This window comes from Ceratotherium simum, chromosome 17 (genome assembly GCF_057802395.1).
Source record: "Ceratotherium simum simum isolate JZ-2026a chromosome 17, ASM5780239v1, whole genome shotgun sequence".
NCBI classification, from domain to species: Eukaryota; Metazoa; Chordata; class Mammalia; order Perissodactyla; family Rhinocerotidae; genus Ceratotherium; species Ceratotherium simum.
The window spans coordinates 40,231,957-41,224,973 of NC_141916.1; the positions used below are offsets into that span (position 1 = coordinate 40,231,957).

The following is a 993,017-nucleotide window of genomic DNA, read 5'->3' on the forward strand; positions in this document are numbered from 1 at the left end:
ATTTTAAAATATTAAATATTATTATTTAATATTAATTATTAAATAGTAAATATTCTTTAAAAGATTAAAGAAAATCTTCAAAACACCTAAAACCAACATTTCCAATCCAATGACTTTAATGCAGCTGTTTTTATCTTTTCATGTTGTTTTCAGTTCTTATTTATAACATTCATATTTCATATGACTGGCATTTTTGGAGTTCATTTATTCATTCACTCATTCATTTATTCAAAAATAATTGATAAAGCACCTGCTATGTGTCAGGCACCAAGCTAGATGCTGGGAATAAAAACAGATAGGTAAAATGAGCTCAATTCCTACCTTCCTAGAGTTTATGACTGGTGGGAGAGATAGACAGTTATCAAATAATCATAAAAAATGTAAAGTTACCATTTTGATAGGTGCTCTATTGCTACAGATACATTGGAAGATTTTTAGCCAGTGAAGAAGTCAGAGATATTAAAGGAATGGTGATTGGGCTTAGATCCGAATGCTGAGAAGCAGTTAACTAAGCGGAAAAAAGAGCATCTCAGGAGGAAGAAACGTCATGGTCCAAGGCCCCATCGCAGGAAAGTGGATGGTAGTGAGAAGACCTGGTGCAAACAAACCAACATCGGTCTGCACACTCAAGTCTTTCTTCGGAGCAAGAAGGCATCCTTCCCCTAAATCTTCGATTAACCCTTCTTTTCCACATCTGATTTCTTCCTCAAAAATATCAGATTTCTTAGGCTGGTGCTTTAGTCTGTCCTCTAATTTATCTAACTTCTTTCACAATTATCTTCTGTATCTTTTTCTTCCACATTTTCACAAATTTTCAAACATAACTACTTCATCATTGATTTGGTTTTTTGGCTGTCTTCTTTTAACATTATCCGGTGTATATTTTAATTACATTCTTGCCTTATTTTGCTTCCTTGAAAACTTTCTTTATCTTATTCATAACTCTGTTGAATTTTCCCTAATATTTTTATTCCTGTTCAATAAATGCCATTGAAATAAGAATTACTATTTATTCTGGATTCTTGGATTCTGAAGTAGATCAAATAATCTGAGCTATATGTCTTCATGTTCCTTTCCTTCACCGTACATATCACATCTGTAAATATAAATTTATTCTTTTAATTTGTATCATTTTATAATTTTATGACATTTTATAATTTAATTTTGTTAATGATCTTCTCCCACATTAAAGTGTAAGCTCCATGAGGTGGTGTCCTTCTTTGTTTTTGTTTAGTATTATATTTCATTTTGCTTAACAGATATTTGACACTCAATAATTGAATAAATAAACGTTTGAGATGTGACCTTTATTTTCTTTGCAATGTTTTAAAAAGCAACTCCATAGTTTTCTCTCTTTACTTTTTACTGAGACAAGATCTCATCAGACTTGTTACATAGTAACCTAGCATGTGGGTGGTTTTTCCACATTTCTACTTGTGTGATTAATGAATCTTCTCTCAAGTCTACAGCTTGAGAATAGGTTAATATATATAACTTCCAGGCCAATTCCCAGATTCTAGCAGGAATCCATGATATGTGACATCACTATATTCAGGAATATCTTCTCCTGTCCTGTGGCTTGTTTTTCTGTCTCTCTCTATCAAGGACTCTATAAGGATTTTTTTTTTTTTAAGGGAGATGTCCAGGCTGCATTACAAATGTTTTGAATCAGAATCTCTGGGGTAGGTGCATAATTGCTTTCTTCAAAATAATGTTTTACAGGTGATTCTGATGCCCCCCAAAATTTCTTTTAACTTGCCGAGAATAAAAACTACAATTTCTAGCATTCACCATAATAAAGCTGCTGTCACTAGCAAATGCAATGTTCATCTATTTGTTCTCATTCACTTTCCTCCTTGTGCTGCTTGTGGGGATGTGAAGGATGTCTGTTTGCACCAAAAACACACACAAAAAAAACCATGCAGTTGAGAGAGAGCTGGTAAATTTTCTGGGGCAGACTCCACTTCTTCCAGACATCAAATAGATGGAATGAAGACACATTTCTTAAATGGGCTTTGCTTTCTCAAATTAATGTCAGTTTTTCCTAACCCATTTCCATGGGCGCGAAAGAAGCTCAACACATTCTGCAATAGGTTGTCCTACTATCGCTTGCACATTTTCGATTATCTCTACTTCTGCAGCAGTATTTTAATGCCAGGTTGGAAGAAGATGCATCAGGGATTGCTAGCAAAAACAACTTCAAATTATAAATTAATAAGATCTGTGAAATATTTGACTTAATACGTGAATGACAAATGTCATCATAGCATAAATCCTCCAATATACTGGACATCAAGCTTGAGTAATACAGTCCAAACTGTTTAAAAAAAAAAGTATTAAGCTTTTCTCTTTATTTAGGCTATTAATTTCTCTCCTCCTTTTTCACCTCTACCTATTTTCTAGTCACTGGTTTTATTGGGTTACAACGACCTGAGCAAATACTTTTTCTTCTATTACTTCTAACCATACCTCTCACTTTAAATCTGTATGGATCATACATTCTAATCTTAACCACAAATGCATAACCATACCCTAAGAATGAGAACTCTCATTCTTTTTCATTGATAATTGATTTTATTATTATAAATTCATAGGTGATTCATTGTTCCATCATCACTAAAGAGTGTGAGATATGTCAGTGAAAGGAGCAGGAACTGCTCAAAAATAACATCCTCCTGAATTAATACAACATTGGTTGGAAACAATAGCAACAGAAGAATTTTTTTCTCCCCTTAGATATGTGTTTCATTGTCTGTTCTGGCTGGAGGTGCAGAATGTCCATCATTATTTAAGGATTCTATGTTTGCTTCATTCATGGCTTTTCTCCACTTTCCGATTGCTTAGTATCTTTTCCTTGATATTTTTTCTTCATAGTGAAAATCAATACAATATATAAAATAAATGCTAAGAATTTTAAGCTGTCCATCAAGCCGCAGTAGGTATATCTGTGAAAAGAGAAAAAGGTCAATTTTCATTTTAAATTGGATGGAACAATTTACAGTGTTGCTCTCCAATATGCAGAAGACCTTAAAAGAAAAAAATGATGTTTGAAATTATGCATAAAAATGTTAAGGCAGCAATTCTAGTGATTCTTTTTATCGAAGCATAAGGAGTTTTTGATTATTTTAAAAGGAATATTAAGCCATAGAAACTGAGGGTGGTTAATGATCTACCCAAGTGCTTTTCATAAGCTAAGGTATATTTGGAATGTTTAACTTTCTCAAAGACACATTAGTTCACATGTAACGGTAACAGATTATAAAGGAAATGAAATGGACTGTGAGAAAATCAAATTGAATCCATTTGTATTGAACCAGGAGCGAACGTTTAGCTTATAGGTGAAATACAGTCCACAAGCCTGTGCCATGTGGCCTACTGGAAGTTTTTGACGAAGCCACATAAAATTACCCAGCACGCGTGGTCTATTCTTGTGAGTCTCAACTTTGGTTGCACAGTACAATCACCTGAGGAGGTTTTAAAACTCCCATGCCCAGGCCATACCCCCTGACCAATTCAATCACAATTTCTGAAGGTGGGAAACAGAAATTAGTATTTTTCAAAGCTCCTCCAGTGATTGTAATGAGCAGGAAAGATTAATGACCACGACCTAATAGGGTAGGAAGTACTAACTGGCCTCATGACATTGTTACCTAAATGTTGACAAGCTTTATGCAAAAAATACTTTGAACAATTATTAGGTTTAATTGAAGATGAATGGAATTAATTGTATAATTTTGAGCTTTTTAAGCTTAGGTGTATTAAAATTGCAATAGGATGTTGTGGTGTACCAAATACAATGAAAGAAGTATTTCAAAAGTCGTCAAATATATTTGCCTCATGCTTGGGTTATATCAAGTAGTCATATGCCAATGTTAAACTTTTAAAAATCTCCATTGCAGGAATTCTTGGAGGACGAAGTCAAGATGGCAGCGTAGGCAGACTCGGAACTCACCTCCTCCCGTGGACACAGCCAATTTACAACTACTCGTGGAAAAATTACCCCTGAGACAGAACTGAAAACTGGATAAGAGGAACTCCTGCAACAGCAGACAATCCTAAATGAGGTGGAAGAGGCAGAAACTCCCTTCTGGAGAGGAAAAACGCCGCCTTCACAAGTCGCCAGCTTCACGGCCGCCGGGAGCAGCCCACAGGTCCGCAGCCCTCCCTGGAGGAGCGGGGCCCTGAGCCGGGGAGCGCCCCCGCTGTGGGCATTTTGTGGACCCAGCACAATCCAGACAAGTGGCAGAATATCCGACTTTGCCTGCTACTAAAACATTGGGGCGCACCCCCAGAAAACCCGGTTCACAAAGAAACTAAAACCGGCTCTTAAAGGGCCCATGCGCAAACTCACCCATTTCAGAAAGCAACCTAAAATCAACAGAAAGAAAGGTGCACAATGCTTTGGTGAAAAGAGACTCATCTGATAGGCCCTGAGTGCATCTCGATGAGGGGTGAGACCTCTCCAGGGACTGGGACATTGGCGGCGGCCATTGTTGTGGCCTGATGTGGGCGAGCTGACACAGATGCCGTTGGAGTTCTCCCTGAGGCCTGCTAGCCCAGGGTCTGCCCCACCCTCTAGAGCACCGATTTGGTCCAGCTAGGCCAGGGCAGGCAGCCCACCCTGGAGACTGGCCCCACCCAACAGCGGGCCCTCGGGCAACTTGTGGGCCTGCATAGGTTGGTGACTATATTCCCTGCAGCCTGGCAACTGAGCCGACTTCAGTGGGGCAGGGCATACACAAGGAGCGGGTGGTTAGTGTGGGGCTCCCGCCGTGGAGAGACTAGGTCTGCTTTGGCGGGTTGGGGCGCGCACACGGGGCAGGACTGTGTTGACTGTGTGTGTGGACCTGTGGGTGGCAGGGCTTGTCAGCTGCAGAAGACTTGTGCTTCTCAAAGACTCACATAGTGGGTTTGCCCCACCTTCCAAAGCCTGAAACAATTGGGTGCTCCTGTGCCTGAGGCCAGCCACACCCAGCTGCAATCCTCAGAGAACTGAAAGAGACGTAAAGGCGGGAGGCTTATAGCAATTGTAAGGCCCTGAGCCTAACAACCTGCCATGCTGGGGCCTACTCACTTAAAAGAAATACTGCAACACAAATGTGGTATCAGAACTTGCAGCCAACTGTGCTGGGGCGTCCCACACCTGATAAAGAGACTGAAGGGCCCACAACAACTACAAGCGGCTGAGCATTACAACAGCTGGCCAGGAGCATAACTCGGCCTCCCTGGGCGCCTACAGGGAGAGCAAACAGGCCACAACAGAAGGACACATGTAGCCCACATTGAGAACTGAGGGAAGCACACTGCAGGCCCCCTAAGGCATCACTTACATAAGATCACCTATCCAAGAGCAGGAGACGTAGCTGACCTACCTAATACACAGACACAAGCACAGGGAAAGAGGCAAAATGAGGAGGCAAAGGAATACATTCTAAGAAAGGGAACAGGACAAAACCCCAGAAAAGGAACTAAGTGAAATAGAAATAAGCAACCTACCTGACAGAGAGTTAAACAAAGAGTGTTAAGGATGCTCACTGATGTGGGGAGAAGAATAGATGAACTCAGTGAGAATGTCAATGGAAGATATAAAAAAGAACCAATCGGAAATGAAGAATACAATACTGGAAATGAGAAATTCACTAGAGGGACTCAAAAACAGAGTAGAGGATACAGAAGAACGGATCTGCGAGCTGGACGAAAGAATAGAAGAAATTACCCAAGGTGAACAGGTAAAAGGGAAAAGAATTAAAAAGAGTGAGGACAGTCTAAGGGACCTCTGGGACAACATCAAGCGCACTAACATCCGTGTTATAGGTGTCCTGGAAGGAGAAGAGCGAGACAAAGGGGCAGAGAATCTATTTCAAGAAATAATAGATGAAAACTTCCCTAAGCTAAGGAAGGAAACAGACATCCAGGTACAGGAAGCACAGAGAGCCTCAAACAAGATAAACCCAAAGAGGCCCACACCAAGACACATCATAATCAAAATGTCCAGAATTAAAGATAAAGAGAGAATCCTAAAAGCTGCAATTGAAAGTCAAGTTACATACAAAGGAAACCCCATAAGGTTTCCTGACTTCTCAGCAGAGAAGTTACATACAAAGGAAACCCCATAAGGTTTCAGCTGACTTCTCAGCTGAAACATTACAGGCTAGAAGAGAGTGGCACGATATATTTAAAGTGCTAAAAGGAAAAAACTTACAGCCAAGAATACTCTACCCAGCAAGGTTATCATTCAAAATGGAAGGTGAGATCAAAAATTTCCCAGACAAGCAAAAATTTAAGGAGTTTGTCACCAAGAAACCAGTACTACAAGAAATGTTAAAAGGATTGATTTAAGGGGAAAAGAGAAGACCACAAATAGGAAAAACTTTCTATTTCCATAATAAGAGGGTAATGGATACAAATGCACAAAAAAGAGGTTAGATATGATATCAAAAACATAAAAGGAGGGAGGAGGGGAGCTAAAGAGTAGAGCTTTCAGACAGAGGTCAAACTAAAGAGACCATCAATTCTGTATAGAAGAAGAAAGAAACAGAGAAGGACTACTACAACATTGAGAAAAAAGAAAAAAGAAGAAGAAAAAAAAAGTTAAAAAATGTCAGTAAGTACACACTTATCAATAGCTACTTTAAACGTCAATGGACTAAATGCTCCAATTAAAAGGCATAGGGTGGCTGATTGGACAAAAAAACAAGACCCACATATATGCTGCATACAAGAGACACTCTTCAGACCTAAAAACACTCACAAACTGAAAGTGAAGGATGGAAAAAGATACTCCACGCAAATGCCAATGAAAAGAATGCTGGGGTAACAGTACTCATATCAGACAAAATAGACTTTAAAACAAAAACTGTAAAAAGACACAAAGAAGGGCATTACATAACGATCAAGGGAACAATACAAAAAGAGGATATAACACTTGTAAATATCTATACACCCAATATAGGTGCACCTAAATATATAAAGCAATTATTAACAGACAAAAAAACAGACATAGACAGTAACACAATAATAGTAGGGGACTTTAACACTCCACTTACACCAACGGATAGATCGTCCAAACAGAAGATCAATAAGGAAACATTGGCCTTAAATGACACACTAGAACAGATGGACCTAGTTGATATATACAGAGCATTCCATCCAAAAACCGAAGAATACACGTTCTTTTCAAATGCACATGGAACATTCTCCAGGATATATCACATATTAGGCCACAAAACAAGTCTCCATAAATTTAAGAAGATTGAAATAATACCAAGCATCTTTTCCGACCACAATGGTATGAAACTAGAAATCAACTATAGGAAGAAAATCAGAAAAGCCACAAATACGTGGAGATTAAACAAAATGCTACTGAACAACTACTGGGTCAATGAAGAAGTCAAAGAAGAAATCAGAAAATACTTGGAGACAAATGAAAATGAAAATATGACATGCCAGAATTTATGGGATACAGCAAAAGCGGTTCTAAGAGGGAAATGTATAGCAATACAGGCCTATCTCAACAAACAAGAAAAATCTCAAATAAACAATCTAACAATGCACCTAAAGGAACTGGAAAAAGAAGAACAAAAAAAGCCCAAAATCAGTAGAAGAAGGGAAATCATAAAAATCAGAGCAGAAATAAATGAAATAGAGACCAAAAAATCAATAGAAAAAATTAATAAAACCAAGAGCTGGTTCTTTGAAAAGGTTTGTCATAATTGACAAACCTTTAGCTAGACTCACCAAGAAAAGGAGAAGTCACAAATAAGTAAAATCAGAAATGAAAGAGGAGAAATTACGACAGACACCTCAGAAATACAAAAGATTATAAAATAATACTATGAAAAGCTATATGCCAACGAATTTGACAATCTGGAAGAAAGGGAAAAATTCCTAGAATCATACAACCTTCCAAAACTGGATCAAGAAGAAGTAGAGAATTTGAATAGACCAATCACCAGCAAGGAGATCGAAACAGTAATCAAAAACCTCCCCAAAAATAAAAGTCCAGGACCAGATGGCTTCCCTGGTGAATTCTACGAAACATTCAAAGAAGACTTAATACCTATCCTTCTCAAACTCTTCCAAAAAATTGAGGAGGGGGGGAAGCTCCCTAACTCATTCTACAAAGCTGATATTACCCTGATACCAAAACCAGACAAGGACAACACAAAAAAAGAAAATTACAGGCCAATATCACTGATGAATATCGATGCAAAAATCCTCAACAAAATACTAGCAAATCGCGTACAACAATACGTTAAAAACATTATACACCATGATCAAGTGGGATTTAGTCCAGGTATGCAGGGATGGTTTAACATTCGCAAATCAATCAATGTAATGCACCACATTAATAAAATGAAGAATAAAAATCACATGATCATCTCAATAGATGCAGAGAAAGCATTTGACAAGATACTGCATCAATTTATGATGAAAACTCTGAATAAAATGAGTATAGAAGGAAAGTACCTCAACATAATAAAGGCCATATATGACAAACCCACAGCTAATATCATCCTCAATGGTGAATAACTGAAACCTATCCCTCTAAGAACAGGAACCAGACAAGGATGCCCACTGTCACCACTCCTATTTAACATAGTACTGGAAGTCCTAGCCCGAGCAATCGGGCAAGAGAAAGGAATAAAAGGGATCTAAATTGGAAAGGAAGAAGTGAAACTGTCACTATTTGCAGAGGACATGATTTTATATATAGAAAACCCTAAAGAATCCACCAGAAAACTTTTAGAAGTAATAAACGAATATGGTAAAGTTGCAGGATACAAAATCAACATACAAAAATCAGTTGCATTTCTATACACTAACAACGAAATAGCAGAAAGAGAAATTAAGAATACGAGCCCATTTACAATTGCAACAAAAAGAATAAAATACCTAGGAATAAACTTAACCAAATAGGTGAAAGAGCTGTACACGGAAAACTATAAAACATTGCTGAAAGAAATTGAAGAAGACACAAAGAAATGGAAAGATATTCCGTGCTCTTGGATTGGAAGAATTAACGTAGTTAAGATGTTCATACTTTCTAAAGCAATCTATAGATTCAATGCAATCCCTATCAAAGTTTCAACAACATTTTTCACAGAAATAGAACAAAGAATCCTAAAATTTATATGGGACAACAAAAGACCCTGGATAGCTAAAGGAATCCTGAGAAAAAAGAACAAAGCTGGAGGTATCACACTGCCTGATTTCAAAATATACTACAAAGCTATAGTAACCAAAACAGCATGGTACTGGCACAAAAACAGACACACAGATCAATGGAACAGAATCGAAAGCCCAGAAATAAACCCACACATCTACAGACAGCTAATCTTTCACAAGGGGCCAAGAAGATACAATGGAGAAAAGAAAGTCTCTTTAACAAAGTAGACCCTTACCTTACACCATACACAAAAATTAACTCCAAATGGATTAAAGACTTGAATGTAAGACCTGAAACTATGAAACTTCTAGAAGAAAACATAGGCAGTACGCTCTTCAACATCGGTCTTAGCAACATCTTTTCAAGCACCATTGACCGGGCAAGAGAAACAATAGAAAAAATAAACGAATGGGACTACATCAAACTAAAAAGCTTCTGCACAGCAAAGGAAACCATCAACAAAATGAAAAGACAACTTAATAATTGGGAGAAAATATTTGCAAACCATAATCTGATAATGGCTTAATCTCCAAAATATATAAAGAACCCATGCATCTCAACAACAAAAAAACTAACAACCCAATTAAAAAATGGGCAAAAGACCTGAACAGACATTTCTCCAAAGAGGATATACAGATGGCCAACAGACACATGAAAAGATGTTCAAAATCATTAACTATCAGGGAAATGCAAATCAAAACTACAATGAGATATCACCTCACGCCCGTCAGAATGGCTATAATTAACAAGACAGGAAACAACATGTGTTGGAGAGGATGTGGAGAGAAGGGAACTCTCATACACTGCTGGTGGGAGTGCAAACTGGTGCAGCCACTATGGAAAACAGTATGGAGAGTCCTCAAAAAATCGAGGATAGAACTACCATATGATCCAGCTATTCCACTGCTGGGTATTTATCCAAAGAACTTGAAAACACCAATGTGTAAAGATACGTGCATCCCTGTGTTCATTGTAGCATTATTCACAATAGCCAAGAGTTGGAAGCAACCTAAGTGCCCAGCAAAGGACGAATGGATGAAGAAGCTGTGGTATATATACACAATGGAATACTACTCAGCCATAAGAAATGATGAAATCCAGCCATTTGTGACAACATGGATGGACATTGAGGGTATTATGCAAAGTGAAATAAGTCAGAGGGAGGTCAAATACCATATGATTTCCCTCATTAAGTAGTAGATAATAACAACAGTAAACAAACACATAGAGACAGAGATTGGATTGGTGGTTACCAGAGCGGAAAGGGGGAGGGAGGAGGGCGAAAGGGATAATTTGGCACATGTGTGTGGTGATGGGTTGTAATTAGTATTTGGGTGGTGAACATGATGTAATCTATGCAGAAATAGAAGTATAATGATGTACACCTGAAATCTATACAATGTTATAAACCAATGTTACTTCAATAAACAAAAAATTAAAAGAAAAATCTCCATTGCCATTAAGAAAAATTAATATGGGTTTTTGGTTATGTGACCATTGTTGAAAAAACTTGTATAAATTGGGTGTAGATTCAGAATTGCTATCGTAATGTAGATTTTCACTCCTTGGATTAGGAGTTGTTGATATTATTTGTCTATGTTAGATAAAATCAATGAACAATTATCTGGTTGCCATAAATCATATTGCCAAAAAATCATACAGAGACTAATTAACTTTTTGTTGTGTATTCACTGGTGAATGCACTGCTCCTTTTAAAAATTCCACTTTAGACAATCTTTAGGCAGTTACTTTGCAAAATATTTAGGTAATTTTAGGCAACGATCAAAAGGGAAGTGATAAGGGCCATGAGTGAGCTGCAAAGTGCTAAGAGTTCTGAAGAATGATAGTTATTTCCAGCTGGCTGGAATGGTGCAAACTTTATGAAAGAAGGTCACATAGTTGGAATCATACAGTACAGACCTTGTTCAGACTGCCTTCTTTCATTTAACAATGTGCATTTCAGGTTCTTCGTCGTTGTGTTTTTGTAGCTTGATAACTCATTTCTTTTTCTCGCTGAATAATATTTTGTTGTGGGATGTACCACTGTTTGTCTATTCATTCACCTATCGAAGGACATCTTAGTGGTGTGCATTTTTCAGTTATTGTGAATAAAGCTGCTATAAAGATTCATGTGCAGGTTTTTGTGGGGGCAGAAGTTTCCAGCTCATTCGGGTAAACGCCGAGGAGCACAATCGCTTGATCATACAATAAGCCTGTGTTTAGCTTTGTAAGAAACTGTCAGACTGTCTTCCAAAGTGGCTGTACCATTTTGCATTCCCACCAGCAATGAAAGAGAGTTCCTTTTGTTCCACATCCTTGCCAGCATTTGGTACTGTTTATTTTTGTTTTGAAGAGCTGTTGATATATTTAGGATATTTGCCTTGTGTCTGTGTAATGAATTACAAACTTCTTTTCCAATTTACATTTTGTCTTTGAAATTTGCTTAAGATAATTTTCGTGATACAGAGTTCTAAAAATATTTTATCGTTTTTTTCTACAGTAGTTTTTGGGGTTTGGGTCATAATTAGAAACACATTCCTACTTCCTAGATAATTAAAAGAAATTCTACCGTGATTTCACTTGTAGTTGCATATTTTAAATTTATATGTTTGATTAGTCTGCAATTAATTTTTACTTAAGGATAAAGCATTATTGCAACTATTTTTTTCTAGGTGGCCAACCAGTTGTTTTCCTATGAACAGAAGAGTATAGAAACAATTTCTTCCCTTTTTTTCCCATTGACCTGTGACCAGAGCCCCAGCAGGTCATTTTGTGTCTTCCTAGAAAAGTCAGAGGCTATTGAACAGAGGGGTATTTTTTTCTCTCTTTTTTACTATTGCGGGCATTTGTGGAAACAAAAAATGATTTGACTACAAACCTCAAATCTTTTTTCTATTAGCTGTATGATTTTGAACAAGTTACTCATTTTCCTTGAATCTTAGTTTTTTCATGTTAAGGAAAAAGGAGAAAAAAATGCATCTCCTACTGTTTCTAAGAATATTAAAATGTGAGACCACATTGCCTGATACAACACTGAATACAAAGTTCATTAAATGGTGGCTATAATTATTAATATTATTATTATATTAAAAATGACATCTCATCCTTTAGAAATTAATATAGTCAGAGGAAAAGATCAATTAATGAAATATATTTAAGACAACTTACCCATACAATGTGGAATTATATATCCTACAAGACCCTCGATTCCCATAGTCGTTGGTAGACCACTTCATACACGCTCTATCAATCAGAGCCCCAAAATATATAGGAGCTGGAATTCCTCCTGCAACATGAGATGAGAAGATGCCAAACCAAGGAACATGTTTCACATGTAATTGGGTGATATTCCACATTGATACATTTTGAATTAAGTAAAAGCTGAAAATTTTGGAGGACTCTCCCATTGTTTTGGCTTAAATCTATTCGAGAATCAAGATTGTTAGGAATCTCAAAGGCTCAAACCGCAAAGTAATATAGACGTCTCTTATTTACCCTCACCCTCCCAACACACATGGGGAAGAAGGAACATCATATGCCTGTACATTCTGTTCTTATAATGCCATTTATCTTACCATGCCAATGATTGGTAAAAAAGGAGAATGTTGACAGTAAAACAGGGAAGTTATGTTGGTTCATATGTAATTTTTCTTAGGCAAGGAGAGCTGGAATAGTGGGAGTAGAATTATAACCTCACAGAGAAAGGAAAAAGCACTCAGTTCAACCACAAAAAGGCAGGAGATTCTCCAACTCTATTTTTAAGAAAATGAAAAAGTGAAGGCAACACTAGGATTCCCTCCCCAGAGAAGCACAGGCCCAGTTCACAGAGTGCTGGGCTCCTGGCGGGTCATCCCTCTCTCTCCGCTCAGAGCTCTGCTTCCTTAGAGCTCACATCCTGCATTTTCTCTCCCGTGATGGCATTTTAATCCCTCCTGAAGCAGCCTGGGCTGTCCAAGGTGGGCCCTGTGGTGCTGAATTTTGTTTCTGTTAATGTTCTGATCACAATAATGCCTATATGCACAATAATTCCAGTGTTCTGTGCCTAATCCAATTTTTATTTGTGGTATATGATTTTGCAGAATGTGTGGCTTTTCAGGAAACATATATTGCCCTACAGCAGAGGTGCCCATCTGCTCTTACTGCTATTTCAAGAAACTCTGAGACTGACTCCTAGTTCTAAGTATTGGTAATGTAACCAATATGTCAGGGACGTGCTAGTAGAGATCTAGCCTTCAGACAGCGGGACTGAAATAGTCATGATTTTACTTTGTTCTTTTTTATATTTTGACGAATGATTTTCAATTTTTATTTTGTTACATAAAAAATGGTAGCGATTTATATTTCACAATTTTACTGTTTCCATTTACTTTTAATCAGTCTCAATTTTCTGAGAGTAGACATCTTAGGATGACGAGAGACTGGTGTCTGGGGCCGACATATCTGAGGAAAACTGGTACTGAGAAAATGGGTGAGAAATTTGCAGGTTTCCACAAGTCACAGACACCCTTTGAAAAATGAAAAATATATGCCAATAATTAATTTTCCCCATATAATGCCACTGGTTTGACCAAACGATGATTTAAGTATTTTAGGCGACAAACTTGGCCTTAATCATTATTGGAATTTTAAAACTTTAAATAACCTCCATTACTTTCAGTTTAATACATTATATAGACCTTCCACAATTTACATATACGTTGTAGTTAAGACAATTGTTTGTGGATTGGAAGTTTGGTACTCAGTATGTATTTTTCCCATAGAAGCAGTTAGGTTCTCTTGTGTCATACATTGGACATATCAAAATAGGTGCTCACAATTAGGATGGCAAAATTCCTTTTTTCCTAATTTATGTCGCTAGAGGAACTTCCTCTATTATCAGTCTCATTTTAGCATATCAGAAGGAATACTAGATCCCCAGATTGCATTTTCTAGCCTAGATTCTGGGAGTGAGGCATCTCCATCAGATCTAGAGGAACTGCCAGTATGGACAGAGCCTGAGAGATTAGAGAAGCACAGAAGGGAATGCTGGGAAGAGAAGTGGAATGGAATCCTGCAGCATTTCCATCTTCTTCTCTCCCATGCCCTTTAGAGTTCCTCTTTTTACCTTTGAGGATCTGTGGCTTTCTCCCCAAATATACAACTTCTCCATTGTAATTTGGGCATAGAGTTATGTCCCTTCTGTTGCTTGCAAAGGGTCCCAGGGATTGACCCCTCCTACTTCTTTCTCCTTCTGCTATCAGTGGGCTCCCAGCCATGATCAGTCTTCCACCCCAATCCCTGGATGAATGAGGCCCTTTTCCTACTTCCCAGGAATAAGCATATAATGTCAACAGGTATTACAAAGGGACGCGCACAGGAGTTAGGTTAGAAGCTGTTAACTAGAGGAATCTGTACTGTCTACGCGGCGAATGGCAGTAAGGGAGAAAGGATGCTTTCCTAAATCTTACACTAATCACCTCGTTTGAATATTTAGAAATAGGCCTTTAACCTCTGGAGTATACAACCTTACTCTTTTACAGCAAAAACACAATTTCCTGAGCCTTCTTTTGTTCAGAACACTCCCGTATTCCAAGATGCTCAATTCTAGAGTTTTAGTTCTCATTCCCTCTTGCATTTTTAACTTCTGATCAAGATTAGCTGCCCCAGCCTTAGAGAACTAGGCAGCTGGAGTGGGGCAGTGAAAGTCCGCCTCTGTTGTTTCACAGTCTCAGCCTGACCAGATTCCCAGGCCTCCCAAGCTGTTTTGGGCATTATCTCCCTCATGTAGAAGGAAGGCCCTCCTCTCTGCCTGTGGGAAGAAATATTCCTAAATCTCAAAAAAGAAAAACTTTGAGAGACACTTATCTTTGTGTTAGAGTGTAAAACAAACATGATGATTCCTTTTTCTAATTCGACTTTAACTAGAATTATCAATCAAATTGTCTTTCAGGTCACTCAGTTTTCCTCTCTCTCTTATTTTTCATTTGCCACAAAAGAAAACGTTTTTTACTTATACTTTTTTTTTTACTTTCTTATAATTGGAAATTAATTGCATTCAGTCTTTAAGCTTTGACATAAAAATTTATATCTTGAATTTATAATCTGTGTATTTGTCATACCTAGTGCTCGTATAATTAGTGCATGGAAACCCACTGCAAGTGATTTCAGTTCAGGTTGAACGGTTCTGAAATAAGATAAAGGCAAAGAAACATTAAACGTCTCTAAAATACCAAACTACAACCAATATTAAAACATTTCTGTGTCATTGTTCTTCATCATAAAATGAAAACCCTCAAGGGAATAGCTGACACTATTTAAAGTTATATTTTTAGTTGTTTTAAAAGGAAAACATCTGAATGATAATAGTTATTATTCCCTTATTTATTTAATGTGTTATGATTTCCGGACAATTTAACAAACATGTTCACATTTGATCCTTATGAAATCCTATGCGACAGTGGTTGGAACAGAATTTATTATGCCTGTGAAGAAACTGATTTTCTGTGTCTATTCAGTCAACACAGGCAATATGAGCAGATACTATAATCTAGGTCTAGGTGTTAGCAGAGCTTTTGACCATTGCTGTTAACAGAAAAGTTGACGAATATGATTCATGAACTACAGAATATAACCAGGAGGGTCAAAAAAGGTATCTGTATTGTAGCGTCTACTGTATTTAAATGTCGTTTTAAAGGTAGCAAGCACATTTGCATCTTCTCTGAGCAATTAACTCACTCTTGCATTTAGAAAGTTATTTTCACAATTCCATTTTTATATGTTCAATGACCTGATGACACTACCATCTCTGGGATAATCTAATACATATCAAGAAAAATGAATTATCTGGCAGGTGGGCAGAGGGTGAGTGAGGCTCTAAAATCCTGTTTTTGCTGAAATATTGAATTAATTGATGCAAAAGGTTATTTTTTTCTTGAACTGTTTGGATGACTGTATTTGTTCATAGAGATAAGTAGATTTAGTCATTTAACAAACATGTGTTAAGTGCCTCCTAGGAGATTCCATGCTAGTTCCTGTTCTTGAGAATAAAGAAATAAATGATGTTTCATATCAACTAAGTGACTTGGAGAAGTAATTTAACCTCTGTCAGACTCAGTGTCCTTATCTGTGGGTCCCAGGGCTCTTACTCAACATGGTCTAGGACATCTTTTCCTCACATCCAGTCTCCCACTGCTTTTCCATCACCCAAATTCTTCCATTATATCCCCGGGAACTCATAGTCTGTTACCAGCAAAATCCTTAGATCCTATGGTCTTAGGAGTCCCATCACTTTCTTGTTCTAAACAAACCTGGCTGTCCCCCATGGCTCTCTTTTCAGGCAACTGTCTCAAGAGAGAGCTATTTTCTCTCCCACACCCTGTATAGCTCTGGGCCTGAAGTGTAGGTGTCCTTCTTGTTGTTTTTTACTGCTTCCAGGCCCACATGCTCCCTCTGAAAGACCTCTGACTTCTCTCAACAGGTGCACCATCCTAATATACCATTCCCTACCCTCCTTGCTGCAGTACCTATACACTTGCACATCACTACCCCCGTCATTCCCTGATGATTTTAGTACTAGGCTCTCCATCATTTTTTCCAAAACTATTTTTACCACTTTTACTAGTTATTTTAATATCCATGTAGACTATCCTCCCAATGCTCTGACCTCCCAGTTTCTTGCCTTCTTCACGCCATCGGTCTTGTCTCCCCCTTCCCACGGTCATGCCTACCAGTACACACTTCTCTAGCTGTCAGTTTAGAGCACCCCCCTTTATTTTCACCTCTTAACTTTTAAATTCACTCCCACTAATAAACCAACAAGCCTCAGCCCCACAGGGGTCTTCAGGCCCTTGACGCCCCCACCTTTTCACAGGCCATCTCCATTGTCATGTCCTTGCATCCTTTCTCATCATGGTCTCTCATTCTAATCACTCCTTTCATATAGCCTGCACTTTCTCGTCCTTCTCATCCTGGGCTGTCCCAGACAAACAAAAATGTTTTTATTGTACCTCTGCCTTTTCTGCACCTATACCCAAAGAACTGCACTGGCTGGAGGAAGTCATTGGAACATGCTGACTGGGCTCATTTTCAATTCAAAAGCACAAACTCACAGGGGCCCTCCAGTGCAATCCTATGGTATTTTACCAGTCTGTTTTCCCAGTCAGTTTATTCTCCCAATCTTCAAGATTACCAGTTCCCATTTCCTGATCTCATCTCAAGCCTCTTCCTTTTTCCTCCGCACTCTCAGCTGATTACCTTGCTTTTTATTTAACAGAGAAAGTAAAAGCAGTCAGGAAAGAATTTCAATACCCTTGCATCACTAAAGCTGCACACGTACCTGCCTTTTCCCACATAGACAACCTTCCCTTCTATTTCAGAGTAAAACTCTGTGTACTTGTTCACATCCCTTTTCATCTCCCCATGTAATTGTTCCCCCTCCTTCCTGCATTATCAGCTTCCTTCATCTCTACCAGATAATTGTCATCAGCATGTAAGCACGCTGTAATCTAGCATTAAGCATAAACAGAACTCGATGCCACACCCCTCTGTGTTTTTTTTTTCTTTTTTTTTTCGGTCCTGAGCTAACATCTGTTGCCAACCCTCCTCTTTTTGCTGAGGAAGATTGACTCTGGGCTAAGATCCACGCCCATCTTCCTCTACTTTCTATGTGGGAAGCCTGCCACAGCATGGCTTGATAAGCTGTGCGTATGTCTGCGCCTGAGATCCAAACCTGCCAACCCCGGACTGCCAAAGCAGAGCGTGCAAACTTAACCACTACCCGCTGGTTGACCCCCCTCTCGCATCCACTTCTTTTTGTAACGCTATTCCTAAAAAGAATTTTTCGTATTGGCTATCTGCACTTCCCTTCCTTGCATTTTTTTTTATGATCCTTTGCAAAGTAGTCTTTCTTCTTCCTACCTTTATGCACTATTTTTGTTAAGGCTGACGGTGACCAGTCTGTAATAAAATCCAATGGCTACTTCCTAGACCTTAACTTCCATGACCTCTCAGCAGCCATTGACAGAGTTGCTCATTCCTTCCTTCTTTATACATTCTTCATTTGGCTTTTGGGACACCGCCCTCCCTTGGTTCTTCTCCAATTTCATGGGATCTCCTTCTCAATTTCCTTCACTGGATTCTCCTCTATTCTTGGTCTCTGAAGTTAGAGTGCCTGAATCTTGGTCTTAGGATCTTGTTTCTATCTGTACTCAGTCCCTAGAAGATCTCAACAGTGCCATGCATTTAAATACCCTTTGTATATTGCTGATTCTGAAATTTATGTCTCTGTTTCCAATACTTCTCCTGAATGACAGGTTGTATATGTGACATTGTCACTGGATATCTAATAGACATTCAGACTTACAGTAATAGAACAAATTCTTGTGTCTCCACTTTCTCCAACCTACTCTTCCCTAGTCTTCCCCAGTCTGTTCAATAGCACCACAATCCTCCACGAGCTCAGGCCAGAACCTTGGGATCATCCTTAAATTTTCTTTCTTACATAACTCTTAATCCATCAGTAAATCCTATCGACTTTGCCTTCAAAACAAACAAAGACTGAGACTCAGATCATTTCCCACTTTCTTTACCATCAGCATCCTCAATCAAGTTCCCATCCTGTGAAGAACTATCATAGCCTTCTGTTTTTCCCTGATTCCATTCTTTCCTCCCCAAATACATGTCCACCACACAACAGTGAGAGGGATCTTCTAAATGAATAAGTCAGTTGTATAATTCTAATGGTCAAAATCTCTCCGCTGGCTTCTCAATACTATTAGAATAAACTCCAAAGTCTTTACCGTGACCCACAGGGTCTATGTTATCCGGACCATCTAGCTCTCTCATTGCATGTTTTACCTCTCTCTTCTGCACACACTCCTTCTGATCTTGTACATGTCAGGCATGCTCCACTTCAGGGCCTTTACTTTTGCTGTTACTTGGCCTGGATTGCTCTTCACTTGTTGCTGTATCAGCATGGCTTCTACCCTCAATCTTTATTCAAGTCTCTGATCAAATAACTTCCAATGCACAATATCTGAATTAGTACTGCTTATCTGTCCCTGCCCCTTTTCTTTCCTTCTTTTTTTTTTTTTTTTTCATCTGGTTATTCTCATCTATGGTCTTACCTTTCACTCTCTGGGAGCACATCAAGCCAAGCTGTCGTGGTAGTGGGATGGGGGTCCTAAGATAGATCCTGCCATTACCAGTTACAGAGATGGAGGGTGATCAAAATCGTAGTTCATGAAGATGAAGTGTGCATGCTTCCTCACCAAAGTTTAGTAATGGAGGGCTCTACCGAGTCCAAATTTTTAAAGATTCACAGAGTTGGTTGAGTCTCAAATACTTTGGAGGGAAAAGCCAGAAACTCTCATCTCTTTAAAAAATGTTTTGAAATTATTTCAGACTTGCAGAAAAGTTGAAAAAATAGTACAAAGAATTCCTCATAATTCCCTTTGCCCTGATTTCCAAACATTGATATTTTATTTCCTTTTCTATGTTCTTCTTCTGATTTATTTTTCTTCTTAACCCTTAACATTTTTTCTATTTTACATATTTACTTGCTTATTTATTTATTGTTTCTTCTCCTACACCCATCCACTCCTGCTACCCTCACGCACACTGGAACTAATGAAAGCAGGACCTTTATCACTTTTGTTCACAGTTCTGTCCTCAGAACCTAAAACTGGGCCCAACACATATGAATCTTTACTGAATGAGTAAATATCATCACTCCTGCTTAGTCTAGTTTTAACAGTAGCCTTATGACATAAGCGTCGGAATATTATTAGCAGACTGAAGTTTATATTTTTATTCTACAGTCTGCTTCACATAAGTTTTCTTTCAATAAAATTGAAGGCTGATGAGAGATCAATAAATGTTTTTGATAAATGGTAATGTTGATCTTAACCACTTTCTTAACAAGATAAATCTATCATCAATGTGGAATGGTGATCTCTAAAACCCTTTTTTTCTTTATGAAAGATTTTAAATTAAGAAGCTAAAACTTGTTGAGATGCAAGCTAATATGGAGTTTTGAGATAATGTCCTGTAAGTTAATGAATCTGTAATCTGGCAAATATGGGAGACTTCTCCTTTTGAGTAGACAACATTTTATACGAAGGTGGAGCTACGTCTGTGAAATAAATTACTATAAATAATTTGACAAGATTTGGAGTCAGAGTAGAATTTAAACAACTGTAAACTCAGTTTATGAGTCTGTACTCATTTTAGCAAAAGTTAATACATTTGTTTTCGTTCCCTTCCATGTCATGCTCTTGGCTGATGGTGAATCTGTGGTCAACTACCCAGGTCTTAAAAATACAATTATATATTAACCCAGGTCACCATGGTTATACATATGTATTTTTTAAGAAGACCTACATGCAAGTCTTTATATGTTTTCATTTTTAGGTTATTGAGTTATTAACTTTGCCGATAGGGCGTATATTATTTGCTCCCTTCCCAGCTCTCCAATTTTATCTTGTCCATATCTCTCTCTCCGTATGTTTCCACTAACTGCTTCTTTTTATTCCTCAAACACACTAGCTCTTTCCTGCCTGGAAAGAATTGGCACCTAGAGTCTCTTCCTGTAAAGTTCTTCATTTGGTTAACTTTAACTTATTCTCTAGATCTTTAGATTAAATGTCACTTTTTTTGAGAAGTACTTTCTGTGTCCTCCTCCTCAGATCTCCTTTTCCTCAACTCTAAACTAGGTTTCCCTTTGTCTTCCCTTCAGTAGCACTCTTCTTCCTTATTAGTACTAACCACAATTTGTAAATACGTGTTTATTTTTAAGCTTATATGTCTCATGTGTTTCCCGTCATACTCTAAGCTGTGTGAGAACAGGTACTTTGTGTTATTCACCATGGAATATTCTTTATCAAGCAGAGTCTAAATATTTGTCTAATGAGTGAAGAAAGGGATGAATTCTGTTCATATATTTTTCTTTTGTGTATGAGGTTGTTATGAGAAACTAGGTCAAAAGCCATCCTGAGGGTGGATTAAATGCTTTGGAATATCATAGACTGAAGTATATTATACAGTCTGCTTCCCAAATGTTTCCTTTCAATGAAATCTATAAGTGATTTACTCTCACAGGCCCATCAGGATGTAAGGCATCTCAAAATTAGAAATTCTTTTAGAATCACATGGGCATTCTTTCACGATTGTGGCAATTGTCAGTCAGTCTGTCCCTTAAAATTCTTTGTAAGATGAGAAAGTATGGAATCTAGATTTTGTGATGGAAGAATCAGACAAAATTATTATTAATTACGGCATTGAGGTATCACAATAATCCTAAGAAAATGCGTTCTTAGTAAATTAAAATGTAACAAAATATGAATTTGGGTTTCAAATATGTTATGAAAAATATATGTACATTTATTAAGTGTGTTTATAGTCTAATACATTAAACTATTTTAATAAATCATACTCTTAATAAATCATACTCACTTAAAAATCAGCATGAAAGTTGAGGTGCCTCCCAATGCAGCAAAAAAATTATGCAAGACTAGCACTGCCATATAAAAATAAAATTTTCTTTTACATCGATCATCTCTTGGGCATTCACCCAAATAAGCTGAGTTATTTGTGTTCTGGAAACCAGTCACTTCCACACAACTACAGTTATAAAACACCTAAAAAATAATTTTTGAAATATTACAGAATATATTTACAAAATCCAAATGGGCTATAAGTACATTCCATTATATTTAAGGAAGTCTCATTTATTCAAGCTAAAATATTTACAGTTTTTAAAGAAAACCGTCTAAAAATACAGTTGCTTAATAGTTGAAAGGCAAAATAATTTTCTGTGTTCTTTTCTAGACAAGAAAATGCAATTCATTGTTAACATTTAATTCCTTCCTCATTTAAAACATAGAAAAGAATAGAAGAAATTAGTGTCTGAAACTCTGTATATAATTTTTACATTAATATAAATTCCTTTTGCTATTTCTCTCCCACTCACGTTTACGTTCCATAGCACGCTTACTTATGCTCTTTAACAGTAAGTGTCAGGAACTTTCCTTGGGGAGGGATTACCCAGGGAATCCAGAAAATATAGTAGTTTGGGAGGGGCCAAAACCTGGGACTAGAGCTACCGATCAGAGGGGGCAGAGTCCCAGGGAAAAGGAGCCAGGCAGGGGTGCTGTAATTCTACTTTGGCCAGCAAACACAACATCCCAGAGCATAATGACAGATTACATGGTAGATGATGTTGTTACCAGAGACGTTCAACACAACAGAATACCCTAATAGTTAGAGCATGGAAAGGGAAAACTTAGGAACAAATGATTTTAGAGATTTAATTTGGCAGACATTCTATGTAGTAAATAGGTGACTCTAACAAATTTTGTTCTGAATCTAGTCTAAACTAAGGTTTAAGGGAATTTCGAACTTGTTCGTGCTAAAGAATGATTATTGAAAGAGAATTGAGGAACAATTTGAATCCATACTTATCTGATGACCAAGCTTTACTTTTCACTAGGAATAATTTGGAGGAATCCTTTATGTAGCAATCCTACTGGCCAATAAAACCAAACATCGGTACAAAGAACATTATTTTCAGTGATTAAAAAGGGATGATTTATTACTGAGTATTTGATAAAAGAAGTCCCCAGTAGCCCCCAAATGGTATAGTCATTGCCAGTATTAAGAAGATGATGTCTCCACAGCAGACAGAGCTCTCTTTAGGATTCTAACATCATGTGTCTTCCAGGCCTTCGCTGATGGGCAAAGTGGGACCATGGATTAAGTGGGGCACTCTCAGTGAAAGGCACTATCGTCATGAATATGACATGTGGGTTTTTAAGTATAGTCCTTGGGCCATATTTGTACAAATTTATGGCCCAGCGTCGTAGAATCTAGGTGCTTTATTCTTCAAAGTTGTCAGTGCCCTTCAATAATACAGTTAGTAGGACTATGGAGAAGAGAAAGATGGAAAAAGCTGGAAAATCAAAGACAGAGGTATATGGTAGAGACCAATGATCATAGCTGATTATATTGCCAAAGTTAGTGATAGGAAAAGGGTCCAGGAAATGGCTCCCCAACTTTGTGAGATATTCAGTGGATTGGAGGTAGAATAGAGAACACCATACTGGGAGAACCCATAGTTTGCATGAAAGGGAATATTTTGAGTAAAGAAGCAGTTGGCATTTCTATGGGGGATGTTAGCAATAGGTAAGCAGAAATACGAAGTTAATCTGGGTGGGAGAAGTGCCAGCCTTGGGGAAATCAAAACTGGAAGGCAAGAATTGGTCAGTCAAGTGAGCATGAAGCCTTGATTAATTTCTTGGCAAGTCAAGAGGTAATGAGTCTAGAGATAAACTCGTCAGAATCTATATGCAAAATTGCATATTGATTGCTGTCCTGGAAGGCAGGTAGTGCTGACAAGGAGCCAAGTCAGGAATTTTCCCTAACTTATGAAAGGTAAGGTACCTCCAACTTAACGGAAATTATATCCTTTAGTCAAATGAGGTGCTCCCTAGAGATCCTAAACACAGTTAAACTCCAAAAGGTCATATTCTTATAAACTAAAGGGGAAAACGTGAGAATAATCTCAAATGAGAACTCAAGCAGCAGGAAAACCTGTTTGTGTCCCAAGCATGATTTTGTATGAGGCTCTGTTTATACAAAATGACAGCTGTCACAACGACAGACAATATTAGGAGTCCTTTTCTCTTATCATTTTACTGGAGACCTTAGTTATTTACAGAAAGATTTGATAAGTAATTGTTAAATCAAATCTGCAATTTTGATTAAGGAGAGGAGAGGAAGTAAAAACTAATACTCACTATTGGCTTTTTATTGCCACTTGAAGATTTGCATCCTGCTAGACAAGGTGAGATGTAAGTGATTCCATTGTCCCCACAGACTGGTTCCCACTGATTTTGATCACAATTGCAGTCTGAGTTGCAATAAGAGAGTGGTACATTTATATGAGATGCCACTGGACTAATTCTGAAAATACATGATAGATATACATCAGAAAGAGAGACAGAGAAAGAAGAAGGAGGAGGAAGAGGAGGAGGGGAAGAGAAGAGAAAAGAGGGAAGGGAAGAGGAGGAGAGAGGAGAAATAAGGGAGAGTGTCCTTTAATTGGATAGAGAAATTGGATGAGTGATGACACCAACATGGCTAAAATTTTTTGGTGTTTGTTAACTTTTTCACCCTCCGTGTTTACCCAGACATGATTTACGACCAAGAAAATGTAAATCATAGAAAAGAAACCACAGGGTCCGGCCTGGTGGTGTAGCGGTTAAGTGCGCACGCTCCGCTGGGGTGACCCGGGGTTGGGATCCCAGCGCACATCGATGCACCGCTTGTCAAGCCATGCTGTGGCAACGTCCCATATAAAATGGAGGAAGATGGGCACGGATGTTAGCCCAGGGCCAGTCTTCCTCAGCAAAAAGAGGAGGATTGGCAACAGATGTTGGTTCAGGGCTGATCTTCGCTGCCCCCGCCCCTCAAAAAGAAGAAGCCAAAGAGGATAGGTAAGACTTAGACAAGATGTCTTTGTGATTCTATCAAGAAATTTCTCATTAAATAAGTCACTTCATGTTTGTGAGACTCAGTTACTCTTCAGTAAGGTAATGACTTTAGACTAAGGTTCCTCCCAGCTCACTGTAAGTCCCATGAATCTGTGAATGTTATTTGCCTAGGTTGAATTTAGAAATCTATATTTTAACTACATCAGAAAAGTATTTGATACGATCAAGGCAGAACCCCTAAGGATCAATTTTTAAAAATCAAGAATAAAAGAATCAGTTGATAAAGACTAGGAAAACTCCATATACTTTTTAAATAAAACTACAACGTATTTTATAATGATTTACTGTAAACATGGTTATATTTATAAAATATAATCTTATAACATGGCTAAAATTACAAAACAGATTATTTGTATGATTAATTTTCTGCTTATAGATTTTTAAAATTATTCTTTTGTTTTCGGTAAAAATATTTATAATAATTGAAGATTGAGGAATTATCTTTAAATGAGAAAGTAATTTACCTAAGGAAGAAAAAAATAGATTCAGAAATTCTATTATCAATAATTTTACTAAAAAGCATCTGATACCTAATTCTGCTTGAGGACGTATGATGGGGGGTGGGGGGACATAACGACTAATGACCAAGTCCAGATATTCCAATCAGATACTCTTATGTTCACATAGTTCTGCTACTTCACAGCAATGTGACTACTCTTTCTAAAATCAGTTTTGCCATTTTTAAGTCATAGATTATAACATCAACCTCATAAGAGTTTTTCTGGAAAAAAATTATTTGGCAGTGCTCAAACTTTTTGTTCTCAGCAGCCCTTCATACTCTTTAAAAAGTCTTGAGGGCTTCAAAGATTTTCTGTTCAAGTAGGGTAAATCTATTGACATATACTCTATTAGAAATTAATACTAAGAAAATTTTAATACATGAGAATACAGAAGCACACATGTCATTAGCCATCAGACTGATGTTGTCATCACATATCTGTAGCATTAGAAAATATCACTATATACTCTTAAGAAAATGAGAATGAAAAAGGCAAATATCATCTTGGTATTATTATAAAAATAGTTTAGAATTTGTTGACCCTCTGAGAAGGTCTGAGGAACCCCTACAGACCCTCAGACCACATACTGAGAAGCTCTGTGCTAATTCATACTTTAAAAACTTACCCCAGTGACTAGCATTTCACAAATGCTGAATACACTAATTCTGTTATTTGCTATCATTAGGCTATGAGTACCACAAGGGCACTGATGTATCCTATAAATCTTCTTCGCCTTAAGGAGGCGTTCAGTAAAATTTTACTGAATGAAAAAAAAATCCCATAGAACTCTAGCTGCCTTCTTTTAAATAGATGGTACAGCTACTTTACTTGTTTTCAGGGAATTGGCTTTAGGCTAAAGCCTGCCCTGACACCCAGGGGGCCCTTGGAACTAACAATGTGGTTGGTATAGCATCAGTCTAGAGTCATTGTATGACTTCAAAGAAGTCAGTTTCTCTGGCTCTCAATTAATGGAGAGGAAGGATTTAAAAGAGTTGGGCTGCACGATCTCCAAGATTCTTTTACCTGTAAAGTTCAATATTCTAGGTACTCTGTATTTTGATTTACCAGAGTGGGTGATGGTGGATAGGAATAATCAACAACAGTCAAGATTAGGAGGAAGCAAGGAGATAATTCAAGGCTAAGTTGGCAAGTCTCCAAGAATAGGATGATATTTAGGTAAGAAAATATGGGAAGATTTGACAAGTTAAAATTGACACCTCATAGGATCCAGAGTTTAACAGCTCAGAGCCAACGATAAGCAGCACTAAGGAGCATGATTACTGAGCTGTGACCTAAGAATCTTTCTTTGTTGCTTAAATGTGAATGTTTCTAAGCTTCAGTTGATAGCTATAGTCAGGAGATGGTAAGAAATCTGCACAGGAATCTTGCCTTTAATCTAAGGTAGAGACCATAGTACTAGGAATACTTCACAATACTTCATAATAATGGAAAAGGTTTTCTAGGGTCTAATATATAATTATATATGGGATACTTATTAATTTTACTTCTAATTATGACAAAACCAAAAGACATACTATAAGCTTGCAGAAGAGGAGAATTCAGCACAATGTAAGGAAGTGTTTTCTTACAAAGGTAGTTGTAAAATATCAAAATTAACCATAGAAAAAGATTGATCAGTCATTTTTGGAAAGTGTTGTTTATATTCTTCTCACGATCCATCCAAGATTCTGGTGGTTGAGAGTAAGAGTTTTGGAGTCAAAAACCCCAAATTTGAATCAGAATCTTAACATCGCTAGCCATCGAATCTGTGTATCTCTTTAAGCCTTGCTTTCTCTATCTATAAAATGAGGATAAAAGTACCCGTCACTCGTAGTAGGCACCCATAAACGATAGTTATTATTGTTACAATCTGTGTTGCTTTTCTTTAAGGAAGGAATAAAAAGAGAACTTTATGAGATCTTAAGAAATGGATGTTTTAAGAATTTGTAAGATGAAATTTCTCTCAACTAAAAGAAAGTTTAGTTAAAATTGCTATCATCTGCCATGTTTTCTTTACGGAGTCTTCTACATTGTAGAGTTTACACATTATGCAATTGATGTATACACACCCATCATAGGTCAAGGTTAGGCCGGCAACTGATTTGCTTTCACAGACTAGCGCATAATTTAATAGGTGAAATGTGAAGGCCACCAAATTGGTAAAAAATGAAAATTTGGCAAATCCAAGCAAAGTAAATTTGAATTTTTTAATGATATATCCTCCTGTGAACATTCCAATTGCAATAGTCAGTATGGCTACCATCCCTAGAAGTAAGAGAAAATATTGTAATTATATAAATATGATTATTCTGAAATGTGTTTACATACGAAACAGTGTGTATCAATCAAATTCATCTAATTTTATTACTTCTTAAGTAGAAGGCTGGCAGAATGGAGGTAGGGGATTAGTGTACCATATGGGAGAGACAAAAATAATTTCTTCCTGCCAATGCTGAGGGTTTGGTTTTCCCAACTGCAAACAAAAGGCAATTACTGAGAATATTTGTATGTCTGAACAGACTGTTTCTATGAGGTGCTTTTTTTTCCCGAAAAACAACAACAAAACATCACTTATTCCTACTTATGAGACTTTCATTCTACCACCTAAAATCCTTTACATCTCCTCAAAATGAAGAGTTCCAATCCTTAAAAACACACTCCAAATTTGCCCAGGAGTTTAGAATTAACATCTCTTCTTTTTTCTTCCAAACACACATATACTCTGAGATGTTAAACAGGCCTATATATGGTGTCAAAAATCATTGATCCTTCTTATAACTTTTTCATTTCATTGTCCTGCAAGAGTTGTTAAAGATGAAGACCGCTCTAACAAAAAATTCAGGATAAGAACCTTATTAGGAGTCAAATTTAACTTTTACAGTTTAAATTTTTATCTGAAGTTCAATGAGAGCATCATACAGAATTATTTTCTGGTTTGCTTACAACCTACTTGCATATCACTTGATAAGTTCAGTTTAATGTATCAAATATTTATTGAGTTTCTACAATGTGCTGGGCACTGTATAAGATAATGTACATTCTTAAGAATATAATAATAATAGTAAAATATCCTCCTCTTAAGAATCTTATGTTGTACTGGCAGTAGGGGAAGAATGATATAAGAAAACCTTTCCCTCATAAGCAAGTCTCAATATGTCATTGGAAATAATGTAGCAAAAAACCTCTCTAAAATATAATATTTGTTTTGAATTATGTAGATATCATCGATGAGTTAAAATTGATTTTTCCTTGGGAAACATCAATGTCCTATCTTTTGCAAGTAGCTGGGTCCTGATTCAAAGTCCATCAATTATGGAATTATAATAATTACATTACAAAAGGATTTGTCTCAGGACCTCAGCACTAAATTATAAGATCCAATTATGCAGATACCATGTCTAAATATTTCATTTACAGGCCCCTTTTCCTTCAGGAATTCATCTCAAAAATGACATGAGATGCAACTTCAAATGCAGAACAATGATGATATCACAAGATTGACATGTTTGATAAGACTTACAAAAGAATAAATGGAAATTACATTTCTTAAGATATGAAATTGCCTTCACAACAAAAAGTCAATTGGAAATCAATTACTTGGGAATATTGCTTATCGAGCAAACATAAACGACGTGTCTTACCAAACAAAATGTTAGTCTCAGATGCGGACTGACCATACTGCTGTTCCACGTATTTGAAGGCATAAGTAACAGCACCAATAAAGCTGCTGATTTGTAGCCACATCAAAACCAATACTATAACATATAGGGGATTGGTAAGGATGCTTTTCAAGGACTCGATGAAACCTATAATAAACATAAAAATAAAGAAAATATTATAATGCAGCTTAAACATCTATTACTATTTTAATCTTATAAAAATAAGTTACATAAGATTTGAAATTACGTAAACTCTTAACACAGAAAGTCACAGGACCCTGCAATCCTACTCTCCACAGTTTTTTGTATATTCCTTCCATTTATTCCATATGTTTCCACTGTACCAAACTAAATCCATAAAAAGGAGTGGATTGTCTAAACCCATAAGGAGCATGGTTGACTGTGAGCCTGAAAAGAATGGATATTATTAATACCACATTTAATTAGTTAGTTCATTTTACCCCAAAATGGGATCATACACACATACTGTTTTGCAGCTTGGTTTGTTCACTTCATATTTGGTTATTAGCACTCTACTGTACAATTGCATACATCATTAATTCACTTAATCATTCATTCAACAAATATTTGGTTTTCCATTGGGTACCAGGCAATATGTTAGGTGTTCAAGAAACAAAATTGATTAAGACATGTAATGTCTCTTACTTGTTAGTACTTAATAATAATATAATTATATTAATAATATAATTATTAAGTAAAAATTTGCCATTAAGATAGCATAATCCAAAGCTCACAGAAATAAGAAGACTAAGGTTGAAAAATCATAAAGATCAATTTAGTACCAGGGTTCAGATCTCTTGTTTCCTGGTACCTGGTATACAGCTTTTTCTACCATAAAATACAGTCTCAGTAAATCTGTCAGTTAGAAATTACCCTTCTTAAGGTGCAAGGAGAGGCAGAGGATAATGATGTTGTGTCTCAAGTGACATTATCACAATAATAGTACAAGAACCTGTGCCTACAAATAGGTGTGTAACAAATTCGTAACTTCTGTCTATGACAAGAATTATGTGATCTGGGTGTGTGATCAGCAGGTCAATAAACTCTAATCAGAGCTAAAAGTGAAAGGAACTACTTAGAAAAACAGTAGGAAGTATCAGAGTCTAGCAAGACAGAACCAGATATGGTTATTAAAAGATGAATGGTATGGACTTGGAAAGATCTGGCTCTATAGATCTCTCAACATTTCAATTAGATATGGTCAGAACTAAGCCCTCTATCCAGTGGCAACTAAGAAACAGTTTCATCTGCTTATAATAAGAAGAAAAGAGAGTTATAATAAGAATAAAAGAGAGTTAGGGCAAAGGGCATAGAAGAGATAAAAAGAAGAGGTAAGGAAATTTATAGCAGGAATAAATAACATTTAAAATCGTTTGACCAAAACGCCCAACTTCTCCCCAGGGGACTTCCTAATGAGGAAGGACCACTGTCTTGTGAGGCATTTTAAGTGAGTTGTGAGATCTGATTAAAGGAAATGGAGCATATGGGTTCACCAAATCATTGAATTTTTGAGGTGGGTGGGAACTTGGATGTTATCTAGTCTGAACTTCCACACAATCATGATCCACTATCGGACGCATCGTGGATCCTATAATTGGATCAAAGAACAACTCAAGTGACATTAAGCTGACTAACTCAGAAAGAAATTTGCTTCATTTTTGGACAATTCTCATTGTTTACCAATTGTTTTTGTAATGAACTGAAATTTTTATTTCTTTCAAATCAGTTAGTCTTATTTCTACTCAAGAACTTATAGAGCAAATCCAATATTGTCTTTTTTCTAACTAAATGTTCTTAGTTATTTCATCCATTCCTAATAGCATATAATTAAGGACCTCTTTACTATTCTGGTCGTTATTCTACAAATACAGTTGATAATATAAATGAGGCTTACAATTGTCCTGTTTTTGCGTCTTCATTATTCTCTCCATTCTTTTCCGCCTCACAGTCAACCATGTTCTTTATGGGTTTAGACAATCCATTCCTTTTTATGGATTTAATTTGGTACAGCGGAAAAGTAGCATAGACCAAATGAAAATTCTTGGTATGTTAGTTTTAGTGTATGCTTGGTATGCTATTTTGAATTTCAAAAACTTGTAAGTCAGTGACGCTCTGGTAAATGTTTAACAACTGACTCTTGGGGAAACAGGGCCTGATTTGTAGTATTTCCCAATTTCTGTGGTAATAAATGGTAGTCAATTCTCCCACCATGGCCAATTTCAAGCGACCAGGGTAGCTGAAGATTGAACAGTCCTCTCTCATGAGCCAACTCAAGCTTGCTCCAGCACATCCTTGCTTTTAGAGTAGAGCGAGGGGGAGGAGAAAGTAACGATGAAATGAATGAGTGGAAGAACTGAAACTGTGCTGTCACTTCAACTTCAACTTGCAAATGTCGCCAAGGGTTTCGGCATTGCTCTGCTTTGACTTTTACTCCCCCACCATCTCTGCGCAATCTGAAAACGGCGCTGTTAACACCTCATGGCTTCCGCTGTCTTGCTCTGGCTGCTGCTGGATCCTTCTCCAGGTTATTGCTCCTAGACTGGTCTTGACTGGCCCTCAGGGCTGACGTGTGAAAGGGGAGGCACTATCAAATGGGAGGATCCCTATTCACATGATTGACTGATAATCTTGACTACCACTGTTGCTTCTATTTCACGTTTAAATATTTAGGCAAGCAAAATTTTTTCTATATAATTACCAAGAAAATAATCTTACGCCAATTATCTAGAGAGAAACTTCCTCTGACTTCCTTCTCCTTACTCCTTCTCTCCACCTAAAAAGAGTGAAGTTGCCCAAATTATAGGCATTCATAATTCCTTATATTAACTTTACCATAGTACTTAAACACTGTATTGAAATTGTCTATATATTTCTTGGTACAACCCACTGGGTTGTAAATTCTTGAAAAATAGAGGGAATATTCTATTACCAGAGCATATTATAGGGCCTGGTACTATTTGTGAATGAACGAGTAAATGAATGAACGAATGAAATATTACAGTCCTTTTAACTCTCATAATTTACACTGTATAATTTTAAAATGAATATATGCTCTTTGGTTTATGAGTAACATATATTTTTAGCCTTTTGTTTCTCCCGGCTAAAGACCACAAACCTAATCATCCTCTCTTCAGAGAGTTGGTATGTGTTCAGAAAATATTTACTAATTTTAATAGAAATCTTAGAAAAATAATTCAGCTAAATTTAGTGCAGGAGAAAGCTAACTGCAGTTGGTTGGGTATGACTTATTAGTTTGGAATACTCACTCCTCCCTTTTACTGGGATTAACAATTCCAAATTGACTATCAATGTGAAATACTTACCAGTTATATTTCCAGTAATTTTTTGCCCAGGGTTGGTCAAATTAGCCATTTGTCTTCTTTCCTCATTTGTTTTAAGCATACGCGTACATACTGAAATTTTCCTTTCTTTCTGTGGTTTATCCAGACTTTTGGGCAAGAAAAAGAATGGTATGGAAGAAATAATGGATAATAGTCCAGCCACAAGGAAACCGAGCCACCAAGCACCAACCCAGCGAGAGTCCTTAGGAGTTATTCTGATACGGCCTAGAAGAAAGAATTAGAAGAAGCTAGTCAAAAATCATTTTGGAATGCAATAAATCCTGGGCAATAATGGCAATGATTGCCATCCTCCACAGATGAAGAAAGTAAACTATATTTCATCAATTCTAAGACACTATTTTCTTTTTTTCACACTTTGTCACCTCTGAAATCAGGATGTCTAGCATTTAACGACATCTGACAATTACTGTTGTCCAAGAATCAGTCATGACATTGTTGTCACTGCTGAGCCTGTGTGAAGTTGGTGGCTTTTCTAGTGACATGACTGGACAGCTGCCATTATTGACAATTTAACCTTGCAAACTATTAAGGACCAAGAATGGAAGTCGTATGAATCCTCATTATTGTCTGAAAACTTCTATTGGCAGCATTTGCCGAGGTCAGGAAAGCACCAGCAGTGAAATTTAAGGCAGTTTGCACGAAATTCTCAGAGCCAATAGTGAGACTTCTGTTTTTTTTCCAGAAACTTGCACATCTAACTCTGACAGCACAGAGGATGATATTGGTGAAGATACACACACAACGAAAATCTGAGTTTAAAAGTGACCTAGGTCGGCCCGATGTCGCAGTGGTCAGGTTCGCACGCTCCGCTTTGGCGTCCTGGCGTTTGCTGGTTTGGATCCTGGCCCTGGACCTACACACTGCTTATGAAGCCATGCTGTGGTGGTGTCCAATGTAAAGTAGAGGAAGATAGGCATGGATGTTAGCTCAGGGCTAATCTTTCTCAGCAGAAAGAGGAGGACTGGCAACAGGTGTTAGCTCAGGGCTAATCTTTATCAACAACAACAACAAAAAAAGTGACCTAGAAGAGTTGGACTCTAAATTTTAGCAATAATTTAACCATTTTATTACAGTTATGTTTTTCTTTAAAGCATGCATGAGTGATATGTAAATACTATATCTAAACAAGTATAAATGAGCTATTTCAGCAAGTATAAAATAAACATTCTAAGAAAATAAGAAAGCACAACACACATACACAGCATAGAAGTTTGAAGCACGATAATGGTGCCATTACTCCTTGGTCTATAAGAAAACTCATTAACATGAGAAAATATTGACTTGATTTAAAACTATATAGAAACAAGTTATTCATTCTATTTATTGAAGTGATTTTCAAGTATGTACAGATCTAGGTTTAAAATTGATTTACATGATCATACTGTTCTATAATCAGCAACTCAGACAGACTTCAAGAAATGATTGGTGAAATCAGTGATTCCATCTAAGTGCTAAATGTTTCTTCACTGTCAACAGCATCATTTTGATAACTTGCTTCCTGTTTTATCACTGGTCCTCACATAGGAACTAGAGGTCATAACCTAGCTAGACATGGCATGCCAAAGTGTTTTCCTTGGCTCACACGCTATCTCAAAAATTAGAAAATTCTACATAAAAATCTGGATTTCTGGATTTTCTTGGAAACCAACCAGAAGATCTTATCAAGGCTGGACCCACATTTCTGCATGAAAAGAACAGGTTGAGGCTGAGTAGTACATGTGCTTTTGAGTGTGTGGAGAGGGCAGTTCAGCACCACCAGTTCTTTCCAGTGTAACCACCACATTCAATGCTCCGTACTCACTTAAGTTATCTCCTTGGCTCCTCCAGGCACTGGAGTTTGCCGAAGTGTACCTGGTAATATGTTTACGTCCTGCTCATGACTGAAGAAAAGAAGGTGTAATAAGGTCTAAACATTCAGTGGTAGGGATGTAAATCACCCAGAATTCTAAAATACCATGAGTAGTGACTTGTGACTATAGAAAAAAGGTTATAAAACTATCATCCTAAAGACTTTAACCATTTATTTCTGTACTTCTAGTGATAAAAACAAGGATGAACCTGGAGGTGAATGAGTAGAAATGTACAGAATGTGGACCTTCACTAATTCACATGTCCGAAATAGAAGATATAAAACATTTCATCAGGTACTTGCTTTAGCTTTATATTATAAAACACTTTCAAGTTTGTGGCCTACTGTGGTGTCCACTCACTTTCATAAATGAATCCTTTGATCTCCTTGGAGATCTATTGAAGTCCTAGTGAGATAGAAAATCAGATTTGTTTATTCAGAAATACTAATTATGTATTAGATGTTAAGACAGATACGATCCTGTTATGTTCCAAAGGAGATGGCAAGTAAGTGCACAAATATTTACAGCTCAGTATGATAAGGGCTACAATAAAGGCTTGCTCTTGGTGATTAATAGGGGCACTTTGCGCCAATAGGGGCTGGTAAATTAAGGCTTCTCTGAAGAGGAGCCACATTTTGGAAGACACTTTAAGAACTATGCAAATAAAAAAGGGAAAGAAAGTTTTCCAAGGGTAAACACAGAGAAGTGATATTACAGGGCACACTGAGAGGCCTGCAATTAGTTTGCCATTGTTTTCAATGAAGTAATCTAAAGCAAGTTTGTTAAAATTTTCTTATTTCATGCCTAGTTGTAAAAGCCTGGTGTAGTTGTTTTTATTCTGATTATTAATACGTTTATTTCCTATTTGTAACTTTTGACAAATAGCAAAGGACTTTTGAAAGAGTAAATTCAATTATTTGGAAGAATGGTGTTCTGTACTTGAAAGCCTTATCATGTCACCTTGTTCTGATTGTACTTACTCAGGTCTACATATCCAACATCCACCCACAGTTTAGCAAACTGAGATCCCAGGATGAAGCCAGTCACCGGACCAATCATTGCTATTGCATTCAGACTACCTGAGAATATTATAAAACAATTTTATCAGATGCCAAAAATACACGACTCCTATTCAATATGTTTTTTAAAGTAACGTTACATAATACATTTCCAAATAATTTTTTTAATAAGTAAAGGAATGAATTTAGGAATACTATTATTTCAAGGGTTGAGCCAGAGAAAGTAATCATATAATCTAGCATTTTCTGTACGTTACCTAAATAAACAGAAGAATGTCCTTCTTCTGCAAAATCATCCAGGTAAGAAATCCCCAAGGGTCCTATGGGAGTTTCCCCAATTCCACGAAGCATATTGCCCATTAGGACATATACCCATGCATATGACCCAGATTCCTTTCCAGGACCTATGTAGACACGATACTGTTTTATTTTAAACATTAATTTTAACATTCCTATTAGAAACTCAACTACTTTAACTTTTTAATTATTCCACTTAAGAATTTTGCTTTTTTCTAATTATAAGAACAGTTTATATTCACTTTACAAAATTTGAAAATATAGGAAAGCACAAAGAAAACAAGCAAAAATTATCTATAATGCCACCTCACACCAAAAAAACCCACTTCGAATGTTTGTATATATCTTCACTTTTTTAGTTCACATAAAAATATGAATAATATTCTTTACATACATTATATACGTAAATGTCAAGTTCATATTATAATTTACTTTTACACTTAACATCATAGCATGACAATTTCCACATGTTATTAAGATTTATATCACTACATAGGAGTGGGCTGAATAAAAGTTTCATAATTTATTTAATCAATCTCTTCCTTTTCACTCAGAAAATATTTTTAATTTTTTATTCTGTTAAACAGGGATGCCATGGCTATGATCATCAATAAACCTTTGTGCACATTCCTAATTATCTTCTTAAGATAAATCAGTAAAAGTAGAATTGTTGATTTAAGTGTATATGCATGTTTTTTATTCTTTACTGAAAATTAATCTCCAAAAAGAGTTAGAAATTTATATACTCCCATCAATACATCAAAGGTGTCTTTTTCCTCTATCTCATTTCTTTTTAACCTTTTCTATATAATAGGTAGAAAAATTCTTAATTAGTAATATAATTTGTAATTATAATTCATGATTTGTGTAATAATAGGTAAAAAGATCTTTAATTGGTATAATAATTTTCATTTTTCATAAAAAGTAACATTACATTTTTTACATAACTGTGCCACTTCTCTCTTCTTTATTTTAAATGGATATATTCTTCTCCAATTTCCTACCGAAATATCCTCTTTTCTTATTACTTCTAAAAGTTCTTAATATGTATTAACATTGTTTTGTCTTACATACATAAGATGCAAATGTTTTTCCCATTTGTTTTTTTTAATCTATTTGCTAGTGAATATCTTAATTATTTTTTACAGATGTAGTTAAAGTAATGTTTTAGAATATTTTTTAGTGACTATCAATTCTTACCTTTTTCTGCTATCTCAGGTGATGTTGTATTGAGTAACAAATTTTGATTAATTAAACAGGTTGATAAGCTTGATGTTGAATTCTCTGATGGATTAATAAGAGTCTCTTTCGAATATCTGTAACTATAAGAACATCACTAGATTTAAAATTTTGGTTATCTACTGAATATTTTCACTTTTCCCAGAAATCCAGGGGAATTTTCCTCTTTATTTGCAGCATTCTCTTCTCCAAATTTCCAGAATCCTCTTTGTCAATTTCCCAGCCTGTATTTTAGGAAAAGTGATGGGTGAAAATAAAATGTGAGTACCCACTAAGAATGTCATTCAATACTACCAGGCAGGGTGGATTATCATGTTGCTATCATCCTAGGAATGTTTATATTTTGGTCAAGCTGTGAAATACTATCTTGGTTTCACGCTTTTGTTAAAAAAACTGCTAACCGTATCTATGCATCCCTCTGAATTATCTTCGAAGATGGTCACAATCTAAACTTTCTGTTAACCTTCTGATAACATTTAGTAAACTTCAGAGCAGTGTATTCCAAATCAGTCTGGAGTGCACACCTATTTATCTACATTTTCTATCAATAACCGGTCTGATTTTCTTTTATGGCTACACATACCCCCCACCTCCACCACACACGCACACTTTCATATGCCTGACTCTTCATAACTTAGTTAAAACAAATTCTAATTCATTTCAATTTCATGAGGAACAACTTAATAAGAATAACAGAGATGGAGCAGGAATAGGGACAAACACTGATGTCCCAAAATACTGAGATACCAGTGAGCTCCAAGGGCAGCCTGCTGTGGGCAAGGCATTATGCTCAGCTCCAAAGAACTAGAAATAAAACACAGTTTTCATACTTGGGACATTTTACACTCTCTAAGATAAACATATATGAAAAAATAAATGATAAGCTTAATATACAAGGTCCTGAGTTGGCATAAAGAAAAAGAGGATAGTCAGCTTTCCTTGGAGGTGGGGGAGGGGTGAATTAGAGAGGACTTCACAATGAGGATGACATGTGAGATGAATCTCGAAGATGGATAGGAGTGTAATAGGTAGACAAAGAAGGAAAACTATTCAAGGTTGTAGAAACACCGTATGCAAAGTTGTGACATGTTATGGCACATTTGGAAAACTGCAGGCCCAGAGTCTAGTCCTCAACCATGAGGAGCAGTGTAAGATGAAGCCAAGAAGACAGTCAAGGACCAAATGCACAATGAGCAACATGCATATGTAAAAAGTTTAGAAATTAACCTACAGGTGAGAGACATTCAATATTTTTGACTGTGACCAGCAGTAAGAAATACATTTTGCCTCACAATCACAATACATACATATGGACACACACACGCTCACAAATATATGTACAACCCAAACTAAAGTTCCACAGAATAGTATTTGTTCCCACCTATATTGTTTATTCTTCTTCTATTTTATTCTATTCTATCCTATTAAAAAATTGTTGGTCTTAAAAATCTGAATTGATTTACTGGTCCACTAGCGGTTCAGAATCTGAAGTTTGAAAAACATTGCTCTAGGAAATCGGGAATTTAGAGCTGGAGTAACATAATTAGAATACTCGAGTATAGAATCTGAGTTAGAATGGAGTTGAGACTGGAGGCAAAAGTCCAGGCCAGAGAAGAGGAAATCCTCAACTAGGTTAGGGACAGTGGAGATGAAAGGAGGTACATAGGAATTGACAGACAGGAGGTAGAATATGCAAGATTTGATAACATCTGTTTGGAAATAAAGAAAAGTCTGGGATGAGGCCCTTGACTTTGGTTTGACTTCCTTTGTGGCTAAATGAATCATTATTGAAAGAGTGACTATGAAAAGTCTGAGCTGGTTTTGGCACAGGTATGAATTCAGTTTTGAATACATGGATGGGAAATACTTGTAGGATGTTAGGTTGAAGATAACCATGAGACGGATGATTATATAGGTTTCGAGTGTAAGGAAAAGTCCCCATGTATAGGTGACAGTTGCATTTAATGCTGCATACACTCCATACAAATCATCTAGAATGAAAAGCGAATAAGATTGAAGAGAGAGCTTAGGAGATATTCACATTATGGTGTCAGCAGCTGAAGAAAAGAATGGGCATAAGCAAGAAGCCACAAAGATAGGAAATCAATTAAGAGAGAATAATACAATGAAAATAAGAAGGAGCAGTACTAGGAAGAAGAAAGTATTTATCAGGGTCAAATACTATAGAGAAAAAAAGAAAGAAACTGAAATGGAAAACAAAAGACATGAATGTTGGCTTTGGCAATGAGTAAGCAATTAGCAGAAATTGCTCATTGTCTATCAAGATCCATTCTTCTCTCCTTCCATTGTAATAGAAGCTGGGATTTTTAGCTAAGAGCATGACATCCTGGAATAAAGTCTATTTTTTCCAGGGTCTTTATATCTAGATGTGAGATGTAACAAAGTTCTGACCAATGTGAAGTTAGTAGAAGCGTTATGCTTCTGAAGACATTTCTTAAGCCCCAGCCTGTGTGCACTCTGTTTCTTCTTGTTGATCTTCTTCCCTTCTTCTATCCTGTTTCCTGGAACAACATTGCCACTATTTGGACCATGAGGTCGAGGCCATGCAAGGCAGGGCAACATGATAAAAAGAAGCAGAAACTTATCATCCCTGGGCTGACTACACTGACTTTTTATGTGAAAAATAAGCTTCTATCTTATTTAAGCCATCGCTATTTTAGATTTTCTGTCATTAGTATCTGCCTCTAATCAGAACTACACAGTGACCTTGAGAAGAACAGTCTCAGTGGAAATGGTAGTGGAAAAACCCATAGTACAGTGGCTTGGGTGATGAAATCTTATTGAATATCATCAAAATCTTGCAGGCAAAGACAAAAAATATATATGTTATAGTAGACAGTCATAAAGAGCTTATTTATTTCCTGCGAAACTGTATACCTTATTTAGTGCTATTCATATTTCAAAGTCAATGAAATTCATGGTGGATAAAGCAATAAGTTAATTATTACACAGAAAATATACTCCATTTCTACACCTACTTAGTGGGTATTCTTCTCAAAAGGTGACTGCTTATGTAAATGGGAAGAATGAAATTCTACCATTAATTTACAAGTAAATGGTAATTAATGGCACAAAAGAAACACTTACTATCCCATGAAGAAATGTGGTAAAGCAGTCAAAATACTTCCAGTTCCCATAATGATGCAACCAATTCCAATTATCTTTGGTCTGTGTAGTTTGGATCCGAAGTAACTCACAAATACAATCAAAAACAAATTTCCTAGAAGGAGAACAAAATTATTTTGATGTGATTCATTTTAGCAGACATTGACTGAGTCCAATTTTGTCTCCAGTAGAATGAAAGGCCTCAGAATGAATACAAATAGAGCATAAGACATGGTACCTTCCCTCAAAGATCATGTAACTTAATTGAGAAGGTGAAACTCACTTACATTAAACCACTCACTGTAAAGTTATATGGTATTAATAAGTAGAATAGGTTTCAGATATGAAAGAAAGCACTTGAATTATTTGTCAATATCAGTGAAGCAAAATTTTATTGAAGAATTTGGAGTTGACTGCATTGTATTGGAATGAAGAAAATCTTCCTGACCTGAGGGGAAGGTATTCACTCATGCATTTATTCATTCACTCCTAGCATTCTTTAAATTCCTATTAAGTACTTGCCATGGTGTTAGGAGCCAGAAAAAAAAAAAAAAAAAAAAAAAGAATAAGCCGCAGTATCAATCCTAAAGAAACTTGCATATCAGTGATAAAAATAGATGGATGGACAGAGGGGCTATTAGACCACAGAAAGGGGGAGCTCAAATTAATTAAGGGTTTTAGGAAAGTTTCCTATAGGAGAAGGTACTTGAGATTTAATGTTGAGTATACACTACTTAGATGAAAAGGAGGAAGAAGAGTATTCCAAGTGGAGGGGGTCACGACCAATTCTGATACATCTGGAGTTACGTCTATAATCATAAACCGATAACAACCAAGAATTACTGAACATTTGATGAGAAAATAACATGAAATCAAAGCACCAAAATGAACTGGGAGATAAAGTAACTCATGAAGGAACACTTAAATAAGGAAACTAAAAGGAGGAGAAACCTGAAACATCCAGTTAGTATCTCTAGAGGTACAAGGGTATGTTGCATCCGTAAAATGAGAACCGGTAGACTAAAAATAATTAGAACAATAAAGCATTGTTGCAAATTAAAATTATTATAGACAATGTACCTACTGGAACCTGATATGGTAAGATAGAAGATGACATCAGAGAAGATTGATGGGACATGAAGAAAAAAAGGTAGAATTTTAGAAAGAAAAACTTACAGGACAAAAATAGCCAGAAAATTTAATACTCATCTTATATAAGTTTCAGAAGAAAACAGAGGGGAAGAAACAAATTACAAAGTAGAAAATCAATTCCCTGAGCTAAAGGAAGACTTCAGCCTTCAGATGAAAATTTCTGCTTTCTCCAGCATAAATAATGTAAAAGATACAGTGCTAGATATATGCTGGTAAAATTTCTGAAATTCAGGGATAAAGAGGAGGTACCCACCAGAGCATAACAATGATGCTGGTAATGATTTCTCATATACAACGTTAGATGCTATAAAACAGTAGATAAATGTTTTAAATGTTCTAAGGGAAAAAGATTTTGAACTTTTAATTCCATACTCAGACAAATTATCACTTGAATACGATAGAAAAATAAATACGTTTGCCCACAGCAAGTGTTCAGAAAATATTTCATGTCTTCAATTATTTCTGGAAAAAATTACCTGAAGATATACTTCAGAAAAAACTAAAGATGAGACTTGAAATCATAAGGTTTAAGAAACACTTGTAAGCAAAGAAACCAGTAAAACTTTTAACCATGTCCAAATAATTGCTGTTAAATAGCTACAAAGTTTAACAAAAATATTAAGAATCAATTCCTTAATAAAAAGAGACACACAGTGGATTAGAATTTAAAGCTAATAACAGTCTAATACTAAAGTTCTAGATGGTTTCATGAAACTAGGGAGGTGAGAGAGTGACGGATGTGCAGGATGTATTGTCCTCTGAAACCTGAAAAGGCAGAATTCATGACAAAAAGATAGACAGGTCTTCCTTTATACAATTATTTTTTAAATAACCAATAGCTAATTATATTTTTAAGTCAAAAGATAAACAAACTTATAGAAAATATTTGTAATCTATACAACAGACATAATTTTTGAGTCCCTTTAAGTCATTAAAAAATTTTAAAAAAGGAAAAATGGGCAGAGGTAATGAGCTACCAGTTTATAAAATAAGAGAAAATAATGTTCAATAATTGTATAAAACCTCACTAGTATTGGAGAAATCCAAGTGAAAATGAAGACAACAAAGCAATATATTCAATATTCTAAAAAAAAAAAACGTCTTTTAACCCCAAATTTTATAGCCAGTTAAACTGTAGAAATCAAACATAGGTTGCACCAAAGCTGTTCCTCCCTCCTCAAATCATCAGAATCATAATCCTCTCTCCAACTTTTTTTTGCAATAGGGCATCTTGAGAGAGGACAGGTAAAGCCCTGCCAAGTATTAGTTTAAAAACAATGAGTTTGTGTAAATCAGGGGTTTGCAACCTCTGCACTATTGACATTCTAGGCTGGATAATTCTTTGTCGTGGGGGCTCTCCTGTGCATTACAGGATGTGTAGCAGCATCCCTGGCCTCTACCACTAGATGCCAGTAGCAATCCCTTTACCCTCAGTTACAGCAACCAAAAATGTCTCCAGATTGCCAGACTGCTGCTGGGGGACAAATTTACCCTGGTTGAGAACCAGTGGGGAGAGCACGTATGCACAGTATTTACCTCTGTAAATCTGGTTACCAAGTAATAATGAAAATAGAAATAAAAATTACCAATTTCAAAGCTTCCATCAATTAAGCCAACAACAGAAGATGTTAACTCAAATCTCCTTTCTATTTGAGTGATGGAACTTTTCATAATGACTCCACTTAGTGCTCTACAAGTAAAGCTGAGTGTCAGGGCTGCAAAGAACATCTAAGAAAAAGTAGAAAGAAAGGAAAAAACGGTTAATCAAGAACCACATAATGTTTGTATTCACACAGAATTAAAATAGCTTTTTTCTTTACTTAAAATCATTATTTTTATTATAAAGGGCATACCCAACTTTCTTCTTTACCAATTGGTATTTCTTAGTCCTTTTAACATTATCATTACTATATTGATAAAGCATTGTTTTCTAACTTGGTTACAACATCAGATTATTAGAGCAGTATAGTCAAGGTTGTTATTTTTTAATTAATGTCATTAAACTGATTTCTAAGAAGCTAGATAATGGTCTGAGATGGCCATGAGGATAAGTTACTCTTTATTCCCAAGTAAATAGCACAGGCTAACTATGAGGGGATTGGCTAGACATTCTCAAAGGTAGCATTTCCAGGAAGCCAGCTAAAAAATTAAATTTTTTTCATTTATAAAACATCACTATTATTGGAGAAATGATATTAAAATGAAGGTGGCAAAGCAATATATTCAATATTCCAAAAAGATATATATATTTTTAACCCAGTGGTTATAGGTGTTTTATTTTCAGTTTCATTTTAACAAAATTTAGTGATTCATTCTTATAGCCCATATCCATATCCATAAGTGAATTCCTTTTGCCTCTAGTATTAAAATCCAATCTTGTTAAGGACTACATGTTTGTGTCCCCCCAAATCCATATCTCAAAACCCTAATTTTCAAATGATGATTTTTGGAGATGAGGCCTTTGGGAGGTAATTAGGTCATGATGGTGGAACCCTCATGATAGGATTAGTGTCCTTATGAGAGTTTCCTTGTTTCTCTCCTTCTGCCACGTGAGGACCCAGCAGGAAGACAACCATCTGAAACCAGGAAGAGGGTTCCCACCAGAACCCAATTGTACTGGTACCCTGATCTCAGACTTCCAACCTCCAGAACTGTGAGAAATAAATTTCTGATGTTTAAGGCACTGAGTCTATGGCATTCTGTTATAGCAGGCCAAGCTGACTAAACAAGCCCTTCTCATTGCCTTCTATACTACCAGTGGTAGCCACTATCATGTCTAGCCTGGATTATTGCATTAGCCTCCTAATAGATCTTTCTGCTTCTGCTCTCATCCCCCTACAGTCCCTACTCAACACGGTTGCTAGAAAAATTCTTTCAAAATGAAAATTAGATCATGCTAGTGATCCTCCCACCTCAGTCATAGTAATATCTAGTCTTTCCAAAGGTCTACAAAGCCCTAAATTATCTGTCCTCCCCCCGAATATCCCTTCCCCACAAATATACCTTTTTACCTTCCTAATCTGATCTTCTGTTGCTCTAGTCCTTGCCTATTCCTCTCCAGCTACACTAGCTTTCTTGCTGTATCTTGAGCATTCCAGGTTTATTATATTGCCTCAGGTCCTTTGTTCTTTCTTTTCTTTCTACAGAGAAAGCTCTTCCCCATAGTCATATTTCTATCACTCACTCCCTCACATCCTTGAGGTTTTTCCTCATTGTAACTGCCACAGTGAGGCTTTCCTTGATCAACCTATTTAAAATTGCATTCATGCATCATTTAGTGAAGGGGATCCATTCTGATAAATGCATCAGGTGATTTTGTCATTGTGCGAACATCGTAGAGTGTACTTCCACGAGTCTAGATAGGTTAACCTATTACATATATAGGCTATATGGTACTAATCTTATGGGACCACCTTCATATATGTGGTTCATCATTGACCGAATGTCATTATGTGGTGCATGACTGTACACCACTTTCCCTTCAACTTATATTTTATTTCTTTCCTTCTTTTTTTTTTTTTTTTGTGAGGAAGATCAGCCCTGAGCTAACATCCATGCTAACCCTCCTCTTTTTGCTGAGGAAGACCAGCTCTGAGCTAACATCTATTGCCAATCCTCCTCCTTTTTTTTCCCCAAAGCCCCAGTAGATAGTTGTATGTCATAACTGCTCATCCTTCTAGTTGCTGTATGTGGGACACGGCCTCAGCATGGCCGGAGAAGCAGTGCTTCAGTGTGCGCCCGGGATCCGAATCCAGGCAGCAATAGCGGTGCGCGCGCACTTAACCGCTAAGCCATGGTGCCGGCCCCTATTTCTTTCCTTCTTAATGTGCATTGCCCTCACTTGAATATAACCTTCATCGGGGAGGGGTTTGCCTGTTTTAATCACTACTATATCCCCAGTGCTTAGAACAGTGCCTGCCACAGAGATGCTCAAAAAATATTTGTTGAACTTTTGTCTAACCAGAGCCTACATTGTGTCTCACATGAGGCCATACTTGGAGGAAAGAGATAAAAGGTCCAGTACAGCTCTTCCATGGCTGGCAACATGTGTGTACGTTCCTTTCTGTATAAGGAATTTTCCATGAAGTTGAAAGAACTTGAGAAAAACTGTAAAATGATACAAGTTATTAGAAATAATTAAGAATTCTTATATAAGATAACAGAAGTCATCTAAGAATGAAACACCAATGTGGAAGAGTTTCCAAATCAGTTTTACTAAGTTTCACTAAGTTTTTACTAAGTTTACTAAGTGGAAGGAAGAACTAAACTCATAGGAGAAAGATATTAAATTTGTCCCATGGAGTTAGAAAAAATTATGAAGATTTTCCTCGAGGAGCATTAAGTCTGACATCTTGTAGAATTATATACACTCATTAAATCATAGAACAGAAATGAAAAATTTTCAGGTTCTGATCCTTTCAAAAAATCATGTTACTGACATCAGAAATGAACAAATCTGGATGGAAGTTACATCAGCAAGATGATGGAATAGGAAGCCCTCAACCATCCTTCCTCCACAGACATGTGGATTTAGCAACAACAAACCAAGCAAAGGCCTATTTAAGAAATTCAGAAACCAGTTAAAACATTTCTGCATCCTAGGCAGTGCAAATCCAACCATATGGGAGCCCTTTAGGAAAATATGTGACACTCTCCACTCTCTTGAGAGAGCTTTCCCCCACCAAGCGCGGTTGGTGCAATTTAAACAAAACACCCAACTCCTGTCTTCTCCCTGGAGAGAAAAAGGAGTAGACATATGTTCAATGTTCTGAATTTTAGGAAGGGCTGCTTGAGGGACCAGTACTGTATCCAAGTACTGGTGAGCATGGGTCACCAGGTTGAGGGTCTCAGAGCAAAGACAATAAATCATGCACTAGAGTCTGCAGTGCCACAGATAGACAGTAGGTGGAACACCACTATTGTGATTTACTACAATACCAGAGATGCTAGTATCTCAGACAGACACCAAGGGGAGCTTGTAAGTAGAAATCAGTGAACCTCTTCAAATAGTCTAGAGACGACACACCCAGAAACAGCTTGGGTTGTCTCCAGAATCCCTAGCCAGAATCTCTAGCCCAGCTTAGTAGTGAAAGTCATCCATGTACAAAACCAGAGCACAAAGACTGAGAGATTTGGTTAATCCTTCTAATGACAAAATTCCAACAAAAAAATAACAAGACATATAAAGAAATAGTGCACCACAATACATTTAAAGAAACAAGTTAAATCTCCAGAAAGTGGCCCTAAAGTAATGGAGATGTATGAATTGCCAGAAAAAAGAGTTAAAAATTACAGTCATAAGCATGCTTAATGAATTAAAAGACAGCACAGATAAACACCTAAATGAAATCAGAAAAATGATGGATAAACAAAATGACAATATTAACAAATAAATAGAAACTATGAAGAATAACCAAACAGAAATTTCAAAACTGAAGAATACATTACCTAAATTGAAAACTTCACTAGGGGAACTCAACGGCAAACTTGACCAGACAGAAGAGGAATCAACGGACTCTAATACTGAGTCAGAGGAGCAAAAAACAAGAAAAAAAAGAATGTATAAAAACGAATAGCCTAAAGGACTTATGGAACACCATCAAGAGAACAACATATGCATTATGAGAGTACCAGAAGAAGAAAGGGAGAAAGGGGCAGAGAAATTATTTGAAAAAATAACAGTCAAAAATTTCACAAATCTGAGGAGAAAAATGTACATACAGATTCAAAAAGTTCAAAGAATTCCATCTAGGATAAATGGAAGGAGACCTACACCTACACCAAGACACACCATAATCAAACTGTCAAAAGTCACAGACAAAGAGAAAATTTGAAAGCAATAAGAGAAAAGCGACTCATCACATACAAGGGAATTCCCAGCAGATTATCATCAGATTTATCAGCAAAAACCTTATAGATTAGAAGTGAGTGAGGGCCGGCTCCGTGGCTTGGCGGTTGGGTGCGCGCGCTCTGATGCTGGCGGCCCGGGTTCGGATCCCGGGAGCGCCCCGAGGCACCACTTCTCCGTCCAGCGCAGGGCCGAGTCCCACGTGCAGCAACTGGAAGGATGTGAACCTATGACATACAGCTGTCTACTGGGGCTTTGGGGGGAAGAAACTGAATAAATAAAATCTTAAAAAAAAAAAAAAAAAAAAAAGAAGTGAGTGGGATGAAATATTCAAAGTACTGAAAGAAAAAGACTGCCAACCAAGAATATTATATCTGGCAAAACTGTCCTTCAAGAAAGAGGAGAAATCAAGACTTTCCCTGATAAGCAAAGGCTGAGGCAATTCATCACCACTAGATCTGTCCTACAAGAAACACTGAAGAGAGTCCTACAAGTTGAAGTGAATGGATGATAAACAGTAACGCAAAACCACACCAAAATATAAAATCCCCTAGTAAAGGAAATATAGAATCCTATATTGTTGTAATGTAGGTGAGTAAATCACTTATAAAAATCTGATTTAGAATTTTTTTAAAAGCATAAAAAGTAATTATAAATCTGTGTTAATAGATATGCAATATAAAATGGGGTAACTTGTGTCATCAATAACATAAAGTGGGAGAGAGGCAGATATGTAAAAGAATAGAGTTTTTATTCTTGATTGAAGTTATCAGTTTAAAACAGATTGTAATAACTTTAAGATCTTCCAGCACCCAGCCTCCAGAACTATGAGAAATAAATATTTGTTGTTTAAGCCACCCAGTATTTTGTATTTATGTTATAGCTGCCTGAACAGGTAGAAAAGATATTCCATGCAAAGAAAAACCTAAAGAGAGCAGAGGTAGCCATACTTATATCAGACAAAACAGACTTTAAGACCAAAACTGTCACAAGACAAAAAGAAGGACATTATATAATGACAAAAGGGTCAATTATCAGGAATGCATAACAATTATAAATATATATGCACCCAACATTAGAACACCCAAATATATGAAGCAACATCGACAGAACTAAAGGTAGAAATAGACGAAACACAATAAGAGTAAGGGATTCACTTTCAATAATGGATAGAACAACCACACAGAGAATTAGTAAGAAAACGTTAGACTTTAACAACACCATATGCCAATTGGACTTAATTGGACCTATATATACATAGAACACTCCACCCAACAACAGCAGAATATACATTCTTCTCAAGTACACATGAAACATTCTCCAAGATAGACCACATGTTAGACCCCAAAACCATTTTAACAAATTTAATAGGATTGAGATCATACAATACATCTTCTCTGGAAACAATGAAAATGAAACTAGAAATCAAAAACAGAAGGGAAATGCATAAATATGTGGAAATTAGCACATTCTTAAACAGCTAATGGATCAAAGAAGAAATGGTTAGAGAATTTAGAAAATATCTGGAGACAAATGAAAATGAAAACACAACATACTAAAACACATGGTATGCAGTAAAAGCAGTACCAAAAGACAAGTTTATAGTGATAAATGATTACGTTAAAGAGGAATAAAGACCTCAAATCAACAGCCTAACCTTATACTTCAAGGGCCTAGAAAAAAAAGAGCAAACTAAATCCAAAGTTATCAGAAGGAAGGAAGTAATAAAGATTAGAGTAGAGAGAAATGAAAAAAGGAAGAGAAAAACAACAGAAAAATTCCATGAAACTAAGAGTTAGATTTTCAAAGAGATCAACAAAATTGACAAATTCTTAGCTAGGTTAAAAAAAGAATACTCAAACCATTAAAATTGCAACTGAAAGAGGAGGCATTACAAGTGATGTCACAGAAATAATATCAATTATAAGAGACTATTATGAACAATTATATGCCAACAAATTGGATAAGCTAGAAGAAATGGATAAGCTACTAGAAATATATAACCTACCAAGACTGAATCATGAAGAAATGAAAAATCTGAACAGACACATATCTAGCGAGGATATTGAAGCAGTAATCAAAAACCTCCCAACAAAGAAAGCCCAGGACCAGATGGCTTCACTGGAGAATTCTATCAAACATTTAAAGAAGAATTAATGCTAATTCTTCTCAAACTCTTCTGAGGAAACAAAGAGGAGGGAACATTCCCAAATTCATTTTATAGGCCACATTACCCTGATATCAAAGCCAGACAAAGATATCACATGAAAAGAAAACTACAGACCAATGTCTCTGATGAAGATTAATGCAAAAATCCTCAACAAAATAGTAGCAAACAGTATCCAACAGCACATGAAAAAGATCACACACTATGACCAAGTGGAATTTATACCTGGAATGCAAGTCTGGTTCAACATATGAAAATCAATCAATGTAATAGATCACATTAACAAAATAAAGAACCAAACCACATGATTATCTCATTAGATGAAGAAAAGTCATTTGACAAAATTCAACACCCTTTCATGAAAAAAATACTCAACAAACTAGGAACAGAAGGGAGCTACCTCAATGTAATAAAGGCCATATATGAAAAGCCCATACCTAACATTATTCTCAATCGGGAAAGATTGAAAACTTTTCCTCTGAGATCAGGAACAAAACAAGGATGCCCACTGTGGCCACTAGTATTCAACACAGTGCTGGAAGTTCTAGCCAGAGTAATTAAACAAGAAAAAGAAATTAAAAGCATACAAATTGGAAAAGAAGTAAAATTATATTTTTGATTACATCATTTATTTATAATTATACTTATTTATAATTTATATTATTTACACTGTTATTACTATCTCTTCACAGATGATATGATCTTATATGTAGAAATTTATAAGGATTCTATATAAAAAAAACTACTAGAACCAATAAATAAAATTCAGCCAAGATGCAGGATACAAAATCAACATTCAAAATTGTTTGTGTTTCTATACACTAACAATGAGCAATCTAAAATGAAATTAGGAAAACAATCCCATTTACTATAACACCAAGAGGAATAAAATATTTAAGAATAAATTTAACCAAGGAAGTGAAAGACTTGTACAGTGAAAACTACCAAACATTGCTAAAGAAATCAAAGAAGGTACAAATAAATGGAAAGACATCCAAGATAGTAGATTGGAAAATTTAATATTGTTAAAATGTCCATACTACCCAAAGTCATCTACAGATTCAATGTGATCCCTATCAAAATTCCAATGTCATTTTTTTCAAGAGAAAAAATCCTAAAATTCACATGGAATCTCAAGAGACGTGAATAGCCAAAATAATCTTGAAAAAGAACAAAGTTGGAGAGCTCACCCTTTCAGATTTCAAAACATACTACAAAACAACAGTAATTAAGATGGTGTGGTACTGGCATAAAGATAGATATGTAGACCAATGGAACAGTAGAAACCCCAGAAATAAACCCTTGCATACATGGCCAAATGAGACAAGGATACCAAGACTGTGTAATGGGGAAAGAACAGTCTCTTCAACAAATGAGGCTGGGAAAACTGGATATCCACATGCAAAAAAATGAAATTGGACCCATTACCTTCCACAATATACACAAATTAATTCACAGTGGGTTAAAGACCTAAATGTAAGACCTAAAACTATTAAACTTTTAGATGAAACATCAAGGAACAGCTTCAGGGCATTGAATTTGGTAATGATTTCTCAGATATATCAAAAGAACAGGTAGCAAAAGCAAAAACAGACAAATGAGACTACATCAAATTTTAAAACTTCTGTGCATGAAAAGAAACAATCAACAGAGTGAAAAACAACCTATATAATGGGAGAAAGTAATTGCAAATCATATACCTGATAATGGGTTAATATCCATACTATATAACGAACTTCTACAACTCAACCAACCAGAAAACAAATAACCTGATTAAATAAATGGAAAAAAGACCCAAATAGACATTTCTCCAAAGAAGATATACAAATGACCAATAAGAACATGAAAAAATGCTCAGCATCACTAATCATTAGGGAAATGCAAATTAAAACCACAATGAAATATTACTTCACATCTGTTAGAATGGCTACTATCAAAAAGACAAGAAATAAATATTGCCAAGGATATGTTAATATATGAATTTGATCATGTTCATCCTTTTTCAAGCAGTTTCTATTTTCTTTTCCCTCTTGTTTTACTTTCTTTTCCTTCCCCTTACTATCTTCATCTATCCCATATTGCCCTGCCTCAAGCTAATTTGTTAACAACATAGTATTCCCTCTGCATTTTTCTCAATATTTGTATGATTTCCAGTAAGCACATAAATTACTAATACAGATTCATATTTATTCTACCTCATCTTCCTTTCTGGTATGATCTGAGAGAATACCCCAGTCTGAATTTCCAGCTTATTGATTCACTTTTCAAATGTCTTAATTATCCAAATGGGTTTTCTTTGCCAACAATCAAGTTTTTGATGCCCTTTATCATTTGTATATTTCTCCTGAATCTCTGAGGATAGTTATACTAATTCTAAAGTTCTGTTCTTTTTTATATATATTTTTTGATATAGGTGAATTCTTTCATTTATTGAGTTTGTTGTCTCTTTTTAAGAGCAGTGACTTTAAAATACCTGGTGATTCTTGGCTGTCTGCTCTATTCCCCAGATGCAAGGTCCTGTTTCCTTGCCTCTGAATATTCAGTTTGTGAAGCCCATTTGGGATGGAGAGGCAGCAATCACTAGCAGCAGGATCAGCCAATGGTTAATCTTCTGTATCTAGGCAGCCCACTTCTTCCTGGATGTTGCCAGCCGCCTGAGGCACCGTCCTGCTCCACGTGCCCAGATATCTGTTCACACTCACTGCTCCTGCCCAGGGAAGATGCCTCTGTAGTTTGCTGCTTGGACTAAGTGGGGGTATGTTGATGATCAGGAGAGAGATGTTAAGCAAGGAAAGATGCATATTCTCTCTTTTTGAGTGAGTGGGATACCCTAACTAACCACCTCTCAGTTGTCTCTGGGACCTCTCTTGATCCCACTATCAGTGGCTTTTGCCTTTGAAGAACCCTTGGTCCCACTTCCATGTTTTTCAGTTTACTTCTCCTACACTTATCTTGGGCTGTGATTTCTATCTTCAGTCTAATTCTTTCTAGGTCTATGTTTTTTAGAAAACCCTCAGAGTTTCTGATTTACAAAATGTATCTGTTCTTGTTCCAGCAGAGTTATGAGTTGATTTTAACACCTTTCAAATTATTTATTAAAATTAGAGGGAAGAGGAGATGGCTTCTGCCTTATTGTTCTCAATCTGCCATATTGAACTGGAAGGCTTCAAGTTTTGTCTTTTCTTTTATTATGAATAAATAGAAAAAAATTTTATCAGGCTCTCTATCAAACTCAGATGCTTGACATATAGTGAGTAAATACTCAATAAATGTTTTCTGGTTGTTGAATAAATTGTTATTCCCCCAATTCAGATTATAAATCTGGTACAGAGCCAACATGTAGTGAAAACTCTCACCTCTTAGTTTTTTCAGCTCTTAGGTGGAGACGATTATAGTAAAATTGTTATGAGGATTACATGAAATAATATACATACAATTCTTGGCACAGTGCTAACCACACAGTAAGCGTTGATAAACGTTTGTTTTTATTATCATTATGAGTTACCATCATACAGCTTTTGGCTGTAAGCTCATTCAGATAAAAACAGGACTTCTGATCATTTAGTCAAACATGTTTTTATGTCATGCACTATTATAGGTTCTGAAGAATCAGAATGAACACATAGACAACGTGATTTATTGATTATTGAAGAAATACAGAGGCAAACTTTTATCTAAACACTGGCCATCAAAGCACTGATTTGTGAAATCAAAGAGAAGGGAATTTGAGAAAGTAACAGGACATCTCATTAAAGCAAATATAAGCATAATCAAATATAAATTCTTCCCTATATAAGAAAAGCTTTCTAAAAATTCATAGAAAGTCTTTGGATTGTCCATGTCTTCAATCTTAAAAGGAAGATTAGCTCAAGACAAAGGAGTCAATAGAGTCAAAATTCTCATAGTATAATCCTCAACAGAATTTACAAAGAAGAGAGGGGTAATATATGTAAACACAATGGCCTCAATAGTATCTCTCCAATGAGCTGGGATTTTAAAAGGACAGGAAATGAGTTAACATAGATTGATAAATATACTTTCTTTTAATCTAGCTATAACCCTGTGAGATGGGCATTTTTAACCTGTTCCTAATGCAGGACTTAAATTCAGAGAAAGAATGATATGATGATTTTCTTAGAACTTAAAAGAAAATCCAAAGGAATAAGAAAGATAATATCTCCAGTGAAAAATATTAAAAGACCAATGCCATGAGGATGGAAAAATTAAGATCGAGAGAGTTCAAAGCAGAGATACAAATGTTCACAATCATCAAATAAATTTTGAAGTATCGGAGGCAGAAAGAGACAAGTGGCATTGATTTAAGAGGTAAAGTCTGTATTTACCTGCAATTGTGGCAAGTCAGTCATTTATTTATTATGGCAAGTTCTGGCATTGAAGTCAGAAGACAGTGTGCCACAGAAACAGCCATGATTAATTCAGTTAACTCACCTGAACCTCAATTCATTTACTCAGCAAACATTGAGCAACTGCAGTGTGGCAATTACTCTGCTAAGCCTTGGAGTTGAGGCAGGTACAGAGTGAGAATGGCAGTAAACACAAATAAGACATAATAAACGCCTCAAAAGAACTAATAACTTCCTTGGACAATAAACCCGTAATATCAGTATAATATGTAATGAGTACTGTAATTGCTATAAATTTATAGTGTTATGAGTACACAGAAGAAAGTGATTAATTCTGCCTGTACAGGTTAAAGTTTCGATAGATGTGGTGACATCTGAACTAAGTCTTTAGGGGAAAACAGAAATTTAGAAATTGAAGAAGAAAGAAACATTTAAAACAAAATAGGAAACACGTGGAAAGACTGTGAGTAGTGAAAGAACACAGATGATTTGAAAAACAAAAAGAATATCTGTGTAAGTGGAACATACGGAAAGAAATATACCAAACATTGGGAGATCGATTTGCATTTTTAATGTGACATAAGGAGATTAAATTTTAGAGGGCCAATTCTGGTGCCATGGGGAAGATAGACTTATGGCAAAGGAATTTGTTAAAAAGCTGATTTCAGAAAAAAAGATGAGTAGACATGGAAAAAGAGAAACAAAAGGTCACAGCCACACTTGGGAGAAGTTTAAAAGGAGATTCAATAAGAGGTGGGAATACTGGAAAATGAGTATTCTGATTTTGTTTTCTAGGTTTACAGTTTGGAAAACTGTATGTAGTAACACTGTTATTCGGGATGAGAAAAAGAAAAGTCTTAGGGTTAAAGACAATGAAATCATCTTTTCACAAGTCAAATTTGAGGCGCCTAAAAATAAACATGTGTCAAGTAGACACTGCTAAGGCAAGTTTGGTGCTCAAGAGAGAGTTTTGTCTGGAGAGAGTCTTGAGATTTACTAGAGGATAGCTGTACAATTAATCCATTTTCAAGTTTATTCCATTAAAAAAACTCCTCCTGCCCAACTGCACCCTTCCTTCTCCATAACTCTTTCTTCTGTCCTTTCCAGTAAAAACAGAGAGTTATTCACATATGCATGAAACAAATCTTATTTTTTGCGTCATTCCTCCCAAGCACCCTTACCAGGCTTATGTTATTATGACTATTACAATTTTGTTAGGGTTTTGTTTCAGACTTTCTTCTCTTTTTACTGTACATACTCTTTCTGGGAAAACTTATCAATTGCTGTTGATTTTATTACCATCTAAATACTGATGATTACCAAATGTATATCTTGAGCCAAGACTGCTTTTGCTGAGTTTTAGAGTGTTTTTCCAAGGTACCCTCGTTAGCGCTCCATTGTGGTTTTTCGTTGTTTTGTCTAGATCTTGTCCTCTTCTTCCTCCTTTTTCCCCTCCTTTTCCTGTGTCACCACCTGCCACCTGCTGCCCAGGCTAGAATCTACTTTCTTATATATCCCATCCAACTAATCTCCCAAAGCTAAAAATTTAATCTTATAAATAAATCTTTTCAATATGCTTCACTTTATATTTCTATGTCAAATGACCATCATCTTTCATCTAGATTACCACTATTTCTAGCTGGCATCTCTTTTCTCATTGTTATCCTTTTCACACTGCAGCCAGGGTGATTTTTAAATGTACATAGCCATTTCCACGTCGAACAGAGCTAAGTAAGTTCTCACTGGACTGATCCTCTGTCAAATACAATTATAAAGTCTGAGGGGAAAACAAAAAACACCTAAAGGCAGAGGAGAGCACACAAAAGCAGTCAGAATCTAGATGGGGCTTGACACTTATAAGAAGGAAATACCTAAGGTTAGTTTCTCTTTCTTATGGCTTTGAGGTGAGGCCATAGTTAGCACCGTTCAAAAAACCTTAAACTCTTTTAGAAAACCCACAGTCTTTATGGCCTGAAGAATGAGAAAGAAGAGTTTAGGTTAACCACAGCTACCTAAAAGTTAAGGGAGAATCTCATAAAGGAGACATCCAGAGAAGGGGGGCGGTTCTAAATATAAACTGTCCAAATCTTTGACCTCTGAACCATGCATGAATAGGGCACCTCAAGGTAGCCCGGGTAAGGATAAAATAATTGAACTGAGATTTGGGCTACTGCCTAAGAGATAGCGTTTGTAGTTTCAGGTCAACAAAGTTAATTGCCTTGTAAAACAAACAAAAAAATCAACACTCTTTGGAACAATATAACAATGTCCAAAATTACCAACATATGAGGAGCCAGGAAAATGTGACCAACTCTCGAGAAAAATAACAATCAACCAGACCAACCCTCAGATTACACACATGTTGATGTTACTGGACAAGAATTCTGAAGCAACTAGTCTAACTGTGCTCTTTGATATAAAGAAAAATAATCTCACGATGAATGAAAAGAAGGAAATTTCACAAAAAGAAGCTATAAAAATGAGAAAAATGCAATATCTGAAATAAATACGCATAAACAAGATGTTAGCTTATACCACATCTTCTGGATAGACATTGTGTGTGTACTCCCTCTGTAATCTATACTTTCCTGTGACATAGATCTTAACACTTCTCCAAATTTTCCTTTAAGAATTTTGTCACAGAGGCCATTAATGGGCAATATAGCTTTTGAAAAATGTTTGATAGCGGAGATAAAGGTTTGCATCAGACGTCCCACAGAGAATGATTTAAAACCTCCCCCCTCCACTGAGTATTTCTCTTTCCAGTTAATAAAGGAAGGGTGTGAATATAAATCATGTTATTGTGTGGACTCTAATATTTGCTAGGAAGTATTTAAGATATTCTGTAAATATTATTTCTAGTACTCACAAGATCCTTGCATGGCATACATTACTCTCTTCATTTTACAAATAAAAATAATAAAGTTCAGAGATGCAAAGTTATTTCACTAGAGGTATAAAGCTAAAAGTGTAGCAGAACTGGGATTTTAACACAAGGATTTCATACACAAAAAAGCAAAATAGTTCTTGGATCTAATATACTAATCCACCTTTCTTTCATCTCCTTATTGTCCTAAGTCAGACACTTGTTACCTCTCACTTGCTTTATGTGTAGTAATCTGCCTGCTTTCCCCCATTTGCAACAATAGGAATCCTGCATGAGGTTTTATTTCTCCAGCTTTATCGAGGTATAATTGACAAATAAAATTGTATAAATTTAAGATGTACAACATAATGGGATTTTCCATATGTATATATTATGAAATGATTACCACAATAAATTTAGTTAACACATCCATTGCCTCACATAGTAACCTTTTTGTGTTGTGAAAACATTTTGAATTGAATGTAAGTATTATAGATTTAATATAGTATTTCCAAACAAGATTGGAATATAACTTACTGGTGTTTCAGAAAAACTAGGCTCTGGGTACATAATTTCTCTCTTTGCTTGGTTTTATTTCATATCTGGATTCTATATCTCATATTTTCCACCTTCTTTTTCCTTATACCTTCCACCTACTGCACTGTATTCTTCTTGACAAAAGTAAAGAACCATCCATGGGCTTGGTGTGCATGTGACACAAGAAAAGAGAATGCACTTTGCAATCAGAGATTCTGGATCCAATTATATATATATATATATTTTTTTTACTTAATAATCTAACAAAGATGGAAAAGTTACACAATTCACTGAACTTCAGTTTCCTCATCCATAAAAGAGATAATATATAATATTTAACTTATTTCTTTCATAGGGTCTCTAAGGTTCAGAGGAAATTATGTTTATGAGTTCTTGAATACGTTAGTGAATGTTTGTCAATGCCCCAAATGTATTAAATTTGGAAGGCCACTATTGATTTATCCTTTCTCTTTCTCTTTTTTTTTTTTTTTTAGCACTTTATTTTTTTTTATTTATTTTTTTATTGATGTTTTAATGGTTTCTAACATTGTGAAATTTTGGGTTGTACATTTTTGTTTGTCCATCACCACATATATGACTCCCTTCACCCCTTGTGCCCACCCCCCCCCCCCCACCCCCACTGCCCTGGTAACCACAGTCCAGTTTTCTCTGTCCATGTGTTGGTTTATATTCCACATATGAGTGAGATCATACAGTGTTTGTCTTTCTCTTTCTGGCTTATTTCACTTAACATAATACGCTCCAGGCCCATCCATGTTGTTGCAAATGGGACGATTTTGTCTTTTTTTACGGCTGAGTAGTATTCCATTGTATATATATACCACATTTTCTTAATCCAATCGTCAGTCGAGGGACACTTAGGTTGCTTCCACTTCTTGGCTATGGCGAATAATGCTGCAATGAACATAGGGGTGCATAAGCCTCTTTGGATTGTTGATTTCAGGTTCGTTGGATAGATTCCCAGTAGTGGGATAGCTGGATCATAGGGCATCTCTATTTTTAATTCTTTGAGGAATCTCCATACCGTTTTCCATAGAGGCTGCACCAATTTGCATTCCCACCAGCTGTGTATGAGGGTTCCTGTTTCTCCACATCCTCTCCAACATTTGTTGTTTTTTGTCTTGGTGATTATAGCCATTCTAACGGGCATGAGGTGGTATCTTAGTGTTGTTTTGATTTGCATTTCCCTGATGATTAGTGATGTTGAGCATCTTTTCATGTGCCTATTGGCCATCTGTATATCTTCCTTGGAGAAGTGTCTGTTCATTTCCTCTGCCCATTTTTTGATCGGGTTGTTTGTTTTTTTGTTGTTCAATTGTGTGAGTTCTTTATATATTATGGAGATCAACCCCTTGTCAGATGTATGTTTTGCAAATATTCTCTCCCAGCTGGTTGGTTGTTTGTTCATCTTGATTCTGGTTTCATTTGTCTTATAAAAGCTCTTTAATCTGATAAAGTCCCACTTGTTTATATTTTCTTTAGTTTCCCTAGTCTGGGTAGGCATGTCATCCGAAAAGATTCCCTTAAAACCAATGTCAAATAGTGTGTTGCCTATATTTTCTTCTATGAGTTTTATAGTTTCAGGTCTCACCTTCAGGTCTTTGATCCATTTTGAGTTAATTTTTGTGAATGGCGATAGCACATGGTCCACTTTCATTCTTTTGCATGTGGCTGTCCAGTTTTCCCAACACCATTTATTGAAGAGACTTTCCTTTCTCCATTGCATGTTCTTAGCACCTTTGTCGAAAATTAGCTGTCCGTATATGTGTGGTTTTATTTCTGGGCTTTCAATTCTGTTCCATTGATCTGTGTGTCTGTTTTTGTACCAGTACCATGCTGTTTTGATTACTATTGCTTTGTAGTATGTTTTGAAGTCAGGAATTGTGATGCCTCCTGCTTTGTTCTTTTTCTTTAGGATTTCTTTAGCTATTCGGGGTCTTTTGTTGCCCCATATGAATTTTAGTATTCTTTTTTCTATTTCTGTGAAGAATGTCATTGGGATTCTGATTGGGATTTCATTGAATCTGTAGATTGCTTTAGGTAATATAGACATTTTAACTATGTTTATTCTTCCAATCCACATGCATGGGATATCTTTCCATTTCTTTATGTCATCGTGGATTTCCCTCAATAATGTCTTGTAGTTCTCATTGTATAGGTCCTTCACCTCCTTGGTAAGATTTATTCCTAGGTATTTTATTCTTTTTGATGCAATTGTAAATGGTATTATCTTTTTGAGCTCTCTTTCTGTTAGTTCATTATTAGCATATAGAAATGCAACTGATTTTTGTAGATTGATTTTGTACCCTGCAACTTTACTGTAGTTGTTGATTGTTTCTAATAGTTTTCCAACAGATTCTTTAGGGTTTTCTATATATACAATCATGTCATCTGCAAATAGTGAGAGTTTCACTTCTTCGTTACCTATTTGGATTCCTTTTATTCCTTTTTCTTGCCTAATTGCTCTGGCCAAAACCTCCAGTACTATGTTGAACAGGAGTGGTGAGAGTGGGCAACCCTGCCTCGTTCCTGTTCTCAGAGGAATGGCTTTCAGTCTTTCCCCATTGAGTATGATGTTAGCTGTGGGTTTGTCATATATGGCCTTTATTATGTTGAGGTACTTTCCTTCTATTCCCATTTTATTGAGAGTTTTTATCATAAATGGATGTTGTATCTTGTCAAATGCCTTCTCTGCGTCTATTGAGATGATCATGTGGTTTTTATTCTTTGTTTTGTTGATGTGATGTATCATGTTGATTGATTTGCGGATGTTGAACCATCCCTGCGTCTCTGGTATAAATCCCACTTGATCATGGTGCATGATCTTTTTAATGTATTGTTGTATTCGGTTTGCCAATATTTTGTTGAGGATTTTTGCATCAATGTTCATCAGCGATATTGGCCTGTAATTTTCTTTCTTTGTATTGTCTTTGTCTGGTTTTGGTATCAGGGTGATGTTGGCCTCATAGAATGATTTAGGAAGTGTTCCATCTTCCTCTATTTTTTGGAATAGTTTGAGGAGGATGGGTATTAAATCTTCTTTGAATGTTTGGTAAAATTCACTGGAGAAGCCATCTGGTCCTGGACTTTTATTTTTTGGGAGGTTTTTGATTACTATTTCAATCTCTTTACTTGTTATTGGTCTATTCAGATCCTCCATTTCTTCTTGGTTCAATTTTGGAAGGTTGTATAAGTCTAAGAATTTATCCATTTCTTCTAGATTGTCCAATTTGTTGGCATATAATTTCTCATAGTATTCTCTTATAATCCTCTGTATTTCCATGATATCCGTTGTAATTTCTCCTCTTTCATTTCTAATTTTATTTACTTGAGCCTTTTCTCTTTTTTTCTTAGTAAGCCTGGCTAAGGGTTTGTCTATTTTGTTTATCTTCTCGAAGAACCAACTCTTTGTTTCATTAATCCTTTCTACTGTTCTTTTAGTCTCAATATCATTTATTTCTGCTCTGATTTTTATTATTTCTCTCCTTCTGCTGGCTTTGGGTTTTGTTTGTTCTTCTTTTTCTAGTTCTGTTAGGTGTAATTTAAGGTTGCCTATTAGGGCTTTTTCTTGTTTGTTAAGGTGGGCTTGTATCGCTATGAGTTTCCCTCTCAGGACCGCTTTTGCTGCATCCCATATGGTTTGATATGGCATGTTATCATTTTCGTTTGTTTCCAGATAGTTTTTGATTTCTCCTTTAATTTCATCAATGATCCATTGATTGTTCAGTAGCATGTTGTTTAATCTCCACATTTTTGTCACTTTCCCAGTTTTTTTTTCATGGTTCATTTCCAGTTTCATAGCCTTATGGTCTGAAAAGATGCTTGTTATGATTTCAATCTTCTTAAATTTATTGAGGCTTGCTTTGTTTCCCAACATATGGTCTATCCTAGAGAATGTTCCATGCGTGCTTGAGAAGAATGTGTAGTCAGCTGTTTTTGGATGGAGTGTTCTGTATATGTCTACTAGGTCCATCTGGTCCAGTTTTTCATTTAAGTCTAATATTTCTTTACTAACTTTTTGTCTGGATGATCTATCCATTGCTGTAAGTGGGGTGTTAAGATCCCCTACTAGTATTGTGTTGTTGTTGATTTCTCCTTTTAGGTTTGTTACTAGTTGCTTTATGTACATTGGTGCTCCTATGTTGGGTGCATATATATTTATAAGTGATATGTCTTCTTGATGTAGTGTCCCTTTTATCATTATATATTTCCCTTCTTTGTCTTTCTTAACCTGTTTTATCTTGAAGTCTACTTTGTCTGATATGAGTATGGCAACACCTGCTTTCTTTTGTTTGCCATTAGCTTGGAGTATTGTCTTCCATCCTTTCACTCTGAGCCTGTGCTTGTCTTTAGTGCTAAGATGTGTTTCCTGAAGGCAGCATATTGTTGGGTCTTGCTTTTTAATCCATCCTGCCACTCTGTATCTTTTGATTGGAGAGTTCAATCCATTTACATTTAGGGTAATTATTTAAATATGAGGGCTTAATGTTGCTGTTTTGTCACTTATTTTCTGGTTCTTTTGCATTTCCTTTGTTTCTTGTCCCATTTGTTTTGGACTGCCAATTCAGTTTGGTTGTTCTGTCTTATGATTCTTCTAGTTTTCTCTTTGTTTATCATATGTGGTTTTGCCTTGATTATTTGTTTAGTGGTTACCTTGAGGTTTGGGCAAAAAATCTTGTGTATGAGATAGTCCATTATCTGATAGCCTCCCATTTCCTTATACTAAGTCAATTCAGTCACTTTCCTCTTCCCCTTCTAAGTTGCTCTTGTTATACCTTATTCTATCTTGTGTTGTGGCTGTGTGTTTACAGTGATGAGGTTAAATTTATTTTTGGTGAATTTCTTCCTTTGATCTTTGAGTTTAGTATTTAAGTGGTTGCTAACCTATTCCGGTAAAGATCTACTATTTCTCTGATTTTGTCTACCTACTTTTCTCCTTCCTCTAAGCTTTGAGTTCCCTTTCTCTTCTTTTTTTTTCAGGCCTGAGGGCCTTCTTGAGTATTTCTTGTAGTGGGGGTCTCGTGGCCATGAACTCCCTTAGCTTTTGTTTATCTGGGAGAGTTACTATTTCTCCATCATATTTGAAGGATATTTTTGCTGGATAGAGTATTCTTGGCTGAAAGTTTTTGTCTTTCAGTATTTTGAATATATCATTCCAGTCTCTTCTAGCCTGAAAAGTTTCTGTTGAGAAATCCGCTGAGAGCCTGATGGGAGTTCCTTTGTACGTTATTTTTTGTTTTTGTCTAGCTGCCCTTAATATTGTTTCTTTGTCGTTGACCCTGGCTAGCCTTACCACTAGGTGTCGTGGTGATGGCCTTTGTCTGTTAATATATATAGGTGTCCTGTTGGCTTCGCTTACTGGTATTTCCTGCTCCTTCCCCAGATTTGGGAAATTTTCAGCTATTATTTCCTTGAATAGGCTCTCTGTTCCTCTTTCCCTCTCCTCTCCCTCAGGAATACCTATAATTCTTATGTTACATTTTCTAATAGAGTCAGATATTTCTCAGAGTCTTTCTTCATTTCTTTTTAGTCTTAGTTCTCTCTCTTCTTCCATCTGGAGTATATCTGTATTCCTATCCTCTAAAGTACTAATTCTTTCCTCCATATTGTCAGCTCTGTTCTTTAAAGATTCCAGATTCTCCTTTATCTCCTGCATTGTGTTCTTCATCTCCATCAGCACTGATTGGTTTTTCTTTATGATTTCAATCTCTTTTGTGAAGAAACTCCTAATCTCATTGAATTGTTTGTCTGTGTTGTCTCGTATTTCGTTGACTGTTTTTATGATAGCTATTTTGAAATCTCTGTCATTTAGTTTATGGATTTCTGTGTCTTCGGGGTTGATTTCTGGGTGCTTGTCATTTTGTTTCTGGTCTGGTGATTTCATATATTTTTGCATTGTGGTTCCTGTGTTGGTTTTGTTTTTCTTCATCCTGGAAGTCTCTGGTTGCAATTTCCACCTGCCGCCACTGTCTGGTGGTAAAGGGCTGTGTAGTCTAAGCCCCCTGCGCTCTGCCCCGGTTTTTCTGCTGCAATCCGCAGTTTTTTTTTTTTTTTTTTCCCTGCTGTGATCCACGGGTCCAGTCCAGTTTGATCAGGTCTGCCTCGGATCGCTAGGTCTGGTCTGGTCGAGCTGCAGACTCCGGGTTGCGGGGAGGGGGGAGCTCTCTCTTTTGCCCTCTGGGTCCCTGACGTGGGAGGCTTCTCATTTGCCCCTCTTTATCCGCTCTCTGGGGTGCTCAGATGTTGATGGTAGCCCTGTGGCTCCTCTGAGTCCTCTGTGCGGGAGTTTCCCACTGGCTGAGAGAGCCTGAAGAGCCACGGTTTCCCCGCCGAGGGCCGCCCCTCCCCCCTCTCTGGGAGCCCCGTGGACCGGGATCGCTGATCTGATGGGGAGGGAGCGGAGTTCTCCTTACCTCTCCCCACTTCCTCCGGGGGCCCAGCACGTTCCGCTCTCAGATGTGCGGCAGTGTGGATCCCTCCGCTCTAGGTTTTCACTGTCTGGGATTCTGTTGTTGGTCTGTGGCTGTTGCTTTTGTTGTATCTTGTGGGGGAAGAATTCACGGGAAAGCTCACTCCGCCATGATGCTGACGTCACTCCCTCTTTCTCTTTTTATTAATATAAGATTTGTTTTTGAAACTTTGCTCCATTCACACTCTCCATTTACAGATATTGTTCTTAGCACCAGGGGAAGAAAGAGTGTTAAGTGCCAAGGCACTTCCTTCCACCTCTGTAAGATATATTATACCTGAGTCAAAAACATGTATGTTACATAGTGAAAAAATTATAAGGCACTTGTCTGACACATAAATTGGGGAGTGTACCCCCAGCCCAAAGATTTAATCTGTATTAAACAGTAGACTTATGCTTTAAAAAATGTCCTTGTCATTGTAAATTTACATTATGTTTTATTTTTCTTTTTATAATTTTAATACATTGTGATAACCACTTTTTAAATTTTTGATATTCTTCCTCCTTTTTTTCTCTTATTAACTAATTACAGGCATTATATTCCCATTAGCAGTCACTTTGGCTAAATAAACATCTTATGGTTTATTCCTTTTGCATTTTTACAGAGTTTGTCATTTTTATATTCTGTGTACTTCTGTCTTTCTTATTTGATTCATTTCACCCAAGTTTTATGTAGCCACTATCATAATCCTTAGACTTTTGTGATATCCTGGTAGTTGCCTATGTGATTAGCTTTAATTACTTCTGTCATAAATTTTGTTCTGAATATAATTATTTAAGTATAATATGTACTAGAGTTTCAAAATAACAGACTTTGACATAATTTCTTAATCATCTACTGGCACTGCCCTTTAAGAGGAAGGGGGAGGGAGTTTCTAGTACTCAAAGGTCTTTGCCCTGAAATGTTGACAAACCTATCTTCAACTTCACCTTTGGTCATTAGATTCAATACTTCTGGTATTAATCTTAGTTTCTCTCTTCAGCTATTTTATTACTCAACCTATTATAATACACAACTATCATATTGTTTTTAGTTGCCTTCAATATAGTTGCATGACCCAGGTCAGCCTCTGGCAGTCAGTGTCGTCCACCTCAATGCAGGGATTGGTAATGATTGCTTAGATGTCAGTAGTGAGTGTTCCCGAGAGTAAAATCTGGGTAGCTCAGAAGTCCTGCTCAACAGACCAGCTTAGGAAAGGAGGTGGGACTGACTAGTCTTGGGCATTCTCTTCCATTCTTGGGTATTGCCCTCAATACTCCTACAGTGCTAGATTACACTCTCCCTAAAGCATTTCCTCCCTCAGAGGACTGGAAGAGCAGTATTAGAGGAGTTTGGTAAAGTGCAGAGTGACATGTAGTTTAGTGGTGACTGGTGTTTTTCACCCTAAGGCTCATCTCCCTCCCCTCTTGGTGAGCTCTTAGAGCTCAAATCAACAAGGGTAAGTTCCTTAGTGCTTCCACTGTTCGCATTATCAGAAAGAGTAACCACCAAAACCAGAGAAATATGAACTCAGGATGAAACAGTGAGAACTGTGAGGAAGATAAATCCTTTCGAAAGAAAGAAGAGAGAAAAAAACCCTGAGATGTAGACATTGTAAGAAGTTGATGTTTTAGAAGACACTCAACAGGAGTTTAAATAAGTGTAATAAATATATAAAATAGATAAGGAAAATATTACCAAAATAAAATAACAAAAAGAGAATAACTGAAAAATATGAAGTATGAAAAGTATAATATTTTAAAAATAAGATAATATATGGGATAAGAACAAGAAAGGATGAGCTTGAAAATTAAATTGAGGATCTCACCTTATGGGTGAGTTTGAAAATATATATATGAAAGATGGAAGGAAAAAAAGATGATATATAGATAATTTAAATATATATATCTGAAAAGGTAAGATATACAAACATTTGAATTAAAACTGACAATAACTGAATAATAGGTGCCTGAAAAGAGGAAAGAAATAAATTGGAGAGGAGAACTATTTAAAGAAACAATAAATGCAACTTTCCCTATATTCACAAAGATGAAATACCTCAGGTTGAAATTGCCCATTGAATACACAACAAGAGAGATAAGGAAGAACTCACACACGCATATGGAAAAACTAGATACAGTATAGAGAAATTTAAGAGTATCAAAGACAAAGAAAAATATGAAGTCTTCCAGGAAAAAGAGCAGTTCACTTTTTAACAGCAAAAGCAGGTATTAAGAAAAACAAAGAATAATATATTTTTTTAAAGTATTGAAGTAAAAGAACATTGAACCTATAATTTTACATTTAGTCAAATGGTCATTGAACTATAAGGATATATATTTTCAAGCATATAAGGCCTCAAAAAATTTGGCACATACGGGCCCATACTGAAAACAGTTTTGGAAGAATTCCTTAAATAAAAGCAGAATCAAAACCAGGAGATAATGCATGAGATTTGTAAAATGAGGTGGATAAATTTACTTGGTAAATTTTGTTATTGTAATTAGAAAATTAAGACCATATAAATAAAGGAGGGAAAATAGTCATAGTATCTAAAATTTAAAATTTTAGATTTAAAATCCAAATAGTAACAATATGATACAGGATAAGAAGGCATATCAAAGGACATGGGAACATGCTACAGTACTTGCCTTGTTATGGAAAAGATAATATATCAATTAAAAAGTATAAGAAAACATTAGAAGAAGCATAGAAAGAAGACGGTAAATTGGTATAATAAACTAATATAATAGAAACATATATCAATGCATACAATGAATGTAAGTGGACAAAGACAGATTTTTTTAGTTTAGATTTTTTAAATATACAACTATATGCTCTTTATAAGAGATAGTCCTAGATTATAAGAAAATTCCAATATTAGTAAATAGATAACAAAACACAGTTAATAAATGAAAGCTCTTGTGGCCATAATGACAATAGCCAAAATAGGTTTAAAGAAAAATTATTAAGGATAGAGAAAGTTTCTGCATATTGATGTAAGTATATATCCACTCAGAAGATAAAACAGTTAAAAAATAATGTACTTAATAGCCACAAAATTATAAACAAAAATCAATAGGAAAATTCACCAGCAAGATGGTGAAGTAGGAAGACCTAGACTCTCCTTACCCTCCAAACTCACCAATTCAGCAACAATTCAGAGACAAATTCCCTTCTTGAGAAATCCAGAAACTAATTGAAAGGCTCTTGCACACAGAGAGAATATAAAACCAGACTCATTGAAGCTCATAGAAAAATTCAAGATACCTTCTCACCAGAGTCCCTACACCTGGCATAACACCATATGATCAGGAAGAGACCCCCTAGCTCCCAGCTTTTCCTAGGGGAGAGATTGAGTTGGCTCATATGCCCAGCACTCCAACTTTCCCAAGGGGGCTCTCCAGGGGACTGGCTTCTGTCTTGCCAGTCTTACAGTTCTGACAGGTCTAGTATAGGCTAGTGATCTGGAGGAGAATGGAGGTAGTGGTTGGGACTGATAGACACAATAGTTCCTCTTCCTTGCTGAGAACAGAGTGAACATGTGAAAAATTCCAGCTCTCAGCTTCCCCCCTGGGGAGAAATAAAGTTGGTAGAGGCCCCCAGAAACTCTGGCCAAACTTATTGGTGGAGGTATTCTGCTGTATGAGGCCAGTCTGTGAAACCTAGGAAAGGTGTCTTCTTTGTCTAATGCACAGACAACAACACAGAGAGTGAAGGAAAATAAAGAATCAGGCAAAGATGTTCCAAACAAAGAAACAAGATAAATCTTCAGAAACTGACTCTAATAAACAGAGTTATATGATTTACCTGACAGAGAATTCAAAATAATTCATAAAGATATTCACTGAGGTCAAGAGAACAATGTATGAACAAAAGGAGAATTTCAACATTCTCAGAGACAGAAAATATAATAAAATACAAAACAGAAACTATGAAGGTGAGGAATGTAATAATAAAACTAAATAATTCACTAGAGGGGTTCAACAGCAGACTAGATCAAGCAGAAGAAAGAACTGGAAAACTTGAAGATATGTCATTGGAAGTAATTCAGTCAGAAGATTAAAATTAAAAAAAATGAAAATGAACGAAGTTTAAGGGATTTATGGGATACCATCAAGCAGACTAATATAAACATTATAAAAGACTCAGAAGGAGAAGAGAGAGAGAAAGTACCAGAGAGCTTATTCAAAGAAATAATTATGAAAACTTCCCAAATCTGGGGAAAGACACAGACATCTAGATACAGGAGGCCCAAAAGACAGATAAAAGTTTATCTCAAAGAAATCCACACCAAGACACATTATAGTCAAACTGTCAAAAGTCAAAGAAAAGGAGAGACTTTTGAGAGAATCAAGAGAAAAGAAACTTCTCACATACAAGTGAACCCCTAGAAGACTAACAGCAGATTTTTCAAAAGAAACCTTGCAGGCCAGAGAGAATGGGATGATATACCCAAAGTACTGAAAGAAAAAAACCACCAAACAAGAATACTGTACCTGGCAAAACTGTCCTTCAAAAGTGAAAGAGAGATAAAGACTTTCCCAGACAAACAGAAGCTGAGGGAGTTTGTCAACACTACACTTTCCTTGCAAGAAATGCTAAAAGGAGTTCCTCAAGTTCAAATAAAAAAGTGCTAAACAGCAACATAGCATAAGAAAGTGTGAAACTTGTTAGTAAGGTGTGTATATATATGCAGAATATTGTTTTACTATAGTAGTGGTGGGTAAATCACTTATTAGTGTTCCAGTGGTTAGGATTTGCTGCTCTCACCACCACAGTCTGGGTTCATTTCTCAGTCAGGGAACCACACCACCCATCTGTTGGCTGCCATACTCTGGTGGCTGCTTGTTACTGTGATGCTGAAAGCTACATCACTGGTGTTTTGAATACCAGCAAGGTCACCTATGGTGGAGAATTTTCAGTGGAGCTTCTAGACAAAGACATGCTAAGAAGAAGGACCTGGCCATTGAATCCTGAAAAAAATTGGCCATGAAAACTCCATGAATAGCAACAGATCATTGTCTGATATAGTGCTGGAAGGTGAGAGTATTGTACAAAAAGATCAGGCAGGGTTCCAGTTTGCTGTACACAGAGTCACTAGAAGTCAGAATCGACTCAACAGCACTAACAACAAAACATTTATAATTCTAGTATACAAAGTAAAAGACAAAAATATTTTTAGATGTCTATAACTAAAAATATTTTAAAAGATACACAATATAAATAGTTGTAAACTGTAACAACAACAACATAAAATATGTGTGTAGGGGAAAAGTTAAAGTGTAGAGTTTTTGTATGCTATTAAGTTGTTATCAGGTTAAAATAGACTGTTATAACTATAGATATTTTATGTATGCCCCAAGGTAATCAGGCACACACATAAATATCTAGTATATTACACAAAAGAAAAAGACAAAGGAATCGGAGCATATCAATACAAAAAAAATCAAAAAAACACAAGGGAAGGCAACAAAAGGAAAAAGCATAGACAAAAGAACTCAATCTGCTTTGATTTAACATATAGGAAAAGATTCAAAGACTTAGGGAGATTGGAATGTTAGTGTGGATTTGTCATTTAAGGCCTACTCACCCACGCTTGGATGGTCCAGAAAACATATCTTTCACTAATATTATGAGAAATAAGTTTGTGAGGGAGCTCCAGCATCCTTAAGGAACTCTGTGATCACTCTCTGAATGCTAGCCCTTACAGTGAGAATTGCAGTCACTGAATTGAGAAACCTAAATGCAATGGGAGTGATTGGATGCCAGGGCAGCAGGGGCCAAGTGGCAGCACTCAACCACCAATGGCAGAGTGTGCATTATTACCATAATGTACAGCAGAGTCAAAGCAGTAATCAGAATAGCCTGACTCACACAGACCTATGGCATTGGCTAGTTGATCATGGTGTTCCTAGACATGAAATGTTAAATTCTTACTTGATCTGTATAGGCAGAAAAGTCCTAGGTCAAGTGAATAGAAGTCTAACCTGATCCTACAAACAAAGAGTCACAGCCACGCAATCAATTCCCAAGCTTGAGCCATTTTATGGACGCAAAACCACTTGGATGAAGGGGAGGCTGGATCCCCTTGAGAAAGGACCCCAGTACCCTACAAAAATGTTATAGTGTTAATTTTCCTTCCAGCCTTCCCCAAAAGGGACCTACTGCCTTTTACCAGAGTACCTTTACATTGGGGAAAAGGAAACAATCAGACCATTTAAGGACTACTGAATACTCGCTTTGAACTGACACTGTTTCCAGGAGACCTAAAACATCACTATGGCCAACAAGTCAGAATAAGGACTTAGAGAGACTAAGTGATCAGTGGAGTTTTAGCTCAGGTCTATTTCACAGTGGGTCTAGGGGGTCATCAAACCCATTCTGTGGTTATTTCCCTAGTTCCAGAATGCATAATTGGAATAGACATACTTAGAAGCTGGCGTAATCCCCACATTGACTCCCTGACCTATAAAATGATGGTTATAATGGTGGGAAAGGCCAAGTGGAAGCCATTAGAACTTACTTTACATAGGAAAATAGTAAATCAAAACCAGCACTACACTCCTGCAAGAATTGCAGAAATTGGTGCTACCATCAAGGACTTGAAAGATGCAAGTGTGGTGATTCCCACCACAACCCCATTCAACTCCCCTATTTGGTCTGTGCAAAAGATGGATATCAGTACAAAAAATCAACAAAACACAAAGGAAGATGGTAAGAGAAGAAAAGAGGGGTAAAATAACTACAAGAGTAACAGAAAACAAATAAAATAACAATAATAAATTCTTCCTAATCAATAATTACTCTAGATGTAAATGGATTAAATTCCCCAATCAAAAGACATAGAGTAGCTAAATGAATTTCTAAAAAGTAGATGTAACTATATGCTGTCTCTAAGAAACTCACTTTAGGTTTATGGACACACATAGGCTGAAAACGAAGGAATGGAAAAAGATATTCCATGAAAATGGTAACCAAAACAGAGCAGGAGTCACAATACATATAAGACAAAATAGACTTTAAGTAAAACATGTCACAAGAGACAAAAAATGGGCACCATATAATGATAAAAGAATCAATTGACCAGGAAGATGTAAAAACTATAAATATATATATGTACCCAACATCAGAGTGCCTAAATACATAAAGCAAGCATTGACACAATGTAAGGGAGAAATAGACAACAATACAATAATAGTAGGAGTCTTGAATACCTCATTTTAAATAATAGATAGAAAGTCAATAAGGAAATGGAGAACTTGAACAATACTATAGACCAAATGGACCTAAAGGACCTATATGGAACATTCCACACAACAACAGCAAAATACACATTCTTCTTATGTGTCCACATAACCTTATCTAAGATATGTCACATGTTAGGTGACAAAATAAATCTTAACAAATATAAGAAGATTAAAACCATGTAAAGTATCTTTTCTTCCCACAATAGAATGAAACTAGAAAGCAATAGCAGAAGGAAAACTGGAAAATTCACAAATATGTGAACACTAAAGCACACATTCCTGAACAATAGGTCAAAGAAGAATACGAAAAGAAAATTAGAAAATACCTCAAGATAAACAAAAATGAAAACACAACATACCAAAACTTATAGGTTTCAGCAAGAGCAGTATTAAGAAAGAAGTTCATAGTGATAAGCACTCACATTAAAAAAGGAAGAAATAGCTCAAATAAACCATCTAACTTTACATCTCAATGAGCCAGAAAAAGAAAAACAAAGCCCATAGTTAGCAGATAAGAAAATAAAGATTAGAGCAGAAATAAATAAACTAGAAAATAGAAAAACAATAGGAAAAATCAATAAAACTAAAAGTTGGTTTTCTGAAAGATAAAAACGTTGACAAATGCTTAGCTAGACTAAGAAAAAAAAAGAGCATATTCAAATAAATAAAGTCAAAAATGAAAGAAGAGATGTGATAATAGCTATCACAGAAATAAAAAGGGTCATCAAAGACTATTATGAAAAATGATATGTCAACAAACTGGATAAATTAAAAGAATGGATAAATTATTAGAAACATACAATTAACCAAAATTAAATTGTGAAGAAACCAAAAGTCTGAATAGACCTATAACTAGTATGGAGATTGAAGTAGTAATCAAGACCTCCCAACAAAGAAAAGCCTAAGACCAGATGGCTTCCCTGGTGAATTCTGCCAAATATTTAAAGAAGAATTAATGCTAATCCTTCTCAAAGTCTTCCCAAAACATTGAAGATGAGGGAATATTCCCAAAGTCAATCTATGAGGCCAACATTACCCTGATATCAAAGCCAGACAAAGATATCACAAGATAAGAAAACTACCATATTCATTAGGGATATTTACCCCAAACTCCTCAACAAAATACTAGGAAACAGAATCCAACAACACATTAAAAAGATCATACACCTCAACCAAGTGGAATTTATACCTGGAATGCAAACCTAGTTCAACACGTGAAAGTCAGTCAACGTGATACACCACATTAACAAAATGAGGGACAAAAACCACATGATCATCTCAATGGATGCAAAAAAGCATTTGACAAAATTCAACACCCTTTCATGATAAAAACACTCAACAAATTAGGAATAGAAAGAAACTACCTCAACATAATAAAGGCCACATATGAAAAGCTCATAACTAACGTCATATTCAATGGTGAAAAACTGCAGGCTTTTCCTCTAAGATCAGGAACAAAATAAGTATACCAACTCTTCCCTCTTCTATTCAATACAGTATTGGAAGTCTTAACCAGAGTAACTAGACAAGAAAAATAAATAAAAGGTATACAAATCATAAATGAAGAAGTAAAATTGTTCCTGTATTCAGATGACATGATCTTATGTATAGAAAATTCTAAAGACTCCATATAAAAAACTTTGGACTAATAAACAAAATTATTAAAGATGCAGGATGCAAAATCAACACTCAAAAATCAATTGAATTTCTCTACACTAACAATGAACTATCTGAAAAGAAATTAGGAAAACAACCATTTGAATGGCAAAAATCAAGAAGTCTGATAATACCAAGTATTGGAGAGAAGACATATCCAGATTTTCTCTTATAAATTTCTGGTGGTCATGTAAATTAGCGTGACCACTCAAATAGCAATTTAGCTTTATCTTATAAAATTGAACACTTATACACTCTATGTTCTGGCAATTTCACTTGTAGGTATTGTCAAGAAAAACTCTGGGCACACCAGGAGACATGCATGAGAATATTCATATCAACATTATTTATAATAGAAAATCTCTAAAAACAATCTAAATGCCCATAGATGGTAGAGAAATAAATTATGGTATATTAATATAATGAAATTACTTATAGCATTCAAAATGCACAAACTACTATATGAAATAATATGAATGAAAATTAGCATTATAATATTGAGCAAAAAATAATTTTTTTAACACCAAGTTTTATAAACCTTGCAAGTTTTGAAAAGACCTGGACATCTTTGAGGGTACTCTATATTTGTGGAATCTTTTTGCTGACCTTGAGTGGCTGCCTAGACAATTTTGTCTGGAGGCTCAGCTGATAGGATTCTCATTTCCAGCCTTGGTGCCCCAGGCCCCCTCGGGACTCTTTTTCCCTTTGAGAAAAGAAAACAGCTCCAGGATCAGAAATCTTTTGCATGAGTGACCTCGTTAAAACATGCCTGTGCCTGAATTGTGTAATAATCTCATCAATATTGTGAGTTAGAGGCCCCACAGGCAATATTTTTGCTGGCTTAGAGTCCCAAGGCTAGAGTTGTGGGTTCAAGGGAGACAATATAAAAGGGTGACAGCTGCTGGGGCACTCAAAGGATCAGGGTTAGAGTCCGGAGCTCTGGCATATGGTCCCAGAGTACCCTGGAGTTAAAGTCCCAGAATATTGGTTTTCTGTGTCTGTTCATGTTTGTCTATGTCTGACTGTTTTATTTTTTTAAATTGGCTGTTTGGAGACTGAGTTTCTTAGTGACCATAATAAACTCTCTCTAGAAATTGTCTTGTGTGTTGCGGCCACCTTGTGAAAAGTCCCCTTAAATGGAGATAACTGTAAACAGTTGGCAAGATAACCTGGGATAATTTAAAATTACAGTGACCACTTTGGGGATCCTTTTTAAGAGCTAGGTAATAGAGAAACTTTTTAAAGAGTCAAACTTGCCACTTTCTGGCACATAAAGTTTCTAGAAGCTGCAGTTCTAGAAGAACTGCAGAATCTTACCAAGCTGAGAGCTTGGCTTGACAATCATCAGGTTGGGGGGTGTCCCAAAAATATGATTGGACAAAAATGTGATTGCACCCCATTTTGTGGCCAGAGATGGTCAAATAGAACTTTAGGGTGTATTCTCTTTTGTGGCTAAGGGTCCTACCAAACTGTTGTCAGGCTCAGGGAAATTACTTTGGCCATGAGAAGAAATGTTCTGATTAGATAAGATCATTTAAAAGTGCACTTAAAAGTAAAGACTTCAAAATTCCAAAGTAACCTAATTGAAAGTTTTGTTGCAAAAAGCTAATAGAAAATTAAGTTATAAAATGTACCTAAAAGAAAAACATATATTAGATCATGGCTTTACAGACACCCTATATTCTACCTTTGAAACAGGGCTCAAAATAAGACCCTCCCAGGGTTAACAAGACTCAGAGATGTTCTGGAAAACTGCTACCTTAAAGATTACTGGAATTTTTCAGTATTGCCACACATCATTACTGTTTGTCCTGGCTGAAACCTAACAAGATATTTGAAAGGATTTAGCTACTTACAATCAGAAATTCAGCCAAACTGGAAGCTGATACTCAGAGCCTGATAGGAATTTTCTTTCCAGGCATTCTTCTCTAAGTTATAATAAAACTAAGCACCCAGAGGGCAAGAAGTAAATTAGGGATGATGTAGTTGGATTGGTAGATCAATCTATAATGTCATTTAAGTTACAACCCAATTTCTGAGGAACAAAGAGCAAGTGTCCTTTAAAAAAAAAAAACCCTTGCAAGACTGGAAATGCATCTCTAGAAGCGGTTTAGATTCCACCCGTTTCCTTTATCTCAAAGAGCTTGCAAACTCTCCAGAAACTATCTAGCCCATCACCAATTACTAAGACTGAAGAAGAAAAAAGGAAAGAAAAATCGCTGTAAGAGTGGCCTCACCAAAATCTGGCATCTTGAGTGTCTTCTCCACAAATATTAGTTAAAAAGTTTAAAACAAAATTTGGATTCATAAGTAGAGAGCCTTGTATTATTGTATCTGATTCATCCCAGTAATTTTAAAATAATAGCTGTAGAGTCTCTGTGTATGTGCGTCTATGTATATTTGTGTGATATGTTACCTCTAGATGGCATAATTTCTAAAGAGCTCTATTCAATTGGCTTAAAGTAAGCACTTATATAAATTATTTCTAAATGTAACAGAAATTAATCCAAATGTTTATCAAGCTAACGTGATATAAAATAATCTTTGGTAAATAAAAGCTTATTTAAGATAGTTGGCTTGATTAAAATGGACATGTCCTCAGAGTTATCAGCATTGGATATGTTGTAAACATACAGTCTTTGTCATTTCTTGCTGGTGGGTTTTGTAACAGAGATAGCATGAGTCAAATAAACTCATGTTGTCTCTGGTGTAGACATTGTTAGCAAGAATAATAACTTAAAAATAGCTTACTTTTTCTAATGTCTCATGAAGTACTTATAGACAATCTAAATAATTATTGGAAACAGGTAAAATAAATAAATGTGAAAAAGGTAAATATTTTTTGGGAAACTTTTCAGTAATGATTGTATGTTATGATGTATGTACTTAAAACAACTTAATATGATGACTAACTGCTTTAGTGTCACATAAAGTTTTTGTGAGTAATTTAAATATGATTGTTACAAACAAATGGTCTAGATATAAGTGAGATAAGAGTTTATGGATAAACTCTTAACGATAATTATATTTTATTCGATGTGTGTTTAAAATAACATCCCAAAATTTTAGATGTAGGTTTATCTACTTTGGCTTCTTATTATGGAGAAAATAAAAGATGTTTGGGTCTATTAGTAAACATATCTTGTATTTTATTAAAAGATTATACTATGAAGCAGCATTTTTCTAGAAATTATGAAAAGTATTTATAAATTTGCCAAAACACAGAATGCTAATGCAAAAGAAGTTTATAATTGCTTACTTATTAGTTTTCACTAAAAATGAAGGTCTGTAAGGGTTAAGAATTCTCATTAATATAAGTGATTAAAGCTACTAAAAATTAATAAGGAAAACATCTTTGTATTCAGGGAAACTAAGATGGATGTTTTCAGTAAAGAAGGTATAATGAATGGAGATATTTTTGTTTTGTTAAAAAAGATAAATTTGTCCTGAAGTACTAGGAGGGAAGAAAGAAGGCATGGGACAAATTCTGATTGTAAAAGTTATAGACGGTTTGTGGAAGAGGAACCCTGAGGAAAGAATTTTGTTCATGATCAAGTTGGCTAAGATTAAAATGAATTTAATTAAACAGATGAGGTTTTCTTCTTTTCTTTTGCTGAGGAAGATTCACCTTGAGTGAACCTCTGTTGTCAGTCTTCCTCTATTTCGTATGTGAACCACTGCCACAGCATGGCCACTGATAGACGAGTGGTGTAGGTCCACACTCGGGAACCAAACCCAGGCCACTGAAGCAGAGTGCATCAAAATTAACCACTTGGTCACTGGGGCTGGCCCTAATTAAATGAGTTTTAGTATAAAAAGTAACTTGGTGCAAAAATTAGAATTTGGTTTTCTCTCTCTTAAAAGGATAATTTCCTTGAACTTTTAGGCCGCTCTTCAAAAAGAAATTATAAAACGTTTTTTCTTTACCTTTGAGTAAGTCTATCTAAAAGACAAAAAGTCTATGTTTTGTCAAAATAATTTCCTATGTTCCAAAAGTTGAAGTCTCTCTATTAAGAAAATGAAGGCTTTTAAAAAGTTGTTTAATTCTTTATTTGTCTTAACATCTTCTGTTGTCACTTAGGTTAAAAGGATAACCAGTTTCACAGTGAGCGTTTTTCCTATTTGACCAAGTGTTTTAAAACCTTTTGATATTTTTGACAAACTCTTCAAAATTCAAATCCTAAATGAAATCTTTCTTTTGATTTGAAAATTTCTCTGCGAATTTTCAGAGGGCCCTTGGGACTACTCAAAGAAACTTGTTCTCTCTTCCTTTGAAGAGGAATATACGAAACTAATTAGACTTACTTAGTATGATAAATTACATGGGAAGCATTGCCAGATAAGTGATGACAAACTTTCTCAGGTTATATTATGTGGGTAAATGTTATTGATATAAGTGTTTTAAAAATTATATAACATTCCTAAAATTATCTGTCTTCATTGTCAGCCATAATTCTAGTTATTGTCTTAAAGTGTTGTATGTTGCAGAAATAATGCCTTTTCTTTGTCAATTGCCATTTTGAGTCTTTTGTCATTTACAAATAGTTATTGTTTTACTCTGATGTTTTGAAAATGTTTCATCTGACAAATTCATGAAAAGGACTCTGACACTTACTCTAGAATACAGTTTTCTGATAAACTTTCAGATCATGAAACTGAACGGGGTAAGAAATCACAGAACTCTAATGGAGAAAGTGATGACTTCATGAAACTGCTAACAAAAGATCAACATCAAGAGTTGGTTATGTGCAACTGAATGAATTAATGAGAGTGATTATAATTTTTATGACTTTTTGTTTGAAATATTGCTGATTTTTTAATGCTTTGTTTTTCCATATTTAAGGAAACCCTTTTCTCTTTTCTCTTAAGCTAACTATGACTTATAGCAATTTGGTACATTATACCTTTGTAAGCAGAATTGAAACATTTACCTTTTTCTCTGTACCAGATCCCTCCAGAATTTAGAAACTCTTAGTGAGTGAATATTCTTATTTGGATGGTAATATAGTTATTTTGATAAGTTCAATAAGAATGTGATCTGCTTATAGCAGGTCACAGTTGTAAACACTGGTTATATGACCAAGGTTTTGACTGGAATGCCATATTTGAGAGAAACATGCATAGACTCAGATAATCAGACAGCTTTGAGGAACAAAGATTGGACTTTATGTAATAAAGCCACTTGGAAATCTTGGCCTGATACCTTGCTCACAGGGTTCCCAGCAACCTTACCAGGTGAGTAAAGAAGATCACTTCCCTGGCAGGTGCAAAGAACCTCAGAATAGTTTGGGGAACCTCAAGAAAAGAGAAGAATCCACCCAAATCTATAGGTCTTGCAGGTGAAGTCTGATGACAAGTCTTTGGCTTGGCATTCCTGGCCTTGGGAGGCCTTTTATGTTCAATCTGAGATTCCCTATAAAAAGTTCCAACAAAGCAGACTGGAAAGAGCTTATATGATTAATTGATGTTCTTGCCATACTTATGTAAATAATTGCACAAAATTTATTGAAACTAGATTTATTTTGCAAACCAATAAGTTTTAATTTGGCTATCTTTGGTAAAAATAAGGATGATTTTAGAGACAAAAATTATGTTTCAATAAAAACTATAGTATACATTCATGGATATTAGATTCTATTTCTGTTAATTGTCTTTGAGGTTATGTTTTCTATGTGTAAGCTGGACTGGGTCCTGAATCATTCTAGTCTCCTGAAATATCTGGCTACAAATCTCCAACTAACCTTTTCAATTTTTTCCATCATTTTCACTTGGAATCACTGAGAATTGAAACGACCCTTTTTCCTGAAGCCCTGCAAACTGAAGTTGGAAAACTTGATATAAACTTAAGAGACATTCATGCCTGTTGCTATATAAGCCATTCAAAAAGATACCTGAACACCTGTTGACATCATCAGAGGCATTTCAAACTGCAAAAGATACTTTGACACTGACATCTAGAAATCTTTTTGACTGACTGGCCCCTGGACTCAGAAACTGGTTTATAATTCTCTCCAACCATTAACCTTGTTTTTCTTTTTATTTCTCTAGAAATGCTTCTTCTTAAATACCTGGTTACTTGCTTACACAATATAGGCCTAACCTTGGGAGCCCACCTGCATCATTGCCTTTCTAAGAGACTAGTTCAATTAGATGGAACAACCTATGCCCCTTATCACCAGGGAGAAGCTTGAGCAATTGTCACCCTATACCCCTCAAGATTGAGGAATGAACAACAAAAAAGGGGGATTCATGACCACGGACCCTCCAGGACCAGTTCAACTGACCCCATCTTATCAACAGAGTCATTAAGAAATTCTCTTTCAGAAAATTTGCAAAGTTATGTAGCCAGAGCAGCCACAGAAGAAGAAATCTTGACCTGAAATGACAAGTGAACAAAAGATTCTCCTCTCCATAGAGCCAAAGGACTGGGGCATGACTGGAACTTAAAATTCAGACTCTTATCAGAAGCAAGGGGTCCACCATTCAGGAAGATCTGGAGTTAAACTACCTGTCCAAATTTACCATAAATGTTTAGAACCTCATCATAAATGTTTAGAACCTTACCATAAATGCTTGAAGCCCACCAATCAAAACCTGTCCTGTCAGTGTTTCTGTGTGCCAGTCTGTTCTCCCTAACCTCTTAAATTTCATCCCAAATCCTGAATCAGGGAGACAGATCTGAGGGCACATGTCCCCTGTCTCCCTGCAGATTGATCTCTCATAATAAAGCTGATTTCTTTTTTACAAAAGCTGATGCCATAATTAATTGGCTTGTTTATGTACTTTGGGCAAAAGAACCCTAATTTTGTGCGGTAACAATAGGTCAATTCCAAGAATATTTTTTTTACATATTACCCATTATGCAGCAACTTCTTTTATTTTAATAACATTTAAAATTATCTTTTGGTCCATCAAGAACCAAAAAGATGATATCAAAATATTTCTAAATTTTCAACATTAATAAACTCTTAACTATCAGAAATACCACCCAAGAAATACTTTCTTCAGATTTAAAGACTGATTAAATCAAGATATAGATCATTCTGTTACTATATATGCTTCAGTTGAAAACTCTAATTTGAAATATAATATTATTTTTAACAACTGGTTGCATTTTATTTTTAAAAAATCACTTATTTTAGCTTTGAAATGTGAAGCTCATTCTACCTTAAATCCATCACAGCATGTTGTTTTTCTTTTCCTTAAAGTTTGTGCCTCTGCTGAATTATTCAAATGTTGCTTTTGGTCCATCATTAAATATCGTGTGAATGTTTTCAACTGTCGTCAACGTTTGGTTCAAAATGCTCACCTATTCAGGGAGAAAAAGTATAATTTATTTCACTTTGACAATGTCCAATTCAGAAATAAGAAAAGCTGCAAAGTCAATGTCAATCAATCAATAAATCCATTAATATTCATTCAGGGCCTACTATGTCCAGAACACGGGGCTGGGTAAATGCTGAAATCAAAAGGAGGGAAAAAACATACACACACAGAGCCCTAGCTTTAGGGAGATTATAATTTAGTTAGGAAGATCAATTTATGGAAAGAAATTCAAAACAGCAAATAAATGATAATATAGAATCACACACTAGATAAGATGAACAAAAATTGTAAATTATAGAAATAAATTTTTAAAATATTTTCTACGTATCTACATTATAAGATTTAGGAAGGCAAATAGATGTTTAATTTATCTTTACAGTTTTACAAAGTGCCACACAGTGCCTTGCACATAGTAGATAGTGAAAATGGGTAGAAAAATAATGTAATGAATTGTAATTAGAGTGGTCTAAGACAGTTTCATGGAGGAGATACCTCTGGAACCAGGCTCAAAAAGCAGGTGGAGTTTGAATTTGTTAAAAAGAGCCAAATATAATCCAAGTACCTCTCAGAGAGACTCCAGTCATGCTTGACTTTACCACCATCATGATCCTACTTTATTTTAACTTTGTTCATTTACTTTTGAAGGGAAAATATATGCATGAAGTTGAAAGTACAAAAGATCAAAAAGACATTAAATAGTAAAGACCCTTCCTCTAACTCTCATTCCCCCAGCATCCGGTTTCTCTTTCTGAGGACTAATATTATCAGCCTTTAGTGAATCTTATCCAGAAATATGATATGCATTTTTAATTAAATACATAGTATTTTCATTTTTTAACACAACTGGCAGCACACCACTAACATTGTTCTCTACCTTTTTGCCCTGCTTTGTATACTTCACTTTATATTAATAAATGGTCGCCTCAGTTTTTTACGGTTGTAAGGTATTCCATTGTCCATAACACATCCACCTAGTTCATGTCAATATACATTTAGGTTGTATCTAATCATTTCATGTTAGAAAATTTTCTTAATGTGTCATTTTATTTATGTGTGATCATATCTGTAGAACAAATTCCTACAAGTGGAGTTTTGAGGTCAAAGTGCAAAACGAATTATAATTTTGAAAGTTATTAAGCCCTTATTTTAAAGACCAGTAAAATGACTACTTGTTCCTTAGATTTGCTCCTTTATATAGAACAGTGGGCTCTTTGTTGAGAAAATGTATTCTTGTTCATACATATGAGTATTATACATATTTATGCATCCAAAATATCTATTTACATACAGACACACACATAAGCATAGATACATGATTATTAGTTGGGCAATAATTATATAATATACTTAGTATATGTTATATGCACAGTTGAGTCTCATTATTTGTGGTAGTTATGTTCTATAAAGTAATTGCAAACACTGAATTAGTAAATACTGAACATTGCCCCTAGGGGATATACAGGGTTAGGTTCCTGTGAGCCTCTGGTCACAACATTTTCATCAACGGATCAACGCTTTGTGTTGTTTTATGTGTGCCTCTCTTTAGAGACACCTTGTTTAATTTATACTTTTGATCCATTAACATTGAATTTGTGGCCAACAGCACTCTATAGCTGATGCCTGAGGGAAGCTTATGTAACTCATATTTCTTTTCCATCAGGCACATCACAGTCTTCTTGCACATTGGAACAGTGGCCAACACTTCAGCACTATGCTTGGGAGCCATTTTAACACTAAAAAAAGCACAAAAATGAAAAAAAAAATACCGCACAAAATAAACTATGGAAAAGTCACTTGTTTACAATATAGGAACTCAAACAAGAAGGCAGAGCCACATCTTGTTTGACCTCAGCTGGGAACATGCATGTATGACAGCTCAAATTTCTTGCTACTCTGTGCAGGTATGCAGATACACTAAAAGAGCAACAGCGTTGATTTTGGGGTTAAAAATAAATTTTAATGAGTAGGCAAATTCACAAATACAGAATCTATGAATAATGAGGATCAACTATACATTTCATTCATTAATTTCTTCATTAAAGATTTATTGATTCTGTATATTATAAATATACAAAGACCATGAATATATATGATGCATATTTAATGGATAATGAGTAAATATAGAAAAGATAAATATCTGAGGATATTATCACTTGTGTATATAGAGTGTGTATAAACATATGCATGAAGGCAGAAACCCATACCTGTGTACATCTAAGTGAATCGAGTCATTCCACTTTTGTATGCGCTCCATACATGCCTGTACCTGGGTAGATTCAGTTATTGGGTGGATTGAAGGGAAAATCAATAGTTTGGTGTTCCCAAATTCATAAGTGGTTCTTTGATAAATTTCAAGTCGTTTTTTCCATGAATATCTCTTTTTGTTTCTTTCTTCACGATTTAAATCATTTTTTACCACTTGACCAATTTTTACCATATCTCTGAATGATTTGCAAGGTGAATATTCCCCCTTTAGTTTTAAGAAGCTTTTTTGTTTTTTTTTTAGCTACTGAACAAATATTCTTGAAGGCTATTATCTCACCACTCCTAAGCTTGTTTATTGCAATTGATTAAATTCTGATTATCCTGTCTCGCAGTCTTCTTCCTATCCTATGCAAATCACATCCTTCCTCAGAATCTTTCAGAGGTCCCTCGTATCATACAAAATAAAATTCATACTTCTTATTTGAGAGTTTTTACAAACTAAACCCAGTCCTTGCTTTTAGTCTCATTTCCCAATACATTCATAAGCACCTTCAGCCATATGGAACCACTGTCCCCAAAAGAAAATCCTCTGCCTTATGTTTCTTCTCAACCAGTAATGTTCTTCCTCATCTCTTGGTTGTAATTCTGCCCTAAATCACTCTCTTAGATATTTTCCCAGTTACTCCCACTTGAGATAACTTCTCCCACACTGCTGCTCCACTGGAGAATGTACCTTGTAACATAGCCATTACTTTTCCCTGTATTTCCACTGCTTTCCCAAACTGACTACTATTCCACACCTCTCTCTTAAATATTGGGAAAAAATAACCAGAAAAATAGTTGGAAATGTAGATACATTTTTCTTCATTTCTGAGAAAAGTAAAATTGTAACAAGTAACTACAAAGTAATTAGAAAGCTGGAACATCAATTTAGGCTTGACTCTAAACACCACACTTTCCACTTCATCATGACATTTTAAGCCTGAGTTGGAGACATTTACCATATTTTTCTCTGGACATATTTTTTTCTCAGAGTTCCAAACATCTGATATATAAATGAATTTTGAGGACACTATACATTCATAAGACAGGAGCACAGGCGTTCAGATGTGGTATTGCAACTCTTCTCTGAATAGAACAGCCCCGTTCTGCCTAGATTGATTGGTGTGGGGTGGAGGGCAGAATCTCACCAGCCTCAGCTTACCTGTGTCAAGCGTTTGCTATTGAAGGGGGAAAAAAAGGGTGCACCATGTACCTGTGGAACTGAGGAGAACAAAAGGGAAAACAGCATTTAGTAACTTCTGACACCTTTTTTTTTTTTTTGAGGAAGATCAGCCCTGAGCTAACACGCATGCCAATCCTCCTCTTTTTTTGCCAAGGAAGACCGGCCCTGAGCTAACATCTGTGCCCATCTTCCTCTACCTTTATGTGGGACGCCGCCACAGCATGGCCTGACAAACGGTGCGTCGGTGCGCGCCTGGGATCCCAACCCCGGCCGCCAGCAGCGGAGCGCGCGCACTTAACCACTAGGCCATGGGGCCAGCCCCCTGACACCTTTTATGAGGGGACGTCCTGCATCCTCCACCTTACTTGGACAATAACAATTGTCTTACAAGGGTAGCTACCTTCCTCAATAGAAGAAGGGAATTAATATTTATTGAATCCTTAGTTTGTGCTAGGAACCGTGCTGAGCAGACTTTTTTTCTCACTTGATCAGAGATCTTCTTTTTTTCCCCTCACCAAGAGCCAAATTTGTGGTGAAATAGGGAAAGTAGAGGTGGGTAAGTGACTTTGAGACACAGCCCATTTCTTGATATTTGCCAAGTAAACTTGCTCTCAACATTGTCTAGTTAAGAGGCAATCAAAGAAATAGGGAATAAGTCTAACAATTCTATGTAGTTAGTGAAAATAATTGCCTTGTAGCATATTTTTAGAAGGTAACCAGAGGTTCATTTTTCAGAGTTGAAGTTCCACTTGTATGGAACTTTTAAATTATAAATGTCTGATTTTCTGTATTTTATCTTTAAGAGTGTATGTAAAATTGAGGCTAATCTATCTTCAGTAGGAATATTTAATTGGTTTTAAGAGCTTAGAGCCTAATTGTGTGGAAGACACAAAGCATAAAATGTGCAATATTTTTCATGTCCGTCAAAACATTGTTTTCCCTGAAATTTGTGAAAGTTTCTCACATGGAAGAAATGCTGAAATTAGTTTCTTACCTGGACTTAGAATCCTACAGCAACGGCCTCAAGTCCTTCCCTTTATCTATTGTTAAAGTCTCTCTTTAAATATCTATTCGGTTTTTTTTCATCAGTCCAGTAATGATTAATCATCTCATTAGGTCATCGTCCAAGATAAATAGAAGAAAATTAACTAGCTATTCTAAGAGTCTATTCCAGATTCCTGTATTTTAAAGGTTATATTAATAATTTCTCAGAATTTTGAAATCATTTTTATGCAAAAGTTCAGTTATTAAGATTTATTTCTGAGAGTAACTTATATTTGTTTACTTAAGTTGGTTGCATAAGATTTTTTACTTTAAAAATACAAATACAACAGATTGTTCAAGGTATTTAAAACTCTTCCAAATAGAAAAAAATTCAAGAGAATTTTTTAAATGTGTCTACAGGTTACTTTAGTATTCAATGGATAAAATAAACTCTTTTTGCTTGATACTTGGGTGCAGTTCTGATATTATATGTGGATGGGAGAGATTGAACAAACACAAGAGAGAGAGTGTTTCGTTGAGCAAGACCTGAGAGAACACAGAAGGGGCTGGCATCAAGAAGTCAGGTGCGTATAGTGTCGCCCAGCCTGTAGAACTGCAGAGAAGGCAGAGACAATGGGTGAGGACATATTTCGAAGTAAAGAGGAAGAAAGTTAAAGAAGCTCATGTCTGGATTTTCAGCGAGCAGGGAGGGCTCAGCATAGATTCTGAATTGTAAACAAGTCATGAGATAGCTGATGATGAAGTTCCAGATGAGCAGGAAGTCAAGTGAGGCCAGCGGGGACTGATGGAAATGGAAGATAAGAATGTGGAGGATAAGAAAGGAGATCGTGGTGAAGAGAAGTATCAATAATAGTGAGGACACAGCCAGAGGAAGTTTCAAATTGAAGATTTGGGAGTGAAGCTTTCTGAGGACTATGCCCTAAGAAATTTTTCATAACATGGTATTGCTTTAAAATTCCTCTGAAAATGTGACTCTGGAAACGATCAAAACAATGTTGCTCTATATCGTGGCTTTGAGAGTAGCATGATCCAAGCTTATCCTGCTGCAGCAAATCTTTACCTGTGACCCCAGCATGAAAGAGAACTTGGAGGCCTAGAGAAAGTGGCTTTAAATTATGAGGCTCCATTTTCAACACTTACAGAAGCAACTGTGTTACTTATGTGTACACAAGCTTAATTTTCTTATAAATTGAATACCTAAGCCAAAAATCTGTTTTCAGACTCTACGTGGAATTGGAACTCTTTATGTGGGTATATAACTGAACTATAACTTTATATTTTCCTTTATTTTTAGAATAATAAAAACAGGAGCTATAATTGGTCCTCTGATTGGACTTTTGTTAGCATCATTTTGTGCAAATGTTTATGTTGACACTGGATCTGTGAACACAGGTAATGAATAACATCTATTTATATAGTGTCTAGAGTACACAGGGCATCTTCAGGTATGTTATCATAGTTAATCATTGCCTTACGTGACCCTCGGTTAGGTAGATTATCTCCACTTACCCTGTACAAATTGAGGTGGAGGAGTTTAAATAGTTTTTCAAATATTTCAAACCAGAGAGCAGGAGAGCAAGATAAAATGTTGATCTTCTGACTCAAAATCCAGTGCTCTTTCTACTGCACTACAACCATATTTCTTGTTTTTAAAAGATTTAAGCACATAGGTTTGAATTTATTTTAGTCAAACAATCACTTGTGAATAATGAAATAGACCTTGTAGTTATTTAATAAGTATCTATTTATAAATTCCTTACATGATAAGACAGATAGCTAAACTAATTTATTGCGAGACAATATTGTAACACCACATGTTGTCAGACAAGTTTTATGAATGTCTGAATTATATAAAATTCTATACTTGGATAAAAGCTGAGAATTATAATTTTAATAATTTTCTATAGTTCATACAGGCAATAATGACTTAAGATAATAAAAAAATGTGTCTATTTCTTTACAGATGATCTGACCATAACTCCCACTGATACTCGAGTTGGTTCATGGTAGTCTGGCTTTTTGGTTTGTGCAGGAGTAAATGTGCTCACTGACCTTACTTTTTTCTTTTTGCCCAAAATGCTTCCACAGGAAGGACTAACGGATAATGCTGAGATCATTAAAGATAACAAAGAAGAGAAACAAAAAGAAGTCAAGAAGTAAAAGGATGGAATCACTAAAGGCAAATATAAATATTTTAAATACTATATAATTTATTTTTAATTTTATATAGGTGTCTGTTTTGTTTGTTTGTTGCTGAGGAAGATTTGCCTGAGCTAATATATGTTGCCAGTCTTCCTCTATTTTGTATGTGAGCCACTGTCACAGCATGGCCACTGACAGACAAGTGTGTAGGTCCGCACCTGGGCTGCCGAAGTGGAGCACGCTGAACTTAACCACTAGGCCACTGGGGCTGGCCCTACATGTGTCTGTATTTTGCTCTAACACTATGATATTCTAGTCTGTGTTAAGACAATGTGTCACGACAGTCAGCAGTCAATATTGCCTAACTAGTCTGATTCGTCCTCTGCTACTACTTGGAAATAAATAATATCATTTGGAAGCTGAATTATGTCAGGTCAACATTGGGATAAAATTACATGTCAATCTGGGCACTCAACAAAAATTAATTAATTAATTAATTTAGGTCCCATTCGCCATAAAAAATTTATTTTACAGAGAACATAGATCAAATTAAAAAGAAAAGAAATTCAAACTAAGAACAAAAGGAGGAAAAATTAGACACAAATCGAAATAAGTATATAGTTCTGAAACCAAAAATGTTAGCTTAGTCGTGAGCTTCCTGGAAGTTAAAGCAGAAAAACAAAAACATGGTAGGTCATATAATTCTCTATATTTGATAGAGGAAAGAGTAACCATTCTTAAAGAGAAACTATTCCTGTAGTAAAAATTGTAAAAAAAGAAAAAGTTGTCATGTGATGTACGATACAGGTAATATGGACCACATAGTTTTCCAGCAAATGCAGGAATGTATTTCATGTAACAGTTTTTTTTTGTATAGATCCTCATGGCATAATTTACAGGTGTTTCTGTAGGAAACCAAGATAAGACAGTCTAAGTATTTAGTATTCAGGGACACAGATTCTCAAACTTGGCTACATATTGGAATCATCTAGGAAATTTTTTAAATTACTGATTTAAATTCTGGAAATTCTGTAGATTTCTCCAGAGGTCTGATTTAATTAGTATGAGGTGTAGCCTGGGCCTTGGAATTCTTAAAGAGTGTTTGTTTAGAAGGTGGGTAGGGAGCTCAGTCTCTTTATCTGTAAAATGGGGATAATAATAGTTCTTAATAATATAGATTTGTTTTGTGAGGGTAAAAGGAGTTCTGGCATATATTATTATTGTTATTGCTATTAGGATTAGTATTATTACTATTGATGTTGCTACTTCTACCATCACCTATAAATTATAGTACCAATTTGCACAAAATTTTTATTAACAATTAAAAATTCACTTAAACCACAATAGAACATAATTTAATACCTCTCAGGTCATTAGAAGCCAACTCAGAATCTTGTAAATTCTCAGAGTCATCATAGTTTATAGCATTGTGAAATTTCAGTTGTGCATTATTATTGGTCAGTCACCATATATATGTGCCCTTTACCCCTTATGCCCACCCCCAACTCCCTTTCCCTCTGGTAACCACTAATCTGTTCTCTTTGTCCATGTATTTGTTTATCTTCCACGTATGAGTAAAATCATGCAGTGTTTGTCTTTCTCTGTCTGACTTATCTCACTTAACATAATACCCTCAAGTTCCAACCATGTTGTTGCCAGTAGGATGGTTTTGCCTTTTTTATGGCTGAATAGTATTCCATTGTATATACATACCACATCTTCTTTATCCATTCATCAGTTGATGGTCACTTGGGTTTCTTCCATGTTTTGGCTATTGTGAATAATGCTGCCATGAATGTAGGGGTGCATAAGTCTCTGAATTGTTGATTTCAAGTTCTTTGGATAAATACCCAGTACTAGAATAGCTGGGTCATGTGGTATTTCTATTTTTAATTTTTTAAAAAATATCCACCTTGTTTTCCACAGCAGCTATACCAGTTTGCATTCCCACCAACAGTGTATGAGGGTTGCCTTTCCTCCACATCCTCTCTAACATTTGTTGTTTTTGGTCCTGGTAATTGTGTAAGATGATATCTCATTGTAGTTGTGATTTGCATTTCCCTGATGATTAGTGATGTTGAACATCTTTTCATGTGCCTGTTTGTCATCCATATATATTCTTTGGAAAATATCTGTTCATATTCTCTGCCCATTTTTTGATCAGGTTGTTTGTTTCTTTGTTGTTGAGTTGTATGAGTTCTGTATATATTTTCCAGGTTAACCCCTTGTCGGATATACAATTTGCAAATATTTTTTCCCAGTTGGTGGGTTGTCTTTTCATTTTCTTTATAGTTTCCTTTGCCTTGCAGAAGCTCTTTAGTCTGATGAAGTCCCATTACTTTAATTTTTCTTTTGTTTCCCTTGCCTGAGCAAATACGGTACTCGAAAAGATCCTTCTAAGACCGACGTCGAAGAGTGTACTGCCTATATTTTCTTCTGGGAATTTTATGGTTTCACATCTTATCTTAAAGTTATTAATACATTTTGAGTTAATTTTTGTGTATGGTGAAAAATAATGGTCTACCTTCATTCTTTTGAATGTGGCTGTCCAGTTTTCCCATCACCATTTATTGAAGAGACTTTCCTTTCTCCGTTGTATGTTCTTAGCTCCTTTGTCGAAGATTAGCTGTCTGCACATGTGTGGTTTTACTTCTGGACTTTCAATTCTGTTCCTTTGATGTACGTGTCTGTTTTGTGCCAGTACCATGCTGTTTTGATTGCTAGTTTTGTAGTATGTTTTGAAGTCAGGGATTTTGATGCCTCCAGCTTTGTTCTTTTTTCTCTGAATTTCTTTAGCTATTCGGGGTCTTTTGTTGCCCCAGGTGAATTTCAGGATTCTTTGTTCTATTTCCATGAAGAATGACATTGGGATTCTGATTGGGATTGCATTGAATCTGTAGATTGCTTTAGGTAGCATAGACATTTTAACTATATTTATTCTTCCAATCCATGTGCATGGAATATCTTTCCATTTCTTTATGTCATCATCAATTTCTTTCACTGATGTCTTAGAGTTTTCATTGTATAGGTCTTTCACCTCCTTGGTTAAATTTAGTCCTAGATATTTCATTCTTTCTGTTGTGATTGTATATGGGATTGTCTTCTTGACTTCTCTTTCTATTAGTTCATTGTTAGAGTATAGAAACGCAACTGATTTTTGTCAGTTGATTTTGTACTCTGCAACTTTGCTCTAATTGTTGATTATTTCTAATAGTTTTCTGATCTTTAGGGTTTTCTCTATATAAAATCAAATCGTCTGTAAACAGTGAGAGCTTCACTTCCACTTGCCAATTTGCATACCTTTTATTTCTTTTTCTTTCTTAATTGCTCTGGCCAAAACCTTCAGTACTATGTTGAATAAGAGTGATGAGAGTGGGCACCCTTGCCTTATTCCTTATCTCAAAGGGATGGCTTTCAATTTTTCCCCATTGGTTATGATGTTGGCTGTGTGTTTGTCATGTATGGCCTTTATTACGTTGAGGTACTTTCCTTCTATACCCATTATGTCGAGAGATTTTATCATAAATGGATGTTGGATTTTGTCAAATTCTTTCTCAGCTTCTATTGAGATGATCGTGTGGTTTTTATTTCTCATTTTGTTAATGTGGTGTATCACATTGATTGATTGGTGGATGTTGAACCACCCCTGTGTCCCTCGTATAAATCCCACTTGATCATGGTGTACAATCCTTTGGATGTATTGCTGTATTCGGTTTGCCAAAATTTTGTTGAGGATTTTTGCATCTGTGTTCATCAGCAATATTGGCCTGTAGTTTTCCTGCTTTGTGCTGTCCTTGTCTGGCTTTGGGATCAGGGTGATGTTGGGCTTGTAAAATTTGTTAGGAAGTGTTCTGTCTTCTTCAATTTTTTGGAATAGTGTGAGGAGAGTAGGTACTAAATTTTCTTTGAATCTTTGGTAGAATTCTCTAGAGAAGCCATCTGGTCCTGGACTTTTATTTTTGGGGAGCTTTTTGATTACTGTTTGAATATCTTTACTTGTGATTGGCCTATTCAGATTCTCTATTTCTTTTTGGTTCAGTTTTAGGAGGTCGTATGAGTCTGAGAGTTTATCTATTTCTTCTAGATTCTCCAATTTGTTGGCATATAGTTTTTCATAGTATTCTCTCATAATCCTTTGTATTTCTATGGTATCCATTGTAATTTCTCCTCTTTCAGTTCTAATTTTATTTATTTGAGGCTTCTCTCTTTTTTCTTAGTGAATCTGGCTAAGGGTTCGTCCATTATGTTTATCTTATCAAAGAACCAGCTCTTAATTTCATTGATCCTTTCTACTGTTTTTTTTTTTCTTTCAATTTCATTTATTTCTGCTCTAATTTTTATTATTTTCCCTCCTTCTGCTGACTTTGGGCTTTCTTTGTTCTTCTTTTTCTAGTTCTCTTAGGTGTAGTTTAAGATTGCTTATTTGAGATTTTTCCTTTGTTTCTTAAATTGGGCCTGTATTGCTATGAATTTCCCTCTTAAGACCACTTTTGCTGCATCCCATATGAGATGGTATGGTGTATTTTCATTTGTCTCCAGATACTCTTTGATTCCTCATTTAATTTCTTCAATGATCCATTTGTCATTCAGCAGCATGTTGTTTAGTCGCCACAAGTTTGTCACTTTCCCAGCTTTTTTCTTTTAGTTGATTTATCATTTCATAGCATTATGGTCGAATGCTTGTTATGACTTCAATCTTCTTAATTTTCTTGAGGCTTGCCTTGTTTCCCAACATATGGTCTATCTTTGTGAATGTTCACTTGAGAAGAATGTGTACTCTGCTGATTTTGGATGGAGTGTTCTGTATATAGCTGTTAAGTCCATGTGGTCTAGTTTTTCATTTAGTTCCACTATTTCCTTGTTGACTTTCTGTCTGGTTAATCTATCAATTGATGATAGTGGGGTGTTAAGGTCCCCTACTATTATTGTGCTGCTGTTAATGTCTCCTTATATGTCAATTAATAGTTGCTTTCTGTACTTTGGTGCTCCTGTGTTAGATTCATGTATATTTATAAGTGTTATGTCCTCTTGGTGGAGTGTCGCTTTTATCATTATATACTGCCCCCTTTGTCTCTCATTGTCTTTTTTATCTTCAAGTCTACTTTGTCCAATATACGTATGGCAACACCTGCTTTCTTTTGTTTGCCATTAGCTTGGAGTATCATCTTCCATCCCTTCACTCTAAGCCTGTGTTTGTCTTTAGAGTTGAGATGTGTTTGCTAGAGGCAGAAAATTGTTGGGTTTTGTCTTCTAATCTGTCCAGCCACTGTGTGTCTTTTGATTGGGGAATTCAATCCATTTACATTTAGAGTGATTATTGATATATGAGTGCTTAATGCTGCCATTTTATTGCTTATTTTTCAGTTGTTAAGCATTTCCCTTGTTTCTCATCCTGTGTATTTTGGATTTCCAATTCGGTTTGCTGTCTCTCTATGACAGTTTTGTCTTTATTTATCATTTGTCTTTGTTCTGATTTTTTATTTAGTTCTTACGATGAAGTTTGTATAATAGATCTTGTAGATGAGATAGTCCATTCTATGGTAGCCTCTTATTCCCTTGGTCAAAGTAGGTTTCATCCCCTTCCTCTTCCCCTACTAAGTTGTTCTCACAACTTATTCCATTATGTTTTGTGAACTTGTGGTTAAAATGAAGTGATTATATTTATTTTTAATGTTTTCCTTCCCTTTATCTTTAGAGTTATAAAGTGTTTGCTAATCTTTTCTGATAGAGAGTTGCAATGTTCTGAATTTGTCTGCCTATTTATCTCCATACTCAAGGCTTTTTAAACCCTTTCTTCTTTTTTTTTCAGGTATGAGGGCCTTCTTGATCACATCTTGGGGGGGGTGGTTCTTGTGGCAAGGAGCTCTCAGCTTTTGTTTATCTGAGAAAGTTTTTATTTCTCCATCATATCTGAAAGATATTTTTGTTAGATATGGTATTCCTGGCTAAAGTTTTTGTCTTCTGAATTTTGAATATATCATTCCACTTTCTCCTAATCTGTAGGGTTTCTGCTGAGAAATCCACTGAAAACCTGATAGGGGTTCCTTTGCAGGTTATTTTCTTCTGTCTTATTGCCCTTAATATTTATTCTTTGTCAACGACTTTTGCCAGCCTTACTAATATATGCTTTGGAGAAGGTCTTTTTACATTGATGCAGTTAGGGGTTCTATTGGCTTCATTTACATGTAATTCTAGCTCCTTTGAACAAGCTTTCTGCTTCTTTCTCCCTCTCTTCTGCCTCTGAAATACCTTTAATCCTTATGTTGCATTCCTAATTAAGTCAGATATTTCTTAGAGAATTTCTTCTTTTCTTTTTAGTCTTCGTTCTCTCTCCTCCTACACCTGAAGCATTTCTGTATTCCTATCCTCTAGATTGCTAATTCTATCTTCCATAATGTCAGCTCTGTTATGTAAAGACTCCAGATTTTTCTTCATCTCATCCATTGTGTTCTTCATCTCCAACATTTCTGGTTGGTTTTTCTTTATAGTTTCAATCTCCTTTTGTGAAGAATTCTCTCTGTTCATTAATTTGGTTCCTGATTTCATTGAGCTCTCTTTGTGAATTCCCTTGTACCTTGTTGAGTTGTTTTATGATGGCTGTTTTGAATTCTCTGTCTTTTAGATTGTAGATTGCTGTGCCTTCAGGATTTATTTCTGGGTGTTTGTCTTTTTCTTCTGGTCTGCAGTATTCTTATGTCTTTATACCATTTGACAGAGTGGATTTGTTCTGGCTCATAGTGATAGTATGTGGTCGCATGTTCCACATGCTGCCACTTGGTTGGGGGCAGGAGCTGTGTAGTCTGAGCCTGCCACCACGATCCCTGTCAGCAGTGCCTGTCCAAGCATGGTCCACTCCTTGGGACCACAGCAGCCCTGTGGGGCCTGCCACCAAATGGGAAAGCAGTCACGTGGGGGTTCAGGGATGCTGCCACCTGTCCCCACAATCCCTCTGAGACACACTTGCCCCGTTGGGGCAGTAGCCATACTATGGACATTTGTGGCAGCTGGGAGATTATTCATCCAGGCTGCAGCTCCACTGCCATCTGCTTCTAGATCACACCAGGCTTTGTGCTTGGTGGGCGGGACCTCCCTACTGGATCCAAGACTGAGTTGCTCCTTGTGGACCGTGTGGCCCTGAGAACTCTCCCACAGTATGGGGAAGCAATCACATGGGGGCTCAGGGCTGCCATCACCTGTTTTTGCAGTCACACTGAGGCATGCTTCCACCCTCAGGGCCGCAGTGGTGCTATGAGCACTCCAGCCGGGAGTGCAGTCACAAGCATGCACTGGGCTGCCTGAGGGCCAGAGAGTGCTCACCCATCTCCACCACCTCCCTGGGGGGTAGTCCATCCACCTTCAGATGTATAACTGCGTGGGTCTCTCAGGTGTCCTGATATGTTGTGTGGGTATCCTCTGCTGATCGATGAATGTCCACTTACTTGTAATTCAAAGGGAGAGAGACAAAGGGAACAGCTCACCCTGTTACATTGCTGACTTCACCCCGATAGAGGATTTTAACATAGAATATTGTTTGCAGTCTGCAAGATCAATTTTCAAAACTAGAAAAGAGCTTAGCTTAATATAAGACATATTGAAAAGAAATTGGCACTGCTGAGACTCACCTATTAGGACAGGGATGCCAACAAACATGGGTGACTTAAAAAGCTCCAGGGGCCGGCCCTGTGGCTTAGCGGTTAAGTGCACGTGCTCTGCTACTGGCGGCCTGGGTTTGGATCCCGGGTGCACACCGACGCACCGCTTGTCAGGCCATGCTGAGGCAGCGTCCCACATACGGCAACTACTAGGATATACAACTATGGCATACAACTATCTACTGGGGCTTTGGGGAGAAAAAAGGGAAAAAAAAGGGAGGAAGATTGGCAATAGATGGTAGCTCAGGGCCAGTCTTCCTCAGCAAAGAGGAGGATTGGCCTGGATGTTAGCTCAGGGCTGATCTTCCTCACAAACAACAAAACAAAACAAAACAAAAACTCCAAAGAGCTCTGAACACAACTCTCTCCCCTGCCGTGCATTTTATTCATAAATATGAATTCTAGAATGAGAGTTCGTTTCTATGCATTAAACAATGCTTCCTCCTCTTCCAATTTGTTTATTTATTGATGCTTTGTTCTACAATGGATTTTATGCAGTTTACTAAGCAAACCAAGATAATACACAGTAAGTAAGGACATCAAGACAGAGAACATGAAGATAGGAAAAGTGAAAAGAAACTATAAGTGAGAACTTTGACCCAAAATGGAGGCATTGTGACCCAGAAAATTTGCTAGAGATGGGACACAGATTTGGCTCTGCACTTTGTCAGTCCACACAAATGGGGAAAAGTTTTGGTTAAATTATTTACATGGTCCTTAGTATATACCAAATAAATCAGGATCTCAGGGAGGGAGACCTGGAGACTGCTAGTGTTAAAAGATCCCCAGGTGGTCTTAATGTGCATCCTCTTGTGAACCTTTGGCAGAACCACCAGAATTGTTCTAAAGAAGCAGAAAAATACTTGGTACTTGAGAAAATTTATACCCCCTGAATTCCCACATATATTTTCATTTTAAATATTCAAGAGTGATAATATCAATATTTGAGTGTGAACTTCTTTTACACATTGATTTTCTTCCAGACTTTAGAGAAGAGAACAAGCATTTTCATTCTAGATGATCTCTAGAGAAGAGAGGCTATTAAGAGATGGAAAAAGAGAAGGATAAAAAAGAAATGGTGTGAACACAGATAATATTTTGGTCATGTTATGTATACTTTTTCCTTAAGTCACAATAGTAACTTACTGAAGGCAAAACTGTTGTGTTCTGACCCCTACCTAGTTAGCTGCATCACTAGTAGAAGAAGCTACCAAAACAATGATATAACTTTAGGTTTCAAGGGGTAAAAAGACGAACAAACAAATGTTCACTAAAAAACAGAAAAACATAATTTGGAGGGGAGGTTGATGTTTCAGAAATAGTCAATCATAAAATACAAAACTGAGCTAGTTTTATACTGTTTCATTCTTTTTTTTCAGATTTTTTCCATTCACGAAAAGTCTTATGCAACCCGATTTACATGCTTTTCATATTAATAGGTGTGATAGAGTTCAATGCATTTGTTAATATGATCTCCTTCATGCCTAAATATATGGAAGAGCAATATGGAAAATCAGCTTCAGATGCAATCTTTTTAATTGATATGTTTTTTCTTTTCTGATTAGCAGCTCACTTTTTTCCATGCAATGATAGGTCTAGGAAACTCCTAGATTGAAGTCTGTTGGAGTATTTCTGTCTCTGGTACGTTTTCTCCTTCTGCTCTCCAGTGAAATCAAGAAAGAGTAAGGAAGGGAAGAAGCCAGGATATCCTGGCTTTCTTCTCTTTTCTGCTCTCTCTTTAGTCAGAACGCAAATGCAAAATATTTGTGGGAATTTTGGGGAATGCACAAATTAGATTCAATTTTCATATGAGCAATTCATTCATGTAAAAATGAAGACAGAATTAAGTCATTAGGAGTCCATGTTTTACTCCCAGATTTTACTCTTTTGCCTCCAATTCATGAATTCCACATTCCTTCTAACTTAGTTCACTGGTCCCCCTGGTGGTGTGAGGTGTCTCTGCAGCCCATACATTCCGATTTTCCTCTGACCACACTAACCCCTACCCTGGGTTTCTTCTGGGATCTTTTTACTATTTTGAAAAGTGGATTTCCAGACTACCGGCATCCCCATGACCTAGAGTGATTGTTGAAAGTTCAGATACCTGGGGCTCACCTCAGACATACTGAATCAAACTCTCTGGTATGGGAGTCTGGAATGGATTTTCGTGTGTGTGTGAGGAAGATCAGCCCTGAGCTAACATCGATGCCAATCCTCCTCTTTTTGCCAAGGAAGACCGGCCTGGGGCTAACATCCTTGCCCATCTTCCTCTACTTTATAAGGGATGCCATCACAGCATGGCTTGACAAGCAGTGTGTCGGTGTGCACCCAGAATCCGAACCTGCGAACCCTCGGGCTGCCGAAAAGGAGTGTGCACACTTAACCGCTCCACCACCAGGCCGGCCCCTGGAATGGATTTTTAACAAGCTCTCCCAAAAATGTGATTCAGTGAGCAGACCCTGGCATTATAAGAATGCAACCTAGGGCTATCTTTTCCTTTTTCTTCTTTTTTGGGGGAAGGATTGGGGGAGGGAGAGTGCTGGTCAGTAGCAGCAAGGTATAAAATTAAATACTCTCGACAGTGACAGGCTCAGCAAAATGATCCTCTAACGTACCTTGAGTTGAGTCAAATTCTTAACAACCAGAGTGGGAATAAAGACATGCAAAATCATATAAATCATAAATCATATACATATAATCCTACCCCGAAGAGTGGAAAGCAACAAATTACTGGTCAACTTTGACTTGTCACTCCTACCTGGATCCTAAGAAAAGGGATATAGACCATGACCCCTGCCTACATGAAATTTATAACCTACTGCAATTAATTAAATGGACAATAATGATAACAGTCTTCCAAAATATACTCTGATGTTGTGGGGCATTTTAAAATCTCTCTATATGTAGTATGTAACTAACTGGAGGTAAAATTAAGTCAGCCTTCTTCACTGTGAGTTAGAACTAAATGGTTTCTTACATAAGACATATTAGATAAAAGCGATATCCTATTTTTTCCTTTGCTAAGTCACTTTGTAAATAATATTTTACTTGCATTTATAGGTATTTATAACTTACCTCCAATATGCATTGGATATATAGTTGGCGGTTCAATTATGAAGAAGTTCAAGATTACTGTCAAACAAGCTGCCCACATAGGATGCTGGCTTTCTTTAACTGAGTATCTTCTTTATTTTCTGTGTTTTCTCTTGACCTGTGATAATTCTCCAGTTGCTGCTATAACCACCTCTTATGAAGGGTATGTTGTTTTCTGATGAATGTTGTACTCTTTCAACAGTTAATAACATATTTTCTCCCATGATTACCCGTGACCAGATCATTTGCTAATTGGAGTTAATGGCAGTAATCTGTGGTCTTTCTTCATCTTTCCTCCATCTGTCAATCATAACCCAATCCATCCAGGTTCTAGGCTTATTAAAGAGATTGGGAACATATCAGAAGGTTAGTGAGTTTATGATTGCGTGTGGGTGTGTGTTTGTCTTTGGGATATCCTAATAGATGTTAAAGTGGATATCAAAGAAACTACTTATAGTTTTAGGTTGTATTAGGATATGTTATCCATATATTTTATACTCTCATAAATGACTAAAATTAAAAGTTGACTATACAGTCTCAGTTGTCTTTATATGTTTCCACAACGGGCCCAAATTTAGCCTAACTAAATCCCAATACAAGATATATTAATTCATATATAAATTCATATGTTTCATTTGCATAGTTATGTCTTATCATTTAATAGTTTTAGATTTGTATTTTGAGGGTTATCTAGGTTTGTAGGAAAGTTTTACATAGTGATGTGAATTTTTAAAATTCATCTGTAGGACATATTTAGATAAGGGAGTAATCACTTAAAATGAAACGAAGGGCATCCTAACATGTTTCCTTTAAACTTTTCAAGGAATTTAACATTGGAATAATTTTAAATATAAAATCATAAAGTAATTTTTTTATGTTATCTGATTTGAGTCTTGAAAATTCCATTTAAAATAGGTGTTATTATTCTCATTTGACAGATGAAGAAATTGAGATTCAGAGGGATTAAATGATTTTAAGGAGTTCATGGCAAACCTCTTCAACTACATTAATAGAGAAACATAGAATTTAACATTGGAAAAATATTAAAGATTATCTCCATCTCCAATTGTCTTGATTCCTAAAGCAGATGTGTAAAAAGACATGTTATAATCTAGTCATAGAGTTAGGACTTGAATTCAGTCTCTAGACTCCCATGCTAGTCCTCTTTTAATCACCTTACACTGAACATAAGAAAATTGTCTCTTGCTAGAAACTGTTTTAAAAACTTTTCTTCCCAGCTTTATTGAGATATAATTGACATAAAACGTTGTGTAAGTTTAAGGTGTACGATGTAATGATTTGATACATTATATATTTTGAAATGATTATCACAATAAGATCAGTTAACCTATCCATCACCTCACATATTTATTATTTTGTGTGTGTGGTAACTTTTAAGATTTACTGTCTTAGCAACATAAAATATACAATATTTTTAACTATAGTCACTATGTTGTCCATTATATCCCCAGAACTTATTCATGTTACAACTGAAAGTTTGTACCCTTTGACCACCTTCCCTCATTCCTCACTGCCCCCCCCACTAGCAACCACCAATCTACTTCTGTTTCTATAAGTTCAGTTTTTTAGATTCCACAAATAAGTGAGATCATATAGTATTTGTCTTTCTCTGTCTGACTTATTTTGCTCAGCATAATGCCCTCAAGGTTCATCCATGTTGTCACAAATGGCAGGATTTCCTTCTTTTCTATGGCTGAGTAATATTGCATAGTACATATATGTACACCGCATTTTCTTTATCCATTCATCTGTTAACAGGCGCTTAGGTTGTTTCCATGTCTTAACTATTGTGAGTAATGCTACAGTGAACAGGGAGGTGCAAATATCTCTTTCAGACAGTGATGTCATTTCCTTCAGATATATGCCAAGAAGTGGGATTGCTGGATCATATGGTAGTTCTATTTTTAATTTTTTGAAGAACCTCCATATTGTTATCCATAGTGGCTGTACAAATTTACATTCCCACCAACAGTATACAAGTGTTGCCATAAGCTCACCAGCACTAGTTTTTTTCATAAGAGCCCCCCTACTTTTTGTTCTTAGCACTTTAATACGTTGCTTCATTTAATCTTTACAGAGCTAATGCTAAGATTATTTCTGTTTTATAGAGAGGAAACTGAGGTTCAGGGAGTAACAGTGCATGAACAAGAGATGTCAAATTTTAATCCAGCAATTTTACTCCGGGGACAGAGCTGTTAATCCTTTTAAAACTACTTGTCATTTCCACTGGACAAAGGTTTTGGCATGGTTCACTATCGTTGATGATTTTTTCCCCTCTCTTTTTTTTCCAGCTTTATTGAGGTATAATTGGCTAATAAAATTGTTAGATATTTAAAGTGCACATCATGATGATTTGATATATGTGTACATTGTGAAAGGATTTCTCCCATCTAGTTAATTAACACATCCATCACCTTACATCTTTACCAATTTTTGGGGGGGAGTGGGAACATTTAAGTTCTACTGTCTTGACAAGTTTCAATAATGCTATACACTGTTATCAACTATAATCACCATTTTATACATTACATCCTCAGGCCTTATTTCTCTTATAACTGAAGATTTGCACACTTTTACCAACCTCTCTTTATTTCTCCTCCCCCAGGCCCTGGCAACCACTTTTCTACTCTCTCTTTCTATGAGTTTGACTTTTTATTTAGATTCCACATAAGAGTGGTACCATGCAGTGTTTGTATTTCTCTGGCTGGCTTATTTCATTCAGCATAATGCCCTCAAGTTCTAACCATGTTGTCACAAATGGCAGGATTTCCTTCTTTCTCATGGGTGAATTATAGTCCATATTATATATATATCATATCTTCTTTATCCATTCATTCATTCACAGACACTTAGGTTGTTTCCATGTCTTGGTTATTGTGAATAATGCTGCAATGAAGATGGGAGTGCAGATATCTCTTTGATAGCTTGTTTTCATTTCCTTTGGGTATATACTCAGAAGTGGGATTTCTGGATCATGTGGTAGTTCTATGTTTAATTTCTTGAGGAACCTCCATACTGTTTTCCACATTAGCTGGACCAATTTACATTCCCACTAACAGTGCACAAGGGTTCCCTTTTCTCCATATTCTCATCAGCATTTTCTATCTCTTGCTTTTTGATAATAGACATCCTAACAGGTGTAAGGTGATATCTCATTCTGGTTTTGATTTGCATTTCCTTGATGATTAGTGATGAGCATCTTTTCATTTTCCTGTTGGCCATTTGTATGTCTTCCTTTGAAAAATGGCTATTCAGTTCCTCTGCCCATTTTTAAGTCAGATTATTTGTTTTCTTTGTTATTGAGTTGTATGAGTTCTTTATTTTTTTTGGATATTACCCTCTTCTCAGATATATGATTTGTAAATATTTTCTCCCATTCCACAGATTTTCTTTTCGTTTTGTTGATGATTTCCCTTGCTTTGCAATAGGTTTTTAGTTTTATGTAGTCTCGCTTGTTTATTTTTGCTTTGGATACTTGTGCTTTTGTTGTCAAATCCAAAAAATCATTGCCAAGACTCATGTCAGGGAGCTTAGCCCCTATGTTTTCTTCTAGGAGTTTTATGGTTTCAAGTCTTAAATTTAAATCTTAATCCATTTGAGTTGATTTTTGTGCATGGTGTAAGATAGAAATCCAGTTTCATTCTTTGCATGCAGCTGTCCAGTTTTTCATCGTTATTTACGAAGAGACTATCCTAACCCCACTGTATATTCTTGGCTTTTTTGTTATAGCTTAATGGACCATATATGCATGGGTTTATTTCTGGGCTCTCCATTCTGTTCTGTTGATCTATGCGACCATTTTTATGCCAATACCATACTGTTTTGCTTACTATAGCTTTGTAATATAGTTTGAAATCAGGAAGTGTGACGTCTACAGCTTTATTCTTCTTTCTCAAGGTTGCTTTGACTATTTGACTATTCAGGATCTTTTGTGGCTGCAAGATGGGCTCTATGGCTGCCCAGGTTCTCTGGTCAGGCTTCCTGGATGTGTGGGACTGGAGGCTATGCTCAGAAGTTGGGCAGGGCTGCAAATTTACTTCCCTGCTTGGGTGAGGCAGTAGAACAGGCTCCATGGGCAGTCTGGCCTGTTGACTGGGGACCCAAATCAGGCAGAACTGCCAACTAAGCTCCCTGGCCAGAGGAGGCTCTGCAGAGGGTCAGAGCCACTCACTGGATCTCTGCTTGGGCCCTGCTGCAAGAATGCAGTCTGCCAAGGTCTGAGTGCTGGTGGCTGTAGCCCCGGCCCCCTTCTCCTTCTCTACATGCCACCCCGTGGTGGAGCCCTGCAGATTCCTCCTGTGATTCCCATGTGGCAAGACCTAAGTGGGCTCCTGGAAAGCATCCCACTGTGCTGGGGGAGCTGGGTGTCCACCCTGGGCTCTCTTTTCCCACTGGAGAAACCGCAGGCCCAGGGGAGCCCTATCCGTGGGTGCTGTGCTGACCTGGGAGAGGAGTGATTTGATCCGAGTGTAGCCGCGCCTCTCACTCTTCTGCTGTGGTCCTTCTTGGTCTCTGTGCTCCAGGGGCTGCTTCAACCTCACCCCTGGGTTCTGGGATGTCTTCTCGTGAGGGGGACTGAAGTCAGGAACAACCTATGTCTGCGTTTTGATAACCGCTGGACACTTTTTATCCTAGAAGAATGTATTTGTTTACTCAATTAGCTATGTTTTTGGAGCTAAATGTATTATCTACATTACAAACTGAACTTACAGATTTTAATCTTCAAGTGAACCCTTGGGATTGCTTTTATGAAATATGATCTCTCTTGTTACTTTCCACCATATGGATCAACCACAGGGATCGGGTCATTGTTATTTTTGAGTTCTAATAATACCTGGAAAAATGCCTCCTATGTGGCAGGCACTCAATTGATGTATGTTTATTGGCCATTTGTTTATCTGAAATAAATCATTGAAAGAGTGGCTATGTGGTCATTAAAGCAGGTATCTTTTATGCCAGAGCCATAGCACCCGGGCCACACATTGATTGTTGGAAGATTTCTGTTTTTAATTTGGGGAGGAGAGGAAATATAATTGTGTGTTGAGATGAAAAGAAGAAAAAGAAAATGCTCTAATAGTCTTTCACTATCCATGGCATTATTTTAGTTATTTATATTCTTTTATTGCAGTAACATTGGTTTATAACATTATATAAATTTCAGGTATACATCATTACACTTCTATTTCTGCATAGATTACATCATATTCACCACCCAAAGATTAATTACAACCCATCACCACACACACGTGCCTAATCATCCCTTTTGCCCTCCTCCCTCCCCCCTTCCCCTCTGGTAACCGCCAATCCAATCTCTGTCTCTGTGTTTGTTTTTGTTGTTTTTATCTTTTACTTATTAGTGAAATCATACGGTATTTACCTTCTCCCTCTAACTTATTTCACTTAGCATGATACCCTCAACGTCCATCCATGTTGTCACAAATGGCTGGATTTCACTGTTTCTTGTGGCTGAGTAGTATTCCATTGTGTATATATACCACATCTTCTTCATCCATTCGTCCCTTGATGGGCACTTAGGTCGCTTCCAAGTCTTGGCTATTGTGAATAATGCTGCAATGAACACAGTGGTGCATGTATCTTTATGCATGCATGTTTTCATGTTCTTTGGATAAACACCCAGCAGTGGAATAGCTGGATCATATGGTAGTTCTACCCTTAACTTTTTGAGGAATCTCCATACTGTTTTCCATAGTGGCTGCACCAGTTTGCACACCTACCAGTAGTGTATGAGAGTTCCTCTCTGTCCACATCCTCTGCGACAATTGTTGTTTCCTGTGTTGTTAATTATAGCCATTCTGACGGGTGTGAGGTAATAGCTCATAGTAGTTTTGATTTGCATTTCCCTGATAGTTAATGATTTTGAACATCTTTTCATGTGTCTGTTGGCCATCTGTATATCTTCTTTGGAGAAGTGTCTGTTCAGGTCTTTTGCCCATTTTTAAATTGGGTTGTTAGTTTTTTTGTTGTTGAGATGTATGTGTTCTTCATATATTTTGGATATTAACCCCTTGTCAGATATAAGGTTTGCAAATATCTTCTCCCAATTGTTAGGTTGTCTTTTCATTTTGTTGGTGGCTTGCTTGCTGTGCAGAAGCTTTTTAGTTTGATGTAGTCCCATTTGTTTATTTTTTCACTTGTTTCCCTTGCCCTGAATCCAAAAACTTTTTAGGATTCTTTGTTTTGTTTCTGTGAAAAATACTGTTGGAACTTTGATATGGATTGCAATGAATCTATAGATTGCTTTAGAAGTATGGACATTTTAACTATGTTAATTCTTCCAAACCAAGAAGAGCACAGAGTATCTTTCCATTTCTTTGTATCTTCTTTATTTCTTTCAACAATTTTTTATGGTTTTCAGTGTACAGATCTTTCTCCTCTTTGGTTAAGTTTATTCCTAGGTATTTTATTCTTTTTGTTGCAATTGTAAATGAGATTTTATTCTTAATTTCTCTTTCTGTTACTTCATTGTTGGTGTATAGAAAAGCAACTGATTTTTTTTTTTTTTTGCGAGGAAGATAAGCCCTGAGCTAACATCCACGCTAATCCTCCTCTTTTTGCTGAGGAAGACCGGCTCTGAGCTAACATCTACTGCCAATCCTCCTCCACTTTTTCCCCAAAGCCCCAGTAGATAGTTGTATGTCATAGTTGCTGTTCTAGTTGCTGTACGTGGGATTCAGCCTCAGCATGACAGTAGAGGCAGTGCGTCGGTGTGTGCCCGGGATCCGAGCGCGGGCAGTCAGTAGTGGAGCGTGTCACTTAACTGCTAAGCCACGGGGCCGGCCTGCAACTGATTTTTATATGTAGATTTTGTATCCTGCAAATTTACCGTATTCATTTATTATTTATAAAAGTTTTCTGCTGGATTTTTTAGGGTTCTCTATATGTAAAAAATGATGTCATCCACAAATAGTGACAGTTTCACTTGTTCCTTTCCAATTTGGATCCGCTTTATTTCTTTTTCCTGCCTGATTGCTCTGGCTAGGACTTCCAATACTATGTTAAATAGGAGTGGTGAAAGTGGACATCCTTATCTGGTTCCTGTTCTTAGAGGGATAGCTTTCCATTTTTCACCATTGAGACCGATATTAGCTGTGGGTTTGTCATAAATGGCCTTTATTATGTTGAAGTACTTTCCTTCTATACCCATTTTATTCAGATTTTTATCATAAATGGATGCTGTGTCTTGTCAGATGCTTTCTCTGCATCTATTGAGATGATCATGTGATTTTTATTCTTCATTTTGTTAATGTGGTGTATCATGTTGATTGATTTGTGGATGTTCAACCATCCCTTCATACCTGGAATAAATCCCGCTTGATCATGGTGTATGATCTTTTTAATGTATTGTTGTATTCGATTTGCTAGTATTTTGTTGAGGATGTTTGCATCGATGTTCATCAGTGATATTGCCCTGTAATTTTCTTTTTTGTGTTTCCTGGTCTGGTTTTGCTATCAGGGTAATGTTGGCTTCATAGTATGAGTTAGGAAACTCCCCTTCCTCTTCAATTTTTTGGAAGAGTTTGAGAAGGATAGTCTCAAGTCTTCTTTGAATGTTTGGGAGAATTCACCAGGGAAGCCATCTGGTCCTGGACTTTTGTTTTGAGGGAGATTTTTCATTACTGTTTTGATTTCCTTACTGGGATTGGTCTATTAAAATTCTCTATTTCTTATTGATTCAGTTTTGGAAAGTTGTATGATTTTAAGAATCTTTTTTAACAATCTTAAAAAAGAATCTTAAGAATCTTCTCTCTTTTTTTCTTGGTGAGTCTAGCTAAAGGTTTGTCACTATTGTTTATCTTTTCAAAGAAGCAGCTCTTGGTTTCATTGATTTTTTTCTACTGTTTTCTTAGTCTCTATTTTATTTATTTCTGCTCTGATTTTTATTATTTCCCTCCTTCTACTGATTTTGGGCTTTGTTTGTTCATCTTTTTCCAGTTCCTTTAGGTGCACTGTTAGATTGTTTATTTGAGATTTTTCTTGTTTGTTGAGGTAGGCCTGTATTGCTATAAACTTTTCTCTTAGAATCGCTTTTGCTGTATCCCATAAATTCTGGCATGTCGTATTTTCATTTTCATTTGTCTCCAGGTATACTTTGATTTCTCCTTTGATGTCTTCATTGACCCAATCTTTATTCAGTAGCATTTTGTTTAATCTCCACTTATTTGTGGCTTTTCTGCTTTTCTTCCTATAGTTGATTTCTGGTTTCATTCCATTGTTGTCAGAAAAGATGGTTGGTATTATTTCAATCTTATTAAATTTATGGAGACTTCTTTTGTGGCCTCATATGTAATCAATCCTGGAGAATGTTCCATGTGCATTTGAAAAGAATGTGTATTCTTCCGTTTTTGGATGGAATATTCTGTGTAGTGGTCTTGTGTGTTATTTAAGGCCAATGTTTCTTTATTGATCTTCTGTTTGGATGATCTATCCATTGGTGTAAGTGGAGTGTTAAAGTTCCCTACTAATATTGTGTTACTATATATTTCTCCTTTTAAGTCTGTTAATAATTGCTGTATATATTTAGGTGCTCCTACGTTGGGTGCATAGATATTTACAAGTGTTATATCCTCTTGTTGGATTGTTCCCTTGATCATTATGTAGTGCCCTTCTTTGTCTCTTCTTACAATTATTCTATTAAAGTCTATTTTATCTGATATAGGTATTGCTACCCCAGCTTTCTTTTCATTGCCATTTTCATGGAGTATCTTTTTCCATCCCTTCACTTTCATTAGTAAGTGTCTTTATGTCTGAAGTGTGTCTCTTGTATGCAGCATATATATGGATCTTGTTTTTTTATTCAATCAGCCAGCCTATGCCTTTTTATTGGAGCATTTAGTCCATTGACATTAAAGTAGCTATTGCTAAGTATGTACTTACTGCCATTTTAAAAGTTTTTTCTGGTTGTTTTATTAGTTATTCTCTGTTCCTTTCTTCTTCTCTTGCTCTCTTCCCTTGTGATTTGATGGCTTTCCTTAGTATTATGTTTGAGTTCCTTTCTCTTATGTTTTTGTGTATTTATTATAGTTTCTGGTTTGTGATTACCAGGAAGTTCATATATAATAACCTACGTATATAGCAATCTATATTAAGTCAATGAGCTCTTTAGTTGGAACTCTTTCTAAAAGCTCTGCTCTTTTACTCTCCTCCTCCCACATTTCATGTTTTTGATATCATATCTAACCTCTTTTTTCTGCATTTGTATCGTTACCCTCTTATCATGGAAGTAGATGATTTTTTCCTGTTTGTGGTCTTCTCTTTCTGCCTTAAATAAGTCCCTTCAGCATTTCTTGTAGGACTGGTCTGGTGATAAACTCCTTTAATTTTTGCTTCTCTGGGAAACCCTATCTCTCCTTCCATTCTGAATGATAACCTTGCCAGATAGAGTATTCTCGGCTGTAGGTTTTTTGCTTTTAGCACTTTAAATATATTGTGCCACTCTCTTCCAGCCTGTAAGGTTTCTGATGAGAAGTTAGCTGATAGCCTTATAGGGTTTCCATTGTATGTATCTTGTTGCCTTTGTCTTGCAGCTTTTAGGATTCTCTCTTTATGTTTAGTTCTGGACATTTTAATTAGGATGTGTCTCGGTGTGGGCCTCTTTGGGTTTCTTTTTTAGTGCTTTCTGTGCTTCCTGTACCTGGATGTCTGTTTCTCTCCTTAGATTAGGAAAGTTTTCAGCTATTATTTCTTCAAATAGATTCTCTGCTCCTTTGTCTCTCTCTTCTCCTTCTGGGACACCTATAATACTGATGTTAGTGTGCTTGATGTTGTCCAAGAGGTCCCTTAGACTGTCCTCACTCTTTTTAATTTTTTTCTTTTATCTGTTCAGCTTGTGTGATTTCCTCTAGTCTTTTGTCCAGCTCACTTATCCATTCTTCTGTATCCTCTACTATGCATTTGAGTCCCTCTAATGAGTTTTTCATTTCCAGTATTGTATTTCTTCATTTCTGTTTGGTTCTTTTTTTATATTTTCCATTTCTTTATTGACATTCTCACTGAGTTCATCCATTCTTCTCCCAAGATCAGTGAGCATCCTATGACTCTGTTTGAACTCTTTGTCAGGTCGATGGCCCATTTCTGTTTCATTTAGTTCTTTTTCTGGGGTTTTGTCCTGTTCCCTTACTTGCAACATATTCCTTTGGCACCTCATTTTGCCTCTTTCTCTGTGCTTTTATCTATGCGTTAGGTAGGTCAGCTATGTCTCCTGTTCTTGGAAAAGTAACCTTATGTAAGTGATGTGTTACGAGGCACAGCAGTGTGCTTCCCTCTTGTCACCAGTTCCAAATGTTTCAGGAGTGACCCTGGAACACTTCTATTGTGGCAGGGTTGCTCTTGCTGTAGGTGCCCAGAGAGGCTGAGCTGTCCCCCTGGGTGGCTGGTTGTAATGCTCAGCTGTGTGTAGTTGTTTTGGACCTTTCAGTTTCTATCGGGTGTGGGGAGCCCTGGCACAGTTGGCTGCAAGGTCTAATAGCACATTCCTGTTGCAATTTTTCTACTAAATGAGTAGGCCCCCAGCATGGCTGGTTGTTAGGCTCAGGGGCTTACAATTGCTATAGGCTTCTGGCCTATAGGGCTCTTGTCAGCTCTCTGAGGACTGCAGCTGGGTGGGGCTGGCCCCATGCACAAGAGCTCCCAATTGTTTCAAGCTTTGAAAGATGAGGCCAATACCCTATGTGGCTGTTTGAGAAGCACAAGTCTTCTACAGCTGACAAGCCCCACTGCTCACAAGCACCATCTACACAGTCCTGCCCCATGCGTGCACTCCAACCCCCTGAAGTGGAACTAGTCATCCCATAGCAGAGGTGCCACACACTCCACCAATGCCCAACACACTCCACCCACTCCTCGTGCATGCCCTGCCCCACAGAGGTGGACCCACTCACCAGACTGCAGAGAATTCAGGCACCTAGCCTATGCAGGCCCACAAGTTGCCCGAGAGCTTGTTGTCAGGTGGGGTCAGTCCCTAGGGTGGACTGCTTGCCTTGGCTGAGCTGGATTAAATCAGTGCTCTAGTGGGTGGGGCAGACCCTGGGCTAGCAAGCCAGGGGGAGAACTCCAATGGCATCTGCGTGGCATTATTTTAAATCATTTCAGAATGCAAAAAAGATTTTCTTGTGGAAAATATCCTTCCTGATTGCAACAAGGATTGCAACTGTCCGACTAAATTATGGGACCCTGTGTGTGGAGACAATGGTTTGTCATATATGTCAGCTTGTCTTGCTGGTTGTGAGACATCCATTGGAACAGGAATAGACATGGTAACACATCCTATTAGTCTTTTTTACAGAACTTTTGTTTTATGCACCTCAGTGGCACTTTCCAACTACGAACTGGAGCCACATTTGACAAAAGTAAAATTAAAGTTTTTCCCCAAAATCAAATGAATTCTTTTTGTGGAAAAAATAAGTTACTTTCTGTATGCTCACTTGATTTACCTTTTAATTCCCAAATCTTATTTTAAACTTTCACAGTGTCAGAGCCTTGATCTTAATTTCATAACAGTTACATTATTGTTCAGATAATTTGTTTTACAAATACTTTGGACCAAAATATTTTTATCATTGTGATAAAGTTGGCAGTTTTGATCTTAATTATCCAGTTAATTGTTTTGCTGTTTTATTTTCTTTTTTCTGTGTATATGTATGCACATGCTTTCATGTTTTTCACATTCTGACAGTTTTTTGAGAAGATGGAATTAGACATGTTTTTGCCTGAAAAAGACACAATACTTATAATGTGCTGATCAAAGTAAAATATAAATTTTGATTCTTCTTAAAACCTGAAACATATAAGAATTCAAAAAGGGTTAACTTTACTCTGTTTTTGAAATAAGCTATATCTTTTGAAACAAAGATTTACCTGTAAGTATCTAAGTTTTCAACTCAGCATTCGGAAAAGAATTTTGTTTGTCATATTCAGTGTTGTGGAAAAACAATGTGTGTCTTTAAAAAGCATGAGTTTAAGATAGCTGAGCTATTGCAAATTTATGCCATATATTTAGAAAGAAACACCGTTTTCTGAAACCACCCTTCTATGTTTCATTTTATTCTATGATCTTGAGAGACACTCTAAAGGAGATGAGAAGAAAGGGAATAAACAGTCTTCTTCTTGATCTAATTGGCTATGTAGAAAATATTTGAGATTTGTGTTCAAACTTTTCTTCCTTAAATAGGATAATATATTATTTTTTGATGGGTCTTCCAAAATTGTAGTTGCATTCAAACACTGGGAAATTCAACTGCAGTTGGTGGGCTGTGTGACAAAGGACATGACTGTTCTATGAGGCTCCAGAGTACTTTTTAATCTTGTCAGCGATTGGTAATTTCATTTATTCTTTTTTGTTTGTGAGGAAGATTAGCCCTGAGTTAACATCCGTTATCAATCCTCCTCTTTTTGCTGAGGAAGGTTAGCCCTGGGCTAGCAGCCATGCCCGTCTTCCTCTACTTTCTATGGGACACCGCCGCAGCACGGCTTGACAAGCGATGCATCGGTCAATGCCCGGGATCCAAAACTGCAAACCCCAGGCCACCAAAGAGGAGCACACAAACTTAACTGCTACAGCAACACGCCAGCCTCTCATTTATTCTTTATCTGACATACCTGGATATATTGTTCTCTTGAGGTATAAGAATTATTTTCTTTATTTAGATTCCTTTCTGGTCATTTATTAAGGGAACTTTTCCTAAGAAAGCCACTTGGAGTCCACAGTATCTAAGAATTCATGCTCGAATATATCATTTTACGAGTTTCATGTAAGGCATTGTCAAATTTTACAGAATTTTAAAGGTAGCAATATAAATGTTCATCTGTTGGCATTTCCTTCTGTATCTGTCCTTCCTTATTTCTTATAGTTAAATTAGTGAACCTCTCATTGTTTACCACAAGAAGAGACACATTTATGTTTTAGGGTAAACCATATGAAACGGTCATTCTAGTAGGTAGAGTGGTTGCCCAGCAGTGATTTCCTGTGGTCCAGCCTATGAGACAGCAGACTGTAAAGCTGTCAGAAGCCCCAGTTTCATCAATTACTATCTACAGGGCATCTGGCAGGTCACTTGATCTTTCTGAGTTCCATTTTTCTTTAATAAAAAATGGGCATAATAATAAATGCTCAACTCTCTTACACAAATTTGTGTGACACAAATGATGAAGGGCTTTCTAAAGCTAGGAAACTGCAGAACTAGAATTCAAACTTAGGTATATCACACATGTGTTCTTTCAGTTACAAAATTCTTCATGCCCAGTAGACAATCTTAAACATGCCTCGTAAACAAAGTTTGCATTTTTTTCCCTTTTCTTAGCCTTTTATGGGAACTCAGAAGCGGAGTTAAGTTAATCATAATTCTCAGTTCATAGCACATTACCATCATATGTTGGGGTTAGTTTTCTCTCTTTTGTTTTATTTTAGTTTTATTTTTTTCATTCCATTTCCCACTGCTTCTCACCATAAACACTCACATTAATATGATAGACACATGTTCTTAAACATATATTTTCCTTTGTAAAATATTAAGGGTTTTTGTGTGTGTGTGTGTGTGTGTGTGTGTGTGTACATTTTTATATTCACACAGATGGTATTGTGCCATAAATCTTGTTTTGGTTCATAAGGCACATGCATAGATAAATTCACCAAGTACCACTAGTACTTATGAGTTATTCTCATACCATCACTGAATGGGAGTTCCTACCTCCTTATAGCCTCACCAACACTTGGAATTATCTAACTTTCTGACTTTGACTATTCCAAGGGGTGTAAAATGGTAGCTCATTGATGTTTTAATACGTGATTTCCTGATTCAGTGAGTTTAAGCATCTCTTCAAACTTTTTTCTAGCTATTTAGGTTTCTGCTTCAAGATGGTTATTCATATTCTTTGCCCATTTTCCATTATATTTCCTCTATTATTCTTGATGATTTTGATGATTACTGTCTAAATTTTAGATATTAATGTAATATTGTTTACGTGATACAATTATCTTCTAGTCTCTCATTTTTCTTTTAATTTTTACCCAGTATCTCTTATGAAATTAAATCCTAAATTTTGTTGTACAGAAATCTAACAATTTTCTTACCTTAGGGTTCGTGTGTCAGGGAATGACATTTAAAAAGTATTTCCACATTTCTGATTTATAAAAATATCCCCCTAAATTTTATCCTACTGGCTTTACAGCTTTACCTTTTACATATAGTTCTTTAAACTATTGCAAGTCTATCTTTGTAAGTGTTTCAAGAGAGATAGATGTTCAGTGTTATTTTTCTTCGCTAATAGTTTTCCCAACATCATAGCATGAATAAGAGGTCCTTCATTAATTTGTGGTGCCAACTTTATAGTATCTCAAGTTTTTAATATAACTTGGGCCTATATTTTCATTCTTATTCTGTTCCACAGTTTGTTTTGTCTGTTTCCATTCCAGTGCCATATTGATTTTATTACTGTGACATTGCATATGTTAATATCTCATATGGTAACTCTTCCTCACTCACTTACCACTGTCACCTTTACTTTTCCTTTATTCTTTTCTTCCAAACTGATTTAGCTGTTAATGCACGGATCTTTATACTCACACATGAATTTTGATTGAGTTTGTGTGGATTCCATAGATCAATTGGAGAAAATCTGACATCAAACATTTGTGAACATAGAATATCTTTCCATTTATTTAAATTTTTTACAGACACCATATACACACACATATATATACATATATGTGCATACAAACAAAATGGTACCATTTACAATTACAAACATATATGTATTCTTTTATACCCATGCATACATACGTGAATACGTATGTATTTGTGATTGTAAATGGTACTATTTTCTCTTATATTTTCTAGTTGGTTATTGTTGGTTAGAGGAATGCTGTTGATTTTTTAAAGTTTACTTTTTAATCCAGCAAATTTTCTTATTTGTTTTAACAATTTGTTTATTTTGTTAGGTTTTCTATGTAGAAATATGTGCAAATATGGAGAGTTTTATCTCTTCACTTCCAAACCTTAGGTTTTTGAAATTTTTTTATAGCATCAACTTGGACCTCCAAAACTGTGTTAAACTATGGTGGTGATAGTGAGTTTCCTTGTTCTTTTCTAACCTTAATGGAAACCATATAAAATTTTCCATTAAGTATGATGCTTGCTGTAGATTTTTAGTATATAGTTTTCATCTAGTTTCTGAGTTTTTAATAATAAAATAGGTATTAAACTTTATTAAATATATTTTTCTGCATCTATGATAACATAAATATTTAGTTTTTCTACTCAATATTTTTAATGTAGTGAAATAAAGTTATAGATTTTTTTATGTTTATCTGTTTGTGTATCTGAGAAAAACCCTACTTAATCACAATATGTTTTTATATACGATTTGCTTTGTTTAGATAATATTTTATTGAAAATTGTTGTATCTATGTTGATAAGTAACACAGACTTATTGTTCTTTTTTGTTTTGGAATCATTCTAGGCCCACAAAATGAATTGGTAAATTTTCTATTTTTTTTAATTTTCAATTTTTTAATTTCTGGAACTACTTGCTTTAAATATCTGTTGAAATATTTATGAATTCACCTGTAAAACTACTTGTACATTGGGCTTATTTGGGCAGTGATATTTGATTATTATTTCTATTTATTTAGTGTTAGCGTCTATTCACATTTTCCATTTCTGCTTATACCTGTTGTAAGCTTGATAGTTTATAAGTATTTATAATATTATTTTCTCATTCTGATAATCTAATGTATCTGAAGGATTTTCCTTTTTTTTCTATATTTTGTTTATTTTCACCTTCTTTATTTTTTCTTGGTCATTATTGCCAATGACTTGTCTATTTTCTTTTTCTTTATGGTGAAATTTTTGTTGTACATTATTGTTTGTCAGTCACCATATAAATGCATCCCTTCACCCCTTGTGCCCAGCCCCACTCCCTTTGCCCCTGGCAAACGCCAATCATTTCTCTCTGTCCATGTGTTAGCTTATTTTCCACTTATGAGTGAACTCATGCAGTGTTTGTCTTTCTCTTTCTCTCCCATTTAGCTTAACATAATACGCTCCACGTCCATCCATGTTGTTGCAAATGGGACGATTTTGTCTTTTTATGCCTGAGTAGTATTCCATGGTATATATATACCACATCTTCTTTATCCATTCATCAGTCAAGGGACACTTGGGTTTCTTCCATTTCTTGGCTGTAGTGAATAATGCTGCAATGAACATAGGGGTGCATAAGCCTCTTTGGATTGTTGATTTCAGGTTCGTTGGGTAGATACCCAGTAGTGGGATAGCTGGATCATAAGATATTTCTATTTTTAGTTTTTTGAGGAATCTCTATACTGTTTTCCATAAAGGCTGCACCAGTTTGCATTCCCACTAGCAGTGAATTAGGGTTCCTGCATCTCCACAGCCTCTCCAGCATTTGTTGTTTTTGTCTTGGTGATTATCACTGTTCTAACAGGTGTAAGATGATCTTAGTGTAGTTTTGATTTGCGTCTCCCTAATGATTAGGGATGTTGAACATCTTTTCATGTGCCTATTGGCCACCTGTATATCTTCTTTGGAAAAGTGTCTGTTAATTTCCTCTGCCCATTTTTTGATCCAGTTGTTTTTTTGTTGTTGTTCAGTTGTGTGAGTTCTTTGTATACTATGGAGATTAATCCTTTGTCAGATATATGGTTTGCAAATATCTTTTCCCAACTGGTGAGTTGCCTATTCATTTTGATCCTGGTTTCATTTGCCTTGTAGAAGCTCTTTAATCTGATGAAGTCACGCTTGTTTATTTTTTCTTTTGTTTCCCTTGTCTGAGTAGACATGGAATTTGAAAAGATCCCTTTATGACCAATGACAAATAGTGTAAAAATATAATAAATACTGTAAAATATACTGCCCATATTTTATTCCAGTGAGTTAGTTTTTGTCTATGGTGAAAGAAGATGGTCTACTTTCATTCTTTTGCAAGTTGCTGTCCAGTTTTCCCACCACCATTTATTGAAGAGACTTTCTTTTCTCCATTGTATGTTCTTAGCTCCTTTGTCAAAGATTAGCTGCCCGTAGATGTGAGATTTTATTTCTGGGCTTTCAATTCTGTTCCATTGATCTGTGTGTCTGTTTTTGTACCAGTACCATGCTCTTTTGATTACTACAGCTTTGTAGTATGTTTCAAGGTCAGGGATTGTGATGCCTCTAGCTTTGTTCTTTTTTCTCAGGATTGCTTTAGCTATTCGGAGTCTTTTGTTGCCCCATATGAATTTCAGGATTCTTTGTTCTATTTCCATGAAGAATGTCCTTGGGATTCTGATAGGGATTGCATTGAATCTGTAAATTGCTTTAGGTAGTATGGACATTTTAACTATGTTTATTCTTCCAATCCATGTGCATGGAATATTTTTCTATTTCTTTATGTCATCATAGATTTCACAAAATAATGTCTTATTGTTTTCATTGTATAGGTCTTTCACTTCCTTGGTTAAATGTGTTCCTAGATATTTTATACTTTTGTTGCAATTGTAAATGAGGTTGTCTTCTTGAGTTCTCTTTATGTTAGTTTGTTGTTGGAATATAGAAATGCAACGGATTTCTGTAAGTTGATTTTGTATGCTGTGACTTTGCTGTAGTTGTTGATCTTTTCTGATAGTTTTCCAATGGATTCTTTAGGATTTCCTACATATAAAATCTTGTCACCTGCAAACAGTGAGCGTTTCATTTCTTCATTAACTATTCGTATTCCTTTTATTCCTTTTTCTTGTCTAACTACTCTGGCCGGAACCTCCATTACTATGTTGAATAAGAGTGGTGAGAGTGGGCACCTTTGTCTTGCTCCTGTTTTCAGAGGAATGGCTTTCAGTTTTTCCCCTTTGAGTATGATATTGGCTGTGGGTTTGTCATATATAGCCTTTATTATCTAAAGGTACTTTCCTTCTATACCCATTTTATTGAGAGTTTTTATCATAGATGGATGTTGGATCTTGTCAAACGTCTTTTTTGCATCTATTGAGATGATGATGTGGTTTTTATTCCTCATTTTGTTAATGTGGTGTATCACATTGATTGATTTGTGGATGTTCAACCATCCCTGTGTCCCTGGTATAAATCCCACTTGATCATGGTGTGTGATTTTTTTAATGTATTGCTGTATTCGGTTAGCCAATATTTTGTAGAGGATTTTTGCATCTATATTTACCAGCAATGTTGGCCTATAGTTTTCCTTCTTAGTATTGTCCTTGTCTGACTTTTGTATCAGTGTGATGTTGGCCTCATAGAATGTGTTAGGAAGTGTTCCATCTTCCTTTATTTTTTGGAATAGTTTGAGAAGGATAGGTATTAAATCTTCTTTGAATGTTTGGTAAAATTCTCTAGAGAAATCATCTGGTCCTGGACTTTTATTTCTTGGGAGGTGTTTAATTACTGTTTCAATCTCTTTACTTGTGATTGGTCTATTCAGGTTCTCTATTTCTTCTTTGTTCAGTTGTGGGGGATTGTATGACTCTAAGAATTTATGTATTTCTTCTAGATTCTCCAATTTGTTGGCATATAGTTTTTCATAGTATTGCCTTATAATCCCTTGTATTTCTATGGTATCTATTGTAATTTCTGCTTTTTTTATTTCTATTTTTATTTGAGCCTTCTCTTTTTTTCCTGGTGTGTCTGGCTAAGGGTTTGTCAATTTTGTTTATCTTATCAAAGAACCAGCTCTTTGTTTCATTGATCCTTTCTACTGTTTTTTTGGTTTTGATTTCATTTATTTCTGCTCTGATTTTTATTATTTCCCTCTTTCTGTTGACTTTGGGCTTTGTTTGTTCTTATTTTTCTAATTCTGTTAGGCATAGTTTGAGCTTGTTTATTTGAGCTTTTTCTTGTTTGTTAAGGTGGGCCTGTATTGCTATGAGTTTCCCTCTCAAGACTGCTTTTGCTGCATCCCTTATGAGTTGGTACGATGTATTCTAATTTTCATTTGTCTCCGGAGATGATTTGATTTCTCCTTTGATTTCATCGATGATCTCTTGGTTGTTCAGTAGCATGTTGTTTCATCTCCACGTCTTTGCCACTTTCCTATTTTTTTCTTGTAGTTGATTTCTAGCTTCATGTCATTATGGTCAGAATAGTTGCTTGTTATGATTTCAATCTTCTTAAATCTGTAGAGGCATGCCTTACTTCCCAACATATGGTCTATTCTTGAGGGTGTTCAAAGGTGCTCAAGAGAAGAATGTGTAACCTGCTGTGTTTGGATGGAGTGCTCTCTATATATCTAAGTCCATCTCATCGAGTTTTTCATTTAAGTCTATTGTTTCCCTATTGACTTTCTGTTTGGATGATCTATCCATTGATGTAAGTGGGGTGTTAAGATCCCTTACTATTATTGTGTTGTTGTGAATATCTCCTCTTAGGAGTGTTAATAGTTGCTTTATGTACTTTGGTGCTCCTGCACTGGGTGCATATATATTTATAAGTGATATGTCTTCTTGGTAGAGTGTCCCTTTTATCATTATATATTGCCCCACTTTGTCTCTCATTACCTGTTTTATCTTGAAGTCAACTTTGTCTGAAATAAGTATGGCAACACCTGCTTTCTTTTGTTTGCCGTTAACTTGGAGCGTTGTCTTCCATCCTTTCACCCTGAGCCTGTGTTTGTCTTTCTAGCTGAGATGTGTTTCCTGGAGGCAGCATATTGTTGGATCTTGTTTTTTAATCCATCCCTCCACTCTGTGTCTTTTGATTGGAGAGTTCAGTCCATTTAAATTTAAGGTAATATGAAGGCTTAATGTTGCTATTTTATCACTCATTTTCCAGTTCTTTTGTATTTCTTTTGTTTCTCGTCCTGACTGTTTTGGACTACCAATTCTGTTTGGTAGTTCTGTATGGTGGTTCTCTTAGTTTTCTCTTTATTTATTGGGTGTGACTCTGTTCTGATTATTTGTTTAGTGGTTACCATGAGGTTTATATAAAAACAATCTTGTGGATATGATAGTTCATTTTCTGATGGCCTCTTATTTCCTTAGACTAACTCGATTCTATCCCTTTCCTCTTGTCCTTCTAAGTTATTGTCGTCAGAACTTATTCCGTCTTGTGTTGTGAGTTTGTGTTTAAAGTGATGAGGTTATATTTATTTTTGGTGTTTTCCTTCTCTTGATCTTTGGTTTTACAATTAAGTGTTTGCTAATCTATTCTGATAGAAAGCTGTAATTTTTCTGGTTTTGTCTACCTATTTTTCTATTTGTTCAAAACTTTGTATCCCCTTTCTCTTTTCATCCTCTGGCATGAGGGCTTTCTTGAGCACTTCTTGTAGTGGGGGTCTTGTGACAATGAACTTCCTTAGCTTTTGTTTATCAGGGATAGTTATTATTTCTTCATCATATCTGAAGGATATTTTCACTGGATAGCATATTTTGAAAGATTTTGTCTTGCAGAATTTTGAATATATCGTTCCACTATTTCCTAACCTGTAAAGTTTCTGTCAGGAAATTGGCTAAGAGCCTGATAGGAATTCCTTTGTATGTTATTTATTTATTTATTTTTTGTCTAGCTACCCTTAATATTTTTTCTTTGTCATTGACTTTTGACAGCTTTATTACTATATGCTTTAGAGAGGGTCTTTCCATGTTGATATATTTAGGAGATCTATTGATTTTATTCACTGGTATTTCCAGCTCCTTCCCCAGGTTTGGGAAGTTCTCAGCTATTATTTCTTTGAACAAGTTCTCTGCTGCTTTTTCCCCTCTATTCTCCCTCTGGAATACCTATAACCTTTATGTTGGATTTCATAATTGAGTCAGATATTTCTCAGAGAGCTTCTTCATTTCATTTTAGTCTTACTTCTCTTGCCTCCTCCATCTGGAGCATTTCTGCATTGCTGTCCTCAATATTTCTAATTCTTTCCTCCATATTATCAGCTCTGATGCTTAAGGCTTCCAGATTTGTCTTTATCTCCTCTATTGTGTTTTTCATCTCTAAGATTACTGATTGGTTTTTCTTTATAGTTTCAATCTCTTTTGTGAAGAATTGTCTATCTGTATTTTCTTGTATTTCATTGAGCTTTTTTATGATAGCTGTTTTGAATTCTCTGTCATTAAGGTTATACATTTCTGTACTTTCAGGGTTGATTTCTGAGTGCTTGTCATTTTCCTTTTGGTCTTGATATTTAATATATTTTTGCATAGTGTCTGTTGGTGTTGGCTTATTTTTCCTCATATTGAAAATATCTGGTCGCAGTTTCCTCTTGCCACCGCTAGGTGGGGGGGTCAAGAGCTGTGTATTCTGTGACTGCCTCAATCTGCAGATGCTCTGGTCGGCCTGCAGCTGAGCTGAAGTGTTGCTGAGCAGAGGCTGCTGCGTCTGGAGCATGGCAACAGCTGGAGCTGGAGTGCAGGAACAGCTGGGACTGAAGTGCAGCTAGGCCAAAGTAGCTGGAGCTCAGGCACAGGTGGGCTGAAGAAGCCAGAGCCGGAGCATGGCCAAGCTTCAACTGTGCAGAAGCAGCTGGAGCTGGAGCACAGGAACAATTGGATCTGCAGTGCAACTGGGTTGAAGAGCTGGAGCTAAAGTATGGCTGGGCTGAAGAAGCTGGAGCTGGAGCGTGGCTGAGCCAAAGAAGCTGGAACTGGAGGGTGGCTGGGCCAAAGTAACTGAGGCCAAAGCAGCTGGAGCCTGAGCACAGCCAAGCTAAAGCAGCTGGAGCTGGGGTGTGGTCAAGCTGAAGGAGCTGGGTGTGGGGAGCAGTCAAGCTGATGCAGCTGGGGCTGGTCGAGCTGGAGCAGCTGGGGCCATCCACAGTAGAGCTGGGCAGCTGGGGCCTGGGCGTGGGTTAGCCAGAGCCACTGGGCCTGGGGCTCAGGGGGGCAGCTGCCACTGGGGCCAGGGCATCGGAGGGCCACTGCTGCTGGTGCTGAGGCTGGAGCCATGCTGAAGCACAGCCGAGCTGAGGCTGTAGGGCTGCTGTGCTGAAGCCCCAGGTGGGCAAGTGGGGAGGATGCCTACTTTAGCCTCCCCAATCCCAGAGGTCTCTCACCTCACTGTTGCTCCCTGCTCCCCTGAAGTGCTAGCTTGTTGAAGGTACCCTAGTAACAGTTCTGCTCCCTCTGCAGGGGAATTCCCCAAGGGCTGTGAGGGCTTTTGGAGAGTGATGGTTTTCCCACAGAGGGCAGCACCCACCCCCACCCCCAAGAGAAGTGTGGTCTCAGCCTCAGGGTCACAGTCTTTAGGGAAGAAAGTGTGCTCCTCTTACCTCCTTCCACTTCCTCTGTAGACTGCAGTAGCTAAGCCCTCGGGAGTATGGTTGCGTGGGTGCCCCAGAGGTCCCTTGTGCTGTGTGAATAACTTCTGTTGGAATATGAATGTCCTTTTGGTTGTGTCTTAGAGGGGAAGAGTTCAATGAGGGAAGCTCACTCCACCATGATGCTGACATCTGATCATTTGTTCATTTTGATTAATGTATATAAGACCATACATTTCCTTTCAAGTATTGCTTTAGCGATGCCTCAACTAGTATTTTCCATGAAGTTTATTTCTAACTATTTTGAAATTTATTGTATTATTTACCACACCAAACCAAAATTTATTTGTGTGTTATATAATTTCCATATCTATGAGAAGTTTCTGTAAGTATCCTTTCATTATTAATTCATTTTTATGTTGAGAGCACATAATCTGGAACATGGGGTTTTGGGGAGACTATTAAGGCTTTCTTTGGGGCCTAGTTCATGGTCAATTTTGGGTGTTTCATGTGTTTCTGAAAAGGACATATAACTTCTGCATTTTGAGTATACAGTTCTATATCTCTTGAATTGAAGTAAATCATTATCTTATCTAAATTCTGTAAATCTATACTTGTTTTTGTCCGCTTAATCCATCGGTTTTCAGAGATGGATGTTAAAATCTCTAGAAATAACTGATGTATTCCTCCCCTTAATTCTGTCAGTTTCTGAATTTATATATTTGGAGGCTATATTGTAGAATGCAAATGTGCCTTTGATCATTATACTTCTATTATTAGCAGCATTTAATTTTCTTCTTTATCTTTTACTCATGTCTTTCAGGGAATTCTATTTTGTTTCTTATTAAAATTGCAATTTTAGTTTTCTTTTGGTTCATTATTGCCTCATATCTTTTTCCTTCCCTTTATTTTCAATCTTCCATCTTCCATTTCACTTCATAGACAATTTGCTAATCTGATTTTGTAATCTGAGATTGGTGAGTTTAACCCACTTATATTTATTGTAATTATCATGACAGGATATGTTTGCCGTTTTATGTCATTTATTCTGTTTACTTTTCTTTCTTATTTTGCTTCTTATTTTTGTATTTTGCTTTCCATTTTATATATTGGATTTTCTTCTGCTGCTTTTACAGCTGTATCTTTCAAAGGGTTAACCTGATTATCGAAATTCTTAAATACATTTATGTTTTGCTTATCAATTTCAAAACTTTTCAGTGATAATATCTGCTTCCTAATAAGAAAAGTACTTAATCATGCTCTCAGCTCTCTTTACCTCTTTACTTTCTTCCTCCATCTCCTGTCAAGATCACATTGTAGACTGTAACACCTGAATTTTTATGGATATACTTATGTTTTTCTCTATTTTTGTGGAATCTTCATGGATCTCCTACCATCATGGCAGAGGGATGCAACATATATGCTACTCTGCCAGTTTTTAAAGAACTATTTGAATTTATCTCAGCATTTGCCCATAATTTGCATTCTAATTTTTCTTTCTGATTCCTGGATTCTAGAAATTGATGTTGTTATCAATCCCAATTAATTATGGAGTTTGGAGAACAGTTTAAACTGTTTACAATTTGTTACTATTAGGATTTCATTCTTTCGTGAGAGCATAAGGTGATATATTAGAAATAGAGGAGAAAGAAAATTCTTCAGTAAAATTTAAATGCCCTATTTTCTGTACTAAGTGGAATCCAGGGGACCAAGAGAATCATGCTAGGTCTCCTGGCTTTTCTTACTTCCTTCTGAGTAAATTATTGATGCTGTCTAATTAACCTATGCATCAGATAGGTAATGTCCAGATCAACCGTGTCTCAGCCTATGAGGCTGTACAGTTATTCATATCTTTTAAATACTTGTGCCAAGAAAATGCCAATTAGATGACATTTTTGTTAAAAATGTATTGCATCATTTTGTGAAGAAAGCTGCTTTTGTTTTCTCAGCTATGAGTTAATCAGGGAAGTAGAGGGAATACAGAAGAACTCTCAAAGCGAATTCTTTGAGCAGACAGCCATGCTCATGCTGAAGTGAGTGGGACACAAAAAGTGCCAGTGGGGAATTATAGTCTTCATTTCTACTTATAGGAATTTCAAGCAACCATGAAAAGGTGGGGGAATTTTTGGAGAGAATGGAGGAATCTGTGCTACTCTTGAAATAATACCAAATCACTTAAAATATGTTTGCTTTGGGGGTAGGCCCCATGGCATAGTGGATAAGTTCAGTGTGCTCCGCTTTGGTGGTCGAGAGTTTGCAGGTTCAGATCCTGGGGGCAGATGTACGCACTGCCTATCAAGCCATGCTATGGCAGGCGTCCCACATATAAAGTAGAGGAAGATGGGCATGGATGTTAGCCCAGGGCCAATTTTCCTCAGCAAAAAGAGGAAGATTGGCAACAGACATTAGCTCAGGGCTAATCTTCCTCACCAAAAAAAAAAAAAAGAGAGAGAAAGTAAATAATAAGAAGTGTGTGGAAATTAGACTTATGGAATTTAGAAGCAGAGGAATTAGAGATGACTTGGAATTCTGGAGCATTTTAGGTGACTGACACAAGGAGATTAGTCCTGACAGATTTCAGGGCAGATGGTCTCAGTGAAACTATGAGCATCAAAATTAGGAGGGGTGGCAACTGGGTTCCCTCGTGACCCCTTGTCATGGAGGCAAACTGGAGAAGCAGACTCTTACTTGAGTACCTGCATCTCCTGCTTCATTTCTATTGATGGGTTTAAGGTGATCAGAGAAAGCTGAGTGTCCCTCTGTGCACAGTTCACCCCCTTGAGCTCCCTCAGTGGAGCATAGCAGGCCCAGAGAGACATGGTTTTGGATCCAGTGCCTTGGCCTCACTCTTGTCCCCTCCTGGGGGAGCTGGTATTTTACTCAGAGGCATAGGGTTCTCTCTTCCCTAGTATTTATACTCCTATTCAATAAATGCCATTGAAATAAGAATTACTATTTATTCTGGATTCTTGGATTCTCAAGTAGATCAAATAATCTGAGCTATATGTTTTCATGTTCCTTTCCTTCACTGTACATATCACATCTGTAAATATAAATTTATTCCTTTAATTTGTCTCATTTTATAATTTTATGACATTTTATAATTTAATTTTGTTAATGGTCTTCTCCTCCTTTAAAGTGTAAGCTACATGAGGTGGTGTCCATCTTTGTTTTTGTTACTATTATATTTCATTTTGCTTAACAGATATTTGACACTCAATAATTGTTGAATAAATAAACGTTTGAGATGTTGCCTTTATTTTCTTTGCAATGTATTTTATTTTATTTTATTTTTTTGTGGGGAAGACCAGCCCTGAGCTAACATCTGATACTAGTCCTCCTCTTTTTTTTTTGTGAGGAAGACTGGCCCTGGGCTAACATCCATGCCCATCTTCCTCTACTTTATATGGGACGCTGCCACAGCATGGCTTAACAAGCGGTGCGTCAGTGCACGCCCGGGATCCGAACTGGCCAACCCTGGGCCACCGCAGCAGAGCGCGCGCACTTAACCACTTGCCCCACTGGGCCGGCCCCTTTGCAATGTTTTAAAAAGCAACTCCATAGTTTTCTCTCTTTATTTATTTATTTATTTATTTTTTGAGGAAGATCAACCCTGAGCTAACATCCATGCCAATCCTCCTCTTTTTACTGAGGAAGACTGGCCCTAAGCCAACATCTATTGTCAATCCTCCTCCTTTTTTTCCCCTTTTTCTCCCCAAAGCCCCAGTAGATAGTTGTATGTCGTAGTTGCACATGCTGCTGCATGTGGGACGCCACCTCAGCATAGCTGGACAAGCGGTGCTTCGGTGCGCGCCCAGGTTCCGAACCCGGACCGCCAGTATCGGATCACGCACACCTAACTGCTAAGCCATGAGGCCGGCCCCTCTCTTTATTTTTTACTGAGACAAGATCCCCTCAGACTTGTTACATAGTAACCTAGCATGTGGGTGGTTTTTCCGCATTTCTGCTTGTGTGATTAATGAATCTTCTCTCAACTCTACAGCTTGAGAATAGGTTAATGTATATAACTTCTAGGCCAATTCTCAGATTCTAGCAGGAATCCATGATATGTGACGTCACTATATTCAGGAATATCTTCTCCTGTCCTGTGGCTTGTTTTTCTGTCTCTCTCTATCAAGGGCTCTATAAGGATTTTTTTTTTTAAGGGAGATGTCCAGGCTGCATTACAAATGTTTTGAATCAGAATCTCTGGGGTAGTTACATGATTGGTTTCTTTAAAAAAATGTTTTACAGGTGATTCCGATGCCCCTCAAATTTTTTTTAACCTACTGAGAATAAAAACTACAATTTCTAGCATTCACCATAATAAAGCTGCTGTCACTAGCAAATGCAATATTCAACTATTTGTTCTCATTCACTTTCCTCCTTCTGCTGCTTGTGGTGATGTGAAGGATGTCTCTTTGCACCAATAACAAACAAATAAACACACAAAAAATCATGCAGTTGAGAGATAGCTGGGAAATTATCCGGGGCAGACTCCACTTCTTCCAGACAGCAGACAGATGGAATGAAGACAGTTTTTAAATGGGCTTTGCTTTCTCAAGTTAATGTCAGTTTTTCTCTACCCATTTCCATGGGCCCAAAAGAAGCTTAACACATTCTGTGATAGCTTATCTTATAGTCATAGCTTGCAAATTTTCGATTATCCCTATTTCTTCAGCAGTATTTTAACGTGAGATCAGAGGTTGCTAGTCAAAAACAACTTCAGATTATATTTAATAAGGTTTGTGAAATATTTGACTTAATACGTGAATGACAAACATCATGATAGCATAAATCCTTCATCATACTAGGCGTCAAGCTTGAGTAACATGGTCCAAACTGTTTTAAAAAAAGGCTTCTCTCTTTATTTAGGCTATTCATTTCTCTCCTCCCTTTTCACCTCCCCCTATTTTCGAGTCACTGGTTTTATTGGGTTACAATGACCTGAGCAAATTCACAGATATACCTACTGGGGCTTGGTGAAAAGTATTTGCTTGGAAGAAAAGCAAATACTTTTTCTTCCATTATATACCATCCATACCTCTCACTTTAAATCTGTATGGATCATACATTCAAATCTTAACCACAAATGCATAGCTGTATCCTAACAATGAGAACTCTCATTCCTTTTCATTGATAATTGATTTTATTACTATAAATTCATAGGTGATTCATTGTTCCATCATCACTAAAGAGTGTGAAGTATGTCAGTGAAAGGAGGGGGAACCGCTCAAAAATAACATCTTCCTGAATTAATACAACGTTGGCTGGAAACAACAGCAACAGAAGAATTTTTTTCTCCCCTTATATATGTGTTTCATTCTTTGTTCTGGCTGGAGGTGCAGAATGTCCATCATTATTTAAGGATTCTACGTTTGCTTCATTCATGGCTTTTTTTCCATTTTCTGATTGCTTAGTATCTTTTCCTTGATATTTTTTCTTCATAGTGAAAATCAATACAATATATAAAATAAATGCTAAGAATTTTAAGCTGTCCATCAAGCCCCAGTAGGTATATCTGTGAAAAGAGAAAAAGGTCAATTTTCATTTTAAATTGGATGGAACAATTTACAGTGTTGCTCTCCAATATGCAGAAGACCTTAAAAGAAAAAAATGATGTTTGAAATTATACATAAAAATATTAAGGCAGCAATTCTAATGATTCGTCTTATTGAAGCATAAGGAGTTTTTGATTATTTTAAAAGGGATATTAAGCCACAGAAACTGAAGGTGGTTAATGATCTACCCAAGTGCTTTTCATAAGCTAAAGTATATTCAGAATGTTTAACTTTCTCGAAGACAGATTAGTTAATATGTAATGGTAACCGATTATAAAGGAAATGAATGGACTGTGAGATAATCAAATTGAATCCTTTTAGATTGAACCAGGAGCCAATGTTTAGCTTATAGGCTAAATGCAGTCCACAAACCTGTGCCATGTGGCCTACTGGAAGTTTGTAACAAAACCACACAAAATTACTGAGCACACATGGCCTATTCTTGTGAGTCTCAACTTTGGTTGCACACCACAATCACCTGAGGAGATTTTAAAAAAGTGCCATGCCCGGGCCAATTCAGTCACAATTTCTGAAGGTGGGACACAGAAATTAGTATTTTTCAAAGCTCCTCCAGTGATTGTAATGAGCAGGAAAGATTAATGACCACAACCTAATAGGGTAGGAAGCACTAACTGGCCTCATGACATCGTTAACTAAATGTTGACAAGCTTTATGCAAAAAATACTTTGAACAATTATTAGGTTTAACTGAAGATGAATGGAATTAATTGTATAATTTTGAGCTTTTTAAGCTTAGGTGTATTAAAATTGTAATAGGATGTTGTGGTGTACCAAATACGATGAAAGAAGTATTTTAAAAGTTTTCAAATATATTTGCCTCATGCTGGGGTTATATCAAGTAGTTGTACACCAAGGTTAAACTTTTCAAAATTTTCATTGCTATCGAGAAAAATTAATATGGTTTTCTGGTTATGTGACTGTTGTTGAGAAAACATCAATAAGTTGGATGTAGATTTAGGAATGCTATCGTAACGTAGATTTTCACTCCATGGATTAGGAGTTGTGGATATTATTTGTCTATGTTAGATAAAATCAATGAACAATTATCAGGTTGCCTCAAAATATTAAATCCAAAAAATCATAAGGTGACTATTAACTTTTTGTTGTGTATTCACTGGTGAATGCACAGCTCCTTTTAAAAATTCCACTTTAGATAATCGTCAGGCAGTTACTTTGCAAGATACTTGAGGCAATTTTAGGCAACAATCAAAAGGAAAGTGATAAGGGCCATGAGTGAGCTGCAAAGTGCTAAGGGTTCTGAAGAAGGATAGTTATTTCCAGCTGGCTGGAATGGTGCAAACTTTATGAAAGAAGGTCACATAGTTGGAATTATACAGTACAGACCTGTTCAGACTGCCTTCTTTCATTTAGCAATGTGCATTTAAGGTTCTTCCTCCTTGTGTTTTTGTAGCTTGATAACTCATTTCTTTTTATTGCTGAATAACATTCTGTTGCATGAGTGTACACCATTTGTTTATCCAATCACTTATTGAAGGATATCTTGATTGCTTCCATTTTTCGGCAATTATGAATAAAGCTACTATAAAGATTCATGTGCAGGTTTTTGTGGGGGCATAAGTTTCCAACTCATTTGGCTAAACACCAAGGAGCACAATCATTTGATCATACAATAAGCCTATGTTTAGCTTTGTAGGAAACTGTCAGACTGTCTTCCAAAGTGGCTGTACCATTTTGCATTCCCACCGGCAATGAAAGAGAGTTCCTGTTGTTCCACATCCTTGCCAGCATTTGGTACTGTTTATTTTTGTTTTATAAGAGCTGTTGATATATTTAGGATATTTGACTTGTGCCTGTGTCGTGAGTTACAAATTCCTTTGCCAATTTACATTTTGTGTTTGAAATTTGCTTAAGAATTTTTGTAACACAGAGTTCTAAAACTATTTTATCATTTTTTTCTAGTATGGTTTTTCAGGTTTGGGTCATATTTAGAAACACATTCCTACTCCATAGATAATTAAAAGAAATTCTACCATGATTTCTTCTAATACTTGTAGTTTCATATTTTAAATTTATATGTTTGATTAGTCTGCAATTAATTTTTACTTAAGGTTAAGATATTATTGCAACTATTTTTTTCTAGGTGGCCATCCAGTTGTTTTCCTATGAATAGAAGAGTATAGAAACAATTTTTCCCCATTGACCTGTGACCAGAGCCCCAGCAGGTCATTTTGTGTCTTCCTAGAGAAGTCAGAGACTATTGAATACAGGGGTATTTTTTTCTCTCTTTTTTAGTATTAGGAGTGTTTGTGGAAACAGAAAAGATTTGATGACAAATTTCAAATCTTTTTCTATTAGCTGTATGATTTTGAACAACTTACTCATTCTTTTTGAATCTTAGTTTTTTCATATTTAAGGAAAAAGAAAAAATCGATCTCCTACACTTTCTATGAATATTAAAATGAGAGGCCACATTGCCTGATACAACACTGAATACAAAGTTCATTAAATGGTGGCTATAATTATTAATATTATTGTTATACTGAAAATACATCTCATCCTTTAGGAATTAATATAGTCAGAGGAAAAGATCTATTAATGAAATATACTTAAGACAACTTACCCATACAATGTGGAATTATATATCCTACAAGACCCTCGATTCCCATAGTCGTTGGTAGACCACTTCATACACGCTCTATCAATCAGAGCCCCAAAATATATAGGAGCTGGAATTCCTCCTGCAACATGAGATGAGAAGATGCCAAACCAAGGAACATGTTTCAAATGTGATTGGGTGATATTCCACATTGATACATTTTGGATTAAGTAAAAGCTGAAAATTTTGGAGGACTCTCCCATTGTTTTGGCTTAAATCTATTCGAGAATCAAGATTGTTAGGAATCTCAAAGGCTCAAACCACAAAGTAATATAGACGTCTCTTATTTACCCTCACCCTCCCAACACACATGGGGAAGAAGGAACATCATATGCCTGTACACTCTGTTCTTATAATGCCATTTATCTTACCATGCCAATGATTGGTAAAAAAGGAGAATGTTGACAGTAAAACAGGGAAGTTATGTTGGTTCATATGTAATTTTTCTTAGGCAAGGAGAGCTGGAATAGTGGGAGTAGAATTATAACCTCACAGAGAAAGGAAAAAGCACTCAGTTCAACCACAAAAAGGCAGGAGATTCTCCAACTCTATTTTTAAGAAAATGAAAAAGTGAAGGCAACACTAGGATTCCCTCCCCAGAGAAGCACAGGCCCAGTTCACAGAGTGCTGGGCTCCTGGCGGGTCATCCCTCTCTCTCCGCTCAGAGCTCTGCTTCCTTAGAGCTCACATCCTGCATTTTCTCTCCCGTGATGGCATTTTAATCCCTCCTGAAGCAGCCTGGGCTGTCCAAGGTGGGCCCTGTGGTGCTGAATTTTGTTTCTGTTAATGTTCTGATCACAATAATGCCTATATGCACAATAATTCCAGTGTTCTGTGCCTAATCCAATTTTTATTTGTGGTGTATGATTTTGCAGAATGTGTGGCTTTTCAGGAAACATATATTGCCCTACAGCAGAGGTGCCCATCTGCTCTTACTGCTATTTCAAGAAACTCTGAGACTGACTCCTAGTTCTAAGTATTGGTAATGTAACCAATATGTCAGGGACGTGCTAGTAGAGATCTAGCCTTCAGACAGCGGGACTGAAATAGTCATGATTTTACTTTGTTCTTTTTTATATTTTGACGAATGATTTTCAATTTTTATTTTGTTACATAAAAAATGGTAGCGATTTATATTTCACAATTTTACTGTTTCCATTTACTTTTAATCAGTCTCAATTTTCTGAGAGTAGACATCTTAGGATGACGAGAGACTGGTGTCTGGGGCCGACATATCTGAGGAAAACTGGTACTGAGAAAATGGGTGAGAAATTTGCAGGTTTCCACAAGTCACAGACACCCTTTGAAAAATGAAAAATATATGCCAATAATTAATTTTCCCCATATAATGCCACTGGTTTGACCAAACGATGATTTAAGTATTTTAGGCGACAAACTTGGCCTTAATCATTATTGGAATTTTAAAACTTTAAATAACCTCCATTACTTTCAGTTTAATACATTATATAGACCTTCCACAATTTACATATACGTTGTAGTTAAGACAATTGTTTGTGGATTGGAAGTTTGGTACTCAGTATGTATTTTTCCCATAGAAGCAGTTAGGTTCTCTTGTGTCATACATTGGACATATCAAAATAGGTGCTCACAATTAGGATGGCAAAATTCCTTTTTTCCTAATTTATGTCGCTAGAGGAACTTCCTCTATTATCAGTCTCATTTTAGCATATCAGAAGGAATACTAGATCCCCAGATTGCATTTTCTAGCCTAGATTCTGGGAGTGAGGCATCTCCATCAGATCTAGAGGAACTGCCAGTATGGACAGAGCCTGAGAGATTAGAGAAGCACAGAAGGGAATGCTGGGAAGAGAAGTGGAATGGAATCCTGCAGCATTTCCATCTTCTTCTCTCCCATGCCCTTTAGAGTTCCTCTTTTTACCTTTGAGGATCTGTGGCTTTCTCCCCAAATATACAACTTCTCCATTGTAATTTGGGCATAGAGTTATGTCCCTTCTGTTGCTTGCAAAGGGTCCCAGGGATTGACCCCTCCTACTTCTTTCTCCTTCTGCTATCAGTGGGCTCCCAGCCATGATCAGTCTTCCACCCCAATCCCTGGATGAATGAGGCCCTTTTCCTACTTCCCAGGAATAAGCATATAATGTCAACAGGTATTACAAAGGGACGCGCACAGGAGTTAGGTTAGAAGCTGTTAACTAGAGGAATCTGTACTGTCTACGCCGAATGGCAGTAAGGGAGAAAGGATGCTTTCCTAAATCTTACACTAATCACCTCGTTTGAATATTTAGAAATAGGCCTTTAACCTCTGGAGTATACAACCTTACTCTTTTACAGCAAAAACACAATTTCCTGAGCCTTCTTTTGTTCAGAACACTCCCGTATTCCAAGATGCTCAATTCTAGAGTTTTAGTTCTCATTCCCTCTTGCATTTTTAACTTCTGATCAAGATTAGCTGCCCCAGCCTTAGAGAACTAGGCAGCTGGAGTGGGGCAGTGAAAGTCCGCCTCTGTTGTTTCACAGTCTCAGCCTGACCAGATTCCCAGGCCTCCCAAGCTGTTTTGGGCATTATCTCCCTCATGTAGAAGGAAGGCCCTCCTCTCTGCCTGTGGGAAGAAATATTCCTAAATCTCAAAAAAGAAAAACTTTGAGAGACACTTATCTTTGTGTTAGAGTGTAAAACAAACATGATGATTCCTTTTTCTAATTCGACTTTAACTAGAATTATCAATCAAATTGTCTTTCAGGTCACTCAGTTTTCCTCTCTCTCTTATTTTTCATTTGCCACAAAAGAAAACGTTTTTTACTTATACTTTTTTTTTTACTTTCTTATAATTGGAAATTAATTGCATTCAGTCTTTAAGCTTTGACATAAAAATTTATATCTTGAATTTATAATCGTGTATTTGTCATACCTAGTGCTCGTATAATTAGTGCATGGAAACCCACTGCAAGTGATTTCAGTTCAGGTTGAACGGTTCTGAAATAAGATAAAGGCAAAGAAACATTAAACGTCTCTAAAATACCAAACTACAACCAATATTAAAACATTTCTGTGTCATTGTTCTTCATTATAAAATGAAAACCCTCAAGGGAATAGCTGACACTATTTAAAGTTATATTTTTAGTTGTTTTAAAAGGAAAACATCTGAATGATAATAGTTATTATTCCCTTATTTATTTAATGTGTTATGATTTCCGGACAATTTAACAAACATGTTCACATTTGATCCTTATGAAATCCTATGCGACAGTGGTTGGAACAGAATTTATTATGCCTGTGAAGAAACTGATTTTCTGTGTCTATTCAGTCAACACAGGCAATATGAGCAGATACTATAATCTAGGTCTAGGTGTTAGCAGAGCTTTTGACCATTGCTGTTAACAGAAAAGTTGACGAATATGATTCATGAACTACAGAATATAACCAGGAGGGTCAAAAAAGGTATCTGTATTGTAGCGTCTACTGTATTTAAATGTCGTTTTAAAGGTAGCAAGCACATTTGCATCTTCTCTGAGCAATTAACTCACTCTTGCATTTAGAAAGTTATTTTCACAATTCCATTTTTATATGTTCAATGACCTGATGACACTACCATCTCTGGGATAATCTAATACATATCAAGAAAAATGAATTATCTGGCAGGTGGGCAGAGGGTGAGTGAGGCTCTAAAATCCTGTTTTTGCTGAAATATTGAATTAATTGATGCAAAAGGTTATTTTTTTCTTGAACTGTTTGGATGACTGTATTTGTTCATAGAGATAAGTAGATTTAGTCATTTAACAAACATGTGTTAAGTGCCTCCTAGGAGATTCCATGCTAGTTCCTGTTCTTGAGAATAAAGAAATAAATGATGTTTCATATCAACTAAGTGACTTGGAGAAGTAATTTAACCTCTGTCAGACTCAGTGTCCTTATCTGTGGGTCCCAGGGCTCTTACTCAACATGGTCTAGGACATCTTTTCCTCACATCCAGTCTCCCACTGCTTTTCCATCACCCAAATTCTTCCATTGTATCCCCGGGATACATAGTCTGTTACCAGCAAAATCCTTAGATCCTATGGTCTTAGGAGTCCCATCACTTTCTTGTTCTAAACAAACCTGGCTGTCCCCCATGGCTCTCTTTCCAGGCAACTGTCTCAAGAGAGAGCTATTTTCTCTCCCACATCCTGTGTAGCTCTGGGCCTGAAGTGTAGGTGTCCTTCTTGTTGTTTTTTACTGCTTCCAGGCCCACGTGCTCCCTCTGAAAGACCTCTGACTTCTCTCAACAGGTGCACCATCCTAATATACCATTCCCTACCCTCCTTGCTGCAGTACCTATACACTTGCACATCACTGCCCCTGTCATTCCCTGATGACTTTAGTACTAGGCTCTCCATCATTTTTTCCAAAACTATTTTTACCACTTTTACTAGGTATTTTAATATCCATGTAGACTATCCTCGCAATGCTCTGACCTCCCAGTTTCTTGCCTTCTTCACGCCATCGGTCTTGTCTCCCCCTTCCCATGGTCATGCCTACCAGTACACACTTCCCTAGCTGTCAGTTTAGAGCACCCCCCTTTATTTTCACCTCTTAACTTTTAAATTCACTCCCACTAATAAACCAACAAGCCTCAGCCCCACAGAGGTCTTCAGGCCCTTGACTGTCCCACCTTTTCACAGGCCATCTCCATTGTCATGTCCTGGCGTCCTTTCTCATCATGGTCTCTCATTCTAATCACTCCTTTCATATAGTCTGCACTTTCTCGTCCTTCTCATCCTGGGCTGTCCCAGACAAACAAAAATGCTTTCATTCTACCTCTGCCTTTTCTGCACCTATACCCAAAGAACTGCACTGGCTGGAGGAAGTCACCGGAACACGCTGACTGGGCTCATTTTCAATTCAAAAGCACAAACCCACAGGGGGCCTCCAGTGCAATCCTACGGTATTTTACTATTCCTTTTTCCCAGTCGGTTTATTCCCCCAATCTTCAAGATTACCAGTTCCCATTTCCTGATCTCATCTCAAGCCTCTTCCTTTTCCTCCTCACTCTCAGCTGATTACCTTGCTTTTTATTTAACAAAGAAAGTAAAATCAGTCAGGAAAGAATTTCAATACCCTTGCATCACTAAAGCTGCACACGTACATGACTTTTACCCCCATAGACGACCTTCCCTTCTATTTCAAAGTCTATGTACTTGTTCACATCCCTTTTCATCTTCCCCTGTAATTGTTCCCCGTCCTTCCTGCATTATCAGCTTCCTTCATCTCTACCAGATAATTGTCATCAGCATGTAAGCATGCTGTAATCTAGCATTAAGCATAAACAGAACTCGATGCCACACCCCTCTGCATTTTTGTTTGTATTTTTATTTGGTGAGGAAGATTAGCCCTGAGCTAACCTCTGTTGCCAGTCCTCCTCTTTTTGCTGAGGAAGATTGACTCTGGGCTAAGATCCACGCCCATCTTCCTCTACTTTGTATGTGGGAAGCCTGCCACAGCATGGCTTGATAAGCTGTGCGTATGTCTGCGCCTGAGATCCAAACCTGCCAACCCCGGACTGCCAAAGCAGAGCGTGCAAACTTAACCACTACCCGGTGGCTGACCCCCCTCTCGCATCCACTTCTTTTTATAACACTATTCCTAAAGAATTTTTCCTACTGGCTATCTTCACTTCCCTTTCTAGCATTTTTTTTTTTTTATGATCCTTTCCAAAGTAGTTTTTCTTCCTCTCACCTTCACGTACTATTTTTGTTAAGGCTGACAGTGACCAGTCCGTAATAAAATCCAATGGCTACTTCCTAGACCTTAACTTCCATGAACTCTCAGCAGCTGTTGACACATTGCTGATCCCTTCCTTCTTGATGCATTCTTCATTTGGCTTTTGGGACACAGCCTTCCCTTGGTTCTTCTCCGATTCCATGGGATCTCCTTCTCAATTTCCTTCACTGGATTCTCCCCTGTTCTTGATCTCTGAAGCTAGAGTGCCTGAATCTTGGTCCTAGGATCATGTTTCTGTCTGCACTCGATCCCTAGAAGACCTCAACAGTGCCATGCATTTAAATACCGTCTGTATATTGCTGATTCTGCAATTTATGTATCTGGTTCCAATATTTCTCTGAATGACAGGTTGTATATGTGACATTGTGACTGCATATCTAATAGGCATTCAGGCTTACAGGAATAGAACAAATTCTTGTGTCTCCACTTCCTCCAACCTACTCTTCCCTGGTCTTCCCCAGTCTGTTCAATAGCACCACAATCCTCCACGAGCTCAGGCCAGAACCTTGGGATCATCCTTAAATTTTCTTTCTTATGTAACTCTTAATCCATCAGTAAATCCTATTGACTTTGCCTTCAAAACAAACAAAGACTGAGACTCAGATCATTTCCCACTTTCTTTACCATCAGCATCCTCAATCAAGTTCCCATCCTGTGAAGAACTATCATAGCCTTCTGTTTCTCCCTGATTCCATACTTTCCTCCCCAAAAACATGTCCTTCACACAACAGCCAGAGGGATTTTCTAAATGGATAAGTCAGTTGTATAATTCTAATGCTCAAATCTCTCCACTGGCTTCTCAATACTATTAGAATAAACTCCAAATTCTTTACTATGACCCACAGGGTCTATGTTATCTGGACCATGCTAGCTCTCTCATTGCATGTTTTACCTCTCTCTTCCGCACACACTCCTTCTGATCTTGTACATGTCAGGCATGCTCCACTTCAGGGCCTTTACTTTTGCTGTTACTTGGCCTGGATTGCTCTTCACTTGTTGCTGTATCAGCATGGCTTCTACCCTCAATCTTTATTCAAGTCTCTGATCAAATGACCTCCAATGCACAATATCTGAATTAGTACTGCTTATCTGTCCCTGCCCCTTTTCTTTCCTTCTTCTTTTTTTTTTTTCTCATCTGGTTATTCTCATCTATGGTCTTATCTTTCCTTCTCTGGGGGCACATCAAGCCAAGCTGTGGCGGCAGTGGGATGGGGGTCCTAAGATAGATCCTGCCATTACCAGTTACAGAGATGGAGGGTGATCAAAATCGTAGTTAATGAAGATGAAGTGTGCTTGCTTCCTCACCAAAGTTTAGTAATGGAGGGCTCTACCAAGTCCAAACTTTTAAGGATTCAGAGGGTTGGCTGAGCCTTCATATACTTGGGAAGGGAAAGTCAGAAATCCACATCTCTTTAAAAAAATGTTTTGAAATTATTTCAGACTTGCAGAAAAGTTGAAAGAATAGTACAAAGAATTCCTTCCTAATTCCCTTTGCCCCGATTTCCAAACATTAATATTTTATTACCTTTTCTACATTCTTCTTCTGATTTATTTTTCTTCATAATGCTTAACACTTCTTCTGTTTTACATATTTACTTGCTTATTTATTTATTGTTTCTTCTCCTACACCCATCCACCTCCCCATCCCTCACCCCCACTGGAAGCTAATGAAAGCAGGGCCTTTATCACTTTTGTTCACAGTTCTGTCCTCAGCACCTAGAACTGTGCCTGGCACGTATCATACATCTTTACCAAATGAGTAAATATCATCACTCCTGCTTAGTCTAGTTTTAACAGTAGCCTTATGACATAAGCGTCGGACTATTATTACAGACTGAAGTTTATATTTTTATTCTACAGTCTGCTTCACATAAGTTTTCTTTCAATAAAATTGAAGGCTGATGAGAGATCAATAAATGTTTTTGATAAATGGTAATGTTGATCTTAACCACTTTCTTAACAAGATAAATCTATCATCAATATGGAATGGTGATCTCTAAAACCCTTTTTCTCCTTATGAAAGATTTTAAATTAAGAAGCTAAAACTTGTTGAGATGCAAGCTAATACGGAGTTTTGAGATAATGTCCTGTAAGTTAATGAATCTGTAATCTGGCAAATATGGGAGACTTCTCCTTTTGAGTAGACAACATTTTATATGAAGGTGGTGCTACGTCTGTGGAATAAATTACTATAAATAATTTGACAAGATTTGGAGTCAGAGTAGAATTTAAACAACTGAAGACTCAGTTTATAGGTCTGTACTCACTTTAGCAAAAGTTAAAACATTTGTTTTCTTTCTCTTCTATGTCATGCTGTTGGCTGACAGTGAATCTGTGGTCAACTACTCAGGTCTTAAAAATATAATTAGATGTTAACCCAGGTCACCACGGTTATACTTGTATATTTTTAAGACCTACATACAAGTCTTTATATGTTTTCAGTTTTAGGTGATTGTATGATTAACTTTGCCAATAGGGCTTATATTATTTGCTCCCTTCCCAGCTCTCCAATTTTATCTTGTGCCATCTCTCTATCTCCATATGTTTCAACCAACTGCTTCTTTTTATTCATCAAACACAGTAGCTCTTTCCTGCCTGGAAGGAATTGGCACCTAGAGTCTCTTCCTGTAAAGTTCTTCATTTGCTTAAATTTAACTTATCCTCTAGATCTTTAGATTAAATGTCACTTTTTTTGAGAAGTACTTTCTGAGTCCTCCTCCTCAGCTCTCCTCACCTCAACCCTAAATTAGGTTTCCCTTTGTCTTCCCTTTAATAGTACTCTTCTTCATTATTAGTACTAACCACAATTTCTAATTATGTGTTTATGTTTAAGCTTATTTTTCTCGTGTCTTTCCCGTCCTACTCTAAGCTGTGTGAGAACAGGTACTTTGTGTTATTCACCACGGAATATTCTTTATCGAGCATGGTCTAAATATTTGTCTAATGAGTGAAGAAAGAGATGAATTCTGTTCATATATTTTTCTCTTTTCTACGAGGGTATTGTGAGAAACTAGGTCAAAACCATCCTGAAGGTGGATTAAATCCTTTGGAATATCATAGACTGAAGTACGTTATACAGGCTGGTTCCCAAATGTTTCCTTTCAATGAAATCTAGGAGTGATTTACTCTGACAGGCCCATCAGGATGTAAGGCATCTCAAAATTAGAAATTCTTTTAGAATCACACAGGCATTCTTTCACGATTGAGGCAACTGTCAGTCTGTCCTTTAAAATTCTTTGTAAGATGAGAAAGTATGGAATCTAGATTTTGTGATGGAAGAATCAGACAAAATTATTATTAATTATGGCATTGAAGTATCACAATAATGCTAAGAAAATGCATTCTTAGAAAATTAAAATGTAACAAAATATGAATTTGGTTTCCAAATATGTTATGAAAAATATGTACATTTATTAGGTATATTTATAGTCTAATACATTAAACTATTTTAATAAATCATACTCACTTAAAAATCAGCATGAAAATTGAGGTGCCTCCCAATGCAGCAAAAAAATTATGCAAGACTTGCACTGCTATATAAAAATAAAATTTTCTTTTACATTGATCCTCTCTTGGGCATTCACCCAAGCGAACTGAGTTATTTGTGTTCTGGAAACCAGTCACTTCCACACAACTACAGTTATAAAACACCTAAAAAATAATTTTTGAAATATTACAGAATATATTTACAAAATCTGACTGGGCTATAGGAACATTCCGTTATATTTAAGGAAGTCTCATTTATTCAAGCTAAAATATTTACAGTTTTTAAAGAAAACAGTCTAAAAATACAGTTGCTTAATAGTTGAAAGGCAAAATAATTTTCTGGATTCTTTTCTAGACAAGAAAATGCAATTCACTGTTAACATTTAATTCCTTCCTCATTTAAAACATAGAAAAGAAGAGAAGAAATTAGTGTCTGAAACTCTGTATATAATTTTTACATTAATATAAATTCTTTTTACTATTTCTCTCCCACTCACTTTTACTTTCCATAACACACTTACTTATGCTCTTTAACAGTGTCTGTAAGTGTCAGGAACTTTCCTTGGGGAGGGATTACCCAGGGAATCCAGAAAATATAGTGGTTTGGGAGGGGCCAAAACCTGGGACTAGAGCTACCGATCAGAGGGGGCAGAGTCCCAGGGAAAAGGAGCCAGGCAGGGGTGCTGTAATTCTACTTTGGCCAGCAAACACAACATCCCAGAGCATAATGACAGATTATATGATAGATGATGTTGTTACCGAAGAGGTTCAACACAACAGAATACCCTAATAGTTAGAGCACAGAAAGGGAAAACTTAGGAACAAATGATTTTAGAGATTTAATTTGGCAGACATTTAAGGCAGTAGATAGGTGACTATAACAAGTTTTGTTCTGAGTCTAGGCTAAACTAAGGTTTAGGGGAAATTTGAACTTGTTCATGCTAAAGATTGATTATTGAAAGAGAATTGAGGAAAAATTTGAATCCATACTTATCTGATGACGAAGCTTTACTTTTTCACTAGGAAAAATTTGAGGAATCCTTTATGTAGCTATCCTACTGGCCAATAAAACCAAACTTATGTACAAAGAACACTATTTTGAGCGATTAAAAAGTGATGGTTTATTACTAAGGATTTGATAAAAGAACTCCCCAGTAGCCCCCAAACAGTACAGTCATTGCCAGTATTAAGAAGATAAAAAGAGACAGAGCTCTCTTTAGGATTCTAACATCATGTGTCTTCCAGGCCTTCACTGATGAGCAAAGTGGGACCATGGATTAAGTGGGGCACTCTCAGTGAAAGGCACTATCGTCATGAATATGAGATGTGGGTTTTTAAGTATAGCCCTTGGGCCATATTTGTAGAACCTAGGTGTTTTATTCTTCAAAGTTGTCAGTGCCCTTCAATAATACAGTTAGTAGGACTATGGAGAAGAGAAAGATGGAAAAAGTTTCAAAATCAAAGACAGAGGTGTATGGTAGAGACCAGTGATCATAGTTGATTACATTGCCAAAGTTAGTGATAAGAAAAGGGTCCAGGAAATGGCTCCCCAACTTTGTGAGATATTCAGTGGATTGGAGGTAGAATACAGAACACCATACTGGGAGAACCCATAGTTTGCATGAAAGGGAATATTTTGAGTAAAGAAGCAGTTGGCATTTCTATGGGAGATGTTAGCCATAGGTAAGCAGAATATGAAGTTAATCTGGGTAGGAGAAGTGCCAGCCTTGGGGAAATCAAAACTGGAAGGCAAGAATTGGTCAGTCAAGTGAGCATGAAGCCTTGATTAATTTCTTGGCAAGTCAAGAGGTAATGAGTCTAGAGATAAACTCGTCAGAATAAACTCGTCAGAATCTATATGCAAAATTGCATATTGATTGCTGTCCTGGAAGGCAGGTAGTGCTGACAAGGGGTCAGCTCAGGACTTTTCCCTAACTTCTGAAAGGTAACATTCCTCCAACTTAATGGAAATTATATCCTTTAGTCAAATGAGGTGCTCCCTAGAGATCCTAAATGCAGTTAAATTCCAAAAGGTCATATTCTTACAAACTTAATGGGAAAAAGTGAGAATAATCTCAAATGAGAATTCAAGCAACCGGAAAACCTGTTTGTGTCCCAAGCATGATTTTGTATGAGGCTCTGTTTATACAAAATGACAGCTGTCACAACGACAGACAATATTAGGAGTCCTTTTCTCTTATCATTTTACTGGAGACCTTAGTTATTTACAGAAAGATTTGATAAGTAATTGTTAAATCAAATCTGCAATTTTGATTAAGGAGAGGAGAGGAAGTAAAAACTAATACTCACTATTGGCTTTTTATTGCCGCTTGAAGATTTGCATCCTGCTAGACAAGGTGAGATGTAAGTGATTCCATTGTCCCCACAGACTGGTTCCCATTGATTTTGATCACAATTGCAGTCTGAGTTGCAATAAGAAAGTGGTACATTTATATGAGATGCCACTGGACTAATTCTGAAAATACATGATAGATATACATCAGAAAGAGAGACAGAGAAAGAAGAAGGAGGAGGAAGAGGAGGAGGAGAAGAGAAGAGAAAAGAGGGAAGGGAAGAGGAGGAGAGAGGAGAGAGGAGAGAGGAGAAATAAGGGAGAGTGTCCTTTAATTGGATAGAGAAATTGGATGAGTGATGACACCAACATGGCTAAGATTTTTTGGTGTTTGTTAACTTTTTCACCCTCCGTGTTTACCCAGACATGATTTACAACCCAGAAAAAGTAAAACATAAAACGAAACCAAAGGGGTCAGCCTGGTGGCATAGCGGTTAAGTGCACGCATTCGGCTATGGTTGCCCAGGGTTTGGATCCCGGGCCTCACTGATGCACCACTTGTCAGGCCATGCTGTGGTAGCGTCACACATAAAGTGGAGGAAAATGGCCACGGATGTTAGCCCAGGGCCAGTCTTCCTCAGCAAAAAGAGGAGAATTGGCATGGATGTTAGCTCAGGGCTGATCTTCCTCACAAAAATACAAAAGCAAAAAGAACCCAAAGAAGACAGGTAAGACTTAGACAAGATGTCTTTGTGATTCTATCAAGAAATTCCTCATTATGTAAGTCACATCATTTTTCTGACTCTGTTACTCTTCAGTAAGGTAATGATATTAGACTACCTTTCCTCCCAGGGCACTGTAAAGTCCCATGAATCTGTGAATGTTATTTGACTGGGTTGAGACTGGGTTGAATTTAGAAATCTATATTTTAACTACATAAGAAAGGTATTTGACACGGTCAAAGTAGAACCCCTAAGGATCAATTTTTAAAAATCAAGAATAAAAAAATCAGTTGAGAAAGACTAGGAAAACTCCATATACTTTTAAAATGAAACTACAACATACTTTATAATGATTTACTGTAAACATGGTTATATTTATAAAATATAATCTTATAACTTGGCTAAAATTATAACAGATTATTTGTATGATTAATTTTCTGCTTATAGATTTTTAAAATTATTCGTTTTTGGTAAAAATCTTGATAATAATTGAAGATTGAGGAATTATCTTTAAATCAGAAAGTAATTTGCCTAAAGAAAGAAAAAATAGATTCAGAAATTCTATTATCAATAATTTTACTAAAAAGCATCTAATACTTAATTCTGCTTAGGGACGTATGATGGGGCGTGGGGGGGACATAATGACTAATGACCAAGTCCAGATATTCCAATCAGATACTCTTATGTTCGCATTAGTTCTGCTACTTCACAGCAATGTGACTACTCTTTCTGAAAACAGTTTTGCCATTCTTAAGTCATAGATAATAAATCAACTTCATAGGAGTTTTTCTGGAAAAAAATTATTTGGCAGTCCTCAAACTTTTTGTTCTCAGCGGCCCTTCATACTCTTAAAAAGTCTTGAGGGCCTCAAAGATTTTCTGTTCAAGTAGGGTAAATCTATTGACATGTACTCTATTAGAAATTAATACTGAGAAAATTTTAATACATGAGAATACACAAGCACACGTCATTAGCCATCAGACTGATGTTATCGTCACATATCTGTAGCCTTAGAAAATATCACTATATACTCTTGAGAAAATGAGAATGAAAAAGGCAAGTACCATCTTGGTATTATTATAAAAATAGGTTAGAATTCGTTGACCCTCTGAGAAGGTCTGACAAACCCCTATAGACCCTCAGACCACATACTGAGAAGCTCTGAGCTAATTCATACTTTAAAAACTTACCCCAGTGACTAGCATTTCACAAATGCTGAATACACTCATTCTGTTATTTGCTATCATTAGGCTATGAGTTCCACAAGGGCACTGACGTATCCTATAAATCTTCTTCGCCTTAAGGAGGCGTTCAGTAAAATTTTACTGAATGAAAAGAAAATCCCGTAGAACTCTAGCTGCCTTCTTTTACATGACGGCACAGCTACTTTACCTGTTTTCAGGGAACTGGCTTTAGGCTAAAGCCTGCCCTGACACCCAGGGGGGCCTTGGAACTAACGATGTGGTCGGTATAGCATCAGTCTGGAGTCATTGTATGACTTCAAAGAAGTCAGTTTCTCTGGCTCTCAATTAATAGAGAGGAAGGATTTAAAAGAGTTGGGCTGCATGATCTCCAAGGTTCTTTTACCTGTAAAGTCCAACATTCTAGGTACTCTGTATTTTGATTTACCAGAGTGGGTGATGATGGATAGGAATAATCAACAACAGTCAGGATTAGGAGGAAGCAGGGAGACAATTCAGGGCTAAGTTGGCAAGTCTCCAAGAATAGGATGATATTTAGGTAAGGAAATCTGGGAAGGTTTGACAAGTTAAAATTGACACCTCATAGGATCCAGAGTTTAAAAGCTCAATGCCAACGATAAGCAGCACTAAGGAGCATGATTACTGAGCTGTGATCCAAGAATCTTTCTTTGTTGCTTAAATGTGAACCTTCCTAAGCTTCAGTTGATAGCTATAGTCAGGAGATGGTAAGAAATCTGCACAGGAATCTTGCCTTTAATTTAAGGTAGAGACCATAGTACTAGGAATACTTCACAATACTTGATGATAATGGAAAAGGTTTTCTAGGGTGTAATATATGATTATACACAGGATACTTATTTATTTTACTTCTAATGAAGACAAAACCAGAAGAAAATTATAAGCTTGCAGAAAAGGAGAATTCAGCACAATGTAAGGAAGTGTTTTCTTGTAAAGATAGTTGTTAAATATCAAAATTAACCGTAGATAAAAATCATTCAGTCACTTTTGGAAAATGTCTTTTATATCCTGCTCATGATCCTTCCAAGCTTGTAGTGGTTGAGAGTAAGAGTTTTGGAGTCAAAAACCCCAAATCTGAGTCAGAATCTTAACATCACAAGACGTGGAATCTCTGCATGTCTTTAAGCCTTGCTTTCTCTATCTATAAAATGAGGATGAAAGTACCCGCCACTCATTGTAAGCACCAATAAGTGATAGCTATTATTGTTACAATCTATGTTGCTTTTCTTTAAGGAAGGAATAAAAGGAGAGCTTTTTGAGATCTTAAGAAATGGACGTTTTAAGAATTTGTAAGATGAAATTTCTCTCAACTAAAAGAAAGTTTAGTTAAAATTGCTATCATCTGCCATGTTTTCTTTACGGAGTCTTCTACATTGTAGAGTTTACACATTATGCAATTGATGTATACACACCCATCATAGGTCAGGGTTAGGCCAGCAACTGGTTTGCTTTCACAGACTAGCACATAATTTAACAGGTGAAATGTGAAGGCCACCAAATTGGTAAAAAGTGAAAATTTGGCAAATCCAAGCAAGGTAAATTTGAATTTTTTAATGATATATCCTCCTGTGAACAATCCAACTGCAACAGTCGGTACGGCTACCATCCCTAGAAATAAGAGAAAATATTGTAATTATATAAATATGATTATTCTGAAATGTCTTTACATACGAAACAGTGTGTATCAATCAAATTCATCTAATTTTATTATTTCTTAAGTAGAAGGCTGGCAGGATGGAGGTAGGGTACCAGTGTACCATATGGGAGAGATAAAAATAATTTCTTCCTGCCAATGCTGAGGGTTTGGTTTCCCCAACAGCAAACAAAAGGCAGTGACTGAGAATATTTGTATGTCTGAACAGACTGTTTCTATGAGGTGCTTTTTTTTCCCGAAAAACAACAACAAAACATCACTTATTCCTACTTATGTGACTTTCATTCTACCACCTAGAATCCTCTACATCTCCTCAAAATGAAGAGCTCTGATCCTTAAAAACTAACTCCAAATTTGCCCAGGACTTTAGAATTGAATACTTGAATTAATATCTCTTCTTTATTCTTCCTAACACACATATACTCTGAGATGTTAAACAGGCCTATATACGGTGTTAAAAATGATTGATCCTCCTTATAACTTTTTCATTTCATTGTCCTGCAAGAGTTATTAAAGATGAAGACCCTTCTAACAAATAAATTCAGGCTAAGAACTTTATTGGGAGTCAAATTTAACTTTTACAGTTTAAATTTTTATCTTAACTTCAATAAGAGCATCATAGAGAATTATTGTCTTGTTTTCCTATGACCTACTCTCATACCACTTGATAAGTTCAGTTTGATGTATCAAATGTTTATTGAGTTTCTTCAATGTGCTGGGCACTGTACAGGATAACGTACATTCTTAAGAATATAATAATAATAATAATAAAAGATGCTGCTCTTAGAATCTTATATTGTACTGGGGGTAGGGGAAGAACGATATAAGAAAACCTTTCCCTCATAAGCAAGTCTCAATATGTCATTGGAAATAGATAATGCAGCAAAAAACCTCTCTAAAATACAATATTTGTTTTGAATTATGTAGATATCAACCACGAGTTAAAATTGATTTTTCCTTGGGAAACATCAATGTCCTATCTTTTGCAAGTAGCTGGGTCCTGATTCAAAGTCCATCAATTATGGAATTATAATAATTACATTACAAAAGGATTTGTCTCAGGACCTCAGCACTAAATTATAAGATCCAATTATGCAGATACCATGTCTAAATATTTCATTTACAGGCCCCTTTTCCGTCAGGAATTCATCTCAAAAATGACATGAGATGCAACTTCAAATGCAGAACAATGATGACACCACAAGATGGACAAGTTTGATAAGACTTGGGAAAGAATAAATGGAAATTACATTTCTTAAGATATGAAATTGCCTTCACAACAAAAAGTCAGCCAGAAATCAATTACTTGGGAATATTGCTTATCAAGCAAACAGGAACGACGTGTCTTACCAAACAAAATGTTGGTCTCAGATGCGGACTGACCATACTGCTGTTCCACGTATTTGAAGGCATAAGTAACAGCACCAATAAAGCTGCTGATTTGTAGCCACATCAAAACCAATACTATAACATATAGGGGATTGGTAAGGATGCTTTTCAAGGACTCGATGAAACCTATAATAAACATAAAAATAAAGAAAATATTATAAGTCAGCTTACATATCCATTAATATTTTAATCTTATAAATATGTTATATAAGATTTAAAATTACATAAATTCATAACACAGAAAGTTACAGGACCCTGCAATCCTACTCTCAACAGTTTTTTATATATTCCTTCCATTTTTGTTCCATGTGTACCTTAACATTTAGTTAGTTCTTTTTACCCCAAAATCGGATGATACACACATACTGTTTTGCAGCTTGCTTTGTTCACTTCATATTTGGTCATCCTTAGCACTCTACCATACAATTTCATACATCATTAATTCATTTATTCCTTCATTGAACAAATATTTGATTTTCCATTCGGTACCAGGTAATATGCTAGGTGTTCAAGAAACAAAAGTGAATAAGACATGAAATGTCTCCTATATGTTAGTACTTCATAATATAACTATTAAGTAAAAATTTACCTTAAAGATAATATAATCCAAAGTTCACAGAAATAAGAAGATTAACATTCAAAAATCATAAAGATCAATTTAGTACCAGGATTCAGATCTCTTGTTTCCTGGTACCTGGTATACAGCTTTTTCTATCATAAAATACTGCCTCAGTAAATCTGTCACTGTTATAAATTACCTTTCTTAAGGTGCAAGAAGAGGCAGAGAATAATGATGTTGTGTCTCAAGTGACATTATCATAATACAGTACAAGTACAGTACTATTAGTAATAGTAATAGTACAAATAGGTGTGTAACAAATTCGTAACTTCTGTCTATGGCAAGAATTATGGATCTGGGTCTGTGATCAGCAGGGCAACAAACTGTAATCGGAGTTAAACGTGGAAGGAACTACTTAGAAAAACAAGAAATATCAGAGTCTAGCAAAACAGAACTAAATATGGTTATTAAAAGATGAACGATGTGGACTTTGAAAGATCTTGCTCTATAGATCTCTCAAGATTACAAATAGATATAGTCAGAACTAAGCCTTCTATCCAGTGGCACTAAGAAATAGTTTCATCTGCTTATAATAAGAAGAAAAGAGAGTTAGGGCGAAGGGCATAGAAGAGGGAAAAAGAAGAGATAAGGAAATTTATAGCAGGAATAAATAACATTGAAAATCATTAGACCAAAACGCTCAACTTCTCCCCAGGGGACTTCCCAGTCAGGAAGGACCACTGTCTTGTAAGGCATTTTAAGTGAGTTGTGAGATCTGATTAAAGGAAACGGAGCATATGGGTTCACCAAATCATTGAATTTTTGTGGTGAGTGGGAACTTGGATATTATCTTATCTGAACTTCCACACAATCATGAACCAATATGTATCCTCAATAAATGGATCAGTGAATAACTCAAGTGACAATAAGCTGACCACCTCAGAAAGAAATTTGCTTCATTTTTGGACAATTATTGTTTACAAATTGTTTTTCTAATGAACTGAAATCTTTATTTCTTTCAAACCAGTTAGTCTTATTTCTACTCAAGAACTTATAGATCAAATCCAATATTGTTTTTTTCTAACTAAATGTTCTTAGTTATTTCATCCATTCTTAACAGCACATAATTAAGGACCTCTTTACTAGTCTGGTCATTATTCTACAAACACGGTTGGTAATATAAATGATTCTTACAATTGTCCTGTTTTTGCATCTTCATTATTCTCTCCATTCTTTTTGGGCTCACAGTCAACCATGTTCTTTATGGGTTTAGACAATCCATTCCTTTTTATGGATTTAATTTGGTACAGCAGAAATGTAGCATAGACCAAATGAAAATTCTTGGTATGTTAGTTTTAGTGTATGCTTGGTATGCTATTTTGAATTTCAAAAACTTGTAAGTCAGTGACGCTCTGGTAAATGTTTAACAACTGACTCTTGGGGAAACAGGGCCTGATTTGTAGTATTTCCCAATTTCTGTGGTAATAAATGGTAGTAAATTCTCCCACCATGGCCAATTTCAAGCGACCAGTGTAGCTGAAGATTGAACAGTCCTCTCTCAGGAGCCAACTCAAGCTGGCTCCAGCACATCCTTGCTTTTAGAGTAGAGCGAGGGGGAGGAGAAAGTAACGATGAAATGAATGAGTGGAAGAACTGAAACTGTGTTGTCACTTCAACTTCAACTTGCAAATGTCGCCAAGGGTTTCGGCATTGCTCTGCTTTGACTTTTACTCCCCCACCATCTCTGCGCAATCTGAAAACGGCGCTGTTAACACCTCATGGCTTCAGCTGTCTTGCTCTGGCTGCTGCTGGATCCTTCTCCAAGTTATTGCTCCTAGACTGGTCTTGACTGGCCCTCAGGGCTGACGTGTGAAAGGGGAGGCACTATCAAATGGGAGGATCCGTATTCACATGATTGACTGATAATCTTGACTACCAATGTTGCTTCTATTTCATGTTTAAATATTTAGGCAAGCAAAATTTTTTCTATATAATTACCAAGAAAATAATCTTACGCCAATTATCTAGAGAGAAACTTCCTCTGACTTCTTTCTCCTTATTCCTTCGCTCCACCTACTGAGAATTAAGTTTCCCAATCTATAGGCATTCATAATTCCTTATATTAACTTTACCATAGTACTTAAACACTGTATTGAAATTGTCTATATATTTCTTGGTACAACCCACTGTAAATTGTAAATTCTTGAAAAATAGAGGGAATATTCTATCACCAGAGCATATTATAGGGCCTGGTACTATTTGTGAATGAACGAGCAAATGAATGAACGAATGAAATATTACAGTCCTTTTAACCCTCATAATTTACACTGTATAATTTTAAAATGAATATACGCTCTTTGGTTTATGAGTAACATATATTTTTAGCCTTTTGTTTCTCCCGGCTAAAGACCACAAACCTAATCATCCTCTCTTCAGTGAGTTGGTATGTGTTCAGAAAATATTTACTAATTTTAATAGAAATCTTAGAAAAATAATTCAGCTAAATTTAGTGCAGGAGAAAGCTAACTCCAGTTCATTGGGTATGACTCATAATTGGAGTATCGGAATACTCACTCCTCCCTTTTACTGGGATTAACAATTCCAAATTGACTATCAATGTGAAATACTTACCAGTTATATTTCCAGTAACCTTTTGCCCAGGGTTGGTCAAATTAGCCATTTGACTTCTTTCCTCATTTGTTTTGAGCGCATGCAAAGATACTGAAACTTTCCTTTCTTTCTGTGGTTTATCCAGACTTTTGGGCAAGAAAAAAAATGGTATGGAAGAAATAATGGATAACAGTCCAGCCACAAGGAAACCGAGCCACCAAGCACCAACCCAGCGAGAGTCCTTAGGAGTTATTCTGATACTGCCTAGAAGAAAGAATTAGAAGAAGCTAGTCAAAAATCATTTTGGAATGCAATAAATCCTGGGCAATAATGGCAATGATTGCCATCCTCCACAGATGAAGAAAGTAAACTATATTTCATCAATTCTAAGACACTATTTTCTTTTTTTCACACTTTGTCACCTCTGAAATCAGGATGTCTAGCATTTAACGACATCTGACAATAACTGTTGTCCGAGAATCAGTCATGACATTGTTGTCACTGCCTGAGCCTGTGGAAAGTTGGTGGCTTTTCTAACGACATGACTGGACAGCTGCCATTATTGACAATTTAACCTTGCAAACTATTAAGGACCAAGTATGGAGGGCATATGAATCCTCGTTATTGCCTGAAAACTTTTATTGGCACCATTTGCCGAGGTCAGGAGAGCACCATCAGTGAAATTTACAGCAGTTTTTATGAAATTCTCAGAGCCAATAGTGGGACTTTTTTTTTTTTAACAGAAACTTGTATATCTAACTCTGACAGCACAGAGGATGATATTGGTGAAGATACACACACAATGAAAATCTGAGTTTAAAGGAGACCTAGAAGAGTTGGACTCTAAATTTTAGCGATAATTTAACCATTTTATTACAATTATGTTTTCCTTTAAAGCATGCATGAGAGATATGTAAATACTAAATCTAAACCAGTACAAATGAGCTATTTCAGTAAGTATAAAATAAACATTCTAAGTAATAAGAAAGCACAACACACATACACAGCATAGAAGTTTGAAGCACGATAACGGTGCCATTACTCTTTGGTCTATAAGAAAAACTCATTAACATGAGAAAATATTGACTTGATTTAAAACTATATAGAAACAAGTTATTCATTCTATTTATTGAAGTGATTTTCAAGTATGTACAGATCTAGGTTTAAAATTGATTTACATGATCATACTGTTCTATAATCAGCAACTCAGACAGACTGCAAGAAATGATTGGTGAAATCAGTGATTCCATCTAAGTGCTAAATGTTTCTTCACTGTCAACAACATCCTATGTCAAGTTATCCAAAAACAGGACAACTTGCTTCCTGTTTTATCACTGGTCTTCACATAGGAACTAGAGGTCATAACCTAGCTAGACATGGCATGCCAAAGTGTTTTCCTTGGCTCACACGCTATCTCAAAAATTAGAAAATTCTACATAAAAATCTGGATTTCTGGATTTTCTTGGAAACCAACCAGAAGATCTTGTCAAGGCTGGACCCAAATTTCTGCATGAAAAGAACAGGTTGAGGCTGAGTAGTACATGTGCTTTTGAGTGTGTGGAGAGGGCAGTTCAGCACCACCAGTTCTTCCCAGTGTAACCACCACACTCAATGCTCCGTACTCACTTAAGTTATCTCCTTGGCTCCTCCAGGCACTGGAGTTTGCCGAAGTGTACCTGGTAATATGTTTACGTCCTGCTCATGACTGAAGAAAAGAGGGTGTAATAAGGTCTAAACATTCAGTGGTAGGGATGTAAATCACCCAGAATTCTAAAATACCATGAGTAGTGACTTGTGACTATAGAAAAAAGGTTATAAAACTATCATCCTAAAGACATTAACCATTTATTTCTGTACTTCTAGTGATAAAAACAAGGATGAACCTGGAGGTGAATGAGTAGAAATGTACAGAATGTGGACCTTCACTAATTCACATGTCCGAAATAGAAGATATAAAACATTTCATCAGGTACTTGCTTTAGCTTTATATTATAAAACACTTTCAAGTTTGTGGCCTACTGTGGTGTCCACTCCCTTTCATAAATGAATCCTTTGATCTCCTTGGAGATCTATTGAAGTCCTAGTGAGATAGAAAATCAGATTTGTTTATTCAGAAATACTAATTATGTATTAGATGTTAAGACAGATACGATCCTGTTATGTTCCAAAGGAGATGGCAAGTAAGTGCACAAATATTTACAGCTCAGTATGATAAGGGCTACAATAAAGGCTTGCTCTTGGTGATTAATAGGGGCACTTTGCGCCAATAAGGGTTGGTAAAGTAAGGCTTCTCTGAAGAGGAGCCACATTTTGGAAGACACTTTAAGAACTATGCAAATAAAAAAGGGAAAGAAAGTTTTCCAAGGGTAAACACAGAGAAGTGATATTACAGGGCACACTGAGAGGCCTGCAATTAGTTTGCCATTATTTTCAATGAAGTAATCTAAAGCAAGTTTGTTAAAATTTTCATATTTCATGCCTAGTTGTAAAAGCCTGGTGTAGTTGTTTTTATTCTGATTATTAATACGTTTATTTCCTATTTGTAACTTTTGACAAATAGCAAAGGACTTTTGAAAGAGTAAATTCAATTATTTGGAAGAATGGTGTTCTGTACTTGAAAGCCTTATCATGTCACCTTGTTCTGATTGTACTTACTCAGGTCTACATATCCAACATCCACCCACAGTTTAGCAAACTGAGATCCCAGGATGAAGCCAGTCACCGGACCAATCATTGCTATTGCATTCAGACTACCTGAGAATATTATAAAACAATTTTATCAGATGCCAAAAATACACGACTCCTATTCAATATGTTTTTTAAAGTAACGTTACATAATACATTTCCAAATAATTTTTTTAATAAGTAAAGGAATGAATTTAGGAATACTATTATTTCAAGGGTTGAGCCAGAGAAAGTAATCATATAATCTAGCATTTTCTGTACATTACCTAAATAAACAGAAGAATGTCCTTCTTCAGCAAAATCATCCAGGTAAGAAATTCCCAAGGGTCCTATGGGAGTTTCCCCAATTCCACGAAGCATATTGCCCATTAGGACATATACCCATGCATATGACCCAGATTCCTTTCCAGGACCTATGTAGACAAGATACTGTTTTATTTTAAACATTAATTTCAGCATTCCTATTAGAAACTCAACTACTTTAACTTCTTAATTATTCCACTTAAGAATTTGGCTTTTTTCTAATTATAAGAGTAATTTAAGCAACTAGAAGGCTGTACAACTATGACATACAACTATCTCCTGGGGCTTTGGGGGGAAAAAAAAAACTTAAGAAAAAAAGAGTAATCTATATTCACTTTACAAAATTTGAAAATATAGAAAAGCACAAAGAAAACAAGCAAAAATTATCTATAATCTCATCTCACACACCAAAAAACCACTTCTAATGTTTGTATATATCTTCACATTTTTAGTTCACATAAAAATATGAATAATATTCTTTACATACATTCTATACATAGACATCAAGTTCATATTATAATTTACTTTTACACATCATATTATGACAATTTCCATATGTTATTAAGATTCTTTTATATCAGGATTTTAATGACTACATAGGAGTGGGCTGAATAAAAGTTTCATAATTTATTTAATCAATCTCTTCCTTTTTACTCACAAAATATTTTTAATTTTTTATTCTGTTTAACAGGGATGCCATGGCTATGATCATCAATATATCTTTGTGCACATTCCTAATTAATCTCCTTAAGATAAATCAGTAAAAGTAGAATTGTTGATTTAGGTGTATATGCATATTTTTATTCTTTACTATGCTGAAAATTAATTTCCAAAAAGAGTTAGAAATTTATATACTCCCATCAATACATCAAAGTTGTCTTTTTCCTCTATCTCATTTCTTTTTTAATCTTTTCTATATAATAGGTAGAAAAATTATTAATTATTATTATAATTTGTAATTATAATTCATGATTTGTGTTATAATAGGTAAAAATATCTTTAACTGGTACAGAAATTTGCTTTTTTCATAAAAAGTAACATTACATTTTTTACATATTTATGCCACTTCTCTCTTCTTTATTTTAAATGCATATATTCCTTGCCAATTTCCTACTGGAATATCCTCTTTTATTATTACTTCTAAAAGTTCTTAATATGTATTAACATTGTTTTGTCTTACATACATAAGATGCAAATGTTTTTTCTGTTTGTTTTTTTAATCAATTTGCTAGTGAAAATCATAATTATTTTTGACAGATGTAGTTAAAGTAATGTTTTAGAATATTTTTTAGTGACTATCAATTCTTACCTTTTTCTGCTATCTCAGGTGATGTTGTATTGAGTAACAAATTTTGATTAATTAAACAGGTTGATAAGCTTGATGTTGAATTCTCTGATGGATTAATAAGAGTCTCTTTCGAATACCTGTAACTATAAGAACATCACTAGTTTTAAAATTTTGGTTATCTACTGAATATTTTCACGTTTCCCAGAAATCCAGAGGAATTTTCCTCTTTATTTGCACCATTCTTTTCTCCAAATTTTCAGAATCATCTTTGTCAACTTCCCAGGCTGTATTTTAGGAAAGGTGATGGGTGAAAATAAAATGAGCATACCCACTAAGAAATGTCATTCAATACTCCCCAGGCAGGGTGGATTATCATGTTGCTATCATCCTAGGAGTGCTTATATTCTGGTCAAGCTGTGAAATACTATCTTGGATTCACACTTTTGTTAAAAAAAACTGCCAACTGTAGCTATCCATCCCTCTGAATTATCTTCAAAGATGGTCATAATCTAAACTTTCTGATAACATTTAATAAACTTTAGAGCAGTGTTTTCCAAATCAGTCTATAGTGCACCCCTATTTATCTACATTTTCTATCTATAACCAGTCTGATTTTCTTTTATGGCTACCCATACCCCCCACCTCCACCACACAAGCACACTTTCATAGGCCTGACTCTTCATAACTTAGTTAAAACAAATTCTAATTCATTTCAATTTCATGAGGAACAACTTAATAAGAATAACAGAGATGGAGCAGGAATAGGGACAAACACTGATGTCCCAAAATACTGAGATACCAGTGAGCTCCAAGGGCAGCCTGCTGTGGGCAAGGCATTATGCTCAGCTCCAAAGAACTAGAAATAAAACACACAGTTTTCATACTTGGGACATTTTACACTCTCTAAGATAAACATATATGAAAAAATAAATGATAAGCTTAATATACAAGGTCCTGAGTTGGCATAAAGAAAAAGAGGATAGTCAGCTTTCCTTGGAAGTGGGGGAAGGGGTGAATTAGAGAGGACTTCACAATGAGGATGACATGTGAGATGAATCTTGAAGATGGATAGGAGTGTAATAGGTAGACAAAGGAGGAAAACTATTCAAGGTTGTAGAAACACCATATGTAACGGTGTGACATATTATGGCACATTTGGAAAACTGACGGCCCCAGAGTGTGGTCCTCAACCATGAGGAGCAGTGTAAGATGAAGCTAGGAAGATAGTCAAGGACCAAATGCACAATGAGCAACATGCATACATAAAAAGTTTAGAAATTAATCTGTAGGTGAGAGGCATTCAATATTTTTGACTGTGACCAGCAGTAAGAAATACATTTTGCCTCACAACCACAATACATACATATGGACACACACACGCGCACAAATATATGTACAACCCAAACTAAAGTTCCACAGAATAGTATTTGTTCCCACCTAAATTGTTTATTCTTTTATTCTATTTTATTCCATTCTATCCTATTAAAAATTGTTGGTCTTAATAATCTGAATTGATTTACTGGTCCACTAGCGGTTCAGAATCTGAAGTTTGAAAAACATTGCTCTAGGAAATCGGGAATTTTAAGCTGGAGTAACATAATTAGAATACTCTAGTGTAGGATCTGAGTTAGAATGGAGTTGAGACTGGAGGCAAAAGTCCAGGCCAGAGAAGAGGAACGCCTCAACTAGGTTAGGGACAGTGGAGATGAAAGGAGGTACATAGGAATTGACAGACAGGAGGTAGAATATGCAAGATTTGATGACATCTGTTTGGAAATAAAGAAAAAGTCTGGGATGAGGCCCTTGACTTTGGTTTGACTTCCTTTGTGGCTAAATGAATCATTATTGAAATAGTGAATGTGAAAAGTCTGAGCTGGTTTTGGCATATGGATGAATACAGTTTTGAACATATGGATGTGAAATACTTGTAGGTTGTTCGGTTGAAGATAACCATGAGACGGATGATTATATAGGTTTCGAGTGTAAGGTTAAGTCCCCATGTATAGGTGACAGTTGCATTTAATGCTGTATACACTCCATACAAATCATCTAGAATGAAAAGCGAATAAGATTGAAGAGAGAGCTTAGGAGATATTCACATTATGGTGTGAGCAGCTGAAGAAAAGAATGGGCATAAGCAAGAAGCCACAAAGATAGGAAATCAATTAAGAGAGAATAATACAATGAAAATAAGAAGGAGCAGTACTAGGAAGAAGAAAGTATTTATCAGGGTCAAATACTATAGAGAAAAAAAAAAAGAAATTGAAATGGAAAACAAAAGACATGAATGTTGACTTTGGCAATGAGTAAGTAATGAATGTCTTTAGCAGAAATTGCTCGTTGTTTATCAAGATCCATTCTTCTCTCCTTCCATTGTAATAGAAGCTGGGATTTTTAGCTAGGAGCATGGCTTCGTGGAATAAAGTCTATTTTTTCTGAGGTCTTTATATGTAGATGTGAGATGTAACAAAGTTCTGACCAATGTGAAGTTAGTAGAAGCGTTATGCTTCTGAAGACATTTCTTAAGCCCCAGCCTGTGTGCACTCTGTTTCTTCTTGTTGATCTTCTTCCCTTCTTCTATCCTGTTTCCTGGAACAACATTGCCACTATTTGGACCATGAGGTCGAGGCCATGCAAGGCAGGGCAACATGATAAAAAGAAGCAGAAACTTATCATCCCTGGGCTGACTACACTGACTTTTTATGTGAAAAATAAGCTTCTATCTTATTTATGCCATCGCTATTTTAGATTTTCTGTCATTAGTATCTGCCTCTAATCAGAACTACACAGTGACCTTGAGAAGAACAGTCTCAGTGGAAATGGTAGTGGAAAAACCCATAGTACAGTGGTTTGGGTGGTGAAATCTTATTGAATATAATCAAAATCTTGTAGGCAAAGACACAATATATATATGTTATACTAGACAGTCATAAAGAGCTTATTTATTTCCTATGAAACTGTACACCTTATTTAGTGCTATTCATATTTCAAAGTCAATGAAATCCATGGTGGATAAAGCAATAAGTTAATTATTACACAGAAAGTATACTCCATTTCTACACCTACTCAGTGGGTGTTCTTCTCAAAAGGTGTCTGCTTATGTAAAAGGAAAAAAATGAAATTCTACCGTTAATTTACAAGTAAATGGTAATTAATGGCACAAAAGAAACACTTACTATCCCATGAAGAAATGTGGTAAAGCAGTCAAAATACTTCCAGTTCCCATAATGATGCAACCAATTCCAATTATCTTTGGTCTGTGTAGTTTGGATCCGAAGTAACTCACAAATACAATCACAAACAAATTTCCTAGAAGGAGAACAAAATTATCTTAATGTGATTCATTTTAGCAGACATTGACTGAGTCCAATTTTGTCTCCAGTAGAATGAAAGGCCTCAGAATGGATACAAATAGAGCATAAGACACGGTGCCTTCCCTCAAAGATCATGTAACTTAATTGAGAAGGTGAGACTCACTTACATTAAACCACTCACTGTAAAGTTGTATGGTATTAATAAGTAGAATAGGTTTTAGATATGAAAGAAAGCACTTGAATTATTTGTCAATATCAGTGAAGCAAAATTTTATTGAAGAATTTGGAGTTGACTGGATTGTATTGGAATGAAGAAAATCTTCCTGACCTGAGGGGAAGGTATTCATCATGCATTTATTCACTCACTCCTAGCATTCTTTAAATTCCTATTAAGTACCTGCCATGGTGTTAGGAGCCAGAAATATAAAAAAAAGAATAAGAATCATAATCCTCTCTCCAACCTTTTTTTGCACTAGGGCATCTTGAGAGAGGACAGGTAAATCCCTGCCAAGTATTAGTTTGCAAACAAAGAGTTTGTGTAAATTAGGGGTTTTCAACCTCTGCACTATTGACTTTCTAGGCTGGAAAATTCTTTGTCGTGGTGACTCTCCTGTGCATTGTAGGATGTTTAGCAGCGTCTCTGGCATCTACCACTAGATACCAGTAGCAACCCCTTTACCCTCAGTTACAGCAACCAAAAGTGTCTCCGTATTGCCAGACTGCCGCTGGGAGAAAATTTACCCTGGTTGAGAACCAGTGGTATAAAGCATGTATGCACAGTTTTCACCTCTGTAAATCTGGTTACCAAGTAATAATGAAAATAGAAATAAAAATTACCAATTTCAAAGCTTCCATCAATTAAGCCAACAACAGAAGATGTTATCTCAAATCTCCTTTCTATTTGAGTGATGGAACTTTTCATAATGACTCCACTTAGTGCTCTACAAGTAAAGCTGAGTGTCAGGGCTGCAAAGAACATCTAAGAAAAAGTACAAAGAAAGGCAAAAATGGTTAATCAAAGGACTACATATTGTTAATATGCACACAGAATTAAAATACCTTTTTTCTTTACTTAAAAACATTATTTTTATCATAAAAAGCATACTCACCTTTCCTCTGTACCAATTGGTACTTCTTAGTCCTTTTAACATTATCTTCACTATATTGATAAAGCATCATTTTCTAACTTGGTTACAACATCAGATTAGACCAGTAAGGTCGAGGTTGTTATGTTTTAATTAATGTCATTAACTGATTTCTAAGAAGCTGGGTAATGGTCTGAGATGGCCATGAGGATAAGTTACTCTTTATTCCCAAGTAAATAGCACAGGCTAACTATGAGGGCATTGGCTAGACATTCACAAAGCTAGCATTTCCAGGTAGCCAGCTAAAAAATGGAACATTTTTCGTTTATAAAACATCGCTATTATTGGAGAAATGCACATTAAAATGAAGATGACAAAGCAGTATATTCAATGTTCTAAAAAAGTATTTTTAACCCCAGTGGTTATAGATGTTTTATTTCAGTTTCATTTTACAAAATTTAGTGATTCATTCTTCTTATAGCCCATATCCATATCCATAGGTGAATTCCTTTTACCTCTAGTATTAAAATCCGATCTTGTTATGGACTACATGTTTGTGTCCCCTCAAATTCATATCTCAAAACCCTAATTTTCAAATGATGATTTTTGGAGATGAGGCCTTTGGGAGGTAATTAGGTCATGATAGTGGAACCCTCGTGATAGGATTAGTGTCCTTATGAGAGTTTTCTTGTTTCTCTCCTTCTGCCACGTGAGGACCCAGCAGGAAGACAACCATCTGAAACCAGGAAGAGGGTTCCCACCAGAACCCAATTGTACTGGTACCCTGATCTCAGACTTCCAACCTCCAGAACTGTGAGAAATAAATTTCTGATGTTTAAGGCACTGAGTCTATGGCATTCTGTTATAGCAGGCCAAGCTGACTAAACAAGCCCTTCTCATTGCCTTCTATACTACCAGTGGTAGCCACTATCATGTCTAGCCTGGATTATTGCATTAGCCTCCTAATAGATCTTTCTGCTTCTGCTCTCATCCCCCTACAGTCCCTACTCAACACAGTTGCTAGAAAAATTCTTTCAAAATGAAAATTAGATCATGCTACTGATCCTCCCACCTCAGTCATAGTAATATCTAGTCTTTCCAAAGGTCTACAAAGCCCTAAATGATCTGTCCTTCTCCCTGAATATCCCTTCCCCATAAATAGTCCTATTTACCTTCCTAATCTCATCTTCTGTTGCTCTAGTCCTTGCTTTTTCCTCTCCAGCTACACTAGCTTTCTTGCTGTATCTTGAGCATTCCAGGTTTATTATATTGCCTCAGGTTCTTTGCTCTTTCTTTTCTTTCTACAGAGAAAGCTCTTCCCCATAGTCATATTTCTATCACTCACTCCCTCACATCCTTGAAGTTTTTGCTCATTGTAACTGCCACAGTGAGGCTTTCCTTGATCAACCTATTTAAAATTACAGTCATGTATCACTTAATGATACTTACAGTCATGTATCACGTTCTGATAAATGTATCAGGTGATTTTGTCATTGTACGAACATCATAGAGTGTACTTACACAAATCTAGATTGTATAGCCTTCTGTACATCTAGCCTATATGGTACTAATCTTACGGGACCACCATCATAAGTGTGGCTCATCATGGACCAAAATGTCATTATGTGGTGCATGACTGTACACCACTTTCCCTTCACATTATATTTTATTTCTTTCTTTATTTAATGTATATTGCCCTCACTTGAATATAACGTTGATCAGGGCAAGGTTTTTTGTCTGTTTTGATCACTGCTATATCCCCAGTGCTTAGAACAGTGCCTGCCACAGAGATGATAAAAAAATATTTGTTGAACTTTTGTCTAACTAGAAACTACTATATGTCTTTCATGAGGCCATGCTTGGAGGAAAGAGATAAAAGGCCCAATACAGCTCTTCCATGGTTGGCAAGATGTGTGTACTTTACTCTCTGTATGTCAGAAAAGCTATAAAATGATACAACTTATTAGAAGTAATGAAGAATTCTTATATAAGATAACAGAAGTCATCGAAGAATGAAACACAAAAGGTGGAAGAGTTTCCAAATCAGTTTTACTAAGTTACTGAAGGGAAGAACTAGACTCATAGGAGAAAGATATTAAGTTTGCCCAATGGAGTTAGGTAAAATTATGAAGATTTTCCTCAAGGAGTGTCAATTCTGACATCTTGTAGAATTATACACAGTCTTTACATCATAGAACAGAAATGAAAAATTTTCAGGTTCTGATCCTTTCAGAAAATTATGTTATTGACACCAGAAATGAACAAATGTGGATGGAAGTTACATCAGCAAGATGATGGAATAGAAAGCCCTCAACCTTCCTTCCCCTATGGACATGTGGATTTAACAACAAACCAAGCAAGGCCTCTGTGAGAAATTCAGAAACCAGTTAAAACATTTCTGCATCCTACTCAGTGCAAATCCAACCATATGGGAGCCCAGTAGGAAAATTTGTGATGCTCTCCACTCTCTTGCCAGAGCCTAACCCCACAAGCATGGTTGGTGGAATTTAAACAAAACTCCTAACTCCTGTCTTCCCCCTAGAGAGAAAAGGGAGGAGAACTTATGTTCAATGTTCTGAATTTTAGGAGGGGTTCTTGAGGGACCAGTACTGTATCCATGTACGGGTAAGAGTGGGTCACCAGGTTGAGGATCTCAGAGCAAAGACAATAAACCAAGCGCTAGAGTCTGCAGTCCCACAGATAGACATTAAGTAAAACACCACTATTGTGACTTATTACAATACCAGAGATGTTAGTATCTCAGACAGACACCAGGGGGGAGCTTGTAAATAGAAACCAGCAAATCTCATCAAATAGCCCAGAGAAGACACATCCAGAAATATCTCAGGAGGTCTCCAGAATCTCTAGCCTGGCTTAGTAGTGGAAGTCTTCAAAGAAAGAGCACAAAGTCTGAGAGAGCTGGTTAATTCTTCAAATGCCAAAATTCCAACAACAAAAAATAACAAGACATATAAAGAAATAGTGCACCACTACACATTTAAAGAAACAAGTTAAATCTCCAGAAACTTGCCCTAAAGAAATGGAGATATATGAATTGCCAGAAAAAGAATTAAGAATTACTGTCATAAGGTTGCTCAATGAATTAAAAGACAGCACAGATAAACACCTAAATGAAATCAGAAAAATGATGGATAAGCAAAATGAGAATATTAACAAATAAAAACTATAAAGAACAACCAAACAGAAATTATGGAACTGAAGAATATAATTACCTAAATTGAATACATCACTAGAGGAACTCAACAGCAAACTTGACCAGACAGAAACGGAATCAATGATCTCTAATACTGAGTCAGAGAAGGAAAAAAAGAAAAAAAGAATGAATAAAAATGAATAGCCTAAAGGATTTATGGAATACCATCAGGCAAACAACATATGTGTTATGAGAGTACCAGAAGAAGAAAAGGGAGAAAGGGGCAGAAAAATTATTTGAAAAAATGACAGTCAAAAATTTCCCAAATCTGAGGAGAAAAATGTACATACTGATTCAAAAAGTTCCAAAAACTCCATAGAGGATAAATGGAAGGAGACCTACACCAAGACACACCATAATCAAACTGTCAAAAGTCACAGACAGAAAATTTGAAAGCAATAAGAGAAAAGCGACTCATCACATACAAGGGAATTCCCAGCAGATTATCATCAGATTTCTCAGCAAAAACCTTGTAGGTTAGAAGGGAGTGGAATGAAATATTCAAAGTACTAAAAGAAAAAGACTGCCAACCAAGAATATTATATCTGGCAAAACTGTCCTTCAAGACAAAGGAGAAATCAAGACTTTCCCTGATAAGCAAAAGCTGAGGGAATTCATCACCACTAGATCTGTCCTACAAGAAACGGTGAAGGGAGTCCTACAAGTTGAAATGAATGGATGATAAACAGTAATACAAAACCACACCAAAATATAAAATTCCCTAGTAAAGGAAATATAGAATCCTGTATTGTTGTAATGTAGGTGAGTAAATCACTTATAAAAATCTGATTTAGAAGTTTTTTAAAAGCATAAAAAGTAACTATAAATCTATGTTAATGGATATACAATATAAGAAGGAGTAATTTGTGTCATCAATGACAGAAAGTGGGAGGGAGGCAGATATGTAAAAGAATAGAGTTTTTATACACAATTGAAGTTAAGCTGTTATCAGTTTAAAACATATTGTAATAACTTTAAGATCTTCCACAACTTGATCTTATATTTCCCAGCCACCTGAACTATGAGAAATAAATATTTGTTGTTTAAGCCATCCAGTCTATGGTATTTTGTTATAACTGCCTGAACAGGTAGAAAAGAAATTCCATGCAAACAAAAACCTAACGAGAGCAGAGGTAGCCATACTTATACTAGACAAAATAGATTTTAAGACAAAAACTGTCACAAGACACTTAGAAGGACATTATATAATGAGAAAGGGATCAATTACCAGGAAGACATAACAATTATAAATATATATGCACCCAACATTAGAACACTGAAATATATGAAGCAACACTGACAGAACTAAAGGTTGAAATAGGCAGAAACACAATAAGAGTAAGGATTCATACCACACATTCAATAACGGATAGAACATCCAGACAGAGAATCAATAAGAAAATGTTAGACTGTAACAACACCACATGCCAATTGGACCTAATTGGACCTAGACATACACAGAACACTCCATCCAACAACAGCAGAATATACATTCTTCTCAAGTACACATGAAACATTCTCCAAGATAGAACACATTAGGCTACAAAACAGTCTTAACGAATTTAATAAGATTGAAATCATACAATATATCTTATCTGACAACAATGAAACAAAACTAGAAATCAATAGCAGAAGGAAAATGCATAAATATGTGGAAATTTGACAGCACACTCTTAAACAATGAATGGATCAAAGAAGAAATCACCAGAGAATTTAGAAAATATCTGGAGACAAATGAAAATGAAAACACAACATACTAACACATATGGGATGCAGTAAAAGCAGTACTAAAAGAGAAATTTATAGTGATAAATGATTATATTAAAGACGAATAAAGACCTCAAATCAACAGTCTAAACTTACACCTGAAGCGCCTAGAAAATAAGAACAAACTAAACCCAAAGTTACCAGAAGGAAGGAAATAATAAAAATTAGAGTAGAGATAAATGAAAAAGGGAATAGAAAAACAATACAAAAATTCGATGAAACTGAGAGTTAGATTTTCAAAGAGATCAACAAAATCGACAAATTATTAGCTAGATTAAAAAAAAGAAGACGCAGATAGAATTACAACTGAAAGAGGAGGCATTACAAATGATGTGACAGAAATAATATCAATTATAAGAGACTAGTATGAACTATTATATGCCAACAAATTGGATAAGCTAGAAGAAATGGATAAGTTACTAGAAACAAACAACCTACCAACATTGAATCATAAAGAAATGAAAAATCTGAACAGACCCACATCTAGTGAGGAGATTGAAGCAGTAATCAAAAACCTACCAACAAAGAAAGCCCAGGACCAGATGGCTTCACTGGAGAATTCTATCAAACATCTAAAGAAGAATAAATGCTAATTCTTCTCAAACTCTTCCAAAGAAATAAAGAGGAGGAAACATTCCCAAATTCATTCTATGAGGCCACATTACCCTGATACAAAGCCGGACAAAGAAAAGAAAACCATAGACCAATGTCTCTGATGAAGATTAATGCAAAAATCCTCAACAAAATAGTAGCAAACAGTATCCAACAGCACATGAAAAGGATCATACACTATGACCAAGTGGAATTTATACCTGGAATGCAAGTCTGGTTCAACATATGAAAATCAATGTAATATACCACATTAACAAAATAAAGAACAAAACCACATGATCATGTCATTAGTTGAAGAAAAAGCATTTGACAAAATTCGACACACTTTCATGAAAAATAAAAAAGCACTTGACAAAATTCAACACCCTTTTGTGAAACAAATACTCAACAAACTAGGAATAGAAGGGAGCTATCTCAATATAATAAAAAGCGTATATGAAAAGCCCATACCTAACACTATTCTCAACGGGGAAGATTGAAAACTTTTCCTCTGAGATCAGGAACAAGGCAAGGATGCCCACTGTGGCCACCACTTTTCAACACAGTCCTGGGAGTTCTAGCCAGAGTAATTAAGCAAGAAAAAGAAATTAAAGGCATACAAACTGGAAAAGAAGTAAAATTATATTTTTTATTATATTATTTATTTATAATTATACTTATTTATTTATAATTTATATTATTTATATTGTTATTACTGTCTGTTTACAGATGATATGATCATATATGTAGAAATCTATAAAAATTCTACACAAAATTCTATAATCTATACAAGATTCTGCTAGAACCAATAAATAAAATTCAACAAAGATTCAGGATACAAAATCAACACTCAAAATTATTTGTGTTTCTATACACCAACAATGAGCAATCTGAAAGGAAATTAATAAAATAATTGCATTTACATCAAGAGGAATAAAATATTTAAGAATAAACTTAACCAAGGAAGTGAAAGACACATACACTGAAAACTACCAAACATTGCTAAAGAAATCAAAGAAGGAGCAAATAAATGGAAAGACGTCCAAGCTAGTTGATTGGAAAACTTGATATTGACAAAATGTCCCTACTACCCAAAGTGATCTACAGATTCAATGCAATCCCTATCAAAATTCCAATGTCACCTTTTTGAAGAAATAGAAAAAAAAAATCCCAAAATTCATACGGAATCTCAAGGGACCTGAATAGCCAAAACAATCTTGAAAAAGAACAAAGTGGTAGAGCTCACACATTCTGATTTCAAAACATACTACAAAACAACAATAATTAAGGTGGTGTGGTACTGACATAAAGATAGATATATAGGCCAAGGGAACAGAATAGAGACCCCAGAAATAAACCCTTGTATATATGACCAAATGAGACAAGGATACCAAGACTGTGTAATGGGGAAAGAACAGTCTCTTCAACAAATGATGCTGGGAAAACTGGATATCCACATGCAAAGGAACCCATTACCTTCCACAATCTACAAAAATTAATTCAAAGTGGATTAAAGACCTGAATGTAAGACCTAAAACTATTAAACTTTTAGATGAAAACATCAAGGATCAGCTTCAGGACATTGACTTTGGTAATGATTTCTTGGATATACCAAAAGCACAGGTAGCAAAAGCAAAAACAGACAAATGAGACTACATCAAACTTTAAAGCTTCTGTACATCAAAAGAAACAATCAACAGAGTGAAAAGGCAACCTATATAACGGGAGAAAACAATTGCAAATCATATACCTGATAATGGGTTAATATCCATACTACATAATGAAATTCTACCACTCAACAACCAGAAAACAAATAACCTGATTTAAAAAATGGAAAAAAGACCCAAACAGACATTTCTACATAGAAGATATACAAATGACCAATAAGTACATGAAAAAGTGCTCAACGTCACTAATCATTAGGGAAATGCAAATCAAAACCACAATGAAATATTACTTCACACCTGTTAGAATGGCTACTATCAAAAAGACAAGAGAGAAGTATTTCCAAGGATATGGTAGTATATAAATTTGATCATGTTCATCCTTTTTAAAGTAGTTTCTATTTTCTTTTTCCTCGTTTTACTTTCTTTTCCTTCTCCCTTACTATCTTCATCTCTCCCATATTACCCTGCCTCAAGCTAATTTGTTAACAACATTGTATTCCCACTGCATTTTTCTCAATGCTTGCGTGATTTCCAGTACGCATATATATAACTAATACATATTCATAATTATTCTACCTCATCTTCCTTTCTGGTATGATCTGAGAGAATACCCCAGCTTGAATTTCCAGCTTATTGATTCACTTTTCAAATGTTTTTATTATCCAAATGGGTTTTCTTTGCCAACAATCAAGTTTTTGATGCCCTTTATCGTTTGTATATTTCTCCTGAATCTCTGAGGATAGTTATACTAATTCTAAAATTCTGTTCTTTTTTATATACATTTTTTGGTATAGGTGAATTCTTTCATTTATTGAGTTTGTTGTCTCTTTTTAAAAGTGGTGACTTTAAAATACCTGGTGATTCTTGGCTGTCTGCTCTGTTCCCCAGATGCAAGGTCCTGTTTCCTTGCCTCTGAATATTCAGTTTGTGAAGCCCATTTGGGATGGAGAGACAGCAATCACTAGCAGCAGGATCCGGATCAGATTAACCAATGGTTAATCTTCTGCACCTAGGCAGCCCACTTCTTCCTGGATGTTGCCAGCCGCCTGAGGTGCTGTCCTGCTCCACATGCCCAGATATCTGTTCACACTCACTGTTCCTGCCCAGGGAAGATGTCTCTCAAGTTTGCTGGTTGGACTAAGAGGGGGTATGTTGATGATCAGGAGAGAGATGTTAAGCAAGGAAAGATGCATATTCTCTCTTTTTGAGTGAGTGGGATACCCTAACCAACCACCTCTCAGTTGTCTCTGGGACCTCTCTTGATCTCACTATCAGTGGCTTTTGCCTTTGAAAGACCCTTGGTGCCACATCCAAGTTTTTCAATTTCTTCTCCTACACTTGTCTTGGGCTGTGATTTCTTTCTTTAGTCTAATTCTTTCTATATCTTACCTTTCAGAAATCCCTCATAGTTTCTGATTTACAAAATGTATCTGTTCTTGTTCCAGCAGAGTTATGAGTTGCTTTTAACACCTTTCAAATTATTTATTAAAATTGGAGGGGGGAGGAGGTGGCTTCTGCCTTTTTCTTCTCAATCTGCCATATTGAATTGGAAGGCTGCAAGTTTTGTCTTTCCTTTTATTATGAATAAATAGGAAAAATTTTATCAGGTTCTCCATCAAACTCAGATGCCTGACACATAATGAGTAAATACTCAATAAAAGTTTTCTGGTTGTTAAATAAATTGTTATTCCCCCAATTCAAATTATAAATCTGGTACAGAGCCAACATGTAGCAAAAGCTCTCATTTCTTAGTTTTCTCAGCTCTTAGGTGGAGATAATCATAGTATAATTGTTATGAGCATTACTTGAAATAATATACATATAATTCTTGGCACAGGGCTAACCACACAGTAAGCATTGATAAAAGTCTGTTTTTATTATCATTGTGAGTTGCCAGCATCACTTTTGGCTGTAAGTTCATTCAGATAAAAACAGGACTTCTGATCATTTAGTCAAACCTATTTTTATGTCATGCACTATTATAGGTTTCTGCAGAATCAGTAATGAATATATTGACAATATGATTTATTGATTATTGAAGAAATACAGAGGCAAACTTTTATGTAAACACTGGCCATCAGAGCACTGATTAATGAAATCAAAGAGAAGGGAATTTCAGAAAGTATCAGGACGTCTCATTAAAGCAGATATAATCATAACCAAATATAAATTCTGCCCTATATAAGAGAAGCTTTCTAAAAGTTCAGAGACAGTTTTTGGATTGTCCGTGTCTTCAATCTTAAAAGGAAGATTAGCTCAAGACAAAGGAGAGACTCAACAGAGTCAAAATTCTCACAGTGTAATCCTAAACTGGTTTTACAAAGAAGAAAAGGGTAATATACGTAAACACAATGGCCACAATAGTATCTCTCCAATAAGCTGGGATTTGAGAAGTACATGAAATGATTTAATACAGATAGACTGATAAATATGCTTTCTTTGAATCTGACTATAACCCTGTGAGATGGGTTTTTTTAACCTGTTCCTAATGCAGGACTGAAGTTCAGAGAAAGAATGATATGATTTTCTTAGAACTTAAAAATCCAAAGGAATGAAATCTCCAGTGAAAAATATTAAAAGACTAATGCCACAAGGATAGAAAATTTAAGATCGAGAGAGTTCAAAGCAGAGATACAAATGTTCACAATCATCAAATAGATTTTAAAGTATCAGATGCAGAAAAAGACAAGTGGCATTGATTTAAGAGCTAAAGTCTGTATTTACCTGCAATCGTGGCAAGTCAGTCATTTATTTATAATGGAAAATTCTGGCATTGAAGTCAGAAGACAGTTTGCCACAAAACAGCCTTGATTAACTCAGTTATCTCATCTGAACTTCAATTCATTTACTCAGCAAACATGTATTGAGCAACTACAATATTGCAATTACTCTACTAAGCCTTGCAGTTGAGGCAGGTACAGAGTTAGAAAGTCAGTAAAAACAAATTAGACATAATAAATGCCTCAAAAGAACTAATAACTTCCTGGGGCAATAAACAATAATCAAATAATACTAGTATAAAATGTAATGAGTACTGTAATTGCTATAAATTTATAGTGTTATGAGTACACAGAAAAGAGTGATTAATTCTGCCTGTACAGGTTAAAGTTTCAATAGATGTGGTGACATCTGAACTAAGTCTTTAGGGGAAAATAGAAATTTAGAAATTGAAGAGGAAATAAACATTTAAAACAAAATGGAAAACACATGAAAAGTCCCTGGATAGTGAAAGAACACAGATCATTTGAAAAACAAAAAGAATTTCTGTGTAAGTGGAATATACAGAAAGAAATATACCAAACATTGGGAGATCAATCTGCATTTTTAATGTGACATAAGGAGATTAAACTTTAGAGGGCTGATTCTGGTGCCGTGGGGAAGATGGACTTATGGAAAGGAATTTGTTAAAAAGCTGATTTCATAAAAAAAGATGAGTCGAGATGGAAAAAGGGAAACAAAAGGTCACAGACACACTTGGGAGAAGTTTAAGAGGAGAGTCAATAAGAGGTAGGAATAATGGAAAATAAGTATTCTGATTTTGTTTTCTAGGTTTCTAATTTGGAACACCGTATGTAGTAACACTGTTATTTGGGATGAGAAAAGGAAAAGTCTTACGGTTAAAGACAATGAAATCATCCTTTCTCATATCAAATTTAAGGTTCCTAAGAATAACATGTATCAAGTAGACACAGTTAAAGGCAGGCTTGGTGCTCAAGAGAGAGATTTGTCTGGACATAGTTTTGAGATTTAGTAGAAGACAGCTGTACAATTAATCCATTTTCAAGTTTATTCCATTAAAAAACACTCCTCCTGCCCAACTGCACTCTTGCTTTTCCATAACTCTCTCCTGTCCTTTCCAGGAAAAAACAGAGTTGTTCACATTTGCATGAATCAAATCTGCTTTTTTGCATCATTCCTCCCAAATATCCTTACGAGGCTTATGTTATTAAGGCTGTTCCAATTTTTTCTTCAGGGGTTTGTTTCAGCATTTCTTCTCTTTTTAGTCTACATGCTCTTTCTGCGAAAACTCACCAATTGCCAGTTTTTATTACCATCTAAATACTGGTGATTACTAAATCTATATCTTGAGCTGAAATTGCTTTCGCTGAGTTTTAGACTGCTTTTCCATAGTGCCTATCTTACAGCTCCATTTCAGTTTTGCATTATTTTTTCTATACCTTGTCCTCTTCTTCCTCCTTTTCAACTCCTTTTCCTGTGTCACCACCTTCTACCTGCTGCTCAGGCTAGAATATACTCTCTTATATATTAGTCCTCCAAAGCCAAAATTTTAACCCTGTAAATCTCTCTTTTCAGTATGCTTCACTTTATATTTCTACCTCAAATGATCATCATCTTTCGTCTAGATTGCCACTATTTCTAGCTGGCATCTCTTTCCTCATTGTTACCTTTTTCACACTGAAGTAGGGTGATTTTTAAATATATATAGCCATTTCCACTTTGAACAGAGCTAAGTAAGTTCCCATTGAACTGATCCTCCAGCAAATACAATTATAAAGTTTGAGGGGAAAACAAAAAACACCAGAAGGCATGGGAGAGCAAACAAAAGCAATCAGATTCTAGATGGGAGTTGACACTTAAAGAAGGAAATGCCTAAGTTTGGTTTCCCATTCTTATGGCTTTGAGGTAAGGACATAGTTAACACTGTCCAAAAAAGCTTAAACTCTTTTGTAAAACCCACAGTCCTTATGGCCCGAAGAATGAGAAAATAAGAGTTTAGGTTAACCACAGCCACCTAAAAGTTAAGGGAGAATCTCATAAAGGAGACATTCAGAGAAGGGTGGGTAGGGAGTTCTATATATAAACTGTCCAAATCTTTGACCTCTGAACCATGCATGAATCGGGCACCTCAAGGTAGCCTAGTTAAAGATAAAATAATTGAACTGAGATTTGAGCTACTGCCTAAAAGAGAGAGTTTGCAGTTTCAGGTCAACAAAGTTAATTGCCTTGTAAAACAAACAAAGAAAAAAATCAACACTCTTTGGAACAATATAACAATGTCCAAAATTACCAACAGATGAGGAGCCAGGAAAATGTGACCAACTCTCAAGAAAAATAACAATCAACCAGACAGACCCTTAGATTACACATATGTTGATATTACTGGACAAGAATTAAAGCAACTAGTCTAACTGTGCTCTTTGATATAAAGAAAAATAATCTCACAATGAATGAAAAGATAGGAAATTTCACAAAAAGAAGCTATAAAAATAAGAAAAATACAATATCTGAAATAAATATCAAAACCAAGATGTTAGCTTATACCACATCTTCTGTATTGTTATTGTATGTGTATTCCCTCTGTAATCTACACTTTCCCATGACATAGATCTTAGCACTTCTCCAAATTTTCCTGAAGAATTTTTTCACAGAAGCCATTAATGGGCTATATAGCTTTTGAAAAATTTTTGAAAGCAGAGATAAAGAAGGATTGCGTCAGACATCCCACAGGGAACAATTTAAAACCTCCTCCCTCTACTGGATATTCCTCTTTCCAATTAATAAAGTAAGGGCATGAACATAAGTCGTGTTATTACGTGGACTCTAATATTTTCTAGGAAGTGTTTAAGGTATTCTATAAACATTAATTCTAGTGCTCACAAAATCTTTGCATGGCATGCATTACTATCTTCATTTTTTTTCTTTCCTTTTATAAATATTTATTTATTTGTTTATTTAGTTAGTTAGTTATTTGGTGAGGAAGATTGGCCCTGAGTTAACATCTTGTTGCTAATCTTCCTCTTTTTGCTTGAGGAAGATTGTCCCAAGCTAACATCTGTGCCAATCTTCCTCCGTTTTGTATGTGGGTTGCCACCACAGCATGGCTTGATGAGCAGCGTGTAGGTGCACACCTGGGATCCAAACCCATGAACCCCATGCTGCTGAAGTGGGGTGCCTGAACTTAACAACTATGCCACCAGACCAGCCCATACTCTCTTCATTTTACAAATAAAAATAATAAAGTTTAGAGATGCAAAGTTATGTAACTAGAGGAATAAAGCTAACAGTGTAGCAGAACTGGGATTTGAAACAAGTATTTCATACACAAAAAAGCAAAATAGTTCTTGGATCTAATATACTAATCCACCTTTCCTTTATCTCTTTATTGTCCTAAGTCAGACTCTTGCTACCTCTCACTTGGTTTATGTGTAGTAATCTGCCTGCTTTCCTCCATTTGCAGGAGTAGGAATCCTGCATGAGGTTTTATTTCTCCAGCTTTATTGAGGTATAATTAGGAAATAAAATTGTATAAATTTAGGATGTACAACATAAAGGGATTTGACATAAGTATATATTATGAAATGATGACCATAATAAATTTAGTTAACACCTCCATTGCCTCACATAGTTACCTTTTTTTGTAGTGAGAACATTTTGAATTGAATGTAAGTATTATAGATTTAATATAGTATTTCTAAATAAGAATGGAATATAATTTACTGGTGTTTCAGAAAAACTAGGCTTTGGGTACATTATTTCTCTCTCTGGTTTTATTTCATATATGGATTCTATATCTCATATTTTCCCCCTTCTTTTTCCTTATACCTCCCATGCACTGCACTGTATTCTTCTTGGCAAAAGTAGAGAACCATCCATGGACTTGGTGTGCATGTGATGCAAGAAAACAGGAAGGACTCTGCAGTCAGAGGGTCTAGATCCAGTTATGTTTTTTTTACTTAATAACCTAACAAAGATGGAAAAGTTACACAATTCACTGAACTTCAGTTTCCTCATCCATAAAGGGATAATAAATAATATTTAACTATTTCTTTCATAGGGTCTCTGTAAGCATCAAGGAAATTATGTCCACGAGTTCTTGAATATGTTTCTGAATGTTTGTCAATGCAAGTACCAAATATGTATGGAATTTGGAAGGCCACTATTGATTTATCCTTTCTCTCTCTCTTTTTATTAATATAAGACTTGTTTTTGGAACTTTGCTCCATTTGCAGAAATTGTTCTTAGCACAAGGGAAACAACAGGAAGAGTGTTAAGTGCCAAGGCACTTCTTACCACCTTTGTAAGATATGTTATAACTGAGTTAGAAACATGTGTATTACATAGTGAAAACATCATAAAGCACTTGTCTGATGCATAAATTGGGTAGAGTATCCCCAGCCCAAAGATTTAACCTATATTAAACATCAACCTTATGCTTTAAAAAAAATGTCCTGTCTTTGTAAATCTATGTTTATTTTATTTTATTTTGCTTTATATAATTTTAATACATTGTGACAACCAGTTTTTAAAATTTTTTATATTCTTCCTCCTTTTTTTCTATTATTAACTAATTATAGGCATTATATTCCCATTAGCAGTCACTTTGGCTAAACAAACATCTTATGATTAATTCCTTTTGCATTTTTACAGAGTTTGTCAATTTTGTATTCTATATATTTCCACCTTTCTTATTTGATTCATTTTAGCCAAATATTATGTAATCATTGTTATAATCCTTAGACATTTGTGATATCCTGACAGTTGCCTATGTGATTAGTTTTAGTTACTCTGTCATAAATTATGTTCTGAATATAATCATTTAAGTACAATGTTTTAATATGTACTAGAGTTTCAAAATGGCAGAATTTGATATAATTTCTTAATCATTTACTGGCACTGCCTTTTCAGAGAAAGGGGGAGGGAGTTTCTCGTACTCAAAGGTCTTTGCCCTGTGATCTTCACAAACATATCTTCAACTTCACCTTTGTCCCTTGGATTCAATACTTAAGGTATTGATCTTAGTGTCTCTCTTCAGCTATTTTATTATTCAACCTATTATAATACACAACTATCATATTGTTTTTGGTTGCCTTCAATATAGTTGCATGACCCAGGTCAGCCTCTGGCAGTCAGTGTCTTCCATCTCAATGCAGGGATTGGTAATGATTCCTCAGATCTGAGTAGTAAATGTCCCCAAGAGTAAAATCAGGGTAGCTCAGAAGTCCTGCTCAAAAAAGCCGCTAAGGAAAAGAGGTAGGGCTGACTAGTCTTGGGTGTTCTCTTCCATAGGTTTTGCCCTCAATATTCCTACAGTGTTAGATTACATTCTCCCTAAAGCAGTTCCTCCCTCAGATGATTGAGAGAGCACTGTGAAAGGAATTTGGTAGAGTGCAGAATGACGTAGTTTAGTAGGATCTGGTGTTCTTCACGCTAAGGATCATCTCCCTCCCCTCTTCTTGAGCTCTTGGAGCTCACATCAACGAGGGTCAGTTACTTAGTGCTTCCACTGTTCGCATTATCAGAAAGATTAATCACCAAAACCAGAGAAATATGAACTCAGGATGAAATTGTGAGAACCTTGAGGAAGATAAATCCCTTTGAAAGAAAGAAGAGGAAAAAAACAGATGTAGACATTATGAGAAGTTGATGTTTTAGAAGACACTCAACAGGAGTTTAAATAAGTATAGTAAATATACAAAATAGATAAAGAAAATATTAGCAAAATAAAATATCAAAAAGAGAATAAGTGAAAAATATGAGGTATGAAAAGTATAGTACTGGAGTTGGCCTGGTGGTGCAAGCAGTTAAGTGGGTGCGCTCTGCTGCGGCGGCCCAGGGTTCACCAGTTCAGATCCTGGATGCGCCCCAACGCACCACTTGGCAAGCCATGCTGTGGCGACATCCCATATAAAGTAGAGGAAGATGGGCATGGATGTTATCCCAGGGCCAGTCTTCCTCAGCAAAAAAGAGGAGGATTGGCATTGGATGTTAGCTCAGGGCTGGTCCTCCTCACACAAAAAATAAATAAATAAAAAGAGAAAAGTATAATACTTAAAAATAAGATAATATATGGGATAAAAACAAGAAAGGATGAGGTGGAAAATCAAACCGAGGATCTCATGCATAAAGAATTTGAAAATATATATATGAAAGCTGGAAGAAAAATATGATTATAAATAGATAATTTAAATATGCATATCTGAAAAGTTAAGATATACAAATATTTGAATTAAAACTGACAATAATTGAATAACAGATGCCTTAAAAGGAGAAAGAAATAAATTGGAGAGGAGAAGCATTTAAAGAAACAATAAATACAAGTTTTCCAATATTCAAAAAGATGAAAACACCGGAATTGAAAGTGCCCATTGAATACTCAACAAGAGAAATAAGGAAGAACACACATATATGTATGGAAAAACTAGATACAGTATAGAGAAATTTGAGAATATCAAACACAAAAATTTGAAGTCTTCCAGAAAAAAAGAGCAGATCACTTTTTAATAGCAAGAGTGGGTATATAAAAAACTGAAGAACAATATTTTTTAAATGTATTGAAGTAAAAGAACATTGAACCTAGAATTTTATATTTAACCAAATGGTCATTCAACTATAAGGATATATATTCTCAAGATTATAAGTCCTCAAAAAATTTGGCACATACAGGCCCACACTGAAAACAGTTTTGGAAGAATTCCTTAAATGAAAGGAGAACCAAAACCAGGAGATAATGCATGAGATTTGTAAAATTAGGTGGATAAATTTACTTGGTAAATTTTGCTATTGTAATTAGAAAATTAAGACCGTATAAAGAAAGGAGGGAAAATAGTCATAGTATCTAAAACGAAAAATTTTAGATTTAAAATCCAAATAGTATTAGTATGATAGAGGATAAGAAGGCATATCAAAGGACATGAGAACATGCCACAGTACTTGCCTTGTTATGGAAAAGATAACATATCAATTAAAAAGAATAAGAAAACATTAAAATAAGCATAGAAAGAAGACGGTATTGGTATAATAAGCTAATATAATAGAAACATATATCAATGCATACAATGAATGTAAGTGGACAAAGACAGATTTTATTAATTTAGATTTTTTAAGTATACAACTATATGCTCCTCATATGAGATACTCACAGACTATAAGAAAATTCCAATTACAGTAAAAAGATAAGAAAATACAGTTACTAAAAGAAAGCTCTTGTAACCATAATAATAATAGCCAAAATAGGCTTAAAGAAACATTATTAAGGATAGAGAAAGTTTCTGCATATTGACGTAAGTATATATCCACTCAGAAGATAAAACAGTTAAAAAATAATGTACTTAATAGCCACAAAATTATAAACAAAAATCAATAGGAAAATTCACCAGCAAGATGGTGAAGTAGGAAGACCTAGACTCTCCTTACCTTCCAAACTCACCAATTCAGCAACAATTCAGAGGCAAATTCCCTTTCTGAGAAATATAGAAACTAATTGAAAGGCTCTGGCACACAGAGAGAATATAAAACCAGACTCATTGAAGCTGGTAGAAAAATTCAAGATACCATCTCACCAGAGTCCTTGCACCTGGCATAACACCATATGATCAGGAAGAGATCCCCTAGCTCCCAGCATTTCCCAGGGGATAGATGGAGTTGGCTTATATGCCCAGCACTCCAACTTTCCCAAGGGGGCTCTCCAGGGGACTGGCTTCTGTCTTGCCAGTCTTACAGTTCTGACAGGTCTAGTATAGGCTAGTGATCTGGAGGAGAATGGAGGTGGTGGTTGGGACTGGTAGACACAATAGTTCCTCTTCCTTGCTGAGAACAGAGTGAACACGTAAAAAATTCCAGCTCTCAGCTTCCCTCCTGGGGAGAAATAAAGTTGGTAGAGGCCCCCAGAAACTCTGGACAAACTTATTGGTGGAGGTATTCTGCTGTATGAGGCCAGTCTGTGAAAACTAGGAAAGGTGTCTTCTTTGTCTAATGCACAGACAACAACACAGAGAGTGAAGGAAAATAAAGAATCAGGCAAAGATGTTCCAAACAAAGAAATAAGATAAATCTTCAGAAACAGACTCTAATAAACAGAGTTATATGATTTACCTAACAGAGAATTCAAAATAATTCATAAAGATACTCACTGAGGTCAAGAGAACAAAGTATGAACAAAAGGAGAATTTCAACATTCTCAGAGATAGAAAATATAATAAAATACAAAACAAAAACTATAAGGTGACGAATGCAATAAAAAAACTAAATAATTCACTAGAGGGGTTCAACAGCAGACTAGATCAAGCAGAAGAAGGAACTGGAAAACTTGACGACATGTCATTGGAAGTAATTTGGTCAGAAGGGTGAAAATAAAAAAGAATTACAAAGAATAAAGTTTAAGGGATTTATGGGATACCATCAAGCAAACAAATATAGACATTATAAAAGTCTCAGAAGGAGAAGAGAGAGAGAAAGTACCAGAGAGCTTATTCAAAGAAATAATTATGAAAACTTCCCAAATCTGGGGAAAGACACAGACACCTAGATACAGGAGGCCCAAAATACACATGTGAGTTTATCTCAAAGAAATCCACACGAAGACACATTATGGTCAAATTGTCAAAAGTCAAAGACAAGGAGAGAATTTTTAGAGAATCAAGAGAAAAGAAACTTGTCACATACAAGTGAACCCCTAGAAGACTAACAGCAGATTTTTCAAAAGAAACCTTGCAGGCCAGAGAGAATGGGATGATATATTCAAAGTACTGAAAGAAAAAAACTTCCAACCAAGAATACTGTACCTGGCAAAATTGTCCTTCAACAGTGAAAGAGAGATAAAGACTTTCCCAGACAAACAAAAGCTAAGGGAGTTCATCAACACTAGATTTCCCTTGCAAGAAATGCTAAAGGGAGTTCTTCAAGTTGAAATAAAAAAGTGCTAAACAGCAACATAGCATAAGAAAGTAGGAAACTTGTTAGTAAGGTGTGTATATATATATATATACTGAATATATACAGAATACTGCTTTACTATAGTAGTGGTGGGTAAATCACTTATGGGTGTTCCAGTGGTTAGGAATTGCTGCTCTCACCACCACAGTCTGGGTTCATTTCCCAGTAATGGAACCAGACCACCCATCTGTTGGTTGTCAGACTCTGGTGGCTGCTTGTTACTGTGAGCTGAAAGCTGCATCACTGGTGTTTTGAATACCAGCAAGGTCACCCATGATGGACAGGCCTCAGTGGAGCTTTTAGATAAAGACATACTAAGAAGGAGGACCTGGCCATTGAATCCTGAAAAAAATTGTCCATGAAAACTCTATGAATTGCAACAAATCATTGTCTGATACAGTGCTGGAAGGTGAGAGTGTGGTACAAAAAGACCAGGCAGGGTTCCACTTTGCTGTACTCAGAGTCACTAGAAGTCAGAATCGACTCAACAGCACTAAGAACAAAACATATATAATTCTGGTATACAAATTAGAACACAAAAACATTTTAAAATATCTATAACTGAAAATATTTTAAAAGATACACAATATAAATAGATGTAAACTGTAATGACAACAACATAAAATATGTGTTTAGGGGGAAAAGTTAAAGTGTAGAGTTTTTGTATGCTATTAAACTTAAGTTCTTATCAGGTTAAAATAGACTGTTATAATTATAGATATTTTATGTATGCCCTAAGGTAACCATGCACACACATAAATATCTAGTATACTGCAAAAAAGAAAAAGACAAAGGAATCAGGACATATCAATACAAAATAAATCAAAAAACACAAGGGAAGATGACAAAAGGAAAAAGCGTAGACAAAAGAACTCAACTTGCTTTGATTTAACATATAGGAAAAGATTCAAAGACTTAGGGAGATTGGAATGTTAGTGTGGATTTGTCGTTTAAGACCTACTCACTGACACTTGGGGGGTCCAGAAGACATATCTTTCACTAATACTATGAGAAATAAGTTTGTGAGGGAGCTCCAGCATCCTTGAAGAACTCTGTGATCACTGTTTGTAGGCCAGACCTTACAGTGAGAACTGCAGTCACTGAATTGAGAAACCTAAATGCAATGGGAGTGATTAAATGCCAGGGCGGCAGGGGCCAAGTGGTAGCACTAAACCACCAAAGGCAGAGTGGGCATTATTACTATAATGTACAGCAGAGTCAAAGCAGCAATCAGAATAGCCTGACTCACACAGACCTATGGCATCGGCTAGTTGATCGTGGTGTTCCTAGACATGAAATGTTAAATTCTTACTTGATCTGTAGAGGCATAAAAGTCCTAGGTCAAGTCAATAGAAGTCTAACCTGATCCTACAAACAAAGAGTCACAGCCACGCAATCAGTTGCCAGGCTTGAGCCATTTTACAGACCTAAAACCACTTGGATAAAGGGGAGGCTGGGTCCCCTTGAGAAAGGACCCCAGTACACTACAAAAATGTTATACTGTTAATTTTCCTTCCAGCCTTCCCCAAAAGGGACCTACTGCCTTTTACCAGAGTACCTGTACATTGGGGAAAAGGAAACAGTCAGACCATTTAAGGAGTCTGAACTGACACTGATTTTGGGAGACCCAAAGCATCACTATGGCCAACAAGTCAGAGTAAGGACTTATAGAAGCTAAGTGATCAGAGTATTAGCTCAGGTCTATTTCACAATGGATCTAGTGGGACCCCAAACTTATCCTGTGGTTACTTCCCCAGTTCAAGAATGCATAATTGAAACAGACATACTTAGCAGCTGGTATAATCCCCACATTGGCTCCCTGACCTATAAAGTCATGGTTATTATGGTGGGAAAGGTCAAGTGGAAACCATTAGAACTTACTTTACATCAGAAAATAGTAAATCAAAACCAGTACTACACTCCCGGAAGAATTGCAGAAATTGGTGCCACCATTAAGGACTTGAAATATGCAGGTGTGTTTATTTCCACCACATCCCCACTCAACCCCCCTATTTTGCATGTGCAAAAGACAGATTTCAATATAAAAAATCAACAAAACACAAGGGAAGACAGAAAGAGAAGAAAAGAGGGATAAAAGAACTACAAGACTAATGGAAAATTTAAATAAAATGCCAATAATAAATTCTTCTCAATCAATAATTACTTTAAAGGTAAATGGATTAAATTCCCCAGTGCAAAGACATAGAGTGGCTAAATGAATATAAAAAAAGAAGATATAACTATATGTTGTCTCTAACAAACTCACTTTAGGTTTAAGGACACACATAGGCTGAAAATGAGGGAATGGAAAAAGATATTCTGTGCAAATGATAACCACAACACAGTGGGAGTGTCAATACTTAGATAAAATAGACTTTAAGTAAAAAATGTCACAAGAGACAAGAAAGGACATTATATAATGACAAAAGAGTCAACTGACCAGGAATATATAACAATTATAAATATATAGATGTACCCAACATCAGAGTGCCTAACTATATAAAGCAAACATTGACACAATGGAAGGGACAAATAGACAACAACACAATAACAGTTGGAGTCCTTAATACCTCATTTTAAATAATGGATAGAACATTCAGATAGAAGATCAATAAGGAAATGGAGAACTTGAACAACACTATAGATCAAATTAACCTCAAAAGGAATACACAGAACATTCCACACAACAACAGCAAAATACACATTCTTCTAATGTGTACACATATCTTTCTCCAAGATATACTACATGTTAGGTCACAAAATAAATCTCAACAAATCTAAGAAAAATAAAATCATACCAAATATCTTTTCTTCCCACAATAGAATGAAACTAGAAATCAATAGCAGAAGGAAAATTGGAAAAATCACAAATACGTGAAAATTAAACAGCACACTCTTGAACAATGGGTCAAAAACGAACTCAAAAAGGAAATTAGAAAATACCTCAAGACAAACAAAAATGAGAACACAACATACCAAAACTTATGGGATCCAGCAAAACCAATATCAAGAGAGAAGTTCATACTGATAAGCACCTACATTAAAAAAAGAAGAAAGATCTCAAATCAACCACCTAACTTTACATCTCAATAAACTAGAAAAAGAAAAGCAAACTAAGCCTAAACTTAGCAGAAGGAGGTAAATAATGAAGATTTGAGCAGAAATAAATAAAATAGAAACTAGAAAAACAATAAGAAAAATCAATAAAACTAAAAGTTGATTTTATGAAAAGATTAAAAAATTGGCAAACTCTTAGACTAGGAAAAAAAGAGCATAGTCAAATAAATCAAATCAAAAATGAAAGAAAAAACATTATAATAGATGGCACAGAAATAAAAAGGATCATTAGAGACTGTTATGAAAAATGATATGCCAACAAACTGGACAACTTAAAAGAAATGGATAAATTACTAGAAACATACAATTGGCCAAGACTAAATCATGAAGAAATCAAAAGTATAAATAGAGCGATGTCAGCATCATGGCTGAGTGAGCTCTTCCCTTAGACTCTCCCCCTAAGATAGAATGAAAAGGACATTCATATACAAGCAGAGGACATTCACACAACACAAAAGACATCTGAGAGACCCACAAAACCATACGTCTGAAGGTGGAGGTGCTGGATCCCCCAGAGGAAGTGGAAGGAAGTGAGGGGATATACTCTCCTTCCCCCAACAGCAGTGACCCAGGGCTCAGGACCGTGCATGGCTCTGAGAAAAGAGGAGGGAGGGATGGCACTCTGTGGGAATATCTTCGCTTTCCAAGTTCTCCCACTGTGTGTGGGAAAGCCCCACCCAGAAGTGACTAAGCTATTTCTGGGGTGTCTTCATCAAGCCAGCATCCTCAAAGAGCAGATAGCGAAGGCAGAGTGAGAATGCCCTCAGCATTGCACACTCAAAATGAAGTGCCTCTACCCGCACCCAGTGCTCCAGGTCAGCCGGTCAGCCAGAGTGCCTGAGCATATGATAGAAAAGCAGCAGCTGTGAGCCAGTGAGCCACCATTGCAGCAGGCACAGAACACATACCTCTTGAAGGCCCCCCCAGTGGTGGCAAGTAGCAGTTGAGACCAGATAGTATCACTATGCGGAGGCACAAATCCACACCATCAAACAGTATGAAAAAATATGTTAATACTCCAGACCAGAAGGGAAATGACAAGTAGCCCGAAATCAATTCTGAAGGCACAAAAATTTATAATCAAAATGACAGAGAATTCAAAATAGCTATCATAAAAAAAAAACTCAATGAGTTACAATAAAATATAGATAGACAATTCAATAAAATCAGGAACTTCTTCACAAAAGAGATTGAAACTATAAAGAAAAACCAATCAGAGATGTTGGAGATGAAAAACACAATGGATGACATAAAGAAAAATCTGGACTCCCTGAATAACAGAGCTGATATTATGAAGGAGAGAATCATCAGTCTGGAGGACAGAAATATAGAAATGCTTCAGATGGAGGAGGAGAGAAAACTAAGACTAAAAAGAAATGAAGAAATTCTCCAAGGAATATCCAAATCAATTAGGAAATGCAACATAAGGATTATAGGTATTCCAGAGGGAGAAGAGAAGGAGAATGGAGCAGAAAGCTTGTTCAAAGAAATAATAGCTGAGAACTTCCCAAACCAGGGGAAGGAGCTGGAAATACAAGTGAAAGAAGTTGATAGAACTGCTGACTATATCAATGTAAAAAGACCTTCTTCAAGGCATGTACAAGTGAAGCTGGCAAAAGTCAATGACAAAGAAAAGATATTAAGGGCAGCAAGGCAGAAGAAAATAACTTACAAAGGAATGCCTATCAGGCTTTCAGCAGAAATCTTATAGGCTAGGAAAGAGTGGAATGATATATTCAAAATTCTGAAAGACAACATCTTTCAGCCACGAATACTCTATCCAGTGGAAATATCCTTCAGATATGATGGATAAATGAAAACTTTCCCAGATAAACAAAAGCTAAGTGAGTTCACTGCCACAAGGCCTCCCCACCCCTCCACTACAGAAATGCTCAGGAAGGCCCTTATACCAAAAAAAAAAAAAAAAGAAAGAGGTTACAAAGCATTGAACAAGGAGATAAACAGGTAGACAAAATCAGAAAATTGCAGATCTCTATCAGAACAGGTTAGCAAACACAATTATAAAATTAAAGATAAAGGGAAGGGACACATCAACAATAAATATAATGTCATCATTTTAACCACAAACTCACAACACAAGATGGAATAAGTTGTGACAATAACAACTTAAACAGGGAAGAGGAAATGGATGGAATTGGCTTAGTCTAAGGAAATAAGAGGGTATCAGAAAATGGACTATCTCATCTACGAGACTTTTTATACAAACCTCATGGTAATCACTAAACAAATAATCAAAACAGAGACACAAATGATAAACAAAGAGAAAACTAAGAAAACCATCATAGAGAACTACTGAACTGAATTGGTAGTCCAAAATATACGCCATAAGAAATAAGGGAAATGCAGAAGAACTGGAAAACAAGCAATAAAATGGCAGCATTAAGCCTTCATATATCAATAATCACTCTAAAATGTAAATGGATTGAATTTTCCAATCAAAAGACACAGAATGGTGGGATGGATTATAAAACAAGACCCAACAGCATGCTGCCTCCAGGAAACACATCTCAGCTCTAAACACAAACACAGGCTCAGAGTGAAGGGATGGAAGACAATACTCCAAGTTAATGGCAAACAAAAGAAAGCAGGTCTTGCCATACTTATATCATGCAAAGTAGACTTCAAGATAAAACAGGTAATGAAAGACACAGGAGCAGCAAAGTACATAAAGCAACTATTAACAAACGTAAAAGGAGATATTAACAACAACACAAATAGTAAGGGACCTTAACACCTCACTTAAATCAATGGCTAGATCATCCAGACAGAAAGTCAACGAGGAAATAATGGATTTAAATGAAAAACTAGACCAGGTGGACTGAATAGATATATATAGAACATTCCATCCAAAAACAGCAGAATACACATTCTTCTCAAGTGCACACAGAACATTCTCAAGGATAGACCATATGTTGGGAAACAAGGCAAGCCTCTATAAATTTAAGAAGATTGAAATTATATCAAGCAGCATTTTTTGTGTGTGTGAGGACAATCAGCCTTCAGCTAACATCTGCCAAATCTCCTCTTTTTTGCTGAGGAAGACCGGCCCTAGGCTAATACCCATGCCCATCTTCCTCCACTTTATATGGGATGCCGCCACAGAATGGCTTGACAAGCAGTGCACCGGTGTGCGCCCAGGATCCGAACCACCGAACCCTGGGCCACCACAGCGGAGCATGCGCACTTAACCGCTTGCACCACCTGGCCGGCCCCTTAAGCAGCTTTTCCAACCATAATGTTATGAAACTAGAAATCAACAACAAGAAAAAAGGTAGGAAATTGACAAACGTGGAGACTAAACAATATGATCAAGGGATCATTGAAGAAATTAAAGGGGAAATAAAAAAATATCTGGAGACAAATGAGAATGAAAATTCACCATACCAACTCATATGGGATGCAGCAAAGCAGTCCTAAGAGGGACATTCAAAGCAATACAGGCCTACCTTAACAAACTAGAAAAATCTCAAATAAGCAATCCTAAACTACACCTAACAGAATTAGAAAAAGAAGAACAAAGAAGCCCAGAGTCAGCAGAAGGGGGGAAATTATAAAAATGAGAGGAGAAATAAATAAATTTAAACAAAAAATATAGTAGAAAGGATCAATGAAATGAAGAGCTGGTTCTTTGAGATGATAAACAAAATTGCCAAACCCTTAGCCAGACTCACTAAGAAAAAAAGAGAGAAGGCTCAAATAAAATTAGAGATGAAAGAGGATAAATTACAATGGATACCACAGAAATACCAAGGATCATAAGAGAATACTATGAAAAACTATATGCCAAAAAATTGGACAATCTAGAAGAAATGGATAAATTCTTAGACTCATACAACCTCCCAAAACTGAAACAGGAAGAAATAGAGAATCTGAATAGACCAAATCCCCATAAAGAGATTGAAACAGTAATCCAAATCCTCCCCAAAAATAAATGTCCGGGACTAAATGGCTTCTCTGGGGAATTCTACCAAACGTTCAAAGAAGATTAAATATCTACCCTTCTCAAACTATTCAAAAAAATTGAGGAAGGTGGAACACTTCCTAACACATTCTATGAGGCCAACATCACCCTAATCCCAAAGCCAGACAAGGACAACACAAAGAAGGAAAATTACAGGCCAGTATCGCTGATGAACAAAGATGCAAAAATCCTCAACAAGTTATCGGCAAACAAAATACAGTAATACATTAAAAAGATCATACAACATGATTAAGTGGGATTTATACCAGGGACACAGGGATGGTTCAACATCCACAAATCAATCAATGTGATATACCACATTAAAAAAATGAGGAATAAAAATCACATGGTCATCTCAATAGACACAGAGAAAGAATTTGACAAGATCCACCATCCATTTGTGATAAAAACTCTCAATAAAATGGGCATAGAAGGAAAGTACCTCAACATAATATAGGCCATATATGACAAACCCACAGCCAACATCATTCTCAATGGGGAAAAATTGAAAGCCATCCCTCTGAGAGCAAGAAAAAGACAAGATGCCCACTCTCACCACTCTTATTCAACATAGTACTGGAGGTTTTGGCCAGAGCAATTAGGGAAGAAAGAGAAATAAAAGTGAGTCCAAATAGACAATGAAGAAGTGAAACTCTCACTGTTTGATGACAACATGAATTTTATATATACTGAACACCCTAAAGAATCCATCAGAAAGCTATTAGAAATAATCAACAACTACAGCAAAGTTGCAGGGTATAAAATCAACTTACAAAAATCAGTTGCATTTCTGTACTCTAATAATCAACTAACAGAAAGAGAACTCAAGAATACAATCCCATATACAATCACAGCAAAAAGAATAAGATATCTAGGAATAAATTTAACCAAGGAGGTGAAAGACCTATACAATGAAAATTATAAAACATTATTGAAAGGAATTGGTGATGACATAAAGAAATGGAAAGATATTCCATGCACAAGGATTGGAAGAATAAATATAGTCAAAATGTCTATACTACCTAAAGCAATCTGCAGTTTCAATACAATCTCAATCAGAATCTCAATGACTTTCTTCATGGAAATAGAACAAAGAATCTTAAAATTCGTATGGGGCAACAAACGACTCTGAATATCCAAAGCAATCCTGAGAGAAAAGAACAAAGCTGGAGGCATTGTAATCCCCGACTTCAAAATATACTACAAAGCTATAGTAACCAAAACAGCATGGTACTGGTATAACAACAGACAACAGATCAATGGAACAGAATTGAAAGCCCAGAAATAAAACCACACATCTACAGATGGCTAATCTTTGACAAAGAACCTAAGAACATAGAATGGAGAAAGGAAAGTCTCTTCAATAAGTGGTGTTCAGAAAACTGGACAGCCACATGCAAAAGAATGAAAGTAGACCATTATCTTTTGCCATACACAAAAATTAACTGAAAGTGGATCAAGGACTTGAAGGTAAGACCTGAAACCATAAAACTCCTAGAAGAAAAAATAGACCATACACTCTTTGACATCTGTTTTAGAAGGATATTTTCGAATACCATGTCTACTCGGGCAAGGGAAACAAAAGAAAAAATTAACAAGTGGGAATTCATGAGACTAAAGAGCTTCTGCAAGGAAAAGGAAACCATGAACAAAATGAAAAGACAACCCACCAACTGGGAGAAAATATTTGCAAATCGTATATCTGACAAGATATTAATCTCCAAAATATATAAAGAATTCACACAATTCAACAATAAAAAACACAACCTGATCAAAATATGGGCAGAGGATATGAACAGACATTTTTCCAAAGATATACAGATGGCCAACATGCACATGAAAAGAGGTTCAACATCACTAATCATCAGGGAAATGCAAATCCCACCCACAATGAGATATCACCTCACACCTGTGAATGGCTAGAATTACCAGGACCCAAAACAACAAATGTTGGAGAGGATGTGGAGAAAGGGAACCCTCATACACTGTTGGTGGGAATGCAAACTGGTATAGCCACTATGGAAACAGTATGGAGATTTCTCAAAAAATTAAAAGTAGAAATACCATATGACCCAGTTATTCCACTACTGGGTATTTGTCCAAAGAACTTGAAATCAACAATTCAAAGAGACTTATGCACCCCTATGTTCATTGCAGCATTACTCACTTTAGTCAAGAAGTGGAAGCAACCCAAGTGCCCATCAACTGATGATTGGATAAAGAAGATGTGGTATAAATATATACAATGGAATACTACTCAGCCAGAAAAAAGACAAAATCGCCCATTTGCAACAACGTGGATGGACCTTCAGGGTATTGTGTTAAGTGAAATAAGCCAGACAGAGAAAGACAAACACCACAGGATTTCACTCATAAGTGAGAGATAAACTAACACACAGGCAAAGAGAACAGTTTAGTGGTTACCAGAGGGGAATAAAATGTATACAAATCACAAATGAAGAAGTAAAATTGCTCCTGTTTTAAGATAATGATCTTATGTACAGAAAACTCTAAAGACAGCATATAAAAAAATTAGAACTAGTAAACAAATTTATTAAAGATGCAGGATGCAAAATCAACACTCAAAAATCAGTTGCATATCTCTACACTAACAATGACTCTCTGAAAAGAAATTAGGAAAGCAATCATTTGAATGGCAGAAAGCAAGAAGTGTGATAATACCAAGTGTTGGAGAGAAGGTGTACCCAGATTTTCTCTTATAAATTTCTGATGGTCATGTAAATTAGTGTGACCACTCAAATGGCAATTTAGCATTATCTTATAAAATTGAACATTTACATACTCTTATGTTCTAGCAATTTCAGTTGTAAGTATTGTCAAGAAAAACTCTGGGCACACCAGGAGACATGCATGAGAATATTCATACCAACATTATTTATAACAAAAAATCCTTAAAAACAATCTAAACGCCCATAGACAGAGAAATAGATTATGGTATATTCATATAATGAAATGATATATAACATTCAAAATGCATAAACTACTATATGAAATAATATGAATAAATCTTAGCATTATAATATTGAGTAAAAAACAATTTTTTAAACACCAAGTTTTATAAACTTCAGAGGTTTTAAAGATTAGGATCTGGACATCTTTGAGGGTCATTATTCTGCCTATCTATGAGTATATTAGGTATGGCAAGGGGGTATTAAGGTGGCAAATGGAATTAAGGTTGTTAATCAGATGACCTTAAAGGGATCATCCTGAATTATCCTAGTTAACCCAGTGTAATCACAAGGGTCCTTTAAATGCGGAAGAGAGGCAGAAGAGTCAGTGTTAATATGATGCAATGTGAGAAATACTTGACTGACCACTAGCGCTGAATAAGGAAGAGAGTTATGAGCAAAGAACTTCAGGCAGCCTCCAGAAGCTGGAAAAGGCAAGGAAATGAATTGTCCCCTAGAGTCTCCAGAAAGGAGCATAGCCCGGCCAACAACTTGGTTTTAGTTCAGTTAAGACCCATTTCATATTTCTCAACTTCAGAACTGTAAGATTGTTACAGAACTGTAATAAATTTATATTGTTTTAAGCCATTAAGGGCACATATGTGCACACATACATGCATATATGTTTGTGTGTCAGTGTCAGGTAGTAAATGGTACAAAAAAATCAATTTGGTTCAAGAGTTTTGAATAGAAAATGCTGTTTTATATGGGATGGTCAGGAACGAGGTAATGTTTAAACAGAGATTTGAATGAGATGAAGAAGCAAGATATCTGGGAGCAAAATATTTCAGAAGAGGAAACAGCCAGTGCAAACTTCTCCAAGACAGAAGTGTGCTTGGCATTTTTGAGGAATAGCAAAAAGGCTAATATGGCTGGAGGAAAGTGAGTCAACGGAAAACTGGAATACGGATACTGTTGGTGATTACATATGGGATGGTTATTCTGATTATTTCTGGAATGGGAGTGGGAAGGACAGTTAGAGGGAAATTTTACTTTTGCCCTGCCTATTATTTATGTGTTTGGATGACAATGCATTAGTTTTGTGTTTTTAAAGAATTTTCATTACAACGCAGAGGTACAAGAAATCTGAAGTGCAGAACAACAAGTGTAAAGATGAAGGACATACTGGCACGGTCTATATAACCTAGTAGGTTCAGTTCAAAAATTGAGGGTAAAGGGTAGGAAAGACTCAAACTAGGCTGTTGTTGTTTAAAAGTATGCATTGTCTATTTGCACTTTTATAAGTTTCTACCTGCTGAGTCTGTATATATATGTCAGTAAACATGTATTTGTGTGTGTGCACATGAACATAAACAAGTATAAGAATCCTGTGGCTGCTTGATACTCAATTATTTGGTCTGAAAGTGAATTTTTAGAAGTATAGAATAAGGAATATTATTAAATAGTCCACTTATAAATCCCTGCTTACCAGAACATCTTGAGGGTACTGATAGTATGGAAACCCACAGTTACTTTAGCAATATGAAGTAGAATTGAGAGCATGGAATTGGGAATCAGACTGCCTGAGTTAAGACCTCGGTTCTTAGAGGTCATTTATCCTCTCTGTATCTAAGTTTTTTAATCTGTAAAGGAGAGATAATTGACTCTGGCTGACAGAATTGAGGTAAGGAATAAATCCACTGATGGAAGTACAACACTAGAACAGCATCTGGCATACAGTAAGTGCTCAATAAATGTTTGTTACTATTATTGTTTCTCTGGTCTTCTTTATTGGGCTGGAGCTAACAGACTTTATACACACTGCTAAGTTAACTCCTGGCTCTTCAAGTATGCTCCAGGGGGCCACTCTAGCAATCTTATTTGCTTTAGCCTGTTCGTTGTTACCTTGCTATGCATGTGCAAATGACATCACTATAACCCTCAGTGTTTAAAAGCAGAAATAATCCAGCACACCATATTACCCCTACACCCATATTATACCCTACAGTGTAATACAGTTGCATTAACCAGTACCTTTTCCTTGTCATTGCTGTTCTGCTTAAATATTATTCAAATATTTCATCAGAACAGACTTTACCAATAATCTCTGAAAACAAATAGACTTTGTGTTCCCTGGACAAAGTTAAAAGAGATCTTAAACAACATTATTGCAGTTGAGTCTGATCTCTGTGGTCTTTATTTCAGCTAGATAAGACTACAACTTTGAGTAAAACACTTAAATATTGGTAAATGCCAGCCTTGATTGATTTTTTGATTTACAGATGACTTCTCTATGGGGATTTAAGGGCTTTGACTTGGGTTCAAAGGTTTTCAGTTTACAAGCTAGATGACCTCAGGCAAACTTCTCAATTCTCTGAGTCTTAGTTTCCTGAATGCTGAGCTTCATGAGTACTTTTCCCCGTTTACAAAAATCCCAATACAGTCTATATCATTTAGTGTCTCACAGTTTTGTGACAAAAGCAAGAAAAAGGATTATTACTTTTACCGGCTAGCACGTGGGAAAATGAAATGGATTTCATAAGTCATCAACTAGGTCTTCGGGCCAGGCCTTCTGATTATTAATGAAGATCTCTTTTCCATCAGACCATATTATTTAATTTATTAGAATAAAAAATGCTGTTCTCTAAAAAAAAAAAATTTAAATAGGTCAAGAACTCAAAGTGATTCACAAGACTGATTAATCTTCTCTGTTTACAGTGTAACTACAGGTCCTCCAGGAGTAGTTCAACTGACCCCATCTTATCAAGTGAATCATTAACGAATTGTCTTTCAGAAAATAGGCAAAGTCACGTAGCCAGAGCATGCACAGAAGAACTCTTGATCTGAAATGACCAGGGAATCAAAGATTCTCCTCCCCATGGAACCAAAGAACTGGGACATGACTGGAATTTAAAACTTGGACTCTTATCAGAAGGAGGGGTCCATCATTCAGGAAGATCTGGTTTTAAAATTCCCTCTCCACCTTACCATAAATGTTTAGAACCTCATCATAAATGTTTAAAACATTACCATAAATGCTTGAAGCCCACCAATCAAAACCTGTCCCACCAGTGTTTCTGTGTGCCAGCCTGTTCTCCCTAGCCTCTTAAATTTCACCCCCAATCCTGAATTAGGGATACAGATCTGAAGGCACACATACCCTGTCTCCCTGCAGATTGATCTCACAGAATAGAGCTGATTTCTTTTCCCAAAAGCTGATGCTGTAATTAATTGGCTTGTTTACGTGCATCAGGCAGGAGGACGTCAATTTTGTGCAGTAACAAAATTTGGCAACCACGAAGAGACAAGGTCCTGTGACTGCCCACCTGAGGCTCTGGAGCCCCCAGTGTGTTGCGGGATCTTTCACTGATCCTGAGTGGCTGTCTAGAAAATTTTGCCTGGAGGCACAGCTGATTGGACTCCTGTCTCCAGCCTTCATGCCCCAGGCTCCCTCTGTACCCTTTTTCCTTTTGAGAGAAGAAAACAGCTCCAGGATCAGACATCTTTTGGGTGAGTAACCTTGTTATAACACATCTATGCTTAAATTGTCTAATAATCTCATCAGGAATGTGGGTTAGAGGCCCCACTGGGGAGATTTTTGCTGGGTTAAAGTCCCAAGGCTAGAATTGTGGGTTCAAGGGAGACAACAGAAAATGGTTACAGCTGCTGGGGCACTCAAAGGATTAGGTTAGAGTCCTCAGCTCTGACATAGTGTCCCACAGTACCCTGGGTTAGAGTCCCAGAGTATTTAATTTCTGTGTCTGTGCATGTTTTTCTTTGTCTGACTGAGTTATTTGTTAAAACCGGCTCTTTGGGGGCTGAGTTTCTTGGTGACCATAACAAACTCTCTTTAGAAATTGCCTTGTGTGTCGCGGCCACCTTGGAAAGCCCTCTAAAATGGGGATAACTTGGGCCGGCCCCGTGGCTGGGCGGTTGGGTGCGCGCGCTCTGCTGCTGGCGGCCCGGGTTCGGATCCCGGGCGCACACCGACGCACCACTTCTGCGGCCATGCTGAGGCCGCGTCCCACATACAGCAACTAGAGGGATGTGCAGCTATGACATCCAACTATCTACTGGGGCTTTGGGGGAAAAAAATAAATAAATAAAATTATAAAATGGGGATAACTATAAACAGCTGGCAAGATAACCCAGGATAATTTAAAACTAGAGTGGAAACTTGGGGGCTCCTTTTTAAGAGCCAGGTAATAGAGAAATTTTTTTAAAGAGTCGAGCTCACCACTTTCTGGCACCTAAAGTTTCCAGAAGCTGTAAATGTTTACAAAGAACTGCAGTATCTTATAAGTTATAAAAGTCACCTAAAAGAAAAGCACATATTAGGTCATGGCTTTACAGAGACTCTCATAATCTAGGTTTGAAGGAAGGCCCAAAATAAGCCCCTTCCAGAGTTAACAAGACTCAGAGATTTTCTGGAAAACTACTACGTTAAAGATTACTGGAATTGTTCAATCCCGCCACATAGAGTTACTTTTTGTCCTGGCTGAAACTTGACAAGATATTTGAAAGGATTTAGCTACTTATAATCAGAAACTCAGCTAAACTGGAAGCTGATATTCAGAGCTTGCTAGGAATTTGCTTTCCAGGCTTTCTTCCCTAAGTTAAAATAAAACTAAGCACACAGAGGGAAAGAAGCAAATTAGAGATGATATAGTTGGACAGGTAGATCAACCTAAAATGTCAATTAAATTACAGCCCAATTTCTGAGGAATGAAGAGCAACTGTTGTTAAAAAAAATCCTTGCAAGACTGGAAATGCAGCTCTAGAGGCAGTTCAGATTCCACTCATTTCCTTTGTCTCAAAGATTTTGCAAACTCTCTGGGAACTATCTAACCCATCATCAATCCCTAAGACTGAAGAAAAAAAAGGAAAAAAAGAAAAAAATGGCCATAAGAGTGCCTTCACCCAAAAACTAGCATCTTGAGTGTCTTCTCCACAAATATTAGTGAAAAAACTTAAAACAAAATTTGGGTTAATAACTAGGGAGCCTTGTATTACTGTACCTGATTCATGGCAGTAATTATCAAACAATAGCTGAGGAGTCTCTGTGTATTTGTGTCTATATATATGTATGTGTGTGTGATTATCTTACCTCCAGATGGTATAATTTCTAAAGATCTCTCTTCAGTTGGCTTAAAGTAAGCACTTACATAAATTATTTATAGATGTAATGGAAATTAATCGAAATGTTTTTCAAGCTAACATGATATAAAGTAATCTTTGGTAAATAAAAGCTTATTTAAGATTGTTGGTTTGATTAAAAGGGACATGTCCTCAGAGTTATCAGCATTGGATATGATGTAAACATACAGTCTTTACCACTTCTTGCTGGTGGGTTTTGCAACAGAGATAACATGAGTAAAATAAACTTATGTTGTCTCTGTTGTAGACATTGTCAGCAAGAATAATAACTTAAAAAATAGCTTATTTTGTCTAATGTCTCATAAAGTCCTTATAGGCAATCTAAACAATTATTGGAAACAGATATAATAAATAAATGTGAAAAAAGTAAAAATTTGGAGGGAAACTTTTTAGCAATGATTTTATGTTATGATATAGGTACTTAAAAAAGCTTAAGATGATGACTAACTGCTTTAGTGTCACATAATGTTTTTGTGAGTAATCTAAATGTGATTGTTACAAACAAATGGTATAGACATAAGTGAGATAAGAGTTTATGGGTAAACTCTTAACAGTAATTATATTTTATGGCATGTGCATTTAAAATAACTTCAAAAAATATTAGAAATAGGTTTATCTACTTTTGGCTTCTTATTACAGAGAAACTAAAATAAGTTTGAGTCCATTAGTAAATGTCTCGTATTTTATTAAAAGATTGTACTATGGGGCCAGCCCCATGGCTTAACAGTTAAGTGCACCCGCTCCGCTACTGGCGGCCCGGGTTCGGATCCCGGGCGCGCACCAATGCTCCGCTTCTCCGGCCATGCTGAGGCCGCGTCCCACATACAGCAACTAGAAGGATGTGCAGCTACGACATACAACTATCTACTGGGACTTTGGGGGAAAAAAAAAAAAAGAAAGGAGGTGGATTGGCAATAGATGTTAGCTCAGAGCCGGTCTTCCTCAGCAAAAAGAGGAGGATTAGCATGGAAGTTAGCTCAGGGCTGACCTTCCTCACAAAAAAATAAATAAATAAAAAAATAAATAAATAAAAAAATAAGTAAAAACTGTTTAAAAAACAAAAAGATTGTACTATGAAGTAGCATGTTTCTACAAATTATGAAAAGTATTTATACATTTGCCAAGTCACAGAATTCCAATTTGTAAGAGGCAGTTTATAATCACTTACTTCTTAATTTTCACTAAAAATAAAGGTTTGTAAGGGTTAAGAATCCTAATTAACATATGTGATTAAAGCTACTAAAAATTAATAAGAGAAACATCTTTGTATTCAAGGAAAGTAAGATGTATGTTTTCAGGAAAGAAGGTATAAAGAATGGGAACATTCTTGTTTCGTTAAGAAAGGTAAATTTGTCCTAAAGCACTAAGAGGGAAGAAAGAAGGCATTAGACAAATTCTGAATGTAAAAAGAATGTCATAGATGGTTTGTGGAAGAGGAACACTGAGCAAAGAATTCTGTGCATGGTCAAGTTGGCTAAGATTAAAATGAATTTAATTAAGCAAATTTTTTAAGCAATATTATTAAGCAAATTATATTACATTTTAGTATAAAAAGTAAGCAGGTGCCAAAATTAGAATTTGGTTTTCTGTCTCTTTTGAGATAATTTTCCTGAAGTTCTAGTCTGCTCTTGATAAAGAGATTATAAAAGTTTTTTCTTTGCCTTTGAGTAAGTCTACCTAAAAGAAATTCTATGTTTTGTCAAAATAATTTCCTATATTCCAAAAGCTAAGGTCTCTATATTAAGAAAATGAAGATTTTTAAAAAATTGTTTAATTCTCTTTGTCTCAGCATCTTCTGTTGTCACTTTGGTTAAATGGCTGGCTAAGCATTGTTTCACAGTGAGCATTGTTTCCTATTTGACCAAGTGTTTTAAAACCTTTTGATATTTTTGACAAGCTCTTCAAAATTCAAATCCTAAATGAAGTCTTTCTTTTGACTTGACAATTTCTCTGAGAATTTCCCAAGAGCCTCTGGGACTACCCAAAGAAATTTGTTCTCTCTTCCTACAAAGAGAAAGATACTAAACTTATTAGGCTTATTTGGTATCTTAAATTATATGGGAAGCATTACCAAATAAGCGATGATAAACCTTAGATTATGTTATGTGGGTAAATGTTATTGATATAAGTGTTTTGAAAATTATATAACATTATTAAAATTCTGATCTGTCCTGGTTGTCAGCCATGATTCTAGTTATTATCTTAAAGTGTTGTATGTTGCAGACATAACCAAGTTTCTTTGTCAATTCCCATTTTGAGTCTTTTGTCATTTACAGATAGTTATTGTTTTACTCTGATGCTCTTGCAAATGTTTCATTTTCAGAGATATTCACAGAAAGGACTCTGACACTTACTTTAGAATACAGGTTTCTGATAAACTTTCAGATCATAAAACTGAACTGGGTAAGAAATTACAGAACTCTAACAGAGAAACTGATGACTTCATGAAACTGCTAAAAAAAGATCAAGATCAAGAGTTGGTTACATGAAACTGAATGAACTGATGAGGATGATTAAAATTTTTATGACTTTTTCTTTGAAATATTGCTTATTTTTTAATGTACTGTTTTTCCAGATTTAAAGAAACCCTTTTCTCTTAAAGTCTAACTATGCTTACAACAATTTGGTAAATTATAGCTTTGTAGACAGAATTAAAACCTTTATCTTTTTCTCCCTACCTGAGCTTTCCAGAATTTAGAAACTCTTAGTGAGTAAATATTTTTATTTTCATGGTAATATAGTTATTTGCATAAGTTCAATAAGAATCTGATCTCCTTATAGCAGGACAAAATTGGAAACATTGGATTATATTACCAAAGCTTTAACTGGAGTGTCATATTTGAGAGAAACAGGCATAGACTCAGAGGACCAGACAGCTTTGAGGAACAAAGATTGGACTTTATGGAATGAAGCCCCTTGGAAATATTGACCCAGTACCTTGCATACAGGGTTCTCATCAACCTTACCAGGTGAGTAAAGAATGTCACTTCCCTGGCTGGTACAAAGGACCTCCGGATATTTGGGGGAACCTCAAGAGAAGAGAAGAATCCACCCAAATCTATAGATATTGCAGGTAGAGTCTGATGACAAGTCCTTGTCTTGGCTTTCCTGGCCTCAAGAGGCCTTGGAAGTTCAATCTGAGATTCCTTATACAAAGTTCCAGCAAAGCAGATTTGAAAGAGCCTATGTGATCAATTGCTATTCTTGCTGTACTTATGTAAATAATTGGGCCAAGTTTATTGAAACTACACTTATTTTGCAAACCAGTGAGTCTGAATTTGGCTATCTTAGGTAAAAATGAGGGTGATTTTATAGAGAAAAATTATGTTTCAACAAAAACTATAGTACACATTCATGGATAATAGATTCTATTTCTGTTAATTGTCTGTCAGGTTTTTGTTTTCTATTTGTAAGCTGGACTGGACTCTGACTTCTTCTGGTCTCCTGAAACATCTGGCTACAAATCTCCAAACTAACGTTTTCAATTTTTTCCATCATTTTCATTTGGAAGCAAAGAGGACTGAAACCACCCTTTTTCCTGAAGTCCTGCTAACTGAAGCTGGACAGCTTGAGATAAACTTAAGAGAAATTCATGCCTGTTGCTGTGTAAGCCACTCAGAAAGATTCCTGAACACCCAATGACATCAGCAGAGATGTTTCAAACTGCAAAAGATGCTTTGACCCTGCCATCTACAAATCTTCTTGACTGGCTGCCCCCCGGGCTCAGAAACTGTTTTATAATTTGCTCCAACCATTAACTTACTTTTTCTTTTTGTTTCTTTAGAAAGGCTTCTTATTAAATACCTGGTTACTTGTTTACACAATATAGGCCTAACCTTGGTAGCCCACCTGCATCGCCGTCTTACTGAGAAACTGTTTCAATGAGATGGAACAACCTATGCCCCTTATTAGAAAGAAGAAGCTAGAGTGGTCATCCCCCTATATCCCTCAAGATTGAGGAATGAACAACAAAGGAAGGGATTTGTAACCATAGGTCCTCCAGGACCAGTTCGCCTGACCCCAACTTATCAACAGAGTCATTAAGAAATTATCTTTCAGAAAATGGGTGAAGTCACAGAGCTAGAGCATGCTCAGAAGAACTCTTGACCTGAAATGACCAGGGAATCAAAGATTCTCCTCCCCATGGAACCAAAGAACTGGGACATGACTGGAATTTAAAACTTGGACTCTTATCAGAAAGGAGGGGTCCGTCATTCAGGAAGATCTGGTTTTAAAATTCCCTCTCCACCTTACCATAAATGTTTAGAACCTCATCATAAATGTTTAAAACATTACCATAAATGCTTGAAGCCCACCAATCAAAACCTGTCCCACCATGTTTCTGTGTGCCAGCCTGTTCTCCCTAACCTCTTAAATTTCACCCTCCAATCCTGAATCAGGGTGATAGATCTGAAGGCACACATACCTTGTCTCCCTGCAGATCAATCTTACAGAATAGAGCTGATTTCTTTTCGCAAAAGCCGATGCCTTAATTAATTGGCTTGTTTATACACATCGGGCAAGAGAACTCTAGTTTTTGTAGTAACAATAGGTCAATTGTAAGAATATTTTTGGCATATAATCCATTACACAGCAACTTCTCTTATTTTAATCACATTTATAAATATCTTTTGGTCCATTGAGAACCAAAAAGACAATATCAAAATATTTGTAAGTTTTCAACATTAATAAACTCTTAACTATCAGAATTATCACCAAAGAAATGCCTTCTTCAGATTTAAAGGCTGATTTATATCACTTTATAGATAATTCTGTTAATATGTACACTTCAGTTGAAAACTGTAATTTGAAATATAATATTCTTTTTGACAACCACTTGCCTTTTTTTACATCAAATTACTTAGCTTGGAAACATGAAACTCATTCTACCTTAAATCCATTGCAGCATCTAGTTTTTCTTTTCTTTAAATGTTGTGCCTCTGCTGAATTATTCAAATGTTGATTTTGGTCCATCATTGAACTACAAATATCATGTGAAGGTTTTCACTTGTCTCCAATGTTTTATTCAAAATCGTCACCTATTCAGGGAGAAAAAAGTATAATTTATTTCACTTTAACAATATACAATTCAGAAGTAAGAAAAGCCACAAAGTCAACGTCAATCAATCAATAAATCCATTAATATTCATTCAGGGCCTACTATGTCCTGAGCACTGGGCTCAGTAAACGCTGAAATCAAAAGGAGGAGAAAAAACATACACACACAGAGCCCTAGCTTTAGGGAGATTATAATTTAGTTAGGATGATAAATTTATGGAAAGAAATTCAAAACAGCAAATAAATATGATAATATAGAATCACACACTAGATAAGATGAACAAAAATTGTAAATTATAGAAATAAATTTTTAAAATATTTTCTATGTATGTACATTATAAGATTTAGGAAGGTAAATATATGTTTAATTTATCTTTACAGTTTTGCAAAGTGCCACACAGTGCCTTGCACATAGTAGATAGTGAAAATAGGTAGAAAAATAATGTAATGAATTGTAATTAGAGTGGTCTAAGACAGTTTCATGGAGGAGATACCTCTGGAACCAGGCTCAAAAAGCAGGTGGAGTTTGAATTTGTTAAAAAGAACAAAGTGGGGGCCGGCCCCGTGGCATAGCAGTTAAGTGCACATGCTCCACTGCTGGTGGCCTGGGGTTCGGATCTTGGGTGCACACCGAGGCACTGCTTGTCAGGCCATGCTGTGGCGGCGTCCCATATAAAGTGGAGGAAGATGGGCACAGATGTTAGCCCAGGGCCAGTCTTCCTCAGCAAAAAGAGGAGGATTGGCATGGATGTTAGCTCAGGGCTGATCTTCCTCACAAAAAAAAAATAATAATAATAACAAAGTGTACTCCAAGTACCTCTCAGGGAGACTTTGGCCATGCTTGACTTTACCATAGTCATGATCCTGCTTTATTTTAATTTTGTTCATTTATTTTTGAAAAGAAAATACATGCATGCAGTTGAAAGTACAAAGGATCAAAAAGACGTATAGTAAACACTCTTCCTCTAAGTCTTATCTCCCCAGCATCCGGTTTCTCTTTCTGAGGGCTAATATTATCAGCCTTTAGTGAATCTTATCCAGAAATATGATATGCATTTTTAATTAAATACATAGTATTTTCATTTTTTAACACAACTGGCAGCACACCACTAACATTGTTCTCTACCTTTTTGCCCTGCTTTGTATACTTCACTTTATATTAATAAACGGTCACCTCAGTTTTCTCATGATTGTGAGGTATTCCATTGTCCATAACACATCTAACTAGTTCCAGGTTGATAAACGTTTGTGTTGTATCTAATTATTTCACGTTAGAAAATTTTCTTAATATGTCATTTTATTTAAGTGTGACTATATCTGTAGAATAAATTCCTACAAGGGGAGTTTTGAAGTCAAAGTGCAAGAAGAATTACAATTTTGAAAGTTATTAAGCCCTTATTTTAAAGACTAGTAAAATAAGTCAACTTGGTCCTTAGCTTTGCTCTTTTATGTAGAATAGTGGGTTCTTTGCTGAGGTTTAGAAAATGTATTCTTGTCTATACATATGAGCATAAAACATATTTATGTATCTAAAATATCTATTTATATACAGACATACATGTAAGCATAGATGTATGATTATTAATTGGGCAATAATTATTCAATATATTTAATATATATTATATGCATAGTTGAGTCTCATTATTTGTGGTAGTTATGTTCTATAAAGTAATTGCAAACACTGAATTAGTAAATACTGAACATTGCTGCTAGGGGATATACAGGGTTAGGTTCCTGTGAGCCTCTGGTCACAACATTTTCCTCAACTGATCAATGCTTTGTATTGTTTTATGTGTGCCTCTCTTTAAAGACATCTTGTTTAATTTATATTTTTGATCCATTAACATTGAATTTGCAGCCAACAGCACTCTATAGTTCATGCCTGAGGGAAGCTTATGTAACTCATATTTCTTTTCCATCAGGCACATCACAGTCTTCTTGGACCTTGGAACACTGGCCAACACTTCAGCACTATGCTTGGGAGCCATTTTAACACCAAATAAAAAAAGCACAAAAATGAAAAAAATATGGCACTAAATAGACTATGAAAACATCTCTTGTTTACAATATAACAGCTGAAACAAGAAGACAGAGCCACGTCTTGTTTAACCTCAGCTGGGAACATATGTGTCTGACAACTCAAATTTTTTGCCACTCTGTGCAGGTATGCAATGACCATGAAAGAGCAGCTGCATTGATTTTGGGGTTACAATAATTTTTAATGAGTACACAAAGTCACAAATACAGAATCCACAAATAATGAGGATCAACTGTATATTTTATTCATTAATTTAGTCAATAAGGACTTATTGATTCCCTATATTATAAATATATAAAGACCCTGAATATATATATATAATGCATATTTAATGGATAATATGTAAATATAGAAATGATAAATGTCTGAGGATCTTATCACTGGTGTATACGGAGTGTATATAAACATATGTGTGTGTGCAGAAACCCATACCTGTGTACATCTAAGTGAATCCAGTCATTCCACTTTGGCATGTGCTCCACACATGCCTGTACCTGGGCAGGTTCAGTTACTGGATAGAGTGGAGTGAGGAGAAAATCAGTAGTTTGGTGGTCCCAAAGTCATAAGCAGTTCTTCGATAAATTTCTTATCATTTTTTCCATTAATATCTCTTTCTGTATCTTTCCCCAGGATTTAAACATTAGGAAATCATTTTTTTACCACTTCCCAATTTTTACCATATCTCTGAATTATTTGCAAGGTGGATATTCCCTCTTTAGCTTTAGTATTTTTTCAGTTTTGGCTACTGAACAAATATTCTTGAAGGCTATTATCTCACCACTCCTAACCTTGTTTATTGCAATTGAGTAAATTCTCATTATCCTGTCTCCCAGGCTTCTCCCTTTCCTATGCATATCACATCCATCCTCAGAATCTTTCAGAGGTCCCTTGTACCATACAAAATAAAATTCACACTTCTTATTTGAGAGTTTTTACAAACTAAACCCTGTCCTTGTTTTCAGTCTCATTTCCCAATACACCCATAAGCACCTTCAGCCATATGGAACCACTGTCCCCAGAAGAAAACTCTCTGCCTTATATGTTTCTTCTCAAGCTGTAGTGTTCTTCCTCATCTCTTGGTTGTAATTCTGCCCTAAATGACCCTTTTAGATATTTTCCCAGTTAGTCCCACTTGAGATAACCTCTCCCACACTGCCGCTCCACTGGAGAATAATATACCTTGTAACATAGCCGTTACTTTTCCTTGTATTTCCACTGCTTTCCCAAACTAACTACTATTCCACACCTCTCTCTTAAATATTGGGAAAAAATATCCAGAAAAAAAGTTGGAAATGTAGGCACATTTTCCTTCATTTCTGAGAAAGGTTAAATTGTGACAAGTAACTGCAAAGTAATTAGAAAGTGGGAATATCAATTTAGATTTGACTCTAAACACCACACTTTCCACTTCATCATGACATTTTAAGCCTTAGTTGGAGACATTTACCATATTTTTTTCTGGACATATTTTTTTTCTCAGAGTTCCAAACAACTGACATATGAATGAATTTTGGGGACACAATATGTGTATAAGATAGGACCACCGGCGTTCAGATGTGGTATTGCAACTCTTCCCTGAATAGAACAGCCCTGTTCCGCGTAGTTTGATGGGTGGGGAATGGAGGGCAGAATCTCACCAGCCTCAGCTTATCTGTGTCAAGCTTTTTCTATTGGAGGGATCATAGAAAAGCAGTGCAAGCCACGCGATTCGGTTTCTACCATGTACCTATGGAACTGAGAAGAACAAAAGGGAAAACAGCATTACTAACCTCTGAGACCTTTTACGAGGGGACTTCCCCCATCTTCCACCTTACTGGGACAATAATAATTATCTTATAAGGGTAGCCACCTTCCTGAATTAGAGAAGGGAATTAATATTTATTGAGTCCTTAGTTTGTGCTAGGCACCATGCTGAGCAGATTTTTTTTTTCTCATTTAATCAGAGATAAAATTATCTAGAAAATTTCTTTTTTTTCCCTCACCTTGAGTCAAACTTGAGTTGAAACAAGGAAAGTAACTTTGAGACACATCCCATTTCCTGATGTTTGCCAACTAACTTTGTGCTTAAGATTATCCGGTTAAGATGGGATCAAAGAAATAGGGAGCAAGTCTAATAATTCTATGTACATAGTGAAAATAATTGCCTTGTAGAGTATTTTTAGAAGGTAACCAAAGGTTCATTTTTTAGACTTGAAGTTCCACTTGTCTAGAAAGTAACAGAAACAAGATTTCAAACTTTATTTTTAAATTATAAATGTCTGATTTTCTGTATTTTATCTTTAAGAATATATAAACCTGAGGCTCACCTGTCTCTAATAGGGATATTTAATAAGTTTTAAGAGCTTAAAAGATAACTGCATAAGTCATAAAGCATAAAATGTGTAATATTTATCATGTCCATCAAAACATTTTTTTTCCTTGAAATTTGTGAAAGTTTCTCACATGGAAGAAATGTTGAAGTTAGAGAATCTCAAATGTTCTTACCTGGACTTTGAATCCTACAGCAACAGCCACAAGTCCTTCCCTTTATCTGCTGTTAAAGTCTCTCTTTAAATAGTTAGTTGGCTTTTTTCATCAGTCCAATGATGATTAACTATCTTATTAGGTCATTGTCCCAAGCAAATAGAAGAAAATTAACTAGCTATTCTAAGAGTCTGTTCCAGACTCCTGTATTTTAAAGATTATATTAATAATTTCTCAGAATTTCTAAATGATTTTTATGTGAAAGTTTAGTTATTAAGCTTTATTTCTGACAGCAACTTATATTTGTTTACTTAAGTTGGTTGCATAAGATTTTTTTTCTTTAAAAATACAAATAAAACAGATTATGCAAGGTATTTTAAACTCCTCCAAATAGAAAAAAATTCAAGGCAATTTTTAAAATATGTCTACAGTTTGCTATAGCATTCAAAAGATAAAATATACTCTTTTTGCTTGATACTTGGGTGCAGTTCTAATATGATGTGGATGAATACTGGATGTCCCATATGGAATAGTAAAGTGCCAATTCGTTACAAGATAGGTCTTCTAAGGGACAAAATTTTAAAAAATGACAAAAGTCAAGACTACTTTGCGTGATAGATTCCTTACATCAAAGCCTGAAGAAAGAAAAGTTACATAGTTTCCTTTTATTGACTTGCTTTTTACAGAAGGGGAGATCTTGACCCAGTTGAAAGTTTTCTTGAGGAGGGATAAGGTTTCATTCATTCATTCACTAATTCAAACATTTTTGCCTCCCTACTATACCTCTATACCTCAGACATTGAGCTCTGTTCTGGAAGTGTATTAATGTAAGTAATATTCAAACCCTTCTCTCACATGAACAAATATATATATTTGTTATCTTATATAAATATAGCTATTATATACATATATATAGCTATTATGTAGAGAACACATACATAATAGCTATTTTATATATATATATGGCTTTATATACAGAGAGCAATGTGAATATATGTATGCAATGTAAGAATGCATATATGAAAACATCGTCACCCCTTATCACTTCCACAGGACCATTGTTGATACAGCTGCGGCAATATGTATTTTAAGTTCTTCATCTCAGTTATGTGATAGATTATGGTTTATTCCTGGAAGTATTGGAATCACAGCAAGAACCAGAGAGGGTCGAGAGGGAGAAGGGTTGGGAAATCCTTAATTTCTCAATTAGGGGGAATTGAGAAACGTAGACCTGGGGCTAGGAAGATTAGGGCCCAGACTCCCAAATAGTCCTTTGCTGAGTCAGAATCCATAGCAGTCCAGGCCCCACACCCAGGAGATTTTGATTTAGTTGACCAACGATTATGCATTTTTTTAAAGAAGCACTTCAGTTAGTCTTTATATAACACCGGATTTTGAGAACGATTGTAGCAGAGAGAGACAACATTTTCAGTTGTTTTTGTGAACTTTCTTTCCACTGAGAGTAGAAATACAATTTAGATGTTCTCATGCTAAAGATTTTTTCTTCAAATTTCCATTCCACCCAAGACTCATCATCTTGTTTTGAGACAACTATACAAAAAGAATGGAGGTAAAACAATACAAATTAGCTGAGAACACTTCTAATCCCTAAGCTAAAGCTATATGGTGAAATTCTGGAATGTTGCCAGAGATCAAAGAGCATTTTCCATGTCCTTCTCCCTATGTGACTTTTTAAGTAATTAGACAGTTCTTGTGTGATTTGTGGAAGAATAAAAGTGGTCAGAGGAAAGACATTGCAACAGTTCTTTAAAGATCGATATTATGCTAACATCGGTCAATGGGTCAATAGAATTGCAAAATTTGCTGAAAACAATCTATTGATTTTTATTCCAGAGATAATCCCCACAGTTCTGATGACATGTCATGGTCTTTGAAGTCTGATAAACTTTGATGCCAATTTGTCTCTGCTACTTGCTGGCAGTAAGGACTTAAGTAGGTTAGTTCAACTTTCTGAGCATCAATATCCTCATCCAGGAAGTAGGAAGACAATACTTGGGGTAAAGATTAAATAATGTGTGTAAAGTGCTTTACACAGTACCTGACACGTTATAGATTCAATACTTAACACCTAATAGATTCATTGTATGACATTTGTGTATCATAAATTTTTAAAGCAATTAATTCATACCAAATGAGTAAAAAGAAAATCTCTAAGACATGTGTCCAGCAGTTTCTTCCAGCAGTTTTTATTCCTAGAGTTCTCAGTTAGGTGCCACAGGTATGCTTCAAGAGGGTGCCTTCAGGCTTAAAGCAAACCTCCCTCTGCCTTCTCACCACACCTCCCTTGGCAGTGGTCAAGAGGCAGCTCCAGGAGACTGCATACTCCTGGAAAGAACCCTGCCTCTCTCTACCCACTGATGCTAAAGCCCTGGCATTGTCATGATTAATCTTACTATGGTCATCACCTTCCTGACTTTAAGCACCTCCATAAGAAGGTAGGGATTCCCTGATCACTCTCATCACCTCCTGTCTAATCACCATATGGCTCTGCACATCCCTGTTTTTGCCCCTCATCTCCTATCCCTCTCCCAATCCTGGACTGAGATCCCGCTCGAGCTTTTGGAGCTCATGGTTAATCACAAGTGGAATTCCCTTTACCTTCTCTGAATTCTTTTCGCTTCACCTTCTTGCTCTAAGTTACACCTGCCCCTTCCCTGAAGACACTGCCTCTCCTGCTGCTGTGATCAGTGGGGGCTGCATTATTCTCCATATTGCTCCACACCAGATGGACTGGTTTCCAACTTGCCTTACTTTGCTACTTCCTTTCCATTTTCACACTCTCTTCCCTCAGAATCTATAGTTTTGAATCTCATATCAAAAGACTATCACTTATCCTTATTCTTGTTAGAATCATCTACAAATCCTTGAATCACTCCCACTTATTCCGTGACAGTTTTAGCTCTTGGTTCAAAGCCAATCTCTTACAATATTACTGCTATCATAATTATTGGTGATTTCAATGACGATGAAGAGAATCCTTCTAATTCTCTGGCTCCTTGATTTTTTTAACCTTCTCTTCTCCAATGACCTTGCTTCTACTCACTCTACACACCGACATATCCTAGACCTTGTCACACCAAAAACTGCAATTTATCCATAATACCAGTTTTAAGGATTGGATTACCACTATTTATCTTTTCAGCTCACACTCTGTAGTACCCTGGATGCAACAATGCTTCCACTGACCAAGATCTATAATCCATTGATTGACTCCACCAGAGATTTCACTGTTCCTTTCTTGTCTTCATTTCCGTCCATATCTGAGTTAAATTTAATGGTCATGGTAATCACTTTCTTCCATATGTCTTCAAGCCATTTGTGACTCTTGCTTCATTTTAACTGCTTGACAAAACCACAACCTTGATTAAATCCAACTCTCAGACTACTCTGTCTATTCATCCATGCTGCTGAATGCAGTTGAAGAAAAACCCTCAACCATGTTGACTTTAAATTTATGCTCAAATGGTCCTTTCGTTTTGCCTAGGTATCATGTTGCATTTTCCTAATCCATGTCATCTTTCTTTCTATCTATTTTCTACCTTCATCTCTCTTCTCAAAACTCACACTCTTTCCTGTCCTCACCTTCAACTGATGACTATTTCACTGACAAAAATGAAGAACAAAACTTCCAAAAGCTCCTTCCACCACATCTATCTACCTGTAGCATCAGTACCACATATTCTGCCTTGGTGATCTGTCCATGCTCTAAGGCCAGCCTCCACTTGTGCACCGGATTGCATCCTCTCCTTGTGTTCCCAAGGATATCAATTTTCCCTTTCTAAAGAAATATTCCCATCAGCATATAAACGTGCTGTCACTTTTCCATCCTCAAAAATCCCTTTTTTGATCCCATTGACTTTCCAGGTACTGCCCTATTTCTGTGCTATTTTTACAGGAAAAAAAAAAACTTCTCAAAAGTCTTATCTATAATTATTGTTTTCCATTCTTTTCCTCACATTTTCCCTGAAGTACACTCCAATCAAGTTTTTGCCCCCAACTCTCCACTCCAACTACTCTTGCCTAAGTCATAAATTACCTAAATGCTACACATAATGATCTTCATCTGATTTAAACTATTAGCAGCATTTTTCAGAGCTGATTGTTCCCTTTCCTGGAAATACTTTCCAGGACACCATCCTTTGTGGTTTTCTTCTTGACTCACCAGCTACTCTATTTCCACCACATTTACTAAATCCTTTATGTATCTTTGGCCTCTTAATTGGAGTGTCTCAGGATTCCACTCCTACATATTCCATGACAATTTTTTGAGTCATTTCCACTTATTCCATGACATACGCAGGATTCAACCATTGTATTTTGGTGATCTTATCTATTCTCATGTCTCATAACATCTGTATGTTAATAATTCCAAAATTTTTATCTCTGGCCAGGACTTTACTCCTGAGCTCTAGATATTTCCATTGCCTGTTCACCATCTCCCTTTAGATATGTACTGGGCATCTCATACTTAACACTTTCCAAGCTGTTCTTTTCATCTTCCCTTCCCAAACCTCTCCTCTTGTAGTTTTCTCCATCTCAGTAAGTTGTAATTCTATCCTTCTAGTGGCACACACACACACACACACACACACACACACACAAAATATTGGAATCATTCTTGGCTCCTCTCTTACTCACACCATATCAGGCTCTAATTTCAGAATATGTCCAGAATCTGACTGCTTCTTACCACTTCCACAGCTATCACTCTGGTCCTGAATTATTGCAACATCCTCCAACTTGTATCTCAGCTTGTCTCCTTATACTTCCCAACCCACTCCCCCATGTAAATTTCAACACAGCAGCCAGAATTACCATGTGAAAACAGGTCATATCATGACACCGCTCTGTTCAAATCCTCCAATAGCTTCTTACATTACTCAGCATAAAGTCCAAAGAAGGGCCTCAAGGCTTTATAAGATATAGACCCTATACTCGGGATCTTGGTACTTACTGTTCTTTCTGTCTAGAATGTTCTTCTCCACATATTTGCATAGCTTACTCCATCACCATCTTTTAATATCCACACAAATGATACTTTCTCAGTGAGGTCTTCTCTGATCACTCTTTTAAATATTACCCTCTCTGACTTCAGTATAGCTTCTTACTACTTTATTTTTCTCTCATTATCATCATACTATGAATTTTAGTCACGTGTCTTGTTTATCATCTGCCTTCGCCTGCCTTAGCAACCATAAATTCACACTACAGTGTAAGCTCTAGAAGAGCAAGGATAGATTTGCATCTATTTTGTTCACTGCTATATCCTCAGTGCCTAGAATAGTGCCTGATACCTAGTAGATACTCAATAAATATTGTTTGAATGAATGAACAAATGAATTTTCCATATAAAGAAAGCTAATAGCAATGAAGTGATGTTAAAGATAAAGACTGAAAGGTGGTAAGAAAGCTGTCTATAATTGTGTATGAAGCAGTTATCCGATTATTGATGGATGCGATGAAAATGTTGAAAACAGTCAACAATTCATTTTGTTTGAAGAGTCAAACATGACACTGACCAACATGATGAAATTCTCTGTGAAAACTGTGTTCAAAATCTTCCAATGGCTTCCTACCTCAATTAGAATAAATATTCAAGTCCTTTCTATATTCTACAGAATCTACAGAATCTGTTCCTTGGTTACCCCTGTAACGTTATTTCCTGCTTAGTCATTACTTCCCAGCAGTACCAGCCTCCATAAATATCCCAATCATGTTCCTGTCTCAAGGCCTTTGCACTTACTCTTCCCCCTACCTGGAGGGAATACTTTGCCTCCAGATGTTCATTCACTTCAATCATTTTTCTGCTCATTTGTTGCTGCCTCACAGATGCTTGCCCTGACCTTTTCAAAAATGTAACATTCGTAATTCTGTATCCCCTTATCCTACTTTCCCCTGCTCTGTGCTTCTTAAAACAACATGATTTTATAAAATATGTTTGTATATTGTCTTCTCGTCACTAAAATATAAGCAACAAAAGGGCAGGGACTTCATCTCTTTCATTCAATCACAGTCTAATACATTGCTTGGTACACTGTAGGTAAGCGACAAATATTTTGAACAAATGAATCAACCATGCCTTCAAGAACTCTCCATTGCTGACTGTATAAATCCTGAAAGTGTTTGGTACAGAGAAAGAGACCTAGCATCTGTTTTTCCGTCTTAGTTTTCAATGCTTCAGCCCAGTGGTCTTCAATCTGGGATATGTAGTCTCTTGAAGAAATAAGGAGGCTTTCCAAAGAATATGCAAACACAGATAATGTTTTTTAAAAAAAATTAACAGCTTTATTGAGAAATAATGCATACATAGTAAACTACACATACACAAAGTATGCAATTTAATATGTTCTGACGTACGTATTCACCAATGAGACCAGATAATGAACGATAACAGTTACTCCCAAAAGTTTTCTCCTGCCCTTCTCTGCCACTCCCCACCCTAGATCTAACCATTGATCTGCTTTCCATCACTATAGATTAATTTATATTTTACAATATTTTATATTAATTTAATCAAGCAATATGTACTCCTTTTTGTCTGACTTCTTTTATTCAACATAATTATTTTGAAATTCAGCCATGTTGTTGTGTATACCCATAGTTCATTCCTTTCTATCCTGATTGATCTTCCATTACTATATGAATATATGACAATTCCTTTATTTACTCATCTGTTTATAGAAATTTGAGTAGTTTCCAGGTTTGGGCTATTACAAATAAAAGTGTTATGAACATTTGTTTATAAGTATTTGTTTGGACATATGCTTTCCCTTCTCTTGAAAAATATCTAGTATTGGAATGCCTGGATCATATGGAAGGTGTGTGTTAAATTTTTTAAAATTGCTAAACTGTTTTCTAACATAGCTGTATCATTTTACATTCCCAACAGCAACATTTATGACTCTCAGTTCCTCCACATCCTCATCAACAGTTGGTAGGAATAGGCTTTTTAATTTTATTCCTAGTAGATGTGCAATGCTATCTAATTGTGGTATTAATTTGCATTTCCTTATTGACTAGTGATGCTGAGCATCTTGTCATGTGCCTGTTTGCTATTTATCTCTCTCTTTCACTCTCGTTTTTTTTTTTTTTTTTGGTGAAATGTCTACTCAAATCTTTTGTCCAGTATTTGCTGAGATGTTTATCTTATTATCGAGTCATAAGAGTTCTTTAGATGTCTCCAAACAAGATCTTTGCTGGATATATATTTGCCAAGATTTTTAAGAATGAAAGTTTAAAATTATGATAAAGTCTAATTTATTGATTTTTTTCTTTACAATTTGTGCTTTTTGTGTTCTATGTGAGAAATCTTTGCCAAAATCAAGGTCAATAAGATTTTCTCATTTTGTTCTAGAATTTTTATATTTTTAGCTGTTATGTTTAGTTCTATACTCCATTTTTAATTAATTTTGGTGGAAGGTGTGAGGCAAGGGTGAAGGTTCATTATTTTGCCTATTGATATCCAATTTATTTAGCATCATTTGTTAAAAGAATTATTCTTTCCCTATTAACTTAACTTGGAATCTTGGTAAAATATTGATTAAACATAAATGTGTGGGTCTATTTCCATACTCTTAATTCTGTTCCACTGATTGACGTATCCATCTTTATATCAATACCCTAGTATCTTGATTACTATAGCTTCATAATAAGTCTTGAAATTAGATAGTGTAAGTCTTCCTATTTTGCTCTTCTTTTTCAAGAGTGTTGTGGCTATTCTAGGTCCTTGGCACTTCCGTATAAGTTTTTGAATGTGCTTGTCAATTTCTGAAAAAACTCTACTGGAATTTGGATAGGGATTGTAATGACTCTGTAGATCAGTTTTGGTATAATTGGCTTCTTAGCAGTATTGAGTCATACAGTCTATGAACATGGTATTTCTCTCCTTTAAGTCTTCTTTAATTTCTCTCAGAACAGTTTTGTAGTTTCAGAGTACGTCTTTCACATTTTTTGTTAAATTTGTTAGGCATTTCATAACATTTTTTTTCTATCATCATAAATTATATTATTTTAATTTCAATTTCTAACAATTGTAATTTCAATTTCAATTATTTTAATGCTAGTATATAGAAATAAAACTGATTCTTATGTATTGAACTTGTATCCTGCAACCTTGCTAAGCTCACTTAGTAGTTCTGGTGGATTTTAAAAAATATACTCCTGAGGATTTTTAATGTAGATTACCATGTTGTGTGCAAATAAAGACAGACGCACTTTTTCCTTTCCAATTTGGATGCCTTTTTCCCCTGCCTTATTGTACTGTCTAGGACCTCAGTGTCCTTTTTGGACTATCACATCACAAAATAGAAGTGGTCAGAGCAGGCATCCTTGCTTTGTTCCCAATATTAGGGGAGAAAGTTTTCAGTTTTTCACAATTAACTATGATGCTAGCTGTATGGTTTGGTAGGTGTAGGTTGAAGAAGTTCCCTTCTGTTTCTAGTTTTCGGAGAGTATTTTTTATCATTAGTGAATGGCTTAAGATTCAAAAGTCAATCAAAGTAATTCACTGCATCAGTCGAATAAAGAGAAAACAATCTTAAACTTATATAATCACCTCAAAAGATGCAGAAAATGCATTTGATAAAATTCTTCATTCACTCATGGTTTAAAAACTTAGCAAACGATGACTAAAACTTCCTTAAGGTAATAGAGAGTATCTACTAGAATACCTAAATAATCATTATACTTCATTATATTGTTATTGAACATCACTGTACTAATGGATAGAGAGAAAAAGGGGCCAATAAACTGGAGGTTCAATGAGTTAGGAGGAAGGGTATACTGAGAGTAATTGAAGGAATAAGATGAAGGAAAAAAATGGAAATCTAAATTTATTATTTTGGAGCAGTTCCAGATAATGACAAATATCAGAAAATGGCAACAGGGTGGGGTGACTGAAGTGGAATGGAATACATTTTTCCCACTGCTCAACAAGGCATAGAAATTCTACTCAAGACTATTTCTGTTGAGCCTTCAGGGCAGCGCTGTGCAAAAGCACTTTCTGTGATAATGAAAATGTTCTCTAAGTGAACTCTCGAACGTAGCAGCAACTAGTTACACGTGGCTATTGAGCACTTCAAATGTGGCTAGTATGACCAAGAAACTGAATTTTTCATTTTATTTAATTTAGATTTAAGTAGCCACATGTAGCTAAGTGGCTACCTTATTGGACAGCATAACTTCAGGGTATCAAGCTGTACCATGGTTGAGGTGGAACAGAGGAAGAATGGCCTTGTCCCAAGAGTGTTACAAAATCTTACTTAAACCATCCCTAGGCTTTAATCTAAGTTTTTCCAAGCCCTGAAATACCAAATAATTAGCCTGTGAGGAAACAGAGGGGACAGGCAATGCTCTATTACTTCTAGTTTTTATATTATTTCTCTCTTCTCCCTTTTCTCTTTTCTCTCTCCTTCATGGCTACTTCTCAGGATCAAGGATCAAGCACAATGTCAGAAACATCATAATCACTCAGGACATGGTAGCTGTTGTAACAGGCTTTTTCTAATTATAAACAATACTGTAATGAACATCTTTTTACGTAAATATTTGAATACCTTTACAGTTATTTCTATAGTACACTATCTTCAAACCAAAATTACTTATTCAAAGAGTGCAAGCTTTTCTAAACACACTTTTCAAATTGCTTTCTAGAAAGATTCTATCAATAACAGTCCCTCCATACATGTTGCACCTCTCAATTCATATCCGTCAGTCATATCTTTTTTCAATCTTGGACAATTAGTTGCAAAATGGAAACTATGGTTTCATTTTGCATTTATTTGATTATAGACCACATTCATGCTAATTCCATAAGACCTTACGACAGAGTTCTCCAATATTTCGTATGACACAGATATTCTTTCCCTCTATTCTTTCTAGTACTCCTTGGCTCAAACTCAGAACAATATTTTTTTTGTACTCAAATGGCAAAAAGGTGTGCCTGATTGAATAGTACCAGTACAACATTTGGTTTTTGGTAATAGAAATCCTAATTAGCCCTGTGTTCTGATATATTCTCAACACTAAAGACTACAAAATAAATTTTTTTTCTGAAAATTCCAACTTCCCTAGAGAATTCTCAAGTTCTTTGCTCTCATGTGATATAACAAAGACCAGACAATGCCCAAAATTGTCTTTGAAGCGACAGAATTCTCCTGTCCTCAACTACTGCAAATCAAGTGTTCCCTGAAATTCCAGTCATGACCTTACCTCTTTGGATCATCTTGTCCATTTTCCTCAGGCCTCTCTAAGTGTGTTCTGCATCCCAAACACTTCTTCATGACTCTAGATGTCCTTTTGGACACCTTGGATACCTGTAGCTGCCTAACAATTTTTATAACACAACATACTGGCTAGTTTAATCGATCACTCCAGAAGCTAGGACTAGAGAGAGCTGATAGGTTTTGGAGTAAAGAAGGCCCAGGTGAACAGAAGCTGACATGAGAAACAAATGAGAAACAAATACAAAGATCCAAATAGAAATTACCTGCATAGTACTGATGATTGTGAAATTCTCCAGCCAGCAGGTGGAAGCAGACTCCTATCTGTAAAGATGGATACTATAAGCAGTTCACATATCTGAGCAGTCATCTAGCACTTTGCAGTAAAAGCAGCTTTCATTCTCCAGGAATTAGCTCTTTCTTGGGCAATATTTATGCAGTCACTAATCCTTACTCAAAGGAGATTAGGAGCCTTCACAAATTTAACCCATGTCTAGGATATTATAATGTTTTTCCATGCAACTTCAGGTTAGGTGAAGTAAGCGTAGTAACTAAAGAGTAAAGCATCATCTGAGTAAGTTTTTAATGCTAATAAATTAATTGTGTTATATGGGAAAATGAATTATGTTCTTGTCCCATCCTCCCAGAAAGAGAGTGCTGTGTGGCTTAGGGTAGGAAGGTAGGACTGGACTTGGAAGGTCAAATCCACAGCAGCAGGGAAGGGAGTAAGGGGGAGGGCATACATGACTTAGTAATGGGGATGATATGACCTGTGAGCTCCATGAGGGGAGGGGTATATCTACCATGTTTGCTTCAAAGGCTAACACAGTTCTGGACACCTAATGCATACCCTTAAATATTTGTTGAATAAAATGGTAAATGATAAAATAGAAGTTTGAATGGTGTCTCTTCTCAGGATTTGATATCTCAGCAGTGTCCCTTGTAAAATTTATGTAATGTATAAAATAAAGTTGAAGGGCAGTGGAGAATGATGATATGGGAGGCTGAAAAATGGCCCCCAAAGAGATCCATGTCCCTAATCCCTGGAACCTATGAATGTTAATTTACAAGGGGCAAAAGGGACTTTGCAAATGTAATTAAGACTTTTAACATGGGGAGAGTATCCTGGATAGTCTGGATGGGCCCTAAATGTAATCAAAAGTGTGTTTTAAGAGTCAAGTAGAGGGAGATTTGACTACAGTTAGAGGTGAAGGCGATGTGACAATAGAAGCAGAGATTGGAGCTATATACTTAGAACATGGAGGAAGAGGCCACAAGCCAAGAAATACAAGAGGTCACTAGAAGCTGAAAAAAAGTAAAGAAACAGATTCTCCCCTCAAAGATTCCAGAAGGAATCAGCCATGTTGATACCTTGACATTAGCCCAGTGAAACTGATTTCAGACTTGTGACCTCCAGAGCTGTAACAGAATACATTAGTGTTATGTTAAGCCACTGAGTTTGTGATACATTGTATTGCTATACAATAAGAAAATAATATAGTTGGTAATTGCCTTCTTCATGCTTCATCTTTCTTCCTCTACTAGATTCTATAGGTTATATATAATCAATAGAATATGAAGTCAAAGCCATCTAGACAACATTATCTGTCCTAGGAGGAAAGACTTGACGACCAGTGGGAAAACAATGTCAGAGAGAAGACTCTGACATTGGAGTCCCAGCCACGTGGAGAAGTAGAGACCTTAAAAGAGAACTAAATTTTGGAACACCATTACAAATACATTAGTGACTTAAAGGCTGATGAGAGTCAACTGTATTTCCATATGTTTAGAAATATAGGTTTGAGCTGATCTCTGATTATTTGTGTCATCTATATACATTAGGAAATTTTACACCAGTCTTAGGATCATGGAAAGTAGCAGAAAACCGGAGACTGAGTACAATCTAGTAGTGCTGAAGACCTCAATTCATTCAACTGAGACCAGTTTATGGAGCAGCATTAATATGATAACCAATGTGCTCAGTGCTAGGCATCTGAACTAATAAATAAGTTATGCTCCTGTCCTCAAGAAACTCATAGACTAGTTGTAGATAAAATGAATATCTTTGGGGTATGCTGGTCCCTCAGTAATACTCTTGCTCATACATGGACAAACTATCAATCTTAACATTCTTTGAACACAGCTGAAGAGTCACTAAAACATTCAAACTAAATGCTAGGAGATTAAGAAAAGGAAGTGTTAGGAGTGGTTTTGTGGTAATAGTTTATTGATCTTTACTTTCTGTTCCTCTAGATCAGTGGTCAGCAAATTATGTACTGAGGCCCAAAAGTAGCCTTGACGGTTTTTGTAAATAAAATTTTATCAAACACAGCTACACTCATTCCTTTATTTATTGTCTTTGGCTGCTTTCGCACTACAATGGCAGAGCTAAGTGGTTTTGACAGAGATGATATGGCCTACGTCAAATGAAGACTATCTGACCCTTTTTCAGAAAAAAGTTTGCTAACCCCTGCTTTTGAGGATTTTTATCCCTTTCAAGTTATTGGTCTTACATTCTATGGTTGGCTCCATATTAAAAACTATAATAGGTCAAAACCTATAATATCAATTATTTGATGACTAGACTCAGACTGGAGCCTGAGTCTTCTCCCTCACTAACTTAAATTCCACTCTCTTTGTCAAATTTTTTGTCTAAGGACTCCCTCTTTCTCAGATTAGTGACATTAAGATTTACCATATCCTTCATTGATGACCCCATATAATAACAAGAAGAAAAGTCTTTTCCTTATAGGTCTTCCCACGCTTTCAAAAGCCACATGTACACATAGTAACATAGGGGGAAATTAAATCTCAGATATCTACGATTAAGTAAAGTTGTGTCCAATGGGTAGCTCTAGATTAGAGACGTCACTTTTGTGTGTGTGTGTGTGTGTGTATGTGTGTGTGTGTGAGGAGAACTAGCCCTGAGCTAACATTTGATGCTAATCCTCCTCCTTTTTTTTCTCTTGAGGAAGATTGGCCCCTAGCTAACATCCGTGCCCATCTTCCTCTACTTTATACGGGACGCCTCCACAGCATGACTTAACAAGCAGTGCGTCAGTGCGCTCCCGGGATCTGAACCTGCAAACCCCGGGCCGCTGAAGCAGAGTGTGCGCACTTAACTGCCTGCACCACTGGGCTGGCCCCCAGACATCTGTTTTAGGAGTCAGGGTAGAAAAAAATCTTTGAGTATAGAAGAAATCACTTAGGGAAGGGTGCAAGTATGAATACAAACACCATAGAAATTCAGAAGAGAGGGCAATGAAGGAAAAGTCTGAGAGGAAGAAATCAGAGAAGTAGGAAGGGATCCAAGAGAGAATGCAGTCACAGAAGCCTAGAAAGCAGAAATCATAAAATAAAGAGTTAAATGTATTGAGTGCTAAAGAAAGCTTGAAAAAATGACTAAAATTCATGTATCGAGTTGGAAACTTTGTTACCTGAAAATCAGATTACAGTGTATTGTAGAGTGAATATGTGCTATGCTCAGGCAAACGGTATGTCTTGGACGTATTAGAACATGGCAGCACCATAGTAAGAGTGTGGATTTGAATCCCAGGTCTGCTGTGTACTCTCTTTATGACTTTGTGGAAATTAGTTAACCTCTCTAAGCCTCAGTGTTCTCCTCATCTGTAATACAGGGATATTAATTGTACACACATCTAAATTGTTCCAATCATTAAATAAGTAATACATTTAAAACAGTTAGCAAAACGCCTGTATGTAGTTAGTGATTAATGAAAAATTCTTATTATACAGAAATATTTTTGGCAACCTAGTTACGGTAAAAGAAGAGGGATAAAACAGTAACTACAGGGAGCTGTAGGATCAACAGCGAGTTGTTTTCCTCTCTCTCTCTTTTTTTTTAATATTTAATAGCTGGAGAGAAAGGAACTTACCATCTAGTGGGAATGCAATATAAGAGAAAAGTGGCAAACTGGAATAGCACTTTATTCCAGACCCAGAGATTTCATAAGTTTCTTGTGTACAGAGTCAATTGCTTGAGCAATCCTGAGCCTACAAGTCGGAGGAATGGGAGGCATGGAAGTAACAGGCAGAAGGAAGAATGCAGACACAGGGGCACATTTGCAGCAACTGATGGCCCTGGCAATCTGGGAAATTGCGAGGGACTGTAGAATGTTTTGATGAAGGCAAAGAATCAGAGAGCCCCTGTGGTGAGAGAGATTGGAGTCCCTGAGGTTTGGTGAAGTGGGCAGGATTGTAGGTGATGGCCGAATACACGAATGGTACTTTGCCAACTCCCAGGCGATCCTGGCCCAGATTTAGAATGCCAAAGACTCCACTTCAGAATTGCAGTAAACTATGTACTTTCAAAATGGCCAGTGTTCTGGCAGAGTTTTTTTTCCATATGTGTTTCTGAATAAGGCAAAACAGATTTACTTGTTAGCATTCTGAATACTTTTCTGTCTTGAAATTGGAATCTTTTGCTACTTTGGATTTTGCTTATGAAGCATGGAGTATTTTCCAATCGCATTGGCCTTAGGCATGAAATAAATCAATGCCTGGATTTTTCAAGTATGGATGTAATCCAAGCAGACCTGGCCTAAAGCACTGTATAACCTATGATTGAGTTGTACTGATGTTGGAGGCTGAATGTTACAAAATGTAATCTACTAAAGGGTCTTATGTGTACATGCACCTGAGTAACCTCGGTAGCAAAGTCCAATTAATTGTAAATAATGCCTTAATAAAGCCTTTCTGTAAAGAGTCTCTCACGTAAAACTTTGGATAAAAGGTTTGTTAGCTTCCAGTATGTGATATCTATTTACATGTGTTTTTAGGGGCAAATGGATTCTTTTTTAAAATTCAAATTTCATCTCCAAATTTTTACTCAGTTGTCCTTCTTACCTCTCTCAAATCTGGGATGTTTTGTTCATTCAGTCATCGGGTGCCTACTCTGTTCTAAGTTCATTACAGTGGGGAATGACAACTACTCCTTGACACATTGTGGAGCTTGCAGACAATAAATAAATGAGCAAGAAGATATATATCAGGGAGTGGTAACTGCTATAAAGAGACATAAATAAGGTTAATGGGATAGAGAGGGACAGAACGTGCTATTTTAGATAGGGTGGTCAGAGATGGCCTCCAAAAGGCTGATGTTTGAACAAAGAGGGAGTGAGGGATCGAGTCGTAGAGGGCAAAATGTTGCAGCTAGAGGACTGAGAAAGTGCAAAGACCCTGACATAGGGGCTGCTTCATGTGTTGGGGGAAGAGAAAGGATGTTGAAGTGGAGCAGAGCCAGTTCAGTGTGGGAGGAGTGAGAGGAAATGAGATCAGAGAGGTAGTTGTGCTTGGATTATGTAAGGCTTGGTGACGCCATGGTACTATTAAAAACACACATAATGCCAACAATTATATGCTATATTGGTGTGAGTGCTTTATTTACAAAGTTATCAGGGTTCCTCAGACCAGTTTGCATTCCAGGTTAGTCCACCTTGAATTTCAAAGTCTTTGATTTTCAACTCAGGTTGATCAATGTCAGGTCTTGGTGGAGAGATCACAGGACATCAGGCGCCCATCTAGTGAGCTCAGCACAGCTCGTAAGTAACTCCATTTTGTGAACTGTGAGACGTTTCACTTCTGTGGCCGTGATCCTCCTACCTATGAACTAACGACTTTTGAGATCTCCTCCAGGGCTGATACTGCTATGTCAATAATGACATAACAAATATGTCATTATTTGTTATGTTTTTTAGTATGTTCACAATTTCTAAAGATCAAGAAAAAACTTTAGAGCACTTAACCTATTCTACTTCCACATTATTTTATTCTCTTCTTGCCAAATTCTTTCTAAAGAGATTTCAATACAGAATATAGATATTTCAGGAAGAATTCTATAAGGTGTGATTTTATGAATCCTGTTCTCAATTCCTAAATGAAGTTTATTTTTTCCTTATCATTAGTTCATTCAGTTATTCACTATTGAGTTTACAGTATGTGTCAGGTAATGTACAAGACAGTATAGACTGATAAAAGAGAGTCTCTATCATCAGTCTCTACTGGGCCACCACCTAGTATGATGGGGGTGTTGTGAGGCTGAGGTCCAGGGAAAGCTGACTAGAGGTCACTGAACTAAATTGTTAAGGAGGAGGAGTTAGCCAGGTCCTTGCTAAGGATATGATGCTAATGCTCTGTGGAGCTAGTTAGAAATGCAGAATCTCAGGCCTCACCCCAGAACTACTGAATCACATCTGCATTTTTAACAAGATCCCCAGGTGGCTCAGACACAATAAAGTTTGAAAAGCCCTGAGCTGGGAGAAAAGGCAAAAGAAGAAAAAAGGAGAAAGTGTTTTCCAGGCAAAGCTAGTAGCAGGTCCAAACAGGACATTTGGGAAACTACATGTAATACAATGTGGCCAAGGGATCTAGGTATAGTATCTGAGTTAGGTGAATTGTGGGAGATGGAACTGAGGAGGTTGTCAAGGACCGGATCCTGAAAGCCAAGCTTTATCAAGGAAGTCTGAGGTTTCCTGAGAATGTTGGGAGGCTACTGGGTGATTTTGAACAGCAGAATATCACAAGCAGATTTTAATTTTAGATATACAACAAACATATATAAATATCACTGGGTTTGTTAACAGACAAGAAAAAAATGACACAAGAAGTATCAACTTGCAAAAGAAGGAGCCAAAACAATACTCTTTCATAGATACTCCAATCACCTCCCAAGAAACATCTAGAAAATCAACTGAACAAACCAAATCAAAAATGGTCTTCGGTAAAGAAGGCCAATGACAATATAAACATGCAACAACTGATAGTTTTGCTAAATTTGTTTCACATAAAATAGAATAAAAGGCCCTAAATAATCTTTTAGAAAATAAAATAGAATAAAACATTCCAAATCGTAATAATGACACAAATATTGAAGACTAAATGTCAACTTAGTGAGAAATATTCAGTATTTATATTTTTAAAAAACTATAGAATTTTACTGAGAAACACAAACCATGTTCCTGATGGTAAGACTTAATATAAAAGTATCATTTTTTAAGGTTGATGCTATGAGATTATGTGATATTGTGATTTATAATATGAAATATGTATTTGGTCTTTGTCCGTGTTCCTGGCTGGAGCTCCTAAAGCCCTTGGAATTTCCTCAGTAATGAAAGTGATAAAGCTGAAAGGAGCATTTTTGGTTTTTCGTTACAAGCCCCTTTCAACCACAGCTGAGTTTATGTTAATGAGGTACCTTTTTAAAAGTCCCTAAGAAGGGGTAGCTGGTTGCTAGGGGAACCAACTGTGTGATTAGAGGATTGGAACTTTCAGCCCTCCCCTCCTCTGCACCTCCAGGTAGGGTACAGGGGCTGGAGGGAGAGTTAATCACTAACGGACAATGATTTAATCAATCATGCTTACTTAATAAAGTCTCCATAAAAAACCCAAAAGGCCATGTGGTTTTAGAGAATTTACAGGTTGGTGATCATGTGGAAGTACTGAGAGGGTGATGCGCCTGGAATGGCTATGGAAGCTCCTTGCCCCTCGTCACATACCTTGCCCTATGTATCTCTTCCAGCTGGCTGTTTCTGAGTTGTATCCTTTCATAATCAACCAGTAGTCTATTAAGTTTTCCTGAGTTCTGTGAGCTGTTCTAGAAAATTATTGAACCTGAGGAGGTGGTTGTAGGAATCTCTCATTTATAGCCAGATGGTCAGAAGCAAAGGCGATGACCTAGATTTACAATTGGCATCTGAAAGAGGGGCAGTCTTGTGGAACTGAACCCTTAATCTGTGGGATCTGACACTTATTCCAGGTAGATAGTGTCAGAATTGAGTTAAATTGTAGGACACCCAGCTGGTGTTGAAGAATTGGTCCACGTGGGGGAAAACAGCCATACATCTAGTTGCAGAAGTAGTCTGTGAGCAGAAAAAATGGGTTGTCCTTTTGGTTTAAATATTATATTTAACACAGGGAGTTTTTTCTTAAAGAACTTCCCCCATTTCCTTTTTTTTTTAGAGAAGAATTTTTTTTTTTTTGAGGAAAATTGGCCCTGCACTAACATCTGTTGCTAATCTTCCTCTTTTTCTTTTTTCTCCCCAAAGGCCCAGTACATAGTTGTATACCATAGTTGTAGAGTTGTAGCTCTTCTATGTGGGACACTGCCTCAGCATGGCTTGATGAGCAGTGAGTAGGTCCTCACCCAGGACCCAAACCAGCGAACCCTCGGCCGCCAAAACGGAATGTGCAAACTTAACCACTATGCCACCAGGCCACCCTGAGTTTTTTTTCTTTTAGATTAATAGTCTCAATAGGATATTTTTGGAAACTGACAAAATAATCCTGAATTTATCCAGATAAAAAAATGAATGAACATTCTTAAGAAACTTTTGAAAATGAATCATATGATGGAAGACATGAATTGTCAAAAATTAAAATGTATTTTTACATTTTATATATGTAATTCTTAATAGTATGATCCTGGACAGAAATAGGCATTAATGAAACTAGAAGGTCCTAAACACCCATAATTTAATAATTCTTAAAGGTAGAGAATATGAATTATTAAATAATGTTGGGATAAGTGGCTAACCATTTGTCAAAATAATTGGATTCTTTATCTCAAAATACTACATCAAAATAAATCCAGACATATTAAATATATTAATTTTATAAATTAAATCATAAAACATATATAAATGTAGGTAATTGTACCATCTTAAGAAAATCGTTTTAAGCACATATGCAAATGTAGAATCTACAGAGAAAGGAGATATATGATTATGTAAATTTTAAAAATATCTTTAAATCAAAAATCCATTAAACAAAATTTAAAATTAAGCCCCTGTTATGGGTTGAATTGTGTTACCCAAAATTCATATGTTGAAACCCTAACACCCAGTACCTCAGAATGTGACTGTATTTGGAGATAGGGCCTTTGAAGAGACGATTAAGTTAAAATGAGGCTTTTAGGGTGGGCCTGAACCCAATCTGTCTGTTGTTCTTATAAGAAGAGGAGATTAGGACAGAGGAAGAGACACTGAGGATGCGTAAACACAGAGAAAAGACCATGCGAGGACAGTGAGAAGGTGGCCATCTTCAAGCCGAAAAGGGAGCCCTCGTGAGAAACAAAACCTGCCAAACCTTGATCTTGGACCTTCAGCCACCAGACTGTGAGAAAATAAATTACTGTTGTCTAAGCCACCCACTCTGTGCTATTTTGTTATGGCAGCTGAAGCAAACAAATACAGCACCCAAATTAGAAAAATAATTATTATACATGGGAAACACATAGTAAATATCATTAATATCATTAATAAAATATATAAGCAAGGCTGTGAACACAACCTATAAAAGAAGAGATATACGACCAGTAGACATATGAAAGTTTTAACTCACTAGCAAAGAAATGAAAATCAAAACAATTGAAATGCCATTTTTAATTTATAAAATTGATAACTTTGTGAAGTTTGGGGAAAGCGAATCTTTCCAATGTTGTTTGTGCTTAGGCCTTTTCCTTTTGGAATGCCATTGGTTAATATATTTGAAACATTCTATCTCTAAGAATCTATTTTAAAGAAATAAATAAAGATAGGGATAAGGATGCATGAATGAAATTTTCCTTGTAGATTTGTTTATATAGCAAAGAGAAGATATAGAAAGTAAAAATAACTTATTAATAATTTGTCTTAAATCCTGATTACATTAGTAAAACATCTTGGAATTGTAGGTAGGTAGAAGAGGAGATAGGAAGTAAAAATATTTTTAGTTAAAATTTTTTTTAATTTCAGCTTTGTTGAAGTATAATTGACATACAAAATTGTGAGATATTTAAAGTGTACATTGAGGTGATTCCATATACTAATACAATTTGAAAGGATTCCCCTCATCTAGGTAAGTAATACATCCATCACCTCACATATTTATCTTTTTGTGTGTGAGAACATTTAAGTTCTACTCTCTTAGCAAATTTTAATTATATAATAGTGTTAAAAACTGTAGTTTTATATTAGATCCTCAGATCTTATTCATCTTATAGATGAACGTTTGTACCCTTTTACCAACTTCTCCCTTTTTCTCCCATCCTTCAGACCCTGGCCACTTTTCTACTCTCTGTTGCTATGAGTTTGACTTTTCTTTTTTAAGATTCCACATACAAGTTAAACCATGCAGTGTGTGTCTTTGTCTGGCTGATTTCACTTAGCATAATGCCCTTGAGGTCCATCCATCTGTCAAAAATGACAGGATGTTCTTCTTTTTCATAGTTGAATGATATTCCATTGTGTGTGTAGAGATATATATATATATATAACCACATCTTCTTTATCTGTTCATTCATTCATGGACACTTAGGTTGTTTCCATATCTTGGCTATTGTGAACAGTGCTGCGATGAACATGGGAGTGCAGATATCTCTTTGAGTTCTTGTCTTCATTTCCTTTGGATATATACTCCAGAAGTGGGATTGCTGCATCACATGGTAGTTCTATTTTTAACTTTTTGATGAACCTCCATACTGTTTTCCGTAGTGGCTGCACCAACTTACATTCCGACCAACAGTGCACTAGGGTTCCATTTTCTCCACATCCTCGACAACGCTTCTCTCTTATCTTTTTGAGGATAGCCATCCTAACAGGTGTGACGTGATATCTCATTGTTGTTTTGTTTTGTATTTCCCTGACGACTAGAGATGTTGAGCACCTTTTCATGTGTCTGTTGGCCTTTTGTATGTCCTCTTTGGAAAAATGTCTATTGAGATCCTGTGCCCATTTTTTAATTGGTTTGCTTGTTCTTTTGCAATTGAGTTGTATGAGTTCTTTACATATTTTAAATATTAACCCCTTATCATATATATGATTTGCAAATATTTTTTCCCATTCCTTAGGTTGCCTTTTCATTTTGCTGATGATTTCCTTTTATGTGCAGAAGCATTTTAGTTTGATGTAGTCCTATTTATTTATTTTTGCTTTTGTTGCATCTGCTTTTGGTGCAAATCCAAAAAATCAAAGCCAAGACCGATGTCAAAGAGCTTACCATCTATGTTTTCTTCTAGCAGTTTTATGCTTTCAGGTCTTACATTTAAGTCTTTTTAAATTGAATATTTTAAATGTTTAATGTTACACAAAGAGAGTCAATAGATAGTATTTATTATTTGATTCTTGGCATTTTTAAAAGATAAAAATAGTATCGATGTATATTTTTATAATATTTGGATAACTAATTGCAGAATATTTTTCAGACTGCTAAAGAAGTAGCTATAACTTCTATATAGCAAGTAAGAAATAAAAGCAAAAATATAGTAAATATAGCATATGGAAAAATAAAAGGAAAACATAAGGAGACATAAAACAGGATGCAATGAACAATAAAACAGAAGTAAAACCAAATACCAAGTGTGACAATTAAATATCTTATTAATAGAGAAAATTTTAAAGTAAAAATAAAATTCAATTTTGCACCATTAATAAGTATCTAACCTTAAACAGAACATAGAAAATTTTTAAAAATAAAGGTATAACCAAACATATGCAAAGTAAACACAATCAGTAAAGAAAGCAGAAATGGCAATATTAATATTAAAATAAAATTCAAATAAAAATTACCATTATGACAAAATTTTAAAAATCAAATCTATACACTATAAGGATATAATAAGTATGAAACACAACATTAAATTCTACAAATGAAAACTGTTTTAAAAATGAAAGTAATTCACAAATACTTAATCATAATTGGGAGATTTTAACATACTATTACACTCAAGTCTTGAAAGAGAAAACAGGAAAGAAAATGAGTGTCAAAAGATGTGAATAGTATAATTAATTGGTTTGATTTGGTAAATATATATCTAGCATTGTCCTCTATAATCAATGAACATACCTTATTTTCAAAATCTGAACATTTTCACAAATCGATGATTTCTTTGGCTTAAACCTTCAATAAATTTCTAAAAGGATAGACTGAATAGGCTACATTCCCTAATTACAAATGTGTTTAATCTAAAAATTAGAAGACAAGTTTAAATTGAAATATCCAAACACAGGGAAATTTTAAATCATTCTCCTTTTAGAGCAAACAGGAATTTTGAATCAAATAGAAAATCGAGAATCCATTTGTAAACAATTAGGGAAACAATGGTACTGCAGAACGGCAAACGTTTTGGATTATAAACAAAGTTGTACATTAAAGCATACTAATGTTTTCATTACTAAGCCAGGGCATACAGTCAGAAGCCTACAAATCAAGAATTTAGGTAAAGATTTTTTTAAAGTATACCTAAAGAAAACAAAAGAAAAAAGTAATTAAACATAAATATTAATCAATTTGGTCAGGGAAACAGAATCCAAAAGCCATTTCTTTTAAAAGTCCAATGAAGTAAGTCCCTGACAAGCATAATATACAAAAAAGACAAACCCAAGTACACAAAATTAGGAATTGGAAAAGAGTATAATAATAAATATAAGCTTAATTGCTCTGTTTATAAAATTAAAAATATCTTTTAAAAATCTGGAAGATTTTTGTAGAAAAAACACAAACTTTGAAAGTTGAATCAGTAAACAGATGTTTAAAATAAGCTACAATAACCAATCAAAAACTTTTCAAGGTATTATTTCTTCAAACGACTAAAAACATTCTTTCAAATATGAAAGGAATAGATAATTCCTATGCTATAAAATCTTTTCCAGAACACTAAAAACTAGTTTTCTAGTTAATCTTTTAAAACTGCATAATCCTGATACCAGAAGCTGACAAGGTTGGCAAAAAACTTAAAAAGGGGAAGGATAAAATTGTGTTTTCCAAATACATTGTATTGAAAATTTGTTAGGTCAAAGATTTGTTAATAAAAAAGTAGATTTAATGCCAAATAAGTTTGAGATACGCATCCCCTTAGGAGCTTGGTAATGTATATCATGATATTAAAGAATGTGAGCACATGTGTGTGGTGACGGATTGTAATTAGTATTTGGGTGGTGAACATGATGTAATCTATGCAGAAATAGAAGTAGAATGATATACATCTGAAATTTATACAATATTATAAACCAATGTTACCGCAATAACAAAACTAATAAAAAGTAAAATAAAATAAAAAAGAATATGAGAGATTCTGCAGTCGTATGAGTTATCATTAACTCAGAATATTCCAGAATTATTCGAACATAAAACAGTTTTTTGCATCATACATTAATATTTACATATGTTAAGGTGTCTTTCATGCCTAATTCATAGTAGGTCCTCATTGAATGTATTTTTCCTCTCTCTTTTTCATTCTTTTTTTTGATAGTGAGTGGGATTTCATGGCTTCAACAGTAGATGGCGTCAATCTTAATCATAACCATTCAGGGTTTTCCTAGATCTAATGGTTACAGAGCTGACTAAAAATGTTATCATTCTTGATAATGAAAAAGTAAAGGTACAGTTAACAGAAAGAGGGAATGGGAAAGATTTTGGAGACATGGAGGGACGGGAGGGAGCTCTAAGATCCTAATTTCATAAAGTGGGGAAACATATGATCCTGTTAATGTTTATTGATCAGGAAATGGAGGTATGGATGTGATATTTGAGGAACTCGGAATAGTGACCTTATTCTGTACAGATTACAGGAGGAAAACGACAGAGGACGAGTAATTTACATTAGTCCTGATCTATCGGAGAGTGGATAGACGTTGCCCCAAGTTAATGTCAAGAAAGTATGTGCATATTATTGAACAATATGGAAGTGACTATCAGAAAAACCAACAGACCAAACTGGTTAGAAGAAACTGCCTTTGAGGAAGAGAAGTGAAGGTGGGCGGACGACTGTTACTTCTCATTTTAAATCACTTGGTGCCATTTGAATTTTTTTTAACCATGTGCATGTTTTAGTATTTTAAAACTTTTCTAATGTAGATGTTACAAAATTGACTTTTAACGAAGTTAGTGGAAGACAGCAATTTAGGATATAGATTAATACAGGCATAACGTGGCTGTTTGAATCTGATAAACCTCAATGTAAATCTTGGCTTTACCAACTACTAGAACTTGTTGGTTTTGGACAAGTCACTAAAACTCTCTAAGCTTCAGTTTCTTCCTCTGAAAATATCAGTAATTATACCTAACACATAGAGTTACTTTGATTTTTGAAATTAAAATAATGTATCTAAATCACTCAGTATATTAGAGTTCTTAATATTAATTGTTATAGTTAATAGTTGTTATAAAAATTACAAAAATTATTCTTCTCAAGTATATGGTATAGTCAATTTATTCTTTCAATCTCCCTTTATGTATGAGTGTATAAATATGTAATATTTAAGTGGAGATTTCTTAAATGCTAATGGTCACAAAAGTTCTTCCTGCCATCTTTAGAAGTTTCAGATTGTTTTTTTTTTCTGCTGAGGATGATCATCCCTGAGCTAATGTCTGTTGCCAATCTTACCCACTTTTATATGTGGGTTGCTGCCACAGCATGGCTGGCGCATGGTGTAGGTCCACGCCCAGGATCCAAACCTGTGAATCCAGGCCACTGAAGCAGAGCGCATGAAACTTAACCACTACGCCATGGGGCCAGCCCCTGTTTGTTTTTATTACCAGCTTTAGAGGCATTATGGTGTAATGGAAGAACCCAGCATTAGTTTGACTGCCTCTACCTTGCACAAGTCATTTAATCCAATTTAAGTTACCCCATTTATAAAATGATATTCCTGAGCGTTACCTGTCTGAAGATTATAGTGAATCAGATGTGCATTTGAGGTGCTGGTCACCTCTAGGGGACATGGCTGTTGAATAAGCGAATCAAGTGGTCCATTGAATGTGGAGCAATTGTTGGATCCCATATGTCACTCAAGGCCTTACCTCTAATATTTGGCCCTCGAGCTGAGGGAATTTTTTTGATCTCTGAAATGGGGTTTGGTTTGTGAAAAAAAAATATTAATTGTGCTTTCTGAGGCATAAAAAGCCTGCTTACTTCTGTCAGATGAATTTACTCATCTAAAATATCAAGGTTCCTTTTAATAAATTCAATTTCCCATTAAATGATGCCCTCATATGCCATACAACTGATTTTAGTGTATATAATTCCACTGTTGAATTAATGGTTAAGCATAAAAATATGCTTCCTTTTCATTGATGTTCAGTGCTTTCATGAAAAAAATATTTAATCATCCTTTACACCAATCTTCATTTTTCAAGTTATTCATGAGTCAATTGGACAGGATTCTGTTTAGAAATTTACTTGCAAAGAAGTTATTTTTCAGGATATTGCTACAAAAAGCTTTGAAAAGTAAAGAGGATGTGGGAAACAGGATGAGGAACTTGAATTTTAATTACATCTCTACAAAGAAAACTCTTGACAAGTGTACTCACTCACCCATTCAGTAAATATTTGTTATGGGTAAGACTGATATTGAGATGACAAAAAGAATTCCTGCTCACAAGTTAGTACAGCAGCAGCAGGTCTGAAATAGGCCTGCTGGAAACAAAATATGTCTGTTTTCATTTTTTATTTTTTTAATGTTAATATTAAAAAATAGTAAAATATAAAATAATCTTGCATCACCAATTCGAATAAAATGACAAAATTAATATATATTTAAAGGATATTTTCTCTGCTCTCCATCTCAAATTTTCCATCTCTGGTTTTTTCCATTCATATTCTCAGGACTGGTATATAAGGGAAAAATTAAAAGACTGTAAACCATTTTGTTTGGGCTATTTGATTCTTCTACTCTGTGGGTAAGCCTACTGCATTTTTGAGTTGGATCTTTTTGTTGGACCTAGGCTTCAAGAAACACCTCAAAAAGACTCCCTGTTGGGAGTGTCCTTTTTGTTTTGCTTGTTGTAAAGGCTGCTAAGAATTGTGGTACAACTCCAAGAGTCCACTGAGGTGGACTATACCTTAAGTCTGTTTTCCTTGGGAGGGCCAGGCCCCTCTTGTGCAGCTGTGGTGTGGGAGAAAACCATAGTACGTGATAGAACTGAAGATTAAAGATGGTAGACTGCTGAACCTGCTATACCTCGTCAGAGGATCACCAGGAAGCCAGCGAAGAGGAAATGCCTAACTTGACTGTTTTGGTTGCAGAGAAACAGAAAGCTATCTGAAAGGCCGTACCAGCGGCAGCCACTGCCCAGAAGCCCTTAGGCCCTGTGATGGGTGCCAAGGAGAATACCAAAAGGAACTACATCATCACTCACCCCATCACTCTGCATTCCTTTATAACACCTCAGTTTATTGTAGACTTTCAGAAATTCAACCTTCAAATATGTTTTAGGACCACATTACATGCATAAGCTGGGAGCTGCTCACATATATTAAAATATGGACAGTGTTGTATTTAACAATATTTTTTAATCCATTGAATTCACAGAAGGACAATAAAGCATGTTAATATTAATTTTATTACTTTACAACCACGGTCACTTAAAATATCATACATAAAGCACATGTAATGAAAGGTAGAAGAGCTAATAATCCAAAATTTGAATCCCCCAAGATGATTTGCCACTATACATTTCTATCTCAATTGTTGTATCTCAAAAGAAAGGAAGAGCTTAAAATGAAATCTTCCTCTACATGTACTGACTCCATCCTAACATCATCATTAAAGTGATATTTGAAGGAGACCAAGAAGTGGTTTAATTTTTTAACGCTACTCTCTTATCCTAGACAAGCATCTCAGCTTAGAAATTACTCTGCACATAGCCATTAAACTATAGGGACAATTGTTCTACTAGGAATACAGCTAATATATTAATAGGTACAAAGCAAAATTAAACAGAACGAGTAAATAATATAAGGAATTTGTATATAAATTAAAAGGTTTAAGATCAACTTTATCATCTACGTCTTCTATAATATGATTGATTGTATTTGTTATCAGGTACATTATCTAATACCTAGGATCAAAAACAAAGTAGAAATTTTTTGAAAGGAGAAAGCATTTACACATTAAAAACCCCTTTGATTAAAATTTATTTGTTTGCAGAATTTCCAGAAATTAGAAAACATGGCCTCAAGTCATCATTTTTCTAAAGCCGTGTTTCCTTGCCTGGCCAGTAGTTGGGTTGCAGCAAATGATCACTTGTAGTACAATTTTCCTTCCTAATTCTTGGAGACACCATTGTTCCTTCCTTCTTGGTTAAGAAGCTTCTATGTTTTGAAACATAATTTTTCTTTAAAATGAAAAGTACTGCAATGCTTAGGAAAATGGACATCGTGCCCAGCATCATAGTTAGTCCCAGATATATGTGTCTAGAAGAAGAGAGAATATATCTTAATTATTTTAACTATCCAACTTTAAATAAAATATGAAAGGAAGGTAATATCATTCAACCAATATCAATATCAGTGAAATCAATCAATATTAATAAAACCATCATGAGGATAGTTTTCTTTAAGCATGCAGATTCAGTGGCTATCAAAGGCCTTTCCATAAACATATGCCAGACTATTGAAGGCGGTATGCCAATATAAAACAATTTTTAGGTAGTACCATCATTTTCAGTTACAACTAATTATATAATCAGTTCCATCCTCTCTGTAAATTACTTCCTTAGCCCAGGTGACCATATCCCTGTTTGCCCAGAACAATCTCAGCTTATGCTAGTGTTGTCCCACTGTAGTTTTTAATAGGGCCCCCTTTCACTCTCAACAGTGTCCAGTTTGAAAGATAAATTATGTGCTTACCCCACCCTCGAAACTTGCCCCAAATCACTTCTACAGGAAAAGCTCAAGAAGCAATATTAACGGGGAATCAGAGCTCTCAGTAGAGTAGAATGACTTAAGAATAAACCAGAGGTTTAAATCAGTTTCTTCCATAAGAAGCCTTTAGTTCCACATTCCATCCCAAGACACGAAGGTCTGGAAGGACAGGTTGAATGATTCATGCTGGTCACCTTGTACACACACTGTCAGTCTCTGATTGAGTTACGTTGTCTTTACATTCAAGTGAATACAGCCTTAGCCAATGTAAGTAAAGTGCAAATTCTACTCACAGATCAGGTCCCATTCGAAGACCAAAATAAATTTCTCACATAACATCAAAGCCTATTAAACCAAACTTATTTGAGAGGGTCGGTTCCGTTCACATCCAACTTGCAACTTACACAGTTCAGCACCAAGTTTATTTCTCCAGAAAATGCTCAGATTGTAAATCTAAAAAACCCTTCTTGCTTTTAAGCCATTGAAGCATTGATTTAAGCAATAAGGGGACTAAACGTTGGATGAATTGAACTGAATGATACCATAGTGAGAAAGCCATGCCCCTCAGAGGCATACACACTCACAGACACAGAGAAAACCTTTTACTTTTATGCATTTCAAGTACTGGAATAATTGAACATCAATTTGGCAATAAAAGCAGGACAGATTTAGAGCCAAATCCAACCCTTGCCCAGGGGATTATATCTGACGTAAATGGGACAGTTTGGCTCAGTTTGAAAAAGAATGGAATTAAATCCAAAATGTGACCTAAATTTAAATGCTTCTAAGTTCCAGGGAATTATTCACTTGTGTGCATAAACTTGCAAAATTCTACTCTATTCTGAAATCTTAGGTCATTTTTTTTTTTAAATGATTACTCATTTAAAATGGGAGTCAAGATTAGGAATGGGGAAAAAAATGAAACATTTTGCCAAGTAATTAAATAATAATAGCATTATTCTGTAAAACAGAACATACTTCTTGGTTAGACTACCCTTTTCCTTAGAAGCAGTAAAACTACATGAGGAATTATTAGTGCCAACTACATGGTGCAAACCTGGGATGCTGCAGCAGTGAGATGTGGGAATGAGTTTGATACGGTACCTAAAAGCATTTGAATCATATAATCTGCAGGATCCTCTACTTCCACATCTTTTAAATCCCCATTTGAGACATGAAGTGTCAATCAAAACTCCAAAATATACGGGAGCTGGGATTCCTGCTGTGAGAAAAACAAATAATTGCTACTATATATGCTAAATTATATATGCACTTCCAGCAATTATAAATTGCTAAAAATTATATGCACATCTTTTTGGGTATCCGATAATGCTTATTTGGAACCACTTACTTTCAGTGCAAAAAATTACTGCTTTGGCAATAGCAGGGCATCTGCAGGAAGCCAGAATATGTCACCCCAAAATATGCCTCTGGTATGAAGATTATTTTGAGCTGATTATTTTGACAAATAGAAGACACGGAAGAAGCTCTGAAGACAGAAAATAAATTTCCCATTTGTAAGGGAAATTTACATTTATAAAGGAAATGTCCATTTGTAAGAGTGTCTCTCTCTCTGTACCAGAAAGAGAAGGATTCTAGATTCCAGAAAGAACTAGCTGTTTCTATTTTGCATTAAATCCCATAAACAAGAAAAGCACATAGATAAATATATCTAACAGTCAATTTGCATTATTTGGTGTCTTAAACAAGTTTATATATATATAGTTTTTTTCAACTAAATAATTTACCACTTAAAGACATTTAGGTGATAAGTACCTTTATATTGCTCTTAATAACGTGAAGACAGGCCAAAAATTCTAAATGCTTGCCATTTTCCGTATATGTTTTAAGATTTTCATAATGGCAAATTTTCAAACACTCACAAAATTAGAGAGGGTGATATAGTGACCTCTCATGTACCATCACTAACTTGCACAATTATTAATATTTTGCCCTTCTTGTGTCATCTATCTCCAGCCAAACCCCGCCCTCCAAAACTTTTTTTTTGAGGACTATTTGAAGAGAAATCTCAGACTTCATGTCATTTCCCTTACGTGTATTTCAGTATGCATCTCGAACTGATGACATTTTAAAAACATAACCACTATGCTACTCAATACAACACATTTTATAATAATTCTTGAGTCTTATCTGAAATCTAGTCCATATTCCAACTTTTCTGAATGTCTTTAAGGCATTGTTTTAGAGCTGGTTTATTCTAATCCGGTTTCAAAGCAGGTAAACATATTACATTTAGTTGATGGATCTTTATGTCTGCTCCCTTCTCAACTTTTTTTCATAGTAATGATTTTTGAGGAAAGACATTTGTCCTGTAGAACGTGCCACAGTCTGAATTTGACTGATTGCTTCCACACAACATTGTTTAATTTGTTTTCTTATCCTCCATTTTTCCAATAACCTGGTAGTTAGCTCTTGGCTAGACTCAGGTTCAATTTCTTTTTCTTCTGTTGCCAATCCTCCTTTTTTTTTTTTTTTCCGCTTTAGGAAGATTGTTGCTGAGCTAACATCTGTGCTAGTCTTCCTCTATTTTGTATGTAGGACCCCCCGACAGCATGGCTTGATGAGCGGTGTGTAGTTCCATGCCTGGGATCCGAACCCTTCAACCTTGGGCTGCCAAAGTGGAATATGTGAACTTAACCACTACACCATCAGGCTGGCCCCAGGTTCAATTTCTTTTAGATAGGAAAATAGCCCAGGTGGTTCTGCGTGTCCCAGCAGGAGGCACATGCTGTCTGCTTGCCACTCTTAGTGATATTAAATGGATCTGAGGCTCAGGCCATACCCTCCATTATGAAGTTTTTTGTCAACTTTCACCGATAGCTTTTAGCAAATGTTGACGAGGTTGCAAAACAGGGGTTTAAGATATTATATTATTCCTCGTGTTTAAATTACTTAGGATATTTCTCTAAAAGAGAATTTTCCTTCATGACTATTTGGTTACTTTGAAATATAGTTAATAGAGGAAAGGCAGGATAAATGCTCAATTCTTTAATGTTATCAATTTTAAGTATAATGAGTTGGTGTCCTAGTGTCCTTCAAAATTATTTAAGTATCATTATGAATTCCTGTCTTTTATAAATTCAGTATATTTCCATACACTGCAGCTATTATTATTCATTATCATTAAATTTTAAAATTATCTCACCTTAGGCCAAGCTCCTCAAAAATTGGTGCTGTGTCCTCTTGACATATCCCTATTAGCCTTTAATAGATTTCTTACTTTCCAGCACAAACAGTTGTTCCATAATCATTTTATGCATTTCTACCTGAGACTTTGAATTGGTCATTTCTCCAAGGTACTATGGTTCCTTTATCAAAAAATGATATTTAGATGTCACAGACTGAGTGCTATTGGTTTTCATTTCTCCTGGGTTACATAGATTCTAGATTTTTTAGGAGACAGAGCTATAAAATACACATTATTTTATTCATTTGATGAATTCATTTTGACATTTTAAATTTAAATTAATGGGTTTTATTTAAACTATTTTATGCTTTTATTATGCTGAAAATATTGATTCCTAATAATATCAACATAATCTTATTTACTTTACATTAAAATATATAACAGTTTCAATATAACAATGCCAAAATTAGTATTAATGATAAGACTATAAAATGTGGTGAAGCTCTGGGGATTTGGTAATAATTCTATCCTTTTAAGTCACCTAAAGTTTTTTTTGTATGGTTATTCCACCTATATGGTATACAGCTAGTTTCAGTTTGTTTAACACTTTCCTTTGTTCTTTTAATTTGTTTTTCAATTACATAAAAATTTTGTATGATTTCAAATTAAAAATTATATAATAGTTACATTTACAAAGTCTGATTTCCATCCTGTTTTCTCTTCTCTCTTTCCTTTCTTCTCTAACAAGTAAACTTTTTTCCTATTAATTTCTAGTTTATGCTTCCACTGTTTTTTCTTTTAAATAAGAGCAAATACCTTTGTGTGTGTGTATAATATTTCTGCCTTTCCTTACTTACACCAAATGCATCATAATATAAACACTGTTCTTCATTTTGCTTCCTTTCACTTAATAGCATATCCTAGGGATCTCTTGGTATTATAGACTGAATAGTGTCCCTCCAAAATTCATATGTTGAAGCCTTAACCCCCAATGTGACTGCATGTGGAGACAGAGTAATTAAGGAGATAATTAAAGTTAAATGAGGTCATAGGGATGTGGCCCTAATCCAATAGGACTGGTGTCCTTATAAGAAGAGGAAGAAACTTCAGAGATCTCTCTCTCTCTCTCTCCCTCTCTCCCTCTCCCTCCCTCCCTCTCTCTCTCTTTCTCTCTGTCTCTCTCTCTCTGTCTCTCTCTCTCTCACACAGAGGAAAGGCCATCTGAGGGCACAGTGAGGAGATGGCCATCTACAAGCTAGAAAGAGAGGTCTCACCAGACACCAATCCTGTTGGCATGTTGATCTTGGACATTCCAAACTTCAGAACTATGAAAAAATAACTTTCTGTTGTTTAAGCCCCCCAACCATGTTGTTTTGTTACGGCAGACAGAGCTGATTAATACACTTGGTAACATTAAAGAGAGATTTTTCCCCATTTGTCCTTACAGCTGCATAGTATTCCATTTTGTGGGTTTACTATAGTTTATTCAACCAGTCTCATACTGATGGACATTTAGACTGCTTGCAGTCTTCTGCTATTATAAATAATGCCACAATGATTAGACTTATTCATAAGATTAGACTAATCCATAAGATTAGACTTAGTTCATACTTTTGCTAGCAAATTTTTGGCGTCAGTTCCTAGAAGCGGGATTGCTAGGTCAAAAGATAAGTCTCCATATAATTTTGTTAGTTATTGCCATATAACCCTCCCCAGAAATGGTACCGTTTTCTCAACAGCAATGTGTAGGTGTATCTGTTTTCTCATACACTGCAGACAACATTTGGTAATTTGCCAATCTGATATGTAAATACCAGTATCTCAGTGTCGTTTTATTTTGTACTCTTCTTATTATGAGAGTGTTTGACCATCTTTTTATATGTTAAGAGGCATTTACATTTTTTTTTCCATGAAATAGCTGTTCATATCTTTTACCCATTTTTCTATTTGGTTCTTGGTCTTTTTGTTCTCAATACTTAGGAGCTCTCTTTATAATAGGGATATTAGCCACTTGTCTGCTATATAAATTGAAAAAAAAAATTGTTACCAGTGTGTTATTTGCCTTTTGACTTTGCTTATCATATTTTTGTCATTTTCAAGTATATTTTTATTTTTATGGAATCAATTTTATGAATCATTTCTTTTACTTAAAACCTTTTTCACACTGTAGGTTACAACTATATTCCCAAAGACAGAGAGAGAGAGAGACTAATTCCAGCCGGGCTACTTCAGGCTCAACAAGTTAACATTTTTCTAGATCATCTCTGGTTTTATATTATAAAATTAAAACCAGTCATGATGGCATAAATCTCCATTTTTGTTGTTTCCCCAATTTTATCAGGAGTATATGTATATATATACAATATATACTTCATATATACTGATTTTATATCACGATCTGTGTAACCCATCTTTATTTTCAGATATTTCTAAGCTCTGAGTTTGTTTTTCTCCCAGGTAGTTATTTTCTGTCAAATTACAGAGGAAGATTTACAATTGTTTCACGTTCTTCTTTAGAATATACTCTTTAGGACAGAAACCTCATCTGAGTCATTCGCTCTGTTTTCCATGCGTTTTAACTAATGCATATTGAAAAATCTGGTAGTCAGAAAAAACATTCCAATTATATTTTAAAAAGTCATTGGGGCTGGCCCGGTGGAGTAGAAGTTAACTGCGCACACTCCACTTCAGCGGACCAGGGTTCATGGGTTTGGCTCCTGGGCACGAACCCACGCACCGCTAGTCAAGCCATGCTGTGGCGGCATCCCATATAAAGTAGAGGAAGATGGGCATGGAAGTTAGCCCAGGGCCAGTGTTCCTCAGCAAATAGAGGAGGATTGCCATTAGATATTAGCTCAGGGCTAATCTTCCTCACAAAAAAAAGTCATGAACTCAAATCCATACTGCTTTGATTGTTTAAATGATCTTATCTTTCTACCAAATGACATATCCTAGCATTGAGAGTAGCTTAAAAGAATTCCTTCCATTTTAATAACTGAAAAAATTATATTTAGCCTTCAGCCTTTCTTACTGATTCATTTTTGCTTTCTTCTCAGAGGGCTCTCCCATAATAGCAATGGATTTTTTGACAATAGAACAGTGTTAGAAGAGACAAGATTGTTAAACAAAAAATGTCATTACTCTCACAAAGTCACTTTATTATACCTCAGGCACAGCACTGACTCTCAGTAAATATTTCTGGAACAGGGGCCGCCCTGTAGTGCGGCGGTTAAGTGCCCACACTCTGCTGCTGGTGGCATGGCTCGGATCCCTGATGCACACTGACGCACCGCTTGTCAAGCCATGCTGTGGTGGCATCCCACATAAAGTGGAGGAAGATGGGCACAGATGTTAGCCCAGGGCCAGTCTTCCTCAGCAAAAAGAGGAGGATTGGCATGGATGTTAGCTCAGCGCTGATCTTCCTCACAAAAAAAAAATAAAAAATGTTTCTGGAACAAAGGAAGGGAGGTCAAAGAAAGGAGAGAGGGAAGGTAGAAATGAAGGAAGGAAGAAAATAAAAAGAATAGGGACCTGACCACCTTTATCATTTAGTTATGTGTGATAATTCTATAAAAATATTTAGAAAAGTATTCAAAAATCACTGGTGATGGCTACCATGATTAAAGCACAGATTATACTTACCAAAGACTCTTATTGCTAAGGTGTAGATACCCAGAGCAAAAGACTTAAGTTGTGGCTTAATGCACCTAAAGACAACAAAGGCACTGTTATAAAAAAATATATAGTTCATTAAAACAAACAGTAATGCCAGTGATAATCTACTTCACACACATGAAATGATGTTAGAATTCAAGTAGCATTTATGGAGAACCCACTAGTCTCCCAGCATAGGGAAGGCAAATTATATAAAAGCCATGTCCCATTACATGCATCAAGGAGTTTATAGTTAATATATACAGTTAATATTTTTAGAAGGTAAATCACCCCTACATGACATATTCAAACCGTGTCGGGTAAAGTAAAATCATAAGTTTAATCAACAAATTAACAAATTCTCACAGGAAAAGAAAGCCCAAATTTCTAAGAAATTTCAAGAATTTGAAGCCACAATGCATGATTGATAACCTATAAGTAGTTTTTGTGGCTTTTGTTCTAAAAGCACATGATGATATTGATCAGAGTTGATACAATTACCATTACTGTGGCATGCTAAGAGTTCTTGCTAAATAGTAGGGACCTGACCAAAAGCACAAGAACATCTAAAATAACAAGAGTATCCTTAATATGACTGTATAGCTTTGATTAGCCTGTGGATCTTAATAGTAATAATCACGATGATATATAATAACTCTTGAGTGCTAACCATGGTACTAAGTTCTTCATATGTATAATATTATTTAATCTCTGCTTTAAAAGAGGCAAGAATTACAACTTTTCTACTTCAATCCAAGGATATCTCCTTCTGACATCAAAATACAGCACGGTTCATTTGAAGGACTGGTGGTAAGGAAATCTGCCTCCAGTAGCCTCAGTTTTCACTTGGCCCAGTATTAGGAAGATGCGGAAGAAGTAGCCACTCATGAAGAACAATCCTGATCTGAGAACTCTGGGGCAACACTTTCCCATCGTGTCAAACCCATGTTCCCATTTTCAACACAAATATCTCATGTTTTCCTTAAGCCCTTTTGTGAATAACAGATTTGTGGATGTTAGGTCCTATTTTTTTGTTTATCTTCCCTAATCAATTTCCATGATATAAACTACAGGAAGCTAAAGATGTATACAATATCTTTTATTAGCCTAATTTTAGAAAAACTTATTCTTCCTTGGATATATGAATTAGTTTAAAAATCACCTAATCTATCTCAGAAAACACTGGCTTCCAGCAAAATTTGATTTTTCATGTTTAAAATTTTATCAAAATTTGTAATATTTTTAGGTTTTTTTGATCAATTTTATAATAGTAATATTTGCAAAGCTAATTCAATGAGGAAGAAAATTTTATTACTGAGAATCTTGGCTACAAAACTAATATTTTAAAATTTGAAATTATATAGAGTTTTTTATAGAGATATATATGCTAGGACAGTCAATAAAAAATGTTCAAGTATAGGGCCGGCCCGGTGGCACAAGCACTTAAGTGCACATGCTCTGCTGCAGTGGCCCGGGGTTCGCCGGGTCAGATCCCGGGTGTGCACTGATGCACCGCTTGGCAAGCCATGCTGTGGCTGCATCCCATATAAAGTGGAGGAAGATGGGCATGGATGTTAGCACAGGCCCAGTCTTCCTCAGCAAAAAAAAGAGGAGGATTGGCAGATGTTAGCACAGGGCTGATCTTCCTCACCAAAAAAAAAAAAAAGTTCAAGTATAAATTATATTACAATAGAAGAAAAGCCTATAGGGAAGTTGAATGAAGATATAAGTTTAGGAGAAGAAAGAGATAGGTAACATTTTTTACTGTTAAAGATCTTTTCATATAACTTTAAATTAGGTGATGTTTATCTAATCACTGTTCTTTAGATCTTATTATTACATTTAAAAGAGTGACATTTAAAATTGCTATATTTTTAAATAGAAATATTTACAATATACTAGAAATCAATGCTTAGTTACTATTTAAACTTATGATAAAAAAAAGTTTTAGATGTCCACTTAAAAATATGCAAGAGGGTACAAAGCTTTTAAAATTCTCTTAGGGTTTTATAAGCAAAAATGTTTGAAGTCATTGACATGATATTCATGGCTTAGGATTCTCAGTTGACTCAATAGCCGTGAAATCCTCCCACAGATAATTCCAGCCAGGGAAAGACTATATAGAAAAAGTAATAACTTATATATTAAAATAATAAGTGCAGGGAGGCCGACCCCGTGGCCTAGTGGTTAAGTTCGGCGTGCTCTGCCTCAGTGGCTTGGGTTCAGAACCACCCACTCATCGGTGGCCATGCTGTGGCAGTGACCCACATACAAAATAGAGGAAGATTGGCACAGAAGTCAGCTCAGGGTGAATCTTCCTCAGCAAAAAGAAGAGGAAGATTGGCAATGGATGCTAGCACAGGGCAAATCTTCCTCAGCAAAAAAATAAATAATAATAATAAGTGCAAAACATTGTGGTATTAGATGAGCCTTTACAGTGTCTTAGAAGTTGTATCACTCTTAATTTGGTAAAATTATGTTTAATCTAAAACACATTTTGTCTATACTAGCTAATATAAAAATTTGAAATATTATACTGTACTTCTTGAGTGGCTACAGTGATGTAAGGCACTAACATTGCTCTCTAGACCCACGGTTTGCAAACATTTTTAAATAGGAAAACTTCTATTCAATCACATTTTTGTATAAAAACCTAAAGTGGGAAAGGTATAAAAGTGAAACAAAGATGTGGGACAAGTTCCCTCAGAGAGCTATAAGCAGTCATGATGATTCCACAGAACAGAATTTGAAATCCCTGACCTAGATCATTATAGTATGTCTCCTATTACAATTGGGGTGGGGAGAATCATGTTCACCTCAGAAGCAATATGTATCCAGGTATGCCACCCAGGGATAAAGTATAGGATGTGATGACTGAAATTACAAGGAAATACAGAAACATCTTGGGACATCCATTATCTTTCTGACATCTGCCCACCATGCCTGAGGAATTTCCTGATTTAGAGGCTGCAATTCCCACACAGGTGCAGTTATAAAATATCTGTAACACAATAGGGAAAAGTCCAATTATTGAGGTAACATTTAAATAAAATTAAAGATAAATATTTACTTAAAAAGACTTTGTAGTACAGTATACATGCATTATATAAACAATGGGGAAAATATTCTTTTATTTTCTATGTTAGGGTATATCAAGCAGAGTGAAATCTATAAAGATACAACATTTCATTACCCAAAAAACAGATGGCTGGTCTACAAACTACTGATCCTACAGAACAATCTCCCAGCAAATCCTGCCTAATCCAACCATACCTTATCTCCTTCTCTACCACTTCCAAGTCTAAGCCACCATTTTTTCTTGCCTTGATTATTGCAGTGGTCTCTTCATGCTCAACCTGTTTCTACTCGTATCCAGCTATAGTCTGTTTTCCACACAGTAATCAAAGTAAGCCTTTAAAAATGGCAGTCAGATTGCATATCTATTCTCAATCTTCTAATAGCTTCTCATTATACGTATATAAAATCCCAAATCCTTATAGCGGCTTACACACTGTCTATGATGTAGCTCCTGGATCCCACTCTGATCTCACCACTCAATGATCTGCCCTCTCTCCCTCTGCTTCAGTCACACACATGGGTTCCCGCTCTACCCTTGGCAACCCTCAAACATGGTGAGTCCACCCAGGCCTCGTGGCCATGCTGTTTCCTCTGCTGGGTAGCTTTTCTCCTATACATCTACGTGGCTGGGACACATGCTTCAGGTCTCTGCTCAGATATTTCATTAGAGAGCTTCCATGACCACCCATTCAAAATAATAGCCCCATCTCTCCCTCCTTTTATCCTAACATTTTTCCTCACAGTGCTCATTACTACCTATTGGAATATTATATAATCATTTACTTTTAAATCATATATCCCCACTAGAATGTAACCTCTGACAGAACCGTCTGCTTTGTCATCACTGTACATCTAGGGCCTAAAATAGATCCTCCTTTTAGGCACTAAATGAAAATCTGTTAAATAAATGGGCACAGTTTGAGGATATGACAGAATTTATAGTGGTTACTAGAAAAAAAAATCTTGATGAATAAAACTCAACTAAACTTTAGATAGAGAGGCAACTTTTATATCCCTTATCAGTTTATTTCTGTAAATTTCATGTATGAATGTGTATATAATGAGTTATCATTTCTATCACAGAAGAGTTTGTGAATTTTTAGATAATGAAATAAAGCTGGCATTTCTTTTTCAAGGAAGAGTAGCAATATAGTTTTTTTTTTTTTAATTTCAGGTAAAAACCTCTTGAATCTTCACTCTGCCTCTCACTAGACATGTGTTTAAAGAAGGTAAGTCCTTTGCATCTCAGTGCCTCAGTCCTTATATGAGGAAAATAAGTAAAATAACACTCAATTACTTGAGAACCATGATGTTTAAATGAAATTTTGCTTTTAAAGCACATTTCTTAGTCCCTGGCATGCAATGTCTTCAATAAATGGAAGCTCTAGTTAAGAAAAAATTCCAAGGGCCAGCCCTGATGGTCTAGCAGTTAAAGGTCAGTGCGCTCTGCTTCACAGGCCCAGGTTCAGTTCCCAGGCGTGGAACCACATCCTTCGTCTGTCAGTAGCCATGTTCTGGCAGCAGCTCACATAGAAGAACTAGAAGAACTTACAGGTAGAATATACAACTATGTACTGGGGAGGGGAAAAAGAAGAGGAAGATTGGCAATAGATGTTAGCTCCCGGCAAAAAAAGAAAAACTTTCAAGCAGTTTGGGCAAAAGAGTAGTGACTGAAAGAAAAAAAAAAAAAAAGAAAGAAAAGAAAGAAGGAAGAAAAGGGAGGGAGGGTGAAAACTCAGATTTCAGATGCATGGATAGTCTTATCCACTGTTGCTAGAGACCAATCTTTTCTGCTCTGAATAAAATGTCAAAATAACAATAAACAGAGAGAAAATCAACAAGCATTACTCTGTGTCTGCAGAAATGCTTGCCTATGCCTTCTTATCTATTTGATAAGCATGTGTAAATACATGTGTGGTTTGATTTTCAGCCCTTTAGGACTGTCAAATACAGGCAGACTTCATCAGCCACAAGTAGGAAGCAGTCTGACCACTGTGCCATATACACAGCAGGTGTAAGGAAGAGTCCATGTTTGGGACAGGAATGTAAATGTATGATTAGCGGGATGAGTCTGTTAATGATTGAAGTATATAATATCCTTCACACTTGGTTTCCTACCTATATTTCCAACCTCATCTTCTACCCTACAAAAACTCTTCATTCTGGCCACCTGCTTACTGTTTTCATTATTACACAAATTGGCTTGATTTCTCAGGCAGAGCTGTCCCAGAACCATCATCCTACCTCACAATCGGATTCCTGATCCCCTCGGTCTAGATCTCTTGGGCTAGACTTCCTAACACTGGCCTCTATTTGTCCTGCCCCTAAAACCTCCAAGGACCACTGATCTTGGGGTCAGGAGACTTGGATCCCAAAGCAAATCTTATTAGATGACCTTATGGCTGAGACTTTCTCATTCAGAGCTAATATTCCTTATAAGCAAAATGAGAGAACTAGACAACGTAATTACGAAGTTCCTCCAACCTGTTTCACGATTCTAATTCTTACCCTAATTCTTTCAACAATTCTAGTTCCACTAGTGATGGTTCTATTTCCTGTCTCCACACAAAAGAAGTAGGGCAGATTAAGAGGCAGTGTTCCTACCAGCGTGGTCTGTGGCTGGGTTGGTCTCTGAGCCCCCATAGAGTAGTGTAGTTACTTATTAAAGCAGGCCTATGGTCATACACTTTAGAGAAGATTTCTTACAATAGTGTTTCCACTCCTGGCGGAGGTTTGACAACCAGCCAGACAAGCCGATGCATATGTGATTCCATCTTCACCACACATGGGTTCCCATTTTGTCTCTGAACATTTGCATCTTAAGTTGCAATTTGACAAGAGAGCTCGTTCATGATAAGAGACAGGTTTGGTTCTGAAAAGAAATGTGACAGTATAAAATATTACCTCTTAGCAGGCAGCACCCTAATATTTTAAAAAATCAATGTTCTTGAGTGATATAAGTGGCATTGCCAACAAAGTTTGTCTTTTGGATACACAACTGTCATCAGAAATGCCAGCTACTGATCGTTAAATGTGAATCCACTATTAAACTATTAAACAGCTTTCTCTTTAAAGTTATCTTCAGAGGTTTATGACTTCACACAATATTCAGTTCTTGGCTTATGGCTTTTACTAACGTCTACCGCCTTTAGGATCTTCTAATATATTTCTACACAAAGGTGTATGAAAATGGATAACAAGGCAGAAAAGTAAAGTAAACATTTAGAGCAATGTATGACATCATTACTTAAATGCATTGAAGGCTCTGTGTGTGTGTGTGTGTGTGTGTGTGTGTGTGTGTGTAAATTTCCTTCAGAATTGTTGTCTGAGCATCAGTGGAACGGGCATTGCTAATGGCGTGGTGAAAGAAAAAATAGCTGACCAGTCAACATTATTTCAACACACCTTCAATAAGTGTAGGGGCTACACATCCTACTTGAGTATGTCTTACTAACAAATGCATTGCCAGTTCATCTTACTTTTCTGTCTCCCACATATCCTTCTGCTGTATGGAGCCCTTCCATATCTTATATCATCCATCCTGACGTGATTTCACATGCTATTTCAATGAATTACGCATTCAATATTCATAAAATTTTATTGGAAGTCTGCTAAATGCTAGCTTTGGGAGGAGGGAAGATACTTCCAAACATGAATGAGACAATATTTGCTCCCAAGGAGCTGGGTTTTTTTAAGTTACTTTATGTAATTTCTATTGTCTTCTCTCTTTTCTCTCCCTCTCTGTTGCTCTCTCTCATTTTCTCTTGTCTTCCCCTCAGAATTCCTTCTCTCTTGCTTCTATTTCTTCCTTTCACCTGAACTGCCTAATCCTCTACTCTTATCCTCCTTGCACTATTCACATCCCTCTATTCCTCTAAGGAGGGATGGATACAATGATATGTTTCTTCTATCTGCTCCTTATTTGCCATCCATTGGCCCTTCCTAATTCACCTTTTTTCTCTCCCATTTTATTTATTTGGTTATTCCCCTCCCCCTATTTTGTTGCTTTTTTTTTTACGAAAGTACTTGAGGGACTTAAAACAAAAAAACATACAATGAGATGTACACTCAGTGAAGGCAAGAACTATCTGTTTTATTCACTTCACTTCTGTATCTCCAGCACCAAGAACAATTTCTGGTATGTAGTAGGCTAAGAAACAAGATTTCTGGTAAGTCAATCAATCAAATAAAACTGGTATTCTATTTTGGAGAAAGAATAAGTCTCTTGGCCCCTGTCTGAGAGCTATTTCCTATAATGATTGCAATCCTAATTTCTTAATCGATGTAATAGTTCATCTAACAGAACTGCTATGGATTTGGTCACCTCAAAAATAAAAACAAAAGACCTCTGAGATGTCTCCAAACAGAGTGAAAGGGTATTTAACTAGGCCTCCTGAGAAGTCACATAGAAACGTTTCATCCTATTCTCTTCCATAAGGCATTGATTGTTAACTAACACCATTGGGTAGTATCTGAAAGTATAAATATGTACCTTTGAAAGCCAAGAATCAGGCCACTGTGGATACCATAGGGCTGAGATCATAGAAAGTTAGAGCTGAAAAAAAGTTTGGGGGTGATCTGTGCCAACTTCTCATTTGGCAGATCAGGAAAGTCAGGTCCAAAGTGAGTGGATAGTTGCTCAAATTCACACCATTCATTAGTGACAAATGGAAGTAGAACCCTTCCAGGCCTCTTGATTCTAAATTCTTGTCTCATATCGGACTTATTCTCATTATTGCAGAAGAAACGTTCCTTCCATTACCATATCTAAAGCTTGTCTACAGTGTTCCTGTTGAATGTCCAGAATCAAAACAGCCTTGTGGAACAAAGCAATGCAGGATAACTCCTGGGAAGCATGTTGTATTTCATAAGCCAATTATTTTATATTCCTGAAAGTAAGTTAAATTTATCATCTACGGCAATCTTGAAGCAGAAATTAATTGCATACACATTTTATGAAGGATGTGTTGACAGTGGAGTTGTTGTTTAAAATTTTAATTATAAGATGAGTTTTATCAAATATGCCAGAATGTTTACACTCAAGTGAGATTTTTCTTTCAAAATAGTCACGCTGGCAGGCAAGAGATTTTCCCAGCAATATTACCATTTCTTTCGGCTGCTTCCAGTAACAAAGCTACTCTTGAAGGTTAAATATTTGCCATTGTTGAGAATATTCTAAAAAATATGGAAAGCAATTTCAAAAGAGGAGTTTTAGAATGTTTTAAACAATGATAACATTATTGCAATGCAGTTATAGTCTTTCAAGGTGACTGCTTTCAATGGCTAGTACTCACACAATGAATAAATTATCTTTCATTTGTTTGAGAATATTTAATCTTTTATTATGTGAGTAAACTTTTATGTGAACCTCAAAAGTTTGCTGCTGTTGTCTGTTTATGTGCTTGGTTTTGGCTTAGAGACAGCATGAGGTTGTAGAAAGAATATTATAGTTTAAGGAAGCTAACTGACCTTTCCAAACTCAGTTTCCTTCAAATGAGGATAATAAAACTTACCTCATGAAGGTGTTCTGAGGATACAAGTGAGACAATAAAAGTTAAGGCTTTTTGTAAATTACAAAGTACAAAGTACTTTACCATTGTCCATCCACCACGAGGATCATAGGAACAGTTAAAGATAGCACAGGGCTTCTACTCTCTCCAGAACCTTTGCCATTTCTGTTTACAACTAACGCTCTTAATCTACATTGCTGATGGTTACCAAGGCAACGCTCTACTCAGTTAAGTCTAACATTGCTATGATAAGTCCCAGGAGCAGCAGTATATGAACTTTGCATTCGCGAATTTTCCTGGACATTTTAGATGGCAAAAAGTATAACTGTTGTTCATTTAGCAGCAGGGGAAACTAGGTTAAGGAAGGTGATGGAGACTGAAACATAGAGACAAGACAGAGAGAAAAGCATGGAAGGAAGCATAGGAAGAGAGCTGGAGAGCAAGCAAGAACCAAGAAGCAGCTGAACCTGCATGAAACAGAACATCATATCAGGAGTGTTTGCGTTTAGGCCACAGCAGAGTTTCAGGGAATCAGGCAGATGCAATCAGGGAAGTCAGCCTGGCACACAGTGGCAGCTCCATAATTTTTTTAAACAAATAATGTATAAATAGGTGAAAGGATGAAGAGAGCTGCCTCTGGAAACTCATGTTCAGAGGCAGATGATGGCAAGGACTTTTGAAGGGAAAGGGCAAAATAGTTTCTTCAAGATCCAGCCTTGTAGAAGAGTGATAGACTCTGGAAACTAAGAAAGCTAATCACCCACCCCATACGGAATGGCAGAGGTCTGAGAACATAAATAATCTCTTGACCAACCGCAAAGAGCTAAAGAGAGCTGTCATGTGGGTCACTAGGTTGAGGGATAGCCATTCTCTTCTGAAACTTCACATGGTTTGAGTACAACAGAGACTATGCAGGGTGGCATAGAGACCATCTGGTTATCCAGGTGTTCAAAGAAAAAAATACAATTGTTTCTGTGAATGGCACATCTATTTTGTGCCGGGCAAGTGCTAATCCTTTTAATGTATATTATCTTGCTTAAGTTTTACAAACCTTAAAAGGAAGTTATTATTTCTATTTTTAAAATGGGAAAATTGAGACTAGATTAGATTAAATAATCCATACAATATTACTTCACTAAGAATGGGCAGAGGCAAGATTTAAGGTCTGTAGTTTCCTCTATCAGGTTGCTTCCCTAAAGTAAGATGTGGGTTTAGCATTTTTAATATTTCTCTAAGACATTCAAATTCAAAGGTGATAACAGATTTTTGTGACAATGATAGCTTCCATGTCATAAGTATTGTCAGCTATTCCACAATAAAACAATAATTCCCTTCCCATAGTTATGCTTAAAATCGAATTATCTTAGTTTGAAACTCTGTCAATAATTGATTTGATTCAACAAGCCAATCCCCTCAGATTATTTAATCAGTGAACATACCCTTGGTAGGAGACAGTCAGTCCTGCCACATCAGAATTTTCACAGCCCAATGCAAACAGAGACAGGAATAGGAGGTACCCAAAGACAGATGATCCCAAGTAGAGTTTTGCAGCTCCACACACACTGATTCTGAATTTTTTCATAACTATCCCCCCAGAGAATATTCCAAGGGCCACTGCAGGTATATTGATGAGCCCTGAGGAACAAGAAAAGTATAACATTTTGTGAATCGCTAAGAGAAATCTGAGTGCACTCACACAAACTTTCTAAGGAATTATACAAAACTATATAACAGTTTGTGACATATTATTGACTACTTGGTCATTTTAAGTTTTAGAAATATTCATTCTATCATCTATTGATGCGTATAAAGAGATTTTGATGAGTGTCTGGGTTATAGATTCATGATAACACAACTGACAGACTCAGAGTTCTGCCTAACACAATGTCTAGCACAGGGTTTGAAATTAATAAACACTGAATGAATCAATGAATCAACGTCCTTCTAGTCTAATCTCAGGATTAACAGGTACAATCAGGTGGCAATTAGGTGATTGTTAATGTTCTTTGAGGTTGTGCATAAAAGAAAAATAGATACATGGATGCAGGGAATAAAAAACAGTCTTGGTCTATTTTCTGGCTCAAACAAAATTTGTTTTTATTGATCCAGCCTTTCTTAGCCTCTTAGTTTGATATACTTCCTAACAACAACAACACTGTATTATTAGACTACTTTTATATTTATTATTTGCCTATGATGTACTAGCCACTCAGCTAAGCATTTGATATATTATCCATCACATTTACTCTTCACCACAACTTTAGGAGGTAGGCATATTAGTGTCTTCACTGTAGAGAGCAATTTGCTCATTGTCCTATTTAGTAAGTGGTAAAACCAGATTTGAATCCAGAGAGTCTGATATGAAGTCCCATGCTTTCAACAACTATGTTATACTGTCTCTCCTTCAAGGGATTTGGGAGATAGTATTCTGGATAAATAGATGTGCAACCTCACTAGCAATCAAATAAATGTGACTTAAAAACAACACTAGGAAGAAGTCCAACAAAGCAGTTAAGAGCTTGGATTACGGAGACCTAACTGCCTGGGTTTGGATCTCAGTTCCACCAATTAATAGCTGTGCAATTGCAGGTAATTCTCTGAACTTCTCTAAACCTGTCTCCTTACTTATAATATGGAGCTAATAATAGTGTTGTTGAAGTTATTAAGTTACATGAAAAGTTCTTGGCACAATATCTGGCACAAAAATATCATTCAATTAAGTTATTATTAGCATTTCTATCTGAGAGATTTACAAAGATGAAAATATTGGGAGGGGGAGTGGAACAGCTCTGTGTTAGGAAAGATAGAGAAAGCGGCTCTTTGGTGCCCTGTTGGTTGGATGATAAATTGGTAAATAACTCTAGAGAAAAGCAATCTGGCATTCAACAATAAACAACTTCTCTGCTAATTAGAATTTATTCCTCATATTGTCTACCTATCAATCACCGATGTCCATGTTATCTTGAGGTTTTGAGATAACTCATTTCTTTCAAATAACAGAAGGGCTAAATCTCGTAGAAACTCTGGCCAAAAGACAACATTCAAATATGAGCTCATCATCTGCGGTGGTGAACAATAATCACAAGTACCCACATCTCCTACTCACAACCCAATGTTACATTATTAAATAAAAACTTAAAACACTGACATTTAGTGATAATGAGATGCAAGCTAACATCCTTAGTTCTTTCCTTTCCTTTTCTTCTTTCCCTCTTTCTTTCCTTCTTTCCTTCTTTCTTCCATTCTTCCTTTCTTTCTTCCCTTTTTATATTTGTATACTCAGTCTCCTAAGCTTCATAGAATCTAAAATATCAAATATATAATGGTCTTTGGCTAGTTATGATGTTACTTTATTTTAGAAATGTTTTCATTACATATTGATAGATGATAAGAAAAGAAAATTTTGTTTCATCTCTTGATTTGACTATACATTCACATTAAAATGATCACATCAGAAATCAGCCCACCTTGAAGGCGGCGTGATCATGAAATTAGCAAACATGAAAACGTGATTTCATGATAACATGAAAAAAGAGGAGATGCTAATTTTTGCTTCTCCAGCTGAACTGAGGTTTGTGGGTGTGGCAAGTGGCAGAGATATTTGGCCTTGAAGAGCCAAACATCAGCTAGGAGGCACCTGACTGTTATTTTTCTTAAAGAGAGAGCAGACATTAGAAAATAATATAACAAATCTTGCTACTCACAACCCAAGTTAATAAATGCTAATATTTTCTCCCAGTTTTTCTGAGTTTTAAAATATGGAGATACATAAAAGTGATTCTCCCAGTGGCACTTCTATCTTCCATCCCAAGAACTAAGTGCTGCCATGGATTTGATGTACATCATTTAAGTCTCTATTTTTATACACACATATGCATAGTACTTGACTTTGAATTCCTTCTCAGAGACCCAAGACTAGCACAAAAAGAACACGGGGTCCTATATTCTCTCTTAATTCTATCCCCAAAAGCAGTTTATGGAAAAATGTCTTCTGAAAACCAGGCTCTGAACTGAAACCTTTAGAGAATGTGCTTAGAATTTCTTTTTATTTTGTAAAGTGCCAGTAGAATCTGGGACATAAAAAGTCAAAGCACAAAGGATACCTTTTGTTTTGTAGCTCCACACTCTACTGGATTCCATTGACTCCTTCCCACCCCCCAATCTAGCCTAAAAGAGCCTGAAAATTGAAATGGGATTATTCTAGGGGCATTGCTCCCTTTAACTGAGGATTGTTAAAAAATAGGAATATCCTCTCTTGATTGACTTCCATTGGGAGGCTTGTGTTCTCTTGAAACTTCCAGAAAGTTCCATGTTCTCTTGCGTCCACACCTTTCTGCACAAGATGTTTGCTTTGTCAGATACAACGTCCTCCTAAACTCCCACCCCAGTTCCCACACTTTCATCTTTTAACACCTCCTTATACTTTGCTTTTGATTTAGGTATCATCATCTTTTCCTAGAGAATTCTTTCTGACTCCAAGATTAGGTTTGTTCTCCCAGAGTACTCTGGGCTTCCCCTAACTAGAGCACTTATCACAGCCTCCACCAGCCATATGGTGTCTCCAGGGGACACATCTGGCACCAGGTTGCACAAGTTGGTCATTAGAGCCCCCTTTCCTCCTTCAGCCCAAGGCCCCTGTACAGAGTCCCATAGGCAGCAGCCTTGGTACTTATCACAATCACCTATTAGCTTGTCTGGTTCGCATCTCTCACCCTCCAATCTCACCTTCAAGGCAAGAACTGTGCTCACCATCAAATCCTTTGTTCCTTGCATAGACAGTTTCCCATAAAAATGTGTTACTGAATTAGTTTATTCATTTACAGTCATGTGTCACTTAACAATAGGGATATGTCCTGAGAAATGCATCATTAGGTGACTTCATTGTTGTGTGAGCATCATAGAGTGTACTTACACAAACCTAGATATGATATATATGGTACAAATTTTGTAAGACCACCATCATAAATGCAGACCGTCATTGACTGAAACATCATTACGTAGCACATGACTGTATAACATTTCTCCTGGATAGCTTACTCTCCTATTTTAAGATAACTAAATTATAACATGATACCAAAAAAGATCACTAGTACATTTCAAGTATATTGTTGGCTTAGTTCTCCCTAGGATTTATAAGCTGTCCATGCTGGGCCAAGTTGATGGTGAATTTCCTGAACATCAGAAGAGATGTGCTTCTTGCCTCCCAAAGCGTCCTTTCTTTCATCTTAGGTATTTTTAAGTCATTTAATGAGGTAGAAATGTCACATGGATTTCTCCATTACAGTCTTTTGTAACCATAAAATGTGTTGATATTAAAATGTTTACCATCTAAATATCCCAAAGGGAAATATTAGCTGTAACTTATGCTAGTACCTGCAATTTGTTTAAATTTATTTTATGTATTTTCTTTTGAATTTAGTATGCATATGTACCCAAATACCAGGAAAGCTAAGAGAAATTTAAGAGTAATTTATTATTATTATATATGATATTATTATTAACTATTATTATTATTTCAGCACACTTCTTCAAATGAAAGACCTATTCTTTGTTACTGTCCTAAACAAAGGTTATGAGCGATGTGTAAAATGTTTCAAGATGGTCAGCACAATTGTAATATAAACTGGAAAATTTGATTTGCATATAGATGCACGACAGCCTTAGTCATTAGGATGAAATAGTAATGAGTTATAATAATAATAGTAGTTTGGAATGTTTTTAGAACCTCTTTCTCAGTGAAATAAAAGTCCATGTTATATCACGGACCTTCACAATATTACTCTAATGTTGGCAGAAATAAGTATTAAGATCTGAATTTTACAGAAAGAGACATGCAAGGAAAAATTTACTCACTCATATAGCCAATTGGGTGCAAAGAAGTAAAATTAGCTATCCTTCTTGGGCATAATAAAAGTAAAATTGTTTTCCATCTCCTTACACATCTTTAATAGAGCTTTACTTAATTCTAGAACATACCATAATACAATTAATAAATTTGCTATGCTAGCTTAGCTGCAAAAAAATAATAATATTTTCTATTATAATTACCTTTCCCCAAATAACTCTCTTAGTTTTTCCTTATACACCTGTGTAACACTCCAAGAATTTAGAATGATAATCATTGTTGTCAATGATAGTCAATGTCGATGTATCTTGTCTACTATATTTCTTATTTAACTCATAAATTCCAAGAAATTAAGAAAATGACTAAATAATTGCAATCTGTGTATTAAGAAGGAAAAGAAAAGATCAGATCATTTGCGTATAACTTCATAGTGATAGGAGAAGCTTATACAGTAAATTCAGCTGTCTATCCAAACTTCTTTCTGTAGAAACTGCAATGGGAAATTTTTTTTTTAAATCCTATACATTTAAAAAGGCAAATTCATTTCACCACGTATTTCCTAGTCCTTGAATTTGAAATATTTTTGTTTTTCTTTAATTTTCCTTGCAAAGTTAAAGTAATTAACATGAGAAAATACTATTTCTAAACTTTAGAAAGAATGTGGCCAACATATAAAAACATGTACAGCAAAATAAATTGTCATTGTTACAGCTAGCCCTTGAATGCCTAGAGAAGTTTCTATTTATTCTTTCCTTCATGTCATATCAAACGCCTTCTCTGAAAGTAGAAAGAGATGTGCCTTCTTTGTGCCTCTCCATATTTTGTCACAGAAAGGGTCATTGTCACGTAGCCCAAAGCAAAAAATGAAGGAGAAAAGACAGTGGGAGAAGAAAAGAGAAAGAAGAAGAGAAGGAAGTGAGAAAATATTATTTATTGACTGACAGCTATGTGCACTTACGATGCATTTTATATGTCTTATTTAATCTTCATTTCAACCTAATGATGCATTTATTTTCATCACTCTACAGATAATCAACATAAGTGTTAGGGATGTTGAATAATTTACCCACTTCCCTTAACTCCACTACATCCCATACTTACTAATGTGAAACAAAGACAGATTCAGGAAAGGATTCTAGTTATAATGATGTGAATTTACTAGACACTATTCCTTATCTCTCATAAAAGTACTTGAATTATCTATAGACATAACAAGTCAGAAACTATGAGGGATTAGAGTTTTAGGCAACCTTTGATAGACGGCTAAAAATTCTGATGATGAGTTTGTTTGGATCTCAAAGTTCATTTGAGTAACAGAGAAAGGTCACGGATTTAAAAAAATCAAATTTGGGCCAGCCCAGTGGCGCAAGCAGTTAAGTGCACGCGCTCCGCTGCAGCGGCCTGGGTTTCGCAGGTTCCGATCCCGGGCGCACACAGACGCACCGCTTGGTAAGCCATCCTCTGGCGGTGTCCCATATAAAGTAGAGGAAGATGGGCACATATGTCAGCTCAGGGCCACTCTTCCTCAAGAAAAAAGGGGAGCATTGCCATCAGATGTTAGCTCAGGGCTAGTCCTCCTCATATAAAAAAAAAAAAAATCAATCAGCCACAGTCCAAAAGAAAATTATTAGTTATATTCTTCTTATCAGTTTTCCAAAAATAATTACAGAAAAACAAAATAATTTCTAGTGAGGAAATACAATTTAGAAACTCAGGGGAAATAATTTTATTCCTGGCTATATCATGTATATGTATAACACATACATTATGATATTGGGTAAGCCATTGAATCTCTCAGAATTTCATGTTCTTTCATTTGTGCTAATTATCCTTAGCAATAATTTTACAGGCAAAATGTATTTCATGTGTTAACTACTTAATAAGTGAATGATTACATATAATTTCATTTATGTTATAAGTACCTTCCCACAAATGATGCTCTTAATTTTACTTCATGAAATAAACTTTTCAATTTGAAGTAAAAAACACTTATCATTCTAGTAAGAGCAAAATCAAATGCCCCACAATCTCTAAGTGTTATATACAAGTTGAATAATGAGAAATAAACACATACTTAAAGGTATGTTCCTTCACTACAATTCATGGGTAAAGGATGGTCTTTTCATTTTGACAAATGAACCTTGACCTTTTTCTTCACATTATACAAGAAAATAATTTGAAATAGATTATAACCTAAATGTTAAAGTTAAAACAATTAAGCTACTAGGACAAATATTAGGAATACATTTTCATGACTTTGGGGTTTGACAAAGATTTCTTAAAACAGGTTCAAAATAGCAGTAGTGAAAAAGGAAAAAATTGAAAATTGGACTTAATTAAAAGTAGGAAAATCATTATTAGGAGAGTGAAAAGGCAACTTGAAGTCTGTGAGGAAATATTTGCAATATATATTCAATAAAGAACTTGTATCGAGAAAAATACACAATACTCCTACAAATCAATAAGAAAAAGACTAACCATCCAATAAAAATGGGCAAAAGTCTTGAATAGAGTTAATAAAAGAGAATGTTGAAATGACCAATAAGCCTGAGAAAAAGTGCTCAAGATCATTAGTCAGCAGGGTAAATGCAAATTAAACCACAATAAGATAACACTACACCTCATAAGAATGATTACAATGAAAAAGACTGACAATACAAAATATTATAAGGATGTAGAGCAACTGGAACACTGTTACACTTCTAATGGGAGTATAAATTTTCAGAACTCTTTTGTAAAATGTTTTGGCAATATCTACTGGATCTAGACGTACATACTCCCTATCATCCTACAATTCTATTCCAGGACACAGCCAAGAAAAACGAGTGAATCTGCCCACCTAAATACATGTAGAATGGTCATGCAGTGTTAATTCTAATAGCCAAAAGCAGAAAACAACCAAGATGTCCATCAACAATAAAATAAATAAATTGTGGTATATTCATGTAATAGGATATTACACAGCAATGAAAAAGAACAAACAACTGCTACACACAGCAACATGAATGAATCTCATAGATTTCACTTCAGTTGAAAAAAGCTAAACACAAAAAAGTATATAACTTATTCCACTTATATAAAGTTCAAAAACAGGCAAGACTGATCTATCATGGTAGAGTTCAGAATTGTTATTAGTTTGGGGATGAATATTGAATGGAAGAAGATTTGAGGGAGCCTTCTGGAATACTGAAATGTGCTATATATGCTCGGGATGATGGTTACTACACAGATAAATATGCATGTAAGCATTTATCCAGCTAAACTACATTTAAGGTCTGTAGACTTACTGTGCTTGTAAATTATATCTCAGTAAACACAAAGGAATTTTTAAAATAATAAAAAAGCATGTCTCAAATTTTCATTCCTCTTCTATTCTTCTTAAAGTCAATATAAAGTACTGATGGGCATGGATGGGTTGTTGGTGAAAACAAAACCTAGAATATCTCTTCAGGTCAACCATTAAATAACAAAATTTAATTAATTTGAACTAACTAATGTTGAAAGTAAAAGTTCAGTGGTAGAGCCTTAACACCTAAAATTTAGGGGATGAATAGTCTAAATAAAGAGTCCATTAGATTCGCATCTGCTAAATGTCCATTATCCAGGATTGTTACGGGAAAATTATATCTCCTAAAAAATGCTCATCTGTTTTTTGCCCTGAGGACTCTTTCAGAGATAGATACATAGAGCAATTCTTTAAATATTTTATGAAGAATGATTTTAAAACATTGGAGTCTCCTACCCTAAAAAAAATATCTAAAGGAATAAAATATAATTTATGCCTTGAAACAGTAGCATTAAATGACATCTTCATGGACTAGAGGAACTAATCCTGGTTTTAAAAGTATCCGATTACTTCCAGAGTGGTCTTCCTGTACTCGTAGATTCTGGTGCTTCTTCATTCATTTCTTCATGCTTCCCTTTGCCCTTGAATATCTTTCTCATTAGTGACTATACTGTTGTGCTAGAAACATGGCCCTTTTAAATAACCCAAGTGCCAGGAGTCAAAAGTCTTTTGAGTCTGAGCAAATATAAACTTCGTTTTGCAATGAAATACCTTTTAACCTGTCTGAACTCTCAGTTTTTATAATTCTAGAAACTGTTCAGGTAAAATGGCCACTGTTATAAGATTTTGACTACACTTGAAAAACAAATATCCGTATTAATAATCTCCTAATAAAATGCATGCTTGCTCTACAGAATATTCTCATGGTCACTCATCCACAATTGTGAATAACTTTTGCTACAAAGTTGTACCACAGACTATCTAAATATTTTACTCTACTAGATTTTTCACTCACTTTTTGACTTCATATCTAAAATGCCATAAATTACCTTCACTCCAAAGACTGGAACAATTTTTCTCTAAAATTACTAAGGGTTAAAAAGATGCAGCTAAGATAGTGCCTACTAGAAAGCATGAAGGACAGATAAGCATACCGATAACAAAGTTGGCCTTCGAAGATGACTGTCCATACTGTTGCTCAATGTACTTCGGTTTATATGTCACCATGCCAAATAAAGAGTTGAACTGAATGGTGCTTGCACACAAATATAAGAAGTACACTGGATTTCCAAAAAGATTCTTCAGTGATGGAAGAAAATCTATAAGACAAAAATAGCATGCAGTATTGAAAGACAGTGTCACACTTGGAAGAAGAGACAAGCTTGGCAGCAGGGTTTAGATGACTGAGTCCCATTGTCATAGGTATTAGGAGCATCTATAGTGTGGTACACACACACACTATGGATATTAAGCCATTGGCACATCAAGGCTGAGATCTGGCTAGGTTCAGATCCAGACACACGCAATCATTTCTACAGGCATAATATCTAGATGACAGAAGTATGTCAGACAAGAACAGATTCTTCTAACTGATGTGGGTAAATGACTAGAGGGATGAGAATATTCCCTCACTACTGAGATGGGAGTCATAGGCAGGACTTCAAGAACTTGTTTTATGGTCTCTCTTCTTCAAACTTGAGTCATGGTCACAGGGAAAGGAATACGAAAGTTATCTCCATTTAATGTATAAACTTTAGTATAAGAAATGAGCTTTGGAATTCTCGCTTCTTCCTATAATGCATCCAAACAGAAATGGGAAGATTTTCTATAAACGTAAATATTGCTTGCTAGGGAGGCAGGGAGAGGGACCGAGCTTTCTCGTGGCCACCCATCTTCACGTGGAGGGAACTCACTAGAACACATCTGGCTGTTTACCCCACAGCACACTCACTCCTTTGGTCATTGGTGGGAGATGTGCACAGGCACACATTTCTCAAATAAGCAGGTCTCATTTGCTAAAAGGCCACCAGCCCTGAAGATTCAGTCTTTTTTTCTGTCCACCCAGACTGATGGAAGCAGCAACCCCAGGTAGGGGCAGACACAAGGTCTAAACTGAGGGGATGAGAGTGTGGGGATGTCAGCAAGGAAAGTTATCAAGTCTTTGGGTCATGCTCTTTAATCAGTTTTCCAGTAATAAAGCTGACTTTCTGATCTCTACTTCTGCTTCCTGTATAGTTTCTCAATTTTTTCTGAATATGTGAGGGGAGAAGAGGGATATTATTTATAGGTCCCCTATAAAGTCTCAACAGGAAAACTGAAAGTGCTTCAAAATCAAGGAGAATCTAGCTCACCTCTTGCCATTTCCATTATTTTTGCTTTTTCTCCATGGGGTATTTGGTAGTCTGGGTGATCATCCATAATAAACTTGGATTTCTCAGAGGAGGAATTAGAATCCTTTCTACTTTGGGGCCTCGGTAGACTCTTTGGTAAACACCAGAAAGGCACAGCTGCAAGAAGGCTGATGAGTCCTGCTATTAGATAACCAAGCCACCAGGCACCAACCCACTGGGGGTCCTTTGGGGTAATGGTTATGTGATCTGAAAAAGAGAGAGGATGGCCAAATAGCATATACAGCAAAGCTAATGTGTTGAAATAAGCCTCTGTTTTAAAAAAATCCTAGCATTAACTCTATCACATCATAAAAATATCCAATAATTTATACATGATAACTTTTTAAAAATCTGAACATTATTATTACCCTGCTTTTTTTGAAGAAAGAAGGTGTTTCTGGAGCATGATGCTTTCTTCTTTTGTTCCTTAGATTGAAGTATAGAGTCTAAATACTGGGAGGGTTCTCACTCCACTCTGGGGTTCTGCAGAGGAACCTCTGAACCCGTGGCAGGAAGAAAGCATCATGTGAGGAGAATTATGAGGGCTCGAAACCTTCTGCCAGCTATCCCAAATCAGTACCACTTTCATCTGATTGACATATTGAACATCTGTTTAAGATTTTACTCAAAGAAAGAGTTATGCTTTACACCCTCTGGCCCAAATCTAGTCTGAATCACTCAGAAGGTTATTTATTAAATGATAGTTAATAATACTTCAGAACTATTCTGGGTCTAAAGCAAGATTTGTATAAGTAAATGAAATGTCAATATCTTATTCATCATAAAAACTTTATTTTTGACACCATTTCTTATTTAACTAAAAGGTAAATATTGACAAAGTTTTTTGAACCAAATCATGTGGGGTTTTTTTCTATATAAGAAACTATAAAACACATTACAATACTCTACTGCCACCACATTCTGTGAGAGCAACAAAATAAAGACATGTCCTTTGATAACTAGGCTCAATTGTCACTACGTTATACTCGGTAAAATGTTTATACTAGTTTATTACTGCATCTTCATTGCTTCCCCTTAACAATTTTTTTCTGTACCACTCATCACACCTACTAGATTTTCTTATCTAAATCAGTCTCCATGACTGGATTTTAAATTCCAAGAAGTCAAGGAACTCAACTATTCTGTTCACTGTGGGAAAACAATACCTGCGATAGAGTAGTTGTAAAATAAATTTTGGAGGTTAATGAATGATTAAATAAAATTTTTGGAATGTGTCTTGCAGTTTACTTCACTAAAAAAGAACAATTAGTGCAGGAGTTTTACATTCTATTTTAACACACAATGATTTCAAAATGAAATTCCAGAATTTTAAAAAATAAAACTTGTTTTCTTGTTTCTAACTGCTTTCTTTTAATTCTTTTTTAAAAAAACAGAAAAATGCTATCTACTTCTAGGGGGCACGTCTCACAAGGAAAGAAACAAATTAATAGCTATGGAAAGATGAGGTCCACCATTTATTCCCTACAGAAGTATTCTCTCAGAAAGAAAGCTAGTCTCACTATAATATGCCTCCACCTAAAAAAGATTTGTACAGTAAAAAGGGAATCTTGGTTGCCAGAAGACTTTCAATCCTTGGTCTTTCTAGCAAGTCTGCAAATACATTATCAATTGATGTGACTGTAATAATGTTGATACACCTGAAACCAACAAGTAGCCACAGTTTTTAGTCTTAATTCTGCCGAAATGTGTTTGAACTGGCAAACCAGAAGTGAAAAAGATACATTTGAATAACAAACCATGGGTCATCCAGTTCTAATCACTGCCTATTTTTCACATTCCATTTACTAATGTGCGTGATGATTATATCAATAATTAGTTTTCCGTGGATTATTTTCATTTTATGAATGATTACCATCCTGTCATTTTATAAAAAGGCAACTTGATATTTTCTACATCACCCTCATTAAAAAAATTATAGTAACTAAAATAAATGAATAAATAAAAATAAATTCCCTTACCTAGATTTACAAAGCCAATGTCAACATACAGTTTGGCACATAATGAGCCTAACAGGAAGCCAAAGATTGGTCCTATAACTGCAACCGTCTGCACACACCCTGCACCAAAAAAAAAAAAAAAAAAAAAAAATGGGTACCATTTCTTTGCTTTGTAAATTAATAAATTTTTAAACAAGAAATGTGAGTTCCAATAGTAGCTGAAAATAGTTCATCAACTCTTTACTTAAGTGTGCTTATTTTGTCAATTTTTCAACCTTGTTGAATCAGGAAAATAAGTCCTTCTCAGCTCTGGAACTTTTAAGGTATTAACTACCTCTTAGTAAAAAAATAACACCAAGACTCGGAAGAAGTTAATTCCCCCAAATGGAGCAAACTTCACTCCTGAGGATTAGATTCCCCCCACTGATAAAAATCAGAATTATACTATTTTGACAGTCTTTCAAAACTTTTTATGGTCGGTTAAGCATAAAACTCATTTTGACATTAAAATTGATTTCTTCCACCTTAGTGAAAAAGTGCGTGCGTTCAGTTTCTGTGGGACCATTTGGAGAGAAGTAACTATGCAGGTCCCCAGATGCAGCCAGCAAAGGAGCTAGACTTGAGAGAGGGGCGAGGTGCTCTCTGGAATGCTCCTGACCAGCCGGGGCAGCTCTAACGTCTAACAGGTAAGTGAGCGGATTGCGTAAATGACACTGCCTCTAGTAACCAGAGAGACAGCCCTTCTCTGCAAAATATCTCCCATCTGCCTTTCATTCCATCACAGAGATTAATACACACATATCCCTGGGATATTAATTTAAATTAACTGGAGGAGTAAACAGCAGATACCAGATCCTTTTCAGAATAGAAGAGAGGGAGAAGGGAGTACTCAGGCTCTGAGCTCCTGGACAGAAAGGAGACGCCTAGACATCTGCATGCATCTCCCCAGAGTAATTGCCTAGCACATGTGATGGAGCTTCTGTTCCAGTTCTGGTTCCTGATTTATGCTGCAGTTTTCCATTAGAGCAGGTGCCCTGTTTCTAATTTCAATTAATTAATTTTTTATGCTTGGCTGTAATCAGAGCCGTCTAGAGCTCTGCGTGCACAGCCAGGGTAGAACTACACACTGGACCTAGCTAAAGCCTCCCTCCATGAATTTAAATCTTGTCCTTCTGTCCCTGAAGCCTAGGCCTTCGAAAGTTCAGAACCCCAACAAATCAAGACTGATGTGTGAAACAGAGAAGAAACTTAGTTTCCAGGACATAAGAGGCGCGCAAAAAATGCTGCTTAAAGGTACCTGGCCTTGGAGTTCGCCTTTGATATATTTTGGTCTTTGTGATTTTAGCTGCTGGTCTAGCCACTGAGACCTGTTCCAAGCATAGGATAGCTCAGGCCTTGCTCTCCTCCTTATATTTTTCTTTATCCATTTGTACCTGCTATTGAGATCCCAGATTCCTTGTTGCCTATTCCTCACGGGAAAAAGATGCTTTAAATAATCAGGGCTTATAAAATGGAAAGCAGTTTCTTGGGCTCTGGAAACAAATTAAATATATATATATATAAATATATATAACACTTAAATGCTTCAGCAGTACAGTAGCCCGATAAAAAGAATCTATGAAATCTGAAGTCCATGAAGATACTTGCACAAGGTCATACATCATTGCAGCTGACCTCACAGTTATTTTCTTTTAATCACAGTTAGTTCTTTCCCTAATGTGATAGGTCCTTCTAACGAAGTTTCTTCATTATCCAAACCCTCAGTGTGGACTTCAGACATGTGTGAACTGAATAACGGAGTTGGATGTGAAGCATAAAACCGTCCACACCCTATTTAGTTTAGAATGGAGTTGAGAAAACCGGGTACCCTGCTTCCCAAGAAGATGAACGAAGTGGGCATTACCAATATAGAAAGCCGCATTGTCTTCACTGGCAAAATCATCAAGGTAGGCGATGCCTAGAGGCTGAATGGGAGTTTCTCCAATTCCACGAAGAAGGTTCCCCAGGAAAACATAAACCCACATGGAGGAGCTGGCATCAATTTCGCATTCTTGAAATGAAAGCAAACAAGAGGATTGAAATCGGATCACTAACTAAGTTAAATATTTATTCTGCTTTTCTACAAGTTGTCCTAAAATTGGATTAGAATGCAGAAGTGACATTTGCAATAGACATAACTTGATAGAAGTTTGAGCAAGATTGGAAAATATTTTATAACTTCAATAGTTGAGGCAGTGTAAATTCCCCAGAGACTTTGACCGAGGAACTCCATTGCTTCTCCTTCTTGTCCCCTTACTTCTTATTTCCTCTCTTCTTTTTATTTCATCCTTACACTGAGTTCTTTGCATTCCTACACTCCAATAACATTCAATATCCTGTCTGGGACAAAATACAAAATTTTGAACCAAGGCTTTTCTCGCCTTAATCTTTAAATTTTCTATTTTTCACCAAAAATTATGTATAATTTTGTTGCTGACCGAGTTTTATCTGAAATTCAAAATTTTATATGGATGACACTTTAATTTGGGGCATTGCCTACAATTACAATTGTTTGATAGTGAATAACCAGATTTAGGGCTCTTGTTTAGGAAACAAATTATTTAAAAATGTAAAACCCTATATGCTTTAGTAGTATAACTATTCCAACAAAAAGAACCTTTTAACGGTATTTCTGGAGTGAAATTCAAAGCTAACAATTTTAAAATGCTTTCATAAAAGTCATGTCTTAATATGATCACGTGTAGTGGGATAATTACTCCCATATTATAAATGAAATATACTTTGAGGAGTTTAGTCACTTGAATAAAAGTGATAATATTAGCAATTTCCAAGAATCACCACTTCTGAATACTCCTTTTCTGCCAGGCACTAAGCTAAGTGGATTGAAGGCATTTTAAAATTGAATTCTCCTAATAATCCTATGAATTAGGAGTTATTTTCACCTATTAGTAACCCTTAAAGTAATTTTTGAAGGTAAAGTATAGGTTATAAAGAACTAAGGTGGGTGCTTTCGTGTGAATTAATCAGACTGTGTAACAGAAAAGACTACTGTGCAATCATGTTGCTTCTAGTCCTGATTCTGCCTCTTCTGGAAATGTAGCCAAGTAACCATGGATTTTTCTCTTATCTTCTCTGAATTTCTAGTCCACTCCCCAAAATACAATGTGAATTCCTTTTCCAAAAAATTGATTCTACTGTCAGTTCTAGCCCTAACATTTATGTGATTCTAAGAAGCTTGTTGGTAGAGGAATCTTGTAGATTAAGTGTAGACACCTTAGATCTGTGCTTTCCAATACAGTGGCCACAAGCCACATGTGGCTATGGACATTTAAATTAATTAAAATTACATAAAATTAAAAATTCAGTTTCTCAGTCACACTAGCTATATTTCAAGTACTCAAAAGTCACGTGTGGATAATGGCTACTGTATTGGACAGCATAGATATAGAACATTTCCATCATCCTAAAGAATGTTGGACAGCTCTGCTCTAGAGTGTTATGGGGGGAAAGGAGGATGTGTGTGGAGCATCGTTTTTTTTTCTAAGGCAGATTCACCCTGAGCTAACATCTGTTGCCAATCTTCCTCCGTTTTATTTTGTATGTGGGTCACCGCCACTGCATGGCTGACAAGTGGTGTAGGTCCACGCCTGGGATCGGAACCCGTGAACCTGGTCTGCCCAAGCGGAGCACGTCAAACTTAACCAATACACCACAGGACTGGCCCCATGTATGGAGCGTTTTTGAGAAGAGTCCTATATTTACCCCATTATCACCTTTAGGATGAGCCTGTGTCCACTATGCCTAATGTCGACATATGTCTATAACTTGAAGGGAGTGGGACCTCATTTAAAAGAAAGAAAAGGATTGAGTTGTGAGTCTTATACTCTGTACCTGCCTAATAACTTGTCTCTTTACATTAAAAACATTTTCATTCCCTGTCTCTAAACCCAATGTGTCTCTTTTTAATATTAAAAGTTTAAATATTTCCTAATTAGTTTTACTGTCATTTATATCATGTCTTTTCCCAGACAGTCAAAATTAAAAACAAGATAAAATATCTTCAATGACTATGCATTGTGTACAGATGAAAGTTCAAACTCTTTAGCTCAGCTGCTTGCCTCTTTATATGGACCTGAATTAAATTTATTATCTGTTATATCCTTACATAAATAAGCCCCCTGTTCTCATCCACTGATTTATACATGTTCTCCTGAATGTATCCATTAGCTTCTTTCACTCTCCTCTTCTTCTAGAATGCTTACTTTCTTCTGTTCATGCAGCAGGACAGAGTAAACTTTTGACATGTTTATGTCCTCTGCCTTTCTTCCTTCATATTTCTATATTTCTTTTAATCCTCTGGCCCCTCCATTCATTCAAATAGCCAGACCTCTAGTGTTCATTGCCCAGGGGAAAGACATCTCAAAAGAAAGCATTAATGAGGACTAGGGAGTGAGATTGGGGTAGCGGGGAGGAAGTGTTGAGCATGTTGATGCTGAACAGCTGTGGAGAGAGATTTGAGCTCCTGCCTGTGCAGCATCCCAGAGACATAGCAAACACCTGTGGGTAGCTTTGTGGATTCCATGAGTGGGGATAATCCATGCCCCTGTGGCCATGTAGAGTCCAGGGAGGTAGCAAGACCCCAGAGATGAGATGGCTGCACAGTATAGCTAAGGATCCCTTCCTACGGATCCTCAAAGGGTTTCCAATGTCCAAAGTAATACAGAAGAGATGATTCCCATGTTCTTCAGGGTGGCTCACACATAGCATTGCTGTGCAATATGCATCAGCCATGTGGAACTCTAAACATTCTAACAAAATTCCCTGCATCCTCTCTTGTGTGGAAAGTAGAATTATTTCCGTGTTTCCAAGATTGTCACTTCTACATCGGAGAGAACTGCTGTGCTAAAAAGGACACAAACGTGGACATATGAAGATCTCAAAGTGACAGGTATGACCAAACACTGTGGTCAGATGGATTTTAGATATCTAAGCTGATAGCGGACTAAGAACACCAAGAGCCCTCCTCCCGCGACTTCCCCCTTTACTCTTATGTAAGCCCCCTAGAATGTAAGCAACCCCTGGGAGAAAGGGTGGAGGTTAGGGGCAAATTGACTGAGACTAAGTTTTTGTCATTCTGATGAAAAGTGGTTGAACACAGAAATTAAGTTGAGTTCTAGGGAAAAATATACTTCTTTCATATCTGCACAATGGACTGAGATTTGTACGTGCTAAACTAGCTTTACCCTGATTTCATAGCCCTTCTTATTTGGAACCACTGGAAGATTTCTCAGTCACCAGAAATTAATGTCCCTTCTTTCCATAAAATTTGATCGTCTGCATATTTTCTTAGGATCCCATCATATACTACCTTATATTCTAAGAATTTGTATGGCACGCCAACATCTCAATTTAAGTATTAAAGATTTTGACAGCAAAAACATACGACATTTTAGTCCATACTAAAGAACATAAAAACTTTTTTTTAAAAAAACCTTGCTTATTCAACTAAAGTAAAAAAAAAAAAATCATCTTACCATCATTTATTTTGGATTGTGATTTTTCCATAACTGAGATTGGTAATTGACTGTTTGACTCCAGGAGACATGGAGAGGTGCTGAGAGTGGAATTGGAGGAAGGAGAATACCTTTCATATCTGTACCTGTATAAAAAGAATGTTTTCTTTACTACAAACTCATTTAAAATCATGGTAAAAATATTATATGTATACTACAGGACTCACTAGGTACCTGTTTGAGTGTGCAGCTCTCCCTGAATCTGAATCACTAAACAAAACCAGGACTTAACAGCAGAGGTTTCTGAAGAGATAGCCAGAAGATCTGGTTCATAGATACTACACCATATCTCAACCAGTCAACAAACCAGTGTAGTGAAAAAAAATAGAAGTGAGAATTATTCACAGAGGATCATTTTAATATAAAATAATGACTGTAAATCACCTACTCCCTTGGTGAAAAAATATCCAACACTTGATAAAGTCATGATTATCTCTGAGTCAGAGGAAAAGCAATAATTTAACAACTATGGCCATTGGCACACTGTACGTAGAGTTGTAAATTTAGTAGAACAACTGGAATGCTGATTCCAGAGAACTGATAATGATACATGGGCATTTTGAACCATCCATCCAGATGTTATCCTTTTTCTCTACAGTTTACTAATCTAGCACTAAGTTATTTCTAATTCTACCCTTTCCTCTATTTATAAGGTTCCAATGGCAGCTGGATTGAAGAACCAATCCTGAATGGCAGGACTGTGATAATTCTATCTACAACTCCTCAGCGCCGTGCTCCCTCTCAAATTCTCCTTCATGAGCCGATTTCTCTGCTCCACTTGCACCCTTCGGGGAAGAGGTGCCTGGTAAAAGGACGGCACAGCATCATCTTGATTCTCATTTTTTTCAGGCACCACGTGACTAAAGGCTAGTGATCATCCTAAAATATTTGAAATATTAATAGTAAAAACCTATTCAGCATGGTAAGGAAAATATGTATTGAGTTATTAAAATATTCAGGTTAATAAATGGGTTACCTTATCTCAGTTTTGCATAATCTACACCTCAATGGGTCCATGAACCCCATTCAAAATGTAAGAACATTTTTGTATGTATGTGAATATTTAAGGGAAGAGGTTCACAGTTTTTGTCACTTTTATCAAATGGTCCCCTGACCAAAATAGGTTAAGAACCACTTAATGAGGATAATTGTTTTTCAATTCTTAGCTACACGGGAGAACCTTTAGCATTTAAATCATGGTAAATATAATTTCCTTCCTTTAATAATTCCAGAGATACCAGGGACTGTTACAATGCCTCAAGGCTCTTGAAATGAGTGTCAATAGTGATTATGTAGTATTTTGAAAATTTTTAATTATTTGAGCATTCTCAATTCAGTCCATCAAAAGGCAATTCTTGCAAGCACAACAATTATTTAGATTTTGAATGAATGGAATTTTTTGCAAGTGCCACCTTTGTCACTAATTACTATATATGACATTCTAGAAAAATCAATTAATCTCTTCAAATTTCAATTTTATTAGTTGTAAAATGGGAGCTATGACATGATCTGTGGCTATTTAGGCTCTGTTGGATAAGGAGACAAAGAAGTGATTGAATAGGCGACCAGTGGTATAGATGCTTTTAAATCAGGGATTTTAGTTCTGACCTGGATTCAAACCCTGACTGACACAGTCTTGATTCTGATGCATGAAATTCTACAGTAGCCTCCTAAATATTCTCCCTTCTTTCAAGTTTGCCCCACCACAGTTATTTTTCCAGGCAGTAGTCAGCATGAACCTTTAAAAACATAAGTCAGATCATGCCATTCTGCTCAAAACTCTCCACTGGCTTCCCATCTCACCCCAAGGAGAAGCTAAAGTCCTTGTGATTGTTTGCAACTTACTGCTCGAGGTGTGGTCTGCAGACCAGCAGCATCAGCTGAAGCTCAAACCCCACTCCAGAGCCACTGAAGCAGGATCTACATTTTACCAAGATCCTCAGATGGTTCAAATGTCCGTCAAAGTTTGAGAAATAACGTCGACAACTTCTCCTATTCCCCGTTATGTTTCTCCTTGCTCATCCCACTTCAGCCACGCAGGCCCCCCTGCAGTTCACCCACACGCCAGATTCCCCCCTGCTGCAGGAATTCTGCATTCACTATACATTTAGTCTAGAATCTTCTTCCCCAGATGTCTGCATGGCTCTCCCCTTCATCTCTTTCAGACTTTCCCAAATGTCACCATCTCAGTGAGGCATCCCCTGACAACCCTGCTTTAAACTGCAACCCCTGGGCCAGCCCCGTGGCTTAGCAGTTAAGTGCACTCGCTCCGCTACTGGCGGCCTGGGTTCGGATCCCGGGCGCGCACCGACTCACCGCTTCTCCGGCCATGCTGAGGCTGCGTCCCACATAGGGCAACTAGCAGGATGTGCAACTATGACATACAACTATTTACTGGGGCTTTGGGGGAAAAAGGAGGAGGATTGGCAATAGATGTTAGCTCAGAGCCGGTCTTCCTCAGCAAAAAGAGGAGGATTAGCATGGATGTTAGCTCAGGGCTGATCTTCCTCACAAAAAAATAAATAAATTAAAATAAAATAAATAATAAAATAAAATAAAATAAAATAAACTGCAACCCCCCACACACATACTCCTTATGGGTCTGCACTGGGTTATTTTTCTCGATAGCACGTAACATTAGCTGGCATATTATATCTCTACTTATTTGTTTGTTTATTGTTTGTCTCCTCCTCATAAGATCCATGAGAGTAGAGATTTTGGTCATTACTCTATCCCCATTACTTAGAACACTGATCAATATGTATTTGTTGAATTCATGAGTCAGATGAGATAACACACATAAAGCTAAACACAGCCTATTGGGGATAGGCCCTTAATAACTGATATTCATTATTAATATTATATTTTGTTGGACATCAAGGGTATTTCTGCTAGGCAGACAGAATATGGTAGTCTTTTAGAGAACAAAAATTATAATTTGGACAAGTATCCAATTAGTGACTAATGCTGTGAAAAGTTGAAAAAAAGTTACTGTAATAATCCTCAGTAGACAGCAGACTTTATGAGGGAAAGAATTGTGTGTGTGTGTATTTCTGTTTTATTTCATTTTGCTTTTTTCTCACTGAAATAGCCTTGTTACCTGGCACAGTACCAGGCAAATGGCAGACACTAAACAATGAATGAACAAATATATCTTTCAACATATAAAAGATAGTAGATAAGAATCTATCTTTGTCCCTTTGACATCCTTTGTCAGTACTAGCCTGGCTGCCTATCCGACCTTCTCTTAGATAGACTTCTCCTCCTGATTTTCGCATACTAGTATTTTGTATTTGTCATTAGCTTGAAGTAACAAATTAATAATGTGAATACAACACCTTTAAGACAAACCATTTCTGGTCTCCAGTTAAAACAAGGGGCTTAATTATCTAAGGAGGACTAGTAACAATACACAACATTAATGACACGGCTACTAGTTATGTCAGGAAACTTGGCAAGCATTTTACCTATGTCATCTCATTTAAATTTGCAACTGTATTATAAGCTAGGTATTATCTTTAATATCTGTAATATCTATTTTAATATGCATAAACCGAGGACTAGAAAGGTTAAGTACCTTGCTCAAGGTCACATAGAAGAGCAAGCGCTCCACTGCAGAATGAATTAAGTCAAGGGTCAAGGATTTATCTATCCTCTACAACTACTTTCAAATTTTTAATTTTTTTTAGTAGTGGAACTCTTTTTTCTAAGAGCAAACTGTTGCATGGAGGCTCAATGACTAAAATTAACAGTGGCACAGCTGTAGATCAAGCAGGGGTTAGGTGGATTGGAGACCCATTTCCTCAGTCTTCTCCTTTGCTTCCTCCTTATCCATTGGCCCCATATAACACCTTGGTAGAACCTCAGTGATCCAAAGAAACTTCTGCCCTCTGGAAAGAAGGCCAGATGGGTGTCCATAGAACAGGCAGAAGTCCCAAAGCCACAGATCCCTCTCCAAATAAACAAAAATGAAGGGGCCAGGGAAATCATCCAAAGAGGTAGGAAAGATCCCACACAGAGGATTCTGCATATTTCCTTAACAGATTGGCCACAGAGGTCAAAATCTGACTATATTTACATAAGTGACCTTTGAATCTGAGAAAAAGTTTAGACCAGATCATTTCTAAGTCTCTCCAGCTCTAAAATGTCACAATACAATGATCTAGAGTGGGCAATAATCAAATTACTGCTTGATATATAATTTTCTAAAATATACTCTTGCTTCAAAACCTCTTGGTAGTCACTTCTCTCAGTCAGTAATAGGTAACCACAGAGAAGGGAGGCAACATGAATATGCATGAAGAAGTCAGAATATCCATTTTAGGGTCCTGGTTCTGTGATTACAAGACACCTATAGTTGAGAAAGTCACCAGACTCTCTAAGTCATGGTCTTTAGCTCTAAAATACAAAAGATAAACCATGTTCTCCTACTCCCACAGGTTGTTGTAGGGTAAAATGATATAATAAAGGTGAAAACTTTTGGAACTACTAAAGTTGTATGCAAGTACTAACAAAAGTACCAAAAATAGACTCACGGTTAAAGCATACAGACACCCCACTTCTACTGAGAAAGTTCTATGAGATAGTATTTGAACATTGAATAGTAATTTGAGTTGATAATATATCCCTAAGTCAATAATCTGCCACTCAAGTGCACCATGATCCAGCATATCGTCTATAGCACTCATTCATTACCCATTTGATATCCATTTGACATTTACCACACAATATATTAATTTCCTTTTGCTTATATATTTTGCCAGCACAGCTAAATAAAAACATTGACTAAAGACATATTAGTAAAAATTTCCTTTTAATGTTGTTGCCATCAATACACAGTAGTATATCAATAATTTTTTTTACAGATTATTAAATTATAAGTAAAATTGTAAGTGTTCTGAAATTTTGCACAAAGAAGATGTAATAAAAATAAGATTCAAATTATCGTGGTTTAAGCCATGGGTTATTTTTTTCATGTAAATAATTAATTGTAATTATGAAAAAGGAAAAATGCAGCTGTCAGTTAAAACAAGAAAAAGATGATTGCGTGAGACTTACTGTTCCATGAAGAACTGAGGCATTGCAATGAGCAGTGTTCCAACTCCCATGATTAGACACCCTGCTCCAATTATTTTTGGCCTGTGAAGTTTGGCTCCAAAGTAGCTAACAAATGTTATAACTAAAAGATTCCCTTTGGGGAAAAGAGGAAATGTTCATAAGTTAAAGAACTTAGAAAAAGTTATCAGCATAACTAAATAAATATAACTAAATCAATGAATGTCTACAGCAGATCTGGCCATGTTTTGTTTTGATGAAACCATCTCCCCACCATGTTTCCCACCATTTGTCTGTCTTTCCTTTAACCTGATATGACTGTGGACATTGTCTTCATACTCATTATTTCAATCATCTCATCCCTGTGTCAAGAGATTTTGATTACCAACCTTCTACTTCATTTTCACCCACCCTAATCATTTGTCCTTTTAAAATGTTTTATCAGTAAATCAAACTGTAGAAGCCTTCCTTTAGTTGTTCTCTTAAATGTTTTTTGATGATTTTGAAGTAAACTTTATCACTGTTTCTTCATTTATTAAAGTTTTCTATTAAAACTTCTACTAGTTTCCCATTTGCTCTTGAAACATACATTACATATTCTTGCTTTAGCTGATATTCCCTATAGAAAGTAAAGCAAAACACAAGCGTACCTCACTTTAAATGAAATCCAACTATGAAACTCTTATTTACACAAATGATTCTTTACAATTTGTTTGTATACTTTTTACAAAAAGATAAGACTCAAAAATAAAAATTACTCCACATAACTTCAGGAATACATTAATTATATAACTTCAGTGTATACTTATAATATAAATTTTATGAAATACAAAATCTCCATAAAAGATACCCATCTAACTCTTATTTAAAAAATAAAGAATGTGTTGTTTTTTTTCCAAAGGTGGGAATTACACCTTTCTAAAATGTCTCTAGAGAAGCATGTGATAAATTTAGTTGATGATGGTGATAACTGATTAAACATGCTTTAGGGAAGATGTTTTCATGTTTTGCTGTGCACAAAAATTACTGGAAAGGGGTAGTGAGAGAAATAGATACATTAAAAATTCATAATCTTGGCAGCTCCCAATAGTTTCTGATTCCATGGGTCTGGGTACCAGCCAAGAAATCTGCATTTTTAATCCTAGCTCACATGTATTATTGGAGACGGTTCCCAGAACATGCTTTGATAAACACTGTTTAGAGTCTTAGATTTCAAGAGGCTTTAAAGTTTTAGCTATTTTCATTTGGAATATTTAGTTTTTAAGAACTGCAGCACTAGACAGAAGAAGAACTTAGCAATTCCACAGCAATCAATTGTGATGGCTGATGGGTGGCCTTGCTTTGAAGTTCTCCTCAATGTTTCCAATTTTCTAGCAAGAGTGGGTTTCCTTACATCTGTAAGCAATCATGTAATTTACCACTGTCTATTCACATTGCCAGCTTTAGTCAAGTGTAAAAAGAGTAGCAATTTTTATAGCCTTGAGGACAATAACGATAGTGAGAAAAGTAGCTTGCACAGTGGCTCCAGGCTTTATGGCTCTAGGAAGAATTAACCTCTTTTTGATTTTCATATTGAAAAAAATTGTGTATGAGATTTCTCATTTGACATCTAAGTATTTAGATTTTGTATCACATTATATTGAAACTATGTCTATACTTTTGTTAATGTGTCACAGTAGATAAACCAAAATAAAGTAGAAGCTGACTTTCAGTTTTTGGGTAAGGTATGTGTCCCCCTCCACCTCCTTTCCCCAAACCCCTCACCACCAACCCCTCACAATAAAGGACTCAATGTTTACAGGCTGTTTCTGTGTTGCATTAGTAAGTACGCCAAATACTACATGATACCATTTCAGCATCTGTGATATCTGTTGGAGTTTTTGCTTCCTTTACTTAGTATCCTTTCTGACTTCTCAGAAGATATAGTTGGAACATAAACGGTGATGAATAATTTGTAAAAATTGAATTGGATATCAAAATTCTTTCACATCTACCATCACTAGCCTCTGAAAAAGACAGCAGGTCCAGAGAGTTTTAAAAATATGTTTTACCAGACTTTCAAGTAACATACTTTCTCTGTCTCTCTCTCTCCCTTTCTGTATACACACACACACACACACACAAACACACATACACACAGTTTTTCAGATAACAGAAAAGAAATCTACCCAACTCATCTTATAAGATTAATATACCCTTGACACCAAAACTAGACAAGGACAATGAAAGAAAAGACAAAGTAAAGTCTATTCTAGGAGTGCAAATGTACTACCAAATAAGAAAAAATCTATTAATTAAATCACCATGTTAAATAATGGAAGGAAAAAAATTTCATGGTTATCTTAACAGATGTAGTAAAAGCATTCAATGTATAATTAACCACTCATTTATGATAAGAAAAAAACTGAGCAAATTAACTTTTAAAGTGTATCTATCAAAACCACACAGCAAACACATTGCTTAATGGTGACATTTTTTAAAAGCATATTCATTAGGGTCATATATGAGAGAAGCATGCACATTGTCACTGCTTCTATTCACATAATACTGAGGCCAACGCAATAAGGCAAAACAAGACATAATCAGAGCTAAGAATTAGAAAGAATGATATACAATTGTCGTATGTTTCAGACCAAATGATTTTCTATTCAGAAAACTTTACAGCATCTACAGACAATCAATTAAAATCAACAGAAGTTCAATAGGGTTGCCGCATACAGATAACACCTAGAAATCAATATTGTTCCAATACTCCAGGAATTACCAAATAGGAAATGTAACAAAAATTCTTTCCACAATAGCAACAAAAACTTTAAATATGTAGGAATAAATTTAATAAAAGATAAGTGATACATTTATAGAGAAACTTACAAATAAAATATTGACAGCTACAAAAAAGGCCCGATCAAATGGAGAGATATACCATGTTCATGGGCATGAAGACTCAATGCCATAAAGTGTCAGCTATCTGATTTGATCCACAGATTCTATGCAATTTCAATCAAAACCAAATAGAATGTTTCAGGAAATTTATCCAAGCATAGCCAAGAACAATTTGAAGAACAAAGTTGAAGATTTTCCTGCCTGATAAGAGAGCTAATTATAAAACTATAATCAATAAAACAGTCCTGTATTAAGTCTGGGATAAATAGACTTATAGAAAAGATTTACACTTAAATGGTAAGTTAATATATGATAAAGAAGATATTACAAACAATTGAGCTAAGTATATATTCAATTAGTGGTGATTGGACAATTGCTTATAATAATATAGAGAGATTCCTACTTCACTCCATATAAAAAAAAATCTATTTAAAGGATTTTCTTTATCTGGTCCAACAAATAAGCTGGAAGTTGCCCCTCCATCCTAACAACAAGTAAAAATCTGAATAAACTGAAAAATCAACAATTCTTCTTTGATCTATCGGAGTTGTAGGGTCATAAAGAAAACTGCCATCTAGCCATCCTGTCCCACTGAAGGTGGGGGAGGGAAACTGAGAAGCATGCATGTAGTTCACAGTCCAGAGGTACAGGCTCACTAACAGACTGAGACCTACTCATAGGACTATAGAATGCTTCCCCTGCCCCACACCACACCACCACATCACTAAAGGCCTATTTACAGTAGTTCCCTTTACCCAGTACATCATTTCCAACTGTTGAGAAAAAATTATAAGACATGTCAAAAGACAAAAAGAAATTTTTTTTTAAAGAGACAGAGCAAGCAGCAGAATGAGACATGGCAGGGATGTTGTAGTTATAAGACTGGGAATTTAAAAAACTATGATTAAGATGCTAAGAGCTCTAATGGATAAAGTAGACAGCATGCAAGAACAGATGGGTAACATAATTAGAGAGATGAAAATTCTAAGAGAGAAGCAAAAAGAAATTCTAGAAATCAAAAACACTGTAACAGAAATGAAGAATGCCTTTGATGGGCTTATTAGTAGACTGGACACAGCTGAGGAAAGAATCTCTGATCTTGATGATATATCAATATAAACCTCCAAAACTGAAAAGCAAGGAGAAAAAAGACTGAAGAAAACCGGAACAGAATATCCAAGGACTGTGGGACTCCAAAAGGTATAACATATGGGTAATAGGAATTCCAAAAGGAGAAGAAAGAAACAATGGAAGAAATATTTGAAACAAAAATGACTGAGAATTTCTCCCAAATTAATATCAGATACCAAACCACAGATCCAGGAAGTTAAGAGAACAACGATGCCAATAAATACCCAAAAAAACTATAACTAGACATACCATTATCAAACAGAAAATCAAAGAAAAAAAATTCCTCAAAGAAGTCAGGGGGAAAAACTGACCTTACCTATAGAGGAGCAAAATGAGAATTATATCTGACTTCTCCTCAGAAACCATGCAAACAAGAAGAGAGTGGAGTGATATATTTAAAGTGTTGAGAGAAAAAAACCCCACCAACCTAAAATTCTGTAATCTGTGAATTATCCTTCAAAAGTGAAGGAAAAATATTTCCTCAGATAAATGAATATTGAGAGAATTTGTTGCCAGTAGACCTGCCTTACAAGAAATGTTGAAAGAAGTTCTTTAGAGAGAAGGAAAATGATAAAGATCAGAAACTTGGATCTATATAAAGAAAGGAAGCAATAAGTGACGGTAAATTAAGACTTTTATTTTTCTTATTCTTAATTGATATAATAGACAACAGTTTGTTGAAAATAATAGTACCAACAACATATTCAATCATGCGTTCTTATGTACGTATGTTTCTATATAAGTGAAATGAATAATAGCAATTATACAGGAGATGGGAGGGAGGAATTAGAATTATTTTGTTATTCTAAGGTACTCACACTACCTATGAAGTGGTATAGAGTTATTTAGAAGTGGACATGGATTAGTTATAAATGTATATTGCAAATTCTAGGGCAACTACAAAAAAAGTAAAAAAAGAAGTATAATTGATGTGCTAGTAAAGGAGAGAAAAATGGAATAATAAAAATTCACAATTAAAACCACAAAAGGCAGAAAAAGAGTGGAAGACAAATAAAGGAACAAAGAACAAGGGCAACAAATAGAAAACATTAACAAATATGGTAGATATTAATCCAACTGCACTGAAAATCACTTTGAGCATCAATGGCCTATATGCACCAATTAAAAGACAGAGATTCTCAGAGTGGATCAAGAAAACAATATCTAACTATATTTTGTCTGCAAGAAACCCACTTTAAATATAAAGACACACTCAGATTAAAATTAAGTGGATGAAGAAAGGTATAGCATTCTAACAGTAATCAAAAGAAACAGGAGTAGCATTAATTTCACACAGAGCAGACTTCAGATCAAGGAAAGTTATCATGGATAAAGTGGACCATTACATAATGATAAAGAGGTTAATATTCCAAGAAGACATAACGATCCTTAACATGCATGTGGTTAATAGCAGAGCATCAAAATATGTGAGGCAAAAACTGATAGAACTGCAAGGAGAAATAGATGAATCCACTATTACAGTTGGAGACTAAAGCACTCCTCTATTGGAAATGGACAGATCCAGCAGGCAGAAAATCAGTAAAGGCATAGTTGAACTCAACAACACTACCAATCAACTTGTTATAATAGACCTCTACAGACTACTTTATCCAACAATAGCAGAATATACATTTTTTCTCAAGCTCACATGGAATATTGACCAAGATGAGTACATTCTGGACCATATAACACATCTTTAAAAATTTAAAAGAACATAAATCATGCGACGTCTGCTGTCAGACTACAGTGGAATTAAACAGTAAGCAATAACAGAAAGGTAGAAACAAAATTCTAAACTAGGTAGAGATTAAACAATACACTTCTAAATAAAACAAGAGTCAAAGAAGAACTCTCAATAGAAATTTGTTAAAATTTCAACTAAATGAAATAAAACAACAATTTATGAAAATATGCAGGTTGCAGCAAAAGCAGTGCTTAGAGGGAAATTTATAGCATTGAATGCATATATTAGAAAAGAAGAAAGATCTAAAATCAGTAATCTAAGTTTCCACCTTAGGAAACTAGAAAAAGAAGAGCAAATTGAATACAAAGTAGGCAAAAGAAAAGAAACAATAAAAATTAGAGCAGAAATAAATGAAATTGAAAACACGAAGTCAGCAGAGAATATCAATAAAACCAAAAGTTGATTCTTTGAAAAGATCACTAAAATCAATAGGCCTCTAGCAAGGCTAACTAAGAAAAAAAGAGAGAGGACACAGATTACTAATATCAGAAATGAAAGAGGCAACATCACTACAAATCTCATCGACATTAACAAGATTATAAAGGATTACTATGAACAAGTCTATGACCACAAATTTGAAAACCTAAATGAAATGGACCAATTCCTTGAAAGACACAATCTGAAAAAACTCACATAAGAAGAAATAGATAATCTGAATAGGCCTATATCTATTAAAGAAATTGAAACAATAATTAATAACCTTCCAAAACAGAAAGCACAATGCCTAGATGGATTCACTGATGAATTCTATCAAATGGTTAACAAAAACATTATACCAATTTTTATATATTGGTATAATTATATAATTGGTTATATTTAATTACTTATATAATATATATAATTATGTATATAGTTATGTAATTGGTATAGTATATCAATTCTCTACAATCTCTTTCAGAAGGTAGAAGCAAAGGGATTACTTCATAACACATTCTATGAGGCCAGCATTACCCTAATACCAAAACCAGACAAAGACATTACAAGAAAACTACAGACCAATATCCCTCATGCACATAGATCCAAAAATCCTCAACAAAATATTAGCAAATCAAATCCAACAACATATAGAAAGAATTATACTTCATGACCAAGTGGGATTTATCCCAAGTATGCAAGGCTAGTTCAACACTAGAAAATCAATTAATGTAATCTATCATATCAATAGGCTAAAGAAGAAAAATCACATGCTCATATCAATAGATGCAGAAAAAGCATTTGACAAAATCCAACATCCATTTATGATAACTCAGCGAACCAGCAACAAAGAGAAACTTTCTCAACTTGATAAATATGTACAAAAAACATAAAGCTAACATCATACTTAATGATGAGAAACTCAAAGCTTTCTCATTAAGATCAGGTACAAGGCAAGGATATCTCCTCTTACCACTGCTTTTCAACATTGTACTGGGAGTCCCACTTAATGCAATAGGACAAGAAAAAGACATAAAGGTATACAAACTGGCAAGGAAGAAATAAAACTATCTTTGTTCCCATAAGACATGGTCGTCTATGTAGAAACTCTGAAAGAATCAACAAAAGAACTTCTAGAACTAATAAGTGATTATAGCAGGGTTGTAAGATACAAGGTTAAAACACAAAAGTCAATCACTTTCCTATATACTAATATTGAAGAAGTGGAATTTAAAAACACAATACCATTTACATTAGCACCCCCCAAAATGATATACTTAAGTATAAATCTAACAAAATATGTATAAGATCTCCATGAGGAAAACTACAAAACTCTGATGAAAGAAATCAGAAAAGAGAGCTATTCAACATTAAAGAATAGAAAGACTCAATATTGTCAAGATGTCAGTTCTTCCAAAATTGATCTATACATTCAATGCAACCCCAATCAAAATCCCAACAAGTTATTTTGTGGACATTGACAAACTGATTCTAAAGTGAATATGGAGAGGCAAAAGACCCAGGATGGCTAACACAACATTGAAGAAGAAGAAAGTTGGAGGACTGACACTACCAAACTTCAAGACATACTATAAAGCCACAGTAATCAAGACTGTAATATTGGCAAAAGAATAGACAAACAGATCAATGAAACAGATGAGAGCCCAGAAGCAGACCTACATTAATATGATCAATTGGTCTTTGACAAAGGAGCAAAGGCGATACAATAGAGCAAAGATGATCCTTTTCAACAAATGGTGCTAGAACAACTTGACTTCCACATGCAAAAAAATGAATGTAGACACAGACCTTACACTCTTCACAAAAATAAACTCAAAATGGATCACAGAACTAAACGTAAAACACAAAACTACAAAACTACTAGAATATAAGATAGGAGAAAACCTACAGGACCTTGGGTTTGGTGGTAACTTTTTAGATGTAATATCAAAAGCACAACCCATGAAAGAAATAATTGATAAGCTGGGCTTCATTAAAACTAAAAACTTCTGCTCTGTGAAAGACAATGTCAAGAGAATGAAAAGACAAGCTACAGACTCAGAGAAAATATTTGCAAAAGTCATATCAGATAAAGGATTGTTCCAAGATATACAAAGAACTTTTAAAACTTAAGAATAAGAACATAACCTATTAAAAAACGGGCCAAATACCTTAACAGATATGTCACCAAAGAAGACATACAGATGGCAAATATGCATATGAAAAGATGTTCAACATCGTATGTCATCAGGGAAATGAAAATGAAGATGACAATGAGATACTACTACACACCTATTACGATGGCCAAAATTCAGAATACTAAATGTTGATAAGGGTATAGAGCAAGAGGAACTCTCATTCATTGCTGGTGGAAATGCAAAATGGGACAGCCACTTTGGAAGACAGTTTGGTGGTTTCTTATAAAACTAAACATATTTTTCCCATACAACCCAGCAATCATACTCCTTGGTATTTACTTAAAGGAGTTGAAAACTGATGTCCACACAAAAACCTGTACATAGCGATTTATAGCAACTTTATTCATAATTGCCAAAATTTGGAAGCAATCAAGACATCCTTTAGTAGATGAATGGATAAACAAACTGTAGTCCATCCAGAAAATGAACTATTATTCAGTGTTAAAAAGAAAGGAGCTATCCATGGGACTAGCCCCATGGCATAGTGGTTAAGTTTGGCGTGCTCCACTTCAGTGGCCTGGGTTCATGGGTTTGGATCCCAGGTGCAGACCTACACCACTCATCAGCCGTGTTGTGGCAGCGACCCACATACAAAATAGAGGAAGATTGGCACAGATGTTATTTCAGGCTGAATCTTCCTCAGCAAAAAAAAAAAAAAAAAAAGGAAGAAATGAGCTATCCAGCCATGAAAAGATATGGAAGAACTTTAAATGCATATTACTAAGTGAAAGAAGGCAATCTGAAAAGCCTACATACTGTATGATTACAACTATATGACATTCTGGAAAACAGTAAGACTATGGAGACAAATATACAACACCAAGAGTGAACCTAATGTAAACTATGCATTCTGGATGATAATGATATTTCATTGTAGGTTCATCAGCTGTAACAAATGTACTGCTCTGGTGGGGGATGTTGATAATGAGGGAGGCTATGTGTGTGGGGGGTGGGGAGCAAGGGGTATATGGAAAATCTCTATACCTTTTGTGTGTGGGGGGGGTGGGGGGCAAGGGGTATATGGAAAATCTCTATACCTTTGCTCAATTTTTCTGTGGAACTAAAACTGCTCTAAAAACAAAGTGTATTAAAAAATCTATATCAAGTTGATTACATGCTAAAATGTAAAAAGGGAAACTTCAAAATATCTAGAAGAAAATACATAGAAAAATATTTGAAACAAAGAATTAATATCTAGAATATTAGGAGCTCATGATAGAGAAAAGATTTTATTTTCTTGACAACTCTCTGTGGTTGTCGGAGAAGTAGTCTTTGTTATGAAAAAATACTTTACTTGAGAAGAAATTAAGTGCCCAGCACATCTTAGATGATAATGCCAATTGATGTCAAAGGATAAATTAAATTGTTCTGCAAAGAATAAGAATTGAGAGCTAGGGTTGGAGAGTGGAAATGGGTCTTGAATCCTCAAAGGAAGGAATGTGGAAAAAGAAGGCAAGAGGAGTAAATTAAGATTATGGTCAGGAAACCCACTTCTCTGCAAAACTATGAATTGCAAAAAACTACAGCAAATTTGTGACATTTGGGATAAAGGATTGTAATGGAAGTAAGGGAACTTTAAGCCATATTATTGCATCTAATCCAATAAATAATTTCTATCCTTAGAAAGATCTGGAAGAATTAACATGAATTTGGACTCAGGGTCCTTTGTCACTTCCTTGGAAACATTGCACACTCTATCAAATATAGACTCTCCTGAGTTGCACTGGGACCTGGGAATCCGAGAAAAAGTTCAGACCAGATTCTTTCTAAGATTCTTAGCTCTAAAATGTTTTTATACTATAATCCAGAGAGAGCAATAAAGTATCACTTGATATTTAATTTTCTATCTGTTCAGTTCTTCTTCTGTGAGCCTTATTTACTCTTTTGATCTGTACCAGCTGCCTCTTCATACTTGTTTCTTCTCATGATGCACTGTGCCACCCTTACCCTGACCCTCCATGGCCCTTCATTCAGCTTAGGGTTGTAGGTAGGGCAGGCATCAAGGAATAAATCAACTATCCAGGCCTATGTAAGGAGTTGACACAAGGGAGTAATATGATCGGGTGTTTCAGAACATCTTTGCTACACAAAGTGTGGTCCATTGACTAACAGCATCAGCACCATCTGAGAGCTTGTTAGAAATGCAGAATTTTATTCCCCTTCATCCAGAAGCAGCATCTGCATTTTAATAAGATTGCCTAGTCATTTGTATGAACATTACCGTTTGATTAGTGCTGAATTTGGAAATCCCATTCTGGCAGGATGATGAAAGATGGATTTGGGAAGCAAACGCCTGAAAGCGAAAGGTTACCTATTCAGTCTTTTAATTCCTTCTGTGATATTGAGAGTAAGAACTGAAATATACAGTATGAACTAAGAAAGTAATTGTTGAAGAGTTCAAAAATATTCCTTCACTGTTCTGAAGGTTTACAAGTGAAGCTTAAGCTGGAGCCCTTAGATTTTGCTGTAGCATACACTTGAGTCTCAACAGGCAGCAAGGACCACAGAAGCTACTATTTTGTTTACTTCAACAAATAACTAAAGCTCCTTAGTTTATCAATTCGGGAAGCTGACTAACTGGGATTACACTCTTTAAAGTACTTCCAAAATAATGACTAAAATCACTTGGTCTTTTCAAGTTCTAACAGGGAGTCTATAGTCAATTGCTAAGCCAAGACACCAGAGAGTAGAATTTTTATTATCTGCTTTGCTCCAGTGTTCTTGTAAACAGAATCCCTTTCTCTTCTTTCTAGACCACTGGGCAGAAAACTCCTCTTATGGTTTTACTACTTCTTAAATTATTACAGCAAATTTTTGTAGAGTCCATTTGGAGTCTTCCAAATTTTGAATCACAGGGCTTCCAGCATATATGACTCTTTTGTAAAGACACTTCCCGCATAATTTAAACTCAAAGTAGCATCTCACCCTTTCCTCCAGGAAAGTCTCTCACTCTGACTGGAAACTCTAAATTGTGTGAGTCATAGAAGAGCGAACACCTGGGGCAGGAAATGTATTGTTGCTTGCTCAGAGAGAGTAAATTGCCTCTACTGTAGCATAAAGTCATGGCAAATTCTGTCCAAACAAGATTTTATGAATAGAATCTGATCCTAGCAGACATCAGAATGCAGAGAGGATGTCGTTTAGTCATGCCTAGAACACTTTGTACTTAAAAATGAAGTCAGGGATCTGCAATACCTACCAATTTCAAAACTACCATCAATAACTCCCACCAGTGAAGAAGGGATATCAAACCTTCTCTCTATCTGAGTGATGGTGCTCTTCAGATAGCCTTCTGCCAGTGCTTTGGCAAAGTAAACGAAAGACAAGGCACCCAAGAACACCTGGAAAATATGACAGGTCACACTTAGTTGGATTCTAGCTGGACACACAAATGGAAATTTACTAAACAAACAAAAATGCAAACCAAGAACATTGTAACAAGCTTGTTATCATTGAAGATTTCATTCAAACATGGTTATAGGCTTCCTTCATCCTCAACCTCATGTAGATTTCTAAAAATTCAAATTCTCTTGGAAATAACAGAGTTTTTATTCAACATGTATGATGAATTCCTTTTTTTCCCCTTTCTTTCCCCTTCCTGCAAAGGATATTCAAAGGAATCTTGGCTCTGAAAAGAAGACTCATTGAATGGTGAAGCAAAGAAAAGAAGGAGCCATTCATAGGTAAGAAAATAAAACAAAAACCATGAACCAGACACTTAGCATCTTATCACAAGTTTAGCACTCATGATTGTTCACAGTGATGGTGCAGGCACCAGTGGAGAATATAATAGACTGAAAAAGTAGAACTACTATTCCGTGTTTTTAAGTTCATATTCAAGTTAAATTCATACTCAAATTCTCATTCAATGAAAAACATTTTTTTGATATCTGGCTTATGTATTTTGCTAGACCTGGGTCTGTGATGGAGTATCCATAGGGCAGGTTAGCATTTATATGCTAACATATATATTTGTTGAGTAAATGTTTGGTTCAAAGAATAAACAGGAACTTGGAGTCACATGGAGCACCATTTAAAAAGCAACCCTCTCCCTTACTGTATGGCAAGGAAAGTCAAAATTTTCACTTATAAAATGGGAACATTCTGGATGTTTCATCGATTACATGTTATAACGGTGCTTAGCATAATATATGGTACACAGTAGATAATAAATATTAGCTTCTTCTCTCTCTGTCTCCTTTCTGTTTAGGAGGGGCATTCAAATGAGCCAGAAAAGTAATATTTAGTAATTTAACCTACATGATCAGGCAGAGATTGCTTTCACTGCCTGGCAAAGTTTGGTTTTAATAAATTGCATCTAAGATCACTTTTTAAAAAGAACAAAATTCTCACTTCTAGCTATAATGTGTAGAAAATATCTGGATGAAAAGCCAAGAGCATCGACTCCACCTAGTTCTTTGTTACTCTTTAGTTCACCACTTACATTTTTTTAATGTTTAATTTTTTGTTACCTTTAATTCACTACAGCACAGTTGTTTCTCCTTTGTGGAGGAATATTCTGTTTTAAAGGAAGGGCTCCCAACAAGTTGCATTGAATTTTTGCAGAATAACTGGATATTTTCTTTGGAAGAAGTGTCCATTATGAAAACGTTCCTTGACTCTGATCTGTCAAAGTTGATTTTAAAAGTGAAAAACAAAAAACAAAACATTCAAATCCACACCGTTTATTAAATAATGTCTTTATTTCACAGCAGATCACAATTCTGTAGAGATAATTTGATGTGAAACTACCTTACTTTACCACAGTAAGTTGGCAAAGTTTTTCAATTAAAATCGACCAGGATATCTGATTAACTAATCCTGCTATTGGGACTCTGTAGCCAGCGTTCTTTCTCAATCCCTCCAGTTTAAGCCTCATTATGGCAAAGAATAAATTTAAATGTTGCCTTTGGAATAAATAACGAGGCGGAATTTTGCTAACTTTGTGGTCTTGCCAGCTTAAACTAGAAGCAAGCAGGAAAGGAAGAAGAGGAATTCAACAATTTGAATATTGAGTCATTAGAATTAAGTCTTTAAAGCCTTTAACTCTAGTTTAGCAGAATGGATAGAAAAGATTGGCGCCCATATAGGAAAAGATCCCTATAGCACATATTGTGATTCCTATAGGTCTGCAGCATCCAAAGCAAAGCTTAAAATATGGCAAAAAAAGAAAAGGACCAATTTGTGCACCGTTTTAGTTTGACAAATCAGGAAGCAGCATGATTTCTGCCACAGGCTTAGATTTAACTCAGGAGAAAGTAGTCTTTCCCTCCCGTAAAGTAACCAAGATGGCCTCCCTTTCCCATGTTTAATTTCCCACTCTCCCTTGTCTTTACCAAGTCCTCCACAGGTTCACATATCTGAACCTATTTTCCCTTATTCGCATCAATATTTACATATCTTATGCCCGACTTCTTTAGGATTCCACATGGCTCAGTGCCTGCCTGATAAAGTCATCTACGTGAAGGAATTCAAAAATAAAATAACTTCTGGATCACCCTAAAGTTTATCAGACTATGCGTTTGTATATTAACAGAGATCTTCCGTATTCCCATCAGACTAACTAAAGGAATAACATTAGGAATAAAATTTCATGAACTGTAGCAGACATTTAGGTTTATTCTGCCTACGTGTCTATTACTTTGACTTTATATAATGCTTGTTCTGTGTTTACTAAACCTCATCCTTTCTAGTTTGAATTCATAGATAATATCTCAAACTGAAAAATGAAGAAATAGTAGTATAAACAATTTATTTTGAAATATGGAGCTAAATATCAGAAGAAAGACCTAAACAATTTAAAAGTGAAGGGGATTCCTCCAGGGAGTGGGAAATGAGTTGAGAAGAGTGGGGCAAGGGCCTAGTTTTTTTAAAAATTATTGTTAGACTTTTAGATTATTTGATTTGATAAATATGCATAACTTTAACTTTTAAAGAATGGACAAAGGAAAGTGAGTGATACAGAAAAAAATTTAAAAACCAAAAAACTATAATAAACAAAAAGCTGATAATTCTAAGCAAGATCAAAAGTGAAAGACACAAGATTACAATATTAGTGAGATATAAATGTAGATGTTTTGGGACATAAAATATAAAAATTATGCACAATATACAGAAATAACTTTAAAGCGTTAATAAAATGGATAACTTTCTGGCAAATATTAATTACCTGTATTGACACAAACCAGAGGAAAAAAAATAGCCAAGGAAGACATTAACAAAAATATGTTAAAATTTCCCCTGAAACAAAAATGCTAAGGATAGATGGTGTAACAGGAGTGTAACAGGTGGAAAGATAGCAGATAAATGGAAACAGATGATAAAAATCTCCTTACATTTGACAAAGCCACAATTATCTTGATAACAAAATCTTATTAACATAGCACAAAAAGCAGAACTTCAGACCAAACCTAGAGATACTAAAATTCTAAATAAAACACTATCAAATCCAAATTAATTAATATTCTATAATTAAGATTTAGTTTAAAAATGCAACAATTAATATTAATAACTATATTCACCTGAATCATCACACTAAGAGTTCAAAATATTGTATTCATATAGTGTAATATCACATTGTACACCTTAAATAATCCAATTTTTTATTTGTCAATCATACCTCAATAAGGCTGAAAATAAAGAATTCAAAATGAAAAATAATAAAATCCCAGTAGATGCAAAACATCAGGTGATAAAATTCAACATCTATTCCTGATTTTAAAGACAAATTCTAAGAAACTAAGAACATAGAGATTCTTCTTTACCATCTATCTAATACCAACAGCCAACCTCGTATTTCCATTGAATCACTAAAACTACTTTTCCAGAACAACATTTTGCCAGAAGAATGAAAAGGGGGTTTGGGACATATAATCTATTTATATACTGTTAAATAGATTTCTTTAGTACAAAATTACTGAGTACCTTTAATTAAACTCCTAGAAAGATCTACTGCTTATAATGAAAAACAATCAAAATAACTAAATGACATAATTGTCCAACAAATTATGGTATATTCATGCAATGAAATCTTTCGAAGCCATTAGAAATTAGTGTAAAGTAAATATAGTTATATAGAACTATTTTTTGTTAAGGAGTTAATTTTAAAAGTACATGCTGTAAGTCAGTATATATAACACTCTATTCCTTAAAAGAAACACATATATTCACACATGTATATGCATAGAAACAAAGTTACAAGAAGTTTATTAAGAAAAGGTTAACACTCTATTTCTAGTTGGTGACATTGCATATTATTTTTTTAAAATGTTTTGTATGTCTATATTTTCTAATTTTTCTATAAGGAACACATGTTTCTTATGTGAAAAAACATTTTAAAATATTAAATATATAAAAATACCACCAAGCAAGAAATATATAAACTTGAAACATTTTCAAATACAAAATGAATAATATTAAATTTACAGTTTAATATGCAATCCTCTTCCAATAAGAAAACTATATAATTCAAATTGACCTACTGTTTTAGGGGTTCAGATATCATATTATTTTGCATCAGTCATAATATTAAAGACAGTGACCAGAAAATACAAATAAATTGTTTAGTAATAAAATATCCTATCATTTATACTTTAACAGATTCAAAGGGTTACATCTAGAATGCTAATGATAAAGAGAAAAAAATTGGGTTGAAAGAATATTAAAAACTTGAGACACCAAAACACATTGTCTTCTTATATTTGGAGGTGTTGACACAAAAATCACTCTAACTAGAATCCAGGAGCAATAACAAAAACAAGATAACTATTGTCATTCTAGTTGATGTTGTATTAGGGCAAAACAATATCCAGCTGAAAATATTGACACTGCATAGTTTTACTGAAAATATAATTTCATCTTGATGGCTGATTTGCATATCATCTCAAGTATAATACGTTTCAAGGGGGCTATGTTTATGAGCATTGAGCTTTTCATCCCTCTGTGAAAAGAAGGGGGAAGAAACTCAATGACATGAATGGAGAGATCCTTGGGCATGCAGGCGCGTGCTCTCTCTCCTTTTGCAACTGCAGAAGTAGAGCAAGAACACACAGTTATTTAGAAGGATTTGCCAAATGCAAATCCTTCATTGTCCTCCCACCACTTGAACAGATTCCTCCAGGAAAAGAGTTATTGCAAAGTTTTCATTCAACACCCTGGGCCGGAGTATAACTCATTCTGGAGGCCAAAGAAAAATAAGCCAAGCAGTTCTTCTTCATTTCAGTTTGAAAAAACTGAATTCTCTGTCCATGTGGGTTTGAAAATCAATCCTCCAGTCTTTAAAGAGTGCAGGTGGCCTAGGAAGGTTGTAGTTGGATCGTGCAGATGCACTGAACTTCTGTGCCTTGATCTTGAGACATAGGATCCATCCAGCAGTCAGCCTCCAAAGACTGCCCCCAAGGAAAGCCAGAAAGGCAGCCACTTCCATCACTCTTCTCTGAGTCATCTCGCATGAGGAAAATCTCTGTACTAGCTTGTCTTCTGGACACCAGGATCCCTCCCTTCAGGGGGTAAAATAACCTCATGGTACTTTCTAAGAAGTAGTGTGTGTTGTTTGGAAAGCTGATCCCCCCAATACAAGTGATTGTTTGTGTCGGATTCAGATTTAATAAGTAGTATTTATGTGCCAGGTGACTTACATACTTTTTGTTAATCCTTAAAACAACTCAGCAAGATTGGCATTATAATTCCCATTTTATAGAAAATGATATGGCTCAGAGCAGTTAAGTGACTTGTCAGGAACTACCCAACTAATAAGCAATAGAATCAAAATTTGAACCCAGTTCTGAGTTTATCTGACTTCTTTAACCAGTATCCTTTCTTTCCTATTTCACCAACCGAACAAGGGCCCCAGCAACTTTCATGGAGTAGTGTTATGGATCAGCCACATGTAGTACAGAACTTAAGGGTTTATTAGTCTCTCTCCTGTGAGAATCTGATGTGACAGTCACAAAATATGAAAGCAGAGAACCAAATCTTACCTGAAGGTGGAGATCAAAGACAGCCAATTCTTCTCAACGTGCTCAACGAGAGGCTGGACCCCACTCCACAGGCTGAAAGAGGAAACTGAGGTGAATTCTACAGCAGCTTTGAGCAGTTCTGCCAGGTGAGGAGAGCCTGGATGGACACAGACAGAGCAGATTAGGGGAAAGCAAAGATGAAGGGCATGGTCTCACCCCTGGGCAATCTCTTTTCTTTCCTCTTTCCTCCTGGCCTCTTTTCTCTGGCAGTCTGCAGAGAACAGACCACACTGGCAAAGCCACTGACGTGCATCTCAGCTCCCAGGGCACAGAAAGAGCCGAAGCCTTTGAGCCATTTCTTTGCAATTTGCTGCAAGTTTAAGGCCACACGTGATAAAGCTTTCTTTATGGGAGAGAGTGAAAAAAGAAAAGACCACTTGTGATCTTACTTGCCGATTCCCAGAAAACACAACTCTGCAGGGGGCAGAGAGTAAGGGAACAGAAGCAGGAGGAGGGACGGAAGTTTGTAACAATGATCCCTCCTTCTCCTTCCAAGTTTTTAAGCCAGCCGCTCCTTGAGGACATCACTGGGATCCTTCTGTGAAAAAAAAAAAAAAAAATGGCTCTTGGGCTAAATCTCTGCATGGTTTCTTTTCCCACTGGGATTCTAGAATCGGCAGGGACCACATATCAGGTCAGGATCAAGGCTCTGCAGAGTTCTCTCCAGAAGGAGTTAATTCTCAGAGACATGATCAGTTGCTCACATCCACAATTTCTATGAGTCTTGAAAATAGAAAAAAAAGAAAAACATTGAATTTTTGGCATTCAATTGTTTATTCTATCTAAATTCCAAGGAAAGAGAACTCCTTGCAGTGAGAAATTCTATAATTCTAATAAATTCTTTGTCCAAGAGTACCATTTTAGAGGATTTTGAGCAGTATTAGCTTGCATTTGGTTTATACTAATAAATGAATTTGCTACTTGAATTATCCGAGGTCCACCATATTCTTAAATGGCTGTGACTCTGGCCTGGTCACTTAACTTTACTGAGTCTCAACTTTTTCCTTTGTAAAGCAGAATTTTTGTAAAAAAAGAAAAACCAAAAACAGATTGACAGGCTTGTTTGAAAGACTAAATTATATCATGTATTCAAAAGTGCATTGCAGTGCCCATCAAGAGACAAATGGATAAAGATGTGGTATATATACACAATGGAATACTACTCAGCCATAAGAAACGATGAAATCCAGCCATTTGTGACAACATGGATGGACATTGAGGGTATTATGCAAAGTGAAATAAGTCAGAGGGAGAAGGTCAAATACTGCATGATTTCCTTCATTAAGTAGTAGATAATAACAACAATAAACAAACACATAGAGACAGAGAAAAAAAAAAGTACATTGCAAATAAAGTACTAAATGACTAGAAGGTATCATCATTAAATATATAATTTCAATTCACATAATGGTCAGGATCATTAATAAATATTCAAATATTATTATAAGCATATTTTACTATAAAAGAATAAAAAAGCAAGCAAAATAAAGAAAATAATAAATCTTACAATGAAACAACGATGTATCCAAACTCTGAAAAACCAAATATTTTATTTTAACAATCAAACCAGACTTTGTCATCAGAAATAGTGAGCAAACATCATAATAGGTCTTACACTTTTCAATGTATCTACAAGGTAGCCATTCTTGCATTAAAGGAAAGACAGTATTTATCAGCCAAAAGTGCAAAGGGCCTACTTTTTCTCACCAAGAAATGCAATTCTCCCCTGAGTATAATTTGGTCTATTCCAAACTTGCTCAAATTCACTCTCTAACGTGAATCCTTTTCTCACCTCTTCAGTCCACAGATAATGTTACTATTTTGAATGTGTGTAATACTTATTTTACATGATATTCAGAGCTTCTCATATCCAGCCTTGCATTGTATTGCATCCTACTTTCATACTCTAGACCAGGGGTCAGCAAATTTTTTCGCTAAAAGGTCAAACAGTAAATATTTAAGGTTTTGCAGGCCATACAATCTCTGTCACAACCACTCTACTCTGCCATTGTGGTGTGAAATTAACCATAAATGAATCAATCATAAATGAATGAGTTTCCTAGATCTGCTGTAACAAAGTACCGCAGTACTAAGTCTGGTTGGCTTAAAACAACAGAACTTTATTATCTCAGTTCTGGAGGCTAAATGTCCCAAGTCAAGGTGTCGGCAGAGCCATGCTCTCTCTGAAACCCATAGGGGAGAATCCTTCCTTGCCTCTTGTACCTACTGGTGTTTGCTGACAATTATTGGCATTCCTTGGCTTATAGATTCATCACTTCAATCTCTGCCTCCATCGTCATATGACCATCTTCTCCCTGTGTCTCTGTCTTCTCATGTTCTTAAAAGGACACTGGTCATACTTAATTAGGGCCCACTCTAATTACCTCATCTTAACTTGATTACATCTGCACAGACCCTATTTCCAAATAAGGCCACATTCACTGATACAGGGGCTTAGGTCTTCAATGCATCTTTTTTTAGGGGACACAATTCAACCCACAAAACTCATATTCTCATGTCACTCCTTACCTGAGTTGAGTTTAATGCAACCATTTTAATCACTCACTTCCATACATCCTCAATTCTCTTGTCCATCTATCGATTTGTTGTTCTTTGGCAAACCACAAGTTGGGTTAAATCCAACTTTCTGTCTACTCTGTGTTTGCATCCACGCTGTTTTCAAGGGTTGAAGAACAACTCACTAACATGCCCTCAGGGCTTATTTTAAATTTATGACCAGTAAGCTCACTGGGCCTTACAAGCATTGTTAAACATACTACCTTTTAATAACCCAATTACTTTTCCTCACTCCTGAATGACTTCTCTTCTCAAACCTTCAAAATTTCTTTTCCAAGTCTCATTATCAGCTGATGACCTTGCTGAAGGAATTCACTAATGAAATAGAAAAAGTCAGGAAAGAAATATTGCAATCTGCTATCACCAAATTTAATCTTCACCTACACATATATTCATATCTTACCTCCTGTTCCTGTGGATGTATGGTCCATATTTCTAAGCCCAAGCTTTTGTCTAAACTCCTTGTCTAAAATGCCTCTTTTCTAATTCTTTTCCCACCAATTCTAATTAGTTTCTTGCCTCCACCACTTCACCACAACTACTTGCATCAATAACATCAAAGACCTTCACATTAATATCCAGTGATCAATTTCTAGACCTCATTTTAACTGCTGTTTTAGCAGACTTGTATATCATTGATTGTGCCCTTCTCTTTGATCCATTTTCTTCACTTTTTTTCAGAAGACCACACTCCCTTAATTTTCCCCCATCTCAGTTGTCATTTGCTCTTATTCTTCATTGCTAGAATACCCCACAGTTCAGTCCTTGGAATATCTTTTTTGCTCTACCTATACTTACTCTTTTAGTGACATCATCCAGTCCCATGGCTTAAAGTATCATCTATAATATCAGATGAATTAGGTTAAGAAAAACTTTGTAGTCTCAAATTTGAATTAGGAGTTTTCAGCCCCAAAATATATATCCTAATTCTCTGTACGGAAAAGGTGTAGAAACAATGACCAACGAAGTAAGCCATAAGAGCAACTAGTACTGAATTAGGATCTATAAATACCATAGAAAAGGAAACATGACTTTTTTTTTTTTTGTGAGGAAGATCAGCCCTGAGCTAACATCCATGCTAATCCTCCTCTTTTTGCTGAGGAAGACTGGTTCTGAGCTAACATCTATTGCCAATCCTCCTCCTTTATTTTCCCCCAAATCCCCAGTAGATAGTTGTATGTCATAGTTGCACATCCTTCTAGTTGCAGTATGTGGAACGTGGCCTCAGCACGGCCGGAGAAGCGGTGTGTCAGTGACCTCCCGGGATCCGAACCTGGGCCACCAGTAGCGGAGCGTGCACACTTAACTGCTAAGCCACGGGGCCGGCCTGGAACCATGACTTCTTGATAAGCGACTGTTACCAGGTCTGGGGATATAAGATGGGCCTGGAATATCTTGCCATACCAAAAAGCAAGGAGGCCTTGAAGATTAGATTGTTCCGAAAGGACTCAAGGGCCAATTTGAACACGCTCCAGCTAGTCAAATATAGGAAAATTTGAGCATTAATAAGAATAATAACCATAATGGTTGAAACATATAAAATGTTTAAATTCATGAATTAATAAAAACGCTGCAAAAAAAATTACATAGTCACCTTTGGATGATTCTAAGGAACCATTTCAATGCATTTAAAACTGGTACTGAGGGAAAAAAATTGTGCATTTATCCTATCTTTCCTATTCAGTATGTTCATTAGAATTATTAAAGTGTAAAGACAAATTTCTCTCTATGGAAGTATTCCAAATAATAAACAAAAAAATGGATGAGAGAATTAGAATATCATAATTTTCACACTCTTAATGAATTAACGAATCTAGGTAATGGTCATTAATGACCATTAATATCACAAAAAAGAAGCAGCCATTTTGAACATCTTGATGGAAGTTAGAAATTTGAAATATCACCATTGAATCAGCCCCCCTCCCTATTTCCAAACAAAACTAATCTCACCAAGCCTCAGTTTAGATCTAAACACACAGTTCATAAAAAATACAGGGAAGAGAAGAACATGTTCAATGACACTCTAAAGATGCAATCAGCAATATCCAAAATGGAGAATCTCATTAGAACAAACAACTCAGTTATTTTTCCCAACCAAAAAGGACAAGAGGAAAAGGGGATGGACCCAGTTAGAAAAGGGCCAAAGACCTTAATAGACACCTCACCAAAGAAAACATACAGGTGGCAAACAAGCAGATAAAAATGTGCTCCACATCACTTGTCATTAGGGAAATGCAAATTAAAATGACAATAAGATACTATTACACACCTATTAGAATGGCCAAAATCTGGAACACTGACAACACCAAATGTTGTTGAGGATGTAGAACAACAGGATTCTCATTCATTGTTGATGAGAATGCAGAATGGTATAGACACTTTGGAAGAGAGTTCGGTGATTTCTCCCAAAACTAAATATACTCTTCCCATACAATCTAGCAGTCACAGTTCTTGGTATTTACACAAAGGAGTGGAAAACTGAGGTCCACTCAAAAACCTGCATACAGACATTTATAGCAGCTTTATCCATAATTGCCAAAACTTGGAAGTAACCATGATGTCCTTCACTAGTTAAATGGATAAACAAACTGTGGTCCATCCAGAAATTGGAATATTATTCAGTGCTAAAAAGAAATGAGCTATTCAGTCATGAAAAGACATGGAGGAACTTTAAATGCATATTACTAAGTGAAAGAAACCAACCTGAAAAGGCTATATACTGTATGATTCCAATTATCTGACATTCTGGAAAATGCAAAACAACAGAGTCAGTAAGAAGATCAATGGTTGCCAGTGGTTGTGGGTTGGAGAGGGATGAATAGGTAGAACTCAGAGGATTCTTAGGGGAGTGAAAATACTGTCTGATATCATATATTTGTTCAGACATGTAGAATGTACAACATCAAGAGTAAACCTCATATAAACTATGCACTCTGTATGAAAATGAAGTGCCATTGTAGGTTCATCAATTGTAACAAATGCACCACTCTGATGGGAGATGTGGATGACAGGGGAGGCTATGCGAGTGTGAGGGCAGGGAGTATAAGGAAATCTCTGTACCTTCCTTTCAATTTTGCTATGAACTTAAAACTGCTCTAAAAAAATAATAGTCTTAATAAAATTTAAAAAAGGGGATGAGGGAGAAATTGTGTATTGAAAGACACCTAAGAAATGAATTGACGAGTTACAGTGTACAGACCCTGTTTATACTCCTATTCAAAAAGAAACAATCTATAACAAGAAGATTTTATAATCTTGAAAAATTTATAATCTCAGAAATATGAACACTGTGTGGACATTTATTGTACTGAGGAATTTGTATTAGTTTTCTTAGAAACAATAGAGGTGTTGTTATTGTTTAAGGGCACTTATTTTTTAGAGGTAAATGCTAAACTATTTACAAATAAAAGGATATGACGTATTGGATATTTTCAAGATAACTTTGGGGAGAAGTGCTAAACATTTGGAAGTATAGGTGGAACAAGATTGGCCATATATTACTTAATTGTTTGAGCTGGGTAATGGGTGCATGGTGTCCATTATACTATTTCTCTAATTTGAATATGTTTGAAAATTTCCATAATTGAGTTTTAAATAAATAATAGATAGATAAAATAACTGTTAGTGGATGAATTTAGAATTCATTTCTGTAATTGGCCACGTGTTATATAATTTTTATTTTCTACTATCCATTCCATGTTTTCTTTGCCTTCAGTCAGCATTTCAGCTGGTTGAGTTTTTTTACACAGCTGTAAAGTTTTCCCACCACCATATTGAAGAGACTTTCCTTTCTCCATTGTATGTTCTTAACTCCTTTGTCGAAGATTAGCTGTCCATAGATGTGTGGTTTTATTTCTGGGCTTTCAATTCTGTTCCATTGATCCGTGTGTCGGTTTTTGTGCCAGTACCATGCTGTTTTGATTACTACAGCTTTGTAGTATGTTTTGAAATCAGGGCGTGTGATATATCTCCAAGCTTTGCTCTTTTTTCTCAGGATTACTTTGGCTATTCAGGGTCTTTTGTTTTTCCACGTAAATTTTAGGATTCTTTGTTCTATTCCCACAAAGAATGTCATTGAGATTCTGATTGGGATTGCATTGAATCTGTAGATTGCTTTAGGTAATATGAACATTTTAACTATGTTTATACTTCTAATCCATGAGCTTGGAGTATCTTTCCACTTCTTTATGTCTTCTTTGATTTATTTCCATAATGTCTTATAGTTTTCAATGTATAGGTCTTTACCTCCTTGGTTAAATTTATTCCTAGATATTTTACTCTTTTCAGTGTGATTGTAAATGGGATTGTGTTCTTGACTTCTCTTTCTGCTCATTCATTATTAGTGTATAGAAATGCAACTGATTTTTATACGTTGATTTTGTACCCTGCAACTTTGCTGTAGTTGTTGATTATTTCTAATAGTTTTCTGGTGGATTCTTTAGGGTTTTCTACATATAGAATCACATCATCTGCAAACAGTGAGAGTTTTACTTCTTCCCTTCCAATTTGGATACTTTTTATTTCTTTTTCTTGCCCAACTGCTCTGGTCAAAACTTCCAGTACTATGTTGAATAAGAGCGGTGACAGTGGGCGCCCTTGTCTTATTCCTGTTCTCAGAGAAATGGTTTTCATTTTTTCACCCTTAAGTATGTTGTTGGCTGTGGTCTTGTCATATATGGCTTTTCTTATGTTGAGGTACTTTCCTTCTATACCCATTTAATTGAGAGTTTTTATCATAAATGGATATTGGATCTTGTCAAATGCTCTCTCTGCATCTGAGATGATCATGTGATTTTTATTCCTCATTTTGTTAACGTGGTGTATCACACTGATTGAGTCACGGATGTTGAACCATCCCTGCATCCCTGGAATAAATACCACTTGGTCAGGGTGTATGATCCTTTTAATGTATTGCTGTATTTGATCTGATGATACTTTGTTGAGGATTTTTGCATCTATGTTCATCAGCTATATTGGCCTGTAATTTTCCTTTTTCGTGTTGCCTTTGTCTGGTTTTGGTATCAGTGTACTGTTGGCCTTGTAGAATGAGTTAGGAAGAGTCCCGTCTTCTTCAATTTTTTGGAATAGTTTGAGAAGGATAGGTATTAAATCTTCTTTGAATATTTGGTAGAATTCTCCAGAGAAGCCATCTGGTCCTGGACTTTTGTTTTTGGGGAGGTTTTTGATTATTGTTTCAATCTCTTAACTTGGGGTTGGTCTATCCAGATTATCTATTTCTTCTTGATTTGGTTTTGGGAGGGTGTATGAGTCTAAAAATTTATCCATTTCTTTTAGGTTATCCAATTCTTTGGCATATAGTTTTTTGTAGTATTCTCTTATGATCCCTTGTATTGCTGCGGTATCCATTGTAATTTCTCCTCTTTGATTTCTAATTTTATTTATTTGAGCCTTCTATCTTTTTTTCTTCATGAGTCTGGTTAAGGGTTTGTCAGTTTTGTTTATCTTCTCAAAGAACCAGCTCTTAGTTTCATTGATCCTTTCTATTGTTTTTTTAGTCTCTATTTCATTTATTTCTGCTCTAATTTTTATTATTTCCCTCCTTCTGCTGACTTTGGGCTTTGTTCTTATTTTACTAGTTCTGTTAGGTATAGTTTAAGATTACTTATTTGAGGTTTTTCCTGTTTGTTGAGGTAGGCCTGTATTGCTATAAATTTCCCTCTTATAACCACTTTTGCTGTATCCCAAAAGAGTTGGTATGTTGAGTTTTCATTTTCATGTGTCTCTAGGTATTTTTTTGATTTCTCTTTTGATTTATTCATTGATCCAATGAAGTAGTATGTTGTTTAGTCTCCACATATTTGTGACTTTCCCAGCTGTTTTCTTGCAGTTGATTTCTTGTTTCATAGCATTGTGGTCAGAAAAGATGCTTCACATGATTTCAATCTTCTTAAATTTATTGAAGCCTGCCTTGTTTCCCAACATATGGTCTATTTTTGATAATGTTCCATGTGCACTTGAGAAGAATGTGTATTCTGCTGCTTTTGGATGGAATGTTCTATATATATCTATTAAGTCCACCTAGTCTAATGTTTCATTTAAGGCCACTGTTTCCTTGTTAACTTTCTGTCTGGATGATCTATCCGTTGAAGTAAGTGGGGTGTTGAGGTCTCCTACTATTATTGTGTTGCTGTCAATTTTTCCCTTTAGGTCTGTTAACAGTTGCTTTATATACTTTGGTGCTCCTATGTTAGGTGCATATATATTCATAAGTGTTATGTCCTCTTGGTGGAATGTCCATTTTATCATTATATACTGTCCCTCTTTGTTTCTCATTATCTTTTTTATCTTGAAGTCTGCTTTTCTGTTATAAGTGTGGCTACACCTGCTTTCCTGCTGCCATTTGCTTGGAACATCATCTTCCATCTCTTCACCCTGAGCCTATGTTTGTCTTTAGAGGTGAGATGTGTCTCCTGGAGGCAGCGTATTGTTAGGTCTCATTTTTTAATCCATCCAGCCACTCTGTGTCTTTTGATTGGTGAATTCAATACATTTACATTTAGAGTGATTATTGTTATATGAGGGTTTAATACTGTCATTTTATCTCTTGTTTTCCTGTTCTATCTTTCCATTGTTTCTTTTCCCTTGTATTTCTGACTGCCATTTCAGTTTATGGTTTTCTCATTTTTCTCTTTATTTATGATTTGTGACTCTGCTCTGATTTTGTGTTTAGTGGTTACCATGAGGTTTGTATAAAAGATCTCATAGATGAGATAGTCCATTTTCTGATAGCATCTTATCTCCATTAGCCTAAGAAGGTTCCATCCCTTTTCCCTTCTGCTTCTGTGTTATCGTTGTCACAAATTATTCTTTTTTGTGTCACGAGTTTGTGACTAAATTGAAGTGTTTATAGTTATTTGTGATGCTTTCTTTCCCTTTGTCTTTTATGTTTTAATTTTTTGCTAACCTATTCTGATAGAAAGCTGCAATTTTCTGATTTTGTCCATCTGTTTATCTCCTTGCTCAAAGCTTTGTAAATCTTTGCCTTTTTGTTTCAGGTAGGAGGGGTCTCTTCATCATTTCTTGTAAGGCAGGTCTAGTGGTGATGAACTCCCTCAGCTTTTGTTTTTATCTGGGAAAGCTTTTATTTCTCTGTCATATCTGAAGGATAATTTCACTGGATAGAGTATTCTTGGCTTATAGTTTTTGTCTTTCAGTATTTTGAGTATATTATTCTATTCTCTCCTAGCCTGTAATGTTTCTGCTGAGAAATCCACTGAAAACCTGATAGGGGTTCCTTTGTAGGTTATTTTCCTCAGCCTTGGTGCCCTTCATATTTTTTCTTTGTCATTAACTTTTGACAGTTTTTTAGATATATAGCTTCATAGATCTCTCAAGCATTTTGTTGTGTTATGTAGGGAATCCTCTGTTGGTTAATGGATGTTTGTTTAGTTGTAACTTAGAGGAGAGAGACAAAGGGAACAACTCACTCTGCCACAATGCTGATGTCACTCCAATAAATTTGCATTGTTTTAACTCACCAAGTTTGTGCTAATTTATTAAGGCAGAAATAGAAAATGAATACATCATCTTTATCTACTTCAAAGTCCCTGAAGACCAGAGCCCAGGCCTTCAATGAGTTCACTTTTGGCATCTGGCAGGGGAAAGCCAGTCAAATTGATAATAGAGCAGGAAGTGATTCCATTCCCTGAGTGTTAACTCCAAAGTATGAAGGAATACCCTCCCCCTACCCCCATCCAGCTCTATCTGGTCCCAGTAGCCCAGAGGACCCCAGACAGCACCCCAGGCAGCTCAACAATTCTTCAAATCTGACAGATTTCAGCAGAGGTGGACCTGGGGCTCCTTTCCTTAAGCGAGCAATGATGTCAGCAAGAAAGGTCAGGACGTGAAGTAGCTCCAGGACTAAAATAAGCAAGAATGTTGATTAAATCTATCCTAATAATCAGAAGGTTTTCTAATTATTTAAGAACTGATTTTATTTGTTTTTTTCTTTTCATTGGTCAGGTTGTGGTAGCCCTGTCCCAAGCGCCACCTCATGTGTTTCAGCGTGTGTAGGGAAGATCTGTAGAGCTGGACCAAGTATGGATTAGTGTGACCAACACACTAATCTGACCACTGAGGCTTTCTATTTCAGGCAGTGGCTGTGGCTGGCCCTTTCCTCTGGCCTGGATCTCAGGCTCCATTAGAACTTACCTACCATCACCTCTCTTACCCTACCAAGTAAATTAACTTTTCCTTACCTAAAACCAGTTTTGACAGCACCTAATTTCATGAAGGTTCAGACTGGACTACCCAGCTATTGCCTCCCTTCCACTGAGGACCAGAGCATCACCATACAAGGAAAGCCCTGAGAGGGATCAAATTCATAATTCAAGAAGATATAGTCAATCTTACCCTGTTGTGCTGTGTATAGTTGGAAGAATTTGTGTTTGTGTAATGTATGTACACAGAGTGAGTAAATACTCCACTGATATAATTTGCCTGAGTCATAGAAATATAAACGATAAATGTCTGGTGTCTTTGTTGGGAGGATAGTTTGAAGCCAGAGATGAAAGGAGCTTTGAATATACCAGCTTAGGAGTTGGGATTTTGTCTTGGGAACTTTGGGTAGAAATCGCATTTTGCTTTTGTTTCTGAGGACTATATTTGAGTTAATTAAAACACTTGGGGGTTTTTTAAAAAATAACAATGAGTGTTTTTGAATCATTTAAAATTTTCTAAACCTTTTCAAATACACAGATCATAAATAATTCTGAGTCTGTATAACTAAATATCCTATATATTGGGCATCCCTACATAATCTTTCTAAGATAAATTGTAGCATTTATAGAATAAATGGCAGCACTGTCTATTTCATAGGACTCTGAAGCTGAATGCCAGAAATCTGGGTATTTTGGTCTTGGTGCTAACTATTCGATTAGAGAAAGGATGCAGCTTAGCTGCAGAAAGTTGGATGAAGATTAATACAGCTAAGAATTCATCAGTGATAGGGAGGGAGATGTGACCATGGGAATTGAAGCCCCCAGGAATCCTTGGAAATTGTAGGAAGGTCAATGGGTGTTTCACTACAGTGGAGGCTGGGCACAAGACACTGTATTTGGATACTAGAGGAAAGGATGCCTTCAGAAAACTGGAGGACTAGAGTTGTACAAATAACTACATCAAACATGATACCACAGAATTATATTTATATTATACATTATCTTCACATTGTAACATCCACATTGGTCATCTGTGACACAATTCTAATAATTTTGAGTATATATTTACTGTAATATTAATATATATATATATAAAACCAAGAGGCACTTCCAGTAATTCTGGCAAAAAAGGAGCATCATGATAGTGTCTAAGCTAAAAAATAATAAAAATAAATACAATTTATCTAATATTTTTCTGTACAGATTCTACTTTTTACAAAACATTTATCAGCCATTAACTAAGTCACTTAACAAATACCTGTGATAGGACGATATGAAGTATTGTTACATATATTACTTGCAAAATACAGGTGCAACGACAAGATTTATTTCAATTGCAAAATGATCGCTTAAGTCCAATGTCTCACTCTTGTGTTTCTAAAAGTTGATAAATTTGGAAAGTTATTAATTAAAAACATACTTAAGTTTGTTGAGAGTGGTGAGAACTACATTGTTAAAAATTGTCATGTACAAATGACACCCCCCACACTGTTACTTTGGTTGGCAGTTGTTTGAAAATATTGCTTTTCAGGAATACCAAATTAAATTAACTCAATTCTCTCTGGTTTGCAAATATCCTACAAATATTTGGGACATGCTATTTGAACTTTCCAATGACAGTTTTTGTCAGGAAGAGGTAATGACTCATCAGAAGAGCTGCTCCATCAGAAATAAGAACACATTTTAACCCCCAAAACCAAAGCAAATTAACCAAACCAACCAAACCCCAAACACTCTGGATTCAAATTAAAGTTCTCTCAGTTGCATATCCTAATATTATTATCAAAAGCCAGGGAGAATCTTGTTTTCATTGAGAGTTTCAGAATATTTATAAAAGCACCAATTTTAATTTTGTGATTTGCATGATAAAAGGCTCTAGGAAGAAATATCAGGGGGTGGGTGAGTTCAGTGATATTTATTTCCAGTGCTTGTCAACTAAGAAATTGCCCTTGTTACAACAAAAATGGTCTGCATTCTTCTGTGAGAATATATTAAGAAATGGACTGACACTCATAAACGGAAAAAAAGCCCCACCAGAGAAGCAAACGTAATATGGTAAAAATCCCATGCAACTATTTTACAGAGTATTAAAAAATAGTGATTTTGTTAAACTAATCAACAAATATATACTAGGAGTCAAGCCATTTAAACCCTACTAACAGATAATGTATAGATATGCTAGGGTTATTATTTCAAGATAGCAACACTATAGTACTGGATTATGGTTATAACCAGCTAAAACAAAATATATGCTATAATATGGGTTTTTTGAGTCATAAAAATAATGAGTTAATTTTTGAAAGAAAAGGGATGGGAAATTCTACCAACCAACAAGTTACATACACAAAGAAAACATCTTTAAACAATTACCTTTAATTTCACATTAAACCATCTGAATATTTTGCTATTATATAGGGAATAACATTATCAGAATTAAAAAAAAAATCCTTCCCTTCAAAAGGTATTCAAGCAGCAGTTTCCAAGCTCTAATGGCTAATTCACATTCTGAAACATGTAAGCGCTGATTGTAATAAAGGAAGTCAGGATTGAAATACAGATCCATGAAGTCTTTTATTCCAGAGTAACTTATGACTAAATTGGTTTGTCACAAAGATGGAGGGGTGTCCTGGGATAATCCTTCAGGTTTTATGTAGTGTTCATTCCCAATCCAAAGCTCTGCATTTTTTTTTGCTTTTTAGTACCGTGGGCTGCACAATGAAACTAGATGTAGCAAGTCAGAACTTGAGGTAAAAGGCATTCTTTCTCCTTATTATGGCAGAGGAGATTTCTGATTCTTTTTCCTTTACGAATTTTGAGTTAGAAAAGTAAACTTAAAGAGAAGTCACGCTTTTCTCTTGTGTTTGACTGTTTTTTTTAACAGGAAAGGAAAAATTCTCCGCTGTAGTTTTTGTTTCATTTGAAATAGGTACTTTTACTGACACCGAAAATTCAGTTAAAGCATTAAAAATATTTTTTATTACTTTTCTACTCATGAATTTGAAATTCCAACCTACCATTTGATTGCTCTTGGCAGACAAATGTAGTGGGTGTGGTTTATTGACTTGTCAGTGCTTCATCTGTGAAAGCCAAGATTCATAAGATTTAATTTTTCTTATTAATGAATATAAGTATTTGGGTTTTTAATTGTGCTAGAATTTAGTAAAATACAATCTACATTAATAGACCATTTAAGACAACTTAAACCATAATAAATTGCTGGATAATACATTCTCTTTCTTAGAATAACTCAGAAGAACTCAGACTACAATTTGTACACTTAACTTAATTGAGACTGAATTTACTTTTATCTATCTCATGTATTTATTGGACTCTTCATAAAACATTTTCCTCTCTGAACCATGAAGGTCATTAGAAAAAGAATTAAATATTCTTCTTTTCAGTTTTCTGTTACATAATACTAGTTCTAATTATATCAAAATATTTAGCATCTCCAGACCATGGAATGTCATTTTGTGTGTTTCATTTTAATTGAACAATAAAAAAAAATTTTTTAACAGCTTTGGTTCAAAAAAGTAAATCAAATTTAAATATTCTTGGTGGTAGTACTTACATATGATGATTTAATATTACTCTCTTTGAAGCATTTTTTGTTTGAATTATTAATTGCATGATTAAAGAACCATGTCTTGATGTGAAGCAATGAGGAAATCTGTCCGAACAGAGACATGTTCAGTATTTCTTATCAATAAGGAGAAGGCTTGCCTTTCCTTCTGTGCTCCACAACTCCTCAGGGAAGCAGAAATCTACGGATATCAATGCCTGTCAGGGCAATCAACCTTAAAGTATGATATGGAGAAGAACTAGCTACCCTTAGATGGGAAACTTGGATTCTTTTTAGAGCCTTAAGCTTATGTCAAAAGCCAATTTTGCTTTCCCTCTATACATCATTCCATATTATCTATAGTCTTACCTGCCCTAAAATAATTTATATTGGATCAGTATTTTTGAAACAGCAGATTAACATTGAGTTCCACCAACTAAATAAAGCCTTAATCTTCAGTTTTGTATCTTCAAATATATTTAGCAACGAAACGACCAATTATTTTTCATCACTATTGTTAACCTGCTGTTAGAATGTGGGATCACATGAACATAAAGATCAGTTCAGGTGAGGTAAAAGCAGCATCATTTTAACAGATGAAATGTGTTAGGTGATAGCACAAACTGCCCAACATCAACTGTGCATGACGTAGACTGAAAAAGATGTTCTTGCTCTTCTCTGACCATCAGGGTGAAACGTACAAATACTTAGCAAAACTCGAGTTACCTAATGCATTGTTTGTAGTTTAATTTACTCAGTGCTTATAGTTTAATTCACCCCCAAATTTTCAATAAGAATTTGAATATTTTCTAGAACAAACTGATATGGATATAAGACCTAAAACTAGCATATTTCCCTCTGATTATAAATTCTAAAATCAATTTACTTTTGGCATGCTCTTCACCTAACAAGGCTAATCGATCTTCTAATCTTCCAAGTTGCATTTTGTTGAAGAGATTAGAAAAATGGACTGACAACATCAGCAAGTTCATAGCTTTACTTCATGGAGAAATCATGAGAGAAATGAACGATCTACAACAACGGTCATAAAATATTTTGCTGCTTCTTAGGAGAGAAGGTGAATTAAAGAAACTCAGTTTGGTTTCAAAGTATATAGATAATTAAGCTCTCAATTTTCTGGAGTTGAGCTATTAGCATTTGAAATTTTATTGATTTTTTTTCCACACTTTAGCTGATAATCTCTAGAATGAGAATCTTGATTTACTCTAGGCCATGAAAGTTTATAGAACTCTGTTTTACTGGAGCCTTCTGCCAGTTTGAAAAGTCAGTCTATTTCCAAAACGACATATAAACCAGGAAAGGTATTAAATGGGAATCAGGGTTAGGATGGAAGAGAAGGATGATAAGACCCTTATTGTGGTTTTCATTATTATTTTATAAATATTGTAAATGATGAGGATGGTGGAGATCTGCACACTGATATGGAAGCACCGAAAATATCTCCTAAAGTAGAACAGAAATGATTTTTTGGTTACTCACTTCTCATTAGTCAGTTGTTGTTCATCACACAAATAGTTCACTTTTGTAAAGCAGTCATTTCAAACTTTAGACTTTATTTACAATGATAATTTTTATATCTTTATTACTTAGAAAATAATTTATATTTTTCCATCATTTAAACAAAGAATAGGCCTGAGTCTCATGCCTTTTGCACAGCTTTTACCTTCAAAGAAAGTTCTCTGGGAAAGTGACAGGGCACATCAAGAAACTGCAAATCAAGAGAGGCAGGGGACATGAGGAAATCCCTATACACACATGTAATATGAACAGTATGCATGACATACAATCCCTCTTCTTTAGTTTTACTGGGATTGCAATGGTTAGATTTGTTCTGGAATTCCATCAAAATGGAACAGACAGAATTGGGTATTCTGTTTTTAGAAAGTGGATATTTTCTTAAACATAATATAATTCACTTGTCAGATGAAGACCAATATAGATATATCCTGTACAGAGCTACTGTCTTCATCTACTGAGAGCAAAACCAGGTCTTACATAAATGACAAGAAAAATAATTTTACAGTTATAAAAAAAAAACTAAAGTGGTGTTCTCACCAAGGAAACAATATTCTAAAGGTTGGCTTAGATAGATAACTGGAAAGACATCCTATTAGCATACTGGAAATGACAACGATGACACTCATAGTACACCTGGTCTTTTCCTTAACAGAGACCAACCACTAGCATCCAGGTCACCAGTTCCAACTTTTCCTACCATTGGTTTTATGGTTGTCTATACAATTATCTTTTACCCTAAATGGGCTAGAAATTCCTTCATTTGAAAGACCTGAGTTTATCTAATGGCACCTATAATTAGGCTCATATAAAAATGTAGTAAATTGCAACAAATACACCGGCACCACAGGAAGTAAGCTTCAGATTTGGAAGTGAACACAGTAATATTGCTGTCACCGAGGGGGAGAACATCACTAGCAGAAAAAATCTTTTTATGTCCCTAGGCATCCTTTGGGATGTATTGGGTGTGTACGAAAGTCACAAATTGGATGAATCTCATTTCAATTGACTTCTAGCTTTCATACACTGGCAATTTAGTTTTGAGATAAAAATTATCAATCTACCCGGACTGATGAACACGAGTCTGAAATGAAGAGGTTCTAACTGCTTGGACCGCCATTATTTCTATTATTTCATGTACCTTAAAACAAAACAAAAACCAGGCAGTTTGCTAAGACCTGTACTCTGGCAGCCAGGCTGGCTCCTATTCGGGGCCGTGCAGCTTTGATGAGGTGGCTGATCTATAGGGTTACGGACTCACAACTGCTCTTCCGCTGTTCTACTTGCTCCACACCTAGATTTTTCCTTGACTTATATTTACTTGAGAGATGAATGACATTTGGAAAAGGGGAATAGATTAGTTTTGTTAAGTAAATTAGATGTAAGAGGTACGTGAGTATAAATGCTTTTTTTTTTTCCTTCTCTTTATTTGCAAGGGAAGGAGAACAGTTAAATTCACTAGGGAAATGTATTTGACTCACAGTAATTTTTACAAACATTGAGGCACACAGGCAATGCTAAGAAAAAGGAAAACAATTCAATAAGTCCTAAATAATGAAGACCTGGTGTTAACTCAGGAAAATACTGAAATCATTCTAATTATTTAGGTACAGCCTGAATCCATTTGATCCTTTTCATATTTTCCTACTTATTGGGAAATCTGCCTTGAAACCATGTTTATTTTTGATTGTATTATCTTTGCTTTATTTAAAGAATGCCATGGATTATTATAAGATCATTGCTTTGGAAGGGAAGAATATAATATCTATTCATGAGAAGCAAAGGCATTTTTAATGTAAACACTCTTTTCTGTGACTTCAGAGGAAATAAAAAGTAGAAATCACAATTAAGGTTGACTTAGAAGCTAAGATTGTTTAGAGGAGAAGATCCGCATATAGTACTGAAGGAAGAATTGTGACCAGGAAGTGTTGGGAAGAAATGGACACCAATATAACATTTGGTATTGGTTAAAAAAGTATTTCACTTGGGAGACATGGACCCAAAAGTTAGCAAAAGTTACCAGTGAAAAAACATTCTTTGCAGCATCCTCATTTAATTGGCATAAAATAACTGTATCTGATTATCATTTAAATTAGAATAGGTAGATGAGTGGCTGTCCATAGACCTCCATGCAAATGAATCATCACTCTTACTGGGCTTGGGGATAGCTACAATGTATCAAAAGGGTGATTAAAATATAACTTTATAAAAATGTTTCCCTTTTCCCTTTTTTTTAAAAAAAAGTTTACTATCTACAGAAACAAAAAAATCTTTATATTTACATCAAGATAACTATTCATGACAAATATAATAATATGAAATAAAATATTGAAAGTGTGTATCAACTTTTTAAATAGAGGTTTGGCTCATAGCATAAACAAGTGTAGATAAACAAACAAACCGAAAAAAAAAAAAAGAGACTTTCAATAATAGGCCCAGTCCCCCCAAATCCCTCTATAATCTTCCCTGCCAAAAGACGCATGTCCATGGGCGAGATTGCAGAGAGAAGCTACCTCATCACAGCATGTGGAACCCATAACAGGGTTGGTCACTGGGACCCTCACCACCCAAAAGCCAATCCTTTAACAGTTGCAAAGAATCAGGCTCTCACTATGTCAACAAACACCAAATCCTGGGTTGACATTTTCCCCTTCATCTCTTGCTATATAGCCCACAGTGTGTTTCTGTTTGCCTTTCTTTTTTATTTTTCCACCATACATTTTGCAGCAAATTAAGACATGGGAGATCACTGTTAAGAGCAATTTCCCAGATCTTCTCTGGCAACCTTTTAGAATTCTAAACCGACTAGCAGACCTGACTCCAGCCCCTTCCTAGGTGTTTCTGTATAAAGAATGCCATTTCCTTAAATGGTGATTTGATCTCAGGTGAGTGACAGACATACTCATAGACCAACAGCTCCTCTACATTCATTAGGCGAGTAGACTGCAAAATGCCTCAGTCTTCCAGGTTTAAGGCTGGTGATAGAGAGCCTCCAAGTGGTGTAGAGCAGTAGTACCAGTCACGTGGCCCTCTCACCCAGCCTGTGAAGACCCTCCCTCCACAGAGGGACCTCTATGGACCTTTATTGAAGCGAAATGGAGGAAGGCGTTTGGAATGGCTGCCTCTCAAAGACACTCCAGACTGAACTTCTTTCTGTTTGTTCACACGTGCTGAGTCATCGCTGCAGCAATTCTATGAACTGCTAAAACCACAAAAATCTCTTTACATACATACAGACACACAAGCACCCTTTCAATCCTCTCTCTCTCTCTCACACACACACACACACACACAAACACACACGACATTGGCAGGATGTATAAGAATTCAAATAATGCTCTGGAACTTTCATCCCTCAGCACTAAGAGCAAAAGCTTCTTAGTCATAACCTGCATTTGCAGCACTATTGCCCTGCTAAGCCGCACCATTTCCCTTGTGATTTGTTTTCCTTTATTTTTTCCTTTATGATTTATTATATCACAGTGACCACTATATATCTTACTATGAACGTTACTAAATTGTGGAGCCAGCATTCCTGGCTTTCAGTGTGTATGTGTGTGTGTGAATATGTTTTACTGGTATCTACGTGAGAGCTTATATACATACACACATATGTATTTCTTCCTTAAAAAAATCCTTAGAAGCTGGTGTTGCAAATGTGAAAGCCTCTTTGAGCAAGAGTTTTTAACAATGTACCTCACTGTAAAAATAACACATAAAATGCGAAAAATCCCACAATGCAACAGCCATTTGCCCATCTTCTCGTATTTCTACAGTGTTGTGTCTAAGTGTTGTGCTGGCTTGAAGAGACTCTGTGACAAGTCACTCTGTTCGGAAACACAGCTCATTCTATCCATTGTCACTCGTTTGGCTTTGGGGTTGGGATCTCCTCTTCTCTTGGCTTTGCTTTCTCTTCCTCTTCTTCTCTGATGGCCTGGATCTGTTCCGAGGAATGCTGCTGGGCGGACTGGTCCAGGGACTGATTTTCTATGCCTGCCAACCGCTGTTCCTCTTCAATGACTTTCTTCCACATCTTGTGGTTCTGCAGGAGGTGCTGAGTTATTTGGCAGTAGATTTTCCTCCTTTTGAAAGTTTTCTTTCCTGAGAAAACACCAAATTAGACTACTTATTTGGATGTTGAGTACATGACAGTTATTTCTTTTCACATAAGTAATAGGAGTTAATTACCAAATGGATACTTCTATCTATCATTTGATTTGTATATTGTAACAATGTCATTTTTTTTTTTTTTAAAGATTTTATTTATTCAGTTTTTCCCCCCAAAGCCCCAGTAGGTAGTTGTATGTCATAGGTTCACATCCTTCTAGTTGCTGTATGTGGGACTCGGCCTCACGTTGGACGGAGAAGTGGTGCCTCGGGGCGCGCCCGGGATCCGAACCCGGGCCGCCAGCATCAGAGCGCGCGCACTTAACCGCTAAGCCACAGAGCCGGCCCAACAATGTCATTTTTGAGAGTGGGGAAGTGGGAGATGGTAACAACCATTAATGTATCATTGAGACTTAACTGTGAACAGTATTTAATATTTGGTAATGTCCAATACAACACTCTGCTTGTATCTTTCTATAACTCCTATTACGTTCAGATCTTCAAGAGTTTTCACTCAGACTATAGACATTTTCTTGTTATGTCTTCCTTTACTTTGTCAACCAATTCAACTCATAAAGGTCTAAAAGATTGATTTCTTTAAAAATGGTTTTTGGGCCGGCCCGGTGGCGCAGGCGGTTAAGTGAGCGCACTCCACTGCGGCGGCCCGGGGTTCGCTGGCTTGGATCCCGGGTGCGCACTGACGCACTGCTTGTCAAGCCATGCTGTGGCGGCGTCCCATATAAAGTGGAGGAAGATGGGCGTGGATGTTAGCCCAGGGCCAGTCTTCCTCAGCAAAAAGAGGAGGATTGGCAGATGTTAGCTCAGGGCCGATCTTCCTCGCAAAAAAAAAAATGGTTTTGATGTTACTGTTCTGCTTCACACGGACTAAAAATTAATTTCTAACTCCTCTCAAAGTTCTCCCACAAGCTGGCCAAACACACTTCAGTCTTCTTCCTTCTGCAGCCTGGCTCCTATATATACTTAACTGCTCTCTTGTCTGGATATACACTGAACTCTTCTATTTTTAAGCTGGTACTACTTTTGAAACATTCTTCTCACTCACTGAAAGTTCATGGCCATTATTATTTTAAGACCCAGTCAGATTTCACTGAATTCCTCTTCTAAGAAATCTCTCTCTCTCTTCTAAACTCTCATGTCACTCCAAATATACTTCTCAGAGTAGATATTGTTCCCATTTCTCATCATCATTATCTCTTTTTCTGGTAACTGCATATCAAAATCATTTAGGGGGAACTCTTATCCCTTCTTTCAATTATGTAGTTCTAGAAAAGGTTGTCAAACTCTACTTCCCTACCCAACTCCTGACAACACAGCTGTGTCACAGTGATTGGTCAATTAGTAGGTATGTGACCCAAATCAGGCCAATCAGAGTCCTTCCCTGGGATTTTTCCCAATGGCACAGAATGAGTAAGAGGTCGGGGAATGAAGATCAGAGTGTATGTGGATGCTTGTGTATCTGGAATGAAGTGAACAGAGAGCTGGCTACAGTTCCAGCTTCATGAAGAAAGTAAGGTTGAAAGAACAAGCTGTGAAGCAGGTGAGTCAGAGACAAGAACAGAAGCAAGTACGCACGGATACTAGCCAACATCATGTTTACATGAACCAATAATTTCCCCTTTTGTATATACTCATTTGATTGGAGTTTTATCACCTGTAACAAAAACAATGTCCTCAATAATGCACATCCTTGAAGGCACTTATCTTGTCCTCATATATTCTAAGCATCAGCTCCTCTACTAGACAATAGCCTCTTTGAGAGAGTCTTGTAAAGACCTGTACAGATCTTATAGATGACAAGACTCAGCAAATATGCATTTAATAAATAAATAAATTACATTTTCTTGTGACCAATTTAATGTTTTCAATATGGAAATACTACAGACAATTTTCACAGAGTTGCATCTCTTGATTGAGGAACTGTAATAAAACCAATTTCAATAGAAGAAACATGACGTTTTAAAGAATTTGAATTAATGTCATAATTCACTGTTTAGGCTTCCAATTTCTCATCTACTTATTAAGCACCTAATGTGTACCAAGTATGCCAGGTTCTGATGATTTACTGATGGGCAAGATATAATGCTTGGCAGCATGGAGCTTTACTCTACTAGGAAGATAGAGGGTGAACAAGTAGGTACAATTATACTGAGTCTTACAAAGTCTTTGAAAGTGGCAGAAAAAGGGGGAAATGACTCAGGTGGGAGGATACTGCATGATGATGGTGGCTTGGACTAGGATGAGGATAATAGAAATGAAGATAAGTAGATAAATGTGAGATATATATGTGAGGTTTAAGTCAACAGGACTTTGGCAACTGATTAGATGTAGGAAATAAAGAAGAGGGAGGATTCAAAGACAACCCTGAGCTATCTGGCCTGAGCGGCTGAGTAGACGGTGGGAAGATGTACCGAGAAAGGGAACATTAGATGAGGAGTGTCTGGGAGACCTCCAAGTGGACAGGTAAAGTAGGCAGCTGGTCTTGAGCTTAGAAGTGAGATCTATTCTTTTCCTAGCAACCGTAATATAACATAACTCTCAGTACCTTCATCTGAATGACCATATTAGACTTAGGCCAAGAATTTATAAATTAGGCTATCATTCTCCTATTAGACTGTAAACTTCTCTATGGACAAAAGCTTGTTTCCTCCTTTTGTGTACATAGCCACAAAGCCCCAGACTTTAGTAAGTATTCAGTAAGAGTTTACTAAATGAATTATGCTCTCTCTAGTTTCTGTTCCACAGTTCCAAGTAAATGGTGAAGTGTTGATCAGTGATAAAAATGATAATGATATGAAAAAGCTGTCCACAGGAAATTCTGATCTTATTGAGACTACATTAAAGAGTTGACAGTACAAATTACCAGGATGATCAGCACGGATATTTGGGTTTACTCAACAAAGTAGTAATGATTTACAATGTATAATCTGGAAGAAAAGAAGAAGAAAAAATAGTACAAATTGTAAGAAAAAAAAAAAAGAAAAAAGAAAAAGTAAAAAAGAGCCAATTGCTATGAAATTTGCCAATGGAACTAGATCTCTTGGAGGCCATCCACCAAAACTTTTGTGGAAGTGCTAGCGATTCTTTCAACAGTTTTATTAACACATACCACGGAAATTTCTTGTACTTTATAGAATAAGATCAATTTTTAAAACAGTTCAGAAAAAGGACATTAAATTATCTTGAATTACTTTTGAACCACCCAGATACACAACAAAATTAAATTGCATAATGCCAAGGGGAATGGATACAGGCAGAGTCATAAGTATGAATTTAAAAACATATTTACTGCATTCATTTTTTATTGATGAGATGGACCCATCAATCAAGCTTATATTGACTATCTACTAACTGACAAGCAGTTTTCTGGATGCTATGGAAACAAAGACGAATTAGTCTAATAGCTTGCCTTAAAGGAACTCACAGTCTATAGGAGAGAGAGCCAAAAAGACAAAAACTGGAATACACATGCTATGTTTTATGATAGACATACACACGTGGCCAGGATGGCCTTAATGTTCCCTTCAGCTTGATGAAACTTCAGACAGGTTTCTTCCAGACTATAGGACCCTGATCTCCCTTTTCTTAGAGCATTTACTTTAGAAAACCTGTAATTGCAAATTCCTTCTCTGCTCCCTTGTAATATAGGTAGATCTTTTCCTAGCCTCTAGCCAGGTTTACAATCCATGAACTTCTTCCTCAAGGACCTGGGAGCCATTTCTTTGAAATGCAATCATCAAGAAAGATCGGGTCCCTATCTTCCAGTCTCTGTGGGAGGGTAGGTGCCTAGTAATAAGCACCAATTAGTAAGCACAGATGGCCTAATCACACTGACCAACTCTCCTCTAAGGCCCTCCAGTACTTTCTCACTAGCTCATCCCAGAGCTTAAAAACTCTCCTGCGTTTGTTTCAATGGAGTTGAGTTCAATTTCTCTCCCCCATTGTTAACAGTCTTGAATAAAGTCTTTCTTGGTGTTTTTAACAACTGTGTGGTATAACTTCTCTCTGACACATCAAAGCATGGCAACACAAGAGACTCAACCTGTGAGGGAATATGTAAGATTTTTTTCAAAGGACATGACACCTGAGCTGAGATGTAAATCATGAGAATTAAATACACTGGGTGAAGAAGGGGCTGGCAGCATCCCAGGCAGAGTGAGGGGCATGTGTACAGGAAGAAGGGGGCGTGGGGCCCTGAAGCGTGACATCAATTTCTTCATTTGAAAGCTTCTTAACAAGGGATATATACATATGTAAACGAAAATTTAAAAAAATTTTTTAAAAATCTGAATTCTTTCTATAAAAATCAATAAAATATATTATTAACGCATTCGATTTTTACATGCAAATCTTTAAAATTACTCTTCTACCAAAGCTATCTACCTGTTGACTTCTACATTGTTTTTATTGTAGTTAAGTACAAATCAGCTTTTGTTGAAATTTTTAAATGTTAATATACTTTTTAACCTAATCATTTGAGTCAAGAGAGTTGCAGATGACCACTGGCTGAAGGACAGACTTGAATCACCCTTATAGGAAACACTCTCTGCTGAAGGTGATTATTCCACCTGAAAGTTATACACATTCATGGCAGTGCATTCATAGGGAAGAAGTTAACAAAAGCTCGATTTTTCTCCTATTCCTTTTAGGGCAGTTCCCATGAGAGCAGCTGCTCTCTTATTATTGCTGTTAAACGTTAGCAATAAACCTCTCTGGAATTAAACTGAATAAGGTGACGTAGAAGAAAGTTTGTACCAAATAAATTTGTGTAGATTAGAGGCTGCAGGTGGTCTAAAACATGCCTGTATTGGGAGCCAAATTGTTCAGCACTGGAACCTTTTGAAATGAGAACAAAGAGCCTTTCATTGCTCAAATTCTAAATGCAGCTTAGTACTTCATTAGAAACCTCTTAGTTCGCTGTATGAATCTTTCAGATTTAATTATGAGGTGGGGAAAAAGCCTTCTTTCCCTAGGATACCATATTGAAACACTTTATTCTGTGTTTCCTGAGAGATCCTCAAGTTCTGCAAATTGCTGAAATTATCAGTGCACATTTAATTTAAATTTTTTCTGAAACCTCTAAGTTTCAAGCTAAATCAAGACAACCATCTCAATCAATATGAATTCTGAAATTAAAATTACTAAGGCAATAGCAATGGAGTTAAAAATGAGGAAACTCGGGTTTCCTTTCTGGTTCTGCAGAAACCATCTACACCTTGGGTTGTTACTAAAACTTCTGAGCCTCAGTTTAGTCTTTTGTAAAATGAAGCAGCTGAACTGGATGATCATCAATTCCCCGTCCATTTCTAAAATTCCATATCTCCATGTGGCCAATTTTCATAAATACTAACATTGCCCAACTTTTATCATTTAGTTAGCTATGAAGGGATACTTCAAAGATAATTTTTCAAAAGCAACAGTGTCACATCGTTGATGGATGTTTAAAATTTTTTTTTTTTTTGGTGAGGAAGATTAGCCCTGAGCTAACATCTGTGCCCATCTTCCTCTGTTTTATGTGGGACTCCTCCCATAGCATGGCTGGACAAGCAGCACGTAGGTCCACACCTGGGATCTGAACCTGTGAACCCCGGGCTGCCACAGCGGAGCACGTGGACTTAACCACTTTGCCACCGGACGGGCACCATGGGTGTTTTAAATTTTAATGGAAGGTGGCCAGCTAACTTTTAGAAGCCATTTGTAAACAGAATCCACAGAATTCTCATTCCTGCTTTAGTGAGCTTGATAAAAACAAGAAAGTCAGGAAAGTAACACCTCAGAATATGGAAGTCAGTATGGCAACTTAACTCTACAGAACAGAAAGGAATAGAATAATTGGTTGTGGCATTTGCTGCTAAAGGCAATGTTGACAAGTGGAGTCTCTTACATCTCTTGGCCTAGGTTCTTCAATTCTTGATGCCTGTATTACATGTGTGTTTCCTCGGTGTGTTTGAGCTCAAATGGCAATCAATTAGGGCCCATGGGAACAAAGATTTTCCAGAGGCTAAGCCAACAACACTTTATAGTATCATTCAATGAAAAACTGTCTTGTCCTTAGTAAACTACCTGGCTCTTAGAAATGAAAACACGTACAAAAAAAGAAGACAAATACATATTTATCAAATGAACAAATGAATAAATAAGCTATGAACCTCAAGTCGTGGCTCCAACCTCTGAATCCCAAGATCAGCACAAAATTTCTAATGGAAATCTTTCTATAAGCATCAGAGAAATAAAATGTAATTACTTTGATAATACAATATTGAAGGAAAACAATTTTTGATTTTCCCCTCATCCTGTACAGCAGTTAATATATAGGACAGAACTTAAACAAAAATCTGACCTAAAGCCAAATTTGCAAAACCCTGTCTCATCAGTCTATAGTTAACAATGACCTCTTTATCTCTGATTACATGAGCCTGCAACAGGGTACTTATATGAGGGCACAATGGGTCAATACTCACATTAGAACACCTTAACTAGACGGCCAATATGAACCAAGACATGCATTTTCCTGAATGTGCTAAAAAACAGGAACAAATGATCAGAATGTCTTTCATTGGTAATATTTTTTGTGAGGGCTTTGAAAAATTTTGATATTAAGGTTGTACTTTCTTTTGAAGGTAGATAGAAACTACATACTACGTCCTTATGAACACAGGAACAGTATTTGTGCAATGTCACTGTAAGGTTTTACCAATTATGCTATTAGGTTTTAAGGGTTTTACTAATTATGCTATTAGGGCCTCCTCCCTATGGCAGGAGAAATAGCAGAGAATATTTCAAGAGGCGAAGAAAAATAATCTGTTTTTATAGTCAATTAAGTTAAATGGATTAGATTGACTATATGATGCACTCCAAATCAATCACCAGATGTGACCATTTCTCTTTGTCATTACTGCTACTACCCTGCCTGGTCCAAAGCCACAGTCATTTCTCACTTGGATAATTTCAATAGCCTCTTAACTCACTGCCCCGCTAATACTCTTGCTCCCATCTCAAACTTGAGAATACTCTCAATACAGCAGCTGACGCAATCCAGTTAAAATGTAAACTGAATCAACTAACTTCTGCTCAGAATCTCTGATGGCTTCCCACCTTACTTAGAGTAAAAGTCAAACTCCATGCAGAGCCCGACCTTCAAATCCTACGTCCTCTGCTCCTCACTCTCTCTCTCCTGCTGCTCCCCCACACCTTTCCTCTGCTTCAGCCACTCCAGCTCTCCTGATGCTCCTTGGACATCCAGCCAATGCCCAGCTCAGGACTTTCATACGGCTTGCTTTCCTCTCTCCTGGAAACGCTTTTTCCACATCTACTTTCATGGATAACTCCCCCTCAGTTCTTTCAGTCATTTTTTTAAATCTTTTTTTTTATTTAGACCTTCCGTGTCTATCTTATCTAAAATTTTAACCTTTCTCTGCAATATTTCATATCCACCTACCTTTTTATTTTTACCCTAGCACTTATTACCACCTAACATACTACAGATTTACTGATTTGTCTTGCTTAGTGTCTGCTGACCCCACTGGAAAATCAGTCTAAAAGGGCAAGGATTTATTTATTTATTTTTTGTCTGATTTGTTCATGGTTCTATCTTCACTACCTGGAGGAATGCCTGGCACAGAGTAGGTGCTTAATAACTATTTGTTAAATGAATGAGTGATAATTACCTCTTACTGCTTCACATGGCCTTTCCCTAAACAAGCCAATAAAAGTCTATGGTTGGTCTATATGGTAACTGAAATTCCTTTCATCTCTAAATCATTAAGATACTCTGAAGAATAGGCCTCAACTATTTAATTTCTTTTTACTTCATGTCAGAGAACATATGTTTGTACGAACATGGTATTATAAGAGATTCCATAGTCTGTAACTTCTATTATTATGATATGGGGAAGGAGGACTATTCATGATCAAGTGCAGCAGATGATACCTGGACTCAGGCTATGTAATTGTGAGCAGTATAGAATTCACCTGAATCTAAGTAAGAAAACAATCCTAAGAAAAACACCTTAGAAATAGATTTTATGACTTACTTGGAGATTCATTATTTTCACAGGTTTCCTCTTCCTTTGGTGCTTCTTCCTCCTCCTCTTCCTCTGGGTCATCGGTATCTCCTGACTCATCACTGTCTTCCACCCATTTCCCTGGCATCAGTCCTGCTGAATCATAGGAGTTGCATAGAGGACCCACAATGTGAGAGATGAAGGATTCCTGAAGATTGGCCAACTGAGGAGCAGAACGGTCCATGAAAGGGCTTATTGGTAACCCAAGGCTGGCCTCTTCATCCCCCTAGAAATAGGAATTTAGCATGAATAGTCAACTAGAAAGGTAAATGACAAGGAAAGTTTAAAATACAAGTCAACATTTATTTGGCATCTAAAATTTGCAAATATGTAAGGATCCAGACTTTCATGTGTGAACTCCCTCTTTACTTGACTGCTAAGAGATTCTACCCAAATTGCTAAGATTCCTGTAGAAATGCTTTGTTGCCATTTACCACTTTTGTGATCTTGAAGTTTTGGCTTTTGATCAAGGGGAGCTACAAGAAATGGTGTAATGTCTCAGTAGATGATATTTCTTATCACACTAGTCAGTGTTCCTTATACTAGAATATCAATGCATCTTAAAACACAATGCTGAGAATAATTATCAAGCAAATACATAATCTATCATGTTTTCCTTTTTGGTCTTGGCTGCCAGAAAGCTTAAAATAATTTATTGCTCAATTAAAGTTGCTGCCTATCCCAGCCTTTGGTTGAATTATATCTTCTGTGACTATATGGCTTCTGATATTCTTATTTATCTATATGTTTAATTTTACTACTGTATAAGTGTTTTTATTTTGAGCTGCTTTAAATCTTTCTGAAAAAAAAAAATAACAGATTGTAAACCAGTAATTACCTGGAAAAATTAATGAATGAATATACCAAAATATCAGCAGAGGTTATGCCTATGTGGTGGAATTATTATAAATGGATTTTCCTTTTTCTTTATATTTTTTCTGTATTTCAATATTTCAGGACTGATTATGAATTAATCTCATTCCTAGGAAAGGCAATACATTATTTTCTAGAGAGCACAAACCTTTTATTCTACATATGAATACCCATAGAAGTTCTTTCTAATCTCTCTTTAAATATGTCCAGTGACAGGCAATTTATTACTTAATAAGGTGCCTCATCCTATTTCTAGATGCATTTATAATACAAATTTCTTTCTGACATTGACCTGAAATCAATCTCCCTAGAACTTCTATAGACTGGTTATATTCATATCCTTTTTAAGGAAGCAGAAAGCAATCTAACATTTCTTATAAATTAGATGCTGTGTTAAATACCTTGTCTAATTTATCTTCTTTAATCTCCACAATAATGTTATGATAAACCTAATCCTAAATTTGTATGTCAGTCTTTTAAGTATCTGAAGACAGTTATTAGGTCACCTCTATTTTCCCCCAGGGTATATATCTTCACTTCTTTCATGTCCTTTGATGTTACTGATCCCTGTCCTTTACCCATGTTCCATTACCTCCAGATTCCTCTTAACAGAGTGGTTCACAGTGTTGAACACAAAGTTTCAAGTATAATCTGATCAGTGTAGGGTAATATGGGGAGATCACCCCATGCTTATGTTTTTGTGGTAGGTATTTCGGTAGTGTGTTAATTCTCACATTATCATGTCAAACAAAATGCCTGTTATTGTTTAGCTTTTCCATATACTGTTGTTATTAAGTCTATTAGAAAAGTAAATGAACTTAATCTGATATACATTCATCCAAGAAGCTAATTTAAACTAGCTTCTATTATAATAAATTTATAAAAAACCAATATTTCAATGGTCTTCGTAATGTCTCACTATAGGTCATCCCATTATCTCAACATCTTCCTCTCCCCAAAACAGTTGCAAATAACTTTATCTTAAAGTTTTTATTGTTATAGTTTAATTCAATTTTTTGTCATTTTTTAATCCTCTGATTAAAATTGGCCAGTGGATTTTCTATTGTTAGAATGAATATGAAACATTGATCACACTTTCACAGCTTTTAGCAGCTTTGGTGAATTTATGAGCAGCCATAAACAAGTTAGATACCTGTTCATAAAATTCATTGACAATACCCTCTGTCCACTGAAGATGGAGCTCTTTACATTTAGCTGGCCCATTGATGTCAGCCAACTTTATACACATTTGACAAACCAGTAGACGATCATTTTCATTGGTCCAATCTATTCCGACATCATCATTCACCTGTTTGAGGGACAAAGTTAAAATGCGTTTTGCCTCAATGAAAGCAAAAGTTGAACAGAAGAATAAATGACAGAATATTCATCGTCTTCCTAGGATGTGGAGATCAGAATGGCAAATAATGAAGAAACTTCTCAGCTATTTAAAATAATGTTACTGGCTTGCGTAAATTAATAGCAAAATAGTTCATCAAAAAAGCAAAATAATAAATGATGGATAAAATAATTATTAATTATTGAATTGAAAATAAATGTATTTAAAATTAGCATATGTTATCAATTACTATTAAAATAATGTAGCTACAGATGATAAGAAATTTTCTTGAATTAACATTTGGGCATTTATGTTTGATGTATGAAATTTTCTTTCAGGTTTTGACTTCTACTGCCAGATAATTTATGTTAGTATCCACAGATATGAGAGCAAATTAAATCAAATAAAAACACAATGATAGTTAGAATTTTATTTCTCTACAGCACACAATATAATATAAATAACAGCATCTGAACTTCTCAGATTTCTAGATTGGGACCAATGTCTATATATCTGCTTCTGGTTAAACATTCTACTGCATTTCATTTTCACATTTGACATAGAAGAGGTTGAGAGCAATGAGTTTTGTTCAACACTTTGGTTCCATGACATTTTTCAATACGGCCAGAAAATTAAGACCAGTACAAATCTAGTTACCTTGGCATTAAATTTGGCTACGAAGTCAAAGTGTTTCTTCAGGTCAGTGGCCAAAATTGCTTCAATGACAAGGAAACGGAAATGCTTAAATTCCACGTGGTCAAGGTTAACTAAGAAGTTATACTCTGGCCGGGACATGAAAAGATTCCATGCAGCAGCTGCGTGATGATTCTCCAAAACTGAACGGTCATTATAGAGCACCGCCTAGGCAAAAAAGTAGGAGAGTGAAGGGCTCAATTTTTTTAATTTAAAAAAAAAAAAATCACAAAAATAAATGAGAATATGCAAAGCTTTTGGAATCATCTTTTTTTCATGGAACACAGAAATGTAATCTTGTGACTGCTGGTTATTAAGAATCACTTATTGCAATTACATTCACTGTTGATTACCTTTCTTGGTTAAGTTTCATTTTTTTGTAAGATAAGGTTCATTTCCTTGAAACTTTATTCCAAACTCTTGCAAATGAGGGGCTTAGATTTAGCTTTTATCAGATTTCTTTGCACAGGAATTTAACTATAAAAAAAAAGGAAATAAATGGGGCTGGCCCATTGGCGCAAGCGGTTAAGTGCGCGTGCTCCGCTGCAGTGGCCCGGGGTTCACTGGTTCGGATCCCAGGTGCGCACCGACGCACCGCTTGTCAAGCCATGCTGTGGCGGCATCCCATATAAAGTAGAGGAAGATGGGCATGGATATTAGCCCAGGGCCACTCTCCCTCAGCAGAAAGAGGAGGACTGGCAGATGTTAGCTCAGGGCTGATCTTCCTCACCAAAAAAAATTAAAAAAATATGGAAATATACTAAATAGCCCTAAGAAGTAACTCAGTTACTTCTTGCATCTAGAATAAGAATTACCTTCTCTTAGTTAAGCGTATATAACTAATAAAAAGGAATGGAATCTCTGAGAAGCCCATAATTTAAAACATTCTCACCCCACAATCAGCCATAAAAACTATCAGCCTTTATCTAGTAATTAAAAGTATATAATAAATATCCACTTGTTTGGAATTCTCTAATAATTATTGCTGGGGGGTGCTGCAAAAGACAAGGAAGTTGCCTAAAAATGCTTGAAGCCTAGTGTGGTAGATAGATGATAGAAAAAAGGCGTAAGAACAAAAAAGAAAGACTAAGCACATGAAAATTAACATTGAGGTAAGTAAAAATGCATACATATGTAGGAAAATCTGAATGGTAAATGGTCCTGGCAAGAAGATTTGCTCGACTATCTTTAGGGAAGATAATTCTGGTGTTTGAAGGACACGCTGAAAGAAGCTAAAGTAGTTGTCAAGAAAAAAAATCTGGATATTTGTGTTGTACATAGATTAGAAGAAAATTCTAGACTAGTCTATACAAGAGAGGTTGTGGAAATGGATGGGAACTGGGTAAAAGATAAAACAAACAAAAAAAGAGAGTTTGGGATCAGATTGGCCTCTAGATGCTCTAGAAAGAAAAACAGGACCTCGGAATGTTTAGTAACATGGGTCCAGCTAATTAAATCAAGGAGAAGCTTACTGAGTTTAACTGTATGATGGAGATGCCTAGATACTTAGTCATAAATTTTCCACTTAGATTTAAATATACATGAAGTTGAACTTCTCTAAAGTTATTGCTTTTGTCATACTATGTTCAGGTGAAAATATTTCCCTCAAATGAGTGAAATAAATAGATTTTTAATTCCTACTAACCAATAGAAATGTCATAAGAATCATAATTGTTATAATGAATATATTTCAAAGGAATGGGATTTATTTACAAAGAAGCCTTACATTCTTAAAAGTCCAAGAAAGATTTGGTTCTCTAATCTTTTCAGAAAGGGACTTTTGTAGAGGTTGGATTTCTTCGTTGAGGAGGTTCATTAACATGAATTCAAGTAGTTTTTCTTCTTAACAAGAAAATTGAGAAGGGATCCCCATGGATAATAAAGCTGCATACCTGTCATTAGTATCTTGGAACAAACAATGATAGCTTTTCAAAATCAGCATGGTCTCTAAGAATTTTATCCTGGGGCTAAACATAGTTTGCCTCATGTTCACTTGGTCTCTATTATACGTGAAATTTATAAAATTAATTTTCTTCAGAGAAATCTCTAAATTAATTTTCTTCGGAGAAATCTCCTAATCAAAATGGAAAGACTTACCTGAGGAGCACTAGTTGCAACCAGGAAAGCATTAGTCCTTCCTGGGTGATCATAGTCATGCATGGCTGCAGCCACATACAGTGCCATCAACTCTAAGGCAGGGATATTTCCAGACAAACAGCCGTATTTATCATCTGGCACATTATACATTTTTGAGAATACATATCCCATATGACCATGTGTAAATCCACTGTCAGAATCTGAGAAGAGAAAAGGAAAGCAATAGAAAATTTTTAAAAGAATTAAACTGATATCATGTGTCTTGGCCTGGTTTTTAAAAAAACACTCTTCTGTTCCCATAGTTCACAAGGGAGCACAGATGTACTCACTGCGTACCTGAATCACTTGCTGATCCGTGATCATTGATCACAGTGGAGAGGCCTGGGATAGGCTGCGTGGTGAGATACCAAACAGCATGCAAGACATCAGTGGCATGGATTCTGTTGTGATCTGTAACCAATGCAAAGGAACAGTCATTAACTTGTGAACTTTGGGTCCGAGGACTGAGAGTGCCATCTACTGGATAAACAGTTTAGTCCTAACATTTTAATACCCCAGTGAAAGGCAGCCAAATATTCTAGGACAAATACTCTTTGATTAGTCTTGGATTACTCCATAATATCCATAGTAACAAGAAAAAAAAAACAACACTCACAACATTCCTTATGCATGTAGATGTACGAAGTGGAAAAGTCTGTGTCCAGAGTCTACCAGAAACCTAACATATACAGGAAACTCACCGTGTGAAACAACTGTAATGTTTACTCTTGTACGTACTTCCATGCTCCTGGGTAAGACTACGTGGAGGACCAGAATAAAAGAAAGACCGTGACATACTTCAGCTAGGTCAGATCAATGGTCTATAGCACCCAATATTTCATCACTGATAAACTGCACCCAATATAATCTGTGAATAGAACACAGTACTATCCTTCTGCATCAAATTTAAAACACTGTAATAAAACAAATAATATATCCTTTATATGTTGATTAAATCCACAAAGCAAAATTCAAAACCAAATCAACAGTGTTCTTTGATCTAGAAATTCTAATTTGGGAATACAGTTCTAGGAAATACCTAAAGAGAAAAAATTAAAACCTCTGAACAATAATGTAGGGAGTTGAGCCATTCAGAAGAGTACCAAATCCCCTAGTCATAATGTTATTATCGTGGGAAGGGGGTCCTATTTTTACATGTGCAGTTCAGCTTCTATTGAACCAGGACCAAAGACCCAGTGTGTTCTTGGCTCACCTTCTTTCTCTGGTGCAATTCTTCCACGTTTTTCTCTTGTTTACCTGGCCCTTCATAATACTTCACTGACTGGTATGCTTTATCTTAAATATGCTAACTTTAAACATTTTATTTCTAATGGCCAACCATGATGATACAGTTTCTTTCCCCAATATAACAGATTACATCTCTGAATAATACAGTCATGCATCGCTTATCGACGAGGATACATTCTGAAAAATGCATGGTTAGGCAATTTCGTCGCTGTGTGAACATCATAGAGTGTACTTAAATCTGGATGGTATAGCCTACTACACACCTAGACTATATGGTACTAATCTTACGAGACCACCGTCGTATATGTGGTCTGTGGTTGACTGAAACATCATTATGTGGTGCATGACTGTACTCAACAGATGAGGAGAAGAGAAAACAGAAGAGAAGAAGAATGATAATGGGAACTTGAGAGAAACACCTGTTCCCTGGTCAGGGAAGAAAGAAGCAACTATGATATCTGTGGTGCTGGCAGCACACAGGGGGAATGTAGGTAGATGGTGACTGTTTTCCTACATTTCTGGCAACTGTTAGAAGTCAGTCTTTAAGTGATGATATGTAGCTAAATCTTAGGTAAACACTCCAGGAATTCAGTCAAGGGGCTGAGTGAGGGCTCGAGAGGCTGTCTTCAGAAGAGCTTTGAGAACCAGACCTCCTAGGCTCCCAAGGGAGAAATAGCAAGACCTGTGCACGGTGTCATTGCCAGAGGTGAATATTGATACTACCTAGTACTCCAAGGAACAATTTTATTAAAATTGAAGTCTATATCTCTGTGTATAGACTATCTCAAGCTATTCAAGACAATTACATTTTATATCTATACTTGTGCCATGTACAACGGTGACCATGCTAGAAGTTTCTGGATTTAGGACAGATCTGATTTTATCTCTGCTCTGATATCTATTACCTGTGTTACTTTGAATGAGTTACTTAAAACTCTAAGTCTCACTTCCTTATCTTAAAAATATGGAGATGATAATAGTGCCTATTTCATAGTACAATTGTGGGAACTACAGAATGGAACATATTTTAAAGTGCCTGATATATAGTAAGCTTGTGATTAATGTAAACATCATTCACATAAATTATTGCTGTTAGAACAAGATGGTGAATTAGCACACATCACTGTTTTTCTCTTGAAATCACTGCTGGATTTGTAAGAATAGAATTGAAGAGCTAAAAGAAAAACTATGCTAAGTCCTTGGGGAGGTTGAAGGCAGTGAAGGTGGAAGAGGAAGAAAATGGCAACCTGGGCAGAGGGTGACACTGTTAGGGGATATGCTGGGAGAGAGCTTCCGAATTAAGTTCTTTTCTTTTCCCTGTTGCAAGCTGGGAAGATTACTGTGTCAAGTAATTACCATTACTATCGCAAGTCAGAGAAACCCGTGCATGCGCCCAGCATTACAAGGGTGGTTGGGGGCAGTATCAGGGTGGGCGGAGCCTGTCTGGAGTGAGAAATAGACAGCATCAAGTACAGGCAAACTTGCAGCTCCTAAACTGTACTGCTTCCTGCCCTTTCCCTGCCCCAGGGCCCAGGTCCAGAAGGCTTTATAGGTAATTTTTACAAACTTTCAATGAACAAATAATCCTATCTAAATAATTTAGTGCCGAAAATATAAAAAGAAGGGAAGCTGCCAAACTCATTTTTATGAGGCTAGTATAATCCTGATTCAAAAACTAGGTAAAGACAGTATATAAAAAACAAGTACTCCTTTTGCTTTTGAGTATAGGTTCAAAAGTACTAAATAAAACAATAGCTAACCAAACCTGACTCCTTAAAAATATCTATGTCTAGTTATGCATGCGTAGATCTAGGAGAATCACATTGTCACTATCACTTAAGCAGGATGGAAAATCATCTGCCTTGTGAGCAGTCAATAACATGTTTATTAAACAAACATTTACTTAGCATGTACAATGTGCAAGCACTGGGTTAAGTCTGGCATCACTATTGCTCTCGCCATTAACTCTGTGGTGACCAACTCACAGCAAAGACACCCAGGAAAGAAGCTAGCCAGGTCAACATAGGGTACCGACAGGTCTCTGTAGGACACACAAACACAAAGATTCCTCTTCTTCTTCTGGCCATGGAAGGCAACTGAGAGGGATAAGGAATAATATCAGAGCTATCCTTACTATCATCCTTATTATTATCATCCCTCTTCCTTCATCTCTGCATTTTGGACAAACCCCTAACTCTCTTGATAATTTCCTCACCCACCTGGCAAGCCCCTTTGCCTCTCTGAAAACACATAAACACACAATGACACACTAACACATCGCAGGCCCTACCTCTTTCCCAGAGCCTGCCCATCTCCCTCTTCTGTCCTGATACACTGTTTCCTCAGCTTTCTCCTTATCCCTCAAGCACAGAGTTAAAGTGAGCTGGTTAGAGGGCTGGAGCTATATGCAAAATTCATAGATTTTTTTAGACCTAAATTTATAGATTTTCAACTTAAATTCTGTCTTTGCTCCTATGCACCATGGGATGAGGGAAAGTGCTCAAGTATAGAAGCAACATTTTAAACAGTTTTTTTTCCTTTGGGTATAGCTAATACTGTAACAGTGCTGCCCTTCCGGCTTATACCATGCCACTTCAGGATCTAGCTTTAAAATCGGTGGGCACATCAGGTACAGCTTAATTGAACTGAACTAAACACAGGGTGAGCAAGACTATTCGAATTCACCGCTGCCATTAAACATACATGATCACAGGCATTTCTGAGGCATTCTCCCCATTTCTCCAACGTGAATAACGAGAACGAGAGGTGTTAGGAAGAATATATTTTAGAGATGAAAGTCTTTGAAAATAGAAAAAGCACTCTCAAAAGTGACTTTGAATCTATGAATGAATATGACCTGATGATTTATCTTCTTTATTAGCCAATATGCTCAATTGAAAGGGACTATGAACAATCCAAAACATTTTTTCTCTCTGTGCAATTGAGTATAAACTATACCTTAATTTATCCTAATCCTTATATTTTTGGTATCATATTTCTATGAGTGAGCTGCCTACATTTATGACCTCGCCCACTGCTACTCCATGAAATATCTATCTTTGTCAATTTTTAAATCTAGATTCTTCAAATTTTAGTAAGCATTCTGGGTACAAATTTAAAAACTTTCATATTTTCCCTTTTCTCTTAGAAACTGTTAAAGATGTACTTAGAAGCATAATAAAATTTACTTTCTAATATTTTAGCTCATTGTCAGATTAATGTATCCCCATTTTGGTTACTCTTAGGCTTTTTCATCTACTTACAGGTTTCTTTAGCTAGATCTATTAGAAATATAGTTCCCTAGGAGTAAACATTAAAATATGTAGACATATATTTGTGTATGCAAATTATAATGAATGATAAACAAAGGTGTTTTTTTTTTTTTCCCCCAAAGTTCCAGTAGATAGTTGTATGTCATAGCCGCACATCCTTCTAGTTGCTGTATGTGGGACGTGGCCTCAGCATGGCCGGAGAAGCAGTGTGTCGGTGCGCGCCTGGGATCTGAACCGGAGCCGCCAGCAGCGGAGCGTGCGCACTTACCCACTAAGCCACGGGGCCGCCCCATAAACAAAGGTTTTAATAAACATCCATAATTAATCCATATTACAACCCTACCACACACAAGGTATTATTACTTAAATAAGTAATATTATTACTTAATAATATTATTGTTACTTAAAAGTGATCACCAATCAAGCTAAAAATTTTCTGTGAGAAGATGTAAATAAATTTTCTTTTCAGAAAGTATCTGAGACTTCTAATAAAACAAGCAAGTTTATTATAACAAATTCTTTTCACATGGAATGAAGAATCCACTATTTCAGGAAAAACATCTATTCACTTGTAACATATAAAAATGTAATAAGAAAATGTAAAAATGAATACTAAAATTTAGAATCTGGAAACTTCTTTTTACACTTAAATACTGGTCAACTCCCCTAAAATTTTATGATATACTACTTAGAGAAAAGTTAGTAGTTATATCAATTTGTACTCAATGGAACTTGGCTAGAGCTGATTCTACCACTAGAATATATTTGGAAATATAACATTAATTTGTAAATTTAGTCTGGTGACTAGCTGTTCTTTAGTGTTTTCAGTGGCTTCCTTTCTATAAAAGTTTATTTATGTAACTCCTTAACCTTTGAGAAACCACTAACACTTATGTCAATCTCTGGCATCCAACCAGGGCGGGCCCTGGGAAAATGGTATTAAAAAAAGCAAGGCTTATCTAGAGATCCTTTCAAATTTTTTAAAATCTCTCTTCCAACTTCCATGGCCCCATCGGCCAGACTTTCCCAAGGGGCCTAGTGCTCTTAAGCTCCTCTTTCTTCTACTCCCACTGTCCTATTTTGCCTGCATTTTGGGTTCCATATTCTCCAACAAATCTAAGTTGTAGATTCAATTCTTCATTCTCTCTTTTTTTTTCTTTCTTGGTGAGGAAGATTGGCCCTGAGCTAACATCTATTGCCAATATTCCTCTTTTTGCTTGAGGAAGATTTTCACTGAGCTAACATCTATGCCAATCTTACTCTATTTTGTATGTGGGATGCCACCACAGCATGGCTTGGTGAGCAGTGTGCAGGTCCTTACCAGGCCCTGAACCTGCAAACCCCGGGCCACCAAAGTGAAGTGCACGAACTTAACCACTATGCCACCGGGCCAGCCCCCATTTTCCTTTTTTATCACATAATTTGTAGATTCAATTCTTCATTCTTCTCTCCTTTCACATAACATCAGCTGGGCATTTTCATTTCAATGTAGCATGTGGACAGCATTTTGAAAAACAATATGTTAATAATGGATGACTAGGTTAATGCACTACCCCTTTCTGGAAATACCTGTGCTTTATCTATTTCCATATAATTTTTATTTAACTTCAGCTCTTTGCAACTACAAAAAGACATGGGGTTCTAATGTCCAAGGGACATAAAACTCAATTTAAAACTTAAAAGTTAAAACATGATTTAAATAACACATTTCTAACACATGCTCCAACCAATATACTATGTTTGACTACTTTTCTTTCTATGCATTTATTTCCTAAAAGTACCACGTGATTTCTACACATTTCCACAACTTCGCTGATTGTATCTGTGGACATTTTCTCCAGTTCCATATATTTTGAAGCACATAGGACAATTCTACTTACGTGTTCTGATGATACCTGAAACGCTACATATTGAAAATTTAACATCTTCTCTGTGTTTTACTTTCTCATGATTATAAATGACAAACATTCTCACAATATTCAAAGTTCATAAGCATGAACACTTGGTTGTGTCCTTTCCTTTGGTCTTCACATTATTCTGACTTTTTAAAGATTTCTAATAATTTTTCCATAATCACTTCCAGCTGTCTCTTTTTTTTCTATTTTATTCATTAGACTATCATCCACCTGTCTCTCTACCCCCCAGCCAGGTTTATCTTACATTGAAACACTTCCGCAGTTAGTAATTTAACTCTACAGACGCCAGAAAGAAAGTTAAATTCACCCAATAAAAAAAGTATATTATAAAATGAACAATAAATTTAATTATTTATTTTGCACACACTTAAATTGGAGTTACTATGTGCAAGACACTATTATAACCCCTTTAGAATTACTACCTCATTTTATCCTTGTAACAATCCTATGAAGGAGATATTATGATCCCCATTGTACAGATTAAGAAATGAGGCACGGAGAGGGTAAGTAAAGCCCCAGGTCTTGCTCAGCTGATCAGTGAAGGGACCAGTGATCTCCAATCATTATAGCCATGTGGCCAGATGGAGTGTTCATAATGTGTAATTCTGTGCCAGCTGCTAATAATTCAATATCCCATTATCCATAGCAAATTCAACAGATTTTAAAATATTATTTCACAAATAACTTCTACTTACAAGGAATTTCCCTGTATCCAATCTCCAAAGCATGAAAATAATTCATAAATTCCCTAACTGGAATTTTAAAAGCTTCAAAGAGGCCCATGTCTTCAAAAAGTCTGTATGATACCTGTAAAAGAGAAACACAAAGCCTTACAAAACATTCCTCAGTGCATTAGACATAATGAGAAAAATGGAAAAAAAAAGTAGAGTGGCTCTCCATATCTGTGAGTTGCCCATTGGTGGATTCAATCAACTGGGGACGAAGCCTACGATGGTTGTGTCTGTATTAAACATGTACAGACTTTTTAAATCTTTTATTATTCCCTAACCAATATAGTATAACAACTATTTACACAGCATTTACATTGTAAAGGTATTATAAGTAATCTAGAGATCATTTAAAATATACAGGAGGATGTGTGTAGGTTATATGAAAATACTTTGCCATTTTATATAAGAGACTTGAGCATCCTCGGATTTTAGGATCTGCTGGGGGCCTTTGAACCAATCCCTTGTGGATACTCAGGGATGACTGTATACGTTCCATCATGCATATTAATTTAATGCCGGTAGAGACACTTAATAGGGAACAATAGGAACTTAGTAGGGAACAATAAATCAAGTAGATATAGAAGACTACTATGTGCCTAGCCCTTGTAGTCCCTGATCACAAGGGGTATATAATCTATTTTTAAAAGTAGAGACATACATCCAAGAAATAGCCAACCAAAACAACAGTATATGCTATAGAAACACATCAAGACACTAAATTGTGTGTGATATCGATAATTTGAGACTTACTAAATTTTTAATTATATAGTACCTACTATAAGCACTAAAGAATGAGAGAAAGCTTTAATTTGGACTAATTTTATTAAAAAAAAAGATTTCCAGAGGATAAAGAATTCAGAGTTGTGCCTTAGTGAAGGATAAGAGGAAAGAATTATGAGAGAGAGGAAAAGTTTGCCTCGACTAAAACATATAGAGAAAAAAAGATTTATTCTAATCTAGTATTTAACAATGTCTAAACTATTTTTCCTCATTTGTCCTCTCTCATTCTCCTCTGAATATCTATTCTCCTTCCAATTTTTTCAAAGCTCTGGTGATTCAAATCAAGTGAATACTTTTGGATGTAATTGGCATATGTGACATGCAAATAATGGAGAAAAAAATGATAAAGGCACAGAAGAAAATGTGGAGAGATGGTTATTCACGTGGCAGAATGGAGTATGGTACCATGTAAAGTGGCCTTACTTCATGTCTCAAAGGCGCTGAGTTGGTTAATTCAGGAGACTAAGAAAGAATTATCATTTTTATTATCTGCATTTCTTCTTAAAATTCTCTTGAAATATTTCTTCTAAATCTTCGATATATTACTTCACAGTTAAATTTCTATCTTTTGTTATTGACTTTAAATCTATTCAAATTCAATAATATTCTTTTAAGTGTATATTCAATGTTTATCACATACATTATGTATATATACATATATACACACATATAACTAAATAAGGGATCTGTTCATTTAGCATATATCTATTGACTGCCTACTATGATCCAGACGATTTTCTATGTATGAGGCTTACATATGGGTGAAGAAAACAAAGATCTCGTCCTTCATGGAGCTTAAGGTCTAGCAGGGGAGGGCAGTAAACAATAGACATAATAGGTAAGGTATATACTATGACAGAAAGTGTTAAGTCATATGGAAAAAGAAAACGGGGAGCAGGGATGAAGAATCGGGAGTTCAGGGAAAGTATGGCATTTGATTTTTTAAGTATGGTCGTTAGAACAGTGACATTGAATTGAAGGAGATGTGGGGTGAGGTACATGGATATCTGAGGAAAGAGTTTTCCATGCAGAGGAAAAAGCCAGTGCAAAGGCCCTGAGGTATGCTTGCTGTACTCAAGCAACAGCAAGGCCAGTGTGGCTAAAACAAAATGAATGAGGACAGGGGTAGAATTTAAGTCAGTAACTGTAGAGTGGGATAGGGTAGGGTGCAGTCTTCAGGTTTGACAGCTAGATTCATCATTATAAGGACTTTTATTCTGAGTGAGGTAGGGAGTCATTGAAGATATTGGAGCACGGAAGTGACTTTATTTGACTTATATTTTAAAAGGAGCACTGTAGCTGCTGGTTGGGAAGAGGTTATATAACATGTACATCAACTTCTATGTGCTTTCCTTCACTCTGAATGGCAAGTGTACTTAATTTTTACCCTTTTTCTGTGTAACACAACATCCCCACCTCTTCCCTTTAACAATGCAACAGAAAGTGAAGTTTATGGTTTCTATAATATTTCAAACTAGTTCTTTTAGTTATCTTCTCTTTACTACTGCCTTAGACTATATCTGAGTTCTTGGTTATAAATACCTAATGGATTTAGCTATACGTGTTACTTCAACAATAATAACAACGGCTGATGAGATATATACACACACACACATATATATAGCATTTAATAAGTGAGAAGCCTGCTCTAAGTAATTTTATTTATACGTTATTATTTAATTATTAAATATTATGTTTTATAATTAAATATTAAAATTACTAATCCTCCCAACATCTTATGAGATAGGTACCCTTAATTATTAGCGTTAAAACTGAGGCACAGATAGGCTGAGTGACTTGTCCAAGATCACACAGCTGACACAGTATCAGAACCAGAATTCAAGCCAAGCATTTCAGCTTCAGATTTTGTACTCAACTGTTTCAGATCTTACCACCAGTATTTGAAAAGTAATGTTAGGATTGCAAATAACTAAAGTTTCCTAATATTCTCTTAAACATTTGAAAGATGAAGTGAAAAATTAAGACAATAGGATATTTTAGAGTATGTTTTAAAATAGGAGAATTTTCACCAAGAAGCTGTTAAAAATGAACCACCAATAATCCAAACTCATAAATAAAGAGACCATTAACTGGGTAAATATTGGTCACTGAAAAAAGTAAGCACTGTTCCAATATTTGAACGATGTCTTTTTAAATTTGTTAAAATAAACATGATAATCATCAAAAAGGCAGGCAGTATATTGAGACTGAGAAGTCATTTCCCTTGCGCATACGTCTCTGTAAAAATCTTTTGAAGTGAGACTTTTTCTGTGTAGTTTCAGCCAAAAGGTGATTTCTTGGAATGGTCAAGTTAATTCATTTCAGCTGTCCTAGAGTCTTATGCAGGTGAAAAAAATATGCCTTTCACACAGTAAAAATTTCATGATTTTTGTGTTTATAAACTCAAATCAAAGAAAAAAACCATAAAGTTCTGCTTAGCAAGGCAAATAAAGCTGCATTTTCTCAAAGGTCAATGTTTTATAAATTGGAAAAATAAATAGTGACAGAACAAGGATCATGTAGTTATGTATTTATTTTATTTTTGAAAGATGGAAAAAAAATATGTCAATGAATTTTGCTGAAATCTAAGTTAACTATCTCTAATCTTTCTATTGTCTACTTGCATCCACGACTCTTAGAAAACATTTTGTGGCAAAGAAGTTCCACTCTCCCAATTCCCAGCTCACAGAACTTCAAGGGGAGCGAGGTATCTGCAATGATATTTGGCACGCTGTCACCTGTGCTATAAAACCAACTGCTAAAATAACCACTTTTCTACTTGCTCAGACTCTCCATTGGGAGAGTTTGAAGATATAATAAGCGAATGTGTTTTATGAGGGGCTGAAAAGCAGTTGCAATGAAGGTAAAAAGTCTGGATTTCCAACATGGACATATCTGCATTCAAATCATGCATCCAATATTTACTATATGACTTAAGATGAACAGTACATCCTCTTTTAGGCCTCAATTTCTTCTTCGGTAAAATAGAGATTGAAAAAAAATACCTGCATCAAAGTTACTGAGAAGATTAAATCGTAGAGTTTTGGGGAGTCTGTGACATATATATCAAATACAAAACAATGTGAGATTTTTCTCTCCATGCCACGGAACACATGCTCCAGTAAAAGAGAAAGAAGACTCCTGGCCCACTGCCACATCTTGTGGCACCATTACAGGCATATTTCCAGGTAAAATCACTCCCTCAGAGTCGTAGTCTGCAATGAGTTTCAGAAAGTGGGAAACAGAATCTTCCAGGAGGAGCCCTGAGGCATAAGACTAAGGTGCATTTGATAAAAAGAGCTGTCCTTAAACCTGTTCTCAAGATGAGCTAGCTCAAAAGCCATTGCTTAGTACTGAGGAGAAAGGAAGAGAAGAAGAAGGGGACTATTAACTCCTAGCAAAAGTGCAAGGGAGATCAAGATTTGTGGGAGATCAAGATTTGGCCACCCTGAAATACATCTCTTTACCTTGATTGTGTTCTCTGATGGACATTTGACCTCCCCCACTTACTGCCTAAAGAATTTGACATGGTAACTCCTTCCTGGAACAGATCTTCTATCTGATGGCTGTAATATAATGTAAAATAGATGTTACAATAGAAAAGGCATCAACAAGCCCATCTTATTGGAAGTTCTGTCTCTCTGGCCACATTCTCTGGATGGCCCAGGGAGGAGTTGCCAGACAAACATTTACATTTATAAGGGAAATCTCCATTTTTACATTTATAAGGAAAATCTCCATTTGTAAAGGTATCTCCCTCTCTGTATTGGGAAGAGGGGGGATGACCTCATTTCTAGAAACTTATCAATGTGGAAAGTGAGGCCTTAAATCTGCATAATAATCTTACTCTTGTTTACTGTGCTTTAGTGGTAATCTGTAACAGACTCCTCCCACCCCCAACATCCTCCTTTGTCTTTAGCCGAACAAGGTATTTAAGATGAGAATTTCTGCTATTGTGTTGAGAAACGCAGTGTCCCTGCTTTCTCCCATGTATACATGTTATTAAACTTGGTATTATTTTCTCCTGCTAACCTGTCTTGTTAATTATTTGGCCAGCCATAGAACCTGAAGGGAAGGGGCAGAGGGGGATTGTCCCTCTTCCCCCAACACATTCTAGTCCTCAACATGTTCATGGTCAGAATAGAGTCCAGCAGAGGCAACAACTGCGTATTACATAGGCTTTGTAATTATTTTGAGCTTCATATTCCACCAATCATTTTAGCATACTTCTTTTGAATGACAGTTCAGCTTGCTGCATAATTTTGACACATCTAATTTTCCTATAGAATGGAAGTTCCTTTAAGGCAGGGACATATATTCTTCTTGATGACTAGACTAGCACTTTGTGTTTGTGGAACTGAAAAATAGAGGAAAAGGCCCCTCTATCTTCTTCCTTCAAACCTTCACGGATCAGGAATCCTCACCCCGAAGTTCCACACTCAGATACTTGTTGAGGGGTCTGAAGAAAGCCCCATCTCTGATGCAGAGAATAGAAATCAGTATAACAAGTGATTTCTTTTCTATGTTTTGCAGGGAAGTGTTCGTGGCCCCGATAAATGTGGGCCCTGTATTCTCATGTAGGTCTTATAGTAACAAGTTTGGTAGTCTTTTGTATCTCTGCTGTGATATTTATTCAATCTATAAGAATTCACCTAAAACATTTTTAAATAAGCTGATAAATATTATTGCATCAACCCCTTTAAGAGTGTGTATTTTGATAGGTGCTCAACAATAGAGCAAATCCATTGTTTTGTTTATTGAGAACAAACATGTTCAAATTTTAATTTCTGTATGTTTTCTTTCTCCCTCAGGGAAGCAAACATTTCTTTATTTGGGAAGACTTGAAAGTAGTCTAGCTTAAGGAAAAATACTAAAAGGCTTGTTATGCAGCGATAGTTTGCATTCTATACTTCTTGTGCTACATAACCTTGTTTTCTATAGTAAAACACAGAGAACTCTATTGGATGTGTTTCTCACAGCACTGGGAGGAAACATATTTCTGCATAATATCTTATTTTTGATAAAGTCTAAGCACAGTAATATTCAAAAGTTACAAAAAATCATTGGACATAATTATAGACAATAAATTAGTGTTTATAAATAGGCAGCTTTCTTCTTTTGAAGGCTTGTGTCAACTTTTCTTTTGCTGAATTCTATGAATTTTTAGATCATTTGTCCTTCTTGCTTGTGTATCTCTGCCCCCCTCCACTTTGTCTTAAAAAAATACATATTTTAATTGCAGAATATGGTATTCTACTCACTTGACATTCCAATTTCTTTTGTTAACCCAACACCAAGGAATCTATAAAATATTGAGCACTAAAATTTCCTTTTCCCACTCAATATCCACCACTGTTGTCAAGTATGTACAGAGCTTTAACAAACCAAGGAATGGTTTTTTCCTTCATTTAAAGTAGAATACGTATGAATGCATTTCTTACCTGACTAAGAATACGACCCCATTTTCTTCCTATTTTTTCCACCAAATCAAAAATTGGAAAATTCCAAGTATTTAGCTGCTCCATAATTGAGTCCAAGTTATCCATGACAAGAGGCTCAGGAGCAAGAATGGGTTTGTCCTGTCATGAAAATAAAAATATTTTAATGACATGCAGTTTTTCTACAAAGCAATTTGTGCTTTGGTAAGTTCAATTCAACGACTGAGTTCACCTAAAATAAATGACTTAAAGCCTCAGGGTGAATGAGTGATCTTTAAAAAAGAATCAAGATGAATAAGACAATGACCCCAAAGTAAGGAGAAAAGGTCCTAAGGCTGTCTCAGACCATGAATTTTGCATTCTTAAGTGCTGGCCTACTGTTGGTTCATACACACTACAGCAAAAAAATGGACATTTCTTCCATAAGTTAACATAACTACTTTTTAGTCTACTGTGGGGTTCTTAAATAAAGACTCAAGGACTTCAGAACACTCTGAAATTATATGTAAATCTACCTCTTTATATGTTTATGTAAATTTTTCTGGGGTGAGGGTTCCTGCTTTACATTGGACTCTCAAAAGAAACCCATGAGTAGAGAGGGGGAATTATCACCCCTACTCTAATTGGTTGAATTTGTACTGTTGCTTCAAAATCAGCATTAATTCTGTGGAATGACAACAGCCACATTTTTCTTGGATTTCAATTTAATTCATGTGATGTACAGTTTCCAAAGAAACACATACCATGTAAATGTAAAGACATTTTATAATTGGTCCCAAATGAGGACATTCTTAAGAGTACATTTACCAAAAAATAGAAAATAAAGGTAATGAGGATAAGGAAACACATAAATTATTTTATCTGACAATCTCTTTGATTTAAAAGTATACGTGGTAAATCAGTTAAAGAAATGATAATCCCAGCAACGGATAATCACATGACAGTCAACTATTGTCTACCATTTGCAGCCTCCTCAAAATTAACTTGACTGAAATGTATGTTTTCATCCTCTTTAAATGGATCCCTTTAATCACACAAAATAACTCATCATTAAAGGATATTTTAATGGGTAGCAAGGGTCAATATAAAACCAGTTTACTATAACAGGGAAAATAAATACTGGCTCACTTTCTAAATCTAGGAAGTGTTAGAAAAAAGCAAGCAGGAGCCCTAAGACAACTAACACGTTTCACTTTTATTGACTGATTGATATTTATAAAATATTGTTTTACTGAATGAAATAATTCATTTTTCCTCGGCAGATTTATACTTTTAGATTGGGTTAAGAAATATCTGTAATCATTTGTGGAGATGAATACTTATATTTTTAACCATTAAATAACAGAAGCATTAAGAGACCAATTAAGAGATCTTACCAACAGGGAAAAAATATATTGATACATATGGGTAGGGTATAACACATGTGTGATCCAAATGAGCTATATCTGTCATTCTACCGATTCAGGGATCTAGTTCTAAGCCAATTTCTGTAACAGAAGCCAACTTCTCAAGTAGATGAATAAGTTCAGCGATATGGGGCTACCAGGAATATCATGGTCTCAGGCGTGTAGGTGCCGCAAGCCGACGCTTTCCTCAGAGGCTCTCTCAGGCACTCGGTCTCATCTTCATTCTGTACAATATCACTGCTATCACTGTTGTTATTGGTTTCATAATCAGAGGTAACTTGAGCAGTGTCATCTGCAATTGAAAGAGAACAGCTTACAAAACTTGCAATGGAAAAAGGGGTCCCACTTCAGCAAATATTCCTAAAATGCATACAGTAAATACAGTGTTTGGGGAAATATTGCTTTCATGAGCTTACACACCAAGAGTAGAAGATCACAGAGTGGGAGAAAGCACACATTATTTAACCCAATAAAATAGATGGAATTATGATCTGTGATTTATATGACATTCAATAACTCCTTAATAATTTTTAGATCAGTAGTTCATATCTTTTTAAAAATCCTATGACTTTATATTTCTTTTTCCTCTATGCATCCCCCAACACACTAAACCACCCAGCAGGTGACTAAAACATCAACTCTCGAATGGGCACACGGGTGGGAGAAATTGAGTTGACATCCAATGACAAAGTGGTCTGTAGAACTTGGTGCATTAGCACGTGCTTAAGAGTGTGGAAGATTCTATATATCCAAACTCAGTCTCGAGGAATCTGTGGCTTCCTTCCTTATGTACCTCCCTCCACTGTCTCCCATTTCAGTCAGCACTAAACTGGGCTAACTAGAGGATCAATCAGCAACACCAAGTGTCCGAAGAACATACTCCTGGGGCAAAAATCTCAGGGGCTTCTCGCAGCTGACTTAAGATGCCTGAATGAAGTTTATTGAGTGCTTGCTCTGGACCTAATACCACAGAAAGCACTTCATTTGTACTAACACATTTAAACCTCTCAACAATCCTATGAGACAGGTATTATTGCATTACTGCATTTTATTATCCTCACTTTGCAGATAAGACACTGAGGCACAGAAAGGATAAGTAAATTGCCCAAGGCACCCAGCTGGTAAATTTTGCCACCCAAATTTGAACTCATGGAGTCTGACTCTAGTTCCTATACTCTTTGCTTTTTAATGAAGCCTAGGTTTTTTTTTTTCTTTTATGGTTATTGCTTTCCACGGCCTGCAAAATCTTTGCCTTCCCCAAGTCACAAAGATATCTTCCTGGGTTTCTTCCAGAATCTTTATTGTTTTAGCTTTTACTTTTGGGTCTATGCTCCATCTCAGAATAATGTTTCATGTGGTGTGAAGCAGGGGGCGAAATTCATTTTTTTTCCAACCCCATTGGATTGCTCTGACATCTTTGTTGAAAATTCAACGACCATGTAGGTGTGGGTCTAATTCAGGGCTCTCTACTCTATTCCATTTGTTCTATTTGCTGGTCCTTATGCCAGCACCGCACTATCTTGATTACTGTAGTTTAAGACTTGAAGTCAGGTAATGTATTTCCTCTAACTTTGTTCTTTCTTCAAGATTGCTTTGGATAGTCTAGGTTTGTTGTATGTCCTCATATATTTACTAACTGATTTTTCTTAAGTTGCTAGTGAATAATGGCTTTTGTTATTAAGCCTACTCCTATCAGGAGTATCTTGTAGGACTTTCCCAAGGACCCATCTTTCTTCCATCTTCCTCATGCAACTGCTTTTCTGTTAGAATCAGACAAAGTATGAAAATGTAATTGCCAAGTTTCAATCCCAGAACTTGTAGAAAAAATGAAAAGCACACTCAAAGGCCACAGCTCTACATGAGACCACAAAGGCGATAAGGAAATATTTCCCTTATCCTATCAGCCTCAATAGAGTCAGAGAAGATCAGGGACATACGGAAGGGAATATTCTGAGTCTTCAGAATGCTGCAATATCAGATAATGGCCACACAGAGAACTCTCCTTGCCTAGGTGTCCCCTGCCCTTTGTACATTGCCACAGCACACCATTCTCATAGGCAATAATCAATCAATATTTATTGAGTATACATCAAGAAATGCTGAAGCAGGTAATTCAGAATCATTCTTAGGTAACTCTATCACCCTATAGTTCTTAGAAACCATTGTTTTCTACCTTGTGAACTTTCAGCACTAACAAAAGCAAGTCCCTAGGGTTGTATCAATAAAAATATAATAATAATTATTATAGTAATGGCAGCACACATTAACTACTTACAGTGACCCAGATAACAATAAGTTCTTTATATGTCCTATTTGGTAGGTACTACTATTATCCCCATTCTACAGACAAAGAAACTGAGGCACAGAGACTACAAACTAGTAGGTAGCTGAATGAGGATATAAACCAGGCTCATATGACTGTGTTCTTAACCTCTCCATAATACTGCCTCAAGGAGACACTGTTTTTTACAAGCTTACAGTGATCTAAGCAGGGTCACTCCTTAGGGTCTGCAATGGAGATCCCCAGAGAGTACCCTAACATGGATGACCTTCCAATGTCTAAGATAAAACAACATTTTACATAGTTCTATACATTATACAAAATAGTCTCTAATTTTTAAAAAATACATACAGTTGTGTACAGATATATAGAAACGCTCTGGACAGCTTTGCACCAAAATTTTTCCCATGATTAACTCTAGGTGGTAGGATTATGGATGATTTTGATTTCCTTGTCTTTTATAATTTGTAATCTAAAAAATCAGGAATGTATATTACCTTTTTGATCAGGAAAAAAAAAAAAGTAAAGAAATTTCCCTTTTGAGGAACAGAATCCAAACAAAGAATTACCCGTTCTGCCTGGTGTCCGGATGGCTACATCACTTCTCTCCAGGGGCCCATCAGCAGGATTCCCTTGGGAATACGGTCTGCCACAGCTGAGAAATATTGGAATAGCTGTAAATATATCCTCTCTTTTCAAAAAATCGAAGGCATATACCATCTATGTGTACATTAAGATAGATAACAATAATCAAATATTTCTACCTTCTATTTATTTGTTTGATGGAAAAAATTCATTTTGTTTTATGCATGGATGCTGACACGCAGTATGCTGTTTTCTTTTTTGTGAGCGCGTGATCAATACAAAGGATCAGAAACTTAGTTCAACTCTCATCCTCCTCCATAGTCTAGACCATATTCGAAGTGCAACTACCAGCAAAATTTTGTTACATTATTTAGAGAATGCTGGAAAAGTCTGCCACTTACTCATAGTAGTGATTTTGGAGGGGCCGACGTGTATTTGGTCAAAACTATCTTCCACAATGGAATCCCTTTGTGCCTGCTTAAAACCCTCATTATTAGATTTATCTCTATGGGTTAAGACATTTACATCCAAAGATCCCTTTAAGAAAAGATTGCACATGTGAAAATAGAATGATAGGATATTAATTTTATTTTTTGTCACAAAATAAAAATTATTCTTTTCAGATTGATCAGTCATCTGTGAAGGCCCTAAGGAAATGAACAAAGTAGAGGTACATTTTGATGAAGAGGGAACATGAAATTGACCGCATACGATGCTAGTTGAGAAAAACAGGCCAAGGGGGTACACTGTGGGTGTCCAAGACAAATGAAGGTACTTGATAGGTGGATGGGCTATCTAACAGAGAAGGTTGGAGGAGTAGGACACTTTTGCTTTCTCAACAGTTTTGACTGTTTTACAAACTAGACAGTAACCCCACAAATGGCCTGGCAAGTTTCCTCTCTCATTTATCTTGTTTACAGACTTCATGATTAGATTTTAATTCTGCATTTTGCTTCTGGCTTCTTTCCTTCTGCCTAATATTAAAAAGGGTCTCAGGGGTTTTTATTTGTTTGTTATTGAACCACAGATTACTTATTCTAAAAGTAAAAGAAATGAGTGATAATTTATAATACATTAAACGTCTCACCACTTTTTTTCCTGAATTGTGCTTATATGTGTAGTGGAGATAAGCATTTTCCAGTTAGAGAGTATTTTCATCCTAAGTACATTTATTTTTCAAGCCTTGGATGTAAGTGGAAAAGCATCAAATGCAAAATATTTCTAATTATGAAATACCATCAGTTTGATTCAGGGAATCAAAAGAAAATGACAGGACCAAAGGAAAAAGAAAGTAGATGCAAATGCTGGGCTTACATTCTCGGATGAAGCTTGGTAGAAGTAGAGTTTATTAGTTTTAAGATTTTTCATTGCAAGATAATACTTAAAAGGAACACTTAAATTAGTAGTTCAAACAGACTACCCCTCATGCCAAAAAACCAGCTTGTTGCATAGACATTGCAGCAGCCAAGAGACTGAGATTCAACGCCAAACACTTCGAGTTCAGCAGGGGAAACCACAATAATTAGTCGTGTGTTTCTGGAGCTCTCTGTGCCTACATGGGTGGCTGCCTTGAAGGCAATAATAAAACATGGTTTGAATTATAGATTTATAAAGCCCAAACAAATAAAACACACTACTGGATTTATAAACATTACTGAAGAAGTAGGCAGTGAAATTCCCTTGTTTTTCTCCAAAACCTCTTTTATAAAAATCCCATTACATTCTTCCCATTAAGAATACAAAAATTAGACTGTGATGAGAAAAGCTATGTGAGTGGTAGATCTTTTCTGAACATCTCTCTCCTTCCTTTGGGTGACTTATTTCCCGCAAGTTTGGAGCCCACAGTGGGAGAATCTCCCTAGAAACACTGGAAACAGATATCCTTGATGCTGCTCACTCCACTGGGCTTCATCGTGGCTCGGGATACGTACCACAAAAAATGTTCCTTAAGGGTGTTCCACCAGACACTAGCTCCATAGGCAATTACTGGGTATTAACCTAAAGAAATTGGTTCTGCGGTCAAATAAATTCAGAAAACGCTAGAAAAAACAAAAATCAAGAAGTTTTCTTTTTGCAGTACTTCTCAGAGCTTTTAATAAAGTAATGTGTGTTGTGAATCACTAAGAGGAAAATAGGATATGTCTATTTTACCACAGATCATGCTTTTTTTGGGGGGGAAAGATGAGATTAACATCTCACAGAAATTATTTTATTAAAATAGTTGTCATGGAGAGATCAGCAGAATAACTTTTGGATGGTAGAATAACTTCTTACTCTGGCCCTGGCTAAACAAACAAAAATGATTTTCCCTTTAAAAATATTTGTAAAGAGACAGGAAGTAAAAATAAAGACTATAAAAAGAAATAACATTCATTTACCTTATAGAGTTTATGAACAAAGGATCTGAAAATGAAATTTGTGAGGCTTAAAACTGAATATATGATTAAATCTGGGTGTGTGAACCAACATGTGATATTAGAAGACCAACGTGTAACTAATTTATTCAAATTGTTATCCTCATTAACCTTAGAAAAGAAATAGCATTTTATTCAAGGCACTGTCACGATTATACTTAATTTAAAAAAACTCAACTATTTTCTACTTAAAAAAATATTATAATGCCTTAAGATCAGTTATTCAAGATCAAGCTATTACTGAAGAACAATAATACATGAATCAGTAAGAGGAGGTATTTCTTTCTCAGTGACAATGTTGGCAAAATAGTCACTCTTGCCCTTTTTCTTATCCTCTGTGAAAAGACAAAACTTTGTCATTGTATTTCAGCATGATAAGCAGTACAAGCAATTACTTAATTGCACTCAGAGACCCATCTGAGTCCAGCCATAATGTGCCACGTGTTATTTGCACGTTTTTAAAGTGATAAAATGGGAATTGCAAACAAGATAAAATACCCTTAAAATTGATATAAAATCCTCAGAGAACAAGTAAAAAATAATTCCAACAAAATATTAACCTACTTGATATTATTTTTTAATTATATGTTTTATGCATTCTCCATCAGTGAGCAAATGAAATATACAACTAATTATTTTATATCACCTCGAAAGATAGCTGTATGGACCATATGGACTCTAAACTTTCTATTAATAGAAAACCACTGAAAAACTGGTTCGATTATAGCCTGTTCAACACAAATCACATTATCCTATGCTTTCTTGTCAACTACTCTGGCAAATGTACACATAACCATGTGGACGGGTGGTGAGTGTGGAAAATTAGTATTAGTTTTATTATTAGTTAAACTCTAGTTAACAATATAAAATCCTTACCTGCTACATATAACAGGCGGAGTCAGGATCTGAGGAGATAAGTCAGGGGCACTCTGAGTATAAGTTAAGGCCCTATGAGAACTTAGGCCTTGTTTGGCAGTTGTGTTGGCAGATTCTGGAAACTGCACTGCAGAAATTTTGCTGACTGGGCTGCTGGCAGGAGTCCCTTGGAGAGGTGAGGAGCAGGGCGATGAAAGAGGTGAAATTTTAGCTAGGGCACCTGAGAAAGAGAGAGAGTTATTAAGTCACTAAATACATGTCTTTGAAATTCAAAATCACAACTCAAACTTCACCTTGGACTTCTTTTAACTCGATAAGGACCATGTGAGTACGCTGGCCTCCTCTGCATGTCACCATCTGGAGACAGGGTGTACAGTGGGGGAGTCTCCACAGCATGAAATGTGAGGGATGAATCATCATGAAAAAATCAGTGGCAATGTTGGCAAATCCAGTTAAAGCCTTGGTGTCCTGGAGTTACTTCAGGACAGAAGGATATTATTTTCTTCTCCCATTTTTGTTTCTTTTTGTCATTCTGACATGATGACAGTAATTAAAACTTTCTCACATATTTGCCTTCTCTTAGCTTGTGAAGTTTTTAGCAGCAACAGGGTCTGCTATTGTTTTAAACATTAACGGATTTGTAGCAGAGTTTGGCCAACATCCGATGCTTAAAATATGTAAATAAAGAAGATACATTTTTGAGAGTTAATTAACTTTATTAATCATCCACATTTTCAGTGAAACTACTCTGTGTGAAATAGTACTTTGATCAGAATAATTTCTGAAGAAAACATTTAAAAATGTAATACCATCCATTTCAAATCAAACAATAGGCCTACAGTTTACATTTTAAGTGTGGATATTTGTGCCAAACTATGATTATTCTCGATTGTGAAAATTTTACAGAGCACTGGCTTAGATTTCAAAGTGCTGATGTCTGAGTACAGGGATGATGCCTTTTGAAGTCGCTCTCTCCCAAACATGGAGAAGGCAGCCTGCACTTAAAATTGAAGAATAGAGAGAAATAGCTTCTGAACAACTACCTGCTTAGTGTTTTTCATGATTTAATGGCTGAACAATCTACTGTAAAGCAAATGAAATGAAATCATTAATCATTCCCACTCCGGGGAAAGGTATAGCCAGCAGCCCTCACCATCATCGAACAATATGTGTGGTGAACTGGCAGCTGACTTAATTTGCTTCCGATGTCCAGTCCTCTCAGAAGTTTTATTTGTCACATCCAAAGTTTTCTGGTCCACTGAAAGGAATATGAAGCTTGTTGAAGGGCTTTTGTAATTTTCTTTTTTAGCTTCTTGTTGGCACTGTTATTTGTTTTGTTTAGAAGACGAGAAATCGTACTCTTTCTTTGATTAAGTGTGGAGACCAGCTACCCCTCCTAGTCTTTTCCTCTATATTTCTATTGTCGATTCTTGATCAACAGATCAATCCACTGCTTTTATACTTACCCACTGAAACTACTTAGACCCAGAGAGGTTAAATAACCTTCCCACATCACAGCACTAATAAGTAGGAGAATATGAAGTAAATCCAGCTATTCTTAGTAAAATGTGGTTTATTAGCCTATACTTCTACCAGAGACTGCCCAAGGAGGGAGAAAAATCCATTATCTACTAGGTCACATTTGTATCACTCTTTACAATGACATGCCTTATGGTTTTAATTTTGATTTCTATTTCTATTGAAAAGATTTAGCTATTTTACCAAAGATATTGACAAACTTTCATATTACATAATCCCCAAGCTAAAGAAAATTAAGTTCTCTAAATTTTTAACTCAGTTTTCAAACCAACTTATCATGTGTGCAGCAAGTGGGTTATAGGTGCCCTGTGAAGTTCTAATGATTGTAAAATTTTTAAAAAGAAAGATTTTATTTGGAAGCTCCAGAATAAATTTAGTTTTAACATTATCACTAATATTTTATAATATATTTTATTATAATTTTATAATAAAGGAAATAAAATTTTCACCAAGCTCTGACTCCCTTCCCATTTCTCCATTGCTGCATAACATTATAGGTATAAAGGTGACCAAGGTATTTGCACAGAGTAAATATCTCAATGATTTGTTCACTCAACAAACATTGATTGTGTACCCTATCCCAGGGACTAAGGATGCAGTAGTGAACAGAAAAATTCCCTGCTCTCAGGGAGCTTCTGAAGCAGGGCACCTGAGGGTTACGGTAGATATCCAACAAGAACATGATTGCCTTTCAACCTTGTTCCCAACACAGACATAGATGAATCTTGTCAATTTGCTGTTTTCTTGTTTAACTTGAGAGGTGACTCAGAGGTCACGAGGATTTGTGAGCTTGTTTTGCAGAAAAAAGAGAATGCCTTCAGGGAGGTTGCAATCACTGATGGCCAGCCCCCAGCTGCTGTTGACACCAGAAGTCAGATTGCCCAGGGGCTTATCGGGAGTGACCCCTTTGTTTCTCCAAAGCTCCTCCTGCCAAGCTCCTTAGCTATATAAAACTCCCTGCTTTCTGTTCTTATTAAGGTGGATTTGAGAGAGTCTATCCCCCTGCCTTCTTGTTTTGGCCAATTCGAATAAAACTTTCTCCATCTCCAAGCACCAATGTCTCAGTGTTTGGCTTACTGAACATTGGGTACATGAACTTGAGATTAAGAGGTTTGGTATGACTTCCATTCTTTCAGGGGAGACAGAAACTAAAAACGGAAAAAGAGGAGGAGGAGGAAGAATGAAGATGAAGGAGGAAGAAGAAGGAGGAGGAGGAGAAGAAATAAAAGAAAATCAAGTAGTTTTAAGTGATGTGAGGAAAAGTAACGCAGAAGGTAGAGAACAGAGAAGGACAGAAGTGCTCTCAAGGTAAAATTTGAAGAGAGGCCTGATGAAATCAGAGACATTTAGACAAACATCTGAGGAAAGCTTGTTCCAGAAAGAGGGGTCAGAGGATCAGTCAGGAGGTCAGGGTGGCTGCAGCTTAGCAAAGAGGAAGAACAGGGGCAGGGAATGTGGTCACAGGTTGCTGGGCAGGGCTATATAGGGCCAGTAGGCTAAGGCATGGTTTTAATTACTGTATCTTAAAAAAAAGAGACCCCTGATAGGTGTAGCTTTAGGCCAATTCCTTAATTATTTTGATAGCTAATTGTGAGTTTTTTGACAATTTTATACCACTTTTTTACTATAATTCAAAGCCCAAGTCTGTCTTGACACAATATGTCTTCTGAAGGTAATTTATGAGAAGCGTGATTTTTTTCACTGCTAATTTCTAGTAGCTGCCAGCTGACATCCTCAGAGAAACGCAATTCACTCTTACATACAAATTTAAAAATCCACTCAACGATTATAGATCTTGGAACTCGTGGATTAACTAAAACAAATAAGCAGACTTAAGACTCCAAACTTACTGCCTGGGACGAAACTTAAAATAAACCTTGTACCAGAGGAAAAGTGCTTTGCTTCTGCAGTGCTATTCATCTACATGTTTTGAACACTTCTGACAAGCATGGGTCTTGCCAGCACAATGAAAAGCAGGGATATTTTTATTCTGTAGGTGAGAAGATAAAGGTATAAACATATAAATTCCTTTTTTTCCCAAGCCAAACTACTATTTCTCACAGGGTGTATTATAGTTTACTTAAAGTTTTAAAAACAGAAAGGATTAGGAATGCCATAGGAAATAGGCAGATATTTACATATTTTAGTCTTCAAATAGATGAAGAGATATAAGTGTAGATGATAACCAAATACTCTTTCTTTCTAGAAAGGATAGACTACAAATAAATATTCCAGACACAGGAACAGGATACTCCAAAGGAAATGGGAGAAATGGCCTTCTTACAAGTCTTCAAAAACATTATTTTCTAAGATGTTTTAAATGTAATCATGTCTGAAGTTAAACGGATGAACTTTGTGACCTTTGAAGTCTCATCCAACTTTATGTTGCACACTCACACATTTACACACACACACACACACACACACATGGGTGAAGGGATTCAGATAAACACGTACTCTCTCAAATATATTTATCTTCATTTTATATTTCAGTAATTTTAACAGACTCCAGGAAAAAGACATAGCTCATGAAATATAAATCTTTATCAAACTACCCTAATATGAAATACTTAAAATTAAAACATTTAAAAATTAAAAATATACCCAAAATTTCTAGAACACCAACTCCTTTGAGTAATTCAATCTTTACTTCCTTGCTCCTGAGAGCATGAGAAAATGTGTGTCAAGACACAAGGAACTTTGGGCAATCAAAGGAAGATGATAAACAATACTGGAGGGAAATTATTTAACTGAATCCATCTGTTTTGTGCTGTAAAACTCCTTGTTTATTTTTAATTGAACAAGAAAGGAACCAGCATGTCTGATACATACATGCCTCTTTTCCTTGCCCACAGGAAAATAGACAGCCCTAATATTTTTCCAAAACAGAAAATGTATCTAAAGTATAGAGAATGAAAAAAAATCACAATCCCATAATTAAAGTTATCTCTCATTTCAAATTCTCTATAGGAAAAACTCACTGTAACTTTTAAGGTATAGAGATATTTGTAGTCATTGTAATAGGATTATAAGAATCTTGTAAGAATTATAAGAATCTGCAAAGAGACTACTGCAAATTCAGTAAGTATGAATTAGAGGAATTTTAAAAGTAGAATGACATAATGGCAGGTCTACACTGTCAGTGACTCATAATAGAAAAGTAAGATTGAAAATGCAAATTATACTTAAATCTTCCATTTTTATGCTTTAATCAAAGGACTCCTATGTGATTTCATCCATTTATTTTATACTAGTAACTGCATAATAATTGGTTGTGTTTTAACTATTTAAATTAATCCTGATTGATTGAGCTAGAGGACACACTACCTGATCTGTGCAAAGAACAGGTTTCATTTCATCTCAAATTTCATTTCCTCTTGAAACAGGTCATTTATCACCCAGTGTTTTTCATCTCTACTTTACCCTTGCATCGCCCCTACCTCTTCTGCGTATTGCTTCTTACTTTCCTCTGCAGACTCTCTTCACACTTTATTTGATTCCATTTCTTTATACTCTGCCACATAAAGGGGCTTTTCCTGGCCCCTTTCCACACAATATATTGAAAACCAGGGGACATCGCAGTCAATCACAAAATAGCACATCTCCTTAGCTCAATCAACCCCAACATGCCATCAATGCAGGGAATCATGGGTTTCCAAAAAGAAGGGCTCATGTGATCAGGGAGAACTGTAATTGAATTTCAGCTCTCTCATTCTTCTTTTTTTTTTTTTTGTGAGGAAGATCGGCCCTGAGCTAACATCTGCCAATCCTCCTCTTTTTGCCGAGGAAGACCGACCGTGGGCTAACACCCATGCCCATCTTCCTCCACTTTATATGGGACGCCGCCACAGCATGGCTTGCCAAGCAGTGCATCAGTGCGCGCCCGGGATCCGAACCGGGAACCCCAGGCTGCCGCAGCGGAGCACGCGCACTTAACCGCTTGCACCACTGGGCCGGCCCCCAGCTCTCTCATTCTTGATGGATGTTTCTCTCCCTTTTGGCAGACTTTCAGAGATTTATTTAGTTGAATTCAGCATGCACAGAATATAGGTTATTTTTATAAACATTTAGCTCTGCTGTGAGAGCAGCCTAAAGATGCCACAATGTAAGATGCCCTCTAAAGTAATCATGATGGAGATACCTTATGTATCTTATGGCAAGAACGGAGACAGCCTCTTGCCCTGCCTGTCCCATCTACCTTTGTGGTATCTTACATGGACATTCTTTTCAACTTGGCCCTTTCTTCTTGAGTGCAGGCACATGATATGGGAAGGAGGACACAGGAAGATGAGGTTGTTCCTCACGTCTGGTTGAATCATTTGCTTTGTTATTTCCGGTGGATGCACTAACCATAATTTTCAGCTTCTTGACTTTATGTTGGCTATTTTAAGAATTTTAATTTTATTACCTAAATGAAGAAACTGAGAGACAGAAAACCAAATCCTTCCATTATTTTGCACTCAGCCTAGGACAGCACCAAAAAATTCTAATTTTAAATTATCTCAATTTGTTGCCCTCAATTTTTTTCTAATACGTAGTCATGAGGACAAAAGAAAGGATTCAGGACTAATTGTGTGAACTTGGGCAAGTTACTTAACATTTCTGTGCCTTAGTTTCTGCATCTGAATCTCTTTCCTGAGCTACACAAGAATGCAGAATACTTAAATTCACATTTCATCCCTTGAGTTACATATTATTATTGTCTGATATTTTAATTCTGTCCTTAAAAGAAAAATATTTAAGAAAAATACCCACAAATCTGGAAATACTATTATTTATGTACATAGTGTTTGTTTAGATTGACTGACTCATGGTTTTCAAATTTATTTGTTCACTTTTTTTATTAGATCTCAGACTTTCTCTGATATTACTATTCTTCTTTCTAGAACACATCCATCATAAATTCCTTTAATTAAGATTTGCTAGGTGGTACAGTTTTGACTTATCTAAATGTCTTTAGTTCACTCCTATTCTTGTGAGATAGATTAGCCAGGCACTCAATTTTAGGTTGACTATTATATTCTCTCAAAACTCTGAAGAAAATATTCTACTGTGTTCTGACACCCTCTCCCCTTTTTTTTTCTTTTGGTGAGGAAGATTGGCTCTGAGCTAACATCTGTTGCCAGTCTTCCTCTTTTTGCTTGAGGAAGATGGTCCTTGAGCTAACATCTGTGGCAATTTTCTACTTTGTATATGGGATGCCACCATAGCATGACTTGATGAGCGGTGTGTAGGTCTGAGCCTGGGATCCAAACTTGCGAACCACAGACTGCCATAGCGGAGCGCGTGAACTTAACCACTACACCATGGGGCTGGCCCCCTGATATCCTTTATTTCTGACAGTTCTGCTCTCAGACTGACTCCTTTCCTGAAAAGGTAATGTGATTTCTCTCTAGCTGACACTAAGATTTTTTTTGTCTTTGGTGCTGTGTAGTTTCAGTTTTGTGTCTATGTGTAAATTTTTTTCTCTTTACTCTGCTTCTCAGCAAATAGTTTAAGTCCCCCATCCTCGACTAAAAATACGATTATGTATATTAGACTTTCTAATTCCTTCTCCTATATCTCTTAAAATCTTTTCATTTTCCTATTTCTCGTCTATGTTACATTCTAGGTAATTTCTTCACATTCTCTGCCTCCCAGTTTATTAATTCTTCCTTCACTATTCTATTATGCCATTTAACCTATCATATTTCCTTGATTACATTCCCAAAAGTTATATTTAGCTGCTCTGTAATTACGTCTTCTCTCATTGCTGTTATTTTTACGACCTCATGCTTTTCTTTAAATATTTAAATATTTTAAAATTAAACGAAATAGTTAAATATTTTAGCATTTCTACCTTTTAGAGATCTGCAAAGTTTTGGCTTTTTTTGTTTTTCTGTTTTCTCTAACTCATGGTGTTTCCCTATGTGTCTAGTGATCTTGGTTTTAAACTCCAATGTGTTTAAATTTGATATGCTGAAATTGCATGGCCCTTAACTGGTGATGCTTTCCTCCCAAAATTCTCTGCATGTGTTTTTGTAGGGAGCCGAGGGGTCCTACTGACCTAGGACCACTGTAGTGTCCCTTTAAAAGTCTCAGGTTTGGGCCGGCCCCGTGGCTTAGCGGTTAAGTGCGTGCGCTGCGATGCAGGCTGCCCGGGTTCGGATCCCGGGCGCACACAGACGCACTGCTTCTCCGGCCATGCTGAGGCCGCGTCCCACATACAACAACTAGAAGAATGTGCAACTATGACTTACAACTATCGCTTGGGGCTTTAGGGGAAAAATAAATAAATTAAAAAAAAAAAAAAAAATTAAAAAAAAAAAAAAGTCTCAGGTTTAATGTGGAATGCTCAAATTCAGTTCTTCCACTTTGCTGGAGTTTCAGAGGAGTCTCTTACTGAGCTAATGTGCATTTGTCCTCAGGGCCACCCAATTTAAGTATTTGCCCATGTTGTCCTGTTCCTGGCTCCAGTGAAAGCTCAATCCTATTTCTCAGGTTGTTATGACCCCTAAATTATAAAATTTAATGAACATTTCCAAAGAGCAGAGAGGACCAGATCAGTTTTTGGAAAACCAGATTACCTTTAATGGTTTCTCTCAGTGAGGCAATTCCAATAAAACCATACTTTCTGGAGGAAGTGTCTTCCTACACTTAACAGGAGATATTTAAGCAAAGTCGGTGCTTGAACAATTTCAAGAAATAGTCACCAGTATAAAGTGGGTGATCAAGAGGGAAAGAAGGTACTAAATTTCCTTTTCTGGATGTAAGAAACAACAACAGAATTGCTTCCTTAAGTTATGCCTCTTAAAATTAAAAGTTTATATTTCAAGGTGGTCTCTGGAAATACTGGTGGAATGTGAGTACTGTTTCTTGAACGCTCATAGAAACATCGCCATTTTGAGGACTTCTGCTTCTTGCTATGATGTGGTAGTTGCAGGTAAATCCATGCTTATTTGAGAACAAACAGAAAAGCTGAGTGAAAAAAAAACCGAAGCTATCAAGGCAAGACAACCAATTCCACGTGACTAGGTTCCCAGAGAGAAGAGACCTTCAGAAGAGTGAGCCAAAATGCTGTGACCTGTTCTTCCCTTCAGAGCTTTTATTTACTAACCACTGGCATGGAGTAAAAGGCTAAGAATCCAGGCAGAAGGATGCAGCTATTAGGAAGGCAAGCCAGCGGAGCTTTTAGCAATGTCATGAGGCTGATGACACAAAAATTGGAGTTTTGGGCTGCCATGGCAGCCAGAACTTGAATGTCTAACAGCCCAGTGAGAAGGGGGCAGTTTTCCCCTTGAGCAATTTGGTGAATTCTTAGGCTGCGATAAAGGCAGAAGATTAAGAAGCTAAGCAAGAAGCTACTGAAAATCTCGTCAGAGTTTTCTGCAGGGCTGAGAGGTAAAAACTTGGAGTCAGAACGTTCCAAGAAGGAGAGGTCATAGTAAGTACTCCAGACTCTCAATTGGGATTGTAGGAGCAGGCAATCCGGAGACAGAATCTGACAAAAACTGTATTCCACTTTTGAGTTAGTATAGATTCTGATTACATGAGGTCATCTTCCCCCAAATCATTTCACTTTCCTCCACAAAACTTTATTGCTTTTAATTTTGATATCTAAGCCCTTACCATAGCTCCCCAGATCCTGTACCCTCTGGCCTCCCTCCATCTACATATCTCCCTTTCTATACTCTCAGCACTCTCCTTTTCTGCTTGCTAGCTTTGCCAGTCATTTAGAATCTTAAGTTCCTCAGGCTTTCTCTCCCTGTGTTGGGTCTTGTATCTCTCTTCTTCTCTTTCATTATTTGAAAGTCTTTCCTCACTCCCTTATCATAGCCTTTAACACACCATACAGTAATAGCTGTCGACCTGTTTATATTCCCCCCATAAGTGAGAATTCTGTGAGAGGAGGAACTGGGTCTGTCTTAATCACTGCCATATTCCTGAAACTAGCTCAGTGACTGAGGTAGTGAACACTCCACAAATATTTGTTGAGTAAATGAAGCTTCAGGGAAGGGAGAAGATGATGCTTAGAAGTACACGGGGTACATTGACACCGACCTAGAAAACCCCACACAGTAGTTACATGCCAGATCCTAGATGAGAGAAATCACATCATATTTCATCTGGCACCTGTCTGAAAGGGAAGGAAAACCTCCTGCCCACAATGCTGTTGGATCTTTTGGTTGCTGACTTATGGGCTCTTCCAAAGGGCTCTCAAAGGTCCTGAATTGTATCTTCTCCAAATTTAAATACTTCTTCCTTTCAGTATTTATATATGGACAGTGGGGGGGAGGTGGGCAGTGTGTGAGAGACATAAAGTAAGAATTTCTTTGAAAAATTTATAATATGTATAGTAAAAGAAGCATTTCCTTGAACTCACATAAATACTATACTCCTGAAAAATAATTTTACCAGACAATAAACATAAAATTGAAATTTGATAAGTACATCATTAGCTTTTGTATTATAAGATGATCATCCAGAGATTATCCTCAGTGGTGACAGTGATTTCTTATTCATTCAATAAGTTCAAGATAGGATATCTGGTACAGCAACCTTGAAAGAACCTATATCATCACATAAAGTGGAAATTTAAGTAACTCATTGGTTATTGAGGCTTTTTCTATTTAGAACAGTCAAGTGAAACACATCTGAGTGTAGGGTGCCCTCAGAATCTTATTTCAACACTTAAGGCTTAGTTCACTCCATGATTACACACTCGGTGAGTAACTCTTCTCCCAATCAGTTACTTACCTGGTCGATTTGGCTTTTTAGCCTTTACGTGATTAGCTGTAGAAACAGCATAGGACGAAGTGAAGGATCTGCTTTTGGTGAGGGTCATCATCACTGGGTTATTCCAAGAATCAGGACCAACAGAACTATAAAGACACAGCACAAAGAAAAATGAAGAAATTATTCATCAATTATTGGGGCAGATCTTGCCAGAACCCAACCATCATTTCCATAATAGACTTGCCACCTGAGTCACGGTCCAGATTCAGTGACAGAATCACTTTACTTCTAAATGACTAAATAGGTTTTCTAAGCTCAATCTTTGCTGCAAGGATACAGCAGTCATGCATCAAGCATACTGGGTTACCAAAAGAGGAAAGATAACTTTCCTATTTATCCAGTTAATAGGAACCAAACACTTTCTCATTTTACTTCTATAATCATGTTCCTCACAGATTTTCTAAAAACCTGGCAAATTAATTGGTTAAGATGCAGGTGAACTTATATTAGTTAGGCATGGGATGAGCTTTCCTTCTATGGTCTTTATTAATTATTAAGCTTGGTGTATCTAAATTAAAAAACTAAGTGCTTATAAAATCATTCAAAGAGAATATTCTTTGTAGGATTTCCTTGTGAAGGAAAAGGTTAGCAACAGGCTTTTAGCCTACAATTTATTTTACTGGTGACACTGTGGAAAGAAAGGGATGATGAGCCAAATCCCCTTGTAAACATGCTAATGATGGACCTGCCACTAAACACACTGATGCTATTTACAAGGAGAAACGTAAGTGAGTGGACAGCGAGTCTTCATGTAGGGAATGCTTTTAGCAGAATATGCTTGGTCTGTCAAGGTTATTATTGTAAACAAATCTGGAATTAACAGATCTATGGAAGGTTGGGATGGAGAATGTTACATAGCCATGTAATTAATGGGATATAAATATTGGAGATGTTCCAAACCAAAAGTTATCTAGATGCATTGCTTAAAACCTTACATGTTAAATCTGAAACAGAATCCATTGTAATTTGAGAGAGAAAAGAATTTAGGAAGCTGTGTTGACAATCTTGTACTGGTCTAAGGGAAAAGTCTATGTTTTGCTAACACCTGTGTGCTTTCAAACATTAGTAAATTTGGTACTGGGTAAAATCTATAATTTGCTTGAGTATAATTTGACAATTTGACCCTCCGTCAACCTTAGATTGCACTGCAAGCAGGACGTACCTGGTGTGTCTGAGTGGCTTGTTGTAAATAAACTTGAAATTGGTGGAATTATGGGGTCATGAATAGGTGTAGACTGTCCTGTAAACTGTATAATTAATGAGGTATAATTTGGAGGTGTTCCATAACCAAAATGGCTTCCTCTGCGCAAGCAACATTATGAGTGCACTGCTTAGAACCCTGCATGTTAAATCCAAACCAAAATATATGCTAATGTGGAATAAAAGGACTTTTAGTTCCAGACCTTTTGAAGGGAAGAATGCTGGGCATGTGCACTACCAATATAGACTATTGTCTGTATCTTTTGATTAATAGTAAATTCAGTAATAAGTAAGATCTATAATTTATGTTGAGTCTAATTTAACCCTCTGACACTTATGTTACCTCATTTCTTTGTTTTCATTTTCAGAATTTTCTTCAATTGTTGACCCAGGTATTTTAAAACTTCATCTTTTATATTACTTCTAATAGCAGTTTACAAAATATATATCTCATAAAAGAGACATTTGAAATATGGAATGAACTCCAGCAAGTATCAAATACAATTAAAGAAAGCATAAAAAATAATATTTGTTTCATTCTTAGAATGGATATTTGTTTCCTTCTTAGAAATCTTATTCTAGGTATTTCAGAAATGCCTAGAATTTTGAAACAATAAAATCACATGAAACTCTGAATCCAAGATCGATAACTACACTATTCCCTTATAGTGCTATTCCCTTTCAACTTCTTTTGTTGGAATGATTGACTTATAAGATTTACTCTGAAGAAATTTTATGTAATGTATATGTGGCCTGGGAGTTTTAATTTCTCAGTACATTATACAATGAATAGGTTATTAGTTTTTTATGTAGACTTTTCAAAGTTAAAACCTTAACAATAACTGCATTTATTTTATTTGGTATATTTATTTTTTAATATCTCAAAAAGTTATATTATGAAGGCTACCTCAAAAACTGCCTACTACTATTTTATTCTTTTTAATAAAAGCACTTAAAATATGCTCACTTTGAAAAGTTCTATAAAGTACAATAACAGAGTATCTTTAATGTATGGAGAACTTCAAGATAAAAGTCTAGCCATATATCCCATTCTTAATATAATAAATATTAATTTATTAAAATATATATTGTTACTAAAATAATAAATCAAAATATTTATGTATATGTGTCTATGTGTGTATATATATATGCATTAATATTTACTGGCACTTTCAACTATATTGTTTGTGTGATCCTTGCAATAGTTTTCAGCTTTGTATTGACTCTCAACTTCTTGATTCCTTTTCAGATCTCATGAACATGTAATAATTTGGATTTTGGAGAGGAAATTAGCTTGGGGAAACCTTTGCCTGGTCTCCTCATGCCGACACAGCAGGGGAAAACTGTCCATGAGTCTACCGTGGAAGATCTCAACCCTCCTCCACAAAAGTGAATTTTACAACCTCAGTTCTACCCATAACAACTTCATCGCAGGTCCTAAAAGTCTTCCCAGGTCTAACAGTTTCTTTTACTGAGTTTACAGCCTCCTCTGTGTCCAAGAGGCAGAGGCAAGGGTTAGTTCCAAGGCCAACTTGGTACGATTAGGGTAGAATTTATTTCAGACTTTTTTATTTCTCTCAAGCCTATTTTTTAAAAATAACTAGTGGTATTCTTTCACCTAATTTACTTTCCAATTGTGCCATCGTTCCCCTTTTTCCTATAAATTCCTTGTAGTGGTACCAAGGCTCAGACTAAGGACCTGATTCTCAGGACATGCATCTCTGAGTGGTAGGGCAGAGATCCTTCTGATTCTCAGCCAGTGTCCTTTCTACTCAGCTGTATTTAAAACTACCCAGGAGTAGGTCATCCAGCTGTCTACCTAACAGGATAGAAGCTGAGGACTGTTTCTAATTTTCACCTCCCACTCTGGTTCATCTTTTGATCACTGCAGTCGTCAAAGAGCCTCAAGAAAAGGAAAGGCACGGAAAGAGGAAGAAATAAAAAGGCGGAAACTACAAGAGCTAAAACTCAAATCAGTTTTGAAATCAATCAGCAGTTTTGACAACAGGTCTCCTAAGTGAAGAAGGCTTTAACTTTGGTTTATAATCAGAGCTGGAGATGATCTGTGGCTATCTTTCCACTATTTTCACCCACGACAAAGAATAAGTCAACTGAAACTAGTTGTATTTAATGGTGGTACTGTTGCCACTTATGTATAGTTTTCCCTTAAAGGGCTCAAATTCTCTTCAGAATAAATTTCATTTCTTCATAATGGTGATAAAGTTGTATCACTCTCAGATTTTATATCAGGACTTTTAATAGGACAGTGAAATTAAGGAATAGTAAGTTAGTGGAAAAAAGTATATCGTTAGTGGAAAGTTAGTAGTAAGTTAGTGGGGAAAAAAGACATCTATAAGTATTTTTAGGACAAACAGAAAGAGTGGGATCATATGCTATTCCTTATCTATTTTAAAAATATCTGAATATGAGTATTTGTTTCATAAAGCAGAATGACAGATCCTCAGGAGTTAGGCTCATTAAAGTTCTTGAAACTCTTTTCCTCATGATGATTTCAATTTTAGCCCCCAATCTCATTTGATTAAGAGAAGAGAGGAGTAGAAGAAATGAAATTTGACCAGAAGTAACAAACAATAACAGAAGAAAGGAAACATTTAAGAATGCATGAATGAATTTTTGGTAGAGTTATTCTATGGAAAGAAAATCATAGAGCATTAATTATACTATGACAGGAATCTTGGCAAGGTGGGTTGGTAAAATAGAAAGCCTTTCTAAAGATACACACTGAGAACATACTCATTTTCTTAAGCAACAAATATACTCATTTTCTTAAGCAACAAATATTTAACTATAATGCACTACCACTTATCAGTATTTGCTGCTGTAGAAATTGACAATGGTCAATATTTTCAGAGGAAAATATCACCAGTGACTTATAACTTCAAACTTTAGGAAATGTTTATGAAACAGATTGGGTAATATCCTCCTGTGGTGGTATTTAGAAGTTTTACAAAAGTCCAGGTAATAAGATGGAGGGGAATTACACTGATATGTGAAAGAAAGAATCATTTGAGTTTACTTCTGATTCTATAGGTTTATTAGACTATCAGTGTTAATATGGAAGAAACCAATTAAATATATTTTTAATCATATTTTCTTTTAAGCAAAGTCAGCCAAAAATTCTTATGATTTGAAAGGTTTCCATTTCTCTTCCAATCTCAGAATGGTGCTTTATATATACTCAAGGCCAAGATCAGGAGAAAATTACTTCTAATATTGCTGTTATGTAGTTCAACAAAGATGTGATTATTTTTCAGTCATTAGGTCATTAATAAAACTGATGAAAGTGCTTCAAAACCCTGAAATCATATGGTAAATGTTCTCATAATTATTGAAGTCATATAAAGTATGCTATTTTTCTTCTAAATAGAAAAGGACAAACACAGTAGCCCCCTTTAAAAGCACGTCTTTCATGATGATGTTTTCTTCAAAATTCCTTCTAGATTTTAACATTATCTTTCCTTTAATTTTGGTAATTCTGGCTTTTAAGTCACTTTGTAAAATTGGAACTAATATACTTCAAGTTTACTCTATTTATTTATTTATTTAATTTATTTATTTAGTGAGGAAAATTGGATGTAATGTATAGCATAGTGACCCGTCCTCCTCTATTTTGTGTATGGGATGCTGCCACAGCATGGCTTGATAAGTGGTTAATAGGTCTGCACCTGGGATCTGAACCCGTGAACCCTGGGCTGCCTAAGTGGAGTGCACCACTACCACCAGGCCAGCCCCTCTACTTTTATTTACTTATTTATCTATCTATCTATCTATCTATCTATCTACCTACCTACCTACCTACCTATCTATATATCTATCTATCTATGTATCTATCTATCTTTTGTGAGGAAGACCAGCCCTGAGCTAACTAACATCCGATGCCAATCCTCCTCTTTTTTGCTGAGGAAGAGTGGCCCTGGGCTAACATCCATGCCCATCTTTCTCTACTTTATATGGGATGACGCGACAGCATGGCTTAACAAGCGGTGCCCCTGTGCGCGCCCGGGATCCGAACCGGCGAACCCCAGGCTGCCACAGCGGAGCACCACGCACTTAACTGCTTGCACCACCGGGCCGGCCCCTATTTATTTTTTATTGAGATATAATTGGCATATAACATTATATCAGTTTTAGGTGTACAACATAATGATTTGATATATGTATATATCATGAAATGATCACCACAATAAGTCTGGTTAACATCCATCACTACACATAGTTACAAAAAAATTTTTTTTCTCACGATGAGGACTTTTAAGATCTCTCTTAGCAACTTTCAAATTCGCAATACAGCATTATTAGCTATAGTCACTATGCTATACATTACATCCCCAGGACTTATCACTTCAAGTTTGTACCTTTTGACTCCCTTCACCCACTTTGCGCCCCACCCCCTCGCCCCCGCTGCCTCTGGCAACCACCAATCTTTTCTAAATAAAGTCTAAATTACCAAATATTTGACCATATCTAGGTGCTCTTAGGATGATGATCTACTTTCTGATCTGATCTTCTGTCTTTCATATAATGCTAGGATAGCTGGTCTGGTGGGCCAGGGGAATCTAACAATCATTTGCAAATGTCAGGTTGGGTACCTTTGATTTAAGGATTTCAATATGGATCTCAGTCTAGGTAAAATCTTGCCTACCTGTATTCTGGGCTCAACCCTTCTCATCCAAAGAAATACTGGCAGGCATCACACCTCAAGTCGCTGTCCCCATTTATATTTAAGGCCACACAACATAATTTAAGCCTAAATCTCTGATGTTAATCCCTATACTGCTCTGCATTTAAACTATACACCCTTTTCATTTTCAAAGCTGGCCTCCAACCAACTGTACTTGGTTGGGCCTTCCTTCCCCTGTAATTTATAATTCCTTTTTGATAAGTAACTTCTCTAATAGATGTGAAACCAACTGGAGCATTGCCTGACCTGGATGAAGGTGATTCATGTAGTTTCATGCTGGCGCTACGGTCCCTCCGTACTGGGGCAGGCTCCAAAGTGGGTAGACCTGTGGCTGAGGTGGTGGTTGTCCAAGTCGACGAAACTCGTCTCAACAAACCCGGGGGCAAACTCCTTCTCAGGCGCTAGGAAGAAGGAGTGTTGATTTTATTATTAAGCATATTTTCTATCACTAACTTCTATGTATTATAATGGAAGAAAATGGGTTTTTAATTGGAAGTGAATTTAATAAACCATACTGGTTTAATATTACCTATTTAAAATTTGGGTGCTCAGAAATTCAATAAAAGGCTCTCTGGCCAAAATGAATGAGGATTACAAAAATAACACTTTGGGATCTTCATTTCAATGATTACATAAATATAGGATTATGGGAATGAGAGTCAATTACCTTTGGAATAATTTTTTTTTTTTTTTTTTTTTTTTGCTGAGGAAGATTTGCCCTGAGATAACATCTGTGCCAATCTTCCTCTACTTTATATGTGGGACACCACCACAGCATGGCTGGTGAGTGGAGTAGGTCCGCACCTAGGATCTGAACTCGTGAACCCCAGGCTGCTGAAGTGGAGCACGTGGAACTTTAACCACTGGGCTGTGGGGCTGGGCCCTGGAATAATTTTATAGTTATATTAGTTCAACAGGATTTACGCACCTATACACACATATTATATTAGTTATTATGAGCAGAAGTCTTTCCTCAAAAGTCACTTGTTTGGGGCCTGGATTACTTTATATCATCTTGCACGACAGTCTCTATGCCAAAATGTTCCTTGATTTAATTTTAATTTCTTGATCTACAAATGACAGGACCTAAGTGTAAGAGTATAACTCACAAAATGCACCACCTCTCTTGTGGTTAACATGACTTAGACATCAGGCATAGGAGTAACATCATCAGTATCAACTCCTCTTAATAGAAGACTCTGCTGGTTGACCTGTTCCTTCCCCTGCCATACCCTAGGCAGGATGCGTGACATCATGAGCACCAAGGCGAGATTCTGGGCTCACCAGGAGGAGCACCAGCACTCTAAAGAGGGTCTTAAACCTTAAAAACTAAAGTGAAGGTATTTTAATACAACTATAGCAATAGTTCTAACAGGTAGAAACTCAACTCTTTTATTTGTGGCTAGTAACTCCTAGTAGACCAATTGTGTAGTTTACAGACGCATTCTGCTCTTCTGAAGACGGTAAAAACTTTTGAGACATGAAGTTCATGGCATCTTGGGATTCAAGAATAGCTCTGACACTAAATAGTTTCCAGTATCTCTTAAAGATCTGAATATGCATCTTAGAAGGTAATTCAATAGAAAGTGAAAGGGTCAAGCACTGTAAATACCAGAATTATTGCCTGTAGATCTGTCACTGACTTCATGGCTATTTTGAGACCCAAAGGAATCAGTTAATCTCTCTCCATTCCTTTACTATCACATCATGCTTAGCCACATCTTTCTCAAAGACCTAGATGTTTGAAGGTAACTACACAAACACCTAATTGACAAAGTTGTGTGGAGAACACATTCCTGAGTCAAGAGACTCACAATAGCAAGAGTAAAGATGTTCCTGACTGACCACCAGCTCAAGGGGATGGCTGCTTGTTTACTAAATAGATCACTGTGCTGGTTGTACCAGAGACCACTTAAATTCTGATTTCTTTTTTTTTTTTTTTTTAGTCTTTAATATGACTTGTTTTGAACTAATACTGAGGTCTAAATTGGGTGCAGGATTCTATCCTCTACAGCTTACTTTTGTAAAACTCTTATATCTTATATGTAAAAAGAAGGAATTATACAAATCACGAAGGCCATCTTTTACTTTAAATAATTCAAAATCAACTAAAACTATTCTGAGTTCAAAACTTGTTGGATTTGGGAAAGACATGAAGGTACTATGAAGAATATCACACTAAGAAATCAAAGAGCGAAGAAAACATTTCAGAAGGAAATGGATTTTAAACAGAATCCACACAAAATTGGGAGCAGGGATTTTTGCCTGTTTTGTTTTGTTGTTTTTTTTCTTTTTGTGAGGAAGATTCACTCTGAGCTAACATCTATTGCCAATCTTCCTCTTTTTTTTTTTTTTTTTTGCTTCAGGAAGATTAGCCCTGAGCTAATGTCTGTGCCAATCTGCATGCCAATTTTGCATGTGGGTTGCCACCACAGCATGGCTAGATGAGTGGTGTAGGTCTGCACCTGGGATCTGAACCCACGAACCCAGGCTGCCAAAGCAGAATGTGCCGGACTTAATCACTACGCCACGGGGCTGGCCCCTTGTTTTTTTTGTGTGTGTTGCTATATCTTTATCCCATAGAACAGGGCTTGGCATATAGAAGCAAAAACGTCTGGAAAGTCTGAATAAAAAAGGTAACGTAAAAAGGTAAATTTTTTATTAACAGAAAGTGATCTAGTATAAGGACAGGAGTCTTTATGTTTAAATTTTTATTACTTTGGTCAGCTGGATCAACACATCTTTGCAGAGTCACTGATATGAGTCTGCATATGGGTTTGGGGTGACAATAAAGACACCTAGAAGATAATTAAAAGAAAAAGTTAAACCTTTTCAGGAGTATGTCATTAATACCTACCTTGGGAATAGCCAGCTTGTCTTTTTCAGAGCTTTCTTCAGAATCAGAACAGGTGTAGTTTTCACTGAAGGAAACGACGGGATTCACTCTGGGCTTGTGAATTGCCTGGAAAGTGAGCTGGGTGCTGAGCAGGTTGCTCACTGCCCTCAAGGACGTACACACATTGGGCGGCAGAGAAGGGTCTGCCAGGAGGTCAGTAATGAGGCCGTGAGCCTCGCCCATCACGGCAATATCCACAGTAATACTGGTTCCTGAAGACTGAGACATCAAACAAAGGAATGGTCAAGTAAGAAAAGGCCTAACTTGAAGGCACCGAGAATAAAATTGGGCTTTTTCTGAAAAATGGACTGAGTTGACTCTTGTGGGTTGCAGTAAAGTAACATTCAAATCACATTTCTGTTTCAAATTTTCCCCAAATTTGTTGTGGCTTTTGCCATTTTTGTATTCATGGCACATTTTGTAATGCTAGAGCTTGTGGAGGGGACGACATGTTTGAAGATATCAAAAAGATAAACATTAGTTTTTAAAAGGCATGAAACTTCAGAGAACTGGAAAAAACTTCATATCAATCACTCCTTATGAAGAGTTCAACATTTTAATGTACATTATTTAAGAATTCATTCTAAAAGTAACATTGATATACTATAAAATTTTAATTTTAGTAATATTTTAATGTGATATTTGAACCTGGTATGTGGTAATTATTCAACTAATATTAGAGAAAAGCACAAAAAGCAACTCAATTTGTGTTCAAATTCACACACTGTCCCTCTTCTTGTGCTTGGTAAGAATAGAAATTTCAGTTCTAGAATTCTGTGGCACATCTGTCATATTCTGCCGAACTGCCTATCAGATTCAGCGTCGTTACTCTATATTGAAGAAATGAAGAGCACAAAAAACACGACAGGAATGTTCCCCATTCTGCTGGTCAGGCGAGAATACAGGCAGGAAGACGTGAGAGCAAGGGAGAGCACAGGCAGAGTCAAGGCCAAGAGGGTAGAGGAAGCTTGAAGATGGCGGCACGCAGAGAACTGTTCATATTAGCATGTTGCCATGGCGTGAGCCACAAGGAACCCACATAACTTTAAAGGGCATAACGCAGTTAGTGACTGGGTGCGGGTTCTGGAGCTAGGCTATTTACACCCAAATCCTGACCCCTGACCCTACCACTTTCTATCTGCATGATCTTTGTCCAGTTACACAGTTCTCCTTGCTGTGATTTCTCCCTCTGTAAAATGGATATAGTAATAGCCCCAACATCAGAAGGTAATTATAAAAATTAAAAGGGATAATGTATATAAAGCACTTAATATTGTGCTGGCAATTGTAGGTGTTCAATAATGATAATGATATAAATAGGAATCATAATTCTGGAGTTTTTCCATAAGAGGCTATTAGAAGTTTGGCTATGTATTTGGAAAAAAATAATGTTTAATCATTCACAATAGACTTAAAAATAGACTCCAGAGAGATAAAAAAATTTAAATGTACAAAATTATAACAGTATTAAAAGAAAGTCTGGGGGACTATTTTATAATCTTGGAATTAGGAAGACTGTCAAAAAATAATATGAATTCATAAACTGTCAAGGAAACATCTGACAGATCTGACTAAATAAAGACATAAACTTCTACATAAGAAAATATGCCATAAACAAAGGTTAAAAACAAACAGTCGATGAGAAAATGTTTGCCACACAGAGAAGATAAAATATATCCAAAAAAAGAGTTTCTAAAAAAATCAATAAAAGACAAACTTGGATAAAGAGACTGAATATACAATTCAAACTGTAATCAAATATATAAAAAGCTGCTTCCCTCCCTAATATTTAAGATGCAAATTAACATAATAAAAACAACTTTTACTTATCAAAATGGCAAAATACTAAAAGACTGATAGCATCAAGTATTAGTAATGGTTTGTGGAAATGAGCAGTGATTGAAATGAATCCAATATTTTTGGAAGGAAATTTTGCTGAGTGTATCCATTTGTAGTGTATTTTTAAAAATTTTTTTGCATTTTATTTATTTTATTTGGGTATTTTATTATTTATTTATTTTTCTCTCAGCTCATTTTTATTTTATTTTATTTATTTATTTATTTAATTTATTTTCATTGTGGTAACATTGGTTTATGACATTGTATAAATTTCAGGTGTACATCACTATACTTCTCTTTCTGCATAGATCACATCATGTTCACCACCCAAATACTAACTACAATCCATCACCATACACATGTGCTGAATTATCCCTTTCCTCCTCTTCCCTCCCCCCTTACCCTCTGGTAACCACAATCCAATCTCCGTCTCTATGTGTTTGTTGTTGTTTTTATCTTCTACTTATGAGTGAGATCATACGGTATTTGAGCTTCTCCCTCTGACTTATTTCACTTTGCATAATACCCTCAATGTCCATCCATGTTGTCACAAATCAATTTGCAGTTTAAATGTATGTATATACTGCAATCCAGCAAAACAATGTAGACATCTACTCTAAAGAAAAACTACAAATATGTAAAAATATAAGGATAAGGACACAAAGGGTACAGCAGTGCTCTCATAACAACAACCAAAGAATGTGGTCATAAATGCATATCAATAGAGAAATTGTAAAAAAAAAAAAGTTGTCTTATCACTATATTATAAAGTAGTATGTACTTGTTTAAAAGATTTGGGTGGATCTATAAATAATTACTAGGAAAAATACTCATAAAATATTGTTCAGTGGGGGGAAAAATATGTCATAGAAAAAGTGAATATGTATTTTTTTAATCAGAAAAATACGATAATTATGAAAACATCCAACACCTGTGAAGATATCTACTCCTGAAATAACTATTAGTAATGGGCAAATTATTCTGTAAAGCTTCATATATGTTATGTCTTTTAGTACTAGAATAATAAGAATAGCAATAACAATGATGGTGGCAGCTGATATTTATTCAGCATAAGACTACAAAGTAGGTACTCTTAATAACTTCGTTTCTATTAGCCAAAAGTAACTTGCCAAAATCAGAATCTGATAGCTGGAACATGGAAACACCAGACTGCAAACAAAAATACTCTGATTCCATGGCTCAAGTGCTGAACTAGTAGGTCAAAATAAATACCGAACTTTTTCATCTGATGTTCTTAAATATATCTGTAATTATTTAATGCTTTATTTAATCATTGTGCCATGTTTTTCGGCTTGTAAGTCCAAATATCTATTATGAACCAACATGAAAATTTAAGTGTAATATTGATAGTTTTAGGATATATAATTATGCATATTTCATGTGTACCTACATTGTTAACTTCAAAAATGTTCATGGGAAATGCCACTGAACTAGGTTAACATTCTCTCTTAGAAACGTATTTTCAAGTGCATCTCTAATTATTATGCTTCTGAAAACCTTACCCCGTGTGATCTTTTGAAACAGTAATAATTATTCCTACCCATGTTGTTCTAGTAAACTTAAACTAACAAGTCACTGTGCAGTTTCCATAAAAGAAACTGAAATTTTAAGTCAAACTTTGTTTTCAGAACAAAAAATATTAAGATTTGACAATGAAATTAACAGTTTATGCTCTAGTAATTAATAATTAAAGAGGTTTTCTCAAAATGTTCTTAGTATATAAAACTTACAAATCTGAAGAAAGAGTAGAACATGTTCATTGAAAATTAGAATTAAATTTTTAGTAAATTATTGATGAGAGAACAAGTTTACTTTATAATTCTCTAATATTATGTTTTTATAATACATTTTTTTAAACTAATGGATATATTTCTTATATACTCAGAAAAAAATATTAAAAAATTTTAAAGTAACTTTAAAATAGAAACAGAACTGAAAACATCCTTATAAGTCAATGTTAGTGTTACATGAGAATTTAGAAAATAAGCACATTATGCATTTCAGTGCTACTAATGCTATAGCTTTTGTGCAAGCAAAGGTCTTCAAGTGAAAACAAAAGTAATATTTAAGCCAACAAGAAGCAAATTATCCATATTGGAATTGGTTAAGAAACCAAAGTAAACACTTCTGTTGGAAAAACTCTCCCTACTATTATTAAGTCAGGTCTTTCCTTTACTGGTTTTCTGAATCAAAAATACAATTGTATAACAGTCAAAAGTTGTATCACATAAGAAGTTATCACCACTTTTTGACTCAAATAACTAAAGGCTTCAATGAGGCATGAAATCTAAAAGCAACAATCAGATTTGTTTGCCACCAACTTGCCAAGACTAACCACACATGAAATGCTGAAAGACTGAAGACAGATGGGCCACTATTTCAATAAACAACAGACAAGATATCAAGATGTGGGCACATCCAGGCAGTCACTGTAAAGGAATTTCAGGGGAGAAGAGCTTTGGTTGATGGTAGTTTTTTCATCATATGATACAAAAGATGACACAATGGAGTGACTCACACAGAGGGTATTTCCACACCTATTCAACTTGAAAAATAATATAATTAGATTTCTAGGTATACCAAATAATACTCAGAAATATTTAACTGGTGAAATCTTAGACAGTGACAATAAATACTAAAGGTTAAGTTTATATGAAAGCTGCTTGAAAGGAAAGCCTTAAGCTAACAGCCTGAAATCATCTCTGAGTGCAGTAATGAACTATACTAAGCATAAAACCACAGTTGAGTCTTTTTACAGCGCATATGACCAAACAAATCTTTTCCTTAAAAAAAAGTGACCAAGCAATAAAAAACTTCTACTTTGCAAGCTCTCCTTATAATAGAAATATTTATATTTAACATTTAAGAAAATGCAAGTATAATTCCCTAGGAACTACTTAAATGATAACCAAATTTGGATTGCCACCTTTAAATAGAAAATATAGAATTTAACTCCGATAAACAGTAAAGTTTTATATATCAAACCAAAAATAACGGATTCTCTTGGTAAATCCACTTCTTTTCAAGGCACCCAAGGAAGATGTTTAACCCTTCCTTTCCCCCTTTATGTCCTTCTAGTCTATTCCATCATCTCCAGGAAGTACTACTTAATGTTGGCTTTAGACTTTTACAAATGTAAATGGCCTTGCTATAGCATGATCTAGATTGTTTCCAAGTTACTTTACTCATCATAAACCAAAGGCCCAGAAAAATCTGGAGTTATAGAACAAAAGTTAAAGAAACAATAACAAATACACTTATAATCAACATTAAACCTAACTTCTAGACTAGGCATGTATCAATCAATTCAATTATAGAAAATTTGTTTTCACTCTTACTACTACTGTGCTAAAACTTTGAAATTACACTACTAGCATGATAAAGGGGAAAGCTCTGAATATGTGTGGGGGTCAGAAAAAATGTGCACTCCATGAAGGGCATCTAAGTTTTTAAATTACAATAAGTTGTAAATTACAAAAAATTCTAACAAATAAATCTATGTGATCAAAATACTAACAGAATATAAAATAAAATTATACATTTTAAAGTAACATGCCAGATTATTTACTGTAGCTTTGTGTTCGGGTCTCTGTCAAACTATTATTCAGAAATGGAGAACTTCTTAAAGAAAAAATTAATAAGTCTTAGGAAATAATTACAGGAACAAGGTAAATGAAAACAAAGAAGTAAATAACATCATTTCACTTAAAGAAAGACAAAGTGCCCAAAGGAAGAATCAGAAAGAATTTGCGAAAATTGATGTCAACAGCAATTTGCTGTTCAAAATGATTAGGGAGATTATCCAGTGTAGGGGGTGGGGTGAAGAGAATGCAGCCAACTCTTGATAAATTTCCTTGGAGGCAGCACCAATACAGTCAAGTTACAGCTCTTCTTCCCATACATTTTGAAGCGAAGATTAAATTGATAACTTAATGTAATAGGTTAAATACATCCCTGCCCAGAGGCAGAGACATCATAATTCTCAAGTCTTCTGACTAAGTGAATCATCTGATATGTCATTTGCTTTGGAGATAATTCTAACTGGAGGAAAACAATTAGAAGCAGCACAAAAGCCTCTCTTCATAATTCTACAAGAAACTCAAAGATAGGTTACAAATACTAAAGCACTAGAATTGAGACAATTATCAAGATAACCTAGTTGAGATGCTATACGCCTCAAATTAGCCATTTTTTAAAAACTATTTTAAGTTTTATGATGGTTTTCAAAACCAATCACAGATTTTCTCGAGACAATACTGTATCCATGGGAGCGCTCAGGCTCTCCTCTCATAAATCAGAAAATTAGGTTGGATCTTTCTCAGGTGCCTTCCAATTCTATAAGTCTAAAGCATTTCTTTACATAACATACATATACACACAAACACTAAAGAAAGAAGAAAATGATTTTAAAGCATTTCTCGGCAGCATGAAGCATTTTAAATTTTTAAAAAATATGTTAAAATTATTTACGTAAACTTAGAAAAGTCCTTGTTTCACTGATTGCTAAAGTTATAAGCTCTACCTTATAACATTATTGAGAAACTGCTGCTGTTTCCTTCCTATGGTAAAATGCCTAGCATACACTGAGCACTCATGGGGAATAAACTATTTTCTGTATGTCCACATATTTCTCCCAATGGTTGAGTTGCACATTTGCCAAGTGTCAAGTTTTGTTTGGTCGCAAATCTGTTTAGGCCACTTGTATTTGTCACTATAAGTTACATATGCTAGTAAAATATCTATAAACCAGTGATATGGGAGTGAAAATGGAATAATTTCCTTGAAAACTAAGTTGAATAGTTTTAAAGACTTCATAAATAGACTTGATAAAGGTGAGGCCCTAAAATCAATTTCTGTTAAATTAAGTAGAGGAAAGACAACAGTCAAGATTCAAAAAGAAAATAATAACATACTTGAAGGATTTTCAACTCAGAATGCTTTCAAGTGCCTAAGTTATTCACTGTAAAAAAAAAAAAAAAAACCCTGAAACTGGCAGTCCTATACAATGAAGTATGGGTGTGGTGTATGTAAGAAAGACAACTTGGAACTCCAATCAACAGAGTGGACGTATACTCAAAGAGAAACATTCTTGGCTCTTCATCAAAAGATATGTGAAAACCTGCATATCTATACATATTAAGTTAAAATATATTACTAAAGGTATGGAAAATATGTCATATTTTTATGATACTCTGCTTTAAAAACTTTTTAAATTAATGGACCAACTACTGGTCCTGATCATATCTGTTAAGAGGGCTCCATACTTCTTTAAACCCAACACCTCCTTTCACTTGAAATAAGACATACTACAATAGGTATGTCAAAGCTATTCATTACGATTCCTGGAATAAGGGACAGAAAGTAAAGTTTGGTTTATGCATTAGCACATGGGGTGCAAAAAGGTACAAGCGCATATTTTCATTATGTATATAATTTGGAAGGTAGTGTATATGAGAAGTTGGAAAGCAAAGTTATAAAGAACTGGGATATAAAAAAGGAAGTTTTATTCATTCATCAATATCAAATTTTTACTTTATGAGATAGTATATGGGACCTCTAAGAGCACAGGTCTAGAGTCAGACTGTGTTCAAATTTCAAATCTGCTGAAATTTTGGGAAATTCATTTATCCCTTTAGCTCTTGTTTTCTCATCTCTAAAAAGAGGGTAAAAATAATACCCACTGTATAGTATTGATGATGTTTAAATGAGATCATACACATAAAGAGCCTCAGTAGAGTCCTTGGCTCACAGTACATGTTTGATAAATATTATATATCACCACCACTATTATTACTGTATTTAAAAAGACTGTCTGTGCAAACGGATGCATATTGTGCATGTGTGTGTCTCCTACATATACTGGGCCAGTAGTTTCTTTATAAATGAAGACAGCATAGAGATATGATTTCTCTACCAACAAAAAAAATTCAAAAACAAAAACCTAAATACTTTTACTTCTTATTCTAGGTAAATATAAAGATCGTACTCCCTACTCCCATATACTCATAATAGTTCTGAGATTCATTTTAGGCTTTTAGAAAGTAATTGTACGAAAGCCCTGGTTTCAGTTAATATAGTTGATTGCACTGGTACGATTTATAACACAGTATGTGAAAGGAATTCTAAAAGCAGGCATCTTAGCTCCATTGTTGGAAGTATTTTTTTCTTTCTATTTAGTCATCCTGGGAGGCACCCTGGGAGGCAAACATAGCATGGGAAGAACATTCTCAGCGTAAAAAGGGAGTTGGGACAAGAGAGGAATAAACAGTGTAAGGGATGACACATAAAAGGAAAGAGTCATGGGGACTCTTCTTACCCAACTTTGGTCCTCAATGCTGGGAAAAGATGCCTGATGGGTTTTTGGGAGCTGTCTCCTCCTACATCTCTAAAGCAGTTTGCCACCCAACACCCTCCAAATATTCCTCTAGGGGGCTGTCTGTGATGCTAGGAAGTAGTGTCCTGGTCTTTAATGTACTAAATTCACTTAGAAGATGAGCTGGATTCAATAAATGATCTTTGGTGTATTACCGGTTCTGACCTCAGAGCCAGCAAAATTGCATATGTGTTTATACTTTCATAGGACCCATTTATAATTTTAGACTTGAAGTTGGTTGGGAAATTTTTAAAAAATGAAATCATGTGAAAATTTTGCAGTAACTCATTGTAGGCTGAACCTTGGCGAAATGCCATCCTAAGGAAGCAGATGTTTGCTTATTTTAAATTTCTGGCAGGGAATATGAGTTTACATTTGGATTTTCTCCTTAAGATAATATATATGTACAGTAGGAGGAAAATATATAGGGCCCTTCATCAAACTGCTTTCCAACAACATCTCTGTTGGCCGACCCCGTTTGAGATCTGAGACACAGCAAACTCCAGCAGTTATCCAAATTAACTTCCTTCTCTTTCGATGTTCAAAGAACATTCCATGTCACCAAATGGGATGTAGTAGAGGGCCTTGTGTCTTATATATTTCCCTACAATCTATCAACAAATAAGCCAAAAATTGTTGAAACAGTCCCTCTGTTTATGTTTTCTAAGTACCTTCCAGACACTAACAAATTCACCCAATATCCTCAAAAATAATAATTATCACAGAATACTGTTTTATTATTTAGGAAATAAAACATGCTTATAAAATCACTTATCCTGGTAAGCACTCATATCTCTGAGAAGATAACCTTAGCTGCCTTTGACTTCCAGGCTGGTCCTTCTATTTCTTCTAACTAAAAAAGATAAGGTGGCTGGCAAGGCAATGAGGAATTCAGGTAATGAACTGCTCATGTGACTGCTCACACAAATGAAGGTGGGAAGGCTCGGTTAAGTATAAATTGCTATGTAAATAAAAAGCATTTTATTCTGTTAGTGGAAGAAACTAGATTCTCTAAATACAAGTTTGTAAACATTATAGGAAAAATTAAGAATCGCTGAAATAAGTATGAACTCATAAAGTTGATGACTTTTGATGGCCTTTTGTTTAAATTTTAAGAATCGCTATTAAACTTGAACTTCAGCTTTCTGTTTGCTTAGCCTAAAAACAATTTCAGTGAACAACAGATGGCAGTATTCTGCCTTTTAAAGAACTCTAATTGTCTGAACATCTTTTTGAATGAGTGCTGCTCCCTCATTAATAAGCAGAGTTTAGTTTCTTGTTCTCACAGAAAAACAAAAAACTAAAAAAACAATAAATGACATAAGACTATTGGTAGAAAGTAATAAAAAATTTAAAATTGTGTTATATCTCTCAGGATCATTGTTAAAGTGAAACTATAATTACATCATTAATAATTCGTCTAAATTACAAACTGTCACCTTTCTCCAGTTGTGTAAGATACACATTATTAACACGACCCATTTTCATATATAATTTGATTTAAATTTCTTTCTACATGTAATTTTCTACTGTAATTAAAATATTCATTAAAAAAAGCCATCAAAATGCACCTTCTGACACAATGGTTCTGTGAGCCTTCATGGGCATTCGTTTTATCTATGTTGTGTTATCACTAGACTCTTTCCTACCTCATGTGCAACAGGCACTTATCTAGGCTACTGATTTGCTTCTACTGCTGCTGGTTGGGGAGATCCTCCCTCGACTGCTGTAGGAATATCCAAAACGGTCTCCACGTGAACGCCTGTTAGGGCATTCCTGTCCTTCATACACTGGAAGCACCAAAAACAAAAACAAAGGAAAAACCCTGGAAGCTGTAACTTCAGAGAAACCTTGCATCTCTGACCAATTCTCATACGTATCCATAGAACCTCTCTGTCATAGCACTTGTGCTAGTTTTCAACTCAACTCGGTGTGTGATCATTTGATGGTTTGTCTTCCTCTTTTAGGCTTCAAGTTTTACAAGGACAAAGGCAATGTTAATTTTCATTCACCTGTTTAACCCCAGAGCCTAGTCTAGTATCTGGTACTTTTTAGGCACTCAGTGATATTAGAAACCAGTGAAGTCCTAAGTGACATACTCTAAACCTCCAAAGATAAGTAAATTTCCTCTCTCCAGTCCTATGCCTTAAAGAAATATAAAAAGACAAACAAATTACAGTGTCTCAGATATTTCCATAAAACAAATAACTGAATTTTCTGGAAGCCATTCTAAATCATTTAACCTTCTAGCACAATTTCATGTTCTAATCTTAAAATTAAATAAAAATACTGAGAATTATTAGACTGGAATACTGGAGTCATGAATAAAAATTATATTTAACAAAATGATTCTGGAATAACTACTATCCAGGAAATAATGAAACTGCCAAGAAGAAGTAATAGTACTAACGAAAGAAAGCAGCTCTACACATTTTTCTATCATCTGGTACATATGTGAAAAGAGTAAGCAGAGGATTAGGATATATAGATGAGTATTTTCTGGGAAAAGAGAATCTTAAAAGGACTGGAAATAGAGAAAGAATGGCCTTTGGGAACAAAATTCAGGTGAAATACAGAGTGCTTCACGTTGAAAAGGACATGTCTGTGTACAGCCTGGTGACTACAGTTAATAATACTGTATTGTATATTTGAAAGTTGCTAAGAGAGTAGATATTAAAAGTTTTCATCACAAGAAAAAAAAATTTTGTAACTATGCACGGTAATGGATATTAACTGGGCTTATTGTGGTGATCATTTCATAATATACACAAATATTGAATGATTATGTTGTACACCTGAAACTAATATAATGTTATATGTCAATTATATCTAAATTAAAAAAAAAAGAAAAGAAAAGGATGTGTCTGGAGAGGTTTGAGGGAACAGATCCTGACAGGAACATGAGCCAGTTCAAGAGCTTTGATGAACTGCTAAGGGCAATGAGAAACCCCTGTAGGGTAGTGATGTTATCAGTATGTGTGGAGGAAGGAGTTAGGCTGACTTTCAGGCTCATGGCTTGGGCAAATGGGTAGCTAAGCCTATTTTAGGGATCACAGGAGAGAGAATAAGTTTTGGTGTGGATGCTGAGATATTCACCTTTGAGTAAATACACAATGCTCACGGGATGATTCAAGTAGTGTATCAGGAGAGACATCTGGACCGGAAATACACATTTAGGTATTGATATGCTCATTTCAATAACACAGTGCCATGGAAGTATATAAAGAGAAAGGAGAAGTGGACTGAGAGCACAGCCATAATCAATACCAACTTTTAAGAGCCCAGGGAGAAGAGAAATTTGCAAAGAAAAATGAGAAGGGACAACTGAAAACTAAGAGTGTAGGGTCAAATGGGCCAAGGAAACACTTTTGTCAAGAAGGGAAGTGTGGTCAGCAGTGACCAATGAATTTGAGAGATTAATAAGTTCTGAAAAATTTCCATTAGTTTAGTATCTGCAAGGTCACTAACATTGGAGAGCACAATTTCAGTGAAGTACTGAGGTGGCAAGTCACAATGCAATAAATTGAGCAATGAAAGTGGAGACAATGTTGACAACTCTTTCACAAAAACTAGCTGTAAAATGGAAGATAGAGGTATGTCAGTTTCTAGAGCGAAAAGAGGCTCTACAGCACTGGCGAGCAAGTGAGCAAGCACAAATGCTGAAGGGGGTTCCCAATAGCGTGAGGGGTTTAAAATGCAGTAAAGACAAGGGGATGATAAACAGATCAAGGTCCAAGAGAGGAAGCAGAGGGTGGGAGAACTAACCTGTCACAATGGTGGATACCTTCCCCATGATAACAGTGAGAAGGAAGAAAGTTTGTAGATTTGCAGGTGAGAAGGTAGAGTTCTTATACCTTGGTTTTTATTTACTCTGTAAATTAGTCATGAGTCCCTTACTGGGAAAGTGATGTAGGCAATGTTGAGGTCAGAGGTAAAAAGGAGAATGAAGAATGTTCGAAAGAGGAATGAGAAAGAGCTGGCTAGGGTCTCAGGTAGTACCGCAGGTCCAGCTGAGGTGAGAGACCATGGATTCCAATATGATGTTTGTATACTTTCCAGTGTTACTTGGCATGAAATTTTACATGAAAAGGCAACAAAGTGAAGACAGGAGAGGTCTGCCAGATAAAAAAGAAAGAAAGAAGTTTAGACAACCGGACTGGAGATCTTGGTGAGGTGGAAGAACAGGGGCAAAGCAGATGAGGGACAGAGCAGAAAAGCTTGAAGAAGCAGGAAGTCAGAATATGGGGTGGGTGCTTGCATGAGCAAGACGGCTGCAGGATTCCATTAGTAGACTAGTCTCTTAGGCATGGAAAGTTGAAAAGGAAATATGAGATCAGAGTTCAGATGCCCATGAATGAAAGACAAAGTTTTCTAATTCTGTCAGTTGATAATCATGTGATGAAAGATGTCTGAGAAAGAAATTGATGTAATCAAACAGTGCATAGGCTTGAGGAAGATTAAGGTGTGGCATAGAAGATGACAGATTTGACCAAGGCTGCCACAATAATAAATGAGTGAAACTAGGACACTTGCAGTGTGAAATATCAGGAAGGGAAGAGTGAGAGTAACATTAAGGAGAATCAATAGCGCTTGCAAACTGATTCAATAATGGGACATGAAAAAAAAATGCAATGTATTTATTCCTGTAAGAGTCTTCTTTACTCTTTCCACAATATTCTCTCAATTCCTTCTTTCAGAAATCTAAGTGTTCCTGCCCTCACAAAATAAAATGTGGATAGTTCACTTGTGAGTGTATAAAATCCATATTGGGTCTGACCAACCATCTAAAAAAATGTTCTCTGTTTGATATAACATGGTGGTAGCCCTCCACAAGGTAAACAATCCTCAAAGTAGGATTAAAAAAACAAATCAATTCTCCAGAGAAGAGAAGAGTGAGAAGGGAGAGGAATTGGTTGCAAAGATACTCATCACTCAACTATAGAAACTTCTGGTTTCTTGGCATTTCTTCAAAATCTTCAGCCCTTAGAACTCTCATAGCTCCAACACCCAAGTCTCAGCTTTGAAACATGGATTTCAGGGCTCTCCAGCTCCTAGCCCCCCTGGAAAGAGTAGGGAACTTGAAGCTCCCTTACCTCTCAGAGGACATGAGGGTCTGCTTGGTTAAGGGATGAGGTGAGCTTCTCTGCGAACAATTTTGCATACAGAGAAGATCTGTATAAACTATTAAAAGTTTGTAATATCATTTCTTGACTTCTCAGAAGGCAACTCACAGCTCTACAAATCACAGTATAAAGGGAATGACTTTCAAAGTTTGCAACTGGTGTACAAAAGGTTAAGTAACTTGCCCAAAGCCACATTAGACAGTAAGTGGCAGAGGTGGATTCCAACCCAGGCAGTCTGGTCCTTCACTGTGTTTTTTTTTTTTTATAATTTTATTTATTTAGTTTTTTTCCCCCAAAGCCCCAGTAGATAGTTGTATGTCATAGCCGCACGTCCTTCTAGTTGCTGTATGTGGGACACGGCCTCAGCATGGCCAGAGAAGCGGTGCGTCGGTGCGCGCCTGGGATCCGAACCCGGGCCGCCAGCAGCAGAGCGCGCGCACTCAACCGCTAAGCCAGGGGGCCGGCCCTGGTCCTTCACTGTTAATCATAATGCTAAACTACCCGTCGGTATTTTGGGTAACTGTTCTGATGTATGGTCACTTACCTTTGATAATATGAAAAAATCTTTGCCAATTTATTGCTCTCATTATCAAGGGGAACTTACTAACGTCATTAGTAAACTCTGAGAATTCCTAGTCTACTCCCTTCCTACACATCTTTTCTGAAAATCAAATTAGACTCTTCCCAGAGCTAAGTTACAGGGAAGACCCCACCATTAATATTTCTTCATCAAGAAAAATCCCATTTATTCTTTCTCCCTGTTTCTCACACTTGAACTAGATCTTTTATAATATTTGCTGCTGGAAGGAAAAATGAGTGGGCTCTCGTGGAGACTTCTGCGGCTAATAGGAAAGCATCTGTCTTCATTTTCCTTTTAGGTGGTAATGAAAATAAAATTTTAGAATGTATCTGTCTACAAGTCTGAGTTAATTACTTCAGTTTAAGAAACTGGTTTCAGTTATAATCTTATTATATTCAGAATGTTATGAGACATTCAGATAATAAATATGATTATCTTTGGGTAAGCAGATCCCAGTAGCTCACCAAGATATTTAATAGGCAGATGTTGGGTAGGACCATAAAGGTTTTGTATGAGAAGCATTTCAAAATGATACCCTACTCCTCACGTTTAGTATAGCAATAATAGCATACTGAAGAAATACAAATAGCCAACAATTTGTAGAGATTCAGAACAGATTCTTTAAGACAAAGATCTATGCAAAGAGGACAAAATAACTTCAGGAATGACTTTTTTAGATTATAATCTTATAAGATTAATAAAACTGCTGATTAAAAATGTAGGCTACTTTTTTTTCTCTGGGGATCAAGAGAAAGGACCTAGGGAGAAACTGGTGGTGAATTCCTATTTGGCTATCATTTTGTCCATTTTAGTTTCATTTCATCTTAAAATAAGGAGATGAGAATGGAAGTATAGTACAAGTGCTTTAATTAAAATATCCCATTGAAACAAATAAGCAAAGCTTTATTAAAACAAACATAGAACAGAAGCAATAGATCCTTTCACATGCTGGTTCTGACGGCAAATTAAAGATTAAAGTTAATATAAAGTGAGGTCTAACTAAAAACAGCCTCAAACTGTCTTCCTGCTGGTTTCAATATTTCCAACAAATAATTTTAACTTACTATAGTGTCTCTATCATCAGCTACACTCTACACTGGCCCAAAAGATTATAACGGCTTCTCAGATGCTCATTGAGCAGGTCTTGTGGCTGCTGGATCAATCTACAGACTTGATAGATGCCCTAGGGACTACTGTAGCATTTTGACATCAAGGCAAATACGTCCAGAGACATTGAGAAATGCCCCAATTCTGAACTCTCTTCAAACCGTGTGCAGTGGACATTGATTGACTCTCTATACTAATCACGGTGATTCTACCCCTAAGGCCAGGAATTTGGTCAAGGATGGGTAGGCTTTAGTTAATGTGAGGGAACGAGACATGAGGGGAACTTTGCTTAGCTTCTAGGAAAGGAAATCCTCTCCCTCCAGAAGGAAGCAATGTTGCTGCCAGCAGCCATCTTTGGATCACAAGTGGAATTAGCTTTAGAATGAAGCCAATAGTGTAGACAGTAGCAAAGTAGAGAGAATAGAAAAACCTAGGTCCATTACAATATTATTGAGCCATGAATTCACTAACCCTGATGCCTTCTCTCCTCTGGCCTTACTATGAGAGATAATAACATTTCTTTAGTGCTACAGCCAGAGGAACATTTTCTTTAACTTGTGGTTGGAAATAACTAATATAGCATAAAATTTTCCAAATGTATATGTAATTAGTAGGCAAGCAGGTAGTAATGAAAATAAAACTTTATATCTGTCTACAAGTCTGCATTAATCACTTTACTTAAACTGGTTTCAGTTATAATCTTATTATATTCAGAATGTTATGAGACAATAAAAAATATGATTATCTTAGGTTCAGCAGACCCTGGTAGCCCACGGACAGCTATGAGAGCAGAGCAATGGCTAGTTTCACTCTAGCCAAGTGACTCATTTCCAACACCAGCACCCAGCACACTATCCATATCTGTGCCTTAACTGAAAATTACCACATACCATGGACCATCAACATGATGTAATAATCAAAATGCCATTCATAAAATCTTCCTGTGAAAAAGCACTCTACTATGTATGTGTGGATTTTGTGAGCTTCTCGAAGGAAAGAATCATTTTATATTTATTTTCCACTCCCACAGCAACTTGAACCATGCTCAACCAAAAGGTGCCGAATTAGTTGAAATGAATTGTCTTTTCTCCAGTTATTCTTGGTGGAAAATACACAAAATTTATCCAATCTTTTATTACAAATCTTAATTTAGCTTTATACACATTTCTAAATATAGACGGGATTTTATAATTCTTGGCTTCAGTGAGCAAATATTCTTTCTTCTTTTTAATACTGGCCCCTACCTCTGTACTTTTCATCTCATCCTTCTCACATGGACAGAATATTTGCTCTTTCAAGTCTTTTTTTTTTTTATTTGCTCTCTTTTTCCTCTCCTCCTCCTTTCTCTCAACCTAAGAACACGGTTAGCATTTCCCCTGCTAACAAAATTGTTTTTTCACCCCACCTAAGGTGTTATCCATTCCTTTTATATTAATCTATTAAACCCCCGGAAAGAAAGCTCTCCTCTCACTTTACATCCTTATTAAAGGTATTTAATCTTCCATTCATGGCAATCTGATTTATGTCTCTTCCTGATAAAATAAAATTCTCTATCAAATGCAATCAATATCTTAATTAAAATATCTAGTGACAACATTCCTGGCTTTGTCTTCCTTTGTCCAGCACCACGCAGCCTCTTTCTCCTGCCTTGGCTCTGCCCCGGCCTGGCTTTCTCCAGTCCATCTGAGAAGGAACTCTCTGCTTTGCTGGCTCTTCCTCCCTCCTTAACTGTCATTCATTTTTACGGTTTTTTTCTCATCTCATCCTATGCCCTTCCCTCCTGCTCTCACTCTGTGTTGTAATGAATACTCCCTAATCTGGAGCTCCCACACGGACCATTTCTCTGGACCTCAGGCTTGTATCTGCTCTCTGGACAGCTCCACTAAGATACCCCATGTTTATTTCAGACTCAGCTTTCCAAAAGAGAATACTCATCACCATCTTCTGAACTCTTCTTTTCCTCCTTTATTTCCTATCTTGGCTAACAACAAAATCACTCACCAAAACTGGACACCTTGACTTTTTTTTTTAACTGACTTTTTCACTTTCTCACCTCCAACATCAAATTGGTCACTGAATCTGGAAATTTCTACTGAAGAGTCTTTGTCAACTACTTCTTCCTTTAATATCTCTTCATCCTTGCCTTAATTTCTCTCTCATTATTTCACATGAGGATAGCTGCACGGTTTTTCCTCTGGTTTTTCCCAACTGAAGGTATTAATAAGCTGCTCTGTTATTTTCTTCCTGAAGTCAAAGAACAAGATTGAATTTCTTGGCATGGCTTTAGGTGTCTTAGAATCTAACCCTTTACCCCCTCTTCCCAGTTACATTTCCATATACCCTACTAATGTCTCTTCTCCCCAGCTAGCCTGGATTATCCCAAATATCTACCACAATCCCATGCCTTTGCTTATGGTGTCACTTCTGCCTAGCATTACATTTCTCTGGTATATTGGTGTTAATGATCAAGATCCAACTTTAAAACATAAAAATATTTTAGCTTCATTTCCAAACTGACACCAAATTAATCACTTCAGCTTCAAAGCCTCCATAATACTTTGTTCCAACATCTATTATCATATTATGCTACTGCTAATTGTTTGCAACTAAATTCCTTGCCAGATTGGGAATTTGAGGGCAAGAATGATTTTTATTCATTTTTTATAATCTTAGTACTCAGCATACTGTAAGAACTCAAAAAATATAATTATTAAATGAATGACTTCTGCCTTCTAACACAATATGCTCTTCTTATAAATGGTTCTCAAAAGTTCAGAGAATCTTGATCATTCTAATCAGTGTGAAAAGTGTGCCTTCCCCTGCTCCTTACAGTCAAACAAGACCTCCTTCAAGGCCTCACCACCTCCTACTGAGTATCATGTTACTTAAGGCGACTGCCTGCCTGCAATAAACACACTCCGTTAACTGGCAAACACAGATTCCCATGAGCAATGAACAAAACAGGAGTGTTGAAGAACGCAGAGGCGGCGTGTACTAATTTCCTTTGGATGCTCTTGCTGATTTTCATTAGTCCTTGACTACTATTTTCAGGGCCCCTTTTTATGATTACTTCTCAAGCATAGGTGCACACTTGACAGAAAGTGGCTTTCTTTGTAGGAACGGCACATTTACGTCGTTAGAAAATACTGGGACATAGAAGGAAAAAAATGAGTGAGCAGATTTTGACTCATTGCTAAAATAGGAGTTTGATACTGTACACAGTATATGATTGTATACAACGTTTAAATTCCTTTTATTTAGTGCAGGCTGCTCATTTATACCTTTAAAGATAGGTAATTCTGGCGATCTATAGTCAATCCCTCTGCTTCCTCAAAACAAATATTATCTTTTGAGCTTTCTGCTGTAATTAACACATAGGCATCCCATAAGCTCTTAGAAGACAAGATTCTTTCTTCTGTTGGATTTGGGAAGTTAAAAAAGAAAAGTCTCTTAAATCTTTAAATAGATAAGATTCACCACCTTTCCACAATATAACCCACCTAAGACTTTCTGCCTGGGAGACATCCTGGTATCTGTGCTGAGATTTTAGGCATAAACTGAAAATGTTATATTGAAAATTATGTGTGTCACGAAGAATTTATTGTGGTAACTATTTTTTGCTGCATAGTAACGACAGGGAATATTAGAAAAGAGCGGCTTGGAAGGAAGAGCTTGTTTCAATGCAACTCAAATACTCCTCACTGGTCAACTTGAGTTTTCAAAAGAAGCTGGCAGATAAAGCCCTGACATTGAGAAGAACACATTAAGCTAAAGGCAAGATGCCAGCAACCATTAAGATCATTTGAGTCTCTTTACTTTGAAATTACGCTTCCCAAGCAAACTTCTGATACTCGTGTATTCTCTTCAGCCTATGGGTCCCACCTTTTTAGACACACTCCAGTCTCTCCTTTGCTAGAATACCCCACCTTCTTCCCCCAACCTCCACACTTCTATTGACTACCATTCAACTTCTCATGAAAATTTTTGAAAGAACAGTTAGTATTCCTTGTCTTCACTTTCTTACTTTCCGTTCATATCCCAATACACTGAGCTGGGCTTCTAGAACCAAGACTGTCATAGCTCTTGCTATTACAGTGGATTTCACTTCCCAAATTGAAAGGATATTTTTCAGTCCCTCCATTACCGGACTTTTTCATCAAAATTTACAGTATTGGTGACACATTTTCTGAAAACCTCTCTCTTCCTTCAGTTCTCATGATATCATGCCCTTCTTTTCCTATCAGTGAACATTTATTTTCTGTCTCTTCTGCAATTTCCCCTCCCCCCCATCCCTCAACATTTTAAAAGTCATTTACCCACGTTCACCCCCTCTCACCACTGCTCTTCCCATTCAACAGACTCTCTCTAAATTTTTTCACACACTTTCATAAGATCCATACAGTTCCTTCCACCTAACAACTCCTAAACCATCTCTGGCCCCCACACCTCTGCCCAGAACATTTTACTGGTACTGGACTCCTTGGAGACATGCAGCACAGCTCCACAAAGCCTAGCATCCAAACCCCAAACTACCTGACTCTCCAAATCTGCTTATCAGACAGTAGAACCTCAGTGCCTCCAACTTCCACCAAATCATTCACACTAGAAACACTCATCTTCCCTTCTTAACTTCCTTCATTCCATTAATCACTGAGTCTTGCCACTTTTTTGTTTTCCTGAGGAAGATTTGCCCTGAGCTAACATCTGTGCCAATCTTCCTCTACTTTGTATGTGGGTCACCACTACAATGTGGCCGATGAGTGGTGTAGGTCGGTGCCCAGGAGCTGAACCCGCGAGCCGAGCCAGGGCAGTGCACCAAACTTAACCACTACACCATGAGGCAGGCCCCGGAGTCCTGCCATTTTCACTTCCTATATAGTTTACCATTCCTTTTTCACAACTATTGCACCAACAACACTTAATTTTAATGTTTTCCACATGCTATTTTTTAAGTATACATATCTTGGCCAATGTAGTTATATCTGCTACTTTTCCTGCCCTCCGTCTCTCACCACCACCTTCATTTGGTTTATTTCTGCTACTCCATCACTATTTAATTCTTCCAAAAACACTTTTTCTGACTCCCCAATCTGCCCCAAGCTGGGCAGGTTCCCGTCATCTGTACTCGTATGCCACCTTAATTATATGTCAGTCATTGCACTTAAATTGAAATGATTTGTTTCTATATCTTTATTCATCACTAGATTGTGCATTTTGTTTAACTCTTTATCTCCAGTGCTTATCACAGCGTATGGTACCCATTAGGTGCATAAAAACATTTACCAAATTAATTAATGCATTTATTTACTTTTTCCTTATATTTTTTCTTTTTGTGAGGAAGATCAGCCCTGAGCTAACATCTAATGCCAAACCTCCTCTTTTTTGCTGAGGAAGAATGGCCTTGGGCTAACATCTGTGCCCATCTTCCTCTATATGGGACACCGCCACAGCATAGCTTGATAAGTGGTGTCAGTGCGCGCCCGGGATCCGAACCTGTGAACCCCCGGCCGCCGAAGTGGAGCATGCACACACACTTAAGCACTGCGCCACCAGGCCAGCCTCTATTTTTTATTTTACTGTGAAACTTTTGTTCTACATTATTGTTTGTCAGTCATGATATAATGCATTTATTTATTTTCTGATTTGTTTGCCTAGATAGACTTTCCTACTCTGAAAATGAAATACTGAATAGCCAACATGAGTATTATAACCTGTTTGGCAATGATATTTCTCAGGGAAAATGAGTACACTGACATTCTGGTTTACTCATCAGCCTCTCATGAGATAAGTTAAGTCCTTTGAAACCTGAATACTCTGGGTGAACTTAGTATACAGTTTTTGAGACTGAGGAAATAAATAATCTCTCTACCAGCCCCTCAGTTAAGGTTCATGAGGCTCAGCTGAGAATAGCCTGTCACTGTTGCTGCCCATCTCTAACAAGGCACAGATCGTGGCCATTTGCCTTAGGCACAGGAAGGTTAGATCTGTGTGTCAGGATGCAGTTACTGCTGTGCTTACTCCCGTGTAAAATATAATTGTGTTTTGGATCACAGCATGAACACTGAGACACCAGGCCCTAAAAAACGGTGTATTAACTACTTCTGATTGAAAAATGGTGTCATTAAAGTAAAAATGGATGGTGGTTTGATTCTAAAGTAGTTTGAAAATTGATCATTCAATTCTTTGTCATGACACTACATTCAAAACAGAGTGAAAAAAATATATAGCTTTATGTGTGCAATAAACCGTATTATTGTGCAATCAAAAACTTATTTCACAATCAGGGGAGATAAATTAATACAACCATTACAGCTGGGAAATAAATGAGTCATGGGCTTACTGTTTCAGACTTTGGGGGGACAAGTATAATATGCCAAAAAATGACTATCACCTGGAGTTACATTCATGAACATATTGTTTTAATTCCGGTAATGTTCAGACAAACCTTAACATGTTAGAATAATAATAAATAATGACCATTGAATTATCAACAATGACAACACTTATATCTGGTACAAGTGCTCTGTACTTTCCAAGTGGACCGGGAGCTAGGACATGCAAAGTAGGACACTGCTATTAACACTCTAGCCTTCCTAAGGTTTATTCTTGGGGAAACATGCGCACGATGGGTAACAGATCTAGCATGATCTGCATACTCTTGAGATTAGGCCTAAGTATTTCCTGTGTGAAATATTTAGCCATGAATACATTTCTAACCTCAATTCTGTCTGCATAACACCTTGGTACAGCATAGGGTGGGAGTCGGTAATTTATACCCTCTCCCTTTCTAATTCTCATCACCTTGCCCATTTGGATTGTGTTTCTTGATACCTCCTTTCTCCTAAGAGTTATTCTTTGATGTTGGTTTTATGTTCCTTGCTCCTGACCTCACGCCACCTCTCAGATCTGGAACTGCTCATGTATACAAGATACTGATCATGCCCCTGCATGGGCCCCTCTCCCCTGCAGATGAGGAGAAAACAGATCAGAAGAAGCTGAAAGTTGCTGCTTGAAACTTTCATAACGTTCACTATCACCTTCTAAATCTCCCTAAACCTTGAAGCAGAAACAGAAAATGAAATTAAAATGAGATGAACACGCTCTCCAGCAATTCCACCCTTACCGTTTATATTTGGAAAATATTCCATGGCCGAGACTGTATATGCCTTTGGAACACAGAATGGTAAGACTGTTTCATTTGCAGCATAACGGGGCACATGGAAAACTGCCCCAGGTTTGTCCATCACTCAAGCCAGCGATCTGAACATCTACATTATGTGTTGCCACTGACAAGATAGCCAAGATTTAAACTGAAGTGAGATAATCAGTCCCACTGTAAGTACCCTACTATCACTGCTAGTGTAGGCATAAGACTGAACCTGAGTAATCCATATAGTTAATTTTTAAGCCTTTCTAATCCCAGACTCCAATTTCCTTGGTATATTACATGCTTCTCATTTCAGCACAACACACAGACCTATTGCCATCAAAACTTTGATCTCTGAAGTGTATCATATCAGTGACCTCATGCAAGAGTTAGGAAGAAAGCGACCTGGATAACACAGCTCAGATTAATCTTAAAATGTCAAATCATTTACCATGAGTCATATGAATTACAGCAACAATGACAAAAACTTTCTCTGGTATAAGTACTTTATCCTTTTTCTCATTCTCAAATTGGCTGTGGAAATCAATTCTTCCAATTAACTGTCCTAGAAATAGGTACATTACACAAAGAATGTGAATTCAAAGTTTGAGAAATTCCAGGCATTAAAATAAAGTAAAACATGAAAACTTCTGGCAGTGGGAAGGGGTTGAGGTATGAAGAGTGCAGCTCAGCCTGGCCCAAAGGTGTGGCCCTGGGGTCAGTTTCTGAAAGCCGCTCCCAGCATTTCGAAGCTCCTTTCTTTCTTCTACGTATGGACCCACAGATTTCCTAAAAGTTCCATTTTTTTTGGTCCTTTCAAATGGTGTGGGAATGACAAGGCAGCACGGGGCAAGATGGTGAGAGCGAAGCTTTTTGTATGTATGCACAGATCTGTTGTACATTAGGAATTTTTCAGTCCTGGGATCAATTCACAGAACGTGTTTTTGTTGTTGAGTCTATCACTACCATTTTAGACCCTTCAGGTGCTACTGAGTATGTTTCCAAGGCTTCAGGATCCACAAAAGACCTTCTGCAGAGAAGACTTTTTGAATGATCACATTTTAGACCTAATTGAAGCTGAGTAGTACATGGCCCTCTGATGCTGACAGTGAAACATGCCATTCTCTGAGCATGTGTCCCTTATCAGAGCCACTTAAGGTAACAACATCCTACAAAAGGCCCTCTGGGTCTCTGAAGGTACAGAGCCCTCATTACTCCTACAGTTAGGGAAAGCTTTAGACCACTTCTGGGAATGCAAATGAATGAAACCCCATGTGACAGCTGTAATAAAAGGCTCCTGTCTTTTTGCAAAGCATTCAAATGCCATCTGGCAATTTCGTTGACGTCAGCAGGCACAGAAAAACAACTGCCCCCACTGCCTTCTTCATCATTCCCTTCCACCCCCAACTTTGCTCTCCCTTCCTCCCTGGCAAAAAGCTCCAACTTTTAGCTGTGGAGAAGGACAGGAGCAAAGTAGCCTTTCAGAAAGATTTTCTCCATTTCTTGTCTGCTCCGTTTCAAGAAACAGCTTTAGCATCAGAGCAGCAGCAGCATTCGGCCCCAGCTCTCCAATTTCTAGTTAGAGGTGGTACAGATCATTACATTAAAGAGAAATTTTAAAGCCTTTTCTATTTGTGTTTTACTACTTGAAGTACGTTTATTCTGAGACTAGAGGTGTTAAAGAAAACTATTAATCAGACTTCTGATTCAACACATGCTCTCTTTGATCATTGTAAATAAACACCCAGCGTTACACTGAGAACAAGTCTGCAGCTCTAGGCTGAATACATTGGCTTAGAACTTACACATCATACATACGTCTTTCAACAGCTCACTGGAAGATTAGATGGACAGAATTTTTTTCAATGTTGAAATCATATAATACAGTTATCAAGCTATTTTGCCTTAGATATACTCCATGAAAAACATTTTTTTCTAAATTATTGAACAAAAAGTGAATAGGTCAATTGAATGTCTGTACACCCTGTCAAAGAAACAGCAGAATTATAGAAGAAACACCATCCAACACAAATTCTTTCCAGAAGTCCTAATTAAAAAAAAATCCTACCCTAATATTTGCACATAGTATAGAAGTGCATAGAAATTTTAAGTTATTATTGCCTACTGTGGCTTCTTTTTATTTACAAGGGAGAAGTTGAACACTCACAATACCTAGTCTGTTCCTAGAAATGGGCAAGCGTTATTGTTTGTAAAGTCAAATGGCCTCCTTAAAAGGCAATTAATCAGCCCCTTTTAGGGCTCCAAATGGATTACTTCTTATGGTAAAAGAATACACATTTGAATGAGACCTTATAATTTTGTCTATATCAGTGGTACCTACAACTTATCTAGTCTGACCATTATCAGATGAAAAAGACTTCTGAAAAACAATTTTATATATTAAATTAAAGATAAGTTTACTCAGTAAGATTAACCAATCTTGGTATTGCTTAGAGACATGGCTACAGATCCCATTCTTTGTCTTTCCTAAAAGTTTTGCTTTTTCATTTTAAGGGTCCGGCCCCATGGCATAGTGGTTTGTCTGGTGCACTCTGCTTCGGGGGCCCAGGGTTCGCAGGTTTGGATCTCGGGTGCAGACCTACACCACTTGTCAAGCCATGCTTTGGCAGCATCTCACATACAAAATAGAGGAAGATTGGCACAGATGTTAGCTCAGGGCGAATCTTCCTCAAGCAAAAAAAGGGGAAGATCAGGGCTGGCCCAGTGGCGCAAGCGGTTAAGTGCGCACGCTCCGCTGCGGCACCCTGGGGTTCGCTGGCCCAGATCCCGGGCGTGCACCTATGCACCACTTGGCAAGCCATACTGTGGCGGCATCCCATATAAAGTGGAGGAAGACGGGCACGGATATTAGCACAGGGCCAGTCTTCCTCAGCAAAAAAAGAGGAGGATTGGCAGATGTTAGCACAGGGCTGATCTTCCTCACAAAAAAAAAAGGGTGGGGGGAGATTGGCAATAGAGGTTAGCTCAGGGTGAATCGTCTTCACCAAAAAAAAAATCTTAAACATCCTAATATTGAAAAGCACTTTTAACATCATTATTTTCCAATGATAATTTCTCAAGAAAATCCATTCATCACATAAGTTAGGTGAGTGATTTTAAAGCCCAGATATGACTATGTTGCTTCTAGGCTAAACTTTTTTCACTAGTTTCCTCTCAACTATAAAAGTTTTTATCCTGCTCCAACTCACTTGAGGAATATGATACAGTCTCATCAGTAGAAAAAGCAAAGTTAGTAATGGACACATGGGTGGTTTGGGTTAGGTGAGAAGAAATAATAGGAGGGCTGTATAATTTGAAAATTTGCTTGTAGTAACTCAAAAGAGGAGAGTGCCATCTCCAAACTGAGGCCTTGACTGAGCTCTCCTCTCACATTCTTTTTCTTTTTATGAAATATTTGTAGTTTCTCTTCTCAACAGACTGTTGCTCGCCTCTGTGCCTCCAGGTTATGTTATCCCTTCTAAACAGAAGACACATCTCCTTGTCAAGCCTTCCTACCCATGCTTCAAGGTTTAGCTCAGCAATTCCTCCCCTCGGTGAGGCCTTTGCTGACCCATGTCTACTCTGCTTTGCAGATGCCCTGTGCACATCACTTCATTTTAATTTCTACATTCTACGGTACATGTCCATTTTCCCATGAAACTGTAAGCTCCATGAAGGTAGGGAAAGTATTATTCATCTTTGTGTTCTCAGTGTCTTGCCTGGTATTAAGTGTTCAATAGATAGCTATAGAAGGTATAAAAGAAAGGAAAGAAGAAAAGGCAAGAGCACACCAAAGAAATAGAAAAGTCATCAACCAAAGTCAAAACTGAAATTCAGTACTAAAGAATGCGAAAAAAAAAAAAATTTCAAAAGATAACTTATTATGTCTGAAGGAAAACAGCTAGGATTTATTGAACAATTATTATGTGCCTAGTAACACACTAGGCATTTCTACACACTATCCCATTTAAGAGTCAACAAAAACCTCTTAAGTAGGAGTTGTTATTACTATTTATATATGAGTATATGAGGAATGAGATTCAGAGAGATTTTGTGAACTACTAAAGGCCCCTCAGCTGGCAAATGGTGGTGGCCACATGGAATGCAGGTATGTGGACAATGTAGCTTTACAAGATATTTAATACCTTATGTTGTTTTGCTTAAGGCAAAGGGGAGAATGGGAAGGGAAGGCAAGGAAACGAATAACCTATTGCTGAAGTTGAGGTGCATCTTCAAAAGTCTAAGAATAAATCCATTAGGGCATAATATAAAAACTCAACAAGGTACATTTGGAAAATAACAACTCAAGGCTAAACCTAAACTATGCTTCAGTTCCAAGACTTCATCTGAATTTCTAACAACTCCCTGGAACAAAAGGTCATTAGTACCTGCTGATTTAGAGGCCACGTCTTCATTGAACGTATAAACTAAGCAAGTTTTTCAAAAACACCTGTCACTTGGTAACTACTGTTTTTTATGAGCTATGTGTACTGGTTTAAGGATGGAAATAAGAAATCCAGGAGGCCTGGGCAGAATCTGGCAAGGGAAAATGTCAATTTAGCAAATGGAGAAAGAATGAGATCAAGGAACTATTAGTAAATTTGTACTTCTAAGCTTTTAATAATGGGCAAAAAGGTCTAACATACATTCTAGAAAGTATTATATAAAACATAGAAGCAAAGAATGTTCTGAGTGCCTTCCCTAATCATAACTGCCTTTAAGAGAAAACTATTTTTCCTATAACAAGATAACAGAGAAATCAAGAGAGCAGACTCTAATACTGTCCAGAAAACAGTTAACATGTTTTTAGGGGAAGGAAAGCAAGGAACAAAAGATGAAACTCACCAGAAAAAGAAGATATTCAGAATTTAATGGCACACTTGAGACAGATCCATTCAACAAAACAAGCCTTATCTTGTCTAAGAACTAGTCTGAGTTTGAGTCAACCTAAAACATCTCATATTCATAGAAATGCTTTTGGGAGTTATTCTTAGGATTGTAATGTAAGAAAGGACAATAGAACTTATACAACAGTCTTATAGTCAGTCTAAAAAACATGTTTTAATCAAGAGTCTGGCATTACATCAAGTTAGGAATAACGGTTGTGACCAAGGAACAATTGATATGTGTAAAGCCTGTCAAGGTGAAGTAAGAGGTTCTGATATTGCAGAATAATGCTGCTAAACTTTCCGTAGATGGAAACATTCTAGAGACATAAGAAACTTAAGAGTATCACATTCAGATTGTAATAATTTTATGTTCCATTTTCCCTGATCAACAATTTGGGATTCTGAGCCATGTCATGTACTTACTTGGTAGAATTTCCTAGTCAACTGACCAAAATCTATAATATCCTGACAATATTATCATGCAATTTTGAGTTGATAATGTTTTATTCCACTCATATGTAAGTCTCTAATGAGTTAGTACTTCCGAGTTTGGTTTTCTAGGTTATCTCACAAAAATGAATTTCTGGACCCTCAAAATCAAGGATCATGCTTTTGACAAGGGACACTGCCCATCTTGTGTGACCTTGCTAAACAAGAGCAACCAGTCTTTCTTTAGATTCTCTTTTGTTGAAAGAAACAAGACTTTACCACTTCACAAAGTAGTCCCTTTTCGTACTGGAAGGCTGCACTCATTAGAAGAATTTTCTGAACCTGAGCTGAGACCGGCCTTCACCAATCAGTTCTTGTTCTGTCCTCATCAGTCAAACCTCTTTTGGACTTCCCAGTTCTTCATAGAAATTAAGCAGCCCTCCTGTTCTATATTATACTAGAATTAATACATATCTCACACCATTTGTGTTTTCTCCAACTATTTGTAGGCTATAAAAATGAAAGCTGTCTTCTGTAGGAACATTAGTAGCTTCTTAAAATAATTTTCATCCATCAATGAAAAAAAAGCAAACAAAAATAATAGCAGGTAATTAAATAAAAATTAGCACTTATTCTGGGCTTATCTTATGCTAGGGACTAGTCCAAGTACTTTATATAGATTATGCCATTTAGTTTTCATATCACCCTGGCAAGAAGGTAGTAACATACATTTACAGATGAGCTCGTAGAGTTTAAATACCTTGCCTGAGGTCACGCGTAGTAAGCGATGGGGACAGAATGTGATCCCAGGAAGTCTCTGACTCCACAATCTGGGCTCTCTTAACCATTAACCTCTATACTGTCTCCTTACTGAAATCCAGTTGAAAGAGATTCTTATCAACCCTCTCATTCTTAATGAAATCATCTGTAGGAATAAAAGTAGGGCAAATAAAGCAACTCCTTGAGGACAGCGTAGAAATCACTGCAAAAATTATATACCTATACTTCATGACCTCCTAATTCACAACTATTTATTTATCAAAACTCCAGAAAGTGTGGAGATTTAGAATACATATATAGTTTCTATATTCAAGAATTATACCACAAATGAGGCAAGGAGCGGGTGAGGGGAGGAGTATTTCAGAATCTGAGTTCTTAGCGGGGTAGGGTGGGATCCAGCATTCTGGCAGAGGCTAGACTGGGTAGAATCTGGACATGTTACAAGAGAAAACCAGTTTTCAGACAGTGAGGGGGGAGGGAAAAACGGGAGGATCAGGGAATAAGTCTGCAATTTTGAAAGTGTTCTGCAGAATTCAAGAGTTCCTCAGGGGCTAGTTTCTCAAAAAATAGCTTAGTTTTAGCGATTACTAAAATTATCTTTTTTCCCTTTGCATAGTAAGATTGTGGGAGACTATAGTGTCTAAGAGCACTTCCTTTTATTCTTTCCCCTCCGTATTCTGCCATGAACTTCACTCTACAGCAGTGCACTTGTTTTCAAGTGCAATCAAAGATCATATCAGAATAAATATTTCCACTTACAGACAGACAGGAGCAAACACAAAAATGAAAAAAGTCTATAGACCCAAACATATTGCTCTAAATATCAACATGAACATTTGCAATGAATTTTGTTTCAGATTCTAGCTTATATCATGGATCAATGGTGACAATCCATTTTAAGTTTCATAATTTACTGTGTAAGCATATATAGTATTTATAGCACTATAATTTTATTACTTCAGTATTCTGCAATATTTTTAAATATAATTTAACAATTAATAATAATAATAATAATAACTGAGAATGTAGTATTTAAAAAATGACTCTATTTTCATCAAAATAATTTTCTTTTATATCCATTTTAAAGCAACAGATCACAGAAGAATATTTCCATTAGGTCTTAATTTGAAGGACAAGGTCTTTTTGTAAAGACATTTAGTGTCTTTAGAAGTCTGTGAATCAGAGAACAGAGATTTGCTAAGAGTATTAAAAAAAGGAAAAAAAAATCCTCCAAACTAAATAATCCAAATACACATTTTTAGCATGTAGAATTAAATCTTCAAAAGGAGCTTCTTTTCTTTATCCTATTAGAGAATGAAGTACCCGATTTTAAAATTCTGGAATTTCACAATTTCTCTATAGATTTTATATTTAGAAACATGTGTGTATCTATATACTACATGCTCAACTCCAAAGGAAGAAAAAAATTGCAAGCTCTATTATGCTGCTCTGTTTGCAACGTCTGTAGACGTACGCATTTAACCAGTGAGGCAATAAATTCCAATGGGAGGAAAACAGGCAATAGGTGAGGGGCCAGTAGACATATTTAGCTCCAAGCTATGAAGCATGTTCTTAGTTCTCCCTAACTTTCTCATACGATGGCCTGTATCACGATTAAATAGTAGCTTGTTGCTTGATGATCCTTTAGCATAACAAAACAAAACCAAAACAAACAAAAAACTAGAATTTTACCTCAAAGTCATAACAGTCCAAAAATATTTGGCAATAAACATTTCATTTGGCATTATATTTTTACCTGCTATTCTGATTAAGTTTAATGTTTGTCATGGTGACAAACTATTTCTAGTTTGCCTTTATGCTGCTGGCAATGAAGTCCAATATTATGAATGCCTTTCATAATTTTAAAAGGAAATTTAGAAAGAACTGTCTTCTATTTTTTCCGAAGCCCAAATTAGTTCATTGTAAGGAAGGTTGTTTGAAAATCTCAGTAATAAACAAACCTAGAGGCTATAATTTTCTTAATAGTGGAACCCTCCATTTGCTTCTGAAAGCAGTAGGAGGGCATGCCATTCTTTCCATTTATTATTCATATTTCACCATTATCTTTTATGTGCTACAGTAGTTTTGAAAATCCCAGAACCAGAATCAGGAGGTTAATTTATACCATGAGCTGTCACTTTTAGGAAATGCTTGCATATTTGCATGTTTGTCAGGAAAGCAATGTGTTGAGTGTGTGGCGAGGGGGTGGAGGGGCATTAACTTAATACTAGGCTGTTCATTTATTCCTCTGACTTCGCACACACTATTGCTCTTCATGTCACAAAAAATAAATTGCAAAATATAATTTGCCGTAATTTGCCTAGCTCCATGATCAATAGAAATAGAAACAGAAAAGAATCAGAAGGCCCTTGCCTGTCAAAATGCACACTAGTTCATTGATTGCTATGATCACAGCACTAAATTGACTAAATGCTTTTGGACCTTAGAATATTTTTAATATTACCAGCGTGGTTACAGAGTTGAATTTTGAAATGGCCCTTTCTGCTCTCCCACCCCAATCATTACTCATCCTTCAAAGCCAGTAGCGTCTATGAAATTACCCCTGAAGACTTCAGCCTATACTGATTTTTCTCTTTTTCAATTTCCACCCACTATAGCCAATATTAGACTATTAAAATGTTATATTATGTTTTCTTAAGTTTTATGTGTGCTTCATGTTTTTTTAAATCCAAATTTTAAGTTTTGAGGAAAGGAATTAGGTCTTTGAATCCCAGGAATCACTGAGCAACTCTTTGCTCCCTCCCCACAATCCCCTATCCCCAAATTATGAGCTCATTAAACCTGCACAAAAGTCCCAAAGAGGTAGCTTATTACATGGGCACAGTGAATTTAATTTGATTGAACAGATAGTTCTTTAGTGCTAACTATGCAATTTTTATTGATTATATTTTGTTTTTATATTTAATTTTGATAAATATGCATGGTCTCATTTTTCTATCCCAAATAGTCAGGTGTTTCTTAAAGCTTTTGCAATTTCCTTTACGAATGAATCAACTCTAAGTCGATCTTTTCAGTCGGCCTTTTCTTCCTGTCAAGGAGGCCTTCACTCACTCCATCTCTGCTTGGCTCTTCCATTGCTTTCTCTGCACTATAGAGTCTAAGATGCTTTGATTTTTAACAAAGCATTACCTAAGGTGCAACTTTGAATCACTGTATACACTGACGACTGCATAACAAAAAGCCATGCAGACTCGGGCACACAACAGTGGGATGTTGCCATAAAACATCCCTAATATATGAGGCAATGGGTGGGGGACCTGGTGGCAGATGATGAGGAACCTGCCATTAGAGGCTGGAAAAATGCAGTCCGTGTGATGTGGAGAATGAATATACGGTGATGTGGAGAATGAATATATGGTAACACCGTTGCCTCCAGTATCTGGAAAGGTAGATGATAGACCTAAGGAATTTGTAGCTCTAGCAGAGCGATTGGAAAACAGGAGGTGAGCAGCATGTCTTGGTTACTGTGTGCTGTATTTGACAAGGTAGGACAAGAAACAGATGAGCTCAGGAAAGACTGGTATCACTTGCAAGGAAGAAGAAAAGGGAATAAAAAGGGCCAAGAACAGGGAAGAGGCGACTGCCTCCCATTCTTAAATGGCAAAAGACCAAGCTGAGAAGGACACTGACCTCCAAATGCTATTACAACTTAGTCTTAGTAAGGATTAATCAAGGTCATCATGCCCACTGCTAAAACCTCCAAATGGATTAAGATGTGTTAGTGCAAAATCAAATTAAGATTGTAATACTCAATATATCCTTTCAATGGGATAAAACAACTCAGGGAAAAGAGACTAAAGATGCTTTTCTAATGGAAAATCTGCTGGGTTCTCCCAACAAAGTCTGATAGTCTCATATTATGAGCATCTAAGTTGGGAGGGAGAAGCATAAGGCCTAAAGGAGAGAGAGAGCAAACCTAAGACATATATCCAGAAAAAAACTGTAGATGTAGTTATTAGCATAGGAAGCTGAATGGAATCCATTAAAAAAGGAGCTATGTTTTTGAGAGGGTTATAATTACTAAAAGAATCATTTTTCAGTACTTGACATAACCCTTCAACTCCTAATGCTGTACGGGTAGGAAGTGATCAAATAAAGGCACCCAGCCGTGGAGGAGGGCATGCTTCCTGGCACCCACTTCACAGGTGGTCTCGGAGGATAATCAGATCAGGGGGAACCTCTGAGCTTGGAGCCAGGGACCCACAGAGCAATGGACAGAGGCCTTCTCCCAGGGAGCAGAACTGGGGTCTAATAAAAATGTATCCCATCCCAGGATAAGGAACTTCAAAATCTGTTTCCCTTTGGCAGCCGGCCCAGTGGCATAGCAGTTAGGTTCACACGCTCTGCTTCAGTGGCCTGGGGTTCGCACGTTCAGATCCCAGGTGTGGACCTACACACTGCTCATCAAGCCATGCTGTGGAGGTGACCCACACACAAAACAGAGGAAGATTGGCAGAAATGTTAACTCAGGGACAATCTTCCTCAAGCAAAAAGAGGACGATTAGCAACAGATGTTAGCTCAAGGCCAATCTTCCTCAACAAAAAGAAAAAAAAATTGCTTCCCAGTAAGATTTTGGAATTGCTTCAGATTAGTGATGCTCTATGACTTCTTTTCTTCCCTTTCCAAATGATAGAGTTTATTGTGCTGATCCTGTCCATTTTCCACCTGTGTGTGAGTGTGTGTGTGTGTGTATGTGTATTAGTTGAGGGAGGGTGGGAAGGCTGATAACCTGTCTTTTACTTTTACAGGTCTCTGGATCAATAGGAGCCACATCCAGACCTGATAAAGAGATTACTGCACATCACTCCCTGTTGTATTCCTCCAAAATATATATGTTGAAGTACTAACTCCTAGTGCCCCAGAATGTGGCGTTATTTGGAGATGTGGTCTTTAGGCTGGCCCTAACACAAAATGACTGGTTTCCTTATAGAAAGGAGAAATTTGAAGATGGACATGCATACCAGGACAATGCTATGTGAAGATGGAGGGATTGGGGTGATGCTTCTACAAGCCAAGGAGCACCAAAGATTGCCAGCAAATCACCAGAAGCTACGTAAGAGGCATGGAACAAATTCTCTCTCACAGTCCTCAGAAGGAACCAACCCTGTAGATATCTTGATCTTGGACTTCTAGCCTCCAGAACTGAGACAATGAATTTCTTTTGTTTAAGCCACCTAGTTTGTGGTCCTTCGTTATGGCAGCCCTAGCAAACTAATACCTTCTCTAATGAGGAAACTGCTATGCATCACGTGGATATTGACTGGATAGAGCTTTTTGAGTGTCTCCTTTGTGAAGGATATAAGTACATTTTTGTTTTTTGTTTTTTGTTTTTTTCATGAGGAAGATCAGCCCTGAGCTAACATCCATGCCAATCCTCCTCTTTTTTGCTGAGGAAGACTGGCCCTGGGCTAGCATCCGTGCCCATCTTCCTCCACTTTATATGGGATGCCGCCACAGCATGGCCTGACAAGCGGTGCATAGGTGCGCGCCCGGGATCCGAACCTGGGCCGCCAGCAGCGGAGAGCGTGCACTTAACCGCTACGCCACGGGGCTGGCCCCCATAAGTGCGTTTTTCTTATCCTGGGGAGAATAATTTTTCTTACTCAGTGATGACTAGAAAGGCAGACTGAGATGGTCATTAGTGCTGATGCAAAATATTTCTAACTCCCCTTCCTTCTGGGCACATAGAGGGATTACAATTGCCTGACTCCTCTGTGGTCAGGTGGGGTCACAACACTAGTTATGGCTAATGAGTTATGAGGAGAAGTGATGTGTGCTACTTTCAGAGTGTGGCACCTAACTGCCAAAGTGAGGTCCTCCTTCCCTCTGTCACTGTGATTGGCAATGCAGCTGCTCCACCGTCTCTGTCTTGAAGTGAGGACAATACAGGACAGAGCCCCAAGCCAAAGCATTATGGACTACACACGATGGAGCAAGAAATAAACCTCATGGTTTTGGGCGTCGAGGACCGTTTAATATTGCAGTATCAGCTTGTCTTTTCTGATACAGTTCTTGAATTAAAAATAAAAACCAGGGGCCAGCCCGGTTGCATAGCGGTTAAGTTCACACGCTCCACTTCAGCGGCCCGGGGTTAGCAGCTTCAGATCCTGGGCGCGGACCAACACACCGCTTGTCAAGCCATGCTGTGGCAGCGTCCCATATAAAGTAGGGGAAGATGAGCATAGGTGTTAGCCTAGGGCCAATCTTCCTCAGGAAAAAAGAAGAGGATTGGCAACAGATGTTAACTCAGGGCTAATCTTCCTCAATAAATGAATAAATAAATAAATATCATAAGGAATATAGCTTATTTATGAAACTTTCCTTGGAGAGTATATTTAGACTAATTCCTGCCTTTTACTCCTTGGGAATAGTGTGAAATTCCAAGAGATGAAGTGAAATCTAATGCACAAGTAATCTTTAAGAATTTCTTCTGACTCCATTAACCCTCAGCCATCCAGTTTCTCCCTGAAACAAGTAATGAGACAGGTAGAATTCTCATAGAACAGCTCCTCTCTCATTCTGATAAATTTTTCAAACCTACATTTGTTACTAGTTTGTTTCTAATTTCACATCTCTACTTTCATCCCATCTTTTGAAAACTACTTTTTCAGTTGTCTCTACATTTTTCACCAGCTTTCTCTTAATTTTACAAGGAATCAAAGACTTTTTTCTCCCTGTTTTTGGTAAATAAAATGACTACACATTTCCAGTATATGTCAAATTCCATTTCCATAACACATAATGCAACCGTGAAATTTTAAAGCAAGAAGGCACTTTAGAGATAATCCAGCTGAATTCATAATTCTTTTCTCTTCTCCCCAAAGCCCGGTACATGGTTGTATGTCATAGCTGTAAGTCCTTCTAGTTCTCTACATGAGCCGCTGCCACAGCATGCCAACTGACAGACAGGTGGTGTGGTTCTGCGACCGGGAAATAAACCAGGATGGTAGGAGTGAGAGCACAGAACTTTAACCACTAGACCATCAGGGTTGGCTCTGAATTCATCACTTTTTAAGTCAACAAAACTGGAACATAAAGAATTTATTTGGGCCAAAATCATGTATTTACTTAGGGGCTAAGCCAGTTAGGATCCCAGTTCAGGTCTTCTGATTCCCAGTCCTGTGGAAATTACGCAAAAACACACTTGAACTTGAATATACATTGATCCAAAAAATACAGAGTTCAATGACATTCTGGGAAGAGGGGGGAGTTAATGTAGCAAACTTTCCTTCCTTAAAATCCTTCAATGATTCTTTATGATCTACTCATTGAGTTCCAAACTCATTAGCAGAGCAAACAAGGTGTATCACAGTGGTTCCTACCTAACCCACCATTTCATAACTTTCCAACATTCTTGCCCCAAAGGGATTACATGCTCTAGAGTGCTGACCTATTCACTAGGCTCCCAAAGCATTGTAGTTTCGTGCCTACTCGTGTAACTTTGTCTGGCTAGCTCTTTAAAATTGAAGAACTTGTCTATGATTCCTTCTTTGGGTATTTCTTGGGTAGTTTAGGTAGCCCTTGTTCCAGTTTCTATTCAATATCGTGGGATGATTTAATACTTTCCTCCTCTAAAGTACTTCTGATATAATGCTACTGCATTTACCGCAGCTGTGTTGTATCACAGGGTACCACCTCCTTAGTCTCCTCAGTCTATTTGGGCAACCTACCTGGTTTGGTTCATAAACTTCCAAATCTATATCTCTAGTCAGGCCCCTTCTCAAGAATTTCACAATCATATGTGCAAATGCCTCTTAGATGGTGATGGCTTCTAAGTGAAACCAACTTATGGGCTCAAAATTGAATCAATACCGTACCCCCAAATTTGCTCCTCTTCCTGTATTTCCTATCTCAATGATTGGTGACAGCATATACTAGTTGCCTCAATTTTAAAAAAAGGATATCCTTTGCCTGTTCTTTATTCATATCAATAAACATCTATATAGCAGCTACTATGCACCAAATATTTAGCTAGGCATTGGGAACACAACTGTGAACAAGGCATACACGGGTTCAGCCATTTACAGGTTATAGTGTAGTAGTGAGATAAATGAGTAAATCAAAAATTATTACAAATTATAGTAAATATTATAAGGGACACAGAAGGCTGTGGTCATAAATAATGGTGATGTATGGAGAGGGGAGGACCTAATTCAGAGCTAGTTGCAGAAGAAGGCCTTTCTGAGGGCATGACATAACATAACCTTCCTCTGAATCTCTCCAGCAACACTTGGTCCAGCTCACATTTTATCTGTATTACTATCAGATTGTCCTAACTTGTCTCTTGCCTTCAAGTCATCTATTACCTCAGCGCTACCAGAATGACTTTAAGAAGTGTTGATCAATCCATCTTCTGACCATGTTGCTATCAGAATAATCATCCTAAATTGGAGATCTAATTGTTAGTTCCCAATCCAAGGTCCTTCAAAAGCTTTAGGAAAGTCATATAAAAATACAAGAACCTGCAAGATGTGACCTCTGTCAGTCCCAAGCCACTTCCTGACCAGAACCCTTTGCCCTATTCTACTGAAGTAAGATTCTGCTAAGCTTTTATACACAGTGCCTTTGCCTGGGAAGTCCTCCACACTCCTTCCCTTAGCTAACTCCTATCAACTTGCAGGAGTCAACCCAAATGTAACTCCTTTCTACCAGGTATTTCCTGACTACCTAGGGTGTTTATATATCTTTCTTATAGGCTCCTATCATTCTCAGAGCATGCAGCCAACACAGTACCAACCACACTTCATTGTATATGTTTCATTCCTTAGACTAAGAACAGGGAAGTTTTGTTTTTGTGTTCCTATCTCTAATGTCTAGCACAGTGTCTGTCATGCAGAAGAGACACAATATTGAATGATTTAATGAATTAATGAATGATGTATAGTTTTTTTTTTCAGGTGTGCAAGAATCATGCTTAATCTTGTACTTATAGCACTTATCACAAAGACACTCAAAGAACGTTTTCTGAATGAACTCTTAAGAATACTGTGTAGTTGTGTGCAACAATAGTAAGGTAAAAGATAAGCCAAATAAAAATTACAAATAACTAATTGTAAATTTATGTATGGCTCTGAAATTCAAAGATCTAAAATAGAAATTTAAAACATACACTCATTCCATTTTTATCAACTTATCCTTTTATTTTACTTCTTTGTATAATTCCATGTTACTCTTTCCGGGTTGCTGAATCTTGTGTTCTAAGAATTAGACACACTCCATTTGAAAAATGAGCAAGTCCATCTTTCTATAATAACATATGGCAAAGGAAGGATATATAACATTTTCTTTATTAACATCCTTAGGTAACTGACAAGAAAACTGTTTCCTACTTGACAAATTATGTTTTTGTGAATTTCCATAAATTGAGCATACTTAAAACGAAGACTGTCTGTCTAATCTCATTTCCACTGGCAAATGACTGCTTAATGCTGAGAGAGTCAGTTCCTCTTTTCTGTTTATTGCTAGTAGAGAATTTAGTCCTTTCACATTATGTAAGACCAAGGCAATTCTTATTTCCTGTTTTCCAGATATCCTAATGCTTCTGCCAAACTACTCATCCTTCTGTTTTTAATTAGTTTGTATATAGTGCTGTCTTTATTTCAGGATGTTCACATTTTTCTTTTAGTCAATTTTGCTGTCTATTTCCTGCTAATCTAACGTTCCATAGACAACGTAAATATTATATGAAATAGTGCTCACAATTCAATTAATTTTGAGACATATTTTGTTCTCAAATTCCTTGCTTCAGAATGGTAAGATAATATTTTACGCCAAAAACACACTTAGAAAACTTTTAAAGACCAGTAATGCTGAAATTTAAGCACGGTAACATTCATTTTATAGATTAGTGTAATAAAAAGTTCAAAGGAAGATATGGCAATAGTTTTTTAGGTGTAAATTCTTTCATTTGTGAACATATGCAAATGTTGACTAATTTATACTAGTTTTATGCATTTGAGTTTAGTTGTACATTAAAAAAAAAACCTCTTCAATCATCATGTATGTCAAAAACTAAATTAAATTGTCAGATTATAGTTTGTAATTAGAGCTCATTTGTTAGGACAAATCAAGTACTTTGGGCTTAAAAATATAGGAGGGTGAAAGAAACAGCCTCTCAGAGAAAACTGTATAAACAGCTAAATTTAACAGGAGATAATTCAGACATGACATGATACAATTCAGAACGAAGTAAACAAGTCTTTTTGCATGGATGGGAGCCTGTAGATCACCCTACACAATCTGAGAGGTTAATATATGCTATACGTTAAATTATATAATACATTATACATTACTATATATATATAAAAGATTTATATTACGGATTCTCAAAGACTCCCCATCTATGAGGCCACATTATTATGAGTAGACAGCATAAGGTGATTTTTGAAGTTGCCTGGTTAATTAACTAATACCCAAAGTGTACATTAAAACCAACTTGTGAGGCTGTCATAAATTCTTTCTATGGTTAGATTAAAATTCTTTTTTCTGTAATTGTTTATTTTATCAGAGCTTTATTTTCCTCTCCTGCTTTTAATCAGAGCTTTTTTATGGCTTAATCTTAATTTTATAGTTTAACCTTAAATAAGATAGTAGCCCTAATGAAATGGTTAGATAACTATTAAGGAAGCTGAAATTTACTTAATGTAAGTTCACATTTTGCTTGATGCCAAGTAAAAAGAATGTCAATTTAAAAAGTTAAAATCAAATTTTAGCACGGACATCTTAGGCTTAATTTGTTTTGCAAACTATAGGACATAAAAATTAGTATTCTCATGAAAAATACCTGAGAAATACTTTACGGATGATACTATATTCATTCCCATAAATTACTTGAGAAGTAGGCATTCCAAACCAGACAAATAATTTATCTTACCTATGTAATCAGAGGTAACTCAATAAATAATATATTAAATGACATTTATAGAAACTTGGAAGGAAGATATTTCCATTTTGGAGCTTGGTTATGATGCCATTTCTCGTATATCAAAGAAATCTGTGTAATGGTAAGCTCAGGCTAATCATCTTGGCAGTGGAATAGTTCAAGAGGTAGCGTAATCTCTCTTTACCAAAATATGATGGTAAGATATCTTGCTGTCTTTGGAAAAGAAAGACAAGAAAAGAAAGTGCTACCAATTGATGTATTAAGGACATTTTAATAAAGGTGACCTTGTAAGTTGGTTCTCTGTGGCCCAGGGGAAGATGAGTAAGTACATGTTTTGTGGAATTAGATGGGAGAGAAGGGCTGGGTCCTTCACACTGTGCGTAGTGCTTGAATAGCAGCAGACAGAAGAAGAGGAGGTGGCGGTGGTGGTGGCAGATGATGATGATAGCGTTTCAAGCTATCATTTAAATGAACATGTTTACTCTATTCCAGATACCCTTTTTGATCTAATGCTTTACAATGTATTGTACCCACAGAACAATTCTACAAAGTAAATATTATCTCATCTTCCAGATGAGAAAACTATGACTTCCAGAGGTGAAATATCTCATTAATGTGATGTATATGTTTACCGGTGGAGTTGGGATCTTTATTACTTCAAAGATCATTCTCTTAACCACCACACCAACCTGTCTTTTACTTCAATTAGTGTGGAATCCTGCAGGACTATACTCCAAAATTTGTAGTTCCATGAAATTCCAAGGAAACTTAATTATAACCTTTGCTTTGACAGATGTGCAGCTTTAAGAAGACAAGGTATAGTAAATTTTATCTCAGTGGACTGCTGCTGGTTAAATTAGAGGCATTAGCACTTTTAGAGGTCTTCCAAAGTTCATGTTCAGAGGTAATTTCTACTCCGTCATAAATAAACTAACCTCTTTAACAGTCCTGCTGCATACGTGGTAAAGTGGAAAGGTTAGAGAGCTGCACAGGTTTGGAATAGAACTTCTTCATGCACCGTACATAATAAATCTAATTCATGTAAGACAGGCTTGGCAGCAGAATGTGCAGTGGTATATTTCTGTTGGCTGAAACCACCATTTTTTGGTCAGAAAAGCAATTGTGAAATGTTTATTTCCTGCACATTTATAAGACTATTTGGAAACCCACTACTCAGAGATTGACCTCGTAGTTATTTAAATTTCTGAGACTCTAAATTTATAACCTCCATCACTATATAGGGCTATGTTTCTAATTAAAATTAAGGTTTCACAATTCGTTAAATAAAAACGAGTTTATCTATTTTAAATGATGGTAATTAGCATTGGTAATAAAAAAAACTGAATTTTTACCTTATCTGGTAAGGGATTTTGATGGCCTCATGATAAATCAGATATTAAATATATCTTGGTGAGAGGTAATATAGCATAGTAGAGTCAAAAACAGCATTTTAGTCAGACAGATGTGGATTTGAACACAACCTTAACTCTTTCTAGCTCTGTGACCTTTGGCAAATCATATAAACTGTTTAAGTCTGTATCTTCACTCGTAAATGTGTAATGTCATCTAGAACTCTAGAATATGAGCTTTCTGAAGGGCAAATTCGTCTGTCCTGATTTCCATGGAACTGCCTCGACACTACCACCGTACCCACACACACGAGGTGCTCAAAAACCTTAGCTGCATAAATAATTATCCATCTTCCCAAACTGTTTTGTAGATTAGAAGAAATTATGTGACTAAAGTACCTAGTACGATATCTGGCAAAAATAAATACATATTCAGTGAAAGTTTCTTTTTTCTGTGGTTAACTCAAGATTTGTTTTTAATCTTTTATTTCAAATCTTTTATCTTTTGTTAAAGAAAGTAATGAGAAATTACTTATCAAATATGGAAAAGTTACCATCAAAGTCAAGAAAGGCACAAGAAAGCTTCAGCTCAGCATGCTGGTCCAAGATGAACCAAAACCTAAGTTTGGAAAGTTCATTAAGGTGAGAGATGCAGGACCGCCATTTTGACTGGTAAGGTCTGATTAGTACCAACCAGTACAATATGGGGAGGAGATATTACATATTGACATTTCTGATTTTGTATTTCATACATTTTACAAAGATAACTTCCAAGTAAAGCATGATATATATGCTTGAACTACAGAATTGGAGTTGAGTGGCCATAGTGGTGAATAGTCTTGTCCAAAACACTAAATCACTTGCATATCTTATAAATAAATGACCTGTCTGCTCAAATTGTTATTCTTTCAACAGATATTTATTACTCCCTGCCATGGTGACAGGATATCATATATTTTTATGTTCCTCCATAAATTTTAACATAGAACCTTAAAAACTCTAAGTATGCAATCGATGCAGAAGGAAAACAGGGGAAAAAATGCAGAAGGAAGGACACTGTCAATCTTTAGATAATATAGATTTGGTACTAGATAAAGATTATAAAGTTTCATGACACTTTAATCTTTTACTTTTGGGTGGAAAGATGGAATTTTTATTTGAGAGTTTAGCGCACAGTTCCACGCTTAATAACATATTCTGTTTAACATTCTAAGATAGTTTTATAACACCTTAAAAATCATCCTAGAACTTTGGCTATAAAGATTTTTTTGGTCCCAAGTCATATTTTTGTTAATTCATATTAAAATTAACCAAGTGAAATACTTAACAAATAGGTTGCACAAGTTTATCATAAACTTGATTTCCATTACTTTCTGGATTTCTTGTTTTCAAAAGTTTTTCAACTCTCCTCTAATATAACTTCCGTTAAAAATCCTTATAGAACAAAAAGGTTATTCAGACATTTTACCAGTAGTAGCTCTACAATTTGGTAAATACTGTCACCATGAATAATCACTAATAAGATATTTTTTAAAGTTCAGACTCTGTTACAACAATTCTCATTTCTTCAAAATATCCTTTCCTGAATACCGATTGAAACTCCAGTTATCCTCAAATTAAAGCAAGGCCACACCACAGCCAAATTGTGAAGTTGGTTAAATGAAAGTTCTGTATGCTCAGATTTCACGCTGTTCACTCCCCTTCACTGATTCATTGATTCAACATTTCTTGAACAACTTCTGAGCGACAGATTCAAACAAGGCAAAGTTCTTGAATATGAGAAGTTTAGTCTAGAGGGAAAATCTGCATAATATTCTAAGTTCTATGATAAACGCATGATGGATGAAAATGTGTTATGGGAGCATAGTTAATGCTTAACTAAGAGTTGGCACTCAATGTTTCTACTATACTGAAGAAGGATTTAAGAAAACACAAAAAGGAAAAGGTATTTGTTCAAGCAGAGAAGATACATTGGAAAAGCCCAGAAGAGTGAAATAGCATGATGCCATCCAAGGTACAGGAAATTTGATCTATTTTGGAAAGAAAGGGAAGATGTCAGTAGAAAGCTAGGAGTCAGAAAATAACAGGCCTTGTGTCCTTTTCCTGAGAGTTAATCGAAGTGACACAATCAAGTTTTGGTTTTAGAATAACCATTCTGTTATGAGCATAGAAGGGCACAAGGGCTAAATAGGGCCATGTGTGCAGCTGTGCATGTTGTACACTGCACATCACTCATGCAGACTACAATGTGAATGGCTCTCCTTGGTGTAAAATATTGTGTAAAATATTGCCCTGGTGTTAGAAGTTGGGAGAAGAGAATCCAGTATCAATTCTCAACGTTTCCCTATCTTTCAACTCCAGTACTCAGTACCTTCATTTTTCTACCCTCAAACATTATTCTTATTATGCTTCATTCATACTAATGAATGACTGATATCAATAAAAAATGTTAGCTCCCACAATTTACAGATGAACAAGCAAGGAGTAGTAAAGAAATTCAGCTCTAACTCTAGAATTTCAGGCAGGACTGAGACAAAGGAGATCATTTTAGGCACTGAAATCCATTCACCATACAATCCATCTTCTTTAAGTCAATGGTATAATAATATGGACACTCTTCACACCATCTGGGAAACTTCTTAAAAGGAAGATTTCCTAGCTTCATCTAAAACCTTATCAATCAGAATCTCTGATAAACTCCCTAGGTGATACTGAATTGCTAATCCATGGAATGAGGGCTTTAAAATTGCTCCCCAGGGGGAAGAGACCATTCTACTCTATACAGAATACAGTCCAGATCCGGACATTTATGATTTACCTAGATTTGGAAATTTCCATCAAATGAAGAGCACAATTACAGGACTCTTCTCTGAGGCACATTGATTTAGGAAAATGAGATTTTAATATCTTGGACTATTCATCACTGTTCAGAAATAACCAGGAAACATACTCTTATGAAGTGAGCGCCTCTGCTCTTATAGAAACTTTTCTATATAACAATCATTTAAACAACTTCATATTCAGGAAAACCATTACCTTATTTCTAAATCAATTTGAATTGCCAGAAATGTCTTTCTCATATTCAATCAAAATCTGACTCCACTTGTTTTCTAACCATTTGTCCAAACAGTATCTTACATAGGACTACAATGAGAAAAAAATCTCACTCCCCTTCTATATCCTAACACTTTCGATGACTCAAGAAAGCACACTTTTTCTCCCACATGGTTTCTAAACATGCTGATCTTCTGTGTGAGTGCCTCAGCCTTTCAATACCCTTCTTGAAATCTGGCATTCAGAATTGAATACAACACTGCAGGCATCATCTGGCCAGTGCAGATTTTATTGAATTAATCCTCTGCTCTGTATGCCGTAACTACTATGGCTAATGAAGCCCAAGGTTGCACCTACTGTTAGAAAAGCCATATGATATTGGGCTTGAAGTCAACTCAGATCTTTAAGCCTTATTTTTTGTTTCTTCATTTACTTCTAAACAAACATGCAGGCACTTTCTGTACTGTAATTTTATTAAAAATTTAGGTGCAAAATTTTATTTCCTCCTCTTCAGTTTAATCTTATTAGTTTAGTATTTTAGCTGGAGTTTAATGAGAATACATTCTCCATCTTGATTCTGTCACTCACACATTAGCTGCCTATCCCATTTTTTAACACCAAAAGGTAAGTGTGCATTCTTTTGTCTCTATTAGTCATTGACAAAAATGTTAAACAGGGTGGGGCCTGAATGGGTCTTACAATTCTTATTTTATTCTTTGATTCTGCTCTGCAAAAACTATTCTACTGTGCATGCAAATATGACAATTTTTATTAGGTTACGAAAGAAAAGACAAATACACTATCTGTAAACCTAACTCCCACATCAATGATTAAACTTTTTAAATAAAAATATACAGAACTTCTTTGTCTTTTAAGCTGTTAAAATAACTATTAAATATTTATATGGAATGTATAGAAAGTAACACTTTTAGAAGACATTGTTTCTTCTAGTTTCCAATTGTATAGTTTCTTTACATGAAGTTGATTTCAAGAAGTTGATCTGGTGACTATTACAGGGATGATTTCCTAAAACATGATTTCAAAAAATTTTAAGTTTGGTTAACAAAGATAATCCATTTAGAATAGAATATTTAATGTTAATAAAACTTCTTGTATGCTTTTCTTAATACCTCCAAAGAGATAACGATTTTATTTTTAATACAGGGCATGCTTTTGACTACAATCATGTATCTATGTTAACCCATTTCTGGATACATATTGATTAACATAGTGGCCATACCCCAGCTTGTTCCAAATGCTATTGAAGTAGATATTACTTGTATACGTATTTATCAATGTGCTCTGCTTAAAAACAAATGACAAAAAAAAATGCATCTTGCTTGTCTTGAATCAAATATAACATAACGTTAGTATTTATTAAATCTAAGTGGTGAATATATAGTTTTTGTACATTGTTCTCTGTACTTTGCTGCAAATGTTGGAAATATTTTATAATAAAAAAAAGGCTTCAACTATTTGATATTTAATGTAACATAGCATCTCCTATGTTCTAGCTATACACATAATATGTATAATACACTGTTCATTTTGGGAAAATTGTTTACTCCTATACTGCATCTACCAAGTAAAATTTTCATGACAACCAATGCATAAAATGATGAAAACTGAACTTCCTTTAAATAGCTGGAAGTCAGAGACATTACTTATAGTCCTATTTTTTGTTATTAGTATTTGGTAGAAATTCACTCCAGATAAAATTAGTTAATGTTTTAAAGTAGCTAATATTGTCCATAAAGCACTTATTAGGAAGTTTAACAATAAATGTGAGATACCATTTTTATTAAAAGTAAATCTAAATGCTTTTTCTTTTTACTATGAGAATTTATCAAGAGGAAATAACATCCATAATAAAAAGAAAGGTTTCCTTTATTCATGCATAGGCACAGAAACTAGTTGAATTCTAATGAAATATATAATGCAATCTTAGTGATGCATTTAAACCTATAATGTTATTTAAAGAAGATATTAATATTACTTCTTATTTTAAGGTTGCATTGAATTAGTGGCATTCTGCATGCTAATAATAACAAAAAAAAAGAACAGATGCTTTTTAAGGAAATTTCAGTTTGGTATGATTATTTATCATGTGAAGTTAAAATAATGCATTTTCCTCTCCTGTCTTTTTCCATAAACAAAAGCCACAGTGCCAAGACCAAAACATAAGAAATAGTAAAATTATATATTTTTCTTCTTTTCGAACAAAAATAGCAATGCCAAGTTCAGTTTGTTCCATTGGTTTTAAGCCAAATAAATGACAAAAAATAGTGAAAAGCCTGGTCACAGCATGTGTCATAAGTTTCTATTAAAGTCCTCATGTAAATTTCAGATCTCTGTACTGCATGAGACACAATCACTCTGGCGTTTAAAAGTCCCTGTCATGAGAGCAAAGGGAAAAGGGGGAAGGAGGGAGGAGCCCCACGGGCCTTGAGAATGAGAGGAACACATGTTCTTATATGCTAAAGTGGGCATTTAAATTCTATCTTCTCCTTAATACCAACATAACAAATTTTACAGTTCAAGTAATAAAATACAATACAGCATCATAGATATTAAAATGAGGGGCTCTCAACTTACCTGTATGCTTTGAAATAGAGAAGCTAAAAAGCAGAGGAATAGCATAAATAAAACAAAGCCTTTTTAGCCTTGTTATTCACGCTTTAGAAATTCACTAAATCCTAGGGGGTTGCTATATTTTGTTATGGATTAATATAATTTCTTCAAGACACACTGGTTCAGTAAAACTTACTTGAATAAATTAAACTCTAAGTTTGTCAATTGGAGCATGTTTTCATTTATTTTAGAAATATTTATTAAAAATTTCCTATGTGTTAGGTTGCCATAAGCAGCATAAAATAAAACTCATTGCTGGAATTATACTATTTAGCAAAATTTATTTAAAGTCACGCTATATTTCTACATCAAGAAGAAGACAAAATTGTCCTAGGATTAGATTTTACAAACTTACTTGGTACAGTGGAATATTTTAAAAAATCACACAAAGGCCTAAAAATACAATAAACATGAATCATACTGCCACACTTTTCAAGTACCGGAGGAGAACTGTCACCAAGTGATGGCAGTGACCCACCAGAATTCTGACTAGGGATAATGAGCAGCAAAACTCGGTTTAAAACATGCCAAACCCCCAAATCAAAGGGCTTTTATGTAGGTTTGTAACCTTCTCATGGTTGCAACGGTCATGTCCTTATCTTGCTTCATCAAATGATCTTCTCTCTATTTACTAAGACTTTTCCCTTGAGTCTCTTCTGCCTCATCTTTGATAGACAACTTCTTTCCACTCTTCTGCTCCCAGTCCTTTGAGAACTAAAGCTTTTACATCTGTTGGCACTTCTTTATATTCCTGACTGATCACATTGGTTTACTTTTGAAATTTCTACCTCATCTGTTTGTCTCACCCACAATCTTCTAAGAGATTTTTTTTTCCCAAACTGTTTTTAATTGCTCTTTTAAGTGTGTATCACTGAGGGTGTAGAAACAACTTTCTGTAGGCTTGAGGTTAAAATGATTTGAAAACAAAAGAACATGGTTACAAAATTCTAAAATGGAAATAGTTATAGAGATCCATGTGTGAGCTGACACCCAGAAGTATGTAACCATAGGGCCACAGCATTCAGCAAGCAAACTATTTTGATTCAAGTTTGATAACCTGCAGATTTCCAATAAGAACAAGCTTTCACTTGTAAATCGCAGAGTTTTCCAGGAATTGGTCATTGCATAAGGCAGCACCACAAAAACAAAAACAAAACCAAAAAACCCCCTATGATCTGGAAAATCAAACCTGACAAGAAGCTTCATTTATGTGACTTTTGAGATAATTTCAGTTCACTAATATCTCTAATGTTGTTCCAGGATTTTGCTTTGAAATTATTAGCACCAGTTCCTTGGATTTACTTAATTTTACACAATGGCTAAATTCTACAGAAAATGGGACAATCATTTAATGCTGAGAAAAGAACCACCCATCAATCTTCATTCTCCGATATAAAATTTTGTAAAACATCAGTAGTTTGGATGACAATAAAAACTCATGTGGGGAATGTTATTAAATAACCTTTTGGTTTGTCCGCTAAAATGGAAGTAACAAAACATTTCTACACTATAAATAATATTGTTATGTATTAGAAATACATATTTTTTATACATAACCTGGATATGCGTTACTAAGAAATTAAGTAAAAACATTCACTCTCTCCAAATTTCTCTAAATTGTAGCAAGAAGATACTAGAAACCTGCATCTTGGTGCTTTTTTGTTAGTATACAAAAACAGATGTCCATATTCACCTTAAAAGATGGACTATTTCTCACAACCATTTACTATTTCCGTTGCCCTAATTCACGCTTCTAGTTAACTGGCCCTCCAACTGCCAGATGACCTTCTCCACCTCACCTCACCTTCACCTACTGCTCTGATGGTTTGTTCTAGTCATTAAAATCTAGTCTTAGATTTTTGTCTCCCATGAAAATCTAATGATACTCAGCACAATCTCTTTTCATTAGTTTTATCCAGAGTAAAAATCCACCCCCAAAACTTCCCTTTTAGAGTATGTTTTCACAATTAATAAAGAACAAGATCTTACTTTATGCCAGAGACTGCATACAATCACCCAGCATGCAATAAAAATTATTTCCCTTTGTCAGGTATTGCAATTCAAAGATAAATTTAACAATTCTCAAGTTAGCGTTATCTTCCTTCTATTATTCTAGCAACTGGAAGGCAAAACTTTAGAGCTCCAGGATTCATTTCCAGAATGTCTATGTTTACTTTATGGAATGTAAATGCAAAATATTTGTATTAATTAATTAATTTTCTTAATGTATACACTGAGATAGCTTGAAAAAAAAGAATATAATAAAAGCTGCAAATGCAAAAGTGTTCTGTGGCTTAAAGTGTTAGGTATTATTATTCTTTTTATTTTTTCCAAAGTGTGCTTTTGTACACTTAGTAAATTTGACTACTGCTTAAGCTATTCATAGCTCCTGCCGCTAAAACACCTGTCATCTATAGCTGCTTATTTCATTTCCTCGTTTTGTTTCATACAATGTACCAGAAGGTTCTGATTTGGCAAAAAAAAAAATCATGTGAATAATGTTCACAGTCCCAAGATAAGAGGGTCATTCGATAAGTATTAAACATGTCTACTAATCTATGAACATGGTGGGGGGGAAGCATAAATGCCAGCAGCAATTTTCCCTTTTATTTATGTGGACTTGTTTGATTCCTCTTCATTGATGCCCTCTTGGAGAGACCAGGGCCTTTAACAAAGAGTAGCTTACTCAAGGTCATGCATCAGGTCACCAAAAAAACATGTTCTGTGCAGCTACCGCATGGACAGAGCCACGTTCTCCTTCAGGCCGCTTCTCTAAATCACTTGAATGCTCAAGTGTGGAAAGAGTGCGTTTTTTTCCTTCTAGTTTTCCGGGACATGTTCTGCTGTGAGTAAACTACCTCACAATGAATTGAATATGCTCTTTAAAATTGTTCTTTGGTAGACTTAAAGATGCAACTTGAAAACGTATATTCTTGAAGAAGCATTTTCCCATTTTCCTACATGAAGTGTCAAAATTAATCAGTAAATATTTATTTATTATCTTCTAAATGCATGGCAAAGAGATTATGCTGTAATCTCAGCGGTTTTCAACCAGAAGCAATTTTGCTTCCTAGGGGACACTTGACAATGTCTGGAGACATTTTTCATTATCACAACTGGAGGATGGGAGTTTGCTACTGGGATCTACTGAGGAGAGACCAGAGATGCTGGAGAAGTAATAAACCACTGAGTTCAGTTGTTAAAGAGAAACACCATTTTCCCTTCTCTGAACAAAGACAAAGAGAGATGTCTCTGCATCCTCTTGACACTGTTGTGGAGATTTTCAAAAATATCCCTACTAGGACAAATTTTCTAAGACTGTGTCTTATAAAGTATGTCTATGCAAATTAAAGACATAATACTAAACTATAACTAGATAAAAACAATTAACAGAATCAGTGGGAGGGTAAAAAAAGATTGTTTAGATCTAACTGGTAAAATTTAAAACACCTAAAGGAGGATTTAATGGACAAGATGGGTATGAAATGCCCATCTTTGTTTTATTTCATATAACATACCAGAAGGTTCTGATTTAACAAAAGCAAGCATAAGGCAGTGCACGTGTCAGGTGAATGATGTCCACAGTCACCAAGATAAGAGTGTCATTCAGTAAGGATTAAGCAAGCAGGTCCTTTCTTGCCACTATTGTATGAGGTGACAAGGCCACTCCTAAGATGTGTAGGGCTCAGGAAAATATTCAGTGTGTAGTCCTTGTCCATATAAACAAAATTCAAACAAATTCCATAGCACAACAACCAAAAAAAAAAAAAAAAAAACTTTCCTTGGAGAGTTGCCAAAAAATGAAATTATTATTGGAATGATTTCTAAACCAGTGGTAACAGTGGTTAGATTAATATGCGGAAAAGAGAAAAAGGAGAGGGAAATGCAAGTAAAAAACACTGTTTGCAGAAAAAAGTAACACTGGCAGCCAGATTCATCTAGGGCATGAATTATTCCTTGGTAACACATCAAGCATTTGGGAAATGTAATAATGGACTCCCAGTCTGCTCACATTAATCCCTTGAAATAAATTCCTGGGAAATCTGGATGGCTGTCTTTCTAAAATGTATTAAATGGAGTTAACTTTAATAAATTTATATGGTATTATTCCAGGTAAGTCTGGAAGGCATTTAAATTACTGTTCACACTCATATTATCAAAAAAAAATTATTTAACACAGAAAAGAATTGATCTGTCACAGAATTAGACCACTAGGAAGCAAATGCTTCGTTCATCAACTTCAGGAGCTATTATTAACAGACCCCTTCTCTTGAATACCCAAGCAGACAAGATACCAAAGTATAATAACTTACCAAAATTCATCCTTGAGACTTAAAATAGTGCTGCAAAAGCTAACTGATCTAGGTAGATGCCTCTTATTCTAGAAGTTTTAAAGTTTGGAGCCTCCGGCACCTGGTAGACTGTTAAAGCCATGCCGCTAAACGGGACACAGATCATTTTCAAGCATACTGATAGCTTTGCGCACCTAATAACTTTTTCCCCACCAGAATATTCAGCTATCTTCCTGTATTGTACATATGTTACTTCAATTATTTAGGAACATACAAACCAGAATTTCATTGTCTAAAAAAATACTTCAATCATTTGAAGACTAAGACACATCACACAAAAAGTTGTTTCTACAATAAGTGCTCATAAATCTAGTTGATAAGGCCTGGCTGGTAGGCAGTGAGTCATCAACAACGTACTAAACGACTAAAGAACTTGCTCGTCTCTAACTATTGATAAATAAGGGCTTGCTGGTGCCTAGTACATTAAAATGTCAGGAAGTTCACAAAATCACAGATTGAGGTAATCTTTTCCCACAGGGACCCTTAACTAAGTGAAAAGTAAATTATTGGCTCCTTGGAGTCCCCTCATACCACTTTTAAGCTTTTCAAAGGAGAGCAATTTTCTATTGCCTCTCTTCACTTCCCACTGGAAAACTTTTCTTCAAGAATTTAAAGGAAAAGAAAAAAAAAGGAATTGCACTCTGAGAATTTCATCCCCTGACTTCATTTGGTATTACTGGGAATGCTGCCAGATAAAAGAGTTCTGCATGCTGCTGGAAATTTATTTATCATTTAGCATCTTCCCTAATTTGGATGATCTACGATTTGAGAATACATATTTAAAAAAAAAAAAAAAGGAAGAAAAATCAGCCGGAAAGCTGCGAGGGAGCTGACAAATTATGCCAAAGAATTACTGAGAACAGAGTAAATAAATCAATTTGAATTAAATTCTTGCTGAAACTGAAGAGTCATATGCAATTAAGTGTTGGAATTTACTTGAAGCAAGATATGCATTTTTCTATATGATAAGTATTTGATATGAAAGGTACACCTTCTTATCATCTATGGTAATGCACATATGGTATAATTGTGGAGGACTACGTCAAATTTGAGAAAATTTCTTACTTAGTAAGCACATAGGGTGAAAGCCAGGAGAAGCTTAACTCTATCCTAGTAATAATGAATGCTCTCAATACTAGCTCATTATTTTTTATCCTCTGAGCCAAGGCTGACTTTAAATAAAATTATATGCTTCTTGAAGGCCAAAGTTGTTCAGTTCATTTTTGACTCCTCAAAGGCTAAAAAAGTGCCTGACGTATGTTGGTGTTTTTTGAAGTAGAGTAAAATAGGTTAAAATTTGTCTGGCAGGCTACCCGCTGACAGCTGTGACAGGCCCTGCTTTCTAGTAGGCATTTCTTGATGCTCCAACATCGAGCAAGTCCCCTGTTCAGCTACGCAGAGCAACAGTTACTCCATATATTTTCTACTGTTCAAGATGTTCCACCATGATGTCCCCAGGTTTATGCACCCTTTCTACCAAGATCATTGGGGTCATTAGGCTCACAGTATTTCTTTCACTTTGTACTATTTGTCCCTATTTCTTCTTTCTCGTTCTGGTATAGATGTCTCTACTTTCTTTCCAAAGCTTTTTCATTTGTGCTTTTTGATGGATTTATCCAGTAGTTCATTTGAGAACATGATCTGTTTTTCCGAACTAGGGTGAATGGTGGGGTTTTGGCGTGGGGACTGATGGAGTGTGAGAAAAACACATAAACAGGTCACGAAAAGGCCCCTTTGGAAGAAAGTGCATTGCCTACCCTCAACCACACTATTTTCTCAGTCCTGAAACAGTTCACTATTGAGAATTTTCAGTGTTTTCTTCTCTACACTGATTCTTTTTCTTTGCCATTAATAATTACTGATACACATCTCATCTTAGCATAAAAAGAAATTTCACTCACTTCTGCTGCCATCTCTTTTTTTTTTTTTTTGCGAGGAAGATCAGCCCTGAGCTAACGTCCATGCCAATCCTCCTCTTTCTTGTGGAGGAAGACTGGCCCTGAGCTAACATCTGTACTCACCTTCCTCTACTTTATATGGGATGCCGCCACACCATGGCGTGACAAGCGGTGCGTCAGTGTGCACCCAGGATCGGAATCTGCGAACCCCAGGCCGCCAAAGCGGAGCGCGCGCAATTAACTGCTTGTACCACTGGGCCGGCCCCTGCCAGCTCTTTCTTAATCCTACTTTTCTTTTAAACCAAAACTCTTCCAAGAAACCTTTTTTTTTTTTTTTGGTGAGGAAAATCAGCCCAGAGCTAAGATCCATGCTAATCTTCCTCTTTTTTTGGCTGAGGAAGACTGGCTCTGAGCTAACATCTATTGCCAATCCTCCTCTTTTTCTCCCCAAAGCCCCAGTAAATAGTTGTATGTCATAGTTGCACATCCTTCTAGTTGCTGTATGTGGGATGCTGCCTCAGCATGGCCAGACAAGCGGTATGTCGGTGCGCGCCCGGGATCCGAACCCAGGCCGCCAGTAGCAGAGGGCGCGCACTTAACCACTAAGCCACGGGCTGGCCCCCACTATTCTCTTCTTAATTTCTGTATTCTGCTTTCCACCACTTCTTGATCAAAACTGCATTCTCAAAGTTCACTAATGTCATGCTAATCACTAAATCCAAAGGCATTTTCCACGTTTTTTGTTTTCTTGAACCTCTGTTTGTGGTCTCAGTCCTCTTCCTGGTGTAACTTGATAGTACACCGCTTTTGATTCTGTATCACTTCTCCTTCAGCTGGTCTCTAGTGAGACCATGTGCATGTTTTCATTCTCTCCCCAGGCTCCTCCCAGCCCTTACAGTGAGCCTTCCCCAAGAATCAGCCTTTCTTCTATTTTTCTCTTTTAATATGCTTCTTCTGGTGTAGTTCAATTATCTCCTGATGTAGTTCAATTATCACATGTATGATTAGCATTCCCAAATTGACATCTTCTGCTCTAATCTGGCTACAGAGCACCAGAAAGATACCTCAAGCATTTGTCTGAAATTCCCTTTTGGAATTGCCATCTTCACTTCTCACTTAACACCGCTAACACTGAACTCATCATCTTCCCTGTAAACTGGTCTGTGTTAATGGCACGAATTCTTCAAGTACTGGATTTCAAACTCTTGACCCTCCTGACTTCCTCCTCATATCTAATCAATCATGTATGACATTCTCTGGATCATTCCTTCACAGTAGTTCCTGCAACAGTCCCTATCCAATAAGTGTTTATAAAGCAGTAATAAAGAAAATTCACATGTATCCAAATATGTCCCACACTCTGTCAGTTCAGACTTTTATTCAAGCTTTTCCCTTTCACTTTCTTCACACTTCTGAAACCTTACCCAAACTTGAAGGCTCACCTCAGATATCATCAACTCCAAGAAGTATTTCCTAGTTCTACTAGAAATAAACAAACACTCTGTCCCACCTTAACTCCTATCATACTTTGTTTATATAATTAATTTTACATATATCAGTTTGCCTTATATGCAAATTATACATTCAAGTATTGCTCTATTTCCAACCATAACTTGTGAGCTCTTGGAATGCAGTAACATTGTCATTCAGTTTTTCCTCAGTTAGACCTATCACAGTGCTGTACACACAGTAAGTCCTTAAAAACCTGTCTTCAATTAAACTAAATTGAGATGCAATTTGAGTGAGGCCTTGGAGTATTAGTAAAATATTAAGAGATCTGTGTTCAAATACAGTCTGACTGAAATTCCTTTTGAATGGCTAAAAGGCTTTAGATATATTTTTCGAAGAACTAATAGCAAGATAAGAAGGGATCAATGATATAAAACATAAATACAGTGTCTTTCTTTTTTCCAGTGGGGAATTAGGATTAGATTATTAAATTATTACTTAACACATAATTTGTTTACCCAGAATTTCCAAAGAATAACGTTTGCTTGTTGTAGTTGTTATTGTTTTTATTTTCTGGTGTGTGCTTTTGCTTTTTACCTTGACAATTTTTATCTGAAGTGAGGAATCAAAGTGAGAAAAAGGTATACCACATTTAGAATACTTATTTAGCTAGATGAGAGGTCCAAGAAAGAAGTTGATGCTGATAACGGTAGTTCCTGCAAGAATGTTCTAATGCCACTGCCTTTCAGAACCATCTCAGGCTTTCAAATATAATCAGACTTTATTTATGAAAATATTTTGTGCGTGTATGTGGAATTCTGAAGTTTTCTAGATATATGCATTATTTGGAATTTAAAAAATTTTCATTCTGAGGTTTTTATGTTTCAACTTAACACAATGTTGTACTTTAATGACATTTATTTTCAATTTATAATGACAGAGTGACCAATCCAACCCTAAAGATAAACTATATCCAAATAGGTCACATGGGGAGTATATAACACTACATTACTTTGAAGGGACATATCCTTATCAAGTTTCTTGGCATGTTTTGAATATCAAAATGTCTTTGGTGGCAATAATCAGAAGCATGGAGTTTCTTACTTGTGTTCATCTTCAGTTTGTATTAGTTTAGAATCAAAAAGAATTTATCATATGTTAATTTCATCATTTCATTACCAACCTTGCAGCAAATCTTGAGGTAAAATATTACAGATGTGTACAGAGAGAGAGTTGCCAGAGAAAATGGAGAAGGCGAAGGGACAGTGAGGGAAAACAAGACATAAATTCTTTTGGATGATCCTAATTTAATTGGACTGTTTTATATTATTTACTAATCAAATTGATAATGGGCAAAAATAAAACCACAGCTATTAAAATCTCAACTAAAAACAACTGACTGACTTGGTATTGTTTTCCCAGTGACCTAAATTAAATAGTCATTAATGCAAACTTAATGACAGCACAGGTCCATGTCAGCTTCGTAAAACATTTGGCAGAATCTCACATTTCACAATGAACTTTCATATACAGTACCACACATTCAACTCTCTTTCTCTTAACCATACTTTTTAGAGGGAAATAGAAAATGCGAGCAGAAAGGTAAAAATGTGCCACCCACTTAATTTTTATTTGGGATGTTTACAGTCAGGTAAACACAGACCGTTATGAGATAAATGATTTTTATACTTTTTTACAAAATAACCTAGGAGGAGAGAGAATTTTCTTAGTGTAAAACTTAGACTTTATTCTGTCAGGCAAAGCAATTATGGAAGAAAAACAAATCCACATTGTCTAATTAGGTCATTAAAAAGCATAAATGCGTCATGGAAGCTTTTCTCCTTGCCTAAGACATAAAGCAAGACAATGAAAACAGCCTGGTAATATAGAAAGGTTTAGAATTTGTTTCTCTTCAAAAATAATAGGTCCTTTCATCTTTCTATTTCCCTAAGACGAAGAGAGTTAATTTAGAGACAAAATCTGCAATTAGTTCAGGATTTAATCTGATTATATTTCAAAATATTTAACCAAAAACAGGAAGATAGAGAAAAGAAGAAAATATACAGAAAAATTATCAAAGGAACTGAATAAAATCAAGAAGAGTGAGTTGCTGATCAAAATGTATTCTGCAGAGACAAGATGAATATAAAATCTACTTTCATATAAACACAACCAATATGGGATATCAGAAAGCTCTAAGGAGGAACACACTGGCATCCGCCTTTGGGATTTGAAACCAGACTTTAATTACAGCAAACTTAAATAAAAACAAATGGCATGGTTATTTTGCCTATTCCTCTCTCTACTTCCTATTATTTCTTGAGTTTTAGAAAACTCATGGCTCAAAGCGTTAAGAAACAAATACAAAAAAGGAAAGGAAAAGAAACTTACCTGTGATCCTCTTGGCCCTCGTTTGTGATCCCATTCTGAATGCCCCATCAGCTATAAGATAACATAATAATTATAGTAAATTAAAAGATAGTTATTATACATGGCAAATATTTTTACTCTTTCTTTTAAAGAATAATTAGGTTTTTGAAATCTATGTTTTAACAGTAATGTATTAAATAGCCATCATGAATAAATTAACATACCTGAAGTAATAAACTTCTGGTTTGCTAGCTAATATTTCAACTGCTTAGTTGTTTTGAAAATATTTTAATATCACTGTGTGACAAATAGAGTCTGCTCATGTATAGCTTTACAGTTCTCTGTCAGGAACATCTTAGATAGGTGTTAAACCATGTCAAGATTTATTTGCATACCATTAAGCTTCTAGCTTATTAAGAAAATAAGCTGAAGAAATTCATTAGTGTAGCTTAGTCTACTGTCATGAATAATAGGAACCAGAAGGCCAAAATATTTCAACCATTTTTAATTCTGTTTTGATACTATCACAAAAATATGAGAGTTCTAAGGAGTAAAATTATTTGCACCCCCAAAGTCACAAAATGTAGATTTTCATAAAAAATAAAGACTACAAAACACTGCCAAGTTCTTCCCATATTTGTAATAGCCCTGAGCTACTTCGCTTACAAAGTATGATAGTTATTTATTGAAAATAACATTTAACTAGAAGAGTATTAAGAAAATACAAGGTATCAACTGAGAGGAATAAAATTCCATTCATGTTTCCAGTACACGCACTACCCACGTGTACCAATGGAAGAACTCCTTACCACTAATAAGTTAGCATACTAACAAGACAGACTATACGACATATTAATATACATTTTAGATTTTCTATACAACAGAAATGACTCCTTAGTAGATATAATAAAAAAAAAAAAATTGTTCACCATAGCACCAAAAAATAATATACTTTTGAACAACATTATCAAGAAATGTTTGATAACCATATACAGAAAATGGTAAAGCTTTACTGATGGACATACAATGCTCCTGGTTAAGAAGACTGAATTCTATAAAATTACTAAGTGCTCAGTTCTACCCAAACAAATTTACAGGTTTAACTCAATTTCAATCAAAAGCTATTAGTATTCTTTTTTTAATAAATTGAAAAGACAAGAACCTAAATTTTATATGAGAGAATACATTTATAATAATCAGAAAATATTAGAAGAAATGAACATACCCTAGTGGTTATTAAAATATACTATAAAATTTAACCCAAATTATGGGATAATAATTTAAGACTCAAAATATAAGTGAATGAGATGTAGTGGACAGTTTTGAAATAAACTCAAGTACATGTAGGAACAAAATATGGAAAAGAACATATAAAAATCAATAAGTATTTGATGTATTATTCAACAAGTAAAAAAAAATAGATCCTTTGGAAAAAAATTAGAGCTAAACCTTATAATATACACAAACATAAATTCTAGATAAATAAGAAGACTTAAATTTAAGAAAAGATGAAACTGTAAGTATAAAATAGAATAAAATTCAGGCAAATATTTCAATTACCTTGGAATGTAAAAAAATTTTTCCAACTTAAAAAATAACAACATGGGGCCAGCCTGGTGGCGCAAGCAGTTAAGTGCGCATGCTCCGCTGCAGCAGCCCGGGGTTCGCCGGTTCGGATCCCGGGCGTGCATCGACACACCGCTTGTCAAGCCATGCTGTGGCAGCATCCCATATAAAGCAGAGGAAGATGGGCATGGATGTTAGCCCAGGGCCAATCTTCCTCAACAAAAAAGAGGATTGGCAAATGTTAGCTCAGGGCTGATCTTCCTCACACACACAAAAAAATAATAACAACAACAGAGGATCAATTGATCCAGCTATATAAAATCTTCAAATGTCTGCATAAGTGTCACATTGGCAAAATATCTGCAGGAAATGGTAGGTAAAGAAAAATATCTTAAGTACACGAAGAGCTCTACAAATTTGAAAAAAACATAACCCTAATAGATAATTGAAGGAAAGAATAAGGACAATTTGCAGAATAAATATCAATAGTCAATAGATTTATGGGAAACAATTTTACTGGAAGTAAAAGAAATTCAGCCAAAAGAATAACAAAAACTACTGTTGCCTATTAAATTAGAAAATTGATAATGTTGAATATTTGGCAAGGATTTAGGGAGATAAGTACATAAATATATTGCTAATATATAACAAATATATATATATAAACACACACACATACTTATAAATACAGACACATATTACACTATATATATCAATTTTAATGCATATTACATACTCTTAAAAATTCATACTCTTTGAACTAGTAAATAAAAATGAAAAAATCCAGTAATTACAATGTGCTAACCACCGTGTTATCCAACAAAAGGGGAACTATCCAATAAACTATAGCAAAGAATATAATATAGCAATTAAAATTTGGCTTTCAGGGACTTTTTAAAAAATTACATGAGAAATTCTCATGGTATAATTAGTGAAAAATATAACAAAGTAATTTTAAATTACTCATTTATTTTTCCTGAGGAAAATTCACCCTGAGCTAACATCCATTGCCAATCTTCCTCTTTTTTTCTTTTTTATGTGAGCCGCTGCCACAGCATGGCCACTAACAGACAAGTGATGTAGTTCTGCATCCAGGGTCTGAACCCGGGCCGCGGAAGTGGAGCACACCGAACTTAAGCACTAGGCCACTGGAGCTGGCCCTAAATTACTCATTTTTAATAAGATAGTTGATTATTGTAAGCTTTGGAATTATTGTAATGATTTAATTTTAGTTTGGCTAGCACACAATTTTGGGTAAATTAGCCCAGATAATCATCATATAAAATTGAATGCTTACATAGTTGATATTTCTTTAATGCTTTAACTTTTTTAAATTTCTGGATTTAGTTGTATTCCATCTGCTAGTAAATATTCATTAATACTAATTTAAAGTTGATTATAATAAGGTTATCAAACACTAATCAACTAATGAAATAAATAGTCTGATTTAGAAACACACAAATTAAGAACATTTCATTAGTTGTTCACTAGAACTATCAAAAATAATTCTTGACACATTTCAATTACTTGCCTTATTGAGACCTTGGGAGTAACTTTCATTAATAATAGGAAGATGAGATGCTTGTTTTGGCAACTTTAAAGAGATAATAAACTTGAGCACTAGGCTGTTAGAGAAAGATGATTTTTAAGCAGAAGGCTTAACTTCTCCTTTCCTTTACTGTTTTATGTAAATCTTCTGAAAAGAATACTTTATAAAAGGCTGTTGTGACTACTATCCTCTTGCTAAGGAGTTTAAACTAACGGTATAACTTGGTAAACTCTAACATGCATGAGTATCACAATAAAAAGAGGTAAATAAATCACAAACATGAATTATAATCCACAAGATATTAATTTAAGAGAGAATATTTGATGATGACAAGTAATAAGTCAAGAAGGTAACATTTCTCCAGGATCAGAATTAAGATAAGAAAAGCACAGAATTCACTGCCATCTGCCTTTACCTATCTTAAAGATTATGATTTTTAGTCAAAGAACAAAAACATTCAAAATGTAGACTCATTTGGATCACCACTTAGTACAGAAGAGATGATAAATTTGATAATTTACAAACCAGAAATTATAAAACAAACCTCTAAAAGTTCACTCTCTATATCTGACTTTTATTTTGAAGCATAAAATAGTAAAATTTGCCAACTGTGTTATGAATCAGAGAGAGTTATTTCCTAGCATTATACAATAGACTAATGAAAGAGATTTAGGGTAAAGGAATTCTATTCTATTCTATTATTATATATTTACATTATATATTAATATCATTATTATAATATATTTGAAAGTCTGAGTTGACAAAGCATGTGGTAATATTTTAAAATGATATTATTACTACTTTTATCAAAGTAATGAAAAGTTATAGAAACCTACATGCTATATGAAATATAATCTAAAAAGCAATAAACTCGGAAATAATAAATCAGATACTGGAATGCTCTCTATTCAATAAGAAAAGAGTCAAAAGAAATCAACAAGATTTTTTTCCCTTTGGACTTGAGGAAATCATACAAGGGCTTTATCATTAAAACCCTATTTTATTTTTTTATTTTTTATTTTTTTGGTGAGAAAGACCAGTCCTGAGCTAACATTCGATGCCAATCTTCCTCTTTTTTTGCTGAGGAAGATTGGCCCTGGGCTAACATCCATGCCCATCTTCCTCTACTTCATATGGGACGCCGCCACAGCATGGCTTGACAAGCGGTGCATCGGTGGGTGCCTGGGATCTGAACCTGCGAACCCCAGGCCGCCACAGCGGAGCGTGCACTCTTAACTGCTACACCACTGGGCCGGCCCCCTAAAGCCCTATTTTAATTAAAATAATCTGAAATAAAAGTTAACATTAATTATTTCAGTGTTGACTATACGGAGTTTGTTATAGTATTTTCTGTAATTTGTTTTTTAAATGCAGAGAAAGAGGTGGTGGTGGCAGCTGGATAGTGTATCAGGGCTCTACTCCTCTCCACGATTACGGCCTACCTGGCACAGATGGGATGTGGGGTAGGCAGTGAGTGAGGATAAGCTTCATATCAGCACATGAGAGCATATAAATTTTTACCCTAATCATACATAGAATTTATTTTACTGCCATAAGAGCACTGTTCTCAGATCATGAACCAAAGACTACTAAAGACAATGTTTTCAGTATCCTTTTTAAAAAACCATCCATAGTGATAAACTGCCTGACATTTAATATTACAGATTGTCCCCACTGGTAAGTATTCCTGCTAAACCAGAACCATAGGGCTAAATATTTTAGGAAGTACATAGACACCTCCCTGAGCCCCACTCTCTTGACTAATGATTAGGACAAATGAAAAAAATTGGTCAGTTATAATAAATATCAAAGAGGAGAGCTTTGTACAATGAAGTCAATGAATTTCAGAAGTAAGTGCAAACTGATGTTGATGTTTGAGAAAGTCAAAACATCCTTTGAATCAAACAGGTAGGATTAGTGTTAAGTAGCAGATGACCAAAGTAGTCATTTGATATTATCATGGGATTAGATAAAAGACAGAAATGGGTCATGGACAATGAGGAACAGAAGTAGAAATTGTGGAAGTATGTTTTTCTTTTTGCAATTGAATTCATCTGGACTAAACTTTCAAGATAAATGAACAGTGGTATGATACCTAGGCAATTCAGGGAAAAGAGACAAAATTTATTAACATGATATGATACTCTTATTGGAGAACAAATGCTTATGATCTTATGATTAGTTATATAAAGGTTCTAGAAATCTAAAACAAAGAGACAGAGATTGAGACTAAGACTAGAAAGATGAATAAAACATAGGGAATTCAAATATATTCTGACTGATAAAAAGTACATGGCTACTTAATTCAGGAAGAAAAAAATGTTTGTCTCTCACCATCTATAAAAAAATATCCTCTCGGTTGTTGAACTATGATTACTCCTCTGGGTAATGACATTTTAATAAGCATCTTACCAGAAGGTTTGGAGATATATAGGTGACCAAGGTTATGCCTACACATGGTGAACAACATCTTTCCATCTGATGAAGGAATTCTCTGAAAAAAGAGTATCTTTCCTCCTTTCTCAGCTCCCATTAATCAGAATAGGCAAAGTGAAGACCCTTAAATTTATTCCTAGGAAACAAAGTATACTTCCTTGAAAAGAAAGACAATCTGTCATATAAAGCATTTTGAAAATCCCAACTTCCTTGACACTAAGTCATTTTCATCCTTATGGAATAAATTGTTCCCTCTCTCTTTTATTTTTAATAATAAATTTCTACATCACAGCCTTCAGCTAACAGTATGCTACACAGCACTTAGCTCCAAGGAAAACAAAACAGCTGCCAAACACCGAATTTAAAAAGTTCACAGGAGAAGCAAAGGAGAAGCCAGCATGGAAACAAAACAGTTCTATCTAAGCAGAGATATTTTTAATAATAGCCTGAGAAATGCAGATAGTTGAGAGTATGTTTCTGTAGGTAAAATATCTTCCTTTCTTGTTTACATATTTTTCCCCGTGCCACATTCTCCTTTATTTTTGTTTGTTTGTTAATATAAAAATTAATGCCTTTTTAGGGACTTTTTGGGAGAAAGAAATTCACCGTAGCTATTACTGAAGGGATGAAAAAAAGCTGGAGAACTATGACTAGACATGAAATTAAAAAATTATTCTTTGCATGTTCTTAAAGAGGCAAGAGGTTTTAGATATGAAAAAAGGTAATAATGGAGAGTAAGAGCCACACTGCTATCCTCACATTACTCTCAAGAAAACCATTCTTCTATTTCACTTGTTGAAAATTACTAAAACATATTTTTGAAAACATAAAAACAATAAACATACACTCATATATACTAAAATAGATATACTATGTATACATACTTATACATACTATGTATAGTACATATAAAGATGTAAAAGTTACCAGACAATCCCTTTTTATTTCATCATTTATGCATTAGACAAATATTTATCATATGCCTATTACATGCAAGACACTGCTCTAGGCACAATCTGTACAACAGAGAACAACTCAAGATGCATCTCTACTCTCCCGGCTCTGACAATTCCAGTGAAAGGAGCCAGAACATAAACAAATAAACATATATGCACCAGGTGATGATAAAGCCTAAAGAAGCTTCGAGTAGAGTAAAAAATGGAGAATGCGTGGGTAATTGTGGGTCGGGGCTGGGAACAGAGCTACTTTTATATAAGTAGATCCGGGGAGTCCTTTCTGAAAAAGTGACATTTTATCAGAGAACTATATAAAGGGAGAGAGACAGACACACGGATATCTGGGGCATGGACATGCCAGACAGAGGAAACCGAAGATGCAAAGACCCTGAGACAGGAGCAGAAATGGTACATTTGAGGAGCAGCAGAGCGTCCTTAAGCTAAAATTTTTAAAAGAGTTGGATCTTTTCAATCATAGGTATATATTTGGTATTTACTCCCTTCCTCTGATATGAAATTGTCCAAAAGTTAATCATTAGCTCCATTAATTAAAAATTACAAAGTGCATTCTCTAGAGAAATACTAATGGACTAGGGATTCTCCCTTCCCCAAACTCTTACTCAATTTCATTCAATATAACAAGAATATATGGAGCATGTACCACATTCCACAAAGACACCCTTATATTAGTCATAGTACATGGCATCATTTTGTTGTCCCTTTACACATGTGGTTTGTTTTTCAAGAGTCAGAAAATGCATAAGAGCAGCGGTTGCCTTTTAACTCCATTTACTATGATAGGCATGGAACTTTCAATTTGATAAGCAAATTAAAGCTTTCTTTACCTTTGGCATGTTCCCTTTGGATTCTTCCCTTGGCATACTCCTTTTATAACCTCTTCACTACTTATGCTTTCTCTCTCTGGAATTCCACGTGGGAAGATGGGCCTGGACTGCTCACTCCCCTGCTGACAGAGTCTACTGGATGCCAGTCCCCTGGCCTGGGAAGATCTGTGATAGACAGTTTAGCTTAGCTCAGCTCCTGTCTAGTCTTTTTAGGGGAATTGCTCTTAATCCTTGGTGTTGTTTTCCTTCACCTCTTATTATCAATGGAGTAAGAAGGTCAAGACTACACTGTGCTCTGCAGAAAAGTAACACTGGAAATTTGTATTTGACTTGGGCCTTAGCCCAAAAGTGTTAACAGAATCCCTGAGGCTCCCACACACTTGTCACACAGCCCTCCAGGGTTCTAAACTGGGGTTTGGGGCCTGAAAAGACTTACTACGGATGGTACTGAAAAAGACTGATGTTCTTTTAAAATTAAATTTACAAATTGGGAGATTCCATCAGCCTCCTTTGGGTAAACCAGATATGATCAGCATCCTCAGGTCCCCACAGGCTACCTTCACCACCACCACTTGATCTCATCACCCCATACCCCAAATCCACCCCACTCTACAAGGCATTATCAAGTGAAGGGGATGTTATTGGAAATTTCATGGAGGGACAGGACATGGTCACATTATACAGAATTCCTCAAAAGGCCATGGAAATATCCACCAGATATCTCCGAGGGTATTCCAAAGCTTTTTACTTTTTTTGGCAGGTCATGACCACTTCTTGCCCTTTCCTCTTGGAGTGGCACAAGGAAGTGAGTCTTTTTCAGCTTACTGGTCCCAGCCTTTTGTGCCTCAAGAATCTTTCCCAGGATCTAAATCTCTTTTTTTATCATTCCCGGAATAATTTAGCTTTCTCCCATTCTCCTCATGTTGAATCTTCAGACAAATTAGCAGGAACAAAACAGATTCTTTAGAATTGATCTTCCTTAGAAAGCACTGAAAGCCTTAAAATAGTTAAGCACTGAATGACTGAAATTAAAGAATACTTTTTCCTTTGACAGTTGGTGACAACTACCTAAATTCCATCCACTTGGCAGAAAATCAATCCCTGATCCTGACTCTTGGAGTCCCAACTTAGCAGCCAGTATAAATTCCATAAACACTGGAGAATGAGAAGACTTCAAATAGAGAGAAATTCAAATATTCTGAATTTTGAAATCCCAGCCTCATGATAGTGCAAGTTCTATATCTATTTCTGATAAGGATGTTCCTACATTCTGGTTTAGAAAGTTTCCATAATTCTATTTCTGTCCCTGTTATCATAATGACAGTCATCACCCTAAACCTGTATGTGGCTACGGATGCTACAAAGTCTCCATTATTTTTACTTAATACATCTTGACTATCTTGATTACACGGAACTTTTGTACTTTTATTGCTAATTTGTATTTTGGGTATTACTAATATTAATGCAGTCACATCAGTCTTGTGCTGAAACACGCTGTGAGATATTTTATAAAGAAATTTTATAAAGCAATAAAATAAAATATGCTTGTAAAATTCTGCATAATCTAGTTACTCCTTGGATAGTCCCAACACATGTTAGCATTGTTAAAGTTTGAGGAAGTCTTAAAGCAAAGGAATTTGATTCAAGTAAATATTTCCCAAAGTATTTGATTATAGAACACTTCTGTTTCAAAAGAGATTAATGGTTTTCTATGAAACAAATTTTGAGAAACATTTTTTTGCAGTTATCTAAATGCTTTTCTTATATATTATTTTCTTTCATTATTATCAAAAAAAGGCATATGATCCCTATTTTATGGATATGAAAATGAGTTGAGAGGTGAAGTTGTAACATACTTAGCCAGTGGTTAAACATGGATTAAAATTTAGGTCTGCTGGCTGCAAATCATACACTTTTTTCCTACTGTACTACTTTTAACAATAAATAATTATTGAGTCCAAATCAAGTAGCAGGTCACTGGCACTGAAGTAGATTGGTAAGGAAAAGTTAAAAGATATGGGATTTGATTTGTCTTCATGGAACTCGTGGTAGTTAACATGATGGATTTATTTCTCCAAAATCTGTTTTCCACTCTCTAGTCTCCACTTCCTTTAAAACTTTGGAATAGGAGAAAAATTTAATTTCTCTGAAAATCCAGTGTAAATACTATAAATTAATCACATTTTAAAATGCTGGCTATGGAATTACTCCAAAATGTATAGTACTATATATTATATGTCAGAGATTTAGTTATACCAAATTCTCTACTAGCACACCTCATCAGTACACATTATTCATTCCTGCATTCACCCACTCAGTATTAATCCATAGATTCTTTCAAGAAATATTTATTGGGTACCCACTACATATCTAGCTCCGTGCTCAATGTAAACATAATGAATGTTGATATTGTTACCAGAGGCACCATTGGATTTTGAAGTACCTTCTGGGTCATTAATAAAGTGTAGCATAGTGGTTAAGTATGTGGGCTCTAGAGGACAGATTGACTGGTTCAAATCCCTTCTCTGACAGGATATTCAGTCTTACTAGATACATGGTCTTGGACAATTTACTTAATGTCTCTATGCTTCAGTTTCCATATCTCTAGGATTTAGATAATAATAGCATCTAACTCATGTGGGTTTTGGTAGTATTAAATGAGTCATTATATAAAGAAGGCTTAGTATAGTACAGAGTACATAGTATATCATTAAACGTTAGCTATTATTTTTATCACTATTAATAATTATATAATATTTAGGTATTATTGAATTCTAACTCTTTAAGAAATGTATAATTCAATGATATTTATGGTTACTTTTTATTAAACTAGAATGGGAGAAATCCATTCTTCTACCATGCCAACACACAATTTACAAAATTTGATCAAATTTATAAGTAAAACAAAACTTCATGTGTCACAACTCAGAGAAACACATAACACGTGTACATGACCATGGAGTCTACTAAGTCTATTGAATCAGATTCAGATTTATTTTCTGTGTAACAACTGGAAAATCCAAATTTTAACATTACTAGGTCCCCCTAGTGAAGAGAGGCACGCAGAAATGAGACCTGGGATGGCTTAATCTTCTTGAGACATAAAGAGTAGCAAAAGACTGAGAGTCATAAATAACAAATGTTTGAAAATATCAGCTGGGAAAAAAGCTATGTGAGAGTTTGTTCAATATATAAAAGACTTGCACCTCCAGGTGCACGATCTATTGGTTGGAAACACACCAAATTTCCAATGCAAGTGGAAAAACAAGCAAACAAAACTAAACAAACAAAAAAACTCCAAAAATCCATGCAAATGTTTCCAAAAGAAGCACAATAAAAATGCTTTTAAGAAAAGCAAAACAAAATGCAGTTTTCTTGTGAAATATTACACAAGGCATTATGGCTTTAATTTATTAACTCTATCAACTTTATGTCAGGTGAAACAAATCTCTGAGCAGCATTGAAAGTGACCATAAACCTGCATTTCACGGTTTGTTAAACTACCTCTTGTATTATTTCCGCCAATTTGGGTAATTGAGTAGAAATCATTTAAAAAAATAAATAAAAGTCTCATTTATTATTTCTAGCTCTTCACCTGTTGTTTAACTAGATCATGCTAATATTTCTCAGTTTCCCTATATATTCAGATTCCATTTATACAATGCCTCATGAAAAAACTCCTTTAAGGCTATTTTCCCCAGAAAATTATTAAAACTCAGTCAAACCCACTGGGGCAACTTCATGAGACTCAACTATAAAACTGATCTTTCCTTATAAGAAAAATTTGGAAATCCCAGTGAAAATAATGAAAACCAAACATAGCCTCAGTTGTGGCAAAAGCTTCACCTCAACAAGATTCATGAGATCCTGCATTTGAATAGCTTTAAGCTCTTTTTCTTTTTCTTAATCAAACATTCTCATATATTGCATGTGGTGTAAACAACAATTTCTTAAACTGTAGCATTAAATTTAATAATATGTGCTGAAAAATGGGAAAATTACTTTGATCCTCCAATAGTTTATATTAGTAGACCTATAAAAATATAGATATATTGCTACTTAGTTTTTAAGTTGTTATATATAGCAACAAAACTAAATCAGAGGAAAACTTTCTACTTAAGCTATCGTTTTTAGAAATGGTCTTAAAATTCAATAGTGTGACTTTTTTTGTGTGTTTGAGGAACATCAGCCCTGAGCTAACATCCGATGCTGATCTTCCTCTTTTTTGCCAAAGAACATTGGCCCTGAGCTAACATCTGTGCCCATCTTCCTCCACTTTATATGGGACGCCGCCACAGCACGGCCTGACAAGCAGTGCATCGGTGTGCGCCCGGGATCCGAACCCGCGAACCCCGGGCCGCGGAAGCGGAGCGCGCGCACTTAACCGCTTGAGCCACCAGGCCAGCCCCATAATCAATAGTGTGACTTTTTAAAATAAATCTCAGTAATTCATCTTACCTTATAAATGACATAAAATATCAAATTCATTTTTATACAATTTCCTCTTAACGTCAAAGTTACATTTTTCCAAAACTGCTTTTGGTAAAATATTTAGTTTTATTTTATTCAGTGCTTAGCCATGTTTCCATCAGTGCCAAAAAACTTCAGCAAAATTCCAAACATTTTCCATGCTACTTTCTCCTCCCCAAACAGCTTCACTTTGGAGGGGTTGTTGAGAAAAGGACAGACGGACTGAGTGGTGGGGAACAAGATGCGCCAGCCCCACCACATGGACCTTGGGTTTCTTCTTTTTCCTCTGAACTTGATATTGCCAAAATGACTTTAGTTCCTTTCAACAAAATATGTGTGTTTTGTCTCCAGCTTCTTAAATGTTGCTGGAAAAAAATTTATAATAAGGCCTGAAGATATTCTCTTCGCTCAAGTTTAAGGTAAAGTACATCCACACCCCCAAATTCGACCTGGCCCCTCAATTCTCCTTCATGGCTCCAGGACCCATTGATATGTTGAAAGTAATTTCATGGGTTTGTTTATAGTATAATCCGTGTTCTTTTGCAGAAAAAAAAAGTTTTCTTAGAAATTTATTCCCTTTTGGGACATATGTGAATCTCTAGGGATGAAGAAAAAGAAATTGGGATATAAAAGATGTGGCAAGGAAAAAGAAAGGAGGAGAAAAAAGGAAGAGTGTAGTATGATCTAAAATTGTTTGTACTTTGTTAACCGAGGTGGGTAGAATTGTAGGTGCAAAAAGCATTACCATGCTCTTCTCTGTCTCTGTTCTTACCTCAAGCACTAAAGCTGAGAGACTTATTCACCTTTTTTCTTTTCTTTTTTAAGTGACTACTATGTACCAGAGCCTGTATTAAAGGCAAAACATAAAATAGAAGAAGAACTTAAAAATTGAATGTGGAGAGAGAAAATATAAAGAAACAGAAAAATAGCTACTTAACAATGGCTATTAAAAAACAATATTCTAGGTTGTAGAAGAGGAAGCTTGATTGATGTATCAATTTACCACTGACCTTGTCAATTTGAATCAATAATATACAGTGGATGGGATTCTTGCTTATTTGATTATTATCTAAATTGAAAATTATCTAAATTGAAAATTCCCTGGATTTTTTTTTCAGGGGGAGGGGGTCATCTTAAAGGAAGTATACAATAAAAAAAAGTCTATTAAATACATTTTCTTTGTTTCCAACCATGACTTGGAGTATTAAATATTTCACTAAGAAACATGTTTCAACATAAATTATAATCCAGAAATAGAGGGAGGGATGGAACTTGACAAATAAAATATTTGTACATCATTTCCATGTACAAAGTTCTTTAATAAAATTGCCATAGAAAATTCTTTAGTTTCTCTGTTCAACAGAAACTCTTTCTTGAGGAATTTAAGAATTAGAATTGTGGGATTCAAAAATGATCAGAAAGTCACATTTGAAAATTCAAAATTATTGTCACTTATGGGAATATTAAGGTGGTCTTCCTGTTAGCTTACATCTCTTTTTTTTTGGAAGTGGTCACAGGGGAATGACTGTTCTCATGCTGTTTCTGGCTGCACGGTGTGCACAAAATGCCCAAGATATTTTTCCTAGAAGATAGCCAATGCAATTTTTCAGAATCAATAAATTACACAATGTATAGTCACAACTTTAAAAGTATAGCCAACCTGGACTGCCCAGCTTGAGTTTGTAATGTTCTTCCTCTTTCAAGCTATTATTCTAAACTTAAAGAAAAAAAATTTTTTTGCAAGTTCCATATATTCAGAGTTCATTAAAACCATAAACTAGACCATTTAGAATAATCCAGTTTATAACTTATTACACAAACACAATTTTAATTTCAAAAGACAAAGTTGATCAGAGACAGCTCTGAGAGACTATGATATATATTCAATTCATAAGTCAATGTAAGAAATGTTTTAAAAGTTGTTTAAAAATTGAATCCATTAATTGGCAGAGATCCGATTTTCCACCTCTCTCTTTCTGGCTGATGTAACAAACCAGCTCTTGTTATGCAAGTTACTGTACATATCATATTTGAGTGTTTATAACATTCTATTGTGGTTAAGGGTAGACTCCACAGTCAAATTTCTTGAAATCGAATCCCAATTTCATTCTTACTAGCTCCATAAATCTGGGTAAGTTACTTTATCATTTCTAGGTTCAGTTTCATTTGTAAAGTAGAGATGATAATATTATTACCAACTTCACATAATTTTTATGAAGATGAGATAATAAATATAAGACCATTCAATGGCTTCTTATTTATTTTAGAATTAAATTTGAACTCACTGCTATAACCTACAAGGCTTGGATACTGTTTACTCTGCCAGGAATTAATTTTCCCATTTCTTAGCACTGTTAGCTCATTCTCATCCTTCAGGCTTCATTTCAAATAACACCTCCTCAGAGACAGTTTTTTGTTGTTGTTTTAAACGTGTCTCTTTGGCTTATTTTATTTATTTATTTATTTATTTTTTTGTGAGGAAGATCAGCCCTGAGCTAACATCCGTGCTAATCCTCCTCTTTTTTTGCTGAGGAAGACCAGCTCTGAGCTAACATCTATTGCCAATCCTCCTTCCCCCCCCCCCCCAAAGCCCCAGTAGATAGTTGTATGTCACAGTTGCACATCCTTCTAGTTGCTGTATGTGGGATGCGGCCTCAGCATGGCCGGAGAAGCAGTGCGTCGGTGCGCGCCTGGGCTCCGAACCCGGGCCGCCAGTAGTGGAGCCGCGCACTTAACCGCTAAGCCATGGGGCCAGCCCCTCAGAGACACTTTCCATGACTGACCATCCATCCATCCATCCATCCATCCATCCATCCATCCGTCCATCCAACTATCCATTCATCCAACATCAACAAATACATACTAAGTACCTACTCTGGGCCAGGCTTGGTACTAAGTACTGGAATTAGGAAGTAAACAAGAAGCCAGCCTTACCTTCATCTTCCCCCATTACTCTTCAGCATGACCATGTGTTTCCTGCACTTACTGCAATCTGAAATGATCTTGTTGATTTATTTCATTACTTGCTTACTGTCTGTCTCCCATTCTAGAAAGTGAGTTTCAGGACAGCAGAACCCTTGTTGGTCTTATTTGCTATGTATACTGAGCCTGGCACCAGTTAAGGGACTCAATAAATATTTGTTTAAAGAATGACTGATTGGTTTGCTCAGAAGAAAATTAAATAAGGGAAGTCAACTAGTTAAGAATTTAAATAATGAAGAGTTGATTCAAAATTTCTACAGTTGTGAAAATACTTCTGGGTCCCCAATTTCCTTCTGCCCAGAATTCTCTTGCTATAAAAAAGCATCTTGTGAAATATGTCTGTCAAATTATAATGAATAAAATGCCTATTATTTTAGTTTTAAAATTCTGTGGCACCTCTTGACGGAAATGTAGACATTCTAAGGTGCTATAAACTCAGGAATGCAAACAAGTGTACATAAGTAGTAAAGATGCTTTGCCCCTTTGCCCTAACTCAGAATTTTCTACCTGTCATCCCTTGCCTTATGTGGCCAAAGACTTCTAGTTGCCAGTACCATATACATCCAACTCTTCTTCCTCCTTCACAGAACCCCAGTTTTTGTAGAGATGTCAGTATGCCCAGTATTTCCTGACCACTCATCCCTTACAGATCAGGAAGCAATGGGACACAGTCTTGGCCAATGAGATGTAAGTAGAAGTTACTGTATGAAGCTTCCAAGAAAACTCTTTAAAAGGGGAAGGACTTGGCTGGCTTGTCTCTTTTGCCCTTCTGCCTTTCCATTCTTCCTGCCTGGAAGGGGTATAGAATTCTGGAGACAAAGCAATGATCATCTGACACAAAGTGACCATGAGGGAAAGACAACTGCCTCTGCCCCAACATCCTGAAGCCATGAAAATATCATCACTGAGTTCTATTTGAGCAGACATTTACAAATGCAAACACACACACAAACACACACACACACACACACACACATTCTTATGGAAAGTAGCAATAATGAGAGGAATAAATACATCCCAGAAAAGGCCCTGGAAATGGAAGCAAAACAGATCAACACACATTAACTGACTTTGGATTCCCTCCAAAGCAAAATCATAACATTCTAACTATATGATTGGTACATAGACGAACAATTTATGTCATTAGTTTGATTCCCATTATGTATACGACACATATATCAAATTCAACCTCATGAATTAAACAAACAGTAGAAATAACTTGTGGATGTCTCAGTTCCCTTCATTGCCATATATATATGGATCTTGAATAAAAAATGACTATCACTACTTAAAAAAAAAAAGACAAATGCCCAGAATGCTGAGAACCAGGTAGCATCAGTTTGCAGAACAGATTAAAACAATATTTCTAAAGCATGTACTGCAGAACTTGGTATTGTTGTCTTAGAGAAAAAATAACCAAAACAGACTTCAGAAATGCTGGGCTAGACACATGTTATTTTTAATATAGAACTTCACATGATGGCCTTTCATATTATGACCTCATAGTAGAAATAAAGCAAATGACATTTCTCAAAGATATTTTACCTCAGAAACTGAACTCATTTGTCATGAAGCATCTTGTTTACCACAGGGCATAGTTTGGGAAACAATGAAATCAAAAATTTTGTTCTTCCACATTTTATCATTTTAATTCAAAAAACTAAGAATTTCAGAGAAGAATAATACAAAAATAAGTACTTCTAGATGAGTCATGAACATTAACCTTAAGATCTAGCTTTTAGAATAATTTATCTGATTTTTGTTTTAAAAATAAACACGTACAACAGCAGCATCAAAAAGTGAAAAGACAACCCAGAGAATGGGAGAAAATATTTGCAAATCATAAATTACAGGGATTTGAATCTAGAACACTTGAATACAGAACACAGAACCCTTACACTTCAATAATAAAAAGTAAATAACACCCAATTAAACAGCAAGCAAAAGATCCAATAGACTGCTTCTCCGAAGAAGATATATAAATGACCAGAAACACATGAAAAGATGCTCAACATCATTAGTTACTGGGGGAATGCAAGTCAACACCACAATGAAATACCAATTCACAAGCAATAGGATGGCTACAATAATATTTAAAACACACACATCCACACAGAAAATAACAAGTACTGGTGAGGACGTGGAAAAATGGGAACGCGCATACTTTGCTAGTAGAAACGTAAAGCAGTACAGCCACGTTGAAAACCCATTTGGCAATTTCTCAAAATGAATATATCCAAGAGAAATGAAAACCTATGTCCACACAAAAATATGAACATAAATGTCTATAGGAACATTATTCCTAATAACCGAAAAGTGAAAACAACTCGATGTCCTTTAGCTAATCAACGGATAAATGTGGTATATCCATATAATTTATTTGGCAATAAGAAGAAATAAAGTACTGGCACATGCTACAACATGGATGAACCTTCAAAATATTACACTAAGTGAAAGAGATTGATCACAAAAGACCAAAATAGTTTGATCCCCTTTATAAGAAAAGTCCAGAATAGGCAAATCCATAGAGATAGAAAATAGATTAGTGGTTGACTGGAGCTGGAAATGGTAGGGAGGCAGGAATGGGAAGTGACTGCTGATAAATACAGGGTTTCTTCTGGGGACGATGAAAATATTCGGGAATTAGATAGTGGGGATGGTTACACAACTCTGTGAATATACAAAAAAACAATGAATTGTACACTTTAAATGGGTAAGTTTTATGGTATGTGAATTATATCTCAATAAAGCTGTTTTTGAAAAATAAGCACACACATACCTCTATGCATACACACATCCCACACTAAAGGAATTCCTTAAGGAAAAAACTGATAAGTATTAGATGCATCGTCTCTATTTAAATTTAAGGTGTGCTGTTCAAAATATCGTGGAATAGAGAATCATAATTAACTTAATGTGTGAGCTATTTTAGCTGTACTAAACAGTAAATATAAGCATGGCTTATTTCCAATAGAAAGTGATAAGTATGTGCATGATAATCATTATTCCTATTACTAGCTACTCCGGAATTATTTAGGAAACTTTCCACTTATACTAGTAGTTCTACCTTCAGGGTCTGAACCAAAGGGAGATTTCATAAGTACTTATTTTATTTCTAAATTGGCTCCAGGAATAATTCTCCAGTGAAGAGATACAATATCTGACATTTTTGGATTTGTTTTTTTAAACTGTAGTTCACACAGTAGCTTTCATTTTCCTTTTTTCTGTAAGCAAAACCCCTCCCAAAATATTTGGCTGTCCATTTCAGCATTAATATGGGTATTTAAAACTTATTTTAACCATCTTCTTATAATAATTCTTTTTCAAATAATGTTTTGCCCAGTATGTAACCTTTAATATATAATAGCATCAATAATCATACAAGACCCAATATTATACGCCAAGAGCTGTTGGATGCTGTGTGTAGTACAATGAAGATAGAGATGGAATTCAACCCAGCTCATTTTAATAGAGGAGAAAGATACATAAGCAAATTAAATTAAAATGTAAGCACATAAAACATTTGTCTTTCTTACTTGTGGTTGAGTTCTTACTGTTTGCCAGGCATGCACTATGTATTTGCTATACATTATTTCAAAAATCTTCAAAATAATCCCTTTGGAGTTATATCATTTCCTCTCTTTTATAAATGATGGAACTGGACATACAGAGAGCTCTTTACTACGTGGAATCTGCCAAAGGCCCCACAGCCAGAGTGCACACAGCAAGATCAGCCTTTCAAGCACTAGCTCTTACCCTCTACGTTTTAATCTCCACATATCACAAATAAATAAAGTGCTAATGACACAGCTATGGAAACAGTGAATTCTTCCCTGAGAGGTAGGGGGCGATAGTGAGAGCTGAGCTAAAGGCAGGATGTGATGTTTGAGTTGGGTTTTAAGGTATGAATAGGAGATTACCAGGGATGGGGGAGAATTCTGAGTGTGTTGAGGTCAAGATATATAGAACCTTGTACATGAAGTTAAAGGGTTCAGAATATATTCTAAAGGCAAAAGGAGACATCAGATACTTTAATATGAGAATTTTATAAACATATTTGTGTTTTAGAAAGATAGGTCTATAAACATAGCTGCATATGGTTTTTGTGATGGGGCAACTTGTGGGAAGGGGACTGATGGCAAGATCACTTAGAAGACCCCTGTCATACATGGAGTTAAAATAACATTTTTTTAATTTAAGTTCATACTCAGTCCCTTCTTATTCCCACCAAGAAATGTCTAGTCAATTCAAGATACATTTGAATTGAGAGACAAGCATCTCACCCTTTCACATTCAAGGATTAAGGCCATAAAACATTCATGATCTCATCCATGTTTTTACCTGAGGTTGCAACTGTATCAACAGGAAATCAAAGAACAATCAAATCAATAGGAAATCCAAGCCTAATAAATCAGAAACTCAACAGAAGGAGATGGAGAATTGACAACTCCAAGGTGGGGGGTGGATATCTTACTTTTTTCTTCCTTTAAATAGGTAATTTAAATCTCAACTGCAGCCTGAGTACCTTTAAAGGATCCTTGAGCCAGAAAATGTGTCCAAAGGTCTAGAGTGGTTGACAAGCACTCAGATTTCTTTAATTACACAGATTAGTGTAAGGGCTCATCCCACTCAGGACATCATACCTAAAGTAGGAATGCGGATGAGAAGATAAAAAAATTAATCCCATGACATACATTACCCATTAGAGGTAGATCATACTTACCTCCTTGATTGGAGAGGACCAAAAGGGTAACTCTGGGAAGAGCAAAGGATGAAGGCCTTCAGAAAGCCAAAGATCCACCTGCTTGATGAGGAGACCCACATGACATATTTGTCACTCACTAATTCAACAATTATTGAACACTTACTAACTGCCAGGTGTTGGGTTGTGTAAGAGAGATAAAAAGCTGAATGAGTGCCTACCTTGAAGGAACTCGCATTCTCTAGAGAGAAAGAAAACATGTAAATGAAGAATTGAAATATAATATTATAACTCTTAAAATATCTGTTCCTCAAAGACAAGAAAGGCTGCACAAAATATTTAATATGTGTTTTGAAGGCTGAAGAGGGTTTAATGAGAAAGAAACGGAGGGTGGTCAAGGAGTTTGAAGGATCTTCTTAGGTAGACGGAACACCACCAGCATATGCTCAGAATGTGAAAGTACATGGATTATTTGCTCAGGAGAATAAGACTAGTTCACTGATGGCCTGTACTCAGGATGCACTAAAAAAGGGGTGGCAAATTTTGAAGGGTTACTGCTTTTTTCAGATTTGTTCTTTAAAAGATACCATCTAAGAAAGTATGTATAATAGACTGGGCTCAGGTGAAGATGGGAGACTGCATGCAGAAAGACCAGTTAAGAAATAATTCTATAATCGGGGCAAGAGATAAGGAGGACCTAAACCAATGCAGAGACAATAGGGATGGGGAAGATGGAGGAGAGCGAGAGAAATTCCTGAGGTGGAGTTTTATGTACTTACGACAAATATGGGCAGCTTCAGAAAAAGGAAAGTATTACTCACAATACTTTTCACTGTACTTTTCAAACTGTACTATAAATATCTATCTTAAAAAATGCAAACTCCTTGATGGCAGACCTATCTGCCATCCATCGAGTCTGGCACTGTGCCTGGGACCTAGTACATGCTCAAGAATGAATGAGTTAGTTAAGTAATTACTTAAATGCTGAAATGCCAAGGCAATGATAGAGCCTGGACAAAATGGTAATAATCAGTGAAAACAGTGGTACTGCTTGAGTTCTAATATCTAGCTAATACCTAAATTATGTTATGTTTGGAAGTTTCCTTAATACAGTATGGGACTCTTAATACATTCTTACAGATTTATTTGAGTAAGCTTCCACAAAGAAAACACTAACACACAGAAACTTGACATCAATGTGCCTGTTCAACCCAAATGTTTGTCTCTCATTTCAGTATTGCTAATGTCCACATTGAATGCTAGCCATTTGCCTGTCATATTTAACCACATCAGTGTTGTCAATCTTAATTTGGGAACTTAAGAGATCAGAGACTTTGTCTAACTCATTTTATACACAAAACAGCACTGTTAGCTCTGAAATGATTCTGATAATTTAAAATAATTTCTAAAATAAAATTCAAAACATTTTCAAATATCTATACAGGATATCCACTAATTATTCCATGTTAAAATAGGAATGTGATAATTGCCTAGTATCCATATCTTCATATTCCTTATCACAGATTTTACCAAAGTTTGCCTTCTTATCCTATGAATTACTTTTATTTATAGCATTTTACATAGCTTTTACACAGTAAGATAACTCTAGATGTGTAATTATTTTGTATTCAGAGAATATATTAGTAAATAAAAATAAACTAATTAAAAATAAAATTCCTTAAAGTTTCCAATGTATTTGCTTCATATTTTGCTGTTTGCCAGTTCTATCTCTGAGGGAAGAGGTTGGAACTTAAAGGTATAAATCTAGTCATCTAGCAACCACAGGAAACAGATCTAGTAGACTTGGGCATGGGACGTAAGATATTTTAAAAAACTAGCTTTTATTTCATAGTTCCTACAATTGAATAAAAAATAGAAGCCTGACATGTATAACAAACAAACAATTTAAAGATCACTCAAAATTTTCCATGTAAAACAAATTTTCTAATAATAGTCAGTCTCTCTGAATGTTCAATTAACTTCTTAGGTATTTTAGAAAGTACTGCTCTTGTCAAAATAGCAGTATCATTTATTTAATTGTTGCCCAATGTCCTAATTGACACTAATTCCCTAATGAGGGCACACCACTCAAAAGTTCAAATTAATTGTTATCGTGCAGTTTTTTTGTTTACAACAGAATAAATTTCACGCTAAGGTTTAACTCTAAGCTCTACTATATAAGCAGCCTTCAGAAATTCATTTCACTTCTCTGAGCTTCAGTTTCTAAGTAAATGGGGGCACTACTTGTCTTACTCATCTCATAGGAATTTTATAATGAAGCAAAGGAGAGAATGAACATAAAAGTGCTTTCTTATCTGACGTAATGATTCTGAGTAGAAGAAATCTACATAAATTGTGAAGCAATTCCTAAAACTATTGATTATGAGTTTGGTAAATTTAATATGTGGTCAAGTGTCAGAAATACAGAATTATCTTTAAGATTCCTCCTCTTCGCATCAAATAAACATTATTTTGCCCTGTAACGATGGAATAAAAAAGATAACTGTTTATAATGTGTTACAAGCTATCCTGCAAAAACAAATTTGGGAAACGTGTTAACACAGATGCAGTTTTTTGAACACAAGGGGCACTGCTTTTGCTGAGGTTAGTAGAATAATGGAACAATTTTGTTTTGGAATGTCAAAATAAATAGAAACTGGTCTAATAGGATGAAGCTAAGAGGAGAGTTGTGTGGGTATCAGAAATATGTCCTGATAAGGAAAACCCTGTTAGCCTCTGGGAATTTCAAGCAGCCTAGTTTGGGGTGACATTTTGAAGGATCAGACCTCTGGATTATCATAAGGAAGAGTGCTTTTCTTGGCTGAAATCTGAACCAGACAACAAGAAATCTCTTTTCATTCTCAGGATCCCAATTCTGATTTACTGTAAGCTTTTAATTAAACCCAGTCAGAACCTACATTGAATGGAAGTGTTTAAAAACATGGTCACTTTCTACAAAATGAACAGAGCATTATTCCAATTAACGTTCACAGATGAAAAGGCCTGGAGGAGGACTTGATTGATCCATGGTCCATTTTTTAATTTGTTGAGCTTAGTGAGGCATGCACATTTCTCTTTTTAATTTACTAATTAATTTTAACTTGAAAAGAAAGGGGGGATGTTTTTTAAATGGGATTTTTCCATTATGCCAATTCTTAATAAAATTTATTTTATAGTCATTAATATTGATTTGTAGACTCATATTCAATCCTTGAAAAATTATATTTGAATCTGTTACTTGGTACTCACATTAGATTTGTCTCATGAAATGCATACTGAGTCTTATTTCTATTTTCTGGAGAAGGGTATGCCCATGAGACACAGTAAGGTCGAGTTTAGCTGACTAATTCCCTGACTACTACGGATTGTGACACATTTTAGAAGCTGTGGTTTCAGTGTTCATCCTAAGTAAAGGAAAAGATATAACAATTATAGTGTTTTCTAGATTTCATTGATCAACTGTGAGAAATGAAAGAAATGACTGAAGAACTTTTACCTCCGCAAGTTTGATTCTTCAATTTTAAGTAATGAAGTCTGAGCCTGAAATTATTAGATTACAGGAATTTGTTATAAATGAAACAATTCATGTACAAAGATGACTAAAAATAGGCAAGAGTAAAATGATAGTCCCTCACAGCAATCTGTTAACTATGATGCATTTACTTTTATAGGAAAAGAACTAAAACAGTTTATTTCTAGAGGTAGGCACTGAGCACTAAACCTGGGACACAGCCTGGGTTCCAGACTTGATAACCTTACTAATTAATTCCCTACGCAACTATGACAAGTAATACCTATGAAGTATTAGTTTCCGAGTGCCACCATAACAAAGTATCACAAATTGAGTGGCTTAGAATGACAGAAATTTATTATCTCACAGTTCTGGAGACTAGAAGTCTGAAATCAAGGTGGTGGCAGGGCCACTCTCCCTCTGAAACCTGGAGGGGAAGAATCCTTCCTTGCCTCTTCCTAGTTCTGGTGGTTTACCGGCAATCTTTCACGTGCCTTGACTTGTAGATGCATCATTCCAATCTTCCATCTTCACATGGCTGTCTTCCCTCTGTGTGTGCCTGTCTCTGTGTCCAAATTCCCATTTTTTTATCAGGACACCAATCGCATTGGATTAAGGCCCACCCTAATGACCTCATTCTAACTCGATTATCCCTGTAAAGACCCTATTTCCAAATGAGGTCACATTCTGACCTCTGGGGTTAGGATGTCAACATATCTTTTTGGGGGGACACAAGTCAATCCATAACTTATGGGTCTTAATTTTCTCAACTATGAAATTGGGAAGATAGACTATCTAAAGGGGTTCCCAACCATTTGTGGATGAAGCAATTTTCATTTTCTCAAAATAAAAAATATACTTGATAAGTGGTATTGATAGCACCTGCTGAATGAAAGATCCTGATAAGAACTAAACTGCTTTCTGCACTTTCTAGAAAAACTTGAGTAGGATCAGTTATGTTTAGTGATTGAACATCTGATTCCTCTGGCAGATCTGATTAGAGATTTAGGACTCCTGGATTGGATGATCTCCAAGACCTTTCTAGCTATGACTTTTACAATTCCAGAACAGTTTTTAGACTTGCATTCTTATTACACAGATGAAATCAACAAAATAAGACAAACATATTTGTCTTGCCCAAGAATTTTTAACATGAAACCTAAACATCAGGAAAAAAAAAATCATTCTCATAACTCAGAGCACTTCCAATATTATTAACACCTTTTCTACTGTTCTTCAATTTCTGAAAACTAAAGTCTATTCTCTGCATACACTATGTTTCCTCTATAAATATATACTTCTCAGGTGTACTCATTTTAGTATATGAGTATACTAAGAGAAGAATCAATAGGCACCTATTCACTAGGTGTTAGAATCTCAGCTCAGCCTGCCTGCTATGATGTATGCTCTGGGAAGGTCATGGACCTCTCCCTGAATCAGTTTCCTCAGCTGTCAAAAGGGGATGTTGTGGGCCGGCCCCGTGGCATAGCGGTTAAGTGTGCGTGCTCTGCTGCTGGCGGCCCGGGTTTGGATCCCGGGCACACACCGAGGCACCGCTTGTCAGGCCATGCTGTGGTGGCGTCCCATATAAAGTGGAGGAAGATGGGCACGGATGTTAGCCCAGGGCCAGTCTTCTTCGGCAAAAAGAGGAGGATTGGCATGGATATTAGCTCACGGCTGATCTTCCTCACACATAAAAAAAGGGGGGGATGTTGTTAAAAATACTATCAGGTATGTATGGTGAGCAAACCTTACTTAGCAATAACTTATTCCTAAATTATTATAGATGCCATAAGGACTAGGGAAGATAATGGCCACATCAACGATTTTGGACATTGCAAATATCATCAAGGTTACAAAGAATCAATAATAAAAGGAGATAGGTAATCCCAGAAGCAGCAGAAGCTTTCACTCATTTACCACGGCTAGCCACTAGAGGTAACTTGTCTGTTCCTATGCCTGTTAATTCCAAGTGTCATCATTCCTCCTGGGACAACTGCACAACTGTCACCACCAGAAAATTTCACAATACATTATTCAACACCAGTCTGCTGGCACAGATGACTACACGTGACCACGCTCCTCGTAATGCTAAGAGCTGGGGTTTGAGAAACGGAACGAAATGAAAGGAGGGCTGCAATGAAAAGACTGAGAACTAGCAAATCAAATGAAAAGCAATGTGACAACCTTCCGGGCTGCAAATTATTCCCAACCTAAATTTTTAGCAATTGAGAGCTACTCCTCCCAATAAAAAGAATAACAACAATGACCAAAGGAAACTATTAAAGTTGTCAGGGCATCCCAAAGCCTAGGTACCCTTGGATGGTTGTCTTGAATCCTGCTCAGAAGCATTAGGTCCATTCTCACGAACTCCCTCACTGTCCATTGGAGCCTGGGCCTCAGAGAATCCAGCATTTCCAGCTGGGCAGGCAGAGCCTGAGAAAGTTTTGTGGGTTTTGTTCTTTTTTCTTTTAAAGTTATACAGACACACATAAAATGTCTGCTTCGACATTTCAGTCACCTCAACATATGAAACGATGGGGTTTAAACAGTAAAATAACAATATAACGCGGGGAAAAAAAGTCTTGCGCCTGGCATCAGGTATTATAAACATCAAGGAGTGCCAGTGTAAACCTTTATTCAAGAGACTGGGTTCTTTGTCAAGCAATGCCTTTCTTCCAAAACATCCTTGCTGCCATATGTCTGCACCCAGCCAGCTGCAGATCTAATAAGAAAGTTCTTATTCATGTTGTATAATGTTTTACAGGTTTGCCACGGGGGTCACTCGCTGTGAGTTCTTTACGTCAGAGTCAGAGCTCTAACAAACAGAGAGCGGAAAGATGCCAAGAAATGTAGGTTGGGTGGGGCAGGGGGACCAGGGAAAAAGAAAGGAAACAGCGCAACAAGCTCACAGCCTTTCTATTTATCTTGCACTCATTTAATGCCAGAAGCAACGTTTTTATTATTACGGAAGAAAAAGAGACGAAAGGAGGCAATTATTAGGTTGTATAAACATTATCATCAAATATAAGATTAGAAATGTTTAACTAACTCTCTCTTGACATCAAATGTTGAAAGGGGAGATGCATTAATCTTCTGAGATGTTCAGCAGCTATTTAATTATGCTTCTGCTGTAGTATTCATCACGTTAAAAAATACAAAGAAAAAAAATGTTTCCTAATGACCTTAAAACATGAAGATCTTATTAGGGTCATAATTTACTCCACCGAGAGACTTGGATACATCATCAATTACAAATATTATATTATCAGCATAAACTCCCGTTGATATAAAATGAGATTCAGAAAGTAAAAAAAAAAATCAGTTTAAGACTGGCAGTAAATGTTTTCAAAAACTAAATGGATAACAGCTTTTACTGAGTCTTCACTATTCAAAGTACCACATACCTTGTTGTGAACTCATTAAGAAGATTTGTGGATCATTCATGAAACATACATCTCTTCTGCCAGATGCTTAAATGTTTAGAAGGCCCATTATCCATGCCCACATTACTTTCTTTTCCTATGTTGACTTGCTTTAATTACAACACTTTTTTTCTCTAGCAAATATGATGAGAAAGGGAATTTTTAGATCCTGGATACAGTTTAAAAACTTAATCACAGGCAAATGAATTTTTTTTAAAAAAAAGATACAATGCAATCTCAATAAAAAGCAAGTACTGCTGGCCCGTTAAAATACAAAATCTAAAAGATAATAGGTGCCTAGCGAGTTGCTGACTAGAAGTTAACTTGAGAATAATAAATACCATTAGGGAGAAAAATAATTTTATTAGGGAAAAATTGCACCAACTAAATAGAAGATAAGAAATTTCTAGGGGGTGCCTAAACCAATGTGTAAAGGTGGTGAAGGTATGTGTCAATCATCAAGTGTGATGTTCGTGTCACACTCCAGACCTCGGACAATAATCTTTGTGTGAATTGAGAGGAAAGGGAAAAGTGGCTTCAGGAACTTCCAAACGCCTTATTGGTGAATTTTATAGTAGCGTTGAAAGCCTCACCAACTTCTCAACAAAGTCCTTGAGTAGGAGGGTATATTCTTTTACTTGGAAAACTTCTGTTTATTGTTTTTCATCCTTATTTGTTAATACTCAGACAAAAGGCAAAAATCCCCAAGCGGGAAATTTTTGTTTGGCTCTCAATACTGATAAGATAGCAATTTTTGGTAACTCATTCTCTTGTTTTACAGTCTTCATATTTTGTCGACTCTCCTCTCTTTAGTAAACATCAAAAAAAAAAAAGAAAAAACCAAAGTAATATTTTGCAAAGTCTGTCAAATTTTAATATCACCCTTCATTGTATTCAAATGCAATCAGTCAGCACTAATGTTACAAAACAGGATAGCAAAATTTTATATGGCCAGTGACGGGTGTTATATTTTGAAATAGTGACTTTGACATTAAAGAGTCTGCTTAAAAAAATTTTCATGTTATTTCAATGGAAGCATTTTAGAAAGACGTTTTGCAAGTACAGTGATAAAGTGAAACAGATGATATCCAAAAGGCTCAAGAAAAATTAGGATATTTCCACTCTGAAAGACTTGAAAAAGGAGCAATAAAATTATCACTCTTAAAACCAACTTTTAGTCCTTCAAATTCCATCTAGTTTGCAACATTAAAAGTCTCTCAAATATAAAATTCAACATGATGACAATAACAAAAATAGTAAACAAATACTCATTGCTACACAACGTACTTTTCTAAGCCCCCTCTACAGGTGAACTCATTTAGTCCTCACAATGATCCTGTGAGGTGGGTATATTATTATTCCCTTTATACAGATGAAGTAACTGAGGCACAGGTTAATAATTTGCCCAGCAGCTGCCCTGGCAGCTCTGTAGCTCCATTCTCCTAACCACTAGACTGTACTGCACTTCTGTTACATCTGAGAATGAGGAATGGGGTGAGATAGATTAGGAACCCATAGGGGCCGTCCAAGATTCTGGAATGTCTATTTCTTATGGTCAGTGGTTGGTATACGTGTGTCTGGTTTATATACACACACATATATATATATATATACACATATATATATACACACACACACATATATATACACACACACACGTGTGTGTGTGTGTGTGTGTGTGTGTGTGTGTGAGGAAGATCAGCCCTGAGCTAACATCTGCCAATCCTCCTCTTTTTGCTGAGGAAGACTGGCCCTGGGCTAACATCCGTGCCCATCTTTCTCCACTTTATACGGGACACCGCCACAGCATGGCTTGACAAGTGGTGCGTCAGTGCGTGCCCGGGATCCGAACCAACGAACCCCGGGCCGCCAAAGCAGAGCACGCGCACTTAACCGCTGTGCCACCGGGCCGGCCCCTGTTTTATATTTTTTATTGTTGTTCTTATTAACTATACTTACATACATAGTTATGTATATAGTTACAATAATATATTAATAAAATAATATATATCTATCATACTATATGTTTTATATATACTCTTTAATGTACGATATATTTCACATTTTAAAAATTTAAAGAAAACCACTACTATACAAATTTCAAAAGTTGGCATAAGTAGCATCCTGACTGAATTCAAGATTTAGACGATGAACTTGATCATCTTTTAGTGAACACATACCATGATCTTGGCAATCTTTTGTCACATTCTAAAGGTACCTGAAGGTCTCCTGCTCTTCTAAGACATAAACTTTAGCAAGTAATGACCACCCTAGGCTGTGCTTTCCTCATTCAAAAACAAGAAAATTAGACAGACGATCATTTACATACCTTACAGCTTTAGAATTCTAGGGCTAAGAAGATCTGAATGAAGTGCAAACTGCTAAGAAAACTTGTCACTCAAATCTAAACACTAAACATGAGTAGTACCAGAATGTGTTAAATCAGGAGTACTGGATGAGGACTCATTCTCACTGAGCATGTCTCCTATCACCCCATCCCCGTCCTTTCTAAGTTACTCCCCTAGGGCTGTGATGCATACTTCCACAAGTGAACATGCCACCAGGAGACCTGGGTTCAAGACTTGGTTCCTCTCTAAATAGATATGAGACCTTGGGTAAGTCATTTGATCTCTCTTCTCTTTACTAATTTGTTTTATTAAATATATGAAAGCACCTTGTTTCAATGATATATACATGGAAAGTAATAATCTTACTTTATATACCATGTACCTTCCTAAAAACGTGTGTGCAATTCAAATAACACTTTAAATGAGCTCAGTAGAATTTGCTGAATCATTTTAAGGCAAAGACCTTTTCTATGAAGTGAATCATCCACTGATTATTTTCTTCCATAATTCAGATTTTAAAGGCATTTTCACTTTAAGTGATATACTCCTACACTGCAAAAGTATTGTTTTCTCAAGGAAATCCCAAGAATCACATGCCCAGTTGGAAATGATAAATTTCATTGTTGCTTTGGTCAATATCCAGGGCATTCAAATGATCACATCAGAAAACATTAATTTCTAGGACACCAAAAATCAAGATTTTTAACGAAGACCTCTGTCAGGGTGGTACTAAATAAGGCAATTGTCAAAATGACCTAGGTACTATTAACTGAAAACAAAGCAAAACAAATCTTAATTTTTCTTTTAGGTCTGTAGACCAAAGAATTTTCCTGGTAAACCTATAGGAAAAGGAAAAAGAAGACAGAAGATGGCAATTGAGACATGAGGAAAAGGAGTGCTCTCTTCTCCCAAGCAGAATTTTGTATGCTGTATGCCTAATCCCCAAGTTTCAAGGAGAGCCTGCAGCAGACAGCTGGGGGAGCCAGGAGTCTGGATCCCATTAGCTGGGAAAATAGACGCAAGAAGCCCTGGCCTGTGAAAGTCAAGAGGGATACTGTGGACCAAGGACATCCAAACAGAAAAGTGGTGAATCCAAGGGAGGTGTTAAACTTGGGAGGGAATGATCCTGCTATTTTAACATATCAATCTCAAATTAAGTATAGCAATATTATTTTGCATTCATTAAAATTTCCACTATCTTTTGCCTAGCCTCCCCCCCGCAATCTTGGTGTACCCAGGACTTGGTCTTCAGACCACTTTCTTCCTCTAAATACATTCATGTCCTTGATGATCTCATTGTAGCTTATTTCTGTAAACGTTATTTATACCATGATGACTCCCCAGTTAAGATTTCCAGCCCTAACCTTCCCCCGAATGCAGGTTCATAAACAGCTTCATAGACGGCCAATGGGCTTTTGAAACTTAACATTTCCAAAATCAAACGTGTTATTCTTCCCCCAAAACCTGCTTTTCCCTGTCCCTCCCCATTTTGTTGTTTCCCATCTTACTATGAGGTACTCCCAGACAATCATTAGTTGCTTAAGCCAACAGCCCTAAGAGTCATCCTGCAGGTTCACACAACACTTCCAATTAACGCAACAGCAAATTCTAGAATCTCTGCCTTCAAAATACATCACAGTCCCAACCACACCTCAACTCACTATTATCTCTAACCTGGATTACTGCAAAGCCTGTCCCCCCGATATTCTCACAGTTTGCTTCCTCACATCATTTAAGTAAGCACTCAAGCAACACCTCAAAGAGGCCTCCTCTGACTATACTATGTAAACTCCACCCTTTTACACTGGATCTTCTTTCCTTGCTGCATTTTCTTTATAGCACTCAGTAATTCCTGTTGTACTTAATCATTTGTTTATTATCTGTCCTTGGCAGTAGTTGTCAAACTCTCGTAATCAGCAGAATGGTTTGTTAAAGCCAAATTACTAGACTCCACCTCCAGAGTTTCAGATTTAGCAGGTCTGGGTGGGGCCTGAGAATTTGCATTTCTAACAATTTGCAGATGATGCTGATACTACTGGTTGGGAACACACTGAAAAACACTGCCATATAGAGTGTAAGATCCTTGAGAGCAGGGCCATTGTCTTTTTTTTTTAATTTGTTTGTTTGTTTTTGCAGGGGAAGATTTGCCCTAAGCTAACATCTGTTGCCAATTTTCCTCCTTTTTTTTTTTCCTTATCTTCCCCTGTCAAAGTCCCAGTACACAGTTGTGTATAGTTGTAAGTTCTTCTATGTGAGCCACCACCAGAGCATGGCTACTGACAAGACAAGTGGTGTGGTTCCACGACCAGGATCCGAACCTGGGCAGCAGAAGCAGAGGGCACCAAACTTTAACCACTAGGCCATTAGGGCTGGCTCATCTTTTTCTTTTTTTAAAAAATTTATTCTGTTTAATCTGTAAATTTTCTACAGTTTATTTGAAAACAAACGAAACAGTGAAAACAAGGGCCCAGAAGGCTGGGCCCTTCCAGCCTTCTGAATACCAGAGCTCTGAAAGTTGCATATACCAACTGGACGAACGAGACAAAATTAAGAATGAAGCCAGGGGGCCGGCCCCGTGGCTTAGCAGTTAAGTGCTGGCGCTCCGCTACTGGCAGCCCGGGTTCGGATCCCAGGTGCGCACCAATGCACTGCTTCTCCGGCCATGCTGAGGCCGCGTCCCACATACAGCAACTAAAAGGATGTGCAACTATGACATACAATTATCTACTGGGGCTTTGGGGGACAAAAAGGAGGAGGATTGGCAATAGATGTTAGCTCAGAGCCGGTCTTCCTCAGCAAAAAGAGGAGGATTAGCATGGATGTTAGCTCAGGGCTGATCTTCCTCACAAAAAAAAAAAAAAGAATGAAGCCATGACATTTCATAAAGGAGATCACCACCTCACATGGGAGAGCAGCTTACCTAGTACACACAGATAATGCTGTGTGTACTATAACACTGGTTGAACAAACGAAGAAATAATTTTGGAATAAACCTGTTTATTTCCATTGGCATCAGATTCTTAATAATTTATACCAAAACATTCCTAAAACAAAGTGTAGTATAAATACATATGTACATCATTTTTAAATAGGCTACTCATCAAATTGGAAATCTGGGTATTACTGATCATTATTAAACGCACTGATAATGAAGACAGTGATACATGTTCAATAATCACAATTCACAACTGAGTACTCAATTTCCTGAAACTCATTTCTCTCTCAAAATGATTTAGCTTAAATACCTGATTGCATTCCTAACACCTATGATTTTCTAGACTTTTTTTTTTGATTTCCCTATTACTTCACATCATCACTCCTCTTTCCTCACATAAATTCTTATTCCATAGTAGCTAGACTGTGCAGCAGTTCCTGGCTCCAAAACATATGTACAAATTTAAAAACTATGTCTGCCTGTTTCCTTCCTCTCCAGCCAGCCTGTTTCTGGACATCTGCAGGTTAATCTGATGCTTATGAGCCCAAGAAAAGGAAGAAGATCCTAGAGAGACAGCCAGGAGTTGGGCAAGGAATGTATTTGAAGCAGAAGGAGAAGGAATATGTATACCAAACAAAAAGGAAAACTTGGAACAAAGTATGTTTTCATCTGTATGAGAAGCAGGGGCCATGTTTTAGTCTAAGTTGTGAATGGACATGAAGAATGCTCCATCAGAGAGCTGGGGAAGTGGACATGTCATGAGTCAAGGTCTCCTCTCTGGTTCCCCTCCCTCAGTTGTGGATCATTGCCCCCTTTGTAGCATGAGTCTACCATGGGTTGCCAAGTACAAAGCAGAGAATTCCTCACTGCACAAAACACATGCTAGAACTTTTCAGAAAAACACTTGGCTCTGGTTTCTGCTTGCCTGAGTCTGATTCCATTCCTCATTTTGCCACAGGGCTGAGAGCTGATGGTGGGTGCTTTTGTGTGCACAAAGCCAGAAAGCGGCAGAGGGATCATCAAACCTTGGGCCAAATCCTAAAAATGATTTGGCAACTTGATCAGATATCTGTTGTCCTGTTACTTTATGTTTTCATAAACATACATTAACAACCAAAACACACAACCAAAAACACAAAAGCCTTCCATTCCATTAGTAGACACACAAAAAAGCAATTATACTTATTTCTTATGTATCCACATGTGTCTCTTGGCTGACTATTCATGGTGAATTTTCACTCCCGTGTTGGCTGATAGCCAGCACACACCAGGGTGGAACTCAACCACTTCCCAGCAACTGTGCATTCAGGAAACAATAAAGCTAATTCGAATAGAAATTCAAGTCATAAAGCCAAATCTGCTGTTGATTTTAGCTCCTGAATTTCTTTAGGAACCATGATGTCATTGCCTAACCTGAAACTAACCCATCCAGGGCTCCACATTACTTATAGAAAAAATGCCAATATATTTACCATGGCAAAGATGGTTTTTCATGACCTCATGCCTCTACCTCTTCCGTCGCTTCTCTTTGTATCCTGTGCTTCAGTGGTACTGCACTACTTGAACGTCTCCAAACAGGTGGGGTTGCTCATTATTGATATCAATGACTTATGATGCAATGCATGGGCTTTGGCATTGAACAGACCTAGGTTCAAAGCTTTACGGCCTCACCAAATAATGAAGTTACCTTGGGCAACTTTCTTAAACTCTGAATCTTAGCTGCATCATCACTAAAATGAGGATAAGGACACCTACCTCGGAGGAACACTGAGAGAAATGAAGTAAGATGATGTCTCTAAAGTTCTTAGCAAAGTCTCGGGCCCATGGTAGGCCTTATCTTCCTTACTATCCCTATCCTTGCTCCTGCTGATCCTTCAAAACCAGCCTCAAAAGTCATTCTCATGGTACAGCCTTCTCTGCCTGTGTCCCCTCCATTTTGCCCTCAGCCAGACAGAAATCACTTCTTCCTTTGCTATTGAAAACTATGCCATGCAACTACGTCAATTATTGCACTGGTTCTTTTTTATAATGCACACATTTATTTCATTCTCATCTTCATTACCAGTGTAGACTCACAAAGGCATGAACTGTGTCTAAATTATCTTTGTATTCCAAATACTTAAAACTTGCCACAAAGAAAGTACTCTACAAATGTAGAACTCAATGAATATAGAGATCAAAGGGAAAATTCATACAATGGGTTCTACTAGCACATAGTAAAAGATGATTTTTAAAAATCACTACCCTTTATTATAAATAAACTGAGATACACATTCCTTATTTAATTGAACAAAGACTTATCATGAACCAATTGCAGAGCAGGCATTGTAGATATAAAAATGAGTAAGACATCCCCTTGAGCAGTGGCAAAGCTTACCAGGTGATCAGAGACGCTGAGGGCGTAACTCCAGGGGGCACTATTAATAATTTGGTTTCTCCAGGTGTTGTATAACAGGAATGTCCTGACTAACTCTACAATATTTACTTGCTTTAAAAGAGGCACTTTCAAAATAAAAACAGGGAGAGAAATAATAACCATTGCTATAAGTATGAGAAAGTCAAAGACTGCTCCATAAGAAGCCACAATGCTAAACATACATATAGCTTTCCCTCATAAAGAAGTCAGGTTACTACTACTAGAGTTATGAAAAAGTGCATATTACATTTTCTTCTAGAGTGACACAGTCCAGTACAGTAGCTACTTACTCCATGTGGCAATTTACATGAAATTAAATAAAATTAAATGTGCAATTCCTCAGTTGTACTATCTACATTTCATGTGTTCCATAGCCACATGCGACTAGTGGCTTACAGATTCAACAACACAGATATAAAACAGTTCCATCACCACAGAAAGTTCTATTAACTGTGTTTCATCTAGAATTAAAATGAAAATCTGATTTTAAAAAATCTGATTATGCCCCTCTGTTCACTTAATCTATTATTAATTGGGTTATTGACTGTCTGTTACCAAAACACAATTGGTCACCATTATCCTTTACATGGAAAAGGAAAAAAAAAAAAAAAAGAGAGAGATGGAAAATTCAGGTCTGAAACATCTGTTAATCTTGGTTTACAAACACAGAAACTCTCCAATCCAATATTAGAAAAGTTTTCTTTGATGATAGAACAGTTTACTTCAGTTTAAAAAGCAGTCCTCTATTCATGCTCTCTATAGGTTTTGTTTTTGTTTTTGTTTATTTTGAAGTTAGTTATCTTCTTAGGAATAAGCAAAGGGCTAAGAGTGGTTATACTTCAAGATCTTCTCCCAAATGAATCCTTTTTTTTTCAGTATTATACATCCCTGGAAGCTTTAAGTCTGAACTCTGTAAAAGTTCAGTCATTGTCATAGTAAAGATAAGAAAGCTTTCAAAAAGCATCCTGTAAAAATGAACTGATTCTTAGTCTTTATTCATAAAAATTTCTATGCCCATAATACTTTAAATATTGCAAAGATATCTCTTTATAAGCAGTTTTTGATGAATGAACAACCAGTCTTCTCTGAGAATTTGAACACTGGAGAATTTTGCCTACAATTTACCCTTGTGGGGCAAATTTACCGTATCTCTCAATTCTTAGAGAGACATAAATATTTAGATATTCAGATAGTGTATAGGAATTGCCCCTGTCAAGGAAAGAGAGATAAGTTCCTATTTGTCTTCAGAAAAGAACATGGTAGAGTCAGCATTTCTCAAAATGCGGTCTTGAACCACCCAAGTTAGGAGGAGTCCTTTTATCAGGAGCATGTTACTAAATACAGATACCTGTGGGCCACTGCCTGGGATCCCAGGTTTATTATGTCATAATCCTAAGGTTGGGGACTGGGACTCTGTATTTGACAAGTTAGCAAGAGACTGGTATGCACATTCTAGTTTGACAACCATTGTCACAATGGCAGGGCCAAGTAAAAAAGACCCTGCACTGTATATATCTCTGACTTACTGAGCTTGAAGAGAGAAGAACCTGATATTTAAGACAACTGCAAAGTTTTACCATACCAGATTCATGGATCACATTCTAGTCACTATTATATACATATTCAAGGATATCCAGTAGAATTATGGCATAGCCAATATTCAGTTTGCTGCATGAGGGAGCTGTAAGAAACACTGCAGAAAATCAGTAAAGAAGCTTATTTATATCATCATGGTGCCTATAATACGAAATGAGAAAAAGCATTCCAAATATGAGCTCTTGTAGTCACACAATATTTGTAAAACCAAGCAATTTAAACATACTCCCAATAAAAGTTTACCCTTTCCTCTCCATTGTTCAAAAAGCCACAGTAACCTCCAGCCTCCAACTCCTTCTTCATAGTATCAACTGGCCAGGAACCAGGGTCATGTCTTGTTTTGTTAGTCCTGTTTTATTCACTTTAACTGTTAAATTAAACTTTGCTGAATGGATGGGTAAATGGATGCACCAATGATGAAAGGAACAATAAATGGTACCTACTGCTCTGAAGGAAATCAAACTACTTTCAAATATTTCCTGTCATTTTCTAGGACTGCATTAGAAAACATGACATAGAAGAAAGAACTCCTGTCGTTGATGTAGTCAGACTTGCAATATTGCCATTTACTAAATGCCTCTGAGACACTGAGTGCATCATGTGTTCTCTCTGGGGCTCAGTTTCCCATCTGTAAAAAGAGGGACAAGGCAAGATGATCTTCCTGCTATGAAATTCCATAATTTGTATTCAGAGAAAAGAGTTCCTCATCCTAGTTACAGCTTTCAGCTTTGTAGAATATAATAAATTCTCCTTTTAGTTAAATTCTTTTGAATGAAATTTACCTTGACATAATTTGCCTTGGCGATTTATTAAAATTCCTACCTATCTTTGTAATTAGTTAAGCTTAACTACATTAAGCAAACTATAACTCGACAATTTAGAAAATAAAAACATTGATTTTATAAACATCTTCACTATTAATCACAATGAAGACAACTTGAAAAGTGTAAAGAAGCCTCATTACAAAATAACTTGAGAATCCCACACGCTGAAAGAACTGATTCAGCATAAAGCAAAGAAATTTGAGGTTTAATATGTAAATACATAGGTATTCTACATACCAGCTAATAACTATGTTGATTTTAGTACATTTGAAATATATCGGAAGTAGAACTGGCATGTACATTACATGATTATTTCACTAAGCACTTTGAAAGATACAAATCAGGTAAAGCATAATTTATTCTTACATTTCCACTTACTTTTGTGCTACTCTATTAAACAGGAAATAAATGAATTTCAGCAATAGCTCATTAATTGACCTCATACCAGGTAGGACTTGGGGCTATTACTATCTAGTAAAGGCAGAGACCATACTGAAATGAATATTGATGTTCAAGAAAATACTCAATATTCATCCTTTGCCAGAATTTGAATAAAAATCCATGAAAAATATAACAATGTGTGTTTTCTCATATTTCCATGATAATTATTCTTCTTCTTCTAGCATTACCTTAGCTGAGCACAGGTCAAAAACTTTCCTTATGGCCTCTTGCCCAGAGAGCACTAGGCAAACCGTGTCCTGCAATAAACGGTGAGATTCCACACAGTCAAGGAGTACTGGGATACCCTAGTCTGCTTTAGATTCCTGAGTTAGTGAGAACACTCCAAGTGTCCAATGGAAGTCAGTTTATTTTAGACTCTTTCCACTGCAGCCCAATAGTCTCCAAGTTTATAGCTGGGGTGCTCTGAGGGCAAGCATTTCCAGTCTGTGGTTATCTAACACAACATACTGGTTGTCCATTAGAACTTCTCAAATCACTACCTATAGAGGTATAAAAGATGGGTCTTACACATCCATCACCATTTGGTTTTGTAAAAAAGGAATCAAAGTATTACATATTTGACATATCTGTTGCCAGTCATTCAGAAGCATATCTAACATTAGTGGTATAGGTATATTATAATCATTATCACCCACCATTTCGTGGATATCTACTATGTGCCAGGCAGTATACTAGGCCCTTAATACATATTATCTCTTTAAATCTTTACAATAACCACTAGGATAGGTATTATTGAAACCACTATACAGAAACTCAGGTACGTCAAATGCTAAAGTTACACAGCTGATAAGACACTGCACTAACATTAGAAGCCAAGTTCACCTCCAAAACTCATAATCTTTCCATTATATATCACTGCCTCTCTAGTTTTGCCATGATGCTTGATTCTCAATAAGTTTATAACTTATACAAGTGAAGTCAACACTGAATAAATCTATAACTGAAAAGCTAAAATAACAATTATAGTCCTGGAAATTGAGGATCAGAAAGTTTAAATGACTTTCACACAGCTGTACAGGTGGTAGAAACAGGACTGAGATCCAGGTTCTCGAATTTCAAGGTTGTGTTCTTTTCGAAACAGTAAACTTAATGCTGTTGCATACACTATCATGATCATCTAATGTTATCAACCATGCTCTACTTTAAACACAACACAAAGAATATAATTCACACATGTGTGGATTTCTTGGGACCAATGACTTTTAGAAAATTTAATCAAATTGGAATATTCATGTGTAGTCTATAAAAAGAGAACTGTTCCTTCCAAAGGACATTATTTACCAAACCATATCAATTAGTTTGGTAATCAAAGATAATATCCTAGGATGATTTGAAAATAAAAAGATAACCAAAGTATTTGGTATAGACTAAAACATGTTATTGACTTATTTAATTATGCCCTGAAATTTCTTTTCTCCTCTGAAAAATTCAAACACAAGAAATAAACATGAAAAAGAAAACTTGACAACCATATTCAGTGGAGTACTGAAAATCAGAGAATAAGACTAGAAATCACACAGGCTAACGCAAATATCTTATAGATGAGAGAAGCGATGTTCAGAGAGGTGCAAGAATTTGGTAGGAGACAATAATTCTCAACCTTTGCTGGATATTGGAATCAAATGGGGAACATTAAAAATACTGATGCATGTGTCCCATGATTCAGGACTTAATTGGCTTAGGGTACAGCATGGGCATTGGGAGTTTTACATCTCTCCAAGTGATTCTAGTGTGCAGCAAGGTTGAGAGCCACCTCAAGTGTAAGAAATCTACAGATGGTGAGTGGCAGAGCCGGGACATATGAATTTGTTTTTTCAATATCAGTTGTGTGCTTTTATTCACTACCTCTTCTTTCAAGTAAAACAAACAAAGTAACAATACTTTGAAACTGATAGCATTGTAATTCAGAAATATTTTAATCTCATTTTAATCACAATTATTTAAAGTCTTATTGACTGATAAGTGGATTAAAGTTGGTCTAAACTGTTTAAATCATCTCAATAAAATCTCAGTGGAATCTGCACCAGATGTGTCAAAACTGCCCCATGTGGTCCTAAGGGGGTTTAATACAACAAATACATCAACACAGCCTCCTAATATAGAAGACAGATGAGAGGGTCACCAAAATCTAGCAATCTTAAAAACTCTAAAGTAATTTTTTAGTGGACATTTCCACAAATTCCACAAGAAACTAATACAATCAGGAAAACTACATCCAGCAGTTTGCAAATTAAGGAAAATAATACAAAACCCACTTTGCAACCATTCTAAGAGCTGATACCTTTATCCAGAGAAAGTAAATGTCATTAATGATTTTTTTAGCTGTTAGAAAATTCTAAGAGAGTGTTACTAATAAAATATTTTGTTTTCTGACATTCAAAAACAAGTTCTCATGAGAGAAATTGCAACACTGATGTTTCAAAGACAAAAGAGTGACTACCATTAAAAGACTGGTTTCTCATGATCAAAATCATGTGTCTATTTCAAAAGTTTTTCAAGGTAGCTCATTTTTATGTTCTTTACAGGTGTTAGGAAATAGACAAAAGAGATTTTTGAGTGTCTTTTCAACAGAATGCTGAGGGATTTCTAGTGATTCCCCTAGGGATTAAATATAAGAATGGGCATATCTCTGCTTTTGACTAGACTATTTTACAACTCGAGGGACAGATCTTAAGTTAGAGAAAACTGATAGCAATGCAAAGGTTTTCTCTCCACTGCAATCAATGCAAATGATTCCTGTTTGTGACAATGCAAATTAATTTTGTCTGGTTGAGAACATAAATTTCTAAAAGTTAAATCCTCATTTTAACTGGGTTTAACATCTTACTGGTTCCCTCATTAATTAATGAGTTAAATTCTTTAACTTATGTTCATTTTGTTTCTATGAATCATGATTTTACTTTTGTGAAAATTAGCCTTTAACACAGGAAAAATGGTCTCTAGAGTCTATAATTATGTTTTAGTCGGAATAAATAATAAAATGCATTATATCATGAGTATTTGATATTTTCCTTTAGCTATCAGATAACTTGCTGAAAAAAGTCAAATATTATTTCAGATTTTCTTTCTAGGTTTCAAGTTGATAGAAATTAAACTACAAACACCAACTTTTCAAACATTTTTACTAATTCAGTCAATGTACCAAAGCAAGTGACCTCATACAATGATGGGATAAAGAAAAATCCAGAACTCTTCTGAGAAAGTTGATGTCATCCTCAACATTTCTCATTATTTTCTGAAGCTGAAAGACCTCTATTCTGAGCTTCAGATTTTTGCTTGGATGTCTCTATCCAAATGTCCCCCATAACCTTAAGCTAAAGTTTAAATGAATTCATGATTTCCTCAAATCTCCTAATCACTCCTGTCAAACTTGTCCCTTCTTCTATATTGTTTCTTGTACATCCCTCCTAATCATTCAATCTCTAAGTATACAAGTTGGATCCTTTCTGCAGCTCCACGACCAGTCCTCTCATTTAGTGTTCTATTTCCTTTCCCACTCCAGTAGTTGAGAACTCAGCATCAGTCCCCTGGTTTATGTCAATTATGTTCCAACAGATTTCCTACCTCCAATCTTTCCATCTCAAATTTGTTGTCCTGATTGATCACTGAACCAGAAATGACCTCTTAATAAATTAGATTAGAAATACAACTTTGACTTTGGCATAGCCTGGTTCTGCATGACAGGATAAAGGATCCTAAACATGCTATGAAGACCCTCCACAATCTGGACTTGTTTCCTTCTGCAGCCTCACTTCCCATCACAAGAGCTTTAACAACTGATGTTTCAGCAACTAACAACAGGGTACAGTTTCCCTGCATTTTCATTATTTCTTGCTTCTTGCTCTTTCTACCTTGAATATTTTTTCAGTCCCTCCCCACTACTCCTAATCTCCACCCTTCTGGCTACCTTTTTTAAAAACACAATTCAAAGCATTATCACTTCCACTTCCTTAAATGGTTTTCTAGGCCCTCCTCTCTTTTAAGGTTGCAACTATTCAAACACCATGTACTTACTTTTATTATTGCACTAAAAAAATCTATTGTAATTATCTGCTTTGGTGTCTAGCCCCTTATGGAGCTATGAGCTCCCTGAGGGCACAATTCAAAACCTATTACAAGTATTCAAAGTCAATTACATGTTTTCAGTTCAGCTTAACTAATATTTAAGCACAGAAAATACATTTAAACAATGCATTTAATCTATGAGGTTGTATTTCTTTTAGATTTCTGATTGAAATTTTGCATCAAAAATCAGAAAAAAAAATTGTGTAAGTATTTATTACTTGACATGCCAAATGTTCTTAGTGGAAAGGCTCCTCTGTTGTCATTATCAAGTAACTCCCCAAAACAACTAGTAAATTGATATATAGCACAAGAAATGGTATCGTAGCATCTTGCCCAATAACATTTACAGTGTCAGAGCGACACAGAGGTAGTGTGAGATGTAAAGGATTTTCATAAATATGACTCAGATTATTCTTCTCTCAATTCTCACATCTTATGCTTTCTTTTGCCAATCCTTTCCATCCCATATTAAACTGTGATTTCTATTCATAGTTGGTGGGTAGACATTAAGGATTTCACCAAATCCCTTATTTTCTCCGGTCTTACCTTCCTCAAATATTCTAACATACTATGTTAACATAGTTTACTGTTAAAAATGCATAAACTCGTATAATAAATACAAATAAAAAATATATTCACTGGATGACTATAAACCTGGTTTGATTTTATGACAGTGGGACCCAGATTTTTCAATATATTAAATGGTATGGTGTAAAATATGGAAGATTGAGAATCACCGCTCAAGGGCATATAGCATGTTAAAAGAGAAAGTAACAGGCAGGTGAGGAACAGGCCTTCAGCAACATCCTTTGGTAAGGTGGAAATGACTCTACGTAATTAATTCTGCAAAAAGAACAGAATATATTTATTCAAAAAAGCCTGAAGGACTAAGAATGAATAGGAATCTGGTGACTCCTGCTACAAATAATGCTACATTATTATTATTATAAATGGATATATTTATATCATGATAGATGTTTCCAAAATAATGATAAATAATATGCTTTACATTGAGTCTCTTTCTCCCAGTGGACTATTTCCTTGGAACTTGGCACTTCCAAATCTGTCATCAGTCTCAGGATGCCATGTCACTACCTAACGTGATGGAGTTGCAATTTACTAAGCAATATTCTGGTGCCCCAATAATAGTTAATGTAGGCTTAACATGCTCAGAAATTCCTGGACAGTCATTTTGTTTAGTTTAAAATGTGCTATATCCTCCCAGATATTGCATTCTGTAATTAAAAATAAACTCATTGAGCCTTTCTGGGAGATGAAATTTCCTAAACCCCAAACACTAACATTGTCAAGTGTTGACTATTCCACTTGCTCCCTCTGTTGAAAAGTATGAAAGACACACTAGACTATATTCCAACAGCCTACTGGGGCATCTAAAAAGGGAGCACTCAAAATCGAGTTAGTACTAATTGGATTCATCTTCACCTCTTAATATAAGAATGGCTTCATAATTACCAAAGAGTATATGGTTTGCAGTGTGGCTTTTTATTTTATTTTTTTTTAATGTTTTGATTTTTTAATAGTTTTTGATTTACAGAAAAGTTGTAAAGACAGTACAAAGTCCCATATACCATCCCCATCCCTCCCACAAAAACAGTTTCCTATTATTAAAATTTTATATTGAATGGTACATTTGCCATAATTAATGAACTAAATTGATACATTATTATTAACTACAGCCCATATTTTATTCTGATATAGGTAGTTGTTTCCTAATGTCTTTTTTCTGTTCCGGGATCCTATCCAGAATACCACTGTACATTTAGTTGTTATGTCTCCTTAGGCCCCTCTTGGCTGTGACAGTGTTTCTGACTTCCCCCCGTTTTTGATGACTGTGACAGTTTTGGTACTGGTCATGTATTTTGTAGAATAACCCCCATTTGGGGTTTGTTTGATGTTTTTCTCATGATTAGAATGGAGTTAGGGATTTTTTTTTTTTTTTTTTTTTTTGGCGAGGAAGATCAGCCCTGAGCTAACATCCATGCTAATCCTCCTCTTTTTGCTGAGGAAGACTGGCTCTGAGCTAACATCTATTGCCAATCCTCCTCCTTTTTTTTTTTCCCAAAGCCCCAGTAGATAGTTGTATGTCATAGTTGCACATCCTTCTAGTTGCTGTATGTGGGACACGGCCTCAGCATGGCTGGAGAAGCAGTGCGTCGGTGCGCGCCCAGGATCCGAACCCAAGCCACCAGGAGTGGAGCACGCGCACTTAACCGCTAAGCCACGAGGCCGGCCCCTGGAGTTAGGGATTTTGAGGAGGAAGATCTCATAGATAAACTGGTATTCTCATCACATCATATTATGGGTATATACTATCAACATGACATTGTGGTTGATGTTGAATTAACCTTGATCATCCGGCTGAGGCAGTGTTTGTAAGGTTTCTCCACTGTAAAGTTACTCTTTTCCGCTCTTTCCATACTATACTCTTTGGAAGGAGTCACTGCAGCCCACACTTAAGGAGTGGAGAGTTATGTTCCACATCCTTCAGGGGAAAGTATCAACATAAATTATTTGGTATTCTTTTTCATTGGGAAATTTGTCTATTTAGCCTACTTGTTTACTTATTTATTTACTCAGCCATTTAGATCAGTATGGACTCATGAATATTTATCTTATACTTTGGTTTATAATCCAATGTTATGTTATTTATTTTGTTTCTCAGATTGTTCCAGCTTTGGCCATTGCTAGTTCTTTCAGTTGACTTCTGTGTCCAATTGTCATATCCCATCATTTCTTCTGTGTGTGTGCACATGAGAGACAGAGCACAAGTGAGCAAGCACTTCCTAACTTACTAGCACTTTTAGATATTCCAGGCTTATCGTGTATATTCCCTGCCCCAGTCCTAAAATAAGCCACTTCTCCAAGGAGCCCCCATCTCTTTACTGGAGATGGTATCAGAAACCAAGGTCTTGGTGCTGGGTATGCTCATTGCTCCTGGGATGTTGTTGCTTCTAGCCCCTCTCAGCTGACAGAGCAAGGAAATATATGTATGTATACTAACCCCGGTAATACACATAATGATGAATACTTCCATATCTATCCATCTGTATCTATAGTAAGCCTTTTTGATTTTGATGTCATCAACCAAACTGAAAAAGTTCCTCTCCCTGAACCGACCACACTCAGTTAAGTAGATTCCATTTTTAAATTGATGGTGCTTTGGATGGCACAGTGCAGAACTTATAGAGGCCTTCTCCTCGTGTGGCTTCCTGGTTGACTCATGGCTGGAAGGGTATGCCAGATTCCACTGTACACTTTGTTTTTGGTCACCTTTCCTGGTCCTAGCACAGGGCTTGACATATGGCAACATTCAATAAGTATCTGTGGAATGAATGTATAAAGAAATCCAGACATAAATGACATCTATTACCTTCCTCTTCACTCTGAGTATGCTTTCCTTCTTACTTCATAGAAGAAATAGAAGTCATGTTATGGAAACTGCCTCAACTTCAGGCCCTCCTTCCTCCAAATATACATGCACCGTATCCATCGTTAGTGTCTACTTCCCAACTCAGTGGAAAAGGTATCCACCTCCAGTTGTAGTTAATAGATCCATCTGGGAGTTAGATTCCCTCTTCCTGCCTCTTCAGGTATCTAATTCCACCAATCCTTTGCCTGAACCATCTACATCTTCAACCTCTCTATCTCCACTCTCAAATCTTTCTCCTCAGCAAACACACTCAAGTCTCTCCCTTCTTTTTGCAAATGTAGATTTTATTCTCCAAACCACTTTTTAGCTATTTTTTCTCTTTTTCTACTTCTCTTCATGCCCCAGTGCCTTGAAAAAATAATCTAATTAGAGTTCTCCATGTCCTCACCTCCCATCTACTTCTCCACCCACTATTATCTGGCTTCTATCACTAATGAAACATAATTTCTACCTAATTTGCTAATTCCAGTGAATTCTTCTTTATAACTTATTTTAATGGATCTAACATATTATAAGGCAACAGAAAAGGCATATACATTATTCAACTAAACTTACTGAAAGATTTGCTTAGCAACTTAGAAAAACCACAATTTCTTATTTACATGCAAACTACCATTTATATAACCGAATTCCAGAAGTATTCAAGAACTATATTTCAAATCACCTAACCCAAAAAATTTAGAAGAAAATGCTGATTAAATTCATTGCTGTCTGAATGCAGAAAAGCTATTAAATGATTTTTTAAATAGAAGAATAATGCCTAAATATAAAATGATAAAAAGAATTTGCATTTCAAAAATATATTAAATAAATGTATAAGGCAAGCAACACATTTGAAATGCTTTATCATCACATAGAAAAAGTAAATATTAATATTTAAAATGTTAATGAGAATATAAATCACAAGAGAGAAAGTGCAAATGGCTAATAAACATAAAATGTTCAGCTTCATAAGACATAAATGGGAATTAAATTATTTTTTTTTCACCTATCAAATTTGTAAGTAATTCAAATATATCTCCCAATTCTAGTAACTATATTAAGACCAGCATTATAGTAATGGTTTCTAGAAAGAGGCAGAAACATATATGATTTTTATTTTCCAGTCTAGTCATTTCCAGATTTTCAAAGCTATGCTAAAAAGAGGAAAAGATGTTTAAAAATCAGAAAGAAAACATTAAAAATTAAAAACATTCACCATGTTGCCATCTAGTAACAAAATAATCAGGAGATAGAAATTGTAAATCTAGGATGAGACATTACAAAACAATAGAGTGGGCTGAAATACCTGTGGGAATTGTCATAGTGCCAAAAAAGGCCCTCTTGAAATCGTTCTCCTAACACTTTATTCATATACAATTTTTTAAAGGAAAGAAGACTATTTATTTAGCTGAAATTAAGCTATAAAAGCAAATACTTCCAGGATAAATACTTCGTACTGAGACATAAGTGATAGATTGTTTCTGGAAAAGAGGTTTTAATGAGAGAAACAGAAGGTAATGTAGTAGGTACCCAAAAATGACAAACAAAGCAGACACTCTGTAAGGAGGAAAATGGATGTGAACCAGAGGCCTGAACACTGAAGACAGGCTTTGCCTGATACCTAAGACTATATTTTATGTACAAACTCTTTAAAAGGCCCTTGTCCAGAATATTATGCCACGGTTCTTGCCTAAAAGGAAGCAGCTGTGAACGCAGATGTGGTCTTGCTCCGTTATTCAAGCCCCCTCTGGATAGAAGCAGGTTAACATAGCTTTAATGGCGGCAGATTAGATATTTGGCCTGTTTGTTAGACGTAATTGAATCTGCGTTTTTGAGAACAGCTCTTGATGACGCACAATGTCACAAATCCAACATAAGAAGGGCAGTTTAAGATCTAGTGACAGCTGGCACGTGTACTAACATGAAATGAATGAAAAATGCTGGGGATATATGAGAAAGACATACGTAAATAAATTATGATAAAATTTTATGTTTTGATTTGAAGATATAATTCCTTATCTTAAAAGGATGGCCTCTTCAAAGAATAAAACAAATGTCCACATTTATGGATTTTGGATGCTTAAGAAAAACAAGTACTGGGATAAAAAATTGGAAAACAAAAATCAAGATTTTTTTTTGGTATCAGCTACTTGGGTAATTATTTTAAAGTATTCAGGTTGATAAAAGAATCAGAAAGCTGATGATCCCCATGATCTTCTTATGTGGCAAAAACAGGAATCAATACCAGTTAGTCCAATTCTAACGCCATCACCATATTTTAACTGCTTAATCTATGTTGCTTCTCAGTTGTTTTCCAATTTGCAAATTAGCTACTCTATAATTGATATTCTGCCTAAATGAATTCCTTTTAAAGAAATAGTATGGGATGAGATGTAAAGAACTCTGGGAGTGAATGTTCCTGATCTAATTGTTGTTTCCCCAATTCCTTCTGCCAATATCTACTGAGCATCTGTTATGTGCCAGACTGTTTTAGCTGCTTGGGAAACATCAGCAAGCAAAACCAAAAACAGTTTCTCCACCATTGTGGAGCTTAAATTCTAGTGAAAGAAACAGAAAGTAAATAATGAACATAATAAATAAATTCTACCATGCATTAGAAGGTGATAAGCGTTCTTGGAGGAAGAAAGGGAGATAAAGAGGCTTTGTAGCACTGAGAGTGGGGCTTCAATTTGAAATGGATGAGTCAGGGTAAGCCATACTGGGAAGATAATATTTGATTAAAGACTCAAAGACACAGGCACAGAAGATGAGCTATGAGGATATCTAAGGAGAAGGTGTTCCAGGCTGAGAGAACAGCCTGTGCAAATGGCCCCAGTGAGTGCACCTGACATGCACCAAGACTAGTAAAAGATAAATGTAGCTGAAGCAGAGTAAGTGAGGAGAAAAGTATAAAAGTTGAGTTAATGACGAAGATGAAGGAGTTCAATTACATAGGGCCCTGTAGGTGGTTACAAGGTTTTTGACTTTGACACAGGGAGTCATTGAAGGGTTTCAAGCAAAGGAGTGATATTAACTGACTTGTATTCTCAAGTCACTCAGGCTACTCTGCTGTGAACAGACATAAGGAAGGAAGCAGAGAGAACTGCTGAGAGGTTTCTGTAGTAATTAGGGCTAGGCATGATGTTAGCTTGATTCTAGCTGTAGCAGTAGAGATGGTGAGAAGTAGTCAGATTCTGTATTCTGGGAGTAGAACCACTGGACTTGCTGGTAGATCGGGTGTGATGGGTAAGAGAATGAGAGGAGTCAAGGATGCCCCCAGGATCTTTGACGGAGCACCTGAAAGGCTGGAGTTGCCATCAGCTGAGATTAGAAAGGCTGCAGATGGAGCAGGTTTGGAGGCAACGATTGGGAGTCAATTTGGGATACATGGAGTTTGAGATGTGTGTTAGAGATCTAAGTCAAGAGGTCATTTATTGCAGCTGAATATATGAGTCTGGAATTCAAGAGAGGGGTCCAAGCTGTAGATATAAATTTAGAAGTTGTCAGTCTGAAACTTAATTTCTAGTTAACAGAACAAGGGAAGCAAAACACTCATTGGTCACTTAATGTATGCCATGCACTACACCATAAACTTTCACATTCCCTATGTCATTTAATTCTTGTAACGCCTCTGTTTTTCAGACTAGACCATTTTACAGGCCAGTAAACTAAATTGAGAAAGGCTAAGTAATTCCCTGAGGCTAACCAACTTTCCTTATGGCAATGAATTCTGGAAGAGGCAGAACTTGGACTCATATGCAGGCTTTTCCATTAGCTATATAACCTCTCAAAGGCCCAATACAAATAGGAACGTAGCTTACATTCTGGCTGTGATAAAGGAAAAAAGGAATCCAAATAGTGGATGCAGAACTGTGCACATATACCCTCCAGTATCACAATAAATGCCCTTAATGATGTGAATTAAGTTTAAAATTGAGTTTAATAATCCTTTATAAAGAATGAAAATATACAAAGTCTTTTAGGATTTGAGTCAAAATGTTTAAAACATCTTACAGTTTTATTTCTTAAATACGTAAATTGTCTTCTTGAAAAATCACCTGTTTCTCACAAGTCACTCCATTTTGATGTTCCAACATGAGCCAAATTGTGTATACACAGTATAACATTAGTAACCTATTTCTTCAAAACAGAACATAAAAATAATGGCTTATTCATTTGATACCATATATTTCAAAGAAAAATAGGAAAATTTTCTCTCTTCCCAATTACTTGGCTTTAAAAGTTTTGTATATATTACTTCTCTTGTGCTTTTAAGTATATTCAATTACCCAAGATACAGATCTTCTCAACAAACTAGGGAAGAGTATCAAATACCATTACTGAAGATGTTTATGAGCCAAATTATAAGCTCTACTGTTAAATTATAAATGTGACTATAAAAAACACAAAGTTTGAGAAAAAATAGAACTACAAAATTTCTTATTACAAACTAAATATGTTACTCTGACAAAAATTGTTTCAAATTTTTCCTCCAATTAATAAAAATGTTCCATGTACTCATGTATATATTAAATATCCAAGACCTAGGGCTGTAACATCATAATCTCTATTCTCTCTGTTCATGGTGGACAGAGGCAGAAATAGAATTTTCAAAATTATACAGAGGTTTTTTAAAAAAATTCTGTATATATACATACATATATATATATATATACACACACACACGTAGTAGGCATATTATAATATAAACAATATATATAAATACCTAGTTTATGAATTTACAATATAACTTTCAAGAAAATAATTTTAAATGTAAATATTCGTATGGGTTATGGTTTTATAGGAGCGGTAAACTCAGAGAACAAACATTGACTTAACATTAGTATTTACAAAACAAACCTGTGGAGAACTCATATTTATTTAACCTGCTCTACACACACACACACACACACACACACATTTATAGTCTCCACAGCTTCTTGACCTGTACCTACCATATATTATCTTGTACACTTTATTTGTCAAGTATTTAGTAAGTTCAGTTCTAAATAACCACTGTCCATGAAACCCACTGGGGGTACATTAGCAGACACTGGAATGTGTATTTGTAGGGGTGCTAACCAATGGACTTGATGCCTCTCATCTTCCTGTTCAACCAGAGCATCTCCATATATATTTGTTATGTATATGGCAGCTCCATGTAATATTTTGTTGCAAAAAAAGCTTCTTTTGCTTACAAAATAACTTGGAAAACCACTGTCCTAGAGATTTCTTAATTAAAATATATTTAGAATTACTGAGGCATCAAAGTTTCACATTTATACAACAGAACTACAGAAAGAAAAGTGGAACCATCAATAGACTTGGATTAACATTACTTTTTCAAAAGAAACAAGCAAAATAAATCTGCTTTGTATAACTTACCAGAAAGTTTAACATTTGAAGCAGTACTAAGCATTGGTTTTACAAAAGGCTGAGTTATTTTCAGTAATGTGCTAAGATTCACCAAGATATATCTTTACATCAAAGTAAATAAAATAAAATAAGAGAGATTAGTTATCATATGCAATTTACACATGAGCAAATAAAGTACAGTGATAAAAAATGATTCATACAGGGTTGCAAAGTTAGTAATAGGAGAGAAGGAGTCTTCTAGGACCAGTTCCATGAAATTGACCATGAACCATGAACCACATAGAACCTTGTCCCTGTGTGATGAACTAATGTGTTATGAATTTACTGTATTTGGAACTCAAGTGATAGGCCATAAATATAGGGCTACAGAAAATAATGCTGATTACACACTTGAAATGAAATCTAAACCTAAAGAATGGACCTCTTCTTTTTGAGCTAACACCTTAGATAGGCTTGGCCAAAACACTTGTATTTGTTAACCAAGAAGCAACTTCCCTGTGTAGGTACAAGAAGACCCCTGGTGCTTTAGCCACTGGCCTATACTCAGTGTACTAGGCAGAATAATGGCCCCCAAGGATGTTCACCTCCTAATCTCCAGAAGCTGTGAAGATGTTACCTTTTACACAGCAAAAGCAACTTTGCAGATGTGATTAAGGACCTTGAGATAGGGAGATTATTCTGGATTGTCAGGCAGACCCAATGTAATCACAAAGGTCCTTATAAAAGGGAGGCAGAAGAACCACAGTTAGTAGTAGGAGATGTGAAGATGGAAGAGGTCAGAGCAATGTGATGTAAGGATTCAACTTATCTTTGCCAGCCTTGAAAGTGGAGGAAGAGTGCCACAAGCCAAGGAAACGGGGCAGCTTCTAGAAGCTGGAAAAAGCCAGGAAATGGATCCCATCAGGAGCCTAGAGAAAGGAATGCAGCCCTGCCAAGACCTTTATTTTAGCCCCGTGTGATCCATGTCAGATTTCTGACCTACAAAACTGTAAAATAATAAATGTGTTAATGCCATTAAGTTTGTGATAATTTTTTACAGTAGCAATAGAACATTTATACACTCAACTTATAAGGACATTTTTTCTTTATAAATGAAGAGATATTTTAAAATTCATTCAAGGAATATTTACTGAAAGTCTAAGATGTGACAAGCTCAAGGACCTGGGACTGAAAGAAGGCTAAGATGTACTCTTTGCAGTGAGGAGTGAATAGTTTTTCCATGTTTATGAATTGGTTTGCATGTACGTGTTACCGCTGGCACACAAATGTTATCTGCAAGCAGAACGTCCACAGAGTGAGGAAGAGAAGAAGAAGGGATTTTAGAAATCATCCTAAGCCAATTATACAAATGAGGAAACTAGTCCAGTTGGGCATTCATGAAGTTTGGCACCCACTTTCTCAGCTCCAAGTAGCGCTTCTTTTGCTTAATCAATCAGCGCCAGACCATTCTGAAGACAATCAGCCATCATTTACTCTTGAACAAAAATTTTCAAGCTAAGGAATTGCTTCATATTTTCTGATGGTAATAATAAATTATTACAGATTCTATTACATTTGAGAAACTGTAATGTAAAGATAGTGGACCTCAAAACAGTCTGTAAATTCTAATGAAGATAAAAAACGATGTCTTTTTTAAAATTAGAACCCAAAATAAGCAAAGCTACCACACATGGAAATTTATTGACATAATAATTATGTACCTTAAAAATATGCGGGGCCGGCCCAGTGGCGTAGCAGTTAAGTTCGCGTTTCACTTTGGTGGCCCAGGGTTTGCCGGTTCGGATCCTGGGCGCGGACCTACTCACCACTCATCAAACCATGCTGAGGCAGCGGCCCATATAGAAGAGGTACAACTCTACAACTATGATATACAACTATGTACTGGGGCTTTGGGGAAAAAAAAGTAAAAGAGGAACATTGGCAACAGATGTTAGCACAGGGCCAATCATCCTCAAAAAAAAAAAAATGTATGCATCTGAAAAACTTGGTTTCTTAATAACATCAATTATTCCACATGACTCTAGGCTCAAAAAATAGAAATTCAAAGTAGAAAACACATTAAGATAAAGAATGATCAATATGTATCTATATAATTTATCTCTGTCTAGAACATTATCCATGCCTTCTCTTGATTGGTTCTTGACTGATAGAAATTTTTCTATTTTGGATGGGAAATGGATAAGAAGAAAATAAAAGCATTTTCTCTTGAATTATTTTTTTCACAGAGTTTCAACTTCTGTACCTGAACTTACCTCTTGCTTATTTCCAAAGTCTACTGGCGACAAGAGAATAGCCTTTCTTTGGAATACCTGTTAAAGTCCCAGCAGTCAGAAACACTAGATTGATGAATATTTAACATTAATTAGTATTGTAAAACAGTATAGCAACTGAACTTCATATTAATATCACTTAGTATTCTAAACCAGTATATCAACCTAGACAACTTCATGTATCATCTCTGGTGAATTAAGGAGCCCTAAATACATTAAGTTCAGGAAAAAAATATTGTAGTAATGTTATAGGAAGTAATAGACTAAATACCTATATGATTTCTATGATAATCACTAAATGGTAATAATGACAAAAATAGCAGTTGCTTCACACCAGGTTCTGTGATAGATTATCTCATTTAACCTTCATTTAGTAATCCAAGGAGATAGGCATCATCTCCATTTACAGTTGAGGAAAATGACTTAGAAGCATTAAGTCTTTCACAAAGTCACACAGCTATTAAGTGGTAGAGCTAGGATTCAAATTCTGACCAAAGCCAGGTGTGTCTCCCAAGTGTTAGTTCTTAACCTTCTGCTATAATGCCTCCTACAGACAGAAGAGAATGTCACAGAATGGAGTACTGAACTGGGATTCTGGCATTTCCTTAATCCCTAGCTATAGAATATTGAAATCAATGAACCAATCTTAGGCTTAGTTTCCTTTATATAAATTAGAATGATTAGATTAGATGATATCAAAAGTTCTTTTCAGTTTTATAATGCATTCATTCTTTCACTCATTTATTCCACGGATACATAATAAATGCCCTCTATTTTCCAGACCTGCTCTGGGTACTAGGGATACTACAGTGAACACAGCAGAAAAAGGGCGTGACCGATCTCATGCCAGTGAGGAAGACAGACAACAGACAAACACTTTCTTGGGCATGCTACAAGGTATTTCTGGAAAGAGATATTTGAATTGTGACCTGAATAACATGAGAAATGCAGGCATATCCTAGGGAAAGGGCTTTCTAGGTAGGAGGACTCATTCCCACAGCTCCTTCAAAGTCTAACTGTGTTGAGCATCTTTTTGACTAAATAGTTTTTCCATATGATCGCTGGACTCACACTTTGACAAACTTAAAGTGATTTTTTTAAAAAGGTGGAAGTGATTAAGAGCATTCAGCAGATCCTTACTGTTTCCTGGACCCTTTCATCTATAAACTGAAAATCTAACATTTGGAAATGGAGTAAGTCATGTGATTCAGTAGAAAGTACCAAACTGGTAATAAAAATTCCTACAAAAAAAATATGAGGTTTAACCTCACCTGTATCCTCACAAGATATATGTGAGGATAATCTTTTACATTAATATTATTTTGTAGAGTATCATTTACATATGGATGAACAATTATTTGTATTTTCCAGTTTTTTAAAGTTCATTCCATATAAATTGGTAATTTTAACAAATACAGAATTTATTGAAGTCAGGATAGAGGCTATAATGCTATAAGAAGATGAACTGCATCAAGTTAGGTGAATTATTTAGCATAAGACTGGAATAACGGCAGCTTAATGCACCAAATGTGATACGTCAAAAGCAATAATACAGTCATTTATACTACCATTATGTTCTCAAAATCTAGCATCCTTTTTCAATTTTATTATCACGCCATCGAACTAACTTGGATTTTGCAAAATAGTCTGCAACGATCATTTAGAATATTTAAGATCACTACAAAATAGCTTCATTTTTATAAGTGCTCATTAGATGAATAGAAAGCAACTCCTTTGGTATAATCTTCTAGGAAAATAAGAATAATACAATTTAACTACTTCATTCTATGAATAATTTCAAATCACTTCTATTGAACTAAACAGAAAGACTTACTCCGTTTAAATAACCAAAAAGTTGAGATAAACACTTTGTGGGAATAATTTTATATCTATTTAGAGTAGTAATATTATTCATAACTGATTAAAATGCTAAACCATTTATTCCTTCATTAATTTAATTTTATAGGTATTTACTTAGACTTTCCAGGCAATAAACAAATTCTGACTCGGCTGAGGTTACATAGATTATAGTACTGTAGACACTTATCTTTAAATAGATAAAGAAAATATTACCTTTGACTCAATGAATATTTTCTCTTTTCTGTTTTAATTATTCTAGTTTATTGTTTCAGAATGTTCATAAACCCAAAGGCAGCAAAAAATAGTGCAACTCCTTGCTCAGAGAATTATCAGAATATTAAGGAGGAAATTCCTATGCTTGAACCATAATTCCATGCTAATATTTTTTTCTCTTTTACCTGTAACACTTGTAAATTTTCTTCAGTGAAAGAATTAATCAGAGATTTTTAAAAATTAGATAAGCAAAGCCCTCTAAGTAAGATCAAATATACATATTTTTTTAAAGACTAGGAGGAAACCAATTTGAACAAATAACTTCATTATGTTTTTCTGCTTAGCAAACTGGCTGAAGAACAGTCCAAATAATAAGCAGAGAAAAAAAATTCCTGAAAGAAGAAAGGAAAAAAGAATTTTAGACCATATTGAACAGAAAAAAATTCAGTCTAAATAAAAAATGGTCAGGGGACCAAGGTTAGATTATGGACCATTTCTCAGTCATTCAGGCAAGGACTCTCTTCAGAGTATAAAAATTAATCACTTTCTCTTTCAAACAATGTACAAAAAATTGCTTCTTGTTATTTGAGTATCAAAACCTATTGCAATCAGTCAACTGCAATTTGCAATCAGTCAAAAAATAACAGACAATATATATTCCAAGTAAAGTAAAATGCACTAAATTCTAATTAGAATATTTTGCTCATAATGCATTCCACTATATCATACATATAAATAAAATATGGTTTCTGTTTTTAAGAGGTTCCTTGACTTACAAGAAAACTCTTAAATGTCTCTCTATATAGTGGATCCCATTTTAATTTAAATGTGCTCACAAAACAGAATAAGAGTAGTTTGACTCAGAAAATTTGTGTCAATTTCATCAGCGTAAAAAGAAACTATGGAAACCTAGGCGAGAGGTACAGATTCTTGCTTCTATAGAGGTGATAGAGAGACAGTGGTCAAGAGCATAAGCTTATGTTTTAAGGCAGGCTCTGTGACTAACCAGGGAGAGTGATCTTAGGCAAGTCACGTCATCTTGCAACACTCAGTTCTTATCTGTAAAATGGGAATAATAGTGAGAAACAGGTAGGATTGTTGTGAGGATTAATGAGTGCATGGGTAAAATGCTCCATACATACTTGACATTGGTTATCACTCAGTAAGTGTTGTATGTTGTTAATGATGGTAAAGGAACTGATGGTATGAGAGAGAGAATATTTGCCGGTTGTATGCATTTGTCACATTCATTGAAGTGTACGCTTGAGATCTGCACATCTTACTGCATATAAATTGTACCTCAATAAAATACTAAAGGAAAAAATATACATAAAAAGGTAGGAGAACAGGGGTGGAGAGAGAGAAGAGACAGACTATTTGATTCTATTAAACTGAACAAGAGTGGTTTATTTGAAAATACTTGTCTTTGCATTATTAGTTTAATTATACAAATACTAGCATTGACTCAAGTCTGTTTTATATATTAAAAAATAAGTTTGTTAACTCATTTTTTTGTCATTATAAATTCTGAAGCAGACAAAGGAAGAATTTTAGGAATATTCCACAGTCAATTTGTAATTGACATCCTTGTGAAAGTCTCTCTCTTTATTGCTTCTCTCCAACCATTTTGTAAGGGTCCTGAAATGATACACTGACAAAGACGACTAAGGAAGAATAACCTCAAACAAGTGTATGGTGGCTAATGAGAAGCTACTGCATATCAAGCACAGTGCTAAGCATTTTACACCCATTTTCTCATATAATCTTTCCAACAACTCTAGAGCATGTTCTGCAATCTACATGAAACTGTCCAACAGTTAAGGCTAAGTAAATTGTGTAAGGTCACCGATTTAGTGGTGTCAGAGCACGGACTGGAACCCATGTCCAACTCCACAGGCTGGGATTTTAATTACTACTTTCCACAGGGCCAAAAGTGCAAAAACACATCGATGTGCCAGTTTTCCACCTATAAGTCTAACATCCACATGCATGATCTTCTGTCTACCTCTTTCATGTGTGAACACGAGGGAGCAATCAGTTCCTTTACATTCCTGCCTTTATTGCTGTTCCTTTTTGTGTCTATATTTAAAAGGAAGGGAGGTGAAGAAGAGAGGAGGAGGGATGGAAGAAAGAAAGAGACAGAAAGAAAGAAAAAACAGGCAAAGAAACATTGTTTTTCATCACTATATTCCACATCAGATATACAAAGTTCAGTTCTATAGGTTCTAGTACAAGAAATAAAAGAAAATTAAGACAAAGCTTGATAAAGTGAAAGCCTTATATTTAAAAAAATCTTTATTTTGAAATAATTTTAGATATAGAGAAGAGTTACAGAATATACCCTTCAGTCAAGGAAGTCTCCTATCTTTAATCCATAAACTCCACAGTGCCCACCAATCTACGAGACACGGGATTTTATATTATTTAATGTTAGGGTAAATTTTCCTTTAACAGAATAGGTAAAGTTACCACTTTACATAATAAAGACTGTAGTGGAAATGCTTAATATGGATAAAGGGGAAATCTATAGGACACAGTTTACATGATTTCCTTTTGTCCAGTATTCCCTTTAGCTTACCATATTATCCTAGTAAGTCTTTTCTGCTACATTGCATGCTCATACACAATTAACTGGTAAACACTGGGATAGCAAAAGATGACTGGCTTATATGAGGCTTTCTTCCCAAGCTGGTTAACATTTAACCACCAAGTAACAGCAGCAGAACACAAAGTATACTAGCACACTGAACAGAACAAGGCACACTCTTATACATAATGCCCATTTACCTCTACCCCATTCTTTGTTCATTTGATTCATGGTTCTCTCTTGGAAGTGAGCAATGTGTGTTTTACCTGATCTTGATGTATTCTGCCCTTGCCTCTACTTCTTAGAAGCCACAACTCTTCTTTCCATCTACCTTTTCTTTTATTAAGGTAAAGTTTTATATTTAATGTAGTATTTATTTGTACTAACACACCTTTCTAACACCACTAGTGTTTTGTTTAGAATTATTATTGTTTCTGTCTGTTAGTACTCTAGTTACAAAATTGCATAGGTTTTGAGTGGTCTATCCCACACCTATTTTTATCATGGGCCTGTTTTTTTTTTTCAGGGCACAATTTGCAGAACCTAGGTTTTTCAGGGCCTTATATATCATATTATAACAGAAATACCTGCCCATGATTTTATCTTGTTAAGACTGAACAGTGAAGTACAGGAGACTCTTAAAATATAGCCCTTTATCCAGTTAAGAGATTATAAAGAACTCATCACACTTCAAAAATCAGTTTTATATATATATTTTTTTTCATCCAAGACAAGTTATGTTTCTTGGATTCACAGGTATAAAGTACTTCACCAATTGTACCAGAATCACATTAAGTATGTTTTTTTTTTTTAATCTTATGAGGATGTTTCCTAAATAAGTGCACCCTCTTTAGGGAACTACCACAGGTAGTTTCCATTATAGCAACCTGATGAGCCTCTCGAGAAGAAGGATCTAACAATATAGTTTCCATTATAGAATAAGTGCCCATGTCAACACGTACCACAAACAACCATGATCATATTGAAACTTTCAGATAATATGGCCAGAAGAATTCAAGCACAATGATTCTTCATGAAACTTCTCTTCTCTTACATTTCCTGGGCCCATCCCCTTGCTTGTGGCAAGGGTGGTACTGAGGGCATAGCTAGTAACATGAATTACTACTGTTCTGGAACCCTTCCAACCTGTCACTTTCATATGTATATATCCTTCACAAAAAAACGAGCAGCTATGGTTGAAGAATTTTCTCCTTGAATATAAAGCCCAATTCAATGAGATATAGAAGCTAAAGTTCAGAACCAATACCTCTTTTGTCCAATATAACAAAGCAAATCAAAATCTAAAAAAGTACACTTCTTAAATCGTAAAGTCAGTCACTTAATTTTGGATGAATTCCAACAACTGAATGTAGACACTTGATTGAAAAGAACAAAAATAAATTCTTTGTATGGCTCTAAAAAGACTTTAGCCCATGAGATGGTAGAGAGATAATCTGAGGGGAACCAAAGTATCTAAGAACGTTGGGAATCAGAGGCACCATGTCAGATTTCCGAGGATTAGGTTTGTTTATTTGTGGCAGGTTGCGGGGGGGTGGGGTGGGGAGTTGGTTCCATTAAAGTAACCTGGAAGGCCAAAAGGTTCTAACAAGCATAATTCTACCCAGCCAAAAATGCCTTCATCTGTAGTAAAGGAGGTTGCCCATCTATACCAAAAATGACAAGGGATGGCTTCAGGCTCTGAATGTCAGCAGGTTTGTGAGTTTATCATTTCATTTATTTATCCATTTATGCATCGATCCATCCACCCATTAAATATATCAAATAGTCAGTGTCAGGCATCCAGCTATTGCCTCCCTCCTCATTGACAAGGCAGTCACTGTGGGCCAGCCCAGAACATGCTCTCTTCAGTAAGCAACACAGAATCAGTCCTCCCTTCTCACCACTGACTCCAGTCCAAAGGACAGGGGTCAGAATCCTGGCACAGTATTCTTTAACTTCTGCTTATTTTTACAGATATTAAGAGTACCAAGGAGGAGGGAATATGAATCAAATTCAAGGTATCATTGTACTATGATGACCTAATGAGGATAAAAACGATGTAATTTATTTTAACACGCAGAATTCCTTTAGCACATAACAGAAATCCAACAGACCAAAATTTTCATCTTGACAGCAAAATGCCTGTAGAGTTATGCTCTCCTCTTTGTTTTAATGATCAGTTAAATGTTGTCCATTTGGCTTCTTATCAAAGAAATCCAATTAAAAACTTACCAGGCACTCTCCTACATTGCCGGTGGGAGTGTAAATTGGTACAACCTTCTTGGAAAGCAATTTGGCAATCGGTACGGGAAGTTTTAAAGTATTCATACCATTTGGCCAACTAATTCCACTTCTAGGAATATTTTGTAAACAGATCTGCAATTTGAGATTTTCTTATACAAAGTTTTTTATCTCATTATTTGTAATAGGGAATATTAGGAACACAAATGTCTAACAAGAGAGTAAGTTATGTCATAATCACAGGGTAAATTGGTACGACTATTAAAAATGTTTTTGAACACTTAATACAAGAAAAAATGCTTGTTAAATAGACTTCAGTTTAAAAGGAATATTTAAAATTAAATATACTATATTGTCCAATCTATATAAAATGTATAAAATGATGAATATACATAAAACATTAACTGCTTATCTAGAATCATAAGATTATAATTATTTTAAAATTTTCTTCTTTTCTTCTTTATATTATCCTAACTTTCTAAACATTGAGTTTGTGATTACAGATTAAAGAAATCTAAAATCTGATATTCTGAAAGTACTCCAAGTTTGGTTGGATGTTATGCTAGGTGCCAGGGATAAAGGTTCAAGCCTGAGCCCAAAGAGACGGATTATCAGAGCATGTGTTAAAGACTACAGGAAGGATGGCAAAATGTGCAGGAGAGAGAGAGAGGACAAGATAATTCTGAGCAGGCAGTGGGTGAACACATTTCAAACAGGTAGAGTTAGGGCAAAAGATAGCACACGGAAATTCACGAAACGGTCTCTTTTCCGCTGTCTGTATGGAAGATATCTCAAATTGAATGATTTTAGACACAAAGTATGTTTAAATAAATAAATAATGTGGTAGAATTTGTTTTCTTACAACACTCTCATTTGTGCTAACTCACTCATTTGATGAAACCAAGTGGTATTTTATTTAGGACGAACTGCCACCAAAAACATAATTTCTTTGCAGTATTGTTAAAAATGTTATTTTTTTCCAATTCTCTTCAGTTTGTCTTTAATAAACACTAGGTGGAAACTTTTTTGTCTCAGTCTAAATTCTCCACTGCAGGGCAAAAGATTCTTAACTATTTCAATGCAGAATGACACATATTGCTATCCACTGCAATTCTGCCCAGAAATAGAAGAGAAGTAAACAAATGTCACTTTTTTTCATACTTAGTCAATCGAATGTTACAAAATTTACTCCACAGTAAAGGGAAAATTCACTTCGTAAATCATCATGCAAGGAGAAAAAAGTTCTAGGCCAAAACAATATACACTATAAATCAAACACAGTCACAAGATATATTACTGCATTAAAAAATTTACATACACAGCATGAGATTCCAGTCAGTCACCCATAATTGTGCTTCTCTGACCTCAGTACAATGAAATCAACTAGTTCAAAAATTTGCCCTTGAACCTGTTTACATAATTATCAATATTTTGATAAAATATATGAAACCTAAGTATACAGAATATTGTAGTATCAAGAAAATAATATTTAAAAAGCTGTCCTTCAATAAAGTTAAAGGTCATGGAAAAAAATCTATAAACCTTTTATTTCTCTATAAAATTGAATGGGGTTAGGACCTAGAAAAATAAAAGGCTTCAGCCACTTCCTGAACAGCTGTACTAATGTCACTCATTTACATTCCTTCTCACCAGAGAGTGGCCTGAAGATGATTTAATCTAGATGATTCAGAGTACACAAAACTCACTTGCTTCTCCTGTATCCAAAATTAGTGGTTAAAAGGTGAAATGTTACAACAGCATTGTGCAGAATAGTGAAATACTGAAATAGTCTAAATTTCTATCTAAACAGAAACGTTTAAATATATCATGGTACATCCATACAATGGAATACTCTGAAGCCAATAAAAAGTAGAGTTTGTGAGCATATGAGAGTGAGAGTGTGTGTGTGTGTATGTGTGTGTGTAGAGAAGTGGGTGTGCATTTTTGTATGTATATACGTATATGTATGTGTGTGTATATATACAGAGACAGAGAGAAGATGATCAAGATATATTGCAAAGTAAAAATCACATATTTCTGAATAGTGCATGTAAATTAATTGACCAAGTAATAATGGTACTATTAATGATATTTGCTGACCAATTTCTATACAGGTAGTACTCACCTACACACTTTGTACACCGCAACTCGTTTAACCCTCACAATAACCCTGTATTATTGGTTCTGTTATATCCCCACTAAACTGAAGCTCAGAGTAACTTGTAAATACAGTTCCTTAGGTCATATAGCTGGTAAATATTTTTGCTTGTAATTCTCTATTTGCCACTCATCCCCATCTATCCCTCCTCCTCTGCCCTGAAGAGGCTGATTTCTACAAATTACAGCACCTGGATTCCTGAACCCATGGATTCTGTTTGGATTCAGCCCATGGGAGTGACCCTCAAAGGACAGGGGGTAGATGAAGGTGGTTGAAATGAGGGTATTTATAACCACCCCCTGCCGCCCTGCCCTCCCTTGCTCACCACCACAAAGTGATCCAACAGTGGCTACATTTCGCCACCCATGACCACAGCTTCTGTTCGGTAACCCCCTTTGCTACAGTGACTACTCTCACTGGGATTCAGGAACAGCTCCCTCTCTCCCTGTGCCTTCAGGCCCAGGGATGATAATGGGTTTCCCCTTTTGTTAACCCAGGTTGCCTCATGACTCCTTGTTGTTTCCCTTAATACCTCCATAACTAGTCCCTTCCTCAAAGTCATCAGTGACCCCTTTGATTGGGTCACCTATTTCCTGCCAGGACCCTGGTTCATACAGTAGCAGGGACAGGATTCAAATCCAAGCAGTCTTATTCTAGGGTCTATGTTCTGTCTCTACCTGCCAGACAATACGGCCTCCTCACTGTGCGGGTATATGTGTCTTGTTTAGTACTGAAAGACTATGCACCAAATTATTGATAAGAATTTTATCTGGGAAGTAGGATTGCAGGAGGAATTTAAAATTCATCAAATGTGCATGATCAAACTATATAAGCAATATTTTATAGGAAACAGGAGTCTAAGTCACATTTCATCCTCATTATGCATGCACTGCTCTGCTTAGTCACAATGCAGACAAGACTTTATTTCCTTTTCCATACTGCAAACACAACATTCCCACACCACTTCTCCAATACTCACAGCAAGTTTCCCATAGTATAATGTCCTCTAAGAGGAAACGGAATTCAATATTAACACTTTTGCCTCATAGCTAGACACTTTGGAATGCATCTTTTCCAAATATTAGAGGACAACTGCTATCATTTCTCTGATAGGTATAAAAAATACTTCCATCTTCACTTTTAAATGGTAATTGATAACAGATATGTATCCCTGACATCCACATAGCTCAAGCAATGTTTTATATTAGCACCTAAAATCAAACTAACCAATTTCATTCAGTGGAAGAAATCATAAAAGACCAATCTTTCTCCTCAATTCTTTCAATCTTTCAGTCCCTTTCCCTGTGAAATGTTAAATCCATCAATTGCACATGTGGTATTGCCTAAAAGCCTAATCTAGCTTACCAGAAAAAAACGCAAACCCAGCATTCCCTCACTTCTAGAAAGCCTCCAGATGTCACTCAAATCCAACTCTCCTACCAAGGATTTACTAATGAATGACTGCCAGCAGTGAATATACCACAGTCCCAAATCCTTCAGCCTCTATGACATCAAGACCTCAAACATGTGGGAAAAAACCAGGTCATTCATTACTGGAGCGTAAATGTTATTAAATCAATGTCTCCAAGCCATAGACATTATCCTGGTCTAAGACCCATCTGTCATCAACATCTAAATCAGCGAACATTATTTTCAGACTTGTTTTTACTAGAATAAAGGTACATAGTCTATAGGTGAGGCAAGAATTAGAATTAACTTTAATTTTTAAGTAAATGCTATATCTTATGACCACATATGACTGTATATAAAACAGTTTAGTTAGACAATAAAATATTTAGGCACAAATTATTTCCCTTCCCCTACAGAGACTAGTGAGCTACACATTGACTTCCCATTCTTCCATATGGAATTTGCACAGGACAAAACAAATGGCTAGTTTGTCTTATTTTCATGCTACAGTAGTTTACTTATATTCAAAACAACATTCCTTTAATCAAAATGGTAACAAAGCTCTGGCACAAGGACGGCCATCATTTTTTGTGCCCACCTCAAGGCTTGCTCATATTGTTACGGGCTGACTGCCAAGTTTGCTAGCTATGTCACTCCGACTCAGGAGATCACAGCCAGATGAAATCTTCAGCAGAAATTTTCCGTATTAATTACTAGAAAAGACAAAAATAAATGCATTCCCTCTTGCCCAATGCACTCATACAAAAATGAAATATAAAAATCCTTAATGAAGAAAGGAAATGACCAAAAGAAAATAATCATGAATAAAAAAATCTATACTTAAAAGCAAACAGAAAATGAGCTCATTTTTTTAAATAGCCATATTCAAATTCAGAGTGTGTAACTAAATTTGAAATACTGTATTTGCAAGAGAATCACTTCAACGATTTCCAAAGAATTATTAGTTTATTCCTGAAGAGTTTTTAGTTAAAAATATTTACTAAAATATAAAATATCACCTTGACCCTGGATACTTTGGACAAAGTAATGTGATTAAACGCTGAGAATGACATTTTGCACTCAGTACTAAAGAAACTAATTCTCTTAAAAGCCTGCTCCTTTAAAAAGAGACATTTGTCTCATGGGAATGACAACAAAGACAAATTTTTTAAAAAGGTGAGTAAAGATCACACTAACTTGGCAAAGCTCTATAATTAGCAATTAAATTGAAGCTCTTAAGGTAATGTTAAGAATTCTTGTTCACCGACACTAACAATATTCTTGCATGCATTTCTCAGGTGGTGTGACTGGTATCATCAACGGAAGCAAGGAAAGCTCCAGAATGAGGATTGGAATGCCCAGGTTGCTGTGTGTGTGTTGGGGGGTGGGGACAGAGTGCACGAAAGAGGGAAAGGGTGACTGGGAGGAAGGAAAGAGAAGGTGTGATATATCACCCCCTCCCAGAGTTAAAAAGAGAGTGAAAGCCAAGAGCCCTTGTGTTTTATTTTTGTTTCCTTGTTTTTAAGGGTTTATTTATGCATTTCATAATGCTCACTGGTAACTGTGTGGATAGTAGTGATGTCAATGGGAAGGAATACACATGGTTTATTTTCAATTACATTAGCTTAAGATGGAAAAAATGTAAAAACATAATTCCAACTGGCGAAAATAAAAGAAATATTAACATAAGCTGCACAGAAAATTTGTGAAAGATTTTGAAATGGGCAAAAACAAAACAAAACAAATTAGTGGGTGTCCTGACCAGCTCACACATCCTGGTTATCTGGCTTTCATTGTCTTTGAGCCATTTGACAATTCCCTAAGTAACAGAAAACTGACATCAATGCAAATTACTGTCAGAACAATGATCGTAATAGAAATGCATGCTGTTTCCACTGGAATGCAATTGATTCTTGAACTGTGGAAATTGATCAGTTTTGCATCTTTTTAAAATCCACTTCATCACTCCTTATCTGACCATAAATGTGTGACCCTTTGACTTCTCCTTTGAATTGGTCATAACAACTTATTGGTTCTCTCATTAGTTAATCAGTTAAATAAGATATTGGCATGTATTCATTTTATATTTGTATGAGTCATAACTTACTTTAAAATAATTATTCTTTAGCTCTACACATAGGCATGTGCACACAAACTCATAGACACATACACAAATAAGACTTAAGATTATCTACATTGTGGTTGGATTGCAAGTACTTTCTGCCATATACTCTTCTGTATTTTCCAAAATTTTGTTTAATAAGCATAAATTGCCTCAATAATTAGAAAAAATGCATTTTAAAAACTAAAAAAAACACTAATGTACTCCTTTGAGACTCTCTAATATCTAGCTCTCAAATACACATATGTTTTTAATATCCGTGATTAGATGGCCCACTCAAGAAAACACCATGCATCATATTTTCATTTTTAAAAACATGAGGAACATATACTCTATGAACTAAGAATCATTAATCCCAATGAATGTATCACTTTATCAATATAAATGTCAGGGTAATGTATTTTTAAAGATCTGTCAGAAATAGGCTAAAATAAGTATTTAGATTTGTATTATTAAAAATGAACAACCATATCTTGGATTTTATTTGGAGAAACAGTGAAATACCAATAAAACCACAAGCAGTGACGTCCAAGTATTAGTGAGGTAAAGACCTTAATCTAGTTAGTCATGCCACAATCTCCTGAATTGTTCCAAAGCACTCATCTAAATTTCTTAGATTTATAGTGGGTTTTTTGTTTTGGTTTGTTTTTTTTTTGCTAACCTAGACAAAAATAAATCTTTACACTCCATAGCCTGCCATATCATAAAAAAACACAGATGTTCTCAAAGTAGTATAGTAATAAATAAAATTCTTAAAAGTAAAGTAAATAAATTAAGTGCACAAAGGGAAGTAAATTATGAGGTTATAAAGACTACTGATTCTATAGCAAATATAAATAGGTAAATCCTTATAATACACTAGTCTTCGTTAAATCAAAATATCAGCACATAGATGACAGAAAATAGGTAACTTCATTCTGTATTGTTGAAATAAATTTCTAGGCCCAAGATGGAGCTGCTCCTGCCCGGGATGCCACATTAGCAAACCAAAACGTAGCTAGCTTTCCTGTCCCTGGGAATGCTCTGCTTGATCACAAATGCAGAACATCCAGTCAGCCACTTCCCAAATGCCAAACCAAGTCTGGGCCTTCTCACCCTCAACAAGGTTGACTATATGGCCCCAGCCAACCAGATATTTTCTATTTTTCCTCTCCTTTGTTCTTTATTCTTTATCCTATAAAAGCTTTCTCTGAAAGGAGACTGCCTGCTTCATGAAGTGCTAAATAAAGTTTATTTGTATCACCTAAATTGTTTTCTTTAATCACTTTCAACAGTTTTATGAAATTTTAGCCCATTTTCCTACTAAACAAATCAATATACTTGAATGAAGTTTCTGTCTTATTTTGAGCACTCGGAATAAAAATAAAATATACTCTGAAAACTTATTAAAAATTAAATCACAAAGGAACAAACTAGTGTTTTAAGAATTGTTACAGGTTGAATTAGTCTCCTCCCCCACCCCCCGCCAAAATATATTGAAGTCCTAATCCATAGTGCCTGTAAATGCGACCTTATTTGGAAATAGGGTCTTTGCAGATGATCAAGTTAAGATGAGGTCATTAAGGTGGGCCCTAATCCAATATGACTGTGTCCTTATGAAAAGGAGAAATCTGGACTCAGAATCAGCCACGTACAAAGGGAAGATGATGTGAAGACACAGGGAGAATGCCATCTACAAGCCAAGGAACGCCTGAGACCACTAGAGGCTGGAAGAGAGGCATCCAGATCCTTCCCTCACAACTCTCAGAAGGGACCAACCCTGCCAACGCCTTATCTTGGACTTCTACCCTCTAGAACTGTGAGACAATACATTTCTGCTGTTTAAGCCATTCCTTCAGCCTATGGTATTTTGTTACTGCAGCCCCAGGAAACTAATACAAGAATTGACATTTCATTGTCTAACATTACATGCTACTTATGATCTCAATATAATATGCTGAATCTTTGCTATTCTTTAAGCATATTAATAATGACTGACCAAGATATTTTCTCAAGACTCATTTCTTTCCCCTAACTCATCCTCCATCAACACATACACACAGACATACACACAGACAGAGACCAGGAAAAAGAGCAAAAATAAAGAAATTTTTGAAGGAAATAAAGTAATTTTTAAAATACACATTACAACTGGTCATTGTACATCAATTATTATTATTAATGATGTTCCAGTAATACCAGTTGTTTCACATTTTACTGCCATACTTTTAAATATTAGGAAAATTTCAAAGTTTATGTTTTATCTTAATATCATAAAAAATAAAATGGGACAATGAAATAAAGAACAAAAGGTTAAAGACAAAGCAGAAAGTTTAAACAAAATTCAAACCAGAAGTTTTCTAAAATGTTTATTAAACTTAATGGAGCACATTACCCATTAATAAACACCAACATTAAAGTGAGAAAGAACAAGCACATTGAGTCATACAGGGAAACCCCTTTCTTACAGAGATCAGAGGTAGGCTAATAATCACATCTTCCCTCAACCAAAAAGATTGGAAACTATAAAGTTTCATTGATTTAGGGGAAGATACAGAGCTATACCTACCTCAGTTTATTATGAGTGGGCTATTATTTAATAAGCAACAACTAAAATATTAAAGAAAACATTTAATAACAGATAGACAGATCTATATGTTCCAAGCTCTCTAGATAAGACTTGCATGAAAGATTAAGAGTGTTACACATGTTTTAAATCAAGTTTTTAATTTTTATACATACACCTTTGCAGTTCCATTTGGAGGACGAAAGGCTATGAGAAGTAAAAGATGTTGAAACTGGGATAAATATTAGATACTATATATAATGATTACGTTTACTTTCAAATTTTTTTCTGGATTTAAAAGAGATTGATTTTTAAGGCACGCAAAAGGATGAATTCTCCATAGCAACTCAGGCAGAAAGCAGATTTTTAAATGGTATAGTAGAAAGAGTAATATAAGGACATAGTAGAGGACGACATGTGTTTTACATTTTAACTTACATCAAGATATAAGTATCTCTACATATTGAAAAGTCAAAGTTCTAATTCACGCAATAAACACAGGATACTGGGTTATTCTCAAAGCAGATAACATTTAAAATTAATGGGTGTCATTTTTTTATTTTCTCACTTTCAGGTCATTTGCCAGAATCTGTTCTAGCTTACAATGTTTTAGGAGTTTTGAGAGGAAACCTGATGTCTGGGTATCAGATCTCTCTGTTGACATGATCTGAAAATGATGTCTAGGAAAAGTAGTACTGTAAAGATAAGAAACACTTTCATGTCTTAAAAAAACAAGCAGAAACTTTTATTTGCCTAATTCCTACTTTGTATCATACTTCGCACTTTCTAGGAAAAAGAAATCTTTCCTTCCACAGAAACATGAAACATTGCTTTTGAAAGACTGGAAGCAACTGACTAAAAATTAAGCAATTGTTGCCAATTAAATCTGTAATACAGCTGCACCCATTTAAAAAGAGCAGCTGTTGAAGAAATAAAAGTACATTCTCTGCATCAAACTACAAAACATTAAAAAACATAGTGACATTTGATTAAATGGATATTTATTAGAGACAGCTCCATATGGCTTTTACACAGATCCCTTTACATCAACAGCAGCTTCTCCTCTTACACTAGAAGTTGAGAAGTGCTTCTCTCTGAAACAGTCAGACACACTTAGCTCCAATTTTATCCTTTGAGAAACAATTTTTATTTTATCTTCATGGGTATTGCATCCAGGCCAGCTTGAGCATGTATAACGGGGCTCTAATGTCTTGCATTTTTCAACGTTGTGCCAGAAACTGCTTCTCTTCATCTAAAACTCAATTTTCTCATCCTCAACTTGCCTTTGATTGTTTCTGTCCCATATGCTCTCAAGTAAAGGCTTTTCTCTCCTCATTGAAGAAAATACACACCTATAGGAATACAGAGAATTTCTCTATGCCATAGCTTTCCAGTCAGTTATTTTGGAACAAAAATATTTGTGCTTCTGTATGGGCTGGAAACATTCTTCTATATCAGGTTTTTTTAGATTGCAGGAAAAAAGAACACACAAGTACAATGCACAGTTTTAGTCATTAAGATAAAATATTTTTCATTTTCCAGTTAAATAATCAATTATATAATCATAAGAGTGGCAGCAACAAGGAGAAATAATGTAGTGCTTTCCATACGGCCAGAAATAAGCCATTTTGGGAGCTTGTTCAAAATATCTATTCACCAGGTTACTTCCCTGGAGATTCAGAATCAATTGTTTAAGCCAAGAATCTGGGTAGAGTTTGGGGGATTTGAGAAGAGATGCTGTGAACCATAAATGGGATTTATGTTAACATTTTAAAAAGATAAAGATTAAAAGGCTTCTTTTATTTATTTATTTTTTTGGTGGCTTCATTGCGTTACTTTATATGTAACTCACCAAAACTAGCTACCAGGTTGTCCCCGATTTGGTTAGGCTTAGATTTAACATGGCAAAGGTCTTCTTATCCAGATGATCAGGACAGGTAGTTGGTTAACAAAAAATCAGTCAATATAGCTGAGTCATGGAAAGAAGAGAATCATTTAAACAAATTAAATGTACATATAATAAATATTCAATTTTAACTTCAAATACTCATTATTCATACCTTCATTTACCATTCTTTCTGTGAAGGACAAGACCCTACAAGGTATAGGTCTCCTACTTGGTATCCCACATTACCTTTAAAAGGAAGACAACCTAAATATCTGTAATGCAGCAAGGTTGATCTTTATAGTTCTCCAAATATTTCACAATTATATCACCAACACCTAATTCAACATATATGTTATATCTATTTGGCCTTCATTGAGTGTTCCAAAGAAAGCATTTAACCAAGTTTTCATAGAAACAGAAACAATATTTTTCTGCTTATATTTCAACAGTTAATATAATGTTTAATTAAATTATGTAATTACAGTCACAAGTATAAGTGGGAACAAACACAACTGCTGGACATCAGTTGGTATTTTTATAACAGAGAGACTGGAGAGCACTAGTTAGTTAGGTGTGCTGGTTAAGGGGAAGTCAGTGAAGAGAATTTCTCCTATGGTTTCATTTCATAACTTGAATGGTGTTCTGTCTTCATTGCCGGTGCTAGTTTTGTTTGGTTAGTTTTACGTGTTTAGCTTCTCCCCCTAGAACTTATCTTTGTGAGAACATGGCAGAAATTGTTATTCACAAATATTCCTCTCCTTACTGCCCTCCTATGGGTTTTATGCTGAATGGAATAGCTTCTGTGCAAATCACTGCTAAAAAAAAAAATTAGAAGGTATGTAATCCAAAGCAAACATCAAAGGAGGGAAACTTCTTTGCATGTGATGAAAATGGCCAATAGACCAAGTTAAGGAAATTTATTCCTAACAGACTTGCAATTAATCAAGGCATTTCCTTAATAATATGATGCTCTGTTAATGTTGCAAATGGTATATCTTATTTCTTTGAGAAATAACACTTTTAGAAGACATAATTGATCATGTTAAATTATATAATACTTAATACATACAGCAGCTCATCCACAATCAGAATAATTTTTAAATTCTGAATGCTATACTCTATGTCGGCAAAAGAAGTTAAGGAAATAACTGTAAAAGCCTCCAAGGCAGAGGGCCTCTGTTACACAGCCAAAAAATATTATATAAGTAAGAAGATGTTCTATTGCTTTGACTTGGCATTTTACCCAGTGATATTCCACAATTAACTGTGTCATTTTATAGCAGTGACAGTAATTGCCAAATCCCTCTTATTGCTTGGCCACTGACACATCTCCAAGAAGACCCAAATTTTGCACGTTCTCTCTCCAAAGATAGTGGGGAATTTGGCCTTACAGCTCTTAAATGAGGCCAGAAAGCTAGCGCAAGAACTTTATGGACAGCTGAACTCAGCTTTGTCGCCATCCCCACAGCCAAAAGAAAAATTTTCCTCAGATACTTGCTGCTGTCAACGGTAGTGAAAAGGATTCAGAAAATAATGATTAAATCTTGACAAGCTAAGCCTTTTAATCATTCAGAGACTTCAGGTTTAGGTAATCTACCTTCTTGGTTTTGCTCTCTTGTATACCTCCCCCCAATCTCTTTGCTGCACTAGAACTAGTCAACTTAAAAGCAATTTAAGATTTCATTATACAATGTTCAACTATTAACATGCAAAAAGATTTCAAGTAATGGTGAGAATCCTCTAAGTAATTGCAGCTGCAGAAGTCTCTGATCCAAGTGTCCTCAGTGTAATGTGAATCACTTTCCAGCCAGTTTTCACCATGCTGTCCCCAGGAAAGCATTTTATAGACGTGCTCATGTTTGATCATAAGCTCATATTAGATAATACGGTGACCAAACAAAATATTTTTCTGCAATGGGACTCCTTTTCCTTAACTTCCCTTTAGCTCCTAATGGGGGGTAATTTTTCAGTTCCGGCCCTCAACATCAGAGAAATGAGATGTGTCACAGTTTACTACAGAAGAATAAACTGAAAGGAATTTAGGTGGAAAGATACAAGAACTTTTGTACTGATCAAGAAGGAGGAGTTGCAAAAAAAGTCTCCTGGTGACAGTACAATCACATTATACCCATTAAAGGGAGCAGTCCATCAGTACCCACTGCAATGAGCCTTTTAAAGCATACTGCATTTGATACACTTCATATAAAGGAAAAATGATTTATTTAATGTTTTTCAACTTCTATTAATTGTATCAGCTATCTTTTAAGAGAATGATTAAACACTTCTTAAAAGAAAAGAATATTTAGAACTGATGCCATAGCTCAACTGTTATTCCTGAGAAATATTGCAGAACTACCTGAAAAATCAGAAGTCAATCCCAGCAAATTGCCATTTCTCTAAGCCAAAGTATAGGTAAGAAACCTAGCCATGAGAAATTGTGAGTTTTAATAAATATTGAAAATATCATGAGCAAACATTTTCAAATTAGTGTAATTACTTTCAGCTCTTTTATCAAGATGGTTAGGACAATGAGAAAATTCAGAAGGCTGGAAGACATTACAACTATCCAAAAATGGAAGCAAAACTGCATTTGCCAAAATTTTGACTGGGAAATGACTTGGGATTCATAGTAAAGAGGGACTTTTTATTTTAGTATTAATAATATTAAAATATAGCCCATAAACACAGGCATTTTCCTAGCTTGTATAAAGATTTTGTAATATATAATTACTTCACTAAAATTTGTTCTGATCACAAAGAAGGAGAGATGTCATTTAAATTATATTTCAAAATAGGTAGTATATTTGGATGAAAAGTATTACTTCCTGGAAATTTTTACAGTTACAATAAACATTTACATATTACATTTATAGGAAATTTTTAATTTTGTGGAATACATCCAATATTTATTGAGCTCTTATTGTCAAGCACTGTGCTAGGTACTGAAAATACCAAAAAAAAAAAATCATCCTCATCATCAGGGGCTCATTGATGGAAGTATGTATATTGGGTAGAGATATGGGTGCTAGATCCAGTACTTATGTGACATAACCTAAGTGTTTCCAGAAGCTTGATCTGATGAAGGTGCATAAAATGCAAATGGCTGCCTAGGGTGTTTATGTCTGATTACAACTATCACTATATTTATTTTCTCAGTATCCTCTTTGGAATCACTGCTTCTTCCAATTTAGCAGGCTGCCTGCAAACATGGCTCCCCTGTTTATTTCACAAGGACTAAGCTGTCAATAGGAATAAATCATCCTTATTCCTAAAAGCACTTTAAAATAAAAATTTACACGAAGAACAATTCCCAAAGTTAATTATCCCTCTCTCACAGTCATTATTATGAACATTGCAATTGTTGACAAGACTATTTTGAAAGAACATGAGTCATCTGCAGAACCTTAAAGCCTTACGAGTTTTATTTATTTGTTTTTAATTAATTATTTGAGAAATGAGTACTTCCGAGATTTCGAAAAGCCAAATTTGTGGCTCCTGGCAGAAGATTAGATCTGGAGAGAAGTGCTTACTCTGGTGACTAAAGAGAAAGGCAAGCTGTTGGAACAGATGAATCATGAAAAGACTTTCAATCTCCATTTTTGGTTATTATAAAGGAAGGGGGGGGTACTAGGATGTTTTTCAAAAAGGATTCAGTTGCTGTTTAAGGGTCTCACTCGCAAGGCTAACATACTCAATGACAGAAAGAGAAATCTTTCTAGGTGTCTTCCTCTTATAGATGAGTGTTTCTTTAAGTCAAGAATATTTAATTACTTTAAAATATACAACTCTCTCACTCTCTTTAAAATGCTCTAGCACACTGTGTTACATATGGAAGGATACATAATCTGCACACGATTGTAAATTATGACAGGTGCATGGGCTACAAGGTAGGGCAGGCTTGAGAATGAAGGAATATGTATTCTCCAGATATGCAACAAAAATACATTCCTTTATTCTCGGCAAAATATTAAAAAATCAGGTCTTTGGATTACTCAACAGTGTATAACATCTCTTCAGGTAGGATTTCGTTGACATTACTCCATTTGGCACCTTAATTCGTAACATGTTCAAGGAACATTAGCTCAACAATCATAATTATACATTAATGCATTAAGAGCTAACCAAACACCACATCTTTTCAAACACCACATCTGACCGGGCAAGAGAAACAATAGAAAAAATAAACAAATGGGACTACATCAAACTAAAAAGCTTCTGCACAGCAAAGGAAACCATCAACAAAACGAAAAGACAACCTAACAATTGGGAGAAGATATTTGCAAACCATACATCTGATGAGGGCTTAATCTCCAAAATATATAAAGAACTCATGCATCTCAACAACAAAAAAACTACCAACCCAATTAAAAAATGGGCAAAAGACCTGAACAGACATTTCTCCAAAGAAGATATACAGATGGCCAACAGACACATGAAAAGATGTTCAAAATCACTAACTATCAGGGAAATGCAAATCAAAACTACAATGAGATATCACCTCACGCCCGTCAGAATGGCTATAATTAACAAGACAGGAAACAACATGTGTTGGAGAGATGTGGAGAGAAGGGAACTCTCATACACTGCTGGTGGGAGTGCAAACTGGTGCAGCCACTATGGAAAACAGTATGGAGATTCCTCAAAAAATCAACGATAGAACTACCATATGATCCAGCTATTCCACTGTTGGGTATTTATCCAAAGAACTTGAAAACACCAATTTGCAAAGGTACATGCACCCCTGTGTTCATTGCAGCCTTATTCACGATAGCCAAGACTTGGAAGCAACCTAAGTGCCCATCAAGGGACGAATGGATAAAGAAGCTGTGGTATATATACACAATGGAATACTACTCAGCCATAAGAAACGACGAAATCCAGCCATTTGTGACAACATGGATGGACATTGAGGGTATAATGCAAAGTGAAATAAGTCAGAGGGAGAAGGTCAAATACCGTATGATTTCCTTCATTAAGTAGTAGATAATAACAACAATAAACAAACACATAGGGACAGAGATTGGATTGGTGGTTACCAGAGGGGAAGGGGGGAGGGAGGAGGGTGAAAGGGATAATTCGGTACATGTGTGTGGTGATGGGTTGTAATTAGTATTTTGGTGGTGAACATGATGTAGTCCATGCAGAAATAGAAGTACAATGATGTACACCTGAAATTTTTACAATGTTATAAACCAATGTTACTGCAATAAACAAAAAATTTAAAAAAAAAAAGAGCTAACCAAAACAAACAAAAAAGCTTCAGGCTGTTTTAGAAGCCTCTTTGGTGGAATTCAGTGAAACAAAGCTTATATACAAAATGAATTCCCTCAGTGGAAATTACATTGTTCCTCTTCCTCTTGAACGTCAGAGTCAAGTAAAGGAAATGTTGGTAACAAAATTTAATGATCTTAAAAAAAGCATTATTTTTATTCCAGTTTAATATAAGCAGTGTTTCCCTTAGGAATATTTATGGCTAAAAAAGAGATGTTACTTAATATTTATAATAATAATTTGTAACTCATCAATCCTAACCTCAAATTTTGAATAGTTTTTAAAAACAGACATAACTAATGTGTTTACTCCCTCGTATATATATATATATATCAAATCAATAGCAAAAACTTAAGATATTAGAAATGAACATAATCCTGAACAATGAATTTTACACTAGAAATAATCTAAGAGATAACTGTCAAGTTTCAACATTAACAGTAGAAACTAAATTTTACTTAATATCATCAAATACTTTGGTATTAGTCTATAAACAATAATAAAAAATAAAGGTGGCTGCACAAACTGATTGAGAATGGTACTGTTTCTAGCTACCCTGCAAGATGAAGTTTTGTGGAAAAACTTTTCTAAGTGTCATATCCACAACTGCAAGTAACACTGGGTAATTTTGAAAGCATGACATATATTTTAAAGATATTTTTAAACAATTTAAACCTAAATTTCTTCATTATCAAGACGCTGTTTTTTTTAAAGCAAAAAAACACTACAAGTCAAAGCCCAAAACACATGTTTGTGAGTTCCAGCTTTGCTATATACCTTGGACAAGTGGTGTAACCCCTATAAATCTTCATTTCCTTATAAGGAATGTGAAGATAACAAAATAAATTTATAGGGTTGTTGTGAGGATCTAATCAAATAGGATATTTAAAGTGCTTAGCATGGTAAGAATAACTGAAAGCTATTATTAATCCAAAATAAAAACTGTTCCTTTCCAGCCAAATCTCAATCGTTCCTGTTTTTGGCAGCTTTTTCTCCCCACAGATACTTTATTCAGTCAAGCAGCTCTAGACTAGTTAAGTTTAAAACATAACTAGCTATAAACAAACAGTGAATTCTAATTAATGATATGCATGCTGATAGATTTCAGGGTAGTGTACCCATGTCTGCAACTTTGAAATGCATCAAAAAATTTAGATGCATTGATAAAGGGTTGGAGAGATGGATGGATATGTAATTAAGCAAATCTTACAAAATATTAATGGTAGAATCTAGCTGGTATGTACATGGGTGTTCAATGCAAAGTTCTTTCAACTTTTCAGCATGTTTGACATATTCCATATACAAAGGTGGGGGAAAAATAATTGTCCATCATACCTTACTCCTCCGAATCTTCAGAAATTCCAAGGTTCAATTCCAGATAAAGTGAATGGTGGGGAGAAATTTAATTGCTTTTCTCTTCAAGTCAAAAATAATGCTTGGAAGGTGTTACTAAGATATTTAGAATTTTAACCAAAACACAGGAAGCCTGAGTTGTCTGGCTAATGCGTGAATCACACACATGAAATCAACGATTCTTTTCCTTTTTCTCATGATTTAAAACGTCATGTCAATCAGTCATGAGATTTCCTCTATCTTAAACTAACCCTGTCGCAGAACATAACAAAATTTGATGGCACTGGCGAGAATGTGTTATAGAAAAGTGTCTTTGCATCTTCTTTATTAACTTTTAGAAACCAAGCCATAAGCCTATAACTCTCAAAATCATGTCTCCACTGCCCTCTGCCCCACTTCCCTCCCTCCAAGCCCAGGTCAGAAGGTGGACACCCTCATTTGTTTTATGTTTAAGAAAGAAGATTTTAGCAGAAACTCAGGGTTTCTTTTTGCTTTTTTTTCCACCTCTTGTTTATCTAGGTTGATACTGAATTATTCCTTTTGAGTTGCGGCCTTAATAGTTTGCATATCAGCTAGAAGTGCTGTTCTTTATGACTCAGTAAAAATAAAGTATTTGCTTAACAACTGAGCATGTGTGCATTATTTCTGATCAGAAATTGGAAGGCTGAAACTCCTTACTTGCAAACTGAATGATAATTATCACGATAATTAGGGGTATAAATTTGTTGGCACATAGTATTTGTTTTGCACTATGGTACTTTTAAAAATGAGGAAAATATTTCATCATACCTTTCTGGTAGCAGCTCCAGATTCCCTAATTAAATGTACAGTATTTTTTTTGCTCCAAAAGATTATCCAACGGACTTTGAAATTCTTGAAAATGTCAGGATTATATCTTTCCTCACTGTATGTTTGCTGGAGAGAGAAATATCCTCAAAATACAGCTCAGCAGTGAATATATGGACGGAATGAGGGGTTGACCCATCTGTGCTAAATTCCAAGACTGTATTAGTAGGAGACAAGACATTTTTTACTCATAACCAACAGTGACCCTGTTACACCAAAGAAATGAACGCTTAGCTGCCACTTCACTGCTAATGGCAGGAAGGAATACAGCACATTCAGCAATTATATTCTTAATAATTTTCTATGTATAGTTTAATAAGTAGTGACATTTTCAGCCCACAGATTCAAAACAATTTGATGGAATTTTTCTAGGGTTATAATCTTGTTGACATATCTTTTTGCTCTTTGGGGAAGGATTTTTCATCTAAACCCCAAGGCGTTGGTTTGAATCCCCACAAACCCAAGCATATGTTCAAGAGACTCATAGTCTATCCTTCTTGGATAATTTAGATAATCACATGGAATGAATTCCCCTTCAACGCCAACTGTATTCTCCTGCAGTAGGTTCATAAGATATATGGTGCCACGAGATGGAACAGGGCAGGCAATGATCAAGACAGACAAATGATGAAATATGCCTTTAAGTTCCCATCTTTGGGGCAGAAATATCCTTGAATTACTCATTATACTCAGTGAAGTTTCTTTAAATGCTTCTTGAAATTTTTGTAGCAATATTTTTTTTATTAGTATGCATTCCCTAGCCCAGTATTGCAAGATTCAGCCTTGTTCATTTTCCTTCAACACTGTATGGTGCTTAGCTCACTGTTAGGAACTTCGTAGGTAGGTCTTCAAAAATTATAATGAATAAATAAAAGAATGAATCCAGGATTGATATATAGATACACACACACACACACACACACATATATAGATGCTATATCAAAAAATATAGTTAGATTGCAATTTTTAAAAATTTTATTTCTCCTACCCCTCACTCCCTGCCTCTAGCAACCACCAATCTGTTCTCTGTATATATGAGCTTACTTTTCTGGGTTTTTTGGGGTTTTTTTTAGATTCTGCAAATAAGAGAAATCATACGGTATTTGTCCTTCTCTGACTTATTTCATTTAGCATAATGCTCTCAAGGTCCACCCATGTTGTGACAAATGGCAAGATTTCATTCTTTTTATGGGTGAATAATACTCCATTGTATATGTATATCACAATTTCTTTATCCATTCATCCATTGACAGACACCTAAGTTGTTTCCATAACTTGGATATCCTAAATAATACTGCAATGGACATGGAGATGCATACATCTTTTCCAATTAGTGTTTTCATTTTCTTTAGATAAATATGTACCCAGAAGTGGAATTGCTGGATCACATTGTAGTTCTATTTTTAATTTTTTGAGGAACCTCCATGCTGTTTTCCAGAGTGGTTGTACCAATTTACATTCCCACCAACAGTGCAAGAAGGTTCCCTTTTCTCCACATCCTCACCAACACTTACTGTTTTTCTCTTTTTTTTTTTTTTTTTTTGCTTGAGGAAGATTAGCCCTGAGCTAACTCTGTGCCAATCCTCCTCTATTTTGTATGTGGGACATACAGCATGGCTCATGAGTGGAGTAGGTCCACGCCCAGGATCCAAACCTGTGAACCTGGGCCACCAAAGTGGAGCACGTGGAACTTTAACCACTCAGCCATGGAGTCGGCCTCTATTTCTTGTCTTTTTGGTAACAGCCATTCTAACAGGTGTGAGATGATATCTCATTGTGGTTTTGACTTGCACTTCCCTGATGATTAATGACATTGAGCATATTTTCATGTACCGGTTGGCCAACTGTATGTCTTCTTTGGAAAAATGTCTATTCAGATCTTCTGCCTATTTTTTAATTGGATTATTTTTTTGCTATTGAGTTATATGAGTTCTTTATGTATTTTTCATATTAGCCTCTTATCAGATATATGACTTGCAAATATCTTCTCCCATTCCGTAGCTTGCCTTTTCATTTTGTTGATGGTTTCCTTTGCTGTGCAGAAGCTTTTTAGCAGGACATAGTCCCACTTATTTTTGCTGTCATTGCTTTTGCTTTTGGTGTCAGATTCAAAAAAATCATCGCCAAGACCTATGTCAAGGAGCTTACCACCTATGTTTTCTTCTAGGGGTTTTATGGTTTCAGGTCTTACGTTCAAGTCTTTAATCCATTTTGAGTTGATTTTTGTATATGGTGTAAGATAGGGTCCAGTTTCACTCTTTTGCATGTGGCTGTCTAGTTTTCCCAACACCACTTATTCAAGAGACTGTTCTTTCCCCATTGTATACTCTTGGTTCCTTTGTCATAATTGACCATATATGCATGGGTTTATTTCTGGGCTCTCTATTCTGTTCCATTGATCTATGTGTCTGTTTTATGCCGATACCATACCGTTTTAATTACTATAGCTCTGTAATATAGTTTGAAATCAGGAAGCTTGATGCCTCTAGCTTTGTTTTTCTTTCTCAAGATTGCTTTGGCTATTCAGGATCTTTTGTGGTTCCATACAAATTTTAGGATTGTCTATTCTATTTTTGTGAAAAAATGCCATTGGAATTTTGATAGGGATTGCACTGAATCTGCAGTTTGCTTTGGGTAGTATGGACATTTTAACAACATTGATTCTTCCAATCCATGAGCACGGAATATCTTCCATTTACTTTGCCTTCAATTTCTTTCATTAATGCCTTGGAGTTTTCAATATGCAGGTCTTTCACCTCCTTAGTTAAATTTATTCCTAGGCATTTTATTCTTTTTGATGCAATTGTAAATGGGATTGTTTTCTTTATTTCACCTTCTAATAGTTCATTATTAATGTATAGAAACACAACAAATTTTTGTATATTGATTTTGTATCCTGCAACTTTACTGCATTTGTTTATTAGTTCTAACAGTTTTTTGATGGCATCTTTAGGGTTTTCTATATATAATATCATGTCATCTGCAAAAAGTGACTGTTTTACTTCTTCCTTTCCTATTTGGATATCTTTTATTTCTTTTACTTGCCTAATTGCTCTGGCCAGAACTTCCAATACTATGCTGAATAAAGGTGGAAAGACTGGTCATCCTTAACTTGTTCCTGATCTTAGAGGAAAAGCTTTCAGCTTTTCACCATTGAGCATGATGTCAGCTGTAAGTTTATCATATATGGTCTTTTTCACGTTGAGGTACGTTCCCTTTATATCCACTTTGTTGAGAGTTTTTTATTTATCATAAATGGATACTAAATTTTGTCAAATGCTTTTTCTGCACCTATTGAGATGATCATATGATTTTTGTCCTTCATTTTATTAATGTGGTATATCACATTAACTGATTTGTGGACGTTGAACCATCCTTGAATTACTTTTATATTCTCATCACAGAAGAGTTGACAATTCCCACGTACTAGAATCACAACATCCATCAAATCCATCCCACAAAACTCAACTATCATAAAATTAAATATTACGTAGTACAAAATTCATATCATACTTGTCTCCCCTTCATCACTTGGCATAGATGTTATCGAGGTATTAATTTTTCCTAGTCTAAGTACATTATAGATTGATTATAAGTTTGTGATTATATTTTGCTTGTCAGTAATAGCAATGCTGTGCTAGTATTTTTCTAAATATTGCCACAATCCTCAAAATAACAATGAAAGCCAGAAGAACAAATTCTTTCTTTTATATCTCAACAGAAGTGACAAATAAATTATATAAAATGCAAATGATTAAAGGAAAGAGATTTAAGTTAAGAAAAACCCCTGACTTTAAAGTTCCTAATTTCTAGCATAACAAAATACAAACTGAAGCATTTAAACAATTCTTATGCTTATGGTTTCTTGGCTCTGTCTCACTCCACTTCTGTTTCTGCTTCCATGCTTATCAAGCACCAGCCTCTCGCATCCTCTACCAATGGTTCCAAGAACATCTGCTCTTCAGTTTCTTCCTCTATTAGGAGTAGAGCCTGTGTAGCCTGTGTCTTCAGTCCATTTAAATCCCAATTTATTTCCAGATGCATAAAACCAAAGGCATTTCATTTGTTCATTATATAGCAAGCATGCTTGAAGTTAATGCATCATTTAATTAGGCTTAGAGATTGTACAAGTTCTTTGCATCATCTTTCTTACTCTTTAGTTAGATTTTGCCATAGAACAGAAATCACATGGAGAAGTAAGTGTGAGCTCACTGAGGATACTTGGCCCAAGGATTTGGACATTTTACTGATGTCAACATGGGAGAAAGGAGAAGAGTTCAGGAATTTGAAAAGATATATAGTACATAAAAAGACATATTATATACTTTTCCCTACATTCTTTAGTGATAAAGAAAGGGAACCTTCCCTCATCACTAAAGGACAGAACTGTTTTGTCACTCATTTCTGATTAACAGTGATCTAAAGAGATTAATAAATCATTTGGCTAATCTGGCCTGTGAAGATTCAACATTCACAGCACACTCCTATCTACACCAGAAAAAACAAAAGCAAACCATAAGTTTATCTGCTGTGGTAGGCTAAATAATGACCTCAAAGATATCACATCCTAATCCCTGGAACCTGTGAATGTTATCCTATATGGCAAAAGGGACTTTGCAGATGTGATTAAATTAGGGATCTTGAGGTGGTGAGAATGTCCTGGATTATCTGGGTGGCCCTAAGTGTCATCACAAGGGTTCTTATAAAAGGGAGGCAGAGGGAAATCTAAGGACAACAGAAGCAGAAGGCAAAGTGAGGACTCAAACAAGACACAAAGCTGCTGGCTTTGCAGATGGAGGAAGAGGCCAAGAGCCAAGGAATGCAAGGAATGCAGCTCTAGAAGCTGGAAAAGGGAAGGAAAGCAATTTTCTCCTGGAACCTCTGGAGGGAGCAAGGCCTGCTGAAACCTTGGTTTTGCACCAGTGAAACTGATTTCATACTTCTGACCTCCAGAATTGCAAGAGAATAAATGCATTGTTTTAAGCCTCTGACTTTGTGGTAATTTGTTCAAGAAGCCATAGAAAACTAATACACCTACATTAAAATATAAAAATAATTTATCTCACAAAAATCACCTTAAAGAGAATGAAAATTTAAGAAAATACTAAGAAAAATACTCACAATGTATATAATTGACAAAAGATAGGTATCCAAAATATATAAAGAATTCTTATGAAATAATAAGAGAACCACTAACAATAAAATAGGCAAAAAACACAAAGAGGCTTTTCATGAATGGCTCCTAAATATATGAAAAGAGGTTCAACCTCACTATCAATCATGAACATGAAAACTAAAACCACAGTGAATTTCATTTTACATTCATCAGATTTGTTTGTATGTAGAACAACTAGAATTCATATAATCTTCTGGGGAGAATGTATATTGTTACACTCACTTTGGAGTGTGGTTTGGTTCTGTCATGGAAAGTTGAACAAGCGCATACCATATGACCCAGAAATTCACTCTGAGGTGTACACCTTGAAGAAATACCTTCTGCACCAGAAATACATCTGCACCAGAAGCCACATACAACTTTATTCCTACTGTTAGACAGAAATATTCTAAAAATATTGGGAACAATCCAAAAGCCCATCGATATTACAATGAATAAACGTTGCAGTACAGTACCTTCATGCAATGAATTAATACATGGTGGGAAAATGAATGAACTGTAGTTATAGACATCAACATACCTGAATCTCAAAAACAACATGGAGTGAAAAAAGCATGTCATAGAAAAATACACACAGTATGATTCCAATATTATAACACTCAAAAAGTAGAACTAAACATTATATTTTTAAAGAATTCATACTACAAAGAAAAGCAAGAGAATTATTTTTACAAAACTCGGGATGTGGATTAACTGTGTAAGGAGGAGAGGAGGACGAGATCAGGGTGAAGCCCCCTGGGGGCTATAAAGCCACTGGTAATGTTCTATTGATTAAGCTGAGCAATAGAATATGAGTGTTTGCTATTCTTTAAACTGTACATATATCACATACACTATTCCATGTGCACAATATTCAGAATTAGAAGTTTTTATCTACAAAAATTGAATGATAAAACTCACCAGAACTGTTATAATAGCAAATTAGATGCCATTTCTAAGGTCTACTTCCCTATTTGAATTGTTCATTACTGATTGTTGAAAAAACTACAGGTCCTACAACTTAACTACATGTAAGATCACACACAGCAAGCTTGCATTGAGCATCATTAAAAATATGTTAACTGAAACACATTTAAAAGATTTACCATGTTGGTAAATAATCATTTTAATTTATTTAAAATGTGAATCTGAAAATATACACTCCTTAATATCTTTAGATAGTAAGCTGCTTATGTGTCCAAACGTTTTGCCCTTTAATCTAAGCCAGATTTAAAAATTCCCCCAAACAAGATTAAAAGCTACACATTCCAACATCTAAAAAATTTCAGAGGAAACCCAGATAAGATTGAGACTTTAAACCACTCTTTATTTTTTCTCAGGATAAAGAGAGTCACTAGCTACTTACTGTTTTTCTGAGACATAGTTCTTCAGATGACTTGCAGCTGTGATAATGTGGTCATTTCGATTAATAAAACCCCTGAGGGATGACTAGATTCAGGGAGAGATTTAACAATTGAAGAGTGTAGAATTTTACATCTAACTGAATAGTTGTACCTTTAGGAGAAAGGAAAAAAAGGTAGTATCTTTCTTCAAGTTTCTAGAATTTACTACTGATTGGGGTTTGCAGTGGGAGTGAAGGGAGGAGCTGAAGTTGCTCCAATGTACAAAAGCTAACCTCCACAAAATTGACCTTGAAGATGCCAACTATCAGGTGGCAGAGATTTTCCACTAAAGACCTTGAAAGAAACAGAAGAAAAATACACGGTGTTGGTTAAAGTGTGTTAAAGATACTCTGAATTGCTTTATGCATCTGCTGAGGAATCTCCTCCTGACTGCCTTTTCTCATCCATTCTCCCAGGAAATACGTTAAAAATGGAGATTCCTGAGCCCCAATTCTGATCTTCTGAATCAGAATCTCTAGGGTAGTACCCAAGAATCACTTGGGTTATGCCGACACACGTTAAAATCTAAGACTCTATAAGGGACTATAGGCCTTAAAGAGGGTAGAGATGTATCTCTCTCATTCAGTGTTAAATTCAGGGCCAATATTCACGAGTATGAACATAAGGGCTGTTTATGGTCCAACTCCTTTCTGACTAATCACAGCAGGGCCACACTGGTAAAAAAGTATTCTAAACGTTACATTCTCCCTTACATCCCAAATGCCAAATATAGTTGCCGGCAGGCATACACAAGATAGTCAATAAATATTTATTGAATGAGAAGACCAGAAAAATAGCCTTAAGAGGAACACATATCACATAGCAAACATTATTTTGGCATAAAATCTAAAATTCATTACTTCTTTGAAATTTGCAGTTTTAACTAAATAATACTAATTTACCCAGAATCCAAAAACCTAGAAAATGCACATGCTTTTTACTTTTTCAGTCCTGAGTCTAGGATTTTAAATACTCAAGAACCTTAGGCAATAGAAAAAAAGGTTTTGAAACTGTGGATTTGTTGCTCTGAGATGTGGAAAGGGGAACCCAGAGGTAAGAGAGAGTATGATCAGACTCTACCTCCAGAAGCTGGGATTTATGGAGCAGAAGCACAGAGGAAAGGGAATTAATTTAGGCCCGTGGTTCTCTCCTTGGTCTGCATGTTAGACTCACTTGCATAGTTCTTTAAAAACACCAACTCCTGGCCCTACCCCAGATTTAATTGATCTGGGATGGAACCTTGCATCAGTCATATTTAAAAGCTCTAAAGGAGATTTTAACATTCAGGCAGGGTTGAAAACCACCTGTAGGCAAATTAAAAATCAGATTGTTCTCTACCCCACACTAAAAAATCCTATGGAGATTCTGAAGAACTCAAATGCTAGAATATTCTCCAGGTCTGTTGACTCAATCTCCAGGATAAAGCCTGGGAACATGTACGTAGTCAGGTCAGGCTACTATAACAAAATACCACAGAGTGGGTGGCCTAAACAACAGAATTCATTATCTCACAGTTCTGGAGGTTAGAAATCCAAGATCAAGGTGCCACATGGTCAGTTTCCGGTGAGAGCTCTTTCCTTGGGCTGCAGATGGCCACCTTCTCGCTGTGTCCTCACACGGCAGGTGGGGAGAGAACTCGCTGGTATCTCTTCTTATAAGCGCACTGATCCCATCATGAGGACTCTAGTCTCATCTAGCCCTAACTACTTCCCAAAGTCCTCATCTCCAAATACTATCACATTAGGGATTAGGGCTTCAACATACGAATTTGGGGGGACACAATTCAGTCCATAGCACTGTGTTTTAAGTTTCAGAATTACCATGACATCCAGCCCAGGCTCTACTTGCAGATTCAGAAATCAGAGATTGTTATTAGATTTAAGGAGAAAGAAAAACCACCTCCTCTCCACCACGTCCACACTAAATTGTGCACTACTCCTGTCTAAAATACTTTAAGTGAAAAAATATTGTAAACTATAACATACTTTCCTGCCAATTTATATATTGTTATGAGAGGCAATACTGACTGGCTATTTAATAATCTGAGCTTTGTAATCAGATGGTTCTACGTTCAAACTCCTAATAATAGGGGTCATACTTGAAACCAGAGAAGGCCCCTGGGACACCCTCCCCTTCCTAAACGTCTGCCAGCTCAGACATCATGAATTCTTACTTCTCTATTTCCCACTGAGCTGAGATGCAACCTCAGAGCCCTTCTTAACACAGCATTCCAACTCAAGTAGAAACAACACACAAGATGAAAACTATTTTCCATCCCTACTCTAAAAACTCCTATTTTATGCCATGAAGTCCATAGACAAATTTTTCTTTTATTAGACAAAGGTTTGGTATGTGTTTTTTAAAAAAAGACTACCCTAAAAGTTAAGAAAAATAATGGATGATATTAAATGATTGCTCCTATGCAAGGTAAAAAAAACAATCTGAGTTTTGTTAAGACATGTAGTAGGGCTAGAACTAGGAAAGAGATTATTTTTTTCTGGCTTTATTAAGATATAATTGACACATAACATTGTGTAAGTTTAAAGTGTACAACATGTTGATTTGACATACTTATATATTGTGAAATGTTTACCACAGTAGTGTTAGTTAACACCTCCATTACCTCATATAATTACCATTACTTTTTTGTAGTAAGAACATTTAAGATCTATTCTGTTAGCAACTTTCAGGTATATAATACAGTATTATTAACTATAATCACCATGCTCTGCATTAGGTCTCCAGAACTCATTCATCTTATAACTGGAACTTTGTACCCTTTGACTGACATCTCCACACTCCCCAGGCTCTGGCAACCATCATTCTACTCTCTGTTTCTATGAGATTTTTAATTTTTTAAATACGACATATAAATGGTATCATTTAGTATTTGTCTTTCTCTGTCTGACAATTATTTCACTTAGCATAAAGGCCTCAAGGTCCATCCACGTTCTAACAAATGGCAGGATTTCTTTATTTCACACGGTTGAATAATATCCTATTATACACATACACCACGTCTTCATTATACATTCATCCACAGACAGACTCTTAGGTTGTCTTCAATATTGTAAATAATGCTGCAGTGAACATGGGAGTACAGATAGCTCTTCAAGATCCTGTTTTCACTTCCTGTGGATAAATACCCAGAAATGGGATTGCTGGATCACATAGTAGTTCTATTTTTTAACTCTTTGAGGAACCTCTATACTGTTTTCCATAGTGGCTGCACCAATTTACATTTCCACCAACAGTGCACAAGGGTTCCCTTTTCTCCACATCCTTGCCAACATTTGTTGTCATCTCTTTTCCTTTTCATGATAGCCATTCTAACAGGTGTGAGGTGACATCTCATCGTGGTTTCCATTTGCATTTCCCCAATGATTAGTGATGTTGAGCATCTTTTCATGTATCTGTTCACCATCTGTATGTCGTCTTTGGAAAAATGTCTATTCAGTTCCACTGTTCATCTTTTAATCGTATTGTTTGGGGTTTTTTGGAATCTGAGTTGTGTGAGTTCTTTATACATTTTGGATATAACCTCTTACCAGATATACGATTTGCAAATATTTTCTCCCATTTCACAGACTGTCTTTTCATTTTGTTGATGGTTTCTTTTGCTGTACAGAAACTTTTTAGTTTGATGTAGTCCCAATTTTTTATTTTTGCTTTCCTTGCTTGTGCTTTCGGTGTCATATCCAAAAAATCGTTGCCAAGAGAAAAAGATTAAATTTAAGATATGATTTCCAAGAAGAGGTGGAGATGGAAGCAAATTTAGAAAAGAAGAAGACACAATTTTCCAAAGTCATTTTTGGCAGAGAATGTCACTTCGAGTTCCCTGAAAGCCCATAAAAGCACAGTTCTGCCATGGGAATATCTATTTTGTCTGCCTTCATTCTCCACACTGACCTTTAACTACAGAATTTAGGCGTTATTTACAATTACAGCACTGTTAAGCTGTGTTCAACAATTTCCTCTGTGTTTACTTCCTAAATAACTATTTCCCTACTTCTCCCACATAATATTTCTTTTCAGATGTCATCAGAAATATATGTTGGCCTAAAAATATTATGCTTCTCTACACATTATTCAGTACGTAATGTCTTTTAAAAACATATAAAAGCAACTGTGTCTCTTTGGAAGGGAATTTTAGGTGTTTTTCAATTGAAACAGTTCCTAAATAATTATTCAACAAATCAACAACATAGTATTTGAATTAATTTATCAAATTCAGAAAGAGTCCATCAGTTTCTATGCTAAATAAGTACCCCACAGATGAATATTTTAGGAAAGTGACTATGAAAGCAATGTGAAAGACTGACGCGGGGGTGGGGGAGCGGGGGAGGGAAGAAGGGGGGTGGAGGGGTGAGAGGCTAGAAACAGAAGACCATGACAACTAGCTAGGTGGGAGATGACTAAGATGGGCTAAGGCTGCAGGAACAGAGGGGAGTTGACAAACGTAAAACTGACAGGATGTTACAACATATTAAAAGTGAGGAATGAAATTCAGAGGGCAGGCAAAAATGGATCTTAAGGGCTGGCCCGGTGGCATAGTAGTTAAGGTCGTGCACTCCACCTGGGCGGCCAGGGGTTCGCAGGTTCGCATCCTGGGCGTGGACCTACACACCGCTCATCAAGCCATGCTGTGGCAGCATCCCATGTATAAAATAGAGGAAGATGGGCACGGATGTTAACTCAGGTCTAATCTGCCTCACTAAAAAAAACGAATAAATAAAAAATAAAATGGATCTTGTACATCATAACCAGGTAACTAGAAGGATACTAACTGTTGGAGTGGCTAGGAAAATCTAAAAATTTCAGTCACTCCTAGGCTTAAAGAATGGCTTGAAAGTCTTTTAGGGTTAAAAATGAATATACACCTCAAAATCTGCCCCAAAAAATAAATAAAAAATAACAATGAGAATGGTGTGGAGTGATCTCTGCCTTCTTATACTTTAAGATTAATGATTTTCAAGCATACCATCACTGGGCTGGAAACAGAGAGAATGAGCTCTCAGGCTTTGGACTCCACTTCCCAGATCAGTGTGCAACTGTGAGGGCTCAAATAATTAGAGCACATTAATGACACACTTAGTGACAAAGTGGCAGCCTCACAGTGTACAAAATAAGCCATTTAGTAACCTCTCCTCTAGGGTCATTTAACAAAGTAACTCCTGCCAGAAAAGACGTCATAAACTTTGAGAGGGTGCTTAGCGGTTCTTCTACCCTTTGTGTAGAGAAATCCTACAAAATCCAATTACAGTCTTGCCAATCCACCACTAACGTGCAGCAAACAAACATTTCTGAAGTAGTCGTTTCCAATTCCTCTCAACAGTAGTTAGGTTAAAAGTCATAACAACAACAACAGTGAAATAATTCTCTTAAGTCTGGCATGCTTGAAGCTGCGTAATGGTGGAAAAGGAAGTACAGGGCAAGATTACCCGTGTAACCTGAAACATTAGGCAGACCTCACTGTCAGTGTAATTTGACTTGCGTCTTGCGTCTTTACACAGCTATGCTTAGCGGGAAGTGACTAGGTTTCTGATGCAATGCCAGGCAATTTATCTGTATCGTTTCATTTAATCTTTACAATCAATCTTATAGATCCATATTATTGGGCAATTTTACAGATGAGAAAATAAGATCCAGAGAAATTAAATAACTTGCCCCAGACCACAGGCTAGTACAGAACTCAATCATCCACCTTTTTAATTTCCAGACAAGAGACTAATTATAATAAGCAACAGATACAAATGCAAAATATATACTATGCAAAATGTCCTTAAAATGAAAGAAAGCAAGATTCTGAGACAGCCCAGAGTATAAAAGGGAAAATTGAGAAATCAATTGCAAAGGGAAAAATAAATGCCATAATGAATATATGAAAAGAGTTCAATCCTAGTAGAACAATGTTGCTATTTTAAAACCCTCACAACACAATTTACTTTGCTTGAGCTTAAAGAGCAAAATCATAAAGCTGACTACAAAAGGCAAACTCGCTATCAATTTAAACGAGTTTCAAGAAATGTTCTTATCCATTGACCAACATTCCACTGTTTAATTAGCTCAAACATTCAGATTAAAGTGGATGTCTTAAAAATGTATAAGAACCAGAAGATGTATTTTCAATGTTTTTAAGAGAGTATCACATACCTAGAAAAAGTAAATCAAAAGAGATTTTTTTTAAATTCTCTTTCATATAATCAAGAGTAATAATTCATTTTTATAAAACAGTGAATAGTGAAACATCTAGGTCTAAGGGGTAAACAGGCAGGAACACAGGAAATCATTATATGAAGCTTTGGGGGTCAGGGTGTCCTCCCTTATTTAAAAAACACTTGAGCTAAACTATCTTTATAATTCATTTCAGCATTAAAGATTCCTAGACACACAAACAAAATGAGTGGAACTATCACTGATCTCCTTTCTTTCATCTTCTTCCTTTAAGAATCTAATCCAGAGATTTCACACATTTATAATCTATTGTTTTATCCAAGTTATTTGCTGTTTCTCAAATCAGAATTTTCTAAAAGATGAATACAACCAATAACTTAGAATTTATGTTTAACAGTTATCTCCTTTTATTCCCAATTAGCTAAAAATTCAGTGTACTTATTAAAATAACACAATAACCAAGAAAAAACTTTGGAAGGCGTATTTAACAAAGGCTGCCCACCCAGCAATGAGAAAAACAAAGAAGTCTCCAAAAAGCTAACAAAATTGGTGCCTATTTTTGCAAATTTTGAACTCAACTCTGGAGTTTAAATGACAGTTTATTTTTTGCCCTCATAACCATAGGATGGGAAGCACACACTTAAGATTTTATTCTACCGTTCAAACTAAAAATTAGTGACGGAGAAAGGCAGGGCCCTTTAGTAATTGGATCAGGTGGTGGCTGTTAAGGAGGAGAAAAGGAAAGAAACATTTTATCCTAAAATTCAAACTTCATCTGTCACACACAAAGCCACAATCTGGTAATTGTTAACAGATTAAGTGATATCTATATTCAGACTGAATTTGTCTAGAGCAAAAACAACACAAAAGCAGAGCTAGAAACACAAAAATAGACAAAATGGTCTCTTACTATGAGACATTTTAAAATAATGTACTAGTCATAATTTAGTCTTAAAATAATCTCTTTAAATCTACACTAAAAATAAAAAAGCATTCAAATTCAAACTATTACTCCCAGCCATTTATTATATCACATTATAGTCACCTAAATACAACTCAATGCACCTTGTTAGATGGTTCACCAACTGGCATTTTTTTCCTTTCTTCTACCATCTTTTCATCTTACTGAAACACACGGGAATTGTTGCTTCCCATTCAGCAAGCATTCTTAATTACTACAGCTTTTTTTCTTTGATATGCTTTGTAAAATTTAAATTTAAAAAATCCCACTTATTTGTTCCTATAACAAAAATAGTTTCATTCACAGATCGTAACTGTGAGTGCAAAGTGTTTGTGTTTCACAGAAGCATCCTGTTTCTTTGCTTGACTTCCAAGAGTTTGGCTGTCAGGAATTGGAATGGGAACAATTTCCATGTTGCATAACACGCTTCAGTGTACTGGACAAAGGGTGGGGCCTCAGGACTCCCAGTGACTACTTAGATAGATCTCCAGGGAACACGCTTTTCAAGAGGCAGAAGAGAGAAAAATAAATGGGGCAAAGGGTCACGTTTTAACCTGCTGACTTAGTTCATTGGTTCTTCACACTCAGCAATGTCCTCTACACAACTTCGATTTAAACACGGTTTCTTATTGATTCAAAATCTCAAAAAGGGAGATCTAAGATGAGTAATACTTTTGGCATATATTTGTATTATTTATAATACTTTCTTTTTCTGGAACATTCCTTTAGATACAGTCTCTCAGGTTCTAAGAAGTAGGAACCATTTGTCCTATCTGCTTTCCCCATTTTATCCATCTCCAGGACTTTCAACTTTTAGATCTTCTATTTTATTCAGGACATGCTGTGATTTTAAAAATCACAAATAAAAGCACTAAGGATATTTAACATTCTAGCATATGTAAGTACTTAGCTTGGGGAGTTGGTATCAAGGGAATCCTATCAGAGTTGTAGGCATGTGTAATGCTACAACTTAATATGAACGAGCATAAAAGCTACTCTGTTCTTGGAAAACAAACACTGTAGAAATGGAAAATGACATATTAATGAAGAGAAGAAACTGTGTAGAGCAACCTCCAATTTCACTGACTTCTATCTTCAGAAAGGAAGGTCTGATGAACTAAGCAAAACACTCAGAATTTTTATAAGCAATAAGTAACTTCAAATTTATATAAAAATAAATAAATAGGGTATCATGAATCCCAAAACACAGAAGTAAATAGCTATGCACAAAGAGCCTATAATATGTCATGGCTAAGCTGCTAATTTCATTTTAGGGTTCTTTCTTCTTCTCATATGTTATTAACTGCTTCTTAAATCATAATACTGAGATTTGCTTAGTGGTATAAATAGAGTATGACATTTAATAGGTTCTTAATGTGGTGAGAGTGTTTCTCCTAAAATATTTTATTTCCTCTCTATAAGATAAGGTTTGATGGTAATTAGTCAGGTATGTCTGGAAAGCTTCGGATAAACCATTTCAAAGACGGGAACTTATTAACACACGAGAAACTAACGTGTGTGCCAATATGTTTCATTTCATTCAACATCAGATCAGCCATTTATAGTCTTGCATTTCAGTCTTCAAGAAGATAGAAAATTTGCATCACACACCAGCCTTTTATGGGCTTAGGGCCTATAGAAAAACAAATAGGCTTTGAAAGTAATTATGATTCAACCCATGGTAAAATATCTTACCATTCTAAACATCCAGAATAAAATTTTACATATATATAGTATATCTCATGGGCCTGCAAAACTATACTGTCATTATAATAATGTACAAAGGGAAAATCATGATGAAAATTAGCTAATTAAGGGAGAAAATGATGTCATACTCAATATTATACTTATAAATTTAAAAAGCAAAACCCAAAAATATATTTCAGGTATTGGTTTACCAATTGGCAATAGACCTTGTTAGGTGAATACATTGCTTTCTAAGTACATAATATCCCCATTTTTAATTGGGTATACTAAATTTGTGGATCTATTGAAATAATACTTAAAATATCACAGGTCCTACTTCGATGAATTATTATGCAACTACATTTGCGTATGTTTAATATAATGCTGATAAGGCCAATAAAATGTCTCATCATTTCCACATAATTAATACAGGGCACACTTTTAAGAAATATTCACTCCAAGAACAGAGCCATCTAGTGGCAAGTGTGGAACGATGACTATTACATCAAATTACCAGTGAACATGAAAGCATGAGTAAATATCATTAATAACTTTAAATTAGGCAGAAACAAATTTTTAAAAGTTCTGCTTTTCAGAAAAAAACAAAACGAAAAGTGAAAAATCCAGCTATAAAAAATGTATATAGTCTTTATATAGTATGGTCCTCATTTTGTAAAATCAAAAAAGACTAAAGCAAAAACTACACACACATGCTCACACACACACACAGACACACACACACACAAGATGGAAGGAATTATGCCAGAATATTAAAATGTCCAGGCCTGAATAGTGGAATTAAGTGTGATATTTGGTCCCCTTCCTGATGCTTTTCTGCATTTTCCTCTGTGAATACGTATTACTTTTATAATTAGAAAATATAATATTTCAAAATATTCTGGGCGAGTACTAAAACAAATGTAGAAAGTAAAAATAAGAGTAAAGCTGTAATCTTTAAGAATACGTGGTGGTTCCCATTTCCTAATTCTGGGCGAGTACTGAAACAGATAAACAAGTAAAACAAGAGTAAAGCCAGTAATCTTTCAGAATATGTGATGGTTCCCATTTCCTAATTCAACATCTTTGTAGATCTAGCAATTGCTTGCTGTGATATAAATGAACTACCGCCTTCTGATATATTTATCGTAGGCTTAGCTGATTCTTCATCTAGGAATAAATTACAATATGCTTAGATGTAAGGCACACAGCATTAAGACAAGATTTGACTTAGCAACAGATAACAGATATAACATATTTATGTGAAGTTTTAAAAATACATATAAATTACTTTCCAACATACTTAATACTGCAAAAATAGCAGGCTGAGGTAGGAAAGGAAAAGATAATAATTTTCACTTTACAGACGAAGAAATGGATTTCGAGAGATCACGCATTTATCTCCAGCTCTGCCACTCATAAGCTAAAAGTCTTCTGACTCCTAGTCTACCGCTTTTCATACTATAACAATTTTGATGCCTGGAACTTAAATTACCTGTAAAATATTTTCATATTTACTCTCAAAAGGTCTCATTGGAGGCAACCACAACTCTTATTCCTATTTTTAGATGGACATAGACAATGTACTATAGCTGAAAAAAATCCGTCTTGGGTATAATCAGAGTATAGATTCTACCCTCCTAAAGTGTGTTGATATTTTACCCAAGCTTTGTAACTAAATGAATACCAAGTTGCAAGAAAGCTTGAAGGAAATATTTAACTAATGTAAATTGAGACTAGAAGGAAACTCTGGATATTGAAAATAGTATTTTTAAATATCCAAACAAATAAAACTAAAATTAATAATGAGCCAAACAAATCAGAATGCTGTATAGGGCAAGCCTGAGGAGAAGGATACAATTCTGGTAAGAGTCCTAATGCTAATCTTCATAAACAACCAAACGGTAGTTTCATTTTTAATCTTCCCAATATCCAAAATTGATTTGGAAATTCTGAGGTTAAGTACTTGTCAAAGATAATAATACTTTTAGTATATTTTCTACCTAAAATTACAAGTTATAGGTGAGATTCAAGACTGGTAATAACCCTTGTTTGGTGGTGATACAGACTATACCTATATTCTAGGCAGCATCCAAGTAGAGAAATGCAGCAGTGAGGGGACAAAAGAGGTGCTCATCTCTCTTCCTGCTTTAGCATTCCTTTTATTCCAATTCTCATGGCTATTTTTAAAATCTTCCAATACTACTTATATTTTGATATATAATACTGTAGATAAATAATAATAAATCATTTTTGGGATAAGACGGTATTATAAACTTCTAAATTGACACTTTGACACATATCTGTCTTTCGTTCATTTGGTGAACCAACTGGTCGAAATTGATTAAAATTTGCTACAAAGTCTTTTTTTTTTTTTTTTTTTGGTGACGAAGATTAGCCCTGAGCTAACATCTGTTGCCAATCCTCCCCTTTTTTGCTGAGGAAGATTGGCACTGGGCTAACATCCATGCCCATTTTCCTCTACTTTTATATGTGGGACGTCTGCCACAGCATGGCTTGATAAGTGGTGTGCAGGTCCACACCCGGAATCCGAACCTGTGAACCCCAGGCCACGGAAGCGGAGTGCACGAACTTAACCACTATGCCACCGGGCTGACCCCTGCTATAAGGTTATTTTAATAGGAATTGTGGTTTTAAAAAATCAGAAATCAGGGGCTGGCCCCGTGGCTTAGCAGTTAAGTGCACGCGCTCCGCTGCTGGCAGCCCGGGTTCGGATCCCAGGCGCGCACCGACGCACCGCTTCTCTGGCCATGCTGAGGCCGCATCCCACATACAGCAACTAGAAGGATGTGCAGCTATGACATACAACTATCTACTGGGGCTTTGGGGGGAAAAAATAAATAAATAAAAATCTTTAAAAAATCAGAAATCAATAGTCATCATCATCCCTTTTAATTACTGGGTTAAACTCAGAGTTTAATATAGACTACTTAAGGAAGAAAGTTGATAAAAAATGATTATTTTAATCTAACTTTTCAAGATAAATCTATCCTTTTATGTTTTATTTCTTTATGTAAAAGTAACTAGCAAAAAGGAGAAGATGTAAGTAAATATAGTATATATCACTGTTTCCAAAATTTAACTTATTCACATAGCAATCACCTTCATGATTCTACCATATTATGGACACTTAAGTTAGAATTTTCTTCAGTTGAATTTATTTTTTAAAACTTCACATGGTGACTTAAATGGAAACTCAGTAACACTTTATGTAAGTAGAAAGTTGCCATAAAATTAAACTCAATGAGAAACAATGCCATGCCAGTACATTCTAGCAAGATACTATTTCCTGACAAACACTCTGAGACCAAGGCAGCTCTCTTTGTTACAAAGGGAGATCAGTGTCAGAAGGATGCTAAAGGCATACTAGTACCAAACTGAGATCTGCCCCCCTCTCTGTAATCAGAAAGATTAGAGCAGAAATAAAAAAGTGAATAGCTTATTAAACTCATTATCTATAAACATTTCTAGTTCCATTTAAAACAATCTTTTATACTACCACTGATATGGACTCTTCAAGAAATACCATAGTATATTACACTAGGCATGCATCACTTAAAAAGTTAAAGTTATATTTTATCAAGAATGATGATGGTTAAGCTAAAAATAGAATAGCATTCATCCATGATCTGAGTGACTGAGGGAGGGTAGTGTTGACTATGTGAATGGGACCAGTGAGCCAAAAAAAAGGGTGGGAACTAAAGAATACCTCTGAGATCATCAACACCCATGTCCCCACTTAAACTCATGAACAATAGAGTCTTTAAAATAATTGGGCCGAAGTTATCTTTTCAAGCAACAAATGTTTTAAAGAGGTGTTGTTAATAATCCTGAAAAGACTACTAAAATTATTTTCCATATGGATAAAATAGCATTGTCTTTGTTCTAACAAATCAATTATGTAACTTCTACCGTAAAAGCAACATAAACAACTTTCATGTTACTCCAAAAGCTTAAAGATCTCTCTCATTTACTAGGATTTAAATTTTTTTATATCGCCTTCTTCTTATACACTATGAATGAGGTGCTTCAGAGAACTACATTTATCTTTCTTGCTAGCACTCTAGTTCTCCAACCATTAAATTCCCAGCAATATTATGCTTTAATAAATTATCCTGCCAACCAGAGGCACTGGTTAGAGATTTGAAGGTGGGAGGGAGAAAACATTATTTTTTTCTATTTCTAACAGAGGCAAAAGCAACAGAGGGCTCCTGAGAACCACTGCAGGCGACTGCGGCATCCAGCCTCGTAGTTTCAGAAATATTAGCAGCGTTGGCTCCTGGGGGACTACTCAGCAGCATCAGTACTGCTCCAACAGTGGCAGCAGAAGCAGCCCCTCCCCTCTAGCAACTCACCGTCAAATACACTTTCCTGGCTTCCAGCTCTGGGTGGTAACAGCTTTCTGATTTTCAGGCAGCGACCCTTTCTCGAGACCCTTGGCACCCCCAGGTCTTCTGTTACCTAGGTAATGGAGTCCCTTCATTCAATCTCTTGCTCCTTATCTTAAAGTAGGTCTGATTTTCTGAATGAGCACTATTGATACACAGTAAAACCAATACAACTCAAAAATATTTTCTCTTCTGATCATTACTGGTATCAAATTGGAAAGTTTTGATGTATATATTTCAGGTTAATGCTACAAAATCTTTGAATATATACATAAATATACACACTCAACACAAACATGAAAAACATACTCTAAAATGTTAATCTCTTGATGGTCAAATTATACATGACTTTTTCTTTACACGTTACTAATAAAACATTAAAATGTACACACATTTTAAAAGAGAAATTATGTTAACTTCAAAAATGTCTTTAAAATTTTTACTCTATAAGTATCTTTTAGTATATTTCTACCTTTGAAGCTTTCTATCAGGATGGTCTTGTTTCTAACAAAGTGAAATGGAAGGAACATGGCGTTTGGGGTCAGACAGATTGCACTATTATCTTAGTTTGACCACCTAACTACGTAACCTTGATAAAAGTCTACCTCAAGAGATTGTTGAAAATTTTACATGAAGTTACACATGCTAAAAATAGGGTATGCTTATACTTTCCATCTATTTCTTTTCTTTTGTTTAAATAGCAACTTGATACATACTCAAAGAGATAAATATTACAAATAAATGCTTCTTTTAAAAATTTTGAGAAATACAAAGAAACATGAAATAAGGGAAAAAGTCACCCCTAATTCTTCTATCTGACAAGGAAGCACTGTTAACATCTGACATATTTCCTTCACCCTTAGAACTACGCATTTTTATTTATATATTTTTTATTCCCTTACACACTCATTTTTAAAAATTCACCCTTTTTCCCTTCTTAAAGTTTTACCATAAGCATTATTCAATCACTCTGTGAAACGCTGTAAACACCATGTGAATGATCGTATAATATAGGGGGAGACATTTTGATGGCCTCAAAATGCTGCATCCACACAAAAGATGGACAGCATCCTAACTTCTGTCTCTGCTTTTCACTGCAAGAGCTCTACGTTTCTGAATCTCAGGAAAGACAGCTTGTCTTCCTATTTACTTTCAGACAAGTATAGCAAAGCTGGGGGACCGACTATGAGTTTCATTCCAGTTCCACCTTCCTTAGAGATGGTGGAAACACCTCCCAGGTTTAAGCAAGAGGTTGAATGTCAATCACAGTGCTCTGCATACCTCTCTTCCTGTGTTTCTAAGGGCATATTAGTAGGAAAGTGGGAGAGGGATACTGACCAGATGCCCCTTCTAAACTATAACCCAGTTCACTCTTAAACCTATACAAAAAGATTTTCCCAACATTACACATTCATTCCAAAACAGGTTTTTGGAAGTTAATATTTATACAAATTTATGAAATTCAGAATAAATACAAGGACTATTATTGAACAAAATGGAAATGGTGGCAACAACTTCAATATTACATTGAACAAAAATGGAAATGGCAGGTGGGATCTCCACATATGACGTAACCATAGAAGAGCTGTCAGGAAACATATTAACAACCTTGAAACAAAGCTACAAAGTCACCAGGCATTGCCCTTCCCACTCTTGTGATAGCACAGCTAACTTGTTTATAAATAATAAATCCATCCACACGAAGATGAGCACACACAGAAAGATAAAAATTCATTATTAGATTAAAATATCCAAGTTCCTGAGATCCAGAAGGAAAAAATATCTGGAAATATTTTTGAAGAAAAAGATGTCAAAGATCACATCTGCTAGTTAGTAAAGTTTATATCTAATGGAATCACCAGAATAATCATAATATCTAACTATATAAATAAAGAACATTGTGAAAACTTATAGAGAAGATAGGTCCTCAAGATGCAGGAATTTTAGGGAAATGAGAATCACTTTTCTAAACAGCAATTTATCTGACATGTTTATTAATCAACATATAATTTCAAAGTTCTTTTTTTTTTTTAAATTTTACAGCATTGCCATAAACCAACTATGAGAAGTTTAATTATATTGCAAGTTATTTTTTAACAGATATAACAACTCAGATAAGAAAATGTTCTAACTTCTAACCTGCCAAAATTAGATTAACCCTTATAATACCATTAAATAGAGATATTATACCCTTACCTACCAGTTGAGAGTTTATGAAACCAGTATTCTATTCTGAATCTACCACTTAGCCATTATAGAGGAAATACTATATAATTTATATATAAAACATATATATAATTATAATATTTTGTATATGGATAACTCATGTAAACATACATGAGTTAAAGTGTGTATACATACTCTTGACATGTGTGTTGTGTCTATGTATGTATATAGACACACAAACTCATACATATAAACATACATACCCTTAATTCATATATGCCATATTTTATCTGTAAGTGAAATACTATAATACTATTGAGAGTCCTACATAAATCTATGACACCTATATAAATCTAAGGCCTAAGTATAGAATTGTTATTATTAAAAACAAAGCAAAAGAAGTAAATAAAAATGTTCCCTGCTTAGAATTAGAAAATAAAATCCTTTCTTTTTAGTGCTCTTCATATTAGGAGAGGGATTCCTTCTCTACTCAAGTCCTTTCTCAGAATTTGCTTAAGATTTTATCTTTATGTGAATTTTCAGGTTTGTTTTTGTTTTCTGTTTTTTGTTGGAAATAGATGCACCCCTGGGAACGAAGTGATTGATTAGCCTTGTATAATGGGGGATTAAAAGAATGTCCTGGGGAGGAGGCTTTGGCATAACTCAGGTCCAGGGATGACAAAGCAAAAATTAAGGTTAATTGACAAAAGCATCTCCATGCTTAGTCAGAGAATGAGCAGTTATTCTCAGAATGGTCCTCAGATGGAAAACGCAACCAAAAGTATAAGCCCTTTGCTTGATTCTGGTGAACAAAACCACTGCCTTAATTCTTTTTATATGTGACTAAGTGCTACTCCATAAAGAAACAAGGAACTATAAAAGGATTATTAAAATTTTATATTAATAAACTGAAATAACCAAATCACTAGTTGTTTAACTACCATGCAATGCTTGGCAACTCTACCCATGGACACACATATGCCTAACTGGATTTCCAAAAAATTTTTTGGTAAGAATTCTTTATTATCAAAATATCAAGAGTGTTGTCCTGAGTTTGTCATGCTTTTAATTGCTCCAACTCTAACCTTTTATAAATTAGTTTGATTGATAGCTATCAATTTAGGTTATGTGGGGTTTGGTTCACCCTACAGCACAGAGAGGTACATGTTTTCATCAACATTTGGAAATATAATTGTCTAAGAAGTCAACTTAATGGTATAGACATTATGAGTCAAAGGTGAAATATTCAGATTTGTTTTATTAAACCCTCCCCCAAATTTGTTTGTATACTATCTCTTCTTTGGTGATGTTATATATATTCCTTGAGCAAACACACTGCTAGAAAACATACTACCAAATTCAGTGTTTTAAAATTCATGGGGCCGGCTCCGTGGCTTGGCGGTTAAGTGCGTGCGCTCTGATGCTGGCGGCCCGGGTTCGGATCCCGGGCACGCCCCAAGGCACCACTTGTCCGTCCAACGCGAGGCTGAGTCCCACGTACAGCAACTAGAAGGATGTGAACCTACGACATACAACTATCTACTGGGGCTTTGGGGGGAAAAAATGAATAAATAAAATCTTTAAAATTCAAACTGCATCTGTATTTTAATAAACTCAAGTTACATGACTCTCACATCACTTAACCAATTTTTATGGGTCAGAACATAGTAAATGCCTCTACTCCTCTCTGAAACATGGACTCTCTCAGCCTGCTGGAGACATGCTGCGACAGGGGGTAACACTTCACATGGGACCTACAAACAGTTTGTCAACATGTCCTGGACATAACTGTTTAAATGGGTACTTAATTTTTAAGAAACCCATAGTTTTTAGTATTTTCCTCCATGTATTTTTCATGGAGGAAAAATACCATCTTTTGTGGTTAAGTGCCAACTTCTTTATCATTGAAAATGTGACAGGAATCTATGATGCTTTGATTTAGAAAAGCTTTAGATATATTACAGCAACAGTCCTTAAAATGTGCTCAGGCAGATTCAAGAGATATTATCTGAATGGATTATTCTACCTTCTATCTCTTTGACCTTTTCCCAACATTTTCAACATTTTTAAATACTCGCCTGCCCTTTATGCCACAAAAGAAAAAGAAATCGGAGAGCTACAATGAATAAGATGTTTACCTCTATGTTTATCATTAGAAAGCGCACCAATTTTAGCCTAAACACAGAGAGATGACAGAGATTTATTGAAAAGCATTACCATTTCTTAGTAAATGTTGACTGCCATTACAAACAAGAAGGCTTGCTCATGCATTCTTTCATCTTCATTTGTTTAGCAAGCATCTGTTACATGCCTACTATGTGCCAGGAACTCAGTTACAAGCACTGTTCTTAGCAGTGAATAAGACAAAGTCTTCCTCTTACTGAGCTTGCATTCCAGCTGGAGCAGAGGGACAATAAGGAAATAACATACGTCACGTGGTAATACAGACAGTGCAGAAAAATACAGTCAGGTAAAGATAGAGCACTGAGGGTTAGTGTGCATGAATTGCTTTAAATAAGGTAACCTGAGGCAGACCCCACTGATGAGGAAACTTGGAGCAGAGACTGCAAGGACATGAGAAAATACACCATGTGGAAACTGAAAAGAAGTACATTCCAGGCAGAGGAAACAGTAGGTGCAAAAGCCCTGAGGCAAGGACATGCTCAGCAGTTCCAACCAGAGCAATGAGCTGAGGTGACCAGAGGAGTAATGGGGAAGTGTCAGAAGATAAAGTCAAAGATACAGCAGGTAGACAGGTCATAGCTGAGCTCACTGGCTGTGTTAAGAATTTTGAATTTTATTCTGAATCAGAGGTGAAGCAATCACAAGACTGCAGAGAAATGACATGATCTGACTCATCTTTCAAATGATTAGCTCTGTTGCTGTGTGATGAATAAACTATCAGGAGGCAAGGGCAGAAGCAGAAACCTTTCAGACGGTTATTGCAACAATACAGACAACAGACATAGGTAGTAAGAAGTGGTGAGACTAGATATATTTAGAAGCTGGGTGGAACAGGTTTTGCGGATGGATCAAATGTGGATGTAACAGTAACAGAGCCGTGAAGGTTGACTCCAAAATACGTGCCCTGAGCAACTGGAAAAGCAGAATAGGATAATAAATGTGTCAACAACATGATTTCCTAAATATGATCCCTGTTTATATTCAAAATAAGGGCAAAAAAGTATCTAACATTCTACATGCTTTCCTCTCTGGCCTCTTGAACCAAAATGTTGAACTTTCTAATTTATTTTACTTAGTTCTTAGATACTCTGACCAATCATGATTCTCTCTTTCCACAGGTTTGGTTGCCTATATACCCTTGCCTAAGCAAAGGAATAGATAGATAGACAGACAGACAGATAATCACTATAGATATAGATGGATTTATATCTATCTATATATATGTGTGTCACAAATCTGGAAAATAAAAACCCATAAGCCTGCCACCCAACTTCCATGAGGCTAGCTTTTAAATCCCTTGCACCTGATTCAAGTCAGTGATGTGGGCAGGCATTAAATAAGAGTACCGTGGTATTTTTTCTGAAGATGCCTGAAGACGGAGGTTGTCAACTCTTTAAAATCTTACCAAGACAGCACCAAGGAGAGAGGCAGCCCACAGCACTGTGAGGAGAAATAGCAGCGTCTTTACCAGGTGCATAAAGTGTACACTTCCCTATTCGGAGCCCCAGCACCTAACCAAGGTAAACTGGTGCAAGCTGCCCAGGGAAGGTAAGAGTCAAAGATCACTCAGTGTCAGGGGTCTGGCATGCTTCCTTTCCACGTGTTTGCTGTCTATAGCTGATGTCTGTCATTAAGTTAAAGCCAAATGATCTTCAGCCCACGATGACAGGGTGCCTATTCCAGAATCTCTGCAAGCATTTCCCCAGGTGAGTTCTGTAGATCATTAACCACGTCAGATGCTCTGAGACTAAAAAAGATTCTCTGATCAAATAAATGTAGGAAATGCTCTATCCTAGATTCCTCCTGTAGATATTTACAATGCTCCTTCATTAAAGGTGCTGTCAAGTCCTGTGGTAATCAACCATTAACTGCTTAACTAGCATTTCCCAAACTGATTTTCCCACAGGCAAAGAAAACAAGGACTTGAATTAGGACAATAAGAAGAGGGAGATCATTTAGAGACATACTGCAAAGGAAAATGGTCAAACTTGGTGAATGATTTAAGGAATAGGTGAGGGAGAGGTAGACCAAAGATGACTTCAGTTCTAATACTGAGCACCAGGAAAGGAGGGGATCTATATATTAAAACAATTGACTTCCACATTTAAAAAATTGTTTTGACTCAATTATATTCACAGGCATTTGCTGATTGTGATGTTCCATACACTAAACCAGGCACAAAGAACAAGAAAAATGACTAAGATAGAGATCATTCTTGCCTTTGCAAAACTCAGTCTAGGTGAACCATTACAACTCAGTATGAGAACAAATCTGATAAGCACAGAAGAGAGCCATGATTCAGGAGCACTAATACTCAACTTGAGTTTGGGAATATGGGAAGCATTCCAAGAGGAAGTAACATCTCAGCTGAGACTTAAAGAAGCAGTGCTTGTTAACCAGGTGATGAGGGAGAGGAGAGTAGAATGTTCAGACACAGGCACCAGGCAGACTCAGCAGGTGAAGGGCCCGTGAGTCAGATCAGAGCAAGGTAATGAAAATAAATTTAATATGTGTCAGTGTGGCACACAAGATGACGAGGATGCAACACAAAATTAACTAGTTAAACAATTGTGTGTTATGTGCAACTGCTAGTGTATTATAGGCACAAATATTCCTAAATGAATATAAAATTTGGCTATTTCCAAAAGAAGTCCAGCATTCTAGTCTTATACATGAGAAAATTCCTCTAAACACCAGAGGGCCTACAATGTAATGTGGCGGCATTAAAGAGAGAGAAATGAAGCCCCTTTTGCTTTGGGATCTCTTGACATTCAAAAAAGTCATTGGTCCTTTCTTCCAGAAAAAAATTGAAAATGATAGGTGAATTATACACCACTGAAGAGTGTTCAGGAGAACTGTTAATACACTGAGGTCTGAAACTTTCCTGGACTGGAATTTGAACCACGTGCTTAAATACCTTAAATATCTATAGCCTTTTCCAAGTGATCAAGGCATACTTCCAAATACTAGAACATTCACTGACACATCTGAAGGGATTAAAAGGTACATACTTGATTTGAATAGCAAGCTTTGTAAAGCTGAAACACCTTTCCGCGGGTAAGTGGGCTTTTCACCTGCTCATCCTTCACACTCTGACTCAGTTTGAGTTAAAAACTGTTTACTACCTTGAACACGGTCTCAGAGCCACAAGGTAGAGTTCTCATGCACCCGAGTAAACACTCAACAACCTTTGTTTAGTACCAGCTGGTTCTTATGCCACACTTCTCACCCCCCCAGCAAGACCTGATCAGCTCAAAATTTTGACATGCACCTTTCTTTGAAATAAAAGTACATTTGACGTATTCATCCAAATATGAGCACATGCACGTCCTTGCCCATCTACAGTCTATGTTCCACATTATTCTTCCGAAGAGTAGGTCAGATCATGCCACTCCTCTGAGATGTCACATCTTGGTCACAACAAAATCCAAAGGCCTCAACATGGCCTACAAGGGCCTCCATGGTGTGTCCCCTTGCTTCCTCTACGACCTCCCATCCAACCACTCTTGCCTTTGATCCTCTGCTGTGCCCTTCCCTGTGAGATTTATATCTGCAGTTTTCTCTGCTTGGAATGCATTTCCCCCAGACATGCACATGGCTTGCTGCCTTGAAAGAAGCAGATGTCCCCTTATCAGTTCAATCTTCTTTGACCATCCTATAGAAAACACTACATACGCTCCAGACCTACCTTTTGATAACACTCAGCCTGCCTGATTTTTCTTCCCAGCACTTATTCCACTTAAGATATTATATGTTAGAATGAAATTTAATAGCCAAGACATGGAAGCAACCCAAGCACTCATCAACGGATGAATGGATAAAGAAGATGTAGTATATATATACAATGGAATACTACTCAGCTATAAAAAAGAAACAATTGTGCCATTTGCAACAACATGGATGGACCTTGAGGGTATTATGCTGAGGGAAATAAGTCAGAGAAAGATAAATACTGTATGATTTCACTCATATTTGAAAGATAAACAAACACATAGATAAGAAGAATAGATTAGTGGTTACCAGAGGAGAAGGGGGTGGGGGGAGGGCAAAAGGGGTAAAGGGGCACATCTGTATGGTGATGGAAAAAACTGGACTATTGGTGCTGAACACAATACTCTATACAGAAACTGAAATATACTGATGTACACCTGAAATTTACATAATGTGTAAGCCAATATGAGCTCAATAAAATAATTTTTTAAAAAAAGAATGAAATTTAATGTGAACAGAAGGTTTATCTACTTGTTAACTGGTGTTCAAGATGCTTAAAATAGTCTGGCATACAGAAGGCACTCAATAAATATTTACTCAAAGAGAGAATCAACAGACCCTAAAAAGTTTTCACAGACCAAGAAGAGAACAACGTGATGAGGAAGCTGGAGTCTGGGACACAAACCCAATGACTACGACGGCACGGCCTCTGCTCCTCACCAGCCTCGTTCCCAGCCTTACCCAAATGTGAGATTATCTCTGGCAATGCACCCTCTTAGGAAGGGCTGGATTAGAGATCACAGTTTATGAGCAAAGTGAAGCAGCTGGAGGAGAGCTGAAAATAATGTTCTTCCCTCATCCCATCTGAAAACACTAAATAATACACTGTTCCTCATTCAGTAGGCACTCAATAATAAATGAGTGAATTTATTGGAAGCATGCACTGGAAGCATGGAAGCGTGACCATTTTTACTTTACTGCAGAGGAAAGAGAAAAAGAGGAGATGACATTTTCTCATGATTTGAGCTTATACGATAGGACAGAGAGAGAAGGCACAGATTTGTCGTAGTAGGAAAGGCAGCCTCTTCAAATTCTCACAAAATACAAATTCCTCCTTCGAATTCTCACAAAATACAAATTCCTCGTTATTCTTTGGATGAGAAGGGCTTCATTTCAAGCATGTGAGGGAGACAAGATGGAGGGAAAAATACTCAGACTATGCTATTTTTAAGCTATTTGGTAAGAATGGCTATTTTTCCCTGATATTCTTGAACCACCCCAATGTCAGGTGTCCCTGTGCTGCTGTCTGGATGTTATCAAAGGCACTGCTTTGAGGTGAGAGAAGGGGTCATATGCTCATCTTCTCACATGCTGCTACTGCTGCTGATTTTTTTAAAAGCTTTGTGACCTAGAAAGGAAATGTACGGTATGAATGATGCACGGACTGCAGGGAGCACAGGGCGTCATCAGTCTATTTATACCTCCAGGAAGGATAAAATGAGTACAGGGCAATGACTCGATATTCCATGGACTGGGTATGCAAAGATCATCTGCAAGAAACAATTAACAACACGTGAGGGAAGCACTGATGTTAGTGAGAAATAAAAGGTGAGGCCATCTTCCCATTTTCCTTGGTCTTTCCAAAATCCTGGTTGCTTTTAAAGAATTTCAAGTTGATCCCTGATGATCCCACTATTGTGTAGAGCATCCTGGGTCTGAGTTAAAGACCCTGCCACTCACATTTTAAAACCTGGCTTTACTACATATGTGCATACATACTCACATTTGCCTATAATCTGCAGCCATTTGGACACGATGTAAATTTGGGGGCAAGTTTTTCAGGCTTAACAAAGTATTTGGAAAAGCATTACAGATACTTGTGTGACTTAACTCAGAAAAGGGGGAAAAGTGAGGAGTTTTACACAGATTTCCCCAATATGATAGACAAATTTTTTTCCCAAGGTAGGTAGTCAGTTTCTCTTAAAGTGTGAAATATTTCCAGGACAAAGTAGGAGAAAGTACCCAGGCACAGCTGCTAACACTTATTCCTGCATCACTGGAGAATCTAATGCCAGGATTTACCTCTAGATTTCTAGTTGTTTCTAATGTGAGCAGTATAGTGTGGGGCTCAACGGAAATGATGTTGTGAAACTCACCCATTTTGCTCTTTTGTCACCCGTTTATTTGTGCAATTTCTGCCAGCTTTATTTGCTTTTGGAGTTATTTTACTAGCCGTGGTGATGGGGTTCCTGACAACTGGTAAGAGTAGAGGTGTTTTCTAAGGCTCAATATGAGGTGTTTCCTAGTACAAAATGTACTGATCCACAGGGGCTCAAACCTGGAGCCTGGATTCCTTCATAGAACACAAGCTGATTTACTTTGAATACACCTAAGGTTCATAATATAAACACTTCCTGTTCCTATTACTATCCAAGTCTTATCAGCATTTATGAAGCAGATAATTTAAGGCATGGTTTACCCTTCTCTTCATCTGCTGAAATCACATTTGGTTTTAATTCACCAAGGATGCATTGCCATTTCATCAAACTCACTTCTTCAACAGCCTGACCTATAAAGGGGGTTGAGGCTGTCTTGAATTGCTCAGATCAAAGAGATTCTTTAATACTTTAATTTTGAAAACTCATAGGGCAATTTTTTTTTTTTTTTTTTTTTGGTGAGGAAGATTCACCCTGAGCTAATACCTGTTGCCTATCTTCCTCTTTTTGCTTGAGGAAGAGTGTCCCTGAGCCAAAACTTGTGCCCATCCTCCTCTATTTTGTATGTGAGTCACCGCCATAGCACGGCTTGATGAGTGGTGTAAGTCCATGCCCGGGTTCCGAACCCACAAACCTGGGCCTCCAAAGCAGATTGTGCCAAACTTAACCACTATGCCACCAGGCTGGCCCATAAGGCAATTTTTGAGCTTGTAAATGTTGATAATTTGTCATCAAGTCAATGACATTCTTAACCCTGCTGCTACATATAGGAAACATAGTGACTGATGGATAGTCTATGAATTTAGATAGAATAAACTTATCTGATTGACTAGACTCTTCAGAATGCAAATGGACTGATAAAAACCAATACAAGCAACTGGTTTTGTTTGTTTGGTTTCCTTTTTTTGCATGAGCTGGTGATTTAAGAGGTGTTGCTACTTGCTGTTCATGTATATTCAGTGCCAGAAAGGAAAAGTGGGCAGTGTAAAGGCCTATTAGAGAGAAGACACATTTAATGCACATGGAAAACTAATATTCACGATGGAGAGGTTGGCAGCTGCTGGGGGTGGGGGGACGGAGAAGGCAGGAAAGAAATGAAAACTCAGCCACAGGTACCTTAAAGTAACAGATACTTGATAAATACTTGCTGGTTGATTACATAATAGAAAGGAAACGAATTATGGGATGCATCATCTCTAAAACCTCATCTACATGCACCACACTACCGAGAACTGGAACTTAATTTTTGTGTGCCCCAAAATTTTAAATCTCTCTTGTCCTTTAACTTAACTTTCTGCTACATAAACCAATACTGCAAGGTTCTCCCTCCTTCTTTTCCTTCTCTCAAATTGCCAAAAAGAAGCTAACTGAATGATCCTGCCTTTAAATGGAGATAAACCTGGAACATACAAATCCGTTGTTCTTTTGATAGGTTATGGAAATACAAACATTTAGGGGGAGTTCTGAATAATTTGGCAAATTTTCTGAGAGGCAGAAGAATGATGTTTCATAAGAAAATTTGCTAAATCAAAAAAGCAGACCAAAAGGGGGCTGGCCCCGTGGCCTAGTGGTTAAGTTCAGCACACTCTACTTCGGCAGCCTGGGTTTGGTTCCTGGGGGTGGACCTACACCACTTGTCAGCGGCCATGTTGTGGCGGCAACCCACACACAAAATAGAGGAAGACTGGCACAGATGTTAGCTGTGAATCTTCCTCAAGCAAAAAGAGGAAGACTGGCAATAGATGTTAGCTTAGGACTAATCTTCCTCAGCAAAAAAAAACAGCAGACCAACAATTGATACCTATTTCTATTTCAAAAAAATTTTATTTCCATGCAATAGTTTATTCTATGATGTTTATATTTAACCTTTAACTTATGCTAATGCATCTCTTGATAATTTTCAGCACAATTACTGCGAGGCAAAAGAAAGCTAAGAGATCTACTCAGATATATTTAACTTACAAGAAATGGAAGGAGATATTCTTGTTGTGCAATAAAAACAAAATACAGGAAAAAGCAATTATTGGTCAAGTTTTTTGGATCAAACAGATACTTCTTTTAGATTTCCACATCTTATGTCTGTATACTTGATCACACTGACAGTCATTATTCATTCCAGAAAATAATGAGGTATTTCCTAAGAAGCTTATATAAGCAAGTAATTCTAGTATAACTATATTCTTAATTTCTCTTCTCACCCACATCCTCTTACATACCTACGCAGGTAGTCAAGCTAGTTAGGAGTAAAGTTAGGAGCATCCAAGTTAGGAGTAAAGACTACACTGACACAGTTTAGTAACATCCATACATAGGATAGAGTAAGATTTCTTTCCAATGTTACATTTATGTTAAATGTCCCCCAAATGAATTTCTATATAACTTCTTGCAAAAGGAAATAAAAAACAGCAATTAGTGTTGACAATTGCTGGTTGTCAATTAGTGCTGACAACTGAAAATGAACCAAAGGAGAACAAATATTAAGAAAAATATTAAGTTTTTATAAAATTCAACACACCCATAGAGGATTACTTCAACATGGAATTTTGACTCATTCAAACTCTGCTCATTGCCTTTGACTGATGAATTCTGAATGATGATCATGGCCTCCTACCCCGAAATAAAGGACCCTTTAAGCATGATATATATCCAAGGATAACTCAACCTGTTTGCTGTGACACTGCCGTTTTATTCCACGCTACTAGTGCACAAGATGGTTTTAACACATGTTTCTGTGACCTGGTCATTATGTGTTTACATTTATTAAGTTTAAGCATACGCTGCATATTCAGCATTTTAAACTGAAATAATGATTTCAAAAGACACAATCACATGTCTTAAGGTTTTTCAGTTTTAATTTCCAAACTGCTAGATTTTAATACATTTTTACAAACTGCTAATGAACATAAATTTCAAAAGAATTGGCCTATAATTTCTAATCTTTAACACACTGCAGTGCAGGTGACTAAGTATTTCCATTTGTCCCCTACTTTCCACCACATGGTAGGATTGTACTTCCCTGTCTCCTTGATGTTTAGTGAGGCCATATGAGTCAGCGAAATGTACTCACTAGCTGCATGCCTCACTACCAGGCAGAAGCGCTAAGGGCCGGGGTGTGATTTACTGTGTTCTCAGGGGATTGAGTAAGCATGTGTCAAGTGGAGTTTCCTTCAGAAGTAACTGTGATAAGCAGTCTTCCTGCAAAGCCACATGGAAATAAAGAGGGAAATCTTTTTTGTTATAAGCCATTAAGGTTTTTGTGGTTGTTATTACTGCAACCTAACTTAGCCTATCCTGACTACCACATATACCTGGTTGTGATTATATGGCACACACTGGAAATTTGGGGGAAAAAAAAAGAAGACAACCTACATTAAATAATTTTAAAAGCCATTTTAATAGAGAATATGTAGTGTCAATGGTTAAATTCCATTTTGACACAGAATTGCATTTTCAAATTTTATACGAACTAAAGGGTTAACAAGTGGTTCAATATTCAACAATAAATGAGAAGAGTAGAAGCAGATGAGGGGGGATCCAGAGGTGAGAAGGGGTCCGTCCTCCAGATGGAGGTACTAACCTAGGAAAAGAAGAAATGAGAAGACAAGGAGATTTCAGAGAGCAGAAAATAGCTTCAAATGAAGCCACAGAGATTGGCAGGGCCTTGTACACCAGGGGAAGGAGCAGGAAATGTATGCTGTAGACCAGGAAACACTATAAGATTGTAAGCAAATGCACTATACAATCAGATCTATAATTTTGAAAGTTTTCTCTCTGTAGTTTGAAGGCAAGGCTGAAGAGAGGAGTGGATGGGAATAGGAGGGTAGATGAGGCAAAAAGAGTAATTAAGAGGAACACACTACTCATCCTGCTCAAAAATATCCCATGAGTGACCATAGCTTACAGAATGAAATGTACATCATTCTCTGTGGTACCAAAGGTCCTCCAACATCAGGGAATAGAGACTAGTGTCAAGTTCAACTTCTGCCATATACTACTTGGATGATGTCCTGGTTTCTTTATTCATAAATTTCTACTTCTTGGGCCTATCATAAAGATTTTTATAAGATAATATATGTAAAAATGCTTATTTTAGCAAAGTATCTGGCTCTTAGTAAGGATTAACTAGTTAAACATAAGTAAGCCATTATGTCCCAAAACCATATGTTTTTATTCTTCCTCTAGTAATGATGTTGCCTTTGTCTATGTCTTTCCCCAGTCTCCACCTGCTCAAATTCTACTCATCCTTCAGGATCCAGCTCAAATATCATTCACTCCATGAAGACTTTTTCTGTATGCTCCCCACCCCCGAGAAAATAATCTCTTCCAATCCTGAACTATAACATATTTTGTAACCACTTCACGGCACTTAATTATAAACTATCTGCTGAATAAAAGATAAATAAAATAAAGCTTATTTTTCTCAACTATATTATATTTGCTTCAGCCAGTATTACTTCTTATCTATCCATGTATATTTCCAACAGTATTTAGTTGCAATGCCTTGAACATGTTGATTTTCGCTATTAATAATATAAGGAATTAGATGCAATTCTAACATATAACCTGATTAAATTTATTAGTATGATACATAATATTTTTATTCATAAAGTTCAGAAACAACTTTTCACAAAACTGGTAATTTTCTCCTTCCTTTTATCTATAAATAATCGAAGATTAGATAGGTTAAGTGACTGTTCTAATCACGTGACATGTTGATGACAAATCTTAAAGGAAAATTGACAATCTCTGATAGAAAATCCCTAGCTCCTATATTCCAGGAGCACAAAGGGAAGAAATCTAATCTTCTACAACTAGTCAAAAGCATTCTTCACTTGCATAGCCTTAATAAAGATGCCAACAGGCAGATAGGGATCCCTGTAAACAACTGGCCATTGAAAAATTGTTTTTCCCCCAGATTCCAGCAACAACTAGACCTAGTGTTCCCTGATACCCTTTGTCTCTGCTGTAGTAAACAAGCATTCAAGAAGTGTTGTGTAAGTGATGGGACTTATTGAGAAATAGATTTGCACTTGGAAAACAATCAGCCCAGTAGTTTGATCATTGCTCCCTGAAAAAACATATGGCCAGCCCAGGCCTCTTTGGTTAAGTGATCAAATAAAATTCAAAGGGACTTAGGAAACAGTTCTTACCTTACCACCCTGATTGAAACTTTTCTGAAATATACTTTGACCTTTAATCTCCACCCCATGAACTTTTTTAGAGCCGTAACCAAGCAACCTATAGGATATTGGAGCCATCCCACAAATTTCTTTTCCACTATAAATTGCTTTGGAATTTAAGTCTTTTGGAGGGTAAAACGTAAAAACTGAATCCTAACTACTCTTTGCAAAACATAAAAGCCAGGCAGTATCACAGACCAAATACATCACTTGAACTTTTCATACCTCACCACGAATGTTAACTCTTTCAAATATTCTTGCATAGGTTTTCTCTCGTACTCATTAGAGTCAAAGCTTAATTTTATTTCTTTGGATTTTCCACTATACTACGATTTTTAAATTTTCTTATTTTTATAAAGTGTCCTAAGAAAAATAATCAGAAACAACATAAGCAAAAAAATTACTGATTTTGAAAGTATATCAAAATAAGTAGAGAAATTATAACTTATGTATAGATCATTTAACAAAAAAAAGTCCTAAAGCAAAGCTTTATTACAGAGTGCTAGCTGTCTATCCCTATTTTTTCCACACTGACTTATGCAACATCCTGATGTTTAAAACTATTCTGTTATGGAAAATGTGTCTCTAGGGTGGGGGACAGGAAGGGAGTCCCATTTTCTTTTTAAAGTTATAATTCGAAACAGATAGTTAAACAATACAATAAAATTCTTGTGCTTTTTAAACACTTTGAATTATGCATTGCAAGATTACAAGGTAAAGAAATATACATTTGAAAGTAAAAACCTAGCGGACGCCGCTTTTGCCCACAGCCTTTACAATAATGTAAAATCAAAAGATTTTGCTTTGCAAGATAAGCAGTCAACAATATTCAGTGATCTGAATATTTTTAAGTGCAATACTTCACACATCAAATGGAGTTTTTATTTGGCTTCTAATATTACTGTAAAAATTGAATTATTATTAAGAGATGAAAATGTAATCAATACTGTGGGTATCATAAAACTTCATTCATGTTTTTCCTTTTTCTACCGACTAGAAGATAAGTTGATATAAATAGACAAAATTCATAGAGTATTTTTCCAACTTTGTCATGATCTCTCCAACTATTAAATCTTACTGCTCTCAACAACTTCCTTCCAAAACTACCTGAGATGGATGAGGCTTTTAAAGTCCTGTTGTCATTTTATGGATGATTATAGAAAAATTATATTTTGAAACTAAGTGAAGATTTCAATTTTTAACTTTTGAAGCTGACAAAGACATTACATATCAAGTGACAGGAGAATCCAAGAATCAGGGGTCTGGCTCAGTGGTTAAAAGCAGAGACTCTATCGGAATCAAGGCATCTCATCTCTGGAGTGTAGTTTCATTACAGGAAACACGCTAACTCAGAACACAGCACAGTCCATATCCTATGATATGAAGACATAATGACAGAAAGCTAAATTACTCCAACATTTCTACACTACAGTATGTGTCTGAATGCACACCATATTTATCTGTACTATATTTTGCATTGCTTTTTAGATGAATGACTTTTGAACCATATTTTCTTATATTACTAAAGTGCCAAGTGCAATGTCCACATCTGAAAATCATTATTTCTGTGTATTCACATAACCTTTGAATGCTGAGAAATGTATTTGGCTTAAGACACAGCATAACAGCCATGACAACTCCGCCTTAACAATATATACAGCAGACTTCTTTAACAGAGGAACTACTATGTGGTTAAAGCCTTATAATAAACACTCAAAAGCTGGTTGTGCCCAAGATAAATTGAAATTTTGGGAGGCTGAACACCTGTGGATAGTTAGGAGCTTACTTAAAAGAGAAATTGAACTCTGGAGAAAATGGAACTAATTCTTTCTAGCAACATTCTCCACCTCCAAGAATAGGAAGCTTTCTTTACTAGATGGAATCATCCATAGGAGAACTCAAGAAAAGTCTTACTACTAGCAATATCCTTGGTCTGCTTTGGAAGACAACTATAATGAAATAATTACCTGCTTTGACTGGTAGTCTTATTGGGAAAAAACAATCCTTTTTCTTTACCTAAAAAGAGAGTTAGCTAAAACTGAAAAAAGCTTTAACATGAGCAACATAGTGCTAACTCTCAAATTAGTTCATTTCAAACTTTTGAGCTATTGGTTCAAAAGGATGTTCACCACGATAAAACGTAGGCTGCATAGGTGAGTACACGGCTCTCCTTTCTACTCTAGGCTGACCACCTATAATATTACTAGCACATAGTAGGAACACAATCAATATTTGTTGAATAAATAAATGAAGGCTGAGTCAGGTGCAACAGTGGTTCCCAATTGCTACCCATGACAAAATTTCACTAATTTGTAGAAAACTTGGAAAAATAAGGCCTGAAATTTTGTCACGAGCCATCTACTAATCTCGAGCATTAAAGTTGATTTATCTCACCTCACTCAACACTCTCACTTGTTGTTTGCACAGTCCAGACGTGGAGTCAATACTCAAGGAATCACATAGCATCTAGCTCAGAAAATATCTTAAATTTTACCCAGGACCCAGGCAGGAGGGAAAGGAAAAAGGAAAAGAAAGGAACAAAGCCTAAACTCTTGTAATTACAGGAGAAGGATTAAAAGTTATTTCATCTATCCTGCAAAGAAAAGCACTGTTGTAAGCAGAAAATTAGTTCAATTTTATTTAATCCTAAAACTGGCTAAGGCTGGAAGTGAGGGTCAATTTGCAATTATATAGAAAAGGTTTGAGTATTAGATACAGAATCTGAAGAAATAGTTCCTATTTTCAAATATGCATGGGATCTTTATGGAGAATTTAAGCCTTTCCTAGGCTCAAGTGACTTCATTCTTCCCCTCTATAACAGAATAAGATATTTTTTACAAAATACCCTGAGCCCTTGAGAATGTGTGCCTCATGGAACTTAAAAACAGGCAGAGCAGCATTTATTCACTATTCTCAGAAAGCAAAGGTGACCAGAAACCCGAATCCTAAAGATGAAATCATACATATCTCCTGATAAATTCCCAGGTCTTCTAAATATTTCCCTCCTGAATCCCAGACACTATAACTGTCAGTCATTTTAGGTCTGTTATTCCAATATGAAAAACCTGACTTAAGTACCATAAAAGTCTTGGGAAAAAAACATTTTTGAACACTGGTAGGCTCAGGGGACTGATAATGGAATATGAACCTTTCACCCCTAAAATGGTTCCTTGGGAACAGAAAGCAGCACATTTTTTCGGTGTAACCCTCCTTTGGCCCCCATTCTCCCAGGTGGTGTTAAAACATCCAGCAGCTGAGGGCTGTCAGCATTTCTGTAAAATCCTAAAGAGCCTTTGGAATGAACAGGATAGATTTAGAAACCTGTCCAACTCAGTGCTTAAGAAAATTTGCATATAATCACCTGGGAATTTGGTTAAAACGCAGATTTTGATTCCAGAATCTAGGTTGGGGCCTGAGAGTCTGCATTTCCAGCAACTCCTGGGTAATGCTGATGCTGCTGATCCATGAACCTCATTTTGAGGAGGAAAGATCTATTCCATCTTTACCTATGTAATTTAATTTGAAGGGCACCACAAAAATTCCTCCATGCCAAAAATCTCAATCTTGCCCAATACCAGAAATCACACACACACACACACACACACACACACACAAGGGTGTGAAAAAACAAATTCCAGTTTCCCTTATTTAAATTGGTTTGTCCAAATCCAACACTGTATTGTACCAAGAGTAGTTAGACTACACCTGTAGTCTAAAATTGGACCATTGCTAGCTCTGTACCTACACTATAAGATAAAAACATCTGTGCATTTCTCACGTGATCTTGACAATAGCTGTGAGCTAAGCAGAGCAGATATAATTATTATTTCAGAAAAGGATAAAAAAGATTGATCAAGTTAAGCAACTTACTCGTGACATCTCATAACTAGTAGAAGTCAGATCCAAGAGAATAATATTCAAATTTTGTGACCCCCTAAGTCTAGAGTCTATCCACTATAACAGTGCCTTTCACACCGCTCACCTTCCTCTACCTCCCAGACAAGTTTTCTTTGATGTTTCTTACACTACTGTTCCCGTGGTTGTACAACAAACAAACAAACAAAAGGAATATCAGTGTCATCTGGGGTTGTTTGGGGTTCACTATTTCAGAACATGCTGTATCCTAAATGATTTTTTTTTAACCTGGGAGAGGCCTCAATTCTGCTGGATGACATATAGCTGAATAGAAGAAAAGAATTAGGATTCTGAAGATTTGACAGCAGAGAGATATTTTTGATTAACTTGAATACAGACGCTAGTCACAGATCATCAATATTAGTCATTGAGTGAAAATGCTCCACCATCAAGAATCTCAGTGACTCCACTGTAACAAGGAATGCAACTGGGATTCCCCATGACAGAGCGAGAAACGAGAAGGACCGCCTGCAGCTCCGGGCTATTCTCAGAGGGCAGCTCTTTCTAGAGTAGGAGGTCAAGAGCGCCAGGGCGGTTTCTGGTTTCTTTGCTGCTGTACCTCAGCACCCAGAAAAATGTCTGATATATAGAAGGTGCTCCCTAAACATTTTTAAATTGAATTAACAACTGAAGTCTTATTATAACAATAAACATTAAAACCTATTTAAAAGTGACACTCTCATTTCTTCCTTTAAAAGTGGACTATTCTTCACATTAATATAAATTAAAAGTTATTTTAAAATCTTTAATCCTTGGGAAAACTAGAGACACTCTGTTCTTCACCAACTAACTAAAAATTACTTTAGTATCTGAAAGATATAATCCCAATGCAAAAAACTCCACGCTGCTTAAATACCATATTGAATCAAATAAGAGAAAGACAGCCAATGGCTCACATTTATTTCAAGCCTACTTTTCATGATATTGTGGGAGTCTGATTTCTGATTTTCCTTCAGATCTTGGCTCAATCAGCATTTCATGAAAGAAATCTGTTATAGGTTCTTCACAGCACATGTACCTCCCTTTCTTAAATGTCAAAGACTTTTACACGTATTTGCTTTACCTGGCTCTCCCACTAGACTACACACCCTCTGAGGACAGGCATTGTGTCTGCTTTGGCTCTCAAATGTATCCATTGCACCTAACTGGTTATGATCCTTATCAGGTCTAGGAGTTACCAAAAACTAGCAAATATCCTCTAAAAACAATTAATTCTAAACAGCCTCTCTGGCTCTATCCTCACATGAAGAAAGATGAGAATGGAAGTTACTTCCGTCGTCTCTACCACACAAATTCAAAGCTTCTAGGGAATTTCGATGGAAACACATTGTAAATTGACAACATTACAAATGCATGTTCCTCTCCTGGTCCATAGATGATTTGGGGCACATGCTGTAGTCATGAGCAAGAATGGGTAGGAGTCAAGGCTATAGTTAAGAGACAGAAACTCAGCTGAAACGGAGAAAAAGAAAAAGCTCATTTTAATATTGTAGTCTTGATTAAACAGATCAACTAAGACTAAGTACTTTAATGACATTTTAAAAGAATACCAATGTTACACATTATTTTTAACAATGTGGGAGCCTCAACTCTCCAGCATCAGAAACACTGAGTCTAAGGAAGAACAAATCAAATTCAAGTTAAATGAAAACTGAGTTCAAAGTGAAAAAAATTACTGATCACCCAATTTTTCTACAACAAATTCTGATTCAATATTGGTCAGAGTGAAGGAGGACAACCATACTTAAAACATTGTGATCATCTAGGAATTTCATCCATGCATGCTCTTTCCCCACAACCCATCTATGAAAAATTTCAATATCTGTGAAGCCTGTAAACAGGAAACAGTCTATAAACAAAGAATTTGAAGACAAAATTGTAACAGAGAAGACATATGTTTTATCTATGTAGATACAGAAATATCTTTCCAGTAGCACATACTTTTCTCAACCTTACTAAAATTACATTTTGTGTATTTATTTTTTTTATTTCTTATGCTGGTCTTACAATTCTGACACTGAGTACAATATTTATAAAAAGTTTACCTAATTGGGTTTTGGGTTTATTAAAAACCAAATTGCAGGCTAAATAAACTGGAAATAAACAAACAGCTGTCCTGAGAAAGTAGTGTTAAATATTTGTCAATTTTTAAGTCATCCTGCATCCAGAGACCCCAAGCAGAACCAGAAGGTAACAACATACATCACCACAACTGACATAATTTCCAAGGCTGTATGCCACTTATGTAGCCTATATTTCCACTTTTCTTCTACTTCATAATGGATCCTCAGAGTTTCACACTTGCCTCTCTTAATATTAGAAACACAAAATCTCCAGTTTTCTAAAGGACAAGGTTTCCTGTCTGTCCATGATCTGCTCCACCTTCCTCCATCTCAATAGAATCCCAATTTGTGGATGCGTCTACTCCACCTCATGTAACCCAAGTGCCATAGGTCTGCTATGTCCCACCAAAAGTCAGTTTGGTCAGGAGGTGATCTCATTGCCCTTCGTAGGGAATGGTTCAGGAAAGGTCATTCAGGCTAATAAGACAAGAGGAGGATTTCTGGGGGCCACTAGGAAAGTTCTGCCTCATTCTTCATCTCATTGTCCTTATGCTTGGATATGAGTCCCAGAAACACCGCTATATTGCTACCCACCAGGAGGGCAAAGTCAAAAGAATTCCAGGGAAAAATGGAGCCAGAACTCTCTGATGAAGTCAACCCTGAGACCTTCTAGACTTCCATTTGTGAGACAATATATTTTTGTTTTCATCATGTATATCATTTTCAATCGGGTTTTCTACTCCCTGTATACAAAAGTGTACTAAAAGATACATTTTCATTATTTAATAACCATTCATCTAAATTTCAAGAACAATTTTAAACAGCAAATGGCATAGTGCCAAATTGAATATTGGTTTTGAAATATTATGAGGGTTTTAAAAAAATGTGGTTGAGAAAGCAGGCTACATAAACTAAAGAATTAGCCCTCTGAATTTTTATGATGAGGAAAAAGGGAAGAAGAGAAAAATAATTGAACCTCTTTCTTTTGTTAAGAAATTTCCCAGCATCTCATAAAATCCCAGAAACACAGTGAGAATTCAATAAATGTTTGGAGAGCAAATTCTTCACTTTTTGTCATTAAAAAAGAGGACTAAGTATTTGGTGAACTGGGAAATTGGATAGATCCACATCTGTGTGACTTTGGGCAAATCTTTTAACCACCTTAGGTCTTAGCTTATTCATCTGTAAATAAAAACATATTTTCTAGTACAAATGTTTCCTCAACACTGGCACATTATCACTGCTTTTTGCAAAAGATTTGTGAATAAAAAAGAAATCACGCTCCTCAGTGACTGTGCTTACAGATTTTAAAAGTGCTTGCAGATTAATACTTGAAATCAGATCACCAGGCCACTCAATCTCATTTGTCTGAAAACCTTACTTCAATTCCCAGCAAACAGAAACTTATAAACTTTACAGCAGTTGCATACTGTATTATTAAACTAATGTATAAAATGAACATATTTTCTTTCAAAATGTTTATATACAACTGAGAAGATAAGGCACATAGATTATCTTTGATTTCATGATTTCCATTAGTTTATTTTATGCTCTTCAACTGAATTTCAAAGAACTGAAATATAATCTAATACCATGGAAAATTTAGACATATTATAGCTCCATATACGTCTAAATAGCAATAGTGTAGTTTTGTTTTTCCCTGACCAGTCACCATCTGACAGGCACAGTGTCCTAATACTTAACACATCTGTTTTAAATTAATCCTTACAGTAACTCAAATGTCCTCATCTCAAACATAAAGAAACAGTCTCAGAAAAGCTAAGTAAATTACTTCAACGTCACGAGGCCAGGAAAATCTTTTACCTCTATCATTAAATACATTATATATAGGGGCTGGCCTGGTGGCCCGGGGTTCGCTGGTTCAGATCCCAGGCACGCACCGACGCACTGCTTGTCGAGCCATGCTGTGGCGGCGTTCCATATAAAGTAGAGGAAGATGGGCACAGATGTTAGCTCGAGGCCACTCTTCCTCAGCAAAAAAGAGGAGGATTGGCATCAGATGTTAGCTCAGGGCTGACCTTCCTCACACAAAATAAATAAATAAATAAATAAATACATTACATACAGCATCTGCATCCTCTCAAATGATGATAACTTCTTTTTCCACACAAGAACCTACATGGCAGAACAACATTTCTTTCAGTGAACAAGATCAAAAAATCATCTTATAAACCTTTATGGAGAAACTGTTTTCAGAAAATTTAATAAAACTTTTTTTTTTGGCTCATTCATTGTTGCTTATATGAGCCCGGTGCCTTATATTATGTGTGAAGAGCCAGGCTTAGCTATACAGAGAATCTCCTGGTACAGCCTCATCTCATTCTGTATCTTTTATTTTCAAAACACAAAATCAACCTGTTTTAGACAGAATTAGAGAATGACAAACAAATAAATATGCAAACTTTATATCAGAGTGGTAATGAGGATGGGCAGATAATGTTTCCTCCCACAAATGAGACAATCTGAGGGAGACATTATTACTCTTTGAGAACTAAAAGGATAGAATAGAGATATTTAAAAAAAAAATCTTCCAACAAATCCAGAATATTTAAGTATTGTGGTCGTAACTGCTGCACAGAAAGAGGCACTTGCCTGGAGACAATGAGGAAGTCAGGTGCAGTCCCGGACAAGAACGTGGATTTAAGGTAATTTTCCCACTAAACTTATCCCTCTCCATAGAGCAACAATAGAAAGAGGCCCTAAATATTACCCTCACTACAACACAACTCCTTCAAGGTTAGTGAAATTGTGTTTACACGTATTAAAAGTTGGGAATGGAGGTACCCAGGGACTCAGACAGCAGCCAATGGTTGTATATACAACAGGGACGTATGTATGTCAAAGAACCACATTTTAGAATAAAATACTAAATTTCCATGCAGTAGCCCATTTCCACTTGGCTCACTTCCATGGCTTTGCAGATCCTTTCACTGCAGTGCTTTACTTTTGGTCTCATGTAGCAAAGTAATGAAGCCTGACCCCAAAACGAAGAATGAAAAATTTGAGTAATTTATCTCCAAAACCAAATGGGCAATTTTCCTTCAGACAAAAGAAAAACTTGTTAAAACAGAGAAGCTCATTTAAGGCATGGTGTTTATCCAGAACTAGGGGATTTTATCAAGTTATTAATATTAGCAAAGGCTTCCTTGATTAAAAAAAAACTATTTTCCTAAGGATATAGTTTGTGAATTTGCTATACCAAGAACCAGGAAGGCTTCCTTCCTCCCTGGAAGAGGTACCTCCCCAGCATAGAAGAGAACAAGGTGAAGCAGTCCGTCGATGCGTTCAAAGTTTTACTGGATATAGACATCTTTGTAGAGAACTCTGTGTGAGTGTGAATGAACTCTGATGTGTTGTGAGAGGCAGCAAAAAACACAAAACATAGGGGCCAGACCTATGGCCTAGCGGTTAAGTTCACCACATTATGCTTCGGAGGCCCAGGTTCAGTTCCCAGACATGGACCTACACCACTCATCAGAAGCCATGCTGTGGTGGCGACCCACATACAAAATAGAGGAAGATTGGCAAAGATGTTAGCTCAGGGCTAATCTTCCTCAAGCAAAAAGAGGAAGATTGGCAACAGATGTTAACTCAGGGCAAATCTTCCTCAGCAAAAAAAAAAAAAAAAAAAAAAAAAACACCACAAAAAACCAAAGAATCTTCTCAGTATCGCATTTAAATTTTAGTCAGAAAAGTTTCCTATTGTATTCTCTTTATTCACTAATTATTGGTATGAATACCATCTTCTAAATTTTCAGCAAAATCGTCCTCTTCTACTTTACATCTTTCAAAGCACTTTTCCAGAACTTTTGCCCAAGTTAATTAACCAAATTATATTAGTGTGGGGTCTACTTCAGTCCATTTTCCTCAGCATTAGGACAATGAAGGGTCCAAAAATCCTCTCATTGTATTTTTACAATCCCTGAAACTAAAATATACGTGTGTTTTCTGCTCCTTTCCAGGTAATTTTCTATTTTCATAAAGAAGGAATAAAAGCAAGTGCGAAGAGTGGCTTGGCAGTTAACCACCCTTTCAATTAACAAGCCCTGTTACTGTTTATCTCTGGGACAGACATGGAAATTTCCAAGACTGTAATGTCTGCCAAGCCCGTTAGAGGGAGCTACAGGGAACATTAGTTTCAAGACAAATGGCATTTAGATGAGCCACTGTGACCCAGGAATATTAGTGTAGGGTATGGAATGCCTCAAGCCACAGGATCTTGACTCCAAAGGACCTGTAGATCACCATATCCTTTTAGGGCCAAAAGCCATTTGTGCCCACTATTCTTGGTTGGAGCTTAGACATGTGGAGACTATTGGGGCATCCATTGTTATGAGAGCAGTGCTGTAAATCACTCACCCGGATTCAGAACACCTGGATGCTTAGTGACACTTTCATGGCAGCTTTTGATGCTTTTCAAACTATGCAAGATGATGCCTCCAAGTGCATGAGATAACTTATATAAGCGCGCACAGAAGAAATCCAGAGTGATGCGGGAATCCATAGCATTAGTAGCTGAAATCTTGACATACAGGAATTATTATCAATTTTCTCCTATATTATTAAGTATTTCATCCTGTGTGAAATGCTTAAAAATCTAGAAAACACATTTCTTAAACTAACAGCTTTTTTAAAGTTTCCATATTTGAAATTATTTAACTATGTTCTGCTTTCTAAGCCTTGAAATCAGACCTTGTGTTAAAGATTAAACGTTCACATCATCTTCCAAAGCAATCAGGATCTGCCTTTTACTGAAAACATTTAACTGGTGTTTAAGCAAAAGATCATCTTCCGAAACAATACATAAACTCTTCCATTTAGGAAAAACAACAGATTCTTGGTAATAGCCAAGGAATTGTGTTAAAAATTTCAAAATGAATCACACTATCACTTCTCCAAACATTTTAGTAATCTTCACTTTTCTGTTTCTTAGATTTTCTTGAAGGTGAAAGTTTCCCCACTTAAAAATAAATAGCTAGAAGACTAATAAATTGTCTATGGAGTTCTGCTTATTATATATGCCCATGCTAAAGTTATCTCACAATTTTATCAGAACTTTAACAAATTATATAAAACATTGGGATGATTTAAATAATCACTTCCTTTAACCTTTCAGAAGTTGTTACTCTTTTTATATCCTGCATCATGCACTGTGCTATGTGCTTTACATACAGCATCTCTAATTCTCATCAAACACTGCAATAAGACCACTATAACCATTTTACATTTTATAGATGAAGAAACCAGGGCTTGAGGAGTTTAAATGACTTGCCCAAGGCCACAATTCTAGTAACTTGTAAAGCCAAGAATGAGTCCAGTTCTGTCGCAATCCCAGGCCCACATACAAAACCACACTCTAGCCATACTACTATTCTGCTACTTGTCACATAGGCACAAACATGAACATTACCCTTGAGCATTTTAGCTGTCAAGTTGGAGTCATAGATACTACTAATAATGATACTTTCTTCTCCAAGTTTTGAAATTTTTGTTTTATAGACTCTTTATGGCTGAAGAGATCAGAGTTTGCTAACTTGTTTTATTACTGCACATTGGGTTCTAACCACTCTATTTCCTAGGGAAAGCACTAGACCACAGTACTGGAAGGTTGGGCCATGATCACGACCTGGCCACTGATTATCTGTATGATTTGGAGCAAGTCTCCAAATTATTCTGTGACGAACATCTCTGATCTACAAATGAAATCTACAATCACCCTCTAGATGTTTGCAGCTGTGTTTATGATTCAGATAGCATGTCTCACACTTCCCACAATTGCACTCTCAGAAGCCACAATTAGAATAGTAAACGTGCATTCCAATATTAGTATGATTTGTTGTTGCAGGGCTAACAGAATCAAAAAATGCTAGAGGCCCTTTCTGTGTGATAATCTGAACAAGGTAAAAGATGTGTGAATTATTTTTTAAAATGAAAATGACACCAAGGGCACAATTTATGGTAAGTAATTCACACTCTATTAGGTTATAAAATTCCTAATCCTAGATTTATGTTTGATGATATATTCAAACTACATAGTTTTTTCAAGTGCAGGGTCGATACTGGTGGGCCACAGTGTCAAGTGGTCTGATTCTCTTCTGTTAGGGGCAAATACTTCAGGATGAAATGTCAGAAAGGTTATTTTGGCTTCAAAATTTTTAAATGCTTATTCTTCCCCAAAGGTCAGATATTATAATGAACTTTGACAGACAATAAAACAGTGTGCTAAGCCACATATATTTTAATTTTTAAACCCATGTTTAAGCAGTAGAATCACCTTAGAGGAGTTCCTCTTATTAAGTTTACTGTTCTCTTGAAATGCTTTTGCACAAATATGTTTACTTGAGAAAGTGACACTAGCAAACAGTTAAATACCATATGCTACAAGTCATGGAAAAAAGAGTTTAACTACAGTTCACATAAAACTGAGACCTCAAAGGAAGGTTATTTTGAAAATGTACACAAATAAATTGTAAAAACATTTGGGGGCATTTTGGAGTTCAAGCCTACAACCGTACAGCAAAATGTAGCAGATGTTGGCATGTGGATGCTAGGCAGATGCAGGAGAAATATAAAAAATCAGCGTCTAGAATATATGGAACATGGATTTGATGTTTCAGTATCTGAAGCAAATGATGGAGAATTAAGAAATGATGGAGATTAAGAAAACATCAACAACAACTACAAAAAAGTAAATATACTCTTTCTAATGGCCAAATCTAAATATATCAACTTTCTCTTTTACAATGCCTGTCTCTCAAAATGTTCTGTATCTAGTAGGTGCTCAATAAAGTGTTCATCCAGTGATACCTAGCTTCTCATTTAAAGCAAGCCCATTACATTATTTAGGATAGTCTTCCCACCCCACAGGTTTAGTTAGCTGAAAACTGCTCTTGACTTAGGGAAGCACTAAGACAAGGGTTAAAAATAAAACAGCCAGAGCCAGCCCTGATGACCTAGTGGTTCAAGTTTGGTGCACTCTACTTCGGCAGTCTGGTTCATTTCCCGGGCACAGAGCCACACCACTCGTCTGTCAGCAGCCATGCAGTGGCGACGGCTCACATGGAACAACTAGAAGTACTTACAACTAGAATATACAAGTATATACTGGGGCTTTGGGGAGAAAAAAAAAAAAAGCCGAAGATTGGCAACACATGTTAGCTCAGGGTGAATCCTTCCCAGCAAAAAAATAAAAATTAAAAAAAAAAGAATAAATAAAACAGTTGAAAAAGTAACCATTTGAAGAAAAAAGAAAGACATCAGAAGTCAAACCCATGTATGCTGTTTTTCTGATCTATATTCATTGAAGACAATATGAAGCAACAGAACTTAATTATACTCAAAACCATGACTTAATGAAATGCTTATTCATACCACCAACTGAAGTCATTTTCCTCAGAGGTCCTGTTGGAGAATTCACACGGCAGAATTATAACAAGAGGACACAGGAAAGAGAAAGGTTCATAACATCAATGTTATTGAGAGTCATCATATTCCACTAGTCCCAGTTACAGTATTTGCCTAGTAATCCTTTCATTATACAGATGATATTTTGTTCATACAAGTATTTTTCAAGAAAATATTCCAGTAATTAAACCCCTTTTGATGGCATTCATTTGACTACCTTTGAAGCAGAGGAACTAAGGAAACAATATACAATCTGAACCCTTGGATGCACAATAATCTCACTACTTTTGCACAATCCCAGTCCCATGCTTTGGAACATCAAAAAAAATCCTCCAAAATTTATGGATTGCCATTAATATACACATCAATTATATCCACCTTTCATCTTCTCATCTACATTAAAAAAACAGGTATCAAAAATTGAAATAACAAACATTCAAACAAGATGGTTTGATTTGTGATGTTTCTTCACAATTTAACAGATTATAACAGGAAGCAAAAATTCTAAGTGGAAATGGACTAGACAGTCCATTACCAAGTCCTAGTAATTCAGACTTTAGGAGAAAAGTAGATGTGACCAGAATCACCTAAAGGATGTGGAAACAATTCCTCAGATGTATCCATTTCTGTTTCAAAGAGGAGTAAAATACTATTTATTTGAATAGTTTGGGAGAATTACAGTATATTCTAGATTATAACAAATTTATGTTCTCTAATACTGCAAAAGAAAAAAATATGAATGTGCTTTTTTAATTCTTTATTTAGATAATCTTTCCTTACTTTTTACTTATTCTATCCTATGTGGAACTACATACATTCTATAGTTAAATTTATTAAAGGAAATTTTAAAATACCTGTCTTCTATGAGAAAAATGTAAAATTATTGTCTATTTTATTGTTTTTTCAAAGAAATTATAACATCACTGAAACTAAACATAATGTATATGTCTGAAACTTGGTAGTATTAACACAATAAAGGCAAATATTTTGACAAGATGAGTCGTCTAAAGGAATTCTAAGATCTAGCACATACCTAACCATAAGAAGAGCATATATCTGAAGACACAAGAATGAAATACCAAAAGAAAACACGCCTATAAAACTATAAAAGTCAGTTCAAAACTATAAACTCAGGGGTCAGCCCCATGGCCTAGTAGTTAAGTTTCGTGTGCTCCGCTTCAGGGGCCCGAGTTCGCAGGGTCAGATCCTGGGTGTAGACCTACACCACTTGTCAGCCATGCTGTGGCAGTGACCCACATACAAAATAGAGGAAGACTGGCACAGATGTTAGCTCAGGGCTAATCCTCCTCACCAAAAAAAAAAAAAAAAAACCTATAGTCAGTTCCCAAGGCAATATCATAGCTATCTTCTATTATATTTTCCAGGAATGTACTTTCATTTTACTAAATCCTTAAAGAGAACACTTATTGTACTAGTATGAACCTCAAATACTGTTCATATATAAAATTAAAAGTACACAACATTTCCATTATTCTTAATATTTCCACCCAGCTAGGGATCAGAGACAAGAACCATGGGTTTTCTCCAATCAGATTCCCAACACCATACAATACTCAATTAGTCCTTTATCAAACTATTTTTGCTGACATACATATAAAGAATTCTTAATAAGTTATGAACCTAAGTTAGAAGAATTTGTGAAATTTGGGAAAACACCCAGTGTTCCTTGATTCACCCTTAAATAAGATTTCAAAACCAGCCTGAATAAAACTGAACCAATTATATGGACTTTTTACTCCTCTCATTATAAGCAGCAGCCAATAGTGCCATCAAGTCAAATCTTAACCATCCATGCAATCATATAACAGCCTTAAAATCTTAATGAATTTTCCAGACATTTTCACTGCCCAAGCCTAGAGAGGATATGAATGCATAAATGTGATTGCAGTGAACGTGAGTAATCGAATCTAGTCTTCGACCATATACAGGAAATCTTACAGCATTCCTGCAAGACCCAGCATCAGTGCCCATCATTAAAGAGAAAAACAAAATACTCCCATTACTGGACTCTCTAGTTGTTATAAAGTTTTCCCCCTTAATATTGAGTTTAAATATGCATGCAACTTTCATTATATTGACTCTACTTTTGCCTTCGAGAGCAATACACAAGTGTGCCCATTTTTTTTTTAAATGGCAACTTGTAAAAAATTTGAGACAGGTGTTTTAGTTCCTATTCGTCTTCTCCAGGCTACACAGTCCCCCTTCCTCTGTTTTCTCCATGATTTCCAGACTTCTGGCACTCTAGCTTGTCAATGTCTTTCCTAAAATTAGGGTGTCTTGGACAGAACACAGTATTCCAACGTGATCCGGCCAGTGTTAAGTACGTCAAAGATATTACTTCTCATGATGTGGACACTATTTCTATTTATACTGCCTGGGGAAATCTAGAAAGGTTTTTTTGTCTTTCTTTTTTATTTTTTCTTTTAAGCAGCTGCATCATACAGTTGGCTCATATTAAATTTGTAGTCAAGGAAAACCTCCAGATGTTTTTCACAAATTGAAAATTTTCATATTTAGTTCTCACTTGGAGCCAGCAACCGCTCACTCCAGTAACAGGCAAAGAATTCAGATGTGTAGCTGCCCGAGAGAGGAGTAAATATCTGTAATAATCCATTATATATTCTGTTACAAAATCTCTTCTAATTGCCTTTCTCGTTGCTCAAAATTTCATCAACAGAATTAAGTATTTCCCCTTTGGGGAAATCTTGAATACTCAAGTACATATTTATGTATATTATTATTTATGGTGTATTTAATATGTGTTGGTCACTGTTCTGAGTGCTTTAAAAATTTTATCTGGATAACACCTCTACGAAGCAGGTACTATTATCATACACATTTAACAAGTAAAGAAACTAAAGCACAGGTAATTTAAGTAACTTGCCCCAAAACACACAGCCAGTAAGAAGAGCCAGGATTCAAAATCAGGTAGACCAGAACCAGACTGGGGCTCATCAATCACTACATTCTGCCTCTTGACCCTAAATAAATGCTTAGAAAAATAGGCACTGTGCCAGACACTTGGGAAACAAACAAAATAATATAATATCATCATCATATTTCCATGTTTGTCTTAGCCCCATTAAACAGATAATAGATAAATATAACCATGATAAGCAACACAGAAATAGGTCATAGACATTCTGAGCATAACTTTATACTGAATCCAAAATATGAAGGTCACTTTTAGGGCTGTTGAAAGGGTTACATAAATTGCTATCTGTAAAAGTGTTTAGAATAATGTCTGACCCAACCTAAGTGCTATCTCTATTTAAATATCAATTTTATAAATGTATTTATTCATACAAATATGCATATATGTAAACTGATAAATTACAAATTTCCTTAGGACAAGAAAAAGTCAACTTTTAATGAAACAGTAGCTTTATTTTAAAAAGTGAAGTATTCTCTTAAATACAGAAGGGAAGCACGGTGAGAATTGAAGCAGGCAGGACTATCAGAAACACTGCATGATGAGAAAAATCACTCAACTTCTTCACCACCCATCTTCTAGTTTCAAGAACTCCACTTCATGTATGTCACCAACTTGTTTGGGGATTAAAGACAAAACTACTCTAAAAAACGCATTCCCGGGGCCAGCCCAGTGGTGTAGTGGTTAAGTTTGGCGCTCTCTGCTTCAGCGGCCAGGTTTGTGGGTTTGGATTCTAGGTGCAGACCTACACCACACATCAAGCCATGCTGTCGGGGCAACCCACATGCAAAGTGGGGGAAGACTGGCACAGACGTTAGCTCAGAGCCAATATTCCTCAAGCAAAAAGAGGAGGATTGGCCACAGGTATTAGCTCAGGGCCGATCTTCCTTACCAAAAAAAAACACACGCATTCCCACCAGACATTATTGGTCATCCAAACCAATCCAGGAGCTTGCCTCTTTAAGAACTATAAATTGATATTTTTGGCAACCCATGTGTGTTCCTGCTAATCCAAGGTTATCTAAAACATGTTCTTTTGCTAGTTCTTTCAAATGAATGACACAGGATTCCACAGACTGTCCTTTTTTCCTAAGACTAAGGGCTTCATACCAGTAAAACTACAAGTATCTCATCACTAGAATTTCCTAAGCACACTAAGTCTTCATTTGCCTCTGCAGTGTGGTTACTGTGCTGTGCAAGGAGACAGAGCAGAATGTGAACGCCACAATGGATAGAATTCAGGTTGGAATTCTATTGTCATTACATCGTGATCCACTGTTTGAGATGGCTGTTCTATTGCTGCTATTCTTTTTTTCATTATAATCATTGTTAACATTTACCCAAGTTTGTCATTGGCTGTTTGGTTTACTCTATAGTGTGAGTGATGGAAATTTGCTTATTTTTTCTATGATTTTCCAGTAAATAGATATTCTCACATGTATGCACAGCAGTTTCAATGTAAATCACCCATAAGGCAGCTGTAAACATTATTCCACTCACCTCCCAAACAATTTTTGTTTGCATAGGTAGGAGCACTTCTGTTAATAATTTACAACGATAGGATTTTTTAATAAAATAAACTCATAAACATACGTTCAAATTCTTAGCTTAGAAAGTCAGCAATTCATATATGCTCCTCAACATCTATTTGTTATTTAATGAAGAATTTTCCTACTGAAATGGAAACCTGTGATTCAAGAGATGTAATTAAAAGGGAAAAGATGAAGAAAAAGAGACAGAAAAAGTGCGAGGTCTACTGGATGTAAATTATTCCCCCCAAATACAAAAGAGATAAGATGCTGTGTTCCAGCTCAGGTCTCCATTAATCACTCTTATCCTCTCTCATCTCCATCCTTTCCCTTCCTAACAACTAAGAACAGACCACCTTATTTTATAGCCATTCTATAACACAGCAAGAACTAATATGATGACTATAATATTCAGAATTTGAAGCAAAAAATTGTCTATCCTTTAAAAGTTTTACTTTAGTAATACCTATTTTCTCCTAATTCTATACTTATGATTACGCTAAAAATGCAAAAATATGATACTTTCTACTTCTAGTTTGCATCATCTCTCACCAACTTCCACCTCACTGAAAGACTGCTACTTCTTCATCCTTAAACTAAACACGATGACTCCCCTCACACCCTCGTTACTTCTCACTCAGTCATTATTAAATGTACTATCTGCTCTTTCTACAACTTTAGCACCAAAATGAATAAAAATCCACCTCCTACCTCCACCTTTACCATCACTAGCCTTACCTTGGGATGTGTTCGGGCATAAGTGCTTATGATCTCAGCCGCAGGTCTTGCATACCAGCAGGAGGCTACAAGACGCTATCTTTGGCCCACTTGCTACAAAGGAAATCAAACTTTTAAGAGACGCAGTAATGAAAGTGGCATAGAGATGATGAAAACAAGGGAGAAGCAAAACACAGATCAGCCACTCACCAGAGCTAAAACCTTACGCATGAGAGTCCACTTAACCTTTATAATTATTTCTAAACCAGAATTAATGATTCTGAAAGTCTGTTTTTGAAGGAACACCTTTGTTTATCCAGGTGCATGAGGTTGTTTCCCTCTGCCACAGAAAAACAAGTTCAAGGCATTATGAAAAGTGTGCACTTAAAAAGAACACTTTAATCTTAGCTGTATGTGTACTATGAAACAGTTGAGGATTAACGTCTCAAGAAAGAAGTCAACCAAGACAGATACGAGCATGAGTGCATGCCTATGATGTGTACATTGTGTCTACGGGAGGGAGGAGGTAGAGAGAGTCAGAGGGATATTTTGGGGGGAAAACTGAGTTCCTAACAGAGATGTAATATCTAATGGCAATTATTTTTTGTAACTTTCATATCTGTGATGACACAAAAATTCACAGGGCTCTATTTTAAATGTGTATATATTTCCTCTGTATATTTTACAGGTATGTATACTTCACTAAAAATTTGATAAATTGTATAATTACATTTTGATAAATGAAAGGCCACAATTTTTTCAGAGACCTGAATATAGAGAATGGTATTATAATTTAGTACTGTATAAAACCAAACCAAACAACTAAAATCAACCCAGGCTTCATTGGCTACATATTGCAGTGATTTCTAGTATTCTAATTATCATGCAACTGCAATTTTAAACTACTACCATTACATAATTATTATAACAAATTAGATAAATTATCAGTATTGCAAAATTATGTTCTCCAAAAAATATAATATGTGCCTTATATTCTGATAGTCACAACTATAAAAGACAGGAAAATTTTAAAAGGTAAACTAATAATATAAAATCAGATTTCAAAAGTCTATAGTAATTTTAACTGAATACTCTCTACAGTTTTAAGTACTGTCTGTCTCCAAGGCAGGAAACAAATATGCTAGTAACTCAGATTGCCTTTTAAAATTCACATATTCCTAAATTTATAAAAATATTCATGTATCTCTTTCTTTTGGGACAATTTAGCAAAATTTACATGTTTTTATTTTCTTAGAGAGAGGAGAAGACAATGCAGCACTGATAAATGGGACACTCTCCAGTATTCACCTGAGTCTAGATGGAGCTGCTGTCATGTCCTTCTATACATTTTTAGAACATGACCTTCGTGGAAATAAGTCTTTATTAAATTATGCGGGTTTCTTTCTGACAGAGAATAATATTTTCTAAAGCAGGCCACTGTATTTATTGTAACGAATGCCCTCAGCAATAATATGCAATCCAATAAAAGGTTTATTTTTATTCAAAGATATTAAATTTAGTATATAATCTAAAAATTATATCAGAATCCTTTCTTCTGATACCACTTCTAATTACAAAAAAGGCAATTTGGGGGCCAGATTGTCACTTTAATATACTAGATAGCAAGTCAGTGCTCCCTAAAATTTAAAAATATATACAACAGCAGCTCTATCTAAAAACACAAGTGAAGTTAAGACTTTCCAATTATTGCTATATGGGAAATTTATACTATAATATTAGTAAAACTTCATAATTTAGGTGGGAAAGGAAAATACAGTCTGAGCCAAATTATCCTAGACTGGCTATTCTCAGAGCATGGATTTTCCAAACATTTTCCCACTCTTGACTTTATGTTGCTCATTACCAATCTATGTTTTTAAGACTTCAAAGGCCAGCTATTCCAAGGAACAAGAAGCTAGACAGACATGAAACCTGAATGCCACTCCAGGAACACACAGTGCTCTGGCCCAGCCACAAATCCAGGCCTCTTTTCACCTCTCCCACTTCCTGTTAATAGCAAAGGTTAGAAACAGATTCTGTTCCCAAGCACAAAAGTCAGCATGTCTTTTTTTTTTTTTTTATTACCAATAAAACTCTGAGTAGCGCACACAGGTACAAGTGTTTGACGCTATTTGCTTATTCTACACCAGAGTTATAAACCCTTAAGACAGATGGCAGTATAATTGTTAAATTCTACAGATTAACTTCGCTGCAATTAAAGCAACAAACCTCAAAGCCAAAAGAATATTCTCACAGTCTTGAGTTGTTATCTGGTGTGAACACAGACTTAAGTCTAGCTGCTAAAGACATACACAAAAACATTAACTAATTTGATCAAAGTTAGAGCTACTGTTAGAAAAAGATGTTTTCTGAACAGCAAAACATTAAAATTATATTTACAAAAGGCAAAAATAAATGGCAGAAAAGTCAACTTTTTTTTTTTTTTGGTGAGGAAGATTGGCCCTGAGCGAACATTTGTTGCCAATCTTCTTCTTTTTGCTTGAGGAAGATTGTCGCTGAGCTAACAGCTGTGCCAATCTTCCTCTGTTTTGTATGTGGGATGCTGCCACAGCATGGCTTGATGAGCAGTATGTAGGTCTGTGCCTGGGATCTGAACTCGTGAACCCCAGGCTGCCGAAGTGGAATGTGCGAACTTAACCACTATGCCACTGGGCCAGCCCCAGAAAAGTCAACTTTTGGAAAAAAAAAAAAAACTAGAAAAGTACACAAATGTATATGCCTAAAAATCAATACCGTAATATTTTAAGGTGGACTAATTAACAATTAGCATCCAATTCAACAATTTCTGGACTAATGGAATGCAAAGTTTATCTAATATAACTATTCTGCTTAATTTATAATCACTATTATGGCTTTACTATTTCACTATCCTTCATTTTATCCCCACCAAACTGTATTTCCACTCATACTTAAATACTTCCCATGATCAGAAAAAGCACTTATTTTTTGGCCCTAGTTCTACTACTTAGCACAATATTGAACAAGTGTAACACTCATACACCTGTCCTTCCCTTATTACTATTAAGAGTCCAAATGCCTGTCAGATTTAGGACATATGAATAAAGGGCAAGATATTTATCCTTTTACTGTCTGGTAACTTACCTGGAATCTGATAACAACGTGGAATGACTAAACTTTAACCCAGAAGTAGTTTATATTTCTAGAGAAAAACTGATGCGCATCCAGTGTGGAGACTTTATTTAGCACTGTGCAGCCAATCGTCAGGGATTCTGCTCACTACAAATGAAAAATAAGGCTTATTCTCCTACCTATGCAGTGTTCTTGAAAACACATGTAACCGAGCCTTCACCTGGGGCCTCCCTGGCCCTTGGAATACAAATAAAATTGCCTTGAATGCCCCCAAATTCCACAGTCAGTGAAAGTTCCTGACCCGACCTTTACTCTTGGCCAAGATTCCAGCTACTTGTAATTATTAGTTGAGTTTTCAATCTTCTTGGATGCACGTTTATTTCAGCGTTGCCTCTATCCACATCATATCAACCTCAGCATGAAACTCAGATATTCTCACACACTAAAAATAATGTGAAACTTGCAAGCAAGCATTTGTGAATTTATGAGACTTGACTGAGTCTGGAAGATAGAGAGATGGGGGATTTACAAGTAAGAGTCACACTGTAGTTTACTGCCAACTCCTGGTCCTCTGTACTTTCCCTTTCCGTTACTCTTTTGCAAGTTGCCAAGAAGATTCCAAAATATTCTCACTCTGTCACACAGATATTTTCTCTCCTCCCTGAAGCCCTAGCTCTATCCGACACCTAAGCCCTCTGGGAATGGGGAGAATGAGAAGGGTGTGATGTTCTCTACATACTTGCAACAATATCTAAATATTTTTTCATACATTTTTCTAAGAGAAATTTTGGTGACAGTTGTGAAGTCGGTAAAATAGTCTTCATTTGACTAAAAAAAAGTTCCTAAAATTATCTTCATGCCACTGTCTTTCTTCATTATATTAATCAGTGGATTGAAATTTAATTTTAAATAATTTATTATATATGGTATTTAGTATATAATGAGTGATCAAAATAGAGATAAATGTAATATTTGTATTTCATTTAAAATGAAACAAAAGCATATGACTTCATTTTTGGTCAAACCTGACATTTTGAAATGCATCCTTGTTATCAAATAACAAACTTTCACTGGCTAGAGGTAAGAAAGGGACACGAAAAAAGTTACCTTCAATGTATAGCCCTTCCCTCCTAGTAGCAACCCTACAGGAGATATTACAGAGCAGTTTAAAAATCACTGCTCTAGGATTTTTAAAAGAAATTTTCTTCCAATTTTAATTATTAGATTGTAAACCATTACTTTAAAGTACAGAATGCTTAGTTTCTTTAATCCATAATCCAATATATAGAAATGTATCTGGAAGAAATAATCAGAAATGCAAACAAGGGTTTATAAAAAATATTTATTTCAGTGTTATTTATACTGACAAAACCTGGAGATAATCAATACGTTCAACAAGAGAGAAATGCTTAAATAAAATCTGACACATGCATATGCAGAATATTAAGTGGACAAGTAATAAAAGTGATGCAAAGTGATCAAAGCATCTAAGTGATACAGTCTTCATACTTTTAATGTTGTAGAAAATGGTTAGAAAATACTGTTAATTGAAAAATATAGAAAACCAATCAAGATATACACTATAATCCTAATTATGGAAACTATAAAAGCACTGAAAAAAATGACAGAAATTGAGAAAATATAAATGATGATTTATATTGAATGAATGAATCTTTTTAAAATGTAACTACATTAAATAAAATTTAAGCAAAATGGATGAGGAAAGTGGATGGCTGGAGCAATGCCAAGGTGCCGCCAGGAGGGAGGTTATTTCACAAAAGCGTACCATCAAGTTTGGCGCACAGGATCCAGTTAGGCCACAACTGAGCACTAACAGCCAATGCAATCAGTCATATGACACACAGTCCTCAAAGCAACAATATCTGTTACCTTGACCGAGTGCCTATGATGTGCCAAGCTTTGTGCTCAGCAATTTACATGTATTATCTCATTTTATCCTCCCAGCACATCTAGGGTTGGTATTATCATCATCCCCATTTTACAGAAGAAGAAATTGAGACAGTTGAGGGAGCTTGATGTAAACTCAACAACTAGTGAGAAGCAATCTGACAGACTCATAAGTGGTCATAAACCAACCTCTATTCCAAAGGTCTGTTGTGAAGGACTGCTTACAGGGACGCACTGGAGACCTTTTTGGACCATCCTAAATTCTTTACATGTGAACACTAGACTAGCTCAGTGAAACAGAGAATGCACTTAGAGGTCAAGCAGCCTGGAATTCAAATCGAGACTTTCCCACTCTTAACAAAACCAAGAGATGATGCAAATAAATTGCCTAGAGCATATAATAAGCACCCTACAAATATTAGCTTTTATTATCCTGCATTTTTCATATTAAATTGTTTTACATAAACCTTAACTATTATTCCTCTTTATAATACTTGTGGGGTAAATGCGTACTTCCATACCTTTAGTTGAGCAATCACAATGTTTTAATTGCCTAAATGAGCCATAAGACCAATTTGGAAGTAGTTCTGGCTGGAATTGGGTAGATGAACTCAAAAACTTCTTGATGTCTCTCCAAATTTAAACAACCCTTGCCAGACACAAGGCCATTCTCTTAGCACTTACACCAGAATCTTCATTTATAAATTGCTATCATAGGAAATTAAAAATAAGGGCAGGTTTTACCTCTCAAGCCTATAGTTTATCCTATAATTTGGTCATATTCCTCAAGATATCAGTATCGGAAGATACAATCTGTGGTTCACTAAATGGTTTCCAAATAAGCCAATTTTTTTTTTTTTTTTTTTTTTTTTTTTTTGTGAGGGAGATCAGCCCTGAGCTAACATCCGTGCTAATCCTCCTCTTTTTTTGCTGAGGAAGACCGGCTCTGAGCTAACATCTATTGCCAATCCTCCTCCTTTTTTCCCCCAAAGCCCCAGTAGATAGTTGTACGTCATAGTTGCACATCCTTCTAGTTGCTGTATGTGGCACGCGGCCTCAGCATGGCCGGAGAAGCAGTGCGTCAGTGCGCGCCCGGGATCCGAACCCGGGTCGCCAGTAGCGGAGCGCGGGCACTTAACCGCTAAGCCACCGGGCCGGCCCCCAAATAAGCCAATTTTAAAAACTCAAAGTAAAACAAAAAAGGAAAACTATATCATTCTAATATCAGACTTAAAATGTCCTTTTTATAAAATAGTACTTTTGCGTACTGCCAATTTATTTTTTCAAAAAGTAAACCGGTTCTAAAAGTTAAGGACTGCCACATAAATGTCACATAAATAACTCTGTTAGCTAATGACATATCAAGTACAGAGGAAAGGTTAAATTAAATCACACAGTATCAACGTCCATATTACAGCATGAATTCTAGATGCAGGACAAAGTTTCTCATCTTGTATACACATTATATACACTTTGGGTAAGTTTCCACTATCATTTGTAAAATTTATATTTCCATTTTTAATAAAAATAACCAAATTTACTCCCTACATTTATAAGGGAAAAAAATCACAACTCACCTTATGTACTTTGAATGTAAAATTAAGAGCGTATTCATGCAAATATAAATTATTTTACAGCTATACAAAGTAGCTGTTCCTAAAGGGGAGCTCTTTCTAAATTAAAAGTGACTAAGCATAGCCTCTATTGTATATTCATACCCATGTATGTATGAGGTACTTCAGCAAAGAAGAATTTTCACATAATCTAAAAAAATTTTCTAGAAAATTTAAATTTAGAAATCAGATAAGGTGTCTTCTGATTCTTTCACAATTTCTTGAGGGCTTTAAGAGGTAATGAAGGTACTCAAAGAAAGCCTAAAAAAGATGCAACTGAAATACACACCAATAAAGAATTATGTTGTTTTATGTAGCGTGTGTAAGAGTACTCCCAAATTTGGAGGAAAACCTGTAACTTAGAAATGTTATTTATTCTACTATTCCTGGTACATAGTGGCTGTTAATAAATGTTTTTTGAATGTTGAATTCAGGCCTTGTTTTAAATTATGACCATTTAGTCATACACACACATAGGCATATGCACACTCACACACACAAAGGTGGGTTGTATGCATTTATTCTTAAATTTATAAATTTAATTTAGGACAAATTCATCTGTCATCTCATTTATTGATTGAACCATTATTTATTCTTCCTTGAACACTTAAAATGTATTAAATAGCTCTTGGGAACAAGGACAATAGAGACAGCTCATACAAAAGCAACTTAATCTAGTTGTCAGTTATTCTGCATAGGAAAACGAACCTAACAGTAGTTCATTTTATTTTGTTTTTTTTTAATATAATTTAGACCACTTACTATCAGATCCTTAAATTCAAAGGTGCCGATGTTCACAACTGAGAATTTTAGTCTGCTTTAAGTCCCTTATTTTTTCTGTGTCCACCCATGATTTCACATACATCCATATCAACTTGGGAAATGTCCTGCAATTAAAGTTCATACTGTGCTGTGGATATCACTGAGCCACAGATGCATACCCTAGAATTAGCAACCTTGATTTCATATTTCTAAATGAAACAGTGATGGGGCCCAGCATGCGTTAGTTTCAAATCTACCAAAATGATACCTTTTGGATCAGAGCTTCAAAAGGCAGACAGTTACTACTTCGTTTTATACATAAGGAGGTTAAAACCCATAGAAATTGAATATCACCATCTAGGGTCACAAGCTTGTATGTGTCCAAGTTTGGACTAAATCCCACTTCTGTCTAAGACTGAAGCCCATGCTGCCTCTTTGTCCCCAATTGTAAAATCCCATGAGCATCGTTCACACTGATTTAACAGAACCTAAGAGTAATCTGTCAGCAGGTTACCAATGGAAGGAAGAATTAAATGAGGAAGGTAAAGGCTTATTCAGAGTAACCAGAATACTTTATCATAAAACGATCACCTTGTTTTGGGGTAAAATAAGCATAATCACCCCTATGGGAAACCTGATGGACTGTAGCTTAACTACAATTCAGACATGTGTTTCGTCTGTCAAACTAAGGATCAATGTCAAACAAGAGCCAAAAAAGGAGCGTGGGAAAGCCTGTGGGTTGGGGTAACAACTAGGGAAACAGCTGCTATGGACATGATACAAAAAAAGGAAAAAATAGCAAGAGAGAAATTAGCAACAAATAGAACATAACTATCTCTACATTCTGTGGTTTAAAAAGAAGGTTTTAAATAAAAGATATTTTGGAGGGTTAAAAAAATATGCTATTAACCTTATCAGCAATCCTAGAAGGCTTAATCTTTAGGATCAAAAAGTAATAAATTATATTTATGTCTAATAATGGTTCATATTTGCTTATGAGAGTTTTTAAAAAATCAAACTTTTATTCTTAAAAATATCAATTACTGCCCTCAGTTCAAACCATACAATAGCTACTATAAAGAAATAACAATAACTCAACATAATTGTGTTTCTACTATTTGCAAATATCTGCCCTTGGCCCAGAAGAAAAATAAATAAATTAGTGAGTCTCTATCTTTAATGAATTTATAGCCTCAGAAATCATCCTGTTTCATTCATTCAGCAAATATTATCTATTTTTTTGCCAGGCACTGTGTTTCTCTGGAATCAATGAATGATTAGACAGAAAAGAGAAGCTGTCTACAAGGAATCTAGCCAGAGAGACCAATAAAGACTATGAAAGGAAGTACGTGATACTCGAAGTACACCAAGTACCAGGTTGAACAACCAGGGAAAACAACCTAGAGGCAATGTCCAGGGAATTATTTTATTTGATAAGTTTTTTATAAGCAGAGACAATGTATATACTTAAACAAATCTGATTGCTTGAGAGATATCTTAAATTTTGCTGCCACCAAAGAATGTTAAGCACAAACATAGGGAAAAAATTCTTACACCCGCACAATTTATAATTCAATGCAGGCAAAATACCAATAAGAAGCTAAACTGGATTTAAAAAACCTACACTGGAAAGGTAAACTTCAAAGACTTTCTACGCCAAAACTTAGAGAAAATCACCAAGTCTAACAGGACCTCATTTGACTCATCTTTATTTTGACTATATCAGATTGGAAGATGTACAAGATATTTCCAGTTATATGATTTTAAATCTATAGTTGTCTGCCCTAAATGTACTTCTACTCTCTTTGTAGATATTCGCATTCTCAAGAGCACTTCCAAGAAATTTTGTCTACTTCCATGGCCTGACTGGCCATCTGTAGAGAGATAATACCAAAATTTATCTGTACCTCCAGGCCAGATTTGGTGTCTCATGTATAGCCTATACTCCAGCTATTTTCTGAACTCTTACTCAGTAGTCTTATAGGCATATTTATATATATGTGTGTGTGTGTGTATTATTAAGGACACTTTCTCAAAGGCTTGCACAGACCCACAATCAACATCCTACATCCCTTTAATCATATTCATATACTTGTAATTACTTAATATATTTCTGCAGCACTATAAAATCCACAAGGGCAGGAGGGTGTTACTTTGTTCATCATTATATTCCTAGCACAAGATGCAACTGGTGGTTTGAATGCATTGCTATTAAACTGAATTGTATAATATCTGCTTTATGTCATGTATATGGTATGAGCTAATATATCTACAGACTTTAAACATGTTCTCCCTCACTCTAATTAAAGTATATTATTTTTACAGCTAGTATGTTGTTGTTCAATGTTAACAGAATGGAAATCAAGGCCAAATTGATAAGGCCATCCACCTGAGTTGGAGGAAAAGAATGTGTAAGAATCACCTTTCCCACTCAATAATGATCTCGAGTTTAAGTTTCAGAAAAGGACTAGGAGAGTTAAGGAAGACAGAGTAGTTCAAAACTGAACAATATTCCTTATACAATGCCCCATATTCCACCTACATAGGAGGTCCAGCAATTCAAATGCTATAACAGCCATCTACATTCTATTGCCAACATAATTGACTCAGGTGGGTTTTTGGTTTGTTCTTTCCTTTCACGGATATGTATCTAACGATAATTGCCTATAGATATATTAAATACTACTCATTTTAAAATGATGCTAGGCTAAATATAGATTAAATCAATAAGATGCTGGGGTGCTTCTCAGGAGGAAAAAGAAACACTATTAATCTTCTTAAATGTTTCCAAACTTAAAAGCACTTGCAAGTAAATTAAGAGTGGGTGGCTTAGAAACAACTGAAATAGAAAATGATAGTTGTGTCATGAAAGCTTCTGTAGCACATCTATAAATTATTCTATTATTATACTATTAACATAAAAATCCCACTAACACAACAAGTATTTACTGCCCACTTAATGCATATTGGCACTGTTTGCTCATGTTGAGCTATGAAAAACAAGCCGAAGTTCTCAAGAAACTGAAATCTAGTTAGGAAACTACTAACCAGTAAAACACGATCTATAGTAATAAGGTTTAAGAGTAAGACTGTGACAAACTGAACTATATATAGGGATGTAGCAGTTGTGAAGTTTTCATGAAGAAGGTGAGCTACACAGAATACATGGTATTCAGATAGGTCATGAGAAGCAAGTTGAAATTTTCATCTGAGAGGAATTAAAGGCAAAAAAGAGGAAGAGGCAAGGATTTTGCAGAGAAAGTTAAATATTAAATTCTATCTGATTGAAATGAAGGCCCTTGGCTAATAAGGGTAGTACACAAATGAAAGCACATGGTAATGAGACAATGAAAAGAAAAGAATCTAACTTGTTTATGAAGGTCTCAAAAATTAAGTAGAAGGGGCTAGATGAGACGGGGAATATCAGGGGAGAAAGTATAATGTTTTTAGCAAGAAGGGGGCTATTTGGGGGCCTCTATGTTGCACCCACCACTCAGGGGGTTCCGTTCATGGTAGTCTCTTTGGACAACAACCAGACAAAAGCCATATTTTTTTTTGTGTGTGAGGAAGATCAGCCCTGAGCTAACATCTGATGCCAATCCTCCTCTTTTTGCTGAGGAAGACCAGCCCTGGGCTAAGATCCGTGCCCATCTTCCTCTACTTTATATGGAAGGCCGCCACAGCATGGGTTGACAAGCAGTGCATCAGTCCGCACCCGGGATCCTAACCTGCGAATCCTAGGCCACGGAAACGGAGCACCCGAACTTAACCGCTATGCCACCGGGCCAGCCCCAGAAGCCATATTTTTAAAGATTACTTGTGCATTGTAACTTATGGCTATAAGCAGGGAGAAAATCGCCAGATACTTATTAAGCCATTATTTTAGTAACTCAGATGCAAAGTGATAAAGGCTTAGACTCTTGGTTGTCAAAGAGGGGATAAAGAAGAAAAAAGGTTAAGTCCTAGAATAATGTCAACATAAGAAATGCCAAAATTCCGACATATGCTACAACATGGATGAACCTTGAGGACATTATGCTAAATGAAATAAACCAGTCACAAAAAAACAAATACTGTATGATTCCACTTATATGAGGTACCTTAAGTAGTCAAACTATAGACACAGCAAGTAGGATGGTGGTTACCGCAAGCTGGGGGAGGGAGGAATGGAGAGTTATGGTTTAATAGGTACAGAGTTTCAGTTTTTCAAATGAAAAGAGTTCTGGAGATGGGATGATGGTGACAGTTATCCAACGTGTCCAACTTAACATCTCTAAACTGTACAATTAAAAATGGTTAAGACACTAAATTTTGTTATGTATATTATACCACAATTTAAAGTAATAATTTAAAAAAAAAGGAAATGCCAATATTTCATATTAGAATGGGATTAAGGGAAAAGAATTCCAAATTACTCTTAGCTCACTAGCTTAGAAGAGGGAGAAAAACTGAAATAAAGGGATCCAGCCTGACAGAGGAGAAGAGAATCAATTGTCAAATATGTTTGATAGGAACATCTAAATAGAAATGTTTCAGAGGCAGCTGGAGGCAATAGATAAGGGCTCTGTGGATAGAACAGGAAATATGCTGGTTTTTATTTTAGTGTCACCAATTTTTTTTGCAGGGAGAGGGAGGGAGTCAATCATCATGTTCAATTCTGAGCCCTAGACTTTGAGATGTTTTTTAAATATATTCTTATATTAAAATATTTTTTCACATTTTGATATCTCTGAATTGGGTTGGTCTTACAATGAACAACATCTTTTGATGAAAAACAGTAGTTGCAATAACAAAAATTAATTAATTCAATACAGCATATGGCAGAGTTACTCACAGAATGAGGGGAGGAACACAGTGTAGCCTCAAGGAAGAAGAAGAAGAATGGGAACCTAAAAGCCCTGAGGCCATCGAGCTCCCTCTCCCTTTCCCCACTACCCAGACCTGCTTCCTTCTTTCTGCAAATTGACTTTCTCTCCTCCTTAGCCATAAGGGTTTTGGAGAGGTGCTTTTGCATTTTGGAAAAGACTAACGTAAAACACACTTGGTCCCAATACCAAATTCCTGGATCGGGATTTCATTCCTCAGCTTGAGCCCAATTGAGTACAGTCAAGAAAACAGGGTGACGCCAAATGAGTGCAGCTTCTAGAGGATGGCTACTATGAAGATAGCCCAACATGCCAGTGGGAATCCACTACAAACGCATCCCAGGGAAGAGGAAAGATGTTAACAGATATGAAAACCAAGTCAGATAAAGGACAACTGAATTAAATGGACATCTTTAGCCAGGGGAGAAGACTTGAGAGTTCTAAGAGACAAATGAGAATGATCTTTCACTATCTAAATTTATCACATAGAATAAAAACAAATATTAAGAAAAAAAGGTCCAAGTAACAGGGCCATTTTTGACTCAACATAACAACTATCCTAGAGCAATGTTTTATTAAATGTTTTATATATGAGATAATCTATTTATATTATCACTCAAAAACCCTATGAAGCTGGGATTTAAATTTTCATATAATAGAGGGGAAACCAAAGCTAAGAAATTCACTGACTTGCCATATCAAACCGCTAACAAACAGCAGAACTACAATTTCCACCAATGTTCACTTAGATCCAAAGCCTTTCTCTTTCTTTTTTTTTTCCTTCTCCAGCTGTACTGAAGTATGATTGACAAATAAAAATTGTGTATATTTAAAGTATACAACATGTTTTGATATATGATACATTGTGAAATGATTACTATAATCAAACTAATATGTCACCTCACATGGTTACCATTTTTTTCCTTTCTCTTTCTATTATACCCATTGTTTTGTATTGATTTGAACGTGGTATGCTTTCTTTCATTTGAGGTATTCAAGTAGTGGCTAAATAAATATTTGTCAAAGAAATGCTATAGGAATAATTACTGTTATGGGTAGGAAACATATCACCTACTGATGATTTCCAACTGCAATATTCCATAAGTTTACTACTTTGGATTCAATGACTTCATTTTCAAAACATTCATTATAAGCAAAGATGAATACTTTTCCCATCTATTAAAGGTTTTGTACTCTTGGTAATCTCCAAAAAGAAAATCTTCTCCATATTGCCTTAAAATTTTTGGTAAGAATTTTTTTTTTTTTTTTTTAAGGAAAAGAGACCTGGTTCATCTTTAATAAGAAAGCTAGTAACAATAAATATATTCAAATCTGAGAAACAATGTTTTCTACGAAGAATTGCAAAAGTGACTACAGTTGGTGAAACAGCTAAAATGGAGTTTTTAACAAGTACAAACAATTCAAAGTAGAATGTTGCTTATGGCTTCAAGCTGTGTCACTGACTTACAAACATAACAACCAGTATGACCACAAATGATCTAGTAAATGTTACTTTCAAGCTCTAGATTTCAGATGCAAGAGCCTTAGAACCTAGGGTAGGGAAGGAGGAATTCAGGTGGAGATGATGAGGAAAAAGGCTGGGGCTCTGGGCCCGCCCTCACTGCCTGCAAAGGCTTGGATCAAGTTTGCTTGTTTGTCTATCCATTCATTGGATTTGCATAGGCTTCCATAATAAACAAATGTTCGATTTCTAGAAGGAGGGAGGGAGGAAAGGAGGGGAAAGAGAGAATAAAGGGAAATATATGCCATTCTCAGAGCTTTCCAGAGTCCTCACTCTCAACAGACTCATCATTCCATTTTGAGAAACTATGCAGCAGAAAAAAATACATATACACATAATTAATGTTGTCATAGATTTTAAATTTTTCACGGCATTTAGAAAAGTCTTTTGAAAGACTTGAGAACTGTATTTAACGAAATGAATATTATGACAAGAGAAAGACTGGCGATGAATTATATAATCATTCAGGATTATATATTTTCCTTTAAAGCTCATTTGTATAGCTTACAGAACACAAACATGGAATATTTGAGAAGAAAATTCTGAATAGGGAAAAAATAAGAACAGATGTTACATTAAAATAATTATTTATAAATCCATTGAATCTTTGAAATAAGAATGAAGAATGACCCTAATGAAAAAAAAAAACCCTCTTTCATGAAAGCTATCTGTAAATTAGAGTCAGCTTGAGGCAATTTTCCACAAAGAAAAATGTTGCCCTTAATAATGAGTATTTTCTCACATCTATAAAGCCAAACAGCACTGTAAATACCAGAGCAACACAACATCATTAAGAATATCAATTTTTAACTATAATATCAGTTTTCATTTAAGGTATATACGCCCTATACCAATATTTTATGAAGGGAGACAAGTACACGTTTAAATTTTTTAACTTCATCCACACTTTTTTATAGATATCTAAAATATTAAGTTATATAACTGACTTTTCTAATAAAATTTTACTTGTAAGAAAATATATTTTAATACATTTTGGTACAAAAGGAGTCTGAAACATAATGAAATGCCACAAAAAAATTAAAATAGTTTTTATATATACTAGTTGCTTTTCTTTATGCAGTTAACTACGAGTATAGATACAATGCTAGATACACAGAAGCCAACCAGAAGTAATTTCTAAACAACTATAAGTTTACAAAAACTAACTTGAAACTCTAAACTTAAGTACTCCAAAATCAATTAAAAATTTAATTCTAAGCAACAGAATCTTTGAATTGTAAGGAATTGGGGAGTGTTGGTATATCTTCGTGCATCATCCAATCTAACAAATAACGCTCAATAATGCCACCAAACCCTTTCTTTATCTAGGAATCTTGGTAACCAGCTGCACTATATAACAATAGACCTCATTTTGCTCGATTTAGAGCTACTACCTTTATAGACTAAGAATGCGTACATGAAGACGTGTCAAACTAACTCTATCTCCTGCCTCTATTGTCCTTCTAAAAATTCTGCCATTCAACTGGAGTATAACCACTTACTTGGCAAAAAAAAAAAGTTTTTAGTGAATACCTATTCTAAACCCAACCATGTACGTATGAGGAAAAGGAAATAATATTGTCTGCTATATGCCTGGCACTTTCGTAGATACTGTAAGCAAACTTTCTTAAAATTAAGTAAGAACCTTATGAGGTAGGAATTGTTATCCCCATTAAATGGACAAAGAAAAAGACTCAGAGATGCAAAGTAACTTCCCCTACGTCACATAGCTGGCAATCAACATCTGTCTTGATCCCAAACTGTGCGTTCTGTCACCACTGTGACTTCTGACACCAATAAGGCAGAGAAGCTTAAGACGGGATGTTGATGACATGGTCAGGGAAATAAGACCACACAACAGAGAAAGAAACTGCTCAACTGTGAGGTGCTATGTAGGAGGAGTGCAAGTAAATGAGAATGAGCTGTACAGGTTCAGAGGGTTTTGTGAAAGAATGGCTCTGGAAATGGTACACGAAGGATGAACAGGATTTCAGTAAGTGCAGAAGAGAAATTAGGTCATCCCATGGACTAGAAGAGAACGAAGGTGGGAAGGAACCTGGTGGGCTCACAGGAAATGGAGTGTAGCCATCAGAGTAAGGAGGGAATGTACACAAAGAAACCATGAGAGGCCTGGATAATCCCTAGAAGTAGACCCTCACATAACAGAATCGACAAAACATAAATAAAAAAGATGGAGAGAAAACTGCCAAGGGAACAGGGAACAGTGTGGGATTAATAAGCAGTAGTTTTAAGTAGCACAGATCATACTTCCTATTTCCGCTTTTGCATTTCCTGTCACTCCTCTCTCCTTCCCACCAAATTCAAAGCTTTACACAGAAAAACTGATTTTATGTTCATTCTCTGAATAAAACAGTTTGTCAAAATAAATATTGAGGAAAGAGACAAAGGAAGTCAGCAGAAAATTTTGTGTCTGAATCAGCAAGCAGCAGGGAACCATTAACAATTCTTTGTCAGGCATTAGCCAGTAGACAAATGTGTATTTTAAAAAAAGGATTTATGTGCTAGTTCCTACACCCAAAAATTTATAAGCTACAGAGATGTGGATGAGCAATGGTGTTTGGCAAGTAGCCAAGAGCTCAAGGACTACGAATCATGCCTCTAAGGAAAATAATTTGGATATACACAAATAAGGTGATCAGAGGCTGAGAGGTCAAAGATTAAAGCTTTAAGAATTGCCATTTCCATAAGAGAAGTACTAGATAAAGCCAAATTGAGTTAGACTTGCTAGTACTATTCAACATATTTATTTTGTAACTAATAAATCAATAAAAATTATTTAGTGACTATCTATTATGTATATAGTACTGTGTTAGGTTCAATTCAGGATAATGAAAAAATTAAGACAATAGGCCCCTACCTCATCTTACAGTATTATATTTTTGTTTCTTTTTTTTTTTTTTTTTTTTTTACTGAGGAAGATTAGCCCTGAGCTAACATCTGTTGCCAATCTTCCTCATTTTTGTTTTTGCTTGAGGAAGATCGGTGCCAATCTTCCTCAATTTATATGTGGGTCGCCACCACAGTGTGGACGACGAGTGATGTAGGTCTGCGCCCAGGATCCAAACCCATGAATCCAGGCCACCTAAGCCGAGCACACTGAACTTAACCACTATGCCATGGGGCCAGCCCCCAGTATTATATTTTTAACTTGGAAATTACCAAAGTAGTCTTGTTCCCTTTCCATACCTACAATTATATGACTTTCTACATAAGGGTGATTTTATTAAGTCTAAGACCCAATTAGTTTTAAGCAGGATGCAGCTCCAAAATTATAATTAAGTCACTTTTGCTAAAACTTAACTCAGTAAAAGAGGAAGAGAAACTATTTCTCCTCTGAAATAAAGTTATAAACCTAATGAACTTATTAAAAGAAACTAAAGACTTACTTAAATTATCAATGGAGTTTAAGAAAAATAACACGTATTCCTATTAATGTGGCTTATGATTTCTCTATTTTAGTTTCTCCCAAAATTCTAACACTAGACTACTCAACACCCATCCTATATTTTTCTGTCTTGTAAATTATTCTTTTTCAGGAACCTGGCCAAATGATGTCACTTTAGATATGCAAACTTACCTTCCAAAAAGAGAAATTCCAGAAGAGCCTTTGAAAGGAAATAATTCATTAGGAAGTTCAAGTAGAAAGCTAAATATTGAACTTCGACTAAATTATTAAGTTTCAGAGTTAGAAAATTAAAATAAAAATTGGAGTGCCCACCACATATATGGTCTCTCTCTCTCCAAGTAGATATATCTATATATAGTTACATACATATGTATATATAATCAAGATTAAATTTCTGATTGCCTCAAAAAACTCTAAATAAAAAGTTATTATAATTAATAATTCTCACTTTTTTGTTTTTTATTTAAAGCTCAGATTTGAAATAGCCCTGAAATAAAAATGTGATATTATTTTTTATCTTATAAAAAAAGACAAAATTTAAGTTGTCATAATTCTAAATCTCCTTCGTTATTACAGAATTATCATTTTGAGCATTCTGATGTTGTCTTCTTTTCCTTTAGGAAGCAATGTCAACAAACTCTTCCGTTTATAACACAGTTGTAAATTTAGCTGTAATGGAGAAAAGGCCCCTAAAGGGTAAATACAATTGTGGTCACAAATCCTAAACTCTGTCCTACATGGGAAAGACATATTGTCGCCCTCAGGCCTCCATCTAGAGCTCACTGACTACAGCTGTGAATAAATACAGTAAGATTATGAACTTAACAAGTGTGGTGAACGGCTCTCCCTGCAAACTTACAATTCTTCCTTGCAGCAGAATCAAAGACATCTGCTAAACACTTCGATAGCTAACTATAAGGGAGAGAATAAAAGTTTAAAGAGGCATACATAATAATATAGAAGCAGGTAGGGTAGAGCCATTCAGCATCAGGAAAATAAACATTTTAATGGGCTCTGAGGATGTTATTGTACTGCTGCATTCTAAAATAATTCAAGTTGATAATGAAGACCTTGAGCTTGCAAGAAAAAATTTAAAGTCAGTGTGCACTATGTACACATCCACAAACTAAGAAAATGAAATAAATAAATTTGGTTACCAATTTAACAGCAATAATAAAAATCCATGTGATGGCATTCCTTAAGGAAAGAGAAAAAAATAAGACATTACTATACAATGAGTATGAGTTACATGTTATTCCTCCATTTCTGTACAACTTTCTCTCAATAAATAATTCTCACTAATATATAAGACTTATATAATCTTTACTGGTACACAAGCTTGCATTTTCCAGAAACATGTGCTAACTCAGAGTACCACATTATAAAGTGTTCATCTCTGATAGCTCCAAGTTGGGATTATAGCAACATAAATCTGTATCTCTGAAGAGTTATTCTCTTACGACTAGGATACAGACCTATTTTTCAAACTAGCATCAGAAAATAATTTTTGACAATACTGTAGAAATAAAGGAAAAATGGAATTTCCATTTTATAAAAAGAAAAAATAGTCTGTACATGATTGGCTCAAAATTTTTAACGTTGTTTATAATAGAAATCAGAAATCTCTATTCATAAGAGTCTTCCATAAATTTAGGATAATGAAATATTTTTCAAAATCACTACACTTAAAACTAAAAATACCAATGTCTGAGTCCCACCTCAGACCATCAGATCAGAATCTTTGGGGATGGGGCTTGGTAAATGATTTTATCTTTAATTTCCTGAAGATGAGTCCAAGGCACAAATACGGTTCAGAAACCCTGAATTCAATCGCCCTGCAGGTCCTTTTAGCTCCCTACTGCTTCACCTGGAGGCCTATCCTGCCACTCTCCCAGGAGCAGAACTGCCTGCAAAGCTCCATAGACACTTCCTGACCCCATCTCTATAAACTTCCAAATGCCATCACTAAAATGGGGGTATCCACCCAATTCCACACTATTGTTGTCAGATTTAATGAGAAAATGTACACAAGATATTCTCTAAATTTCTAAGTACTATCTACATGTAACTTATAATATCTCATTTACTCAAAAACATTTGTTGACATCTACATGGCACTATAATAAACAATGTGGAGCACAGAAGAGGTGGGCCAATTATACATAGACCCCCCCGCCCGAAGACCTCACTCTCATTTATAAAAATATTCACAATCCAAGGTGGAAAACTTATGTGCCATAGGAGAGTAATAGATACAGTGCTTCAGAGATGTAGAGGAAGGAGAAAGGACTTCCAATTGGGATGATCAGAAAAGGCACTATGAAGCAGGTAGAAGATGGGTAAATTTCTGATTCACATTGGTTGGAGATCAGGATAGAGAGATGGGCATTAGAGGCAAGGGGCAAGAATGTGGACGCAGAAATAGGAAATCAAGGGATAAACAGACCTATCTACCTACGGGGAGAGAGAGCAAGCACACTATAAGCAATTCAGATTAGCTAGAAAATTGATGTGACAAGGGAAGTAGCAGTTTGAAAAGGCTGAAAGGTAGGAAGGGCAGATGAGAGAGAGTCGTGAATCCCAATTTAAGAGGTGTTCATTTTATTCGAAAGGCAACTAAGAATTACGAACTACTTTTTACCAGAGGATTGACACACTTTTATATCAGCATTCAACAAAACTACTGTCACGATTAGAGCTGTACACTGGGGAGATATACTGCAGTAGCGCAGGGGATGAATTAATATTCAGAAAGCATGGGGGCAGGAAGATCAATTGGGAAGCTTCCACAATAATCCATTCAAGTATGAGTTGACCAGGCCGTAAACTAAGACAGCAACAGTAGAGAAGGAAAGGAAGGGCTTGACGTAATGATGATCACTTTGAAGAAAGTTATATCCTGTGAATTCCGCTGATGCTTCTGCTGTCTGGAATGGAATGGAAATGCAGTGCAATGGAAACAGGAAGCCTTTAGAGCCAGACAGACCTGGACTCAAGTCCAAGCTCTGCATCTGATAAACACTGAAATCTTGGGGAGGTTACTTAACCTCTTCTAGCTTAAGACAGCAGTAGTAATACATATTTCTAATGTTGCTGTGAGAATTAGTAGTGATTTCTGGAAAATTCTTAGCATACTGGGGGAAAATTAGCAATAGGGAAAAGAGCAAACTAGCAAGAGAAACAAAAATGTGGATTAAAATATTAACAATGTTAAGGAGTCAAAATGAGCTTTTATAACAAAGAACTCAGCTATTACACTCCACATTCATCAGTGTCTGGATGTGCTGCTCCTTCAGACAGCAGGAATATCAACGCTTTTCATCCTCCAGCCTCTCTCTGGCTTCAGGTAGCAACTCCTTATTTTAAAAATAGAGTTCAGTGGGACATGTGCTAGAACACAGAAATAGACCTCCAAACGGTAAAATGACGTGCGGGGCCCTGACTCCGGGTCTCATACATGTTTGGGACAGAGAAACCATCAGTGCTAAAGTTTCGGCTGATGGATGTCACAGAGCTGAGGTGGACAGGATAGGACTGCAGGAGAACTGTGCAGATAATGCAAGCAAAGGATTCTTACAAAGCTTTTAAACTAGAAAAATTAATGAGCTCTTACCTCTGCCCAAATCAATCATTCTTAAACAAAATTTTGCCTTATTTGGAATGACTAGATTGAAAATTAATATGAATACACAACTGAACGTTTAAAGCAAACATTCAAAAAAAATTGTAAAAGTTTTGCCAAATCCTCACAACAGTTACAAACTCAGAATATTGGTATATTGGCTTTACAGGTGAAAAAATTAATTTATCTCCTTGTTGAAAACAAAAAAGTGAAGAGCAAGGCACTGAATGCTCTTAAAACAAATGTGTTACTTCTGTCAACAGTTTTGTTATTTGTTAAGAGATGTTTCTTTGACTAACTAGGAGAAAACAATTAAAATCATAGTATTTTTCAGCTTTTCTAATCAATTTTTAATAGTCTGAATCCTATATGTGATGACCAGCCAAGCAATAAAATTTCAATTTTAACCCAAAATTTACAGGTTCTATTTAATGTGCTAAAACTGTCTCATGGATGCCTTTTATTCTCTTCCTATAATCTTGCATCTTTCCATGAGGAGGTAATTAATTAGGACCAGTTTGGGAAAAGTGTCTTAGTTAAATAAATACAGTTGTCACCCACATTTGCTGCAGCTCCTTTGTCAACTTGGTGGTTTTATATAAAAGCTTTACATTACTGACATTTTTTAAGTAATAAAAATCTTATTTGTACACCCGTGTTAATAGTAGCATTATTCATAATAGCCAAAAAGTAGAAGCAACCCAAATACCCATCAATAGATAAACTAAATGTGATACATACAATGGAACATCATTCAACCTTAAAAAACAAGAAAATTCTGACACATGCTACAACATGGATGAACCTTGAAGACCATATCCTAAGTGAAACAAGCCAGTCAAAAAAGGATAAAGACTGTATGATTCCACTTATATGAGGCACCTAGAACAGTCAAATTCATAGACACAGAAAGTAGAACGGTGGTTACCAGGGGCTAGCGACAGGTCAGAATGAGTAAGAGTTATTATTTAATGGGTACAGAGTTTCAGTTTGGGAAGGTAGAAAAGTTCTGGAGATGAATGGTGGTGATAGTTGCACAACAATGTGAATGTACTTAATGCCACTGAACTGTACACTTATAAATGTTTAAAATGGTGAATTTTATGTTATGTATATGTTACCACAATTTAAAAAAATAAGATAAAATCTTCCTCTAGCACTGAAATTTCTTAGAGATATTGGAGTTCTAGGAATGGATGAGTAAACAGAAGTTTTGGTTCCAGGATAATATATCCAATCACTGGTGCTAAACAAACTCATCCACATGTCTATTTTCATTCATTTAGTTTATACATTTAAGAATCATTTTTTCACATAGAATAAAGACCACTAAAATAAAAACTCTTTTTAGCAGGCTATATCATATTAGGGAATGCAGAGAAACCTAAGTTAAGAAATAAGTGCAGTTCTTTAGATGATCCTTTTTCATTTTTATGAAAACATTAGGTTTTTTATAATTCAGAGACTCATTACAGATTTTCAAAACAGTATTAGCAAGGTTATCAGGATAAAAGTGTTGGAAGCGGACATGAATGAGTCAATTGATAACACAGAGAGACCTAAGATGTCTAAATTGAGAAAATAAAAACAAGGTATTTTTATTACCTTATTATCACTAAGGGTAAAAAAAAAAGTAATTGTCAAAGTGTTGCAAGTGGCCCCTGCTGTTTCTCCTCCAGAATAACACTAAGAGCTCTTCCTCCCAGGCATCTCGCTTTTTCTCCACCAATAGGACACAAGCTATTTTCCTCCTTTCTCCTAAGTTGGTTTAGCCTTGGTAATTACTCATTTGGAAATAAAGGTCCAAGTTTCTGCTGCGATCAAAAAAAACCAGAAAAGATGTTAGACTGAACTGGATAGAGATTGCCAGCACTCCTGAAAAAAACTGGCATACTTATGGACAGATGGATATCAGTAAGTTTCTATAGAATGTATTGAAGAATCACTTCAAGTTCAGTAAGTATCCACCAAATCCTCTACTTGTTCTAAACCTCCTGGTATTTAATCAACACTGTCAGGAGCAACAACTCCTTTACTTTCACCTCATTTGCAACCTCATCTTTTCCAGAACTCTTATAATTAGCTTTGTTGCCATTTAAGAAAATGGGCTGATTCTCCTTTTGACTGAATTGCCTGTTTTAATAATTTTGAATTAATGAATACAGTTTATAGGCTATCTTTAAAATAAATACCCAGCAAGCAATTATTTACAGCTTAAATTTAAAAGAAAATCTTTACTTTGTTCAAAGGAAATGGCACAGTATAAATAGTGTTTGGGAAATATTTTAAAGTATCCTTCAATCATACTATTTGAACCCAATTATTATTTTGCTAATTATGCTATATTAACTATTAACTTTATAATTTATTATCATATATATCTTACTATATACATAATATATTACTATATTAACTTGATAAATCATTGTTATATGGTTACAGGGGAAACAAACCCTGCCTTGAAATACATCGTAAATATAATTCTACAGGTCTTCATAGGTACCAACGGGGCTCAGAACCTTTCTTAAAATGAGTTCAACTTCCTATATACTGACCAAAGGCCACAAGGATATGTAAAACACATGACATTGTCATGACACACATCTCACACTGCCTGGCATTGTATATGTGCAAAATTTTAAGCTATTATTTACTGGTAGAATATATACAGACAGTAATCCCATGGTGTTTCAGTTTCCTCAGCTGTAAAATGGGAATAATGGTACCAACCTCAAAAAGTACTGATGAAGATTAAATGCATTCATAAATGTGAAGTTCTTAGAATTTAGACTGGTTTAGAGTAAGCAATATACAAGATTCAGTAATAGTTGTTATTATTAGCAGCAGCATCTTTAGTCAATTCCTAAAACGTTTCTATAGAGTAGTTTAAAAAAAATTTTTTTATGCAACAAAACCTTAACTTCAGAGATTAAGCATTATAATTACCCAAAGCCACACAGTTAAAACATGGCAGAGCAGAGATTTGATTAATTCTAGGCTTTCTGACTACTTTATTGTGGTTAATATTCCTTGGAAAATATGGCAAACAGAACTGTTCATGATGCTACAAATGCAGAAGTAGAATTCCAGAAATTATACAGCCAAAACTGAGCCTAAGAGGCAGTCAACTCACTGAACTTAGAGCCATCCAACCCCTAGTATTTATTCTTTATTTAAACAGGAATTAGATAATGGTCCAAACTCTCTCATCGTGAAATCATAAAATTATTTCTAAAACTAAGTTTATTTGAACTTCATTTTTTTCCTGTTAAACGTAATAGTCTTAGGTTTTGCCCACTGTTCAAATCTATGCACATTTTGAAATTTATATCCAATCATCCAAATGATTATCTATGCCTTCCTGTTCTTGACATTAGAAATTTAGTAAATAGGCTTCCTATGTTTTAATTCAAGTTCTTAATAAACTGCTGAAGAGGACCTAGGCAAGGAAAGCATCCTGGATTTGGAGACTCAAGTTACAAATTCTCCTGTCCTCTTCTTTACTCACCACCCAGACCAAATTTCACTGGCTTCAGTGACAGCACCACATGCCAACATAAAAGATAAAGGCAGCAATATGACCAGCTTTATCATGCCAGTAACATTTTAATGGGTCCCACAGCTTAACCACTTTTAGAAAGGTCACTAAAGAGAGAAACCAACTAATAGAGATAAAGTAGCAAAGAAGGTAACTATAAATTAGAAGAGGAATGTTTTAACAAGTATCATATTTTTCAACATTTATACTGAGAAACCATAAGGGTTTTGTTGTTGTTGCAATCTGTTTTCTTAATTACAAAAGGAATATATGCCTTTTCAAAAAAACATTGAAACAATATAGAAGAATGTAAAATGTTGTTTAAAAAAATCTTTCCTATTTTTTAACAACCCTCATTGGTAATTTCTGTTAATAATTTGGCATTTTTTTAAGGTTAGTTTCCTGACTTAAAAATTGCATTCTTGTAGGTCTCTCTAGGTTGTCAAATATTCTTTTCTAATTCTTCCTATATATATATATTTTTAAATATACATATATGTTAAAAACTACATTGGTTTCTTCAATTGCAGAGAAATCCTTATGATTCATTCAAGAAATTCATCTCTACTGATAATACTTCTACCATTTCATTCCCTATATAACCATATAAATACTACACTGCCAATCCCAAATCACATTCTAAACACAATAACACTGGCTACCATTTATTGAACAGATAATATTTTCCAGGTTGCATACATCATTTTAATTATCAGAACAAGCCTGTAAGGTAGAATTTATTATCCACATTTTATAAATGAATACATTCAGTCTCAAAGGGATTAATTTTTTTACCCAAGCTAGACAGCTAATAAGTGGCTGGAGTGAAGATTGGAACCCAAATCTGCTAACAAATGCTGCATCTAAATCACTGCGCTATACTTGAATCCCTCCATCAACAGATCCCGCTACTGTTATTTTCACACTTAGACTAAGAAAAAATTCAATTTCCATTTATTTCATCCTCCTGTCCATATGGAGTGTTAATATAAACAAACGTGCAATGCTCTAAAGTGTTTCTCAGTCTTGCCACTATTGACATTTTGGGTCAGATAATTCTTTGTTTGGGGCACTTCCCTGTGCATGGTAAGGATGTCTAACAGCATTCTCAGCCTCTACCTACTAGATGCTAGTTGGTAGCACCACCCCCCAAGTCCTGACAACTAAAAATAACTTCAGACTTTTCCAAATGTTCCCTGGGGGCAAAATTAGCCCCAGTTGATAACCAACGCAATACTCTATTTAAAACTTTGGCTGGGGCCGGCCCAGTGGTGCAAGTGGTTAAATGCGAGCACTCTGCTGCAGCAGCCTGGGGATCACTGGTTCGGATCCCAGGCGTGCACCGACACACTGCTTGTCGAGCCATGCTGTGGCGGCGTCCCATATAAAGTAGAGGAAGATGGGCACAGATGTTAGCTCAGAGCCAATCTTCCTCAGCAAAAAAAAAAGAAAGAAAGAAAGAGGAGGACTGGCATCAGATGTTAGCTCAGGGGTGATCTTCCTCACCAAAAAAAAAAAAAAATTTGGAAACAGAGTTAGAATAACTGACTCAAGTTCTGATATACTCACATTTGAAACACATATTCTCTTCTATTCAGATTACAATTGTAGAATTTGGCACTTCTAAAAGAATATGTAGAGTTCTACACAATTACAATGCTTTTCTGATAGCTAATGTATTGTACGAATGAATACTTAACCAAATTAGAGACAAACATTTCAGGTGCAACTCTTTAGTTTAGCAGTCCATTTCATTCCAATGTTAAATAAAGTAAACCTTCATTTACTGCCAAAGCGCGACAAAGAGGTTTCTTATTTATCCCAACTCATGAAAAAGTAATTCATACCGTCTTTAACGCAAAGCTATACTTTTCGAACATTCAGTGTTCTAGCGACTCTCTGCCCCATTTTTTTATGATTTCCCTACCAGTTACAAGCATGAAAGCATAAATTATAGAAAATAAATAATGAAGTATAACTTTATGAGAAAAAATTATGAAAGAGTCTGCCATTCAAAGTCAGAAAACTGGTAATTAAAGTCAAAAGCAAAATCCAAATGACCTGTAAAATTCGAGGCCAATGTTCCCTCTTGCAAGAATATTTCACCAATGTCAAATGAAACTCCTGAAAAAGCCCTTCCTCTAAGCTATACTTATTTAAATCTCTCCTTACAGGAACTTTGTACAGGAAAGTAAATGCTCACTTGGTCTACAAATTAGGTTCATGCCCTTCTTGGAGCAAGTTTATAGAGCTGCCATTGCAAACTTCCTTTTTTTCTCACCTCAACATACCTGATGGATATGACACACACATCAGTAACTGTGGCTCACTACAGCATTGATTCAGGAGGTGGGGAGGTCTCCCTAGAGAGAACACATCAGAATCAAGGGCCAGTTAAGAGTTTGAAAAAGCCTACCACGTAATAATCCCCTTTGTAGAAGACAAAGAGCCATTGTTACTGCCATCTTTCTTAAAGAGCTCATCTAGGATGAAAAGTTCATTTCACCATTGACTGCGCCATCTTACATTGATAATACTTCCAAAAGCACCCATAATTTGGTGCATCAAATCTCAAATCTTCCTTTTCCACCTACATTTTAGACACATATGGGGTGATAGTTATAAATTTGTCAAATTGTCTTAATATTTGCATTAAGTATTATGTACAAAATCATGGACAAAATGTCACATTGCTGTACTGGTTCTTTCCCAACTATGGTTTTGTGCCAAGGAGAACCTAAGGCCTTATTCAACTTGGTGCAGATTTCTATTGTGTTAAAGGTCTACTTTGAATGAAGACAAGGTAGATAAACGGAACTATTTTCATTCCCTAAAACTTGACCAAGTTTATATACATAGTGTTTCTTCCTTCCACTTTTCTCTCTTCTAGCCACACACAAATCACCAGAAGATATTTAATACAGTAGAAATCTTGGCTTTCTTACTGTTTTCATCTGAATCAAACAAGAGTAGAAGGTCCCAAGTACCAAAGACACAATACAGAGAGATAGAGCTTAGCGGTCACTCATGTGAAGGTCTTCAAACTTTTAGCTGACCAAAAATTAAATATAAATCTATAGAATATTTTGCTAACCAAAAAAAAGCAAACGCAGTCTTAATTTGTATTAAGGGTCTTACTCTCTAAATTAGTGGTTTATAAGTAGCTATGTGACAGAATCACACATCCTCCTGTCTGCTCACCCACATTTTGATAGTTTAGGTTTAGGATTGGTGCTTAGGCAAGTATATGCTGAAAAATGGTCCATCAATTATTTTGGTACTAAAAAGGTGACAATCACACTCTTCTTTGTTCCAGTTAGGCCACATCTAAACTACTGTACCGGGTTCTGGACTTCTCCATCTCAAAAGACCATGATTTCCAAAAAGAGAGGAAAGGAGAGGGAGAGGGAGAGTGGAAATGGTATGGAAGGGAACTTAGGTTCCTGTCATGGTGGTGATTAAGCAAAAGCTTAATGAGAACCACTTGTCAGGGATTTCATAAATTTGGCTTTGCTTTTATTTTCCCTCCAACCCTATAACAGCAGTGATGCTTTCTAGGAAAAGGAACGCTTACATAAACAAGAAAAAAAGTCCTCCAAAAATCCAGTATAATATACAAACACAAGTTTAGAAGAATACAGTAGTCCCCCCCATCCTTGGGAGACATGTTGCAAGAGCCCCAGTGGATGCCTGAAACCATGGATAGTACAGAACCCTAAATATACTATGTTTTTTCCTATACATACATATCCATGATAAAGTTTAATTTATAAATTAGGCACAGTAAGAGGTTAACAACAATAACTAATAAAAACCGCCTAGACTGTCTCAACTGATTAAATAATTTTTTAACTAGTCATATGATCCAGCATTCATTTGTTGGAGGATGAGAATCTTGCCCTTGTACTTTTAAAATGTGATAGGGGTTATGACAGTACATCACTCCAGGGTTTCTCAGAGGGTTACACAAAAACCGTGGTCTGTACCAACTCTAGTTGGTCTATTTCATTGGTAAGATCAGCACCATGAATACAAAGTTGTCTGCCCAGTAAGATTTAGGACCCCATTTAAAATCTAATGTTAAATAGAGTGATGGTCTTTATACTTATTAAAATAGCCAAAGCTTACAACCTTTCTGTGTTTGCAGATACAGACTGGGCACAAGAGGCTTCTGGTTCTGAAAAGCATGTACATACTGAGCAAGGGAACATGGTGAGCAAATGTAACTCCGATGTTAAAATATTGTGTGAACAAAAGAAATTGGGCACTTTCAAGCAAATGAGGTTGCAAAAGCAACACACACCAAATTTGTCCAAATCAAACAAATACATCCTCCCCCCCTTCCTCACTCTGAACCTAAAACAAATACAATATAATCTTCTGATGCTTTTTCTCTCAAAGAATACATCACAATCTTTCCAGTTTCCCAGATTCACACCTTTAAAGATGCACTTTGTTAACACCTTCCACCATCAATCACTGACTAATCGTACTGATTGCAGCTCTTCATTTCTCCTTAAATCATCTTTCCTTCCCACCACCACTGTCCTAATAAATCGTCAATGTCTGTAACCAGGACTTTGACAATAGCCTCTTAAATGTCTCCTGTGTCCAGTTTGCCCCTTCTCTGATCCACTGGTATCAAAATTATGTTGAATCTGTTCATAGCCCCCTCTGGTTAAAAAACCTTTAATAACTTTTGGTGCAGAAAAAACAATGTTCATATTCCTCAGCCTAATCTTAAGAAACTCTGTTTTTCATTCCCCCCCCACCACGCTTCTCTGTTTTATCTCCCAACAATTTCCACCACCCCGCCTCTCCCCCCACCACAAACATTAGGCTGTTTCACGTGTCATTTCCAGAACAAAACATTGCTCCACACCTGGATCCAGCTCCACAACACTGTTTTACCCTTTGCCTCCCTCCTTCCCTCTGGACCTTATGCCCACAGGAGAAATATAGCAAAACATTCTTTTAAAGATACATTCTTATTTTTTTTCTTTTTTAGATATATTCTCTATATTGTACCAAAGTTGATTACAGTCAGCTTACCATTAACACAAATACATGAAAAAAGTTAAACATACATCAAAAAGAGAAGTCAGAAAGGAAAGGAAGACAGAATTTTACCAGAAATCCATGTTAAGAGGGTGACGGTATTCGAGCATTAAATTTAGCTATGACCTTTCTGGAGGACAAAGTTCTCATGACTTTCTGTAGTATTTCAAAACATTTACCAACCACTGTGGCATTGTAATCATTTGTTAACATAGTATCTTTACTATAAGCTGGGGGCTGCAGGGGCAAAGGGCAGTCCACTTTGAACCCTCCCCCAACAATCCCATCCTCTCTGTCATGTTGTGGTCACTCTTCAAACGTTCTGGAATAAAAAACAAGAACAGTGTAAGTTTTCCAAGGAGATTTCCCACAAGCCAGAGACACCCAGTCACAGTCTAGAGGCTAACCATGCTAAAGGTGACTTTCCCACTAGGAACAAGAAGCATTTATAACTAAGTACTGGCACTCTGGTCTTCTTTACAGTCAAATTCCCCAGTGTAAATTAATAACTGACATTCTGATTGATGAGTTATAGTTTTATGATTAGTGTGCCTCAGCAATGGATAACCTCTGGTTCTATGGAAAAAGTGCATCTCGGACCTGCAAGGCTGAGATCTGGATCCTAGCCAAACACAAACTTCATTGCCAACCTGCCTCTCGGCGCCCTCCCCCACCCCCACACCCCACCACCAGACCCGCCAACCCACACAGACACTCAGCAAAGAAATGCCTACCAGTTTTTGTCACCTTAACTCAACCATTGCCAATATAATCAGCTAGTGCTAACTTGCTAACTCTCCTTGGATAGAACAAGTAAAAAGAGGGTGGAATGCTCGAGTAAAGGTTACTTTTTTTCCATTTAACTACCATCTCTTATTCTATCATATTTATTTCTGGAAAGATTTTTTTTTGGGGGGTGGGGGGCGTTAAGTGAGACCACAGTCTATTTTTTTCAGGTAGTTATAGAAACTGGCTTTAATATTCTCAAATTTATTTCCACAGAAATTTACAGTTCTTCAAATGAGAAAGCATGTTAATAACCTCAGATGTGAAAGCAATTTTTAAAATATTACACACTGCTTTCTTTCCCTATTCATTTATTTAAACAAGCAACAGCAAATGGAAACATAAAAAGTTCCTCAGTCTTATACAGGAAATGCAAAGACTAATCAACAAAATCCTGACAAGCAAAACTGAGATTAATCAATATTATACACAATGTAACTCAGATGCAGAAAAAGCAAAATAGAGAAATAACATAATATGTCTGCATATGAGTTATGAATGAAATTTTAAAATATAAAATTAAAATGCTCATATTTTATTTATAGACTATGCATAAACTATTAGAAAAATTATACTATGTATTTAATAAGTACTTTGGTACACAGAATTCTTTCAGGCAAAAAATATTTTTAAAAAAATGTTCATTACCTTCAAAAACAATCATTATGAAGCTGATTTTTAATTGCAACCTTACTGGCCCAATAATCAGCGACGTAGGCTCAACACTCTCCTTATATATGTTTTATAAAGAATTTTTTCTCCTTAGTAGAACATGATTTGTTTTCATGTTCATCTCAACATATCACAGTAGTGGGGTCAGAGTTTTGTTGCCACCTTTTAACCAAAAATAGGTCCAAAAGCCTTTGTAAAAATTGAAGTATATTTCAGTACATATGTATGTATATTTTTTTGTAAAACTATACTTTCAGCTAAAGTTACAAAAATTGTGTATATGCCAATCTATAGTTTCAGGGACTCATTTTGGAGAATCACGTACCCGTTGAACCTCAAATCATATAAGAAACGTAAGCCTGTCCAGCCATCTGGGTGAGGAACTGGGAACACAGAGGATTTTATTTCTAACTGTGTTTTACCCAGTATTGAAGACCACACTACCATTCATAAAAGCACCTCGAGTTGCTGTTTCCACATCTGCAAGTCCAATGACTACTAGGCCAGTGGCCCTAAAAATGGTCTAGAGGAAGAATGTCAAGTGACTATGTTTCTTTACAAAGTTTTCATTGTTTTTCTGATTATAAAATATGTGTGCAGGGTTAAAAACTTAGAAAATAGAAAAAGAATAGAAAAATAAGCAAAAATCACCCATGATACGCTCATGCAAACAACAGCAAACATTTTGACCACTTTCCTTTTTGCTATGCATTTGGTTGTTGTAGGTAAGAGTACGCTGTATCCTCAATTTTGTTTCCCAATCTCCCTCTTCATTCATCAAGGTATTTCCCCATGTGATTAAAAACTCTTCATTTCACACCTTTTTAAATTCCTTACTTCTGTTGCTCCCAAGCAGTATATAAAGTATTTCATAATCAGATATTAACCACAATGTAGCGTTAGCAAACTCTGAAAAGTTACAGTGCAATCAAGCTATCGTAATTTAAATATTTATTTAGCACCTATCACTGAAGTGCTCTGTAGGTTGACAAATGGTCTGAGTTAATATGGAAACAAAATAGAAGCATTTCCTCCATAGGAAGGTCTGGGATATATTGGCAACATGCCTTTAGATAAAAACAAGATTTGTCAGACTATTCAAGACTAATAAAAAGAGAAAGGCTTGAATTTTTCTTTGAATGGTCTAATGTTTTTGCTATATTAGAGCTTAAGATATTACAGCATGAACTACAAATATACCCATTTAAGAGGGACAGCTTGCAAATGACACAAATTTATTAAAAATTTATTTTATTAAAATTTATTTTAAAATAAAGACATTTACGTAGGAGTAAAATTTCAAAACCAACTTTTATCATACCAAACGTTATAATACCCTAATAAACTAATAACTTTTGAAGAGTTTAAGATACTTGATTAAAATTTGTTTTAATGTCAGGAGATCTGACAGCTTTCCTGAAAGTCAGGCCCACAATTTGTATGTCCTCTGGAAGGCAAAGATAAAATTGAAGAGAAAAAGAAAAAAAAGTCAACCCAATCAGATTTTTTAAAAGCTAGAAATAAAGACACACATATTCCCTTAATATGAGGCCCTTAAATAAAAGAGAAAACTTTAAAGGAACTCTCTCCCTACCCTCAAAGAGAACATTAGCTAGTCAATACTAATCTTGATGGTACTGCCTTCAATATATATTTATAATCTTTCCACTAACACTACCTCTTGGTCTAATTCCCAATCCTCCCTGGATTATTCCGAAAGTCTTCTAGGTTGTCTTACTTCTCCCGTCCAAACACCTATTCTCATCCAACACAGAGAGCCTGAGAGATCCTATTTAACACAAGTCTGATTACATCCCTTCTCTACTTAAAACCCTTCAATGCTTCCCATTCCACCTGGAGCAACAAAGTCTTGCAATGACCCCCATGGCCCTCTGATCTGCTGGCCCTCTCCCATTACCTCTCTGACACCGCCTCCCATATCACAGAAGTGAAAACCAGAGAACTTTCTATGACCAAGTTGGGGAAAAGATGACCACCCCAGGCAGAATTTCTAAACTGAAATCAGTGATGGTAGAGTGAAACAATACAGGACTCCTGCTCCTGCTGAGGTCAAACCAAAATAACCACCTCAGACAAGACTGAAAGATCATTCAAGAAGTGGGAAAATCTGGAAGAAAAGTGGTCTGAGTTTGGAGGCCAATAGTAGGGCCCTGTGGAAGCTGGTAAAAAGAGGGACCATCTAGAGGAATATTCTTATGTGATGAAATAAACAATCACTACCTTACCACTGCTAAGCCAGTGCTGTACTAGCTGCTTTCCATAGATTATAAGCAGGAAGTCCCTGTTATTTGAGAATAATGGTATCATTGGCAAATAATAAGAAAAAGGAAGGGTTTGAATGGAATTTTACCATGAAAAATGACACTAAAAATTCTGAAAAAAACTTTGTCAAAACAAAATGTGTTATAATGGCAGCTAAATCTCACATCAAGTTTCTGATGGAGTTATAGATACATGATTGCACAATTGACTCTCAATAGCACCATCAACCATTTTTACAAACATGTTCAAAGACCATCAATTTTCCTAAATTTCTCCCTTCATCCTTTTTCACTCATGTCTTTTTCTTCTGAAGCACCTGTCACCATCTTTGTCAGACTTTTCTCTTTCCACTATTAATTTGTCTGGCTCTCTAGGTTTGTCATTTGTCACTGGCTTTGATTGTAACTTAAGCAACTCTCTATCATTTTAATTAACTTCCAGAAAACCTGTATCTCTTGTAAGACTTTTAAGTCGGGTTTTCTTGTTTATCAAATACAAATTTGTCTGCATTGTTTTACATTGTACTTTCTGATATTTAGCCTACAACCTTCAAAGACATGGCCCTAATGGGGAGGAATAGATACTATGCTTGTTCACCTGGGAGGGATGTTTGACAAAAACCGATGTCCATTATTTCCACTAATTCAATCACATGTCTTAACAGGCTGTATTACTCTTTTGTGTGTGTGTGTGTGTGTGTGTGTGAGGAAGATCAGCACTGAGCTAACATCCATGCTAATCCTCCTCTTTTTGTTGAGGAAGACCGCTCTGAGCTAAAATCTATTGTCAATCCTCCTCCTTTTTTTTTCCCCCAAAGCCCCAGTAGATAGTTGTATGTCATAGTTGCACATCCTTCTAGTTGCTGCACGTGGGACTCGGCCTCAGCATGGCCGGACAAGTGGTGCATCGGTGCGCACCCGGGATCCAAACACAGGCCACCAGTAGCGGAGCGCACGCACTTAACCGCTAAGCCAAGGGGCCGGCCCCAGGCTGTATTACTGTTATACTACAGATAGGATTATTAAAGTTCAGAAAGTTGAAGAAACTTGTATGCATTACAAAGCTTCAGCCTCTCAGTCACTGCATATACTCTTTCTACTTAACATTTGTATAGCAATTTATTTTTATTTATGCTTTATAACAGCCATATGAGATAGGTAGAGATATTGTTATTCCTATTTTATAGAAGAACAAATTGATAGGCACAGTGGTCAAATAACTTCTCTGAGGTATCCTCAATGAAGAAATCAAAGCAAAAATTTTATGAGCGTCATAGGTTCATAAACTATAATCTCTCTCTATACGTATGTGTGTGTATAAAAAATAAATTAGTTTTTCCCATGATACTGAGCCAAGTACTTTTTCACTATTTGTTTAATCAGATTGCAAAAGTCAAAGCTTTCTGTCCAGTTTCAGTAGACAGAAGTTTGTAGCCCATGTTTCTCCACTGAGGCACCTAAAGTGCTCCTTAAAACTTTAGGTTTCTGGATTCCACTCTACACATAACTAAATCAGAATATCTGACCATAGGACCTAGGAATTTGCATTTTAATAGGCTTCCCAGGTAACATTTATTCACACTAAAATTTGACAAGTACAGCACACACCTCGATTTAGACAACGTCAGAGGATGTGTAATTATAAGTGGGTGAGGTCAGGACACCTCCTCACAAATTTTGAAAGCATCTGAAGGAAGTCTATTAATCAGAGGCATTTACTGTGAGAACTCATAAACACAGCATTATAATTATATAAGATTAATTAGCACTAGAGAAAAAGAAGATAAGAATCCAGACATAGTGAAATACTTAGAAGGTAATAGTCAATGTGAAATAAAGAGAGTCCTGGATCTTAAAAGATGCACTTACTGGCTGACATTTTTAATCAATCTGGTCACATAAGAGGTAAAAGTTCACACAAGATTGCCATAAGGGCACATTTATAAGTCAAAGTGATAAGTGTGATAAACAACTAAAGAATAAGAATCAATGTCTTGGAAAGTAATGAATGTCTGGAAAATTCACAAATAGCATTATGACCTCTGAAAAATAATCTAAGTACATTTGGTCTAAGGACAAATTCTGAGCCAATGCATGGCTGAACTTCCTCCTGCCCAGTGTCCAAGAATGACTCGCTCAAGGTCTTCTCTTTCTAAAGCAAAAGGAGCTCCAGATTTTAACTGTACCAACATTATGTCCCCAAAAGAGCATACAATAAATATTTTTTTTAAACTGAGGAATTATTCTTTTGATTTTGAGCTAGTCTTCTTTCTGCACAAGCAAAATACTAGCATTAATCTCTTCCGCCCATATATGATAAGCCGTTTCTATTTCTGAATGCTACTTTATTTTTTAGATAACTTACTTAATCAATGTTCAGTTATATCTGTATCCAACATTCCCAACTGAATTCTCACACTTTTCTTTTAGGACTAGTTAATTGCTTACAGAAGTTCCACTGAAAACATTTAAACGCTCTAGCCGTCATTCTCTAAGGGGGTCAAGAAGAGCCAATCCAATCATTATTCGCATAAAAAGGAATGAAAAGAAGCGGACAAAATGAGGCTTCCAACTTAATAACTGTGCTATAATTTAGGCCCTGCTTATCTAGCAAAAACAATTCCAATTATAGCAAAAACAAATCATCAAGAGTAAAAACAATTATGCAAGAAGGTAGAGGCACACAGTTAGATTCCTGTCCCAAAATGAAAATATAATTAAAAGGTTGTGCTCCTAAATTTTTTATAAAAATGTCAAATAAATTTGGAAATGTCTTGATACAAGAATATATTTTGATTATTTTAAAATAGGAATTATTTTATAACTAAATTCTCAGTTTGTAATTTATTTTTTCAAACAGAAACAATATTCAGATTTTTAAACAATAATATTTCAAAGAAATCTCAAGCTCTGAAAGTTTTCAGTAATGGCAACCTTTCTAAAAATTCTACCTATGCCACCATTTGACATCCACAGACTAAAAGAAACTTGTCTCTATAAGAGAAAGCTGGAAATAAATTTTTTTCTAAACACTGTACTCTAGTTTATCTCAAGACATGGTAATCTGCCTAACACACTCAAATGAGATGTCTCTGATTTCAGTGAGAGGACATGACAATATCGCTATTAAGAATTAAAACTATAGCAACAAAATATTCTTGTTTGACTTAAAAAATTTTCTATTTTTACAAGTCAAGTTCTATTAAAAACTAGATGGACCAAAAAAATTGACTGGATAAACTAGAACTTGTCATTTCAATAAAACCTTGTAATCTGTTGATTTTTCAGTTCATCTGGATTCTGAAATTACGTTACCAAACTTCTAGATTATTCAGCACAATTGGACTAGCACCACACTGGATGACATTTTCAATAAGCCAATTTCACAAAGTCATCTCTGGAAGCAACTGGTTCAAAATATACTTTGTAATTCAGCACAATTAAAAGATACAACTTTTTACTTTACATTAGACTTTTCAAGAAATACAGCTATTCAGTAAGAACAAGAATATAGACTAATAGAGTACAAAAAAGTGCTAGCTGAAGAACACCTGTCAACATTTTGTAGAAACTGATGGGACAAATAAAATCCAAGTTCATTCTTTCTCAATTAATTTACTAGTTGAACATGAAAAAGGCTTGAATTTTTATTTTTCTAAAAAATGTACCCTAATTTCAGAGATCTTTCTGAAGTTTACACTACAATGATCCTGGTGGTAGCTTCAGTTATTTTCAGTTGGGAGTGAGTTAAAAATAAATATCTAATACTCATGCTGAATGTGGGATTTTCTACCAGTACGGACACAGGCAAATTTAATCCCTTATCTGACACATGCCAGGGAATATTTTTTAAAATAATAAAAATACAAATATATTAAAAATGTAAGTTCACAGACAGACCAGTTAATAGTTTATTTCTTTTCTTTTCTCTATATAAGTTTACTTTAAACGGTTCAATCACTAGCTCAGTCTCAGGAGATTGGGGAGATAAATATTTCAGATTAAAAGTCATTTCTTTCTTTTCCGTCCATTTATCCTGCCAACCAGCACCTACAATGAGCAGGGCACTGGGCCAGAATTTTCTAAAGGAAATGTTTATGGCTAAGACAAGGAGGCTAAAAAGTTTGATTCCTTTTATAATGAAAACTGTTATGACCTGAATCTGATTTTAGTTCCTGAGCCTAGAAAGCAAATTTTCAAGGCAGCCTAGGCAACTCAATAGGTTCTCTCCTTTCCAAACCTTCTGTGAGAGTGTTGCCGAATCAGGACCCCGAAATACTAACTCCCAAACAAGGTGATACTTCATATCACAAAGACAAACAGTGCCTCCTGAAGAGCGTTTCCTAAATGGACCCGTTAATTTGACACTCTAAAATACTTAGTTTAAAAATCAGAAGTATTTCCTTTATTTGTGTTCATGCTAGTTTAAAAATGTCCTAAGGATGCTGATCCACATGGGTTGCCACAAAATAAAACATCCCCCTAAAACAATATTTCTATGACTTCTAAGTTCTATTAGGTTTATTTAAGTGGATTATACCTGGAGAGGAGGAAACACTTGCACAGCCATAGCATAAATATTCAGTTATTTAAACTTACTTTAGAAGATGGAAAATTTTTATTAAAATCCTATTAAATCAAAACCACAAGCTTCTTGCATAAAATTATTTCAATATTCTGACAAGGTACTGTGGAGTGTGGGGGATAGAAAGGCATTCTTTAAATTTTTAAACACATTCTGAGCAAGAAGAATCTATTAGGTTAAAAAAACATAAACTAATATGCACTTTGAAAAAAAAATATATATATACATACACACACACCCATACATTGTTGGAAAAGAAGACTGGCCAAAAAAAAAAAAATTTACAAGACCATCTTTCAAAATTAGCCAGGGCAAATTGACTAGTTACACTCAAATACAAACTCTCTCAAGTAACTATTCTGATTACTATGGCATTTTATTCTTCACCTAGCTATTTCAAGAAGTCTAAATTAAGACAGCTTCACTAGGAATTAGAGTGAGTCCACATTATTTCATTTTAGCCAAATGTGTTTTGTGTATCATGATTCTACTGCGTTTTGCTCTTTTTAGATTATTTCCTAAGTGATACGTGAAAATCTATATATCTCACTATTTTTATTCTGGAATGCAAAGATAAATAATATGTCTTGCTTTGAAAAAGGGCAATTTATAAAAGTCACTGTAAGCATCACATACAGATATAAACCATTATACACAAAATAAATGCAAACTTTAAAAAAATTATTCTATATATCTACATATACAAATGAACATGCCATACGTAAAAAGTAATTTTCTCATTAATCCTCAATGTAACATTGGAACTATGCCTAGAGTTAATGAATTCACAGAGTTTCGGGAGAGGAGATGGAAGGAAGGTGACATTTAAAAGTTATTGTCTTTTCATCTGTTCAATTTTCTGAGCTCACCCCGCCCTCTGAAATCACAGAGAGCTCCAAAAGCCACCTAATCTCAGTTCCTAGGTTAGAAATTCCACACTATCAAAATCTCCAATCCTCTCTATACACAAAATGTAAGCATTTTCATTCTGTATATCCATGGAAGTGGCGTTTGCATAAGCAATAGTGAGAAATCATCTGCCCTTTTCAGACAGTTATAATTTTCATCCATTAAAGCTACCAGCAGGGTTGTCACTTTAGTTTCCTAAGTTACAAAGATAACGACCTGCATTATAAACATAAGCACTTTTATTCCTAAAGAGACATTAGATAACCCAATTCAGACTAATCAACATGAACGTGACTAATCATGAGTTCACACTGTATACGTAAGCAATCCCTGTTATGAATCAAACTCTGAGAAGCAAATTCATAATTCACTGGAAATCTTGACACTGTGTTACAAATAAGGCTAACATTAAGGACTCTGTTAAACTCCCCCCCCCCAATTAAAATGATCATATTTTTAAATATGTGCAATAATGTGAAATGAAAACAAGGGGGAAAACCGACTTGGCAATTATTAGAAAAATCAGTGGTACAAAAATTAGCTATCAAGATTACATGTAAATTTGAATGATTGTATATTAAGTGCTATCATTAAACCTACATAGATTTTCCATTGTAACTGAAGAGGTGACATTAGCATTCAAGTGTTCAATCTCCTTAAACATATATAGCTGCACTATCCAATAAGGTAGCCATGAGCCACATGTGTCTATTGAGTACTTGAAATGTGGCTACACCAAATTAAGCATAAAACACACACCAGATATTTAGACTTAGTACAAAAATAGAATGTAAAATATCTTGATTTTTTACATTGATTTTATGTTGACATGATATAACGGATTATTAAGTTAAACGTTATCATCATGCATTTCACCTGTTTCTTTTTACTTTTTTATGCAGCCACTAGAATATATAAAATATGTGGCTCGTGTTATATTTCTACTTGACAGCGCTTATCTATAATGTTTACAGGACTTTTTTCATCAAAGCCACTGGGTGACACTGTTTCTCCACTAAATTGATACAACCAAAGCAATTTCCTGGCAGAGAAAAAAAATCTCACACATACACAGACACACACATATATGCACGCACGTGCGCGCACACACACCAACACACACACACCAACAGACATGATGTGCACTTTATAACTATTCATATTCTTAGGATGAAAGACGATGAATACACTTTATTACTATCTTAGCAGGACTGGCTATACTTAAAATCTTTAATAATCATTCAGATTCCTCAATAATAAATGACAGCTCTAATGAAATCAAACAGGCAGAAACTGTTTAGTTTGTGACTTTTTCCAAGAGTTTTCCACCTTCTAAATGGTAATGTTCTTCACCATCTCCTCTAATATTACATCCTATTTACTCACATTTTAGTGGATTCCTAAGGAAACCATGCAAAATAATTTAGGTGAACAAAAACAACCAGCTGTTTTCGCTAACAAAGAAATGCTTTACAGATTTGCAGATTACTTTTGCCTTGACTTTTGAAATCCTAAACATTTTAAAATCAATTTATTGAAAGACTAAAATGAAAACAAAATTCAATATTTAAGCCACTATCACATGCTCTTCTTTGATGAGACCAAGACTCTACAAAGTTAGACTTTGCAATGCAATTGATATTTATTTATGGGAAAGAGTCCTAAATAATACATTCCAGAGGCCGCCTGGTACTATCTGATGACAAGAAAATTCATTGTAAAGGCTCAAAAGAGTTTTGTGTGTACATTCAATGGGTTTTACTCAGTCTTCTAATTCTGAATGAGAATTTAGAGTTGGCTCCATACATGAAATCACAAATGATACCTAAGCTTAAAATTACCAGCCTAACTCCTTTCCTCCCCTGTTCCCCCAGCAGCATATTCAGGTCCAAGAGAAAATCGGATAAAAGCCAACATTTTCCCTCAGGTTGTCTACATACATTTAGCCGACTCTCCCTCAGTTTCCTTCTCTCTAAAATCAGACTAACTCTAGTCTCCTATCTACAGCCTGCACAGAATGAAGCATTTTAAGATCTCATTGCAACAAGTTGCTTACAACCATTAACTACCTCAAGATATGAAAACAATCATTGTACTATACTGAAGTATAACATGTTCTAAATCCTGTAATATTTTTACCTTTATGTCAGAAGTACTATAAATGTATACTAAATTAATTTCCACTTCAAAGAAAAACTTCTCCCTGTCTTCAAAACATAAAACTGCTCAAAATCTAAAACATTTATGTTTAACCATTATGTGCTGAGGACCTTGTGAAATCTATGAAGCTATAGATTTTTGCCCCAGAAAAATGAACAGATGAAGTTTTATATAAAATTTCAGAGAAGAGATGAATGATTCCGGATCTAGATTTAAAACCCTCTCTAAGCTATTCTATGCATTCCTTCAAGGACTGTCTAGAGGTCATTTGGACATTTTACTGTGATTTCCCCTTTTCTTATATTGATGCCTCATTACCCCATCTAGGCTCTAAGCTCTGGAGGGACAGTACCTCATCATATGTCTGTGTATAATTTGTATGATTTTTAGCACAAAGCCTAGTGCACAGATAAAATGTGTTGATATGACATTTGATAGGTTCACTGACCAAAGACCTTTATGGATAACATTAGCTAAGGGTAGCATCGTCTTTTAAAAAAGTAGTATACATTTATGGCGAACACGTATGGCCAACTAATATTTTTGACAATTGTTACCCAACAGATTTTCTCTGAACTACAATTTATGCACATCTTTAAGATTTTTTTTTTCCCTAGAGATCAAACCTGTGCATTTTATGTTGGCAACAATGTAAACATACACTCTCAGTTCAAAGTTAAGACAATTTCCTAGGGTGGCCCTACAAAGAAAAAATAAATAAACTCCTTTTAAGAAATACCACCAATAGTAAAAGTATATATTGGTAATTACTAAAAAGATTTAAATTTCTCTATAAAGGAAATAATGTTCATTTGAATATTAACAGAGCACATCTTTAGGCACAAGAATACAAAGATATCTGAAACTTCTGAGGTTCATTCCGAATTGACAGAGCTTCACTGAAAACATGAATGTAGAAAATAAACATAAATTGAGTTTTCAATCTCATATATTTGAGGGTTTTTTAGAAGATACAATTATAAATATCACACACAGAAGAGAAAGGAGAAAGTCTCCATGGAATAGAAGACACATGGCCAAGTAAATAAACAATTCACCATAAATATGTAGAGTTATGCATAACTTCACAAAGCTAAAGAAACTTGCCCTGTGCAAAGGCATTGCTTCAGCATGTCAAAATCTCTCAAGATACCACATGATACAATAGTTGCATTGATTACCTTGACACATCCATGAGATTACATGTCACAACGTTTTCTGATAAATATAACTCCCACCCTAAAGCCAAGATAAACTCATTCTTTATTTTTTTCCTCCCTAAAGCCCCAGTATATAGTTGTATGTCCTAGTTGTAAGTCATTCTTTAAACTCATTCTTTTGATAGATGAAATAACACAAGTTTTCAATGAAATCTACATAGACTCCACTGGGCTGTTACTGGCACAAACCATATTAACTGAAAATCTTAAAATATAGCATATAGGCATATTCCTAATTTTGAGGTTCATAAACATTCCTACTTCAACATAATAAATGAGAACTGATTTAAAATACAAGTGAAATTAAATTTGGTAAAGCCTTTATTCAACTAGAGTCCTGAAGAGATGATTCTAGAGCTCTATTTCCTAATAGAATACAATAAATTCACACAAATGTCACTACAGATATAACGAATGTTTTTTCATGCCAGTGTCACTCACCCTTGCCTGCCTGCACCCCCTCCCCCAGGCTTTTCAAAATGTATTTCATACACAGAGTCACTGTTCTGGTTGTTTATTTAATTAACATGACAGCCCAGCACACACAGCATTTCTTTCAGAACTACAGTTTTAACTTTTTACACTTTAGACTCAATACAGAAAGAGTAAAATTACTGTTTGACTCTTTCCAACCTCTGTAAATTTATATAGATTCACTGACTATTTCTGTCAGTTAAAACAGTTTTTCAGTATGCTTTAAATATCTGTATTCACGAAATAAAATCACAATTTTGTCCCCACACACAAAAAAATTCTTTTCCCTCACCTTTCCCAAGGGATAAGAAAACCTTGTTTTTCCTTTTTAGTGTTTTCAGAAGTTGACATTTATTAATTTTAATTCTGTCAGCAAGTCATAAATAATCAATATTGCTCTTTGTATCATCATAAGCAGAGTTACACTAGTGAAATGTGATAGGAGCTACAATTTTATTAAAAACTCATGATTGTTTCTGAAATTTATTCAACTGAGAAATATGTTATGTTATACTGAAATGCATTTAGGAAGTTAAATGACAATACATTCTATATTTTCATAAGAAATACTTCTGTATTTTATAACCGTACTGTAAACGCAAGTAAATCATACTTTTTACCAAAGACATAACAAGGCCTACCATATGCCTACCATCGAAAACCATCGCTAGTTCCTCTATTTTTGTTTTGTTGTTTTTGTTGTTTGCTTTTTTGCTTGAAAATATCTTTCTTACATCAGGGATGAACAATTTGATTCAATTTTTGATAACCAAGACTAGACTCCATTACATTCCTACAAAAACCTATTTTTGCTAATGATGTTTAATTAAGAGCTTTAGGGAAATATTTGTGGGAAACAATTTTGATTTTTAATTACACAATATAAAGTATATAGCTGTACATTTCTGACTGATATTGTATCCATCACAAAGAATTTTGTCATTATGTGGTACAAATGCATTAATGGAGAGAGGCATATGCCTTGTGTTTATTTCATGTGAAATCATAGGCAAAGATATTAGATTCTTCTTAACATGTAAAATAAAATGGCTTTGGTTTGGAATCTTTCAAAAATGAGTGCATAAGGTGGTCACAGTCATTAGAGAGGAATGACTAGCCAATTGTGTTCTTTGATGTACAAAGAGAAGAGAGAGAGGCATGCTTCAAATATAATTTCCAAATGGTAAAAATTGCATAATTAAAATTTTATGTTGAAAAATAACATATTTATTAATCATATATAATATCTAATAATTCAAGAAATTCTAGGTACCTCTGTATATTCCAGTGTTTGAAAGGTACAGTGGTAACTCGAGAGAGACATACCTGCTCTCAGATGTGAACATCCACTTAGAAAAGATACATACACCTTAAAGGAAACAATTGCCTTCTTAACACTGCCAACCAAAAAAGTAGTTTGACACACTGGTCTGCAAAATCAGCCTCACTCTTGAGGATACTGGGCTGATAGGACTGAACTAAAAGCCACTGAAATGTTACCAACTTTGTCTGTTCTTTACTGACAGTAAAGGTACCTTCACTTGCATTCACAGACACACCTAGTGTCAGATTAATTCTGTGAACGAAGCCTAGACCTATGTCTCCTTCCTTTGCTTGAAGTCATCTTTATCATCAGCACTGCAAAACTCAATTCCATACACAATATCCAATCTATAGACTGAATTATGGTTCAGGAAGGGAGGGAGGGAGGGAGGAAAATATATCCGTCAGTTGGTTTGTCTTATGAGAATTTTATCATCTATCCTCCTTGACCTTTTAGAATTGAGTCATTGAAGAGAGACAGTTCATAAGCAAGTGGCCACTATCATTCACATGGAGAAGAAAAGGCTGAAATTCTGTCACCTGTAAACCTCACAATGAGCAAGGTCCAAATAAATTCTCAAGAGGCTTCTGCCAGACTCTCTGTGTCTATGTCCATACACCTCTATCTAAAATTCACTTGTTGCCTGAGTATTGTCTTCAGTCGAGAGGACATACTCTTTCAGAAAAGAACACCTAATCAGGTAGCATTCAGGGGAGCGTCATATATGTGTTTTATAATTATTTTGATTCTTGACTTCATAAATTATGCAGATGACAGTGGTACACTTTGCTCCCTTAATCAGGAGTTTATTTCCTTATGATAAAACAGATAAGCCATATAGTATATAGCTCCTGAACTTTTCACACAGTTAGACTAACGTATGAGATTTTGCCCTATCTTACAAGACACTGTTCCATGTGAGTTCCCACCCCCCCCAATCATGTTCAGCAACAACTTTTAATGGGTCATATACAAAAACTAGTCTTAAGTAACATGTACACAGTCACCTATGTCCTCATTAAAACTTCAAGGATCTAAATTTCTGCTAAATGTAACCTTGTTTTTCCACCAACCATAAGAGATAAAGTCTCCCACATTAAAATATTCTTCATAAAACTGCCTTTAAAAAACTAGCAACCAAAGAAAATGACCAAAATAGATTACAAATATGCATATTCAACAGCATTAATCAGCAAAACATTTAAAAAATGAAATGCTCAGTTATTTTCTTATAAGTTTGCAGATTATTCAAATCTCCAGTTATCAATTCAAACCAGAGAAAACCAATAAAAATCTGCAGTTAATTAACACTGCTGCTTAATTCACCCACTCTTAACTCCTTAACTTCTAAACGTTATCATGGAATTTCAGAAGTTTAATTTCAGAGGCTAAATAATATTAATTTGGAATCAAGTTATTTATGATTAAATCACAGATTTGCCTTAGGAATTATGGTTCAATTTTGCAATAATCATATCACACTTCCCTCTAAGTTAAGGAAAAGTGTGTTCTAAACATATTTAAATTGGTAGTGTTTTCAATTTAAAAGATATTCTCTCCTGTACCTGTGAAAAGAAATTAAAATTTGTTTCCTCCCAATCGGTTTGCCCTTACACAGAAAGCTTACTTTATTCTGTTGATTACCAAATTTCTACCAAAACTAAGTATCAGTCAGTGGCCTGTTTTTAACTTCACTCTCAGAGTAAGCTTAAACCCAAGAAATATTTGCTTTATCTAAACAAAAAGCTAAATAAGTACATTTGTTTTAAAATAAACACAGAGGCTATGATGCTGTCGTCCATTCTGCTAAATAATGTCAAACAACCACATTCTGTGTAATCAACTCCATTTCAGAAACAAACTAGCCATATGGTGTCTGCTATTTCTTAGAAATACCTAAATGATTACCCACAGAACAACCTAAAAAGAAAAAGCTTACTATATATTAGGATATTCTCTCACTCTCTCAAGTTGTCCTAAGAGTATCATAGGTAGGCATAAATTTAAATGGGAAAAGTGTAAATTTCCACTTGCTGCACATAACCAGAATTCCACCACCCCCCTCCCCAAGTGTCAAATCTGCTTGGAGAGAGGTGAACACTGAAACATGCCTTTTCAGATACAATTTGTACTTAAAGTTAGGATTTGTTCTGTTATGCCCATTATAGCAACTATATTCCATGGTCTTAAAATGCTTAATGATAATAAGGAGATTCATTCTCAAAATTCACTCAACTTTATTTAGGAAACTCCACTCATAATTCTAGATTCCTCCTCCTCCTTCCTTCTGAAATATTTATATCACCAGGAATCTTAGAAATATTTTCCTTAATTAATATTTCCTGTATAACCTGTATATGTCCATTTGAATTTCTAAATATCCACTTAAGCATGTAGATACTCAAGAGAAATATTTTTTTTAGTTGACACTAACAGCGCAGTTCACGACTTGGACACAGTCTGAAGTTCAGACATATTGTTCCTCAAACTGAAGTTTATGATTATGATACAAAACACATTCGCATGTAATAACATATGTTCCCAAATTACAATTTAAAAACAAACTGGCCACCACCAGATGCAGTCTCAAGTAAAACTTTCTGCAAAACCAGAAAGTGTGTATAAATACCTCACCTTCAAGCATTTCTTGCTTTACTCTAGAATCTTTCTACTAACTTCCATAAACGTTTACCTGTCACTTTAGAAGAAAGAAATTTTATTTTTAAAAAAAACAAAGAAATTTAGTAAAATCCACAAGTTTAAAAATCCCCCACTGCTAAAAAACTAAACTTAATTTGAAAATTTCTGCTAAAGGAGGAAAGTATGAGGATACTTAAAAGTGTAGAGCAGCCATACGCCAGGTGTAGCAGATCTAAAAAATTGGCCCAGCTGTGGAAGACCCTACACATGCCATCTAGTTTGTTATTTATTCCTATGCTTGTTGTTCAAATTATAAACTACTGTGTGAGAAGGGGAGAAAAACTCGCTAGTTTTCTCCTAAGTCTGAAGTTACACCACTTTTCTAGGCTATCTTTCCTTTAGTTCCCAGCGCTCGGATTCCCTCCACTTTGCGCCGGATCCCAAGTGTTGCAAGTTTTCCCAAGAGGCGAGAGAGGAGCCGCCAGTGCTTACCTGTTCCCTCGGTATGCAGGGCAGGGAGGTCCTCCGATGGGACTTGCTGCTGCAGCCCGACATCTCGGCGGACACCACAGAGCTGGACCGCCTCCGCCTCTTAAACACCGGGATATCTTCCTTGGTCCCAGCAATCAGCTGGGACCCAAAATGCTCCCTCGGAGCCGCCCCCGCGGACTGCGGCAAGATTTGCTCCACGTACCTGGCCAGGAGGATCCCCAGCACGCCGGCCAAGTACGCCAGGTAAGGTCTCCAGGCGACCTTGAACCTCTCTAAGGAAATGAGGGACACGGTCCTGACCGCGCTAGTCAAGGCGATCATGAGGACGCCCAACCTCAGCCTCAGCACCAGCCATGTCGCGGCGGCCAAGCAGCTGAGCACCACCCCCGCGGCGGGGAGCGAGAGTAAGTGCTCGTCCCCGACGCCCAGCCCAATCTGGACGAGCGCTTCCCCCCCGCAGCAGGCGGCCAGCAGCGCGACGGCCAGAGGCAGGCGCACCCCGGCGCGCAGGAGGTACAAGCCCATCCAGAAGAAGGCACACAGGAGACTGAAGAGCAGCGCCGAGGGCTGCAGCCAGGGGCTGAGCGGCGCGCCGCCCCCGGGAGCACCTCCCCGAGGCCCCGGGAAGACGCCCCCTTCTGCTCCCGGGGCTGCTTCCTCCTCCTCCGCCGCCGCCGCCTCCTTACTCTGCTCCAGGTCACAGCCGATCTCCCCGCGCACCAGCCTCACCAGCAGCGCCAGCAGAAAGGACAGGGAGCCCGCGCACAGCGCCGAGGAAAGTTTCCGGGAGCGCCGGAGCGGCCGCAGCACCAGGTCTCCCCAGCAGCGGTGGCAGCCCGAGTCCCGCGGCGATGCGGGGCCCGCGCGACGGTGGCAGTCCGGACCCGCCGGGGGGGCCTGACTCACCCCACCGTGGCCGGGCTTGTGCCTGACTCGGGCGGCCTCGCCGGGCACTGCCATGGTGTGCCCTGTTCACGGAATGCCCAAGGTCCCCCCAACGCCCCCACCCCGACACACACACATACACACTCGCTCGCTCTCTCTTCCCAGTCCCACCCTCGGAATCCCTCCTTCTTCTCCCCAGGCCTACGGGCCACTGAAAGTTTCAGCTTTCGAATAACTCCTGGAGAATACTAGATGCTCCAAAGAGACGCCTTCAAGTTGAAAGCGAGCACAGGCAGCAACGAGCAGACTTCCTCCTTTTCTCTCTTTGAAAAGCTTTTAAAAATCCTCAGCTCCACCCCTACCCCCGACTTAATATCCTCCGGGGTCTCTTCCCACTTCAGGATTTTAAAGATTGCCCAATGCGTCCGGCGCACGGGGGCCGCAGACGCTGGAGGAGCCGGGGGCGCAGGGCGAGCTCGGGGCCATCCCGGGCGCAGCTCGGCGCTGCGCTGCTGCGCGCCGGGCCCGCGGCAGATGGAGGTCCCCCTTCTCTTCCTTCCTGCAGCTCTTTCTCTATCACTCTTTCTTTCTCCTCGGCCGATCCTCCCCAGCACGGCCCCAGGAAGCGAACCGCCATTCCCTGGGGCAGAAAGCAAAGCCTCCCCTGCGTCTGTCGGTCCAGTTCATGGCAAAGGGTGGAAAAAATGGAAAAGGGGCTGAGAAATAACCGAGAAGTTGCTAAGTCCCGTCGGAGAAAGACACAGTCCGAGAGACGAGCGGCTGCCGCAAGAGAAGGAAGGGAGGGAGAGCGAGCGAGCTAGAGAGGAAGGGAGGGTGAGAGGAGAGGGAGGGTGAGAAGGGAGAATGAGATTTGCTCGTTGTTTTTTTGTGTGTGTGGGGGGGGGTTCCTTCTTTTTGGTGCGAGGTTGGTGGTGATTTGCAGTTTTGCAGAAGGGAAGCGAGTGGAGACAACTGGTTAAAACTATATTAAAAAGTAGGCAACTGGAGTGATCGGCAATTCCGCTTTCTTTCTTTAAGGCTACTCCCTAGGAAAGCTTTCCCAGCCGAGCTCCCGCCCCCTCCCCCGGAGGAGGCGCTGCTCGCAGCTCCACTGCTCCTTTCCGCAGAGCGGGCCCGCACCACCAGTTTGCTGGAGAAAGGGTTGCTATGGCCGGTCCACCGCCCACCTCGCCGCAGCCAGGGGGTGCAGGGATCTGTGGCTGGCCCTGAGGCTGAGCTTCCTAGGACGTTGGAAAAAAAGAATCGTGCTTGACTACTTGGCAGGCGGTAGGAGCCAAGATCCTTCCTACTGTCATTAAAAATGACAGCCACATCTACTGTCTGAGTGATTCAAAGATGCTCATAGGTTCTCAAGTCAGTTACAACAGCAAACCAATTTCAGGTGGCATTGTAATGCTTTGGCTGCTCCTGCTGGAAGGTCTGTTTTCAACAGAGAACCCAAGCCTTTCTTGTTGGTCCAAAGGATGGAAAATCTCAAGTTACCTAGACCCTAAATAGCATCATTATTAAAGAGATGGGGGGGGCGGGGGGCATTCATTTTTTTGTGTTATTTTTTAAAAAATTATTTTTTTAAAAATCCAGTGTATGAAAGTATTAGTCAACAGTTGTTGATGGTGGATGGTAATTTATACTGAGATTAAGTGACTCTAGCCACAAGAAGGTTTACAAAGTTAGGAAACCCAAATAATCAATCAGAAAGTAATATAAAGAAATCTCAAGGGGGAGGTGAGGACAGGTAGGTAAACACTAGGAAAGATCTTAGAAGACTGTCTATGGTTGTGAAATACTGTGTCTACCATGAAGAAAGCTTATGAAAAAAAATCAGGACCCTTGCTAATGTTTACAGGGGGCCCTGTTCCTGTCCTGTAGTAATGTAGTATGTGAGAAACTAAAGGAAAATTTTAAAGCTAACTTTTTTGGCAGATTATGAGTAATAATATCTGTTCAATGGACTTTTAAAAATCCATCAATGTTGGGAGCTAGTTTCTCTACACTTAGAACAAGAATATGATAGTCCACTCTTGTTCATTTTTAATATGGCTAACAGATGTCATTTGCTTTCACTAATAATAGTATTAATAATCATCCAATTTTGTCTTTATTATCTTGACATTCCAGGTTAAAGTGTGTTTATAGCCTGGAGTATTTGGATAATTGGTTCAATATGCCACTGCATTTTGTGTGCAGAGATGAAGCAACATAAAGAAAAGCCAAAGGAGATAGATACTTGAGATAAAATTAATTCATGGGGGTAGAGGAGAAGACAGCTTAAATCTTAAACTTATCTTCCTAGGAAACAGCCTGCTCTAGTTAGAGGCAAGTATTAATATTAATATTATGACATAAATGTATGAGGAGCTTTGATGATACAGCTTCTCTCCATCAGATGTCCAGAACTGCGCTACCACATGGAGAACAAGTTGGGCAGCTAGTCAATGGCAGTGGACACCATCTGTCTAATAATTAAGGAAACGGGAGCAGCAATGTCTTTGCCAAAGACAAATGAGCCCCTGTAGCATGCACATAGACTTTTTCCAGTTTCCTCTTTAGACATATGATTCATATGCCAGAGCCTACCTGGGACACTTCAGAGTGAAAACTGTTGATTGGAAAATCATGCTAATATCCACCGGCAGGCATCAAAAATAGCATATTAAAATTAAAAACTAAAAATCTGGACATATATATCAAGGTTAGAAAGGCAAAATGAGGGAGATTTTAGAATATTTTGATTTTCTCTGTCCCCTACCCTTACACTTATCTCTGCTCTTTAGAAAAAATAATAAATCATCATAAAAACTGAATTTATGAGATGGAATGTAGACATTAAAAAAATTGTAACAGAAAAAATAAAAATGGTATTCGTTAATGGGAGCAAAACAAAAATACTAGGTCTGTATGTTATACAATGACATCCTTGAAGTGTTCAATATATTACCAAGGCAATATCCTGGCACCTGGTTTTCTCCCCATTCTTAACAAAAATCACAATCAGAAAGTGATTTGTTCCACCAAAAGGAAAGAAGGTAGATTCTACTGCACCATCGCCTCATTACCATCCAGAACCTGGAGGCAGATAAACAAAACCAGCAACAAAATACTCTTATTACAGAGACATAGAAAGCTGCATCGCTATACTAACTGGAAGAAGTGGCTGACATTGTGTGGAGCATATTACATGAAATAAGACCCAATCCATAAAGTAGACATTGAGCAATCACATAGAAATAAAAACTGATGAGTCCTAATTCAAGAAAGTGACAACACAGCCAAAAGATAAAGAAAATGTGGTACACAAAGTAAAATAGAATATGGAAAATGGAAAGAAAAATTCAAATTTGACTTGAGAAATCTCTCCCCTTAGCCAAATCTAGCAAATGTGTTTTCATTAATACTTTGTAAAGAGGATCTAGAAATTAACCTTATTGCATATCATTTGCACTTTACCAAATATAGTTATGCTTAAGGGAATTCTGTTAAATTCAAAAACTTTATGCTTTGTAGTATGGGTTCACTCATTCTCCACTAACTCCACTAACTCTATGCATGTATATCCAATGGTATATAAAATAGAATGTAGCTGAAACAAAATTCTTAACTCCCAATTCCCTCTCTGCCCTTTCACCACCAACTCCAAACCCCCAGACACCCACCCATCTCCTCAGCAATCCCCCACCCCAGGAAAAAACATAACCACCTACCTAGTTGCTCAGGCCCCAAAAGAGGGCATTGCCCTCAATTCCTTCCTCTGTTCACCTTGCTTTACTTACAGTCTGTTAGCAAGTCCACTTGATTCTATCTCTAAAGTACATCCTGAATCCATCCGCTTTTCATTATCCCTCTTATAATAACCAACCAACGATCCATCATCATCCCTGCCCAGGACAATTGCAATAACTTTCTAACTGCTCTTGCTGTCCTACCATTCATTTTCTACACAACAGCCAGAGCCATAGTTTTAAAGTGTAAGTCAAATGATGTCACTCCTTGCTTAAAACCATCCAAAGGCTTCGCCTTGCACTTGTAGAACCCAAAGTCCTCACAGCAAGGACCTTCATGACCTCTCCAAGCCACTCTCTGTGACCTCTCCTCCTATTCCAATTCTCTTCTCTGGTGCAACACTGTCTATTAGGACATTCTTTGATGATGAAATGATGTGGCTGTTGGGCGCTTGAAACATAGCTAGTGCCACTAGGGAACTTTTTGTATTTTATTTTATTTCAGTTAATTTAAATTTTAATAGCCTCACATGGCTAGTGACTTCTGATGGGGAGTGCATCTCTCGCCCCTCAAGCCATCTTTCTGTTCTTTACCATATCAAATAGGAAACCCTGTTCAGGACCTTGGTATCTACAGATCTTCGCGTAGCTAGCTTTTCCTGCTCCTTCAGTTCTGACCTCAAATATTACCTTTTTAGAAAGGCTTTTTCCCAACAACCTTATCAAAAAGTCTCGAGACTCCACATGAGCACACACATTTTGTTATTAACTATCACACTACCCTGTCTCGTTATATTTGTAGCACTTATCGCTACAGAAAATGGTCTTGTTCATTTATTTGTTTTCTTGTTTATCATGTGTTTCCCTTCATTAAGGGGTAAATGCCATGTGGACAAAGACCATGAACATCTTTGTCTTATTTGCTGTGTATTGCAAATGACCAGAAGAGTGCCTGGCATGTGGTGGAAGCTCAATAAATACTCGATGAATCAATGAATGAATAAAGTCAATGAATACAGGGTGAAAGAATAAATTTTAAAAAATCTTTATTATAAAGTCCTAAATTAAAGACAATCTCCATATATTTTTATATATAATCACTTAACTGGACAGCTCCCTCAAAATCTTGCATCGAAGAGTCTGTTGCCCAGAGTGGACCAATATGCAAAATAGTGCAAGCAGCACTTTTTACAGAATATTGCTTTTAAAAAAAATTGCTATATAAATTACTCATTTGTAAGAGAAATAGGTAATAGTTGAAGTTTTGAAAACTTTGTATTGATTTTCAGATGAAATGTCAATAATTCATAGCAGTTTTCTGGTAGGCCCAGGGAAGAAGCAGTTTAAACATATGCATTTGGGTAGCAAGTCAGCTGAGATATCCAGAATTAGGAGATATGTGAATATAAGTTACTGACTATAGAGTCCCATCTCAAAATATGATCTATGACATAGTCTCCAACTGTTCCAATTAAACTACTTTATGGGTTGAATTTAAATTTAAAAAATTAAACATTTTGCCAAGAAAGACCTTATTAATACTTATTATTCCACATCTAGTGAGGGAAAAAAATGTAGAAAACTTGTATTTCTGGATGCGTTTCACTCCCCCTTCTGTGGAGTGCTAACTCTTTTTTTAACTTCCAAGGAATTGAAGTAACAGCTTTGGATAGACAATTGTGAACTAGCATAAAAACACTCAAGAGAAAAAGCAAGATGCGAGAACTGGTTGCTACCGACAAACGTTATTATTAACAAAGAATCAGATTGTCTGCAGCACAGACCTTCAGGACGGTTCACTTGGGCTTCCGTGTCGTCTACGTCCACGTTGTCTGACAGAGTTGGCATTCCCTACATCACCTTTAGGGTGTTAATGGCTGGCTCTACCATTTCTAAACAAATTGTTAAGGAAATCAGGGTGCTTTAGGTTCAGGGTTTCCCAACATCGTTCACTTTGCGGCACATGCAGAAAATGATAATATTTTGTTGTCACATCGGGTTAAAGAGACAAAGCGTTTTGCAAACAAAGGCCTCAGGCACAGCGCCTGAGGAGGTCATAATCTCAGACACGCCTCTAACCTGTGGCACTTCGGCTGGGAATTTTTGAGACACCTAGTATTTGACTCACTAATAACATATAGAGCCTTCTGCTGAAGGCTGTTAAAATAAATGTAGGGTGAATCCCAAGATCTTAGTCTCTTGCTGACTACCACATTCACAGTTCTTTGTACCTCTTTCCAATCACTTGCCCGTAAGTGCCCTCAGTTGGTCTGCAACACAAATCATGATTTTTATATAGTTTTAAAATTTGGAAATAAGACACACTAAGTTGATTTATAAAATAGACGTGATTATGGTCACACCTGGAATCCAAACCTTTCCTACCCGACATTGATGAGTTCTCCATCACGTCAGTTACTCTCACTGACAACCTCAGTAACTCATCAGTAACTTCAGTAACTCTCTCCTCTGGACCTGAAAGTACTGGAACTCTACAAAAAGTGAATTATTAAGTAATAATACAGTATATATTCTGTTAATGTCTCCCAAATAATGATAAATTGTTTTTTTGTGTGAAATCAGCACGTACATATGTCTCATATACATATGTCATATCAAAAAGTGATGTTCTGTATGAAAGTGAAGAATTCTGCTTTTCTTTCTAGAATTCTTTGCACCCTCCATGTCTCAATCCCCAGAGGGATTAGACAAGGCTGTTAAGGAAGAAGGAAATCGTGAGCCATAAGAGCAGGGCATAGAGTACCTGAGTCAAACAAAAGAGTGTGAATGCATTTATTGTGCATCTGTTTTTATACAAATAGAAAAATACTATAAATAGTATGAGTAATAGTTTTAAAATTGCGTATATTACTATTTTAAAGAATTTTACTAAAATAAATTATTCCACTTCTCTGCTTTAGCACCATCAGCATGACCTTTTTGTGGTGATTCAAAATCTTGTAGTGTCTCAGACCCATCATTATGAATAGTAATTTTCAATTGTATCTGTAGAAGTAAATGGTGGTGGAAGGATGGGGGTTGGGCTAAATGTGAACTGATTTCTATTCAGTAATAATTACTTTTCAAATAATCCTAATCTCAAAATATAAGCAATATGTTGGCAAAAGCCTGAGGGTAATAAAGATTTATTCTTGTGTCTTTTTCTTGAAGACCATTTACTTTAATTTAAAAACAAACAAAAATTCTCTTCCACTGGACTCTGGATAGAGTCATGCAATAATAATATAAGAATATCAAAGAAATTAAATATTTTGTTGTTGGGGCAAAGGGTGGGCAGAGAGCATGTAGTGAGGGAAGAGTTGGCAGGGATTTTCAGTAACATCATCTTCATAAATGAATGACAGCTCATATTTACTATAGACTACAAAAATGGGCCTCTCTTTTAAAGGAACACCTCAAGTACTATTTTACAAAGAGGAATGAATTTTACTAAAATTTAAAAGGAATGTGTAATAATATGAAAAAATATACTTTTGGGGAAGAAGTAGAAAAAAGAAAATACAGTGCCTGCCAAGTAAATTACTGATAAATTATCCAAGACTGAGCTCTTACTGACTTCATGTGCAAATACCTCAGTTCTACAGCGGCTACTGATGTGCAGACCATTCTCAAATGTTAGAACTTAACGGTGATTTGTGTTTTCAATTAGAGCATATTTGTAGAGAAAAATTTGAAGGTCACTTGATAGAAAGGAAAATATAAGTTTAGCCTATTTCTTTTGATATTCCAACACAACTGAATTTTAAAGTTAGTTTTTACTTTACCCTCAGAAGTTAGAATAGCACCCAAACTATTACTTTTTATGCATATGATAGTGGGATGCCAGGACAAAATTTACATATAGCCCAGAAACATCTTTGGTCCATAAATTTAATCCTCTTTTATATGAAACCTACGAGTGTTTCTAAAGGTTAATAAAGTGTTTTGAACTTTCCTATCATTTTGGAGGAGATTATAATCAACCAAATATCTAGAATTAGGCAACTGATGGTAAGAGAAATAAAAAGAAAGAATACAAATAATTTAATAATTGGAAATCCACAGATAATTTACTATTTGAAACTCTGAATAATCCATCACCCCCTGCTCTTTTCCTTTACAACTAACCTAAGGAGAAAGCATATTTAAAAATAGAATGAAATTATAAAGTGGATTCAAAACTTACTCATAAAATGAATAAATTATACAATTCTGAAAATACCCTAATACAACATCTATACTGTGCTTTGTAGGTTTTAAAGTAATTGTATATTTATTATCCTAATTAATCTTCACAATGTGTGGATGTCAGTCAAGCTTATATTATCATCCCTGTTTTACACAAAAGGAAACCATGACCCAGAGAGATTAAGATTTGCTCAAGCTAATAAAACAGCAAAGACACAGAACCCAAATCTCCTGATTTTTGAATCCAGGGTTTGTTGTTAATTAATATAATGTATCCCCCAATATAATCTGAATCTAAGAGAATTTACAGGTTACCATCTGTCTCTCATCTAATCAAAATTCTTACAGCTTGAAAATTTCCAAAAATGGGAAATCCCCCCTACTTTTTTATTTTTAATTGAGGGACAATTCACATACCAGAAAATTTCCCCCTTTAAAGTGTACAGTTCAGTGGATTTTAGTGCATTCAGAAGTTGTGCAACCATCACTACTAATTCCAGAACATTTTCATGACGCCGCCAAAGAAACTCTATTCCCATTAGTAGTCACTCCTCATTCCCCAATCCCCCCAGCCCCTGGCAGCCACTAATCTACTTTCAGTCTCTATGGATTTACCTGTTCTGAACATTTCATACAAATGAAATCATATAACATGTGACCTTTTGTGTCCGACTTCTTCCACTTGGCATGTTTTCAAGGTTCATCCATTTTGTAGCAAGTATCAGTACTCATTTCTTTTTATGGCTGAACAATATTCCATTGAATGAATATACCATTATAAGAGTTCTTTATACATTCTAGATACAAGTCCCTTATCAAATATGATCTGCAAATATTTTCTCCCCTTCTGTGGATTGTCTTTTCACTTGCTTGCTGATATCTTTTTTTTTTTTTTTTTTGTGAGGAGATCAGCCCTGTGCTAACATCCGCCAATCCTCCTCTTTTTTTGCTGAGGAAGACGGCCCTGGGCTAACATCTGTGCCCACCTTCCTCCACTTTATATGGGACGCCGCCACAGCATGGCTTGCCAAGCAGTGCGTCGGTGCGCGCCCGGGATCTGAACCAGCGAACCCCGGGCCGCCGCAGCAGAGCGCGCGCACTTAACCGCTTGCGCCACCGGGCCGGCCCCTCTTGCTGATATCTTTTAAAGCATAAAAGTTTTAAATTTTGATAAAGGCAAATTTATCTGTTTTTTTCTTTTGTTGCTTATGCTTTTGGTTTTATATCTAAGAAACCATTGCCAAATCCAAGGTCATGAAGATTTATTTCTATGTTTTCTTCTAAAAGTTTTATAGTTTTAGTTCTTACATTTAAGTAAGAGTTAATTTTGTATATGGTGTGATGTAGGGGTCCAATTTCTTTCTTTTGCATATGGATATTTAGCTGTTCGATCACAATTTGTGGAAAGATTATTTTTTCCTCGTTTAATTGTTTTGGCTCCCTAATATCTTTAAGAGACAGGTAAGAGAGAGTTCTTAATCCTAGAAAGCTTCCCCATTATATGTGAATTATATCGCCATAAAACTGGAAAAAAAAAAGTATTGAAGTAAAATCTGCCTCTTCTCAAATGTATTTCCCAGTTCTGCTTTTGGAGAAATACAAAATAAGACTTTGTTACTTTGTATACATAGCAGCATTTAAAATATTTTCTGTCTTTATGAAGCCTTATTTTCCTAAGGAGAGGAATTCCCAGATTGTAAAACAGTTTATTGGACAACATGGATTTTGGTCCCTCAGTAGCCTTATAGCCTTCATGCCTGCTTGTCAGCATCATTCTGGAATGCTCCTGATCTGATTTTGCTGATGCAGAAGAGAACAAAACTATTGTATTACTTCCCATGAAGTTCCAGCTATAGCCATGTTATCGTTGTTCATAGTTGTTGGTTTGCAAACTGGCCCTTGTACATAGAGGGCAGAGAGAGACCAAAGAAATAGGCAGACCATTCCAGAATGGTAGGTGGCAGTTTTATTAAGTAAGGGAACAAACAAACATACAAGGCTTGACATTGACGGCCACAAAATGAGTAGATCTCTGCACCCACCCACCAGAATCCTAAAAGTTTATATAGAGGTCTTAATTGGGTTCAGTCATGTATACCGTCCAGAAGGTCTCAACAACACCTTACTAGCTCAAGGCTATGTCTTTGGGGCAGCTTCTAGTGTGGGGAAGGCAAGCGGAAGGCACATTCTAAGGACAGGGGAGGGGGTGAGGAGCCTCCAATTGCCTAGGTCCAGCTCAAGGGTCAACTGGCAGTCACGTCCTCTCAATGACCTTTTCCAACAGTGGTTCATTTAAACTACTAGAGTTTTTAAAATAGATTGCAGCAAGAAATAACCTTCTCATTATGATTATTTCACTGTGCATTAGTCAAAAACAACGTTCCCCTAGGTAAAGCACTCCCAATAAGGTGTGTTTAGAGTTTAAAAAGTGTATTTCATAGAATACTAATCAGCAATTAAAAGGAACAAACTATTGATACACACAATAACTTGGATAAATCTCCAGGTAAGTATGCAGAGTGAAAAAAGCCAATCTCAAAAAGTCGCATGCTGTACCATCCCACTTATATAACATTCCTGAAATGAAAAAAAGTTATAGAAATGGAGGAGAACAGATTAGTGGTTGGCAGAGGTCAGGGAGAGAGTTGAGTGGGAAGGAAGTGTGTGTGGCTATGAAACGGCAGCTGGAGGGATCCTTGTGGTGCTGAATCTGTTATGTATCTTGACTGTATCAGTGTCAATATCCTGTTTTTGATACTGTGCTATAGTTTTTCAAGATGTTACCATTGGGGGAAATTGGGTAAATGGTACCTAGATCTCTCTGAATTATTTCTTACAACTTCATATGAATCTATGATATAAAAAGAAAAAAGTATATTTTGCATTATCTCTGATACTACTAAGAGGGGAATCGCTATTATTTCTTTCTGTGCTTAAGTATGTCATTAAAAAAACCTTGCTGGTTTTCTCTATACTGTTCACACATTGTAATTCTTTTGATGTTTGGTTAATTTGTTTTGAAATAGTTGGTATATATCATATAAAGTAAAATAAATGTACAACTAAAAGAGGTAGAAAATACAATAGATTGGCCTTTTGGCTATTATAAAGCAGTTTGTCCTAAAAAGAAATACTTACAAATATTTAAGTATAGTTTTATTCTTTGCTTTCAAAGATGATTTATTAACTTTGTTCACTATGAAATATATGAAATGAGTGGAGCAGATAATAGCATCCTAATTGGATAAACGTAGAAACAGAGGCACAGATATTTCAGACGACTCGCTTAAGGTACTCCACGATTCAGTCTGGATTCCAGGTCTGTTGATGCCATGATCCAACAATTAAGTATTTTGCATCATTAAGTCAATGTAGCTAAAGAATACTGGCGCTTGACTAGTTATCCGACACTCCTTACATTTACAACGTTCTTTTCATTTGTAGCTGCATTGGATCTTACAGCATCTAGGGCTGTTTGTTATACTGTCTCTTCAATTCTTGCCTCCCCCAAAGCGTTAGCCCCAGAAGAGCAATCTCATTTATGACAATGGCTTGTCTGGTTGGCTTGAACACAATATCTGTGTTCAAAAGTATAGCAAAAGTGTCAAAATATGTCATTTAAAAAACAATTACCTGTAGAAACTGTAGAAAAGAAGTAATCAGTGTCTACAGATAAGTATTATTTACTCTTCAAGACTCAAACTCAAATACAAAAAGGCAAATGTTAAAGTCTATTACTTCCCCCATTAATATGGAATTCAGAAACCAAGGCATTGCCTGGGCTTCTAGATATAATCAATATCTCACATTCAGGTACCAAGAGGGAAGTGCCGTGTTAGTTAATCTGAGTTGTTCTCTGCCTGAAACTGTGAGGCATTTCTTTCATTCTCCTGGAACCACAGAGCTATGGTAACTTTCCACAGAAATGGCAAATTACATACAGAGCTTAGGCTCAATGATTTCCTTTAACCAAAATCTAGAAATGGAGCATTTTGAGCTCAGTAAGAATAGTAAGCGATGCGTGGAAGAAAGCAATGTGGTTCTTCTCCCATCTCAGGAAAAGGGTGACTCTAAATAAATCCAGGAATGTGTAAGTTTTCTCGAATAATCACTCTCCTCTCCTTGACCTAATCTTTATATTGATTTTCTTTTCTCTCTTTCTTTTTTTTTTCTTCTATAAGGACCTTAGTCCATTTACTATTAAGAATAAATTTGACATTCTTGCTCTGATTTTTGTAATTATAATTAATGCATTTCAGGTAAAGTTATGAGTGACATATAACTAAGAGTTCTGGAAGTTATGGGTGACACATAGCTAAATGGGGCCAGGAAAAGCTTTCAGATTATTCAAAATTAAAACAGTTATTATCATTCACTATGTATCTTATTCCATTTCCTGTCTAAATGTCAATTATTCAAGGGACTGAAGAAAAGCCCAGATAAAATCCTCAAAATACAAGTCATTTCATCACCATATATAAATACTGGAGAGGTTCCTTAATTTAACTCTTATTGTGCAAGCTTATTTAAAAAAGGGATTTATCTGTCATCTACAAATACATTTATACCCCAATAAGAAAGTTACTCAAACAGGTGGTTTGTTTTGCTACTTCATAAAGTAAGAGTTCAGGATAAAATGTTGAATCAGTAGGTCTGAATTGTCTCCCAAAGAAATGTTAATCATCCTCCTGAAATTTCCATATGTGTTCTTTTTTCTAGACCTTACTAAGAAGCCAACATTGCTACCCAACTGGACCCAGATTGTAGAACACAAGGATATACCCTTAACCTTATAAAAATGCCCTGGAATTTTTAATGAGCAGAAGTGGTCAGAACCTCAGTCTTACATCTCATCCAATAGCTGGTTCTCCTGCAGCACAGTGCTCCACAACCCAAGGCTGGGAGTTGGCTCTGGACCACCTTGGGATGGAAGAGGGCCACCTACTGAATCACCGCTACCACATCCTGCAGCATCTTCCCTCCAAGTCTTCCCTGGGCCCACCCCTGCTGAACTCCCAAGGTCTGAAGAGATCACAGCTTTAGAGCATTTCATTACAAATTTTAAATTTCCAGTCTCTGGTTTTCATATTGCGTTTCAAGATCAACATCCTTATTAGTAGAAGTATATTTTTTACTTTAAAATTTTATAACACCTTTTCCACTGAGAAATTCAAAGTGGGCTACTGAACTTCATTACCACACAGGCAGAAATCCTCACAACACCTCTATGAAGGAGGTGTTAAATGAGAGAGAAAGAGGGAGAGAGAGAGAGGTCACCATCACCTCCTCTTACAAAAGCCCAATCCTTAATAATTAATGAATGAAAAGACATCTTGAATCTAGTGGTCACTGGAAGTAATTGGAATATATTTTCTCAGCTGCCTCTAAATTAAAATGGTAATAATTTAACCAATATATTTGGGCTGACGGCTAAAATAAGTTCCTTCTTGCACCCAAGCAGTAGAACTAAGTGGGATCTGAACAGACTACTCTCTGTTACCACTTGATTGCAAAAAAACTCACATGTTGTGCTCAGTACCTGAGTACTTCAAGTCCTGCTCACATTTACAACTACCTTTCTCTGTCCTCATTGAAGAGGTCCTGAAAATTGGGAGGACACAGATTATATTCGTTTTGCTTTATTTCCTTTTCTCTGTCCTCAGGCCTTCCTTATGTAAATTTTTTTAGTTTCCAAATGATAACATAAAATAAAGGATAAAATAAAATAAGGGATATTTTCAGTGATAAAAGCAATAGAATACAGCTATCAAGATGAAATTGTGTGACATAAATGTATAGTTCGTGATATAGCACAGTGGTTCTCTGCCTCATCTAATGCCCCTCGAATGTGTGGGTTTTTCCCTACACTACCAAGCAAGCAATTCTCAGACATCAGCTGGCTGTCCTACACTTCAACTCAGTTCTGACACTATCTACCTGGAGATAGCATCAGATCTCACAGATTAAGGGCTCAGTCCTTCAAGACTGCCCTCTCCCCCACCCCCCCATTTCAGACACTAGTCGAAAGCCCAGGTTGTCACCTGTGCTTCTGACCAACCAGCCATAGGTCAAAGGTTCCAATGACCTCCTCCTCAGGTTTGATTAATTTTCTAGAGTGGCTCACAGAACTCAAAGGAACATTTTGCTTACTAGTAAGAGTGCTGGTTTATTTTAAAACAATGTAACTCAGGAACAGCCAGATGGAAGACATGCGTAGGGCAAGGTATGAGGAAAGGCACAGAGCTCCCATGCTCTCTCCATGCTTGCTGCTCTCCCCAAATCTCCACGTGTTCACAGATGTGAAAGCTCTCCAAATCCTCTCTTTTGGGGTTTTTATGGAGGCTTCATTACAGAGGCACAATTGATTAAATCATTGGCCATTCATGACTGATTCAACCACCAGCCCCTCTCCCCTCCCTGGAGGTCAGTGGGGGGGCACTGAAAGGTCCAATCCTCTAATCACATAGTTGATTCTCCTGGCAACGAGCCCCATCCTTATGTGCTTTCCAAAAGTCACCTCATTAATATTAACAAAAGACACCTTTATCGTTCTCATCACTTAGGAAATTCCAAGAGTTTTAGGAGCTCTGTACCAGAAACAGGGATGAAGATCAAATCTATATTTCTTATTATAAGTCACAATATCACAGACCCCTTTTATAACAAACACTTCGTAGTGTTAATATAGCTGATGCTGTTGGTTCCCCTCCCATACCCCTTGGTTGTACGCACCAGTGTCTTCTTATTGCTAATCTCTGGCAGGACTTTTTCTGGCTGCAGAGAGTGCTAGTCTCACACACATTGTGGCAGGCCAGAAGCAGCTAGCCTGAGAGAATGTAAGAGTGACCTCTAAGGGTGCAGACAACTGGGGAGGGGATGGTGGTTGGGGCAGAGCCTCCACCTGGGGACATAGTTAGGGTTTCACCACACCTAAAACTTTGGCTGCTGCCCAGACATATTGGGCATCTCATGCCAATAGGCCAGCAAGCAAAGAAAGGAGCTCCTATACCAATTATCATGAGGTGATAGGGTTGCTGCTGCATGATGGGAGCAGGGGGGATATGACTGGAACTCAAAGGATTCCCTGAGGAGCCTCTTGGTGCTTTCCATCCCAGGGGATAGTCAGACAAGATCAAGACAGTTTACGGCTCAGAGCCCTCATGGATCTAGGTCTGTGATACACCAGGCAAGAAATTTAGGCCAGTAGAAGTGCTAGCTGAGGGTGAGAAGACTCTAGAATGGGTGGTAGAGAGGGAGCTATGTCTTAGAAATTGCGTGTGTGTGTGTGTGTGTGTGTGTGTGTGTGTGTGTGTGTTTAGATAGAGAGAGAGAGACTGGCTACCCCTTTGTAGAGTCAGTAACAAAACAAATTAACTTCAAGGAGGGCATGAGTGGATCTGGGTAGTGCAAGGGGTGGACTGTAGCAGATGTTAGTATCTCACTTATCAGCACTCACTTTCCCTGAAAATGCCCACAGCTTCTTTTTGCAAACACTGTGCCTCCCTGCCTGGGGTCTTTCTTTAGTCACAGGTTCAGGATTGATCCACACGTGAGACAGGCCAGAAGTGCTAGGGAGCTAATGTCCCTGGGAGCAGCCCTCAATCAATGACAAATGAGAATTGATAAATTAACACTCTATCTTCCTGACATCTCAGGTGAGATGGTTGAGAGAGAGTGCTCTACATTGTTTCTCAGAAGCTCCCAGTGAGACTGTGCTTTAGTTGCCCAGGGACGTAACCACTTTTTAATGCAATTGCTTTCCTTTCTTATCTCACTTCCCCACTCTCCTACCAGTGCATCCTGGGGATTACTTCCCAAATAAACTGCTTGCTTTCAAATCCTTGTCTCAGGATCCACTTCTTGGGGGTCCGAACCTAAAACAATCACCTTTACTTTACTAAAATAAAATTCATAGATAATGTAACCTACCCACCTAGATAATTTCAAAAATCTACATAATCTCCCAGTTTTAATATAAAGGAGATAGCTCACACCTGTTATGATGGCTATTATCAAAAAGACAAGAGATAAATGTTAGTGAGGATGTGGCGAAAAGGGAAGCCTGTGCACTGTGGTGGGGATGTAAATTGGTATGGCCACTATGTAAAACAGTATGAGATTCAAGAAATTAAAAATAGAACTATCATATGATCCAGCAATCCTACTTCTGGTTATATATCCAAAGGAAATGAAATCATTGTCTCAAACAGATATCTGTACATTCTCATTGCAGCATTATTCACAATAGCCAAGGTATGGAAACAACCTAAATATCTATCACTGGAGGAATGGATAAAGAAAATATGATAGTATATACAATGCAATATTATTCAGCCTTAAAAAAGAAGTTAATCCTCTCATTTGCGACAACATGGATGAATCTGGAGGGCATTATGCTAAGTGAAATAAGCCAGGCTGAGAAAGACAAATACTGCATGGTATCACTTATATGTGGAATCTAAAAAAAAAAAGTTGAACTCATAGAAACAGAAAGTAGAAATTAGTTGCCAGTGGCTGGGGGGGGGGGTGGAGGGACTAGGGAGAGGTTGGTCAAAGGGTACAAACTTTCAGTTATAAGATGAATAAAGTCTTAGGATCTAACGCATAACATAGTGACTATAGTTGGTAAAACTGTATTATATAACTGAAATTTGCTAAGAGAGTAGAACTTAAATGTTCTCACCAAAAAAAAGGGAGTGGGGTAAATATGTGCAGTGATGGATGTGTTAATTAACTCAATGGGGGGAATCCTTTCACAGCAAATACATATATCAAATCAGCACATTGTACACTTTAAATATATTACAACTTTATTTGTCAATTATACCTCAATAAAGTGAAAAAATAAAAAGAAAATTTATGATAAATCAATATGCATTTCAATATGTAAATTATTGGCTGTTACTACTTAAGACATGATAAAATTTTACCTGTGATATCAATTGACATGAATCCCAAGAGAGATAAATGCAGACTGACACAGGTGTGTTTTATCGGCTGCTCAATACCATGAAAAAATTTCCTGAAATTATAGACAACTTCGTAAATGCACAAAACAAAGTATAATCCTTCCTGAATATGCACAGTAGTTGCAGTTAAACTGGAATAAAAAGGAGAAAAGGGAATTTTAACATCTCTTTAGTGTATCAATTAAAGAAACCTAGAGGATTCAGATCACAGACAATACTAAGCAAATCTACTTCTTGATGCTTGATCACCAGTCCACAAGCAGTTGCGTGCTGGAGTGGGTGGTACTGGCTTCCAAGAGCCAATTATATGCGTCTCTCCTCCATTCATTTAGGCACATCATGTTGGTAGCTTGAATCAGCTATGGTAGGAATACTAACCCTGTGGAAATCTGCAAATACTACAAATTAGTTTTCTTCCCCCAAACTGCCAGTTGTTAAACATTTATGGGCAAACCACTGGTCATTAGGCTTGCTAACCTGGTGTAGGGGACAGATAATAGGTACAAAAAACATCTCATTCTCAGGGATTGTGGGAAAAAAAGGAGACAAAATAGAGAAAGTTGGTCGGACACTGGGTTCTGTTTCTCTTTTCAATTTGTTGCTGAGCTTGAAGTGGAGTGACTGAGAAAAAATGTGAACATTAGCAGTAGGAATAATTTTCTCCCCCTGTAGCAATGGGAGGCTTCAGGTCCCAAGGAGAGTGACAGGCTTCAGCTCAGAACCATATCCAACATTGCTAAGGAGTGATATCTCAAAGGCACTTGTGGACATTGGACATCTCTATCAAGCTGAGGCCATGTTCCTGGTTTCCCTTGGCCTGTTCCTCGTGTTTAGGGGCCCCAGTCGTTCCCATCTGCCCCAGTGAGGGGCTGTAAATGTGATGAGAGCACCAGTAGATGAACAAAGACCTGACATCAAGAGTGGGCTCTTCCATACCGGGGGTAAAATTGCCAGGTCCAGGGGCTGCAGTGTTGAGTGCTTTCACATTTGTCTAAAATACTACGTGGGATCACTCACCCCTCAGAATTCCCAAGTCCAAGCAGCAGATTGGGTGGCACTTCCCAGTGTTCTCAGAGACCAGATGATCTGGAGGACACCATGTGGATCGGAGGAACCTTCTTCCCTAATGACAAGAATGTATAGTAGGCTGATCTCATACACCTAGACACCATTTTAGGGGAACAAAGAGGGTTAAAATCTGAAAGGAATTTACCTAAGGAAATGCAATCATGAAAAATGTATTATTGAAACCAGCCATCAAAGGGAGTTGAAATTTGGAAAGAAGAAATGTTCTGCTTTGAATTGAAAGAGAGAAATATTGTCCATTGGTAAGTCCACAAAGTCCACGCTATCTGGTATGTCTGTGTGTGGTGGGGGCAGGTATGGACACGATCAGTGCTGTCGTTGGTACAGTAAAGAAGCTACATTTTGTTTGCACAGCCATATAGTAGAGTCAATGCTTTGTGATCTGGCTACAGAAGGAAGAATTTGCTGACAATTAAAGCCGTTTGAAAATGAAAAGATCAATGACTTTGGGAGTTAGTCATGTTCCTTCACCAAGGGTGTTTTAGCCAAGGATAGAGAATCATTTATTAAGATTTACCAGAGTCAACCATGAAGTGTGGGAAAGGTGGAGAGTCAGGGTGAAGTTTGCAGTCAAACGCAAAGCAGAGAGAATTATCCAGTAGATGAAAGAAAGAAGGTTAAAATAAAGGGATGAAGGGCTGATTCAGTGTTGATCAAAGTTGAATTCAGTGGACAGAGTACCCTAAAACCCAAAGTAAAGTCTAAGGAAGCTTGCAATCTCCAAATAATGGAAAGGAAAGCAAAATACTGCTTATGTAGGTCTGGAATAGCTTTTCCTTTAAAGACCGTGTTCCTTGTGCATAAGAAGACCACTGCTGCAGGCAGGCTGTGTGCCTGAGGACCTCTGTGCGCGTCTGAACCTCTCTTCGACCCATCGGACTCTTTAATGTCTACTGTTCCCATTCTCCAACCGATGTGTCTGGGCTCCTTCCCCACTGCAGTGCTCCACTTGATAAAATATTTTACCTACTATCTTGGATCTTGACCTTCTTATTCAAGTATCTCCACTTTTGTCACTTTGCTCCTCCCTGGCATAGCATTTTTAGGTACAATCTTAGTCAGTTTGGGCTGCTACAACAAAAATACCATAGACTGGGTGGCTTGAACAACAAACATTTATTTCTCACAGTTCTGGAGGCTGGAAGTCCAAGATCGGGGCACCAGCTGATTTGGTATCTGGTGAAAGTCCAATTCCTGGCTGCAGCTGGCTGACTCCTTGCTGTGTCCTCACATGGCAAAGGGGTGGAGAGAGCTCTCTGAAGTCTTTCTGTGGTCCCATCCATGAGGGCTCCACCCTCATAACCTAATTAACTCTCAAAGATCTCACCTCCTAATACTATCATATTGGGGGTTAGGATTTCAACATACGAATTTTGGGGGAACACAAACATTTAGTGCATGATAGATACCAAAAATAAAGTAAGAGGTTACCATGGCACAGCTTTGGGACTATTTTACTCCCAGAGCTAACTCAGTATTGCCCTTCTTTTGGTCCCTGAAAGGCCAACCTAGATAATGATTATTGAAATTATATAAATAATATTTTCTAAACAAAAAACTATATTTCTATGTGTTCTCAGAGTCACAGTGAAAGGGGCTAAATTTACTATGAATTTGGTCATCTCTAGCTGCATTTAGGAGGGTTGATTAGGATTATAATTTTGAAAGATGTAATCATCCTCAATGAGAATGGCAATGGCAGAGCACTGGGTTCCCAATTTTTGAAAAATAATTTAGGCAAAAATGGTGACCCCTTTACCTCTCAGGCACTATGTAAGATTTAAAAGAAGCTCATACCTGGTAGGATTGTTTTTGAACTTGGGTTGGATTACACTGGGAACTAGAGGAGAAGAAAGCAGCAAAATAATATGTCACACAAATTGTTTTCTGGAACAGCCCGCAGGAAATCTGTGCCAGATTCTTTGGGAAAAGAAAGCTGTAAGAGACTAAACCAGTAAATCAAATAGAAAAAAAAAGTGCTACTGTGGGAAAAGAAGGACAAGTCTATTCAGTGAAATCTAATCATGAGAAGGAATCTCTCTTTATTTCACCCTAAGTACCACTGAAACTGAAAGGAAGGCAAGGCTATATCGTGATGTGGGTGATGCCACAAGGGGAATGTCAGCACTAGAGATGTGAACAAAGAGTCATGTGATGAGCACAGGGGGTAACTAAGGAAGACAGAAAGAAATGCTGTGAGATGCTGCAGCAGCAACGATAATGCCAGGAAATACATTTTTCATTGTTATCATTATTTTGACCTGTTTTCTTTGATTGTAGCACCTTGTCCACTATGCCCCCAGACCGACGTGCGTTGGGAAAATCAGATTATAAAAATGAACTTTAAAATGTATCCTTTGTCCCTTTTTCACTTTCATGTTAGCTATCGATAATATATCACCATATATTTATGTCCTCCTCCAGTTAATACCTTCTTCTAAAGGACGAAATTGTGCAAAATATCACAATGCCTAGGCAAAAACCTCAGGCAAACATCTAAATGCATAAATTGTAAACAGTACAAAGAAGAAAGCAGAAAATTTTTAGTTATAGAAGCCATGCTTTTATTTGAAAAAAATAACATGGTTTAAAATAGACGAATGTTTTCCTTAAGAAATCTACGAAAACACTCAATTATATTAAGAAACATTCATCAAAATAACAATGGTAGGTACAGTCAGTATACATCTGTGCCAAAGTAAGTAAAGAACTATAGATTACTAAAGAGGAATTACCCCAAAATGATCTGAAGATTTCAAACAGGTTAGAAATAAAGCATTATCCAATTACCCAATCCCAAATTTTGAACTCACCAGTTCCCACTAAAGCTTTATTTTTTACTATTACTCTGATCCCAAATCAAACCTTCTTTGGAAAGATCTTTTAAATATTCCAGAAGAAATCAACAATTCTTCACCTGAGTGTTTATTTCTCTCTTCTTGGACCATGGCCTGAATTTGGTTTGGGAAAGAGGCACAGTTCAGATTTTTCCACAGGCCTTCTTGACCTACACAAGTCGGCTTGCTATAAACCAAACCCTGCAGCTTTCCTATCCTGGCGAAGCTGGGAAAGCCATAAATATTTTTGGCAAAGCAGGCCCTAAAATAAGACAAGGTTTTTTATTTCAAGATCACATAACATTGGTCGAAGTGGCATACTGAGGCAAATAGCTAAAACATATTTTTAAAGCAAATATGTGGTGATATAGAAGTATTTCTCACACTAATCCATGTCAACGATCTAGTTGAAGTGTCAGAACACTAGGCTGTAGAGGATACGTTGTTTCAGGTGGAGATTATAAACGGCACTAGATTCTGTTAGGTGAAAGGAAAAGGTGTTGATGTGCCATTAGCCACTCAGAAACCGAGTTACCACCTAGCCAGGTTTGAAGTCCCAAAGGCTTAAGAATACTACCTGACTAGTGGTTTCCAAACTAGTGCATTTCAGAATCAACTGGAAGGCTTGGCTGGGTCTCAGCCCCAGAGTTTCTGATTCACTAAGTCGAAAGGTGAGCACCCAAGTTTGTATTTCTGACAAATTCCCTATAGGGCCGATTCTGCTGGCTCCTGGGTCACACTTCGAGAACTATTGCATTGGACTGACTAGGATGTCACAGCAATCCTTCAGAGGAATGAGAAGCTCAAGGCCCCATCAATACTGCAATTTCATATAATGTTTACTTATGTTAAATCCACTAAAATTTTGCAGCAGTTACTTGTTTGGTGAATATTCAATATTCAATTTGTTGAGGGATAATCATTTGTGCCCCCAAGTTCAGAATTTGAAAGGTAATGGGGAGAAGTCTGAGTAAAGCGCAAGTCCCATACCCAGGATTCATATTTATTGTTTCCTCTCTAAGGTTCCATTACCACACCAAAACCTACTGAATTGCAAAGAACCACAACTGATAATTGGTTTGCACTGAAAAGATTTGGTTCTTATCGACATTCTTTTTTCTTAGAGTGGTCCCATATTCTTAGCTACTCCATTGGGTTTACTATAAATGTAGTACTATGAAATGCTATAATGTATTTTAAATGTCTTATTATTCCACATAAGAAATAAGGCAACATAAGACAATATATGGCAACATAACATAAGTTTTTAATGTACTTGGGCAGTGAGTACCCTGGTAGATTGTGTTGTTTTCCCCAAGTCCTCCCTACCCTTCCCTGTGAGAGGATTACATATTCCAGCCCTTTGCCAGATGCTTGCCCTTCACAGTGAGACTAGCTCACTTCCCACCACATTGATACTTGCCGTGGCCATATGACTTACTTTAGCCAATGAAACTCGAGCAGAAGTGATCTATACATGGCCTGGGTTCCACCAGTATCCTTCCCTCTGCCATAAAACTGACATTTCCTGGGTAGAGCCTGCACCTCCAGCCTTGTTCTTGAATGAAGATGATATGGAGCAGAGCCCCAGCTGACATGTATCATGAGTGAGAAATCTACCTCTGTTTTTCCCAGGCCACTGAGGTTTGGAGTTCATTTCACATGATATATAACTTAGCAAAAGTCTAACATGAGTATATACAATATGTAAAATAAGAGAGAGACTTCAATGATCCTCTTTATTGAGAAAGTGTCATGGAGAAGGATGGATGGAATTTACATATCTCATTTGCAGTTGATAAACCTGAAATCCAGAGAGGTTAAGTGATTTGGTTAAGGTTACACACTTAATAAGTAGACTATTATTATTTTCAAGAAAAATGAGGAGAAATAACAATAATTGAGTGCCATGTTCTAGGCAGGGGGCCAGTCTGTAGAGCCCACTGAAGTCTAACAGACAGACATTAGAGTTCTAAAATTAACCTTTGTTGAAAAGTGGTTGCCTCACATTTAAAATTGCATTTGCTTAACCAGCTAGAATTTTCATCATACAACAGGTGTGGGAGGTGATACATAGACCTGCAGTGAGGCTCGAAGCAGCTAACGCCCAGATCACTTAATAGATGTACAGTCAATGTGAAGATGAGTACAATAGGTTGCTGCCACAAAATATTTGAATTATATAACAAATTTCCTTCAATCTAATTCCTTGTCCAACATTTATATGTTGGAGACAACATTTATATGTACACTTTGTGATATCTGTGTCCCCATTTTTACCCTGCTTAGGGGAAAAGAGTATGCTGGCCAGCCTGAGGTGACTATCTAGTGCAGTTGTATTTTTCATTGTATAATGGAATTGCCTTTTTTTCCCCCAGCGTCTTTCCTACTTTCTAATAATAATACATAGCATTTCGTTTGAGGAATAACTAATGCTTCCTCTCAGGCCACACAATCAAGGTGGAGTTGACCTCAACTTCAGCTTCAAGAGTTGCTAACATGAATCAGCCCATCCCATCTCCCTGACCTAGTGATTGGTTCATGGATGGGCATCTGATCTTGTGGGGGCCATGACAACAAGATCCAGGATAGTTGGGAAAGAGAGGCTCTCCCTTCCACACTGGATGTGCAGTCTGGAGCTGCAGTGGTAAGTTTCTATTCAAGAAGAGAGATTATGTCCGGAAATGAATCCAACATGTGGAGGAAAATCAATCCAAGATAGAGAACCAGGTAACTGTGATAACGTTTGAGCCTCAACATCAAGTCAACCAAATCTCCAAACGTTTTTGGTTAACTCATAAATTTCCTTTGTGTTTGAGCCAGCTTGACATTGGGGTTTTTGTCTCTTGAGCCCCAGTGTTCTAAGTTATAACATAGTAAATTAACAAAGTTAGCATTTTTCAGACTCTTATGGGGTTAGCCTCCCTGACATTCACAAACTCTGGGTGACTGACAATATTATTTGGCTAAGATCAAACCGTGAGCCTAGGTAAACTAACGAAGATAAATGTCACCTCTAAGGCTTATTAACAGCCAGCTGTTTTCTTTTTTAATTCTAAGGTTATCAAGCAGCAGCCTCATCCTGCTTTTTTCTTTTCAATGTGTACAGATTATTGGGGAGATTTATCCTGTTTTATTTTAGAGATAAACTTAAAAGAAGAACTTTCTATATTCATGATATTTGGGTGCTTAGTTGATATTAAATCAACAGGTGCTTAGTGAACAACCGTGTTTGCACAGCTAAGTGATGGTGTATTGTATCCTGGTAAGAACCATCCTTCAGCAATCCTCTATAAAGAATGCTGCCCTGGTATTCCACATAGGGGCCATAATCGTGCCTGCAAGTCACTAGGTTCAGATTTCTGTTGTTAATGATACCTAGAGAGTTTCTTTATCTCAAGGCTCTAGGAAGAAAAGTATTAAATAAGAATGGCATTATAGTTTACTTACATTTAAGGATAAGTATATGTAACAAGCTAGAAGTAATATTGAGTAGAGTTTGGAAATTCTTATCCAATTCTGTATTATTAGCTCAGTGAGACTAGCGATGTGTCTCTATTCAGGTACAACACAGATGAATTTTCTTCATCTGCTATCAATTTGTCATCCATATCCTCTTCTTTACACCCTTAGCTCTTCTATATTGGGATAATCACTTCTTTGTATCAAATTCCTTATTACTAATAGTAGAAAACTCTTAGTTTCTATCTTTGGTTGCTTCAGATTTTAATATAGTGTCTTCATAAACTGTGTATAGTTTAGTATGAAGGCTGTTCGCTCCTTGCTGTCAGCTAACTGGCTACTGCTAGTATTTATTATCCAGGGACTGGCTTCTGTCTCTATTTGAGCAGCCCGGCAACTTTCTGTCTTCTCTGAGTGCTCTTTGTCTGCTGCCTCTGTGTTCTGCCAACGCTGTAGCAGTTGCGAGGACGGGGTGTATATTCTACTGCTTTTGGCTGGGAGAATAAATTCCAGCTTAGGTCCAAGTTGAAAATGAATCCCCCTCTAGGCAAAAACATGGACTCTAGTATACTTCCTGTGTACCCCATTAAAAACCCCATTGGCCACAGCAGCCTGGAGTGTTACAGTGGAACCATTTCATGCTTAATAACATGTTCTGCATTAGGCAGCGTGGGAAATACAAAGGCATGAGGCCATGCTCCCCACATGGAGAAGTGCAAAAGCATAGAAGACAACATTTATATGTACACAGAAATACACACGCATTTCACATGCACATGCACACCTTGAAACTGATAGAACATAGCATCCATACAAGCGGAAAATTTATCATACTGATTGTTCATTGGTGAGAAGACATCAAGGTAATTTTAATTAGTTGGAAAGACCTCATGGAGGAAGTTGAACTTGAACAAACCGGGCTTTGGAGGTCAGGGAGGACTTGAAAAGTTATGTGACTTAAAAAGTTTGGGCTGGTCAAAGGAAAGATTCTCTGAGTACTAACATCAATTTAGTTAAAAACCCTGGTCCAACAATTGCTTGTCATAATGTAGGCCACATGTGTACACACTGAATTCTTCCCCTTGTAATTGCTTATTTTGGCTCTGTAAATCTCCAGCCTATATCTTTTTGGCTTTCATTTGGTGATGTAAATTTAAACAAGTTTCTAGGGTTGCATTTGTTGAAATCTAACAGAACAGTGGCATATGTTTTAAACCTGATTGTCCTTGTGTGCAAAACCATTAAAGCTTTGTGCAAGTTTCAAAAAATATTTCATGCTTAAGAGTCATCCACTTAGCAATTCTATCAGTTTTCTAAGTGAATCCATAAGGGTGCAGTTTCCTTGGTTTATTAACTGATCTGTTTGTTAGAAGCCTTTATTATAAATCCAGTCATTCTGCAAATATTTCTCTAATGCTTTTAAAATAAATAAAATCCAAACTTTGCCTTTAAGCACCAATAAAATCAGGAATGCATCAAAGCAAGAAATTCAAAGTACAGCTCAATGTGGCCATGAGAGAGCTCCACTGTTCAAAGGCACCGGAAAATGATCCTGAAAAGGTGTAATATTTATATGTCAAGTCTATCTTACCACAGCTTGAGGTAATATTTGAAAAAAAGTTCCCAGCTAGTTGCCAATGATTTTTTGGACTGTGCTCATTCACTTTATTTGTTCCTTGGACTTATTTATAAATATTTTCTGCATCCTACTAGGTCACTTTTGAAAGTGAGAATATCTCAACGGTTTGTTACATAGTAGTACAAATAAAACAAGCACAATTTATACAATTTACTTACATAGAAGTATATTCTGCTTGTAAAGTCTGAAATTACTACATTCTACTTCACAATTGTAACACAACAGCCTGATCTTACTTGGCCAAGTGCCTTTATTAAAAAACAGACAGTGAGAGGGGTGAAGAGAACTTACTATTTGCTGAATCTAGAAATGACTAATTATTCATCATGCTGAAGGAAATCTCCCACAAGTCTATAATATAAGTTTATTTTACCCATTTAGTACTGAATTCAGCATCAGCCTCTTCCTCCGTTCTCACGGGTGCAAAGCTGTAAATGAGTCATGACAGGATGCTTCCTATGAGAATTATTTTTTCTCAGTGAGAATGAAGGCCAAGTATAGCCTTATGCTCTCCTTCTAAAGTTCACAAAGCTTTTAACTAAGATAACTCTTACTGAATAAGTTACTTTTCATTGAAGCTAATTTAAGACATTTGTTTTCATAAAACATACTTTCCAGAAAACATCTGGTGTATTACTGCCTGCATCTAATAACAGAACATAAAGTTAGAAACAAGGTAAAGCAGATTTAACTATCTTTCTTTTCCTTCCACAGTTACAGCATCACTTTTATGTATAAAGAGAATTTCTATTAATATTATCTACCTAATTAGAGATTATTTTTAGCAAACTAAAATACTGGTTTTGGATACTGATTATTTTTCAAATACAAATCTTTTCTATGTTTTATTATTGCAGTTCATCATAATCTGGGATATTCTGAAACAAATTGAGCAAAATGTTTGTGTGAAGCTTAGTAAGTTCAGGACGCTGGGCCTATTATAATTGGTAAGTATAATCAATTATGTAATAGATCTGGATATCTTTCAGGGATACATAAATATATACCAGTCAAGTTAATTGATGGACCCATTCTTTTTAAAATTTCTTTTTCTTTAAACTGAGGTGCAATTGACATATAACATATTAGCTTTAGGTGTACAACATAATGATTTGATATTTGTATATATTGCAAAATGAGCAGCACAATAAGTCTAGTTAACATCCATCACCACATATAGTTATAATTTTTTTTTCTTGTGATGAGAACTTTTAAGATATACTCTCTTAGCAACTTTCAAATATACAATACAGTATTATTAACTATAGTAGCCATGCTGTACATTATATTCCCATAACTTGTTTATTTTATAACTGGAAGTTAGTACCTTTTGACCATCTTCACCCATTTTGCCCCCACTCCCCACCCCCTGCTTCTGGCAACCACCAATCTGTTCTCTGAATCTATGAGTTCAGTTTTTTTAGATTCCACATATAAGTGAGATCATATGGTCTCTGTCTTTTGCTATCTGACTTATTTCACTTAGCATAATGCCCTCAAGGTCCATCTACGTTGTTGCAAATGGCAAGATTTCCTTCTTTTTATGGTTAAATAATATTCCATTGTGTGTGTGTATATGTATACATACACACACATATACACACACATACACACACACACACATTTTCTTTATCCATTCATTCATCAATGAACACTTGGGTTGCTTAAAATTTTTTTTAAGATGAGTACTTATATCTGCTTTATAGTCAGTGCATACTAGTTACCTGATTTCAAAATACTATAAAGATACTACTTAATGATAAAAGTTTTGGCAAACAGCAGTGTTTATGCAATAATTACCAAATGAAATGCAATTACAAATTTTGCTGTAATGATTGGATATTGGCCATGGATCTATATAGCTGTAAATTATAAAATGGAGTATAACAAAGGGACAGCTTCCTGAATGAGCCTATTCATGTGCTCAGCAACAAGGGCAGGTCAAGATCAATGCTTCTACCTCTCTGGATTCTTAGTAAGCCACCTACTCATGGCTTTCCTTCGTTTAAGGAAAGCTCAAGGAGGTCATTCTTGTGTTACTATTACTAAATATATGTACTCAATATTCTCTCCTTACAAAAAAAGTACATATGTAATTGTTGAAATTGAGACAAATTTTTCCATATCTTCTATAAGGTATTAGCATAAAACTTCACTTGAAACAGTAATGTCTTTTCCATTCAACTATACCATTCATTTCTAGGAGATTTCTAAATTTTCTAAAGACCAAGCTTTTTATAACCTTATCCAAGATTGTGTCTGTGTACTAATGAACCACTAGAGTAACTAACATATAACAAATATTGTTAAAGGCTCAATTGTTTTAAAAAGTAAAATCATAACTCAAACAAATATAAAACAAATACAAGTCAAATATTTTATTTAATTTATTATTTAATGAGGGAACCAGTAAGATGTTACAACTAATTCAAAGGAGAGTTTAAAGAATCATACACATGTAGGCAATAGGGAAGGCTGAAACGAATTTATAAATAGATGCAAAAGTAGTCTACCCACAAGGCCAAAATAAGTTGCATTCTAACAGGCATTTGTATTTCACTTGTATTTCTTTGGATAAGAATCACTTGCATTGTTATCAGTGTTCTAGAACTTACAGAACTACAAAATAGTTCAAAGACAATAAGAGACGGTAATAACCAGGAAGGGTAAGGTAAATAGGACAAGGCCATGGTAGGCAAAATTCTAAGATGGCCCTCATGATTTCCACCCCCTGGTGTTATTCCTATAATTATGTTATGTTACCTGGCAACAAGGTTTTTGCAGATGTAATTAAGGTTCCTAATCAGTTGACTTTAAGATAGGAAGATTATCCAGATGGCCTACCCTAATCACATGAGCCCTTAAGAGCAGAAGTTTTTATCCAGTTGGCAGCAGAAGGGGAAGTCAGAGATTTGAAGTATAAGAAGGATTTGACAGGCCATTGCTGACTGGTAGATGGGGCCATGTGAAAAAGATTTGAGTGTGTCCTCTAGTTTCTGAAAGTGACCTCCAGCCAATAGCCACAAAGAAAACAAGAACTTCAGTCATGCAACCACAAAAAACTGGATTCTGTCAACAACCCAAATGAACTTGGAAGAGAATTTTTCCCCAGAGCTTTCAGATGAGTACTCAGCCCAATTGACGCACTGATTTTAGCCTGTGATGCCCTAAGCAGAGAACCCAGTCACATTATGCTGGACTTCAGATCTACAGAACTGTGAGATAATAAATGAATGTTCTATTAAGCTGCTAAGTTTGTAGTAATTTTTATGCAGCAATAGAAAACTAGTATTAGTTTCCTTTGAATTCCTACATAAATCCTCCTTGCCCTTTTCACAAATACTTACCACAATATTAATAAGTATTATAAGTGTATAAAAAGAAAACAACTGTCTATTCCTTGGAGATTTTTCCCTTGAAGTTGGTATTAAGTTTTCCTATTAGAAAGCTTCAAAGATGTGGAGACACAGGGTCGTATTTGAGAGATAAATTGAAAGTGGAAAGAACCTCTAATTTTATTAGATGTACTGTATATGGAATCCACACAGGAGCCATACTTGGAGTCCACATTCCTCTTTGCTCTCTGACTATGGTTTAAAACTTAATAAGCACTGCTTTTAAGAGTAGCTGACTACCAGTTTTTCCAAACACTGCCCTGCATTGATAAATACTTTTCTTTCTAAAAGAAAAGCACTTGTGAAGATATTGACTGCAGTCCTCCCCTGGAGAGAAGGCAGCTTACTCTCTGTCACCTGCAGAGGCGTTGGAATGAAAACATAATCATTTGTATTGAGATTCTAAATCACAAGTGCCAGGTCTGAGGGTTTTCACCCTGGATAGGCTGGCCTTTGGGAGCAGGAAAACAGAAAGAGGAAATGTCCATGTTTGAGCTGGCATGTGCCCTGCAATCTTTATCCAGCACTGACAAGTCCCTGCTGGTGGAAACCTGCAGCAGTTGTGCAGTTTGGCTGGGGGTATTACTACAGGCCAAGTAAGTACGCTGTATGCATTGGGAATATTAAAGAACTAGAGAAAAGATAAACATATACAAATACACGTTCACATTCTTAAAAATCAATGTGTCTCATTCTGATTTGACTCCTAAAGCTATGATATAATACATAGTTTAAAAAATCTGGTGGATATTTAAGTTCATCTCGAAATTTCTACTATTATATTGCAGTATGTGGGGGGTGAAATGCAGCATCTTTTAAAGATTATGTCTTTATTTTTTTTAATAAACAGACAATTAAATAAAGGTAAAACTCATTATACTAACTGATTAAAGCTTTCCTCTGTCTCTCCTTTCTTTTCTTTTTTTTTTTTCAGGTCTGGAAACATCACCTTCAATTTCTTCCATGAGTAGAAAGCAACGTGCATTAGATAGAAGTCAATGTGAGTAAGTATTTGGTATCTCAACACAGCAGTTTTAGCTTTCTGAAACAAAATAAACCCAGGCAATTGCTCTATTTTTAAATGGCATGTGTTTAAATGCATACACTATGGTTGATGAATGGAAACATGCCCAGTTACAGACACTATATACACACAGATGCTCCTTCCTTTGTGCAATAACTGTGCTCAAGAAAAGCTGTGTATATAAATCACACATTTATAAAATGGAAACATTTAGAAATACACTAGGGGTGGTTTCTATTTCAAGAAACCCTGTATTGATTCAATTTATAACACAAATAATCATTCCCAGAAATTCTCTCTTTTGAAAGTACTGTGCCTGGCATACAATAAGTATTAAATTAGTAGAGAAAGGCAACATCCAATTTAAGAAACAGGACTTTGAAATCAGAAAGAAGTTTTAGCTTTTTTTTTTTTTTTGGTGAGGAAGATTGGCCCTGAGCTAACATCTGTGCCAATCTTCCTCCGTTTTGTATGTGGGACGCTGCCACAGCATGGCTTGACGAGTGATGTGTAGATCCACACCTGCAATCTGAACCTGTGAAGCCTGGGCCGCTGAAGCGGAGCACGTGAACTCAACCGCCATGCCACCAGGCTGGCCCCATTAGCTATAGTTTTTTTTAAAGTAGTGTTTAGGAAAACTTACACTCAATAATATTAACACAGTGTAATTATTTTTACTCTTTCTCTCTCTCTATGTATGTTTTTTTGCTGACCCATCCTTTCATTCCAGAATGTCCAATTTAAAATTTGGAATCCTTAGTAAGAATACCTGGTCCCTATTAGTTTTAATGATGCTGAGTTGAAAGATAAGCGAGGAAGATGATATAATATGTTTATCTAGGTCTACTCAGAGAGTTAAAGCAGAAAAATTTCTAAATTGCTCTGATGACAAAAACCAAAATTAACTCTATGTTATTTCTGAAAGGTGTATGCAACACATATTTGTATATTGAATTATATTTTTCCACTTTTAATTTTAGAGATTTGCTTTGCCTGAAAAAGAAAAAAACCAATTCAGGCCAATCTGTGTGTATTAGTTACCTATTGCTGCTCTAACAAATTACCACAAATTTAGTGGCACAGTACATCACAAATTTATTATCTTACAGTTCTGGATGTCAGAAGTTCAAAATCATTTGCACTGGGCTAAAGTCAAGACAGCAGCAGAGCTGGTTCCTTTTGAAGTCACTAGGAAAGAATCCCTTTCCTTGCCTTTTTCAGCTTCTAGAGGCTGCCTGCATACCTTGGTTCATGGCCTCCTTCCAGCGATCGCATCTCTCCAATCTCTACTTCTTCCATCATAATATGTCTTTCTCTTCATTCTGACCCGTCTGCCTCCCTCTTATAAGGACCCTTGTGATTACATTGGGCCACCTGTATAATCCAGGATAATCTTCTCATCTCAAGATTATTAGTCGCATCTGCAAAGTTCCCTTTGCCACATAAGGTAATATATTCACAGTTCTAGGAATTAGGATCAGGACATCTTGGGGAGGAAGGGAGGTGCATTATTCTGTCTACCACACTGTGTTAGAAGCTCATTTTAGGATATTAATATCAAATTGTTGCTTTGTCTCTCCTTCTCAATGCACAAGCTAAATGATTTAATTCTCCCCCTTGGAATTAATTAGTCTATAAGAAGGTTTACCTAGTATTTATCGAACACATTCTATGTACCAGGTACTATGCCAAGTGCTTTGTGTGTATCTACGTATTTAATCCTAACAACAAACCTATGCTATGAATTTTATCTCATTGCACACATGAAGAGATTGTGACACAGTGTTAAATTACTTGTTCAAGATTCTAAATCCAGCAAGTGACACACGGGACAGGATGACACCAGAGCTTGTCTTCCTAATCTTTTTTTTTCAATCCTCTCAAGAAATTAACAAACAAATTACATGATTCTCATATGCAAATTAAAAGTATGCTTACAATACACTAAAGGATACCAACTGTGATACGGCCACGCTCAGACTAGGCTCTGGGGTTAAGGCAATGCCCCTCCTCAGAAGATTGATGGTGTCTGTTTGCAACTGAGAGAGCACATCAGGAATTAATGTTACTAAATAAACTCTCTGCAGTTTAAACAGAGCATCAATATATGGAAAGTGAAGATTCTTGACGCCACTTTTGCATTTATTCATGCAGGTGTGTGTTGGGGATAGTTTGGTAGACTTTAATACCTGAATATCGATTATTTTAATCAGATTGCCTTTTTTCCCCAACACTACAAACTCAGTTAAGCGGTTTGGGGGAAGTAAAGATCTGAAGATTTTCCTTTACCGGGATGCACCTGCAGGCAGCAGCACTCTTAGAGAATAGACCATAGCCTCCTCTCATCCAAACACTGCCCACAAGCTTTAAATTCCTAAGAAACCCATTAGCAAAAATCATTTCTTCCTTTTTTTTTTTTTCTTTTACCAGTATTATAAATAAATAGATAGATAGATAGAAAGAGAGATAGATAAGTAAATAAATAATTTTTATTTCATATTTGTCACTTGGTAGATTCTCCAAGTTCGGTGAAACCTAGAACCTTATCTGTCTTATTCACCATTCTACTGTAGCAACTAATAGAGTGAAGGGTACATAGTATGTACTCAATTTTTATTGATAGATGGAAGGAAAGAAAGAAGAAAGGGAGGGAATAAGGAAGAAAGGAAAGAAAGAAGGTCCAGTCACTAGTTTGGGCCTAGCTACGAAATAGTGATAGCATAGGTGCATACGAAAATTAAAACGAGACAAAAGTAGTCAGGATGCCTCCAGAGTTTGGAGCCATCAGCCAGCTACACAGCTGGCAAAGTTGAGAAGGCAAATGTCCTTGATTTAACTCCCTTTATAGGGAGACTGGCCCATCAGGATTCTTTTAGATTAAGAAAGAGGTCATTGTAGTAGTTTTGGCAAAAAATTATGAGCACCCATGCCAATGCACTTCCATCGAGAATTTAGGGGAGACGATGGTGGTTAGGTTGAAACGCAAGACAGAGTAACTGATGTCTTCCAGGTTTCAGCCTAGAGTGTCTAGGTGATTCCATTTACTGAGTCAGACAAGAAAGAGCAGAAAGAGATTAGAGATGTGGGTGAGTGAGTAAGGGGTATAGTGCAGATATATTGATCTTGAGGCACTGCTGGAAAATAATAATAAATAGCATTATTAACTACTAGCTTTGTCCCAGGCACTCTTCTCAATGTTTTACATGTAATGGTGGACTTCAAATGAGATAATGTCTATAAACACTTTTGGGGAAAGCATAAACTGCAAGATTATTGTATAGATTAGTGTTTATGTCCTCTTTTCTATTTTTCCATAGTATACCAGCTCAAGACAAGGTTGACATGAGGGAAGCCATTGTAGAAAAGAAACTCTATTGTAACTTTGAATGACCTCTGACTAACTCAGCTAGATATGCACCCTCCAGATCTAACTGCTCTGTAGATTTTACGACCCCTGCTTGTGCGTGTCCTCCCAGCTGCAATAAGATGATAACTTTGTTCTTTTGAGTTCCTTAGGAATGTGATGACCCCCGAACAGAGAGTCTATGCTGATAGCCATCATCCATGAAAACTGAAAGATCTGATGTGGCACTCCCAGTCTGTAACACCAGAGGGTCAACATTCTTAACTCCCTCGCCTATAACCAGCTGGCCTATATAACTGCTGTAAGGTTTTGTGCCCCCTTAAGATGGTTTTCTTTGGACTCTAGTCGGCCATCTTCCCTCTTGCTAGCAAGCTGTAATAAAAAGTCCTTCCTCTCCCATCACCTTGCCTCTTGACTATTGGCATGTCTTGTGGAAAGCAGAAGACCCACCTTGGGTGGTAACAATAGTATTTAGGAGAGTTAAGACACCAGGATTTTTTTCTTTGTTCTCTTCTTTTTTCTAAACCAATAAAATCACATTGTAAAAAACTTGAAAAGATAATAAATCAACAAAATGTCATTTATTACTCTTTTTAAAAAATGACTTAATGGGACTGTATTTTAAAATGTTTCTAAAATAATGCCTTCCTATATAGTCAGTCTCATGAACTGAAAACGTGTTGTTATTTAAAAATATTTAGTTAATTTAATAGGCAAAATATTTGAATAAAAATTTTAAATCACTACCCTTGACTTTTGCTCAGTTCTCCTAAGCACGAATCTCTTTCCGTTGATACACGGTTGACTCAGAGCAGCCTGATCACACTTAGCTGCTCTGCCCCACCAGATGTTGCCCCACCATAAAAATCAGTGTCTTTGCATAGCATGAACATTCATCATTTCACCAACTCACATTTGCAATTCTTTACATTTTTCAGCCTGTACCATAGGATGAGTAGCTTTCAGTGCTTCAGTAGAACAGATCGTTTAGAACTGCTGTGTTTCATGCTATCCTGATAAACTACTCATTAGAGTTAAACTGGTGTATTGAGTAAACTGTTTACCATGGAATGAGAAGCTCTATAGAAGAAAAAACTATTGAATTATAAATGAGATACTGAACGCGAAAAATAATGAATTCTACATTTTTCACATCTGAGGGCAATGGCCATGAAAGTCCATTAATGCAGCAAATGAAATTATCTTGTGCAATCTGGTCCTCAGGAATGAAAATAAATGGAGGAGAAGGCTAGTAATATGTAGCTAAAAATTAGGAAACTGCAGAGTATAGCCAATTAAATATATAATTGGCTATAATTATATATAATAAATATATTATTATTTGGGCAATTGGCGTAGTAGAAAGAATTCTGAATTTCTAATCAAGGACTTAGGTTTGAGTGCAGCTCTGCTGCTGTTATGACTTTGGACATCTCTGTAATCCTCCATTTCCTAATCAATGCTCTATGGCATTTATGTATTTGGCACATATTACGTATGCATTTTAAAGTTATCATTATTATGAACACTGAAAATTAGTATGATGTATATCATGTTTAAAAATTACTCTTCATAGGATGAACTCTATGTGAATATCTTTTTACTGAAAATGATTAAAATGAGAACGTATTTTCTAAATGCATCAGGGAGCTATCAAAAAGACATTTGTCACTACTCTAATTTTTATCAAAATAATAGCAATGACATATTAAATGCAAACTCTGACTTCATAATGTAATAAATTTTAATGAAACATGATAATGGAATTGACACTACATTTATAAAATTCTGTTTATCATATGAATTAACTTCGAGAAAAAATGTATTTTGTCACAGCAGACTTCACTAGCCATCTTAAATAAAATAGGACCTCCAGCATTCTCTCTTCCAAAATTATTCATTCTTAGCAATGTTCATACCTTAAACATTATATTTAATTGCTTATTTGTACATTTTCTGTCTCTCTCCAAAAGAGTACAAACCCCAGGAGAACAGGAATTTTAATTCAATATTGTGTCCCCAGTATCCAGACCAGTGACTCGCACAGAGGAAGCCCTCAATAAACATTTGTTGGATTCATGAATTCCTTTCTGATAGGTATTGTGTTATTTTAATGTGTTTTCTCATTTAATTCTCATATTAACCCTTTGAATTAGATAATAATAGTAGAAAAATACTTAAATATGCTTTCTAGATGCCAGGCAATAGTCTCAGGACTTCAGTCAAATACTTTAATTTCATTCTCGTAGAACCTATGCCTTATCTGCCTGCCTACAGATAAGGCAATGGGGGCACAGAGAAGTTAAATGACTCACCAAAGTCATTTATTTAGAGTGGTTGAACCTGGATTTTAACCCAGCCAGTGTGGCTTTAGTTTCCAAGCTGATATGCCTACCTTATAGGCCGTTCCATTTTTATCTTACATATTAAATAGCTAAGGCTGAGGGCATTGGATGGAAACTGTACTGTTTCCTTATGTATGTTTTATATTCATGCTGTATATTTATGTTTACCATAGTTAAAAAATGTCTTTTTGTAATCAGTGACTGCTGAGATATAATAGAAAATGAATATAGAAAAATATTGCAGGAATGTGTTTAAAACTAGCCATATTTAGAGTTATTAAATTGCAGAGAGTTAAAGCTAAAGGGGGCCTTAAACATCACCCATTTTCAAATTTGTCATTTTACAAATGAGAAACTGAGGCTCAGGTAGGTAAAATGACAATCTGTGGTCTCTTAGAACATTAGTTATCTTTCCAGTTTGAGGTTCTTTCTCTTCGGCAGAATGCTTTCAAATGAGTCTTTCAGAGGGCATAACTCTTCAATTCCTGCCTTTCCTACCTGCCTTTTACTAATGAAGCATAGATGCTATGGTGATAAGCACTATATAAATAATAAATGGAACAGAAAATAAACTATACAGAAGGGAATGGGCAATGATCTCTTCACTTTCTTATGTTTAATGATTAAGCTGTGCATCTTCATGGTGGCTTTTCAGAAACGATGAGAGAATCTATTTCACCATCGTTTATCAATATGTGTCTTCAGATTTTAAGATTATTGAACTTAGTATATTAGCTACTGCTGTACTATTTATTTGAATACAGAAATACACTCTACCTGTAGTAGTAATTTTATTTTTTACTTTTTTTATTGTTTAACTTGAAATAGATGATAACAAAAGTAGACTTAACACAAACATTTCATATCCACGTGTCAGATTTTATGATGGACATTATTGTTTCATTATTTCACTCAACAGGTATTTATCACCTTCCTGCCAATGCCAAGTACTGTTCCATGTGCTGGATCTAGAGTGATGAACAAGTTAGACTAATACATATATGGCATACTGTCAGAAAGTAAGAGCTATCAAGGAGAATAAAACAGGATTGAGGGGATAGAGAAACTACCTTTGATAGGGTGGTCTGAGCAGGCCCCTTTGCAGAGGAGACATGCAGTGGAGAATTGGATGGATTAAGGGACGGATCTCTAAGAACATTTGGGGAAAGTGTATTCCTGAGAGAGAGAAGAGTAACTTCAGGGGCCTGGGAGATAGGAACAAAGCTAGCCAAGTTTGAGAAACTGCAGGAGGACCAATGTGACAGAAGGGAGTGAGAGAGCCGGAGAATGAAAAGTATCATTGAGGGGTCCAGGAGCCAGACCTTGTAGGCCATTGTAACAACTTCAGAGTTTGTTATAAAATGGGAGTGGTCCATTTTGGTCCAATAGCAGGCAGAGTTGGATTAACTGGCTTCAGATTTCACAAGTGAGTATAATGTACAAGAAAGAATCCCATCAGCAGACCAGCAACAATGAGGAACTCCTGAAGGCAGAAAACAAATGGCTGCTGATTGACAAAGGAACCTGAAAAGGCAAAGCAGGCGAGATCTCCTGGACAGAGAGATCAGAAAAGAAAAAAACAAACAAAACAGTTCAAACATTTAGAGCAAGAGCAAATAGTCACGTGGGAGCGCTGAAAACACTCCCATCTCAGAATCAACAAATGCAAAGAGAAGTAGACCATAGAAATGGATCCAACTGCTTTCAGATCACCTGAGGGAATTGCTTCCCTTACCCCTGTCCACTGCCTGTGTATTCAGCACAGCTGGCACTGATTGCTTTTGGTTTAGGCTAAAACTTCCAAAACGTCTCTCTAAGTAAAGTGGGATTACAACTCCTAGAGTCTGGATCTGAGAGAGGTGCAAAAGGGAACTTAAGGCATGTCAGAGCTGCCACAAGAGATACCAGGGAGAGGGGAAGAAAAATACACTAAGAAACCTAGGCATAAAATACTTGAACCCCTCCACTGCCAGCATAAAGCCCTCCGTATATAGAACGTTGTAAGGGTATTAGCCAACCTGCCTCCTCCCTGCCCATATATCCTCAAGGGGGGTCTTGATTTTTGACTTAAGTCATCTATTTACACAAAGCTCTCAGTCAGTCTCCCAATCATAACCCTGCCCTCATCCTCCATGGGGGATGGAGAAAACGCTAAAATATTTCAGAGAAAAAAAACAATAAGGAATGAGAATTAAGTTAACATCTGACTTATCAGTAATCCTTTCTACTAGAAGGTAATGAAACGACGTCTTCAAAATTGTGATGGTAAAATTATTGTAAGTCTACTTTTGCATTCCCAACCAAACTGTCAATTCTTGGTTAATGCAAAATAAAGGCTCTTTGTTTATATGTAAGTAATGAAAAACTATTCACTTATTTACCCTATATGAAAAAAATAGTAAAAAAAGATCTATTTGAGCAGAAAATAAGAGATGGTAAGAAAGAAGATGACGTGGGTTACAAGAACATTAACAAGTGAATATGCCCAGAAAAGGCTAAAATGGTACAAAAAAAGAAAATCTCCTGGCTTTGATGAATATTCTTTCTCAAGTGGCCCAGACTTAAAGATATGGGGTTCTATTTCCTTTTCTCTGTGTCCAATCATGGTGGTAAATTCTGCTGTGAATCTATATAATCATGATGCTATAAATGGTGTTTATTGACAATATTTAGAATCAACTTATAGGAAAATAATTATAATTACTAAGCTGAATTACTAAAGTAAGCTTAGAAGATAAGCTTTTTATCATAAAATAATAACCTAATAAAAATCAGCAGGTGAAAGAAATGTCAAAGAGGGAAACAAGTTAGAGACTAATTTCCTTGTTTTTTATTATAGGGATTCAAATAAAATTTAATATCAAAGTTGATCAAAAAGGGAAGAAAAGCTATAAAAATAGACTGGAAGAGTAAGTATCACACATTGTTGATAATGGTAAACTCTGACAAGATAAACTGGAAGTGGGGTTGTCATATTTCACCCTTCAATAGTATTTGTCTGTATGTTATTATGTGCATTCGCTACTTTTATAAAATATAAAAGCTATTTTTTTTAAGTTGAGCTATTTGTATTATTTATTTCTAGTCTTTTTATAACAAATCTCGAAGAAAAAAACCTGCTTAACCAGCTCTTCATCTTCTCAAGAAGAATCAAATAGTTTTTGTGTTCTTACTAGTACAAGAAGTGTTGGTAAAAGCTAAGTATGCAGACAACGTTCTCTTTTAAAAAATATTCTAAACCAGAAGTCAAAACTGGCAGCCCAAGAAAAGTTTGGTTTGCAAAAATGTTTTATTTAGCCATTATAGATTTTGTTTGCTTATTTGTTTTTAACTGAAATGTCACTAACATTTAAAAATTCATATAAAATTCCATATTTCTGGCATACCTGGAAAACTCAGAAAGCTTTACAAAGTGGTTCACAGGCTCCTCCTGGCAACAAGTGACTGGAACCCATAGAGCCAAATCTATTGGTATGGGACCAGTGGCAGTACTTAACTTAAGCATTCATCAGAACCACCTGGAGGGCCAGTTCTAGGTCAATTGCTGGGCCCCACCCTCACTTTCTGATTCCTTAGGTCTGGAGTGGGGCCAAAGAATTTCTACTTCTACCAAGTTCCCAGGTGATGCTGGTGCTGCAGACCAGGGGATCCCACTTTGAGGACCATTGGGTTAGGCCATGTTCTCTAGTCAACACTACCCTTTACCTTTCTGAATCACTCATTTGTGTTACCTAGCTGGCCACTATTTAAGTTTGTGATTCCTGCTTTGAATCTTATTTGCAATCATTTTTCCAATTCTTAGGCAGTATTTCTTATTCTGAAAAAGCCCATCCACAACTAAGGGGAACCACCAAATATTTGGTCATATTTGAACATGTGGCGTAAAAGTAGCCTTTGTTTTCTGAAAGCATTTTTACTAACAAAAGAAAATTACTAAAAAGAATAAAAATACTCCATTGATTTTTTTTTAATAGATCGTGGCTAATTTTCATTGACTTACAGCTGTATATGCCAGGCTTTAGTTGCAGATACACCTGAATTCGTGGATCCATGGCCTTGTTCCTCCTCTTACTAGCAACTGTGTCTTGGGTGACAAACTACATTTGTCCCTGCCTCAGCTTCTTTATCCACAAAAATGAGGATGGAATCCCAATGACACCTCTCTGTCAATGATGTTGGTGAAGATTAACTGAGCTGATGTTCACAGAGCTCTCAGCTGAATGCTCGGTACCCATGACAGTAACTATGAAATTGATGATTCTGATAAAGGTCATGTTGTCCAATCCTAATTCTTTTGGTTTTGCACATGTTAGCAAAAGTGCATTTTTATGACTATACTATAGCAAGACCAAGTGTTATTGAATTTGTTTTGTATAAAACAATGTCTAGGTTTCTTGGTTTGCCAGAGGCAGATTTAACACGTAAGGGAATAATTCCAACAGTGATGGGGAGCTCTAGTATTGCCTAATAGAATATAAATTTGTAAAGAATCAGAAAAAAATGGGAAATGGAAAAAATAATAAGCAGTCATTGAACCATATTGCATTTGTGGCGTAAGGCAATAAAAATAAAGTTGGTGACTGCTATTTTGCATAACTGAGACCAAACTTTATGAACAGCCAAATTCCTCTCCATTTTACTATTTCGGGCAGAGAGGCAGTTGAAAGAGCAAACCTGCCAGTAACCCCATGGATGTTCAGTAAGTGGCCAGGATATTCAACGACGTGGTAACAGACATTGGAATAATTAACTACGTCTAGATGTTTGAATTGTTTTCCCGACACAGATATGTTATGTGAAAAGAAATGGAAAAAACAGTGGAAGTGGGCAGAACACAGAGAAGATGAAGAAATATCTGTAGTATCCCAGTCCACAATGCAGAAATATCAGTTCCATTCTGACATAAGGGGCATGATCTTTCAGTTTTACTTTACTTTTGTTGAGACGAGCCATTTGTAAGATGTAGGGAATATGCTTAATAGTCACATTATTGGAGCACCCACCCTAAAGACCTATAAAAGCATTTAAAATCTCATTATGCGTGTAAGTCTTTGGGTAAAGATGCTATATTTGGTTTCCAAATCACATTTTGCAAAACAAAAGTAATAACAATAAAAGTCAATTTAGTATTTTGCTTATTTTCCTGTGCTGCGTGCTGTTGTGTTGAGAAAAGATGTATTTCAAGTTCATTCAGCAAAATATTAATGTTTAGTGTGTTAATAACAACATTATCTGGATTATGTGGAATGATAAAAGAGCATACAATTCTGGGGTTATTTCCCTCTTTCTGGATCTAAATTGTACTTGAGCAGGGCATAAAGATCATTAGAATCAATTTGTGACTGATTTACTCACCCCTTAGAGAAATTTTGATGAAGCTAAGTGCTTATTTTTACCGGGTGCTGAACGTGGATTGCCAATGAGAAGCTCCCTTGTTAGAAACATTGAAACAAAGGGTGTGTAAGAACACTAGCTGAGGTATCAGAAGACTTGAACTGTAGCCTTGGCTCTAGTATTCAATACTGTGTGACTTTAGTATGTCACTTTATCTTTACAGACCTTAGTTTTCTCATCAATGAAATGACAGCTTTTTAAACAAGTAATTTCTAAAGACCCTTCCAGTCAAAAAAATTTTCGTACTAAGAGGACAATTGTTTTCCGCATTGTATTGCAAATATGAAATGATGATTGTAAACCTGACATCCCTAAAACCAGGTTATTTACTTGAAAAAAAAGTTAATATTCCTGTTTGCAATTCTAACTCAAAAGGACATGGTTAATAGGAGATGACAGCAAATGATGATAGTTGTCATCAAGGTATAGATTTTTCACCATTTAAAATAGTGAATGGGGTGGAAATTATGGTAAAAAGAATTACAAAATCCTGCCCACTTTAGAAATTCACTAACTATGCTTGTTTATTGACATAGCATGCAGAATTATTGTTCCCAGGTCACTTTTTTCTTCTTCATCACCTGGTGCAGGGAACTCCCTGGGAACCTCAGCTACAGACTGAATGAGATCCTGGCAGTGAGGAACCAGTAGGCCAATTGAGGTTTCCAAAACTTGCTTGTAGCTTCAAGACCAGGCCTCGGAGACATTATTTCAAACTGTGTGTCACCACCTTTAGTGGGTTGTGAAATAACTTTAGTGGGTTGCAACCAGAATTTGAAAATTAAATAGAATAAAATAGAATAAAATATTGCGGTGCACTACCCATAATAAAGATATGTTTCGTTTTGCAAAACATTTTTTTTCAAATATGTGTGTATGAGTCTATATGTGGGGGGATGGTACAGACAATGACAATATTTCTTAGTGTGAATCTTAATTGAAATAGTTTAAAAAATACTCTTCTTGGGGCTGGCCCCGTGGCATAGTGGTTAAGTTTGTGCACTCTGCTTTGGTGGCCCAGGGTTTGCAGGTTTGGATCCCGGGGGCGGACCTACACACTGCTCATCAAGCCATGCTATGGCAGCATCCCACATACAAAATGGAAGAAGATTGGCACAGATGCTACCTCAGTGACAATTTTCCTCAGGAAAAAAGAGGAAGATTGGCAACAGATGTTAGTTCAGGGCCAATCTTCCTCACCAAAAAAAAAAAAAAAACCTCTTCTTAATGATTAAATGACATTGAGCATGTCTGAGTTAGTGACTAAATAAATACAGGATTAGGCAGTATCTGATTCATGATGGTCAGTTTGAGTCCCACACTTTCCTGATATACTGTGTTCAATCATTAAGTTAACACCCAAACTCAGTAGCAAGCCAGAAAATCTTTCTCAAAATAAGTACAGTTACTTGCCATAAAGAGGTTGGCTTTGCTTAAAAACTGCAAGGGGCATTAATTCTCTTGTGGGGCTTGCTACAACCCATACAGCATCTTGATTAGCAGAGACTTCAAGCATCATTTTATCTGCCGATTCATAAGGACCTAGTTGTGTATTGGAGGCTGGCTAATGCAGAGTTTTCTTTTGCTCTGTGCACCACAGAAAGCTGGCAGCTTTTCAGGCCACCTGGTAAAAGAGTCAAAGCAGGACACTAAATGTGGTAGAAATTGCCTCCAGACTCTAAAGGACCCCACTGATAAAGTTTTCTTTTTCCAGTTTTTCTGCATCCTTCTGTTTTACGTGTGTCTCTTATAAACAGTATATAGATTGAATTTTAACAACCCATTCTAATAATTGCTTTCTTTTAAAAGGCAAATTTATGTATCTATACACATTTGCATATTTCAATTATTTTGACCATCTTTTTATGCTTTTTATTCATTTCTCAAATCTCATTTTCATTTGTCGGTCAATATTAAATGAAATCTGTGTTAGTCCACCCAACAAACTATTGGAATCTGGGTTTTCTAGTAAGTGCATCCTTATTGGCAAATCCAAACTGATTTAAAGTTATGTTTTTACATGCTTAGTTGAGCACCCTAAAATTTCATTTCCATACATATTCCTGAGATTGTTTCTAATATATATTAAGAGTTCTATAATTCTTTTGCATGGGAATTTCTCTTCCAGGGTGTAAATTTGGATTTAACACCCAAGGGCATGTTGGGATATAAATTTATTAGATTCTAATGAAATGGGAGGTAGGAACTGGCTTCCTTTTGGAAGGTAATTATCTCAGGTAAAGAAATGATAGTGTCCTGAAGCTAGAAGAGGAGCTGGCTAGTGAGGCAAAGGGGAGACAGCAGCAGAAGGGAAGGAGGAGGAGCTGCTTTCTGAGGTGGAAAGATTCAGAAGGTGGTGAATTTCAGAATTCTCTAGTTAGTCTTCTGATTTTCTTCTACATCCTCATTTTCATAATCAGGGCCCCATTGCTTCCAGATCCATTCTCTATTACATAAGAAATCTCTCCAGGTAAACTCTGAGCTTGATTTTGAGGTTTTTTAGCTCTCTAGTTATGAGAGTTAAGAAATTATTTTACTATGATAGTAGAAATTCCCCTAGAAGTCATTCTTCCATTTCTGGCACGATAGTGGTTTAGCTGCCTGAAGTAACACTCCCAGTACAGAACAACAAAAAAGTCTGGATCAACTACACACACACACACACACACACACACACACTCACCTTTTGATAGGCATGCATAAGCTAGTTGGAAACTGAGATGAATTCCTAGACGCAAGATACACAGGTGTTCGCCTTTGGGGCATCTGAAAACTCTTGATGGGGTAGAGCTTGAATTTTAAATGTCCTATGTGGCAGGCAAGAGACAAAATCAGGGGCACCCCCAATGTCTGAAGTCAAAACACAGACACTATTGTATAAACCAAGACACAAAAAGCAGTCCTTTCAATGGGTTAACCGAAAACATTCTTGCTGAAAAAAAAATATTTTGCCTGCCTCAACTTTTGCTCTGGATGGTGGTAGTGGAGTAGGGTAGCGCGGTGAGGGAGGGTTCCTAAGCATAAACCAGCCGTCACATGAGTTTAGAGTAGAATATCTGATGGAATCAAAAAGCCTTACGCTGAATATTTAAAGCTATCCTGCTAGTGCCTTCAACTGCCTAAAAAAAACCAAGTGCATTAATTAACTTCAACCTCAGACCTCAAAGAATTCCAATAGATAAAGGTCCAAGAAACATAAGCCTATGACTAGAAAAAAAATCACAAAATAACCAAAGAAGCAAGCTACTTAGAGAAAGTCAGCTGAAATGAAAAAATTTCAGAATCAAACATGTAAGAAATTTACAGAATTATCATATAGAAATATAAGATAACTACGTTTAATATGTTCAAAAAGCATACCAAACTGTGACAAAAGAACAAACTGTGAAAAACGCAAGGAGCATTTGAAAAAACTGCACAGAATTTCTAGAAATAGAAAATATTATAACACATATTAGGAATTCAGAATGTGTTAAATTCAGTGAATTTGTTAAGAATACAATGAAAGTGTTAAACAGTAATTAGACACAAGTAAAAATGGAATTGGTAAACACGAAGATAGAACTGAGGATTATACAGAATGTACTGCAAAGAATAGAATAGACTGAAAATATGAAAGCAAGGTTAACTTTTATGGGGATGTAGGAAATTGGTGTGGTATATACCTTATTGGACTTTCAGAATGAGAGACGGGAAAGAAGGGTAAGGAGGCAATATTCAAAGACACTAAGGCTGAGAATTTCTAATATTGAGGAAAGACATCAGAACTCAGTCTTAGGAAACTTAGTGAATCCCAAGGAGGATAAACAAACAATTTTTTCATTGTATGATAAAATTACAGAACACCAAAAATAAAAAAGTAGATCTTAAAAGCAGAAATTACAGGTTTCTATAAAATAATAAGAATTAGAACTAACCACTAACCTCTACACAGCAACAAATAAGAAGGAAGATAAACGAAAAATGTCTTTAAATGCTGAGAGAAAGTAACTGTCACTCTAGAATTGTATTCCCAGGGAAACACTTTTCCAAGATTGAGAGTGATATAAAGACAATTTTCTACAAACAAAACCCCCAAATTTTAATACTAACATACATTGCTAAGGGAATTTCTAAAGGACGTACATTAACTATGGAAACTATGGAAAATGATTTAAGAAGGAAGATATGAGATGAAAGGATTGGTGAACAAAGAAAATGGAAACATATGGGCAAACCTGAACAAACATTGACTATAGAGAACAATGATAATATCTGATTTGTGAGTTAAACAAACAAACTACAACTAAAATACTGGAGGGGTGAATATATGGGATAAATGGGACAAATAACAACTACAAATAAATCTATCTTGAACAAATGGAAATAGACTAAAATTTCCAAAAAAAGGCAAAGATGGGAAGGATAGATTTAAATATCCAGTTATTTTATTTCACTTAATCTAATATGCCATTGAATTAGAGAGGTACTATTATTTTACATCCTACTTAGAAAGAAAAATGAAACACTACCTATTAAACTATGACACTACGTTTTTATGTTAATATTTCATGATGAAAGTTCTCTGTAACTCATGAATTAGCCACACCAGCGTCTTTGTTTTGAAATATTTTTCATTTATTCTGAGGGATTTGGGATTGTTTCCACCTTCAGTTGCATGTACTGATGTGATATACAATCCTTTTCCATGTATTTAAGAAACAACACACAGCTTTATTTACTTGTATCATTCTGAAGTCACTTCCTATCGATAAAACATTCAATGTCTCAACAAGATATTATTTTAAATTGGTACGTATATAATAACATATTTTCAAAATATGTAAAAGAAGAAGAAATTGATAAATTACCATCATATTAGAAAATTAATATAGCTACCTCAATGATTGATAGATCAGGAAAGATGTCAATAAGGATTGAGATGATATGAAAAATACAATTACAAAATTTGCTCAAATGGATATATATAATTAATTGCACCCCCAAACTGCAAATATTTGTTCTTTCAAGGATACATGGGACATTTGCAAAAATTGAGCAAGTGATGTACAATAAAGCAAACATCAACAAATTTCAAAGAAATAATACTTTAGAGAGCATATTCTGTTTTAAAAAATGCACGTAATACAACATCAAAAAAGATAATTTTAAAAGTCATTCAGATGAAAATTTAAAAATACACAACTTCATAACTCATAGATCAAAAAAAACCAAAATGAAAACTAGAAAATATTGAGTATCAAAGAATAATAATTATCATTAACATGTATGCACCTAACAACACAGCATCACACTATGTGAGACAAAAACTAATAGAATTGCAAAGAGAAATAGATGAACGCACTATCACAGTTAGAGACTTCAAAAGCCCTCTCTCAGAAATGGAAAGTTCCAACAGGTAGAAAATAAGAAAGGACATAGTTGAATCCCATTAATCAACTGGATATAATTGACATCTATAGACTACTTCACCAGAATACACATTCTTCTCAAGCTCACATGTAACATTCACATTCTGGCCAAAATTAAAAGAATACAAATCATACCATGTCAGCTCTCAGACCACAATATAATTAAACTAGAAATCAATAACAGAAAGATAACTGGAAAATCCCAAAATACCTGGAGATTAAACAACACACTCCTGAATAACACGAGTCAAAGGAGAAATATCAAGAGAAATTTTTAAATATTTTGAACTAAATTAAAATGCAAACACAAGTTATGAAAGTTTGTGAGATGCAGCAAAAGCAGTACTTGGTGGAAAATTTATAGCATTGAATGCATAGGTTAGAAGAGAAGAAAGATATAAAATCAATAATCTAACTAAGTTGAAAATTAGTTTCAACTTAGGACACTAGAAAAAGAAGAGTAAATAATTACAAAGTAAGCAGAAGAAAAGAATTTTTTTGAAAAGATCAATAAAATTGATAAGCCTCTAGCTAGGCTAACAAGAAAAAAAAAGACACAAATTACTAATATCGGAAATGAAAAATGGGGCATCATTACAGATCCTATGGACATTAAAAGGACAATAAAAGAATACTATGAAGAATTCTACATCCATAAATTTGATATCCTAGATGAAATGGACCAATTCCTTGAAAGACATAATCTGTCAAATTCACACAAGAAGAAATAGACATCAGAATAGGCCTATATCTATTAAAGAAATTGAATCAATAATTAATAACCTTCCAAAAGAGAGTGCACCAACCCCAGATGAGCTCACTGATGAATTCTACCAAACATTTAAGGAAGAAGTTATACCAATTCTCTACAATCTCTTTCAGAAGATAGAAGCAGAGAGAATAGTTTCTAATTCATTCTATGAGGCCAGCATTACTTTAATACTAAGACCAGACAAAGACATTACAAGAAAAGAAACTGCACACCAATATCTCTCATGAAGATAGATGCAAAAGTCCTCAACAAAATATCAGCAAATCGAATCCAACAATATATAGAAAGAATTATACATCACAACCAGATGGGATTTATCCTAGACATTCAAGGCTATTTCATCACTCAAAAATCAATTAATGTAATCCATCACATTAACAAGTTAAAAAAGAAAAATCACATGATCATATCAATATATGCAGAGAAAATACTTGACAAAATCAAAAACCTTTTCATGAGAAAACTTCCCAGTAAACTAGGTATAGAGGGGAACTTTTTCAACTTGATAAACACTATCTACAAAAACCTGTGGCTAACATCAGACTTAATGGTAAGAAATTCAAAGCTTCCCCACTAAGATCAGGTACAAGGTAAGGATATCTCTTCTCACCACCCTTTTTGACATCATACTAGAAGTCCTTGCTAATGCAGTAAGGCAAGAAAAGGAAATAAAATGTATTCAGATTGACAAGGAACACATAAAACTCTCTTTGTTCACAGAAAACATGATTGTCTCTGTAGAAAATCTGAAAGAAAGTGACAAAAAAAATCCTGAAACTAATAAGTGATTAGAGCAAAGTTGCAGGATACAAGGTTAATATAGAAAAGCCAATTGCTTTCCTATATACAAACAATGAAAAAGTGGAATTTGAAATTAAAAACATGATACCATTCACATTTGCACCAAAAAAAAGGAGAAATAGGAGTAAATCTAACAAAATGTGTATAAGATTTATATATGGAAAACTACAAAAATCTGATAAACAAAATCAAAGAACTAAATAAATGCAAAGATATTCCATGTTCATGGATAGGAAGACTCAATATTGCCAAGATGTCCGTTCTTCCCAACTTGGTCTATACATTCAACATAATCCCAATCAAAATCCCAGCAAGTTATTTCATGGATCTCAACAAACTGATTCTAAAGTTTATATAGAGAGGCAAAAGGCCCAGAATAGCCAACACAACATTGAAGGCAAAGAACAAGGTTGGAGGACCATCACTACCTGACTTCAAGACTTACTATAAAGCTACAGTAAGCAAGATATATTGGTATTAGCAAAAGAATAGAAAAATAGATCAATGGAACAGAATAAAAAGCCTGGAAATAAACCCCCATAAATGTGATCAACTATTCTTTAACAAAGGAGCAAAGGCAATACAATGGAGCAAAGATACTCTCTTTAACACATGGTGCTCAAACAAATGGACATCCACATGCAAAAAAAATGAATGTAGACACAGACATTACACCCTTCACAGAAATTAAAGCAAAATGGATCATAGACATAAATGTAAAACACAAAACTAAAAACTGCTTAGAAGATAACATAGGAGAAAAACTAGATGACCTTGGATTTGGCAATGATTTTAGATATAACACCAAAGTCATGATCCATGGAAGAAAGAATTGGTAAGCTGGACTTCAATAAAATTAAAAATTTCTGCTCTGTGAAAGATGCTGTCAAGAGAATGAAAAAGCAAGCCATAGACCGGGAGAAAATATTTGCAAAAGATACATCTAACAAAGGACTATTATTCAAAGTATATTAAAAACTCTTAAAACTCAGCAATAAGGAAACAAACAACCCAATTAAAAAATGGACCAAAGACCTTAACAGACACCTCACCAAAGAAGACATACAAAAGGCAATTAAGCATATGAAAAGATACTCCACATCATATGTCATCAGGCAATTGCAAATTAAAACAGGAATGAGATACCACTACACACCTATTTGGAATGGACAAAATCCTAAACACTGGCAACACCAAATGCTGACAAGGATGTGGAGCAACAGAACTCTCATTCATTGCTGTTGAGAACGCAGAATGGTACACCCACTTTGGAAGACACTTTGGTGATTTCCTACGAAACTAAACATACTCTTACCATGCGATTCATCAATTGTGCTCCTTAGTGTTTACCTAAAGGAGTTGAAAACATATGTCCACCTGAAAACTTGCCCATGGATATTTATAGTAGCTTTATTCATAATTGCCAAAACTTGAAAGCAACCAAGATGTCCTCCAGTAGGTGAATGAATTAAATAAACTGTAGTCCATCCAGACAATGTAATACTACTATGTACTAAAAATAATTGAGCTATTAAGCTATGAAAGGCATGGAGGAACCTTAAATGCATATTACTAAGTAAGAGAAGCCAATCTGAAAAGGCAACATACTGTATGATTCCAACTATATGACACTCTGGAAAAGTTACAACTATGGAGACAGTAAAAACATCGGTGGTTACCAGGGGTTTGTTGGGGGGGATGAGTAGATGGAGTGCAGAGGATTTTTAGGGAGGTGAAAATACTTTGTATGATACTCTTATGATAGATACATGTCATTTTACATTTATCCAAACCCATAGAATGTACAACACCAAGAAGGAACCCTAGCATAAACTATGGACTTTGGGTGATTATGATGTGTCAATGTAGGTTCATCAAATGTACACTGTGTACACAAGTGTAACAAATGTACCACTCTGGTGGGGGATATTGATAATGGTGGAGGGTATGCATGTGTGAGGGCAGGGGGTAACATAGGAAAGCTCTGGATCTTCCCCTCAATCTTTCTGTGAAACTTAAACTGCCCTAAAAAATTTAAATCTTATAAAAAAGTAATCTTACCTATCATAGCTTGAGGTATAGAACTAATGTAGTACTAAAGGGCAATGTATAACCTTAAATATTGATATTAGACTAAAAGAAATCTGATGTCATTAATTATCCAATTAAAGATTTAAAAAAAGAACTATACTTCCATAGAAATCAAAAGTGTAATAATAAAGATAAGAGCAGAAGTTGAAGAGACAGAAAACAAATATAGAGAGGATCAACAAAGCCAAAAGATAGTTCTTTGAAGAGATTATTGCATATACTAAGTTTAGAAAGAGGATTTAACTACATATGAACCAGATATTAAAATGATTAGAAAGTATATTCTGGACAATTTTTTTGCCAATAAATTTGAAAACTTTGTTAAACTAAAATAACTTTAGAGGGCCGGCCCCATGGCTTAGCAGTTAAGTGCGCGCACTCCACTACTGGCGGCCCGGGTTCGGATCCTGGGCACACCGATGCACTGCTTCTCCGGCCATGCTGAGGCCACGTCCCATATACAGCAACTAGAAGGATGTGCAACTATGACATACAACTATCTACTGGGGCTTTGGGGGGGAAAAAAAAAGGAGGAGGATTGGCAATAGATGTTAGCTCAGAGCCGGTCTTCTTCAGCAAAAAGAGGAGGATTAGCATGGATGTTAGCTCAGGGCTGATCTTCCTCACAAAAAATAAATAAATAAATAAATAAATAAATAAAATAACTTTAGAAAAATATGACCTTCAAAACTAACTGAGGAAAAAATAGAAAACATTAATGTTGCAATAATAAAAAAATTCTTCCCATAAATAAAATATCAGGTTTAGATGATTTTACAGGTGAGTTCTATTAAACATTCAAAAAGCAAATAATATATTTTAAAACAAAGTCTTCCACAGAACAGAAAAAAAGAGATGGCTCCCCTGCTCAAATGATGAAGGCTGCATAATGTTGGAACAAAAATCAAATAAGAAATATCAAAACAGGGAACAGTAAAGACCAACCTCACTCCTGAACACAGATGCAAAAATCCTAAATTCATATTAGCAAGCCAACTCTACTAATTGGTAAGCTTTCCCTTCAAAAATCAGGAAGAAGTCATTGATGCCCTCACCATCATTTCAATTCTGTTATACTGGAGGTCTTAGCTAGTGTAATACAATAAGAAAAATAAAGTATAAGAACTGAAAAAGAAGAAAGAAAATTTTCATTATTTGCAGATTATATAATTGTCCCTATAGTCAACCCCAATTTTCGGCAGACAGATTATTAGAATAAGAGTATAGTAAAATTGCCAGATACAAGCACAATATACTAAAGTCAATTGAATTTCTGTATACCTGTAAATAATAGGAAATGTAATCTGAAAGACATAGTATTTATAATAGGTACCGAAAATATATGGTAGCCAGAAATAAATATGAATAGGAAGTAAAAGAATATTATATTGAAAGAAATTAGTTAAGATTTGTATAAATGGAAATATATACCACGTTCATGGATAGAAAGACAAAAAATACGTCATTCTCTCTACATAAATTAATAAATTCAATAAAATTCCCCCCAAAATCCCCCCAGAATTTGGGATTGGGCGATCTTGGAATTTGACAAGCTGTTTCTAAAATTTATATGCAAGAACAAAGGATCAGGAATAGCTAAAATATTCATGAAGAAGAAGACAGAGGAGAAGGAGACAGAGGAGGAAGAAAGTGCCTTACTGAAAATAAAACTTAGTATTAAGAAAAATGAATTAAGACAATGTAGTACTAGTATAGAAGAACAGACCAGTGGTACCAAGGAGAAGGCAGGCCCAGAAATAGACCTATATATATATGGCTATCTGATGTATGACATCAGATAGAGATTGGAGATGTCTCCAGATTGGGAGATAAAATTCCCAGTGAGTTAAGAAAGAAATAACTATCCAAAAACAGTGCTAGGACAATTTTCTATCCATATAAAATAAATAAATTTGAACTCTGCTTTTTGCAAATCCAAAAAAAAAATCATTTCTCTATAGATTCAAACCTATTTGTGAAAGAAACAACTTAAAAAAACTTTAATGAAAGCACTTTAATGAGAACACTCCAGAGGCGAGAAGGAAACCTTAAATAAGGCATACACAGTCCAAGCCAGACAGGACAGGATTCGTATGTTCAAATACATTAAAACGAAGAACTTATCATCAAAAGACATTATGAAAAGACAAACAACTAACTAGGTCAGGAAAAATATTTTCCAAATACACGACCAAAAACCCTTATGTCCAGAATATGTAAAGAATTCTCAAAAAGCTATATGTAAAGGCAAACAGTACGTTATAGAAATGGGAAAATATAAAAAGAGGTATTTGATAAAGGAAGAAATATAAGTAGCCAACTTTATTAATAGTTAAGGAAATACAAAAGAAAAACAAAATAAGTTATTTCATATCCATGATATTGATAAAAACTTAAAAGATTAATTCCAAATATTGGAAAGCATATGGTGGAACGGGATTTTATAAAGTCCTGGTGAGGGTGTAAATTAGTACAATCCATGGAAAACAATTAGGCATTACCTAGTAATGTTGAGGTTATGCCTACACTACACCCAGCAATTCTACTCCAAAGAACATACCATACAGAACTATTTCTATATGCATATTGGGAGGTATATAAAGAAATGTCATAGAGCCAGGGTTTGAAATTGATTTTATGTCTGAGTCAAGAATATAAACATTTGAGCTTGATTTTATCTATATGATGTTGTCAAAAGTAGTCACTCTCCTGTGCAGTTTATCACTAAACAAACTATTTAGTTTATTCTAAATAGTTTATCACTATATAGGAGTGGTAGCCATTCTGTATTCTCCAGTCTTTCCACTGTTGGCACTTGCTTTGAGGTAATCACAGGGAATAATTTATTAGTCTTTCACCACTGCATGCTAAGGGCTGAAGTTCCAGAACATTAACGGACTGTCACTGGATTTTACTGCATCTCAGATTAAACTAACCCAAATTCCTCACACTTCTTGAAGCCACTTTTGAAACCCACTCAATTATCAACTTCCATACCATTCAGAGTTCTAACTAACCTAGCATAATTTTTCCTGCTTATTCTTACTTACTTATTCTTACCTATTAAACTGATGCTTGTCAACTGTAGTAAGATACCATAGAAAAATAACTATTTTGAAAAGACAATTACATAAACTATCTTCCAAAGGCCCAAAAGAAATAGAAATGATACCAATTTCAAATAGGCCTTGGTAGAAACTGAAATTGGAAAATCATAAATAACTCTAAATAAACATCTGCCAAAGTGAAAGACTATTAAACACAGTTGACAAATTTAATAGCCCTTCTAAGATTCTATCCTCATGGACTCACTGTGACACCCTGAATAGATTGTAATACACAATCAGTGAAGCAGCCGTGTCTCCTCGCAGATATGTTTTGAAAACAGGCATATCCAACTACGGCTAGAAACTGCCTGATGTTTTAAACAGTGAAAGGAAAACCTAAGGATAATTCATTTAGGTTACACAAACAATGGTACATCTCAATGGTACTTGAAAACAAAGACAGCTTCAGTGAGCAACTGAATGCAAACATATTTTTTTTCTTTCTTAATATTGATCACAGGGAAACTGACCTGGCGAAGGGACAGAAACACTGACACACTGTTGTCTCTCTCTTAGCAGTAGAAAGAAATATCAGAAAGATCTATTTCCAATATCCTTGCCTTCTAGTAGCTCCTGGACACTGTCCTTCTCAGACAAGTCCTGATTACTCCCTTACAGCGCCGGTTCCAAAGGACTATTCCTTCCCTCTGGGCAGGTGCGGATACAATTAGCCTCTATCGAGTGAAAATAAAAGGAACAGCTTTTTGAAATGGGTCAGAAGAAAGAAAGAATCATTGCAAATGTGAAGCCTGGTTGAAAGACTGAAGTAAAAATATTCCCAGACTAAAGTTTATTACTGTTTGTAATTTTAGATTGAGAGTACAGGGCAGCCATGAAACTTTAATTTTTAATATTGTAAATAAACAAGTACAAAAATAAAGTGTGGCAAAAGTCGCGGCTGTAATCATTGCCCATCATTCTCTATTAAGGGCTGAAAACGGCTGATCAGCCAACCACTTGATGGGGATATTTTCCTATGAAGTGCTCTTAGCATATGAATGTAGGTATGGATCTGTGTCTGAGGGTGGTATTTAGTTGTCCTGTGTGTTGAATCAGCTCTTCTTTTCTACTTTGCATTTTTAAAAAAAGGACTCAATCTTATTTAGCTATGAACATCATATTAAGTCCTCAGCCTAGTTTCTTTATCTAACAGCAACGAATATGGAAAACTATTGATATTTAACTAAGCAATTCTTATTCCTGAATGCGCTATGCTGCTTCCAGTTCCCACACCTTTTTACTGTCTATTGGGAATACAACCTTTCCTTCTTTTCCATCCTTTCTCTAGCTAAGATTCAACTTCAGGCACGTCAGAAATCTGCTAGATGCTTTATATGCATTACCTCATTTAGCCTTGGAGTAGCACTCTGAGGTAAGTTCACCCTCCTCATAATATTTGAGGAAACTAAAGCTTAGTGGGTTTAACTTGTGACATGGCTAATAAACAGTGGCATTGCTCCTTTACAAAGCTACTCTGATTTGCCTGGACTACAGCTGCAACTGTGGAAATGAAGAGCAAGAGGCTTAAACTTCAAAGACATTTCTCTTGTACAACTGACAGGAGTCAGTAATCTTCCGGATCTGGGATTGAGAGGCAGGGAGTAATCAAGGATAATTGGAGGCTTCTGACGTGGTTACACCAACAACTAAGAGCAAATAAGAGCTCTTAAAGCCAACATGGTGGGAATGATAGTTCAGTTTGGAAAGGCTGAGATCTAGGTGTCTTTGGGACATGCAGGTGGTGTCCACTTAAGAGTTAAACAAGAACATACTGTGGTTCTGAGAGAAAATATAATGGAGACGTGAAGGAGGAATTTAGGGTGTAAGGAAGGGGCAAAAGAAAAAAAATTCAGGGTAAAAAATATCCTTTTGCTCTAAAAATAGTGCAACTACATATATGTGTATATAACAATGGAAACTTTAGCCACATAAAAGAAATATGCCTAGTTCTCTAATCAGAACACAAATAAAGTTAACATTATAACAAAACTCCTTGAATTTAGCTTACTTAATGAGTTGCTTTCAAGTTTGGTAAAAATCCAATAGCTCAAACATACAAAACTTAATTTGGAAAGCAAGTGCTATATTGATCTAAGGCTGGAAGGAAATAGAATTTATTTGGTTAGAAGTTTCTCATAATTTAGGTTGGTTTTGTCTTGTGAAGTCACTACCCAGTCTCATTTGATTTAAAAATTTTGAGTCAGTGCTGCAACCACTATTTAAGATGAAATAGAAGAATCAAACAGGAATTCAAGAGTTGCTATCAATTTCTTTCTGTTCCTTAGTCTTAAGTGCCTATCATATTTAATTTGCTGCTATTTATTTATTTTTTGATGAGGAAGATTAGCCCTGAGCTAACATCTGTTGCCAATCCTCCTCTTTTTTGCTGAGGAAGATTGGCCCTGGGCTGACATCTGTGCCCGTCCTCCTCTACTTTATATGTGGGACACCACCACAGCATGGGTTGATAAGCAATGCATGGGTCCTCGCCAGGATCTGAACCCGCGAACCCCGGGCGAAGCGGAGCACGCGAACTCAACCACTACGCCCCTGGGCCAGCCCCGGTATTTATTTTTTAGGATGGTGCTTTTATTGTTTTCAGTCAGAGGGGTATCCATAAAAGCTTATATGAGGTTTTAGACAAAAGAAATGTTCCACTCTTTTTATTGCACGTACACTCAGAGAAAAAGAGAGAGCAAAAAGGAAAACATAAAAGAATAAAATCTGACCTAATTTAGGCCCTGGCTAAACTCTCAAAACTACAAGGCATTAAATCTGGTTATTAAATTAAACCAAAATGTTAAAAGTTCTTGACTTATGCCACCATGCCATATGTGCGAATCTCTTTTCATTGTCCCCAGCCAGACATCAATTTTTTCTAAGGGAGTTTTAAAAAAAGAAGAATGGAAAATTCTTAACTTGGCTAGGTAATAATCTGCTTGCAAATTGTTCATTTATGTCAGCAAAGGGAAAGGAGAGCTCGCGTTATTACTGCACGCTAGGATGCTTCTTCTAGTTTATCCCACATAGTTTAACCTGAATTGCTTATATTACTCCACAGAAATGCCACAGAATGTCTGTGCAAGCTAATTTTTGTAGATTTTCATGAAAAGTTTGAGAAACCCAGCCAGAAAATAGTCTCCTTGTCATGCTCACCCACTAGATTACTTTTGGAACTCTTTGGCTATAAAAAGAAACCTCATCATGGGCTTCTGAACATCCAATAGCCAACTATACTATGGCTATTTGTTGACCGGAACGAAAGATATCAGGTGGTTTTGATCCCAAAATACGTTAGTGATCTAAAAATGCTTAGCTGCTTTCTCTTGTATACAGAGTAACACAAATTTAAAATAAATCTCTCCTCTCCAATGGCTATTATATTTAGCCATTATATTTTCAAATATAAGACTTATTCAAAAAACAATTGAAATCCATAACCTGTCCATTAAATACATGGGCCATATTCTTAGATCTAAACAAATTCTGAAGTTTGTTAGCACTTAGTGAGTTTGTTCCATAGAGTGTAAGTGACGTAAGAGTATTTAAAGATCTAGTCTAACCACATTTCACAGATGAGGAAACTGAGGCCAATGAAGGGCAATAACTTACCCTTAGTCCTGTGCCTATGAGAAGAGCCAGAACTTTACCCCGTGTTCATGGTCTCCTAGTTCAATGATTTCTCTCATGGTATGATTTCATCAGGGTTGCTGAACAAATGGGAGGATAAAACTCTCACCTTGAGCATTGGGAATAACAGTGGAGGTCTTTAAGCCCCCATTTGTTATTTTTCTAGGAAAATTGTTTCTACTAGAATTGAAAAATTGGGAAGAATAATATATGTATATATTCTTTACACACAAGCTTCCAATAGGACAGTCTTGGAAAGAAAAGATGCCACAATCGTGATCTAGTGGATGAGCATCAACAAAGGCTAGAGACATTATAAATTAAGTCAATGTTTTTCAGTGACTAAATAGGCCCATAGAAATGAGAAAAATTAATTTTGTTTCTAAATCTGTTATATTTTTCATGTGGCTAGTGCTTGGTAATGATTGAATCACTTTATGATGACAATACTGGGCATGTTCGTCCCCAAATTTACCAACCAAAATAACGCAAATGTCATCAAGTATGTGTGGAAGCATTTCTTTGCTGTTTCTCTTTCCTGCTAGGTTGTAAACTCTGTGGGCATAGAGACCATGTTTGTTTTATTTATCATTATAACTCAAGTACCAAGCAGAGTGCCCCATGCACGATGGGTACTCATTAAAATTGTGTTAAATGCATGAATAAAGAGGAGATCTGTGTAGTAACAGGAATGGGGTTATAGACTATTGCTGCTCGCTTCTGTCACCATAAGCCTAAATTCCTAAATCTGTTTACTCAAACTTAACCCTGAAATAAGACATAGGTTTATAAAATGGAACTCTTACTGGATTAGCAGGTGAGCCTGGAGTCTGCTGAGTACTGGGATGATGTAATCAGCTTTCCTGGGCCTTAGTTTTCTTGTCATATAATGGGGATAATACTTACCATAGTTCCCTCTCAGTGTTCTTGCAAGGATTAAATAAAACAATGCCATGTAGAAATTATATTCATTTACTTTGTCAAAAGTCCTACCATTCCCACTGCCACCACCACTCTCATGGGAGTCATCATGGGAGCTGCTTTTCTCCCATCTCTATGTATACCATAGTACTATGCACAGAAGGTTCTTATAAGAGCCATTTTAATGGTAATGGCACACCTGCATGTGTCTACAGTGCAAATAAAGTGTTAAGAAGGAAAGTAAGTATATTCCTGTAAAATGACCTTTTCTGAGGAATAACATAGTTTACCTTTAGGAATTTCCAAAAGGAAACCTTCAATCCTGCATTGTTGACTCATTACCTTTCAGTGGATTTTATTTCTAGAGATGCTAGATTTGTGGATGACGACAATGGAGACTTTCTTCGAACATAAATTAACATTCCAGAGAAAACACATTTTGTCTTATTTCTACAGAGGCTGTGGAGTTTTTTTCAGGAGCTGAGTAGTTTTGAGGCTTTTGAGCAGAGAAATTAGTTTTTAAATTGTCCTAAAAGATTTGGAATTATATTTCTTTTATTACAAAGATATTTTCCCTTCAATTGTAAATCAGTTACCTCTGATAAAAATACATGGTCAAAGATGTTAACTACTGAACTCATCATAATTCTTTGGTATATGGAAGAAGTATATTAAATTCTCCAATGGAGTGTTTAAGTTTGGCTTTGATAGCTTGTCTTTGTTTCTATACAGTAAGCAATTACTTTTCTCAGAAAGTTAAAAAAAGGGGATATATCTAAAACATTGATTTTTTTTTTGCTTGAAAGTAATTGAGGTGAGTGGGCATTTTGTTGGTTTATTTTAACCTACAGCATGAAGCTTGAAGATTGACTAAGCAAGCAAACATTTTGGGGTCTAAATATCAAGCAATTCTGCAGAAGACTCAGCTCACTATATTTTTAAATACAACTGAAACATATCTCAAAGCTAATTAAGATTTTCCAAGCCTACTTTGGAACAAGACTCTTGGAACTGGTCATCATCATTATCCACAAGAGAAGTTTTGGATGCCTACCATGCGTAGGACATTCTGTGAAGGGTTGCTTATAAAAAATTGTACAAGACATAGTTTGCTTAAGACGCTTCTAACCCTGTTGGTAGTCATATATATGTGGTTCAAGTGAACCAACGATACAAGTAAGACAGTAATTTATTGAAAAGACTAGATTTTGCATCAGAAGGGTCCTAGTTCTTCTGGTTTTAAGAACTTGGGAAGATTGCTCCATCCCACTTGATCTCTATTTCCTCAACCGTAAAATGGGGTTATTAATACGTTCACAGGATTCTCATGGATTCAAAAATGTGTTTTTGGATGTGAAAGTATTTTGTAAATCGTCAGATTTGTACAAATGGTAAGTTTTATTTAAAGATAACAAACGCTAGTACCATAAACACAGTTTACATGATAAACGATAGAGCAGTTCAGAGGAGGAAGCAAACAGCTTGTACTGGCAGGACATGTTTTCAATGAAGTATATTTAAGGTTCACTTAACCCTGAAATTAAGTTAGGCAAATTATGGAAAAGGAGTGCTTTGATTATGCTTATGAACAAAGCCCCTTTCTCACCAAGTTAACGGTGTAGCTGTTTTTTTTTCTTCTCTACATTTGTGCTAACTGAAACCATGTCTAGATTTGAAAACATAGTTTGAAATTCAGCATCATTTAACATCTATTTTCCTCGCTGGAGATATGTTTGCTAATTTCAGCAGGAAGTATGGTGCAGACACGTGATCAGCAGAGAGATGGAGAGAATGTGACCAGCAACTGATTGGATCTGAGCCCAAGACCAGCCATCAGATATTAACAGCTTTGACTCACAATCTTCAGTGCGTGGAATGCATCTGAATGGGTCATTTAGTTTCTTGTGACATCCAGTCAGATCAGTTCCCTTACAAGGAGTGCTCTATTTAAGTTCTCTGTTTTGTAACGTTCTTTACTGAAACATCTAAATTAGAACTGAAATGGTTAAACTAACAGCTCTAAAAAGACTTATTAAGACTCCACGGTGTGTTTTTCAGTGTATTAACTTACAGCTTATTTGATTTTTTGACTTTCTCCTTGTCTTTAATTTTTGTTTTCTTGTGTACTTTAAAAAATCGTTCTGTCCTATGTTTCTGAAAACCACTGCAAATTCTCTTTAAACAAGATAGATTAGAAATAAATACCTAAATGTTAATCCCCCCCGAAAAAGGACACCACCATTCAGGCACTCATTTCCATTTCCTCCTGCAATTCAATTGCCAATCTCATTCAGGCTTTTATTTATCATTTATATATTTTAATTTTCTAGCAAGTACTATCCCTTCCCAAATAGTAGTGCTATTTTATTATTCTACTACTCCTTTTCAGATAGATTATTTTTCATATTACCACAAGCAAGCCTATACTTTTTCTTTCATTTTGTAGGCATATTCTTTCATGGCAAAAAGAAAAAAAAAAAAAACGGAGAAAGAGAAAGAAAAGAAAAGATATAAAGAAGTTTTCACAAACTGCTTAATTTTTCAAAAGAGGAACTTTACAGAATACTTTAATATATTCAAAAGTGGATGTTGAGTCATGCCGTTAGTTACTACAAGGTAAAAAAATAAAGAAGGCAAAAATTTAATCAGCCTACTTCCGATTTGCAGAGTATCTCTTATAGGCAGTAGCTGTGGCCATTAATAGATGTGACTAGCTCAGTTTTATTTTGGCAGAAGTTACTTTTATTTTAGATATTTTTACTTCTCTCAAGTAGTGAAAAAAAGCAGAAGTTTTGGAGTCTGATGGACCTGGATTTGAATCCCAGTATCACGGTATACTATCTGTGTATTCCTGAACAATGGCCTAATCCCTGTAAACCTCATTTTTCTTATGTAGAAAATGGAGACACTCATTAACACTTCGTAAAGATTAAAATGAGACAATACATATAAAGATTATGGCAGTGAACCTAGGACATATTATGTACTCAATAGTTATGAGTTCTCTGACTCCTTCTTTAAAAGAAATCTTTGTTATTTTAGGTCACTAAGATGGTGGGATTAGTTACTGAAGCATAACCTAGCTTATCCTGACTAATACAGGATTTAGGACCTAGAAATGGGATGATATGTACCAAATAAGCCATAATATGTGGCATTGACTAGGGGGCTGAAAGGGAGGAAATCAACATTTCAGGATGGAAAGATGGCAATCCATGCTATGCACAATTGAAATAGTTTAGAAGGTAGACAAGGTATCTGATAAGCTCGTAGCTCTAGGAGAAGCTAGAGAACAGAATGTCAATGCCATTGTTAACTGTTGTTGTCTGCTTATGGCAAGATATAAGAAAGACACAACCTTAGAAAAAAGCAGACTGATCTGCAAATAGAAATGAAAGGAAATAGAGGGAGGCCACAATTGTAGAGTCTTCTATAAATGGAAGAGACAATCACTTCTCAAGTCTAAAGAGTAAAAAAATACAATTAAGAAATGCTCTGAGGATAAAGGCCGATAAAAACTTGGCTTTGTGGTAAGAGTCAAAACAAAATATACTTGTCTCACCTATTGTTAAAACCTCTTAATAGATTAAGGTGGTGCCCTAGAAATTCTTAAAATTGGACAAAAATTACTCAGTGAATAGAGGCTAAAGTCATAGTTCTCCCACCAAAGTCTGATATTTCCAAGGTACTCACAAAAAGCAAAGAGAAAGAAGCGTGAGGAAGAAGAAGCCAGTAGGAAAAAAAAGTATAAATATATTTATATATATGTATATATACAAGCATACATATATGCCTCTTGGATTTGTATTATATATACTAATGTATATAAAAATATGAGAAGTATGTCTAGAAAAGAACCAAGAACTACGGCTATTAGTGCATGAGCTAACTAAATTTAAGAGACAGGAAGCCAGTCATTCTAAGAGAGTTTATAACTATTGATACCATGGGTCTGGGCTAAGAGTCTTTTTCAAAACAGAAAATTATCCTTCAGTCTCTATGTTTCTATAGGCAGATGGTAGGCTGAGAATGCTTCTAGCTTCCAAGAAGGGCATATTTTCCAGTGCTCGCTTCAGATGGGCCAAGGATGATAATGAGAAAAAAAAAATACAGAGAGAGGAAAGAAAGGCCACCAGAGAACAATGTACTGGAGAGCCCCTCCCAGGGAACAGAACGGGGCATAATCAAGGAATATTCCCATCCTGGGGGCCTAGAGGGATTTCAGAAACTAGCATGTCCAGGCATAAAAAAATTTTCCACTACATTTATTTCTGATTCTAAACCATCATAATGGGTATAAGCAGCATATGTGACCACATTTTGCCTACAAACCTGCCTGCGTTACATTCAGAGTGCACTTGTAGAATCTTATAAAATGCTAACTCTAATTCCTCTCCAGACAGATACTCACCATCACCATCCACACACATAGCAACAAAATGGTGAGCATGATGATGATAAAAGGTGGTCCACAAAACAGCATCATCTAGCCTTATGGCAAGTCAGATAATACAGGTTTAATAAATGAATGCTTGCCATATGGATTACCTAATCTTCATAAATGGATAGATGAAAGTCTCCAATTAGCTTTCTTATAACTTAAATTCTACTTGTTGAAAACGTCACTAGCTGTGTTTACCTTTTCTGCTGATTTTCTTAAAGTTCAGCTTCAATCATGTGGCATCCCTATGCAAAATCTTTCCGTGGATCCCCATTACCTTCCAAATCACAGACAAACTCCTTATGCTGGCATTCTAGGCCCTTCCCTGTGAGACCATCTCTAACCTTTCCAGCTTTATGTCTTGCCACCAGCATAATTGCACATCACTGCCATTAGGCTAGGCAAGTGAAGTGGGTGGTGTTTTCTGCTCCAGAGTAGAGAGCAATTCCATCTAACAGGAGCTAAAGCTGAAGGTTTTTATGCCATGAATCCTCTTTGGGCTCTTAGAAATAACAGCACATGTCAAAACAATTTGACCATCGTAGATTCTCTTTTCTGCCTGATCAGTCTTTGTTTAAAATCCTGCCGCTGATGGTGCTCACCCAGAGCTTTCAAACCCGGCTGGGCTACCGGACTTTTGCCTTTGAAAACTTGCCCTGCCCCTGTGTTGACACCATGGCATCCATCCATTCCTGGCGACTAGTCTTTGCTCTCAGATTTCCTTTTGGCAATTGTGTTGTTCCTCTGGCTTGGGCAGCTATCAGTCTTCATGAGACTTTGCCCCATCTGTCATTCAGTCAACCTCTACACCCTTCTTGGCTTCAGCTGCTATTGACCCAGGCTTATACCTTCAGGTGGGGGTTGGAAACACCCTCCTGTGGGAGTTGGCAGCCAGTCCTCACACTTCATCATATGCTGTAGCCAAACTAGCCTAGTCATCTAGTCTGGTGGCTGCCTAGAATTTCCTTCCTCCTGCTAGGGTTTCGAAGGATGGGAAGATACTGTCTGTCCTTCTGGATCTACACTCAATGTTGTTTCTTCTGTGAAGCTTACTTTACCTGACTCCCCTGGACAAAATTAAGCAGTTCTCGCTCTATACTCCCATAGCACTTTTTGTTTCTTCTAATTTGTATTAATCTCATCACTTCATTATTCCAAACCAAGCAAATGCTTCATCTGCCTTCATGGCCAAGCTCAAATGCCACTCTCTGTACCTGTCTTTGATATTCTCCCCCTTCACAGCAGAAGGAACTAATGCCTTCCCCTGATTCCTTGACATTCACGACAGTTCTAAGTTCCTCAATGGCAGGAATATATTTTATTCTTTGTATTCTCTATGCCCAGCTCAGTGAATTGTCAATAGGTTTTTGTAAAACCTCACTGTTGACACGGACTTCTACCTGCACTATTTCATTTGATCCTCACAATGACAAGAAAAAAAAGGACAGCTATTATCTTAAAGAGAAGAGGAAACCTAGGCTCAGAGTAGTTAATTAATTTAGTCCAATATCACATAGGTTTTACCAGAACCAGGTCTTAAACAGACTTTAAGTCTAATAACTTACTACTATTCATTCATTTACTCATTCATTCATTATCTGGATGCCTGAGTTTCAAAGGCAAATAAAACAGGGTCTTACCCTAAAGGGACTTACCTAATGGTGAAGATAAAAATATAAACATATAATAAAGTACAGTTTGAGACATGCTTTGATGGAAGAAAGCTTAGAATTGTATCAGAACACGTATATGTTTATATACCCAGTGTAGATGGGAGTGGAGAAGGGCCTGGAAATATTTTTATATGAGATAAATCCTAAACTGGATCTTAGAGGATAAGTAGCAGTTAGTCAAATTAATAAATAGCGGGGAGAAATTTTTAGACATGGAGAAAGCATGTGCAAAGCCATGGAATTGAGAGAGGACATGGCCCTTCTGGGGAGTTGCAAAGCACATTAGAATAGCAGCTATGTACAGAGTATGTGCAGAGTATGAGGAATGGACAGGCAGACAGTTGACATGCTTCCTGGAAGAGATGGTGTATAAATAACAAAGATAGTGTCAAAGCAGAATCACTCAACTCTCATTTGGCTCCCCTGTTTTCCCTGAAGGGCAATGACATTTTTAAAAAAAGCAAAGCCACCTTGGTCATAATCAAGATTAAAAACTGAAAGTAAGCATCGTTGTAGTAGAAGAAATCATACACATTGGCTACTTCAAATGACCTAACTTCCTCAGATCCAGCCAGAATGCATCATGGGATGGATGAACTTAAAGAGAGGGCTTCTCCAGAATTCCCCTCCCACCTCCAACTACACAAAACGTGATGAGCCACCATCATGATGTATTTTGAAAGAAATTATGTAGCCTTTATCTCCATTCTTCTTAGAGCTTTCTTGTTAGAGACATAAATTCGATTAGGAAAGACTTATCTCTTAGTTTTAGGAATTATTTCTTTGTATCATGTGGTAGGCAGAATGATGGCCCCTCAAAGATGTCCACATCCTAATCCCCAGTACCTGTGAATGTATCACCTTACATGGCAAAAGGGATTTTGAAGATATGATTAAATTAAAGATCTTAAAATGAGGAGATTATCTTGGATTATCTGAGTGGGCCCAGTGTAATCACAACGGTCCTCATTAAGTGAAAGAGGAAGGCAGGAGAGTCAGCGTTAGATAAGGAGGTGTTACAGTGGAAGCTGGGAAGAGCAATGCATTTGCTGGTTTTAAGGATGAAAGGCGGCCATGACTAAGAAATGCAGGAAGCCTCTAGGAACTGGAAAAGTCAAGGAAAAAGATTCTTTCCTAAAGTCTCCAAAAGTAATGGTGCCTTGCCAACACCTTGATTTTTAGCTCAGCGAGACTCATTTTGGACTTCTGATCTCCAAAACTATAAGATAATAAATTTATATTGTTTTAAGCCGCTAAGTTTGTGGTTTGTTACGTAGCAATAAAAAACGAAAACATACTAGCTCTCAGGTATCAAAATGCCCTTCATTTTTCCATGGTTGTCTTACTCATTATTATATTTCCAGTTTCCAGCACAGTGCCAAGAACAAAATAGACACATGATAAAAATATGTGGATTCAATTAATTGATTAAATAATTAATTCATTCATTTTTAGGAGCTTATATTTCATTTACAAGACAGAAGATTGGATCTTTCTAAAGTCTGCCAAATAGTTCTGGTAACATTTTCAACGTTGTTCTACAAGTCTCCCATGTGAAATGTAATGTATTTTTAAAACGAAAGAATCACTGGGATATTTCAATGAATTTTTAGGCAAATCTTTCAATGAAGAATAAAATACATACAGAAAAGTGCACAAATCTTGAAAGAACAACTTAATGAATTAGCACAAAGTGAACACACCCATATAGCCACTCTCTGGATCAAGAAATAGACCATCACTACCCTGAAGTGCCCCTCTTGCCCCCATGCAATTACTGGTTCCCTGAAAGTACCCAATCTGGACTTCTACTAACACAGATTAGTTTTGCCTGTTTTTGAAATTTACTTAACTGGAAACATATAGTGTGTACTATTTTGCGTCTAGCTTATTTCAATTAAAAATATTTGCATGTCATTTTCTTACCTGTTCTACTCTCACTTCTGACACCAAATGTATGGGTATTTTTCCCAACACGAACCAGTTTTCCAACATTCTGGACACCAACTGGGTGTCCTACAATTCAGTTCAATTCTGGCACTATCTGGAATTAGTGCAGACCCCACAGACTAAGGGCTCAGTCCCACAAGACTACCCCCACTTCAGAAGTCAATCACAAGTCCCCCAGCTTTCTGTACTTCTGACAGACCAGCTATAAATTGGGGTTCTCATCACCCCTCATTGGGTTTGATAATTTTCTAAAACAGCTCACAGAACTCAGAAAAACAGTTTAATTACTACTACCAGTTTATTATAAAGGATACAGCTCAGGAACAGCCAAATGAAGAAATGCACAGGGCAAGGCATAGGGGAAGTGGTGCAGAGCTTCATTGCTTCTCTGGGTGCACCACTCTCCCGGCACCTTGATGTGTTGTTCATCAACCTGGAAGCTCTCTGAATCCCATCATTTAGAGGTTTTTAATGGAGGTTTCATTATGTAGGTGTGTGAGTCAGTTCAGGTTGCTATAACGGAACACTATAGACTGGGTGGGTGGCTTATAAACAATAGAAATTTATTTCTTACATTTTGGAGGCTGAAAAGTCCAAGACCGAGGTGCTGGCAGATGCAGTGTCTGTTGAGAGTCTGCTTCCTGGTTTATAGACAGCTCGCTTGCTGTGTTCTCACATGACATAATGGCAAGGAACCTCTCTGGGGTCTTTTTTATAAGGGCATTAATGCCATTCTTGAGGGCTCCAGTCTCATGACCTAATCACCTCCCAAAGGCTCTACCACCTAATACTATCACATTGGGGATTAGGATTTCAACATACAAATTTTGTGGGGCTGTAAACATTCAGTTCATTGCAGTAGACATGATTGATTAAATCATTGGCTGTTGGTGATTAACTCAAGCTCCTTGGAGGTCAGAGCGAGGTGCTGAAAGTTCCAACCCTCTAATGATGGTTGGTTCTCCTGGCAACCAGCCCCCATCGTGAAGCTATCTAGCAGCACACCAAGGGTCATAAGCTGAGGTATGGTTGAAAGGGCCTTATTATGAAGAATAAAACACACTCCTTTCACCTCTATCACTTGGGAAATTCCAAGGGTTTTAGAAACTCTTGTGCCAGAACTGGGACAAAGACCAAATATATATTTCTTATTAGATCTAATACCACATATTTACATTGTGTGTAGCAGTTTATTCATTTTCATTGTTGTATAGTATTCTACTTTATGAATGTATTATAATTTATTTACCACTATATTTTTAAGGAACATATGGGTTGGGTCCAGTACTCAGAATAATGCCTTATGAACATTCTTTACAGGCCTTTTGGTAATCTTATGCACATATTTTTGATAGTCCTATATCTATGAGTAGAACTGCTGGGTCATGGGGTGTTCCTATGTTCAAATTTTGTAGATACTACTAACAATTTTCCAAAGTGTTCGTACTAATCTACAGTCTCAGTAGTGGTGAACAAGACTTCCAATTGCTGCATATCTACACCAACAGTTAGTATTTACTTTTTATTATTTTTTTAAATTTTAGCTATCTGATAGACATATAGTGTAAACTATTGTGCTGTTAATTTTTATTACTTCGATACATAATTAGATTGAGAGGCTTTTCATATATTTATAGGCCTCTTTTCTGATATTTCTTGACTATTTTTCTTTTGGATTGTCTGCCTTTTTCTTATTGATTTGCAAGAGTTCTTTACATATTCTGGATATTATGGATATGAATTCTTTGTTGGACATATGTATTACAAATACTGTCACTCTATCTGTGGCTTGCCTTTTCACTCTCTAATGGTGTCTTTGGATGAATACAGTAGCAGTCCAATTTACTGATTTGTTTTTATATTCCTGTTTTTCTGTCCTGTTTAAGAAATGTTGACTATTCAAATCCTTGAGGATTTTTCTCCATTTTCCTTCTAAAAACTATTATCTCATTATCCATTTTTAAGTTTATAACCCATCTCATTTATTTTTTTGCTGTATGAATATCAATCTGATTCAACACCATTCATTAAAAAAAATTTTCCATCACCTGCTGCAAAGAATGTTATTTTTATCAGAAAAGAAAGCGATTGTACATGATAGCTCTGTTTCTAAATGACTTTCTCTTCTGTTCTATATGTGTACTTACATATTTATATGAAAACCACCTTGTCTTAATTATCATAGTTTTTAAATAAGTCTTAATATCTGATTGTATAAGTATTCCAGTTCATTCCTTGTCCTCAAGATCATTTTGGCAATTCTTGGACTTCAGTTTTACACATTAGAGCTTTTCATCATATTTCATATTTATCTTATGTTCTTTGCTCTATTTTTCATCTTTTTTGTTCCTTGTGTTTTAGCCAAATACATTTTACTGACTTATGTTTTAGTTCACTAAACCTGTATTCTGTTATGTTAAATATGATATTAGATTCATCCTTTGAGTTCTGAATACAGTTTTTAAAATCCAGAATCCTCATTTGATTCTTTCAAAAAATAAATTCCAACTTGTTTAGAAAAATTCTCGGTCTTTTCAATTATTTTCTTGAATATGCTATTCACAATTACTTTAAAATACATTTCTGATAACTCCAATAACTTGGTCAACCATAGGGGTGTTTCCATTGTTTGTTTATCTTTGTCCTGTTTCTCTACGTACTTGGCTGTTTTTGTTAAATGCTGGACATCGTATATAAAAATTAGAGAGGCTTATGGTGATATGTCTTATTATGATGATGATATCTTTTGCTAGACAGGGCTCACTATTATCTGGTAGACAGAGAGTGAGAGCAGGGCACCTTCATCCAACTGGGGACTGACCTGACCCAAACTTAGGTTGTAGTTTTTACATAGCTTTGTCTGCCTCACAGGTCCCTACTGAGAGTCTCAACTTGGTATGACAAAACAAATTGTTTAGGAACAATTTGTTTCTCTACTCAACACTGAAAGACTACTGGAAATTCTCTTCTGCTTTGAAAAAACTACCAAGTATCAGGCTAATTTCTTGGAACCTCCTTTCTTCCCAAGATCTTTCTCTTCAATTTCTGACTTCTTTGGCATCCTAGAACTCCATTTTCTTTCTCTCCAGCTCTGGGAAATTGCCAAAAACTCTGATGGCTTCTCTCCATTTTAGTGGTGGCCCTCTGTTATGATTTCAGACATTTCACCAAGTCAGTAGTTGGTAAATGCCCTGAAGAGAATATACTTGCTGCTTTCAGGCTTATCTCTTCACCATTTTGTGCTTTGTGGTTTCTCTCTCTCTGGGATCATATATGTATCATATTATATAATATATATATCTTGTTTTTTGAATTGTTCTTGGCAGGAACATTGTTCTGCTACAAAATAACTCCACTATAGCTGAAAGTGGAAGTCATTGTCTGAATAATAGTAGATATCAATAAATGAAATTACTAAATAAAAATTTAGCTAAAGTGACATTCTTACATGAAATTATTGGAAAGAATTTACACATGTTACTTTCTAATACTGTTAGATCTCTGCAGAATTATAAAAAAGAGGTAGCAGTTACTAGAGTATAGGAAGCATTCTCCCAGTGGTCAGAGAGAACATAAAAATAACTCCCCAAAATACAGACCATTGAGTTTTAATTTTTATCTTTAAAATTTTAGTATGAATTATAAATTGTTTTCTGCTCTGATGAAAGGTAATGCCTAGAATACAGCATAGGTTCCCTAAAAACAGGCTACACGACAGATAACTCATTTGCTTTTTAATAGCCTGACCATACACATAGAAAATAGAAGTTCTATGGTAATGCTGTAGCCTTAGAATATCTAGATTAAATCAAAACAGTTGGAATTGACTCTCATAATGACTTTTTGGTCATGAATGATATAATTAAGTATGAAATAATTTGTCCTGACTGAATTCTAGCCAGAGTGTTGATTAATAGAGCTGAATATCAACTTATACTGTAGTGTCTGGAGACATGATTTTCCCCTCTCCTGCTCAACAACTTTGTCAGTTACTATAACACAGCTTAGAAGGCATGCTTATTACATTTTTCAGTGATATAAAACTGAGAAATCTGGTTAATTCAGTATTAGAAAATCAGCATTCTAAAAGTTTTCTAAACAATATAAACTGTAAGATCAAATATTTAGCAAGAATAAATGTAAATAAAAATATGAACCTAAGTTTTAAAAAATAATTGTGTACGTATAAGATGGATATATTTGTAAGAATGGGCATTACACTTTTATTTAAAAAGGGCAACATAATTGGGAGCACACTGGCAGAATTGTAATGTAAGACCAGGACAATGAGAGTTACATGTCATATTTGCCTGCTCTCACCTGTTCTAATTTTTGGATTTTAATGGAAACACTAGCAAAGTGTGATACATCTACAGAAGGATGACTGGGACAGTGGTCAGGAATCATTGAAAACTTTAGGACTTTTTCACTCAGAGATGATTGGAATTATAAATCCTGTTCTCCCATCTGACAGTTCTACCTGAAAATTGAGGTGAGAATATAGAAGAACTGTTATGAGGGAGGAAACAGACTTATAATAAGACAATTTTGACAGGAAAATGAGTATATAAAAAACATATTTTTAACTTGCTGTAAGGTACAAATTTTTACTAATTACGGATTTTGAAAAACTAAATGGTCTATCTTGTGATGGTGAGTATTCATTCATTTTTAATTCATGTACTAATTCGATAGCCATTGAATACCTAGTCTGTGTCAAGAATTGTGCTGTATATTAAAGAGACAAAGAATAATTAGAAACAGTACCTGCTCTCAAGGAGCTCATAACTTAGGAGGAATGCAGTGGAAGTGGGAGATAGAAGAATAATTATAATAATTATTTTAAAATATTTAAAAATAATTATAATAGAATGTAAAAGGTGCTATAATAATTGTTTTCAATAAGCCATAGGAAATCATATGGTATTTGACCTTCTCCCTCTGACTTATTTCACTTCACAACAATAAACAAACACTTAGGGACAGAGATTGGATTGGTGGTTACCAGAAGGGAAGGGGGGAGGGAGGAGGGTGAAAGGGATAATTCGGTACATGTGTGTGGTGACGGGTTGTAATTTTGGTGGTGAACATGATGTAATCTATGCAGAAATAGAAGTATAATGATGTACACCTGAAAGTTTTACAATGTTATAAACCAATGTTACTGCAATAAACAAAAAATTAAAAAAAAAACAAAAAACAAAAAACAAATAAGCCATAGGAGTGGCTAGAATTACCAATTCTGTCCCAGGAATATGGGAATGTCTAGGAAAGCTTCATTACAATAAAAAATACTAGCTAGCAATAGTTAGCCTTTTCTATGTGTGAAGTTCTGTGCTAAATGCTTTGCACACATTATCTAATCTAATCCTCAAGACTATCCTGTATTATATTATTTTCCTCATTTTCAAATTAGGAAACTGACTCACAGTAAGGCTGTGTAACTTTGCCAGGGTTCCCAATACTATCTGGTAGAGCTGAGTTATAAAGCCAGGGACTATATTCATTCCAGGGACTATATTCTTAACCAATGTTTTCCAAACTCTTTGTTACAACCAATTTGTGAGTCATGAAATCAATTTAGTGTCCCTACTGTTATTTTAAAAAATTAATAGAATAGAAAATATCTGAGCACATTATACATAGTAAGGATGAATATTGTTTTAAGAAACTCTTGCTTTAGCTATAGAGGTGTGTATACAGGTGTCTGTATGTGTGCACAAGTCACAATATAAAATGTATTTCTCATAGCTGTGTATTAGTTATCTATTGCTGCGTAACAAATGACCCCAAACCTTAATGGATTAAAATAAGAGCATTTATTATCTCACAATTTCTGTTAGTCAGAAATCCAGGCATGGCTGAGCTGGGTCCTCTGTCTCTGGGTCTCTCACAAAGCTGCAGTTATCTCAAAGCTTGACTGGAGGTATTTGCTCCTAGCTCACTCACTTGGTTGTTGGCAGGATTCAGTTTCTTCTCGGGTGTTGGACTGAAGCCTCAGTTTCTCACACATTGTTGGCTGGAGGCTTCCTTCAGCTTCTTGCTACATGAAGCTCTCCATAGATCATCTCACCACATGGCATCTTGCTTCATAGAGCAAGTGAGAGAGCGGGAGGGTAAGAGAGAGTGACAACACAAGAAAGGGCTAGCAAGATGGAAGTCATAGTCTTCTGTAAACTAATCACAGAAGTGATATCCCACTGCTTTTGCCATACTCTACTTGTTAGAAGCCAGTTGCCAGGTCCGGCCCACACTCAGGGGAGAGGATTCCACACAGCCATGAATTCCAGGAGGACAGTATCACTGGAAGTCATGGCAGAAGCTGCCTAACACGAGCAGGCTGTAGTTACTAAGTATCACGTACACTGCTTCCCTTAGACTTGCATAACTAACCCTAAGGAGCTGCATGGAGTGGTTCTTTCACTGGTAGAAGGTTGGCGTAGAGAAGCGTCACTATCCTTTCCTTCCAAAACTCTTAAAATCTAGGTCCCTTCTCCACAGCTTTGATAATGATAATTGACATTTCTAACACACAATAGTATATACAACATGGCAGACATGGTTCTGAACATCTTACAAATATTTTAGCTCATCTAATCTTCAAAAGTACCCTAAGAGTTAGGTATCATTATTATCATCTTCATCTTTTTGATGAAGAAACTGATGTACAGGGAGGGCACAGAGTTACTAAGTGGCATAGCTGAGACTGGAACTTAAGAGGCTTGATTCCGGAGAAAAGGCTCTTAGTCATTATGGTTAATAAAAGGCCTCTCCTTGAATCTCCTAAACCCAATGCCTCTTCTCCATCTCAACTTCTTTTACCTCTCTGCAGTATTTGTTCTGTTGACAACCTGGAATTTTTCAACATTTTCCCTTGGCTTTTCGGAACCCAACAATATTATATGGATTGGATAATTTCCTCCATGATATGGGATCATGGTATGTATGCAGTTTGGCTCCTCTTTTAGACTTTAAGCCATTTATAGGTACAGATCAGTTAAAATAATCTGTGGAGTTGGTAGAGTGAATGCATAATAATAATCTGTTGGTTAACTTTAGAAACACTCAATTTATACTGAATGTAGGAATTTGCTCTCACCGTGTGTATTGACTCAACAAATAGTTATAGAGCAGCTATTCCATGTCAGGCATTGCTCTAAGAGCTGGGTAAACAGCAGAGAACAAACTAGACCAAACGCTTAACTCTAGTGAAGCTTATAATCTGTCATATGAGTTTAAAAGAAATGAATACAAGAAATGGATTCTGGTTAACTCGCCTAAATGTACATCCAAACATGCGGAAGCCATAAATCACCAAGGATGTGGTTGCCAGAGTAAACCAGAACAGAATTTTGTTGGCTTTATTTGCATATAAAATCATGAAATCCTTCCCCAGTAAACTCTGTGCCTCTACTAAATGTTCTAGACATGGATATAACAGACACCAAAAGGAAACTGTAGGAGTTCTCATTTTCATCCTCGGCTAAAAGTGCTTGTATTGCCTTCCTTTCCAAGGAATAAAAGATAGAGCTTAATGTCATAATTTTCTTTCCAGAAGAACTCAGAACCTGTTTTCTTACTCAGCCTCTCACTTTCTCGGGTTTCCCCACTTCCCCCAACAGTATTTTCACATGCAATACTTAGCTTCTGGACAATCCGTGTTTTCCCCAGCCAACCTCCCTAGCCTCTTTTTTTTTTATTTCGCTAATTCTTAAGGCCACCCTGCTGCCTCACTCAGCTGCTCTCAGTTTCAACCACCACAGCACATTCCGGAATTATCTCGTTATAATAGTCTGAAATATGTCATAAATTAGGATTCTATTGTGGTTTAATAATTAGCTGCAACCAGAGAAAGAATTTCACACCAGATGAGGGAAAGCATTTTGATCCTGCCAGGGGGCCTATTTTCTTATTCATTTGCAAATTTCCCAGTTCTTTTCTGAAAAGTGGTTTCGAAATCCTGCACGTCTAGTCTACACAGCTAATGGGGGCATCATGAGGCTGCAATTACCCTTAAGTGATTTGTTTCTTATCATATTCCTTGCCAAGTGATATTTCTGGAACATCAGAAGTACCACAGTTATCCAGGTCCTTTTCAAATTAGAAAGGAATCTATATTGCCACCCAGCAACTACTTCGTGAGTGTAGCTTTGTTGAAGCCTACAAGTTTTTCAAATAAAATATACTCCCGAAGGTCGTCCAGTTTTGGATGACAAATGCTTGCTTAGGCCCTGGGGAAGTCAGAGTAGAGAGAGTCATTGTTCTTTTTTTTTTTTTTTCCCCTAGCCATTCAAATAATTCAATGTACTAACAAGGAGAGAGGGACATTTTAATGAGAGCTGTACTCACTACATACAGAGCAATGAAGAAAATGCCTGCGTTGTGCATATGTGGAAGAAACACAAATGATGAGATTTGCTTTTAAAGGTTTATTTACCAAAAATGATCTGCAGCACTGGAAATATTAAAAGAGAAGTTGATATTAGAATTACTTTTCAGATATATCTGCTCTCTTTTCATGTTTACATTCAGTGATTTTGCCACATGTGGATATTTCTCTAAGGCAAATCTATATTCAAGATAATTTTAATCTTAAATACTTTCTAGATTGAGGACTTAAAGGATTGAATTCATACGTTAATGATGTTTTTAAGTTGTCAAATATATTTTAGGTATCTCAAGTGCATTTAAATTCAGTCGATATTATAAATTACAAACTTACATCTGGATGGATATAAAACACCAGTTGCTAATGCATATATATTTTTATGAACTGATTATTTTGTCCTGAGGATAAGAAAATTTGATTTTATAAGCATAGATGAAGTTAATGAGAAACTCTGGTCTAGTTTGGCATATTTACTTTTCCTAACCCCTAAAATCTCTTTACTTACAACTTAGACCAGTTAACTCTACTGAAAAAAATGACCCAGAAATACTATACGGCATTAAAAGAAGAGACACAAAAGATTTTGATAGAGTGTTATAAAAATACTTCCCCACTTATTTTTCTCAAACTACTATGCCCTTTTGAAAGATGTATAATAAAAATCAATTTTATGAATTTATATAAACATATACTCTTTGGTAATCTATATTAGACCTTTATTTCAAACATATTTTAGAAAATATACAAATAAATGTAGTCCACAGTTCTTGATTATAGCAGAGAAATCTGAGCTCTCCTCCCTTTAGCGTTCCCAGGTCATAAGTTTTCTCTGTATTTACTGCTGATCCTTTAGCCTCCTCCTTTGAAAACCTCTTCCTCTCTCTCACCATTTTTCTTTTTTATGATGAGGAAGGTTGGCCCTGAGCTAACAGCTGTGCCAATCGTCCTCTATTTTGTATGTGGGTCGCCACCCAGGATCTGAACCCCTGAACCCGGGCCACTGAAGTGGAGCATGCTGAACTTAACCACTACGCTGCTGGGCCAGCCCCCAACCTTTCCTAACTAAAGAAAAAGTAGGCAATATCTTCCAGAAGAGAGATTTATGGTCAAGAAGTTTCCAGATTTCTATGATTACAAGAATCTCCCATCTTTTTCTCACGGTTCCATTGTTTGTGGTATCCGGACAGCACAGCTTTATTAAGAGAAACCAGGGAAAAGAAAGACTATTTCTTGACTGGCTTCAGAAAAATTTCCCTTGATTTCATTTTTCCTTTTACTTGCTGTTGTCTAGAAAACATGACTATTGTTTCTTTGTAAAAAGTTTCAAATTTGAATTGTTGCTTCCCTTAACATTAAATTAAAAATCTTTCTATGCATCAAGAAAATTGAAACAAGAAGCTAAGGAAACAAAAGGCTGAAACAAGAGGCTAAGGAAGCCGTCGCAGCTCAAAAACTAACCCAAAATGGACTAACCAGCTGCCTCAGGAGGTGCCTCGCAATTGGGCGGTACTTGATGGTGTCAGCACTACACCAAATCTGGCCAAAGCTTTAATAGTTATACAGAGTTGATCAGGATTTAGAAGGACAGACAGACTCATAATAACCAAGCCCCAAAGAGATTGACTTATAAACCAAAAGACAAATGAATTAGAGCAGGAATATTGAGAGAAAAGGCTGTTTTTTCCCCTCTTTATCTTGTTAAAATGAAGTTCCTGTAATTTTCTCTATAAAAGTAATATATGAACATTGTTGTTTTGGGCTGAATTGTGTCCCCCCACCAAATCCATATGTTAAAGTCCCAATCCCAGTACCTTAGGAGGTGACTGTATTTGGAGATAGGGTCTTTAAGAGGTAATTAAGTTAAAATGAATGGGCCCTAATCTAATATGACTGGTGTCCTTATGAGAAGAGAAAATTTGCACACAGACCCACACAGAGGGCAGACTATGTGAAGGCCACAGGAAGAAAACAGCCATCGACAAGCCAAGGAGAGAGGCCTTAGAAGAAACCAACTTTGCTGACACCTTGATGTCAGACTTCTGGCCTCCAGAATTGTGAGAAAATAAATTTTTGTTGGTTAAGCCGCCCAGTTTGTGATATATTGATATAGTAGCCCTAGCAAACTAATTCAATTGTGAAAAAAAAAATCAGAAACTTAATAGACAAAAACAATGAAGAATACATATAACTCCAAAAACAGCTGCAGTTACAATATTGAAGTATGCTTTTTTTAGATGGTTGGTTTTAAAACAAAAATGTAATTTTACTCCATATAATTTATAACTTGCTTTCCCGCTATTTCTATGTCTGTAGAATGCCTTTAATAGCTGGATAATATTTCATTGTATGATTTTATCTTTTATTATTTAGCCAAGCCTTTGGTATTGAACATTTAGGTTGTTTTCAACATTTTTACTTTTATATTTGGTTGAAAGCCCAGTTCCACAGCTTGATGACTGTGAGGATTTTGTCGTTAGTGCTGTGGATTTGATCCCAACTCCCAGTGACCCTGTGTACAGCAGAGGGAACCCTGCCTGGTCTTTTTGCACCATCTTCTCACTTCCAGCGCTACATCAGACAATGCTCTGCTGTTATTCATAGGGATTTCTTGGCCAACTTTTCAGAAGTGTGTGGCCAGGTCCTTCTTCTTTGTCTGGAAGCTCCGCTGAAACCTGTCCACCATGGGTGACCTTGCTGGTATTCGAAATACCAGTGGCATAGCTTCAGCATCACAGCGACACACAGCCACCACAGTATGACAACCAATAGATGGACGGTGTCGGTCCCTGACTGGAAACGAACCCGGGCCAAGGCAGCAAGAGCACCGAATTTTAACCACTACACTATGAGGGCTGGCTATAAGGATTTAGATAATTTAATTAGTGATAAATTTGGGAAAAAAACAAGTTCATTAAAAAACTGCACTATCAGTTCTGCAATATATAGACAAAATCACATAACTGAGTTTAGTGTTTTTCTTAGAAAAATTTTCCTTCTTGGCTGATTAAAATATTTAGCACCATATCATGCATCTGGGTCATGTTGACAATATTCTTTGCGAAAGCCTGATTGCTTGTACATTATTTCAAGATTTATATCCTACTTTCTATTTCAGAGTCCTCCTCACTCAAAAATTTATAACAGGCAGTTGATAAATTATTAATTCTATTTTTCATTGTAGGCTTAATCTAAATGTTTTCCTTGGATCCAGCATTCTAATAATATAAAAGCATTCATACAACTTAACACTTAAATTTGGGCTGAGATCACAGGCACCTACTTTGAAATAAATTAAATATGTTCTTTTTTTTTTCACATTAGCAAAAAGGAGACTGGCCAATAAAGGAGAGAATGAGAAATGAAGAAAAATTATAAGCATCTGAAATACTCATTGATGTACTTGTATTAAAAATCATTATCACATTCTTAAGTAACTTTAGCTCAGCTATTATAAAATTGAAAATTTTTTCATTTTATTTTATTTCACATTTGGAGATTACTTGAAACCAGTTGGCATTTTGTCTCATTCTCCTAGATCAAAAAATTATGCTTTAGGTAACTCTTTAGTCACTAGAAAAAGGAAAAAAAAAAAAAATCAGCAACATATTTTAGGGTCTACATAAAAGACATGAATGTTTTATTTCTATATACTTTCTTCTTTGAGGATAAAATAAGCTTTTTAAATTACAATAAGGAATATAAAATTTAAATTGTAATACTGCAAAACAAGGCAACTTGAATGCTCTTACGCAGTTGACTCAGTAGAAACAAAATTGATAGAAATACTATTATTCCAGGACTACTTTACTGCAAGGGAAGAGTTAGGAAGTGTTTATATGACTTAAGGAATTAAACTGGAATTTACAAATATAAATGGAATGTACCCTATATATTTTTCATATGTAATAAATCTCAGCCTTCTGATCTTACTTGAAAAGGATGACAGCAAGTACTACAGAGTTTGCCTTTTTTAGTTATTTAGGAAGAGTGTGGTGTTTGATGTCACATTGGGAGCAAAGAAACCCCTAAGGAGGCTGCATATTTCCTTCCAGAAATTAAATTTGAATGTTAGGCATCAACTACAGAGTGAAATGTGGTAGGTGCTTATGAACTCAAGGCCGAGGCTTTGATCAGGCTTGAAAAAATGAAACAAGTGCATAGCACAGAATTCTCCCCAATACATTTTGCCTAATATATAATTAATTACATTAATAGAACCTATTTTGATTGATTTCTAATTTCTTCATAACAAAACATGCTATGGAAATCAGAGCAAGGTTCAAAATAGTATACTACAAATGTTCCAGTTAATTATCCTTGTCACTAGGCGTCACTTATCATAAAGAGCTTAACTCAGCCTTGCTCTTGCCTGCAGAATTGCACTAGGATTTTATTTTGCCCTTTCTAGGTAGGATAGATGCTCAGTGTTAAAAAAAAAAACCAAAAAGCAAACAGTTCAAAAAATCAGAAGGAGAAAGTAAAAATCATGAACATCCCACCACCTAGAGGTAACCTCTATTCGCACACTGGGGAAAATCTCTCTATGCGTATATGTAAATATAGAGATAGCCATGTAATCTTATATAATTGTTATATAGCATATGGGTTAAAAAATATGCGCTTTGCAGGAGTATCCACTTCATAAGATATTATAAGAAATAAATGAATTAGTAAACAAAGAGCTGTGCCTAGAACATAATAAACGTTTGCTCCAAAATATTTGCTTTTATTATGTATCGGGGCGAAGGGTCACAAGTTTGCAACCCCTGGACTAAATCTTCAAAAGAAACTTAAAAAAATGTATAAATACAAATTTAAAATGGTTTGTTAACCATGTGAGTATAGAGCCAGCCCTGATGGCCTAGTAGTTAAGGTTTGGCGTTCTCACCGCTTCCGCGGCCTAGGTTCATTTCCCCCTTGCGGAACCACACCACCCATTTGTCGGTTGCCATGCTGTGGTGGCAGCTCACATAGAAGAACTAGAATGACTTACAACTAGGATATACAACCATGTACTTTGGAGAAGAAAAAAAAAAAGAGGAAGATAGGCAACAGATGTTAGCTCAGGGTGAATCTTTAAAAAAAAAAAGGAAAAACAAACATGAGTATGACTCAAGGTAGTATTTGAGTCAAAGGAGAAAAGGTTGGTGAGAAGAATCATCTAGATACACGTAGGTCAGATGCTAACTGTTTTTGGGTAGAGAGGGGGGCAGGTACATTCTTGAGTGCTTATTCCATTTAAAAAAGTACATTATATTAAAAAAAAACATTGCTGGTGTCCTGGCTTCAGGGCCTGTGTTTTTAACTTACAACTTCACTGTCAATAGTAATCATGATGATAATCAATAAAACAATGATAGTAACAATCATAAATAGGTAACACTACTTGACACCCTGCTCTGCAGCAGGCATTGTTCCAAGCACATTGCGTGCATTAACTAATTTAATCCTCGCAATAACCCCACGAAATAGGAACTATTATCTCCATTTTAAAAATGAAGAAACTCTAGCATGACAGCATGAAGAGCTTTGTAGAACCATTCCTCAGTGAAAATTACACAAAAATACAGTCATTTAATACCTCTGGAAATGGTCCTAAAAGAATACAGCAAATGAATAAACATCCATTCAAGAAAATCTATAAAATTCTACAAGAAAAGCAAGAGTCTGCAGTATTTGAACCAAGACCTTCTCCCTCCTAGCTTGGCAAGGCAAGGACTCCACTCCACGCTAGTGCAGCCAAGAGCACAGGGCTCCTTCTCCCTACAGCCTCCAGTTGGAGGGCTTTCTTCTGGGGAGGAGAAGGATGTCAGAATTTCTCATGCTGCCCCCAGCTACCTGTCCCTGTGGCTAAGTTCCTTAGCCTCATGAGGTGGACTGCCTTCTGGCCAGTCCCTGCTCATAGAATGGAGGCTTTCCCCTGGATTCAGTGCCACTGAGAATACTGGGGCCCTATCATCCTTGCTTGGGCCCCCAAGGTGGTGGATCCATGCCAGAGGAGGTAAGCTGAGAAGACCTCAGGCTACTGCCCCTTCCTACTTAGCACTCAACAACTAAAGTGAGGGTGTCAATCAGAGAGAATTGTGCTATTGTCCCCACCGCCAGATCCAGAGCCCTTGCTCAGAGATTTTGGCTGGGAGGGAAGTAGGCCATAAAACAGATAACTCCTAAATCTCTTCCCAAAGGAACTTTATTCATTTGCAACAATCTGCAATGAAATTAAGAAAACAGCTTCAATAGTAACATCAGTAATTTATAGAACATCATAAGGAATAAAATACTTAGACTAAGTTAAACAAAAGCACTGCAAATCTTATACTCTGAAAAGGAAAAAAACATTGCTGAAAAATTAAAGAATATCTAAATAAAATGGGGAGAATATCCCATGTTCATAGATTGGAAGTCTTAATATTGCTAATATTTGGCAGAGGATTCTTAGATATGATACCAAAAGTATGACCAACAAAGGAAAATAGATAATTTGGACTTCATAAAAATTGAAACCTTCTGTGCTTCAAAGGACACTATCAAGAAAGTGAAAAGACAACCCATGGAATGGCAGAAAATATTTGCAAAGCATATATTTGATAAGGGACTTGTATCCAGAATATATAAAGAGTGCTGATAACTCAATAATAAAAACATGAATAACCCAACTAAAAAATGGGCAAAGGATCTGAATAGATACTTCTCCAAGGAATATATGCAAATGACCAATAAGCACAGGAAAAGATACTCAACATCATTAGTCAGCAGGAAAATGCAAATCAAAATCACAATGAGAGATATCACTTCACACCCACTAAAATGACTAGAATCAAAAAATCAGACACTAACAAGTGTTAGAGAGGACATGGAAAAACCGGAACCCTTATACCCTGCTCATGGGAATATAAAATGGTGCTGTCACTTTGGGAAACAGCCTGGTAGTTCTTTGAATGAGTAAACACAGAGTTACCAGATGACCCCACAATTCCAGTCCTAGGTATAGACCCAAGAGAAATAAAAATATATATCCACACAAAAACTAGTGTATAGCAGCATTACTTGCTAGAGCCAAAAAATGGAAATAACCCAAATGTCCATCAACAGATCAATGGATAAACAAATGTGGTATATCCATACAGTGGAATATTACTCAGCCACAAAAAGGAATGAAGTACTGATACATGCTACAACATAGATGAAACTTAAAAACATTCTGCTAAGTGAAAGAAGCCAGTCACAAAAGGCCAGATATTATATAATTCCATTCATATGAAATGTCCAGAGTGGACAAATCTATGGAAACACAAAGTAAATTAGTGGTTGCTTGGGGCTGGAGGTAATGAGGAGAGAGATAGATAATATCTAAAGGGTATGAGGTTTCTTTTTGAGGGTGATGGAAATGTTCTAAAATTAATTGTGATGATAGCAGCACATATCTGTGAATATACTAAAAACCATTGAATTACACACTTTAAATGGGTGAATTGTATGGTGTCATGGTTAATTTTATGTGTCAACTTGGTTAGGTCACAGTCCCAGATATTTGGTCAAATATTATTCTAGATGTTTCTGTGAAGGTATTTTTTAGATGAGATTAACATTTAAATCCGTAGATTTTGAGTAAAGCAGGTTGCCCTGTGGGTGGGCCTCATCCAGTCAATTGAAGGCCTTAATAGAAAAAGACTGACGTCCCCAAGCAAGAAGGAATTCTGGCAGCAGACTGCCTTGGGACTCAACTGCAATTCTTCCTTGGGTCTCAAGCCTATTGGCCCACCCTGCAGATTTTGGTCTTGCCAAGCCTCCACAATCACATGAGCCAATTCCTTAAAATAAATCTCTCTCTCTCTCTCCACACACATCCTGTTGGTTCTTTTCTCTGGAGAAACTTCACTAATACATATGGTATGAGAAATATATCTCAATAAAGCTGTTTTTAAAAACGAGGAAACTCAGGCAAAGTGAGGCTGATTACCTTCCCAAGTTTCTACAGCTGGAAAGTAGCAGAATGGAAAGTCTTTTTGTTTAGCACAATGTGCCACACAGGGTGTTGTTTGTGCCCTTGTTAACTTTGGGCCAGGTGTGAGTGTTGTTGAGAAGCTTGAGCTAATTCTAGGATGGAGGTATTGTTGGTATAGAAATGGGGGCCTGCTGCAGAAGGGATATTGAACAGGAGGAATCAGGCTCTGCAGAAAGAATGATATTCAGTATGTCTAGCAACTGGCGTGGCACAAACATTAGCCTATTAGAATGGCCCCAGCCATATCCCACTAGGCCTGGAATAGAGGTTCACACCAGCTTAATCTTAGCCTTAACCTCTAAAAGGGTTATCATCCAGGGCATTCTCCTTGGGGTAAGTACTCATCGTGTGGCAGCTTTATTATTTTCTACTTACCTCACTGAAGAATTGCCGGGGTGCCAAGTCACAAGGAAGCAATTTCTGCAACTAACTACCGAAAGACACACGCGTTCTTATTATAGTAAGAAAACATTATTCTAACAATGAGAAACATTTCTCTACTTTATATTTTAAACATTTTGTAGAAATTACAAATTTTCTGCTTTTGTGAACAAAGTGAGCAGAATAAAATATTTTCATGCATCATCATTACGATCAGAATAATGGAAGATTTCTCCAATAAGGCGAGAATGCCCTGGGAGGCCATTGAGATATTCTAGGTTTGTTGCTTACATACTAAATCGTCCTGATGCCTTTTGAGTTATTATGCTTCATTTCAAAAAGATAATTTTTCAGTATCTTACTCATTTTCAGAATGTTACCCTTTTAGCTGTTATACTTTTTTGTTTTTACTGTGTTCTTCCACTGTTGGGTGCTGAGAGATCAGAAACCTAACATGTTATGATTTTGAGTAATGGGCCTTAGCTTTAGTACATGGTTTTTGTGTCATTTATGTTGACCACTTGGGTGTCTTTGCCTTCTTTTCCAGAATTCCTCCTGCATTTTTTGATAGGTAAGCCTTACAGATAAAATTAACTTTGCCCATAGGTATGCATAACTGATCAGCTCACATTTTCAGGTAAAGCTTCACAAGGTAGCAATCACTTGTCAGAGGCACTTCTAACCAAAGGCTAGTTTTACACTTTCTGTAACTCTGTTTCCAGCGACCTGCAAGTGTTCAGTCTGTGGGGGATTGATTGGCATTAATCGAATTCTCAAACATCTGATTTAATTATTTCCTACACTTATTTAATACATTTTACGGAATACTGCAATGCACAAGACGATGTGGAAGTCATGAGGGATGGAATGCCCTCTTGAAATCCACAGGGAAGAAAGAGAAAAAGGTACTCATTTATATATCCACAGAGTATAACTCTATAGCAATCAGTACACTTAACGCCTGCTTTACAGGGCTCCCAGGATCAGGGGAGCAGAAAACCAAATAATTAATCAGAAAGCTTTCTGATGTTCACTGAATCAGGGAAAAGTGATCTCTATAGTCTGGGGATCATTCATCCAACTTATCCTAGTATTGCTTCTTTCTAGAAACTATAAAACAATTAGAATGCCCTATTTTTTTTTTTTTTACTTATTTATTCATTTGTTCCTTAATTTACTCAACACAGGCCACCAAATATTGATGTGCAATTTGTATAACACCCAAAGGTGTTGGGATAAGGAACAATTAGGGCCTGAAATCTGGCCTGTGCTCTACTCACCAAGCTGCTCCCTGTAGAACCGCTCAGCAGGGCACTTTTCTCTAATTCCTTTGCCCAGAGGGAACACCTTTTTAAATCTGTCTACTTGGAGGTCGATTTGCACAATCTACAGTCCTGCGCTTGAGCTTAGATAAAAATAAGATATGGTCTTACCCTTAGATGAGCTTGAAATGTAGCAATACTTGATATATGTTTTCTCTTCTTCGTACAGCGTTGAATAAACCCTGATCTTCCCAATTCAGCTACCTTTTATTCAATATTCCTTATCATTTATCAAAAGTTTCAGTCATTCCATGAACTCATTAATTTTAATAGATTGCAGATAGATGACAGCTTGTTTTCTGTGAGTCCATTCTACTCTGATGTTTTAAGGAGATTTATACTCTTAGCTGGGCCCTTTAGGAGAGGTCATAATCAATAAGACATTTCTACATGATTTAATACTGTGAATCACTTCTCAGGAGGCATAAGTATAACGTGAACTTCAACTTCAGGGGGATGCAGTGTCTCTAAATTTTGGAGTCTATTTGAGGCTGCTAGCTTCCTATGCCATGACAAATCACCGTTCTCTACCCCAAGAACCCCACAAGGGGGAATTGTGGGTCTTTCTGCAACATCTCTGCTGAGCAATTACCTAGCTGCTGGAACAGTTGCTTTCATGGAAAATTTCACATTTAGAAGCAGACTGTTCCATCTTCTAAACGCTCTCTTAGGATCCTTTTTTCCTTTAAGTATGCCACTATCTGCCTACTTATTGTGTTTACCTATATTGGTCCTGGACCTATTTCATGGGGTTTGTGCAAGAACAAGTCTAATCGTGAATCAACTTCAAATGCCTTCAAGTAATTGAAGATTTTAAATATACCCTTCCACATATTCTTTCCTCCAAACGTCTCTTCTCTCAATAGATATTAAAATTAATGAGTAATTTAAAAAATATTAGCTTTGGAGAATATTCCATTAAATCTTATGAATTAAACATGCACATATTTCCTTAAGAATGGGCATTTCAATAATTTGAATGGTTAGTAAAAACAAGGAAAAAAGAGAGTCAACACGTTCTTATCTAAGTCATGGACATTATGACAACTTAAATTATAAAATTAGTTATATACATTAGCTCTACACAGATAGATAAGTGTTTTGGTGTTATTTGTTTGGCCACTATAAAAAAAGGAGTAAAAAGATAACACACATTCTTGTATGGCATACCTATAAACTACAAGGCTTAGATAGACAGCTAATATGGTAAGAATATGTATTTGAAACTTTATTTCTTTTCTGTGAATTAGCAACTAGCGTATACCCCTTATGGAGAGAAAAGTTCTTGTTTTTTACTCTCTTATTTAAGAAGCTTTCTCAATTTCCATCACTGGGAAATTTTGTTTCTTTTATCTTTAGAACTCTGTGCTTCTCGTGTTGTGCTACTGCTGAGAGAAATACAACCCAAATTGCATATTATACATCAAAATAATTTAAAACTAAAAGCAATATTTATGATTTGTATCAAACTACATACTTTTACTTTTGTTGGTATTTAACACCTTGTCAATATTCCTGGGACCTTATGTGAATAATATGCTGGCATATGTGGTAAATATGCATTAAGTCATTTGACTTTATTATCAACATATCATAACCAGTTATTAAAACAAGCCACACTTAATGGGCTTTACACCAATTCTTGTTCAGTCTCATTCCTTCTGCAGAACTTAGCAACACACTAGAGCTACTTAGGGAGAAAAACCCTCTGTACATGGATCTATTAGAAAATAAGAAACATAAGGAAAGATGCCATTGTACCATTTTACTTCTTAAAACATTTCTTTTCATTACAAAGATTGATTATATATTGCAAAAGCAAATAGACAATATATTTTGGTCCTGAATTCCAAAATCAGAAGATATTTGCAAACCATACATCTGATAAGGGCTTAATCTCCAAAATATATAAAGAACTCATGCATCTCAACAAGAAAAAAACTAACAACCCAATTAAAAAACGGGCAAAAGACCTGAACAGACATTTCTCCAAAGAAGATATACAGATGGCCAACAGACACATGAAAAGATGTTCAAAATCACTATCAGGGAAATGCAAATCAAAACTACAATGAGATATCACCTCACGCCCGTCAGAATGGCTATAATTAACAAGACAGGAAACAACAAGTGTTGGAGAGGATGTGGAGAGAAGGGAACTCACATACACTGCTGGCGGGAGTGCAAACTGGTGCAGCCACTATGGAAAACAGTATGGAGATTGCTCAAAAAATTAAGGATAGAACTACCATACAATCCAGCTATTCCACTGCTGGATATTTACCCTAGGAACATGAAAACACCAATGTGTAAAGACACATGCACCCTTGTGTTTATTGCAGCATTATTCACAACAGCCAAGACTTGGAAGCAACCTAAATGCTCATCAAGGGACGAATGGATAAAGAAGATGTGGTATATGTACACAATGGAATACTACTCAGCCATAAGAAACGATGAAATCCAGCCATTTGTGACAACATGGATGGACATTGAGGGTATTATGCAAAGTGAAATAAGTCAGAGGGAGAAGGTCAAATACCGTATGATCTCATTTATTAAGTAGTGGATAATAACAACAACAAACAAACACACAGAGACAGAGATTGGATTGGTGGTTACCAGAGGGGAGGGGGGTAGGAGGAGGACAAAAGGGATAATTAGGCACATGTGTGTGGTGATGGATTATAATTAGCATTTAGGTGGTGAACATGAGAACATGATGTACTCTATGCAGAAATAGAAGTATAATGAGGTACACCTGAAATTTATACAATCTTATAAACCAATGTTACTGCAATAAACAAAAAATAAAAAAAATTAAAAAATAAAATAAAATAAAATAAAATTATATTAATGAACCTAAAAATAAATAAATAAATAAATAAATTCTGTCATTTAGTTATTTGGTATCATTTGTTAAGATTGTTGTTAAATGACTATATGCACAAAAAGATGTTGCAAATATATTTGTCTATGTAGTCATACTCCATAGTGGAAAGTTAGGCATTTTTTTTTGTTTTTTTACTAGAACTTTGGCTCAATGTGTATAAATATTTGGAAATATTCTTCTATCTCACCTTTCAAGCCAGGATTGCAATCGCCACCATATTAAAATACTTAATCACCAAAGTCTGTAAGACCCTTTTGGATAGCCAAAAGCCTTTCTCTGGGATATAGTTATTGTTTAAATTCCAAAAGTTCTAGTTCCCACTTATAGTGCTTTGAGTATCACAGACTTCAGTCAGTTAGTTTTCAAGCATCCTGTGGTCTTGTAGCAGGAGAAAATATATTGTGCCTTCTTCAGTGTCATTGTTCCTTTGCTCACCTATGGCAAATTGTCACCAGATGTGCAATGTTTTAGGGTCTAGTTCTTCTATCATTGGAAGGAGGAATCAAATATTTCATGTTGGACGATGTGACATATTCTAACAGATGCTGTCTTTTTCCTTCTGCAGATGCTTCTGATTTAATTCATGTATTAGGATGAGCCTATATTTGCTGTTCTAATGGTGGCGATGTCAGAAATTCTTTCTGAAGTTAGGAGATGAAAGCCTGAAAGAATGGTTTTAATCTCTAGGTTTGTTTACCAGAGGAGGATATTATGGGAAAAAAACATTCTGCTCATCATCTTCACACCCTATATATTCTTGGGAAATGGAATAAGAAAATACTCTCGGCTTTGCTAATATTCTAATTCTATTCTTAGATGTTAACAAGCAAGATGTGGAATATAAATACCATGGCAGAACTGCTAACAAAAACAGGGTCAAGGTCCTTAAAAGCAAATGAATGACTGGAACAAAGCTCCCTAAGTCATGTTTATTTGACTTTGGAATCTTCCAGTGCACAGACAGCACCTTCTTAAAGGGTCATCTGCAGCCCAGATGCTGGAGCAGTTAACGTCTCAGAGCACATCGGCCCCTGGGATTCTAACCAACCCTCTGATGTATATGAAGCATGAGTAATGTTGTTCTCCACCTTAACAAATTGGGGCAAGGGGGGAATACATCTTTGGTTGCAAGATGAGAAGATTTTCTGTAAGAAGAGGGGGGTGGAGATAGGATAGGTGGAAAGAGGTCAGCCAACGTGAGGAAAAGGAAAGTGACAGTTGCTTACCCATCTCTCTGTCCAGTCTATCGCTATGACTTAAAGGCAGAACTGAACTCCAAGTGCACAAGTAAATGTAGATGGATCATGTGGAATTACGTCCCAGTTCTGCAACTTACTGTCTGTGTTCCCTTAGGAAACTAACTCAACTCCACACAGCCTGAGGCTCCCCATTTCCATTTTTAAAATTTGGAAATAAATATTTTAAAATCTATGCACTCTAATTGTAAAAAGTAAAATAAAAGGACATAAATAAATAAGAAATGAAAATCCAGCAGTGTCCACAGAAACACACATATCTAACACATTTCCAAGAGGTAGCTACTGCTAAGATTGGGTGTATCCTTTTACTACTTCTTTATAAATTGGAGATAAAAATAAGTGTATCGTAGTATTGGCAAGACTAAAAGGATATAAAATATGTAAAGTGTGTAGAACACTGGGAGGTTTTCTTTGTCTTTCTTTTTCCTTTCTCTCTGTTTCCTCTTCTTTCTAGTTTAGTTTTACTTAATCTAATGCTTGTTCATATTCAGACCAATTTTTACATCCGTAGGATATTGTCTTAGTCAGATGTTGCAAAAGCAAGCCAATATGTCAGTGTCCTATTACTGCGAACATTTATTTCTAGCTTGTGGGTCTGTGGTTGATTTTTTAACTCAAGGGTGTGCAGGTTTGCTGGGCTTGGCTGTTTCAGACTACAGGTGGGCCAGGTCTCCTCTACATTTCATTTAGTGCTGGACCCAGGCTAAGTAGCAATAGCTACATGGCCATTTCCTCTCGTGGGGGATGGCAGAGGATCAAAATGGGGGGGGGGAGGCAAGTGAAAACACATGATGCCTAATTTGAGAAAGATAAAGATATATAACAAGAGTTTTTAGTAAGTTTTCTTGTACAGTGAAAGGTGTGACTCTCTCTTCTCTTCTCCTCTACCCCTTAAGAAAATGTTACAAACTATATCTCACTTCTCTATGATGCTTTGTTCCTTCCTGGGTCTTTAAGAGAGCAAATAGAAGGGCTAAGATGCAAGATGGGTGTCAGTGGAGAAGAGAAGCTGCTTGGGAGGATGAGTAGCCACTGAGTTAAATATGAAAGATGAGTAAGATGGTGTCAAGGATGACAGGGAGGTTTCTAATAAGGGAGAATTACCATTGAGCAAAATAAGAGATGGGGGTGGGGGGTAGGTGTTTGGAGAAAAGAGAGTGAATTAAGGCCAGTGGTAGGGATATAGTGGTCCCAAACAATGCTAGAAATGAAGAGGGTAGAATGATAAGAAGATGTATGCTAATCAAGGGAGGAGGAGGTGGCTTGAATTGCTCAAAGTAATCTTGGTTCTTTTTCTCTCCAACTTCAAAAAGAAAAAATGGAAAGGATGGGAGAATAAAGGATACTATGCACAGATTACCAAAATGAGAGGATTAGATATTTTTTAAAACTTGTATTAAATCACCATTTCCCAATTTTAAGAAAAGTTTAATCTGTTATATTATTTTATCCCACATTTATAGAAAAATGAGCAGGGGAAATGAGCATGATCTTTTCCACTAGCTTCTGCTGCCTCATGACTTCATAGCCACCATTATTTAGAAAGAAATTTCTCAGTTATGTGACCAGACAGTAACTATGGCAATCTTTTTTTTCCCCAAAATTGCCAAAAATAATGGTAAAAACGTCTAAGTATCTAATTTAAAATATACCTTTCTCAGAGCGAACATACCTCAATAAAATAAAGGCCATATATGACAAATTCACGACTAATATCATATTCAATGGTGAAAGGCTAAAAGCTTTTCCTCTAAGATCAGGAACAAGACAAAGATGCCCACTCTTGCCAGTTGTCTTCAACAAAGTTTTAAAAGTCTTAGATACAGCAATTAGGCAAGAAAAAGAAATAGAAAGAAAAATATTCAAATTGGAAAGGAAGAAGTAAAATTGTCACTATTTGCAGATGACGTGATACTATACATAGAAAACTCAAAAGACTCCACCAAAAAAATACTAGAACTAATAAATTAATTCAGTAAAGTTGCAGGATGCAAAATCAATATTTGGAAATCTGTTGCATTTCTATACACTAACAATGAACTATCAGAAAGAGAAATTAAGAAAACAATCCCACTTATAATTGCATCAAAACGAAAAAAATACCTAGGAATAAACTTAACCAAGGAGAAAAAGACTTGAAACTATACTCTGAAAACTATAAGACATTGATAAAAGAAATCGAAGATGATACAAACAAATGGAAAGATATACTGTGCCCACGGATTGGAAGAATTAGTATTGTTAAAATGTCCATACTACTCAAAGCAATCTACAGATTCAATGTGATCCCTATCAAAATACCAATCATGTTTTTCACAGAACTAGAGCAAATAATCCTAAAATTTGTATGGAACCACAAAAGACCCCAGAAAACCAAATCAATCTTGAGAAAGAAGAATAAAACCGGAGGTATCATGCTCCCTGATTTCAAACTATATTACAAAGCTATAGTCATCAAAACTGTATGGTATTGGCACAACAATAGACACATAGATCAACGGAACAGAAATAGAGAGCCCAGAAATAAACCCGCTATTATATAGTCAATCTATGACAAATGAGGCAAGAATATACAATGGGGGAAAAGACAGTCTCTTCAATAAATGTTGCTGGGAAAACCAGACAGCTATATGCAAAAGAATAAAATTGGACCACTTTCTTATACCATATATAAAAATAAACTCAAAATGGATTAAATATTTAAATATAAGACCTGAAACCAAAAAAGTCCTAGAAGAAAATATAGGCAGTAAAGTTTTTGACATTGGTTTTAGCAATATATTTTTGGATATGTCTCCTCAGGCAAAGGCAACAAAAGCAAAAATAAACACATGGGATTACATCAAACTAAAAAGTTTTTGCACAGCAAAGGGAACCATCAACAAAATGAAAAGGCAACCTACTGAATGGGAGAAGATATTTGCAAACGATATATCTGATAAGGGGTTAATATCCAAAATATGTAAAGATTTCATACAACTCAATAGTGAAAAACCAAACAATCCAATTAAAAATGGGCAGAGGACCTGAACAGACATTTTTCCAAAGAAGACATACAGATGGCCAACAGACACATGAAAAGATGTTCAGCATCATTAATCATCAGGGAAATGCAAATCAAAACCACAATGAGATACCACCTCATGACTGTCAGAATGGCTTTTATCAAAAAGACAACAAATAATTAGTGTTGGCAAGGATGTACAGAAAAGGGGACCTTCATACACTGTTGGTGGGAATGTAAATTGACTCAACCACTGTGAAAAACAGTATGAAGTTTCCTCAGAAAATTAAAAATAGAACTACCATGTGATCCAGTAATTCCACTTCTGGGTATTTATCTGAATAAAACAAAAACACTCATTTGAAAAGCTATATGCACCCCTATGTTCACTGCAGCATTATTTACAATAGCCAAGATATGGAAGCAACCTACGTGACCATCAAAAGATGAATGGATAAAGAAGATGTGGTACATATACATACAATGGCATATTACTCAACCATAAAGAAGAATGAAATCTTGCCATTTGCAACAACATGGATGAACCTAGAGGACGTTATGCAAAGTGAAATAAGTCAGACGGAGAAAGACAAATACCGTATGATTTTATCTGTATGTGGAATCTAAAAAACAAAACAAATGAAAAAACAAAACAAAACAGAAACTTGTAGATACAAAGAACAAACTGGTGGTCACCAGAAGGGATTGGGGGATGGCTGAAATAGGTGAGGGGATTAAGAGGTACAAGCCTCCAGTTGTAAAATAAATAAAACATGGGGATGTAATGTACAGCATAGGGAATGTAGTCAACAACATTATAATAACTTTGTATGGTGACAGATGGTTACTAGATTTATTATTGTGGTGATTACTTCATAATGTATATAGATGTTGAATCACTATGTTGTACACCTGAAACTAATATAATATTGTATGTGAACTATACTTCAATAAAAATATATGCCTTTCCTGCTATTTGACCACTTCCTAATAGCCTGGAAAACTCAGTTTCATCTTGAGATATTTTATGTAATTAATAGTCTACTAATAATATTTCAAAAGAGTCTACTTTGAATTAGATTGTTTTAGTAAATTGCAGATATATGCTATACACACACACACACACTCGGCCTGTCCTTAAATCTGCAATTTAAATTAAAAAAATAAAAATAAATTAATAGGTTGGATATTAGACAGCTGTTCCCTTCCAGAATAACATCAGGTACGCTTAAAAGAAATCTGAATCATTCTTGGCATTACAACTGGATTTATTCTAGCTCAGTTGTCAATCTTCCATTGCACTGTGAAGGCCTGCCTTATTTAAGATATTTCTTCTAGCATTATAAATTTACTAGAGTTTCTCTAATTCTCTTCTCCAGATTCCTTCATCTCAGTTTCTCACATTTAGTCAGGTAACCTTAATTATTACAGTCAAGGTTATTTTAAGAAAAGACCACCCACTGAAAATGTAAAATAATCATTTGCTTTTTCTTTGTTTTTTATATACATACATGGATATGGCCATATTGCTTACAAAACTGACCCCAAGGGTAACACTTCTTTTCTGTTTTAGAAATCTCTGTAGGGGCATTTTTAATTTCATAGAATATAGTGTAGGGGAAGCCAAATGACTCTCTCCAGGGTAAGAAAACCTCTGGAACTTATTCACTCGACTCATCTTATTTCCACTTAAAACAACTTTGATTGTCAACACAGCTGAAAGACAAATTTAAGATTCAGCATTACAAGAAAACATCTTTCAAAAGACTTGTATCCCATTCCACTTCTTTAGATGAAAGGAATATCAGAGGAGGTTATCTGAAGGGAGGAAAATTCATAAATATTTCTCAGATTTAATCATTTCAAACCCAATTTTGCATTTTTACTTATAAAGAATGCCCTTAACACAGACCTTTACTGAATTTTCACCTAGAACACTTGAAGTTGCAGTTTCTCACTGAACTACAAGTTACTTTTAGGATTAATTTAGTATATTGTATAATCAATCAAGCAATTTTAGGGGTTAGCTACTATCAGTAGAGAGTATTCAAAAATTAGAGAGATGGTGTCTATTACTCCCAATACTAGGAGGGGAAAATTTAACCCATTAGTTAATCTTCAACTAGGTATGCTGTTAGGCCAAAACTCCAAATACAGTAGGCCTTGTAAATATGACTAATGACAGCAAGAAAAACCATTAATCATTTTGATTAGGAAAAGAATAGCATAATTTTAGGAACAAGTCTTAGCTATTTCTTCCCACTGGCATTAATCAAGAACAGTAAGTAATTTTTCTCCAGGTTATTTACCATTGTATACATTCAGAATTATGCTCAATAAATTATCCAATACTACAAAATAAAGGTAAATTACTCCCAGGTTTTTAGAGATGTTGAAATATCAGAAATAGTAAATTATGTTTTATTTGTATAATCTGTTATAGCTTTTAAAAGACTTTACATATATTATCTCATTTAAACCTTGAAATACTCTCTTTCAGGTAAAATTATTATTAATCTCTGCTCAGAGGGGTATTAGGACAGTTTATCCAGATAACAACTGACAGAACTTTTAAAAAAAATTTTTTTTTTTGAGGAAGATTAGCCCTGAGCTAACATCCGATGCCAATCCTCCTCTTTTTTTTTTTTTGCTGAGGAAGATTGGCCCTGGGCTAACATCCTTTCCCATCTTCCTCTACTTTGTATGGGACACCGCTACAGCATAGCTTGGCAAGCACTGCGTGGATGCGCGCTCGGGGTCCGAACCTGCGAACCCCGGGCCGCTAAAGTGGAGCGTGGGAACTTAACTGCTATGCCACCAGGCCAGCCCCCTACCAGAACTTATTTGATTTGAGGGCTTTAGGTTTCAAAAACTGTGTTAGTTCTGATTTATCACTTTGCATTCCCAATTTTATGAACACACTTTCTTGTCAACCACAAATAGTAGTTTTAAAAGACAGCCATAAAAACGTGATAATTTATACTTGGCAGTTTTTTGTATCCTTATTGCTCAGTAACATACAGTTGACACATAATTAATTCACTTTTCTGTAATACTTTTTAAAATCATGAATGTTGTCTTATTTGTATTTAATTATCTAAATGCAGTTCAAGCTATTAAATATGTAGCAATACAAGATAATTAAATGTAATAAAATTTCATCCATTTACTCATTTATCACACAAGCATTTCTTACAATCTGTGCAATAATCTCTGTATTAAATGTTGTAGATATAAAGTCCATTAAGAAATAGTCCCTTGTCTCAAGGAGCTTATAGTCTTCCGGAAAAAAGTCAAGTAAATCAAGGATTATCATAGTTACATTAGTGCTCATAGAGATATTCACTGTGTCATTGGTGCATAGAAAAGAAGCGATAAATTGTACTAGAATTAAGACATTCATTGAGAAGGTGATTCGAGGAGGAAACTTTTTAAGACTTAACTATAAAAGGGAAGATGGAGGCAGAGTGATTAGTAGGGAGGCCTAAACCGGGATGACTATTTCCAGGCTCACTTAATCATGTGATCTGATGTTGGGTGGGGCTTTTCCTGGGCTCTGGAATCAGCCAATAGAGCCAAGAGGACAATGAGGTACTGAGTTTAAAAAAAGAAGAAAAATAGAGAGGTGAGAGAGGAGAAGATGGGAGAGTAGTGTTCATAGGAACTGATTTTTCTTCCCTTCCTCTTTGGAGAAGGAAGGGAGGATAGTTCCCATCCTCCAACAGAAGAAAAGTCCATTGAAAAGAGGCTCCAAAGGATCCTTTTAGAGATTAGGGCTGTCTGGCAAGAAAGAGAGACTGGTATCTCACTGCCTGCTTGGACATGTGTGTAGACCACTGCCTTGTTGTTTTCCCACCTGTGCCTCCTTGAACATGAGAATAAGAAAATTGGGGAAAGATGCCAGGGCACGGGGGAGGGGAGGGGGCTGCATGGAACAGCCTCTGAGCCAACCATTTGGCATGATAAGAATGTGTGAGTTACTTGTGGACAAATGAAATACTGTGGAAGATAGCGTGGGCCATCTGTCCAGTGCCAGATCAACAAAGCAAAACGATGGGGGGGGGGGTAGGGGACCTGAGCAGCATGAGGCTGGTGGTGTACTGACAGAAGTGGGTAGAAGAGGCCCAGGTGGTCCTGGCTATTTCACGTCTGGGAATTGTCAGGTTGGAAGGCTGATGAAGGGTTTAAGCATTTGAATTTCAACCATAGAGAGGCCCTGATGGTATGTCACTGTTAGCCAGGGAAGCAGCAGCAACCACCAACAGCAAACTACAAAAGTGTCTGATAAGGAAGAGACACTATTTTATCTCCCTCTTAATGACCCTAGCACTATGGGGGAGGAGCTGGACCAGGAAACAGGAGAGAAAGGAAGTGTCCACTTTCTACTTTAAGATGATGGAGTGGGAAGGGGAGTAAAAGAGCAAATCATCCTCCCTAAACCACAAAAGTGATGGGCCCTGGAGGAGGGAAGTAAAAGAGATGTAAAATACATGAGCTTTGACTTTAAAATGGAGAGATTTTAAATAATCAAGGGTATTAAAGAACTTAGTAAATTTGTATTTTGTAATGTACTATCCAGTGAGCTGGGGAAGTTTGACACAGTATAGGTGAGGAGGGTCATGGGAGAAAGAAAAATTCGATTCATGTGATGCCTCCACTAAACACTGAGCAATTAGCTGATTACAGATAGATGGACGGAGATGAGCAGGAGATGAGCCTAGAGAGGTTGGCCGGAGTTAGGACAATAAAGACTATAAGGTGTGAAGCTAAGGAGTTAGAACTGTGGACTGAAAGCTTTGAGGAGCCATTAAAATATTCTGAACAGGGAAATCATATAATCAGAGTGTAAAAGGTACCCTTTGGCAGTAGAGGAAAGACTGCAAGAAAGCCAAGTTCATCTAGTTTAGGTAGGGAAAAAAACCCACAATACATAAAAAACCGTTTTGTTAGCGAATGCCTAGGATACTCTTGGCAACCATGTCAACAAATTGCAATATTTTCTTCTCAATGTAAAAAATCAGCACAGATCTAATGACAAAATAGTTCCCTATGTCTTCAACGTATACTTATGTAAAATGGCTTGCATTTTTCAACAATTATAAGATGATAAGTTTTGCAACTGGTTTAAATTTTATGCCTGAAAAAAAACAATGATATGTAGAAGATTGAAGCTAGAGAAGATGAAACTTCACAAAATTGGGACTACTAGTTATAGTTGGATAATATTTTTATAATTTCCAGGCAAGAAAAGCTCATAAAGATATTTGTTCAATTACAAACGTAACTGTTCAAAGTTATATGTTTTTAGCATCATTACATGGAAGTAATTTAGAATGCTAAACCGAGTTAATGTCTTTAAATTCCATCTTTTACCCCCACCACTGACCTGAAAATATCCAGTAGAATGAAGGAGGTACTTTAGACAGAAAATTCCCCAATGGTGTTTCCAAAAATTCATTAACAGTATGGTCATACTTAAAAATGTTCCTGAAAACTGAATACTGACTAGAAAAACATTTCTAATCAACGCTGCTGGACATGGACATTTTTACCTCATTAGCTAGTCACTGGAAGCTAAAAACTGAAACTGTTTCAATTTTTTGACTTTAGGGAAAGTAGAATATGTGACATATTCTGAAAATAGGGTGAAAATTTGACTGGAGAAATGTGGGAGGAGGTTTTAACCCTGTGCATTTAGGAAAACATATGACCGAGTCTTGTTATATGCAATGTGTGTCACTAAAATTGTCATAAGTTAGGAGACAGGAGAGGAAAAGTCCACTTGGCTAGGTCAGTAACTGACTTTCATTTAAACTCCCTTTTCTTTACCTGGGGCACCTTTAGTAAAAGAAGATGAGACCAGCTTATCTTTCTTTTCATCTAACTCTCGAATATTATGCCATTTATTTATTTTTTCATTTCAGTATAGCAGGCAAAAAAAAAAAAATTCCAAAAGAATAAATATCTAAAATTTAATCAGATGAAATGTATTTTAGTTAAGGAGCATAATAAAGAAATAAAGTATTTCTTTTTAAAAAATTAAAAAATAGTAGAAAGACCAAAATAAAAACAATTAGGGGTTGCAAATTAAGTCACTGTAACCAAAGCCATGTATCTCAAAGTGTGGTCTGCAAACAACAGCATCACTGGAATCACCTGGAAGCTTATTAGAAATGTGGGATCTCAGGCCTCAACCAAGACTTAACTGAATTAGTTTACATTGTAACAAGATTTCTAAATAATTCTTCTGCCCATTGAATTTTGAGAAGTTATAGAAAGGCCTTGAATGCTTTAGATAACTCCAATGAATAGTTTCTACCACATAACTTAGGAAATTAATTTAGCCAAAGTCCATTATCAAAGTAAGAATACTTTTTTTTTCAAACAGCTAAAACAAGTGTAAGTTTGCTTGTTTGTACATTTTTAATTCTTTCTCAAATTTCCAACATGTTAATACCTTTATTTATGGGAACTAATTTTGTTTTGTCAAATAAAAGGAATCCAATCAGCTGTTTTGTGGAAAAGTGTTTCTAGAAATAAACACCATGGTTTAGAAAGAACCCTCATAAACTGAGAGCTCCATTCTCACTGTTGAGACCTGGCCCTGGCGTGCCATAATGAAAGAGGGTTTTCTTTTCGTCAACTGTGCTTTTTTGTTTTTCATTTGGATCCAGTTAGAACAAGAACCATTTACTCACTTTTATTATTCTTTAACCTCTTTCTCTTGTAACAGTTGACAGCACCCCTTCTTCAGGCAACTGCTCCAAGAATTGGAAAGCCTGTGAGAAGGGGATGGTCCATTTGCACTCTATGCTTTCAAAGACCTGAGAAACACATTAAGAAGAATCATGGCAAAGAGATGTGATGACGAAGACAAAGAGGAAAGAATGGGATAAGAAATGTCAAATGGGAAATGTCAAAGGAGGCATATTGTGAACAAACTCAGATGCGTAAAGTGGCTTAAAAATAAAGCTTTCCCTTTGTTTTCCTGTTGCTATGTCATCTTGTAAGTTTTACTGAAGAACTTTTATTCTGGATGGTAGCTTTGTAGTTACAAACCCAAGAGATAGAGATTGCATTATAGTTTTTGTTTATTAAGAGAGTATAGTGACTTTTAGCTTTTAAAATGCCAAATGTTCTTATTCACTATTGTTTATTCAATCAGGCATACAATCATTTCATCAATTAAATCTTTATGGAATAAACTATGTTCCAGACACCATTCTAGATGCTCAGAATATCTCAGTGAATCAAAGACTCTTGCCCTTGAGGAGCTTGTGTTCTAATGGGAGAGGGAAGAAATAAAAATACCATATAAACAAAATAAGTAAATAATTGCTAGAGGATTTCATTATAAACTAAATTGGCAACTTACTTTCTTTCTATTCCACGTGGATTGAAGTATGTCTAAGCCGTGAAGGGAATAAAGTGTACAGTACTAAACAGTGAAGAAACTAAGAGTTGATCTTAAAGACTTTAGTAATTGAGAGAGATACAACAGGAACATAAGTGAATATTATAAAAGGCAGATTATTCCAAGTGGTGAAAAAAAAAACACTATAAAGGGCTTCAGGGGACTCAGGGGAAGGAATTTTTTATTTAAATAAATGAAACGACAAGAAATGAGGAAATGGAATATTCCATCAGAGAAAGGAAGTGCTAATTTTAAAGAGCTTAAATAATAGATGTGACAAGTTGTGCTTAAAGAAAATATTTCAACTGTGTAATAAAAATACATTTCCCAAGTTGAAAAATATATTTTAAATATCTGGCTGATTTCAAACTTCAAAGAATGAAAGCTCTGAGCTTTGACTAATCCAAAAGGAATATTTATATAAGGCTTTGTAAACGGCCAGTATCCTTGTTTTGAGACTATTTCCTTTCCGTTATGTACTTTGTACTTTCACTGTTGGTATCACTCCGCAACTGTGTTTTTATGAAGTGTAAATTAAATTTCAAATTTAATTTTCTTAGTCACCTTAGAAGTTGTTTCATTTGTTAGTGAAATCACTTCTGAAATATAGGGCATAGGAGGTAAAGGTGGAAATTGTGTTAAAACTGCCAGTCAAATAGAAAACCAAGTTCTAAGAGGATAAATCATCAGTAAAACATCCAGCAATAAAGGCCTCCATTGTTAGGTTGATGTTTTCTTAAGGGCTCCAAGAAAAGATGAATTCACTCTGATTCTCTAAAGAAATGGGTCTTACCTGATTCTTTCCTTTTTTTTCTAAGCAACAGACGGACCAACAAGGAAAGTCAGTGTAGTGACCATGGAGAAACCAAACGTGCACAGGAAGAGTATAGAAAGACTTGAATTCCAGGAGGCAATGAATGAGGCAATAAATATGAGGCCAATATAAAAATGGTACTGAGTATTAACAGTTAACTTTTGTATTATGCTTCACAGTTTGCAAACGTTTTTCACATACCATAAGTTATTTAGCTCAAAATAACTCTACTTTCATCAATCATTAATTATCTATTAGTCACTATTATTCATGAAATAGGTTCAACTTAATCCCACTGTCGCCTGTGGCTAAGCCTTGAACTTTGACTGTTTTGAGTTCTTTCTTGGGGTGGAAGGATGGAAAGAAACCTCTGAAAAGCCTCATCCATAAAATCTGATACCATGAAATGATCTGGAGGGGCAGCAACAGAAATGGATACACAAAAGCACAAAAGTGCTTGCAACTGCCGAAAACCTAGCCCATGATTTCAAGCACCATGCCTCCAAGGGTATATAGGCAAAGCTTGATTCAGGACAAAATATCACTAAGATCCATCCCTTGCCTTTATGTGCTTTGTATTGCTATGTATGTGCCCTACTTTCAGGCTGCAGTGAGAGCGTCAACTTCAGGCTCACATCATTGCAATACCTGGTCCAGCAGAAGATAGTTTGCTCTCTGGCCAATTTAAAACTAAGTCCAGAATTGAGTTTAATTTTCTGGTTCCCCTGCCTTGGGTCATTGTTCCTCCCAGAACCAGTAATTGCAGCCAAGGGAAGGAAACAAAATGCCCTAATTGTCTAGGCTAAACTTAGGTCAAATGCTCCATCCCAGGAGCTAAAAGGGAAGATGTAACATTAGGGTTCTGTTGCTACAAGAATGGAGGCTAACTGGCAAAAGCAACAAATATCTGCTACATCTAAGAAGTAAAATGTTGCTTGTTATTCTGTTCCTTCTGCTGCTAGTCTATTCCTTCTCCAATACATTTTATCTACTGCTCTCAGATAAGTTGTCCTAGAGGACAGTCTTGTTCATGTCATACCTCCGTCCAGAGACCTCAAAAGCTCCCTATGATTTGTGAAACAAATTTCATACTCCTCAGCCCGATGTTTAATGTCCTTCACAGTCTGGTCATGCTCAGCTTACCTTACCATTCCTATCTCTAGCCAAACAGAACCTCTCCAGGCCTTTGTTTCTGCTGCTTTCTTTACAAAAACACTCATTGCATCTCTGCTTGTCTAAAGTGTACTGATCGCTTAATAATTGAAGCAAATGCCCTGTGTTTTTATGAAGCTGAAAGTAAGTTTGTCCTCCTTTAACTCCCATAAACCTCTCCCACAGTACCCACTACATTCTACCTGAGTCACAGTTATTTCTGGATCTGTCTACCAGAGTCTCTATTCCTCACTGAAGGTGGGGTTTAGATCTCAAATGTCTTTGCTACTTTTGAAACAACAAAGTACTTAATACTCAATAATATGAGTGTTTTCTTTAAAAAAAAATAAACTAATAAATATGTAGTACTCAGGAAAAAAGTAACTCACCCTTGCTCTTCTCTATTTAGGCAGAAATGTTTTTTTTGACACTGGAAACAAAGTTTTAGCAAACCAATCATTCATTTGTTCATTCAGCCTTTCATTTGTTCAGCCTTTGTCAACTGCAAACGCTGTGTCAGGTACTGTGCAAGGTGATGGAGACGCAAAATTAAATGGCTTTGTCCTCATCCTCAAGGAACTCATGGTTTGGGTGGAAAGACATACAAGTAATTACAATACAATGGAATAAGACGGTGTGGGAATACAGAGGAGGAAAAGATGAATTATGTCATAACAATTCTTAAAGAAACAGAAACATTTGAAAAAGAAACATTTGAGTTGGAAAGAAAGGGGCAGAAGAGCGGGCATAAAATCAAAGAAACAAGTTGTGTTGGGAATTGTGAGTTCAATGCCATCAGTCTTGAGTGTATTTGGGGATACAGAGGAAAAGGAGATTGGGAAAATTTATCAAAGCCAGCTAATAAAAGGCTTGATATTGTATTAAAAGTTTGAGTCTACATTTCATCATGTAGGCAATTGGGCATTAGCCAGAATTTTGAGGCTGGGGATGGGTATCGATTTATACTCTAGAAGGTAATGTAGAGGATGCATTGGGGGTAGGAGAGACCAGAAGATGGTTAGAAGGTGAGAATAACTTTGAAACTTCTAGTCTGGGAAATAGGATACATTTTAATGTCATTAAATGAAGCAGGGAATACAAAAGCATAACAGAATGTGGGGACAGGGGAAAAATGATCATGTTGAGTTTGAGATTCATGGAACCTTCAGATGGAGGTATCCAACAGGTGAACTAAGTGCCTGGAAGTAATGACTGCCTCATCTATTCCACCACTGGTTGTGAAATCAATAAAAATGAAAATGTTTTAAAAGTAAAATAAAAAGTACACAGTCTTATATATAATAAAATTATTATTGTACAATGAAAATTATTGTTGCATATTGTCAAGGTAGATAAAAATATAATTTGGCATTTGGCTTATGTGGGTTATGTTTCACAAATGGGAAAGGAGATTAATAAACTGATGTCTAAATTTGTAACTTTTAACCTAAGTTTGATCCACTTTGTTCAGGATGGTGACTTCAAGTTCCTGGACTGGACTCCCACCCAGTTAGTAAAGCTCAGAGGGCTAACATTTTGGAAAATATTTTCCAGTCCTTTCTGTTGAGATTTTATCATGTTTTTCTTTGCCTTTACTCTCTGGAATTTTATCCCAACTACTGTCATTTTCTGTGTACCACAAAATCTTACTCAGTAGTTTGGTTGTTTAAAAGGGTTACATTAGTGTTAAGATATTTTCAGTTATTTTTTCAGAAACCATTGAAAACATGAAGAAGATAAACTGAAAGCTAAGAATTCTTTTGGTTTCTCTGAAGGAATTATATTAATCTTGTAAACTACATGGTGAGAAAGTTTTATATGCAGGTTAAATATCGGTCACCTATAAAGTTAGAATGACGAGCTCTCATTTGATTGCTTACACAGACTAGGGAAAATAATCATCTTACATGTTAAAATATACCCTTGAATACCTGAACCATTGGCAAACATTGAAAACTGGGCTCTCAACTGTTCTGTATTTCACTGAGGAAATTATGACAGCAGCCAGAGTGGAAGTCTGATGTGGGTATTATTGGGTTTGCAAAGTTAATTAAATTTGACCAAAAGGATTCCTAAGACAAAAATCCCACCCTATAGGACCTTATACTCAACTAGAATATTTAATTAAACATGATATAACTTTAAGAGATTGAAAAGACAAGCTACAGACTGGGAGAAAATATTTGTACAACACATATTTGATAAAGATGTATCCATACATATAAAGAACTCTTAAAACTCAACAATAAGAAAACAACCCAATTAAAAAGTGGGCAAAAGATCTGAACAGACGCTTCACCGAAGAAGATATACAGATAGCAATAAGCACATGAAAAGATGCTCAATGTTGTATGTCATCAGGGAAATTCAAAGTAAAACAATGAGATACCACTAAACATCTACTAGAATGGCTAAAATCCAAAAACACTGACAACACCAAATGCTCGCAAGGATGTGGAGCAACAAGAACTCTCGCTCATTCCCGGTGGGAATGCAAAACAATAGGGCCATTTGGAAGACACTTTGGCAGTTTCTTACAAAACTAAACATATTCGTACCATACAATCCAGCAATTACCCTCCTAGGTATTTACCCAAGTGAGTCAAAAGCTTCTGTCCACATAAAAACCTGAATGTGGGTGTTTATAGTAGCTTTATCCATAATTGCTTAAACTTGGAAGCAACCAAGATGTCCTTCAACAGCTGAATGAATAAACAAACTGTGGTACAGCCATACAATAGTATATTATTCAGTGATAAAAAGAGATGTTTTATTAAGCCACAAAAAAAGAATCTTAAATGCATATTGCTAAGCGAAAGAAGGCAACCTGAAAAGGCTATATACTATATGATTCCAACTATATGACATTCTGGAAAAGGCAAGAGTTGGGGGAAGAAAGGTTGCCAGGGATTAGAAGAGAGGGAGGGATGAACAAGTGGAGCAGAGGGGACTTTTAGGGCAGTGAAACTATCTGTATGATACTGTAAAGGTGAATACATGACATTATACATTTGACAAAACCCATAGACCTGTACCACACAAAGAGTGAACCTTAATGTAAACTATGGACTTTAGTTAATAAAAATATATCAATATTGGTTCATCAGTTGTAATAAACGTATCACACCAATACAAGATGTCAATAATACGGGGAAATGAGGATGGGAGAGGGGAAGTATTTGGAAACCTCTGTACTTTCTGTTCAATTCTTCTGTAAACCTAAAACTGCCCCCTAAAAAAAGCCTACTAAAACAATGATACAAGTGACTACATTATTTATGCTCTGAGAAATATAAATAAATGGTATGAGAATGTTGGTTAATTCCATAAGGATCCTAACTAGAGGTGTTTATGAAGACTTCATAATGACAGTGAGATTTAAGTATTGAATGATGAGCTAAATTTAATGAGAACAATTAAAGCAAACAAGAAATATTTTATCAGGTAACATTTCATAAACAGAACTCTGTGTGGAATGATAGTCATTCAGACTGTATTGTGTTGTGCTATATTGAGAGAAAAGGGCGGCATAGCAAGGAATGACAATGTTTGTTTTAAGTATCATTTTCCTTATATCATTTATTGCAATGTAATCATATTTTTCCTTACTTGTTTAAAAGGTGTGGAAAAAATCGTCATGCTAGGACTATTAATAAAAGTTTATGGAGGTGTTAAAATCAACAAATTAATCTCCCCCATCTTGGAAATATTTTTCCTATGCCAATGCTGACATCTTTACTTGCCATTATATTTTTCTTTCTTTTTGCTGCCAAAATGTTCTATGTGAGCTTATTCAATTCTTCAGCACCAATGCTTTATTATTTCCCATGCACTTATATCTGCTTCTTTAAGAATCAGTCCCAAGAAAGAGTTTAATGGTTTCTTCCATGTCAAACTCAAAGGTCTTTCCTCCATTCTCATTTTTTTGGACACTTCTTGAGCTCTTACATCTATTGACCACCCCATTTTTCTTGAAAGCATCTCTATGCCAGATTTTCCAACATATGGGATTTTTTTCCTTCTCATTCTACTACTCTGACTATTCTGGTGATAATTCCTGGGCTGATGCAACATCTTCCTCTCACTAGTAGATTGCTGTGCTGTGAGTACACAAGGATGAATGAGACAGGTGCCTGGGATCTCACAGTCGGGTGGAATGCAAGACCAACTGGTCTATCTACTGAAAGAAGAGACATAAACAAAGCACAAGGGAGAAACTGATGCTGGCTTAATAAATGTATGGGGGTAGGTACTGTGGGATCAGCAGACAGCAAATGAAAGGCATGGAAGTAATAACCTATAAATATCAGAAACTGCTGCAAAGTTCAGCAAGGCTAGAGTTTACAGGTAGATACAAAGTTGAAGATCAGGAGATCTGAAAAGTAGACTGAAGATTGAGTTGTAAAAGCTCTTATTATGCTAAGGTATTTGCCTTGTAACTAATGAAGATAGTCAGTGCTCAATAACTACTAGTTAAGTACTGGTTAAAAGAATCAATTAATCAATAGGTCAACTAACATGTATTGAATAGAGAGGGAAAAATAAGAAATGGTCTCTGATTATAAGACATTTATTATCTAGTTGAAGGAGGCAAACAGTTTATAGGATGAGAAAGCATAGGATACTAGTAAATTATACACGATATTCAATAAGTATGAGAGAAATGAGTAGTAATCAATGTGTTGATAGTCAATGTGTATCGACTATCCCAAGTAAATGATTTAGACTTGCAATAGGACTTGAAAGTTGAGTAGAATTTGGATATGGTCAGAAGAGGAAGAAGGACATTTCAGGGAGGTGGAAAATCTCAGGCAAAGACATGGAGCTGAAAGCTGGCCAAGTGTGGAAGGAGAACAATGCTGGCATTGGCCTGTACAAACGCTATGGTGTGCTGGGAAATGTGATAGTCATTGACGGCTGTGGAAATCAGCCACCAAGCTGGCCCCACATGATCCCCTCCTCTTGATATTTATCAGCAAGCTACAAAGAAAACAGAGATAAGCTGTAAAAATTTTTGTAAAAGTCAAAAGTGATGGCAACAAAGACACAAGCAGAGCATGCATCATAAGAAGTCTGCGATGGTAACAATGGAAAAGGCAGAATTGAGGCAAAATTTGGGATTGCTCAGAATAAAACTCAAGGCACTTTACTATATGAGTCTCTATGCCTCAGTTAGACCTTTTGTAATATCCTAAGGGCCAGACCACTGGCAGATAAAGACCTTCCCTGTGTGTCTTGCTGGCCTCCCTGAATAAGCCTTTTATTATCTTGCCTTCTTCATTACTATCACATACATTAGTTTGGTTTTCTTTCTTCCACCTGACCATTCTACTCTGTATGCCATTCTGCTCCAGGAATGCCTTGTCTCCTCCCTAATGTCTATTCAAGTCCTGACCATTTTTATGGTCATACTTCTATTAAACCTTAACCAATAACTTCTCAGAACTCTTAATGCAAATTAAGTTAGTTCCCTTTCTCAGTCAGCAAAGTGCTCCTTTTGGCTATTAAACAGGGTCAGAGTAAAAACATTGCTACCCGCAGTCATTTTACTTGGTGTCATTAAATTTGTTCTTCCAGTCCTAAATGAAAGGCCAAAAAAAAAAAAAAAAATTAAAGTGGAAATATTCACATCTTTCCAAAGAACTCTCCTCACTTCCTTTCCCTTCCCCTCCAAATTAATAGTATATCTTGCCTTCTAGAAGGATTTCCATTATTTATCATCCCTTCACCACTCTAAGGTCTAGCTTCCTCTAGTATAGACTAAGAAAAGAGTGAGTTTATCTGTACTCCCTCTTGACTTCCTAGGCTTGATGTTTGGAAGCTGCTCCTAGACTGTGAGCTCCTCGCAGCGATTCTCCACTTTCCAGCACAAACTTCTCCAGAGAACGCCGCTCCCTTCCCACAAACTACAGCAGAAGTATTATTAAGGGATTGGCCATAATTTCCTGTTCTGCTTTTCTCTTCTACTCCTTACAATACCACAACATAAAGCAGTATATTTGACTTCTCAGAAGGGTGAGATAATTTAATGATAGTGTGTGAGGAATAAACCTAAAGATGTTTGCTTTACAAATATTTCAAGGTAAAAGATTCTGAGACATTAAACTCTTCACAGGAAATTTCCTGGTGAATAGATACTACTCCCTGGCATTACTTTCTTCTCCTTCAATAGTGACTTATTTGTAAAACAGCATCTTGATTCAAATCTCCTAACGCCAGATAATTTCACCAAGTCTGAACAATTTCATGTAGAACTGCACTATCTGATACTGTAGCCACGAGCCACGTGTGGCTACTGAGCACTTCAAATGTGGCTAGTCTGAATTGAGGTGTACTTTAAGTGAAAAATATCTACCAGATTTCAAAGACCTAGCACACACAAAAATATAAAATAATTAATAATTTATACATCGAAAGCATATTGAAATGATATTTTGGATACACTGGATTAAACAAAACATTGTTAAAATTAATTTTACCTGTTTCTTTTTGCTTATTTTAATGTGATTATTAAAAAACATATATGGCTTGCTATAATGCTATATATATAATTCTATCAGACATCACTGGTCTAGAATAATGAAGAGGGTGCTTGTGGGAGATGGGTTGAGGATAAGTTGTTGGGAGGAAAAGAAAAAAAGCCTTAGTAGGACAGTTTGTGGTGTCCTTTGGTATTTCAATTCCAGCAGAAAAAGTCTGGAGTAGATTTTTTCATGTCACAATCAAGTTGTGGGCACGGATACCCTTAAGTGTCATCCTCTTATTGGCATACCTCACAGGTGTGAATCCCAGAATTAGAAAAAAATTCTCTCTATTATTACAATTGAGTCATAACCACACCCGTGTGCGACTCCAAAAAACAAATTTTACTTCCATAGACAATGTCCTACGAACCAGGGACTGCACACTCAAATGCTCATAGGGGTCAGATGGGTAACTTAAATGAGCCAAGTGGACCAGGGGAAGTCTGTGGGAAACAGGAGAACACATTTGCATTGAAAAGGGGCAGCTGGTTCTGGGATCCAGCCAATTGTAACAATGTGGGAATGTTGGCCTTGTGTTGCCAGATCTTCTGATATTTTTTAGAGAAACTAGACATCCAGATTTTTCTGTGACCTTTCCTTAATCTTTTAAATAATTCTGGGTGAAGTATAGAACCTATATTGGGGCCATTTATCCTTTGGGTTATAAATCTGTAACCTGTGGTCTAATTTTAGAGAGAAAGAATAATTTCCTAAATAGTCCTGTAATTTCTCAATTGAAACAAGCAAATTTATTGAATGAAAGAATGTAATTTTTCATGGAACCCAAGAAGCCTTAGGACTTCAAATTGTAAACCCCGTTGGATTACATCTTCAGGTGCAATTAAAAGATTGAGCTAAAAACCTATAACTTGGAAAGTTTGAATTTTATCTTTTCTTTGACAACTATCCACTTTTTACAGGAAAAGTTAATGAGAAAGTCAGTTCCAAAATTGAGCCAGGTTGGGAGAAGTACAAGAAAAGAAGAGCCTTGGAGGAAAAGCACAGGTAAAGATCAACAACAAAAGAAATGTAGGTGAATATCTGAAGCATTATAGGGTTATCATCAACAACAAAAATGCCAACTGTGTGATCAGCACTTTGGTTATAATTTCATTTTTCTAAATGTCCTCATCTAGACAAAAATGTACTTATAGTGTGTATACTGACACTGTACTATGAGTGTGAGTATACTATCGCTCACTTTTAGTTTTAGCTAAAGATATTTGAGAAGGGGAAATTCCCAGCATGTGTGAAGACATCATTGCAGGATATTCTCCTCTGGAATCTTAATAACATCACTCATTTTATTAAGAGAGTTTCAAACATTTCTGTTCTGAGTTGTAACTAAGGTTCACAAAAGCTAGATTCCCTTGTGAGGGTTTGCTAAATTCCCTCTGACCAGATGGCTTCTATCTCCTGGCTTCAATCTTTGATGATCCTCAGCTGCATTGCTGGTTTGCCTACTTAACCTTTTCTCATTATGTGTCATCCTGCTAAAAGGGATTCCCCACAAGTCAACCCCTAAACAAATCTCTTTTACATAATTGCATCTAAAAATAGAATTGAAATACTATATATGAAAACAATAATTAAGCAAAAACTTCATAAAACAGAAATATAAAAATGCATACTTCATATATAACAATCTGTTGTTTTTTTTTTTTAAGATGGTCCCATTGAAGACTTATCATTGCTGATAATGATTACTGGCTTTGTATGTGTAGCGCCTGGCAAAGTGCCTTGCTACATAGTTATTATTTTTAACACCATGCCCCATTAAAGAAAATAATTTGATAGTTGGCCCAGTTTATATATATAATTAATGAATATGCAATATATATAAATATATGCAATTAATACAATTAATGAATGTTGGTTGACTGATAGAATGAATAGTTATTTTATAAAGTTGGGTTTTTTTCCCTGTTACAACCCAGTTGTCTCTTCTTCAGCTTTCAGGAATCATTCTTCACTTTACCACAAATAGCATCCATCTCCAATAACTGATGTCTGGTCTTGGAACACTTTCTCCTCACTAGGTGTTTCCAGAATTACTGAGGAATGTTACCAGGTTCCAGAATTATTCTAGTTATCAGTGCTACCCAATGCTTTGTTCCTTGTGACAGACTTTGTTCCCTTTCTACTCTGGATCTCCTCTTGCTGTCTGGAAACGTCTTCCCTCAGGTGGTTGCTGCTTTCCACTTTGGTAGTTCATTCCAAACACGGGCCCAGAATATTCCCCAACTCCCCACAGTATAGCTAAGACCAGCCAACATGATTTAACAAGAATTTACTAAAGATTTGGGTAGGAAAAAAGAATATAGTAAAAAACGTTATACACACACGCATATAACACTTGAAACTAGTTTAAACATATAAGATGTCTCAGAGTTCTTAGACCAGACTACTCTTAGACAATTCCCCCCAACTATCATATTACAAGGACCACCACACCTCCCTCCCTATATCTTCCTACCATGGAATCCAGACAATCACTCTCAGATATTCCTAAAAAGGTGGTAGTGGTGGGATTTCTGGCAACACTTCCAAGACTAAAAATAATTCTTTACAATTATTTTTCTTGAAAAAATAGGATTTTATTGTTAATAGGAACTTCTCATTCCAGAATAGGATATTGGCTTTACCTTTGCATAATGTAAAGTCCAATTAAAAACAGCAAAAGAATTTTCCCCTAAAAAAGAATGTATTATCCATCTCTGAGAAATACTACTTTCAGCTTTGAAATAACGTTGACCTGTATCCTACCCTCACACACACTCATACCTACACACATATTAAAGCCATCATGTGATCAGATATAAGAGTCTGGTTTATTGTACATCTAGATCAACAATATACTTTCTGATCATGTGGGGGCATGCCCTTACAATCTATCAAGATATGTTTTAGCTATATTTCCTAATATTAGCAGAAGAAAATGTCTGCTTTTTTAAAAAAAGTAAAATAAGAATTTTATGAGTACATTTTTAAGCCTCATTTTAAAAAGTCATAGTAATTTTTTTTAAAGTCTGAAAACTTTGGGGGAAATGTCAGGAACAAACAAGGTGATATCTAGCAGCTGGAAAACCTGCTGTAGCAGTATTTCTAAACATTGGCTACATATTTGAATCACCTGGAGAAGTTTTGAAAAATACTAATAATACTTGGGCCCTACCCTCAGCAGTTCTGATTTGTGTGGGGTGTGTCCCAGGCATCAATATTTTTGTAAAGAGCTCTCTAGGTGATTCTATACATAGCCAGGATTGAGAACCTCTGCACTACATGGATCCAATGGGAGGAGGGGGGAATTACAGACTGTCAGCTGGAAGGAATTCCACTGAATGGTGTCAAAGACTCAAAAGTAAGTGCAACAAAAGTATTCTCTGCATTTGATCAGGACGACACACTATTTTTTTCAGAATTTGAGTAAAAACTTACTTTTCCTAGAAAAGTAAGTTGTTTCCTAGAAAAGTGTTGCTTTTCCTAGAAAATTAAAAATGTTTACTAAAATTTTTAGAAATTCGTGTCTAAATCTAAAATTTATCTCTTTTATTTTCAGAGAAAGAAAACTCTTCTAAAATTTTACATTTTAAAAGTTTGATTTAAAAGTAATCTAAATATGTTCCATTCTTGATTTGGTGGAATTGAATACCTTGGCCAAAAGAGTTTAACAACCAAAAATTTATTTTAATATTTATGAACATAACTAGTGATATTCATTGAACCAGAGATTATTCAGTATAGATTTAAATGTTGAATTTTTAAATCATAAATAGGGAACTTCTTACAATTCCACAAGTTAATTCCATTTGTAAAATTTGGAGTTATACAAGACTTTGGTACAGTATGGAATTGGGGATAGAAAACAGGAAAAAAACGCTAATTTGTTGTACACTTCTAAGATACTTAACACATTTTTTCAGAATCTAAGCTCTCACATAGAGAAGCTACTTTCAGAAATACCCAACTTAGATAAAGTGTCCATTGATAATATGACTTGAATATCAAAAAAGGAATTATTTTATTTTGGGGATTTTTTTCCTCTTCATGGCCAGTTTGGATTGAGCCAAATATGAAATTAGTCTTCATATTAAAGCTTTATCTAATTATCTAAGAGTATCTATCCTGTTCTGTCTTACTATTTACTTGATTAGTTTATTTTACGACTCTGTAAAGGTCCATGCTAACTTGTAGAAATCTGATAGCAATGCAAATTATTCTTGGCTAATAATAATGGAAATAAATTTTTCCTGTCAATGAGTATTATTCCTGTCCATAGAAAATATTACAACCCAAAAGTTTTAGCTTTTTATTTATTTATTTTTGACTCATACAGCATTAACCAGTTGTATTAGTCTGGGTTCTTCAGAGAAAGAGAACCAATATGATAGAGATTATAGATAGATAGATAGATAGATAGATAGACAGACAGATAGATAGACATATACATACATATAAAGAGAGAGAGATTTACTATAAAGAATTGGCTTACATGACTTTGGAGGTTGAGAAATTCAAGATCTGCAGTCAGAAAACTGAATACACAGGAGAGCCAAGGGGATAGTTCCAGTTCAAGTCAGAGGGCCTGAGAGCCAGCAGAGCCAATGATATAAGTGTCAGGCTGAGCCTAAGTTCAAGGGCGAGAGAAGACCAATGTCTCAGCTCAAAGACAAAGTCTCTGAGAAAAAGACTTGGAGAGAAAAAGAATCATTTCATACTCAGCCTTTTATTCTATTCAGGCCTTCAACTGATTGGATGAGGTCCACCCACATTGGAGAGAACAACCTCCTAGACAGTCTACCAATTCCAGTATTAATCTCATCCAAAACACCCTCCCAGAGACACTCAGAAATAATGTTTAACCAAATAGCTGGGCACCTCAGTGGCCGAGTCAAATTGACACATAAAATTAACCATCACAAGTCCACCCTTTGCCAACTTGGCACTCATACACAACTCTTTAAACCATGCTTAATCTCCAAATAAAGACAATAACAAGGTCACAATTCTGTCTAACATTATACATCCAGAAACACATTACACCCTTCACCAGAAGAGGAGGTAAAGTCCTTGAGTGATGTTTACTCTTCTCCTTGATATACCATAACTTAAATACTGCGATATAAAATTAGCAATACTTAAATGCTATGATACAAAGTTGATACATCTTACATTACGTGACAAGGCAATAAGGGAGGGAACAAAACATATATATATGCATATACATATACACACATACAAACATATACATAACAAAATCAGGAGGAATATTCATGACAATTACAGTCCTCATTTCTGTAACTGGTCACATGGTTATAGGTGGTATTTATAACTATCTTCTTCCACTACCCGTTTTGTGTCCCGTTGCCTCCAGCAAGCACCTCAGCTAGCTAAGATTCTTTACCTGGTGGGGTGACGCAAACCTTCATTCCTGAAAGGTCTGGGCCATTAGTAATCTTGCCAGAATAGTTTTATTGTAGTTTTCCATTGACCTTAATCACGGGGCATGGTAATACTAAGAGGTGTCCTAAGGGATCTGTATTCCAGACATATTCTTCCTTAACTCCATTGTGGAATAGTGGTCCAGTTTTCCCTTAGTAGTTAGGATCAATCCCCAGACAGCACAGTAACTCCCTTTTTTGCCTGTTGATTCAGAGGTGTGAGAAGTCAAAAGTGGCTGGGCAGCAGTTTTAACTTCCAGTTCAATTAAATCATTGTTGTGTTTCCTGGTGGAGGCATTTCTCCCTTTAGAACTAACACCTGTAGGCCGGTAGAGCATAAGGTCATAGGAACAGGAAGCAAAAATTTTGTTAGTGTGTCACTGGGGGTAATAGTGGTGCCACTCCCATCTCCACCCTTTGATTCCTAGACTCATGAATTCTGGCTACGGGAGAAGCAGTATCATATATTGGGAACTAACTCAGAGGATATATACCTTCTGGAAGTACCTGCTGGAGCCCTGAAAGTTACTGCACCTAGCTGGCCCTGTAATTGAGTCTTCAAGAGGCCATTCCACTGTTCTATCAAGCCAGCTGCTTCAGGATGGTGAGCAACATGGTAAGACTGGTGAATTCCACGAGCATAGGCCCATTGCCACACTTCTTTTGCTGTGAATAAGTTCCTTGATCGGAAGCAATGCCGTGTGGAATACCATGATGAATGGATAAGGCTTTCCATAAGCCCTTGGATGGTGGTTTTGACAGAAGCATTGCATGCAGGAAAGTAAAGTCTGTATCCAGAGTAAGTGTCCATTCCAGCAAGAACAAAAACACTGCACCTTCCATGATAAATGAATAGATGTCCATGTTCCTGAGCTCATGGATAACTTCCATCCCTGCCACCATAGTCATTTTGTTCATGAGCCCATTGGGCAATGACAGGGGTGGCTGAGGAAAGAGGTTGGCTGGTATCCACAGAATGGGTCATCCTATCCACTTAATTATTAAAATCTTCCTCTGCTGAGGTGGCAGCAGACACACATCTCCTCATAGAAGCATGCAGAAATAATGCCCAACCAAATACCTAGGCATTCCTTGACCCAGTCAGGTTGATAAATAAAATTAACCATCACAACAGTCTTGCATGTAACTTCACAATCTTATTCCACTGTTCTTACATTTAGTCACCATACATACTCTTATCTCTTCTATATACTTTTGAACCCCAGTATCTTTTCAGTTTCATCATTAGTTAGTTAAATAAATCTTTGACGTGTGTTCACTTTATACGAGAGTCACATTTTGAAATTTAAAAAAATTACACTATTACAGCTTTGGAGTTTTCGTTGATTTTTCCAGGTGGACCTATCTTCCTAAACCAATTAGACTGAGTTGCCCAAGAAATGCACCTCATATTTCAAGCAAAGCACATCCAAGAAGCAATAGAAATTAACTTTACTAACTCTTGTTTCTCTACCGTCTTAATTTCTCATTCTATGGTTTTACTTTTTATTTCTTGACTAGGTTTGGTTCTGCTTCTGGTTTGCATAGGATAGCAAAGAATAAAAATCTGTTTTCATGGTCTGACCATTTAATGATCTCTAGTGGGCAGAGACACAGATTTATTCTCTGTTAGGTGAGAGATGATGATAATCTGAGTTATTGGTCTTTTTTGTTAGCCTATTCGTCCTTTTGTGAGTTCAAATCAATTAAGAAAATATTTCATGCTCATTGGAAAGGAGAACAGCACTTTGGGATCTGGACCAGTGATTTGAGTGTGTGTGTGTGTTTGTTTTGAATTTCGACCTGCGGCCAAAGTTGTCGGCTGAAGCTGCAAAGTCTGTGTGTGCATCTGTGTCTACAATTGAGAAAAGCTTTTACTTCTCATACGTGAGTGTGGAATATTTTCGTACTCCAGAGGGTATTAATACATTAAATACAGAGTCTCTAAAAATAAATAAGATCTGTTTTGATATAGAAACTAATAATTATGGACGTAACTCTAATATTCCCAGAAAATAACGACGAAAACTTCTGATATTTTAAAATGCACTAAGAGGACAAAAAGAAAAATCTTTCTTTTTTTGCCAAAGTGAAAAACCAGTTTACCAAAACTGCTAGCTCAGAGGCATTTTTTTTTCTATAAGAAATTAAGTTAATGAAAACAAGGTGTATCTTGAACAAATCAGACCAGTCTGATAATTTTGGATTAAAAAATCCCTGGCAATACATAATTTCCCTGACTCCGTCAGTATAGAGTAAAACTTTAAAAGTTAAAAAACCATTTTTATAATATTTGGATTTGTTTTGCCTTGAAGGGACTAGTTAATCTGAGCTTTATGAGCCTCTTATTATAGTGGTTTACTAATCAGAAAAGCTAATATTATTCCCATAAAATCTTTTTAAAATTTGTCTACTTGGAGGTCCATTTGTGCAATCTGCAGTCCTGAATAATTTCTAAGTTAGAATACTAAAGCAATGATTATTAAATAGTTAACTTTGTATGGGCAAATTTTTTATATTTATATATAATAAAATATATAAATATATTTTATATTTATTAATATAAACATGTTTTAGAGATTGTACACCCGCAGGAAGGCCCTGGAGATTTATAATGCCCTCACTGTGAAGAATATTTTCTCATAGTTTTTGGAAGACAATTCTCCATGGATCTCCTGCATTCTATTTATTTATTTTTTATTGTGGTAACATTGGTTTATAACATTGTATAAATTTCAGGTGTACATCATTATGCTTCTATTTCCACATTTATTACATCATGTTCACCACCCAAATACTAATTACAATCCATCACCACACACATGTGCCTAATCACCTCTTTCGCCCTCCTCCCTTCCCCCTTCCCCTCTGGTAACCACCAATCCAATCTCTGTCTCTGTGCGTGTGTTTGTTGTTGTTTTAATCTTCTACTTATGAGTGAGATCATACAGTATTTGACCTTCTCTCTCTGACTTATTTCGCCTAGCATAGTACCCTTAATGTCCATCCATATTGTCACAATGGCTGGATTTCATTGTTTCTCATGGCTGAGTAGTATTCCATTGTGTATATATACCACATCTTTATACATTCATCCCTCGATGGGCACTTAGGTTTCTTCCAAGTCTTGGCTATTGTGAATAATGCTGCAATGAACACAGGGGTGCGTGTATCTTTATGCATTGGTGTTTTTGTGTTCTTTGGATAAACACTCAGCAGTGGAATAGCTGGATCATTTTGTAATTCTATCCTTAATTTTTTGAGGAATCTCTATACTGTTTTCCATAGTGGCTGCACCAGCTTGCACTCCTACCAGCAGTGTATGAGAGTTTCCTTCTGTCCACTTCTCCAACACTTGTTGTTTCCTGTCTTGTTAATTATAGCCATTCTCACGTGCATGAGGTGATATCTCATTGTAGTTTTGATTTGCATTTCTCTGATAGTTAATGTTGAATGTCTTTTCATGTGCCTATTGGCCATCTGTATCTCTTCTTTGGAGAAATATCTGTTCCAGTCTTTTACCCATTTTTTATTGGGTTGTTAGTTTTTTTGTTTTTGAGATGCATGAGTTCTTTATGTGTTTTGAAGGTTAACCCCTTATCTGATATATGGTTTGCAAATATATTCTCCCAATTGTTAGGTTTTTTCATTTTGTTGATGATTTCCTTTGCTGTGCAGAAGCTTTTTAGTTTGATGTAGTCCCATTTGTTTATTTTTTCTCTTGTTTCCTTTGTCCAGTCAGACATGGTACTTGAAAATAAGTTGCTAAAACTGATGTCGAGGAATATACTTCCTATGTTTTCTTCTAGAAGTTTCCTGGTTTCAGGTCTTACATTCAAGTCTTTAATCCATTTTGAGTTAATTTTTGTGTATGGTGTAAGATAATGGTCTACGTCCATTTTTTTGCATGTGGCTGTCCAGTTTTCCCAACACCATTTGTTGAAGAGACTTTCCTTTCTCCATTGTATGTTCTTGGCTCCTTTGTCGAATATTAGCTGTCCATAGATGTGTGGGTTTATTTCTGGGCTCTCGATTCTATTCCATTGATCTTTGTGTCTGTTTTGGTGCGAGTACCATGCTGTTTTGGTTACTATAGCTTTCTAGTATATTTTGAAATAAGGGAGTGTGATACCTCCAGCTTTGTTCTTTTTTCTCAGGATTCCTTTGGCTATTCGGGGTCTTTTGTTGTTCCATATAAATTTTAGGACTCTTTGTTCTATTTCTGTGAAAAATGTTGTTGGAACTTTGATAGAGATTGCATTGAATCTATAGATTGCTTTGGAATGTATGGTCATCTTAACTATGTTAATTAGTCCAATCCAAGAACACAGAATATCTTGCCATTTCTTTGTGTCTTCTTCAATTTCTTTCAGCAATGTCTTATAGTTTTCAATGTACAGGTCTTTCATCTCTTTGGTTAAGTTTATTCCTAGGTATTTTGTTCTTTTTGTTGTAATTGTAAATGGGATTGTATTCTTAATTTCTCTTTCTGCTGCTTCATTGTTAGTGTCTAGAAATGCAACTGATTTTTGTATGTTGATTTTGTATCCTGCAACTTTACTGTATTCATTTATTATTTCTAAAAGTTTTTTGGTGGATTCTTTAGGGTTTTCTATATATAAAATCATGTCATCTGCAAATAGTGACAGATCTCCTGCATTTCTGTAAATCTTATAGACAATCTTAAAAACATTGGCTACCTTTGTTCTGGATTATCTTTCCGAGGATATTTGTTTAGCAAACAGACTTGGAAGATGGTGCTTCTCTCCAGAGCAGGGGACAGGTTTATTTTCAAGCCAGTATGATAAAAGGTAATATTGCTCTCTGAAGCAAATTTTATTTCATTTTCTTGTAGCCTATTGTGAAAGATTTTGGTTTCCTAAACTCCAGCTGTGACACAAACCCACTGTATGCCCAGCATCCACCTGGGCCCCTTTACATTGGTCCCTCTAAAAAGTGGTAGACAAGGGCAGCTGACGCGAACATGAAGATCATGCTGCTTGCTTTGCTGTGAGTAATTAACAGTTCCTTGTCTCTGACCCAGGAGTCTTGTGTGTGCTACCAGCATCCATGAAACCATGACAGGCTAACTTGTTAGCTTGTAAAGAGGGTAACATGTCATATCTCATACCACATTGAGTAACATCACAACTCCTGAAAACTGTTAGAGAACCAACAAAAGACCCTCCATACCAATATTGAAGAGAGAGAGAAAACAAAATTTATCAGTGAATACACATATCAGACCTAGCTGCATGTAAAAGTGGACGGAAAGTGTCTACAAAGTCTGGACAGAATTTCACACATATTTCTACAGTTAAGTGGAAAAAGAACAATTAAAATTTCTCAAATCTTCTTGGGAGATAAAATGATGCACCTCTGATTACCTCCTATGTACCTTGAAAGAGACCCCTGAGCTAATTCTGGAGGTAAGTGTTTTGTAGTTCCAAGGGTCAGAAGGCCTAAGACCTTGTATTGTCAAATCAAAAGGTTGGGCCTTTTATCAAGCCAATAATGTTTCAAGGAGACATCCTAGGGAGGAGAGATGCGGAGGCAGGTGCCTCTCTCCTCTTTATTGAAAAAAGAAAGCTTGATCATCTTACCCCTACTTAACCCACAGGGGAAACTGATCAAATCGTAATGACACAGTCATGCATGTATCTCACTAGAGAATATTACCCTTCTCCATTCTGATATTGTCGGTTACTGTAATAAATTAACCACAGCCTTTCAGTTAAATCATCAACAGGCAGTTTCTGCTTTCCTTTCATGCTTATCTGAAGGCTCTGCTACAGGCCGGAATTTGGTCTTCCACAAAGAAAAACAGTGTCAATGTCTTCTGGAGAGAAGTGTAGCTGGTGTTCTTAACTATTTATACTTGAGAAAATAGACTCATGGGTACTGGCTTTGGAGCATAAGGTGACATTGCTTAGATGACTGAAGTTTGCACCAGAGGACTGAGTCAGGAGTTCTTTTTATTCCAGAAGCAGACAAATTCATGAACACAAACTGCTGATGTAAGACGGAGAGGAACAATAATTAATTACATAGAATTGAATGAGTTGATGAGGGAATCTGTTTGTGTGGTTAGGTGTGTTTTGTTTGGAATATTGTTGATATTTTTGAGGGTATATGAAGAAGCCTCTTAGCATTCCTCTATCTCAAACCCTCAGTCTTTTAGACCATGCTTTTACAAATTCAAATGAAATATTCTTTAAATGGTATTCTTTTTTCTATAAGAAATCTGTAAGATTGGTTCTCATGCTTCAGAAACAAATACTTTTACCAAATTTTTAATAATACAGGCAATGTAGTTATTTTCATAGGTTCATAGGAATCTGCCTCTTTTTTAAAATTGGGGTATCATTGCACAAATCAATTGTGCAGCCAAGACCATGTATGAGGTGTCCTATTTGAGAATAAATCCAATTTAATAGGAACTATAAGCCCCCAAGGAACTATAAGCCCACCAAGGTTATAATTCAGGTCTGGAATCAAAATCCACAAAACGCGCCAGGAAACTGGTCTTATACCTTCTATGGATTACAAGATCACAGCGTCATAGGCAGTGTAATAGATCAATTAATTTCTCGCTCGTCAGAGCCCTTTAGCAGATTTCATAAACCTTGAAAGAGTAGAATCCATACACATACATAGATACTGCAGGTGTAACCTGATGAAGGTAAATTCCTTGTTTTCTTTTCCTACCCTCAGAATACAGGAAAAAATAAAAGTTATCTAAAACCCAACCCAACCAAACCAAAAATTGTGGAACATCCTTTTAGGAAGTTATGAATATCTTTTGCTGAATCTCTGTAACTGGCCAAAACACTGTGACTACTTTTTTGTTTTTTCAATCAAGAATGATCTCTGGAGTTTATTGAGGATCACAAGGAGAGGCTGTCATACTGACGCATTGTCTAACTGGCCCACCCAAGGATTATCTGATTTTGGACCCATATTTGGATTTGGTACTTACTATTGGTTAGGGTACTTTACTAATATCCCAGGGTAGATGTTGATTTGTCTAATATTGATAGTTATTGTAATGAATTTCATCCTGCAGAGATGCAAATGGTGTCTGAAACCCAAGGTTACTCTTTTTTTTGCCATGTAAGACATTATTCAGTTTTGTGTATAATTTTGTAGTCTTCTCCCATCATTCTTTTATTCAGTCACTGTAAATACTCATGTTTCTTCTGAATTTTTTTGGAAACAGCTTCATCCCTCTTGTTTGCTCATTAATGTGTTAAATAAATCTTTGATGTGCTCATTTTCATATGAAAGTCATGGGTTTAACCTTTAAAAACCATATTTTGACAAAATTGAAGGGTTGAAACAATAATATATTTAATATATAAATATATATTTACATGTTAAATATATATTTAAATTTAAATATAATATAAATACATATTTGTATGTTAAATATACATTTGATATATATATAGGTTCTTTCATAAACATAAATAATCTTTATATCTGCCTATATGAATTCTTATGGAGTATTCTAATATATTGGATTTTAATCTATTCACACACTATAAATAAAGCAAACTATTTCATTTTGTCTCTAGGACTTTAGTTTGGTAATTCACTTGGCTTTACATTTTACAGCTGTAAACATGATATATTTTGCAATGTTGGGACTCAAAGATTTCCTAGATATATAATTCTCTCAATTTATGTAGTCCACTACAAAATGAGATTTCCCCCCTGAAGCTCTTTCAAAGATTGCTGGATTTTTGTTGCTCTGAAGAGCATTAACATAATTAGTAGTCATCTGTCTTATGCAATTAATCGCATATAAGATCTAGATATTACCATTATAATCCCTGTTATAAACAGCTACTGTTCATTTTTTTAAATGTATACTTTATGAAGATCACTTTGGATACTTCAAGTTATTATTGTTTTTATCTTTTAATTGGGATTTAAAAGGTTGGTCTGTTATTTGATTACACTGTAATTTCATGAACTTAGTAAGAATTTTATTTTTGTAACTTTATAGCTATGGTGGTTAAGCACTTTGAAGAATTTTTAATGACTTTAAAATTATATTTTGGGTTTATGTGATCTGAAAAAAATGTACCAATAAAGGTAGAAAATCCTCTTAAAGAAAACAAAGTATTATATAATTTTAACTGAGGATGGGAGTTGAGAGCCCATTCAATTGTCAAGAATTTTAGATTTTTTATCTAAATCCAACCTTTGGGAATTAAAATTCATTGGCTCAGGAGAGTCTGGCAAGGTGCACAGAAATCTCCCTCTCGGTTTGGGAGGGCTGTCCCAACAATAGGGCTGGCTCTTAGAAAGGACAATTTGGAATTGAAAAAAGAAAAAATCATTGGCTCTTGGCTAAATCTTATCTAAGAAAAAATAGTCAAACAGCTTGAATGTGTATGTGTGTGTGCGTGTGTTTTAAAAGTAATGCTGATTAGCCAAAAAGTAAATTTATCATAAATACTTTGATACACTTTTTCTACTCAGATTTTGTTTAAAAGGAAAATGCATTTTTAAATAGTCTTTCATGACATTTCAGAGCAGAGTTTTAAACCATTCTCATATGTTTATTCTGTTTAATCAACTATGTTTTTCCATTTATACTCTAATTTAAACATTCATGCATTAAATCGTAATAACAATTTCTAAATAATTGTGTGACATGAAACCTGTCCTCATCACTTTGATAAGTCAGAGACAGTTTCTAATTAAAACAGGATAAATGTTGGATTATGAAGAGTATTTTGTGAAGGTATAATTAACTTGAATTTTGCTATGTATTCTTAGGAGTCACTTTTTATTTTTGTACCCTCTTTGGATATAAAAAAGTGGTTAAAGATTTGAGATTTTCCATCCTGTGGGAATTTAATTAAAACTTTCTATGGTCCCTAAAGAGAAAGAGACAATTTGGGTCTTTTTGCTTCTGTTGTCACATTCTCTTAGTGAGAGCAGCAGATCACATCATGTATACTTGCTTTTATAAGACACAGCAAAAATACAGCAAACAACCTCAGAAATGCGGAAAGAAATCTACTGTCTCCCTCATTATTCAGATCAGAGATCAACAAGCAGATGGATCCTATATTAATTGCTGTAGATTGCAAAACCTACTATATTTTTCTTCCAAATCTATTATGCTCACTACACTTTCTGCATGCATTTAACATAGCTTAAAATTATGGCCCCAGGAAAATCAAAAGTTTAAAAAATTTTTCGTAGTATATGCTTTTTGAGATAGTTAAGCACATAAAATTTATTTACTAACTAATGTTTAATAAAACCTTATCTTTTATGTTTAGTATTTTTCTTAATCTGCTTGGTCTGCCATGACAAAATACCATAGCCTAGGTGGCTTAAACAAGAGAAATTTATTTCTGACAGTTCTGGAGGCCAGAAAGCCCAAGATCAAGGGGCCAGCAATGTAAATTTTGTTCTGAGGCCTCTTCTCTTGGCTTGCAGGTGCCTGGCATCTCACTGTGTGCTCACAGGATCTCTTCCTTGTGCACAGAAGGAGAGAGAAAGCGCACACATCTCTCTCCATTGAGAGAGGGACATCAATCCTATTGATTAGGGCTCCAATCTTATGACCTCATTTAGTGTTAATCACTCCCTTAAAGGCCCCATCTCCAAATACAGCCACACTGGGGGTTAGAGCTTCAGTATATAAACTTGGAGTGGACACAAACGTTCAGTCTATAAAAGTATTTTTATCAGATATTTTGTATGCCAGTATTCACTCATTAAAAGAAAAACTGTTTTGCTTGGATACTATTGAGCAGATTATATGAGAATGCTTTGCAGAAAAGTACTGTTTAAACCAATCTGTGGAGAATTCTCATGTACAAATCTAACAGCAGCGAAACTTCTGCCCTATGATCTGACATTTCTGGATTCAGATCCAAGGGTTGACACTGAAAAATGCTGACGTCATACCTCCTAGAGTTACCAATCCAATACTGGTATCTACGAGTTACAATTACTTAATATCGTGTAATTTTAGAAAAGATGTCAAAAGTTGTTGACCATGAGTCATTCGAATGACAAGAAAAGCATTCTTTTTAAAAATGTGTTTCAATATCTAGGCATAAAGATACGATAATAAAGACTCTTACCCTTGGCTCCTCTCTCCGTCCAGCCTATTTTTAAACTCCCCGTTCCCTCCCCACATTTCCATTCTGAATTTGACCCAAGTTCAGACAACTTATTAGATTTGTAGTGAAGGAAAGAGTATTAGTCAAAGTTCAACTAGAGAAGCAGAACCAGTGGGAGATTGTATCTATAAACAAATATATGTCTATTTGTTTATGTGATTGTAGGGGCTGGCGAAGCAAGTAGGAAGCCTGTTGGGTAGGCAGTCAGGAAGGGAAGGTCATGGGCCAGCTGGAACCCCAGAGACAGGAGCAGAAGTTTGTTGTCCACAGGTGGGAGGCTCTTCACTCACAGAAGTCCTGAACATATTTTAATAGCCTTCCAACTGATTAATTCAGGCCCACACAGGATAATCTCCTGTTGGATTAACTCAACAGATTAGAGCCTTTAATTACATCTGCAAAATTCCCTCATAGAAGAGTGTAGATTGGTGTTTGAGTAAATAACTGGGAGCAGCTGTGTGTATGCTAAAAATGGTTTTAACTCCTGACTCTTCCACTTATATGCCTGTGACTGTAAGCTGGTTATCAAAACTATGACACCTAATTTCCACATCTGTGAAATGGGAACAAGATCTGTATCACAAAATTGCTGTGAGGATTAAAAACTCATTACAGAGAGAAGTCAAGATGGCGGCGTAGGCAGACTCTGAACTCACCTCCTCCCGCGGACACAGCCAATTTACAACTACTCATGGAATAATTACCCCTGAGAGAGAACTGAAAACTGGATAAGAGGAACCCCTGCAACAAACAACAAGCCTAATCGAGGTGGAAGAGGCAGAAATTCCCTTCTGGAGAGAAAAAACAACTCCTTCACCAGCCGCCAGTGTTGAGGCCTCCCAGAGCAGCCCACAGGTCTGCAGCCTCCCTGGAGGAGGGGCCTGAGCCGGGGGCTCCCCTGCTGTGGGCATTTTGTGGACCCAGCACAATCGAGACAGGTGGCATAATATCTAACTTTACCTGCTACTAAAACATTGGGGAATACCCCCAGAAAAGCTGGATCACAAAGACATTAAAACCGGCTCTTAAAGGGCCCATGCGCAAATTCACCCATTTCAGAAAGCAACCTAAAATCACCAAAGCACCAGTACACAGTGCTTTGGTGAAAAGAGACTCACTTGATAGGCTCTGAGTGCATCTCGGTGAGAGGTCAGACCTCTCCAGGGACTGGGACATTGGCGGCGGCCATTGTTGTGGCCTGGTGTGGGCGTGCTGACACAGACGCCATTGGAGTTCTCCCTGGGGCCTGCTAGCCCAGGTCTGCCCCACTCACTAGAGCACCAATTTAATCCAGCTCAGCCAGGGCAGGCAGCCCACCCTAGGGACTGTCCCACCCAACAACAAGCCCTCAGGCAACTTGTGGGCCTGCATAGATTGGTAACTGGATTCTCCGCAGCCTGGCAACTGAGCCTACTTCAGTGGGGCAGGGCATGCACAAGGAGCGGGTGGAGAGTGTGGGGCTCCCACCGTGGGGAGTCTGGGTCCACCTCAGGAGGTTGGGGTGTGCACACGGGGCAGGACTGTGTTGACTGTGTGTGTGGACCTGTGGGCAGCAGGGCTTGTCAGCTGCAGAAGACTTGTGCTTCTCAAAGACCCACATAGGGAGTTTGCCCCACCTTCCAAAGCCTGAAACAATTGGGTGCTCCCAGGCCTGAGGCCAGCCCCACCCAGCTGGAATCCTCAGAGAGCTGACAAGAGACCTAAAGGCTGGTGGTTTATAGCAATTGTAAGCCCCTGAGCCTAACAACCTGCCACGCTGGGGCCCTACTCACTTAAAAGATATACTGCAACACAAATGTGGTATTAGAACTTGCAGCCAACTGTGCTGGGGCTCCCCACACCCGATAAAGAGACTGAAGGGCCCACAACAACTACAAGCAGGTGAGCATTACAACAGCTGGCCAGGAGCATAACTCAGCCTCCCTGGGTGCCTACAGGGAGAGCAAACATGCCACAACAGTTGGACACATGTAGCCCACATAGGAGTCACCCCTGGTACATTGAGAACTGAGGGAAGCACACTGCAGGACTCCTAAGGCATCACTTACGTAATGTCACCTATCCAAGAGCAGGAGACGTAGCTGACCTAGCTAATACATAGACACAAGCACAAGGAAAGAGGCAAAATGAGGAGGCAAAGGAATACATTCCAAGTAAGGGAACAGGACAAAACCCCAGAAAAGGAACTAAGTGAAACAGAAATGAGCAACCTACCTGGCAGAGAGTTCAAACTAAGAGTGTTAAGGATGCTCACTGATCTGGGGAGAAGAATAGATGAACTCAGTGAGAATGTCAACAAAGAAATGGAAGATATATAAAAGAACCAATCAGAAATGAAGAATACAATACTGGAAATGAAAAATTCACTAGAGGGACTCAAAAGCAGAGTTAGAGGATACAGAAGAACAGATCTGTGAGCTGGACGAAAGACTAGAAGAAATTACCCAAGCTGAATAGGTAAAAGAGAAAAGAATTAAAAAGAGTGAGGACAGTCTAAGGGACCTCTGGGACAACATCAAGCGCACTAACATCCGTGTTATAGGTGTCCCGGAAGGAGTAGAGTGAGACGAGGGGGCAGAGAATCTATTTCAAGAAATAATAGATGAAAACTTCCCTAACCTAAGGAAGGAAACAGACATCCAGGTACAGGAAGCACAGAGAGCACCAAACAAGATAAACCCAAAGAGGGCTACACAAAGTCACATCATAATCAAAATGTCCAGAATTAAAGATAAAGAGAGAATCCTAAAAGCCGCAAGATAAAGTCAAGTTTCATACAAAGGAAACCCCATAAGGCTATCAGCTGACTTCTCAGCAGAAACTTAACAGGCTAGAAGAGAGTGGCACGATATATTTAAAGTGCTAAAGGGAAAAAACTTACAGCCAAGAATACTCTACCCAGCAAGGTTATCATTCAGAATGGAAGGAGAGATCAAAAGTTTCTCAGACAAGCAAAAATTAAAGGAGTTTGTCACCAAGAAACCAGTGCTACAAGAAATGTTAAAGGGACTTATTTAAGGGGAAAAGAGAAGACTACAAATAGGAAAAATTATCTAGTTCCATGATAAGAGGGTAATGGATACAAATGCACAAAAAAGAGGTTAGATATGATATCATAAACATAAAATGAGGGAGGAGGGGAGTTAAAGAGTAGAGCTTTCAGACAGAGGTCAAACTAAAGAGACCATCAATTCTGTATAGAAGGAGAAAGGAACAGAGAAGGACTGCTAAAACACTAAGGAAAAAAAAAGTTTAAAAATGGCGGTAAGTACATACTTATCAATAGCTACTTTAAACGTCAATGGACTAAATGCTCAATTAAAAGGCATAGGGTGGCTGATTGGATAAAACAACAAGACCCGTATATATGCTGCATACAAGAGACACACTTTAGACCTAAAGACACTCACAAACTGAAAGTGAAGGGTGTCTTGACATGAGTACAGCCATGTTTGGCCACTCCATTGACCTACAGCCACCAGCACAAAAAGAAATATAAAAGCTGCTTTCTGCGTGGTGGGAACTGGCCCTTCTCTCACGGAGGGAGTTGCAGGTTGTAACATTTCAAGGCTCTTGGAGCATCGTAGCACGGGATGGACTGGCCATCTATGCCGGGCTGGGACGATAACCAAAGAGAACAATGCACGTACACAACTACTGGGCTGGGACGTTAGCCAGGGGGCTCAGTGCACGTACGCCACTGATAACCATTTTGTGCATGGGAACACTAAATGCTTGCTCTGCAAACTCTGTAATTGCTTACTCTGAAAATTACTGATGGTATAAAAACTGCTGGAAACTGAGCCCGAGAGAGAGTTCCACCTGTGGAAGGGACACCTTGCCCAGGACGTGTGATCCTTGCCCAGCCGTGTCGATTGACAGGACTCTCCCGGCAGTGGGGCGTGGATGTTGTGAGTAACTGATTTGATGTGAAGTAATTGATTTGATGTGTAGTAAGTGATTTGATGTGTTCTCTTTTCGGTCAACCTGGTGTTTCTCTTTCTGGTTGATTTGTGTCATTTCTCTTCAGCCGATGTGGGTGTTTTCCCTTTCCAGTCGGGCTGATGTTTTTTCCCTCTTAATATTTGACCTATTTGATCTGTTTGCAGACTGTCGCCTTTACTATCCTCTATATAATAAAATATACCTTCAGCCCATTTGTTTGGAGTGGAAAGTGTCTTTTACGTCTCCGATCGAATCCCCGAACCTCTCATAACAAAGGGATGGAAAAAGATACTCCACGCAAATGGCACTGAAAAGAAACTGGGGTAGTGGTACTCATATCAGACAAAATAGACTTTAAACCAAAACTGTAAAAAGAGACAAAGAAGGGCATTACATAATGATCAAGGGAACAATCCACCAAGAGGATATAACACTTGTAAATATCTACGCACCCAATGTAGTAGCACCTAAATATATAAAGCAATTATTAACAGACATAAAAAGAGATATAGACGGTAACACAATAATAGTAGGGGACTTTAACACTCCACTTACACCAATGGATAGATCATCCAAACAGAAGATCAATAAGGGGGACCGGCCCCGTGGCTTAGCGGTTAAGTGCGCACGCTCCACTACTGGCGGCCCAGGTTCAGATCCCGGGCGCGCACCGACACACTGCTTCTCCAGCCATGCTGAGGGCGTGTCCCACATAAAGCAACTAGAAGGATGTGCAACTATGACATACAACTATCTACTGGGGCTTCGGGGGAGGGAAAGAAAAAGGAGGAGGATTGGCAAAAGGTGTTAACTCAGAGCAGGTCTTCCTCAGCAAAAAGAGGAGGATTAGCATGGATGTTAGCTCAGGGCTGATCTTCCTCACAAAAAAAAAAAAAAGAAGAAGAAGATTAATAAGGAAACATTGGCCTTAAATGACACACTAGAACAGATGGATCTAGCAGATATATACAGAACATTCCATCCAAAAACCGAAGAATACATGTTGTTTTCAAATGCACATGGAACATTCTCCAGGATTGATCACATATTAGGCCACAAAACAAGTCTCCATAAATTTAAGAAGATTGAAATAATACCAAGCATCTTTTCTGACCACAACGAGGAAAATGTCCATAAGAGGAAAGTGAATCTCCAAGGGGAAAAGGGTAGTAATTCATATTATTTTAAACTAAATATTCTAAGACTCATCTATGACTGATTTGCTGATATCAGACTAAATTTGCCATCTAGAATAACTCTAAAAGCTTAATAAAATATGAACGAAAAATAAATAGTGGCATCAGAGAGCAACCAAGGCAGCCAAAACTTAAGGTGCCCAGCTCCTAGAAAGCAGGAAAGGCATTAAGATGAGCCTGCAATTATCATAATATCAGAAAGCTCAGAGGAGGAGCTGAGGAGGAGCCAGGCAGGCTTGACGCACAAGGAACCATGTAGATATTAATAAAGTGTGGCGTCCCTATGAGAAAGAGAAATGGGCAGCCAGCTAAGGTTCTGCTCTAAATCACAAGAACAACAACAAAACAAAAGAGCAAGAATGGAGGGGTAGGAAGATGACAGAAATTGCTGCAATAAAATATCACAATTCTCTGCTTAGTTATCAGATCTGAGACAATTTTCAGATTTGGAACCCATCGACTGGGCCCTTGGGATCCCTATAAGGAAGGACCCTGTAATACCATGGAAGTAGGTACTGTGGCAATTCGCTTGGACCTTTCCCAAAGGGACCTATAGTTATTCACTCAGGTGACTGTACACCCAAAAAAAGGGGACTCACTAGACATTTCAAGAACTATTGGACATTGAACACCAGTAACACCCTCTGCAGCCCCAGAATCAAGCAATTGTCCAATGGAGAAGATCCCAACCACATGATTGGTGCACTCCAAATCTGTCTCCCAGCTTGGTCTCTCCAGTGTTTATTTCCTCAGCAGCCTTTGATATCAAACAAATCATCCTTTTCTCTGGGTTTCCTAGGTTGTTCTTAACAGGACTCCTGGTCTACCACAAGTTACTCCATCTCATTTAGGATAAAGTCTCATTCAGCATTTTATCATCTTCTGGAATAATGTATTTATTCTTTTTTCAACAAATATTTACTCGGTGACTATTATAGCACAGTATAAGATCAGAGTCAGGGAAAAGTCTAAAAATCTACCATTTAGGAAAAAGAAACAAATATTTGGCATTTACAGATACCATGTAACAAAACCCCCAGTGCTCTTCATACTCCAGGCAATTCTCTCATCACCTCCTTCCTCCTCTCTAATACTCACAACCTTATCCCTATAATTTGCTTTAAGACTATCAAGTTTCATTCTATTATGTCTATTATTGTTATTCATATCAATCACAAGAAGCCCTTGACTCCTAGGTTGTTACCCTCTCTGGGACCCCAAGCCCATATGGCTCAGTATGTCTCCTAACCCAACCTCATCTTCTGTCATTCTCCAATTCCTGAAACCATTCCACTAGGCCCTCTGGACTAAGGATCAGTCACCAGGAAAATACCCTCTATCTTCAAATATCTTCAAATACCCTATATCTTTTTACTCCAACTGAGGAATACTTCTTCCCTGAGGGCACAGATTCCCACTCAGACCTCTCAAATGCTGGCTAGCTTCTCTCTCACAGCCCTGTTATCATTGGGTGTAGAAGCTGGTGAGTGTTCTTCATGTTGACACTCCCTGTCTATGCTCCGTCTCTCTTCCTTAAACCCACCGAGGTTAGAATTTCGTGCCATCACAGTACACAACCTGATTCCATCCTTACTCCAGTCACCTCAGTCCTTTCCAGTTCCTGCCGCATTTCTCTGCTATTCCTGATATATAAAATTGTATATTTATTTTTGCCTTCAATTCCTCTTCTCTATTCTCTATTTAACCCAATCCAATCAGGCTTTTTGTCCTCGTCTCTCCACTGAAACAGCTCTTGCCGAGGTCAGGAATAATCCCATTGTTAAAGCCTTTGATCAGTTTTCCGTCATGGTTTTTACACAACATTTGGCACCACTGATCATTCCTCTTTAAACACTTCTATCACTTGGCTTTCAGATATTAAATTCTCCTGCTTTTCCTCCTACTTCACTGGGTACTCTTTCTCAGTCTTTATCCTTTTTTTCCTTCTCCCTTTTTCCCTCAGCCCCCAGCAACCACTTTTCTACTCTCTGTTTCTATGAGTTTTACTTTTTTTCTTTTTTTTAAGAGTCCACATATAAGTGATACCATGCAGTTTTTGTCTTGCTCTGTCTGGCTTATTTTACCTAGCATAACGCCCTCAAAGTCTATCCATGTTGTCACAAATGGCAGGATTTCCTCCTTTCTCATGGCTGCATAATATTCCATTGTATATATATATACCACATTTTCTGTATCCATTCACCTGTTAATGGGCCCTTCGATTGCTTCCATATCTTGGCTATTGTGAATACTGCTGCAGTGAACGTGGGAGTCTCTCTTTATGCTCATCCCAAAACAGCTTAGTCTTTGAACTCTTCTTATCTATCAACAGTACTTCCCCAGGGGAGCTCATTCAGTCTCAGGTCTTTAAATACCATCTATAAGCTAATGATTCTCCAATTTATTCTCAAATTGTCAAGCCTGGACATCTCCTCTGAGCTCCACCCTCACACATCCAACTGCCTATTTTATATCTCCAAACTGAATTCCTAATCTCCGAACCTTCTCATCCTAAAGTCCTTCCCATCTCAATAAATGGCAACTCAATCCTTCCAGTCGCTCAGGCCAAAATCCTCTGTGTCATCCTTGACAAATCTCTTTCTCTTCTATCCCATATCCAGTTCCTTGACAAATCTTAGTAACTCTGCCTTCAAATATATATCCAGATTATGGCCACTTTTTACCACTTCATTGCCATCATCTCAGCAAGACATCGTCATCCCTCACCTCGATCATTGTAATAGCTTCCCCCCTTGCCCCTGGTCAATTCACAATACAGTAAGTAGTCAGAGTAATCCTTATAAGGCATAAATTAAATCATGTTGTTCTTCTGCTTACAGCCAACTAATGGTTTCCCTTGCAATGGACAGTCTGAGCCCTGACAATCATCTATAAGGTTGTATTTTATACCCGTTCTACCTCTCTGACTTGATTGGGTACCATCCTCCATGTTCTGACAGCAGCCTTCTTCCTCTTCTCCATCAATACAAGCACACTGCAGCCTTTAGGACTTTGTACTTACTGGCCCATTTTCAAAAAGGCTTTTCCCACCTTCCTAAGCATCTGTATCTCTCTCATTTCCTTCATGTCTTTGGTCAGATGTCATCTTACGTGCGAAGCCTCCTCCATCACTGTGTTTTACACTTCACATGCACACATGCACAGACACACACGCACTCGTGCTCCTTACCCTATTTTATTTTTATTCATTGTTGTTATCCCTATTTGACATAGTATAATATTTAACTTTTTGTTTATTCTCCTTTTCTACCTTAGAATATATGGCATAAGAGGAAAGAATTTTTCTCTATTTTGTTTACTGCTGTATCTCCAGTATTTAGAACCATAAATAACACATTGTAGGCACTCAAGAACTTTTAACTATTGATTGAAAGAATTAACAAATTCTTAGGAGTATAAGGCCATTCTGAGTGTATCCAAAGAGAGATACACCATCTTTAAGCCTAGTGGAATATCCGTTGTATAGATGAATTTGGTATGATGTATATTTTCAAATTAAAAAATATTTCTCAGACCATATTTTCCCAGAGACGCCTTTTGAGATGGGGTGTTCTCTCTCTTTTTATCTGTGGGCCTCAGAGATAAGCTGAAAAGTTGCAACTTTATAATTCTAACTACAAACCAAGTTTGTCTATTCAGTTTTTATGTGTTTATCCTCATTAACAAGCTCTCTCTTAATCTGTAAATGTTTTGAAGTTATTATTCATTCATTCAGCAACTATTTATTGAATACCTACTATTTGCAGGTACTGGGCTAGTTGTTGGGGATCTATGGCCCCTGCTCTCAGGGAACTAACACGTGCATTTTTCTCCACAGTGAACTAGAGCACCTCTAACCTATGGCCTTAGTAACATCATGTAAAGTTATGTGGTTGTTTGTGGAAATCACGATACATATATCATTAACCTTAACTGCTTTGGGTTTATCCCAAAATAAACACTCAAAACCAGACCACGTGATCTAATGTAAATGACACAGCATTTCAACACAGAAGACCTGAATTCTATTTCCTACAACTTGGTTAACCTTTGTAGCAGGTCAGAGGGTCTCCATTTACCTCAGTTTCATCTGTAAGAAAAAGTTAACAAACTCCATCAAATGCAAAAGATTCTTGCGATGATAAAGTAATAGTTAATAAAATTCTCTTGAAAACTTAATATACTACTTAAATATGTAATAAAATTATTATTATTATTAAATTGGGAGGCAGTACTGTGTGGTGTGACAAAGAACAAGCTTTGGAAGGAGACAGGGTTGAGGTCAAATCCTAGTCCTGGGACTTAGCAGTAAATGGAAACAATGTTATTTAATTTACAAAGTTAATGTGGGAATTAGATCTGACATATTCAAAAAGGCTGACACCTAACACAGGATTGGGGAACAGAGTAGGTGCCATTGTCAGCTCTTCTTATCTACTGTAATATTTTGGCATCCGACCATTAGAATTGCTATTTTCTTCAATTTTTTTAAATATACCTCAGTTTTTAGATCTGTAGAATGGGGAAAATATATTGTATTGGACTCTTTCAAAAGGCCTCCTCAGGAGTGTTGCATTTATAATAGATTGTGATCCTGGAGCAAAAGTCTCTATTATCACATCCTTGAGGGCAGCATTTTGACATTCTTTATTAGATTTCTGCATGATCAACTCTGAAGACAGACAGAAAAATCACATTCAGGAAAAGCTCTCCAGGGCAGGAGACTGGAGGAAAATAAGAATAATGAGGTAATACAAACTGTAAAGTAAGCCAGGCAAAGGGCCAAGAATTTTCATGCAATGGGAGGCTGGAGACAATCAGCTCTCAAGTACCTACAGCTTCCAGCTCCTTTCAAACGGCAGGAGACAGAACACTCATCTCTAGCAATTTTTAAAAGTCAAAGTCAAACAAGCGCCCTCACTTCCACTGCCGTTAGAGGACACCCCTTCACAGGTTCACTGTTGGCCTCAGATCACTGGCTTTACTGACATCATTCCAGTCACACGGCGGAGATGTTTACAGTTTGCGGAAACTTCGATTCTATTCTACATTAATCTAGTGTCAAGGTTATTCTCCTAAGCAAATGAACGTGGAATAATGAAATGCTCAAGTCCTTTTATCACAGTTGCGTTGTACAGGCTTTGTACCTTCGCCTAAAGTTCCAGAACTAGGAGGGCTATCTCTCCCCTCTCAACTCAAGTACTTTTGGGCTTTTGAAATGAAAAAAGTATGCTTTATAGTATAACAGTGAGAAATTAGCTGATGTTTTGGCACAATCTGAAGCTGTGTCCTGACATTATTGCACGACTGCCTCTACACAGGCAGTTCTTTATCCATTTTGGAAGGTCCAGAACCAACACTCTGCTCCTTGATCTATCATTGAAAGCTTTAGAAACAAAGCGCTCCACTTTATGAACCAATGCTTTATGAACCAATTGACAAACTCAGCTTGTAGGTAATACTAGTAGGTAATACTAGAGAATTTTATAGATTTTATGGCTCTTCACTTAAAAACCAATTTGTGGGGATTTAGGTCACATTTTGATAATTCAGCCTACAAAAGCCTAACTTTTTTAATTCTCTGGTCATATCTGAACATTCATGAATATAACAAAGAGTCATATTATTCTATATCATGAGCTCAAACTGTAATTCATTCTTGTAAAACTGGAATTTTACCACTGCTTTTCAAAGTTATATGATGACCATGAAACAGTACCACAAATAGCAGCAGGAGAATACCTGTTATTTGTGTATATAGATATTTATATTTATTTATTTTTATTATTGCAAAAAGATGGCCCATTCCTGCTCGAGGCATAAAATATTGAGCAGTTTACTACCACAAGAATTGGGAACTTTTAATTCCTGATACACGGTATTTGATATTTACAATATTGTCAATAGGTAAGTTTGATATTTAAATTTGGTTTTGTTCTTGGTGTGGTTACTTTAGGAGTTTGTCTGTATGCTAGTCATTTGCTGCCAGTCAGATGCCTACTTGTTTTTGTTGATGGGTTCAGAGTTAAACAAACAGGTTTCTTCTCTCTCATCCATCTCTTGCCCAGTCTTTTTCAAGCTCATTAATTTCATGGCCCAGTGACCTTTGAGCAGATCAATCTTTCCTTCAGAGTCACAGCTTTCTTTAGTTACCATATTGAAAATCGATACTATGTACTTTGGGTCAAGATAAAGTTTTAAAACGTGGTGCTCACGAAATGTTTTCTCATCAGAACGGAAGAAGGGCTGTCATTTTCTACCCGGCACAGAGGCACGAGAAGCTAGGGATGCGTCCACCCCTGGTTTCAGAAAGAAAGGCTGCGGATCTCAGGGTTTCCTTTGTCTGGCTGCGATCACACACATATTGCTAATGGCCCGAGGCACTCGTGCATTTCAGGGAGCTCTCCAGCCTCCTCTCCAACTAATTCCTTCCAGAGCCTCTGTTCAAGTGTGACTCATCACTTTACAAAGCCACCGCCTCCCTGCTCTCCTCCTGCCAAATGTGGAGGGCATGTCTTTCCCATTGGATTCCTGCCATTTCTCTCATACATTTGACGTAATCCTCTTTCCCATTGTTTTTGTGCATCAGATTGTGCAAAACTGCAGGAAAAAAGGTAGAGCAGAACCTAAAAACCTGCAAAATGATAATGCTGAGATGGCTTCCATTGTCCTAGGGTATTCTTTGGCCGTGAAAATCTCTACCAGTTTGGATAGGGACTTTTAGTTTAGTTCTGTTTATTTGTGTGTTTGTTTTTGGTGAGAGAGTGGGATCTTATAAGACTTCATATGATTTAGGAAAATAGACATAAACAATGTAATTAGACATGCTGAAAAAGTAAAAAAATTTTAAAAATCAAAAACAATTGAACGCTTTTAGTTAAATTTACCATCAGAGCAGACACTAGAACTTATTAGAGATTTCGTGGCAACAGAAATAGTCGTCACATCCTGCCTCTGTCTGGACTTTCATCCGTTAATTATCTCCTCTCTTTTCAGTACTGTCAACCTTTTCCTTTCCACTGGCATCTTTCCCTTAGCCTATAAACACGCTCCAGTCTCTCCCATCTTAGGAATAAATACTTCCTCAACCCTGCCTCCACTCTAGCTAATGCACCTTCTCCTTTAAAAAATTTTTTTAATAGCTCGGCTTCTAGAACAAGCAATCTACATGAACTGTCTCTACTTCTTAATATTTAGTTCTTTCCCTTATTGATTACAATCCCTCCATCCCCACATTATTGTTATTACAAAGTGAGCCTCTATGTTGCTAATTCCAATTTTTATTAGTCAGTACTCTTGGATACAAGTGACTGAAAACTTAATTCAAGCTGGGTTAAACCAAAACAACAGTTATTTTTTATTCCTGTGGTTATTATTATTCTTTAGCTGCTTTACCTAAAAAAGTTCATAGTTAGAGCTAGCTAAAAAGTACAGCTGAACCAGGACTTACTGTCACTTTTCTGGCTCTGCCTCCTTCTATCTTGGCTTTACTTTTTGGATAGTTCATGCTTCATGGTGGCAAAAGATGACAAGGATCTCTAGACTCACATTCTCAGTGCTCTAAATCTAACAGAAAAAGACAGTTTGTTTGACCACATCTTCCATATAATTCTCAGAGTTAACTTTGGTGGACTCAGAATGAGTCACAGACCCACTGCTAAACCAAGCAGTCCAGGGGCTGCAACATTCTGATTGATAGGGTCTATGTTATAGGTATTCTTTGGAATCAAGCATGGCTGTGAATTTCAGCTCTAACAGTGTTTGTTAGTAGTACTAAGAGAACTATGCCTACTATGTCATATACTTTACAGTTAACATCTGTTCTTTATAATAATGATACAAGTTGAGTGTTAAAGGTTATGAAGATAGATGTTCGAAGAACTTAATTGGTCCAACTCTTAAAATTAAAGAAGATCTAGTATCTGAACTCAAGTTTTTTTAGTTTCAAAATGGTACTCTTCTCAATGCGTCAGGCTGAGATACTATATCTAAAGCACTCATCACAGAGCCAGCCCACATAGTTTAACTAACGTTAGTTCTTTTTCCTTTCTCTGCACATGCAGTTCTGATCATGTCATAACTCTTTTTCTTTCAAGTGTACATCATTGTATTTCGAAAACAGTATGGAGAGTCCTCAGAAAATCAAAACTAGAACTACCATATGATCCAGCAATTCCACTTCTTGGTATTTATCCAAAGAACGTGAAAACATTAATTTGAAAAGATGTATGCACCCCTATGTTTATTGTAGTATTATTCACCATAGCCAAAACTTGGAAACCACCTAAGTGCCCATCAATAGATGAATGGATAAAGAAGTGGTATATATACACAAGGAAATACTACTCAGCCATAAAAAAGATGAAATCTTGCCATTTGCAACAACAGGGATGGACCTTGAGGGTATTACGCTAAGTGAAATAAATCAGATGGAGAAATACAAATACCACATGATTTCACCCATGTCCTAACTCTTGAATATTTTGTCTTGAAGTCCCCTCTATAGCCTGGGCCCCACCCACTTTAAATTTTTTCATCTCTCACCATTCTTCCCCAGGTCATTCTGAACCATCTATTCTTCCTTCAACATACAGATTTCCTGTACTTGTCTGAAATTTTGAATATAAAATGTATTCATTCTGTCTGGTTCCCTCTTCCCATGGCAAATTTTCATTTTCCACGTTTAACCTCAAGTGTTTACTTTCTTTTGCGTTCCTCTGCAGTTCATACATACCTCTGTTATAAAAATTATTTTATTCTGTTGGAGTGGTTCCTATATGTTCTCCCCATTATGTTGTGAAATCTCCAAGTCAAGACCACGGCTCAGGTCATTTTCTTTTCATATCCCCAGCGACACAGTGCAGGGGATAAATGTTTGTTGCATGAATAAAGGTACATACAAAAAATGAATTCCTTTTTCCCAAATTGGCCCAAACTCCCATTCCCAGCATAAACCCTGTTAGATACAAACAACAACAAGAAAAAGTGACAGAAAGAGAGAGAAAAAAAAATATGAAGAAAAGAAACACGACCAAAAGACACCCTGCCATATAGAGGAACTACAGAAAAAATCTAATCTTTTATATAAATAAATAGTCATTGATCCACATCTATCATGATAAGAAAGTATAGCATTTTGGCTACCTGCCTTCTAGTCTTGGTGGACAAACGAAAAAGTCTTGATAGCCCCTTTTGCTTCCACCCAGTGGATGTTGATACGACTTCCTTAGATAATCTTCATTTGTGCTCATTGCTCCATCTCTATTGCTGTAGTTACTGCTTTAGTCCAGATCTTCATCGTTGCCTGGATTATTGCAAGGGTCTCTCTCCTCCTTCCTTCTGCGTGGACCTTCCTGAAAACTCCCTTCTACGTGACTGCGAGAATGATATTATTAAAATAAAAAGAAATCCTTCTGTAGGATTCTATTCTCTTCAGCACAAACTCCATACTTCTACAATGATAAAGTTATTCAAAGCTGCCTTAGTCTACCCCTTTGGTGCCTTCTCTTTTTGATACCCACATTCACATTTTATATTCCAGCCACACCCAAACTATTTATAACATCCTGCATGCACCTATCATTTCAAGTCTCTACTTTTCTTGTGCTGCTGCCTTTATCTGGAACACTCTTCTCACTTTGTCCGCTTGGCAAGTACAAGCTCGTAATCATCACAACCATCATGTTATCTGTGAAGACTTGTCAGATCCCCTTACATATAACTAACCACTCCTTTCCTTTTCTCTAGAGGTACACTCTTTTATCAAAAAGCCTATGACGCTTTATTTCTTCTATGTATTTATTCTATCTTTCCCACTAGATGGTAAACCTCTTGATAGCAGGAACTGTGTCTTATTCATCTTATGTTCCCTGGCACCTAGCCCAGTGCCCAGAATATAAATATTTGGTAGTTGGGCTGAAAAGAAGGAGCAAAGATAAGACAGAAATACAGGAAGAATTAAATCTACTTTCACTTTTCTTTCAGGCCTCTGAGATACAAATCCCTAGAGAGAAACATCTCTGGAAGAATAACGGAGGGAAGTCTTGTCTATATCAAAATTTGTTTCTCCAACAATAGCATTTGTTGCCATATAGTGAAATATATTTTTGCCTGGATTACTTGGTCTTGAGTATTCACTTGCAAAATTTTAATTTTCCCAGGAATAGCCTTTCCTTTAGCTGGTTTTAAATCCCGTTGCTAATTGCTGGGGAATAAAATCCAAGCAGCTTACGTTCTTATTCTGTGTACTATCGAAAAATGAATTTGAATAAATGAATTATTTATATGTATTTTTTCCCCCAATAGTTGACTTGGTTCTTAACGAGAAACAAGTACAAACATATCAAAAATATTTTCTGTCTTAAAGTAGATACTATTTATTTTACTATTTCTTCAATTTGTGTTTTGTTCCTGCATTTATCAGGTGCTCATTAAATGAACCTCCTGTCTTTCTTAGCTTTTCTTCTCTCTTCCTTCCTTCTCTTCAAAACTTCTTAAACAACTAGTTTAACAAATACTTTCAGCTTCTGCCTACCAAGTATAACTATCAGTATATCTTTTGCTACTCTATTCTACTGAAATTGCACCAGCAAACTCATCAAAGACATTTAATAATGCTTATTATTGAAAAATCACTTTTGTGGAAAAGTTACAAAATTCTTGCTAATGACCCTCAAGTCAGCAACTTGCATGGCTTTTTTCTTCTTCCTTTTCTTTTATCTCTTTATTGTATTTGACATTATTGAATTCTTCTTCTTTTTTTCTAGAAAATCTTTTTCTCTTTTAGGATCTGTGATGCTACTTTCCTGGTTGACGAATGACTGTCGAAGGTTGTTAGTTGGGGAGATGCCTGTGAGGACTGATTCTATTCCTCCTGGCCTGAAGAATTTAATTTGACCATTGATGCTAAAGAGTCCCAGGAAGAGGAAGGATCGGGTCAATTCCTACAGATGGTTTCACAAGGAAGTAGAGCCCTCTACTCAGATACTGAACTCTAGAGTATTGAAATAGATGTTTGAGGACAGAGAACCACAGTACGTACTGAACAAAAACTTTATTCTTTCTTTTACTCTGCTTTACTCTCTCTTTTATTTATTTATTTATTTTTTGATGAGAGATCATGAGGAAACCATATAAACTCATTGGGTCTCATTTGAAAAGTGGACTTAATATATATTCAATAAATTGAATGAATGATAGCTTATGTTATATATATACATATATATATATATTTTTTTTGCTGAAGAAGATTCACCCTGAGCTAACATTTATGCCAATCTTCCTCTATCTTGTATATGGGATGCCATCACAGCATGGCTGCTGACAAGTGGTGCAGGTCTGTGCCTGGGATCCAAACCTGGGCCGCCGAAGCAGAGCGTGCCAAATTTAACCACCAGGCCATGGGGCTGGCCCCTATGTTATATTATTTTTAAAAATGTGATGCTCCTTAGAAGAAATTTAAGTTAGTTTTATATACTTCTCTATATTTTTAAAAGAAAACCCTCTGCAACAAAGCATATATATTACGTGTATCTAAACACATATATAAATGCATAAATTATTATTTATGGACCAATGATGGTCATCAAAACACATATTTAAAAACTAAGTTTCTGAATTAATTTTCAAAGTGATCAATCAAATGATATGTGATGTCTATATTATACACACACAGACAAATGTTTATGTATGCCAAAATTATCTTAGAATAGTTTTAAAATATAACATCCAAAATATATCAAATATTATAGCTACTAAAAATGTTATTGAGCGTACATAAAAGATTCAAAGTAGAAAATGATAAATACTTATCTTGCGAGTGCTCCTAACCACTTCTGATTTGGTGCTGCTGGATTCAAATCGATTTTTGCTCAAATAAACTCTTAAAACTTAAAAAAAAAAATTTTTTTTTGTTCAAATTGCTAATATATATTCAATTCAATTTTCTAAACTTCAAAAATAATGTTTCTCATTCCTTGGTTTTCTCACTACTGAAACATTGGAGAAATATTATGAAATAATTTGTTAAACAGACTATTTGATATTCTGAAAAGTGAAAAAGCCAGTTAAACTGAATTTAAGCATTCTGAAACCTTATTTATGTTAAACTGATTTACCACGGAGGCTGTATGCGTTCTCATCTCTCAGATCTCCTCCAGCAAAGCAAATCCTTTGATTTAAGCCTGATAGTTGTAAATGTAGCTGTAATATTTCTTTTAAAAGTGCTTCCAAATGTTGTTCATCTTAAAATTTACTTTTCTTGTAGTTTGGCTTCAAATGCTAACAAAAGAGATTGCTTTACCCTGGAAGCTCTTGGCTTGAAACTTCACTTAGCGTTGAGTACAAATAAGTAATTGTGTGTTCAATTTTACACTCTCGAAGAAAAAGTAGAGGCAGGAAGAATTATCTATGTGAAATTAGAGCTAAATTTCACTTTGAAACATTGCTAGTTTCCTGTGAAAATCCACTGCTAAAACAGTAACAGCAGCACACAGATCCACACATTAATATGAATATCCACCAAAATGAATATTCACTGACAGAACACATTCCCAATTTAGTTTTAAAGGAACCATGGGGAACACTTTATAGGCTCGTGAGTGAAGGCAATAGATAGGGTAGTTCATTATTTTCGAGCAGGTAGCACATAATCTGAAATTGCAGTGTTTTCATGATTTCAGCAAAGACAAAGTATGCCCTATGTGTATCTCATGGTGACTTGGAGTGAAGCCAAAGTACACAGTACTGGAGTTCTGAGGGTTAAATCATCATATACTATCAACCTGAACAACACAGTGATTCAAGTCATTTACCCTGAAAGCAACTTAGAAACTCAAGTAAAGCTGGTTAGAACAAGTCCATCACTGTTTTTAGGAAAGTAAAAATGTGGGAATTTAGTTTTTCAGAGGGACTCTGAAGTATACATGTAAACAAGTGCAGTGTCTAAATATTAAAAATAAGCTTATTTAATAATAGGCCATTTAGATCATTTAGAAGTAGGTTTTCTGCCATGTATTTAAAATACTTATATCTAACTTAGTAAAAAGCAACATAACAAGCCATCCAAGTTAGTCAGTCCTTAACTCCAAAGTAAGCTGAATGCTAAAAACATAATTTAGTATTTTAAAAATACTTTAGAAATTTGAATTTATATTTAAATATAAGTCAGTCTTGCTCAGAAAGTCTAAGAAGTCTTGGTTTAATCACTATTTTTTTAAGTCAGTTAACAAGGAGCAACTGGAACAAACTACAAATGGCTGATGGTACTCAAATAAATGCACCTATTAAAAATACATGTACCCATCACTCTGAGGGATTTTGTTATTCATCAGTGAAAACTCTTTTTAACAACTACATTTGATTCCCCACAATCATTCATACTCACAAACATCCAAACCAAAAGTGGACAAAAATTTTCATCCTGTATTAAGTGATATTATAAAGACCTGGGCATGATAATGAAGTGAGAAACATTTACTGGCATACCAGGGTGGGATAAAAATAGTCATAACCTTTGACAACAAAAAGCTTAGTCAACTCATAGCGAGAGTTGTTTTCTGCATTAAAGATGAAATCAACATTACCTTAAAAATCATTATAAAATGCTGCAACCTAAAATGGTATTTATCTTGAAATTTATAAAATAGAAAGGATTCCTGGTGAGAAGGATTTAATCCTTTTCAAATGCATAATGGTATAATATTTGAAACTTCAGGCACGTTGAAATACTCAAATCTGTTTAGTTGTTAAAACGGCACTTCTGAAGGAGCTAAATGTTAAAAATATTTGTGGAAATCAGTTGAAATTTATGGTACTTAACTAGTTTAAACTAATTAGCCATTAGGTAATATCCATTTCCATTTATCTTATTTCTTCGGGAAAAAAGACCTACATCGTAATAAAAAACTAGAAGGATGATTACACAACTTATATCATTTCCTTCAAAACCACCTATTAGTCCACAGGGCCATAACCCTGGGCTTTGCCTTTTGATAAGTAACATGGTAATTATCATAGGCTTTTTGTGTGATAACATCTGAGAAGCAATGAGAAGAAAATTTTTTCTTTATGCTGCTTGAACTGCAAAATAGATATAGAAACAGGCTTCATTACTACAATAATGTGATGCAAATAGAGCACAATGATCCAAATTGCTACAGAATTTGGACTACAAAGACATTTATGTTTAGTTCCTGTGCCTTTTGGCAATTATGCTTTAAGTACTGATACAATATTTCGATCTTATTATATTTTCTAAAATAATAACTATATGTATATAGAAAATTGTTTAAAGCCACACTTCACAGTTCTCAAAAATGGGAAAAATGTAAAGCTAATTTACTGGAATATAATCAAGGGCCCTATAATTTAAAGCAATAGGTATTATCCTTCTACATTTGCCTTTGTTGATGACTAGCTGTGAACCTGGAAAAGTTGTTAAGTGAACCATTTAACTGCCAGCTTCTTTAATTTAACTTCATAAAATAAGTGATGTAAAGATAATTCAGAAATATATATTTAGTATATTAAGATTCTCATAAGAAATAGACTCTATAAAATGCTGTAGAAATCAAGGATAAGAAAATGGTTACTCTATTTGGATAAGGATATGTTGACTATAGAAATACATCCCAAAAGACGAAGTATGTATTTCAATCAAATAGAATATATTTTCAGAGAAATATGGAAGAAGGTTTAAGGTTTTGATACTGGTATCATGCCTGAATTTTCTCTAATGGTATTTGGTACAGATAAAGAATACACAGGAATAAATGCTTAGACTCTGAAAACTAAAAACCTATTGCTGAGTGAAACTAAAGAAGACCTAAATAATTAAAGAGATATGTACCTAGTTCATAGGTCAGAAGGACTGATATTATTAAGAGGTCAGTTCTCCTCAAAGTGATCTATAATTCCATGCAATCATATCAAAATGTCAACGGATATTTCTTTTATTTTTTGCTAGGATTTGACAAACGTGATAAAACTCACATAGAAATATAAAGGACATAGAATAGCTAAAACAACTTCAAAAAGAACATAATTGGAGAGCTCACACTATCTGATTTCAAAATTTCTTATAAAGCTATGGCAATCTAAGACAACATAGCATTAGCATCAAGAGTGACAAATATATCAATGGAGCAGAATGAACTGTCCAGAAATAGACTCATGCTTATATAAACAAATGGGTTTTGACAAAGATGCAAAGATAATTCAATGCAGAAAGCATAGGCTTTTCAACAAATGGTATTCAAACATTTGGAAATCCATATGCAAGAAAACGAACTTAGATCCATACCTAGTACCATATAAAAAATTAACTCAAAATGGATCATAGACTTAAATGTAAAACTTAAAATTATAAGAGTTCTAGAAGAAAATAAAAGAGAAAATCTTTGTGACTTTGGATATTCAAAGGTACCAAAGCATGATCCATAAAAGAAAAAATTGATAAATTGAACTTAAAATTAGGAACTTCTGTTCTTCAAAAGACACTTTTAGGATAGCAAAAGGACAAGCCATCCTGGTAGAAAATATATGCAAAACATATATCTCATAAAGGATTTATATAAGGTGCTCTCAAAACTGAATTAAAAATTAAAAAATACAAAAATAGGCTAAAGATTTGAACATACACTTCACCGAAAAAGAAATAATGAATGGCATGGTAGGCTGAGTAATGGCTTCCCAAAATTTATTTATGTCCTAATCTCTGGAACTCGTGAGTGTTACCTATTTGGCCAAAAAAAAAAAAAAAAAAGACTTTGTAGATGTGAGTAAATTAAGGATTTTGAGGTGGGGAGATTATTCTGGATTACCTGGGTGGACCCTAAATGCAATCATATGTCCTTATAAGACGAAAGCAGATGAAGCTTTGACCATAGAAGAGAAGAAACCATGTGACAGAAGCAAAGGGAAGCAGAGTCAGATACAGATTTTATGCTACCGGCTTTGAAGATAGAGGAAGGGGCCATAGGAAGAATTTCAAGGAATGCAGCTCTAGATGCTGGAAAGGGTAAGGAACTGGATTCTCCTCCTCCAGTTTCTGCTAATACTTTGATTTTGGCTTAAAATGACTGATTTCAGACATCTAGCCTCCAGAACTGTGAGAGAATAACTTTCTGTTGTGTCAAGCCAGCAAGTTTGTGACAACTTATTACAACAGCCATAGGAAACTAATACAGATGATGTAAAACCACATGAAAAGATGCTCAACATCATTAGTCATGAGGGAAATAAATAATAAACCAAGCATACCAAGTGTTAGTGAGAATGTGAAGGAAGTAGAACTCATACACCGATGGTGGGAATGTAAAATGATATAATCACTTTGGAAAATAGTTTAGCAGATTCTTAAAAAGTTCATAAATGTGCACCATAGGATCCGGTCATCCCAATTTGAGGTATTTACTCAAGAGAAAGGAAAGTAGAGCTGGAGGGAGTCAAGATGGCGGCGTAGGCAGACTCTGAACTCACCACCTCCCGTGGACACAGCCAATTTACAACTACTCGTGGAAAAATTACCCCTGAGACAGAACTGAAAACTGGATAAGAGGAACTCCTGCAACAACGGACAATCCTAACTGGGGTGGAAGAGGCAGAGACTCCCTTCTGGAGAGGAAAAACGCCGCCTTCACAAGCCGCCAGCTTCACGGCCGCCGGGAGCAGCGCACAGGTACGCAGCCTCCCTGGAGGCGCGGGGTCCTGAGCCGGGGAGCGCCCCCGCTGTGGGCATTTTGTGGACCCAGCACAATCGACACCTGTGGCATAATATCTGACTTTGCCTGCTACTAAAGCATTGGGGAGCACCCCCAGAAAACCCGGTTCACAAAGAAACTAAAACTGGCTCTTAAAGGGCCCACGCACAAACTCACCCGTTCCAGAAAGCATCCTAAAATCACCAGAAAGAAAGGTGCACAGTGCTTCGGTGACAAGAGACTCACCTAATAGGCCCTGAGTGCATCTCGGTGAGGGGTGGGACCTCTACAGGGACTGGGACATTGGCGGCGGCCATTGTTGTGGCCTGGTGTGAGCGTGCTGACACAGACGCCATTGGAGTTTTCCCTGAGACCTGCTAGCCCAGGGTCTGCTCCACCCGCTAGAGCACCGATTTAATCCAGCTCAGCCATGGCAGGCAGCCCACCCTAGAGACTGGCCCCACCCAACAACAAGCCCTCAGGCAATGTGTGGGCCTGCATAGATTGGTGACTGGATTCTCTGCAGCCTGGCAACTGAGCTGACTTGAGCGGGCCGGGTGTGCATAAGGAGCGGGTGGAGAGTGTGGGGTGGTGGCGGAGTGTGTGGGGCTCCCGCCGTGCAGAGACTGGGTCCACTTGGGGAGGTCGGGCCGCTCACACGGGGCAGGACTGTGTTGACTGTGTGTGTGGACCTGTGGGCAACAGGGCTTGTCAGCTGCAGAAGACTTGTGCTTCTCAAAGACCCACATAGGGACTTTGCCCCACCTTCCAAAGCCTGAAACAATTGGGTGCTCCTGTGCCTGAGGGCAGCCCCACCTAGCTGCAATCCTCTGAGAGCTGACAAGAGACCTAATAGGCTAGAGGTTTACAGCAATTCTAAGGCCCTGAGCCTAACAACCTGTCACACTGGGGGCCTACTCACTTAAAAGAAATACTGCAACACAAATGTGCTACTAGAACTTGCAGCCAACTGTGCTGGGGCTCCCCACACCTGATAAAGAGACTTAAGGGCCCACAACAACTACAAGCAGCTGAGCATTACAACAGCTGGCCAGGAGCATAACTCAGCCTCCCTGGGCACCTATAGGGAGAGCTAACAGGCCACAATAGAAGGACACACGTAGCCCACATAGGGGCCACCCCTGGAACATTGAGAACTGAGGGAAGCACACTGGAAGCCTCCTAAGGCATCACTTACATAAGGTCACCTATCCAAGAGCAGGAGACGTAGCTGACCTACCTAGTACATAGACACAAGCACAGGGAAAGAGGCAAAATGAGGAGGCAAAAGAATACATTCCAAGTAAGGGAACAGGACAAAACCCCAGAAAAGGAACTAAGTGAAACAGAAATGAGCAACCTACCTGACAGAGAGTTCAAACTAAGAGTGTTAAGGATGCTCACTGATCTGGGGAGAAGAATAGATGAACTCAGTGAGAATGTCAACAAAGAAATGGAAGATATAAAAAAGAACCAATCAGAAATGAAGAATACAATACTGGAAATGAAAAACTCATTAGAGGGACTCAAAAGCAGAGTAGAGGATACAGAAGAACGGATCAGTGAGCTGGAAGAAAGACTAGAAGAAATTACCCAAGGTGAACAGGTAAAAGAGAAAAGAATTAAAAAGAGTGAGGACAGTCTAAGGGACCTCTGGGACAACATCAAGCGTACTAACATCCGTGTTATAGGTGTCCCGGAAGGAGAAGAGCGAGACAAGGGGTCAGAGAAGCTATTTCAAGAAATAACAGATGAAAACTTCCCTAACCTAAGGAAGGAAACAGACATCCAGGTACAGGAGGCACAGAGAGCCCCAAACAAGATAAACCCAAAGAGGCCCACACCAAGACACATCATAATCAAAATGTCCAGAATTAAAGATAAAGAGAGAATCCTAAAAGCCGCAAGAGAATGTCAAGTTACATACAAAGGAAACCCCATAAGGCTATCAGCTGACTTCTCAGCAGAAACCTTACAGGCTAGAAGAGAATGGCACGATATATTTAAAGTGCTAAAAGGAAAAAACTTACAGCCAAGAATACTCTACCCAGCAAGGTTATCGTTCAAAATGGAAGGAGAGATCAAAATTTTCCCAGATAAGCAAAAATTAGAGTTTGTCACCAAGAAACCAGTGTTACAAGAAATGTTAAAGGGACTGATTTAAGGGGAAAAGAGAAGACCACAAATAGGAAAAATTATCTATTTCCACGATTAGAACGTAATGGATACAAATGCACAAAAAAGAGGTTAGATATGATATCAAAAACATAAAAGGAGGGAGGAGGGTAGTTAAAGAGTACAGCTTTCAGACAGAGGTCAAACTAAAGTGACCATCAATTCTGTATAGAAGAAGTAAGGAACAGAGAAGGACTACTAAAACACTGAGGGAAAAAAAAAAAAAAGTTAAAAAATGGCAGTAAGTACATACTTATCAATAGCTACTTTAAACGTCAATGGACTCAATGCCCCAATTAAAAGGCATAGGGTGGCTGACTGGATAAAAAAACAAGACCCATATATATGCTGCATACAAGAGATACACTTCAGACCTAAAGACACTCACAAACTGAAAGTGAAGGGATGGAAAAAGATACTCCATGCAAATGGCAATGAAAAGAAAGCTGGGGTAGCAGTACTCATATCAGACAAAATAGACTTTAAAACAAAAACTGTAAAAAGAGACAAAGAAGGGCATTACATAATGATCAAGGGAACAATCCAACAAGAGGATATAACACTTGTAAATATCTACGCACCCAATGTAGGAGCACCTAAATATATAAAGCAATTATTAACAGACATAAAAACAGAAATAGACAGTAACACAATAATAGTAGGGGACTTTAACACTCCACTTACACCAATGGATAGATCATCCAAACAGAAGATCAATAAGGAAACATTGGCCTTAAACGACACCTTAGAACAGATGGACCTAGTAGATATATACAGAGCATTCCATCCAAAAACCGAAGAATACACGTTCTTTTCAAATGCACATGGAACATTCTCCAGGATTGATCACATATTAGGCCACAAAACAAGTCTCCATAAATTTAAGAAGATTGAAATAATACCAAGCATCTTTTCTGACCACAACGGTATGAAACTAGAAATCAACTATAGGAAGAAAATCAGAAAAGCCACAAATACATGGAGATTAAACAAAATGCTACTGAACAACGACTGGGTTAACGAAGAAATCAAAGAAGAAATCAAAAAATACCTGGAGACAAATGAAAATGAAAATACGACATGCCAGAATTTATGGGATACAGCAAAAGCGTTTCTAAGAGGGAAGTTTATAGTGATACAGGCTTATCTCAACAAACAAGAAAAATCTCAAATAAACAATCTAAAAATGCACCTAAAGGAACTGGAAAAAGAAGAACAAACAAAGCCCAAAATCAGTAGAAGAAGGGAAATCATAAAAATCAGAGCAGAAATAAATGAAATAGAGACCAAAAAAACAATAGAAAAAATTAATAAAACCAAGAGCTGGTTCTTTGAAAAGATAAACAAAATAGACAAACCTTTAGCTAGACTCACCAAGAAAAAAAGAGAGAAGGCACAAATAAGTAAAATCAGAAATGAAAGAGGAGAGGTTACAACAGACACCTCAGAAATACAAAAGATTATAAGAGAATACTATGAAAAACTATATGCCAACCGATTCGACAATCTGGAAGAAATGGATAAATTCTTAGAATCATACAACCTTCCAAAACTGGATCAAGAAGAAGTAGAGAATTTGAATAGACCAATCACCAGTAAGGAGATCGAAACAGTAATCACAAACCTCCCCAAAAATAAAAGTCCAGGACCAGACGGCTTCCCTGGTGAATTCTACCAAACATTCAAAGAAGACTTAATACCTATCCTTCTCAAACTCTTCCAAAAAATTGAGCAGGGGGGGAAGCTCCCTAACTCATTCTACGAAGCTGACATTACCCTGATACCAAAACCAGACAAGGACAACACAAAAAAAGAAAATTACAGACCAATATCACTGATGAACATCGATGCAAAAATCCTCAACAAAATACTAGCAAATCGCATACAACAATACGTTAAAAAGATTATACACCATGATCAAGTGGGATTTATTCCAGGGATGCAGGGATGGTTTAACATTTGCAAATCAATCAATGTAATACACCACATTAATAAAATGAAGAACAAAAATCACATGATCATCTCAATAGATGCAGAGAAAGCATTTGACAAGATCCAGCATCCATTTATGATAAAAACTCTGAATAAAATGGGTATAGAAGGAAAGTACCTCAACATAATAAAGACCATATATGACAAACCCACAGCTAATATCATCCTCAATGGTGAAAAACTGAAAGCTATCCCTCTAAGAACAGGAACCAGACAATGATGACCACTGTCACCACTCCTATTTAACATAGTACTGGAAGTCCTAGCCAGAGCAATCAGGCAAGAGAAAGAAATAAAAGGGATCCAAATTGGAAAGGAAGAAGTGAAACTGTCACTATTTGCAGATGACATGATTTTATATATAGAAAACCCTAAAGAATCCACCAGAAAACTTTTAGAAGTAATAAACGAATATGGTAAAGTTGCAGGATACAAAATCAACATACAAAAATCAGTTGCATTTCTGTACACTAACAACGAAGTAGCAGAAAGAGAAATTAAGAATACCATCCCATTTACAATTGCAACAAAAAGAATAAAATACCTAGGAATAAACTTAACCAAAGAGGTGAAAGATCTGTACACCGAAAACTATAAAACATTTCTGAAAGAAATTGAAGAAGACACAAAGAAATGGAAAGATATTCCATGCTCTTGGATTGGAAGAATTAACATAGTTAAGATGTCCATACTTCCTAAAGCCATCTATAGATTCAATGCAATCCCTATCAAAGTTCCAACAACATTTTTCACAGAAATAGAACAAAGAATCCTAAAATTCATATGGAACAACAAAAGACCCCGAATAGCTAAAGGAATCCTGAGAAAAAAGAACAAAGCTGGAGGTATCACACTCCCTGATTTCAAAATATACTACAAAGCTATAGTAACCAAAACAGCATGGTACTGGCACAAAAACAGACACACAGATCAATGGAATAGAATCGAAAGCCCAGAAATAAACCCACACATCTATGGACAGCTAATCTTTGACAAAGGAGCCAAGAACATACAATGGGGAAAAGAAAGTCTCTTCAACAAATGGTGTTGGGAAAACTGGATAGCCATATGCAAAAAAATGAAAGTAGATCCTTACCTTACACCATACACAAAAATTAACTCCAAATGGATTAAAGACTTGAATGTAAGACCTGAAACTGTGAAAGTTCTAGAAGAAAACATAGGCAGTACGCTCTTCGACATCGGTCTTAGCAACATCTTTTCAAACACCACATCTGACCGGGCAAGAGAAACAATAGAAAAAATAAACAAATGGGACTACATCAAACTAAAAAGCTTCTGCACAGCAAAGGAAACCATCAACAAAACGAAAAGACAACCTAACAATTGGGAGAAGATATTTGCAAACCATACATCTGATAAGGGCTTAATCTCCAAAATATATAAAGAACTCATGCATCTCAACAACAAAAACTACCAACCCAATTAAAAATGGGCAAAAGACCTGAACAGACATTTCTCCAAAGAAGATATACAGATGGCCAACAGACACATGAAAAGATGTTCAAAATCACTAACTATCAGGGAAATGCAAATCAAAACTACAATGAGATATCACCTCACGCCCGTCAGAATGGCTATAATTAACAAGACAGGAAACAACATGTGTTGGAGAGGATGTGGAGAGAAGGGAACTCTCATACACTGCTGGTGGGAGTGCAAACTGGTGCAGCCACTATGGAAAACAGTATGGAGATTCCTCAAAAATCAACGATAGAACTACCATATGATCCAGCTATTCCACTGTTGGGTATTTATCCAAAGAACTTGAAAACACCGATTTGCAAAGGTACATGCACCCTGTGTTCATTGCAGCCTTATTCACGATAGCCAAGACTTGAAGCAACCTAAGTGCCCATCAAGGGACGAATGGATAAAGAAGCTGTGGTATATATACACAATGGAATACTACTCAGCCATAAGAAACGACGAAATCCAGCCATTTGTGACAACATGGATGGACATTGAGGGTATAATGCAAAGTGAAATAAGTCAGAGGGAGAAGGCCAAATACCGTATGATTTCCTTCATTAAGTAGTAGATAATAACAACAATAAACAAACACATAGGGACAGAGATTGGATTGGTGGTTACCAGAGGGGAAGGGGGAGGGAGGAGGGTGAAAGGGATAATTCGGTACATGTGTGTGGTGATGGGTTGTAATTAGTATTTTGGTGGTGAACATGATGTAGCCCATGCAGAAATAGAAGTACAGTGATGTACACCTGAAATTTTTGCAATGTTATAAACCAATGTTACTGCAATAAACAAGGAAAGAATTATAAAAAAAAAAAAAAGAGAGAGAAAGGAAAGTAAATTTCCATACAAAGACTTGCATGTGAATGTTCACAGCAACTTTATTTGTAATAACCAAAAACCGGAAATGGTCCAAATGTCCATTAACAGGTGAATAGATACACAAATGGTGGTATATTCATATAATGGAATAAAACTCAGCAATAAGAAGAAATGAATGAATGATACCTGAGAAACATGGATGAACCTCAAAATAATCATTCTGAGTGAAAGAAGCCAGACAAACAGATGAGAATATACTGCAAAATTCTGTTTGTAAAAAACTATAGAAAATGAAAACTAATTGACAGTCAGAGAAAGCAAATAAGTGATTGCCTGGGGAAAGGGCATGGGAAGAACAGAAGGGAGGGAGTACAAAGGGGCCCAGAGGAAACTTTGGGGATAATAGACAATTTCACAGGTGTACACACATGTCACAACTCACCGAATTATACCCATATGTATTTATGGTGTATCAATGATACTTCAATAAAATTGTGAAAAATGAATAAATAAAAGAGTATTTTTGATTATCTATTTCACTCTAAGAGCTGGATCGAAATTCCAAATTCATAGACTGTTAATCTTGAGGACATTTGTTTCACAGAGCATATAAGACCCTCCAAAAGCTTAGAGAGGCCTAAACTTGCTTACTCATTTCATTTGTAGTCGAGTTGGCAATATTATACATAACGTCTTAGTGAACACTTCTTCTACTACGAGATAATATTCTGCATATATCTATTAATTAATATGCAATATTTAGTTTTCCAATTCAATCAAACTAGCTCAGGGAGAAAAAAATGGCTCAGTTCAATAGAAAAAGGGGTTATGAGTTACACTGTCTATAAGATGCCTACCATATGAATAATTGGTAGAACTATAGTAAAGAAAGAGGCAAAGGCCTAAGGAAAATTAATATAAAATATAATTATGTAAAACATTTGAGCATATAAAAATGAGTAACCTAGTTTCTGTTCCACTCTAAATTCTGGTATTTTTTTTGAGGAGGACTAGCCCTGAGCTAACATGTGATGCCAATCTTCCCCTTTTGTCTTGAGGAAGATTGGCCCTAGGCTAACATCCGTGCCCATCTTCCTCTACTTTATACGGGATGCCACCACAGCATGGCTTAACAAGCCGTGCGTCAGTGCGCACCCGGGATCCCAACCTGCAAACCCTGGGCCGCCACAGCAGAGCACGCGCACTTAACTGCTTGCACCACCAGGCTGGCACATAAATTCTGGTATTTTTATGCTATCTTTATTTTTTAAGTTATTTATAAAAAACATTTATGGAGTACCAACATATGTTTAAACATGGTGTTCTGCTTTTAAGTACTTAAAAATAAATAAGAAAGTTCCTGACCTAAAGAAGCTGACAGGTTAGGAAGTGAGATTGACAATTTAAGACAAAAGAAAAAGATAAACTAGAGTGTGAATAAATGTTATGACAGCCACATAAAAAGACTTGCTGAAAATAAAGGAATCATATAACGGATAGTAAGAATGGGAGTCATGATTAAACTTTATTCTTCAATTTAAACAAAACTGAAGTTTCTTGCTTATTATATCATATACTAATAAAAAATAAAATAAAATATTAAAAGGACCATCTATTTCCTCCTTCTATCTTTAAATTTTATATGTTAGTGAACATTTTCTTCACTACAGGTAGAATCTGGACGGCTCATTGACATGGCCAGGTCATGGCTGCCCATTGTCATAAAAAGCCGCTCGGTTTCCAACCAAATCCACACAGTTCAAAAACATTCTTTTATAATGATTACTAAACATGTACTTCAGGCATTTAAAACCATTCGTGCAGATCCACTTTTCAAACAGCAAATTCGATACCAATGTTCATTACATCATTAAAACAAGAGAAAATAAAACCATTCTCATTTTGTATTTCCTTTGTCACGATATTTCACCAAACACAACTGCAACCAAAACTTCAAAACAACTTATTCATAATTTGCAAACGTACTAATGCATTCCAGAAATCATTACAAAATTTCCTGCCAAGAGTACAACAGTCTTTACAGGTACTTTCCTGTGTGGACCATATAAAATGGTGAATGTCTAACCTAAGCTGAGCTAATGGGTCCCTTGTCAGAAAATTCCAATAGTCCAGGGACAAAAGTTGAGATTAGTTTCAATCTGGTGGCTAAGGCTTTAAAACAAAAGTCTTGAGCTGCCAGCAGCCATATTTCTCACCATGAGAATAAGAATAGCGACGAGTAAGGCTGATGTGTTAGGGAGGTAGAGCCATAAGTTGGAGGGAAAGCCTTATCAGCATTTCTCTCCAGTTTCCATTGTTATTAAGGCCTAGCTCCTTGATGTTTCACTCAATGCAAATTTGCCAAAACTTTCTTAGATTCCAAGCTTTTTGCTTAAGCTAGTTTGAGTTATAATTTTAAAAATTATAAAATTTATGAGAAACTTAACATGAAAGAAAATAATGCATTAATAACCATTCTTTTTCTAAGGTATTAAATTATCATATAGCTACAATAATTAAAGCAGTATGATTCTAAGGGTGGAATATAGAGACAGATTACTATAAAAGTATTCAAAGACCAGAATCATACAAAGTATTTATCAATGAGAAAGGATAAATTCTTCAAAAAATGCTACTAGGTCCAATGCTTCCCTAATTGGAAAAAAGTATGTTCAGACTCTTCTTGACATGTGGCACTAAAATAAATTTCGGATGCACTGAAATTGTTAACAAAGAAATATGAATATAAAAGTATCAGACGGAAATATATGTTATTGAATATATATATTTTGTATATAACATGGAATATATGTTATGGAAATATATGTTAAGAAAACAATATTATGTTAGAACATGGCAAGTCTTTTTAAGCATAGGGCCACAGCTAGAAACAAGAAAGGAAGTTTGGTTTGAATTTGAAAAACTCAAGTTTTAAAGAGGTTGACTTAAATTACAAACTTTTCCATGAAAAAAATGGTGAAAAAAGGTAATATATATAAACTAAGATAAAGAGTAAGTGTCCTTGATATATAAAAAGCTGTTTTAAAAAAATGACAAAAATACATATAGGGAAATGGGCTAAGAACATGTGGAGGCAATTTCACAAAAAAAATGAAACTGAATCTCTAATAAACACATGGCAAAATAGCTTTACTGATAATAAAAGAAAACATTTTAAAAGGGGATATACTTTTCAACTGTGAGATTGACAGAGATGAGTAAACGATTAAATACAACATTTGTGAGGCTATAGAACATTCTTACACATCCTTATCTTAGATATAAATTCACACTGCTTTCCTGGAGAGCAATTTGTTAACTTAAAACTTAAAATATATTTAGATTCTTTGACTTAGCTAGTTAACTTCTTGGAATTTCGGGTTAAGAAATAATTATGTCAGTCCGTAGTAATAAAGGGACTAGGAGATTCACCAAAAACTTGTTTTAAAATACAAAAACAAAAAATATAATATGTTCAATGCACAAGACTTGTTAAATGAATTATGACAAAAACATATAGTGGAATACAAGTAGTCATTAAAGATGATAATTTAGACATATACCTATTAACATAGGAAAATATAAATTATATATTGTTACCTGAAAATGGAAATTTATATAGAACAGTATACTAGTTTTCTTTTAGAAGTATATACATATGGCTATGTGATATTTGATATCCTAAGAATTGAAAGAAGCAAGGAATACCCTTCGTCAGGCTATAAGCTTCAGGGCAAATATCCAAGTGATCTCAGGTTCTGCCTACAGTACACACTAATAGTTTTATTATTAACTCTTTTACTACAAAGAAAAGTGCACCTGTTCATTCCTCCTCATTCTGACGAATTAGTTGCTTGACCCAAGAGACGTTAAGCCTTGTGTTAAAATTAAGACTCTAGAGAACTGATGTATCTTGTATGTGAGAATGGCACAGCTTTTCTACATTATCCCCTCAGCTCTGACTAGTCTCTGCTAAGTCTCAGACTTAAGTCTTTCCAAGTCAGCTAAGAGGATTAAAATATGGACACAGAAACATTAGCACACAGCCCTGAGTTTAAATATCATGCAGGACCAAGAATCACTGGCTCATTCGCAGCTGCACATTGCTGCCATTGCCTTTTTCCCATCAGAAGGAAATAGAAGGTGCAATTCCACAAACCTCCACACCTCCCCCAAGGCTGCAACTAAAATCAGTGAGGCCAGACGGCTTAGAGACTGTGGGGACAGACAATGCTCCTCATTCCTATTTTCCTCCATCATCTTCCAAACCGTAACCCTCTCTGTTGATCTCTCCCCTCCTGTGTTCTAATACCCACAATGTTCTGGACTTCCTTTTCCCTGACTAAAATTTCCACTCCATTCCTTCTCCCAGACTCTTGATTTTATCCTCTTGAACTTTCAATTAGTGAAAAAAAAATTTCTATCTTCACAATCTTCATTCAACATTCCCTTCTTTTCCTCGCCTCCGCCTCCGCAGAAACCTTTCTCTGCCCAGCATGACTGCAATAGAAGCAGATATGCACCATCAGGCCCCTTGCAAAGAAGAACTTGCTGAGCGGCTGAAGGGAGCATGGTGAGTCACCACCTTCAGCTGTCAGCTCCTTCCTGGTTGGCCACAGCTGAAGAGAGCCTCCTTGTCTGGAGTCACGTCCTTCTCGTCCTTCTCGGGGCAGGCTGGTAACTGAGTGAGGTAAGAGTATAAAGGCCAGCTATTTTGACCCAAATATGGGACATTGTGATGGGCTATACTCACTCCAGTGCTCCCTGCAGAGTTGATAAGATTGTGTCAGCTCTGCCTTGCAATTTAACTTCTTCCTCTGCCAGATTTGGCTTCTTCCCCCTTCCCTTCATAGGTGTTAATTCCTAATAAACAACTTGCCTTTTGAACTCTATCTCAGGGTCTGCTTCCAGAGACCCCATCTGTGATCATTGGTATTAGTAGCGTCCAACAAGCAATCAATAAAATGGGATTTGGGAGCTGATCATTCATCACTTGGCTGACAATGAGAAGCCCTGATGGCAGATGGAACAAAGCCACATTGCCAAAGTGGCCATCCAATTGTTAAAACTGTCACTGGTGGTGAATTGGAAGGGTACCTGTGGAAGGGGCAGTGAATCTGGTCAGAATATATGTACGCTCATGGGCAGTGATGAATGTCCTGGCCAGTTGTTCAGGGGAATTGAAAGGAAAAGACTAGAATCAGGACAAGGAGGTGTCCTGATTGGCAGGGGTAGTTGATCATGATCATTAGGAGGAGAAGGGCTTCTGCTAATCAGTGGGAGCAGAGAGGAATATGTGTGGAATCTAGATTATCCACGTGGTGCCTCTTTGTACTTCTTTGCCCAATTTTGAATGTCATTGGACAAATGTAGTGAACCTGACCTGAGAAGGGCCTAGTGACAAGAGACTCAGGCCCCTGAGATTAGTGTGGTGTGGATCAAGCCACCAGGTAAGTCAGCAAGGACAAGCTGAGGGTGAGGGGAATGTAGAATGAGTAATGGAGGAGGGAGAAAATGAGTACTCATTGCAGCCATGGGGTCAAATATAGCACCAGAGACAGTTCACCCCCCTAACCTCCCCCCTCTATATTTCCCCTTGGAAGATTTATCCACTGGAATTCTGCAGGAGCTGCTCCCTGAACCTAAATGGAGAAGTAGATTTACATGACACAAGGGAAGACTACCACACAAGTGGTAGACCAGATGTGCTGCCCAGATTTCCCTTCAAGGAAGTTCTTAAATTGCTCTGCTGAAGAGAGTGTGGGCCACTGTCTCTAGCTTCAACACCTTTGGAGTCAGCTTCGGCTGAAGGGCTGCCTTTCCTGGGTCATGTCCTTCCCAAGGTCATGTCCTTCCCAAGGTCATGATCTTCCCAGGATTTCCCACCTTTGGTGATGAGTGAGGCTGAGTGAGGCTAAGTGAGACTGGGCCATTTCAGGGCATACCCCATTGGGCAACACTCATTCCAGAGCTCCTCACTAGGTTGGCAGAGACTTTGTTGGGCCTGCGTTGAAGTTCAACGTCCCTGCCCAATCCTACTTCCTACTTCCTCTCCTTTCCCTTCACAGGTGTTGATCCCTAATACAGTCTTGCACCCCAAACTCCACCTCCATGTCTGGTCCATCTCCCAGCCTGTAACATCATCAGTTCCACCTTAGGACACTCGTGTGGAGGCTCTCTATTCTCTCTGAGTGCAACTGTGCCCTTGCACCAGGTATCAGTGTCTCGGTGGCTTCTGCAACAAGGCAGAGAATTTTATTGGTCAAAATCCAGGAGAGCTGCTATTAACATAATCGCAGTCAGTATGAGAGAAGAACTATATTTTGCAAGGTTAGGAAGTGCCGTCTGGAGGATGATGAGACTTCAGAACAGTGGATGCTATGTGTCTATGCTTGCTGTGGAAAACGCGGAAATGAATGGGGCATCTATTGGCCATGGAAAAAGAGAGGATTTTTTTGTTTTTTTTTCCGTTCTTAGAGTTTTATTCTGCAAAACAAATTACTACAAAGCTTTGTTATTCTGAAATGTCTTAAACACACAATTTAAAGAGCATTTTTTTTTTGTAACTTTCTTTTTCTTTCTATTCAATTTTTATTTCAAAGAGAGGATTTTTTTACTGGTTCATTTGAGAGTGATAACTGAAGACAGGCAGGGTGGTGTCTAAGGAGAGTTACTTTATGTAGTATATTATGTGCTCCCTTAAAATATCTACTTTGAAGACTGACATTATTCTTCAAGGATTCTGGAATTAATTTGTGCTTCCTTTTAATGTGACTCCATCTGAACACTGGACATTGAGGGTGCCTAGTTTTACTCAGGTTACCCCTGAGGAGTTATCATTTAAGATTTCAGATCTGTATTAAATACTCAGCTATAGCTCAGATTACAATATTCATGCTAGGTTGGATCTAGGAATAAATTTTCAACACGATTATCAAACTGGAGAAAAATGATATAAATAACTGTGGTCAGATAAACCCAAGCCATTATGGTTCCTGGAACATACAGAAAATCATTGTGGAGGTCTTGCCACAATCTGAGTTACAATTTCATAATGCCTTGTTCTGAACTGCTTGTTACAGAGGGAAACTAGACACAGAACATTATAAGGATTTACTAAATTGAAGAAGTATTAAAAATTTCCTCATTACATCATCATCTAGAAATTGTTTTACACTCTAATGGCAATTGCCTCCCAAATTCCTGAGACATTATTTTTTCTTCTAGAAAGAGAGAAGAAATTGATGGCAGATGTACTGAAACATTTATCTTACTCAATTGAGAGTCAAAATCTGCTATAGTTTTGACTTCTACTGTAGGATTTTCAATTATGCAAGGTTTGGAACATTCAAAATATTATCTAACACTGGAGAAATATATGAAAGGTACTGTGCCAGGGTTGGTAGAACAATGACTCTGAGCCATGATTAGAGCATGCTGCTAGAATGGAATAGGGAGGCAAGTCCTCAGCCACAGATGCCCTCTTGGTTGTTACCTACAGGGACAGCTCTACAAGCTTTCTTGATAACAGATCCCTGATTTTAGACACAGAGGCAGTGTACTGAATCCCAGACAACGAATATTGCTTGGTTAAAGCCAATCACAACAATCCTATTTGCCTTTCCAAGTGCCCAATCTCCTACCCTGTCTTGCAGCCAAGGTGGCCATGGCTCTCAGTTATGGTCAATGGGATATAAAGGGACATAAGGCAGGCTGGGAGCAGATGTAATCAGGTTTGCAGATTTGGTAATAGAAGACTGAGGGAGTTCTCATACGCTATAGCTCCTGTTTATTGCACACTAAAAAGTAAGCGCCAATAGTGTGTCCTCAAATATCTGAAAAATTGAAAATAACGAATTTTCTCCATGAAGTGGGAGGTAAAAATTCATCTGCTGAACACGATAGGGGTAGAAAGAGGGTCATAATTTGAAGAAAGTAGAACATTTAATATAATCCTTTTAAATTTCCTGCCCCGTGTTGGTCCAAGTTCAATTCATTCCATAGAGCATTAACTCCTCTGCATTTCCTGCTTGTGTGCCCGGCCACTCTGGGAAGCCAGATCCCACTCCCAGCGTTGATTTGCTTTATCTGCATTGGAAAGTGGTGTGAAGAGGCAGAGACTCTGTGGGTCCAGTTAGGTTAGACTTGGGGGCAAAATCACTATGGCTCCCTCCTTGGGGGGCATGATAGAGGCTGTGCCAAAGCTCAAACCTCACCCAGAGACACTGAGACAGGTGGCAGCATTAGCAGATAAGGCAAATAGGAGGGTAGCTGGAGCTCTCTACTGAGCAAGTGGCTAGGACTCAGGGGACAATGGGTCAGAGCAAATCTGTGGAGATGCAAAAATCAGATCTAAAACATCCTGTTTTGTTTAACTCAGCCATTCAACCAAGTCTGATTTAACCATACAACTTCACCTAATGGTATTGTAAAGAGAAGTAGATGGCAGGGCCATTAAGAGAAGGGAAGCTTACATCATCATCATTCCTGTTCTGTAGATGCATTCATGCAGGTAGCAGCATACAAATAGTTGCAACTAGGAGCTCTACTTACCATTAATTTAGGAGAAGATCAGGAGTAAAATCAACAGTGGTCTGGTCCCACAAGAGTGGGAGTGGGGCGGATGGAACACATAATTCAGAGGAATAGTAATCAAGGGTGGATTTAGACAGTCTCCCAACTTCTTCCCAAATGTTAGGTGGGGGAGTAGGGGAGGATAATGCTTGGCTTACACTTGAGACAGCAATAAGAATAACAGAATAAACGATCTCAACTACACTCAGTTTCCAAAGGGGTGGTCAAGGCACAAATTTTTTTATCCATCCTCTGGATTTCATGGAGAATCTCTCACTCATATGTCTGCACGAGGCTGTAGTCCTGTTATTTCTTTCTCTGAACTCTCTGTTTCTCTGTAGCTGAGAGAGTCTTTCATATGGGAAGAGAGGAAGTAAAAGAAAAAGACTGCTTGCCAGTTCATACTCCATTAGATAGTGTCATTTGAATATATAAGCTAAGTATGTGGCACCTTTGTTCTCCTTGATGAACTGTCTCTAAAGCAGTAGATGACCATACATTTCCCCACCAGACTGGGAGCACAAACAGCTGCCTCATGTCGAGTAGGACCCAGCACATCAGTTAATACTCTGGACATAGCCACAGCACAAGATTTGATCCAGCTGCCATCTGTCTCACTACACCTTGTCATTTCTCTCCACTCCTTTTCCACAGCTTCTACACGTGCCATTGAAATTTGAGGTAAAATATGGAATTTATTTATTTCTATTAATTTCAACCTTCTAATGGAGATTGAGTATCCTCATTTCTGGGATATTGTTTTAAGTCATAATCATATCTACTAGATCCCTTAGCCTGCATCCTATGCAAATCTTACATAGACACAGACATTCTCGTTTAAAGAAAGATTTACAAGAAGCCTGCCTAGAGGAAGTGAGATGCTCCAGATGACCTCTGAAAGTCCCTGCCAGGCTTGTGTTTTGAATTTTCCATAACATTTCATTATGTAAAACAGACCCATTAGCTGTGTTTACTCAGGCACATGGAAGAAGATTGAGACAATTACCTAAAAATCCACTGTGACTTTTCAGTAAATGTTATTAAAGAAAAAGTAGGAAATGGGGCATGAATTATCCAGGGTGTTTATTTCCATTGATCAAAGTCATGAAATAATTACCTCATTTCACTTTGCCTGATTACTCATAAATTTATGATAGATTTTATCTTAGGACATAAAGAAAGGGAAATATGGTGAAACTATATAAAAACTGACATAGAAAGCCGTTCATGAAGGATCTCTTATTTAAAGTGAAATGAACACCCCCATAAAGTCAGAATTGTTTAGAGTAAGTGAGATTAACAAGGATAAAGGAACTAATATATATTTAGTGAATATTGACAGAGAAATGATGGTCAAAATATAACATTTCATACCAAAATCTTACTTACTTTACAACATAAAACAATGAAATGGCTTCTGTTATTCTTTAGTCAGATTCATGCTGATAATGTTGAGCTTTACTGAAGATCATGAGCAAGGGGTAAATAATATATGAGATACTCTCTAGAGTTGCTACAATGATCAGAAGAAAGGGATATTTTAAAACATTACGTAGAATGATTAAAAATTTGCATGTGCATTTAAAATTCGCCAAGGGAAATATAAGCTAATTCTCATGATGGGAAAAAAGAAAAGAAAATAACTACTAAAAAAATAATTAGACTATTATGATTCAAGAGAGTGATTTAAAATGAAATCTAACTTTTCTTTTTCCATGGTTATGGAGAAATATCAAGTCACAAACCATGCTCATCATAATTTTCTATATATGGTACTAGTGAGGCTATTTACTCTCTGCCAAAGATCAGGAAACATTCCATGGCAATGAGATCTCTTAATCTATGAAACATTATCTCAGGGGAGATGGCAGATTCCCTTCACTGGTCACTCATTGTTGACTTAAAAAGTAGAGTGGACAAAATATGATAAGACATATCATGGGAAGCAAATCCTTTTTAAAGGGAGAGGTAAGAGGAGGAGATAAAAAAAGAAACAACTTCTGCTCAGTGGCTACTCTGTGAACAAAGTGTTTTTACACACTTGTTTAATATCCCCAGCCACTCTGGGAAAGGATATTAACGAACATTTTAGAGATGAGAAAACTGAAGCTAAGAGTAGTTTGCTAAAGTCAAGAGTAATGAGTGACATTGCTGGGGACTTGAACCCAGGTCTGTCTTACCCTGTGATGGTTAATTTTAAATATCAACTTGACCAGGATATGGGATGGCCAGAAAATTTGGTTAAACATTATTCTGGGTGTGTCTGTGAGGGTATTTCTGGGTGAAATTAACATTTTATTCTGTAGACTGAGTAAATCAGATTGCCCTCCCCGACGTGGGTGGGCCTCATCTAATGGGTTTGAGGCCTGAATAGAACAAAAAGCCAGTAAGAAAGAATTCCTTCTCTCTGCCTGTTTTTGTGCTGGGATATCTATTTTCTGCACTTGAACTGGAACTTACACTGTTGGCTCTTCTGGGTCTCTAGCTTGCAGAAGGCAGATCATGGAACTTCTCAGCCTCCATAATCATGTGATCCAATTCCTCATAATAAATCTCATAGATATTTAACTATATATCATGTATCTCATATTAGTTCAGTTTCTCTGGAGAATCCTGTCTAATATATACCCTTAGCCCCATGCTCTTCTGGTCTAAGAAAGAAGGTATGTTAAAGTGACTATCACAGAAAAGTCAAGTGCAGGAATATTCAAATCTCTACTTGATTGGGCACACAGTCTTTTTCTATCTTTGGCATGTGTGATTACACTCTATGTCCAGACATGAACCTGTAAGGATAAGAAAAATAAGCATACAACAGCAAAACAAGATTATCTTATCATTATGTTTGCAAATTAGGAGGTTAATGAAAACTATCAAGAGTCTAGTTGCAATAATGTTATAGGAATGAAAGCCAGATTGCTGGAGACTTAATAATGGATGTCAGAAAACCAAGGCAACTATTGTCAACAACTCATCCAATCTCCACACTGTTGGCAGAATTCTTTCTCTTTCTCTTTCTCTTTCTGTGGCTGCAGGAAATGTAGATCACCCTTTCAAGAAAAGAAAAGAGAAAGTGTTTAAAAAGAAAGAAACATTATGGAAAGAACTATTCTTTTCAAACAAAATGATACTTCAATATGTTTATAGGTTCAGGAGAAGAATAAAGAGAAAAAATAAATAAAAGATTCAAAGGTGAAATTAAATAATTAATAGTTAACAATAAAAATTATTAGTATTAAAACTACTGAGACAATATGTGAAGGGAGGGAAATCAGCGGAAGTAGAAGTGATTCATACTGGCAAAAGATGAAAAAAGGTGAAGAGGCGAGTAAACACAGAGCCATTTGGGGCATTGTGGTAGTTATCTCTAGGAAATTAGAAAGATATCAACTGTGAATAAGTGGCTCATGCTTAGGGACTTGAATAAAGTAGGAAAGATTAGAATATGTAATATGTACATGGAAAAAAGGACAGAGATGGCAAGAAGGAATTAGATTGGAAAAGAGGAAAAGGATTGTTGAGCAGCCCTAAAAGATTTCAGATGGAACTAAGTACCCTGCTTAGATCATGTTTGCCACCAATCATCAGGATCTTGGAAGGAGAAGGGAGGTAGTTTGTTTTTTCCTAGGCTGATGATTCAGAGGGCAAGAGATATGCTCAAAACAGCAAAGGTGCGAGTGAGAATAGACTTGAAATAGAAAGTCAAGGAGCCCAAACTGGGTGGGGGAAAAAGTGAGTATAACTGGGACTGATACATTTGAAAATGAATAAGAAGTCAAGGCCCTGGAGGTTGACATGAAATGAAGAGACTATCAGTGGAAGTGGAGTAATGACAAAGGCAGAAACATATGAGACCAGGAGAATCGCAGATGTTAAAACTTGTTTAAAATCACTTTTGGATGATGAGTTCTAAAGTGTAGCCAAATATGTGCGTTGCTAATATGGAGAGGAAGCAAAGACCACTAAAAGTGAGGAGGTCACAGTAATGAGAGGCTTTGATATTGAACGGATCAGTTGCAGATACATTGAAAGCTACCCAGAATCATGGAGAGGAGAGGATTACAGTGATTTACCTGTTAACGTCCTTGAGAAATCAAGAAGGAGGCAGCACACAAATCACTGTGATAACAAGGAGGATGGTAAATGGCAGTTATCATCAAATGGTAGGGATTTTATAGATTAGACAATGGTCATGGAGAGTAGTAGCCCCCCAAAAGTGGTATAATCAGGTGAAGTCCAAGTATCAGTTCAATTAAATAGGTGGAAAGGTTATTTAAAGAGAAAATAAGGATTGAAGTGGAAGAGAAAATTGATTGCAATCAAAATGAGGGTTTCCAAAAGTACTGGGAAAGATGGTTAAAAAGCTTAGTGTGAAAAACCACCAGAAAAGGAACAGGATTGAGGCTAATTGCAATAAGGCTGTGGAAGATCAGGCAGTTGGGAGTGGGGTATACTATGGACTGGGATTACAGAGATGAAGAATGCCAAGGGCCTGGAGGTAAAAAGTCATGGTGGAAAAAAAGTTGTGTATCCAGCACCACAGCAGAAATAATTAACTAGTATTAAATCTCATTGTTGTACTTTATTTGATAATTTGTGATTTCTATCTGAGAGTGGCCAAAAGATGGACGCTAAAGTTTGGGAACAATAAAAAAATCGTTCTTTAGCTTGTAGCCCCAGGTACTATTTAGGTTAACTATCACAAATACCAATGAAAGTCAGTATTTTAAAAACTTTTTAAACATATTTCTTTTCCAAACTGCCTCACACACACACACACACACACACACACACACACGCACAAAATGGCTTCCTTTTCTTAATGTATCATTCTCAATAAATACACCTACCATTCTCTGAAAATCTTTATTTTTTTAAATTCTCGGCCCGGACATAGGCCAGTGACTATGAGCTCAGTAATTTGGATCCTGATTTATTTCATTTTCCATCTTGACTTACTCCTTTACTAGCCTCACAGCACCTAATATTATATTCTTTCTCAGTTTCTTGTCAGGAACATCCTCATCTTTCCTTTAATCTAATTGACATTTATAGAATATTCCATTCAACAATAGCAGAATATATATTCTTCTTAAGCTCACATGAAACGTTCACCAAGGTAGACCACATTCTGGGCCATGAAACACACCTTAACAAATTCGAAAGACTAGAAATCACACAATGTATACTCTCAGACCACAATGGAATTAAACTAGAAATCTATAACCAAAAGATAGATGGAAAAAAACCCCCCAAACATTTGGAAATTAATCAACATTCTTCTATGTAACTCATGGGTTAAAGAATTCTCAAGAGAAATTTTAAAAATACTTTGAACTGAATGAAAATGAAAATATAATTTATCAAAATTTGTCAGATGCAACAAAAGCAGTGCTTAGAAGGAAATTTATATCATTAAAGCCTTATCTTTAAAATGAGGAATAATCTAAAATCAATAACCTAAGCTTATACCTTAGGAACCAGAGAAAGAAGAGCAATTTAAGCCTGAATCAAGCAGAATAAAAGAAATGATAAAAAAAAATTAGAGGAGAAATCAATGAAATTGAAAACAGGGAAAAAATAGAAAATATAAACAAAACCAAAAGCTAGTTCTTTAAAAAGTTCAATAAAATTGCTAAAACTCTAACCGGGCTAACCAAAAAAGGCAGACAGAGACAGACAGACAGACACACACACACACACACACACACACACAGACACACAGACACAAGACACAAACTATCAATATCAGAAATAAAAGATGGATCACCACTACTGATCTCATAGACATTAAAATAATCATAAAGAAATGCTATGAATAATTCTATGCAAATTAATTTGATAACTTAAATGAAACAGACCAATTCTTTGAAAGACAAACTACCAACACTCACAAAAGTGAAATAAATAAATAACCTAATAACCCTGTAGCTATTAAGTAATTTGAGCCAATAATTAATAAGCTTCCAAAAGATAAAACACAGGGGCCCAGAATTTTTCAGTAGTGAATTCTCCTGAACATTTAAAGAAAAAATAATGCCAATTATCCACAATTTTTTCCATAAAATAGAAGCAGAGGGAACATTTCCTAACTCATTTTATGAGGTCAACCATTTGCCATAAGAACAAAGCCAGATAAAGACATTATGAGAAAAATACAGACTAACATCTCCCACGAACATAGATGCAAAAATTCTAACAAAATATTAGCAAATCAAATACAGTCATGTATAAAAACAATTATATACCACAATCAAGTGGGATTTATTCCAGTTATAAAAGGCTTATTCAACATGATAATATCAGTTTATGTGATCTACCATATTAACAAGTTAAAGAAGAAAAATTATATGATCTTGCCAATGGACACAGAAAAAGCATTAGACAAAATCCAACCAGTTCATGATAAAACTCTCAGCACACTAGGAATAGAAGAGAACTTCCTCAACTTAATAAAGAACATCTACAAAAAACCTACAGCTGACTTCAGACTTAATGGCGAGAGACTAGATTCTTTCCCCCTATAAAAGAAGATACAGAACAAGGCAGGGATAGCCTCTCTAACCACTCCTATTTAACATCACACTGGAAGTCCCAGAAGTGCAATAAGACAAGAAAAGGCATATAGATTGAAAAGGAGGAAATAAAACTCTTTATTTGCAGATGAATGATTGTCTATGTAGAATACACCAAAGAATCTACAAAACAATCTCCTGTAACCCACAAGCGAGTATAATAGGGTAGAAGTTCAATATACAAAAGTCAGTTGTTGTCTTATATACCAGCAATGAACAATTAAAGTTTGAAATTAAAAAAAAAAATCTTTCACAGTAGCCCTACCAAAATGAAATGCTTAGATATTAATCTAATAAAATATGTACAGGATCTGTATGCAGAAAACTACAAAAGTCTGATGAAAGAAATCTAATAAGATCTAAACAAATAGAGAGAGATCTATCTTGATGGATTGGAAGACAAAATATTGTTAAGGTGTCAGTTCTTCCCAACTTAATCTATAGATTCAACACAATTCAAATCAAAATCCCAGCAAACTGTTTTATAGATATCATAAAGCTGACTCTAAAATTTAAATGGAAAGGAAAAACACCTAGAAGAGTCATACAATACAGAAGAACAGTGTTAGAGGACTCACACTACCTGATTACAAGACTCACTATAAAGCTATAATAATCAAGATAGCATAGTACTGGTGAAAGTATAAGCAAATACATCAATAGAAGAGAATGGAGAGCCTAGACGTAGACCCACACTAATATAGCCAATTGATATTTGACAAAGTGCCAAGATAATTAATTGGAAATAAGATAGCCTTTCCAACAGATGGTGCTGGAACAATTGGATGTCCATAAGCAAAATAATGAACTTAGGCACAGACCTTATACCTTACATCAAAGTTAACTCAAAATAGATTATGTACCTAAATGTGAAATGCAAAACTATAAAACTTCTAGAAGAAAAACATGAGAAAGTTTATTCAACCTTAGGTTTGGTGATGAGTTTTTAGATAAAACACTAAAAGCATGATCCATGGAACTTAAAAAATGCTAAATTGTACTTTATTAAAATTAAAAACATCTTTTCTGCAAAAGACACTGTTAAAGAATGAAAAGATAAGCTACAGACTGGGGGAAAACATTGGCACAACACATCTGGTAAAGGAATTGTATTCAAAATATGCAATGTATCTTTAAAATTCAACAATAAGAAAACAAACAACCCCCTTAAAATGGGCAAAAGATCGGATTAGACACCTCACCCAGGATATACAGATGGTAAACAAGCATAAGAAAGGATGCTCAACATTTACCATTAGATAAATGCAAATTAAAACAACAATGAGATATCACTATATACCTATTAAAATGGATAAAAATTTTTTTTAAAAACCTGACAATACCAATTGCTAGTGAGGATGTGGACTCATAGCTGGTGGGAATGCAAAATGTGACAGTGACTTTGGAAGACAGTTTGGAACATTCTTACAAAGAGAGACATAGTTTTATCATACAACCAAACAATCACACTCAGATATTTACCCAGTTAGTTTGAAAACTTACGTCCACACAAAAGCCTGCATGTAAATTTTTATAGGAGATTTATTCATAATCATCAAAAACTTGGATCAACCAAGATGTCTTTCAATAGGTAGACAGATAAACTGTGGTACCTCCATACAATGGAATATTATTCAGTGATAAAAAGAAATGAACTATCAAGCCAGGAAAAGAAACAGAGGAACCTTCAATGTGTATTGCTAAGTGAAAGAAACTAAGCTTGAGGAAAGAAGTCTGAAAAGGCTACATACTATATGACTTTAACTGTGTGACATTCTGGAAAAGGCAAAACTGTAGAGATGATAAATAGATCAGTGGTTGCCAAGGGCTCAAGGTTATGGAGAGAGTTGAATAGGTGAAGTACAGGGGATTTTTTTAGCATGGGGAAACTATCCTGTAGTGTATGATACTATAGTGATGGATACAGACATTATGCATTTGTTAGAACTCATAAAACTTTACAGCAGAAAAAGTGAACATTAATTAATGGAAGTTTAAAAAATCGCTTAAGAGGTTGAGGATTCTGGATTGAATGTGGACTGTGACAAAAGAATATAACTATTATAAAGGTGTGAGGCAAACTTACTGAAGTGGATGGGAAGGAATAGGTGCTGACTTAAACAACTTTAGAAATGAATGGAGTCTATGAGACTAAAGGTGAAAGGAACTACACATGAGCACTGTCTTCTAGTTAATAAAGTTGTTTCCCAAAGGGGTGGAGGTTAACAATTCTGAAACCACCACACATCTTTACTAGAATAAACAATTACACAAATGGATGGCAGAGGGTGGGAACCAAGTTTCTCACTGTTAGAGCGAGAGGTTACAGACAAGCAATGGGAAAAGTTAGAATGATTCATGTGGTATTAGATGATTACTCATGTTAGCTTAATATAGATACTGATAAACATGATATCCAGGCATACTTTGGAGATATTGCAGATTTGATTTCAGGCCACCAAAATAAAGCAAATATAGTAATAAAGTGGGACACATGAATTTTTTGGTTTCACAGTGCATGTAAAAGTTATGTTTATACCATACTGTAGTCTATTGAGTGTGCAATAGCATTATGTCTAGTAAAATAAAGTACATACCTTAATTTAAAAATACTTTATTGCTGGGGCCGGCCTGGTGGTGTAGTGGTTAAGTTAGCACACTCCGTTTCGGCGGCCTGGGGTTCACGGGCCCGGATCCTGGGTGCGGACATACACACCGCTTATCAGGCCATGCTGTGGCAGCATCCCATATAAAGTAGAGGAGTATGGGCGTGGATGTTAGGCCAGGGCCAGTCTTCCTCAGCAAAAAGAGGAAGATTGGCAAGGGACATTAGCTCTGGGCTAATCTTCCTCACACACACACAAAAAAAACTTTACTGCTAAAAAGTGCTAAACATCATCTAAGCCCTCAGCAAGTCATAGCCTTTTTGCTGGTGGAGGGTCTTGCCTCGATGTTGGTGGCTGCAGACTGATCAGGGTGGCGGTTGCTGAAGTCTGGTGGCTGTGCCAATTTCTTAAAATAACACAACAAAGAAGTTTGCGTCATCGATTGACTCTTCCTTTCACAAACCATTTCTCTGTAGCTTGCCATGCTGTTTGATAGCATTTTACCCACAGTAGAACTTCTTTCAAAACTGGAGTCAATCTTCTCAAACCCTGCTGCTGCTTTATCAACTAAGTTTACGTAATATCCTAGATCCTTTGTTGTCATTTCAATATCTTCATAGCATCTTCACCAGGAGTAGATTCCATCTCAAGAAACCACTTTCTTTGCTCATCCATTAGAAACAACTCCGCATCTGTTCAAGTTTTATCATGAGATTGCAGCAATTCAGTCACACCTTCAGGTTCCACTTCTAATTCTAGTTCTTTTGCTATTTCTATCATATCAGAAGTTACTTCCTCCACTGAAGTGTCAAACCCCTCAAAGTCCTCCATGAGGGTTGGAATCAATTTCTTCTAAACTCCTGTTAATATTGATATTTCGACCTCTTGCCATGAATCATGAATGTTCTTAATGGCATCTAAAATGGTGAATCCTTTCCAGAAAGTTTTCAATGTACTTGCCTAGATCCATCAGAGGAATCACTATCTATGGCAGCTACAGCCTTACACAATGTATTTCCTAAATAATAAGACTTGAAAATCAAAATTACTCCGTGACCCATGGGCTGCAGAATGGATGTTGTGTTAGCAGGCATGAAAACAACATTAATCTTATTGTATATTTCTATCAGAGCTCTTGGGTGACCAGGTGCATTGTCAATCAGTAATATTTTGAAAGGAATCTTTTGTTCTGAGCAGTAGATCTCAACAGTGGGCTTCCTGTTCAGTAAACCATGTTGGAAACAGAAGTGCTGTCTTCCAGGCTTATTGTTCTGCATTAGCCTTTAACAAGAGAGTCAGCCCGTCCTTTGAAGATTTGAAGCCAGGCGTTGACGTCTCTCTAGCTATAAAAATCCTAGATGGCATCTTCTTCCAATATAAGGCTGTTTCATCTACATTGAAAATCTGTTGTTTAGTGTAGCCACGTTTATGAACTATCTTAGCCAGATCTTCTGGATAATTTGCTGCAGCTTCTACATTAGCACTTGCTGCTTCACCTTGCTTTTATGTTCACATTCACTTTTGTTAGGGAGGTGGCTTCTTTCCTTAAACCTCATGAACCAACCTCTGCTAACTTTAAACTTTTCTTCTGTAGCTTCCTCACCTCTCTCAGCCTTCACAGAATTGAAGAGAATTAGGGCCTTGCTCTGGATTAGGCTTTGGCTTGAGGGAATGCTGTGGCTGGTTTGATCCTCTAACCAGACCATTAAAACTTTCTCCATCTCAACAACAAGGCTGTTTCACTTTCTTATCATTTCTGCGGTCACTGGAGTAGGACTTTTAATTTCCTTTAAGAACTTTTACTTTGTGTTCACAATTTGGCTAATTGTTTGGTGCAAGAGGCCTAGTTTTGGCCTATCTCAGCTTTCATTATGCCTTTCTCACTAAGCTTAATCGTTTCTAGCTTTTGATTTAAAGTGAGATACATGCGACTCATCCTTTCACTTGAACACCCAGAGGCCATTGTAGGGTTATTAATTGGCCTAATTTCAATATTGCCGTGTCTCAGGGAATAGGAAGGCCCTAGGAGAGGGGGAAAGATGGGAGAATGGCCAGTTGGTGGAGCAGTCAGAACACACAACATTTATCGATTAAGTTTGCTGTCTTATATGGCACAGTTCCTGGTGCTCCAAAACAATTACAATGGTAACATCAAAGATCACTGCTCATAGATCACCATCACAAATATAATAATGATGCAAAAGTTTGAAATATTCTAAGAATTACCAAAATGTGACACAGAGACACGAAGTGAGCAAATGCTAGTGGAAAAATGGTGCCCATAGACATGCTTGATGTAGGGTTGCCATAAAATTCAATTGGCAAAAAACGCAGTATCTGTGAAGTGCAATAAAGTGAAGTGCAATAAAATGAGATATGTTTGTGTAGAAATATGTATAGATATGTGTATACCCATGGGTTAGTGTGCATATATATTTCCTCGCTCTCTTATAAACCAGGACTGCTTGGAGAAATGGCTGATTCTAGGACTGGGACAGGAAATAAACAAAACGAGCCTGGAGCATCGTATGGTGCCAGAAAGTAAAGAGGTACTAAAAAAAAAAAATCAATGATGTGGGTATGTCAGTGGGATATAGGTGCCAACTGCAAGAGCTCCCAATGGCCAAAACGAGCATAATTTGAGCAAAAAAATAAAGTAGTATTGGATTATAAACCAAAACATAAAATAAATATCAAGGAGTCCACGGATAATGATTCATATCCATCCATAAATAAATGATTGAGTAATTAAATAAATGGGGGAGAAGAGACAAATATGTGCTACAGAAGAATTCCACATAATTTATGTAGATACTCTTGTCCTCAATGAGATGGAGTGTAATTTCCCACTCCATTAAGTGTGGGTTATGCATAGTGACTTCGTTCCGAAGAGTACAGTATAGAAAGGGGGGTTAGGGGTAGAGAGTAACATTATAGTGGAGAAATCTGACAAATGCTACCTCACCCAGGTGATCAAAGTTAACAGCAACAGTGATCAGTCATATGGATAGCACACATTCTCAATATGATGTCATGAGAAGAGCACTTTACCTGTGTGTCTTCCCCAAAACTCTTAACCTCAGTCAAATCATGAGAAAAAACATCAGACAACCCCCAATAGAGGGACATTCTACAAAATACCTGACCAGTACTTCTCAAAACTATCAAGATCATCAAAAACGAGAAAAGTCTGAGAAACCGCCACAGCCAAGAGTTGCTTAAAGAGACATGATGACCAAATGTAAAGTGGTATCCCGGACAGAATTCTGAAACAGAAAAAGGACGTTAAATAAAAGCTAAGGAAATCTAAAAATGTATGTACTATAGTTAATAATGTATCAATATTGGTTTATTATTTGTAACAAATGTACCATATTACTGTTAAATGTTAATAATAGGAAAAACTGGATGCAGGAAACTCTCTATACTATCTTTGCCATTTTTCTATAAACTGAAATCTATAATACACTATATATATAATATATGTATAAATCTGTAAAATTGTCTATTTAAAATAAAAAGCTTATTAACAAAGTAAAAAAAAAAGCATCACGTCCAACACTTTCACACTTTCAAAACCTTATTGTCTTTCACCAAAATCCTTTTCCTTATCATCAATTGAGTCATCTCTGTCAGAAAACTAGATGAATTCTTGATTCTCTCGCTCCTTCATTCATCTTGCTCATTTAAATAATCACTAAGTTCGGTCAATTATTCTTCCTTAGTAATTTACAAATTCACTTCTACTTGTTCATTCCCAATGCCTTAGTCCAATATTTTTCACCAAACTCCTCAATAGATTTATATTTAATATCCCAGCTTCTGTTTTTTCCCCACTTTAGTCTATGTTTCATGCTGTAACCAGAGTGAAATTTCAGAAATACCAAAATGATTATTTTCCTTTTCTGCTTAAAATTCTTACTGACTCCCCTGTGCCCTCAGCATGGAGTCCAAATAGCTTAATCACAACACAGAAGGCCCTTTGGTGACTACCCTTTGCCTACTTTCCCAGCATCATCTCTCTATATTGCCCCATGCCCGTCCTTTTTTCCCATCATATTGAATTACTTACAGTTACTTGAATGGTTTAACATTCTCATATCATTCTACAATATTTTCCTTCTGCAACTGAAATTCTACATTTTCTGAGAAGCTTCCTCCACCTCTTCCAGGCTCTTAGATGCTCTGCTTCTTTTTCCTAGCTTTCTAGATGTACCACAGTGAACACATTTATATTATTGCATAGTCATTTTTTGTCATTTTTTAACTCACATACACTCACCTTGAGCTTTTTGAGGGAAAGGACAACATCTTTTCTCTCTGAATTCCAAGAATCTAGCATAGTGTCTGAATATAGTATTCTGCAAATATATGTTTAAAAAGTTCTACAACTCAACTTCTGAAACCATAGCTGGGTCTAAAGAACCTGTCTCTCTTAGAGAAAGTACAACATTTTGGGAGAGAAAGAGGGAGATGCTAATACTTGTTAAGCAAATATCACGTGCTAGGTATTGGGATGGGAGATACATATACGTTAACTCGTTAAATATACTAAATCCCGTTTTACACCTGACAGAACTGAGGCTTGGGTGGAAGAAGTTACACTAGACAGGAGTTTTGAGATTAGAGTATCATTCTCACTTTGCCTCTCATACCCAGATAAACTGAGAAACAACTGAGATATAAATGCAAGAATCTGACAGATCTAAATACTAGCTTTATTATAGGTAAACTGCTTTGGAGATCAGAGTTTGGATCTATGACTAGAAGACTAGATCTTTGGATTTCACACACAAATGAGAGTTGGAACTGCAAAGCTGGGAGACCTACAAGAATTGTTGCTTCAAACACATTGAATGCCCCCACGATCACTACCGCCATCAGCATCAATATTGGGGACAGAGAAAGATAAGCCTCCAGACCTGCTCTAAGTTTCTGGAAATGAGATCTCTCAACATAAATAAAGAGCTAAATTTTCTGGGATATCAGATACTACTGAGCACTGATTGCTTTTTTCTAGGACTGTGTATGGTTTTACATTTTTGCTGGGCTTGACTTAAGAAAAAGCAAGATCCCTATAACTGTACACATTTGACCTGAAAATAAAGTACTTAGAGTGCTCCTCTAAGTTCTTCATGAAAAACACAGCATAGGATATAGAGAATACAAATTGGAATTTTCTTTTTAAAAAAAGAAATCAAAAGTGCAAAAGTTTTGGAGAGAAATGATAGAAAAAGAAGATAATGTAAAGGAGTTCCAACATATATACAACTGAGATCCAAAGAAGATGTACAAATTAATGGACTGGAAAAAAATATAAACTTATAATCAAGAAAATTTTGTTAAATAAACAAAGATGTGAATTTATGTAATGAAAGAACACCCTGAGTACCAGGAAAAATTAAACAGAATGATCAACCCAAGATACCCTTTCAAAGATACTAGATTTCAAAACTGAAGAAAGAATCCTTAAGGAAGCCAGAGAAAAATTGCATAGGGGAAAGCAGAGTGGCGTTGCGTTTCTTCGCTGCACTATTTAACCGCAGAAGGCTATCGAATAACAAGTATCTTGAATACAAGATACTCAGGAAAAGAAAGTTTACACCAAGGTTTTAATATATAGCCAGATTATCTTTCAAAAGATGCATATAAAAACTCAGAAAATACTGTTTCCATGAGTACTTCTTGAAAAGTACTTCAGCCAGTCAAGAGACAAATAAGGAAACCATGGCAAAAACCTGACAATGTGCCCTAAGCCTAAAACAGATGTAGGGATTGGAGTGACAGAACAAAATGTAACTGTGCTCTGAAAATGCAGAAATGATGGAACTAATAAAAATTGGTCAAGAAAGAGGGGGAAGGTTGAAGGTAAACTAGGTTTGCTGATTACCTCATCTGTAATCTCTGGAGTCAAAGGATATCATTTAACTCTGGCAGATCAATTAATAGATGTTTAAGCATATTTAACAGTACAAAAGTAAATATGAAGAAAGATAGCACTGTTGACCAAAGTCTTTTGGTGGAAAGAGAGAGAGAGAGAAGGGAAAACATGTTAATTTTTTTCCTAGCTTATAGTAGAGAGAGAAGAGAAACTGACTAAAGAAAACAGTAGACCAGTGGTTCTCAGAGTGTTGTCTGTGGACATCTAGGGGTCCTAGCAACACTTTAAGGAGGTTCAAAAATATTTTTGTAATGATACTAAGACGTTATTTGCCCTTTTCACTGTGCAGACATTTGTACTAATGCTACCAAATAATAATGGGTAAAATTGTTTGCATTTTAGGAGAAACCAAAGCAGTGACACCTAACTGTAATAATAGCCATTGCATTCTTTACTGTCATACACTTTCAAAAGAAAAATACTTCTAGCTTTACTTAAGTATGTCCTTGTTGATGCGGTAAAAATTCTTAATTTTGTTATACCTCGACCCCAGAAGACATGTCTTTTTAAAATTCTGTATAACAAAATGGAAGGTACAGAGAACACTTCCGCTGCACATGGAAGAGTGATGATTGTCTCAAGGAAAAGCACTTGTGCGGGCTGGCCCCGTGGCTTAGCGGTTAAGTGCGCACGCTCCGCTACTGGCGGCCCAGGGTTCGGATCTCGGGCGTGCACCGACGCACCGCTTCTCCGGCCATGCTGAGGCCGCGTCCCACATACAGCAACTAGAAGGATGTGCAGCTATGACACACAACTATCTACTGGAGCTTTGGGGGGGTGGGGGAAAGGAGGAGGATTGGCAATAGATGTTAGCTCAGAGCCGGTCTTCCTCAGCAAAAAGAGGAGGATTAGCATGGATGTTAGCTCAGGGCTGATCTTCCTCACAAAAAAAAAAAAAAAAAGCACTTGTGCAATTGTTTCAGCTGTGAGTGGAACCAGCTGCTGTTTTCATGAATCACCATTTTCACTTGAAAGATTAATTGACAACCTATGGTTAATCTGATTTTAGTACTTAGCAGACGTTTTTGAAAATGAACAAACTAAGCTTAACAGAGCAAGGAAAATCACTGAAAAGCAAAAATTAGAATCTTGGAAAAATTGTATTTGCTACTTTGAGCTTGACAGCTTTCTAACCCTTAAAGATTTTTCTGATGAGAACAGTGATGATGCTAATAAATGTCTTTTATATTATTTGACATAATGTGTCAATATTTGGAAGATCTGTATGAGTCAGTAAACCAATGATTTCCAAATAACCAATGCAGGATTTTACGAAAGCATGCATGGGCAAAAAATTCACCTGAAGTGCAAAACAGATTTTAATGCAACAAAATACCAAAACTCCTTTGGTATGGTTTGAGATTCCACATTGTGGCTAATATTTTAAAAACTACTACTCGTTGAGTTTTAGTGAAGTATGACAGAAGGATATTGACAATTTTCTAAAGAATCTATTAAAATACTCAGTACTTTCCAACTATATATCTGTGTGAAAGCAGATTTTCTACATATGCTTCAACCAAAACAATATACCGTAACAGATTGAATGCAGAAACATATATGAGACTCCAGTTGTGTTCTATTAAGCCAGACATTGAAATGATTTGCAAAATGTATAACAATGCCAATCCTCTCATGAATAATTTTTGTTTGGAAAATGTTATTTTTATAAACATATGATATTTATGTTAACACGTAATGGGTTTATTGTTATTTTTAAATAAAATAAATATTTTAAAAAATCTCAGCTCTAATTTCTAGTACAGGAAATATTGGTAAGTATTGCCCACATAAACATGAGCCCTTTGGGGTTCTCAATCATTTAATAATTTTCTTTTTTATTTATGAGGTTTTTTTTTGCTGGGAAAGACTTGCCCTGAGCCAACATCTGTTGCTGATCTTCCTCATTTTTCTTTTTCTTCCCGAAAACCTCAGTACATAGTTGTATACTCTAGTAGTAGGTCCTCCAGTTCTTCTATGTGAGCCACCTCCACAGCATGGCAACTGACAGATGAGTGATGTGGTTCCATGTCCAGGAACCAAACCCAGGCTGCCAAAGTGGAGCACACTGAACTTGAACCACTAGGCCATCAGGGCTGGCTCTCTCAATAATTTTTAAGATCGTAAAAAAAGTCTTGAGACAAAAAAGTTTGAGAACCACAGCATTAAACAAAGTGTGTTATATAGTTTGACAATTAAAAGTCTCTTTTAATCCTTTAAAATGCAGGGTTAAATAGACTTACCTTAATATGATAAAATGTTCCTTAAGTAGATCTAAAACCATGCATTATATATTTTCTGGATGTAGAATTCTGGGGAAAATGTTGTGCCACCTTGTTTGGCTTTCATGGTTTCTGGCAAGAAGTTCACCCCATAGAAATTATTTTTCCTCATTAGGCAAAGTATTATATTGTTATTTTTAAGATATTTTCTTTGTTTTTATAAATCTGATTATGTGTCTTGGTGTGGACTTCTTTGAGCTTTCCCTGTTTGGATTTCACACAGCTTCCTGATTCTGTAGGTTTATGTCTTTTGCCAAATTTGTGAAATTTTCAGCTATTATTTCTTAAATTGCTTTTCAGTCCTGCCTTCTTTCCCTCTGATTCCAAGACTCTAATGTTACGAATGTTAGATCTTTTACTATAGTCCCACAGGTCCCTGAGGCTCTGTTAACTTTTTTCAGTCTGTTTTCTCTGTTTTCAGACTGAGTACTTTCCATTGTTCCATATTTAACTTCACATATTCTTTCTTCCCCTTCCTTTCTGCTATTGAGCCCATGCATTGAGTTTTTAATTTCAATTATATTTTTCAGTTCTAAAATTTCCATTTAACTCTTCATTATATCTTCGCTTTCTTTGCTGAAATGTTCTGTTTTTTTGCTGAGACTTTCTACTTTTTAGTTTGTTTCAATCATATTCATAATTACTTGCTGAAGCATTTTTTATGAGGGCTGCTTTAAAATAATAAAATTATCTTGTCAGATAATTTTAAATCTCAATCATCTCAGTGTTGGCATCTACTGCTGCCTCTTTCATTTGAGTTGAGATTTTCCTGGTTCTTGGTATGACAAGTGATTTTCTATTGAGACCTGGACATTTTGGGTATTATGTTACAAGACTCTGGATCTTATTTAAAACTTCTGTTTCAGTTAGCTTACTTTTACAGAACTCAGGGGGCAGAGGGGAGGAGCCACCTCTGCTGGTGTAGGTAAAGTCCAGGTTCCCATCTGTCTCTGTTGACACCTGAGGGAAGGAGGGGATCCTTGTTACTGGAGGTGTTAGTGGGAGCTCTGGCTCCACATTAAGCCTCTGCTGATACCACCCTAGCTGGGAGGGGTAGAAGTACTTCATTATTACTCCCTTCATGGCCTCCACTGACACCAGAGAGGAGGGGTGCACTCCTTACTGCTGGGTGGGGTGAGATTCCTGATTCTCTATTGGGCCTTCTCTGACACCATAGGTCATGGGGAAGGTATGGAATGTGGAGCCTCAGCCTTTGCTGGTAAGAGTGGAGGTAGGACCATAGCTTTTTTCTGTGGTGTTTGGGTAGAGTAGAGGGGTTAGTGTCTAAACATTTTCTGTCTTGCTAGGCTGCCGCTGTCCTGGTCATTTGGCCAAAGAGAGTGGACTTTTGTTGGGGCTTTTTTTGCCTGTGCCTATTGACATTTCTGAGTTTCCTGCTTTTTCAGTTCCAAGTCTGGGTTACGTGAGCCCAAAACAAAACCCAACGAGCTCAGCACCGTGTTGTTCAGTGGCCCCAATGTCCCTAGTGGTCTTCTCTCTACTTTTCAGAGTCTTCCCATGCTTGTTTTACGTACAATGCCCAGGGTTTTTAGTTGTCTTTAGGGGGAGGAATAGGGAAAAGTACATCTACTCCATCTTCCCAAGAGTGGATGTCTCCAAAAGACGGATGTTTTAATAATACCGAGGTATAAGTATACCTGGGTAGCCAAATAGGAAGATAAAGTTGGATAAATATCTCATAATGTATGCTACACACCAGAAAAAATATTCTAAATGGACTAAATATTTGAATGTGAAATACAAAACCATAGAAGAAAACATGGAAGAATTATTTTATAAGCTCAGTCTGGGGAAAAAATCCTTCTAATTAGAATATAATATTTAGAAACTGTAAGAGAAAATGGATACATTTGACTACGTAAAAATTAAATCTTTTGCATGTCAAAAAAAATCCCCCAAGTATCATAAGCATGGTCAAAAACTCAAATGGCAAACTAAAAAATATATAATCCCAGTTTATGTCACAAAGAGTTAATTTCCTTGGCATATAAAGAGCTCCCAAGTGGTAAGAAAATATCAATAATCCAATAGAAAAGATAGGCAAAGAATTTGAAAAGACAGTTCACAGGAAAGCAAATACAAATGGTTCTTAAATATTTCAAAAGATACTTAACCTTACTCATGAGAGAGAAATACAAATTTAAACAACACTGGGAAAACATTGTACCCCCCCGCCCCTTTCAGACTAGCAAAACTCCAAAAGTTCATGGCATATTTGATTGGTAAGAATTTGGGGAAATAGAGACTTGCATCTGTTGCTGATGAGATCATAAACTGGAACAGCCCTTTGGAGAGCATTTTGGTAATATCAAAATTACTTCTAGGAATTTATCTTAAGATATAATTGCATGTGTGGAAAATGATGCATGCATGTGGTTATTCATTGCAACTGTTTTTTAATAGCAAAAGATTGAAAACAATCTATTGTTAAATGAAAAAATGTGTGTAACATGCTACCACATGTATTTTCAAAAGAGGAAAGAAAATCTACTATTTTATTAACTTGTATTTACATAAAAATTCTTTATAAGGATAAACAGAAAACAAGTAATAGATATTACCTGGGGTATGGAGGGTATTAAGCAAATAGAGGACTTGTGGGGAAACTTTTCATTAAATAACTTTTTATATTTTTGATATTTGAATCATGTGAAAGAAGGAAGACAGAGAAGGAGGGAGGAAGTGTGAAAGGAGGGAAGGTGGGAGGAAGGAAGATTTAGGAGACTTGTGGGTAAAAAGATGTCAAAAAAAAACCCAAAAAAACTCAGCATGAAGAGACGGATGCTAGAATCCAATTGGTGATTATTTGGGCATCCTAAGGAGGAACAAGTTGATGATATTAAAAAGGAGAATGCTGTACAAAGTTTGCTAAAAGGATGATATTTTTTTTTAAAACACTGCTTGTTGACCAGTACAAATTATGTTAGTGGAGTGTTCACTTTTATTCTTCCAGCAAGTGATAAGTACAAGGGTGACTTTCTTTTCGTTGACAGGTAAACCTTTTAAAAGCACATGTGTAAAAGGCTGTTGACTGTAAAAGTCAGGAATGGATTTAAGATTCTGGTCCTGAGACCTAATTCATTATCAAACTTATCCATTCCATAAAAAGATACCCCAAAATATGAGAGTCAGACTGTCACTGTGAGGAATGGATTATGCAGGATGTATCTGGACATAAGGAGAGAAACCAATCAGGGATGCCTGAACTCTAAATTTGTTCTTTATAGGATAAGAACATGGTCTTGATGCTGGGGTTGCCTCGAGAACCAGGAAATTCCCATTGCCTGCAAACATCCCCTTTAATAGAAATGGTAAGTCTATATAGTACTATCTTGAAGAACATCATAAGGTCCAAGTGAAAAAAACCTGTGGCACAGCCATAAGTTAAGCTGAATTTCAGATCTCCTGAGACTGTGCCTTGTATAGCATGGAATCTTCCTGGCCACTGCACTCCCACATCAGAGACTAGCAGGTCTCAAGAAGCTCTATCAAGGTATGGTGCTACCTTTGTGCTTGCTCTCTGAGGCCGCTGATTTTATCTGAATAGCAATATCCTTTGTCAAATAAGTCAGAATCTTTATCAGATCTGTAAGTGAATGAGTGAATGAGAGAGGGGTGGGGAAGAGGAGAGAAAGAAGAGATGGAGGAGAGAGAAGAGAGGGTCAGGGAGAAAGAGAGATGGGAGAGAGGAGAAAGAGAGAGGAGAGAAGGAAGCGAGAGGAAGGGAGGGAAACAACTGTGTGGCTGTTTTGGCATGCTCTACTGCTTTGGATACACTCCATACTCTGCCCAGTACGGTACATGGCAACTGTGTTTTTTCTCTCTTCAAGTGGTGACCTGCCTCTGGGCATGACTTTTTCAAGCTACCTTCTTTACTTCATCCTTTCAAAGTAATTTAAAATTATTTCTAATTCCCGGATGATTTTTTCTTCTTCAATAATTTCCACTGAAGGTAAGTAGAACCACTATAAAAGTTTTATTTTAACACCTAGAAGGTTAAACTTCCTTGGTATCTTTGCAGTACCTCCGGAATGCCATTTGTCAGCAACTTAGGGTCAAACTCTTCAGTGTGGTAATGAACGCACACACACACTAATGTCTAAAACACAAAAAAATAATTCTGAGACAAACAGCACAGACATGGGGAATGCCTATACAGATTGGTGCTTCCCCAGTATCTTGATTGCTCCTTACAATAACCCTATAGAACAGATATCTTCACTCCAGGTTATGCAGGAGCCTATGAGGCTCAGCAGGGTGAATTATCCAAGTGGGGAGCAAAGAAGCATTTCATGTTTCAGCCTTCTTATTTCAGAACTCATATTCTTTCATGACACCAATAAGTTTCCCAGGTATTGTATTTATTCTGTTTTGTGTTGTTGTTGGTTTTTTTTTTTTTTTTTTTTATGGTGAGGAAGATTAGCCCTGAGCTAACATCCTTGCCCATCTTCCGCTATTTTGTATATGGGATGCCACCAAAACATGACTTGAGGAGAAATGAGTATGTCCACGCCCGGGATCCGAACCCACGGACCCCAGGCCGCTGTAGTGGAGCATGCGAACTTAACCACTACACCACTGGGCTGGCCCCTATTTATTCTGTTTTTTTAAACCCTTGCTCCACTGTGACCTAACATCCCACACTGAATTCAATCTCATGTGCGAATCATGTAGCTGATTTTGTCTTCCATCTTTATATGAGGAAGGAAATAGTTTTCATAAATAAGCAATCAACCAGTCATTGTTACTTGTTCCTCCCTGGATTCAGAGACAATCTGCCATTTCTTCAGCATCTTAGTTTGCAGAGCTCCTGAGAACAGGAACTATAATTTATGTCTGAGCACCCAGAATTACACATTCTTGAACTCTACAGATTACTATCTCCTTTCTCCATCCCGGGCTGAAGCCTGTAACCCCCAAATTTAAGTTACAATTTTTTTAAACCCTGCACCAGAATTGTTGAATAAGCACAGGAAAGTTCAATATCAATTTGGTTGGGAGAGGTAAAAAAAAAATTCTATTTGCTAGACACATTTGATTTGTGGTGTGCAATGGATTCCAGGAATAATCACAGGATTTGTTTAATGAAAGTTATGACAAGAAAATGGAATATTGACTTATGCTACCTCAGGGCTATTTTTCATTTATACATCCAATAAGCATTTATTGAGCATCTGCTAAGTTCTAGAATTATGCTGAATACGATCTAGCTAATACAAAACAAAACCTAGTAACATGTGATGCCTTGCCTACCAGGGAAACACGGTGAGAGTATTGAGCTAGATATTCAGAAACCTGGATTAAAAACCTATCAGCAAGTAACTGCTGTGTGATCTTGGGTAAGTCATTATTCTCTCTAATTCTTTTTCTCAGCTATAAAATGAGTTCAATTATATTCTCTTTCAGATCTCTTTCAAGGCTCAAAGTTGTGTGGTGTGTAATAGGCCTTAAATAACTGACAAAGTTGAAAAATACGGTTGTCGCCTAACCTTCCAGATAAAATGTTGGTGGAATTCCATAGTTAAAGAAAAAAAAGGGGCCAGCCCAGGGGCATAGTGGTTAAGTTCGTGCATTTCACTTTGGTGGCCCGGGATTCGCCGGTTAGGATCCTGGGTGCAGACCTACTCACCGCTCATCAAGCCGTGCTGAGGTGGCGTCCCACATAGAAGAACTAGAAGGACCTACAACTAGGCTATACAGCTATGTGCTGGGGCTTTGGGAAGAAAAAAAGAAAAAAAAAAGAGAAAGATTGGTAACAGATGTTAGCTCGGGGCCAATCTTCCTCAAAAAATAAATAAATAAAATAAAAAGAAAAGAAAAGAAAAAAAAGTCAAAGGACCCACTTTCAGGATTACCTGATAAATTACTTGATCTTTTGAAATGTTTGTCTTCTTTATAAGAGTCACACCCCTGGTTTAAGCCTTTTTTTTTTTTTTTTTTTTTTTTGTGAGAAAGATTAGCCCTGAGCTAACATCCCTTGCCAATCCTCCTCTTTCTTGCTGAGGAAGACTGGCCCTGGGCTAACATCCATGCCCATCTTCCTCTACTATATATGGGACACCGCCGCTGCCTGGCTTGACAAGTGGTGTGCTGGTCCGCTCCCAGGATCTGAACCAGCAAACCCCGGGGCCACTGAAGCAGAGGGTGCTAACTTAACCGCTACGCCACCGGACCAGCCCCAGTTTAAGCCTCTTTTGATAGAGATCTCTACAACATACAATTGGACTAGAGGTAGATATTAAGAAATCACAATCAAGACTTCTAAAAATAACAACAAAAATGACACAGAGCAATAACAAAAAACTGATTACCATCCTCTCTGTTAGCAAGATAACTTTGTATTTGTCTATTTTACATTGCAAAAGTCATCTAATTTAATTTCCCTCCCTTCTTTGGCAATATTATTCTGTCAGTTCATGTCTTGATTTTATGCTACTAAGATCCTTTGGCACCTAAGTCCACATTTGGAGTTTTCTCATCTCATTGTCAAGTAAGCAATTTTTAATAATAGAAGATGTTCCTAGTAAGCGTAAAAAACAGTTGAGACTTAAAGATCGTCTCTAGACTCTTGCTAAGATATATTCTTACCAGTATTTCTCACAAGGAATTCCTCGGTTTTTGTACTTTTACTTTAATCTTTCTAACTGATTTTCTTTTGTTATTTTTATTTTGAATTGTGTGTGGGATATTAAACACTGTATCAAAGGAGCCGTATTAAAAAATCATTTTTAAAATTCCTAAAGTGTGTTCTTTACTACATACAGTACTAATGACGAGATCAAGTCTTGCTTGAATTGTGAACATTAACCCTGTGAGCAAGAAAGTGATTCTAAGTAAAAATGTTTATCTGCAAAAACTGCAAAACTCAAATATAGTGTGATTTATCCAAATAATCGACTCAATAAAATATTCTTCTATCCCAAAGAGATAATTTGTCAGAAGGGTTCCTACTTCACAGAAAGCAGAGTTGATAAGAATAAGCCAAAACATTAGCAATGTGTATGATTTTGTCTACAAGAAAGAGGGAATAAACGAGTCCTATAATTATATTCGTGAAGAATAAGGACTTAGATCATGTTAATCCTTCCCAAGTCATTGAAGGAATCAGGAAGAAGCTGGGAAGCAGATTGCAGCCAGAAGAGAGAGGCAGTCATTTTAAGCAAATAGTCTATTAGCAAAAGCAGAACAATTATGTTGGGAATGAGTCTGAAGATGTTGCTTTGAGGAATGTTATTGTTCAGAGTATGCATTTGAAAATACATCCTTGTCTGCAAAGACAGTCACAGGCAAACAGAGGTATTGCTCTAAAAATTATTTGACATGCCAGTCTCCTCCTGGGCACCTCTTTCTGTTTTTAAACAAATTATCAAGTAGAATCCTCCTGCTTCCCTTTTCCTCCTTTGGTTGGAATGCAAATATATTAACAAAAATATGAAATCCAAAGTTTATATTATTTTTTTTCACCTTGAAGTGACTCCTTTCTCATACAGACTATATAAAGTTAAATGATACAAAGGGAAAGAAAATAGGCTGATACTCAGTCATTTTAAAAAGTCCGAAGATTTAAACAAGTTACATTTTCTAACTAATAACAAAAGAGAGCTTACATTCCAGGTGTAAAGATATGTGTTTGCTTTAACACGGCAAATCCACTCTTGCTGATACTTTGCATAACCATCACCAGTATAAAATAAATGACAAACTTTAATTTCAAATATGTGATAAAATATGAGCTCAGGAATGATTGTTAGCTTTCATATAAGCTTAATTCCAGTTCATCTTACCTACACCAACATTTTAGAAAGGTCTGAAGCATTTCCACTGACACAATAACTGAGAGAAAACAGTACCATCTCTCACTATGAAAGACTCTTGACTTTAGAACTTTAGACATGACTTTAACCAAAAAGTTGACCAAATTTTTTAAAATGTATTTATAGGTGCTAGAAGAAAGTGAAATTCAAAATGTGTACATGCAAGATCCTGATTTTAGGAAAAAAATAATTGCACAAGCAGTGAATTAAAAACATAATAATAGTGCTGTTGCTGCTAATAAATTTAAATATTTATTTAGAGCTTACTATGTCCCAGAACCATGCTAAGAATTTTATAAAGTGTTGTCCTAGGGGCTGGCCCAGTGGCGCAAGGGGTTAAGTGCGCACGCTCCGCTGTGATGCCCCAAGGTTCACCCGTTTAGATCCCGGGCGCGTACCGATGCACTGCTTGGCAAGCCATGCTGTGGCAGTGTCCCATATAAAGTGGAGGAAGATGGGCACGGATGTCCATCTTCCTCCAGGGCCTCTATCCAGGGCCAGTCTTCCTCAGCAAAAAAAGAGGAGGATTGGCAGATGTTAGCACAGGGCTGATCTCACACACACACAAAAAATAAGTAAAAAAATAAAATGTTGTCCTATATATATATATATCTGTCCTATCTATATATCTGTTGTCCTATATATATACTGTTCATGTCTCTAAACAGCCAGTATTGAAACTATCCCCATTTTTTAAAAGATGAAACGCAATTATTAAATAACTTGCTCAAAGTCAAACATCTTAAAATTGGAAAAGCCTGGATTTGAACTTACAAAAACTGACTCCAGAGGCAGTATTCTTAACTAATGTGGAGAAAAGTCACCACAATGGCACTTCAGATGGAAAAGAATTGGGCAAATTAATTAATATATGGCAACAACAGGATATGATTGCTAAAATATAAAATGAGACAATCTTAGGCTACACTAAATCTTTTTAGCATTCAAATATATGGAAGTAACAGTGCAGTTACTGGTCACACCACATCTGGAGCTCTGGCTTTGGTTCTAGAAGTGATATTTTAAGAGAGACAATAAGTAATTGGAGCAAATATAGAAAAAAGTAACAGCACAATAGAGGAGCTTGAAGTCATGCCGTAGAAGGAATGACAGGAGTAACCAGAAGTGGGTGTCCTAAAAAAGAAGGGGAAGGGAGAAATGACCATTTACATGTACCTACCATGTATGAGGCACTCTGCTAGATAATCTCATTAAGTTAATCAGGAAAAAATGCTAAACCACATCTACTTTCCAAACAGGCTTATGATCACTAAGGAAAGCCTTTCTCAATAGCTGGCCATTTCGCTTATCTGAGCACCAAATGGTTTGGATTATGTAAAATTAGCTAAGAACTGAGTTTGGAAGTAGAGACTGACATAACTGTATTAATTCTGATTAATTATAATGTTTTATATTAATTACGTAAAATTATTAATAAAGTGGAATGATTTTTGAAGACACCAAAGACAATCATGGATGGAAGGAGTTAAGAGGAACAGGGGAAAAGGAATTGAGAGGCAGGGGAGACTTAGAGGCAAAAGAGGCACAATTGAGACACAGTAAAAAAATAAGTGTGATTTAAGCGAAGAAAATGGGTTGGGGTGTGGTAAGGTTGAGAGGAACGATGAGAAATGGGACTACAAAGTTAAGCAGGAGCTAGTCAGATAGGGAAATTAAGTCACATTAAGAAGTTTGGATTTTATCCAAAGGCTGGTGGGAAACCATTAGCAGGGTAGTTGCATGACCAGTTTTGGATTTTAGAAGCGTCACTCTGTCCAGAAGGTGGAAAATTGATTGGAGGCATGGAGAACAGGTAGGCGTGTATTGCCTCATATCAGGTGAAAGATGATGGTGGAATGAAACAAGGTCATTGCAGGGCTGGTGGGGACAAGTGAATGATTTGACAACCCAGAGTAGTTGACAGAAAAGGTAATATCAAGGTTGACATTTAGGTATCTGTCTTCAGCAACTAGCTAGATGGTTGTGTGATTCGCTGAGCTAGATGAGGAGCATGACGAATTCTGTTTTGTACATATCGTGCTTGAGGTTCCTATAAACTAAGTCCAAATGTCCAATATGCAGGAGGACACACGGGTTTGTTGCTCTGAGCCAGAGAAACCCACTCGGGACAGAGCAGCAGCAAAGGGGTAGCGAATGGAGACATCGGTGTGAATAACTTAACACGAGAAAAATTTGGAGAGGAGATTGCTTAGAATAGAAGTAAAGAACACCAGCAGTTAAGTGCCATTAAAAGGCTGAAGAGATCTGGCACTGCACAGTACAGAAAAATAAGAGGGACGAGGAAATGCAGACAAAAAGGAAGAAAGCATTCCAGAGGAGAGAGTGGTGCAAAGTGTCTAACGGTGATAGGATTTCAAGTAGGATAAGAACGTCCTTTTGGATTAGTAACCAGAAAGTTTTTAATAAGAATTCTGAGTACAGTTTCAGTGAAAAATGAGAATGTTATTTCTTAAAAGTCTCTGCGACTCTTACATAAGTATGATTAATAGTATTTTTTAAATTAAGTTAACATTGAAAGAGAATTTAATTGCCAAAATCCTGCTTAACGCTAACTTATCCTGAAAGGGCAGAATTAAGCAATATTGTAAACTTTCTTTAAGTTTGAGTGTTTCTACATAAGCACAGTAAATGGGCAGTTCACAGCAAGGCCAAGGGATACAATATTTTTTTAGGAGTCAGACCGAGGGTTTTGAAATCTGTTGCTCATGTTGATTTGAAGAAGTGACAGAAAGCTGCAAGTCGGAAGCTAAGTGACTCAGGTAGAGGCTGTGTTGTTGACTGATTTTCCCTGGTGTCCTTCTGGAGCTGTTGGTTAAATAATAGGATGTCCACCAGTGAAGAACTACACCTTTTGACAACTGACATAGCTTAGGGGGACAAATGTAGAACTTACTTAAGCATAAATTATAACAAAATATTCAGACCATAGAAAAAAGATATAAAAATCCTCAATTCTCTTTACCATAATCTTGATAAGTGCAGTATGAAAAGAAGAAAGGAAAAGAGAAAAGAGATGAAGGAAGAAAGGAAGATAGGAAAAAGAAAACACTACAAACCAATCTCACTAATAAATATAGAAGCAGAAATTCCAAACAAAATATTAGCTTGCATTGTAGCAAAAAAAAAAATATTCTATGATAAAGTAAGGTTTATTTTGAGAATTAAAAAATAGTTCAATATCAAGAAGGCTATCAATATAATTATCACATCAAAAATGAAAGTAGAAAAATAATATAATCATGTTAGTAGATTCTAAAACTTAATTGCTAAGATAAGCAGCCATTCTTACTAAAATATTATAAACTAAATATCAATAGAAGGAATTAAATTATATAGGAGAAAGACATTTAGCTAAAAAATTAAAAAAGGCAACTGTCAGTCTAAGCAAAGATATGCTAAGATCATTTTTGCTAGACGCAGGAAAAAAATACCCCAGACATGCTTATTATTATCATCATTATCTCAACTTTTGGGGAGATTTTATTAAATGCAATAACCAAGTCAAATTTAATAATTAATATAAATATTGAAACAATGAGATATGATGATCTGTTTTGCTGATTCTATGACTGCATATTTTAAAATTGAATAAATAGCATTATCTATCTAATGAAATAATTTGGTAAGGTGTCTGGATATAAGGTAAAATAGTTTTTTCATGTTAGCAATAACTATCTAAGAAAAATATAAATGGTAAAAAATTCCAATATAATAGTGCCAAAACAAAAATATGAAGTCTTATTGAAGGGCCTGAAATATGAGCTGAACAAAAGAAAAGATGTCCTTGAATGGGAAATATTGATTGTCCCAACATTAATATAATGTAATGTCTTTCCAATTTGAATCCCAACTGACTTATTTTGGGGGACTGGGAAAAGAGTTGGATAAAATTATCTTAAAGTTTACATGAAGAATAAATTTTACAAATAGCAAAGAAAATCATCAATTCTAAGAGTATTGAGGAGGAACTTACCATGCCAGTTAATAAAGATAAAGCCAATATAATCAAAAATAAATACATGAAAAATTGTGTGAAAAAATAATTTATGTAATAAATGATGCTGACAGAGTTGGCCATCTTTATACCTTACCCTACCTTATACTATATATAAGAAAAATTCCAGATGAAATAAAAAATAATGAAAAACCCCAAATAATAAAAAATATTTGGAGAAAATTTTTATCATAATCTAAGGGTTGAGATTACACTTTTGAACCAAGAAACCCAGGAGCTAAAAAAAAATAGACATATTTGATTAAAGTATATTTTTTAAACTACTCAGGTTAAAAAATGCCATTAAAAAGTTAATAGGCAGACTATAGTTTGGGAAAATATATTTTTAACGTTTGCTCAAGATAAAGTGTTAGTATCTATAATACTAAAGAGCTTTTGCAAAAATAAAAAATTAATCATCTGTGGATATGAATTTGCAATTCTGACAACTGCTGATCCAATTGCCCAATAAATTTGAAAGTCCATTCAACATTCCCGGTATTCATTCATTCACTAAACAAATATTTGTTGGGTTTTGATCAGATTGTTAATGAGATATAACTTAGCTTTTAAAAGGATTACTATGATTTTTTGAGAATAGACCAAAAGAGGGTAAGTACAGAAGCAGGGAAACCCACTGGGATAGTATCACAATAATCTAGGCAACAGATGATGGTGGCCTGAATTTAGTTGTTAATAAAAGGTTGAATTCTGGGTGTTTTTGAAGGGAAGTCCAACAGCATTAGCTGATAGAAGAGGAGTACTCTGGAGGAGCAGGTTTGGGAGAAAATCAGAAGTTCTGTTTTGTGTATGTTACATTTGTAATGCCTATCAGACATATAAAAGTAAACAGTTTGAAAAAAGTTTCCAGAATTTAAATGACAAGTCCAGGCTGGAAATATCCTTGTGGGGGTCAACAGAATATAGATTAAGCAATGAAACTGAACAATATCACAAAGACAGTTAGTACGCACAGGAAAAATGTCCTACGACTGCATCCTGGGTCACTTCCATTTTAGAAACTGAGGAAGAGTAACCAGCAAAAGAAAACAGGAGTGTTCAGTGATATGAAGAAAATCTGTAGAATGTGATATCCTGGCAGCTAAGGGAAGAAAGTTTTCAAAAAGGAGATTGTAATCAATTGTGAAGGGTTAAGTAAGAAAAAGATTGAAAATAAATTAATAGATTTACACACATGGAGGTCATTGGTGACTTTGGCAAAATATGCATCTATGGAGTGGTGGGCAAAGTCTTGAGTGGGGCAGGTTCAAGGGAGAATAATTGTTGTTTTAAGCCACTACATTTTGGGTGTAATTTGTTATGCACCAAAACTAACTGATACAGAGAATTTGGTGTCAAGAAGGTTTTTTTTTTTTTTTGTTAACGAGAGAGTTTGGCATATTTTATGCTGATGGTAATGTTTATAAATAAAGAAAGAAAACTCGCTGTATTGAAGCCCTTGAGTAAAGGGGATGAGATCTAGTGCACAAGTAGAAATGTTGGCCTCTGATAGGTACACAGATGATCCTTTCACAGTAACAGGAGAAAAGCAGTCATGGGCACACATATAGGTAGATGGGTAAATGTAGTTCTAGGAATGTGCAGAGGTTCTCTTCAAATGGCTTCTATTTTCTTGGTGAAATAGGAAGCAAGATCATCAGCTAAAAGTGACGTGGGAGAGGAAGTATTGGAGATTTGAGCATAGAGAAGATGAAATAGAAATCTAGCATAGTAGAGAATGAACGATTTAGAGAAATGTTTTACAATTGTGGGCAGCTCTAAGGAAATACACGAGCATCTGTGGTCATGAATTGAAAGTGAGAGCAATCAGCATGGTTTTGTATCTTTTTCCAGCCACATTCACCTGGACATGTGATGACTAAGCAGAGAGTTGAGGATTATGCCTGGTAAGCACAACCAAAGGACAGAAAAATAAGAGCATTATTTATTATAATGAATGACAACTGAATTTATGTTGCATAGGGGAGAAAAATGAGAACTCATGGGGGAAGAGGGACAATAAAAAAGTGGTAGATTCAGCTGGAGTTAAATAATTTTTAGAGTTGGAGTAATCACAGAAGTAAACCAGAAAGATATGAAGTTGTAGTCAGAAAACCAAATGTTTGAAATTGAGATTATGGAGAGGTTTGGGTTATTGGTGATGACAAGATTCAAGTTATGATCAAGAAAGAGTACGGTAGATGGCAAAGGTAGAATGTAGGACAAGATCACCAGAGGAAGGGAGATCTGGGAATTGAGAGGTCAGCATATTTGAAAGATTATCTATGTAGATATTGAAATCATCACAAAGGATGAGAGGAGCAGTGTTGGAAAGAGGGCCTTTGAGTCTGAAATTTAGACCTTTAGGAAATGAAGAAGAGTAACTTAGTTCTGCGGTTGTCTCCAACAAGGTGAGATAGTGGTTTGGTTTGATGGATTTAAAGTTAGTGAATTTTAGGGTAAGTGAGAGACACAAGAAAAGCAGCAATAAAAAAGAAAGTGAATTTGAGCTATTTTAATGCCATTGGTGGGGGTCTGAGGAGGCCTCCACTTAAGAGAGCTGCAAGAGAAGCAGTGTCCTCAAGTAGAAACATATGGTGGGTATCTTCCTTGCTCTAGACCACATTTTGCTCTGCTCTCTCTCTTCTCTTTCTCTCTCTCTCTCTCTCTCTCTCTCACACACACACACACACTTCCAAACACAGCTGCTTATAAACACATTTATCAGACAATGCCATCCTTTACTTCTCTTTTCCAGGTAACCTACCATCATAAGTATTGAAGGCATTAGTACCACATGACTGTTTTCTTTTCCTTACTCCCTCTGATTCTTGCTGATTTCAATATCCTTTTAAAATGTCCATTTTGGACCTTGGCTTTTCGGTTCCTTGACTTTCTTGCTTTTAGTGATCTTATCTGCTATCCCACCTCAGTCATTTACTTTCATTGTTAAAACCTAGATATTGTCACTGTCAATAATTGCTATGGTAGATAGTGATGATTGACTAACTAAGATCATTTCCAACTTTCCCTGGCCTGCGGTACACAACTGCAGTGGAGAGTGCAAAAGCTAAACACTTTTCTCCAGGCTCCCACATGGTGATCATATGAAATATAAATGAAGGTCCACTGGTATTGCCTCTTTCATTTGCTCCTTCCTCTTGCCTGGCACACATACATGTGAACTGGAGGTGCTGCAGCCACCTGGAAGCCATGAAGGGAAGAATATAAGAATCGAAGGCTCAAAACTAATATACTGAGAGTGGTGAATTAAAACAGAAAATGCCTAAGCCTTCCACTTCTGACTATGGTTTAGCTTGTATCAGTCGAATCATCAATCTGAGAACTAGAAAAGCAGGATAAGAAGGGGAAAAAAAGGCATGGAAGAAAAGATTTGAGGAGTCAAGTTCCCTGGAAAAATAAAAGCCACCAATGCAAGAAATATGACAATTTCAAGTGTGATAAATACAAGAAAACCACACCGAGACAAATCATAGTAAACTTACTTAAAACCAAGTGCGGAGAGAAAAATCTTAATATCAGTTAGAGAAACCAGACATACTACCTTCAAAGAAGCAATAACAAGAATGATTGCTGACTTCTCTAAAGAAACAATAGAAGCCAAAAGAAATACAATGCATTTCAAATTATTGAAAGATAATAATTGCCAACCTCAAAATCTATATCCAGCAAAACTATCTTTAAAAACTGATCTTCTAAATCTCTAAAATTTTCAAATAAAGAAAAATTGGTAGAATTTGTTCAAAGAAAATTTGCTCTAAGGAAAATACTAAAGAGAGTTCTTCTCGAGGCAGAGATTTGAATAAATAAAAAAAATAGCAATAGAAAGGGTTAATATACAGTATATATATCCAAATAAATACTATAAAAACAATAATAATAATATTACCTTGTAGAATTTTAAATGTTTCTAGAATTAAATAAATGATAATAGTGCAAAAATTTGGAAGGGGGAAGTGGAATTATAATAAAGTCCTTACATTTTCTGAAGTTGCTTAAGTATCAACATGAGGAAGTTTCAATGAAGTCAAGAATTTGTGCTGCAATAGGTTAACCACTAAAAGTAGAGTTTTTAAAAATGAAAAACTAGTAAGCTAATAGAAAAGTAGAAATCAAATTAGGAAAAAAAAATCAAGTAATCCAAAATAGACAAGAAGAGAGAGAAAGAAAGTAGGGCAGGTGAAATTAATTGAAAACAGATTAAAAAATGGTAGATTTATGAACATGAAAAGAAATGCTTCAAATAAAAGACAAAATTTTCAAACCTGACAAAAACCAAAGCCTAATTATATGCTGCTTTCAAGAGACACATTTTAATTATAAAGAGACAAAAAATTTTGAAAAGGTGAGCCATGCAAACATTAACTTAAAGAAAACTGTCATGGCTACATTAACATCAGGTGAAGTAGAGCTAAGGCAAATGCATCATTAGAGATGAAGAGGCTCATTTCAATGACAAAACTGTCAATCAACTAAGAAAACAATTCTAAATTTTTATGAATTGAATAACACAGCCTCAGAATAAGTAAAATTTAACAGAACTAAAATCAGAAAGACAAATCCATATGGGAGATTTTAAATAACTGTCTCAAAAAGAGATAAAAGACACAGTAAGCATATATAAGATGGGAACATGCTTAACAAACTTGACCTAATTAACATATGTAAAACACTGTACCCAACAAATACAGAATTTACATTCTTGTCTAGTTTACACGAAAGTTTTACCCAAAACAATATATACAGGGCCATAGTTAAGACAAATTTCAAAAGACTAACATCTTACAAAATATACTTTCTGATCATAGTGAAATTAAGTTAGAAACCAAAACAAAAAGATCAAACAAATATCAAGCAAAAATTAAGTAAAATTCACCTAAATGACCATTATGTCAAAAAAGAAATCATAGTGAAAAATTAAAATGAAAGGAATAAAATTAGAATAAACTGATAGTGGAAAGACTACATCCCAAAGTGGTGGGATGCTGCTAAAGCTTAACTTCGAGCAGTGGCTCTCAAACATTAGCACACATTCAAATCAGCTAGAGGTGTTCTTAAAACACAGGTTCCCAGGCCCTTTCTAGAACTGGTGATTCAGTGAGTCCAGGATAGGCTGAAAATTTGCAATTCTAACAAAATTTCCCACGTGATACTGATGCTGCTGGTCCGGGAACCACAACTTTTCCTAAGACACTACAAACAACGTCATGACAATAAACTCGATAAATAATACATTTTTAGAAAAACACAATTTGCTAAAATGATCACAAGAACAAATACAAAATCTGAATGGTTTTATATCTATTTGAAAATTTGAATCCTTATTTAAGAAACTTGCACACAAAGACAACTCCAGACCCAAATGTCTTCACCAGGGAATTCTTCCAGCCAGTTTAGGAAAATGTTATAACAATTTTACACAAATCCTTCCAGAGAATAGAAAAAAATACCTTCTCTGTTTCTTTTATGAGGTCAGCATTATTATTAAATAAAAACCTTAGACGGATATTACAAGAAAGGGGAAAAAATGTAGTTCAATAACTCATGAACATAGACCCACAAATCCTAAAAATAAATAAAATAAAATAAATATGCAAACAAACTGCATCCATCACTATATAAAAGAGCAGAGAAAAAGAGAGAGATATAAGCTGAGTCTTTGACGGCAAGCATGAGTAACTGCATCAGCCTTAGATGGTTTACCTGGGGACTTCTCAATAATTGACAAAATTAAATTTAACACCCATATAGCCAGTCTTAGGTTTGCTATTATATGCAGCTAAATGATTGATTAATACTACTCAATTGCCTACAAGAATCTCAATCTGAGCATCTAACTACTACCTTCTGTATTTCCGATATTCCAATTCCAACAATCGTTCTTTCCAACTTTGAATGCAGTCCATTACCTTGGTCACCTTTTCACTACCCACTTAGGCCTCACCTTCCATAGTTCATTGCTATGGTCATTTCCTAGTGTATAATCTCAGCTCTTTGACATCTACCCTCCATTGCCTTTACCTGGCAAAACCCCAACTCTGCATACTTCATGATTGCACATGGCTGGCTCCGTCCAGATTCCTAACCCATCTCACTTTAAACCACTAACCATGAGCCTTCACAACTGCCTGGAAAACTTACCACATTTTCTAATCAGTTGAGTCTTCCCATCTCCAATGGTGACAGTTTCATAGCTATTGCTTTATTTTCAAACATCCACTGCTCTGGCTGCCCTCCTCACTCTCAGCTGACGACTCCCTATTTTACTACTATAATAGAAGCAATCAGAAGATAATGCCCTCATCTTCTCCCACCTAGTTTACCAACATATCTGCAACTGCAACTGTACAAACTATGTCTTGCTATGGGTTACAACTGCACTATCATATAAGAACATCACAGTGTCCCAGGTCAAAATCAAAATCAAGAAGATGCTTAGAAAACATGTACTAGAGCAGTGTTTCTCAAAGTGTGGTATGCAGACCACAGCATCAGCATCACCTGGGAACCTGCTACAAATACAAATTCCCAGACCTATTGAATTAGAAACTCTGGAGGGTGGGACCCAGCTCTGTGTTTACCAAGCCCTCCAGATGATTCTGATATGCACTAAGGTTTGAGAACCACTGATCCAGAATGTACTGACTTCATGATGTTGTTTTAACTACTGCTAAAAACAGAGCAGTGTACAATAACTAATTGATTTATCATTAAGCAGGGAAGGAAGGGGGAGAGGAGCATATTTAATCACACGTTTTGTTTACTTTTAGAAGTTTAAGGAAACTTTAAATTACCTCTGGGTTCTAACGCATTATTTTTGTAGATGAAATTGAGGCCCGGTAATGTGCCCAAGTTCACGTAGCTAGCCTTGATTCTGCCCTTTAATAATGATGTGTAATGGGCAAATCAATTAACTTCCTCCCAAAATAGAGACCTAATCTCTACTGTTCTGTGTTAATTTCCTAGGGCTGACATAACAAATTACCACAAAATTGTGGCTTAAAACAACAGAAATTTATTCTCATAGTTGTAGAGGCCAGAATCCAAAATCTAGGTGTGTCGGCAAAGTTGGTTACTTCTGAAGGTTCGGAGAGAGAATGTTCTACACCTCTCTCCTAGCTTCTGGGGGTTACTGGCAACCCTGGACGTTCCTTGGCTCATAAGTGCATCACTCCAGCCTCTGCCTCCATCTTCTGCAGCATTCTCCCTTTCATGTCTCTGTGTCCAAATTTTCCTATTCATGAAATCCTGCCATTTGAGACAATATGGATAGACTTTGAGAGCATTATGCTAAGTGAAATAAGTCAGACAGAGAAAACTAATATGATATCACCTATATGTGGGATCTAAAAAAGCCAAACTCACAGACACAGAGAGTAGAGTGGTGGTTACCAGGGCTGGCAGTGTGGGAAATGTGGAGATGTCAGTCAAAGAGTACAAATTTCCAATTATAAGATGAATAAGTTCTGAGGATCTAATGTACAGCATGGTGACTATAGTTAACAATACTGTATTATATACTTGAAAGTTGCCAAGAGAATAGATCTTAAATGTTCTCTCCACAAAAAAAAAAAAAAAAATGGGGGGCCAGCCCCAAGGCATAGTGGTTAAGTTTGGTGTGCTCCACTTTGCTGGCCCAGGTTCACATGTTCAGATCCCCAGCGCAGACCTACACCACTTGTCAGCCATGCTGTGGTGGCGACCCACATAAGAAATAGAGGATGATTGGCACGGATGTTAGCTCAAGACTACTCTTTCTCAAGTAAAAAAAAAAAAAAAAGGTAATTATGTGATGTGAAGGAGGTGTTAGCTAATGCTGTGGTGGAAATCATTTTGAAAAATATGTGTATCAAATCCACACTTTGTATACCTTAAACTTACACAGCGTTATACATCAATTATATCTCAATAAAGCTGGAAAAAACCCCAAAAAGCCCAAATTTTCCTCTTTTTATAAGGACACTGTCATTTGACTAGGGCCCACCCTAAACGGGTATGACTTCATCTTAAACTTGATTACATCTGCAAAGACCCTATTTCCAAATAAGGTCACATTCACAGTACTGGGAGTTAGAATTTGAACATATCCTTGAGGAAAAAGGGGGAATGCACGTCAACTCATTACACCTTCCTTCCACCTTCCAAAGGCTACGGAAGGGGGAAAACAGTAAAGAATTTGCCCCACCCCACAAATAGAAATCCAAACTTCTCCTCATACAATCTGTTGCTCACCGTCTGTGAAGCACAGACTCACAGCATCCATGGTGCTTAGGACTGCTGCCTATCAGCTCAGCCCACCCCATACGAGAAATGCTGCGTGTCCTGCCTGCTTGCTCCTCACTGGCCACTTCCACCACCTACTCCACTTGCTGGACCAAGGATGCTGATTCCCAAAATCTGCCTCCAAAGCTGCCACTGCCCATGGGACCATCCCAAGTGAGATGCTCCATCCCATCCCACATCTATCAGGCCTCCCTCCAAGGCCACAGCTTAATTCTAAACCAAAAGAGGACATAAAATGACATAAATTCATATTACTTCATTTTTGTGTGTGTGTGTGAGGAAGATTAGCCCTGAGCTAACATCCAATGCCAATCCTCCTCTTTTTGCCGAGGAAGATTGGCCTTGGGCTAACATCCATGCCCATCTTCCTCTGCTTTATAAGGGACACCGCCACAGCATGGCTTGACAAGCAGTGCGTCTGTGCACGCCTCAGATCTGAACCTGCAAACCCCAGGCCCCCGAAGCAGAGCGCACAAACTTAACAGCTACGCCACCGGGCCAGCCCCTTATTTCACTTTTTAATGTACAAGAACTTTAATGCTCTCAATGAGAGCAATGGGGTATGAATACGTTAGTGTGATTAATGATCCTTATCTTACTTTATAATGAGGCTGACCAAGCACTTCTACTGCTAGGAGTAGAAACGGCAGCAGCTCTGCCATTGTCGTCTTTGCTTGTTCTTGCATTATTAATTTTTTTTCAGTCCATTGTTTCTTTGCAGGGATATTATAGAACCACCTGCCAATTTGGGGGAAGGCTAGTGTAATTAAGATCAGATACTATAATCCATAAATCCACTTCACTAGGCACAGGTAAACTGTGATACACTGTCAACTCCCTCTATGTTGTGAAATTTCTGCTGTTCTTTCAGAATATATTGCGAAATGTAGATTATACATAATTGTCTCATGTACACCCAAGTGAAGAAGCCAGGATCAATCCATATATTTAATGTGAGTAAAATAATATCTTTCTTTTTTGATAAATATTATATAACTGGTATTAGGTTAACATTCTCACGTTTTCTTCATATTTTAATGGCTCATCTTATGCACCCATTTCAGAAAAACCATTCTAGGAGACATCAGCCTCCCTCTGAAAGAAGTGTCCAATGACATGCCATTTCAGCTCCTCAGTGTTCTCTCATCTCAGTCACCCCCTCTTTTCTTTTGTCACCATCAACATCTCAGATCTAACCTCAAGCTTCTGTGCTTCTAGGTTGCTTGCTCAACTACTCTTTTAAACCTAACCTTATATTTAGTAGAGCCATCCAGTCTCATTACCCTTATATAGCATTTCCTTCTCAATCCAGGATAAAAGAGACAGCAAAGTGTACTGGTTAAAAGCTAGATTCTAGAGTGAGAGAGACCAGGATGTGTGACATAGGGAGAGTTACTTTACCTCTCTGAGCCTCAGTCTCTTCGATATGGAAAATGGGGATAAAAACAGGAGCCAAGATAGCCTTCTTTGGAATATTAAATAAATAATGTATGCAAATTATCATCCAGAAAGCTTGTGGCTTTCTTAAAGTGTGAGTCAACTGTATGAAATGTTACTGCATGGTCAAGGTGGATGAAGTCTGAAAGTATCCAGTGAATTTAGCAGCATAAAGTAAATGTATGATGATGCATTATCATCATTGTGACTGTTGATTTCTTGGTTGTCTGTTCATCCCTCTCTGGAGTTTGTATCACTCTACCACATCTGAACACAGAAATATCACCCAAATGCTGACAGTTTGCTACTGTCTTCCCTCCTTAAAATGGTGTCATTCCGTTATTGATCCTTGGTACTTCTCTAGATCTTGATGACGTCTCTTCTCCTGGTTCCTATTGTTAACTCTCCCAGCTTCACAGCTGAGACCTCAATTTGGAGACTATCAATGGTCCAGCGTTAAAGATACTGAGGCACAATAAAGAAAAAAAGAAATGTAAGAGAGGAGGCTGGAGTCGTATATACCATGAAGTCTACCTCCTGGGCTGCCATGGTAATAGATTATTTTCAGGATTGGAGTTTAGCATCGTTAAAGAATTTGGTTCAGAAAATAATGGATGTGTAGTGGAAAACCAAGTTGAGGGCTTAGAAATGCTTCTTCATTTCTACCTGAATCAGGCAATCATGAGCGTGACAGCAAAACCTGCTCTGTAATCATCCCCATGCAGTGCCCATGGGAAATCTTGGACCCAAGTCATCTGTAGCTGGCCAAACACTTTTTATGGACAAAACTTCACTTTTGAATTTTCGGTTAATTTGTGCACTCAAGGCTTAATTTGAGTGTATGGTCTTGCTGAAAATTTAGGCACATGTGGCTTAAACAGTCACTTGGAGTGACAGTTTTTATATATATGCTCCTGAAGTCTCTATAGCCATAAACTACAAAAGTGGAACAATTAGAGCAGTAATTGACACAGCACATAGAAAAATTTCTCCCCCAGCTACTCTCATTTCTCTGGTTTCCAGGCAATTTTTTCCCCCATTCATCCTACCTTCAGTTTCTTCCCTTCAACTGGTCAAACTGTATAAGTCAAGTAGCATTTCTGTGAAACCAGTCATTCTTCCAAAAATTCTAGACATGAGTTAAAACTAATGAAAGCTAAACATGTGCATAAAAGGCAATGACTCTTATACCTCTGGTACACAAAATATCAATCTTTGACGTTTATTGGAAACTTTATATTTTATATTACTAGAACCCAGAATAGAATTCTGAGCACTTAAATTGGGCTTTTAGGAGTCCATTCAAGGATAATTTACATTTGAAGCACCTAGGACATTTACTTTTACAACTTTGAAGGAAGGAAAGTGTTCTCAGTGTTTATTGTTTGGGGAGAAATAAGTAAAAATGGTAATAAAAAGGAAATATTCTGTTTATGCTTTCCTTGCGATTACGTATAGAGTTACTCTTTGATAGTCTGCCCAGAATTTCAAAACCTTGGATGCATATATCAAATGTGCTCCATACAGACCTTCCTTCCCCTTTGCCTCTATTACTTCAGACACCTAATTTCCCTTGACCTCAAGCAGAGGCTGAATGCCATAATTTCTTGCCTGTAACGTGCGTATCAAGTTAACATGGCCATGCCTGAATCAGGAAACCTCATGCTTTCTCAGCTATTCATGCTTTCTCAGATACCAAATAGACATAGCCATCTTAAAAGACAATTCTGCTTTAGAAGACAATGGCTAATTATGAACCCAAATGAAGAAAATTGAAATGCACAATTTCTGTCAGCCCTCACAATATGGGCAGACATTTTTATTCAGTTCCTTGTAATTCCTTTCAACTTCTCACCTCCTTCTTAAATTTTAGACTCCAGAGCTGTGGAGCCCACCCTTTTAAGAGCCTAGCTACTGCTGAACAAAGCAGGAATACCGTGCTTTGTCCACTGTTTACACGAAGCATGTTTATGCGTTCTAGCATTATGCTGGCTTTTAAAACATACAACATATCTCACACATTGTAAACTTGTTCTCTTTAATGAGTCAGGTTGCCTTTAAATCCTTCAGTAGCATGAATCACAGCAACGAGTACCTAACAAAAGAGGAGGAATGAGCATAAATTTCACTCAAGCAGCCCTTGTAATGGAAGAAAGGCCAATGTTATTATTTGGGCATTGCAAGTGATAAAAGAAATTAAAAAAATATTTTTGCTAGTAAATGTAAAATGCAAAACTATAAATCATAGAAGATAACATAGGAGAAAACCTAGATGACCTTGAGTATGACAACGACTTGTTACATAAAACACCAAAAGCCCAATCCATGAAAAAAATAATTGATAAACTGAACTGCATTAGAATTTAAAACTTCTGCTCTGTGAAAGACAGTGTTAAGAGAATGGGAAGACAAGCCACAAACTGGGAGAAAATATTTGCAAAAGACACATCTGATAAAGGACTGTTATCCAAAATATACAAAGAACTCTTAAACTCAACAATAAAAAAATAAACCACTCTATTAAAAAATAAGCCAATGACCTTAACAGACATCTTGTCAAAGAAGACATACAGATGGCAAACAAACATATGAAAAGATGTTCTGCATCATATGTCATCAGGGAGATAAAAACTAAAACAACAATGAGATACCATTACACACCTATTAGAATGGCCAAAATCCAAAACACTGACAACACCAGTCGCTGACAAGGATGTGGAGCAACAGGAACTCTCATTCATTGCTGATGGGAAGGCAAAATGGTACAGACACTTTGGAAGTTAGTTTGGTGGTTTCTTATAAAACTAAACATATTCTTACCATACAATCCAGCAATTGTGCTCCTTGATATTTACCCAAAGGAGTTGAAAACTGATGTCCACACAAAAACCTGCACATGAATGTCTATAGCAGCTTTATTCATAATTACCAAAACTTGGAAGCAACCAAGATGTCCTTCAGTACGGGAATGGATACACAAACTGTGATACATCCAGACAACGGAATGTTATTTAGCACTAAAAAAATCACCTATCAAGCTATGAAAAGATAGGGAGGAAACTAAAATACATATTACTAAGTGAAGAAGCCAATATCAGAAAAAGGCTATATACTGTATGAATCCACCTATATGTCATTCTGGAGAAAGAAAAACTATGGAGACAATGAAAAAAATCAGTAGTTGCCAGGGTTTGGGGGCATAGGGAAGGATGAACAGGCAAACAACAGAAGATTTTTAGGGCAGTGAAAATACTCTGCATGTTCCTATATTGATGGATATATGTCACTATACATTTGTCTAAACCCACAGAATGTAGAACACCAAGAGTGAACCCTAATATAAACTATAGACTTTGATGATTATGATGTGTCAATGTAGGTTCATCAATTGTAATCAATATACCACTCCGATGGGGGATGTTGATAGTAGGGGAGGCTGTGCATGCATAGGGATGGAGGGTATATGGGAACTCTGTACCTTCCTCTCAATTTTGCTGTGAATCTAAAACTGCTCTAGAGAAACAGTCATTAAAAATAATAAAATAATTTTTTTAAAAAAGAGTAGAGGAAAATTAGTGCTCTAACACATTTCCCAACAAAATTTAAATCAATGAGCTCTGCTCCTGTGTCTTCAGTCTTCCTTTAATATCAATATAATCAATATAAAGAACGTATATGGATTTTGATACAAGTGGATGGGGTGGGCCTGGGATTCTGCATTTCTCACAAGCTCCATGCTGGTGCTGCTGGTCTATGGGCCACATTTTCAATAGCAAGGTCATAAACCATGTTGAAGGTCAAGATGAGCTGGACTGGGTATCTAAGGGATCATGCTACCATCATGATAAGTGGATTACAGGGACTTGTTTGGTCTCTCATCTTGACCACTGGAAATAGCTGCTGGCTGAGCTGAAGAAAAAAAATTGTGAGGAGGAGGACCAGAGTTTAAACTTACGTACCTGCCAAATATGTTAAGGCACTATTAGGACTGAAAAGAGAACTGTGGGAGAAATAGAACTGCCATGGATGTAAATAGACCAGGATAATGTCTAGGGACTAGCTGACTGACTTTGGTAAGCTACGTAACTTCTGTAGCGCTTCATTTATTTAGCTTTCAAATTCATAGGCTGAACTTATGTAAGTCTTGGTCATAGGTCGAAAGCAAATAGGGATGGGGGTGGCTGTGAAGAGCTGAGATTGTGTCAGGATGTAGGGATACGAGGAGGACTGGTTGAACTCGGAGAGCAGGGCATAGCCAAAGCCTTAATATAACTGTCAAGTCCAGAGTATGAGGCAGAGGTGAAAATAGGGTAGTAAAAATTGAAGTTTAAGACCAGTACACAGAGTGGGACGAGGTACTAGATATAAAAAATGGGTCAAGCGAGATTATTAAAAATATATCCTGTGAATCATGAAGAGGGACCAGAAAGGCCCTTCTATGTGAGGCCTGTGGCAGTATCATATCAGCTTAAAGGAGAGGCGTCAGGCTGAATATGACTAATCTTTGAAATCCCTCCCAGCTCTGTAATTTCATCATCAATGTTTCCCTTTTTCTTCTTCCAGGCCTCTCCATGGAATCAGCTTGATGCATTTGCCCATGGGTTCCCATCTTCAGAGAGCGTTCTGAACCTCTCTACTGGGACTTGGAGGTCAGTCTCAATAATCCTTTTTGTCTTTTCTTGGCCTAAGTTTTGTATTTATTCTGTTTGTTTGTTTTTTTAACACACATTCCATTTTCCCCTGCTGAGCATTGCATTAGATCTTGTTCTACTTTATTCTGTAACATTTTTTATTTCACTATCACACCATTCTATTCCTCTGAATTTCCCTTGGAAGCAATTTTAATCGCATATATAATAATATTCTCAAAATTCTTGTCCTGTTTTCTTTTCCATAAAGAAAATGTCACATTATAATAGTGTTTTCTATGTATTTTCTGGCTTGGTTGATTTTTTTTCTTACTTAGTAGCGTTCTGATTAAGTCAATAAATTCAAATCCATAGCCTATTACTGGCTTGACAACCCTACTTTGATGGCTAGTGTTCAGAAAGCTATGAGGTAACTTTATATTTGGTTACAGTTTTCAACTCTCTGAGAATTAGTACTTTTGTTTTATAAACTTGAACCAAATAGCTAAAAAAATACTAAACAAATTTTCATCAGAGAATCTATAGCAGAAATAGATATGCCTTGTAAGTTAAGATACAAAAATATCTCTATCTTTATATATTCTATTAAAATGACACACTCAAATACTATCTCTTTGGATGGATGTTTACATTACCGCAAATTTATCTATTTCTGTACATTCCAACGCTTGTAATTGACAAAGCACCTCACTGAAATCTCCAGCTACTAACTATTAGTGCTGATGATGTGACCAAGGGAGACATTTCAAAAGATAAACAACGTATGAAAAACAATCCACTAGAACAAAAGAACGTTAAGTTTTATTTTATTTTATTTATTTATTTTTTTTTTTAAAGATTTTATTTATTTATTTTTCCCCCAAAGCCCCAGTACATAGTTGTCTGTCATAGCTGCATATCCTTCTAGTTGCTGTATGTGGGACGCGGCCTCAGCATGGCTGGAGGAGTGGTGCCTCGGTGTGCACCCGGGATCCGATCCCGGGCCGCCGGCAGCGGAGAGCACGCACTTAACCGCTAAGCCACGGGGCCGGCCCAGAACGTTAAGTTTTACTTTCTCGTAATTCATTGTTTTTCCTTTCAAGGGAAAGACCTCCTCCCATCGGCTCCCACAATGTAGACAAACATTTTTATTCAGCTCCTTGCAATCCCTTTCCACTTCTCCACCTCCGTCTTAAATTTTGGACTCTAGAGCTGTGTCACACACACTCGAGAGCTTAACTCTTCCTGAACGAAACAGGAATATTGTGCCTTGTTATCAAGACAATCTGCTTTAAAATCTCCCGGAAGCTTGAATAAAGAATTAAAATACCTGGGCTCCCCTAGACCCACTGAATCAGAATTTTCTGTTCATGAAACATAAGAATCTATATTTTTATACTACTTCAGGTGATTCTCATAAACCCTAAAGGTTGGGATACACTGAGTAAAAAGTCCTAAAATAGCCATTTCCAAGAATTTTTCTGGGCTTAAAAGATTTATCTGTATATGTCCCTTCTCTAACCATGAATGAGATTTGATTAACGAGAAAGACAATTATCTTCCAGGACCAGGGGCCATTTCTACTTTCTCTTACTTTTTTATTAAGCTTAGATGTGCTGAAGTGCCCATTCCAAAATATGTTCCTCATCAGTGCTCCAAATTGCAAACATATTACCCAATGGAGGACGCATTTACATATCTAGCATCATCAGGTTAGCTTAAAGTCATTTCTCCCAGACATTTCTCACAATGCTATGTATGGGGCAGTGGGGCTCCCAGTAAGGTAGGTGGAAAGAGAATTTCTAGAGGAAACTTCCATCTACTTTTTTGTTTCTTCTGGACTGCCCTAGCTTACCCCTTTCCTTTCCTCTTTTCCTGAAGAACAAAAGAATAGCTACATCTACCCACACCTGCTTTTATTTCTCTTCATGCATTTCTCCACACCCATATCCACTGGAATATGCATGTTATAGCCCCCAAACACTCAAGAAACATAATGAATTATCTTATTTCTTATTTCAAACAGTTTTATCACAAAACATATTGCCTTTTCAAGAGATGCTGAATTGCTCCTAAGTCCTTGATGGTTTATTGAGTGTGCCATTGCATACGTGCACACACACTCAACATTCTCCTGTATATCAGAGTGCTGGGTGATTCCGATTTCTTTACATTCTAAAGTATTACTGGAGTGTAGGTTACATTTGCTTGCAATTAACGTCCCCTGCTATTTAATTTTTGCTCTTTCTTCTTGAATCACTAAATTTTTTTTTCAAAGCTCAATGTATTTCTACAATACAAATTAAGTTATAACAAAATTCAAGTCTATATTGTCTTCATTCTGGATTCTTCTTTGGACCCTAAAGAGCACATAATAAGGAAAGAAAACTCTAGACTAGACTTCATAACACCTAAGTTCCAGCAATGAATATAGGGCCACCACATTCAGTCAGGTGTCCAGGCATGCCCAACATTATAGAGAGGCCCTGAGCTGTGCAACCCAGTGGACAGACTCCACAACTTATTAGCCCATAGTATATGACCATACAATTGCACTGTCCCAGCAGTACCCAGGGCATCACTGTGCAATTGTATTGTGAAAGCATTTCATAAGGTAGATGTTCTGTACAAATGAATTAAGACTTAGCTTTTCATAATCTCAAATTCAAAGAGTTTAAAACTAAATATATAATATTTTTTCATTATATTATTCCTCTAAAATTGCCACTGTATTTCCTAACATTTAAATTCAATATCTAGGCTCAATCAATAGATATGGATGTGTTTTAGATCCCTGAGTCACCTAAGACCTAAGTGCTCTGAACAGGTATCTGCTAAGAAACATATAATCCATTTAGTGGAGGCCTATAATTCCATGTTGTTTTCACAGATGGTGTTGGATTATTAAAGTGGAAATATGCCAAGAAGTTTTTAGAGTACCTTTCCGTTTAAGCTGGACTTGGCATTATTTAAAGCTATGATAATTTAACTCAGCTCTAATCCACTCATAGTCCAGTTTGACCAAATCCATTATTTTCTATATTGCCTACATTTCAGTTTTCCTGTTACTAACCCCTGCATCATACATAAAGTTTAGGGAAGGAAAACATATCATTCACCTTCAATGTATTTAGTTTGTAACCACATCTTTTTCTTTTCAGGGGGCAGGCAATGGACACTAGTGGGTTAAAACAGAGTTAGGAAAAACAAATAATGGTAAATCTACTACTGACTGTTTGGCATGGGTAAGTCACTTAATTTCTCTTTCTTTCAATTTGGTCATCTGGTAAATAAGGTAATAAACTTGTTCAAACTACTAAGTTTTTAAAGAGCAAACAAGTGTTAAAGTAGTATAGAATGTGTTTGTTTATTGGAAATAATGTATATCCAAAGTATCATTATTATTTACCTAATCATACACAATATCTATCATTGATCTTTTAGTTAATAAGAGTGACAGTGTTGAAGGGTAGAAAGATTTGGAGTTGGACAGTGAATTCTGCTCTTTCACTTAGCTCTGTGATTTGGGGCAAATTGTACTTGCATTTCTTTGCTGCCTAGAATCTGAACTACTTTTGTACGTTTGGGGAATACAAAATGTATATGCATTTTGTTGAACTGTCTCCCACTATAGAACCTGAAAAGACCAATAACTCACTCCTCTGCCTCCCAATCCCAGCACTTAGGGTGTAGTCACAGAATCTAGGCTTCTCCAAATAGATGCTTCCATCTGAGACTTTGAACTCAGATTGAGTGAAATAAGCAGAAAGAGTAAAATTCATTTTGTCAATGGGAATTGCAATGGTGCTCCTATATCGGTGGCAATGGGAGCTCCAGAAGTTTCCGTTTGGTTATTCCTACTAAGTGGCCCTTACTGTATCAGTTAAGATGCTGATATGGGGATTCAGCTGGTACCTATCTCAACTTTATACTGAGGAACTGGAAAAATCTAGAGGATGGATTTAAGGTGTGATATTTCATATCAGAATGTCATTTACCACCTGATCCCTCAAAAACCCTCACTCAAACGAACGGAGCCAGTGGCGTTCTAGGTCCCCAGCAACTAGTTTCAGCTCAGAGTTGGTGCCAGTTAAGTCCAAAAAGAATTGTGTAGTTTTTAAGCTGTGCTAGTATAGAGAAGGCTAGAGAACATGTTTACACTAAGGACTTGCAGCCATACCCATTGTCCATCCTCAGCTAGTGATCCTCCCTTCAGGCAACACTGGATCTGTAAAAGTGCAGTCATCAAGTTACAGTAATTTTCCACTCACCATGAGAATCTTCTCCAGGCAAATCAATTTATCAGAAACTACTCAGAATGTACCCCTAAGGAAAAGTAAATGTTGCTAAGGTGCTGGAGCTTAATTATCTAGAATAGATTAAAATCTCAAGCATATGCAAATATTGAATAAGTGAATATCATTTAATGAGAAAATATTAAATCTGTCATTTTTATTACCAAAAATCCACTGTGAGGTATAAGCTGCATCAGGTCCATTTTATAGTTGGAGAAACAGGCGGCAACAGTATCCTTAGTGAATGCTAACCTAGAATTTGAAACTTGTGGTTCGTTAATTTCAAATATACTGACTCTAGAAATAAAATCTTAAAGGTACCAATTACTAAGAAGATATTTTTATTTCTTCCATACTAGAATATTTAATAAATGACTGGTTTCAGAATTCATTTCACTCCTTTCAAAAATATATATTTCAAAAGGAAAATATTTAAAATGAATAATACCATGTGCAAAATACACTTCATTCACATATCATGTTACAAGGAATTTTTTTAATCTAAAAATTATTTAAATAAATTTTAACAATCAAGACTTATGGTGAAACTATGATAATTACAACAACAGTTGGCATAGTAATAGACAATTTGACCAATGGAGTAGATAGATTACTGAAGCCCAGAAATAGAACTACTCCAGTATGGAAATTTGGTATATGCAGAGGTTGGAAAAGGAGAAACTATTGAATAAATGGAGGTGGAAAAAAAGTTATCTGTTATGGAAAAAGATCAAATTTGATCCCTACTGCATGCCATAATAAAAAAATTAATTCTAAATGGAATAAGGATTGAACTGCAAAAAAAATATAAAACTCCTAGAAGAAAATGTAGATGAATATTTTAAGACCTTGCAGTATGGAAAGGTTTCTTAATTTACAAAAACCAAAAACAAAGAAAAATAAATTTTACTGTATCAAAATTAGGAAATTTTGTTCATCCAAAATACCTTAAGGAAAGTGGCTGTGGGGGCTGGGGGATGGGTAGGGCTATAATGCAGGAGAAGACATTTGCACATTTGCAACCACAAAAGATTGCTATAAAGGGTATATCTTTTAAAATCCCTAAAAAATCAATAAGAAAAGCAGAAACTGTATGGACAAAAGACATTGACATTTTACTGAAAATAAAATGCATATGAATAAATATATGATAGTCAATATTGTTAATGATCAGCAAAATCATTAACAAATCAAGACCATAATGAGATATCATTTTACAGCCATTAAATTTGTGCAACTTTAAAAATCTAGCAACGTCAAGTGTCAGGAAGGATGTGGATTTCCAAGATCTCTTATACATTGCCATTGTAAAAAGTATATTAGTGAAACCATTCTGGAAAACAGTTTGACATTACCCCCAAAACTTGAACATTCATATGCCCCATGACCAGCATTTTTATTCCTAGGCATATGCTAGAAAAGCTCATGCACGTATACGACAGGAGACCTGGACAAGAATCTTACAATGGCACTACTGGCAATAGCAGAAAGCTGGAAACAACCCATATGCCCATCAACAGGAACAAACTGGTATATTTACACAGTGAAATATTGTACAGAAGTCTTTGCTATATTATAACAATGCAATTTGCAGTAGGCTGAAAAATGGCCCCCAACAATACATTCACTTCCTAATTCCCAGAACCTGTGAATATTACAATATATGGCAAAAGATTAGATTAAGTCAAGGCTCTTGACAGGAAAAGCTTATCCTTATTTATCTGGTGAGCCCTAAATGAAATCACATGTATCCTTAAAAGAGAGAAGCAGAGGGAATTCTGAGACACACACACAAAGAAGAGAAAACAATGTGAAGACACAGAAGAGAGAGAGACTTGAAGCTGCTGGTGGTGTGACCACAAGCAAAAGACTGCTGGCAGCTGCAGAATGGAAGAGGCAACAGGAGGACAGCCAACACCTTGATTTATGCCTAGTGAAACTTACTTTGGACTTCTGGCCCTCAGAACTGTGAGAGAATAAATTTCTGTTGTTTTAAGCCACCAAGAATGTGGTAATTTGTTACAGCAACCACAGGAAACTAATACACAGTTCATTGAAACATCCATAAATACAGCAAACATATTTTTAAAAATATTATTAGCTGACATGGAAAGTTAAAAAAAAAAAGAAACTAATTGTCCAATACATAGGTTTTGTAAAATAAATTATATTTACATGAAAGGACATTAGGTAAAAATTAAAATAACAAATCTAAAGAAATAGAGGGGAAATCTTCCTTAATTAAGACGTCACTGTATCAAGAGCAGTGTCCTTTCTTGTGCCTTTCATCATACTGCTTGATGATGCATAGGATTACAATAGAATATGAAGCACCCTAATTATAATAATTTGGTATAAAATAAGGTGAAATGATCACGGAATGGTGAGAAGGACATTAGTTTTTCAGGATGTAAAATATGAGAAACTACAATAAGGTTGTTGAAACACAGGCAGGAAGAATCAGCAATTTGAGAAACACAGGCATGACCAGAGTTACGGATAGCTTCCAGAGGAGATTCTGATTTCATTTGCATTTAGCAAACAGCTCATGACATGGTCTCATCCACTTTTCCACTATAATATATCCAAGACTGTAATTATCATTGGTTGACATCAGAACCACCTGGGAACTGGGTCTAAACCCAGAGGCTCAGGCCTATTCTCTTCAATGAGCCTGCTCTTCTGTGTTCTCTCTGAGCTCTCTAGCTGTTCTGATAGGCACCAACATTTGAGAACCACTGATCTGGAAAAATGCATGGAGGGAAAACTATAATGTCATTGAGAGCTGTGATTCCTCCCCCAAGAATGTAACAGAAAATTTGATTCTTTTCCCTCATTGCCATTCAAATCTGTTTTCTAATTCTCTGTGCCCCTTCAATGAAATCTAAGCAGATCCCATGATTTTTCTGATCACTCTCAGAAAATGATAAGTCTTCTGGTCACTTTTAGACACAAAATGTTTAATTTTGGTGTTTAAATGACCATTCCCAAGTGAGACTCAAGACTCCAAACTTCATTTAAAACTTGCCCCCCCCAGCTCAGGCTAAGGCATAGGTTGGAAGCCTGCAGTGTGGGGAGGGCTCTAGTCACCTCCTTCTTTACTTCACTGCTCCTCCTCTCCATCATCAGGCTGCCTCTAGATCTTCCAGATTTCGGGGAAGTTTATTAGACAGCGGTAAGGTCCAAGAACGTTCTCCCTCACCAGGCACCAATGTAATCCGGCATTGGTTTCCTCTGAGCTTGGCAGGGATTTAAGGCTGGTTCTTTCTCATGGGGTGTGTTTGTACTTTCTGTAGAACTCTGTCACTGGTGACAGGATCTCCTACTCTTGCTCTTTTAACACGTGTGAGGTCTCCTCTGCCTGGACATTCATAACTTCATCTTGGTTTTCTGAGGCCCATTCCACTTTCCCAAGAATCTGCGGCCCGTGCAAGGTGGCTCCAAGTTTATCTGTCTCTTCCAAGAGACTCTTCAGGAGTCCCCAAAAAGCCCACATGAATTCTTCCTTCCAAAGATCTCTGGTAATGTTTTCTAAGGCAGCTAGTCTTTCACTTTTTTTAGGAGCAATCTCTATGCCCCAGACTCAAGCATACAAGGTAACCTCTTTAAGAAGCTTCCTTGAATACCCTCTCATTTGGCTTGAGCAAAGGTGGAAGGACATTCCACAGTACTCCAAATCAAATGATCTCTACTTAAAGAGATACAACTAAAACAAACCAGCATGGAAAGGAAAAACATAAAACAAGGGGTGACAATATATTAGGCAACATCAAGAAAAAGGAGACAAATAGACAAATATTAATTTGAACAAAGTAGACTAGAAAGTAGATTTTTTCTAACATGGATGAAAGAGGATCATCAAAATAATAAGAGATAGAACTCATAAAATGTATCAAAATACATAAAGAAAAATTCTTGGCATTTATTGATAATTTGACACAACCACAATTTCATAAACATTTCTCAGCCCTTAACCAGTCATATAGAATATATATAATCATATAAGAACATAAAATAATAAAATTCAGAATTTTATGTATATATCAAATTTTGTAAGGCTTTAATCAGAGAGTTGAGTGCACCTGACCCTTAAAAATATATACACATTTTGCCAAAAAAAAAATAAATTCCAAAGTGTCAAAAATATGCTACCTACATTCTCTCTGCAAAAGAGTAAAACTAGATATTTATAGAAGAAATATTTAATAAGGATCTCAATCATTTAACAACTCAAAAACAGTCTCTTAAATACAAGATCAAAAATATAAATCTACAATTATAAACTATTCAGGAACTAATGATGAGTGAGCTATATCCAAAATTTACAGGAGACAGTCAAAGCAAAGCTCAAAAGTAATTTTATATTCTTAAATTATAATTTAAAACAGCTTAAAATGAATTACTTCTCTTTTATTCCATAAACTTAAATTCAAGTATTTGGAAAAAATTCATAGAAATCAAGAGGAATCAGAACGAAAATAGTAATGATTTTGAGTCCTTAGAATACAATGTTGAATAAGACAAAAACACATACCTTTTTATTTATGAAAAAATTATTGCCTGCTTAATTTGTGCTGGTGTTTTTCTATACATAAAATAGTGAACAAGTCACAGGTCTTGTCCTCAAGATATTTAAAGTCAGTGGGGGAGAGAGGTCAAGATGGTGGCGTAGGCAGACTCTGAACTCACCTCCTCCCGTGGACACAGCCAATTTACAACTACTCGTGGAAAAATCACCCCTGAGAGAGAACTGAAAACTGGACAAGAAGAAGTCCTGGAACAAAGGACAATCCTAATCGAGGTGGAAGAGGCAGAAACTCCCTTCTGAGAGAAAAAACACCGCCTTCACAAGCCGCAGCGCCTCAGGGCCACCCAGGAGCAGCCCACAGGTGCGCAGCCTCCCTGGAGGAGCGGGGCCCTAAGCAGGGGAGTGCCCCGGCTGGGGGCATTTTGTGGACCCAGCACAATCGAGACGAGTGGCATAATATACGTCTTTGCCTGCTACTAAAACAGCGGGGAGTACCCCCAGAAAAGCTGGTTCACAAAGAAATTAAAACCGGCTCTTAAAGGGCCCATGCACAAACTCACCCGTTTCAGAAAGCAACCTAAAATAAGCAGAAAGAAAGGTGCACAGTGCTCTGGGGAAAAGAGACTCACCTGACAGGCTCTGAGTGCATCGCAGTGAGAGGTGAGACATCTCCAGGGACTGGGACATTGGCAGTGGCCATTGTTGTGGCCTGGTGTGGGCGTGCTGACACAGATGCCATTGGAGTTCTCCCTGGGGCCTGCTAGCCCAGGGTCTGCCCCACCCGCTAGAGCACCAATTTAATCCAGTCAGCCAGGGCAGGCAGCCCACCCTAGAGACTGGCCCCACCCAACAACAAGCCCTCAGGCAACTTGTGGGCCTGCACAGATTGGTAACTGGATTCTCTGCAGCCTGGCAACTGAGCCTACTTCAGTGGGGCAGGGCGTGCACCAGGAGTGGGTTGAGAGTGTGGGGCGGTGGTGGAGTGAGTGGGGCTCCCGCCATGGAGAGACTGGGTCCACTTCAGGAAGTCAGGGCGTGCACACGGGGCAGGACTGTGTTGACTGTGTGTGTGGACCTGTGGGCGGCACGGCTTGTAAGCTGCAGAAGACTTGTGCTTCTCAAAGACCCACATAGGGGGTTTGCCTCACCTTCCAAAGCCTGAAACAATTGGGTGCTCCCGTTCCTGAGGCCAGCCCCACCCAGCTGGAATCCTCAGAGAGCTGACAAGAGACCTAAAGGCTGGAGGCTTATAGCAATTGTAAGCCCCTGAGCCTAACAACCTGCCATGCTGGGGGCCTATTCATTTAAAAGAAATACTGCAACACAAACGTGGTATTAGAACTTGCAGCCAACTGTGCTGAAGCTTCCTACACCCAATAAAGAGACTGAAGGGCCCACAACAACTACAAGCAGCTGAACATTACAACAGCTGGCCAGGGGCATAACTCAGACTTCCTGGGTGCCTACAGGGAGAGCAAACAGGCCACAACAGAAGGACACACGTAGCCCACATTGGGGTCACCCCTGGAACATTGAACACTGAGGGAAGCACACTGCAGGCCATCTAAGGCATCACTTACATAAGGTCACCTATCCAAAGGCAGGAGACATAGCTGACGTACCTAATACACAGACACAAGCACAGGGAAAGGGGCAAAATGAGGAGGCAAAGGAATACATTCCAAGCAAGGGAACAGGACAAAACCCCAGAAAAGGAACTAAGTGAAACAGAAATGAGCAACCTACCCAGCAGAGAGTTCAAACAAAGAGTGTTAAGGATGCTCACTGATCTGGGGAGAAGAATAGATGAACTCAGTGAGAATGTCAACAAAGAAATGGAAGATATAAAAAAGAACAAATCAGAAATGAAGAATATGATAATGGAAATGAAAAATTCACTAGAGGGACTCAAAAGCAGAGTAGAGGATACAGAAGAACGGCTCTGCAAGCTGCATGAAAGACTAGAAGAAATTACCCAAGCTGAACAGGTAAAAGAAAAAAGAATTAAAAAGAGTGAGGACAGGAACCAGCCCCATGGCTTAGCACTTAAGTGTACATGCTCCACTACTGGTGGCCCGGGTTCGGATCCCAGGCGCACACCAACGCACCGCTTCTCTGGCCGTGCTAAGGCTGTGTCCCACATACAGCAACTAGAAGGAAGTGCAACTATGACATACAACTATCTACTGGGGCTTTGGGGGAAAAAAAAGAAGGAGGATTGGCAACAGATGTTAGCTCAGAGCCAATCTTCCTCAGCAAAAAAGAGGAGGATTAGCATAGATGTTAGCTCAGGGCTGATCTTCCTCACAAAAAAAAAAAAAGAAAAAGAGTGAGGACAGTCTGCGGGACCTCTGGGACAACATCAAGCGCACTAACATCCATGTTATAGGTGTCCAAGAAGGAGAAGAGTGAGACAAAGGGGCAGAGAATCTATTTGATGAAATAATAGATGAAAATTTCCCTAACCTAAGGAAGGAAACAGACATCCAGGTGCAGCAAGCACAGAGCGCACCAAACAAGATAAACCGAAAGAGGAGCACACCAAGACACATCATAATCAAAATGTCCAGAATTAAAGGTAAAGAGAATCCTAAAAGCCGCAAGAGAAAGTCAAGTTACATACAAAGGAAACCCCCTAAGGCTATCAGCGGACTTCTCAGCAGAAACCTTAGAGGCTAGAAGAGAGTGGCACTATATATTTAAAGTGTTAAAACGAAAAAACTTAGAGCCAAGAATACTCTACCTGGCAAGGTTATCGTTCAAAATAGAAGGAGAGATAAAAAGTTTCCCAGACTAGCAAAAATTAAAGGAGTTTGTCATCAAGAAAGCAGTGCTACAAGAAATGTTAAAGGGACTTATTTAAGGGGAAAAGAGAAGACTACAAATAGGAAAAATTATCTATTTCCATGATAAGAGGGTAATGGATGCAAATGCACAAAAAAGAGGTTAGATATGATATCAAAAACATAAAATGAAGGAGGAAGGCAGTTAAAGAGTAGAGCCTTCAGACAGAGGTCAAACTAAAGAGACCATCAATACTGTATAGAGGACTACTAAAACACTGAGAAAAAAAAAGTTAAAAAATGGCAGTAAGTACATACTTATCAATAGCTACTTTAAACGTCAATGGACTAAATGCTCCAATTAAAAGGCATAGGGTGGCTGACTGGATAAAAAAACAAGACCCATATATATGCTGCATACAAGAGACACACTTCAGACCTAAAGACACTCACAAACTGAAAGTGAAGGGATGGAAAAAGATACTTCACGCAAATGGCAATGAAAAGAAAGCTGGGGTAGCAACACTCATATCAGACAAAATAGACTTTAAAACAAAAACTGTAAAAAGAGACAAAGAAGGGCATTACATAATGATCAAGGGAACAATCCAACAAGAGGATATAACACTTGTGAATATCTATGCACCCAATGTAGGAGCACCTAAATATATAAAGCAATTATTAACAGACATAAAAGAGAAATAGACAGTAACACCATAATAGTAGGGGACTTTAACACTCCACTTACACCAATGGATAGATCATCCAAACAGAAGATCAATAAGGAAACATTGACCTTAAATGACACACTAGAACAGATGGACCTAGTAGATATATACAGAGCATTCCATCCAAAAACCAAAGAATACACGTTCTTTTCAAATGCATATGGAACATTCTCCAGGATTGATCACATATTAGGCCACAAAACAAGTCTACATAAATTTAAGAAGATTGAAATAATACCAAGCATCTTCTCTGACCACAATGCTATGAAACTAGAAATCAACTATAGGAAGAAAATCAGAAAAGCCACATATATGTGGAGATTAAACAAAATGCTACTGAACAATGACTGGGTTAACGAAGAAATCAAAGGAGAAATCAAAAAATACCTGGAGACAAATGAAAATGAAAATATGACATGCCAGAATTTATGGGATACAGCAAAAGCGGTTCTAAGAGGGAAGTTTATAGCAATACAGGCCTATCTCAACAAACAAGAAAAATCTCAAAGAAACTATCTAACAATGCACGTAAAGGAACTGGAAAAAGAAGAACAAACAAAGCCCAAAATCAGTAGAAGAAGGGAAATAATAAAAATCACAGCAGAAATAAATGAAATAGAGACTAAAAAAAAATAGGAAAAATTAATAAAACCAAGAGCTGGTTCTTTGAAAAGATCAACAAAATTGACAAACCTTTAGCTAGACTCACCAAGAAAAAAGAGAGAAGGTTTTAATAAGTAATATCAGAAATGAAAGAGGAGAAATTACAACAGACACCTCAGAAAAACAAAAGATTATAAGAGAATACTATGAAAAGCTATATGCCAACCAATTCGACAATCTGGAGGAAATGGAGAAATTCTTGGAATCATACAACCTTCCAAAACTGGATCAAGAAGAAACAGAGAATTTGAATAGACGAATCACCAGTAAGGAAATCAAAACAGTAATCACAAACCTCCCCAAAAATAAAAGTCCAGGACCAGACAGCTTCTCTGGTGAATTCTACCAAACATTCAAAGAAAACGTAATACCTACACTTCTCAAACTCTTCCAAAAAATTGAGGAGGACGGAAAGCTCCCTAACTCCTTCTACGAAGCCGACATTACCCTGATACCAAAACCAGACAAGGACAACACAAAAAAAGAAAATTAAAGGCCAATATCACTGATGAACATCGATGCAACAATCCTCAACAAAATACTAGCAAATCGCATACAACAATGCATTAAAAAGATTATACACCATGATCAAGTGGGATTTATTCCAGGTATGCAGGGATGGTTCAACATTCGCAAATCAATCAACGTAATACACCACATTAATAAAATGAAGAACAAAAATCACATGATCATCTCAATAGATGCAGAGAAAGCATTTGACAAGATACAGCATCCATTTATGATAAAAACTCTGAATAAAATAGTTATAGAAGGAAAGTACCTCAACACAATAAAGGCCATATATGACAAACCCACAGCTAATATCATGCTCAATGGTGAAAAACTGAAAGCTGTCCCTCTAAGAACAGGAACCAGAAAATGATGCCCACTGTCACCACTCCTATTTAACATAGTACTGGAAGTCCTAGCCAGAGCAATCAGGCAAGAGAAAGAAATAAAAGGGCTCCAAATTGGAAAGGAAGAAGTGAAACTCTCGCTATTTGCAGTTGACATGATTTTATATATAGAAAACCCTAAAGAATCCACCAAAAAACTTTTAGAAGTAATAAACGAATATGGTAAAGTTGCAGGATACAAAATCAACATAGAAAAATCAGTTGCATTTCTATACACTAACAACGAAGTAGCAGAAAGAGAAATTAAGAATACAACCCCATTTACAATTGCAACAAAAAGAATAAAATACCTAGGAATAAACTTAACCAAAGTTTCTTCAGGTGAAAGATCTGTACACTCAAAACTATAAAACATTGCTGAAAGAAATTGATGAAGACACAAAGAAATGGAATGATATTCTGTGCTCTTGGATTGGAAGAATTAACATAGATAAGATGTCCATACTTCCTAAAGCAATCTATAGATTCAGTGCAATCCCTATCAAAGTTCCAACATTTTTCAAAGAAACAGAACAAAGAATTCTAAAATTTATATGGAACAACAAAAGACCCCGAATAGCTAAAGGAATCCTCAAAAAAAGAACGAAGCTGGAGGTATCACACTCCCCGATTTCAAAATATACTACAAAGCTATAGTAACCAATACAGCATGGTACTGGCACAAAAACAGACACACAGATCAATGGAATAGAATCGAAAGCCCAGAAATAAACCCACACATTTATGGACAGCTAATCTTTGACAAAGGAGACAAGAACACACAATGGAGAAAAGAAAGTCTCTTCAACAAATGGTGTTGGCAAAACTGGACAGCCACATGCAAAAAAATGAAAGTAGACCCTTAACTTACACCGTACACAAAAATTAACTCCAAATGGATTAAAGACTTGAATGTAAGACCTGAAACTTCTAGAAGAAAACATAGGCAGTACGCTCTTCGACATCGGTCTTAGCAACATCTTTTCAAACACCATGTCTGACCGGGCAAGAGAAACAATAGAAAAAATAAACAAATGGGAGTACATGAAACTAAAAATCTTCTGCACAGCAAAGGAAACCATCAACAAAGCGAAAAGACAACCCAACAATTGGGAGAAGATATTTGCAAACCATACATCTGATAAGGGCTTAATCTCCAAAATATATAAAGAACTCATGCATCTTAACAACAAAAAAACTAACAACCCAATTAAAAAATAGGCAAAAGACCTGAACAGACATTTCTCCAGAGAAGATATACAGGTGGCCAACAGGCACATGAAAAGATGTTCAACATCATTAACTATCAGGGAAATGCAAGTCAAAACTACAATGAGATATCACCTCACGCCCATCAGAATGGCTATAATTAACAAGACAGGAAACAACATGTGTTGGAGAGGATGTGGAGAGAAGGGAACTCTCATACACTGCTGGTGGGAGTGCAAACTGGTGCAGCCACTATGGAAAACAGTATGGAGAGTCCTCAAAAAATTAAGGATAGAACTACCATATGATCCAGCTATTCCACTGCTGGGTATTTATCCAAAGAACTTGGAAACACCAATGCCTAAAGGTACATGCACCCCTGTGTTCATTGCAGCATTATTCACAATAGTCAAGACTTGGAAGCAACCTAAGTGCCCATCAAGGGACGAATGGATAAAGAAGCTGTGGTATATCTACACAATGGAATACTACTCAGCCATAAGAAACGATGAAATCCAGCCATTTGTGACAACATGGATGGACATTGAGGGTATAATTCAAAGTGAAATAATTCAGAGGGCAAATGTCAAATACCGTATGATTTCCTTCATTAAGTAGTAGATAATAACAACAATAAACAAACACATAGAGACAGAGATTGGACTGGTGGTTACCAGAGGGGAAGGCGGGAGGGAGGAGGGCGAAAGGGATAATTCGGCACATGTGTGTGGTGATGGGTTGTAATTAGTATTTGCGTGGTGAACATGATGTAATCTATACAGAAATAGAAGTATAATGATGTACACCTGCAATTTATACAATGTTATAAACCAATGTTACTGCAATAAACAAAAAATTAAAAAAAAAAAAATAAAGCCAGTGGGGAATAAAGTAAACAGAGGATAGAGGGGATAAGTTGTTCTCTGATAGTAGTAAGTACAAGGGACCAGGGAGCAGGTAGCTGGACCATCTACCAGCTGTAAGACGACAGTGAAGGTCTCCCGAGTCACAGGATACACAAACTAAGTCCTGAGGGTAAACAGCATTATCCATCAGAGAGAAGAGTGTTGTCAACACAGGGGGAAGCACATGTGAAAGGTGAGAGAACAGGATACATTCGGAGAACTGAAAATATTTCAATATTTCTAGAGATCAGATGATGAAATGTGGTCTTGGAGAGGTGAGCCTCAACTCTATCACGGAAAGTCTTGTAGGGAATGTTAAGGAATTTCAACAACGTCCTGAGGAGGTATTAAAGGATTGTAAATAGGATTCTGACATGAGAAGATGTGCATTTTAGAAATGTGACTGGGTGGGGCGTGCCATGTTATCCTCTCCATTCTACGGTGAGACCTGTGCCACACTAGAAGCAGGAGGGATCAAGAACCATAGATAGTAGAGTCACATGCATAGATGGCAGGAGATGAAGTCAAGTGAGGAAAAGAACACCCCAAACCCAAAAATGATGTACCGGGAGCCAGAAACCAGATACCAACAAACACTGACTAGTTAAAAAACAGAAGATCTAAAAGTGAAGGATAAAAATAAAAACAGCCAAAGTGAAGGGCACAAAAGAAGAATACAAAACTCAAGAGAAGAGTGAGGGTGCAACACTATAAAATTAACAGAGGCATTATAAACTATGAGAGCTGAGGCAAATTGGCAAAGCATCCCTTAGGGAGAATAATTTCAGTAGAGAGTTGTACCACAATTCTATTAGGTTTTCTTTAAGGTCAGTTGGTAAGCTACTTTTTAGAAACGGTCATTCAGTCCTATTATGTATTTTAACCCCCACTCAATTAAAAACAAGGATTATATTCCCATTCCCAAGATGACTAATGGGCTGAATGCTAATGCTTAGAATTGAGGTTTGTCAGTGAAATGGTTGTGATTCCTTGGAACTGGTAGTGGTGGTTACTCTATGTAAGGATTTTAAACTACACCAAACAAAAGCTTTATGGGAAACTTCAGAGTAATCTTTCAAGTGGATTATTAATTTTAATAATTCTGGAAGCTTTTAATAAAATAATATGAATTTTTCTAATGCCATTCCAAGCAACAGTGCTGACATGACATCAAATTATAACCTAAGTAGTGTACGTTAGAACTGAGAGGCTAAAACCCAAAATGTGAATAACGGGAATATATGAAACTGCAGCAAAGAGTTCTTAGGGGAGTAATTAGTGAAGTGTCACTTTCTCACTGCTGATGTGGCAAATCTCGTCCCAGTGCCACTGAGCCCTCCTGACTCCATCCATTTGGGTACCAATTATTTCCTGATATCCATCAATGCCAGCCACTGATATTTTTCTACATGATATTTTTTAGTAATCTTAAGGATAAAGTGGAAGAGAAATAAGTCATTTGGTCTTGCTGTAACAATTGGCCAACTCAAAACATTAAGTGCCAACTCAGCGCTATTATGAACACCACATGAAATACATCAGATGCCAAAACCGATTATGCTGATACACTCATAGATGAAGTTAGGATTTGCAGAATTTTAGTAAAATTGGAGTTCTAGGATTATATATGCATATAATTAGCTGTTTAGTCATTTATTCATTTTTTTCAATCAACCAACCATATACGATATATTTATTGAGCATCTACTCTGTGCCAGGTCCTCTTCCAGGAGCAGGAAGTAGAATGAACAAAATGGATAAACTCTTGCTCTCAATGAACATCCTAGTGTTGACTTATATAAGAGTTCAATCCACGAATAAGACAAATTTCTTATGCGTGACATTTTGCCTCTTTTGAAGAGAAGGCGTGTGTATTTTGAAAGCTTTAGAGATTAGTTTGTGATATATTTTTCTCTTCTTTCCAAATACATTTAAAATATTTATCTCTCTGACAAAAAATGAAATAATACTTCTCTTTTGAAGGCAAAGAATAAAGGTTTGTAATATAATTTACTTCATTGCTTATGAGAAAGAATTCTAACAACAGCACAGAATGCTTTTTAAAACGCATTTTAAAGAAATTATAATTTCAAATTGGGAATCTGTCAGCCAAATACATGATTCACCTGTCACTTGCATATGTGAAGAGTCAGTAATCTCCAGATGTGTCTCAATTACACCGATAATGTGAGATGAAGTACACGTCAACTCATGTCTACAGCTTTCATAGCTCACTTCTAATGCCTTTGTTTTGCTTACATATTCTGAAGAATTGTTCACCTGTTTGCATATTCATGAGTGATGTCATATAAAGACATGACAGAATTGAGAGCTTTTCACAACTATTTTACTTATTCACAAAACATTATCATTTATATATCCAAACCACCTGCATAATAAGTGCATAAACTTCTATGCTTTTCTTCTTTAAATTCCACAGGTATTTCATTAAAATTCTGATAATTTCGTGTCTCAATTGCAGACCAGGCCACATATTTTATTGTCATTTGCTGCAGAAAAGTTTTTACACCCTTATGTAAGTTGATCCCAGTCATTTTTCCTACTTTGATGAAATTTAAGAGCTTCTTTCAAATTAGGATATATTTTGACATTTTCAGTGGGTGTCATGTACATTTACATTGTTTTATCCCTCCACAGTTTTCTCATAATGTATTATTGAATAAGCTGAGGAAAAACTGATCTCATTTACTATGTTTGATGATATTCTTGCATTTTTTCATTTAGTACTGAATGTACTCCCTTTTGTAGGAAACTACTTGTAATTCATATGTTTAAATATTTCTTCTTTTTCTTTCATTCTAATTTAATCAATCAGTCGATCAATCAATAATTCCACAAACATTTATTTAGCCCGTACTCTGAGGCACTATTCTAGGTGCTAAGAATATACCAGTGAACAAAATAAAAATTCCTGTCTTCATAAAGCTGTCATGCCCTCTTATTTTTTGTTTTGTTAGTGTCGTCGAGTGGATTCCAACTCCTAGCAACCCTGTCTGTGTACAGCAGAGTGGAACCCTGCCCGGTCTTTTTGCGCCATCCTCTCACCTTCCTGTGCTGTATCAGACAATGCTTCACTGCTGTTCATAGGGTTTTCATGGCCAATTTTTTGGAAGTGAGTGGCCAGGTCCTTTCTCTTAGTCTGTCTTAGTCTGGAAGCTCCACTAAAACCTGTCCACTATGGGTGACCCTGGTGTTTGAAATACTGGTGACATAGCTTTCAGCATCACAGCACCATGCATCTGCCATAATATGACAACAAACAGATGGATAGTGTGGGTCCCTGACTGGGAAATAAACCTAGCCTATGGCAGTAAGAGTGCTGAATTGTAACCACTAGACCACCAGGGCTGGCTCCTCTTAATATTAAACAACATTTTTTTAAGAAATGCAATCTTTAAACTAAAAAATTTAGTTGCATTATTTTCTTCAACCTCTTCTGAGTAAAGTTTTAATCCTTTATGATCACAGTTTTCCCACAAAATATACTTTAAAGTCACAATAATTTAAAGTACATTTCATATTTTTCTTGTATTCTAAATTTTTCCAAGGCTTTCTTTCCAATTAGAAACACCTTGTGTTATAAATCTCTATTATATCTAAATTGTTTGGTGAAACCATTGGCACAAGTAGCAGAATGCTCTATAGCTTTACCATTGAAAATATGAATATTAATCTTTTTTAAAAGAGTATTGTACCTTTAAGTTTGGTACTTTGAGATAACTTGGGTTGATATTTTCGTGGCAGAGATTGCAAATTGTCCCCCAATATACATTTCCCCCCTCTTCCTTGATAATTGAACCCTGCCCTTGTTGGGTTCTTTTTCACTGGCTAGAATGTAGATAAGACACTGAGGCTTAATCAGCCATATTGGACCACGAGGTTGAAGATAGATGGTGACTATGGCCCAGCAGCAAGAGAGAAGGCATTTGGATCCCTTATGATCATGGAACCATAATGTCAAACCTGGACAGGTAACACTCAGATTCTGTTGGCCTGAGAAAGAAAGCTTCCATACTGTTTAGCATAGTGTTTTTTGGAGATTTCTGTCAGTTACAAACAAACTTAATCCTAACTGATGAATAGTCCACAACTTATTTTTGTAAATTTAGCAATCTGTGCTAGATCCTGTATAATTCTTACCATTCTGAATTTTATTGAAGATAATGAAATTTTTAGCTATGCCACATAAGTATTATTGGCAACAGCGTGATTCACCAGTCCAAAACTTGGAGATTTTTCTGAAAAATTAAACCACAAACATTTGTTTTGACATCATTTTCACATAATCATAGATACCTAGAAAGAAAACAAATGGCCCACATAGCAAATGACTGGTGATAATAAAAATATATGTATGAAGAAAGGCAAAACTGCGAAGGTGAGACAACACATACTTTGGCGCACGCAGGCAATGCCAACTAGGCAGGGAAAAGGCATTACACCCCCTTATCTGCAGTCTCGCTTTGCTCAGTTTCAGTTACCCACAGACAACCGGGGTCCAAAAATATAAAATGGAAAATTCCAGAAATAAACAATTCATAAGTTTTAAATCGTGCCTGTTCTGAGTAGAGTGATGAAATCTTTGGCTGTCCTACTCCGTGCTGCTAGGGACATGAATCATCCCTTTGTCCTGCATCTCCACACTGTATACACTACCTGCCCATTGTCGCTTAGTAGCGGTCTCAGTTATCGGATCAACAGTCAAGGTATCACAGTGCTTGTGTTCAAGTCACCCTTATTTTACTTAATAATGGTCCCAAAACGAAAGAGTAGTGATGCTGGCAATTCGAATATGCTACAGAGGAGCCGTAAAGCTTCCTTTAAGTGAAAAGGTGAATGTTCATGACTTAATAAGGAAAGAAAAAAATTATATGCTGAGGTTCCTTAGATCTATGGTAGCTTTTATTCCAGTAAATTATTATAATGGGTCTATTTTATTATTAATTATTGTTGTTAACCTCTTACTGTGCCTAATTTACGAATTAAACTTTATCATAGGTATGTGTAAGAAAAAACATAGTATATATAGGGTTCAGTACTATCCATGGTTTCAAGCATCCACTGGGGGTCTTGGAACGTGTCCCCCACCAATAAGCGGGGAATACTGTACTAGAGTGTTTGATTAGTGGAATCACATTAAGCTGTCCATAGCCTTTTTGTTTTTATCAAATAGGATGTTGAAAAAATGTTCACTTCATACAATTATAGTAAAAAGAAAAGTGCAACTTGTGTTGCACAATTTGTGTAATTGAATAAATGTAATTGTTGCCAATTATCGATTTTCTCAGAGTTAAATTTTGCCTCCCCTCACTTTTCTGGGAAATCAAGATTCACGTATTCTCCAGTTTTCTTTTTTATTCCCTTCTGCCTGATGCTATCTTATGTATAAAATTGTATGGAGGGGTCACCTTCATTTTTGAACCAAGATCTCACATATTAAAAATCATATCTATCATGTGTCACACAACTATCGTATGATGCTGATTATTTTTCCGAATTCCTGTGATTTATAACTGCTGCTTAATTGCCTGAGAGCATTTTAATTCAAGGAGGTTAACATCACTTGAACTGCTACATCATTTAACTGGTAACACTATAGGTTTACAAGCAAAAGCAAATCCCGCACTAGAGACATGAAGTCTACAAAAAAATAAATAAAAGAGAACCAAACCATCAAGTTTTAAAAGCTGATGTCAGAAATGTCTCATTTAGTTCAAATACTATGAAATAATCCTTTAAAACATGCGAATAAAGAGCCAAGCACCTAAAAGTGAAATAACATCTAGATAAGATAGTTTATATTCTGTTGGATTGTGGGATTAAATAACACAAAGACTCAAAATATACCTATATATAAAAAGTTTGGCTCCCAAAACAATTATAAAATATTTACACCATCTCTAAGGGAATGGCTGGAATATAAACAAAGTACCCTATTTGAAAGAGCTTCAAAGAACATTTCTATTGTTGCAACTAATTTACTTTTTGAAATTCTGAGGAAATTACAAATCTAATCTAGAAGTTTATGGTACTTGGTAAATCAAGACCAGAAATTATATTACCATTCATGATTATCAATAACAACAAAACTGTTCAAGAGATTCACATAATAAAATATGCTTTTAGTTTGGATGCAACCGAGCAAAAATACAGCTCAAACTATTCTTTCTAGCAAGACAACATAGAAATTCAAGTTACAAATTAAATCTCTATTTCTACTCAAAATTTTAAGAGATTTTAATAGACTGCTACACCAGCATGGAAAGTGTCATACCCTGATATCACATTAAATAATAATATGATCAGAAACTCATTTATTCTATAAATGCAAAATATTAAAATTTTACTGAATTTATTTCAGTTCTTCACCATTTTAATTAACTTTTTTTTTTTTAAATTTTAGCACCACTTTGTGTACAATGCAGTACAGAGAGGCAGTCTGGCATTGTGGCTAAAAGTGGTTAGTCAAGCTGTCCTGGGTTCAAATCCAGGTTCTGCACCATCTGTATGATCTTGAGCAAATTGCTCGTCTCCACTTGCCCCAATTTTTAAAATGAGAAGAAGAATAATACTTACTTCATAAGGTCATGTGAGGAGTAGTTGCAAGGCTCAGAGTCTCAAACAAGAAGTAGCCACAAAAGTTGAACTCTAGCCTCATTAACTCTCATTTACTTACTCTCTTTTATGTCTTTGAGCAGCAGCCCAAGGAAGAAAAAATAAGAACACACATTTCTGGCTGAATTACTAACCTCTTCCCTCTCTTCACCCACAGTGTTCTTGATACACTGAAAGGAAACTTAAGGAATTTGAAAAAGCTTATTTTCCATGTCAGAAGCTATTACATCACCCTACTTGCAATAACATGTCTTAATCTTCTCCAGGTTTGATGAATTCCTGGGCCAACTAGAATAAAAGTCATATACTTGGAAAGCTAAAAAAGAACACATATTTAAATATTTCAAAATATTACCTCCATCACAACGGTAAAGAAGGAAAGGCTGAGTGATTGAGTTGGAAGGACAGGAGGTAATATTACTGTGCTTCTGAAAGGGTACCCAGTCAAACAATGGTTAGGAAATGGTATTATGTGGATCGAAAGCCCTTGCCAAGCCAACCTTGGCAGACACAGTGAATCAGCCCTTTATTAGATCTGTCAGTCTCAGATGCACACTTTGCTTTATAGTTTGGATTCATCTACTGCTCCCCTAGCCACAGTGGGGAGAAGTGCTAAAAAAAATCAATAACGAGGCTATTTAATAATTAGTGAGATTCCCTAGGATGTGCCTATGGAGGATTTCCTTTAATTCTTTTTCTCCCAATATAGTGGAAGAGTATCCACAAATAAGTTGCATTTTTTTTTTAATTTTTAAAAGTAGTTCCACATTAGGTTCTGTATTACTATGAGCCACACTGCTATTTATGGAGAATTAACATCTGGTTACAAACAGCAGCCTCGTTGATTAACAACAACCTTATATGATTGAAAGAGACTTGTTTATACCAATATTTCCTTATTCTGTTTGAGGATTATCAAAGATTTATGAATTCAATTTAGAAAATTTCAATCCATAACCACACTTTCTAAATACCTTCTAAAAATCAATTACTTCATTTTCAATTAATTAAATCAATTAAACCATGAAAAAATGTTTATCTTGATCATATTTCAGCAGATAACAAAGTACAAGAAGCTGATTTTTGGCTTCTACGTGTATTCTGTTATATGCAGAACATTAATCTCTACCTTGCTGTTCTATACATTAATCCTCATATCTAAAGGTAGAGGCACATACATTACACCTTAAAATGTATTTTAAAACTTAAATTGTGAAGTCAAGCTTTTAAAAAATTTATATTACGTCACAGTAAAAATGTTTATTTTGCAAATGGAGCAGTTCCAATGTGTACTAAGAGCATTTAACATTTCAGCAAACCAAGTCTTATAAGGAATGCTAATACTGTCTTCAAGCTTCCTGGAAAGCATAGGGCTTTAGCCTCCCTTTTCCAATTCAAGTGATAGCTTATTAAATATTATTCTTAGAGAAATGATTCTTCTTGGCTCTTTTTTTTTTTTTTTTGATCCCAGCTCTGGATAGATAAAGATGCATACTTACCGTAGCACACACTAGGTCATACCTTCACCAGATCACTAAGCCCAGGTAAGACCCACGTATGTGCCAGTGTGTTATCTTCCACCCAGAGAACCAGATATCACCCCCTCAACCCTCAGTATGCTTCTGTGGCGATAAAAGGAAGATGAGATGGCAAGGGTAGCCAATGCTGAACTCTTTGAATGGGCAAGTGACCTCCAACAGCTTAGAGTAGCATACAAGAATGCTCGATAAGCAGTGAAAGGAGCTGGAAACCTAAATTATTCCAACAACATTTATTTCCTAGCTATGTGACTTTCCTCATCTCAGTTTGTTCTTATATAAGGTAAGACAGTTTGTTCTTATATAAGAGTGACATACTAGAGGCAGGAAATAGTACAAGGAGAATGTATATGAAGGCAATGATTCAGACCAGGCAGGGGGATGGGCTTACAGAAGTCTTTCCCAGAGGAGTTGATGCTTTAAGAGAGGCACAGGACTCAGTTGGGTGATGAGGATGTTTGGAGAAAGGCATCCCAGATAGAAGGGATGGTATACGTGCAGGTTTTTGTGAGGATTAATGAGATAATATCCAAAATGCTTATCTCCAGTGTTTGGTGCTCAACATTAACTCTTTCTTTCCTTAGTCCAACAAGACAGAGTTTGCTTATGATAAATGTGCTGCCAAGCCCATTCTTAGCACATGGAAGAAGAGCACCTTAGAATTATAGAAAAGCATGGTCAGGGCCACCTTCATGGGCATACGACCTGTACAGTTGCACAGAGCCCACAATTAGAAGGGTCCTGAGGTTGGTTTAATGTTTTGCTGTCACTGTCTTGAACTTCTTAATAATTTTGAACATGGTGCCCCACATTTTCATTTTGCACTGGGCCCCACAAATTATGTAGCCAGCCCTAGGTATGGTATCAAAAAATCCAGATTTGGGTTGATCAGACTGATTCGCATCCTGGTTTTCTTACTTCCTAGCTTCATGAACTTCTTGAGTTTCTTTTTCTACAGCTTTGAAATGGAAATATCAACAAAACCTATACATTTGTAAGGATCAAATAAATTATGACTGTAAAACTTATTTTTATTTCGTAAAGTATTGTAGAAACAGAGAGGACGGCAATCTGTCACCTACCAAGACCTTTGTGTGTGAGGTTACTATTTGGAATGATTTTAAATATCTGGAAATTAGTGCATGCCTCCTGCCTTTACTTCTCTCTTCTTTTCTTTCTTTTTCTTCCTTCTCCTTCTTTCCTTTGCAATTAATCTCATACTGTATGCCAAATACTGCACTTAGTGCTAAAAATCCAGGTCCAAGAAAACATTGGTCCTTCCCTCTGTGTAGAGGAAATAAAAACATACACTGACAATGCTAGTGAACTGTAGTAGGTACATCACAGAAGAAGCATGGGATGCAGTGAGAACAGTGACTCAGATATGGGGAGGTGATGTGGGTGGAGGTGGCTCAGAAAAGTCTTTCCCAAAAGAGTTGATACTTTAAGAGAGGGGCAGGATTTAGATGAAGGAAGGAGGCATTGGGAGGAGGGTGTTTTAGGCAAAAGAGAAAATGTACCTGTGGTCATAAAAGCTTGAAACACATGTTGATTATGAAGAAGTACAAATAATTCTATAAATCTGTGCCAAAAATGAAGAAGAGAAGGATGGTAAGGAAAATAGGCAGAGGCCAGATCCAGAGATATTAATCAGAATTTTAACTTCATCTTGAACTTTCCTTGAAAGTTATAGGAAAGTAATGAAAGTAGAGAAGGGATATGGTCAGGTATGTGCTTTAGAAAGATGTGTAGAGATGAATGACAATGGAACCTGAATAGAAGACATTTCCTTGAGTAACTCATGTCTTGGGCAAAGGTAAGAAGTGTGTGTGGAATCCCAGCCAACTCTACTGATGCTATAGAGTAGAAATTCAGAGCAAGCTTCAGGCCCTCAAGAAATATTGTATTGAACAACTATGATAGAGCAGGTACTGTGTTATGTTCAGAGAATGTAGAGGTAACTAAGATAGGCTCCCTCTTCTCAAGAAGGGTGGAAGCAGTGTAGTGAGTGCAGGGAGAGTGCCATACCCATGATATTGAGAACAGAAGAGGGGCCCTAAGCTTCCCAGGGACAAAGGCAGTTTTTCCAGACGAGCTGACACTAAGTCTCAGAGGAATCTCCTGAATTGAGATTTACAGGATCAAAGGGATTAATCAGACACAGGATAAGGTTAATTTAGAGGAAGGAAATGTTCTAGACAAAAGAGATAATGTATGAGAAGTGAGAATTGGTATTGACTGTGCATAGTCCAGGGCAGAGGTGATAAGGGCCTGAACCAGGACAATGATTGCAGGGATGGAAAATAAAAAGAAAAGCCAGATTTACAAAACGTTTAGGAAGAGTTAGCAGGACTTCGTTATTATTTGGATGTGTGTGGTGGTGGGAGGGTACTATTCACAACCCTTCTGACACCAAATGTGTGGAGTTTTTTCCCACATCAACCTATTTTCCAACTCTCTCAACACCAACTGGGTGCCCTATAATTTAATCCTGACACTAAGTACCCAGAGTTAGTGCAGACCCCGTAGGTTAAGGGCACAGTCCCACAAGAGTGCCTCCTACTTCAGACTCCTGTCACAATCCAGGCCTCCCATACTTCCGACCAACCACCTATAAGTCAGGGGTTCCCGTGACCCCCTCCTCACATTTGATAATTTGCTAGAACAACTCACAGAACTCAGGAAAACAGTTTACTTACTACTACCAGTTTATTATAAAGGATACAACTCAGAGACAGCCAAATGGAAGAGATGCACAGCCAAGGGATGGGAGAAGGATGCAGAGATTCCAGGCCCTCTCTGAACATTCCATCCTCCCAGCACCATGATGTGTTCACCAAACTGGAAGCTCTCTGAACCCCATTGTTAAGGATTTTTATGGAGGTTCCATTACATAAGCATGATTGTTTAAATCATTGGCCATTGGTGATTAACCCAATCTCCAGCCCCTCTCCCTTTCCCAGAGGTCAGGGATGTAGGGCTGAAAGTTCCAATGCTCTAATCACATGATTGGTTCCTCTGGTAACCAGCTTCTATCCTGAAGCTAGCTAAGGGCCCACCAAGAGTCACCTCACTAGCATAAACTCAGGTATGGTAAAAAGGGGATTGTTACGAATAACAAAGGACACTCCTCTCACCACATCACTCAGGAAAATTCCACAAGTTTTAGGAGCTCTGTACCAGGAAGCAGTGAGGAAGATCATATATACATATTTCTTATTATATGACAATATCACAGGGAGGGAGGGTAGGGAAGATTTCTTTTCCATCTTGTCTCTTTCACTCCTTAGTGCCAACAACCAGAAATAATTTCCCAACCTATTAAGTTTAGCTAAGTAATTTTTCCTCCTTAGATTGTACTTTAGGCAGAGGATCTATGATCTAAATCTATACTTACTGTAGATTTATATATCTGTAGTCACATTACTGTTTAATTTGATGCCAAAACAGATGTATTAGAATCCCAGCATAACCCTGGTTGTTCAAAGATAGCTCTAGATATAATCATGGTCAAGCATGTCCCCTTATCAAACAACTACTTACTAGTAAGTTGATATATCATATGTAAGGCATGAAGATACCTTCTTTCTCAGGCCAATTTCAAGGGCTTCCACTGCAGAATCACAGAATTTCAGGGTGGAAAGCATCTTAATGGTTACAGAACCCAAATATTTGGGATATTCTCTGCAATTTAACTTTAATCCACATTTTTCATGACATTAATAGTCTAGGGAACAAGGACGACTTGGTTTGGTAAGTTTATCTTCAATTCCTGGCTCTGAGAAATAAGATTTTGAGAAATAGGGAACAAAAATATATGACTTCTGATTTCACGGGCCCGTGTACTTTCAAATTCACGTTCCCGTTTTGTCAAACAACTGTGAAATCAAGGTTGATATTTTTTCCTCCTCATTTAAATGTCCCTCATGCTTTCTGATTTAAGAATCATGCTAAAGTGAAATTAGTCACTGTTTGCTTTTATCTCCCCTAAGCTTTTTTGACAGGTAAGAATAATGTAGCCTAGAAGGAAAATAAACTCCATTGAGTGTGAAGTGGGAATACACGAGTCATGGGGAATGAGACAGTTCTATCAGAAATGAGGAGAATGACTGTGATACAGTTGACCAACTAGAAACTTACACATTATCTTATTAAATTTCATTTTTAGTATTGAGAACATTCAGTGTGGGGATGATACAATATTTAAAAGCCCTATCTCCACAGGTAGGATCGGTGTGGTTACAAAAAACTACTAGACAAAACGTAATTTATCAACTATGCATAGGACAGACCAAAATCTCATTGCCTCCTAGAAAATGTTACCTCACTAGAAAACGATTGCTTAAAAGGTTCCTTCTTTAAGACCCCAAAGGAATCACTAAATATAAAGAGTTACATGAACTTATTCAACCTGAAAAACACACACACACATTTTACTTCTATATACACACATGGCATATTGGATTTATAGCCTTTACCATTTGAAGTAAGGAAAAAGGCTTTACATGTTGAAACAAAAGGAAAGTGACAAGTCATTTTCAGTATTTGATAATCTTATCATAGATTTCTGACATAAATGCATGATTATAAATGCAAAGTGTCTTTCTAATGTACCATACCAGATATGCTGTAAATTCTGAAACATGAGATCAGCAATGACTAATGCCTGCGATTAAAATCATGACTGAATAAATGGGATAACAGCCAAAGAACAGACTCCTGTGAATAAATAATAGTTAAATGTCACATTTTAGCTTAATTTAATGTTGCACTTTACTTATTTTCCAAAATACTGCATTCCGTTCAATGAATATGTGAAGACCTACTATGTGCTAGACTTATTATTCTGTTTGCAGCAAGTTCATGGTCATAAATAGGTGCTGAAATCTAATCTCTTCCCTGAGAGATTTGCTTTCACTCATTGTTGACCTTGCACTCTTTTTTGTTGTTCTTGAAATTGATAAATGTTCACCACATTCAGTAACATTTTCCAGCCTTCCAGACAAATGAATTCATAGCATACACATTCACTTCCCCTTGAAAACATAATTTTTATAGTTTTTGTTTCCATAGAAGACAGAGTACGTTTATTTTTAAGAAGAATTAATGAAATAAGAAAACGATTGCTTCACTGAGCAGTGTAGCCTCAAAGTCACGGATAATCTAGAAAACAACTTCAGTGACGTACTTCTTTTTCCACAGAGGCCTGTTCCAATTAAAACGAATCTACCCTCGCATAAAGCTCTGTTTATCCGGCGATCACGTACTTAATGAGAACTCCACTACCTGCTCTCGCCTGATCAAATAGGCTTCCAGGACAAATTCCTACGCTTTTGCTATTTTAAATGTTGACTTTCCAAATGACTTTTTGTATAAATATTTTTGAAAGATAGTCTTATTTCTTTTTGCCTATTCTACTACAGTTTACTAGAAAAGGGGAAAATTATTTTAAGAATGTAATTTTCTGGTTTCCTTTTACTGTTTTCTGCAGGTTTCTATTTTTTGTTCACCTGCCTTGTCTTCACTTGAGGGCAAGGGGTATAGTTGCACGACAACTAAAATATCTTTTTAGACCATAATCCATTTGTGTACTACTCCTGTGGAGATTATACAGATTTATTTAGACATGGTTTTATTATACCAATCCGCTAATATTAACATAGACAGTAGTGATTTTATAATGTGCCAAATAGCTAATTAATTAATTAAGGTTTCCTAAGATTGACACTCTGGAACTGGATTTCCCTAAATATTAGTCTACAGAGATAGTTTGTGAAATTAGATTGTGGGCATATACTAACTAGAGCGAAAGGCTCAATAAAAAAAATTGTATTAACCTTAATTCTTCCCCAATTATTTGACGTTTCGTTAGGTAACTTGATTACTGTATCTATTCCTAAAGCAGCTCAATTGATATCTCTCTCAATTTGACTTGATTTCTTCAACAACTTGCCCAAGGTCACACAGCCGACAACAACTAGAAGTGGACTGAGATCTGCATAACTAAAAAGCTTGCACTTTTCACACGAGGCAGAATTACATCAATGCTCCGTTGCCCCACCTCCACCTAACGACCTGCTTCTTTCTCTGTATTTTGTACATAATTGAACAGCAACCCGTCAACTGAAATAAAGAGTCTGGGTAAAGGTTAGTTAAAGGAGTTTATTCAATAATCAAGGTGAGGAATTTGAATCCCAGGGAACAGTCCAACAGAGTATTCTGAGGAACTGCTCAGGTCTACAGATCTAAATACAGTTTATAAACCCTTTTTTTTTTTTCGATGAGGAAGATTGGCTCTGAGCTAACATTTGTTGCCCATCTTCCTCTTTTTGCTTGAGGAAGATTGTCCCTGAGCTAACATCTGTGCCAATCTTCCTCTATTTTGTAAGTGGGTTGCTGCCACAACATGGCTTGATGAGTGGTATAGGTCCGCACCTGGGATCCAAACCCATGAACCCCAGGTCGCTGGAGTGGAGCGTGTGAACATAACCACTGAGTCACTGGCCCAGCCCCCTATAAACCTTTTAACAGAGCAGTGTACGAGCAGGAAAGGCTTACACATCTAATAGTCATTTACTTCAAGAATAACAAGAACTTTTTGGTTATACATCAAACAAGGCTTGTAATGTTGGTGTTATCTATGTGTGGAGGGAGGCAAGGACCAGGGTTGTCACTTTTTCCCTCTGTCTCTAAGAAATGCAACTGCAAAATGGGAGAGTGAGATACCCTTTATCTCTTTCTGTTGCTGATTCATTCTGCTGGCATCTTCAGTTATGAGACGAGGGGTTGCAAGGTCATTTAGACACAGGCTTATGAGGTCTGCGTGGCTGCTTCACAGTACAGCGTGGAGTACTGACTTTTAAACCTATGTGCGCGCTGGCTAGATTTGCCTGTTAGACCAGGGAGAGGGGTCCCAGTTTCCTTCACAAACCTAATCTACCGAGTTACCCAAGTCAGACATTCAGAAGCCATCGGAATCTGCTCCCTGCTCCTCAGAGACCTTTACAATCAGTCCCTAAGATCAGTAGAGCTCACCTCTTTAACATACCTGGTACCTAACACTTCATTTCCATTTCTACCTCTATTATCTCAGATAAATTCCTTATCTTTCTCTCAAATTAAAGTTCTCCACTTTCTCTCACCTACCCTCCATCTTCAAACCCCCTCATCACAGACAAATTTTCTATAAGATAAAACTTACTTCCCATACACATACACAACACACGACACCACACCTTAAAATTCTTGAGTGACATCTAAAAAGATACCATTCAGTTTCATTAGGATGCCATATATTGTTCTCTATGATCCAATCTCTGCCTATCTCCCTTTAGACCTTCCTAAATAGCACATCCTATACTCTATTCTCCACTCATATTAAACCACCCACTCCTCCCTGAATATATCGATGGCAACTTTGTTCAGCTTCTCCAATTATCTGAATGTGCCTTGCTTCCCCCAATCTCTTCAGGTCAAATGGTGCTTCCTCTGTGAAGCCTTCTGTGAGTCTCTGCTTTGTGATTGACTGCCCAACGTTAATCCCATCCCAAATTATTGGCTTAAATCAGTGGCTTCAGGATGGTGCATGACACAACTCTAGCCAAATTTAGTTCTCCTATTATTTTACAAGATTGACATCTTTTACAAAGCTTTAATTTCTTTAATAGCAAGAAATCCATCACAGTCATCTTTCTAATGGTCATATGTGACTCTTATAGTAGGCATGATCGTATGTGTGATTGTTTGTATAGCAGTCACTGTCATTTAGTAAGCAGAATCGTATTTGTCTTTGTCATAGAATAGACTGTCATGTAGAAGACTCATAGTTACAATGGTCATATAGTAGGCATTTAAATGTTGGCATAATAAATTGATGTTTGCATAGCAGCATTTCTATAATAATTCATATAAAGGTATGATTTAATTTTAACATTTTTCAACATAAGGCACTTTCACGACACTATTACCATAGTTAGTGTTTTCTCTTACTGACTTGATCCAATATTTTCAGAATCTTGAGAATGTTTGTAGTAAACTTATCATTTTTTAGACAGCCCTGTCCTTCAAAATATCTCCTCTATCAGAGGCCATTATACTGTTTACTGCTTTCATGAAATTCTATAGCTAAATCAGATTTTGTCATGTTTGCTTCAGTGTATTTTTCACTGCTTTATTGAGGTATAATTGATTTAGAAAAAAATTGCACGTATTTAATGTATACAATTTGATGAGTTTAGACATAAGCATACACCCATGATATCATCACCACAGTCAAAGTAATAAACATATTCATCACCTCCAGAAGTTTCATTGTGTCCTTTTGTTTTTGTTTTGCTTTGTTTTTGTTGGTAAGACCACTCAACATGAGATGTGGACATGAGGTTACTCTTAAATTTTTAAGTGCATAATATTGTGTTGTTAACTACAGGCACTATGTTGAACAGCAGATCTCTAGAACTTATTCATGTTGTGTAACTGTAACTTTATACCCATTGAATAACAACTCCCCATTTCCCCCTCCTCCCACCTCCTGGCAACTACCATTCTATTTTTTGTTTCGATGAGTTTAACTATTTTAAACACTTTGTATAAGTAAATTCACATGGTATTTGTACTTTTGTGACTGACTTATTTCCCTTAGCATAATGTTAAATTAGAACCCTTTTACACTGTTGGTGGGAATACAAAATGGTGCAGCCACTATGGAAAACAGTACGCAGGCTCCTCAAAAAAATTAAAAATAGAACTATTATGTGATCCAGCAATCCCACTTCTGGGCATATATTCAAAAGAAGTAGGAGGAGGAAGTCAAGATGGCGGCGTAGGCAGACTCGGAACTCACCTCCTCCTGCGGACACAGCCAATTTACAACTACTCATGGAAAAATTACCCCGAGACAGAACTGAAAACTGGATAAGAGGAACTCCTGCAACAACGGACAATCCTAACTGAGGTAGAAGAGGCAGAGACTCCCTTCTGGAGAGGAAAAACGCCGCCTTCACAAGCCACCAGCGTCACGGCCGCCGGGAGCAGCTCACAGGTACGCAGCCTCCCTGGAGGCGCGGGGCCCTGAGCCGGGAGCGCCCCCGCTGTGGGCATTTTGTGGACCCAGCACAATCAAGAGGAGTGGCATAATAACTGACTTTGCCTGCTACTAAAGCATTGGGGAGCACCCCCAGAAAACCCAGTTCATAAAGAAACTAAAACCAGCTCTTAAAGGGCCCGCTCACAAACTCACCCGTTTCAGAAAGCAACCTAAAATCACCAGAAAGAAAGGTGCACAGTGCTGTGGTGAAAAGAGACTCACCTAATAGGCCCTGAGTGCATCTCAGTGACAGGTGAGACCTCTCCAGGGACTGGGACATTGGCGGCGGCCATTGTTGTGGCCTGGTGTGGGCGTGCTGACACAGACGCCATTGGAGTTCTCCCTGAGGCCTGCTAGCCCAGGGTCTGCCCCACCCGCTAGAGCACCAATTTAATCCAGCTCAGCCAGGGCAGGCAGCCCACCCTAGAGACTGGCCCCACCCAACAACAAGCCCTCAGGCAACTTGTGGGCTGGCATAGATTGGTGACTGGATTCTCTGCAGCCTGGCAACTGAGCCAGACTTTAGCGGGGCAGGGTGTGCACAAGGAGCGGGTGGAGAGTGTGGGGCGGTGGTGGAGTGTGTGGGGCTCCCCCCATGGAGAGACTGGGTACACTTGGGGAGGTCAGGGCGCGCACACGGGGCAGGACCGTGTTGACTGTGTGTGTGGACCTGTGGGCGGCAGGGCTTGTCAGCTGCAGAAGACTTGTGCTTCTCAAAGACCCACATAGGGAGTTTGCCCCACCTTCCAAAGCCTGAAACAATTGGGTGCTCCTGTGCCTGAGGCCAGCCCCACCCAGCTGCAATCCTCAGAGAGCTGACAAGAGACATAATAGGCTAGAGGCTTACAGCAATTGTAAGGCCCTGAGCCTAACAACCTGCCACGCTGGGGGCCTACTCACTTAAAAGAAATACTGCAACACAAATGTGGTACTAGACTTGCAGCCAACTGTGCTGAGGCTCCCCACACTTGATAAAGAGACTGAAGGGCCCGCAACAACTACAAGCAGCTGAACATTACAACAGCTGGCGAGGAGCATAACTCGGCCTCCCTGGGTGCCTATAGGGAGAGCAAACAGGCCACAACAGAAGGACACACGTAGCCCACATAGGGGTCACCCCTGGAACATTGAGAACTGAGGGAAGCACACTGGAAGCCTCCTAAGGCATCACTTACATAAGGTCACCTATCCAAGAGCAGGAGACCTAACTGACCTACCTAATACGTAGACACAAGCACAGGGAAAGAGGCAAAATGAGGAGGCAAAGGAATACATTCCAAGTAAGGGAACAGGACAAAACCCCAGAAAAGGAACTAAGTGAAACAGAAATGAGCAACCTACCCGACAGAGAGTTCAAACTAAGAGTGTTAAGGATGCTCACTGATCTGGGGAGAAGAATAGATGAACTCAGTGAGAACGTCAACAAAGAAATGGAAGATATAAAAAAGAACAAATCAGAAATGAAGAATACAATACTGGAAATGAAAAATTCATTAGAGGGACTCAAAAGCAGAGTAGAGGATACAGAAGAACGGATCTGTGAGCTGGACGAAAGACTAGAAGAAATTACCGAAGCTGAACAGGTAAAAGAGAAAAGAATTAAAAAGAGTGAGGACAGTCTAAGGGACTTCTGGGACAATATCAAGCGCACTAACATCCGTGTTATAGGTGTCCCAGAAGGAGTAGAGCAAGATGAGGGGGCAGAGAATCTATTTCAAGAAATAATAGATGAAAACTTCCCTAACCTAAGGAAGGAAACAGACATCCAGGTACAGGAAGCACAGAGAGCCCCAAACAAGATAAACCCAAAGTGGCCCACACCAAGACACATCATAATCAAAATGTCCAGAATTAAAGATAAAGAGAGAATCCTAAAAGCCGCAAGAGAACGTCAAGTTACACTCAAAGGAAACTATCAGCTGACTTCTCAGCAGAAACCTTACAGGCTAGAAGAGAATGGCACGATATATTTGAAGTGCTAAAAGGAAAAAACTTACAGCCAAGAATACTCTACCTGGCAAGGTTATCAATCAAAATGGAAGGAGAGATCAAAAATTTCCCAGACAAGCAAAAATTAAAGGAGTTTGTCACCAAGAAACCAGTACTACAAGATGTGTTAAAGAGAATGATTTAAGGGGAAAAAAGAAGACCACAAATTGGAAAAATTATCTATTTCCATGATAAGAACTTAATGAATAAAAATGCACAAAAAAGAGGTTAGATATGATATCAAAAACATAAAAGGAGGGAGGAGGGTAGTTAAAGAGTACAGCTTTCAGACAGAGGTCAAACTAAAGTGACCATCAATTCTGTATAGAAGAAAGGAATAGAGAAGGACTACTAAACGACTGAGAAAAAAAAAAGTTAAAAAATGGCAGTAAGTACATACTTATCAATAGCTACTTTAAACGTCAATGGACTAAATGCTCCAATTAAAAGGCATAGGGTGGCTGACTGGATAAAAAAACAAGACCCATATATATGCTGCATACAAGAGACACACTTCAGACCTAAAGACACTCACAAACTGAAAGCGAAGGGATGGAAAAAGATACTCCACGCAAATGGAAATGAAAAGAAAGCTGGGGTAGCAGTACTCATATCAGACAAAATAGACTTTAAAACAAAAACTGTAAAAAGAGACAAAGAAGGGCGTTACATAGTGATCAAGGGAACAATCCAACAAGAGGATATAACACTTGTAAATATCTACGCACCCAATGTAGGAGCACCTAAATATATAAAGCAATTATTAACAGACATAAAAACAAAAATAGACAGTAACACAATAATAGTTGGGGACCTTAACACTCCACTTACACCAACGGATAGATCACCCAAACAGAAGATCAATAAGGAAACATTGGCCTTAAACGACACACTAGAACAGATGGACCTAGTAGATATATACAGAGCATTCCATCCAAAAACCAAAGAATACATGTTCTTTTCAAATGCACATGGAACATTCTCCAGGATTGATCACATATTAGGCCACAAAACAAGTCTCCATAAATTTAAGAAGATTGAAATAATACCAAGCATCTTTTCTGACCACAACAGTATGAAACTAGAAATCAACTATAGGAAGAAAATCAGAAAAGCCACAAATACGTGGAGATTAAACAAAATGCTACTGAACAATGACTGGGTTAATGAAGAAATCAAAGAACAAATCAAAAAATACCTGGAGACAAATGAAAATGAAAACACGACATGCCAGATTTATGGGATACAGCAAAAGCGGTTCTAAGAGGGAAGTTTATAGCGATACAGGCCTATCTCAACAAACAAGAAAAATCTCAAAGAAACTATCTAACAATGCACCTAAAGGTACTGGAAAAAGAAGAACAAACAAAGCCCCAAATCAGTAGAAGAAGGGAAATAATAAAAATCAGAGCAGAAATAAATGAAATAGGGACCAAAAAACAATAGAAAAAATCAATAAAATCAAGAGCTGGTTCATTGAAAAGATCAACAAAATTGACAAACCTTTAGCTAGACTCACCAAGAAAAAAAGAGAGAAGGCACAAATAAGTAAAATCAGAAACGAAAGAGGGGAAATTACAACAGACACCTCAGAAATACAAAAGATTATAAGAGAATACTATGAAAAGCTATATGCCAACCAATTCGACAATCTGGAAGAAATGGATAAATTCTTAGAATCATACAACCTTCCAAAACTGGATCAAGAAGAAGTAGAGAATTTGAATAGACCAATCACCAGTAAGGAGATCGAAACAGTAATCACAAACCTCCCCAAAAATAAAAGTCCAGGACCAGACGGCTTCCCTGGTGAATTCTACCAAACATTCAAAGAAGACTTAATACCTATCCTTCTCAAACTCTTCCAAAAAATTGAGGAGGACGGGAAGCTCCCTAACTCCTTCTACAAAGCCGACATTACCCTGATACCAAAACCAGACAAGAACAACACAAAAAAAGAAAATTACAGACCAATATCACTGATGAACATCGATGCAAAAATCCTCAACAAAATACTAGCAAATCGCATACAACAATACGTAAAAAACATTATACACCATGATCAAGTGGGATTTATTCCAGGTATGCAAGGATGGTTCAACATTTGCAAATCAATCAACGTAATGCACCACATTAATAAAATGAAGAATAAAAATCACATGATCATCTCAATAGATGCAGAGAAAGCATTTGACAAGATACAGCATCCATTTTTGATAAAAACTCTGAATAAAATGGGGATAGAAGGAAAGTACCTCAACATAATAAAGACCATATATGACAAACCCACAGCTAATATCATCCTCAATGGTGAAAAACTGAAACCCATCCCTCTAAGAACAGGAACTAGACAATGATGCCCACTGTCACCACTCCTATTTAACATAGTACTGGAAGTCCTAGCCAGAGCAATCAGGCAAGAGAAAGAAATAAAAGGGATCCAAATTGGAAAGGAAGAAGTGAAACTGTCACTATTTGCAGATGACATGATTTTATATATAGAAAACCCTAAAGAATCCACCAGAAAACTTTTAGAAGTAATAAACGAATACGGTAAAGTTGCAGGATACAAAATCAACACACAAAAATCAGTTGCATTTCTATACACTAACAACGAAGTAGCAGAAAGAGAAATTAAGAATACCATCCCATTTACAATTGCAACAAAAAGAATAACATACCTAGGAATAAACTTAACCAAAGAGGTGAAAGATCTGCACACCGAAAACTATAAAACATTGCTGAAAGAAATTGAAGAAGACACAAAGAAATGGAAAGATATTCCGTGCTCTTGGATTGGAAGAATTAACCTAGATAAGATGTCCATACTTCCTAAAGCCATCTATAGATTCAATGCAATCCCTATCAAAGTTCCAACAACATTTTTCACAGAAATAGAACAAAGAATCCTAAGATTTATATGGAACAACAAAAGACCCCGCATAGCTAAAGGAATCCTGAGAAAAAAGAACAAAGCTGGAGGTATCACACTCCCTTATTTCAAAATATACTACAAAGCTATAGTAACCAAAATAGCATGGTACTGGCACAAAAACAGACACACAGATCAATGGAATAGAATCGAAATCCCAGAAATAAACCCACACATTTATGGACAGCTAATCTTTGACAAAGGAGCCAAGCACATACAATGGAGAAAAGAAAGTCTCTTCAACAAATGGTGTTGGGAAAACTGGATAGCCACATGCAAAAAAATGAAAGTAGACCCGTCCCTTACACCATACACAAAAATTAACTCCAAATGGATTAAAGACTTGAATGTAAGACCTGAAACTGTGAAACTTCTAGAAGAAAACATAGGCAGTATGCTCTTCGACATCGGTCTTAGCAACATCTTTTCAAACACCATGTCTGACCGGGCAAGAGAAACAATAGAAAAAATAAACAAATGGGACTACATCAAACTAAAAAGCTTCTGCACAGCAAAGGAAACCATCAACAAAACGAAAAGACAAGCTAACTATTGGGAGAAGATATTTGCAAACCATACATCTGATAAGGGCTTAATCTCCAAAATATATAAAGAACTCATGCATCTCAACAACAAAAAAACTACCAACCCAATTAAAAAATGGGCAAAAGACCTGAACAGACATTTCTCCAGAGAAGATATACAGATGGCCAACAGACACATGAAAAGATGTTCAAAATCACTAACTATCAGGGAAATGCAAATCAAAACTACAATGAGATATCACCTCTAGCCCGTCAGAATGGCTATAATTAACAAGACAGGAAACAATATGTGTTGGAGAGGATGTGGAGAGAAGGGAACTCTCATATACTGCTGGTGGGAGTGCAAACTGGTGCAGCCACTATGGAAAACAGTATGGAGATTCCTCAAAAAATCAAGGATAGAACTACCATACGATCCAGCTATTCCACTGTTGGGTATTTATCCAAAGAACTTGAAAACACCAATGCCTAAAGATACATGCACCCCTGTGTTCATTGCAGCCTTATTCACAATAGCCAAGACTTGGAAGCAACCTAAGTGCCCATCAAGGGACGAATGGATAAAGAAGATGTGGTATATATACACAATGGAATACTACTCAGCCATAAGAAACGATGAAATCCAGCCATTTGTGACAACATGGATGGACACTGAGGGTATTATGCAAAGTGAAATAAGTCACAGGGAGAAGGTCAAATACTGTATGATTTCCTTCATTAAGTAGTAGATAATAACAACAACAAACAAACACACAGGGACAGAGATTGATTGGTGGTTACCAGAGGGGAAGGGGGGAGGGAGGAGGGTGAAAGGGATAATTCGGCACATGTGTGTGGTGATGGGTTGTAATTAGTATTTTGGTGGTGAACATGATGTAATCTATGCAGAAATAGAAGTATAATGATGTACACCTGAAATTTTTACCATGTTATAAACCAATGTTACTGCAATAAACAAAAAAAGGAAAAGAAGTAAAATCAAGATCTCAAACAGATATCTGAATTCCCATGTTCACTGCAGCATTATTCACAATAGCCAATATATTGAAACAACCCAAATGTCCACTGACAGATAAATGGATAAAGAAAATGTGAAACATACATACAATGGAATATTATTCAGCCTTAAAAAGGAAGGAAATCCTACAATTTGCAACAACATCGATGGACTTGGAAGATATTATGCTTCAATGTATTCTTAAAACAGCTGATTTGACACTATGTTGCCCCATTTCAGTTACATGGAATTCTAGTTACTGCAGTACCTACCTGGCACAATGGTATTGTTCTAAACATTCATTCACTCAAACAATAGTTTTTGACCACCCACTATTTACTTGCAGGCATCATGGGGATATATAGATGACATTCTGCTTCTCAAATTTCTTACAGTATAAAATATGAGAAAGAAATAGAACAATTTGCCATTAATAAAACCACATAAATGCTGGAGTTTGACATACCTAGATTCAAGCTTTGGTCTTAACTTTCTAACCACCAGACCTTGAGCAAGTTACATCATGTCTGTGAGATTCTCAGTTTCTCCGTCTATAATCTGGAGTAAATTGTAGGATTATTACACGATTATGTCTGTGAAAAGTATTTTGCATTGTGCCTGACTCTAGAAAGGAATCAGTAAGAGGTAGCATTCCAATGGAAGTATTTATAGGCCATCATGTGGCAGAAGGAAGAGAATGCTCAAGGGAGAAAAAGAAGGCTTTATGGCGGGAGTGACTTAAGAAGTTAGACTTAAAAAATTAGTGGCGTTTTCTAGGCAGACAAGGGAGGAACGACACTCAGGTGAAGAAAGCAATGTGAACAGAGGCATAGATACTCACACGAGTGGGGAACAGACAACAGGTTTGTATGGCCAGCATTTATGGGAGCAGACTGGCTAAATTCTAGTACCTTATTGTTAGACATTTATATGTGTCACTTAATGTAAAGTAGATAGGGTTTATGCATAATTCAGGAAGTTGACAGTGACCTTTGTCTAATGTCCAGACCTCAAACACATAGAAAAGATGGAATGCTATCATCTCTCTTAATAAGTGCCACCTGCTGTGGAGTTCTGTATCATATTAGCCAGTATAGCCTTGTTAGAGTCCTAGAGAAAGTGTTGCCTTGCTTGGTTTACTTCTCTGTTTCTTGCTCAGTCTCCAGTCTTGTCCTCTCGGATACATTCTCCACTGCACCCAGGGGGCCTGCAAATCTAAATCACAAGCTTAGCAATGTTGACCACACTATTTAAAACTCTTTAATGCTTTCTCATGACTTTAAAAAATAAAATTTAAACTACTTCAATGGTAAAAATGACCTCCATGCCTATTTTTTTCATCTCTCTCCAGCCATGATATTTTGCCTTTTCCTGCTTTTGCACTTTGCAATAAAGAAATACCAAATTACATAAGGTTCCTGAACACACCAGGCTCTTTCAAACTGTACATTTTCTTATCTCTCCCATGTACCTCGAGTACCCTTTTCTCCTTCATTGTCAGCCTACCATTCTTTAGGACACGTCCAGATGTATTTTCCTTCCCTGCTACCCAGCCGGGATTGAGTGCGCCTCCTCTGTGCTCCCTCAGAACTTGTGTCCAAGTTACTTGGTTTTATTTGTCCCATTAGAATGTAACTTCTTGAAAGAAAGATCTTAATCACTTTTTTAGTAATCTCAGAACAGTTACTGCTACGTGGCACCTAATCAGTATGCCTGTTGAATGAAAGGTAACTTTTAATGTAAATAATCACTTAACATAGCAGTTCCCAAAAGGTCATGTTATTATTGATTTATAGCCACCTGAGTTTTTTCCATTTAACCAATATATGTATAAATATAGTGTCCCTTTTTTTTTTGCTTTATTTTTGTTTTGTTTTGTCTTTGTGTGGTAAGAACACTTAACATGAGATCTTAACATGAGGGTATATATATATATATATTTTTTTTTAATATATTTATATTTATAATATATATTATATATTATAAAACTGTATATATTTATATATATGTAAGCTACTTCCAGGTCCCTGGCTCTGTCCTAATCAACCTGGCACAGAATAGGTTAAAACTGGACCCTCTTGTTGGTTTTGATTCCATTGATTATGGTTAACAGGAAGTGTAGAGAAACATTAATTTGTTTACCACTAGTCATACCATTATGAAACATTTCAACAACCAACATTTTCACACACATTAAATGCCTACCATGAGGCCAGCCCCATGGCCTAGTGGTTAAGTTTGGCACGCTCCACTTCAGCGGCCCAAGTTCAGTTCCCAGGCGCAGACATACACCACCCGTCGGTGGCCATACTGAGGCGACAACCCACATACAAAATAGAGGAAGATTGGTACAGATGTTAGCTCAGGGTGAATCTTCCTCAGTGAAAAAAAAGAAAAAAGTTCCTACTGTATGCCAGACCTAGGAGCCTTTGGGGAAACTCGCAAAGTGGATAGCCTTGCTTAGTAACTGCTATCATCCTTTTCTTCTGATGTTTGGTGAGTTCTAAGGTCTCCCTATTGCATTTGCACCTCATTTATCTGCTGAGAAAGCAAGAGCACAGTGCTTTTATCACAACTTGGCTTGTGATCCTGATGCAATGCTAGGAATTTATTGATAGAGCTAGGCAATTGTCCATCCAGAAAGTCTCTAATTATGATCTTGGCAACAAATATTATACGAAGAAGCTAACAGTTTTGCCTTATAACCAGTTTTGCCTTCAGAGCTCTAGAAACTCTATTTTTACCTCCATTTTTGCTCCATTTGCATAAGAGTTGAGTTGCTGCTGCCAAATCAACCTGATACAATTCATATCACCCTTTCTCATCAAAGTCAGAGATGTTCCTCATTTTTGTCCAATAGCTTTCTAGGGAACTGCATGCTTGGAAGCCAAATGCATTGATTCTCCTTTGTTTTCAAACAATCTTCTGAAAATCACCTGAGTTTTTCTTTTCTTGCTACCTTAGTGCTTCTGTGCGTGTGTGTGCATGCGTGTGTAGTATTGTACATTTCTGAGCATAATTAAAACCATTGCTAGTGTCTCCTATGAGTAACTCTTCACTGAGAAAATAGTGGTATCAGAAATGCCATATACACCAGAGGGCAGAAGATATTTATCTATTGAGTTTGACCATAGGTTGGTCTACCTTCTTGTTATTTTCTTAGGATAGAGGAAGGCATGGAAACAATATTCTTATCGAAATTGCATGACAGTTCTTTTATTTCTAAATGAGTGGTCATCGGCCTGCCAGCAGGAGAATTTCCTCAGACTGCCTATTGTCATATTCCACCACTAGATACAGCCTGATGTAGATAGCTTCTCCAGAGGTATTCAATATTATAAACATCTCATCATTTATAGTCAATATAACCTTAACTTTCCTTTGTAATAATTTGCAAGAGAACACTTGCTTTGAAATCAGAAAGAACTGGGTTTAAATCCCAAGTCAGCACTGAAATTTATTAATATGGAAATGATAATACTAAACTCAAATTCCTTCAAGGATTAGATGACAGAACATATCAAATAGTACCTGGAATATAGCAGTATATGAGATGTTTTATTTTTGTTATTAGCACCATTGAGTCAATTCTGACTCCTAGTGACCCTGTGTATGGCAGTATGGAACCCTGCCTGGTCTTTTTGCACCATCCTCTCCCCTTCTGGTGCTATATCAGATAATGTTCCACTGCTGTTAACTGAGTTTTCATGGCCAATTTTTTCAGAAGAGAGTGGCCAATACTTCTTCCTAGTCTGTCATAGTCTGGAAGCTCCACTGAAACCTGTCCACCATGGGTGACCCTGCTGGTATTTGAAATACTGGTGGCATAGCTTTCAGCATCATAGCAACACACAGCTGCCACAGAATGACAACCGACAGGCAGGTGGTATGGTTCCCTGACCAAGAGATGAATCTGGGCTGGTGGCGAAATTGAAGAATCTTAACCACTAGACCACCACAGATGTTTTATAGTTATCTATAAAATGTCTTTTCCTTAAAATAGAATATGGAAGGAATTTTTATTTTTTCCTAGTCAGAAAACATAAAGGCAAGTGAGTTTGCTTCAATGCAGCCAAAAATTTCTCTGAATCTTAAGTGTCCTAGGGAAACTAAGCAATTATAGAAGATGCAGCGAGAGCCGCTGCATAGTCTTGCAGTCACTGAGGCTGAGAGGGGTATGTAGCCAGGAGTCTGATGTAAGTGATGAATAAACAGGCTCTGGAGCTAGGCTACCACTAACAGCCATTTGATCTTGGGCAATGAACTTCACCTCTCACATGCTTTAGCTTCCTCATCTCTAAAGAGTTTCTGCCTCATAGGTTTGTTAGAAAAACTCAGAGTTGATAATATTAAAGCATGCCTGGAACATGGAAAGCTCTTAATAGAATGTTAAATGTTATGGGTCAAGTGCAATTAGACCACTAAGGCAGAAGATGAACATGGAAGTGAAAAATAAAGGTGTTACACTGACATACTCTCTAGATCTGAAAGAGTTTAACTGGACCAGAGTACCAAGCTTTCATTTTACGCGATTAAGAAAGGATACGCACTTTCTACATGCTGAAATTTCACTGGTGCATACATCACAGAATCCTTTTTCCCTAGCGTTTTTTCTTGCTTATCCCCTCTGCCCAACTGTTTTTCATGCATAAGGCACACATCCTTCCCTGGAAATCTCTAGCACATGTACATTCAATCCAAAATGGGCTCAGAATTTAACTCTTTATTCCCTTGGTGTCTTTTCCCTTGCTTAGCTTTTAATCCTGATGACTTAAATGTAAAAACCTATGGGGATATTTCCATTTTCTTTTCCACTCTTACCTTTTGATATATTTTAAACGCTTCATTTCAAACGTTTTTGATGAAACACAAAAATTCTAAGCTTTTAGATACTCCTACATCTCCATTTAAATCATCCCCAAATCACAATGTGATTCTTAAACCATTCATTCTAAAAGAAAGAAAAACACAGATCAGTACAGGGAAAAAGTCGCAAACAAATATCGGTGTAAGTGTTTACCTTTAATGAGTTCTGCTTATGTTTCTTGTAAAAATATAGTTATCAGGAACCAGCAGATTTTGACTGATAGCTTTTATTCTGCTTAAATCCATAGGACCAACCAAGTGTCATAATAGTGCACTTTTTTCTTACTGTGGATAAGTCAAGACATGACTTATTTGGAACAAACTTATCCTTATACCTCAGCAGCTGGCTTCAGTTTTATTTAAGAGAACCAACAGTCAGGCAAAATTTAAAGGAAGTAACCAAGACCAAGCAAGAGAAACATGAGGCTGAGTGTTCTCAAGAGCCCACTGCAGAGTAAGATTTGTTTTAAATGAACATGGTGTCTTGGTTCGGATCTCTCAGTTTGGGGTTCTACGACAGTTGGTAGTAATTCTACTTTCCCCTTTTTATGTCCCAATTATATTTTTTAAATCATTCTAGCATACATTTTATTTTTATGAGTAAACCCTAGGTCCCCTGTGTCACTTCAGAGAAGGTACTCTCACGAAGGTTATGAGAAGGCTGGACAGGAGGCCAAAAAATTTCCTGATAAAAGCTGTTTCTAAGAGATATAAATAGAAGCTTTTCCAGGACTGCAGCTTGATGCTATACTGGGAATCATGTAACATTTACAATATACTTTCATGCAAGACAGTCTTGCGCTAAAGCATTGCGAAAAGAAACAGTGCCTTTAGAGTTCACCCTATGTGATATTTAAAAGTAGTGGCAAATCCAATCTCCTATCTTAATCCTCACTTGTTATTATGGTAAGTAGCTTCCTGGTTTCCTGCTTTGTCCAGCTAGCATTGCAGTACTTTGCCCATTAGGAGTAGATAGTGAAAATTCCTTTTAAAATTCCATTTACTTGATCTGTGTCTACTGTGACAGAATTTAAATGAAAGTTTTTTAAAAATAAGGTGAAATCTTATATTTAAGCTCTTTTTGAATGGAAGAAATAGATTTAGTTCAAAGAGGGAAAGGGAAATCATTCAAATATCTACAACTATACCATGAATTGATCTAAAAACTTTCAGGAAGAACTAATAAAAATGCCTAAAATTCTGAATTTTGATACTAATTATGATAGTTTACTACAAATATTTACTCATTGCTTTCCTAAAGAAACTGCATATCTCACTATCTCAGTTTTTTTTGCATAGATTATGTTTGACATTTTAAACAATTCCTAGGAGGAAATCTTAATTCATATGGAAAGCAGATGTGCAGGATTAAGATGTTTGTGAAGTTCTCTAATTAACATAGTCTTGTGAACTTGGATACTGATGTCACTATGGCCATATTTGCCTAACATTCTGAATTTTATCATATGTTTTAGAGTTATAAATGTAATTCTTAACTTGAAGATGAAGAAAAAAAGTAGCAAAATGATTCCACATGTAAACCTGGGGATCAATGATGAACATAGGACTATAGACATCAAAAGTCTTACAAGGTACATGAGAATTCGCTAGACCAAGACCTGGAAGAAGACAAGAAATCAGAAATATAAGCTAAGGCATTCAAAGCATACTTATCCTAAGAGTATTGGCCATTCCTACAGGAGTAGTTGAAAAGCTGAGCGGTGTTTTTGGTCGCCTTGTGGGACTGGGGGTATAGAAGTCAAATTAGGAACTTGTTAAGAGGGGGGAACATTGATAATTTACCCACTACAAAGGGTTATACCCATAAGGTAAGCTGGAAGTAAAGAAGCCCTCTCTTGAACATGCAGCCCAACATTGCCTCGTCTGTTTGTCCAAGGAAGCTCAACCCTTGAACTTCATTTAAAGGAGTTCTGGAGTGGAAGGACCCCTATGTGTCGGGATAAAGCAAAGGAAAATCCTCTATGAAGGATGATATCATATAAGGCATCAAAAATTTTTTCTGAACAATTTTTTTTGCTACAAATTTTTTTTCTTATGATGAGAACTTGCAAGATCCACTCTCCTAGCTACTTTCAAATATGCAATACAGTATTGTTAGCTATGGTCACTATACTGTACATTACATCCCCATGACTTATTCATTTTATAACTGGAAATTTGTACCTTCTGACCGCCTTCATCTATTTCACCCACTTCCCACCCCCCACCTCAGGCAGCTATCAGTCTGTTCTCTGTATCCATGAGCTCAGTTTTTTGTTTTTTGTGGTTTTTATGTTTTCTCAGATTCTACATACAAATATCATATGGTATTTATCTTTTTCTGTCCGACATTTAACTTAGCATAATGCCCTCAAGGTCCATCCATGTTGGTGCAAATGGCAAGATTTCATTCTTTTTTACGGCTGAATAATATTCCATTGTGTTATACGTATGTAGTGGTTTCTTTATCCATTCATCCACTGATGGACATTTAGATTATTTCCAAGTCTTGGCTATTGTGAATAATGCTGCAATGAACATAGGGGTACATATATCTTTACATATTTGTGTTTTCATGTTCTTTGGATAAAGATCCAGCAGTGGAATAGCTGGATCATATGATAGTTCTATTCTTAATGTTTTGAAGAATGTCCATACTGTTTTTCATAGTGTCTGCACCAGTTCACATTCCCGCCAGCAGTGTATGAGAGTTTCCTTTTCTCCACATCCTCTCCAACATTTGTTATTTCTTGTCTTGTTAATTCCATTCTAACACGCATGAGGTGATAGCTCACTGTAGTTTTCATTTGCATTTCCCTAATAATTAGTGAAGTTGAACTTCTTTTCAATTGCCTGTTGGCGTCTGTATATATTCTTTGGAAAAATGTCTTCTCAGATTTTTTGCCCATTTTTTAATTGGGTTGTTTGTTTCTTTGTTGTTGAGATGTATGAGTTCTTTATATACTTTAGAGATTAACTCCTTATCAGATATATGGTTTGCAAATACCTTCTCCCAATTTTTGGGTTGTCTTTTCATTTTGTTGATGGTTTCCTTTGCTGTGCAGAAGCATTTTAGTTTGGTGTAGTCCCATTTGTTTATTTTTTCTTTTGTTTCCCTTGCCTGGTAATGTTGCAGGGTATAAAATCAACATACAAAAATCAGTTGCATTTCTATATACTAAAAACAAAGTAGCAGTAAGAGAAATTAAGAATGCAATCCCATTTATAATTGTAACAAAAAGAATAAAATACCTAGGAATAAACTTAACCAAAGAGATGAAAGACCTGTACACTGAAAACTATAAAACATTGTTGAAAGAAATTGAAGAAGACACAAAGAAATGGAAAGATATTCCATGCTCTTGGATTGGAATAATTAACATAGTTAAAATGTCCCTACTTCCTAAAGCAATCTATAGATTCAGTGCAATCCCTATCAAAGTTCCAATGACATTTTTCACAGAAATAGAACAAAGAATCCTAAAATTCATATAGAATAACAAAACACCTTGAATAACCAAAGGAATTCTGAGAAAAAAGAACAAAGCTAGAGGTATCACACTCCCTGATTTCAAAATATACTACAAAGCTGTAGTAACCAAAACATCATGGTACTGGCACAAAAACAGACACGTAGATAAATGGAACAGAATTGAAAGCCCAGAAATAAACACACACATCTATGGACGGCTAATTTTTGACAAAGGAGCCAAGAACATACAATGGAGAAAGGAAAGTGTCTTCAATAAACGGTGTTGGGAAAATTGGACAGCCTCACGTAAAAGAATGAAAGCAGACCATTATCTTACACCATACACAAAAGTTAACTCAAAATTGATTAAAGACTTAAATCTAAGACCTGAAACCATAAAACTTCTAGAAGAAAACATAGGCAGTACACTCTTCGACATCAGTCTTAGCAGCATATTTTCAAATATCAGGTGAAGTTAATTTTAATAATATATTTTATTTAACCAACATTTCCAAAATATTATCATTTCAACACAGAATCAGGAGTGACGTAACCAAGATGGCAACAAAGATTGTTCCCAACTTCAGATCCCCTCACAAGACCAACTAGCAAATATCCATAAACAAGACAAAAGCGTGAGAATCCCCAGAACCTGAGGGTGAGACTGAAGCATCCTCCTAGATCACAGAGATTGAGAAGGACAGCATTAGAAGCACAAAAGGAGGGTCTACACTCTGACCACATCATCCCCCCACCCCAGGCTGGCACAGTGCCTCACTGAGAGGGACCCCTGAGCCTATAGTTTCTCCAGTGGGAAAAGAGAGCCCAAAGTGGACATCCAGTTCCCCCAGCATTAATGGCCACTTCCTGGGAAGCCCACTTGGGTCTCACTTCATGGGGTCACTGGGGGAGTCTATGAGGCTTGACCACTGGGGATTAGATACAGACAGAGAAGAGGGGTGAAGCTTATAGCAACCAGCACTCAGATCTTGGTAGACCACATTCCTGCTTGCAGTGGAGCCTGAGCAGTGATCCCAGCTAGCGGCTTTGCCCACCTGTAGAGCCGAGCCAGCGGCCCTGTCTGGCCAGGGAGCTCAGTTGGCAGTTCTGCCTGATTTGAGTCCCCAGTCAATGAACTGTATAGGCTGTGGAGTTCACTCTATGGCCCTGCCTGGGCAGGGAAGCAAATTTGAAGCCACACCCAACTGCTGAGTATAGCCTCCTTCCTGACCAGAAAGCCCAGCCATAGACCCCAGGCAGCTATGGAGCCCATCGTACAGCCTTGCTTGGGCAGGGAGCCAAGCCAGCAGTCCTTTCCAACTTTTAAGTATAGCCTCTGGACCCACATAACCAGGGAGCCTGAACAGTGACCCTGAGCAGCCTCAGAACCCAGCCTACAGCCCTGTCTGATTGCTGAACACAGCCTGCAGCGTCACCCAGGCAGGGAGCCTAGCCAGTCACTTTGCCCAATTGTGGAGCATAACCTGCATTCCCACCAATGAGGGAACCTGGAAAACCTTCCAGATCACTGCCTGACCATGAAGAACAGTCTCTATCCTCACCCAACTGGGGGACATAGCTGGAGTCCCCTCCTGACCAGAGATCCTGGCCAGCAACCTTGCCCAACAGTGGAGCCCTGCTAGTAGTTTACCTGATGGCAAAGTCCAGCCTCTGGCTCCCCCTAACTTCAAGGCACAGCCTGTGGCCCTGCCTGATCACAGAACACAACCTGAGGAATCATCAAACCATGAAGTGCTGCCCGAGCCACTGCCTGAACATGGAGTCCAGCCAGTAGCATCATCTGGTTGGGGAGCACAGCCTGAAGGCCCACCTGACCAGGAGCAATTGCTAAGCCCATTCTATAGCCCCGTCCAATTGTGGAGTTCAACAAGTGGCACCACCCTGCCAGGGAACACAGCTTATGACCTTGCCTGAAGTGATTGCAGAGTCCAGCTAGCGGCCCTACTTGCCTGCAGAGCACAGCCAGCAGCCCCAGCTCATCAGGAAGCCCACCCAGTGGCACCGCTCGAATGTGGAGCCCAGCCATCAGGACCACCCAACCGTGGAGCCCAGCCAGTAGCATCTCCCCTGACCTCAGAACATGGGCAGTAGCCTTACCCCAATAAAGACCCCAATAGCAAGGCCCACCTGCCCAAGGACCCTACCAACTGACCCATTTAGTACCCCAAGCTGAGCTCACTAGTGAAGGTCTTTCTCTACTGAAATAAACCTGTGAAGTCTGGAAGAAGAGACAACTTACTCAAATGTACAGATGCAAGAAATCAAAGATCACAAAGAATCAGGTAAACATGACACCAACAAAGAAAACTAATGAAGCTCTAGTAAGTGACCTTAAGAAAATGAAGATCTATTAAATGTCTGACTAAGACTTCAAAATAGTCCTCTTGAAGAAGTTCAATGAGCACACAGATAACTAAACAAAATTAGGGGGGAAATGCATGAACACAATGAGAAGTTCAACAAAGAGATAGGAGCCATCAAAGAGACAAAAAAAAAAAAAAAAGGAACTCAGACATCCTAGAGCTGAAGAACACAATGACTGAATTGAAGAATTCAATAGAGAGCTTCAACAGCAGAATCAACTAACAAGAAGAAAAAATCAGTGAACTAGAAAATAGGTCATTTGAAATTATCCAGAAAGAAGCAAAAGGAAAAATGAAAGAGTGAAGAAAGCCTACAGGACATTTGGGATATCATTAAGAATGTAACATATGCATTACGGGAATTTCAGGAGGAGAAGAGAAAGAGAAAGGGAAAGAAAGTCTATTTAAAACAATAATGGCTGAAAACTTCCCAAACTTGAGGAGAGAGAAGGACATCCAGATTCATAAGGCCCAAAGGGCCTTATGTTGAATCTGAAAAGGGCTAGACCAAGACACATTATAATTAAATTGTCAAAAGTGAAAGACTTTATACCAATAAACACATACATCAAGAAAAAAGAAAGATCTCAAATAAATAACCTAACTTGACACCTCAAGAAACTAGAAAAAGAAGAACAAATTAAGCAAACTAATATTAAAATTAGAGCAGAAATAAATAAAATAGAGAACAGAAAAACAATAGAAAAGATTAACAAAACTAAGAGTTGGTTCTTTGAAAAGAGAAATAAAATTGACAAACCATTAGCTAGACTTCACATGAAAAAAAGAGAGAGGACTCAAATAAATAATATTATAAGTGGAAGAAGAGATATTACAATTGACACCACAAAATGCAGTGGATCATAAGGGGCTACTAGGAACAACTATACAGCAACAAACTGGACAACTTAGAAGAAATGATGAATTCCTAGAAATATACAACCTATCAAGACAGAATCAGAATAAAACTAGAAAATCTGAACTGACCAATAACGTGTAAGGAGATTGAATCAGTAATCAAAAACTTCTCAACAAAGAAAAGCCCAGGACCAGATGGTTTCACTGGTGAATTTTACCAAACATTTAAAGAAGAATTAAGGACAATTCTTATCAAACTCTTCCAAAAGGTTGAAGAGGAGGGACTACTCACAAACTAATTTTATGAGGCCAGCATTACCCTGATACCAAAGCCAGATAAGGACACTATAAGAATAGAAAACCATAGGCCAATATCCCTGATGAATATAGAGGCAAAATTTCTCAAAAAAAAAAAAATACCTATCAAACTACATTCAATAATACATTAAAAGCGTCATATACCATGATCAAGCGGGATTCATCCCTGGGATGCAAGGATGATTTAACATACGTAAAGCAATAAATGTGATACAACATATTATTAGAATGAAAAATAAAAATCATATAATCATCTCAATAGATGCAGGAAAAGCATTTGACAAAATTCAACATCCATTCATAACAAATCCCTCAAAAAATTGGATAAAGAAGGAACATACCTCAACCTAATAACGGTCCTATATGACAAGCCCACAAGCTAACATCATACTCACTGGTGAAAGGTTGAAAGCTTTTCCTCTAACATCAGAAACAAGACAAGGGTACCCACTCTCACCACTCCTATTCAACATAGTACTGGAAGTACTAGCCAGAGCAATTAGGCAAGATAAAGAAATAAAAGGTATCGAAATTGGAAAGGAAGAAGTAAAATTGTCTCTGTTTGCAGGTGATGTGATCTTACATATATAAAATCCTAAAGACTAAACCAAAAAACTATTAGAACTAATAAATGAATCAAGTAACACTGCAGGACACAAAGTCAACATGCAAAAATCAGTTGTGTTTCTATACACTAACAATGAATCATCTAAAAAAGAAAGAAAAAAAATCCCATTTACAATAGCATCAAAAACCATAAAATACCTAGGAATAAATTAAAACAAGGAGGTGAAAGATCTGTACGAGGTGAAAGATCTGTACACTGAAAACTGTAAGACTTTGATGTAAGAAATTAAAGAAGACACAAATAAATAGAAAGATATTTCATGCTCAGGGATTGGAAGCATTAATATTGCTAAAACATCCATACTATTCAAAGCCATCTATAGATTCAATACAATTCCTATTAAGACTCCAAGGGCATTTTTTTAGAGAAAAAGAAAAAACAATCCTAAAATTCATATGAAACCACATAAGACTCTGAATAGCTAAAACAATCTAGAGAAAGAAGCGTAAAGCTGAAGGCATCACACTTCCTGATTTCAAACTATATTACAAAGCTATAGTAAACCCAAACAATATGGTACCAGCATAAAAATAGACACATAGACCAAAGAAACAGAATCAAGAGCCCAGAAATAAATTCATGTATATATGGTCAACTAATATTTGACAAGAGAGTCGAGAATGCTCAATGGAGAGAAGATAGTCTCTTCAATAAATGGTGTTGGGAAAACTAGACATTCACATGCAGAAGAAGGAAAGTAGACCCCTATCTTATGCCACGCACAGAAATTAATACGAAATGGATTAAAGGCTTAAATGTAAGACCTGAAACCACAAAACTCTTAGAGGAAAATATAGGGAAAAAGCTCTGTGACTCTTTTCTTGGAAATGATTTTTTGGATATGACACCAAAAGCACAAGCAACAAAAGCAAAAGCAAGCAAGTGAGACTACATCAAATTAAAAAGCTTCTGCATAGCAAAGGAAATGATCAACAAAATTAAAAGACAACCTATGGAATGGTAAAAAATACTTGTAAACTATATAACTGATAAGGGGTTAATATCCAAAATATATAAAGAATTCATACAACTCAATAGCCAAAAATCAAATAATCCTATTAAAAAAAGGGCATATAACCTGAACAGACAATTTTTCCAAATGAGATATTCAAGTGGCCAACAGGTACATGAAAAGCTGCTCAACATCACTAATCATCAGGAAAATGCAAATCAAAAGCACAAGATATTGCGGGCCAGCCCGGTGGCACAAGCAGTTAAGTGTGCACGTTCCACTGTGACGGCCCGGGGTTGGTCGGTTCGGATCCCAGATGCACACCACTTGGCAAGCCATGCTGTGGCAGCGTCCCATATAAAGTGGAGGAAGATGGGCATGGATGTTAGCCCAGGACCAGTCTTCCTCAGCAAAAAGAGGAGGATTGGCAGATGTTAGCTCAGGGCTGATCTTCCTCACAAAGAAAAAAAGCACAAGATATCACCTCACAGCTGTTAGAATGGCTTTTACCAAAAGATAAGAGGTAACCAGTGTTGGCAAGTATATGGAGAAAAGTGAACCCCTGTGCACTGTTGATGGGAATGTAGATTGGTATAGCTGCTAAAGAAACCAGAATGGAGAGTCCTCAAAAAATTAAAAATAGAACTACCATATGATCCAGCAAGTCCACTTCTGGGCATATATCCAAAGGAAATGAAAACACTATTTCCAAGAGATATCTGCACTCCATGTTCATTGCAGCATTATTTACAATAGCCAAGACATGGAAACAACCTAAGTGTCTATCAGCGGAAGAATGGATAAAGAAAATGTGCTATATATATATATATATATATATATATATATATACAATGGAATATTATTAAAATAATAATAAAAGAGAAGGAAATCCTGCCACCTACAACAATACTGATGAATCTTGAGGGCATTATGCTAAGTGAAATAGGTCTGAGAAAGACAAATACCATATGATCTCACTTATATGTGGAATCTAAAAAAACTAACCTCACAGAAACAGAAAACAGATCGGTGGTTGCCAGCGGTGGGTGTGGGGGGGTTGGTGAGGGGAGAAATGCATCAAGGTGGTCAAAGGGTACAAACTTCTCAGTTATAAGATGAATAAGTTCTGGGGATGTAAGGTACAGCATGGTGACTATAGTTAACACTACCGTACTGTATACTTGAAAGTTGCTAAAAGAGTAAATCTTAGAAGTTCTCAACACACACACATACACACAAATGGTAATTGTGCGAGGTGATAGATGTGTTAACTAATCTTATAGTGGTAATCATTTCCCAACATATACATATATAAAATCATCATGTTGTACACCTTAAACTTACACAATGTTATATGTCAATTATATTCCCGTAAAGCTAGAAAAATATATATAATCAATATAAAAAAGTATTAAAAAGATACTTTACATTCTTCCTACTAAGTCTTTGAAATCCTGTATTTTAAATAACAACACATCTAATTTGGGCCTGCCACACTTCAATTGTTCAATAGCCACATGTGGCGTGTGCCCAATGTATTGCATAGCACAAGTCTAAACACTCCAAAAGGTGAGACTTTTGTGGGAGGGATAAGCAAGTTTTGCATGTGGAATAATGCAAATAATTGTAGACAGAGGGTGGACTGTGGTAGAGTAAATATGACCACAAATACTTTGCAGCTCCTCCCACGAAGTAGTGGAAGCAATTTTTCCACTCCTTGAAGCTAGGCTCACTTTTTGACTTGCTTTGACCAATAAAATGTGATGAAAGTGACATTGAGTTCTGGAGCCTAATCCTCAAGAAAGCATGTAACTTTTTCTTCACACTCTTGGAAAATACCCCTGCTGTTTAAGGAGGCGTGGAACCAACTACTGAAAGATGAGAGATTTCATAGATCATTGATCATAGGCAACAGCCAACACTGAGTCTCCAAACATGTGAGTGAAGCCACCTTACACCCCCACCTCCCATCCCCAGTCGAGCCACCAGATTACCGCTACTGCATGAGTAAGCCCAGGTGAGATCAGCAGAAATACCTAGCTTATCCCAGCTGTCATTAGCCCACTCTGCCATTGATACTCTCCAAACAGCCTTCTTTACTACCTATTGGCACTTATATGGCAAGGATACATCTGTGAGGCTACTACTTCCAACATTCCCTATGGAGAGAGGCATTCAACCTCTCTATTCTCAGCCTTACATTCCTAACATTAATAAGATATGCTATAATATGCCCCTTTTTGATGTTTTCTAAGACCTCTGGTTCTCTCTTTCTTCCCTTCTAACTCTCTCTTCCCCTCCATAGTTTAGCAATCTTAGCCTATATGGTGGTGGGGTAGGCAGCTGCTTCTGCCCAATCACTTCTTCTTCCAATTTTTTCCTGTCTTACAGCTATTCAGTGAGAGCCTCCCTTTGAACAATGTCTAGCTAGCCAAAATGGAGTTGGATTACAGGAGGGTAGTATACAATTTTATACACAAATATACAAAAAAGGGTAATATACAAATGAGGGTGGAGAGAGAATGGGAAATACATTGGTTATTTGTCCAATCACATTCATCTGTCCAAATAAATTGCAAGTATATGGTCAGTAGATTAGCTTATAATTCTTACATGCACTGCCACATTTTGCTCCGAGTTGAATGTACAGTAAATACCAAATAGGTAGTTTTACTTTGTTGATTGAGCCAATAAATCCATCCAGATAGAGTTTATGCTCTTTTACATGTTCAGCTTTTTTCTCCTCCAGAGGAAGGTTTTACCTCCAATCCTTATGAAGTTAATAGGCATAAGTCTTTCTCTCGACAGCTACATAGACTACCAGTGCCTGCTGGATAATTTTCTGCTTGGAGACAAATGGAAAAGAGGATATGGGAGAGGGAGAGAGAGTTCTTACGCACTTCGCATCCTTGAAAATGTATTCTTAGTTCCATTCTGATTGGAAATAGAGAATCAGGCCCAGCAGTTCTTAATCTATAATTTTTTTGATAGTTTGATTAGTTCAATGGCACAATAACTATAGTTTACAATGTGCTTCAGTCAAACAGATTTTATAGCTCACTGATTTTCTAGAATGTCCTTATAAATAGATTCTTTTATTGTTATTATTATAAGACAGTGTGATTATGTCAACATCAATATAATACATGTGAGAATCAGTGCAAGACCCTGGAGTGTTGATCTAGCATGAAACATAAATCAGATATTATTCATGAATTCTCTACTCATTTTCCAGGTTATCAATATAGTTAGCCAATGGCAAGAGATCAGATTTATCTAAAGAGCAGCATTTTTTCAAAATTCAAATCATTAACTATTTCTCTCTTAATTGAAATTTTAAGGCAAAATAATAAAAATGTTTTTGGAAACAGAATAAAATAAATATATAACATTTTTTCTATACATGTGTATATCAAAGTTTACAAAGTAAAGAAAAGCTGCTATGCAATTCTAGATAGACAAAAAGCAGAATTGCCTTGGTAAATATGAGAGACATTTAGAAGTTTCCAATAAAAATTTTGAATAAATCTTTACGATTTTGGAGAGCTAATTTCAAAGTCTGACTAACTGTTTTAGGTCATTAACTTCACTTAGTATATTACCATCTCCAAAAAAATAAGTCTATGAGCATCTAATAACCAAGTATCCATTGCAAATTACACTGTTTCTAAGAAAAAGTTCCCGCCTTTTTAAAATACTTTTTAATCCGAAAAAGGACATGAAAAGAAAAGGAAATAATCCTGAGTGTGAATTTTGTCTGTTTGTTGCTTTTATCCTCCCCACTCAGTTTATTTTCTTTCTGAATCCAGGCATTTAATTTCATCAAACCAGATAGTTTCATCATTATATCAGATTTTTATTTCAAATAGTACTGGATATCATAAACCAGTGACTATAAACAGGCACAATAAAGTATCAGGACTTCTCAGTGAAATACTAAAAACACCAAAATATAAATCACAAAAAGAATTATTCTGGCTTTAAAGAGTGAATCATTTTTTAAATCTAGGTTTTTATTTCAAATATTCTGGTTAAAATTTATTATATTAGTAATTTTGTTGAAAATATTTATTGAGCCAAATTCTCCTTGGTGCCAAAGTCACTCCCGAATAGTAAACGTAATAGTTCCAAAAAGCAGAGTTCCAGTAGCTTGAGAGAGTTAACGCTCTTCTTGAAAGATTAACTTAAATCCAAAGAAAATATAAACCCATAAATGTAGAGATTTTCATTAAATGGAAGTTAAGAGGAGACTTTGGAGGACTGGTACAGAGAAAATCAGGTTAAGAGATATCTTTTCAGTTGGAAAGAATAATAACCATTTAAAAACTATGAAAGGTCATTTAAACACAAATATTATACAAAGTCTATTTGAATATAGTTTTTGGAACGTTTAACAAAATTGGGGATTTTTAGAAACACATTTTGCAAACTTTTAAATGCGTTTATGTATTTTCTCTTCAGACTCTTAAAGCAAGCTGAATGTCCCCCTATATCTCTTGTATCTATGCATATACAACATGCCTTCAAGCTGAATCTCCTTGGCTCAGAATCTCATATATGGTTTGGATGATGTTAATGAAGTTAATTACTCAACATGTGGTCAGGATGCCAACCCACCTCATGTCCTCAGGAACGTTATTCTCTCTGTTGCAAACTCTTCCTCCAATATCTTCAACATCTTTATTTATCCAGCCAGGTTGGCACTCTTAATTGTTACTTCTCTGCAGGGCAACAGGAGCTCTATAAGAAGAGTGGTGGCTTTGTTCCCAACGCATAGGCAATTTCTCCAGAATCTACTTCCTACAGTCCATTTTAATGCCTTTCATGAAAGCTTTATTTACTCTGTTTTTATCCTATTGCCTTGAATCAGGATTCTCCCTTTAGAGTCATTAAAGCTGAAAAATCTTCCTGCCTTTGATTTTCTTTCCCCTCTCAGAGGACTCTTTCCTCTGGTCTGCAGCCCAGAGGCCAGGCTTGCCCATCCCTCACCCGGCTGGCTGCTTCCTGATTCTTGCACCCACCTCGTGGTCTGTTCCTAAATGGCCCCTATTTATCCATGCAGGGAGTTAGCCAAAATGGAATCTTTTCTTACAGCTTTTAAACATATTCAGATCTGCCCTATCTAAAAAAATCTTTCATTACTTATCCCAAATCCTTCTGTAGTCTCAATCCCTCTCTCTCCTTCCTCTTTTGATCCAGCTCCTTGAAAATGCAACCTACCCTCAGTCTCTACTTCTTTACCTCACAACCCCCAGAATACTGGCTTCTTTCCCAGCAGCACGTTAACTTGTTCCTGCTGAGAATGCCATCGACCTCATCACTAGCTCCAAGGACTACTCTTCTGAATTTATTTTATTAGTTCAACTCCTTGCAGCCTGAGAATCAATAGATTGTTCCTCCTTTCTTGGAATTTTCTCCTATAATATGTGTGGTACTTCTTTTTTCTGGCTTCCCAGGGGGTGGGGTAGAAGAAATGGCATTAAATACTGAAGAAAATGGTCTGAAACATGCATAAAAGCATAAAATACAAATCTTCATGAATTGAAACATCTAGCTTCTCAGTAGTACCACATATTGAGTACAAAGCGGCACAAAACTGCATACATGTGCTGCATTTTGGTGTTCAATATCTACTTGCTCAACTGTACTGGAGGGGTGCTGGCTGAGGGGCCCAGGAATGATCCCAAGTTGGTTATAATTCTTGAGGACAAAGAAGTTGGTCTGGAGCCTAAGCCAGAGTTACAGCCCTTACCAGACAAGTTGTATCAAAGCTTCTCCACCTGGGAGGTCACCTATCCAGAACTGAGATTATCCTACAGCTAAGGCATATATGGTTCTCTAAACTTTCTTGACGGAAAATGGAAAAAAAAAAAAATGGAGGAAGAAGTGAAAAGTGGGACAGACACAATTTTGTGTTTCCACTACAGTTTGCAGAGCAGTTGCTGAGACCAGAGGCTAAAAGCTGGCTGGAGGTGAAGAGGTGGTCCTAACAATACGATGGCTCCTCTAGGACAATATAGTGAAAGAGCAGGTATGGGCCTGCTTTACCTCCCACTGAAGTTTCTTTCAGTTCAACAAATATTCAATGAGTGCCCATTACATGCCAGGCATCCTGCTGGGTGATGAGGGCCCAAGGACAAGGAAGGCAGAGGTTGTATCCTCAAGGAGCAGCAATCTAGTGAACAGCCAGTTTCATCAGGTGGGCATCAGAGAACTGCAATGAAACATCAGGAGTCCTTAACTGACCTAGTAGACTGTCTCCCTCCTCCTCTGCTGTATTCACCAACCCATGTAGGTGGAATCCCAAATTTCACTCCTCACCCCCTTTACAATCCTATTTATACCTACACTCCTGAGCTCCCATCACGATACCTGTATGGAGATTTTATTACTATCTTCAGTTTGTCAAAGGAATTTCATTTCCAGTGAATTTGTTATAGGGGATATCAATGCACCTCCTGCACTAGTCTTTAAGATATGCTGCTTCTGTTGGATAAAACATTGGCAGAGTCTTTTGGCTCATTCTATGTTATCCAGATTTCTGTTCCTTTTGTAAGTATTCTTACTGCTTTGGGATTTTAGTCGTTAAGAAGACAACCAAATTGAATCAAAACAATTATGCAATAATGTGCATGCCAAGGTTTCCTGGCACCACTTACTAGAAATTCTACAGTGTTAGAGTGTATTGCCCAAATATTTTATTTACATTCAACTTGTCCCAAGGTATTGCTAAGAATAGGAATGAATATATAACCTGTTTGTTCAGAGAATTAAGCCACATAGCCAAATTTGGACTGGCTAATGTTGTATCTCCCTCATGAATAGAGAATATGGAATTGAAAAATGACTATCATGGAGGACAGAATGACTCAGAAACCTAAGAATAGCCAAATCATGTGAAAAGACCCAAAGGCTGCTTCAAAATGAACTGCATCTGCCTGAATCACAAAACCAGCAAATTACATTATTTAGATCTATGCAAAATAGCATTTCACCAGCATTTTATCTGCATATTTAATTTCGCTTTGGGTTGGTGTGGTGTTGCCTTCTTACTATGAGGTAATTTGTAGGTTCAAAGCTGTACTTCTAGCTCAAAAAATAATCTAAATCTAATTTGTTTTGTTTTGTTTCTATCAGATTCTAAATAATTTGCACTATATGAAATTATTTTAAGAATAGATTTGAAAATACACTTTGGACAAACCACATGCCATTCAGAGGTTTAGCGGATGCTATTTACCAAAGCATTGAGAAAGGAAGATAATATGAAAGCCTCAGTCACTATGGGAGGTCCAGAGTTGCCCTAGGTAAATGCCTCCTCTAGGATTTGGGGAATAATCAGACCCTCTAAATACAGTGTTTCCTCTGCTTTAGTATTACAAGCCACTTTACTGGGATCTAATTGGGAGTAAAACTGAGAATAATCTGAGAGGACACACTCTTTACTACTCTCGTCACCAATAAACCATCAAGGGAAAAACTCAGGAAAAGGTCACTGGAACTGAGTATCATCTTGTATTAGCCACGTTTGTTAGCCGCTCAAATCATCATTACGCTGTGCCCTCTGGGATTCCCACACTTTAATCAGCAAACAAACCTATATCCGGAATCTCTTCCATGAAAATCTTTGCAAACTCTTGCTTTAATTAAAATCTGGATCTCATCATGGGCTCAGCTTCCCCTGCAGTCCTTTCAAGTGGAAGTTGTTTTTTCTCACAAGTGGTACAGGTAGCTTCACCATCCACCGTTGCCATTTCCACATCATTACTTTTCTGTATAACCCCTGCTTCTTCTGGGTTCATGCCACCTGTAGAAAATATTCAATTCCCTTTATTCCCGCTGTTATGATTTGGGAGTCATCCTTGATTCTTCTTTCTTTCTCTTATTACATGCCACCACTTAATGTATTTAAAAATTCTCTCCTTCTATTAAAATATATCTTAAATCCATGCACTTCTCTGCATTTCCATGGCCATCAGCCTAGTCTAAGTCACCATCATCTCTTCTTTAGGTTTTTCTACGAACGTTTTAACTGAGGTACCTACTCAGAACAGGCTTCATGAGCATGAGACCTATGTGGTTGCACAGGACCTAATGTTTGGAAGAGATTTGTGTTTTGTTTAAATCTCAGCTATTGCCATCTTGAAATTAAAAAAAAATTTTGATCAAAGGGCCTCACATTTTCATTTTGCACTGGGCCTCACAAATTATGTAGCCTGTCTTGCTCCTATTTGTAGTCTTGCCCCTTCTAATTCACTCTACATTAAAAAGTCAGGGTATTATTTTTACCATGTAAATAATGGACACTCCCTTGTTTAAAATACATAGATGGGGCATTAGACCAAGATGGCAGATCCTTAGGAAGGAAGATCCTTAGCTCACCTCCTCCCACAGGCACATCAAAACTACAACTACATATAGCAAAACTATTGCTGAGAACGACCTGAAGACTAGCAGAACAGACTTTCCACAACTAAGAATATAAAGAAAAAGCCACATTGAGATGGGTAGGAGGAGTGGAGGTGTAGTCTAGTCAGGACCCATACCCTAGACTCACAAGTGCGTGGGATATCACAACCATGGAGGTCCTCCCAAATGAGTGAGGGACCCAAGCCCCACATAGAGCTCCCCAGCCCAGGGGACCTGCACCAGGAAGATGAGCCCCCATAACTTTGGCTTTGAAACCCAGTGGAGCTTAAGTTTGGGGGGGCCAGAGGGCTATAGGAAACTGAGACGCCTCTCTTAAAGGGTACACACACAAACTCACTTGCTCTGAGTCTCAATGTAGAGGAAGCAGTTTAAGAAGAGCCTGGGTTATAGGTGAAGGAGATTCATTGACTAATTTTAGGGCATGTGCCGAAGCAGAAGGGATCTCTTGGAACTATCTCCGGGGATGGAAATGCTGGCAGGTGCCACTTCTTTTTGCTCTCCTTCTACCTAGCTGATCTAGCCCTGGCAGTGCCATTTCTCACAATTTCCATCTAGTTTGCTAGCACCACTTGGTCTGCTCTGGCATTCCTCTGTGGACCCATCCTGGCTGACACTCCTTGAAAGTGGCTCCTGCCCCAGGGAGCCAGTCCTGCACACCAGAGCTCCCTCAGCAGTTGTGGCCCAGGCACAACAGGAGGACACACACAGCCCACACAGGGGACACATCTTGAGCACCTGACTCTGGTGACCAGGGTGGATTGTGCTACGAGGCCCCACAGGACGTCTTCAACATAAGGCCACCCCTTCAAGGCTGGAAGATGTAGCTGATCTACCTAATACACAGAAACAAGCACAGAGAGTTAGGGAAAATGAGGAAACAAAGGAATATGTTCCAAGTAAAAGAATAAGACAAAAATCTCAGGAAAAAACCGAAACAAAACAGAGATAAGCAATCTACCAGATAAAGAGTTCAAAGTGATGGTCATAAGGATGTTCACTAAACTCAGGAGAAGAATGGATGAACATGGTGAGAACGTCAACAAGGACACAGAAAATATTTTTAAAAAATCAGAGCTTAAGAACACAATTACTGAAATAAAAAATACACTAGAGAGAATCAACAGCAAATTAGATGATGCAGAAGAATGTATCATTGATCTGGAAGACAGGGTAGTAGAAATCACCCGATCAGAACAGCAAAAAGAAAAAAGAATTAAAAAAACACAAGGTTCACTTAAGGGACCTCTGGGACAATATGAAGCATATCAATATTTGCATTATAGGGATCCCAAAGGGAGAAGAAAGAGAGAAAAGGACAGAAAACCTGTCAGAAGAAATAATGGCTGAAAACTTCCCCAACTTGGTGAAAGAAACAGACATTCAAGTTTAGGAAGCAAAGAGAGTCTCAAATAAGATGAACCCAAAGAAACCCACACCAAGACACGTCATAATTAAAATGTCAAAAGTTAAAGAGAGACTCTTAAAAGCAGCAAGAGAAAAACAACCAGTTATATTCAAGGAAATCCCCTTAAGACTATCAGCAGATTTTTCAGCAAAAACTTTACTGGCCAGAAGGGAGTGGCATGATATATTCAAAGTGCTGAAAGGGAAAAGCTTACAACCAAGAATACTGTACCCAGCATGGTCAGCATTCAGAATTGAAGGAGAGATAAAGAGTTTCCCAGACAAGCAAAAACTAAAGGAGTTCATCACCACTAACCAGCCTTACAAGAAATGTTAAAGGGACTTCTATAAATGGAAAAGAAAAGGCCATAACTAGAAAGAAGAAAATTATGAAAGAAAAAAATCTCACAGGTAATGGCAAACATATAGTAAAGGTAGTGGATCAACCATCTATACAGCTAGTTTGAAAGTTAAAAGACAAAAGTAGTAAAATCATCTATATCTACAACAATTAGTTAAGGGATATACAAAATAAAAAGATATAAAATATGACATCAAAAACATAAAATTGGGGGCCCGGCCAGGGGTGTATCAGTTAAGTTTGCATGCATACATTGTGGTATATATATACAATGGAATATTACTCGGCCATAAAAAGGAATGGAATCTTGCCATTTGTGAAGACATGGATGGACCTGGAGAGTATTATGCTGAGTGAAATAAGTCAGACAAAGATAAATACCATATGATTTCACTTATCTGTGGAATCTAAAAAACAAAATGAACAAACAAACAAAACAGAAACAAACTCATAGATACAAAGAATAAACTGGTGGTCACCAGAGGGGAGCAGGGTAGGGGGGATGGGCAAAATAGGTGAAGGGGATTTAGAGGTACAAACTTCTAGTCATAGAATAAATAAGTCACAGGGATGTAATATACAGCATAAGGAATACAGTCAATAATATTGTAATAACTTTGTACAGTGATAGATGTTACTAGACTTGACATGCTGATCATTTTGTAATGTATATAAATGTTGAATCCCTATGTTGTACACCTGAAACTAATATAATATTGTAGGTCAACTATACTTCAATTTAAAAAAATAAGAATAAAGTAAAATAAGTACATTTATTTCTTTCCACTGCATTTAGAATAAAGTCGTCACTCATAACATGGTCTACAAAAACCTGCCAGGTTAGGTCCACTTCATCACCCTCACTCACTGAAGTTTCAGGCACACTGGCATCTTTCAGTTTATTGTACACAGTGGTTTCTTTCTTGCCTCAGATCATTTGCACAAGCTGTTTCCTCTCTCTGAAACACTCTCTGTCTCACTACATCCTTCTCATCCCTCAAAACAGCTTAAATAGTACTTTATGTGTCAGGATGTGCTAATTGCTATCACAACCCCAAAATCTCAGTGGCTTATCAAAAGCAAGTTTATCCCTCAGTCATGACTGTCTAATCAGCTGGTGTCAGGTTTCTACAGTCAGCCTTTCTAATGAGGATTCAGAGACCTGCCCTTTTTAGTATAGTGGTTCCATCATTTACCAAGGCCTCAGATACCTTCACTGGATCTGCTGTATCCAGCAGAGAGGTGAAGGAAGAACGTGTAGAGTGGTGAGCATCACGGTAGAGATTTGGCACCAGGCCTCAAAGAGGAGCTTGCCAATTTTGCCCACATGCCACTGGCCCCATTTAACTGTAAAGGAGCCTGGGAAATGCTGTTTAGCTCTGTGTTCAAAAGGCAAAGGAGACGAGTTTGAGTGCCTATTACTATCTCGGCCACTGTTGTCTAGTCATAGTTTTACCCTGACCTTCAGTCTCAAACGGGTCACCTCTCTTTTATTCTACTCTTATTGGTTGTTTTATTTTTGCATTTCACTTGTTGTTTAGACTCTCTCACCTACTAGAATGTAAATGCCTTGTGGGCAGGGATCTTGTCAGTCTTTTCCACTGCTATAGCCCTGGGGCTTAGAGAAGTACCTGGCACATAGTAGATACTTAATAAAAAATCTGTTAACTGAATGAGGGCAGGAAAAATGTCTGTCTTGCCCCTCCATGTTAGTGATATTAGTAACTATCCCTGCCTGTCATGCAGGAATGACAGAATGGCAGACTGCCCTTCTCCCATAGTAAGATTACTGGCACTGTTAAAGGCAGCACTTAATAATGTTTAGAAGCACGTGTTCTGGAATCGGATTCCCTAGGTTCCAACCCCAAGGTCATTGCTTATTAGCTCTGTAATCTTGAGGAATCTACTCGATCTCTCTAAACCCTAACTTCTTCTGTTAAAGAGTGTAATAAGAGGAGCCAGACCTGTGGCCTAGTGGTTAAGTTTGGCGTGCTCTGCTTCAGCAGTCCAGGTTTGGTTCATGGGTGTGGACCTACACCACTTGTCAGCAGCCATGCTGTGGTGGTGACCCACATACAAAAAACAGAGGATGATTGGCACAGATATTAGCTCAGGGCAAATCTTCCTCAGGAAAAAAAAAAGTGTAACAATAGTATCTGCACAACAGGATTATTGTGAGGATAAATGAGATAATATGTAAAGTGCTTAGCATCATGCTATGGGTAGAGGCTCAAGAAATGTAAGTGTGATCATTATTCATCACTGCATACCCAGGGCCTGGCCCAGTACCTTGCACAAGCAAGCACTCAATATATACTGGTTGAATAAATGAATAAATGAATAAGTGAAAAACTTTATCTCATAGCTAGGACTCCAAAAAAAATAAGAGATATCTTTACTGGAACCTTCAGTCCATTGAAGACATTAGTTGCTAATGCTCAGCTCTCAGAAGGTGCTCCTAGGTCTGACAATAATGGGCAAGTACTAGAAAACACCCGATCTTTTAAACACTGTCTAGCAATGTGTGTCAATTGGAACAAAAGCAACAGATCTCATTCTCTTAACTTGCAAATTAAATATATGCCTCCATTTACATCATCAATTTTTATGTTTTTAAATCAGGCTTCTTTCACATAAATGAGGAGCACTCAAATTTATTTCTAAAGAAAGAATAATGATAAAAGAAATAAATGATCAATCAATATTAGAGCAAAATTGAAAGTTAGTAATGCCATATAATTTTAAGATATTTTGAAAAAATTAATCAAAAAAGTAAATACAAGGGCTGGCCCTGTGGCTTAGCAGTTAGGTGCACGCACTACACTGCTGGCGGCCCGGGTTCGGATCTTGGGTGCACACCCACGCACCGCTTCTCTGGCTATGCTGAGGCCACGTCCCACATACAGCAGCTAGAAGGATGTGCAGCTATGACATACAACTATCTACTGGGGCTTTGGGGGAGAAAATAAATAAATAAATAAATAAAAATAAAAATGGTAAATACATGTTCATAAAAATTGTCAAATGGTATAAAAGAATAAAGAGTAAAAATAATATATTTCTCCATTATTGAACTCCAGTCCATCTCTAGAAGCAAATACTATTAATGATTTCTTGTGTTTGTTCCCAGAAATTATTTATGCACGAATAAGCCTGAATTTACTTATTTTTGCTGCAGAAAAATGGACTCTCATAAATTGTACTGCAACATGCTTTTTTATTAACAATTTATCTTTGATATTTTTCCTCAGCAGTGCATTTCTCATTCCTTTTACTGACTGCATGATATTCCATGATAACAATATACTTTTATTTATTTATTCATTAGGTGGTACCATTTTTTCCAGCTTTATTGAGATAGAATCCACATATCATACAATTCATCCACTTAAAGTGGACAATTCAGTGGCTTTTAGTATGTTTATAGAGTTATGCATCCATCTTCAGAATCAATTTTAGAACATTTTTATTAACCCAAAAAGATCCCCATACCCCTTAGCTGTCAGCTCCCACCCTCCTCCAACCCCTGACAGTCACTAATCTACTTTCTGTCTCTATAGATTTGTCTATTCTGGATATCTCATATGAATGGAATCATACAATATGTGACCTTCTTTCACTTAGCATAATGTTTTCAACATTCATCCATGTTGTAGCACGTATCAAACATACTATTATTTACTAATCAGGTTCTTATTTGTAGATATTTAAGTTGCTTCTATTTATTTGCTTTTGCACATGACCCTGTAATTGAAATCTTTGTACATATATCTTTGCAAACTTATGGGACTATTTTTGTAGGATAAAATCTTAGAAGGGAATCCTCCAGGTCAAATAATATGTGCCTTTAATTTTGAGTGATTTTTCTAAACTACTCTCTAAAAAATTGGGTCATTTTATTTAATTTTAAGATGTTTATCACAGTATCTTTTTGTTTAATTAGCATTCTTAAATCACACATGAAGAGAATCTTTTCACATGTTTCTTGGCTGTTAGTATTTCTTTTCTTCTTTTTGATGAAATATCTGTTCATGCACTTTGCCCATTTTATAGAGGATTATTGATTTTTTCAGTTCTGTGTATAGTAAGAAAAATTAGCTTTTTATTTGTCAAATATGTTGCAAGTAATTTTTCCCATTTTGTCATATTTCTTTGACTTTGTTTATGGTAATTTTTGCAATATAAAACTTTAAAATTTGTAAGTAGTCAAGGCATCATCTATCTTTTCCTTTTCTGGTAATTTCATGATGCGTAGAGATGATTTCTATGTTCATAAATAAATTTACTAGCCTTTCCTTTGGTGCTTTTAAATTTCATTTAAATCTTGGATTCATCTAAAATTTATTCTGGCATAGGAATGAGGTAATTCATGAAGTTATCATTATATTTTTAAGTTTAAATAGTTGGGAAATTGTTTCCTTCTTTATTGACTTCCTCACCAATTTGAAATGCTAACATCATCATTTACTAAATCTCTGTATGAATCTAGATTACATCTTGTTTCTTGAGCATATTCCATGATTCTCCATGTCTTTACCAGTATCATATTCTTTAGGTTATGATAGCTTAACTTCAAGTTTAACAGCTGAGCTGTTAACTTGTTCAGTTCCACCTCATTATTCTTATTCTTTCCAGAATTTTCCTAATTATTCTCAACTGATTATTTTTAGTAAAAATTACAAAAAACTGTTGTCAATTTACCTACAAAATATACATATTTTAATCAGTATATTAAATTTGTGGATTAATATCAAGGAAAATTGATCTCTTCACAATTTTGATTCTTTTTATCTAAGAGTAAGGTATATTCACCCCTCTTTCAAGTCTTGCTCTATGTCCATCAGTAGACTCCTACATATTAATAAACTTATTTCTAGATATTTTGGCTTTTTTGTTATTATTATATCAACTTTGAGACATCTACCTTGTCAAATTCTCATGCTGTTTGCAAAAGTTTCTCAGTGGATTTTCTGGGGGCCTTCCAGTTACAAATTATATCACATCACTTATTAATTCATTCAATAAATAGTTATCAAGTACAAATATGTGCCAGGCATTAATCTAAACACTAGAGAAAAAGCAATGATCAAAACAGACAAATTTTTTGTTTTCCTAGAGCTTATACTCTAGTTTTAAAAAGCAGGTTAAAAATTAAATATATAATATGTTGGGTGATTATAAATACTAAGAAGATAAATAAATTAGGGTAATGCAATAGAGAGAATGATAAGAGTGGAGGGTAATTATTATTTAAATTGAGTAGTTAGTAAAGTGTAGCCTGAATGAAAGAAGGAAGTGAGCCATTTCAATATCTGGGGAGAGGAGAGAAGAAGGAAGAGCAAGTGGAAAGCACCTGAGTAAGGAATGTGCTCAGCGGAGACTGGTTGGCTGAATTACGTGGGAGCAGTAGCAAGAGGAACCACATAGTATCTTGCGGGTTTTGCCTTTTATTCTGGGAGACGTGTGAAGCCAAGGTTGAAATTTGTGAGGGAAAATGGCAAGATCTAACTATTATTTTTTAAAGATACCTCTGGCTGTTTTGTGGAAAAAGTGTTGGACAGCGAGGAGTTAAATGTGGGCTACATAAGCAAATGGTAGAGGTGAGACAATAGCGGTGAAAAGAAGAGGTACCAGGGAAGGTGGTGAGAAGTGATCAGACTTGGGGTATATTTAGTAGGTTTAACAAGTAGATTTACTGATGAGCTGGAAGTGGTGCGTAAGAGAAATAGAGACGTATGAGAATACAGTTTGTTCAGCAAAGTATTTGCCATTCCTGTAATTTACTTGATCGTTGGTTACGTCCTCTTCATTTCTAATTTTGTGTTTTTGTGCTTTGTCCAATTTTCTCTGTTTTTCTTTGTTTTTATCTATTTTATTGTTATTGTTTCTCAAAGAATCAATTTGAGAGTTTTATTGATTCTAATGTTTTTCTCTTTTAGTTCATTACTTTATGCTATCTTTTTTATTCCTCCTTTTTTAAAAATAAATTTTGCTTAATTTTAAAATATTAATCTGAATACCTAATAATCATAACTTAATTTCTTCTTTCAGAGTAAATGAAAGATTTGTGGTTATAATCTTTTCTCTTACCACAGCTTTTGTCATGTACCATAGATTTTAGAATTTAAAAATTTATTTTTACTTTCCAGCTATGAAATTTTGGCTTAGATTTCCTCTTCAACACTAGAGTTAATGCTAGAATTAAGAAAGAATTTAGAACTTCACATTATATTCTTATTTCAATTTTTGTTATAAATTTCTATTTTTATTGCCTTATAGTCAAGAGAATATTGTCTATAATATTTTTACTCTTTGGAATTTATTGAGATTCTCCTTATACTCATCTAGACAATCTTGGGAAACAATCCATAGAGACTTGACGAGAAGGAACATCTGTCATTAGGAGATAGAGTTAAATGTACATCTATTAGTTCTATTTAGTTACTTCCGTTATTTAGATTCACCATATCCTCATTTATTTATTTTCTTCATTTTGCATGTCATGTGAGGTGAGTTATACATCTCGTACTATTATTGTTCCCATATATTGCTTTTTGAAAGTGCTGAAGTGTTTGTGGCTTTGATGTTGTTTTATCTGGGACATGAAGATTCATATTGGGGCATGATGGAGCATCTTGGAGTAGACAAAGCCTCTGCTGAACAGCAAATAGAAAAACTGAACAAAGGAATAAGTCTGGGCATCAGATTGTTGTTAAAAAGCAACCAGGGCGTAAAAGTACAAGATCCTGGGAAAAGGGAAATGGCTCAGAGAAGCAAGTAGACATTTTGCAGTGTTTTTTTCCGTAGTGCACTTGCCAGTTCTGAGCATGGAGCAAGAGGCTAGAGACCCAGGGAAAGGCCAAGCAGATGCTTCCGCTAAGAGGTAGAAAAACCAGCAGAACTTTTGAGCATTCCGTGAGGCTGGAGAGATATAAATTAGTGACTTGAGGAGCTGGGATCCCAGTGAGGATGGAGGGGCAGAGAATAACATCCACACTCTCCTGGTTTCCCCCTCATGATATTGCTGGATTTCTGCAGCTATATGGGGAAAGGAATCTAAGAAGCCAAGCAGAATGTCTTTGAAAAACAGAAAGGGTTTTTGGCAGTCTCCTAGTACTTACAAAGAGAGGGATTTGAGTTTTGGACACACTGGAAGATAGGGGCCCAGGTGAGCACCCTGGGCTCTCAATCAAAATCCTCTGGGAACTATACCCTGGGAACAGGGTTGCGAGAGATCTAGATGGAGCCTTAGAAAAAGTGCAATCCAGCCTTGAATTTAATTTCTGATTGGATTAAGGGAATTGACCCCCACTCTTTCTGCTCTTTGAGGAAGATGATATAGGCAAGCCTCTTTATTTTTCAAATAGAATGTCAGACATTGAATCAAAAGATGCCAGGCGTGCTAAAAAAGCAGAACTACCTGACCTAAAACCAAGAGAAAAAATAGTTAATAAAAAGAGATCCACTGGCTACCCAGATATTGGAATTATCAAATAAAGACATTAAAGTCTCATAACTAATATGTTGAAGGAAACAGAAAGAAAGATGAGGAAAACAGATGGAAGAAAATGGAAAATTTCACCGGAGTCTTTAAATCTCAAAAAAAAAATTCAAATGGAAATTATAAAAATGCAAAATACCATAATTAAAATCAGAAACTTGATAAAGGACATAGAAGATTAGACAGAGAATAATAGTAAATTGGTGAACTGAAATACAGAACAAAAAATTTCATACTGAAGCACAGAAGGGTAAAAAAGATTACAAATACAAAAATGTATAAAAGAAAAATAATTAAAATGTCAGATATATTATTGGAGTACAGAAGGAGAGGGAGAGAGAATCAAGCTAAAGCTATATTTGAAGAGAAAATGGCTGATGAAAGTCACCAAGTTGCAGTTCATGTAGCTCTCTGCACAGTCTCAGGATGAAAACAAAGAAGATGAAATCTAGGCCCATCATAGTCCAATGGCTAAAAGACAAAAGCAAAGGGAAAATTTGAAAGCACTCAGAGATGTAGGGAGTTGGGGAACATGGGAGGAGATACATTACTAAAAGGAGCAACGATAAGACTAACAAGTGAATTTCCAACAGAAATGATGAAAGCTAGAAAGCAACAATATGACACCTTTAAATGTACTCGAAGTCAGACCCAGCCCTGATGGCTTAGTGGTTGAAGTTCAGCGCTCTCACTGCTGCAGCAGCCCAGGTTCCATTCCCTGTTGGAACCACACCACTCGTCTGTCAGTTGCCATGCTGTGGCGGAGGCTCACATAGAAGAACTAGAAGGACTTACAACTAGAACATACAACTATGCACGGGGGCTTTGGGGAGGGAAAAAAAAAGTACTCAAAGTCAATATCTGCTGACCTAGAACTCTATAAACAGTGGGGAAAAAAATCCATCAAAAAATGAAGGCAAAAATAAAGACTTTTTCAGAAAAACAAAAATTCAGAAAATGTGTTGCCAGAGACCTGCACTAAAAGGAACACTAAAGGGATTTCCTTGGCAAAAGGAAGATGACCGCAGAGGGAAACATAGAGATTCAATGAGGAATAAAAAATACTAAAAATGACAAATATGTAGTAAATATAAATTAATACTGACTGAGCAAAATAATAATAATTTCTTTCAGGTTTAAATATACATGTAGAATTGAAATTATGACAATAATACACAAAAAGTAGAAAGAGTAAATGGAATTTAAATGGTCTAAATTCCTAGCATTATTGGGGAATGATAAAGTTATAGTTCATAATTCAACTGTATTAAATAAGGTATGCATGTCGTAATCTCAAAGTAAACAGTAAAAAGAGAGTAAAACAATATGTAATGAACAAATTAACGGAGGTGAAGAAGGAATAATAAAGAAAAATTTGATAAATCAAAAGGAAGAAAATAGTAGGGCCTGGCCCCATGGCAGAGTGGTTGGAGTTCCACACGCTCCACTTCAGTGACCCAGGTTCATGGGTTCAGATCCCAGACGTGGAACTACTCCACTCACCAGCCATGCTGTGGAGGTGTCCCACGTATGAAAAAATAGAGGAAGATTGGCACAGATGTTAGCTGAGGGTGAATCTTCCTCAGCAAAAACATAAATAAATAAATAAATAAATAAAGAAGAAGAAAATAAAGGAAAGGAAAAAAAGAATATAAAACAGTTGCAACTAATTAAAAAAATACAAAGATGGTAAATATAAACTCAAACATATCAGTAATTAAATGAAAATTAATGAAATGTTCCCAGATTATGAAAAACAAAAACAAATACAAGCCCATATCCTTATAAAATATAGAAAATTGAAAGGTTGAAAGCAAAGGCCAGAAAAAGATATGTCATGCAAATATTAACCAAAAGAAAGATGGTGTAGCTATGTTAATATAAATTTTAAAAAAACTAAAGTCAAAAAGCATGACTAGAAATCGAGGGGCTAGTCTCAATGATAATGAGATTGATCCAGCAGCAAATGTAACAGTGCTAAAAAATCTATATGTATCTAATAAAAAAGGGTGAAAATGTATAAACATAAGTGACAATAAAAAGAAGAAACAAAATCACAGTTTTTTGTGTGTGTAACGGAGCAGGGAGATGAAATCAGAAGGGATACAGAAGATCTGAAGCTAATCTATAGTGACAGACTCACTTTACGATCCACCATATGGTAAATTGTGCTAACTATGCTATTGCATTTCAAAGGAATGTGGATTTGGTAATTTTTAAGTGCATTGTTCTCTATATATCAATTATGTCACGTAGAGAACACTGCACTCAAAAATTGCCCAAATTTACCATGCAGAGTACCATAAAGTGAGTCTTAATCCTTTTTTATAAATTACCTTTATTGAGGTATAATTGACATATAGTAAAATGTATCCATTTTACATATACAATTTGATGAGTTTTGACAAATGAATATGCTCACCTTGCCAACACCTCAATTAAGATGCAGGGTATTTCCACTACGCCAAACAACTAACTCCTTCATGCTCGCTGGCAGTCACCCTCTTTCGAATCCCTGGCAACCACTGATGTGTTTTCTGTTTATTATGTAATATAGTGTCATGGATAAAAGTAAATCTACGGAGTCACATTGCCCTGGTTCAAACCCTAGCTCCACTACAACCGGCTGTGTGACTACCAATAAGTCATTTAATCTTTCTATACATGAGTTTCTTTATCTGTAAAATGGAGATCATAATAATAGTAACTTTCTGTTCAAATTGTTGTGAGGATTAAATAAATTAATGCGTATAAGCACATATTAAGTGCCATGTAAGCATTAGCTGAGTTCCTAGAGTAAAGACCTACCACTGCCCATAGGAACTTTGCCTAGAGACCTAGTGTTAGACAAAGAAAACATAAGGATGGCATGGACCACTACTTTCTCTGTGTATTATTTGCTGTGCAGAATTTTAGCAGAAAATATATTTGTGAAAGCAACTTCAACTGAAGACACAATTTGCAATTCCATTTCCTCTACAAAGCAAAAATATATATTTATTGGAGAATCAGAATAATTAAGGGAACATGTTTATTCAGAAAAGAGAAAAATAGTTTGCATCATTTAACACATTCTATAACAAACAAACAAAAAAACCTCTACTGGTCTAAGTAAATGAGGTGCCTGATAAGCAATAATAACATTAATATTCTCTACTTCCAATTCTCACTCTTGAAGCTTATTAGCAAATAAGGAAGCATCATTAATAAAGGGTACTCTTAAATGACATCTTCATAATTATGCCCTGAATAAGTGAATTAAATAATTCAAGGAGAAAAAAATCCTGGCTCACTTCTTCTGAGTAGAAGCTACTCAGTCAAAAAGCATTTTTAAATCACATGCATATTTAGAATAAAATTAAGTATAATATGATGATTTTTTTTACAAAAGTAAATAAAACGATTAGTGGGTTACTTTGCTTTTAACAGATTTCTAAATTACAATTAATTACATAAATTACATCTAAACGATGTACATAAATATTTTCTGACAGTTTTATATTCAAATTCCGTGGTTCAGAAAAAGAATCTTAATTCATAATTGAGATAAACTGGGAACCAAATAAAAGATCTTGACATAAGTAGGAGAAAATGGGCAATTAGTATAGCATATAACATATCAGTAGCAACAGATTATGGTTTTAATTATTTCAATCTGAAAGTTTTTTTTAAAAAGATATCTATCAATATCAAAACTTTAAAAATGACAACATTTAAATTATTTACCACATTCCTACATGTACACAATAAGAAAATATTTGAATAAAAAGAGAAAGGAAGAAATCACCCAAATATTTTTTTGTAAACAATGCTTAGACTCAGATATCATAAAATTGACTGCTTTACTTGGTATTACATAGATAAAATATCAATCTTAAAACATTGTTTTACTTTAATCACCTTAGCAGTAAGGCAAAGGTCACTATATAAGAAAACATATCTATGACCATCTTTATGCCAGAAATTACACTAAAGAAACTTAAAAGACATAGTAACAAATCACAATATATGGGCTTTATCTGGTCCTATTTCAAATAAACAAACTGGAAAAAAAAAATGAGAAATGTGAACTGGATATTTGACAATCCTAGTAAAATAATGTTCTTTTTAAGATGTGATAACACAATTACAGGTTTCCTTAAGAGTCTTTGTCTTAAAGAAATTAATAGAGAAGAAACAACATAATGTCAGGGATTCAATAAAATGGGGGTGGAGAGAAGACAAGTAGTTGACAGAACAGATGAAACAAGCAGTCCCTTATTGACGATTGGTCAAGGTGAACAATGAGCACACCAGGTTCATTATACAATTCTCTTCTTTCGTCCATGTTTGAGATTTTCTGTAAGAAAAGATTTTTTAAAAAATGATTTCCAATTGCTTTTTTAGAGAAAACACATTTTAATTGCATGAAAACAGAAAGACAAAGATATTTGGGGATAAATGTATAAATATTTTTCCCCTTCATATAGAGTTCTTGAGTGTTCATTCATTGTGTGAAATAAAACGTGATTTGTGGATTAATGCCTCTTCATTAAAAAATATTGTATCGAAAAAAATAACATCAAGGCATGAGATTAGAATATTATGTATCTTTTATTTGGGGCTTTGTAGGGGGGGTTCTCTAAATACCATAATAAAGTCTACAGTCCTTCAATTTGCAATTTTATAATGATTTTGTTTAAAAATGAACCCAGGGAAGTTAGAAAAGATGATGAGCTCTCAGAAAGCACTAATATTACTCTGACTCCATCACTGACTTATAACCAGTATTCCTTTTTTTTTTTTTTTTAAAGATTTTATTTATTTATTTTTCCCCCAAAGCCCCAGTAGATAGTTGTCTATGTCGTAGCTGCACATCCATTCCAGTTGCTGTATGTGGGACGCGGCCTCAGCATGGCCGGAGAAGCGGTGCGTCGGTGCTCGCCCGGGATCCGAACCCGGGCCGCCAGCAGCGGAGCGCGAGCACTTAACTGCTAAGCCACGGGGCCGGCCCCCAGTATTCCTTTTTGTTGTCCTCAATCTTCTGACGCTGGCACCAGTTGGTAATTTCTTTTCTTTAAACTCTTTAAACACTGATTATTAAAAAGTATTGCTTTGTAGTGGATTGTGTCAAGTTAACCTGACGAAATTAAATGGCATGTGCTTTAGTGTGCAAACACCATTGTCTTCAGAGTTTAAAAATGTACCTTCAAAAGAATGCCCATGATGACCTCTGAGAAGCTACTAAACTGTTCTACGATGTTTGAGGTAATCCTAATAGGACTACGTGTCTTCCCAACCTCCTGATAATCACGCCCACAAGTTTTAAGACGCTTTTGCTTACTTTGCACCTGAAGAATTTGAAAAATTAGATTCCTTTTATCATGAGTTCTAAAATTCTATAGTCTCATGGTTCATTTTGAAGATTTCACAATTGCTCTCTCAGATCCAGTCAAATTTTTGCTTCAAAGAAACCAGAACACTCATTTCCCTCTGAACACTTTGATGTCATGTAGGAGAGAGTTGCCTCTTGCCGAAGTTCATCACAGTAGATTCAAGCTGTGACTGTGTTGACATAAAACCCAAACATCCAGACGAAAGTGAAAAACCCAATGAATCATTTAAATGCTTCTGTACAAGACTTAATTAGTTTAAAATAATGTCTCCGTTGCATATATTTTCAACTATGAAGCCAGAACTCAAGAAATACAATCTTGATTTTTTTTCTTGTGGTCTATTTAAAGACAGGCAAACAGCAATAAAATGATAACTAGAATACTGATTGACTTTTGTATAAAACGACATGAATGAGTATGAATGTATTACTCAGACAAAATCACAGACTTTTTTTAATGGATTGATTTTTTCCAGTGCTTATGTTTTTAGAGGAACTAGACAATGTGATCTCTTTTAAAAAATATTTCAAAACTAATATTTCTCTATAATGTCTCTTGGGATAATGATTTCTTATTTAATGATAATGAGCTCTAGAATTGCCATAAATCCTTTATGTTAAATGCAATAAACAATACATTTGCTAGATGTGACTTGAAAATCTTTTACATAATTGCTTTAGTCGTATTAATAGTAAATGCCTTCAGAGTGTTTCGCCAATAGAAGTCAATAAAAACAGCAGAGCTGACAGGGGATGTAAATTGTAGTTTTTCAATTCTGGTCCTTGATAATACATTCTCTAAAAATCAACAGAGTTTTCCAATTTAACTGGTGGGAGTTTAGTTTCCTGTGATTAAGTAACTATGTAAAAGAGACTAGTTGTACACAGGCAAAATCCCCAAATCCCAAAACACACAGCAGGCTGGGCACCAACGTAGCTTTCGATGTCCATCGTTAGGTGTGATAACATGACATCCATTTTCCAAAGTGGTTTTATTAGCTTCACCTACTAGTAATACTTAATATTTAATGGCAAGGGAGAATTGCCAACAATTAGCTCCTGGAAAATGGGCAATCTACCCACATTAAACGGTGTTTGTCCCCACAGAGTTCCCAAGACTAGGTGAGTAACAAAAATGAATAAGAAACTAAAATTGTGGCTATGAGGTATTGTAGGGCACCTCCAGCAGCCGAGCGGTCAGAAGGCTTCCTTTGAGTGCCTGAACACAGCCTCAAAGTGCACAGGAAAACTAGCACCTGCTAAGAAAATCCAATAATATACCTGTGTGAACTTGAACAATCAGAAATGGGTTTTCTCTTTTTAATAAAAAAAAGTATATATAGAGAAAATGGCTGCATTTTATGACTACAACATAAGATATAACAAATGATGATTGCAGCCGGAATCCATACATTCAAATATCACAGAAAGCCAGTATACATGTATTTACCTTCTCAGTCACATACTCAGATCATGTCTGTGGACTTAAGTTCATAAAATGGTATGTGTGTTATTTAAGGCTCTGGGGTCAGACAGATCTGAGTTTGAATTCTAGTTCTGCCATTTGCAAACTGTTAGAAGTGAATCTCTCAAGCGCCAGTTTCATGGCTGGTAAAATGAGAACAATGGTTGTACTTAATTTATCAGTTGTTGCAAGAAGTAAAATAATGCACATCAAAATATATCCCTATTACTGGAAGTGCACAGTAATTACCAACTACTATTCATTTTATTGTAGTCAGTCATATATACGGTTTCCAGATTGAGCAAAAGCAAGTAAACAAGATACCCAGTTAAATTTTAATTTCACATAAATAATGAATAATTTCTTAGCATAAGGATGTCCCATGCAATATTTGGAACATACTTATTCTAAAAATGTATTCATTGTTTATCTGAAATTCAAATTTTTTTGGATAGTCTATATTTTATCTGGCAACCCTATTCATACATCAATGCAGTCAAGAAAATGCATTTATCTATGACTTAGTTAAAAACCTATTAATAAATAAAAGAGATCTAAGTCAGTCAAACAAAATATACACATTAAAACTCCTGCTCATTATTTAAGGAAATATTCCCTAAATCTTTACTCAGTGTCTATGCACCTTAACTTCAGATCTAAAAAGTTTATATTCTGATTAAGAGATACTTGTCTGGAAGAGTTGCATCTATAAAAAAGATCAAAGTATACTTGTGGAAAAGGTCCAGGCCTTTGGAAGGAGCATTAGCACAAACTGCTGGCTACAAGTACTCCCAGGCAAGCCTGTCTTCCCCGAGCCCCTGTGCTTTCTCCTCTGCTTGGCTCCTGTCAGCTTGTGACCCCAGACTGAGCCATGGACTTTGGCTGTCCCACTGGTACTCTTGTGCTACCCCAATATCTGGCCCCAGTCACGTCCCTGATTCTGTTTCAACTACACGGACTGTGCTTTGGAATGTTGTCCATGTTTTTCTCAGCATTTCCACCCCTGTTTTGTTCCTGGCTTGACTTTGCACCCTCATCTCAGTGCCAATATCTTGCACAAGTCCATTTTGCTATGTTACCAATACAGGAATTGTTATCCAAGCCCAAACAGATTAGACTCTACAAATTAGTGAAAGAGCCAGATATAACAGGAACACTGATAGCAGTGAGAAATTATGGTCAGCCACCTGACAGCAGTGATAGGCTATAATAATAGTGTGCCATTGGTTGAGAAATTATTGCACACCAGTCACCGTGTTAGACGCTTAGGTACATTGTCTCTTCTCATCCTCTTCAAAGTAGGCAATACTACACCCATTTTACAGCTGAAGAAAATAAGACCACCACTGCTAGTATGTGTCAGAGCTAGAATTGAATACATCTCTCTAACTCTGCAAACCTTATGTTTTCAATCACAAAAGGCAACCTGCTCAACAAAAGAGAGCTTAGAAAAGAAAAAATTAAGTGTCATGAACCCAAAAAGCATTGTAGTCTTGGAACACTAAATATAGGTACAAACAGTGACCCTTTGTACCTATATTCAGTGGCTCAAGACTACAATACCACAATGCATATATAACATATATACGTTACTACAATACTACTATATGCACATATACACATTGTAGTAGTATAGTCTTGGGCCCAGATGTTCCCACTCTATTGTGTTCCCACTCTATTATGAATTAATGATCTCAATTCAATATTTAATTTTAGAAGGCAGACTCATCACAAAGACAAATTATTCAGGGAGACAGTATAGTGAGGTGATTAAACAAGTTTCGGGGTGGGGTAGTCAGAGGACCAATTTCAATCCTGGCTTCACTACTTCCCACTAGTTATGAGAACTTGACCAAGTTCCTTGACTTTTTTAGGCCTCAGGTTCTTTGGTACAATGATGGTGCTAGTACCTACCCCATAGGCTGGGTGAGGATTAAATGAGAGGGCAGGTGATGTGTTTAGCTCAGTGACGGACATATCACAATCACTGAAAAATGTTAGCTTAAAAGAACAGAAAGAAATAGGCAGTATATTCCAGATTTTTGTCCAAAACAGTAAAAAAAAAAAAAAAAAGAGAGAGAGAGAAAGAAAAAGCTGTTTTTAAAAGGATCCAACCCTTAGCTAACTGGATTAGTCAATTATTCTGAATGACTCATATCCTAAAGGTCCCAACAGCAAAGCTGTATGTATATATTGTATACGTACAGAGCTATTTAAAACTCTAACTTTTCTTCAACTAATTTAAGATCCTGAAGAACCCTTACAGCCCTGAGACTTTGGTCTTTTTAGAATTCAAAGAACTCTAGTCCAGGTGTGGGCACCTCACCTCTTGTGGCACTACTATACCTATATATATTCTTGCTCTATATATCTATCTATAGTATGATATAGATACAGATATAGATATCTATGCTATATACACTATACCTCCACCTATTTACCGCAGACTTGCTTGTCAGGTGCTGATCTAGCAGACACACAATCAAACAAGGAAATAATCCACTAGAGCGAATAGTATGACCCAGAAAGGATCTGTGTCTAGAATATGATAATTAAGATGTAACCCCCCACCTTCAGGAGTTGTCATTTTTTAAGCGATGAAGGCCAAAGAGTTACAAGTGGTGAAAAAAAGATAAAAAGTTGTATCTGGAACATTCTTTCTTGTGCAGCGTTTTGAGAGTCAGCCTGTGTGGTCTCCACATCTGGATTTGTTTGAGAGATGCTGCAAGCATCTGAGATGGCAGCTGTGGGTTGAACCAGCAGTGAGAACGGAGACCAAAGATTTGGATTGTAACCTAGTTCCTCCATGTCCTAGCCAAGCCTCTTAAAATCGCAGAGCTTCAGTTTCCTCGTCTGTAAAATGTGAGTAATACTGCCTACATCAGAGGATTGTTGCTATAATAAGCGTTTTCTGTACAAAAGCTCCTAATAAAACGGCATGTAGTAGGCACTTAAATGTTAAATAACATTGTTGAAAAAGGTTCAATTCTGTCTTTGCTCTTCTAGAAAGAGTTAGTAAAAACAGAATGACTACTCTTGGAGGATTTACCCAGTCATTTCAATAAGGAATCCAAGAAATCTTTCTGAAAAGTTTGCAAGTTTTCAACATTGAAGGAGATAAATACCATTTCAATATTTAGGAACTTATAGATTCAAAATTCTTTGACACTTACTCTTCTCTAGTTTTATCAGTTGCCGAGTAAATTAACAAAATATTAAGGTCGTAGAAAATCTTCCAGTACAAGTTTTAAAAGTGTGTGTAGGAATGAATGTACTTAATACCACTGGACTGTACACTTAAAAATGGTTAAGATGGCAAAATTTATATTATGCGTATTTTACCACAATAAAAAAATGGAAAGGGGGCGAGTGTATGTAGGAATGAGGGGTGAAACGTTTTTTTCCTATTGTTTTTTGTTTTTCTTTTTTTTCTGTTTAAGAAATTTAAATTTAAAGCCTTAAAAAAACATAAGACTAAAAGTACTTATTATGAACTTTTTAATTTGAGTAATATCATATGAAAAGTGTAGAGAAGGTCAAAGTTTGAACTGATAATTCCATACATGGATAAATTCCAAAACACCTGCCCAGAATATCACAGGATTAAAACTTTTGCAACAGAGTAGAACACTGAGATTAATTTATCTCATGACATTATGTCAACCCGGCTCACTTAGTTTTCTGAATGCCCAAATTCTCTCCTTTAGGTATTTTCATTAGTTGTACAGCTATTACATGAAATTATGTGAGATTCCTTAAAGGCATACCTGTTGCCTTAGTGACCCTCTATTAGTGATTTTCAAGTTTGGATATATCCCACTCAATTACAAAGGTAATCTACTCCAACAATAAGTTAAAATGTAGAAAAAATTATGTTTTAGCGCAACTTTTTGCTTTTGTATATTATTATACAGCTCTTGTTTATATAGGTTTTTATGTATAATTCTCTATTGTGTCTTTTTAATTTGATATACTATTATAATTTTCAATGCTGTTTACAAAATTTCATAATTATCACTTTGAACAGTTACATATGTTTCTTTGTTGATGTATGGTGATTTACATAACTATTCTCCTGCAGTTGGATACTTCAGTGGTTTCCAATTTTTGGCTGCTATTTAAAAATGCTGCAATAAATATGTTTTTTTTTAAATATATTTTTGTTTCTTTTATATTATTTCCATAACACAAATCCTGCTAATCAAAATATTTGTCTGTGCTATACATATTGCCAAATTGTCTTCCAAAATGATCATACCAATTATATTCTGCCACAAAATATTAGAGTTGTTACTGTTTTCATTTACTTTGTTGACTTCAAAGGTGAATAAATAATACTCTTCTTTTAATTTGCTTTTAGTTGATTACTAAATATATTGAATTAAAATCCAACTTAGGTTATAAATTGAAGCAGACAAAAGCAGCAGCAATTATTATACTCTCTTCTAAGAGTTGATAAGCAAGAAACATGTGAGTCTCCTTTTCTTTACATCTTCATCCAGGGTTTAAAGATCTTTGTTTACTTCCCAGGTTTTATTTTTTTGAAATTCTACTTTATATCTTTCATGGAGTACCTAATATGAACCTGCGTACCTAATATGAACTTAGGTATATTACTATTGACAGTAACAAAATTCATTAGGCATAATGAGAAATAGACATGATTTGTGCACTGTTTATTTAAAACTGAATGCAGATTTAAAATTATATATGAGATCCTGATTCTTAAACATTTTTGCATCATACTTTGGGAATCTGATGAAAGTACATCTGTACATCTTTTTCTCTACAAAATTTGGCATAAACTGTAGGAGACTGACAATCCCCATGAAGTGCATCTATGAACTCCAACCTAAAATCTGAATGTCCCCAATCCAGCCTCTTCTTCTTTTTTTTTTCCCCTTTTTTTTTTTGTGAGGAAGATCAGCCCTGAGCTAACATCCGATGCCAATCCTCCTCTTTTTTTTTGCAGAGGAAGATTGCCCCTGAGCTAACATCTGTTCCCATCTTCGTCCACTTTATATGGGACCGCCACAGCATGGCTTGACAAGCGGTGCATTGTTGCGCGCCGGGGATCCCAACCTGCGAGCCCCAGGCCGCCAAAGTGGAGCATGAGCACTTAACCACTTGCGCCACTGGGCCTGCCCCCAGCCTCTTCTTCTTTAATAGAACGTTTAGTTTTAACTGGGCACATGGCTGCCCAGAATAAAGACTACATTTTGCAGCCTCCTTTTGCAGTATAGTGTAGAATATAATTTAATACTGGCCGATTGAATGTAAACAAAGTTTGATGGGCATCTTCTATAATGTGAGTGGGCATGCCCTTCTTCCTTCCTTCTTCCTTTTTGCTGCCTGTAATGAAGACCTGATGACTGGAGCTCAAGCAGCCATTTTGGCTGATGAGGTAGTAGCCTTCTATTAAGGGTGGCAAAGCAACAATGTAAAGAAACCGTGGTTCCTGAAGATTGTGGGGCCATCATACAAGCTTTAGACTGTTATCCCTATACTTCATTTTACGTGACTGAAATAAAGTTCTATTTTGTTTAAGCCACTGTTAATTTGGATTTTCTGACACTCACAGTTAAATCTAATCCTAACTATTACAGAGAGAGACTTACAAATGTACAACGATTACATGGAGTAGTAATTTTTTATTTAATTGCTTGGGCCCTTTAAGCTTACAAAAGATGTCATCTTACCATTTAAGTCTGCCAACTGTTATAACAGTAAACCTTGTGCAATTCAAAATGTTCTATAAAATAATCTAGAAGTGCCAAATCCAGTTTAAAAACTAATTAATTACAATTTGACTATGTTTCTGTTTAGAGACACCAGTAAGCATGCAGTTATTTAATTAGTAGATTGAACCATATGAAATTGCCTATATTTGACCATATTTCCTATAAAAATTACAATTTAGTATACCTACCTGGTACATACCTAATGTGAAAGTTGTTTCACAAACACTGTAGACACGTGAGTAGTAGTCAGCATCCTTTCTTTCATGAGGGCCAACTGAGTAAATAAAATGAAAATATTTACAGTTCGTGTTTTAAAAATTAGTCTTGTGTGATTGTCTTAATAAGGGAAATGCAATCTTTGCAACTGCACTTCTTTACTTATCTGGACCACAGAATACTCAGGAGCAGTGGTTTTAGCGTGGAGAGAAAAATTGACTAGAGTCCCACCATAGACCGGTAACAAAAAACACAGCCACATAAGATTTCTGGGTTCCTTGGAAGCAACAGGAGAGGCTCTGCTGTTTGAAGCTGGGTCCAGGAGGACTGCAGTAGGAGGAGGGGTGGCCATTGTAACACACCATGTGAATAAGTGACATTTATTTCCTATTCTTCACTGATTAAATAAAACATATTCTTCCTACAACATTTCCTCAAGGGAAGGAGGATAGGAGATTTAATCCTTCATCAGAGTTTTATGTCTTTCTCATTTTTGTTAAATGTGAGTTTTCTGACGCCCAAAAATGTAGCTTTTATGACAGAAAATTTATTCAGAGGTTTGCTTTGGTTTTGAACACTGAGGTTAATTAATTAAAGTCATGAATACGTTTCTACCTCAAGCTTAAAACGTAGCTTACAAAGTATTCTATTTATAATTTACCAAATTTTAAGAGACCTTTAAACAATATTTGGTCTCAATTAAAAACTTAATTAATTAAACATCTTCAAATCTGCATCTATAAATTAAATGTATTCAACTTCTTTTTTAAGTACTTCATTTGTCTGACTGATGAACCTTCTCAGGTTCTTAAGTAGTTTTTATAAAGCTAATGAAAAAACTTTATGGTGCTTTATATGCATTATGTTTTTTAAATATTTTAATACTGTTTATACACTTAATAAAAATTTTAAATGAGAATTCCAAGGCTGATCTACTACTCCAAAGTCCAAATTTTCATAAATCTCTGTAATGAGAATAGATTTCTTAACACAAACATTAATAGTGAAGGTTTAATTCACTTAGATATTTCTAAACTTAATTATAAATTTCTTAGGGTTGAAATATATTTGCTCACTAAAGGAAGTGTTACGCCATCCTAAGCAATTTAAGGTGTGTTTGTGGGGGCAGGGGTGGTGCCCTCACCAGCCAAATGAAATCGCATAATAGCCCTAATAGCCAGAGATTTTGACCAGGATAGTGACTGAAGTCTCCTTGGAACAAGCTGAGCCCTAAAGATAGTCCATGACAGAGACTTCATTCCTCCTGGTTTCACTGGTCCCCTGGGAAATCTGCTGCCTTAGGTCTCTTTAGGAAATCTATCACCTCCTTGAAGGGATTTTGCATTTCTTTGGTTCTTAAGTAAATGTCTTTCCCATTTAATTCTAAAGACTTCGATCTTAATGGACTTCTGTATTCTTTTCACTTATCTTCTCTTAGGTCCAACAGCTTTCACAGACTTTAAAATAATATCCAACTGATCTGTCTTATAAAGTTATTATCAAGATTAAATGAGTTATATAACTTGAGAATACCCAAGTTCATCTGCTACCAGAGACTGTGATATTAATTATTTCCTCGAACTGCCCCCTTATATTTATTCCAGATAATGTAAATTATCAAGGTATCCAGATATTTTTAAATACTTGACTCTTCAGATATTTCATCGACCACAACCACAAAATATGCATTGATGTACATACATAGTAGGGTGTAGTTAATTAAAAGGGCCATAATTATACTAAGTTTAAAGCACTTATAAAATTTGACTTTATTTTCAAATTTAATAGGAAGGCAGCATGCAGAAATAGTGACAGAATTAGAATTTAAACTTAGTCTATATTTCTCTAGAGAGAGAGTTGATAACCTAATAACCTAATATTATAATAATAATAATAACCCTAATTCAAAGAATCCCTAGACATCGGTAAGAAAAAGATAACAACCAAATAGAACGTTGGACAAAGTATACAAACAGGTCAATCACAGAAAAAAAATATAAAAACATTGACTAAATATATGCTAAAGATGATCAATTTTAATAAGTTGAATATAATTTAAATGTCTGTCATGATAAAATATTTTGACATAAGTTTATCCATGCTCCAAAACACTATATAATCCTTTAAATGAATGACATAGGTATACATCAAACTCATGAGGGTCTGGCAGAATATTTGCCAAAACTGGTTTCCTCTAGAAGCAGATTGGGTCTAAGAGTCTGCCATCATGGGCGAGAGGGTGGGGAAAGGTAATGTGCATGCTAGTCAAAGGATATACCTTTGCTTTTTACTACATATACTTCTATAATGTGTGACATTTTTTTAAATAACTAGACTGTATTGCTCTTGAATTTAAAAAAAAATTAAAAATTAAAAAATTGGTTTGACTAAGGAGAAAATAAAGAGTTAAAGATTGGATAGAATTCCCAATTGTATAATGAGGGATTAAACATATGAGAGGGGAAATAGGAGGAGACACAAAAAACACAAAAGAAATAGAATAATTTTAGAAACATTTATGGTATTATCCTTACTAATTATTTTGGAATCTTCCTTTAACAGAAAATCCATACATTTGTGTTTCCACATTTATAATACTATAATAATAATATATTTTTTAAATATCATTTTACAGTTCACAAAATACTCTTACATAGTGTAGTGAGTTGAATAGTGGCCCCCCCAAAAGATATGTCCACGTCCTAACTCCTGTAATCTGTGAACATTACCTTATGTGGAAAAAGACTCTTTGTAGATGTAATTAAATTCAGAATCTTTAGATGAGAATATCATCCTGGAATATCAGACAGTTTCTAAATCCAGTGACGAATGTCCTTATAAGAGAAAGGCAGAGGGAGATTTGAGACAAACAGAAGAGGAGGCAATGTTACCACAGAGGCAAACACTGGAGTGCTGCAGCGACAAATCAAGGAATGCCAACAGCCAGCAGAAGCTAGCACAGGCAAGCAATGGATTCTTTCTTAGAGCCTTCCAGAAGGAGCGCAGCTCTGCTCACAGCTTGATTTAAGACTTCCCATCTCCAGAACTGTGAGAGAATAAACTATTGCTTTAAGCCACCCAGTTTACTGTAATTTGTTACAGCAGCCACAGGAAACTAATACACGTAGCTTATATCTCATTTTGGCTTTGTTTTTTGTAACAATCCTTTGAGGTATCTAGAGTCAAATGTTATTTTCCAATCCTTCTCAAACTTTTCCAAAAATAGGAGAGAACAATTCTCAACTCATGCTTTGAGGCCAGTATCATCCCAATACCAAAGCACACAAAGACATTATAAGAAAAGGAAACTATAGACCAGTATCACTTATGAATGTAGATACAAAAATCCTCAACAAAACAGTGGGAAACCAAATTTAGCAGCATACGAAAAGGATTATAGAATGTGACTCAGTGGGATTTATCCCATGAATACAAGATTGGTTCAACATATGAAAATCAATCACTGTAATATATCATATTAATAGAATAAAAGAAAAAAAACATGATCATCTCAATAGACACAGGAAAAGTATTACACAAAATCCTATACCCTTTCATGATATAAGCACTCAAGAAACTAGGAATAGAAAGGAATTTCCTCAATCTGATAAAGACCATCTATTAAAAAACCCCCTTCTAACATTATACTTAATGATGAAAAACTGAAAGCTTTTCCCCCTGAGATCAAGAACAAGATGGAATATCCACTTTCATCATTCTATTCAACATTGTACTGATTGTACAGGGCAATTAGGCAAGAAAAAGATATTGAAGACATCCAGATTGAAATGGAAGAAGTATCTCTATTTGCAGATGACATCATCTTGTATATAGAAAATCTTAAGGAATCCACAAAAAAATATTAGAGCTAATAAATAGGTTCATCAAGTTTTCAGGTTACAGATCAATATATAAAAATTAGTTGCATTTCTATATATTGGTATAAATTATCCAAAAATGAAATAAATACAATTCCATTTATAATAGCCTCAAAAAGAATAAAATACACAGGAATAAATTTAACCAAAATGTGCAAGATTTGTACAATAAAAACCACAAAAAGTTGTTGAAAAAAATTATACAAGACCTGAATAAATAGAAAGACATCCCATGCACATGGATTGGAAGATGATATTAAGATGGCAACGTTACCGCACAGAGGGCACGATCTGCTCGTCACGAGGCAAATCCAATTGTCAAGAGGCAAGATGGTGGAAAAGAATGGGCAGATTATTACAGCTTGCCAGCAAGGGGGAAGATGGCCAACTATCTCAAAGAACCACCTTACAGAACGAAGACTACAGACCAGTTGTATACAGGGCTGCTCTCCAGGTTGGGGAGGCAGTTGGTCTTAGTTCCTGATAGTCTTTGGTTTTACTGGATATGCATCAGAGACTGGAGCAATGCCTATACCCTGATCTTTTACTTGTCCTTGATGATGGCTATCAGCATAGACTCTCTGCCGGGGGCTCATCACATTCCTATGAACTCAAGAGAACAAAGTTATCAACTTAGAGCAGCTGGGAGGGACCATAAAATCCACAGAGCGTGTCTAGGCTAGTTAATTCAAAGGTCATTCAAAGTTACAATAGGGTTTCTTTTCTACAATATGGCTTCCCTTATGTCAACCTTGTGTTGAGCTGGTATCAGCAATAAATCTATAAATTCAACGCAATCCTTATCAAAATTCTGCCTTTCTTGTAGAAATTGTCAAGCTGATTCTAAAATTTATAAGGAAATGCAAGGGCCCCAGAATAGCCAAAACAATCTTGAGAAAGAACAAAGTTGGAGAATTCACATTTTACAACGTCAAAACTTACTACAAAGCTACAGTAGTCAAGACAGTGAGGTACTGGCATAAGGATAGACATATAGATCCATGAAATAGAATGGAAAGTCCGGAAATAAACCCTTACATCTATGGTCAACAGATTTTCAATAAGGGTGCCAAAACAGTTCAATGGGTATATTATATTCTTGTCAACAACTGGTGTTGAGATAGCTGGATAACCACATGCAAAAGAATGGATTTGGTCCTTCTATCTTACCCTATATACAAAAATTAACTCAAAATGGGGGCCAGCCCAGTGGCGTAGCAGTTAAGTGTGCACCCTCTGCTTCGGTGGGCCGGGGTTCGCAGGTTGGGATCCTGGGCGCAAACCGAGGCACTGCTTGTCAAGCCATGCTGTGGCAGCATTCCACATAAAGTAGAGGAAGATGGGCACAGATGTTAGCCCAGGGCCAGTCACAATGGGACACCACTTCACACTCACTTGGATGGCAATAATAATAATAATAGTAGGAAATAACAAGTATTGGTGAAGATGTGGAGAAATTCATACTTTGCTGACAGGAATGTAAGTTAGTACAGCCATTTCAGAAAACAATTTGACAACTCCTGAAAAATTTAAACATAAAGTTACCATTCCTACTATATGCCCAAGAGAATTAAAAATATATTTTCACACAAAAAAACTTCTTGCACATGAATATTCATAGCAGCATTATTCCCAATAGTCAAAAAGTGGAAACAACCCAAATGTCCATCAACTGATGAATGGATAAACAAAATGTGGTATATTCACACAACAGAATATTATTCAAAGGAATGAAGTACTGATACACACTACAACATGTATGAATTTTGACAACATTATGCTCAGTGAAAGAAACCAGACGCAAAAGGCCACATATTGTATGATTCTATTCATATGAAATGTCCAGAATAGGCAAATCCATAGAGACAGAAAGCAGATTAATGGTTGCCACAGGCTAGGGGGAAGGAGGAAAGGGGAGAGACTGCTAACAGGTATGGGGTTTCTTTTTAGGATGATGAAAATGTTTTGGAATTAGTGATGATGGTTGCACAACCTTGTGAATATATTAAAACCACCGAAATGTACATTTTAAGATGGTAGGTTTTATGATATATGAACTATATTTCAATAAATAATTTCAATAAATGAAAGAAATATAAAAGCTAAATCTTTCTTCCAGTTACTATGGCTGCCTAAAAAAATTACCCCAAAATGTGGTGGCAGAAAATAACCATTTAATAGGGTGGTGGAACTCAAACAGGCTGGAGCCCACTGGCTTTTCTCTGCTCTGTGATGTCTGGGGCCTCAGCTGGAAGGACCCAAGGGGCTAAAATCATTTGCAGACACCTTCGCTCATAGGTCTGGTGGTGGATGTTTGGCTGTGGGCTGACACCTGTGCTGGGAGTGTTGACTAGAACACTTTCTTATGGCCTGTCCACATGGCCTGGGCTTTCTCACAGCGTGATGGCCGGGTTCCAAGCACAAACCTCTCAATAGAGGGAGAAGAGAGCCAGGTGGAAGCTCTTTCACCTTTTATGACCTAGCCTCTCAGAAGTCACTCAGTCACTTCCAGCTCTTCTATCCCTTAGAAGCGAGTCACTAACGCTAGCCCATATTCAGTGGTGAGAATATAGAACTCACCTCTTATTGGAGGAATGTCAATGTCACATTGTAAGAAAAACATACGGATAGGATATATTGGGAAATAAAATCTGCCATACTCTTTAATAATAATATGCCCCTGAAAAAAAGTGTAATCTACTCAATGTAAATTTTCCAAAATGGAAACTCTGACATTCTGCGTATAAGCCACTAGACTTAACCAAAAATAATATAAAACAATTTCTCCAACAACATGACAATGAATGAAGAGGCATTTAAAAGCTGTATTTATTCTGAGCACTTTTTTTTGTCTATGGGTTACATATTCAATCAGTTATTGATTGATTGTAATATTGAATATTACATATTCAATCAATTCAGCATTTAGTTATTCATTCATTAAAGAGAAATTTATTATTGCCAATAATAAATAAATAAATTTATTATTTATTAGGCTCTGGGATGCACGGGTGAGCAAGAAAAGACACACGGCACCTAGCCTTAGCAAGAAAGAATAATTATAACAGAATCATAAAAAGGTTGTCAAAGGGGAAATAACAGTGTTGTAAGGGCACAGCTTACTGTCTCTCAGACTGCCCAGATGTGTAAATAGCCAGACTGAGATCTGTGGTTTTTAGGCATTAATAAGAAACAAAATGATCCAGAAAGAACATATTAGTTGCTGGAAAGGAAATAACCCCACAAATGAAAGAAGATAGATATCAGACAAAGACTTAGGCAATTTAAATAATTAACTAGAAAGTAAAACAGGATAATTCAGTGGCAGCGCTTACCTTCTCTTAACCACTCAACTTCCATTCTCAGTCTCCAGTCCCCTAAACTGTCACCACTGGGAGAACCGGGTGGGGTAGAGTCAAGAATTTAGGGAATTATGCAACAAGTTCCAGCAACTTTTTAAATCCTAAGGATATTGGACATATTGGTTTTTTTTAATGACCCACATAATAATTTTAATTTTTTTTGTATCACTATGCCCATGTCCAAATGTTTTTATTAAATTTGTCACCCCTCACTGTGTTTAATCAAAGTACAGAAAATGCAGTTTAACTTGACCCAGTCATTTCCAGAAACTTACATATTCTGCAGTCGCATTGACGTTAAGCTGGTGTTTTCTTTAGAACACTTTGAATGGAACTGCATTTTTTTTCCCCAAAGCCTTAATTATTTGAGATGACAGAATATGAAAGTAGTGACAATTTAACTATAGCTTTATGCAGCTGAAATTTAATCCATTTCGCAAGTTACGTAAAACAGACAGGACACTAACCAATTCTCTCAGAGAACAGAACCAACAGCTGCTTAAGTTTTCCTGCCCCGGAGAGTTTGTCCCTGGAAAAGCAGCTTGCAGTCTTGTGAAACATCAGCTGGGAAGAAGTGACTCCTTCCATTTGAACACAAGAATATAAAACAATTGCAACCAATATGTTATTTTCAGTGTAGCTAAAATCCTTTTGGGTAAACCAACATTTTCTTTTTAAAAGTGGGAAAAATAGGGGCTGGCCCCATGACCTAACAGTTAAGATCATCAGGCTGCGCTTCAGAGGCCCAGGTTCGGTTCCAGGGCCCAGAGCTACACCACTCAGCAGCAGCCACGCTGTGGCGGTATCCCACATACAAAATAGAGAAGAATTGGCATGGATGTTAGCTCAGGGTGAATCTTCTTCAGCAAAAAAAAAAGAAAAGTGAGAAAAATAGTTTAGGAAAGGTCTTTCTGAAAACTTACCTGCTTAAAAATTAAGTGTAAATTTATTCCTGCTGTCTAGAATACAGTCCCACCCCCTCCCGCCTCATCCATCCTGCACCCTCCCTCTCTCCAACCTCACATGAGCTCTAGTCATTGTATATTGTCATTTCATCTATTTCCAGTTTGTTTCCAGCACTTGACTGCAAGCTCCATGAGGGCAGGGACTGGGTCCTACCGTCCTTCTGTACTGGTGTCCGGCATTTAGTGGACACCTGAAGAAGATCTGATGAAAGAATGAGAGGGGAGGTAGGGAAGAAAGAGGGAAAGAGGGAAAAGGGAAGGAGGGAAGGAAGGAAGGCAAAAAGGAGGGAGGGAGGGAGAGAAGGAAGGAAGGAAGAAGGAAATGAGGGAGGAATGATTTTGAAGATTGAAGCAAAACTGGCAATGACAGAAAATAGGTTCTGAACAATATTTTAAAATTTTCACTTTGATTTTTGTTTAGATTTGGTATCTGACTTTAATAGGAACTCGGAAGAGAGTCTCATTTTCTCTCATGTATTTTTTTCCTGAACTACATGTGAAAGTAACATCTGATTTACAACAAATTTGTAACATGTTTAAACCTTGTTGCCATTCGTTGATGCTTCCAGGAAGCAAGGGCAGGGTTGAGGTTTGAGATTTTTTCTCACAGATTCCTGTCTTCTCTGAATTTCCTCAGAATTTGTCATATGGGGCATTAAAGGTAATCACGAAGAGTCAAGCTCAAAACCGCCATACATTTTACTACAATCTTTCTCAGAACTCCAGTTAACATGTTTAATTGTCCCATCTTTAATCGTCATCATAAAAAAGAGATACCTTGAAAAGGAAATTACTTTTTTGTGGGCTTGTATCACCATCACATTATCACAGAGAACTCAACAGTGTTCCTGGGAAAGCAAACAGACATTGCCATCTAGGGCATGTCTTTGCAATCTGAATGCACAGGAGTCAAAAAAAAAAAAAACCTCATGCTTTTCAGACTCAAACTTTGCTCCTAGAAACTGTATGATTTATTTCTTGATCTGTACTTGTTAAAAATAATATTCTCAACACAAATATTATGGAATGACTTCTAATAAAATTTATTCACACTGAAAGAAAAGTTTACATAATTATGTCTTCACATGAGGTCAACTTACTATGATAGAACCTTGACACAGAAATCTGAAAATAAAGGAAAGCTGTTGTTGTTTTTTTAAATTGGAAATATGGATAAATTATCTGAATTTATATTTGAGAATTAAACCAAATTGAACTTCCTCTATATTTTGGGGAGGAAAAATATCCTCAGTTAAATATATAAGGATGAGTGAAACCTTTTAATCTTTTAAAGACTTGAAGCCAATAGAGATATTTGAGCTGACTTCTTTTCGATGGTAGCCTTTGGACATGGAAAAACATGCCAGTTCTGGTCACAAGTTTGCTGGTTTCAAAGGACCATTGCAAAACCTATCTGCTTGACAGACTTCTACCTCAAGTGGAAAGCCAGTCTGATATCAAGAGATTCATTAAAAGATGCTACTGATGATTTTACAGTGTAGAGTGTCTCATATGTTATTGGTGGAAGTGATTTTCATGGTCATTATTCTCTGAGGTAGTTCACACAAAGGGTACAATTTTAAAATCCATATAACTATGAGAAAAGTTATGTATAATATCTATAAAATATTTAGATTCTAGAAGGATCTATCTAGCTACTAAATAGAAGATTACAGAGGTTTCAAATTTTTCATCCACAACTTGTATATGAATACCCTAAGGAAAGACAGCATATTAAGTTTCCCAAGAACAGTATCATAACATATGGTTTTTTAAAAATAATAAGCCATTGCTAAACAGAATGTGGATGATGTTATTTGTTCTATTACACTGGTTCCTGTAAATTTGACTTCAAATCTTAGCGAGATCTGACACATAATACTCTCTAAATCTTGTTATTCTGTGAGTTGGGATCCAAGATAGAATTGAACTCAAACATTTGTTTTGACTTTTATGGGAATATATCTTATATTCCAAAGAAAGGGAAAACAACATCAATTACCACAAAGCATAGCAGCCATCAAAAATCATATGCTTAAAAATACGCCCAGGGAAGCCCTGATCTATGCTCAGGGATGAGGGCCTAAGGTTAAAGAACATTCTTAACAAATAAGAGAAGACATAGACAGAAGAAATATAGTAAACAAAATGTGTTTTGCAATGTTACTTAATGTTTTGTCTCTCAAAAGTGTTCTAAACTTTCTAAGGGGAGGGATTATGTTTTACACAGCTCAAGCCCGTATGGTAAGAATCATAGTAAGTGTCCAATAAAGTTGTGTAATTAATTGCCAGATACATTAAACAGGTTGGAGGCATAGGATTCAAGTTATTTTGGTATTCTATCTGGTAGGATCTTGTAACTAAAATCAGGGATACTAATTTTATAATCTACATACCTTGGAGACAACTCTTTATAAAATATACTGGGCAAATGTGATAGTCCAATTCACAGTGGATATATGGCTAGGGTCTTATTTAAGGACTCTGATTTTGTGTTCTCATAGAATTTTAAAATTTTGTTTAATTTATTTTTACATGCAAAATAAAGTAAGAACCGATTTGCAAAGCCAATGTGAAAGAGAAAATTGGGTATTATCTTGCAAATTATGCTCTTTTGATGGCTAATTCCCATCTTTCTGGATAGTTGGTTCTTAATGATCCAGATTCTCTACATTGCAGCAGTTAGTCATGATTGCTTTGGAGTAACTATGGCTAATTATAACCAAGAAAATTTAAATATCATATTTATTTGTATAATGAAGAAACACTCTAGATAGAGAATTTATTAGATTAATAATTTAAATTTTAAGGATGCAAAAAAAGTTTCTCAGAGTGTGAAAATATGAAGGGGCCTTTATAACTGTAAAAGTTCCATTTTTCCTATATGGTCAAACATAGAGTGGGATTTGATTGTGTATAGCCTATTAATCAGTTCTGAGGAGGGCGCTGGACCTCCATTGGGCTCAAAGAAATTAAATGAGTCTATCCTGTTAACATTTTGTAGATAACAAAACTAAGGCACAGAAATCCTCACTAAAGGATCTGAAGTCACTTGCAGAGAAAGGCCGTCCTTCCAGAGCCAGGACCCACAGGTCCTAAATCACGTTTTGAATTATTACTAAATCCTGTCCCAGGCAGTTTCCTGTTTTCTTGTTACCATTCTTTATTTTAGATTGGGTTTGAAATACTTCTCACATTGCTTTCAGTGATTTATTTTCCACTACAATTAGATATAGAGATTAAAATGTTTTACATTTTTGTATTTTCTGTGCCCATGGATAACATCTAGACAGACTCCCTCTTCCCACACTCTATACTGTCCAGAACGGTCACGATGAACTACATTTTTCTTTTCTCAAGGTTGAGCTGATGAAGAATGACATTACTATTCCAGGAAAAAACTAATACTAGAGAGTTTGTTTTTTTTTGTTTTCCCCTTTCTTCAATGAGCAAACAGTCATTTAGCAACATAACAAAAAATCTTATTGGAAAAGTATAGCCTAGTGTTATCAGTGTTATCACATATATTCCATGCCAGGGAACAGAACAATAATTATCCTGCCAAGCAAAAGCCATAAATCGTAGGTACACTTCCAATTCTTCCCTATTTTGAAAGGTCTGTAAATTTCATTCACTGGGACACAAAGGAGAAGAAATTCAGTAAACATAAAGGTTGTCTGACTTTAGAAAGGCTTTGTCCAATATAATAAAGAATACTATATCTTAAAACTTTTTAAACTCTTAAAAGTGTTTATATCATAAAACTGTAGTCTTAGGGCTCACAAGCTTCCATATAATGAAACTATATAGAATAATGAATGATGTAATTTAAAGCAAATTCTGACGCATTTTACATGTGCATACATACTTCTGCAACTGAGCAAATGAACTAAATTAGCCTGTGATTGTGATTTATGGAATTAAGCTGTCTGAAAATTACATAGTGTTAAATATTCATTTTATATAACAAAAACTGCTTTGAGCTCCATAGTTTTATATATTATATGCAAGTGATGTAATGAAACAGAATTCCTTATTTTAAATCTTGAAATATACTCAGAGTTGGAGTTTTTCAAGTCTAGAGAAAGAAAACTAAGACCTAGTTTTTTTGTTTTTTTGTTTTTTGGTGAGGAAGATTAGCCCTGAGCTAACATCTATTGCCAATTCTCTTTTTGCTGAGGAAGACTGGCCCTGGGCTAACATCTGTGCCCATTTTCCTCTACTTTATACGTGGGATGCTGCCACAGCATGGCTTGACAAGCGGTGCATAAGTCCATGCCTGGGATCTACACCTGAGAACCTCGGGCCGCCAAAGCGGAGTGCACAAACTTAACCACTATGCCACCGGGCTACCCCCCAAGACCTACATTTGAACATGATTTAATATATGGTCATTTAAAAGTTTTTCCTAACTATACAACTGGAATGCACCTTGGCATATTAAAAAAAAAAAAAAAAAGCAAAACTTGCAATTATCTTTGCTCATGGGAGGCAGGAATGGTAGAGATAAATAAATATAATAGATAAATCACAAAGGATGGACAGTAGATGGGTGGTAATGAATGTGTGTTTGTGGTAATCTCTCTCTTGCTGTCCACATCTTTACGTGAATGTATTAATGATTCCTGAATGCTGTTCTGGCCCTTATTATCCTTCCAGTTTACTCCTCATTCCTTAATTAAGCTGTGAGGTCTGGGCATCACAGATGCTCAATAAATATCTTAAATAAAATAAATATATAAAGCTAGAAAAACAAAGACCCTGGATATTCCACAAAAGAATCTTCTCCATGACCAAACTGTAGTTTGAACACTTAATTGTATGAAGAGTCACATTAAGCAACTAAAAACAGAAAGTAGAAATTTATATGTGAATTTGTTGAATTTAGCATGATGGAAGTAGACCCAAAAAATATACTATTTTTTTCCCAACTAATAGTTTTTTTTGTTAAAGCATTATATCAACCTTGAATTTTGCTTATTATATTCAATTTACTCTCATAAAAGAAAGAATTTGACTTGATAGACTTTAAGGCTAATATAATTAGAAAACAATTTCTTCTTTTCTAAAATAGACTTTACTGGTGAATCTCTAAAGGAGTTTTGTGTAAACAAATAACGGAAAAGGCCACTTACTTTATTACCACTAGAACTTGGAGCTCTCGCAGGTCATTAAGCACAATGGCTGAATTTGGCTTAAGGATAAGTGACTTTCTGCTCTCGAATATCCTGGCATTACTCTGTGGCTATCACTCAGACTGCACCCCTAAAGACTCATATCACAATAAGATGCTTTTGGTTACTAAGGCAGAATCTCTGGATGTCTCATATCTTAATGAGGCCCTTTTTATAGTGTAATGGAAATGTTCTTGCTAACACTCCTTTTAAAATTCCCACTTGTCCTTGGGTAAAGTACAAATACCTTCCACAAATTTCACTAAGTGCCTTCCCAAGAGTCTCTAAGATCTGGCCCCTACTTAACTATCCAGTGCATGTCAAGCATCTCCCGCCCTTATCCCACCTCAGCTTTCCTTCCAGCCATAGTAAACCACTTGCAATGCCACCAACATCCCCTACTCTCTTTCTCACCTCTAAGCATGTACATGTGGGGGATCAAGATTTGTCCACCCTGAAATCTCTCTCTTTACCTTGATTGTTTTCTCTGATGGACATTTGACCTCCCCCACTAACTGCCTAAAGAATTTGACATAGTAACTCCTTCCTGGAACAGATCTTCTATCTGATGGCTGTAATATAATGTAAAATAGATGTTACAATAGGAAAGGCACCAACAAGCCCATCTTATCAGAAATTCTGTCTCTCTGGCCACATTCTCTGGATGGCCCTGCGAGGAGTTGCCAGACAAACATTTACATTTATAAGGGAAATCTCCATTTGTAAAGGTATCTCCCTCTCTGTCTTGGGAAGAGGGGGGATGACCCCATTTCTAGAAACTTATCAATGTGGAAGGTGAGGCCTTAAAGCTGCATAATAACCTTACTCTTGTTTACTGTGCTTTAGTGATAATCTCCTGTAACGGACTCCTCCCACCCCCAACATCCTCCTTTGTCATTGGCTGAATATGGTATTTAAGACGAGAATTTCTGCTATTGTGATGAGAAATGCAGTGTCCCTGGTTTCTCCCATGTATACATGTTATTAAACTTGGTATTATTTTCTCCTGCTAACCTATCTTGTTAATTATTTGGCCAGCCATAAGAACCTTAAGGGAAGGGGCAGAGGGGGATCTCCCTCTTCCCCCACATGCACATGCTATTCCTTCTGTTTCTAATCCATTTTCCTTCCTGCATTAACTCCTTCAATTCATTAAAACCACTTATCTTTCAAATCTCAGATTAGACGCATCCTTCTCCCCCATCAAATCTTCCATGACCAACAGGACTGGATGAAATGCCTACCAAGTGTGTATTATGCTATATACCAATTGCCATCTTACCTGTCTGTTTCTCCCCACTAGATTGGGAGTATGGAATGTCTTATATATTCTCAGCTAATCCCAATGCCTGGCATTTTGCCTCATGTATATGGTAGGTGCTCAATAAATACACGCTGATGAATGAAAATGAGTACAAGAAGAAAGACAAAGAACATATTAGAAATTTTAAAAATACATTCATGACTGTGGTAGGCAGAATAGTGGCCTCTCAAAGACGTCCATGTCCTAATCCCTGGAACCTGTTCATAGGTTACCTGACAAAGGGAATTTAAGGATGCAGATGGAATTAAGAGAACTTTTAAGCTGACTTTAAAATAAGGAGATTATTCTGGAATATCTAGATAGGTTCATTGTAATCACAAAGGTCCTTGAAAGTAGGAGAGGGAAGCAGAAGAGGAGATCAGAATGATGTGATGTGAAAAGGACTCAACCCACCATTGCTGGCTTTGAAGACAGAGGAAGGAGACACAAGCCAAGGCATATGGGAAGCCTCTAGGACCTGGAAAAAGCAAGGAAATGGATTTTCCCTTAGAGCCTTTAGAAAGAAACACAGCCCTGCTGACACCTTGATTTTAGCTCGGTGAGACCTGTGTCAGACTTCTGACCATAAAGCTCAAATTTCTGTTGTTTTAAGTCACTAAGTTTGTGGCAATTTATTACGGCAACAAATAGAAAACTAACACAATGACCTTGGGGTAGAGTAGAATTTCTTGACACAAAAAGTGATAACCATTAAGGAAAAGTTTAATAAATATAATAACTTTTTTTCCAGCTTTATTTGATACAATTGACATATAACATTGTGTAAGTTTAAGATGTACAATGCGATGATTTAATACAGGTATATATTGTGAAATGATTATCAGAATAGGATTAGTTAACATAGCCAACACTTTACATAATTACATTTTTGTGGAGTTAAAACATTTAAGATCTACTGTCTTAACAACTTTCAAGTATATAAAACAGTATTAACTATAATCACCATGCTGTATATTACTTTCCCAGAACTTGTTTATCTTATCACTGGAATTTTATATCCTTTGACCAACATTTCCCCATTAAGCAATTTAATAACTTTTTAAAAACTATGTTAATCAGAGGATTCATAAAGAAAGTGAAAATACAAATCAGAAATTCTAGAAGATGTCAAAGTCACATAAAATAAAAACAAAAAACTAAGGCTAGAATATACAAAGTACTCCTAAAATCAGTAAGAAAAAGTAACCTAAAGGGAAAATAAGCAAAAGGCTTGAACTTGCACTTTACAAAATAGGAAATCCAAAGGGCCAAAAAAGCATGTGAAAATGTGCTAAACTTCAATAGTAATCAGGGAATGAAAATTAAAACCATAATGAGAGAAGATTAGCAAATATAATCTGAAAATACCAAATGTTGTTGACTTTGGGGAGCAATGGGAACTCTTACAGACTACCAGTAGGAGTGCAATTGGTACAACCACTTTGGAAAACAGTGTGGTATTATCTATGCACACGCTAATGACTCAGCAATTTCACTCCTAAATATACGCTCTAAAGAAACTCAGGATCATATACACAAATATTCATATCCACATTGTTCATAATAGACCTAAACTGGAAAGAACCTACCAAGAGTAACTTAGATAAATAAATTGTGGTATATATATACAATGCAATGCAGTACATCAGTGTGAAAAGAATGAACTAGAGCTATATACATCAACATGGGTGAATCTTACAAACATCTTATTGAATGAAAGAAGTCAGACACAAAAGGATACATATGGTAAAATTCCATTTACATAAAAGTCAAAACAGACAATACTAAACTATATTGCCTAGTGATTTATAGGTGGATAGTACAAAATAAAGAAAAGAAAAAATAAAAGGATTACCATAAAATAGACAATGGTTATCTCTAGTCAGTAGGGAAGGTTTAGGTGGTCAGGAGGCTTCTGCATATGGTTGATGTACTGTTTCTTGAAACGAGTGTTTGCTTTATTATGAGTTAATAAATTGAATATCTTTGTTGTGTGTGTCTTCAGCCTGTATCTTAAATTTCACAATTGTCCTAAAAAGAATAAGAAAAGCAGTTGAGTGGGATCATTAAGACCCAGGTTCACAACACAGCTTTCATCATTATTCTTCTGCCCACGTACTCAAAATCATTCAGTGAAAAACTATTGCTGAAAGAATAAACTCAAACTCCTGATTCTAGCATTTCAGGCCACCTAGGATCTGGCCTACAGCAACCATCCCAAGCTTGACTACATCTCTTCATGCATCCTACAAGCCAGACAAACTGAAGGACTTCTCATTCTTTGATTATAAACTCAACTTTTCAAGACTCTAGATCTATATTCATTCTAGTGCTTCATCCTCTGCCTATCGAAATACATCTTTCAAGGCACTGCTTCAACCACACCTCCTTCCTGAGGCCCTCTTTTCTCTTGACAGGGAGGAAGACTATCCTCTACCCACTCTGGGTCCTTTCTGGCTGGGCTATAAGTTAAATTGACATGAGACCGAATAGCAAGAGAAAATAAAACAAAATTTAATAACACGTATACATGGGAGAAACCAGGGAAATTGAGTTTCTCGATAAATGGCCGAGGTTTTTTACCTTAAATAGCATATCAGGTAGACAAAGGAGAATGTTGGGGGGTGGGGGAGGAGACAACTGTGGGAGATTACCAGAAATCACAGTAAACAAGAGTATGCAGATTTAAGAGTTTCTAGAGATAAGGCCATACCTCTTCTTCCTGGTACAGAGAGGGAGATACCTTTACAAATAGAGATTTCCCTTATAAATGTAAATGTTTGGTAAACAGAACTTTGATGAGAATGGGCTTAGCGAGGACCCTCCCAGTCTAGCCATACCCAGAGTTAAATTTGTTTAGGCAGTTAGTGGGGGAGGTCAAATGTCCATCAGAGAAAACAATCAAGGTAAAGAGACATGTTTTGAGGTGGCCAATTTTGATCTCCCACACTCTTATTCTGTGATTTTTGATTACTTAACACTCATCACAGATGTATTCATGTATAACTTCTGTGCTTTCTTAAAGTTTAAAAATATATAATGTTTGGGGCCAGCCTCATTGCATAGTGGTTAGGTCCAGTATGCTCAGCTTTGGTGGCCAGGGTTTGTGGGTTCGGATCCCAGGCATGGACCTACACCACTCATCAAGCCATACTGTGGTGGTGACCCACATATGAAATGGAGGAAGAGTGGCAACAGATGTTAGCACAGAGAAACTCTCCCTCACCAAAAATATATATATATAAATGTACATATAATATCTAAAAGGAAGGTTTTTAATAATCTACTTTAGTTAGCAAATTACACATTGCCTCTAGCAGACAAAAGTTGGCAAACCAATTCTTACTGCTATTTTTTTAGGCCATTAACTATTCAACACACTAAATCAATAGTACAACTAGAAAAACTTTCTCTTTTGTGGCCTGAGATTCTCTTGTGCTCCCACAATTAAAATATCAAAGGACCAGTGAACCAGAAAGACTCAAATAATTTCAGAAAAAAAGAAAATTTCATCACCCAGCTGATGTTACTTCTCAAATTATATATTAGCTTGCTTAAGTCTCTTCCTCACCAGAAAGAGAGGAGAACTCATTCCACACTAAACTCTTTGAAAAGTAAGTTTGGAATGTTTTCTGTTTTGTAGGTCATTTTGACAGAGTTTGCTTTAAGCAAACATTTTAATGTGCGCTTACATTAGAAATGTTCTCTCTGAGATTTTACAGTTACATATTTTCTCTTGCAAAATGTTTACCATTTTTTGTGAAGAACTTTATACAAACTACCAAACTACGGGGATTTTTTTTTTTTTTACACCAGTATAAAGGTGTTCTGAGGCAATAGAGTATTTGTCATTATTATCATTATCATTTTCAGTGATAGACTGGTGTCAAAAAAAAAAATGTAATGCCACAGCAACTGGATCTTGTGAGGAAGTATGGCAATTCATACCTGTAACTAATATTCCAAGGACATAGTAGGTGTTGAAATCAACCTCAGCCACACATCTTCTCTTTCTTTGGTTCCACCTTCTCCTTTATTCCTACTTTGCTTATCTAACTATTAATTACTACTCATTTTGTTGAATTTTCAGGGGTCTATCGGTGCTCAAGGTAGCAGTGATAACAAACTGGCAAATAAAAGATGTGCTAGAATGAGAAGAGGATTTGTGCAGAAGCAAATAAAGTTATTTTTTGATTCAAAGAAAACAAATTAACCCTCTTTGGGTACACCTCCATGACTTCCAAAGTTTCCCCTCAGTCCTGCAACTTCTAATGGGTTTCATTAAAAATGAAAAGAAACCAGAGGCTAGCATTTTTGCTTGCCAGACTTATTTCTACTAAATCTGTATGATGACTTTAAACAGATCACTATGGAAAAGGGTTTAACTCTCAGTCTTTACCTTGAGTTCAAATATCTATTATTTAAAATGATAACCGGGCCCGGCCCCCTGGCATAGCAGTTAAGTGCGTGCGCTCCGCCACTGGCAGCCCGGGTTCGGATCCTGGGCATGCATTGACGCACCGCTTGTCAGGCCATGCTGAGGCAGTGTCCCACATACAGCAACTAGAAGGATGTGCAACTATGACATGCAACTCTCTACTGGGACTTTGGGGAGAAAAATGGAAAAAAAAAAACGAGGAGGATTGGCAAATGATGTTAGCTCAGGGCCAGTCTTCCTCAGCAAAAAAAGAGGAGGATTGGCATGGATGTTAGCTCAGGGCTGATCTTCCTCACAAAAAATAAATAAATAAATAAAATGATAACACATGGAGGTGGGGGGTTGGGTGAAATAGCTGATGGGGATTAAGAGGCACAAACTTCTAGTTATAAAATAAATGTCATAGAATGTAACGTACAGCATAGGGAATATAGTCAATAATATTGTAATAACTTTGAATGATGGACAGTTACTAGACATTGTGGTGATGATTTTATAATGTATATAAGCGTTGAATCACTATGTTGTACCCCAAAATTAACATAATAATGTATGTCAACTATATTTCAATAAAAAAATAAAAATAAATTAAATAAAATGATAACACACGAGCTTTAGTAACAATCATCAAAGATATAAATTTATCTATTTAAAACGAATGGAGAATCAAATTAGAGGTATAGACAGGTAAGATTACACAAATGTGGAGCCAGGCCTCAGGGTCTCCTGACTCCCAATCTACTGCCAACATTGTTCCTATTTCATCAAAGAATGGTAGCCAATAATTTTGCATTTTATATATACCTATAACTACCTGCAGATATATATTCATATGTACACATATATATGAATCGTTTTATATTTCCTAAAACGTAAGACTTCTCTGCTTTGCCATAAAACCCTCACAAAATTTCAGTTTCTTATTCTACATACTGAATATTTCCAGGGAGACTAGTAAAGATTTATAAAAGCGACTTTTGGATTCACAGATAAAGAAGGGAGTTTTCGCAGTCTGGCTGGGACGTTCGCATGGAGAAGCCAATGAGGAAGCATGCAGAGAGAAATTGATTTTGTGCTTAATCTCATCAGTCAAGTCACTCAGAATTATTAAAACCAGTCTGTACAGTCAAACTTTAAATAACTCTAAATAAAAAGTTAAACTCTAATAAGAAGTTAAAAATAAAATCCAAAGTGCAAAACTCAGAAAAATGTTCTTTAGTCGTCAGGCACATAGTGACTGTATGTAAATGACAATCTCAAACTCTTCTAGAAAGAAAAGGTGGAAGGGAAATTAGTGTCGATCATCCTTAAAAAATGCCCCTGAGAATGAAAATAATCACAAACATCCAGTGAGCTGGTTATCTCTCCTGTACTTGGTTCCTGTGTTAGTTGGCTGGCTGACTACTGGTGGGAACTGATTGGTGGATGTGGTAAACCAACCAGCCGGGCTTTCTGTGAAGAAAATTAATGATATGAAAACATGGCAATTAATCTTAAGCCTCGAGTAATTAACCATAAATAGACTAGCCTGTTCAATTTATTCAGATTTCAGGGAAAAGAAGCCACAGGCAGCAGTATGTTTAGTACATCAATGGGTCCACCCGCCAAACATTTTTGCTTTGGAAAAAAAAAATTGTTTGGCTAGTTCCTTGAAAAAAGTGTTTGACCAAAGTGTTTGAGTCAATGGCTTCCTGTAGACCGCCTCTGTACAGGGGCGTGATACAGCAGCCAACTGTGGAGCAATTTGCAAAAGATTTCAGCAGGCTGAAATCTATTGGGTGGTTTCAGTGCAATGTTGGAAATAAATGTTCATCTTGAAAACGTTTACCTTAAAACAAGAATTGCCTTCCTGTTTTATTTTGAAATGTGCTTTTCAGCTGTTAAAATGTCATTAAAGTCAATGTTTGCTTACCTAATTGGTTTTATAAAGCAAGTATTGTCCAGATGTGGCTTCAATGCTTTAAGCACTCCACAAAGTACTGGACATATAAGACAAGCTTCTTTTGTACTCCAAATGTCACGACTTTATTTCCGCGTGTAACATTGATATTAAGTAAAGATTTTAATATTAATGTGCATTATCAGAGAGATTACTGTTATAATACATTCTCAAGTCATCATAGGTTCTCATTAACTTAAATTCATAGGCAAACAATTTTTCAATTCCTGTGATTTTCTCCAAGTCGTCTGTAAACCCGAAGATTTCATTACCAAAGGAGAGCCTCCCACATTTTAATAGACCTCTCCTTTTCCTGAAGAAGTATTATTTGATCTCAGCCAATTGTGATTTTATATTTTCCTTGAGCTTCTGGCATTTCTACATAAATTATTCTTCATTTCCACTTGTCAATTCACGTGGCTATGTCCTTTTCAAATTTAACTATGTCCTATACCCTTCTTCCCATTTCCATCACTCCTGGTTGGAATCAATATCATCTGCCTAAACATTTTTGAATCCTTTTGAAATTGTTATCCAGCCTACAGTCCCACTCCATCCTATAAGTCTTCCTCTTAAAAACCTTCAATTTCCCCTTTTGCCAAACAGATAGCATATAGCTCCATAAATTATTGCTCATCTACATATACCTTACGATCCAGCTAATATAGAGAATAAACTATGGTATCTCAAAGGATATATTTCACTTCCCTACTTTTTTTGCTTGTGTTATTTCTCCCTACACAGAAGGCTTTCCATTCTTCTGCTTATTTTTCCTTACTCATTGTAGCCTTCACAGGGGACTTCAGCATCCTACGATCTTTCATTTCTCTAACCTCAGTGTGCTTCATCTATTCTAGTTATTTTAGTCAGTTGTGTTTCACCTTGCGAAATCTTTTCTAATGTAGCTTGTGTTGGTGGGTTTTTTGTGCTTTGTTCCTCCAAGTCTGAGGTTCTATAAAGGATTTTGGTATACTCTTCAACAAGAGTAGCTCTGCTTGAAGAGAATAAAGTTTAAAAACTGCTGATATATGTATTATTACACAGCTCTTAAACTTATATTTAAGAGCTAGAGAGAAAAGCAACTTTGTCTTTTTCATTTTAATGTGCATCCAAAGTGCCTTGTACATAATAGAGGATTAACGAATATTTAAATACCAATTCAAGTTTTACTTCCTGTGAGTTACTAAAAACACAAAAATCCTAAAAGAAAACATAAATACTTAATTTTTAAAAAGTACTTTTGCATCTCTCATGACAGTAGATCATGAAAGGGTTAAACAGTTAGTCCCTGAGGAAGAATATTAAGGAAGAATACGTACTTCAGCAGAAATAGCATGTCACCCATGTTTCTACCTAATGGGAGAATTATTTTTAGGCTGGAACCCCAAAATTTCTCACCAAAAGAGGGCCAATTTAACTTTTCCTAACCATGTCATAAATAGAGATCGGAAATGGGAAGAGTCCCATTTCTTTATACAATGTTGATTTATACCATGTTTATACATTGCATAAATGTATGAAATTGTATGTACATATGAATTGTATGAATTATTTATACCATGTTATAAATTAATGTTACCTCAGTAAGAAAAAGAAAGAAAGAAAGAATGGGAAGAATGTATTTGAGGTATGATAAATATATATACATATCTGTTCTGGTCTTTGTCCTTGTTTCCTGGCACAGAGCACCAAAAATCCTTGGAATTCCCTGAGTGATAAGGATTGTCTTTGTTATGCTAATGAGGTGACTCATAGTAGGCCCCACACATAGCTTTAAGATGGAGACTGGTCACCAGAAAGACCAACTCTGCGATTAGAAGGTTGGAACTTTGGGCCAACTCAACCTCTGGGAAGGAGAAGGGGCTGGAAATTGAGTTCAATCATATGGCCAATGATTCACTCAATCACTCATGCCTACATAACGAAACCCCAATAAAAACTCTGGACACTGAGGCTCAGTGGCATTTACTGTTTGGTGAACACATTGATATGCTGGGAGAGTGATGCACCTGGATTCCACGAGAAGAGATCATAAAAGCTCTGCATTTCCCCCCACCACCTGACCTTGCCCTATGCCTCTCCTCATTTGGCTGTTCCTGATCTGTAGCCTTTATAATGAAACTACAATCATAAGTAGTTCCTTCAGTGAGTTCTGTGAGTTGTTCTACAAATTATCAAATCTGAGGGGGTCGTGGGAAGCCCTAAAGTTTTTAGCCAGCCAGGCAGTAGGAAGGGTGGCTTGGAAACACCCAAACTCATGGCTGGTGTCTGAAGTAGAGGTAGCCTTGTGAAGGACTTTACCCTTAACCTGTGAGGTCAGTACTAACTCTAGGTGGTTAGTATTAGAATTCAATTCTAATTCAATTCAACTGGATGTAGGACACCCAGATGATGTCAGAGAATTAGTGTCAGAATGCATGACTGTAGTTAGTCAGGAGGTAATTGCTCAGAAGACATACATAAAGCACAGAAACAAGAGACAATGATGCATGGGGCCTGGCAAAGAAGAAGAGTCATCTTCAAGATAATATGCAATTACCAAGAGAAACTTTGCCAAGAGTAATGAAGAAATGAACTTTCTTAGTAAAAAAATTGACAATCACTCTTGAGGTAAATTTTGTGAGGGGCATAAGGCAGACTGAGAGACAGAACTTAACTCCATCATCTTAATCCAGAACAGCATGAGTTTGTACTTAGAAACGGCAATTTACAAATGAGGAGTACATAGGGGTGTAGAAATTTCACCTGTTCTAAAATGAAGACAGAATGGGAAATCGATATCAGAACCATTCCCTGTTGTGTATCATTATGCTTAAGTTAACACTACGGTAAAATAAATGTCATTTCCAATCCATGGCATGTGTTCAGTCATTTTAACCTAACACTTTCATTGTCTCCCTAAATTAGGAATTATAAGACCTCTCCCAGTATTATTGTAAATAGATATCTGGACTAGCAAATTATTGTAGTCAAAATGCTGGCACCCAGAGTAGGCGAGAGCAAATGTGTATTAACTCTCACAACATTTCACCTTAACCAGGCTTATTTGTGTCTAAATTCTTTACATATTCTCCTTCTCTTTAATGAGAATTCACAAATTGAATAGACGCTCTTAAAGAAAACAATAAATAAATAAGTATAAATAAATCTAAGACCTGGGACTGATTCCAAGTTGTAAATGGCCAGATTGTTTTGGTTCTGGAATTCTGGAAGGAAATATATTGAGAACAGCAACTATTGATTCAGATAGCAAATTTTCCTGCTGAAAATATGCAGGAAGTGGGAGTGATGTGAATGAGCGTGTAAAGGGGCATTATGTCCTGTACTTGATGAATGAATAGGCTTAGCTGGCTGTTATCAAACATCATGGGAACCATAAAGCTTACCTTCTCCCTTTCTTACAACCTGCTAATCCTTAGAAAACATGGAACATGTTTTTCCTGCTCGTTTTCAATGTCTTTAATATTTTCTGCTTTAGAAAGAAGTTACTAAACTGAACAATTTCTGTTTTTAGAACATATTCTAAACCTTGGTTTTACAAGATCCCAGGTTTTCTCTTAAAAATCTCAAGAAGTCACCTAATAATATTTTCAACAAATTCTTATAACAGTACTAATTTGAATTCACTTCAGCTGTACAGCAAATATATGCCATGTATTTCTTATGGAGGGAAGTATAGAGAGGAAGATTTTTTTTTTTCTTTGTGAAGAAGATTAGCCCTGAGCTAACATCCTTTGCCAATCTTTCTCTTTTTTGCTAAGGAACATTGGCCCTGGGCTAACATCTGTGCCCGTCTTCCTCTACTTTATATGGGACACCACCACAGCATGGCCTGACAAGCGGTGCATCGATCCACACGTGGGATCTGAACCTGCAAACCCTGGGCCACCGAAGCGGAGTGCATGAACCTAACAACTATGCCACCGGGCCAGCCCTAAGAGGAAGATTTTATAGTCACAAAATCTAACATAAAATTACAAAAAGTATGCAAATCATTGGATCATGAAAATAACCACAAATTCATAAAACCTGATTGCCACAGCACAATACTTTACAATATGGGATGTGTCAACTTGGCTGGGCCATGGTTTCCAGATAATTTGGTTAAATATTATTCTGGATGTTTCTGTGAGGCTGTTTTTAGTTGAGATTAACATTTAAATTGGTAAACTTTGAGTAAAGCAGATTGCCCTCCATAATGTGGGTGGGCCTTATCCAATCAGCTGAAGGCCTGAAGAGAACAAAAGACTGACCTCCTCCAGGGACAAGAAGGAATTCTGTTGCAGATAGCCTTTGGACTCTAACTGCAGCATCGGCTCTTCTCTGTGTCTCCAGTCTGCTGGCCCACTCTGCAGATTTTGGGACTTGCTAGCCTTCATAATTGTGTGAACCAATTCTTAAAATAAATCTCTTTCTACATATATACACATCCTATTGGTTATGTTTCTCTGGAAAACTCTGCCTCGTAGACAATAGAAACAAACATAGGTCAAATGGGTAAAAGTAGATTCAAATCTAAAAACATTAACCTCTAGCTAATTAAATATTTATGTAAAGAATTATATATATTACAATAAAAAGATTCCCTAGTCACAAATATCTTTATATACAGAAAATTTCCACTTTTGCCATTTATCGTAAAATAAAAAATTATCAAAAATACATTAGCTTTGATAACAGTATTGAATAGTATTTTTAATATATACTGACATAGATATCTTTCCTTTTCTTCCTAGTTTCTTGTCTTCTGGGAAGAGTATTTTGACTTTCCTGTGGGGAATCAATTACCTATTTGATGTTGACCTCACATGGTAGGCCAGAGCTAAGCCTGCCTGTGTGTAGAAAGCCCTTACACAGACTGAATGGAAAATTCATAGGTCTTACAAAGTAGCCACAGATAAAGGGAGGTTCTATAGCCTTGGCATAGACAGCAAAAAAGGGAGATGGTCTAAGTATAACGCAACGAGAATTTTCAGAACCACACGTTAGGCCAGTGGTAATGGTTTGCTGAGGAGGGTTTTTTTGCCTTACACTCTACTAGAAGCGGTTTCTGGGCTCTGTTGTAACCCTTCTCACAGGTAGAAAGATAAAAGTCTTGGAAGTCTCTTTGTCCAGGGGTCTTCTCACCTGGCAGTTTTCTCACTCTACACGAGCTACCAACTATCATCACCATTTTGAGCTGATCAGGACAAGAGAAACCAGGCTCATTCAGATATATCCCATTGAAATATTCAGGAATGCTCATGTGACTCAAGTCAGGACAACAAAGCCACAATCACAGGACTACTTCTGGGAACATCAGCAAAGAAAAGTTCTCTTTCCTTTGATATTGTGATGCTGCAAGGATGCGCGTGAGGCAACAAGCTACCTTTCTTCTAACTTGTGGAAAGATCCTTCCTGAGAGTAAACCATGAAGAATAAAGCAAAGCCAAGACAGAGAGACAGAGAGATGTCCTGAAGGATACTGTTGGAGCACATATGTCTGGATTAGCCGTACCTAAAGTCACATACACCTCCTGTGATTTTTGGTCACAGGAGCCAATAAATTCATGGTCAGCTAAAGACTGAATTAAATTTCTGTCACTGGCAAACCACCAAAACTCTAATTCACTTATATAACTTTACCAAGAATTATATCTAGAGGTTACCACAAATAAAACAAAAGCTATCTTTAAACAGATATGAATTATTTTATTCTCGTGACATAACATATTTTAAGGCCCAATGGCAAAGAAACGAAAGCTTCAGTGTAATTGCTCATAAGAATGGAACCTGAGCTGAGCAAACACTTTTCTTGGTACACTAGCCTGATTTTCAATCTATTCTTTACTTTCTATTAGTCCTTCCCAAAGTTTACTCAAGGGAGTTGAGGAACATGCTAGACACAGGAAGCAGAAGGCACAGGGGAAAGTGTTTGAGGCTGTATCTTCTCACCCAGTTGAGACCATACCTTCTTATCCTCAAACAGGTACCATTATTTTCACACTTGTTATGTTGAGTGTGTTTGTTAATGCAAGTTTATTATCAAATTTAGGAACTGTTTTTAGGAGTGGAAAACTCCCTCCTTTTCTCCTTATACTCTTATTATATCCACATGTGAGCATCTTTTTTTTTTCTTTCACTAAACAATTTGAAGCTTTCTAAAAGAAGAGAGTCTTGAGCAGGAAAATAACTGAACAACTTCAGGGTTGTACTTCTGCCCTTAGGAAAGGTGTTGGAGGTATTCCTTCCCCAGGCTCCAAACTCCTACAGTGTGGGATTCTGTCACATCAAGGAGCATAAACTCTAGTGAGGTGTTCCATTAGTTCCAGGGAGCAGAAAAGATGCAAAGCAAAATCTCTGTTAATCTCCACCGTGTACTCATAGGTATAAAAGAGCTTCCAAGGACACATAAGGAGACCACATAAGCGAACACTATATGTTTCTGTAAAGACATAAATGTCAACATAGGCCGTATCTTTTTTACCATGAATATACCGCCATGATTTTTTAAATGCCATGCTGAGACTCCCTAGCCAGTGACAATATTAAACTCCATGGAAGGGAGAGTGGCAGTCCCCTTCAGCTGAGAGCAAGGTAAAGTTAAATAAGTGCAAGTTTCAGCAGTAGGAATTTAGATAAAGTAGCAAAAGGCAGAATGGATAAAATACAATTTGTGGATTCTAGACACTTGAATGTGTTCAAGGAAGTTGTAAAATCATTTTTCTAGGAGATGGTTCATGATGAGAATACTCTACCATATGCTTGCCTTCGGGCAGTGAGAGGACCAAATACATATTTTTAAGCCATTTCCAGCTCTAAGTCCCAGGCATCACTAAAATGAAGAAAAAGAGCTGCTGTTGACTGAACCAGCATGTTTTTCTCTGACTCATTCACATTATGTGGAATTGGCTCAAAGAAAAGAACAGATGTGGGTCATCAGGGTGCACGGCCGACTTTTTGGCTGATCTAAGTAAGCTAATCTGCTATACTCTGCACTTGCAGATGTGTGGTAATATCTAACGTTTAACACTTCAAAACAATAGGAGAATAACTAGTGAAAAGGACACGAAAAAAATGTTTTAACCGTTTGTTCATCACTTTGAAGGTAAAGCATGTCTAGTTAAAGTCTGGCCCAGATACAACTTTATCATGTCCCATTTTACAGTAAGTTAAAGACAGCAATCAATTGAATGTTCTTTTACTTCTCCCCAATAAGGCTGATTCTCTAGTATTTGTATTCCTCAACCATGAATTACTAACTCCTGTTACTTTTGTTTTCCTGAGAATTAATCTGAAAGTATAATTTTTTTCCTGGAGATATTCCGCTCACTTTCTTGCTGTCTACAGACAAGCTGTGTTTCTGAATTGATAAAAACCAGATTGTTCAACTACTGATGAAATGTTGATAGCACCACGAAAAGCTTTATGTATAAAACTCGATTAGAATTCCTAACAACGTGCAGGCCTTTGGCCATTTGCATTTGCTGAGGTTAGGCATGTAGTCACACATTGCCTTGAGAAGCACGGATCTAGCCCAAAATACAGCCAATGTCATGCTAAAACATACTGAAAGAGGTACAGATCCCCAGATTTTCATGATTGAAGGCCAGATTTGGTCCTTTGAGACCTTTGCATAACTCCCATCAGAAATTAATAGGGCTTGCAAAAATACATATTTGGGGAAAAATGTTAACTAACCCAGCTCACAGATTGGGTAAAAATGGGTAACCAGCTCAGAGATTGTTATTTAATAGCTGATTGTTTAGAATACTTTCTCTGACATGGCCAAATATCTACACTATTCTTCTGCTAGCAGTTTGGGAAGTCAAAGAGGAAAACCAGTTAGTATTCGTTGAACGCATGCTGTTCTCAGCATTTCAGAAGAGGGTTTGGCTATTGCGATGCTCTGTTATGTTGTTGTTATCGCTGCTGTTGTTATTAATCACAGACTAGTCATAACAACCTTCTAAAGTAGATATTTGTGTTTTATTTTTACAAATGAAGAAAATGAATCTTTGAGGAGTCAAGTAATTTTTCTGAAGTCATACAGCGAGTAGTTGTCAGAATCAGGATTTACTCTCAAGCCAGTACCCCTTCCAGAACTCAAGCTCTTTCAACGATACCAAAACGTGCAAGTGACTTGTCACAAGCACAAGAGGATTGAACCCAGGAGAGACAGTAGTGACGACCTGAGGATCTGTACAAAGGGTAGGCCCTCAACTCGCTTAGTCCCCAACACTAACCTGCCCTGTACATATGTGCCCAGAGGTAAAAAGAAATTAAAACCTAAAGGGATAAAAAGTGAGAGAGAGGTTGAAAATATAGGTCCTTAGATCAATCAACACTCTTACTAACTGCAATCAGAGCTCCAAACAAATTTCTCCATCCTCAAACCTGTACAAAAGAAGCAGAAATAAGTCCTATTAAGTTATCTATTAGATATTCTGTAGTTTGTTTTAATCTTTCAATATATCATAATTATTATGTACACAGTTTAGGATTTTTTAAAAAACACTCTTCTCTCACTCTCCTTTGTTCTCATCCTTTCTTTTTCCGAAAAAATATAGGTTGTTGTGTAAGAAACCACCACACTGTTAATCATAAATGAGAAAATTGAAGGTTTATTCAAAAGTACTAGGTTTACAAATCTGGGCCAAGAATTTATAAGGTGTAGACTTTTTCTGACACCTGACAGCTTGGATTTCTCTGCCTTTTTTGACACAGAAGTATCAAGAGATTAGTTTTCTGGCCCTTCTATATAAGATTTTGCCAAACCACAATATGTAGAAATCTATCAATGTGATAAATAATATGAAAAACAAATCCTGGGAAAGGGATTAAATTTGGTGGAGACTTGCTTCAAATAGCCAAATTCATCTTTCTCGAAAGAGGCAAGGAAGCTTCTAACGTTGCCTTGGAAAATTTGAAAGTGAAATATGTTCACCTCTTTTTACTTATCCAAATATCTCAACTGAGTTAAAGCAATGGACTCAAAACATCCTGTGATTGAAAGGGCAGATTTTTTTCAGTTACTTTCTCCAACTGATTCAAAACAGAAAACTCGTATTGCAGATCATAACCAGAAATGATATAAAATGTTTTCCCCGAGAAACAGACAAAAATTATAAACAAATGCAAACAAGAGATACGAAGGGAAACAGGAAGAAAAATTGAAGTCATGAAGAAAAAGTGGTTTTTCACAAAATAAAGTTTCAAAACATTAAAGAACTAATCAGCAGCTGTGATTTTTTTTCCCCTAAATAATGTAGTAGTTACAAGCACAGGCTCAGTCAGTTTATAACTGTGTCGTCGAAGGCAAATTACTTCATCTCTCCCCATCTTATCTTCCTCCCCCATATTATAGTCATACCTACTTCAAATGCTGGTGTCAAGATTAAATAATTTGATCCCTGTATTGCTCTGAGAATCTTTCCTGGTACATAAAAATATCTTACTAAACAATTGCCAAATAAACGTCACTACTTTATTTGTTAAACTCGAAAACTTGAATTTGAAAGGAATCCACTACATTTAGAATGTTGCTTAATGTATTTAATTCCATATTTTCTACTCTTTCTGTGTAATATCGAGAGGAGAAAAGAGAAATACTATCAGTCTGGGTTCACCTTCTGTCTTCCAACATTTTACTTGTCTTTGGCTTTCTTACATTTATTTTAGAAGAATGTTGATCCTCAAAGTGATACAGTAATGAGCAGCAAAGTTAGTGGACTTGACATCTCTCAGGGGTTTTCTATTCTTTTATCTCACTAATTTACTAAACGTTCTTCTTATAGCAAATAAACCTTTATGTTAGGAATGACACTGGATTCTTTGTTAAGGTGTGTGTGCAAAAAAATACTAACATGATGGAGAAGGAAAACAGCTGATTTGTCAATCACTGGACTTGTATTATCTAAATGTCCATTGCTTTCAGTTTGAAGTTTGGTCTAGAGCAGTGGTTCTCAAATTTTAGCATGCATTAGAATCACCTGGAAGTCTCCCTTAACAATATATTGCTGGTTCCAATCCCCAGAATTCCTGATTCAGTAGGTCTGGCATGGGTCCAAAAATTTGCCTTTCTACTATGTTCTCTGGTGATGATGATCTGGGGACTACACTTTGAGAACGTCTACTCTAAATCTACATATTAAAGTCACTTGAAGAGTTTAAAAAAATACCAATGCTTTATAAATCAGAATCTTTGGGGGTGGGTCCGGGCAACAGCATTTTTAAAAAACCCTCCCCAGGTAACTCTATGGTAGAGCCAGGATTGAGGACTCTTGGTCTAGAGAAATGGTTGTCAAGGAGGATGGCTGCCAAATCAGATTCACCTGGGAAGATTTTCCAAATCCTCCTTACCGCCCCCCCCCCCCAAGATTAGATGATGACCTGGGAAGGAGGTGGAAATAAACTATTTAAATGTTTCTCAAAGTTAGTCTTGGGATCACTTCAGTCAAAATTACCTTGTATTTATTAAAAATGAAGATCCCTTGCCTCACCCAGGACCTACAAAATCTCAGATGATTTACACACCACACTAAAGTTTGGAAATTACTGCCCTAGGGATAAGAAGCAGAGTCTAATTCTTCCTTGCAGATTAGGAGTTGCAATGGAACCACACAATTAATATAATGATTGACTAGTTCACCACTCCATGGCACCAGCCCTAGAGAGGTGAAAGGAGAATCTATAAAAAGAGGAGGGCAGGAAGGAAAGGGGTAGATGGGCAGGATAGAAAAGCGAGTGCTGATGTAATTCCTCTCTCCCTAGCAGGACCAGTAACCACCCACATGGCTTCTCCTTTAATTTGTCCTGGCACACAGGGATAGAATGTGTTCTGCGGATACATATTTCTAAAGCACCAAGCAGCCTCTGCTGACAACTCAACATGGAAAAAGTGAGAGAGCAAAAGAATTTTGCAAGGAAACATTTTTCTTCATTTTTCTCTCTAAACAGGGAAAAGAAAGCCATATGTGGGGAAAGATGGGATGCATGATTATGTAAGGTAGTGAAAACAATAGACTCATGTAAAATGAAATTTTAGGAAGATGCCTATTGAGGAGAAACTGTCCTTCGTGAAGCTGTTTAACCTCTTCTAGGCAAAATCTAACACCGTATTACTGGTATATATTATCATGCTAGTGATGATTTCAAACACTATCTTCTGGGCATTTCCAAAAAGACAAAAATGAATGAAGCGCTCTCACATCACTTTGGAAAGATAAAGACCGCCCACGGTGTAGTCAGCCACAGTTATTCTCTATATGGCTTGCTAGAGTTTGCAGTTTTGTCCCTGGAATTGATGATTCTCCTGATGCCTTTGAAACAAAGGGGAACCCCAGCTCCGTTAGCTGGATTCTAGGTGAATCTCTTGGCTGATGTTTTCCATCACCCCACAGCTTGGTTGTGCACTGGCAGCTTTAGGGAATGCTGCATATTGCTGGGGCCAGCAAGAGAAACAACAGATAACCAGTTCTACTTGAAGAAGTTCTACTTTGAAGAAGAAATCTGCCAGAAGGCTTTTATATCCCAACATCGGCTTTCCAACAAGATTCTCAAATAACTAAGGACTTTCTAAGATATAAGTATTATATAAATTATTGGTGTCACACACTTCTAAGCAGATTTTTCTCTATGTGAACTATGTATGATCACTCTAACTCCTTAACTATGATTTAAAATTTTAGGATGAAAATATGTAAAGTACTGAAAATTCATCTAAGCATATCAAGTTGCAAAGTCAAATGATTCCCCTGTGACTTTTCCTTAAAACAAGAGGAAATTGAGAGAGCTTGTTTTCCTTCCACTTTATCTGAAGTTACCAGAGGGTTTTATTTTTGTTAACTTATCAGATTTACTAAGATTGTTTTCATCTAAAACGAAACTGATTCTGGGAAGATTGCATTCTCCTACATTGTGCGATTGTTTAGCATGTAGAAATTATAGCTACTATACCAACGTTCCCCATCTTTTCAATAGTCTAGTCCGTTGTTCTTTACTATTATTCTGGAAAATGTGTAGAAACTTCTGGAAAGCATGAACAGACTGGATTTACGTGTAGGAATGAGAATAAAGAAAGGAAGACAGCGAGCTGGCACACTCTCCTTGAGGAGCATAAAATTTAAGATAGCGGCAGTTCATACCTGTGTCAAGAAAGCATGATTTGCAAATTTAGAATAGAAGCTCAGTTTTTACGACATTTTGTAAAAAGAATTTCTTTCTTTCTTTGAGAAAGACCATAGATTCCGACTGCACTTGTCAGAATGGGAAAATATTACTTGAGTCTCCCACCTACCATAAATATAATGAAGTGCAACTTACACATGTTTGTTTAGACTCAAAAGCACTGCATTTATTTACATGAACTCACAATTTTAATGAGATTAGAAAAATTTTAGTAATAACAAAACATTACAAGTGGAGTTGCTAAATGGTAAAGAAGTAAACATGATGAGAATAAATGTATGTAAAGGAAAAAGAAAAAGCTCTCTAATTTCCAGTGCAAAGTATATGTACACAATACATGATATAGGAAAAGGCAATTTTCTAGAGTTATTTTTTTTTTTTTATGAAGAGACCACAACAAATACATATGCTATTTTCCCCTAATTGGAGCCATTTGCTGCCATTTTAGCCATGAAATATAGTATTAAATGTCACTACTACTAAAAATGAATAGTTTCAAATTGGTTAAACTAATTATTGGGAATAGAAAAAAAGTACGTGTTTTAAACCAATGATGTGAATTAGTATTTTATCTTTAAAAGCGAGTTTTTGAATAGTGGGTGGAATCAACATATTGCTCTAGGGCAGCAGTCCTTAAAGTATGTTCTGCAGACCGCTGGGGTCCCCTGAGAGCTTTTTAGGGGTTCATGAGGTCAAAACAATTTTTAGGATTATACTAAGGTATTATTTGCCTCTTTCACTGTGTTGACATTTGCATCGATGGTCAAAAGAAAAGGTGGAAAAAAGTGTTAGTGCCTCAGCCTTAAATAAGGCCATTGCACAGAATATCATCTCTACATACTTTCAATTAAAAAAAAAACGGTTTCAATTAAAAATTTCCTTGATGAAACAGTAAAAGTTATTAGTTTTTAAAAATCTTGACTCTTTGGTCTATGTCTTTTTGATATTCTGTGTGATATAATGAGTGGTACACATGAAGCACTTCTGCTACGCAATGAAGTACAATGGTCTTCTCACGTAATAATACATGGGCAATTTTGTGAGTTGCAAACAAAACTAGCTGCTTTCTTCCATAGAACACCACTTTTACTTGAAAGAATGATTGGCAGACAGGCTATCATTATGCAGATTTAGCCATTTGACTGTTAATTTCTTCAAAATCAACAAAGTGAGCCAATCAATTCAAGGAAAACAATTGACAGCCTGTTGCCAATAATAAAATTCAAGTTTTTGTGTAAAAAATTAGAATTTTGAAGACAGATTTGCCACCACGAATTTGATGACTTCTCAATACTTAAATTTTCAAATGAGCTCAGTAGTTATTTTAATGACAGTAATTTTTATATTATATAACAAAATATGGCACTATTTAGGAGGACTGCATTAACTCAGTAAATCAAGAGTTTCCAGATGACTAATATACCATTTTACAAAATCAAGCATGGATAAAAGTACGAAAGAGACCAATAGACTATAATGTATAGAGTACATAACGTTCATTAATGTACTTTCTGATCCCACGTTGCAACTAAAATTGAAGAAACTACCACTTGTTGAGCTTTGGTGTAATATCAAAGAAGAACACCCACAATTATCTGAAAATGTTATTAAAATACTCTTTCCTTTTCAAACTGGATATCTGTGTGAGGCTGGATTCTTCATATACTTCAACTGAAACAACATATTACAAAAGATGGCATGCAGAGCAGATATGACAATCAGCTGTTCTCTGTTGAGCCTGACATTAAAGAGATTTGCAAACAGCATAAATAACATATTATTTTCATAGAAGTGTTTTGTTTGTGTTATTTTTATTATTTTTAAATGAACTAAAATATTTTTAAATTCTCAATTGTAACTTCTTACTCAGTAAATATTGATAGATATAATCCGTATAAACAGAAGTTTTTGAGGTCCTCAATAATTTTTAGTAGTGTAAAGAATTCCTGAAACAAAAACATTTGAGAACCATTGTCCTAGCCTAGGAGTTATCATTTTTACTGTCACCCTGTGAACAAACACTGATTGTGGCATATCTAGATGCGGTTTTGCAAAGGTGAGCAGACAGAGAAATACTATGGCGTTTAGACTGTTCAGAGACTTAGAAGATGTACATACCTTGTGAATAACTTCAGTATCCTGCAGATTGTAGCAACTGGGCTTCCTCCTGAGCTGATGTCCAGTCATATTCAGTAAATGTGCATAACGCCATCCCTGCTTGACAATATAGTACATAATTAAGGTCATACACTTTTTTCTTGCAGCATCTTAAAAGTAACTTGTCCTTGACATAAATGAAGAAATAATGCAGGAAAAAAGTCAGGAGAAAATTAATTCAAAGAGGTCATAGAATAAAAGCCAATGTAATGAATTTGGTGACACCAAGACTGAGATAAGAAAAAAAGAGCAGCAACTGCATCAATGGACTTTAACAAATGTTATAAAACCTATCGATTCCAATGATGCTTTTCACTGTTGATGAACTTGAGAATGAATCTAAGAGTCAAGCAAAACATTCTAGACACAAAGCTGATTGCCTATGGAGATAGATGATGTGTTCATTTCTACTTTCATTTGAATGTTGTGACTTAGGGTAAGGAATGAAGAAATGGAGAGAGAATTGGTGATTGTGTCAATGGTGCTTGTATTTCTCAGGGATACGAGTCAGGAAATAGAAGTCCTCCAGATATTTTAACAGAGAGAATTTAATACAAAGGATTGGGAGGTATTATAGCAGCAGAAACTGTAGGAGACAGCTACCACTCCCTAAATCTGATGAAACGAAGGGAAGAGGTTATTAAAACTTAGAAGCTTGGAGGAGGGGCCTTGCAGAGCTGGGACCAAGACCTCTGAAGAGGGGCTGCTAATTGCTTCATTAGTGTTGGTCCCATAGACGCCTGAAGAGAGGGGCAGCACAGAGCTGGGACCCAGACTTCTCAGCAGGGGGCACTGCCCAACTGGTGCTGATGCCTAAGGAGCAAAGTGAGTTGACTTCTAAAGCAAAAAGAGTTATTTCTTGGAAAATGATACAATCCTTAGGCATCCATGCCTGTGTTACCTTGGAATTGAGAATACTACCAGTAAAAGAGAAAAAAATCAATATCATGCATAGGATTACAAATATGCTAGACTCAAAAGGCTGAGGACAAAAAATAAATGGTAGAAAAATAAGTGTGATTCAATTGCAAGAAACTTATAAATGAATGTAGCACAATCTACCAACATAATTTTGAATATTTAAAATGAGAAAGAAAATTATCTGATGAGATGTTTAAAAAATACAAAATATGGAGGAGGACATATAAGCAAGGATAAAAACAACAGTATGTCACAGACCTACCAAAATTGTTTCTGAAAAGTTACAAAGATCCAGAAAAACTGAAATCATGAAAAAAGGTAAGGATAAAAATATCAGTAATTTAAAACTTATAACAAGGTAATGCTCAAGGAAAAAAGAGATGAACTATATAAAGAAGATACTACATTAATAAATGACAGAAAAGTCATCACTCATCTTCTATTTTGTTACCACCTTCTGTATCAAGAGAATACTTTTCAGTCCAGCAAGTGGTGAACAAATACTTTTTAAAACAAACTAAAGCATGATGAAGGTGAAACAACAGTCAGAGAATATGTCATTTAAATAAATTCCTTTCTCTGGACTCACCTGACTTGGTTCCCAGAGAACTGAAAGAATGCACAGATGTGACTATAGAACCAATGTCTGGAATCTGAAAATTGAAGAATGGGAGGTGTGCCAGAAGTCCTTTTTCCCTGGTTATCTAAGAACAGAAAGGACAGATTCCACAAACTACAGTTCAGTAAGTTCGATATAGATATTTGCAATTTTAGATCTTAAAAATTGTGTTGCCAGCACATATTCCAAAGGAAAAGTCATGATAAACTAACCTCATTAATATTTTTAACAAGGCTGTTAGGGGAGAGGGAAATGCCATGGATAACCATAATTTGGATTAAAAGAGGTGTTTTATAGAAACTCTCTTGATGTCTGTTTTGAAATGAAGAAATGTCGATGATAATACATATATTTTTTGCAATAACTAAGCCAATGAGCACACATTAATAGACAACCTAGAGGGAAGTCAAGCCCATGTGCTATTGACCAGTGACTTGAAGGAAGACATGGCAGCAAGCTCATCAAGTTGGTAGACGACACCATGCTGGGAGGGTTAGCAAATACATTGCATCTGGATTCAGTATGATCTCCAATAAATGGAACACTGTGATGAAGCATAGAGATGAAACGTATCATGTGTAGTATAAAACCGTGGTTTTAATTTTTTTAATGACATATTCCAGGATATGATAGTACAGGCTTGAAAATATTTGCTCTGAAAGAAGACCAAGCAGTTCAGTTGACCATAATGTGTGATAAGGCTCTCAAGAACACAAAAAGATACTGTTAGGTTATATGAACTGATACAGAGTCTGGAACCAGGTTTTGGTGGAGGTGGGGAGGGATCATCCCACTGTAATCTCCAAAATCAGACTACTTGTGGAGAACAGTCCAGGTGTACCCACTTGAAGACGGACATTAACAAACTGAACTTTATTCCAAAAAGGTCAAATGGACTAATGAACTTCTAGACAGTCTAAATTCGTGGGCTCACGGGTGTTTAGTCTAAAGAGGAAAAGAATAATCACACTAATTATCTAAAAATATTGAAGGCCTACCTCATGAGAAGTTGACTCTGAGTACCAAGACATTAACAAGGACCACTGTAAGAAAGTACTTTAGAGGAACGTTTGAAGAGCCTTCCCTCATAAAGCCAGCCATCTCACAATGGACCATCAGTGTCACAGGAACTGTTCAAACAGAAGTCACATGATCAAGTTCAGGTCCTGTAGAAGGATTTCTTCATTTGGTGGGAAACTGGACTAGCATTTTCTAAGATCTCTACCACTTCATACTTCTTTAGTCTTATATAGTCAACAATATCTGGAGGCATCCAGCTGTGTAGTCAACAAGTTTGTACGACTCAGACCTAAATAGTCTTCTTTCCTATAATGTCCAGATAAATCAAAAGTTGAGGATACAGCTGAATTATTGGGTAGTAGCAGCTATGTAAACTCAGGTAGAAAAGGGGAAGGGAATAATCACAACCTCAGAGTTAACAATAAAAGCTAAGTTAATCATAAGTCTGCAAATAGATCTGGTTATTACAGTAATAAGAAGATAATCAAGAGTCAATAACAGAGTGCTGAAGGTGGCAAACAAATGTAGAGTGTAATAAAGGCTGCCAAAACAAATTGTTTTAGAACATAATTCTATTTGAGTTCCACACACCTGGCTTTTCCTATGCTGGGTCTCAAAATCCTAACCATAATAGACACGTAGACGCAGCCTAGTTCAAAGATCAGTTTCCTTAGGAGTCTGGATTTCTGGGATTTCTGAAGAAAAGATTAGTGAGAATGGTTGGAAAAACCTAGAATTCATTAACTTCAACACAACCTGATACAGCACTCTCCAAGGGAGCTCTGGCATACATTTCCCAGCCATCCTCCTGTCAGGAACCAGTGAAAGCCTTTACCCAGAGTGATTAAGAGAAGGTTTTCTGGGCATATTCTGGTGGCCTTTGTTCTGCTGTTCACGTCTAGTGATCCTGTTCTGTGTGTCCTGTGCAATTCTTGTCCCTCGTTGGTCTCTACTAGAATCACATTTCTTTTGTTCAGGACCCTTATTATGGTGAGAGGATCTCCTACTCTGTTTATATGCTGCTTAAAGTTAACTTTATATGCCAATTACTATGTATCAACTACAAAGGACACTTTGGTTACCTCTTAAAAGATTTGCAAAATGTCTGTGCTTTCTTATGTTAATACTTATTATCTTAAAGTGATTTTTCTTTAGTTAGTTCAATGGTACAGCCCTGCTGCATAATGTAGGTGTCCTTTGTTTCCCACAATCAATATTCAAGTTTTCTTTGGATTCTCCATGTATTTATCCTGCTGACCATCCCTGTTCCAAGGATGATGTCCTCTATTCCCCTCAATGGGAAGAGAAACCTGATTGGTGGCATAAGGGAGACCTTCAATAAACTGAGTCAGAAACTACATGACACTTTTTTGTATTACCCATTACCCATTAATTGCCCTCCTTGCTGGTGTTGGCTCAGTGTTTTGTTTGGTTTGGTTTGCTTTTCCTGTAACTACTTCATGCCCTATGTTCTATGCACTAAAAAAGCATGAAAATAAAAGATATAAATAGAAAGAGACTTTATGACAATAGTTTAGAAGTTTTTTCATACTGTTTCCTACCTAATAGGATCCTACATATGTAATGTATTATATCAATTGGCTAGTAAGCATTTTCTCAGGGAAACCCCACTTCATCAAAATTTGACAGTTGCTTTGGTCTGGAAATCATTTCCCCTTAAAAATCACCAAACTTTTCACCTGGCCATGACCAGGGACATCTGACTGTGCAATCTTCTGTCCCGTGCTTATTATCAGTGAAACCCCAACAAGCTCAGGGCCCTGAACGAGTCTGGTGAAAGGGATACAGAAACAGGAGGTCCCATTTCTTCTGCCAGGATACTCTGAGAACAGACGTAGTCCTCATGTCTCAATCTTTTGTAACCCAGAATCTGTTTTCTCATATAATGAGTGAGTTAATTTACCATCTGAAGCACTATGCAGCTGTAGTCTAAGGTTAATAGGGTTTGGAAGGCTGTCATGACAACCTAAGTAGTATTCATAATGTTCTTTCTATGAGGAAATGCACTCCTTGTTTGAAATAATTGCTTTCCAAATAATCTTTTAATATATAATCATGCATAAATTGATAAGTATATGTTGTACATACATTCCTCAAAATTATACGTGCACCATAGACATTCAACAATATGTATTTTATTTTACTACAAGAGGGAACTTGAGAGTATCTTTCCTATCTGAGTGTAACTAACATCAAAATATTTTGAATAAAACTAACTTAGGTCCATATAATCTTTGACTAAAAACAATAGGATGTCAGGTATTTTGCACATGCTCATTTGTTTTCCACAACTTTTTTTGACTCATAAAAACTATTTTCATTCCGTGCTGAAAGTGTTGGCCACCAGCAAAGCAAGATACAGTAGTCCCCCTCTTCTTTGGGGTTTTACTTTCTGTGGTTTCAGTTATCTGCGGTCAACCACAGTCCAAAACTATAAACTGGAAAATTCCAGAAATAAACAATTTATAAGTTTGAAATTGCGCACAGTTCTGAGTAGTGTGATGAAATCTCGCACTCATCCACTCCATCCCGCCTGGGACGTGAATCATCCCTTGCCCAGCATGTTCACGCTGTACGTGCCACCTGCCGTTAGACACTTAAGAGCCATCTTGGTTATTAGATCCACTGTCGCGGTATCACAGTGCTTGTGTTCAGGTAACCCTTATTTTACTTAATAGTGGCCCCTAACCATTGTGATGCTGACAATTCAGATATGCCAAAGAGAAGCCATATAGTGCTTCCTTTAAGTGAAAAGGTGAAAGTTCTTAATAAGGAAAGAAAAAGAAATTGTATGCAGAGGTTACTAAGATCTACGGTAATTTTTATTACAGTATATTGTTATAATTGCTCTATTTTATTATTAGTTATTGTTGTTAATCTCTTACTGTGCCTAACGTATAAATTAAAATTTATCATAGGTATATATGTATAGGAAAATACATAGTAGATATATGGTTTGGTACTATGGCCATTCCAGGCATTCACTGGGGATCTTGGAACGTATCCCAGTGGATAAGGTGGGGGCTACTGTACAAATGAATTTTATTCATGACTGTTTGGGCTCTGGGAACAGACACCTGGTACCAGTCCACAAGCGGGACAGGTGATCTATTGCTTCTCTGCAATAGTCTATCTGACCCAAACAATATCTGATTGTTGAAAAGGTGACTATTTACCCACTTTGAATGGAAAACCTGGCAGACTTAGATACAACTCAGAAAAATTGTTTGGGGTTCTACTTTTTCTGAGATTCACAGAGAGCTGCCTAAAGAGCACGACTTGCACAAAGTGACTTTGTTTTCAAAATTTCATAGATTTGCTCTGTCCAATATCAAAATATGCTTTATATGTAGCCAGGAATATTGCAAATTATGTTTATGCTATGGTTTTGTCCAATTTTTCAAAAACAACATGATCTAAACATACCCAGTTGGTATAATGAGAGTTAACAGAGAAGAATCTAAGGAATGTAGTTTTCCTCAAAACTAACTGAGAGGTGAAGTCAAATCACATAGTGTTGAAAAATATTTCGTAAACTAATAACAACAGCTGCTTAATAAATGGCTCCTGTTGGGATGGAGGAGGGAATGTCTGCGTGCACAGGCTCACCACATTGGCAAGTCCACCTCGTGTTGAGTCAAAGGAAATTCAACAATGTTATCTAAAACATACAAAGGGCATAAACTGATATAATGTTAAATTGACTGTGTAAATATTCTTAAGAAGATATTATTAAAAAAACAAATGTTTTCTTTTGTCTAAACCATGAAATATGGAACTGTGTAGCTTTGCCATTTCGTTTCAGACTGTTTAGGACGTAAGCTACTTTTATTTCCTGTTTTTTTCTTCTTCTAATAGGAACTGTAGAAATATAGGCATAAATCTAAAAGAAGAAGAAAAATAGGCTCTGGTCTTACTCAATGCGTATTACGTTTTAGCTGAAATCAGGTATATGTGATGAAAACTAACAGGAGGTTTCCATCTCGGGAGGAACACGGTGTTTCTTTTGTCTCTGAATTACGTAACATGATAAAGGACTCCTTTTCCCTAACCTTTTCTAGCAATTTCCCAACCACATTCATTAGCAAACACTAGATACTATTTACTTCAAATTTTTTCTTGTATATGAAATTATGGAAGATACCAAGAATTTAATATTAAACTTAGATGCTCAAATATCCATTGACCGAACAGAATTTTGTAAACAACTTGATATACGTTACAGTCCTATATATTACTAAAATTTAGTGGGACTTCCAACAGAAAACAAAGGAAGCTGTACTGCTGATAACTATAATGATAGTATTAGATACCAATTCACTAGGGAGTAGGAAGGACTATCACCATTTTAAAAACCAGCAACAACGTACTGGAGGTGGGTGTTGTCTCTCTAAACAGATAAGCATAATTAAACTGTGTCTGTGGGACCATAGCCAGCTCGATGATATTTGCTTCCATCTCTACATCACTGCAAGAGTTTACCTACACTGTGTGCCAAGCAGCAAGAACCTAGAAATACTGGTCTCACCAACCATAGAGTGTTAACACAACGTCAAATCAAGCTGGCCTAGATCCAAGTTCTACTGCCTAGCTTATTCATACAACACTACTCTTCACAAGTCTTGAAACTTTAGACACCAACATTTATGTTAAAACAACTTCTAGAGTGGCATGGAGTAATACAGAGGATATGGCTAAAATCAGAGACCTAGACATTAATTCTAGCATTACCTCTGTATAAATTAAGGCAAGATAATCAGCCTCCCTTCGCAGTTTGTCTGATTAAAAAAAAACGTATATCAAATTATTCTAAGTTCCTCTTCAGTTTAAACATTCTACAAACTTCACAACAGGGCAGTGTTTCCCAAACTTTTCATCAATCAAGGACCATCCTTCTGCCTTTTTTTTAACCACTGCTACAGACTAGAGGCTTTATGTAATCATTTCTCTCTCCTCTCCACTTTATCAAAGATACATGTGTATATAATTAATACCACACTGACTTAATAGAAATTTGATATTTAAGTTAGGCCATGCAGCCTCATCTTGGGTAAACATATGTAGTTCACTAGCGTTTGAGGAAATATTAAAGGTATGAATTACTTAGGGATCTAGGTATATTTGATTGGAAATCACCAAACTGGGGGAAATATACCCTCCAAATCTGCCAAGAGAATTTAGCTACCCTTGTTTGTCTTCCTGACTCAGCTACCTAGATAGAAATCATTACCATCTACCAACTTCTGCCAGAAACATACCTCAATATTTGTTAATCCTGCATCTTGAGTGTTTTTGTTTTCATCTGACAACCCTAGATTAGTGGATAACACATCTGATCAAGGAACAATCTTAAAACCAGTCCCAGAGGGTGGGGTGCCTACTCTCATATAAGTCACTGAACTTAAAGACATTTTAAGAGACTTTCAAGGTAACTCATACTTTTCATCAGTATTTGTTCTTGAAATTTTTAATTAGCTAATCAACTCGTCAGAAAATACTGACATATATACTATATGCCTGAGATAGGCCTTTTGTGAATTGGGCAAAGATGTGTAAGAAACCGTTTAAGTAGTGAAGGAATATTAAGTGAGGAAAACAAGGTACAACCAAAAAGTACTAAGTTGCAGTGTGGCATAGGGAAAACAGAGTTAAGTCAGCTAGAGACTTAAGCAAACAAACCATTTTAACTGATCTGAGTTTCAATTTCATCAACTGATAAACGAAAGACAAGAGGTTTGAGTATTTCTAATTCCACAGGACTAGTAAAGTTGTCAAATATTAGGGGAGTTCAGAGGCAGCCACTGAGGTCAGTGGTGGATTTACCTCCGAAGTTAAAACTGAGCTGAGCCTAAAGGCATGTATGGTTTGGAAAGTTAGTGGGTGGAAACCAAATGGGCAAAGACAGATATCAAAAATCAAGACCTGTTCATGTAAAAAATAACTAATCAAGTATACAGATGAGAATAAGATTACGCCTGAAAAAGCAGGTTGGAACAATCTTTTTAAGGGCATTGAAAGGCAATCTTAGGATGCCATTGGAGCTTTCTGAGCAGGGGAACTGCACTCATTTACTAATCCATTCACTGTATAATTATGGAACACTTACTATATGCAAAGCATTTATGGATATTTTAATTATGATGTGTCTTGGTGTGGGCCTCTTTGGGTTTATCTTGTTTGGTGCTCTCTGCTTCCTGTACCTGGATGTCTGTTTCCTTCCTCAGGTTAGGGAAGTTTTCAGCAATTATTTCTTCAAATAGATTCTCTGTCCCTTTGCCTCACTCTTCTTCTGGGACACATATAACATGGATGTTAGTGTGCTTGATGTAGTCCCAGAGGTCCCTTAGACTGTCCTCACTCTTTTTAATTCTTTTTTCTTTTACCTGTTCATTGTGGGTGATTTCTTCTAGTCTTTCATCCAGCTCTCAGATCCGTTCTTCTGTATCCTCTACTCTGCTTTTGAGTCCCTCCAGTGAATTTTTCATTTCCAGTATTGTATTCTTCATTTCTGATTGGTTCTTTTTTATATCTTCCATTTCTTTGTTGACATTCCCACTGAGTTCATTCATTCTTCTCCCAAGATCAGTGAGCATCCTTAACACTCTTTGTTTGAACTCTCCATCGGGTAGGTTGCTCATTTCTGTTTTGCTTAGTTTCTTTTCTGGGGTTTTGTCCTGTTCCCTTACTTGGAACGTATTCCTTTGCCTCCTCATTTTGTCTCTTTTGCTGTGCTTGTGTCTGTGGATTAGGTAGGTCGGCTACGTCTCTTGCTCTTGGAGAGGTGACCTTATATAAGTGATGCCTTAGGAGGCCTGGCTGTGTGCTTCCCTCTCCTCTCCAATTGCAAATGTTCCAGTAGTGAACCCTGTGTGGACTACGTGTGTCCTTCTGTTGTGGCAGGGTTGTTCTTCCTGTAGGTGTCCAGGGAGGCTGAACTGGCCAGCTGTTGTAATGCTCAGCTGCGTGTAGTTGTTGTGGCCCCTTCAGTCTCTTTATTGGGTGTGGGGTCTCCCAGCACAGTTGGCTACAAGGTCTAATAGCACATTCCTGTTGCTATATTTCTATCAAGTGAGTAGGCCCCCACCATGGCATTTGTTAGGCTCATGGCCTTACAATTTTTATTATCCTCTAGCCTTTATGTCCCTTGTCAACTCTCCCTGATTGCAGCCAGGTGGGGCTGGCCTCAGGCCCGGGAGCATGAAATTGTTTCAGGCTTTGGAAGTGGAGCCAACCCCTTATGTGGGCCTTTGAGAAGCACAAGTCTTTGGCAGCTGACAAGCCCCACTGCCCATGGGTCCACACACACAGTCAACACAGTTCTGCCCCATGCGCACACCCCAACCTCCTGAAGTGGACCCAGTCTCTCCAAGGCGGGAGCCCCACACTCTCCACCCACTCCTTGCACACACCCACCCTACAAAGGCAGACCCAGTCACCAGGCTGTGGAGAATCCAGGCAGCTCCCTTAGCAGGACCACAAGTTGCCTGAGGGCTTGTTGGGTGGGGCCAATCTCTAGGGTGGGCTGCCTGCCCTGGCTGAGCTGGATTAAATCGGTGCTCTAGTGGGTGGGGCAGACCCTGGGCTAGCAGGCCTCAGGGAGAACTCCAATGGCGTCTGTCAGCACGCCCACACCAGGCCACAACAATGGCCGCCGCCAATGTCCCAGTCCCTGGAGAGGTCTCACCTCTCACCGAGATGCACTCAGAGACTGCCAGGTGAGTCTCTTTTCCCCAAAGCACTGTGCACCTTTCTTTCTGGTGATTTTAGGATGCTTTCTGAAACGAATGAGTTTGCGCATGGGCCCTTTAAGAGCCGGTTTTAATGTCTTTGTGAACCAGCTTTTCTGGGGGTACTCCCCAGTGTTTTAGTAGCAGGCAAAGTCAGTTATTATGCCACCGTCTCGATTGTGCTGGGTCCACAAAATGCCCACAGCCGGGGGGCTCCTGGCTCAGGGCCCCACTCCTCCAGGGAGGGCTGCGGACCTGTGGGCTGCTCCTGGCGGCCGTGAAGCTGGCGGCTTGTGAAGGTGGCATTTTTCCTCTCCAGAAGGGAGTTTCTGCCTCTTCCACCTCAATTAGGATTGTCATTTGTTGCAGGAGTTCCTCTTATCCAGTTTTCAGTTCTGTCTCAGGGGTGATTTTTCCATGAGTAGTTGTAAATTGGCTGTGTCCACAGGAGGAGGTGAGTTCAGAGTCTGCCTACGCCGCCATCTTGACTTCTCTCCTCTACAAAGCATGTTAGGAGCTGTGGGATGAAGCAAAGGTGGACAATATGTGTTCCTTATCTCCAGAGAGATTTATAGTCAAGCAGAGATGGTAAGATATGTGTGCAAATAAGCATGTAGCTCATATTTTAGCTGACTCACTCCGCCTTTTGAGATTCAAATGAAATTGAATCAAATCCCCATCCAAATTGAGGAGGAGAATTAGTGAGCCTCCCTTGATGGGTGATTTACATTGTGCCTAGTTACTTCTAATTCCGGCTTTGGCCAAGTTCTCGGTATCTTGTCTTGCCTCTTGATGATGCTCCTTCTTTCTTCCATGTATTGACTCAAACATGGAGCATACTTCCTTTTCTTTGAATCCACACAATCTGTATGTGCTGGATATTTTCTGTTTGCATCTCCAAATTACTTTACCTTATCCATTTTGCCCTGTAACCTGGGAAGCTGCAATGTATGTTCTGCTCAATGGTCTCCCTTGCCCACTGACTTCCAGTTAGGTTTAGCTGATGGGAGATGCTGGCAAGATCAAAGCACGGGGGAAGTGAGGGAAAGCAGTTTATTTCTCCAGCTCCCTTCCTGATGAATTGCTGCATGTTGACTCCATTTCTCTACCCACAGCTCTCATCAAATGACTGGTCTTCCCATCCAACTAGAGCTACTCTCTCTGGGTTCCTTCTAGTAATTGCTCCCTCTCACAGCTTTAGTCCTAGGCAACTGCACTATCACTTCTTGGTTTTCCAAAACTCTCTTTTAAATTCTCGTCATCTACCAAGTTTGAATGGCCATCTCTTTCTGACCAGGACCTTAATTGTACAATGAAGAACAGATATTTCCTGAATATTTAAGTTGTAATAGTTAAGGATTACACTGTAGCACACAGTGTAATTTGAATATCATATAGCCCTGTTCTTAAAAGTCTATTTGCTTATTACTTTTTTTTTACTGAAGTATAGTTGACACATAACATTATATTAGTTTCAGGTATATAACAATGATTTGATATTTGTATATATTGTGAAATGATCACCACAATAAGTCTAGTTAACATCCAACACCCCGTGTAGTTACAAATTTTTTTTCTTGTGATGAGAATTTTTAAGCTCCACACTCTTAGCAACTTTCAAATATTCAATACAGTATTATTAACTATAGTCACCATGCTATACATTACATCCCCAGGACTATTTATTTTATAACTGGAGGTTTGTACGTTTTGTCTACCTCCACTCATTTCACCCTGCCCCCTCACCTCTGGCAACTACCAATCTAGTCTCTGTATCCATGAGCTTGGGTTGTTGTTTGTGTTTTTTTTTTAGTTTCCACATCTAAGTGATACCATGTAGTATTTGTCTTTCTCTGTCTGACTTATTTCACTTAGTATAATGGCCTCAGGATCCACCCAAATTTTTGCAAATGGCAGAATTCTCTTCTTATTTATGACTGAATAATATTCCATTGTGTATATATACCACATTTTCTTTATCCATTCATCCATTGATGAACACTTAGGTTGTTTTCATGTCTTGACTGCTGTAAATAATGCTGCAATGAACATGGGGGTACAGATATCTTTTTGAGTTAAGTGTTTTTGTTTCCTTTGCATAAATACCTAATAAGTGGAATTGCTGGCTCATATGGTAGTTCTATTTTTAATTTTTTGAGGAACCTCCATACTATTTTCCATAGTGGCTTCATCAATTTACATTCCCACCAATAGGGCACAAGGGTTCCCTTTTCTCTGCATCCTTGCCAACATTTTTTATTTCTTTTCATTTTGATAATAGCCATTATAACAGGTGTGAGGTGATATCTCATTGTGGTTTTGACTTGCATTTACCTCATGATTAGTCATGTCAAGCACCTTTGCCTGTACCTGTTGGCCATCTGTATGTCTTCTTTGGGAAGATGTCTGTTCAGATCCTCTGCTCATTTTTTAGTCAGATTGTTCATTTTTTTGCTATTGAGTTGTATGAGTTCTTTATATATTTTGGGTATTAACCCCTTATCAGATATATGATTTGCAAGTATTTTCTCCCATTCAGTAGGTTGTCTTTTCATTTCGTTGATGGTTTCCTTTGCTGTGTAGAAGCTTTTTAGTCTGATGTAGTTGCACTTATTTATTTTTGCTTCTGTTGCCTTTGCTTTTGGTGTCAAATCCAAAACATCATCACTAAGACTGAAGTCAAGGAGCTTACCATTACTTATGTTTTCTTCTAGGAGTTTTATGATTTCAGGTCTTATGTTCAAGTCTTTAATGCCTTTTGAGTTGATTTTTGTGTATGGTCTAAGATAGGGTCCGGTTTCATTCTTTTGCACTTGGCTGTCCACTTTTCCCAACACCATTTATTGAAGAGACTTTCCTTCCCTTATTATATATTCTTGGCTTCTTTGTCATAAATTAATTGACCATATATGTGTGGGTTTATTTCTGGGTTCTCTATTCTGCTCCATTGATCTGTGTATCTGTTTTTATGCCATTACTATGCTGTTTTGATTCCTATAGCTTTGTAATATAGTTTGGAATCAGGGAACATGATATCTCCAGCTTTGTTCTTCTTTTTCAGATTGCTTTGTCTATTTGGGGTCTTTTGTGATTCTGTGCAAATTTTAGGATTGTTTATTCTATTTCTATGAAAAATGCCATTGGAATTTTGATAGGGATTCCATGGTAGCTGTAGATTGTTTTGTATAGTATGGACATTTTAGCAATGTTAATTCTTCCAATCCATGAGCACAGAATATCTTCCCATTTATTTGTGTCTTCTTCAATTTCTTTCATTAATGTCTTATAGTTTTCAGAGTCCAGGTCTTTCACCTCCTTTGTTAAATTTATTTCCAGGTATTTTATTCTTTTTTGATGCAATTGCAAATGGGATTGTTTTCTTAATTCCTCTTGCTGATAGTGTATAGAAATGCAACAAATTTTTGTATATTGATTTTATTTAAAAGTCTTTTAGTCACGGTCTTCTCTCCTCCTTCAATCCCAACCTCTTCTCTTCTACTAGGGCTCCAGACGTTCACTATATTGCTAAGCCCTTTTCTCTCCTATAACTTCCCTTCTCCACCCTTACCTCCCAGCATCTTTGCTCCAAACTCCCACATATCCCTATACATACTTATGAACTGTAATTTAGTTATCTCTTGGTCTCATCCCTGATATGCTCTGAGGTCTTTCTACAACTAAAATCACTTCCAAGATATTTTGCTAAACAAAGTCAGTTCTTTTGCCTCTGGCTCATTTAACACTCTCCTGATTTCCAGCTATTACATGAGACTAATACAAGGATTAGAGTTTTATGAATACCGTTAGAGAGGTAGAGCAGTATGAGAGATGAGAGAAGAAAGAGCTGGCAGTATCAGACTGCCTCCTCAAGAAGGTGGCATTGGATGGATGTAAGCTTTGAAAGAGAAATGTGATATGGCCAAGCAGAATTAGGGAGAAAGAAATTCAAAGCAGAGGTAAAAGAAAAAGCAAGTAAATGATATGGAAAAGCGTGACTCATGTGAGTAGGTCTGTTTAGTTTACACATGATGAAAGTGGTGTTTGAGAAGATTAATTTGATCGTAGTATGTTGGATGAATTTAGGAGAGGAAAAGCTTGAGTCAGAGAGACCCGGCTGTTGCAACAGTTTAAGCAAGAGCTGATTACAGATCAACCTAGAATGGTTATGACAACAGAAATAAAAGCACAAGTATAGGAATCTAGGAGACTATTTTAAAAAGAGGTTAATTTCTATGTCCTGAACTGAAAAATGAATATTATATATTAAGATTAAAAGAAAGTTGAACAAAAATTTTTTAAATTACATATATGTGTATAATTATGAAATAACTAACACATATAGCACTATATTCCTAGCAATATATTGACATATTAATACTCAGAGATTAAAGTGACTTGTGCAAGATTACCCAGCTACTTGGTGATAGAGCTTGGAATCAAAACACCAAGAGTCTAACTCCAAAGTATGTGCTTTTAACTATTATTGTATTAACTTATTTGCTCTTGGTTCAATTATTATTCCCATTTGACAGAAATGTGTGTTATTAATGCTCCCATTTTACAGAACAGGAAAGAGAGGCACAGAGAGCTCAATAACTTGTCCAGCTCCTCAACAGAGGAGCAGGAATTGACCCAATAAGCCAACTTCAGATCCCGGAGAGTTACCTTCCTATTATGCTGCCTCTCCCAAGACTCTGATCAATAAGGCTTAGTAATTCTCTTATTTAGAAAATGAGGCAAAGGGGATGTAAACGAAAACTGTTTGAGGTTAAAAAGATGATTTTTAAGGTCGCCTCTGGTTCAGATATTTTAACATGGGTTTGAGTCAGATAGACTGTCGTATAACCCCAGCTTAGCTGAGCTACCTTGGGCAAAACGCAGGTTCCTCATTTGTGAAATGGCACAATAATCCTTCTTTCACAATATAGTTATGAAGCTTAGAGGAGAGAATGTTTTTAAACGGTTTAGTATGGGGTCTTGCGCATACTAGTTGAAAGCAACAATAATACTTGCTTACCTTGTATACCTAGCATCATACTTGACACACAGGAGGCAACATAAATATTTGCTCAATGTGTTACTCAACTAAATAATTAATTGATTGATGGACTGATTGATGAATGGAGTTTTTAAGTACCCATCTGATTCCAATGATCCATGTCTCTTTTCTCTGACATCTCTAATCTATGATTTCAAATTTGAATAAATTTTCTATCTAGCATGTATCCATTAGTAGATTAAAAAAGAAGTGGGTGCATTTTAGAGAAAGTTAGATTAAGGCAAGTCTAATACATATAGAATTGTATTGATTTAATCATACACTTAGCCTTCAAGACTATTACTTGAGCAAAAAGATTGTGGTTTTAGAAACCTCACTCTTTCCTTCTGCCAATTCTGATCTAAAACATTGATCGTGCCAGATTCTTCTGCTCTATATAGATCCATACTTTGTTTTTTTGTAATAAAAAAGGAAAAAAATAAAAAATGAAATTCTGAATTATTGAATTCCTGAATTCTATTTATTTTTTGTTCATCAACAATTTAAACTGTGTTTTCAGTCACCAGGTATATTAAATATCTGCAAATAATTCTAGAGTCCTGAATTTAGGTGGCATTCAGAAAATTTAATGCAAAGTTTCCAAACTTTCCATTCAATTGACCAAAAAATGGGAGTAAATGAAGGGCTTTGCTCACCAAGCAAAAAGTCCAAAACATTGCATTTTTACCACAGCAATGATTAAAATTCCCTTCTTATAAAATTCTCTGGTTTTTGAGCCTGGGGAAAGTTTCCTAAAGGTGATATAAATGATGCTTTTTTTTTTTTAAATGATGTACTCATGGTCATATTTTGATAAATTGTAAAATGCCTTTACATCTCCTTCCACCCTCCCCCATTCACGCTGGCATATAAGATTTTCATTCCAGTCAAGTGAGGAGACATTAATTTTTGAGGGGTATATATGCAATATCACTCCGGGATGGGAAATAAAAGTGCTTATAAACTACTTACACATGCAATAAAAATAATGCCACCCTCCAAAAATGGGAACTCACATTTGTATAAGGTTGTGACTTACTTTCTACAGAAAGAAACAATAGCCTAATCCTTCACGGGAAACAAAGGAAGAAAGGAGATCATTTGGCATTTCACTTTCAATGAAGGAGCAGGTCTTTTTTCCTTCTTCTTTTTCAGAGAATAATACTCCAATAAGTGCCTCTTTCTCTGTCATGAAAAGCCTTACTACGTTTTTACAATTGATGTCATTTCTCTCATTTTGAGAACCTGAAATGTCTGTATTCCAGAACAGTCTAGGAGGGCATCCTTTCAGAGTGCACTGTGCCACAGACAGCAGTTTGGAGAGTCTCCTTGCCCTTGTCTCAAACTTTGTTGTACTAAAACATGTTAAATAAACCAGCCAACAAGCATTTTAAAGAATAAAAATAAAAATAGGTACTCCTGTAGTATCTCAAGTGATCTCTGAAATAGAAAGTGGGGGGAAAAAAAAGGGAACAGGAAATGAGGGGATATTTCATGAAAAAATTTATCTCCCCTTCTCCACATTCACTCCCTGAGACTCCTGTCGCCTCTCTTGGGTGTGTTCTCAGATGCTCAGAAGCAGCTTTCTAGTTTATGACCGTGCCGATATTTCCTCTCGGGAAGGAAAAATGGTCCACAAGCAAAGCGTTTAACCTAAAAGGGAGACATCTGGTTGGAGCACCGAGCAATTTATGGGCTGAGTTGGGACGACAGCGATTACAGCTGAGATCGATCCTCTTGTGATTCTGCAGGTCTCATTCGAGCGCGAGGAAGGAAAACGGGCCTTTCTGGGAGCACTCGCCTGGGACTTGATTGGAATATAGATCATGTTTGTCATCGAGATAAAAGTGGTTTCCTTAATAGTACAGGAAATTGGAGAATAAAAGCAGCACTTAATGGTAAGAAGGATATGGTTAAAATGGTGAATTCTATGTTCTGTGTACTTTACCCCAACAACATAGTAAGAAGGATTAAAAAAACCCAAGATACTTACTCTTCCTTATATTTCAGGTTCTAAAACAAGCATCAAAACCCCAAAATCTGGGGCCGGACCAGTGGCGCAAGTGGTTAAGTGCGAGCGCTCCGCTGCGGTGGCCCGGGTTTCACCGGTTCGGATCCCAGGCGCGCACTGATGCACCACTTGGCAAGCCATGCTGTGGCGGAGTCCCATATAAAGTGGAGGAAGATGGGCACGGATGTTAGCCCAGGGCTAGTCTTCCTCAGCAAAAAAAAGAGGAGGATTGGCAGATGTTAGCACAGGGCTGATCGCCTCACCAAAAAAAAAAACAAAAAACCCCCAAATCTGAATATTACCAAATTTGATCCAATTTAAAGGGTTCTTTTGCTGTTAAATTGTTGCCTCAACTTTTACTAACAAGCAAAGAGGACTCTTATTTCTATTTAGATGAGTATCATTTTAAAGGTTTTGGCCTTTTAAAAGGGCCAGTGTCTCAGCCTATTAAGTCTATGTTCATTGAGAGGATTTTAAATGTACACCGATAAGCGAAGGTGTAAAATTAGGTGTGGTGTGTACATGAAACTATAATGGAAAAAGATGGCTATTAAGTAGAAAAGTTACCAGAACAGAAAGTGATTTAAAAGGAACGATTGTACCCATTTTCAAAGCACCAGATTGAATCTTACAAATAGCCAGTAATGAAGCCCCTGGGACAAACCGGGCAGATAAACCAAGTGCACTGGCCACCATTAGGTTGCTGCCACGGTGCAACTGACTGCCATTAGGTGTCACACACACCAGCACGTTTGAAAATAATTGCATTTAGAGCTGGTATAACTGGTCATATAATCTGCAGATCATTTCTTTAATTTTTTTCAATGCTTCCTAAAGTATAACTGATAAAAGGGAAAATAAATACGCTATGCGATGGACTCACATTTGAGTCATATCTAACCCTTGTATGCCAAGAAGATAGATAAAATCTAAACTAACCACTGTCAACAATTAGAATTGCACTTGAATTTATGGATTTGTGATCACATCGGCCATTGTAAAATGTAACTTGAAATTATTAGTTAAAGGAGGAAAGAAAAAAATCTTATCTCTTTAGTCTTTAAATAAACTCTACAGGCTGTCCCTTTCATAACATGAATTTAGAACTTCCATTTGTCGAAGTATGCCTTCCCAAAAATGACTACATATGTTAAAGTCCTGATTTAACATGGAGCTATCAGTGTTTTAAATAACTTATTACTGACTAATGATAAATTAGCTGGTACAACAAATCCCCATTTGCCAATAAATACTTGTCCAGACGTCAGACTTCTGGTTGTGACAACTGCTGTTTGTATAACAGGGCCCATTTGTAAAGTTCTTTTTCCATATTCAGTATTTCATTTAAATCTCACAGCTACCTGATAAAGTATTATCACCACTCTCCTTTGACAGAAGGGGAAGTAATATTTGACAAAGTCATAAGGCTAGGACACGAAAGAGCCTAAAATACAACCCTGGTCCTCTGACTTCAGTTACCATGATCTTTTCACGAGAGAAAACTAAAAAAACGACTTGAAGAACTTAAAACAACCACAACGCTTTTGAGAGGTTTAATTATTTGCATCAAGGGTATATTTTAATAGTCAAGTACTTTGTAGTAATAGGTCACAACTGATATCGAGAATTATTGAGAAGGTAGAAGAACAAAAAATATATATATAGGAATAATAAAAGCATAGTCTTCTGCTGGCAAATTTTGGTCTCCCTTGAGGCACTGTGGCATCGTCATGTATTAATGTCTAGAGATGTCTTAATTAAATACCACAGATGGGGTAGTTTGAACAACAGAATTTTTTTCTCTCATAGTTCTGGAGGCTAGCAGTCTGAGATCAAGACGTCGGCATGGTTGTTTTCTTCTGAGGCCGCTCTCCTTGGCTTGTAGATGGCTGCCTTCCTGCATCGTCACATCCTCTTCCCTCTACATGTCTGTGTCCAAATTTCCTCTTCATATAAAGGCACCGGTCATATTGGACTAGGGCCCACCCTAATGACCTTTTTTAAACTTAGTTACCTCTTTAAAGAACCTATTTCCAGTGTAGTCACGTTTTGAGGTACTATGGGTTAGGAGTTCAACATAAAAATTTGCGAAAAGACAATTAATGTATCCACTAATTGATAATAAAGATGTTCCTATAATTTTATTAGAAAAAAATTTTTTAATGATGTCATAGTCACCAATGAAATGTTTTAAATAGTTTTTAACTATAGTGGCTACCCTCCACTTGTTCTTATGATTCTTTTTTTTTTAATTCACGATGATGTTTAATTGCCACCACTATCAATTTCCAAAACATTTCCATCACTACAAAATAAAATCCATTTCCCATTAGGCATTTTCTTACATCCCCCACCCCCTACAGCCCCTAGTAACCACCAATCTGCATGCTATCTCTAATTTTTAATTTGTGTATTTAGACATGGAATTTACATTTAATACAATTACTGATATGTTAAGGCTTAAGACTGCTGTACTTTATTTTTTTTCTGTTTGTTCTGTCTGTTTTCATTTGTTTCCTTTCCTGTTGGATACTTGGACATTTTTTAGAACTTCATTTTCATTAGTCTATAGTATTTAAGTGTATCTCTTTTTTTTGAATATTTTATTATTTTTTTAATTTATTTTTTAATTGCAGTAACATTGATTTATAACATTATATAAATTTCAGGTGTACATCATTATATGTCAATTTCTGTGTAGATTACATCATGTTCAACACCCAAATACTAATTACCATCCATCACCACGCAAATGTACCTAACCCCCCCTTTCGTCCTCCTCCCTCCCAGTTTCCCCTCTGGTAACCACCAATCCAATCTCTGTCTCTATGTGATTGTTTTGTTGTTGTTTTTATCTTCTACTTATGAGTGAGATCATATGGTATTTGTTCCTATAATTCTTAAAAAAAATAGTTTCTAAAATATTCTCCTTTTTTACTGCAAACTTGAATTGTCTATTTGTCACTGTTTTACATGCCATATTAAAATTTTATGTTCTCAACAAAATTTTCTTAAAATTTTATGTTTAATGATATATATTCAAACTAAAAATTAAATATTTTATAGGTCAATTATCTGGCAAGACTAACAGTCAAAAAATAAGCAAATATATCATTAAAAATTTTAGCAATGACATAGAATACTCAAGTTAGAAGTGACCATAGGAATTTTCTATATAATTCTCTGATTACAGTATATATAACATATATACTATGTTTTCAGTTTAGTTCTGATGCCAGGTTATGCCTGCCATTGTGTTGGCTTTTTTGACTGCAGTCAAACATGGATCAATGTCTTTGGAAACAGCTTAACAATTATGTTTTTCTTTTACTCAAAGTGGTAGCTCAGAAGACATCATCCTCTAAAACCCAGTGTGAACTGTTTCTCCCCAAATATCTAACTTTATGCTGCTCACACACGTAACTCAGGTAACACAGAATGGTGGTAATAAAACATTTTCTATTTGAAATGCATTGCATAATTCTTACCTCTTATTATAAACAGACGTCATCTAAAGAACAATTGCCTCTTTTGATGTTTATTTACCGTCCTCAGCCTTCACATGACAAAATGGTTGTTAACATTAATTAGTTTATTTAGCCATAAATTTTTTCAACTACAGGTAACACCATCACAATGAAAGAATGGCATTACATAAAAGGGTAAAAAGGAAAAAAAAAGCAGAGGCATGACATGGTCAACTATTTTTATTGGGCTTGAGTTGATACATTATCAAAGAAAATTGTCATTGGGTTTATGATCCCTGTTAATTTTTAGCCAGCAAGATAAATGTGTTTTTACTCCTTGGCATGACTTTGTGCTTGTTGTTTGCTTGCTCGTTTGCTTTCTCTCTTTTTTCTTTCCTTATTTCTTTTTCATTAAAAAGAAAAAATCAGAGGATAATCTCTTCCCCTATTGCTACCCCCAACATTTGTAAATCTAAATCTTTTATTATTTCAGTTCAATATATTTTCCACTCTAGTGATTATCAGGAGGAATGCACGTCTATTGTATTTAAATACACCTGTAGATATAAAAAAACTGAAATAAAAATGACTTCTGAACACATCTAATAGCAAATTATAATCAATGTCCTATAATTATGGAGAGCAAAAGGATGGCTCAACTGTAGGCTGAGGCCCACTCTAGGGTGGCTTTAGGGTGATCACTGATCAGAATAGAACTCTTGGAGAAGCAGAGGCAGAGATAAAAGAATAACCTTACCTACCAACCTACTCAATGACCTTGAATAAATCAACAAGTTATCTTTTTTCTTTCCCCTTGACAATTATTTTTTCTGCCTGCTGGCTTAGACTACAGAATTGGAATAATGCCTGGATAATTTACCTCCACTCATTGAAACTTTATATGGTATGAAATTATGCTTCACTTTATACAATGTTTTACAACTCAAATGACAGTTTTGAACAAGACTGCAGAAGTATAGGATGTTGATTAAACTACTTAAATAGACAAATTGAGATCATGCACTTTAAGAAGCACCATTTGCATATAAATAAGTACTGCTCTCAATATAGTTGAGCTTTCCTGGTCTTTACTGAAGGTCTGCCAGGACTTACAATGGTCAGGGGCCCCTTTACAGGAGTGTGAGTTACTCTGCATTTAGAGAAGACATAACACAGCCTTTCATTAAAATTCTTGTATAATTCCAATGTTGAACCCTCAAGTAGCTAAATTAGTAATAACTTGCAAGGTAAATTAACAGGGCTGGGTTATCGAAATGCTTTAAAGTAATCCAATGATGTTATGTGACCATGGATTTAAAAGCATTCTTGTTTTCAAATATCAAATTATATTCTCACTGTTGTTGTAACGGAGTACATGGAATCCTTCTCCATTTAATTGTCCCATGCTTGTTTCTATCTTCAACATTTTCCCATTTTATAATATTGTTGAATCAGTTATTTTCTACCTCCCCAAAGCATTCTATACATTTATTCATCTTTCAATAATCTTTGTAATGGGAAAACTTTGCTTTTATTTTTTTTCTTTGAATTTCCTTATGTTCTCCTTTCGGGAAGGCAAAAAAATTCAAAGTCTTAAAATAGAATTTACAAAATTTGATTGGTGTCCGGGAAGTCTATAAAATCCCATTACCACGAAGCTAGCTAGAAAAGAATTGGCAAACGACCCCAAGGAAACGAGGCTGTTTCATGGAGATAAAGGCAGAGCATACGATAACCCAAACCACAAGAACAGACTACTTGGCTATTTCAACTGGAAAATCCAAGTCTTGCTTCCTGTGACAGTAAGTTTGGGTGCAGATGTTGAACAGCTGCTCTCTTTTACCTAGACGTAGCTGCACTTGGTGATAGGTTGAATGACTGCCACATGTACGGTTGATAATTTCTTTTGTAGTGGACAAGTGAGTATCAACAGATACAAGATAATCAAATGATCAGCCAGTTCACGGCCTTTATAGTATATGGTTTTCATCAAAGATCGTACATGATAAAAGCACCATCTTACACTATTTATCATGGTAGCCAGTGGTTTTCAATTTGAATTCCAAGTGGCAAGATCTGTTCTATTTCCAGGCTACAGTCTTCTTCCATTGTATAAGAAAGATTTTGTTATAAAAGGAGGCCCCCTCATTTTATTATTCTCATAATCAAATTTTTAACGTTAGAAAATTGCCCATAAGGATCGCAATGTAAGTTCCATATGGAGATGGAATGCTCTGTGTTATGCTACAAGATCTGACCAATTGCTTCATTAATTACTAAAGTATATACTGAATTCCAGAAAATATAAGCCAGAAGAGAATTGTTAGTTCTAAATTTTCAGTTCTTAGGGGATAAAAAAGACATTCTTTACTCTAGTCTTCCTACTCAGCAAAGTTATCAACCTTTATTGTGTACCTTATAAAGATTGCCACATAAGACCTATTCTAGGTACCTTTGTACACAGTGATTTCAGGCAAATGGCACCACCACCCTATTCTCCAGTCCCATATCCAGTGGGAATCACAACTAAGCATTTAAAATGGCCAAAAATTGCTCTTAATGGTCTTCCAGATTTCACATTGTGAAGATCTAGAAACCACTAAAGATTTTAACTGAGTCTTCATCTCCTAGAAACTGTAATCAGTGTCATTAACAAGCAAAAATAGAGGAGAGAGCAGTTCTTGCTCCGTGATCCTCTTGCAATTGATCTGGAAAGATAGTGTGTGTGTGAGTGTTTCCTTGAAAGGACATAAAACGTATAACCATATGAAACCATCTTAGGTCCTCTTTGGAGCAAAACAAATATCTTAAGGCTCTTTCAGTTGAAGGTAATAGAAATCCACTCAAACCAGCTCAAGTGAAAGGGGAACTTAGAAGAGAGATTCAAAGTTATCTCAGAGTAGCTAAACACAGAAAATGTATTTAGGTTTTGATAAAAAATGAAAAACTCTTAAGGCAGTTTCTCCCCCCCTTTGGGCAACTTCTGTACCTCTCTTTCAGACCATCTTCTGCAAAGCAGTTATTTTTTGTTTCTCCATAACAGCAGCTTTCAAGTGAGTTCAGTTTCTCTTTAACTTAAAGGTAGAATGTCCATTGCTGTCTCATTCAGTCTCTGGGCTCTGAGTTTAAATGACCAAGAGAGTGAATCTGATTGTCTCAGTTTGGTCACACTCCATCTTGGCTCAATCAAGTGTGGCCAGGGATTGGGGGGTCATCTGATATACAAAGGCCACGGGGGGTGGGTTGGACCGGGATGACTGAAGAAACTGTTTCCTTTTCTGCCCAAGTAATGTTTTATAGGCAATTAGTATCAGTATATCAGTAATATAACTTATTGAGTTTAGAGAAAATTAATTTCTATAGATTATATAAATGCCCTTTATACTGAAGTACTAGATAAATGGTGATCAAATAACACTGACATGAAAGCATCCTTCCTAATAAGGCGAACACAACGTTTAACTATTATAACTTTTTTAATTAGCTGAATACAGAAGTACATATTTGAAACTCAGGCATGGATTTAATAATTATATTTTGAAATTCAATATCACAATGGAAACAAAAAGTTCATATTGGAAAAATTCTTTTATCAACTACCATTTGTGAGTGTTTTTCATTAGATTTCAATTACTAGTTGTATGCAAATCACAAACTCAGATCTTTTTTAAAACTCTTTGTAAAGTCAATATAAAGAAAATGTCAGTTCACTACCTTAAAACAAATCATCAGAATGTTGTAACAATATTTATAATAATAATACCTTCCATTTACAGCTGCTTTGCTGGGCACTTTCCATACATATTCTCATATGCCCACAACAATTCTTACATTTAGGTGTATTTTTTAACTATTTTACAAATGAGGAATCTGAGGCTCAGAAATAATTATATTTTGTCCAAGTTACACAAGGCGAGTATGTAGTGTTAGCAGAATTTTCTAATGATAATCAGGCAATCTTTCAACTAACCTAAAAGCGTCTTTGTGAAAATTAGAAGAATCTGACACTTTCTCAAGACAATGTTCTAACATCTGCTAGAAAATTGCCGTTATAAATATAGAAATCCATAATGACTACAAATGTGAATGGCCTCCCCCTAGAACTGTGCAGTGCAAAACTGTATAACTATACATGTCAGCCTGTTAATCAAAGTAGTCAAGATGTTATTTGTCAATTTCCCTTTCTACATGGAGTACCATTCATTAATGTCCCGGCCCTCCCCACCTCTCCAATTTACTCTCACCCTGTTACACAGGTAAATGATTAAACTCTGAAAGTATTTTAGCCCATTTTTCCCATGTATCCCACTGATAAAAGACTTTAAAAGGAGTGTTAAAGCACAGTTCCAGTAAATCCCTACATATAATTCAATCAATAAAACATTATGTGGTCCAAGAAACACACATAGTTTGTGACCCACTGTCCCTCTGTGAACTCCTTTATTTAAAAAAATTTTAGTTCTACAGCTAACAAGGGAAAGTTCTTAACAAACATCAACAGAACTTCCATTTTGCTGTCTCCTAGTCTGATGAAGTGAAATGTGGCATCATTCAGGAGACCCGTTTAGAAGACTTAGCTACATGCATTAACTATGCATGTGTACCTTCATGTGCTTATTTCTTCCATGCCTGCAAGGATAAACTTTTTCCACAATGATGGCTTTGCTGCCTGATCTTACATTAGACCAACAATGCTCAAGGAGGATGGAGGAGAGAAAGACTGAAAGATCGGAATCTCCAGGGAAGCTTGTGTAGTTTAGAAAAGCGTGTTCATTATAGGACAATATTGTAGCTTGAGAGGAAGAAGGGAACTCTTGTTTTTATAGTACAAACTACAAAAAGTAAAACCTTAGGAAACCCTGGATGAGGGGGATTGAGGTTGAATGAGGGATGAGGAAGAAGGGAAATGCGGTGCATATGTGAGAACTTCACCCTGAGTTCACGTGCACCATTTCACTGAACAGCATCTTATTTGACAACACCCTTTTCACTCAAGACAAGGTAGAACCAGCAGGGTTACTTGGTGTTGGCTTTAAACTTAAAAGAATCTAATGTTTTAGCTTTTATGTAGTAGCAAATTTGTGCTGGAGAATAGTATGAGTCCTAGAGTAGTGGCATTGAAGGATATCTTTCATACATTTTTTTCCAACAGCCATATTCATATCATATTTTAAGAGCCACATAGCTACCAATTTTAAACATTGTTCCTATGTTAGTGAGGAACATTGTAAGATGGAGTAGAAAATGCCACTCCAAAACCTGCCACTTTGGCACACGGGTTGTTTTGAGCTGAAGGCTATTTCAAGGATCCAGCAAAAAATCCCACTATATGTGCCTCTTTCTTAATCACTTTTTAAAATATTGAACAAGGTGACTCAAGATGGTTTATGTTAAAGAAGCAGTAAGAAGACTCACTTCAAACAAATCTGAAAATAAAAACAGCAGCTCCTCAGAGGACATACTTCATGTAAAAGTATCCTTCAACATCTAGTAGGTACTAGAAATATTTAAGAAACCAAGTAAGTGGATAATTGTTTCATTATGAATATCTTTTACTCAATGGGTGAATTATTTGTTAAAATTTCCTATGCTATCTTTTTCAGTTCTTTTTGCCAAATTTTGGATTAAGGCCTGAATATTTCAATTTGAATATAAAAACAAAGATTACATTTTACAATGAAATTATGTTTCTTTGAATGATAAAATTCACATTTCTTCCCAATGTTGTGGTATTCCTAACCAAATCTTATATAACTATTTCCCTTACATTGTTTTCTGGGTAATCTTAAAATGGTTATTTTGCATACATGGAATCTCATTAATTTTATCTCCAAAGAGGCATGTTGGCAATCCTTCAAAATTGTATTGGCAGCCTCTCTTGGTAGGGCACCAGGTTCTTTCCCTGTTGTTCACATTTGTATATGTTTGCTTAGTTCTTGACTTTGTAGAGGAAGTTTGCTCACTGGAAATGACGAGGTAAAGATCCCCTCCTCAAAAATATTTCTATCACATATTTTCTTAAAAAAGATTCTGTTAGTTTAAGAAACTCTTCCTTTAAATTAAAAAAAAAAGAGAGAGAGAGAAAAGCTATTTGAAAGCTTCTTATAAAGGTAAACACACACTTACTATGCAACCTAGCAATTTCATTTAAGAAAATTGGAAATGTGTCCATGCAAAGACCTGAATGTGAATGTTCACAGCAGCTTTATTTATAATAGCTGCAAACTGGAAACAACCCAAAAGTCCATCAACAGGTGAATATAAATACAATAGAATACTACTCAGCAATAAAAAGAAACAAACTGCTGATAACACACAACAACACAGATAAATCTTCAAAGCATTATGTTGAGTGAAAGAAACCAGACACAAAAGACTATAGTCGATATGATTCCATTTATATAACAATCTAGAAAAGGCAAAACCATAGTGCCAGAAAGTAGATCATTGGTTGCAAGGGACTGGAGGTCAGAGAGGGCATGAAGAAACTTTACGGGGTGATCTCAGTGTTCTGTATCTTATTTTAGTGGTAGTTACGCAACTGTAGATACTTGTCAAAACTTATTGAACTATACCCCCCTAAAGTGGGTGAGTTTTATTACATGTAAAGTATAGCTCAATAAAACTGATTAAAAATAAGTACACAAATGCAACAATTTAGATCAGAGATCCTTAAAATATTTTGATTCACAATATTTAATAAAAGCTATTGACCTGGTTTCACAAAATTAATAGAAAAATGAACTTTAAATAATCAGATTGCTTACCTTAACATCTAACCCAAAAGCAATTGCACAGAGGAAAGGGGAGTTTGAAGGATGAAAGATAATTGTCCTGCTTAATCTGAGGAGAGGCTTTCAGAAATAAATTTTGAGAATGTTGAAAATAGATATCACCCACTTATAATTTTTCTAAGACTCCCAAGTTTGGTAGCCATCACCATTCCATTGAAAATCATCTTACATGCCATCTTTGACACAAATAAATAAGGGTTGCAAATGCCTTTGATCCCAATGAGGTATCGTGTAGTAGAATCTTCCACTGATGAAAGGTATTAGTTTTGCATTCCATTTATACGGAGTGCATAGGGCCATCATTTCCTTTTCTCTTGTATCAAAAGATAATTGATTGAGGCCCTGTCCTTCACATTTTCAAAAGGCCACAAATTTTATTATAACCATGCTTATCAGGAGTAGTTTTTCATTAAAAAATTTAAAAATTCTCCTTTAGATATTTATTTTAATTAGCTATCAATTTTCTATGTATCATTCTGTATGCAATTATTTTACAAAGAAAACTGGCTAATTTTAATTTCTCCTTTTTCCTTTGCCATTAATTTCCTAAAATAAAATAGCTCCATGTGATTAAATTAATCTCGATTTCCCTGATTGCCACAGGGAATCTCTCAATCTCATTTCTATGAATATGTCATGTACTACAGTTTAAAGAAATAGTAAAAAAAAAAATTGTTTTCCAAATCAATACTGATATTTTGGTAGCAAGTAAAAACACTTATTATAACTATGTACATAGTTGTCTGTTAGGCAGAGGATATAAATTTCAAGAGAACATGGTTTCAACCACAAATGATCAAATATAAACTAGTGATTATTTTAACTCTCCCACCTTATATGTGAACTTGTTGTTAAACAGATCTTGAAATTATTTTCCTAATTACAAAAAGAAAAATATTTAAGTGCATTTTGTAGACTCAGTATCTCTCCCTTCTCCTGTAATTGCATTAATTTTGTAACACTAAATCAGAGTGTGTGATCTAGCCTTTCCCGAAATACAGTCTGTACAACAATGAGGCGTGATGGAAACCCATACAACATAAAACTGAAGAACCTAAATGAAGCTGGCTCTGCGGTGGCTTATGTCACCAGCTCAAAGCTGAGTTATGACAATATCATTTTTAACGAGTACCTTTGGAGATTCTCATGTTCATTCATTTATTCTTTCAAGTATTCATTTTTATTTACTCATTTTCACTTCTTCAGGCAACATTTAAAGCTGGGGTTTTTGTTTTGTTTTGAGTAACTGCAAAGAATGTTATTGGAGAAAAATCAAACAAATACAAAGTCAGTAACAAAGTCTGTGCAAGATCAAGGTTGCAGAGCTGTAGCTGGACGAAGGCAGAAGGGGCTCAGGGATGACACAGTATTCTCTGACACAGTGGTCCCGCAGGGGCAGGCAGACCAGACATGAGCAGTAGGAAGCACGATACTGGTGAAGAGGGCTTTCTAAATGCTTTTTACAGTTTACTCCAGACCCTTTGCAGGTACTAGGATATAAAGTTGAGTAAGATGCAGCTCGTCTCAAAACACTCAAATTTTTAGTGAAGGACTAAAGCACTTATTATTTCCACACAAGTGATTCCTTTTAATCCTCTGAATTATTCAATACCTATTTGATACCCATTATCCTTTTTTTTTTTTTTTTTTTTTTTGGTGAGGAAGATTCGCCCTGAGCTAACATCCACTGCCAATCTTCCTCTTTTTTTGTATGTGAGCCACTGCCACAGCATGGCCACTAACAGACGAATGGCGTATGTTCATGCCCGGGAACTGAACCTGGGCCACCAAAGCCGAGCATGCTGAACTTAACCACTAGGCTACCACGGCTGACCCCCCATTATCCTTTTTAAAAATACATGAAAAAATTCTGCTTTAACAGAATTGTTACATTGTTCTTTTTAGTTTTTGAACTCTTGTTTCTGTTCATCCAATACTGAATTTTATTCTATTTAATATATTTTAAACTTAAAATTATTTTATTTATAACTCTAACATAAATGTATATAAAATTTAATATTTCATATCCTCTGGCCATAAAGCTCTGTTAAAAATTTGTTCTAAATTGAGTTACTGTAGTTTTTAATAGTGTACAATCAAAATAACTTATATTACAAATTAGGTAGTACTTAAATCTGAAAACTAAATGTCATTGAAAAGTTTTTCCTATTCAGATAGGTGATACTTTTTTTTAAAAGATCAGTTTATGTATCTATGAATAAAAATTTCTTACAGCTAGAATAATACAGAACTCAGAATAAATTTTATTCCTATTTCTTATTTTTATAAATGTAAGCACTGAAAAACTTGTTCACATAGAAATAGTTGGAAAGTCTGAGGATCTAATGTATGACATGGTGACTATAGTTGATGATATTATATTGTATAATTGAAATTTGCTGAGACAGTAGAACTTAAGTAGTTTTCACACACACACAATAATCACCACGAGGTCATGGATCTGTTAATTCAAATGGTGGGATCGTTTCACAATGTATACCTATATCAAATCATCACATTGTACACTTTAAATATACTGCAATAAAAAAATAGAAGCGGGAATGGAAGAATTTTTGTGAAACCAGTGTCAAGTCTTTAAACTCTACCTGAGTTACGTGACAAAAATCATATAGATCAATCAGTTAACAATTTGAGGACCTCCATTTATTCATTTAAAATTTTTTTGAAAGCAAAGAATTAGAAACTGCCACATCTTGCAAAAGGATTTCTGTGTTACCTAGTCACCACAGCCATTTACTTTCTCAACATCAACCCTAGTAGGTCTAATGGCTCTTTGTTCCTCAGTTGGATTTTATTCCCCAGCATAACACACTAATTTAGGATGTGTGAGAGGTATGCCTTTGTAAGGTAGGAGAAAGGAGATTGTGAATGGGGAGGAGGTAGGAAGAGAAAGCTTGTACTCTATCACAAAAGAACTCACAGGCTTTTTCATTAATTTTAGCAAAGACTACACTTAGAAATTGAGAATCAGGATATTGATTACGTTGAAACTCTCAGTGTAAGCATAACCCCTGGAAAGCCTCTGCAGGCCTCCTGGGGTACAGATCCTTTGTGGGAAGACCACTTCTACAGACATCATGGCGCTTGCAGAAGCTCACACAGTTAAAAGGTAGGCATGACCGGGACAATCTAAAATATAAGATTCATAATTTTTGGAAATTAGATTGCATTTATAATGATACACTTTTAAAAATATATACTGCATGTGATTCTGTTTCTATCAAAAGGAAGTTTGGTATTGACCAGTCTTCTTTAAAGAATTTTTATAATGATCTAGTTCTCAGTAAGAGGTAATCATGCTTTGCAAAGAGGAAACTAATTTCTATCTCCAGTTTTCAGAATTTATTAGATATTTCCAAAAGCACAAAAGTCCAGCAGAATTCTAATATTAGTGAAATGAATTCTAACCCTATATCATTTCTGGAAATGAGGAGACAAGATGAGAAGACAAAAACACTAATCAAGGACACGTATTTGGCACTTTTAAAAGAAGGCTGGTGTTCTAAAAAGCTTGCTTTTCCCCAATTAAAAAACATTTTTGTTTGATTTTTGGGTTTTGTCTGCTTGCTTGTTTTTGTTTCATGTGTTTATGTGTTTTTGGCTGAAGTGTCTTTCATAGTTTTAATATGGAGATTCAAGTATTTGGAAAATACTTTGTCCTTTTAGTGAAGCTTTCCTCATTGATACTGAGTTTAGAGAGTTAAATTCAGTGATAGTCAAGAAATATTTATAAATACCTACTCTCTGTAAGTTACTACACTTAGTGACATAGGAGATACAACGTTGAATTGTTAAAGGAACGTAGCATCTGAGAAGGAGAGAAATATATTTAAAAAACTACTAAAAGCTAGAAAAGGAAATAAGAATATACCTAAAGCTATGCAAAGACTTTCTAAGGGATAGGCTAATACTACGAGTTTTAGGAAAACCAAACATCAAAAAAAGGCATAAAATCTTCAGGAGACTTTTAATTGCTATTTGATTATCTTTTATCATTCATATTAAACCATTCATTCATTTAGCAGAGATTCCTTGAGAACCTACTATGTCCCTGGCAGAGTATCTCCAATACAAAACAAACACGTGGTACAGCTGAATGATGAAGGTGTAGTTGCTGTCTGCAAAATGCTCATAGTCTTTTCAGGAAGATAGACATTTAAACAAATAATTATGGTACAATGTTTTAAGTATTATAATGAAAACATGTATATTTCAAGAAAAAGGACAAGATTTCTGTTTCTGGATCAAGATTTCTGTTTCTGGATCATAAAGACATTTATGTTAATTTTTCCTTAACATATCTCTTAGAACAAGCCAATGGAGTGAGTAGTGGTCAGGTTTTTGATATATTTTGAAGGAAGAGTTGAGACCATTTAGGTCAAAAGTTGAATATGAGAAAAGGAGAATAGGTAAGGACAACTCTAAGTTGGGATGTGAAGAACCGGAAAAATTGAGGCGCTATTTACTGAAATGGTATATCAGTTAGCTTTTGCTGTGTAACAAACCACTCCAAAACTTAATGGCTTGAAAGTGATTTATTAGTTCACAATTCCAGGGGTTGCCAGTTTCATTTAGGCTATGTGGCCTCTCTAGCAGGCTAGCTCAGGATTAATTACATGGCAGAAGCTTTCCAAGACAGTAGGAGTGGAAGCTGTTAGGCCTCTTGGGGATCTATGTTTAGAACTTGCATAAGGTCACGTCTGCCACATTCTATTGTTCAAAACAAGTGACAAGGAGAGGTCAGATTCAAGGGATGGAGAAATGGATTCCATATTTTGATGGAAAGAGTTGAAAATAATTTGTGGCCATTTTTAGTCTACCATAGATAAGAAATATTGTAAGTGTAGTCTACTCTAAGAGTTAAGCTTGTAGAGAAAAATTTGTGCTTCAGTGGAAAACTGTGCATTGTTTAGAGCACACTCTTCCAGATTATCTAGCTCTGATTCTATGGGGGCTATTTTACAACTCTGTAAATTGTAGATAACTGACGGCAATGAAAAATGATTCTTGTCTATAGACATGCAAATGAATTCTATTCCCTACAGGCTCTATTGACTTCTCTCCTCCACTGTGGATGAAGTCAGTTTTGCTTCTATTTGTACATTTATTAAAATATCTTTAATCTATAAATATGTCTGTTCTTTAGAATCTCCTTTTTTTAAACATTTTTAAATTTATTTTTAATTGTGGTAAAATGCACATAACATAAAAATTTTCTATCTTAACCATTTTTAAGTGTACAGTTCAGTAGTGTTAAGTACATTCACACTGTTGAGAATCACTACCATCCACCTCCAGAACTCTTTTCATCTTGCAAAACTGAAACTCTGTACCCATTAAACAATAACCCTCTCCACCCCCCAAAAAAAACCCTGGCAACCACCATTCTATTTTCTGTCACTATGAATTTTACTATTCTAGATACCTCATGTAAGTGGAAAAACACAGTATTTGTCCTTTTGCAACTGGCTTATTTCACTTAGCATAATGTCCTCAATGTTCCTCCATGTTGTAGCATATGCCAGAATTTCCTTCCTTTTTAAGGCTGAGCAATATTCCATTGTACGTATATACCACATTTTGCTTATCCATTCATCCATTGAGGGATATCTGAGTTGCTGCCACCTTTCCAATATGATTCCACTTATTATGAATAATGCTACTATGAACATAGGTGTACAAATATCTCTTCAGGACTTTGCTTTCAATTCTTTTGGGTATAGACTCAGAAGTGGGATTGCTGGATCATATGGTATTTCTATTTTTAATTTTTTGAGGAAATACCACACTGTTTTCCATAGCAGCTGCACCATTTTACATCACCACCAACAGTACATGAGGGTACCAACTTCCCCGTACCCTCACCAACACTTGATATTTTCTGGTTTCTTTTATTTTTATAGTAGCCATCCTAATGGGTATGAGGTGGTTGGATTCTTCTTTGACTGCTTGTAGCATCTTACTGATTCTCTTATTAATAATAAGCTAAATAAAAACTTTAATATTCGTTCACTTTGTAGGAAAACCATGTTTTTACCTTTTTCTTAAAAAAAATTATCTTTTAACAAGCTTTAAAGTGAAACAAGATAAGAAGTCTAGAATGGGTTTTCTAAAAGTAAGAGATATTGCAGCATATTTGTTTGCTAATAGATATGATGCAATAAAGAGGGAAATTTAAGATGCAGGAGGAAGGTGCAAAAGCAAGAACAAAGTTCCTGAGGACAGAAAGAGAATTGGATCTAGATAGCCTCAAATAGAGTTATGTACAATTTATTCATTGTAATTGAAAGAAAAGCAAAATGCAGATAGATTCCTTTACTTGGTTGTGGGAGGATGTGGAAGATACATTTTGAATTTCTCTTTTCATTTTTTAATCTCTACTTGTTAGCTCAAAACTTAGTGCACAGTAACTACTTAAATGTTTTTTGAGTGAATATAACAAAAATAATCCTACTCCACAAGAAAGCACAGTATTAGAAACCCACCACGTCTAAAATATACTTTCAATATTCAACTAGTACAATTCATAGCCTTTGTTAACAGACTCTTAAAATGCTTTTAAATTATCCATGTAAATAATTTTAAAAGCACACTCTCCTGAATTTCCCAGTACAATCCCCCTCAGCAATCAAAGGTAAAAGAACCCTGTAGCAATGTTGACCTGTCTGCAACGTGACACCTCTTTGACAGAAAACAGGCAAACTAATGACAGGAAGCTAAATAGGGATATTGTTTACTGGGCTCTGATGACTTGCTGTTGGCAAGCAGGTGAACCCTATCTAAGAGATAGGGAATAAAGAAAACATTATGCCTGGTCTTAGATGAGTAGGATATGGAGAATATGATTTAAAACAAAAAAGAAACTTAACTGACTCATATTTAAAGCTCACCAGTCCTCAGAAGTAAAGCTCAGGATGTATCTTGAGACCCGAAATACGTAAAGAGCAGGCCTGGGACAAGCGCTAATTGACGGATGAATGGCAATCTCCCTGTGTGGGAGAGGATCGCTGTGTGTTCATTACATAAACAACACATTCCAGGGTTCCAAACTATGTAACTTCCCACATGGAGCATCTGACCGGGCTGACCCCAACGGTGAGTGAGCCAGTCAGCAGCTAAGCATAAAGTTAAAAGTTACATAGATGCCAAAGGTAGAAAGACAAAACTCAGAAATTCCTCTTTCAGTTTAGTTCAATTCAACAAATATTAATTGAACACCTTACATTCAAAAAATACCGCAACAGAAAGTAGGGACAAGGAACAATAAAATAGATACTCTGCTATCTCCCTCTTTTTGGTATAATGATTAACTTTTTCTTAGACTAGAATTTGAACTAAGAAAAAGGCCTTATTATTACTCAATAATATATTTTGAAAAAAAAACAGTAAATGTATTTACTAAGCATTTAAATTAAGTATTACAACTAATTCCAATTGCATTCTAGCAATTGTGACCTAAACTAGGAGCACTGACCCCTCCTCCCACAGTAGGCTCAGGATCACTTTTCTAGCCTGGATGGCTAAATCTGAATCTCAATCTGTTCCTAGTCCTCTCATCAGTTTGCCTTTTCTTTCTTCCTCCATGCTTACTGCTGTGTTAGCCGGAGGTTTATGGATTCCCTCTGCTTTCCTACAATATTGCATTATTAAACTTTTAAGTTTATACCACCAATTTGTATGTCTCCCATCCCCTGTGTCCCTTCCAAACTTGTTAGTTCCTCTTCCATGGCCTCTCTCTATTCTACGTGGTCTCCTTGAAGTTGCAAAATCATTCATTCACACTTTCTGCGTATATTTATGGAGCATAGCTGGCTGGCTCTGTGAGCTGTGCTACACTGTGGCTTTTCTCCTGCTTATCCCTGTCTACTCCTCCAGAGAGCTTTTTCACAACCCATCTTCCTCCTGTGATGTTGGTTCTCTGCTCCTCTACTTCAGGAAGTCCTGTGGTTTAGTCTGGGAAAGAAGGAATTCAGGAGAGGATGCCTGCAGGAAGATCATGTCCCCAGAACAGCCAACAAGTTTCAAGTCTGTCTGTCTGTCTGTCTGTCTCTCTGCTTCTTTGTTTTTCTTTCTGGCCCCAAGGTTCTCAGTATCAGAGGAGGTGCCAATGTAATTTGAAATACCACCCCCACAATTTCATAGATCACCCTGTCATTCATTTCTCCCAATGCATAACCTGTAATATTACATCTCTTTTATAGCTAGAACCAGTTGCAGAATTTGTCAGAAAAGTTTTGGGACTTGAACATTTTCTTACAAAAACCTTATGATGACTCACATCAGGTTGATATATGAGGCTGTCAGACTGATTTTAATTTTGACCTCTTATGGTTCCTTCACACCCTGTCACTGTCACACTAATGACTGTTAAAATGCCCCAAAAGACAGGCAAATAGGAAAACAAAGACAAGAGCCAGAGGACTGCAAGTTCCCAAAAGAGCAAGTATTGCCCATATTTGACAAAAATTATTTGGGTTAGTTTACAAATGTTTGAGCATTATGAAAATCTCCAGAGGGAAAAAAAGATAACCTCTGACCATAAGAATGAGATACTCTGTTGATGATGTCACTGGCCAGTTATTGCAATTCTTAAAGATTAACACCTTCTTCTCTAAGTTAATTTTATTTAGGAATGACCACAAATATATTGACCTGTGAATGAAACAGATGTCTTAAGCATTATATATTATAATATTAAGTATAAAATCTACACAGGTCAAACATTTTCAAAGTCATTTTTAAAGAAGTCAGAGACAAATTCTGTTCATGTTTTTGCTCCTGTTGAAAACTGTCCTTGCTAACAAAGGAATACATTTCTTAATTTATATGTATTTGGCATGGAAAATATAACTAGTATAGAAAATTTGTAATAGTTCATAACATAGTTAACTGCCCATTACTAAGACCTTACCTATCTCCACTCCATCCCATTGAGTTGTTCATATCAGCTTAATAACTGGATGGCCTGGCCCAGGTGCCTTCCTCTTATTATGCATTATCATCAATATCATCAAACAGCCACTGTTCATTGAAGGCTGCTGTGTGCAGCATGCTTTTAAAAACATATCTAATTGTCATAACAACCTTATCAAGTAGGTATTATCATCCCCTTTCCAAAGAAAACTGAGGCTTAACAAGATTAAGATATTTTCCCAAGGTCTTATACCTAATAAGTAGTGAAGCCAGGATTTGAAATCGGACATATCTGCTTGCAAATTTGATAACACTATGGTGCTTCCATGATGGATATGATGGCAAAACTCCTTAAATGGTTCAAAATCAACAGCTCATAGGAAACTGTTGTAAGTATGTAGGGTGAAAAATTGTGACTTTTATCAAGAATGTGAAATTATTACATAAGTTTATCTTGATGATCAGAGAAGCATGAAAAATATGCTTCCCTTAATTTGAAGTTATGATAATAAAGCATTTTAGAATTTACAAAGAACTCCATGTCAGACTAACTCAAGAGGGCAAGCTGAGCTCTGTTACTCTCATTTTACAGAAAAGGAAGTTGAATCTCTGAGAGGCAGGATGTTAGTGGAATAAAGCATAGACCCTGAGTCTTTTGAGTTCTACTTATTCGCTCTTTCTAATACATTTTAAGGAAGACCATGTTTATGAATGACAAGAGGAAGCTCCCTGGACTCTACTCCACGATGGTTTAAACAAAAAGCAAAGGAAGAAAGAAAGCACTATAAATCAACTTGAAATATCCGCTGAGAGCTTCATTCATTAATTAAGTGGTACTAACAAGCACTGTAAGAAAACTGTTTGTGCTATGTGACACAATGTGACTATAAAAAGTGTGAAACAAGAAAGAGAAGGAGAAATTCATAAGTAATGAAAAGACTAAAAGCCATTTACAAACCAAAAAGGTTTAATAAAAGTTGGAACAAGGGGCGGAGTCAAGATGGCGGCGTAGGCAGACTCTGAACTCACCTCCTCCCATGGACACAGCCAATTTACAACTACTCGTGGAAAAATTACCCCTGAGACAGTACTGAAAACTGGATAAGAGGAACTCCTGCAACAACGGACAATCCTAACTGGGGTAGAAGAGGCAGAGACTCCCGTCTGGAGAGGAAAAACGCCGCCTTCACAAGCCGCCAGCTTCACAGCCGCCGGGAGCAGCTCACAGGTACGCACCCTCCCTGGAGGCGCGGGGCCCTGAGCCGGGGAGCGCCCCCGCTGTGGGCATTTTGTGGACCCAGCACAATTGAGACCAGCAGCATAATATCTGACTTTGCCTGCTACTAAAGCATTGGGTAGCACCCCCAGAAAACCCGGTTCACAAAGAAACTAAAACTGGCTCTTAAAGGGCCCGCGCACAAACTCACCCGTTCCAGAAAGCATCCTAAAATCACCAGAAAGAAAGGTGCACAGTGCTTCGGTGACAAGAGACTCACCTAATAGGCCCTGAGTGCATCTCGGTGAGGGGTGAGACCTCTCCAGGGACTGGGACATTGGCGGCGGCCATTGTTGTGGCCTGGTGTGAGCGTGCTGACACAGACGCCATTGGAGTTCTCCCTGAGACCTGCTAGCCCAGGGTCTGCTCCACCCGCTAGAGCACCGATTTAATCCAGCTCAGCCAGGGCAGGCAGCCCACCCTAGAGACTAGCCCCACCCAACAACAAGCCCTCAGGCAACGTGTGGGCCTGCATAGATTGGTGACTGGATTCTCTGCAGTCTGGCAACTGAGCTGACTTGAGCGGGGCAGGGTGTGCACAAGGAGCTGGTGGAGAGGGTGGGGTGGTGGCAGAGTGTGTGGGGCTCCCGCCGTGGAGAGACTGGGTCCACTTGGGGAGGTCGGGGCGCTCACACAGGGCAGGACTGTGTTGACTGTGTGTGTGGACCTGTGGGCGGCAGGGCTTCTCAGCCACAGAAGACTTGTACTTCTCAAAGACCCACATAGGAGGTTTGCTCCACCTTCCAAAACCTGAAACAATTGGGTGCTCCTGTGCCTGAGGCCAGCCCCACCCAGCTGCAATCCTCAGAGAGCTGACAAGAGACCTAATAGGCTAGAGGCTTACAGCAATTGTAAGGCCCTGAGCCTAACAACCTGCCACGGTGGGGGCCTACTCACTTAAAAGAAATACTGCAACACAAATGTGGTATTAGAACTTGCAGTCAACTGTGCTGGGGCTCCCCACAGCTGATAAAGAGACTGAAGGGCCCACAACAACTACAAGCAGCTGAGCATTACAACAGCTGGCCAGGAGCATAACTCAGCCTCCCTGGGCGCCTACAGGGAGAGCAAACAGGCCACAGCAGAAGGATACACGTAGCCCACATAGAGGTCACCCCTGGAACATTGAGAACTGAGGGAAGCACACTGGAAGCCTCCTAAGCCATCACTTACATAAAGTCACCTATCCAAGAGCAGGAGACGTAGCTGACCTACCTAATACGTAGACACAAGCACAGGGAAAGAGGCAAAATGAAGAGGCAAAAGAATACATTCCAAGTAAGGGAACAGGACAAAACCCCAGAAAAGGAACTTAGTGAAACAGAAATGAGCAACCTACCCGACAGAGAGTTCAAACTAAGAGTGTTAAGGATGCTCACTGATCTGGGGAGAAGAATAGATGGACTCAGTGAGAATGTCAACAAAGAAATGGAAGATATAAAAAGAACCAATCAGAAATGAAGAATACAATACTGGAAATGAAAAACTCATTAGAGGGACTCAAAAGCAGAGTAGAGGATACAGAAGAACGGATCTGTGAGCTGGAAGAAAGACTAGAAGAAATTACCCAAGGTGAACAGGTAAAAGAGAAAAGAATTAAAAAGAGTGAGGACAGTCTAAGGGACCTCTGGGACAACATCAAGCGCACTAACATCCGTGTTATAGGTGTCCCGGAAGGAGAAGAGCGAGACAAGGGGGCAGAGAATCTATTTCAAGAAATAATAGATGAAAACTTCCCTAACCTAAGGAAGGAAACAGACATCCAGGTACAGGAGGCACAGAGAGCCCCAAACAAGATAAACCCAAAGAGGCCCACACCAAGACACATCATAATCAAAATGTCCAGAATTAAAGATAAAGAGAGAATCCTAAAAGCCGCAAGAGAATGTCAAGTTACATACAAAGGAAACCCCATAAGGCTATCAGCTGACTTCTCAGCAGAAACCTTACAGGCTAGAAGAGAATGGCACGATATATTTAAAGTGCTAAAAGGAAAAAACTTACAGCCAAGAATACTCTACCCAGCAAGGTTATCATTCAAAATGGAAGGAGAGATCAAAATTTTCCCAGATAAGCAAAAATTAAAGGAGTTTGTCACCAAGAAACCAGTGTTACAAGAAATGTTAAAGGGACTGATGTAAGGGGAAAAGAGAAGACCACAAATAGGAAAAATTATCTATTTCCACGATTAGAACGTAATGGATACAAATGCACAAAAAAGAGGTTGGATATGATATCAAAATCATAAAAGGAGGGAGGAGGGTAGATAAAGAGTACAGCTTCCAGACAGAGGTCGAACTAAAGTGACCATCAATTCTGTATAGAAGAAGTAAGGAACAGAGAAGGACTACTAAAACACTGAGGAAAAAAAAAAAAAAAAAAGTTAAAAAATGGCAGTAAGTACATACTTATCAATAGCTACTTTAAACGTCAATGGACTAAATGCTCCAATTAAAAGGCATAGGGTGGCTGACTGGATAAAAAAACAAGACCCATATATATGCTGCATACAAGAGACACACTTCAGACCTAAAGACACTCACAAACTGAAAATGAAGGGATGGAAAAAGATACTCCACGCAAATGGCAATGAAAAGAAAGCTGGGGTAGCAGTACTCATATCAGACAAAATAGACTTTCAAACAAAAACTGTAAAAAGAGACAAAGAAGGGCATTACATAATGATCAAGGGAACAATCCAACAAGAGGATATAACACTTGTAAATATCTACGCACCCAATGTAGGTGCGCCTAAATATATAAAGCAATTATTAACAGACATAAAAACAGAAATAGACAGTAACACAATAATAGTAGGGGACTTTAACACTCCACTTACACCAACGGATAGATCATCCAAACAGAAGATCAATAAGGAAACATTGGCCTTAAACGACACACTAGAACAGATGGACCTAGTAGATATATACAGAGCATTCCATCCAAAAACTGAAGAATACACGTTCTTTTCAAATGCACATGGAACGTTCTCCAGGATTGATCACATATTAGGCCACAAAACAAGTCTCCATAAATTTAAGAAGATTGAAATAATACCAAGCATCTTTTCGGACCACAAAGGTATGAAACTAGAAATCAACTATAGGAAGAAAATCAGAAAAGCCACAAATACATGGAGATTAAACAAAATGCTACTGAACAACGACTGGGTTAATGAAGAAATCAAAGAAGAAATCAAAAAATACCTGGAGACAAATGAAAATGAAAATACGACATGCCAGAATTTATGGGATACAGCAAAAGCGGTTCTAAGAGGGAAGTTTATAGCAATACAGGCCTATCTCAACAAACAAGAAAAATCTCAAATAAACAATCTAACAATGCACCTAAAGGAACTGGAAAAAGAAGAACAAACAAAGCCCAAAATCAGTAGAAGAAGGGAAATAATAAAAATCAGAGCAGAAATAAATGAAATAGAGACCAAAAACAATAGAAAAAATTAATAAAACCAAGAGCTGGTTCTTTGAAAAGATCAACAAAATAGACAAACCTTTAGCTAGACTCACCAAGAAAAAAGAGAGAAGGCACAAATAAGTAAAATCAGAAATGAAAGAGGAGAGGTTACAACAGACACCTCAGAAATACAAAAGATTATAAGAGAATACTATGAAAAACTATATGCCAACCAATTCGACAATCTGGAAGAAATGGATAAATTCTTAGAATCATACAACCTTCCAAAACTGGATCAAGAAGAAGTAGAGAATTTGAATAGACCAATCACCAGTAAGGAGATCGAAACAGTAATCAAAAACCTCCCCAAAAATAAAAGTCCAGGACCAGACGGCTTCCCTGGTGAATTCTACCAAACATTCAAAGAAGACTTAATACCTATCCTTCTCAAACTCTTCCAAAAATTGAGGAGGGGGAAGCTCCTAACTCATTCTACGAAGCTGACATTACCCTGATACCAAAACCAGACAAGGACAACACAAAAAAGAAAATTACAGGCCAATATCACTGATGAACATCGATGCGAAAATCCTCAACAAAATACTAGCAAATCGCATACAACAATACGTTAAATGATTATACACCATGATCAAGTGGGATTTATTCCAGGTATGCAGGGATGGTTTAACATTCGCAAATCAATCAACGTAATACACCACATTAATAAAATGAAGAACAAAAATCACATGATCATCTCAATAGATGCAGAGAAAGCATTTGACAAGATACAGCATCCATTTATGATAAAAACTCTGAATAAAATGGGTATAGAAGGAAAGTACCTCAACATAATAAAGACCATATATGAGAAACCCACAGCTAATATCATCCTCAATGGTGAAAAACTGAAAGCTATCCCTCTAAGAACAGGAACCAGACAAGGATGCCCACTGTCACCACTCCTATTTAACATAGTATTGGAAGTCCTAGCCAGAGCAATCAGGCAAGAGAAAGAAATAAAAGGGATCCAAATTGGAAAGGAAGAAGTGAAACTGTCACTATTTCCAGATGACATGATTTTATATATAGAAAACCCTAAAGAATCCACCAGAAAACTTTTAGAAGTAATAAACGAATATGGGAAAGTTGCAGGATACAAAATCAACATACAAAAATCAGTTGCATTTCTGTACACTAACAACGAAGTAGCAGAAAGAGAAATTAAGAATACCATCCCATTTACAATTGCAACAAAAGAATAAAATACCTAGGAATAAACTTAACCAAAGAGGTGAAAGATCTGTACACGAAAACTATAAAACATTACTGAAAGAAATTGAAGAAGACACAAAGAAATGGAAAGATATTCCGTGCTCTTGGATTGGAAGAATTAACATAGTTAAGATGTCCATACTTCCTAAAGCCATCTATAGATTCAATGCAATCCCTATCAAAGTTCCAACAACATTTTTCACAGAAATAGAACAAAGAAAGCTAAAATTGATATGGAACAACAAAAGACCCGAATAGCTAAAGGAATCCTGAGAAAAAGAACAAAGCTGGAGGTATCACACTCCCTGATTTCAAAATATACTACAAAGCTATAGTAACCAAAACAGCATGGTACTGGCACAAAAACAGACACACAGATCAATGGAATAGAATCGAAAGCCCAGAAATAAACCCACACATCTATGGACAGCTAATCTTTGACAAAGGAGCCAAGAACATACAATGGGGAAAAGAAAGTCTCTTCAACAAATGGTGTTGGGAAAACTGGATAGCCATATGCAAAAAAATGAAAGTAGACTCTTACCTTACACCATACACAAAAATTAACTCCAAATGGATTAAAGACTTGAATGTAAAACCTGAAACTGTGAAAGTTCTAGAAGAAAACATAGGCAGTACGCTCTTCGACATCAGTCTTAGCAACATCTTTTCAAACACCACATCTGACCAGGGAAGAGAAACAATAGAAAAAATAAACAAATGGGACTACATCAAACTAAAAAGCTTCTGCACAGCAAAGGAAACTATCAACAAAACGAAAAGACAACCTAACAATTGGGAGAAGATATTTGCAAACCATACATCTGATAAGGGCTTAATCTCCAAAATATATAAAGAACTCATGCATCTCAACAACAAAAACTACCAACCCAATTAAAAAATGGGCAAAAGACCTGAACAGACATTTCTCCAAAGAAGATATACAGATGGCCAACAGACACATGAAAAAGATGTTCAAACTCACTAACTATCAGGGAAATGCAAATCAAAACTACAATGAGATATCACCTCACGCCCGTCAGAATGGCTATAATTAACAAGACAGGAAACAACATGTGTTGGAGAGGTTGTGGAGAGAAGGGAACTCTCATACACTGCTGGTGGGAGTGCAAACTGGTGCAGCCACTATGGAAAACAGTATGGAGATTCCTCAAAAACCAACGATAGAACTACCGTATGATCCAGCTATTCCACTGTTGGGTATTTATCCAAAGAACTTGAAAACACCAATTTGCAAAGGTACATGCACCCCTGTGTTCATTGCAGCCTTATTCACGATAGCCAAGACTTGGAAGCAACCTAAGTGCCCATCAAGGGACGAATGGATAAAAAGCTGTGGTATATATACACAATGGAATACTACTCAGCCATAAGAAACGATGAAATCCAGCCATTTGTGACAACATGGATGGACATTGAGGGCATGATGCAAAGTGAAATAAGTCAGAGGGAGAAGGTCAAATACCGTATGATTTCCTTCATTAAGTAGTAGATAATAACAACAAGAAACAAACACATAGGGACAGAGATTGGATTGGTGGTTACCAGAGGGGAAGGGGGGAGGGAGGAGGGTGAAGGGGATAATTGGGTACATGTGTGTGGTGATGGGTTGTAATTGGTATTTTGGTGGTGAACATGATGTAATCTATGCAGAAATAGAAGTACAATGATGTACACCTGAAATTTTTACAATGTTATAAACCAATGTTACTGCAATAAACAAAAAATTAAAAAAAAAAAAAAGTTGGAACAAGATCATGCCAAAGCATTCTCAGAAGTCCCCTTGCATATGCCAATTTCTTTGTTACAAATTATCTTCCAGAATGATCTAGATATTCGAAACATTTTCTGTTACCTATGTAAACCAAATTTGCTAAAACTGTAATATGTTTTGTAGAGTTTTAAAAATTCTAATTCATTTTTTAAATTGACAAAGTAACATATAATTGAAGATGATTTACATAACACATAGTTTAATAGAAAATGGAGAAATAATTGAAATTTACACATAAGAAGATAACTAGTCTCACAAAGAGGATTCACATCTAAAATTAGTGGCCTTTGTTTTGTTTTGTCTGGACAATGATTTAAAACCTTCCAGTTACTTAATTTCTAGTTATCCTTAGGCTAAGCCAATAAATGTAGGGCTAAATAGATTTTACTTATACATTTAATATTTACTCATATATTTCATACTAGACTATTGGTTAAAACCAAGAAGTACAAGAAACACTGAAACAGAATAAAAAGCATAACGTTAATGAAAAGAATAAACTTAATTAAAAGTTAATGGGCAGCACAAAAATAGAAATAATTTTTCAAGAGGGAAGAAATGGATTAATTTGTCCCTGCTACAAAATAAGCACTCTTAGGGGTGAAGGATATAAGAGAGAGTTTCTGGTTGTTGAAATAGGAGAAAAAAACAGTCTAGAAGAATTATGTTTGATGAGCATGCTTGAGTGAAATCCTATCTGCTCTATGATATAGACACTTCCAGTGACCCAAAAATTTTCATTAAAACTAAAAACATCACAGCATGCCTAAGGTGATTCGATCTTTTGTGGATGCTGCTGGAAGTTAACTCAATGTTGAAGCAGAATCAGCCCAGGAAGTTTACTAAAGGGACAATAGTATACTTGTAGATCATGTTAAAAATATCTTAGTACCGTGCTGAAATACTAGGGACCAGTGGACCCCAACTTGAGAATCATTGTTCTATATAGCAGCTTTGTACAGAAACATAAACTCAAGAATAATAAAACGCTCCAACTGTAGTACCAGGTGAGATACAGTGAATTTGTTAGCCCCTGCCTTTGAGTATCCATCATAGGTATCACCCAGGTCCTATATCCCCACCAACATTTTTCTTGAATGTTCTAGAAGTCACATAGGCCCCTATTCAGAGACAACCTGTAGTCTGTACCAAGGTCAGCTGGAGACCAACACTGAGAGTTATTCATTGATAGTGTTTGCTGCATTTGGGGTTGAAGAGGTGTCAGGGCGCTTATCAAAGAGAAGAGGGGATGACTGAGTAGAATTCATGTCAAAATTTATTTATTTCAAACCAAATGCTCAAATGGTTGCAATTGGGTCGATTAGGTTTAGAGTTTCTTAAATGACACATATTTTCACTGCCATTCAAGAAAACATTTAAATTATTCATCTTGACTTTATATTAAAAATCTGCCTATTAAATAAGACACCAAGAAAATGATAAAAATGAGAACAATTCTTCTCTGGTAAAAAAAAAAAATTGTGAGCTACTCCACATCAGGAATCCACCTGCAGTATTTTCACTTCATCAAAATTTAAGAAAAATTTTTTTCCAACTCCTGCTTAGGGATATTTTCAAAGTTTATTTAGTTCTTTCTTCCTCTGGTTACACATACTGATGTCTTTTTCCACATCTCTAAATTCTGGCATTTTTACTTCAATATTACTTTGCTTCAAGAATAGTTAAAAATTTCATAAGATATTTAGATTTTTACGAGAAGAAAGTGGAAAAATATTACTATTAGCCCAAGATCTACCATATGATTGCATTTCATCATTGATTCAAGCATAAAGAATGCTGACTGAGGGCGACCATTTTCCAGATTATGAAGGGGAAACCATACCAGTCATCAATGAGTACCACATCGCCAGCATGTTTGTAATCTATCTCTAAAGCAGAGCTTTCCACATTGTTTATGACACCAGAAGATGCATGCAGTTAATTTTTTTAAGTTATTAAACAGTAAAGCGATTTTTTTCTTTTTTTTTTTAATACAACTTGAAGTTTATTGAAACTTTTATATTGGTCACACACATCTGTAAAATAAATCTATCTTTGCACCCTTTAAAGAAAAAGCCCATAAATGCAGATTGTATTATTAAAAGTCCTCATATGTTGCCAGAGCCCACATTACAATAAAGAATTGCAATCTATTTTTCTTGAGACATCTTGCTTTCCCGGCTTCATTGAGATATAATTGACATATAACACTGTATAAGCTGAAGATGAACGACGTGATTTGATATATGTATATATTGTAAAATGATTACAGTAAGGTTAGTTAATACATCCCTCACCTCACAGTTACCTTTTTGTATGCGTGAGAACTTTTAAGATATACTCTCTTAGCAATTTCAAGTATACAATACAGTATTGTTAACTAGAGTCACCATGCTGTACGTTAAGGGGATCTTTTTCTAACTTTCCTGTGAAATTATTTTAGATTTCTTTATCTACAAGTACATCTAAAATACCGCACTAATTTTATTCTGCTCAAATAAAGTTACATTGAACTGCGTATAAGAACTAAGTTCATATCATTTTCATAGTCTTTAAAGTATCAAACTATTTGCTTATCCCAGATTTTACCTATTAGGATGCTATAGGAAATTGTAAAAAATATGTAATTAAAAATGGCATATAGCTATTATGCCATCTCCTTCTACTGGATAATATTGAAAACTTACTCTAATATATGTGCCTGAAGTTGTGGTTACATAGTCAAGTGACATGGAGACCTAAATCAATTAACCCAATGTCCTATCCCTAATTGTGTCATAGAAAAAAAATGTCACATGACTTGTCTACTTTGACTAACTTTGCTGCATAACTTGCTCTCTTTTAGCCCATGTTGAATGTGGCATATAAAGTTATAAGAAATATTCTCATCTTGCATATCACGATATTTGACTACAATTATTCAGTTAAGGTACAGTTTTCTCAAAAATAATTTGGGAGATCTAAAACTACTATAGCAAAAGAACAGGTATCATTGTTACTTCAAAGGATTTCCAGATTCTTTCTCTAGTCAAATCTTTGGGTGAGGAATTTAGGTCCAGGTGTTCAAACATAGCCCTTCAACTCTTAGAACAGAGAGGTTCTATTCGATTAGTCTAAGAAAGTCTCTAGCATTAGATAATTCACAAAATACCTGGAACTAGAATTTATTCTCTTATATGACATAATGTAGAACAAAGGCCTGGATTCAAACTCTAAATGGCCCTTAGCAGCTGTGTGACCTTGACAATTTATTTAACCTGTCTCATGTTCAATCTCTTCATCTCTGAAATAGAGGTAATCATCACACTTATTGCTGAGGGTTACTTTTAGGATTATCCAATTCAATGGATAAAAAGTGTTTATCAAAGTGCTTCACTCAAGGAAATGCTTAATAAATGTTAGCTATTTTTAAATAGCAATACTAAACTTGAGTCTAATGAAGCTAATAATGCAAAATTTAAATTATGTTAATGAGTCTTATGAAACAGTGCATTCAAATACATGATTTTAAGTCAGTCCTCTTTCTGTATTTTTAAATAAAATTATAGCGATAGTAATGCATTCATTCTTTAATATGCTCCTTGATAACCAAAAATGACATTAAATCTTAAAATCTAAGGCACTCAAAAAGACTGAATAGATCTAGAATGGACTTTAGATATTATTCTGTACAATCTCCATATTTTTCACTCATGAGAAAACTAAAGCTTTGAGAGTTAAAATGACCTCTAACAATAATCGGGCTAGAATCTAGCCACTAGATGTTGCAGAGCATGGAGCTAGTGCCAAAGCCCCAAAGGCTAGTTCAGGACACTTCGCAAAACATCAAACATTTTCCTGGCATAAGATGCTTTTCATTTCATAATCACTTGTTCAATACATATAGCAAATACAAAAACACAATGTATGATGCAAATTATGATGCGACCAAATATGAATATGGTTTTTAGTCCCTAGAAAAGAGTTACCATAAAAATAAATCTCAATGGTTTAAATTATGTAGAGCATGCTACACTATTTGTCTTCAAATTATATTATCTCATTTTACTCTTAAATATACCCTATAAAGTAAGAAGGGTAGATCTTGTTAATTGTATTTTAAAGAAGGGAAAATTGAGACCAAGAGAAGTACAATTTCATAGCTACAGACGGGTAAGACAAAAACCAGGCCTTTGGACTCCTAGTAAAGAGTTTTCTTCACTCTTTGCATTATGATGGTTTTCAGCTATAAAATTTATACCTTCTGCCCATCAGTAATAAATGTTAAATGTGTAAAAACAGATTCATCCAAATAAATGAACATTTTGATGTATATAAAATTAAGTAGGCATCCTAAGATAAACGTTAAACGTTATCAAGAGTTTGACCTCAGAGAAAAGGTCATGGTCATTGTTAGTTTTATATTAATTTAAAATATAAGTTGACAAAACTTTTAATTCCTACAATACACTCTTCAAAATAAACTTAAAGTTATCATCAACTAGGAATGGAAAGATTACAAATGCATCATTAAAGCACCTAAATTTAACCAATTCTTTTTTAAGATTCAAAAAAGCCTTTCATGTTTGAATGCGACTTGTAAAAAATATCTCACAGGTTAATCATCAGATTCTGAGTTGAATTTTAAAAATGACCTTCACTTTGAAGTGTCCCTTTAAAGATATCCTGAAGTGTTGCTCAGTAGAGTAAAACAAATTCTGACTGTACTTTAACACTATGATAGGTTCTATTGATGTAACAGCATTATCAGCTACCCACCCTGCTCAGATAATACCTTTCCCAAGGCACTAGGGCAATAAAGATTTGCCTAAGCCATGCTGTCAGGACCGTAAATCCTCTCTGAGAAAAGCAGTTTACCTCTTTGCCGCTGTACTGCTGGGATTAGGAGCAAACAGGGAGTCCCAGGCAGAGGACACCTTCAGGGTGTGGTGTTCCCATCCATCCTGTGAGCCCTGGGCAGTTGTGCAGCCAGTCTCTAACCCTGTCCCTGGGAGCTGACCAGAGCTGCTCCTGGAAGTTGTTAAAAAGGCAGATGAGGGGCCTGCCCAGTGACTTAATGGTTAAGTTCGCGAGCTCTGCTGCGGCGGCCCAGGGTTCGTGGGTTCGGATCCCGGGTGCAGACATGCGTACTGCTTATCAAGCCATGCTGTGGCAAGCATCCCACAGGTAAAGTAGAAGATGGGCATGGATGTCAGCCCAGGGCCAATCTTCCTCAGCAAAAAGAGGAGGATTGGCAACAGATGTTAGCTCAGGGCTAATCTTCCTCACCAAAAAAAAAAAAAAAAGGCAGATAACATGATCATGGCAGGGAAGGCGAGGAGTGTGACCAAGGTTATAAAATCATTTAGGTTAGTGTGACTCCAGTCTAAGGGTCTAGTAAAAAGAGTATGGCATTTTAAAATTGGCCAGATCTGAGTTTGAATTCCTCAATCTCTTTACCACCAGTACGACTTTAAGCAAGTAAGTTACTCTCTCCATTGAATAGGCATATAACCTTAGGAAAGTTGCTTAACCTTTTTATGCCTCAATTTCCTCATCTATAAATGAGATAATGCCTCTTAGGGTTGTTGTGGGTTAAATAAGTTAATATATGTAAAGCCCTTAGAAAAGTAGCTGGCATACAGTAAGCCCTATTTAAATGTTAGCTATTCTTATTTATTATTATCTCTCTGAGCCTCAGTTTCCTCATTGTTATTGCTGTTGTTTTCTCCATGCAAGTTAGTTTTTTGTGTTGGACTACGGTACCATATGTTCTTATGCTAAGTGAAAAAAAGTGAGCTGGATCTTTCTCTAGTTATAGGATGACAGCTTATGACACAAGTCTGGAATTTAACCCTAATTCAACCTATGGTTACAGTAGAAGATACTATTCTCAGACAAAGTAAGTAAATCATTGAAATTGAGTTACGTTAAAAAGGTCCTTCATCCAGGTGATAAAAAGAACCATAAAATTCACTGTTGGAAACAGACACAGTTTTAAGATCTCCAAGAATAATAAAGATATTCCACAGAAAAGTTCTTCCATACATAGTCTTTGCCATGCTGCTGCTAATGTTCATGCATGATAGTTTGTCAAAGTTAAATCTACAGATAAGATTATAAGACATTCTTCAAGTTGGGCAAATTTGCTGATCATTTTTCTACAAGAGACCAGCACCAACATTACCCATACTGAAGCACTGATGTATCCTGGGAGCAAAAATGAGGGACCAAGACTAGGGGGAGGCAAGTGAGGCACTCACCTTGGGTATAGAAACCTCAGTAATCAAGATAAATAATACCGTAATACAATGTTTTTTAAAAAATCAAAACTAATGCAAAAAATCCATGATGAGCAAAATACCAAAATTTTAAAGTCAGTGAATTAATTTTTTATGGCTTCTATAACATATTACCTTAAACTTAGTTGCTTAAAATAACACAAATTTATTATCTTATTTTACAGTTCTGTAGTCCAGAAGTCTGACATGCATCTGGGCTAAAAGTAAGATGTTGGCAGGGCTATGTTCCTTCTGGAAACTCTAGCAGAGAATCTGTTACCTTGCCTTTTCCAGCTTCTAGAGGCTGCCTGCATTCCTTTGCTCATGGCCCCCTTCAACCATCTTCAAAGCCAGCAATGCTGGGTTGAGTCCTTCTCACGATGCATTACTCAGACTTGCCTACCTCTTCCACCTTTAAGGAGCCTTGTGATTACAGTGGACCCACCCAGATAATCCAATATCATCTCCCCATATCAAGGTAACATATGCACAGGTTCCAGGCATTGGGTGTTGGACATCCTTGGGAGCCATTATTCTGCTTTCCATAAATAGAAGGTCCAACCCTGCAACCACATGGTCCTGCCTCACTCTCCGCACCCGAATCCTGGCCTCATCACGTTGTTCATTGACAAACCGTGAGTATTTTAGTCCTGAGTTTTCTGGATTGGTAGCACTCTATTCACAATACCCTTATAAAATCTAGAGGTGTCACTAGGCAAAGTTGTTCTGAAAGTGGCCCAGAAGCATACAAGTAATCAAAAAATTGCAAAACAAGCATGATAAATAATTTGTTAATATGCAAAGGCAGAAGTGTTTCAGTATTTAGAAGCTGTTGAAAAGCTAAAACTCATCTCTCAAGCATTAATGATTTTTTTCTCTATGTAGTAAATATCATACACTGTTATTCTAAGATTTTTACTCTATTACTTTTATTTTACTCTTGACTTCTTTTAAGTACCGCAAAATTTTCATATGAAAGTTATGATTATTTGCTCTCAATCTTTAGCTGGGTTAGAGCACCATACCTTTCTTGTGCAAGGCCCTAGGTGCTTGCTCTAGGATTGTTTTCTGCTCATATCAAGCGAGGCTTGGTGTTACCGTTCCTGGCAACTGTGAGCACATAGGTGCCTTCTCTAGACCTTATGTTACATTTTTCCATCTTGATCTTCTCTCGTGTTTGTGAGGTCCTGAGTGCAGGGACTATCTTATTTATCATTTGGCACAAAATAGATGTCAGACATTTTTGCAACTGTTACAGCATTAAATTTTCAAAATAAGCCAAAGAATTAAGTACTGTCTTCTTTTACTCTGTCCCAGACAGGTGGAGTGACTTGCCCAAAGTCACTCAAGATAGGAGCCCAGCTCTAAAGCTCCTGCCCTTTCCATCTACTCCCACTCTACTTCATCACTATTGGGGGCTTTATCGCGGATATCCAAATACAAGCTTAAATCAGGAGATATCCCCTTAGGTTTCAGACCATTTACCTTTCCTTAGGAGTCTTTGAAGAGGATGAGGAATACACTGCTCAGGGGACAACACATCAAGAGAGACTCCTTTTTCACACACACAAAAAAAGTGTGCCAACAAAAATAATCATTAAAACTTTGTTAGAAAATCGAGCAGTCCAATTCCTGGAGACATATTAACTACCCTATTTCTGATCAAAGGAAAGAAATTTTGCTTGCTATCAAAGGGTTCAGGGAAGCTGAGAGAAAGACATCTGCTTCATTAATATATCTTTGCCAGTGGGGCCAATTAAATTAAGACAGTCTCTTTTCCCCTCACAGATTTGGTTCCAAACACGTTACACAAGTTATACTCAGAAAATTTACTGCTAGGAGACCATTTATACTCATTAATCCTAGAGCTTTCTTTTGCAATCTTTTTCTATATAGGAAATTCCCACTGTTGCCTTAAATTATTGAACATTTTTATTTGTACATGAAAGAAGCAAATTCCTCCTCTTCATGACTTTAGCCAAGGCAGCCAGTGCCAGCACTAGGATCAGCAGGTGCAGCTTCCAGCATCTTCTTGGTGCTGGCTGCAGCATCAAGAGATAAGCCTGCAGTAATCATTTCAGGGGCTGGACATCATGGGCTCTCCCTACACAGCACTCGCCAGCAGCTTAAAACTGCCATGTTTTAAGGTCAGTGAGAGAAGTAGGGCCTTAGGCTGATCTGCCAAATCAGAGTTCATTCAAGGGTGCACATTGCTCCACAGGGCAAGTGTGATTCTAGAAAAACAGTCTTCAGACATTTCCCCCTGTAGCTGATACTCTTTTCTCCCAAGCCCTAACATCCCTCCTCTCTTTTTTGCCTTCCCAGCTCAGATCCTGACAACAAAGTGGTCCAAAGCTATCATGGCAAAATGCCATCTCCTAAACACCAAGAAAAGCAAAATAAAACAAAACGTAGAACATTTGTTTTACAGAACTTCATAGTGAAGATGTTAATAAATTATAACATCCTATTTCTCTATAAAGAACTTGCTTAAATAAGTTTTCTTCAATAAATAAACACATTAAGAATCTAGTCTTTCTGAGAAATATTCCTTTTCAAATAGTAATCAGGAGACATAAATATTAATCTTTATTCAATTGAGCCAGTGCTCCAATTTACTTAATCATCAGAATCATTTGGAAAGCTTCTAAAAGTATAGATTCTTAGGTCTCCACCTAAATCTAATGAATCAGAATTACTCTGGCAGTACCTGAGAATCTGAATTTTTACTGGATGATGATTATTGGACAAGTTTAGGCAACACTAAGTTAGGCAAATCTTTTTTGTGCTCTATTCTATGCATAGCTTGCAATGGAACATGTAGCTAATATAAAGATGAGAAGACACATGGCTTATATTCTGGAAGGATTTGAAATTTAGTAGGAGAAATCAGACAAGAAAATAATTATACAATAAGGCATAATGCAAGAAGTGCCATAAGAATGTTCTACCAAAATAGATCTAGGTGTTTAAAGGAAGGAGAAATCACATGAGGTCATGTGAAGACATGAAGAGTAAGGAAAAGCTTTCAAGAATATTTCATTTGAGATGGACTTTACAAAAGAATAATCTTGATGAGAATCAGAAAATGCAGAGGCACAGAGACATAAAACCCACTGTATGAATGAAAAAGAATGGGTGACAGTGTTTGCCTATAGTACAGGGAGCAGCCAAAGTACAGGCTGGAAATTTAAACCAGTGCCCAACTGAGAGGCCACTGAATATTTGGCAGTGTCGTGTATATTTCATTTCATAAGAGATGGGATTGATGAACTAAGACACAGTCAGTTGGTGATGACGTGCTCCACACAGCACTGCAGCCAGAGGCCTCACAGAAAAAAAGAAGAAGGGCTTTGACATTTAGTACAATTGATTCTTAGGTCTGAACCTGAAAAATACAAGATATCAGGTCTTAAAATCAAAACAAATCCCTCATTTAATTCTATCTATCTATCTATCATCTTTATTTATTTATTTCTAATATGTAATTTCTGTATGGATGATAGGACTGCATACAGTTTTTGGCCATTCAAAAAGCTCAAAATACCAAACAAACTCTTTGGGGATTTGGTGGGGGGTTTTTTGTTGTTGTTGAGGGAGATTTGCCCTGAGCTAACATCTGTGCCAATCTTCCTCTATTTTGTGTGTGGGTCACTGCTACAGCATGGCTGACGAGTGGTGTAGGTCCACGCCTGGGATCCAAACCCAGGAACCTGGGCCACCAAAGCAGAGCACATCGAACTTAACCACTATGCCACAGGACCAGCCCTGGGGATTTGGTGTGTTTGACAACATAAATTCAGTCTAAATTAATATCTACAGAGGTGTGTACTGCCTACCAATGGATACCTAAATCCACAGAAGTCAAACAAACAGATTTTGCCATCCTTCTGCCAATAGTTAACATGCCCAAATGGAAACAAAATGATCTTTTCCAGGCATATCTGCAGCAAAGAAAAATGATTAATCTTTTGGCATGATATATTTACATAAATATTAATCAACAGCTTTTGATAAAGAAAAATACAGCATAAGCTTAAACAAACATGCACATACGTTTTTGAAAAATATTTTAAATACAAGCAGCTTTGCGGAAATTCTGAAGAATTATTCCAAACATTAGCAATTATATTCTCAAAGGAAAGACTGGTCTCTATAAATGAAATAAATGTAGGGATTTTTTTTTTTTTTTTTTAGTACTTGTGATTGTGCAACACAGATGTCAAGATATGTTTATACTAAGAGTTTGGAAAACAAGCACAATGCTAGAGACACAGATATAAAACAAATCAAGAAAGAGCTAAGCAGAAAAAAACAGGTTGGAAAAACCTGTGCATGATTTTCTCTTCTCCTTGCTATTCCCTTTTGATGTGAGTTTATCGAAACATAGTTTTCATAGAGCTGAATGCTTGGATAGCTCTATACTGAAAAATAGGGAAGGGACAGGGAATAATAATAATTACCATTTGTTAAGCATCTGTTTTGTGCTAGAACATCTGCTAGGCTCTTTATATTTGTTATCCTGCAAAGTAGGCAACTCTTATTATCCACGGAAAGATTAAAGAAATTATCCAAGTTTATAGAACCAGTAATAGCAGTGCCTAATTCATTGTGCTATTATGAAGATTAAAATGGGTTAAAACATGGAAAGTATTTAAAACAGTGCCTAGCATGCAATCTATAAATATAAGCCATTATTACTAGGTCATTAGAAGACCAATACCTGTCTCACTTTCTTTAAAATATAACTTAACTACAGTAAAATGTTTTCCATTTTTATATTCTTGTCACATTCCTAGTGTTATTGATTCATAGAAGCACCAGTAATTTTATATTTATAGTAATTTTAGTAATTTTATATTTATAATTTTATATTTATAGTCACCATTAGAATCTAAAATTCAGTTAAAGGATATTTTTTAAAAAAGTATGTGGAAGGAAGGCCTCCCTGTGATTCATTAGCAGAGTAAACAAATCATACAATGCCATTTACAAGTTCCACCTGCTCTATTTGTATAGTTGTGCAGTGTGTGCTCCATCAGACAAATTTGGAAGTGATCTGTCTATGCGTGTGTAAATGTGTCACAGACAGGACAAAGCCTCATGGTCTCCTCCCCTACAAGGACAGAGAACAGATTTCAGAAAGCCTCAGCCAGATTTTCTCACTAGATTCTTTTGTTTCAAAAAATACAGTTGTCTTTAAAAAAAGTTGTCTATGTTAACATGTAATAGGTTTATTATTGTTATTTTTAAATAAATTAAATACATATTCAAAAATCACTTTTAATTTCTAATATTTAATATATAATATCAATAGATATAACCCACAAAAAAGCAAGAGATCTCTGGGGAATTTCAACAACTTTTGAGACTGTAAAGGGGTTCTCAGACAAAAAGTTTGAGAACTACTGCTACAGGTGATATTGTTATACTTCTTGTGGATAACCTGAGGCTTGGCTCCACCCAGCCATAGTAGCACCACAGCCAACTAGGTTGGGGTGTGAGTATGTGTGTATGTGTGAACTTTGCATGTCCCATACATGCCTGGTATGTGCGAGTGTGAAGCAAACGTAGAAATTAATCACAGTATTCCAGTGTACAGTGCTTCATATATTTTACGTTACATCCTCCTCTGATAGTCTTTGAGGTAAGTACTATTATTATCTGCATTTGGCAGATGAGGAAGTTATGATGTAAAGAGGGAAGGGGCATTCAATAATGAAAGTACAACCAATGGGGCAGAAATAATAGGCAGGGAGTCTGTTTTTATCTAGAAGAGGAATCTTCCTATCTGAGATAGAAAAATTAAGGAAGGTGGAATGAATGAAAGAGAGCAGGCCTCAGAGTAAATAAACAATCAAACAATCACAATAACTCCTATCTGATCCTGAGAAATTGTTTCTCTCCATCTGCACATAGAGATATTAATACTTGATCTACCTCTCTTCATGTTTGTAAGGATCAAAACAAATGCAAATGTTTACAGAACTTCTCTTCAAGCTACCAGAAGTCCAGAGGTTATATAGTGTATGTCAGAAAGCATTGTAATTACGCACTTACGAATATTTCGCGATTACTCAGCTTAGAAGGACTTTCTACTTATTAGTTTGATAATCTCTTAATGTTAAGCGCACTATTTTTGAGTGTTTTTTGTTTTTCCCACTTTGGATTTTTAGTCCAGTTAGTTTGAAATCACGATGTGTGTTAAGCTAATTGTTGGCAATGTGTTTGAATAGTATTGCTAATTATTGGCATTTTCATGAATATTACAACCATATGCTTTATAAACGACTAGGGAAAATCTCAATCACAGAATTTTTCAGAAAGCCATGATACCTCTTGTGGGGTATAATGAAAGGAAGGCCAGAAACAAATGCTTTTCAAATTTCCCTTGTAGTTTGTTGACTTGAAGATTATTTTATGAAATAGAATTGGCCATAGTTTACTTTTCTTCTTAAGTGTGTGTGTGCATGTGTGCATTTATCAAGTCAAGCACCAGCAATCTGTTTGCAAATGGCATGTCACCAAGCCACTCTCAAGCTTTGACCAGGAGCATTCATCTTACCACGTCTGGCAGTAACCACAGCAGGGGTGTCTATATTTACCAGTCTTGGCAATGAGCTGGCACCAGAGCTAGTCTGAGACCTGCTCAAGAGAACTCATGTAATTCTCAAGGCTGATGCTAGTTTGGTTTAGCTTAGCAAGTCAAGAAAATTGAAGCTTCTTGGATTTCTAACACTAGCTGTACAATCAAAGGCAAATAGCTCCAATCTCTGTTCCTCTGTAATATATAGTAATAACGAAGTTTGTTAAAGAAAGTGCAATCTTTGTTTCTGCAAAAAAAAAAAGGAGCATTTTGAAATTCTGACAGTGAGCTCTACAGAATATTATTCATTAAAATCATAATGTCTATCTCATTCCTATGAATGGATGTGCTCTAGAAAAGAGGTCCACTCTGAAGCCAGCCTTGTTCTGTCTTTGACATTCAATAGCATCAAGAAGACAAAATTTGAAACAACTAGAAAACAATATAAAGCTATCCATAAAAAGGACTAGATTTATGATACAGACAAAGTACTATAGGAGGTTGGAGGAAGAAAATCAATTAGGCTAGAATGATTTTAAATTGTACTATTAAAAGAAAGAAAAATAACAGCTCTGAAATCTGGCAAAGCTAAGTTGCAGTAATGTAAAACATTTTGCTTAATTCTTTCTTTCTAGGTATCATGTGCTACTACTTCTATGTGGAAAAAGAAAGAGTACTCCTTTGTCTTCCCCTTTATGTTCTCTTCTGAAGTCAAGTTTATGCTCGGTGCCAGAGAGAGAAGAATTATCCTGCTCACAGTCGCCTCAGCACTAAAGATAACACATCATACCAAAACTTTATTCCTGAGGAAATATCTCAAAGTCCATAGGAGCCATGCACATCTGGTGTCACCAGAAACCAGAGAATCTGAAGACAGAATTTTCTTCCCCTACAACTAATCCTTATAGTTTCCTTCCTCTGAAGGTTTTCACAAACATGGCCTCTTATGGTAAAATCTGAAACTTTGAACTCATTATTATTACTGTCTCATCTGAATTTATGCAAGAGATACGCTTCCCTAAATGAAAACATGGAAGTGACTCCTTGAACTAAACACAAATAATTGCATGCAGAGATAAATATTTTTAGAGGAGATTATAAAAATTAACATAAAAAAAGAAAAAATATGAGGCTGTTTTCCAAAACAGTGAAGATAAAAATATTTCAAAGCAATATCTGACATGGAAGACTTTAATAATTCTGGGTACAGTTCCTTAAAAACATAATTCACGATAATATCTAAAAGTATATAAATAACAACTACCTAATGAAAACCTAACAAATATTTGACTTTCTTTAAGTGGAGGAGTGAACCGTGGAATTTCTACCCAATCTCTGTTGCTTCATTTCAGAATTCCTGCAAGGAAAGCAAATACTTATGCAATTCCTGGGCCTAGTGATGTGCAGACCATGGATTTCTGCAGGCATCAATGATGCCAGCCTTGGATTGCATTCTCCATATTCTACACGACCATTGTTAGGTTCTAAATATCATATCCAACATCTTTAAACATGTGCTATAGGGGCAGGCCCAGTGGCATAGCAGTTAAGTTCACGTGCTCTGCTTCAGCAGCCCAGGGTTCGCAGGTTTGGACCCCGGGTGCAGACCTATGCACCGCTTATCAAAGCCATGCTGTGGCGGCATCCCATAAAGTAGAGGAAGATGGGCATGGATGTTAGCCCAGGGCCAATCTTCCTCAGCAAAAAAGAGGAGGATTGGCAACAGAGGTTAGCTCAGGGCTGATCTTCCTCAAAAAAAAAAAACTGTGCTATAGAAAACATTGAAGAATAGGTCTTGTAAGCATTATTTGGTATTTATACAAGACGTTTTCCCTATAGAAAAAATTATTTATACTAATGTATATCATAACTATTACATGGAAATGAACACATTCATGAAGAGCATCTATGTAGATTTACTCTGGTCTTACTATAGAGTGCAAGGTTTTTAATGAAGGCAGAGATCCTTAAAACAGTGATGTACTCTCTTGATTAGTTAATTCATTCACTCATCCAAGAAGTAGTTATGGAGGGCTTACCTTATGTGAGGTACTGCATTAATCATACAAATAAGACATGAGTAAATAAGATATGATCCCTTTTCCAACTCACCATATAGTTGGAGTGACAGATAAACAACTTGCAAAGAGTGAGAGACAGCATAATAGATTCATATTCAAAGCCCTGTGGGGCGACAGAGGAAGCAGTAGCCGACGGGGCCCACATGTCAGGGGTGATGATGGTCAGAGCCTTGCCAAAAAAAAAATAAAGGTACTTATTTCACAATAGACTTGTGAGGGACAGATAATGGAAGCAAATGAAGCAACACATGTAAATAGATGGAAACATGAAAGAGCTTTTGGGATTTTTAGTCCTACACGTAGTTTAGAAGGCCTGGTGCATAGAGCATGTACAGGCGAGCAGCAAGGAACAGCGGCTGGGAAGGGAAGCAGAGTCAGATCAGGTGTGTTATGTTAAAGGAATCCAGACTGCTTCCTGAAGGCACTGGGAATGACCTAATCAGATCTGTGGTTTAGAAAGGGAAATTGTGGAAGCATCAAGAATGATTTGGTTGAGCTAAGAGATCATTACAGAAAAAACAAGCAAGAATGCTCGGAAGCTAACTATAGTTAACAACTGTGGCAGATGCTGCTAGTGGCCTATGTAATATCTATTTTCCTTTCAGCACTGCCTACAGAATTACAGTTTTCTTGGGGACGGCAAATGCTCCAAATAAAAAATTCACAGCTCCCTCAAAGACTGATTTGAATCTAAAGCCATAGGACCATAGATCTGTCCAACAAGATGTAAGGGGAAGTCTACTGGAAAGGGTTTCTGTAAAATCTGTTGTTTGCCTAATTAAAAAGGGAGATACACAGTTAACACATGCCTTTCTGTTCAATTTTATCCTTCTTTCTGCCTGAAACATGAGCATGATACCTAGAGATGGAGCAATCACCTTGTGAACTTCAGGATAAAGCCATACACAAAGGATGATAGCATGAAAAAAAAAAAAAGGAATGTGGGTCCCTGATGGTTCCTTTGAGCCACTGTACTGTCCTGAGCTGCCTATCTCCAGATTTCTTTTGACATGTAAGAAATAAATTCTGTTTGGTAAGGCACTACAGTCAGATTTCTGTTATGTATAGTGAAAAGTAATACTAACTGACTCAAAGAAAAATTTATGGGTAAGGGCAAAAAAAATCTAAAAAAAAAAAGAACAAAAAAATAAACAGTAAACATACAGAGAAGACAATCTTGTTCTAGACAGAGAATGAACCAGAAAAGACCTCAAGTTTTTATTATGGCTTATATCTTCAAAAGCCTCAATCTTTGTCTTTGTCAATCTCATCATATATTTTTTCTTTCTTTCTTTTCTTTTTTTTTTGGTGAGGGAGATCAGCCCTGAGCTAATATCCATGCTAATCCTCCTCTTTTTGCTGAGGAAGACCAGCTCTGAGCTAACATCTATTGCCAATCCTCCTCCTTTTTTTTTTTCCCCAAAGCCCCAGTAGATAGTTGTATGTCACAGTTGCACATACTTCTAGTTGCTGTATGTGGGATGCGGCCTCAGCACAGCCGGAGAAGCGGTGCATTGGTGCGCGCCCGGGATCTGAACCCCGGCCGCCAGCAGCGGAGCGCGCGCACTTAACCTAAGTGCTAAGCCAGGGGGCCGGCCCAATCTTATCATATATTGACTTTTGAAAGTTTAAACCCATGACCTAATTCCTCCTACTCTACCTCACATTTTTTTTTTAATTTCCTTGGATCAACGTAGGATTAAGAGTAACCTCGGCCTCGGAGTAACAGATAACCTCCGTTGTAATGTGCAAGCACAAGTAAATAAATATCCATGGCATCCTAAGCAATCCTTTTCATCTTAAACCACTAACTAAAAAAATACCTATCAAAGCAAGTATCATTAAAATACCTTATTGTGGCACATTAATTTTGGTAAAAGGAGCATGTAGAGCCATATTCACTAGTTTGTTTTTCATGAGAGCAAGAACTGATTGAACATCCGCATTATTCTAGTTTTAAAGAAAAAAATTCCCATCAACACAAATTATATCTTAAAGTGTGCCAGACCTACCAAGTGAGGTTTGGACCTCAAATACAATGGATAGGTCACATCTTCTCTTCCAGTCAACATGTGCAGTTACCATTGGCATTTCTGGGATTCTAGCCATAAATGGAGGCTAACATGTGGTTCTCAGTCATTCAGTTTCCCTGCACATAACAGGAACTGTTCTAATTATATGTGGGCTAATGCTGACACATTGTGTTGTTCCAACTAAGTAATTCCAAACATTCACATCTGAAGTCGACCTACGTTACCACTCTGGCTGCCAGATGTTCTTATGAGGAGCTGTCTCCTCTGTAGCCTCATGAACCTTGATTAAAGTAGATGAAGAACATTATATTTACTTCATCACCCTTCTGTGGAACAGTGTTCCGGCAATTGATTATAACTAGCCTCCGGTTAGAAAGAATAACCATTACTATATGAAAACTTCTAAAATCTCAATTGAGCAAACATGTAATACAACTTAACTGATTGACTTCAACTAATGATTGGTTAGCCTTACCTAAATGGAAAAATCCTTTGTGACATTACCTACTTTTATTATGGTCCAAGAGTCAGTAATATCACTTCTGAGAAGTTGGTTTTCTCTTGGATCAGGATGATAAATAATGAAAGAGTCATTTCTATACAATATTGCAAAAGATGAGACTTTATGCATAACATATTTGACCTCTACCCAGCTGCATGCTGGTTTGATTGATCCCAGATGCTAGCAAAAGGCAAGGCAAACAGTAAAACCACATAGCATACTTAAACATCTTTTTTATTTTTACCTGCATAATCAACTCAACGGTCAGAATACACATTTAAAAATAAGATTTACTATGAATACCTTTAGCCAAGATCTATCACGGCTCAACTTTTGGAATGATTAAATATGAAAGACTTATACTGAATCAGGATGGTAGAGTTTTTACAGATGGTATTAAAGGAGAAAATGGGGAAAGATAAAGAAAAATGATAATATTTTATACCAAAATTTTTCCTATCTATAACTTTCCAAGCCTGGAACCTTTAGAAGTCAGAAAGTTCACATTAGTGTGGACTTAACTATACAGGAAAAATGAGATGTTCCTGTGGTAGACACAGGGTTTTTAGTGATACTTATTCTAGATCTGATGGGGAAGAAATACAAGTCTGGTGGGTCAGAGACAACTCGTAGCTCTAAAATTCTATGGCAGGCATACCAAAAATTAGTTGATACCAAGTATCAACTCTAATTGACTGGAAGTATTTATCTGGAATGTTATATCGAGAAAACTTTGGAGGTGGAGTCCAAGATCAGAAAGGAAGAATGTCATAATTGATTAGTAATATCTGCCAAGGATAGGAGTGGGTAGAACATGAACACCATCCTACCTACGGTGTGAGTTCTTGCAAACAACTGTATTTTAAATCTAAAAATCACAGTTCTTTTTCTCTTATCTAAATCCAAATAAATGAAATATTAAGAGAATTTAAAGATTCTAGATTTTTTTACTATACACCCTACCATGGGTGTTGGAGCTTTTTTTCCCAAACCACCACTTTCCATACCAGCAGATTTGTCTGTTAATCCGACAATTGTCCATGGCATCTTTTCCTAATATATTGCTCTACTTCAGGTAAGAAACGAACAGAAGTTCGTTCAGCAATTAAATAAGACAGAAATATCTAGAATTTATTAGAATAAAGTAGAGAATGGAAACTAAAGGTATAGATAATCCAAATTGGATAATCAGCCATTTTATTAAATGTTGACTTAAATTATATTTATCACCTAAGTTTTCATAGTGAGATAGATGAAAATCAGCAATACTCTAGAACACACAACTGCAATTTATTTATTTGTTTGTTTCAATAAATATTTATTGGGTATCTATTTACTGTCAGGCACTATTCTAAGTATTAGACAAAGGTAAGACAGTTATTGAAGTGTACTTTAAAATGAACACAACTTGGTCTCCGACCTCAAAAAGTTGTGATTTAGTACAAAAGATCAAATATTCAACTAATTTATTATACAAGACAGTTTAACATTACAAACAATAGTGTACACAATTTATGGCTATCGCAGAAATGACTAAATGTTAAAAAAACTATTGCTTTTTAAGTTAAGGCCTTAACAGAAATACCCCAAATCCTTCACTGAAATAAACACAATCAATGACTCAGGAATGAGATTTTCCTTGCGCTGGCCCCTTATGCCTCATTAGAGGAGACCCAAAAGGCCTCTGAACCTACTTCTCATTAGAGAAGTCCTGAAAGGAGCTTGGCATTCATATGAAGCCTTCATCCTTCCATTCTGCCATAATGATCCTCTCAGCCGCTCCAGGCATCCAAACCTAAGGTATGCTCATCAAATCAACATTTGAAAGAAGACAGTAATTAGCAAGATCTCCCAGGTATCGTAAGTGGGAATAATAGAAATGTCCAAAGTGAGTCAAGAGTATGAATCCAGAGGAAAGATTAATTCATTAATTCATCAACAGTTTACTGATGCCTACTGCATGCAAAGCAGTTCATAAGGGACAGGGAATACAAAGTCGATATAATTTCAATTTCTGTCCTCAATTTCAAGGATCTCAGGTTTAGAAGGGGAGGAAATGACTTGTAAGAAAATAACGGAAATGAATTTGAGCTTTTTCCTTGCTACTTTCCCTTTCCTCCCCTTCCCCACAGCAAGCCTACCGCCTGACATCACGGAGGGTAGCGGGGAGCACAGGAAGACTTGAGGCAGTGCGTCCACAGGCACCTGAGGAAGTGAGAAATGGGGGAAGGGAGGAACCCAAGCCGCAGACACATTTATCTGAATTAGAGCAGTGTGCCTGCTGACATCTCTGGGGGCAGGGCACATGGAGTGAATGCCTGGAGGTGGAGATGGCAGGAGTGGCTGGTAAATTGGTCATATTGAACCAAGTCAATTACCACAGATAATGAGAGCCAGGTTTCTCACTGACAAACGTACTTATATACATAGAAAGAAGGAAGTCTAGAAAGAACTCAAGTGTTGCCTGGACATTAAAGGTATCCATATGAACTCATGTATATACGTACTTGAATATACATATATGTTCAAATAGATATAGAAATAGTATAAATATACTTACATTTCTTAGCTTTATAAGCAGAGAGGGCTGAGAAACAATGGTATCCTACTAGCAACGAATACACTGAAAGCCAAGACATTAGAACCAGTACTTTTTGAGAAATAGCTGATTCCAGGATTGAGGCAGGGAAAGTACAAAATAAGGTAGGAATATCTTTTTGGGCCAGAAAGTAAGAAAGTGCTCATAGAATAGCGAGGATATGTCAAAAAACACAGAAGCCACCTTGAATAGGGTTCCTACTGGCCATATCTGGGACATATTCAAAATTAATGACATGCCAAAATTAATGTCTGGTTGCAATTGAATGTCTGGTTATAAGGAAACATTGGAGAGACCCAGGCTGAGTGTCACATAATAGAATGTAGAGCCTGGATTATTTAAAACTGTGAAAGATGGGGGAGATGGGGGAAGGAGGAATACTTGTATAATTGGAGAAAACTGAAGCTATACAAATTTAATGCAACATACATTCCTGGATAAGATGCTGGGCCAGAAAGGAAAGACACTTTGTTTAACAGCTGGAGAAATATGAACAGGATCTGTGGGTTAGACAGTAGTATTGTACCAAGAATTTCTTGATCTGGAGGGTTTCATGAAGATTATATAGGAGTGTGTCCATGTTTGAGGAAATAACACTCTGCAGTATTTGGGGGAAATGGGGCATCCTGTCTGCAACTTGCTTTCAAATAGTTCAAAAAAAGACTAATAGTAATGGAGGTATTTTTTTGAAAAGGGGATGATGAGCAAACGTGTTAAATATTAACAATTGGGGGATCTTGGTGGAGGATACATAGGAGGTCTTTGTCATGTACTTTCAACTTTTCTGTAAGTTTGAAATTATTTCAAAATAAATTACTGAACTGATTTTTAAAAAGTTAATGTGATAAAGACTATTGCAGAGAGGTATAGCAGGAACAAACCTCAGGCCACAAACTCAGGTAATGTAATTTTCCTCTCCTTTCTCTTACTTAACTGAATTTCTAATTTAAGCTCTACGGTTTGTCAAGAGTCACAGAAACTTAACATATTTCAATTCAATGACTCCTCACACATCCCCTTTCAACGGGTTACATTTAAGTTCTGGACTCTAGTAAATTCCAAGATATTAGGGAGAAAAGTGAGAGAATATAGCCTTCAATTTCACCAGCCTTGCAGGCATCCGCCGAGACAGTGATGTCTCCATCTGGTCCCATGTCAGCATTCCATGCAGATCCCGGAGGAAATATTCCTCATCCTTCTTCCACACAGCTCCTTCGGGTTTGCCGCTTTCTCCACCCTAACAACAGCTTGGCATTATATAAGCTCCCCTATACCCGCCCTCCTCCAAAAAACCCGTATAAAACCCAGGGTAAAGTATGGGGAGATTCCTGAACTGACTGATCAAGATTAACTTTCCAACACCTTAGGGAACGGAAGCACAAATTAAATATTTAACTGAAATATAGAAAAATTTTAAAAATTAATTTTCCTGCACACTTGAGTTTGTGATGTGACAGCAGAAAGTGGATGGATGGAGGAGGGGGAAGTTCCTGCCAGGCTTTTGAATATCAAAATCCTAGGTCCTTGGGAGAACAGAAAGGAAGGACTCATGGCTTACATTCAAACATTTTGGAGAAAAACATCATGAGTAAGGGCGGTACTCCCCCTCTTCACACCCACTCTCTGAGACAAGAAAAGGATTATCTGAGATGAGAAGGAAAAGAGTCAAAATAAAAATGGTAGGACATAGAAAGAGGGGCCTTGCAACCTGTTTCCTGAGCTAATGCAGAGAGATGGCAAAACCGCAGGTGTGTTTGTAGGTTCTAAATCAGATAGAACTTAACATCCCATTTTCTCAGCAGAGTCTTGGGGAGGTGGCAAAACCCAAAATAGCAGTGGCTGCCTGGTATGCCTAGGCCAGTGATGCTCATCCCTGGCTAAACATTGAAATCACCTGGAAACCGTACTAACTCAGACCCCTAATCCAGGGCAGGGTTCTCAAACTTCAGCAGATATTAGAATCTCCTCCAGGGTTCTTAAAATATATATCTGGATACCACCTACAAAGTTCTTCATTCAGTAGGTCTAGGATGTGCCAAGAATTTCAGTTTCTAATCAGTCTCCAGGTGAGGCTGAATACTGCTGCTCCTGGACCACATTTTGAGACCCACTGCCCCAGGTGTCCGTAGCTTTAAAGCTCCTCAGGTGATCCTTATGTTCAACCAGGGATGAGAACTGCAGTTCTAAGCAGATGGAACCCTAGGCAATCCCCCAGACATTGCTACTTTCTGCATGGGAGAAACAAAAAACATTCCCGATGTGGGCCCAAGAGTTGCACAGCAGTAGTGGAGTGATTGCCTGACTCCAAAGAAACAAAGGTCTCCATGAAAGCCCATATCAATGACTGATCAAGAACCAGATGAGGGCTCGACCGCTCAGATGCCTCTGTGGTCAGATGACATCAAAGAGCAGAAAGCCCTTTATTCCTTCCACCACCCCCCACCATAGTCACAACCAGGGAGAAAGTAAGGGCGTCAGTGGGACTGGCTGGTTGGCTGAGAGATTTAAATTTTTAAGACCTTAGCGGAACAGGGACTCAAAATAGAAATTATATTGCAATACAGAAAAATTTAAAAGTTAAAAGTTTGTGGACTGATTTTTTTTTTTTCTTTTGAGGTAGTAGGCAAGGTCATTTTTCATGGCTGAGGAGACCAGAGGGCAGGAGAAGAGTGGTTAAAGTTTGGAATGCTGGCTAGGGTAATAGACATGGGAACTGACCAGCGATTGTTAAAAGGATTATCGACCTGAGTTGCAGGGCCAGCTGAGATGGGAAACCATAAATTTGTAGTGGCATCAATTCACACAGTTGTGTGACTTCTCCACAGTGCTACCAGCCACAGAGTAGAAGAAGAAGGGATTGCTTATATTGATCTAAAGTTGGGGGTCTAGGGGTAGGTATAGCTAAAGGGCAAATCAGTGAAATTAAAGATCTTGAATGTTAGTTAAGTTTAACTATTAAGTTTCATTGGAAAAGACTGGCAGCCAATTAGGTTCGAAGAAGGTGGAAAATTGTAAGCACAAGGATGCAACAGTACAATATATTACTAAAATGGGAAATATCTTCAAATTCAGTATTCCTATGAGACAAGTATGGAAATAGGTGATAGACACAGGAAGAGGGACCGTCAGAATACCACAGTTCGAGAACCTACTCAATCAGCTAGAGAGCAAATTATTTAACCACAATAAACTTAAAAATAATAATTTGAGGGCAAACAATGAACTAAGTTTCTCTGAAAAAGATATTTCTTTCTCAGAAAGAGAATAGCAGCTATTGACATATATATAAAACTTATTTTTGCCAATTTTTTAAAGGGACTAAAAGATTAATGATTCTTGTATTATGAAAAAATAAAATCTAAAAATCAACTACAGGAGATTTTTTTAAACTATAACTTGATAATTCAAACCTTATCAAATTATTTAACATCTACTTGGTACCAAATAAGACATTCCCAGAATTGTTATCTGGTGTATTTTTTTAGATGCTTTGCAATGATAAATAATTTTAGCGTACAAAACTAAAGGGGCACTTGCTTGCGTGTTTATCAGCAAACTCCATTTTAGTAGTCCTTTCTTACCATGAAAAATTCACTGAATTGGCACTAAACCAGGAGTTATTTGTGGTGAGTCTGAGAACACAGCATACATGTTTGCCAAAATAGTTACATGATAATGCTAAATTCAATGGGGCATTTATCATATGAGCTTTAAAAAAAGACAAAATGGCACAATAGTTTCTCCTAGGCTGCCCTGAGAAAATTCCTTTAAAAGGATCTACTGATCATATTCTGCAATTTATTTTAAATCGGAATTGCAGAAATGAGTAAGTAACCCACCAAAATGCCTGGAAGCACTAAATGAAATTCCAGGGAGTGATTGAAAGTGTTGATCCATGTGGTGGTCAGACAATGTTTGGGAACTCTGCTGTCAGCCTAATTGTGAGTAATGACTGAACTCTGAGAAGTTTGCACATTTGAATCAGATAAGCATCCAGAATGTTGGATTCTTTCAAACTTTGAATGTGCTTTGAGTCATCATTTATCTTTTTTTCACTTGTTTTAATTTCTGATATTTCCATTTCTGAGATATTCAAGAATACATATTGAACGGCTTTTCAAGCTGCCTTTAAATCTGTGATTTATTCTGTCAGCAAACTTTTAAAACTAAGGGTACTGAACATATCACAAAAAAATGTAGCCAATTATTTACTCATCAAATATTTTGTGTGAGTGCCTCTTCTCTGCTGTCTTCTCCTCCACGACTTTCCTCTCCCTCTCCTTCTCCTCTTTTTTCTGAATACCTACTATCAAGCCTGCATGAGGCTAAGATCATATAGCTTAGTGGGAAAACAAAACAAAGACACAAAGATAAATGTAATTATTAAAAAATTGCAATGAGCTATAAAATCTTACCGGGTACCAAGAAAGAGAACAATAGTAGTGGGAGAATGGAGAAGATGAGGAGACATGAATTTGCTTCAGAAATGGTGGTCATGAAAGGCTTTTTGGAGAAGGTGACTTTGAAGGCAATCTAACTTTGGGAATAATCGTCCAGGCAAAGGAACCAAAATATACATGAAGCCTTAAGGAGAAAAGAGCTTGAGGGTGTTCCCAAAAGTCAAAGAAGACTCGTGCAGCTGGACCCCAGCGAGAGGAGAGGAGCCAGAGATAAAACTGGAGAAGCCGTTAGGCACTAGACCATGAGGGGCTTGCTGGAATGGGAAGGGGTGTGAATTTCATCCTGAGTGCAGTTAACAGTCATTGAAGAGGCGAGAAGTGGAGAATAACATAATCAGATCAGATTTGCAGTTTTAAAAAGAATCACTGGCTTTTGGTAGAGAAAGGATGGGAGAAAGACAAAAGTAGAAGCAGGGAGAACAATTAGGATCAATTATTATAGTCTAGGCAAGAAATAAGGGTGGCCTAAACTAGGACGGCAATGGAGAGATCCTGCTCCTTTTCAACACTTAGAACATCCAATTCTATTTTTAGATGAGCAAAATAGCCTTACATTTTGTCCCTCTCTTTTGCTCAGGGTTCTTTATCTGTATAAAAGGACATGAAGTGTCTGATATGATAATTGCACACTGTTTTCATTTGTTTCCAAGTGAACTTTTTTCTACCTCTCCTGAAAGTGTCATCTTTATAAGGAGTGTACATGAGGGATTTAAAAGAATGATAAAAGGATAGCCAACATTTATCTTCCCTGAATTGAAAACAGTCAAACTGTTTTGTACAGCGGGAAAATAATTGTCATTTTAGCTCATGAGAAATGTATTATATCTATACACTCTCTTGTCCTGTGAACTAAATATCATTTTATATGAACAGGCAAAATGGCTCCAAGTCAACAGTGTAAACTGGTCTAAATTTAAAAGTTAAACTAAGACTTGAAGGGGTTTCCCAAACAAATTTAAAGTTTACTAAGCACCATTTCTCATCTCTATCAATGAAAATGTCAGTGCTATATGCTCAAGGCTTTTTTAGCATTACGATAATGTTCGTCTACATTTCCCAATCAATTAGTTAAAGGAAGAAAACTAGCATACCTAGGCATTTATCATTCTTCATTGAATTGATGATTCTTTGGTGACATCAATTATAAAGTGAAATTAATGCACACAGTATGACAGACTAAAACTGTTCAGAGTAAAGTCCCTTGTTAATTAGTTTATTTGTTGGTCTATAAAGGGCTCAGTCTCATAACTAGAATATTTTTCTTATTAGAAAATGAGTAAAATAGATTCTTTATCCTAAATCATCTCTGCAGACAGGCCCAAATTATTCAACAATTCTTTAGCACTCACAGTTGAGCATTTGCTGTCTGCTCTGATTCTGATCACTGACAAAACCTTCCTGGATCGTTAGCGATTTACAATATGAATGAGTGGATACATCAGTTAGAAAGAAAAATATAGGTCAAGTGACAATAGTTAGCTAACTTTTTATAAAGAGAAGAGACCATTATTTTTCTAAGATGAAATAAAATAATTTTCTTTGGTTTTGAGTTGCAGGAGGGAGGGGCTGAAATCAATTTGAGCTAAAAGCCAACCAATAGTACTCCAGCACTCTACACATGGCTCCAATCCATTTTATTCTTCACCTCAGGGAGTAAATCCCTAATTCCAAATTAGGTTTCCAAATCCCTTTCTATTCTTCAGCTTCTACTAGCTGAGTGGGGTAGCTATTTACCCCAGACTCCTCCTTCCATCTTTGTTTTCTTTCTCATGTGACCATTCTTGTGATGAATATTTGAACATCAGTGCACTGCTTACATAACCTTAGGCGCCAAGCTTCTCAGAGGGAGTTGAGTCAGCCAAGCAGAACATAGCATGGAGGGGGAGGGGGAAGTGCTACCATGGTGATTTACCCAGAGGACTCACCCTACATGAATGTCGCATAAATTAAATTCCATTCATCATCCTGGTTGGCATTGTCAAAGCTACCTCTCCCTTTTGTAAGCAGCAGTAGGGTTGTGTAGTACTAGAATACTTGAGAAATCAGAAGAGAAAGGGCAATATATGTATTTCCACAGGGCAGGCAGAAAATCATTTCCCTGTGAAGAAAAAATAATTGCACCAGAAAGACTTGCTCCATACTGTGAGAGAACGTTTTGCAGGAGAGTGGATGAAAGATATGATGGACATAGATGGCATTATTAAACAGTGGCTCCTTCAATAAATATACTCATTGTATACAATGTGTCCTCAGATATAATCATGTGACGATTTTACCCTTGTCACTCTTCTCTTACCAGCACTTCATACATCTCACTTAGTTCTCACAAATCTGTTCTGTACAGTGTCTGTGTTCTGTGGCTCCTTAATACCTGGTCAATAAGAATAATGCACTCCTGCCATTGCATCAGTCACCAGGTAGCCACCCATAAAAGGAGTCAGGTGACTAACTGTTGGCAACAGTTACAATGTCCATGCTGTTTGCCAACCAGCAGATATCTCTCTGCGATTGATTTCCTTGGGTTTGGCCTGGCTTTGTTTGTGTATCTTCAAACTGCGTCACTAGAAACTGTGGGCTCTGGATCTGTAAGAGATTAGCATTCTTAACAGAGAGGCAATCAAAAACAGTGAGAAACTTCTGCTGCCTTACTTTAGAGGGACAATATCTTGTTGTTTATTCAACACTATTTATGCTTCTCACTTACTGAATTTATGTCAGGAATTAAAAAATTCAAACCGGTAAAAAGTTGCTCTAGATTAATACCTAATTAGCGTACCCCAACTTCTCCAAGATTCTCTTTTTCTTACTAATTAAGCTTCATGAAATCATAATCTTGGATTAATTGTAATTATAACAGGTTTTTGTAATTAATTTTCTTATTTTTAGCACTCAAAACAAATGGAAAACAAGAGCTAAGTCAAAGGGAAATTCCTTTCATGTACCAATATGTTATAATGAAACTAAAATATTTTAAGTAATATAAGAAATATTTAAGTCCCAATGTAGAGTGACCATAATTTAGCACCAGTGCTAAGTGTTCTCTTTTTGCAAAAAAAAAAAACAAAAAACATCGACAGGGGAATTCTCATATTATAAACACCTACTATAAGTTAGTCTCTGAATATAAAACACGGTCATCAAGAAATTTGCTACCTACAAACTTCTTTCTGAGGAGACAGAAAACACCTCAAAACCAACATGCCCAATACAGAACTTAGGGGCTTCTCCTCAAACCAATTCCTTCCCCTATATGCTTTATCTCAGTGGTGGTACCACCATCTATCCAGGTCCACAAGCCATAAAACTAGGAGGCATCTTTGTCATCTCCTTCGCCCTCAGCACCCACATCCTATCCAACACCAACCCTGTTGACTATATTTCGTAAATACATTTGCAATGGTTTCACCCCAGGCTAGACTACATATATGTCTTGCATAAATAGTACAAAATAGTCTCCTAACTGGTTTTCCTGAATCTTCCCTTTCCAGCCTGCAGTCTAGTCTCCACAACACAATCATACTGGTCTTTTCAAAATGTAAATCACATACCAACCTTAAAACCTTTACGCACTGACATCTGGGGCTCCAAGGCAAGAGGAGAGAGACAACTGCTCAGAAGTCAGGATCCATGATCAAAGGAGCAGCAGCAATGTCAACCAAGAATACATTTTCAGCAAATCTTCATACACATTCCCCCATGCTCCAGCCATACCGACTTATTAACCTTTTCCAGAATATTGTATGGTATTAGTGATTCTTTGCCTCTAAATGAACTTTTTAGACTTTATCTGATAAACTCATACTTTTTCTTTAGAACTCCGTCCAACCCCTCCTTCTTCTTTTGGCCTGCTTTGGCTATGCCAAGGCTGGGTTACTTGATCCTTACTGCTAGGACTTTTAGGGTCTTAGGTTAGGACTTTTGTGTTCATGCTATTATTAAGCATTTTTCCCTTCAAAATAGTTATTGTTTAAATATATGGCTATAGTCACCACTGGACTGCTAGCTGCTTATGGGAAAAGATTTATTCATTTTCTCAGTTTTTCAACGAATATTTTTCAATGCCTACTACTACATGCCAATACGTGTAACTCTAGCATGTGAAAGGCATATAGTAGACACTCACTAAGTTTGAATGTGGTGTAGAAACATTTTTTTGTTGATGCTCTTCGTCTTATTTAAAAAAAAATAAGGGACCAAGGGTGTTTTTCTCACTATTGGTTTTTTGTTTTTATTTTTGTTTTGTTTTATTTAATCTTCAGTGTCCGGCACAATGCCGAGCACATATTAGGTATCATGTAAATGTTTTCTGAATAGATGAATGAGTCCCTGGAAAATTCTCCCCATATTCCTGCTCAGTAAACTTGGACACATGCTTCTCAGAGGAAGCATTTGTCAGCTCCCCCAGACAATTTTGTCAGCCCCTCCCTTATGCTCCCAGAGCAAATGCTCATACCCTTACAAGAGTACTTAATTACATTTAAAAATCTTTTTTGAGTACCTGCTTCTTTCACTAGAGTATGAGCTCTTGATATTATATGTCTTCTTGGCTCAGCATAATGAATAAATATATGCATGAAGAGCTACAATGAAATACAATATCTGAAAGTGCACAAGAAAGGCCCATTAATTTTGAATTGAAGGATGGAAGGTTATGTTTTTGGAGAAAATGGTATTGGAATTGAAAGATGAATATAATAAAATTTCAAATTTCAAGGTCATATAAGGCATAGGGACAGGAAAAGGCAGTCCAGAGAGAGGACAGCATAACATAGCAGGGTATAACTATGCATGTGCAGGTGACAGGGGCTGACAGGAGTGGCTGGACCACAGGAGAGTGGAGGATTTGGAGATGGTGCAGGGATAGCACAAGAAAGGGGTCTGAAGCCAGGTTAGCAGGCTAATGCCATGCTGGGATGGGTAGGATTTGAATGTGACTTAGGAACATAGCATGCCACAGCACATCAGAATATGACAAGGGCAGACAGTAGTCACTGGATTTGGTTAATAGAAAGTGGGGGTTTCAGGAAACTGTTTTTGCTGGGTGTTGGAGGATAGAAGCAAGATTACAGGAGTTTCACAATGAGTTGGAAATAAAACAGATGCAAAAAAAGTAGATCATTCTGAGAGTTTTAATGATGAAAGGAAATAAAAAGACAAGGACAAGAATTCAATGTTGATGAGAGGAGATTGAACATGTGAATAGGTCTGAGAAAAAGAGGCTAATTAATGGAGGCAATACCCAGAAACAGATGAAAAGGATAGTACAGGTGGAAGGGTGAACCTTTGAAAAGGAGAGGGATATTTCTCCCTTAGGGATAAAATTTATAACCTTAAAGAGCCACCATGTTATGCTTCTTTAGGATTCCTTTATTAGAATGCATATGGTAAGGGGAAATATTAGCATTAACAAGTATTTAATTATATTTTATTTATCACTTAAATGGATAAAGATTATACTATTTTAGAAGAGAAAAGAGCTGGGTAGTTGACTGAGAGATGGTCTCTAAATTTTCTTATAATTCTAGATTTCTTTGTCTAGAAGCCTCTTCTGAATCACTGCTCTTGACTATTTTCAGTGTCAGAGGTCATGGGAAGGTTACTCTTTCACCTTCTGTTCTTATGGACAATGCTGGTAGCTGTACTGGGTTTTAAATCGCTAAAAATTTCTTCCACAGAGAGGAAAATATCATAGTTAAATAATAGCAAACTAATATTGATTTCTTGCCACTGTGTATTTTTCATTCTCCAAAATTCAATGGCCGGGCATACTATGTTGGAAAACAGTTAAACGAACTTGCCATACGTTAATTAAAACTTGATTTCAAGCTCATGTAAATTTCTTATTCCTTTAAGAAATCAGCAGAATGACGGCTTCCATGCACAAGATCTTTTAGCGCTCTAAATTATTGTCACACACAAAAACAAAACACAAAATCCTCATAAAATTTACCGCAAAATATTAAGCTAATTGAATTTTTCTTAACATACTGAAAAATTTAAAAATTTAAAAGATTCTTGGAAAACTGAATCAGTTACTTTACATAATGCCCTGAATAACTGCTGGGTACACTAAAATCTTAAATTAAAGAAAATTTCAGTAAGTCCTTATAATTACACCATGATGATCATTGAGTAATTTTTCTTTCCTTTTACTTTTCAAAATAAACTTAACATTGTTATTATCTACTATAAAAATTGTCTAAAATGACATGTAGTGCTTTTTAACAACATACTAAGCTTATTTGAATTATCTCTAGTTGTAGCTTCTTCTCATCTTAAACCATCTAACCTCCAACATCTAATTCATTTTTTGTTTATGGCTATAGATACAGAAACAATGTATTAATGATCCATCCCATATGTTAGTTAAGGTGAGTTCAATCATTCTTTGGCAGGAGCCTTTCTTTTTTTTAACCTACATTTAACCTACATCATGCAAGAAAAATTAGGTTGACCTAATTGTTTGTTGGAGCATGGGATCTTCACAGCCATATTTGCACTGTCTCCTTTTAAACACTGGTGTTTTCCCTACTCTACCTTCTAACATTTTAAGGAAGAAGCATTAGAAAAAAGGGGGAAAAACTCATTTAGGGCTGTGTAGGGTGCTGGCCTTGCTGGTTTTTTAATACCACTGGGCACGCTTATCTTCCCACCTAGATTGATTGGAGCTTGATGGCGTAGTATATACTCGCAGCAATGGGAAATGATTGCTGCTACATCTCTTTGACGTCATTCCAAAAAGTTTCCAATGATAATCTGCTTACCATCCCACCCCACCAGCTTCTGTTGTTATTTGTAGAAGACATTGCCAGGATTTGGCTCTCAAGAAATCCTGAAAGTCAGAAAACTCTCTTAATGAACAATGGGATGAGAAGTAAAGGGCTGATGGCTCAACAAAAAAAATCATGTCATTCTCATAAGCAGTTACACCTAATCAAGTTTCCAACTAGGATTTAAATAAATACTTTAAGTAACATAAGAGGGAAATTACTCTTCCTTTTGTAAATTGTGAAAAGAAATCCACTTGCTAGCATGAAAGTATTTTTTAATTTAAACTGATTTATAGCATATTTGAAAGATAACACATACTAAGTCTCCAATAAAGTGGAAAAATATTTGAAGTAGCTTAAGAATTACTTTACTACGTGATATAACAAGGAATCCAGTTTCAAAAATAAAATTAACCCTGTGTGTCACCACGTATTGTCTCTAGTGGTCGTCTCAGTATACACATGTACGATACAGAATGAACCTTTATTGCCGCCTAATATCCTAAGAAGGTAACAGTTTTCACTTATTTTTGTAGAAGTAAAGTGATATGAATGCTTATCTATACGAGATATAGTATAAACATGCAACATGGATATAAAATATCTAATCCAAGAAATAGATAGGAATCAAGAAGGTATTCTATTGTGAGTTAGGACCTTAGCATGTGTATGGTCACCATACACATCAGTCATTCAGTACTTATCAGAAACAAACAAGTCCCATTTATATTCATTTCCATTTATAGGTTACAGACTTCTTCCATCATGTAAAATTTGATGCAAATATCTTAGTAATTTTGCTGTTTTGACAAAGAGAATGAAATACAGTATATATATTTTTTCTTCTTTTGTAGTTATATTACTTTGAGAGAGCATTTTTTTTTAAGTTGATTAGATACGTATTTTCACTTTTTTCTCCTCTGAAAGAATCACTCGCCAAGAATGAGGAGAAGAAACATAAAATCAATTCCATAAAATTCCAATTCTAATTCCAATTCTATAAATTCCATAAAATCAATTCCATCTTCAATGCAAGGAAACGTGTAATATGACTATTTACATAAATATGGAAATAGATAAAAGAATGGTTAATGGCTTAGCAAAAAAGAGAAGAGTCAAACTTAAGTGACTACAAAAGGTGGAAACCAATGAAAAGCCAAGTGAGTGTCCCTGCAGAACCTCAGACAAACAATGCAGGTGACAATGCAGAATGGCTCAAAAATCAGATATCATAGGAGGCAAGAATAAGCAAATGGTATAAAGCAGGGCGATTGTTCAAAAATCTGTACAAGAAGCAGTTAGTTCTGCAGCCAAAAAATATAAAATCTCTAGAAGAAGGGCAAGAAACCACAGGTTTGCTCTGTGGACAACCTAAGAATAGTAGTCCCAAGATCCAGGCATAGAGAAGGGCTAGTGTGAGAAGCCATACTGAAAACAGGTGATTAAGCCTGCATACTGAAGCACAGGATCACTCCCCCAACCCTTCCCATCTGGCTCCAGGAGGGCAGCAGCTGGACTGATGTCTCTAAGCAGGAGACCACAAGACCTTTTTCTAGAGAAAATAGAGCAAGATCTATAGCTACTAACATTTGGGGTCCCTTAATGACAAAGCTAACTAGCCATCTGACTGCCCTAGAATGAAGGTCACCAGTGTACAAGCCTACCCAAAGATCTTCTCAACAGCTTTTTAGTTCCTCACTCAAGTGAATGGGCAGCTAAGGATTACTGAATATTTGAGGAAAGAATCCAACATAAAATATAGTGAGGAAAATGAGCAAACAGGAAATAAAGTAGTTTGGAGAAAACAGAGACAATGCAGATAACAGACGATGCAGGTGACAATAATCATGACATTATCACAGAAATAAAAAAGGTTTCAATGAAATAGGAAAGGAATATGATTTAAAAAAAGGAAAAATTTGAAAAAGAGCTCCTGAAATTTTAAAGTAGGATTTCTGCAATATAAAAATCAAAGAAGGTTTACATAATAATGTCCTGGAAAAATCACAAAATAAAAAAAATGCAGCCAATTAAGTATTAATAGAAGAGAAAATATAAGAATAATGAAGATTAATCTAGGAGATACTTCAGGCAACTAATAGGATTACCCAGAAAGAGGATAGATAAAATATTTATGGGGAGAAAATCATCAAAGAAATAATACAAGAGGGGCTGGCCCTGTGGCATAGTGGTTAATTTCACACACTTGGCTTTGGTGGCCCGGGGTTCACAGGTTTGAATCCTGGTTGTGGACCTATGCACCATTCATCAAGCCATGCCATGGCGGTGTCCCATATACAAAATAGAGGAAAGATGGGCACAGATGTAAGCTCAGGGTTAATCTTCCTCAGCAAAAAAAGAGGAAGATTGGCAATGGATGTTAGCTCAGGGCCAATCTTCGTCACCAAAAAAAAAAAAAAGATAAGAAAAGAAATAATACAAGAAAACTTTCTATAACCAAAGTACATGAATCTCCAGAATGAAAATGTCCAAGTACCCAGTAAAATGAATGGAAAAAGATCCACAAGAAGACAAACTACTTTGCTTGGTTCTTCAGTTAATATAAAAGACCTGGATTTTGGCATTTTACTTTATTTTCTACTTTTGTTGCTATTTTATGTGTTTCAATGATGTTTCCTCTTTCCTATATTAATGAGAAATTGAAGAAAGTATGACGGGATGCTTATCTGCTCCTACATTAACAGAAAAAAAACTTTCTTTGTTGAGAGTCTATAGCACACAATTTATCACTTAATTTTACATTCTTGTATTATTTCCTGTCTATTAAACTTGTTTCTCAAAATAGAAGAGCTAGCCCACACATACACTGTCAAATTATTTTTATCAAGAGCACCAAACTAACTCAATAGGAAAAGGAAAGTCTCCATATGCAAAAATCATTTCAAGATGGCTCATAGACTCAAATGTAAAAGTTAAAGTTAAAACACTTCTAGAAGAAATATAGGATGATATCTTTCAACCACAAAGATTTCTTAGATAAGACAGAGAAAGAACTAGGTATAAAAGAAAAAATCGATAAATCTTATTTATCAAAATTAAAAACTTGTTTTCATCAAAAAAACTCTATTAAGAAAATAGTCAAGCCACAGATTGGGAG

At 36.3% G+C, this 993,017-nt stretch overlaps 4 protein-coding genes, 1 non-coding gene and 1 pseudogene across 6 annotated transcripts; 2 read left to right on the forward strand and 4 right to left on the reverse strand.

The window, feature by feature from the left end:
• Positions 1-2,732: 2,732 nt before the first annotated feature.
• LOC101405350 (solute carrier organic anion transporter family member 1B3) lies at positions 2,733-79,333 on the reverse strand. Its single transcript, XM_087441914.1, is given in 15 exon segments — positions 2,733-2,827; positions 2,830-2,945; positions 12,338-12,455; positions 15,268-15,332; positions 21,599-21,783; positions 23,941-24,106; positions 27,266-27,461; positions 28,838-29,002; positions 32,200-32,442; positions 35,069-35,167; positions 35,365-35,511; positions 36,605-36,726; positions 39,752-39,884; positions 42,508-42,649; positions 79,247-79,333. Coding segments are annotated over 15 exon segments (2,079 nt in total).
• Positions 79,334-84,624: 5,291 nt separating this feature from the next.
• LOC147914781 (solute carrier organic anion transporter family member 1A2-like) lies at positions 84,625-110,094 on the forward strand (annotated as a pseudogene).
• A 14,139-nt stretch (positions 110,095-124,233) lies between these two features.
• On the reverse strand, positions 124,234-194,580 carry SLCO1B3 (solute carrier organic anion transporter family member 1B3). Its single transcript, XM_087441979.1, has 14 exons — positions 194,471-194,580; positions 155,256-155,397; positions 154,281-154,413; positions 151,126-151,247; positions 149,780-149,926; positions 149,484-149,582; positions 146,850-147,092; positions 143,621-143,785; positions 142,029-142,224; positions 138,692-138,857; positions 136,362-136,546; positions 130,047-130,111; positions 127,120-127,237; positions 124,234-124,478 (listed from the first exon to the last, which is right to left on the reverse strand). Exons 1-14 carry the CDS (start codon positions 194,555-194,557, stop codon positions 124,265-124,267), a joined length of 2,082 nt encoding a protein of 693 aa, XP_087298105.1. The 5' UTR covers positions 194,558-194,580; the 3' UTR covers positions 124,234-124,264.
• A 31,585-nt stretch (positions 194,581-226,165) lies between these two features.
• On the reverse strand, positions 226,166-736,899 carry SLCO1C1 (solute carrier organic anion transporter family member 1C1). Of its 2 annotated transcripts, XM_004435431.3 has the most exons (14): positions 279,358-279,486; positions 278,085-278,226; positions 266,519-266,651; positions 261,422-261,546; positions 257,791-257,937; positions 255,909-256,007; positions 253,891-254,136; positions 252,694-252,858; positions 243,848-244,043; positions 239,605-239,770; positions 236,637-236,821; positions 233,809-233,873; positions 228,123-228,240; positions 226,166-226,568 (listed from the first exon to the last, which is right to left on the reverse strand). In XM_004435431.3, exons 1-14 carry the CDS (start codon positions 279,484-279,486, stop codon positions 226,346-226,348), a joined length of 2,139 nt encoding a protein of 712 aa, XP_004435488.1. In that variant the 3' UTR covers positions 226,166-226,345. The 2 variants fall into 2 exon arrangements, with proteins under 2 accessions (XP_004435488.1, XP_087298821.1); XM_087442695.1 differs by lacking the exons at positions 266,519-266,651; positions 278,085-278,226; positions 279,358-279,486 and adding an exon at positions 736,780-736,899.
• On the reverse strand, positions 299,096-591,820 carry PDE3A (phosphodiesterase 3A). Its single transcript, XM_087442694.1, has 16 exons — positions 590,816-591,820; positions 413,362-413,412; positions 357,007-357,264; positions 354,396-354,550; positions 348,209-348,333; positions 337,934-338,153; positions 334,628-334,713; positions 331,915-332,069; positions 330,375-330,512; positions 324,118-324,229; positions 317,284-317,397; positions 316,948-317,147; positions 314,815-315,018; positions 313,972-314,127; positions 311,916-312,171; positions 299,096-303,858 (listed from the first exon to the last, which is right to left on the reverse strand). The coding sequence occupies exons 1-16, from the start codon at positions 591,773-591,775 to the stop codon at positions 303,617-303,619; spliced, it is 3,432 nt and encodes a 1,143-aa protein (XP_087298820.1). The 5' UTR covers positions 591,776-591,820; the 3' UTR covers positions 299,096-303,616.
• LOC147914782 (small Cajal body-specific RNA 11) lies at positions 712,733-712,860 on the forward strand. Its single transcript, XR_015555036.1, has one exon.
• Positions 736,900-993,017: the final 256,118 nt, after the last annotated feature.

What these genes read in the sequence shown, in the direction of transcription:
- SLCO1B3 (XM_087441979.1), bottom strand. Translation starts at nt 194,557, where the DNA reads ATGATGGACCAAAATCAACATTTGAATAATTCAGCAGAGGCACAACAT. An exon ending in GATGCTGCAATGGATTTAAG is followed by an intron (nt 155,398 to 194,470) that starts GTAGAATGAGTT and finishes ACTTTTTCTTAG; the next exon opens with ATGTTCTTTGCAGCCCTGAC. An exon ending in ATTTTCATGCTGATTTTTAA is followed by an intron (nt 130,112 to 136,361) that starts GTGAGTATGATT and finishes ATCTTATTTCAG; the next exon opens with AACCGTTCAACCTGAACTGA.
- SLCO1C1 (XM_004435431.3), bottom strand. Translation starts at nt 279,486, where the DNA reads ATGGACACTTCTTCCAAAGAAAATATCCAGTTATTCTGCAAAAATTCA. An exon ending in TGTGCTGTAGTGAATTAAAG is followed by an intron (nt 278,227 to 279,357) that starts GTAACAAAAAAT and finishes CATATTTTCCAG; the next exon opens with GTGTTCTTGGGTGCCTTGTC. An exon ending in CTGACTGTCTCCTACCAAGG is followed by an intron (nt 239,771 to 243,847) that starts GTATGTTCACTG and finishes ATTTCTTTTCAG; the next exon opens with AACCAAACCTGTCTCTTATC.
- PDE3A (XM_087442694.1), bottom strand. Translation starts at nt 591,775, where the DNA reads ATGGCAGTGCCCGGCGAGGCCGCCCGAGTCAGGCACAAGCCCGGCCAC. An exon ending in GAGGGCCAAGAGGATCACAG is followed by an intron (nt 357,265 to 413,361) that starts GTAAGTTTCTTT and finishes TTGATGTCTCAG; the next exon opens with TCTTCAGGAACCAGTATTAC. An exon ending in TTGCAACTAGTGCTCCTCAG is followed by an intron (nt 315,019 to 316,947) that starts GTAAGTCTTTCC and finishes TTTTTTGCCTAG; the next exon opens with GCGGTGCTCTATAATGACCG.